Consider the following 1,153,433-nt stretch of genomic DNA (forward strand, 5'->3'; position numbering starts at 1 on the left):
TATAATGAAAGGGATAGAGGCCAACGTATATGTTTATATGTCAAATGTTAAGATAGCACATGGACTTTGGGCCTCTATACAAGGCCTCCCTTAACACAAGAACACGTTGTTCTAATAACCTGGCACTCTTTGATACTCATCTTCCCAACACCACTTGCTGAGACAAAAATGGGTGCATAAGCAAATGTGAAGAAAGCAGATGGTGCCCGGCTATCAAAAGATGTAGCATCTGGGGTCTTGAAATTTAACAAGCGACCATCTAGCAGAGACACAAATAAGCTCACTTGGCAGAAACACACTGGCCTATGTGATCATGAGGTGTGGATGGAAGCAGGCATCAGGTATCAAAAGATCCAAATCAAATAATGATATTGATATGAAAGAGGGGTGTGTTAGTCTGGGTAGGCTAAAGAAACAATTTCATAGACATTCATATGTGTATATAAAATAGCCTTCTATAAGAGTAATTGTGTGGTGAACAACTAAATGTGGTGAAGAAAACTGATGGTGCCCAGCTATCAAGAGATAGCCTCTGGGGTCTTAAAGGCTTGAAGGCAAATAAGCGGCCATCTGGCACAGAAGCAATAAAGCCCACATGGAAGAAGCACACCAGCTTGTGTGACCAAGAGGTACTGAAGCGATCAGTTATCAGGCATCAAAGAAAAAAAATTGTATCATTTTGTGCTCACCTCCCTGATATGATCGCTGAAGACAAATGGGTGCATAAGCAAATGTGGTGAAGAAAGCTGATGGTGCCTGGCTATCAAGATATAGCATCTGGGGTCTTAAAGGCTTGAAGGTAAACAAGCAGCAATCTAGCTCAGAAGCAACAAAGCCCACATGGAAGAAGTACACCAGCCTGCACGATCACAAGTTCTCAAGGGACCAGGCATCAGGCATCATCAGAACAAAAAGCTTACCAGAGTAAATGAGCGGGGAAATGCAGAGTGGAGACCCAAAACCCATTTGTAGACCACTGGACATCCCCTTACAGAAGGGGCTTAGGGAGGAGACAAGACAGGGTGCAACATAGCAACGATCAAAAATACAACTTTCCTCTAGTTCCTAAATGCTTCCTTCCCGCCCCCCTCCCACTGTCATGATCCTAATCCTACCTTGCAAGCCTGACTAGACCAGAGGAGGCACACTGGTACAGATGAGAATTTGAAACACAGGGAAGCCAGGGCGGATGATCCCCTTAGGACCAGTGGAGTGAGTGGCGATACTGGGAGGGCATAGGAAGGGTGGGTTGGAAAGGGGGAACCTACTTCAAGGACCTGAATTTGACCTCCTCCCCGGGAGACATACAACAGAAAAGTGGAGGAAGGGAGACATGGGACAGAGTCAGATATGACAAAATAACAATTTATGAATTATCAGGGGTTCATGAGGGAGTGGGGAGTGGGGAGGGAGGGGAAAAATGAGGACCTGATTCCAGGGGCTTGGGTGGAGAGCAAAAGTTTTGAGAATGATGAGGGCAACGAATGTACAAATGTGCTTTACACAATTGATGTATGTATGGATCGAGATGGGTGGTGTATGAGTCCCTAATAAAATGATTTTTTTAAAGATGTGGGGGAAAGTGGGAAGATGCCATTATATTTTAATTCATTTTTTCTACACTTAAAAAATCCCCTCATATTATACTTAACCTTAAATAATATATTGTTTAATGGTATTTTTAAAATATTAAATGCCATCTATGTAGAAAAAAGAAAGAAAATGTTTTGAAACCGACTGTGGTAGCAATTGTACAATACTGTTTTATGTGATTGATGGAATGTTATGATATATGTAAGAGCTCCCAATAAAATATTTTAAAAGAGTAATTGTACATTAAGTAAACATCCCTGCCCAGTCCAGACTAAGTCCATAAGCCCAATATAATCCCACACATGCAGTATCATTCTGTAAACTCCTCTTCAGACTCATGCAACATGTACAGTGATGATGAGTGCAGGAAGATCACAGGCAAGTGGTTGAGAGCCTTGTGAATCCAGTGACAGTGGAAGCATCTTAGCACTGGCATGTGTCTCCACGTGGCTCCTCCAGCTCCAAGGCTCTGGCTGCCATCAGCATAGCTCCATGCGGCTTGTCAACAGGAATGTATTGCAGGGCCTGAGTGAATCTGGCCTCCAGTGAGCTTTTTATCTCTGTTGAGCCTACAAATGAGGTCATCAAGCTGTGACCTCATTGACAGGATAGACTCTACCTCTCCACAAATTGACAGCAGATTATTTAACTACCACAAAGGGGGTTGGAGTATAGACCCAAAGTCCATCTGTAGATGATTGGACATCCCCACACAGGTGTTACAAGGAATGGGGCGATTCAACCAGGGTGCAGTATAGCACCAATGAAACACACATCATTCCTCTAGTTCCTGAATGCTTTCTCCCCATGCACTACCATGACTCAGTTCTACCTTAAAAATCCAGCTAGACTGGATTACACACATTGGTACAAATAACAGTTCTCGACACATGGCATTAAGGACAGATAAAACCCTCAGGAACAGTAGTTAGAGTAGAAATATCATGAGGGTAGGGGGATAGTGGGGGCAGGGCGTGGGGAGAAAGAGAGAACCCATCACAAGGTTGAATATATAGCACCCCCCTCCAGAGAGACAAATGACAGAAAGGTGGGTGAAGGGACACAACAGACAGTGTAAGACACACAATAACACTACCTAATTGACCAAGGATTCACGAGAGTGGGAGGATGGGAGGATGGAGGAGGGAGGTGGGCAGGAAGAAGAACTGAGACTAAGGGCTCAAGTAGAAATTGTTTGGGAAATGATGGCAACATATGTACAAGTGTGCTTAATACTATTGAATGATGGATTGTTAAACGATTTGTAAGAGCCCCCCAAAAATGATTAATTTAATTAAAAAAGAAAGCCCAGTTCATATGACTATTATTTAAATTTTTGCACCAACTCCATACCCCAAAGATGAAGTAACTGAAGATACCTTACCTACTTCAGTGTCGTGTAATTGATCAAACATACAACCAAAATGGATGAGTAACTCCTGATGATTGAAATGTGCAAGTTGTGAACAAATAAGAAGGATCAGTAGTTTGAAAATATGGTCTTGATGATAAAAAGTACTCAATATCATATGATAGAATTTGGCAGTACCAAGGATTTGTTCATTTCAAAATCTTTTTTTTTTTCACTAACATAAACAGCAACTACATCTGTGGACATCTCTGGATGGGATATACCAGAATCCTATCAATGTCATCTCTAGAAAGAGTCTATGGAGAAGCTTAACCTCATCAGTAAGAAGAAGACCAGCGATCAACTGCATAAGAGCCATGTTGGACACAAGAAGTAATCCCAGGACCATGGGAAATAGAGCGCATGAAGCAGTGGAAACCAGACCAGAGACATCAGCTACTGTGTCTCTGAAACAGTGGGACAGAACAAAGGAGCCAAGCGGAGACCAGAGGCAAAGCCATGAATGAAGCAGGGAGTCAAGCCAAGCTGAAAGGAACTCCCAAGGTCACTGTGACAAAAAGTATGGATCGCCATTCAACCATTTCAGAGAGCAGCATCAGATCAACAATCAACGGCACTGAAGGAAGAAATCCAAGCTGCAGTGAAGAAATTGGGGGGGGGAAATAATAAAGCTCCAAGTGTTGAAGGAATACCAAATGAGATGTTTCAACAAACAGATGCAATTCTGGAATCGCGCACTAGTCTATGACAGGAAATTTGGAAGACAGCTATAGGTCAACTGACTAGAAGAGATCCATATTTGGGTCTAGTCCAAAGAAAGGGGACCCAAAATAATGTAGAAGTCTATTAAACAATATCATTAATATCACATGCAAGCAAAATTTTGCTCAAGATATTTCAAAAACAGCTGCAGTAATAAATCAGCAGGGAACAGCCAGAAATTCAATCTGGAATCAGAAGAGAGTGTGGAACAAGCATTCTTATTGCTGATGTGAGAAATCAGAGGATACCAGAAAGATGTTTGCTTGTATTTTATTGACTAAGAAAAGGCATTTGACTGCATGGATCACCCTAAGTTGTGGATAACATTTTGGGGCAAAAGGGAATTTTAGAAGATGTACAATAGAAATTTTAGGAGAGATAGTTACACTCAGATGAAACCTGTACATAGATCAAAATGCAGTGTAAAATATGGGGGGGGGCATTATAGGAAAAAATAAGGGTTCCTGGGGGCTATGGTAGGGGACAGTGGGGATAAAGGGGAGCTGATATCAAGGAGTTCAAGTAGAAAGAAAATCTTTTGAAACTCATTGTGGGATTAATTGGACAATACTGCTGATGCGATTGAACTATGGAATGCTATGATATCTCTAAGAGCCCCCAATAACATGATCAATAAAGTAAATAAATAGAGTCAGGAAAAGTTTATGTCAGCATTGCATATTTTTTCCATGCTTATTCAATATGAATGCTTAGCCAAAAAAATCTGAGAAGTTAGACAATAAGAAAAAATTGTAACATCGGGATTAAGGGAAGGCTCATTAACAACTTGCAGTACATAAGTGGTCTTTTGAAAATAAACAGGACTTAAAGTACTCTAATGAAGGCCGAAGACCTTCAGTATGAATGTGGTAGTTATATAATCATGTGTCAATTTGAGAGGATTAAGAGTGAAGGGGTGTAGTCTAGCCTATCAATTGGGTCATAGACAATGAGGCCTCTGTGTGAACATGGCCTTCTCCTAAAGATCCTGGAAACTCCTGTATTCTTCCTTGTAGGCAAGAAACACACTCCATCTCTGCTCAAGTCCTTTAAGACATCCCTGTGGAGAAAATATATGGAGAGAGGCTGACAGAACCAGAGCTCTGAAGCCCGAGGAGACACGTAGAGATCCCTGCAAGCACTGAGATGCTTATGCTGTCACTGGATCCACAAGACCTTCCACACACTGGGCTATGATCTTCCTAAACTTTGCATTATTGCATGCATTTCATGAGTCTGAAGAGGACTTTATAGATTGGTATCAGATATATGGGCTAATAGCAGACAAATGAACTTGATCTGGACTGTGCTTGGATGTTTTCTCAATATTCAACTGCTCTTGTATATAAAGCTCTTTCTTATACACATGAGTGTCTATGAATTTGTTTCTCTAGTCAACCCAGACTAACACAATGAACTACAACTCAATGTGCAGAAAATAAAAATTCTCACACTTACAAAAATTGGCAACATCTTATTGAACAAAAAAATTAAACTTATTGAATATTTCATTATATTTGGATCCATAATCAACATCAATAGAAGCAGCAGTTGAAGAAATTAATTAACTTATTGTATAGGGGAAATCTGATGAAAATGACTTCTTTAAAATATGTCACTTTGAGGACTAAGGTACGCATGGCCTTAACAGTGGTATTTTTGATCACCTTATGTGCATATGGTAGCTGGACAATGATTAAGGAAGAATAAGAACACTAAATGCAATTAAATATGGTGTTTCAAAGAATACTGAATATACCATGGACCACCAGAAAAACAAACATATCTAAGAATACCTTAGAAGTGAGAATAGCTAGATAAACGCACATACTTGGGGCATGTTATCAATAGGGAACCAGTCCCAGGAAAATGGACTGTGGCAGTAACATAATCTGGTGTCAATTTGGGACTTGATAGGATTAAGAGTAAAGGGGGTGGAGTCTAGTCTGTCAATCAGATCATACCCAGTGAGGCCTCTGTGTGGGCATGGCCTTCTCCTGATATTTCTGTGAATTCCTGGATTTCATCCTTGGAGGTGGGAGACTGATTCTTTCTCTCTCTCTCTCTCTCTCTCTCTCTCTCTCTCTCTCTCTCTCACCTCACTCCCTGAGACAATGCTCAACTACTGACAAGACACTATGCTCTGAGATCTGGTGAAGCCACATGGACCTATCTTGATGAAACCAGACCTCTGGAGCTAGAGAAGCCATGTAGAGACAGTACTGAGATGCTTACAATGCCACTGGATCCACAAGACTTCCAACCCACTGACCTGTGATCTCCCTGCATTCAGCATCATTGTGTATTTTGTGAGTCTGAAGAGGACTTTATAAATTGGTATCAGACATAGGGACTAATATTGGACTTATGGACTTGATCTGGACTAAGCCAGGGCATTTTCTCAATATTCAATTGTTTTTGTATGTAAAACTATTTCTTATATACTTATGAATGTCTATGAATTTGTTTCTCTATTCTACCCAAACTAACACACGGACCTTTCAAGAGAAGAAGTAATTATCATTAATTTATATGAGGAAAAATTTGGGGCACTTCCAGATCCCACCCCCCAAGAAAAGCCTATCAAATTATAACAAATATCACATAAAATCTAAAATAACACTACCAGATAGTGAAAGTAGGAATGGTGTGAAAATGCACGGCCTGTATAAGGTAGAAATGATGTGTGTACACTGTAATTCTGGGCATGGAGCGTGTGATTCCATTCTCCATGCTCAAAAGGTGTGCTCCCATGGCTCACTGAAAAACAAATAGTAGCTTAGGTTTTTGTCTTTTGGGGGAAAAATGAAAATTGTTTTTGGATTTCTTTCAGTGAGCAAAAAATAAGCACTGAAGTTGGCTTTTCAACAAAGAAAGGTGATATATGTGTATGTGTGCAGATTATTCCCATACAAACATACACGTATACGGAGCCCAGCTAGTGCTGTGGGCTGGCCACTGGGCTGCTACCCACAAGGATTGTGGGTCTAATCACCAATCACCTCATAGTAAAGAGACGAGCCTATCCACTCCCATGAAGGTTTACAATCTTGGAAACTGTGGTATTCAGACAATTTCATGTCAACTTGATAAAAGAATAAAGGGGTGGAGCCTATAGACTGTCAGTGAGGTCACAGCCCAATGATCCCTCCTTCTGGGTGTGTCCTCTCATGAGGATTCTGGGAACTCTCTCTCTCTCTTTCTCTCTGTTCTGCCTTCCTGGTGATAAGCGACATGGAGCCACGCTGATGGCAGACAGAGCCTGGATTTGTGTCCACTGCCACTGGACCCACAGGACTTTCCAGCCACCAGCCTGTGACCTTCCTGCATTTGGCAGCATTTCACGTGCTTCATGAGTCTGAAGAGGAATTCATGGGCTAATATTGAAGTTATGGACTTATAGCTGGGCAGGGCTGGGATGTTTTCTGGATGCATAATTAGCTCTTGATATAAAGTTCTCTCTTGAACATGTATGAGTGTCTCTGGATTTGTTTCTATAGTCAACCTGGATGAACACAGGAACCCTGCATAAGGTTGCTTGAGGTAGTGAGTTTATGGTGTCAACCTGGCAGATAAACGCATGTGGGGTGAATTGGAGGGCGGCGGGATAAATGGCTCAGTGAGCCTCGGTTTTCTAGTTCTTGGGTTTCTTGCTTTGTGATGGTTGAACCAGGGTGCAGCTGCCTTAGCAGTTCCCTGGTTCAAATATAAAAATGCAAAACCTGTCTTGGTTCTTCAAAGTTTGGCTGTGTTAGTAGGCTCTTAGTGCAAGGGCTAACCAAACCAGTCAGTTCTGACCCACACTGCTGGTCAGAGTAGAACTGTGCTCCACTGACTTTTCAATCAGATGTTTTAGAAGATCACCAGGAGTGTCTTCCAAGGCTCTTCTGGGTGGTCTTCAACCTCCACTCTACACCCTTTCAGTTAGAAGAATCAAGTCAACTATTTGCACCACTCAGTGACAGCAAACAGCATTGATGTCCATCACTCTAGGGGGCTCCACAGCATCCTAGAGCCTGCCCACCATGTAAGTGACTTCAAAAGAAGAGAAATATCCTCAGGTGAACAGTACAATGTTGAAGAATGAATTAGTACATGTAAACATTCTGCTTTATTACCCCTAAATCCCATCACACTCCTCACCATGACGTCTAGGATTACTGGAATTAAAATCTCCACGTGAAACCCATTTGTATCTTGACCTCCATTCTTGGTCTGAGTCCTATGTGCTTCTTCGAACCGGAAAATGGTTGAAATGAGACAGTTTGCGATTGCCTTGCTCTAGAAACAGGATATTTTGTCTAAGAATAGTGTGTACTTTGGCTCTTGTCCAAAGACTCACCTGTCATCCTCTTTGTTAACTTTACCTATGGACCCTCTAGTCAAGAAAATTGTACAGCTTGCCAAGTTGATCCCTTAGAGATATGAATATTTTGGAACATTTCCCGGGGGGGCTAATACATGGTGCAACCTTGACTGCCGGAACTGAAAGGGACAGCCTTGTCCTTCCAGGTCATACGAAGTTTCCCCACCTTTGTGCAGCGCACCATTTTCTGTCATTTCCTATGAATGGAAAGTACTTCCATTCCCCTTCTCTGACAGATGTCCTCCTTGCGTGAGTTTCACAAGCGTTGGTGCATTTGTAATGAGTAACTAGCATTCGGAAGATAAACATTTCCTGAGGTGAGGTACTTGTATTTCTGCTGCTCTGGACCTAGTAGCCTCTCTCACTTGAGAAGTTCCCGTTATCTTGTACTCTATCCACCTCATTATTATCTGGCTTTCTGTCTCCCTTAAGGTCATTTGATTTGGTTTCATAGTTCCATAATGGAATGATACATTTCCCCCACAGACAGCAGGCTTTGCTTAGCGAGGTACCTGGCACATCGCGGTTACTTGATAAATCGTCTGACCAGGATGACCTTGACACTCCTCTCTTTGAGATATACAGGAACTTATTCCCCATCATTGTGCAACCTCTATTGTGGTCCTTAAAGCTGGGACCGGGAATCTTTTTTTTTTTTTTGCCACTGATCTATTTAGAGATTTATATCATCATTCGCAGGCCATACTACTCAAACATTTATTAACACACCCCTAAGAGGATGGCGGCTAACCACATGGTCATCAGTTTGAAACCACCAGCTGCTCCACTGAAGAAAGATGAGGCTTTCGACTAACGTGAATAGTTAGTCTTGGAAATCAACAGGGGCAGTTCTACCCTGTGCTGCAGGGTGTCAATGAGTCAGCATCAACTTGATCATCATGAGTGAGTTCTGGGTAAGATGGTGGCTGAAACTGCTTCTCCTTGCTATGTTAGGTGATACTGATGATTTGGTGCTGATAGGTGACTTCTCCTTCTGATGTTAGGCGGTATTGATGATTTGGTACTGATAGGTGACTTCTCCTTGTGATGTTAGGTGGTATTGATGATTTGGCACTGATAGGTGACTTCTCCTGATGTTAGGTGGTACTGATGATTTGGGACTGATAGGTGACTTCTCCTTGTGCTGTTAGGTGGTATTGATGATTTGGTACTGATAGGTAGCTTCTCCTTGTGATGTCAGGTGGTATTGATGATTTGGTACTGATAAGTGACTCCTCCTTGTAATGTCAGGTGGTATTGATGATTTGGTACTGATAGGTGGATTCTCCTTGTGATGTTAGGTGGTATTGATGATTTTGCAGGCCCTGGGTCAGAGGTTCTCTATCCCTAGTCTTAAGGATGGTGCTTTGAATAGATAACAACGATAAATGCTGATTAATTGAATCAATTCTTATCTTCATTCAGCTTTAACTCTTTCTTCCCAAAAAAGGACTTGGTCAAGAGTGTGAATGTCAGGCTTGGATTTGAGTACCATTTGAATCCTCTAATCCTTCCACACAGCTCCCTCGTCTCTAATGTAGGGATAACAATGACATCTTCATCAGGTTGTTGCAAGGAGGAAGTGCTGAGAAGATGAAAATAACGTAGAATAAAAAGTTGTTTGGCCAATTACTTCTGGGTTATTGAAATTTTAATTTAATTTGAATAAGAAAAAAGCAAAACTGTGATGGTAAAAATTATCAATGTTTGGGTAATAGTCACTATTTTCCAGAATATGGGAGTATTTTAACCTGCACAATAGTAAAGTTGGAAGTATGGTGAAGTTGAACATGAATTATTTCTCAGTTCCTTGTATGTAGTAGCCATCTTTTATAGCTTGTGTCACATGGTGCTTTAACATTCATACCAAGTAACCCCCTCTACCAATCTGCTACTCTGACAATAAGATGCTCCCTCAGTTTACTTCTTGGTAAATGCCTAAGTCTCAAGGCTTCTGATTCAAATGCAGCTTATAAATAAAATCCCCATTGGCTCTGATTTTTCCCTGCCAAGTTTTCAGAGAAAACTACAATCTACATAAAGGTGCTTGACCACAGTCCTGCTTCATCTCTGTCACACGACTCTCCCTTGCACTTCTCCCTTGTGACCCAGTGCTGAGAATACAAGCCACTGTGGATATAAGATTTTAAATATTTCTGGCTTCTCACTCTCCCCTCTATTTATGTTTACCATTACTCACTGCCATCAAGTTAATTCTGACACATAATGCTCATAGAGGACAGTGTAGAACGACTCCTGTAAGTTTCAAAGACTATAAATTTTTAATGGAGTAGAAACCTCATCTTTGTCCCTCAGAGTGACTGGAAGTTTCAAACTGGCTGATCTTTCAATTAGTAGTCAATACATGCATTGCTTACACATTACCATAGCAAGTTAAAATGCTCTCATACTTCTGGGTAAAAATCACAGTTGCTCGCGCATCAATCTTTTCCACTATTGCATTTCTGTTTTATTCTTATCCAAAATTAATTCACTCCAAAATGCATTAGATTATAAATTCTACAAGGGCACAGATTTCTGTCTGCTCTTTCCCTGAATGAATGAGTGAATTACTAAATGTTCAAGGATCTGAACAGTGTTCCAAATATAGCAGGCACTCGATAACTGTGTGCTGAATAAATAGGCAGTATAATCCCAAAGATGCAAGTCTAATGAGGCCACCACCCATTCAAGTATTTACAGATGTTTAAATACCAAACACAATAGAGGACATTTGAAATTTAGATAATCAAATAAATCAAAGCACTTTATGGTTAAAACTCTTAATGTTTATAGGATTTATAGGATATACACAAAATTAGGAAGGTGAGAGAGTGGTGGGGGACTATGGCCAAAATCATTAGAAATGTATATATAAATTAGAATTCGAAAATCCATATTGCTAAGTGGATGAAAACAAGGCTGGAATTCAAATCCCTGGGTCTAAAAGTCATGGCCCTCACACGGATCCTGACTTACATGGATGTGTACAGAAAGAGTAGATAATAAAAACACAAAGCCATTGCATGTGGTTTCTGAAGCGGTAAATCTTTACGGAGATGGGCTTTTTCTCCTGTGCAATGGCTGGTGAGTTTGAATTACCGACCTTTCATTTAGCAGGTGGGCACTTACCCCACGTTATACCAGGGCTGCTAGACCTAGAACTAGGGTTGGTTGTTACCACCTCATATATTCATATCAGCTTACATAGGAAGTAAGTGGTAAAATGAAGATGGCACCACTTGTGCTCAATATTTTCATGAGGAACAAATCCAATGATGTAAATTAAAAAGCATGAGCAGATATATAAATATTAAGCTATCATTATATTACCATATATATATATAATATAATTTCCTACTACGTTGTTAGGTCAATTGAGCCAGTTTCAACTTATAATTCCAGAATTTAGTGCTAGAAGTGACCTTAGAGTCATTAATACTATTCCCTTTTATTTATATGAAAGTGGATGATGAGAAATGTGCTGTACATCACTCTTAATGTTATATCTAATTTTGAGATTCTGTGAAATAAGTGAATTATACAGTGAAGGCAGCTAATTAACATACATTTAATAAATGACTTTTTAAGGCTTTTTTTCTTTTGCAGTAATTTTTTTAAATTCATTGAGTAGATTATGATTCAATGACAACCTTATAGGACAGAATAGAACTGACTTTTGTGGTTTCCAAAATCTTAACAGGAGCAGATAACCTCTTCTATCTTTGGTAGGCTGATGAGTTTGAGCTCCTGACCGTGTGGTAAGCAGCATATGACTAACCCATGCCCCCATGAAGGATTCTTAAATTTAAAAAGAAACTCCAAAAGTTTCAGCTCTCTGTTACTAACTGAACAAAATAAACTCATGTCTTATAATGATCTCTAAGATGGACATTCTAAAGTATACTTCAGACTTTGGATATAACAATTACACATTTAAAGTTCAACTAGAGGCTTTTAATTCCTTTCCAAAGAATTTTTTTCAAAGACCTTGTCTAGACACATAATTATTTGAAAAGGAAGATGGGTCTTTAATAATTATATATTATTATCTACTTTTTTTTCACAAAAGAAACGCTTGTAGTTAGTTCAAGGATCATTTGCTGGCCCTTTGGAAGGTTTTCCAGTCCAGTCTGTTGGGGCACCATTCACCTGGCCCCAAAATCCACTTTCAGCATTCCCTGGGGGGACCTTGCCGCTCCATTCCCTTGCTGTTCTGCTGAACTCCCCCAGTGCTGTGCCTCGGTGTGGTGAGATCAAGTCAGGTGCAATTCCCACAGTGTGTCTCCGGTGCTGTCCCCTGTATCGCCCTTAGTCACTGAGGGGCATCATTTCTCATAGTGGGGCCAGCCATGTTCTCTCTGTGGACTGGCTGCTCTACTCAGGAACATCATCCTCACAGCCTGGCGGGCCAGGCTGTCTTCCACTCTCTCCTCTTGCCCCTTCATCTGCTCCTGTGTGCTCTGATCAGATATGTCCTCTCCTGGAGCTGCAGAATCAAGATCGTCCTTTGAAACAAATTCTTTTGGGGGGCGGGGCAGGAATCCACTTAATTTTTGGTGCTGGGGCCAGCCTCCCAGACCCCAATATTTTACGAGTCTTATAGACATGAGTTTACTTCTCTCCATTTAATAAGAATGGACTAGAAGATTTAAAGTTACTTTCTAAGTTGTTGTTTTTTTTTAAGGAGCCCTAGTGGTATAGTAGGTGTGCTGTGCATTGGGCTTCAATCTTCAAAGCCAGCAGTTCAAAATCGCCAGCCTCTCTGAAGGAGAAAGATGGCCTTTCAACTCCCATAAAACGTTAGTAGTAGCCTCAGTGAGGTAGTTTATTGTGCCAGCCCTCACCTTTCGTGTTCTCTTGTCTCTTGCTTTCTGATGGTAGGACCAGGGTGCAGCTGCCTTATCCAGTTCCCTGCTTCAGCTGGAAAGGCTCACTTCCCAAGACATCCCCAAGTAGAAGCTGCGTGGACCTACCGTGATGCAGCCCTGCTGCTAGAGCAGCCGTGTGGAGACCCATATCAGCGCTGAGATGCTTACACATTCACTGACTCGTCTTTCCTCCTGCAGTTGGCGTCATTGCATATGTTTTGTGAGATGGAGGTGGACTTTGTGGATTGATGTCAGACATAGGGGTTAATGTTGGACTTGTGGGCTTGGGCAGCACTGGGTTGGAATGTTTTCTTGATGTGCACTTAACCGTTACATAAAACTCTCTCTTATACCTGAGTTTCTGTGGTTTTGTTTCTCTAAAGTACCCAGACTAGCACATTCAGAAACTCACAGGAAGCAGCTTTATCCTGTCACTTTGAGTCAGTATTCCACTCTACGGCAGTGAATTTTGGAGGTGTTTGGTTTTGGAATCAACAGTAAATCACGAGGGCAGTGGGGAGACTTTGTTTTAGAGTATCTGAGTGTACGAGGTTGCTGAGTCAGAAATAACTCAAAGGCAGTGAGTTGAAAGTGTCTAGAAAAATAAGCTATGTGGGATAGAGGCTAACGGTGTGCCCCCCTTGCAGAAGCATCCTCTTCCTTTCCAAATCACATGTGTCTGGACAAGTTATGACATTTTGGGAAATGGATTAAAATCCTCTCTTCCAGTGTTCAGTTTGTAATTGTTATATCCAAAGTCACAATGATATTTTAGAATGTTCATACAAGTCATAAATAGATAGATGCCTATAGGTACTTAAATGATTTTTATATATGGTCTATAATGGAAACAATATTAAATAAACAGTTAAGAATTAAAAGTATTAAAAGTAAGCATGAAATATTTGCACACATTGGGATTGTTATTGACTATATAGCACAGGGAAAATAGATTTACCTTGTTTGGACCTAGTCACGGTACCAACTATATTTTAGACTTTTGCTACTACACCTTGTGGTTTATATAATAAATAGAATCAATAATTTATCATGTACTCAATAAAGCTATTGAGTATGTAAACTGTGGAGCAATAATTTGATGTTACTTAAAGTTTCTGCAAGCCACTCCACAGAACAGGTGGGGCAGTCCTGTAAAGAGCAATGAGTCTGGCAAAGAGCAATAGGTTTGGAAACATTCCTGAGAGATGATCTCTAAAATCTTTAAATGTTTTCAGTGATTGAAGTGCCCTGGATGAGGACTTCCACCAAATCTAAAGGTTTTTCATTTGTTTTGAGTGTAGGCTGGCTAAGTCAGCAAGTGAAATCAGCCCAACTTCATGTAAGGAGTGGAGAAACTAGAGGACAATTTACCTAAGCATACCTATATACTGAGGCCCCAATAAAATTGTGGGAAAGCTAACACAATTGCTGAAGACAAAATGGGTGCATAAGCAAATGTGATGAAGAAACCTGATGGTGCTCGGCTATCAAAAGATATAGTGTCTGGGGTCTTAAAGGTTTGAAGATAAACACATGGCCATCTAGCTGAGAAGCAACAAAGCCCACATGGTAAAAGCACACTGTCCTGTGTGATCACAAGGTGTCAATGGGGTCAGGTATCAGGCATCAAAGACCCAGAAAAAAATCATATCGATGTAAATGCAGGAGAGTGGGGAGTGAAGACCCAAAGTCCATCCATCTGTAGACAATTGGACATCACCTCACAGAAGGATCACAAGGAAGTGACGAGCCAGTGCGTGTACAGTCTAGCGCTGATGAAACATACAACTTTCCTCTAGTTCTTTAATGCCCCCCCTAACCCCCACTATCATGACCCCAATTCTATCTTACAAATCTGGCTAGACCAGAACATGTACACTGGTACAGATAAGAGCTCACAACATAGGGACTCCAGTACAGATAAACTCCTCAGAACCAACAATGAGAGTAATGATACCAGGATGATAGGGGGAAAGTGGGAGGAGAAAGGGGGAAAAAGGAGGGGAAAATGAGGAGCTGATACCAAGGGCTCAAGTAGAAAGAAAATCTTTGAAAAATGATGATGGAAACATATGCACAAATGTGCTTGACACAATAGATGGATGGGTGAATTGTGATAAGAGCTGTAAGAAGCCCCAATAATGTTTGTTTGTTTGTTTGTTTTTTAATTCTGGAAAAGGAAGCTCCTGCTAGGTGAAAGACATCTGTACACATGGGAGGGTAGCATGTGCATTTGGGAACAGGACATCTCCCCCTTGGTAACAGTCCTAGACTTTGTGTCCGTAATTGTAATTATAGCGTTTCTGTAAATCATTTGAATAATGTATCAAGTTTAAGGGAATAATAGGATCCAGCAGGAGGGCCATGATGGGAAAACCAGGGGGCATCTCAGCTTACTACTGAAATCCTGAGAGAGCCATTGGAAAGCTCCAAATCTGCAGCCCTCAGGTAAGGAATGATTGTGCCTTAGGACTCCCACCTTGCAGTTGGCATCTGAGGTCTTAGGCAGAATTGGCAGTCTGGAGCACTGTGCTCTTTTCCTTGAGAGATCTAACATAGTTCCAGGTTGTTCAGGCGAGATCATGCGCAGGTGATGTTCAAAAAGAGAATTGATAAGAATTTTTTAATACTAATTACCATCAAGAATTGGTTGACATTCAACCTTTTCAAGGGTAGCACATGGTAAAAACCCAATGATACTGAGAAGTCTAAGCTGCACTGAAGAGATTAGAACACAGGAGCAACAACAACAACCCCTCCCCCAAGGTGCTAGCAATTGACAAATTTAAATATTTCAACACACTGATGACACACTGGAAGCACTCGGTCATGTACATCAAAAAATTTGGAAGACAGCTAGCTACCTAACCAAACAATTGGAACAGATCCATAGCTGTGCCTATTCCAAAGAAAAGTGACTCAACAGAAGGTGGACATTATTGAACAATCTCATTAGTATAAGATCACAGTAAAATTTTGTTAAAGGAAGTTCAACAGTACTTGGAGCAACACATCAACAGGGAATTTCCATAAATTCAAGATAGCTTCAGGAGAGGAAGTGAAATGTGGGTCACAATTGCTGAAATCAGGTGGATCTTGGCTAAAAACAGAGAACCCCAGAAAGATGTTGACTTGCGTCTTATTGACTATGCTAAGTCATTCAACTGTGTGGATCATAACAAACTATGGATAACATTGAGAAGAATGGGAATTCCATAACATTTCATTGTGCTCATACAGAACCTATACGTGAACAGAGGCAATACTGTCGACACAGCAAGAGACTGACTACTCGGTGGTTTGAAATCAAGAAAGGTGTGTCAGGATTGTATGCTTTCACCATATCTATTCTCTCTGTATGCTGAGCAAATAATCAGAGAAGGCAGATTATATAAAGAATTTGGTAGGATAGCAAAACCTTGACAACTTCTGATATGCAGATAACACAACCCAGTTTACTGAAAGTGAGGAGACATGGCCTGCTGATGAACGCCAAGGACTGCACCATTCAGGCTGGATTACTCATTGTAAATAAAACAGAAATATTCATACCTGGATCAGTAGATAAGACCATGATAAAGAGAGAAAAGAATGAAGTTGTCAAGGATTTCATTTTGCTTGGATCCACACAGTACTCATGGAAGCAGCAATCAAGATATCAAACACACAAGTCTTCTGCATAAGAACTCTTTAAATGGTGGGAAATGATCAAGGGTAAGGTTGCTTAGAGAAGAGGTATACTCTAGCCCAGGTGGCGACGAAGCATGGTAGTAGGGCAGGAGGAAAGTCAAGGGAGATGGAGGAAAAAGCTAGGAGTCAAAGGGCATTTATGGAGGTCTAGACAAAGACATGTACATGCAAATAAATATAGAAGGATGGGGAAATAGATCTATGTGTCTATATTTATAGGTTAAGTATTAAGGTGGTGGAAGGACCTTGGGCCTCTACTCAAACACTCCCTCAATGCATGAATACTTTCTTTTATTAAATTGGAACTCTATGATGCTCACTCTCCCAACACAAGTGCTGGAGCCAAAGTGGGTGAACAAGTAAATGTGGTGAAGAAAGCTGATGGTGCCCGGCTATCAAAAGAGATAGTGACTGGGGTCTTAAAGGCTTGAAGATAAACAAGCGGCCATCTAGCTCAGAAGCAACAAAGTCCACATGGAAGAACACACCAGCCTGAGTGAGCGAGTGGTCCCAAAGGGATCAGTTACCAGGCATCAAAGAACAAAAAATCATATCATTGACTGCACACCTCCATGATAGGATCGCTGAAGACAAATGGGCGCATAAGCAAATGTGGTGAAGAAAGCTGATGGTGCCCGGCTATCAAAAGAGATAGTGTCTGGGGTCTTAAAGGTTTGAAGGTGAACAAGCGGCCATCTAGCTCAGAAGCAAAAAAGCCCACATGGAAGAAGCACACCGGCCAGTGTGATCACGAGGTGCCAAGGGACCAGGTATAAGGCATCATGCAAAAAAAAAAAAAAGATATATGCCTGTGTGTGTGTATGTATGTGTATATGTATATATATTAAATGAAGGGGGAAGTGCAGAGTGGAGACCCAAGGCCCTAGTGTCGGCCAATGGAGATCCCCTCATAGAGGGGTTTAGGGGAGGAGATGGGTTAATTAGGGTACGAGGTAGTACCGATGAAGAACACAGCTTTCCCCCAGATCCTTGATGCTTCCTCCCCCCAACTACCATGATCCGAATTCTACCTTGCAGGGCTGGATAGGACAGAGGCTGTACACTGGTACATATGAGGGCTGGAGGTACAGGGAATCCAGGGTGGATGATACCTTCAGGACCAAGGGCATGAGGGACGATGCTGGGAGAGTGGAGGGTGAGTGGGTTGGAAACGGGGAACTGATTACAAGGATCCACATGTGACCTCTTCCCTGGGAGAGGGACAGCAGAGAAGGGGGGAGGGGAGACTCCAGATAGGGCAAGATATGACAAAATAACGAGGTATAAATTACCAAGGGCACATGAGGGAGGGGGGAGAGGGGAGGGAGGGGAAAAAAAAAGAGGACCTGATGCAAAGGGCTTAAGTGGAGAGCAAATGCTTTGAGAATGATTGGGGCAGGGAATGTATGGATGTGCTTTATACAACTGATGTATGTATATGTATGGATTGTGATAAGAGTTGTATGAGTCCCTAATAAAATGTAAAAAAAGGAAAAAAAAGAACTAGGAAAAAAATGTTGAAGAGAAACAATGCCACTTTGAAAATTCAGGTATGCCTGACCCAGGACGTGGTATTTCCAGCTACCTTATGCAAGCTGAAGAGTGAAGAAATAAGATTACAGAAGAATTGATGTGCTTGAATTCTGGTGTTGGTGAAAAATATCCAAACCACCACGGAGTGTCAAAAAAACCCAAACAAATTAGTCTGTCTTTGGAGAAGTATACCCAGGATGCTCATGTACTTTAGACATACTACTATGAGAGAGCGGTCCCTAGAAAAGGGCTTCATGATTGCTAAAGTAGAAGGTCAGTAAAAAAGAGCAAGACCATCAAGGAGATGGGCTGATATAGTGGCTACAACGGTAACAACAATTGCGGGGATGGCACTTGAACAAACAGTGTTTCCTTATGTTGTGCACAGGTTGCTACCAGTCACAACCATCTGGAAGGCATCTAATAATCACTTACAGCTTGATTTCATAGAAGGTTTTGGTACTCCTGTGAAACACACACACATTGAGGTAGTTCGTTTATTGTGCCAACATGGCCGATAAACACATGTGGGGTTAATTGAAGGGCAGAGGGATAAATGGCTCAGTGAGCCTCACCTCTCTAGTTCCCGGGTCTCTTGCTTTCTGATGGCCGTACCAGGGTGCAGCTGCCTTAGCCAGTTCCCTGCTTCAGCTGGCAAGGCTCACTTCCTGCAACACATCCAGGAGGAGAAGCCACATGGACCTACCCTGATGCAGCCCTGGGTGCTGGAGCACCCATGTGGAGACCACTGCCAGAGCTGAGATGCTTACATGCTCACTGACTCAGCTTTCCTCCTGCAGTCAGCATCATTGCATCTGTTTGTGAGATGGAGGACTTTGTGGATTGGTGTTGGACATTTGGGTTAATGGGTTAATGTTGGACTTGTGGGCTTGGGCAGCACTGGTTGGGATGTTTTCTTGGTGTACACTTAACCTTTATTTAAAACTCTCTTATACATGAGTTTCGGTGGATTTGTTTCTTTAAAGTACCCAGACTAATACACACATTCTGAAGTGACTCTCAATCCCACAGAATGTCTACTGTAGCCTACTTAGATGCCATGAAAGATTCTCAAGATCAGACTTAATAGTCTTCAAAAGGCTCACAACCTATTGGCATAATGTCCAGGTAAACAGGTTATGCAGTTGCATTTACTCATGTTCCACCACTTCTCCCAATGCAGCTTTAAAACTTGTTAACCTGTGCATTCACCTTACAAACTTTGGACGTACAGTCAAGAGAGACCAGTCCCTGGAGAAGGATATCATTCTTGGTAAAGTGGAGGGTCAATGAAAAACAGGAAGGCTGTCAACAAGATAGAATGACACAGTGGCTGCAAAGATGGACTCGGGCATAAGAACAATTGTAAAGATGGCGCAGGACGGGGCACTGGTTCAGGTGTGCATAGAGGTACAGTGGGTGAGAACCGACTCAATAGCACCTAACGAGGATGACAAGTACCTTGGCATGTATATGGACTATGAGAACACAGGAGTACAGAGACTAGCTGGTGCTGCCTCAGTCTTCCTATCCTTTTGATTTTTGTGTCCTTTTTAATATATAACCTCAAAAAATCTTTCAGGTATACATATTTTTAAATTTGCAAATGGTATAATGAAGAAATACTCGTAAGAAAATGTTGTTTTATATCTAGTTATTGTTAAAGCACATGTTATAGACCTGGCTTTGATGTGTTATTCTGAGATGTGGTTGAGTCAGTTCTGATTCTTAGCAGCCCCTAATTACAAAAGAATGAATCACTGTTCCTGCTTAATCCTCAAAATCTTTGCTTTGTTTGAGTCTATTGCTGCAGCCACTGTATCAATCATCTCGTTGAAGACCTTCTTCTTTTCGTTTGCCCTATTCTCCACTCTACCAAGCATGACGTCCATCTCCAGGGACTAATAGTATTCCTAAAACATGTGAGCAAAGTCTCACCACCCTTGCTTCTAAAGAGAACTCTGGCTTCACTTCCTCCAAGACAGATGTACTTGTTTTTTCTGGCAGTCTATATTAGCTTCAATATCCTTTGATAATACCATAATTCAAATGCATCAATTCTTCTTTGGTCTTCCAAATTCATTGCCTACTGTCATAGATTGAATTGTGCTCCCCCCCCCCGCCCCCGCAAATATATATATAACTTGTCAACTTGGCTAGGCCATATTCTTAGTACTGTGGCAGGTACATAATGATGCCATCATACTTCACAATATAATCGGTTGTTATCTGCCAACTAGTTCTAAGGAGATTAAGGTAGGATGCACCATTCACTTGGGTCACAGACCTGATCTCATATAAGCGGAATATCCCTGAGGTATGGCTTGCACAACCTTTTATCTTTCAGTGGATTAAAGGAGACAGAGGTGATCAGAGAAGTGAGGATCTGACTATCTCCAAGAAAGGAGAACTGTAAGTGAAGCGCATCTTTGGATGTTAAATCTCTGAATGGAGAGCCTCATAGAAGCAAGTGGAGATTGATGTGAAAACACATGGAGATCTCTGATGAGTGCTGGGTTCACAGATGCTGAAAGGAGACAGGGACCTTCCCCCAGCACTAACAAGAGAGAGAAGGAGCCTTCCTTTAGAGCTGGCACCCTGACTGTAAACTTCTGGCCTACTAAGCGATGATCATATAAATTTCTATTTGAAAAAAGTTAACCATTCATGGCATTTTGGTTATCACAACACTAGATAATTAAGACACCTACATTTTACATGTATATGAGGAAATTGAAAATAGCAAAACTTGGAGCAAGCACATCTTAGTCTTCAAAGTTATATCTTTGTTTTTTAAACTTTAAAGAGCCCTTTTGTAGCAGACACGCTTAATGCAATATAGCATTTAATCTATTTTAGTAGTTTTATTCACATATACTTCACATAACATGAAATTTAATCATCCAGTCATATTGAAACAATTTGTGTATTCATCACAACATTTAGAGCACTTTCTTCTATTACTCATTGCTGTTACCTCCCCATTTCCCCATCTGCCCCTCCCATATCCCTAGCAATTATTAATCCAGTTACTGTTTCTGTAGATCTACCTATTCAGGATTATGTATCCTTAAAAAGCATATGTAACACAAAGAAGAAGCAAACAAAAATAAATGAACAACCAAACAAAATTAAAAAGTGACTAGAGAATATAGAAAACTTCAATCAAAAAGAAATCAGAAAATATAAAAACTAGAACAGCTTTTAAATTGGTAAAAAATAAAAATCAAATGATAAATGATTACATGTTAACCTAACTACATCTCCAAAATCAACTTTCCAATACTTTCTGTCTGGTAGCGAAGCCATTCACATCCTTCCACTATGGTCAGAGGGGATTCACCTGACCCTCAATTCATGAGGGAACCCTGCAATGGATTTGGGACTTTGATGGTCATCCATGGCTTTCTGCAAACGGGGCGTTCACAGCTTAAGCTCTGGTCTACCTCCTTCCTTTGGATCTGGATTTTACAACACAGCCACGGTAGTATGAGGTATCCCCCCTGTACCTGGTACTGGTACAGTTATAGATACATAGACCAATGGAATGGGGCCGAAAACCCAGAAAGCAAGCATACACCTTCAGGCAACTGATTTTCAATTAGACTTAAAAACACTACATGAGGAAGGGACATCCACTTCAACAAACGGTGCTGGAAAAATTGAATCTCAATATGGAGAAGAATGAAACAGGGCTCGCACCTTGCACCAGGCACAAAAACAAACTCAAGATGACTTAGAATCCTAAATGAAAGCCTCAGATCCCAGGGAGAAAACTGGGACAAACTAAAGGTCATTTTACAGGATACATGGATTTCCAAATATAATAAAGGAAATACACAAAATAGATGACTGGGACCTATTTAAAATAAAGCACTTGTGTACATCAAAAAGCCTTCAGTCAAAGAGGAAAACTAGAGATCACCATTTTTCCTTGATTATCAAATACTTTCGAGTATAGCCTTCATGATACTGTGTTATTACTTTTATTTCGATCTGTTGTGATGTCAGTCTTTACCTAGCTAAGTATAGGTATTTTCCATCTTCTCTTTCATTGCCTTGTTAAATTTACCGACGGCTTGTCGATTTTGTTAATCTTTAAAAAGTGTTGATATTTCCATTATTTTTATGTTTTCCAAATTATTTATTTAACTCTAATCTTTATGATTTCTTTTCTTCTATTGGATGATTTAGGTTATTGCCCTTGTTCTCATTTTGCTAAACTATTGATTTTGGATTTCTCCCCTTCAATAACTGTTCTTGCTGTGTCACAAAGGTTTTGGTATGATGTGTTATCATTATCGTTTGTTTCACGGAATTTCCTAATTTCATCAATTGTTTCAACTATTTCTCAGTCATTTTTAAGTAGTGTTCCTCAGTCTACATGTGTTTGTCTTTATGTATCTGTTCTTTTTACTATTAGCTTATCATTTTATATATGTGATCTAAGAAAATGGATCAAAGGATTTCAGTATTTTACAATTTCTTGATACTGACTTTGTAGCCTAACATATGATCTATTCTAGAATATGTACTGTACGTGCTGAAGAAGATTGTGTAACCTTTTGCTGTTGTTGTTAGAGTGCTCTGTATATGTGTAGGATATCAAGCTAGTTGATTGTGTTGTTTACCTTAGTTCCTTTATTAAGTTTCTTTTTCCTTGAGTGCAGTGGGTTGAAGTTTCCTACTATTTCTTTTTTAACTCTAGAGTTTAACTTTATTTTGATACTTTTTTCAGACAATTTTATTGGCACATAATTTACATATCATACAATTTAATAGTTCAATCACTCAATCATGCCAAGAGGAATTATATGGTCACCACCACATTTATCTTAGAGCATTCCTTCCCCAATGGTTTAATCACCTTTAAAATGAGTTGTTTATATCTATTTTCAACTCTGAAAATTTGATTGGTGAATGTCTTTCATTGGGTACATGTGTTATTTAAGGTTATATATTTTTGGTGTATTGTTTCTTCTTGTCCCTCATTATATTATTTCAGAACTCACCACTCCAGCCTTTTTATGGTTGTCAATGGCTTGCTAGAATTTTTGTTATCCTTTAGTCTATTTTTTTTCTTTGAGTTTGAGGTGTGTTTCTTGTAGGCACCTTGTAGCTGGGTCTTGTTTTCTAATCTAGTCTGCTACTCTCTGTCTTTTGATGGGCACATTTAATTTATTGACATTCAATGTCAATGTCATAACTGATAAATGCAGGTTAGTTACTGCCACTTTGCTGTGTTTATATTTGACGTTTTCCCCATTTTTGTTTTTGATGTTTGTTTGTTTGTTTTTGTCTCTTTCTTCTTCCCCTATTTTTGTGTTATTTTGAGTGTGGATTTACTTGTATTAATTTCTGGGTGATGTTGTCCTGTCTGATACTCTCAGGGTTGTCTGCTCTGGTTGATTCTTTATCCGTAGTCTTCTGGTTATTATTTCTGTTGTGCTGGTCTTGTTTTTATGACCATGATGGCATTAGCAAACTGCAAGGGCACAGTTTAATCACTAGCCAGCTTTTCAGGAGAACAACTGGGCCTTCTACTGCAATAAAGAGTTACAGTCTTGAAAACCCCTAAGGGGCAGTTCTACTCTGACTTATAAGGTCATTATGAATCAGAATTGACTCAATGACAGTAAGGTTTTTTTAGGTCTTGTCTATATGAAATCCTTTAGTTTTTCCTTATCTGGAAATACCTTTATTTCTCCCTTGTATGTGAGGGATAATTGTGCTAGATATATCGTTTCCCTGAAAATAAGACAGTGTCTTATATTAATCTTTGCTCCCAAAGATGCGCTAGGTCTTATTTTCAGGGGATGTCTTATTTTTCCATGAAGAAGAATATGGTACACATTTATTGTTTATTGTTTTATTAAAAGATACCTCGCACTTCCTGTCTGCTCCAGCTGCACTGCGGCCAACAGTGAGCTGCATTGCGGCGCCCACCACTATGGTCCAGAGTCCAGAGCTTCGGGGGGCCTTTTTTGTGGGGAGGTCTTATTTTCAGGGGGTATGCCTTATATTTCAGCGAGAGGCAGCACTGTAAGTAGGTCTTATTTTCTGGGGGTGTCTTACTTTCAGGGAAACAGGTTAGGATTCTTGGTTGGTGTTTTGTTTTTGTTTTCTTTCAGAATTTTATATGTCACTCCATTGTCTTGCGTGCATAATTTCTACTGAACAATCCAATCTTATTCTTATTGATCTTTCTTTGTAGGCGATTAATCCTTTTTTCTCCAGCTCCCTTTGGAATTCTCTCCTTTTCCATGAAGTTGGATAGTTAGATGAAGATATAGCATTATGTTTTCCTTTGGGAGGCCTATAATATTTGAGGTTTTCTGTTTCTTTTCTTTTTTTTCTCTGTTTCTTGAATAATTACTTTTTCCTTCTTTATGATTTTGAAGACATTTTCTTCCATGATTTCTCACACTGTTTTCTCTGTAGATTTTTTTCATTCTTTCTTGTTCCAGAATCTTAATCAGACATGTTGTTTCTCTTGAGAATATCCCACATCATGCTCAGGCTTTCTTTTAATTCCTTTGCTTTTTGTTGTTGTTGATGCTTTCTTTTCTCATCAATTATAGCCAGAGCGACTGTCTCTAAACTCACTGATTCAACTTTCTTTTCTTTCATTTTATTCCTCAGGTCTTTTACTATGTTATCTAATACTGTTATCTCATTGTTTATTTTACAGAATTCATTTTCCTTTAGGGATTTTAGTTTTTCCATGTCTTCTGTTGTCCTTATGAGTGATCCCCACATAAAGGACCTAAGCATAATTCTTCTGAATTTTGTTTCTGTTAGTTTCACTGCCTCTTGTTCAGAGTATTCCATTGGGTTGGATGACTTTTGTTTATCTTTTTTTTTCTTGATTTTTTTTTTTTACTTTACTGTGGTTGCCTTCTGTTAACTTAGCTTCTCAGTACAGCTATTAGTGGTGTGTGAGTTGTGCCTTGTGGAGGTAGTCAGCTCTGTATGACGTGACGTCTGTATAGTCTGATGCGGTAGCTACATAATCTCCTGTCAACTTGAGGTTATTAAGAGTGAAGGAGTGGAGTCTAGCCTGTCAATCAGGTCATAGTCTGATGATGGCTTCTTGTAGGCATGGCCTTCTCATGAGGATTCTGGGAACTTCCTCTCTTTTTCCCTGGAGGCAGGCAACACACTTGCTTTCTCTGTTTCACCTTCCTATAGATAAGCCACTTCTAGCCATGCTGATGGTAGCCTGGGATTTCACCACCACTAGATCCACAAACTTTTCACCCACCAGCCTGTGATCTTCCTGAATTTAGCATCATTGCATGTGTTTTGTGAGTCTGAAGAGGAATTTATAGACTAGTATCAGACATATGGGCTAGTATCAGATATATGAACTTGATCTGGACAGGGCTGGATTGTGTTCTTAATATACAATTACTCTTTGATATACAGCTCTTTCTTACACACAAATGAGTATCAATGAATTTGTTTCTCTAGTCAACCCAGTCTCACACCTATGGTTTACAGGGAGACATCTAATAGGAGCTGTAAAACATACAGTGTTGAAATGGCAAAAGGTGAAGAGAGGTTGGTGAGATGGGAAAGTGGGTGGAAGAAGAAATATAATAAAATGAAAGCAAGGACAGCAATACTAAGTGGCTATCTGACTAGGCCAGCAGGTTTATAAAAATAATGGGAAATTTTATTTTAAGAGGGAAAAGCAGAATTAGTCATTTTCATGGAACTATATTTAATGAGAAAAAGAGAGAGAAGCGAGAGACACAGGGAAAAGGAGGTACAAAAGACATGGGTTTGGCATGAATATGGGTACTGAAGTGTCTGAGGATTGTGTCTGAGGATTCTTGATCCTTTGATAGTGTTATTGTGTGTACATGGACCCTGTGCCTGGGAGCTGTGGCACATGGGAAGGGGAAGGGAGGGAACTGGAGAATAAAGCAGGAAAGAAGGAGGAAGGGGGTGGTGGTGAAAACTGAAGCTTGTGTACGGATTAGGTCTGAACCATGCTGCCCACGCAACCTGCTGTTCACTAGAGACCCTAGAGACCAGCAAGGTGAGAGGTTTGGCTGGTAAGAGGCCATGAAAAGTCAGCTGTGCCAGGGAAGAGTGCATCTCACTGAAGTGATCCAGTCACTTAAGAAAGGAAGTCTGTCAGCGGGCATTGATGATATCCCACTTTAAGAAACTTGGGTCCTCTTAGCTTTTAATTTGAATTTCTCACTGCTAGGAAGTGCAGGCTTTCCCTCCTAGGGGAACCTCACTGGTAGTTGCCCGGGAAATCTCCCTATGCTTGTATTTTGGAATGTACAGTGTGTGATTTCTTGACAGCTGCTTCCAAGGGCATTCATTGTGGATCGAAGTAAAACAAAATTGTTGAAAACTTCGATCTTTTCTACCCCTTCCATGATACTATCTGTTAGTCCAGTTGAGAGTTCTGTGTTTACATAGGCCTGTTGTGATGATTAGAGATTATGTAAACTAGACACTCCTGGGTAAACGTAGGGGCGAAGCTCAATCTATGAATATACCCGATCACAGTTCCTTTTGTATAGGAGGGGCTGAGCAAGGTCTAATTCTCTTTGGCCTTTTGCCTTCTGTCAAAGCTGGATATTGCCTGGAGAGTTTCTCAGGCTCCTATTATGTCACCTGCTTTCCTCGGGAGTGATGGGGATTCATTTGGTTGACTTCAGACCTGTGCATTCACTAGATTGTGCCTCTGCTGATTCTGCTTTGTCATCTTGATTTCCTGCTCATCCATCTACATGAAGCAGGAGAAGCCTTACGTGAACCAAACTGGTCTTCACTATTTCTGCAACTTGGTAAGCCATTTCTTCATTTAAATCTCTTTCTGTACATCACCCACAGTTTTGCTTCTCTACATAGCCCAACCTAGCACAGGTGTAATACATACTATAGGATGTAGTTCTGAAGGATGTAGTCTTTGATCTTATAAGAAAAGCATTCAGGTCCTTTACACTTTCAACAAATGAGTGGTTATACTATAGGTATAAAAATTATAGTGAATTATAATAACTAAGATTTAATAAGGAGTACTTATAAAATTGGAATGAATTCTATTAGCTACATATAAGGTAAAATCGTATATTATTACCAGAAAGCATAATATTTTATTTAACCATGGTATTTTATATTACATGTTTAATGTAGGTAAAACCAAACTATTCATTTTTATAATTTTTACATTTTTTTCTAAATAAAAGCTTCAAAACATGTAAAATTTGTAAACATTTTTACTTTGTAAAACAAACCATATTCAACAAAATAATTACGATTTTCCTCTTTTAAATATTTATCTTTTATGTACTAGTGGCAGCTTGATAGATATAATATATATATTTCCATATAATAATCTCTATCAGATTAATGCACTTATGGGTAAATCTAAGGAAGCACTGTATAATTTCTTGCAATGCATGTGCTGAATTTTTTTTCATTTGTATTACTCACAAAGCTTGCCTTTATTTCCTTTTTGCTCTCCCATCCCACCCCCCGAATTAAAATTTTATTGATGTATAAAAAATTGAACAAATAATATGTATAAAGGTGAAAGAACTTTCACAGACTGAACTCACCAAGATATCACATACCAGATCAAGAGAGAATATGCAAGCACTGTAAAATCCCACCTGTGCCCATTTTATCATTACATTCGCCTCCCAAAGGTACCTGCCATTCCGAGTTTTCAAATACAGATCAGCCTTTCCTGATTTTGAACGTTAAACAAATGTAATAATAAAATACATAATGTTTTGTGCCTGACATGTTTTGCGCAACAATAAGTTTGTGAGATGCATCTGAATTGTTGTGTAGAGTGCAGTCTACTAATTTACATTCCTATACAATGTTACATTATATAAATTTATCACAGCTTGTTGATGTTAGTTTTGATGAACATACACATGGGTTGTCTTTGGTTAGCAATAATAAATTATTCTGAAATAAATATTCTTTTGCATGTTTTGGGGGTACACATGTGCACACACTTCTTTTGGATATCAATCTAAGAGTAGAATTGATGGGCAATGAGCGTGCATGTATTCAGTTTTAATTGGCATTGCTGACCCACTGGATTTCAACACAGTTCTCAGTGCTTCCTTTCTATAACCAAAGGTTTCAGTATAAGTTCACATGCACACACGAAACCAAAACAAACAAAAAACACTGCCAACAAGTTGATTCTGATTCATAGCAACCCTATATTGAATACAAAAATAGCCCAACGGCTATAGCTGAACTCCTGTGGCTTCAGTAGTGAGAGGAGAATTCATGGCGTCACCAGCCCAAGGCTTATTGCCATGAGGAAGAGGTCAGACTCTCTATCCTCTACACTAGCCTTATACCAACCATGCCTCTCATGACACTATCTTTCTGGTAGGTTTGAAAAGTCATTGCAATGTCCACACCGTACTCACAAACAATAATCAAAATCGTTAGAATTGAGGGAGTTCAACAGGTCACCACAAGCCAGGATCAGGAAACATTCAGGATATAATCATTGGTCTACGGCAATCCTTCCCAGCTATCAGCCAAGTATAGCTTCAGTCCTCACTCCCTGAGCCTCCGTGCTCTCTCTCTGCTCTCCCTCATGATCTCTTTGCCTTGTCCTCTGGTCTTGGTGTGGCATGGCTTCTGGTGCCTCATCACTTTAGTCAGAAATGTTCAACCTGCTCCACTAGTGGTTCTTCTGCCTTGATGGTCCTGAGAACCCCTCTGTCCCTGTTTCTGAGGTAGCTCATGCTCATAGCCAGTGGAGTAGCAACTGAAATTGACCCGTCCCCTCTGTTAATGATCCATACATCCTATTTGTAGGACCCCAACCATTATTTGTGGGAGTTACAGAGACATGGATGTAAGACCCCTATTAAATTTCACCACATAGGGTTTCCAAGGCGCTAAAATTTTTCAGAACAGATAACCTCATCTTCCTCCTGCAGAATGACTAGTGGGTTGGAGTCATAGACCTTGCCATTAGAAGCCCAATGTCAATGAAACAAACAGAAGCTTCCTCGCCATATGCCATGTCACATGGTGAGTTTGTGTGCAAAGATGATCATTTCTAATTTGATATTTAATCTGAAAAAAGTATAAAAACCATCCAAAAACGTTACCAACAAAGTGAAGAGACCAGAAAAAGCTACTGAATGAGAGAATACCTTCAGAATTTATACAACTTACAAGATTCCTGTAATCAACTTATATGTAAAATTTCAACAACTTAACCACAAAAAAAGATAAATAACCCAATCATAAAACAGTCAAAAGATTTGAATGGCCATTCCACCAAAGAAGATATTCACATGAGCACCTAACGCGTGAAAAGATTCTCACCATTATTATTCATCAGAGAGATAAAAAACAAAGCCACAATGAGATAGGATATTACTCCCACTATAATGTCAAATCTGCTGAGAAGACCTCTTTGAAGTGGTTGAAAAGCAAGGATTTTACTGGAGGACTAAGGTGCACCTGACCCAAGCCATGGTATTTTCAATAGCCTCATATGCATGTGAAAGTTGCACATCAATGCATTTGATTTTGATGCTGTACCATGGAAGACCAAAGAACAAACAAATCTGTTTTAGAAGAGTACAGCCAGAATACTTCGGGGCTAGGAGGGCCAGACTTCATCTCTGTGTTAGGCAGGGCTCTCTAGAGAAACAAAATTAGGACACTTATGAATATATATTATATATATAGCAAGAACGAATATAACAGCAAATTAGCCCACACAGCAGTACAGGGGGTTCAATTCAACTCACTTTCATGGAACAGTTAATATACTGAAAGTTCTTCAACTCACAAGAGGTCTGCCTGTCCAAGGTCACAGAAGCAGACAGCAGAGTCTTCCCTCAGGCAAGACAGACAGAGTCTGCCTGCAGGCAGCAGACAGCATGGTGGGTCAGCAACAGTCAGTAGCAAGGAAGGTTATGAAAGTGGGCACAGTGAAATCTCAAACTCAAGCATGCCCTGCAACAGGATATACCAACTTCAAGCTCATTCGATGCATGCACCTGCAGCATGGCGAAGCAGGTGCCAAAGAGGAGCCTCAAGCTACAGTGACAGGATCCTTAGGTTGGCTTGGCCCACAGGTAGTGCAGCACAAGGTTGAGGCAAATAACTAGCTCAAGTAGCAGCACACTTGTCCAATCACCAGGGAGGAAGAGAGAAGGGAGCGTGCCTTGGAAAAGCCACGCATGTCTCTTTGCTCTCCAATCAAGCTGAGACATGATTAAAGTCTACCCACATTTTCCAATTGGCCTAGTTGGCACAATAAACCTAACACAATCTCACGTAATTTGATCATACAGTTAGGAGAGAGCAGTCACTGGAGAAGAACAACATGCTGGGTAAGGTAGTGAGGAAAAAGAGGAAGACCTCCAACAACGGATTGACCCAGTATCTCAAACATGAGATCCGTTGTGAAGATGGCAAGATTGGTCAGTCTATGATTTGGTTTCACTTAGAGCTGCTAGCAGTCAGAGCCAACCAACAGCACCTAACCACAACAACATGGCAAAGACTGAAGAACTGAACAAAACCAGAAAACAGCAAATGCTAGTGAGTGTGGGGGGTGGGGGCGGGATACTGATACCTTTATCAAGCTATTCTAAATGAAAATGGTACAGGTTCTTTGAAAAACAGGGTGGTGGTGGTTTCTAAACCAACAATAAGTAGAACCACAATATGACCCAGCAATTCTACTAGGTATAAACCTAAACAAATTGAAAGCAGAAACCCAAAAAGAGCCTAGTATACCAATGTTCACTGCAGCATTATTTACCATACCCACAAGGTGGAACCTAACTAAATGCTCATCACCAGATGAATGGATAAACAAAAAAAAAATAGTACCTATATAATCATACAATAGAATAATAGTCACTAAGAAAAAGAAGTTTTGATACATGTTACAGTGTGGCTAGAGTTTGAAGGCATTATATTGAGCAAAATAAGCTCATTACAAAGGAAAAACATTGTATGACCTCACATCTATATATACATGCCACTGGTATTTTAAATACCAGCAATAAGAGCAACAGTGAGCAGGATTCAACAGAACTGCCAGACTAAGAACAGACATGCCTACTTACTTGAACTATGTGTACATCAAGAATTCCTCCTAAGCCCATAAAAATCACACCCAACTTCTTGCTGTCCAGCCGATTCCAGCTCCTGGCAGCCCCGTGTGTTACAGGGTAGAACTGCTCCATTGGATTTCTTGGCTATCGTCTTTACAGAAGCAGATTGACTGGCCTTTCTTCTCAGGCTGACCACTGGGTAGGTTCAAGCCACAGTTTTTTTAAGTTAATAACTTGAAAAAAAGGCACTTTGTTCCAACCCAAACCAAAAAGCCCACTGCTGTCCAGTCCAGTCCAATTTGTAGACCCCTACAGGACAGAGTAGCACTGATCTATCAGGTTTCCACGGGCATAATCTTTATGGAAGCTACAGAGTAGTTTGTGGGTTCCAACTGTTTAACTTTGGGTTATTGGCAAATCACCTAACTCCTGCACCACGTTGGGCTCCCCAAAAACCATGGTGTGTCATTGCTGTTGATTGCCATTCAACCATTCCTGACCATCCAATCACCAACAAGAAAATACTCAGCCAACTTTCAAATTACAGCTGGGTAGGTGGCAGGCTGCCTTTTTATTGTCTAATCCATGTCCCTTAGCACATAGGTGGCATTCAGGAAATATTGCTTAAATTACTCTATTTAATCATGAAAACAGAGCAAGCATTAACCATAACCTTGTTGTGGTAGAACTGATATTCTAGGGGAAGTAACACTCCCTACCTCTTCCTCTGCTCCCCTTTTTATGTTTCACCAAAATGAAAGGAAATATTGGGTCCCTTGTTCTAGGGTATTCATTAGGTGGTAGTATCTTTCATTCATTTAATTCAAAATAATTTCCTTTTTTTATAGAACATTAAAGATTTTAAAACCTCACAATATGAATACACACTCCCAAATACTTCAAACTTTATATTTGGAACTCATACACGTAAGAGTGATAACATGAACTTTCAGACACCACAAACTCAATCGTTATGACACATGCCATCAAAGAATTAAAAATTGCATAACTTGAACTGAGACCACAAATACTTCAGGCTCAAACTTTGGGTCACAGACCTTAAATGAGTTCAAAGACCTTGAAACAGAATATAGACATATATATAGTATTAATCATTAAAAGACATTTTAAAAATCATTTTCTTGGGGGGGGGTCGTACAATTCTTATCACAATCCATCTATACATACATTGTATCAAGCACAGCTCTACATTCGTTGCCATCGTCATTCTCAAAACATTTGCCTTCTACTTGAGCCCTTAATATCAGCTCCTCATTTTTCCCCTCCCTCCTTAATCCCCTCCATGAACCTTTCATGATTCATAAATTATTATTTTGTCATATCTCACACTGTCCAATGTCTCCCCTCACCCCCTTCTCTGTTGTCCATCTCCCAGGAAGGAAGTTATATGTAGATTATTATAATCGGTTCCCCCTCTCCACCACTCATTCCCTCCACTCTCCAGGCATCACCATTCTCACCACTGTTCCTGAAGAGATTTCCTGTGTTTCCAGTTGCTATCTGTACCAGTGTGCATCCTCTGGTCTAGCCGGATTTGTAAGATAGAATTGGGATCATGATAGTGGTGGGGAGGAAGCATTTAAGAACTAGAGGAGAGTTATGTGTTTCATCGTTGCTACCCTGCACTCTGACTGGCTCTTCTCCTTCCCAAAACCCCTCAGCAAGGGGGTGTCCAGTTGCCTACCAATGGGCTTTGCGTCTCCACTCTGCACTCACCCTCATTTACAATGATATGAGTTTTTGTTCCTTGGTGCCTGATATCTGAGCAAAATAATTTCTTATTGTGAAGAAAAATGTTAAGAAGATATGAGATGGCTGTTTCAGTCTGTTTCCCTCTGCTCACTATAAAATAATCTCTGATCCTCAATTTTCTTATCTGCGGAATGAGAGCAACAGTTACCTTGGAGAACTTACGGGAAAACATATGATTCTGGATAGAAGTCTCTTTTAGTTCCTGGTTCACACTGGTGTTCAGTAAATACTCACTTAATAAATGGGTGCACAGATGTAGCAAGGAATTGATATAATTTTAGACTCCAGATAGTAAATTGCTCTTTGTTTGTCAGTATGAGATTTTTTTACAATTGTGTCACTTTAATTTAATTTCATGGAAATCCTGCTGGTAAATACTAAGATATTTGGCTATAAAATGCATAATTTATTATTGTCACTTCTAAAGTCTATGATGGCCCATTAACCAGATTTTAGCCAAATCATTTGACTCTGCAGCTCCGGGAGATGGACATATCTGATCAGAGCACACGGGAGCAGATGAAGGGGCAAGAGGAGAGAGTGGAACACAGCCTGGCCCACCAGGCCGTGAGGATGATGTTCCTGAGTAGAGCAGCCAGTCCACAGAGAGAACAACATGGGTGGCCCCACTATGAGAAGTGATGCCCCTCAGTGACTAAGGGCAATACAGGGGACAGCACCAGAGACACAGTGTGGGAATTGCACCTGACCTGATCCTACCACACTGAGGCAAAGCACTGGGGGAGTGCAGTGGAACAGCAAGGAAATGGAGTGGCAAGGTCCCCAGGGAATGCTGAAAGTGGACTTTGGGGCCAGGTGAGTGGTGCCCCAACAGACTGGACTGGAAAACACTCCTAAGGGCCAACAAATGATCCTTGAACTAACTACAAGCTTTTCTTTTGTGAAGTGAAAAAAAAAAAAAGAAAGGAAATGCTCAATTGAATTTTAATTTCAGATGAACAACTATTTTTAGTGAACAGGTATATCCCATAAAATAATAAGAACACATGCAAAAATATTAATCATTACCCATTGCATAGGATACACTAGTAAAACTCTTTTTCTGCTTAAATGCAATTCAAATTTAACTGGGCATCTTGTAGGTATTTTAAGGTATTTGAAGACTCTAGGTCCAGAACAAAAGAAGACCTTGAAAATCTCAATAACAAGTTGCCATCACCACACCTTCCCCTTTTTTTCAGATGAGGAAATCAAGGCCCAAGACAATTGGCTACTTGATTAAGGTAACCCAGGAAGACAGTGGCAGAGCCAGAACCACAACCAGGCCTCTCACAACCCATCTAAAACCCTCCCTTTGCACACATAGCAAAGACCCCACAGAACTCACCACCAGGAAAACCTTAGCTATCTGCAAGACAAAATTCCTTTGTCTTAAAAATAAATAAAATAACAACAATAACAAAAATCGCAACAATCAGAAAGGTTTTCCTCTGCGGGGTCCCCATGACCTTGAAAAGCTGAGCTGCTACGTCCTGGTCTTTTCTCCAGCAATGCAGTACCTGGCAAGCACCTAGAAAGGAGAACATTCTACCTCCTACCCTTCTCCCCACCTTCGTCTCTCCCCTGTAGCAATTTATTTCTGTCTCTGTGGCTTGTTTGCTGATAGCAGAAAAATGAATATGATGCAAATGTGGTTTTGTGGCCAGTGTGTGGGGCAATGGGGTTGTTTACCTTGTCATAAATTACTTTCCTCAGAAACACACCCAAATGCCTAGTCTCTGCCTCACCAGTCTCATAAACAGAAAATTCTCAACTGAAGACAGTGAAGTAAGAGATACAAACCATGAACAATGACAATAACCTGTGTGGGAAAAGTAAAAAACAAGGCAGTAGTTAATGAGCTTTGAGCTAGGGCCAATCTGCATTTCAATCTCAGATGTGACCTTTCTGAGTCTTAAGTCTTCAGTGGAGTGGAATTCAACTACTGTCTTCAACAGCCATTCCTACATACTGTGAGGGCCACCGATAAAGTCCTTTGTGGGTCATTCTTACCCAAAAGATTACTTTAGCATCTTGAGGCCAGAGGGAGCTATTTTTGTTGCTAGTTTTTTCCCTAAATTTTGAGTTTAAGTGGAGGTTAAGAACCAAGACTGTCCAAATACATCAAGTTGTACATTGGAAACTGGGGCAGTGTATTGTCTGTAAATGATACTTACCAAAGCAGAAGGCAAAGAGGGACTGGGGATCAGAGACAGGAGACCGAACAATGTCACACAACTAGCTAGTAAGTGGTAATAAAAAGGATCAAGCATTGGAACAAGGACCAGAAAGAAAGCTGGAGAGAATGTGTCTGGGTTTTCAAAGCAGGCCAGAGTGAGACCTGCCTTAAGCAGTACTGTTGTGTGCTGTCAAGTTGATTCTGACCCATGGCGACCTACAGGACAAAGTGGAAGCACCCCATAGGATTTCCTAGGCTGTAACCTTTACCAGAGCAGGTAGCCAGGTCTTTTCTTCCAGGGAGGCCCTGGTGGGTTCAAACTGCTGACTTTCGGTTAGGATCTGGAAGGACAACCACTGGATGGCCAGGATTCCTTACTTAAAGCATACCTACTGCCCACGAGTGGATTCCAATTAGTGACAGGGGCAGCCAGTCCCATCTTTCCCTTCCAGAGTGACCTTGTGATTAGTTGCCCATGTCTAACCACAGACTGTAACTCTTTACTTTGGTAGAAAGCCTCCTCTTTCTCCCCCAGAGCAGCTGGTGTTTTCCAACTGCTGAGCCAGTTAGTAGCCCAATTCGTAAGCACTATACCACTAGGACTCCTTCCTTAAAACCATAGTTGAATCAAAAGCCACCAGACTGAAAAGCTCATGGGAAAGAGTGTAGACACAACAGAGAGGGTCTCAGCAGAAGATTGAAAGCTGTCACCGGTGTGGGTGTTTCCTAAACTAGGGGAGAAAGAAGGGCTCTGTACTCCTGTAAAAAGAGCTATCAGGGTTTGTTTGGTTTTTTTGGCAAAGTCCCAGGGGCAGTCCTATTGTGTCCTAAAAGGTTGGTGTGAGTTATCATCAACTAGATGGCAGTGAGTTTTGGGGGCTTTCTTTTCCTGAACAAAGGTTCTCACTAACCACGTCTCTCCTTAGAAAAAGTAGCAATGCATTTCTACAAAGTCAAAGGCTGCCTAAGGCATATTTGAATGACAAGTCAAATTCCAGGTATTCCTATTCAGTGGAGCAGGACCATTTCAGAATTAACCAGCTCCTCTAAAATGTTATGATTAGTGACTAAGTGCCAGGTAAGAAAGTTTAGAATGGAATATTTTGGAAAGACTTTGGCAGAGAATGTCAATGGTAAAAGAACCCTGAGGCCAAGACAGGAATCAAACAAAGGTATGTGGTAATCTCTGAGCACCAAACACTTATGGCCTATATTGTGTATGAAACAAAACAGCTAAGATCAGTGGATCCGGCAACCCCTCCCATAAATCCTATCAGGAATGATAACCCTACCTATCGCACCTAACCCAGCTTTATAAATCGAGAATTTTCACAAAATAACATTGACTCCTTGTGCCCATTAAGCTGCAGGGGAGCCGAACCACCACAGCCAAAGCAATGCCGAGTGCTTTCCAGCTACAGTCACTGTCAGCCTGAGAGTGATAGAGAAGTATGAGAAGGGTAACTCGTTTCTCTCTGGGTGGCTCCTTCACAATCTTCATATTCTGACAGTGAACTTCATAGAAGTACAAATTCCCTATCTAAGACGGCAAAAGTGGAGGCTGTGAAGGCCACTTCAAGCCATAGATAGATAGATGATAGAAAGATCGATGATAGATAGATGATAGATAGATATATGATAGATAGATAGATAGATAGATAGATAGATAGATAGATAGATGATAGATCAACTTCCTTATCTAAGACGTCAAAAGTGTAGGCTGTTAAGGCCACTTTAAGCCATAGATAGTTGGATGATAGAAAGATAGACAATAGATAGATAGATAGATAGATGATAGATAGGTAGATAGATAGATGATAGATCAACTTCCTTATCTAAGATGTCAAAAGTGGAGGCTGTTAAGGCCACTTTAAGTCATAGATAGATAGATGATAGAAAGACCGATGATAGATAGATAGATAGATAGATAGATAGATAGATAGATAGATAGATAGATAGATGATATATAGATTTCAGAAAGTTTCTGGAAAAATTAATTTTTCTTTGAACTAGATTTTTTCCGCAAAACCTTTTTGCGGCCTCCACACCTGCCTTGTATAAACCAAATCCAAACACAATGCCATCTACTTGATTCTAGCTTATAGTTATCCGATGTAGGATTTCTAAGGCTGTAACTGTTTATGGATGCAGATAGCAGCCTTATCTCTCTCCCTTGCAGTGGCTGGTAGCTTTGGACCACTGGCCGTGCAGCTAGCAGTCCACAATTTGATATACATACACACACATATATGTCGACACACATATATACATACACTCCATATTACTTTTTAGAGATTATATGTCTATACCAAACCCATTGCCATCCAGTAAATTCCAACTCATAGCTATATGGGGCATTACCTATATGGGGCATTCAAGACCGAATTTTATAGAAGTAAACAGCCTCATCTTTCTTCCTCAGTATGGCTGGTGGGCTCAGAATGCTGACTTGATAGCAGCCCAATACATCACTTGTCTCTATGGCTCCATATATGTATGAATATATATATATATATGTGTATGTGTGTGTGTGTGTGTATCAAGTTCTTCAGCACATTTTTAGTGCAGTTTTGTGGTAAAATTAGGTGCCTCGGCAGATTATTTGGTTGGGTTATATTTGAGTATATACTACACACACACACACACACACACACACACACACACACACACGATGATGATGCTGATCTCTGGTAGCACAGTGCTTAAGGTGCTTGCCTGCTAACCCAAAGGGTGACAGTCTAAATGCACCAACAGCTCATCATCGCTCTGAGGGAGAAAAATATGGCAGCTGCTTCTGTAAAGATTGACAGCCATAGAAATAATTTGGGAAGTTCTACTGTGCACTATAGGGTCACTATAACCAAACTATATCCAAGTTTGTGTGTGTGTGCTACATTTAACTCTATTTTTAGTCAAAGTTCTTGATCATTTTTTTAGCCTTAAAGTGTCTATCCTGAACATTTATTTTTAATTCAACAAGTATTTAATTATAATTAAATGTAGGGATCTACTCAGTGGCACAAATGGTTACGTGCTCGATTCCTGCCTCCAAACTGGTCATTGGAACCCACTGGGAGGCACTTCAGAATATAGGTCTGGTGATATAGTCCCATGCATTATCTCATATCACCCACCACGAGTGTTACTAGGAAAAGAAAGCTTGTGTAATAGTTAGGTCTTGTGGCAACTTGACTGGGGCAAGATTCTCAGTGCTTTGACAGGCAACACCTAGTAACCCCCCATGACCTGACCTGAAACAATGTAATCAATTGCAAAAATATTGGGGTGGGATGCAACACCCTATTCAAGCCACAGTCCTGATGTAGTCACTTGAAAGGAAGTTTGCCCTAGGGTATGGCTTGCTTCTTAGATAAGTGAACACTGTACACGTGTGTTTGCCTTTTTGCTAGGTCTGGATCCTGCATATGGCTTACTGACCTCAAGTTCTTTGAAAAGCTTGAGCCAATGACCTACCATATTGCCTGCTTGTCACAGGAGTCTTCATCAACCTGTCATCTGACTTGCCAGACTTGGATTTTATCACCTCTGCAGCTTCACACCTGATCTGCTGACATCTGAAGCTTCCAGACAAGGTCTTCCTGCCAATCATCAGGCCTTACCCCTACTCACATCAGGCAACGCTTCCAGTCTAAAATCTGACCAATGAACTTGGATCCTTTCTGGACCCAGACCCATCGCCTTCTACCATTGAGTCATTGTCTTGGATACAAACAAGCATCACTGGTTTTGGTTCTTTAGAGAACTCAGCTGAAGACAGCTTGGTACATGCGAACTCCAGGGCTAGGATTCTATCCCTTGTGGTGTCTGACTTTAAGGCGCAGCTCACTACTTGAGTGAGAGTGTAAAACAATAACACCACAACCTGTTTACAGTTACACCCAGAGAACCCAGTCTACCTCGTTTCTTCAGAAGAAAAAATAACAAACACTGGCCCAACCACAGGGATGGTTAGGAAGCCAATTACTCTTCTGTGTGAGGGCAAATATCTGAGTAGATTTTCTCTACTTCATCTACAAAACCTACTCATTATGTGTGTGTGCAGAAGTGCATGCATGGACAAGAACGCTTTCAAAGCAAGAGAGCAAAACACAGAAACAATTTTTTTTTTAAATCTCACTCCAGCACAGGTGTCATGGAACAAGACTCAAGCACAAAGTGAGATTTCCATACACAGTGACACCAGGGAATTCTTCTCACCATCAACTGCATAAAAAGATGGAGAATGCCTCGACTGGACTTGGTATTGTAAACTACCATCAAGTCCGTTATAACTCATGGATGGATATCCCATGTGTGACAGAGAACTGTGCTCTATCGGGTTTATAACGCCTATGACCACTCAGAAGCAGATCACAAAGCTTGACTTCCAGAGCACCTTTGGCTGGTTTTGAACGGACTACTTTTGGGTAGCAGTTAAACACTAAATCATTGCATTGTGTCAGACTGGACTAACAGGTCAAAACAAATAAACGCCTGTCCTTGTAAGAGGTCCTGGCCTCTTCTTGTCCTAAACAACAACAACACAAAGTTCCCTGTAAAGGGAGCCCTATGGTTTGCTTTGCTAAGTTTCCACTCCAAAGAAATCACTATCCACTGATATCAAGAAATTCTATTCCTAGGACATAAATAAATGCCCAACTTCAATAGCTCATAGGTGTATACAAGAGAGGCCTGGAATCGATCCAGCCCATTTCAACTAGCAAGAAACTACCTAGTAACACCTTGTTTGTATTTCTTGGAGGAGGGACACAAGAAACACTTATTTTATCCCACACAATAATTCACCACGATCAGAGGGAGCACAGCAAGGGCAATACCATCTCCCAGCTGCTGATTACATCAAAGACTTACAGCACAAATTCAATTTTATGATGTTAATCTCAGCCTGCCACTCAGAAATTTTCTCTGAGGGTTATGATTTTTTTTCCTCTGGATTTCATTTTAAGAATGATTTTCTGCGTCCACAATCAATAAAGATATGTTTTCATCAAAAGCCTCTATCTTGGCAGAATTCAATTGGCTATTTCAATCCCTTTTGGTGACACAATATTAATTAAAATAGTTTATGTTGCACCTCAACTGGAAAAAGGAGGCAGTGAAAATAGCCGCTGCTCAGAACACATGTTCTGTACACATCAACATAGAGGGCAGAAAATAATTTTCTCTTTCTCTGGGTGACAAATTAACTATTCACGAGATGTGCGCTAAATCAGTTTATCTCTGTGACTTTCGTGATAACAATAACAACAACAACAGAAATCTGTTTTTCTTGAAAGAAATAGGAAAGCACATCATGAGACTTCCAATGCCCACCTCCCAGGCTCCAGAGGATAAATCGGTGTCAGTGTGGCATGATGGGCTGTTAAGAGCCAGTCACTGATCTGGATCTGCGATGCACAACAATGAAACAGGGCCCATGCCTCACATCGCATACAAAGTTAAACTCACAATGTTTTAAAGGCCTATATATAAATTCTAGAACTATAATGATCATTAATGAAAAAAATATGGTCAATACAAAACACAAATACATTAGTAATAAAAAACCCACACCACAGGAAACAAAATAGAATCCTGGGACTTCCTGAAAATGAACAATGTATGTGCATCAAAAGATCAGCGAAAGTCAACAGGGAGCCTACCATTTGGGGAAACATTTTGACAATTACATATAAGATAAAAGGCTAATCTCAAAAATCTAGAGAAAACTGTAACACCGTAATTTGGAAAATACAAATAATTTGATAAAAACTGGATGGAAGACATAAATAGATGACAATTCATTGAAGATAACTTCTAAGTGACCAGTAATCGTATGAAGAGATATTCCCGTGCATTAGTTAAGAGAGAAACACAAACGAAGACAACGATGAGCTGTCACCTCACACTGACCCTAATAGGAAAATTTGAAATGTGAGTGATGGGTCCCTGTTTAATTCTTGTGCATTTAAGATAGTTTTTTTTCTTAACACTATTTGTTTAAAAGACAGCCACTTCCCCGATTTAACTTGTTTTCGTCTTTGGTCAAAAATCTAGCATCTGTAGGTGCTTGGTTGTATTTCTGATATGTTCTGATCTACTGACTTACATGTCTTTTATTATGCCAAAGGTAAAGAGCTTAATTTCAAGCCCCCACATGCACGCAAAAATGATTGCTTGTTTGATGAAATGTGCAGTGAAAGAATAAATGACTCCAAAGATCAATTCCCTCAACAAGTTTTTATTCTCGCCTGGTCTGCCTGCGCCACTATCTGGCCTTACCTGAGCCGTCTATAATCCATTGGTCTGGTGTTGCCTTCTGAGAAAGCATTAGAAAATGTAAGGCACTTGACAAGCGAAAGCTTCTGACTAAACTGTAAGCCAATTACCTTTTTCTTAACCTGAGCTATGCTTCTGCTCCAAATGTGACAGGGTAGATAATTTTATAGAATACTGCAGATTAGAATGAGACAATGCTGAGGAATGTGGTTTTGTCAGCCTCCTGGTATGCACAGGTGGTAAACATATGACATTGGTGGTCTGCCGAGTCTCAGAAAATGCCCCTACATGGATCCTTAATGACCTTCTACCTGTCTTTACGGTCGTTCCAGGAAATTTATAGTCAGCCAAAATCTTTTCACCTACAAAGGGATGGGCACACTGCAGCTCTTTCTGCAGGGACATGTAGCTCCATAGTAAAACAGAACATTGTTGAAGGATATTATTCAGATCCTGGTGATTTCATTTGTTTGGAAAAGATAGATTTATGGCTCTAGATTTTTTAATTTTTGTGAAGGACAGAATTGGCTGTTCTTTCTCAAAAGTGTGCCAATCCCTAATCTGGAGCCACTCTGGCAAAGAAGACCAGGCCTGGTGGTCTTAGCCCCAGGCCTGAGCACCTGCAAATTCATAGATGTTATTTTAGCTACACCAAATATAGCCTACCCTTCAATTGAGGTTTCTGACTTTGCAAACCTTGGCGCCTCTCATAGGGTTTAAACGAATCAGAATGGACTCAATAGCAATGAGTCTCCTTGTTTTGTTTTGATGTTTGAGTGAGACTATGTCTGGAGCTCCCAGGAGTGGTTTGTCAAAAGCCTGTGTTTCCATGGAAGAAGCACACCAACCTGTGTGATCACGAGGTGCCGAAGGGATCAGGTATCAGGCATCATCAGAACAAAAAATCATATCATTGTGAATGAGGTGGGGAGTGCAGAGTGGAGATCCGCCAAAGCCCATCTGTGGGCAATTGGACATCCTCTTACAGAAGGGGCTCAGGAGGAGATGAGCCAGCCAGGGTGTGATGTAGCAACAATGAAACATACAACTTTCCTCTAGTTCCTAAGTACTTCCTCCTCCCCCACTATCATTATCCCAAATCTACTTTACAAATCCAGCTAGACCAGGGGGATGTCACTGGTACAGATAGGAACTGGAAACACAGGGAATCCAAGGCAGATGATCCCTTCAGGACCAGTGGTGTGAGTAGTGACACTGGGAGGGTGTAGGGGCAGATGGGGCAGAAAGGGGGGACCGATTACAAGGATCTACATATGACCTTCTTCCTGGGGGACGGACAACAGAAAAGTGGGTTAAGGGAGACATCGGACAGGGCAAGATATGACAAAATAATAATTTATAAATTATCAAGGGTTCATGAGGGAGGAGGAAGCAGGGAGGGAGGGGAGAAAATGAGGAGCAGATCCCACAGGCTTAGGTGGAGAGCAAATGTTTTGAGAATGATGCGGCTAATGAATGCACAAATGTGCTTTCACAATTGATGTATGTATGGATTGGGCTAAGAGTTGTATGAGCCCCTAATAAAATGATTTTTTTTAAAACTCTGTGTTTCTCTATTTTGCAAACTCTTTTCTTTCTCCATATTAAACTCTGCTTTTTATTTCAAGCAGACTTTGATTATTTATTTATTACGGGTGGGTTTTTTTTTGTTGTTGTTGTTTTACCATGACACTCCTCCCCTATTATTCTGTCTACACTGACTGAACACCTCTTGTTCTGGTTATTAGGTGTCATCCAGCTTGTTCGGACTCATAGTGACCCTATGTACAATATAGCAAACACACCCAGACCTTGTCCAGCCTCGCAACAGTCTTCACTTTTAAATCCATTGTTGCACCCACTGCTTCAGTCCATCTTGTGCAGGCTCTCTCTCGTTCACTGCCTCTCTACTTCACCGAGCATGATGTCCTTCTCCACGGTCTAGTCTATCCTGACAAAACCTCCAAATACTTGAGACCACGTTTCACCGCCCTTGCTTCTGAGGAGTATTTTGGTTGTACTTCTTCCAAGACAGATTTGTTTGTTCTCTTTGGCAGCCCATCGTGCTTATAATATGTTTTGCCAGCACTGTAAATCAAATGCCTGGATCCTACTTCAGTTCTCTTTATTCATTGTCCAACTTTCATCTACATATAAGGCAATTGAAAACACTATGGCTTGGGTCAAGAGCACCTTAACTCTCATAGTAACATTCTTGCTTTTCAACATTTTTCAAGAGGTCTTGTGCAGCAGATTTACCGAAAGCAATGCATCCTTTCATCTTTTGACTGCTGCTCCCTTGAGCATTTCTTGGGAATCCAATCGAGATAAAACCATTGATAAAATCAAGCCTTCCCCCCCCCCCCTTAAATGTGATGTTAACTTTTAGTCCAGTTGTGATGTTACTGAGTTGTGATTCAGACTGAAGACCGCATTCCTTGATCTTCATCATCAAGTGCTTCAAGTTCTTGCTTTCAGCAAGCAAAGTTGTGTCATCTGCATATGGCAGGATGTTAACAAACCTTCCTATCACTCATATGCCACATTCTTCTTCATATACTCCAGATTCTCTATTTACTGAGCAAACAGATTGAATAAGTATGAGGAGAGAATACAACCCTCGCACACACCTTTTCTGACATTAAATCATGAGGTAGTCCCTTGTTCTGCTCATATAACTGCCTCTTGATTCATCTCCATGAGCACAATTAGGTGTTGTAGAATACCTATTTTTCCAAGGTTAGCTGAAATTTGCTAGGATTGAATGTCTTTGCATATGCAATGAAATACAAGTGAACATCTCTGATATTTTCTGCTTTCGTCCAAGATCCATCTGATGTCAGCAACGATATCCCTATTCCATACCCACTTGTGAATCCAGCCTGAGTCCCTGGCAACTCCCAGTCAATGTACCACAGCAACTGTGGTTGGATGATCTTCAGAAAAATTTTACTTGAATGTGATATTAATGATATTGTTCTATAATTTGAGCATTCTGTTCTGTCACTTATTTTTGGAATGAGTATGAATGTGGATCTTTTCTAGTCAGGTGACTAGCTAGCTGTCTTCCAAATTTCCTGGTGCAGACTAGTAAGTACTTCCAGGGCTTCATCAGCTTGTTGAGCTCTTCATTTGGTTCTCCATCAATTCCTGGAGGCTTATTTTTAGCTACTGCTTTCAGTACAGCTTGGTCTTCTTCCTTCAGGACTTTGGTTGTTTTGGGTTTTTTATTTTATCACATTTTACCTCTTGAAATGGTCAAAGGTTGACTAGTTCTTTTTGGTATCATCTACTCTTTCTATCTGCTTTTCACATTTCCTGCATCATTAAATATTTTGTCCATAGAAATTTTCAATATTGAAACTCAAGTATTGAATTATTTCTTTAGTTCTTTCAGTTTAAGATATGCTGACTATACTCTTCTTTTGGGGTTTTCTATATCTAAGTAGCTGTACATTTCATTATATTTTACTTTGTCATTTCATTTTTTAAAATCATTTTATTGGGAGCTCATACAACTCTCATCACAATCCATACATACATCTATTGTGTCTGGTACATTTGTTGCCATCATTTTCTTTCTACCTGAGCCCTTGTTATCAGTTCCTCATTTTTCCCTCTCTCTTCTATCCTCCCTCCCTCCCTCATGAACCCTTGGTAATTTATAAATTATTATTATTTTGTCAAGTCTTACACTGACCAATGTCTCCCTTCACCCACTTTTCTGTTGTCTGTACCCTTTGGGGTGGGCGTTTATATGTAGATCACTGTGATTGGTTCCTCCTTTTTCCCCCCACCTTACTCTTACCCTCCTGGTATCATTACTCTCATTATTGGTCCTGAGTGGTTGTCTATCCTGAATTCCCTATGTTTCCAGCTCATATCTGTACCTGTGTACATGCTCTGGTCTAGCTGGGTTTATAAGATAGAATTGGGGTCATAATATTAAGGGGAGGAGTATGGAAGAACTTGAGGAAAGTTGTACGTTTCATCAGTGCTATACTGCACCCTGACTGGCTCATCTCTTCCTTGTGCCCCTTCTGTAAGGGGATGCCCAAGTGTCTACAGATGGACTTTAGGTCTCCAGTCTGTACTCCCCCTCATTCACATTGATATGATTTTTTTTTGTTCTGGGTATTTTATGACTGATACCTGATCTCATCGACACCTCATTATCGCACAGAGTGGTGTGCTTCTTCCATGTGGGCTTTGTTGCTTCTCAGCTAGATGGCTTCTTGTTTATCTTTAAACCTTTAAGACCCCAGATGCTATACCTTTCGATAACCAGGCACCATCAGCTTTCTTCACCACATTTGCTTATGCACACATTTTATCTTCAGTGATTATATTGGGAAGGTGAGCAACAAGAATGCCAGGTTATTAGAACAAAGTGTTCTTGCATTGAGGGAGTACTTGAGCAGAAGACCAACGTCAATCTTAGTACTAAAACTATAAATATATGTACATAGTTCTATTTCCCCATCATCATTTATAAATGTATTTAAATATGTACATGCCTGTATTTAGACCTCTATAAATGCCCTTTGCCTCCTAGTTCTTTCCTTTATTTCCTTTTACTTTCCTTTTGTCCCACTGTCATGCTCAGCCTTCATCCGGGTTATAGTAATTCCTGTTGGTTACATTGCCCTTGATAAAACCCTACCAGACCTCCTACATCCTCCTCGCCATTTTAGATCACTTGGTATTCCCTTGGCCCTGGGTTTGTTAACACCTACTTCCTTTGCCCTGCCTTCCCCTTCCCCTCCTGGTATTGCTACTCTCATTATTAGTCCTGAGGGGTTTATCTGCCCTAGATTCCCTGTGTTTCCAGCTTTTATCTGTACCCATGTGCAGATCTTTTGCTTTCTCTTAGAATGATGTCGTGAGGTCACCCTACAGCTCATCACATATTCTGTCATTAGTGTTCAGTGGGGCAAATCTGTTCTTAAAGTGTTCTCAAAATGTAGATAGGCTATACTCACAGTCATGAAGAAAGGCTTGTTAATAACCTGCACAATGCAGATGATACAACCTTGCTTGCTGAAAGTGAGGAGGACTTCAAGTACTTGATTATGAAGATCAAGGCTTGAAGCTTTCAGTATGAATCACAACTCAATGTAAAAAAAATCCAAATTCTTCAAAACTGAAGAAGTAGGTAACATCATGATAAATGAAAAAAAATAACATTGAGGTTGTCAAAGATTTTGTCTTGCTTGGATTCCCAATAAATGCTCATGGAAGCAGCAACCAAGAGATCAAAGAATGCATTGCATTGGTTAAATCTGCTACACAAGGCTCCTGAAAAATGCTGAAAAGCAAGAATATTACTTCGAGAACTAAGGTGCACCTGTCCCAAACCATGGTATCTTCAATTGCCTCGTATGCATGTAAAAATTGGACATTGGATAAGGAGGAGTGAAGTAGAATTGAGGCATTTGAATTACAGTGCTGGCACAAAAAAAAAAAAATACTGAAAGCACCATGGGTGGCCAAAAGAACAAACAAATCACTCTTGGAAGAGTTTTAGAAAAAATGCTCCTCAGAGATAATGATGGTGAGACTTCATCTCACATACTTTGAACATATTGTCAGGAGAGAGCAGTCCTTGGGGAAGGACACCATGCTTAGTGAAATGGAAAACCAGCAAACAAGAGGAACGCCCTCAAGGAGCTTAATTGACACAGAAATGGACTGCAATAATGAACTTGAACATAAGAACAATTGTGAGGTGGACGTCGAACCAGACGATGTCTCATTCTGTTGTACATATGAGGTAGTATGTGTCAGAACAACTTGGAGGCACCTAACAACAAAATGCTCAAGGTAGGAGTTTGCCTCTTATGGCCTTGTTTTAATTTTATTTAGCTACAACCTGAACGTATATATGAGCAATTGGCTGTCTGTTCTGCAGTTTGCCCCGGGCCTCCTTTTAGACACTAATATTGAGCTTCTCCATCGTCTCCTCCAGCAGATGTAGTCGATTGAATGCCAGTTAGTCCATCTGAGGAAGTCCATGTCTGTGGTCACCACTTACATTGTTGTAAAATGTATTTTCGATGACCAAGTTGTTGTGCGTTCCAACTGCCAATAAGTGTCAGTACATCTTGATTGTGTGTTTGATCAATTTTAGACTGAAGGCATTGATAGAATTCTTCTATTTCTTTATCGCTAGCTTTCGTGGTTGACTCCTAAATTTGAATAACCATTGTCGTGATTGGATCTTCTTGAAGGCAGATAGAAATAATCCTAGCACAGACAGCATTGTCCTTAAAGTAAGATCTTGAAATGTACTTTGTGATGATGAATACAAGCCATTTCTCTTGACTGTGTCACTCCCAGCGTAGTGAAACATGATTTTCTGATTCCAAATGGCCCAAACCAGTACATAGCAGTTAATATGTGTTCCATACAAGTTTGGATGGCTTCCAATTTTCTTAGATTCATACTTTGTACATTTCAATGTCTGATCATTACTAGATTTCTGCAGCCGTTTCTTCTCATTTTCAGTTGTGTCCCCATCAGCAAATGAAGACCCCAAAGGCTTTACCCCACCCATGTTACTATGGACGACTCCACTTTAAGAAGGCAGTGTTTCTCTGTCGTGTTTTGAGTGGCTTCCGACCACTATCTCTTACCATGTTCTGCTTCTATTCGTGAGGTTTTCAGTATCTGACAATACTTCTGTGCTGCCCATAGGTTTTCAGAGGCTAATCCCGCCAAAGTGAACAGCCCATCTTTTCTTTGTAATCTGTTTCTATTCAGGAAGCTCTGATGAAACCTGTTGACTTTGGGTAAGCTTGCTGGTATTTGGAATACCAGCGACATAGCTTCCAGCATCACAGCAAAATGTAAGCCACCATAATGTGAGAGACTGTGAGAGGACTGCACACTGAACACTCACTCCCTGCCATTGAGTCGATGCCAACTCACAGTGACCCTACAGGACAGGGTAGACCTGCCCCTGTGGGTTTCCAAGACTATGACTCTATATGAGTAGAAAGCCCTGTCTTTCTCCTGTGGAACAGCTAGTGCTTTCGAACTGCTGACCTTGTAGCTGGCAACACAAAGCACAACCATTTTTTTGCCAGTTTAATGTTTCTTTGGTCTACTACCCCCTGGGAGGCATGCAGAATGTTTCCAAGTTTCTGTTAAATATAGACGAGGGCTCTGCAGGACAGTGCAAATGTAAAATAAACACCACCCTGAGGCTTTCCGTTAAAATAAATGTAAGGGAAAAGTCTCAAGGTGTAATTGGTTTTCACAGCTCTGTGGAATGTGATTGTAAGAAGGACAATTCAAGCATGATCAAGTTGGAATTTAGAGGTCAAGTTGGAATTTAGAGTTCAATTTTTTTCCAGATTTAAAAGGGATTTTAGGAACTAACATTAACAAAGAAAAACCTCAAGTGGAAAAACTCCTGCAATAATTCCTTCCTATAATGTTCAATTTGCATTGTGTTGTCACAAAGTAACTAACTAACTTTCAGTACCCTACTGACCAGGAAAATGTGATGTGAGCCTGAAATCTAAAACCCCAACCTCATTGCTGTTGAGTAGATTCCAAGTCATAGTAACCTAAAATGGGATTTAGGAACTGTACATCTTTCTGGGAGCACATGATCTGATATTTCACCGCCAGAGTGGCTGATGAGTTTGAACTATTGACCTTGAGGTTAGCAGCCCAGTGCCACCAAGGATTCTTACTAGGCCTCCTAAATTTAAAGAATCCACTACCCAAAGCCAAGTCCAACTCGCAGTGACCCTTTATCGGGTTCTCAAACTGTAAACCTTTATGGGAGCAGACAGCTTCAACTTTCTTCCTCAAATTAGTTAGTGTTTTTGAACCCCCAACCTGGAAATTAGCAGCCCAATAGCTAACCCACTATGCTACCAAAACCAAAAATCACACACACTGTCATTAAGTTGATTATGACTCACAGGGACCTTACATAGTGTTTCTGAAACTGTGAATTTCTTTTACAGGGATAAATAGCCTCATCTTTCTATTATGGCATTGCTAATGGCTTTGAACCTTTGGGTTAAAAAAAATCCCAAAGTTACTGCCAACAAGTTGTTTCTAAGAAATAGCAACCTGTATAGGGCAGCGTAGAACTTCCCGTGTGGGTTTCCAAGACTTTTCCTTGGCTTGAGGTGTTCTTCCTCATCATTTCCAGCTGACACTTCCTACAAAACTGAAATCTTCAAAAGTGGAACAAAACATTCACTCTTCGTTGTTAATAACTGTCATGGATGATCCTTGAACTATCCAGTCCTACGCCATTCTTCTACTTAGTTAGGAGCCCACCACGGTATTTCACAAGGCTTCCATCGGCTGGTTTTGAGGAAGATCACATAGCCTGTGTTAGCTTTGTTGAAGTCTCTTCAGCATTGTCGCGACCTGCAAGGCTTCACTGACAGATGGGTGGCTGGCTGAACGTTTGGTCTACCTGCTAGGAATCAAACTAGCGTCTCCCGCATGGAAGGTGAGAATTCTACCTCGGCACCACCAGGGCCTCCTCAACTCTCAGCACCCCTCCTCCCCTTGCCCCCCACTTTTCAGAGCACTGGGTCATTTTCCTCATAATGACCCAGGCATCACTACAAGCTCTATTCTGAGTAAAAGGAAAATGATGCTTGGCACAGAGCAACCTGCGTGAGTTCAGAGCTAGAAAACAAAGGCCACCAAACTCCAAAACACACGAACTACCACACACCCTGCCTCCTGCTTAGGGGAAGCTGGGGTGGTTCTACACATGTAAAGACAACATCTGGGAATATGAGAAAACCCTAGAAGAGGAATTCCTCCCGAGCCCTAGAAGAGGCATTCCTCCTAGCCCTAGGAGCAAAGGTTTCCATTTAGAAGACTCCAAAGGAACCCTAATGTCTTTTCAGGTAAAAATGATACGCAAGAATTAATGGTCTAGATTGACTTCCAATATGAGGGGACTCGACAAGAGTGCAAGGAGCTTGACAGGAGCTAGACCGAATTCTGTCCACGGATGCTTTTAGTTTGGACTCCCTGCTCATCTCCCTGTCCTCAAGCCAGCTGAGAGCCGAAGCCAATCTAAAAGTAAAAAACAAAAGTGGGAAGAAATAACCATACTATACAACCTGGTTCTAGAGGGCTGCCCTTTATGATGCACTGACAGGATTGCTAAGAAATACAGCTTATTAAATAACAGATCGAGTAAGACAATGGCAAAAACCACAGATATCTGATGCAGCCACGTAAAACTTCTTGATACCACTATTTTCAGGTCCCACTAAGTTCTTTTCTAACTTAAACATACGCTTCTATTCTAGACAGCCTCTTTTTAAATTAAAAAGATATATATTTTTAAACTCACTGTCATTGAGTCGCTTCCAGCTCATAGCAGCCCTGTAAGAGTTAGAACTGCCCTGTGGGTTCCTGAGACTGTAATTCTTTACAAAAGTAGAAAGCCTCATCTTTTTCCCTACAAGCAGCTGGTGGTTTTGAACTGCTAAGCTTGTGGTGAGCAGACCAAAGCACTTACTCTAGTGGGTTAACATAAGAATTCACCTTCAGAAAAAGGCTAACCATTCATAGTATTGGTACTAAAAATAATTATAATTTTAAAACAGCATTGTGAAGACAAGGTGAAGATATTAGAATGCAACATGGAGTGCTCTCTCTGTGTGTGTATTAATAATAATCATCACTGTGCTAGACCACTTCCTGAAAATAAAATTCTTTCCCTTTCTCCTCTAGCCCTCTGCGTTCTTTACAGAAAACACAATTGGAGCCTTTGAATGCTGAAGGAACTAAGAGAAGGCTAAGGAACAAGTGGTGTTTACAGAAACATCCCAAGACCAAATCAAAGACACAGTGTGGATGACTGAAACGGTTGCTTTGGGTGAGGATTAAGGATGGTGGAAAGTAACAGCAATTTGTGGGTAAGGTAAAAGGCTGGGCGGCGGGACGGTGTGGTTATGAAAGGAGCCAACAAGTATTCAACCAGTTCTCAGGAAAAAAATATTACCAAGAGGTGACCTTGAAGCCAATGAACATGAAACTGCCAGGAGAAAGAGAAAAAAAAACAAGCTAACCAACTGGTACAGGCATGCTCAGGTTTGTCAGATAGTTCTGTGTATTAAAATGTAAGCAAATTGTTATCATGAATCCGGAGGGTGGGGTAAGGAAGCTCCCCGTCCCAAAGGGAGTATTTCCAAAACCGGGCACCTTTTCTTGAATTTTCTCAACGCAGAAATGCCCTCCCCTTTCTTGAGTGACTTTTCCTTGCTGGTACTTGCCACAGGGTGGAGACCCTAAGAATGTGGCCTCGTTTTCGAGATAGATGGCCAGACCTTTCTTCCGAACCATGCCTATAGATGAACAGCCAGACTTTTGACTAGTACTAAACTGAGCCACCCAGGAGCTCCGTGTCCAAGCTTGTGACAATAAATGCAAATGCGTGACCCGAGGTGTTTGTTGCTGGCTCAGTCCCTGGTGAGCCTCGGGGAAGTGTTTCCCAGATCCCTGAGCTTGAGCCGGTCCACCCAGAGCAAACAGTCCACTGGGTGCTTTCGCTCAGATTTGAAAGTCATTCCTCAACCGACTCATTCCAAGTTCAATGCTTCAGCCCCCAGGATACTCCCCTTAATAGTGAAAGGGTCACAGATCTGCCTGGAATCTGGAAGGACATTCCTCCCAGGATCACAGATCAAAGTGCTGCCTCCCACCACCCCCAACTCTCTTTAAAAAAAGTCCATTTGAGAGACACACCACGGCTCTGGGCACTTCGGGTGCGACCTCGGGAATAGTGTGAAGAAGGAATTTTGAACCTGCAAGAACTTGGAGGAAAAACCAACAGGTCAGAGCAAAAGCTGCGCTGGTCCATCTGCCCCCATGCAGACCCGCAAGGTCTAAAAGCAGGGCAGAGACCACTCCTAAACCAGCCCCGAAGGACACGACCCTGATTCACTGCAAACGTCTGGGAACAACCCCAGAGCCCCGCGCTGGGAGAGAGCGCAGAGAGCGCTAGCCTTACCTCAGCCAGGGTGCAGCAGCGACCTGCAGAGAAGCAGAAGCCCGTGGCCTGGCAGCGGGAAATGCTGGAGCCAGCGCTAGGGCTGGCCCGCCCCGCCCCGCCCCGCCCCGCCCCGCCCCGCCTTGGCCTCGCCCCTCTCTTACCCTGCCCCGAGTCCCTGAGGCCCCGCCCCGTCCAGGGCCTGGCCTGCGTGCAGCAGCTCTGTCCCAGCTCTCTCCATTGGCAGCAGGCCGCCCAGCTGGCCAGCTGACTGGTCCCTGCTCTTGTTTGGTGCTGCTCCTAGGGAGTCCCTTCTTCAGGCTCACTTGCAGTGGCAGCTCAAAGCAAAGCCTTTCAGGAGTAGAAGGAATTCAAGTTGGCGGCAGACATCAAGATGGGCACACTTAATGACATCCCCCTCAAAAGCACAGCTTCAGCTCAAGGGAGAGGGAAATTAGAGACCATGTGTGCAAAGTAAAACTCTGCCCTGGGATTTGCAAGGCTGGGTGACCCTTTGGAAGCAAATCGTCAGGTTTGTCTTCTGGCTCATAGTGACCCCGTAGGACAGCATAGAACTGTCCCGTGCATGTCTAAGACGATGGGGGCAGAAAACCTCATGTTTCTTCCAAAGTGAACGGTGGTAGCCCAACGCCATATGCCCATATGCCACTGGCTTCCACTGGTCAGTTCCAACTCATAGTGACCCTACAAGACAAGATAGCACTGCCTCTGAAATGCCCACCCTGTAAATCCTTGCCGGAGTACAAAGACTTGTTTTCCTCCGGGTGAGGGACTGGTGGTTTTGAACTGCTGGCCTTGCTGGTTAGCTGTCCAACATATGCCACCAGGGTTTGTAAAGCTTTGGAGCTCTTAATTCATGAATCCTAAGACTCCTAGAGACAAGTAAGGAGAGATTAATCACACTTTTTAAATTCATACCTAGCTTCCAAAACCCAAAACTATTTGGAACACGAAAGTTGTGAGTTACACAACCAGGAAGGCTGGTTGATTAATCTCACTAGTTCAGTGAGGGCCTAAATCAGAAAGTTCAACTTTACATAAGGAGCACATTTCCTGTGTGTCATCATTCTGCCTGGAATTCTCCTCTCACCTTCCCTTCCTCTTGTGCCTGTTAATTCCTATTCTTCATTCATTAGGAATCTCGCTTCCTAATGTTAGAGCTTTCCACTATTCACTTTTCTACTATTCACCTTATGTCTTTAGTCATCATACTAATCAGAACATCACAACTGCTTTTTAGCCATTGAGATAGTTAACATGTATTGTGCCAACATGGCCAGTGAACACATGTGGGATTAATTGCAGGGCGGAGCGATAAATGGCTCAGTGAGCCTCACCTGGCTTGTCTCTTGCTCTTTGATCATCGGGCCAGTGTGAGACTGCCTTGCTGGTTCTGTGCCTTAATTTGCAAGCTACATTACTGTGGGACACCTAACCCGTGTACTGTGTCGCTGTAGTATGAAGTTTCTTCAAGGCCTGCTTTGCCACACCATTGGGATTTACATCTCTTGAGCTGGGAACTGTCAGACCCTGCCATCTGGCTGACTGTTGGTGACCTATCTGCCTTGCTGTTTGCTGCCTGTGGTTGGATAGCCTGAATTGCTCTACAGAGGACTACCCAGTGGCCCTCAAGACTAGAAGGACTGCCAATGTCTCACAACTGCTTCATGGGAGTGAGTTGCACTGAGCCATTTGTACTGCTTTATAGATTAATTAGCTGTTTATTTCTTATGTTATCTATCTATCTAAATATATATAAAATTGTTAGATTCTGGTTTTGTTTCCCTAGAGAACCCTGTCTAACATAATCGCTACCGAGAGTGGTTCTAGAGAAATAAAATCATAAATATGGGCTTCTTAAATTGATTCGCCAGCCTGATAAGTCTTAACAGCACTGATAATGCTATTTCTACACCCAAAGGCATGGATTAGTCTGTCACTCTTACTAATCCATGGTATGAAGTAGCAGGGCTAACATCTATAGTCTCACCACCCATAGATGAGGTGCTGGTTAAAGGAGAGGCTCTGGGTGATCATATGTTTGCTTTTTTCCAACAGTTTTGTCAGGATGGATAGGGAAGCTGGTTGGCTGGTCCTTCTTACAATGCAAAGTGTGATTACAGAAAGGGATGGTCTCAGAGCCTCAGAAGCGCACCTCAGGGGCCGACTAACAGATTTAAAAGCCTCCACCTGTGCTACGAAGGAGAGCCTTCTCTCTTACTAATATTAGAGCTGATATTGTTGAGAACCAGGTCCAGAGCCTCATTATGCGAGTGGCTGAATTAAATCAGCTGAATTGCAGATCTAGCAATTCAGCAATGTCTGATACCAAAGTGAGGGCATTGACAGGAAAAAGTTGGGACCCTGAAACAGGATGGGAACATATGGACTGATCCAGAAGAGGAGGATATTGAGCCGCTAGAAACAATGACCCACCCCAGTCAATAGATCCACCCCTCCCAGCTGATGGTATTAATCCACTATCAATAAAACAACCCACACCTGAGCAGATTAGCCAACCTGTTCAAACTGAAATGCCATGTGAGGCTGCATCGGTAGCATTGCCTGAGGAAATTGCCTTACAAGATATTGCTAAGAGCACCCAGGAAACATCCTCACCACCCATTGTTTCCTGTAGACCTGACACTAAAATTAATGCTCAGAAAGCTCCTACAGGTGAAGTTGAGATGATTACCCAAGAAGAAGTGTGATATACACGAGCTTTCTTATAAGCAGGAGCCTGGGGAATATCTCTGGGAATGGTTACTAAGGGTGTGGGATACTGGTGCACGAAATGTAATATTAGACCGGTCTGAGTTTCTGGATATGGGACCCCTAAGCACGGATTCTTCTTTCAATGTCTCAAGGAGAGGGGCTAAGAGAGTAATCTAATTCCTTATTTGGTTGGTTCGCTGAAGCATGGACTGCCAGATGGCCTAGATTAGATCAATTTGAGGTACCTGACCTACCTTGGTGCACTGTAGAAGAAGGCATCTGAAAGCTTAGGGAAATTGTTATGTTGGAATAGATCTATCAGGATATTCCCATGATTCCCAAAAGGTGGTGTCCTGAGGAAATACCCTTCACCACAACCATAAGGAACAAGTTTGTGGAGTGCATCTCTTAAGACTTCTGTAATTGATATTTTATGTGCACCAAGATTAACAGTGGGCACTCCCCTAAGCAAACTCCGACATTTGCTGACATTTGCCCACAATGCGGCTGACTGGGCCCTGTGATAGTAGAGGGCAAGTGTCAGCACTGAATCAACAGAGACAAGGTGGGCATGGTTAAAATAGACAACAAGGTTTCCATAATAAAGCAACCGGTCCCATGTGGAATTATGGCATTGGCTACTTAGCCACAGTGTCCCTAGGAGTGAAATAGATGAGAAACCTACTACATATTTAAGTGATCTATACAGGTGGAAAAATGGTAGATCAGTTGAACAGCAGAATAGACAGTCACAATCGCTCAATCAATTCCCAGACCTGAGCCAGGATACAGACCCACAACTCCTTGAATGGGGGGGAGGCTGGGTAACTTGGAAGGAGGACCCTGCTATATCACCAAAGGTCTGTACTGTTAGTCTTTCTTCTAGCCTTCCCCAAAGGGACCTGCAGTCTTTCACAAGAGTGACTGTTCATTGGGGGAAGGGAAATAATCAAACTTTTGGGGGATTACTGGACACTGGCTCAGAACTGACACTAATTCCAGGAGACCCAAAGTGTTTCGAAGACCCACCAGTCAGAGTGGGGGCTTATGGAGGTCAAGTTATCAATGGAGTTTTAGCTCAGGTATGCCTCACTGTGGGTCCAGTGGGCCCCCGGACACAGCCTGTGGTTATTTCCCCAGTTCCGGAATTCATCATTGGAATAGACATACTTAGTAGCTGGCAGAACCTCCATACTGGATCCCTGAAATGTGGAATAAGGGCTATCATAGCTTGGTCAGGGAACTGGAAGGAACATGATTGGAAAATTGGTAACAAGGACATGTGGGGAAGAGGTATGTGGATGGATCTTTCTGAATGGACCAAAAAAGTAAAGGCAACCGTGTTGCATGTGAACGCTAGCCAAAGGGTTACCTCTTAAAAGGAGGACATTAACAATCAAGTGGATAAGATGACATGCACTGTGGAGATTGGTCCCCCTCTTTCCTCCAACACTCCTGTCATTGCCCAGTGGGCACACGAACAAAGTGGACATGGCGGCAGGGATGGAGGTTATGCATGGGCACAGTAACATGGGCTTCCACTCACCAAGGCTGACTTGGCCGCTGCCACTGCTGAGTGCCCCATTTGCCAGCAGCAGAAACCAACATTGAGTCCAAAATATGGGACCATTCCTTGGGGAGATCAACCAGCAACCTGGTGGCAGGTTGATTACATAGGACCACTTCCATCATGGAGGGGACAGCATTTTGTCCTTACTGGAATAGACACCTACTCTGGATATGGATTTGCCTTCCCTGCATGCAATGCTTCTGCCAAAACTACCATTCGTGGACTTACAGAACGCCTCATCCATCGGCATGGCATCCCACATAGCATTGCTTCAGATCAAGGAACTCACTTCACAGAAAATGCAGTGCGGCAATGGGCCCATGCCCATGAAATCCACTGGTCGTATCATGTTCCTCATCATCCTGAAGCTACTGGTTTGATAGAATGATGGAATTTTCTCCTAAAGACACAATTACGGCATCAACTAGGTGTCAACAACTTGTGGGACTTGAGCAATGTTCTCCAGGAAGCTGTATATGCTCTAAACCAGCGGCCAATATATGGTGCTGTGTCTCCAATAGCCAGGATTCATGGGTCCAGGAACCAAGGGGTGGAAGCTGGAGTGGCACCACTCACTATTACTCCTAGTGATCCCCTTGCAGCATTTTTGCTTCCTGTCCCAGCAACACTATGTGCTTCAGGCCTGGGGGTGCTGGTCCCGAAGGAAGGAACTCTCCCACCCAGAAACACAGCACGGGTTCCACTGAACTAGCAGCTAAGAATGCCCCCTGGGCACTTTGGGCTTCTCATGCCTTTGGATCAAGAGGTCAGGAAGGGTGTCACTGTACTGAGTGGTGTGATTGATCCTGATTACCAAGGAGAAATTGGACTGGTGTTGCATAATGGAGGTAAAGAATAATATGTCTGGAATCTAGGAGATCCCGTAGGCTGACTCTTAGTGCTACCATGCCCTGTGATTAAAGTAAGTGGTAAGTTATAGCGACTCAATCCTGACAGGACATGTAATGACCCAGACCCCTCAGAAATGAAGGTCTGGGTCACCCCACCAAGCAAAAACCCACAGCCAGCTGAGGTGCTTGCTGAGGGCAAAGGTAATACAGAATGGGTAGTAGAAGAAGGTAGTTTTACCTATCAGTTATGACCATATGATCAATTGCAAAAGCGAGGTTTGTGATTGTCAGTGTATTTTCTTTATATGTGCTTATTGAATATCTTTCCTTTGTTCATGGATGATATATCAAATATAATTGGACTCTGTGTGTTCATTTATATGTATGATAGATGTTTCATGTTGAATATAAGTGTGATTTTATTAATGTCTGAAATTATATATGGCTAAAGAATTGTGTACAAGTGCCAAGTTGGCAAGGGGTGGATTCAGATAGTTAACATTTATTGTGCCAACGTGTCCAATGAACACATGTGGGATTAATTGGAGGACAGAGAGATAAATGGCTAAGCGAGCATCTCCTTTCTTGTCTCTTGCTCTTTGATCATTGGACCAGTGTGCGTCTGTCTTGCTGGTTCTGTGTCTTCATTTGCAAACTCCATTACCTGTGGGACACCTAACCCGTGGACTGTGTTGCTGTAACTTGAGGTTCCTTCAAGACCTGCTTTGCCACACTATTGGGACTTACATCTCTTGAGCTGGGGAGTGTTGGACCCTGTCATCTGGCTGACTGTTGGTGACCTGCCTCGCTGTTTGCTGCCTGTGCCCAGATAATCTGAATCGCTCTACAGAGGACTACTCAGCGGCCCTCAAAACTTGAAGGACTGCCAGTGTCTCACAGCTTTCTCACGGAGTGAGTTGCACTGAGCCATTTGTACTGCTTTATAGATTAATTAGCTGTTCATTTCCTATGTTATCTATTTATATATATATATGCATAATTATTAGCTTTCTGGTTTTGTTTTCTAGAGAACCTTGTCTAACATAGCCATTGACTTCACTGCTTGACTTTAAGCTCTGTAAAGGCAGTTATAAAAATCATAGTAGGTGCACAAATATTAGTTGAATGAGGAGATGCACTTAACAACTGATAAGGAAATCCTAGCCCCAGCTCTTTAATGAACCTCTCTCACTAATCCTTAATTTCTATGAACACAGACTCTTATTCCAAAGTTGGTATCTCCACCGTTACCCCCAAACTTTTATCCCACCTCTTGAACAGACCCTTCTCCTTCAGTCTCCCTATAGGACAAGATGTACCAAGAACCCTAGATTGGACTCCATTGTCTCAACTTGGTGTCTGTACTAGTCAGGTTTTGTATCAATTTGGCTAGACCTGGGTTCTTAGTGGTTTGGCAGTTAAAATCTAGAAATCCCCCCCATGAAGTGATCTAACAGAACCTGATCAACTGCATAATAGGATCTATTCTGAGCAGCCAGTTATTTCTAAGAGGATTAGGGTGTGTTATAACACCCTTACTCAGATCACAGCCTTGGAGCAATCACTTGTAAGGAAGCTTCCCCGGGGGTGTGGTCTGCTTCCAATATAAGTGAACACTATAAAAATGCACGCTTTACTTTGTGTTGAATCTGGATCCTGCATCTTACTCATCAACCTCCTTTGTTGGTGGTAGTGGGTTTTTTTAATTTTTAAATTAAGCCAGCAGCCTTCAATATTATCTACTGATTATAGGAGTCCATCTGAGTTGCCAATTTTGGATTCATTCTGCTCTGCAGCCATAAGCCTGGCTTATTAACCTTGAATTCAATTGCTTTGTAGGCATCGACCTGTCTTCTTCCTGTCTGTGTTAGTCTGTCTTGACTAGAGAAACAAATCCAGAGATACTCATAGGTGTATAAGAAAGAGCTTTATATAAAAGAGGGATTATCTATTTAGGAAACATCCCATCCCAGTCCAGATTAAGTCCATAAAGTCAAGATTAGCCCATGTATCCAATACTAGTCGAAAAATTCATCTTTAGCCTCAGGTAGCACATGCAATGATGCCGAATGCAGGAAGGTCACAGGCCAGTGGGTAAAAAGTCTTATGGATCCAGTGGCAGTGGAAGCATCTCAATGCTGGCACAGGTCTCCATGGGTCTCCTCCAGTTCCCTGAGTGTCTCAACAGCAGGAAAGGGAAGGCAGAGACTGGGTCTAGCCTCCAGTGAGCTATTGAACTCTGTCGTACCTCTAAATGAGGTCATCAAGCTGCTACCTGATTGACAGTCTAGATTCCACCCCTTCACTCAAGTTGACAGGAGATTGTGTAACTGCCACACTGTCCATCATATGTTTATTAGCACCCATAGCTGCATGAGGCGGTAGAAGTCTGTAGTTTAACATGTGTCCTCACAGACTTGGATCTCACCAGGCCTTAAACTTGCATACTTCTAAAACTATGTGAGCCACTGGCCCATTAAATATATATGCATGTATGTATATATTAAACCAGTTTATAGACATATATTTATATCAGTATATATAGTCACTGATTTTGCTTCTTTAGAGAATCTAGCGTGAAAGAGAGTGTCCTTAAAGGGACCTCAGATCAAGCTTGATGTATCCATTCAGTATAATACCTGAATACCTGTAAATCCTACAAAAATGGAAACCAAGGGAAAAGGAAAATCATTAAGTTTTCCTTCAAATGAAATGTTATGCGATTGATTACATAGTAGTGTTGATGTATTTATCCTAATAACAAAGTAGTCATTGACAACGCTGATCTTTGCCAAAGGCTTGTGATCCTGGCAAAGAGCCAGGGCTGAAGAAATCTCAGCACCTTTCGTGCTCTGGAAGTGACTTTCTGCGAAGAGCTAGCCTTCTCCCTATGATAACTTCTATTAAATGTCCTCTTGGTTTTCCCATGACAAGGTCAGACCCAGGCTTTCCAAATACCCATTCTTTGTGCCATGATTAACTGTTGATGTCTACTGGCCCCTTTAGGCAAAATTTGACTGCTTTGACTCGACTAAACTTTAGTGACACTTCTCTCCTTCCTCGAGGCCCCTCAACTTTGACCCTCACTGAGCCTGAGCAGCTCGTAATCCCTGGTGAAGGGTCCTGGTGGGATGGTGAGTTACATGTTGAGCTGTTGACCTGATGATTGGCAGTTAGAACCCATCGGCATTCCCCAGGAGAAAGATGAGAAAGATGTCTGCACCCATGAAGACTGAGTCTCCAACACCCCATAGGGCGATAACAGTCTGGCCTGCACAGTCACTATGAGTCAGAATTGACTGAAGAGTAGTTATATTGAAAATAAGAAGGAACCTTGGTGCTGCAAGTGTTAAACCCTCAACTGTTCAACGAGAGGTCACGGGTTTGAACCCACCAAAGACATGCACTAGGGGATATTTTTGCTGAGGTCAGATGGACCGTGGCTGGAAGCAGATAATAGCAGAAAGATATTTGCTGATATTTTGTAGACTATACAAAAGCGTGTTGTATAGTGAAGATCCTGTGATTGGGAGGATCATAACAAAACATGGAGAAGGTTGGGAAGAATGAGAATTCCTGAACACTTACCTATGCTCGTGTGGAGCCTATACATAGACTGAGACGCAACCATTCAAACAGAGCAATCATTGCTATTGCTGGTAGGTGCCACGAAGTCATCTGTGCACACTGTCTGATCCTGCTCCATCCTCACAAGTATAACAAGCATTCCTGTTGTACTTCTTTGAAAGCAAATGTCTTCATTCTTCTGACAGTCCAGGGCATATTCAATATTTTTCCCCAACAGTCTGTGGCACATGGAAAATTTTTCTCCAACACAATGCCGAAGCGCCATTTCTCTGGCATTTCTCATTCGGTGTCAAGCGTTCACATGCATGTGTGGATCATGGCTAGGCTCAGGCACATGTCAACTTTCAAAGTGTTATCTTTGCTCTTTTACACTTTCTTTCTTCCTTTCTTTTAACAAGGCATAGCTAAATTATAGGACGTTTCTTCTTGGGGAAATAAAAATGTTCTAAAATTGATTTAAAGAGGTCTTTTGCACAAAGATTTACCCAATGTAACATCTTTGATTTCTTTTTATTTTTTTCGGTAAAAATTAGAATTTTATTGAGGCAATCCAGTGATTCAGAATCAACAGTGGTTAGGGAGGATTCACTAAAACCGATAGCTAAAGGGATTTTTTTATAGAGCTTCGGTAGAAAATTCAGGAACTTGCAAGGAAAAACTCCAATTGGTTGATATATACAAAAACAAAGATGAGCTCTCTTAAGCACTGTTCTGCTAATCATGAAGCTTGAATTAGTTAACATCTTGTGAAGTAGAGCTTAAAGTCAGAAGCACTTGGTGTGTGGAAGGCTGTGGTCTACAATGATAAACCCTAACTCCATTTGAGTCTTGACATAAATTGAGGTACCATTTGAGTTCTTTGTTACTTCTCAGTGCTTGCTCACCGTTAAAGCAGCCAGGTGGTTATGCTTAGGCAAGTCTTGGTCAAGTTAAGGAGGGAAGCGTTGCCCTCAGGAAGAGTGCAGTTGAAAATAGAATCACTAGTATGCAGGAAAATGTCCACACAGAGATCTAGGGAGTTTGCCGGGGGATATGCTAAAAGTAGGCAATCAGGTGCTAGTTATGTAAATTAAAGTTGAGGTCCTGGAACTGTCATGTAACCACCTCAGTCATATGGGCTTGAATCATACCTGGACTACTACAAAGCCAAGTGATTGAAGCCCAGGAAAAAACCCTGCAACTTCGTTTAATCTGCTCTAATTGCGTATGTGTCCCAACCATTCCTTCCCACCCACCAGCTTCTGTAGTCCCACCTTTGAGAGTGACGAATTGGACTTCACAAATCATGATTTTGTTTTGATTTTATCTGTTTTTCTATCATGTACTATGATTGATCCCATGGTAGTATTCCTCCTTGGAACTTGTGAGAAGAAATGATCAAAGGGGAAGAGATCTCACAGGTCTCATGAACGATTCTGGATGACTTTTTAAAGATAACTCAGAATAAGTACTTAACAACAAAAATGGAGTCCAGCCAATAGCCTAGCATTATTTGATTTCCTGCCTCCTGAATAGTGATTACATATTGGGCTGCTAGGTACAATGTCAGCAATTCAAAGCCACCAGCCTCCATGGAAGAAAAGACGAGGCTTTCTACCCCTTTAAAGAGTTACAGTTTCAGAAACCCACTAAGGCAGTTCTGTCCTGTTCTTGAGCATCACTGTGAGTTGGCATGCACTTGACGGCCGTGGGTTGGGTTGGGTTGGGTTGGGTTGGGTTGGGTTGGGTTGGGTTGGGTTGGGTTGGGTTGGGTTGGGTTGGGTTGGGTTGGGTTGGGTTGGGTTGGGTTGGGCTGGGCTGGGCTGGGCTGGGCTGGGCTGGGCTGGGCTGGGCTGGGCTGGGCTGGGCTGGGCTGGGCTGGGCTGGGCTGGGCTGGGCTGGGTTGGGCTTGGCTTTCATGAGCATTGATTGTGGATCTAAGTAAGAGGAAATCCTTGACAACTACAGTCTTCCCTCCCTTTATCATGTTGTGATTGGTGAGGATTTTGTTTTCTTTTTTATGTTGAGGTGTCACCGTAAATCCATAAATATCACAGCTTTGGAAAGCTCTGTGGGGGAAGTTCTACTCTATGACATAGGATCTGTTTGAGCAGAATCTGCTCAGCAGAACATGACAACAACAGAAAAGAGAGAAAAACCAAACAAACCAAACTCTGGTTACCTAACCTATGAGAGTCTTGCAGATTTCAAGATAGCAGCCTTTCCTTATAGTAATATTTTTCCTTCCTTTTTTATCTAACAACGTTTCAGCATAAATTCTATCCTACCCTTAATTTGTTTTTGCTTTACTTGTTTGTTTGCTGATGTTTAAATTTGAAATATAAGTTTTATTATTTTTTACCTAGAAAGGGGCCTACATATGCAAAAGTACCTTGGTCCTGCAAAAAATTCTAATGTATTCCTGCCTCAGATTCCTGTTTGTTAAATTAAGAAGTTGACTTAGATAGATTAAGATCTCATTTGAATCCCAAATCAGTGGATTTGGAACCTGCATTTCCTGCTCTCTTGTTCAGTGAGTAAGAAACCACTGACAGAATGCCTTATTCACTGCAAGAGTAAGTACAAATCAAACAGAAAAAAAAACCCTGAATATGTCATCTTCCCCTAGAGGAACAAGGAGACACCCTCCGTCCCTTCTTTGTCTTTAAGCATTTACTTTAGATCGTGTGTAAGCACATCATTTCTTTACCTCTTCTGAGAAATCTTCAAGACTGTATAGGCTTCTAGCCAGTTTTACAACCCAGGAATTTCTTCTCAAATAAATGGGGGCTGTATTTCAAAAATGGAATCAGTAAAGAGGACAGTCTCCCTGTCCCTTCCTTTCTGTTGGGAGGAGAGTCCAAACAGGGAGCTCCATGGCAATTAGCAAAAGAAAAAAACCGGGTGGTCACCCTGGTAACCAACTGTAGGTACAACAAGTGATGGAAGTGTGATGAAAGAACTTGGCTGTCAGCATCACTGTTGGAATGTGGAAACCACCAGTGGATTTGAGGGAGAAATAATCTGGCCATCTGCTCCCTTACAGGTCACAGCGCAGGGAAACCGAAGGGGCAGTTGTACTCTGTCCTATAGTGCGTGTCTATGAGTTGAAGACTTGGCAGCACACGTTAACTATGGCAAAGGATGCTCTAATGTGAGGACTAACCCAACCCACTGCCACTGGGTTGATTGCAACTCACAGTGACCCTGTATAGGATTCCTGAAACTCTAAATCTTTCCAGGCACAGAGAACCTTAGCTTTCTCCTGAGGAGAGGCTGGCTGGTGGCTTTGAACTACCAGCCTTTTGGCTAGCAGTCCCATGCTCACCTGACAGTGCCATTCAGAACAAGTATAAAATGGGTTCTATTTGGAGATATCTCTCTATACATCTGTCTATCTACCCGTCTGGGAAGAAGTACAGCCTGAATGCACAGATGGCAAGCGTTCATCTCACGGACTTTGGACACGTTGTCAGGAGAGACCAGTTCCTGGAGAAGGGCATCGTGGTTGGTAAGGTGGAAGCCCAGCAAAAAAAAAAGGAATGAGATGGACTGACACAGCGGCAGCAACAATGGGCTGAAACAAAGGGACAAATTGTAGGCTGGTGCAGGACCAGGTGGTGGTTCACTGTGTTGTGCACAGGGTTGCTATGGGCTAGAACCAACTCTACAGCCCCTCCCAAAATCAATGATCGTCATTATTTCTTTTTTCTGTTGTTGAGGGGTTTATGCTGTTTCCTTTGTTCAGGTCATTGAAGCTGTGTGTGAATGTGTTGAGTTTAGATTCCTCCACTTTTTGCATATGTGCATAGCTTGCTCTAAATTGCTCTGTTATCACTGCTTTTGGTGTGTCCCCAAATGTGGGTGTTATATGTTATCCTTATCATTTGTTTCAGAGATTGTTTATTTTGTACTCCTTCTCTTTGTACTGTTGGTTTGCAATTCTATAGTATTGTGATCTGAGAAAATGGATCGTAGGATCTCAATGTTTTTTAATTTATCGAGGCTTGCTTTGTGGCTTAACATATGATCTCTTCCACAGTGTGTCCCCTGTGCACTGGAAAAGAATGTGTACTGTCTTGTTGGGTGGACTGCTCTCTATATGTCTAGGAGGTCGAGCTGGTTGACGGTGTGGTTTAACTCTTCTGTGTCTTTATTGAGTTTCTTTCCTGATGATTCGTTTTTCCTTGACGGTGGTGCATTTAAGTCTTTATTATTATTGTCAGTCTGTTTATTTCTGTTTTCAACTCTGGGAGAGAATCTGATTTGATGTATTTCAGTCTTTATTGGGTGTGTATATGTTTATTAAGGTTACATGTTGCTGATATATTGTTCATTTCATTATTACAGTGTCAATTGTTGTCTCCCATTATGTTGTTCAGAGGGGTTTTTTTGGTTTTATTTCATTTGTTTTCGTTTTTGTTTTATTTTTCTCAACAGCTTTATTGGCACATAATTCACATGTCATACAATTGAACTGTTCAATCGTTCAATCCCATCAAGGGGAATTGTACAATTACCATCACATCTCTCTTAGAGCAACCCCACCACCACCCCTGATCCTGCCCCATGGTTCTATATCCTTTAAACTGAGTTGTGCAATCATGACCAGTTATAGTGCCCCCACCCTGCCTTCACTGTTACTCCTAAAATCCCCTTTCCCTCCCTATTGCCCAACCCCCTACCACGGCATTCTCTATACCACCTTGTATCGGTTATTATCTTTATATATCCATTCCTCCTGTGTTTCACAGCTGGGAAAAAAATCACACTAAGGTGGTAAAGGACAAAATCATATTAGTATAAAGGCAAAAATACAAATTATGCATAAGTGGGAAAAGACCCCCATCAACATCTTAAAAGTCAGGGAAGAAATTTCTGTCATGGAACAACTAGGAGATACTTGCACCCAGTACAAATTCAGGCTGTGTCTATAGGGAGGGCAACTGGCCTGGTACTGAACTCGATCATGCATCATCAAGATTACAGTGGTCTCTGCCTGATAGGAATAAGGCTGTTCAGGACTCTTGCCTTTGGCTAGAGCTGCCAGTAGCTTGGTCAGACTAGATACTCTGTAGATGGGTTTAGGGCTCCCACTGTCCTCCATAGCCTTCTCCAGATTGGGTGTTTCTAGTTTTAGCTCTGATACTTTTCTCTTCGTCATATGCAAATTTGTAATTGTCATCTTTTGATCACACAAACTGGTGTGCTTCTTCTGGGTGGACTTAGTTGGCTCTTTGCTTAGACGGTTGCTTATTTGAAAGGAAAAAAAAAAAAGCCTCTAAGACCCCAGACACTATTTAGATTAATAACTGGGTACCATCTGCTTTCTTCACCACACTTTACTGTAGCACCTTTATCTTCAGTGATCATTTCATGAAGTTGAGTATCGAGCTAGGCAATGATGTAAGAATTGTTTTTTTCTTAAATGGGAGCTAGGAGTTAGTGTGAACCCAGAACTCAATCCTGGATCTATGATGTTTGTATAATTTGCTGTAACTTGGAAATTAATACATATGTCATATAATTCCATAGTTCAATCATGTCAAACATAATTGTATCATACCTCCACAATCAGTTTCCAGCTATACTTTTCCTTCTTGGCCTCTTGATATCACTTTTTATCTCCTCCCACCCTGCTGTATCTCCCCTCTCACCAAACCTTTGTTCTGTTTCTTTCCTTACAGACTCATTTTCTCTAGGGTTCATTTAGAGAAAAACAGAGAAACAAGTAACACAGCTTCAAGAGGGTGACCCCCCGGGGCAGTGCCCCTCTTGTTATTCACTTTAAGTAATAGTTTGTCAGAGATTAATATTGCCACTCTCGCCTTTTTATGGTCGCCATTGGCTTGACAGATTTTTGCCATCCTTCGATTTTTAGTCTATTTTTATCTTTGAGTTTAAGATACGTGTCTTGTAGGCAGCAGGTAGATGGTCTTGATTGCTAAGCCAAGAAGCTACTGTCTTTTGATGGATGTATTCCATCCACTGACATCCAAGGTCATTGTTAATATATGCATGTGTGTTGCTGTCATTTTGCTGTTTGTGTTTGGTACCCCACCCCCATCCTCCACCTCCCACCCTTCTCCCCCCACACACCCTATTTTTTCGTGGTTTTATGGGTGTCTTTGTTTCTCCTGTATTTGTTTATTGTTTAAAGTTCTGCTTTCTTTGTATTGGTTATTGGGAGGTGGGGTCCTGTCTGAGGGTGTTCTCCGGTTTGTCTGCTTCTGCTGTTGATTCTCTGTCCATAATGATTCCGTCCATATTTTTTTGCTGTCTTGATTTTCTGAATTCCTTTTTTACTTTTTACAAGTTTTAACTTGTCTGGAAATAGTCTTATTTCACCCTCATATTTGAGGGACAATTTTACTAGACATAGGATTGCTGATTGGCCTTTTTTTTTCTTTCAGAATTTTACATATGTCACTCCTTTGTCTTCTTCCCTGCATAGTTTTGCTGAGAAATGCACTCTTATCCTTTTTGATTTTCCTTGGTAGGTGTGTGATTTTGTGTTTGTTTTTTCCTAGTTGCTCTCAGGATTCTCTCCTTTTCCTGGAAACTGGAGACTTGGATTACACCATCGCATGCTGTTTTTCTTTGAGATCTCTCCTATTTGGGATTCTCTCAGCTTCTTGAATCATCATTTTCCCTCTTTTGTGATGTCTGTGAAATTTTCGTGCATGATTTCTTATACTGTTTTTTCTGTAGAATTTTGGTTGCGTGGTTTCTTATTCTGCGACTCTTTGATAGTGGTCCACATCATTCTCAGGCTTTCTTAGGATTCCTTTGCTTTTTTTGTTCACCATTTCTCCTGTCAATTTTAGTCACAGCAATTGTCTTTGAGTTCACTGATTCAATTTCCCTCTTCTTCCATTATGTTCATTTTACTTTGTTACCTAATTCGAGTATCCCATTGTTTATCTTCTGGGATTCTCTATGCTTTAAGTTTAGTTGTTTTTTGTCCCACCCCCCCCCCTTCCATTATTCTCATGAGTGTTGCCCACATCTCTTGAAAGGACATACCTCCTTCTTTTCCTTTGAGTTTGGATCTGGTAGTTCCACGGCCTCTTCAGACTACTCCATTGTGCCTGGGTGGTTTCCCTTTTTTGGGGGTTGTTTTCTTATTTTTTTTGTGTGTTTACTATAGTTGACTGCCGTCTCCTTGACATGGTTAGTGATATGTGAGGGGCCGGGTTGTTTGGATGTAGCTGGCTCTATATGGTGACATGGCAGAGGTCTATATGATGGTGAAATAAAGAAAAAGGGAAAGAGATGGATAAGAGGGGAAATTGGGGGAAGGGAGTGAAGAGAGGGAATAAAAATAAAAGTAGTAGAAGTAATAATCACTGGCTTTCTGAACAGGCCAACAGATTTGTAAAAATTATGGGTAAATGTATTTTAAGTAGGGTACTCAGAATGCATGCATTTCATGTAAACTTATTTCAAGACTAAAAAGGAAGAAAAAAGCTCAAAGTGTGAATGGGTAGATATGCAGGCAAAAGGTGGGACAAAAGGGACAAAAGAAACAATGGATTTGTGTCGCTTTGTGTGGACTTCTCCCGTTCTGTTGCTGTAAATATGAGGTGTCTCTGCCCTCAGACGAGGAAGAATGCATGTTTTAATCCTTTTTGAGGGTGCATGTGCCAGAATCTACAGGCTAGCAGGTTTTTGCCTGTGGGAAAGTACGTATTCTCAGGAGTGTGGGGGCGCCCGGAAGAGGAGGCACGAAGAGAAAATCAAGTAATGTAAGAAATAAAACCACCCTGTAAAGGGGAATTCCTGCTCCTTTGGTAGTGTTATGACATAGGGGAGGGAGGGAATGTGGGGGCAGGTTTAACACCAGAGAACAAAGCAGGAAAGGAGAAAAGGGGACAATGGCAAAAAGCTGGTTACTGATTATTTCTGCACCTGACAGTCCACATGATCTTCTGTCTACCAGGGCTCCCAGATGCAGGGGAGCTTAGAGATTTGGTCTGCCGGGTTGCCAGGGTCTGGGAACAATTGGCCTTGCTGGGGGAATTGAGGTTCACTGATGCTGCTTGTGTCACTGGTCAATGGTAAAGGGGAGTCTGTCAGCAGGCACTGTGGCTCTCCCACTTTAAGAAACTTGGAACTTCTTAGCTTTTGAGCCAATTTCTCTCTGCCAGGAGGCTCAGCATGTCTTTCCTAGTGGAGCCTCTTTGGCAGTTCATATTACAGACTTCTGTTGTATTTATATACTACGGCCCTTTAACAATACATGGAAAAATGTCATCCTCTTTTGATTCCATTTCCCACAAACTTGTGGAAGCCCTTTCCCATAATATTCTGGATGTAATTGGGTTGTCTTCCTAACCATCATTTTTTAAGATATGCATAACAGACCACCAAATATGCTTGCTTTTCACTCGCTTGGCAACTGTTTCCTATTTTTCACTAGAGTTTCTGTGTTGATGATTTTGTTAGGGTTCATTCCCAGCAGCAGAATTAGTGAGTCGAAACATATTGTCATTTTTTTTAATGTCTCTTAGTGTATCTTGCTGAATTGATTTCCAAGCCTTAGAGCAATTGCTTCCGGCGATTTAATCAGAGCACCAGTTCCTAATGTTCTTAATATTGAAGATTAAATATAAATACTTTTAGTGTTTGCAGTTTTTGACAAACTAGTTTGATTATTACTGTCATGAAGGCAGAGGCTGTATCTGCTCCCTGGTCATCCTATCTTCAGTTATTAGCTTAGGGCCCAGTCACCAAGTAATTGCTCACTATTTGTCAAATAATGAATACATTGTAAGAAATAGTATCTTATCATGGTGTAACTTAGCTGCATTTTTGGAAACATAGTAACTGTCTCAATTTTTATTGGTTCTAACCCTTACACTAAGCAGAGGCCATTTTAAAAAAAAGTTCCCCCAAGGCTGTCCTTTAAAAGCAGGACAAAATCCAAGTGGAGGCTCTACAGCAACATTTTAGTAAGAACCCTTATTCCTTCTAACAGCAGAAACATTCCTAACAGGTTAACAGAGTGGATATTCCCAATCAACGCATTGCTTCTTTTTCCTGAAATACAGAAATGCCTTACAATCGTCTATGTCCATTTTGCTTTCTTTCTACTGTCTGGATTTTCTTACAGTTTGTAGCATAGATAGATTCAACGCAGCATGATAAAAATGATTCTGAACAATTCACCTATAATGGGGTCGCCGTGGGTCAAAATAGTCCTGATGACACCAAAGGACTGCAGTGGTGTAGGGAGTGACAAGGCGGGTTGCTGGCTGCAACATCAGATTGAAACCACGAGTCTCTCTGTGGGAAACAGATGGGGATTTCTAGTCCTGTAAAATTAAGACTTATGAACTCGGGCACCCCCGGAGACAGTTCCACTCAGTCTTATCAGATCACTATGGATTGGAAACAACTCCACATCATTGAGATTGGGTTTCTGGTGTGGACTATGATATCCCCTCCAAAGAAACCTGGTCATAGCTAACGCATGTTGTTAATTTCTCTCAGTGTACTGTGACTCAGGGAAACCCTGTGTGCCTGAGTAGCATTCTGATCCATGGATTTTCAAAGAAGTGGATCAGTGGGTCTGTTTAGGGAGGTCATTCCGGGTGGGTTCGAATAGCCACCCTTTTATTAATAGTTGTGTGCTTAGCCATTTGCACCCCTTAAGGGGTGACTTGCTAACACGTGATACCACCTAAATCCATATCAAACCTTATTCTTGTTATGAGGTGCCATTGAGCTGATTTTGACGCACCATGAGCCCATTCGCAGCAGAATGAAATGCTAATTCACAGTCATTGTTGCATTTGAGGTTAAGATAATATCGAGCCCAGCTCTTATCTTGAAAATTGAATGTGTTCAAGAGGGTACAATCTGCAATGAGAAAAATTATATTTAAGAGTAAAAAACATAGATGCAGTTGGGGCATGGGGGACCCTGCAGTCTAGACATTCCAGGACCTGGAACTTTATCTGAGGCAGGTTTAAATAGACTCCCTGAACATAGCCTGTAATACTTGACAGGTTTCCCCAAACGGGCAGTTGACAATTATTTGAAGGTATACAAAGAAACATTAACACTTCAGTCAAGCTGTTCACCGAGAGGAGGGGAGGATAAGGTTGGGAACATGAAATAACTGATAAGTTTGCAGGTGGCTGCTTCTGCAGCTTTTTCCAGGGAGCAGGACGCAAAGTATCTGTTTTTTCCTCAGGCAGAGACAGGCCAGCCGCTGCTTCATCAGCTTCCATGGTTAAGCTACTAGCATTCTCCCATGGGCCTTGAACTGTGGAAGATGGTGGTCCTGTCCCATCTGCCTAAGGAACAAACAACTTTCCCCCCACAATTGAGCCCGTTGTGCAGCCGCTATGTCTGTCCATCTTGCCGAGGGCTTTCCTCTTCAACTGACCCTCTACTTTACACACCTTGATGTTCTTCTCCAGGGATGTGCTCCTCCTGATTACGTGTCCAAAGTACTGGAAACAAAGTCTTACCATCCTTGCTTCTAAGGGGCATCCTGGCTGTACTTCTTCCAAGGAAAATGTGTTTGTGTTTCTGGAAGTCGGTGGAACTTTCAATATTCTGGACCAAACTAGGAAGGAATGGGCTGTTCTCTTTTGAGTGTTTCCCACTCACTGACATCTGGTCAATTCAGAATCATAGTGACCATAGTAGAGGACAAAGTAGACCTGCCCCTGTGGGTTTCTGAGACTGTAACTCTATACAGGAGTGAAACGCTTAGCTACTGAAGATCTTATGCATAGCAGGAGAACATTGTCTTATAAAGTGCTGGAAGATAGCCTCTTGGGTAAGAAAGTACTCAAAATCTAATGACTGGGGCAGAGCTGCCTCCTCAGATTGAGGGGGATAGCTGCAAGCCTCCAAACATCCAATATCAAGCCTTGGGTAGTAGCAATGTTCACTTGAAGTGACAACCATAACAGCATTTATGTGTAAGAAATTGATCAATAAAAGGCACTCGACTTAAAATTTGTTTTAAGAAGATTGTAGTGGACTTTTTCCTCCTTCTTTTGATTTTTCCAAGGCATTGGAATACGCTTCCTACTGAGGGAACCGTCTCACTTTTACCTCCCCAAATAGAAGAAAAAATTCAAAACTAAACCAATTTTCCTTAAAGTCAGCTGGTCCAGTTACACAAAAGACATAAATTATTAGTATTATGGCAAGGAGCCCTTGTGGTGTAGAGGTTATGCATTGGGTTATGATACACCTGTTCAGTAGTTCAGAACCACCAGTAACTCCACGGGAGAAAGACTGGGCTTTCTACACCTGTAAACAATTACAGTCTCATAAACCCACAGTGGGTCATACTGAATCATCGTTGACTCAATAGCAGTGAGTTTGGTTTTGGGTTTTATCACCAATATGACAAAAGTGCCTGGCAAAATCAACCACTGTCAGAGAGAGCAGTAGAGATGGAAGAGTCCAGGGCCCCACAGCAGGTATAAGAATTCTGTTGTTTGGACTCAATGGCAGTAATAGTCTTGTTTTCAACTAACAACTCTGAACTCCTATTTGTTGTCCTTGGTAGCATTCATGAAACACTTTAATACATTTCTTTCCTGCTAAAATGTCTAGAGTGATTTTACATTGGGTTCCATTAAAGCCTGTAATAGACCTTAAGAATTTATCATTTCACTTTGGACATTCCGCGTGTTTTGTTGAAGATTTGGGTGAAATTGGACCGAGATGATTATTTTTCATTCAACTATTGACACACACAACCCTCTTCCTACTTCCTCCTTGGGTTTATCATCCCCCTTCCTGCCCTCTGAGCTTTTTGCTGGCACAGCCTCAGTCCCTGTTGATTTCCGGCGGTTGACTATTCCCATGAGAATGCAACTCCTTGGCGTTACTTTTCGCCCCATTCTTTCACTACGTTATAATCCTCTAACCCAAGACGAGTCATTAAATGAAGAGGAAAAGTACTGACTTTTAATATGCAAATAATGATAAAAATTACTTTGGCTACTGCCATAATATAACATGTATGAATAGTCTAGAGGAAGAAATAAGTAAATTGACAAATAAATATATAACCGTAATTTTGATATGTTCCATTAAGAAATGAATGCTTGTTCTCATAAGAAAACTCAGAGGAAAACAATGGAAGTTGAGATGTAGAAGCAAATATGACAATAGGTTGAAATAGAATTGGTTGACGCACCAAACCATCTGGTCAGTCTGTGAGACAGTGTATGGTGATCTATGATTATTGCTGAGGACACAAAGTAAGGGACACCTGCTATTGAGCTAAAATCTTAAGTTACAATCATACCATTTAATATATGATGGAATTTAATGGTACACTGTAGCCAAGAGAATAGAATTTTAAAAATATAAATTCACTCAAGGCTATATATTTTGTTATGACAGAGCTGGGATACAATAGAAATCAATTAACTCAATGATTTTCTGACCTTACCCTCCAGGAATATTGGGGTCATGCTAATGACACCCTGATCACTACGCAAATCAAATACAATGTATGTATAAATACATTTTTGGAAAATATTGGGGCTAAAGATTTTAAACGAATCCTTAACAGTGTATATAAACATGTGTATGAGAGTGTGTGTGAACGGTTGTATCTGTTATTCGTTCTTGCATTGAGAGTGAAGTGAAGATCCTTGGGGCGACTTGTAAAGCTTATAAAACTAAGAGTTCAAAAAAATGATGGCAGCAACTTAATTATAAGAGTGCCACTGAGCAGCCCTGTAATGTAATATTTTAGGTGACCAGTAACATTTAGACAGGTTATTTTTCTAGCAGCTGATTTCAAGGTCAAATTGCACGCCTTCTTCATATTGTGGAAGTGTCTATACAAAAAAAAAAACACTTTAAAAAGAGAAGTCAATGAATTTTTTAAGCAACAGATTTTCTTGTAAACATGGATGTAATTCGATGTTCATGTTTACAATGAACAAACCTTTATTTCTCATGCTTCCTCCAAGTGCAGAACAGACTTGAAGGAACGATCCGGATGCGGCTTGAGTTTTTCAATCTCCTTGTGAATGCTGTTCGACCATCTGTAACAGTGTCAACTTAATCATCAGCAAATAGAAGTTTCCAGAAGAAAAACGGCCCCATAGATTTTAACAAACTCTGACATGAGAGGAAGGTTAATTTCCAAAACTTAACCATATTAACCCTCCAGAAAGGGTCAAGGAGGAGAGCCATCTATGGTTAGGATCTCAGAACTATAATTGTTATCCTGAGAAAATCAATTTAACGGCTAGGACTCAATTCCAGTTTGTAACAGCAGTAATGCCATATTTAGATATTGTTTGTTTGATGAACTTTCCTTCATGATATTCTAACCTGTTTAATGAAAGAAGATGAACGCATAGCAGAGTAAGGACATGGCAGACATTTTTTCTTTTGTCTTCTCATTAGTTTCAGGAACTCTGCATGATGTCATCATTTTGATATGAACACTGGTTTAAGTAGTTGTTTGCTTTGGATTATCTTTCAGGTCTTACCTCTTTAATTGGAACGAGCTAATCAAGGCATAACAGAAATTCCACTCCATTCTTTTCTTTCCATGCTCAGAATTAATCATCGTTATCTCCTATTTACCCACTCTCATACACTGACCTGATTCTTTGGTTCTTAAACCAACTCTATTTCTACCAATTGTCATATTTGGTTATAAATGTCTACTTCCATTATTTACTCCTGTGTTTTATTATTAGAACCATCATTTTATTTTGTTATGGAACATATAAAAAATGTATTTGTATACTTATTTCTCAACTGAGTTAGTTCCTTCTCTAGACTATTAATGTATGTTATAGGATGGCAATAGTCAAAGCAATTTATTTTATCTCTGTATATGCAGTGATTATCAGAGTGCTTATTAGCTTAAAAAAATATCACCACTTTCAGGTTGACTGATTCATAAGAGCCCTGCTAAACAATGTCTTAATAAATATTCATTAAATAATTAAATGAATATATAAGCCTATACTACCTGTCAATTAAAATAAGTGTATTTTTAGGAAATCAAAGTTAGGTCTGACCTATGTCTTACAGAATAAGTGCCAAAAGAGTTAAGGATTTAGAAGTTAAATAAATAGAACTTGAAATTTCAAAAGGTTAATATCAGTAAATATTTTAAAGCTTTGGTGTGGTAAAGGCATCAGATATGGACTCCCATTCCATGTACTGCAGAATTGGAGTAAAATTAATTAACAATCTGTCCTATGTAGATAGCACAACCTAGCTGGCTGTGAGTGAAGAAGATTTGACGCACTTACTGAGGAAGATTGAAGACTACAGCTTTTAATATGACATTTTTTTAAAGTCCTTGGAATTAGATCAATAAGCAACATCATTATAGATAAAGAAAAGATGGATGCTATCAGGATTTCATTTTACTTGGATCTCTCATAAGCACTCATGGAAAGAGCAATAAATCTGTTGTCTAAGAAAAGTGAAGATGTTGCTTTGTGGACAAAGATGAACCTGAACCAGACATAGTATTTCAGCAACTTTATAAGCATGCAAAATCTGGAAAATGAGTAAAAAAGACCAAAAAAAAGATTGGATGCTTTTGAATCATGGCATTGATGGAGAATATGAAATATACCATGAAGAAGAACTAGCAATTCTGTGTTGGCAGAAGTGCAGCTAGAATTCTCCTTAGTAATGGGGAGGACAAGACTTCGCCTTCAATACTTTGGACATATTATCTCTAGGGACCAGACCCTAGAGATGGACATCACTCTTAGTAAAGTGGAGGGTCCACGTTGGGTGGAAATGGTCCACAACAATGGATTCACAGATAGCAATTGTTGTGAGGATGGTATCCAACTGCATGTGTTTTGTTATGTTGTACGGGAGATTGCTATGAGTCTGAGCTGATTGGACAATACCAAGAACACAGCAAAAATGATCTTGCAGAGTTTTATGCATATGATTTTATTTATCATCATATATCTCTCTATAAATATATCTGTATGTATATATTATGATGGTTTTTAACATTTATGAAAAATTTGAAAAGATCATAGAAATTTTTCCATGAACTTGTTGAAGGCTCTTCACATATAAGATATCTGAGAAAACACCCATGCAAATTTTCATAGAAATATGCCTAATCTGATTGAGAGAACACAGAATAAGACAGGAGGGGGTCTGCAGGGTCTCTAGATCCTAACATTAAAGGTGATCACTTTCCACTGCAGCATGCAGCTATTAAAAGTCCTAGATCAGAGTACTGATAGGATCTGGTTGTAATGGTGCCTATTTAGGGAAGAATTGTGCTTCTACGTCAGACTGACGAGTCACTTGAACTTGACATTTGATGGCCGAGGGTGGGTAGAAATGAAGCAGGTGGAGTTAGGGAGGCCATTTACAGAGGGTTTGGGACAAGCCAGCTTTCCACAGAACATACTTCACACAATTTTCTCATCGTTGTGCTCAGTCCATCAAATGGATGAAAAGAAACTCAGATCTCAGGACACCGCGAAGAGGGAGTGGAGGTTCCGAGAGATTAGGAACTTCCGTAAAGCCATGGTTCTCTAGGCTCCTTTCATCCAAGTCAAAACAGGTCAACCTGCTAGGTCAGCGGTACTCAATCTGTGGGGGTCGAATGACCCTTTCACAGGGCTCGCCTGATTCTTAGCAGTAGCAAAATGACAATGATGAAGTTGCAACGAAAATAAGTTGTGGTTGGGGGGTCAACACCACAGGAGGAATGGTATGAAAGGGTCGCGGTATTAGAAGGTTGAGAACCATTGCTCTCGTCCATTGTTTCATCCTCTTTGCCCTCTCTCCCTTGGGAAGTTCCAAGGCCTGCTCTCTTTGGCATGGAAGTGTTGGTCTTGGTTTTTATCCTCATATTTGTCTTTTGTGATTGACTAACTTCACTCCACTTAATGTTCTCCACGTCCACCCATGTCATGAGGGACATCACGGTTTCCTCGTAGTTTTTAGCAGTGCATTGTGTGCATGCACCAAATTTATTTGATCCGTTCTTCCACTGTCGGGCCTTTGGCACTATTTCCAACTTTTTTTCTGTTGTGAACAGTGCTGTGAGTCCATGGGTCTGTTCATGTTAGGGCTCCTGCTTCTGTAGGGAATGTACCCAGGAGCAGTCTTTGGAAAGTCTATGGAATTTCTACTCCCAGTTGTTCAAGGTAGCACCATAGCCAGTGTTGGGGTTCAGCTGCCTTGCATGAGGTCAGCATTACGGATGCCTAATTTTTGGTTGAGTTCAGCAAACTGGTTGTTCAATGGCATCTGTGAAAAGGGTTCAATGTGGAAATGACAAATTTATGGTCTCTACTCTTTCTTTTTTTTAATCATCTTATTAGGGTTTCATACAACTCTTTCACAATCCATGCATACATCAATTGTGTAAAGCACATTTGTACATTCATTGCCCTCATCATTCTCAAAATATGTGTTATCCATTTAAGCCCCTGGCATCATCTCCTCATTTTTTTCCTCCTTCCCTGCTCCCCTCTCCCTCATGAACCCTTGATAATTTATAAATTATTATTTTGTCATATCTTGCCCTTTCCGATGTCTCCCTTCACCCATTTTTTTGTTGTCCATCCCCCAGGGAGTAGGTCACATGTAAATCCTTGTAATTGGTTCCCCCTTTCCAAACCACTCTCCCTCTACGCTCCCAGTATCTCCACTCACACTCCTGGTCCTGAAGGAATCATCCGCCCTGGATTCCCTTTGTTTCCAGCTCCTATCTGTACCAGTGTACATCCTCTGATCTAGCCAGGCCCAGGCTTGCAATGTAGAATTGGGATCATGATAGTGCGGGGGGAGGAAGCATTTAGGAACTAGTGGAAAGTTGTATTTTTCATCGTTGCTACATTGCACCCTGTCTGGCTTGTCTCCTCCCTGAGACCCCTCTGCAAGGGGCTCTCCAGTGGCCTATAAATGGGCTTTGGGTCTGCACTCCACACTCCCCCCATCATTCACTATGGTAAGATTTTTTGTTCTGATGATGCCTTCTACCTTATCCCTTTGACACCGCGTGATCGCACAGGCTGGTGTTCTTCTTCCATGTGGGCTTTCTTGCTTCTCAGCTAGATGGCCGCTTATTTACCTCCAAGCCTTTAAGACCCCAGATGCTATATCTTTTGATAGCTGGGCACCATCAGTTTTCTTTGCCACATTTGCTTATGCACCCATTTGTCTTCAGTGATTATATCATGGATGTGAAAACACAATGTTATGATTTTTGTTCTTTGATGCCTGATAACTGATCCCTTCGGCACCTCGGGATCACACAGGCTGGTGTGCTTCTTCCATGTGGGCTTTGTTGCTTCTGAGCTAGATGACAGCTTGTTTACCTTCAAGCCATTAAGACCCCACATGCTATATCTTTTGATAGCCAGACACCATCAGCTTTCTTCACCACATTTGCTTATTCACCCACTTTGTCTTCATCGGTTGTGTCAGGAAGGTGAGAACCATAGAATGCCAATTTAATAGAAGAAAGAATTCTTGCATTGAGGGAGTACTTGAGTGGAGGCCCAATGTCCTTCTGCTACCTTAATACTAAACCTATAAATATAGGCACATAGATCTATTTCCCCATCCTAATATATAAATATATTTGCATATATACATGTCTTTATCTAGACCTCTATAAAGGCCCTTTGCCTCCAAGCTCTTTCCTCCATTTACCTTGACTTTCCTCCTGTCCCACTATCATGCTCAGTCCCAACTTGCAATTCCTCTTTGTTACATTACCCTCGATCATGCCCCACCAGGCCTCTCACACCCTCCTCACCACCGATTTGGATCACTTGTTGTTCTCTTGTCCCTGGGTTTGTTAACACCACTTCCTTTCCACCCACCTCTCCCTCTCCCATGACCCCCGGAACTGTTGGTCATGTTGTTTTCTCCTCCAGATTGTTCAGCCAGCCTATGTTATTTAGACAGATCTGTCTACTCTTTCTTTTAATGTCCATCTGTACAATAACATATTCTAAGCACCTGTATTAATGTTCATACTGTCTGTGGTGATAAAAACATGGAACAGAGCTGTGCTTTCAATAATTATTGATTGATTTTATAAAACTTGTTACACTTTTGATGAAATACTCCATTTTTATTCCCTTCTGTTTGTCAGTTCAGTAAACAAACATAGAACATGAAGAGAAAACATGGGTGACATGCTGTCATTTGTTTCGGCATTGTGTTAGGCCCCAAATTCCCATGAGATATTATGAATGAATTATGCAGTTCCTACAAGTGTTTAAAGAACTCAAAATACTGTCAGGAGAATTTCTTCAACAACTTCAGCAGAATCAGAAAGGGGTTTTAAAAAAATGAGCATACTATGTTCAGAGAAGGGAAGTCGCCTGCTTATAATATCTCAAACACAATGACTCTGATACGATTTGCTAAACTCTAACAGAATGGGACCCTCCTCCCCCAGTGAAAAGATGGCCGAGGGCAAATCACACAGCCATCGATGCGTGAGTAAAAACAAAGAAAAGTGCACGTGAGGATGCCAATCAAGAAGCAAGATCTAAATAGTTGAAATAAGTTGTATTGGTTTTGTCAGGTGTTATTTAATATGTTTATCGCTATTTTAAAATGCTTTCTTACAAGACAGTCTAGTTTTTGTACTACTTGTATTTTTACTTAAGGATTATTTATGTGCAATTATAAGCTACCTGTTGGCACACTGCCATTGTTTTACTTTCAATGGCCATTAGGACAGCGAACAGGCTGTTACATGATTCGATTGCCCTCCTTGACCATATACACTACTGTCCACAATGGTTGTCTATATTTACAGCCTCGCTCCTAACCAGGCTTCCCGCTCCCTCTTCACAGTGTAGCACCACTGAGTATACTAAAGGGAGTAAAAGTATATCGACAGAATCATAAAAGCCATGCCCCCTGCCAAAGACTCAATTCTGGCTCCAAGTGACCCTATAGACCAGAGTAGAACTGCTTTTATAGGCCTTCCAAATCTGTGGTCTTTGGAAATCCAATAGAAGAATGTGGACTGTTTCTTCCAGGGAGCTGCTTTTGGGCTAGAAATTCCTGCCTACTGGTTAGCAGTCAGCACTTGAACCACTGTGTCCCAGTTACCGAACGTGGAGGAATATTCATGATGGTACTCGTGTTTTACCGTAGGTCACAGCAGATGATAAAGCTGGGAATTTCGTTTCAGGGTATGGTTTTTTTCTACTGAAGCCATTTGTCTATGTACAATAACTGCTTGTGGAGTGTGTTCGTCTGAGTTGACTAGAGAAACAAATCCAGAGACCCTCGTGTGTGTGGAAGAAAGAGCTTTCTATCAAAGAGCAATTGTGCATTGAGAAAACATCCCAGCCCTGTCCAGATCAAGTCCATGAGTCCGATATTAGCCCATTTGTCTGATACGGGTCCATAAATTCCTCTTCAGACTCAGGAAGCACATGCAATGATGCTCAATTCAGGAAGATCATAAACTGGTTGGCGAAAAGTCTTGTGGATCCAGTGGTGGTAGAAGCAGGTATCTGCAGGTCTCCACAGGGCTTGTCAACATAAAGACCATGGCAGAGAGAGAGAAGACATTCTCAGAATCCGCATGTGGCAGTGAAGCCCACAATGAGGCCTCGTCAGGCTGTGTGGCCTGATTAAAAGGTTAGACTCCACCCCTACAATTATTTCTCAGGTTGGCATGAAATTATGTAACTACCACACATAGTCAATGGAATCTTGTTTAAAAAAGTCTCTTTAAGATATAACAGTCTCATTTTCCTCAGATGTCATTTCTCACTCTCTCTATCCTTCTTTGGGAATAATTTTATGAGACATTTCTGATGGGTTACATGAAAGGTCATCTGGTGTTTGAGCACTGAGAGGAAGGGAGGTGCTAATTGGATGATGGTGATTAGATGAAGGTAAAAAATATAGAGGACAGCATCCACAAAGTTCGGTAGAGAAGGGGACACGTTGTATTGATGTAAAAGCAAGTGGTTTGCTTTAGAAAATATATGGAATAAACGTGTCTGTCAGCTGGGGGATGGAGAGGAAAGAGAGAAGGAGGCGAGGATAAAAACAGATGAGCCCTCTTATGTGCTAGACCATTTAGTGTGGGATTTATCCTGAAGGAAATAACCATTTCCTAATCGATTTTGGAATAAATAATTAGCTTCTCACAGTGAGAGTTCCAAAGTACAATACTCCTTATGTTCAGAGGATGTGGTTTGACATTGCTGAAATGCTCCGCACTCACTTCCATCGCTCTTGTAAAATAGGTTTCTGGCCTAGACTGACTTTGGTACAAGTCTTCCCTTTTCACTCGGTAATACGCCATTGTCCCCGGCCAACGTTCCGAAGCAGTGCTCACCAGTGTTTCCTAGCAAAGCATGAGGAGGCATGAGCTTTGAGGACATCGGTGCAGTGTCAAGAGGGGAGATTGATTGTGGTATGGTACACACAAGATAATGCAACATTAATAAATATCCCTTCCGCCATTGCCAGGCTTTTGTTTACAAACATAATCCATGGGATCATCGAGTGAAAGATATATAGTGTTGCTTTTCTGTAAAGAGAAGGGACTAAGCATGGAAACCGTGGAAGAGTCCAGCGTTTTTAAGATAGAAGGGTCTTGTGCTTCCTTCATGTTAGAGGACATGGAGACCAGTGGTGAGAAATTGAAGTCACTGAAGAGGGAAAAAAACACCATTGTTTGTTTTCCCTGAGACTGCATGAAAGACTGAAAGGAAATAATGGAAGCAGAAGGATAGAGAAGCAAACGGTGACAATGGAAACTACTGGTTTGCTTGCACCTCATGTGTTTGAGGAAGCTTGCAAAAGAAAAACACAGAAATGATAACATTAACAAGCGGGACAAGAATTATCTCCGTACTAGAAGGGAGGGAGAATCAAATATGATAACCATAAGAGCTAGCTTAGTGACAGTGCCAACTTTGACCCTGAAGTTTGGGGCCCTCGGGACAAATGAGAAATGAGATATATCTCAGATGTCTCTTAGTTCATAACACGCCATCTCAAAACAGGGGCACAACTATGCTCTTTTAGGCCACTGAACTCACATTTCTGTTACGGTAGCATTAGATACGTAGACAATACATACAATTAAGTTTTTATGCAAGGGTAAGCTAAAAATCCTTGTCCTAAAGCCATAAAAACCTTTACTAAACAGAAAAATCAAAATGCGACACTGCTGTTCCTGACATATCCTCTGTCTAGGTCAATCTACTTCCAAAGGCAGTGTTTCTATCTCTCTGACCCTTCTCTTAAGAATTCGGCACTCTTCAACGTATACGACGTCAAAAAGGCAGACTGAGCATCCTTGCGTGACTTAAATCCTGCTCCTTTTTAATATTCCTTGAGTTTTAGAAACAAAGAGCTGTCTGAACGGGCAAGATCGGGGCTATGGAGTGACTAGGATAAGGCTCCCAGCGAAATTCTTATAAGACAAGTCCTACTTTTCATGGCCCTTGAACAACGAGTGTGTGTATTGTTCAAGTGGAACCAGAATCCTCAGTGCGGGTTCCTTTCTTGGATAATTTTTTTCTCACCAAAACTCCCTTTGATTTTCTTAAAATTTCATCCTCATCGTCATCTTCTGTCTTTTGAGAAAACCAATCAAGATTATTCATTTAAACTCTAAAAAAGTTATAACCTTCTGAGCTGAGCTCTCTGCCTTGAATTTAACTGGCCCAGTGGATTCTGTTAGAACTCACAGTTTTGATTGGTCCTAGTAAGACTAAAACAAGAGTGTTACTGGCAGAACCTGTCTGCACCCATGCACTGATAGAAGAGCCATGTTTAGACACATCTTATTTGGATAAATCGATACATATTTGAACAGGAGCTCTAGTAGCAATAATTTATGACTTATCATCTTATATCTCAAGCCAATTGTTAACTATCTGAATGGATAAAAAGAGAAGGGATCTCACAGTATAATTTATAGAACATATGACCCATTAACATACATATGATAATAGAGTTTTAGTAGATTATAATATATGTCATTGCAAACCATTGTGTTATTATATATCATGAACAATATATGCTAATATCTTCCATCTAGGAGGGGAATTCAAAATGTAGTGGAAAATGGAAAGAAATGAAAGTGGCATATTTTCATGGAATGACGCTCCTTAATAGTGTGTGTAATTGTAAAAGCAACACAAGTTCTTTTAAAAATATAAATACAAATCGATAGACAAAACGGTGATCAGGAAGAAAGGTTTGACAAGTATTTCCCAAAAGTAACAGCTATAATCATTCTGGATCACAGCAGAACGTTGCCTTCCATCCCACTGGCTTGAGCTCTGTGATTGGAAAGCGCTCTGCAGTGGCTGAAATAATGGACTCCAACATGTCCACGATGCGGAAGACGGGGCGGGATGGGTCAATTTTCACTCGAATATTCCTTTCATCATGGTTAGCCGGAGTAGCTTGTCAACAACTAATCGCATGTATATTAGTTCACAGTCGTAGTTTTCTATTTTATTCATTAGGTAACAATCCATAACTGTCATTTATTTTGACGTGCAACTGTCCCTGGTTTGGCCAAGGTCACCCATGTAAGTTGCTTCTGCTGTGTCTTTTGGGCACGTTCCCCGGGGTGTTTGCAGCTCTTCCTGGCTTTCTTTTATAAAAGACATTCCACTGTCACCTCAGTCGTCCCTTGCTCAAGTCCTGAAACCAGCGATTTCCCCCAAGGAGCCCTGGTCTACATTTTTTTTTAATTACATGTATAGATTTACAGATTTTTGTTCCGTTCATGTTTTAGTTTCCTTTTGGCTCTCAGAGTAAAACACCACAAAGCAGACTGCTTTGAAAAACAAGAGAGATGCTCTCTCACAGTTTCAGAATTCGAAATGCCAGTCAGAGTGTGCACCATTGTCAATTCTGCGAGCTTGAAAGGGGCACTCGGTCCAGCCTCCACAAGCAGCAAAGGGCTATCAAAAGCCGCTGGCACTCAGGACAAGGCCCTGGTTGCTTTTCCTGGGGAGTGCTAGCTAGAAATGAAGACTTGGGTGGGAAGTGTGCGCCGAGTTACTGAGGTTCACCTTTCCTGGGCCCTTTCAGGGAAAATATAGCTTCCATTTCTAAATGGAGAGTTTGGGTTATATATTGTATATTTTTGATACTGCCATAGATTCAATTCCAACTCCTGGATATTTTAAAGTCTTTCTCTGCTAATTGTACCATTTCTAGGATATCAAGGTGTAGTTATCTTGACTGCCTTTCCCCCCTTAGATATAGACCACATATTTCTGTTTCTTCACCTGTCTACTGAATTAATTCTGATTGATTACTAGATATTATGAATGATGCATAGTAGACACAAAAACTGACCTGTATTTTAGTCAACAGTTGCTTTACCGGCCTCAAACTCCATGCAAATTCTTTCCAAGCTTCCCACACGAGCAAAGGAGTTTTCTTCCAGAACTTGCCCTCTTAATCTCTGACCCATGCTTCCTGTGGTTTGTTTTCTGAGGATGAAACACTGGTGCCAGGTGCTGAGCCCACCTTCCTTCCATTATATCACATCTTGCTCTCTTGAAATTCTTGGGCATTGAGGCCGGATTTCTGAGTGTCCCTTGCATCACGGCACCATGCTGCTCTTTATAGTTTACAGGAGTGGATCAAAATAAAAGTCTAAATCCAAACATCATTGTATGAATAATCTATTCATTTTACAAGTGAATTTCATAAATCATTGCTTTTGATAAAACATGTCTTTTATCTCTCAGCCTCAGTTCATTTTATTCAGAATATATATATTCTGCCTCTCTACATTCTCTCTCTATATAATATCTCTCAATATATAATCTATATATATAGCTAAGAATATATATAATCATATATATATTATAGAGAGAGATCAGAAAATGCCACCCACCCATGTATTTTCTACTTTTGTCCACTAGAGGGGGAAGCAATACTGGATAAACCAAACTTGCCTTCAAGTTGATGTCCACTCCCTGCAACCTTCAAAAATACCAGACAGCTGTGATTTTTAAAACTGAAAAAAACAAACTCCAGTATAAAATATTTATTCACTGTTTGCTTTGCCCCCTCCTCTTACTATACAAATTCTCTTAGGCTTTTATCATTCTTCTGTTTCTGTTTTGCTTTCCCCCCCAAAATTCTAATCCACGCTTCACAGGGGTGCCTGACTGGTGTTGTGTGGCACAAATCACACGAAGCAGTTCTTTAGTTAAAATCTCACTGGCTCCCCATTGTCCTTGAAAGAAATAGACAGAGTCCCAGGTGGTCCTCGCAGTTCTTTTCCTGCAGTCTGACTTGGTCACCCGTACTGACCTTCCCCCTGCACCTTAGGCTCAAGTCATACGCTAGTCACGCTTTATGACTGGCCCTGCCTTCTATTTCAGTGTGATTTTTCTATTGGAATCCACAGGGTTGAGTCCCCTGTCTGGGCACACGGTAATATTCATTGAGTACGTGAGTGAACTGCGTATTGTGGACCCTAACATTGAATCAAAAGAAGACATGAATTAGCAGGGCTCAAGAATTTGCAAGAGGTTATGAAATCTAAGGTTATAACAGCAACTAATAGCAATGATCATATTATTATGAATACCCTATTTATCCATTTATTGCGTACTGATTACGTGTCAGGTATTTTGCTATATGCCACACGGAATTGAATTCTTCCTACAACTCTATGAGGTAGGTTTTAATATGCCCCCTTTAAGAGGTGAGAAAGCAAGGCACTGTGTGCTTACCTAACTTGATGAAGTGTATAAGGTCAGTCAAAGATAATAGTTCAATTTTTAATATTGTTAACATGCCAAGAGCCCTGGCAGTGTACTAGTTACAAGTTGGGCTGTGAAGTACAAGGTCAGTGTTTGAACTCATCAACCTCTCCGTGGAAGAAAGACTTTAAGGCTCAACAACCCCCAGGGGCAGCTCTACTCTGCCATGTAGGAGCTCTGTGGATCAGAATCAACTCCAGGACAGTACGTTTAAAGAACCTACATATTATTCTAGGGAGCCCTGGTGGTGTCGTAGATATACATTGGGCTACAAACCATAGTTCAAAACTGCCAGCAGCTCCTTGGGAGACAGACCTGGCTTTCTGCTCCTGTGAACTGTTTGTCTTGGAAACCCACAGGGGTCACTGTGAGTCAGCATTGACTCGATGACAGGGAGTTTTTAATGACGTATCATTTAATACCTTTGTAAGTGTAGTGGTGAACTGCTTCAGTAATAAGAGAAAGATCGTTGATTTTTTTTAATTTGAGGAATTATCATGTGACGGTATTAAAAGGAATATTGATCAGGGTTTAAAAGTGGCCCATTAATTGTCTATATTCCCCAATTAGAAGGAAATCACTAGAAGAAAAGGGAGGTTGTTTCTTAAGCACATTGGATACCAAGTGCTTAGTAAATGTTTAACTTATCCCAGTAGCAAGTGTTCCATGAATGTTTACAGAAGGATGTGGGGAAGAAAGGAACAAGGAAGGCATTCCCAAGGTGCCCTTGAAACGAATGGAAGCCCTGGAGGTGCAGTGGGTGAGTGCTCAGCTGCTAACTGCAAGGTCATGGAGTCTGCTCTGTGGAAGAAAGATGTGATATTCTACTTCCACGGAAACCCCAGGGGGGCAATTCTACTCTCCTATGTACAACTGAGGAGAAGAAAAAGAACCAAGTGAAACAACGCGCGGCTGTCACGAGCGGTCTGACTCAGAGGGACTTTAGAGGGCCGCCTGGAACTGCTCCTGTGGGCTTCTAAGGCTGTACATCTTTCCGGGAGCAGAGCGGCTTATGAGATCAAACTGCGGACTTTGTGGCTAGCAGCCCATAGACGAACCCATTCCTATCGGGTTACAATAAATCCCTAGAGACTGGACAGCAATTGGCAATAAGATTTTTAAAGATTGTGCCTTTTTTAAAAAATCAAATGTATGCCCACGTCCTTACATCGAGATAGCTTTTCCCCCCTCTTACTCCGTCTGTCGCTGTTTGTACCTATCCAGTTTCTTTTGAGTCAGTGTTGACTCTCGGCACCGCCAGGTGTTCCATAGTGAGGTTTCCAATGGCCATGACCTGTCCAAATCAAAACACCAGGCAGTTTTCCTTAGCAGCCTCTGGGTGGCTTCAAACTGGAGACCTGGCACCATCTATAAAAGGGGTACACTAAATAACCATTCCTTTATATGAGATTGACTGAACTGAACACAAACTATTGATGACTCGTTTGTGTATAGAGCCTCCTTTCCCGTTTTCCGCTACTTTACAATTCAAAGCTTGTGAAACAACTAATAATAGTGCAAACAATTTGTCCATAAAAATACAAATTAAGTGGATGTGGTGGGATTCAATTGATTATTGACCCATTTCATTACAGAATTGTCTGCCTGTACCAAGTATTTGTGTGAGTTCTTTGAATTGGTTATAAAAACCTAGTAATTCACCCCATAAGTGATGAGTTAAACAAAATCTTCAACCAAAACAGGATCATTATACAACGTTTTGAAATTTATAACTCACAACTTTCTAAGAAGGGATCAGCGGGACATTTCTATTTCCCTAGTATCAGAACTGTCCACCAGGTGTCACTCTGGCGTCTTAGACTCCATAGACAACAAAGCCCCATGCAATCCAGTCCACTGTGGTTCACAGTAATCCTATAGGACCCAGTAGAAGTGCCCTGTGGAATTTCCAAGGATAAAATGTGTATGAAAGCTGATTGATACCCCTTTCCCCCCAGGAGCAGTTGGTGGGTTTGAACCAACAACCAAGGCTCCCTAAGTCTAGCAAGGTAGCTTTCTTAATAAGTTATTATTTTTCATATGTGAATTGCTGTAGTGTTTATTTTATGGTGTTATGTTTAATTGCAATATTTTTATAGTTTCATTATCCATATTTATATTTCAAGTAATTATGAAAACCAAAGATTCAGTGTGAGGTACAACTCAACGTGAGGAAGACCAAGAACCACACAACAGAACCAATGATATTATGATAAATGGAGAAAAGGTTGACGTTTTCAAGGATTTTCTTTTGTTCAGATCCACAATCAATCCTCATGGAAGTGGCCTACAAGCTGCATTAGGTAGATCTAATGCACAAGACCTCTTAGAGTACTGAAAAACAAAGATTTTACTTTGAGGACTAAGGTGTGCTTGACCCACGCCAGGTTATTTTCAGTTGCCTCGTATACATGGAAAGTTGGCTATGGCATAAAGAAGCCCAAAGAACAATTGACTCCTGTTATTGTGGTGCTGGAGAAGAATATTGAAAGTATCATGAACTGCTAAAATGACAAAGGGATCTGTCATGGAAGTCCTGTGGCCAGAATGATCCTTAGAGGCAGAGATGGGAAGAGTTGGTTTGACATAGTTCAGTCATATTGTCAGAAGAGACCAGTCCTTGGAGAAGGACATCATGTTTGGTAAAGAGGAGGGACAGAGAAAAAGAGAAAGGACCACACAGACATGGACCGACACTGGAGCTACAGCAATGAGCTCCACACAGGTCCACTGGTGAGGATGGCGCAGTACTGGGTAATATGTCGTTATGTTGGGCATAAGGTCACTATGCTTGGCACTGACTCAGTGGAACCTAACAGCAACCACATTTCAAGTCTGTTCATGTGGGGAGTGGAACAAGCAGGGTAGACGATAAAATCTAGGTCTTCCTATTTTTCCATATCTGGCTTACCTGAGGATTTCTGGATAACTTTGTGAGCTTTTCTGTTGTCCATTAGTTAATTTTATGAATTTAAAATTAAATGTAGCGCCGCACAAGTAACCTCAAGCATACGGTTATTTTCTGAATCCTATTGATGTACTTTAGTTCTAGAGTCGTATCCGTTCGAACGTTATCCATAGTGAGAGTTCATCGACACAATCAAATCGGAATTGCACTAAGAAGTAACACGTGCTTTGCATCCAGGGGGTTGTAAAATGATAAGCAATATTTTCCAATGTCAAAATCTCTTTTCATTCCGCTCCAGTTGCCCTTCTTTTAAAGATTTATCTATTGGAGTGTGTGTGTGTGTGTGTGTGTGTGTGTGTACTCATCAAAAGTTATTTCTTACCATCCCTCACAAATTTTACTTAAACCAAAACCCAAACTCTTTGCCATCGAGTTCATTCCAACTCAAGGCGGCCCTCCGGGACAGGATAGAACTGCCTCTGTGAGTTTCCAACACTGTAACCCTTTCTGGGATTAGAGAGCCGGGTCTTTCTCCCACCAAGTGCCTGGTGGTTTTCAACCGAGAACATTGCAAAGAGCAGCCCAACTTGTAACCGCTCACACACCACTGGGGCTCCTGAGAATTTGCACTTAAAACCTAAAAATTAAAAAAAATTTTTTAAAGAAATTCTAATTTTGAAAAATGAACTGTCTGGCTTTTCAGGACAGTAAGCTGAAAATGAATAAATTATCACTGTGTTGATTCATTGAAGGGACAAAAAGAATCTGGATAGAGAACTAAAATGTAGGGAGCATCTATCAATGATCAATGATGTATGTATGGGAAACAAATGTTGACGAACATCCCCTTGTTCATGTGCGATTTCCTACGATTTATTCGAAGTTCCATTCCACGTGTCGTGAGGGGACCATCTCTTTAGGGATTCTCGATGAAGGAGAGTGGAGGGAGGGTGTTTCTTTCCATCGCTCCTGCCTCCTTCCTTCTGCTTTCAGCCTAAGCTTCCATCTCGCGTGCCTCTTCCTCTGTGTGCTGGCTCTCCTTCATGCTCTCTGGGTACCTAGTGAGGGATCCCGTTTTCTTTCCCCTTAAAAGCCCTCCGTAGACTAAGAATGCTTTACTTGCTCCAAAGACCATGAGCATGGAGCGCAACATCAGTGCCGATTGGTCTGAATCCCAAACCAGAGCTACGTCTAGTCGCTTGACTACCTGGAATGTTTTCTAACTAAGCACTGTGGGCAAGAAACGAGTTACGATAAGTGGGTTTGATTTATTTTAAGATGGTGGGGCATTGGAAATGGTGAAAATTCATAAAATTCTATTTCAATGGAAAATCTGTTATGGCTTAGACTAGTGATACCATCAATTGAGAAGAATCGTTCATGCTGATCATGTAAGAGTTTCTTGCGTATAAAAATATCTAACATTCACATATGTGCAGAGTGACTCTTTTTTCCTAGTTGTCTATAGGATACTCTGCACTGAACTGCTAACCCAAGGCCCAGCAGTTCAAGCTCATCAGCCACTCCGTGAGAAAATATGAGGCTTTCTGTTCTCATAAAGACTTAAAATCATTGAAACCCAAAGTAGCAGTTCTACTCTGCCCTATAGAGTTTCTATGAGTCACAATTGACTCAGTGACAGCGACCATGGCTTTGATTCAGTAGAATGTTACTGGATCACCAATAACTATACTAAAGTGAGCCACTAGGTGTCACTCTGGCGCTGAAATTCTCTGAAAGGTTCATAAGAAACAATCTAGGAAGGAGGGAGTGAGGTGTCCTGTTGACATGCTTCGCCCTATCCCTTTCCAACCAAACTCACTGCTGTGTAGTCGATGCTGACCATAGAAACCAAAAACAACAACAACAAAAAGACAATCCAGGAACTCTGAGCACCAAACAAGATAAAAAAATGATATTAAACAACTGCAAAGGGAGACAGAGGGAAACAGTGCCTGGAGAGAGAGAGCAGGTCCCCCTGCAGGGTCTGACCATTTTGATACACAGATGGCAACACTCATGGGTGAAAAGAAGCTAACTTCATAGAATCCCTATTGGTAAGGGATCCAGTGTAGACAGATCTGGAGTGGAACTAGGAGGAGAAAGTCAAGCGAAGCCCACAGCAACTCTCTTGGCAGCAGTGACAACATGGCCAGGAGGGAGCCAGTGAAGAGACAAAAGAGCTGGTTCTTGGGAGCCCTGGTCATTTGAGTTGAGGACCTGCGTGGAGCGGCAAAGGGAAAGGCTGAAGAATGACAAGTGAATATGATGTCCCTTCCAGTCTGCCTCCCCCAATACACACCCGCCTTGACTGAATCTGGGCAGAAACTGCCCCCGCCCAGGCGTTCCAGGGAACCCTAACTGGAGAGAGACTGGTTCTGCTTACCTCACCATGCCTTCCTGGAGACGAAAGGGTTGCTCTCGCACATACCCCAGGAAGCCTGCCTGTGATCTCTTTCTAAGAGGTGCACACGTGTGTACCACTCCTGTCCCATCTGTTGGAAGAATAGATAACAGAACTGTCTAAGGTCAATCTACAGAAATGTAAATATGTCAATTCGCAGAAATAAACAAGCACTTTAAAGCAAGGATGAAAATCGGTACATTAACTCAACAACCCCAAGCATTAGATAAACTCTAAACTCCCTGCTATCTCGCTGATTCTGACTCATGGTGACCCTATAGGGCAGACTAAGGCTTTCCTTGTGAGTTTCTGAGACTGTGACTCTTTATGAGAATAGAAAGCCTCATCTTTTGCCTGTGGAGCTTTTGGTGGTTTCAAACTGCTAACCTTGTGGTTAGCAGCCCAATGTTCACCACGACACCACCAGGTCTCCTTGTGTAAATCCCGGCAAAAAAGGTCCATAACCTACAGAGAAATGAAGACAATAATGATTAGAATAGAAACCGATGAAACAGAAAAAAAACAATTGAAAGAATTAAAAAGACTAGAAATAAATTCTTTGAAAACAATTCACATTAACTCAGTAAATTCTAATGTCAGAATACCTGAGAGGTGTGGAATAACATCAAGGATATCATGCATGAAGAAAGCGAAAGGTAATTAGAGACACAGAAAAGATTCAAGTGAATGTCAGAAGAGACTCTGAAACTAGGCTGAGAAGGAAAAATGGAAAAAAATGATGAAGTCAAAGCACTGAACAGAAAATTTCAAAGGGTAGCTCAAGAAGAGAAAGGAAAATAGTGTAATTCAATGTGCAAAGACCTAAAGCTAGAAAACCTAAAAGGAAGAACAAGCTTAACATCCCTTAAACTGAAAGAACTTAGGAAAAATGCAAGCCTTGAGCTGCAATATTGAAGTATTCTGTATGCAAAATATTGAACGATGCTGGAAGTATCAAAAGAAGATGGAAATAATCCGCAGTCACTGGACCCAAAATAACTAGTCAACTTTCAACCCTATCAAGAAGTAGCTCAAAAGCAAGAACCACTGAAGGAAGATGTTTAAGTTGCACTGAAACAATAGTCAAAAACAGGGCTCCAGGGATTGATAGAAAACTAATTGAAATGTTTCAACTAGCTGATGAAGCACTGAAGCACTCACTCATCTGTGCTGGGGAATTTGAAAGACAGCTTACTTGACCAATTGATGACAAGATCCATATTTGGACCTGTTCCAAAGAAAAGTGAGGTAACAGAATGTTCCAATGATGTAACAATATAATTAATTCACATTCAAGTCAAATGTTGCTGAAGATCATCCACCAACAGTTGTAGCAGTATATTGACAGGAATGAATGTAACTCCAAGAGTCTCAACAAAATCCTAGCAGATAAAGATCCAACATAATATCAAAAAGCATATACACATTATATCTACATGCATTATGATTTAATGGGATTCTTGCCAGATATGCAAGAATGATTGAACATTAGAAAAGCAGTCAAAATCTACTACATAAATCAAAAAAAAGAAAAATATCAATCAATCAATGCAGAAATGTTATCTGATAAACTCCAACACCTATTCCTTATAAAAAAACATTCAGCAAAATAGGAATCGAAGGGAAAATTCCTCAATATAACTAAAGGTATATATGCAAAGCCAACAGTCAATATTCTTAATGGAGAGAGATCGTAAGCATTGCCTGTACCAACAGGAACCAGTTAAAGATGTCCTGTATCACCGTTCTCATTCAACATTGTATTGGAAGGCCTCGCCAGAGCAGTAAGGCAAGAGAGGGAAATGAAAGGCATCTAAATTGGTAAAGAAGAAATAAAACTAGTACTGCTTACAGATGATGTGACCTTATACATAGAAAACTCCAGAGACTCAGTAAAAACAATTTGAAAGCATTGAAAGATTCAGCAAAATGTCAGAGTACAAGACCAGCATTCAAAAGCCAGACAAGCTCTTCTATACCAACAAAGAGACTTCAGAAAAGAACATGGAGGAAAATGCCATTTAAAATAGTTGCCAAAATAGAAATAGATGAAATATGTAGGCTAAACCTATCTAGAGACACAAAAGACTTTTGTAAAGACCACGACAAAACATTCCTACAAGAAACTAAAGAGACCCGCATAATTGGAAGGACATACCATGCCCACAGAAAGGAAGATTTCATGTTGTGAAAATGTCAATTCTAGCCACAGTCTTTGTGTTAGCATGGGTTGAGTAGAGAAACAAACCCAGTGAAACTCATGCATGTGTAATGTTCTTTGATGTTAAGCATCTTCATTCCACTTAAGAACCTTATGAGTCTACGTCCATAAGCAAAGTCAAATCAGGACAGACTTTCTATAGAGTTCGCAGTAATATTCACCAATAAGCTGGCTCAGAAACCTTATCTTCAACTGGTCAGGTTCTGATCAACTCAGCATGGGCCACCTTGCTTAGCATCCCCATGGTGACCATTGGCTACCTCACCTGTCAACCATGGGCCCCTTCACAAATTATCAACCACCCCAGGCAAGCTAGGTCATGACATAGGCTCAGGTTCCACACCACTCTTTGAACTTCAAACCAGCTAATTCACTCTCCTCTCTCCTCTAGTCCCACTGAACTAGGTCTATAGGTAGCAGTGACCAGATTCAACCTGTATATCTGCTGCTATATTTCTCCCACTTCCACTGAACAAGTAGATCCAGGTGGTCACTTACCTATCCACAGACTCCCTCTAAAGTTCAGTCTGAGAGAGGAGGATTCCTTCCTGGATGCAGATTTTTCCACCTTCAGGAGCAAACCACTAGTTAAAATTTTAAAAGGCCAATGGCTCTTTTTATTTCTTCAGTCTACCATCAGCTCTCTCAGCAAGTCTGAGCACTCAAGGCACTGGGTGGGCATTGCCTTTTTTAAGGATTCTTTTTGGGCATTTTCGACATCCCCTTTTAGCAGATCCAATTTAAAGCCTTCAGGCAGTGGGCTTACAAACTCTCTATTCATACTTCCCAATAATCATTTCTATCACACATTATACCACTAACAAAGGTAGAAGAAATCCGTATAATCCTAGTAGAGTCAGATCCCAAACTCAATTCTTAAAACAGTCAAATTCAATCCTTTCTTAACTAAACTCTCCCCTTCACATGCAGTATGGCCTTAAGCCTCTGGCGGCATCAAAGCAGGGCTGGGCTTTCTGTTAGACACTTTGACTAAACAATGTGGTCTCAGAAAAGTTCGAGGGGTGATTTTGTCCCCTGAGCTCAACATTTACATTTAGTACATTCATTTTTTTGATATTTCAGTTAGGAATAAACAAAGCTAAACTCTAGGAATCAAAATCTTCAATTCCTATGTCCTTCTCAGAAAACAATCGAGTAATCCTTGTGGCTGGATTTGCCCTCTGGTTAGCCAAATAACAACTCTGACAAGGCAGAGGTCAGCCTCCGCTCTCCATCTTTATTATTTGTTTCTCTAGTACCCCACTCCCCAGGTGCATGCTAGGTTGACTAGAGAAACAGATCCAGTGACACTCATAGATGTGTAAGAAAGAGCTTTACATCAAGAAGTAATTGTATAACAGGAAAACATCCCATCCTTGACGAGTTCAAGTCCATAAGATCAATATTATTCCACAAGTCCCACTTCAGACTTACGGAGCCACATGCAATGATGCAGAATGCAAGACCATCACTGGCCAGTGGGTACAAAGCCCCATGAATCAAGCGGTGGATGCATCTCCAGGGCTCTGGTAGCAACCAAGGTCCTCCAGCAAGAAGGGTGAAAGCGGAGAGATAGGGGAGGGAGGCTCCCAGGACCCTCCTTATGAGAAGGCCACACCCACAAGGAGTCACCATTAGGCTGTGACCTGGTTGACAAGCTGTGTTCCACCCCAACATGTTTATGATGTCTTCAAGTTGACATGAAATCATGTAACTGCCACAGTGCTCAATGTATATGAGGCGGTATCCCCACCCGAACCAGAAATTTCATAGTATGCATTTTTCCCAGCTAGTTGCATTAAGCAACTCACTCTGAGTTAGTGCACCCAGTGGCGTCACCTGGGTAGGTTCTCTTGTCACAGTGAACTTTTTCATAAAAGAAGTTTTGCTTGAAGCTTGTTTTTAGTGATGGCTGATTTAAGAGAACAGTGTGTGACTGAGAGATTTTGTTTGCTGCTAGGAAAAATGCCGCAGAAACTGTTGTGATGTTGAACACAGCTTCCAAGGACAGCAGTATGGGAAAAACTCAAGTAAGTGTATGAGTGGTTTTCTCATTTCAAAAAGGTGAGATGTAGATGAATGACAAACCCCATTCTAGACATTGTCAAATTTGCAAACAGACAAACATGTTGACTCAGAGTGCATTTGGAGTTCGTTCAACCTGGTCACACTGTTAATCAAGCTTTCTATTTAGAGGTACTGAAAAGATTACATAACAGTGTGTGACACTGTGTGGGACACAAAAAGCCTGATTTGTAGCAGACAGACCGGTTTTGCCATCATGACAATGCACCTGCTCATGCCGCCTTCTCAGTCAGCCAGCTTTTGGCAAAAACCAACATGCCTCTTTTGCCCCACACACGTTACTCTCCTGACCTTGCTCCATGCAACATCTTTTTGATTCTACGAATGAAGAGGGACATGAGAGGACAGAGATTTGATGATGTAGAAGAGGTAAAGAAAAAAAGGAGGGAGGTGCTGTCAGCCATCCAAACAGATGAGTTTGAAAAATGTTTCCAAGAATGGAATCACAGATTTGACAAATGCAGTAAGTGTAATGGAGAGTACTTTAGAGGTGATATGGTTGTTTTGTTAAAAAAATTAAATACACATACCTTTGGAAAAAATTCCATTTTGGGGGGTTACCCCCTCACATGAATGCATATGTTAATTGTACCATTATTGATCACAGCAGACAAATGGAAACAACCCAAGTTACTATCAGTGGATTAAAATAAACAAACTCTGGTACACACAATAAAATAACATGCAATGTTAAAGAACAATGAGGAATTCATGAAACACCTCATCGTGTGGCTGAAACTGGACGACATTATGCTGAAGGAAGTAAGGCCATCACCAAAAAATGAATCTATATTAGTCCACATGTATAAAGTCAAGGAAAGGTTTATATGTAGAAAGAACATTTGATGGAATTGGAAATGAGTGGAGGGGAAAATCACTAACCGGATAATAAGTATTTATTAACTGGGTGAAGAGAAAGACAAATAAATAAGGAGGTGATTAGTGCAATATTATTAAAGGCAGATATAGAGGTACACAAGAATTACATATAACAAAGGCAAATACTATTATATACGCAAACCTGCAATATCAATAACATTAATCTAAAGTGGATACATAGAGCAGCAAGATGACACCACCACGCCCCCCCCACACACACACATACAAATAACCAAACAAGACTCCACTGCCATGGTGTCGATGCCAGTCATAGCAACCTTACAGGTAGAACTGCCCTTGACTTTCCAAGACTATAGCTATAAGAATAAAAAGTCATGTCTACCTCCCCCAGAGGGATTGATAGCTCCACTTCTGACATTGTGAATTCCAGCCCAGTGCTGAACCACTATGACACCAGAACAGGTTTGACTAACCCAAAGGGATCATACTCTTGATCTTACATAGGCTTTGTAAATAATATTTCTGCATATGTATTCACATGTGTTGTGAAAATATCCATGTATGTAAAAAAACAGAGATCCAACGTCTGTAAACTTCTTAGAAATAACCAAATACCTTGAGGAAATGAGTTGCTGGTCCTAGAGCCTCAGGACTGTTTGCAGAGAAGCCTCAAGGTCATTTGTCATGACATACGAAACTATGAACAAAGACTATTTCCTACAGTCCACCCTTGTGAATGGCATCTGGGATCTTAACCATTTGCAACTGGGTGGCTAAGGTATAATTGGTCTTTCCTCTTCCACAGTAAAAAAGGGTGAAGAACATTAGACAAAGAGGCCCTTAGTTTACTCTTCAGTTATGGAACTGATTTCACTCCCATGGCTCAACTTTCAGTGAAATAGTCTATAAAATGAACAATCAACACCAGGGAGGTACACTTCCTAAAACAATCAGCACTCTAAGGTCAAAAGGGCAGCATTTTCCCAATAATAAAAGTCAGAAGACAGACAGGTTAGAGAGGGAAAGGAGTGGAAAGAGCAAATAAAGGGAAAATGCAGAGAATGCTATTATTCCATCATGGGAATTGCAACTCACGCCAAGACATAAAATGTGTAGAAGTTGTTGGATAGAAAACGAATTTGCTCTGAAAATTTTCATTCAAATCATAATAAAAAAAGTAATTTAAAATGTTATTTCCCAGGTACAAAGACGCTCTGTGTTGGCTTCTCTAGGACATTAGTTTTATTTCAGCCATAGCTATCCATCTGCCTTCAGGGAGAGATCAGACTCTTTTTTTTTTTACCTAAAAAATTCCAAGAGAAATATTATTTACCACATTTGATATTTAAACTAGGGTTATTTATAACAGATTTAATAAAAAAATTTCTTAGAATGAAAATAAAAAGTTAAACACTCAAAAGCAAAACTAACAGGTGAAATGCAAAACCAAAGTGAGAAAAACTTCCTAACTACCATGAAAAATACAGACATATACTTGAACAAATTAAAAGATGGATACAATGTCACATTATGTTACATAACTGTCAATTCTCTACAAGTTCATAGTATCCTAATGAAAAGATCATAGCTATGAAAGTTCTGTTAAAAATTGAGATAGTTTATTGTGCCAATCTGGCTGATTAACACAAGTGGGATTAATTCAAGGGCAGAGAGATAACTGGCTCGGTGAGCCTCACCTTTCTTGTCTCTCGCTCTTTGATCATTGGACCAGTGTGCAGCTGCCTTGCTTGTTCTGTGCCTCATTTACAGGCTATACTACCTGTGGGACGCCTAGCCTGTGGACTGTGTCGCTGTAAGTTGAGGTCCCTTTAAGACCACACGATTGAAGTTTACATCTCTGGAGCTGGGAACTGACTGTTGGTGACCTGGCTGACAGTTGGTGACCTGCCTTGCTTTTTGCTGCCTGTGCTGGGATAGCTTAGCTCTCTCTACAGAGGACTACCTGGTGGCCCTCAAGACTTGAAGGACTGCCAGTGTCTCACAACTCTCTCTCAGGAGTGAGTTGCACTGAGCCATTTGTACTGCTTTATAATTTAACAGTTCATTTCTTGTGTTATATATCTGTAAATATACATATATTAAATTATTAGCAATCTGGTTTTGTCTCTCTAGAGAACCCTGTCTAACACAAAAATATAAATAAAAACAATGACAGGGACTAATATCACCAGATATTAAAATACATTATACATTTTATATAGTTTAAACTTCCTAATACAAATGATTACCTAATTGAAAGGTTGGGAATGAAAATGAGAGTTTTTGATCAGGAAAATGTTTTATATATTCCCAATGTCAAGCTTAATAAAAATATACAAAGGCAACCCTGAAATGAATCATAAATCCATAAATTAACATAATGATATATGAAGTTGATAATATCACCAGGCATGCAGAATACATAATTAAATGTGAATACATTAACCTGACTTAGTGAGTTACATGCTAAGGACAAAAAGAACTACAATCTATCTTGAATTTAATATATTTCTTTTTTTGTTGTTTGGGAGTGATATTAGAATAGTAATACTAGATCATTTTTATCCAGTATTATTGTTTTGCAATGCCATCAATAATATCCAATATTATTATTCCAATGTACTAGTGATATTAAAGATTATCCAAAACTATGGGGCGTTTCTACTGGTGAATGTGAGTCAAATGACTCAATGACACCCAAGAACAATATTAGATATGCTGTGTGCATACTCCTGGATCGCACAAAGGAGTAAATTGTTCGAACCAGAGTTCTTGCCATGAAAGAAGACAAAGATATAGATGTCAGAATGCCAGCACTCTTTCTGTCCACTGAAAGAGCCTAGAAGCAGGACAAAAAAAAAAGACCCCAAGCAGTGCAATCAGTCAAGCCCTTAAGGTTGGCCTTTCAAACCCACCCAGCGGCACGCAGAAAACACACACACTTGTGCTCATGCACAAAGGGGAGCTGATCTGCTTCCAAAAGGTCATGACCTTGAAAATCCTCTGGAAGGTAGTTCTACTCTGCACTCCAGGCAGCCGTGAATTGGAACTGACTTGCTAACAATTATTTTTAATGAAAACAAAAACACTTTTCTGGACACAATGTTGCGTGTTTGATCTTGCTTTTTAATCACCATTCCTCTTTAAAATAACCCAAGAATCTTTGAGGAAACACTTGGCTGGAGGAAAACTGCGGTTTACAGTAGGAGCCATTGCTCCGTGTTGCATTGACACAACACTTGCCTCCCTTTCACTCCATCCTGGCCATTGGCCCACGATGTAAAATGCTCCGTGCTGACAGCATGTTGGAAAGTAGATTACAACTTCCCTGGTCCCCCCTCCCCACCCCCGCCCCCCACCGGCAGCAGTCTTTTTCCTTGGGAGCTAGCCTGGGGGTGCCCTTGCTGGACCACAAACGAGTGCGTTTTTCTAAGTCGCAGTTGAGAGCATGTCCGGATCAGAGTCCTTTCCCTCGCTGTGTAATCACGCATTCAAGCCACGGGTGCCTGTGCCTGCAGTCCTGATTTGGTGATGGTTTCCTGGGTTTTCTATTGTTTATACTGAGCACGTGGGCACCACTATGACCTCAGGTTGATGGTCTCCCTCATCAGGATGATTTCTTGGTCCTGCTTAAGGTTAAATAAAGAATTCTCTATATAAACATCTTCTCTCTTCTAGAACAAAGTATAGCCTGGCCACAATATCCATCTCTAAACATGGCTTCAAGAAAACTCTCTCCCAATGGAACCAATAAGTTAATAAAAATATGCAGGTTTTTATCAGAAGGGTTTTTCCCTTTAGTAGAAATGCCCTCCATGCTGAAACAAGGGGGCTTCTAGACGTGCATGGAATAAATGAAATTCAAAGATCACAGTTTTTTAATGAATTTTTGGAAGCTCCCTTGTACTGTTTTATTGTTTTAGCATAAGCCAAATGTGTTGAGAATGTTCAGTGTCTTGACTTTGATGACGCTGCATAAACCTCCATAGTTACTGCAGTTGTATAAAAACTAACACACAAATATAAATGAGGACAATTACTACTGGAGATATCTGGATTGCATCGCTATCAGTATCCTCGCTGAAATATTGAAGTGTAATTTTTTAAAAACGTGACCCTTGTGGGAAAGTGGACAAACTGTGCTGGGTATCTCTCAAAATTTCTTACAGCTGTATGTGAATCTATAATTATTTCAACAAAAAATTAATCTTAGAAATAATAAATCCATGCAAGAACTGCTAAATAGAATATATTCTATTGAAAAATATACAGCATAACTTTCTGGAATGACAGGGGCAAATTTAAAATTCTCTCACTCCTTGGCGGTTTTTGCACCAGGACGTGGCTGCTCCAGGGAAGTTGCCCTTTTTTGGTTTATGCCTGTGCTCCACTTGCCTCTGGCTTGTATTAGAGCTTAAATTTCTAAACACACAATTTGCAAAAGGCTATGGTTTATAGTGCAAACCCTAAATGCATTTATAAGTCTCCATAGAAATTCCATTGGATTCCTTCTGCTCATTAACCACAGCATGAATAGCTACGCCCTGAGGCCAAATGAATTAAAGAGTGGATTGTTGTAGTCAGCTGCATAACTCTTCAGGACTTGCCTGGGTGTGTCCTTGATGGACAGTGGGGCACTAAGGCAGAATAGTCATGAATCATATCCTGACTGCCTTGGTCAGAAATCCCCGAACTGATCTTGTAAGCTATTCTGTCTAGCAAAACTTTACATGTTTGGATCATAGTCCTGCTCCCGTTTCTACAGTCCCACCGATAACTGTGACATATTGGTCATCTGCCAATCATATATATGAGACATTTCCCTTACCATCCATGTCCTTTGTAAGTGTCTAAATCCTGCAGACCCTTGGATGTTACTATAATCTTGTTCGAATGGTCTCGGGCATCTGAGTTAATTGTTTGTCTTCTCTTTGTCCTGTTTAAGATTTAATAAATAATAAGTTTTCCTTGATATCTGGGCTTTGCATTATCAGTCTCTGGCTATATCATGGGCACTTAATGCACAGCTCTCCCACACTTCAACATGCTCCTTCTTGAATACACTGTACAGTCTTTTAAAGCAGGCTCAGCGTCCTATGCACATGCAATTCTTTACATTGAGTTGTAATCTATACTGAAGGCTGCAATCCTTGATCTTCCTCAGCAAGTGCTTCAAGTCCTCCTCACTTTCATCAAGTAAGGTTGTGTCACCTGAATACTGCCAAGTGTTATTAAGTCTCCCTCTACTCCAGATGCCACATTCTTCTTAATTTAGTCCATTCCAGCTTCTTTGATCACTTGCTCGGCATACAGAGTGAACAAGTATAATGAGAGGATAAAAACCCTGACACACACCTTTCCTGATTGTAAATCATGCTGAATTCCCTTGTTCTGTTTGCCCAACTGCCGTTTGAGCCATGCACACATGCCACAAGAGCACGATGAAGTGTTCTGGAATTCTGTTCTTCTCAAGGTTGGCTGTAGTCCCCAACTTGATCTTGTTCATTAGTAGAACTAAGAACTCCTTCCAAAATGGGATTATATCCATAAGCATAGACTCCAGAGTTATATTACATTACATATGGAATTATAGCTAGAAGGGCAATATTAATTGACTGCATCTCACGACGTATCCACAGAGGTGTAGTTACCCTTAAGGGTGTGTCTCTGATGTAGATTGAAACACTGGGGCACTGACTTGTGAGCCATGCCCTGACCACCTCGGTTGGAAGGTCCTGGAAGAATTGTGTAAATTGATTTACGTGGCATTATCTACATATGTACACTAAGCATGGTCCTATTCCCATTTCTACAGTCTCACCTGCAACTGCTGCATTGATCTGCCACCAATCGTGCTTCTGTGACAATTTCCTACTTAAGACTTGAGCTCTCTGTAAATCTTTGGACACCCTGATGACCTTGTGCTCCTAGTTTCCCTCATCCGGATGTCTTATTTAAGATTTAACAAATGTTCTCCTTAAATTATATGTGTGTTTGGGGTCTCTTAAGCACCCTAAAACACCTCCAACAATAGGAAGTACTGTCAAAGTATATGTGAAAAAAAAGTAGAAAGTACTCTGAGAGAAGAACATAAAAGGTACGATCTGAAAAGAATTGTAACTAGGTCACAGTCAAGTTTCAGATTAAGAGCAATCGCCATGCCGGCACTCCCTGTAGATTGTTCCCGATGTTCTGTGGTCGCGGCAAAAATTGATGGTTGGCATGGGAAACTTTCTTAATCCTTATGGTTCTGCCTCCTTGTGCCAGGTACAAGCTAGCTGACAGAATGGTTCATTCTTCAAGCTCTTCCCTTTCCAGTCTCTTGGCTTCTAAATCAATGCATTTTTAGTAGGTCGTTGATTCCTAGTAAGAGCCAAGATCTAATCTGGGAATGAAACCAGGAACAGGGCAGCCAAAAGGCAAATTTTGGCTGTGAAAATAGAGCTACTGTATTTTCAGGGACTCAGATGTTTAGCAATGTGCTATGATCAGGCCATTATGGAGACACACACATGCACTGCAATTGATTCAACAAACTCGTTTTCAATATTCTAGTGTTTTCTCTTTGACATTGAAGGATGACCTTGAGGAATAGGAAACTGCGTGAGTTGGGCACACCACCATTCCCTTAGACTTCCTAACATTAAATTTTCCTAGACCCTGATGTTTCTGGGAACTTGCTGTATCAAACATACCCTCTCTTTATTTTCAGAATATGCATCTTATCCCATGATGTTGTAACTTACGTGTGTGCCCTCTAGCCAGTCCAGACACACATGGGTTCCAATCTTGAACGTAACATGTTCCCGCTCTTAAAGACTCAGTCTTCTCGTCCCTGTAATGGGGTTCTTGTTAGTGTTGCATGAGTAAGTGCATTTCAATGTAGATAGCGAATTAAATAGCAATGCTGCCATTTATCACTGCTTCTGTTGAGATGTGTTTGTTGGTCATTTTTATATGGCAGGCATTGTCATTAAAAAATACAAAGATGAGCAAAACAAGCACAGCTTCAACCCTGTGACTTCTATAGTCCAGTAATACTGAATATTATCAAATAACCATTTGTGTTTAAGTCAAAATTAGCAGCAATGCCACGTGCTAGGATGGTGCTGAGCTGGGGCCTATAATTGGGGAGTTGACTCAGTTACAGGAGGATCGTGGGTTCTGAGACAAATTCTTGACTCTCTGTCTCTGATTTTGGGAAGGAAGACAACGCCGTAGAATGTGCAAGATTGAATTCCAGCAAAAACATATCATTTGCTTTGAGATCTTTTTCTCTCTCTCCTTTTTTCTTCTCTCAAGTGAGTACCTGGGATGTAAATGAATGTGGCTTGCATTGAAAATGCTTCAGACTGGGACCTGTCGGTAGCTCTTCCCTGCCCTCTGACCCTAGCCATTGATGATGGTTTTTCTTGACAATCTCTGTGCTCTCATGACCTTTGATTCATGACTCCATAATGGACCCTTGTGATATGCTCCTTTGCCCAACTGTCAGTTGCCTCGACCTTATGAACTGGAAATTTTGGAAATCTCTTTGTTGCCTGAGCTTAGGGCATATAAAGTTGCCAGAAAGTTCTCTCTTACACATAGATGAGTGTCAATGGATTTGTTCTCTAGTCTACAAATGTGCATATAATATTCCAGCCACAATAGACAATCCTTGCCTAGGAGGATATAGAGGGCAAGGTAGTTCTGGTTATACCACACTCAATATAATTCCGCTTGAAAGGAAATTTACTGAAGACAATATATTTAATATGCTTCATTCAAAATATACTTCATATGCTATACTTAAAATAGAAAGATGAAGTCGGGCTAGATCAGGGTCAGGGATCACACATATAAGCTGTCCTAAGTATAGTGTCAAATATATTTTGAATGAAGCATATGAAATATATTGTATGTTGTATATAAAGAGCATTGGGGTCATATCTGAACTTCTCTAGCCTCTCTCCACACTCCATTCTTCTTCTTATTATTATTCTAACGCCAACCATTTCTCTCACATAGTCCACTTCTATGCTATGATTAATCATTCACAGATAACACTTAGAACTATGGGACTTAGTAGGGGAGTTAACAAGACACCACAAGCCAGGATTAGAAAATGGTAAGGATATAGTCGTGGGTCCATGGGAACACCTTTCCTCAGTCAGTAGCTGAGTCTCTCTAGTCTTTCGCCTCTCAGTCGCATGGGCTCTTGTCTTCTGCCATGTGTTGGACCGTGCACACCTCAGTCCTCAAAGTACCATCTTTAATTTATACCTCGTCCCTTTTAATAGGTCTTTTGGAGCATATTTTCCCAATGCAATACACTGACTTATTTTCTTAACTGCTTCTTCCATGGGTATTAATTGTGGATTCAAGTAACAGGAAATCTTTAGCAACTTCAATCTATTTTCCATTTCGTGTGCTGTCCACTTGGGAGGGATTTTTGTTTGCTTTAGGTTGAGGTGAAATCCACATGGAAGGCTATGAACTTTGATCCTCATTAGTAAATGTGTCAAGTCCTCCTGGATTTCAGCAAGCACGGTTGTGTCCTCTGTGGATCACAGGTAATTAATGAATCTTCCCCCACGCTTGCTGCCTCATTCTCCTTCACAGGGTTCAGCTCCTTGAATCATTTGTTCATTATGCAGAACAAAGAAATAGTGGCCCCCTATTATTGTCAAAGAATATAACTCTGACACAACTTTTCTGATTTAAAACCATGAAATATTCCTTTAATTTCTTTGATTCACTGGCCCTTGGAACACGTCCGGGTTCCACATGAGATTAATGAAGTGTTCTGGGATTCACCTTCTTCTCAGTGTTAACCATCATGTGTTATGATCCATACAGTCAAATAGCTTTGCATGGTCAATAAAGTGCAATAAGCATCTTTCTGGTGTTTTCTCTTTTTTTGCTTTCAGCAATGATATCCTTTATTCCACGTCATTTCTGATGCCTGCTTGAGTTTCTGACAGTTTGCTCTCAATGTGCTGGTGTGAGGCCGCATTCTTTAAAGATAGGGAGAGACAGAGAGAGACAGAAATTGATAGCAAAAATTAGCTCCAACAATTGTAGAATAGGTAAGTCTAGTCTGGTTCAAGTCCATGGGTCAGAGGTTAAGCTGGAGTTTTCTCCTGATGTAACTGCAGGGTCTGATGAAGCAGGCAGCGGGAAGAGGAAGCAATAGACCTTTGGCTGGTAGATGCAGAAGCAAATGGTCAACACGTCAGAAGGCAGGTCAAATGATAAGCTACTGGTGGCTTATCATTGGTCAACGGGCAAATACAGTAGACTACTCAAGTCCAAAGAATCAGAATGTGATGAGGCAGGTGCAGGATCCAGAGCAGCAAAAACAAGGTAGTTTCCCCATAGCATCCACTTTGTAGGATTAGGCCACAGTCCTGGGGAGGCTTTATTTCAATTCGAGCAAGGCAGTGAATTGAATAAGGGGGTTGCACTTTCCCTAATCTTCTTAGAACTGATGCTTGCTCACAGCAGACCCCATTATGGAGTTAATTACGTAGTATTCCATAACAATCTAAGTGATTATTGGGCTTTACCTGACAAATCACTGAGAGTCCTGGCCCAGTCAAGTTGACAGAAAGCCTAACTATCTCAGTGTTGTTTCAACTCTTTTTAACTTGTTTTCAGCAAAATTTTACTTGCAGATGATATTAATGATATTGTTTGATGATTTCTGCATTCTGTTGGATGGGCACAAATAAGGAAGTCTTTCCGTTGGAAACAGCGGCCAGGTAGCTGTCTTCTACATTTCCTGGCATAGATGAAGGAGCATTTCCAGTGCGGCATCCATTTGTTGGGGCATCTTTACTGGCATTCCATTAATCCCCGGAAGCCCCATTAATTGCTAATGTCTTAGGTGCAGCTTGGATTTCTTTCTTCTGTACCATTGGTTCTTGGTCATATGGTGCCATCTCAAGTGGTTGAATATCAACCAGTTTGTTTTGTTTCTACAATTCTGTATATTTCTTCTATCTTCCTCTGATGCATCCTCTATCATTCAACATTCTCCTTGCAGAATTCTGCAATATTGCAATGAGTCTTGATGTTTTTTTCTTCAGTTCTTTTAGCTCTAGAATAAAAGGTAAAGTATGCCTAGTCTTCAATGACGATCAACTCTGCCATTATCTGATATTTCTTATTTAATACCCTAACAAATATACTATCTGACTCTGTAGCCCATTACTGATGTATGATTGGAGGTACTGAGCATAATGAGTGCTGAAGTACACGGCAAGAGTGACACTGGCTGTGATGGTTACATTATGTGCCAACTTAAGTGGACCAGGATTCTCAGTGGTTTAGATGTTAAATGATGGAATTTGTTAGGTTTGCAGAGATGGGATTTTGTAGTGATGGATGATGGAATGTAATAGTTATATTATGATATAAGGGAGTCCTAGTTATAAAGTTAGCAGTTCAAATCCACTGAATCCACCAGCTGCCCCTTGGAAGAAAGATGTGCTTTCAAATCCTGAAAACAGTTACAGCCTCAGAAATCCACAAGGGGTAGTTCTACCTTGTCCTATGAAGTCACTAAGGAGACTCGGTAGTAGGAAGTTTCATCATGATATAACTTACAGTTTTGTAATGCTGAAATCAACATCTGTTTTATAATATAATTTCAAATAATAACCCGGTCTTTGGACCCTAACCATGTAGGTAGGTAAAGAATGAGTCTATTATGAAATGTACACAGACCTGATGTTCGCAAATCCAGAAAAGTACATGCTTGGCTTTTCTCAGACTGAAAATAAAATGACAGCACTAAAAATTTAAGTTGACTATAAAACACACTAAAAGTAGATTTACATTGGACCCCAAAGTCCATAAATTCCCTAAAGTAGAAATTTTAAGCCTACAAAGTTATAGAGGGAAAAAAATCAATAAGAGATAAAAGATGGGGAGGGGAGGACAAAGCCAAGGAAAACACAATGATCACAAAGAATTTTAAAAAGGGATTCTAAATAACCCAGGTTAAAGAGTCTAGTAAAAACTATATAGGAATGTATTGTGGTAGCAATTGTCAGTACTCTTGTGATTGAAGTATAGAATGATATCTTTATTAGCTCCTAATAAAATGTTTTTTTGGGGAAAACATGATATATGGATAAGGATAGTAAAGAAAACTTTAGAATTATATTCTTCAGTACTCTGAGATTAATTATGGTGTGATTATATCATTTATAGAAATTAACTAATAATTAAACATAAAACACCAAAACCAAGAAAGCAAACTCTCTGCCACTGGGTCGATGCTGACTCATAGCAACCCGATAGGGTAGAACTGCCTCTGCGAATTCTGGACTGTACATTTTTATGGGAGTAGAAAGCCCCATCTGAAGACCAAACATATTAAAACTTAGTATTCATTTTTAAAACCAAAAGAGGATTCAAAATATACTTACTATATGCAGTCTACTTCAGACGACTGATAAACTGCAAAGTTAAAGAAGTAAATGACTTAATGAAGATAAGATAAAAGTTATTAAAATGGAAAGCAAAATAGTATCTTCAAATCTGTTTCTTTACAGAATTAACTCAGATAAAGAAGAGCTTTAACTGGGATAAGTGAATATTAACTATCCAATTATAACAATAAATTTGAAGTTATAGATGAAATGATTAATTTTCTAGGGAAAAAGTGCAATTTGGCTTCAAGAAGAGGTAAAAGCAATAAGGGAAGACTTCAGTTTTTCTCCAACTTCTTTTTCTTCTCCATAGGCACCAGATCCACATTTCTGAGCACTAAATCCATTCAACTATCCGAGGCATAACACTTTTTTGAAATATTTAAGCTATTACAAAACACAGATCAAGATATATAAATCCCCAATTTATACTACAAAAGCAGTATGTCATTAGTTCCAAAAGCATGGGAGGACAACAGCAAAGGAGAAAGGAAAACATCAGAGACTTACACGAGACGATTAAAACCCAACCATTAAAAAACAGTAAGCAGCTGTCTAATAAAAAATCCTGTATGATATTAAAATAACTCACACATCACTTTAGAATGCAAAGCTGGCACGGACTAAGGAACATTACTGAGGTTACTCACTGCATCTCTATATTTAAGAATGAAAACATATGATAAAACCCATGGCCGTCCTGTTGACATTGACTCATAGAACCCCTATATAACAAAGTAGAACTGCTTACAGGGGGTTGAGATTGTAAATATTTATAGGAGAAGACGGCTCCGCCTTCTCCCTTAGAGCAACTCAGTGTCTAACCATCTGTACCAAGACCCTTCAACTACATGATAGATTCTGAAAAGATCATTTGATAAAGTTCAAGGGCCATTCCTTGTATACAAAAAAATCTATTGTCGCTTGGAATTTAAAGAAAATATGATTTATTTGAAAAGGACACAGCACAGAAATAAACACTAGGTTCATTTACATTGGAGAAACACTAGAGGAATTCCTAAAAAAATTTAGGAAAAAGACAAGGATGTCCACTCTCTCTTGTGGAGGGCAGTGAATGTACAAATGTGCTTTACACAATGGATAGATATATGGATTGTGATAAGAGTTGTATGAGCCCCCAATAAAATGATTAAAAAAAAAGAATGTTCACTCTCACTATTAATTAGCATTGAACTAGTGTCCAAAGGATTAAAATAGGCATTAACAAGAGTAGAAATGAATAATAAACAAGAAAAAATACACTAATCTGTCATAATAACAAAAGAATAGTAATTAATAACTTGCAATGTTTGCCTACCTAATGAAAAATTAATAAATTTTAATTTTGATGAATGTGCTCCTTCTAATCCTCTTCCATACCTAGAACAGTAGTGGGATTCAAACAATTTAACAACCGGGTTCATTGCCCTAATGATCATTTTAAGTATTAAAGAAGAAATACTGAAATGTAATTTATTTCATATATTAATACTTAAATAAGATCAATAAAAGAAGTACACAAAACTAGATTGTTAGGAGTTTCTAAATATTAATGAAAAAATATTAAATAATATATAACTAAGAACAATAAAACTGTTATTTAAAATATTACTTCTTGATTGGCATCCTCCCTTCCAATATTCTTCACTTTTAACCAACCATCCATCATAGGCTGTGTGATTTATCCTGAGTCATCTTTTCACTGTTGTTTGTCACTTTTTCTCTTTACATTATATGTTTGTTTACTGAAGTGACAGCATACTTGGAAGGGAATAAAAATGCAGGATTTCATCAAAAGTATAACAAACTTTGTAAAATGAATCAACAGCATAACCATAGTTCCCTCTAATTCTTTTTATATCTGTGGATGGAATGAGCAAGTTAAAAAAGAGTAAAGAATGTGAATTTGAGATTTCCACATTGAATGGCTGCCGAGCTAGTTAAAAAGAACCCTGATTGTGAGTGTCATTTTAACAAATAGTTTAGCAAACTCAGCAAAAATGTAGGTACCGGTATACATTCTGCCAAACCCATTTGAACCTGCTGTATTCAACCCGTGGCATACACCGCTCTCAGGACGCTTTTTTTCCTTCCCTCTCCTTCCCCTTGGCTTCTTTAAAGGTTAATGAAACCTGCGTAATAAATGGATCTTTACTAATTCATTTTGCTAATGCAGCCATTGCTCAATGCTTTACCTTCTGGAAGGGGCCATGCCGGTGGGAAAGGTCTGAGTTATTGGGAGAGAAGTGAGAGGAAGTGGGTGAGAGGGAGGGTGAGGAATGGCGAATTCTGATCGTGTGGATGCTTGGGTTGGGGGTGGGGTGGGGCGGGGGGCTTCATGCCCTCTAAAGTGTCTAAGAATAAACACAGATTGGATTCTATTTCTTGTAAAATAATTACCCTTGCACTATTTTGCTAAGGTGCACTTCACGCCTACTCTCCTTGTTCAAAGGTTATATTACAAACTTTTATCACATTAAATGAACTATAGATATAGAGTGGCCAAATTTCTGCTGTCTAATTAAAGAGGTCTCCACTGAGCCCCTAATAGGAGGTTGCAATGCTCTCCCACCTTGTGAACAATTGGAGGAGCGATTGTATTATGTGCTTGGACTGATCAAGAAAAAGGCATCCAGGTGTCATTTAGATGGTTATACTACCATAATTTGCAATCAAAGCCCAGTTGAACAAGGAATAGAGAAGCACATATCCCCCTGAAAGACAGATGGAGACCCTGGAGATCGGAAGACAGGCCCCATGCTTTAGGCCAGTCATCATGAAAGGAACCAACTGGGGCCCGTAAACCTTTGCAATCATAGAGCGATAGAAGCCTCTTCACCAACTCGGAGGAGATTTCACAGAATACCATGAGCTGGCCACCAAGTAGCAAGTGTTAGTCCACTGGCATAAACACTGTGTCTTTAGTTTATTTTAAGAGCTTCATCAGTAGAAGAAAATCATTAAGATTTCCTTCAGAGACACCAGGCATCGCTCCTCCGAAATAGAAATTGCTAGACATTCCTTGGTGGACTCATTTTTTAATCTCAACATTTGGATACATTTCCCATCTCATTGAAAAGACCAAATTGATATTATTTAAGATTGCTATACCTTTATCACAAATATTTTAGTTAATCCTCACTCTGTTCCTGTTACACAAAAATCAGATTCTTTGAGTGCCCCGTTCTTACACAGGTATGAGGTATCTTTGGGACGTGACAGTTCCATATACTTTTGTGTTCCCATAAAGGTTTTCTTTGTTTATATCTTGTAATTCTGAATTGGGTGGAGGTTTATACATGCCATAATCCATACACCATCTGCTTCACCTCTCTCATAGCAATCCTCACTGCAGCTCCACTGCGCAGAGCACAGGGCACTAGGACAGAACTGTCAACCGCCCACGATCAGGAAAGAGTTGCACCAACGGACTGTGACCCTCAGAGCCGCCACCATAGCCACACTCTCCACCTTCTCAGCCTCGCCCGCTCTCCATCTTGCCCAAACCTCAGACCCATTGCCACTTAGTCAATAGGGCTCCTAGTGCTCCTATAAAGGGTTCCTGAGACTATAAAACTTCACGAAAGCAGACAGTCTTATCTCTCTCCTACGGAGGCCACTTCCCAGACATGAGCAGAGTCCCAGATTGGGTGTCCCAACTATACCTCTGGCAAGGTCGGCTTATTTCCCGTGGATATCAGCCCCTGTCCTGTGGCTCCCCCAGGCTTTGTTGTTAGTTGTCAGGTGTCCTCAGGTGACCTTATGTACAACAGAATGAAGCACTGCCGGGTCCTATACCGTCCTCACAGTTGTTATTCTTAAGCCCCTTGTTGGAGACCCTTTGTTTCAATCCATACTGTTTAGGGTCTCTTTCTTTGTTGCTGACCCTCTGTTTTAGCGGATGGCGTGTCCCTCACCAGACCTGATCCCCCCTGCTGATATGTCCAAAGTGCATAAAAGACTTTACGGAAAGTTGAACTGAATTATATATGTATGGCCTGCCTACATATAATAATACGGTGTTCATACAAGATCCAAATTGCATTGCCTATTACTTTACAGAACACATCTGGCAAGGTTATGTAGCTGTTAAGTGGCCCCTGAAACTAAAGATATTTTTATAACAAGGAGCCCTGGTGGCCTAATGGCTGCTGATTGTTTGAAATTATCAGTGGTTCTGTGTCCTGGGGATCCGCTCCCATAAACTTCACTGCCTTACAAATCCTAGAAGGTACTTCTACTCTGTCCTATAGGGTCACTGTGAGCCAGGGTCAATTAGCAGCCCACAGCACATGCTAGTCCAAACCCAGAAGACCTTTTGAGTGGTAGGATACGGGAACGGTGGTTGGGAAGCCAGCATTGTGAAAGAGTAAAAGTTTTCAAGCAAACAAGTCTTTGAGGAATGATTGAAGTTGGCTAAAGAATGCTGATTAGAGCTACACTTTGGAGCGATGGATCTGGCAGTGGCATGTAAGATTGATTAAACAAAAAGAAGTTGCAATCATGTAAGACATTAACTGATGTTACATTGTCCCCCTCAGCTTGTGACCCAGAGAGTTATTCAATAAACACTTCTCCAATTCCTCATGTGGTCTGCAATATTCAATGTAGCACTGCCCTGTGCCCTCCTCCAGTTTTGCTCTTGTGGCTTTGTTCTCTCAAGTCCTAGAGTGTTGGGATCACACCCTGTCCCTTTTGTGGCTCACAACATGCTGACACCTGGCAAGTAGTGAGTAGAGAGGTATCTGGTGCCAGAGAAGTTGTACTATTTGCTTTAGAACAAGAGATGGGATCTGGAAACACAGAAACTAGGACAGGTAAACCCCTCAGGACCAAGGGCGAGAGTGGCGATACTGGGAGGGAAGGAAGGGTAGAAAGGGAGAACCAATCTCGGGGATCTACATGTAACCTCCTCTCTGGGGGATGGGCAACAGGAAAGTGGGTGAAGGGAGACGCTGGGCAATGTAAGATAAGATAAAATAATTATAAATTATTAAGGGTTCATGAGGCAGTGGGGAGTGAGGAGGGAGGGGGAGGGAAAAAGGAAAATGAGCTGATCCCAGGAACCCAAGAGAAAGGCGAATTTTGAGAATGATGAAGGCAACAAATGTGTAAGTGTGCTTTACACAATTGATGTATGTATGGATTGTGATAAGCATTGTATGAGTCCCAATAAAATGATTTTTTTAAAAAAAGAACAAGAGCTGGTGATAAAGGGACTCTAATTCATATGCTATTTCCATTTAAACTATTAAAGAAATGCTCTCCTTATCTGAGGACACAGTATGTGTTCTGAAATGGTTTTGTTTGACCTTGATCCATGTATTGGCCTTTATGTGAAGCTTTCCTGTTCAGGATTTAATACTTTTTCCTTTTGACAGTTTGACATGTGTGATAGGGTCGACATTTTAACATAATGTACCACTAACCTCTCTCATGAGTATATTGGAGTCTAATTTGGTTTTTCGTTCAGTGGAAAGTTTTAGCCTATAAACTCAAGTCCTAAAACTTCCATTGAGTTTCATAGAGATATCACAACACTCATTAAGTTGTTAAGCCCGTGTCACACTCGAACCTTCTTCTTTTGATATACTAAAAAATAGAAGGCTTGAAGGACTGGCTCCGTAGTGTTTGATCTTTGTAGGGATAATGTACACATCTGGCAAGCTGCCCATGTTATTTACCACATTATAAAACTAGAAAGTTATGATCCTAAGAACACACTGTAGACACAGATCAATGTCTTCTCTATAAAGTCTAAAACCCCATAGTGTGAACTGCCTTTGAAATCAAAGAACAGAGGCTGTTGTCAGTGTAAGTGTTCTTCGTTCCATACAGTTTTATAACCTTATATTTGGACACATTTGTCCACGTTCATGCTTCTGAAAATATATGAGGAATAAAATGGGTACTGATGAGTATAATTACCCATTCAATTATAGTTACCCAATTTCATCCCCCACCCAATTAAAAAAAATTAAACCTTTTGTTGTGACTCTCTAAAACAAACATTTTGCTAATTGTAAAAGCAAAATAATACACAAATACGGAGATGGGTCAGATAGCGAGTACCACCTAAGATTCCCTTCCCTGGAGATAACCATCAGCAGTTCCATAGTTGGATAGCTAGTGCCATACAGTGTGTGTGTGTGTGTGTGTGTGTGTGTGTGTGTTGGGATTCTTGGTGTTTTTACCAAAAGATTAAACTATGGCACTTTGGGCAATCAAACGGTGGCATATTCTTCAGGAATCATTGGAAGCAATTTCTTTCATTGGTTCCTTCTTAATACAGTTTCAACAGCGTTCCTTGGAACAGTACTTTATCCCTTGGCCATGACCATTTAGGCTGTAAAACTCTCTTGTGCAATAATGTAAAAGTTGAGCAAGAGAAGGGGGATGAAGAAGAAGGAGAAGAAAACAGACCAGGGAAAGGAAGAGAAAGAAAAGGAGGAGAAGAAACAGAATGAGAGGAAGAATGGAAAGCTTTCCTTATAAAATCCGTGTGGAAGCAAAATGTACGTATGGAGAAAGGCCAGATCTTCAGTGTAGAATGTGAAGGTGTTGGCACATGTATATATATACTTGTGCAAAAGCTGCCCCCAAAGATAGAGAACATTATCTTTACTAGCAAAGTCCCTCCATGCCCCATCCAGTCAATTTGCTCAGCTCTCTGTGCAACGATGACGATTTTTCTCATTATAGATTAGTTTTTCTGCTTCCCATAAATGGAGCCATGCAATATGTTCCCTTTTGTGTCTGATTTTGTTGTTGTTGTTCAATATAAACATTTTCCAGGTTTGTTCTTTTTTTAAAAAAAATACTCTCATTGGGGCTCTTACATCTCTTATCACAATCCATACATTCATCCATTGTGTCAAGGACAAGTGCACATATGCTGCCATCGTCATTTTCATAGCTTTCTCTTTCCACTTGAGCCCCTGATATCAGTTCCCCATTTCTTCCCTCTCCCTTCCTTGTCCACTCTCCCTCACAAACCCTTGATAAGTTATAGATTATTATTTTTATATCTTACATCGTCCTCTGTCACCCCTCACCTACTTTCCCATTGTTCGTTCCCCTGGGAGGGGGTTCTAGTTTGATCCTTGTGATTGATTCCCCCTTTCTCCCCCCACCCTCCCCTAATCCTCCTGGTATTTCTACTCTCATTGTTGGCCCTGAGGGGTTTATCTATCCTGGATTCTCTGACTTGTGGGTTCTTATCTGTAACAGTGTGCATGCTCTGGTCTTATCAGATTTGTAAGGTAGAACTGAGGTCATGATAGTGGGGGGAAGGAAGCATCAAAGAACTAGAGGAAAGTTGTGTGTTTCATCGATGCTATACTGCACCCTGACTGGCTCATCTCTTCCCTGTGACCCCGCTGTGAGGGGACGTTCAATTGTCTACAGATGGGCATGGAGTGTCCCCCCACCACATTCACATTGGGTATTATTTTGTTCTGGGTCTTTGATGCCCAACACCAGATCCCATCAACACCTCATGATCACACAAGCTGGTGTGCTTCTTCTATGTGGGCTTTGTTGGGACACTTGAAAAAATTAAATAGAAAATTTGACTGCTCTTTAAATCAAGAGGTTTCAATTCAATTTAGTTATGACATTGCTTAAGAAAAAGCCCAAAAACTTTTGTTATGAATGTTCTATTACATCACCAAAGATCACTTCTACTTTGTTCATGGAACCAGTCAATAAATGAATCTCTGGAGGAATGAATCTGTATGTCTTAGTCCTTCAGGAAATTTATTCTATTCTGTTGTGAGCTCCATAAAAACAAAAGAAAACATTTTTAAAACATTTTATTTGGGGTTCATACAACTCTTATCATAATCCATACATACATCAACTGTATAAAACACATCTGTACATTCTTTCCCCTAATCATTTTCAAAGCATTTGCTCTCCACTTAAGCCCTTTACATCAAGTCCTCTTTTTTCCCCTCCCTCCCCGCTTCCCCCTCCCTCATGAGCCCTTGATAACTTATAAATTATTATTTTGTTATATCTTGCCCTGTCCGACGTCTCCCTTCATCCCCCTTTCTGTTGTCCATCCCCCAGGGAGGAAGTCACATGTAGATCCTTGTAATCGGTTCCCCCTTTCCAACCCACTCACCCTCTACCCTCCCAGTATTGCCCCTCACACCCCTGGTCCTGAAGGTATCATCCACCCTGGATTCCCTGTGCCTCCAGCTCCTATATGCACCAGTGTACACCCTCTCCTCTATCCAGACTTGCAAGGTAGAATTCGAATCATGGTAGTTGGGGGGAGGAAGCATTTAGGAACTGGAGGAAAGCTGTATTCTTCATCGGTGCTACATCGTACCCTGACTGACTCATCTCCTCCCCTAGACCCCTCTGCAATGGGATCTCCAGAGGCTGACAAATTGGCTTTAGGTCTGCACTCTGTACCTCCCCCCTCTTTCACTATAGTAAGAGGTTGTTTTTTCTGATGTTGCCTTGTACCTGATCCCTTGGACACCTCGTGATCGCACAGGCTGGTGTACTTCTTCCATGTGGGCTTTATTGCTTCTGAGCTATTTTTTTAATTAAAAAATTATCTTTGACTTTAATTTATAAAAAATGGTTCTGAATAATTAAATCAAATCCAGATGGGGGCTCCAGAGAAAGGAAGATCACCCCCAAAGTTTGAAAGTAGAGCCAATATTCTTCTACATTTTTTTTCTTTGTAAAAATAGCATTTGAGTCAAAATGACATCCAGGTAGAATCACCTGCTCAGCGTTCCTGCTGTTAGTCTTAAAAATTAAGAACTGTGGGGGCCAATACTGGGAGACTGGGTGCTAAAAATAGAGTCAGTGTACTAGAGTCTGGTTCATACTTCCCCCTGTGATTTTCATCCAGGAATCGATTCAAGAACTTGCTGAAGCACTCTTAAGTTCACTGAGTCTGCCTGTGGGCTCCCCTAACCCCTTCTGAGGAACAGCAGGATGGTGTCCACCACCCCTTACTGTACCCAAGATATGAGACCCGCTGAGAGGAGTAACTTCCCCAGGCTGCTGTCTAAAGCAATCATAATCCCAGGTTTGCAGAGAGCCTCAGTCTAGGGCCTTGCAACTCCTTTCCCCAGCCAGGAATGGAGTGACTACATTAGCCATCCTTTCCACCTCTCCATAGCTCCATGCCTGCCAGCAAAGGTAAAGATAGATAATGAGCCAATAATTTGCAGCAATTGAAGAGCCACTGGGATATTTACTTGTGACAGAAGGATGGTCCCCAGAGAACAGGCATTGCTGGCAGGATAGAGCCCTGAATGACAATGAAGTGCAGCAGGGGACAAATTCAGATCCAGTTGGCCCCAAATCCACTACGTTAATCTGGTCCTCCTTCCCTGGGGAACAGCGCAGCATGGGGGGGGGCACCCCAGCCCATTATAAAAAGGAAAAAAAAAAAAGCTTTCAATTCCAAGCTGTGGTTCCTTGTGTAACTTTGAATGTGAATACCAGATGTCTTGCATTAGCATATTATTAACATAACAAGATAGTCAGAACTCTAATGTCCAGAGCACAGCCTAGGATTTTAACATAACAAAATGGGAAAAGCCAATAAATTCTGATAGTCACAGGCAAGCCCCAAACTGGCTTTTCCATACATCAATTGTATCAAATATATTTGTACATATGTTGTCATCATTATTTTATAAATATTTACTTTCTACTTGATCTCTTGGTATCAGCTCCTCTTTATTCCCCACCTCACCTTCTGTTTACCTCTTCATAAATTATAAATTATTACTATTATTTTTATATCTTACACCAACCTCTGTCTCCCTTTACCCATGATTTCTGTTGTTCATCCCCTAGGGTGGGGATGGCTGGGTAGGATTATATGTCAATCATTGTGATTAGTTTTTATTTCTTCTTCTTCTCCTCCCACCTCCCCCTCTACCCTACTGGTATCACTACTACCATTTCTGTTTCTGAGGGGCTTATCTGACCTGGATTCTGTGTGTCCTGAGCACTTATCTGTACCAGTGTACATGCGCTGGTATAGCCTGCAGTGAAAGGCAGGACTGGGGTCATGATAGTGAGGGGTAAGAAACACAGGAATATTGTGTTTCATCTGAGCTATACTGCACCCTCGTTGACTCACCCCTTCCTATGACCCTTATGTGAGGGGATGTCCCATTGCCTACAGATGGGTTTGGATCTCTGCTCTGACCCTCCTCATTCTCAGCAATATGTTTTTGTTTGTTTAGAGGCTTCTGATGCCTGTCCCCTGATCCCCTCGACACCTCATGATCACACAGGCTGGTGTGCTTCTTCCACATGGAATTATTACTTCTCTACTAGATGGTCACTTGTTTAACTTCAAGCCTTTAAGACCCAGACACGATATCTTTTGATAGCTGGGAAAAAACAGCTTTCTTCACCACATTTTCTTATGTATCCATTTTGTCTTCAGAGATTATGTCAGGAAGGTGAGCATCGCAGGATGCCAAATTGCTAGAATAAAGAGTTCATGTTTGGGGGCAGGGATTGAGCAAAGGCCTAAAGTCCTTCTACTGCCTCAGTATATTGCCATATATATGTACATAGGCCAACACCTCTATTTTTATGAATTACTATATTTACATATGTACACGCCTATGTTTATACCTCTGTCCATAGCTTTGCTTCCTAGATTTTTTACTGTTTCCTTTTTCCTTCCTCCTGCCCCTCCATCACACTCACCCTTCTTCTGCCTCTTATTAACTCCTCTCAGCTAGATTGCTGTTGCTCCAACACCTCTAGGATATCTAAGTCCTCATTGTTGCTGATTTTAGTTCCCTAGTTGTTCCCCTCTGTATGGCGTTGCTTGTTCAACATTTCCTTCCCCTGCTTACTCCTCCCCTGGGTCCCTATGGAACCACTGGTCCCATTGCTTTCTCCTTGAGCTTACTTCTTGTGCCTGAGTGGACTCATATTGTACTTGTCCTTTTGTGATTGGCTAACTTTGCTTAGCATAATTTTCCCCAACTCTTCCCAGGAGATGATGTGCTTCATGAGATCATCAGTGCTTTTTAGTGATGCGTATCACTCCATTGTGTGTTTATGTCCCAGGGTTTTCTAATCCACATGTCTACCGATACAAATTTAAATTGTTGCCAATTCTTTGCAATTATGAATTGTGCCGCAATAAACACTGGAGTTCAGATGACTGACCGTGGTCTATTTCTTACCTCTTCTAGGTATATATCCCAGTAGATGAATAGCTGGTCATAAGGTAGATACATTTCCATTTGCTTTTAATATTATCAAATCCCTTTCCACAGAGGCTGTATGTATCTACATGACCACAAGCAGTGGAGGAGAATTTCTGTCTCGGCACATCCCTTCCAACATTTGTTGCTCTATGATTTTCTGATTTGGTCTATCCTCACAGGTATTAGGTGTATTGCATGGTTGTTCTAATTTGCATTTCTCTGATGGCTATTTGGGTCTCTTCCCTAGTGAAGCTTCTTTTCAGATCTTTTGCCCATTTCTTCATGGGTTTAACTGTTTTCTCCTTTTGGCAGGCTACAAAAGTATTTAGAGTTTAGTAATAAGCCCTTTGTCTGTTGGGTTATTGCTTAAAATCCACTCCAAGTCTATGGGCTCTCTCATTACTCTCTTGGTGAAGTATTTAGATGCACACAGGTGTGTATTCTTCATATATCTAGTTTGTCCATTTCAGGTTAACTTGTGTATGTAACCTTCCCTATTTCAGTTAGCTTATGTATTACCTGCACTAAGGTTCTTAGGCTTGTCCTGATTCCTTTGTTGATGGTCCTGATAGTTTGGGGTTTTACTTCTAGGTCTGTGATCCACCTTATGGTTGTTCTTGTTCAGAACACTTTGTTCTATCAAATCCAGCATTCTGTGATGCTCACCTTCCCGACACGATCACAGAAGATATCAGGGGCTCACGTGGGAAGAGAATGCTTTGAAGATGATGATGGCGGCATATGTGCAAATGTGGCTGACACACCGGATGAATGTATGGATTGTGATAAGAGATGTAAGAGGCCCCAATAAAAATATTTTAAAACAAAAAGAGAGGGATGTGAGTAAAAGCATAATGGAGAAGAGAGACTGCAGCCTCTGCCCATGTAAAGTGTCCTTTAAGATGTAAATACTGACACGCTGTGTGTGTATGATTAGAGTTGTATGAGCCCCCAATAAAATAATTTTTAAAAGTGTTCCTGTTCATGGGGTGAAGTAAGTATCTTGTTTCATTTTTCTACAGGTGGATATCCATTGTTTCTAGCACCACTTGTTAAAGGAGGGCGTCCACCTCCCTTTTGTTGCTTTTGGGGCCCTTGTCACAGATCCATTGTCTGTATGCTGATGGTTTTATTTCTGGGTTTTCTGCTCTTTTCCATTGGTCTGAGTATCTGTCATTATTCCAGTACCATGCTGTTTTGACCACTGTGGTCATAGTAAGTTTAAAGTCAGGTAAAGCAACCCCTCTGACTTTGTCCTTCTTCTCAAGGAGTTCTCTGTCAACTCTGGGCTTCTTTCCTCTCCCTGCGAAATTGGTGGTCAGTTTTTCCAATTTTTGAAGAAGGGTGTTGGTATTTGGATTGGGATAGCGTTAAGCTTATATAGTGCCTTGGGTAGCATCGGCATCTCTACTACATTGAGTCTGCTGATCCACAAGCATGGAATATTTTTCTATTTGTGGAGGTTGCTTTTGGTTTCCTGTAGATGGTCCTGTTGTTTTCCTTGCATAAGTCTTTTGGGTTTCTTTTGGTTAAATATATCCTTAGATATTTCATTTTGTTCTTGACTATCGTGAAGGGTACTGCCTTATCGATCCCTCTTCTTGTCCGATGTATACAGGAAACAAATAGACTTCTGTTTGTCAATCTTGTATTCAGCCACTCTTCCATATTCCTCTATCACTGTCAATTATCCTGTTGTAGAGCGTTTGTGATTTTCATTGTATAGAATCATGTTGTCTGCATATAGCAATAGTTTCACCAATGTCACCCCACCCCTCACTGCCCAGCCAGATACCTATAATGTCATTCCACTGCTTTATCTTGTTAGCCAGGACATCCTGTATGATGTTGAATAGAAGTGGGGACAAGGGGCTTCTTGCCTGTTCCCCTTTTTCGGTGGGAGTGTTTTCATCTTTTCCACTTTGGCAATGATGTTGGCTGTTGGCTTTTTGTAGATAGCTTGTGTTACCTTGAGGAATTTCTTGAGTGTCTTAATTAGAAATTGGTGTTAGATGTCAAAAGCTTTTTTTGCGTCTATCGATATTCTCATGTGATTCTTATCCTTTTTCTTATCAATGGGGCAAATTATGTTGATGGACTTTTAGATGTTGACACATCCCTGCAACCCTGGAATCAATCCCATTTGGTCATGATGGAGGATATGGTTTGTTTATGTACTTTTATACTCGAATGGCCAATATTTTGCTACAGATATTTTTGAATCTATGTTTCTTAGAGATATCAATCTGTAGTTCTCTATTCCTGTGGAATCTTTACCCTGTTTGGGTATCAAAGTTATACTCACTTTGGAGAATGAGTTTGGGAATTTGCTGTCTTTTTCTATGCTCTGGAATAATTTGTGGAGGATGGGTGTTAGCTCTTTCCCGAATGCTTAGTAGAATTCCATGAAGCTGTCTGATCCTGGAGCTTTTTTTGTTGGTAGTTTCTTGATAACCATATCTATTTATTCTTTTGCTATAGGTCTGTTGAGGTTCTTGACATCTATGTGGGATAATTTAGGGAGGAATTGTTTTTTCCAAATATTTGTCCCTGTCTTCAACGTTGTTGAATTCGTTAGCATACAGACTTTCATAGTACTTTGTGATTATCCTTTTAATCTCATTGGGGTCTGTTGTGATTTCCCTTGTTTCATCCTTTATCCTGATTATTGATGTTTGCTTCTTCCTTTCCTTGGTTAAGCTTGCCAGCAGTCTGTCGATTCTGCTGATCCTTTCAAAGAACCAGCTTTTTCACTGCATTGATTTTTTTTGGTATTATTCTCTTGTCTTCCCACTCATTTCACTCTGCCCTGGTTTTCATTATGTCTTTTCTCTTGCTATTGGAGGGATTATTCTGTTTACTCTGTTCTAATTGCTGGAGGTTTTGTGATAGCATATCAGTTATAAGTCTCTCTTCCTTTTTCATACATGCATATATGGCTATCAAACTTCCTCTGGTAACTGCTTTTTCTGTATCCTATAAGTTTTGGTACATTGTATTCTCCTTATTAATTTCTAGAAAACTTCCTAATTTCCTCTCTAATCTGGGCCAGTATCCATTCATTACACAGAAGATAGTTATTCATCCTCCAATTCTTTGCCCTTCTTTTTCTGGTCGTCCTCTTGTTGATCTCCAGCTTTATGGCACGGTGATCTGAAAAGAACATCTGGGTGATCTCGGTGTGTTTGAATTTAGTGAGGCTTGCCTTGCATCCAAGCATGTGGTCTGCTTTTGAAAATGAGCTATGTGTACTTGAGAAGAAAGTTCTTTTCTTTTTTTTTTTTTTTTAGTGGAAAGTTCTATAAATGTCTATCAGATCCAGGTGCCTAATTGTAGTGTTTATTTCTGTAGCCTCTTTGTGAGCTTCTTTCCCACTGATGTATCTTTCTCTGGTAGAGTGGTATTAAACCCATCTACTATGATTATTGAATCTGTGATTTCTTTTTTTTAATCTTTTGAGTAGTTTGTTTGACAAATTCTGCCAGCTCTCATTAGTCCTTAAAAAGTTTGAAATTGGCTCAGTATCCTTTTTCAGTTAATTTGTCAGATGTCAGTTTATGTTAATAATTATAAGGCAATATTCCAGCAGAGAGATTTGGACTTTGCATTAGTCGCTTTTACATATATTTTTGCTTTTTGAAGGTGAATTGTAATTTAAAAAATAAATTAAAAAATTTCCCAGACCATTTGGCCTAATGTAAATCATCTATTTATTTTTCTTCTTTGATAACTTTCATTGACACATTTTAGCAAAAATGAGTGGCATATGGTTTTACTGAAACCACGTAGTTATTCTACAAATCTCTCTGAAGTATGTAGGCCTAGTACTGTCTTTTTGCATAGGGAGGAATTCCTGAAACATTAACTTGTTATACAGGGATAAAGCTAGTTTTAAGGTTTAGGTCCTCTTAGAGATTTCCCCAATGTGCTTCCTTTCACTTTTTTTGTTTCTTTAATATATATATTTTTGCTTGTCTTACTCAGTGTTGGATGGAACTGTCCAAAGGGCCAACCAGGAGCAAAGCCCAGAACAGAGTCTGTAATGGCATTATGGCTCCTCACCAACAATAATCTAACTGAGAACTAGAACTAGAGGATGGCTAAAAAAACTAAACTATAAAGACTAACAAAACTAGATAGCAAATCAATATTCATGCAGAATAAATCCTGTTAACCAATTACTTCAATTTCAAACTATGTTCATTTTTGTTGCAGCAGATTTACCCTTGTTTTCTGGAGTGAAAGAAATAGCCCAGTTATGTCCAAACTTCTGATTAGGATTCAAAGATCTTCCTTTGAGGTCAGCTGGGGGCTGTCTTGGGACCAGATCTTGAGCCATGATCTGTTGGCTCCTCAAATGACAGGATTTCTTATAGAGATTAACCACATCTTTCTTTCCCTCACTTTAAAAACAAGCTGTTTTATGTGTCATTTATTTATGGAAGCCATCACAAAGAAAGCGTTTGAGAGACAGAGTTAATTGTTCTGCTCAAGCCATTGCAGCCGATAGTAGACAAAATAAAATAGAGTTAGCTCACTGTCCGCCTCCAGTACAATTGCTTATTGCTTCCCTTAGAAAATCAAAAGTAGGTTTTAGGATAATGATGGTTTGGTGTTCATGTTCATGAATAAAAGAAGGAGCCATTGAGTAAGAGTCAGTCTGAATTTGGAAGGCAATAAAGAAACATATTTAGAGAAAAAGGGAACTTGGGGCTGAATTGAAACGAGTAGGGGGAAAAAAGCAATTTCCCCCCCTCTATCGCCCCAAGTAACGTACGGTTTATCAAATGCATCACAGCTTGAGTCAAATTTTCAGCAGAGTCTAGCCTCAGAAAGAAAATGAGCTGATTCCTTCAAGGATTGCATTATCGACGCTAAGTTACTTGAAGAAGTGGAGAGGGTGCACGTCAATTTAAATCTAATTTGCTTTATTTGTTTTTCTGCGAAGGGAGAGAAAAAGAACTTTTAAAACATCAGGGTTTTCTCTTCTGAGTCTCAACCTGGTCGTCATTTACAGAGATCGTTGCTTGTACCCAAGCTCTCGTGGACAGGAAATGTTAGAACTGGAAAGTGTGTCCAAGAATCCTATAGCCTCACTGCCACTGGGTCACTTCTGACTCACAGTGACCCTAGGGACAGAGTCGAATTTGCCTTGTGTGCATCTGAGGCTGCACATCATTATGAAAGCAGAAAGCCTCACCATTCTCCCGAGGGGTTACTGTTGAACTCGAACTGCTGGCCTGTGGTTCCATACCCAACTCTTAACCCATTATGCCACCAGAGCTCCTTGTACCTTATTAGGCGCCATTAGAAAGATCTTAAAGTTACAATGCTGTATCTTGCAAAGTGCTCATGATCTCTGATTTTGAGACATTGGAAACAAGATTCTTGTATATTGTAAACGAACTTTTGCTCAGCAATAGCCTACTTTAAGCTAGATGAACTTCTGGGAGAAAAGAAAAAAGAGAAAACAGCAAATAATATTCCTCCGAAAACAAATAGCTGCCAAATTCTTCTGGCTTCTATCCTTTGATCATTAGCATACTTATTCAGTGGGAGCTCCCTGAGCTAAGCCATTATTCCTAGCTGGGATTATTCCTAGCTGGGATTTTTAAACCCATGACTAGTGAGTTCTTTAGTCATTTCTCTCTTGACATGGACATTGTGAATTTTACTTTTTCAAGTTGATTTGTCACTTGCTGTCAGTGTCTTGATCAATATATTTGTTTGCTTGTGGGGTGCTTAGTGGAGACCTGCTGGCTTAATGGTTACGAGTTGGGCTGCTAACTGCACAGGCAGCAGTTTGAAACCACCAGCTGCTCCCTGAGAGAAATGGAGGCCTTTCTACTCTCCGAACACTCTCTTGAGACTCTCCGTACAGCCTCAGACACTCACAAGGTTGCTGTGAGACACCTTTGACTCCACAGCAGTGTTTGGTTTTTGGTCTCTGAGTGCTTACCTGGCCCTTAGTCTCAAAATCTTCCAATGACAGTCTAAGAACTAGAACAGACCCACATTAGTTAATCCCGTAAAGGACCTCTTAAGATACAACTTGTATCCAGAACTGCGCATCAGGCCTCTAGCCACCACAACCCCTATCACATTGATTAACTTTCTGTTTTCTATCCAGCCACCAAATGAAGCATCAGGAGAGGTCAGTTTTGAAGGGAAAAGAAAGATCAAAAGTCAAGGTCACAGGAGGTAGAGTTAAGACACTTGTAGATGGAGGATGCTCAGAACATACTTGATGGCTGTCAATTCACTTCTGCACATGTGTGCTTTGCAAAGGAAATACAGATGGACTTAGCTCTGAAGTTTGAATAAAGGTTAGTTTTGAAAATTCAAAAGCCAAACTCGCTGCCATCCAGTTGATTCTGACTTCTTATGACCCTGTAGGACAGAGTAGACAGAATAGAACTGCTCTTGTGTGCTTCTGACTCACAGACTTGAACTAAATTGGATTTACCTACTTCCACAACTGTGTGAGCCATTTTCTTGATTTAAAGTTTACATATATAAACTCTCTACCGAACCTGGTCTAACACATGAGCTAACTTTTCCATTATCCAAAGCCATATGAATTTTATTAAAGTATATATTATCTTTGGGATTTTCAACTTTAAAAAAAGGATTTTTTTATATTACATATACATCTTATAATGGTCTTTAATTTTCCCTGAGGTTTCATGGTGTCTGAAATCCATGTGGAGACTCAAATGAATTTAGGGTTCCCACTGTAAGCCACAGCTTTCCACAAATGTCTAACTCTTTGCCATTGAGTCTATTCCAGCTCATAGCAACCATATAGACAGAGTAGAATGTCCCCTTTGGTTTTCAGAGGCAAGAACCTTTAACAGGAGTATAAAGCCGATTCTTTCTCCCATGGGGCAGCAGGTGGCTTCAAAAGACTGACCTTGCAGTTAACCCAGTATACCACCAGGGCTCCTTGTCCACAAAACCTACTGCTCACAAGTTAAGCTCTTGCCTCAAGACAGCCCTAACAACAAGATTTTACTATGCTAATGTATAGTCTATAATGTGCATGTGCCCAGAATTATTATTTGTGTGTGTGCTTGTATCCTTAGACTGATAGTCTGTTAACAGGGAATTAATTATAGGATTATCCACACTGGAAACTTGAAGACTTGTGTGGCCATTTGAGAAAAGACATTTCAATATTTTTTTCTTCTATAATTTTATAGGACAATGGGGTTAAATGAGGCATAACTTGCATTTATTTCAAGATGGGTATGGTGGTGATAGCCCACTCTTTCTAGAAGTTTATTCAATCAGCATAACCAGGACACAGGCGTGATAGAAAGAACAGTGTAACATTCCTAAGGTTTGCCTTAGGGATGGCCATGAACTCTGTGGAGATTCTGAAACATTGACAAATTGAAAAGATTTGGGGAAAGCACTGTCCTCCGCTGAGGGTGACATTATGATATTTATTGGTAGTGAACTTCTGGTCATCTTCATTTAAAACACAGAGTCTGAAGAGAGCTATAGAATTATAGCATCTAAGAAAATAACCTTGTAAAAATAGATTTCATGGAGAACTAGCAATTGTATTTCTTTAATTTTTTTCTTCCTCTCCCCTAGCTTAATAAATATAGATTCACTATCCCCCAGATCTGCACAACAGAAATGCACCAGGAATCTCACAGGGTGAAGACCAAATGAGAGGCAAACATTGCCATTTTGATAAATGTACACATTACTAAAATTAAGAATGGTCTAAGACAGTGAGTGAGGTGAATGTTGTGTTAGTCTGGGTCAACTAGAGAAACAAATTCTTAGAAACACTCATAGGTGTGTAAGAAAGAGCTTTATATACTAGAGCAATTGAATATTGAGAAAACATCCTAGCCCAGATCAAGTCAGTAAGTCCGATATTAGCCCATATGTCCAATACCAATCTATAAAGGCTCACGAAACATATGCAATGATGCTGAATTCAGGAAGATCACATACCAGTGGGTGGGAAGTCTTGTGGATCCAGTGATGTTGTAAGCATCTCAGCACTGGCAGGGGTCTCCACATGGCTGTTCCAGCTCAGGGCACTAGCGTAGTTCCATGTGTCTTGTCAGTAGAGAGTCTCTCAGGGAGTGAGCAGAGAGAGGACTGTGTTGCTTGCCTCCAAGAAGGAAATACAAGAGTTCTCAGTAACCTCAGGAGAAACCCATGCCCTCACAGAGGCCTCATTGCTAGATCCCGATTGACAGGCTAGACTACACCCGTACATTCTTAATCCTCAAATGGACACAGATGATGTAACTACCGCAAATGCCAACATTAGTAAAGTACAGTTCAGCAGGTGGTCACCTGGGTCACAGGCCAGATTCTTGAGAATCTTAAAATAGTTGTTTCACCTTTGACCTCAACAATTATTGCATCCTGCTTGCAAAAGACTTCCTTTTGGTAATGTTCATACAATGCAGGAGGTTTGGGGAGTCTGTCAAGAGTGATGAGCCAGGAGTGAAAGGTGTATTTTGGGTCGATATTGAATACTAATATTCAAGGGGAAGAGTGGCTCCTGTCAACAAATTTACCTTTTGCTTTCCCGAGGAACAGATCAAGGGGTGTTTATATGCAAGGCTTCTGGAGAGATTCAGCTTGAATTAGGTTATCTAGTTCTCTCTCAGTGTAGAGGGAGATGTCCGCATTCCAGCTGTGGCCATTGTTGCTGAGTTCTGTCCTTCAATTGTAGGTGGTCATTTCTACCTTCTAAATGAAAACCGCAAACATATGTCCATTTAACAAGCATTCTGACAGAGTTGTCAAGATTGAAATAAAGGAGTACAAGATGCATGGAGCACCAATGGGAACCGGGGCCTGGTGCACCCTGTTAATATCACACCTGAAAAAAACTGGCAAAGAGTACATTTCCTAGGTCATATGGTAGCATCATGAGCAAAATATAACACTGAAAGTTTAATAATTGGACTTTGGGGCAAACATGGGCAGAGTCTCTGTAGCCACCCTCTGCAAGGAAAAAGCGTCAAAAAAAGAAAAAGAAAAAAAAACCCACAGAGATACAAAAGAACCCTGAGTTCCGACTTCCCCAGAAGAACAAAGTCAGAACCTGACATAGTCTGGTAATTCAGAGGAAGGAAACTCAGTTAAGGAACCACAAAAAGGCTGTGGATTATCAGTGGTCCGAACAGGATGCTTCTGGTCAACCTCCCCTACCGGTGCTGCAGTGACAGTATTGGAAGAGAGAATGAGATGAGCTGATCCCTCACTCCCCACTCCCATTGGACCCTGTGGTCTTTGGACCCTGTGGTCTATTCTAATCCCACAGAGGGCAGAGGCCCACCATAAACCTAGAGGGTTAAACACACTTCATTGAACCTGCACCGGGGGAAGATGAACTTTATGGAATAGCATGAGGGAAATTCATGTTAATCTCTCACACCCCCCCCCCCCCACACACACACCCTGAGGTTGAAAAAGACAACCCCTTTATCAGTTCCCTGTCTGTGGGAGATATTTTCGATTTACTCAGGGCCCTGCTGACATTTGGCTCCAGCGAAATGGTCCTTGGAGGCAGGCTATGTTTCTCCGACTCTCAGATGTGGTCCTTTCTCTTCCTTCAGGACAACTGTTTTAATCCTTGATTTATTTTTTTTTTTAGATTGCCTGCTGCCTTTACAGCACTTTATTGTACTCTTATCAGCATACTGATCACACTTTAATTAATTGCATGTTGATTTTTCTACTGTTCACGGCACTGAGTTTCTCAGGGCAGGGATTTTTTAAAAATCTTTTTATTGGGGCTCATAAGGCTCTTATCACAGTCTGTACATACATCAATTGAGCAAATACCCTCTGGCAACCACAAAGGCTGGCCTCCAGATGGGGCCCTTGAGGAGAAATAGTAACCAGCTTTGGTTTGTCACCAACCTTTGCTCAGAATAGGCAATAGGCTATACGACCCAGCCATCCTTCCACCCTTGAAGCCACAACTACAACTAGTTCAAAGAGAACACTATCCGTTGTTATAGCACCTGACCAGCAAACACAGACGAACATAAATACAATACCAGGTGTCAGAAGGAATAGTAAATATCAGTGCACATAGGAAAACAATAAAAAGTGGCACAGACAAGGAAGGGTCTTATACACACACACAGAGCCTGGAGAATTTCCAGAGTAAGAAAAGTCATTTTTTTTTCCAGGAGGGGGCTTCCAATAAAGGAGTTTTGGAGTATGATGTTCCACTGTAGAGGAAAATTTTCACAGAACTGCAGAAAAAGTTAGAAAATAAAAAAGAACTCAGGAAAGCACAGGAACAATCTGGGGAAAAAAAAACAAATGAAAATTTGGTAATAATCCAACAAGTCCAACGAGAAATCTACAAGGTAAACACTAAGATAGGACAGCACTGTGAAAGACAATAAAAACATGGAACTGAAGCAATGGAAGCCAATTTCAGTGAGCTTCAAGAGATGTCTCTAGAGACCAAACTACAAGAACCAGCTGTATAAAACACACAAAAAACAAAAGAGTCAAAGAAAACCTAAGAATTCTATAAAACACTTGAAAAAGGAACAACTTACATTTGATAAACTTTTCAGAGCAGAAAAAAAAAATCCCACCAAAAAACAGAGGGAAAATAGTCTGAGAAATATTGGAAGAACATTTTCCTAACATCATGACAGAACAGTAAACTACCATTCAAGAAGCTGAAAGAAGTCCAAATAGAATTGACCCTTAAAGAGTATCACCGTAGACATCAAAGTCCAGCTTGCTAATGGCCAAGGAAAGAAAAGAATCTTAAAGCAACCCAGAATCCAAAAGTCAAATTAAGCGACTACAGACACCTGGTTTTGATAAAGGACTAACCCACAGTAAATGGGGAAGAAGAGATAGTCTTTACAGCATATGGTGCTATAAAATTTGATCTCCATGTGCAAAAGACAAATAGAGCCTATAGCTCATACTATATGCAAAAGGGAAAAAAGATACATTAAAGGTCTAAATATAAACCCTAGATTTAGGAAGATCATAAATGAAAAAATAGTGGTAGAAATTGACCCTAATACAAGGCATAAACATAATGAAAAACACTAACATTTTAGAAGACAAAACAGAGGAGAGAGCTAAAAATGCAACGTTTATGTCAGACATGCGTCGAAACTCGATCCTTCTTCGCCTATTCTGACAAGAGCGATTCCATTCATGGCTCTCCACCCCTATGCGGGCTCCATAAGCCATTGCAGTGGCCACAAAGAACTCTCCAACACTCCTCACAACTGTGGGGGATTACTAGGGACATTGTGAAGCCTGGGTGACCTAGTGATTTTGTGCTGGGCTGCGATCCCCATGGTCGCCACTTCAAAACCACTCGCCGTTCCTCAGGAGAAAGACGGCTTTCTCCTCCTGTAGAAATTACGGCCTCGGAAATCCACAGGGGTTGTCGCTATGACTCAGGATTGACTCCATGGCAGAGTGAGGTTTTTTTTACTAGGAAAAGGAATAGGATGCTACAAGTCAGGACCACTAAATAGTCTGGTTAACGTCATTGATCCACACAACTCTTGTCCTCAACCAGTAAGTAGTCAAGTCTCTCTCCCTGGTCCCTGACTCTCAGCCAGGTTGTCCCTTGTCCTCAACCTCCGGGATTAGGAAGCACACACACTGCTCTGCCACACAGTCTTGGCGCACTCCTCTTCTGTCTCTTGGTTTCCTTGTGTTGGCCTCTGGGCTCAGCGTGGCTCATGTACTCTGTCCTGTGCTACAGTCTCTTGGACCTCTGGTCTCGGCTTCCCCCACTTCAGACCGAGTTCTCACATGTGTTCCTCTTCCAATGGGCCTGGGATTTCTCTCCCGATTGAAGACAGCCCTGATTCACAGAGGAATGACTTTGAGGAAGGTGTAGTTTTTGTCTTTCGGCAGAAAGAAAACAAACGGTGTGACGTGGTTCACTGCTTCTACCACTAAGATTAAGACTTAATGCCACCTTAATCCTGTCCATTAGGAGAGCAGAGCACTCCTTCCAAAAAGAGTTTATCATCACATGCATAGAGTCCAGAATTATAATACATCGCATAAGGAATTATGGCTACAGGTGTCATATTACTGGATCCATATACATCCCACTATGTGACCTGGGTACGCTCCAAATAAAATTAATGATTTTTTTCCATATGATCGAAAAGTTACTTTCACTTTCTTAATTCAAAAGAAGAGATTCAAATGCCAAATTGAATCTATAAGAAGTTCTTTTCCAGAACTGTCGGGAAAGCAATTAAATACATAACTGACAGAAATGATCGATGTTGGTTCCATTATTGCTGTTTTATGCAGACAGAATATGTGTGTTTTCCAAAGATTAGATTTTTATGACAAGTTTTTTTCCAGTCATCATATAAAACAGAGCTGTTATTTGTCAAAGAAGTTGTATTTGTTTTTAGCTATTGCAGAAATCTCAAAGGAAAAATCCCCAAGCTCCACTTTACTTTTAAGAGATACCTACATAAACCTGAAAGAATGATTTTTTTTCCTTTGACAATATGCTTTGTTTTGACTTAGAAAACCTCAGACTTTCTCAAAGCATTTTAATGTCTGGAATAAGTATATAAAATATTTCTGTGTAGTGGTATTTATCTTCCCTCATACACTTTGCCAAAAATCCCCAGAGAAGACTGAGGGGAGTTTTCTTCTGTTTTCTCTCTACAGCTTCCAGCTAGTTTTTCCAAGTTGTCATGATGCTGAGGTCTGTGGAGAGTGTGATGGTGCTGTGCATCCAGGGTATCTTGCTGGACTAGAGAGGCTAGCTGCAATGAGAACTGTGGTTACAACTCTCAAAAACACCAAACAAACTCACTTCCATTTAGCTGAGTATGGCAAACATGGACCCTGTTGGACAGAGTAGAATTGCTCGACTGAGCCTGAGACTAAATCTTTACAGGCATGTAACACCTCATCAATTTCCCAACGAGCAGCTGGTGGCTTCAAACTGCTAAACTTTACGCTAGCATCCAACTCATAGTCCACTATCAAAACTCCACAACTGAAACTCACTCCCATCGAATCAATGCTCACTCATGGCGACCCGTAGGATAGAGGAGAAATGTCCCTGTGAGTTTCCAAGATCGTAACTCTTGAAGGCAATAGGAAGCCAAGTCAGCTGGTGGTTTCAAACTGCTGACCTTTTCGTCAACAGCCCAATGTGTAACTGCTGTGGCCCCTGGACTTCCTAACCCATTAATCAACTCTACACGACTGTCGGTTTTCAAGTGAGAAGCAGGATGAAGTACCTTGGCAAGACTGTGTAGAAAGCTCATTTCAGAGCTGGACTTCCTAACCCGTTAATCAACTCTACACGACTGTTGGTTTTCAAGTGAGAAGCAGGATGAAGTAACTTGGCAAGACTGTGTGGAAAGCTCATTTCAGAGCTGCGACTCAGGCAAACTTCCTCCCCAGCTAGGGTTTTTTCCTCAGCAATTTCCCAGGATCCTTGATATTTCACTCCTAAATTGCTTTTTATCCCATTCCATTCTATTCCATTCCAAATGCCCCCTAATATCTGCTTTGGGCCTCAGTTCTGTCTTTTGACTATGGCGCCTCAGTGGGATTTCCCCATGGCTACTCTGCCAAAAGGAGCCCCGGTGGTTAAGGATTTCCCCATGGCTACTCTGCCAAAAGGAGCCCCGGTGGTTAAGTGTGCTCAGTTACTAACTGAAGTATCGGTGGTTCAAACTCATCTAGTGGGTCTGGGGGATGGAGCTGGAGAGCTGCTTCCTTAAAGAGGGTTGTGGTTGCGTTGTCCAGCCTGTCCCAATTCATGGAGACCCCATCTATGTACAGCACAATGAGCCAGCACCTGGTCTTTGGCGATCTTCACAGTTATTATGCTTGACTCTAGCAAACCTTATGGGCAAGTCTACTTTGTCACAGGTAGTTAGTGTGAGTCAAAACGGACTTCACACACCTAATTACAGCCTTGGCAGTATCGGGGTGGCTTTCACGTGGACTGTTTCTTTGAAAGTGTCAGTTCCTGGTTGCATCAAGAAGTACTGTTTTTCTAGAGCCAACCTATTGTCTTCACCAGTCCTGCAGTGGCTACAGCCACTAGGGCTACTACTATCACCACCACCATCATGCTTTATTTGATTACTGCTTTGTACACTATTACGTTACTGTGCCTTGCACTTCAAAAAATACAATGTAAGTGACTCCACCCAAGGCATTAAGATGTATATTTTCTTCCCTTCCTCTTCCCTGAGGAAAATAAAGCTGGGAGAAGTTAAACCTAGTTCCCATCCTCTCACAGTACGAAGTGGCAAACCTACATTAAAACCTAGCGGCGTCTAAACCCTATTCTCTTAACACCACTTTTCTCAGTCCCTGTCTGCCACTGCTTGAAATGCAAGATTTTGAGTCACAAATGTATTACATATTGCATTGATTAGGGAACTCCGCTTCTCTCTATTGTGCTCTGTCTAATTTCTTTCTTTAATTATGGTATCAACACAGGAGGGTTTATCTGGTGAAAGACTCCCTGGCTCTGTGCTCTGAGGGATCTGTGTTCAAGATGTGGAAAAAGGAACAGTTAAATGTCACTTCTTCCCAACTTGATATATAAACTCAAAACATTGCCAATAAAAATCCCTGCAAACATTGACATAATGTGAAGGATGTAACCAATATCACTAAAGAGTATGTGTAGAAATTATTCAATGGAAACACATTTTGCTGTGTACATGTTCACACACACACATATATATATTTATTTAAAATCCATGAATGACATTTTATAGATATTAACAAGGTATTTATTATTTTTTATTATAAAAATATTATTCACTAATAAGAGTCTAAAGTTTGTGGGAAAAGTAAAAAGGCCCAGAATACATGCTTTTGTAGTGAAAAAGAAAAAAGAATTGAAGGACTTCCACTTCCAGACTTTGACTACTACTGTGCTTCAGTAATAAAGATGATATGGTGTTGGAAAAATAATAGAAGCATTGATAGAAAATCAATGAAAGTCATAGAAAATCTTGGTGACTTTGAGTTGGGGGGGGTGAACTCTTAGATACAACATTTGATAAGCTGGGCTTTATTAAAATGAAAAGTTTCAGCTCTGTGATAAATAATGTTAAAAGACCCAAAATATTTGGAGAAAATATTTTCAAGATACAAGTTTGATAATGACCATCAAACGGTTGACTGAAAAAGACAATAATAAAAAATAAACTCCATTTAAAAAATCAACACAGTTCTGTTGTGAAGATACTATACCCAAGGCAAGCAACCATCTCAAGATACTTGATTTATTTGTTATTAGCAAATTGCGAGCTCAATGAGAACTTATCACTGTTCATCTATTAGGATGATTTTCAAAAATTAAAAACAAAGATAAAAGATGTGAGATGAATGTACAAGGAACTCACATTCATTGCTGGAAAGAATGCAAAATGGCATATCAGATTATTGGATGGAAGGCTGTCAGTTCTTACAAAACTAACCATGGTTTTATCGTGCAATTAAATAGCCCTGTTCCACCTAGATATTTACCCAATGGAGGAGTGAAACTAAGTCTGCATGAAAACCTATGCTTGAAAACTCAAAGAAGCTTCATTCGTAATCACTAAAAATTGCATGCTACTAAGACATTTTCAACATGTGAATGGACAAATGGTGGCATCCCCACACTATAAAAATTATATAGTGATAAGTAGCTATTAAGTCATGAAAAAGACATGTATAAACCTTAAATCCATATATAAGCAGCCATTATGAAAAATCTACATAACCAAAAAAAAAAAGAAAAATCGACCTAATTGTGATTTCAATTATATGAAAGGCACAGTAAAGGGCTCAGTGGTTGCCAAGAATAAAGTACAAATCTAATGCAAATATTGCCTTCTTGGTTGCAGAGAAGGATAAGTAAGTGAAGTTCAGGGTGTTTTTAGATCAGGAGACTACTATGTATCATCCTCTTAATATACATGCACTTTATGTGTATGAGTCTGTAATGACACATTATGCGTTTGTAAAACCCATAGGACTTCATGTCAGCGAGTTAACTTTAGTATATGAAAACATTTAAAAATTATTTAAATTAAATAAATCATTTAGAAGGTCTGGGATTTTCAGAAGTTCAGTGGATTTAACCAAGAAAATCAAAATATATTGCAAATATATGAAACATTTTTATTGAAAAGGTGGAGGAGGCAGTTGGTGATTTAAATAGCCTTGAAAATTAGCCGCGTGTGTAAAATTTTAAAAATAAGCCTATTGTTTCAGTGTGTTAAGAATTAGGCTGCCAATCAGTTAACTGAAAAGTTGGCGGTTTGAAGCCACCAGCTCTGCAGGTGAGAGATGTGGCAGACTGTTCTCATGAAGCCTCAGAATTCCTAAGGGACTGCTGTGAGTTGGAATTGACTTGATGGCTGTAGATGAGTAAGGCCAGAGGCAAAAGGAAGTCCACATAAAAATGTACTCTATTTCATACCGTTGTTTCCCAGATGATAGGTTAGCAATGCTGATGGAGATATTCATATGTGTTAGGTTAGTTTCTTTACAAAAGCAAAATCAGGAATGTTTTGGGGTGTATATAAAGAAAGAAATTTATATCCAGAATATGTCTTACAAAGTTGGAGAATTGGGTAAGTCCAATCTGGTTAAGGTGTGTGGGTCAGATATTAAGCTGGAAGTGTTTGCTGTCTCCTGTAGCTACTGGGGCTGATGAACCAGGAAGCAGGAAACCTGTAAGCTGGTGACATAGAAGTGGATATATTCAAGGTCATCAGATCAGGATTCTGCCTGTAAAATCCAGTGAATCCAAAATTGACTGGCAATAAGGCAAGCTGCTGATAGCTCCCAGCATCAGCAGGCAACATGGTGGGCCTTGGCTTAAGTCTTACAAACCAGAAGTCTGTGACAGATGCAGGATCCAGGCCAGCAAGAAGAATCAAGCCTCCCCACAGAGTCTGTTTAAATAGGAGTAAGCCACATTCTTGATGAAACGTCCTTCCAATTACTTTACCTTTGTAATCTGATTAAGGGGTAATGCCACCCTTATCTTCCCACAATACACAGCCTATCTTATTTTGTTGACATAGCACCTTCTCATATTCCCATCCATACTGTACAAAGGAGCTTCAAAAAATTCTTGAAATGATGGAACTTCAAATATGGATTTGAAATCTATATGTCAAGTATGAAATATGGATTTCATACTTCCATGAATATTTGAAATACTTTGTGTGTCTTGATAATTATAGTGTTCATGAATTTAAATATTTTGTTTAATTATCTAAGGAGAATTTTCATGTATAAAGATTTGTCTGTTATTAGAATTTTGTTTTTATGGTAGGTCTTTCTGTGAAATGACTGAGTCAATAGAGAGTAGTATTTACCTTTTCTAAGATGTGAAAGATTCAGGCATGGGCTGATACTGTTTAAATCCTACCTAAGAGAATTGGATGTCCATAAATTGACAAAATAAAAGTGTAGTTTCTATAAAATGAATTTCAGAATTATTTATAAACCTAATTAAAATGTATACCAGTCAAAGTAAGCTGTGTATCAACTAATACATATAATTCCCTGAAGATGATTTTTGTGTTCTTTAGCTCTCTGTGAGATTAGAATGTGTGCAAGTGGATAAAGAATAAATAATATATTTTGTGTTTCTTGAAAGTTCCAGAAGGAACTTTTTCTATTTATCTATTTCTGAATGCATTATATCATTAAAGTTTACACTAGTTTTGCAATAGCTATACCAAATCTGTCTAACAATTGAGAAATCACTGCTCTTTTTGATGAATATTGAAAGCATGAACTAAGACAAAGGTTCATCCATTCTTTTAATCCTAACATCTTCAACCAAGAAGGATTCTCATAAAATGTAAAAAGTTAAAGATTTCTGATGGAGATATTATGGTCATTTAGTTTCATTTTTGTTATTTTTTTAAAATTAATGTTAGTATTTCCTTCAAGGATCTTCAGAATTCCACAACACTATATTTGGTCTTTACTTGAAATGTGTCTCAACAACATAAGTTATAATAAATAAAAACATCCAAATGTTATAAGCCAAATATGACATTCATGATCACCGCCAAGTTAATGAGCAGCTGCTAATGTACTTCATTCCTAGAAGGGGTCCTGGTGGTGTAGTGGGTTATGCCTTGAGCCACCAACCACAAGGTCAGCAGTTCAAAACCACCAGCCACTCCACGGGAGAAATATGTGTCTTTCGACTTCTGTGAAGACTTACAGTTTGGGAACCCAATCAGGGCCATTCTGCTCTGATAGGGTCTCTGTGAATCTAAACTAACTGCATGGCAGTGAGTGGAATTTTTAAGAGTTCCTAGAACAACACTTCTCTACTCATTTCTGGAAATACATTTGATTATCTTTTTAGATAAGATTTTTATTGATAAGTGTGTAATTATCACTGTTTTATTTGATGTTCAGTTTTTAACTTGTGACAAAAGTGAGAAACATACTTGTGTGTATGAACCGAACAATTAGGTGATGAGAAAACTAGGTACGATAGTGAACTGTGTCTTACATCATGCTTTAGTACTTATTCTAAATGGATACTTTTGGCTCTGTTTAGTAGATATTTTTGACATGCTTTCCCCCTACCCACAATATCACTTAGACATCATTCTGTGTGGACTGATATGCTCATCATGATATTGGTAAGTAGTATGAATCATAGAGTAAACATATTCAATGTTACAATTACAGAATACATTGTATACTGATGCAGACTTGCTCTTGACCTTTAAGAATTAGGGCAGACACTACTAGGTACTTACTCAATTTCCACACTAGCCTTATTCCTGAAGTAAACACCAAGTTATGTTCAGGTCAATTTGACTGACTGAGATCTTGTTTCTCAGTCTCCCCAGAGATGCCAGGAAAATTTACTGGAGATTTTCATAAAAGTTGGACTTTTCTAATACCTTCCCTTCAGTGCTTTTTGTCCATATGCCTGGAATATAGATGTGACATTGCTGTCCTCTAACTAACTCCATGAACAAACAAGCAAACAAAACACTCACACTTTACAAACCATTAGAAATCCTGGGTGATGCAAAAGGTTAATGAGCCCCACCACTAGCTGGTAAGTTTGGCAGGTAAGACTACCCAAGGGTGCTGCGGGAGAAAGGCCTGGTGACTGACTGCCCCCAAATCAGCCACTGAGAACCCTATGGAACACAGATATAGTCTGAAAAAGAGGTCACCGTGAATTGGAATCAACTTAGTGGTGCAATTTATTTTGTTCAGGGGTAGTTAGTAGGAAAACAGGAGGCACTTACGGGCACTGATGACATCCTAGAACAATATCAGGCCTCCATGGCCTACCTCCTAGTATATTGTTGAATAAGAAAAATAGACATCGATTTTTAAAAGGGAAATGCGTAAGTTGCCTGGTAATTTATTGATTTATTTTGTGCTGAAAGTATGTATTTCCTGAGTTACTTAAAGCCTGTCTTCCACAGTGGGATATAAATTCTGTGATATAAGAACCTTGGTCTTTCTTGTGCAATGTAGGGATTAGTCAGCTTTGCCAATCGGCTGAGTAGAGGGTGCGCCCCCTCTAAAGCAGGCAGAGGAATCCCATAGGTATCAAGAAAGAAGAACTGCTTGTGTACTATGTGCAAGAGTCCAGACAGAAGTGACCGTGGAAGCAGAGGGACCAGAAGCCAATGCACTAAATCTAAGAGACAAAGCAGAAGAACAGCACCAGTGAAGCTGGGGTCGAAGGCTGGCTGGCCTCACAGGACCGGAGCATTGTTAACACTTGCCTGGGCAGGTCAGAGGCCAGGGGACTGGGTGGCTGAGAAGCTGAGGACCATACCAGCTGGCATTGCTTAAAAGAGGTACTGTGGGTAAAAGGATGGTCATTTTGATGTTTTCTGATCTTGACCCATCTGTTAATTTTCCTAATAAACTTCCATAATTATACATATTGTCTGTGAGGTCTTTGTTGTCACTGCAATAGGCTATCAAGCCCGGGAGATAAGTGGAATGTACGGGAGGAACCGTTGTCCGAATAGGATAAAGAAGGATGAAGGATGGAGGCATATCTGACTTCTGCCTTGCAATAATCAGCCTTGGACTGTGTGGAATTGGATTTTCCGTCCCCTTTGTCTAGCTGAAGGAGATCAGGCGTGGTCAACACACCTTTCATATATACACCGCTCTATCCATGTGTCCATTTATTGGGCTGGCTTTCGCAGTTGTGAGATTCATGCTGCTCAGTTCCAATTAAGAGATTGTACATCACTTTTCCCTGATGATACTTATGTTCCTATAAAACAAAGCACATTCTCTGTTTATTCAGTCGTGATTATGATGGCGACGGCAATCATCAGCACCACCATCAACTTCTAGAGGCTAAGTTAGGACTATTCTTTTTAAACTGATCTGGTTTAGCCTTTTGCACGATCATTTAATTTATTTTAAATGATCATGGATTAAAAATAATGATACAGTTATTCAGTAAGGCTTTTCTTGATATCATGATTCTAAAGTTTTATCTTAACTCTCTTACCCACACACATACACACACACACTATCATTTATCCCTCAGCCCCCACAATACTTATATGTAGTCATCAAGAATTCAAACTTTTGCCAATTTTTTTTCAAGGTAGTCTAAAAGGATAGGCTGGCTTATTTTATTTTGTGATTCTCTGGTAAAGGGAAAAGGTTCAAGAACATCAAAAAGTTGACTTGGCCATTTTTTATATTAATTTGTTAATAAGCTAATAGGGCTAAGAAGTCAATGTGCTTTAAGAGAACATGGCAGTATATAGTGTGCAAGCCAATAGCAATTTGCTAGAGAAGTACAGATTTCAGTTAGCGTGTTAGTCTGGGTACTTTAGAGAAACAAATCCACAGAAACTCATGTAGAAGGGAGTTTTATATAAGGGTTAAGTGCACATCAAAACATCCCAACCCAGTGCTGCCTAAGCCCACAAGTCCAACATTAACCCATGTGTCCGACACCACTCTACCAAGTCTTCCTCCATCTCACAAAACACACACAACGATGCCAACTGCATGAGGAAAGCCGCATCAGTGAATGTGTAAACATCTCATCGCTGGCAGGGGTCTCCACATGGCTTCTCCAGCCACTAGGGCTGCATCGGGGTTGGTCTATGTGGCTTCTCCTCAGGGATGTCTTACAGGGAGTGAGCCTTGCCAGCTGAAGCAGGGAACTGGCTAAGGCAGCTGCACCCTGCTCTGACCATCAGAGAGCAAGAGACCCAAGAACTAGAAAAGTGAGGCTCACCAAGTCATTTATCCGTCTCCCTTCAATTAAACCCAGATTGGCACAATAAACTAACTACCTCAGTTAGGAGACATTATCTATACATTCATTTCCAAGGATATTGTTAAAAAATCCAAACCAAATTCACTTGCACTGAGTGTGTTCTGACTCACAGAGATCCTATAGGACATGGCAGTACTGTTCCTGTGGGTTTCTGAGACTGGAACTCTGGCAGGAGTAGGAAGCCTCATCTTTCTCCCATGGAGCAGCTGGTGTTTTCAAACTGCTGACCTTGTGATTAGCAGCCCAACGTGTAAACAACTTTCCCGCCAGTGGCAATGAGATATTGTTAGAAGACCCTTTTTAAGTCAGAAGCGCCTGGATTTGAATCTACCGCACTGCCAATCTCAAAATATTGAATTGTTTTAGGCATTCTTTACTTCTCTGTATATACAGGTGCACACACATGTTCTGGGTGACTATTCCGAGACCTCTGGCTAGTTTAGCTATCACTTGACCACTTCTAAGTGACCATCTCCAGTCACTTCTAAGTGACCTTTTAGCTAAGCTCCAAGTCTGTATGTCTAAAGGACATACCAAGTCTAAGATTAGTCTAAATAGAAATCTTATTTTATTTTATTGGTCTCCTGCCAGAATTACTTCTTTTTCCGTTTTCTCCTTACAAGAAGCAATTCTAGTTAGGAAGGACCCCAATCTATGCATCGTTCTCAATTGCCTCTTTCTTCTTTAACCTTGAATCCAATATATTAGTAAATCTTGTCCCTACTCTGCTGCCATTGAGTTCAACTTTCACCCCAATCTCATTATCTGAAGCTACTATAGTCGCTTATCAGCTGATCCAAACCACTTTGGCCTCTCATCTGAACTAGTACCACTACTTTCAATTGGATTTCTCTGGGTTCCCTATTGCTCTGTGATTCGGTCTCCATACAGCCAGAGCGACCTTTCCATGGTGTGAATTGCATTGTTTTCCTCTCCTGTTGTTTTAGACTGGATGGAGAAGTCTTCAAGCTACGGCAGCCCGAGAACAATAATCTGGCCCTCTGGGTGTTTTTGCCTCCGCTGCCTGTCCTACTTAGCAGCCGACTCATCCAGTGTGCATAGGAATTTGTTCATAGTTTTGTTTTTTTAAAAACAAATGCAGTGACCCTCAGAAAGAACTTTATATCAAGAAGTAATTATACATCAAGCATCCCAGCCCAGTCCAACTCAAGTCCATAAGGCCCTCTTCAGACGGACACATACATCCACATGGAATGGTGCAGAATGGAGGAAGATTACAGGCTGGTGGGTGAGAGCGGTGTAGATCCAAGGTTAGTGGAAACATGCCAGGGCTTCAACAGCTCTCAGGGCAACCCGCGACTAGGAAGATTGGGGGTGTGGTGGGTGGGAGGGGAGGGGTTTCACAGGGTCCCCCTGATGATAAGGTTGCCCCCCAAGGAGATAGTATCAGGCTGTGACCTGATGGACAAGTCTGACTCCATCCTTATCCAGCAGCGTCTAATTATCATAAAATCTTCTAAATACCACACCTGCCTAAGATATTTTTGTAACTTTATGGCTAAACTAGTAAAAAATGCAGAATCTTAGCATGCTCTGCAATTCCCTACATGATCTGGTCTCTGCTTACTTTCCGATCAGGTCTACCATTCTCTGGATTTCTCACTGTATTTCTGCTCAATTTGGGGTTTATTTTTATTTATATGTTTATTGTTTTAACTTTTGTCTCCTGACCCTGAATGCACTGTGCTCATTTCTCTCTGGGAGCCTTTCATTTTCATCTGCTTGGAATGCTCTTATGATATGTTTTTACATAGCAGCTTCAGATCAGCGCCTTTTTCAAAGAGGTCTGATCACTTAAGCTCCAGCAGGTTCCTGTGCACCACACGGCACTCTATCCCATTGTACTACAGAACCTGGTTATTATCTGTCTTTGCACACTAGGATGCAAACCTTTTGCTGTCAGGGTGTTTGATTATTGGGCGTCCCCAAGGTCTAATTTTCTGTTATAACAAAGACTCTATAAGAACTTGTTCACTGTCTGAATAAATCTGGAATATGTCAAACACTTTGCTGTATATTCTCCCTAATTTCTTCCTTTCCAAATCAGTTCACTTCCAAATTAAACTTCTGAAACATCAATTTACTGAGCTGGCATTCTAAAAGAATCAAGATTCAAATTCTTCTTCTCAAATTTTAAGATATTAGTTTTTTTCAACCTACTTCCCCCACACCTCCTGCCATGGGTAATATTGCTAATTTTATATACCAATATATAATTTATCTTAAAAGTGACCTCTGGAAATGGCTTAAATTCCAAGTTTAAAGAGTATTTTGGAACAATAGTGTGAGAGTAGTTCCTCTAGCCTCTAGTGGTCCACTAAGTCTGATTCTTTTTTAGTAACTTGAATTTTACCACACATTCTTCTTATTGAAAACTTTTAGCTTACATGCACACTCACACTTATTGCTATCAAGTCAATTCTGATTTGTAGCAATCCTATAGGACAGATTAAAGCTGCTCCTGTGGGTTTCCAAGACTGTGACCCTTTGTAGGAATAGAATGCCTCATCTTTCTCCCACAGAATGGCTGATGGTTTTGAACTGTTCACCTTGTAGTTATAAGACTAACATGTAACCCATTAAGCTATCAAGGCTTCTACTGTTCTCCTGAATGAAACTTCTGCTTGAAAACAGTTTTCTCTGAGAGTGACCCTTTCCTGCTTCAAGTACGATAAGGTGAGATAGGATATTATCCATCTGCTTAGAAGGAAATCCAGTTAATACAACTGTTACCCACATTTATACATCAACTACTAAAGCTAGTGATGCAGAAGTTAAAGAACTCTACCAACATCTTCAGCCTGAAATTGACCAAGCATGAAATCAAGATGCATTAATAATTATTTTTATTTCTTGTCAGCTTCTTTAAAGAATGGAGTGGAAACTAGCCTATCATTCAGGTGACAGCCTGAAGATGTCTCCTTGTGGGCGTAGCCCAAAATGAGGATTCTGGGAAGTCCTTTTCTTCCTACCTGCAGGTGGACTCACTATCTCTCTCTGCTTCACCTTCTTGTTCACAAGTCACATGGAGCCACACTGATGGCAGCCAGAACCCCGGAAATGAGTTCACAATACATCAGCAATACCACACATGAAAATTGTAAAAGGTCACTGAAAAAAAAAAAAAGAGATCAGTGTGGATGTGAGAGGAGACTCAGAAACTTGCACTTAATCCTAGAGTGGATAAGGCAAATGAAAGGAAAAGTGAAGTAAAAGAATTGAAGAGAAAATTTCAAATGACAGCTCTAGAAGACAAAGTCAAATATTATAATGAAATATGAAAATACCTAGAGTTAGAAAACAAAAAGGAAGATGGTCAATATAGCTTAAACTGAAGAACTCAAGAAAAAAAATCAAACTTCAAGTTGTAATATTGAAATATTTTATTGGAAAAATATTGAATGATGAAAGAAACATCAAAAGAAGATGGAATGAATACAGAGTCACGGTGCCTCAAAAAAACTCTCCAAGCAATCAAACTAATCAACATTCAATCATTCAAAATATCATTTTATTGGGAGCTCGTACAACTCTTATCACAATCCATACATCCGTTGTATCCAGCACATTTGTACATTTTTTGCCATCATCATTCGCAAAACATTTGCTTTCTACTTGAGCTCCTCATTTTTCCCTTCCCTCCCCGCGCCCCTCTCTCTCATGAACCCTTGGTAATTTATGAATTATTATTATTTTGTCATATCTTACACAGTCAATGCCTCCCTTCACCCACTTTTCTGTTGTCCATTCCCCAGGGAGCAGGTTATATGTAGATTCTTGTAATTGGTTCCCCCTTTCTCCCCTACCTTCCAAAGGCCTCATCTTCATTGGAAAATCGAACATGGACTAAGGAAGACCTGTGCAAAGAGATGTTTTTGAATTAAGGTGAGGAAGAAGAATGTAGAAAGTATTATGAACTTCCCCAAACAGGCACCTTTCTTTTGGAAGACAAAGAGCCAGAATGCTCCTCACAGGCAAGGATTGCAAGAATTCCTTTCATAGGTTTGGGACATGTTGTCCGGACAGACCAGTTCTTAGAGAAAACATCACGCTAACTAACGTGGAAGGGAAGTGAAAGACAAGGCCACTCAGCAAGATGGATTAACACAGTGGCTGCAACCATGGGTTCAAGCATTAGGAAATTCTGAAGGTGGCATAGGATTGGGCAGTGTTTCGCTCTATTGTGCATACGGCTGCTGTGAGTAGGAACCGATTAATAACATTAATAACAACAGAGGCCAGCCCAGGGGTCTACAGGTGCTTAAAAGAAAGGATGATGAACAGTCAGGATCAGCAGAAGGAGAAGCATTTTGGTGATAGAAGCCAATGCACAAGCACTCTAGTGAGATGTCCTCAGGAGTTTAGGGGGACAAAGATGCAAGGTGGTCAAATGTAGCATGTAAAATGGTAGCAATAGCAGCAATTAGGGCAATTGAAACTCATTTGCATGAAGGAAGGAAGCAAGAACAGATTGGAGAGAGGAAGGGAAAACAGAGTACCATATATACTCGTGTATAAGCTCAGTTTTCCAGCACATTTTTAATGCAGTTTTTGTGGTTACATTGGCTGCCTCAGCTGATATTTGGGTTGGCTTATACTCGTGTATATACGGTAAATAAAATGTGTGTCAATTACAGCAGTAAAGCTGGAGTATGGGGACATGAGTCATAATAAAAATGCCTGTAGAAAGTGTCGATTTACATAGAGCACATTTTCAATATTCATAATCTGAATTTTGATTCTGATAGAAATAAAGACCAGGACATTCCAATATAATCCCTTGTTTGCTCAAAAAATATTATTTAATTCTGGAAAACATTTTAATTAGAAAAAATACAGATAAGTTATTTTGATATAGCTATTATTATCTACTTGGAACTCTAAAGATATTGCAAATTCTGTCATTAGGTCAGCTCAAATTTCTAGATGGCTTTGACTCCAACAGATGTAACACAGTAATATGTCTCAGGGCAAATTAAATGGCTCAGGCATATGGTTCACATCAAAAGATTCCTTGATGGAGCATATCTAAATAAATCAGAAGCACATGCATCTAATGTCACCTGAACTATTTCAGAGCTTAATTTCTCAAGAGAAAATAATTTCCACTTGAATTAGGTTTCCTGAATTTGAAATCCAGTGAGAGTTATCTTTGTTAATTTATGATGGTGATGATCTCTCCATGTGGGCCTGGATGGATACAAGCACGATCAGACAGAGTTGCTCTTCTTTAATCCCATTCCCCTCAGCTATTAACATACAATGACAACTCTCATCCATCTCCACGCTGTCCATAACAATTACACCAGGTACGCTATTACCCAGGGACTTTCTTCAATAATCTGGGAGCAGGTATAAAGAAAGCAAACCATGAAATTGGTCTGGTGTTGGGGATTTGGAAATGGAGGACTTCATTCAAAGTCCAGGTGTAGCAAGAAGGCCTACGTGTTGCCTGTATGACTGTGAATGTGAAACTATTTACTACCTGAAGGCCTGAGAGCTTAGTGAACGAAAACAGATGCTGATATTCTGTCTGATACAGTTAAAGTTTATTGTGCCAACCTGGCCGATAAACACACGTGGGGTTAATTGAAGGGTGGAGGAATAAATGGCTCAGTGAGCCTCACCTTTCGAGTTCTCAGGTCTCTTGCTTTCTGATGGTCAGACCAAGGTACCACTGCCTTAGCCAGTTCCCTGCTTCAGCTGAGAAGGCTCACATCCTGCAAGACATCCCTGAGAAGTCACATGGACCTACCCCAATGCAGCCCTGGGTGCTGGAGTACCTGGGTGGAGACCCCAGCCAGCACTGAGATGCTTACACGCTCACTGATTTGGCTTTCCTCCTGCAGTCAGCATCATGGTGTGTTTTGTGAGATGGAGGATGACTTTGTGGATTGGTGTCAGACATACGGTTAATGTTGGACTTGGGGGCTTGGGTTGGGATATTTTCTTGATGTGCATTTAACCTTTATATAAAACTTTCTCTTATACATAAAGTTTCTGTGGATTTGCTTCTCTAACGTACCCAGAGTAACACACTGTCTGAGATAGGGAACTCAGTGTGTAGATATTAGAACCACACGAGAAGGGAATGATGATGGTAAATATAGATGGTAAAAAGTTATTAAAAACAAAACAAAACCCCACAAACCTTACCAAAATAAAAAATACCAAACTCACCGATATTAAGTCAATGCTGACTCACAGCGGTCCTGTAAGACAGAGTTGAGCTGCTCCTGTGGGTTTCTGAGATGTAACTCTTTAAGGGAGTAGAAAGCCAAGTATTTCTCCAGTGGAACACCTGGTGGGTTCAAACTGCTGCATGGATGGTGAGTAGACAAAAGTGTGCCTGCTGTACCACTGGGTTCCTCCTCAGACGTCAGTGGGTCTTTACTTGCTTGACAGTGATTAACTTATTTGGTCAAATCCAAGCCTTGGATTCATGATTTCTAATCATATTGCTCATCCAATAACAAAATCTTTGATAGCAATGCAACTGTCTAAGTAATGGTAGACTCTGGTAATTCCTGTTTCTAATGCTTACCCATGACATAATTATCAGATGGTTCTTTTAAGAATTGGAAGAATTGATAGGATCTCTCTTTTCCTCATTTTAAAATGATGAAGCATTTACTATGTCTAAAATAATTTATATAAATAAATGCACGTTAAAAAAGCATATGCTTTGCAAACTATTGTTTTAACAGAAAATGTCATTTTAATGGTTATCTGTATGCATTGTGCTCTTGCACTGTGCAAATACAAGTGGATGCTATCATGTACCTATATTTCCAAAAGGATGAAAACCTTTTTAGTGTTTGCTATATTAACTTTAAATGATTTGTCTTCAGGCCACCAAAGACATCATTAAATTGCCTTCACAACATAACATTTATTTTTAGCAGAATTCAAAATGATAATAGTGGTGGGTGACACTAAACTTCATAAGGGAAATGTAAACTATTGAAATCTCAGCTCTTTATTCTTAAATCTAATTTTATTTTTACTTACCTCAAGAAAAGACCTTAAGACCATATTTTTTATGTATGGCCATAACTTTTGCTATCCTTGCAAGTCACCCTTTATCATGCTGTACTTTGTTCTACTAAGAAGAGAGTAGAGCAGTTGTTGTGAATTATTGGTATCACAGTAGTTTCTACTTCCAAGTGTTGAGATGATTAATGAGACAAAATGAATAAAAGCAACAACTGGTACACAGCAAATGTTAGATATTGAACAAAGTCTCTCTAGAGCAGTGGTTCTCAACCTTCCTAATGCTGCGACTCTTTGATACAATTTCTCATGTGTGGTGACCCCCAACCATAAAATTATTTTCATTACTACTTCATCACTGTAATTTTGCTAAGGTTATGAATTGGGCGACCCCTGTGAAAGGGTCATTTGACTCCCCCAAAGGGGTCACAACCCACAGGTTGAGAACTGCTGCTCTAGAGGAAATAGCTGTTCCAATGATCTTGGTACTGATGTATTTCTTGGGGAATGAGAGCATGACACCTGGAACTCTGTTTTCGGTGTCAATAATTATGAAGAGCATGTTGTTGTCCTTGACACATTAAGCAGAATGTACAGCCTGTACCCAACTTAAGTGGTCTTAAGTTTGTTCTGATATGTGCTGAATGCCTTAGTATTTTCTCAGTATTATTTCCTTTTATTATCTTTGAAATTTAGAACAATGCATATAAATTTACAGATGTATATTAAAATATATAAAAGGAGACAAAAATCAGAAAAAATTCACTTACACATTGAAGAAGAGCTGAATGGTGTTAGCATTTTCCCACTTGTAGTCATAAATCCTCTCATGGAAGGTCCTGGGTCATTTGGATTATTATCTACATAGTCTTTTCTGTTTTCCTGCAGTTATTTCTTAGTAATATCTCTACTTTCAAAATCTATATATCAAGTTTAACAACACAAGCAGCAATTGGGTCCATATTTTCAAACAACTAACATCTCGATTTCGTTTGGAAAAAATAAACCAGCTAATTTTTTCACTCTAAAATTTTTTTTAGACAACTTCTGTCCTTCCTTTCCACCTCGTCCATCTCATCCTTGAAATTTTCAGCAGTTTCACTATTGGAGTGCCCTACTTTTCCAGTAAGGCAAATCTGTGTTTGAAGTGATGAAAACTTCCCTATCTTTCTGGTTTTATAAGCAAATGTGGTGAAGAAAGTCGATGGTGCCTGATTATCAAAAGATAAATACCTGTGGTCTTAAAGGTTTGAAGTTAAACAAGTGCCCATGTAGCAGAGAAACAACAAGCCCACATGGAAAAAGCACACCAACCTGTGAGATCACAAGGTGTTGACAGTTAACAGGCATCAGAAAACCCAAAACAAACAAACAAAAATCCATATTGTTGAGAATGAGGGGAGTTGGAGCAGAGACCCCAAACCCATTTGTAGGCAATGGGACATCCCTTAACTGAAGGGTCACAAGGAAAGGATGAGTCAACCAGAGTGCAGTGTAGCACCAATGCAACACACAATATTCCTCTGGTTCTTTGAGGCTTCCTACTCCCCACTATCATGGCCCCAGTCTTTTCTTTCATTGTGGGCTAGGACGGAGTATGTACAAAGGTACAGATAAGAGATAAAAGCTTGTGACACACAGAATCCAGGAACAGGAATGGGAGTAGCAATACCAGGAGGTTAGGGGATAGGTGGGAAGTGGTAGGGAGGAAGGCGGAACCGATTAGATCACAATGATGGACACATAACCACCACCACCGCCGCCGCCACTGCCACCATCACCACCAGGGGGACAAACAATAGAAACCATGGGTGAAGGGAGACAGTGGTTGGTGTAAGATATGAAAATAATAACAATTTATAATTTATAAAGGGGTCACAAGTGGGAGGAGAGGAGCGGATACCAATAACTCAATAGAAAGCAAATGTTTAGAAAACAATGATGGCAACATATGTACAGATATGCTTGATACAATTAACGTACAGATTGTTATAAGAGCTGTAAAAGCCCCCTATAAAATGAACTTTCAATAAAGCAAAACAAAATAACCTTTAGGTTTTAAAAATGGTTCCCTGTTTGAATCACCAGGAAATCCATAGGGATATTCATCTGGATTTGATCTTCTAGCCAAATCATCAGCTTTTCGTCCTCATGGATTGGCTCTTGCCTCTTTCTTAAAGCTGTTGGTTTTATTTCAGTCAATTCTTTAACTGTCTCCCAAATCCTATTTTTATCCTAAACCATTTTTTTAAAGATCAAATGAGGCAGTTCTTTATCCAGGGCTATTATGCAGACCTTCTTTCCATTAGCATGGATTTCAGTGAGCTTAGTCTTTACCTCCATGTTCCGAGCCATCTTCACCTTTTTTGAATTACCGTTTCAGTGGCATGACTTTATTTTTGCTGGACATATTGTTGAAACATAAGCAGTGAGAGCATTACAGTTAAAGAAACGTGAACAACACAGCTTCCAACTAACCAGAGCTACACTGTATGGTATGGAATGTTGACTAAGAGTACTCTATAGGCCCGGTCTGCATTTGCATCAGCATTCGTGTTTAGTGGCAGAGCAATGAGGTAGAGTGTTTTGGGCTGTCAGGTGTATGTGCAGCTCCATTGCAAACCATCAGAGCATGTTGCTCGGTTTTGTATCTGTTACCACTCCCAACACTGGCTTTCCTGTGGACCAGGCCTATGATACAACAGTGCAACAGTGTCTGCAGCAGTCAATCACAACACTGAACATCTTCCGTGAAGAAGTGAGACTGATGACATCATCAACTTGTGTACTATAAGGTTACATATAGTATTTATTTCTAGTGATAAGATGTTCAAAATGGATGTTATAAATTTTTGTTTTAACTTGAATACATATCATAATAGGAATCACTTGTCCAGATATTGTGATATTGCAGCAAAAACTGATAGAAATTGTATTTTATAAATCTCACTAAATACCCATTGTCTTACTAAAACAAGGTATTTAGAGGCTAAAGAAACTTCAAGAGTTCAGCTTAGACCGATTTTTAATTGCTCTGGTTTTTAATAATTTTCTGTTTTCTTCTAAAGTTTTCCTTCGGTCTTGTTGTTGGATTCTTGTTTGTTGGTTGGTTTAGTATGTTTTCCTGTATATGAAATCCAGGATAGAACAACTACCAAGTCAGCGGCTGCACTGATTGGGGTATTTCAGGGGAGGTTTGGGGAAATGAGACGCTGCTAACGATGAGTACGAGACAGGGAAAATGCTCTACCATGGACTGTGGAAATGATTGTACAACTCTTTTTAATATGATTTAAATATCAACTTGTATGATATGTGAATAATAAAACTTAAAATAGCAATTGTGAAGATGGAAAAATAGATCTGTAAGAGAATGATATGAATACACTCCCTACTGTTTTAGGCCTCTAGTACAAGATAGGTTGTCTACGTTGTGGTCTCTGAATTTGCCCCCAGACGCCGATGCTCCACGTCTATTCCAGCAACATTTGCTCAGGTGGTGGTGGTTAGTTACCATCAAGTCGGCTTCGACCCGTGCACAGCAGAATGGAACACTGCCCGGTCCTGCCACCTCTGAACAGTATTTCCCATATCTGAGCCCATTGTTGTGACCATGGTGTCATTTCCTCTTGTGCAGGCCTCCTCGTTCTCATCGCCCTCTGCTTGATGAAGCATGAGTTCCTTCTGCCAGGACCGATCTCTCCGACCAATGCATCCCAAATAGGTAGGACAAAATCTCGCCCTCCTTTACTCCAGGTGCATTCCGGCCATACCTATTCCCAGACGGATGTGTCTGTCCTTTGGGCAGTCTGTGGTATCTTCAATATTCTTTATCAGCACCACAATCCAAATGCACAGATGCTTCTTTAGGCTTCCTTATTCAACATCCATCATTCACATGCACAGGAGGCAATTGAAAACACCATGACTTGGATCTCCATGTATCGTGATGTTCCACTTGTGAGGATTTTAGTCTTCTTTTCAATGAATTGTAATCTCTACTTAATGCTGCCATCTTTGACCTTCATCTGCGCGTGTTTCAAGCCTCCTCATTTACAGCCAGCCAGGTGGTGACACCTGTCTACTGTAGGTTGTTGATAAGCTTTCCTTGAATCCTGATGCCACAGTCAGCTCCATATGGTCTAGCTTCTCTGATTATTTTCTCAGCATACAGATGGAATAAATATGTCTAGAGGATCCGATCCTGACACCCACACTTTTCCTGATTTTCAACCATGCAGTACTCCTTCTCTCTGTTGCATAGCTCCCTCTTTGGTCCATGTACGAGTTCCACAGGAGCACAGTGAAGTGTTCTGGAGTCCCTGTTCTTCTTAAGGCTATCCATAGTTTACTATGATCCACAAAATCGTGTGCCTTTACTGCATCAATAAACCACAAGTAAACATTTTTCTGGTACTCTCTATGTTGAGTGACGTTCCGCTGACATCAGCAATAGTAGTCCTTTATCCGACGCCTTTTCTGTATTTCTTGGCAGCTCCCTGTCAATGTCTTGCTGTAACCATTATTGGATTATCTTCAGCAAAATTTTACTTGCACTTGATGGTAACAATATTGTTCCATAATGTGGACATTCTGTTGAGTCATCTTTCTTTAGAATGGATGCAAATATATACCTTTCGGTCAAGAAGCTATCTTCCAAATTTCCTGACATACCATAGATAAGAAGAGCTTCCAGCGCTTCAGCAGCTTGGTTACGCAATTTAATTGGTAGTCCACCAATTCGTCAGTGTTGATTTTAGCTAATGCTTTCCTTGCAACTTGAACTTCTGCTGAGGTGGCATTGATGATCCAGGCTGTCTGACAAATGTCTTCTCTTGTTCTAGAAGTAGCTTCTCTTTTTCTTTGTGTTGAGTCTCTGGGTAATGCAAACATGCTTGGCTGCTATTCAAAAGGTCAAGTCCAGTGGAGGTTCCTTAGAATCTAAGCCTGGCCATCAAAAGAGATAGCATCTGGTGTCTTAAAGGCTTGCAGATAAAAAAGCGACCTTCTAGTTCAGAAGCAACAAAGCCCACATGGAAGAGCACACCAGCCTGTGTGATCACGTAGTTCTGAAGGGATCAGTTATCAGGCATCAAAGAACAAAAAATCATATTATTGTGTACACACCTCCATGATACGATCACCAAGGACAAACGGGTGAATCAGCAAATGTTGTGAAGAAAGCTGATGGTGCCCAGCTATCCAAAGGTATAACATCTGGGATCTTAAAGGCTTGAAGGTGAATAAGTGGCCATCTAGCTCAGAAGAAACAAAGCCCACATGGAAGAAACACACCAGTCTGTGTGATCATGACGTGCCAAAGGGATCAGGTATAAGGCATCATCAGAAAATAAAATCCTACCATAGTGAATGAAAGGGAAAGTGCAGAGTGGAGACCCAAAGCCAATTTGTTGGCCACTGAAGATCCCCTTACAGAGGTGTGTAGGGGAGGAGATGAGTCAGTCAGGGTGCGATGTAGTACCAATGAAGAACACAGCTTTCCTCCAGTTCCAAAATGCTTCCTCCCCCCCCCCCCCAACTACCATGATCTGAATTCTACCTTGCAAGTCTGGATAGAGCAGAGGATGTACACTGGTGCAGATAGGAGCTGGAGGCACAGGGAATACAGGGCGGATGATACCTTCAGGACCAAGGGTGTGAGGGGCTATACAGGGAGGGTAGAGGGTGAGTGGGCTGGAAAGGGGGAACTGATTACAAGGACCTACATGTGACCTCCTCCCTGGGGGACGGACAACAGAAAAGGGGGTGAAGGGAGACGCTGGACAGGGCAAGATATGACAAAATAATAATTTATAAATTATCAAAGGCTCACGAGGGAGGGGGTCGCAGGGAGGGAGGGGAAAAAAGAGGACTTGATGCAAAAGTGGAGAGCAAATGCTTTGAAAATGATGAGGGCAAAGAATGTACAGATGTGCATTATACACTTGATGTATGTATGGACTGTGATAAGAGTTATATAAGTCCCTAATAAAATATTTTTTAAAAAACTCAGGCAATCTGACTCACAATCCTGGATTCAACCCCTCTTAAAAAAAAAAAAGAAAGAAGAATCAAAGCCTGGCCATCTATTTCTGAAAAATCTGCCATGGAAAGACCTTTGGAGCCCAAGTCTATTCTGACAACCATATGGTCACTATGAGTCAGAATCGACTAGAGAGCAGCTGGTGGCTCTGCCTCTGCCTGGCAATCAATCATGGTATCCTATTCTTCCCTAGCCAGGGGGGAAGTCAGCAATTTTGTAGTTAGCTTGTAGGAGATTGGATATCGAGTGGATTGCCTTAAGGACTAAAGTTATTACTGCTGATATTTCTAAACAGAAGTACCCAGAGTCCAGCTGAGATTGTTTTCACCATCATATTTTTTCTTCATCATTATTTTAAACTTAATGTACTTTTCTGCTTTCAGCTTGGCTTCAGTATGATGACATAAATGACATGTATTTTAGAAACATTAAAATATTTCAACAAAATAGTGACAGTTTGACCTATATATGTATCATTAAGAGAAACTTAATACATGTTCCAATACATCTATAAATATATTTGTTTACATCATTTTTAAATATGCTTAAGATTATTTTCTTGGAAACTCCAAACACAAACATTATATAAATTCAATAGTAAAAGCGTATTTGAGGTACAGTATGATTTTCTCCTGACATATTCTGTAATTTCTACTTCCCGTATCCCCTAGTGCCATGCCTTAAAGGAACAGCTTTTACTATGTTCCTTCCGATATTGTAGAAATAAACTATGTAAGCACATGACTGTATATATGTAAATATATATTTGTAAAATTTGATCACGCGGCATTTTTGTACAAGGCATTTTTAAAAACCTTTTATCTAGAAGACATCATTCCATCCGAATGTGTCAACATATATTTGTGTTCCTAAAACTGAAGTGTTCTTGAAGTGTAATAAAGCCCCTGAAGTCCTAGAATAAAATCCTAGTGCCAAATCGCTCCAACTTGCCTCTCTTATAGGTGAAGCAACTGAGACTTGAGGATTTTATAGGAAAGGGGACAGGAACAGGGCAGAGACTGGACCTCGGTGTTCTGATTTCGCACTCCATGACACTGTATTATATCCTAGGTTTGCAGATGGGAATTCCTGGCAACAGAGGCACTGCAGTGGTATTAAAAAATCGCAGGGTAGGTCAGCATAACGGTGACCCTATAGGACAAAGTTGAACTGCCCCTCAGGGTTTCCAAGATTATATATCTATATGGGAGCAGACTGTCACATGTTTTTTCTCCTGTGCAGTGGATGGTAGATTTGAACCACCAACCTTGCCATTTACAGCCCAATGCTTAACACTGCAACAATAGTGGATGATGAACACTACAAACTGAAAGACACCCTCTGCTACATTTTTGCCTAAAGTGGCTGTGCTTCTGACTCAGTGACGGAGAAAACTGGGCGTGGGTATTTAGAGCCCCGTGGAATTTTGCTCGGGTTTGGACCCCAGTGAAAGAAGATGAGTGTTCAATTATTTACTAGCTCTCCATTGGCCAGGGGAAAGGAGAGGGAGTCCCCCTCCCTCCTCTCCAGCTCCACAGCCTTGCCTATACCCTCACGTGTGAGTACCCTGGGCAGAGATGGGTCAATGGACTTGAATCGAGGCACCTGAGAGTCAAGGCTAATTCCTGTTGGTTAATCAGTTCTGAGCTTGAGCCTTGGGGCCTAGTTCAGCCCAGGTCCCCTGTCAGCGCTCCAGGGCTGTCGTCACAGAAATCCTCTACTTCATTAAGGAAAATGTTTCATAAACTAAAAGTCCTTGGGGATATTGCTTTATCAACCACATTGGACACTTGGTTTCTATTGCTTCTTAGTATTTTGCTCGGCATCATCGTTTATGTTGTAAATTATATTTGGAAGCCCCTTCTGTTTCCTGCAAAACAACGATATTGCTCCCCCATGGAGAGCAATGCCAGGCTGTTTGACTCTTGGACTCTCTATGTAACTGTGCAGGAGAAAGATGGGGCCGTCTGCTCCTGTCAAGATTTATTGCCTTGGAAACCCAGGTAGGTGGTTCTACTCCACGCTTTAGCATGGCTCTTGGTCAGAACAGACTCAATAGCAGTTAGTGATGTAACTGTGAAGTTAGAGGTAGAACCCCTTTTCAATAACGTGCTATAGTTTACTAGAAGTAGAAATGACACCATCTAACAGAGCCGACGGACCTCGATCTTCCATTGAATTCAGTAAATGTATTTTGAGTACATATTATTGTAGAATTCTCTGCTGGGAGGTGGGTCATGTGAGTAATTGGGAAGAGTCCGGGATGAGGATAATATAATTGCAACTCCAAGGAGGTTACACTGGAACAAGGAATCCCGCCCACCGATGCTAGCTGTTCCATCTCCAAAGCTAAATGCACAGCCATTAAATTGATTCCAACTCAGAGCCATCCGACAGGACAGAGTAAAATTGCCTCCGTGGGTTTCCAAGACTGTGAATCCTTATGGGATTGGAAGGCCTGGTCTTTCTCCCAGAAGCACCTGGGGGTTTCAAATCGCTGATTTTGCAGTTAGCAGCCACACATAACCATGGACCAGGGGAAGCAATAACCAGGTTCAATGTACAAAGGAGACCTGATGGCACATTGACTAAGTGTTTAACTGCTGACTGAGAGTTTCTTGTTTCAAATCGTCCAGCATTTCCAATGTATTTGCATTTGTTTGAGGAAGTCCATACTGTTCCCCATAGCTGGGCAATTCTACAATACCACGGGCAATGTAGGAGTGTTCTAATCTCTTCACACCCTCTGTAGTATTTATTCTGTTGAGGTCTTTTGAATTTTGCTGGTTGTTTTGATCTCACTGCTGTAATTTGCATTTCTCCTATTACTAATGAACACAAACATTTCTTCAGGTGATTGTTGGCCATTTAGATGTTGTCTTTATGCCTATTCGTGTTTTGTGCTCATTTTTTACTGGGTTGTTTGCATTGTTCTTAGTAAGGTACTGTGGTTTTCCATAAAATTTTCAAATTAGACCTTTATCTGATAGATAAGTGCTAAATATTTTTTTCAAATTTGTGGGTGTCTCTGGTCATATCACATTTTGCTTATTAAATAATTTATTTTGCTTAAAAATTAAAGAATATGAACTCGGAGCATTATGCCTTAATATGCTAAATATTTGGTAGCTAACTGAAGAACTGGATTGGTGAATTTTAGGGAAAACACAATATGCAAATTTAAATCTATAGAAAGGAATAAAACTACCGTGTTTCCCTGAAAGTAAGACATCCACCCAAAATAAGACCTACCGTATATACTCTAATATAAGCTGACCTGAATATAAGCCGAGGTACCTAATTATTACCTGGGAAACCAGAAAAACTGATTGGCTCGAGTATAAGCCTAGGGTGGAAAATGCAGAAGCTATTGGTGAGTTTCAATAATCAAAACAAATGAAAATAAAATTACTAATGTATTTCAATATTTATTTAAAATAAAAACATAAATAAAAGGACAAGATGTCATTTAACATTAGTAAACCAGCACAGTAAGTTGAAAATAAGTTCAACAAAAACAATAAGGTATCAACAATGATGCCTTAAGAGTACTATTCCATGAGCTCAATCAGCAACCAAGCTAAAATGTAAAGAGTTAAAATCCTTCCAAACTGGATTCCTCATCATCATCCGTATCCCAATGCAGAGCTTCAGCTGGTGTGAGGTCATCATAGACACTGTCCTCACTGAGATCGCCGTCATCACCATCACTGCTGTCATTTTCATACAAAGCACAGTCTTCACTGCCATCTATAGCATTACTAATACTACGTTTCTGGAAGACACGTCGCACCATGTCTTCTGGAATGTCTTCCCATGCATCTTGAACCCACTTTGCTATTAACTCTATGTCAGGCTTCATGAGATCTCCTCCTTTTGTTAGTCGGGCTTGACCCGATGACACCCATTCATGCCACATCCTTCGCACATGGTCTTTAAAAGGCTTATTCAAAGATGCACGTCATAGGATGGCTCTGATTGGTTAGATGTGAGTAAACAATCATTCAAAGCCCTGCAGTGTCAGCGGGGCTTTGAATGAACAGCGGAGAAATGGCAATCACCCGAGAGATAACAGGTGCTCATCCCGTTACCTATTGGGGGGTGTGGGGGGGGGACCAGCGAGATGTTACACCTCGCTGGGATACCACTGACCAGTGTATAAGCCAAACCCCAGTTTTTCCGCACATTTTTTGTGCTGTGAAACTCGGCTTATACACGAGCATATACGGTACTTACAGTTTTGCCTCTTGCTAAAATATAAGGTATCTCCCCGAAAATAAGGCCCCCCAAAGCTACCATAACTCTGGATTCTGGATCGTAGCAGTGGGCCCCACCACGCAGCTCACTGTTGGCCACAGTGCAGCCGGAGCAGACAGGAACTGCAAGGTCTCTTTTAATAAAACAATAAAAAATAAATATGTACCATATTTCTTCTTCATGGAAAAATAAGATATCTCCTGAAAATAAGATCTACTGTATCTTTAGGAGCAAAATTAATATAAGACACTGTCTTATTTTCAGGGAAACAGGGCATATGTATGAAAATAATGATGTACTGATATCACTGTTAATTTTTTTTAGTTCAGTGATAAAAAATGTATTTCCTTGAAGTTCCCTTGCTTGTCTTTATTTGCCCCTCAAATTCTGTAATTGTGTTTTTTTTTCTACATTTGAAATAAAAATCTATAAAGCAAAGGCTTGAAAATAGTAGACTTGTTAGATTTAAAATGACATTTTGTGGAAGGTGGGTGTGGTAGTATGATGTGAGAGCAGAACTAAGTATAGTCAAGGAATGATAGGTAGATGGATAGATAGATAGATAGATAGATAGATAGATAGATAGATAGATGATAGATGGATAATAGGAAGGACATTTCAAAATGTTTCTGGAAAACTTACTAAAACATAAAGTGATTTTCAATTAACTTTTAAAAATATCTATATGAATATATTAAGAAAAATAAAACAGTAGAATAGCTGAGATCCCAAGGCAGAAATTTTTGTTGTCATTTGTCCTATAAAGCCCATTTTTACTGCTAGGGACCCATGTGACAGTGTGTGAATGCACCGTTGTATTTTCTTGACTGTAATCCTTTGAGAAACAGATTGGCAGTTTTATCTCCCACTTAGTTATTGGGTGGGTTTGAACCAACAAGCCTTTGGTTACATGTGAGCACTTAACTGTTTGTTCCCTCCAAAATTGCTGTATAATTTACAATATTGATTATACCTGGGATTAAAAAATTGACTAACTAAAAACATAATTCAAGTTTCAGAGGCTAGTGACCAGAGCCACAGTGGGCAGTGCAGACTAAGCAGTCTAAAAAGGAGGTTCTGACCAATGAAAATGCTCTCTGGGATTTATCTGTATTGTTGTTACATGTTAGACATTGAATAAAGAAGACGGTACGAGAATTGATACATTTGAATGTTGGTGCTGGCAAAGAATAGTAAAAGTACCGTGGACTGCCAAAAGGACAAACAAATGTCTTGGAAAAAGTTCAGAGTGGTCCCTCGAGGCAAGGATGGCACAGTTTCACCTCAGGTACTTTGGACATACTGTCAAGAGACATCAGTCCCTAGAGAACGAGATCATGCTTTGTGAAGTAATGGTGCAGTGACAAAGAGAAAGACCTTAGACAAGACACACTGACACAGTGGCTGCCTCCATGGGCTCAGACATAAGAGCAACTGTGAGCGTGGCACAGGACTGCACAATGCTTCATTCTATTGTACATCGGGTCGCTATGAACTGACTCGAGCGCACCTAACAAGAACAGCATCGTTGGATATGCCCTGGAATATCCTTACCCTTTGATCACATTTCCCACCTTCTCTTGTGTAGGCTGGTCTGGGATGGAAAGGATAGTGGGGAAGGAACCAGAGAGTAATAGGAAAGGCCACGAAGCAGATCTTTTTGGAGACTAAGAGCTTGCATCGTCAGTCACTCCATGCCTTGTCCTTACACATGCCCTACTATTTCAAAAGTATTTGAATGTCTTTTCTTGAAATGCAGATGCTTCACCTAACTTAGGATGACTAAATGCCAGTCCTTGAGAAATGTACATTTTCCACATCTTCTCAAAGAGTTACTTATGCATTTTAATGTCTGAGGATCAGCATTTTTAAGACTCATCAGGGATGCTTATTAAAATGCACATTCTTGGGTCTCAATGCTAGGTTTTAGGCACTACAGCAGGAGTGATAGCACGGAATCTTCATTTTTAGGAAGCACCTTGAATCTTTGAGGCAGGTAATTCACAGACTGCATATTGGAAAATGGTGAAAGAACTTCTTTGAAGAAAGTTTGAAAATGGAATGAAGCAAAGATACAGATGACTTTACTCGATCCATAAAGGCGAAAAAGCAAACAAACCCATAGCCATTGAGTTCATTCCCAAGGCTTTGGAAGTCTTTATCAAACCAGACAGCCACCTTATTTCTCTCAAGGAGAGCGGGTAGAGAAAGAAGAGCAGGAGAAAGAGGCGGACCGGGAAGAGGGAGAGTTAAGAGAGAAGAAAAATAAAATTAAAAGTTGATCTTTCTATTGTCCCTACAGAGCTTGTACAAGTACACTGATTCTCAGGGAGCAAACAAACCTTGATTAGCAACAAGTGTCTGAACACAAGCTTGGCATTGGTGAAGATCTAAGTAAATGAACATCCCCAAATTCTCCTGGGGAAAAGTTTGGGTTTAGGGAAGTATAAATCAGGAATGGTCAGGAATATGACACATTTAAAAAAGGGCCGATTCTTCATTTCCCTTTTGATAATGCTCACTGCTCATATGCATATGCAAATTACACACACGTAAACTCACCCATACGCATTTTCATTATTTCATCCTTCTTTATCTAAAAGGTTGGTAACAGATGGGTACAGTAGACAAAGAGTGGAACGCGATTTTTAGGTGTAGAATACAAGAATATGGGGATTACGTAAAGCTCTCAACTACTTTCATTGGTTTGGTTTGAGACCTTTGTTGTTAGTTGCCTAGTCAATTTCCACACCTCTAACCACCTCCTTGTAAAGAAGCCCTGGGAGTGTAGGGTTTACCCATTGGACTGTGATCTGCATGGTTGGCAGTTCGAAACTCCACCTGCTGCTCCACAGGATAAACACTGGACCTTCTACTCCCATAAACAGTTGCAGTCTCTGCAGATCACAGGGCTCATTGTGAGTCAGCATGGACTCGATGGCAATGAGTTTGAGGGTTTTTAAAAATTTCTTTTTATCCATCTCTTTATAGACCCATCCATCTATCCCTAAGTAGATTGATAAATATATAGTCATATGCACATGTATTTATTTATTTGTCACTATGGTACAGTGTATTGCTTGATGTGGCCTGTCTAGTCATAGTCTGTGTAACTCCCATCAAATGGCTCATGGGGCCATGTAGGTAGGGTATGTGAAATTCACAGGTATTGGTCAGCTTTGTCAGCCTGCTGTGTGTAAAATGATCTGCCTCCAAACTGGAGTGAGGGGGATCTCACTATGATCAAGAAAGGAGAACCAAGAGTGAAATGAATCCTCTGGACCCCAAGAAGCCTGGATATGAAGCTTCTGCAAGTAGCAGAGCGAAAACCAGTGCATTCGACAGAGCGGCAGGCTTCTGGGCCCAGGGAGCACATAAAGCTGAGTGGCTTCGGGCAGGGGGCTTGTTTATGGAATAAGGTTCTTCGTGCACTTAATGAAGGAAGCTAGGTTTGCTGAGGCATGGGGGCAGAGCAGAGGGCCTTCACACTGAGGCTTATGGCAGTGTGGTGCGCCCTTTGGGATGTGATCAAAGAGCTTCGTAGCGTGGACCATGGTGGCAGAGGCCAAGGAAACCTGGGAATGAGAGGTTGAGATCAGAGAGGACTATCTGTAGGCGTGGCTAAAAAGAGGTGATTCTGACCAGAAGAAATGTATCCTGAGCAGTTCTGATAACTTGCTCAATCAGCCTCATAATTATTTAAAAAATCATTTTATTATGGGCTCATACAACTCCTATCACAATCCATACATACATCAATTGTGTAAAGCGCATTTGTACATTCATTGCCCTCATCACTCTGAAAACATTTGCTCTCCACCTAAGCCCCTGGCATCAGCTCCTCATTTTCCTCCTCTCTTCCCTTCCCCCCTCCCTCATGAACCTTTGATAATTTATAAATTATTATTATTTTGTCATATCTTATACTGTCTGATGTCTCCCTTCACCCACTTTTCTGTTGTCTGTCCCCCAGGGAGGAGGTTATATGTAGATCCCTGTAATCGGTTCCTCCTTTCCACCCCACCCTCCCTCCACCCTCCCAGTATCTCCACTCTCACCTCTGGTCCTGAAGGGATCATCTGTCCTAGATTTCCTGTGTTTCCGGTTCCTATCTGTACCAGCGTACATCCTCTGGCCTAGCCATATTTATAAGAGAGAATTGGGATCATGATAGTGGGGGAGGGGGGTGAGGGGAAACATTTAGGAACTAGAGGAAAGTTGTTTGTTTCATCATTGCTACACTGTACCCTGAATGGCTTGTCTCCTCCCCGGGACTCATCCATAAGGGGATGTCTAATTGCCTACTGTGTGTAAAATGGGCTTTGGGTCTCCACTCCACACTCCCCCTCATTCACAATGATATGATTTTTTTGTTGTTCTGATGATGCCTGATCCCTTCGACACCTCGTGATCACACAGGCTGGTGTGCTTCTTCCAGGTGAAGTCCCATAATTATGAGAATTGCCTGTGAGTTCGGTATGGCTACTGCAATGAATCCTCGAACCAGCAGAGAAGCAGACAGTGCCTTGGACAGGGAGGTTGGTTTCAGAATTGGTAAAGATGGTTGGAGAGGGGAAGCATGTCTGACCTTCACTCCACAGCAATTGACCTTGGGTTTGATGCTCATTCCCCCTTGTGAAGTCAGGTCACTTGCTGCCACGTCACCATTCATAAAGTTATTACACAAATCTTTGCCCTTCTTACATCTGTAGTAACTCAGAAAGGCAATCACCTGTCTTAACTGGGATAAAAGGAAAAGGGGAGGATTTTTGTCCCATATCTGTGAGAAAATAAGGTATTCCTGGGGCTGATGTTGGTGGTAGTCGTTAGAGCTACAGGAGAGGACTCATCACGGAAATTAAGACGCTGAGAGAGTTGGGAAAAGTTTTCTTCCCATCGGAAGAGTACCCTGCCAAAATTGTATTTGCTTTAGACTTGGCTGTTTTTGAAATTAATGAGGATAATTGATTGCTGATCCTTTTTAACCCTGAGTGCTTTTGCAACTTGGGCTGTTTCTTTGTTTTTTGTTATCTGTGTATGAAAGCCACTGAATTGCAGGAGCAAAGAGTCAACTCAGTGGTGTATTGAGATGCTGTTTGTGTGACTCTCACCTCTCATGTCTAAGATGGATCTCTAGGGAGAAGGGCAGGTATTTGGCAGCAAGCCCAGTTACTTCCCTCCCGTGATCAACAACTGTTTATTTCCCTGCTCAGATTCTGCACGCCTCCACTACCCATGGTGTACACACCCTCTTGTACCAAGTTGCATTTATCAATACCTGGTTCACAGTCTTTTTGGTCAAAGCAGAAATGAAAATGATCACTTAGCCTTCAACCATTCCATAGACCTTGCTTGTAATTTTCCCAGAAGCATCATTTGGTGACATTAATATTTTTGTCCCTGGCTAACAGGTCTTGTTTATGTCTGCTCCCTGCTCTGACAGCCGAGTCGCTGCAGAGCACAGGGAACAGATTTTACACACGGCCTGGCTCAGGGGAAATGAGACTGGTACTACTGGAGACGGAGTTCCCATTGCCTGGTGACTGATGGGTCCCACGGGGTTTTCCAGACGAATGGTAAAATACGGATTGCGAAGTCAGCCGAGTCTTCCTGTAAGTGTTTCATCCGAGAGCCTCTGTCTGACATGATGGCAACTGTCTGGTAAAGTCATGGGCTTGTGAATTTGGTCGGGGCATTGCATAGTGCGTGTGAGTATTTTTTTAAGAAGACGCAGCATAAACGATGTTACTGTGTCGGGTACCCGCAACTCCTTGGTTCTGCTGGGGGAAGATGTGTCTACTGGGATTTCTTTTTGTCTTCGATTTTAGATTGTTCTTAGGCCATGGAGATAGGAATCACTAGAATTCATGTGAGTTTACCGAGATAGAACAGAAGCAAGTGTTCTCTAACTTGCCAAATTCTGTCTAATGTTTTGCAAACCTCATAGGATCATGACGGTACACTGTCAATATCAGTCAATGTGTAGGCTTTGTGTTCAGTGCTTGGCTCTGATACTTGCCAGCTCTGAGACCCTGGGCACGTTATGTAAATATGATGGTGTCTGAATGACTTTCATTTAAAAGTGGGGATTAATGACAGTCAGTGCCTGCTCTCTATAGTTGTTGTTGAGGATACAGTGAATTAGTGTGTGCGATGTAGCCAGTTGGGTGTCTAGCGCATCACAAGCAGATGAAATATATGAGCCATGGACATGGTTATCAGAAGTGCCTACTTGTTTCCCTGGCAAACTTCAGGTACTTCGGTGACTCAGAGCCTTTAAGAAAGAGCTCTTTTCGTGGAGTGATGAAGGAACTCCTTCAGAAGAGGGGTCGTAATACAAATTTTTCTTTAGAACAGACTTCATGCACTTCATTCATACAGCATACAATTCAATAGTTCGATCATATCAAGAAGGGTTGTACAAACTTTACCACAATTGATTTCAGAACATTTTCTTTTTCCTGTACTCACTGTTATTCATAAAGTTTTCTTCAATTTTGACAAAAATATATACCCCAAAGCATCCGATTAATTTTACATGTATAATTCAGTGCCGCTGATTAGTCTCTCCGTGTTGCATAACCATTATTGTTACCCCTTGCTACCATTCACCACCATTCACATGCACTCAATGCCCCCTAAGCAATAACTCTTCCTCCTTCACCCATGATAACCATAGGTCAAGTTTGGGTTCTTCTCTCTCTCATCTATCTATCTTTTTTGGTAGTTTTCTTAATATAATATTCACATATCATACGCTTCCATAGTTAAACCACTTTTTAAAAGAATTGCATATAGATCATCACAATCTGTTCTAATATTGCTTCCCCCCCGCTCCACTGTTCTGTTCCCCAATTCCCCTCCCCCCTCCTCCTTGAGTACATCTACCTGCCAACTTTAGTTCCATCATATGATTGGGTGTTATTGTAATATCCCAAGAAATTAAGTAGGCATTTGTTGGACCTGTGCTAATTTTATATTTTAGCCCAATATACTCAGTACTGGTTAATCACAAAGTTTCCAAAATAAGACCAGGATCCTATGGCTATTCACTGTCTTCACTTAAAGAGTTTTTTGCTTAATGCACTCAACTGCTGACTAGAAATTGATTGGTTTGAACCCCACACAGAGACACCTCCTAAGAAAGGTGTGATGATTTATTTCTGAGAACCCAGACAGGGAAAGCTCTAAGAAGCACAATTCAACTCTGATACACCTGGGCTCACCCGGAGTGGGAATTGACTGGTGTCTTCTCTCAATGGTGTAACAATTGTACTACAGATATCACAATATTGTATTGTTAAAAGTTTGACTCGTAGGGTGTCTTTGCATTCTGTTTCTTTCTGTAAACTTTAAAATAATGATCGTGAATCAAATAATATTTTTAACAATTTATTAGGGGCTCATACAACTCTTATCACAGTTCACACATATACATACATCAATTGTATAAAGCACATCTGTACATTCTTTGCCCTAATCATTTTTTTCTCCTCTTTTCTTTTTTTACATTTTATTAGGGACTCATACAACTCTTATCACAATCCATACATATACATACATCAATTGTATAAAGCACATCCATACATTCCCTGCCCCAATCATTCTCAAAAAATTTGCTCTCCACTTAAGCCCCTTGCATCAGGTCCTCTTTTTTTTCCCCCCTCCCTCCCCGCTCCCCCTTCCCTCATGAGCCCTTGATAATTTATAGATTGGTATCTTGTCATATCTTGCCCTATCCGGAGTCTCCCTTCCCCCCCTCCCCTTCTCTGCTGTCCCTCTCCCAGGCAGGAGGTCACATGTGGATCCTTGTAATCAGTTCCCTCTTTCGAACCCACTCACCCTACACTCTCCCAGCATCGTCCCTCACACCCCTGGTCCTGAAGGTATCATCCACCCTGGATTCCCTGTACCTCCAGCCCTCATATGCACCAGTGTACAACCTCTGCCCTATCCAGCCCTGCAAGGTAGAATTCGGATGATGGTAGTTGGGGGGAGGAAGCATCCAGGATCTGGGGGAAAGCTGTGTTCTTCATCGGTACTACCTCGCACCCTGACTGACCCATCTCCTCTCCTAAACCCCTCTATGAGGGGAATCAAATAATATTATAACAAAAGTACAATTAAAATGTTCATTATAATCATACCATATATTAGTAGGTAATATCATATTAGGTTGCTTTACTTTTTCATATTATTTCCTAATTTCATATTTTCTTCCACATTTGCTATCAATATATTTATGATATAATCTCCATAATGATCTATTTTCATATTTAAATAGCATTCCACTAAGTGGATATACTTTGTCTCACCACTTCCCTATTACTGCTAGGGTGATACTACCGTATACAAACTTATACATAGTCTTTTCCTCTTTCTCTTGAACTATTTTTCTATGCATCAATTAAAAACAATATTATAGTCAAAATTGTCAACAGGATTGCCTCTAAAGACCGCGGTGGTTTTACTGAGTAAATATAAATCTAAGAGAGATTTTTGTGGGGTAGCTCAGGTTTGAGCAGAAGATTCTTATTATCGTCATTCAAGAGAAGACTCCAGCTATATGTGGATGCTTTAAAATCTTCTGAGAAAATATTGACGTCTGTTTGTGTAATGCTGTCCAGGAATAAAAGCCCCAGACAGCAAGTGACCACTATGCCACCAGGGCTCCTCCTGAAAACCCCAGACTCTAGATTACCACCAGCAAGGGCTCACTCACTCACTCACTCACTCACTGCCATTGAGTGTTGTTCTTAGAGCTTTCCAATATAAGGTTGTAACTTTGTAAGTGCTGATGTCAGGATAAATGATGCCTATCTATGACCTGATCTTCCCTGAGCTATAAAGGACTCATTACCTAGCATGTAGATAATGGTGAGTAAGATTTGCAACTTATTTGATTCCCTACTGGTGGATATAAATTATTAATAGGTATGTTATTGCCATCTCACACTTTTGTGGCACTTTAAATTTTCTGAAGCATTCTATATTTCTTATTGTATTTAAAATCCAGTTTAGATCCAGAGGAGAATTTAAGAATTATTTGATCTAAAGGTATGTTACCAGAAAAAGCAGTGGGCCCGGCAAATTCTTCAAATTGCATTTCTAGAACCTACTATTGCTGAGTAGTTTGGGAGAAGCCACATAACCTTCCTGTAACACAGTCTTCTCAGTCCTAAATGCATGAGCTTAGCTTGAGTAATAGAGTATATAAAAAGGCTTCCAGAAGCATTTAATCTATATAAATATTTTTATAGGTGCAGCACACAGTCAGACACAAATTGATAGATAAGAAAGCATACTAATAAATGGTCCCTGGTGAGGTAATATTGATATGATTTTATAGTTGATGAAATAAAAGCCAGTGGGGGCAGGTTGTTTGTTCAGGACTACTTAACAAGAATGAATCTAGTCAAGTTCAGGTGTCTCAATGCTGCATCTTTTATTTTTACCCCCATCCCTAGCCCTTAGCCTTTGGAGTTTCTTTGTTGATCCATGGTTCCTATTCAGGTACTATTCTTTTTCATTTAAAACAGAAAATAGGTAATATCTCTGGATTCTAGTAATATGACTATCTTGCCTCAAACCATCTCCTCTTACAAAAGACAATAAACTATTGACTTAAAGCAATAGAACCTACAACATTTAAGAAAGAATATTGACTTGGATATCAGGATATGTAGTTTTTAGACTTTTTATTTCACTTATTTAGTCTGATTTTAAATAAGACACTTGACCTTTTATGCTTGATCCAAAAAAATAACTATAGTAAATTAATATTTTTCTGCCATAACTATTTTGAGAATATATGTGTAGATATACTATATTTATTACTTACCAGGAAAAATGATCAACAGTGAAATGCACGAGGTGATCAATACTTGTTATATTCTAAGCTACTCTATATATTGTTCAGGGGGCTTTTTCTTGACATAATTTTTCACTTTTTAAAAATGACTTTCTTCTGGTCTTAGAGTCTTGGAGACTGAGGTTGATGTGGCCGGGCCATTAGTCCTTAGGATTGATGTTTGCATGCATCTTTGATTTTCTTCACTCTTCTTTGCTCCAGATGGGGGGGTGGGGAGACCAATATTTGTATCTTCAATGGCTGCTCACAGCCTCTAAAACCCCAACCATGACTCATCAAAGCAGTCCTACAAAAAGCTTTTTCCTGTGATCTTTGTGGACCTTGATGATGTTCCTTTAGACTATGGTCCTGAGACCACTGACCCAGAGATGGTTGCCCGTGGCTAAGAAGTTTTCCTAACTTTGCCTCCTGAATGCTCTACTACATTCATAGATCTATGTGCAACAAAGGTAAGACTGACAGAAATGTCCTCTGTCAGACCTACAGCTATATTTGTGAGCACAGTCCCACTCACCTGTTCACACCTTGCTTGTTTCTCTTTGTAGCCACTTACAGATTATTCTTATCACTGTTAGTGCAGGGTTGGGTACTTATCTCCATTACCCTGAGCCCTTGTGCTCCCCCAGTCTTTTCTTTTCCCTGGATCATTTTGTGCTGAACTCTGCTTGCCTGTGTATTGTCTTCTGTTTCACCCACCAGTTAGTGATTTACCTTCCCTCTTGTTCCTACATTGGTAATTATCCAAGAGTGTTGTTTAGGTTTTTTACGAAGACCTTTTTCTAAGTGTTCACATACAGTAGTTCTCTCTTTGCAGGATCTCACTCAGCATAATGCCCTCCAGGTTTATCCCTCTTATGAGGAGGCTTCAAAAAGTTCATCAAAAAATGGTGTTAAAAAAAAAAGAAAATGGCGTTAAAAGATATTAGAATTTTCCCACTCACCCTCAGATGAGGTGTTTTGCAGACTTACCATCATTCTTTAGCGCTGCGTACTATTCCATTGCATGGATGCAGCATCATTGGTGTATCTGTTCGGCCATCTTTTTGCTTTATGACTCACACTGTATTGAACAGGAGGGCACATATCTCTGTCCAGGTCCCAGCTCTTTCTTCTCTAGGATAGATACTACTGGGGTTGTTGGATCAAATGATATGCTGGTTTTCCCTATCCAAGTAGTAACCAGTCCTAGCCCTTCTTTTCTTCAGAGATCAGACAAGATCGAGCGCATCCAGGGTGACATGTCCATAGAACATGTCCAGCTTTCTTCAGGGAGAGTTTTCTGTAGTGGTTGTACCATTTCACAGTCTCACCTGCAGTGTACGAAAGCTGCCTTATCCCAGGAGGCCTTTGCTTTCCAAGAAACAATGTCAACATCAGGTTGATGAAGACTTTGCATGGGAATGGATATGTTGATTTGGAAGTTTATGCTTGTGAACTGCATCTGGATGTTTACTATTCCTTGCTTAGAAGACCCAGATCAAATGATGTAATTTCTTTGAAAGCTTGTGAACTTAATTATGCTCTCTCCCAGGAGTAGTGTGATGATTTGTTTATGTATCTTTCCCCTGTGCAAGACGGATAGATCCTCAGAATGAAATCCACTCTCTTGCACGTAATGACCACTGCCACGGAGTCAATTCTGACTAACAGTAACCCTGCGGGACACAGTAGAACTGCCTGCACAGAACTTCCAAGATCGTCAATCCTTAAGAAAACAGACTGCTCTATCATTTTCCTGGAGAGTAGTAGGTAGATACGATTTGGCAAACTTTTGGTTAGTGGGGCCTTAGCAACACTGCAGCACCGGGGCTCTTATGGGGCATCACTTGATGTCACTAGAAGAATCACATCCGATTCTTTAGGGTTGTCTTCAGTTCAGTTATGTGATGCTTATGACAGAAGCGTTAGTGGAAAAGCCTGTGATAACCTGAGTAGCAACAGCCTCAATAACTTGAAAGTTTCCAACTAGTTTGATTCATCCTCAAACAGCAACTCTGCAACCCTATGGATTGCATCTTCCTTCATAATTAGTTGTTACAACAGAGCTGCTATTGATTGCTTATCTGGTGGTTGCTTGACACCATTAAATTGCAGAGTTGCAGAAAATAGGATTCACCTGGATAGATGCGTGTGCAGAGAGAGCGCAGGGCATTTAGGGTGAATGTGTGGTTCTACTGTGGATTGGCACCACCCCGGTTTATTCCATCTCTACAACTGCTCAGAAACCCTTCCTTCTACCCTAACCAAATTGGTACAGAAATTACTAACAGTTAATAGCCAATAGGCAACGGTAGCAGTTTAGGTGCCAAGGGGCTATTCTGTAAAAGTGGAATTTTATTTTAAGAGGTGGCACGATGTGCTCCTAGACTAGATCGGTTCCTACTCCTGCCATTTACCAGCCAGTGACCTTGCAGAGTCCTGAAATATTCCTGAGACACAGCTCTTCATTTGTACAAAGAGCGAGTAATGATCCTTGCCCCTTTCTTTTGTAGAATTGTTGTGAGGCTAAATTTAGAAAATGAATGAACCCGTGCCTGCGGAACGTAGGCTGTTATTATAACCTCTGCCATTTATGTCTAACTTTTAAAAATTAGGAAAATAATGACAGACTGTCCTCTATTTTTAGCTGGTGACCTAGAGTATATTTTAGTTTGGGATAACTTGGGCAGGAACACTGACTTTAGGATCTTGTGCTGAGTTTAACCCAAACAATTATTTAATTTTCTTTGCTCATGTAATAGACTTAATATGTCAGACATACTGACTTTTCATCAGAAAATCCAGAAATGAAAGCTCTTCTTTTCTTATCTCAAAGAAAGCCTATGTTTCATTTGACTACATTATAGAACCTTGAACAGTTTTATCATAGTGAACATCTGGCCTCTTTCAGCACAAGTGATTGCATTTTGTAGATTTCAACATGTTACGGTTTGCCTTTTTAAGATGAGATATTGTTCATCAATTATATACTGTGGGTATTTGGTGATGTGTGTGTGTGTGTGTGTGTGTGTGTGTGTGCGCGCGCACGCACATGCATCTCAAAGAATCCCAAGGTGAGATGGGAAATTAGCTATCAATAGAAAATTGTGCTTTCACAGCTGTTCTGGGCCAAATATTGAATCAGAGTATTGTTTTAGTCAATTTCTGTTTAATAAATTGAGAAGAGCACTGAGTTTCGCACAGCCTCTCAGGACACAAGAGATTTCAATGTATTATTCTGCTCCTTCGGTGGAGGGAACGCATGCCACCAGGCGAGCTGATCGGGTACCCATGGACGCTAACAGCAATTACGGTCGATTTTTTTCTCAGTGCATCGTCTCTCGGAGGACTCAGCTAATCATATTACATCTGTGCATGTTACCAAAAGTTAAACGATGCAATCTACAACGAAGAAGCAAAAACAAGACACTCATGTTTGGGTCCAGTCAAGATTTCCAATCCCACAGGATCTGTGTTTGGCACCACAGCCTCTTCTTCCCCAGGGAGAGACTTGTTTTCTCTGTGGCAATTAGCACTCGCCGTACACTTCGATTTGGAAGGAGTTTTGAGGTGAAAAACAATAACAACTCATTTTAGAGCTTTGGTGTAAAGCCACTTTATCAGTCAGGATAAGGGTGCTTCTGTATTTCTTAAAAACCGGGCATTTAGTAAACTCGCTGGATAGGGAAAAGGGCCTGTAGTCCGTTTGTTCAGACTTTAAACACACTGCTCTCCTAGAAAAATCTCAGATTCTGAGACTATGGCTGCCTCATTTAATTTGTGGTGTCAGGAGAAACAATCCCTGGTGCAAATGTAAACACCAGACTATTATTTACCAGTGGCATTGGCTCTGAGCCTAATCTTCAGGTGTCTGCAAAAACTATTTTTTAAAGAAAGATCATCTTTATTTGGATCTTATGAAAGATCACCATGCCTGACCACATAAATGTTATTTTTTTAAGACCATTTCTGGCTCAGTCTGTAAAGTACAAAGTGACATTGCTGATGAGGCTTCTCTATCTGGCTCCAAGGACTCTCTGCCCTTGGTTAGGCCCTGTAGGGTTGGTATCATGCCATATTTTAGAGTGATTCTCATCTGAGAGTTTACAGGAGCTATTTGTAAAGAATGAATCATTTTCATGCAGAACAATAATATTCTGTTGATTAAATAAATCAAGATACTTTGGTTGTCTTTTTTATTAGGCACTATGATTCTTACAGACATAAGCAGCAATATACTTTCTGAAAGAGATGGAGGGATCAATATCATTATTTTCCCTGCATTTAGCATAGACCTGAGTTTAATATAGAATAGTTCCTTGAAGGGATGGTCCATGATTATGTTAAAAGCATAGGATTTGGAATTGCATAACTTGGATTAAAACACTAACTGCACCATCCCCAAGGAAACCACTTACTCACACCAACCTTGTTTTTCTCGCTAGTAAAATGGGGGTACGTATTCTTCTGACTCTTGTTCGAATCCTCCCTCAACATTCAATGATGCAACCAGTTTGAGAGTGATTCATCAATGTTAACGCAGTAAGGTATTTTATTACCACTGCTAAAGATTTACAGTGTTGGAAACCCTATGGGTCAGGTCTACAGAACAGGCATAGTGGCGATGGTTTGGGGACAATTTCAACAAGAGCGGATGGCTAGCTGCTCTGTAAGTTCAAACCATAAACTTTTCGGTTACCAGCTGAGCAATAAGCATGATAACCTAATCAAGTTACAATAAAATAGCCTGGGGGAGCTAATCTTAAGGGTTATAATCCATGTCTCAGAGCCTGTTGGCACAATGGGTAAACACTTAATTACTAACCTATAGGTCAATGGTTTTACCCCAGTAGCTGCTCCACAGGATAAAAATGTGATTCTCTGCTCCCATAAAGGTTACAGCTTTGGGAACTAAAGCTGGGGTCATTATAAGTCAGAAAAAGCTGGAGGGCAATTGATGTGGTTTGGGGTTTGGAATGTAGACTGGCTGTGGAGTGTAAGGATGAAGAAAAAGTTAAGGATACTAGATTTCTGGGTAGATAGTGATTGTATTAACAAGACTGGAAGCTGTTGGAGAAAAATGAAGGGAAAGATAACAGAGCATGTGAATTTTATAACAGCAGTGGAATATGACAGTAGGCTGATTTGAAATGCAGATACTTGTATGGATCTGGAATTGAAATGTAGATTGGGGAGTCATCATCAGAGGTTGTGGTTTATGGTAGTTACATAATCTGTTGTCAATTTGAGACTTAAGAGTGAAGGAGTGGAATTTAGCCTGTGAATCAGGTCGCAGCTTGATGACCTCATTTGGAGGCGTGAAGGAGATAAATAACTCACTAGAGATGGGACACGCTCTCACTCTGTGCAAGACATTCTTGTTGAGAAGACACATGGAGCTACACTAGAGCCCTGGAGCTGAGAAGCCACGTGGAGACCCCTGCCAGTCCTGAGATGCTTCCACTGCCACTGGATCCACCAGATTTTCCACCCACTGGCCTGTGATCTTCCTGCATTTGGTGTCATTGCAAGTGTTGCATGAACCTGAAGAGAAATTTATAGATTGGTATCAGACATATGGGCTATATCGGACTTATGGGCTTGATCTGGACTGGGCTGGGATGTTTTCCCAATGCTCTTGTATATAAAGTTCTTTCTTATACACATATGACTGTCTATAGGTTTGTTTCTCTAGTACACCTGGCCTAACACATGTGTGATTGTCAAAGGAAATTGCAAAAACCAGATCCCTTCTGTTCTGGTTTAATCTGGTTTCCTGCATTGGGTCCTCTTACTGCAGTGGTTCTCAACCTTCCTAATGCCATGACCTTGTAATATAGTTCCTCATGTTGTGGCGACCCCCAACCACAAAATTATTTTCGTTGCTGCTTCATCACTGTCATTTTGCTACTGTTATGAATCAGATGACCCTGTGAAAGGGTCATTTGACCCCCAACAGGGTCACAACCCACAGGTTGAGAACCGCTGTCTTGGTGGGTTCTGTGGAGGATTGACTTTACTTCCTTTGGGATCAACTGTTGAAGCATGCTGTTGTTGTGTGCTATCGAGTTGCTTCCCACTCATAGTAAGCATTAGAATGAAATGCTTCCCGACTTTGCAACCCTGACAACGGTTGTCATGTGGGAGCCCCTTGTTGCAGTCCCTGTGCTAATCCATCTTATGGAGGCTCTCCTCCTTCCCACAGACCCTCTCCTCGACAGAGCTTGCTGTCCTGATCCATGTTCTGGCAGCATGACTGACCTGTGTGAGAGGATGTTCTGTAGCCATTCCTTCCAAGGAGCCTTCTGGCTGTACTTCCACGACATCTCTGTCCATTCTATGGGGTGTCTGTGATATGTAGGTTTAATATTCCTTACCAACAGTGTGATTGAAATGCAGGAATTCTTCTTTGGTCTTCCTCATTCATTGTCCAGCTTCTGTGTGGGTATGAATTGATTGAAAGTATTGTGGACTTGGTCAGGCCCATGTTGGCCCTTAAATTGATGTCTTTCCTTTTGAACACTTTTATGAAGCAGATTTCCCCAATTCAATATATCGTTTGATTTCTTGTCTGAGGCTTCTAGGAGCATTAATTTTGGATCCTAGTAAACTGAAATTTTTAACAATTTCAGTCTTTTCCAGATTTATCACAATGTTGCTAATCAGTTCAGTTTTTAGGATTTTTTTTCTTTCTTCCTTTTGAGGTGTAGAGGGCCTGGCATTAGAGTCTAGGAAGTGCTAGTCAACATGGTATGTGAGAAATAAATTCATAGACACCTTTATGTGTATAAGAAAGAACTTTATGTACAAGAGCAGTTGAGCTTGGGAAAACATCCCATCACAGTCCAGATCAAGGCCATAAGTCCAATATTAGCCCATATGCCTGATACCAATCTATAAATTCCTCATCAGGCTCACACAAAACATGCAATGATGGCAAATGCAGGAAGATCACAGGCCAGTGGGTGGAAAGTCTTGTGGATCCTGTGGAAGTAGAAGCATCTCAGCACTGGCAGGGGTCTCCTTCAGCTCCAGGGCTCTAGTGTAGCTCCACGTGTCTTGTCATCAGGAAGACGAAGCAGAGAGTGTGTGCCTCACCTGCAGGGATGAAGCTAGGAGTTCCCAGAATCCTCGGGAGAAGGCCATGCCCACAAAGAGCCCTCATTGACTGTGACCTGATTAACAGGCTAGATTCCACCCCTTCACAAGTTGATAGGAGATTACATAACTGCCACACACTGTCTTCAAAGTATTGACTGAGCAGAAGCAAACAGAATAAAAGAATGAGGAAAATTTTATCATTGTATTCCATCAGAAATTATTTGCAATAGACATAGGTAACTGCTTTAATAGTTTTGCAAGTAGAGAAATAATTGTTTATGAAGAAGAAAGAGCAAAGACTATCCGCTGTTGGGTAGAAAATACAACTACTCAAAAGGGAAGTTCTATCTGTGTAGACTCCCCTTGGAAGAACCATGACTATATCCGCTTTTCGTTTTGCTATGAGTAGTGCTATAGCTTCTTCGGGTGGAGGTTTTTAATAAAACTTGATTTACCATGACTAGCTTTTTAGGGGCAGACTAAGATACATTCATTCCTGGAGGCATGGCTGCTTTTCCTGAGTCCTGGGCAACAGCACTTGCTATTTCACCTTTTGTTGAAATAAAAAAAATATTAGCACACAAAACATTATTTATGGCAGTAGAAGAGCAATTGCAGGAATAGGTTATGCCCTTGATGTTCTGTTTGGAGGGAGCTGCATTGAAATTCAGCCCTGAAGAAAGGAATGAAGATTAGCTCATGACAGGAGTCATTGATGACAAGGATCATAAGCAACATTTTCTGAGAGGTTTTTTAGGGAGTTTACTTCATTGTACTGCATTACTTTGAAGCGCCATGAAGTAAAAGTGATATTTCCAAAGTCTTTTGTGTTTTCTTTATGAGTATATCTACTCTAAGTGATTTTAAATCACCTAACACTGAAACTTGGCATGACAGAGGAAGAAGCTACTTGTTAGAAGAATATATACATAGATGATATAGATATAGATGTAGATGTAGATATAGATGATATAGATACATATGCATGACTATTAGTTGCTCAGCCCAAACATAAATTGTTTTATTTGGATCCATACGACGGAAATGGCTACATTAAACTTGAACTGCACTTTTCCGGTACTGACTACTTAATCATCAGCAGACTTTCAGGAGTGAAACTTCTAAGTATTTGAATATTGCAAGTACAGTGAATTTGACTGTAGACGCTTGAGAGGCAGACAGTCTCCACTAGAGAGGCAGACTGACATAGTCTCTGGCACTGGATCCCCCTGGAAAGTTTTAGAAAGTGGCATTTTCCAAGTATGGCTCTTCATCCTAGAGACTACTGTCAGCACAACCATTAAAGGAAGCTGGGCACAATTTCTGTAAGAAAAATGCAAAAATAAATAAATACTGGGCTAATGGTGATATAGAAGGGAAGAGCTATAATGGTGTTTGTTTTCGCTATCTATTGATGTGTAATAAACTACCCCAAACAGAAAGGCTTAGTACAATTCATTCTTTCTTGTTTTTCTGGCAATTTGAAAGAATCGTTCTTCTGCTCTGGGTAGGATAATTCGTTTGCCTGTATTTATCTGGCAAATGGACAGAACTGGCCTGGGTGCTAAATGTCTATTATTTAGCAACAAAAACAACCAGAACGCACTGCCATTAAATCTATTCTCATTCATGGTGATCCTATATGACAGAGTAGAACTGCCCCTGTGGGTTTCCATCACTGTAAGTCTTTACTGGAGAAGAAAGCATCGTTTTTTTCTCTCAAAGAGCGGCTGGTGGTTTCAAACTGCTGACCTTGAAGTTAGCAGCCCAACTCATAACCCACTTCATCACCAGGGCTCCAGGACTATCATTGGCATCTCGTCAATTCTCCTTCAGGTTCTCCCTCTCTACACGGTGTCTTATCTTCTAAGGTATCTTTGCATAGTCTTTCACTGCAGCAGGGAAGCCTGAATATCCTTGTATTCGTTCTAAGAGAGCAAAAGGGAAAGTTGGTAGACTTCTGCGGCCCTGGCTGGTGCAAACAGGTAGCATGCTTGGCTGGTCAGGTTGGAGTTTGGAGTTTATTCAAAGACACCTTGGCAGAAAGGTCTGGTGATCTGGTGCTGAAAAGTAAGCACAGAAAACCCCATGGAGGACAACGCTATTTTGATACAACATCAGGGCAGCTTTGTTTCTTTCCTGTTGTTGTTGTTTGTTTGTTTTTAGTCTCAGTACAAACTTTCAAGTACTTGACTACTAGGTTATAGATTCATGGTTAGACCCCACCCAGAGGCACCTCCGAAGTCACAGAACTCGCTATGATCAGCTCACCGCCATCGAAGGACAGAACAGAACTGTTCCTGTGGGTTTCTAAGACTCAGTCTTCATGGGAGGAGGCAGTCCCATCTTTTTTTCATGGAAGGCTTACAGTGGGTTTGAACTTTCAACCTCTTGGTCAGCAGCCCAGTGCATGTAACCCACTTCCCCACCTTGTCTCAGAAGACAGGTCTGGTGATCTGTGTCCCAATGATCATAGCCTTAAAAATCCGAAGACCAGTTCTACTCTGCACAGACGGGTTGGCCAGGAGACAGAATCAACTTACTGCCAAGTAAAACAGAAACGAAATGGCTAAACCCCGAGCAGAGACACACCCATCCATTACAGTGAGTTGGTCAAGGCAAATCCCAAGGGCGGCCAAGATTCAGAAGAAGGAATTATCTCTACCTCTTGAGCAGGAAGGAGTTTTGCCCTCACTGTTGAGTACACACTAGATTGCTAAGCGCAAGGCTGGCAGTTCAAACCCATCCGATGCCAAGCAAAAGAAAGATGAAGGCGTCTCTTCCTGTAAAGATGTCCAGCCTCCCAAACCCTATATAGTGTTTCTGGGAGTCAGAATCGACTCGATGGCAGCAGGTTTGGGATGGGAAGCAGAACCTATGCTTCAAGGGATGTGAAAAATTGTTCGTGGACATCTTTGGAGACGACCAAACACATCATTAAGAGTGTTTGGTGGGAAGAGAACGGCCTTGTCTCCTTTTAGGGCAGTAGTGAATTAAAACTCTAAAACACTGGGATTCTGAATTAGTTTATGGTGCCAACCTGGCTGATAGACACATGTGGGGTTAATTGAAGGGCGGAGGGATAAATGACTCAGTGAGCCTTGCCTTTCTAGTTCTCGGATCTCTTGTTCTCTGATGGTTGGACCAGGGTGCAGCTGCCTTAACCAGTTCCCTGCTTTAGCTGGCAAGACTCAGTTCCTGTAGGACGTCCCTGAGGAGAAGCCACATGGACCTACCCCGATGCAGCCCTGGGTGCTAGAGCAGCGGTGTGGAGACCCCTGCCAGCGCTGAGATGCTGACACATTCACTGACTTGGCTTTCCTCCTGCAGTCGGCATCATTGTGTGTGTTTTGCGAGATGGAGGAGGACTTTGAGGATTGGTGTTGGCCATATGGGTTAATATTGGACTTGTGGGCTTGGGCAGCACTGGGTTGGGATGTTTTCTTGATACACATTTAACCTTTATATAAAACTCTTTCTTATGCATGAGTTTCTGTGGGTTTGTTTCTCTAAAGAACCTAGACTAACTCAGATTCTAAAAGAACTCTATGGACCTGTGTGTGGTGAGGGAAAAATGCTTCCTAGTAGTTTTTGCTGAATTTTATTCTTATCTTTATTACTCTGCACTCACAGGTAATACTCTACACTGGACTGAATCAATATATTAGTAAAGTACTAATAAAGTACTTTATTACAAATAAAGTACTTTATTACTAATAAAATACTAATGTTACTAGAGTCTAGTTTCTTCACGCAGCAAATTATGGAGGGCCTACTAATTGTTAGACCCAATGGTCTGTAAATGGCCACCAAATTGCAGTCGTAGCTACTACCCTCATGTGTTATCCTTGGAGATCCAATGACTGTTTTTCAGTGTAGAGACTTCTCTTCTAAAGCTAGGAATGAAAGTTAGATTTAAACCCACAGTTTAAAGAGAACACACCGTGTGTTCAATGAAAACCCCTTTGCAGCCATTGTCTAGTGGGTTTTCTCTGACTTGAACGTGCTTCTTTGGAAAGGGCACTTAAGCAGGAGGGTTCCCAGGGACAGGACCAAGAGATGACAATTGTCTAATGCTGTTTAATGAGGGAGATAAGCCAATCTCACGTATGAAGCACTTTTTTTGCTTATTAATTATAATCTTTTCATTACAAAGTGTGTGTGTGTGTGTGTGTGAATTCTTTGGATCCTATTCCTAATCAATATCCTAATGATAACTTTTCATTCCTATTTAAATATTTAATCCAGCTGGTATTTATTTCAATATATTAAAGATCATACTTCATTTTATTTTTTTCCTATTTGGATAGCCAATGTTCCTGGCACAATGTATAAAGTTGTTTAGCCATGAACCACTAATTAAAAATATCCCTTTTTCCCATAGCAAGCTTCAGTGGGTCTAATTTTGAACTTGCACATGAGTTAATTTATCCATGTTTAGGTCAATCTCACACTATCCTTTCATAACTATAAAATCAATGTTGCTATTTAGTAGGTTAAATTCCACAACTTCATTTTTTCTCCTTTAAAAAATGCCTTTTCTATCATTAGTTCTTTCTAGTTACTGATAAACAAAAGAATCAGCTCCGTGTTCCCTTACGTTTTATGATCTACTATGATGACTTTCATGAAATGCCTCCACAGTTCAAGTGGCCTTACCAGGATTTCCTAATCTAGGGCCGGTTTGAATTTCAAGCATGCACTTGAATGGGTATAATACCATGTAAGGAGGTAAAGACTTGGAAAGACAATCGTTTGTGCTAAACTCTGGGCAAGGATTGTATCGCTTTCATTCACAGCTAAAATCTTAGAGCCAGGCCTAGTGTGAGACCTAGACAATGCTTGACTAATATATGTCAAATAAGTGAATTAGCAGACTAATTTAGTAGCCTTCACCTCAAGGACAATCTTAAATTCAGTCAGAATGATCTTTCATCCAACACACCTAAGCCCTATCCTTCAGGGCACAGTGCACAATCCAACTCCTTCACGATGCTTCGGAAGAGTCTCCCAACTGGAAACAGTCTCTTCTTTTCCTGAAATCATCTCTGCAGCCCTTTGTCATGCCACTGATAACTTGCACCTCGTGGAGAATATATGTATTCTTATATTTTATTATGGTCTTTAACCTTTATTTTATGATCTGATAGGGGCAGCTATATCCCTTTCACTTTGTGTCACCCTAACCCCTGGTAGGTTGCTACGTACACATCGAAACTCCCGATGGCCATTGACTGACTGTGAAGGTAATGACTGAACGAGATGATTGTAGGTCTTGTCTGAGAGTTGTAATCTAGGATGGTGAAAGGTTTCCAGTTTAAAAGATGGTCCTACGAGTTTCAATACCAAGGGATACATGGGAAGATAAATATCTACAAACAAAATGAATTTTTTTTATGTCACCAAACTTTTTCTTCAGAACTATCTCCTAGTGTAAGTTTTGGAAAGTGCCAGTCAGTATCTGTTCGAGGGAAAAATCATAGTTTTAACACTTAGTTTTAACATCGTCAGCAGAATTGATTCTCTCTCCAATTCAGTGTTGAAACCGGATGGATGCAGTCTAAAGGTAAATGAGCAAAATTTAAAATAACCAAAAGAGAAGTCTGGGGGTCTCAGCTAAAACCAAAATCTCCATTTAAAAACATCCTCCATCTTAAAAGCTATCAATGAAAGTACTTCTAGATTTGCTAACACAACCAAATATTTTTGCATTCCTTTAATTCTTTAAAATGTTAGTTTACTGAATGCTATTCTTGAAGATGTTTCTCTTGGAGAGTTTTTAATTCCTTTTTTATTGTGAATTGCATGAAACTTTATAGAGCAAAGCAGTTTTCCATTCAACAATCTATATGCATTTTGTTTCATTTCATTGATTGTATTCCTCACAATGTAACCTCATCTGTCATACTTCCTCCCTGTCCTTCCTATCTCCATTCCTCACTTTCCCTATCCTTTTGAACTTTATCCTTGAGCAAATGGTGGCCTCTTGGTCTCAAATGGTTGATTATTCTAAAGAGTGCATACTCCCTGGTACCACTTTTCATCATCTGGGCTTGTCTATTGTCTGATGGAAATTGAACCATAGAATGAGTTCAGTTCTAGACTGAAAGTTGACTAAGGGCCATGGTTTCAGTGATCTCATCAGTCCCTATTTTTACCTCACAGAGATTTTTAATATGGGGGCAAGGAGGGGGTAGGGGGAGAGACACAGCTTGCAGAAGAAAGTGCACAGTTGTAAAACCTCTATAAGACATAGCTGATATTAGATATTAAATACCAGTAGAAATGATATTTCTCATACTTGATGGAATTACTGTTATATTCTACCACCCAAGAGCTAGAATATGTTTATTTTCTGAACTCTTAAATTTTAAAAAGGTAAAAAGAGAGGGAGTAGGGTAATTGAAATTACTCTGGAACGATGTGTAGATATTAACCAGGAGAGGAAATAGACTTTCAGGTAGGAATGGAGAAAACAGAGGCACTGCAGCTGGTATAGAGTATGATGTGTGGAGAGACCACAGGTTAAAGTGAAAATCAGGGGACTGATCATTCAAAAGCCTCTGGAGGTTGATTCAGGGCCTTACATGATATGCTTAAAGAACTTGGAATTTCTTCCTTTTACCGGATAAATCACTGAAGGTATTTCTCATCAATTATTTTATAACCAGTTATTGTGCTAAACACTGTCCTAGGAGGTAGAACTATAGTAGTGGACAGGGCCTGCCCTCAAGAAACATACTCTAGGATGGAAGAGGGGCAGTCAAATGGATAGGCCATAAAAATACAATAAATGCTGTTCCTTCGTCTGCAATGGATACACGTGGTACCTCTCTAAGGCATTTATAAAACAATTAGTTGGGGTCGCTCGCTTTTGCTGTGGTTTGGAAGATAGCTACAGACAGACAAAACAGTCAACACTTACCTTATTTAGGTACAGTGCCTATTACACGGGGGATATTTACTTAGCACATGTCCAAAATTCTGGTCTACTTCCTACTTACTGGATGTTTGAACAATAGGCCATATGAGTATCAAAAGGAAATCTAAAGAGGTTTATTTCACTCTGGTATTACATTTCACTTTGTTTTCAGGGAAGATTAAGAAAGAAAGCTGCAAGTCATGGACAGTAATTTGCATAGAGTTCTTTCTACATGATTTGTTTAATTATGACCTGGTGTACCTAGACATTTTTCCTTCTATTTACCTATACTCTCCTAATGTTAAAAAAAATGGTTTACTATTTCCTGTGCAGTATTGCAATCATCTGATTACAGAACCCAGGACTGTGAGCACTCTGCGGCTGGGAGCAGAATCCTAAGCAGAGAACCTAGTGCATCAAAGTGATATTTCTCTCAACAGCATCTTCTCCGAACTACCTAAGGGGCTGGAAAAATGCAGATTCCTGGAGCCCTCCTTTGACCAGAAGAACAGAATCAAGTTTTATCAGGAGGGCTTGGACATTTCCATTTAAATACATTTCTCAGGTAGTCTGAGAAACATTTAATAAAGACTGGATAACACTTAAAATAATTCTTTTAGAGTGGAGAAGAATATCTTATCATAAATCCAGGTTTAACTAAAATGTTATATAACAGTAAACATCTCCACTATCTTTTTCAGTTCCCTCATATTTTTAGAACCTCTTGCCTCTGTTGGAAACATGGGCAGGAAGGAAATATGTGACTACATAGAAACGTTATCTAGAAAAATATCTGTGATACTTTCACCTTAGTCCCCACTTAGAAGTTAGGTGATCGGGCCATGATTTACATTAGCCCCAGCAAGGCCACTGAAAGTCATTTCTATCCATAGTTAAAATATAAAGAAGAACCCGAGTAAAAAACAATCAGTATTAAGAGTTTACCATTTGGCACATATCTTACTTGTGTGATTTTGTTTAATTTTCACACACTCCAGGTGAAGCAGGGACGTTTATTCCCATTTTCTAGATGGCCAAGTGAGATATGAAGAAGTCAGTGTGCCCAGAGAAAATCTGAGTGTGCTTTTATTACGTCATTTGTCCCCCGTTGTGTTTTCCTTCCTTCCCTTTGCCTGTTTAGAAATTCTAGCGGCAACAACACAAATAGAAGCCCATCAAGATTTTTGCCTCTGTGGAATCTGATGTTTAACAGCTGATTTGAGGCTCGCCTTTTCCAGTCTCATCTGACAAGACTCAATTCTTGCAGTGTCTCAGTTCTAGCATCAGAAGACAATGGTTGGGAATCAAAGGCATCGCGTGACGCATTGGGCTTTTTGTATTTTGTTTTGAATGACATCTCTCCAGAGTGGTGCTCTGCAAGATAGGAAAAGAAATCACCACTAAATAAGGGTTCGGGCTCAAGACAGAAACAGGGCAGACCAGTCAATGATTCTGCATCTTTCTCTCAATGGAGAGGGTAAGCTCAGGGTTAACACTAGCCTACAATGCTTTGTTATGCTTAGGTAAGACATGGTTGTGCTCAAAATGCTTTTCAAAACAAACTAAGGATGCTTTCGTCGTAACCATATCTCATAGCATTTAAAATCTATATCTTGAAGAGAAACTTGATATAAATATCTGGTGAAAAGAACTCTGGAATTCTACTTCTCTGCTCTTCATTGTGAGGGGAACATATGACGATGATGCATATTTTCTGAAACCATTTCCTAAACAGATTATAGGATTTTAATAATGAGTGTCCTCAACAGAAAAACCATAAGCAGTGGACTGGATAATTTCTAAGGGCTCTTTTGATGAACTTTATTTAATACTCTATGTCTGTAACAAAGATTAAAATCTCTTTTATTCCAAATTTAACTCAATAAACCTTCATTGATGAGTGAGGTGATATGAGGTATATCCTGTTAATGAGTCAACAAGCTATACCTCATATCAAGCTGAATTAGGATACTGACTTCCATGTGGGTTCATTTCAGTATTGAACTATGATTTGACATCTGTGATAATAACTAAATCATTTTGGTGGGTTTCCCCTACTTCTGAGTTTTTCCAGGACAGATCTGGTTCAAATTGATATGTAACCAATTAATATGGCTCTTTTAGCAATAATTCCATATGTCATGTAACGCTGGATTTCCTGTTGTGCCTATGAACCCCCTTTGGAGGCTGTGCTCTGTTATAGGATGAAGGAGGGGTCTTTAAACTCTACTGAACTCACTGCCCTCGAGTTGATATGATTCCCAGTGAGCCAATTAAACAGGATAGAACTGCCCTTCTATCCTTGGAAACCCTTCTATTGGGTTTCCAGTAATGTAACTCTTATGGAAGTGGAAAGCCTCATGTTTCGCCCACGGGGCAGCTGGTGGTTCCTAGCTGCAGAACTGTGGTTAGCAGGTCAAAGAGTAGGTGCATGGGTGTGACTTAAGTCATCGTCCTTTGTTTCCTTGGGCATATGGTCTGCTAAAAGGAAACACAAGAACTATACCTTCCTCAAACCCACTCCCCGGCAAGGGCCCTCTTGGACAGCGACAAAGTCCTGAACCATCACAAGAGTACAGTCCAGATCTCTGACCAAAGTGGAGGCCAAGACCAGACGCACCAGAGACTGTGATAGGGAAGACTATGGACCAGAACAAGAGGAGCAGCCCTGAGACTATGAGACTGTGAAGCAGAGCAGTGAGCAGAATCCTTTGCGACAGAAGCCAGGGACTATGTGTCTGAGAGGTGCAGGACCAGAGAGACTTGCTGTCCAATGGGTGTATCTTTACTGTTTACTGATTCTGACATGTAGTAATGTATGAACTTTCCTAATTAAAAGCCAAACAAACAAGCTCGTTGCCTCCAAGTGGATTCTGAATCATAGGAACTCTATAGGACAGGGGAGCTTCTGTGGGTTTCTGAGACTGTACATCTTTACGGGAATAAAAAGTCTCATCTTTCACCCACGGAGTGGTTGGTAGTTTCAAACTGCTGACCTTGAGGTTAGCAGCCCACTACACCACGAAGGCTCCTATAAACTGTCCTAATGTTATTGTCAGGTGTCAGTTCCAACATGTAGTGACCCTATGTACAACAGAATTAAACACCGTCTGGTGCTAGGATATCCTCACAGTTGTTCCTGTGCTTGAATCCCTGGTTGTGGGCAGGATGTCAGTCCTTCTTACTATGGACCTGACTCTCTCTTACTGCCTCTCCACTTTCTCAAGCATGATACCCTTCTCCAGGAGCACCACTTCTTCCAAGACAGATGTATTTGTCCTTTTGGCAGGCCATGGTACTTCCAATATTCCTCACCAGCACCGCAATTCAAACACATTGATTCTTCTTCACTCTTTCCTATTTGATGTCCAACTTTCAAGTGTTTATGGAGACATTACAAATATCACGGTTTAGGCTAGACACACCTTAGTCCTCAAAGTAATATGCTTGCTTTTCAATTCTCTATAAAGGGCTTATGCAGCAGAGTTATCCAATGAAATGCATTGCTTGATTTCTTCCCTGTTGTTTCCAGTAGCATTGATTGTGGATCCAAGCCAGACAAAATTTTTTGACAACTTCCAACTTGGCTCTGTTGATTATGATGCTTGATCCAGTTGTGAGGATATGGGGCTTCTTTACATTGAGCTGTCATCCATATTGAAGGCTGCAATCCTTGATCTTCATCAGCAAATGCCTCAAGTTCCCCTCATTTTCAGCAAGCAGGGTTGTTTTAGCTACACATTGCAGGTTGTTAAGAAACCTCCCTCCAATACTGATGTCACATTCTTCTTCACAGAATCCAGTTTCTCTGAGTTATAAATCCTAATGAGGACCAGAATCGTGAGTACTTTCTGGGAGTTCTGTGTGCCCACTGCAAAGAATGACTAAATCTAGCAAAGAAATAGAGTGTTGTGAGAGGAATCATTGGTGTCCAAATACATTATGAAGGATGGCGTGTGGAGGCCTGCTTGACCCACGTTTCACGCCAACAGGGAAGGCAGAGACTCTCAGATATGGCTTCCCATGCCATGTGCAGCACAGTTGATAAAATACTAATTAAAAATATTGATTACCCAATGAGAAGTCAAGCCCTTTAGCATTGATTCCAACTCATAACAACATTATAGAACACAGTTCTTGGAAGGCCCTAGGGTTTCCAAGGCAGTTAATATTTATGCAAGCAGACTGCCCTACCTGTCTCCTCATGCAGTCCATGATGCATTCAACCCGCTGACCATTTGCTTACTGCTGAGAGTGTGAACTGTGACACCCCAGGGCTCCTAATAGATAACTCCAAACCTCTTAATGGTTGTATGAATCCTGTTCACTCTCAAAATAGCCTGCTTTGGATGATAAACTGCATAGTCATTGTAATCCTCAAATCACCTTTGTCCATTACGCACTGTTCTCATTCCACTGTTCTCAAGAAATGATTGTTGTTGCAGATGTCAGGGGCCCTCACAGCATTTCAACTCATCGTGCCTCTATGTGCCATGGAATGAAACACTGCACAGTCATCTGTCATCCTCAAAATTGTTTGAGCCCCTTGTTGTAGCCACTGTGGCAACTCATGTCATTGTGGAGATTCCTTTTATTCTCACCCTCTTTTTTTTTTTAACCAATCATGATGGTTTTATTTTTCTTTCCGGAGACCAGTTCTCATTGATAACATGTCCAAAGCATGTGTGAGAAAGTCTTCCCCACCTAATTTCTAAGGTGCATTCTGGCTGTGCTTCCTCCAGCCAGGTATGTTCATTTTGCCAGCGGGTGATGGCATGTTCAGAATTCTTTTCCAGCACACGCTAGTCAAAACTATTCAAAACAAGTCAGGCAAAGACTATTCCTAACTCATTGTGCAGGTTTTAGGTGCATATCAGGTGGATGAAAGTGCTGTGGGTTTGGGTCAAGCACACCCTAGTCTTCAAAGTAACAGCTTTGCCTCTTTTTTTTAAATAAAGATATCTTTTGCTATATATATATATATATATATTTCCAATGCAAAACACCATTTGATTTCTTGACGAAGCCTTCCATAGAGGTTGATTGTGCGTAAACGTAAGAGGAAATCATTGACAATTTTAAGATTTTCTCCAATTATCAGGCTGTTGTCTATTGGTCCCGCAATGACTATTTTTGTTTTCTTTCATTTGAGCTGTAACACATAGCCCAGTCTGTGGTCTTCATCAGTGAGTGCTTCTTGCCTTTCAGCAGGCAAGTTTACATCATCTGCATAGTGCACGCTGCCTTCCTCTAGTCCTGATGCGCTGTTCTTCTTTAGATAGCTCAGGTGCTTGATTTGTACAGCATGTAGACTATGTGCTGACAGCGTGCAATCCTGGCTCCTACCTTTCCTGATTTAAAACCATGCCTTTTCTGTTTGAATGGCTGCCTGTTGGTCTATGCACAGGTTTTGCATGAGCACAATGAAGTATCCTGCAAATCCTTCCCCACCCCCCTTTTTTTGTTTTGCAAATTTATCCACAATTTTTCCGGTAATTTCTGCATTTGGGCAAGAGCCTCTGACATTTGTAATATTATCCTTTCTTTTATGTTTCTTCTGAATCTACTTGAGTTTCTGGCAGTTCTTTTTGATTGATTGCTGGGAGTTTGGGGGATGGGGATGGGAGATTATATCCACTAAAATGCTACTTGTGTGTGATAGCAATGATAATAGTCTATAATTTCTGCAATCCCTTGGATCATTTTTTTAAATGGTAGTTAGTTTTGAGCTACTTACTTAAGCTAGAAGCAGCAGAGCAAGAATGAAAATTCAATTATATCTGATATCAAAACCCATGTTCTCAGCCATTAACTTTTAGGAACTGCTTTTTATACAAAATTCTTAAAAAGACAATGATGTAACATTGAAAAGAGCATTATATCCTCTCTTTATTTTTATATATAAAAGTGCAGTTAACTTGTACTTGCAGTACATTTTTTTGTTATGATACAGTGAAAGTCTATGTTGTTAGAAATTCAAATGCTTCTTTGGGCGATGGCTCTAAAGACCTAGAGGCCAGCTGATCATAAGGATTCCTATCTTTGCTCAGGGTGCTTTTATTCCACAAGCCTCTGAATAAAAACGTTTGCCCACAAAGAACCATAGGATAGAGGTTGCACAGGATGATCTACCTCTTTGGCCTCATCGTGTGCTACACACCCACTGAGGGATTTAGAAAGAGTGAGGCTTGCCATGGTGGACATCCAAAAGGCAAAAGCTCATTAAGTCATGACCAGTCTTCTCATTGTCCTGAGATGACAAAAGAGATAGGATTCTGAAAGTCTCAATACATGGTCTGGAGAAGCAATACAGGACCTCAATACATGGTCAAGGTAAAGGAGGTGATGATAACACTTCAGACAATAAATATTACTATTCACATTTTACAGAAGGGGAAATAGATTCAGATGTCTGATAACATGATTACTCAATGTTACAACTAAATAAGAAGCTGGATCTTGTACTCAGAACTTCTTTTTTTTAAATTAGGGGTTCATACAAATCTTAATCACAATCCATACATACATCAATTGTGTAAAGCACATCTGTACATTCATTGCCCTCATCATTTTCAAAGCATTTTCTCTCCATTTAAGCCCTTTGCATCAGGTCCTCTTTCCCCCCCCCCCCCCGTTCTCCCCTACCTCATGAGCTCTTGATAATTTATAAATTATTATTTTGTCATAAGGGGGAGACCAGCTCCTATATGCACCAGTGTACATCCTCTGCTCTATCCAGACTTGCAAGGTAGAATTCAGATCATGATGGGGCGGGGGGGACCATTTAGGAACAAGAGGAAAGCTGTAGTCTTCATCGGTGCTACATCGCACCCTGACTGACTCATCTCCTCCCCTAGACCCCTCTGTAAGGGGATCTCCAGTGGCCGACAAATGGGCTTGGGGTCTCCACTCTGCACTTCCCCCTTCATTCACTATGGTCAGATTTTTTTTTCTGATGATACCTTATACCTGATCCCTTCGACACCTCATGATCACACAGGCTGGTGTGTTTCTTCCATGTGGGCTTTGTTGCTTCTGAGCTAAATGGCCGCTTGTTTATCTTCAAGCCTTTAAGACCCCAGAACTCAGAACTTCTAACACGAACTCACTCTCCCATGCATTCTCCCTCTCGTCAATCCATCCCTTTTTAATCAATTAATGTATATTATCAAGTCATTATCAAATATGTATTGAGTACCAAGTATGTGCTAAGCCAAACATTGTTTCCAAACATGGATACCTATTTTTTTTTTTTGCAAATTGTAAAACACCAACCTTGGTTTAATTCTTTTTTTTTTTACATTTTATTAGGGGCTCATACAACTCTTATCACAATCCATACATATACATACATCAATTGTGTAAAGCACATGGGTACATTCTTTGCCTTAATCATTTTCAAACCATTTGCTCTCCATTATGGATGCTTATTTTCAACATCTTGGTATATTTCAAAAGTACTGATTCATGCATGACTGATGCAACAGATATTCTGATGCCACTGGTAGGGAGTGCATCGGGGAAATCAAAAGTGTTCTATAATCCTAATGTGCAGCCAAGTTCAAAAACCATTCTGCTGTATACACAGTTAGGAATAAAAGGTAAATCAGGCAAGAACTCAGCTTAAAAATTAAAATGAAATAGAAGGTCAGACCCCATTCTTCTAATGACAAATTTATAGAGAAATCACTCAGGCACAGTGACTCATGATAATCATAAAATTCATGCTGTATATAATACAATCTGATAAATTTTACAGTCTCAAGATAATTTTTTTCCTCCTGAGAGTTTTGGGCAAAATGGCAAAAATTAAAACCAGAATGCTGTAGTGCTTTGTATTTATGAGAAGTGCAAAATGGGAAATATGTGTCACGTGCAGGTTCAGAACATTCAGTAAAACAGTAGTTACGAATAGAGAAAAGTTACTGAATTAGCCCTCACAACAACGCACTCGGGAGGTAATTCAAGCTTCTTTTAAACTTGTGCTCCATACTTTGATGTAATGAGAGAATTTTTAAATGTAATTTGAGAATCTTTTCCTTAGATTCCCATGGTTCCATGATCACTGATCACATTTTGTTTATATGTGGGAAACCACCATTAATTTGATGCGAAGCAGGCCCTCTGAATCCCGAAGAGAATGAGAAATTGATGGCTTCCTTTAGAAGAGCATGAGCAGTAGGAGGGGGGCTAAGCTTTGCCCACGGCTGCTGCTGTGTGAGGCTCCAGGTGTTTCCCTGCAGGTGGGCTCCAAGAGTCAAGACACATTAGCAAGGAGTCTTCAGCATCTGTCCAACTACATCCTAAGAAATCTCTTGGGGCCAGCGGTATTTCTGGAAGAGCAATTTCACTCCAAAGTTTTAACAAAATAAAGGAGTGATGTACCTTTTTTATTTTTTGAACAAGTTTGCACTAAAAATGGATGACAAATGGGGGCAAGGCCTGGAGGCAGTGGCTCAGAGGTAGAAAGGCTATTGAGATATAATCTGCATGTTAGTACGCATGCTAAGACATTTGATATTATGAAAGCCTGTGAAATTGCAGTATTGAAAGGGCTATAAAGGGTGCTCAGAGTTTCCTGGTTCTTCACTCAACTGCCTCTAAGCCATCTGGGATTGATAGGTTTTCTTATCACAAGTCTCTGTGTACTCTTAGAGCCCTCGGGGGCCCTGTTAAAGCAGGATCCCCAGCTTCTTGCTCGCAGCAGGAAGATGCCATGTGTAGTTGGGTGTGAATGGACAGACACTGTGGATCTGTAGGGAAACCAAAGTCAGGCATGGACGCACGTGTTTGAACTTCAAATGAAGGAGCAGCAAGGTTCCTCAGCTCTTCTCACCCAACCAACCCTTATCTTCTCTCTTTCTCGCCCATCATTTCCTTCCAATCTTAAAAAGAGCTTTAAGTATATTTTTGGTGAAGCCTGCTTACATTTCGTAGTTTTTAAACATAATGATCAACTACATGGCGTCAACATTTTCATGATTGCTGTTTTAATTGTTTCACTTTCCTACCCTTAAACTCTCTGCCTCCTAACCATCTCATCTTAAAATATTATATATGTAAGTTTCTATACATATGAGCATATATATGTATATATATGTGTGTGTGTGTATATATACATATACTGTCTGTCAGCTTGTGCTGTGATGGGTTTTTGTACTGCTGTGATGCTGGAAGCTATGTCAATGATATTTCAAATACCAGCAGGGCATTCATCCTAAACAGGTTTCAGCAGAAACCTCATGAATCTCAGAGGAACATGATCAGATATAGCATCATCTGGAAGATGAGCACCTCTGGTTGAAGGCACTAAAAAGATGATTGAGACAGAGCTACATCCTCGACGTCGAATTGACCTTAATGACACGGGTGGAGCAATGCTTTGGGAACTTCCATTGACTGGTGTGGCGAGACTCCAAATTGGAAGAAACAACTGCATATAGCCATTAATAATTGGTACATAGAGTGCACCATTAGTGGTAGAGTGGGAGGATAGGTGCCTTCCAATAATTGGAACATGGAATATATGAAGTATGAATCTATTAAAATTGGAAGTCACCAAAAATGAAATGGAAAGCATAAAGATCAATATCCTAGGCATTTTTGAGAGGAACTGGTTTGCTATTGACCATTTTGAATCTGAATATCATATGGTTTGTTATGCCAACAATCACAAATTAAATAGAAATGACATTATAATCATAATTAAAAAGAACATTTAAGATAGACACTATAGCCTAATACTGTCTTCAAAAGGCTATTATCCATATGTCTACACCAAAGACCAGTTACTACAGCTACTTTTCAAACTTATGTGCAAACAATTGAAGCCAAAATTAAGAAATTGAGTAATTATACCAAATCTGGATAAATTTAGCCAGTCTTCAGGCTGACATTGATCAAGCATGCATTGGTGACACCATAATAATTACTGGTGATCTAAATGTACAATTTAGAAACAAAACAGAAGGAACCTAACTCTCACAGCCATCAAGTCAATTCCAAGTGAACAAAACAAAAGTTGAAGGAAATTGCACTGGAGTTCATGATAGAATATTGCAAAATCCATGACTCTTCTTTAAAAATAGCTTTTATCAACAGTATAAGCAGTGACCGCCCCCATTGGTTTTTCCAGATGAGATACACAGGAAGCAAATTGACAACACCTGTGAAAAGACAGGATGGAGACGCTCAACATCATGAGTCAAACCAAGTCCAGAGTTTGACTGGGGAACAGACCATTAAAACAAGCCCATAAGCCAAAATATGAACTTAAGCATACCCCAACTGAATTTAGAGACCATCTCAAGAATGGATGTGATGCTTTAAACACAAATGACTCAAGACCTGACCATGGGTGGGGTGATATTAAGAATAATATGTATAACAAAGGCAGAAAGAAGACCAAAATTCATGTCTGGAGATACTCTGGAATTTCCTTTTCAATGTAGAGATGCTGAAGTAGTGGAAGAAATGAGGTAAAAGAGCCAAAGAGAAATTTTCAAAGAGCAGGCTGGTAAGACAAAGTAAAATGGTTTAAAGAAGCACACAAGCACCTGGAATTAGAAAACAAAAAGGGAAGAACGTCGTAGAAATTCTTAATCTGAAAGAACTGAAAACAAAGCAAAACAAAAATAAAACTCGAGTTTGAAGTTAAAATACTGAAGGCTTCTAGTGACCAATGCAGGAAGCATGCAAGAGATGCAAAGAGTTGCTATACCAAAAGTAATTGGTGAACTTTCAACTATTTTTAGAGGTGTCATATAATCGGGTGCAAGGCTATGGGAGGGAGGGGAAAAAAGAGAAGCTGATACCAAGGACTTAAACGGAAAGAAAATATTTTGAAATTGATGATGGCAACATATGTATGAATGTGCTTGACACCACTGATGTGTGGATTGTTATAAGAGCTGAAAAAGCCCGCAGTACAAGAATAAAGACAAACAAAAAAGAGACACGGGAGCAAATGAACGGGGAGGAAGAAAGAATGGAGCACATCCTGGCCCACCAGACCTTGAGGACGGTATTCCTGCTCAGAGCAGCGAATGCACAGAGTAGACTATATGGTTGATCCCACTATGAGACAGCCATCCCTCGCTGACCCAAGACCCTACAGGGGACAACACTGGAGACTCAGTGTTGGGATTAGTCCAGACTGACCCTGCAACATCGACAAGGCAAAACACGAAAGGCTTACAACAGAGGAACAGGGGGAACAGAGCAGGGCTCCCGAGGAAGTACAAGGACAGACTCTGGGACTAGTGTGGCACCCCATCACACTTGGCTGGAGGACACGCATAGAGGTCAAAAATCAAACCTTGATCTATTTGCAGGTTTTTCTTTTTAAAATTTTAATCTTTCCTTTTTTAAAAATTAATTTATTCTTTTATGGGTCTTTGGTTTTCTTTTTTGATGTCATTGTTGTGTTCTCATTCATCGCTTTGTCCTGCTATGCCTTGTTTATTGGTGCATATTATTATCTCTACAGGTCTATCTAGATAAGATAGGCTGGATGAACAGTCTGGAGGAGAAAACAACAGTACCGATGGTTCTTGGGTGGCATGGGAGATGGGGAGGTGGGAGCAAGGAATTGGTGTTGACCAACCCAGGGGCAGGGGAGTAACAAGTGATCCAAAATTAGTGGCAAGGAGGGTGTGAAAGGCATGGTAGGGATTCAGCAAGGGCAATATAACCAAGAGAAATTACTGAAACCCAAATGAAAGCTAAGCATGATAGTGGGACAAGAGGAAAGTAAAAGGAAATAGAGGAAAGGACTAGGAAACAAAGGGTATTTATAGAGGTCAAAATACAGGCATGTACATATGTAAATATATTTATATAGGATGGTAGGGAAATAGATCTACGTGCATATATTTATAGGTTTAGTATTAAAGCAGCAGATGGACATTGGGCCTCCACTGAAGCGCTTACTCAATGCAAGAGCACGTTGTTCTATTAAATTGACATTCCAGGATGCACACCAGGATGCACACCTTCCCAACATGATTGCTGAAAACAAATGTGTGCATAAACAAATGTGGTGAAGAAAGCTGATGGTGTCCGGCTATCAAAAGATATAGCATCTGGGGTCTTAAAGGCTTGAAGATCAACAAGTGGCCATCTAGCTGAGAAGCAACAAAGCCCACATGTAAGAAGCACACCAGCCTGTGTGATGCTGAGGTGTCGGGATCAGGTAATAGGCATCAAAGGACAAAAAAATCATATCATTGTGAATGAGGGGGAATGTGGAGTGGGGACCCAAAGCCCATCTGTATGCAACTGGAAAGAGTTGCAGGGAGGAGACAAGACAGTTGGGGTACAATGTAGCAATGATAAAACATACTACTTTTCCTCATTTTTAAAAATTAATTAATTTTGTAGGTGTTTGTCATTTTTTTTAAATCATTTTATTGGGAATTCATTCAACTCTATTCACAATCCATACATACATCAATTGTGCAAAGCACATTTATACATTCGTTGGCCTCATCATTCTCAAAACATTTGCTCTCCACTTAAGACCTTGGCAGCAGCTCCTCATTTTTCCCCTTCCCGCCCTGCTCCCCCGTCCCTCAAGAACCCTTGATAATTCATAAATTATTATTTTATCATATCTTACACTGTCTGACATCTCACTTTTCTGTTCTCTGTTCCCCCAGGGAGGGGTTATATGTAGATCCCTGTAATCAGTTCCCCCTTTCCACCCCATCTTCCCTCCACCTAACCGGTATCACCACTCTCAGCACTGGTCCTGAAGAGATCATCTGTCCTGGATTCCCTGTGATTCCAGTTCCTATCTGTACCAGCGTATATCCTCTGGTCTAGGCAGACTTGTAAGGTAGAATTGGGATCTTGATAGTGGGGGGAGAGAGGGAGAAGCATTTAAGAAGTATAGAGGAAAGTTGTATGTTTCATTGTTGCTACACTGCTCCCTGACTGGCTCATCTCCTCTCCACGACCCTTCCGTAAGGGGATGGCCAGTTGCCTACAGATTGGCTTTGGGGCCCTACTCCACTCCCCTCATTCACAATGATATCATTTTTTTGTTCTTTGATGTCTGGTACCTGATCCTGTTGACACCTCGTAATCACACAGGCTGGTGTGCTTCTTCCATGTGTGCTCTGTTGTTTCTGAGCTAGATGGCCACTTGTTTACCTTTAAGTCTCTAAGACCCTAAATGCTATATCTTTTGATAGCCGGGCACCATCAGCTTTCTTCACCACATTTGCTTATGTACCCATTTTGTCTTCAGCAATTGTGTTGGGAAGGTAAGCATCATGAGTGCCAGTTTAATACAACAAAGTATTCTTGCACTGAGGGAGTACATGAGCGGAGGCCCAACGTCCATCTGCTACCTTAATACTAAACCTAAAAATATATGTACATAGATCTATTTCCCCACCATCCTATATAAATATATTTACATATGTACATGCCTGTATTTAGACCTTTATAAATGCCCCCTTTCTCCTACCTATGTCCTCTATTTCCTTTTACTTTCCTCTTGTCACACTATCATGCTCAGTCTTCATTTGGGTTTCAGTAATTTCTCTTGGTTACATTACCCTTGATCATGCCCTACCAGGCCTCCTACACCCTCCTCACCACCGATTTGGACCACTTGTTGTTCCCTTGTCCCTGGGTTTGTTGACACCACTTCATTTCCCACCACGTCCCCCTCTCCCCTAAGCCCCCAGAACTGTTTTCTCCTCCAGATTGTTCATCTAGCCTATCTTGTTTAGCCAGACCTGCGGAGGTAATAGCATGCACAAAAACAAGACAGTTCAAAATCAAGCAACAAAAAAAACCAAAAGAACAACAACAACAAGCTAATGACAAAAACAACAACAGCAATAAAATATCAGAACAACAAAAATAAAAGCTTGTAGTTAGTTCAATCACTGTTTGTTGGCCTTTAAGAGTGTTTTCTGATCGAGTCTGATAGGGTACCAAGCCCTAGACCCAAAGTCTATATTTGGTATTCCCTCGGGACTTTGTTGCTCTGTTCCCCTTGTTGTTCTATTGCACACCCTTAGTGTTTTGCCTCGGTGTGGTGGAATCAGACCGGGCACAATTCCCACACTATCTCCAGTGTTGTCCTCTGTAGGGCTATGGGGCAGTGAGTGATGTGGTGTGTCATAGTGGGGCTGGCCATATGGTCTTCTCTGTGCATTGGCTACTTTGAGCAGGGATATTGTCCTCAAGGCTTGGTGGTCCAGGATGTGCTCCACTCTCTCTTCTTCCCCCTCATTTGCTCCCGAGTGATCTGATCAGTCATGTCCCCCTCTGTGAGTTGCAGCTTCAGTGCTGTCCTCTGAAATAAATTCTTCTGGGGGGAAGGGCAGCCGTCCACGTAGTTTGGATTGGGGCCAGCCGCTCAGACCTCTCCACTGGTTCCCTACTCCATGTTCGCATGTTGCATTCACATCTTGGGGCATTGGGTTGAAATCTGGTCCTTCTTTCCCTGTGGAGATATACACAATACCCTCCCCTTAGGTGGGTTCACACTACCCATTTCATTTTTTTTCCTTTGCTCTCCTCCTTTTTAGTTGGCTACCATATGTATCCCTGGATTTTGTCTGGCCCCTGCCATAGTATCTGGTCCTCACCCCAGGAATGTTTGTATACAGTAGCTTTTTCCCTATGCCCCTTTTGCATTTTTTAAGCTTACCTCAGTAGACTCATGTTGTACTTGTCCTTTTGTGCAAGGGGAATCCAGCTCCTAACACATTATCATGGGTTCCATAGGCGCAATTTTACAGCAATAAGAAGTAAAGATTATAGTAAAGTCATAGAGCATTAGAGATAGACGAGAGATTGAAATAATGGAGTCAGACACATTTCATAGCAGCAATGCTCACCTCAGCCTCACTTGGTGGTATGAATGGAGAGAGAGATAGATATTTAATGCTAACCAAAGTTTTTATATTCTCTGAGGACATGCAAGCCCCCTAATTACAGGTGAAGACACACATCACAAGAAAGGGTTGTGCTATAGGTAATACAGTATTGGAGGTGGGTGATCTAGGAGTAACCACACAATAGGAAGAGGAGGGATTGGGGGTATACATGTAGCAAGATGGACGGGTCCTAGATTTAGGATGGCAGCTTAACTATAGATGTTACTGATGGGTTTGATCTGTTCTCTGGATCTCCATAGAAACCATTATCAGTAGGGTGTGAACCACACCTACAGGAACCAAGCTAATGGTCACAAGCCTTTAGGGAGAAGTAGCCCATTGTCCTTAGCAGCAGGGAGCAGGCCTACTGGTGGTGGGACTAGACAGTAGTCTGGCATCTGACTGTCTTAAGGGAAGTAACTGGACAATTATTTGCCATTAGCTGCAAGCAGTATCCTAAGTCTAATATATTTGGGGAGATGACTTGGGAGAAAACTTTCTATTTCCCACACTTTTGGGTTTGCCTTAATTCACTTAGCATGATTTCCTCCAGTTTTTCCCATCATGTGGTGATGTGCTTCATACGTTCATCACTGCTTTTCAGTGATGCATAGTACTCCATCACATGTGTGTGCCACAGTTTTTTTAATCCACTAGGCAGTTTATGGAAATTTGGGTTGATTCCAACTCCCTGTAATTGTAAACTGTGCCATGATGAACATTGGAGCACAGATGTCTGGCTCTGGTTTGTTTCTTGCCTCTTCTGGGTATATGCCCAGTAGTGGGATTGCAGGGTCTTATGGTAATTCAATTTCCATCTGTTTTAGATATCGCCAGATTGATTTCCATAATAGCTGTACATACCTACAGGTCCACCAGCAGTGGATGAGAGTTCCTATCTTACCATAGCCCCTCCAACACTTGTTGCTTTCTGATTTTTTGAATTGGTCTATCTTTGAGGGTGTTAGGTGGTATCTCATAGTTGCTTTAATTTGCATTCCTCTTATGGCAAATGATCGGAAACATTTTCTCATATGTTTATTGGCTATTTGGATTTCTGCCCCTGTGAAACTTCTGTTCAGGTCCGTTTCTCACCTCCTCAGTGGGCAATTAGTTTGTTTGTTTGTTTTTCTTTTGGGAAGCTAGCAGAGTACTGTAGACTTTAGTAATAAGGCCTTTGTCTGATGTGTCATTGCTAAACATGTTTTCCCAGTGCGTGGACTCTCTTATTACTCTCTTGGTGAATTCTTTCAATGTACACAGGTGTTTTATCTTTGGTATTACCCACTTGTCAATTTGTGCCTCCTCTGTGTTTGTGTCCTTCCCTATTTCTGATAGCCTATGTATTCCCTGTACCAAAGTTCTCAAGTTGGTCCAAATTCCCTCATTGATGGCCCTAATAGTTTGGGGTTTAAGTTCAAGGTCTGTGATCCACCTTGAGATTATTATTGTGCATGGAGTGAGATAAGGTTCTTGCTTCATTTTTCTGCAGGTAAATATCCTTTTTTTCAGCACCACTTGTTGAAGAGGGCATCTGCTTCCCATTGGATATATTTTGGGCCCTTATCAAAAATCAGTTGTCTATATGCTGATGATTTTATTTCTGGGTTTTCAGTTCTTTTCCACTGGTCTGAGTATCTGTCATTATACCAATACCATGTGGTTTTGACCACTGTGCCTGTATAATATGTGTTAAAGTCAGGTAAAGCAAGCCCTCCCTCTGTGTTCTTGTTCTTGAGGAGTTCTCTGCTAATTCTGGGCTTCTTCCCTCTCCATATGAAGTTGGCAACCAGTTTTTCCATTTCTCTGAAGAAAGATGAGGGTAATTGTATCAGGATTGCCTTAAACATCTATAGTCCCTTGGGCAGAACTGACATCTTGACTATATTGAGTCTTCCAATCCACGAACATGGGATATTCTCCCAATTGTTGAGGTCATCCTTGGTTTCTTATAATAGTGTTCTGTAGTTTTCCTCATATAGGTCTTTTGTTCTTTTAGTCAGGTATATCCTTAGATATTTCAATTTGTGCTTGACTATTGTGAAGGGTACCACCTTTTGGATCTCCTCTTCTGTGGTCTTATCCTTTGTGTATAATAATCCGTTGGACTTCTGTTTGTTGCTGTTGTATCCTGCCACTCTACCAAACTCCTCTATTGCTTCCAATACTCCCCTTGTAGAGCTATCAGGATTTTCCATATATAAAAGCATATCATCTGCAAATAATGATAGCTTCACAGGCGAATACCTTTGATGTCTTTTCTTTGCCTTATGCTGTTAGCTAAAACCTCCAGTACAATGATAAATAAGCATGAGGACAAGGGGCATCCTTGTCTGGTCCCCTTTTTCAGTGGGATTGTGTTAGTCTTTTCTCCATTCACTACCACATTGGCTGTTGGTTTTTCATATATAGTTTGTGTATTGTCTTCAGGAATTTTCCTTCCATTCCTATTTTCTTAAGTATCTTAAACAGGAATGGGTGTTGGATGTTGCCGAATGCTTTTTTCTGCATCTATAGATATTATCATGCAGTTCTTATAGTTTTTCATGTCAATGTCATGAATGATACTAATGGTCCTTTGTATATTGAACCATCCCTGCATCCCTGGTATGAATCCGACTTGGTCATGGTGAATTATTTGCTTTATATACTTTTGTATTGCATTGGCCAGTATTTTGTTAAGGATTTTTGCATCAATGCTCATTAACGATATTGGTCTACAGTTCTCAATTCTTGTGGAATCCTTGCCCGGTTTAGGTATCAGAGTTATACTAGCTTCATAGAAGGAGTCCCGGAGTTTGTCATCTTTTTCTACGTTCTGGAAGAGATTGTGTAGGATTGGTGTTAGCTCTTCCCTTAGTGCTTGGTAGAATTGTCCTGTGAAGTCACCTGGTCCAGGGGATTTTTTGTTGGTAATCCTTTGATAACCTTGTCTATTTCTTTTATTGCTATGGGTCTGTTGAGATTCTTGACATCCTTTGCGGATAGTCTAAGGAGGGATTATTTTTCCAAGAAATTTTCCATGTCTTCCGAGTTGTTGAATTAATTGGAGTACAATCTTTCATAGTACTGTGTAATATCCTTTTGATTTCATTAGGCTCTATTGTAATGTCCCCTCTTTCATCCCTCATTCTTGCTATTGAAATTTGTTCCCTCCTTTCTTTGGTTAGCTTTGTGAGCAGTCTGTCAATTCTGTTTATCTTTTCAAAGAACCAACTTTTAGCAGCATTATTTTTTTCCATAGTTTTCTTATTTTCCCTCTCCTGAATCTCAGACCTGATTTTTATTATTTCTTCTTCTTTTTAAAATTTTGCTATTTGTGGAATTTTCCTGCTTACTCTGCTCTAGTTGTTGTAAATTTTGTGCCAGCATATCCATCATGAGTCGCTCTTCCTTTTTCAGGTGTGCATGTATTGCTGTGAAACTCCCTCTGATAACTGCCTTTGTTGTGTCCCATAAGTTATGGCACATCGATTTCTCATTCTCGTTGGTTTCTAGAAATTTCCTAATTTCACCTCTGATCAGTGACAGTACACACTCATTGCACAAAAGAGAGTTATTCATCCTCCACTTGTTTGCTTTTGTTTTCTTCATCTTCCAATTGTTGATTTCTAGCCTTATGTCACAGTGGTCAGAGAGAGAAGTCTGTATGATAACAATGTGCTTAAATTTATGTATATTTTCCTTATGTCCCACCACGTGGACTATCTTTGAATATGTGCCATGTGGGCTTGAAAATAATGTGATTTCTTTATGTATTTGGATGAAAAGCTCTGTAAACATCTATCAGGTCAAATTGTCTATTTTTAGTGTTTAGATCTCTAGCCTCCTTGTTGAGCTTCTTTTTCTGTGATCTATCTTTCTCAGCAAGCGGTGTATTGAAGTCACCAAGAAGTTGTGATTTCTTTTTTCATCTTTTGAAATGTGTGGTTGAAGTATTCAGCGGGTCTCTCATTTGGGAAATATAGGCTTACAATGCTTAGTGGTTCTTTGTCTACCATTTCTTTGAGCATTAGATAGTGTCCCTCCTTATCTCTTTTTATGGTTTGAACTTTGAGGTCAATTTTGTCCCATATTAGGATTCCAACCCCTGGTTATTGGTTTTTTTTTTTTTTTTGAATTGCTGTTTTCTTGGTATACCATTCTCAGCCTATTTTAGTCTGTAGGCTTGAGGTGTGTCTCCTGTAGCCAGCAGATTGATGGTTTGTGTTTTCTAAACCAGTCTGCTAGTCTCAAGTCTTTCAGTGCCTTAATTAAGCCCATTGATATTCAGGATTATTATCTCCATCTGTGGACTCTGTGATGTCATCTTATATCTTTTGTGTTGGGTGTTTTACTACTTTCCTTTCTCATTAGTGTATTGTTCGTGTGTGTGTGTGTGTGTGTGTGTGTCATTCTTGACTTTCCATCCCTAAGCCAATGCAATCTTGGGATCTGTTTTCTCCTTGTTTCCCTCTGGGTGAGGTTGTTCTATGTGTTGATCTCTTATTTGTGCTCGATGAATGTTTTCTGCTCATACTGGCTCAGCAAGGATCTTTTGTAAGGCTGGGTTTTCCTCTATAATATTATTTGAGTTTTTCCTTGTCTGGGAAGACTCGTACTTCTCCATCTATCTTGATCAATAATTTGGCTTGGTAGAGTATTCTTGGGTTTGCATTGTTTTCCTTCAATTTTTGGAACATGTTACTCAACTCTCTCATCTTTTTAATAGTTTCTGCTGATAGGTCTGAGCATATTCTTATTTGAGAACCTTTACATGTGATTGCTTGCTTTTCCCTAGCTGCTCTCATGATTTTCTCCTTTTCCTCAAAGTTGAGTAGTTTAACTATTATGTGCCTTGGTGGCTTCTTTTTGGGATTCAGTCTAGCTGGTGTTTTTTTTCAGCCTCCTGAATGGTTGCCTGGTTTTCATTCATTAAGGTGGAGAAGTTTTACTCCAAGAATTCTCTCACTATTATTACAGACTTCTTTGCTGTGTCTTCCTTTGGTAACCCAATTATTCTGATGGTGTTCCTCTTCATAGCATCAGAAATAGCTCTTAAGTTTTCTTCAGCTTCTCTGATGATCTTATTAGATTTTTGTTTGCATTTTTAAAGTCTGCTTGGCTGTCCTCCTTGTCACTTTGCTTCCTCCAATCGATTCTTGAGGTATGTGAGTCTGCTACTGGTTTTTATTATCTCCTCCCTAGCTCTTATATTTCTCTTTAGTGTATGGACTTTATCTCCTCTATAATTTAATCCTTTTTCTCTATTGTTTCCCTGATGTCCTGTATGACTCCAAGCAGCATTCTGAAAATTTCTTTCTGTGGCAGATCGATGTCTGCTTCTTCTATGCATGTCGTGGCTCAGGACATCTTCTGCCATTGCCTTTTATTTCTCCTGTTTTTCATCTCAGTTGGGGCTGATGGCTGTTTATGTTGCATTGTTTTAGGGGAGCCAGGTGACATTTTCCAAGGAGCCGAAGAGCAGTGGCTCTCTTGGGGAGACTCATAGGAATGCTTCTTTGAACTGCCTACAACTAATTTCACTATGGAATTAGCCTACCACGTTATCCTCCTGTGGCTTGACTCTCAAGGGGAGTGCCCCAGAGTGCTGTTGGGTTGCCAGCTTTGGTGTAGAACACCACAAATGTTGGGTAGAATTGCCCTGATCAGGTAGATCAATGCGGAGGTTTGGCAGAGATTACTGCAGTAGCCTGGAATGTTGGGAGATTGTTGGCTGAGCTGCCTTAATCCATGAGAGGCACTAAGATAGGCAGGAGGAAGTTCTCTCAGTCACATGGCTCCACAGTGGAAAAAGAGCAGCTCCCCCAGCCACACAGGCAGAAATTCCCCAGTAAGAAGTTGAACGGAATATCACCCAGTGGTGGTCAGCTGGGCTTTCCCCAGATTTGTGCTATGCTGCACAGGGTGGAGATCACCTAGCTGGGTGTGGACAGGTGTAAATGCCCTTGGCTAAGGGGAGTGGTTTGGAGGTCAGCAGTAGTGTGAGAGAACAGGGAAATGATAAAGAGGAAAAATATATAAGAAAACTAAGCCAGCTGAGACTTTGGGGGATATAGAGAAGAGAGGGAAAACAAAAGTAACAATGTAACTGAGCCCAGATCCCTGCCCATGGCCCTGTAAGTATTTAACCCCTGCCAAGAGGTGGTTGCAAGCTGTGGCTGTGTTGAGATAAAGCCCCTGCACAAGCTCCAAATGGTCTTGGCTCCAGCGAAGACAGTGGTGGGGCTAAGGTCAAGCCCTAGCCAGCCTCCACTGTAGTAAGCCAAAAGCCCCCAGCCCCTCAAAAGCTTGTGGATCTGTGCCTACTTATTTTTATGATGCTTCTCCTGCAATGCAGCAGTGTTGAATTTCCCTCTAAGTAACTATCCTGGGCTGATTTCTGTGGAGTCCCTCTGGTATGTGTTACTCAGTCCCCATCTACCCGGAAGTTCCACTATATCTTTTCTCTAGCTCTTAAATGCTTCCTCTTCCACATTATCATGATCCCAATTCTAACCTTACAAATCTGGCTAGACCTGAGGATATGCACTGGTACAAATAGGAACCAGAAACACAGGGAATCCAGGATGGATTATCCCTTGAGGACCATTGGCGAGAGTTGTGATATTGGGAGGCTGGAGAGAAGGTGGGGTAGAAAGGGGGAACCAATTACAAGGATCTACCTATAACTCCCTCCCTGGGGACAGACAACAGGAAAGTGGGTGAAGAGAGATGTCTTACAGTGTAAAACATGACAAAATAATAATAATTTATCAAGGGTTTGTGAAGGAGGGAGGGTGGTGAGGGAGGGGAAAATGAGGAGCTGATACAAAGGGCTCAAGTGGAAGGCAAATGTTTTGAGAATGATGAGGGAAACAAATGAACAAATGTGCTTGACATGATGGATATATGTCTGGATTGTGATAATAGTTGTACGAGTCCCCAGTAAAATAATTTAAACAAATAGATGATAAATTACAAGGTTCCTAGGACAATCTAATGAAGGAAAAATAAGTTTGATTTTCATTTATGCTTAAGTTTCAGGGTATTTTTATTGTCTTATAATTAAGTGAGAAACTTTATATGAACTATAACTTTTATGGCTATGATTTTGGGGTTCCTGATTATGCAAATGGTGAGGCACCTAATTACAAGCCAAAAGACAAGCCTGCTGATCTGCTTCCAAAAACTGAAAGCTTTGAAACCTTTATGGAGCAGTTCAACTCTACACACAGGAGTCAGAATGGACTTGTTGGCAACATGACTGTGCACATTTCACAAAATTATAACCAATAATAGACTTCTGGTCTCATATAGACTTTCAGGGTACTCTTATTGTTACTTTAAGGTTTTCAAAGTGTACAGTAATACTGAAGTGAAGATTAAAGGTCAAAACTGAAGGTTAAAATCTATCATCTTTTCACAGTTCAATTATAAATTAGCTCAGAAGTTGAAATAGTGAGGCCATCTAAAATTCAACTTCTTGGTTCCACTTTCTGATGCTTTGACAAGTATAAGAAGAGACTTGGAACATATATTTTCAGCCTCCGAAGCACGAATATAGCAGTGCCAGGAAGCACAAACCTATTTCAGGCATTCTTCTGAACCCAAATTATCTTGATACTATCTTAGATTAGCTATGGTATTGCCTCTGTGTTAACAGAGATGTTGGGTTACTCTGTGAAGATTTCTGTCTTTTTTGTTCAGTGAAATCAGAGTTGTGTATTTTTTTCTCAGACTTATACATATCAAGCCTAACTAAGAAAAAAATTCATACTGGGAACATGAGAAAGATTGGAATAATTTTTAATATTGAATGTGCAGAATTAAAGTATATAAAATTATAAGAGACAGGGTTAGTGAGATAAATGACTTTTGGCTGTTGTATCTTGCAATTTCATTAGAATGAAGAGAAGTAGGAAATGAGAAAAATTGAAACTGCTCCAGCCAAAATGATGTGTGTAATGAGAGCAATTTACATTTGGCCGAAACACAATCAAAATGACAGGACTGTTGAAATTCCGTCTCTGAAACATTTAAATGCAGTCAGAGTATTCTCTGTAGCAATTTGAGGCAGTCAAGATGTAGGGAGTTTGAGGATGATGGCAAATGCTCAAGAATGCCTGGGAACTGCGTGCGTGGTGAGAGAGAAAGACAGTCAGTTCTGGAAGGCGAGAGACTTGACCCATGCTCGGTTCACTGGGTGAATTAGCAAGGATCATCAGTTACCTTTCCCACAGAACCTCCTCATGCTGGCCAGGTTCATCAGATTGCACTCCTTGAAGACTATTATTCAAGGATGGGTCATGCACACAGATGCCTACAACTTGTTGTTGGTATTAGGATCCTTCAAGTTGGTTCTGACTCATAGCAGCCCCATGTCAAACAGAGAGCAAACTGACCTGCTCCCTCTGCACACATGTTATGCTGCAGCCCATCCTTGCAGGCATTGTGCCAATCCATCTCATTGAAGGTCTTCCCAGCAGCTGGTGTCTCTAGATAACATGTCCAAAATATGTGAGAGAAAGTCTCTGCATATTCTCTTCTAAGGAACATACTGGCTGTACGTCTTTCAAGATATACATATATTCACACCGTGTCTATGTCCTAAGAACCCTGGCTAAACCAGTTGCCATTGATTTGCTCCAATTCATGGAAACTCTTTGTGTGTCAGAGTAGAGCTTTGCTTCATATGGTTTTGAATAACTGATTTTTAGAAGTATATCACCATTTAATTTTTTTTGAAATTAGATAAACTTTCTAGTATGTAAATGATGCTGCAATAAAAATTGTTCTTTTAAAAAAAAGGTTTTTTTGTCAACAATTTCTAAATGTCTAATGCTGTGTCATTGATTCTACTCTTCATGCTGTACAACCATTATTGACACTTTTTCAAATCATTCTGCCACCATGAACACAAACTCACTGGCCCCTAAGCAAATACTCTTCCTCCCTTACCTAGGGTAACCAAAGGTAAAGTTTTGGGTGTTTGCTTTTTTCAGTAGTAGTTTTCTTAATATAATATCCACATACCATACACTCCCATTGTTAAATAATTTTAAAAGAGTGATATATACATCATCACCAACAGCTCTATTGCTCTCTCCCCACCATATCTTTTTTTCCAAGGTGCTTTTGAGTGGACTTGAACCACTGAGCTTTCTGTTAGCAGCTGAAGGTGTTAACCTTTTGTGCCATCCAAGAACAGGTATTATATTGGGCACACAAAATTCCCAGTGATCAAAGACCATCCATCACATGCCATCTGTGTCAGAGACAAGTTCGTAACTATTTTGTGACACTGTTGAGGCCTGGGCTTTGTCTACTGGAATACACAACAAAACACAGTAAACGACAAGGAAGTTTAGGACACTGGCAATAGTGTTATTGAAGTAATGGGTCTTTGGGTTTAAGTTGTGTAGGAAGACAAGTGAGGATTTTGCGGCTCGGTATAAAATAGGAGGATAAGGAGATCTACTGTTCAGTATGATGGGAGGATTTGAACAAGAAAATCAAAGGGATAATTTGAGCAGAGAATAAAGGTGTAGTTGGAGGAATTATAGCTAATGACATGTCAATATGTGGAGGTCAAGGTGGATGGACCTAGTAGAATGGAGGAAAACATCATCCAAATTGAAGGAGAGGTCATAGAACAAAGAGAATTGTTGACTGAGATGTTTTTGAGACGGGCAAAGATACATTGTAGGGTATGTTTTGTGTGTTCAGGTGTATGTAACACCTACGCACACCTGCCACTTTGTAAAACAGGGACTCTGAGTACCACCCATAAGGCTCAAAATACTTTGATATTACCTTCATGGGAATATTTGATCATAGACATTAATGCCAAAAACATAAACTGTTAATATTGTTTGTTGTTGAGTCAGCTCTGACTCATGAGAACTCCAAATGCAGTTCCGTGCTGGAAAATGTCCATTTTGGTGATGTCTAACCACATATACACTTGTAGTTCTAATTCCCATAAAGCCCATTAGATTAAATTTTAAGGTCTGTGTTGCTAGTTGAGGCTCTCTAGAGAGGCAAATGCAGTGGTGCTTGCATATGTGGGTATTTATAGCTAGGTTCACATACATATCAATACACACACACACACACACACACAGAGAAATCTTCATCAAGAAAGGGCTCACATAGTTGTAGAAGTTGGCAAGTCCAAGTCCAAGCAAGTTTCAAGTCTATGGATCAGATGTTAAACTGGAGGCTTCTCCTGACTCACATTGCTATGGAGGCTGACAGATTCAAGATGAGTGAGAAGACCACAGGCTTGTGCCTGCAGAGACAGATGAAGCCAAGGTCAGAACATCAGGCATATGGCCACAAAGTTGAAGGACCCCAAGGTTGATGGGGCAGATGCCAGGCCTCTGGCAGCTCACAAGATCAGCAGGCACTAGGGCAGGCCTTTGGTCCAATTCCATAGAACTAGAGGTAGATGATCAAATGCAGGCTCTGGATTCAATCAAAAGCAAAGCAAGCTTTACCACAGCATTCTTCTATTGGAAGGATGCCACATCCTGAGGAAACTTCCCTGTCATTGTGTGAGAGTAAAAGTGTGACCAGAGTCAGGGTATTACAATCCACCTTAGGTTTATCCCATTAGGCGGCGCACAACTAGTTGGCTTTGATTACATTGTGTAAATTCAGTTCATGGGGGGATCACTATGTGTTCAATGCCAAGCCATGTAGAATGCCGGCCCGATCATGCTGACATGAACCTGAGCTCTCACAAGTTGTAATAACAAATCAGTGTTACCATGTGAACTGTGTCAAAACATTGTTATTGTCAATGTATTGTGTTAAAGAGGTTTTAATGTATCTGGAAGCATGTCTTTAATGTTTTGATATGTATATAAAGTGCACTGTCTTATACTAACTGACAGAGGATATGAACTATACGAACTTAAACTAAACAGCATGGGAGGTGGAAGAGGGACATTTCTGGTCTCCACTAGTTTCCCTATTGCCACAAGGCAGAGGTCAGCCATACCTCGCTCCATCCATCTCTGCCTACTCGGACACCAATGGTACTGTCCTCCCCTGCCCCCATCCCCAACCCCCACCCCCAGCACTGCTTCTATATTGGGTTTTATCATCATTACAATGGCCACACAAAATTCACAGAAAATACTCACCGTCAAGGGGATTTACTAGGGAAGTTAACAAGTGACCACAGCCAGGATCTGTAAACAGTAAGGATGTAGTCATTGGTTGACAAGAACACCTCTGCTCAGCCAGCAGCCCAGTCTCTTTCTCTGGTCCTCAGTCACTCAGCCATGTATATAGTACCTTGGCCTCTGCCTCTGTGGGTCAAGACGCCTGTTGACTATTCTGTCTCACAGCCTCCAAGCCTCAGTACTGCTCCTCTGTTCTGTCTCATGGTTTCTATGCCTCAGTTTCTGGTGCTGGCCTGGCTCCTTTGCTCTTTCCCGTGACCTCTGTGTCTAAGACTCTGTAGCCTTTGGTCTTGACCTCCATCACTTCAGACAGAGAAAACAGATGTGCTCTTCTTCACATGGTTCTGGAATTTCTCCTTCTGCTTCCTAGATGGTTCTTAGACACGGAGGAATGCCTTCGATGAAAGCGTGGCTTTTGTTTTTCAGTCCACAAAATTCCCACTCACCGTGACCTTATAGGACAGTAAAACTGTCCCTTTGGATTTCTAAGACTTCAAATCTTTGTAATTGTAGACAGCCTCATCTTTCTCCCAAGGAGCACTTGGTGAACTCAAACCTCGGATCTTATCTTTGGCAGCTCAGTGTGTGGCCCACAAGGTCATCAGGGCTCCCTAAATTCTAACATAAGGAGAGAGAATGTATAAAAATAAAACAGGGCTCACAGTTGTTTCTTTCAGAGTGGTTGTTCATTTCTTTGCAAACATTTTAATAAACTGTAAATAAACAATTAAAAACCCTCCCCCATCTGAAACAAACCACTCTGTGTTTACAGACCAGAGATTCTGACCAGCTTGCTATAAAAGCCATATTCTTTCTGTGATAATTGTTCACCATTAAACCCCAATGGCACCTTAAAGAAAGAAAGCAAAGAGAGGGTGTTTATCTTGATTTGAATTCAGTCCAAGTCAGCAGAATTTTATTGAACTTTTCGGTAGCTGACAGGTGTGTTCTGAGGCCTGTGTGGGCGGCGGCTGCAACAGACACTGAGCGGGTTCTGTCTGCTATCAGCTCATGGTCTGCTTGGATGAAAGAGGCATCAGTTAGCAGACCTCTTATGAAGCAAACCATGGTTAAGGCTTACAATAGGCAGATGGGGAAGCAGCAGAGACTGAGGAATATCTTGCTTCTTGTTTCCAGAGAGCTTTTTAAGAGAGATTGAAGCAGTGCCCGGTTACATACCCCACGTAAATTAGCAGGGATGTGAACATCAATAGTGCTGGTGCTTACAGACAGCTGGATGAGCTTCAGGGAATTTGTTACCTATCTTCCCACTTAGCATAATGTGTCCAAAGCATTGCAGTTACCTTCCCAGAATCAGAACAGCTTGGAAAAGTCTGGAGACACATTGCAATATTTCTCCTCCTGGAAACTTCATTCTCTGAACCAGCTCAGCCTCAGAGTTCTACGGGACTGCCTAATTTAAGTACTTCTTTGTCTACGTAGTTCCTGCTGTTGTTAGGTTCTTGCTCATAGCAATCCTATGCAGAACAGAAAGAAATTCGGGCTGGTCCTGTACCATCCTCACAATTGTTCCAAAGTTCCATTGTGACAGCCCTTGTGCCGATCCATCTTGTTGAGGACCTTCCGTCACTGTCCCTCCACTTTACCAAGCATGATGTCCTTCTGCAGAGACTGATCTCAACTGACCACATGCCCAAAGTACACGAGACAAAGTCTCATCATCATTTCCTCTAAGGCACATTTTGGTTGTACTTCTTCCAAGACTAATTTCTTGGCAGTCCACAATACTTTCAATATGGTTCACCAGCACCATAATTAAAGCACATTGATTCGTCTTGGGTCTGCCTTAGTCAATGTCCAACTTTCACATGCACACGAATTGACAGAAAATACTATGGTTTGGGCCACGTACACCTTATCTCAGAGTGACCTCCTTGCTTTTCAATGTTCTAAAGAGGTTTTCTGCAATACAAATGTGCCAATTGATCTATTGACTGCTGTCTCCATGAGCATTGATTGTGGGTCCAAGCAAGATACATTCTGGACAACTTCTATCTTTTCTCCATTTAGCATGAAGATTCTGATTGGTTCCGTTGTGAGAATTTAGGTTGTTTTTTTTTCTCCCATTTAACTGTCATCCATTCTGACCGCTGCAATTCTTGATCTTCATCAGCAAGTGCTTCAAGGCCTCCTCCATTTCAGCAAACAAGTTGTGTCATCTGCATTGCGTAAGTTATTAGAAAGCCTTCCTCCAATCCTTATGCTGCATTGTTCTTCATATAATCCAGCTTCTCAGATTATTTGCTCATCTTATTTCCTGCACACCAATATCAGGGTGAAATAAATACCTGCACTTACTGTTGCTTCTTTTGCATCTAATTTCAAGGTCTTGTGCTCACCCCCTTCCATGAGACAGAGCTTGTGCTGAGAGAGAAATTAGAATGCATCTAACTCAGCTATCCCTCCTTCCTGAAGGTTTCCTGAGGAAACCGTTTTGCCTTGTCCAAAATGATCTATTGTTTTTGTAGTAAAGTCACAACCAGTTGCAGGCTCTCTGGCCCCCATTACGTGCTCCTCCTGATGACCCTACCTCTTACCATAGATCTTTCCCTCGCCAATGCTGACTCTGGTGGCCATCTTGGTTTAACGGTCAATATTTATTTTCCACTCACACCTGGGAGCTTCCCACAGTTTTGAGTGTGTTGATGCTCCTTTGTTGTTGTTTCTAAAGTCTTCATAAGCCAGTTTGATAAATGGACGTTTACAGTGTTGCTTGGTAGAGATTTCAGGACAATGCTTTGTGCATTTAGTCCTTACAAGAGAACACATATCCATGATGAAATGATGAACGGGAGGAACAGACTGGTGGAACACCCAAGAAGACTATGAGCCTTCATCCATTTGCATACATGGAACTCACCTCTGTGGCTCAATTTTCAGCCAAACAGTAAACAGGTCTATAAGGTGACCACGACGATTAGAGAGATAGCACTCCTTAGAGCAACCAACCAGCCAAGTAAGACAGGCAGCATTTGTCCAAGGATGAAATTCAGAACATAGTCAGGGTTAGGAGGCAGAGGAAGGAAAATGGGAAACAGAAGTAGGGAGAATGATGTCACATTGGGGAGCTTGAACTCAAGAACGAAATAAAATGTGTATGACTGGTTGAACAGAAAAGTAATTTGCACCAAAATCATTCACCCAATGCACACAAAGAGGTAAACAAACTACAAAATAAAATCAAATGAGAAGCTTAAGCTATACATATAGAGATAGATGATTCCCTTTCGTAGAATAAATCTAAAATTCTTTATAATGTGAGTTTGCATTTCCATGTTCCCATGGACATCATGGCACAATCTGAGCTGATGTCACTGCAGTAATAAACTGAAGCCTAAAACACTCTTTACAAATCATATTTTAGAAGAGAAAATAAAATTGTGATTAAATGCATGTAGTGAAATGAACATTAAAAGGCAGATTTAGGACTCTCTGAATAAGTCCTCTTTATCTCACAATGTTGGACTCTTTTTACTTGAAGAGAACATTGAAGCCAGGCAGCTTCTCACCCTGGATCACTATGGACAAGGACAGGAGCTGCCTCCAAGTTGTCCAGCCATAGTTTCCTGATTCAGTGGCTACTGAAAGAACCATTTACATCTGCATAGAACCGGATCTGGGTCTAGATCCCAAAATGCTAAGTACTTTGCTGGTTTAAGGAATAGTTCTTCTGATACTAACAACCTCACTTCATATGGATGCCAAATAATTATGCATCTTTAAATTGGAAATAGAACAGGAAACATAGATTTCAAACTACTAATTTGCTTGTTAGTTTTAGACACTGGTTTTCTAAAATACTGAAAGTATTTGTATGCCATTGGTAATTTTGATGTGTTCACTTGGCATGATTCCTTTCAAGCAAGTAGGTTGAATTTGCTTTATTTCTATGTGTTAGAGTATGTGTTCATGACATTACAATTTGAGTCTTTTCTTTTTCATTTCAAATGTCATAACTATGCCAATAGGGAAAACTGAGTACCTGAGTCCCAAATGGATGCTGTAACAAACCTAGTGATAGCCGTCTGTCTCAAGAAGTAGACCCACCTGCAAGATGCTGCCTGTTCCATTTCCATGTTGCAGCATTCATCAGGTAACTGGCTGCAAAAAGAGTTCTGCATTATTAAAGAGAAGAGAGGAAGAGATTGGAGCCAATGCCAAGGGTTTTAAGGTCTTTTTCTCCCTTCAGATATAAAATAGAATCACAGTGGTAAATCTATATTCTAATTAATTTTCCCCTTGGTTAGAATGTTGGCCTTTTTGGCTGCCTTCAACAGAACCAGGATGGAAGGCTTTTAAATATATATATACATATATTTAAAATGACTATATTATATTTAATATATATAATATTTAATATATTATATATATTCAGAAGGCTGATTTTACTATCGTAATTGTGGAAGCATAGAATACAGGTTATGTTCTAATGATTCTGTACCGCGATTCCAATTTTGCAGTGTTTGTTAAGCACCAGCAGGGGGCGAGCATCAGCCACCAGAAAGGCTCATAGCTAAATTTCCATTTGTGGAGGCTTCCACACACTCTTAACACACTCACACATACATTTTTTCTTCTGTGAGCTTTATTTAAAACGTTTTTAAATTAAAATGATTGCACTTACTCTGTTATATGAAGCTCCTCGACTAGTCTTCACTGTTTATCAAAATTACACAAACCCTGGAGCAGAAACTGTATAGATGGTCATTTTGAGGAGAATCGACGTGATGTGGGGGAGAGGAACAGATTGGAGCACATTAAGCTTTGAATTAAAGCTAATCTGTCTGGTTGGGTTTGAACCCTGAAAGCTGTGAAACCTGAGGCAAATTTGTAACACCTCTGAGTTTCAGTTTCCTCATTAGTCAAATATGGATAATAAGGTGACCCATTTTGTAGGTATGGGACGATGCACGGGATTTGGCTCAGTATCTGTCACATGGTAAAAGTCCTGATTACCATTATATATCATTAGCCACTAGAACAAATTCAGGGAAAACATAGAAACTCAAAAGATGGCAATACTTCCCATTAAAGAAGCTGTGCTAAAAGTGGATCTGGGAAGGTTTATTACAGGATGAGTCTGCAAAACTCAAGGACAAGGTACTTGCTCAAGGTAGAGCAATGTATATTTCACTTAACAAAGGTGAATTCATGGAACTCAAGAGCCAGCTACTACAGTTCATGCTTCACAAGCCTAAAATGACAATGCGATTGTCCAGGGAATTGAGGGCTGCACATGGAAATGGAAATAAAATAGGCTGGATGGTTTTATACCCTGAAACGTAATTTATGGTAAAGCAATTGCGTCAAGACAGAGGGGTTTTCTGCATCTATTTTAGCCACCGAGTTCTTTCTGTCTGGGTCCAAAGAAGAACCATTCTTTGGAAGTTTGGCAAATCATAAGCAGGCCCATCTATTTTGGGAAAAATAATGTTTATCTGTTGCTCTTTTATATCTTGAGGTTTGATGGATGAAAGACATGAACTTGGGGAGCAAAAACGAGTTCCAATAGCAGGGTATAAAATCTGAAAGGAACAACATGTTTATGAAGTAAAATGAATACTGAGAAACCTCGTGGGAAAGACTATCTACTCCTTCATCCTAAACGGTGTATTCAGGTGACCACTGAGTCAAACAACTTGATGAAAACGATTTGGGAAGCAAATGAACAATTTTACATGGATGTTGGTCTCCTTGCTGAGAAGAGTTGATATTGTTAATCTAGCTTCCTACATTCTGAATACTCTGTGAAAGGAGTATTTAAACCTAAGAGTTACCTTTAGTGCAACAGTATTTATTTATTTACTTATGTAGCTATTTGTACAGAGTTATCCCTATGGGTATTTATGAATGGGTAAAGATGGTCTCTCTCCACAATATTACTGAGTATCCCATATTTCTCTGCAACTGACAAACATGTAATGCATCTCAATAAGGCAAAATAAATTCTAAAGGGATGCTCAGGAGTTCTTCTGAGCCACTTAAGTAGACATCTGAATAAAACAGGCCTGAGTCCCTGACTTGAGCCTGGAATTTGTCACAGAATGCAAAGACTTAACTTTTGTTGCTAAAGATGATCTATGAAATACCATACTTTGAATCACCAAATGCAAAGCATTATATTAGAAACAGAATCTCCTCTAGAGTCAGCACTCAATAAAAGATTTGACAAGTAACAAGAAAACTTATAACCCTTCAGCCTCTCAGTGCCTCTGGCAGCAGAAAGTCGCTGGAGAAAAATGCTAGTGCCGCTTAAAGTCATGTTGTCAACCACAACCATACACGTGTACTACGTGCTAAGATAATTTCTGGATTTCCATACTTCATATGTCAGCAGAACCTTGGATACGTTTTAAACTCTTATTATTTATATTAAATTTGTCTTAATATAATTATTGTCATCAAGATTTTTGTAATGCTTGCTAAATATTGTATCAGGCCCCTCCAAAGCAGGGCACTTGGATGTTTAGAAGTGGCTTCTGGTCTTAATTAAGGCTGAAAATGCTTTTTTTTTAAAAAAAAATATTCTCTCCAGATGCAAATGTGTAGGAAACATGTTGATAACCTTCTATGTTTTTTTCTCTATGTTAATAAACCTAACATACTTTAAAAAATTTATTATAGCATGAAAATATTGGTTGTTAACTTTATTTGATATGAATTTTAAGTCTATTTTTATCTCTAGTCTTCTGGGTTATGGCTCACTCACATTTTTATTTATTCTCTTTTGAAACTTACTTGAACCAACTGTTGAATTGTTGCTTGTTTCATAGAGTTTCCATATTCTGAATTTTTCTGCAAAGGTCTCTGTGGCATAGATAACATATTTTTTTCTTCTATGACTTGCATTTCTATAAATTAGTGTGTGCCAACTAGCTTGATTAGATTTAGGCCCGATATTTTTAGTAGGACTGTCTTATAGATGGCTTTATATTTTTCCACAAGAAAGAATGTAGCATTGAATTGAATCTCTTTTTGTGATGGCAACATCTGTAGATGCCATCAATTGTTGTATCAACATGTCTCCTGCATTTTGGCTGTCTGAAAATATTTTTAAATAATTGAGTCCTCAAAAAGGGATTACAGGAATAATATTCCTTCCACTTTTCATAGTATTTTATCCCCAATAGCTTTGAAGCCCAGTGTAACTGAATATCAAATTCACAACTCATGTATTTTTGCCTTAAGTCTCTTTTTTATGTTATTCCTAGTGTCTTCTGCCTGTCAGAAAAAAATGTTTTTTTAATACTGAAGATAATCTGATTTTCGTTCTTTTGAAATGATATTGTCTTTTTTGCTGAATGTCCAAATAATGTATTATAGAATGCATCGGCATTGCTTTTTCTTGATTGAGTGCAGTATGGCCTCTCAAAAAACATTTTAATCTTCCCCCTCCCCTCCTGGAGACTGTCCTTTATGTTTTTGGTAACTTACCCTTTGCACCATATTTTCTTCATCAGGGGCCCCTATTATACATATGTTAAATTTTCTTTTGCTTGGTTTCTATTGCTGTCATTTTATTTAGGATTTTTTTTCTATCTTATGTGTTTTTCATTTTAAACATTTGTCTTCTTTAGTTTGTATTTAACTTAAGGTAATATCTGTAAATTATTGTGTCCTTAAATTTCTGGAAAAGTTGTTATTTTAGTTAAAATTAAGTTTAAAATTTGTTTTATAATTCTGTTCTGAATTTTGTACTTTTTATTTCTTGTTTTATAATTCTAATTTATCCTTTCTTATATCATTTTCTTAAATTTATTTAAGCTTGCATTGGACATTTAAGCTACTTTTCCAGCTTATTTTCATGTCAGATTTTTACTTTTAGGAGAGATTTTATTCTGCTTTGTATATTCATATTTTTTCTTGGGACAACTTATTATGGGGTTTAAACATGTTTGCTTATTTGTTTGTTTCTGTTCTTCATTTTATAGTAAAATTTGTCTTCACAAATACCTATTCCATGCCCTCAGCGTGTGTTGAAGTACGCAGCTGCCGGTCTTGGTGGACCTCTGTTCTTTCAATTGGGTACCAGCTGGGCATCCTAGAGGTGCCCTAACAAGGGCCATCAGGTGAGGAGCTGTAAGGACAGAAATGGATGATAGACATCTGAAGTCAGGGCTTCTACGGAGCCATGCTCTGTCAATTCTAGATCCTTCCTTGTCTCTTTCATTTTCTGGTGTCCCCAGGTACTTTTTGCTTTCATTGGTTTGTATACAGATCTTTACATAGTAGTTTCAACCTATCTTTGAATCTCAGTCTCCCCCTCCCCTTTTCTCTATCCTTTCGTAAGACATCACTCAGAATGGGTTATGGCCTACCTTACTCTGATATGACCTTTAAAACTGATAACAACCAAAGACCACCATTTCTAAACAATTTCACATGTGCAGATATAGGGGTTAGGGGATCCAGTATCTCTTTTGGAGGGAGGAACAGTTCGTCCCATGTTAGTCGCTTTGCTCATTGTGGAATGGCCCCATTTTCTCACTTATTTTACACTCCAGTGTGTTTCCTTCTGCGCCCTTTCACACTGAAGTAGGTGCTAATGAAATCGTATTGCTATCTAGATGTCCCTACCTACTTACATGTTGGGATTCATGGGAACTATGTGTCGTTAACTATTTTTGTTTTCTGTGGGTTTGGTTTCATTACCTAGTTCAATTTTAATAAGTATGCTCTTGAAGTAGTCTTAAAGTATAGCTCATCATGTAGATTAAAGGAGAGGGCAGGACAAGCATAAACAACACTGAATTGTTTTATTTTAATAAATTGCTCGAATATGAATAACTATTTGGCACAAGCCCATTTTTAAAAAACGTTAATTTGGTGGTTATATGTACAGAGTGAAAATTAGGAGTAATGTCAATTGTGATAAACTATTGCAAAATAATCTATTAAGCCTGCAATATGCTTTTCTATAAAGTGTAACTTCACTTTTTTTTCTTGTGACTGCTGTACCTTAAAATATTTTGTATACTTAACTTGACAAACTATTGGGTGCAGCCATACCTGGAACTGAATTTGTATATATTGCCCTATGTACCATAGGAAATGCCTTTGAAGGTTTAAAAAAAATAGGATTATTATTCTTTTGTCCCAGGATACTTGAGTTTGGAAACTACAAGGACAATATGACCCAACTCTTCAGAGAAATAAAAGATTGCATTATGCAGTTTTGTGGAGAGAGTATATAATCCCTGTTTACACCAATTATTTTTGTTCCTCGATGAATTTTAAAAAGCATTTCAAGGTTTCCCTTAGTGAATTAGGCAAGGACCCCTGCAATTAGAAAGCTACCTGGCAGTAATGCACCTAAACTATCCAAGCATCAGACAAAAATTAGAAGGTTGGAAGCATTTAAAGAACCAAAAGCTTAACTGGATGAAAAGGAACCTGAGGACTCAATGAAAGAAATAGATGACTAAGGATATTTGGTTAAAAAAAAAAAGAGTATTTCAATGTCATCACTAAAGTGTGATGGAACTCCTCCCATGGCAGATTCACTGAGACGCCTTATTTTTGCTCCAGACCCAGCAACTAACTGTGTGCACCAGAAGCCACTGATGCCAGGAGAAGAGCCACCCACAGGGATGTTGGCCTCTCTTCCTGGGAAGCAAGAGTTTGTCTTCCTTCTGTCTGCATTCTGGGATTAGGAAGGAATGTACACCTTTGTCCTTTTGAACTTAATGTTAGGGTCCAAAACTTGGTGGCCACAGATGCTGGAAAGAGCCGCCATAGTTTTGCTTGTTTGTTCTTTGTCTTTAATTTGTACAATTGCCTTAAAAATTGGGAGGATGAGCACACAACTCTAACCGTGTGGTTTATTTTGAAAAACAAGAAGATGGCCCTGTCCAGCGGCCCTGCTCCACAGACCGCCATCCCTTCTGGGTCGAGCACACACGGCCCTGGTCCTCATTCTGGGGGTCTCATCACCCTGGCCTGACAAAACCATTTAGTCCTACGACATTCCTGATCTTGCAAGGGGATGCGGGCTTGCCTTCTCAGCCCGGCAGGGTGAAGAGGAGAAATAAACACCAAATGAACCGGAGTCCCAGAAACCTCAGGTTCATAGATAATAGTAGAAGACACGCAGAGAGAAACTTGATGGCAAGTTGATGAAAAAAAGAGGGAAAGAAAGTCAGAAAAAGAGTGTTACTCACTAGAAATAAGCATCAATTGACAAGCTTGGCAGAGAGAGCACCTGAGGAGGTATTTCTAGCACTTTGAGCTGCCCGTACTTTACTTGCCCTCAAACGGAAACTTGCTAAACTATTTTCTGATATGTTCATACACAGATCAACACAATTTACCCTCCAGGTAACAGTATTTTTATTTCAATGCAAGATGATTAATTACCTGAAAGGAAAAAAAATCTAGTTGTTGTAACTTTAGGTACTGGGAACGGGAGCATTTTCATACTGCAGAACTTTCTGAGATTTCTCAATGTTTTTCTGTATATGAAACCATGGATCGATGAGCCTGTAGGGCAGCAGGTAGACTAAGGGTTCCGGGGGCGTTGGTTGAGGGTTGTGTGTGCAGTGGTGTTGGGGTGTGAGGGGGAGGGGAGGAAGGGGAGATGATGTCAAGGATTCCAGGAAGGAAAAGACTGAATGTTTGGAAACTGCTTGTGGTTGTAATTGTTCGATACTGCTTGACATGGTTGAGCTATGGAATGATATAATTTATGTATTAGCTCCCAATGAATAATATATTTTAAAAATGACAGTGTCTGGAGTCCTCTGGGCTGAACTTCAAACAAGCAGTCATCTAAGTGAGGTGTCAGCTTAGCCCACACAGAAGAACACCAGCCTGTGGGATCCAAGGATTATGAATAATAAACTCCAAACCAGGAGGAGGGAATGGTAGTAGAGCTTACATTGCAAACACCTTGCAGAAGGCCATGGATGACAGTGAGAGCTCAGAAACCACCCAGAGCATCCACACGTGAATCAATCCCATCTGACCTTAGACCAAGGATGTGAATATCCTTTCTAACATGAAGAGTGCTACTTTTAAAATTCTGCATTTATCTCCCTGCTTTTTCCTGTGCATGAAATCTGGGCTGCGTAAAGCCGTAGAGACAGTAACTGTGTCGATGGTTTCTTGGGAGGTGAGGTATAGCAGCGGACGAGGTGGGATAAGAGGAACCAATAACCAGAAGTACAAGAAAGAAGTAAATGTTCAACAATTGATTGCGGAGATGAGTGTGCACTCTCTTTCATATGACTGGACTGTTGAATTTAGGATGTGTGAATTGCATGTCAATAACACTTTAAAAGTGGGGTGGAGAGCATTTTAAGGCAGGTACGAGTATTTAGTTCCTGGAAATATTTTCATTCATTGAGGTAGATTTTTACTTTCAACTTTTTAATTCTTGTTATGATGTTATACTGCCCCCATCTACCCATTCGTGAGGTATATCTTCTCTGAAACCCAAACAAACATGAAAGCACCCTTATATTTTTAACTCATTTAATCCTAACAACAAATATATGGGGGGCAGCTACTCTTTATTTTCCTTCATTTTATAGATGAGGAAATTGAGTTCTAATTCAGGGAATTGAGTTTTCCAAAACCATAGAATAGCTAAGAGGCGGATGAAAACTTTTCTGTGGTTCCTTTGCCTACAGAGGTATCTCAGTGCCCCCTATCCCTCCACTCTTTAGCAAAATCAAAGATTTTAAAATTTCTTTAATTTGTTTCTATGATCTTTCAAATTCTATTCTAGTCATTTATTTGTCTCTCCAACTGGGAAACTAATATTTTTTATTTTATTTTTTATTAAACTTTGGCCTAACATTGACAGCTACTATAACATCATAGCTATTTATTCAGTATATATATTTTCACATAAAGATGAGTAACAGGATTGTGCAATAAGAAAGGCCCTTTGGGGAAAATAGTAAGACAATTTAGTTCATCTGACAATGTATTTGATTAGGTCTTTATAATCCTCCAGTAACCCAATGTACATGAAAAGGCTGCCATTTTCAGTCTTTCGTCGTGAATAAATAGGATCTCTTTTTTCAAGAGTAACGGGCCTTGACCAAAGGAAGCTAAACGTGTTTCTAGTTATTTCTAGAGCAGGAGACGGAGAAAATCTTCCATGGTTTCATTTTAGTCTGATCATCAGGGACCCAGTGAAGGGCAGAAGATGGTACTTTTACATTTTCTTGCTACATTCCTTACATTACTGCATTAATTATCACTATATAATGGCAAGGGGGAGATTAAGATTTGCAAGAGACGTTGGTGCTTGTTTGAAGAGTGCGCCTGTTTCTTCGTGAAAGAAGTATGAGTGGTTTTGTTGACGTTTGTGCCTGTGCGTGTGTGTGCATGTGCACACACACATGCCTGTGGTGTGTGTGTGTGGAGGAGCAAGATTGGAGCCCAAAAAAATTCTTTTTGTGATACCATTTACATCATGGCTGAGTTGGGTATCCAACATTCATACTCAGTCCCTGAAATTTCTACTGCCGTGGTGGCCATCCCAGGCAGTTTTTAAAATCATGTTTTCCCATTTAAATACTTTTCATGGTGAAATAAATGGGATTTATACTTCAGATAATCTATTTGACATTGAACAATTTAAGCCACTTATCAAACCTTCCAGTAGCTTGTCCTGCCACCTGCTTTGTTTTCTCCTACCCCTCTCGTAGGATCCTATCTTCCCCTTCACCAACGTTAACACCCGTCTTCCCTAGTCTAGCCTATTGCTTTACCTTGCCTCCTTTCCCCTCTTACCTCTGGTAGCCGTCAGCATTTGTTTCTTTCAGTAGGAAAACATTTGTTGTGGGTTTTCCGGCGTAACGATGGTCTCATGCAGCGTTTCTCTTTTTGCGACGATCGATTCCACGCAGCAGCATGTACTCCCATTGTGCCAGGAGGCTGTGCACAGTCGCTTCATGGTTCATCTCCCCAGTCTGCCACTAACGGACATCAAGGTTGTGTCCGTCTTTTTGCTGCGATGGGAGGAGCACTGTGATGAACATGGGTCGCATATATCTGCTCCTATGCGTTCTCTCATTGCTTTAGGGTGCATGCCCTGCAGAGAAATTGCTGCGTCATCCCATCCTTCTAGTCCCAGTTGCTTGAGCGCGACAGTACTTCCCACAGGGGCTGCACATTTTCCCAGACTTACCAGCAAGGTGTGTGTTTTTGGGGGAGGGTCTCATCCCTTAGACCCTTTCCAGCATTTGCTATTTTCTGTTTAAATATTTTGAACTTTTTAAAATCAATGTTATTGTAAGGTGGTGTCTCATCGCCTCTTCTGTTTGCTTCCTTGGTGTGTGAGATACTTTCTTTATGTAGATCCTATAATTGAACACGCTGTTATGGATTGAATTGAGTCACCCAAGAGATAGGTTGTACATCCTTACCTTTGTTGTTTTTTTGTTTGTAAATCCAGTTGGAAATGGGCTTTCTTTCTTAGGCACGTGAACTGGGATAAGGAACGAAGGCACGTGCCTGTGACATGATGGCAGTAGCCGAGAGGGTGGTTGGTGTTAAAGATGAGGCTGTCTAGAATCACCAGCCAGAGGCACATTCCTGAAATGCGATTTCAGTGTTAGCAGGGATGTCCCCTAAATCAAAATTACCAAGCATTATAGTGTCCGAATTATCCTCTTCCCTCTGTTTCAGGTATTTTATTATTTATTTATTATTTTATTATTTATTTATTATTTTTCAATACAGCCACTACAATATAGTATTAGTCCTTTTAAAATAGAGACAAGCAAGGTGACTTTCAGGGAGAAATGAAGCAGAGGAGGGACCTGGAGAGCGAAGGGCTTCTGCGTCAGCCTTCATTGCGTTCACACTGTGTGCAGAGCCAACCCTTCTGACCATGAGAGAGGCCTCCTCCCGGGGTCTTCAAAGCCAGGGCAGCGTGTTGTTTGCCCTGCTCCACCCTGCAGAGTCTGTGGACCTAGTCTGTGGAGGCAGAAGCCAGGAAACTGAGCCGCATGTGCCATGCCCCGGAAAGAAAGGCAATGGGGCTTTCATATTACATAAAATACTCCAAGTAGATCTAGTTTTTGATACAGCATTTTAGATCATTTCAAAGAACTAGATCCTTAACTTACTACATGGCTTGTACCCATCTGGCCTGGACTCCCAAGCCAAAGGATGCCAAACCCGCTGTTGTGGAGTTGGTGGTTTAGGCCAGTGGTTCTCAACCTGTGGGTCGTGACCCCTTTGGGGGTAGAACAACCCATTCACAGGGGCCATCTGATTCATAACAGTAGCAACATTACAGTGATGAAGTAGCAAGGACAATAATGTTATGTTTGGGGGGGGGGGGGTCACCACAACATGAGCTATAGTAAAGGCATCGGGAAGGTTGAGAACTACTGGCCTAGGCCACCATTGTTGAAGTTAGGTGGACAGGACTTTTGGCATGAGGCATAAACAATTGCTTTTAACCAGAAGCGGGCAATTGAAATCTCTTTCGTACCAAATATGGTTTTCTGAAAACCTGCTAGACAAAGGAAATAGTTCTGCAGATTCTGGATTGGTGTCATTTTTTTGAATAATAATTCCTATTCTGTCGTCTGTTGAGGCCATTTTCCCTGTTCTTGAAATCATTAGTACAGACTGAATAACTCCGAAAATACTGGCGAGTAATGTTACAATTAAAAATCACTCTCCGTCGTCTTTTCAAGAGGTGGGGGGGAGAGCCAAGAATCACTTATTCATCACTCTGTGCATAAATATTTTATCTGAGAAAGTCATTCCTTCTTATTTTGAACAAGATAACTTAGTTTACATACGGGCTTTACTTTAAAGCATGAAAACTGGCATAAATGTGTAGTCGGCACACATAAACCATTATGGATCTTAATTACCATTTTGATCAAACCAAATTGGAGTTTGCATTTGGACATCTACAAGGATAGGAAAGGGAGAACTGAGTGTAAATCTTGTACACATCACACTTGTAAACACAAACATGCACAAAGGAGACGGAGGCTCAACATTGTTAAGTCACATGCTCACATGTGGACTGAGCAACGTAGCCATCAATCACAAATAATCTCTTTTTGCATTCTAAACACGTGATTTAAGAAAATATTCTTATAGAAACTAAAAACCATTTCTCCTTTAAAAATATGACCCCCAGAGGAGTATAGCAGACAGTATGATAAAATAACCATAGGACTAACTGCTATCACAGAGGATGTATGATGTACTAATTAATATTAATGAATTTCAAGTATGGACTATGTGTCAGGTAATGCTAGATTATCACCTTACAGAGATTATTTCATTTGATGCATGACAAACCAATGGGATCAAATCATGATGGACATGTTTCAGCAGAACCTTCAGAGAAAGAGAGGATAGGAAGAAAGGCCTGGGGATTGACTTTCAAAAGGAGCCAATGAAAGCCTTATGGGTCACGATAAAGCAGTAGACCAGGCGCTTGCTTTGGACAGGGCATCAGGAGACAACAGTCATTGGAGAGAGCACGCTGACTGGTAAAGCAGAGGTCCAGTGAGGACACAAGAGACCATCAGTGGGATGGATTGGTACAGTAGCCACAGTGAGATAGACACTGAGCATGCTGAAACATGGCCACCTTGAGTCAATCCCGTTGGTTTTAAAAACAATTGTCGTATCGCTTCCAGAATCATAGGAGCCCACAAGCTACCACAGCACAGATGAACACACAGACAAGTGGGGTTAACATTCTGAAGTTCGCTTAAATTCATGATTTAAATAATTGGTCTAAATATTTATTAGGAAATTTCAAAGGCGCATTTAAAAAATCTTAAACAATCAGCATTTATTACTTCATACTTGTCGTGGGTCAGGAATTCCAGAATAATTTTTCTCGGTGCTTTGGGCTTAGCATTTTCCGGTATGTATGCAATCCTCTGGAAGCTTAAACGTGGCTGTGAATCAGGTTCCTAAAAGGCACATCCACTTGGCGATCATCAGGCAGCTTCAGCTCCCAGGCTGGCTGTTGGCAGGAAACCCAGTTTCTTGCTCCGTACAATTCCCCCAGGCTGCTTCTGTGACCTCATAGAAGGGCAGCTAAGCCTGAGAGTAGGGGCAAAGAGAAGGCTGCAGGGCTTTTGGTGAATTAGACTTCCAAGCCGAACACTGTTACTTCTGCTCCAAGGTACATTTCACAGAATGATTCATACTTTACAGTGAAATTGTCATCGGAGAACAAAGGTCAACACATGCTGGCAACACTATCCGGACCAGCTGAACTCTATCTGTACAGTTGCCTGCTGGTTGATGCTGACTGAACGGCGACCATGTGTGCATCAGCGTAACACTGTGCTTCACAGGTTTCCAATGGCAATTTTTTCAGAAGTTGATCACCAGGGTTTTCTCCGCCTGGACTTGAACCTCCAACCTCAGATTCGCAGCTGAGCACACTCATTGTTGGCACCACCTAACGACTGTACAATATGTAAATCTTTCCAAATGACATTGGATGGGTTATCCCGAAATGTGTGTTCCCTTATTTAGTGTTCATTTATATAGAAAGCAAAATGTACCAACTGACTCTTTTAGGTGAAATTATGTTCTTGTTCACAATGATCTTGACAGTATATTTCAACCAAATAATTTCCATGGAGGCTGAGTGCCAATGACTCGTCAATGTTTCCTAGATAGAGCCAAGTCCACCGATGGGTCACAGATTCCTAAAAGCACAGGGAGGTCTTGTAGGGAGCTGAGACTACAACTCAGAGTTCTACAAGTTGAATTTATTTATGCTTCTTCAAGAATGCCTCCATTGTTTAACTTCAGGTTCCCAAGCAATAACAGAATTCTTCAGGAAGGACCATTTTACGTGTTCCTTTTGGTTTTGTCAAGTTTTACTACCAATAAAAAATGATAAACGACCCAAGATACATTGCTCTTCTCCCACCTGAGCCATAAAGGAGACAAATGGTCTGGCCCAGCTTCTCTTGGGAAGGGAATGGTTCCCTGGGGGTTTCCTTCTTCCTGAAATTACTGCTGAAGGATTTGTAGGAGAAATGATCCTAGTGTCTAAATCAATCAATTTCTGCGCAAGTCTGGGGGCATGTATCTGTGGACAGCAGTCATTTCCTATTATACATTGTCTAATGCCACTCAACTGAGCATTGTAAAAGTTCTTTGCAGAGACAGAATGCATCTTATCGATAAAAATTGGTAGAGTTGTAACTGCTGTATTCACATCATTATAATTATACATTATGCAGATCAGGTACTCAGCCACTGAAAACTACCCTTCAAGAGCTACAGAAGTTCTGTAAGGGATTTGGGGCCCTGCTGGTCAATAGAGTCATCACGCTCCGTCCCTCTCTCCTGCAGTGGCCTATTTAGTTAGCAGCTGGCATCCCTGTGATACATGACCCCTGCCACTTACCGAGATGTAAACAATTTCCATTTGGAGACATACAGTAAGAATCCTAGACTATTAGAGCGCAGCAATGCATTCATCCGAGCGCTCACACTGGCTCCGGAGCGTTCGTGAAACACCATTTCTTCCTGCCAGCAATAACTGATAGTCATCACCCTTGATGTTATTCTCTCTCCGAGAACACTGGAATTATAGCAATATCATCAGAGCACATTGTGTTACACCACATACACAGTCGGGAGCCCACTCATGGTTAGCGTCATCTCCCTTGATTTCTTTCTCTAAGTTTAAGCATTTCAACCACTGACATTCTATGTGAATTTACTTAGGATTATGGGCAGTGTGCTATGCTGGCTGCCGTGGGCTGTCTGAAATGGAGAATACCTTTTATAAATTGGCTGTTGATCTAGGTAGTGCATAAACACCTATTATCCTCCTTCGCAAACCTCCCCTCCAAAGCATTATGAATAGATAGACATTCCTCTGTCTTCTGGAGAATATGCAATGTATCGGCTAGCCTGTCAGTTTCTATATAACAAGGTCAAGTTTTGCCCTATCATCTAGCTCATAGTCAAAGGCAGTAGAGCTTTGTCCGGCCTGCTACTCTAGTGGCTGCTAAAGACAGGGACCATGGGGCCTCGGTGTTTGCCCTCTCATGGCACTCATTAGAACTGCTAAGCTCCATGAACAGTTACTTAAGCAGCAGGTTGGGAAAGTGGGTTGTGCTCTTATGAGCTGAGGGTGGGGCTGAGAGCTGGGAATGGGGAAGGCTCTGCTGCCAGTACATTGCTGTAACCATGTCCCTTTCCAGGGTCTGGTCACTCCTGATAGCCTGGCCAAAGTGCCTGAGAGGAAATGTCACCATTCTTGCCTCTAAGGAGTATTCTGGCTGTACGTCTTCCAAGATAGATTTATTTGTTCTTCTGGTACTTTTAATATTCTTGGCCAACCCCAAAATTCAAATGCATCCATACTTCTTTGGTCTTTTAAAATTTTTGTTCAACTTTGACATTTGTATGAGGTGACTGAAAATACCATGGGTCAGGGGGCATCTTAGTTGTCAAAGTGACAGCTTCGCTCTTCAACACTTTATTTATTTATTTTTTTCACTCTTCAACACTTTAAAGAGGTCTCGTGCATGTTGACTCTTTCCAATTTCAGGACATTATTTCAATCGCAGAGAAGCTATTCATTGATTGCGCTATGTGTAATACTGTTTTGCCACACATTTTGGAAGAAAAGCAAAAGACAAAAAAATCGCGCCTGCATTAATTTCATTTTGTTGGCAACTATTATATGTAAAACATTTAGGCAGAGTAGCATCAATTCTACAGTTGGCCAAGATGTGGTTTTCTCTACATGTGCTAAAAAAAAAAAAAAAAGCCAGATCACAATACGTTTGCTTCCCATACTTTTTTTTTTATCTTTGCCGGTAGTTGAAGGTTCTTCAGTCTATAAACATCTTCCTATATTTTGAAAAGAGAAAAATAAAAACAGTAAATGCAAAGAAGCCAGCTCCCCAGATGTAGGCTAAAAACTATAAACTATGCCAGGGCTTGAGCTTCTCCAAGGCTCTATTTTAAGATGCGGTACTTTTTTCTTTGTTTGTTTCAACAGGAAGGTTGGAAGATTTAGATGTTTTATTGATGGAAAGTGGGAGCCCCGTACCCCCCTTCCCCACCTCCTCTACTCAGCACAACTAAAAGGAGCAAGCAAGCTCCTTCAATCCCTAGCCAGATCTTAGAAGGCTTACATCAAATGGGAAGACGTCATGTCTAAGTGCAAGGAAACATCCCTGTATCACTACAAGTTTTTCATCACCCCTCACTCTGCTGTGTCCCTGGGCGGGGGAGGGGGGCGTCTTTAATCCCCCTAGTGATGGAATCACTTTCCAGTGGTTTTCCACCATAAGAAAAAAAGAAAAAGAAAGAAAGAAAAAGGTCGGGGGTTGGGGGGGGGGGCGGGCGGCTGGTGCAACCCTGGGTGAAAAACCCTCCTGTGGGTAGAGTTGTCAGCCTCGCTTCCATCTGGACCCCTGGTCCTATGGGGGGAGGGGGGCGGGGGGGGTCTCTCCAAGGCTCACAGGCAGTTCCGCTGGGTGCAGCGCACTCTCCTCCCAAGTACAGCCAACTCCCTGTCAACCCGTGGGTCCTCTGTGGCGACGCCGCCCACAGCATTGGCCATCGGTCGCCCTCCAGCCAGGACAGGATCAGGCCGAGGTCGCCCGCGCACCCCAGAGCGGTGAAGCGGCACCCGCGCCCTGAGTGCGGGTGCCGAGGGAGCGGCCGCCGTGCGCCCCCGCTGCAAGCCAGGCCGGGGAGCCGCGCGCTCTGGGTAGCGAGGCCGGCGGATCGCAGCGCCCAGCCGCCCCACGGCGCGATCGGGGAGCCCAGGCGCCCAGGGCGCTTCCTCGGAGAAAGGCTGGAGAACGGAGCGGCCGGAGGCAGCGCGGCGCCCGCGGCCAAGTTGAAAATCGCTTGCGAGGCCGCCGGGGGCGCGCACGGCGGGATGAAGTGCGGACCGCGGGGAGAACCGCGGGCACGCCTGCTGCCGGCGCGGGAGTCGGGTCTCCGGGACACAGCGTCCGCTCCTGCCCCAACTCTTGGTGGCTGAAAAAAGGAAACGCCGCCTGGAACAAGGTTGCAAGTGGCATTCCTGAAAGGAAGGGCGGAAGAAGCCGGCTGGTGTGTGCATTATGGCATCATGTCTTTTGATGTTTTGGAAGGAAAAACCCTCAGGTATGTTCTGCGCTGCCTCCTCTGCGTGTGTTTTCCTGCCCGTCTTGTTGCTTCTCTTGGCTTGCACTTTGAATCACATCCCTGGGGTTAGTCGAGTGTCTAGGATCTGCATTTGTAAATGCTCATCTAGGCTGGTGTTGAAGAGCAGGCGAATGGGTCTGAGAGTCATGGTCATGGCTTTCTTTTGAGATGCACAATGATAAACGCTTGCCTAGTTTGTACTCAACTTTCAGGGGCTCTCTGCATAGGAACCAACAGGGTCAGGGCAAAAGAGCTCGCTGTATTAGGATTTGATGGAGAGAGATTTGGAGGCAAGTGGCTAAGAAAAGTTGAGGGCTTCTACTAAGGGGTTAAAAGCCAAGATGTCTTAGACTCGCCTGGTGTCACCCAAGTGTTTTTCCAGCTCAGCATCCAGTCTGGAGCCAATTGAGCTTATCAATGGTCCTGCGGGTTGTAGCGCTTTGATCAGTCCTTCCGGAAGAAAATCCTGCAGATTGACTTTCAGGAGATGAATTGCTTTAATTGTGTGCTTGGCTCTGTTTTACAACCTTTCTGAGGAGCTAGCAGAAGCAGTCTAGAAAAATATCCTTTTTCTCTAACGGCAGGAGTAAAGTAACTTCTGCAATTACATCATCGATACACAAGTATAAGAGAGAGAAAGGCAGATTTGGCAGCAGTAGTAACCCTGGCTGTCTTAGTACCTCGGCTGAGATGACAAAGCTTGAAGCCAGTATTTCTTATTCGCCTTGTAAAGAGAAAGATGAATAGAGGTGGGTGAGTAACACGAATCAAGGTGGGTTTTTGAAAACGTGCTGTACTTCTTGAATAAGCTAAGATGAGAGATTTATCCTGTTTGAGAATTAATAATAAGCGCAATACTTGTGACCTACAGTATTTAAAACACCACCCTTTATCCAACAAATAGCATTCTCCTTTTGAAAAGATAGGTGAAAATGGCAGTAAAATAACTCTACATGCACTGAAATTGAATGAGCCTCGCTAGGAGGGGAGAATTGTGAATGAGAAAGCTGGCTAAGTTTTTATACATCCCCAAATATTTAACCAATTTAAGGTGTTTTCTTATCAGAAAGGGTTAATCTGCAGCTGTAGACCTCTGAACTTGAAATATCGCCAGTGGTACTATATTACCACCTAAAAGTCCAAGTGGACTGGGGGCATGGAGGTAAGAGGGACTTCAGTTATACTCTGTGTATGCTGTAAAGTAAATCGCCTACTCATTCTTTTTAATTTAAACCTTAGCTGTATCTAACGGCAGCAATCTGGAGTGCTCCGTTAGACCACACAAAATGAGGACATGAGTTGTTTTAAAATGCACGCATTGCTGTCATAGTAAAAATGCTGAAATAAGGTAAGTAACTACAGGCGCTTCCGGGACCAATACAGTGATTTAGAAGATGGGCAAAGAGTTGAATTAATCATCAATAGTGGGGTGTGATAAACAGTCTTATTCTTCTGCTGATGTCCTGTCTGGAGAAGGCTATTAAATTTGTAGATGAAACACTGTAGCATTGATATAATAGTAATCTTCGTTAATCCACTAACTGATGATCTCTCAAAACTAGTGAATAGGCTTGTCTAAGTTAACTGAAAAGGGTATTTGAACCTCCTATTTGAAAAGTTACTTTTCAAATTTACAGTGGCATTCTGTTGGGAAATTCATCTCAGTAGAATTGCCAACTTGGATGTGAAGATGGATAAGCAGAAGCCGGTTTATTTTCTCACATCCGATTATTACTTCCTGAACTTCTGTTAATTAGAGTTGGAAGCTTCTCTCAGGGATTGCCATTACCGTGCTTGGAAAAATCCACGCGCGGGTGAATTCTGAGGTACATATGAGCATGTGAGATGAACGTAGCTGAGCCACTTTCCATGTAGGTATTCTTAGACAAGTGAACTGTTGGCCTCCCTGTGGCTGCTACCGGGGGCTCAAGTGGAAAGAAAGTGTTCTGAGAATGGTGAGGGCAACAGCTGTACAAATGTGCTGGACACAATGGATGGATGTATAGATTATGATAAGAGTTGTACGAGCCCCCAATAAAATGATTTAAAAAATAGGAAACTGAACTGTGTGATGCACAGAACTACTTGCTTAGGAGTCAGTGGATCATTTATATGGATGGCAACTTAGATGATCCCCCTTCCAAAGACAAAGTGGACTGTCTAGGCATGTGGGGTGTGTGTGTGTGTGTGTGTGTGTGTGTGTGTGTGCCATTCAAGAAGGGAATGTTCTTGGAGGCTTTGCAGATATTGCGAAAACGTGTGTTCTTGAAGGTCAGTAGCCTTTGGTATGAGCACATCTCTTCTCCCATGTCCCAGGCCTTTCCACGGGTGTGGGCCTACTCAGAAAATGCAGTGCTGGAAACTGTAGCATGAGTTGCCTGAATTATTCTGCCACCTGTGCACGTTTCTTTCAGTTTTAGCACCATGAGTGTCTGATCTTTTTACCCATTGTTTTCATCACCTACTGCTCCGGCCCCAAGTAAACGCCACGCTATGTTCAAGGTTCTTCTGATACATAGCAATTATATAGGATGGCTGCTCAAGGAGTTTCCACATCTGTAAATCGACCAGAAAGAAGTACGTGACCAGTCTTTCTCCCATAGACCCCCTGGCAGGTTCCAACCACAGACTCTTTGGTTCAAAGTCTGATTCTTTAACCTCTGTGCCACCAGGGCCCTGAAGTTTTGGCTACAAAAAGGATATTTTCCAGACATTGAAAAGGTGCAGATCACTATCTTATTTATAAAATATTTCCTACTTTTTAGCTTTAATTTTAGAAGTGTTAAATACAAGGTAAATGTATTTCTAAAGCACACGTTTATAAATAAAAAAGTCCCATTCTGGCTACATTCTGGTTTATGCCTAATATTGATTTATGTGGTGACTTTAATCTATCAGGTAAGCAATAATTATAAATAGAAAAAATGGAATTTTCATTGTTCTTATAAATCTTTTCTGGATTTTCAAAGGTCTGTTCTTGGATTTCTAAGCTATGATTTCCTTCCAGCATTAAAAAAAATCATGGATTTATGAATAGCTCCAGTTTGTAGCCTTTGAGCTAGCAGAAGGTTGAGTGCAGGCTCTGTAATCTCCACACAGATAATAGATCCCCCAGCAGTGTTCTCACTCCACTTGTAGTCTTTTAAGGCATAGTTAAGAGGACAGAAATAAGTATTCTAACCTGCGGTTCACAAGTCCTCTAGAGAGGTGGAAAGGAAGATACACTGAATCATTTCTTCTTCTCTTGTGAACAATTTGTGGTCCAAGAGGCATCCATGTTTTCCCCGTATATCCCAGTTATATTGCATCGGTGAGTCTCAGCATATAGGGATTACTATTCTCTCAATACTGTATAGGCTTTATAGTAGTCTTCCTACACGAGAGTTAAGAAGGCATTTTTTTGCGTGGAAATCTTGCTCAAAATATGACTCAACATAAGTTGTAGTCAGGGTCTTAAGAAGTTTTTTTTAAATCAGAAAGCAAAAGCAAAAAAAACCCTCTTCACATGGTACATGTGTCTCCTCCTAGACTTTTGCAACTCCGCCTGTATCTTGTCTTCCCTCCCCACAACCAGCCTCCCTTAGCCGTCGTCCTGCAGCCAGCGTAAAACATACTTTGTTCGGCAGTATGGTGGCACTTAGGAATCTGGTTGCAATCGGTTTCCTTGATAGAGAAAAACGTTTAGGTTTATGCATTAAAAAGTAGGTTTCTCCATGTGTTTTATTCATTGAAACAACTTACTCTCAGTTTAGCTTTGCAGCCGTTCTCAACCTGTGGGTTATGACCCCTTTGGGGGTCAAATGACGCTTCCACAGGGGTCACCTAAGACCATTGGGAAACACACAAATATTTTACAATACATAATTACTTATTGTTTTGTGATTAATCGCTATGCTTTAATTATGTTCGATTTGTAACAATGAAAATACATCCCACATGCCAGATATTTACATGATGATTCATAACAGCAGCAAAATTATAGTTATGAAATGGCAATGAAAATAATTTTATGGTTGGGGGGAGGTCACCATAACATGAGGAACTGCATTAAAGGGTCATGGCATTAGGAAGGTTGAGAACCACTGTTTTACAGGAATTTAAAACAAGTCAGTGAGTGAGTGAATGAATGAATGAAGGCACAACTCTGAGACATACCTCGTGATGTCTTTATTACAGGTGGGAAAACAAGATGATTTGGACATGGTCCCTAAGGCACAGTTTTGAGGGGCGGCCCTGCTGACATGTCCCTTGGTTATTTGAGAAATAGCAGATATGCCTGGAAGCATGCCATCGTGAATGACATGCAACATGCAACTGACCACACCTAGGCATTTGCTTTCCCCATGAAAAACCTTGATCCAAATATGCCCATTAGACTAGATAGGAAGAAAACTACGGTGCATATGCCAACATTGAACCCACTCCGTTTTGCTCTCTGTGGAAGAAGATACAGAAATTAGTGTCCAATGGACTGGGCCAACTTGATCTGTCACTTTGTCTTTCTAAATTTTTGATCTCATGTCTATAAAAGACAAGAGTATGATTGGATGCCCAGGAAGATCCTCTCTAGGTCACACACTCAAAGAATCTACAAAACCCATTTAGTGCACCTTCTGTAGGGCCGATTCCAACCAAAGTGTGGCCATGGATATAATAACTGGTCTGCACCTCCAGAGAAACTAGAGACCATCTTCACTGTTGGTGTGTATTAATATTTAGCTGTCTGGCCAATTGAAGAAATGGGAAATGGAGTCAACTCATTTTCCTTCTTACCACCAGGCAGTGCTAAGTATTTGCTTAGTCATTTTCTGTTCAAACTGCATAGTTTGTAGGAACTCCGGTATCTGAGTCATAAAACACGAGTATTTCCCACAGCTTGAACAGTTATTGAAATGCTGCCCTTTTGTTACAAGAAAGAAACAAATGTTGTTTGGGTGCTCAGCCACCTCTTTTATTAGAAGCATGCATAGATTAATCTTACTGAGTGCTTTTTAAGATCCAGCGTGTGGACACACTGTTTTGGATAAAAGTGTTCTCTCTCTGGCTAGCTGTCTCCCCGTCAGAATGGGCACACTCAATGAAAACCAGTGACATAGAAAGGAGGGCCTTGCGGGGCACTCTTGGGGCTCAAGAAGTAAAACTTAACTAGGGAAACACACCAAACCTAAAGGTAATTTTTATTTCCTTGTTAATTTTAAAGAGGTTTGTTTGCCAGGAGACCAGACGTCTAGATTATTTCAGACATCCAAAACGTAAAGAGATTCTGCTCACTTCTTAGAAAGTCATCCACAGGGTGGTTTGTAATCACACAATGTTGATGTCGTTGAGGGCCATTGAGTCAGCTGTGACCCATCACCACCCTAAACACAACAACCGGAATGCTGCTGGCCTGGCTCCATCCTCACGATGGCGCATCCGACAAGGTACTCCGGTCCTGCAGGAGTGGTTAAACATATAGTTTAAAAGAAATTAAAGCCTTTTAAAGTAAGTACAGAAAATGACAATAAATGCATAACTGTTACATCTTTGCATTTAGCCTTGAGTAGGGAGCATTTTCCTGCCCTTCACTGTCTACATTTTTTCTTGGTGACCTGAATCACCTGAATGGCCTCTCCTTCACCTGTGGGGGAATTTTCACTGAGATGCCTCACCATTACCCAAAGGTGAGCCAACTCCTCTAGGTCCTCCATCCCAAACTGCCCTCTTCCGCTATCCTCAGACTCTCGGTCCCAAATCCAAAGTCTTGCTCATTTTCTGATTCTCTCTCATGCGCCACCAAATTGCTCACCAAATCTTATGTTCTCTTCCACACTGCGCTTCTGGCCTGGCCTTCTTTCTCCTTCTGATTGGCACCACCCTAATTCAGGTCCTTGTCCCTTCGTGCACTGGGTACGGCTGGGGTGTTCTAATTGTTCTCCCTGCAATGACCCTCTCCTTGGAGCATCTGTTCCACGTACGCCTGCCAGATTCACTGTCCCCAAAAATGCTTTGATCGTGGCTCATGCCACTCCTCGGCTCCAACACTTTGAAGGGCATCTCCTGTTATGTAACGTACATCTTTACAATCAGAGCCTACGCTGTCTTGTCCGCTGTGTTCTCCTCTCGTTTCTTAAGCAATTCCTGTTCCCATTTTGAAACAGAGTCCACAGGTGGCTTATAATTTTCAAGTTCTGCAGTTTTATAAAAAAATCATTTGATAATTCATTATACACGTTCTAAAGAGATTTCTTCTTTGCTCTTGACCTTTAGTTGACAACCTGTTGTTATTGTGTGTTACTTTCATTTATTTTTATTCAATCAATTTTTTTAGCAGGACTCTAAATCTGGTGAGTGTGGGTTCTGCCTGATTTGGGTAGGTTATTTAAGATGCGTGCATCTTAACTCGTTTGCTTTCAGGTTGACTTTGCATTATATACTATTACTAATTATTAGACTAAAAGACTAGTAAGGGAAGGGGAGATAGACTGACGTACCAAACAGGAAACACAACATATGCTAACAAATCAAAACCACAAAGAAAAGCTCAAAACCTATACACACATCAAGAATCAAGATAGTCACCTGGGCAACTACATTAGAAGGAACTGACATTGCTTTGTGCAAACTGTTTTTGGTGAAACCAAGTACCCTGAGAGTTCACTGTAAGATTGTTAACAGGTAACACTGTCAGAAGACAACGTGTCTTAATGACGTTCAATGTTACGGTTACCTGGGTTTCCGGAAGTGTCTGCCACCCTAACATGGCCCAAAGAAAACGAGGAGAGATTGAAGTGTGACCTATAGCCCTGGTTTATTCTCATGGTTTAAAGTTTCTTCCCGCTGCTGTTATCATCAAGTGCTTGAGGAAAAACGAGTCTAAAATGCCTTGTGCGCTTCAGGAGATGCTAGTCAAGTACATGACACGGATCTAGCACTCACCGCCAGTTATAAGCACAATCACTAAAAGGCCCAGGAGAGAAAGCCAGCGGAAAGGAAGCTGGAGCCCGGACAAGGAATGATGAAGGGCCGGGTGCCTGCCTTTAGATCAGAACCATGTCAGATGTTACGTACATGTTGATTTGTAAGGGTGTTTGTCTTCTTTTTTTTTCTCTCTTAAATTACATGTTGTTGTTGAGAAAACACAGGCCACAGTATACTCCCAATGAACAGTCGAGATGGGTAAAAGTCAATGGCATTGATTTTATTTTTCTACGTGGACAACCATTCTCACTTCCTTTCCCCAGTCATCCTCCCCTCAGTCCCTGCTCCCTACATTTCCTATTTAATTGTTTGAATTCAACTGTTGTCAATGTGCTTACATATAGACAGGTCTTTTTAAGAGCACAGTGCCTAAGGCAGACAGTGGTTACTAGTTTGGCTAAAGTGTTGCTTGGTTTTAAAATGACTTCAGAGGATATTGCTTGCTTTCTAAGGTTAGCAATGAACGGTTCTAAGAGTAAGTACTAATTATTATTATTGGCTCAGTATCTCTAAGAACATGACTGTGCACATCAGCTCTTGGCCCCATATTCTTCCCTACTTTCTCTGAAATGAATCCATTCCCTCTTGGCATCTGGCAGAGACCACTCACTGGTGGAATAGTGGTTTGCTCATCCGACTGTGAACTGAAAAATTGTAGAGCACAAAGAGTACTTCTCCAAGTAGGGACTGTCTTGGGATGTGTAAGTATTTCTAATTGTATAAGTATAAGTATTTCTAATTAATCCACTTCTCCTTTAAGTTGTCCGTGTGAACTCAGTAACTTAGCTCAGTTAGCTAGACCTCTTCGATGATGATTTACTATGTTGCTGAACACCAGATGAAGTGGGCCAAATATCAAAACATATTCATGCCTCAATGCACAGTGTTACTATGTGTTGGCAGAAATTAGTGACAGATAATATTATCTGGAAGATAATCCGGAAGATACCGTGAATTCCATTTTAGCTGGAATTGAAACATTGGTGAATAATTACCTTGGGGCAAGAGGGTTAGAAGAAGGATGCATATCAGATATTTATAGATGAGGATACTAATCATAGATTATGTGAAGACTTGTCATCTTATGTCTGTGATAGTATATAACAGCAATAGACATTTATTAGGATGGCGTGGAAAATTCCCAAGGCATTCTGACTGCTTTCTGCAATTTAAAATATTAAATTATTTAAAATAACACATTGTGAATGATTAAAGGAGCAAGGAGCCATGGTAGCACAGTGGGCTAAACATTGGCCTGTTAAACATAAGGTCAGTGGTTCAAACCCAGCAGCAATTCCTTGGAAGAAAAATGAGGCTTTATGCACCAATAAACATATGCACTCTCAGAAATCTGTCCTGTAGGGTTGCTATGAGTCAGGTTCAACTCAAGTGCAGTGGGTCAGGGTGACGATGATAAAGGATGGCTGCTATGAGTTGGAATGAACTTGATGGCAGTGAGTTTTTAAGTTGAGTTTAGGCAACTAAAACTTTATGGTTTTTGGCCTAGGAAATGGTAGGAAGGACCGTTGGTTAATAAGTTAATTCCTTCGTGGGTCGATAATCAGCACAGAGAAAAATTCTATCCCCAAATCATTGATCTGGATCCCAAGAAATCATCTTCAAGCGAAACCAGCTGGTTATAAAGGGGGATATAAAAGAAATGCATTTATACAAAATCTATCACTTTTCACAGCAAAGCAACTCAAAATTAGTTTCCTACTGAAAGTAAACCAGACATCCATTTTATGCATAAAATTGGACATTCTTCATAATCCTGAGTTTAAACAGATTTATCTTAATTACATTTGCTTAAATTACTACACAAATTAGTTTCTTCTGTATCCTGAGGAGATTCAGCAGTGGCTGTGGAGTAGGCAGGAGCCAAAAGGAGAAAACCAAATGTTGGATTTAAACCTTATCACCATACAATCCACATTGCAGAATCCCAGGCCACAGAGCTGAATGTTTACATTTTCCATTCTTGCTATAAGCCTGAGGGATGCTTTCTATAGCTTCTTGATTGAAAGGCATATCTCTTGCCTCTCAACAACTGTCTTTGTCATAATTAGATAAAAAAATAAGCTAAAACAAATGAGCAAAAATAGAAACCAAAAAAAAAAATCAAAACCTTTGCCCTAAGGACAATTCCTACTTATAGGACTCTTACACTAGCTGTAAAACACGTAGAGTCTGGGGATTCTTGCTGGGTTAATTTAGAGCTTTGAGTAGCATTTGTGGAAGAAATGAAGCAAGTTCAATATCAGACAAGGTGTATCTTATGCAATTTAATGTGTGGTTATCTACACAGTGTCCGAAAGGCTTAGCTTTTACACCACTTCTCTCCCATTAAGTCTGGTCTGAATTCCTAATGCCTCTGTTCCCTTCAGAAGGGAGCCCTGGGGGCATAGTGGTTACAAATCGGGCTGCTAATCTCAAGGTTCATATTTTGAAACCACCAGATGCTCCTCAAGGCTCTCTACTTCCATAATGAGCTAGTGTCATGGAAAATCACAGGAGCAATTTTACCCTATAGAGTTGCTATGAGTCAGAATTAACAGTAAATTTTTGTTGTTGTTTGCTTACCACTTCACTAAGGTGCCCTGGCAATGCTGTCCGGTAAATGTTGGACCTCTCCCCCCAAGGCTGGCAGTTCAAATCTACCAACTGCTTTGTGGGAGGAAGATGAGGCGGTCTTCTCCCAGAAAGCAGTATAGTTTCAGAATCCCTGAGATGGACTTAAATCAGTGGCCGAGGATTTGGAGTTTGATTACTCCCTTCAAGTAGTTAACGTTCTTGGCCACTAACCTGCAGTTTGGAAATTTGAACCTACAAACCATTCTTCAGAAAAAAAAGATGTGGCAGTCTGCTTCTGTAAATATAACACACTTAGAAATCTCTGGGGCAGGTCTGCTCAGTCTTATAGAATCAATATAATGCAGAAGTAACTTGTTGCCAGTGGGTTTTTAGAATGGGTCCTGCTTCCCTTTTTTCGTCTCTTCACTAGATTGTAAACTCCTTGTGGACAAGAATCTGGGCCACTGTACTAAGATTTTTGGAGAAGGATTAAGTAGCATTATATAAGGCACTGTAAAGAGAGAGAGAGAGAGAGAAACCACTGAGTGAACATGGCTCTGACAGAATCCAAAGCATCACTTACCTCTTTCTTGCTGGTGGGTGCCTCTGCGTAGGCTGTGACTCAGAGGGAGCCTATGACCACAGAAGGAAGCTCCAGCCGGTCCTTGACCCATCCTCACAATGGCTCGTATGTTTTAGCGCATTGTTGCAACCACTATGTCACTCCATCTCATTGAGGGCCTCCCTCTTTTTCACTATCCCTCCTCTTTACCAAGCATGGTACCCTTCTCTAGGGACCAACCTGTCCTCTTAAGGACCCCAAAGTATGTCAAATGAAGTCTCGCCATCCTTGCCTCTAAGGAGTGTTCTGGCTGCACTTCTTCCAATACAGATCTGTTTGTTCTTTTGGAAGTTCATGGTACATTTAACTTCAAACTTGCTGCTTAAAGGCTGATTTTGAATGAAAGCTACCCCATAGGATAGGGTAGCCTGCTCCCATGAGTTTCAAGACTACAATTTCTACCGGAGTAGACAGTAGCTGGTAGTTTCAAACTGTTGACCTCATGGTTAGCAACCCAACCCATAACCCATTAAGCACAAGGGCTCCTTAGACAAAAGATAGTGCTTATGTAAGTTGTCTTACTATTTTAATGAAGGTGGAGGTCATAGATTATGAAAGTTGGTCAAAGAGGGTATGCCAACATGAGAGAATGTGTGTCATAGAAAAGGAAACAAACACAATTGATGTGTGTATGGATTGTGATAAAAGTTGTATGAGCCCTAATAAAAGGATTAAAAAAGGAAGTAAATGTCTAGAAAAGAATGATGGCAACATATGTACAAACATGCTTGATACAATTGATGGGTGGATTGTTGAGTTGTAAGAGCCCTCAATAAAATAAAAATTAAATTAAATTAAAAAAGGAAAAGGAAGGAAACAGACATTGAGAATAATAAAAATTTATAATTTATCCAACAAGGGTTGGAGAGGGGGAGGGAGGGTAAAATGGGGAGCTAACACAAAGGGCTCAAATAGAAAGTAAATGTTTAGAAAATGATGATGACAACTGATGTACAAAGATGCTTGATACAATTGATATATGGATTGTGATAAGAGCTATAAGAGCACCCAATAAAATGATCATTTTTAAAAAGGGGGGGGGGAAGGGAGCGGGGAGAAAAATGAGGAGCTGATACCAAGGGCTTAAGTGGAGAGCAAATATTTTGAAAATGAGGAGGCAACGAAAGTACAAATGTGCTTGACACAATTGATGTGTGTATGGATTGTGATAAGAGTTGTATGAACCCCCAATAAAAAATTATCTTTAAAAAAGAGAGAGAGAAAGATCCTTTCCATTAAAAAGTCTTCGGGTTTACCAGGAAAGAAATACATGAAAACACATTATTACATAAGGAATTATGTAATCAGGGTGCTAGCAAAATATTGAATGTTTGTTAAATATGAGCTGCTGCATTTTAAGTTTCCATATTGAAAGGACTCAGTTTTACAGTATTCTTCATCATAGAATGATGCTGATGTCTCAATGCTTGCCCTCATGACCCACTTTAAAGTTGTCTTACTTTTTAATCTTGTCTGCTTTCTTTTCATGAGGTTTTTCTCTGTTTTGTTTCATCATCGTTGTTGTTTTTGTTTGCTTCCTGTGCATGTATTGTGTGAGCCTCTGCATATAAAATCCAGAATAGGTAAATTTATAGAGACAGTAACTGGATTAGTAGTTACCTAGGGATATGGCAGGGGAGGTGGAGGGGAAACAGGGAGCTAACACCAATGAGTATGAGAAGAAAATGTTCTAAAATTGATTGTTGTGAAATTTGCACAACGCTTCTTAATATGACTGAATGATTGCATTGTATGAAATGTGAATTATATGCCAATCAAACTTTATTTATTTTTTTAAGACCTCAACTGAGGTGTTGATGGGGAGCCCTGCAATAGCCCCTCATCTCGGAGTTTCTGCGGTGAAATCAGGAAGAACTAGACTAGGGGGTCTGGCAGACTCTATATTTAGACTTCTTTCTCTGATCCCAAACATGATCTCTCGCTCAGCAGTATGATGAGGCAGGGATCACTGGGAGAACCATCTGCCACCTAATTGGGGAAGAACTCAAGGAGAGAACAGGCTTATCTAAAACCAAGCAGGCCTTGAAAAGCACTAGGGTCTCTGCTGAATCGCTAACCTCTAGCCTTCCGTCTCCTGCCTATATTGCTGATCCCGCTGAGTCTCGCAGACACCCACCTTTCTACTTCAACCAAATTCTCCATCCATTCCTAACTCCTCTAACCTGTGAAAACGTATCTATTTTGTGCCTCATTTCCTTCCTTACTAGGAACTCCTTAAACGATTTCAAATACGCAGTCGTTGTTTCAGGTACCCAAGGGATTAGGAGTCCTGGTGGCATGGTAGTTAAGCACTAGGCTGTTAACCAAAAGGTTGTAGGTTACAAACCTTCAGCTTACTCTACTGGACAAAGAGGTGGCATTCGGCTTCTGGGGAGATTGAAGTCTTGGAAACACCATGAGATGGTTCTGTTCTAGAATGTCAAGATCAGTCAGAATCCACTTGACAGAAATGAGTCCCCAAGGGACTATTATAGATGAAACAAAGACTGTGAATAAAGAATAGAAAAAGACGTGTACGTGTTGGCTAGTATCCAACAAAGGCGAGATGAATAGAGGCAGAGGAAAACTGCATAGACCTTCCATTTTTCCCTCTGCTGAACCAACATCAAAAATTGGTGATACATTCTACTTGGTTTATTGATATTGGTGTATAAAGAGCATACCAGAGTCACACCTAAGCTTACAATGTTTAAAATTTTAAGCTACCTTGCTTTTTTGGCCCCCAATCACATTTTAACATTAACTGATGTTGCAAGTCCATGATTTGAGCTCCCTACCACTGGACAGTTTGCTGCAGCTCCGCCCTCCCCCCTCCCCAGTTCATCGTCCACCTTTGTCTGAGTGGCCCAGAGTTGGCGTGAGTTCACTTGCATGAAATGTTCAGTTTTGATGGACTCCTGTAGCGCTCCCCCAGCGACGGCAGCCGTGGTGGCAATGGCTATGAGTCCAATTATAGCTGCGACCAGCATTCCCACGAATCGGCGAGGTCTTTCCAGCATCTCCAACACCACTTGTATCACGGAGACGATTCTGGACTGCTCTCCCATCTGCGCTTCATCTCCGCCTGGATCCACAGCCCCATCCTGCTCTTTAGAAAGGTTTACAAGCAGAGCATGGTTAATGCAAGTGAACACTTTACAATTACGGCAAGTGGCACTGGGAGCGGTTTCCTTCATGATGATGTTTCCTACAGCGAGTCCATAAGGCAGCTTTACACACGAGACGATGTATCGAGTCTCATTCTTGTGAAAGGCCTAAGTCTAGCCAGAGCGACTGGTGCCAGTAAAGCTTCCTGTGTCGCCTGTTAAAGGCTTAGTGGCGAGTGGTAATTTCCACAGATCCCACTGGTCAGATGCTGTCTCAGGCTTCAGTAACCTGGGGCGGGAGGTGCAAGGCCTCCTTCATGCCAGGCCATCAACTTTGACCTGGGAGAGGCAATACCATCAGGGGTCTTGTGCCACTCACAATTACTGACATAATCACATGAAGTGATGTTGGATTCTTCTGAGCAATTGGTTAGAAACTTTCCGTGGGGGCCCCAATTAATAATAGTTACAGTGTTGTTTCTTCACACCTTTCCGTGTGGCGCCTGACATTCGATTCCACTTGAGTCTGTCAGCAATAACATGACAGTACCTCATAACTGTACAGGTTTCCGTATCTCCTCTTCCCTCCACAGTAATGGGTTTTCATATTCTGCAAATACCTCACCCTTTATCATGTAGAACCCATGGCTGGTCTTTAATAAGACCAGTTATTGCATGCTTGAGAATTAACAAATAAACAGCTAGGGCTGGCACCCACACAGAAATGCAGAGTTTCAAAACCTAGATTGAAATTAAAATTTTTGCCTTCCTCTTTGGGGTGTCTGGCTATTTCCTCAACTCTCAGGACTCAGCATCAGCTTCCCTCCTTTCTTCTGGACCTCGCTGGCCGAGGAGAACTCCAGCGATCTCCTTTGCCTGTGAAAACCTACAAATAGACCCTCTCTTTGGGCTGTTGTCACCTGGAAACAGCATCATGGTTAAGATTGGGTGGTTTCTCCATCTCTTCGCTGTCCATCTTTCTCCAAACGTGGTTGTATCCTACTAAAGGGGAGTCCATCAGCTTCCTTCTTAGCCCCACTTGGTGGTCCACGTGGATGCGGAAGGTGCAGAGCTGCCTTGCTTTTAATTTTGCTTTTTAGTCACAATAGATGCACATCTTTCCTAAATCACACTGCCATGCAAGAAAATGATAAATTTACTTTGTAAATTCCCATTTATGATGTAAGTACATTTCCCCACTGGTGACATTCAGACCTATAGAGAAAGGAGAATCTCAGAATTAACTAGATGTGCTAGGAATAGCCAAAATAAATTTCCTGTATTGAGTACAGTTTTAGGTTTCCAAAAGTTGTATATACAAGTCTCATACCACTACTTGTCAGTCAGTTTGTCATCGTGTGGTGGCTCGTGTGTTGCGTGGTTCTGGAAGCTATTTTCCTGGTATTTCAAATACCAACAGGTTCATCCAAATTGAAGAAGTGTCAGCTGAGCTTTCAGACTAAGTACAGAGTAAAAAGAAGGAATTCCAGTAGGCTGTCCACGTGTGCGGAATTAGCCACGGAAAACCTCATGAGCAGCAAAGACGTGCTGTCAGATATTGAGGACCTCCTGAGCAGCAGCAGAGCATCATTAGAGATGGTGGCAGATAGAGTCCCTCGGGTCAGAAGACATCCCACAGAGGACCCAGGGAATAAACTCAAGGTGGCGCCAGAGGGAAAATGAAGCAAAGTAGTATCTTGGAACAGTTGGACATTTGGGATATCGCCAACCTCTAGCTCCATGGTTCTCAACCTTCCTAATGCCGTGGCCCTTTCAAACAGTTCCTCATGTTGTGGTGACCCCCAACCATAAAATTATTGTCGTTGCTACTTCATCACTGTCATTTTGCTACTATTATGAATTGTTATGCAAATATCTGATAGGCAGGATGTATTTTCATTGTTACAAATCAACGTAATTAACCATAATTAAAGCATAGTGATTAATCACAAAACGATATGTAATTATACATTGTGAAATATTTATGTGTTTTCCGATGGTCTTAGGCGACCCCTGTGAAAGGGTCATTGAACCCCCACAAAGGGGTCGCAACCCACAGGTTGAGAACCGCAGCTCCTTGGCACCGGTCTTGTAGAAATTATTACACAATAAATTATTATCACATGTTCTTTTCCCAACGGTCGCAACAGTGCCGTGACAGGTAGATTCCAGAGGTTCCGAGCAGATTCAGAAAAGCGTGTGGACCATGGATCTCATTGCCGATGTCAAATGGATCCTGCCTGAACACAGCGAATACCGGAAGGATGCCTCCTGGTGTTGTATTAACTATGCAAAGACATTAGACTTTGGAAACGGTCATCTCCAGAAGAACAGGAATTCCAGGACACTTCCAACTCTTCATTGTGCTCCTGCAGATCGTGTACGTGGATCAAGGGGCAGTGGTGTGAACAGAACAGAATACTACATGGTTTAAGATCAAGGAAAAATGTGTTAGGAGGAGCCAAACTAGTTCCCTCCCCCACCCGAATTCTTTCTAATGAAGCTCTCCAGAACTGTCACTCCATCATTGCAACTTAAAGTAATTTTATCCATCTTGTGTTAAAAAGGTAGACACTACCTATTATTTCCTATTGTTTGTAGAACTCTATAACACCATCGGCCGATGAAGGACAATAGTCACGGGGTTTCTCAATATTCCTTTTTTTTTTTTACATTTTATTAGGGGCTCATACAACTCTTATCACAATCCATACATATACATACATCAATTATATAAAGCACATCCGTACATTCTTTGCCCTAATCATTTGCAAAGCATTTGCTCTCCACTTAAGCCCTTTGCATCAGGTCCTCTTTTTTTCCCCCTCCCTCCCCGCTCCCCCTTCCCTCATGAGCCCTTGATAATTTATAGATTGGTATCTTGTCATATCTTGCCCTATCCAGAGTCTCCCTTCCCCCCCTTCTCTGCCGTCCATCTCCCAGGGAGGAGGTCACATGTGGATCCTTGTAATCAGTTCCCCCTTTCCAACTCACTCACCCTCCACTCTCCCAGTATCACCCCTCACACCCTTGGTCCCTTGTTAATCTCACATTACTCACGGAATTGGAAGCGGTGCTATTTCTCATGGCACATTCTTAAAGGGCAGATGTTCATGCTGTTTATGGGTTGTTCGCTGCAGCCTATCTACTACCCTGAGACGTAGGATCGCTTTCTCCATGGTTAGGGGGTATTTCTATGTAGGGCACCCCAAAACTTGTTCAATTCTCCTTTGCACGCCCCTAATTTTTGTTAACATCGTCCCTATCGCCCTTGCCAGGATAGCGAATTCTGTATCACAAGTGAGCGCTCCCATAGTAACACATTTTCGCCTATTTAATTTTATATACCTCCCCCACTGGCTAAACGCTACCAGAATCTGGTCTATAAGTGCTCTTCTGTTTTTTATTAGCTCGTGTTGTTGAGATCCTGTAGATTCTTCATCCTCCTTTAATAAACCCAATACTGGATCAAGCATAGTTTCCTCTAAGGGAGAACTGGGGAAGCAAATTCTCAAATGCACTTCTGAGATGAATCTTCTCTGTTCGTCTGGCCAAAAGAACCTAATAGGTCACTGCTACTATATGAAAAACTCAATTTGATATCTCAGATTCTTTATTAGGACATGTATTACCTATTATTAATTGGAATATGCTTTGTCTTCTCCGGAAAATTGGAAGAGGTCTTGCATCTTGAAGTTCATTTTTTTAAATGGGTTGACTTAAAAAGCATCCTGTGATACAGGAAAGGGAATGAAATTGGAGCTCCGTATAGTGTGACACGAATTTTAATTTCAGTTTTAAATGCCACACCCATTGTGCTTGAGCGCTTGGAAGCACAAGTAATTGGCTTTCCCCCAAGAGTTTGAATCAAGTGAAGTCTCATTGTGTGAGAAGAATCACACTAGATCGAATACTTCAAAAGGGGGAAGGGAGGCAGGATGCTACTTACGTCAGCCTCTCAGTTCTGCTCTGCAGTCACCCTGCACCACATTCCTGGACACATTGTAAAGTCTTCCTGCAGAACAAGGCTGCATCTCGAACTGTGCAGAATGAGGGAGGGGAGGCAAACTGCTGAGAAGCCATATCACTAGTCACATACGGAAGTCTGTGGTGAGGGTTAAGTGACTTTGTGTTTTCTAGTGTATACAAGAGGTTGGCCAAGGAGCCCTAGTGGCGCTGTGGGCTAGGCAAGGGACTGCTCACCACTAGGTCGCCAGTTTCAACACATCATCTGTTTGTTCTGCAGGGGAAAGATGAGTGTCACTGTTCTTACACAGATTTAGTCTCAGAAACCCTTACGGTCACCGAGTCAGAATCCACTCCATGGCAGATTGGAATATTTTAGGATTCCCCACCCCCAAATAGTTTAATTTGTATGGGGGTCTTAGTCCTAAAAAAGAAGACCTCAGGTGAACACTGATGGGTGACTATGAAAAGGTAGGGTCTCTGGGTCTGGAAAGGAGATATTCGATAGAGGTAAGGATGAAAGATTTAGGAACTGGTTAGATATATAGGACAAAAGAGATGGAGCAATCTATGCTGAGCCTAGAGTCCTGGTATATTTGACTAGGAGAATAAATGTTGATTTCATTACTAAGTACACGCTCAGAAAATTAAGAGTGTTCTCCCGAGAAGCTGAGGACACATCTCTAAATTATTTGAGTATCTTCTTTGGTGAAGTGTCCAAGTCTTTTGCCATTTTTAAAATTTTAATTTTTTTCTGTTGGTCTGTAAGAGGAACCTTCAAAAAGTTGGTCGAAAACAGATTTAAAAGATAATGAGTATGACTGAGAAAGCAGATGGTGCTTGGTTATCAGAATAGTATCAGGGGTCTTAGAGGTTTGTTTTGAAGCAAGCAGAGATCTAAGTGAGATGGCCACTAAGCCCACACAGAATAATCACACTAGTCTGTGTGATCCAAGAATTGTGAATAAGAACATCCAAACCCAGAGGAGGGAATGGTATTAGAGCTTACACTCTGGACACCCAGGTTGTAGAAGACTGAGGATGGCAACTGAATCCCCAAACCCAATCGCAGGGTCCGCCCATGTAGATTAAGCCTCTTATGACTCTTCTCTGATTATGGACCAGAGAAGATTATGGAAAAGGCCTTGTGGTCAGACAGAGTCCACTGTAGGGCAGATTAGTGCAGCTGGAGTTCGGTCAAAATCTAACACCTTCCCATTTATCTCCTTCATGTTCCAATGCGAAATTGCTCCCATTTCTAATAGTATCTGCTTTGTTCTCAATTGAGTTTTTTCTCTGTTTCATTCTATCATTGCTGGGCCATTTGTTTGTATTTTGTCTTGATCCTGTATGTTGTTCTGTGTATGAAACTCAGATTAGGTAAATCTGTAGAGATGACAACTAGATGAATAGATTCAAAGGGACATGGCAGGGGGAGCGGGTGGAAAATAGGGCGCTAACAGCAGTGAGCATAAGGAAGAATAGCTGGTTCTGGAATAGATTGTGGCGATGGTTACACAACCCTTATACATGCGATTAATCTATTGACATGCATGATATGTGGATTGTATGTTAGTGAAACTGTTAAAAATCAGCTAATCTAAAAAAAATTCCATGACTTTTTGGAACCACCTGGAATGTGTGTGTGTGTGTGTGTGTGTGTGTGTGTGTGTGTGTGTGAGTATACCTTGAACAGAATCGAGCACTGTTCAGTCATGCACCATCCTCGCAGGAGTGACTGTGTTTGAGCCCAGTATCGCAGTCACTCTGTCAACCTCTCTTGCTGAGACTCTTTCTCTTTGTCCCTTACCCTCTACTTTGTCAAGAGTGCTGACCCACTTTAAGTGCTATCCAGCCTGAGGGGCCCATTTTCTGACCCTGCATCGGGACATCATAACGTTTTTAGTGTCTAATTCATCAGGACTGGACTGCCTAGTCCTTCCTCCTACTCTGCCTTAGTCTAGAAACGCCGCTGACACCTGTCCATCATGGGTGACCGTGCTAGCACTGAAAGTATTGGTGGCGTCGATTCCAGCATTAGAGCAACATGCACGCTATCACAGAATGACACAGCATGACACATTGACAGGTGAGTGGTGGAAATACACCTGCACAAGCACACATGCACGGAAGAGAGATAGCTGATCCATGTAGCCAATGCAATCTCTGACTTGTCTTCCTTTTATTTTCATGATATGTGAAGCAGAGACTATTTTCATTTTGATGAAGTCCAAATTATAAAAAATGTCTCATGTGAGGGCTTCATTCTGTTTTTCCTAAGGACCTTTTCGATATTATAAGCTTGTGGTCATGTTTTGGTGTGTGTTTTCGACTAGAAACTTTATCAGTATGGCCAACATCAAATTGATTTTTGTATGTGCTGTAAGTGAATATTTAATGTCTATTACACTCCTCCTACATCATTTTGCAGAAAATTTCATTTTCTTGTTGAACTTTTCTTGCATTTTTGTAAATATGATATTGACCAGATGCATGTGTTTGTTTCTGGAGTCTATTCTGTTCTAAGGGGACCCTGGAGGTAGAGTGGTTACACGTTGGGCTGCAGTCCACATAGCCGGCAGTTCGAAACCACAAGCAGCTCCAGAAAAAAGACAGGGCTTTCTACAGCCATATACAGATCCAGTTGTGGAGACTCACAGAGGGTCACTGTGAGTCAGCATTGACTCGATGGCAGTGAGTGTGATTTTTGATTCTATTCTGTTCTAACAGTCTCTTGCCTCCTCACATATCAATACCATAATCAAAGTAACTAAAAGGCTATTAATAGCAGGTCCCTTGATATATTTCATTAGAAAACACAGATCCAAAACTGAGGAATTATATTGCCACATGGCAGTGTTAAGATACGTGTAATGTATCAGCGAGGTATATAATATTCCACGAGCCCATCACGCAGGCGGAGGAAGAAGCCCTGGTGTTTTAGTGGTTATACACGAGGCTGCTATGCGCAAGGTCCGCACTTTGAAACCACCAGGATAGATACAAGGCTTTCTACTCCTATGAAGAGTTAAAAACAGTCTTGGAAATCCAGAGAGACGGTTCTACCGTTTCCTGTAGGTCCCTACATGTCAGAATCAACGCAATGGCAGTGAGATTTGGGGTTAGTTCGGAGGCAATGTTTCCCAAGTAGGTGATTCTCTGCTCCCTAGGGGCACTGGAATGATCCAGGAAGACTGCAAAAGAGGATGTCTACACTAGATTCTAGATTGTGGGCCATAGTGCAAAAGCTATTAATTACTGAGGGGTGGGGACACTGAGTAGTTTTGTTGGGGAATATAAGAAAGAAAATGAGTATTAATGAAAGGGGATGATTTGCCCACCTGGAAAACATGAGAAATGTCTTCACTCACATTATCACCTATTTTTACCTATGTCACAAACTCATGAAATAAATAATACTATTCCTATTGAATATGAAGGAAACCAGATTCTAATGATCATGATTCCTGTCCCCCAAAGATGAAACTATTTGTCTTAGAACCAATAAAATTTTAAGTAGAATCATTTTCATGAGGTTATTATCCACTTGATTATATAATTAAAATGTAGCATTTAATTTGCATGGAACACTATAGATTTTTATATTTTTCATAAACATGCAGAATTAATGGGACTCTTCTTATATTTTGATATTTAAAGAGTTACACATTTCATATTTGCCTAAACAAACACAGAAGAGGAACTGTGTTACTGTGTGGTTTTCTTGTCTATTCCATATAATGGAGAGGAGTGGGGTTTATAGGAAAGGTCTATTCCAATGGGAATCTTGTTATTATTTAATAGCAACAACAAGGAAATACATTTTGAGTGCTTATGATGTTCCTGTCACTGCTCCAATGATTTCTTAATTGATTCTTCCAGCAACATAAAGAAGTCAGGACCATTATTATATCCATTTGCCAGATGGGGAAAGTGAGGAACAGAAAGGTTAAGCAATTTGCCCAGTCAGTCTATCTCAAGACTCCTTTCCACTCAGCCTTAACTCTAAATGGGATGAAAGTGCATGTTTGAGTTCAGCTGGGCAGCAAAAGAATATGCCTCTTCCTCATCGAGCATGAATTCCCTGGGGTTTTCATTCATTTGAACAGTGTGGTGGCATAAGAGGTAGGAGGTGTGCAGAAATTACTCCCATCCTAGATTTGTCATTGGAGTACATCTCGAATACATCACTTCTGATCTCTTAATCACTCATTTCTTGTCTTTAAAACGAGGATAGTCTTTTACCATGTGGGTTTTAAGAGTACCTAAAAATCCTTTTACCAGACGAGGTCACTTCCTGTGGAATAGGGGTATCACAAGGCTCTCAGGAAGTACAGAGCAGCGGTGATTTATTTTCACACGAGGTCTACGTGTCCTTCCTTGGCACAGGATAGTTAGTTAGTGAATGTAGTTATCCTGGTGGGATGGAAGACATGGGAAACAAAAGTAGTATCAAAGTTTGCTCCAAAACAGTAGTATTCTTCCTCAATAGCCTTCCTTTTATAAAGCTAAAATCTCTTACAATGATTCCAGTGCATGCCAATCGCTGGCAGAATTCTCTCTTTCAATATCAAGGTTAATATTTGCAGTTCCAAAAAAATCACTGGAATTGGCTACAGGGAGCTAAGATAGGCACTTTTAAAAAGACAGAATTAGATTTCTAAATAAGAGAATTGTTTGCAGAACAGGAAGATGCCCAGTCCTTCCATGTGATTGCTTTCGAGAAAAGCCATCACAGAGCAAGGTGGAGAAAACAAACAAACAAACAAACAAACAAAAACAGGGAAAGGAAGGGCAGCACACCAGTACTGATTTTCTACCTGTGCTGTGTGAACCCAGGCAAATACAATTTGGTGCTGCTCAAGTGTGCTCCCACCCTCAGGTTCCGGAGAGTCTGCAACGATACCAGAAATAGCAGGCAAATGGGACCCTCGTCCTACTCCCTGCCTCAACCAAAGAAACTGTGCTTTCACCAAACACATGTTTGCACGTTGTGTCTTCACGACAAAAGGGGGGGGGGCAGTGATTTCTGAGGATGAAAGCAAAAAGCAAAACTCGACACCACACATAGAAAAGAATCTGGTTCTGAAATGATGTTTCTCTAAGTTGTTCCTTTGTAAGCAAGGACCCCTGTGCTCGGGGCTCTGTGAGGGGAATGGAAGAAGTTGCACAGATGGACAAATACACAGCTCTTTTCACCAAGGAGTGTGCAGTCTGGCTGGAAGCAGAGGGAGGCCCCCACCAAGACAATGAGTGAGTCAAGCTGAGCCTGGGCATTCCGCTCTCTCACTTCTGCCCTACTAGCCTGCCTTTCCCTTTGGTGGTGGACCCTCTCCATCCTCAAATCACTCCCTATCCTCTTGAGGAATGTCCTCATAAACGTTATTACATTAACCATTTCTACCAAGGTATAAAGTGTTAGGCCTCAAAGCATGGGAACCCCAAGGTGATATTTGAATCTTACCCAAGATCAACATCTTCAATAAAAAGGTTCTGGTGGTAGAAATTAGCATATGTAATCTTCTAAAGGAGGGTGTTGTTTTTTTCAAAGTTTAGGTTGGTTAATACCTATTTCCTCCTGGTTGGTCTTCCTGTGCACAGGAGTATAGCAAGTTGATTATGAGCAAAAATCTGAAGCCAATCAGTGGGATTGTAATTCTAGTCCCACTACTCGTTGCTTAGTTGTTGTGTAGCCGCAGGTGAACCATGTCAGCTCTTAGTTTCTTCTTCTGTGAAATGGGTGCTGATGGCAAGAGCCTTCTCCAGAGATTACAGCCCAACTAATAGTACAACCTTGTAAGGAATTAGTGTGGTGATCTATTAAAAAGCACCCAAGACAACATTTGTCATATGATAACCATTAGAAATAGACAAGCATGTACAGCGGCTACATGAAGAGCAGTTTAGAAGAAGAATCAAGAACTACATGGTATGGTTGGGGTTTTAAGAACTTTATGGGAAAAGGGTAACTGGGCAACTAAAGAAATTTCATGGACTAGGTAAAATTGACCTGCCTGCTAAAGGATGGGAACCGCATTCGATGGAAAACACTATAGATAGGATGAAGAACCAGAATTAAAGGCACAATGGATGAACACACTTAGTATATCCATGGAGCCGTGAATTGTCACAGACTAGAGAGAAGAAAACTTAGGTTTACATAAAAAAATGTGTCAATAGGATGGTGTAGAATGGAGGCGAATATTACTTGCTGAGACCAGTAAACTATAGCAGTATCCCAGAACTCAGATCAAAACCAAAACCAATCTCAACACCATCAAGTCGATGTTGGCTCATAGTGACCCTATAGAACAGGGTAGAAATGCCCCCCTTGAGTTTCTGAGGCTGTAACTTTAGCAGAGTGGAAAGCCCCATCATCCTCCTGCAGAACAGCCTGTGGTTTTGACTGCGGGCCTTGCAGTGAGCAGCCCAATGCAAAAGGAGGGCATTAATTGGCATGGTGAAGGAGTCACATTTTGGTGTGAGAAGTCCTGGGCAATTATTTCCGTATTGATGAGATGCGATTCTACTAATCACAAAGTGGAGCTAATCCCTTGCAATGTTCCCATGAAAAACGTATGAGCTGACGAAAGAAAAAGAACTCTGTAGATTCTCATGTGCTACAGCAGTGTTAGAAATGGACTTCACTATTCTAAGCCAAAGGAACAGCAAACAGAGAGAGTAAAGAATGCATTCGGGTTGCAGTTGGATGAATACATTCACAAAATATCAGATGAGCTAGAATTAAGAGGACAGAGGCATAACTTTACCTTCATTCTTAGGGAAATGCAGGTTTCCGCTTTTAAAAAGTGATAATTTAGTAGCTTTGTCTAAACCATTTAAATTGCTTTCTGATTTAATCGTTTTAAGAAATGTTTTAATATGGATTGGTTTGTTCATTTTTCTTAAAATAAAGAAAAGAACCAGTGCTTCCAAACACACTATTTCATAAGTCTGTATGTCACTGCAGTTTCTATTATCAGTTACATTATATAGTCCTCTCATGCGTAAGGAAAAGATGTATAAAACAGCTATGAAGATACACCTACCTAATAAAGATATGCTTGCATGTGCTTTTGAAAACTTAGCTCTTAATATCAGGATATATTTTCTTATCATCTACCTGCCCCCAACATGTTCTCTCTGCTTCTTACTTCCCCTCAGGGGGTGTGCAGTCCTTGTGTCACCTTTCGGTTCATTGGTGTGGCTAGTTTTCTTTTCCATCTTCAACTACCCTGGTCTTTCTGTGCTTGAAAGGACCTTGCTTATAAAACTCCCCTGTCCATGCGTTGGCCAATGCTGATTTCTTTCTTTTCTTCTTCTTTTTAAAAATCTTTTTATTGGGGACTCAGACAATGCTTATCATAATCCATACATCCATGATGTCAAGCACATTTGTACATCTGTTATCATCAGCATTCTCAAAACATTTGCTTTCTACTAGAGCCCTTGGTACCACCTCCTCATTTTTCCCCTCCCTCACCACTCCTACCTCCCTCACAAACCCCTGATAATTTATAAATTATTATTATTTTGTCATATCTTACAATGTTCGATGTCTACCATCACCCACTTTTCTGTTGTCCATCCCCCAGGGAGGTGGAGGTTATATGTAGATCCTTATAATCAGTTCCCCCTTTCCACTCCACCCTCTCTCCACCCTCCCGGTATCGCCACTCTCACCACTGGTCCTGAGGAGATCATCTGTCCTGGATTCCCTGTGTTTCCAGTTCCCGTCTGTACCAGTGTACATCCTATGGTCCAGTCAGATTTGTAAGGTAGAATTAGGATCATGATAGTGGGGGAGGGGTGCTGAGGGGAGAAAGTATTAAAGAACTAGAGGAAAGTTGTATGTTTCATTGTTGCTACACTACACCCTGACTGGCTCGTTTCCTCCCTGCGACCTTTCTGTGAGGGGATGTCTGGTTGCCTACAGATGGGTCCTGGGTTTCCAATCTACACTCCCCCTCATTCACAGTTTTGATTTTTTTGTTCTTTGATGCTTGTTACCTGATACCTCCCACACCTTGTGATCACACAGGCTGGTGTACTTCTTCCATGTGGGCTTTGTTGTTTTTGAGCTAGATGGCCGTTTGTTTACCTTCAAGCCTTTAAGACCCCAGGCTGTATCTTTTGATAGCCGGGTACCATCAGCTTTCTTCACTACTTTTTCTTCTGCACACATTTGTCTTCGGCAATCATATCGGGAAGGTGAGCACACAATGAGATGATTTTTCGTTCTTTGATGCCTGATCCCCGTTCCCTTCGAAATCTCATGATCACACAGGCTGGTGTGCTTCTTCCATGTGGGCTTTGTTGATTCTGAGCTACATGGCCACTTGTTTACCTTCAAACCTTTAAGACCCCAGATGCTATATCTTTTGGTAGCTGGATGGCCAATGCTGATTTCTATAGGGACTTTCTTGGGTAGCTGAGCTTATTTTTAACTTTATCTTTGTACCTTCTCTCTTGTAGTGGCTCTCCCTCCTCACTTGAGTGTAAGTTTCTTTCAGGCAGCCCCTTTTACATCACCCAAACTTACATTGAACAGGTATTTGGTGAATTATGTTGATGTGCTTTTCTTTATTATAGAACAATTTTTAAACCAGCAGCTATGTTTTCTTAAAAACAAAGAAAAAGAAAAAACAAACATAAAACCCACTGCCACTGACTGCAACTTGTTTGTCATACTGTTGTGGCTTGTGTACTGCTGTGACGCTGGAAGCTATGTCCCTGGTATTTTAAATAGCAGGGTCACCCACAGTGAACAGGTTTCAGCAGAGCTTCCAGACTACACACTACAAAGAAGGGATAGGCTGTCCCCTTCTAAGGAATTAGCCACTGAAAACCTATGGACAGCATCAAAGAATTGCCAGTGGCTAATGGCAGAAGCAGCATGTTTTTAGAGAGAGTACCATGAGATGAGCCCCTTAGGTGAGAAGTCACTCAAAAGGTGACGGAGGAAGAGCTGCCTTCTCAAGAGAGACTCAACCATAATGACTGAGATGGAGTAACGCCTGCCGAAGAAAAGCCTTCTGAACAGTCACTTGCTACCGGGGCACAATTCAAAATGAGAAACAGCTGCAAACATCAATTAATAATTAGAACTTGGATTATATGAAGTATGAGTCTCAGAAAGTTGGAAGTCCTTAAAAAGGAAATGAAATGTGTGAAGAATTTAGGTGTTAGTGAGCTGAAGGGAACTGGTGTTAGCCATTTGGAATCCAAAAATTATGATTTATTATGCTGAGAAGGACACAATAAAAATAATGGTATTAAATTCATTGTCAAAAAAGACTTTCAAGATATATCTTAATGTACAGTGCTGTCTGTTATAATGTCCATTCCAATCAAAGGAATTCCAATCAATCCAGCTATTATTCAAATTTATGCACCAACTACTTAGGCTAGTGATGATGAGCTCTAAGAATTCTGTAAACTCTGTAGTCTGAAATTTACTGAACATATAATCAAGATTCATTGACAATTATTGGCGATTGGAATGCAAACATTGAAACCGTAAAGAAGAGTAGTTGTGAAATATGTCCTTGGCGATGGAAATGAAGCTATAAATTGCATGATACAATGTTTCAAGACCAACAACTTCCTCATCAAAATATATTTTTACATTAACACAAAAGGTGACTAGAAATGTGGACTTCGCCAGATGGAATACACAGAAATCAAATTCATTACAACTGTGGAAAGAGATGATAGAGAAGCTCAACATTAGCAGCTTAACCCAGGCCAGGGAATCACTGTGGAACAGACCTTCAATTGCTCATATGTAAATTCTGGTTGAAGTTGAAGTAAATTACAACAAGTTCATGGGATCCAAAATATGACCTTGAGTGTATCCCCCATGAATGCTGAGAACATCTCGAGAACAGATTTGAAGCATTGAACACGAATGATAGAAGCCCTGACGAGCTGTGGGATAACACCAAGCACATCCTTTTTGAAGGAAGCACAAGGCCAATGAAAAGACAGGGAAGAAAGAAAAGGTCAAAGAGGATGTCAGAAGAGTTTCTGAAGTTTGACCTTAATAGTAGAGTAGCTAAGACAAACGGAAGAAATGATGAAGTCAAAGAACCGAACAGGACATTTCAAAGAGCAGCTCCAGAAGACAAAGTAAAATATTATAATGAGATGGGCAGGGACCTAGAGTTAGAAAACCCAAAAAACGATCATGCTCAGCATTTCTTAAAGTGAAAAAAATAAGTAAATTGAAAGAAAAGATCCTATGGGCAAATTATTGAACGATTTAGGAATCATCAAAAAAAGAGGAAAATAATGCAGTTAATGTAACAAAAAGAACTAGTTGACATTCTACCATTTCAAGAGGTGCCATATGAGCAAGAACAAATGCTCCTGAAGAAAGAAGTCCAAGCTGCACTGAAAGCATTGGTCCAAAACAAGTCTCCAGGAATTGATGGGATACAAATTGGAATGTTTCGACAAGCTGATGGAACGCTGGAAGCACTCACTAGTCTATGCCAAGATATTTGGAAGACAGATATTTGGCCATTGACGGGAAGTGATCTTTATTTGTGTACATTCCAAAGAAAGGTGACCGAGCAGAATGCTCAAATTATAGAACAATATCATTGGTAACACTTGCGAGTAGAATTTTGCTGAAGATTACCCAATAACAGTCGCATCAGTCCATTGACAGGGAGCTACTAGAGGTTCAGACGAGATTTCAAAGAGGGACATAGAAGCAGGGGTATCATTGCTGATGTCTCATAAATCTTGGCTGCAGGCAGAGAATGCAAGAAAGATGCTTATGTGTATCTTAAAGAGAATGGGAATTCCAGAGCATTTCATTTTGCTGATGCAGAACCTGTACATGAACAGTCATCCAATCTAGAGAACAAGGGGCTACTGCATGGCTTAAAATCAGGAAAGTGTGCATCGGGTTATAGCCTCTCACTAGACTTGATATGTTGAGCAAATAATCAGAGAAACTAGAGTATATGAAGAAGAATGTGGTATCGGGTTTGAAAGAAGGCTTGCTAACAAGCTTCATATGCAAATGACACAAACCTACTTGCTGAATGTAAGGAGAACTTGAAACACCGGCTGATGACGACCAGGGATTGCAGCCTTCAGTATGGATTACAATTCAATTATAAATGTATAGAATCCTCACAGCTGCACCAATAGCTAACATCATGACCAATGGAGAAATAGTTGATGTTATCAAGAATTTCATTTTGCTTACCTCCACATCAACTAAGTAGTACTGATGGAATGAGGTGACCTAGTCCCATTGGGTGTGGAGAAGGAAGTATCATCGAGAGTCTTGAATGATTCCCGGATACATGTCTAGAGCAGGTAGAAAAATATGAAGCTATTAATTGAGATTTCTGATTCAGGAATCATTGCTAGGGTTTTATTTATTGATTTACCTTTTTTTTTTTTTTAATGTGCCCTAGGCATGAAACAGCTCTGGCCACGATCTGGGCATCAAGCTAGGATGAACAAAGGGTTGCCAGTCTGCTCTGCCCCTGACTGATATAAGAGCACCACCACCAATCAGGTGTCTCTTTGCCCATAGCCAGGGGTGATTTAACTTTTCATGGTGATTTGAATAGCAGTTTTCAGAGCCAGTTGGTTTTCTGTTCCACAGTTCATATACATTTTGTTTTGAGACATTGACAATCTCCCAAAATGAAACAGGGCTCTTTGCCCTTCCTCCTTCCATTTTCCTTTACCATTCATTCTTCGTTCCTATCCCCTCTTGCCTTCTGAGCTTTCAATCTTGTATGACTGATGGAAAATTAGGAAAACCAAATAAATTCACGTACATAGTGGCTATTATATATAATATAAGATATTATATAAGCTATAAGATATAACACACGATATATATTACATATAACATATTACCCTTCATAATATAATCATACTACTCACTGGGTTGTTAACTGAAAGGTCAGCAGTTTGAAACCACCAACCACTCCTCTGAAGAAAGATGGGGCTTTCTATTCCTGTAAAGAGTTACGCTCTTGGAAAATCACAAGGGGCAGCTCTTGTCCCACAGGGTCTCTGAGTCACGATCGATCGACTTGATGGCAGAGAATTTGTTTGTTTGGTCATGTACAAAGGTCATGCTAATCTTTTCTGTATCATTCCAATTTTTTCATTTGTACAATGGAAACAAGCACTATGGATAGAGTTTAATTTAGGGCATTAAGATGCAGATATTTAGTAAGCAGCTGAAACATGGCCCACTTTTTAACAAACATGTATTTAGTACGTATAATGTGTGCTGGGTCAGGGCATTAAACATTGGATGAAACATAGTTTTTACCCTTAAAACAAATAGTCCAGTGTGTAAAGAGAAGAATATGATATGGGAGAATTGTGAGGGCCTATTGGACTGGCCAAGGGGCCTGGTGGTACTACCCTCTTTTCCCGAAAATAAGACAGTGTCTTATATTAATTTTTGCTCCCAAAGATGTGCTAGGTCTTATTTTCAGGGGATATCTTATTTTTCCATGAAGGAGAATATGGTACACATTTATTGTTTTATTAAAAGGGACCTTGCACTTCCTCTCTGTCTGGCTGTGCTGCGGCCAACAGTGAGCTGCGCAGGGATGCCCATTGCTACAGTCCAGAGTCCAGAGTTACGGTAGCTTGGGGGGGCCTTATTTTGGGGAGGTCTTATTTTCGGGGATGCCTTATATTTCTGCAAGAGGCACAAGTGTAAGTAGGTCTTATTTTCAGGGGATGTCTTACTTTCGGGGAAACAGGGTAGTCCAGTATGTAAAGAGAGGAATACGATATGGAAGAATTGTGAAGGCCTATGGACTAGATAATGGGCCTGGTTTTACTGTTAGGTACGTGTCCAATTGCTAACTGCAAAGTAGGCAGTTCAAATGCAGCTGCTGCCGTGTGAGAGAAAATTGGCGCTGTCTACTCCCATGAAGATGCATGGCCTTGCAAACCCCACATAGGGTTGCTATGAGTCTGAATTGGCTTGACGGCCTTGGGTTTGGCTTGCCCTTTGGTCCTGACGGGTGATGGGAAAGCATGGCAAAGAAGAGCTCCGTGGGTGCTCGGCGCAGTCTTCACAGGACAAAAGATATTGCAACTTGAACACAATTTTTGCAGACAGAGAAAGATGAATATGAATGCGACTCTAGGTAAAGAGAACAAAAAAAAATACTGAGGTATGCAGGAACGTAGATCCCTTATTGAATAACAAGCCATTTTTCATGGCCGGACACAGAGTAAGCTTGCATGTGAAACTGTGGACCTATGACCTTGATGTTGTGTTCGGTGGTAGGACTTAATCGCAATTGGGGTTTCCTCCTTAAACGCATATGAAATTCCTCCTTATAAGAACAACGCTCCACTAGCAATTCTATGTTCAGGACCTGTAGCTGTAGACTTTCGTGACGACTTCAGAGGCAGTAACAGAATTGCTGATTTTATTTTAAAAAATAAAAGGCATTTCTTTTCAGGAGCTGGAATGAAACGATACGTGGAATAATTAGCTCCTCTTACCAAAGTTGGTTTTCCATCAATGCATCTACTTACAATTCACCTTCCCAGACAGATATTTTTTTTTTTGTCATCAAAGAGTGGTCACACAGGAGTACAAGTACAGTAATATAGTGCTTAACTTAAAAACAAACACAGGTAGTGGGTTATAATTGTGAATGTAAACTTGTTTTAGAAAAAAGAAATCCTTTTCTGACAGTCAGTTACGAAATGTCGAGGACCTGGCTTTCGTTACATTTAGTCTCTTTCTCTCCCTCATCTTTCCCCTCCCTTTCTCATCAGCCTGCCCTGTCTACTGTGAAGTCGGGCTCTTAGCCAGAGCATGTGTTCTTCAAGTCCCTGCAGCCCTGATGGATGTGAAATTGGTAGATCTCCAAGTGGAGGGAGCAGATAAAGCGTGCCAGCTCTGAAAGCAATGTGAAGTTGATGAGGTTTTGTTGAATGAATTACCTAGATGATTTATCTCACCAAATACCTCCCTTCAATCTGAGCAAAGGCTTCTGGTTATTCTGCTAGTCTGTGAAACATTTCATTAATAAAGCAGTGCATTCCATGGACTAAAACTTTATTTGCATAAGACCTGGTGCTAGGGAACCATTAAAACAAACACAATTGTTTTGTTGTTCTTGATATCATTCAAGAAATTAGCCAGCATAAAGACAGTTTAGTTTTATGGTCATTTGCATTATGAAGCATCGTCATAAGATTAATATATTCAGTGAATACCTGATCGTCTATATTGTGTGATATTACTTTGGTACAATTTCTTTCTGTGACATGGCACCCTGCCTCCAGTCATTGACCTGACTCTGGGACTGGGTTTCCTGCCATATACAAAGGGTAATGCATTAGATTGACTTTGCTCTTTCAAGCTTCCAATATTGAAAGAATTCTCTGCTATTTAAAATATGTTATTTATTATATTTCCGCTGTTTTTATATGCCTAATTTGATATAACTTTTCTTTCTTTTTCTCATGATATTATATTGACAAACATGATGACTACATAAGTTTTATTTTCCTCCGGTTATTTACTCAGTATGTGAAATATTTATTCATCTGCCTTGCCTTAATCACCATGTGAGAACTTCCTAGTGCTTGTAAATACCGAGAAAAGAAAAATTATTTGAATAAGAAAAGGGATTACATAAGCAGACAATAATTTCCACTCAGCGGACTTTATATAGAGATAGAAACTTACACTTAACACGTAGGTCGGAAGCGTACAAGCAAACAAAGCCCTGCAACCATGACTAGACAAACATAGAAAAATGTCACTCAAAAAGAAAGCACACCAAGAATGTGGATAGCCTTGCTCCCATACAGAGCGCAGCAAAGTTGTTGTGTTTTGTTGTTCTGGGTTTTATATTCTACGTTTTTCTCTATATGAAATCCAGGATGGTATTGGTGAGGTATGGGGAAGAAGGTTGGGGGGACACTAAGTACAAGAAAGAAGTAAATATTCTCAAACAGAGATGATGTTACAACTCTTTATGATTAAATTATTGAATTGTATGGTATGTGAAATATCTGCCAATAAAAGTCTTTTAAAAAACTGAAAGTACAACAGGCCAAAAGGGAGATCGAATTAGAAAGTGTTACATTTTAACCTAATTCCATTTGTCATAATTAACTTTAGAGTGCTCTCTGTCATGACTGTCTACATCCCTGAACTGTGGTCAGAGCAGATTCACCAGAGGCTTATCCATGTGGGGACCCTGCAAATGGATTTTGGGCTTACACTGTCATCCATTGCCTTCCACATGCCAGATGTTCACAAATGAACCTGTTAGTCTTTCCTCCTTAGAATTTGGGTTTTATTATTTACAATCTTTGGATCACACAGGCCGGCATGCTTCTTCATGTAGACTTAGTTGACACCGCACTTAGATGGCTGCATGTTTTAATACAAGTCTTTAAGACCCCAAACACTAGACTTTCTGATGTTTCTTCACCACACGTTGCCACAGTGCTTTATCTTCAGTGACCTCTCTTCATGAGGGTGATTATTGAGTAGGACTATGTCATAAGAACTAACTGTTCTTGGATTGGGGCTAGAGTTAATTGTCAGCCCCCAATCCGTTCCTGTATCTCTGGTTTATGCATGTCTCTGGTTCACTTTAGAGATAGCATTATCATTTTGTAATTGAGAAAATCATAAATAATCCCTGGGGCATAGGCTAATTCTATTGATGGTGTCAGTAATTTGGCCAATGGTATAAAAGTATAAAGCATAGCCAGTAACTGTGGCTGTTTCGTTTACAGGTACTATATAATTTCGAAATAATTATTATTACCCTTTTTGAGTATTCCATTTGTGTCTGCCTATAAATGGGTTAGGGGGAATATATAACTTGTCTCGTTGTTGGTCCTTTTATAAAAAGCTACTTTAAACAAATAGGAATGCTCTTATTGAAATTCAGATACTCACCCTATTCCCCAGGTTATTTTTCATCTATAGAGTGTCTTGAATACTTGTGGGCAATGGGATAAACCTAACATTGAATAAAGATAATCACTCTAGCTCTCCTTTCTTTGTAGACACTACATGAAGTCATGGGGCAATGGCGAGAGGCACGAAAACCCACCTCCAGGAGCCAGTGTCTATCCTAAGTGGAGGATCGCTTCTCCTTTTCCCAGGACGCTGGCACCTTGGCAAAGCCACGGCTGTCCTTCATGCGATTTCCTGTGAGTCACAGATCATCCCGACCGTGATGCTTGCCCTGGACTTGCTCATCTTCAACCAGATACCCTGTTCGCTTCTCTGGGACAGAAAAGCTTGCATCAGTTGCTCTCCATGGTGGCCAATCTTTTTAAGAGCCTGATTTTACCCTACATACATAAGCTTTGCAAAGGAATGTTTACAAAGAAACTGGGAAATCCAACCAAAAAAAGAGACAATCGTCAGCAGCAAAAGGACCAAGGCTTTCCCGCAGCTGGCCTGGCCAAAACTCCTAAGCTTTCCAATACCTTGAAAAGCACGGTGAAGAAGCTCGCCAAGTGTCCGTCTGCTCGCCACTTATCGACCGAAGACGACGAGGCCAACCGAGAGTTTTCCCTCTCACCGACCTTCAGTTATAGGGTAGCCATCGCCAATGGCCTCCCAAAGAAGACTCATGTAGCCGGCAGTGACCATGAGGAGCAGCCTCACGAGCTCTCTTCAATTGAGAGCTCCTACTCCGAATCACTCAATGAACTAAGAAGTAGCGCAGAAAACCAGGCGCAGCCAACGGGCACCATGCCAGTGAGACGCAATCGAAAGAGCTCCAGCAGCCTCGCCCCCTCCGAAGGCAGCTCGGATGGGGAGCGCACTTTACACAGCTTGAAGCTGGGAGCTTTGCGAAAACTGAGAAAATGGAAAAAGAGTCAGGAGTGCGTCTCCTCTGATTCGGAGTTGAGCACAATGAAGAAGGCTTGGGGAATCCGAAGCAAGTCTCTGGACAGAGCTGCACGAAACCCCAAGGCCAATGCCCTGGAGCCAGGATTTAGTTCCTCTGGCTGCATTAGCCAGACCCAGGACGTCATGGAAATGATCTTCAAGGAGCTCCAGGGAATCAGTCAGATCGAAACCGAACTTTCGGAGCTCCGAGGTCACGTCAACGCCCTCAAGCACTCCATCGACGAGATCTCCAGCAGCGTGGAGGTGGTGCAGAGTGAGATCGAGCAGCTGCGCACGGGGTTCGTCCAGTCTCGGAGGGAGACCAGAGACATCCACGATTATATTAAGCACTTAGGACATCTGGCTAGCAAGGCCAGTCTCCGATTTTTAAATGTGCCTGAAGAACGATTTGAATATGTTGAAAGTGTGGTGTACCACATTCTGATCGATAAAATGGGCTTCACGGATGCACCACATGCTATTAAACTTGAATTTGCCCAGAGGATAGGGCAGCAGAGAGACTGTCCGAATGCAAAACCTCGACCCATACTGGTGTACTTTGAAACCCCTCAGCAAAGAGATTTCGTTCTTAAAAAATCCTATAAACTCAAAGGCACCGGCATTGGCATCTCAACGGATATCCTCACTCATGATATCAGAGAGAGAAAAGAGAGAGGGATCCCATCCTCCCAGACTTATGAGAGCATGGATATGAAACTGTCAGCTCCGGAGCCCCAAATTCAGAAGAACAGTTGGCAGTCACCGGGGGACAGCGATGGAGAGCTGGAAGCGGACCTTAACAGGAACACGTATGCTGTGATCTCCAAGTCTGAGTTCCAACCGAAGTCAAGCTCAAAGCCGCACAATGCCAGAGCCAAGAGTAAAAGTTCCAACGGCAGCAAAATTAAAAACAAACCAGATCATGATCACATTTCCTCCCAATTGCCACCATCAGATAGCTCGGTAAAGCCCACCGAAACGCGCTATGCAGAGACAGCGCCCCTCTGGCACTCGCAGAGTGATTTTTTCGCTACTAAACTTAGTCGCTCTGAGTCAGATTTTTCCAAGCTCTGTCAGTCTTACTCAGAGGACTTTTCGGAAAACCAGTTTTTCACCAGAACGAATGGAAGTTCCCTGCTGTCATCTTCAGACAGGGAACTTTGGCAGAGGAAGCAGGAAGGCACGCCTAATCTGTACGACAGTCCCCAGGACCACCGTGTGATTGGGGGTGTCCAGGGTACCCAGGGACAGAATGAAATTGAGAATACCGAAACGGTGGACAGTGGAATGAGTAACGGCATGGTGTGTGCCTCGGCGGAGCAAAGTCATTATAGCGATTCACAGCTCTCTTTACATGAGGACCTTTCATGGAAGGAGTGGAACCAGATAGAGCAAGGGGCAGATGCAGGCTTGGATTCGTCTACCCAGGACTATGACACAAATAGTCTCTCTGACCAACAGCTGGATGTCTACAATAAAGACCTAGATGACACAGGAAAGTGCCCTAGTGATCTACAAGATGACTCCGAGAGCTATGATTTAACTCAAGATGACAACTCATCCCCGTGTCCCGGATTGGATAATGAACCCCAAGGTCAATGGGTGGGTCCATATGATGCATACCAGGAAGCTAATTCCAAGGAAGGGTCTCAAAATCAAAACCAGTTACCCATGATGTACCGAAGTCAAAGTGAATTGCAAAGTGATGATTCAGAAGATGCCCCGCCCAAATCTTGGCATAGTCGACTAAGCATTGACCTTTCTGATAAGACTTTCAGTTTCCCAAAATTTGGATCTACATTGCAGAGGGCTAGATCAGCTCTGGAAGTGGTGTGGACCAAAAGCACACAGAGTCTTAGTGGGTGTGATGACAGTGGCTCCTCCTTAATGGGGAGATTTCGGACATTATCCCAATCGACTGGCAATGACTCGAGTACCACCTTAGACTCTGATGTCTACATGGAACCCTATTACTACAAAGCAGAGGATGAGGAGGACTATAGTGTACCAGCGGATGACAATGAAACGGACTATGTTGAAGTTATGGAACAAGTCCTTGCGAAGTTAGAAAACAGGACTAGTATTACAGAAACAGATGAAAAAACGCAAGACCTTGACCACTCTTCATATGAAACTCCTTATGAAACCCCACAAGATGAGGGTTATGATGGTCAGGCAGATGATGTGGTTAGTGAAGGGGGATTGGAGCCACTAAATGAAACAATAATGGAAACGGACATAAGAGAAGATGAAAACCAGAGCCTTCCTGAACAGCCAGTGGAAGTCACAAAGCCAAAGAGAATTCGCCCTTCTTTTAAAGAAGCGGCTTTACGAGCCTATGAGAAGCAAATGGCAGAGTTGGAAGAGAAGATTCTGGCTGGAGGTACTCTTGTTTAAATACCGCATTATAAATCATTTGTGTTTTTCCCTTGAATAGTATTTCTTTAGAGCATGTTATGCTTTTACTTTTAGTAGAAATAATGGACTTGTGGTGCTTTTGAATGCTTCTTCTCAGAATTTTATTATACACAAATGGTTCCCTTAACATGTTGGACTTAATGGGGAAAGTTTAAGCTTATTTCAAATGGGTCCCATTAAAAGGAGCCCAAACTTTCTCCTAAATAATGGAGATCAAGATTTCTCTGCTAGGCACAACCCTGTATCATATAATGCCGAGTGCAACGTTTTCGTAACATTTAATTAATATGATTAATATATTGATAACTATGAATGTAAAAAATTTTACAAAAATAGTTTTCCTGAAATGAAAAGTTCTGTCATTATAGGGTTAAGCAATATAACTCTATAATATCGGATCTTTATCAAAGAAAAGATGAGTAAAATCAGAGTATCCCCTTATGCCAGAAGCCCAGGGTCCACCCCTTGGTTTGATCAGGTTGTTAATCTTAAAATAAAATGAGAAGAGGAATTGTTAGATTTACCACTCCTTCTTTCATCAAATCACCAAAGCGGGGCCTGCCAGCAGAAAGAGCTGAGTATCTACATCCAACTCAAGTCAGTTTCCCGGAAAAGCAGACCCTCCCTTACCTTTCCTCCAGTCCTTCTAGTAAGAAAATCCACTTTCCGAGGGAGAGTCAGAAAGGGAGTGGAGATGAGACGTTTCCTCATAAATAGAGCGGAAGTCCCTTCCCATCATGACGATCTGTGATGATGAGAGGAATCTCGTACCTCCGAATTTTACTTAATTCCCTGGAAGCATGGTTTGGAACAGCAGTTATGTGTAGATGTTTCATTGGTCCACCAGTCTTGATCTGCATGTATACTAGATGGTTACCCTGCTGCATGCTAATAAATTTTCAGTATTTTCCAGTTACCACAATTTGGGTGAATTACATATTATGATATGTGCTCTGATGATGGCAATGCCATCTTTAACTCAAGTATTTAATGCATACTATGTTTCACAGAGCTACCTACTTATGCACTCAAGTGGTACTTGCTATTATGTAATTATGTCCTATGTAGCCAGTAGTTGATTGTAGTTTCTTTTTCTTGACCCGAAGTGTAGTCAGATATTTCTCCAAAATGACTGTTTTCTGGTTGATATGGATGACGTATTCAATTATTCAATATATTTATTGTCAACTGTTGCAGACCTTAAGACCTTAGATGTAACGATGAGAGCTCTCTGCTTTAAATGCCTGTCTGTATAAAACAATATGGCCCAGAGTAATTAGCTTAATGAACAACCCAAATCACTGCGATCATGGCCATTAGCTGTGATTTTTTATTTAAATAGTCTTTTCTGAAGCAAGGGACTCTTCAAGGATATTTAAAATGTATTTGAACGAGGAAGATAGTAAATGCTATGTAAATATATTACATGAAATATCTATCTTATTTTAGAGTCACTTATTGGTAGCTAGGTGAAATGGAAACTCTGTTGCTATTTTTGAGACACAGAGAAGTCGTTTAGCCTGGTAATATATTTGCTCTTGGTTCAAAGAAGTGTCCTCAAATGCAAAATCAGGCTAAGCAATGTGTGTGTGTGTATGTTTTGATGTAACAGAGGAATGTTTTAACTCTAGTTGGTGCTGATATCCATTTGAATATTAGGTAATATCATTACCAGAGATATTATCATCAGTCTTAGGGGGAAAAATAAGGCTTTATCAATTTTTAAAAAAATTCCAAGTTAGCAAACCTCTATGAAGTAGACGGTTACAGTAAAAACCCTTTCAAGTAGCTAACAAACCTAGTGAGTTAATGCATTTACTTTTAGAAAACCTAAATGCACTTAATTGTCCATACACTGCCAGCTTAAAAGTTCAATAACATTGTGCCACAGAACTGACCCACTAGGCTTGGCAATAGAGGGCTCCAACTCCAGCAAGCGTGGAGCTTGACCTGTCATCCCGTGAACCAGCTCTGACTGCAATTGGTTGAATATCACTTATCCCCGAGGAATTCAGCACACACTTCTTTAAGATGTACCCTGCTTGCTGAAAAGCGCCAGATTGACTAGCCAGGAGGCTTCAGTAGCCTAGTTTCAAAAGGGCATCTCCAATCTTCTTGGCAATGCCTAGGTAGCTTTCTTTACTAGGTGCCACCAATATGCTTGAGGAGGAAGGGCAGCCAAAGAAGGGAATAATCCAGGCCCCTTCCCTGCTTGGAGCATCCCCAGGAGGTGCCAATTGTTATGCTTATTTTGTGCTCATGGCCATCTGCTGACTGGATTTGGGCAGAGGCCAACAGATTTTCTCTTCATGGCTCCCCAGTCAAGATTAGGTATCAGCGCTGCCTTTTTTCTTGTTCTTTTACCAACCTGGCCATTTTGGACCCTGGAGCGCTTGTGGTCAAACTCTGTGGGATGCTGTTCCCCTGACATAGATCTATGGAAGCAGGCTTGTAAATTTGAGTTATTTAGTGGAACTCTCATTGGCAGGCTTCTAGTTCACAGGAATTTCTAAAACTCCGATGTTTATGTACATGGGTGTCGCGGTCGCAGTGTTTGTGAGAAATCTGATCAGCCTGCATTTGGGGAAAGAGGTCGGGAATGTGTATAGTCAGAAACATGCCCATGAATCAAATTATTTCCCTCTGGCTGAATCCTGCTGATGGGTTTCTGCAGCTGCCATGAACCTTACACCATGGTGAGGCCTCTCTGCTCTCTCCTTCGGCTGAGATCCACTATGGTAGCCTCTGAAGCCCCATCTGTATGCCTCTTTTTGTCACCACCGAGCTCCCCCTTTTGTAATACCAATTTACGTGTGTTTTCTCTTCCAAATTCTTAAAGACAAGAAGTCTTGTCGTTTTCTTTCTTCCAACTTTGTCTCCTCCTGTTGGTTTACAGCTATGGCACTGGGCTAAAACAATATTATTATTTGATGAATCTGAATCAGAGGAGGTGGCATGTTAAACAGAGAGCCAGTCTTGTTATCAGATCCATATTCAATCGGTGGCCTTTCATTGATTAGACGATTGCCTGAAAGCTAACATTTAGGGAGCACGAGTCTATTTCAATGACTTGGGTTTGATTTCAGTTGAGTCGATAGTATGTACTTTCCTGGTATGTTTGTGTCATAGGTTTTCTTTCTTTTACATATTACACCACTGCTAAAAAACATGATTCTGCTATTACCCCATCTTATAGGCAAAGAAGCAGAGATGCTGAAAACTTAAGTAACATACTCAAGTCACACAGCTAGAAAGGAGTCGATACAGAATTTAATGGTGGGTAATTTAACTTCCGTCAGAGCACCTATATGCTTACTCACTTCAAAAAGTGGCTCTGTTCATGTTTTAAGTAGGGAAGGAAATAAATGGTCCAATGTGGAGGATAGAATCAGCCACTAGGTTAACCCCAGCTAAAGGATTTCCATGAGAAAGCAGTAATAATATGAAAGGTACTATGTTTTCTGACACATTGAGGTTTTGACATGAAATAGTTCATTCTCAGTTGCTCTACTTCAAATCCTTATATCATCTTATAAATCAAGGGTTGAAGAGTCCAATAAACCCTGTGCTCTAACACCTTCTTGAAGTACGGTGTACTTAAACTGAGATTACACTTTGCCAGGGACTAGGGACTGAAGATTGAAGTAAAATTTTTCTGGTAGAAAAAAACTCTTGATTTGTTGTGAAATATCATCCCCTCAGAATCTGCAGGTTCTGAATATACTGTAACATTGGGAGCTACTGTACATATTTCTAATTTTTAAAAAAAAATCAGGGTAGCATTTTATTTTCTGAATGGCTGTAGAACTTTGTGGGAACATTTTGGCTCCCAAATAAGGATGCAAAATTGAATATAGAAACATTTTCATCAGGTTGATAGTTTATTATTTAGGTCAATGTTTTCCAATCTGGCCAGTCTATAGAATCAGCTGGGGAAGAAGATATTTCATTATTAATTATTATTAATGTTATTGTTAAACCCTCCCCCCCTTCATCCACACCTTCCTCCCCATCCTTTTTTGATGTTGTTGTAAAATTATAGATTATTAGGTCCCTAGCACTGAAAATTTTGATTTGGTGAGCCTAGAAAAGGTCCCAGAATATGCATACAAATTTTTAGTTCATTCCCTTATAGTAGAATAACAAACACAATACATATATACAAATGAAAACATAATAAAACAAAATCATTTAAATTTGAGGATGAAAGCAAAATAGCTTCTCTTATTCTCAGGAGAGGGTTAATTGGCTCCAGCCACATATATATATTTTCTTCCTCATCTTTTATAAAGTAGCATTGTCGTGTATATATATTTATGTCCTATAACTTGATTTGTTTTGTTTTCCTATGTTATGCATCCTTAAACTTTCTTTTCATTTTAAGACCTACCACATTCCTTTTTAATAACACAAAACTTTCCACTAGAAAGCTGTTCTATTGTTTATTTGACCAGCCTCTTATTAATCGGCATTTCAATGGCTTACAAGCTTACAAACAGTTTAGCACTAGCACTCGCATTTAGGCAAACGAGATCCTGTATGTGTAGGATATATTCTTAGATGTGGAATCACTGGATCAAAGGGTTTATTTCTACATAAAGTAGTTAGGCACTCATGAATCTTGGGTTATGTCAACATTTCATTTTCTTTTTTCTAAATCATTTTATTAAGGGCTCATACAACTCACCACAATCCATAGATACATCAAAATTGTATAAAGCACATTTGTACATCCATTGCCCTCATCATTCTCAAAACATTTGCTCTCCATTTAAGCCCCTGGCATCAGCTCCTCATTTTCTCCCTCCCTCCCCACTCTTCCCCTCCCTTATGAACCCTTGATAATTTATAAATTATTAGTTTGTCATATCTTACACTGTCTGATGTCTCCCTTCACCTACTTTTCTGCTGTCCGTCCCCCAGAGAGGAGGTTATATGTAGATTCTTGTAATCAGTTCCCCTTCTCTACCCCACTTTACCTTCACCCTCCCGGTATGGCCACTCTCAGCACTGGTCCTGAAGGGATCATCTGTCCTGGATTCCCTGTGTTTCCCAATATTTCATTTTCATAGCACATATCATAGCTATATTTTACATTAAAGTAAGTGTATGATTATTTGATATTTGTAGCTCTTTTTCACTAGAAAAGTTTGAAAAGCAGATGATGATTTTTTTTTCTGTTGCTTATTCTCATGCCAGAGCCTGGCCCGATGTCAATAAATATATATTGAACAGATAAATACACACTGGGCTTTTCTCTTTAGTTAGTGACTACGTAGTTCCATCACAACTGAAGACTTCTGACATGCAGATAGCTTTTGTTTTTGTTCTTTACATCAAAAGTACATTATTTGAACACACACTTCAATATAGCACAATAAGTTTCTTTGATTTTTAAGTAGAGAAAACATGATGTCTTCTTCTGGCTCCTGTACTAGTGTCTATGTTGAAACTAGCTATTCTGTCTATGGCTATGAAATCCAGACATCTCTGAAAACTTAGTTGAACGAGGAAGAAGCATTTGGGCTTTCCTGGCCCAAATCTGTGAAGCAGTGCAGCTCAGACTTTAGGAGACACCCGCACCTCACCTGAACACAGCCCAGCACATGCGGGGCGGGACTTGCATTGCGAACGTACTCCCAAGTGGTTCCGATGCAAGTCATCATCAGAGATTTGAACATGACTACACACTGTCCATACAGATTTTTTTCAATTGCCCTTAAAAAGAAGAAGATTGAGTCAGTCTAAGAAAAACATGTCAATCCTTTTCATAACTTAGAAACAAATAATAATTTCCCAGGCATCCAGAGGGGCAGATTATTACATTTTATGAAAAGGCTTTGGTCATATCTAAACAATAAAACACAGTGAAGCCATAAATGTATATATATCATTAATTTTAGAACTCACTTATCTCCAGGAGCTTTTGCTGTAGAGACCATTCAGTGAATACTTTTGACTACAAATAAATCCTATGATTACACGTTTTATCTGTTTTTGTAAGTTTAAGTTTTTCTTTTTTTAGAGCAAGCCCAGAAGTAGTGGTCACAGGAGACAATCTAATTGCAAAATGGTCCGTTAAAATGCAATGCATGTCAGTAAACTTTGAGCTTAATATGGCTTACTTCGTAATTCTTTAGAGTTACCTAGAATGCAAATTGATTATGTTGGATTTGAACACAGATCATGATCTAGAAAAGCAACTGTGAAGGGTCAAACGACCAGGGTCCCCTATGGGCAGCCAAGAAAGAGCTGTGGTCGCTGATTCTCCTACTAGAGTAGAGGCCCGACCTTCCCTGTGGGTAATCCTCGTAGGAGGCCGGAACAAGTATGCTGGGAAATCAGCTGAGAGAAAAGGATAGGAAATATTAGGATAATCAATGAAAGTAGTCCAAGTGAAGCCAAACATCTTAATGGTATGAAATGAGCTAATAAAAAGAGACAGAAACTAGTGTGCGCATTTAATGTCTTCTAATCAGATTCAGTTTGATATAGATTACATGCATGTTTAATCCTCACTATGGGTAAGCATCAGATTTTTAACCCCAGTCTTTCTGTAGGATAAAGGTGGGGCTGTCTGCTTCTGTAACAATTTACAGGCTCAGAAACCCTATACAAGGTCAATATGAGTTGAAATGAACTCTGTGGCTACGGGTGAAACTTTGGGCATCTATAATCAAACACCTGACAAATAGTGAACTAAACAAGTGAAATTGCAAATCTACCTAGAGACGCCTTCCCAGACAGGAGATCTGCTTTTGAAAGTTGATGACATTGAAAGCCCTCTGGCATACAGTTCTCCTCTGACACAGGTGGGGTGGCAGGAGTTGGGAACAATAGTAACTGGTTTGGATTGGGAAAGAGTAAGCTATTATCCTCACTTGACAAATGAGACTGCTGAGTCTCAGAGAGTGAAGACATGGCCCAAGGTCATAAAGCTAGTAAACGGATTGGTGGAATGTTATTATACACCCAATGGGGTCCCAAGTCTGATTTGCTTTCCATGATGTCCTTTCACCTGCGTGGACAAGTCTTATCTTGAAAGGACAGGGTACAGGTGCTTCAACATACATAGGGGTTGTGTTTTCACGGTGAAAAAATGGTACAGAATGATGTAGTGAACATTAATTTCTGTTACCAAACTTGAGTGATCATAGTTCGGGCTAATAGGCATGCTCACGTTTATGAAGTGGGCCAGTCTAGAAAGGTGACACTGATCGTATTTAACCTCTAAAGGGGTGAGAAAGTACCAACAGCAGTAGTTTTTGAGGATATAACATTTTGGCAGAACATAGAGAATAAATTAGCAATGATGAACAATCATCAAACATTTCATTTATTCAAAATTGTTGCTGGCTCCCAAACTGTATGCCCTAAAAACACCCGTCTTTGTACTGGGACTAAAAATGCAATGCATTTCTCAAGGAAAATAGATACTGATGACAAAACATAAGGATTTCTAGTTTGTGGGACTGGTGTTCGTTCAAAGTCTTAGATCAATCTAGATGTTCTGTGTTCTTGGTTTTGCTAATGTCGTTGTTCATGTTCTTCTTGCAAAAGGTCAAACCAAAACTGATTCTATAGAAATGGTTCCTCCTTTGGCAGATTTCTGCATGGAATCAAAGGAAGAAGCCCTGTCCCCTGGTGCCAGACCCTGTTTGTAAACCAAATCTTTTCTTTTGGCACCGGGTCTGGGGCCTCAAATAGACACAGTCCGTGGGCTGATTCAGGCCCGGGATAAAACTTTGGAGCAAGTGAGGCGAGGAAGGTCAGTGAGGCAGAGAAAAACGGCCAGTTTACGAAGATGGCTCAAACAAGGGGTGACCACTGGGGCTTCTGAGATTCGGAAATTGGACACCAGGTGGATAGAGAGCGAGTAACCACAGGACACCTGGGAGGGGAGCATTGATTAGGGGCCTGGGTGGTCAAGGACTTGCTTCCAGAAAGCTTTGTTGTTGTTAGTAGGACCTTGGTCACTGGTTAGGGTTTAGGGCAGGTTCCCATGGAAGGTTCTCACCATTCCAGAATTGGAATCATTACTCATACTGATCCCAGTGGAGATGAAAGTATTATACAGTTCATCCAGAGAGTGATCTAGTTACCGGAAGTGGAGTTTGAGGTCCGGAATAAAAGTTGGAAATAGGCAAAAGTCTAACTGTTAGCAGTGGCCACAAGGACTGGCCAGATTTTCAGCCAGTGTAACTTGATGTTGGATCTCAGAGAGCTGGTGTACCCTGACTTCTCATAGCACTATTCCCAGCCCTGAAAGTATTAGCTTAGGTTGCCTCCAGAGGTTATGAAACAGGCCAGATAAATGAATTTGTTTACTTAATTTTGAGGCTTAAACTAAGACCTGAGCTTGTGACTATGAATATCCCCATTTTACAGATAAGGGAACAACAACCACCTATTAATCTGAGCATCATTTACCTGACGTTTTCCAGTCATGATATGTTTCTGGGGTTTTGTGTGTTTGTTTGTTTAAGTGTGTTATGGAATCTTGTCAACTGCCTCAATCATCAAACTCAGTTCATGATAGCTCTCAGTTACTTCTAAAAATAAACAATTTTTAAAAAAAATCCTGAGCAGATGAAATTACTAGTACGGAGGAGATCCAAATGACTATGACATCACTCTGTAGGCAATCCCACAGGGTCCCCAGGAAACTTTGGGCAGTGCCACTTTGTTTAGATTGAGCATAGATCTCCTTGTTATTTCCTCCAGCTGTTTTTTCTTGCCCCCAACACCTCCCTTCTTCCCCCAATTCAACTGTGATGGTTATTTTGAAGAAGATATATATATATATATATTTTTTTTTGAGGTATAACATTTTGATTTTTTTTTTAGTTTTAAGTATAACACACATAGTTTTATTGGAGCTCTTAGGAGGCATATGAGGTGGGTAACTTAATAATAGCTAACATTTCTTGAGTATCTTTTGAGTGCTTTATTATGTGTCAGACAATAGTCTAAACATTTGACACTATAAATCATATGACCCCCATACCAACTCAAAAGATGGACAGTACTATTATCTCCTCTTTTATGGGCTAAACATCAGAGACTATGTAAATTACCTAAGCGGGCTAAAAGGTAAGAAGTGCCAGAGACAGGATTTGAACAGGTAGTCCTCCTCCAGTTCTATGCACTTAGGGACTACCCTGTGCGGTCTGGGAAGATGTTCAGAAATTACAATGGGAAATCAGCTTTAAAAGATGGAGAAGCTGATGTGGTAAAATGTTGATTTGCATGACAACACCAATTTCTCATAAGAACTTTGATGACACGCTATTCTCTGGAATCATAAGCCCGCACGTAAGCTATCAGACCATTTTCTCATTTTACATGATCATATTATAGACAGCATGATTATTCAGGTGTCATGTCTGTGTAGCTTAGAATACAAAAGCATTGACTACATGTAGCAGTGACAACAACAAATGACAGATTGGATGTGATCCTCTTATTTTCCTGGGATGTAGGTCAAGCTCCCCTTTTTCTTGATGCCCGCTCTCACGCTTCGCATTGCTTACCAAAAGCTCACAGTTTTCGTTGTTTCAGTGTTTTTTTTTTAATCTGTTCTCTAGTGATTACGGTTGAAGGCACATACACTTTCACACTCACACACACAGAAAAATGCGAATTATGTAATGTCTAATATGATGGTATTTTGCTATCTTCTGAGAAATTGATGGAGATCCTTGTTGATCGATATTCGTTTACATTTTCTAATGACACAAAGTGATTATTATTTTTAATTAGCTATCGCATATATATAGAATTGTCATAAAATATCAAGAAGTAGTCTATTTCCAATGACTAAAGTCTCTAGTCTCTTCTCTTTTAAGTGAATGATCAATAGTTATCTAGGTTATAATACTAGGAAGCAATGAGCGGTGCCAGGTTACAACTCCAAGACTTCTGATAGCCGCTCAGATAGGCTCCAGACAACAGCATCACTCTTGGTGCACATGCATGCTTCTTTCTTCTGGAAGGCAGGGCTTCTTGCCCACAGCTAACGTGTAATAAATTTCTGGCACAAGGCTGTTTCTCTGTTGGCTGCTGAATTTAATAGTTCTTAGATATTAACATGCATAAGAGTCACCCCAAGGTACTTGTTAAAAAGACAGATTTGTTGATTCGGATGTATCCATCTATCACCTAATTGATGTATCACCTTAAGAAATATGCTGTAGCCATGAGCTAGGCTGCTGATCAATGTTAACTTGGGGAATTCGGAAGATATGAGGCCACAAGAGGGAGAAGACAAATCAAGGATTGGTGAACAGCACACTACTCGGGGAATTCGTTAGTAGTTTCAATTGTTGATTACAAAGTGGATAATATAAAACATAACCCCCACATAATTGCAATAAACCGTTGTCATTAAAAAGAAAAATGCTGTGTTAGGGGGAAAGTTCCTCTTCCCCGACCCTATTCTTGGCCTAAGTGATGACATCTGCTCCACTGGCATAAATTCCTAGCTGGGTGCGGATGATCAGATGATCTCAAATTCATCTTTTGGGGCTAACTACTACTTCTTCAAACCTAGACTATTCTATTCCTCCGGTAATCTGCCATTCCTCAATATTTAGTTTCCTGGCTGGACATCTGGGTGATGTCGCTGTTAGTTGCCATGGACTTCATTTTGACTTATGGTCACCCTCGGTGTGCAGAGTGAGAATGTTCCACAGGATATCTCGTTCAAAAAGAGATGGTCAGGCCTGTCTTCTGAGGCACCTCTGGGTGTCTTCAAACTACTAATCTTTGGCTATTTGTGCCACCTAGTAAATCATATTTAATTCCTATTCTCAATACATGGGTGAGGTTCATTTCATTTTAAAATTGCACAAATAAACAACCGTAAACTTTGATAAGCACGATAGAAATAAATACCGTGGAGAACATCATTCGAGAGGAAATGATACTTGATCTGAGATCAGAAGAATGAATTCACTGACATAGAAGAAAAAGCTTTTTAAAAAATGCTTCAGGCCGAGATGACAGCATGGGGCTGGATGCTCAGGCAGACAAGTGTGTACCAATCTTGGGCAACTTAAAGAAAACTGGGTGTGGTTGGAATTGACCAAACAAGGCAGAGAAGGTATTAAATCAGTCTGGTACAGGAGTCAGAAGTGAGATTTTTCTGAGTCTTGTGAGACCATTTTGGCTGTTTGATTTTTCTGCAAGAAATTGTGGCGAGCAATCAAAGCAAAAGGGCATGACGAGGAGGGGCATGTCTTGACCTGCAGTAGACTGTGTCCCTTCCAAGGGAAAGATTATCGAGCATTCTTATCTTGACGTCTCCTCTCTCCTCATTATCAAATTGTGCTCATCTTCTCAACTAAGTTCAATTCCTGGTGTCAAAATGAACCAATCTCACGACAGCTGAATCGATTCTGACTCCTAGCCACCCGATAGGACAGAGTACAACTCCCCCTCTAACTTCCCCAAGCTGTGACTCTTTCTGAGAGTAGAAAGCCCCATCTCTTTTTCCTGTGGAGCAGCTGCTGGTTTCCAACCCCTGACCTTGTGGTTAGCAGCACCACTGAATAACAATTTGGGTGACCAGAGCCCCCTATTTAACCATTCAGAGGATCCTCCTTCTTGGCTTCTTCCTTGCCACAGGGTGGGGGACTTTGCACGTAGTTAGATGCCCAGCGTCTGCCTTCTTCCCTTCCAGCAGGTGAGCTCTTGGAGGACATTGTGCCTTATGTTCTGCTGAAGAAGCTGACAGGAGCAGGATATTCTCTTCGGCGTCCTTGCCAGCCTTGGGTTAAATATGGCTGTTGATAAGTTCCTGCCGAGAACTTTGAAGGTGGGAAGAGTGGCGAAGAGTAGGGATAATCAGAGTTTACTTCTTAGTGTTGTGTGGGAAACCCAGATGACAGTGGCAGCGGGTGGCAGTAGTGACGTGGTGATCTTGGCTCTCTGCTCTGTCACCTTGACTCCTAGGTCTTCCCTCTGCACTTGAGACTTCCTGCTGATCCTGTGATCCATCCCCTCTCACTGTGGGCAAGTCCTTTGTGACGCCTTAGGACAGAGTGGAAGTGCCCTCCTGTGGTTTTCCAAGATTATAATTTGGGGGGAGGGAGTAGAAAGGCTCATCTTTCAAACCGCTGACCTTCTGGTTAGCAGCCCCATGCATAATCCACTACTCCAGGAGGGCACCTTTTATCACCCATCTGGTGAAACTCTTTTCTCTTTCAATCAACAAGATGATTTTTTTTTCACTTGCCTCAGCCTCAATCATAGCACAGGTCTGTCCTTGACCTCCTAATTATCTCTGAAACTCATTAAATCCTCTCAGTCTCCATAGCTTTAGCACAGTTCCTGCCTGCACGATTGTTAGGGGTTCCGAACTGGTCTTGGGTCACTACACCTTTCTCCCCACTTAGCCTTCTCCGTAGTCTGTAAAACATGCTGATCTGCAAAATTGTAGCAAAGCAGGATATGAAAATCTGCAAGCCCCTTTTATTGAACACGCACAGCGTCACTACGCTGTAAGCTCCCAGAAGGCAGGGTCTGTGACTGATACCCTGGGCATCTCATGCAGTGTCTGTGCTAACCAACAGCGAGGCAGTCCAGGCAGCAGTCAGCCTGCAAGTCTCTGGTCTGGGCAAGTTTTGTATTTCTGTGGCTCAGTTTTCTCACTAGCGAAATGCAGATGATAATAATAGTATGTCTATGAGGCAAAAAATACCATAATTAGATTAAAAATAGGCTATGTTTCTCATCAAACCAGTAAGTAATCAATAAGGCACCAACCTCATTGGAAAAGGACAAGAGACGGCATACTCTTATCTTAAACCATTTCTGAGGAAAATAAGTCAGACGCCAAATGCTATAAGTACTCCCTTACATACAAGTATTTCTTAACTGAAGTAAAATAACTAGTAAGAATGTATTTTGTGAAGGGATCAATTATCTGATTATCGGTGTGGTTGAAAGACTCCAGGCACAGGCATCCTGGTAGAAGCTGGCAGAGTTATTAGTTATTAATGACGACAGTTATTGATATTTTCATAGCACACAAAAGCGTGCAACTGCCTGGATTCTCTGGCTTGTCGTCTGCTTTGCCTTGGGGCAGTTTTAACATGGAGGCCCAAGTACATTCCCCGGCATTTATGGAGCTCTGCAAGTGTGATGGATTTAAGATTAGGGCATTGGGAGGGGGGAGAAATAAGAGACGAAAGACACAGATTCTTTTCCTGATCGAGTTACGGTATAGTTCCCGTAAATTCCGAATCACCTCTCAGGTACAATGTGAGAGGCATTGTGGGTAATAATCCCAGAAATGAACTAAGGAGTCTCCTGCCTTCATGCATGTATCATTCAATGCCCATGGGCATGATATTGATTGTGACTCAGAATGGTCCAGTGACTCAGTCACACGGAGTAGAACTGCGCTCTGGGGTCTTTGAGGCTGTCAGTATTTACAAGAAGAAGACATTAGCCTCATCTTCTGGGGCCTGTAGATTGGGGGTTCAAACTGCTCATCTTGCTGCTGTTCATAACCCACTCCCCCAGCTACGAGGGCTCCAATAGCTCACGAAAAATATGTATTAGCACTTACTTGAGCCCTGCCAAAGAGATCATGGTAATAATGAGATAACAAAGACAAGATAATTATACATCTGGATGACTAATGATAAAGTTACTAATAACGAGTCTAGAAAATAAAAGTCACAGCAACACAAAGAACTACCCATTACTCACCCGAAATTACAAGTACGTGCCAGAAAGATGGACTTTTCCCATGCATTTCCCTATTTACAACCGGACACAAGCTCAGGACACGCAGCAGTTGTCTCGGGACCTCCATTTTGCCCTCCACAATTCCCCTCTGATTTTAGCTGCACTGAGAATAATAAATGGGCTGAGCCTCAACTTCCTTCCATGGACTCTGCCTCAGGACCTTCCACTCAGCAATCTACCATTAGTGGGAGCCACTCCAATGCTGCAGTCTTCCAGCCTTCTGATGGACAATTCCTGGCGGTCATTGAACTCAACTCGGGAGGCCGTAGCAGAATCGAGCCCTTGCTTTCTGCAGTGGAAACCTCAGTGCTGTAGCCGTACATGTGTTTCTTCCTCTTTGCTTCATCTCCTTGTTCCTGCACTCACGTTTCCAGGAGGACCATCTTCCACGTCAACTACCTACCCTCATGGTCTTGTCCCACCTTCTACTTTTGGGAGACTCAAAATAGACCTGAGGTTGGGACTATTAATATTCTCATTTTATGGACAGCATGGCAGTGTCTTAGCACACTTTGCTGGCTGACTGGCATTAAATAGAGCAAGGGTTTGGTTATCTTCCTCTTGTCTTAATTACTACACAACCTCCTGTGAACAATATGAAGGTAATTGTGGGGAAAAAAAATAGCCACTGTAAATATAATCAGAATACTTTAGTCTGCACCGATTTTGCAGTGATCTAAGACTACCAAGGAGATGGGGTTAGAAATTATTGTTAGTGAAGTAGTAAATGAGCAAAACACCCCTCAGTGCTTGTGGAAAAGCCATAGGACAAAATCGTGTCCAAGTGCATTGGCCTTCTTGCCATTTCCTCCCACCTAAACGGGCAGTCTTTTAGCTATCAAGTTTCTGTAACCACTTTCTCCTGTTCTCTCCTCTTTTGCCCAATCCTTGCTTTGCAGAATGACAGATAGTTATTATAAATTATTTTCTATTAGTAAGTTGCATCTTCTGGGGAAGTTTTCAGAGTCAGCCTTTTGCTTTTTCGCTACCGAATAACAACTAAAGGCATTCCAAGTATTGGCAAGCAAGTGGGATACAGTTTTTGGAGAGTGAAACTTGTGCGAATATCCACAATTTTAGCAGCTTGTACAAATTCAGACCTTGTGCAAATAGCCACAACTTGAGCATCTGAACTCACACATATGAATGGAATTATCTGTGAATACTTTGAAGTTTTTATATTGTCGGGGAGCCCGGAGGATGGATGGATGGATGGACATAGAAAGAGCCAGAGAGCATTAATTGTGCATCAGATGTTTGGAAAGGGGACATGTGGGTTTGAACCACCTTCTATACAATTAGCAGCCTAACACTTAACAGGGCTTCTTCAGATACAACCAAAATAGTAAAGGATCCGTCAAAGACAGTATCATTTTTTTAATGGCTACACAAAATTAACCTTTGTTGTGGTGTGCTGTCGAGTTGATTTTAATTTACAGCAACTTTATAGTGTCCTATTTATACTAGAGTACAATGATGCTGAAGGTTTTCCTAGGCTGAAATGTTCAATGAAGCAGATAATGAGGTCTTACTTTTTTGCAGTCTCCTAATGGGTTCAACTTCGGACCTTTCCGTTAGCAGCTCGATGCTTAACCATTGGGCCAACAACTACCGAGCTCTTCCTATCTGGAGAAAAGGGATGAAAATTGAAGACACGTGGGCATGATTAGTCCAATGGATTAAGGGACCATGTGAACATCAGTCTTCATGACCCTAATACCAGAGAATTCGATGTTCCCCAGCTACCAAAACCAACTTGTAAAAAAAAAAAAAAAAAAAGTGTGTGTGTGTGTGTGTGTGAGAGAGAGAGAGAGAGAGAGAGAGAGAGAGAGAGAGAGAGAGAGAGAGAGACCAGGCTTACCTATTGGATAGAGACTGGTAGAACCCCTGAGACTTTGACCTTAATCTCACTTCAGGTCTGGCAATGGACTTACCCTACGACACAACTTTCATCCCCCCCAAAAGAGGCAAGCTTGCAAGAGGAACAATAGCACCAAGAAGGCATGCACACCCTAAAATAACCAACCATTTGAGAGCCAAGGGCAGCATTTTCCCAGGAACAAAGTTCAGAAGGGTCAGAGAGAAGGAATGGAAACAGGCAAAACAAGAGAAAGTGGGATAAGCGATGTTACATTGAGGAAATTGCAATGAATGAGAGGGAGTAAAAAAGGATATGAACCGATGGTCTGTTTTGTAGACCTTCACCCAATTCACAGTAAAATTAAGTATAAAAATCAATGAAAATTAAAATAAACAAAAAACATAACCACCAATCAGTTATATTATCAAGCTAATGAGGACTTTATTATTAAAATGAATTATTATGCAAAATCAGTTTTTATATAACACTCATGGATTTTTACAAAGTGTTTTTACGAACTTTTTTTTAGTTTTTTACATAAGTGCTTAATTCTTTTTTTAAATCGTTTTATTGGGGCTCATACAACTCTTATCGCAACCCATATATACATCAATTGTGTAAAGTACACTTATGCATTTGTTGCTCTCATCATTCTCAAAATTCGCTTTCTGCTTGGGTTCTTGGAATCAGCTCCTCATTTTCCTATTTTCTCTCCCTACCCCTCCCCGCTCCCCTCTCCCTCAGTGCATAATTCTTAATCATCATGATTTGTTTCTTAGATGCTTTACTTTTCTACCAACAACTTAAAAGAGTGAAAAGAAGTATAAATTAGAATTATTTTCAATTCATATAGCAGACATGACCATACATAGCTCAAAGGCTTTGAAAGATTAGAGAGAGAGGAAACACATCTGATTCACAGCTCTGGCTAGATAATTACTTGGTGCTGAATGGTATGAATGCATTCACTTATTACTAGAGTTGATTCCATCAGTAACTTTGATTTCTCGGGCATTATTTAGTTTTAGTATGAAGGATCTAGAAAGAAAAGCAGGTTGTAGGAAAGGGATCTGTAAGACAATTATTTTCATATGAAAGTAAATAAAATTAGATCAGTAATATACCGTAAGCTGAGGGATGGATGCTCTGATAGATGTAGATGTCAACTTATATTTTCTTGAATGGCAACTTTTTACTGTAATTAGGTGAAGGTTTACAGAGTAGATTATAGTTTCCTATTGGATCCTTCTGATTCAATTCATCCATTGTAACCTCGCCCCCCCCCCCCCCCCCCGCCGTGTTTCCTGTTCCATTCTTCTTTCTCTCCTCATCTTCTGAACTTTGTCCTGGTGCAAATGTTGGCCTTTTGATTATAAATGGCTGATTAGTCTAATGCAGAGGTGAATCCAGCTTCAGATCTAAAGGGCCAGGGCCATAGTCTTGGGTGGGTGGGTGTCTCACAGTTTACTGTCTAACCAGCAAACCTGGTCTCATGTGATTGTGACTTGTGACTGGAGAGATGTACGTATCCAAGGTCAGCTGGTCCGGTGGTAGGATATTTGGCAGTTCTCAGAGTAGCATGGACTATGGGAGGCCATGGGCTCAAACTCAGAGAAGTAGAGGTCAACAAGCTAGACACAGGAGCCAGCAGAAAGCAAGGAAGCTTTCCACCGCAAGGACATCTCCTAACATGTGCACAGGGTGGCCATCTGAGTAAGGGGTTGCATTCCAACCTGACTTTCTTAGAATTGCTTGGGTGCTCCCCAGAGATCCCATCATGGATTTGAGTGCATTATATTCGGTCACATCATGAGGGATTGTAGGCTTCAGCTGGCAAACCACTGAGAATCTGGGCCAGTCAAGGCGACACAAAACCCAACAATCACATCATCTATTGATTCGAACAAAAGGTGACTTTGAGTTCATTTACGCATTTAAATGAGTTTATATTTTAGAAAGTATATTAGCATATATACACATTTTATATCCATTTGAGATACTTTATTTGATAACCACTAATTTGGTTTCTAACACTAGATATTTCCTGTTTGGACTGTTTGGGGGTTGTTATTAAATGCTGCCCAGTTTGGCTCTGGCTCTTAGGGACCTTGTGTACAGCAGAATGACATATTACCTGATTCTATCCCTCTTCACAATTATTATGCTGCACCCATCGTTGCCACCATCGTGTTAGTCCATCTTGTTGATGGCCTCTCTCTTTGTCACTGACCCTCCGTTACCTTGCTAAGTAAGACGGACTGTTCCGTACATCCATGCCGCCTGACCACGCGGCCAAAGTCCATGAGACAAAGACTCAACATCCTTGCTGCCGAGCAGAATTCTGTACTTCCTGCAAGACAGATTTTGGGGGGACATCGTGTTCATTTTAAAATTTAACCGTCCACTTTACACAAGATATGCTTATGAATTCTATAGCTGTTTTAACACTGTTTACTTTTGAGACAAAATGGTTAGGTTTACAGCTTAAAAAAACAAACATATATACACGGGGTCAGTGGTACCCCAACAAGGTGTAAAGTCTCACAGGTGATTGCCATTCCTCCACTGTTCATTTCAAGCCCGCTGACACTGCAGGGCTTTGAATGTTTGTTTACTCACATCTAACCAGTCAGAGCCGTCCTATGATGTGGACGGCTCCAATTCACAGAAGCACCTGTAGTGATTCACTTACACTGGCAGCTGAACTGGTAAGGATGTGTCTGTGGCTGCGCTCCGTCTCTCCCCTCTGGTCTCTGTGTTAATTCACATCCTGCATTTCCCACCCTAGGCTTATACTCGAGTCAATCAGTTTTTCTGGTTTCCCAGGTAATAATTAGGTACCTCGGCTTATACTCGGGTCGGCTTATATTCGAGTATATATGGTAGGTTTTTCTCTTTTATGGTTCACTGCTTATAAAAATGTTTTTGGCAACAAATTCAGCATTTTGTTTAAAATGTGTTTTATATTGGGCCCAATTAAAATTTCTCCTAAATAAAATTAATATATATTTACTGTGTAAAATTTTTAAAATATAAGAGAAACTGTATACTTTATATCAATAAAGTGGAAAGGTAAGAGCTTCATATGTCTATGAAGACATCTTTTGGGCAAGAGAAATCTACTTATCATACATTGTTTTAAAATTAATATTCAGTTGGTTTTTAAACAGAATTTCCCTTATATTTTAGAGTTCAATTTGTATATCTTCTTCTACTATAAAATTTTGTGCCCTTGAATTGATTCCAACTCATAGCAACCTTAGAGGACAAAGTATAACTACCACTGAGCATTTCCAAATTGTAAATCATTGGGAGTTCTGAAAGCCTCATTTTTCTCCAGAGGAGTGGCTGCTGGTTTTGAACTGTTAACTTTATGGTTAGCATATCAACTCACAATCCACTATACCACCAAAGATGCTTTATTATATTTATACATATAGTACTTTTTAATAATTATTTTCAGGGAGCATTTTGATTAATGTTGTATCACGTTTACAAGGGAGGTTAGTAGATAAATTTAAGCTTTGAAAACTGACTGCATTTCTACCTTATAGTATGTGGTTTTCTTTTTTAGCACTTTAATGAAAACAAATCCTTCTCAAGTTATTAATGATTATTTTAAATATACTAAATTAAAATCATAAGTATGTGAAAGTCAAGTTTTTCTTTCCAGCCCAACACTGTTTAGAGATTTAGCTAAATTCTCTTTTGGTCCCTCAGATCACAACTCCAAAGTCAATTACAATTTTCAGGATTTATGTATTAGTCTAAAATATAAAAACTTTCAAATATTGTGAATACATTGACTAATTAATATAGGCAAATCATTGTTATTTTTTCAGAAATCATTTTCCCAAGCTGAGCGTCATTGTGTTCTAATTATGAGTGTGAATGAACATATCAGCTAAATTTAAAACTTTTCTCAGTAAGGGAGGATTATCTTATCTCAAGCCAGTTGAGATCACGAACTAATGGGGGATTCGGGGCCAGGACTCATTATTTGACTGCGTCTGTCTTACTTGCTTTTTGCAGTTGTGAAAACAGCAGGAACGTCTGTCGGCTCGGGAGCATTGTTCTCTCCTAGGTTCATGCTCTTGCTATCCAACATATCTGTCTACCCCCATTGAGCTCATTTGTAATTCTCTTCACAGCCTCGTTGGATGGTTCACTTATTCAATTCTCTTAGTACGTTTTAATGTCTTCCCATCTGGCTCATAGCGCATTTTCTTACTATTCTATCAGATATTATACACGCTTATGTAATACTTTAAAAACATCTCATTTTAACTTTATTGCCTGATTTTAGTTGTCAGAATTCTGGATTCTTTTCGTATGACTCCCAACCGGCAACCACAACACAACACTTAATGAGATGGAATGGTGTGGCAGTGGATGCTGCGTGTCCCTTGGCTCTTTGGCTTCGTAGACTTAACACCGAAGACAGCGAATGACAAAGACAGGGGGGAGCACGTAGAACACGACCCCTCAAACATTGCTCCTTTTGAATACTGAGCACATTGACTTCTTGTTTGTCTAAGGTGGCAGTGTTCTTGGGCTCGGTTACTTTTCTCTGCCGACACTTAAGTTTGACAGTTTAGCCCCATCCATTCCCACCACTTTCCATGCCTCTTCTATAGTGCTGACAACCTTTACGTTCCCTAGTATAGACCTCTTCCCCAGTCTTTCCCAAAGGGGCTCTAAGCCTGCCCCCCCCACCCTGGATGACTGCAAAAGCAGATGCCTGTACGCTCTCCTGGTTCTCACGAGCCTTGGTGCCGTAGTGGTGACACCTGGGCTTCTACCTGCAAGGTGAGCAGTTGGCAACGACCAACCAGGCAACACAGAAAGATGGGCTTTCTACTTAAAGCTCAGAAACGTGCAAGAGCAGTTCTACCCTGTTGTAAAGGTTCACTATGAGTTTTGTTGTTTTATTTTTAAAATGCTGGCTATATTACACAGCTTCTAATTGCCAGACTTGCGCTGAGTTTAAGCTTGGGAACCTGTACAGGCTCTAGGCTGTTTACTCAACGATATCCTTAAGGAAGCTCCCGCTTCCTCTCTTCTCCTGCAACCAGGTGTTTCCATCTTCATCTGGGGTGTTCAACAGCCTTCAAACTGCCTCTCCAGCATCTGATTTTGACGTCCTGTGGCAGAGGTGTGTTGTAGGGTTCATTGACACTTTTACTCTCCTCCATCTATAGACTGAACATGTCTCATAGAGAGGGATTTTTATTTTTTGAAAGATCTGCAGGAAGAGAGGCACAAGCAAGCAAAAAGGCTTGCAGCAAACCGTCCTCCAGCATGTAGAGGTGATGGCCTAGAGTATGTGTAGACTTCCAACAGCATCGGTGACCAAGGCGATCTTTTTTAGGCTGGAGATGCTGTTCACTCAGGTAGTCACTTGACAAACCCCTCTGACTCCCACGGGTCTTTGTGTACGTCATCCCATCTCAATGAAACTTACTTCTATTTGATTTTGCAGCCTCCACGCACCAACCCACAGTTCGCCATTTTCATAACTCTTTTCGTTCTCTTATCTTATTGAACTTATCCTTCTAATTTACTGCCAAAGCTATAGGCTTTTACATGTTAGTGGCTTGTTTACCCTACTGAAAAGTTTGGTCCACCCAAGCGAGTCATTTTTTGTCTGCTTTCTTGGCTGATGAGTATCATGTTCATTGAATGAATACATTTTTTATTTTAAAATGTAACTGAGGCAATAATATTTATAAACCTGGTCTCCTGCATTTTTAAAAAGCATCTTATTGGGCTCTTACAGTTCTTATAACAATCCATACATCCATGGTGTCAAGTACATTTGAACTTATGTTGCCATTATCCTTTTTTTAAATTTTAACAATTTATTGGGGCTCATACAATTCTTATCACAGTTCATACATATACATACATCAATTATATAAAGCACATCTGTGCAGTCTTTGCCCTAATCATTTTTTTCTCCTCTTTTCTTTTTTTACATTTTATTAGGGACTCATACAACTCTTATCACCATCCATACATATACATACATCAATTGTATAAAGCACATCCATACATTCCCTGCCCCAATCATTCTCAAAGCATTTGCTCTCCACTTAAGCCCCTTGCATCAGGTCCTCTTTTTTTTCCCCTCCCTCCCCTTTCTCCCCTCCCTCATGTGCCCTTGGTAATTTATACATCGTTATTTTGTCATATCTTGTCCTATCCAGGTTCTCCCTTCCCCCCTTCTCTGCTGTCTCTCTCCCAGGGAAGAGGTCACATGTGGATCCTTGTAATCACCATTATCCTTTTATATACAATTTTCTTTCTACTTGAGACCTTGGAATCCACTCCTTTTTTTTTTTTGCCTCCCTTCCCCACTATCCCACCCTCATGAACCCTTGACAAACGATAAATTATTATTATTTTTATATCTTACACCTAAGTTTCGGTTGTTCGTCATTGATATGTTTGTTTGTTTTGGGTCTTCTGATACCTGATTCTGTGGACACTACGTGACCACCGGGGCTGGTGTGCTTCTTCCATGTGGGCTTTGTTGCTTTCTAGTTAGATGGCCACTTGTTTATCTTCAAGCCTCTAAGAACCCGGATGCTATATCTTTTTATAGCTTGGCACCATCAAATTTCTTCGCCACATTTGCTTATACACCCACTTTATCTTCAGCAATCCTGTTGGGAAGGTGAGCATCACAGAATGCAAGGGTATTAGAAGAAAGTGTTCTTGTGTTGAGGGTGTACTTGTCCATGTCCATCTACTACTTTACTGCTTAACATATAAATTTACGTACATAAATCTATGTCCCTATCTTTATAAAAATGCATTTACATATGCAGGTTCCTATGTTTCTACCTCTATAAATGTCATTTGTCTCCCAGTCTTCCCACTATTTCCTTTTCCTTTCCTCTTGTGCCACTGTCATGTTCCAACTTGGAGAGGCTGGTGGCCAGATTGTGTAAGCTTGAGGGCAAGTTCTGAGAGTCACTATGGGATGAGTGCTCTCCAGGGCACACACACTATCTGATGGCACATGAAACACATTTTATCATCTCCCGAGAAAGGTGTGCTGGGCATAATTTGAAGTCATGGACCATACCTAGCACTTTATCCTTACTGAAGCTTGTCTATCCCGGGCACAGAGTACCATCAGTGATGAGGAGTATTCTTCAGTAAAATGTATGGCGATAGTAATACTTCAAAATCTGCCCTTGTCCCTCTCAGTGTAGTATGGGGGGGATTGGGACTTAGCATTATAAGAAACCATATGAGTAGAGAGCCAAGTGTTAGAGTTCTAGACCCAAATAATTGCCAGAAAATGTTAATTCCCTAAAAGATTATTGTTGAAATTAAACTTTTGAATGAAAAATACACTGTATGTTGTGAACTTAACATTGAAAATCAAGGTGGTAGGTGTAATCTTATAAGTGGTTTTTCAAAGCCAATATACTTGGAGGATTGGATTAATTCACATCTACTGGCACTGTTAGCAGTGGTGCCTTACTGAAGAGGAGAATCTCAAGACACGCGTGGGCCAGGCTTGCTAGGCACCTCTTCAGCTGAGGCAATCGGAGTGACGTCTGAATGGCTCCCAATTTGATTCGGAAATACTCCTATCTTGGGAATCCACCCCACTGATGCGCACACTTGAGAATCAGCGTCTTATTGTCTCGATTCAGCTTTGCTCCTTTTAATTTCCTCTTACTTTATCCTTTGCTTTGCTTAAAATTCCATTCCCACTTCATCTTTTAGACTATATTAGAAGCTGAAATAGCAACATGTCAAAACATCTCATTTCTACTTAAGAATGAATAGCTAACCTAATAGTCCCAGGGCATGAGAGGGGTCCCCAAGGGAGGATGTTATTTAATGCAAAACAAAACAAATTCAAACTCACTTCCATCGAGTTGATACCAATGCACAGTAACCATAAGGACTGGGTAGAACTGCCCCTTTGAGTCTGAGACTGTTTACAGTGGTAGAAAGTCCCCTCCTTCTCCTGCGGAGCCTCTGCTGGTATTGAACTGCCAACCTTGCAGATTGCTGCACAACATGTCACCACTTCACTAGCAGGCCTCCATTTGTATTACTTAATGCAGAAGCTTACAGTGTGGATAAAGACAAGTTAGCATGAACCTCTTCTTTTGCCTCCCCAGTGGAAAAATAATCCAGAAAAGTATAGCAGAGCAAAGAAGGCAAGTATCAATCATGTCTTTAAGAGAAATTATAGAGATCAATTGGGCCATGTCATAGGCAATTAAAACCCATTGTCATTAAGCCAATTCGAACTCATAGTGGCTCTATGGGACAAACAGAACTGCCCCATAGGGTTCCCAATGCTGTGAATTTTACCAAAGCAGGCTTCCATATCTCTCTCCCAAGGAGTGACTGGTAGATTCCAACCACTGAAATTCGGGTTACCAGTGGAGTGCGTAACCACGGTGCCACCAGAGCTCCTTCATATGTTTGTAACAGCGTATTCAGAGTTGTGTGTTATTAAGATGAAACAGCACTGTGTTTGCTTCTAGGTAAGAAACTTGAAAGCCAAATCAGGGCAAAAATAGAGAAAATTTACATATATTTTTGACAAGACAGTTACATTTGTAATACGCTTGCTGTGATTTTTCAGTTAATCTGTTGAGTGTTTTATTTAATTAAGACAAGACTTTTGCAGTGTAGCAACGATGAAACATACACTTTTCCTCTAGTTCTTAAATGCTTCCTGCCCCCCACTATCATGATCTCAATTCTACCTTACATATCCGGCTGGACCGGAGGATGTACACTGGCACAGATAGGAACTGGAAATACAGGGAATCCAGGACAGATGAATCCCTCAGGACCAGTGGTGAGAGTGGTGATACCAGGATGGTGGAGGGAGGATGAGGGAGAAAGGGGGAACAGAAGACAAGGTCAACATCTAACCTCCTCCCTGGAGGATGGACAGCAGAGAACTGGGTGAGGGAAATGTCGGATGGTGTAAGATATGATAAAATAATAACTATTTATAAATTATCAAGGGTTTAGAGGGAGAAGAAAGTAGGGAGGGAGGAAAAAATGGGGAGCTGATACCAAGGGCTCAAGTAGAAAGCAGGTGTTTTGAGAAAGATGATGGCAACATATGTATGAATGTGCTGGACACAAATGATGTATGTACGGATTGTGAACAGAGTTGTATGAGCCACTAATAAAATGATTAAAAAAAGACAAGACTTTTATATGAATATTAATATAATGGATGTTTTTCATATGGAAAATTCTAGTATAAATTTAAAGTTTACTCTTAGTCATTGAGATCCATAGTAAATATGCATATGATCAAATATGTGCAATTAGTAGCAATAATCAGATATGTATAAGTATGACTAAAGGACAAATTCCAGCTGTTTTCTTTATTTAAAAATTATTTTCAAATAATTTAGACTTAAGGAAAGGTGCAAAATAATACAGAGAATTTGTGTATGATTTTCCTCAGTTTCTTTTAAGGCGAATATCTTACAATGCCTTAGTACAGTGATCGTAATTGGGAAGCTAACACTGGCATAATAGTATTAACGAAAGTACCAATCTTATTTGAATTTAACCAGCTTTTCACCTAACGGTCTTTTCTTTTTCCAGGATCCAGTCTGGGATCCTACTTTGCATTGCGTTGCTTTGCGAGCTTGATCTCTTCTCATCTGCAATAGTGTCTCACTTTTTCTTTGTCCTCCGTGACCATGGCACCTTTGATGGGGGTGGTTAGATGGTAGATTCCGTTTCAGTTTGCATTTGTCTGATGCTTTGTCATGATCAGATTGAGGTTGTGCATTCTTGACCTTCAGTCTGCTGGGTTTCTCCACTACAAAGTCGCTTTTATTTGTGGTTTTGTTTTACACATTTTATTGATATGGCCCTTAGTAAGAAAAGCTTTGAGACTCTCCTATATCCTGTTTCTCAACATTTTGTCCACTAGTTTTCCATTCATTGGTAGAGTTTTCCTGCCACGATTTTTATTTTAGTGTTTGCCTGATGATAATTGGCTGTTTCCCTTCTTCTTACTACATTAGCAGGTGAAATGCTTCTGTAAAGAACTGTCCCCACCCCCACCCCTGTATGTATATATTAGCTTATTTACTCAGTTGCTTGCTCACAAAACGTCCCAGGACCTTGTCTTATTCTTATTCCTCTCCTGGGTCAATTGTATTTCCCAGGAACCCAGATATGATAGCCAAGATCTGGATCCCATCTGCGCTCATGGCTCCCTCAGAGTCAATGCTATGGGCCTGCCCACCAGAAAAAAACTAGGACTCTATGAACATGTATTAATGAATGCGTACATTTTCAACATTTCCCATTCTACTGGGAAGCTAAACAACACAAGGTTTACTTTACTCTTAATTTTAAAAATTCCGCTTTTCATTATTGTGACTTCTTTCTCTAGATAATGAGAAACGCACTTTCATAACCTACAGTATAATCCTGTATTTGTTCAACAACAATATAGCTATAAAAATCTTCATCTACTACCGCATGCATCAGTCCATGATAATTTGCCAGTCCTACAATTCAAATTCATCAATTCTTCTTTGGTCTTCTCTATTCAGTGTTCAACTTTCACTTGTATATGAGGCAACAGAAAATACCATTCCTTGGGTTAGGGGCACCTTAGTCCTCAAAGTAACATCCTTCCTTTTCAGTACTTTAAAGAGTTTTTGTACAGCAGATTTATCCAGTCCAACACATCTTTTGACCCCTTAACTGCTGTTTCCACAAGCATTGCTTGTGTATCCAAGCAAGACACAATCCTTGACAACTTCAATCTCTTCCCCATTTATCATGATGGTACCTATTGGTCCAGTTGTGAGGATTTTTGTCTACTTTGCATTGAGTTGTAGTTCATACTGCAGGCTGCTGTCCTTGAACTTCACCAGCAAATGCCCCAACTCGTCTTCCCTTTCAGCCAGAAGGAGTGGGGCATCTGCATAGTGCAGGTGGTTCATCAGCCTTCCTCCAACCCAAGTTTTCAGTACTGATCAGCAAATAAGCTTAAGTAAACCTATGCTTACCTTGTTTATTGGGTAATTGGACACTGACCGCCAGGCTTGGGCTTAAACCAACTCGGAATGGCTGGGGGGGTGGGGGCCTTCGGTAGTGCTCTTTTACACAGTGGGGAGCCACTGTTTGGAACATGAAGAAGTTTCAGTTGGCCCAGTTCTTCAGAAGCCCGGAGTTGTTGAAAAATCCAGCCTGGATTCAGGATGACTTCAGTGACACTGCCCTGTCTACTCTCCTTCAGAATAGCCTGCATTGCTGTCCTAGGTCCACCCTAGTAAAAGAAACAATTTGACATTTAAAAAATAGCGAAAGCGTCGCTACCTTTTCTGGTGATATTTGCATTTTAAAAGAAGGACTTTATTCAGTTTTTATTACCTCAGAGACATTTGGTTTAGAACACTTTCCAAATATCCCTCCAGTTATTGAGCCTCTGGCACTGTGGTATTAGGGCTATCATGTTAAATTACAAATGATCTCTGCTCTGAAGGTATTCATTGTTTATTACTGATGATGGGAAAACAACAGTATTTTCACTGATATGGGCATGTACAATAGTGGGAATTGATATCGAATAGAAGTAATTGAAGATGGCTGAGGATAAAGGAACTGTGCGGAGGTAATTGAGCAGGAGAAAATAAAATAAATAGCTTCACAAAGGGTTTCTAATCACTAAATCATTCAGGGGCAGAGGAGGAACTGTTGAAAAGAGCACAGAGAACAGATATTTATGGCACTTACGGTTGTTTTCCGAATTTAAGGGGAAAAAATCTGCAATGTCCCAGGTATTGTTCTAGAAGCTAGAAATCCAGTGATATGCACAAGTGCTTGCAGTCAAGATCTTACCTTCGGATGGAGGGCAAGTAAGTCAGCACAGTTCTTGTTGGGTGACATCAAGTCGGTTCCTATGCACAGCAACAGAACGAAACACGCTTGGTTCTGTGCCACCGTCACAAATGGAGTGCTAGTGCTTATTCATTATTCAGTCACTTCGTGCCTTCAGCAACATGTATCGTGTTGACCATCAATATTACCAACACAGTCCATCTCGGCTCTTGTCCTAAACGGATTGACACTGCTGATTCAGCCGGGGTACTGAAGTTCACGCTCCTCTGTGGACAGGAAAGAGAAAGATGGATACCGTGCGCTTGCTACCGAACAATAACGATGCTATCCCAGAATTCTACAGCTTTTGGTAAACTTATCATATTCCTAAATGGATTTCTAGATTCTACTTCTCAGTTGTAACTGTTTACACACCCACCCATCCCCTCAACCCCCTGCTATTAAGTCCATTCTAACTCGTAGCAATCCTAAAGGAAAGAGAACTCTTCCAAGACTGTACATCTTTATGGGAGCGGGACAGCCTCATCTTTCGCATGGGGCCCACTGCTGGTTTTGGACCTCTAACCATGAGCTTCACAAGACAGTGCTTAGCGCCATGCACCACCAGGTCTCCACAGTCAATATCGAAATGTCTTTTATGGCAAGGTGACTACTATCATTCGGAGCATGACAATCGCTCTCGATGTATAGGCAACCTACGTCAAAAAGAGAACCTTGTATAGCCTACATCTTACAAGGGCATTGCTATGTAATGGGTGAAGAGTTTGGGCATCACTGATTGACACTGTCATGGTTAAATTTTTCAGTCCAGCTGATACAGCAATGTGTACCACCTTGTACTTTGTTACTTAGATGTACATGAGCTTTGGATAAAGAAGCTCAAATCAAGGTTGTTGTTTTTTTTTTCATTTAGCAGTTCATGACATCGAACCCACAGAAACAAGAGTCTGGACATTGAGACTTCCCTAAGCAAGCTGCCCTTCTCTTCTTCTCTGGCTCCCCTCTTCCTTAAGGGCAAAGAAGAAACAGGGATTTGTGAACAGTCACTTGAAGCTGGCTCACTTGGTTCTTGTTAAAGGAAAGATGTTCTGACCGGTGTCAGACCTATGCAGCCCTCAGGTCTTTTGATGGGTAGAGTACAGAACTACTCTTCTTGACTCCAGAGCTATTGTCCTCTGACAGGATATTCTTGACGGTCCAGGGCTTTGCATCTCTCCTGTGAACTCACATCGTCCCTTTGTCTGGGCAACCTGCCTGGATTGATGGTTCTACTGGCAGATGGCACTGTTAGAAACCAATTTTCTCTGTACCTTATATCACCCACAATTTAGGCTTCAACTTCGGCCTTTTGTTTTAATAACAGCTTTATGGAGGCATAATTTAAAGATCATGGCATTGCCCATGGGAACGTATAATTTTGTAGTCTTTTTTTGTATGTTCATAGAGTTATATGACTATTACCACTATCTAATTTTGGAACATTTTCATCACACTAAAAAAAAAATCCAGGAGACAGTAATAGTCATGCTTCATTTCCCTGCCCCTCCATCTAACTCCTGTCCCAGGCTCTGGTACTTTCTGTCATTTAGGGTTGCCTATGTAAGGTCTCCATGAATCAGCATTGATTCAATGGCAGTAAGTTTTTTTGTTTTTTTTTCTGGACATCATATAAACTGAATCACACAATGTTTGACTCTCTCTGTCTAACCTCTTCATATCATGCTTTTGAGGTTTATCCATAAGTACTGAAGTAGAAATACTTTATTCTTTGTGTGTATGTTTGGTACAATGATTAATGTACCAGGACCCCAAACCATCGTGACTAACCAAACAAATAAACAAACAAAAGAAACCCAGGATTGTGTAAATAGGATAAAGTATTATAAATATAAGACATTATACTTCAAAAGCTCTGATAGTATTGGAGAATCATACATCTAGGACCATTCAACTGGGTATTCAGCATCCACCTACTGTCGGTATAATTTAAATACGGGAATATGATTCTACTTTGACCAAATTTATTCACTTCTTAATAACTTTCCACTTCCCATTCTGGATCTACAATATTTTAACTCAGCTGTATTTTAATCATGAAGGCATATTACAGTATAAATTATTTAGTTCATCTATGCATTTTCTTCCATGTAGATGAGAACCAAAATGAAAATTCTACTAAATTATTTATCTTTGGGATTTTATTTCTCTCACTTGCCCTTGATGAGGCTGTGGCATAAACTGAAGAGACTTTTGGGCAAGCAATTCACTTTGGGGGTGGGCATGGTGGTGGTGGTGGTGTATGTGTGTGTGACTCATGATGTCTGCTGCCTAAAGCAGTATCTGAAACAACTGTCCACTATGTTATTTGATTAAGGATGCTAGATTGAGTTTGGTTTGTTTGTTTAATGATTATAAATGACAGCTAAAAACAAACAAGCAAATAAAAACTGAACAGTCACTACTGAATCAATCATGACACATGGCAATCCCACATATGTCAGAGTAAAAGTGCTCTTTAAAAGGTTTTCAGTGGCTGATGTGTAGGAAGTAGCTCCCCAAGAAGTAACTCCCCAAGCCTTTCATTTGAGGCACCTCCTAAACTTCTAACCATTTACACAGTAGTGTTGTGCGCGAATCATTGGAATGTAGGAAGACTGCGATCTACATATAGACAGTCATTATTTTAGGGGTTGGAGTTGGTGATGCTCCATGGTACAAGAATCACTCTCTGACTACAGAGGTAAATCACTTGATTTTGTTCATCAAAAACAAGAAGCAATAGAATTGATTTACTGTAATAAAATTTTCATATCTCAGTTTTAAATTAGTTAAAACAGCTCGCTGGCAGTGACCTGAAACAACGAAACAAATGGAAAAAATCAGGTCTGTACAGTCGAGTTCCATCAGCACTGAATTAACTGGAAAAGAGCTGGTCCTAGCCAACATGATGATCAGCTTTTGCCCTGTCTTACTTTCTGTCACTCTTAGAGTAAATGGATACCAAGCTAGCCCTTTGTTTATACTTGAGTGGGTGCTGGTCTTAAGAATATAGGCTCATTGAGATTCTTTTTGTTTGTTTCATTTTCAATATATATTGCTACAAAATGAACATTTAAAAAAATCCTCACTGCCATAGAGCCAATTCTGACTCATAGTAATCCTTTATGGCAGAGAGTAGAATGGCCCATGTGGGTTTCCAAGGTAGCAAAATCTTGATAGGAGCAGAAAGCCTCGTGTTTCTCCCAAGTGGTGGCTGGTGAGTTTGAACGGCTGACTTTTCAGTTAGCAATTTAGTGTGTAATCCACTAGGCCACAGGGGTCCTTATAAAATGAAAAAGCATGGATTATTATTGCACTGATAACAGAGCAATATTTGGCGGATTAAGCTGATAAACTGAAGGATTTTACTTCTGTCTCCCTGTCTAGACAAAATGCAAATGGGAATATTTGAAATTTTCTCCTTACAGTCAGCGTGCATTGGGATTGGATTGTGCATAATGCTTGAGTTAATTATTTTATAGAACTAATTATCTAGACTTTTGAGATGTCTTTGCAATAAATTTATTCTTATTTGTATTTGCTAGCAAGACATTGATATCAATCTAACGGCAACTTGGAATACAATTGAAATGGCATTAATAGAAATGGGAAGATGGGAAATGGAAATACTTGTTTTGACTTCAATGGGAAATTTATACTATTAACCCTAAATAATTTTATCAAAACTGATTAATAAAGAAATCTGTTGGTGCTCTACCCAAATCCCCTAGAAACCCTCCACATTGCCTGCAATATCTCCTCATTATTTCTCTTGCTATCAGAGCATGGAAATTCCATCACAATTGGCCAAACTTTCAGGAAAGTAGAAGCATCCTGGGAATGGCTCTCAATGAACAACTGGGGGAATTGGTAGACATAGTCCCCATCTTTCTCCCTTTGAGCTGGGTGACACTGCCATGTCTTTACACCGTTTTCCAAAGGTCCTTCATAGGGCTGAGCCTCAGTTCCCACAGGGACTACCTTTTATATTTTTGTTTGTTTCTTTTCCCTTTCTCAGTTCTCCTGTTTACTTCATTTGTATCTACCTCCCAAATAAAGCGCTTACATTATGTCTTTGATTAGAGCCTGCTTCCGGGAGAAGTCAGCCCAAGTCTGTGGCAATTTGGAAGAAAGACTGCTATGCTCAGTACTAAACCGCTGGGTTACAGCAACATAGCAAACACCTATCTACTCTTGGAAACTTAGATACCTTTTGTGTAGATACTTTTTGCTTTGGACTAGAGATGCTTTACTAGTTAGACCACTGCCTAGTTTTTATTAAAGCTAGGTTATAGCCCAAATATCAACCTAGAGGTCTCTGGCAAAGTATATTGCTGTCACTCCTCCTATCCGACTTCCTAAGTCCAGACTTTGAAATTTTACCTCTCTAGTAAACATAGACAGAACCTTGGTGGTGTGATGGCTATCGTTTGGGCTATAGTCCTCAAGGTCAGCAGTTCGAAACAACCAATCGCTCCTTAGGAGAGAGACACTGTTTTCTACTCCTGTAAAGTGTTACACTCTTGGAGACTCACAGGGACAGTTCTACCCTGTCCTATATGATCCCCATGAGTCAGTATCGATTTAATAGCAGTGTGTTAATATTTTTATTTTTATTAAATAGAATGTGTACGTACAGGAGATCCCTTAGGCACGCTTAACACTAGATCAGAGCATGTACACTGGTACAGATAAGAGCTCACAACCCAGAAATCCAGGACAGATTACCCCCACCACCACCCAAGGACTAATAATGAGAGTAGCAATACCAGGAGGGGAAGGGAAAGGTGTGAGGGAGGGGTGGAAGCAATCACAATGATTGACATATAATCCCCTCCCAGGGGACAAACAGAAAAGTGGATGAAGGGAGACAGCGGTCAGTGTAAGACCAGAAAAAAACAAAATAATGAAGCCAGAAAAGAGCTATTAATCCCTCAACAAGGGGACGACAGAAGGCACATGTTAGAGGGCTCATAGACTAGAAACCATTTCCTCTCCATGACCTAGCTCATAAATATAGCCTAATTCAGAATATAATCCGATACATCCATTCTTCCCTCAAAGGCAGGCCCCCATAAGGAGGAAGAAGCAGTCATCGATGGTGTCTGTTACCATCCTTGATCCTCACCATTAGATTGCCTCTGACTCATGGCGACCTCCCTTGTGTTCCAGTAGCACTGTGCTACATTGGATCCTCCATGGCTGCTATTTTGAAAGGGGGTTACCAGGCCTTTCCTCTGAATCCTCCATGGCTACTATTTTGAAAGGGGGTTGCTAGGCCTTTCCTCGGAATCCTCCATGGCTGATATTTTGAAAGGAGGTTGCCAGGCCTTTCCTCTGAATCCTCCATGGCTGATATTTTGAAAGGAGGTTGCCAGGCCTTTCCACTGATGTGTGTATCGAACCTGCAACCTTTCCATTAGTAGACAAACCCATTGACTGTTTGCACCACTTAGGGACTTCTTGGGAACCCCAGTGGCACCGTGGATTGGGAGTTGGGCTGCTGACCACAGGCCAGCACTTTGATACCATCAGAATGACAGCCTTGGAAACCCACGGGGGCAGTTCTACTCTGTCATGTTCCGTTATTGCGAGTTCGAATCGACTTGATGAGAGTGAGTTTGGTTTGATTGATTTTCTGAGGAACTGCTTTCTTATCTCAGGAGTATCTGTGAAAGTTTAGCAATGAGCGTTTATAAATCTTTAAACTGCACCCCAGAATTTAGGCAGCCAGCATTATATACCGAGACTTCATCTTTAGTTGATGTGAAGATCGGGAGTGGCTCACGATGATTCTACCCATTCTTTAAAATCCTCATTCTCTGCCGTTGTTCCCCTTAGAATTTAGAAATACCTGCATGGGAAATCTCAGCACCACATTCCGAACTGACACGACTCTTCACTGCTCTTAAACTCTCCCGTGTCACATCCCTTTTTTTACCATCCACAAAGTTAAATTTCCAGGGAAACCAACATGCCCCAATTACCAAGCATGCTTTTGCCCATCTGTGCCTTTTGGTGTCCCCGCTCTCGCTTTGGAGTGTCCTTTCTCTTCCCTGGACCTCCCAGGTGTGCTGAGTATCACTATCCCGTAGGGTTCTCATAAGTGTGCACCTTTTGAAGACATCACTAGACATGTCTTCCAAGTTGCCTCTGGGTGTGTTCAAACCACCAACCTTTCCGTTAATAGTTGAGCGATTAAACATTTGTTCCGTTCAGAAGCAAGATCATACTGGGGATGAGATGGGCACCAGATGGGATGATAAACTCCAGGTCAGCAGTTTGAAAGTTCCAGGCACTCCTGTGGGGAAAGATGAGACTTTCTACTCCTGTAAAGAGTTACAGTCCTGAAATCCAAAAGAGGTACTTTCACCCTGTCCTAGAGGATATGAGTCAGAATGGACTCAATGACAGTGGTTTGGTATGGTTTTGAATATAATGCAGTGCCCTTGGACCAAAGAATAAAGAAATTAGAAACTTTGGGGTGGAGTCCAATGAGCTGTATTTTAACAGACTTTGAGGTGAATTTTATGCACTAACATGTTTGAAAGCTGCTTAATTGTTAATAGCTTCAAGTGGTGAGACTAAGTCAACAAGGAGGTCCTGCTGTAATTTGCTGTATCCCAGTCGCTTTCCTCCAAACCCTTACACTACCAGACAAACTGGCCACAGACAATGCTCATTGATCTTGATTCAGGAAGCTGGTGACAGGAGGGGGAAGTGGCTCACTCATTCTTAGCAGGGGCTACATAGGGGTAGATCCGGAGGAAGTCAATGGTTTTTAGTTTCTTCTTGCGTGGACTAGAGAGCATGTCTTCTTATTTCAAAATATCTTCTCCATACTGATGGAAATTTCACAAATTTGGGTTAATAAGAGAACCTCCCTTTTAAAATGCTTAAAGAGTGTACAGGGAGATGATTAGTCATAAATTGAATGTGAATTAGCTTAATCAACTTTCAGTCTAATCAGCATTCATTCTCTTCTATCTAAGATGCCTAAAGAAAATAGGCGTTTTGATTTAGGGAAAGGGTAATTATGAACCCAAACACGGATGTGGTACAGTAAGAGGTGTGAGGTCTCTGATGGGGTGGAGGGGAACATTGGACAGCCAGAAGCCCACGTGGGGGCAGAGATGTAAGAAAGGGAAGTTGATGTCAAAGCTTCTGTTACATTTATTTAGAATCCTTCTTAGAAGATTCAAGCCCTCACTCAAGATGAGCTATTATTATTTATTCTGGAGCTATGAGATATATGGAAGGAAACTAATGTTTCTTGAGAACATTAAAAAAACATTAAAGAGGATTCTTTCATGAGGACTTCTAGGCAATTGATGAAGGAATATTTTGACCTTCTACAAGAAAAAGTATTTGGGGGCTCTGCTTAAGGGAAGTCCCTCTGGGACATGGGGGTGCAGTGAATGGTATGGCCCTTTGCTGGGCATGTCTACACAGTAGGGGATGCTGGGTCCCTCTAGGGTTTCCCATCTGGGTTCCAATAAATTTCTTCTCTTTTTCTTAAAAAAAAAAAAAAAAGTATTATTCCTTGTGTGAAATTTCTGGAACCAATCTTGTGCTTTCATTGAGTTCACAGACATTTTATTATGCAGAACAAAATGCCCGTGGAATATATCACTACTCCAGAGGATAGCAAGAGGATATCTTGGTGAAAAGCAGGGAAGCCAAGATGTTGGTTGTTGTTAGGTGCTGGCAACTGGATTTCAACTCATAGTTTCTGTTTCCCGGGGTGTTGATTGTAGATTCAAGTACAATAAAACCCTTGCTCACGTCAGTCTTTGCTGTGATTGTTATGATATTGCATATTGGTCTGTTGCTGTGAGATTCCACTGAGCCTGTTCCTTCTCATAGTGACTCTTAGCACAACAGGCTAGAACACTGTTCTTATCCTGCACCAGCCTCCCCGTGGTTGCTACGTGTGAGCCCATGGTCATAGCCACCGTGCCAATCTATGCCATCTAGCATCCCCCTTTTTTACCGACCCTCTACTTTCGTAAGCATGACCTCCTTTACCGTGGTCTGATCCCTCCTGGTAACAGCCAACATACATGAAGGGAAATCACCATCCTGGCTTCTCGGGTGCGTTCTAGCCGTACTTCTTCCAAAACAGATTTGTTTGTTTTGTCAGTCGATGGTACTTTTGATACACTTTGCAAAAGCCACAATTCAATGCATCAATTCTTCTCTTATTGATTCTCTTTCTTATTCATGATTCAGCTTTCACGTGTATACGAGGCAATTGAAAATGCCACTCATTGATTCGGGCACACTTTATTCATCAAAGTAACATCTTTGCTCTTGAGCACTGTGAAGAAGTGTGTGCAGCAGATCTGCCTGATACAAAAAGTCCTTTGATTTCTTGCCTCCGCTTCCTTGAGGGTTGATTGTGAATCCAAGTAAAATGAAATCCTGGACAATTCCAATCGTATCTCCATGTATCCTGATTCTATGTATTGTTCTATTTGTGAGAATTTGGGTTTTGTTTACATTGAGTTCCAATCAATATTGAAGGCCACGGTCTTTGATTTGGGTCAGCAAATGTTGGAAGATGTCCTTCACTTTCAGCCACCAAGGTCGTGTCATCTATATGTCACAGGCTCGTAAGTAAGTTTGTCTCCAAGCCTGATGCTGTGTTCTTCCTTCTTTTTATCTGAGGGATAAATAAGCTTTGCAGATCATTTGCTTAGTCTACAGATTGAATAAATATGGCGAAAGGATGCAGGCCTGCTGTACACCTTTACTGATTCGAAAACAAGCAATAGTCCCTTGTTCTGCGTGAATGACTGTCTCTTATGAATGTGCATATTAGAAACAAATTGGATGAAGGCTTTATTGTCCCTCTCTATGTCAACATCTCACTAGCTCTCTGCCTCAGTTTTCTGTACTTCTGTTTTCTAGTAGATTCTTCTAGTGGATGATGTGTTGAGTTCAACTTTTGGTGAGGTTGCCCTGAGAGTGAATGCTAGGTCTGTGAAGGTTATATACAGAGACACCAACTCGAGGTCATATGGCTACTTTGGGGGAGACACAAAGACTCATTGATCCATGGTCCAGCATTATTATATTTCTATCATTATTTCTGACTATAAATAGGCTTGCTTACTCTGCATGCTTGTCATCACTTTCTGGTAGAGAAATTATAAAGAAATATCATGTCTTCAAGTGAAAATGTCTATAAGTTCCCTTACCACTGACTCCCCTCAAGTTAAAATTTATTAGTGAAGGTTGACAGGTTGAGGCCCTAGATTACCCCGGTGTTCCCCTTAGTTAGGATCAGCAGAGAATACATTTTTATCGAGTCTGCACTTTTTCATTCAATATGCAAGTAAAAGCAATGAAACAAATGCCGCGTGGCTGATCTCCCAGGAGATGCTGCGAACACGACCCCGAAGCTCATTAAAAAAAAAATTCCATGGAACTCTTCCAGACACATATTTGCTCACCTCCGTCAATTTCCGTTCCCATTTATATTGCTTCCTTAATCTACCAGCAGGAGCCACCATCTAAAAATCTAGAGAACAACAGTTAACTAGAAACAACTGGAGCTACTGTTTCATGTACCTCTAGGAAGTCAGTTTTAATCCAAGAATCCACGTCTGTTTAGATGTGCTTGCCCAAACATCGCATGTGATAGCTTACTGTTATTGACTGTCACCAGGTGAGGAAGCCTTTGAGAAGCAAATCTTGGGTTCAGTTTCTAAAACTGGAGAGAGGTTAGATTAGTTGAGAAGTGAAATATGTAAATAAATTTGGTCTGCAGGGATTTCTCACTTACTGGGATTGCTTTTCTTATAGCAAGCTGCCTATTTTGAGATTCATTCACTCCAATTTCCTGGCACGATTGGAATTCTAAGCCAATATCATGGCCTCCAAATGAGATATGCAACAATGTCTTTATGTGAGTGTTGCAATATTGCATGCATTCAGCTGATCACCTTCCAGCTGTGATCAGAGAGAAAACCCCAGGAGTAGCTAGGAAAGTCCCCAGAGACCCCTTACCACTTTAGAGTCTTGCTTTCCCAGTCTAACAAGGAACCTAGCTTTTTCAACTTCACCTTGACCTCAGTTATCCCTGCCTTTGATGTGTCAGCTGTCTCAGCTCCCCTCAGTTCCAATGTCACCCTCTGTTTGCATTTTCTGTATTCCACAATCTCTGTTACCAACTCAAAGTCCCAACTAATTCTGCATTATTCCCTTTGTTTGGTTATTTTTTTTGTTTGTTAAATTTTGGGTCGATGCCGATATTCAATTTATAAGGTGCCTCAGAAATCACCTTGGATGTCAGGGGAATGCTGGTAAACTGCTATAGCCAACAGTCCCCAAATATAAGTGATTTAGCACAACAAAGATTTATTTCTTGGAAAATAAAATCTGTTTTCTGAAGCTTAGGATGCTAACTTCACAGTAAGGGCACAGGTATCAGCATTCTTTTTTGGGGTGAGGGGAAACTCATCTTGGGGCTCCTCACTTTAGTGACCATGTGGGGCCGAGTAGAACTGCCCCCTAGGATTTCCAAAGCTCCAATCTTCAAAAGACGCAGACTTCCACATCTTCCTTCCATGGAGCAGCTGGTAGGTTTGAACCTCTGGTCTTTTGCTTAGGGGGTGACCGCTTTAACCACTGCACCACCAGGTAGACTTCTACTTCCTGCTAAGCACCAAATCTAGTGTTACCAAGTCAATTCCAAGTGATAGATAGCTACCCTATGTTGGGTTTCTAAGGTTTTTGGGCTTCATGGGAGCAAAGAGCATCCATCATTTTCTCAGAGGCGTGGCTGGTGAGTTTGAACAGTCAAGGGTACAGTTAGCCCTGACCTGACTGTGCCACAAAAATGGAGGACCTGGCGGCATTCCATTGCCAAAGGCAGCTCCAAGTCCCAGTCGAACTGCAAGTCAGGCTAGGAAATGGACTCTTCATTTGATCCAGGAAGAGGAAATGGTATGCATGAATACCTCGCCTTTCTCTACCACACCCAGGCATGGCCAATAAAAGGAGTACTATGAAGCAATTACAAGGCTTATTCAAGCAAAACAGGCAGCACAGTTGAAGTTTAATGATTTTCTTTTGCGTATTTAGTTAAATATGCCCTCCCTCCGTAAGATTTACTATCTATTAGCATAAACACCCATGGTATGCTTCTGGAAATTGGAATGACCTCATAGTAATTACTTTTTGGGTTGTGATCTGCATGGTCGGCAGTTTGAAACCACAAACAGCTCTGTGTGAGAAAGACGGCTTTCTCCCTCCTGTAAACAGCCAACAGTGTTGGAAACCCGCAAGGGGTCATGATGAGTTGGCGTTGACTTGCTGGCTCTGAGTGTTAGGTTTGGTTTATCTTTTATTATTACTTTAACACTGCTGGAGCCAATCTTAACCTCGTGGTGAAAAAAAATCCAAGAACCCCCTAACCTAGTTAGTAAATTCAATACCAGAGCATTTTCTGGGAATGAATGATTGGTTTCCCTTTTATGGTTACTGCCAATAAAAAGTAATCATAGATGGATTGATTTAATGAGTAAGTGGTTGTCGATTTATTAAGATTATTGCTGAGGTTTTTCATTCCTCACAATGTGGTTTTCAGCAGCCTAGGATGTACTAAATAATGGATAAAAATTAATCCCCTTCCTGAGGACTAATTCTTCCAATATTCTTTAGAAGTATTTTGATAGTAGAGTTGATCTCATGCTTTTTCATAATGTTTTTCTGGGCTTGGAGGTCTATGTTTAAATTCAGTGTTCTCTTCATTCCTCCTATGCCAACCAAATGCTACGGGCCAAGGATTTCCCTAAATCCTCCAGTTCTCAGCCCCACCCCAAAGTGGCTATCACCCAAGTGAGATTTGTGGCACTGAGAGGAAGTCAGCCTTTCTGATGACCATTTTCAATAAATAATTGGCCGGACTGAAAGGCCACTTTTGTATTCTGAAAATCGGCAATTAGATCAATGGGAGTATTCCAACCCTCCCAAATGAGGGACAAGGCAAAGGACTCCTGAGCATGTTGGTGTCAAGATTTCGTGAATAGTTTGTCCAACAGAGTTTTCCAGCAGACAGCATTTTCTCCTAAAGAAATGTCTAAACTGAATGCCTACATTCCAAGGATCCATATTTGTTTTAAATCGAGGCAATAATAGTTGTTGCCATACTTACTTTGTCTAATGCTCGGCTTGTTTTGACAGTCTTGAAGCTTATAGCCTTGACTGATGTGGGTACTTTTCAAGGAAAATGAGTTTCTTAAGATTATGAAGATGGTAATTCTTCCCCATGCCCTTGTTAGTGCAGTTGCTAGCTGACCGCTTTCTTAATCGTGGTTGAGTATTCCTGAAAGTGATGTTGCCTCAAGGAATTGCATTGACCTCGAGGAGCACTGGAGTGTCCCCACATAAGCACCGTTGAATATTTAGATCAATGACATATTTAAAATGCCTTTTCATCTATTTTATCTTCCAAGAGAACAAGTGTATCTCTTCAGAATGTCTTTTAGACCAACAAACTCCACACCCAATTTTGAATCTTCTATTCTAAGATCTCATCGTTCATGTCTTACCATGTGTTATCAAATTGTTTTGAAAAACAGTTTGATTGACCCTCTGGTGATTCATTTACTGTTTTAGGAAATAGCTATAAATATTGGTACTCTGTAGGTCAAACAGATGGCACGGTGATTGAAGCAGTCAGCCACTGAGCACAAAGTTGGCAGTGAATCTACCAGCCAATCCGTGGGAGAAAGATAGGACAGCCTGCTTTTGTAAAGATTTACACTCCTGGGAAACCTGTGGGGAACTTCCATTCTGTCCCATCAGGCCATTACAGGAACTGGAATTGATTCAACAGCAGTGGGTTAGATTTGGCGTTAGGTAAAACAGAAGGATAATTGAGCCTTCCCAATTTTTCCAGGGATGTCTGAAGGAGTGCGTCCTATGCAAAAGCAAAAGCAAACCACGAAAGAACTGATTCCAATCCATAGTGATTCCCTACGTACAGAACAGAACTTCTCCACAGCGTTTCTTTACTGGACCGGAGAGCCACACCTTCCCCCTGAGGAGAGGATGATCAGTTAGAAGCCTTGACTGCCTTGTTGGCGGCCCCAATGCTTGACCCTCTGTGCCACCATGACTCCTCTTACCACACAAAATAAACAATCATGTCAGTGAATTTAATGTTTGTACACCTCTGAAATTACTAGGGAGTATTCTGGCCAATTTGTCCCTAACTGTCTGACTTTTCATAGGTCACAAGTCTCTCCACTTCAGCTTTGTGCTCTGTCAAGTGAAAATCATGCTTTTTGCGTGTAACCGGTGGGTGGTATGCTGTGAAGACATAAGGAGTTCATATATGTGACACTGCATACACAAAGGTACTCTCAGTCCAATTCCTTTTTCAAAGCAAGAAATTGGAGTAGGGATGCCAGATAAATTATAGGATGCACAAAAAAATTAAATAACCCCCCCAAACTCACTGCCATCAAGTCGGTGCCAACTCATAAAATTTCTGACACACTACCAGTAATTTTTGCTTGCTAAAACTTCAAAGTGTAAATTGGGGGCATTGAAAGGAGTTCTAAAGGGCAGTCCTTTTTTACTTCCACAGCGAAGAGAAAATGTCTGTCCTTGTCACCTACATTGGTGACTGATTAATGCAGGAACCCCATTAATCAGTCTTACAGAAAGCCTTGATGGCATTTCTGAATGTAACCTCAACCGTTCAATAATCAAAATTATTTGAAAGATCTGAAGATTCCTAGATATGATAAGAAGATTTTTCATTAAAACGAACGTATCTAATTGATTCCATTTAGCGATGAAAACTCAGGTCCACTTTTGTCAAATGATGGGTTGCCATGACACAGGTGACTAAAGGTAGGACTTCAGCTAAGTCTCCATGCTCCTGACTCCCGGTCAACTGTCTCCCCATTCCACCGTGGGACAAGGATCAGCAAAAATAAATCAGTAAATAAAGTTAAAATGACCAAGGGCTAAACACAGGCAACCACATGCTTTTGTTTCAGTCGGTACATTATAATTGTCAGGACTGATTTTTCCACCTTCATTGATCCCATAAAGAGGACAGAATACCTGATTAGTGAGTAACACCTGTTGAGATGTAACTGTGCACCGGACATTGTGACTATTGTTGTGCGATGCCATCCAGTCAGTCCCCAATCAGGTGACCCCTGTGTACAACAGAACAAAGTACTGGCTTGTTCTTTGCCATCCTCGCGATGGTTAGTCTTGACCTCTCGCTGGTATTCCAAAATAAGGTGCAACACATGGGCTTTGCCATCAAGATGACAAATAAGTCATGTGGGAAAGGACAAATATTTATACCGTATATCACAACCCACTTAATTTTTTTTAGAACACAGTGGGTTAGTGAATCCAAGCTCCAACATCAAAATCATTGCCATCATATGGTTGCCAGCTCACAGTCACTGTATAGGACAGAATGGTCCCATGTGAGTTTCTGAGACTGTAACCGTTCACTCGATAGAAAGCTCCATCTTTCTCCCTTGGAGCAGCTGGTGGTTTTGAACTGTGGATCACAGCCCTACTCATAACCACGACGCCATCAAGAGGTAGCACATCAGACAATGGTAGAGTTAAGAGCTAAAACTAGCCCTAGAACACCGAGCGTGACATTTTCGTAACATTTAATTAAATGTATATATTAATATGTATTGATAACTATGAAAGTAAAGAATGAAAACAAACAAAAACATTTTCCGGAAATTAAAAATCCAGGCGTTATAGGGCTAAATGGCTTTCAAGGTTGTTATCTGTCCTTCTGTGATTCCCGACCTTGGAGTCTTAGTTAGGTACAGTGATCTTTTCATCTCCACCATAGACAATCTTCCGATCCCAGGCCTATGTGGACGGACACTGATGACATCACTTTTGAATACTGAACTACTCTCCATGATTTCCTACTGGGACTGCTCTCATTTTAGAAATGCATTGCTTTTCTATAAATGATCTTGGGTGCCATATCGTTGCATGATTGCTCCAATGGGTGGAGAAGCATTATTCTTTGCCAAGGTTGCTTCACACATTTTTTTTGTTTGTTTGAAGCTAAGCCACAGGCCATTAATTTGCAGAGGTATTTTGATTGCTGGGGGAAAAATGTAATTTTCTAAGGCAACTGAGGAAGTCATCCAAATTGGACACCATCCAGTCAATTCTAACTCATAATCACTCTGCAGATCCGATTATACGGCCCCCATGGCTGTGATGGTCATGGACACCAAGCGCCTCATCTCTTCACTATTCAGGATTTGGTGTGTCCAAACTGCCAGACTTTGGGTTTTCAGCCAATAGCTTCAACCGGTGAGCCACAGGTAGTGAATTTTGAATTTTAAAAGATGCCTTGTAACACTCGTGCTTTGAATGACCGCTCTCTGAACTATTTTCCCTGGAAGCAGTGTAGCCAATTTACCCATTTCAAGTGAGAGGATAAAGAGAACTTTTCAGTTAAATGAACAGAAGCAAGGAGACCACCGCAGTGCAGGACAACATACTGTCCTTGTGCTGTTTGAAATGTTGGAAATCAACATCAAAACTCACTTCCCTCCAGTCAGTGCCGACTCTTAGTAGCCCTAAGAAAACGCTGTCTTTTCCGGAGGTGAGGCTGGTGGTTTTAAATTGCTGACCTTGCAGTTAGCAGCCCAACATGTAACCACTACACCACCAGGGCTTCTGAAATCAGGGGACAGGAAACATTTACCTTTAGCCTTGGAATTTCCACTTTCAGTAACGTATAGATGTTGTACATTAACCTGGGTGTCAAGGTAAGCATGGGAAACAACTGTTGATCAGGAGCAAGCCAACTGAACAATAAGGTTCGTTAAGTTTTAGCCCATGTCTGTTGACACACTAACTAGATAGTAGGGACTAGCATTTTTTAAAAATTTATCACTAACATGTAAATAAGAGAAGACTCTCGGCATTATCTGGCCCTTTAAAGCAACAGCCACATCCAACTTGTTAATTCTTGAGCCATGTAGCAAATTATAAAACTTCCATAGAGCTGGCGGTTAGTAAAGTACGTCAGGCTAACTGCATTATGTAAGGATTAAAGGAGGGGGGGGGATGTGCTGACTACATTAAATAAACTTACTTGAATTACACTATCGCAAGGAGTGTCTGACTCCTAGGAATGTGACTATTTGTTGACATTGAATAGACATATAAGGAGTAACTCTCAATTTTGTGTAGGGATCTTTCCATAGTTGCAGACAAGATAATTAAGGAAGAGAATGAGCAGTTATTGACACTTGTTCTGTATTGCATATTTTATACATCTTTCATTTGATCTTCAAAATGAAGCCAGTATTGTTGACCTTATATAGTAAAAGTGAGGGAATTACTTCTCAGAGAATTTATGTAGTAGGCTCAGGCTGGTGTGATTGAAGCAGAGGAATTAGCGCTCTGATTTAGATCTGCTGGATTCCAAAGCCCATAGAATGGCTTTCTAAAAAAAACAACAACAACAACAATGTCTCCCACTAGTAGAAAGGAACCCAAGAAACTCAGACTTGGGGCTGTTCTGATTTAGCCAAAGCTATTTATAGCTTGTTTTACACTCATCCAAATCTTTTCATTAGGCACTTGCTGTGTTCACGGCACTATGCCAACAGTTAAGGAAATTCAGAGATCTTTTGTCTGCCATCCTCAAGGACCATCAAGGATTTTATCATCCAGATAGGAATAAAACACTCAAAGAGATGGAATGATAACTGAAGATGCCAGGCAGCCCAAGCCAAGAGCTGACCGAGTGGAACATGTGTGACAGGAGCCGGGAGAAAGACCGTCTTTCCGGCCGCAGGTGAAACCAAGAAGGATTGGTATTTGTCTACATTATTGCCACCCATCCTCCGCCAGCTGGAGACTGCCATTTGCATGTTTATCTCCTCCAGAACACAGAGCTGCTTTGTTTTGCTGGCACATCTGAGGTTGTGTGTGTTCATGTGAAAATCTGATTTCTGGTTTTAAAAAAAAAAAACCTCTCAGAAGATCTGGGCCCTCCAAATTGGACACCTGGCGAAATCAGAACTATGCTCCTGTTTGCTTTAGTGCAGTGCTTGATGCTCACAGAGACTATCTGCGTAGGTTCTCTCACCTATGTATCTTCCCTGTGGGCATTTCCGTTTACGACCTCACCCCCCCCCCCATGTAGATGAGGAAATGGAAACCCAAGATCCAATTTCTAGGATTCTCAATTAATGAATATCAGAGGCTGATTTACAACCAAGTTTTCCTGTTGGTATAGTTTTTGTTTTTGTTGTTGTTTTTACTAGAACGACACTATTATTCACAAAAAACAATTCATACTCTAGAAGGGAATCTGATGTCAAAAGAGGCATCGTTCATTATGTAATACCCAGGGGACTGGATGTATTTGGAGATCACCAGGGAGGGCCCAATCCTTGGAGAAGGACATCCTGATTGGTCGGCTAACGGACAAGTGGAAGAAGACCCCCAACAAGGTGGATTGAGGCATTGATTACAAAGATGGACTCAAACATCGGAATGCTTGTGAGGATACTGCAGTAGTGAGTAGTGTTTTATTATTACGTACATAGGATATTGATGAATCAGAAACAACTGTTTGCCAGCCAATTACACAGCAACATATTTACATTGATTACCAACTTTATCAGGAGATAAATTTCCCATGCTTCTCCTTAAGACAAGTTTTAAGGAAAGGCAGGCAACCATCACATTCTGCAATAAAGAAGGGGACTATTTCTAGCAGAAGCAAATCCCAAGGTATCTTAGGAAACCAACTAGATGTGTGGGGAAAAAAGGAAGCAGAGGAAAAGAGGTCTATCTATAACTGTAATGCATAGACCTTGTTTAAATTTTGATTCAAAAAACAAGTTATAATTTTGTTATTTTTTCACTGTGATATAGATAAAGAAACTGAAATTCTCCCCCCCAAAAAAGAAAAAGAAAACCAATTAGATCAAACTGGGTTTCCTTGGCAAGGTCAGACATAACAAGTAAAGGACAAATAAATCAGGTACTGGATAAAGCAAATGCATCAAGCAATGTGACCAGGAAAATCAGGACAGGAGTCAGCAAACGTTTTCTATTAAAAGGAAAACAATAAATAGCTTAGAGTTGGTGGGCTATACAATGTCTATTGCACTAGCTGAACCCTACCATAAGACAGTCATAGACAACCAGGAAATACATGAGTGTGACTGTCTAAATTATACTTCATGTTTGGACACTGAATTTGAATTATATATATAAAATTTCCCATGTCACAAAATATTCTTCTTCTTTTGATTTGGCTTTTCCATCTTTTTAAAAATATGAAAAGTATTCTTAACCCATGGGTCTTACCAAAAAATAAAGGCATGGTCAAGCCAAGTAATTCCTATAGAGTCTCATTATTTTGTGGTCTGTTTCTGTATGCTTTTAAAGGCACTTGTGAGGTGATTTAGAAAAACAAACAAACCAGTAATTTGATTTATGAAGTAAATATTGTAATTAAACATAGTACAAGTAAGAATAACAATAACCATTTTATACACATTTAACTATATTGCAGACACTATTATCTATTTATGTTAGTTATCAAAAGTACGTGAGATGGACTCTTGCCATTGTGGTTTTTAGGGATCATTCTGGCAGTGCTACTTCCAGCATAATTCTACTTGTTCAACTGATAGTCAATTTAGTTAACCTTATTTTCAAAAACTATAATTCAAAGACACTCTTTTTTTCTTCCTTATCCATTGCCTCACTTTAGCATGCATGGGAAGCTATTGAAACTACAATGACTTGGGTCAGGTAAATCTTAATCTTCAAAGGAACACTGTGCTTGCTAACAGTTTAAAGTGATTTTTTTGCAGCCCATTCAAAATATTGTTTTATTTCCTGACTGCTAGTTCCATGGCCGTTGATACAAAAACCAATGTTCATCTTTACTCCAGTTTGTGATGATGCTTATTGCTCTGTTTGTGAGGATTTTAATTTTCTTTTTGTTGAGAGGTAATGCATATTGAACCTGTGCTCTGTGGTCTTCATGCTCACACCTAGCTTCTGCCACTTTAGAGGCTGCACTTAGTCCTCGTTCTCATTGAAATGAAGTCAGTAGGAAATGAGAGAGGGGAATTCGTGCACGTCAGTTCAATCGCTCAATAGGAATTTGCCATGCTACTAAACTATTACCCAGATTTTGATTTACATACATAAGAGAAGAGCTTTTTAATTCTTCCTTTCTTTCAAGCCACTACATTTTGCCGCCCCCAAATGCGGTGAGTTTTAATGGGAAGCTCAGCTTAGAGCAGGTGGAGGTAAATTGTAAAAGGAATTTGAAATATCTAGGAACTCTTAATAAGAGAGTGTTGCCTTCATTTCTCCTGGATAATGTGAACTGTTAGTTCCTTCAGATTGATCTGTACAAAAGAACACTGTACAACTGGTACATGTATTTATATAATTGAATAACGAATTTACTCACCAAACCTTGAGAACTTGCCAACAATTTAAACCACAGTGGATTCACAGCCTCTTTCTACACATAGTCCTTAAAAAATATAGTCATTGCTATTGTTGTTAGGTACCTTCAATGCAGCTCCAATCCTTGGCAACCCTATGAAAAACAGAGCAAGATGGCAGTGCTACCCCAGCCTCACAGTTGTTCCTATGCCAAAGCCCATTGAGGCAGCCATTGTGTGAGTCCATCTCATTGAGGGCCTTTCTGTCCTTTTCTTTTGCCGCCCTCCACTTTACGAAATATGGTGTACTTCGCCAGGGGATGGCCTCTCCTGACAATATGTCCCAAGTATCTAAAACTAAGTCTTGCCAACTTTGCCTCCAAGGAGCACTCTGGCCTTACTTCTTCCAATACAGATTTATCCTTTTAGGTTTGTCCTTTTAGCAGTCCATGGTACTTTCCATGTTTTTCTCCAGCCCCACAATTCAAATGCATCAACTCTACCACAATCTTCTTCATTCAGTGTGCAACTTTCACAGGCATATGATGCCATCACGACTCCCACGACTTGGGTCAGGCACACACTTCAGTCCTCAAAGTAACATTCTTGTTCTTCAGAGAAAAGAAAGCAAAAATGAATCCTCCACACATACATAACACACAGCTAAGGAGGCAAGTAGGAAAATATCTATCACAAAAGGCATGGATGACAGCAAAGAATTCACAGGTGGATGTGAATTGTCTGAGCTCAGCTTTAAAATACAAACACTAGCAAACTGGATTAGGAAACAAAACTCATCAAGAGTCTGGAAGATATGCGTCTCAAGCTTACAGACTAAAAGAGGCTGATGATCAAAGGATGGCAAATAGTATGTCAAGCAAATTGCAATTCTAATCTCTGACAACACCGATCTCAAGGTGGAGGATAGAACAAGGGATAAGTATAGGCACTATATCACTATATAATGCTTAAGGGATCAATAGACCAAGAGCCAGTGAGTATAATAAATATATATGTGCCCAATGAGTGACCCAGGAAATTTGTAAAGAAAAATCCTTAAAAAGTTGAGAAAAGAAATCACCGGAAGAACAATTTATTATGAGGATTCTATACATCGCTCTCCAAGAAAGACAGAGCAGCAGGAAAAATAATCTCAACAAGGAGACTACCATCAGACAACTTGACCTGATAGATATTTTCAGAGTTTTCCACCCAACTGAAAAAATTATATGCATTTTTGTTTCAAGTGCACACGGAACGTATTTCAAACTAGACCACATGGTGGGGCACAAGCTGAGCGTGAGTAAATTCATACATACAGGTGTCACGCACACTTCCTTCTCTGACTGTTATGCATAAAGCTGGAAATCAACAAAAGAAGAGCCAAAACTCAAGGGCGAATACATAGAGGTTAAATAACTCGCTTCTTCAAAATGACTGGGTATTGGCCCAAATTAGAGACAGAATTAGGAAGTTTCTAGAAACTAATGAGAATGAGACTACAACCTACCAAAACCTATGGGATATAGCAAAGGCAGTTATCAGAGGATGCTGGATAGTGATAAACACACATATGAAGAAGGAAGAGACTTATGATCAATACCCCATCAAAAAACCTTCAGCAGTTGGAACAGAGTCAACAGAAGGACCCCTCTAATAGCAGAATTAAAGAAATAATAAAAATCAGGGTGGAGATAAATGAGTAGTAAAACTAAAAACCAATAGAAATAATCAACTCAGTATAAAAGCTGGTTCAGAATCGACAAACCATTAACAAAAGATAGGAAGGAGAACACATCAATATCCAGGATGAGGATGAAACAAGGGAAATTCCAACAGTCCCTAATGAAATGAAAAGACTAATGACATAGTCCTATACAGGACTGTAGTCAAAAGACTAATGACATAGTCCTATACAGGACTGTAGTCAAAAGACTGATGACATAGTCCTATACAGGACTGTAGTCAAAAGACTGATGACATAGTCCTATACAGGACTGTAGTCAAAAGACTGATGACATAGTCCTATACAGGACTGTAGTCAAAAGACTGATGACATAGTCCTATACAGGACTGTAGTCAAAAGACTAATGACATAGTCCTATACAGGACTGTAGTCAAAAGACTAATGACATAGTCCTATACAGGACTGTAGTCAAAAGACTAATGACATAGTCCTATACAGGACTGTAGTCAAAAGACTAATGACATAGCCCTATACAGGACTGTAGTCAAAAGACTAATGACATAGTCCTATACAGGACTGTAGTCAAAAGACTAATGACATAGTCCTATACAGGACTGTAGTCAAAAGACTAATGACATAGTCCTATACAGGACTGTAGTCAAAAGACTGATGACATAGTCCTATACAGGACTGTAGTCAAAAGACTGATGACATAGTCCTATACAGGACTGTAGTCAAAAGACTAATGACATAGTCCTATACAGGACTGTAGTCAAAAGACTGATGACATAGTCCTATACAGGACTGTAGTCAAAAGACTGATGACATAGTCCTATACAGGACTGTAGTCAAAACACTAATGACATAGTCCTATACAGGACTGTAGTCAAAAGACTAATGACATAGTCCTATACAGGACTGTAGTCCAAGGGATTCAACAACTTGGAAGACATGGCCAAATGCCTGAAAACACCAATCCTCCCCCAATGGTCTCATATGGACGCCAAGAACTTTAACAAAAAGAAGAAATCGATATGGTTATCAAGGAACTACCAACTTAAAGAATCCCTGGCCCAGAGGACTTGACAGGAGAATTCTACCAAGCATCCAGGGAAGAACAGACACCTATCTGACACAAGCTCTTCCAGAACACAGAAAAGGATGGTAAACTCCCAGACACATTCTATAAAACTTATATCAGTAAAACACTGATACCAACGCCAGGCAGAGATCTCACAAGAATAGTGAACCAATATCTCTAATGACTATAGATGCAAAAAATCCTTTACACAACTGTTTTCTGAAACCCTCTGCTTTGGGCCATGCTCCATTTGACATCAACAATGATATCCCTTGTTCCATATCCTCTTCTGAATCCAGTGTGAACTTCTGGTAGTTCCCTATTAATATACGGCTGCAAACATTGTTGGATTATCTGAAGCAGAATTTTACTTGTGTGAAATATTAATGGTAGCGTTCTCTAGCTTGAGCATTCTTTTGGGCCACCTTTCTCTGGAATGGGCACGGATATGGATCTCTTCCAGTCAGTTGGCCAGGTAATTGTCTTCCAGATTTCCTGGCATATTTGAGCAAGTGCTTTCAGGGCTGCCTCAGCTTTCTGAAACATTGCAGTTGGCTATTCCTTCAATACCTGGGGCGTATGTTTGGCTCGTGCATTCAGTGCAGTTTGAAGTGCTTCCTTCACCACCATTGGTTCTTTCTCATATGCTACCTTCTGACATGATGGATTGTCGATTAATTCTTTTCCATTCAGTGACCGTATTCTTTCCATTTTCTCTTGTTTCTTCCTGCATCATTCAATATTTTCCTATAGAATCCTTCAAAAATGCAATTCGAGGCTTGAATTTTTTTCGGAGTTCTTTTAGTTTCAAATATGCTTAGTTTCCTAATTAGGTCTTTACATATTCAGTTTCCTAATTAGGTCCTTACATATTATTTCATTATACTATTTGATTGTCTTCTCAAGCTGCCCTTTGAACTTTTCTGTTCAGCTCCTTGGCTTCATTCTTTGTTCCAGTTGCTTTTACTCTATGATTAATAGCTAGTTTCAGTGTCTCTTCTGACATCCACTTTGATCTTTACTTCTTTCCCATCTTTTAAAGGATCTTTTGTTTTCTCCCTAAATGATCATCTTGACCACCTCCCATAGTTCAACAGGTCCTTTGTCATTAGTGTTCAGTGAATGAAATCTGTTCTTGGGATGTTCTTGAGATGTTGAGGTAGGATAGACTCAAGGTCCTATTTTGGCACCTGTGGCCTTGTTTTAATTTCTTCAGCTTTATCCTGAACTTACAGATGAGCAACTGATTGTCTTTTCCACAGACTGCCTTTGGTCTGGTTTTAGCTGCTAATATTGAATCTCTCCATCATGTCTTCCCACAGATGGAGTCAATTTTATTTTTGTGTACTCCATCCGGGGAAGTCCATGTGTAGAGTCACCTTTTGTGTTGTTGAAAAAAAAGAGATATTTGCTTTAAGCAAGTTGTTGATTTTGCAAAATTCTATCATGAACCTCCAGATTCATTTCTATCACCAGGTCCATATTTTCCCACCGTTCCTTCCTCTTGGTTTCCAAGCTTTGCCTTCCAATCACCAACAACTTTCAATGCATCTTGATTGCATGTTTGATCAATTTCTGACTGAAGTCATTGGTAGAATTCTTCAATTTCTTCCTCACCAGCTTTTGTGGTTGGTGCATAAAGCTTCAGGGGAGCTTCCAGACTAAGAACAGACAACGAAGAAGGACTTAGCTCCCTACTTCAGAGGAAGAAGCTACTGAAAACATTTTTTAAAAAACTTCAAAGCATTTTTCTTTTTTTTCCTTCTTTCCTCTCTTCTCTTTCTTCTTTTCTTTCTCTCGTTTTATTTTTTTTAATTTTTAAAAAACATTTTATTAGGGATTCATACAACTCTTATCATAATCCATATATATATGTATATAAATTGTGTAAAGTACATCTGCACATTCTTTGCCCTCATCAATTTCAAAGCATTTGCTCTCCACGTAAGCCCTTTGCATCAGGTCCATTTTTTCCCCTCCCTCCCCGTTTCCCCCCCCCCATGATCCCTTGATAATTTTTAAATTATTATTTTGTCATATCTTGCCCTGTCTGACGTCTCCCTTCACCCCCTTTTCTGTTGTCCGTCCCCCAGGGAGGAGGTCACATGTAGATCCTTGTAAACGGTTCCCTCTTTCCAACCCACTCACTCTCTGCCCTCCCAGTATCACCCCTTACACCCCTGGTCCTGAAGGTATCATCTGCCCTGGATTCCCTGTGCCTCCAGCTCCTATCTGCACCAGTGTACAAACTCTGCTGTATCCAGACTTGCAAGGTAGAATTCAGATTATGATAGTTGGGGGGAGGAAGCATTTAGGAACTAGAGGAAAGCTGTATTCTTCATCTGTGCTACATCGCACCCTGACTGACTCATCTCCTCCCCTAGACCCCTCTGCAAGGGGGATCTCCAGTGGCTGACAAATGTGCTTTGGGTCTCCACTCTGCACTTCCCCCTTCATACACTATGGTAAGAGATTTTTTTTTCTGATGATGCCTTATACCTGATCCCTTTGACACCTCATGATCGTTCAGGCTGGTGTGCTTCTTCCATGTGGGCTTTGTTGCTTCTGAGCTAGATGGCCGCTTGTTTACCTCAAAGCATTTTTAAATACTGAAAGCCTAAATAAAGGAATCAGGACATTGTCAGACATACTGCCGGCATATGATATACTCAGGTTGAGGGCACTGGAAATGTGACCGAGGAGAAATTATATTTCTTGGAGGGAGTTCATCATGGGGATGTGAGTCAGGTAAAGCCTGTGGGAATTGCACCTACAGGATCTTCATTTGCTGATGTGACAGGTCTCAAAGTAGAGAGAAACAGCTATAAAATATTCTAATAATTGGAATTTGGAATGTACAAACTATGAATTTAGGAAAATTGGAAATGGTCAAAAATGAAATGGAATACACAAAGATCTTTATTGTAGGCATTAGTCAGCTATAATGGACTTGCATTCTTAATTTGGATGGGAGAATCATATGATTAATATGCCAGTAATTACACAATCAAGAGGAATGATGATGTGACATTCATTGACAGAAGGATCTTGCTAAGTCCATCATGAAGTACAATGCTATCTTTGATCAGATTTTAAATATATATATCTACTTTCAAGGAAATCAAATCAATATAACTATTATTCAACTTTATGCACTGACCATAAAAGGTAGTGATGAAGAAACTGAAGAATCATTTTCAAATAGTTCACCTTAAATAATTCACTCATTGGTGATGTAGACTTATATTGTCTAATCAATATAATATAGTTGAAGTCAGGCAGATTTATGCTTTAGTATCTACTGGTGGCTTAAGCCTCAGTTTCCTCACCTAAAAAGTAAGGAATGACTTCAGAGTATTATGGAGATAGCTTTTCACAGCATCTCAAATTGAATAATATTTTCATAAATGAAGGTGGTTAATATAATGAGAGATATCGAGCAGCCATTGTGGAATATCAGTTGATACAACTGTACTGTAATTTATTATTGCAAATAACTACTTTGGGGTCAATTAAAAGGAGCTTCCACATGTGCACAAGCATTCCCCGTTTAAGGCCAATCCCCAGATATGATAGGGCCAGAAAGTACTTCTCAAACATTAAATATCTAAGCATAAAAAGAACATATTTCTTAAATCCAAATCTCAAAGGGATTAGCTTAGTTTCTTAGTACTGTTATTATGGAAGTATCGCCAATGAGTGGCCATGAAGATCAAAATTTTATTTTCTCACAGTTGTAAACATTAATCACATGGCCTCTATCATCCTCTGTTTGTGTTTTCCATGTGTGTAATATGATCTTTCTATAACTCAAAAGTGACCAGATTTAGGTCACCTTCCACATTAATATGGCCGCATTTATATAACAAAGAAAACCCATTTTAAAATAGGATTATATCCACAAATATAGGAGTTAAGATTCCAGCACATATTTATAAAAGATACAATTCAGTCCATGCAGGAACCTTGGACATCATCTAGTTAACTACCTTCATTTATATAGGAGGCTGCTCAGCAACTTGTTCAAAGTGAAGCAGCTAGTGCAAGGCCAAGTCCAATTAAGAACAGGACACTAGATTTCTAGGCCTTCTCTTTCCACTTCCTCAAGCAGACTCTTGCATTTAATTTCATTTCCATTTCAATGCTTCTCTTTTCTTTTGTAAATGTAGGAAAAATTTGCAAAATATATATATATTTTTAAATGCTTACAATTTCCTGGAAAACACCACATTTGCTTGTAGTCAAAATAGGCACAGTTCAATTCTCTGTTCAGAGCCCTGGAGGCTCCGAGTAACGAAGAGATGTTTGTCTCTACATCTACTTCATAATGAGTTTGCTTCAATACAAAGAAACTAGGGATTTGAATTTCCGTCATCATCCCCACAGCCCCCAAACGCATGCCTTTAACTTTACTCCCTTGTTCTGTTTTAGATGAAATTTCCGTGGTAATGTGCTTTTCTGTGCAATAGGGATGAGAAGAGAGGAAGGGGTTGAGCAGATATTTCTCTTTTCTCTCCATGTGAAGTAAGCATTATTACATTGACTTAGATATTTACAAAGGGTTTTAATATATTTTTCAAACTGCAGAATGAATGGGTTTATCCCTCTTTTTATGCATAAAAGAAGAACCTTTAAGAAGCAAATGACTATCTAGGGACTTGCCTAGTTAGCCACTCAACTGGATGTTAAGTTCTGATGCTTAGGTTATAGCCCAGGCTCCTTTTGAGAAGGCGAGCATCATCTATTTTGCCATTGGCATAGGTCACAAGTCTCCTTGGAAGAAAAAGGAAAGAAAAAAAAACAAGAATGATTACTCAGAGTGAATATGGTGCACATCTTGCTTAGAAAAATACCAAGTATGCATTTTAGTACGGATTATTAAACATTTTCTTTCTAGAGTGCAGTTTTAGTGCCTTTTATTATTTGCAAATTGCATTTATTCTTTAAAAAGACTTCCTTTTTTTTGAAACATCCAATTTAGTAATCGGCACAAATACTCGCAGCTTTATTGGTTCCATAATATCTAATTAAATTTAATAACAATAATTACAGACCAACTTGCTAAATAGGAAATTGCTACCTAAACAAATAATGTCGCTGTGGTTTTCTTTCCCCATCACTTTTCGTGGTTGTTTCAGTCTTTCTCTTCTGTTCTTTTAAGTCAATTGACTTTAAGTTCTTCTGTTCTGTAATGTGAATGAGGAGGCCTGGTGGCATGGTAGTTACAAGATGGCCTGTTAACTGAAAGATCAGCAGTCCGAAACCCCCAGTCTCTGCATGAGATTTACACTCACAAAAAGCCACGTGGGCAGGTCAACCTTGGGTTTCTCTCTAGGGTTACTATGAGTCAGAATTACCTTGATGTCATTGAGTTTGAGTGTATAATATGAATATATTGGGCTTGATTGTCTCTAAAATTCCTTTTTGCAATTCTGTGGACTTAAGGATTGATTTTATAATGATAAATAACCTCATATTTTCTTAATGAAAACACCTATAATTCAAACGATTGATTTATGGCTTTATATCTCCAGACTCCTGTCTGTTTTCTTCCTTGTTTTCTCAATGTAAGGGTCCTGAGTCTAAATCCATCTTCTCTACAACCACTGTCATTTGTTAGGAATGTAAACTTGATGGAGTCACTTGACTTCTCTAAGCTTTAGTTTCCTTAGTAGTTAAGGAAGGCTAATGATACTTAACTCACATGTGTATTATAACCATTAAATATAGCCTAGCTCAGAACACATATGAAGAAATCCATAAATTTTATTGATAGTTGAATGTCTTTAAATTTTTTTCTCTTGTGGGAGACATTTTTATCCTCATATAAATGAGAGATAATAATGCCACTTGATCATATTTTAATAATTAAAACCAATGCCTTTGGACTCATGAACATTTGCATGAACTAGGAAAAAGATCAGGGCTTTGTTTTTAAATAAACAATGTTGGTACTTACAAATAGCAGTATATTTGTATGACATTATTTGGGAATAATTTTTGTGTGTGACGACTTCTACCATGGATAAACTTATAAAAGCTAATTTATTTCTTAAAGCAGTAAATGGCTTATTTTTTCCAATTTGTCATTGTTATTGGTAGGCTCTAAATATTAATTATGAAGATCTCCAATAAAGTTGTTCAATAATCCAATAATAATTTTGACAAACTGTGGGTGAACAAGTAGAAAATCAAGTAAAATAGTTTAAAGACATTAGAGAATCTACAAACTACAAAGGAGTTACAGGCCAAAGATCTCAGAGAAGACATAACCCACAAAGATGAGTATATTTCAATTGTTTGTAAACTCTGCAATCTACCCAAAAGCTGACCAGAAAACAAGAGGAAATTTTAAATAGAGAAATATAGATCTTCCAGGAAAAACAGAAAGCAAATGTTATGATGATATACTTAGAACAAAATATATCAGGCCCAACCAGGAAATATATATATATATATATACACACACATACACACACACATACACATCTATATGATTAATGCTGAAACAGGGAAATGGTATATCATCATATACTAATAGTACTGAAGGAAGAAGAACATTTATTTTTTATGACATGGTACTATTAGACCTTCACTCTTATGTAGAAATCACTAAAATATGGGTGCTCCAACCAAATGCAAACAAATCAGATGGTGGCTGGACCATCAGAAAAAAAATAGCATTTGAGGTCTTATCTAAAAAAGACTTGTCTTTAAAAAAAGCAGCCATCTAGGAGAGGCATCAGCTACGTCCACATGGTAGACGCACACCAACCTGTGTGATCCAAAGATTGTAAATGATTAAATCCCAACCTGAAGGAGGGAATGGTGTCAGAACTTAACTTGTGAACACTGGTTTTACAGAAGTTATGGATGACAGTGGAAACCCAAAATCCATTTGCAGGGTCCTCACATAGTTTAAGCTTCTAGTGAATCCCCTGTGACCATAGGCCAGGTATGTTCGTAGCCTTGCTATTGGAGAAAGAGCATGACAAAGTCAATTACAGCAGCTGCAGATATGTTAAAATGTACCAGCTGATCGTTTGATATCCTTTTTGACCTATTGTAAATGTATTCTAGTTTCAGTATGATCTGCTCTTTTCTATTGAGGTTTTTCTCTGTTTTATTTTTGTCTTTGTTGTTGGGTTTTAAAATTTATTTGTGTTTTATTTTGTTTGGCATTCTGTATTGGAAATTCATTAGGTACATCTATAGAGACATTACCTGGATTAATAATTACCTAGGGACATGGCAGAGGAGATTGGTGGAAACTAGGAAGCTAGTAATAATAATTACAATAAAGAAAAAAATTCTAAAATTGATTGTCGTGATGACTGCACAACTCTTCTTAATATGATTTACCTATTGAATTGTGTGATGTGTGAGTTATATGCCAAAAAAAGACATGCATAAGAATGCGTAGAGTACTATTATGAAAGTAGAGCACCAGACATTTTCTTTTCAATTTGGTCTACTTAATTTTATTTATTTAGCTTTAGTGGACAGAAGCCCATTGTCTCTTAACTAGCACCCAAACCTTTCTTAGGGTGCACAATTAGACTAATTAGAAGCACAAACCTTTAGGCCAGTCGCTGGGTGAGCAACTTTTCTTCTTCTTTGGGATCTACTATTTCAGCGTCAAACTGGAAACCACCATTATCTAACCACAGCAGAATGTATTAACAGCGATACTCGATAGTAGTTATTCTCAAGGGGGATGATTTTGCCCCTCTAGGGCATTTGTCAGTGCCCAGAGACATTGTTGATTATTGAAACTTCATGGGAGAAATGTGCATCTTATGAGATGAGGCCAGAATCGTTGCTTAAAATCCTGTAACAAGACAGCCCCTACAAGAGCAATTTATCCAATCCAAATGATGAGGCTGAGATGTCCGGTTCCGTGGCAATGACAATGAGTGACCGTCACCTGTGAAAACTAATGAAGGGGAGAAAAAAGTCCACTGCAAAATAGTGTATCCTATAGGATTCCTTTTATATAAATTAAGAAGTGAACCAAAAATGATAAGATTAGGAGGTATCCATTCGGGACAACTCAAAAGGAAATCAAGAAAATTGTCATGGAAGTCCGAATGGTAGTTACCTCTGGGGTAGTGGGAGGCCTGATGAAGTACTTTCAAGGTATAATGCTTCTGCAATATTCTGTTTCCTGACCTGGGTAGGAGTTTTATGGATGTTCACTGTCATAATGTTTGAACCCTCTAATTAATTTTGTACTGTGGCTAATTTGTGTGTGTGTCCGAGGAGTTAAAATGGTTAACCATCAAAGAAAAATGAAGAAAACTAAGAACGAGGCTTGATGGGGAAATATGACAGTCTACCCCTTTGCCTTCTAAAGGGGATGAAGTGATCCTTTGAGAAACTGTAGGGGGTGTGTGTATAGATAAAACTACTTCTCTGTAACTTTTGTTCTGAGCAATGATCGATTTCTAAGAGTTGTCAGACCGTGTGTTCCTGGTCTCCGAAAAGGTTAGATGGCATAACCCCCCAAAAAGAAAACTTAGCAGAATGATCAGTCACACTCCTCGGCCTGACAATCCGTTTCTAAAAGACGATGGCTTTTGAAAACCCCATGGAGGAGTTCTACTTTGCACTTAACTGCTGGAATCGACCAAAAGGCACCCCCCACCAACAGCCCTCTTAAGATAGCATATTAATCCCCAAACTGGAGAGTCGACAATAGGCTTGATAGTCCTTTAATAAAAGAAGAGCATAAATCTTTTCGTAGCTGTTGTGCTTTGTAATCGCCCTAAAATGATAGTCCAAAATTAGAGAGAACGAGGTGGTGGAAAGGGAATCATCAATCTGCCGAAATGCAGTGATGCGCTACCAGGGAGAGTGTCTTACTTGTTGAAAGCTGAACACATTACTGTTGACTTCACATGTACCACGTGGGATGCTAATTTTCTACCTCACTGCTCCTGGGTGTCCGGAAGGGCTAGTTCCTCTTCTCCTAGCAACATAAAAGTAAGTCTACCTGACTGAGGCAAGCACCATTCAGAGTCTCTGATATTGTCCCCTTCTTACAGTTTTCAATTCAAGTGCCGTGTTCATAAATCCCAACCCAGACAGAACTGCATCAAAGTCCAGTTGTGTTCATCTTAATAATATTACAATGTTGATTCTGAGATATATATATTACAATGTTGATTCTGAGTTTATATATATATAATTGGCTTAGTGCAGCCTATGATTTGGGGAGTAGGGAAATCAATTTCACTTTATGGTAGAATGGAGAATCATAACATTTTAAAAGGTTGTGGAAATCTAACAGTTTATCAGTGCAGGTGGCCCTCGCATCACATAGTGGATAGATTTCTAGCCTGTGCTTTAGCACAACTGGTCCCAGGCAGCTCACTGCCTAATTGGACATCTCTGCATTTTTGTAGAGTTCTCCTTATGTAGAGTTCTTAACACTCAACTTAAAGTATGTAACCTTGCATTTTTCAACGCTTTTAATCTTTCTGGATCTAGCGTTGTTGCTGTGTTCGTGAAAAAATTATGGCTTAAATTAGTGAGAAGTGCGCTACCCAATAAACTGTGTGATTATGGGTTTACTTGCATGTACTTATCTGTAGTGAACAATTCTACATTGTCCTCTACCTCTCCGGTAAGTCTTCTTAGTTACCTTATCTTAGTTAAAGCTTCTTAGTTAGTTTATGGCTGACCTCTCTTTCTCTCCCAACCCCACAGCATCTTCTTACAGTAGAAAATCCTCTTTTTAAACTTACAATCCCTGATAGAAACAGAATAGCCGCTAAGCAAGGTAAACACGGGTTCATTTAAGCTTATTTACTAATCTCTACTGAACCGTTGCTCATGCTTTTCATCACATCTCAACTAAACTCTTGCTTACCTTGCCTGTTGGATAATTGGCCTCTGGTTACCAAAGTAGGTCAATTTCTTTCACATAACACTGAGAGATGCTTCCAGAATGGTTGTTTTAGGCAGAAGCATCAGGGCGAATTATTATAGATCAGCTCTGGGTACTTAAGAGTTTATATTGGAATGTCTTTCCATTTCATATTACTGCAACTTATTTTCTCTAATGTCCAAAGAGGTTTTACTATCAGAGACCAACTGAAAACATCGGAAATTTTTCCATCATGATGAATTATGGTTAACTCGGAGACTGACTGGAAAGGAGCTTAGAGATCATCTCCAATATTATTTAAACACCTCTTGTTAACTGGTGGAACAACATAGAATGAATTTCATTTCACTTACCATACATTCAACATCCAAGAGCACATTTATTCCAAAGACAGGATTGAAATATATATAAATAATACCCATGTGGTTTAAGACTCTAGACTATTTTATGGATCTATGGATTTTAAAATAACTTAAAATGACTCTCTTAAGTTAGTGTCTTAGAGTGTTTCTATCAGCTGAATTGTTCTTTATATTTTAAACACATTAGACATAGATGTCGAAGCAGCAGTTACGTTCCTCTTTCACCCCCGATCTCTGAAATTATCACCCATTGCAGTCCTTACTTCTCAAGATGTAGACAATCTCCTTCCCTCTACCGTGGTTCCTGATCTCCACTTCCAGACAAGTCGGTCTTTCATTCTGAGAAGAAGCTGGCCACATGAAGGACACATTACCCTTGTGTTTTCAGGTTCGACTGTGAAGGGAGAGAAGCGTTCTTGCACAGCATTGTCTTATACAACATTGGCAACGTGTGATTATTGATGCACTACCGCTTGATTATACATGTTGAAATTGTGGAATCAGGAGGTATTTTGTTTTCATGCTTTTTTCATGTAGAGAGAGTGAAAGAGAGAGATTGAAAGGGGGAAATGCAATGTAGGTATTATTCCAAATGAGAGATACTTTCAAATAACTAGGGGCCATGCTGATTGTCAGACTTTTTTTTCCAAAAAATATTATATTCCCTGCCCCCAATTTTATTTCCCAAAAACACTCTATTGGTTTTGTTTGTTGTTGCTGTGGAACTGCTAATTAAATTATAGTTTGGCTGCAAATAGCTTTATCGCCTCCTGGAATATGGATCTGATTCTCCATAATGTTTAACCAGGTCAAATTTGACTTGGGAGTTGAGATTGTAAATCGTGGAGAGATTGAATGCCCTCTATTTATATCCTTACCTTTCACGTCTAACCTTAGAGGAGACCATGCCGTTTATAGTTTCACTCCACACTTGTATTGGAAGCAATAAATGGAAATTTCAAGGATTTCTGCTCATTCAGGCAGACTTTGTGTCTTCCAGTGCTGAGGGATAAGGGATAGAGAAGAAGGTCTCAAACTAGTGACGTGGAAGAGTCTTTAGGATTGGTGCATTTCCGAGTTTGGAAGCAGAGAACAAGAGAGAAATAAAGATCTTGAAAGTTCTAGAAGCTCGACGCTGTGCTGGGCAGTATTGTGATTCGACTGAATCCACGGCCTTAAAATTCTCAGTCACCCTCAGGTTCACACTCGACCTCCTTAAAGCGCCTTCCTTACCCCACTACTCTATGCTTCTGCCTTGACAATCCAACCCTTTGCAGTGGTTCATGAAACTTCTGTGTGTCTAATGCTGGGCAACCCTTCTTTGTATGTCTATGATGGGATTAAGGGAAGCTAGTGGAAAAGTGGGTTAGCCATTGGGCTGCTAAGCACAAAGCCAGCAGTTAAATCCCACAAGCTGCTCTGTGAGTTAAAGATGAGGCTCTCTGCTCAAATAAGGATTTATAATCCTGAAAGTACTAAGGAGCAATTCTACTCTGTTTTGTAGGGTCACTATGAGTCAGCATTGACTTGTTGGCAGTTTTGTTTTGTTTTTTAAACTTACCAGTTCTTGTTAAGCTTATTGGGGAAGAATGTCTAGTACTAGTATTGGGTCTCGAATGAACTCATTTTCTCTATGTAGCAGCTCATTATTTGAAAGCCTGTGTCTTGACTTACTCTTTCTTCTCTTAATGTTTTGGGACGAGGGACATGAGGTGTCATAGACTTCATTGGAATTTGAGCTTGACATGGAGCAAAGTGGCCACGGAATAAAGCTTTCAAATCCTTCTTGTGCATGTTTCAGACAAAGCAGCTTTAAGATGATCTCTTCTCCAACATTAGAGGAAAATGTGTGCATACGTGTGACATGGTGTGAGTAGGTATGTTCATCGGATAGGAGATGATTTAGACTGAATAGAAAATATATACAGCCTTTCCACATTATTTTCTATATAATTTTCAAATTCTCAATGAATAACTCTGGTTATTTTTCAAACACATTCTCAATGAATCACTCTGTTATTCTTCAAACATCTTTTCCCAACTTAAATGCCTTGCTAAGGTGTGTGATTGATGCATGTTGCATTTAGATTCAGAATGGGACATTGATTTCTACTGACTGGATAGTTCAAAGTTGCACATGTAAAGCAACTCAGAAATGCAACTTGTCCCAGACAGGGGTTTTACAAGGATGTGAATACAATGCATGCAAGCGAGCTTCGGCCCCACATTCCCCCGACTGACTTCTGACAGTGTGACTTAGTTAAGCAGTAGGACTTGCGAGTTGTAATGTTTCAGTCAGTGGGATCTCTCAGAGAGAGCCGGGGTCATAGTTAAGTTCTGGGCTGTATTCCTAGGAAGAAGTTGGCCCTGACACAAACAGCCAGCGGCTCCCATGCATTTCCTTTGCTGATGTATGGAACATCAGGGAAAGTTCTTTCTCTGAGGACATGTGTCACCTGCAAATACCAAGTGGTCCTTTTGTGCTGGTCAAAGGGAATGCGCTCAAGGAACATGGAGCTCCTTCAGGATTGCAGGGGGAGAACATATTCTGTAGGGATCTTCTCTTGGGATCTTGTAGGTTTTGCTGAAAGCCTTTTAGAACGCTGTTTTAAAAGATATTTCTCAGTAAGGAGTCATCATTTTTGTAGAGAGGGAAAAGGTGGCAAAATAGACCTAACGTTGAAAGGACTAAAAGCTCTGTCTACCTAATACCAAATGTACTATTTAAAATAGCAATACACACAAATTCATTCATCCTAACTATACAATAAACATTCTCCTAAATGCATTGTATATATTGTCATCATGCTTGCAACAGTTTTATGAGGTTTTACCCTAAGTTTACCAAAAATAAAACTCACTGACATTGTCTATTCGGACTCAGGCTTATCAAATTGTTCAAGAATGACAGGGTATGGGATTATGAAACCATATATTTGAATGTTAATTTGTAAAAAAATCAAATACATCACTTTGAAAAAATTATGTTTTTTGGGGGGTGTACCACCTCATATGACAGGTATAGGAGGAAATTCTTTGTTTAGAGGATCAGTTTTTGAAAATACTCTTTTCTCTGAGTAAAATGAAATTACATAATCTGAGATAAAACAATAGTTTCTTGGTTAACAGAATTATCCCCTTTATCCTGCTCTGGTTCATGCCCTGTCCTTATTTCACGTAGACAGGTCCTGTTATAGGCTATATTTGTGCCACCATTTTTCATCCCCAAGGGTGCGTTTATAGATGCTAAAATACATATTTTTAAAAAGTATATTTGTTTATCAGTCTGTCCACCCTGTCTGGCAATACAATCAAAAGTTGTTTCCATACAAATAGTTGAGGCAATCACATATATTTTACCTCTTTCTTACTCCATCGATAAAGTAGTGAACTTCATCCTTCATGCTCCCCAGAATCCTTTAAAAATGTCATTTTCTGGGAAGGATCACATCAGGCTGAGATGGTGAGGGAAAACATTCATTTATTCTGTAATGTTGCATTCAATTTGCTATGATAAAAATGGATGCATGGATAACATGGTGATTTCTAAGGCCAGATTAAGGGAAAGACAGTATATGGATTTTTCTTTCTCCAAATGTACCAGGTAGAGATCACTGCATCCCAACTCTTCTGGGTTTCCATAGTAGTTTGTTTATTGAGATCGCTCGGTCCTAATATTGAATTTCATTTATTCCACAAATATTTATCAGACAATTTAGTATATATGTTCAGAAGACCTGGTGGTGCTGTGAGTTATATGTTAGGCTGTTAACCCTAAGGTCAGAAGTTAGAAATCACCAGCTACTCTGTGTGTGTGTGTGTGTGTCGGGGGAACAGTTACAGCCTCAGATGCCCACCAGAACAATCTCACCCAGGCCTATAGGGTTGCTATGAATTGCAATAGATTCCATAGCAATATGTTGAATTGTTGAGTGTATATGTGCTTGAGTAGTCACGCTTGTTTTCTCTAGGAGCTCAGTTAGCATAATAATTGGGTGATAATTTCCCCTTTAGAATCATCACTTCTTTAATCACAGATATTAGTTGCTTGTTTGCTTTTTTCAGTTTAACAATGTCATTATCTGAAAGGCAATGTAGTTCTACCTCATCTTTATCAATGTACAAGAAAATTCTTGGACTCAATAGGGAACTTGAGAGTGTTCTTTGTAAGAAGATTGTGAGATGTCAATAAACTGCAATGCCTTATATCCTGAATAACATGGGCTTTCTGCCCCAAAGCTTGATGATTTTCAGACACTTTTTCAGGTATTCCTTTGTTAACTTGTGAAGGAATCTGGGACCCAAAGTAATGGGTTATTTTCTAGGCAGAAAGTCCCAGAGGCACAGATTGATCGATTCACACACCTTTATGGCAAATTCTAAGAATGGACCTCCCTAAAGGAGGTGTGTCCTCTGATGATCAATATATTGATCTCTTATCTATTGATGTAGGTATCTGTCCACCTGCCCATCCCCTTTGTCTGTAAAATATTTTAATTGATTAATTCGATATCTTAATGAGGTTAACATTCTTCAAAAACTAGTAGACGCCTTCATCAAAATAACAGTGAGATGATCATTGGCAGCATTGAGATCGCTCTCTGCAACATGAGTGTTGTAATGGGAACAATAGTTTTCGTGTACATATATTCTTGGATTTTGTTTGAAAGTAAGTCTCCCTCCTGTAGAGCCATATTTAATCTTTAAACAACTGTAGGAATAGAACACCTGTGTTAATTTACACTTCCCACTATTAGAGAAGAATACAAATGAGTGTGTGTTTTTCCCAGTGCAGTGGTCACTCACAAGGCCTGGCAGATTCAGGGGTTTCAGCATGGTGACAAGGAGCCTCCTGGAGTTCATCTCTTGTGCAATAGGGAGATCTAGATAGAAGGAGAGCCACCTAGGAACAGCTCCGTCAAATTAAGTGCACGATGTGACCAGTGACTCTGTTGTGAAGCTTCGTTTCCTTTCTCCCAACTCTTGGGAGGACCAAGCAGCACCACCTCCCCAATCCTCATTTATGTGTTCTTCCCAGAGATAAAGGTGTTACGTTTTTACTCTGCGGGGATTTCTTTCAATGGGTTATAAAGGATGAACAGCATCCTCGCAGAAAATAGATACATAAAAATGAATTATTCTTTTCCAATTCATATCAAAGCAGGCAAATGTTGAATCTTTCTATGTGCACATTTCTTCACTATTTTAGCAGGAATGTCTTTAACCAAGAAATCTGATTATATTTTTCTTTTAAATTTTTGTAAATGCTGATCTCCTTAATAGAGATTTCCTTCCATCTTCATCAAATGTCAGAGAATTCCTGAAGGACCTTTATTCTCTGTAATTCACTTCTAAAGTGGGTCAGCGGCGTGTGAAAGAGTGGAGGATATAATGTGTAACTACAAATGCCTCCTAAAGTTGGGACCAGAAAATAGATTGTCATTTTTGTAACGATATTTTTTCACAGTCCAGTGAATTGTATTGACCTCAATACTTACAATAGGAGGCTTATCATAGGCCATGCATTCCATTTGTTTGAAACAAAGATATTCATGACATTTTGATATTGCCTGATGAACTTGGAGAGTTTTGGTTTTTTTTTTTTAATTGAGAGAGGGAAATTTTGTCGGAGTAGAACCAGGCCATGGAATAGCAAATTCAGATTTCCCTCCCTTGGCTTCTCTGCGCTTTGGAATGACATAATTCTCCAGCATATTCCTATGTTAGCAGCTGTAGCATCTAAGAAGAATGAAATCTCTTTCTTTCCCCCTTCATTTCTTGGAAACATTCAGAGTGTGGTTAAATATAACCTTTGCTTTGTAACTACGTTCTGTTTCATACCTGTGTTGCTGCATTTTGCTAAAGACGACGGCTGAGAAACCCATCAACTTTCTGTAGCTGAATTATGAAACCTATGTGTATCTGCATCCAGTGTCTTGCCTCTGTGCATTATGGAAGAACAGCTTCTCTTCCCTTCTAAAGCCTGTTCCACGGCCCTTCCAATGTTCATCCCACTTCTGATCTTTTGCCCAGCTAGTCATGAACTTGCACATCTTACGCTTCACTCAACATCGTCAAATTGCTACATGAGATTGTGCTCAGTTGTGTAAGAGCTGTTTGAAGGTCTAGCATCCATCACATCCCTACCAATATTGTATGTAATGAAGTTTTCTAACTTCAGCCTACATGATGGATATTACATCATACACAGGTGCAATAACTTTTTTATGTGATTTCAGTCATAATTTTCTTCTTTGAATTGTCTCTTGATATAATGTGTCATTTTTTTCACATAAGCTTTAAGGTCTGTCTCCCTCAATGATATGGATTCTTCAGATATCCTGTAATCGAATCCCTTTCTCACTTAAATCAACTGGTATTATCTTCTCATTGTCTATGGCTTATTTTTTCACCCTCTTAGATAAGTTTTGATTACAAAGTTTTACATTTAATTTATTCAGACTTAACCCTTTTTTCTGGATGAAACTGAAATTTTTTTCCCTACTTGAACATCATGTATTCTCTTAAATTTTCTGCTAAAAGTTTTAGAATTTAATATTTTACAGTTATTTTTCTAATCCATGTGTGCTTTTAGGTATAGTATTATTTGTCCTGGCATATTCAATACTGATTTGTGATGCTACTTCTGTCTGGTACCTTGTGTATATGTGTCTGCACATATGTACACACAAACACATATGTATTTGTATCTTGAAGAATTTCATTGATGCAATCTAAACCAAGCCATTGGGTTTTAATTATTTTAAAATTTAGATTAAGTATTTTCTAAGATTAGCTATAGTTTTCATGGATAAATCCAGAGAGAGTCATGATTACACATTGGGTCAGAAGTTCAAAACCACTCGCCACTATATAGGAAAAATAGGAGGGTTTCTTAGTCTTGAAAACCAACTGAGACACTTCTACTCTATAAGGTCATTATGAGTCTAAATCAACTCAATGGTAGTGAGGCTTTGTTTGTTTGTTTGTTTCATAGACATTCAAGAATGGGCTCAAATTCCATGAAAAACCCTGTGGATGTTTTGCTTTTCAGATTGTTCCTATCACACCATATCATTCTTTTTTGTAAAGTTAACACTTTCATTCTTTTTTATCTATTTTTCTTCTCTCGGTGTCTTAGTTTTGGTACTTTAGAGAAACAAATCCACAGAAACCCATGTGTAAGAGTGAGTTTTATATAAAGGTTAAGTGCACATCAAGAAATCATCCCAACCCAGTGCTGCCCAAGCCCACAAGCCAAACATTAACCCAATAACCCATATGTCTAACACCAATCCACAAAGTCCTCCTCCATCTCACAAAACACACACAATGATGCTGACTGCAGGAGGAAAGTCGAGTCAGTGAATGTGTAAGCATCTCAGCACTGGCAGGGGTCCCCACACGGCTGCTCCAGCACCCAGGGCTGCATTGGGGTAGGTCCACGTAGCTTCTCCTCAGGGATGTCTTGCAGAAAGTGAGCCTTGCCAGCTGAAGCAGAGACTGTCTATGGCAGCTGCACCCTGGTCTGACCATCAGAAAGCAAGAGACCCAAGAACTAGAAAGGTGAGGCTCATGGAGCCATTTATCCCTCTGCCCTTCAATCAACCCCACATGTGTGTATCGTGCCACAAGGTTAGCACAATAAACTAACTATCTCACTCAGTTATGGTTATTTGATTTGATTTGATCTCCTCAAGTGAGTCTTGTTTGGGGTCTGATTAAAAAAAAAAAACCAAAGCCAAACAAAACACAAAGAAACTGTGCAATAAGTGGTAAGGCTAGTGATAATGACTATAAAGACCAGGGATTGTGATAAGAGTTGTATGAGTCCCTACTAAAATGTTTAATAAAATAAAATAAAATGTGGCCAGGCAAAAAAATGAAAAGAAAAGAAAACACTATATCCAACACTACTTAAGAATTAACCGAGAACCAAGGTCACCCCTTTCAGAATTGGCTGGAGATTGCTAGTGAACTTCTTCCTAATGCTGCTTGTTCTCTGGGCATCATCCCTGCTCTTCCTTTGCCACAGGAACACAGACGGGACTGACTTGACCGGACACTCATTTTAAAATCACTTACACCGACTTCAAATCCACGATGCAACTAACTGGTTGTGTGATGTAGGGGGACCATCACGTAAGCTTTGGTCATCTTATCTGTGGAATGAGAGCTACACGTGGCATCGTTTGGGTAAAAAGACATAAGGTGATACATGGTGAATCACACAGCATGGCATTTATTATCTCACATCTTTTTTGTCCCACCTGAATTTTGAGAACATCTCAAGAACACAGTTGATACATGGAACACGAATGCTGGAAGACCCGAAGAGCTGTTGGAGGACTTCAAAAGCATCATGCACGAAGAAAGCAAAAGGCCATTAAAGAGACATAAAAGAAAGAAAAGATCAAAGTGGATGTAAAAGTTCAAAGGGCAGCATGAGAAGACAAAGCCAGGCAGAACATGGTCAGCATTTATGAAGCTGAAAGACCTCAAAACAAATTCAAGCCTCGAATTATACTATTGAAAATTCTATAGGTAAAATATTGAATGATGCAGGGAGTATCAAGAGAGGCTGGCAAGGATACACAGTCATGGGACCAAAAAGAATTAATCGACAGTCCACCATGTCAGGAGGTAGCCCATGAGCAAGAACCAATGGTGCTGAAGGAAGAACTTCAAACTGCACTGACTGCATGAGCCCAAAACAAAGGTTCCAGGAATTGAAGGGATACCCATTACAACGTTTCAGAAAGCTGAGGAAACACTGGACGTACTACTCAAGTATGCCGGGAAATTTGGAAAACAGCTACCTGGCCAATGAACTGGAAGGGATCCATATCCGTTCCCATTCCAAACAAAGATGACCCAACATAGTGTTCAAAGTATAGAACAATATCATTGATACTACACAGAAGTAAAGTTTTGCTGAAGATCATCCAACAATGGTTGCAGCAGCACATTGACAGGGTTCAGGCCAGAAGTTCAGGCCGGATTCAGAAGAGGACATGGAACAAAGGATATCATTGCTGAGGTCATATGGATCTTGGCTCAAAGCATGGACTATCAGAAAGATGTTTACTTGCGTTTCATTAACTATACAAAGGCATTTGACTGTGTGAACCATGATGAACTTGGATAACCTGGAGAAGAATGGGAATTCCAGAACACTTCATTGTGGTCATTCAGAACTTTGCCATGAATCAAGAGGAAGTTGTGCAAACAGAACAAGGGAATACAGTTTTGTTTAAAATCAGGAAAGGTGTGAATCAAGGTTGTCTCCTCTCACCATTCTTGGTCAGTTTATACACTAAGCAAATCTTCAGAGAAGCTGGGTCATATGAAGAAGAGCATGGCGTCAGGTTTAGAGGAAAGCTTATTAACAACCTGAGGTATGCAAATGACACAGCCTTGCTTGACGACAGTTAGGAGGAATTGACAAACTTGTTGATGAAAATCAAGGTTGTAGTCTTTAGTATGGATGGCGACTCAATGTAAAAAAGGTCAAAATCCTCACACCTGAATCAAGAGGTAACCATGATACATGGAGACAAGGTTGAAATTGTCGTGGGTTTTATCTTGCTTGGATCCACAATCACTGCTCCTGGAAACTGCAGTCAAGAAATCAGAAGACATATTGCCTTGGGTAAATCTCCTTCACAAGATCTCTCTCGAGTATTAAATAACAAGGGTATTACTTTGAAGACCAAGGTGCACCTGACCCAAGCCATGATATTATTTTCTATTGCATCCTATGCTTATACGAGTTGGAAGACTAAAGTGGCAGCTCATTGGCCTTGATCTGGAATTCAAATAGTTCACATCTGGAGTTCAGAAGGTCAGTGGTTTGTTACTCTTAGCCTTCTTTCATGGGTCACATGTCTTTTCATCTGGTAGAGTCTCTCAGGAGGTTTTGCTATGAGAATAGATTTGCTTCTTGTGGTAACTGTTCACTTTCCTGTAGCTTGCTTCCTTTTGATAAATTCTGCCTTACCTTCTGTCCACATCTATCTTCCCCAAATTTGCCGAAAGCCCCAATGTTATGATATCTCCTCTCTTTGTTCTTGAATGTTTATGTCTACATCAATCTTTTACTATTAGTTTGGTACATTCATAATAGAGAGCAGAGATGCCCCTATGTGACTGATTTACCAATTTCAAATACTAGTCCCATATAGTGTATTCAAGCAGCGTGTGACTAAGGAATGGCTGAAACCAAATGAGCTGCCAAAGAGGCGATTCCAGATTGTAAGGACCTTGTACAACACAGTAGAACTGCCTCCAAAGGTTTCCAAGGCTGGAATCTTTATAGAAGTAGACTCTCACATCTCTCTTCCATCGGGCAGCTGGTAGGACTGTACTGCTGACCTTGCAACTAGTGTATGAGCTCTGGGCCACTGTGCCGCTGGGCCTCCTGGGATAATAAATAACTAAAATTTAAAAACCTACTGTCTTGGAGTCTGTTCCGACTCACAGCAATGCTCTGCAGGCTTTCTGAGGCTGTCTAATTTCCTGGGAGCAGATATGCTTTCTCCTGCTGAATGGCTGGGGCAGGTTTGAACCACTGACCTTGCAGTTATCAGAGAAAGTAATAGAGAGCTATAAATAAAAAAAATGCCTATGACAGTGAATGACAAACCCAAACCAAATCAGCAAATAATTTTTCCAGTTTGGGGTAAACATGCAGTGGCAAGACATCTATTTGGACTGTTGTAGATATTATGAAAATATGAACTAGACTAAGGAGTAGATAGAGGAGTATGAATATGAGCAAAAGCTAGGGGGTGGTTTCCACCAGCTTTAGTGACTAGTTGAATGAGCTTTGGACGACTGTCAAGCATTTGAGTTATCAGCTGGATAGAGAACATTTTCATCTTTCAACAAAGCGTGTGCAGAAAGAAAATCGGCAGAGGAAGCAACCAGTTTTATTTTAAAGTTAATACGTTTCAGGTGCCTTGGGATCACCCATGTAGATATGATCATTGGACGGATCGATCCTCTGAGGTGTGAAAGGCAATGACTACTATATGGACTGGAGACATCTTCAATGACAGAGTTGTAATGAGTACTAATAATTCAACTTCATTGGTTTCACAGTATTTCTAGAGCCCTCACTATTCAGAAGCTTTAAGTAATACAGTTATTCCCATTCTGCCTTTATTTGAAAAAAAAATTAAAACACCTCTGAGACTCATGTTTAGGGAAACAAAAATAATATATGTAGAGTAGGATCAGAAGTGGGGTTTGTCAGAGCGGCTACTTTTCTTGGTGTAAAAAAGAATCATTACTGAACCTCAAGCCATCTGTAGAGATAAATATTGTTCCAGTGAGAACTTGAACTTGAAATATTGTTCCAGCGAGAACTTGAAATTCCTCAATGACTCTCTGAACTCTGAAATATTAAAGAATCACATAAAGTAAGACTATTTCAAGTTTTCTATGACAAAGTGATTTAGATTCCAAAGTTTGCTCTGAATGATTTCAGATGGATTCGCTTGAAAGAAAATATATCACATAAAAGTCATTTCCCACACATTCTTGTTCTTTCTTTTTTCTTCTTTTGTTTCAACAGAGAAGACGTCCCGTCTTTTTCAAATCAACCCTCCATACTGTGTTCTGCATGCTGTTTTTTTTCTTTATCGTAATTGATAACACCTCCAAACATATCTTTCTTCCGTCATTCTTTTCTTTTACATATTTTCAGGAAAGATATTTAATATATACCTGCCATGAGATTAAAGAATAAACTCATCCCAACTATAAAACCAGACTGTATGGCTAACGATGATTGGACAAGAGCAAAAGTTGGACACGAGTGAAAGTTGAACCAAGGGTAGCACTAATGGATGGGAGTCAGACAAGACCGAAAAAGCATTTTCTTGTGTTATGGTTTTCAGCCTAAACCCCACAGAGTCTTGACCTCAGGGGGATTTTCAGTGGCCTAGGTATATGCCCTAAATATACATAAGAAAGATAATTGTTATGTGAAGACCTCTTCCTGGAAAGATAAATTCTCCTAATTATCTAGTTCCACATGCCACTATTCAGTACACATTGTTGAACCATGTTGAAATTGAATGTCTTTAGTGTGGAACATCACCCCAGTCTCCTGTTGGTTTCTCAGACTGTTGCGGCTTGTATATTTCTGTGACTGCCGGGACATATGCCACTAGTATTTCAAGTACCAGCAGGGTCACTCATGGTGGAATGGTGTCAGCAGAACTTCTAGACGAAGATTAGAAATAAGGACTCCACTTCTAAGAAAATGCCACGGAAAACGTTAGGTGCAATAGGAGAATATTATTGGATAGAGTGCCGAAGATGAGCCCTTCAGGATGGAAGAACACAAAGTATCACAGAGAAAGAGTTGCCTTCGCAAAGTAGCATCGACCTTACTGGTTTGATGGGAACAGTGTTCTTGACTTTTCTTTGCTGATGTGGCAATATTCAATGGAGGATAAGAGAAGCAGCACACCCATTGATTATCACACCCATTGATTATCACACCCATTGATCATCACACCCATTGATCATCACACCCATTGATCATCATACCCATTGATCATCACACCCATTGATCATCACACCCATTGATTATCACACCCATTGATTATCACACTCATTGATTATCAGAACGTGGAATCTATGAAGTGTGGTTATAAGAAAATGAATGATCAGAACATGGAATTTATGAAGTGTGATTATAACAAAATTTCCAGAAGAGCAAACCTATCTATCTGGGAAGAAGTACTGTCAGAATGTTTCCTAGAAGCAAGGATGGTGAGACCTCCTTTCATTGATTTTGAACATGCTTTTAGGAGGGAACAGTCCCTGGAAAAGGACATCATGCTTTAGCAGAGAGCCAGCGAAAAGGGGAAGAAGCTCGGTGAGCCGGACTGACACAGTGATGGGGCTGAAACAGAGCAACCCTTGTGAGGCGGGCACAGGACTGAGCAGGGTCCTGTGTTGTACAGATGGTCACTTTGAGTTGGAATAAGTTCAGTGACACCTAACACCAGTGTTGTCAAATAAAACCCCCGAATTAGCAAATGCATATCAGAATACCTATTTTATTAGTATAAAAAAAGAAAATGATGACTGATAGCTTTGACAGTTTTGTGTTTTCCTATCTTATTCCCACTTTACAAGTAATGCCCCAGACTTTTTTCTGAATTTTTAATTGTTAACACTGTGGAATAAGTGTGCATGAAAGGATTCCTAGATTTAGGTGAGTAGAAGAAAGCTGCAGGTGAGTGAGCTGCCCAGGGTTTTGAAGGGCTATGTAAGTGTAAGAGCAAAAGCAGTAACCAAAAGAGGGTTTCCCTGCAGGCCCCGCATCTCTTTAAATGGTACCGATTCTTAAACACGAACTCATTGAATTTAATTATGAACTTAAAGTGGATTCGCGTGATGGATAAGGAGCATTAGTGGCCCTGTGGGTTAGGGTTTGGGAGGTTCAACCCCACCAGCTACTCAAAGAAGAAAAAACGAGGCTATCTAACATCCCCTTTCCAGATAAAAAATGGCTCAAAGGCCCTTAAGCTCATAATTGAGGAGAGAGGGGAGGTATCCCCTTTGACTCACCCCCTGGGTCATTCCAGCACCCAGAGGGAGGGGTATCATCCCCTTTGAGACACAGATGTACCGTCTCAGAAACCTTAGGGAGCAGCTCCAGTCTGCCTTCCAGGGCCCTTGTTAGTCAATTGACTTCCTGCCAGTGGGTTGAGTGTGATCTAAAATACTGAAGGGAGGGGAAGTTTCAAATTTGTTAACAAGCAGCATACCACCCAGTACTTAAGGTTAATATTAATGGTACTTTTAAGGAGCCACGGGAATGCATTAGACGGTAGTAAGGTCTCTTTGACTCTGAGAAAAGGGAAACTGCATCTTTTTAAAGGAAGCTTCTCACTAAGGGGGTGATTAAAGTCTTAAGAGAACTGAAATCTTAATCTTTTATACACGCAGTTGGGAGGAATTTTTGTTACCTGGGGTAAGAGTCAGAATCTGCCATAGGAGTGCAAACACCCAGGCTCCTAGCCCAGGGCTGGATGGAGTTATGTTTTATTTCCCATTACAGGGATGCTGCCTACCTTTTCTATTATCTGCACCCTCTGCATGCAAAATGGTTTCTGGTTAGGGCTACACTTTTGGTTTCCAACTGCACAAAGAATACCTCCCCAAATGGCAAGCTAAAAATGACTAACGTCTTCTTTGCCAACAGAGGTGAGGTTTTCATAAGTGGTGTATTCTGATGCCTACAAATCATTTTGCCCCTCATAATCGTCATTTAAAATCACTCAAACCTCACAAACCCCATGTGTACAGCAGTCCGTGTAAAAGGTAGAACCATTACGAAATAATGTGGGTTTTGAGTTACCGGATTTGTGTGTGTGTGTGTGTGTGTGGGCATTATCAGTGAGGATGCCCATTCTCCTAATCTATCATAATGTTCAGAGAGATTTTGTAACAACTCTTTTTTTTTAAATCATTCAATTGGAGGCATTTACAGCTCTTATAGCAATCCATCCATCCATTGTGTCACGCACATTTGTACATATGTTGCCATGATCCTTTTCAAAACATTGTCTTTCTACTAGAGCCCTTGGTATCGACTCCTCATTTCCCCCCTCCCTCCTTCATCCTCCCTCCCTTCTGAACCCTTGATAATTTATAAACTATTATTATCATATCTCACCCCAGGCTCTCTATCCCTCCACCCACATTTCGGTTGTTCATCTCCCTTGGGGGGGGTGAGTGAGGGGGGCCATTGTATGTCGGTCATTATGATTGGTTCCCCCCATTCTCCCTTCACCTTCCCCCTACTCTCATGGTATTGCCACTTCCATTATTGTTCCCGAGGGGTTTATCTGTCCTAGATTCCCTGTGTCAAGAGCTATTATCTGTACCAATGTACATTTTCTGGTTTAGCCGGGTTTATAAGGTAGAATTTGGGTCCTGAGAGTGGTGGGGGTGGTGGGAGTGGTGTGAGGAAGCATTAAAGAACTAGAGGAATCGTGTATGTTTCTTCAGTGCTATATTGCACCCTGGCTGCTCTTCCCTTCCTTGTGACCCTTCTGTGAGGGGATGTCCAATTGTCTACAGATGGGCTTTGGGTCTCTACTCTGACTCCTCTCGCCTCCACCCCCTTGTTCCCATCAATATGATATGGTTGTTTGTTTGGGGACTGATACTTGATCCCATCAACACCTCGTGATCACACAGGCTGGTGTGCTTCTTCCATTTGGGCTTTGTTGCTTCCCAGCTAGATGGCCACTTGTTTATCTTCAAGCCTTTAAGACCCCAGACTATATCTTTTGATAATCAGGCGCCATCAGCATTCTTCGCCACATTTGCTTATGCACCCATTTTGTCTTCAGTGATCGTGTTGGGAAGGTGAGCATCACAGAATGCCAGGTTATCAGAACAAAGTGTTCTTGTGTTGAGGGAGTACTTGAGCAGAGGCCGTCTGCTCTCTTATTATTTAACATATAATATATGCACATAGGACTACGTCAACTCTTTATATCATCAGAACGCCACTCAGGTGGAAGCAGGAAAAAAGAGAGCTAGCCTTGATGACTTAGTGGGTTATATTTTGGGCTGCTAATGGCAAAGTCAGGACTATCAACCACTCTCTGGGGAAGCTTTCTACTCCTGCAAAGAGTTACAGTCTTGGAAACACACAAGAGCAATGCTCCCCTGTTTTGTAGGGTCACTGTGAGCTGAATGGACTCAAGGGTAGTGAGCTACTGTAAACATCATTCCTGGATGTTCTTGAAGGTTCCTCTGTTTCAGATAGAGATATTCTTAGATAACACTTATCCTAGGAAAGTATTTTACAAATATAAAAAGGAAAAAAACTAAAGAGTACTTCTTAAAGATTTTGTACCAAGAAGAGAGGGGAAAATCTTGTTGTGTTTGGTCGGTAGAGTAAGATCTGCCTGCAAAGTAAGATGATTTGTTTTCAGTATACAACCTTGGAATTGAGATTGCTTGCTGTGTCTAAAAGGAGTTGGGGTGAAAATATTATAGCAATAAACAATGTATTTGGGGTAGGTGGTTTTGACATTATTAAACAAGGCTTCCCTTTATTTGGGAAAAATATAATTGCAGGTTATTTGAGCATTATAGTTCCAGCCATATGACATCTTTTTGTGAAAATTCATGATTATGGGTTTTCCAGACCATTAAGCTGGAGCCTGTAGTTGATCTAAAGGTTGGTTTTTGTGAATTTTCTTCCTCACAAGCTTAGTTTCATAAGAGACTCCCCCACCCCCTTTAGTGACTTCCTTGAAGAAAACTGGCTAGTGGTTATGCATTGCTTTGTGATCCACAAGGTCAGCTGTTTGCAACCACTAGCCATCCTCAGGAGAAAGATGGGCTTTCTACTCCCGTAACAGGGACAGTTCTACCTTGTTCTGTAGGATCTCTATGAGTTCGCATTAACTGAAGATCACCGAGTTTGATTTTCAGTGATCACAAGCCAACAGAGGAAAGGATGGAAACCTGATGTTGTAGCCCTTTCTCCTGCAACTGGGAGGAGACCTGATGGTGCAGTGGATTACAGGTTGAGTGGCTAACCACAAGGTTAGCAGTTCAACTTCACTAGCTGCCTCTCAGGAGAGAGACGAAGTTTTCTATTCTAGTAAAGATTTAGCTTCTCAGAAACCCATAGGGGCAGTTCTACTTTGTCCTGCAGGGTCACTGTGAGTGAGACTCAACTTTATGGTAGTGATTGAGTGATCCCGAAATTGCAGTCAAGAGTCAAGAATTGCTTTCCAAGAGTTCACCAACCTCACCCACTTCTTTGAGCCAGTCATATTTAGAGGAACAACTAGCTTCAAGGACTCTGATATGGTCACACCTTTTATGATGCAGTTCGGTCTCCTTGCTCTCTGACTTTATACTACAATCTCTGTGTGCTGAAGGATTAAATGTAATTATCCCTTCTGTCCTAACTTGGCATGTGAAAGAACATTTTCTGTTTATCTGCAATGATGATATGGACAGTAGAAAACAACATATCTTCCAGAGCAGCTGATCGGGGTGGGGAGCTGCTTCTGCAAACACAGTCATTTAAACACAAAAGAGCATTTTGACCCTGATAGAACTCAACTTCAACTACATGATTGTTTCTCGATTGACAAATCCAAGTAACATCTATAATCAGTGGAGTCATTCTCGTCTTTATAAGTTTTATTTTATAGTTATTTTGGTGAAGGTTTACACAATGATTCAGGTTCCCATTCAGCAATTTCCACAGAAGCACAGTACTTAGGTGATATTAACGATGTTTTTAATCGATTTGTTATTTAAGACGGGCTCTATGATTTTAATGTGGAGCCACAGTGACACTGTCAGTTAAAAATTGGCCCACTCATCACAAGGACAATGGTTCAAACCCACTGGTCCACAGAAGAAAGGTGAGGCTGTCTGCTCTTGTTCAGATTTCCAGGCTTAGAAACACAAAAGAGCAGCTCTATTCTATTCTATAGCGTCAATATGAATCAGAATCAACTCGATGTTCCTTTTGTTCCTCCTTTTGGTCTATGTGTCTTTAATAAATACATTTTATCAAGTTAAGGAAATTGCTGAAGATTCTTAGCTCAATAATATGGTTTTGCATTGCTTTGGTTTTTTAAATTTGTTTTATCTCTGAATGATTGATTTTGTTTATTATCGTTATTTAAATTTTTTTATCATTTCACATGGTAAATCACATGGATGTGTTTTTTAAGTCATCTTAGCTGAAGTATAATATATATTAGTTGTTTTACCCAAATTATAATCTACATGTTATAAAATACATCTTATTATGTATGCATGCATTTTGTCTCATATACACTCATCTAACCACTTTTGCAATCAAAGCATATGCAATTCCATCGTCACCAAAAGCTTTCTCAAGTTTCCTTGCAAGCATTTCGCATGAACTGTCACTTTAGATTACTCCTGATCTGCTTTTTGTTATTACATATTAGTTTTGATTAAACTTCCACTTCAAGGAAAAGCAGACAGTATGCATGTTTTTGTATTTTTTTACTAAGCATACTTTTGAGATCGATCCATAGAGTAGTGTGTCAGTACTATGTTGCTCTTGATTGGACGGATGCGGTACATTTTAAATTCCATTCAATGATTGATTGCCGTGTGGCTTATTACTGGTATTTGGCCCTCATTAATCAATAAACCATGGATATTTGTAAATTTTTGACTTTGTGCTTTCATAATTTCTATTAGTGACTGGTCATATACCTTTGTAAAAAGAACCCATTTTCCAAAGTGACATTAGCATTTTACATTCTCAGCTTCAGTGTGCACTTGAGTTGTTCCATGTTTACTAACTCTTCCTAATGTCTGTCTTTTTAATTTTAGCCATTCTACGATATGTGTCATTATATGTCATTTTAGTTTTAAACGCTAATTCCTCATGACTAATGATAAGACTATTAATATTCAGCACTTCTCATAGTCACTTTGACCTCACTCATATATTTTTTGTGTCTATATAAATATTTTATCCATTTTCAAATTTAGTCATTTGCCTAAATTACATCAGTACATTAGATCCTAACATATATGTGTACACACATACATATATAAAAATACTATCTGTTTATATAATACAAATATTTTGTTCATCTGATTTGGGGGTATAAAATTATGCTTTGAAAACTAATAACTGTATTTTGCTTTCTAATATTATATTGTTTGTTTCTGTTGCATATTTTAATATCTCCTGGAATTTCCAGAAATAAGTTAAAAGTGGTGGCAGTGCAGATTTTGTGGTTTGTTTTTAATAAAAATGGGACCCCCTTATATTTCACTTTTAGTGGAATTTTAAAAAGGAATAATTTTTAACACATTAATATTAAGGAAGAATCACTCTATCCCTACTTTAAATAAATTTCCAAACATTTATTTAGGACATTTTGAACTGTATCAAAAAGCTATTGATATCTGTCGATGTCCAGACACTGTACTTATTTTCTAACCAACTGAAATGTTACATTAAACCAGGCATTTCAAAATGTTAAATAATCTTTGAAGTCATATGTTTTGGATAAGTTTACTATTCTCTAGCTATAATAATATTTTTATTTGCAATTTTTATGCAATAGTTTAAATATTTATGGTCAGAAGTAAGATTTTTATTTTACTGCTTTCTACTGAAATGTTTTATATCTAAAATGATGTAACCTTGATATAGAAGAAAATCTGCATAAAATATTTTTGTGATAGTTATTTCTTCCATATTAGTGAGTTAGGTAATATATTGCAGACTGATCATTATGCTGTGCGACCTGGGGCAATTCATTTTCTCCCTCGGAGGCTAGTTCATCTATAAAAATGAAGGGAATTGGGCTATTGCAACTCCTAGATTGTTCCAGTTCTAACATCCTACACCTTAAAGTCATCAAGAAGTCCCCTCAGCTTTATGCTGTTAACTAGGGCTGAATTAATAAGTTTAAGAGCAATATTACTGAGAAAAATAAAAATAAATTGTGTCCTTATGACTGGCAGTTTTAGACCTGAGATTTAAAAAAGAAAAGAATTTATAAACAAAAACTTAGAGGCCCATAGTTTTATCAGTTTGGGCTGAGACTGAAACATTTCAAAATTTATTTATTTATTGAGACGGAAACATTTTGACCCTGTGATTTCTCTTAGAGTACTTTCAAAATTGTGGGCCATCTATACCTCGCTGTACAAGTCACGTGAAATAGTAGATAAAAGCAGTGAGCGTACAGACAGGAGACCTAGATTAGTGTCCCACTTCTGCCATTTACTTATTTTCTTAACCTATTCCACCCACTTAACCCCTCTTGGGCGTTGATTTTCTTATTTGTAAGAATTTATATGTAAGTTGTAAGTAAATAATCCCACAAAAAATGTATACCACTGTGGTTTTATGGGTGATTTTATTGAGGTCTTATCCCCCTTTGTTGCGTCTTTATTGATGCTGTAAGCAACGTTGCCAGGCAGCCGGCAGAGTGCCAGTATCCTTATCGTCTGAGGTGATTCTAGAGCACGGATGCTGGCGAATTTGGTAGCTTGCCCACTGTGCTCCAGAAGCGGCAGATTTCCAGCTGCAGCCCGGGAATCCTGATGCCTCAGCTGCGTTTGTTTTCTTTATTTCCCACCTTGTCTTTCATTAAACCTTATAATTACCTTTCTATACTTTCCAAGCATTCTGGCCATATATTCCAGCGATTTCGATTATGAAGACCAACAATCTTGGATCCCTGGGCACTCAACTTGGAAGCCGTTTGTGATGTTAGACTCTGTAGCATAATGCCACGTTGTTCATGTATGTGCTGAACTGATTCCATGAAAAGAACTCCATCTAACGTGTATCCCTTCTTTTCCTGATTCTCTTTCAGATAGCAGTTCTATGGACGAAAAGGTTTTAAATCATACTTTTTCTTCCCTCCCGAGGGAGCTTGTCTCTTGTCCATGTTTGTCTGTGATATCTTAGATCTGTTTTTTGGTTCCTCTGTTTTAGTTGTGAAATGCGCATGTTATCCCAGCTTTTCATTCTTTGGTTGTTTTTTAAGTGTGCCCGATGTGATGCGTTTATAAGAGGTTATACGTTGCCAGCTTCGCTTTCTTTAGCTTACACTCGCCAACCCAGGGGTCTGCTGCAGTCAAACACAGCATCAGTTCTTTGGTCGGCTGATCATAACCATCCTGTCTGATTCAGGATCTTCACGGCACATTCAACTTTTAAGGGCAAATCGCATTTTGGAATATAAGATGTTGTCTTGGACTCTGCCAGAGCTTTTCCTTCAAAGCTGACAGCTAATTTCCAAACCTCCACCCACAAAAACCCAGTAGCTTTGACCTGGAGCTGACCCTGCTTAGCCTTTGTCATACTAGGTGTACGTGTCTAGTGCAGTTTGACCCATGTCCCAACGTCCTGTACATAAAGCGGTACTCTGCTAAAAGCCTGTTTGTTTTGTTTTGTTTTCTCGTTCATCACTTAAGGCTCGGATAGTAAGTGGCAATGATTTGGATGCTTCTAAATTCTCTGCACTCCAGGCGCTTGGTGGGTAAGTGTCATCCATAACCTTTCTCAGTCATTTCATCCACTCTTGGCCTTTGGCCATGCCCTCAAATGATATATTTTGAATACATAATGAATGCTTATAGCATGCAAGATGCATAACTACCTTGTTCAACTGGTGCTTTCTTTTTCTCAAAATAAGGTCATTTTTAAGCAATAAGAGGATATATTCTCATGGAAAACATTTCTCACAATAAAAGTACGCATATCCATCCAAGCATAAAGTCATGCCTTTATGTTCGGGCAACATTCAACATCCAACCACATAACTATCCACAGCTGCATAGGTTAAAATAGGCATATGATAGAGTTCAGGAAGCCCTAGCACAGAGCAGGACATGGCAAAGACAACACCTGCCTGCACACAGCTCACGTATCTCATGTCTCCTATTTCCAAAGCAACTGTGCTTTTGGATATATAGCAACGGAGTACATATATAACTTGTAATATTACAGCTATAACCTGTAGTACATATGTCTCGATACTCACAATACACACCCATGTTACTGGCTTATTTTCGTATTGCCCTGTACTTTTTAATCTAAAAAGTTTACCATATCACAGTGCATGTTTCAATTCCTAAGCAACAACATCCAACTCCATGTATGATCTCTTGACTGGTGTAGCATTATTTGTCTGCTTAATTTTCTCATGAAAATATTACCAGGAAGTACACGTATACCTTGGCTCCCAAATGCAGCCAAAATTAGTGCCAGTGACAGCAGCAGGAGGACAAAGGGAAGCCTAGATTTGGATGTGAAAGAAAAGGTTATCATACAACAGGTAGGTGGAAAATCAGTGAATTCTATCATTCATGATCTAGGCTTGTTACACACAACAGCCACGCCAGTCCTCCAAAACAATGAAAACATTCTCCAAGCGGTTAGCTTCAGGGTGAACAAAAATGCAAGAAGGATATGGAGAAATGGCAATGACCTAGATTAAGAATCAAATGCAAAAAAGCAGATTGACAAGCACTTCTAAGACACTAAGATTGTTCACAGCACTTAAAACAAATCAGGATAAGACTGTGGTATGGTATTCATCCAAGTTGAAATCACATAATGTCCTGTTTTATAGAATGTATGTGGATATGTGTCAAGCATGACTTTATGCGTACATATATATGTTATATACCTTTATATAGTTATAGAGATCACCTAACTAGATTCCCCATTAACATTGTCATTCTATATGCAAATATAACTGCAACATTTTACATATATGAGTGTCTTATTAATACAATGCATACTACCTTGCTGTCTATGTTTTTACCCTCAATGACTGATGCATGAACATCTTTCCGTGTCTGGAAGTCTATGAATTAAATCTATGCCATCATTTTAACAATTGCATGGGATCACATTGATTCATATGTCAATGTATTTGATATTAAATCGTGAAACCATGTGTGACTTATATTATCTATGCAAAATCTCCAAAGAAAGCCAGGGATCCCTTTACTGTCTCAGCTGGATGGGTATGCTCATGGGCCTTCCTCCAGGAGCTCACCCGCGTCTCTGTGTCACATCCGGGAAGTCATATTACTTTGTGTGTATCTGCGCACTTTAGCATTGTCTATCAATATCCATGTCGTGACGCCAGGTCATGTTCTAAAGGTTTCGCCTTATTGACTTTACTCTCACACGGACCCTCTAAGGTAAGTCGTTACGGCTGCCTGCATACAAGTAAGGAAACGGATGTGTAGAAGAGTTTTCAACAAAACCTCTTCTTTCAGATAGCTAGGAAGCGACATGGTTCAGCTAAATTAGTTCTATTCTGTGCTCTTAATAGCTATCCAATATTGCCTGTAACATTTCTTTTTCTATTTAACAACACGTCTGATAAAATCTCGATTCTATTATTTGTAATGTAAATATTTCAAACCCATTGTGTAATATCCCACCCACCCCCAGCCAATGGATGGATTTTCAGGATTGATCTTGTGGTTATAGCTGCCACCGCGTTGCTTCTGACCCATAGGGCCCGGACGCCCGACGGAAGGAAACACTGCCCCGTCTGTGCCACTCTCACCGTGGCTGTTGGGTTTGAGCCCCTGTGTCATTCCCTGCCATCGAGGGTCATTTCCTTTGTGCCACCCTTCGACTTGGCCAGGCTTGGTGTGCTTTTCCAGGCTCTGGGTTTCATTATTACGAGTGATACTGTTGGAAAACTATTATTATAGCTAGATTTTCAGGAGTATGAATTTGGGGAACCAAAAATGTACATATACACAGACAGATACATAGACCCATAGGGTTTCCAAAGCTGTAAATATTTACAGATGGACATATCACAGCTTTCTCCTTTTAAAGACTGGTGGATTCGCAGGAAGTATTTTAGCCACTGCGGCACCAGGGATCCATATTTAAGTAGATGTATTATATATGTGTGTATTATTTTGTAAGTATTGAAATGTGAACACATTTATATGTAAGATATAAACAGTCCCCAAGAAACTATCATCTGGTTTATGTCCCACCCACAGTTCTGTACCCACCCCCATGAGCCTATAATATTGAAAATTCGAGGTACCTACAATGGGTCTTAATAACAAAAAGGCGATACTTTGCATCACGAATCATATTATTCTTATGACGACATAACTATGTTAAAATGTTTTGTGTATCTCAGAGTATTGCTTTAATGTTTTCTACCTTATATACTAGGATAAATATTTGACTAATGGATATTAGATATTAACCATACATAACTCCTCTAACTTATGTATTAATTTGACTTAAAGACATACTTAAGAATGGAACTCATTTGTAATCTGGGACTGCCTATAAATTGCAGGAAATTGAGATAGGTATTTTAAATACAGTAAAACATTCTCCTTTTTAAGGAAAAACATAGTCTTAAAATTCTGTTATGGAACATTCTCACTCTTCAAAAATTATTATATCAATCCATATGCTACTTAATTTTAAATGAAACACTTTTAAGATTTCAATATGATCTTTTTTAGGAAATGGTTTACATAATATTTCTTTATTAAAAGAACAAGAACATTATTGACTGCAGTGAGTGTATGAGAAATTTTCAGTTAGACCCCTGGAAGCCCTAAGAAAGGATGGCCTTTTGTAGGAGTCGTACATGGGACTTAAGCAGGCCCCACTCCTCTGCCTTCACTATGTTCTGTGATGGAGGTTGATTATTGAGATGTGAAGGAAAATTTTGAACCAACTATACACCTCTCATCAGATTCTCTTTAAGGGAACTCTTAGTAATGTGATTACATGCTCTTCTTCCTCCACACATATAAAATAAGTCAATGTATACAATTACTGATATGTCAGTGTGATGAAACTACATTAGTTAATGATGGGAATAAAGCCAGGTGAATACATCTTCCAACTTTGAATGCTATTTTTAAACAGAGTGACACCTTTAGTGCTTTTATTGTATATGACAGAAGTTCACCTTTTCCTGGGAATTTGTAGTCAGGGTTATATGATTAATACTGCTCTCTCTATATATTTTTCTATTTTTAAAGCACAGGCTTTATCTTCAGGTGAGTCCACAAAACAAAGTGAAGACAAGGGCAGAGGCACATAATTTAAGAGTGGAGATAATCTTCCTTTTTTTTCTTTTCTGGAGATTTTCGTGTTCTGGGTAGGATTTGTACATGGTTCTGAATGAGGCTTACGTTGTGGATGATTTCCATAAACCTGCAATTCTGGTGATCAATGTCTAACCATCACCAAGATTGTTGAACATTTTCAAGAAAAAGGCAGTGGTGAGAGACTTTAGAGAAAGCAAAGCAAGCGAAAAATTGAGAGATACTTTTGAAGTCCAGGTCACTAAAAGATTCAAAAATAGAAAAGAAAAATATTGTTGGCCTCATTTTCAAACATATACTGTTTCTTAAAAAAGAAGAAATATTTTTCAAGATTACAAGACTGGGCATTTATTGTCATCAGTAATAGGTTGGGTTTAAATAAGCCAATTATCGGGCAAATTTCGGTACTCTTCCTTTGTTTTAAAATTTGCTTTAATTTTACATTAGTTTCATCATTGCAGTTGTAGAACCTACACAAGTTAAGTAAAATCAAACTTACTGCCTATGAGTCAAGTCTGACTCACAGTGACCCTAGGACACGATAGAATTGCCCCTGTGTGTCTCTGAGACTGCCATCTTTGGGGAAGTAGAGATTCTCATTGTTCCCCTACAGAGTGACTGGTGCTTTAGAACTGCTAACCTCAAGGTGAGAAGCCCAACTCTACCATTACCCCACCAAGGGTTCCAGTCGTAATATACTCTTGATATTTCTGATGCTGGTTTTTATTTATAAAGTGTTGGAGTTTGCGTATTGCCCACCTGCCCTCTGCCCCACCTCTGTTTTTGACCTCTGGGCTTAGCCAGGACTCGAAATCATACATTAAACATAGAAACTAAGGTTGTTCCTCATCTCTGGGGGTCTGTTCTCCCACCTTACACTTACCTAAAGCCTTTCTCTGGTAGCCACATGTTTTGTTCATTTTTTCCTATCTGGTCCATAGATCATAGTGTTTCCTTTCATCTCAGGTAAGTGCCTTACTTCTCAAGGGACAGAAATTTTAAACCTAAACCAGAACGACTTCCACTACTTTAATTCCTTACCTGTGAGTCAGCTGCCCCACCTAGACCACCCTACCCGCATCCTCTTAACCCAGCTTGGCAAGTGTGAAGAACGGGTGCATGACCCGATGCAGCCCCACCTGACACAGTTTACTTCAGGTTGTAAGGAAATGAAAATATTTGTCTTTCTCTGACTTTTAAATGAGCTGTTTTGTACAAGAGTCCTCTGTCCTTGGGAGATTTGACAGGTAAGGAGTTCATTATAGGTTTAAGTAACAGTGAATTAGGGATTGTTGATTATCACTAAGTTATTAAGTAAATTTAAAACTGAATTATTGTGTGGAAGTTAATCACCCTGCCCATTATTTTTCAATTTACTTTGCTTTACGTTGCCAACAACTCTGTTTAGTCCTCAGTCTATTTTTATTTGGGTACTTGAAAAATGACCTGAGAACTGATATTCCTTCATCAATTCCTGCGTCATTAAATTTGTTCTAGATGCTGTTAAACATTAATAATTGTAAAACACAGTTCTTTCTGCTTAGATGGATCAATGGCTCCTCGTCATCTGGCATGTAAAGTGGGAATCTTACCACCTGGCTCAGAAAATCCTTCGTGTTTTCTGTTTCCCCCTGTTTTTAATAATGATGTCATCATCCTCCCTATTTCTAGGCTCCCATGTGTTTGTACACACAGAGCACATACATTCCATCCTTGTATTGCATAATTTTCAGCGGATCCTATCCTCCAACTTGATTGTCAATTTCTTAACTGCAGAGAAGAGGCGTTTTCCACATAAGTTCCCTTCCATAAAGTTTATCATAGTCTTTGCCCAGACTAGTAGCTTACTTGTGAATTAGTTTGTTTTTAAAAGCACCTCTTCTTAGATCAATTGGTTAAAATTACCTGCCTGAGGATATTCTGGGTGATGACATCTTAAGGAAAACACGGCTAGAAGCATTCATGGACTAGGGTGAAACACACATGGGAAGTGCTGAGTCTTAAAAGCAGGTAATCCCACGTCCCTCCTCTAACCAGTATTACTGAGCATATACTAGAGAAACGTCATCAACGTGTTTTTCTTCTCGTTAGAGATAACCCTCCCGATCTGGAGGTCACCCTACTTTTGACCATTAATCTTCTTTTATCTTGTTTGGAGGGAGTTGTGAAGGTTATATTGAGCAAAGTTATGAAAATGTTCCTCTAAATGTACTAAAATATGAATTTTATCTTTTTTGTTCTGAGCATTTTCAGTTACCCTGGATATAAATTCACAGTGTGTTAGGGATTTTCTCTAATTATCAGTTCTTCCGAAAGGAGTCCTTTTGTGATACGTTAATTGGAGATCCTCTTTTTTCTTGCTCTTTATAAAATCAGTGAATGGGAGTTGTCTTGCTTAAACCAATATAGCCTGACCAATCCCTAACATCTCTTGGCAAATGCCAGGCTGAATCGTGCCACAGCTAATGCCAGGCTGAATCATGCCACAGGTACTTAAAAAGCTATAAAGAAGCTTGGCGTAGTACTCAGGGAAGTACTAACCTTACCATGAACTCTTGATGACAGGCGGTCAGTTAGTCCTCTGTACCTCATCTGGGTCATCCCACAGAGCAGACACATTATACCCTGCACACCAACTTGGCCTAAGCAGAGAGTCTTTTAATTAGGAGTTTCGTTCTTGTTGCCAGGTGTCATTGAGTCCATTCCAGCTCATGGTGACACTGCACAACAGAAAAAAAACACTACCTGATCCTGCACCATCCTCAAATTTGTTATATTTGAGCCCATTGTTGCAGTCACTGTATCCACTCATCTTATCAAGGGTCTTCCTCTTTTTGCTGCCCCTCTTCCTTACCAAGCACGATGCCTTTTCCAGGGACGGGTCTCTTTTGATAACATGTCCAAAGTTCCTGAGAGGAAATCTCATCATCCTTGCCTCTAAGGAGCATTCTGGCCGTACTTCTTCTAGGAGAGATTGGCTTGTCCATTTGGCAGTCCATGATATGCTCAACATTCTTTGCCAGCATCATAATTCAATGCATCCACTGTTCTTCAGTCTTCCTTATTCAATATCCAATTTTCATATGTCTATCAGGCAAGTGAAGGTACTAGCTTTAGTCCTGAAAATAACCTGCTGGCCTTCAACACGAGGTCTTGTGCAGCAGCTTTATTCAGCACACTGTGTCATTTCAGTCCTTCACTGCTGCTTTCACAGCATTGATTATAGCTATAGACAAGCAAGATGAAATCTTGGACAACTTCAGTCTTTTATCCAATTACCATAGTATCATATTACCTGTTGTTGGTAGGTGCCATCGAGTCAGTCCTGTACAACAGAATGCAACACATGGGCCATCCTCACACTGGTGCCTGTGCCTGAGCCCATTGTGGCCACTGTGTCAGTCCATCTCCTTGAGGGCCTTCCTGATAGACAATGATTACCTGTGAATTATAGGACGGCCACGAGTCTTAATCACCAGAGGGCAGTGCATTGGAGTTTTAATTAACATAGCTGTAAGCAATACAGTCACCAAGCTTCTAAAGTGCACACCTCTACAGTTAGCTGTTAAACTGTTAGCCTGCTAGCCACACACATTGCCCATCTGTTTGGAACACCATCAACTTGCAGTGCTTTAGTTTCGGGTCAGATGACTGCTTCACCTAGACTCTCTTGGAAAGTATTCTGCAAGCACTCATCACGAATCGTGAGCTCGTTCGAGTACAATTTGAAATCAACCACAAAACAATGGAACTCCCACTGACCCATTCAATGTGTGAATTTTCAAGCCATCAAGGCCACCCTGTGGACAGTTTCCTTGGTAAATGCTCACTGGTGCTGGAGCCCTGCTACGACTTTCTTGTAAGTATTGAACTGTCATCCACAAGGGGAACTGTGCAAACTCAACAGTGGCTGGTCTCCAGCTTTGATATCTGCTCCCGGAGCTGCTAGGAGCAGAAACACGATGTATGGTCACTATGAGTCAGAATCAACTTGATGTTAGTGAGTTTGCTTGTTTCATTGTATTTGTGAAAGTAGCATCTAAGGTTGACAATGACAAGCTAGTCCTGGCTAACAATTTCCATCATTTTCCTGGAGGTGTGTTTTTTCCCCTTCCAGTCCAATCAGTTCAGAGACTTTGGGTTTTTAGGGAAGCAGGCATCTTTTTACTGAGGAGAGGCTGGTGGGTTTGAACCTCTGACCGGTAGTTAGCAACCCAACATGTATCCTAGTTTTGCCAGGTCTCCTTTCCTCTGTAGATTGTGAAAAAGAGATCACAGGCTTAATTCAAAGTCATAAGAATAGTGGGCTGCCATGCACAAGCTACTAAGGAATCATGAAAAGTTCTGCATAAATATATATTGGCTCCTATTTCAGCAGGTGGTATCTTGTCCTGGATTTGGAGTTTAACATTCTTACTCACCAATTCAAAACTTGTAGCTATGGCACTGATTTTGACTCATGGCGACCTCTGATGTGTTAGCGTAGATTTGCACACCAGAAAATGTCCAATCATTGTTTTCACGAAAGTAAATAACTAGGGCTTTTCTTCTGAGGTGATTCTGAGTGGATCTACACTACCAAGAGCCAAGTGTGTTAACTGTTTCCACTACCTTTTACTAAATAATAGATTATAAACCCAAGATCTGTAGGTATTACCCACTCCAGGGATATCGAATAAGAGTCCCCGTCTTCTGGTAATGCTACTGTAGACCAGATCTCTCTACCCGTACATATCCCCATGAAACCTGGTCCCTACTCTGATAAAAAGCTATTATCTGTGCTTGGGAGATAGAACAGAGGAAAAACATTCCCTCTAATTAAATATTTACTTATTTAAAAATATTCAATACTATATAGTAATATAAAATCTCAGGATCACCCTCATCCTAGGCTCTCCTTTCAGGCAAAAAGCAAAGAAGCCAAACCCACTGCCATTGAATCAATGCTTACTCTTAGGGAAGGCTATACACAATGTGACTGTTGTATGAAGGTCACTCGTTAGTGGTTAATGAGCTGTTGTAGATGCACAGGTTGTAATCAACCACACAGCCCTGTCAACAAGAGTTGCTCTGAATGGGTCTATTTGATTTTCCTCTGTTCTTAAATGACTGTCCACCAAAAATACATCAACAACAAAAAATTAATCCTTCCCTTTTCATTTGTGAGCAATTAATTCTATGTACTAAAGCTTGAAATATATACGTATGCTTGAAATATATATATTCCAACACTTTTCTAAAACTATTATTTATTAAGCCACTCCTTGATTTTAGTAATATACATTGTATAAAACAACTGAGGACAAATCTTTTCTTAACTTGAAAATAAAGGCACTAAAGCCAAGCTTAAGTATGGGATTGCTTCTATCTTCTTAACTTGGTGATTCTCATTCATTCAAGATTTCGTTTATTTCTCCAGATCCCACCTCGAGAAACCACAAACATCTATTATTCTTGTGTTACTCATATTCTCTTCAATTCTGAGCATTCCACCTAGCAACTACTAGGGACAATGTAGCTCAGAAAATCAAATTCCTACTCAAGGAATTTAGAGGCTTCGGCAGCATATTTGGTTCTAGAAACAAAATCTATGAAGAAGCATTCTTCTAAAGCTTCCACAATTGGCTTCCTGAACATTTATATATTACCATATATTTTCAAACTATATTCTTAATCACGATCTCTAAATACCTGACTTGGTTTACATTTGTTAGGAATTCAATGCATTGTTAGGGATAACACTGTACAGAATCAAGTTTAATCTTCTAATGCCTTGCAGGTATTTGCTGAGTTTCAGGAGTAGCAAATTAAAATCACAGATGCATCCTCTATGGAAACAATATTCAGCTATCCAGTCTTAAAACAGTGCTAATTCAGTAACTACAAATGATGGCATCCGTTACAGGAGCAGAATAATGACTTGTGTCAGAAAACCATCAGCTATTAGCTAAAAAACACTGAAAATAACCCACAAAACAAGATAACAATGATAATGAATACCATGCTTCCTAAAGATGTGATTGATATGGCTATTGATATGGCAGAAGTGATTGATAATGCTATTGAGTGCATCTAAAACATATAATGCATCTTTTTGAAAAGAGAACAGACCATGAATATGGATATTTTCCAGCAAAGCATATATAGAGTCTGTCTTTAAGTTTCTTCTTATAAATAGTTGCTATGTCTCTAAAAGATAACATAGATTATCATCTATATCATATCTGCCTCTAGACATTATAAAAGATCACTGCTAACACACTAATGTGCTTTTGTCTCCTGATGATAGTGTGCTTTTATCCTCTCACTCTTTATCAAGTTAGCATGTTTGTCTATTCCATAAGTTTTATAGCATATTAAAATGTTGCTTCTAAGATACCCCATGAAGTGCCGAATTCATAATGATTGTAATGGCAAAAACCAAACGTTTGACATGTAACAAGCTTCAGATCGAAGCCCTCCCCATGCAGTATCTCTGTAAATCTCCATCGAACTTTTTGAGGTGATAGTGTAATTACTGCTCTCATTTTACAGATGAGAGAACTGAAGCTGAAAGACAGTACTCATGATTCAGGTCAAACAAACACTCAGCCAGCGTGCTGTACTGTGGTGACTTGCAGGTTCTGATGGTGTTGGATATCTGCTACTAGTATTTCAAATACCAGCAAGGTCATGGTGGACATGGTGGACAGTGTTCAGTAGAGCTTCCAGACTGAAGCACACTAGAAAGAAAACGGTGATGTATTTTTGAAAATATAAAAAAACCTTGTTATGTGAAACCCTTAAGAATATCAGCAGAACATTGTCTGATATAGTGCTGAAAGATGAGCGACTAGGTTGGAAGGCATTCAAAATATGACTGATGAAGAGTTGCCTCCTCAAATTACAATGGACCTTAATGAAGGATGGAATAAAGCGTCCAGGATCTTCAGCTGCTGATGGGGCATGACTTCGGATGAGGAGAAACAGCTACAAATACCCATAAACCATTATAACGTAGAACTCATGAACTACAGATCTAGGAAAATTGGAAATAGTCCAAAGTGAAATTGAACATATAAAATTCAACATCCCAGGCATCAGTGAACTGAAATCGACTGATAGTGATAATTTTGAGTCCAGGAAACATGGTTTAGTAGGCAGGGATTGATAAATTGAAGAGGAATGATGTTTCAGTCTCATCAAGAAGAACATTCCAAGATGTATCCTGAAGTACATTACTGTCAGGGATTGTATAATAGGCATATATTTGTAAGGAAGACCAATAAATACATATATGTTTCAAATTTACACACCAACCATTAATGACAAAATGAATTACTTGATTATTTTTGCATTCAATGTCTACAGTATGAAATGTATCAAACATGTAATCAAGATGCATTGTTACTGGACATGAAAAAGTTGGGTATAAAGCCTTTGGTGATAGAGATGGCCGTCGAGACCATATGATATACGCACACCTAAACCACAGTTATATGACTAGATCTTAAGCTCTCACTTCATTGTAACTGTAATATAAGAACATTTAGTTCTTGTTCCATGGCCCTGCTTGGAACTCACCCTCAAGAGGAGATCACTGAAGATATGGTGGCTTCAGAAAAGAGTGGTAAAGAAACCAGATGGTGCCCTTGTATCAGAAAAATTCACACATTTTAAGGGCTTATTTCAAAACACGCAGCCAACTAAGCAAGGAGTCAGCTAAATCCACAAGGAAGAAGCACACCAGCTTGTCTGATTCAAGGATTGTAAATAGTAGACTCCAAACCTGGAGGAGGGAATGGTACCAGCGTCTAAATTCTCAACACGGATTTGCAGAATGCTAGGGATGATATTGCAAGCCCAAATCCATTTGCGGGGTCCCTATGTGGATCATGTCTCTGATGAGTTCCCACCGACCATCACCTAGGAAGATGAAAAGCCTTAGTATCAAACCAAGAGCATTGTAAAGTGGATTTTAGCAGCAGAATTTAGTAGTTAGGCTGGGACATAATCATTGGATCTCCCCCTTGACTCATTTTAAATTTGTTCCAGTGTTTTAAGTGGTTTCTGCCTTCTTTTCAATTGAGGCGTTTCTCCGTTTCATTCGGTCATTGTTGCTGGATCCGTTTGAGTTTTGTGTCTTTGTTTTATAGGGAAGTCCGGAGGGGTGCCTCTGTGAGGAGAGTTACTGTATTAATAAGAGGAGGTTGGGGGAAGGGGAGAGTCAACAACAATGAGTACAAGGGAAGCAAATGTTCCGAAGTTGATTGTGATGATGATTCATAACCCTCCTTAATAGGACTGAATGATTGATTGTATGATATGCTAATTATAGCTCAATAAAAATTATTTAATAAAATAAGAATCTGTATCTTCCAAACCACCCACCCCCATAAAAACAGACACCTCGTGACAGTGTCTTAATTTGGGGGAATTGTCCCTATGGCCCTGACCGTGAGCTCCTGGAGGGCTATGACCTCATAGGCCTGAATCTCTGGCACAGGCAACATCACTGGCAAAGTTATGAAGCTGGAAATCACACAGAGACTGTGGGCCCAGGAGAGAGGTCAATCACCTGTCACCCCTTCCTTTTGATAGGGCATCGGTTAACACTGAGACATAGCTGACATCTTCTCTGGGTTGACAAACGGGGATGAGAAGGTTCTCCCCTAGACCCCAGCTCCTGGAAAAGCGTAGCAGAGCCCAGCAGAAAGGTCAGCCACCTTCTGGGTTTGTGCAAGCCGACAGCCCGGCACGAGTGGGATTTTCTGGCCTCTGACCTATGGAGGAGGCGCAGCTCAGCCAGCGTCAACACCATCAGTCTTGCTCTCCACAACAGATGTCCTGAGTGGCTCACCGTCTACCACAGAGGCAGTTTCATGGCCCCCAGGGGGCAGGAAGGCTGGGTTCAGTCTTTCCAGACACCCTAAGGAACCGAGTGCTCCCTTCGAAGCTTACCATCCTACCACATCGACTTGGCTGTGCTAAATCAGCACGGTTTGGTGCGCATGGACCAATTCAACCAATTCCGATCCACGCAAGTATAGGTGCATATTCCTGTCCAGTGGGGGAGAGTTCACTGAAAGAGACACACTGGCTGTGGCTCCTGCTGTGGGCCCAGTCTGTCTCATTCTCATGCCAGCAACCAAACTCTGGTCTAGAGCTCAGCAAGAACATTAACCAAGCAGTGGCATTCAGAAATAAGTAATATCCTGAGTTGGTAAAATTCGCTTTTGAACATACCTTTTAGGTGTCTGGCCCAGTGAACCCAATATCTCAACAATAACAACAAAAGTGGAGTTTTCACAGACTTCTTATATGTATAGATTGCATCTAGGTTACTTTGTTGGCTGTTATTAAAAACAATTAAAACTGTTCTACATCCTACCAACAACCCTGTGAGGCAGGTGGTGTGTTCCTCTTTTTACAGATGGGGAGATGGAGGCACAGGATGGTTCGTGACCCCTGTGGCCTCCTGTTCCATCAGCAGTCTCAAGTATGCCCATTCTGATCCACTCCAGAATCAGACAAGCACCTGATTCTGGCTTTCCGTCTCTTCAAGCTTGATGGCTGACTTACGAAGCAAAACCACTCTGCTCAAACTCAGTGGAGGGGAAACAATACTGACGGCAGCAGGGTGACTTGCTCTATTGAAGACTCTTTCCGTGGCTCAGCTTGCTTGCGTTTGGGTGGGATTCATGCAAAACCCTTTTGAAAAGATGGCTTGAGACAACATTGGGAGCCACAGAATGGAATAAACCTCCGTTAACAGATTAAAAGAGAAGCCCCCAAACATCAGCAGTGGTTAAGATGAGAATAAACCCCCAAATAAATGGAGGATTACAGTTCTCAACTCTTAAGGACATCTGGCCTGGGGCAGGCCGCATTGACCAAGTACTTGCTGGTGACGGGGGAAATAGCATGTCTTTGATATACCTGTCACACGTCACAAACCCAAATGGGCGTGAGGCCTACCTGTTCTGGGGCTGGGATCTATGTGGAACAAGACACAAAGCCATGCTGGACCAGCACATTTTACTGACCCCGAGGGGGAAACTCTTGCTCATGAACCAGTGATTCTCCTGTAGACATGCTGCTTTTTAATGGAACTAGATGGGAAGACTGCAGACCATTGCTGATGTCAAGTGCATCTTGCCTAATATCAGATGTTTACCTGTGTTTCATTGACTATGCAGAGGCATATGATTTGATTGTGAGGATTATAACAAACCATGGATAACGTTGTGAAAAATGGAAATTCTGGAACACTGAGCGGTACTCCTACCGAAGCTGTTCCGTAGACCAAGAGGCAGTTCTTTAAACAGAACCGGGGGATGCTGTAGGGTTGAAAACCAGGAAGTGTGAGTTTCAGGGTACTGTCCTCTCATCAGACTTATTTAATCTACAGGCTGAGCAAATAGTCCTAGAAGTTGGACTGCATGAAGGGGAATATGGCATCAGGACGGCAGGAAGATTTATTAACAGCCTGCAATGTGCACGTGCCACAACCTTGCTCAATGAAGTGAGGCTTCGCACGCTTCCTGCTGATTTCCAAAGACTACAGCTTTAAGTATGGATTACAACCCAATGTAAAGAAAATGAAAATCCTTACAATTGGACCAGTCAGTAATATTGTGATAAATGAAGAGAGAATTGAACTTCTTGACTATTTCATTTTACTTAGATTCATAGTCAATGTTCATGGAAGGAGCAGTCGAGAAACCAAGAAACATACTGCATGAGCTGAATCTGAGGCAAAAACAACTCTGAAATGCTAACAACCAAAGATGTCACACTGATAACTAAGGTGTGCCTTACCCAGGCCTTGGTATTTCTAAAGCCGTGTGTGTGTGTGTGTGTGTGTGTGTGAAACTGGACAGCAATTAAGGAGCATTGGATGAAACGCATGCATTGGAATTACGGTGTTGCAAAAAATAGACATGAAAAGTATGGTGGACTACCAGAAGAACAAAAGATATGTCTTGGAGAAAGTGCAACCAGAATATTCTTTAGAAGCTTAGGATGGCAAATCTTTGGCTCCTCTTCTTTGGACATCTTGTCAGGAGAGACAAAAGGCTGGGGAAGAACATCTTGCTTGCTAAAGCAGGTCAGCGATAAAGAGCGAGAGCTTTAAGGAGATGGAGTGACCACGGCGCTGCCACAATGGGCTCCCATGTAGGGACAATCATGAGTCCTGTGCATGAACAGGTACTGTGACCTTCTGCTGGATATGGGGTTTCCATGACTCAGAGCCGACCCTCAGGAGCCTAACAAGGGATGGGAAGCTAAAGGATCTGTTTGTAGGATTTATTGGTGACATATATGAGACCCCTAGTATCTTGGATGATGGCACTAATATCAAAAATACATATAAAACTATTAGCACATTTTACAAGAGGAAGTATAAATGATATGATCTGTCAGGATAAGCTATATCCTGATGAAATGAATTGATGAAGTAAAGATTTATTTTATACTCCATTTTCAATGCACATTGATACTGGGTATGGTGCACTCTGCTTTTTATACTTTCTGTGTGGCCCCGGCTAACAGAGGCTTTGTCTCAATATATCATGCTTTAATGATTTCACTGCAGGAAAATTAGAATCAGGCAAAACGAGTTCTAACTCTTAAAATATCCTCCATGAAGTGACAGGCATCCTCCATGAAGTAATCACAAGAAAATACCTGGATTTAAAGTCAAAACCGAAGTGCGCTTGTACCGCCTATCTGCCAAAGGAACAGAACTGGTGCATTCCATCTTTATAGACATAATACATTTTTGGAATTTGGGTATCAGTTTACATAGTGCTATGGATTAATTGTATTGCCCCCAAATATGTGTGAACCCGATTGCGCCATGGTTTTCAGTGGTTTGGCAGTTATGTATTAATGCAATCATCTCTGATTATGTGATCTGATGTGATCAATCAGTTGTAATGGGCTACATAGAATGTAATGCAGCACAGTTAATCTGTGAGAGCCCTGATCTCGTATGATGGGAGTTTCCCTAGACTGTGGCCTACATTACCTTTTATCTTACAAAAGATAACAGAAAAGAGAAGTCAATAGGCACCAACTATTACCAAAAAAGAAGAGCTGAGAGTGGCTCATGTCCTTTGGACTCAGTGTCCCTGTGATTAGAAACTTCTAGACCCAGGGGAAGCTTCATGACAATGACCTTTCACAAATGCCAACCGCAAGAAAAATCTTTCCCATTGCCGGTGCTTTAAATTTCGACTTCTAACCTTCTAAATTGTGAATAAATTTGTTTGTTAAAGCTAGTCACTTGCATTTCTGTTATAGCAATGCTATATAACGAAGACACACAGCAAATTAAGTTCTTATACCGTTTCTATACACCTTGTTCAAGGAACCCTTGTGGTGCTGGCAGGTAAGCCCTGCTGGTCTTCTTGGACTGCTCACCACAAAGTTGGTGGTTCAAATCCACCAGCCCCTCTGAGAGAAAGATGAGGATGTCTGTTCCCATGAATATTTATAAGGTCACTATGAGTCAAAATTGACTTGATGACAGTGAGTTTGGGGGTTGGTACACACATTGTTCAGTGATCTTGGTTACATTTTTTCACCATGTGTCAGCATTCTCGTTATTTTAATTATGCTTAATCTATATCCACTAATCTAGCTTTTCTAAGCTCCTACCCCCATCATGTCTTACCGTCTCATTTTGCTTCAGGGTAAATTTTGACTATTTGGTCTCATACAAATGATCCTTTAAAGGAACACGGTGTGTCTGTGAGAACACAAGTGTCAGGACTGGACCATTTCTGAACACTACCTTTGTCTATCATAGTTACGATAAGGGACATCTTAAATTAAGATCCCACAGAAAGAAGAAATGCAGTTTAAAGTCAACGCATGAAAATATCTAAAGTCTTTATTTCATGAGTAAGACTGTAGTGGTAATTCTAAGTGCAATATTCAGAATAAATTCACCCAATGCCATCAAGTTGATTCCAAATCGCTGTGACGCCTAGATAGGCTTTCCAAGGCTGTAAATCTTTACGGGAGCAGATAGTCTTCTCTTTGACCCGTGGAGCCATGGTGAATTTGAGTCACTGCCCTTGAGGTTAGAAGTCCAAACTTACCTGATAGTGCCATCAGGAATCCCAAGAGAAGTGAAATTCTGCTGCGCAGAGTCCCACTGTCCCTCAGGAGGATTTTGCTTAGTGCAGGGCACCCCATTTGGATGAGTGTGAACAGAGGAGAAAGCAGAGTGACCAAACCAGCATATTAGAGAGGTGTGAAACCATGCCATATGAAGAAATATCAAGGAACTAGAAATGCCTGATTTGGACAAAATAAAGTTCAGGTGAGAATGTAAGTCTTCACATATTTCAAAGGTTGGACATGGAACAGCATTAGATTTTTTTTAGTCAGTCAAGGGCAGAACATGGCTCAATGGGTGCAAATCATGGGTAGGCAAACTTCTGTTTAATAAGAATAAGATCTGTCTGTACAAAAGCTAAGTTCCCCATTTCTACTGATAATTAAATAGCTTAAGTGATCACTTGTGAAAGGGGAAGATGTATTTGCAGGGTAAGTTGGAGTTTTGGCTGCCTGATTAAAGGTATAAAAATGTTATCTTTGAGCAACATATTTATTTCTGAGTGTAGCTGCATGGTGGTTGAACAATAACTACTGAATGATGATGAAGATGATGATAGGAAATAAAGTGGTGAATTTCTATGCACAGACTGTAGTTTTCATTAATCAGAGCAGAATCATCTGCCCAAAGCATGAGACACTAATTATTTAGAGATACATTTGTCCCTAGAAGCAAGTGCACTCAGGCATAACAGTCATGACTATTGCTTTGAGGTCTTTTAGAGAACTCTGCAGACCATGATAAACATCATTTTAACTCCTGCTTGTTATCCTGATGCTTGGACTCCCAGGTCCCAGGTAGAAAAGACCAATTCAATACACGAGACTGGTAGAAGTCACACTGCTAAGAACAGTCTGGCTACAAATCATTTTCACACAACAGGAAACCATCTCTCCAAAATGACCTTCTTTCATCAGCATGAAGGAGTCACTGCAGTGTTTGCCTCATCCACTTGCTCTGAGGACTACATGACGCGTGTCAGCATTTAACCTCCTATGTTACACCAAGATAATAAATGTTCATTGGCGCTTGGTCATTGATAATTATTCCATGTTTTCAAACATGTCATACTTACACTCGAATAGCAACTCTGGTAATGAGTTTAGATTTTTAAAACCAACATATTTTTTAACACCAATTTAAGTGCTCATTTTAATAAATGTCATTTAGAATGTGAAAACGTGCCTAACTTGTGTGGTCAGATTGTGCTTTGACATACCTAGCTAAGAGGGGCTAAGCAAAGACAGTCCCACAATTAATCAAAGAAGCTTAGCTAATGTACGCTCAATGAACTTTTATAAATAACTGATTTATATTTGTGTCAAGGTCATTCTATACATTGAATTAAAAACAATGAAAAATTGGTCCATTAAGAGGACCAATATGAGCATGAAGAATGGAAATCTTGGGAAGGTCTTCATCATCAAGCCATGACTTGCTGCCTGCCAGATAGGCCTAGCAGATAGAATATTTATTGACGCTAATAATTTGGTCTGTGCAGCTAATTTAAATGTTTATTAATTCAGTTCTACTTTACTAAGCTGTGAGAGTTAGTTATAATAGTGTTACGGTTTCTTATTAAGCAATATAAATCTTTTAATACGTGCTTTATGAACTCAGGATTTGTTGTGATGGTAAACACATGTAACAAAACATTTGCTTTTGCAATATTCCTTCCTAAGTACAGTTCAGCAACATTAACCATTGATGTTTAGCCATCAGTTTTATTTTATATTAAATACTGTACAAACCGAAAAATTGCACACCCACTGAGTTGATTTCAACTCAGAGTGACCCTATAGAATGTTTTTGGTACTGTTAATCTTTATAGAAACAGAGAGCCTCATCTTTCTCCCTAGGCATGAATGGTGGATTTGAACTACTGACCTCTCAGCGAGTAGTCTAACTCTAATTTCACAGTGCTAGTAGGCCTCCTTTCTGTATACAGCAGGCATTTGTTAATTTTTACTTTTTCCAAGTAATTCCTTGTCTATACCAAAACAGTATTTGTGATTTTACTGAAACACAATGTTTGCATACAATCTCCTACATAGTCATTATTTCTTGCACCCAAATCATTAGGAAATGACAGTCATATAATAGTTGTTTTCATTGTTTACATATTCAAGTAAAGGCATGTGTATTTTTATAAATGGCAATTGTTTCCTCTTCAAGATGTGCTTTATTGTCCTTATAGAAGATTAAAAAAAAAACCCTCATTGTCATCAAGTATGTACCAGGTCATAGTGATGCGATAGGACAGGGTAGAACTGCCCGGGTGAGTTTCCCACACTGTAACTGTGTGTGTGGTAGATAGCCCTGTCTTTCTCCTGCTAAGCAGCTGGTGGTTTCAAACTGCTGACCATAAGGTTAGCAGCCATACGTGTAATCACTCTGCCACCAGACCTCCTTATAGAAGATCATAATGTACTACAAAAGGGCTTTGGTGAACCTAGCCAAGGGGACAGCATGTATCTTCCCAGTAATTGCATTAGAGAAGTTGATACTCTGGTCTAACCAGATTTGTAAGATAGAATTGGGATCATGATAGTGGGTGAGGGAGGAAGCATTTAGGAACTAGAGGAAAGTTGTATGTTTCCTTGTTGCTACACTGCACCCTGACTGGGTCATCTCCTCCCTGTAACCCTTCTGTAAGGGGATGTCCAATTACCTACAGATGGGTCTTCAGTCCCCAATCTGCATTTCCCCTCATTCACAGTGATTTGATTTTTTGTTCTTTGATGCCTGATACCAGATACCTTTGACACCTCGTGATCACACAGGCTGGTGTGCTCCTTCCCTACGGACTTTGTTGCTTCTGAGCTAGATGGCCGCTTATTTACCTTCAAGCCTTTAAGACCCCAGATGCTATATCTTTTGATAGCCAGGCACCATCAGCTTTCTTCACCACATTTGCTTATGCACCTATGTATCTTCAGCAATCATATTGGGAAGGTATGATATGATTTTTTGTTCTTTGATGTCTGGTAACTGATGCCTTTGGCACCTCATGATCACACAGGCTGGTGTGCTTCTTTCATGTGGGCTGATACAGATAGGAACTGGAAACACAGGTAATCCAGGACAGATGATCCCTTCAGGAGCAGTGCTGAGAGTGGCGATACCGGGAAGGTTGAGCGAGGGTGGGGTGGAAAGGGGGAACCTATTACAAGGATCTACCTATAAACTCATCCTTGAGGAAGGACAACAGAAAAGTGGGTGAGGGGAGACATGGGAGAGTGTAAGATATGACAAAATAATAATAATTTATAAATGATCAAGGGTTCATGAGGGAAGGTGTGAGTAGAGAAGGAGGGGAAAAATGAGGAGTAGATACTAAGGGATCAAGCAGAACAAATGTTTTGAGAATGAGGAGGGCAACAAATGTACAAAATTGCTTGATATAATGGATGGATGGGTGGATTGTGATAAGAGTTGTACAAGCCCTGATAAAATGATGAAATTTAGAAAGAAAAGAAAAGTTGATACTTATTCATTTTTTTTATTCATCCCTGTGAATCTACAATACAGAGACCCAACTCCATTGTTTTGAGCCATTATTAAGACATGGATGGGTAGCCCCAAAACAGTCCAAGTGATCATCTGAGTCTTGCAGATTTCAGGGGGTGGATATGGGAGTGGAGGTGGGTGTTGGTTAATGGGTACTCAAATATCAACATGCCCATTCAATCCAACAGCAGTGAGTGTGTCAAGGCTTAAGAAACTTCAAAGTAATATTTCTATGGTTAAATTTGGATAATGCTAGGGAGAGATCAAGAAAATTAGAAAATAAAATATATTATATGTACATGGAAGTTTTTTGACAAGAGAGATATTAGGAATGACACGCTGTAGGTAATGTATCTTTGCAGTCAACCCAAAGCAGCAAGAATTAGGAAAAGGAATTCATGATGTGGAAAAATAATAAGGTGCAGCTAAAATGAACAATAGCAGGTTGCCTATTCACCAAATGTTAACCCAAAACAAAGGTGTGCTTAGTAGAGTGCTGCTGGTGAACTTCCTTGATAGGTCAGAGGCCCATCCAATAGATAAATGAATGTGAGGAATGAATGTAAGGAATGTTTTACAGCGACCCCAGCCATTAACAAAGCAGACACTCGCTGAGACCATGAAAGAAAGAACACATTTGTTGGATCATTTTCTCAATAATAATAAGGAAATATGTTTAAAAATAATTCTTCAAAACATTCAGATTTTTTTAGATACCTGTGTCTGGTTATACATGTTCAATAGACACACAACCGTATATACAGGATTTTCTATATGCAGAAAATCTATTGTGGTTTTTTTTAAATGAGAGTCGATTAAGATTCATGACAGCCCCCTGTGTGTCAGAGGAAGCCAGCTCTCTCACTAAGGGAACCCTTATGGGTTCTAACAGTTACTCAGTTACCCACTGGGGTTTTCAGTGATACACTCTGGGAATGTTGGCATCCCATTGCAGGTAGTATGGTTAAAATTTAATACCCTTGACTTGACCTACAAGAACCTGGCTATCTCCCCAGCCTCAGCTCACAAACTTTATTTCCTTCCTACGCTTCACCTTCTGCCGCTCACCTAATTTATTTCCATGAATGTGAGAATTGCTTTTCTCCCCAACATTAAGACTTTAAACTTGCTGTTTTGCTGCCTGCAGCATTCTTGACACACTTAACTTCTCCTCACCATCTTCTGCCCATACTTTCTATCTCTGCTTATGGGACCTCTCTTCCAAGACAGTTGCCCTAGCACAGAGCATACTGTGTGGTAGAGGATCCATATATTTTTCTTAGGGAAATTGAATGCTATCAGATTGTTTTCATGTTTTTTCCCCAGATAAGTCATTACTGTTTAGAAAGAAAGAAGTGTGTCTCTCTCATGATATTCATATTTGATAGTGACTTCATAGATTTTCACTGGAGCAGTATTTACATGTGATTAATATACAACATGTTAGTGGGACTGATAGTCCACTACTGATGGAGTTCTTAGACAAAAAAAAAACAGAGTTGCAAGAGGAGAAAAGCAGAAATGACAAAATCTCTTAGATCATAGCACACAGGCAACTACCAATTTCAAGTATAATATCTGGCAGAAGCTAAGATCTACAATATGAATAGTATGGAGGGAATATAGGCACATAAAAAGATTATAAATACGTACAAATAGGTGTGATTATAGTCATATATTGTACATGAAATCAAATTTCCCTTTTCAGCTTAAAAATATTGGTAAGCAGTTTGTTTTTATTCTTTAATGGAGCTATTGATTGATGTGTATTCATGCCTTAAGTGTGCCTACATTATCTAGGCCTGAAACAAGATATAGGCACTCTATAGGAGACTCCAGGCTTCCTTTTCCTTCCTTGGTTGCCATGTGAAAAAATGATCAAGGCCCTGTGGCTCCAAGTTTAAGGATCATTAATGTCTTTTGTAAATGGACAAAAGATACAAATCTTTTTAGATACAAATGTCTAAACGCTTTGGCCTGGAAGGCAGGCTTTGTCAATGATCTTTCCCACTAAGTGTCATGAGATCACTTACATTGATTCTGTATTGATTTCACAGAAGGACAAAGACTCAAGTCCACTATTCCGAACATTTACCTGGATTTTTGTACAAAAAGTGTAAAAAGATCTCAATATTTGAATTCCAAAAAGTAAAATGACTAACAGCAACATTTTAGCATTCCCCTGCAGTGTTAATGTAGACTTTGAGGAGAACCACATCTTAGAGTAGAGGCTTACTAGGTACTGGTGTCAATATAAAGTCTTGGTTGTTGACATGCATCTTGGTTTTTCTTAACTAGCACAGACAAATTTTCAAACTTATTTTTATTAGGGAAAATATTTTCGCCAATTCCACCCAATACTCCAGTAGCATTCTCGTAGGCTCAGAGGAAAGCAAGAATAAAACATCAGTGGAATTAAACTGGATTCCAAAGTCTAGAATCCCCAAAACTGAATGTATGTCCATTGAGTTGGTTCTTAACTTACAGCCACATTGTAGGAAAAACCGAGGGGCCTCTGTGAACTGGAGAGGGGGGTGTCATTCTTAGTGGAGCAGAAAACCCCATCTTTCTCCCATTCAGTAGCTAGTGGGTTCAAAAACGCCACCTTTAGGTTAGCAGCCCAATTTAAGACTCACTACATGACAAGGGTTCTTGACTAAAACTCTGAAATCGTACTGCCATCCCGTCCACGCTGCCTCCGAGCAGCCCCAGGGTGTTTCTGAGACTGTAACGGTTACTGCAGTAGAAAGCTCAGTCTTTGTCCCTTGGAGCACCAGTGGTTTCGAACTGTTACGCAGTTTTCTTTCATTGTACAGTTTTTGTTGATTAACTTACAACCTTGTATGTTTTTGGTGGAACATTCTTTTTTATTATTTGAGATTTGATACATAGATCATCTCATTCCCTATCTCAATCATGTCAAGTAGAATTGTACAATTGCTAGAAACAGTTTCCAAACAATTTTTTTTCCGCATGGACTCCTTGACATCCTCTCCCTTTTACACCCCAACACCACTGTAGATCCCCCACCCCAAATCCTTTATTCTACTTGCTGTCCATATAGGATCATCAGTCCTGCGATTTATATACTGAAACACAGAAAAGCATAAAACACAGCATCAAGACGGTGATCTCCATTGACATAACCCCTCTAAGATACACTCTAATACGAACAAACACAACAATAAAAACAAAAATACAGAAAATGTTGGAAACCAGATCAGGTCCAACCAGCATCATAGGAGGGATATACTGACACAGTTTTGACTACTCAGGTCAGGTTATGCCTTTGGTCACCTACACTCCTCTCTCCCAAGCACTCTGTTCAGTGACCATGTTCCTCCCGTGCCTCAATTTTAAATCGGGGGAGTTAGCCAGAGGCTTATTTTCTATGTAGTTCCACTAACAGATCTTGGTCTCCCACTGTCATCCACGGCCTTCTGTATACTGGATTCTCAGAATTTAGGCTCTGATACAGATCCTTCCTTAGAATTCAGACCATATGGTTTCTAATCCATCAGGGACTGATAATGGTGCAATTCTTAGTTGACATCTCACTTAGATGGCTGCTTGTTTGGAGACAAGCCTTTCTGGCCCCAGACACTATTTTATCTGATAGCTGGGCACCATCTAAATTCTTCACCAAATTTTGCTATAGCAATCCTATCTTCTGTGTTCCCTTCTTGAGGATAAGTTTTTAATCTGCCCCCCCCCTTAAAATCTCCTAATTTTCAGATAGACAGCCATTTACTTCGCATCTTGTTAGGTGTCCTGGAGTCTGCTCAAACTCATACCCTGTTTCCCTGAAAGTAAGATATCCTCAGAAAATAAGACCTACTTACAGTTTTGCCTCTTGCTGAAATATAAGGCACCCCTAAAATAAGACCTCCCCATAAATAAGGCCTCCTGAAGCTACCGTAACTCTGGACTCTGGACCATAGCGCCATGCAGCTCACTGTTGGCCACAGCACAGCCGGAACAGACAGGAATTGCAAGGTCTCTTAGTAAAACAATAAAAAATAAATGTGTACCGTATTCTTCTTCATGGAAAAATAAAACATTCCCTGAAAATAAGACCTAGCGCATCTTTGGGAGCAAACACTAATATAAGACACTGTCTTATTTTCAGGGAAACAGGGTAGCAGCCCTATGTGCGAAAGAATGAAAGCCCTGCTCTCTCTCGTGCCTTCTTCACAATTGTTTTATGTTTGAGCTCATTTCTGTAGCCACTGATCTAATTCATCTCCATGGGGGTCTTCCTCTTGCTTGTCTATCTTCTGCTTTATCAAACACGACGTCCTTCTTCAATGACTGCCTCTCCCTCTAATCCAGTGGTTCTCACCTTCCTAATGCCGCGACCCTTTCATACAGGTCCTCACATTGTGCTGACCCTCAACCATAAAATTATTTTCATTGCTACTTCATCACTGTAATTTTGCAACTGTTATGAATTGTCATGCAAATATCTGACATGCAGGATGTATTTTTATTGTTACAAATTGAACATAATTAAAGCATAGTGATTAATCACAAAACAATATGTAATTATATATTGTGAGATATTTATTTCTAATTACAAATAAATGAATTTTTTTTGTTGAAGCATGGTGTAGCATGGGTAACAGCCTTCATGCCGAGTACTCATATGAAGATGTATCTGCATATGGTGGGCCCTCTTGGAGACCGATAGAGGAGCAGTATGTCGGTTCCTAAGACCATCAGAAATATGTGTTTAGGTGACCCCTGTGTAAGGGCTGTTCGACCCCCAAAGGGGTCACGACCCACAGGTTGAGAACCACTGATCTAATCCAAATTTTAAGAGAGAAGGTTTGCCAGCCTTGCTCCTCAGGAGCGTTCTACCTATGTTCCTCCCAGGCAGATTTGGTGGTTCTTCTGCCACTTGGTCCTTACGCTCTGCTTTGCCAACACCTGAATGAAATGGCATCGATCATTCTTCAGTCTTCCTTGTTCATTGCCCAACTTCCACACGCACATGAGACAATTGAAAAGACCATGACTTTTCCTCAAAGTGACATCCTTGGTCTTCACATCGTTAAAGAGGTTTGCGCAGCCAATCTGCCCAGTGCCATGCATCATTCGATTTCTTGACTGCTGCTTCCACCGCATTGATTGTAGATCTAATTACAAGGAAATAGTTGACAACGTAGATCTTTTTTCTCTTTATCATGATGTTGCTCATTGGTCCAGTTGTGGGGATTTTTGTTTTCTTCACACAGGATTGCCATCTACACTGAAACCTCCAGTCTTTGATGGTCATTAGCAATTGCCTCAATTCCTCTTTGTGTTCAGCAATCAAGGTTCTATAACCTGCAAATCACAGATTGTTCATGTGCCTGCTCCAATCTTAATGCTAATTACTATTTCAGTTATTCCCCTTCTCCGACTATAGGTTATAGGCTTTTACGTGTTATTACATGAATCATACACAGGTGTTTGGATAGTAGAGAAAGTCCTTAGACTATAGTGCCTTGCCATGATTGTTCTTCACTGGATGCCATTTGGCAGAGAAAGAAAGACATTTTTTTAAAGATAACCGATTCTAATGCATGTGTAAAAAAATGTCCAAGTATATGAATGAATACCTGTCTATATGTATAATTCATGGCTTGATGTCTGAACAGGAAACATGCATCAGTAATTTATTCCTTTTTATTGCTGTCTGGTATTTACCATTTGAATATATCACAGTTTATCAATCTTCTACTGAAGCACAGCTAAATTGGTTTTTGTTTTTTTTAAATAATTTAGCTGTGCTTCAGTAGAAGGTGATAGAAAAGGCCATTGTGCTTGTCAAGTATGCATAGGCAATTAACAAAACAAAAAGAAACAAAGGCCTTGCCCACAACAAATATGCACCTTATACCTCACTTACTTTACCGTGTGAAATAGACCACATCTTACCTGAGCAATAGCCTTATCAACATTTTCACAGTGCAGGGGGGAAAACATTGGGGAAATGTCACATTGCTATAAAAATGTATAAACCTGTACTTTTAGCTTAAGGTTTTTTTGTTTCTGTTTTTTTGAGTGGTGTGGCATTGTTTATAATCTTTTTGTCTACAAATGCATACAATTTTTCCTTGCTTTCCAATCAATATGAACTTTATTCCTATTTTCTTACGCTGTCACTGATTACACTGTCCAGTAAAATTTTGAATAGAAGCGATGAGTTTATACTTCCAGGCCTCATTCCCAAACTCCTGTAGACTGTCGTCATTGAATATGTCAGTTAAAGGTTTCTTCATACTTTCCCTTTACTGTGTTCACTTAGCTTTCTAGTATGTTTATAATTTTTATTCTGACTGTACGTTTTTAATGCATCTATTGGAAGTATTATGTGGATATTTCTCTTAAATCTATTAATATAGTAAATTACCTTGGTAATCACTTGGTATACCAATCCTAAATCCCTAAGATAAATCTCACTTGGACATTCTTAAGTAACTGTTTTATTGACTGCTGAATTTGCCATTAATTGATGAGGGCAATTGGCCTCTAGTTTTCTGATCTAATATCTTTATCTTAATTTGATAGTAGAGTCATCATAATTTCCTCATATAATGAGTTGAGAAATATTCTTTCCTCCTTGATCTTCTGAGTTTGACTAAGTGGTATTATTTTTTCTTAAATATTTGGTAGAAATCACTAGTGAAGCTAAACTTAGGGATTTTCTCTATGGGAGGGTTGTTAATTATTAATTTTAATATTTTATAGACAGATGGATATTCAGATGATCTACTTATTTTCTTATATATAACATATATTTAAAGAAGTTTGTTCATTTTATCTATGTGCTTTGATTTATTAGTGTAAGATTATTAATAATTTTTCCTTATTAGGCATTGGGTGTTAAGAGTTACTAATTAAAAACCAAATAGCTCCTGTGGGGATAAATTCTTACTAAGTATTAGGATTTTTTTGTAGAGGAAGTTCCTTGATGGTAGCTCAGGATGAGGCCTGAATGATAATTAATTCTACAGTGTTTTTCTTCCTTTGTTTTCGTTTCACTTTATTCTTGAGGAGCTAGACTCACTAACAGGTAATTTAAATAGTCAGGAAGAGACTTAACGGAGGATGGAATTAAAGAAAGGAAGGTAAGAGAGCTACTTCAGAGAAGTAGAGCTACATCAAATTGGGAGCTCTTCATCTGGGTCTGGAGAAATGAATAGCCATTTTCCAGAGAGATTAGGAGAACAAACTTTCACAGCAGGAAAAATAGCATCCTCAAAGGAAATGAGGTAAAGAGATCAGGCTTATTGGTCTCATGGAGATTGGTAAGAACCTCCAGACTACCGAGTTTTGTCGCCTTTTGGGTCTAGAACGGAACTTAACCATGTGTTAGAATAACCAACCATTTAAGATCAAAGAGGGAGCATTTGCCCAAGGATAAAGTTCAGAGGCTTAAGGAAGACTAATGAAAAGAGAAAACACAGGGAAGAAGTGGGAAAGGTGATGATAAATGATAGGATGGTATGGATGAGAAGAAACAAAATGTGTATGAATTGTTCAGTCTAAAATCATGACGTGCTCTGTGAATCTTCATCTAATTCACAATACAAGTTAAAAAAAACAAGGTAATGTGGTATAGACAAGCTTGGTGAATTTTGGAAACTACACTAAATTGAATATGTAGACAATATAAAGGCACTAGCAGGGAGAGAGGATAAGATGTAGTTGATATGAAGAAAGGCTTTCTGACTAAATGTTTGCCAAGTCTAGTCACCCACAATCTTCTGGCATTTTCTAAACATGGTCGAGTGAGACATGGAGAGCCCATCATTTTTAAATCTTACCTCAGCTCCTCAGTTATCCAGGCTTGGACTCTTCCTCATTACTCCAAGAAGGCAAAACCTCTCCTTTCAACTATGCATATGTTTATTTTGGTTGTAGCAGAAAGTCACTTACAATCGAAAAACCTACTATCCATGGTCCCTAAATGAGAAGCAGAATAATGGGGGAGGGGTATTTTAAAATTAGCATAAAAGGAACATAGTATGGGCTAGTCAATCTTATTTATCTGATAATACTTGAAAATCCAGGTCATATGAAATAAAAATTAAATATAATATCTATCATTTTGAAATAAGTCTTCTCTGGTACCAAAAGAATGCTCCTTTTTGTACATCTGTTAGCAGCTGAATTAATTAGAGCCTGTGTTAGTCTGGGTAAACTAGGGAAACAAATTCTCAGAAACTCATATGTACAAGAGAGAGTTTTCTATAAAGAATAAGTGTACATCAAGAAAACATCCCAATCCAGTGCCATCCAAGGCCATAAGTCCAACATTAGCCCATATGTCCGACACCAATCTACAAAGTCTTCCTCCATCTCACAAAACACACGCTATGACACTGACTGCAGGTGGAAAGCTGAGTCAGTGAATGTGTAAGCCTCACAGCACTGGCAGGGGTCTCCATACAGTTGCTCCAACACCCAGGGCTGCATTGGGGTAGGTCCAAGTGACTTCTCCTCAGGGATATCTTGCAGGAAGTGAGCCTTGCCTGTTGAAGCAGCTGAAGCCTAAGGCAGTTGCACCCTGGTCCAACCATCAGAAAGCACGAGACCTAAGAACTAAAAAGGCGAGGCTCACTGAGCCATTTATCTTGCTTCCCTACAGTTAATCCCACATGTGTTTATTGGCCAGGTTGGCAAAATAAGCCTTACTATCTCAGCCTGATAATATTCAAATGATAATTCACTAGCTAACCTTGCCAGAATGATTTCTTTGTATTATTTTAAAATTGATTTAGATCCATAATAGCGAACTATCTTTGAGATTTCAGAATTCCATCTCCCCATTAGATTTCCTTCATGTGGAATTCCCAGTTATCAATAAAAAATAAAATATTATTTTTGTAATACACAGACTAATGAATGATGTCTTAATGTAAGATTCTTTGATAAAGCCACTATAGAACCCATGGTGTATGGCATCTCCACTCCTTATAAAACACACCCTAATTTGATGGCTACTTTAATGGATACTCAACTTGCGTGTTCATGTGAAGAGAACGTCAACATTGTCTCCATTCCCTATGATGTTACTTATTGGTCCATTTGCAAGAATTTTGATATTCCTTTCATTGAGTTGAAATCCATACTGAAACTGCAGTCAGCCCATGCTTCAAGTTTTCTTCACTTTCAGCAAGCAAGCTTGTTTCATTTGAATTCCACAGGCTTCCTGTACTCTTCTTCATATTATCCAGCCTCTCCGGTGATTCGCTCACCATATGGTTTGGCCAACAATCGTGAGAGGATGCAACCCTGATACACACCTTTCCTGATTTTAAACCATCCACAATTCCTTTGTTCTGTTCGCACAACTGCCTCTTAATGCCCAAGTTCTGAAAGAGCACAATGAAGTGTTCCAGACTTCCCATTCTTCTCCAGATTATCCACCGTTTATTATTGCCCACACAGTCAAATGCCTTTGTATAGTTCATGGCATTCACAGAGTTAATGCAACACAAGTATCCTCTGCTTTGAGCCCATATTTTGACCTCAGCAATAATATCCCCTGTTCCATGTCCTCTTCTGCATCTAGCCTGAACTTCCAGCAGCTCCCTGTCCATGCACTGCTTGCTGTGAAGATTGCTGGATGATCTTCTGGATGATCTTAAGCAAAATTTTACTTGTGTGAATTATAAACGATATTGTTCTATAGTTTGAACTTTCTGTTGGGTCACCTCTCTTTGGAATGGGCACAAGTGTGGATCTCGTCCAGTCAATGGTCATAGTAGCTATCTCCTGCATTTCCTGGCACAGGTAAGTACTTCCAGCGCTTCTTCGGCTTTCTGAAACATTTTAATGGATATTTCAACAATTCCTGTAGCCTTGTTTCAGGCTAATGCATTCAGTGTAGTTCGAACTTCTGCTTCAGCGCCATTGGTTCTTACTCATATATTACCTCCTGAAGTGAGGGACTATCAACCAGTTCTTTTTGATACAGTGACCCTATTCTTTCTATCTTCTTTTGTTACTTCCTGCATCATTCAATATTTTGCCCATAGAATCTTTCAGAATTGCATGTTGAGCCTGAATTTGTTTTTGAGTTCTTTCAGTTTCATGTATGTCGAGCCTGTTCTTTCCTTTAGCTTTACCAATTGTAGATGCTTGCGCATTTCATTATAATATTTTACCTTTTCTTTTTGAGCTGCCCTTTGAAATTTTCCATTCCGTTCCTTGACTTCATTCTTTCTTCCACTTGCTTTAGCTTCTCTATGATTAATAGCAAATTACAGAGTCTCTTTTGACATCCACTTTGATCTTTTCTTTCCTATCTTTTAATGACATTTGGTTTTCTTCGTGTATGTTGTTCTCGATGCCCTCCCACAGCTCGTCAGTTCTCCTGTCATTAGTGTTTAATGTGTCAATGTCAGGAATAAAGCTGAAGAAAATTAAAACAGATCCACAAGAGTCAAAATAGGACCTTGAGTCTAACCCAACTGAATTTGAAGAACATCTCTCTTTCCTATAGTTACCTCTTATCCTTCTCTTGTAGCCCCATTAAGCTCATAATATTTTTCCTACAAATATTACTTACTAAAAATTGAAGTTGTAATAATATTAAAAAGACATAAGCTCTTTATAAAGAAGTTCTTCAGGAGAAAATGATAACTCTAACTGCATATCTCCAGCAAGAAAAGAGAAAATTAGCTATACATATACCTATATATACATCTTTTGGCCTATAAGCTATTCTTTCATGAAAATCTGACACTGATGAATAAATGTAATATTACAAAATAGCACCCTAAGAGCACAAATGTGATATGGGTTTAATATTGGTGAACTGACATATTATTTCTAAAATGAAAATGTTGCTTCTTACTGCAGTCATGCTCTCTGGAGCAAAAAAGATGGATGGTTTATAAGGGACATCTTATAATGCTATGAAAGAACTATAAATTCTACCAAAGAAGAATCATCAAATTACTGACAATAGAATTTAATATTCTTTTTCTAGTGAACAGCAGTAGCCTTGAAATTGATATTACTAAATTGTCTGTAGATGGGGAGACTGGGTATGTAATTGAGTTGCCTAGATCTAATCTCCCAAATGAATGAATACTTCTCTCTGGTTGTAACCTAGAAACCTAAAAACCTTAAATATTTAAGAACATTCTGAAGAATGTTCCAGAAAAGGGCACAAACAATTATATTTTAGGTTCATGTCATACACATGCACGGGAAGTAACAATATTGAAGAGAAATCATCCATTTCAGGTATAATTCTATAAAATACAATAAATAACCACCAATAATAAATTTTAAAATTATGCTAGTGGTAAAAGTTATCAGATATAGTATATGCATAGATAGATACATATAATGACTACATTGAATTATTGGATTCTCTTTTTTATTATCCCTAATAAGGAATTTTTTACAACTCAGAATTATAAGCATGAAAAATATTATTGGCCTTGGATACCTCTTGGCTGAAATCAGAGCATAATGGAAAGATGTTTATTTGTGTGTTATTGACTATACAAAGACATTCAACTATGTGGATAATAAATTATGGGTAACATTTAAAAGAATGAGAATTCCAGAACACTATGTTCTCATATAGAACCTGTACATGGACCAAGAGGTTCTAATAGAACAAAGGAAAAATGCATAGTTTAAGATCAAGAAAGAGCCATCTCTTTTCACCATACTTATTCACTCTGTATGCTGAGAACATGGCATCAGGAATGGAGGAAGACTTATCAACAACCTGTGATATGCAGATAACACAACTATGCTTGCTGAGAGTGAAGAAGACTTGAAACACTTGCTGATGAAGATAATAGACTACAGCCTTCACTAGGGATTACAAGGTAATGTAAACAAAACTAAAGTCCTCACGACTGGAAGGATAGGAAACTTCATGTTAAACAGAGAAAAATGGTCAGAAGTTGTCAGAATTCCATCTCCCTTGAATTTACAATCAATGCTTATGGAAGCCACAGTCGAGAAATCAAACAAAGTAATGCACTGGACAGATTGGCTGCAGAAGACCTCTTTAAAGTGCTAAAGACCAAGGATGACACTTTGAAGACTAAGAGGCACCTGACCCCAGCCATGATATTTCCAATTGCCTCATGTGCATGTGAACATTGGGCAATAAATAAGGAAGACCAGAGAAGAATGGATGCATTTCAATTACGATGTTAAGGAAGAATATTAAAAGTGCCATGGGTGGTCAGAAGAACAAAGAAAATTGTCATAGAACAGGACAACCAGAATGCTCCGTAGAAGGGAAGATGGTGAGATAGTCTTAAGCACTCTGTCATTATGAGGAAAGACCAGTCCTTATAAAAGGGCATTTGTAGGCCACTGGACATCCCCTTACAGAAGGGTCTCGGGGAGGAGACGAGCCAGACATAGTACAGTGTAGCAATGATGAAACATACAACTTTCCTCTAGTTCCTAAATGCTTCCTCCCCTCCCGCCCCCCACCGCATCACAATCCCAATTCTACCTTGAAAGTCTGGCTAGACCAGAGTATGTACACTAGTACAGATAGGAACTGGAAACACAGGGAATCAAGGACAAATGATCCCTTCAGGACGAGTGGTGTGAGTGGCGATACTGGGAGGGTGGAGGGAGGGTGGGTTGGAAAGGGGGAACCAATTATAAGGATCTAGATGTGACCTCCTCCCTGGGGGACAGGTAACAGAAAAGTGGGTGAAGGGAGATGTCGGACAGGGCAAGATATGACAAAATAATAATTTATAAATTATCAAGGATTCATGAAGGAGGGGGAAAGGGGAGGGAAGGGGGGAAATTAGCTGATGCCAGGGGCTTAGGTGGAGAGCAAATGTTTTGAGAATGATGAGGGCAATGAATGTACAAGTGTGCTTTACACAATTGATGTACCTATGGATTGTGGTAAGAGTTGTATGAGCCCTTAATAAAATGATATATTTTTTTAAAAAGGGCATTGTGCTTTGTAAAGTATAGGCTCCATGAAAAAGAAGAAAATCCCCACTGAAATGGACTGACACATTGGCTGTGACAATGAACTCAAACATGATAACTGTTGTGAAGACTGTGCAGAACAGGGTGGTGTTTTGTTTCCTGTTATTTATAGGATCACAAGTCAGAACTAACTCAACCGTACCTAACAACAGCTGTGGATTTAACTATGTATATAGTCGTTGCAACTAAGTGCTGTTTTCTATGTGACACATAAATACACATGTCAGTATATACTCAAATACAGGTGTGACTGCATTGTAGTCATGGTACAAGTGGCCTGTGTGTCACTTAAATAAGAAGTTAAGGGGAGGTCATCCTGCTCAACCAATTTAGCAGAAAAGCAGAATAAACTAGTGGACCCTAGTTGGCCACTTCTACTCTAATGGGTACTATTTTCTGTAGGCCCCTTTTCTTGGAAAGCAGCGTGATATTTTTTTAAACTCAAGCATCAGATGTATAAACATAGATAAGATTAATGATTAATTAAGATTGGAAAGTGTGCCTACCTGTAGAGCCCCCTGAAGTTATTAAGGATCTTACTGGTCAGAGATCCTAAGTAGAATTCCTTTCAAAGGCCCGCTATCTCGATACTCTTGGGCTTCTTGATTGCACAGAGGTGGCTCCAGCAGAAAGTTCTCCCTTAGGACGTCATAAAGATTATTGTCATAGTTCACAATTCTGGGAAGTGAGGACAGCAGTCTTCCTTTGAAAATACTTTTCATCTTTCAAAGTTCATGCATGCTGAAACTTTCTTTTGTCTTATGATGATATGGTAGAAATAGGGGGAAAGGTATATTTCTGGTTGGTTGCTATAGAAACTAATAACACACACACTATATATAGCCTTAATATATAGAGTGATTAGTTTCTATTTTCTATATAATATAGAATATATGTATTCTATTTCTTTGATTCCATTCATCCAAAGAGTGTTTTGGACTCCTCTCCTAGATGTAAATCCATGAAGCCCTGGTGGCACTGAGTGCTAAGTGCTGGCTTGCTAACCACAAAGTCAGTAGTTGAAGCCCACCAGCAGCTCTGTGCAAGAAAGATGAGACTGTCTGCCATTCTAAAGATTTACTGCTACCAGAACCCTATCTTATGTTCGCTAGCTACAAGTCAGAATCAACTGGATGACAGTGCTGTTTTCTCTCTGGTAACATCTGTTTGAATGAGGAAGATACAACAGCTGTGTTGTTAATCTCATTCCCAAGAAAATAATTTTCAATTGTAACAGACAAAACTATTTCCTTTTCTCTTCAATATATGCAAATTTAATTTTTCTTCTTGCTTGCTTTCAGTCTCTTCCTTTAATGGTTTGTGACAGGAATTCATTATTGTAATTGTATTACTTATAGTTTCTTTTTTGCATATGCATCCTACTTTCCTCCATCCTTTTTGCTTCTTTTCTTTATTTAAAAAAATCATTTTATTAGGGGTTCATGCAACTTTTATCACAATCCATACATATATCAATTGTGTATTGCACACTTGTACATTCATTTCCCTCATCATTCTCAAAACATTTTCTCTCGACTTAAGTCCCTGGCATCAGCTCCTCATTTTTCCCCTCCCTCCTGGCTCCCCCTCCTCATGAATCATTGATAATTTATAAATTATTATTTTGTCATGTCTTACACTGTCTGACGTCTCCCTTCACCCACTTTTCTGTTGTCCGTTCCCCAGGGAGAAGGTTATATATAGATCCTTGTAATGGGTTCCCCCTTTCCACCCCACACTCCCAGTATTGCCACTCTCACCACTGGTCCTGAAGGGATCATCCACCCTGGATTCCCTGTGTTTCCAGTTCCTATCTGTTCCAGTGTCCATCCTCTGGTCTAGCCAGATTTGTAAGGTAGAATTGGGATCATGAGAGTGTGTGTGTGTGTGTGTGTGTGTGTGGAAGCATTTAGGAACTAGAGGAAAGTTGTATTTTTCATTGATGCTGCATCGCACCCTGACTGGCTCATCTCCTCCCTGTGACCCTTCTGTAAGGGGATGTCCAGTTGCCTACAGATGGGTTTTGGGACACCACTCCACACTCTTTCCTCCATCTTTCCCTTTAACTTCCTCCAGGACATTTTTCTTTTCTTTTCTATTGTTTTTTTTTTTTAAGGATTTCAGCTGCAATAGAGGCATTCAACATGAAGTGACATACTTACGATTCCCAAAGAAAGAAAACTCAAGTATTAAGGGCATACATACATTTTATGGACATATAAAAAGTAAGAAAATATTAATTCTATAAGTCTTCTTGAAGTTCTTACAGACTAAGCTTCATAAAAGGAAAACTTACTGGAGACACGTATATAAGGACGAGTGGTGAGAATGGAGAGTTCCTTATAGAATTATAATAAAATTCAACACTGAGAATATAGTTTGCAATGGCTATGTCCTCTGGCAACACAGCTATGCTGAAACTAAAACTGGAAGACGGAAAAAGCATATCCATAAAATACTCTATTCATCATAATGATAGTGTATTACACTCCTGAGAGCTGTAGCTATGAATTTTCTCCCCGAGCCCCAACCCACCACTATGATTTATCATGAACTGAGTGTACAGAACAAATGGTCAGTTTACATTCAATGTATACATTTTGCTCTATTTAATTTATTACAATTTCCTCAATGCAGCATTGTGCCTCCACCCTCTTCTCTATAGATCCTGCCTTCACGTCTTCTTTCTCAACCCTTGAAGAGTGTGCCCCTGAGCACATGCAGTCCCTGATCTCATGTGTTTGATTATTCTGAAGGTTATGCCCTTTTACTAACTCACACTATTGTTCTCCTTGAGGATAATTTTCTTTTTTCCCCAATTTCTAAAGCAAAATTTATTTTTCTTATTTTTTTAAATTTATAAGTCATTTTATTGGGGGCCCTTAGAATCCTTTCAACACTCCATACAGCGATTGTATCAAGCACACTTATACATACGTTGCCATCATCATTTTCTTTTTTCTTTCTTCGTTTGTAAACAGTTTTAGTATCTTTCCTGGTTTTTAAAAATCATTTTATTTGGGGCTCATACAATTCTTATCACAATCCATACATATATCCATTGTGTCAAGAACATATGTACATTCATTGCCATCATCATTCTCAAAACATTTGTCTTAATAACAGTTGGTCATTTTCCTCCTCTGTCCCTCCTCCCCCCTACCTCATGAACCCTTCATCATTCATAAATTATTATTATTTTGTCATATGTTACACTGCCCAACGTCTCCCCCTGCCTTCTTCTCTGCTGTCCATCCCCCAGGGAGGAGGTGATACTGAGATTCTTGTAATCAGTTCCCCCTTTCTACTCCACATTCCCTCCACCCCCAGGCATTGCCACTCTCACCACTGGTCCTGAAGGAGTCATCTGTCCTGGGTTCCCTGTGTTTCCAGTTGCTATCTGTACCAATGTACATCCTCTGGTCTAGCCAGATTTGTTAGGTAGAATTAGGATCATGATAGTGGGGGCGGGGGGGAACAAGCAATTAAGAACTAGAGGAACGTTATATGTTTCATCATTGCTACTCTGCACACTGACTGGCTCATCTCCTCCCCACAACCCTTCAGTAAGGGGTGTCCAGTTGGCTACCAAAGGGCTTTGCGTCTCCACTCTGCACTCACCTATATTTTCAATGATATGAGTTTTGTTCCTTGATGCTTGATACCTGATCCCTTTGACAGCTCATGGTCACACAGGCTGGTGTGTTTCTTCCATGTGGGCCTTGTTGCTTCTGAACCAGATGGCCACTTGTTTATCCTCGAGCCTTTAAGACCCCAGACGCTATATCTTTTGATAGCTGGGCACCATCAGCTTTCTTCACCACATTTGCTTATGCACCTGCTTTGTCTTCAGTGATCGTATCAGGAAAGTGGGCACCCACTTATATGATTTTTAGTTCTTTGATATCTGATAACTGGTCCCTCCCACACATCGTGGTCAGCCAGGCTGGTGTGCTTCTTCCATGTGGGCTTTGATGCTTCTGAAACAGATGGCCACTTGTTTATCTTTGAGCCTTTAAGATGCCAGATGCTATATCTTTTGATAGCCGGGCACCATCAGCTTACTTCACTACATTTGCTTATGCAAACATTTTTCTTCAGCAATCATGTCTGGAAGGTGTGCATCGTGGAATGCCAATTTAATAGGACAACGTGTTCTTGCATTGAGTAAGTGCTTGAGTGGAGGCCCAAAGTCCATCTGCTGCTTCAGTACTAAACCTATAAATATATGCACATAGATCTGTTTCCCTATACTCATATAAATATATTTACATATGTACATTCCAGTCTTCAGACCTCTATAAATACTCTTTGTCACTTAGTTCTTTCTTCTATTTCCTTTTACTTTTCTCCCACTAACATGCTCAGCCTTCATTTGGGTTTCAGTAACTGATTTGTTACAGATTTGTTACTTTTTACTAATTTTTGGATCACTTTTTGCTCCCCTGTCCCTGGGTTGGTCAGCACCACCTCCTTGCCCCCTCTCCCGTGTACCCCTGGAACCATTGGTCCCGTTGTTTTCTCCTCCAGACTATTCATCTCGTCCATCTTATCTGGATAGATCTGTAGAGATAATAATATGCACCAAAAATCAAGCCATAGCAAGATAGGCGATTAGTGAGAACACAGCTATGACAACAATTACCCATAGGAAAATAAATTAATTAAAAGAAAAAAATTCAACAAGAAAGAAAAACCTGTAAATAGATCACAATTTGCTTTTTTATCTCTAGGCGTGTCCTTCAGTCAGGTCCAATGGGGTTCCATGCTTTGGCCCCAGAGTCTGTCCTTTGTACTCCCTCGGGGACTCCTTGCTCTGCTCCCATGGTTGCTCTGCCGCACGCTTTTTAGTGGTTTGCCTGTGTCACAGGGTCACTCTGGGCCAGTACCGACCCTGAGTCTCCAGTGTTGTCCCCCTTAGGGCCCTGGGCCATCAATGGACGGTGTGTCTCGTAGTGGGATCTGCCACATTGTCCACTCTGTCCATTGACTGTTTAGAGCGGAGATATCGTCCTCCAGGCCTGATGGGCTAGGATGTGCTCCACTCTCTCTTCCTCCCCCTTCTTTGCTCCCATTTGCTCTGATCAAATATGCCCCTCTCCCCTAGCTGCAGCTTTAGTGCCGTCCTCTCCAGTAAATTCTTCTGGGGTGAGGGGCAGTTGTCCATGTAGCTGGTATAGGGGCCAAGCCCTCAGGCCCCTCCACTGGCTCCCCACTACTTGTTGGCACACTGCATTCATCTGGCACTGGCTTTACATGTGGTCCATCTTTCCCTGTGGAGACACAAACAATACCCTCCCCTTGGGTGGCTCAGTGCCCTATTCCCCCATCACACATCATTTTTTTTTCTTTTAAGCTGAAAATGTCCTTATTTTTCAAATATGATAAACCAAATCTTTCTTAATCATAATAATTTTAAATAATATTTTATTGTGAAAGTTTACACTATAAACTAAGATCCCAGTTAATAATTTTTATACAGATCATTCTGTGATGTTGGCTACAGTTTTCACAGTATATTTGCATTCTGATTATTTCTACTTTATTGTTCTGTTTCCATTTATCTAGCATCCTGCCCCCTCATTTGTTTTAGAGTTTTATTGGCACTTCTTCCACCTATCAAGCAATTCAATAGTTCAGTCATATTAAGAATAGTAATACAGTCATTGCCACAATCAATTTTAGAAGATTTGCTTCTTCTTGGTACTCATTATTAATGTAATGAATTTTTTAGGCAGGGCAAAATTATACACAGCCAAACATTCTCCAACATAACACATCTACATGTTTAATTCAGGGCTATTGATTAGGATCCATAGTGAAAACATTATTGATAACCCTTTTCCAAATTCGTCTAACACCATTAGCATAAACTCAATGCCTCCTAAGCAAATACTCTTCCTTCATCCACGGTAACCATAGGTTAAATTTGTTTTGTTTTTAGTAGTTTTTTAAATATAAAACTCACATATCCATCTGATTGTTGAAAATAGAACTGTATATGCATCATCACAATCAAATCTGGTGTTCCCTCCTCCCTCCCACATTCATATCCCCCCCCCTTCCTTCACCCTCCCAACCCCCATTCCCGATAAACCATTGCCTCGGTTATTGTCTCTATCCATCCATTCTTTCTGTTCCACGAACTAGGAATCATAACATAAACAACAAAATACAAAACCAAAGGAAGCTAAAAGAAGAAAATAATAATAATATAAAAATAAAGAAAAGACCACCAACAATATTTAAAAAGCCAGAGAAGAAATTTCTGTCTTGGAACAAGCAAGAAATATTTAAGTCTAGAGAAAATTGAGGTTGGGTCAATGAGGAGGTCACCTGGCCAAGTATCATATTATACCCTGGTTTAGTCCACCATAATCAAGTCTACAATAGTCTGATAGTAAAACTGTTTGAGTCCCTCACCTGTGGTCAGAGCCAAAGGCTTAATCTAACGGGGTATTGTGCAGGTGGATCTAGGTCTCCTACTCCTCCCTAGCCTTTTACAAATTGGATGTTCACAGTTTCATCTCTGATACCATTCTCTTCATCATCTTTGGGTTTTGTCATGGTCATCTTTGCATCACACAAGCTGATGTACTTCCATGTGGATTTATTTGATGCCTCACTTATATGGCTGCTTGCTTGAATACAAGCCTTTAAGATACCAGACACTATTTCGCTGATAGCCGGGCACCATCTGCTCTTTCCCCCGTTTGCTGTGGCACCCTTATCTTCAGTGATCTTTCATGAAGGCCAGTATTGAGCAGAGCCATGTTATAAGAATTAACTGTTCTTGGATTGGGGCTATGTGTTATTCTGGGTTGAGTAGAGGAAAAAATTCATAGATATACTCATATGTGTATAAGAAAGAGCTTTATATAAAAGTAATTATACATTATAAAAACACCCCAGCCCAGTCCAAATCAAGTCCATAAGTCCGATATTAGCCCATATGTCTGATACCAATCTATAAAGTCCTCTTTAGACTCACAAAAAACATGCAATGACACCAAACACAGGAAGATCACAGGCCAGTGGGTACAAAGTCTTGTGGATCCAGTGGCATTGTAAGCATCTCAGAGCTGGCAGGGGTCTCCATGTGGTTTTTCTCGCTGCTAGGGTATGGTGTCTATCGGCATAGTGTCTTGTGTCTTGTCAGTAGAAAGTCTCTCAGAGAATGAGCCAAGAGAATGTCCCCAACCTTCAAGAAGGAATATTGGAGTTCCCAGAATCCTCAGGAGAAGGCCATGCCCACAGAGGCTTCACTGGCTATTTCTTGATTGACAAGCTGGACTCCACCCCTCCAAATGATTATCTAACTACCACAGGCTAGAATGATGACTTTTAAGATATAAAATGATTCAATGATTTATTAGATATTGGGACAGAGGTATATTATGTATTAATAGCAATAAAATTAATACATATAAATGTTAATTTTCCATTTCTTCAATAAACAAATGTACTTGAACACTAAGATTAAGTTAATTAAAAATAAATAAAATAATAGGATGCTGCTTGCACATAGATGAAATAAAATTGAAAGACACTAGCATGCTAAATATTATAGGGCAATAGATTCATTTCATGAATTTAGGCAAACTAGATCTATGACTGATTATTCAATTAAACTCTCTGTGTGCCTTGAAAATAGCAATTTGTCTTTGAAAAACAAAAATCATTTTTTTAAACCCTCCATCTCCAACATAGCTCTGATTCTTTAACAGTTTTTCTGAAGAATTACTCTTATTGCCTTCTCCAAATTTCTATGCATAGAGACAAAGCAATTAAGGCCCAGCAGATAAATCAGTTGTTTAAAATTAAGATGAACTTTGCCCATATAATGAATGTATCAAATTAAAAGACATTAATTATTCAAATGACATCTGGAGACTATGAGGATTCAACCATATTTGTAACCCAACCATTCAGGCAATAAATATTGAACACCTAAATCCATCTAGTCTGTGAGCATCAGAATGTTGTGTAATTTTACAAAACATCTCAAAAATATTTCTGGGGACCTATAATTTTAGATATTTGTCACTGCAACTGTAGAGATGAGTCTAGATTGAGCAATGGCCCAAGGGTGGAGTCACTGATTTTGTTATTAGAGTTGTCTGTACAAAGAATCAGTCACTTTGACTGTGTTAGTGAAGAATAGATGAATTTGTTGATGAATTTGTTGTGGAAGTTGTATTTAATGAGTTTGGGGAAAATTCAAATAGACTAAAAGCTATTTTGAGGTATCAAATTATCTTAAACAGATGACGAATAATATTTTCAACATTTTTGTGCCATAATGGAGATTACATTTCTGTCACGAGAAAAGTAATGTCTAGTGTAGTTATTTTTTCAAAGTTTGTTGTGTCTCTGAGTTAATAGATGCTAATAAAAAATAATAAGAAAGAAAGTCAAGGTGTTTTCCTGTGTATGGATTTCTCAGGGTTTAACCATTTGGCTCATCTGTGTGCTCTGTAGTCTATTTTTTCCCCTGGAAGTAGATGGAGAAAATAAAACAGTCCTGGTTTGTATTTGACATCTGAAAAATGGTGTTTTACGCCACGTAATAAATGCAGAATTCACACTCATCCATCAAGCATAGTGATTCTAAAATCTTTCCCCCTAATTAGGTAACATATTTCAAAACTCTCAAAACAAATTTACCTCTTAATTTTATATTACACAATATAACTTTTCTCAAAGAAAATAGCTGTGATTATAAATTTTGAAATAACTGAGAACAAATCCACCACGATTATGGAAAAACGCTAATCAAAGGTTGTTAGTATGGATGGATCAATATCATTTTCATAAAAGACAATATCTTGGAGCTTTTAGAGAAATATGTTATGTAGTTGAGAATAGACGTGTCTTTGGTTTATACATTGCCTAATGTACCTTGCCCTTAATTATCAAATTTTTATGTTTTGTGACATAAAATCAGGATTAGTAGCAACTTCTCATATTGGTATAAATTGCACATATGCATTTTCTCAAATGAAGACAACATTCTAAATGTCTATTAAATCGTGTTGTTTCTCTGCATTATTGTGCTTAGGTATCTACCCTTATCTCCTAAAATGCATCATTTTATTTCTCTACATCATTGTCTTATTCAAATTATGATAGTGGTTGGGTCATTCTACTGTGTAAATTCTTTCACCAACATTCAAATTATGATAGTGGTTGGGTCATTCTACTGTGTAAATTCTTTCACCAACTTTTCATTTCCCCCAGGGGAAAGGTCAAAGTTATTCACGAAGATTCTCCATAACTTTATTTTTTCTCCTTTGCATCCGAGCAATAGATTTTTAGTGTCTAAAATGTGCTTTATGCTATCTGCCACTTTTCCTCATCTCTCATATCTCTTTGTCTCAGAGTAATTTGCCTACCTTTTGATCTTTCTTTTCGTAGCCAATTCTTATTCATCCGTCCATCTCTCTCCATCAAAAGCTTTTTAGACTTCGGGGATAACATGATTCCTCTCCTATAATAAATGGTCGTGCCATCTTATAGATCTCTTTCACACCTCAACCAGCTGTGCTTACACATTCACTTGTGTGTTAATCTGATTGTTTTCTCCTTCCACTGAACAACGGGGTCTACCAGGAGGGTCCAAGCTGCAAGTTTACTTCCACAGCCCCCAGTATCCCACAGAAGGTGACTAGTCCATAGGTAAGAAATGGGAAAACATAAAACGCTTGCCATGGAGTCTACTTTGACTCATGATGGGGCACCTTTGTATATCAGACAAGAACTGTGAGGGCACAGAGCGTTCGATGGCTGATTTTTAATTTTCTAATTAGTTGGGATCTAATACATAAAACATACCATTCCATATTTCAATCATATCAAGTAGAATTGTAAAATCACTACCACAATAAGTTTCCAAAGATTCTTTTTCTACATGGACTCCTTAACATTGCCTCCCTCCCCCACCCCACCACCACCCACACTATATCACCCCCCCTTGAACCCCTTATTCTCCCATATCCCTCCACTCTCATGACCCCAATTCCACCTTACCAATCCAGCTAGACTGGAGCATGTATACTGATACAGATAAGAGGTCTCAACCCACGGAATCCAGGACAGAGAACCCCCTCAGGAACAGTAATGGGAGTAGCAGTGCCATGAGCACAGGGAGAAGGTGGGAGCAGAAGGGGGAGAAACCAGGAACTGACTACAATGATCGCTGTATCTCTCCCTCACCCCAGGGGGATGAACAACAGAAACATGGACTAAGGGAAATAGTGGACGGTGTACGATATGAAAATAATTATTTATATTTTATCGGGGGTTCACAAAGGTGGGAGGGAGGCAGGGAGGGAAAAAAGAGAGACTGACACCAAGATACCAAAGGCTCAAATAGAAAAAAACATGTTTTGGAAATGATGATGGCAACATATGTACAAATGCGTTTGCTACAACTGATGTATGAATTGTTATAAGAGCTGTAAGAGCCCCCAATAAAATGATTTATTTAAAAAAAATAGATCACCAGACCATTCTTTCAAGGCACCTTTGAGTCAACTTGAACTTCTAAACTTTTGGTTCCTAGTTAACCATTGGACCCCTGGTGGTGCCACAGTACCACGTTTAATAAGAAGGACTAAACTTGTTTTAGATAAACCCAAAGTTTTTAAACTAATTTTTAGCTCTGAGGTAAAATATTTGTTGAATTTTCATTGTACTTATGTAATGAAAATAGACAAAATATTATACAAGAACCTAACTTACTTATCATTGTCAAAATATATGCATTTTGATAAAATAATTGATTAAAATACATCTTATGAATGATCATAGAATGAAATTACATTTATTTTAATGCATTAAATGAGTACTACTTTAACAAGCAATTTTAAAATATTATCTTATATAATTTTCATGAGAACAACTGTGAATGGGATTCAAAGCCAGTTTGCCTAACTCCAGAGCCTAAACTTTTCATAATTCTACTACAGCTTCACTGTGGCAATTTTATGTGTATAATATCAGCCATCAATTGTTAAATACCATTCTGTGTCCAGCACTCTGCTAAAGGCTTTATTACCACCCTTAACGCTCAGAGCTGGATCGGTTTCTTTGTTATGACCTCCACTTATTGGATACCCTGTTCATGTAGTTGCATTTATTGGCTATTTAAAGTGGATGAATCCAAGGAGGGCCACTCACTAATGCTTAGATCTTCTTGTCTTTGTCAAATTGAAACATTTCTCAAGAAGTATTGCAAGCTCACACTTCCATTTCTAGAATTTACAAGCCTCACATGCTGGTATTGGTAAAGCTAGCATATAGTGGGAACTTTAATGGGCGAGATTATTGTTACTTCAAAGGTTGATTCTGTCTACATGATATTCAAAAATAGTCAGCTGATATTCAAAAAGTGTAGACATTAATACTTAGAAGTAAACAGGCATTCCACTGGCTCTTATAAGGACCAGGAATCTGTTTCCTAGTTATGAAAAGCTGGCTTCTTTTCTCACTGGTCAGTATCTGGAGGCAAAGGACCAGATGATGTACACTGGTACAGATGGGAACTGGAAACACAGGGAATCCAGGACAGATGGTTGCTTCAGCACCAGTGGTGAGAGTGGCAATACTGGGAGGGTAGAGGGAAGGTGAGGGAGAAAGAAGGAACAGATTACAAGGATGTACATATAACCTCCTCCCTGGGGCATGGACAGCGGAGAAGTGAGTGAAGGGAGATGTCAGATGGTGAAAGATATGACAAAATAATAATTTATAAATTATCAAGGGTTCATTGGTGGGGGGAGCAGGGATGGAGGGGGAAAATGAGGAGCTGATACCAAGGGCTCAAGTAGAAAGCAGATGTTTTGAGATTGATGGTGGCAATATATGTACAAATGTGCTTGACACAATGGATGGATGTGTGGATTGTGATAAGTGTTGTAAGAGCCCACAGTAAAATGATAAAAATAATAATAAAAAATTAAAGTGACTCAGGAAATTCTCTACACCCAGAAAATAAATATCAGGGGAAAAATGAACTGGAAGGTGTGGGCGTTCAGTTTGCCTCCTCATAATCTATTTAGAATTTCTTTTCTTATAAAGTGAGCTTTTTGATCTTACCATTTTTTAAAACTCAATAATTTTAATAGCAATTCCCCGGAAAAAGGCACTTTCTTAGCACCAGTTGCCTATTGAATTTTTTATAACTATGAGAAAAATGAGCCCCATAAGTAGTAACTACTTCAATCGAAGTTATTAGGAAATGTTAACAGCTTGCTAGGGTGTGGAGCTGGATCAGCAGAGGCAGGATGAAAGAAACAATTGAGGCAGTTTTGTAGATATTTTGGGCCTAGAGAAGCAATATAATTGAGAGCAAAACTGAGTTATTTAACTCAAGAGGTTTCTAGCCAGGAGTCAGTGTTGGTTATGGGAACGTTTACAGGGCCATGTTCTGATCCAGTTTTCTTCAAGGGGTGGTGTACCCTCCAAAGCTGCTTCGTTGTGGGGTCTTTATTCTTTGATGTTAATTGAAAGCCTTTTCCAAATTCTGTTTATCAAGAAAGCGATTCCAAAGGGGAGAATTTAATTAGCTAACTTTTGGGAAGAATCTAAAAACGTAACACTCATGGTAAATGCCCCGTTTTAAGCTAAAGTTTTGCCTATGTAAGAAGGCATAGGAAAAGGAATTGATGGTACAAAATTGCCCCATTTGACAATGCTTATTCCTAAAACAGGGGTCATAGGTTAATGTATAAGATTAAGCTTTCTGGTATTCTTTCTCTGCAGAAGGGAATATAAAACAACTGTATCTATTATCTATCATCTATCTATCTATACTCATCTAGAATACTTCACTAATATTCACAGTAATGCTATGAACTGATCAATACTATTACTCTCATTGGAGTGATAAGGAAACTGATTTAAATCTGCACAACCAATGAGTCTATGGTCAAAATTCAAACTGAGAACCTTCTAACAAGAGAATTATTGCTTTAAAACTTATGTTTAAAATGATATCGTAAATAAACCTAGTGATAAATAAACCTTTCTCTCACCCCTTATTCTGGCCTCACATTTATTTTCCCTAGAGACAAACACACTCAGTATAGTGGTATGTTATGCACTTTAATCATTATAAATATCTTCATGTGTGTAAAAAGCTCAACTGTTATAATGGTATAGGCATTATTCTGTTTTTTTAAAGGTTATTTAAGATGACATAAATGAGAGACTATTTCTCCCACAATGAGGAAACAAGCTGGGTTTTTTTTTTAGACCATTTGCTTTTATTTTCAAGTCTCTCCCTCCCAGTGTTTTCTTATTCTCATTGCTTTTTAATCATCCATGTCTAATCCTGAAGCTTCTGCCTACTTGGAGGCACCATCAGCCTCACAGATCCTCAGCTTTCTCGTCCCACCTGCCCAAAGGTGTGCACTCCTGTTCCCTGGCCTTCAATCTGCCCTGCATCTTTGAGTTTAGTTTAACATCTATTCTACACCAATCAAAGAGCTAGGTGATCTGTGGTGGAGATCTGCATTTTACTAAGAAGGTAGCAAGAGGCTAGGTGAATACACTAGACTCAAACCTTCTCTTTGCCAGGAGATGAGTGTTAAAGACAAGCCATGTAGAAAGTCGGCACATGTGAAGAAAAATCCATCACCTGGCAAACATCCCCCATCATCTTCATTGCAATTATTCTTCAGGCACATGTATGGATTTAACGTCTTATTCAAATTTATGTTGGCATTATTTTCAATGAATTACTAATCGGTTTTTGCTAAAATTGGAAAATGAATTCTTTTAGATAATGTTGGTTTTCTTCTAAATAGCCACGAGTGTGTGTTTTCAGTCTTCCTCTCTATCAAGGATAATCCCTCTTACCTGCTTCCTGCAGTTGAAGACCCTCCCAGCTCACATTCAAGGCCTTCAATCGAATTCATAGCCACCCGACTAGTACTGTTAAAGGATCCCTGGCTGAACAGTGGTGGCATGTTGGACTGCTAATCCAAGGGTTAATGGTTCAAAACCACCAGCCACTTCATGGGATGATTATGATACTGTCTTCTTCTCTGAAAATTTAGTCTCAAAACCTTAACGAGAAACTCTAGTCGGTCCTATCGGGTCCCTCACACTTAGAAATGACTGGAGGGCAGTGGGCTTAGAACTGCTAACTCCCTTCTGTCTTTTTTCTCCCATGACATAAGCTTTCAGAGTGGTCTTTGTTTCTTTCCATTCAGTTTAATATTTCATTTACCAAGAAATCCTGAGAGTCCTAGTCTCAATCTCTTCCAAATATCATCAGATTTTTGACACAACTGCAATGTGTGTGAAAAAGGAATTGTACTATCCCATGTTAAAGAAGCTAGAGCAGTTCTTTGCTGCCTATTGGAGATGATTGTTTCATTCATCCATTCAACAAGCAAATAGTAATTAACCTGCTGCAACATTTCAGTCTCTAGAATAACAGTCACTAATTAGACAAGCATTCTGATAGACCACATCTAAAGAAAAAAATAGGGCACAGAGGAGAGAATGAGGGAGGAGGGATGGAAGAACACACGAGGCAGATGATGCTAAGTAGTATGGAGGATATAAAACAAGGCAATGTGCTATGAAGACTCAGAGTGCATTTTGAGAATGTTTTTAAAGAAGATCACATTTACATGAAACAGAAAGAAGATTAGTGTAGTTGAAATGCAGCAAACCTAGGGAAACTGGTTGTAGATGAGTTTGGAGAGAGGCCAGGTCAATAAGGATAAGGCAGACTCCCATTCAGGGTATGAGCTGTATGTTTTTCGTGGGAGGTCATGGGGGACTTTTAATTTTTAGGGAGATCAACTTGCCTGTTGTGAGATTAGTTAGGGGATGATGCAGATGAGATGATAGTTTATATTAGAGCAGGCACAGGTGCAGCTAACCGGATGCTGAGGACCCTGCAAGCTCCTTTGCCAAATCCGACTTGATCACACTTTCATTTTCATTATATGTGCACGGATGATGTAATGCTAGTGGTGCTGAGGGTTAGGTGTTGGGTCTGTAACAAGCAAAATCTGCAGTTCAAACTCACAAACTACTCAGCAGGGTTCTGTGAGACTGCTCTTATATAGATTTACCAACTCAGAAACCCTATCGGGATGGCTGACAGTTGGAACTGATTAGCTAGCAGCGGCTAACACATGTCCTTTGTAATTAACTGAAACATTTTTCAATGTTTTCTGGACTTTTTTGTGACAAGAACAATAACAATCTGTATGTCAATCGTCAAGTATTTTTAGTGTTACATAAAAGACAAGTTTTGAGATTGAGAATATGGTTAATAGCATGGGTTTTTGTATTTATTTATTTTTAAAAATCATTTTACTGGGGGCTCGTACAACTCTTATCACAATCCATCCATCCATCCATCCATCCATCCATCCATCCATCCATCCATTGTTGTAAGCACATTTGTACATATGCTGCCCTCATAGTTTTCAAAGCAATTTCTTTCTACTTGAACCCTTTTCAGCTCCTCACTTTTCCCCTCCCTCTCCCTCCCTCCCTCTCTCCCTTCATCCCTCCCTCCCTCCCTCATAAACCCTTGATAATTTACAAATTATTATTATTTTTTCATGTCTTTCACTGTCCAGTATCTCCCCCAACCCCCTTGTCTGTTGTCCATTCCCCTGGGAGGAGGTTATAGATAGGTCATTGTGATCGGTTCCCCCTTTCTTCCCCCACCTTCCCCTTACACTCCTGGTATGGCTACTCTCAATACTGGTCCTGAGGGGCTTATCTGTCTTTAATTCCCTGTGTTTCCAGCTCTTACCTGTACCCATGTACATGCTCTGGTCTAGCCAGATTTTTAAGGAAAATTTAGGGTCATGATAGTGACAGGGAGGAAGCATTTAAGAATTGGAGGAAAGCTGTATGTTTCATTGGTGCGAAACTGCACCCTGATTGGCCCATCTTCTCCCCACAACCCTTCTGTAAGGGGATGTCCAATTGTTTACAGATTGGCTTTGGGCCTCCACTCCACGCTCTGGTTTTAATGAGAGTCCTGAGTATACCAATCCTTTCTTTTTCTACTCGGTGAATATTAGTGAGTAGTCCACTCTGGATAGTTTGCTGAGAGGATGGAACAGTGGGAGGTCAGGAACAGGCCCCATGTCTATCACAAATGGACCGATAAACGCCACATTCACACACGAAGTTTCACAGGTACAAGGCAAATCAATATTCAGATAATGCAAGCACCGCCTCTTCATGTTCAAAATCACCTACTAGCCTTCCATTTAAAACAAAATAATATCCCCAGAGATGGCTGGAAGGTTAATACCAATCAACTGGCAATAAGAGATTGATCTGCTGAGAGCATGGTGACAGAAGACAAATGGCGAGGGGAGTAAAGGTCGTTGTGCACTATTATCTGAAAGTGCAAACACTTGCTCTCCTGCTATGTAGACCCAGCCCCAACCCCTTTTCTAGGAATTATTCTCAGAGTTTATTGCAATGGGATTTCTCCAAAACTGAAGGTGCTTATTAGGTGACCCAGAAGTAAATAAGTCTATGAAGTCTATTGACACCATAGCTGTGCTTCAGAATAATATATGACTGGTATCGGGTTAGAGCAGTCATATCTAAAGACAAATTGTTTGAGCTGAACTATTAAGTGTGTTCTTTAAAGGGGTAGAGCATAATTTACTTATAGTAGTGAACATTTACTATCTGTGAAAAATAAAATCCCTGATTTTTATGTTAGGATATTAATGCAAGCTACTGCCTATCCATTTGTCCTTCTTTGCTGGCTTGTATGTAGCTACAGTGGTGGAAAGTTGGAAGCAAAAAATGAACTGGAAGACATAAAAATCAATACCATAGGAATTAGTGATGTACAGTGGACGAGGATTGGACATTTTGTGTCAGAAAAGCATATGGTTTACTAAGTTGGTAATAGCGCAATCATCATAAAAAAAGGACATTTCAAGATTTATCTTGAAGTACAGTGCTGTCTGTGATAGGATTATATCTATCCAAATTCTAGGAAATCAAATCAATACAATTATCATTCAATTTTACACACCAACCAGTAAACCCAGTGCTAAAAAAATTGAAGAATTATACCATATATACAATATGCTTCAGTCTGACATTGATAAAATATGCATTGAGAATTATTGGTGATTAGAATATAAAAGTTAGAAATAAAGAGGAAGGAAAGTAATTAGAAAATATGGTCTTGATGATAGAAATGAAGCTGGTGATCACATGATAGAATTTTGCAGGATCAGTGACTTGTTTATAGCAAATCATTTTTCAACAACACAAACAGCAATAAGCACATGGACTTCTCCAGTTGGAACACATAGAAGTAAATTTGAGTATATCCATTGCAAGACACATTGAAGAGGTTCAATATCAGCAACTAAAAGGATGCCAGGAGCTAACTGTGGAACAGACCACCAAGGGTTCATGTGTAGGTTCAGGAATTGAAGAAAATTAAAATAAGTCCACAAGAGCCAAAGTATGACCTTGAGTTTATCCAACCTGAATTTTCTGAACATTACAAGATCAGAGTTGAACACTAATGACAAAAGACCTAAAGAGCTGTGGAATAACATGAAGGTCCTCATTCATGAAGAAATCAAAAGGTCATTAAAAAATAAACAGGAAAGAAAACATCCGTGTGGATATTGAAGAGATTTTGAAACATGCTCTTAGTCATAGGGTAGCTAAGCAAATGGAAGAAATGATGAAGTCAAGCAAATTTCAAAGGATAGCTCAAGAAGACTAAGAAAATTAATATAATGAAAATACAAAGACCTGGAGAGAGAAAACACAACGGGAAAACACTCTCAGCATATCTTAAACTAAAAGAACTCAAGCCTCAAATAGCAATACTGAAAGGTTCTATTGACAAACATTGAAATAATGCAGGAAGCATCTAAATAAAATGGAAAGAATACGTAGAGTCACTGTACCAAAAAGGACTAGTCAACATTCCACCCTTTCAGGAGGCAGTATACGAGTAAGAACCAATGGCACTCAAGGAAGTTCAAGGTGCACTAAAAGCATCCATCAAAAACAAATCTCCAGGAATTGATGGAATACCAACTGAAATGTTTCAACAAGCTGATGAAGCACTGGAAGGACTCACTCCTCTCTGCCAGGAAATTTGGAAGACAGCTACTTGGCCAACTGACTGGATGAGATCTGCATTTGTACCAATTCTAAAGAAGGATGTATAAATTTTAGAACAATATAATTTATATCACCAAGATTTTGCTGAAGATCATCCAATAGTACATTGATAGGCAGCTGCCAGAGGTTCAGACTGGATTAAAAAGAGAAAGGATCTCGGTTGGAAGCAGAGGGTACCAAAAAGATGTTTGCTTGTATTTTATTGACGATGCCAAGGTATACGACTGTGTATGATATAGCAAACTATGGATGGCCTTGAGAAGAATGGGACTTTCAGAATACTCCATTGCACCCATACAGGATTTGTACATGGATCAAGAGGCAATTATGTGAACAGAAAAAGTGGATACTGCATGGTTTAAAAATCATGTGATTTTAAAGTGTGGGTCAGGGTTGTATTCTCTCACTCTACTTACTCAATTTGAAGGCAAATAATTAAAGAAGATGCTGTATGAGAAAAATGATGCATCAGGATTTGAGCAAGGCTTATAACAACATGTGATATGTACAGGGCACCACCTTGGCTACTGAAAGTGAGAAAGATTTGAAGATTTATTGATGAAGACCAAGAGCTGCACCCACTGGGTGTGGATTACAACTCACTGTAATGAAGACCAAACTCTCAATACTGGACCAATGGGTTACATGGTGATAAATGGGGAGAATAGGAACACTGTCAAGGACTTTGTCTCACTTGGATTCACAGTCAATTCTCATGGAAGGAGCAGCCAACGGATCAAACAGGGCATTGCCTGGGTGAATCTACTGCCTAGGTCCTCTTGAAAAGCAAGGAGGTTATTGGAGGACTAAGTGTCCCTGACCCAAGCCATGGTATTTTCAGTTGCCTCATAGGAATGTGAAAGTTGGACATTGAATAAGGAAGTTCAAAATGGAATCGATGTATTTAAAGGGTGGTGCTGGTGAAAATTATGGAAAGGGTCAGGAACTGCCAAAGGGGTCAGGAACTGCCAAAAGAACAAATGCATCTTTCTTGGAAGAAGTGCAATCAGGCTGCTCCTTGGAGGCAAGAACAGTGAGACTTCATCTCATGTACTTTAGATTTGTGGGAAAGAGAACCCAGTCCCTGGAAAGGGGCCTCCAGAGAGACCCTGGATAAGATGGATCGTGAGGATGAGCCCGTATTCATCCAGTTAGACATGGAGTGGCCCGGAGTCAGAACCCAGCAGTAACAATATAGTCACGCATAACATATGGCGAGCTCACGGTAAATACCCCATGTGTCAGGGTGCAGGGCTGCTGGTGTTATGCACTCCACCAATATCTAGTTACTTTCTTAAAAATATTGATCGATCATGGCTTTTTACTTTGGGGCCTCCTCTTTGCTCAATTGCCTTCCATCCATTTCCTCTGCCTGAATACCATGGTCTTCACTAAGCTCTTGCAGCTCATCCAACAATTAACTTAAGTGCTCATTGACATGAAATAAAGCCAGCTTTTGTAATGAGAAATGTTTAGTTTTTGTTTTGTTTGTTTTTTCCCTGTTGGGATTATCTTAAATGAGCTCCACTTTCTTAAAGAGTTCACTGTGGCATTCTAAGCCCAAAGGAAAATGTTGAATGATTAGCATATTAAACTGATTCTTGTTTTGATATTTTAGTGGTTGGTGGCTAGTCAAGCACGGGTCCTGAACCAATACATTCAGTATTTAAGGACTCTATCCGCTTTCTAAGACAAAAAAAGAAGCTCTTCGCAGGCAGTGATGATACTGGGAGGGCATAGGGAGGGCGGGTTGGTAAGAGGGAACCTATTTCAAGGATCGACATGTGACCTCCTCCCTGGGGGACATACAACAGAAAAGTGGGAGAAGGGAGATGTGGGACAGAGCAAGATATGACAAAATAATAATTTATAAATTTATCAAGGGTTCATGAGGGAGGGGGTAGTGGGGAGAGTGAGGAAAAATGAGGAGCTGATTTCAGGGGCTTGGGTGGAGAGCAAATGTTTTGAGACTGATGAAGGCAACGAATGTACAAATGTGTTTTACACAATCGATGTGTGTATGGATTGTAATAGGAGTTGTATGAGGCCGTAATACAATGATTTTTTTAAAGTTCTAGGCAAAAGCTAAAAAGCAAACAAACAAAACAGCCTCCATAGAAGGGAATGTCCCTTGGATAAGATTTTTCTTAGACCAGAAAGGAATTGTGTTGATAGCTCAGCTCCTCAAAGACACACATAGGTGAATATAAAGAGTCCACTCAGTGCCGCGGAATGACTACCATCCGCGATATGGCAGCAAAGAGGAACTGCAAGGCCAGGGCTCGTGGCTTCTGAAATTGCTCCAGTAAGAGGACAACCCAGCAATACCCGAAGTCTGTAATGTGGGTCACCTCCAGTCACATTTATAATTCCTCACACTAAAGCAGTGTGCGAGGGTGGTTAAACTACAACCCACTGCTAATGGGGAAGAAAGGAAAAGATGCCTGGCATAGCAAGAATAACTTGGATGCGACATGCCAGTTGCGTCTACAAGGTTGCGTATCGCCGTGTCAGAGAACGAGAGAGCACCCTTCTGTAAAGTCCTGGTGATGCCATGTGGGTGACACGGATGCTGACAGTGACATTGTCTCTACCTCACTGCTCACGAGACTGGATTAGAAAATTACATGATAGAAAAACAAAACGAAGACAGAAAATCACAGGATTGAGAGCAACAGCCTGCGTTTGTTTTGCTGTTTATTCTCATGCTAGTGAACTCCTACAATATTTGCCCCTTTATGACGGACCAACTTTATTCCGCTTAATGGCTCCCCGGTCCATCGATGCCATGAGGTGCTTCATCGCTTCATCACTGTTTTTCACTGTGTTTATTTTCCAAGTTCTCTGTCCATTCTTCTACTGATGGCATTTGGGCTGTTTTCAGCTTATTCTATTGGGAACTGTGCTGCAATGAACATGAGGAAAGCATCCATCTTTTTGTATTCTGTCTCTTATTTCTTTGAAATATGGACCTAGCAAAGGTACTGCTGGCTTGAATGGTATTTTTCCCAGGTTTGCTATAGAGGTTTCCACAATGGTTGTACATCTTTTCAAGCCCACTAGCAGTAAAGAAGAGCTCCAATTTCTCAGCACCCTCTCCAGCATTTCTTGTTCTCTTTTTCTTTTTGTTTGTTTTGTTTGCTTTCGAATTAGTGTATTATTGTGGGCAGAGAGTAATGACTCATCATTTTTATTTGCATCACCTGGACGGCTAGTAATTACGAACATGTCTTGCTTCATGTGTTTGTTAGACTTTTGAGTGTCATCCTTTGTGAATTTTCTATGTCCTTTTATTTATTTTTCCCCTTCTTAGCAGTTTTATTTATTTATTCTTTTAAACATTTTCTTCAGGGCTCAAACAACTCTTATCACAATCCATACATACATCAATTGTATAAAGCACATGTGTACATTCTTTGCCCTAATCATTCTCAAAGCATTTGCTCTCCACTTAAGCCCTTTGCATCAGGTCCTCAATGTCCTTTTAATAGGATATTTTTTCTTATTGAAATATTGAAGAATTCTATAGATTTAGGTTTCTTGGGTTCCTTATCCATTGTGACATTATGATACTCTCCACCCCGATCCGGGGGTTCTTATTTTACTCTTTTGATGAAGTTTTTTTTTATGTGCATTGACTTTTATTTTAATAAGCCCCAGTCATCAATTTTGTCCCCCCACCCCCCGTGTGTCCTTCCTTTATTTCGTAGTCTGTGCGCTCCATCATCGGGCTATTTAGTTTGTCCAATCTTCTCATTAATGATCCCTATTGCTCTGGGGTTTACATGTAGGTCTCTAACCCATTAAGGTTTGTGTGTCTTGTGTGTGTGTATGGGGTGAAGTATGGTTTTTGTTTCATTTTTCTGCAGATGGAGATGCAATTTTTCCAAGACCATTTGCAGCATGGAAACTAATGGCGTTCTAACACAATTAAATAGGCTTTAGTTCAAAAATCAATTGGGTGGTGAGTGCTTTGATTTCTGGATTTTCAATACTGTTACATTGGTCTATGTAGCTAACTTTCTACCAGTACCAGGCTGTACTATGTACATAGATACCTGTGTATCTGTCTTTCTACTAGCACACATAGACTACCGTGGCTGGTTGTGAGGTCTGTTTTATTCTTCTTTTTAACAACTTCTTTGCTTACCCCGGGCCTCTTCCCTCTCCATATGAGGTTGGTAATTAGTCTTTCCATTCTATTAGAGGATAGAGTTGAGATATCAATCAGAATTTTATTGTCTTCGTAGAATGATTGGGGTAATACTGATGGGCCCTGAAACCGTAGTGGTAATGAGTTGGGCTGCCAACAGGACGGTCAGCAGTTTGAAACCACTGGCTACTTTGTGGAGGAAAGATGGGGATTTTGACTCTCTTAGAGAGTTGCATTCTCAGAAACCCACAGGCACAGCACTCCCCTTTGATACAGGGTTTCTATGAGTCAGATTCAACTTGATGGCAGTGAGGGGGTTTTCGGGTTTGTCTTTTGAGTTTAGGTTGTATTGACCTTTTTGTATAATATTAAGTCTTTCTATGCATGCGTATGGGATATTATTCTTTCTGTGTGGGTTTCTTGTCATAATGTCCCATAGTTTTCTTTGTACATGACTCATTTCTTTGGTTGGGTTTATTCCTAAACTTTCAACTTTTGCATGGCTATTATAAATGCTATTGTTTTCTTCATTTCTTTTCCAGAGCTCTCCACTGGTGTACAGGAACCCCACTGATTTCTGCTTGTTGATCTTGAATCCTACTATGTCACCCAATCATTCCATTGTTTTCAACAGTCTTTGGGAGGAGTCTCTGGGGTTCTCTACCTATAAAGCCAGAGGTTCTTCAAATGATAAAAGTTTCACTTCTTCTTTGTCTAATTGTATTCCCTTATTACTCTCTGTTATTTAATGTTTCTAAAACTTCCAGGATGAGGCGAGTACTTTAGAATACGACATCCAGTTTATATCTTACCAACCAGTTGCTGTTGAGTTGATTCTGACTCATTGTGACCTCATGTGGGTCAGAGTAGAATTTACTCCTTAGGATTTTCAATGGCTACTTTTTCAGAAATTGGTCTCCAGGCCTTTCTTCCAAGACACTCCTGAGTTGACTCAAACCCTGCAGCTGAGCATATTGTTTGTTCAATCCCCAGATCCAAATTTATAGAGTGAATCAAAAGAGAACATGTAATAATCCTGGCAGAAGTGTTGGTTGAATGAAAATGTGATCATTATCATTAGATGTAAAAACTGCTTTATAATTTAACTAGTATTTTACAATCAGTATTCTAATCTTTAATAGTTGTATTAATTATTAACAAGTTGTTTACTTCTATGGTCACAGTTTCCTTTGCTATGAAATAGAAATAATTCCTACTTGTGACTATTACAAAGAGTACTTGGAAAGTGCCTTGTGGGGTGCCTGAAATATAGTTGGTGTACAACAAACAAATGAAATGTTCATTTTCATTATGACAGTAAGTAAAAAGTACAAATACCTTTTTTTTGTTTTGTTTGTAAAACAAGTGCTAATTTTCCTTATAAGTGATTTTATTTGAAAATCACTATCTTGTTTCTTTAAATCAATTTTGTTACTAATTTGATGATTAATGCTCCCATCTAATAAGCATAATATTTCCCTTTATTTTGTAACATAATACAATGCTGTATTTCAATGGCTAAATTGATATAATTTCATAAATTATATCATAATGAAAGAATCAAGTATAACATTTCCCCATTTGAGGTACCTGGTAAAACTATAGATTTTGTTTATCTACAAATTAATGTTTTATTATAGCAGTTCTCAATCTGTGGGTCATAACCCTTTTAGGGTTTGAATGACCCTTTCAAAGGGGTCACCCGATTCATAACAGTAGCAAAATTACAGGTATGAAGTAGCAAAGGAAATAATTTTATGGTTGGGGTGGTCACCACAACGTGAGGAGCTGTATTAAAGGATCGAGGCATTAGGAAGGTTGAGAACCACTCTTTTATTATTACATGCCTTCATACATTGCTGGTATATTGTTCCAGCACCTTTATAAGTCTTTAAATATGTCTTATGAAGGTGAAGATGGCGTTGTCCTTCCTCCATTCACATAAACTCACTGCCATCCAAGTTTCCTATCTAATCTCTCTAGCGGTCTTGTCAATTTGATCTCCTATCAGTAGAGCTTGTTTATAATGCTAAAGGCAAACGTTGGACATTTACTTCTTTTTTAATTTGGTTTTTATTTATTTCAATCATGATTCATGGTTTTCAGTGTACATGTCTTCTAATTTTTTGTGTGACATTGATTCTTTTTTTTAATTTAATCATTTTATTGGGGGCTCATACAATTCTTATCACAATCCCTACATACATCCATTGTGTCAGAAACATATGTACATTTGTTGCCATCATCATTCTCAAAACATTTGCCTTCTACTTGAGCCCTTAATATCTGCTACTCATTTCCCCCTTCCTCCCCACTTCCCCTACCTCATGAACCCTTCATCATTCATAAATTATTATTATTTTGATATTTACTTCTTACATTAAACTTTTGTTTGATTTTAAGAAGACTTCAGGGGATATTACTGGTTTGTGGTTTAAAGATTATCTCATGGACGAAACTTTAGTCTTTGAAGAAGTTGAAAGATAATACAGCCACACTTTGACCCAGAGGCGACATTATGTTACTATATTGATCAGTAATTAAATATATCTCTTAAGTATATGCCTGTATTTAGACATCTATAATTATCATTTGTCGCCTGGTTCTTTCTTATATTTCCTTTTACTTTTCTCTTGTCCCACTATCATGCTCAGTTTTCATTTGGGTTTCTGTAATTTCTCTCGGTTACATTGCCCTTGCTGAATCCCTACCAGGTCTCTCACACCCTCCTTGCCACTAATTTTGGATCACTTGTTGCTCCCCTGTCCCTGGGTTGATCAACACCACCTCCTTACCCCTGTCTCCCTCTCTCCCATGTCATGATGGTGGGGAAATATATCTACATGTACATATTTATCGGTTTAGTATTAAGGCAGCAGATGGACATTGGACCTCCACTCAAGTACTTAGTCAATGCAAGAAGACATTGTTCTATTAAATTGGCATTCCATGAAGCACACCTTCCCAACATGATCGCTGAAGACAAATGTGGGCATAAGCAAATGTGGTGAAGAAACCTGATGGTGCCCGGCTATCAAAAGATAAAGCATCTGGGGTCATAAAGGCTTGCAAATAAACAAGCAGTCATCTAGCTCAGAAGCATCAAAGCACACATGGAAGTAGCACACCAGCCTGTGTGACCACAAGGTGTAGAAGGGACCAGGTATCAGACATCAAGGAACAAAAAAAATTCATATAATTGTAAATGAGGGTGAATGCAGAGTGGAGCCTCAAAGCGCATTGTTAGGCAACTGGACACCCCCTTACTGAAAGATTGTGGGGAGGAGATAAGCCAGTCAGGGTGCAGGGTAGTAATGATGAAAAATATAACTTTCCTCTAGTTCTTAAATGCTTCTCCCCCCCGTCCCCACTATCATGATCCCAATTCTATCTTACCAATCTGGCTAGACCAGAGGATGTACATTGGTACAGATAGCAACTGAAACCACAGGGAATCTAGGACAGATGACTCCTTCAGGACCAGTGGTGAGAGTGGCGATGCCTGGAGGGTGGAGGGAATGTGGGGTGGAAAGGGGGACCCTATTACATGAATCTACATAAAACCTCCTCCCTGGGAGATGGACAACAGAGAAGAGGGTGAGGGGAGGCATCAGACAGTATAAGATATGACAAAATAATAATAATTTATGAGTTATGTAGGGTTCATAAGGGAGGGGGAGTGTGGAGGGAGGGGAAAATGAGGAGCTGATATTAAGGGCTCAAGTAGAAGGCAAATGGTTTGAGAGTGATGATGACAACAAATGTACAAATGTGCTTGACACAATGGATGGATGATGATAAGAATTGTGTAAGATATATATATTATATATATATATAATCTTAAACCAGATGAGACCAACTTTATGTCTACTGGTGAAAATATCGTGTGTACCAAAAGTCCTCTTTGTTCAGAAGCTGTGAAGAAATAGAAGGTACCATGAAGAATTGTGCCACAACACGCCATGCCATTCAGTAGTAGAGGTACAGAGTGGGGCATCAGAAATGTTGAAGTGAAGTGAATTCACTTAACCTGAGAATCATCTCATAAGAGCACTGAAATGACATCATCATTTATACATAACATAACTGTGGGATTCTCATACAGTGGAATTTTTAAGGTCGATACTAATGTTTAATATTAGTATAATGATTTGTACAATATTATGTGGAAGGAGGAAGTGTATACCACCAGCTTGCCAGCCTCTGGAGCTAGCTCCAGCAAGCCCCTGTTCATTTGGACAAAATCAGACTAATAACACCTTGTGCTTATCCTCCCCACACCCTACCTGGACAGGTGAGTGCTAGTGAGACCTCTTAAGGTAGTCCCTAAATAACTTGTCTAATCTTATTTATTTTTTTATCGTTAAGATCACGGGGGATGAACATGTCTCATTAGCTACATATCAAACTATGCATACGAGTTGTCTAACATGTAAGAAAATACTGATGTGGGGCTGAAACCACAGTTTCCAGGTCCTGCCACACTATTATTAAAATCAGAGGCAAACACTTGCTTCCTCTGATGCTGAGTTCCCTGGTTGTAAGGTAAGAGCCAGGAGATGACTTTTCAGTCATTCATTAACTCCTATGACCCACTTATTTTATATGAGCTCTTATTGGGTCAACATGAGTCAATGCCAGTGGGTTTGGTTACAGGTTTTAATAGTCATTTGCTCAAGCATTTTAGCTTACATAGGGAGATAAAGTGACCAAGTTATGACTCCTGGAATTAATATATCCTGTGACTAGAACTTGCTGACGGGTACATCGTTGCTCCGTTTGTTCTGCTCTCATAGCGCTTGCAGCTTCTAAACAAATTTGACACGCATTCTCTACCTCATCTCCCAAGGTGAAATGATCGCAAAATGGTGAGCAGCTAAGTTCTCCTCACACCAAATTGCTGAGAAGAGATTTGTACGGTAGATGTTACGGGCAAGTGCCTAGAAAAGTCCAGTGGATATTTGTACCATGTTTGTGTTATTGGCCACATTCAGAGACTTGCCCGTTTCAGAAACGTCACTGGTGGCACAGTTCAGAACTCATTGCTAACCCTGCAGCTGCTCCGTGGAAGAACCATGTGGCAGTCGGCTTCTGTAAAGAGGGTAGTTCTTGTTCTGGGGTGCCATTCAGTTGGATCCGACTCAAAGCAACTCCATGCACAACAGAACAAAACACTGCTCTGTCCTGCTCCCATCCTCAGTCCCCAGCTGGCTCTAGCCACATTGACCACAAGGTCAGCAGTTTGGGAGAAAAATGAGTTGTCTTTGCCCATCAAGATTTAAAGTTTCAGAAACTCAAAGGTGAAATTCTACTTCGTTCTATATTGTATTATTTCCTAGAAAGACCGTAGCCTTCAGACCCTTACGGGGAAGTTATACTCTGCCCTAGAGGGCTGTTACAGGTAGAAATTCACTTGAGTTCCTTGAGTTACAGCACTGGCCGGATGATTCTGCTCGAGACCAACAAATCCAATCCAGAGGCGTTGACAAACATCTCTATCGCTAACGCATGCTGAAGGAGGATTACTAATAATGATCATAATCAAATGCTTCTTACGAAAGCTGAGCAGAAGCCAGAAGACGTTCTCTGTGCTTCTCCAGGTAGCCCAGCCAAGTCTTCCTGATCTGCTGTAGTTTCTTCCTTGCCCCTCCTTTTCACCCTAATTTGTTGTTTGTTTGTTTGTTGTTTTAAACACTAGGTTTAAAAAGTGCTTCTAGGTACTAGTTTGACAGTCTGTTAGCCGAGTTGATTACACATTCAGCTAAACATAGATGGGTTTTTCTTTGTTTAAATCACTATAATTACATTGGGGTTGGTGTCTATTTTTTCCAGCTCCATTTGGGTTCCAGCAACGGTACCAGAAAAGCTCAAGGTGAATCCATTAGGAACAAATATGTATCTTCCTTGAACCCCAGATGTCATCTAGGAAGTGAAATGTTCCTATGCTGAGACCAGAGCAACCATTTAAATTAAAGAAAGGACACATTTGCCTTTTGATTTTCAGAGAATCATACCTATTGTAATAATGATTTGTTCCAAATTCTGAGACAATAAAGAAATACATAAAATGAAACAACCAGGGAATCTTTTACTTTCTGCCCACTGAAACCTTTCAAATTAGAATGTATTTTTGCTTTTTAAATAAAGACTTCCCATTATGTAATTCTACCAAAATTCATTACAATGCCTCTAATATGTTCTTAGTCATCTGCTAAACATGAAAGATGAAAAGTAAATTATATGTGGATTTCATTTTTGAGGAGTTCATAATCTAGTGAGAGCCAGAAGTTGGTAGATAATAATAGCATAGTGCTTCATGTACCTTAATCTGTATTTTTTTAAAAAAAGGAATAAATTGGAGGGTGATGACAGCATGGACATTGATTGGTGCTATTGTGTGAACTCTGACTCACGTGGACCCTATTTACAACAGAACAAAGCACGGCCCAGTCTTGACCATCCTCAAAACGCCTGCCCTGCTTGGGTGCTACCATATTATGATAGTCTGTCCTGGCAGTCCTTGTTCACTTCCCCACCCCAACACAGGAATCCCCCTAAAACTCACCACCTACCCCATTGAAAAACTCGTTAAAACGATATCTGGTATATACTTAATTTCTAAGTTAAAGTGAGTGCTATACCTTATACATTGATTACATCTTTAGAAGATGACACAACTTCAGCATGTGACTCAGTTGGCTTATCTGTGAAATGGAGTATTTCATGAGGGTCAACTGAAACACAAAGATGAGTCATGTGCAGCGTGAGTTTTGGCTTTGTTTCTGACTCTTCTCCTTTCTTGGAGGTGAACAGGGCGTGGAAAGGCGTTGTGCCTTTTCTGGGATCACCCATCAACACTAGGTTGGTTTTGTTTGTAATCTGAGACAGTGGATCATGATGTATGTGCCTGTGAGTGTGAACTGAGGAAACTGTAAAGGGATTCAAGGAACATTGTCTTAAATTAAGAGGGAGTCGAACCGTGAAACTCTAGCAACCCCCAAATAACACCAGCTCCTCTGTACTCGTGGAATGCTAAGTCTATCGCGATAGGAAAGGGCCTGTAAGACTTCTCAGGTGATTAGAACAGTATAATTAAAAGTAATTCAGGGTTTCAGCTTTGAGAAATGTGGTTCTTTGCTACTGGATATTTAGTTGTACTTAATGGCATTTTAAGTAAAGCATATTAAAAAGTTGATGGTTCATTAACTTATGAATGATTATACTTTATACACTATGTAAAAGTGAATGTTGAGATTTTCCAGGGAGAGATATACTAAGGAAATTAGCAGCAAGCCAAGAAACATTAATATATACAATTTCATATTTACAATAGCTTCAAGCCACAGTAGTATATTTTAGGAATTTAAAAACTAACATCTTGCACTGAAACCCTACTAGCATGAATTTTAATTAAAGAAAAAATATTTCTAGACAATGACGGGTCCTTAATTATGGAAGTTTAGTGGTGAAATTTTCATTTGTTTTGTGTTCTGTCACATACAATAAATGCCCGAGGTTAAGGGATAAGCAAATGACAATATGGGATAAAGGGGAAGGTGTTTAGTACATGAAATTGAACACTCTAAAAAAAAAGGTTGTATTGTGTACTTGGTAAGCAAGCCCTTAAGGAAATGAGCCCTAAAAGGTACATATTGTAATTGAATTGTTAGAAGTTAATTTTGACGCCTGACCCCGCCCCTTCAAACCTAACATGGAGAAAGCCTTTAGTTGAGGTTCTAAAAGCCGCATATATGTTTTCCTTTATCAATTCATTGTAACAAGCCTTAGGACCCCTTGGTTGGTTACTTTACTCAACAAAAGAATTTTAATAATTGGAAATATCATTTGTAATCCTCTTACCTACCTGCATGGTAAATCGTTCACGTCTCATTTATCTTTTTAAAATGTAAAAATGGCGTTAGCTTCTAAAAAATAAAGATGAATAACGAGGTAATCAGTTCTTCTGAAACCATGTTTCAAAAGGATAAGATTCCACAAACAAAAACAAAAGGGGCAAGATGAAGCTTTGAGATGTATAATGGTAACTTAATAAAATACAAAGTCCCTCCTGGACAAGTAGACTGCTTATTTTTGTTTACATTCTATAGCAGCGTGAGTTGGAACTTGTACCAGAGTTCACAGAGTGAAGTGAAGGGGTTCACAAAGAAGGGTGTTGAACCACCTCAGTTGTGACTTTCCTTTAGGCATCCAGTAGGGAGTCAGGATCACTTAGCAATGTCTTAGACCATCTCTCTGTCTCCTCCATTCATCTTTCAATCCATCCATCACAGGCAGCACCGCCAGACTGGTCTTCTTAAAGCAACGCTCTCAGTGTGTTGTTCTCACCGTTAAGTACCTACAGGAAGATGTATCTGGCAGTTTTGCTCAAGATAAACTCAGGATGGGATAGGCGAAGAGAGGCGTGGGAAGATGAAAATAAAAGGAGTATGAACGAAAATAGGATGTGCAGCCTTTGGGATCTTAGAGACAAAAACTAGGGAACAAACCATAAATACAGTCTGAAGTCCTCAATAGTTTCTAGTTGCTGTCAATAATCTGAGTATTTTGAGCATGCATTTTCCAAACATTGCCTCTCGTTTTCCACATCCCTAAAACACATGGATGCTGGAATACATTGTTTGGTAGCCTGCTTCAGGATTACAGCTGAGGTTAGCAGCTACTTAGGATGCTAAACCTCTGTGATTCGAGAATTGATGATAAGATAGGGGACTAAGAAATCAAAAGGAGACAAATTACAGGGAAAACAATTCATTTCAAAAAGGATTTTATATAAAAATAGTTTTCTTTTTAATCATTTTATTGGGGGCTCATACAACTCTTACCACAATCTATACATGCATCAATTGTATAAAGCACACTTGTACATTCGTTACCCTCATAATTCTCAAAACATTTGCTCTGCACGCAAGATCCTGGAATCTTTTCCTCATTTTTCCCTCTCCCTCCCTGGTCCCCATTCCCTCATAAAACCCTTGATAATTTATAAATTATTATTTTGTCATATCTTACACTGTCCAACGTCTCCCTTCACCCACTTTTCTGTTGTCCATCCCCCAGGGAGGAGGTTATATGTATATCCTTGTAATCAGTTCCTCCTTTATACTGTACCTTCCCTCCACCCTCCTGGTATCTCCACTCTCCGCATTGGTCCTGAAGGGATCATCCGCCCTGGATTCCCTGTGTTTCCAGTTCCTATCTGTACCAGTTTGCATTCTCTGATCTAGCCAGATTTGTGAAGTAGAATTTGGGTCATGATAGTGGGGGTTTGGAGCTGGAGCATTAAAGAACTAGAGGAAAGTTGTATGTTTCACCATTGCTACACTGTACCCTGACTGGCTCATCTCCTCCCCATGACCCTTCTGTAAAGGGCTGTCCAGTTGTTTACAGATGGGCTTTGGGCCTCCACTCAGCACTTCCCCACATTCACAATTATTTGATTTTTTTTCTTTGATGCCTGATCCCTTTGACACCTCATGATCACACAGGCTGGTGTGCTTCTTCCATTTGGGCTTTGTTGCTCCCAAACTAGATGGTAAAAATAGTTTTCTATTGTCTTATTGATACCAATATGTTGCAAGCACTTGGTAAAAACAGTCATTTCATTTCACTAATTTACTAACTGAATAGAGAAAAAGCAAAGGAGGGAAAACCAGGCAGATAGAGGTAAAGAAAATCCTTGTAAAATGGTGGGTAGTTCACATACCAGTTCATTCTTTCATTAACAGATGCCCAAGATGAGCAAGAGATAGAAAATATAAATATGTTACAATCTATTTAATTGCTGTTTTCCTCTCATCACTGAGGCAGTGTCATTATTGTACCACCAGCCATAATTTCACTGCTTGGTATACAGAAAGAGAGACATAATGCATATGTCTATATACTATATGTGTATGAGATTTTATATACATATACATTATATATGTAATGTGTATGATACACATATTACAATGATAACCTCTAAATTTAAGTCAATGCTTCATATAAAGCTCATACAGAGCACAGGTTATCATTCCCTTCAAGAAGAAATATAGCTGTGTCGGCCTTATTGAGAGCTGGCAGGTTGATGTTTAATGCGGATATCTTCAAAGAAGTCACCGTATGTGGTTTAGAGTCTGTATGTAATATTCTAAAGGAAAAAATTCACCTTTGTGGCCATGAGTAAGAGAATTCAGGGGTTAAAGGCGAGGAAATAACTAATATTATGGGGAGCTTTATTCTTTGAACTGTATTTCTGCTTTGAGACAGTTTCGAAAATTATGTAAGAGTCAAAGTATGTTTGCCAGACACCAGAGTTAACAGTACAATGAGCCCCGCTGAGGCACCTGTCAGACAGGTGCCAGATAGCACGTCGAGTAATTTTGTGCATGATAGTAGATAAGAGCAAGGCCAGGAATACGCTTAAATAATTTTCAGGATGGATCCTCATCAGATAACGGGGTTCTCAGAAAATTGAGATAAGCAGAGGAAAGAGCCTGGACCACAGCTGAAGGTAGGGGAGTTAATAAAGCTCAAGATATATCATTGGGTGCACTCACCGCTTCTTCTTTATATGCCTCATTTCCTTTAATTCTCTGAGTAGATGCTGCTGAGTCTTTTACATCTGGTAATGCTGAGTCATTGACATCTGTTAACTAGGATGCTCCAGAGTTTGGAGACCCATGTCTCCAACCATGTCTCCAGTGAAACTTTAATACTATTTATGCAGGTTATGATACAATAATCTCTAATAATATATAATTCACTGACTACATGATCTCCATCAATGATTTCAACAATGTTGCAAGAAAGTAACTTTTTAATTTTTAATGTCAGAACAGATTCATAGACTCTAAGGACCAGTCTAGTGACAAGTCATCTAGTTATCTTCTCCCTGAAATGTGTCCTTGCACAGAAACCTGCTTATTGCGGCATCTCTAGTTTTGTCTCTGATGCTCAGGTTCCTGCTGTGCTCTTTGCAATTGTTTTAGAGATGAAAATCTCACTTTCAAAACCAAGTCAATAAAGATGCAGCCCATTTTCTGTTATGTCAGTAATCCTAGTATGATGGCTTATGTACTTGAACTTCCACTTCTTAATGTCACAAATACTTATTAGATGCAAGCTGCATTCCAGAGTTGACTCTGGGGAAGTAGAGATATTAAAATTTATTTTATATATACATATATATATTAAAACCACATAATTTCACAGGGACATCTCATGTAAACAAGCAGGCTAAATTCTGTTTTATCAGAACTGTAATAGAACACTTAGAATCATTCTACTAAAATAGGTTTCTGCCCCAGTTTAACAAAAAGTAGGATGGAACATCTTCCTGTCAGCAACAAGTATTGACATTTCAACCAATGCAGCTGCCGAGAAGCCCGTTTGAGTGCCAAGGACCATAACACCCCCCCTTTGTCCTGATTTCACTACCAAGCCCCTCCCACTAGAGCTACCTAATGTTGATGGTGCAGTGGAGACATAAGTGGTTGATAGGAGATGGAGGCACTTCTGGTTTAATTTGATGCTAGTCTATAACACCGAGTAAGGGGTTATTTCCAGAACAGGAAATAGTAGAGTGAAACACACAATTGTAGAATAACGTGATGTCCCTGAGGAATTCAGACAGGATGGAGCAAAAAGTAGAGATGGAAGAAGTTGAAAGAGATAAGTCTGTGCATGGGAATGCAATTAGCAAAATACTAAGGAGTTTGTTCTATATCTTGTAAGCAATAGAAGATACTGAGTATAAAAAGTATAGATTTCGGTTTGTGAAATGTAGAAAATGGGTTGGCTAACATGCTAAGAGACCCAATAAGATAGGAACAACAGAAATGAAGTCCAACCAATAGAGAGGCGCAGAGGGGCCAGATGCCAGAAATGCCGTATTTAATGAACATGACAACATTGTTTTGTTATTTTATCTCTTAACAAAGATGGAATCAAGCTAAATTGTTGGTCTTTATCTTAACTTCATCAGCTGCCAGTTGGAAATTGTCAAATTTTCTCTTGCTTATACATTGAGAAGCATAGTGAAAGATATGCCAGGAGAGTGTCATAATTAAGTTGTTATTACTGGTGACTTGATTAGACAATTAGAATCCCTAGTGTTTCCATCGTAGATGAGAAATTTGAAGACGGAATGGGTCTTGCTGGTCTCCTTGGATGGGTTCTGTAAGACACAGTGCCAGTTCCAAGAGATGAAGCACGGATGTCTGTCACTTGGAACAAAAGCACACAGATCATAACGGAGCACTGTTTACCCTAAAGGGAGTCCTGGTGGCAGAGTCAAGGTCAGCAGTTCAAACCTACCTGCTGCTCCTTGAGGAGAAAAAGATGAGGTTGTCTGATCTCGTATAGTTTTATAGCCCCAGAGAACCAAAGTGACAACTCTGTGCTATCCAGTGGGGGCACTGTGACCCGGGAATGAGGTGATGGCCACAGGTTTGTATCATTATTTTTTTCTTCCTTTTACATAATACAAAATCATCAATATTCTCAATGACAAATTTTATAATTTGGGGGAAAAGTCTCAAATATGGACAATTCTGAGATGAAGAATAATGCCAAAATATTAAAATTCTAATAAGAAGTTTAAGAAATAATTTATTTGTGTTTATATTTTTCTTTCATATATGGGGAAAAGTGATTGATATATGATAAAATTCTAAGTCAAGGATTAACTCACTCCCATGGGCTTCTCCAAATAAGTAGAATATTTAAATCCTAAAAACTAAGAAGTCACGTTATCATAGCTTAGTTGGACTTATTTTACACAATGGTACATTAGATAATATTTTGTCTTTTGTCAGATCTTAGCTTCAATGAAATAGGTAATAAAACAATTTTAGGAATTGGTGATTGTGTTAGGCTGGGTTGACTAGAGAAACAAATTCAGGGACACTCATATATATGTAAGAGAGAACTTTATATCAAGGAGTACTTATATATCAGGAAAAACTCCCAGCTCAGTCCATATCAAGTCCATAAGTCCGATAGTAGTCCATAAACCCCTCTCCAGACTCATGCAGCTACATGCAATGATGGAGAATGCAGGAATATATCACAGGCTGGTGGGTACAGAGTCTTTTTTTTCCCTCAAATCATTTTATTGGGGTTCGTCCAGCTCTTATCATAATCATTAATCTATCCATCCATCCATCCATCCATCCATCCATCCATCCATCCATCCATCCATCCATCCATCCATTGAGTTAGCACATTTGTACATATGTTGCTATCCTTTTTGAAACATTTTCTTTCTACTTGAGCTCTTTATATAAGCTCCCGTTTTTCCCCCTTCCTCCATCCTCCCTCATGAATGCTTTATAATTTATAATTCTCTCCCTGTCTTACACCGACCGCTGTCTCCTTTCACCCACTTTTCTGTTGGTCATACCCCTAGGGAGGGGAATTATATGTAGATCATTGTGATTGGTTCCCCCTTTTTTCCCCCACTTTCCCCTTCCCCTCTTAATATCTCTATTCTCATTATTGGTCATGAGGGGGTTATGTGTCCTGGATTCCCTGTGTTGAGAGCTCTTATCTGTAACAGTGTGCATTCTCTGGTACAGCCGGATTTGTGAGGTAGATTTGAGTATGGCGTGGATGCATCGCATGGCTGTGGCAGGTCTTAGTGCATGGCTTGCCAAGAGGAAGGTGAAGCAGAGAAGTGGGGGTGGGGGTGGGGGTAAGACTTCCAGTGAGCAATTTATCTCAGTTGCCCTCTAATCAAGATGTGGTCTGATTGACAGGCTGAACCTCCACCCACATGTTCCTAACAGAGCCATGTTGGCACACACACACAAAAACAACTATCACAATGATTACTTAGCTATGAGAAGTGAGGGGAGTGGTGGAAAACAGATGAAACCATCTGAGAAGATTGTGCAGATTTGTTACAGGAGGAAGACCTCCAATAGAAGCTTGGAAAACAGAAACATTTAAGAAGAAGAGAAGGTACGGAGAGAGGTCGCTCGCTAAAGACTCACTGCTATCAGTTGATTCCAGTGCATGGCAGCCCCATAGAGCAGAGTAGAGCGTCATTGGTGAGTTTCTGAAATGACAAACCTGGATGGGAGTAAAAAGCCTCATTTTTCATCCATGGAACAGCTGGTGGTTTCCAACTGCCGATCTCTCGTGACATAAGTGGGTTTTGCTAACCTCAAGGTCAGTAGTTCAAAACTAACAGCTGCTCCATGGGAGAAAGATGAGGCTTTTTCCTTCCAAAGTTTTGGAAACTAACAGAGACAGTTCTACTCTGCCTTACAGGGTAACTGTGAGTTGGAACCCACTCAGAGGTGGTGAGTTTGGGCCCTTGTAGCATAGTTGCTTAGGAGTTGGACTGGTAACGATGAGGTCAGCAGTTCAAAATCACCACCCATGCTGTGGCTTTCTGCTCTAGTAAAGAGAAAGGAGCCTGGGAAAGAAATTCAAAGAAATGGGTGGTGAGCCAGAAGAAGGCCACCATAGCTACATTGGGGATGCATTAAGAGAGGATATGGTCCAAAGTAAAATAAGATGCTATTGATTTCGGAAGTGGGAGGCAATCAGCCACCTAGGTGAGGGTTGTTGTCACCCACACATCTCTCTCTACCCCATTGCAGCTCCACTCTACGTTTGCGAAAGCTACACTGCTCTCCAGAGCTCGACGCAGGTGCTTACTTTCTGGGGAGCCTCCTCTTTCTTACACTCCTTGCTGGGAGCTTTCCCTACATAGTAACAAGCTGACACTGAACCAGCAGAAGTCATGTGTCGCAAATGGTCAATAAGACTAACCAGGAGAGCAGACAGAGGTAAAAAGATTACTAGGCTTTTGTTAGTGTCAGAGCTATTACTGGGACCTGGGGTGTCCAGTCAGTGCCGCACACGTCTTACACAAAAAGTTATTGTTTCAAAATTCATCGTTTTGCCAGAAAGTCTGAGGATGGAAGGTGGAGAAGATTTTTCTTATATGAGGGCAGAAGTTTCTAGCTTCTCCAGTTACTGCTGTCCACTTTGCTTCAAGGTAGATCCTGCTGAGGATGTATGTATTAATTTCTATTGTTGAATAAAAAGCAGAACCCAAAACACATACATCTGTTAGCATGCAGAGTCTTTGATGCTACGGTTTAAACTCATCCAGTTTGAACTCAATCATGCGGAACGTTATTAAATTTTGGCTCGATGTTACTGATGATAACTGTTCTATTTAGTCCTTAAAATTCACACCTTTCACACCTTTAACTTAACAGATCACCGATTGCATATAAATTTTAATTTGGTATGAACTACATTATGAAAATATAAAGAAGAAAATACCTTAATGTGCAGGAGGAGAATGATTGAATTAAGTATATGATGATCAATAGGAAAATTATATTCGAAAGTATGGAAATATGTATTACATAGAAACAGCAATGCAAATCATTGTATCTTTACATTAAGTAACTAAAAAATACAGCTATTATATTGAGAAGGCCAGAAAGAATAAAACTGTAGCAAAAGAGACAGTTAGAAAGACTTGTTAAAATAAATAAATAAAATTTGAAAGAAAAGAAGGACTTGTTGGTTAATCATCAATTTTTCCCAATGCTGTAAAGATAAAATTCTATAACCCTGACTCATAACTGTCTTGGAAACACAGAAGTAAGCAGAACTATGTATTTGTGGGGTTTTTTTTCTGCCTTTAGTTTCCATTGCATACTATACTGGGCAAATTTGTGGCAAAGACCTCTTTAAAGGGTTAAAAAGCAAAAATGTCACTTTAAGGATGGCAGTGTGCTGGAGTCATGCCAGGGCCATATAATCTCACTGGCCTCGATGGATGTGAACGCTGCATGGGGGGTGAGACTGAAGATTTAATTCTTTGAAAGAGGGTGTAGGTTGAGACTATTTACCAACAAATGACTGCAGTCAGGTTCTTTCCGTCATACGCTTGTCCCCAAAACACAAGGTGCCATAAAAAATAAAGACAGTGGTCATGGAAGGGACCTGCTGGGCCAGCTCAGGTCACTGGAGATGTCAGCACAGAAGTAGTGGTGATTGTGAGGGGTCTCCTGGGAGGGGTAATCTTTCTAGATTTGGTCAAAGGGCCTAGGAGGGTCACGGGGGGGGGGGGAGGGATATTAGGAAGAAGATTTAAGAAAATTGAAAACGAAGTGAGTCAGGAGAAAGGACCGAGTTCCACTGAGGCATTTATTTTTCCACCACAAGCTTGGGCTTGCTCACTCTTCCAGAGGAGGAGAGGCAGGCAGTGCTTTAAACTCTTACTGGCGAATCATACCCTTTCTCTACTACAGCCCGGATTTGCTCCTTTAGACCCCCTTTGTTCCCCAAACTCAAAGATCTTTTCTTTTTTTGTCATTTTACTGAGGACCCATACAACTCTTATCACAATCCATCCCTCCATCCATGTGTCAAGCACATTTGTATATTGGTTGCCATCATCATTTTCAAAACATTTGCTTTCTACTCGAGCCCTTGGTATCAGCTCCTCCTTTAATCCCCTCCCTCCCTCCCTCGCCCTCTCTTCTTCATGAACTCTTAATAATTTATAAATTATTATTATTTTTTCATGTCTTGTACTGCCTCATGTCTTCCTTCATTCACTTCTCTGTTGTCTGTCCCCCAGAGATTAGGTTATATATGTAGATCCTTGTGATCCGTTCCCCCTTTCTACAACATCTTCCCCTTACTTCCCCTCCTGGTATGGCTGCTCTCATTATTGGTCCTGAGGAGTTTATCTGTCCTGTGTTTCCTGCTCCTGTCTGTACCAGTGTACATCTGTTGGTCTAGTGGATTTGTATGGTAGAATTGGGATCATGATAGTGGAGGAGAGGAAGCATTAAAAAACTAGAGAAAAATTATTATGTTTCATCGGTGCTGTATTGCACCCTGACTGGCTCATCTCCTCCCCACCACCCTTCTGTAAAGGGATGTCCAGTTGTCTACAGATGGGCTTTGGGTCCCCACTCTGCACTCCCCCTCATTCACAATGATATGATCTTTTGTTCTTTGATGCCGATACCTGATCCCTTCAACACCTTGTGATCACACAGGCTGATGTGCTTCTTCCATGTGGGCTTGGTTGCTTCTTAGCTAGATGGCTGCTTGTTTATCTTCAAACCTTTAAGACCCCAGATGCTATATCTTGATAGCTGAGCACCATCAGTTCTCCAAACCATATTTGCTTATGCACCCATTTTGTCTTCAGAGATCATGTCAGGAAAGTGAGCATCAAGGAATGCCATTTGAACTATTTACAGGCTTTCTTTCCCCTTTCCTTCCCCCTGGTTTTTTTTGTTGTTGTTTTGTATTGTTTTGTTTTCTTTTGTTGCTTTGTTTTGCTCTGTCTTTTTTTGTTCATATTACTATTTCTGCAGGTCTATCTAGATAAGATAGGTGGGATAAACAATCTGGAGGAGAAAACAGCAGGACCAATGGTTCCACGGGGACATGGGATATGGGAAGTTGGGGAAAGGAAGTGGGCATTAACACCACAAGGACAAGGGAACAACAAATGATCTAAAATCAATGGCAAGGAGCATGTAGGAGGCCTGGTAGGGCTAGATCAAGGGCAATATAACTGAGAGGAATTACTGAAACACAAGTGAAGGCTGAACATGATAGTGGGACAAGAGGAAAGTCAAAGGAAATCGAGGTAATAGCTAGGAGGTAAAGGGAATTTTTGGAGGTTTACATACAGATATGTCAATATATAAATATATTTATATATGACAATGGGGAAATAGATCTGTGCATATATTTATAGGTTTAGTATTAAGGTAGCAGATGGACATTGGGCCTCCACTTAAGTCCTCCCTCAATGCAAGAACAGTTTGTTCTATTAAACTGGTATTCCATGATGCTCAGAGATCCTTTCAAGGGACCATGGACCTAAAAAATGTTTTGACATGGTGCTGAATTCTTCAGGGAAGAATTTAGAAAGGTGGAATCATGGCCTTCAGGTGTATATAGATCTTGATGGAGAATATACTGAGAAAATACACTGCTTCACCTTTTGATATTTTAATATTTAATAAAGGTGTCCATGATTTTGAAGAAATACTTTTTTTAATTTACCCTGGGGTGAGCAGTATGGGATAGTGAGCCCTAGATCCTGGGTTCAGATTCTGACTCTCTATTCACTCTCTTATATAATGATCAAAGGTATGATTCTGAACAACACCATGTCTCCATTTTTCTGTTTATAAAGTTAGGGTAATAGTAATATCTACTCACCAGAGGATGTGGGAGAATAAAGATTTACAGCTTCAGAAACACTGTGGGATTGTTCTACTCCATCCAAGATGGTTGCAATGAATTGAAATGGGCTTGACAGCCACGGGCTTGAGGTTTATGCCCCAGAGGGTTTTTGCTTTTCCAAATAAAATGAGATAAAACACGCCAATTGACTAGTATAATAAGCACTCTGTTAAATGGTGATTATTATTGTGAGCATACTATCTGGCACCTGGCTAGCACCACATTACTATTGGTTATTTATGTGAAAGGATCCCTGGAGATGTAGTGATGACAAATTGGGCTGCTAACTGCAAGGTCATCAGTTTGAAACCACCAGCTGCTCCACGGAGAAAGAAGGGGCTTTCTGCTCCTTTAAACGGAAACTTGTGAGTCTGGAAACTCACAAGAGCTGTTGTGTCCTGTCTTACAGGGTCACCGAGAGTCAGAATTGACTTGGTAAGAGTGAGTTTGGTTCGGGGTTGAGTGGTGCAGGCAATAGGCACTCACCTACGCTCCAGAAGTTTTAGGTAACACATGAGAAAGGTTTCAGGACTTATTACCCTAAAAATTGCCCTTAAAATTTTAGGGAGACCAATTCTCTTCAGAGAGTCATGGCATAGTCATATATCAGAATTCAGCATCTGTGGGTTCCAGGACATCATAATCATACAGGTTATTTTATTAAATAGCTTGAAATCAAAGAATTTTCCCCCTAAAGTCAAGCCTCAACTTATAATTTTTCAACTTCTATGATTGCCTGTGTTTATGACTCCCCTCATCACCAGATTTAGCTTGTTTCTCTGAAATTTTCATTAATATCCATGAACTTAACCTCTTACTGGGAAAATTTATTTTTCTACTCATATTTCCAGTCCTCGCTGTTTTTGAAGAATATTTTAATTGGCATGTACTTCACATATCATACAATTTAATCATTCAATCTTATTAAGATTTGTGCAACCATCACAATCAATGTCAGAACATTTTCCTCTCATAACTCATTGTTGTTAGCGCCCAGTTTCTCCCCAGCCTCCCCTGCCATGCCCTTAGATAGTTATCAATCCAGTTACTGTCGCTATAGAGAGACCTATCCTGGATTTCATGGCATTTTAAAATTATATGTCTCCTAAGTCTCTCTCTTTATTTTTCCTAAGTCTCTTATGGTTAGGACACCATCAATAACTATTAGAGAAATGCTTTGCTGTTGTGTATAGCTTCACATTATTTACTAAGTACTCTCCTCTCCATGGGGTGAGGCCAGTAGGGAAAAACATTTTAAGGTTCAAGTTTGCAATACAAGTTTCATTAATTAATGCTAGGCTCATAAGTTTATGTCTATTGTGTATAAAGTTTTATATTAGTGATAAATTTTAAGGAAGGACTCTGAGTAATAACACTTCTGAGGCTCTCACTAAAGGTTAAGAGGGTGTTTTATTATATTGTAATTTTCCAAAGTATAAAATGTTCAAAAATCCCAATGTCTACAAGTTCAAAGACATTAAGTACTTGAGAAACCCAGAAATTGTAGAGATGAATTTTGGATCCACGCCTTTAAACTTGGCCTCCTTACCTTGTAATGCCCAGATGTGGCATGTCTCCTTGGGTCTATCTGTACTGATGTCTGATGATGAATCTTAAAGGTGAATTATGAGGCCAAACAAAGCACACAGGTATAACTGAATTTGTGTTAAAAATATAGAGTAGGCTCTAGATTCTTTGTGCGCTTTGAAAATTTTCATTAAGTTCAATGAGAAGGTAACATAAGGAAAAGAAATACAGCATTATTGATATATAATAGTTGGCTGTTTATAATTAACTTTGGAAAATATTATTTCAAATACAAGCATATCTGTACATACCAATGAAATTCACATTTTTTAGGAGTCAGAACATTTCAAAACACTATATGAGTTAGTATGTGTGATTACCATGTAATGCGGTAGAAGGACATTTATTCATTTTAACTATGTTATTATTAGTAATAGTCACAAATTAGAGAGAATAGAAGACACTTGGAATCAAAGCTTAAGATTGGAGCAAATGAAAAGGAGAAATCCCCAAATCCCACTCACACATGCCGACTCAAGTATTTGATGTTTTAGGAAGACAGGGCTGGCGTTTGAAAAGGGAATAGAAGGGAAAGGGTAGAATGACTAAGTAGTTGATGTACCTTTTGAAGATGAAATTGAGGGGAAAAATCAATTCATTGCTCCTTTCCCTTTACTTACTACATTTCTAAATTAAATTTAATTTTCTATGGTTTTGAAGAATGTGTTACCAATGATTCTTTCTTTGGCTCTACTCGACTTTCAAGATCCTTGTGACCATCACAGCCCTTTCCATAGAAAGTTTAAACTGATATTATTCTGGGCAGTGTCTGAAACCAAATTAACATTTTCTTCATAAGATCAGTGATAGACAGGATCTTAAATGTCTTCTCTTCTCCCATGACTCGTCTGTGATTACCTGGGTTTTCTCGTTTCCCTCCTTTTGCTTGAACTTTATCTTTTCCTCGTGTCTTAAAAACTAAATTTTTAAAAATGGAAAAATGGTTAAAAACATAAATGTAAGGATAATTTTTTCATCATTGATATGCTCCTTATACATATATAAGGATTTTAATATTTTCCCACTTACTATTGCATTTGTTCTTCATATTTAAACATTTAGGGCATAGCATTGGTGATATTTGTTATTATTTTATATTTCTACTATTTGCTTTTATTACTCTTTTTCTTAATTTTTATGATTGAGTTAGTGATGTGTCCAAGATCACTAGTCAAGTAATAATTGAGCTAGAATTGTTGATATAAGGATCATGGCTAATTAGAAAAATCCACTAAACAAAACAAACACACAAAACCCACCCTTTCCTTTATTATATTGGATATCAACAACATAGAAGCCATCTTTGTGCCAGAGGGAAATTGGAAGATCAATGCTTATCACCACTGACACATTTATTAGAAATACGTTTGTTTAACAAAGTGAATTCAACTATATGTGCACACATTCTGGAATAAAATCTACTGGAACCAAATATGTTATATTGGCGGGAAAAGATGATGTAATAACTCAATATCATCAGTCAGAATAAGGTCAGGGGTCAACTGTTGAACTGCCATCAATTATGTATATGCAAATTCACGTGAAGCTGGAGTAACCTAAAACAATTCAATGAGAACTAAAATAAGATATTGGATCTATCCCGCTTGAATTTAGAGATAATTGCAGGAGTGAATGTGATGTACTGACCACTGGTGACCAAAGACCAAAAGAGCTGTAGGATGCGACCAAGGATTCTGACATGGATAAAGGGAAAAAAGGAAAAAGACAGAAAGGAGAAAAGGCTAAAATGGTCATTGGAACAGGCCCGGAAATGTGCTCTTGAAAGAAGAATTGCTAAATGCATGGATGAAAAGGTGAACTATCGGAGCTGCATAGATTTCAAAGGGCCACCCAAGAAGTCAAAATAAAATACACATAGTAAAGTGTGCAAAGCTCTGGAGTTAAAAAATCAAAGGTAAGAACAGGTTAGGTATTTCTAAAGGTGAAAGAACTAAAGAAAAATTCAAGCCTCCTGTTGCAACATTGAAGGCTTCTGTGGAGGCTGGGGAGAGCAAACAATACAGGCAGATCAGAACAAGATGGAAGGAATACAAAATCATTGTGTCTTGGGAAATAAGTTCAATGTTTACAACCAATAACATATGGTCAAGAACAGATAAACTGAAGAAGTTCCAGTTGAACTGAAGGCATTGGCAATAAACAAGGCTCCAGGAATTGACATCCAACACCAATTAAGGTATTTTAACAAATTGATGTAACACTGGACATGCTCATCCACCTGTGCCAAGAAATAAATTTAAAGAATGCAGAAATTATTGAACAATACCATTAACATTACATGCAGTGCAAAATTTTTTCATGAAAATTCAAAAATGACTACAGCCATACATCAACAGGGAACTGATCAAATTCAAGCCATATTCAATAGAAGATGATAACAAAGGATATCACTACTGATGTCAGATGCATCTTGGCTAAAGGCAAGATATTAGAGAAAAATTACCTAAGATTTATTGACTACACAAAGGTATTCAACTGGGAGGCTTATAGTAAATTCTGCATAACACTGGGAAGTGTATAAATGCTGCATAACATTGGGAAGAAATGTATAAATGTCCCAGGTTATGCTCAGGCATAACCTCCATATAGACTAAGAGGCAGTCTATCAAATACAACAGGAAGGTATTAGGTAGTTTAAAATCATGAAAGGTGTGCATCAAGAGTTCATCTTTTCACCATGTTTATTCAATTTGTATATGAAAGAAAAATTCATCTGAAAAACTAAAGTCAGACTTGGGTATCAGGAATAGAGGAAGACTGATTAACAATGTACAGTATGAAATGAGACCGCTTGGCTGGCTGAAAGGCAAGAGAAATTGAAGCATGTCATGCTGAAGATTGAAGACGATGCCTTCAACATGAATTACTCTTCAACATAAAGAAAAAAATCCTCACAACTAGACCAAAAAAGGAAAATCATATGTGGAGACAATGATGAAGTTGTCAGATATTTCATTTTACTTGAATTGAAAACAATTCCTATAGAAGCAGCAGTCGAAAAATCAAATAACAAATTGCATCCATCAACCTTGCTGCAAAGACTTCTATAATGTGTTAAAAAGCAAAATAGCACTTTTAGGACTAAGGTGCACTTGACTCCAACCATGGTATCTTCCTTCCTTCACCTCATATGAATGTGAAAGTTGAACAATGAATAAAAAGAGCAAAGAAGAATCGATGCCTTTGAATTATGCTTTGGGTAAAGAATATTGAACTTATGAATGATTGTTAAAAGAACAAACAATTCTGTCTTGGAATGTTTCTTAAAAACAAGAATGGTGAGGTTTCCTCTTAATTACGATGGACAGGTGATCAGAAGGAATCAATCCCTAGGAAGGGGATCTTCTTTGATAAAGTCGATTTTCTACAAAAGGGTGGAAGAACCTCCAGGGATGGATTGACATGGTGCCTGCAGCGATGAGCTCCACCATCTGGACTGCACTACTGTTAGGACAGCATGGTACCAGTAGTGCTTTGTTCGGTTGTACTTGAGCTCCCACTTCATAGCACCGAACAACAACACTTTAAAAACACTAACGTGAACACGATCTGCTACCTAATGAGAAGCATTTCTTTTTCTCTCACTCAATTTCATTTCACCAAGGGAACAATGGTTATTAATTTGATGAATAGCCTGGTAGGTATTTTCTGTGTTTATCTAATAGAAGAGTGTCCACACACACAAAGTTATATCTAACTTACTAATACCCAAACACTATTTGTCATTTCATATATATGAGTATTCTTCAGTTAGGCATCTATTTACTTCATTCACTTTATTATATTTTTCTATTCTATGACGTCTGAAATCTACCAAATCAATGTAATGTTCATGAATCGTCAAGTGACATAGCTTTTGTTGCTATTACACCATATGTAATGAGTATCAAGGCAACATGTTATTTTAATCCTGTGCATTTATCTGTGGGATAAATTCAGATAAGTGTAACTTGGGACTTATGTGTAATCACTAATATTTTCAATTTTTTGTGCTACTTTGAGATGCTGTTCTGAAAATTAATCTGTATAGATACAATAAAAATAGAATTATTATATTAAAGATACTTTCAATAACATTGAAGAGACATCAAACAAGCATAGTCAGCAATTTGTACTCCTCCCTCTGCTACTAGGAGCATTCGTTGGTTACAAGTTGGGCTGCTAACCGCAAGGTCAGCAGTTTAAAACCTCCAACCACTCCATGGGACAGAGTGACTTTCTACTTCCATAAAGAGTTACTCTCTCAGACACTCACAGGAGCAGTTCTACACTATCTCTCTGAGTCAGTTTGAGTTGGCATCGAGTTGTGGCATTGATAGTGGTTTGGGTTTTCCCTGTGCAATTAACATAGCAGGGCTGTTTTCGTACAGTGAATCAAACTAGCCCATCTGCACCACAAAGTTTCAATGTCTGAAACTGGCCCCGAAGGTAAGTGAGCACTAGATGTGGTGACTAGAGTCTTCTTCCACACTGGATAAAATCCCACTATCTTGGATTTTTGCTACCTAGTGAACTGGTTTAAAATCATTGTAACTCATGTAAACTTTTTCACAGTTTTTTATACTTTGAAATGAGGCCTAACGGTGCAATGGTTAAAGTGTGTGAATGCTTACCAAAATTGTTGGTTCAAAACAGCTAGCCAGTCTGTAGGAGAAAGACATGGCAATGTACTTCACTTAGGCTGCACAACCTTGAAAATACCATGGGGATGTTCTACTCTGTCTATGGGGTCGCGATGAGTTGACATCCACTTAACCTCAACAGGCGTGGTTTCGTTTTTAGTATGTACTAAGAAATGTGTGTGTTTCTCTTAAAGAAGTCATCTTACTCTTTAACACCACGTATCCTTTCCAGGACTGGGTGGGGCCTTTATGGAATTGACAGCATGCCAGATCTCCGGAGGAAGAAAACGTTGCCTATTGTACGAGATGTGGTAAGTTAGCCCTGCGTAATCCTCGTTGATTGCATCGCTGGTCTTTCTTTATATTGTTACCGTTGATTGTCCTCTTTAACTGCCTGGCCAGTATGGATTTCATGAAGTACACAACCACCAATTATTAGATCGATTATGTCTTTGTATAACCTATTTGATGGAGGTAACAAGTAACTCTGTGACAGCTTTGGATATTAGTTGAAATAGCAAGATGAGTTAAAATGGTCCTAAAATTGAACAAAAAGGACAAAGAGAGCAGGCTTAGTGGGCTTTTGTGCTGGACTTTGATGGGCTGTGCTATGAACGACCATTCATTTAACGTCCAAAGTTTGAGGCTTGCTTTGAACTTTCTCACCCACTTACTATTTTATAATGCAACTAGACATTGATCAGTTCTCCTTTCTATAATATTAACAGCTAGTCTAGTAAAATTAAAAAGTCATTCCCTTATCTAAAGGGACCCATTAACTCCCGAATCCTGAAAAATGGCATTAGCTCTGGATACACCATAACTCTGCATGATTCAAAATCTTCTATAATGAAGCCTTTAAGGATCAAAAGAGAATGACAGAATTGACGCTTCTTTGGACTGGATTATGAAAACATATATCCCATTAGCAAAGAAAACGCATGTTGTCTTTCTACCCCCTATAATGTCTTCACATTGTTTTCTGTAGGCAGCCTTAATCATTTACGGCATGAAAAATACTTTTTACCGCAGAGAAACAAAAATGTCCTGCTTAGCAAAAATGTGCATAATTTATCAACATTTGTTAATTTAGCTAAGGAAATCTTCATCGGAAAGCCAGCTTTTTGTTTTATATTAAGAAAAACAGTACTTTGATGCGTAGACCGAAAATATGATAAGCCCATATAATTAGCTCAGATTCCTGTGAGTATAATATGAACATCGTTTTTACATATTATGCTTATTTAACATCGTTATGCTCTGCTTCTACTTTTGATACATCTAATTTTTTGCACTCTGTTTCCTCTTCCTCCTGGAATCTTCAGGCCATGGTAAGTGATTTTTAATTTGTTCAATTAATACTTGCGAATCTCGCAATATACACTGCAGTTATGCATGGGATCACAAAATTCGAGATGGTGAAGTGAGGATAAGTTTAATTCTTCAAGAACCTAGCATACAGCTCAATACTGAAAGACAGATCAAATTGGATATATAGTAGATGCACATGTCAGATTAAATTAAGATACAGGTATTATTTTAAGGACAGTATTTGTCAGTGATGGAAGATCATCCTGGGTCAACTTTTGTTGAAGTGAATATGTCTATAGGTTTACTTGGCGGGGGGGGGGGGGGCAAAGGGCAAAGTGTGACACCCTTATTGAGACAAGTGCTTAATTTTATCTGAGTATCTGACCTTGGAGATTCTCGGAGATAGATTTATGACCAGATGGGAGTAAAGATGATCAGGATTTCATTCTCCTCTTTGACTTACCCTTGTTCTTAAACAGATTAATATTCCACATAGATATTTTTTATTTCTGAAGTTCTATATAGGATTGCCAAGTTTATTATATTGCGTGTATTTTGCCCAGGAGCAGTTTGTAATGGTGATACTTTATTCTGAGGTACTGAAAGGGTTCTTGAGTTACAATAATCTAAGTTTCCAGCATGAGTGAAGAAAACACATTGAAATGAAATTGTTCTCAGAACACAACATAGCCGCTTGTAAGGATACATCCTTGCTATTACATGAAAGAATATTCTAGAGAGCCGTGAACAATCCAAGACCAATGGGACACAAATTGTGACTTGGACCATCACACAGATCCGACAGGTTATAGTTTATGAAAGAGTATGATCATGACTGGCCTAAGGAAAATTACTGAAGGCTTCTCTGTAGCCTTGAACCTGATCATTCTCCCTTGATAGGCCTTAGTTTTCTCCTCTGTAAAATATAAGGTTGGGTTTGATGATCTAAGGTCTTTACAACTGATTCCAGAAATGGCAGGTGAGTCAAGCCCTATGGACTGAAATGTGAACAGCGATGGTCATTCTTATTTATTTATGTTTTTCTGAGCAGTATACATATGACAGCCTCCCATGTACCAATAAGTCATCATTATGTTCGTTTTAGACCCTGGCTGCCCGGAAATCGGGACTTTCCTTGGCAATGGTGATTAGGACATCACTAAACAACGAAGAACTGGTAGGTGCAGAGCTAATGATCACATATATATTACTGGCTATTGACTCATGTTGTTAACTAATTATTAACTATTGACTATAATCACAGGCTGAAAACCTATACTCCTTGATCTATTCATTTGTAAGGCTGATTCCAATGACCCAGGAATAACTGGGAACATAGTGGAAAGGTTGATGCCCAGACTTTAGGGCTTCTGATTCACTATCTACCAAATAATCTTTTTGCTCCCCAAATACATATGTGTGTGCCTTCCATCTTCAGAACTGGTCCATGGTGATGGATTTCACCAGTTATTAAAAAAAAAAGATATCTCTCGTTTCACCTCCTTTTCTCTAGAGTACTTCTCTTTCTGCTTGAATATCCCCCACTGGGATTTTATAGAATTTAATCATGACCTTAATAGTATAGTGTGCTAAAGAATGGTGTAAGTCCCATCAATCCCACTTAAATAGCAATGCTACATCAGGCAGTTAACTGGCCTTGAGTCCCCTCATCTGTTAAGTGGCAGTAGTAGTTAGATATTTGGGTGAGGGAAGCCCAAACGCTTGGATGGTCCTCAGGATCAACTTTGTGATGGTGCAAAATATTAAAGAGAGACAGACAGCGGGTCACAGGGACTCCACGTCCCATGTCAGAACTGAGAGGGGGAATGCATTTTCCATCTTGTATGTATACTGGGGTCACAGGTCTTTCACAAGGCATGCATATCACACAGCTAATCTATACATCGTCAATGGGTAATAGCACAAGCAGATAGCATAATAAACAAGCAATGAGATGAGTCAGCATCTTGACCTAGTGCTGGTTAACCTTCAACCTTCCTGAGTCCTTCCCAGGGGTAGTCATCTCTGATCAGTATCAGTAAGAGACATTAAAACAGAATTTGCCACATTTTCTGGTGGCCTGCCTACAGAATGGATCGCTCTTATCTGCAGATAACCTTCAGGCCTAGAGAGTAGCCAGACGCACATAGGCGACATCTTTTATGGAGCTCCTTTAGGACTGTTCCTTTATGGGGCGTTTTTGGAGGGTCTGTGTTCAGTCATGCAAATGTATATTAAGATTTATTTCTGTCTCATAACCGTGAGGGTCTTCCCTCACTGGAGTTAGCTCTCCAGACCCGTCATGATGAGCACAGAGGATGCAGCATGACATTTTCATCCAGACCCTCAGTTGACCACAGTAGAGCTCTGAAGATTCAGGGAGTGGATACATCAGACGGTGTAGTAAATAGTAAATATGAGCTACTGTTTTTCATTGTTTTATGCTTTTACTATTTGATTATTCTTGCATAAAGTATTCCTTTTTAGACTTTGATGTCAGCAGCCTTTATCAAGTTTGTGGAAATATTTCGTTATCTTTTTCATTTCGTGTTTTCATAAACTTGTTGAAGCTCACTTGTAACCTTGAGGGTACCATTATATCTTTTCTATTGATCTTATTAAATGTTTTCATCCTTTTGCTTGGTATTCTGCCTGGCCTGGGGCAGATATTCTGTAAGTTGTGTTGAATTACCCAAAAAGCACAGGGTTACTTGTGTACCTGTCACATGTGAAACGGTTCACGGCATGTGATACTGCTCACTACAGATTAGTAAGTAAGTGTAAGCAAAGCCATGCTTACCTTTTTTATTGGGTAATACACCCCTGTTTGAGGAAATAATTTATTTAGAAAATAATGTATCTACAGACATTTTATTAACCGGCTCCTACATTTAGAATGTTCTTTCAAAACATGGGGTTTGTTTGAACTATAAATACTCTTCTTGTGAAAAGCTAACAAGAAAGTGATAGAAAGGCGGGGGATATGGCTCCATTTTCTGAAGTCTGGAACAGAGACCACACCCTCACTTCGTGAGATAATTAATTAGCTATTGATCTAATTTCAGGAACTTAAAAATATCACTTAGTTTTAGAAAACATGAGTAAAAGATTTGTATGGGCGTTGGTGGCCAACGCCCTTAAACTCACTGCCATCAAGTTCATTCCAACTCTTATTGTCCCTGTCAGAGTACTCACAGTGCCCCTGTGGGTCTCAGAGACTACACCCCTTTACAGAATTAGAAAGCCTCATCTTTTTCTTGCATAGCAGCTGGTGGTTTCCAACTGCGACCTTGCAGGTAGCAGCCCAACTTGCAACCTCTGTGCCACCAGGGTGCCTAACTCCTCACCTCACAGCTGCTGAGTCATTGCCAACACATAGCAACCCTCTAGGACAAGGTAGAACTTCCCCTGTGAATTTCTGAGACTGTAACAATAGGTTCAACAGCCCGTCTTTCTTCTGTGAGGTGGCTCGTGGTTTCAAACTGCTAACCTTGTATAATCAGTAAGCCACTAGGCTAACTAGATTCCATCAATTCTCTCTAAAGCTCCAAAGCCCATAACTCTAGGTCCCATGTCTCAAAGAGTAAATCCAGTATGACTTAAGCATCCATAATAAATATCGCTTTTGACAAGCTACCACATTCGGTCATTTATAAACAACTAACAAAAATCCTGAAGTGAATCACTTCCACTGCGGGGACCTGAAAGTCTTCCTAGGCACCCTCAATGTGAAAGCAGAAATGAGATTTTGTATGCAATGTGAAGCATTTGCATAAAGGAATTTTACATCAAGGAATATGATTTAGTCATGTGGAAAATATAAAATGGTAGCTCTTCTATTTTAATGAAAGATATGCACAGTTAAAAGCTTCACTCATATCTCTTCCAGGGAAGAAGAGAACTCCGGTGTGATGTAGGTTGGCAGTGGGCTAAAGAGCACTAGGTCCATTAACGGTTGGCTGACAGTGGACGAGGCACTGCTTGGTGAGCCCATGGGACACCGGTGCAAGGCCCACTCACAGAGAAATCAGAGCCTTTACTGACAGTTCAGACTGAGCTTCCTCATCAGCTCAATAGCTCTTCTTGGGTAGGGTTGATGAGATAGAAATGCGTGCCTGGAGAAGACAAAAGGGGATAGCTAATTTAGGATCCAGGCACCCTAACAAGAATCAGCCAGACCAAACATTGCCCAGCTTTTTGCTGGCATTCATACAGGGGTAGTTTTCAAGGGATAGATTTCAAAGTATATCATTTAATAAATATTTATTTGGGACCAAGTATGTGCCAGATCCCATGATTCTGTTGAAAAGCAAGGATGTTCCTTTTAGGACTAAGACACTCCTGCCCCAAACCATGGCATTTTCAAGTGCCTCACATGCCTCAGTAGTGAAAGTTAGGCATTTAATAAGGAAGACCACAGATGAATTGATCCACTTGAATTGTGGTGATCGAGAAGATTGAAAGAACCATGAAGTGCCAGAAGAACAAACACATCTGTCTTGGAAGGACAGGGAGACGTCATCTCACTTACCTTGGACATGTTGTTAGGGGCGGCCTGTCTTGGGAAGGGACACCATGCTGGGTACAGTAGAGGGGCATGAAAAAGAGGAAGACGCAGGACAAGACGGGTTGACACAGTGGCCACAGCGATAGACTTGCATATAAAAACAATCGTGTTGTGATGTCGCAGGACTCAGCAGTGTCCAATTCTGTTGTCCATAGGGTCGCTGTGAGTTGGGACTGACTTAATGGCACTTAACAACAGTGTTTATCAGATATTATTTCAAACTATGGGATGAAGTAGTGAAATGTTCAACTGTGTGAAGCTTATGTAATAAATTGAGGAGCGTGTGTGTTCTGTGGCTAACAGGCATGCTGGAAGTTTCTCCCAGGATGGAGAGCAACTCAGAGGAGGGCTTGGGAGCCAAGGACCACATTTCTTCACACAAAATGTTGAAATCAGAACTAGTGACAGTGACATCAAATGTAAAGAGCTATCTTTTAAAAAGTATTATTATTTTTCCTACTTCTATCCTTCAAAAACAGTCTTTGGCTGGCCCGACTCCACCTTTTACTAGCAGGAGCACCTTGGGCAAATTAGAGAAACCTTCTTAACCTCAATTTTTAAAAATGGCTGCTAATGATTTAAGATTTTTCAATTATTTCATGAGTAAAAATGGCCAATGCTTTTTTTGTGTCTCTCTTACAATTTGCTTACTTTGAACAATGTACAGATACCTCCATGAATGTTTGTTGTTGCTGCTGAATACATCCCAGAGGGTAGCCTCCCCCAACCCAGAATATTATTTTCAAAGCTATGTATTTCTTTTCTCTCTCTCTCTCTCTCTCTCTCTCTCTCTCTCTCTCTCTCTCTCTCTCTCTCTCTTTTTTTTTTTTACAAAACAACCTTATCACCTTCAAATTCCTCTCCATGACACTTAAGCATATTTGTCAAATCTGCGATTCCATTCTTGGAAACATTTTTCAAACTTGTCTGTTTGAGTGGCTGACAGCATCTCCCTCCTTTTTTCCTTCACCTCTTCTGAGTCATCATATTGCTGTCCTTTCATGTCCCTCTGCTTTTGTGGAAGCAAAAAGAAGTTGCACAGACTCAGATCAGGTGAGTGGAGCAAGAGAGGCATGCTGTTGCCCACCCCCAAACCTCCCCCCCCAAAAAAAACTGCACACTGAGATGACTGCAGGAGCAGGTGCATTGTCATGGTGGCAAAACCAGTCCCCCACCTGCCCCAAATCAAGCCTTTTTTGACGCTCACTGTTAACACAATCTTTTCAGAACTTCTAGATAGAAAGCTTGATTAATAGTCAGACCTGGTGGAACAAACTCCAAATGTATTATGGGTTGACTTTTTTTCTATTCAGGAGGTTGATGGACATCCAGAACGAGGATTGTCATCAATTGACATTCAACCACTTTTGAAATGAGGAAACCCTGTACATTTGAGTTTTGCCCATAGCGCTGTCCTTGGAAGCTGTGTTCAACATCTCAACAGTTTCTACGGCACTTTTCCCGAGCAGGAAACAAAGCATCTCAGCCACATGCTGTGCCCTTAAATTGGCCATCACACAAAATGAGGTTCTAGCAAAACTGACTTTATGAAAAAATTCACTGTGACCAGAGAGAAGCTTCCTAGGCAATGCCACTGGGTGCACTAGCTCAGAGAGAGTTGCTGGATGTTTGCATAGGGGTGTCTGTGTGTGTCTGTGTGTATGTGTGTGTGTGTGTGAGTTTTATGTACATATGATAAAGGGCACATAGCTAAACTTTAAATGCTTGATCTGAGAATGTGACTTTTTTTTTTTTAACAATTTATTGGGGCTGATACAATTCTTTACACAGTTCATACATATACATACATTAATTGTATAAAGCACATCTGTACAGTCTTTGCCCTAATCATTTTTTTCTCTTTGCTTCTTTTACATTTTATTAGGGACTCCAACAACTCTTACCACAATCCATACATATACGTACATCAATTGTATAAAGCACATCCATACATTCCCTGCCCCAATCATTCTCAAGGCATTTGCTCTCCACTTAAGCCCCTTGCATCAGGTCCTCTTTTCCCCCCCGCCCCTCCCTCCCCTTTCCCCCCTCCCTCATATGCCCTTGGTAATTCATACCTCGTTATTTTGTCATATATTGCCCTATTCGGGGTCTCCCTTCCCCCCTTCTCTGCTGTCCCTCTCCCAGGGAAGAGGTCACATGTGGATCCTTGTAATCAGTTCCCCCTTTCCAACCCACTCACCCTCCACTCTCCCAGCATCGTCCCTCACACCCTTGGTCCTGAAGGTATCATCCACCCTGGATTAGAGGCTGTACACTGGTACATATGAGGGTTGGAGGTACAGAGAATGTGACTTTTTACAGGAACATTCTAAAAATTTACATTTATCGCAATGTTACCTTTTAAAATTCACCATGCCTTCTATTTTCCTCTTTAATTTTTCTATTCAGACTTCTTTTGTATAGATCAAATTTTATTTATTTTTCTCTCCTTCAACTGGTGGGAATTTATTTATGCTATTTTAATATAATAACTATATATATATGAATAGTTTCCTTTTAAATTTTAAGTTAATCAATAAACATAATCAGAAATCTGAAAAGAAAGCAAAAGGACCTGAAAATGCTTAGGTTTTTCATTGCTATCCTCAACCCCCTTGTGTATTTGTTCAATATGTAAAATAATATTTCATTGATATTCATCCATTTTATGTTATTTCTTGCACCCCCATATTTCTTTTTGAGTTTAAAGGTATTTTTTTTCCTTTTGACCCTTTTGGTTAAGGTTTTATAAGTAGTATTTTAGGCTGAGTATAGAATTCTAAATTAATATACTTTTTGTCGGTGTTTAAAATTTTTATTCCACAGTCTTCTGGTACTGATTTTTTATCATAAATCAGTTAATTATCTATTTTTATTGAACTGCAGGCTGTCTCTATTTTCCTTCTTGTTTGTTTAAAGATTTTGCTCCTGGCCCTGGAATCACGTGGTTTCACTATAAAATGTGTAGGTTTAAACACTTCTTCCATCAAAGGACTAATTTAGGTACCTTCGCAGCCATCATGTTTCAAATATTACCTCTTCCTCATTTTCTATATTTTGTCCACCTAAATCACTGACTGAATTTATATGAAGCATTTTTCAGTACATCCTCTATTTCTTAATGTCTCAATCACATTTTCTTAAAATATGATTTAATCCTCTGCACAAGATTCTGACTTATTTTTCCAGAATTCTTTTCTTGTTTACTTATTTTCAGTCAATAATTTCCAATCTTATTTCTTATTGTTTTTCCATTTCTATAACTACTCTTAATTTGTCAATGTTCTTTTAAGTTCTGTTCTTTCTTCTTTCATGATATCTTTTTTTTCATGCTATCTTATAACGTTTTATTTTATGATTATATAAATTGTAAATGTGTTTAATGGGTTATTTTAATGTATTAATTTATAATTTATTCAATTTAATGTATAAATACATTAAATGTATTTAATGGTTTATATATTTATCTCTTTTTTTATTTTAAATTTATTGTTGTACTGATGTTTCTAGCCTGTGGACTCTTTCCTCATTAGATTGTTTAACTCTTTGGCTTGTTTGTTTATGAATTCATATTTTAGAGTCTAGCTCCACCTGGGTTATAGAAGCATTTTTCATATTCTTTTATCCATTTTGGTAGAATAAACTTCTCAAATAATTTGCTAAAAATTCCTTATAGCTTTTCCTTTTACTCACTCAGAGACCAAGGAATAAGTCAAATTCACACGCCATCACTGAAAATATAGCCTATAAAATTCATGTCCCCTCCTGTGGAAGTTAAGTGATGCTGTTTTCTCAGGACTTATTCCAGAATACTTATCAGAACTCAGTCTACATCTCAAGTGGTAAAAATTAGACTTATCACATTAAAATGGTGCAAATTTCCTCCAATGGGAAAGTAGAACTGCTCTGTGGGATGTCAAAGATGTGTTCTTTACAAAATCAGATTACCATACTTTTACCTAACAGGGGGTTTGTGATTTGGAACCAATGACTTTTTGGTTATCGACTGAATGCTTAACTACTACACCAGCAGGGTTCCTTGTGATACTTATATTCATTCATTGCCATTGGGTCGATTCTGGGTCAGAGTGGCCCTAAAGGGCAGAGCAGAACTCCCTGTTTGAGTATCGAGGGCTTAAATTTCTATGGAAGCAGCAAGCCTCATCTTTCTCCCTCAGAGCTGTTAGTGGGTTTGAACTCTCTACCCTAAGGTATTCAGTCCAACATTTAACCCACCATTGCCTCCAGGGCTCCTTTGTAATATTATCACTCCTGAATATCCATTGTAATTTATTTTCAGGTCATGCTACATGTTATAAATGGCATATTCTGTAATGTACTCTGATTGAATTAATACATGCTCCACTTTATCATCTTTCTGCCCTCTTTCTTTGGACGAACCCTATAATTTCCTTAAACAATGAAGATGATTATTGTTGTGTTCCATCAAGACGGTTCTAAACCTACAGGTTATGACAGAGTTGAACTATCCAACAGAGGAGCCCTGGTAGTGGAGTGGTGACCCATTGGGCTAGTAAGCAAAGTCAACAATTCAAAACCACCAGCCATTCTGCAGAAGAAAGACAGGGCTTCTACTGGAAACTCACCGGGGCAGGGTGGAATAGGGGCAGTTTGACCCTACCCTGTAGGGTCACTGCGGGCAGCATTGCCTCAACTGCAGTACGTCTGGTTTTTTAATTTAATATTTACAAGAGTAGTTGGTTATGTCTCTTCTCCTCCCAGAGAAGAGTGTCTGTTATAAAACAATACAAGTAAAAGAAAATTATTTGTAGCCTTACATGAAGAGGCATATAACTTTTAGTCCTGTTTTCATTTTCTGTTATAAAAGAATAATTTCAATCATTTTAGTTTCTCATATGAGGATTATTCTGATGATCAATTCAGCATGGAACCTAATGACTTCTTTATATTGCAGAACGGAGTCTAACTTTATTTTTTTCTTGATGGGTTCAATTCATTTTAAAGGTCACATTGAACCTAATCATTTCTCTACAAATCTTTCCAGTACATTTGTCCAGAAAGAGTAAGATGTTTACTTATAGGCCAGGAAAGAATAGATTTAAACCCCAAAAGCATAAGTATCAAAGAACACGGGGGGAAGGAATCCTTCAAGAGACATAGCATTTTAGTTTTTTTAGAAGTGTATTTTGCATAGGGGCTGCTCACATAATCTCTTGTGATACACATACAGGCTGAGGAAGAAAATATCACTTCAATAGTTAAGTTACTGGTTAACATACTGGTGGGGCAATAAAGAAAGGCATGTGAGGAATTGGGCACACAAACATTGCTTTGTTGTAATTACTAAACATTGGTAGAGTCGACTGTCAAGAGTCTAAAAGTGCTTACACTGAGTTTTGCCTGAGTCCATAAAAGTCTTCATCCTCGTTAGCATCTTGTTTGAGTGACTCTTATTTTGCTGCTGAAGAAACACCTGCTTTCTCTAAGATGCAGTATTGCCTTGGGATCAAGCATCCCTTCCTACAAAATGTATTTTTCCATGGTTTCCCCAATCACTCATTTCCTGAGTCTCTGAATAGACCATCGCTCCATCTTCTACATTGCCGCGGTAAAGAATGCCTTCAGATGCCATTTATTTTAGATTTATTTTCAGCTTTGTTAAACACGGCTCATGTCCCCAAAATCAAGAATGAAAAAGACTCATTATATTGTCATTTCCCTGAGATTGTGGGTATACATACGCCAGAGATTTATTTAATGTTTTTATCCAGCTTCAGTAGCTTTTAAATGTTAGAATGTGCTTTAATGTCCCATTCAATTGATTTTCAATGTACTGTCTAGAAAATTTTCCATGTTTCTTTTTCTTTTTTAAATGAGCTTCATTTTATCTTTGTATGGAATGAGCCATGGTGTTTTAACAAAACAAAGCCAAGCAAAACATTTCAATGAAGTGTTCTCAGCTGTCTATTTAGAATGCTCTTCTGTTTGTTTTCCTGGCAAGTTTAATTTTTTAATAAGTGTAATTTCTATGTATTACTCTTACGATAGCCTAAGGTCTTCTTGGATTGTGTATGTATCACTTTAATTAGATAGGATGTATTAATTACTTACTTTATTCTGAAAGATGTTGGTAAATCCATATTCAAGAATAATTCATTGTCTAACTCTACTTTCTAATTTCATATAGATTTCTTAATTTTCTTTTATTCACTAGTAAACTTTATTTTATGTCCATGTAGTGTTCTGTTGAATTCAGAATTGAGATTTTTCCCTCACTATGACAAACATGAAATTGTTTCATGCAAATACAGGCATACCTCAAGTCCCTACTTGTTGTTTTAGCTCACTCACAACTGTTAGCTTACACACACATGCCACACAACCCACTTAGAACAGGAGACTCCATCGATGAAAGACTGATGGCATTCTGTTGTACCAAGAATCATACAGTTCATTCTAACGATGTTGAAGACACCTTCTCTTCTAGAAACGAAAACCAAGGTGTCGATGTAAAATGCATGCTCCTGCCTCTCTAAATACGCTCCACACTTCTCTGACAGACATCTTCATGATCAAATGAAGCCAAAAGATAGGCCGGGCTCACACTATATGTTTTGAAAAGTGATGAGCCCAGTTCCTTCCACTATATAAATCCCACTTGAGTCATTCCCCTAGTGACCAGGCTGCTAGCAGCTCAGTGTCCTCACTGTAAGTATATGGAACTCTGAACTCATCCGACCCTGAATTGGTGTCCAGATTTAGAAATTGCTTCTGCTGAAGCTTATCCGCCCAGCAGGGAACATGCAAAAACTGTTACAAAGCCCATGATCGGAAAACCCTTAGTGAGGGGAATAGACTAATAAATATCAACATATGTTATCATACTGCAGAGTTGAAAATATAATTCACAATTCATTGTTTCAACGCTGCAGGAAGATGTTTCAAAGTGTGATTTATGCACAATTAATATAAAATATAAATGCTTTCTTTCCAACGTTACTTATCAGCTAAGCTCCCACAAGATTTATGTAAATATCTGTTTATTATGCATGAGGCAGTTCTGTGAAACTGTCTGGAATGGAAGAATGCGGGGCTTTCTCAGGAATTCACATGCTTAGTGGGACATGAGAAGCATAAAAGTGACTCCCCTGAGTCTTTTTCTAACAACCTGTGTCGCATCCCAAAGATTCACCATCGATACTGATATTTAGTATTCATTTCGCATTTTGCAGGTCATAGAACACTGCTATTATCAGCATATAATTTGGTCTTGAAAATAGATTAAGCAGAGGAGACAACCAAGGCTTAGACCTTACGTATCTTTCTCGATCCCAAGACTCCCCAATGGCAAAATTTCTTCATTTTACAAAAACGGATTCTGTCCCTACTGTGTGACAAAGAACGCTGAATCACTAAAGAAACACGGAAGACAGCTCCTGCCTAAAGAAGCCCATTTTCAATAGTACATGTTAGGGTCCATGCTAAGAATTAGCATACGCTCCGTGGGGAAGACAGCAGACCAGAACATGGGTGTTCTGGTTACTCATTCAGGGGATTTCCTCACTCTACTAATGGCTTCTCCTTAGAAGGTTTTAGATGCTATTAAACGCATCTCCCTTTCGAATATAAAATACAAATCGCCAGGGAGTGGTGTTACATTTACTCTTTATCTCTACTTGATGACCTTGGTGCTGAAAAGGGGAGCAGTTCACTGGGAAATGAATTCTAGAAAAACATAACTTGGAACCAGGGCAAAGGTGTAGTGTCAGGGAGGGGAAATGTAAGGAAAGGGCTGACTGGAGTAGGGTGTGACGGCAGCGGAGATGGTTCCAGAAGTTAGGGTCCGCAATAACAAGGCTTTCCCTCTACTTCACAGTTTTTCAAAAACCAAATTAGACTACAGATAAATCCCAAACTAAGCCAAATCATAGCAACACCATTGGACCAGGCAGGTTTCCAAGATTGTAACTCTTTACGGGAGTAGAAAGCCCCATCTTCCTCCCTCGGAGTGGCTGGTGGTTTCAAACTGCTGACTTTGCAGTTAGCAACACATGACCCATCACATAACTGTCACACAAAGAGGCCTCCTTTAGACTCAGCACAGAAAGACCTAGAAATAGAATTTCCTCTTTTCTGAACCGAGTACCTCTCTCATGTCAGACAATTGGTTCGTCTTTGAGGACAGTAGATGCAGCAGTGAGCAAAATGTTCCTCCTCCAAAACGTACAGAATAACCAGGGAAATAGACGATCAAGGCATTTTTATGAATGTGATCATGAACAAAGCGTGCACAACAGTGGACCCCAATCTAGTCTGGAGGTTGTTTCTGAAGAACTCCAGTGGGTCCTGTGAAAGGAGTGACTGAGCAGAGTTCCAGAACTTGTCATCACTTAAAGCTAAAATCAAGAGGTGTCCTCAGTGGTGTATTCAAGACAGAGGGATAACATGGTTTGTTTTCTATCGAAAGGCTCCAGGTTCACGGACTTGGCCTGTGGTTGGTGACTTTTCTCCTCTTCACAGAAAATGCATGTGTTCAAGAAGACCTTGCAAGCCTTGATCTACCCCATGTCCTCCACCACCCCACACAACTTCGAGGTCTGGACGGCTACTGCGCCCACCTACTGCTACGAGTGCGAAGGACTCCTGTGGGGCATCGCCCGGCAGGGCATGAAGTGTCTGGAATGTGGGGTGAAGTGCCATGATAAGTGTCAGGACCTCCTGAATGCCGACTGTCTACAGAGTGAGTACTTGCTTGGGCGGAAGCATTGGTTTTGCTCTACCTGCTTTTTGCACTTGTATTTTGGACTTGGTGTCTCTTTCTGGTTTTCAGCAAATCTTACCAGCCCCCCGATGAGCACACACACAAGGAAACATATACACCAATCCTGTGGTTGATTATGCATGTCTACAGTGTGAGGCCAAACACACCGTCGCGAACTCCTTCCAACTCATAGCAACCCTGGAGGACGGAGTAGAACTTCCCCTATCAGGTTTCCAAGACCAGGACTTTTATAGAAGCAGGGCGGTTAGTAGGTTTCAGCCTCTGAACCTCTGGTTAGCAGTGAGTGATTCAGCTACAGTGGTCAGCAGTCTAACCCTGAATATTAAACTAGGCCTTATTAAAATCCTCAGCGTGAACATCAGAATGTTCTGGACAAGTGTGATACTTTTTGCTGTCAAGGTGATATGCAATCCATGTGTAAAATCATGCCCCCCAAACTGGGACCAAAGGATACCCCTTCTCAGTGCAGCAATTGGGATTCTTGTCCACCCCTTATTGGCTCTGTGCAGGCCATGGAAATTGGTGGACCTTGGTTTGAATGAGACAGTTACCTATACTTACATATGTGACTGGTTATTTGATTTCCCAAGGCTTTGTTTTCCTTCAATGAATGAACAGGAATAATAAAATTTTCTTAAGAGGGTTATTGGAAGGACAGTAGGTGTTCAATGAATATTAATAGTCACTTTCTTTTTTAGCTCTTTCACAAAAGGGTGTATGCCAGGTTGACCTTATGACAAGTTAAATGGTCCACACCCCGCCTCCCCCATCCCCGACTGGTACCTTTTAGATTAGTTTCAGAAACCTCCAATTTTAATACTCTAAAAGACAAATTTTGAATTTTCCCTGCTACATTTATTTGGTTGGTTTTATATCTGCTGGCCTGAAAGCACTAAACAATCGATGCAAACAAAATTTATATAAGCACGGGTTTTCCAATGAAAATGTTTTCTCGCCGCTAAATATTGTTGCCTTTATTATTGCTTATGTGATGTCCTCAATACAAGCAGGTGAATTGGCTGAAATGGAGAAGAGTGGAGAAGAATGCCAAATAACATTAAATCAGAAATACTGTAATACCTGGCTTGTCACAGCCACAACACATTCTATAGCTTTTTCTACCTGACTAGCGTTCTCACTAAACAATCAGATCAGATTGAGGCTAGGCTAATGATAATGTATGCATTTATTTAGCAAAAGGAGGAGTACCTTTTCTTTGAAAAATAGAACTTTTATTTTGGAATGTCTACTTAAAGCAGGGGTGGTAATGTCCGGCCTGTCATATGAGGCCCCAGGCATCAACAATGCCAGCTAAGCTCTCACACTTCACCAAATAGAAGCCATTCCACCCATCACATTAGGGATGAGTCCATTAAATGTCTGACCCAATAGCAGGCTAATTTTTCAGCAGATAGTTTTGTATGACCTGAGAAAGATGTTATGCATATCCAAATGGCTTTTGGCAGAAAACAAAGGGTCTCCACTCTTGGCAGTTAATCAACTTTACATGACAAAACCCCAATGCATCTGTTTAAAATTAAACTTGTAGACAGTCTTATTTAGAAACAGCAACAAAATAAACAAGCATATTAAAACTGGGAGGTTTGTGAAAACAGATAGGAAAATCGTGCCACCCTGTAACAAAAGGCTGAGTCCCAGAGGAAGGGGGGGCAGGGTGGGATTGTTTCAGATGATGCCTAAGAAATGAGCTCATTCCTTGAATGACATGACACGCAATCATTCCATTTAAGAATCATCTAATACTCTATTTTCATTCCTTAAGATTGGATGTATTATTTGATATGGGTTAAATATGTTAGGTAATCCCAAATTTTTGCTGAGGCTATTCACTGAAGTACAAGAGGCTGGAAGAATGAAAAATAATGGAATCGTCAGGGTGGTTTGTGTGCCTCCGGAAATGGGCATCTTATCAATAAATCCTCCACAATTTCACTATTAAAGTTGGCACTATCATATTATGCACAAACAGGGCTTACTGGTTCCTAAATTGAGCTTCAGCCCTCCCTAAAATAACAATTATTAAAATGTTTTAGTCCTTCTACATTTTCTCAGGAGATTCCCCTTATCCTTTGGTTTAGGAAGAAATCTGCAGTGATGAGATGTTGGTAGAGGATAGCTTCTTGTATGCCAACACTGATGAGAGGAAAGAGTAAAAAAGTAAGAAAAATCAGAGTCAGAAGGCACAGCTAATCAGCCTCCTGTAAATCTAAAATGGGCTATGGTTTCCTTTCTAAATGGTCATTCAGTCTCTGCTTGAATTCCTCCAGGGGAAATTTAATACCTTGGTTGGCAGCTCAATTTAGTAGTAGAAAATTCTACCTATAAATTCACTTTTGAATCAAGGTCTACCTTTGAGTAATTTTCCCACCTTTACCTTTCTCCAATCTCACCACCGGAATCATGTTCAATATCTCCGCTTCTCTTCTATATGATAGTTTTTCAAGTAGCGGAAGAAAAAAATGTTAAAAGTCTTCTTCAGTTTTCTAGACCTGTCATTATTTCCCTGGCCCTCTTCTGAAGATGTTGCAATTTGTCAACACATGTACCCAGAGAGCTAACGCAATGTAAGAGAGACACCTTCCAAGCTCTACATGGAGTCTGAAGACATGTGGTCTGACCAATGACCCAAGTGGAAGAGAGATTACATACAGTTAATGCGATCTGATTTGAGTTTGGAATGTCATCCCCATAAAGTCTCAGGGCTGCAGCTTGCACCCTTGCAGTCAATGGGATTATACCAGGTAAATCTAAAATCCCATTCACTGCTTTAGTGCTTCCTTGTGAGTTTAGAGACACATAAAATTGTCACAGACAGAAACAGCCTCGGCTCCTCCGTAGCTGATTTCACTTGGTGAAAGCTCCTACGTTATTGTCCCTTCCTGGCCCAGGGCTAATAAAATGTGTGCAGGAGAGAAGGAGATAAAGGGAAATTGAGAGGGCAATCCTCAGGGGCACCGATTTATCTTTCTCATCTTGCTTCCAAACCGCTGGCAGCACCAAATCTACCTGGTTTTCCTTTGAGAGTTCTCTTGCCTCCAATGCTGCACCAAGACACTCTTCTGAAAAAAGGAACCAAAAGCACTTTGTTAGAAATTGAATTATAACTAAAGGAGGAACAGGTTAGTAACTCTGCATAATATTGTTGTGGTCGGATGCCATCTAGATGGTTCCAGTCATAGCAATCCTATGCACGACAGAATAAAACGCCCTACGGCCCCGGGCCACACCCATGATTGTTGCTATGTTTGAGTCCATTGTCGCAGCCAGTGGGGCCCATTCATTTAAGTGAGGGGCTTCTCTTTCACTGAACCTGCCCTGTCCAAGCATGATATTCTTCTCTAGACAAGTCTCCTTTAGTGACATGCCCCAAGCACATGAAACCAGTACTTCCTACCTTCCACAGAGAATCCCATGGTACTTTCTTCTGAGACAAAATGCCTCATGATAGTCAATATTAAATGCATGCATTTTTCTCCAGCCTTTCATTCATTGTCCAGCTTCACATGCGTGAGCAGCGATCGAAAACGTCATGGCTTGAGTCAGACGCAACTTAGTCTGAAAGCCACGTCTCTGCTTTTTAACACCTCAAAGAGGTGTTTAGCCAAGAGATTTGTGAAATGCAATATTCCATTTGGTTTCTTGACCATTGCTTCCCTGGGTGTTGGTGGTGGATCCGAGTAATATGAAATCTGAACCAACGTCAATCTTTCCCATTTACCGTGACCTTGCTCATTGGCCCAGATGTGAGGATTTTTGCTTTCTTTCAGATGAGGTGTAAGTCAAACTGAGGTCTGTAGTTTTTTATCTTCATCAGTAATTGCTTTAATGGTCAAGCAATTGTGCGGCAGTTTGTATCTGGGGAAAATAAAAAGCTGTGGACTTGTTTCTGTTATATTCAGAATGAAACATATGCAAAAGAGGGCGTGTGTGTTGAATAATTCTCTCACTTTTCTTTTAAAAAGGAAAAAGAGGTGCCTATAAAATAGGAAACATATGCAAATAATGATGGTACCTAACCCACTGGTGTATAGTTTTTTGCATAGCTCCAAAGAAGTAATCCCAGCGCCCCGGCGAATAAACAAGCTGCCTATATTTCATTCCTGACTGGAAATATCAAGTGCCTGCATAAAGTCAGCAAGCATTTTACCAAAAGTCCCAAAGAGGTGCATTTTGTAAGATATGTTGATTGGTTCTGTATTTTCCCCACTCAGTGTATGTTAATTTTGTTGTTAGGTGCCATGTAGTCAGTTCTAAGTGAAACATCTCAAGTTATAGAGTGGACCTGGCGCATAGGCTCTTCTGGGGTGTAATCCTTACTGGAATCGAGTATCAGCTCTTTCTCCCAGCAATATTTGAATCTACAATGGTTTGGTTAGCATCTGAGTGCTGAACTGCCTCTGGCCTGTGTTTCACTATGTGTCCTAACATAAGCCTCTACAAATTCACAACATTAATGACATGTTTGTATGTTCTTGCCTGTAAATTAGGTATTGATTCCTCTTTCTTTGAAATCTTATTACCACATTTTACAACTGTGATACTTTAGGATCGTCTATGATTTGTATTTATGATACTTTAGGATCGTCTGTGATTTGTATTTATTGAGCAGCTACCATGAGTGGGAACTTGATTCTGTGCTTTCAGCGCTGGAAAGATAGTAATCAATGTTGTCCCTGGGTTCAACCTTATTTTCTAAAATTAGCTCAGATGAACATATGTGAACATGCATTATGAAAACTTGTGACATTCAGCTTGTAGAGTGGATTTTCAACTCGAATTATACAAAAGATGTGAATATAACAAATGTGGATAACAAATGAAACAAACAAAAAGCTTAGATTATAGATCTCTAAATATCTACTGCTAAGGATGAAACCATACTCTACAGGGATTTAACCCACAGGTAACCATGGCAGCTAATTAATAAATGTTAGTTTGACAATGAATTAAAGGAACACTATAATTAAAAAGGACCTCAAATAGTTTGAAGATTTTTTTCTCATAAAACATATCCTATTAAGACAACCTTCGAGATCTTGAATCCAATCTACTGACTTTACTAAATTCGAGAATCAAGTGGAATGCCAAACAGGGTTAGAACTCAGGCCTCGAACTCCAAACCTAGTATTCTTTCTAAGCTTATGAGGAGAGATGTATTGATGGCCAGACGGGGAAAATAGGGAGTTGGTGCATTTTCTGCAGTGCTTTCCCATTTCCTGTGGGCTGCTCCCGTGTCGTTGACATTCCACGTTGCCTCGATTTTGACTTCTCAAGGTCCCCTCTCTCTGGCCAATCCACCAATCTTGGAGTATACCCCGATCACAATTGCATCACTTTTCCAAAAAGACTATAGCAATAAGTTAATTCTGCTAAAAGTGGGGGGGGGATCATCATAATATGAAGACCATTTCCTAAAACTTAAGAAATCAACTAATGGAGCATAGTCAGGTGTTGGGTAAACGTCTGAAGTGGAGCAAACTTGGGGTGTGTTCTTATACACTACAAACAGATAGCCCATAGGCATAAGCTACGAACATCTTTTCAATGTTTCTCATGAATGAAAAGCAGATCATTCTTGTCTATGGGTTCCAATCAACACAGGAACACAGCTGCAGCTTGGAAAGTGGGGTTATTACTCACTGTTTTGAGGGAGAAGACACAGCATGGGAAGCAAAGGTTTACTCTGGCTTTGAGGATGGGCTGCAGGTAAGGGCAATTCTGTGATCGAGTCTCTTAATAAATGCAGTGCAGAAGGAGGGAAGGTTGGAGTGAGAATCAGGTTGCCATTGATAAAGTAGCAGTCATCTTGCATACTCGTCAGGAGAGGACATCGTTTGTGTTGGATGGTTTCTGCAGTAGCCTAGTCTTTGTCAGTGCTTCGATAAAAATATGAAGTGGTCCTAATTTGCCTCACTTCAACAGGTGCATAGTCCTCTGGTCTGAGACTAGTGCTCACGAGATTTCTTAAGCACCGCAGGTGAATGACATGATCTGTGTGAGACTGCCAGGCCAACTGCTTACACTACTGCGGATGTTTTGTGAGTGTCACCCAAGCTCATTGTGTCAAAGACTATTTTGACTTTCTTGTGCTTGGAATACTTTTATGGTGTTTGTTTTATTTGTTTGTGTTTTTAATTGAAAGGATGTGAAAAAAAATCTCCTACACTTTGCTTACATATTGGAAAAATATATCCTTCCCCTTTCCATCTTTCTTCTTAACTCATCAAATATTTTGAAGTGTTAACACTTTATTAGTTATAACTAAATTGATTTACCTAGTCTATCCAGAGAGTTTTTGAGTCTCTGATTATTAAGACGTCTCCAGAAAATCAATATACTTATAAGAGGCAATGACATTAACCAATAATAATGAGAATGTGTTCTAGATTTTTGTCTTTTTAAAATATACACGTTTCCCAGGTTGTTGTAAACCTTTGTTTTCAGCTATATTGGAATGATTAAATGTATGGGTAGGTTAAAAAAAAAGGAGGAACAAAGGTGATGTTTTTTGTTTGGTTTGGGGGTTATTGGCTTTCCTTATTGAAGTCACTTTGCCCTAGGTGGTGGTTCCTTGAGAGTCACTTTCTCTCTCTCCCTGTCAGTGCCTGGGCTGCCTACAGAAGGGGGACTTGCTGTTGTGTTAGATCTCTGCTCCTGCAGTTGCCCTTTTGTTAAACATGACTCTTTTGTTCTTTCTAAGAAACCATGTAGGTTGTGTGGTTTTGACTTCATAAGAAAAATAAGGCAGCTGACTTAAGGCTGGGGGAGTTTCGGGTTTCATCCTTGAAAAGATTGAAAGTCTGTTGAAAGGGGAGGGTTAAAATAATCTGGAGAGTAAGTACAGGAGAAGATAGGAAACGCCAACGATGTGCCCACCTACATGATTTGGGGGGAAAGAAAAACAGAAATACCCAAAGTAGACCCACCTACAGGATCTTGCTGGCGAAGAAAAGATGAGCAATAAAGACAGATCTCTGATGCTCGGTACTCCTTGAGAGGAAAGGGAATATTCGGAAGCCTCAGGGCCTTCCTCTGGGTCCACCGCTGCACATGCAGCTGAGGGTTTATAGGTGTCCAAAAAGTGCATGCTCTTCTGCCGATTCTTTGAACTCTATTTATTTAATCTCTAAGCACTTCATTCGGGTTCATTGAAGTAACTATAGAGTAGATAGCACGGAAATATCCTAACCATGGGGAATTTTTCGAGGACTTGCTTCATAGGTCAGTTAATTCAGGTTCCAACACATGAAATCCCCTTTCAGTGTGAAATCCCTGAGTAATGGCTGTAGCTTCACCTTTCTCACTTTCTGAAATATAACCAATCATATTTGATGTTACTATTAAAATCCTCTCAGTGACCTTTTAAGCTAGGCGCTGTTATTATTTTCATGATTGTTGTTATTATTTTCAGAAAAGTAAATTAAGGCTTACTTAGAGAGAAAGGAGCTAGCCTAAGATTAGATGTTTAGATCACCATGAATACCCAAGGCTGCCTTCTTTTGTACCTCAAGCATCATTCACTAATTTAAGAGCTTTTTCTTGCTGTATTTCTTCCACTTACATTTGGACATGCCTATGTTTTATGCTGACTGTTAAATGCATGTACATGGGCAAACTAAACTGTGCTTTCTAGTCATGGGCACACAGCATCTGTTGTCTCAGAAGACAGCAACAGAAACAATCACCCGCATCCATCGAGTCAATCCTGACTCATAGCAACCCTATGGGACAGAGTAGAACTGCCCCTGTGGGTTTCTGAGACTAACTCTTTAAGGGAGTAGAAAGCCTCATCTTTATTCCACAGAGGGACTGGTGGTTTCAAACTTCTGGACTTGAGATTAGAAGCGGCCTACATGTAACCCAGGGCTTCTCTGTGCTACTCAGATTTCCAAATCAGAAGCCAAGGGCCAGGTGTGTTTGGTTCCCCGGCTAGGATGAATGCTAAACACTTGGCATCTACATCTAAATCCGCCTCAGAGGCTAGCATGAGACTCCAACACAGGCATCTATGCCTGTGCTGATTGCTAAATGTTCGAGAATTTTATGAGACAGATGCTTGCAATCAGTAGGATTTGCTCTACAGAGAGCTAATTCTCTAGTCAGATGTTTGGCCTTCTTCTTCCTAAAGGAAGCAAGAAGAGATAAGTGAATTTCGGCCTCTATTTTCTATTAAATAGGAGATCCAATCAAGAGCTCAGAAAAGACAAAGCGGGTAAGGTACATGACTTGAAAAGAGTTCAAACACTTTGGAAGAGCTGCAGAGAAAACGAGGAAAGAGGAGACACTGAAAGGAGTATTATGACTGCTATGTGTATATAAATAATTATTGGGAAGACAACGCTAAATTTGCAAACTAAACCAAAACTCCAAACTCATTACTATGCAGTCAATGCTGACTCATAGCGAGCCCCTCCTTGGAGGTTTCTGAGACCGGCACCGTTTATGGGAGTAGAAAGTTCCGTCTCTGTCCCACGGAGCTGCTGGTGGTTTCAAACTACCAACCATGCAGAAAGCAGTATGAGTAACCAGTACAAGACCGGGCTCCTAAAATTGAAAACGGTCCACATTTAAGAGTGGTGATCTTGTGAATGAAGATTCCTCTTGAAATGTAAATGTTTTCAGCAAGACATAAAATTACCAAAAACTGAAGGGTTTTAGTCAGTTGATTGGTTTGTTAATTATTGGGGAAGGAAACCATAAGGAATTAGTTTGCATGTGCCTACGGTTTCATCTTCTTGATGTTTTGTTGTGCATAATTCTATTCTTTGATCTATCCATTAAGCATTTTGAAAATTAATAATGATACATTCATAACAGTTAGACCTGTATTATATGTTACCAAGGGCTTTCACTGCAACTAATCTCTTTTGATCTCCTTTTTTGCTGATCTCTACGTTGCATATTACTTCTGTGACTCTAAAAGACTTTCTACCATAAGCTTTGAAGGAGGACTCATATAAATGCAAATTATAGGTTATCTTTGACGATTTCAAGATAAGCAGAAGAAGGCTGCAGGAAAAGAATTCAACCAAAGGGCTTGAAATTCATGACAAATTGCAACTACTTAATAAATAGTTTGATTCAAAAATTAAAATGAGAGCTGTGAGTTTGATAATAATAGGACAATAGAAAGTACTAGTAGGTTATTTACAACAATATATTTATGATTTGTTTCTTTTTTTTTTACTTTGTTCTTTTTTTAAAACAATTTATTAGGGGTTCATACAACTCTTTTTTTTTCTTCTTTTACATTTTATTAGGGACTCATACAACTCTTATCACAATCCATACATATACATACATCAATTGTATAAAGCACATCCATACATTCCCTGCCCCAATCATTCTCAAGGCATTTACTCTCCACTTAAGCCCCTTGCATCAGGTCCTCTTTTTTTTCCCCTCCTCCCTCCCCATTCCCCCCTCCCTCATATGCCCTTGGTAATTTATACATCGTTGTTTTGTCATATCTTGCCCTATCCGGAGTCTCCCTTCCCCCCTTCTCTGCTGTCCCTCTCCCAGGGAAGAGGTCACATGTGGATCCTTGTAATCAGTTCCCCCTTTCCAACCCACTCACCCTCCACTCTCCCAGCATCGTCCCTCACACCCTTGGTCCTGAAGGTATCATCCACCCTGGATTCCCTGTACCTCCAACCCTCATATGCACCAGTGTACAGCCTCTGTCCTATCCAGCCCTGCAAGGTAGAATTCGGATCATGGTAGTTGGGGGGAGGAAGCATCCAGGATCTGGGGGAAAGCTGTGTTCTTCATCGATACTACCTCACACCCTAATTAACCCATCTCCTCTCCTAAACCCCTCTATGAGGGGATCTCCATTGGTCGACACTTGGGCCTTGGGTCTCCACTCTGCACTTCCCCCTTCATTTAATATGATATATATATACATATATATACATACATATATACATATACACATATATACACATACATACACACACTTATATCTTTTTTTTTTTTTTTGCATGATGCCTTATACCTGGTCCCTTGGGCACCTCGTGATCACACTGGCCGGTGTGCTTCTTCCATGTGGGCTTATTTGCTTCTTAGCTAGATGGCCGCTTGTTCACCTTCAAGCCTTTAAGACCCCAGACACTATCTCTTTTGATAGCTGGGCACCATCAGCTTTCTTCACCACATTTGCTTATGCACCCATTTGTCTTCAGCGATCCTATCATGGAGGTGTGCAGTCAAAGATATGATTTTTTGTTCTTTGATGCCTGGTAACTGATCCCTTTGGGACCACTCGCTCACTCAGGCTGGTGTGTTCTTCCATGTGGACTTTGTTGCTTCTGAGCTAGATGGCCGCTTGTTTATCTTCAAGCCTTTAAGACCCCAGTCAGTATCTCTTTTGATAGCCGGGCACCATCAGCTTTCTTCACCACATTTACTTGTTCACACACTTTGGCTCCAGCCGTTGTGTCGGGAGAGTGAGCATCATAGAGTTCCAATTTAATAAAAGAAGGTATTCATGCATTGAGGGAGTGTTTGAGTAGAGGCCCTAGGTCCTTCCGCCACCTTAATACTTGACCTATAAATATAGACACATAGATCTATTTCCCCATCCTCCTATATATATTTGCATGTACATGTCTTTGTCTAGACCTCCATGAATGCCCTTTGACTCCTAGCTCTTTCCTCCATCTCCCTTGACTTTCCTCCTGCCCTACTACCATGCTTCATCGCCACCTGGGCTAGAGTATACCTCTTCTCTTAGCAACCTTACCCTTGATCATTTCCCACCAGGCCTGCCACTCCCACTTCTCTACCATTTGGGGTCCCATGTTTTTCCCTTGTCCCTGGGTTTGTTAACACCACTTCCTTACCCCCCGTACCCCCCCACCCCAAGTCCCCCCAAAACTGTCGTTCCTGTTGTTTTTCCTCCAGATAGTTCATCCAGCCTGTCCTATTCAGACAGACCTGTGGAGTCACTAACATTCACGAAAACTAGACAGAGGAAAACAAAGCAACAGTATACAACCAGACAACAAAACAACAAAAACAAACCACTGACAAAGAACAGAATAAAAGAGTTCACAAGAGAAAAGCTTGTAGTTAGTTCAGGGATCGTTTGCTGGCCCTTAGGAGCGTTTTCCAGTCCAGTCTGTTGGGGCACCACGCCCTGGCCCCGAAGTCCACTTTCAGCATTCCCTGGGGACCTTGCCACTCCATTCACTTGCTGTTCCACTGCACTCCCCCAGTGATTTGCCTCGGTGTGGTGGGATCAGGTCAGGTGCAATTCCCACACTGTGTCTCCGGTGCTGTCCCCTGTATCGCCCTTAGTCACTGAGGGGCATCATGTCTCATAGTGGGGCCAGCCATGTTGTTCTCTCTGTGGACTGGCTGCTCTACTCAGGAACATCATCATCACGGCCTGGTGGGCCAGGCTGTGCTCCACTCTCTCCTCCTGCCCCTTCATCTGCTCCCGTGTGCTCTGATCAAATATGTCCATCTCCCAGAGCTGCAGAGTCAATGTTGTCCTTTGGAAAAAATTCTTTTCGGGGGAGGGGCAGGAATCCACTTAATTTATGGTGCTGGGGCCAGCCTCCCAGACCTCTCCACCGGTTCCCTCCTCCACACCGGGATATTGCGTTCACACCTTGCGACACTGGGTTGAAGTCTGGTCCCACTTTCCCTGTGGAGATATAAACAATACCCTCCCCTTGGGTGGATTAATGCCCTATGACCCCACTACCCTTTTCTTCCTTGTATTCATCCTTTTGTTTTCCTTTCCCCACCTCCTCCACCATTGTCTACCATGTACATCCCTATCACAGTCCATACATATATATACATCAATTGTATAAAGCACATCTGTACATTCTTTGCCCTAATCATTTTCTTTTTTTTTCTCCTCTTTTCTTTTTTTACATTTTATTAGGGGCTCATACAACTCTTATCACAATCCATACATATACATACATCAATTGTATAAAGCACATCCATACATTCCCTGCCCCAATCATTCTCAGAGCATTTGCTCTCCACTTAAGCCCTTTGCATCAGGTCCTCTTTTTTTCCCCCTCCCTCCCTCCCTCTCCCCCCTCCCTCATGTGCCCTTGGTAATTTATACATCGTTATTTTGTCATATCTTGCCCTATCCGGAGTCTCCCTTCCCCCCCTTCTCTGCCGTCCCTCTCCCAGGGAGGAGGTCACATGTGGATCCTTGTAATCAGTTCCCCATTTCCAACCCACTCACCCTCCACTCTCCCAGCATCGCTCTTCACACCCTTGGTCCTGAAGGTATCATCCACCCTGGATTCCCTGTGCCTCCAGCCCTCATATGCACCAGTGTACAACCCCTGCCCTATCCAGCCCTGCATATGATTTGTTTCTATCTCTGAGCTAGACAAACCTAAAATGAATCATTTCCTTCCCTTCAGATAAAAATTTAAAAGTAGAAATAACGAAGCTGTAGATGTTTCTTAGGACTAAAATATGAAAGGCTTAAATATAACTATCTTTTAACCTGCTCTCCCCAGATTGGAAATTTTGCAGCAAACAGGTTTGTCTGTTGTCTGTCCATACGACAAGTGATTACTTGTACTTACTCCAACATCTAGACCAGAAGTGATGTATTTCAAAGCTAATTTTCCAGCTTTCCTAATTATTATTATACTTTTTAAATATCCAAGAGGCAGTTTTAAGGACAACTTTGGTTCGATAGACATCAAAATAGTTTTCAAGACACTACGGAGAGGAGGCTAACATTTTTAAGATTCCTTTAATTCACCGAACAGGTTCAAGAAGACTTTTAGATCACTTTCAAGTAAGTTCTGCCAGCCTCCCCTGTCCTTTTCCTTTAATAAGTATTACAATTAAAAAGAAATAAACAAACAAGAAAGCTACTGCCATGGAGTCGATGCTGACTCATAATGACCCTATAGGACAGGGTAGATCTGCCTCTGTGAGTTTCTGAAATTTTACAGAAGTAAAAACGTTTGCCTTTCTCCAAGCTACGTCATCTGCATATTACAGGATGTTAATGAGTCTTCCTCCAGGTCTATAGCTGTATTCGTCTTCATATCAACTTCTCAGGTCATTTGCTCAGTATACAAATTGGGGTTGAGAGGTCAGCATTTTTAAAAATCATTTTATTGGGGGCTCGTACAATTCTTATCACAATCCATACATCCATCCATTGTATATCAAGCACCTTTGTATATTTGTTGCCATCATCATTCTCAAAACATTTGCTTTCTACTTGAGCCCTTATATCAGCTCCTCATTTTTCCCCTCCCTCCCTGCTCCCCACTTCCTCATGAACCCTTGATAATTTATAAATTACTACTATTTTGTCATATTTTACACTATCCGACGTCTCTCTTCACCCACTTTTCTGTTGTCTATCCCCGGGGGATAGATCCTTGTAATCAGTTCCCCCTTTCTACCCCACCTTCCCTCTACCCTCCAAGTATCACCACTCTCACCACTGGTCCTGAAGGGGTCATCTTTCCTGGATTCCCTGTGTTTCCAGTTCCTATCTGTACCAGCTTTGTAAGGTAGAATTGGGATCTTAATAGTGAGGGGAGGAAGCTTTTAAGAACTAGAAAAAAGTTGTGTGTTTCATCGTTGCTACCCTGTACTGTACCCTAACTGGCTCGTCTCCTCCCCATGACCCTTCAGTAAGGAGATATCCAGTTGCCTACAGATGGGCTTTGGGTCTCCACTCTGCACTCACCTTCATTTACAATGATATGGTTTTTTGTTCTTTGATGCCTGATACCTGATTCCTTCAACACATCGTGGCCACACAGGCTGGTGTGCAACTTCCATGTGGGCTTTGTTGCTTCTGAGCTGGATGGCTGCTTGTTTATCTTCAAGCCTTTGAGACCCCAGATGCTGTATCTTTTGATAGCCAGAGAAGCCAGCATTTTAAGGATATATTTAATCGCCTGCACATCTCAAGATGATTTTGGGTCACTTTAAACCTTACATGTAACCTTTCAAGCCTCCAGTTTCTTTTTCAGTTAAGCAGTATTCCAGTACTTGAGCTAAAATATCTCTCTTGAGTAGTTGCAGCCATTTAGTTCTGTTGCTGGGTATGTTATTGAGTAGAGTGAAAGAATGCAGTCCTGAAGCTTAACTTTCCCCCTGTTAGGCCATGCGGTCGTCCTTTGTCCTGCCTGATCAAACAACTGTCTCTTAGCCTACATACAGGGTCAACGTGAGTACAGTTTTAAGTGTGATGGAATAATGCCCCTAATTTCTTATGATCCACACATCCTTTGCACAATCAATAAAACATGAGTAAACACCTTTCTGGGATTCTGTTTTTAGCCCAAACCCATCTAACATAAACAAGGCATCTCCCATATCACATCCTCTTTTATCCCAGCTTTTCCTGTCGACGTACTGATGTTTCCGTTTTAAAAATATCATCGGCAGATTTTCACTTGCAGGTGACAAACTATTTTGTTCAATAGTTTCTACTGGGTCACCTTTCTTTGAAGTGGGTATATGTATAGGTGCCTCTCCCAGTCAGTGAACAAGCAGCTCTCTTCTGGATGTCTTGCTCTAGTCAGGTAAATACTTTCAACATTGCATCCATTTGTTGAAACATCTCAGTAGGCATCTCACTCAAACTGAGATTTGTTTGTTCCAATGCCTCTGTACAGCCTTCAGTTCCATTGATCCTTGATCATATGAGACCTCCTGAAATGACTGACTACTGACCAATTATTTGTGGTGCAGTGACTCTGAAATTGATTCCATCATCTTCTTTTGATACTTCCAGTATCATGTAATAAGGTTGCCTATAACACCTGTCGATATTGTAACCTGAGGCTTGGCTTGTTTTTCCTTCACTTTCTTCAGCTTGAGAAATGGTGGCGCTCTTTCCTTGTGGTTTTCTGACTACAGGTCTTTGCCTATTTCCTATAAAACTTCACTTGGTCTTCTTGATCCTTTCTTTGAACTCTTCTGTTCATCTCCTATGATTCATTTTCCATTTATTGTAGCTACTCTCTGCTGAAGTGCAAGTTTCAGAGTCTCTTCAGGCATTCCTCTGGTCTTTTCTTTCTCTCATCCTTTCAATGATTATTTTTCTTTCTTCGTGTATGATGACCACAGCTCCTCCTATGTAGTTATGAGTGAGTGTTTCGTTTGTCCAATCTGTTATTGAGATGGTCTATAAACTCCAGTGGGATATACTCCAGGTTAAAATCTGGCTCTCGCGAACTCAGTTTAACGCTCTTCACCTTGAATATGTCCATTCCACAGTTGGCTCCTGACTTCTTTCTGACTGATGATACTGAATTTCTCCATCGCCTTTTCCAGAAATCGTAGTGAGTTCCACATGCATGACCATCATTTATGTTCCTGAAAAAAAGATATTACCAATGAATAAGCCATTGTCCTTGTAATTTTTTATCAGGTAATCATTGTGCCATTTCTATCCTTGAGGCTATGTTTTCCAGCATTTGGCCCTTTTTTTCTTTCCAAACTTTGGACCTCCAGCTCGGGAAGACCCTGCAATGGTTGAATGATTATCCACTATTTACTTGTTGAAGGATCTGGGGTGGTGCAACGAGTTAAGCATTAGCTTGCTAACCACAAGATCATTGGTTGAACCCCACTAGCTGCTACATGAGAGAGAGAGATGAGGCTGTTTGTCCTCATAAAGATTTGCAGTCTTGGAAACCTTAGGGAACAGTCTTACTCTGTCTTATAAAACCACTCAGAGGTGGGATCGATGAGATGGCCGTGGGTTTGTTTATTTTCTATTGAAAAGGAGCCATGTTTTTAGATAGTCAACTGCTAACTGAAAGGCTGGCCATTCATGAACAGTGGCTAAGTGGTGGTGGAAGACAGATGTGGCAGTTTGCTCTCAGAAGATTACAGTCTTGAAACCTTGTGGCACAGTTGTGATCTGTCCTACAGGGTCACTGTGAGGAAGAATGGATTCAACGGCGCACAATCACATTTACTTGTGTAATATTGGAAATCCTAGAAGGCCACATGAAACAGTGGAAAGATTTGGTTATTGTTTAAGGAAATTCAAGACGATATGAGCACAGTGTGGGAATTGTGCCTGATTTGACCCCACCACACTGAGGCAAAACACTGAACAACGCCACATCAAGGGAGCAGAGCAATGAAGTCCCAGGGAATACCAAAAATAGACTTGGGGCCAGGGCATGGCACCCCATCAGACTCAACCAGAAAACACTCCTAAAGGTCAACAAAGAGACCTAGAAGTATCCACAGGTTTTTCTCCAGACCCCTTGTTGTTGTTTTGTTGTTGTTGTTTTCTTTTGTCACCTTGTTTTGCTATGTCTTGTTTTTTGTGTGTATATTATTGTCTCTTCAGGTCAACTTAGATAACATAGGTGGGATATACTATCTGGAGGAGAAAACAATGGGACCAATGGTTCTGGGGGTAACATGGGAGAGTGGGAGGCAGGGAGAAAGGAAGTGGGTTTTAATAAACCCAGGGGCAAGGGAACAACAAGTGATCAAAAATTAAAGGCAAGGAGGGTGTAGGAGGCTTGATAGGGCTTGATCAAGGACAATGTAACCGAGAGGAATTACTGAAACCAAAATGAAGGCTGGACATGATAGTGGGACAAGAGGAAAGTAAAAAGAGAAAGAGAAGAAGGAACTAGGAGGCAAAGAGCATTTATAGAGGCCTAAATGCAGGCATGCCTTTATGTAAATATATTTATATATTACAATAGGTAAATAGATCTATGTGTATATATTTATATGTTACGTATATGGGGAGCAGAAAGACATTGGGCCTCTACTCAAGTTCTCCTTCAATACAAGAATATTTTGTTCTATTAAACTGGCATTCCATAATGTTCATCTTCCCAACACAATCGCCAAAGACAAAGTGGGTACATAAGCAAATGTGGTGAAGAAAACTGATAGTGCCCTGCTATCAAAAGATATAGCATCTGTGGTCTTAAAAGCGTGAAGATAAACAACCAGCCAAGTAGCAGAAGCAACAAAGCCCACACGGAAGAAGCCACACAAGCCTGTGTGATCACAAGGTATTGATAGGATTAGGTATCAGGCATCAAAGAACAAAAAATCATATCATTGTGAATGAGGGGGAGTGCGGAATAGAGACCCAAAGCCCATCCGTAGGCAACTGGAGCTGGACATCCCTTTACAGAAGGGTCACAGGAAGGAGATGTGCCATTCAGGGCTCAGTGTAGTAATTATGAAACATACAACTTTCCTCTTTAATGCTTTTTCTCCCCTCCCCCTGCCCCACTATCGTGATCCCAATTCTACCTTACAAATCTGGCTAGACCAGAGGATGCACACTGGTACAGATAGGAACTGGGAACACAGGGAATCCAGGACAGATAAACCCATCAGGACCAATAATGAGAGTTGAGATACTAGGAGGGTAAGGAGAAAGTGAGGTAGAAAGGAGGAACCGATCACAGGGATCTAAGTATAAACCCCTCCCTGGGGGATGGACAACCGAAAAGTAAGAGAAGGGAGACATCAGACAGTGTAAGACATGGAAAAATAATAATAATTTATAAATTATCAAGGGTTCATGAGGGAGGGATGGTAGGGGAAGGAGAGGGAAAATGAGATGCTAATACCAAGGGCTCAAGTAGAAAGAAAATGTTTTGAAAATGATGATGTCAACAAATGTACAAATGTGCTTGATACAATGGATGGATGTATGGATTGTGTTAAGAGTTGTATGAACCCCCAATAAAATAATTTTTTTAAAAGGAGAAGACATGAATAAAATATCTGAAATGGTTTGCTAACAGAAAGATTTGGTTTACCCATTTTTAAAATCATTTTTTGGGGGGTCTCATAGAATTCTTATCACAATCCATACATATAGTCATTGTGTCAAGCACAGGTGTACATTTGTTGCCCTCATCAGCTCCTCATTTCTCCCCTCCCTCCCCACTCCTCCTCCATCATGAACCCTTCATAGTTCATAAATTATTATTCTTTTGTCATATCCTACACTGTACACATTTTGGTTTACAAGGATTAAAAACCCAAATGACCATAAAGTTTAAACCAGTTAGATGAAGTAAAACGACAGAGATTAAAGTGTACTCTTGGTGCCAAGTGAGAAGCCCATCTATTCAAAACTATGGGTATGTCTCAGGTGGAAAGTTTATGTCTCAGATTCTTCTCCAGCATTTTAGAAATCCTGCCAGATAGGAGGTCTTTCTTGCTCTCTCCCTTTTTACCTCCCTTCCCCCTTCCCTCTCTCCCTTTTTACTAACAACATAATAATTTTTAATTCAAATAAAAATCTTACATTTGGTTTTGTTAGATGCCATCGACTCTTTTCTGGGTCATAGCTACCTTATATTTCCATATGAAATAATCTATCATATCAGAAAAAACTGTTTTTTAAAATCATATTGGAAACATTTAAACCATTTAATTAAAAAGTCCATCAATAAAAATAATCGGTACTTTGGAGAGACACAAACATTTGAAACACTAATTTCCAAATGCCCTTGGCATTTCTGTCCAATATATTTCTTTATTTTGCTTTTGATTAGACATTGGTAAATGGGAAATCTAATACATTTGATTATGCAGATAACTTGTTATTTGTTTAAATTCCTTTTTGAAAATTCAAAGTAAACTGTACAATTCCTAATTTAGTCCAACAATAGAGGTAAGAAAACTGGGAATCGTGGTGGTCAAATTACTTGCCCAATAACAAAAGGGGTGACTGATATTTTTGCATCTGTAGGGCTGTGACTCATTCCACTTGAACACCAACAAAACAGACACTCATACTCTTCAGAATGCAATCATTCATTCAATGACAGTGTCTCTCTTTTTCTCCATCCCTTGAACCATCAAAAAGTAACTGCATATCAGTTTCCATTACCAATGTTGTTTGTTTGTTTGTTTTTCATTGTAGGAGCAGCCGAAAAGAGTTCTAAGCATGGTGCTGAAGACAAGACGCAGACCATTATTATGGCCATGAAAGAGAGGATGAAGATCAGGGAGAAAAACAGGCCAGAAGTGTTTGAAGTCATTCAGGAAATGTTTCAGATTTCTAAAGAGGATTTTGTGCAATACACCAAAGCAGCCAAACAGAGTGTGCTAGATGGGACATCTAAGTGGTCAGCCAAAATAACTATTACAGGTAAAACAATGTTTTTAAAAGTCTTCTTCAAATATCCAATATCACATTGAGATGTTTATCTGCCTTAATTCAATTAATACTAATCAATTATAGGCAAAATAAAAAGGAAATATTTTCAATTTTGGTAATGTAATACCAGAACTCTTTTAAATTATTTTTTTTAATTTTCTTTTTGGTGCCAGAAGTCTTATTGGTACTTCCAAATTCTACACTGTATACCAGATAATTGCAATGATTTCAGGCAGTGTTTCGTTCAAATCAAAAGTTCTTCCAGAGGGAAAAGATTTTTCTTTTTAATTACCGTATATACTGGAATATAAGCCAACCTGAGTTTAAGCTGGGGTACCTAATTATTACCTGGGAAACCAGAAAAACTGATTGACTTGCGTATAAGCCTAGGGTGGAAAATGCAGAAGCTATTAGTGAGTTTCAATAATCAAAACAAATGAAAATAAAATTACTAAAACTTGAGACCATCAATGGGGTAATGTATTTAAATATTTATATTAAATAAAAACCATGAATAAAAGGACAAGTCATTTAACATTAGTGAACCAGCACAGTAAGTGGAGAATAGGTTCAACAAAAACAATAAGGTATCAACAATGATACCTTAAGATTACTATTCCCTGAGCTCAATCAGCAACCAAGCTAAAATGTAGTTAAAATCCTTCAAAACTGGATTCCTCATCATCATCCGTATCCCAATGCAGAGCTTCAGCTGGTGTGAGGTCATCATAGATGCTGTCCTCACTGAGATCGCCGTCATCACCATCACTGCTGTCATTTTCATACAAAGCGCAGTCTTCACTGCCAGCCATAGCATTACTAATACTACATTTCTGGAAGGCACGTCACACCATGTCTTCTGGAATGTCTTCCCATGCATCTCGAACCCACTTTGCTATTAACTCTATGTCAGGCTTCATGAGATTTCCTCCTTTTGTTAGTCGGGCTTGACCAGATGACATCCATTCATGCCACATCCTTCGCACACCGTCTTTAAAAGGCTTATTCAAATATACATGTCACAGGACGGCTCTGATTGGTTAGATGTGAATAAACAAACATTCAAAGCCCTGCAGTGTCAGCGGAACTTTGAATGAACAGCGGAGAAACGGCAATCACCCACGAGATAATGGGCATTTGTCCTGTTACCTCAGGGATGGGGGGTAGCAAGATGTTACACCTCACTGGGGTACCACTGACCCGTGTATAAGCCAAAACCCAGTTTTTCTGCACATATTTTGTGCTGAAAAAACTCGGCTTATACACAAGTATATATGCTATATTGAAAGCAAGCTCATAAATTAGTACATAAGGAATTCATAAACAAATTTTAAGTCACAGAAGATTTTTGCTTGCTGTATTTGGATCTCAATTCATCTATCCATGCATACATTATTATATGTATGAATATATGGCTACTCTATATATCTATATATACAAATGCCTCTGTGTATAAGCATAGCTAATGTTTGTTAAGGACAGGAGCAAATGTTCATCAAGGTTAGTGTATTCTTTCTTTTATTAAAAAAAATTAAGGCCTATTGGATAGCTCTGGTGGCAGTTCAAACCCACCAGTCACTCGACCAGAGAAACTTGAGGCCATCAGCTTCTGTGAAGACTTACAACCTTGGACATCCTGAGGAGCAGTTAGATTTTGTCTGGCGGAGTCAGGTTGTAACTCAAAATCAACTCAATGGTAGGCAGTTGGGTGCTTAGTTGGCCTTGAGAATAAAAGCAAGGAGGATGCAGCTTCAAGCCAAGAAGGCATCCACATAGAAAAATGTGTTTTCAGACGCACATAGATCTTTTGTGTTCTCATTCTGTTATCTTGGTCTTGTTTGTTCCAGTGGTTTCTGCCCAAGGCTTACAGGCAAAAGACAAAACCGGGACAAGTGACCCCTACGTTACAGTCCAAGTTGGGAAGAACAAAAGAAGGACCAAAACAATTTTTGGAAACTTAAATCCAGTATGGGATGAGAAGTTTTATTTGTGAGTATAGCATGTAAAACTAGTACAGATACTGAAATAATTGAGTAAGTTAAAGAAGGCGGACAAAGCATAGGGATAACAATTGTCTCTTTATTTTAAAATCTCTTGGGCCCGCTTAGTACCTTGCTAAAAAGCATGATTTATTCCTCCTCTTTGAAAGCAAGTGCATAAAAATACATTGTTCCCCTTCACAAAGGAAGAGTGCTAAGATGACTTTGCTCTCGGCTTTGAATGATTCAACACAGGTAGAACTTGAAAGACTTGATTTGGCAATAAGTTGTCATCTGCAGATGTAGGTTTAAAGACAATAAAAAGAATCTGGCCACTACAGGATCCATAGCTTTGGGGCAGGACCACAGCTGAAAGGGATGATAATGTCTGTGACCTTTCCGTTGCTATTGGCTCGGTAAACCTCTCACAGCTGGCACTCAACAGCAAGAGATCGCTCCCCTGTAAGAGTTCCTTTTGTTTCCAGAGCTCCTTGTCCTTGGAGAGATAAAATGATGTGGACTTACTGTTTGGCACACCTAAATGGAGTAGGTTTAAAGACAGTTCTTTTTACTTCTGGTCTCTGATGACGTACACATGGGTTTTTTCTTAATATGCACAGTAAACAAATCCAGCATATACAGCTTGCTTGAGAATGTGGACAACGGTAATAGGAATTACTGGAGTCTCTGGTTATTGTTATTGTTGTTCTTGTATGTTTGTTTTTTTCTATATCTCCTGTAAAATGAATATTAAATCGTTTTTAGAAAGCAGGTTGTAAGCAAATAGCAGAAGGAAGTGTGTAAAGGGGTAAAGAATTTAGATGGGTTCTCCCTTTAGATCGATTGGGAAGACAACCCAAATATCCCTGGGCCCCTTTGTTACGGAAGAGCAGAAGTCACTCCATAGTCACAAATTCAGAATCCAAATTAGGTCAGGTAAATTAAGAAAGCTGGACAAGGGCTGCGGGGGGGAGGGAGAGGACAAAGGAAATCTATAGATCAGGAGACTCTCAGACAAGAGACTTCTGTTGCTATACAATCATGCAGATTCTGCACAGCTGGTAATTCCAATGTCTCAGGAGTAGCCGAAATGTGAAGTGTTTAAATGACTGTGAGTTTTCAACATGTTCTATGATTTTTGTACAATTTTGGTTTGTTCGTATTTGGGTGTATCTCAGAGGTGTTATGTCATCAGAGGTCACCCTCATAAAATTGTGGTAGCTGTTTATATGTGTATGAAACCCAAGGCTGATGAACCTACAGTGACAGCAAATCAAATAAGGGCTTCAGGGGTGGGAGTGGGGTGTACTGTGGGGCAGGGGTGGGAGTAAAAGGGAGGTGATGTCATAGAACCCAGGAAGATAAAGAATGTTTGGGGACTGATTGTAGTAGCAATTGTACAGTTCTACTCGATGTGACTGAACTGTGGAATGATATGACGTAAGTATTAACCCCCAATTAGTAAAGTTTTTAAAAATTTTGAAAATGACTTTGTGAGGCAAAATTAGCACAAGAGAAGGAATCTAGATATTTAAAAGTATATAATTCGGTAGGGTTTTCTTTTTCCAGACCATTTTATTAGGAGTTAATCCAGACATCATGCCACTCCATAGTTCACACACTCATATCAAGTACAATTGCTACCAACATCAGTCAATGTGTTAGGTTTTGATATATGGATACTCCTATCCAATCACCAAAACTAAGGGATAGACCCATCACCCCCAAGGGGTTCCTTGTACGATCCCTCCCACGTCCCCATTTCGAGGCAATCAGTCAGATAGCCAATGCTACAGAATAACTGTTTTGTTTTTTCAATTTTAAAATGTACATAAAAGGAATCATGCACTACATGTTCTTTTGTCTGCTTCTATTCACTGAGGATAGTAATTACTTTGAAAAGTGTTCATGCTATCGTTTATGAATACCACAGAAGGTACCCCCATTGGTCAACGTTTAGGTCGTTTCTCATCTCTGAGTATTAAAAACAAAATTCTTCACAAGAGTTGTGTTCACATTTTTATACGATCTCTGGTTTTATTTCTTTGGGGCAGTTACATAGCATTTCTGGATAAAACACTCACTGCCATCGCGTTAATTCGGACTCATAAGGACTCTGGAGGACAGAGCAGAGCCATGCCTGCCGGACTCACTTTTGCTTTTATTTTATCCACTGCCATTGCCAAAGTAACCATCCCCACACACTCGTCTTTGCCCCTAAGGTCAGCGTCTGAGTCTCAGGCCAACATGGAATTACATTTAGATTGGTGAAGCTGAGAAATACCACCACCCACAACTATGAGGCCCTTTCCAAATGGAAAGGCTCTGCTGGGGAGAGCGGAGTGCAGATGGGGAGAGGCCAAAGGGGCCCATCAAAGTGGGACGTAAACAATTGTCAAGGACACAATGGCTGTGGCAGCAGGAACTGAGCCTGGAGGCAGAAACTGCTGCATGTATTCCATCCAAGGTTACAAAGGGTCTGAGAAAGCCGCTTTTTACCCAGCTGCGAGGGATTAAGAAAGCCAAAGGCAGAGGTAACCCAGAGAACTCCAGTTGAAAATGGGGCCAGACAAAGGCAGAGTAAATCAATCCAAACGACTGGCAAGAAGTCAGAAACCTGAGGCCAATCGTTGATAATTAAGTAAAAGGGTTACAGTGGAAAACAAGAGGATGAATAAAAACTGAGAGGTTTGAACTGACTTTATGTTGTAAAGGAAAAGAGGTTGTCATTTGTGAATACCTGGATTTTAGAAATGTGTGTTGTCTTTCTGGCGGGTGGGGAGGGCATTGCTTATTTGTTATGTGTAAGTAGAAGATATGGACGTGTACCTTTTGGGCCAGATCTACTGAAGGGTGAATTAAATTTTACTGGGAAACCTGCAGGTGGTTGTTTCCATACAGTAACCTTCTCTGAAGAGTAGGTAAGGGCACTCAGATGGGGCTGTGCTTATAAAACTCAGCTGTGAACCTCAAGGTCAGCAGTTGCCCCAGCTAAAGAAAGTGTTGGAAAGTTGCTAACGCATGCCCTGGTGGTGAGGCCTGCTTGTTTGCGTATATTTCTTTGGCATAAAAGCTGGCTGGCTACATGGACCTACCTGGCCAGGGATAGAGCATCTCTGGGTAGACTTCCATTGTGTCCTTCAGCGCCAAAACAACACGTAGAGGACTTGCTTGGATGACTTCTGTTCATCCATTTGGATGGCTTCTAGGCGCCAGGGGATACCAACATGTCAAGACTCCCCCGTTCAAATCCTTCATCCCTGATGGTGCCTGATGGCCCTGAGGGTTAAGCATTCGCGGCTAACCTGTGTGGTTAAACTTAAGGTCAGTGTTTCCCCAACTGCTTGGAGGGGAAAGGGGTGGAAATGGGGCTGTCTGCTCCTATTAAAAATGTACAGTCTCGGGAATTTTATATAGGGTTGCTATGGGTCAAATCAACGTGAGGGCTGTGTTTTCTATATGTTACAGTGAGCCCAGGCTCTTATGCAAAAAATATGATGTGTATAGAACCATACAGATTAGGTATTGGTGCTTGTGGTCTAATGGTCTCCTTACTATCTAGAAATGGGTGCAAGCTATGAGTAGCAAGTGGTTTGGGAGTGTTGTCTTACAGTGGCCTTTTTCCAGTTGTGAATAAATAAAAACTCACTGTGATCAAGTTTATTCTGGTCCACAACGACCCAATAGAACAGGATTCAACAATCCCCTTGGGTTTGCAAAACTAATCTGTAACTGCCCAAGGAGTAGAAAGCATGGTCTTTCTCCAGGCTGATCTGTTAGGGTAGCTGTAAGGCAAAATCTGCTTGGAAACAGTGTTTTGCTTTTGCTAAGCCACCCCCCCTCCCCTCAATGGTGATTGTTCTGGAATTACTGTCCGGATAATCTATCTAGAAGTCTTTAATGGGGTGCTGTGAGTCAGAAGTCGGGAGAGACTTGGGAGAAAGATGGGGCTTTCTTCTGCTGTAAAGAGTTCTAGACTCAGAAGCTCGCATGGCAGTTCTATCCTGCCCTAAAGGGTCATTCTGAGTTGGCATCAACTACAGGGCAGTGAATGAGAGTCAGAATTGACTCGGTGGTTGTGTTTTGCTGTTATTTTATGGTATGATATAGTTTTTTTTAACATTATAATGAATTGCACTTCTTGAACTTTGGAAGATAAAATCTTGTACTCCTATTTCTGGAATAAACCCTATTTGTTTTAACCTTTATACATATTTTTGAATTCAGTGTCTGAAAACTTATGTTTATAATTTTGGCATCTAATTTGGAATTAATTCAACAGCAGTGGGTTTACATTTTCAGTTTTCTTATTTTTTTCTAGCTTGATATTAAGGTAACATGGTTATAGAACGAGTTGAAAATTATTTTCAATTATTGAAAGACTTGTGGGGGACTGATATTATTTTCTAAACTGTTTTGAAGAATTCACTAGTGAATCCATTTGGGCCTGCAATTTCTTTGTTGGGAAAAAATCAACTTCTTTCTACATGCATACCTCTCAAAGCATTTTGCCTTTTAATGTAATTTATGCATGTCATGTAAGAGTGATAGATTTTATTTTAAAAGTTAATATTTTATTAGGCTTTTAATAGGTGGGGAAATTAGTGATTGTAGCGATACCCCTTCTTTTTTCTGCTCTAGGAAATGTAGTTTTGTGTGGGGGTATTGTCTTTCCTAGTGAGAGATTGATTGCCAATCTATTTCTTTTTTTTAATTTACCTTGCATGCAAATAGTTGTCTTATATCCTTCAGTCAGAGCTACAGTAATTCAGTACTTTTAGAATTAATAAATCATTTTATTGGGGGCTCTGACAGCTCTTAGAACAATCCATACATCGATCATGTCAAGCGCATTTGTACATATGTTGCCATCATCATTTTCAAAGCATTTTCTTTCTACTTGAGCCCTTTGTATCAGCTCCTCTTTTTTCCCTCCCTCCCTCACCCACTCTTGTGGACACTTGATAAAATAGAAATGATTATTTTCACATCTCCCTTCACCCATGTTTCTGTGTTCATCCCTCTGCAAGGTGGGGGTGGCAGGTAATATGCAGATCATTGTAATCTGTTCCGTTTTTTTCCCCCTTCTCCCCCCAAGTACTTTCTTTTCTAACATCGGCATTATTTGCTATAATTTTCCCCTCAGTACTATTTTATCAGCAACCCATACATATTAATTTATTTTTTATTTAGAATTTTTCTAATTTCCTTTTAATAGCTTTTTTGAACTGTAGTTTTAGAAATCTCCATTTCTACATGAAGAAACAAGATGTCTATTCATTTCCAATTTAATTACGTTTCAATTAGAGTATACTTTATTTGCTTAGAATTCTTTTAAATTTATTGAGACTTCTTGTGTACCAGAATATGGTCTATTTTGGTAAAAGTGTTATAGCTACTAACACAGAATTTGTTTTTTTGTGTTGGCATATCCTATAAAAGTCAATAAGATCAAATTGATTACTACTGGTCAGATCTTCTATTAAAACAAAAACCCCACTGCCATTGACTCTGTTTCCCTACTGCTGCTCTGTCTCCTTGTTTCATAAATTATTGCGGGAGGTCCACTGAAACATACAACTAACTGGATTTTCCTATTTTTCCTTATGCTTCTTCAAGCTCTGCCAATTCATTTATTAGAAACATAAACATTTAGTCTGATTAGGTATCTTGACAAACTGTCCCTTTATCATTATGACTTTCTTTTATCTCTGGTCTGAAATTTTTGTCTCAAACTTTCACTGATGTTAATAATGTATCTTTTTCCCTATCCTTTTACTTTGGACACATCCGTGTATTGCTATTTGAGATGTGTTTTTTGTGGTAGGAAGCATCTCATTAGATGGTAATTGGTTCTGTAACCCAACCAATTTGCATATTGAGATGACTTGCATGTAATGATTAGTGAAGTAAAGCTAAGCCAACCTATTGCCATCAAATTAACTCTGACTCAGAACGACCCTACAGGACAGGACTGCCCCATACAGTTCTGAGGTTATCTATCTTGACTAAGCAGATTGCCAGCACCACTGGTGGTTTGAATGCGTGACCTTTCATATAACCTCTGAGAACCTAACTACTGAGTCCCTGGGGTTCATGATTATCGATAAAGAGGTTTAACTCTATCAAAATATGTCTGTTTTATATTCATCCCATCTCTGTTCACTCTGTCCTTTTAAATTAATTGTATATGATGATTTCATTACATCTCCTTTGCCCGATGATTAGCCACAAGTATGTTTGCTAAGTTTGTGGTTCCACTGGCTCTTGCACTGTGCATTTTAAGTTGTAACAGTCTAGCTCCAAGTGTTATAATAACCATTCATAAATAGTATTAAAATGAACAATAATATGTCTCCACCTTTGGCCTCTGTGATGGAGCCCCGGTGGCAGGATGGTTAAGCACTGAGCGTCTAACTGCCAGGTTGGCAGTTTGAAACCACAGGAGAGAGAGCTGGCTGTCCTCTTCTGTAAAGAGTTTGTGTTACAAACCCACAGGGGAAGTGCTACCCTATCCTTCAGGATCACTGTGAGTTGGCATTGACTCCATGGACGTGAGGGTTGTTTGTTGTTGTTGTTTCCCATTGATCTCTGCACTATTTGGTCATCTAAGGGAGATTCAAATTTTCCATTCTTTTATTTTTTGGCAATTATTTCATTTTAAACATCATTTTAGTGGGGGCTCTTAGAGCTCTCATAACAATCCACACATCCATGTGACAAACACATTTGTACATATGTTGCCATCATTTGTTGTACTTTCTGCTATTTGATTATGATGTACATAGGTATAAATTTCTTTGTTTTTCTTGTGGTTGCAAGATGGTGAGCTACTTGGGTCTATGGATTATAGTTTCCTTTAAATTTGCAAGCTTTTAATCTTTCCCCAACCGTTTCCAATGTAGGGGTTCTACTTATACATAGTTGAGTCTCTTTCAGGGAATCCACAACTGATGAATGCCCCCGACTCCCTATTCTTGGTTTCATATTGGATAGCTTTCCTTTTTAATTCAGGTTTAGCTTGTTTTGTCACTGTTAGTCGAACTTACAATATTTTTCATCATATATATATTTTAGTGCCTATTTTCAGAAGTTTAAATTTAGTCTTAACATATTCATGTCTCTACTCAACTTTTTAAGCGTATGTAGTACAGTAATAATTGTTTTAATCTTTGTCAATTTTCACATGTCAATTGTGTCTAAATTTATTCTATATAATTATGTGTCATATGTTTCTGTGTGCTTAGCACGCTTGTAATTTCATATCAAATGAAGACATTGTCAATATTACCTTGTTGGGAACAAGATATGTTTGTGGCCCTATAAATATTTTTTAGCTTTTCTTCTGGAACATAGTGAAGGTATATGGAAACAATTTGATTTTTCTTCCTGAGGTAGTTAGTTCAGTGTGCCAACCTGGCTGATAAACACATTTGGGGTTAATTGAAGGGAGAGGGTTAAATGGATCCATAAGCCTTGCCTTTATAGTTCTTGGGTTTCCTGCTTTCCGGTAGTTGGACTAGGGTGCAGCTGCCTTAGCTCGTTCCCTGCTTTAGCTGGCAAGGCTCACTTCCTGCAAAACATCCCTGAGGAGAAGCTACATGAACCTACCCCGATGCAGCCCTGGGTGCTAGAGCAGCTGTGTGGAGACCCCTGCCAGCGCTGAGATGCTTACATGCTCACTGACTCGGCTTTCCTCCTGCAGTCGGCATCATTGCGTGTGTTTTGTGAGATGGAGGAGGACTTTGTGGATTGGTGTTTCACATATGGGTTAATGTTGGATTTGTGGGCTTGGACAGCACTTGAGGGATGTTTTCTTGATGTGCACTTACCTTTCATATAAAACTCTCTTATACATATGAGTTTCCGTGGATTTGTGTCTCTAGAGTACCCAGACTAACACCCTTGCCTAGCTTTTCAGGTTTTCTAGGTAGGAATGAAATAATGGTCAGGATCAGGCTAACTCTGCTATTCTCTGTACTTTGCCGGATGCCTCAAGGATGATGAGCTTTTCTAATCTGTATGGGGGAGACAGGCACTGCTCCGACTCCGGATGAATTCTTTGCATGCTTACATCTTGAGATATGAATGGAGTACTTATAATTGTATGTCTCAATGAAAATTTACCCAAGACTAGGGTCAGGACCACCTGAAAGGATCAGCATCTCTGGTCCCTGTTACTTTCTCTTGACTGAAACAGAAAGTTTGTAAGTCGGAACATAATAGCTAACACATAAACAATACAATAAAGCATAGCAAAGTACATCTAGAGATATTTAGCAATTGCATTCTGAAATAAACCATCCAAAGGAAAAATAATAGTAAAAAATTCTAATCTGAATTTTAGCTATGCATTGGGTTCCCCTTGGGAAATCAGCTGAGTTTTCCAAAGTTCTTTCATGTGAAGAAACAACTTTTAAGGGGAGGGTAAAATCTACTGGAAGGCACTCCAAGGGGCAGTGCCGACTGCTTTCCCTGGCCAGGATTAGCTTTATTCCCACCAGACTAACTAGAAAGCTTCACGAGTCAGGAAGCATTAAATAATGTGCAGATAAGTTCCCCATTGTCTAAACATGAACTATTTGCATTCTAGGTGGTAGTTTATATTTTACGGTTCTAGTTTTGTTAAATACAACACTGTCCAAAATGGAAATTCTAGATTTGGAAGCAACATTATTTTTGAATTTAAAATTTAACCATACAAAAATGAAAATGAACCACACAATTCATGTAGAGGCTTACCAATATAAGTTGAGGAAAGAGTTCCAGTTCTTATTTCAATGAAACTTGGAAAATGAACATGTGTAAATTTAACATAAAATAAGACAATATTTTATTAACAAATATTTGAGCCTTAAGTCGTAGTGACAGATCTTTCCATTGGTATCCTTCTACGCTTTCAGAAACAAATGCTGAGATGCTTTCACCCGTCTCGTGGTTGCCAATTTTCTAAACTCAGGTTCCTGCTTTGATGATCATGGTTTTATTCCTCTTCCAGACAGAAGATTTTTGAAGATATCAGTGCATACCTTTATTTTTCTATGAGTGCTTTTGAGAAATTTTGTTTTCTTTCACAGTTCTGCAGGTGATAATAAATTCAGTGATTTTTATGCATAAATTTTGAAGAAGACGAAGAACATGCATCCATGTCATAAATTCTAAATGCTCCTGTCCGTGTGCTCACTGTCACTGAATTGTACAAATGTATACGGATGTTCTGAAAACAGGGTGTCCTGTAATGGTAAGGGTTTCGTTTGCTCGTTGGGAAACATGCCTTGCCTTTTAAAACAGTCACTCTCTGACCGGAGCGTTCACTGTCATTGAGTCACTCAGATGCATGGCCACCCCTATAGGACTGGATAGAACTGCCTGTGGGTTTCTGAGACTCACCCCTATAGGACTGGATAGAACTGCCTGTGGGTTTCTGAGACTGTAATTCTTTTTAAAAATCATTTTATTGGGAGTTCATACAACTCTTATCACAATGCATACATACATCCATTGTATAAAGCACATTTGTACATTCATTACCCTCATCATTCTGAAAACATTTGTTCTCCACTTAAGCCCCTGGTATCGGATCTTCGTTTTTTCTGCTCCCACCATCATCATGAACCCTTTGATAATTTATAAATTATTATTTTGTCATATCGTTCACTGTCCAACATCTCCCTTCACCCACTTTTCTGTTGTCCCCCAGGGAGGAGGTTATATGTAGATCCTTGTAATCGGTTCCCCCTTTCCACCCCACCCTCCCTCCATCCTATGAACATTGCCACTCTCACCACTGCTCCTGAAGGGATCATCCATCCTGGATTCCCTGTGTTTCCAGTTCCTAGCTGTACTAGTGTACATCCTCTGGTCTAGCCAGCTTTGTGAGGTAGAATTAGGATCATGATAGTAGGGGAGAGGGGAGGAAGCATTTGGGAACTAGAGGAAAGTTGTGTGTCTCATCGTTGCTACACTGCATGCTGACTGGCTCATCTCCTTCTTATGATCCTTCTGTAAGGGGGTGTCCAGCTGCCTACAGATGGACTCCGCACTGCCCCTCATTCGCAATGACATAATTTTTTTTTCTTTGATGCCTGATATCTGATCCCTTCCATACCTCATGATCACACGGGCTGGTGTGCTTCTTCCATGTGGGCTTTGTTGCTTCTGAGCTAGAGGGCTGCTTGTTTGCCTTCCAGCCTTTAAGACCCCAGACGCTCTATCTTTTGATATCAGGGTACCATCAGCTTGCTTCATCACATTTGCTTATGCACTTTGAGACTGTAATTCTTTATGGCAGTAGAAAGCCTCATAACACACCCCCCTAACCCAGCAGTTGGTGGTTTCAAACTGCTAGCCAAAAGGGGGGTTAGCCCAAGGCACAAACTGGTACACCACCAGGGCTCCATCTAATCTGAATAGTTAGGCTAATCTCACAGAGCTGTATTTGTTGAGATTATATGTGTGTGTATTTATATAAATAGTTTGCTCAGCATTAAAATGGCAATTCAGTTCTTAACATGAATACCATGGTTCCTTCGCTTGTGTTGAGAATCAGGATTTTACCACCAATATGACATCAGTTCCCTCATGTCAACAGATTCCTTACTTAGCAGCGACACTGAGAAAGCGCCAGTGAAGTGGGTGGTGTAGGGAAAAGCTTCTAGTAGATCTGAACCAGGTAACTGAAATTAGACACAGGATCCAAGAGAATGTTTTATGCAACTCCTTCATTTTCTTAATGAGAACATCAAAGCTGAGACTGGTAAAAGTAGAACCAATCCTACAAAGCTGGTCCCTTCTGAGGCAGCCACACGCAGCGTACACGTGGACATAAGGATGTGTCTTCTGTTTCCAAACTCGACCTTTGAAGAAGTGATGCTGACCTAAACAGAACACGCAGTCACAAAGCTGGGCAGGAGGAATTGAAATTGTGGGGAAAAAATATGATTGAAATGTTTTTTAACTCTGGGATTTTTGTGGCCATCTTAATGCTAATTGTTGTTCGATGAAGACTACATTGGCCTGGGGAGATTGATGCTAATATTTTTTGAAAGCTTATAACTTTAATCTTCAAGAGACTGGGCTGTTTGCGACATTAGAATAAGGAAACTCGGGGGAGTGTCTACAGACCACCGGGGCATGACCTATTGAGCCCCAAAGATATCTGTGCTAAGAGAGTTATTAACACATATTTGATTTCTAAAAGATCACATGAGGATTAATTTAGACAATGCATCTGAGGGCACTTTGGGATGATAGTATTACCTAAATCCAAGGTGCTCATTATGTTTGCTCTTTGATCCTAATAAGGTGTGTACTTGATTATTTCATGATTAATTATGACATTTGATTTTACTTTCCTATGCTCCAATTAATGGAGTCTTTTATGTTTATCATAAACCATTCCGTCAGGAAGAAAGAAAATAGGACTCAGTGGAGTCTACACAGAGAGTGGTAATGTAGACTAATTTTAATGCAAAAGTTTGAAGTTGCGGCAACTTATATTTTGTGTCTCTTGATATTTTGTTGTTGAATTCTACAATTGATCTGTAGCTGAAAACCGTTGTATTTTTAAAAATACACATCTACCTCTCGTGGCTCACTTCTTAAACCATGTTAGTGCTGCTTCTCTCCCAGAGGGGAAGTAGTTCATGAAGGTGATCGCAGAGCTGTGTTCATTGTCCTTGTGTCATTAGTAGTAAGCCTTGGAGTAAAGAATTGTGTTAAGACTATAAAGTTAACAAGCACTATGTCTGCTACAGTACTACAAACCTGCCCTCATATGCAGATGGTGGTAGTGAATCGATAAGGCAATCGTGTTTCAGCATTCTATTTATATAATTCACAGCCACCTCCATGGGCCTAGAGGAGATTATGATTGATTTCCACCCAATTTCTGGAGAGTCCCTTTAATGCAAGGCACTCTGCCAGGTGTCATGGAGAGTATGGATGAGTCCATGCTTTATGGAAAAGCTGTTGGATCTAGAAGTTTATAAACCTGAGTTCTAATCCTGGCCTGATTATTGCCTGCTTCCTTGTCTCCAAAGAATTAGTTATTCTCTCTGAACCTCCGTTTCAGAGCTGAGAAATGAGAATATAACGTATCCCCCATCTCAACTCAGTTGTTTTAAGAATTAGTACAATGAATGCTTTCCTCCATACTTGAACATGAAGTTGAATTAGGGGCTTGGCTCCCTTTGTCTTTTGCAAGTGGATGTGTGCCATGTTCGGTTCACAGCTATGCAGATGGGACGGCACACAGAGAAGGCCTCAGGCCCATGGCACTCCCCGGTGTCGGCTATTGCTCCCTCCCGGCTGAGTGTGCATTAAGCATAAACTGAGCTTTATGGGCTATAGCTTAGTTAAATACTGCAATTAAATAAAAATCACTGCATGGCACAGCAGACTAATATTTTAAGATGACAGCCCGCATGGAATCAACCATTTGATTTATTGTCTAGATTACCAGCTCACTCCTTTGTGATGTGCATGAGCAGAGAGCATTTCCTCTACTGTCTGGGCCTGCTCACAATAACGGTACCAACGCCAGCAAGTCATTTGTCAAAGAGAGCGGCTCCACAATTGTTTGAGAGGAGAGCAAGCTGTGATGGAGTTTAGTGACACTTAGATTAGTATATGGAATATTAATTTTATATCTATGTTGTGACTATGGCTGGAACTAGGGAGATATAATAAACACTCTTTATTCTCAGTAAATGAAATCAAGTCATACCCATCCACACACACGAGCTAGTAGAATACCTTTTCCTTCATTACTACACTACACCAGAACTTGACCGTTTTGTAACACAGGTAGAAAAGGGGTAGTAGAAAGAGATCTAGAGTGAATTGAATGAAATACAAATTCAGTTACTGAAGGTAATTTTCAGTTTTCAAATAAAACATCTGGCAGGGCAGATGCATAGATAGAGTACCATGATACTCTGTAAGCAGAGAGATACGATACTATTAAGATTTACTAATTTTTAAATGGAAAGTCCAATAGAATTCCAAGGGAATACCCCAAACTTTATAGGTCTGTTGGATTACAAGCAATAAGCTCTAGAAGGATATCTAAGGGGAAAAGGAAGACTCCCCCCACGCTTATGCTAAACTAACTGTAATTGAGTCAATTCTGACTCAAAACCCTGTAAGACAGGTTTGAACTGCACCCATAGGGTTGAGTCTGGTATTTTGATGAGCGTAGAAAGCCTCATCTTACTCCTGCAGAACATCTGGTGGTCTTGAACTACTCTCCTGTCGGTAGCCCATTATATAATCCACTAAAGTCACCAGAGCTCCTTCCAGTATTAAGCTAATGGAAAAGGCATTGGAAGGAGGGGACCTTATTACATGGGTAAAGAAAGATCTTGTAAGAACCAGGGAAAAAATATAATTCAAGCTCTTAGAGGGCAGAAATAATTATGCCTTTCGTTTCTCTCTCTTTTTTGGCATAATTTATATCCGCTCTTTACTTTTCCCCATTTCTTTTGTTTCTCCCTCCTTTGCATTCTGGTCTGATTCCTGATCACTGCGCAATAGCTTCTCATACCTTTAGCTTCCACAGAGACCTGTCATAGCCTTGGCCTGAAGAACATGGTCTAGCGGCACAGCTCGAGTCGATTGATTCGTCTTTCGCTTGTAAAGCAGATTATGCAAGTCCTCTGCCTGCCTCTACCAGGAACAGCTTAAACACTTCAGTTTTTTGGGGTTCAAATAGAGGAAATAGGAAGGAGGGTATCCGGGAACCTGGTGTCTTCATGGTTATTCATGTAGTCCTGCGAGTTAAAGCAAATTCCCTTAAGTAGAATAGAGTTAGTAAGGGTATGGTGACCAATTTGATCTACCAAGCATTTTGGGGAGAGAGCATGATGTCCAGAGTGCCCTGATATATTCTCCTACCTCTTTATATACCCCATATGTCAACTAACTATTGAATAAGCAGATGGAGAAGGATCAACCTACTAGATTGTTCCTAGTCAACTTAGGAGTTTGTAAATTCCTAGGCAATATTATTTTCAATACCCATTCAACTCTACAAGTCAACTAATATGCGTATTGGATTTACTATTCTCAGGAAGATAAGGTACAGGGAGATCAAGAGATTTTTGTTCTCTCCTAAATGTTGCCTTCAATAGGCAAAAGCAATACCCTTTTGCCACTATTCCATCCCTTCACTAGTGCCAACAGCTCAGACAATCAGTGTCATGCAAGAGTCGGTCCAAGAGGTAGGCCTCTTTTTTTTTTTTAACATTTTCAGCTTTTTATTATAATTTGAATGAAATTTTTCCAGTGAGTGAAATTGGTTTTCCAGTCTACAATTCATAGACCTTTTCTCTGATGCAGTTCACTGCAATGCCCACAGTGTAATCGCCCACTTTTCACTCTATTCCTGAACCAACTGTTTTCCTTTGTCCCTCTTTTCTTTTTGTTTGTTTGTTTTTTAATCATTTTATTAGGGGCTCTTACAACTCTTATCACAATCCATATATCCATCCATTGTGTAAAGTACATTTGTACATTCATCGGAGGCAGGCCTCATTTGTAGGCTGTAATCATTTAAAATTTTAGAGTGCAGTTTCTGAAGCAACCACTAATGGGATGAAATAAAGATGTCTAGGTATTATGCTAAAAATTATTGTGTTCAATTAGAAAAATATATATGCTGTATTTAAATATGTGTTTATATACACATATACATACACAAGGACTAATGCACAAATGCTTCTAGTTATTTTATTTATAGAAGAAACAACCCAAATGCCCCTTAGGGGATATGAATACAAGAAATATAGCATAAGTTTAAATACTCTTTGGGAGTGTGAGATGATTATTTATATACACAGCATCCCAAGTGATGCTGAGTGGAAGAGGCAGATATAAAAGGGTCCATGCCCAAACCAAAACCACTGCCATCACATTGATTCTGTCTCATAGCAACCCTGTAGGATAGTAGATCTGCCACCGTTTCCAACGCTGTCAATATTTAGAGGAGCAGACAGCCATTCTTTCTCCTACACAATGGTGGTTATATTCAAACATCCAACCTTTCCTTTAGACGCTGAGATCTTTAGCCTTTGAGCCACCAACTCTTCTTACATATGTCTAGCTCTATTTATATAAAATCCTAGGAAATGGGCAATTCACACATACAGTGTAATATAATCAGAGCAGTGGTTACTTGGGGTGCAGGAAAGGAAGCAGTAAGGGAATGGTTACACAGAGACCTGCAGAGACCTTTGGGGGTGATGGGCAACCCTTTGGGGGTCGCTCTATTTTTCTGTAGCCAAGTGTTAACATGAGTAAAGACAAGACCGATCAACTTGTGTATTTTGAATATGCACAGTCAGCTGTGTTAATTATACCTCAAACTCTTAAACCTGACAAATCTTTTTGTTGTTGTTTCATCCCTAAATTTTGAGTCAACATTTCACAAATTCTGCATGTACACAACACTAATTAAAGACAAAGAATTGCTTCTTCTAGGTTGACGTTAATGGCAGGAAGGACTGAAACCACACCTGTGACAAGGTCCACCATCGTTTTGTGTTCCAGCAGCTTAGGATCTAGAATGTTCTACATGCCAAATGCAATCTTAAACTAACGAAAAGCCAGACTATACACATGTGTATTTTCACATTTATCTGCAAGGCATAGACTTACCTGAAGTTAGATGGTAAAACGAGACACTTCATCTCCTGATTTTTCACTCCAAGTCCTTGCTTTCAGTGGTTATTCCTGATGGGAGCTATGGCTGAGCACCAAGTCAGTTCCAACCCAGCGCCCCCCTGGGCTCAACGTATGCTCATTCACAATTCCTATGCAGATGGTACAATGGCATGCGTTAGATATTTCACCCAGCATGATCTCCTTTGCTAGTGATTGGTCTTTCCCGATGTTTCCTGAAGTCTCACCAATGTTCTAAGAAATATTCCGGTTGTATTTCTTCTAAGACGAATAGCAACATTCTAACATTCTTTATTCACTCTGCCCCTTAAAAATTTCAGCTGTTCCTAGGTTAACTCCTAGACCAGATTCCTCATAAAAGCACGGTGCTTAAAGCAAACATTAATTGGATCAAACAATCAGCAGTGTAGCCATCGATGACTTAAGGAGAGTTTTGGTTCAAGTTTTTAAAAACCTTTAAGATTTCTAGAAATTAGATTGGAGAGTTCTCCCAGTCTCTGTTAGTTTAGTTTTCATATAAAGTTAAAATGCTGTTTCATGTTTGTCTTCTTTTAAATCAGAAGTCATCTGTGGGGACCTTGACCACAATATCCATAGACGGTGGCTTTCTACTTCTGCAGAGAGGTAATCTTAGAAATTCAGAGTGCAATTTCACCCTGTAGTACAGGGCTGCTGGAGCCAGTGTCGACTAGATAGCAGTGATTGTGGTTTTGGTCTTGGCAGTGTTCACTTTTGCGGTCTCATAGTAATGAAGGTAATGCGTTTTAAAGGCATCTAAACCTGACGTTCATTCCTTACTCTGACTGGTGGCCTCTTCCTTTGCTCCACATGAAATTGGGTTGCCACCAACAAGATTTTCAGACCCAGACACTAACAGAAGCCAGTATTCTTAGGCCCATTGTCTGAAGGGGCCTGCTTAGGAAAGAAAATTACATGCAAATACTTAGAGGTTTATGTTAGATGGCATATGCTTTTAATTTTGAGTTATAATATAGGACTCGGACAAAGTAAACTAATTCCATAAAGTTTTTGCCAGGGGTCTAAATTAACTAGATGGCAATGGATTTGTTCTTTGAAAGTATCAGCAGACTCATCTTTTTCTTTTTTCACTGCTTTTATTGATTTCTATATTATAAATAAAAATTAAAAGTATACGTCATCTAAGGCCAATATATTTGCATTTTCTATGTTTCCTCATGAATCTAAAAACACACTACGGCTTTTCAATATAGTCCTGATTTTCAGAATTTTTTCAGTTTTAATGTGATTTGCTTACCTAATCTAAAGGGCGAGGACCTCAAATAATACAAGATAATCACTAAAAATGTACTCACTGATTGGATTCAAGGTGTAATTTCTGCAGATATTTTCTGGTTAGTGAAAGTATATTCTAGATAAATTCTCTTTTTTTCACATTTATTTTCACTATTGTTTCACCCTCAATTCTAACCTTCTCCCCATTCTCTCAGTGCTATTGTCTTCTAACCATATATATTTTAAAAATACACAAGGCACGTCTGTCTTCTGTATGCATGCTACTTAAGCAGGGTTTTGGTGAACTCTGTCTTTGACATGTTTGTTAGCATCTGCAACATATGTTTTCTGGCCAGATGAAATCTAAACGTGCCTTTAACCTTCACAATACATTAATTTGCCTTCAGTTCTGCTTCTACCCAATAAATGTTGATGCTGCTTTTGATTAGAATTGGACACAGTGGGGCAATGTAAATGACATAATCCAGCTTTGGTTTGTCCAAAGAAATAAACAAAATGTATCCTTTTAGTCTCTTTACTATGGCTAGTTTCAGGTTTCCTTTACTGTCTCCTCAGAAGGATAAAGTGAAGAAAACACAGGAAAAATATCTCCAATTATTATTGACATCGTTAAATGCCTGTTAGAGATTTCCATGAAATGTTGTCGGTCATCTTACGAAGCGTTTCCTTGCTCATTTGTTGAACAACGTGTGATGTCTTTCTCTAGTGGTTTGTCTTTCCTGCTGTCGTAAGTTGGTGAGTTGGAGTCTCGCCAGTTCACGTCTAAGGAATATTCTGGTGGCTTTTCTTTCATACTGATTTGTATTTTTTTTTGTATATTATGAAGTAAAAAATTAGGTAATTTTATTACATCCCTTAAATATACCCAACTCATTATCATTTTACAAAGTAAAATATCTTTTTTTAAAAACATTTTATTAAGGGCTCATACAACTCTTATCACAATCCATTCATATACATACATCAATTGTATAAAGCACATCCGTACATTCTTTGCCCTAATCACTCTTAAAGCATTTGCTTTCCACTTAAGCCTTCTGCATCAGGTCCTTTTTTTCCCCCCTCCCTCCCCGCTCCCCCTCCCTCATGAGCCCTTGATAATCCAGATTGTTATTTTGTCACATCTAAACTGATTAAAAGGACCTACATGTGACCTCCTCCCTGGGAGATGGACGGCAGAGAAGGGGGGGAAGGGAGACTCCGGATAGGGCAAGATATGATTTGTATTTCTTTTAATACTGATGTGTTCATTCTTTTGGCAGCCCATAATATCCAGTATTCTTCACAGTCCACAATTCGCACATAGTAATGCATCTGCCTTTATTGTTGCCTGATGTTTGCATACAGATAAGCCACTGCTGTTGATTCTGATTCCATGGTAACACTATGTGTTTCACAGAGGAACTCCGTAGGATTTCCTTGGCTGGAATCTTTATGGAAGCCGTTTGCCCGTCTTTCTTTCTGTGGAACTGATACGTGGGTTGAACTAGTCCCCTGTGGACTAGCATCTGTGTGCAAACCTTTCACACCACCAACACATCTGGCATGCACATACAACACAAAACAAACCCATTGTCTTCCAGTTCATTCCAACTCGGCAACCCTACAGCACAGGTAGAATTGCCCCATAGGATTCCACAGGCGAAATCTGTACCGAAACAGACTGCCAAGCACTCAACGATGGCGCTACTGTAGGTTGTTCTGACTTGAGACCTTTCTGTTTCAACAGGGCGCCACCACATCTCCTTTTATGTACATAGAAAGAAATTTTAAAAACTGCAGCTCGGGGCAGGCGCAACTTAGTCCTCAACGTGACAACTATGCTTTTCTAACCTTTAAAGACTTTGTGTACATTAGGTTGCCCAGGTGATGGGTTGTTTTAAACCCTTATTGTGAATTGGGTGAAGGTTTACAGACATCATCAGTTTCACATTCAACAAGGTCTACATGTTTTATTTCATACAGGGCTCCTGGAATTTTGTCTATACTCAACTCCTTTTTGTCCAAGAAATTGGCAACATAGCCAAGCCTTACCAGACACACTTCAGAGACAAATATGCTTGATTTTGAATTGTTACACATTTAGAAATCTTCTCTTGCCAAACTTTGGGGACCCTCATATTCAGCTACATATGGGGTCACCACCCATCGTGTCAAAGGCCTTGATCCAAGCAATCCTCTCGATGTAAACTCACTTGTTCTACCTCCTCCCTTTGTTCCCACTTTCCATCTTTGCTTCTTTCCTAACCCTTCTGAACTTTGTCCTTGGATAAATGCTACCTTTTTGGTACCAAATGGTTGACAAGTCTACAGCATGTGAACCTTCTGGTGCTATTTCTCTACTTAGAGACCTGCAATTTTGGGTTGGAAATTGAGCCACAGGAATCGGTTCATCACAAAACCTGAAGGGTAGTTAATGGTGATAGGCTTGGGTTCACAAATCTCTCTGGCCAGTAAGCGTGTTTGTTTTGTTGTTGTTTATGCTTTGAAATTTTGTTCCATATTTTTCTTATTCTACCCAGGAGCTTCTCATTTTTTTCCCTTTCCAGAACAGCTAATAATGGTACCAAGTCACCATCTAGTTGTTTTCTCTGTTCTACAGTTATGGTGGGCCAGTTCTTGAGGCTGATGTGGTATAGTCCGCTGGACTCATTGTTTCCATATGTTTTCAACTTTTATGCTTTCATCCAAATAGAGATCAAGATTTGCAACTTAAATGGCTTCTCACAGAATGTTAAACCCTAGTCACTACTCAACCAAAGTAGGATGTAGAACATTCTTTGTGGATGCTGATATGCCAACTACTTTGGTGGCACCCCATACAATTGCCCTGATTTTTCAGACCAGCAATTCATTCCCTCAAGGATTTTAGATATGTCTAAGGTGTTTTCATAACCTTACTCCCTGATTCTCCACCCCAGTCATAGATATCTTTGAAGCAAAGGTAAATACACTTTTCTACAAACGATTGTGCATACCTTTGCCATATGATTTATTGACCATGGCTTCCGTGGGCATTGCTGATCAAGTGGAATGAACTCATAGACAACTTCAATGTCTAACATTACTTATCAGTTCCGTTTTGAAGATGCTAGTTTTCTTTGCATTCAGGTGTAAACCATACTAGAAGATAGAGCTTTTTACCTTCATCAGCAGTGCTTCAAGTTGTCTTCACATTTGGTCAGCAAGGTTGTGTCATCTACTTAACAATAGTCACATTTAACAATACCCACAATCTTCTTCCAGTCCCGATGCCACATTCTTTTTCATAAGTCTGGATTCTGAGATTACTTCTTTCATAAACAACCTGAAGCAGTAAGGTAAACGTACACAGTCTTGTTTCACACCCTTTCAAGGTTTTCACCACAAAGCACCCCCTGGTCTTATGCGAATTGCTGGTTTTTGATTCATGTACAGATTCCACATGAGCATGATTGGTGTTCTGAAATTCCTAGTGGTAAAGGGGGCTTTGCTCATTAAACATTTAATTATCAATGATTACTTAGGTAGGCCTTGCTTTGTTCCCAAGAGGATTTGAGACTGTAGTCCTACGCATTTTAGTTTTCAGGTTTGCATTTGGTCATTAGGATGGAAACAAAAGCAAATGATTTTAATCCGAACTAAAATAGTTGCCATGTGTGAGGATAAATAGGGGGAAAATGAATTTGCTGTACATTTATGTAGTGGTTCTCTAGGAGGTCTTGAAAGTTTGGAGCTACGCTATAGTGAATATCCTTTTAAAATTTAGACAGTAGATGTTGGTCAAGCAGAACCAATCCTTGTGGAAGGCTATTCACATAAAATTGTTAGGGGTGACAGGCACTCAAATGTAACTCCTGTCTATGGCCATACCACCCTGACCATGCCCAATCTCATGAAATATAACTCCTGTGTGACTGCTGTGTACAAACTTGACTAACCTGCCTTACCATTATTGGCAACCTAGTCTTGAATTCAGACATCTGATTTGCTTAGCTTTTGCTGCGTCTTTTAGACACTGTATCATACTCCATTTTAAAAATTCTGCATCTCTTTCTTCATCTCTTGCCCTAGTTGAGTTCTGCTTTAACATTTCTAGAGACCTCAAGAGATTCCTTAAGCCAATGTGTTTTTCTTTCATTGTTTCCATCCTATTGTCAATTGTCAAGGTAGCATTTCCACTTGAATTTAAAATCTAGATCTACCAATCCCTTTAGCTAGATTAAGTTAAATCCCCTCTCTGCTGGAAGAACTGGGAAGTCCCTGATTGAATTTCTGGAAAATCATTTAGCCTACTTGTCTAAGTTATTCCTTCAAGCATCAAAGCCAAATGAATCCAATTTAATTATTCTTGAAGACATTCAAAGCTTCCTCAATGTATTAATTTATTTGATAATGTTGATAATAGCATACCATTCAACCTCACAGTGTCTTAACGATGGACAAGTTTTTGAGAATGTATTAGGTTTGTTTGTTTGTCTTTAGTAGAATTCTTTTTCCTTATGAAGAAACAATAAATGGTCAACTTGGATATGGATATGACATCTTTCTATAGAATTATGTTATTAGGTTACAACATACAAAATTGCTGGTATTTAACACTTGGACTATAAAATTGGTAATATCTGTGGCTCAAACTGTTGTTTTTGGTTAATGATTTCTAACTAAATCATTAATCTTTTCATCTTTTAGAAGACAGTGCTTTTTATAGTTTTTGGCGTTTCACTTTTATTTTTAAAGTTTTAAAACATTCAAACAGATTTATTTGACTCCTTTGTTCAGAATTGTATATAGGCAACCTTCATTATCTTTTTTGATGCCGTCTCTTTGCATGTACTATGAATTCTAGAAAGGAAACCAGTGAATGTAGAAATAGAACTAATCGTACTACTTATAAGTTCTTCAGCACCATGGCTCCATTCCAGGTAACTTGTTGAAGCTTAGAGTTAAGCAGAGCAGTTCATGTTATTGCAGCGCTATTTTCTGAATATTTCTTCCCGTTCACATTTAGTGGGTGATTACTGTCAAAGTTCTCTTTAACCCAGGCTGATGTTGCCGTTTTTCTGGTATTGAGAATGAGAGGGCTATAATGTAATTCCCTTAATGATTGCCTTTCCTGATGCATGTTTAAATCTTGTCTTCATACTTTATCTCCTCACATTTCGATGGGGATGGAGATTTGCAGGACTTCCAAAGGACCCAAACCACCAGCTGTTCCTCCAGGAGAAAGAGGAGGCTCTCTCCTCTAATAGTGTCTGTCTCGAAACTCCAGAGAGGCAGTTCTGCTCTGTTGTGTCCTGGGTCGCTATGAGTTGAACTTGCCTGGGTGGCAGTGGGTTTAGTTTGTTTACCATTGGCAACACAGCTGTGCCTTTGGATGGGCACACATTGCAATGCCTTGGATCATGTTCCCGAGCTCCACTGGTTCCTCTTTAGGGCCAGCACTGCGCATCCCACTGGGGTATAGGAGGGAGTAAGGTGGCGTCCCGGCTTGATTAGAGCTATAAGTTTGAATGTAGAAAGCAGCACTAAGTTTGGGAAAACTTCCTTACTTCAATGTCTATGAGCAGCTATCAAACAAGACCTAGAATCTATAGTTGTTGCCTGCAATGTGGAACAGTATTCACCTGAAGAAAGTGGCTTGAATTGAAGCAGATGTTCCCTTTTTAGGGCAAAGCCAATTAGTCCTTGATATAAGCTCTTTCAAAAACAAGATCAGGGAGCTATCTTGGGTAGCAGCCCCTCTCCGTGACCTGGGAATAGTTCAAGAAACATTGAGGGGTAATCACTTTTGAGGCCTGTTTCTTTTTGTCTTTTGGTTAAAGCTTTCTGCCTTCTTGCCTATAATATATGTGATATGACATAAACCAGGAAAATGTTTTATCTTGCCCCAAATAAGAACATAGTATATATATTTCATTTTCTATATTGATTTACTAATGAGGCTAATATTTACATAATAAAGTAGCAAAACAACTTGAAACAATATTTACCAAATTAAAGTAAAATGAATACACAAATCATGTTGTAGGAATTATATTTTCTTTTTGGCAGATTATTGTTTTTAGTGTTTGAGGGTAATTCAAATAAGGAACAATGGTTCTAGAAAGTTCAAAAGTACAGATTGTAATTAGTGAAATAGGTTTAAGTATATACATATATTCGGCAAATACTTATACTGACACACATACACACTGAAACAAATTACAGTAATCTGAGGGCAGACATTATTATAAATAAAATTTATTAGAAAAAAATGGCAGCCAATCATGTAAATATATTTCCAAATGTGTGTGTGTGTGTGTGTGTGTTGGGGATTTAAAAGTTTGTGGAAATATTTCATTTTTAAACTCCATTTCCCCGCCCATATCAGCATATATGTGTATGCATATATATTAAATACATATAAGTTATATATTAGAATCTCTCCTATAATCTCTGGATTGTGTTTTTTCTCTTTCTGACCTGTATTACAAATTTCTACATTATAAAACATTCTTAAAACATTTTTAATAACTGAATAAGATTATTGCATTAGTTTATCTCAATTACTTCATTGCTGTTGTTTTGGTATTCAAACTATTTCAAATTTTGTCCATTCGATGTAATTTTGTGGCAACTTGCCCTGCGTTATGAAAAGCAAAATGGAGTTGTTGATATGATCATGATTTTATTTAGCCAGATCGTTAAAAGAAAAACTTTACTTTGTTCCTGACACAGTTCTAACTGTTAAACATATATTGTATCCTTTAAAAGATAACGATTGCCATTCTCACTGTATAGATTGGGGCACCAATGTCATTGCTATGGAGTAAATTGAAAAGGTCGAATATGCTAGTCAACGACCAAATTGGAATTTGAACCAAGTAGGCCTTTTTCCAAGTCTGTTTCACCATTCAGTCTGATTTAATACAAATTGACCTTGAGAGTAAAATGTGAAAACATTTGTGTCCTTCGAAGTTCAGACTTTAAACTATATGAACTAGAACAGGACCAACTGCAACAGCAACAACCTCTTCCCAGTTTCCAGTCATGTCATCGTTCACTCCTCACTGCACCCCAGGATTTTAGAGATCATTGATATGCAATCCTGTGTTCTATGAACCTACAGAAAAGAGTGTATATCAGTACTTATGGAAAAGTCAGAATTGGGCATGATAATGCCTTTTATTTAACTATCAAGTTAATGCTAAGCCTACATCCAAAGTAGACCTTTCCAATCTTAAGTCAACGGTCTGATTTCAGCTACATAATTATGTCACAGATTAGAACCTGCATATTGATGATGTTTAATAAGGAGCAAAAAGGAAGACTATGATTGTTCTAGAAGCCCTGGCGAGCAGTAGTTAACTGCCTGGCTGCTAACAGAAAGGTCACTGGTCCAAACCCACCAGCTCTTTTATGGAAGAAAAAACCTAGTTGATCTGCTTCTACGTAGAGTATTGTGTTAGGAGGCATTCAGTTTGTTTGAGCTCATAGTGATTGTAGGTAGAATGGAGGAGAAGCTGTCTAGGGTGAGTCATACTCAGAATTGTTCGGCTTAGGCACATAAATGCAGCCAAGGTGTTAGAGAACGTTCCTCTTTTTCACCATTCCTCTTCTCTGCCAATATGATGGCCTTTTCCAGGGACTGGCCCTCCTGATTAAAAACAAACACTTCTATCAAGTCAATTCTGACTCATGGCAACCTCGTAGGAAAGAATAGATCCCCCTCGGTGCATTTCCAAGACTGGAACCCTTTACACGAGTAGAAATTCTTCTCTTTCCTTCAGAGAGGCTGGTGGCTTCAAACTGCTCATCTTGAGGTTAGCAGCCCAAAGCAGAACCCCTTTGCCAACAAGGCTCCTATCGGCCCTCGGGAAGTCTTGTCCAAAGGAAATGAAAAGTCTCTCCGTGCTTCATTCTAAGGAGCACCCTGGCTGTACTTTATTCTGTACATAGTAATCTTCCGAGATCAATATATACGTAGTAATCTTGAAAAAAAAATCACACCTTTGATAATGATGTCTCTACATGGACAAAGAACATTGATAAACATGAATGGATTTTGAACCTGCACTTCATTGCAGCCCTACTCTAAGAACAGTTGGTTATTACATGGCCCCAATCGATACTTGTCCTCATGAAGAGATCACTGATAAGAGTTCTATAGCAAATTGTGATGAAGAAGCCCTATGGTACCCAGCTATCCAAAAGAAGAGCATCGGAGGTCTTAAAGGCTTGCTTTACAATGAATGGGCAGTTAAGTATAGGGGCAGCTAAGAGTCCACACAAGAAGCACCCCAGCCTGTGTGATCTAATAATATAATCCAAGACCAGATGAGGGAACAGTCTTAGAGCTCAAGCTGTGAACACCCCATTTGCAGAGGACTCTGCATGTCGATTAAAGCCCCAAATCCACTTGCAGGGTCTCACATCGATTAAGCCTCTGGTGAGGGTCCTCTGACCATTGACCAGGGATGTCAACAGGAACGTAGAATAATGCAGATGTAGTTTGCTTAAGATTTAACTGTGGTTGGAGGGGCTAGCCCCCCGCCATTAATCACGGGTTCAATAGGTACAATTGTACAATTAATATATATAAATATTAAAGTCATCGAGAGCATGAGAGAGAAAAGAAAGATTGGAATAATGGAGTCAGACACATTTCATGGTAGCAATGCTCACCTCAGCCCTGCTTGTTGGTCCACATGAAGAGAGGGGAGGGGACTGAGGACAAGGGGAAAAGGAACCGGGGAGAGAAGGGGAACCAATCAGAGGCGAAGAGGGGAGTCCAAGAGAGAGCTCCTTATTGCTGACCCAGGCCTATATACCTTTGGGAGCAGTGCAAGCCCACTAATTACAGGTAAAGACCTGCGTCACAGGAAGGGGTTGCACTACTGGTTATGCAGCAATGAGAGGGGGACAATCTAGGGATATACACACAATAGGAAGAGGAGGGATTGGGGGTATACACTTGACCAGAAGGGCGGATCCTAGATTCAGGATGGCAGCCTAACTTTGGATTTCACAGGGTCAGTTTGACCTACTCCCTGGCTCTCCATAGAAACTATTATCAGTAGGGTGTAAAGTCCACCGACAGGCACTAAATCAGTGACTGTAAGCTTTTAGGGAGAAGGAGTCCATAGTCTTTGACAGCAGGGAGTGCACCCTACTAGTCCACACAGTTGTCTGGCAACTGACTGCCTTCAGGGGGGTAACTTGACAACCATTCGCTGCAGGCAGTGTCCTAAGTCTAACATATTTGGAGGAGACGACTTGGGAGAAATCATTGTGTCCCACATTTAACAGCTTTTTTGTTTTCCTTTTTGACCAAAATGAAAACTCTACTGTTTTATCTTTTCAACTGAGGTTTTTCTATGTGCTATTTTGTTGGACTTCTATTTTTGTCTCTTTTTTTTATGTGATTCTAGGGTGGGTAGTCTATATAGACAGTTACTGGATTAATCAGTTCTTGGGGTTATTGCATGGGAGGTTGGGAGAAATACGGAGCTAATAGGGAGTACAAGAGAGAAAAAATTTTTCCAAATTGATTGTGACGATTGAACAACCTTTTAATATATTTAAGCTCCTGAATGGTATGTGAATTGTATGTCAATAAAATTGTACATCAACCTTTTTTTTTTTTAAAGAGGGTTGCTCTGACTCATAGTGACCCTATATACACCGGAAGGAAACTCTGCCTGGTCCTGCGCCATCCTCACAATTGTTCTTCCCTTCAAGCCCACTGTTGCAGCCACTGGGTCAATCCATCCTGTCAAGGGTTTCCCTCTTTGTCCTTCTCCAGGTCCGGGTGTGTCCTGACACCATGCCCAAAGTACCTAAGACAAAGTCTCACCTGGCTTGCCTCTATGGAGCATCTGGCTGTACTTCTTCCACGACAGATTTCTTTGGCAGTCCATGATGCTTCCAGTATTTTTTGCAAGCACCACATTCAAACACATGATAGTAAACCCTGTGGGGTAATTCTCCTCTGTCCTATCAAGTCCCTATGCATGGGAGACAGTAAGAGAGCACAAATCAGCAGCATACTGATTTCACTTATTTATTCCATAAACAATTTCAATATGCTCTTGCTGCAGATTGTTTATTTTCCAGCCGGCAATCAAATCTCCCAGGGAACTTCTCACACAGAAGTGATACTTTATATAGGTTTGAGATAAGTATTCGCCAGGTAGAAAAGTAGGGGGGGGGGATCTTTACCTTATGTTAAGAAATTAGTACAATTCTGAGCTGGAAAAATGGTCCAAAGATATGGTGAGCAGAAATCATAACCCCACCTCTGTCCCACCTTCCACCTCCCTCCCACACATGACACTTACATACCTTTCTTATATCCTGAGAAAACCATCTGACCCGCCTATTGGCTGTATCTCTTTCCATAGGTGGTCTCCATTCTCCCAGCAAAGTGGGCACTACAACCTTCTGACCTAAAGTAATTACCTAAAATGATTCTAAAAACAACAGTTCCAATAAGTCTATGCCACAGTCCCAGGTGGCCTCGTCATTCTCCTGCAGAGCAGGATTGAAACTGTGGGTCCTTCAGTTCGCAACCCAGGGCTTCTTAACCCACTGGGGCTGCTTGAACTTTGTTCACCTCTTAAATGGCAGTGCACATTTCCCACCCAACAAACCAGATGCAATGCGACTGCGTCAGTGCCAACTCATAGTCACCCTGCAGGACAAGGTACAACTGCTCCCTTGGGCGTTTCAGAAACTGGGACTCAGTACTGGAAGCGAGAGCCTGTTCTGCCCCTTGGCAGAGTATGGCGGCTGCTTTAGAACTGCTGCCCTTGCGGCCAGCAGCATAGCATGTAACCTGATGTGACACCAGACCTCCCTCCTTCTCTTCAAGGTGCGTCTAACATGTTCATCGTCTCCTGCACCATCGATTCTCAAAACAGACCTCTGAAGTCTAAATACTAGAAATAAACACCTCAAAATGTAAACGAACATGCAGTGTTTATTCACTCATTGCCATCAGGTGGATTCAGACTCGTAGGGGACTGCTTTGTGTTTGTTAATGATTACTCCCCAGATACACATTTTAAAAAAATAGCTTGTGGGTAGGGTATGTAATTACCATATCATACAATGTAATAGGCCAGTCGTTTAAAGAAGAGTTGAGAATTCACCACCACAATCAATTTCAGAGTACTTTCTTCTCATATTCACTTCAAATTTTTCCATACTGATAGATATGTTTATATAAATCATTTTATTGGGAGCTCTTATTGATATTATAACAACTCTTAATTAGATCGAGCATAATTGTGCCATTGTTGCCAAGATCAGTTTCAAAACATTTTCTTCTTGAACTCTTTGATTTGATATCAGCTCCCCTATGTCCCCCTAGTCCCCCACCGTACACCCCAGGAACCCTTATTAAATTCACGTGTTTGCCATATCTTACACAATTTGATGTATCTGCTCACCTACCATCCTGTTCGCCCCGCCCCCCCCCCCTCGAATGGGGTTATACAGCCATCATTGCTACCAGTTCCCCCTTCCTCCCCTTCCCAGACCCTCAGGCAATCAATGTTCCCGTTACTATTTCCAAAGGGTTTCTCTCTCTTGGATGTCATGCATTGAACTGTCTTAATTATACAAATGAACATACACAGGTCGAAGAAGATTAATGAGGTACAACTAAGACCATAATAGTAAAAGGAGGAACTATTGATGAACTAGAGGGTAGGTACATGTTTCATCCGTGCCATACTGCACCCTGGATATATCATTCCTCCCTCCCGTGTACTGATGATAAATTCAGGAGAGAAAAATAGCTGTGTGCTGTCCCTGGACTTTGAACTTGGGGTCTGTTAATTTTCTGTGATGGAATCAAATAGAGTAAGGTTGGTGTGATGAAAATGAAGGGCTGTAATGAAACGGGCTACGTCGTTCATAATGACTAAGAACACGTAAAAGTGGAAGGTTTCACAGTATTTTCATCTGGCGCGTCAGAGTTTGAAGAGCTAAGCTATAACTAGAAGATTGATGTTTGTTGGAAGGATGTTCTTACTTTGACCTAGGTTGGATTTTGCAGTAGGTTTCTGGCAGGGGATTTTTAAAATCTATGCTTAGCCTTCTGAATTGAGTTGAAAGGAAATTATAGAATATAGATAACAGTGTTCACTAAATGTATTAACAATAATTTTAAATACCCCCTTAGGAACTCGCTCAAATGTGTGCATGTCATAGACGTATATTCCAGGACCTGAACTGGGCCATTCTGGTTCCACCTCTTGCTGAGAATTTGCCTTTCTACCCAAGATGACTGAATCAGTTACCCAGATAACTGAATCTATATCTTGAACACGATCATCTATACATAAGAATTACTTGAGGTTCTTGTTAAACTGCAGATTTTGATTCAGTACATCTGGGGTGGAAAGGCAAATTCTCAGCAGGATGAATCAATTTGAAGCCTTCGTCTATTCCAATATAATGGCCTTCCAAAAGTTCATAGGAAAATTCCATTATCTTCCACTTCCCCTTTTCATGGAATTTTTAAAGGCCACTCATATATTGCTCTTTAATAACTTCCATCTTTAATAAAGCCCGGCATAGAATATTATATCCAATTACAAAAACGTATTTTCTATGCTTGAGAAAGTTAGAGAATTGGCATTCGTGAGCATAATTTCTAATGATGGCGTCACTCACTATCATGTTACACGGTTGTCATGTTACGTGTTTAAGTTCGTTATATTCCATGTAACTCAAAGCTGTTGATACTGTGCTTTCCTTCGTGAGAGACTGCGCATTTTACGCACCTTTTACTAATGCCTTACTAGGGTGGTTAATAGAGCAAAAGCATGTCATTGAAATCGGGCCTGACTGTCCTTATGAAATCCAGGGGCTTCTCTGCAGACACAGCAGTCCATCTCAGGATGAGTTATGGTTCACTAGCTTGAATGAAGAGATTTTGGACTTTCCTGTTTTTCCCCCTTCAATCATAGAAGATACAGATTTAGGTCATAGTAAAACAAACAAAACCCCCATGTCACCAGGGCTTCTTGGAAGTAGAAGGCCAGAGGCCCGGTGGTAGAGTGGCTATTGTGTTGAACTACAAACACAAGGCCAGCATGTCGAAACTCCTGTAGGGAGTTTGTAGGGGCAAAAAGGTTATACCACAACCAAACTAAATTCACCACCACTGTCCTTGAGTTTAATGCTAATTTGTAGTGACCATGATAGATAGGTTAGAACTGTCCCTCCAAATGTCCAAGACTCTTGAATTCTTTAGAGAGTAGAAAGCCTCACCTTTCTTCCTGAGAGCAGCTGGTGGTTTCAAACTGCTGGCTTTGCTGTTAGAGGCACAACTCATAACCACTACGCCACCAGGGCTCCTTCCATGAACAGTTAAAAGTCTTTTCAACTCGCAAAGAAAGTTCTAGCGGGCCCTACAGAGTCACTGCGTGTCAGGATTGGCTCTATGGCAGTGAGTGAGTTCTACATGTCCCAGAGCCATAAAAAGAGAAAGTGGAAGAGGTACCATCAGAAAACTGTATGTCACTGGACAGACCGTATCACGTGGTGAGTTGTTTGCTGAGGGAGTCAGGGAAATTACTAAGATGAAACAAAAAGAGAGAGGAAACAGAGGTTGTGTAACGGACATGATAGTATCTGTCTTTACCCACCTCTGTCTCCTTAACGTTTATGGGACAGCTTCCTACCCATATTTTTACTGTAAAATGCAATTATGTTTCCCTGTTACAGATAATCAATAAATTATCTAATTGGTGCACTTAGCTCAAAGTTCAGAATCTTTGGGGGCACACTTAGTCTGTCTATAGGTCCAGGTTTGTTTGTGATCCAACTACCTCAGCACATTCAATACAGAATTGTGGAACAGAAAGGAAAGAGCGGCTCGTTACATTTTCCATTCACGAAAAAGGGGAGATAATAGGCATGGCAAGTCTGGATAACTATACAGTCCTGCTAGAGCGGTCTACACTGGGCTTGCCGCTCTACTTCCAGAAGAGTTACCAGAATCTGGTTAGGCCGCCTGGTAGTTTCAGATATTCCTGAGTAGCAAATGTCTTTTATCGATTTGCCTCCAATCCCTGGCTCTCCCACCGAGTTAGAGCTTCCTCGCCCATTTTGGCACGGACAGTGGAAACTGTATGAAGTAAAAGAGAGCACTGGAGAAAAGGCATTCAGTGATCTATAGAATCACCATAAGTTGTGACAGTCTCAGGAAAACCAGGCAGGTGGCCTTCCCTAATGAGGGAGCTGCTCTATTTGGAGCCCATGTCCTGTTCCTGTCTCTTGTCAAACCCGGGCATATTCGGCAGTCTTGCTCTCTGGAAAATGTACAAAGCTGCTAAGTTGTGTTTCTTGGCAATTTTTGAGTAATTATCTCAGCCTGGAAACTTTAACTATGAGCTACCAGCTACAGTGTTCTGCCCAGCACCTCTCCCTGAACCTCACAGCGGCTGCTTCAGGCCTAGAAGAATAATCTTTCAAGATAACAATGGAACCTCCCCCTCATCATCACACAGAACTAAAGGAAGTTGCTTGAAATGAATGCCCTGGGGCCACAATGGTATCTTTTCTGAAGCTGCCCTTGGAAGCCACTCCTCAGGTGTAGGTACCAGTTTTGAATCAGAAGCAGCCAGATTTCTCAACCCTGCAGGGTTCCAAATTACGATATGCTCAGTCACTTTTGGCCTAGCTGGGTTTCTTTGCATCTCTGCTTACAGACAGCCTAGCTGAAGTTGGAGTGCACATCTCTACTACAGTGCATTTTGAAAGTGGCAAGATTTAATAAGTACAGCCAACATTCTGAGCTTTACTCCAAACATTCCTGCAAATAGAAAGTCTCAGATGGCTTGTGGTTTGACTCCGAGGTACAATAAGCAAGAGTTCAGCCAGCTGTTCTGCTATTGCATGTCACCGTTATGTTGGCTCCCCACCCTGAGAGGTTTAAATCCTTCCTGCCTACGCAATCATCTCCACCACAGTCAACTCCATAGTTGAGCATCTGGTACTAGCAGCTCCCTTCCATCTTTACAATTGACCATGTTAGCTGGAATTCCTCACTACAAACAACAGAATTTGCTCTGGTTAATTTATACAGATTGTTCTAGAGACCATTTTTGGGGAATCTTTGGCGAGATCAAACCAGCCTGTGAGGTTTATTTAATAGCAGGTCCAATCATTATATTGTGATGTTTCATGGGCATCAATACCACGGAAGTGAATCACAAGCGAATCTCAGAAAGTCTATGACCAAGATGGACATTTACATGACCACTGTTGCTCAAGGACCGTTCTCCGGAATGCAGACCGTATCACTTTGCTTCCTTTTGTGCTTACATTTTGCTTAACTGCGGGTCAAACACCTGGATCATTGCTACCAAGCAATCTAGGGATGTGCGTTATCTAGCTTCATTCTTGATAGAAACCCAAGGAAGGATAAAGCTGGCTGGAAGAAGACTATGCAGAGATGTGGATCAACTCTATGTTGACGATGGTTACTATCTTAATCCAAATATCGGTTCCATTTCCATTCCCAAAGTATCCTCCTTCCACATGTAATTTCCAGTATTTTGAACAAGAATCCCACTGCTATCCCTTTTCTGTGGTCAATATGTAAATTTCAGAGTTTTAAAACATAATTACAACCCCCCCTTTTTTTTAAGTCATTCCTATAAAAAGTAGAAACTGCCCATTCTTTGTGGGAAAATAAAATTATTTCTCTGATAATTTACATGTAAGTTGCTCTCTCAAAATGTTGAGAGATATAAAAGATATATCTATACTTTTCTTTTAATGCAAAAGTGGTTCCAAGATGAGATAATAGGTGATTAAATACCTTCATTAATGCCCAAGGGGCCTTTTGATGTCATGAAGAATTGTTTTGTGCACTGTAGGGCATGTATATAATTGTTCCCCACCCGCTGCCTCTCAACAGAACCCTTGATATTTATGACAACTGAAAAGGCAACCTGAAATCATGGTAACTCTCAGAGTTGAAAAATTCTGAGATAAAGTAGAAACGATGAAGCTAAGATTTGTAAGTAGGTACCTCAGACTATGAGTCCTGCTGTATACTACACTGCCCATCAGGCCTATCATGAAGTTCAGTGTTGTCAGTAATAACACTAATGTGCACATATCTTCAAGGAAGACCACAGAAATAATGGCCCAAAAGTGGTATGTTGTTTTGTTCAGATCTGCTGCACACCCCTTTAAAGGGTTAAAAAGCAACGGTGTAACTTTGAGAACTAAGCTGCACTTGACCCAGGCCAGGATATTTTGGAGAGCTCACACGCATGTGAAAGCTGAACCATGAATAGGGGCGATCCGAGAAGACTTCGATGCATGTTAATGATGATATTGACAAAGAACGTTGAAAGTATCATGTTAAGTGCCATCGAGTCGGTTCCAACCCATAGCCACCCTGTACCCACAGACAGAAACACTGCCAGCCCTGTGCCTTCCTTACAAATGTTCCCATGCCTGAGCCCATTGCTGTCGCCACTGTGTCACACCATCTTCTTTTTTGTAAATTCATAAATCTTTTTATTGGGGCTCATATAACTCTTGTCACAATTCATAGATACATCAATTGAGCAAAGCACCCTTATACATTCGTTGCCCTCGTCATTCTCAAAATTCACCTTCCACTTGGGTTCCTGGAATCAGCTCGGTTTCCCTTTTTTCCCCTCCCCCTCCCTCCCCACTCCCCCCTTCCCCCTGGTCCCTTAATAGTTTATAAATAATTATTATATCTTACCTTACACGGCCCGGTATCTCCCCTTACCCACCCTCCCTTTGCCCATCTCCCAGAGAGGAGGTCACACATAGATCTCCAAGATCGGTTCTCCCTTTCTACACCCCCTTCCCTCCTGGTGGCGCCACTCCCACCGCGGGTGTTGAGGGGTTCATCGGTCCTAGATTCCCTGTGTTTCCAGATCCCCACTGCACCGCTGTGCATCCTCTGGTCTAACCAGGTCCGCAAGGTAGAATTAGAGGACTGTCGTCTCCTTCACTGACCCTCTACCTAACATGATGTCCTTCTCCAGGGACCATTCCCTCCGTGTCCAAATTATGTAAGCTGGCAGTCTCGCCATCTTTGCCTCTAAGGAGCACTCTGGCAATATATCTTCACAGACAGATTGGTTTGTCCTTTCACCAGGCCATGGTATTTTCACTACGCTTCCCCAGCACTGCAATGGTGATACCTCCATTCGCCTTCAACGTCTTTGTTCACTGTCTGCCTTGCACATGCATATGAGGCGATCGAAAAGACCTTGCTTTGGCTCAGGACCACCTTAGTCCTCAACGTGAAACATTCTTGTTTCTCAGTAACCCAAAGAATAAATCCGTTATAAGCAGAATGCTGCTTAAAAAACGGGGATTATAAGGGTTCCTCTCAAGCACTGTGAGCATTTTTATCAGGTGACTCTAGTCCCAGGGGGGGGGGGAGGCGGGGAAGGGAGGGGAGATATCATGCTTGGTAAAGAAGATGGTCAGTCAAAAAGGGGGCCCCTAAATCAGAGAGATCGCCACATGGCTCCACCAACGGGCTCAGCCGCAGCAGCTGGGTCTTCCACTCCGTTGCATAGAGATCATGTCACTCACTATGAGAGGGCCTCTGTAATGGCACTTCCAGGACAGATGGCTCCTTCAGGACCAGTGGTGAGAGAGGTGATGCCTGGAGGATGGAGGGAATGTGAGGCAGAAAGGGGGAAGATTCTGGGGATCTCTTGGTACAATCTTGCAGTACCAACCACTTGATCATTTCAAATACCACTTAGCAACACATTGGACAGAATAAACAGAATCCACGAGACTCTATCAGGAAAGAGATGCTGGAAGAACATCGTATCAGTGAAAACATGGCACGGGGTTCACTAAGAAGCAGTTGCTTATCTGTAACTTCAAATCGAAGCTGAAAAATTAAAACAAGTCTGTTAGAATGGATATATATTTGAAATATCGCACCGTAATTGAGAGAACACTTAAAGAATAGATTTGCTTAAATGAAATTAATCACAAGAAATTAAATTGTGAAATTGACATCTGACAGGAAGAAACCAAAAGGACATTAAAAAGATAAAAATATCAGAATAGATGTCAATAAAGACTGAAACTTGCTCTAGACAATAAAGAAGTTAAAGCAAAAGGAAGAAATGATTCAATAAAAAAAACTGAACCAAAGATTTCAAGCAGAGGCTGGAGGACAAAGTCCTATAAAGAGATGTGCAAAGATCTGGAGTTAAAAAACACAAAGTTTAGAACACTGGGCATTTCCTGAAGCTGAAAGAACGAGAAAAGTTCATGCACTGGGATTGTAATATTGAATGATTTCATGCAAAAATTATTGAATGTTGTACAGCATATTAAAAGATGGAAGGGATACAGTGTCACTATCCCAAAAAGAATCGGTTGATCTTCAACCATTTCACCAGACAGTACATGAATGGGAAATTCACACTGCACTTCAAGTATTGGAGAAAACAAGGATTCAAAAATAAGTGTAATAGGATTGGAATGTTTCAACACAGAGGGGAAGCACAGGAAGTACTCGCTCATGTAAGCCAATGTGTTCAGAAGACAGCTCTCTGGATAGCCAACTGGCAAATCTTCATCTCCAGTTTCCCATCATGCCCATCTCAAATATAGGTGACTTGGTAGAATGTGGAAATCATCAAACATTATCTTTATGACACGCAAGTAAATTTTCACTGAAGATAATTTTGAAATATGGTGTAGCAGTTTTCACTAAAGATAGTTTTTAAAAATGGTTTGCCATGAAGAGGAAGAAATTTAAGCTGGATATAGACAAAGGTATAGAACCAGGAATACTGCTAACTTCAAGTGAATTTTCACTGAAAAAGAAATTGGGAGAATAGCTGTGTTTTTATGGACTGCAAAGGGATCCAGCTGGGTGGATCATAAACTATGGGTAACACTGGAAATTCCAGAACACTTAAAGGTGTTCTTCTGGAACCCCCCCGACTCCATTCACCAGTGTACCTGCATGGTTTCAAATAGGGAAAGGTGTACATCTGGGTTGTATCCTTTCACTACTTTGCTATTGACACTCGATAAATATTCCTAGAAGCTGGACCACGTGAAGAAGCGTAGAGCCTCAGGATTGGAGGATGACTCATTAACAACCTAGAATATGCAAATGACACAATCTTGGTTGCTGAAAGCACGTACTGAGGAGACTCTTAAAGGCAACATTCTGTGTATGATTACACCTCAACATAAAACACCAATCCTTACAACCAGGATGAGAAACATCATGGTACCCGACATTCGACCTGATCTACAATTGGCACGTGTGAAAGCATTGGTTGGCAAGTCAGACAGAATATTGTACGGGCTCATGGTCTGCCCCATAGCTCCTTAAAGTGCTTTCGATAGCAAAACTCTCACTTTGAAGACCAAGGTGTGGCTCTGACAACTGAAGCGTGCGAAAGCTGGGTAATGAGTAGGGATGGGTGAAGAATCGAAGCTGTGAATTTCGTAAGTGGCAAAGAAGACTACATTTGCTATGAACTACCAGAAGAAGGACCAAAGCTGCTAGAACAGCGGTTCTCACCCTGTGGGTCGTGGTCAAACGACCCTTTCACAGGGGTCGCCTAAGACCATCGGAAAACATAACTATTTCCACAATATCTAATTACATATTAGTTGGTGATTAATCAGTATTGCTTTAAATCTGGTCAATTTGTAACAAGGAAAATACATCCTGTGTATCAGATAGTTACATGACGATTCATAGCAGTAGCAAAATGACAGTGATGAAGTAGCCACGAAAATAATGTTATGCTTGGGGCTCACCACCACATGAGGAACTGTATGAAAGGGCCGCGGCGTGAGGAAGGTGGAGAACCACTGTGTTGGAAGAAGTACAAGCAGAATGGTCCCTAGTGGGGGAGGATGGTATGACTTTGTTCCACATACTGTGGGCATGTTAGCGGGAGGGGGAGAGCCCCTGGAAAATGATGAAACCATACTTGGTAGAGGGTCCACTAAAGAGACTTTCAACCTGAAGGATTGGTACATCTTCTGCAACCATCAAAATGGATTGTCAGGAGGGTACATGAAGGGGCCGTGTCTAACTGTGTTGTACTCAAAGTTACTGAGTGAGTCGGCTCGTGGCAAGCAACACCATATGATCTTTTCTCACTGATTAATAGAAGAGACATTATACCTTCCTGGTCTCTTAAATTACGCTTCTCTCATGGGACCACTTGAAAAGCTGGTAAAGACTATGAAACCGCTTCTCAAATTACATGTATTTAAGTAATAAAACACATAATCTGAAATAGTGTAAATTATAGTTATTAGCACAGTAATGAGTATAAATATTTTAAGATCCTGAGCATTGGCAATGTTGTATGTAAATACGTTATAATTATTACTTTGATACCATTGAAGGAAAACAATTTTCTTCAAATACAAATGCACGGTTCAGTGAACTCATCCACTGACTGCAGGTAAAAGAGCTGTGTTAGTAATTAGAGATCCAGGGCACTTCCGGTGCTCAGGATTGGTCATGATGGACGGTGTCAACTTATGAGATGACTCTGATTTGCTAAATGGGAAGGGAAGGAACGTAGTGGCATCCTAAGCACCGGGATGAGTATATACACAGAGTCATGGATCAGGAAATCCAGACTATAGGAAGATAAGCCCCAAATTGATGTTACTATGGCTCCAATCCAGGTAGGCGTGGGTTTGATTTCAGACAAAACGTGTTCAGTGTCCGTATAAAAAGTGATTGGCTGCAGACAAGTTCTTATCTACGACTGTCTGAGCTTTGACCCAGTGCTTTCGATTTTAAAAAGTCTTATCAAAATGGCGACTTTCAAAGGAAGCTGTTGGGCCATTTAAATTCAAAGCAGAGGGATCAGCGCAGAAGCTTAAGGTATAACTGTTTTTAGGGATTTCAAAGGTTTAATCTCTCTATACCTCCTTGAAGAACACAGAATAGTCATGGAGGCTTATTAGAAATGATTTTAAGAAAATGCAAATGGCCTTGAAAGCGGGGGGCTTGAGGCCAGGAATGTTGTGTGGAGGAATTTCTTGTTCTATCCCGATAATGTACCTACTTATTCTTTGATAGCAAGCGCTGTCCGATGAAACACGTACTGGGAACTCTTGCCCAGTCTGCCATAACTGTATCCCTTCAGACTCTTAATTTCTGTTTCAAAGAACATTTAAAAAGGAACAATTGAGTCCCGTGAGGATGCCAAACGTCCCATGTGTGATATGCTTTGGGTTGAAGACTGACCACAGGCTACTTTGGGAAAGAATTACAAGAGCTAGAAATGCTGCCTCCGACATTTATAGATCCAGATGAACGGTGTGTTGAGAAACAATAGCTTCAAAGTTCTATATATATATTTTTAATAAACATTTTTATAATTTTGTAGTTATTTTCTATATGGGCAACAGTAAATTGTCTTCTTTGAGAAGCGTGGGATACAGAAAACCTTGAAATACGGGGTGATTTAGAATGTATAGTTTATTCTTAAAAGAGTTTTACTCTAAATCTATTTTGCTCTTAATAGCTTATATAAGTATTGGAGTCTTTCGGCTTAACTACTGTCACCTATTTGGTATTTTTGTACTCCGTGAAATTGCTTGTCATAAAATAAGCTTCGTGTTTATAGCACAGTATTTTCTGTGCCATAGTTAAGATAATATGAAATCTCTCCGTATTAGAAAATATCCCAAGCGAAGATTTTTGGCGTGTATGATTGTATCTAGCTTGTTGCAGTTGGATGCTGTCATGTCAGTTAGACTCATCGTGACCCTGTCGGCTGGGGCTGAACTGCCCTGCAGGGTTTGCTAGGTTGTGCGCTTTCTGGAAGCACATTGCCAGGTTTTCCCTGGCAGAACCTCTGCCCACCTTTCTGTTAGCAGGGAGCACTTAATCACTGTACTCCCAGGGCTCCTTTGATCTTGAGCAGTTAAAGGAATGAGGTTAGGATTTTTCTTCTTCGTCATGACTGAAGGACAGCAACTTTTCTCAATACCCTTTTTAAGATCCCAGGGATGGAATGAACCAATGACCAATCTCGCTTGTGATGTGATTTCCTGTGTCTGGATCGGTTTGGAGCAGCTAACCTGCAGTTGTTAACAGATCCACCTTTGTTTTCAGCGAGTGCCATAACTCCACAGATAGAATCAAAGTCCGAGTATGGGATGAAGACGATAACATTAAATCCAGAGTCAAGCAACATTTCAAAAAGGAGTCGGATGACTTTCTGGGCCAAACAATTGTCGAAGTGAGGACCCTGAGTGGAGAAATGGACGTCTGGTACAACTTAGGTGACTATGGCTTACGTCTCCTTGAAAACCATGTCTGTGAAATGTCGGGATGTCTGGGGCATGGATTCTACCCCTATAGACGTAAATATGGCAATGTAAATATGGCAATGTAAATATGGCAATGTAAATTCTACCCCTATAGACGTAAATATGGCAATGTACTTCCAGAGCATCTGACTGGGCTTTCAGTGGCAGACATTCCTGAGGAACTAAAGATGTCATTTATTCAAATTCAGTATTACTCAAAGGTGTGAATATAATTAAGATGGAAAAAGAATGTCAAAGAATCCACTAGGGATCTTCTAGGAGAAAAATCTTATCCCACTAATATTTAAATGACAAAATAGAGCTGTACGAGCCAACATCAGGAGGAATGTATAATAAGCAGCTTATGAGCTAATACTATAGAATTGTTTTCTTCTGGTCCTTTATTAAAGTTTGTTAATAAAGGTAAACATATTTTGGGGTTATATTTTTTTAAGTGGTGACACAAAAGTTTGAGTTGGCAGAGGGGCCCAGTGGTGCAGTAGCCAAGGTCAGTTGCTCTCTCCATGGAAGAAAGATGTGGCAGTTAACTTCCATAAAGATTCCTAGCCTTGGAGACTCAATGGCAATGGGTTGGATTAGTTTAGTTTAGCAAAGCCAAGTGCTTCGGCTGACTTACACTGATTGATGATGGTGACTGAGAATATTTAATTGGCATACTTTTTATTTCATTATAGAATCAGATTGCTTTATTATAGAATGTGATAAGGATAGATTTTAATTTAACTTCTATGAGAACTGGATAATAACCAAGAATCTTTATTGTTGGCTTAACAGTAGTAGTAAAGCATTATAGGTCACCTCACGTTCTGTAAAGGATATAATCTACAAATTTCTTAATCACATCTTTTGAAAAGTCTCACAGTTTGAGAGCTGTTCTGGCTGTGAATCAGTGAAGGTTTACATACAGTCCAGATATTACATAGAGTCACCATTTAATAGGCCAATATATTTTAGCAAATTTTAAAAATTTTTTGGATTTTAAAAACCTACATAATTGTAATATTTCACAATATAAATGGAGAAAGGGTATTTAGGATTCATAAAACTGAATTATCTAATATTTTGAAGAGGCTGTGATGTATAAATTATCTGGACAAAAACAATCCATAATAAAGAATTCATTGTCAAATGTTTTGAAGGATCAATATCCTGTAGGTTATTGGAATTCTTTCCTTTATTATAATGAGTATCCTTCTATTCTTTTTTCTGGTTCAGTAGACTCCAGACAGGATCCAAAGAGGAGTTCTACCGACCTCATCTCTGGGTTTTATGGAGACTTGCTTTACCCTTCTGTGTTAGCCTCTTACAGTACCACAACAACCTTAAAAGGGCACAGGAAAGGGAGCCTTCTAGTCTTTACATACAGTATTAAATCACTCCATATTGAAAACAGCCATTTTAGGCTAATGGCAAACTTCAACTCATTAGTTCTCCGTGACCTGCAAATTGTGTCTCAGAGAAGCTCACTTATACACAGCCTTCTTTCCTGTTACAATTTCTCTTGCCCTTGAATTGAGGCAAGCAAGTTAAAAGTCAGAATAGAAATTCCTCCAATGTGTTTGATAGAATGCACCTGGATTTATTACACTGAGTGAGGAACTTGCTTGCTGGCAGTTAGTGACGTTGGCTATTAAGTGGCAGTGCTGGCCTTGTTCAGTTTTTAAAAGGAAAAGAAGCCCCAACACACTTGACAACCTTTGGCCGCTCGCCCTGTTAGTACTTTTGTGTCCTAGTTTTACTTCTTGTGCAATGTTCTTCCTTTGTCACTCAACACATTCCATCACACACAGAGTTTGTCCCAAAGACATGAGGGTCCAAGTCATTTGCTTCCCATGTATCCATTTGGAGGGAGGTCGATAATGAAAGGAGAGAACCAGTGAAGTTCTTCTGGGCTCAGGACGGAACCTGTACAGTATTCCCCACCCCTGATATGCCCAGAGGAGGAATTGAACATTTTTTGAGCGTCAGCTACCTCTAAACCAGTTGGAGGGAATGTTCATCCTCTTAGGCCTCCTGAATGAAGACTACGTGAAAAATACCAATTCTTTTTGGGTTTTTTTTTTACATTTTATTAGGGGCTCATACAACTCTGATCACAATCCATACATATACATACATCAATTGTATAAAGCACATCTGCACATTCCCTGCCCCAATCATTCTCAAAGCATTCGGTCTTCACTTAAGCCCTTTGCATCAGGTCTTCTTTTTTTTTCCCCCTACCTCCCCGCTCCCCCCTCCCAATGTGCCCTTGGTAATTTATACATCGTTATTTTGTCATATCTTGCCCTATCCGGAGTCTCCCTCACCCTCTTCTCTGCCGTCCCTCTCCCAGTGAGGAGGTCACACGTGGACCCCTGTAATCAGTTCCCCCTTTCCAACCCACTCGCCCTCCACTCTCCCAGCATCGCCCCTCTCACCTCTGGTCCTGAAGGTAACATCCACCCTGGATTCCCTGTGCCTCCAGCCCCCATATGCACCAGTAAAAATACTAATTCTTAAATTGTAGCAATAAGACAAGAGACAGCAAGCAGAACGTGGCCTACATAATTGAACTGCATCTAATGTCGTTAAAAAGACAGCTATGATTACAAAGCCAGGGTCAAGTGTCCACCACTGACTTTATCTCATTTTACCTTCTTAGGGTTCATTTCTAAATGGGGCACCTTTTCACGTTTCACTTGTGAAATCAGTGTCAAGCTTGGGTTCCCTACCTACATTCCCACTCTCATGTTTTAATGAATTCTATTCTTCAGAAGTTATTGATACTGGAAACACACACAAGATATTTGATTAAATGTATCAGTTAATTCTAGTATTAATTCTATTCAATTAAACAGCTAATCAAACACACATAAGTAAACAAACTGAAGGCTACAGGTGTTCTTACCTTATCATGATTAAGCTCTTATCATGATTAACTAATATTTTATTAGCCAAACCTTTGGTTCATCCCTTCCAACACAGAAAGAAAAAAGAAAAAGCTGATTAGTTACTTGTAGCTTTTAAGTAAAAAAGTTTCCTTGTTAATTTTATATCTCAGTTATCTTGTTTATAATTTCCCCCAAAATGGCATGTCTTATTTCATAAATTTACCAAGTAAAATCATTCATTTCTGTATGGATTTTGGGGGATTTTACTAATTATATTTTTCTATTTGAAGTATTCATAATGGTATTTGACAATCACAATGATAGCACCAGGGTTTTGACTTTAATTGAAGGAATTGTAGTTGTTCCATAATGAAATATGAACTAAAAATCAAATTGGTGCTTATCCACATAAGCCATTCTTGAACTTTGGGGAACCTGTATGAAAAATAAGCTGCTGTTGAAAGTGACAGTATGACTTTTGCTCCATCAGAGAAACGGACCGATAAGTCAGCTGTTTCTGGGGCCATTCGATTGAAAATCAATGTGGAAATAAAAGGAGAAGAGAAGGTTGCTCCCTATCATATACAATATACATGTCTCCATGAGGTGAGTGACACTGTATTAACAAAACAGCCTAGAAAAGACCCTGATCTTAATGACTAGAACATGCAACAAGATCTATGGGTTAAAAATTGAATTTGGTTTGTGGAATTACTCCTGTAATGCTTATTCTTGGTACAATATCACATGCATGATATTTCAAGACATTATAACACTCATATATTGCCCCCACAGGGGCAGATGCACCCTGTCCTTACAGGGTCACTCTGAGTCAGAATTGACGATGGTAGTGAGTTTGGAAGAGGTCATATTCTGAGATGTTAGAGACAAGTACATGAGACAGGTATTAATAAACAGGACAGTGAGATTATACTGCATAAATTACTGTTCTTGCAAAGAGCTCAAAGACTGCTGAAAAATTTATTTTCATTTTCAGGTTATTGAGGAAATGAATCATGAGAACTATTTTGAAAGCATTAAAGAATGTAGTGCTTTACTTGCAGGAGATGATCCAAATCATGATGGCAAAGAATCTGAGTTAATGTTAAGATTTTATAGAAGATCTAATGAGGAACATCATTTATAACAAAGAATATTTAAAATGATAATTATCAATGACTTTGGGGAGTCAACAGGATTAGCGCTTTTGTTCCCGTAGAGCACTGAAGGACTTTGTACTCACTAAGCTCCCCTCCACTCTAGTTACCTTCTTCGACACACAAGGTTTCTTCAAAAGTTTGTGGATAACTTGAATTAAATGATAATGTAATGTGTCCTCGAAGTTTTCAATGGCCCCTTGTTTATAGGTTTGTAGAATGTTGTTAGTCTACTTACAGAGAGTGGTTAGTACATTCACCTAAAACTAGGGCTTGGTTGGACCTGGTCAACACAACTGGACACGAATCCCAAGGGCACATTCATATCGTAGATTTGTGTGCTTCCAAAGAGAAACCAGACAAGGGGTTTTGATTTCCTATTGATGGCTTTTCATCAGAGGGAAAACTTAACAGTGTCGCTAGAACCTTTGTTGATACTGGAGACGAGGCCATGCAATGTTTCTTCTCCCAATACAAGTATCATATTAAGGGTAGCATTACATACCCTATTGTTATAGTTACTAAAAAAATTATACATTCATAAAAAAGGGAATGGGTTAAAAATCACACAAAGAGATGCCATCCAAGCTTACTACGCGACTTCTAATGGTGATAAGAAAATCTAAGTTTAATCTGCCATCTTTTAGTGGAAAAAAAGGGAAAGAAAGAATACAGTTCCAAGAAAGTGGGAGGGAAGGAGATTCCGGATCACAGGGACCAGTATGAAGCTTTGCTTTTGAGCATCCTCCCTGCTGGTCCAAGGGTGAGGACTATCGCAGCGAGGCCCTTCATTTGGCTCAGGCTGCATCCATGCCATAGTTCTTACCCCTGATAGAGGCAAAAAGAAATTCTGGGCGTCCTGATCTTGTCTATTACAAAATTCCTCAAATATTCTTTTCAACCTCAATGATTTCCCTGCTTTCTACCATTTTGTAGTCAAAGCCAATATATCTAAACGACATAGTCATATCATCATTATCCCATTATTTGTCTGGCGCTCTCTAATGTACTCAAAGGTCATGGACGGAAAAGCTGTTATGTTATAGCATGGGTAGCTATTGAGATGCAAAATACTTTATTTCCTCATGAAAATGTTCTGGAACACAAAGAACAATTGACTTGATCGTTCTGTTCAGACCAGAGCAGAAGTAAAAGTCGACACTCCTGTTGTCTATAAATGCTGGTGACACGTTAGCAGCAATTACAATCAAGGTGTATTTTAGAGAACGTTGTAGTGAAATATCTCTGATCAGTTGTGAGGAATTTCTAAACAATTGAAAGGCTTCTTCTCTTTTCTTCAGAATCTGTTCCATTACTTGACTGAGGTGAAATCCAATGGCGGAGTGAAAATCCCCGAGGTGAAAGGGGACGAGGCCTGGAAAGTTTTCTTTGATGATGCGTCCCAGGAGATAGTGGATGAGTTTGCCATGCGCTATGGGGTTGAGTCCATTTACCAAGCAATGACGTAAGTGCCTTTGAACCTCTCCTTATTCCAAAATACCTACTGAAAGCTAAAGAAAACGTATCCATGTTCACTGCTTCTATTTGACATACACTTTGATCTTAAAAACGACATTGTACTATGAATGTGTACTGATCATCTTTGGCTAACTATTGTGATGAACAATTTGGTGGTTCACCATCACTGTCTTCCTGGGACTGTTCTGTCCTGAACATCTGGTCCCACAGCAGGGACATCAGAAATACTTGGAAACTTGTTACAGATCCAGAACAGCAGACCTCATTCCAAACCCCTTGATTTGGGAAAATTAAGGGTGTGGATCCTAGCAATGTTGATTTGTTGGTGTTTGTTTTCTTAAATGATTTGGCTTTCAGGATCCCATGCAGTTTCCCCTCAAAGTTCTCAGTGAGGCTGTTGGTTATATGCTTCCCCAGGAGTGAAGTCTAGTTTGTAGACATCTAGTTTGTAGCCCCAATAGTTCTGTTCTGGTTATTTGGTTTCTATTTATCTTGTGTCCCTGCCTCCCTACTATACTCATCTTTGTGTTAAACTAATTGTTGAAAACTGCTCTCTTCATATAGTTGGGTTTGGTTTTTTTTAAGCAGTAGTTCTAAACCTGTGGTCGCGACCCCTTTGGGGGTCGAATGACCCTTTCACAGGGTCGCCCGCTTCATAACAGTAGCAAAATGACAGTGATGAAGTAGCCATGAAAATAACGTTATGGTTGGGGGAGGGGGTCGCCGCCACAAGAGGAGGGTTTCAGCATTAGGAAAGTTGAGAACCTCTGTTTTAATAATCTTTTTGAAGAACATTTTGATATATAAGAAATTATATTAAGAATGTTATGATTTTTTAAAAAGGAACATGGTCACTATTCTTTAATTAGTGAGTCAATTTGTTTAGCTAAAAAGGTAACCTTAAGAACAAATTTTCAGTTCAAAGTTTAGATATTATGTCAAGGTTTAGCAGGTCTTCCAGTCTAAACTGGTACCATAGTTCTGGTTTAGTTCAGATTTGAGGTTCTGCTCCCCATTTGCTCTTATTCTCTCTGTGTTCATCTGATGTGGCTCTGCTCAGAATGGTCTTTAGTGGCAGACTGGCACTATTGAGTTCTCCCAGTCTCTGGGAAGAAGGAAGAGGCCATGGTTCAATTCTGTCAACTAGTCTTTTTTGGAGCCTTTGGTTTCCTCCTTTCCCTTTTGCTCCAAATGAGCATAAAGCAGTTTTAAATGACTTTTCACACACATATAAGACCCAGACAATACTCCCAAAACTAAAATGTATAGAAATATCCTATGCCAATTGACTTCAAAACCATGACACACTTCAAAGCCAGGCAGCTCATCCTGCAAGGTGTTCAGGTTCGTCGACAAAAAGTATCCATGCACCTGACGTCCTTTATTGTACATGTGAATCGAGATGCATGCAGTTACACCCATATACGTATGTACAGGAACACAAGCACGTCTACCCCTGTACACGTATTTGTCTCCAGGCATCCATGCATTTTGCTTGGGGTAGCTGTTTCAGTATCACCAGAGCAATGTGTTATTCGATTCCTTGACTGCAGCTTCCGTGTGCATCGACTGTCAAACCAACCAGGATGAAATCCTTGGCAACTCGGAACTTTTCTGTTTATGATGTTATCTGTTAGTCCAGTTGAGAAGCACAGCTATAGTAATATAGAGAAATTGTAATTGTACGATAATTGTAAAAAGACAGTTATGTTAATGCATTGCCTTTAGTAAATAATGGTATAAAACGTGTTTGGACACTAATTTGGTGTCCGTTTGCACCAGTTACCGCATGGGTCTACAGGCAGGAACATACTATTTACTGGTCCAGTTTATAGACATCAATATGTTTTTCTCATAAATGGGTCAGATAGTAAATAATTCAGCTTTGTGAGCCCTGAAGTCGTTTATCACAACTGCTCAACTTTACAGTTGCAATGTAAAAGCAGTCACAGATAGTCAACAAATAAATGAGGCTGAATTCCAATAAAAATGTATTCGCAAAAGCTACATGCTAATCTGGCTTGTAAAATACAGTCTGCCAACCACCGGCCTAGAGAGAGAAGACAAGACAGGTAGACACAAGGAAAGAGCCTCAGTGTGCTTTGCTACATTGACAAATGCACTTCAACAATAAGCAAGTAAGTGGTAGATTATGTCCAATTGTTACATATTTGATCACAAATTGATATGTCTAATATTTGACATTAAATACAGATGTTACCATCTTTCCAGAATAAAATCCACTCCTAGCAGATATCGTAGAGAGAGTAAAGTAAAATAGCAAATACTAACATTAGAACAGTTTTTCACTTACTGTTTCCTATTGAATATTGTTTGAAATTACTTTTTAGGAAAACATGCATGAACCCATTTTCTCTTCTTAAGAAACTGTATTTTGGGCGCTGCCTATGAACCCGCTGCACCTGCAAAAAAAAGAAAGAAACTATATTTTAAAATCTTAGAGAGTAGCTGTATCTTTCATTACAGCTTTATACAAAATCCTGAGTGCATGATAAAAGCTCAATGTATATACTTGTAATTATTTGAAAGCAGAAGCAATTTATCAATCATTCACTCTCATCTTTTCTCTCCATATCTCTGGATGTCCAGACTGTTGTAGTGCATGGAAATGTTAACTTGACATCCATTACCATCTAGTCAATTCTGACTCAAAGCCCTAAAGAACATGCAACTGCTCCATAGAGCTTCTGAGACTAAATCTTCATGTGAACCAAAGGCCTCATCTCTCTCTCAGAAAGAAGCTAGTGGATTCAAACTTGGAACTGTGGGGGTTTCAGCGCAATGCTTAATTCAGTGTGCCACCAGGGCTCCTGAATTTATGTTGGCACCTGTTTCACCATGTATGATGCAGTAATGTATTTTAGAGCACACTATTCTAATTGATCATTTTTAACAATTTGTGAAAACCAGAGAATACTCATTGTCAGTCAGGTTGGAAATTTTCTGAGATGCTTTTGAACCAGTACTGTCTCAACATAATAGTTTTTTTTAAATGGGACTGTAACTTGAGTCCCAACTTACTATTGAACAATTAATGAATAGCTCAAAAAATGGTTTATGTATACTCCTATGTTCAATTTTTTTATTTGTTTTTTTAAAATCTTTTTATTGGGGCTCATAAGGCTCTTATTGTCTCCTATGTTCAATTTTAAACTGCCCAATACATCGGTATTTTCATGGGGTTTTTAAGTCTTGTTTCTAGAGACTACAAAACCAAACCCAATAAACCAAACAATCCCATGAACACAAACAGACTACAGACACATCAAGCTTGTCTCAGAATTGCCTTCCTCTTAATTTTCAAAACTCCACAGTTGGACAAAGAGCTTAATTATTGCAGACTTTCTTAGACAGCGTTTGATTCAAAACAGTAAGTTTCAGTTCCTTTGGAATTGTTCCCATCCTCCAGCCAAATCCCCAGGGAACAGAGCAATCTTCCCTCTTTTAGTAGACTCTAGTTTTCTTGAAAATATTTTTCCATTTTCTTGAAGATGACGGAGCAGAAGTAATGGGGAAGTGTGTATTAAATCAGAGAGTCCGGTAGTACATTATTAAATTTTCCTCTTGTGTATTGCTTATCATAAAAAGGAGGCTGAATCTATTTTCCTGGTAAATAATGTGAACATGAATACTGAACTTCCCCTTGCTCCGAGGTACCTCCTGCTCTTACTGTAAATGCACTCTCCTTTCACCACAGATCATTTCTAGAGGGCACGCTTTATTAGCTCTATTTGTGCATTAAAAAATGTGTTCTTCACTGAGGAATATCTGTGAGAAGCAGGAAAGAATTATAATTCTCCTATTTGAAAAAGTGATTGCTCAAGGACTGGAGCGATTAATTCCCATTTGGTAAACGCAATCTTGCATATAAACAAAGTCCTTTTCCAGATTGTGGCGATTGGCACAAAGGCGTGAACAGCATCCCACATCAATTGGCGCCATGAGGTTGGGCATAAAGCCCGTATCCATCATGAGATGGTCTCCGAACCTGTGACATTTTTCATTGTTATGTGCAAATGTGAATGGCTGGCCAGTTTTTGATCCTTTAGCATACCTCCCTGTGGAAGTTATTTCTTTCAAACAAATACTTTTTTAAAAAAATAAATCATTTTATTGGGGACTCATATAACACTTATCAGAATCCATATATACATCCATTGTGTCAAGCACATTTGTACATATGTTGCCATCATCATTCTCAAAACATTTGCTTTCTACTGGAGCCCTTGGTATCAGCTCCTCATTTTTTACCTTCCCTCCCTCATGAACCCTTCATAATTTATAAATTTTTATTATTTTTCCATGGTTTACACTGTCTGATGTCTCCTTTCACCCACTTTTCTATTGTCCATCCCCCAAGGAGGGGGTTATATATAGATCACTATAATTGATTCCCCCTGACTCCCACACCTTTCCCTTTCCATCCTGGTATCTCTATTCTCATTATTGGTCCTGAGAGGCTTATCTGTCCTAGATTCCCTGTATTTATAGCTCTTATCTGTACCAGTGTACATGCTCTGTTCTAGCTGGATTTTTAAGGTAGAATTGGGATCATGATAGTGGGGGGGAGGAAGCATTTAGGAACTGGAGGAAAGTTGTATGTTTCATCATTGCTACCCTGCACGCTGACTGGCTCATCTCCTCCCCAAGACCCTTCTGTAATGGGATATCCAGTTGAATGCAGATGGGCTTTGGGTCCCCACTCTGCACTGCCCCTCATTGACAATGATAAGATTTTTTGTTCTTTCATGCCCGATACCTGATCCCTTTGACACCTTGTGATCACACAGGCTGGTGTGCTTCTTCCATGTGGGCTTGGTTGCTTCTCAGCTATATAGCTGCATGTTTATCTTCAATCCCTTAAGAGCCCAGACACTATATATTTTATAGCTGGTCACCATCAGCTTTCTTCACATTTGCTTATGCACACATTTGTCTTCAGCGTTCTTGTCCTCTATTTCCTTTTACTTTCCTCTTGTCCCACTATCATGTTCAGTCTACATTTGGGTTTCAGTAATTCCTCTTGGTTACATTGCCCTTGATCAAGTGCTACCAGGCCTCCTAGACCCTCCTCCCCATCGATTTTCGATCACTTGTTCCCTTGTCCCTGGGGTTGTTGACACCCACTTCCTTTCCCAACCTCCCCTCTGCCCATGTCCACTGGGAACTGTCGGTTCATTGTTTTCTCCTCCAGATTGTTTGTCCAGCCACTGGGATCTAGATAGACATGCAGAATAATATGCACAAAAATAAGACAGACCAAAAACAAAACAACAAAATAAAACAAACCAACAACAAACCAATGACCAAAAAAAAAAAAAAAAAAAGAGAAAAGCCTGTCCTTTAGGAGTGTTTTCTGGTCAAGTCTGATAGGGTGCCAAGCCCTGACTGTAAAGTCTATTTTTTCTTTGAGAGGTTTTATTATCTTTTAATTTTTTCAATCTATTGTGCTGTGTATTTTTAAAATATTTTATTAGGGGCTCATACAACTCTTATCACAATCCATACATATACATACATCAATTGTATAAAGCACATCTGTACATTCTTTGCCCTAATCGTTTTCGAAGCGTTTGCTCTCCACTTAAGCCCTTTGCATCAGGTCTTTTTTTTCCATCCCTCCCTGCTCCCCCCTCCCTCATGAGCCCTTGATAATTTATGAATTATTATTTTGTCATATCTTGCCCTATCCGGCGCAACGTCTATTTTTGGTATGCCCCCATATCCTGAATCCAAAGTCTATTTTTGGTATTCCCTGGGGACTTTGTTGCTCTGTTCCCCTTGCTGTTCTATTGCACACTCTTAGTGTTTCGCCCCAGTGTGGTGGGGTGAGATCACACAAAATTCCAACACTGTGTCTCTAGTGTGGTCCTCCGTAGCACTGTGGGTCAGTGAGGGATGTCATGTCTTGTAGTGGGGCCGGCCCTATGGTCCTCTCTGTGTTTTGGCAGCTCTGAACAGGAATATCATCCTCAGGGTTTGGTGGGCCAGGATGTGCTCCACTCTCTCTTCTTCCCCCTTCATCTGCTCCCATGTGTTCTGGATCAGACATGTCCCTCTCCCTGAGCTGTAGCTTCAGTGCTGTCCTCTGAAGTGAATTCTTCTGTGGGGAGTGGGGGCTATCCACGTAGTTGAGATTGGGGCCAACCTCTCAGACCTCTCTATTGGTTCCCTGTTTCATGCCAGTATGTGACATTTACATCTTGGAGCACCGGGTTGAAGTTTGGTCCCTCTTTCTCTGTGGAGATGTAAACAATACCCTCCCCTTGAGTGGGTTAGTGCCATGTGCCCCCACTACCCATGTCTTTTTCTTTCTTCCCACCCCTGCTCCTTTTTAGTCGGCTACCATATGTATCCCTGGATTTGGTCTGGCCCCTGCCATGCTACCTGGACCTCACCCCAGGAATGTTTATATACAGTAGCTTTTCCTCTATGCCCCTCTTACATTTTTAATCTTACCTCAGTGAACTCATGTTGTACTTGTCCTTTTGTGCTTGGCTTACTTCGCTTAGCATAATTTTTCCTCCAGTTCTCCTATGCGGCAATGCGCTTCATGCGTTCATCACTGCATTTTAGCGATGCATTGTACTCCATTGTATGTCAGCACCACAGTTTGTTGTTAATCCATTCATTTGTTGATGGAAATTTGGGTTGTTTCCAACACCTTGAAATGGTGAACTGTGCCATGATGAACATTGGAGCACAGATGTCTGGCTGTGGTTTGTTTCTTGCCTCTTCTGGCTGTATGCCTAGTAGAGAGATTGCTGGGTCATATGGTGGCTCAGTAACCATGTGTTTTAGATATCACCAGATCGATTTCCATAGTGGTTGTAAATACCTACAGGTCTACCAGCAGTGTATGAGAGGTCCTATCTCACCACAGCCCCTACAACACTTGTTGGTCTCTTATTTTTGGAATTGGGCTATCTTTGAAGGTGTTTGGTGGTATCTCATAGTTGTTTTGACTTGCGTTTCTCTTATGGCTAATGATCAGGAACATTTTCTCATATGTTTATTGGCCATTCAGATTTCTGCCCTTGTCAAATTTCTGTTCAGGTCCTTTGTCCACCTCCTCAGTGGGCAGTTATTTTTTTTTTCTTTTCGGAAGCTAGCAGATTTTTGTAGACTTTAGTGATAAGGCCTTTGTCTGATGTGTCATTACTAAAGATGTTTTCCCAGTCTGTGGACTCTCGTATTGCTCTCTTAGTGAATTCTTTTGGTGTACACAGGTGTTTTATCTTCGGTATATCCCACTTGTCAATGTGTGCCTCCTCTGTGTTTGTGTCCTTCCCTATTTCTGATAGCCTATGTATTCCCTGCACCAAAGTTCTCAGGTTTGTCCCAATTCCTTCATCGATGGCCTTAATCATTTGGGGTTTTACCTCAAGGTCTGTGATCCACCTTGAGTTTATTCTTGTGCATGGGAGATAAGGGTCTAAGCAAATATATTTCAACTGAATTTAAACACCAAAAGTCTTTTACAAATTCTCTGCTTTTATGACCATGCCTCCATAAACCCCACATGAGAGGAAAGCATGAGGTTCATATATTGACTTGGTCATACATAACAACCAACACATGTGTTAAACATTTAGCCATGTTAAGTAAATCCTCTTTTGAGACAAAACAGTTTGGAGAGAGTATACAGATTGAACCATGGACCTGATTTTTAGGAGGAGTGATGTGTAATCGATTCATTCAGTTAAGAAATATCACTGTCTACCCTGGCCCAGAAGTTGTTCTCTAGGCAGTGAGAATACAGCAGCAATCAAACAAGTCGGTGTCCCCTTGTCCTGGAAGTCCACCTTGAAGATGGCATTCATTCAGTGATTTGCCATTTTCTGAGGACTTACACATGGATCCCTGGTGGTTTGTTGGGCTACTAACACAAGGTCAGCAGATCTAAACAACCGAGTGCCTCTGATGGAGAAAGAAGAGGACTTCGACCCCTGTGAAGAGTTAGTCTCAGAAACTCACAGGAACGGTTCACACCTGTCCTATAGGGTCACGATGCATCAGAATTGACTCAATGGCAGTGTGTTTGGTTTGGGTTTATACAAAGAAAGGGTGAACTGGAGATAAAAGATGGCTATTGTTCCAAAGTTATTAATCTAGTGGGAGAAAGAAGGACCGTATGATAGAGAAGTGATGGGTAAGAGCAAAGTGGTGGAAAGAATGAATACAGGCACCAGGGTTATGGACAGCCAGGAGGTTATATGCCCTCTCTTGCTCTTCAACTTCGGTCATTATTCCAAGTTCTGCATTTCCTTAACTTCTTGTTACGCTCCATTGCTCTCATTCAAAACCTTCGTAATCTGGCTTGAGCAATTCATAGCATCTATGAAAAGCTGCAGTGCTTTTGGTCATAGGTGAAGTGATCCTTAAAGAGCTGAGCCCCATTCCATTGACAAGGATGAATGGCACTCATAGATACTCATCACAGAATGACATGCTGACCTGGCTAAGTGTGATAATTTTACGTCTCTGTACTTCTGGGATCAAGAACATAGTCTATCATCTTGTTTTATTTCTCTGAAATCATCTCCAGTGGCATAAAATCATTACTCTCTTTTCAGCACTTCTTTCTGAATTTCCCTATTCTTCAGGAAATGTAAAACTATTAACACACCTTTTGAGTCAAGGATATTGCCTTGAAAACAAGTTTGGTGTGATTGTGGAATTTCAAACAAGGCATGTGAGTTAGGTCATTGCACCCATCCCCTACTCCGCCCCCACCTTCCCCTCCATGACACACACACACACACACAACACGCAAGCACAAACTGATGTGAGCTGAGGATCAATGTTGTGTTTGAAACATGTCAGTAAGCACCTCATCATTGGCAGTTAATGTCATTGGAGCCAGCCCCTAACAAAGCATCACAGGCCCGGTGGGCACAATTGTACAGTGATGATAAGTAAGGATGATAGCAAAGTCACAGAGAATAAGAGACAGAAGAGAGATTGAACTAATGGAGTCAGACACATTTCATGGTAGCATGCTCACCTCAGCCCCGCTTGGTGGTCCACGTCAGCATGTGGAAGGTAGGAATTGCAGGAGAGAGATATTTTTTGCTCACCAAGGCTTATATGTCTTTTGGGGACATGCAAGCCCCCTAATTACAGGTAAAGACATATGTCACAGGAAAAGGTTGTACTGCAGGTAATGCGGTAATGGGAGGGGGGTGATCTAGGGGTATACATGCAATAGGAAGAGGAGGGATTGGGGCATATATGTGACAAGATGGGCGGATCCTAGATTCAGGATGGCAGCCTAGCTTTGGACGTCACTGCGCAGGTTTGACCTGCTCTCTGGCTCTCCATGGAGACAACGACTATCTTTATCACTAGTGTGTGAGTCCAGCTTGTTACTCTTAACTGCACCCATGGAACATCAATCCAATTTTTCATTTGATGCTAACCCCATTTACTTGAAAAATTAAAGTCTAGTGCTCTTATCAGTAGTATTCCCTTGTTTTTAATCAAGTCTTTGGGGACATGGCCAAGCATTTCCAGAGACTGCAGAGTAGTTGCAAGCCGCTTAAAGGAGTACTTTTCTGGAGGGGTAGGTTGCTGCAGGTATACGCTCAGTCATTTTTTAAGGCAATAAATTGATATTTTATTTTAAAAATAGAATTTCATGGTTCATGGATTTTTTGGGTGTTAGAACAGTGGTTCACAACCTGTGGTTCGTGACCCCTTTGGGGGTTGAATGACCCTTTCACAGGGGTCACCTAATTCATAACAGTAGCAAAAATGAGTTAAGAAGTAGCACCTAAAATATTTTTATGGTTGGGGGGGGCGGTGACCACAAGATGAGGAACTGTATTAAAGGGTCACAGCATTAGGAAGGTTGAGAACCACTGTTAGAAGCTCTTTTATTTATTTATTTTTAAAAATCATTTCATTGAGGCTCTTCAGCTCTTGTAACATTCTATACATAAATTGTATCAGGGATATTTGTACGTAAGATTCCATCATCATATCCAAAGCATGTCCTACTTGAGCTGTTGGTGTGAGCTCCTTGTTTTTCCTGTCCCACCCTCGTGATTCCTTGATCAATTATATATTGTTATTTTGTATCTTACGCTGTCCATTGTCTCCTTTCACCCATATTTCTGTTATTCACCCCCTTCAGAGGGGACCTATACACCCAACCTTGTGATGAGTTCCCCCTTTCTCCCACGTCCCCCTCCTTGGCCACCCCTTTACCCTCATTTCGCTAATTCCTCTACTGTTCCTGTGGCGGTGGTTATCTGTCCTGAATCCCATGTTTCCAGAGTTCTTATCTGTACCAATGGAGGTTCCCTGTTTGAGCCAGATTTGTAAGGTAGACTTGGGTCCTATTAGTGGCAGGATGGAGCATTCAGGAACTAGAGGAATGATGTGTGATTCATTGGTGCTATACTGCACCTTGGTTCAATCTTCCCTTCCTTATAACCCTCTGTGGGGGGATCACTAACAGATGGGTTTGTTTTGGATCTTTTGATACCTGATCCCTGATCCCATTGACATCTCATCACACAGGATGGTGTGCTTCTTCCATGTGGGCTTATTTGCTTCCCTGCTAGATGACCGCTTGTTTAACTTCAAGCATTTAAGACCCCAGATGCTATACCTTTTGATAGCTGAGCACCATCTGCTGTCTTCACCACATTTGCTTATTGCACCCATTTTGTCTTCAGCAATTGTGTATGTCTATCTATAAGATAGGCTGGTGAACAATCCACAGGAGAAAACAGGACCTACTTTCCCACAGTACATGGGAAAGGAGGGGGCGTGGAGAACCAACGAACTCAGAAATAAGGGAACAACAAGAGATCTAAGATGGATGGTGAGGAGGGGTTATGTAATGTTAGGTGGGGTTTGAGCAAGAGCAATGTATCTGAGAGGAAATACTGAGAGCCAAATGAAACATGAGCATGATAGTGGAATAGGGGGAAGGTGAAAGGAAATAGAGGAAAGAAATAGGAGGCAACAACTATTTATAGAGGTGTTGCTATAGGCATGTATATTTGTAAATATATTAATTTATAATGGTATAGAGGCCAGTGTGCATTTATTTGTATATTATGTGTTAAGATTGAAGATGGACTTTGGCCCTCTTCTCAAGGCCTCCCTGAATACAAGAACCCTTTGTTTTATAGTCATTTTAAATTATATTTTGTGCTTACATTTGTATTTCCATCCTTAACTGAGATACATTTAAGTAATCATGAAATGCAGAGCCTTTTATCTTATTTTTAAATCATTTTACTGGGGCCTCTTACAGCTCTTATAACACTCCATACATCAGTCATATCTAGCATATTTGTACATATGTTGCCATCATCATTTTCTAAGCATTTACTTTCTATTGAGCCATTTGTATCACATTGTGGTCCCCTTGATAAATGATCACCTATTCTTATTTTTATTTCTTACATCAATCTTTATCTCCCTTCACCCATGTTTCTGTTGTTCATCCCCCTGGGGTGTGGGCGGGGTTATGTGTTGGTCTTTGAGATTGGCTCCCTTGCTCTTCCTCCCTCCTCCCTCCCCTTTCTCCCTACCCTGCTGGTAATCACAGCTTCCATTTCTTTTCATGAAGGGTTTATCTGACCTGGATTCCATGTATTGTACACACTTAACTGAACCAGTGTACATGCTCTGGTCTAGCCAGGACTGAAAGGCAGGACTGGAGTCCTGATAGTTGGAGGATGAGGAAGCCTCAAAGAACCACAAGAATATTGTTTGCTTCATCGGTGCTATACTGAACCCTGGTTGACTCATCCCTTCTTTGTGACCCTTCTGTGTGAGGAGATGTCTTATTATTTACAGATGGTTTTTGGGTCTCTGCTCTGACTCCTCTCATTCTCAACAATGTTTGTTGTTTGGGTTGGTTTGGGGTCTTCTGATTCCTGATACCTGATCCCATCGACACCTAATAATCACCCAGGCTGGTCTGCTTCTTCCATGTGGGCTTGTTGCTTCTCTGCTAGATGGCCACTTGCTTAACTTCAAGCCTTTAAGACCCCAGACACTACATCTTTTGATAGTCAGGCACCATTAGCTTTCTTCACCACATTTACTTATGCACCCATTTTGTCTTCAGCCATCATTTTGGGAGGGGGCGCATCATAGAATGCCAGGTTCTTAGAATGAAGTGTTCTTGCATTGAGGAAGGGAGGGCTTGAGCAGAGGTCCAAAGTCCATCTAGTTCCTCAGTGTATTGCCATATAGATATATGTACCTAAACCAATACCTATATTTCTATGAATCAATATATTTTCATAAGTGCACACCTATGTGTATATCTCTATCCATAGCTTTGCTTCCTAGATCTTTCCTGTTTTCTTTTACCTTCCTCCTGCCCCACCATCACACTTGCCTTTCTTCTGCCTCTTAGTAATTCCTGTCGTCTATATTGCTATTGCTCCAACACCCCCAGGATCTCTGTGTCCTCCTCATTGTTGCTTTTAGTTCCCTAGTTGTTCTTCTGTCTATGGCGTTGTTAGATCCCTGCTCCTTTCCCCCTGCTCCCCTCTCCCTGCAGGTCCCTCCAGATCCTTTGGTCCTGTTGCTTTCTCCTTAGACTTGCTTCCCATGCCTATTTTATAGAGGTAGGCAAATCAACAATAACCAAGACAAAACAAAAGATCGAATAATAAGAGAAAACACAAACAAAAAAAACTAGCAAAAGGAGAAAACATACATAATTCGAGGTCTGTCTCCTGACCCTTATGACTATTTCCTTACTGGTCCTAGGGGGTTCTGGGAACTGCCCTTTTTAACCTGAAGGCTATTTCAGGGGCTCCACAGAGTGGTTGTGGTCTTGCTTTGCTCCCATTGCTAGTCTGTTATGTTCCCTTCTTGGTTTTCCCCACTGTGGCCGTGGTCAGACCAGACTCACTTCCTGCCATGTGTCCCCAATATTGTCCTCTGTAGAGGTATGCTCCAGTGAGGGGACATCATGTCTTGATGTCTTCTCTGTGACTTAGCAGCTCCGTGCAGGGACATTATCCACAGGGCGTAGTGTGCCAGTATGGAGTCTAGTCCCTCAATCTCTTTTGCCTTCTTGGCTTGCTTCTGTATGGACATGGCAGGACGGCCCCTCTCCCCAACCTTCAGGTTTAGTGTTATCCTCTGTAGCACATCCTTCTGGGGCTGGGGGTGGGAAATGGGGGTGAGGGGGGTGTCAGTTTGGCTTTGATTGGGGCTGGCCCTGTAAACCTCTCTGTTGATGAGTTGCTCCAAGTAGTTACGTTGCACTCAAAGTTTGGCGCCATGGTGGGGTCTGCACTCACACTCCCATTTATGGGGAGATATAAATGGCATCCTCCCCCTGGTGGGTTAGTGCCCTCCACCCCCAGTGCCATCATCTACCATGTAAATGACATGTAAATCCTTTGGTTTGGTCTGTCCCCCACCTGATTGCCTGTACTTCAACCCAGAAAGCGTGAGCAAGTGGCTTTTCTTCTCTACCTACTTTGCTAATTATACTTGCCTTGGGCAACTCATGTTGTACTTATCCTTTTGTGATTGGCAAACTTCACTTAGCATAATTTTCTCCAACTCTTCGCATGAGACAAGTGCTTCATGTGATTATCAGTGCTTTTTCAGGGATGTGTAGTGCTCCATTGCGTGTTTGTGCCAGAGTTTTCTAATCCACTCATCTATTGATAGAAATTTAGGTTGTTTCCAATTCTTTGAAATTTTGAATTTTGCCACAATAGACATTGGAGCTCAGATGACTGGTCGTGGTCTATTCTTACCTCTTCTGGGTTTATGCCCATTAGAGGGATTGAACCCTCAGCCTTTTGAAAGAGATGCCTCTGCATTGAGATTGTTAGAAGCAAAAATAATAATAAGAATAAGAATAAATTTGGCTGTTTGGCTGTAACTATGGGTAAAGAGATCAAATTCAAAGGCAGACACAGTGGTGGCACATGGAAGACCCTGGGTAAACTCGTTAGTGTAAAATTCTGCAAGAGCCTAGGTTGCCTCCAGCTGGCTCCCCTGTCCTTTGTTTTCTTGTCATCCATCCATTCTAACCCCTGACTCATTATGATCAAATGTTGATGGTAAGATGAAATGTAGACATCAGGCTTCAATATGCTACCCATGTTCAGATAGGTATTGTTCAAATTGTTATGTGTAATTGAGCCTGTTCTGACTCATTAAGACCCGATGTGAACTGTGTAGAATGGTTCAGTTAAGTCTGTGACCTTTTGAAAGCACATCTGTAGACCTGTCTGCCACAAGGCATCTCTAGGTGAGTTCAAACCATTGATTTTTGCATCTTTCCATATGACCTTGAATCAATGTCCATTGACACCCACCTCCCGACACCATGTAGAACTTTTCCATGGGGTTTTCTGTTTTCAAGATTTCCTGAAGATGTTCTGCCCATTTTTTATCCTGTAGTGGTGCTGGGCAGGCTCAAGCTGACAAACTTTGTGGTCACAGTCAAGGCCTTAATTACACCACCCAGAGACGTAAGGCTTTCTAATAGCCCCTTGGTTTTACAAATTGGTAAAGTAAATCTAGAAGTGCTGAAGTTACTCTACTGAAATCACAGAACAGACATCAGATGAGAAGGAAGCAAGCTATGGTACATGTGAACTATGGTATTAGAGAAGAATATTGAAGGTACCATAGACTTTCAAAAGAACAAAGAAAACTCTTTTAGAAAAAGTACAGCCAACATGCTCCATGCTTCGTCTCATCAACGTTTGCACGTGTTGTCCAGAAAGACCAGTCTTTAGGACAGGAGCTCATGCTTGGAGAGGTGGAGGGGCATATCCAAGAGGAAGGGCCTCAGTGGGATAGGTAGACACAGGGCTACAATCTAGGTCATGGGCATAAGGAAAACTGTGCGGATGGTGGCACCTAACAAAAACATACCTTGGCTTCTGAATGGATTGCCTAGAATTCATTTCAATTTTCCATGACCTTCTTGAAGCCCCCTTAGTCCATTACCTCCAATGCATTGCCTTACCAGATACCATCTCATGTAACCTGGAACACTGGGTAGACAAGAAGCGCAAATTCAATGTTGGTTATTTTAGTATCAAGATATATCTTCAACTTACCAGTTTCCTACTTAGTGTCTAGAAGAGAAATGATTTTTTTAATAAACCTAGGAAAAGGGTGACACTTAGTTTTTGTGATGAATTTTATCTAAATAATATAAAACTCCTATTTCTAAGTTGTAATGTTTGTTGGAAGTCATTTCGATAGCCTCTACCTTTTTCCCTTAATCTTTTTTTTTATCGTAGGTTAAATGACAGTTTACATAGAACATGAGATTTCCATTCAATACCCATCCATTTGTGACACTAGTTTCAATTCTCCCGATGTCGTAGCCCTCTTCCTGATCTTCCTTGCATTCCCTGTGTCCATTTGCCCACATTTCCTGACCTTTCTCCCTTCTGAATTGTGTTTCTAGGCAACAAATGCCTCTTCTTCCACTCTTCCTTTTTCACCTCTCTTCTTAACTCCCAAGTCAAGAGTTTGCTCTAGGAAGAACATATTCATTTATGACTTCTCAAGACATACTAAGTTTACTCGGTTTAATTCTGATCAAATTTAGGAAATACACATTTTATGAATTTGCCTTTTTGTTTCATCTTTCCTGCCTATTACAGTTTTAGATAGCTGGCAAAAAAAAAAACACTGGGCGTGCTAGTTTAATATGGAAACTGTTATAAAATTGCACAGAAAAGAAAATTAGTATTCTCTCATTGATCTATTTGATTTTTATTTCATCATTCGCATTTAAACAAGGGAATTTCATTTTTTTCATGAAGCTCCACCTTGTGTTTTGCCTTAGGATATTGTGAGTCAACATAATTCTATGAATCTTTTAAAAAATTAATCCTTAGTATATTTCATTTAGTAAAACCAAACTGATATACATTTTATTCTAATTTCATAGTAAACCTCATATCACTTGTTTAACTGGAAGCCACCAAGCGCTATGATGAATTTTGAAAGAAAAAATTGAGTGATGTGTTTGAATTTTATAAAACTGTTCAATTATAATTTAAAGCTTATATAGATTTTTAAAGGAAAATGCATATGAAGAAATTTTTACATAAGAGTAATAACAGGCTTTAACTGCAAAGACTTCTAAAATCCACAATGGGATAAAATGGGATAAGCATGTGTAATAATTTTGTATAAAGTATATTTTTTTCTCTTTAGGGTAATAAAGCACGCTAATAGTAAATAACTTTAAGGTAATATTTGTGACTATTTTAATGTACTTCCTGCCCGCATTTTGTCTGATTTTTTTTGCTGTGTGTGTATACATGTACTTTAAGATCATACTATACAAATGAAGAAATGGCATTGAGACAGCCTCTGGCCACCCCTGCTCCCTACCAGCATCATTGCCACAGAGCAGAGATCGAACAGGTCTCCATCCTCTAACTTCCTTAACCCTGTTCTGACACCAGCCATTCTGCCTGCAATACTCTACTTCTCTGCTGGGTTCAATGATTTGTTGCCATGGCCAACCAGTATTCAGACCATACTCATTATGATGGGATTTATAGGGAAGGTCACAGGTAGCACAAGTCAGGACCCAAAGATGCTACACACACTGTCTTTCTTTTGTCCACAACCATGTGTCTTCACAGCCAGCAACCACATTTCTCTGGTCATCTGCCTTTCAACCCTGAACCTCATGGTCCGTGGCCTCTGGCTTGTTCATGAGCTGGGGAGTCCATTGTGGTGCATTGGCAGCACTGTTCCTCTGCGCTGCCTTTGCATACCAGCAGGACTCCGCTGCTCTATCTCGTGGTCATAGTGGGGTGTCATCTTAGCTGTCACTGTTTAACTCTGCAGCTTCAGACAGGCATCTCACCCGTACTCTGTGGGTGCCTCTTCTTTCTCAATGATCACAGGATTGATTCCTCTCTCTGCCTCTGAGATAGCTCACTTTTAGATACCTGGAAGAATGGAAAAGCTGACCCATCGCCTCCACTGGGATCTCACTCCATTTGCATGGTCCCAAAGTATCTGCAATAATTTGGTAGGCGTTGCAAAGCCATGGATATGACAACCATAAGCAATTTCACTGCACGACCACAGACAGTTTGCTTCCTGCTTACTTAGGGAGCTTATTCATTTTAAGTCTTATTTACTACCATCTGGATATTGTCAGCATCCACCCACTGACCTTACACTTTGGTGGGGGGGCGGAGTGAGGACAATTTTTCTAGTCTTCACTCAAGCTCTTTTGGAATGAATCGAGATAATCCCATATTCCTTTTGGTGGCTTGCGTGCTTTCTCTTGATAATGTCAACAACCTGGGAGTCCTTTCTAGCAGCTGAATATATATATATATATATATATATATATATATATATATATATATATATATATATATATATATATAATCAGCAGTCTATATCCACATATATATATCAGTCTATATCCATATATATACATATCCAGTCTCTATACATATATCCAGCCTCTCTCTCTCTCTCTCTCTCTCTATATATATATATATATATATATACACATCAGTCTATATCCATATATATTATATAAATATCCATATATAACATATATGGATATAATATAAATATAATCCCCAGGGTATTTGGGTTCTAGTGTTCTCCCAGCTCCTCCTTACTACTTTCACATCCCATTGCCGACTCCCCATAGTTCAAGCTGTACTGCAATCTGGGGAGGTGTGGACTGTTTAATGGAGATCGACTGGAAAACTGGGAAACAGCCTTGCCGCCTGAGGATGCCATTACCATGAAATAGGAGAGTGATTGACAGGTTTGCTGGGCAGCAGCATAAGGCCTGGATTTTTGATCCAGGGATATACAGTGGATGTTCCTAGAAATAGCCTCCCTTTCTTCTGTTAGGTCAGAGCAAACACTTTTTCTTGTTAGACACTCAAGTCAGTCACTATTTTCAATGTTGCCCAACCACCCTAAGTAAGGGCATGGTCCTGCCATAGATGAGGCATTCTTTCGGTATTGTGATGATATTTTGACTCTGCCTCCGTTTTAGGATTTGTGGATGTTTCCATGAGAAAACTCGGTGGTGTGAGTTATAGGTAGCTAGCAATAACTCATAATACCCCGAAAATCACCTCCGTTACTTTCTAATCAGAAAATGAAATACTCCCGTCAGTTCTCTATGATGCAGGCATGCCTAATGCTCTGGAAAATTTTAAAATACTGCTCTCAACATACTGATTCTAAGCAGATTACTATTAGCCTTCAAAACTGCCAACATAAAAGCACAAACACCTGTGTAATTCAACTAAATGTTCACAAAGTAATTGGATGTTTTGATAAACTGTCACAGTCAAGGTAACCAAGCACATATTCTAGACTCGTTAGCTCCACATAAATACCGTTGGCTCTTATGGCTTTAATCTGTTTTCATTAAATGTTTATTTGGTCAACAGTCTGCTAAATTCAAGGTTGAATGGGGTGTCCATCAACCATGAACGAAAGTTACACACACACACACTCGGTATACAACACCGAATAGATCGATCAAGAGTGCGTGTAGCATAGTGGTTTTGAGAGATACTGCTGAACTTACATCATGTTATTACACCACATTATTGTCTCTGTGGCTTGAAATGTGTGATTCTTCCTTGGTATGCCCAGTCCATTATGTTTGGTGCAGCAATGATAGAACACATTTCAGAGGTGCTCAAACAATGTAAAAGAATTCGTGCATTTGATCCAGTACGACATTGAACAGAGTAATTAGTCATTAATAAGTCAACTCTAAAACATTAGCAGAAGATGAAAAGAAGGGTGCTGATGTGTTGAGGCTGAAGGGGTCAGTACTCGACGGGGGTTGGACAATTTCAACACCTTATTTCAGAGGTATGTTCCTCAGATCTGAGGACTTAATTTTAGGCATTTCAAATCCACAGGAAGGTGTCACATTTCTAAAGGACCAGCAAGCCAAAAACAAAATAAGCAATACCAAGTATTTAAAGAAGAAAAATGCAGAGTTCCTAAGATACAGGAACTTACATGCTATTTTCAGAGTTTATAGTGGTTTTCCTGCTTTCCCCTGGTTTTCTGATTTTTTTGAGGTTGTCATGCAACTTTAAATGCCAACAGAGTCCTGTCAAGATTTAAAATGAGATTCTTAATGACTTTAGGATTTGAAGAAATGTTCACGGTTTTACATTATAGTCACTGGAAGCAGAGGGGAGGTGTCCTATAATTGTTAAAATCTTTATTAATTGGGAGTTAATCTTAACATTCTTAGTTCAATCATGTCAAGCTGTATTGTATGATTGCTACCACCATCAGTTTCCAAATTCTTTTCCTTTCAGAATTCCTTGACATCATTTCTCTTTTACACGCTCCACCATCACCACCTCTGTTCCCACCCCTGAAGCCCTTATTCTACTTGCTGTCTCTATAGGTCCATCAGTCCTGGGTTTCATATACCAAAAAACATATAGCACAACTTCAAGAGGGTGACCCCAATGACATAACACATCTGAGACAAACCCTAACATGAACAAATATAAAAGAAAGCAAAACAAAAATACAGAAAGCAAAATAAAAATACAGAAATACCGGTCATGTCCAGTGTGTATCAGAAGGGGGGTCAACTGACAGGGCTTTAACAATTCAAGTCAGATTTATGCCTTTGACCTTGTATACTCATCTCTCCAACGCACTCTTTTTAGTAACCACTTTCCTCCCAGCCCTCAATTGTGGATAGAGGGAGATAAATAAACTAGAGGTTCATTTCCTATGTAGATCCCATAAATAATCCAGTCTTCTGCAAACCAGATTCTCACAATTTATGCTCTAATACTAATCCCACCTTCAAGTTTACCATCTTTTGAGATTCATAATGGTGTGCTTCTTCCATGTGTACTTAGTTGACATCTCACTTAGATGGCTGCTTGTTTGGAGCCAAACCTGCAAGACCCCAGATGCTACTTTATCTGATAGCCAGGCACTATCTAATTCCTTTGCAATATTTTGATAAGATACATTTTTTAAAAGATACAAAATGTTTTGGTTTTGTTGCCTGGCTGACAGTTCATGAAATGCTGAGTCTATTGGGAGCTGGGAGCAAAGTGAACTATCAATAGTGACTTTTGCACATCTTAACTCATTTTTCTACTTTCAATCGCTCCTCGTGGACCACCTGAAAGTTTTTATTCAAAACTCATATGGTAGCATCAGTTTCCCTAACAAAATCCAATATTGTCTGCATGGGAAACTCAAAGCTCCTAAGTTTGATAATAGCCTCGACTTACCTTAACCTTAGTGGTCTTCTGACAACTGATCATTTCCATTTCTCTTCATGCAAATTCCTATCACTCCACTGACAGTGCTCTAAGGTCTTAGTGATATTTACTTAAATTCAATAGTCCTTTTTCCTTATATGACTCTTTTACTGCAGTGAGCACTAGCACATCATTAAACTCACAATCTCAAGATTTCTCTGTTTGATTCTAAAGGTCCATGGCTTTTTTTTTAGCCTATTAGTATTTTGTTTTCTCTGTCCCCTTATGTTATTTTTTAAACATTTTATTAGAGACTCTTACAGAGATTGAGCTAGTTAGTTTATTGTGCCAACCTGGCCGATAAACAGATTTGGAATTAATTGAAGGGTGGAGAGATAAATGCCTCAGCGAGCCTTGCCTTTATTGTCTCTTGCTCTTTGATCACTGGACCAGTGTGCAGCTGCCTTGCTTACTCTGTGCCTCCATTTGCAAGCTACACTACCTGTGGGACACCTAACCTGTGTCACTGTGATTTGAGGTTCCCTTAAGACCTGCTTTGCCACACCATTGGAATTTATATCTCTTGAGCTGCGGACTGTCAGACCCTGTCATCTGGCTGACTGTTGGTGACCTACCTTGCTGTTTGCTGCCTGTGCCGGATAGCCTGAATTGCTGTACAGAGGATTACCCAGCGGCCCTCAAGATGTGAAGGACTGCCAGTGTCTCACAACTCTCACAGGAGTGAGTTGCACTGAGCCATTTGTACTGCTTTATAATTTAATTAACTTTATTTCTTGTGTTATATATCTATCCTTTATATATGTGTGTGTATGTATATATGATTATTAGCCATCTGGTTTTGTCTCTCCAGAGAACCCTGCCTAACACAGACACTATTATAATCCATTGTTCAATTAGATTAAGCATAATTGTACAATTGCTGTCATCATTTTCAGTACATTTTCTTTCTTCTAGAACTCTTTGATATCAGCTCCCTTCTATCTCCTCCTTCCCCACTCCACCACCCCCATGGTATTATTGCTGCTATAACTTACACCGGCCAATGTTTCCATGCACCTACAGTTCTGTTTTTCATCCCCTTGAGTGGGGTTATACAGTCAGCAGGGATTCGTTATTCCCATTACTGTGGCCGAGTGTGTTATCTATCTTGGATTTCATGCATTGAAATATCTTGATTGTACAGTGTACATACGCAGGTCTAGCAAGATTATGAGGCAAAACTAAGGTCACACAAGTGGGGGGAGGAAGTAGTAAAGAACTAGAGGATAGTTCTGTGTTTCTGCAGTGCTGCACTGCACCCTGGATATATCATCCCTTCCATGGGGCCCTTCTGTGAGGGACTGCCCAGTTATCCTACAGGTGGGTTTGGGTCTCCACTTTGTCCACACTTTCACATCAATTTGATTGCTAGTTTTTAAACTTCTTATACCTGTTCCCTTTACACCTCATGATCACACAGGCTGGTGTGCTTTTTCTGTACAGGCTTTGTTGTTTTCCTGCCAGAGGCTACTGGCTGTTTCTGGATTCCATTCTCTCTCACTTCTCTTTTCACCCTACAGAGGCTTCATGGAGCAATTTTATCTATTCTCCTGGTTCTGATTGCTTCCTACATGCTAATGATCTAAATCTTGTCTTCTCCAAGCCTGCAAAAATCTGGTAGATGTTCTACTCAGAAGTTCTCCAACTGAAACAACTAGCCATATAATTCTCCTCGCCCAGTGGCACCTTTCTTGTCTTTTCGTTTCCTAGTTCACTTGGCAGAAGCACTAGAAATCCGGTCACTCAAGCTAGAGGCTGGTCACTTAACTCTTTCCCCCCTTCCCCCAAACTCCTCTATCAATACCCAACTCCTGACAGTTGTCTTTCCATATTCCCCAAATCCATTCCCTCTTTCTCATCTCCACAATGCAGCGCTAGTTGAAATGATAATGTCTAAGTTTATAAACTCCCAATTTCCTCTAGTCTTGCCTCCCTTCACCCTTTCCTTTGAAAAGCTCCTCCTCCCATGTTAAACTCTTTAAAACACAAATCTAATGTCATTTTCTCTTTCACTACAGTAGAGTTTGGGATGTTTTTTGTTTGTTTGTTCGTTCGTTACATCCATTTTCCACGTGATTTTGAAAAAAATTTTGGGAATTCTCTTGACAAAATCCAGAATATAATAGGTGTACAACTTGCCTGACATATTACACAAGACTCTTCTGTGGATCTGCTGGTCTTACCTTTGGCCACACCAGATATGGAATGTTCTCTTGGAAATCGGGTACAACCAGCATGAGAATGCTAGAATTTCCTATACAGGTTATTTTTCTTTCCATGGTGCCTTGGTCTATACACTTTCAGAGATATAATTGCATTCATAATTATTGGTGACTGAAATGTAGAGGCTGAAATGAAGAGTTGGTCATTAGAAAATGTGGCATTGATGATAGATGGTGCCAGAGATAGCATAATAGATTTTTGCAAAACCATGGACTTATTCATTACAAATAAATATTTTTATAAAAATAGTGACTGTGTGCATGAACCTTAGGAGATAGAAGATACCAGGATCACATCCATTACTGTGGCAAGATATGATGGAGAATCTCAGTATTGTCACTTAGGATAAGCCCAGGGGCTGACCCTGGAACAGATCATCAATTACACATATGCCAGTAAGTTGAAGCTAGAGAAAATTAGAACAAGCCCAAGAGGGCCCTAATGTGACCTTGAGGGTATGTCTCCTGAAGTTAGACACCACGCGAGAATAGATTTGATGCATTTAATCAGAGGGACGACATAAGACATGAAGGAGGCAAAAATCCTTACATAGAAATCTAAGACCAAAATGGATGTCAGAAAAGGCTTTCATTCTTGAATATAGCTAAAGTGCCTGGGGGAATAAGGAAGTAAAAGACACTGGCTGAGAATCCAAAGGGCAGCTAGAGACGACAATGTATTAGAATGAAAAAGCCAAGATCTAGAATTAGGAAACCAAATGACAATGACATGCTTTTAATGTTTTAAGGTAAAAGACCGGAAGAAAAATGATATTGTTTGATAATGTCCATATTCTGTTAGTTCACCTTCCTTGAAATGGGAACGTTTATAGATATCTTTCACCAATTCATAGTCAAGTAGCTGTCTCTGAAATTTCTTAGCAGAGATGACTGAGCATGTCTAGAATTGCATTCTTTTGTTGAAGCATCTCCATCTGGTAGTCCATCAATTCCTAGAGCCTTGCTTTCCCCCAATGACTTCCGTAAAGCTTTATGCTATCGTTAATACCACCAGTTTGTGATCATAGGCTACCTCCTAAAAGGATTGACCATTAAACAGTGATTCTAGGTACAGTGGCAGTATATTTTTTAATGCTTCCTGTGTTCAATTTTTTGGTCCATAATATCCCTCAATATTGCAACTCAGGGCTCAAAATTTTTCCCAACAAACTATGATGTACGTATTCTCGCTTCACGTCTTCTTAGTATCCCATAATACCTTTATTTTTATAAAGACTGATTCTTCCCCCTCCCCACCCCGAGGATTAATTCTCTTTAGCTATTTTTTATCGTTTTATTAGGGGCTGATACAACTCTTTATATCACAATCCATACATACATCAATTGCATAAAGCACACTTGTACATTCATTGCCCTCATCATTCTCAAAACATTTGCTCTCCACCTAAGCCCCTTAAAGACTGATTCTTCTGTCTGTGTCTGGTTCTTCACTACTCTGTAAGTAAAGTAAGTAACAGTGTCTGACATTCAGATGTGTTTGATCAATGTGCGTCTACACAAGTTCTAGAAACACTGAACTGCGTCTTCTTCAGTGACCCTTTAAACTCTTACCTTTGGTTGTCCACCAGTGAGTGACTTCCTGCCAGCCTTTCACCCTCACAGAAATTCTCTTTTGACAGTTTTACTCTGCACCCCTAAGCCTTACACCTTCAAAAATCCATGGTCCTCTGCGTCCTTCAGCTACATTGTTATTAGCACTTCCTTCGGTATGCCAAAAGTAGAGCGTATTACACACACCTTTCATTAGGGATATGCATGTTTGTAAACTGCATCAGGGATCATGATTTAATCAACTTTTAATCCTTATCATGGAGCACTGTGCCAGAAATGCGTGGCTCTGTACCACACGGGCAGTTCATAAAGGAAGGCAGCACTGGCCAACTGACTTCAACATAAAAATATGCAAAAGGTGAGCAGAATTAATGGAGCTTCCTCAGAGTACTGTAATTCTAGTACTAGGACTATGAATTGAAGTTGAAATCATGATTTTTTTAAAGTAAAGAAAATTTAGAGTAGCAATTTACTGTCAACTCTTTCCTCAGTTTTCCCATGGATGTTATCTAGTACCATTGATAATAAATGCACAGCGAATATTTATGAAGCTAGGTAGCTGAGAATTATTTACATCTCTTGTTTATGCAAAGGAGCTCTGATTGTATAGTGGGTGATATATGGGCTGCTATTATTTTATCCTTACCACTTTATTTTATTCCTGTTTTTTATTGTTTCTTTTGGGTTGCTTTTACAGTTTGTGAAGCACAGGAGGTGTAGGTGCATAGAGATAAGAACTGATGCAAAGGGATATAGGGGCTGTGGGGTTGGGGTGGGAAACAAGGAGGATGAGGGGTGGGGTTAAGCAAACAATGCATTTGGGAGGAGGGGGAGCCCTAGAACTGATGGTGATTACAACTCAATTTTAAAGTGATTTAACCAGGGAGCGGAGGAAGAAAGAGTTCTAAAATTGATTGTGGTAATATTTTACTGCTCTCCTTGATATGCTTGAACTATTAGATTGTGTGATATGTGGATTAAGTGCTAATAAAACTGTTAAAAAAATAACTCGCTGCCATTGAGTCGATGCCAACTCATAGTACGTCCCCTCTGGATTTCCCAGCTTGCAACTGTTTGCAGGAGTAAAAATCCTACAGGATTTTTTTTTGACTGTCATTGTGGACATAAACTTTCAAAACAATTTTTACTTCCTGTAAACCACACCGTTCGCACCTTTATGTGGGCAGCACATTTCTTAGTTGTTATTCATGCTTTAATTAACAGCTAAGCTATTGCTGTCACCTTACTCAGGGGCTAACACTTCAGCATGACAGCGGCACAAAAGGACTGGGTATCAGTGACTGAGTAGGGCACGCCCATCCTTTTTAAAAGCAAGATTATGAAGGGGAATGACCTTAGCAGCCCTTTTCATTGATAATGCTGACTTGAGCTAATTATCATCTTTGATGTTGGCGATTGTCTATGATGTTCCTGGAACTCTCTCCCCTTACCCACCTCAAGGTATGCACATTCTCCTGTCAGTTCATGCCATCCTCACCCTATTCCACTTAGGTGCTCTATAATCCACAACTTGTGATGAAAAGTTCTAACAAGTATAATTATCTGAGAGTTGTGGTGTAGAGGGAACGCAAACAAAAAACAGATTCGCGTTTCTGTCGTTAATACCTTTATATCATTTTATGCTCTTCTTAATCCATGTTAATTTCCTATAACTAGTTTAGAAGATGAGTAAAAATATCATTTACCTTGATGCATCAGCAATCATTGACAATACAACCCCCAGGGTCAAATTATTGAAACAATGTAACTCTAATGGCTTAAATATTTATAATTTTACCAAAAAAAAATCCTGTTTAAAACTACCTTTGGGGGACAAAAATAAAATTACCTTGTTAGCCAGTTATGGGCAACTAGGCAAGTGGCTGGGTGAGATAAATTTTTGGGATCTTTATTTATTTATTTGGGGGTTGCCATTCGGGTCCATTCTTTGTGTAGATGTATCTTTCTCTGTGTTCTGTAAGGAAAACTCACAGATACTGAGCTGGAAGAATAAATTTTTAAGCTAGGAGAGCAAAAAATGACCAAATTAGATTCTTGAAATTTCATTATTCTATTCATATTTTATCTTTTCACATATTCTCTAAGTTGTGCTTTCAATTTCTAAGCCTTTTGTTCGACTTCAAACGAAACAGGTTTCTCTAAGCAGAGTACCAAGATTGAATGCTTGATGCATCTGATGATAAATTATCTTCTTTTTCAAGCTTTGAAAGGAGGTGTTTGACCCATAAAGCCAGCATAATTCATTTGATCTTGACTATTCATCTGTTTCCCTATTCAATGCGAGTTATAACCAAGTGCTTAGCCTACAGAAGTCTTTGCGGAAGAGAATTCCTTTGTGAATAGCACTTTCTAAGTGGACTCAGCCTGTTAGGTTGACATATGAGACCCATGTTATAGATGCATGTTAGATGCAGGTGTAACACAGGAGGAAAGCATGCTTCCTCATGAATACAAGGGTAATACAGGTGTGAAAGAATAGCCTTCTGGTTGGATTATGGCATTTTAGGAAATGAAATAAGTGGTCATTCAATTGGTCCAAAAGTAAGGGAGGGGGACCCTTTGAGTTGGTACTTCACAACTATGCTAAATGTCACTGAAAATTGTATTTTGGGGATCATTGTCACAACTCTGTAGTAGTTGAAAGACATGGTACACACCTCCCACTGGCAGATCCCATCGAATTGGTGGTCCATTTCACACTTCACTTTTCCAAATACTGAAAAGAATTCTTTCAATTTGAGATCAGGGAGTCATGGTGTTTCCTGTATCACGGACATTGGGGAGTTACTTTAATTGCCGATACTGGACAATCTGCTGCTATGCGACTTCATTGGGTTCTGTCCTAAGAGTTCCTACTTGTTTTGTCCTTCAGGCACTTTTCCTGTCTCTCATCGAAATACATGTGCCCTGGAGTCCCAGCTGTCATGAGCACCTTATTGGCCAACATAAACGCGTTCTATGCCCACACGACGGTTTCCACAAATGTACAGGTTTCTGCCTCAGATCGATTTGCAGCTACCAACTTTGGGGTAAGTACCAGTTCTGGAACAGTAACAGCTCTGCTGGCTAACCTGAGATAGGTTTCATAGGGCTTTGGACTTGAGATGCTCTTGAAATCGTATTGCAGTTGGGAACCATAGGGGGCTATCTATTCATAGAATGGGCTACAGTTCAATGTTCATTGGAAACATTTTCAGTGAACTAATATTTGACAGTGAAAGGTAGCTTCATGAAGTACAAATCTGGCTGAACCAGAGCATTTACACTGGTACAGATAGGAACTGGAAACACAGGGAATCCAGCACAGAAGATCCCTTCAGGACCAATGGTGATACCTGGAGAGTGGAGGGAAGGTGGGGTATAAAGGGGGAACCGATGACAAGGATCTACATATAGCCTCCTCCCTGGTGGATGGACAGTGGAAAAGAGGGTGAAGGGAGACGTCAGATGGTATAAGATATGACAAAATAATAATAATTTATAAATTATCAAGTGTTCATGAGGGAAGGGGGAGTGGGGAGGGAGGGAAAAAATTAGGAGCTGATACCAAGGGCTCAAGTAGAAAGCATATGTTTTGAGAATAATGATGGCAACAAATGTACAAAGGTGCTTGACACAATGGATGGATGGACAGACGGATGGACTGTGATAATTGTTGTATGAGCCCCCAATAAGATGATTTAAAAAAAAAAAACATCTCTGGAGTTGCTTTTTCCAGTGTGCTGAGGGGTAGGAGAGGTGAGGTGGGAGAAGGGAATAAATTTGATGAGAACATACTAGAATTGTAAAAACTACTTCTGTATGTCAGGTTTGGTTTACCAAGTCAGGTACTGTTTCCTGGTGAGTGTGAGCTTATGAGCCCTGTTTGAAGCCTGGAGGATTTGAGTGGCATGTCCTGCTGACTCCTTCTCTACTGGTGGGTAATGACACATGCCAAAGAGAACTGGATGATCTGCATTCTACTGTCTGCCCCAAGGAATCAAATGGTTCAAGAACACATTGAAACAGCATTTTCCAGAAGATAGGAATCCTAAAGCGTTTCAAGAATGTCTCCCTTGTATCCAATAGTGTATTCATTCTGTCGCCAGAACTCCTTCTTTAGAGTTGTAGTCAAATTGAAATCAGCCAAAATGGGAAATAAGGGTTTAAATTGAGAATGTTTCCTTCAAAGTAGTGAGGAGTTCAAACTAAGACTGGATACATGATTAGCAAATAAACCCAATAATAATAAGAAAGTCCTGCTGTCTACTTTTTTCCGCCCTCTTTTTCTGAGGAGAGAGAAGACATTGCATGAGCTGAGTTGGAATTAAAGGCAAAAGTAACAACCAGTAGAAAATAATATTCTTAGGGTTGGGACAGTCTGGTGTTTAAGTTCCTATGTAAATCACCCGTGAAGAAGCCAAACTCCTCAATCATTCAAACTCAGTTTTCCAGAATGCCAAATGAGGAAAGTAATTCTTACTCTAACATATTTCTCATATATAAAGTGGAAATCAAATAGGGTCAAAGATTTTATAAATAGTAAGTAAATAGTCTATACAGTATGAGGATTTCATTCCTCCTTCCCTCCCCACTATAGTTACTTCTGTTAGACTCATGATTAAAAGATCTGGGGCCAAAAAATTCTCCCATCAGATGAACAAAATACTATTATGACCAAACAGCAGGTCATAGAAAAGTTTTATTATAAAAAGATCTCATATTGGTAATACTAGGTATTATCTTGTGATTGTAACTGTAATAAAGACTTCTGTGTTATGATAGTATTTTGCTTATAATATTCTATCTGGGTACATTCTAAAGAATAAATCCAACCTTGTGGAACATTATTTCTACTTCTGAGAAATAAGATGTGTTTATATGATTCATACCCACCATAAAAGCTACGTAGAGGAAAATTAATAATATGCTCCTATACTCCATGCTGACCCAAAGAAGACAACCCACATGGATTTGAGGATAATTCAGTGTTTCCCTGGCAACCTTAGTTAAAGACATTTTCATGTATATATATATATAACACCAATTATTGTAGAGTCTGTTAAAAGAAATATTTCTGTAAGCCTACTGCTTGATAACTTACTGATTCGGTTTGTGAATTTTACGGTACGGAGCCCTGGTGGCATAGAGGGGTACTTGTTGGCTGATACTGCCAGGTCAGCAGCTTGAAACCACCAACCTTCTGCCACTGTGTGGGAGAAGAGTGAGACTTTCTATTCTTGTAACGTCAGTCTTGGAAAGTCACAGGGGCAGTTCCTCTCTGTCACGCAAGGTCGCTGTGAATCATAATTGACTCGATGGCGGGGTGTTTGGTTTGGTGGTCTACACCTATTGAAAATACTGTTTATTAAGTGAAGTTGTTTAATGTATGATGTTGCCTGCCTCCACTGTGGTGTCCCAAGATCTGGTTCACACAGTTACTCAACCTGATACTCTTGGTGGGGACTTAATTATTTTGGATCATCTTTTTCCTTCTCAAAGCTGAGACCCAGATATTGCATCTCCAAATAGGAAATTAATGGAAAATGCTTTCTTATCTATGAATATTATTTTTAAAACACCTTTAAGGAAACTGTTACTCTTGCTGTAATACAGACTTTCCGTGTACAGATGTCATTAGAAGTCATATTGTGAATGAACAGTGCTCAAAGATCAAGGGAATGGAGAGTCTCAAGGACAGAATCGTGGAGTATAAGGAAGAGAGGCCCCCCAAAATAAGGTGCAGATGAGAATGAAAAGATAACTCTGGAAAGCCACGACAAAACAGTTGTGTGCAAAAAAGAATGTGTATAACATTGTCTCAAAAAAGAAAAGACATGGAATTAACTGCCATTGAGTTAATTCCACCCCCTAGCAACCCTTTGAGGGCAGGGTCGAACTGCCCCCTGTTGATTTATGAGGCTTTAATTTTTTATGGGCGTCGAGAGCATTTTCTGTCTCCTGTAGTCAGTTATCATTTAAAACAAGTCGAAGTACAGTGTCAGGGGAAAAATGAACCTTTTGTATTTGACACTTAAGAGGTTCAATATACTGGAATCGGTGAAGCTGAAGCCTGAATCCATGGGATTGTTTGGTGAATGAGAGAGGTGAGTAGCTGCAAAGACTGGAGTCCATTCATTTACTAAATTAGAATGCAGCCGATATTTTAAAAAGTCACAGCTCTCAACAATAGTCTTAATATATAAAATTTGATAATAAGCCGTATACAATTTGATTTCAGCATTGAACACTCATACAGAGGTTTAAATGTGATATTCAAAAAATGCCTTAAAATTCAAATAGTGCAGCCACCTGGTAGAAACATAGTTGATTTTTTGTTTTTAGTGTTGGTGGTGGCTTGTATTCTATTTTGTACTAAATTTTTGAGAATTTATATATTTATATTAACATATAAACAGAAAAGGTGATTAAAAAACAAAGAGCTTAATTGAGACAGGAAAGAGATTGGGCAAGAGGAAGGTTCATCTATGTTGAAAAAATGATCTAAGACTCTAGGTGGATAAGGTTTCTTTTATATTTATTAAGATTTGGACATATTTGTAGATTACTAGGAAAAGAGCCATTTTGTAATGGTGCGCTTGCAAAGTCAGGAACTGGAAAATAAGTGGTGTAAAATCTCCCAAAGTGGAGGACAAACTGAAGTCCCGATAGAAGGTAGGAGAAAACTTGATGTATCTGGATTGTGATATACAAGGAGGGATCAGGTATAAGGCATCATCAGAACAAAAAAAAAATCTTACCATAGTGAATGAAGGGGAAGTGCAGAGTGGAGACAGGAAGCCCATTTGTCCGACAATGGAGATCCCCTTGCAGAGGGGTCTAGGGGGAGGTGTTGAGTCAGTCAAGGTGCGATGTAGCACCGATGAAGAATACAACTTTCCTCCAGTTCCTAAATGCTTCCTTCCCCCCAACTATCATGATCCTAATTCTACCTTGCAAGTCCGGCTAGACCAGAGGATGTACACTGGTGCAGATAGGAGCTGGAGGCACAGGGAATCCAGGGTGGATGATACCTTCAGGACCAGGGGTGTGAGGGGCCTATACTGGGAGGGGAGAGGGAGAGGGGATTGGAAAGAGGGAACTGATTACAAGGATCTGCATGTGACCTCTTCCCTGGGGGATGGACAACAGAAAAGGGGGTGAAGGGAGATGCCGGATAGGGCAAGATATGACAAAATAATAATTTATAAATTATCAAGGGCTAATGAGGGGAGTGGAGGAGGGGAGGGAGGGGAAAAAAAGATGATCTGATTCCCAGGACTTAAGTGGAAGCAAATGTTTTGAAAATGAGGGCAAAGAATGTACAGATGTGCTTTACACAATTGACATGTGTATGGATTGTGATAAGAGTTGTATGAGCCCCTAATAAAATGTTTTTTAAGAAAAAGGAATGTCCCAGGGTCACCTAAAAGCTGTAAGTCTCTTCTGATGGGGGATACCATATATTCAATTGTTTGTTTGTAGAAGCAATGGACAGACAATTGTGAGATTTTCTGGTGCTTCCCAACGCAGATATAGGAACAGATATAGCAGGTGGTTGGATTGATTGAGCTAGAATTTAGTCACAAGAAAAGTTGAGGTAATTCCCTCTGTGGTCTAGGTTTGATAGGGGGAAAAATAGAACTCTGAGAAAGATAAAGACAAAGACAGAAAAAGGGATATGATTTAAAATTTCAAAGGGACACATTTCATGTCCCACCTGGAGGATTTCACATCTACAGGGTCAGACTGTTGAAAATTGATGAGGAAACACTGTAACATGCTGAATTGACTTGTCAGAGCAAGTAAGAACTGATTATTAAATTTTCAGGAAAGTTTAGAGCTGGTTGCTAAACACACTGATCCTTAAAATGGACCATTTTGAGACTATTGACATCATAAAAATTGGCAAATGTTTTTAAGAGGCTCTGCTTACCAGATTGGAGTACAAGGGTTGTTTGGGAGTTCAGAAGATTAATAACATTATTGGGTAAAATGTCTACTTGTCAGTAGAGGAGGGCTTGCAAAAGAAACTCCTCGAAATGTGTAGTGTTCAGGTTTGTCAATGTGAGGGGAAGTCGTTCAGGACTTGAATATTGAGTGATCTTGAGACACAGCAGCAAGTCTTTGTGGAAGTGATTCATGAGTTATCTTTAAGACTCAAGTAGCAAATAAATTCTTGGTAAAATGGACATTTATCTAGCTCTGTCTTTCCTTAAAATATTTAATACCCTCTAACACAGTCTACTAGGCAAAGACAAATATGTTATATATCTTTCTGATTACTATTTTATATATGTACTTGTACATTTAATATATATTCATATGATACCTTATATAAGGCACTATTGTGGTTAATAGACCTTGAAAAATAAAATAGACCTCTAATCTCTGGGGGTCTGAATCGAATGAAAAGTTGTTATATAAATATGTATAAATCGGTCGTCTCACCATGACAATTTCGCGGCATTTGCCCCGTGAGCTGGACGAAGCTGTGGCCGGAGGTCTGGTATGGATGGTGGGTGCAGGCGAGCTCCTCCAGAACCTTGTGCTCAACGGCTTCTCCCACATCGATCTGCAACAGAAATCAATCTGGATGCCTAAGATCACATCTATAGATTGACTGAGATAAGATTTCCCAACAGAATTTTCTGCGGAACAGCCCTGGCTACTGCATGCAGATTAAGAGCATTTTGATCTGGGAACTATGGAAGTCAGCAATCTCAACGGACCGTTTTTGTTTCAAAAGAAACATATTGGAAGGTCCAAGGCACAGGTTGCCAAAAAAAGTGGGCTGCATCTTTACCCCAAAACTGTTATGATAGCCTACCATTGCAGCATCATGAACCCTGACTATAATCTGGAATTTTTCGACAGTTTATATTAGTGATGAATGCTTTAGCTAGCTGCCCACAACCATGTAAATAGGATGTGTTTGGCAGCTGATGTACCTCTTCTTGAGAGTAGAACTGCCGGGTACCTTGGGCAAGTAACTAGTATCAAAAAGGGTGTAACCGAGTGTCATGAATGTCACCTTAAACCAACCCAGAGAACTTTTCCTGGTTGTACAATCCATAACACACTTTTAGAGGCTATTCACAGCATCTGTGGGCAAAGTATTTGTTCGACCAGTTGTTTGGGGAGGAAGATGCTGATCAAGAAGTATCACCTGCCAGAGCTGATCCTGAAGCTGCCTGGCAGCCAGTGGAAGCCGAAGCCACAGCATCTACTGAAGATGGTGACATTAAACGTATTTCCACTAAGGAGTGGGCTACATCAACTGGTTATGATCCAGTTAAACTTTTTACAAAGCTATTTTTTTAATCATTGCATTGGGGGCTCGTACAATTGTTATGACAATCCATACATACATTCATTGTGTCAAGCGCATTTGTATATTTGTTGCCATCATCATTCTCAAAACATTTGCTTTCTACGTGAGCCCTTAATATCAGCTCCTCATTCTTCCCCCTCCCTCCGCACTTCCCCCACCCTCATGAACTCTTCATAATTCAAAAATTATTATTTTGTCATATCTTACACAGTCTGACGACACCTCCCTTCACCCACTTTGCCGTTGTCCATCCCCCAGGAAGGAAGTTATATGTAGAGTCTTGTAATCAGTTACCAAGATTTTTAAAGATGATATCAGGTACCTGTTGACTATGGACAAGCTGTGGAGGAAAAGGAAACCGCCAGTTCTACTCAACTGGGCTGAAGTACAAAGTCAAGGTGAAGAAATCAATGCATCAGATCAATAAAATGAACCCCAGTTAGGTTTGAAAGACCAGCAGATTCTAGATATAAAGAGATATGCGACTCTTTTCTAAAAGTATTGAGACTTTGAGAGTACTTTTAGACAGAAAAGGGGATGGAGCTGAGTTCATATGGGACAAGGATGACCCATCTGCTGTGAATTTTGTCACTTCTGATGCTAACCTCAGGATGCATATTTTCAGTATGAACATGAAGAGCAGATCTGATATAAAACCAATGGCAGAGAATATCTTTCCTGCTATCACTACTACTAATACAGTGATTGCTGGATTGATAGTGTTAAAAGGTTTGAAGATTCTACCAGGGAAAATAGACCAATGTAGAACAATTTTTTTGGAATAAACTTCCAAACCCGAGAAAGAAGCTCCTTGTGCCCTGTGCACTAGATTCTCCTCAGCCCAATTGTTATGTTTGTGCCAGCAAGCCAATGAATGCCCATAAAGTGACTGTTCTCACATTACAAGATAAGATAGTAAAAGAAAATCTTGCCATGGCCGCACCAGATGTTCAAAGTGAAGATGGGAAAGAAACAATCTTAATATTTTCAGAAGAAGGAGAAACAGATGGTAAGAATCACAAGAAGCCGAATTTGGAGTTCGAAATGGCAGTCGACTTTAAGCCGATGACTTCCTTCAGGACTATACTTTATTGATCACCATCCTTCATCGTGAAGACCTAGGAAAGGATGTGGAATTTGAAGTGGTTGGCGATGCCCAGCAAAAGTAGGACCAAAACAAGCAGAAGATGCTGCCAAAAGGATAACCAATGGGAGCGACGATGGAGCTCAGCCTTCTACAGCCACAGCGCAAGAGCAAGATGACAGGCGTATAGTGGCCTCGGATGAAGAAGGCCCTTCATAGAACACTGGCGACAGTGAAGAAGCGCGAAGTGGCAAAAGGAAATTGGATGAGAAAGATATATCGGTGTGAAGAAGTTACGTCCAGAACCAGCAGAGGAGCTTGATGATGTCATAGCATTGGGTTGAAGAGAAATGGGCCTCCAGAGCCGCCTTGTTGCATAAGTCATCTGGGCAGAACCAGATTTTGTTGTGTCCTTGGTTATAAAGGGGAAAAATCTCACCATCGACTTAAAAATGATTCTTCTCCCTTTGAAAGCATTCCTTTTACTAGAACTATTGGAAACATTACAGTATGGTGTATTGAAAGTAGGAATATAGCCTTACAATCCTTTGAAAAAAGTGTATATAAACAAGCAGTCAGGAGGAAAAAAACAGTAAAATGCATGTTTTCTTTTAATGTAAATATCCTTAGGTATCATTTAATGGTGTTAAAATATTGTGGTTTAGTAAAGTTGATACCTAGTTATAAATATTATGCCTTTATTTTTTGTTAGAAAAAAATTATTTTCAGCCTAGATCTAACCATTTTCCTACTCTTAACTGAAGCAGATTCAGATGTATCGAGTGCTATGCATTGAAACTTGTTTTAAATGTTAACTGGCACTGTATATTACTGTGAAACAATGTTAATTTACTCCAATTTTAATACTACCTGGTATGTCTCTTTAAGAATCCAGTTTTTGTGAATTGTTACAGTTCAGGTGATTTATATTTGATGTTTTGTAAAACTCAAAAACAACTCTACTGTACTTGGACTAAATAAATGTCATCTGCTTACTTGTTAAAAAACAACAACCATAAATCAATCCAAAAATATAAAGTAAATGACAAAGAGCTTGTATTTGCAGATCTGTGTTGAACTTGTGGAGGAACGTGTGATTAATTTTCTAGAGGCTAATGGAAGCATGACAAACAAAGAGGAATGTTGGGGCCAAGCAGTATATCAAAGTCCAAAGGGTAGTAGGATAACTTCCTTAGGCTTAGAAATTTGGTAACTTAGAGGCAAAGGAAAATAATGGAAACAATAGGTTTAATGGAGTATGTATGCAGATAAAGTAATAGGAGTGTGCCTTACTAGGTTGGCCTTAGCTAAGAACCTTTAAGCTTAGATATTTGGAATTTATTCATAAGGTAATAAAATATACTTTGGATAGGGTATAATTTGAATTTATGATTCAGAAATTAATGATTCTAGGAAGTAAATGTTTTTGAAGAGAGTGAGAAAGTGGGCTAAATAGGGTTCAATTTGTCGTGATAGAAACCATTCTTGCTACTTTAAATAGAAGTTGCCTTAAACAGAGAATCGGATCTTACAATACCACTTGAAGAACTGTAGGAGAAGCCGTTATAAGTGTCTCAATAGCAAATTGTGTGCTTAGCAGGGAAGCTGCAATATATATACAAGTTATCTTTTCAAAAGCAGACACCGGAAACTTCACTCTGTGGCTGTACTTGGCAACAGAAGCCCAGAAGGAAGTTGACTTCTACTTACTTCATGTTATTTTCCACATATGAGAGCAAGTATATTAAATAGGCAGAAATGAAGATCTTTGCAGAAACCTTGTGTCAAAATAATTTGTAAATAGTTGTTTTAAGTTTTCCAATCTCTGAAACATAAGACACACTGAAAGGAAAATGAATACACCAATTCTGAATGTTGAGCATAGGCATTCTAGACAGAGGCTAGTGAAGAGGACTGAGGGTGTTAGTCCTGGCAAAGCAAGTCATGCCAAATCTCGATAGTGGATTAAAAGTGGAGGAAAATGAAAGGGAATGTAGGGAATATTTGGAGAGTGGGTTGTTGCCCTTATGATTTACTTGCAGGGGCAAATCAATGCTTTGTGTTACCTATATCTTAAATATCTGGTGGTAGGAGGTGCTCTTTCAGAAGAAAATAAAACATGGTATGCAATTCTTATTTATAAATAACATAAATTTTATAATCTGACAAGTATGTTACCTAACCAAGAAAATAATATTTTAACTAAACTTCTTGACATACCTCAATAGTACTTCTTCCTACAATTTTTCACTGCAGATCTTTTTATAAGCTAATATTAATAAATGAAAATGTTAATCTAAGTATGGACACAAGGATTACAGGAAAGAAGTTTATTACTAATAAGGTAACAGGGCCAACAGTGGAAATGGCTGCAGGCTCTGGATGGAAGACCCTGAGAGAGTCCCAGTTGGCTTAGAGGTAGGACTTTAAATGGGTTCTTTCCAGTCTAGTCAGTCATGGAAGAAAATACTAGAATGAATTGGAATGTCTAAAATGTGGGTTGACTAGAACCATAAGCAGAACAAAAATACTACAGATTGATTCCCTGCTAGAAACGTAATCTCCCTCCTGGAAGCCCTGGCAGGGATGTTGGGTAAGCACCGTCTCATTGCCAACCGCACGATCAATGGTTCAAACCCATCTGCCACTGCTTTGGGAGTACATGGAGGCTGTTTCTGTAAAAGCCTATAGCCTAGGAAACTCTATATAAGGTTTCTATATGTATATCTATTGCATAACAATTCAATCACTTGCTTATCAGAGTTGGACACAGTGGTGCCTGGCTCAAAGATGGCAACAATCCAGCATCTTGCAACAGACTCTTCGGAGTCTCCCATTCCCAGGCTTGGAGTCGTCATTTTCTTCTGCTTGTTCCAGTACATCCACTTGTTATAAATGTCTGTCTGATCCAGTTGTACTGCCTCACATGAAGCCGTCAGAATTAAACCCATTTGAATGGTTGGATGCCCTGCCTTAACGGACTGCCCCCGCCCCCCGACCCTGTGCATACCATGGAATCCTTCGTGACTGCTGGCTCATGTTTGTTCTTAAAAGGCTTTTGCAGTTTCACTCACCACTGTTCTTATAACAAAAACTCCAAAATCATGGTTTCTATAGAAAGAAAAAAGGGAGGCATCAGACTGCTACCCACAAGGTCAGCAGTTCGAACCCACTTGCCATTCCACAGTAGAAAAATGCGCCTATCTGTTCCTGATACGAGTTTTTGTCTGAGGGCTCTTGGTGGCCATTGTAATGGAATATCAAACCCAGAAGAAAAGTCCAGTACCCTGTGGGAGACTCTTGGTGACAGGCTACTAGGGTAAAGGAATGTGGAGGTTAGAGGTCTGCCTTTTATACCTTGAAGACATCTGTCTTTAGCTGGTGGAGTCGAATTCTTTTTTAGTCTGTGAGATAGGAGGTCAGACATGGCCCGGGTACCATTTCTTCAGAAGCCTGGGTGATGTGAATGTTCTTTCATCCTTCCACACAAGGCACTCTTCCACAGTTTGCAGCATGGTGCGGGACATTTACCAGCGTGCTCTTATGGAGAAGTAACTGCACACTCCCACCCCCGTTAAAGGGCAGCCCAGCAATTGTTTGGTTGATGAGCCAAGAATGCCATTTCAAAATGGGGGCAAAAATCCGAAGATGAGAATTATGGAATCCAAATTTCCGTGACCCCAAATAAAGTCATTTGGGGGACAGCCAAGCTCATTCGATAGTGAATTATCTGTGATCGCTGTTGTTTAACTGTGGCAGAGCTGAGTAGTTAGGACAGAGAATGAAAGACCAAGAGATGTGCCCTCTGCCTTGTAAAGCCTAAATTTTCTGATCTCTAATCTAGAGTTATTCCTCAGCTAATTAGATCTGAATGCTTGCAAACCTATAATGTTTACTGGTTTGCCTCATATCAGACAGATCCTTATTTAAGGCCCAAAAGTGCATAATGTGGAGTTTCAGGCACTGGGCCCCAGCCCTGAGGAAAACCATTTTTCTAATCACCCAGACTTTTGTTATTCATCAAATCGCATCAGGCAGGCCGCGGGCCTCCTCTGCTTTTGCAAAGGCAATCTCATGCTAGTTAAATAGAAATATAGCAAACACAATTCAATATCAAGCTGCCCTGCTGTTAAAAAGAAGCTCTATGAAAATTCTATCAGCATCACCCTTTTAATTTCACATCATCTGAGGTTGTTTGTGATTTAGTGACAACAAGCATGGCTGCTTTTTGCTATTTTCTTTCAATGGAAATTTTCCATGTGGGCCTTGAAGAACTAGATGGAGAGACCAAATGTTTGATCTGAATGAGTCAAATTCCTTTCAGCTGCATAAAATAGAAACCTATTGTGTGTGTGAGAGAGAGAGAGAGAGAGAGAGAGAGAGAGAGAGAGAGAGAGAGAGAGAGAGAGAGAGAGACTGACTTATGAGTTAGACTGACAACTGCAAGGTGCAGAGTTCAAACCCACCAGCTGCTCTGTGGGTGAAAGATGAGGCTGTCTATGGGAATAATGATTTATAGCCTCCAAACCTTATGTATGGCTATGCCTATGAGTCAGAATTGGATAGCTAGCAGTGGGTTTGATTTTGGGTTTCGGTGTGTAACCTAGGGACAGAGGTAAGGAAATCAGGGTTGGTATAACTTCTCAGGATTGTGATTTTTTAAGAGGGGATGCATTGGGATGATACGGAATGTCCTTTCTTGCTGTATATAGTTCCTCACTTTATGGTCACCAGATGACTGCTTTCCCTTTGAGTGTCTGTAAATTGAACAAAGGAGAAATACAAAGGGCACAAAACATGAAGGCATATAAAAGAATCATATAGGCAACACTCACAAGCAATGCTTTAAAATCTTTCCAAGAAAGATTTCATTGATAGGATATAAGCTGAGGCTGTTCTCTATAGTCAGCTTTCCCAAAGAATTTTGCATTTATCTAAGAATTCTGCAAAAACTGTCACATGTCCAATCTTTTCTAAAATAAGAGCTGGGAAAATAAGCATGCCACATGGGGTGCATTTATCACCTAAACAAAATGAAGATGCTCTTAGAGAGTAGAAAAATGTATATGGGCCATGGCATCCTCAGGGTCTGGCAAATGTAAATCATGGGCCATTGATTTGGATCCTGTACAGTTGGCCAGAGTTACTTCAGCTCAGCTATCTGGATGCTTCGTACCAACCACTGAGGGTCAGATGAGGCCTCCAGAGACATGGAGTGAATCACGCTGTCTTTCTTGATTTTCTGAATGATACACTCTACGGTGACCTAAACAGATGATTATAGAGGCCTTTAAATTTTTTCCTGTTTCAATGAAAGCAAACGATCCACGAGGATAAAAGAAATGCATTGGTATCCTCCTAACCTGGAAAGGTCTTCTGGATGTGGGGAGGACAAAATAAGGCCATTGGTTTTGTTGTTGAGTGTTGTCAAGTTGCTTCTGATTCATACAAAAGAGGGAAGTGTACTGCCTGATCCTGCACCATCCTTGCAATTGTTCTTATGTTTGAAGCCGTGGTTACAAGCACTGTTGATCCATTGTGTCCTGAGTCTTCCTCTTTTTCGCTGCCCCACTCCTTTGCCAAGCACATGATATCCTTTCCCAAGGACTGGTCTCTCCTGATTACGTGACACAGTCCTGCTATCCTTGCTTTTAAGGACTCTACTAGCTGTACTCATTCCCAAACAGATTGTTTGGCCCTTTTGGCAGTCCCTGGTATTTTCAATTTACTTCACCTGCACCGTCATACAAATGCATCGGTTCTTCAGTTTTCCTTATTCCGTGTCCAGCTTGCTCTTGGATATGGTTGAGAACACAGCTGCTTGGGTCAGAAGCACTTTAGCCCTCAAAGTAACATCTTTGCTTTACACCACTTTATAGAGGCCTTATGCACATGCAGCAGATTTACCCAATGTAATGTACCCTTTGACCTTTTGACTGCTGCATCCATATCCTCTCCTGTAGCTTTTATTCTGAATCTAATTGGTGTCAATGGGTTTAGGTTTTGGTTGTGGGGACTGGGTAACTATACCTGTTTAACACGATTACAAACTTCTGGAGGACAAGGCTCATTCCTCATGTGCTTTATTGCCTCCATAGGGATTAGCGCAGAGAAGATGCTCAAATTTCCTTTGCCAACATGTGAACCTAATGAAAGTAGTCTACTCAAAATTAGAGTTTCGATGTATGAACAATTCACTTATTAATAGTCTACTAATGTCATCAAAATCAGTGACTCTGAGTCAGTGGTTCTCAACCTTCCTCATGCGACAACACTTTCATACAGTTGCTCATGTGGTGGTGAGCCCCAACCATAAAATTATTTTTGTTGCTACTTCATCACTGTCATTTTGCTACTGTTATGAATCAGGCAACCCCCATGAAAGGGGCATTTGACCCCCAAAGGGATCGCAATCCAGAGGTTGAGAACAGCTGCCCTAAGGGATAAGAATTGGAAATCCCTTAAACTCACCTCCTCTGTGAAGCTACTAGGAAAATGCTGCTTTTTCATTAATCAGTATATTCCAAGGTACAGTTTAGTGTTTCAAGACTATTCATGAAAGAACCAAACTTTGCTGTCATTTATATGTCTCCTATATATATTTTTTATGAGAAAAAAATATTTTGAATGGTAGAAGTATCCAATTCTGTGTGTGACATTAATACTTAACTTATTTGTATTTAATCTACACAAGATCCACTGAATGTTATCTACATAACACCTCTCCAATCCTTCAGTGGGGTCTGTCTAATGCCAGTACAGCATCAGAGGGAAACAGCAGTCATCTTTTGCCCTGATATTTACACGATTTTAGCATAACTCCCAAACATCCTTTTAAAGCAATGCATCCTTTTGGATTCAGAAGCTTTTATGTGTTTCCAAAAGGAAAATGCTTTTTGAAATTGTGTTTGACTAAACCACAACTGTTTCCCACTTCCATAGGGGGGAGAAGGGAACAGTGTTGCCATATATTTCCGGAAGGGTGGTGTGAACTAGAGGGAGGGGAGGGCTACATTTGCTCTTGCTGACACATTCGATTGCCCATGAATCCCTACCTAGAAAAGCACAGCAGTGATTCATTCACATGCCTTCTTCATACAGAAAACAGATCTCTGAGAATAATAGGATAAGATGCAGGTTTCACACTCATCACAGAGAAGTGCTGTGATTTATTGAGAATAACATCAATTGGGTACTGTCTTGAGTTTCAATCACTGCCTCAATGCATCCTACTGCCATCTCTTGGATAAATCAGTTGATACCTTGACAGTGAAGGGGCTTTCTGCAAAATGGGGACCATAGCTCCTAAAATTGTGATGATTACGTTTAAAATGGTGATTGTTAACATTGTGAGGATAACGAGCATTTAAAATGATTTATGGCCACCATCTTATTTTGTGTTTGCTTTCACAGAGGGAGAAATTTATAAAGCTACTGGACCAGCTACATAACTCTTTACGGATTGACCTGTCAAAGTATAGGGTACGTATAAAATCATTTCCCTAATGGTAAAGTGGGGTGGCTGAATCAACCAAAGCTTTGCTACTCAAGTTCTGGTCCATACATCAATGGGTTGCTTTCAAGCAGATTGGATTAGACCTTCCTGGGATCAGCAGATGGCTTCAGACAAGCTCTCTCAGTAATGCAACATCCTCCATCTCACCAGCTGGCTGCAAGTACATGATGCTATCAGAGCCATGTCTTCTGAGAGGAGGAACTGCCAGGCCAGTGAAATTCAAGTCAGAGAAGTGTCCTTGTGTGGCTGTGGCATCTCTTTTTTAGCAGGAAGGAGGATGTCAACGGGATCACCTTGATAGATTTTCTCAAAAGGCACAGGACGGCCACAAGGACTTAGTTATAGAAATGCTTAAGACATCTGCAAAGTGAACTGGTGAGGCGAAGGCCAAGGAAATGGTGCCAAGGATTTTTTGTTCCCCATCAAGGCACTGCATCCCCTCATATTTTGAGGGGGGGCAAAATGGGCTGTCATAGAACAATTCCTATTCATCCTACACCTTGGGAATTCCTATTCATCCTACACCTTGATTTGACCTCCTCAAAACTGTTCCCCCCTGCCCCCAACTCAATGAACATTTAAAGGGAACAATTTGAATGGCTGGAGGTTGCTACCACTGCTATTTTGGTGTGGTGTAATGGAAGAGTTTAGATTTTTTCAGACCAGGGTGAAATACCATGTTCAGAAGTGTATAGACCCAGAGGGAGGATAGCTTGAGAAGCAATAGCTTCGTATTGTGATATTTTTGTGTGATATTTTGTGTAGCAATACTTTTTACCTTGTATGGTGTTTGGGCCAGATGGTTTCTTTGACATTGCAAGAGGCATGCCCTATGTAATGGAAATGAAAACCCAAGAATAGAAGCAGAGTACTGCTAGAGATCGTGCCAGAAGGTGAGCCCTTTGGATCAGAAAGCACTCAACATACGGCTGAGAAAGCAATGCCGTCTCAAAGCAGAGTCAACCACGATGGCGTAGACGAAGCAAAGCCTGTGTGTGAGTACAGCTGCTGGGAAGTTTTCCTTTTACTCATAGGGCATGACTGAAAATGATGACAGCTGCGCACATCAGCTCTTTAATAATGATGTAATCATCTTTAATCATTGGAACTTGAACTGTATGAAGCATGAATCTAGGAAAACTGGAAGTCATTAAAGCGGAAAGGAATGCGTACAATCAATATTGTAGGCGTTTGTGATGTGAACTGCAGTGGTATTGCCATTTTGAATCAGGAAATCACCTGCATTGCTATGCTGGGAATTACATGGTCAAAAGGAATAGAATGGCATTCAGCCTCCAAGAGGATGTTTTAAGATCTGTCGTGAAGTACAATACTATCTGTCATGGAATAATGTCTATCGCTGTACAAAGAAATCCAGTGAATACAACTATTACTCAAATGTATGCACCAACCATTAAAGCTAGTGATGCAAAAACTGAATTCTACCAACATCCTCAAGAACAGATTTGGTGCATTAAACACTGATGATAGAAGACCTGGTGAGGTAGTTAGTTTATTGTGCCAATCTGGCTGATAAACACATGTAGGGTTAATTGAAGGGTGGAGGGATAAATGGCTCAGTAAGCCATGCCTTTTGAGTTCTCTGGTCTTTCTGATGGTCGCATCAGGGTGCAGCTGCCTTAGTTCCCTGCTTCAGCTGGCAAGGCTCACTTCTTGCAAGACATTCCTGAGGGGAAGCCACATGGACCTACTCCATTTCAAACCTAGCTGCTGGAACAGCCATGTGGAGAACCCTGCCAGAGTCAGGATGTTTACACGTTCACTGACTTGGCTTTCCTCCTGCAGTCGGCATCACAGTGTGTGTTTTGTGAGATGGAGGAGGACTTTGTGGATTGGTGTCAGACATATGGGTTAATGTAGGACTTGTGAGCTTGGGCAGCACTGGGTTGGGGTGTTTCCTTGATGTGCACTTAACCTTTATATAAAACTCTCTCTTACACATATGAGTTTCTGTGGATTTGTTTCTCTAAAGTACCCAGCGTAGCACACCTGGTGACCTGTGGGATGACATCAGTAACATCATACATGAAAAAAGCAAAAGGTCATTCAAGAGACAGGAAAGAAATCTCAAAAGTACATGGAAAAAATAGTCACTGTACAAAAAAGATACAAGTCAGCCTTCAAACATTTCAATAGATAGCCCATGGGCAAGAACCAGTGGTGCTAAAGGAAGAGAGCCCAAGTTGGATAGAAAGCATTAGCCAAAAACTAGGCTCCAGGTATTGATGAGATACCCTTTGCAATGCTTTCATGAGCTGATGAACACTGGAAGCACTCGCCTGTCCATGCCAGGAAGTTAGAAAGGGAGCACTTAGAGGATGGACAGGAGGAGATCTGCATTTGTACCCATTCCAAAGGAAGGGGCCCTTCAGAATGAGCCAATTGCAAATCCCTATGTCATTGATATCACATGCAACTACAAGTTTGCTGAGGATCATCCAGCAAAGGTTGCAGAAGAACATTGACAGGGAGCTGCCAGAGGCCCAGGCCAGATTCAGAAGAGGATGTGGAACAAGGGATGTCTTTGCTGATGTCAGATGGGATCCTGGCTGAAAGCAGAGAATATCAGAAAGAGGTTTACTTGTACTCCATTGAGTATGCAAAAACATTCAACTCTGTGGACTGTAACAAGCTATGATTAGCCTTGAGAAGAATGGGACTTCCAGAACACTTCATTGTGCTCATGGGGAACCTGTACATGGATCAAGAGGCAATTGTGCAAACAGAACTAGGGAATAATGCAAAGTTTAGTATCAGGGTTATATTTGCTGAGCAAATAATCAAACAAGTTGGATTATGTGAAGAACTCAGGACCAGATTTGCAGAAGGCTTATTAACAGCCGGCACTCTGCAGATGACACAACTTTGCTTGCTGAAAGTGAGGATGACTTGAAGCGCTTGCTGATGATCCATGAAGATTAGAGCCTTCAGGATGGATTTACGATTCAAGGTCAAGAAGGCCAAAACCCTTAAAATTGGACCAAGAGTTATAATAATGATAAATGGGAAAAAGATGGAATTTTTGAAGGGTTTTGTCTTGCTTGGCTCCAAAATCAATGATCACAGAAGCAGCAGTCATGTTATCAAAAGACGTGTTGCTTTGGGTAAATCTGCTCAAGAACACTCTTCAAAGTATTCAAAAGCAAGGAGGATACTTTGAGGACTAAGGTATGCCTGGCCCAAGCCATGGTGTTTTCAGCTGTCTCCTCTGTATGTGAACGTTGGGCACTGAATAAATAAGACTGAGGAAAAATCAATGCATTCGAACAATGCTGTTCAAAGCATATTGCAAGTAGCATTCACGGCCAAACAAACACATCCATCTCGGAAGAAGTAGAGCCTGTGTATTCCTTAGAGGAAAGGGTGGTGAGACATCTTCTCCCTTATTTGGACATGTCATCAGGAGACACCTGTTCCTGCTTAGGAAAAAGGAGAAAGGCCTACAACCAGGTGGATCGACACAGTGACTACCACAATGGACTCAAATAAGAATGGGGCATGGCATAGGACTAGATGATGTCCCATTCTACTGAACCACAGGGTCATTGTAGGACTAGACGATGTTTCCTTCTACTGAACCACAGGGATATTAAATGAGTCTGCACTGAGTCCATGGCATACAGTAACAAACAACAGAAAAGTACAATGCTGATTTAGGTTCCTGTCGTACAAGGAAAGTATCCTAAGTAAACTAGCCACCCAATGTCCACTGTTGTCAAACACATTGCCCACGTAACCCTGCAGCAACATTGTGTGAGTATGTGTATGTGTAGCTGTAACTGTAAAGTGTTTTAACACGAGCCGTCAGTCTTGGTATCAGCCAATTTATGATGTAGACACGTGATCTAGACTTGGTCCCAGTTTTTATATTGAAAAGCTACCTCGATGACTAAAGTTAGCTCTTTCCCCAGTGTGTGGGATTCTTAGTGGGACTTGCTACTTAATCCATTCCTCATGTGCACCTGGATGCAGTGTGCATTTTGAAGTGGTCCACCTAATCTGATTCAGTAAGCACTGATAATAGGAGAAGAATAGTTTCAGGGTAGAATTTTTAGTTTAAAAACTGTTCTCATTGTTCTTCTAGCCTTGTAACATTGTTAGACTGGAGAGAAAAGATAGGAAAAACTAGTATGCTGGAGGCACAATCTCAAAAACTAGTAGTTAAATTTTCAGGAATTTTGCAATCTAGTTGGAAAACACAATTATAACTAAAATTTAAATTATATAAATTTAAACTCACAAAACAAAAAAAATAATACACGTTTGAAATGCATTGCTTCCTAATTATTTTACTTCATCTTAGCATTCTTTTTATTCTTGAGGCTACCTTTCTGCCCAGTGGAAATGATGCATAATAGAGAACTGCTGGCATCTTTCCTACTTATCTGAACTTCAAGTTATCCACCGCGGAACATGAGCAACTGCAACCAAAGACGCTTGGTTTAGTGCTGATGCCAGAAGTCTTAGATGTGTGAAGATAAATAGTTCAACAGGAGACCGCTTGAAATTTTAAGGACAGCAAACATATTGGTAGAAGAGTTGACAACCCCATTTATTAAACTATGGTTCAGGAGAATTTGTAAAACAATTAAAATAAGAGCATTCTGACAACCAGACTGCAATATGACATTTTCTATATTATAGAAGTTGTCATTTTTTGACCAGCTTATATCACTGGGATATAGAGTGAACTACAGGTACATCTTTTGTTTTGAAGCGCTGGTGTTAAATGTTTGCTAGCACACTACTAAATTAGGTTCACTTTCTAGAAAATTATAGTGAATTTCAAGGAAGCGTCATTCTTACTAAACCAAGAAAGTGATCAAGCCAGGATTTAAGTGTAATTCATCTTCTAAGACTAGGACTGTTTTCCAACTACCTTGAACTGCTGGAGAATAGTGAGCCTCAGCATCTCCCCATCCTATACTGTAAATGCATTACAAAATGTAATGAAAGCATTTCTTGACAAAAATAAACAATATGGAAGATTATACATATGAAATCCCTCTATTTTTTCCACCCTAAATAACCAGTCTTGGGTATACTTTTCGCATTTTCTCTGTATATAAAAACCACTGCTGTTAAGTAGAACCTGGCTTTTCGTAGTGAATCCAAGAAGGAAAGGTACAATCGCCCCATAAGGATGCCAAGGTTATCGTGTCCGTGGAAGCAGTCTGCTGTGTCTTTCCTTCCACAGAGGGGGCTATAGTGGCTTCAAACCACCAACCTTTAGTTACCATTTAACTGCTGTACCACCAGTGTTCCTTATTGTCACACACACACACACACACACACACACACACACACATGCATATCATTTTAGTTACCAAATAGCTTATACACCAAGACGTTTAGTTACCAAAAATCCTGGTCTCTTCTCCATCTTTAATTTTTCAGCAGTGTCTCCCAAACATCTTTACATATCTACATTTATTTTAGTGAGCTTATTGAATGTTCTTATTGGGAGTTACAAGGCTTTCCAAATAGGTAACATACTCAACTGCCAGCTCAAAGGTTGGAGATTAGAAATTCACCCCAGGGTGCCTAGGCCCAAAGACCTGGCAATCTACTTCTGAAAAACCAGCTACTGAAAAGCCTATGGAGTTAATGCCGCTCTAATATACATAGAGTTGCCGTGAGTTGGAATTGACTTTGAAAGCAACTTATGGGGGAAAAATAAGCAGATAGCTTTAATTTCAGATTTAGAGGCCTTCTGAACTCCAAACAAATTCTGTTAAATAAAAGCTCAATGTTGGAACTGGAGTTAATATTGCGAGATGAGAATGGCCATTGAAAGCGATGTTTGGGAGCAAGCAGGGATGTGAGGCCACCTTGTCGTTAGGTGTCTGATGCTAATTTACCTGTGCGGTTTCTGTTTCTCCAGGAGAATTTTCCTGCCAGTAATGCTGAAAGATTGCAAGACCTGAAGTCAACTGTTGACCTGTTAACAAGCATCACCTTTTTTAGGATGAAGGTATCTCCTTTTATCTCTGTTACTGCCTTGATGAGCTATGCCCTGGTAAATCCCAGCTTTATGCTTCCTTGATCTCACCGCCTGGGCCACCTCCTGCATTTAAGTTGTGCAGCCTTTGTCTGTGTGAGCTCAGTGTATCTTCCGGTATAGAGCGGCTTGAAAAAGAGATTGTCCTAACCACCTAGCATATGCTGATACGTTTAACTCGGTTTAGTTACAAATCAAATCTCCCTAGTTAATCTAAGTGGACATGTTTTTTTTGTCAAAAGAATAAATAAACCCTGAAAAATGTTAAAATGGAAATGGAGTTCACGTCTACTTATTTTAACTTAATTGAAAGGTAAAATTGCTGACTCTCTTATGAGGGTATCTGGCCTTTTAAAAGTTATTTACTAAATAATTATAACTCTGGTATTCTTTCTGAGGTATAACCTTTCTGCTTGTTGCTGCTTCCATGTAAGCCTGGTAATGTCTACCTAGAAATATCTATTCGTGTTCTCTCTTTCTCTCTCTCTCTCTCTCTCTCTCTCTCTCTGTCTCTCTCTCTCTCTCTCTCTCTCTCTCTCTCTCTCTCTCTCTCTCTGTCTCTGTCTCTCTCTCTCTCTCTCTCTCTCTATATATATATATATATATATATATATATATATATACATTTATATATATATCCTCTACTTAATATCATAGGGATTCGCAGTAGTATCATGGTTAAGCATTGACCTGCTAACTGCAAAGTCAGCAGTTTGAAACCACCAGCAGCTCTGTGGGATTCTGGGGAATCCACAGGGAAGGGTGGGAATTCCAAGAAATATGGTAAACATTTGCCATTCTCCAATAGCAAGTTTGGCAGTGTTTAGAAAACCACTTTCCTAAAACTTTCAATTCCATTCTTCCCCATCCTCATTCTGAGCTAAAATCTTCTGTTTCATTGAACAGGGAAGAGTATCCTCAAATGTACACGATAGGCTCTTGGAGCTACTTGCCCCCATCTGCTTCTTTTGTGTTTCTATTGAAGAACTACTTTCGTAGAAAGGGCCATCTCTTCTACATTTGTCATTGACTCCATCCCTGCTTAGCTTCCAAAGCATCAGCCCAGACACCCTTCACTAGCCATCAGTTTTCCTGTCTCTCCCACCTCCAAACTTTTATTTTTCCCCTTTAACAAACCCTTCCCGACTCCCCTTTCTCCACCAGTTAGTAATCAAGTTCCTGTTTCCTCTCATAGCACAGCTCCTCTAAATAGTTGCCGAAATGTTTGTTGTTTCCTTATTTCTTCGCTACCATGCTCTTTTGAGTAATTTCCTACTTCGGTTGCCTTTTGTATGATTGCACATCGTAAAACACACCTGGCTGTACACTTGCAGAGTTCATAATTAGTTTTAATAAGTATGTGCACATGTCAACTTCAAAACAATGAAGATGCCAAGCAGGCAATGGGCTTGTACTGCCTATGGAGAGTCAATGACTGCCACAATGCATGGTTGTGTTTTTCTTAGATTTCTACCCCGGAAGCCTAATGTGTCGGAGATACAATCATCCTGTTGTGTGTACCGATGCTCCATTTTATTTCTGAGTAGTATTTCTTTGTTAGAGATGCATCACTGATCGCTCACCCATGCATCCGTTGTTTTCACTGACTTTGGGTAAATATTTGGCATGAGATTGCTAAGGAACTCTCATGGCAAAATGGTTAGGGCGTGCCTGCTATGAACGTGGAGTGTTTAAACTACCGACCACTCTCCAGGAGCAAAGACCCAACAATCTGCTCTCCGAAGTAGGAATCCCTTCGGAGAATCATTGCGGGTCTGGGGACACTGTGAGTCAATCTGCTCGATGGTCCCCAACAGAAACAATATGTGATAACTTTATGAGAAACCAACAGATTGGCTTCTGCAGTGTTTGCACACAACAATGTACGGAAGTTCCAGTTCTGATCCTTCTGTAGTTCTTTAGTATTTTCCATGATTTTGTTTTGTGTTTAATAATTTTCTTCACTTTTTTCTGTTTCCGACGAGAACAAAGGAACCCTGGTAGTAGGCAGGGATTAAAGTATTTGGCTACTGACTAAAAAGCAGTTTGGACCCACCAGCAACTCTGCAAGGGAAAGATATGAACTGCTTCCAGAAATATTAGAACCTTACAAACCCAAAGACAGTTCACCTCTGTCCTATAGTATTGCTATCAATCAGAATTAATTAGGAATATTTTGAATAGGAGCAAAGTTGTATTTTATTGTGGTGTCAATTTTATTTTCCTGAAACTAATGACACTCCACATCTTTTCTTTACTGATTTGTGACCTGAATAATATCATTTGTGGAAAATTAATTTAAAATCCTTTGACAAGGCTTTTACTGGGTGGGGGGGGGTTGCTTTTCTATTGAGTTTGGAGAGTTCATTGTGGCTGGCTAATCTATTTATGTGTGTGACTTGTCTTTTCAACCAGTACTTTTAAAATTTTTATGAAGGCTAATTTATTTTTGTATTTATGGATAGTGCTTTTTATTGTTGTATATCAGGCCCTAAACTAAAATCAGAAAGAGTATTTCTTATGGTTTCTTCTGAAAGTTTCACTTTGATCTTTACATTGTTATCTAAATTACATTTTAAAATATTTTATGAGTTGTCTATGAATATTGCTTTAACATTGTTCATTGAAAATGTTATTTTTCAATGGCCATAGCATCATTTTAAAATAAAAATCAATTGACCATATCATGAGGGGATTTCAAAATTTTCTTGGAAAATTTCATTATCTTTCTATTCCAATTTTTCATGATTTTTTAAAGTCCTCTTGTATTTGTGTGATTCAATTTCTGAATTCACCACAATACTCTCTAACCATTACCCTCCTGTCTCAGTTACTTTAGCTCTATTGTAATTCTTAAAACCAGATTTTATTGATACTGCATTTGTTTCCTTCAAAAAAATGATGCAAGGAATTTAAATAATGTTTTGCTTGGGATTTTGATTAAACCGATAGGTCAACCTGGGCAGAATCAATATTTTACTAATATTAAATCATCTGATTTTATCTTCTTGAGGCCAATTCAAACATTTACCCTACCACTTCGCCAAAATTACTCATAGCTTTTTTTTGGTGGGGGTGGGGCGGGGAGAAGACTAAATTTAGTGGTTGTCAGTCCTGGTCTTACGCATTTAACATTCAGTAGTATTTTCAAATTGAATCACTCCTTTCACCCAGGGACTGTATCTAGGTTTCTAAAATACCCTGCTGCTTTTCGCTCCTACCTATTGTCAGTCCTATCGCTTTGGTCTTTCCTGTCTGCTTGATGTCCTAGGATTAAAGTTGCCCAGAGCTATCCTGAACTGTTCTCTATCCATACCCACTCATCTTTTTTCTTTAAATTCTTATAAACCAATCATTTCCAAATATTTCCCCTAAAGTCACGACATGTCTACTGAACCCCAGACTCATTTATCCAAATGTCTACGCTTGTATCTACACTTTTATGTCCCTTTTCCCACCTGTCACTTCTCTGACTTCATGTATTCTCTAACAATTCTAAGTAAATCCTCCATAAAGCATTTCACTTCTTTTTGTTTCTTTCTGGTATTATCCACTAGAACTTGAGTTTTACATAGGAAACTGTTTTTGTTTGTTTTGCTTATTACCGTATCACTATCACCTGATACAGAATGGATGATAAATATTTGGTGAAGCATTGAACGGGACTAATGAGTTAATTAATCTATAAGTGATCGCTTGAAGTGTTCTAATTTGAATACTTACAACTATGACTATTTTCTAAAAGTTGTCAACTAAGAAAACTATAATGGATGCTTCCACATTTAAAACACTTCCTGAACACAAACCTAAATGAGCTAAAAGGGCTTTAAAAATATTTCACTTATTTAGACTGGATGAAAATGTTCTGTTTTTGAGTTTAAGAAAAAAATTGGTTCCCTAGGTTCTGGAGCTTCAAAGCCCCCCGAAGGCCAGCATGGTGGTGAAGGACTGTGTCAGGGCTTGCCTGGACTGTACATACAAGTACATCTTTGACAGTTGTGATGAACTGTACTCCCAGCTGATAGATCCGGTAAGAACAGATACATTTCTGTACACTTTTCTATTTCTAATGCCTGTTTCCATGAGCATAGAGTGGCGGTGAAAGGGAAGCCATGCTTATTGAATGTATATTAGCCACTGCTTTAGAATTTCTCTCGCTTCTTTTTTGCATTTGCATCTTGCTTACATGCACATGAATTCATTCCTTGCAATAACTTTATGAAATAGTGGTCGGCATTAGGGTTCAAGTTTTTCAGATGTTTTTCTCAAAATGTGTTTTCGAAGAATGAAGAGGTTTACTCAACATCACACAATGGGAAATATTACACTTAGGAAGAGAATCTAGAATTCCAACTCCTGAGCATATGTTCTTCCACAATTCATGCTGTTTCCATTGCTTTCTCTATTTTGTAAAAATCATAGGGAAATTGTACAGAGCAGGGAAATTTGGACTATGTGATTTTATTACTATGCAATAGTTCAGAAATACATAAGTACAGAAAGTTAGCAAAACCTCCATATAGTCACAAGATAAGCCAATGCTAAGTCAGCTCTATTTACAGCTGTGCTTTACTGTTTGTACGACATTGGATGTTACACAGGAACTAGCATTTTCCCTTGTACTTCTCCCAGGGTCCATTCCCCTCCCATCCTGCCTGAGATGAGGTGTATTCTGATATTGGATAGTTTGAAAATCGGTTTACATGTTCAATTGAGACTTCAGATTTGTCTTCTATGAATTACCTTTAACTCTTTGCTAATTTTTCTGTTGACTTGCTTATCATTGTAACATGTACCAAATCCTAAAATGTATTCTATGGACACTAACACTTCTATGGCAGTGTGGATTTCAGTTATTGTTTCCCTACTTCTAGTGATGTGTCTTTTGGTTGAAGCTTTCTAGGACACATTGTGATTTGCATATTGCTATGGATTAGGATTTGGGTCCCTCACAAAAGGTTAGATGTTCACACCTATCAGCCAGCTGTCTACTCCCATAAATATTTACAGTATCAGAAAGAAAATATAGGGTCTCCATTAATGAGCATCTACTCAATGGTATGAAATTTAGTTTTGTTTTATAAGATGGAATATTTTCCACTAGGTTTTTATAATGTATACATTTGAGAGACTCTTCCTTAAAGAATTCAGCTGCTCCACCAGCTGTTGAACTTCTTGGCTATATGGGCAGAACACATTATAGAAGACAAACCTTTGATAAGAGTGTATGAGCCCCCAGTAAAATGATTTAAAGAAATACAAAGTTTAAAAATAAGGAGACAGACCTTGGTAGAAGGAGCATAGGGTGTTGGACTCTGTGAAACAAGGTTTTATATCGAGTTAATTAATTTTAATAGGAGGAAAGATACCAATTTTGGAGTTTTCCATTGTAAACACAGAGCAATATATCATCAAATACTTTTATTATCAACCCTGTTAGGTATGCTCCAATTTAGAAATGTGGTCATCTGACATGTCTATAGATGATATCAGTCCATTTACTTGTGTCTCTTCTTAATATCTTCCCTTTACTTCTCTTTTCCCCTCCTACATTTTCTCTTATATTTTCAATATTGTAGTATTTATCTAGGAGATAAAATCAAAACTCTTCATTTTTCTCTATAAATTACCCTTTTATAAAATAACACAATCAATCTAACCCAAACTTAACCATCTCAAAGTTCTACTCCACATAGACCCTACCTTCAACTGGTCCCTTCTCAGGAGCTCCATATTGCTATAACTTCCATCGATGTGATGGGAAGTTTCCAAGAAGCACACATGTCCCTAGTGAGAAACAATGATCAAAGGAAAAGGGTACTTTCCTCAATTGCTAAACGATTTTTATTTTTGAGTAGATACCTCTGGGTTCTATATAAAAACCCTGCCACTGTGAGGGAAATCTGGTGCTAGACTATAAAATCTAAGAAAAAAATCATGAGCTTTGTTATCATTCAGTCTTCTAAAGGGGCATCCATTGGACATGAGTAACTTAGGCAATTCCAGTACTCTCTAGATCTCTTCTGGAGCCGTGTGGTAATAGACTCCAGTTCATATGTCAGTTTACTACAGTTCCATTCTGCTGGGAAATCAAGGGTTTTTTTGTTTAGACCATAAATGATGTTTCATCAAATCTTCATAATTTCACCTTCAAAATGGAATATGTTTTCTTCAAAATAAGTCCATCATACTTTTCATCATCATCATGTTTTCACCTTGTTCCAGGCCACTATTCTTAGCATGAATCACTATACAACCTTATACTAGAGCTCACTGCTCCCCCAACCCCCACCCCACTTGGGCCGGCCTCCACTGAGCAGCCCGATGGTCTTTTATATAAAAGTTCCTGCAAGTCACTCCTTTGCATGGGGTAATTTCTGGAGGGTCTTAATTTTAGTCAGAACACTTGAAAGTCTTTACAATGCCCTGCGAGATCTCATAGGCTCTCCCTTTCATCCCCTACTATAGGCCATCCTACACCCGTGGGCAGACTATTACTCAGAGAGAGGGACATACATAATGCAGTATCCCAAGCACTTACTACAACAGCACCTGGAACACATTAAGACCCCTTTGCCCTTCTCATAGCAACCCTCTAGAACAGAGTAGAACTGCTCCCATCAGTTTCCCAAGGCCGACGTGCGCGCGCGCGCACACACACACACACACACACACACACACACACACACTCACACTCTCTCTTATTGAATAGATTGAGTAACTGGATCCAGTATTACTTTCTTTACATAAGACGATAAAAATCCAAATGTACATTTGGCCACTTTTACACAAGGGTAGAAGAAATGACCCCCTCTTCAGAAGACTGCCAATACTCATGTAATGTCTGTTGTATTTTCCATTGGCCATATGGCTAGATTATGCCCAAGGGGATATGGAAATATTTTATCCTAAAAGTTCTCATCCGATACGCTTCTCCGAAATCCCCCAGCTCTGTCTTCCTCTGCTATGGTAAATTTGAGGACACATATTCCAAATTACCTAGTTGCTGGTTTAAGAAATGTCACTCATTGTGAATTGGTGATTTGTTACCACCCAAAAAAGCTGCCATGCTTCAACTTACAGATCTTTGCATCCATTTGCCAACCTTCCAGTTAACTATCTGTTTAAAAGGTGCCCATGTTCATGTAACTTTCATAAATATGATTCTCAGTGGTTCCCTTTTCATCCATGAACTGATGTCGAAGCCTTTTGCCACTCTGAGAAGGCCATCCAAGGTCAGAGTCCTGAGGATCTGCCTTTATTGCCACCTCATCTCTAGTCCGACTGGACCTGGTTGCACTTGGATTCTGTACACTAAATATTACGATGCCTACACTATCTCTGTGTACTTCATGTGTTTCCAGCTCCCAACATTCCTGATCATGGTGAACTCTAGTCAAGCTGATTTTGTGTCTAGAAAGTTTCCTGATCTTTCTAGATTCCTTGTTTCCATTTCTGCCCCCCAAATGTGTTGACATGACCACTAATTAACTGCTGATGCTAATTTGAATAAGTGTATTAAATAAGAACTATTTGGTCAATGCCCAAAGGTGTGCCTGGCACAGAACACAGTTGGTAAATTAATGAAAACAAATATATCCTCTCTTTTCAGCTGTTTTTTTCTTTAAATGGCTATCCTAATTGATGAATTTCTTCTGCTATTTTCATTTCAGAATCTGTGGTCAAGGGCATGCTCTCTGGTGTTAGAATCAATGGGTCAGATCCTCTTCCACCTGAATATGAGTTATAGACCTGTGATGGGTTGCTTGACATCCTCCTGCCTCGGTTTTTGTTTTAACCAGGGCATATGTTTAATGCTCATACTCTTTATGAATTTTCACTGAGTTCTCCATATAGGAGGTTATTCTTGAAGTGAAAAATGAATAATTCAAGGATTGTTAAACATAGTACAGGGTGATTATTTAAATGTGGAAGTCTATCTTCTCCCTCCCATGGCAATTTTCTGGACACACATAAATTCTTAAAATGAAAAAGCAAAGAGTTTGAAATAAGTCAACATTGTTTCAGCTAAAAGAATATGATAGCTGATATCATGTCCAGCCGTGATCTGCAGGAGGCAGTCACGCACAGCCATGGAGCACAGTTATCTTGGCAGAATCAGCAGGCTTTGTGCTTGCACTTCAGTTTAGTAGTGCAAACAGAAGTCACTGGTCTTCTTGTATGGAAACACAGCAGAGACCAATGTAAATAGAATAGGTGCTCAGCCAGGGAAATATATATACATATATTTAAAGTATTTCTGGATGTCAGGAACTGGTATAGGTGAGGGTGCATTTAAGAACAATTTTTTAAAAATAAACATCTCAAAGAGACTTAATGTCTCTACTTTTTGTTTTGGAAGACCTTTTTATAAAAGAAAATTAGGCTTCTGAAGACTGGTTGCTAACTTGGAAAAACAGCAAGGGGAAATAGTAACTATCACTAAATTGGGTTACTTCCATTGTTTTCTAAAATTTACACAAAGATCCTCTCTATCTGAGATATAGGGAGGAGGATAAATAAGTCTTTTAAAATATTTTGGGATGTCCTAATTCAATCCAGGGAAACCAGTCAGTGAAGATTTGTTCTGGAGATCAATAAAAATATTATCAATCAATTTCTGTCCCCTCTTCAATGCACTAGATCAGAGACTTGTTAATGTAGAGTCTACAAAATGGCATCGAAAAACAATAAAAAAAGACTTTTGTCTAAAGTGCTGATACCTATTGAACTTTAGATGTTTGCTGAATTTTATAATTCTCATTTGTTGTAACATACTATTTTAAATAAAAAATATAGGTTAGATGGAAAAACATAACTTGCAAATAAAACTATCATGTATATAGAAACTAACAAAATCTATAGACAAGCTATTGATTTACACAAGAATCATGTTCAATAAATACAAGAATTATAACATTTCTCTATTCACAAAATTGTGGCACCGCACATGAGTAGGGAAAGGAATAGACTATTTTTATTAGTATTAGGAAAATTAACCCATTGAATATAGGGGAAAGAGGACAGAAACTGCACTTACCTGACACTACACACAATGAGAACTCAGGATGATTAAGGAGCCAAAAGTGGTAACGATTAAAAATCACAACAAAACCCACTTACACCAATCAACTTTGACTCGTAGCTAGTGTATGAAGGGACACAAGTACTACCAGTCTTTATGGGGAAAGTAACCTCATCTTTCTCCTGCAATAATAATAATAATAACAATAATAATATAGGAAAATAAATTTGTCGTACCAGATAGGGAAACATTTCTTAAAATCTAAAGCATACATATTTTAAATAGAAAAGTTGACTACTTTGATAATATTGAGAATCAATGTATAATGAGATAAATATGAATAAATTGCTTTAAAACAAAAACACATAATTCTCCACCTAGTTGGGGTTCCTTTTTATGGAACAAGACGGCTTCCTGTTTCTCTCAAGAAGGGATTGTCAGCTTTGAACCACTGACCTGAGGTTAGCAGTCAGTGGGGGAAATCATAGGGTAAAATAGATTGTTACATGAGTTGGAATTTTGTTTCTCTTATTCATCCATCAATTATTAATATGTAGCAAACACCTCAAACATAAAGGCATTGTAGTTGGGCAGAATATTATAGTTAGGATTCTTATTCATAATACATGCAAATGAAAACCTTGAGACTTTTATTTCAATTTGTGGCTCTACTATACATCAAAAGACTGAGAAATAAGCCAATGTGTAGCCACAGTTTTCTCATTACAAAATATGCTCTATGGTATCTTCTTTTTGTACTGTAGATTTAAACCAAACCAAATCTGCTACCATCATGTCAATTCTGGCTCATGACAACCCTATAACACAGAGTAGGCCTGCCGCTATGGGTATGTGTGGCTAAAAATATTTATGATAAAGGATTGCACAGTGGGTGGTGGATTTGAACCACTGTCCTTCAAATTAGCAGTCTAACTACTACATAAGGTTATTAGGGCCTAAAATCAGAAAAAAATATAAGTTTGAAAAGCCAAATGAAGTAGAAGGCAGTACAGAAGCATACTTACAAGATAAAAATATGCTGATTATTGAATTCAGATTTAAAAAGCGTTCTGTGGTTTCACTGAAGGGCAGACTTTGCATCGAAAAGCAAATGTAAAATGCTAAAAGAGGTTGAAGATCCTGTATCATCTTATAGGATGCCCTTCAGTAATGCTTGATGAATTTTAAAAACCATTCATAGCTTTACAGAAAACACTGATATTTTCATCATTGTTTTGACTTTGTGTACACCTACTCAGGGGTACCACTTCCCCCCAAGAAAACTCCACACAGCAGAGTATGCGTTTTTCCCACTAGGTGAGGATTAAGCAACTCACTCTGAGTTAGTGCACCCAGTGGCATTGCCTGGGAAGGTTCTCTGTGGTCACAGTGAATTTTTTCATAAAAGCAGTTTGGCTCAAACCTTATTTTGTGATGACTGATTTAAGAGACCAGCATGTAGCTGTAAAACTTTGTTTCCTGCTCAGGAAAAATGCCACAGAAACTGATGTTGTGATGTTGAACACAGCTTACAAGGAGAGCCCGATGGGAATAACTCAAGTATACAAGTGTTTTTTTAATTTCAAAAAGGTGAAATATCAAATGGCTAACCTCATTCTGGACATCCATCAACTTCCCAAACAGAAGAAAATGTTGACAAAATCCGGGCACTTGTGGACCATGGACCATAGAAGAGATGGGGAAGTCATCTAGATTATCGTGGAGCTCCGTTCAGCAAATTTTAAAAGAAGTTTTGGGAATGAGAAGGGTCGCTGTGAAATGTGCTCTGGTTCTGACTGAGCAGTAAAAAAAGTGTTGAGTGGAATCATGCCATGCTTTGAAAGAACAGCTCCAAGTGATGCAGGTCACTCTGAGGTCATTACTGGTGACGAGACACGATGCTATTTTTATGACCTCAAAAGCAAACATCAAGCCAGTGGAAGATGCCATCGTCTCCTTGCCCCCCACAAAAGCTCATTGTGGATTCAAAGATCAAAATGATGCTCGTATGAATTTTTTAAGTGAGGGAAATAATGCATTTGGAGTTCATGCCACAAGTCAGACTATTCATCAAGCTTTCTATTTAGAGCAGTGATTCTCAACCTTCCAAATGCCGTGACCCTTTAATAGAGTTCCTCCTGTTGTAGTGACCCCACAAACATAAAATTATTTTCATTGCTACTTCATAACTGTAATTTTGCTACTGTTATGAATCAGGTGACCCTGTGAAAAGTCATAACCCACAGGTTGAAAACCGCTGATTTAGAGGTTCTGAAAAGATAGTATAACTGTGCAACAAAAAAAGGCCTAATTTGTAGCAGACAAGGAACTGGTCTTGCCACCATGACAATGCAGTTGCTCACACAGTCATTTCAGTGTACCAGTTTTGGCAAAAAAACAAACAAACAAAAAAATCATGCCTCTCTTGCCCAACACACCTAACTCACCTGACCTCACTCCATGCAACTTCTTTTTGTTTTTGAAAATGAAGAGGAACACAAAAGAACAACGATTTGATGTTTTAGAGGAGGTGAGGAGAAAAAGCAAGGGAGATGCTATCAGCCATCCAAACAAGATGAACTTGAGAAATGTTTCCAAGAATGGCATCTCAGATTTGACAAATGTAGTAAGTTTAATGGAGAGTACTTTGAAGGTGGTGAGGTTATTTTGTTAAAAAAAAAACTAAATATATAGTTTTTAAAAATCTGGTATATTTTGGGGGGTGGGTATCCCCTCATATATATAAGTCAGATGAGCATATATTTTCCCAAGGTAATTCTATGTCATAATTATTTTATTAGTTGAACACAATTATGTGAATGAAATGGTATCACATTAATAAATGAAATTTAACTTGATTAAAAATCTTTCATTTAGAGCAGTAGTTCTCAACCTTCCTAATGCTGAGACCCTTTGATACAGTTCCTCATGCTGTGGTGACCCCAACAATTGGAAATATGTGTTTTCCAATGGTCTTAGGTAACCCCTGTGAAAGGGTCATTTGACTCCAAAAGAGGTCGCAACCCACAGGTTGAAAACTGCTGATTTAGAGTCTTATATAAATCAATTGTGCTGATCTCTAGAATACATGTGTAATTTAACCATTATCCATATATGATGTCTGTATACATCCTGTAATAGATAGTTATCCAAGGTTATCAAAGAATAGACTGTAGTCATATAGTAAACAAATTTTGCTTTTTATCTCCAAATCAATGTAAATGGTAAGAGAATCTCACAAAAAAATGAATTGGTCCCTTTTTCCATGTCTTTGCTTCATTTTGTTTACTTCAAATGTGCTTTATAAATAGAGGTGGTCCATTTTGTTAACATTCTTTAGAATATCTTATTAAAGATATAGTTTCTATAACTTGCCTCAGAGAGTTTAGAATGTTTCTATAACTTGCCTCAGAGAGTTTTGTTAACATTCTTTAGAATATCTTATTAAAGATATAGTTTCTATAACTTGCCTCAGAGAGTTTAGAATGTAGAGTGCAAATTCTACATTTGCGTTGCTTGCTCTGTGGGGGGAGGAGAGCAATGCTCTAGCATTTCAAATCTGTCTCATTTCAGAGAAAATAAAATCAGAAGTCATTTTAATGATTAACACTTATTGAATACTTCTATCTACCAGATAGAGTAAGAATTAGGGAAACAATAGTGTAAAAGATAAGCATTGTGCCTATCCTCATGGAATTTAGTCTAGCCATAGAGAGGGACAAATAGGAGTAATTAGACCAGTTACTAAAACAGTGCTATGTGCCGGGAGAGGAAAGTGCAATATGCTACTAGAGTGTGTAAGGAAAAAAGCCACCCTAGTCGAGGATGTGGGGAAAATAAAACCGGTGTGGTTTGTGTTGGAAAGTTATGATCTTTGCTGTCGGTGTGGAGTCTGTAGATATTTCCCAAAAGACCAGGGAAATGTGGGGAAGTTTGCTACCTCGATTGAAATCATCGTGTTTAATAGTACCTAGGATACTAACAGCAGTTCTAGTTTTCAACTTAGCCAACGAAAGTAGACCAACTCTCATTGAGTTTCGGTCACTGCCTTCAACTAGATATGTAGAGGGTTATACACCTATGTCACCAGTTATCTAAACCTTTCCTAAACCAATGGTCAATTTGATAGCCTTATTTTACTCAACTTTTTGTATTTGTTAACCGTCTTGAAACACTCTATTTTCTAAATGTCTGACACCCATGTTTACCAGTTGTCTTCTGTCTTGAAAGCAATGTAGTAGAATATTCCTTAGAAGTGAGGATGGCGAAACGTCATTTTCGGGAAGCTCGAGTCCCTAGTATACATGGTACTTTTGATAGAATCACCAAAAAGGAAAAATAGCCCCAGTCTCACAAGTCTTACAACAATGAGCTCTCAAAACCCGCAACAATGAATGATACAGGGCCAGGCAGGGCTTCTTCTGGTGCCACGTTGGGGCACTATGTGTTGGCACCAATGCTGACGACAACGTGAGTGATAGTGTAAAATCAGAATAACAATTTTTCTTTGCTTTCCATTCTAACCCGTAATACATTCTAAAACACTATAAAAAAGACACTTAATAATCTGCACTTACTAATCTGTGTTAGTCTTTTTAGGAATACAATTCTTTCAGTAAATTGTGTTTTTGAAATTTTCATTCAATGTAATAAAAAAATCACAACTTCAGGTTATTTTTTATTTTTTTATTCCACCTTACTACCCAAGATTAACACACACACACAATTTTGTCAGACTTTATATTTCTATATATAGTTTTACAAGGATACCAAAAAGATACTACAGAAATTAAGAGGGCATGGGAAGCTCACACTTTTAACAACAAACATATAAAAAAATTTTCAAGCGTCCAAAGTTATCATTAAAAATAACAAAACCAAAAGTACTGTCATTGAGTACACTCTGACTCATGGTTTACTGTAGAGCAGAGTAGAATTGCTCTTTAGATTTCCATGGTTCTGGATCTTATGAGATGAGAAAGCCTAATCTTTTTCCTGGGTGCAGCCGGTAGGTTTGAATCATTAATGTTATGATTAGTGGCCCAATGCTTAGACCACTTTACAGAGAAAGACAATGAAGGGGAAATGCAGGCAAATTCTTTCATTTTGTCAGTGAGTTATTCTGTCGTTTTCACATATGAGGGAGTACTCTTTAGAAAATAGGAATTGTGCTGGGTGGAGTGGGATTTTATAATATGAATTTATCCCACGAGGCAAGTATCAAGCAATTGGAGAGACCCACTCTGGGAATAATTGATCTAATGCACCCAGTGGTGCCACCTGGGAAGGTTCTCTCCGGTCACAGTGAATTTTTTTGTAGAAGCAGTTTTGTAGAAGCAAAAAACTTGTTTTTTTGTGATGTCCAATTAAGAGAACAGCACAGCTATGAAATTTTGTTTCCTGCTTGAGAAAAATGCTGCAGAAACCGTTGTGATGCTGAACACAGCTTGCAAGGATAGCGCTACAAGAAAAACTCAAGTGTGTGAGTGTTTTCTCATTTCAAAGAAAGTGAAATGTCAATTGATGACGAAACCTCATTCTGGATATCCATCAGCTTCCCAAATGGATAAAAATATCAACTTGTAGTGCATTGGGCGTTCATTACACCAGGTCAGACTTTTAATCAAGCTTTATATTTAGAGGTTCTGAAAAAAATAGCATAACAGTTTTGTGACAAAAAAGACCTGATTTGTGGCAGATGGGAGAATGGTTTTGCCACCATGACAATGCACCTGCTCATGCAGCCATCTCAGTGTGCCTGTCTTTGGCAAGAAACAGCATGCCTCTCTTAACTCATTAAAATTGCTCACCTGACCTGCTCCATGCGACTTTTTGTTTCCATGAATGAAGAGGGACATGAAAGGATAGCAATTTGATGACATGAAAGAGGTGAAGAAAAGCCAAGGGAGGTGCTGTCAGCCACCCAAACAGATGAGTTTGAAAAATGTTTCCAGGAATGGAATTCCAGATTTGACAAATGTATTAAGTGCAACACAGAGTATTTTGAAGGTGATAAGGTTGTTTTATAAAAAAAATAATAATTATACATATTTTTGGAGGACAAGCTTTTTTTGGCAGGGGTTACCCCTTCAGAATTCTCATTGTTCTTGGCAGAGCATTTTCTTACCAAACAAAAATTGGTGAGGGTTTTCTTTTTTCTAACATTGGTCTTTCCTCAACTTTTGTCAGAGGATTAACTGTGCTAATTATAGTGTTTCCCCAAGTTGTCTTTAATCAATTTAGGCATGCCTGTCATCGTGGTGGTTGCTGAAATCCTAGGAAGGGTGGTTAATATCTGGCCCGAGAAGCTCTAAAGATTGACTTTTTCCCACTTCAACTCTGCCTCCAGAGTAATTTTAACACACAACCCCCCTCCCAACTGTGGCATTTCATAACATAGCACCTACTGTGTTTCCTATTAAATGCAAGGGGACTTCAAACATGTCTGGGAAATCCCATTATGTTTTATTCTCATTGTTCCACACATGTCTTGAAGCCTCCTCATAGAAGGCATGGTGTAGCTAGGCATAGCAGGATGAAACCCACATCCTCCCTCTGAACATCTTCTACAGTCATGTTCACATCACGTCTGCATCACCTGGCATCTTGTTAAAAAGATATAATCCCAAGCCCCACCCAGAAGTTACTGAATCGGAACTTATGAGGGCAGAGCCTAGCAATCTGTGTTTTCACGAAAAAATTCTGATGCACCCTCGTTTTGAGAATGATTGATCTAATGCATGGCTCAGAAGTATAGTGGTAGTTACAATAAAATATGGAAGGTACTCTGTGAACACATAAGAAGTCTGTCTAATACCCTGGGGCAATTTAAAGAAGGCTTTAGGGAGAAGGAGAAGACTGTATACCTGTAAAGATTGATAGCCTCAAAAACCCAAAGGGACCATTGTGCTTTGTCCAATGGTGTTGCACTGACTTGAAGCAACAAACTTTGTGTTCTTTAAATGTTTAGTATGTTTAGACTGGGGCATGACACGGGAAAAAGGGGTCAGATCGAGTGTTGGGATCAAGGGGGATCCTACTTCTGAAAAATCTTATTCGAATGTAAGCTGTGGTGCTTCCCAGAACTGGAAGGTGGAGCCACTATTAACAGCCACAGTGCTGAGCATCAGGCTTCATCCAGTGCCCGAGGGGTCACCAGTCATGGGACAGGAGTAAAGGATAGGGAGCAGTGGGGACTGAACATGGTTTCTCTTTACAGGTGAATAAGGCTGAGGAGGATGCTTTGTAAGCCAGGTTAAAGAGATGGAATTTAGCCAGAGGGAACTGTAGAGCCACTGTCAATTTTAAGTAGGCCGGAGGAAAGATCAGATCTGTGTTTTACAAAACTGGCTCTGGCTGTGAACTAGAGAATTAATTGGAGGGGCCAGGCTGGAGGTAAAGAGAGCAGCTAATAGGCTAGTTGAGTAATCTGAGTTAACTTTCCTACTAGATCCCTACTCTGGTTGAAAGAACTCAGCTGCAAAAACGTATCCCAGCTGGGTGGATGGAGTACATGGAGTAAAAATAATGCATAAAAGATGAGACTCTTAACTAATGGCTTCCAACTTGGGAATTCTGGACAACTATAAAATGTAGAAATTAAACATGGGATCAGAGTTATTTTCAGTATATCAAAATGTCCCAACAAGAACCCCATGTTTGCATAAATGCACTTAGAAACCTCATGTTCTTTCATATTGGAATTATATCTGCTCAGTGAGCTGCTTTGCATTTCATGCTGATCAGAATCTCCAACTTGGCCTTTACATATTGCTGGAGAACAAAACCGTGAGAAAATGAGCTCTTAGCTTCGCCGATGCAGACTGAGCGGAAAGAAATGGGATCGATGGGAGGAAAACGAGTGCACGTATCTTGAGTTAAAGATCGCAAACGGTGGCATGTTCTCCATTACGTGATGGTGCTGGACCCCAGTGAATTAAGTGGTCACTCAGGCGTTCGGCTGAAAGGTGGCCCAAGATGAGAAGAAAAATTGAATTGTGTGAAAATCATTCAGTTTGGGAATTCAAAATCCTACTTCATTTATATGTAATTTCACTGAGAGGCGCTATGAGAAGAGGCATCAGCTCCCAACGAAGACCTGAGCTCTGGGTATTTAAGCTCAATTTGTTGTTCATTTTTCTTAGACCTCGGGAGCTGACTGGGGTTTTATTGCCATTCTGTTCCCATTCAAATTCAATTCTGTCTCATCATTTTTGCATCCAGGCCTTTTGCAATTTGATTTAGCTGATGACCGTTTGTACTTTAAGTGAGGGGGCCACAGCATTTCAGATGAATCATGTTTACGTGGGCACATACACATCTAAATTTTAAAAAAAGATTAAAACCTTTGTGGAGAACAGGGATTTCAATATTTAACATTCACCCCAGACCTCTAGAAGTATGATGCAGCATGTGTAATATTTCTCATCCTCTTTATTAAATAACTTAATGACCCTTATCCAATATATTGTACCTGGACGGTGCTGTTAACATCTCTTTAGGTCGCACTTGCCTCTCCCCAGTGACAGATAATAGTGGGAATTAAAAAACCAGAGGAGAGAGTATAGTTCCAGGATTGAAGAGTTGCTGAGGGCCATAGTCTTGGAAGTCCACGTCTCCATCAGACCAGGAAGCCTAGTCAATTTTAGGATTTCTTGTTCCGCTTTGTTCTGGCACTCTGCTCAGGACCCTCTTTTGTGATCCTTTTCAAGCTATTAGCAGTGGGGTTCACTAAGGTCCATTCATCCTCTGGACTAATTGTTCGCACACTCTTTCTATTTCCTTCACTCTTATTTTATGGTAATTTTGTGCTGTGTCCGGTGGGGGTGGGTATAGCAAAGAACATGCAGGTGGGGCGGGCACCACTGGCATCTATGTGGGCACTCGCCTGCTTGGCATAGCTGTGATTCAGGAACCCCAGCCCTCAGTTCTCTTTTGGGCACTGGAAGCTGGAAGAACAAGGGGGTGCCCAGGCCCATGCATGGCCCCAGGACTCTGGACCCCCCTCTGCCCACACCGACGGGCCATCTCAGTCAAGGGACAGCAATTCAGAGCATGGGTAGCCACATGGTAAGTTACAATCCTCTGGTTCCGCATTCGGTCCCGATCAAACCCTAATGCCGCTTCCTTTGTTATTCAAAGCTTTTTTACATTCACCCCCCCAATGAAAGGTTTTCTCATTAACAGATCTCTCATGTTGAATGATACTTGCCTTCCACATATAAGATTCTCCACAGTTACTTCAAGCAAAGGGCTTCATTCCTGTGTGAAATGTCTGATATGCTGTAAGGCATCGCTTCTGGCTGAAAGTAGCACCACATTCACCGCATACATAAGGTTTCTCTCTGTGATGAGTTCGTAGATAAGTTTTGAGATCTGCTGTCTGAGTTAAGCCTTTGCCACATTCGCCATGCACATGCCGTTTCTCCCCAGTTTGAGTTCGCTTATGAACAGTATGGTCCTTCTTCCTGATAAAGGCTTTTCCTTTATCACATTCATCACATACATGGGGTTTCGCTCCAATATGAGTTCCCTCGTGTTCCTTGAGGTATGATGTGCTGTGATAAGCTTTGCCATATTCCACGCATGTATATGGATTTTGTCTTTTATCAGCTGTTCCATAATGTGCAGTGAGTTTGAATACTTTGTCTAATTCTTGCCCATGCTGACTGCATTCATAGGTCTTATCTAGAATGTGAATGATCTGATGTTCACAGCCAAGACTCCTTGGTGAAGGTTTTTCCCACATTTATCAGCCAGGTGTGGTTTCTCCATTATATCAGATTCCTGATGCTGAATTCATGTGACTTCATGCTACTGGATTTTTCACACTCAGGGAATTTCTCTTCAGTACAAAATTGCTCTTGTTCAACATGGAAACATGTTTTCTCGTCTCCAATGAGCACAGTTGACTTCTTTATTTTGCTGCTACTGTTCTGATTTAATGCCAGAATGAATGAACCTGATTTTACAATTGTTTCATGTAAGCCAAACATCTCATACATTTACTTTAAAGGAAAATTATTTTTGTTCTGATGAAGAAAATTTTCCAGTGTATTAAATGTATAGCATTGTTCAGTTCTCTCCACGCATCTTTCATGTTGCAAGTGCTCGAGCAAAGGATCGTCAGCTTTCTGGGTCTCAGTGGAAACCAGGTTGCTCTCATTCTCCAGCATCACCTCCTGATAGTCTTCTGAGCAGGGTACAGGAGCTGCCATCCTCCCAGGTGAACGCTACTGCCACATGACTGAATGTCAGTGATTCCAGTCGTTCCGATAAGTTACACTCACTTCCCAAAAGTTCCACCCTGCCCTCTGTCCTTGATGTCACTCAAGACTGACGACTGACGGCACAATCTTCCTCTCCTAGTCTGCTGGCCTCCTTCAGATGAATGTCGCTGTCCACTGGAGCTGTCATACTCAGTTTACTATAAGCTTCTGTGGTAATTGCAATCGTGATAAAAGGTGTTCTCCTTTCCCATGTGATAGAGCTTGTTTCTGCAATTTGAAGCAGTTTGGACAAAATCGTTTCAGGCAAGGTTATTTTTCTGGTGGAGATTCTGGATGGTGCCAATAGTAAACTTGGTGATGCCACGGAAGAAAAGCCTGGTGATTTAATACTGTAAAACCAGATATTGCAAACGCTCTGGAACACAATTCTTCTCTTCCACACACAGTGTCCACAAGAATGCAGTGATCCAAAAGCCAGTGTTTTAGTTGTTCCACAGAAGAAAAGCAAAAGCAATGTGGGTGGTTGCTCAGGTGACTTTTATATTTTAATTGTTTTATTGGCATTTAATTTGATTTCATACAATTTAGTAGGTCAATCATTAAGAGTTGTGCTAATCACTATAATCAATGTATAACACCCCTGACCCCTGCCCTGGGGGATGAACAACAGAAACGTGGGGGAAGAGAGACAGCAAATAGTGTAAGATATTAAAATAATAGTAATTTATAATTGTCAAGGGTTCATGAGGGAAGGAGAGTGGAGGAAGGAGGGAACAAAGAGGAGCTGATACCAAGGGTTCAAGAAAATAAAAGTTTTTTAAAAGGATGATGGCAACATGTACAAATGTGTTTGATTCAATTGATGTATAGATTGTTTCAAGAGCTGTAAGGGCCCCAAATAAAATGATTTACCAGGGGAAAAAAGAGTTGTACATTCATCACCAGAATCAATGTCAGAACATTTTCTTCCTTCTCATTCTCATTGGCGTTAGCTCCCCATTTCCCCCAATCTCCGGTGCCATGCCCCTAGGTAACTATTAATCCAGTTACTGCCTCATAGATTTACATGTCCTTGATTTCATATGTGGAACACCATATAAAACACAACCAGGAAGCAAACAATCAAGCAAAAACAATGACAAAAGAGAAAACCTCAGTAGAAAAATAAAACAAAAACTATTAAAAGCTGAAACAATATCAATACATTGAACCTACGGACATCAGTCACACTTGCCTTTGCAATACTTTGTTGGATTGCCAGGGTCTTCCCTTCCCTGGATTATAGTCAGAGTGGATTCAAAACCCCAAATCCAAGCTCGCTAGCATTAGGTCCAGACCAGCTCACAGCCCCCAGGGTGTTTCCAAGACTGTGACTTGTGGAGGAAGAAGCCTCATATTTATTCCTGCAGAGCAGCTGGCAGATTTGAGCTGCTGACCTTGTGGCTAGCTCCCCAACATGTATTCCCTATGCCACCAGGGCTCTTTATGGAGGCCTATCCATGCCAGGACCCTGAAAATGACTTCGGGCTTCCACTGTGAGCTATAGTGTCTGTAAAATAGTTTTTTTAGAATTTAAGCTCTGGTACTGTTCTTTCCTTCAGACTTGGATTTTCTTATTTATGATCCTTGGCTCCTACAGGCTGGTGTACTTCTTCCATCTTCCATGTCGACTTAATTAACACCCCACTTAGATGGCTGCTTGTTTGAAGACAAGTCTTTAAGACCCCAAATGATATTCTTTCTCATAGCTGGGCACCATCTAGTTTCTTCACCACACGTTGCTTATAGCACCCATATCTTCAGTGATCTTTTCATGTGGGCAAGTATCGATCAGGGCCATGTCATAAGAACTAATGATAGAGGACATTATTAATCATTCCCTTGGGCATAAGCTAAGTCTATTGATTATGTCATTAATTTCACAAATAGTACAGAATTTTAAAACTGTTAAGGAAAAGAAATACATGTGTCGGTTGGCTTCTCATACTGCAACACACAAATTATTGACTTTTACAGATTTGATGATTCCATGACTGGACACTATTTACACATAAAATGGGAGTTGATCATAGGGTAAAATTTTCAATAACATTTGTTCACAAGGGCAGAACCATGCCTATCTGCTAAACCATGTCATAAAGAGGCACAGCGAGCATGAAAATGGTAAATGTATGGTGGTGCCGGGACATCATTCATTGGGCATCCACAAGCAAGAGATCCAAACCAAAGTCCAACTACCTCCAACTCCACAAGCTTGGGATAGCATCCATCTCCTCACATTAGGGAGTTTCAGTCTTCAATGCAAGGAAGTGTGTGAGTTCCTTCTTTCTTCAACCGGTGAGTTTGAAACCCAGTTCAATTAGTGGGTTTCCACCTCGAATCCTACAGGAGTAACTTATGAAGGATGTTATGTGCCTGGAAAGGCAGAGTCTAAAGTCCCAGTAATCTACAGCACATGACCTGGGTCACTAAGAACTGGGTAGAAACTAGGCCAAAAGTGTCCAATTAGGGTCATAGTACTGGGTGTGTTCTCCCTTGGGATCCCATATTAATATTGTTTAGCATTTTCCCTCCATGGGAAGTAGTTCTTTCTGATTTACTGGATGTATTATTTCCTATTTTTATTAATGACACCCTTTAAATCAGGTATCTGTTTCTCTAATACAATGGCTTTGTTTTTATCTTGAAAGCATATGTTGATTATAATTAGTCTGTATTTTCAAGTCGTTGATGTTTCATATACTTATGTTGCCGTTGAATCGTATACCTGCTGTAAAGCAGATTTGGTTTTATCACAGGGCAAAATGTTACAAAGGAGCTGGCAGTTCAGAGTACATATGTTCAGCCATCCAAGTTTCCCTTATGACTTCACAAATGTGAATTTTAATCCCACTTTGTATTTTCCCTGTAATTCATTTACCAGTGCTTGTGAGTTGAAACCTCAGGATGAGAAGCACACTTTTCTATAAAAGCATCCTACTAGATGTTACTTCGGTGCAACACACACACACCACCCCCACCACCACCCCTTGCCAATCCCGGTTAGAATTGACCTCTTGTTATTGGTTTTTAAAATCGTCCTACAAGGTTTGTGTACTCAATTGGTTTCAAAATGATTCACTGTGATGCAGTGATGCTGAGGGAAACAATAACTGTATAGAGGAAACCAGGCTAACACGCTATTAGGGAGAGGAAGTCGTTCAGTGGCAGCTCTGTTAAACAACTTCTTGGCAATAAATAGCGCAATACTATAGCAGTGGCCTGAGCTTGCCCAAATCATTTACACAAACTTTACAGGAGTCATTTTTGCTTTTGTGAAAAATGGCTAACTTGTCCTTAAAACACTTGGATAACCCATGATTAGATGTATACACTACAAGCCGTCTTGCAGGGGCTGTGAGTGTATAACATCCTCATTATGATACAGCAGGACACTGTCCCCTGGGACTCAGTTGGATCAACAGCTGCTGAGATCTGACCCCACTGTCTTTTCATAGGACTTCTGACTCTAGAGCGTTAAACCTCAGGAAATGAATGTAACCTCATCATGCATGCAACTCCGTTGTGAGTGTGGGCACAGATATTCATGGCCTGATAACTGTCAATTAATGCAAATGTATTTAAATGAAAGATCGATATTAAAATTGTTTCTCAGTTGGTGCCCGGCTATCAAAAGAGATAGTGTCTGGGGTCTTAAAGGCTTGAAGGCGAACAAGCGGCCATCTAGCTCAGAAGCAAATAAACCCACATGGAAGAAGCACACCGGCCAGTGCGATCACGAGGTGCCCAAGGGACCAGGTATAAGGCATCATGCAAAAAAAAAAAAAAAAGATATAAGTGTGTGTATGCATGTGTATATATGTGTATATGTATGTATATATATGTGTATATATATCATATTAAATGAAGGGGGAAGTGCAGAGTGGAGACCCAAGGCCCAGGTGTCGACCAGTGGAGATCCCCTCATAGAGGGGTTTAGGAGAGGAGATGGGTTAATTAGGGTGTGAGGTAGTATCGATGAAGAACACAGCTTTCCCCCGGATCCTGGATGCTTCCTCCCCCCAACTACCATGACCCAAATTCTACCTTGCAGGGCTGGATAGGACAGAGGCTGTACACTGGTGCATATGAGGGTTGGAGGTACAGGGAATCCAGAGTGGATGATACCTTCAGGACCAAGGGTGTGAGGGACGATGCTGGGAGAGTGGAGGGTGAGTGGGTTGGAAAGGGGGAACTGATTGCAGGCATCCGCGTGTGACCCCTTCCCTGGGGGAGGGACAGCAGAGGGGGTGGGAAGGGAGACTCCGGATAGGGCAAGATATGACAAAATAACGATGTATAAATTACCAGGGGCATATGAGGGGGGGGGATGGGGAGGGAGGGGGGGGAAAAAAAGAGGACCTGATGCAGGGGGCTTGGGAGGAGATCAAATGCCTTGAGAATGATTGGGGCAGGGAATGTATGGATGTGCTTTATACAATTGATGTATGTATATGTATGGATTGTGGTAGGAGTTGTATGAGTCCCTAATAAAATGTAAAAGAAGAAAAGAGAAAAAAATGATTAGGGCAAAGATTGTACAGATGTGCTTTATACAATTGATGTATGTATATGCATGAACTGTGAGGAGAATTGTATGAGCCCCAATAAATTGTTAAAATTTTAAAAAAAGAAATAAAACAAAGGGAAAAAAAAGAAATCAAAAAAAAATTGTTTCTCAGAATCAGAGTAGAAGCACCAATAAAACATAAGAAGTTTGCCAATGCCTACATACCTTATGTTCCAAGTAAACTGAGCACGTATTCCCCCTGTTGGCTAATATATTATTTCCCTGATTTTTTAAAGGAGTTCTCCCTACCTCTGTATTCATATATTTTATATGCCATTCAGTAGACTCAATTTAATTACCAACTTTTCTTAAAAGAATGTTAAAACTACCATTGCCTCATTATACTATATTTTGAATTCCACTAGGGACCCCCAAATGTAAAAGTATTTTTGTTGCTACCTCATCACTGTCACTTTGCTACTGTTATGAATCATCCTGTGAAACGGTTGTTCATCCCTCGAAGGGGTCGCGACCCACAGGTTGAGAACCACTGCTCTAGAGCTAGATTCACATCATGTCTACAAGAGGGCCCAGCCATGACAACCATGGTGAACATAGCACAGGGCCAAGCAGTGTTGTTGTTATGTTGCATCATCATTTCTGCCCATAAAGTTTCTGCAATGACAGTAGCAACCGTGGCAACAGGTAACTGTTAAGCATTTGAATTGTAACTTGGGAAAGTGCCCCAAAGCATCCGCTCGACATCAGCAAGTTTGAACTGAAAGAGGTTTGGGATATGTTATTCATTCTATCACTAAGAAGAACCTGGGGCAATGAGGGACTATACTTCTATGATTATGTATTTTGTCCCTTGCTCCTATGCCTGCGGAAAATGAGAGTTGGCTCTGGTCAGTCAGGGATCCTCGACCATGCATGCTTCTGTTTTTTAAGTGTGAAAATAATTAATAGGCAATATTTGTTTCTTATGAGCTCATTGCTTGCATCTAGTATAAATTCATTTATGTTGCGTCTTTTCGAAACAGCACTTAATCTCAGTGTTTTCATTAACGGCACACATCTCTCCCTGTGCACAGCTAACAATAAAAATAGCAGCGTGAGGGTGTTAACCTGCATCAATAACTTTTCCTGAAAATGTAGCTACAGGAAAAGAGGGAAATTGCTTCTTCTCAGTTACTAATGTTATATTTCAATGTAGAAAGTAATTTTTCCATTAGTATTCATGTAACCTAAGAAATAATATACTTAAATAATTTACAACTATATCCATCACATTATTATGTGACTAAGATTTATACAATCCTTACTAGGAATTCTGTGTGATCTAATTCAGGAGATGGGTTATATTGTAATGAAAAGTGTTTTTAATTTTTAAAATGATTCACTGGATTAAAAAAAAATTAGGTATGAGAAATCTATGCATTTACATTGTACCCAAACACTGAAGCCAGAAAGCCAAATGGAAATATGACAAGATGTCAGATTAGAGAATACAAAACATCAAATTCCTGTTTTGTCGAAAGAGGTCTGAGAGTGGAGCTGCAGGCAGAGGCGGTTCCAGCAGAATCAGCTTGGAGACCATGGTAGACATTATCAGGATGTAGTGCCAGATGCCCCTCTCATTGTCAGAGCATTTCAGAATTGGAAGGAACCCGAGGACATTTCAAGTCCCATTTCCCCCCTCTAATTTTAATGACAAGTAAGCAAACTTCATCTCTAGATCTCAATGTCTGTATCTCCCAATAAGGCATTCATAGATTTATGTAGCGAACTGAATCCCTTAAGGGGAATTCAAAGTGGTGAAATTTATATCAGAGTAGGCAAATACAGATGGACTGTGTCTCTCAAAAATGAATTACAACCAGTTAAATTACCTGAGGTGAAAACACATATCCCAATTCAATTCACTTCTGCCACTTAGTGAATAAGGCTGGTAGACCAGGTGGGGGGAACCTTTTTCTGTGAAGGGCCAGTTGGATATTTCTAACATTATTTGAAAGACATACAAAGTATCAAGTCAAAAATTACCCTGGTATCTTTGGTCAAACATTAATTCACCTCTAATGTGCAAGCTGAGGGCATGGATTATTAGCTACTATTGATGCCGACTAGATGTTCTCCACCCTTGGTCTCTCAAAAACTGCCATTCCGTGGAGTCAATGCAAACTCATAGTGACCCCCATTGGTTTCTGAGACGAACTGCTTACAGGAGTAGAAAGCTCAGTCTTTCTCCTGGGGAGCTACTGGTGGTTTCAAACTGCCAACTATGCAGATTGTAGTCCGCCTCATAACCACTGCACTACTCTCCTTAGTCTAGACCCAGAAAGAGCAAGATTTCCCAATTGATGTGCTCATAACAGATTGCATTATGGAGATGATTACGTTGTGTTCGATTTCATCATGGAGGATTACTAAAGTTTTAACTGTCAAACTACACGAAACCTGGTCCTGTCCAATTGACACAAACTTTTGGCCATGATGGTATTAAGCCAACTCTAATTTCAGCTATAGAACAAGAGTGATCGCTGAGATGATACAAAGAGTCAAGAACAGTACCATTAGTAGCTTTTTCTCTTTATTATACTTTGATACAAGTTGCTCTTGCTATGACAGTGACTTGAAAGTTCTAAAACTTGAGGGGGAAATATATTGGAAATTAGAACTAGATCCCCCTGTGCCTAAACTCACAATCAGCGCATGAGTTCTGGGAACACTTGACACTCCAGTTGAGGGAAGTTTAAGGGGATTTCACATAAGCACAAATAGTTTCATCTCTGAAAGGCCTCCCCTTTATTTTTTTTAAATCATTTTATTTGGGGTTTATACAACTCTTATCACAATCTATATGTACATCAATTGTGTAAAGCACATTTGTACATTCATTGCCCTCATCATTCTCAAAACATTTGCTCTCCACCTAAGCCCTTGGCATCAGCTCTTCATTTTCCCCCTCCTTCCCTGCTCCCCTCTCCCTCATGAACCCTTGATAATCTATAAATTATTTTGTCATATCTTACCCTCTCCGATGTTTCCCTCCACCCACTTTTCTGTTGTCTGTTCCCCAGAGAGGAGGTTATTTGTAGATCCTTCTAATCAGTTCCCCCTTTCCAACTCACCCTACCTCCACCCTCCAAGTATCACCACTCACACCACTGATCCTGAAGGGATCATCTCCCCTGGATTCCCTGCGTTTAAAGTTTCTGTCTGTACCATTGTACATCGTCTGGTCTTGCCAGATTTGTAAGGTAGAATTGGGATCATGATAGTGGGCGGGGAAGAAGCATTTAGGAACTAGAGGAAAGTTGTATGTTTCATTGTTGCTATATTGCACCCTGACTGGCTGGTCTTCTTACCAAGACCCTTCTGTAAGAGGATGTCCAGTGGCCTACAGATGGGCTTTGGGTCTCCATTCCGCACTCTTCACCCCCCACCCCCATTCACAGTGATAGGTTTTTTGTTCTGATGGTGACTGATACCTGATCCCTTTGACACCTCATGATCGCACAGGCTAGTGTACTTCTTCCATGTGGGCTTTGAAAGGCCTCCCCTTTTCAACCAGATATATACCATAATAAAATTAAGCTCAGTATTATTTCTCAGTGGTAATGATTTTCATACATAAATGATATAACTAGATTTTGGAATTGATGATTTAAAGGAGAAACAGAATCTATCTATATATATATTTAAAAATAGTAGACAATGTTTTCTATCATCAGATATGAGAAAATATTGGAATTAAAATAAGTTCCTCACCAGTAAAAATGATAATATGTTTCTGTGGAAATAACTGAAAACCATCCAAATGGGCACAGTTTACTTATGCAGTTCTTGCTATATATGTAGTGAGGACATCAACCATTATCACTTGGATTTCAAAGAGATTGGAAGGCAAGACAGTGGAGAAGCATTGTAGTGAGCAAACAAACAACATGGGAAGGCTTCAGGTGTGATCTGATTGGAACTTGGAGGCTGATATCTGGCTGGCTAAAAACTGTGCTTAAAAACATGTGATTGATTTGGGAAACATATATGACTTGATTATTGCTGAGTTTGAAGTGAATGGGCTTCAAAGAGTTTGTGTGTGCTAGACAGGTTTTCTGGAGAAGATACACTAGTGAATCTTGCATGTGTCTGTATATATAGAAGGAGATATCAATGAAAGGCTCACCTAGTTAGAGAAGTACCTAATACTAGCCCGGATTTAAGCGAGGTCTTTTCTAGAAACTCCTGTAGCTCCAGCACCTGAGGTGTAGGAAGCAGAGAAATGAAGCAGGGAGACCACCAGCTGGTGGATGCAGATCGGAATAAATGAGAGACTGGCTGAGTGACTTTAAGGTCAGCAGTCCACTGGTGTCTTTGGGGTTGGCGGGTGATATAATCAGGATGTTGATGAACTAGGTGAAGGATCCAGTGCCATCCAAAGTGAGCTGACTTCAGTCTGTTTGTTCTCAGTCACTTATACCCGGAATAAAACCTCTCTCAAGACTGAGCAGATTCATGGCTTGGTTGCTTTTCAAGAGATCCCATCATGGAGAACACCCACCCAAGTTGACATACAATTTCTCACACTGTGGAAAATGGAATGGAAAGATAGTGATTTTTTTCTCATGGCATTTCTGAAGCCCACACATAGCTGGTAAAGACACTGTAAGAAACAAAATATGGAAAAGTCTATCAAAACAGATGATTCTGCTAATGTAAAAAAATCCCAGCAGATTCTCTTGCAGATATATGTGGCAAGTCACCTAGACTATTTCTCTTCCTCCATCTCGTCTTCATGCATGGGAGAGGCGGAGTTGAAAGAGAACATAAAATACGTTGTGGGGTTCCAGAGAAAGCTTGCTCCTTAGAAGCAAGGTGGCAAGACTTTATCTCCTAATAGTTGGGCATATTACCAGGAGGAATGAGCTCTTAAAGAAGGACATAATGCTTTGTAAAATGGAAAGGCAGAAAAAAGAGGAGGGCCCTTCATGGCAGAGATGGACATAGTGCTGCAGCAGGAGCTGAGCCGTAAAGCTCCTGAGGGCAGTACAAGACCAGGCAGGGTCTTATTCAGGTGCATAAGAGTCCAGAGGAGTTGGAGCTGACTTGGTGTCTCCTAACAACTGAATTAACAGCTAAGCAAATGTTAATCTGTTTAGCACAGACGTGTCTCTGTATGGATGTGTATGGGCAACAGGCTTCCTGAAATTGGTGGGGAAAATGGAATGAAAAGGTACTAGTGTTTTCCATGAACTTCCGAAGCCCTCTTGTTACGTGTAACAGCCAGTCTTATGAAGCATGACGAATGGGGGAGAAGCATACTTTGTCAAAAGCTGTTGCAACCTTATCTTAGTAATTCTTCAAATACAATGTGTGATGGGCTTCTGTACTCAAGCACGCCATTTTGGGTTCTTCTGCCAAACAACTTCACCAACCCTTGTCTAGCCAGCTTTTTTTTTCTATTTTCAACTTTTTATTTTGGAAATATTCAAAAGTAGATAATCCATTATGATAAATTCCCAAGTATTTATTGCACAACTTTAAGATTTATCGTCATTTACTTGTTTTTTGTGTTGTTGATCATTTAAATCATTTTAATGGGGCCTCTTAGAGCTCTTATAGCATTCTATGAATCAATTGTATCAAGCAATTTATACATAAATTGCCATCATCATTTTCTAAACATTTAGTAATTGAGCCTTTGGTATCAGATCCTTTTGTATCCCTCCCTACTTCCCCCACCACCATCCTCATGACCCCTTGATAAATTATAAAATGTTATTGGTTTCATTTCTTACACTGACCACTGTCTCCCTCCACCCGTGTTTCTGTTGTTATTCCCCTTTGGTGAGGGGACTATGCATAGATCATTGCAATTCTCCCTTTCTCTCCTCATCCCTCTACCTTCTCCCTACCCTCCTGGTATCACTGCTCCCATTTCTGCTCCTGAGGGGGTTATCAGATCTGGATTCCATGTATCGTGAGCTCTTATCTGTACTAGTGTACATGCTCCTGTCCAGCCAAAACTGAAAGGCAGGACTGGAGTCAGGGGTGAGGTGGGGTGAGGAAGCCTTAAAAAACCAGAGGAATAGTGTGAGTTTCATCGGTGCTATACTGCGCGCTGGTTGACTCATCCCTTCCTTGTGACCCTTCTGTGAGGGAATTTCCTAGTATGTAAAGATAGGTTTTGTGTCTCTGCTCTGGCCCAGCTTGTTTTCAATAATATGGCTTTGTTGTTGTTGTTTTGGGTCTTCTGGTGCCTGTTACCTGATTCTATTGACACCTCATGATCACACAGCTGGTCTGCTTCTTCCATGTGGGCTCATTTATTCTCTGCTGGAGGGCTGCTTATTGAAATTCAAGCCTTCATGACCAGAGATGCTATATATTTTGATAGCCAGGCACCATCAGCTTTTTACAATACATTTGCTTATGTACCCGTTTTGTCTTCAGTGACCATGTTGGGAGGGTGAGCATCACAGAATGCCAGTTTGTTAGAACAAAGTGCTCTTGCATTGAAGGCGGGCTTGAGCAGAAACCCAAAGTCCATCCACTACCTCAATGTATTGCCACATAAATATATGTACGTACACCAATACATCTGTTTTTATGAATTACTATATTTACATAACTGCACACCTATGTTTATACCTCTATGCATAGCTTTGCTTCTTAGAGCTTTCCTCAGTTTCCTTTTACCTTCTTTCTGCCCCACCATCATGCTTGCTCTTCTGCCTCTTAGTAATTCCTCAGCTAGATTGCTGTATCTCTACATCCTCCTCTTGGTTGCTTTCAGTTCCCTGTTTGTTCCTCTGTCTGAGGCATTGTTTGCTCACTGCTCCCCCCCACCCGACTCTGCCCTCCCCCCTTACTTCTGTTCTGTTACTTTCCCCTAGGGCTTGCTTCCCATGCCTATCTTATATTGCTAAGTAAAACAATAATAACAGGGACAAAACAAAAGATTGAATAAAAAGAGGGGTGGGGGGAAATTAAGAAAAAAAAACTATCAAAAAACCACCCCAAAGCATATATAATTCCAGGTCTGCTGTTGCGGGGTCTTTGGGGGATTTGTGGCTTTGCTTTGATCTGTTATGGTCCCTTCTTGGTTCACCCCACTGTGAGGGTGCTCAGACTAGACACACTCCCCGCCGTGTGTACCCAGTGTTGTCCTCTGTCTCAGTATGCTACAGTGAAGAGACACCATGTCTTGACCTGTTGTGGGCCCTACAGTCCTCTCTGTGCCTTAGCAGCCCCGTGCAGGGACATCATCCTCGGCGCTTGGTGGGCTGATAGGGGCTGCAGATGCCCACACCTCTATTTCTTTCTTGGTTGCTCTTGTGTGGCTGTGGTAGTCCGGCCTCTCTCCCCAACCTGTAGTATGTAGTAGCACATACTTTTTGGGAGGGTATCAGTTTGGCTCTGATTGGGGCTGGCCCTGTAGACTTCTCTGTTCATGAGTTGCTCCATGTGGTTTACGGTGCCCTCCCGGTTTGGCTCACCATGGTGGGGTCTGCACTCACGCTCCCACTTCTGTGGAGACATAAACAATACACTCCCCCTGCGTGGTCAGTGCTCTATACCCCCAATGCCATTGTCTCCCTCTTTTTTTCCCTCCTCCCTTTTCTCCCTCCTGCCCCCCACCCCCACCCCTTTGCCCTTCTTTCTGTTGGCATGACATATACATCCTTGGGTTTGGTCTGGTCCCACCTACCTGCCTGTGCCTCAGTCTGTAAAGTGTGAGATAAGTGGCTTGTCTTCTATGGCTCACATTGCACTTGTCCTTTTGTGATTGGCTAACTTCACTTAGCATGATCTGCTTCATGTTATCATCACTGCTTTATAGTGATGCGTCGTACGCCATTGTGTGTATGTGCCAGAGTTTTCTAATCCACTCACTTATCGATGGAAATTTAGGTTGTTTCCAATTCCTTGCGATTGTAAATTTGGCCGCAATAAACACTGGAGTGCAGGTGACTGGATGTGATCTATTTCTTTTTTTCTTTTTAAAATCATTTATTGGGGGCTCGTACAACTCTTATCACAATCCATCCATCCACCCATTGTGTCAAGCATTTTTGTACATTGGTTTCCCTCATCATTCTCAAACATTTGCTTTCTACTTGGTATCAGTTACTCATTTTCCCTTCCCTTTCTGCTCCCCGCTCCCCCATGAACCCTTGATAATTTATAAATTATTATTATTTTGTCATATCTTATACTGTCCATCTTCTGTGAATGTGCCCAGTAGAGGCATTGCTGGATCATAAGTTAACTCAATTTCCATTTCTAAGCAGCTTTTAAAAAGAATTGCATAATTATATTCTCATTGGAAAAAGCATGCGGAATTCCAGAGAAATGTTCTATACCAATTTCAGAGGTATGGCATATGGCACCTCTAACACTTTCATGTATATGCCATGATTCTATATACTGAATCCTCTTGATGGAAGAGTCTCATATAGTCTTATATAATGAAAATGCTGTGTGTATTCTTTCCATTTATCTGTTCAGACTTTTGTATCATGAAGCATTCTATGATAAACATCATTGGAAGCTTTAGTCAGCGGATTAGACACCCTGACTACTTCCCATTTTAAAAATTATTTTCCCCACTGAAAAATACCAACTGCCATCTGGTCAGTTCTGGCTCAAAATGGCCCTGCAGGACAGAACAGAACTGACCAGTCGGCTCTCCAAGGTTAGACTCTGTGCAGAAGCAGACGGCCACCCGTTTCTCTTGTAGAATGGCTGGTTGGTTTGAACTACCAACCTTTTGGATGGTGACCTGTGGGTCAAGTACTTAACCTCTGAATCACCCAGGCCCCTCTCTTCCCATTAGAATCACTCATTTTCTTTCAAGACTGGTCTTCAAGAATCTACTAATGAAATAATTTTACCTATTATAATAGTCACTATAATTGCAATTGCTCTAAATCATCATGTAATCAACGTACTGTAATTTCATTTACTAGTAGTTATTGACAAATTTCAAATTGCTGTGATTACAGTCATTCATAAAGCCTGCGATCAATATGAATGTGTTTATTGCTGCTGCCGCCCGTTGTCATCACGTTGATTTTCATTCCTGGTAACCTCCTGTGTATAAATCACAACTGTAATCCACGAGATTTTCAAGTTGATGATGCTTTGGAAGCAGACTTCCGGTCTGTCTTCTGAAATGCCTCAGAGTGGGTTCGAACTGCCAGCCTTTCAGTTAGTAGGCAAGCATGTAAGTATTTGGGTCAGCGACTTGCTCCATGAAGTTTTATTTCACATTAGGATTATTCCACCATGGTCAGATGTCCTAGCAGACTTCCTCCAGGCCCATTCAGGCCAAGTCAATCCCGGCACCTGAAGACCACATGTCTGAGAGTAGAAGTGTGCGTGTCAAGGGTTTGAGTAACTCACTTTGCAGAAGTGGAACCCGGGCCTTTTCCCTAGGGATGCTCTGTGGGAATGCAGACCTCCCACATGATGTTTAACAGCAAAACGCACAAACAATTGGAACCACCAAGAGGTGCTGACAGACTTCTGTGGCTGTTCTTGTTCGCTGTGGTTCTGGCTCCTAGCGACCCTTTGACAACTGAACGAAACACTGCCTGGTTCTGTATTATCCTCTCAGTTGCTGGAGATGTCTAAGATAAACGAATGAAAGATTAACTCGAAATATGTAATTCTTGAGAAACCCAGTCAATATTCAAATGTTTGGTACCTATTTCTATAAATATGCAGTCTAGTTACACTCGCTGTTTTGTGGCATGTAAACACTTAACTTGGGATCCAATTTGGTTTAGTCTGTTGCAACCTAAAAATATGAGGGAGAAAAAAAAAGATACCATCAGGCCATCTAGCTCAAGGGATCCATAAGCCGTCACTAGGTAACTGGACATCCCCTTACAGAAGGGTCATGCGGAGGAGACAAGCCAGTCGGTGCAGTGTAGCAACCATGAAGCATACAACCTTCCTCTAGTTCTTAAATGCTTCTCCCCTCCCCCACTATCAAGATCCCAATTCTACCTTAAAAATCTGACTAGACCAGAGGATGTACATTGGTACAGATAGGAAATGGAAACGTAGGGAATCCAGCACAAACGATCCCTTCAGGACAAGTGATGAGAGTGGCAATACCAGGAGGGTGGAGGGAGGGTGGGGTAGAAAGGGGGAAGCAATTACAGGGATCTACATATAACCTCCTCTGTGGAGGACGAACAACAGAAAAGTGGGTGAAGGGAGACATCTGACAGTGTAAGATATGAGAAAATAATAATTTATAAATTATCAAGGGTCCATGAGGAGGAGGGGGAATGGGGAAGGAGGGGATAAATGAGCCGATACCAAGAGCTCAAGTAGAAAGCAAATGTTTTGAGAATTATGAGGGCAACAAATGTACAAATGTGCTTGACACAATGGATGTATGTATGGATTGTGATAAGAGTTGTACAAGTCCCCAATAAAATGATTTTTTTAAAAAAAAGATACCATCAATACTGGCTCTGCTGTCAAAGGAAAAATGTGATGGAAGTCTAATGTGTGTCAGCTAAGGGACTTTGCAATTAATGCATATTCAACTTCTGTCTCTCCTATTATCCATATTACTCTTTAGAGGTTGATGATAAGTGACTGTGATCTTAGACATATTATCTTTAGCAATTTCCTTTCAGTTAATCACATCACCTCAAATATATTATATATATAGCTTGGCTATGTATGCATCATGGTGATTAATGATAGTATTCAAATGTAGTCCATTAGGCATAAATTTATTTACAACTATTACAGCTCCCCAGATGCTCTGGGTTTCAAAATACTTACTGGACGGAAAACTCTACTGTGCTTACATAATGAACCAATAATTACATTATTGTAATAAAATCTTCTTTTTAAAATCAAAGAGACATTTTAATTAAAAGCCTACCTAAAAAGTAAGCAAAGCTGGATGAAGCCTGCGCTGCTTTATTTTTCTTAAAAATTTCATGATGAATTTTGACAGCTCAAATATATTCAGGAATTAGGGGAAAATCCTGCCATAGAGTTTCAAGTGGTTCTCAGATATGGAAAGGTCTTAAGCATGCTTATAGTTTATTGTGACTATTTGAAATATGTTGTATAATAGCCATTTAATTTTTGACCGCTTTTATTTATCACTCCACGTTTTAATATCTGCTGAGTTTTTAGCAGAAAGGCAAATCAATAGAGCTTGGATGCACCCTAGGGTAATACATCTCCCGAAATATATAATATAGTCTGGTATGGGAGTCTCTAGTGGTAAGTAGACTTTAGCCTGAATAAGAACAGTAAGAGGATGGTAACTCCCCTAAATAGAATTCCATGTCCTGGGCAGCATCGGGAGAGATGCCACATGAAGCCACTTATCATGAGTGACTGCATCATGAGCCCTGAGTGGTACAGTACTTCAGCCTTGTCAGTGATTGGAACTCACCAATCATACCTCAGGGAAAAGATGTGTAATTGTCTGTTCCTGTAAAGATTTATAGCTTTGGAAATCCCACGGCACAGTTCTACTCTACCGGAATATAGACTGTGAGTCATGACAGACTCGGAAGGCAGGAATTTGTTTTGTTGTTCTGTTGATCTCAGAACATTTGGTCAGATAAAATGAATATACCTTACATCAGAACAGTCATGAGTTCCCTGAACTCTACAAATTGATGTTTCATATATCCTAGACCTATATACCTATTAATGATTTAGAAAAATAGTCAAGATTTCTAAGCCATGTTTCCCATTTATCTGTATGCTTAAGTGACATTTATCCCTACTTTTATCTTTTTGCCTAATGTTAAAAAGTAAATGCAAAAGAAGTATCCTAATTATGTGCATACACACCAAAATAAGTTTATAATGTGGAAAAATATGAAATTTATATGTGAAACTCTGAAGATTATTGTGATTTTGTTCACCTCCATCTCAATTCATCCCAGGACACCCCTGCATCCATTGATGAGTTTGGAAGAATGGAGTCAGTATTTGAATAAAAATTCAAATCAGATTTTTTAGGGGATGGGTAGATTTACCAAATTGCAGTAAATAAAATAAATATGTAGGTTAAATGAAAAACTATTCAAGTAAACTCTGCGTTGTGGAAATTAACAGCACTGGTAAAATGAGCAGGCAGCCTTGAACTACCAATGTGACTTTGGATAAGATATTTAGGCATCTTTAACACAGAGAACTCAGTCTTTATTGTCACAAGAAGCCACAAGGAATGACTATTTTCTGAACTGCAGTATATAGTCGGAAGAAAGAAAGAAACGTCTATTCAAAGTATTTAGAAATCTAAGTCCTCGGCCACTGAGTGGTTATCCTGTGGGATGCGGTTCAATGGGAGAGGAAAACCTCACTTACTGAGCGTGAGTCCACACGGGTTTCCTGTGGTCCCCCTGTTTGCCAGTGACGTGTGACTCAAGTCATTCCCTTTAACCTTCTCTCTTGCATGTGTGTGACCTGTGAGCAGAGTCAGAAACAGGATGTTCCTCGGGAAGATCAGGGCCCAAGCACCAAGACCTTGGACTTCTGGCCGCAGCTTATCACCCTGATGGTCACCATTATTGACGAGGACAAAACTGCCTACACACCTGTCCTGAATCAGTAAGTATACGGTTTTGGAAAATAAGTGTGTTTTCGTCCATTAAAAGTAAGGAAAAGAAAGTTTTCCAAAGTTTATACTTTCATGACACCCTTTTAGAAGTGACCACAATGAAGCTAGTTGGAAAGGGAATAAAAAAAGTATTTTCTTCTCTTATCAATCCATCTCACTTCAATATTATAATGGGCTTTTATCTGGAGCCCGGTTGAGTGTGAATCTAGCTGACTCTTGAATAGCATGTGGGTGGGAGGGGTGCTGACCTCCACAGAGTCGGAAATCTGCATCTAACTTTAATCCCCACCAAAATGTACCTATGAATAGCTTCTTGTTGACCAGAGGTCTTACCAATAACAGTCAAATAATATTTATCTTCTCCTATGTTACAATTATATGCTTCACCCTCACAAAAGTTGCATTTTCCCTTTTATCATTTTATTAGGGTTCATACAACTTTTATCACAATCCATACATACATCCATTGTGTCAAGCCCAATTTTACATATGTTCCTATCATCATTCTCAAAACATTTGCTTTCTACTTGAGCCCTTGATATCAACTCCTTATTTTCAATACAATATAAAACTCATTACGATCGAATACATGCCTATTCACAGTGACCCTATAGGACAAGGCAGAACTGGCCCTGTGACTTTCTGAAACTCAAACTAAGGGTAGGAAGCCTTGTCTTACTCCCAAGAGAATATGATATGTTTACCCAAAGTGCAAGGTTGTTATGCATGTTCTTGCAGCTGCAGCTGTGGCTTCCCAGCTTGCCTTCATGTTAAAAGAGATCCTAATGCTGGATTCACTTACCCTGTAAGGTGTGCAATGACAGACCTATTAGGCAGTTCACTTTTTCTTTGGATGTCATGACTGTTCTGGCTCTTGAGAGAACTGCCAACATCACTAGTGGCACCTCATCAGGGTCCTTTGGAGTTATTATAAGGTTTATGATATTACACGAAACACGATGAAAAATCCCCAGGATCACTTTTTACTGGGTCGTGCACTTTATAGGAGCAACTGAACAGCTGAGATGATGACCATAACATGGCTTTTAAGAGATCCACACATATGTGGACTCTCACAGTTCAAACCCAGGCTGTTGAAGGATCCGCCCCAAGATTTAATGCTTATTTGATGCAAACTATTTCTCTCTCTCTTCATGTTCCTTTTGTAAGTACTTTGTTTCTCAAAGACGAAGAAACTGCACTTCCCTGAAAACAGAGGAATGTTAAGCATATTTCATTGTAGATGTTTAATAGTAAATATTTGTCAACATGCCTGCTTCCAAAGTAGTTGTACATGCGAAAGATAACAACTTGAGTGAAATAAGTTCTAGAACAAGTCTACTTTCCATTAACAAACTCATACCTATGCCTCCATGCATCACATTTATAAGTTATAAGCAGGTAGAAAAGGCAGATGGATTAAAATTCATGACTGTTCCAAGAGTTTATAAAAATTGTCCTCATCAAAATGCCACTCGCTGCAAACCTTGGGAAAATTATCTAATTCTCCTGGATCTCAGTTGTCTCAAATGTAAACAAGGATATTTTGTGAGGCAATTCCCAAGATCCAGACCAACTTTAAATTGAGAAGACCTTAGAGTTTAGAGTTTAGTTCACACCCACATGCTGAGGGATTGCATTAGACCGTCGCAGCTGACTGCCAACCCTGACTCTGATGGAGAGAGGGTGCCCAGCATTTTGGTAGGACCTGAAATGGTGGCAGTGCCCAAAGCAAGGATCACAGAAGTTGGCAAACCAAGTATCGCGTGAAGTAGATTCAGATTTCTGTAAGGACTATTTTCTTTTTTTCCAATCTCTTTACCTGCAAAAACAATTAGGGACAAAGTTTTTGTTGAATTGGAATTCCAATAACAGAAGTCATCAATGTAATCTAGTGCTTATTCTTTTTTGCCTCTTTCATCATCCATTTTCATCTGCTTAGAGTTCCTCCAAATTTCGGAGAAAGTATTTTTTTGATTGATATGCTGTAAAATTCTCACCCTTGACAACGGGGGTCTCCCGGTGATCATTTGTAGACACTGATCTTCTTTCTCATCTGATGTCCAGGAAAAAGGGAAGAAGCTCCTTTCTGAATGCATGTCATGTCTTCATCTCATCATGGGTCATAGTTAGTTCTCAGGTCTCTGGGAACTCTGGGAAATAAGTGTATTTTTTTATTTACTTTCTGATCCTTTCTTGAAAAATGCAGGAGCTCTTTCAAAGTCCAGAGATCAACAACTCGTTTCAAGACTGCCCTTGGGCTATGAAAACGGAGTGAATAAATAACTTTTAAATGGAAATAAACATAATCCGAAGAATGCAAATTAAAAGTTCAAAGCTTAGACTTCCAATATGTTTTCCTTTGGGGAATATACCATCTTTTTTTTACCAAATATTATAGTCTCAGAGTGTGAAAAGTAAGACTATGGGTAATGGCTCAGTTCCTCACAATTACCTTTCATCATATACCATGGCAAATACCCCAAAACTTCAGGCGACTATCTGTGACTATCTTGCAGGATGTGAAGTAAATTTAGTTTGGGCAAAACCTAACTTAAAATAATAAACTGAATTAAGCTTTCCAGGTATAAAAATGAACAATGATATGCAGAAAATAGAGAGATGTCTTGGTTTTGTTTCATTTATGTGTCTATGTCACCTTTTATCATCCAGAGAAAATTTAGCCCTAACAAACCTGAATGTCTTCCCTCTATGTGGAATTTTGATTGTATGTTACTGTGTTTTGTGATTGTATTTGCCACTTGGAGAATGTCCTAATGTCTTATTTGTAACCAAGAGGAACATTTTGTTCCAAAGGAAGTATGTAGCCCTTAGTTGAACCCATGTTTCAAGTGAGCTTATCTGCTTTTAGTGGCCAGTGTGACACCCTTGTGATATAGTGAAATTTTTATTCACAACAGTTTCTTTGTTTGTACAACATATCAAATGTAGGCTTCCCTAATCATCTGTTGTCACTAGGGCTAGTGCCATCCTGCACCAAGTAAGAGAGCCAAGCCTAAATCTGGAATCTTTTCAACTGCTAGATAGAAATTCAATTTCAGAGTCCCAGCTCAAATCTTTGGGAAATCTGTGTCCAGAGGTCCATATTACTAATAAAGCACCCCCATAAGTCCTGATGGAGCCTAGTAGTATGGTGGTTATGCACACAGCTGCTAACTGGAAGGTTCGTGGCTTGAGTGAGTCGGAATGGACTCTTTGGCTATGGGTCACATCTGTCATGTGTTCTAAAGGGTAAGCACTGCCAAATTAGGGTGAAGGAGAAAAGGTGTTGTGTTGGTGGAAGTTCTTAGAAGTGCTTTGGCATTAACTCCCACTCATAGCTACCATCTGTGTAATAGGAATCAATGCCACTGGACCCTGTGCCATTCTGTGTGTGTGTGTGTGTGTGTGTGTGTGTGTGTGTGTGTGTGTGTAAGAAAATTTATTTTTCTTTATTTAATACCCAGTATTTATATGCATATGAGGCAATAGAAAATATCATGACCTGGCTCATGCACACCTTAGTCCTCAATGGGACCTCTCTGAATTTCTTTTTAAATCATTTTACTAGGGGCTCATACAACTTTTATCATAATCCATGCATACATCAATGGTGTAAAGCACATTTGTACATTCATTGCCCTCATCATTCTCAAAACATTTGCTCTCCACTTAAGCCTCTGGCATCAGCTCCTCATTTTTCCCTCCCTTCCCACTCCCCCCTTGAACCCTTTAATTTAGAAATTATTATTTTGTCATATCTTGCACTGTCTGACATCTCCCTTCACCCACTTTTCTGTTGTCCGTCCCCCAGGGAGGAGGTTTTATGTAGATCCTTGTAATCAGTTTCCCCTTTCCACCCTCCCCTCCCCTCACTCTCCTGGTATCACCACTCTCACCACTGGTCCTGAAGGGATCATCCACCCTGGATTCCCTGTGTTTCCAGTTCCCACCTGTACCAGTGTACATCCTCTGGTCTAGCCAGATTTGTAAGGTAGAATTGGGATCATGATAGTGGGAGGGGGGAAGGAGGAGGAAGCATTTAGGAACTAGAGGAAGGTTGTATGTTCCATTGTTGCTATAGTGTACCCTGACTGGCTCATGTCCTCCCCATGTCCCTTCCATAAGGGGATGTCCAGTGGCCTACAGATGGGCTTCGGCCCTCCACTCCGCACTCCCCCTCATTCACATAATATGATTTTTTTGTTCTGATGAAGCCTGATACCTGATACACAGGCTGGTTTGCTTCTTCAAGGAACAACAAGTGATCCAAATCGGTGATGAAGAGGGTGTAGGAGGCCTGGTAGGGTGTGATCAAGGGTAATTTAACAAAGAGTAATTACTGAAACCCTAATGAAGGCTGAACATGATAATGGGACAAGAGGAAAGTAAAAGGAAATAGAGGAAGAGCTAGGAGGTAAAGGGCATTTATAGAGGTCTAAATAAAGACATGTACGTATGTAAATATATTTATATATGAGGATGGGGAAATAGATCTGCATGCATATATGTATAGATTTAGTATTAAGGTAGCAGAAGGGCATTGGGCCTCCACTCAAGTACTCCCTCAATGCAAGAATACTTGTTCTATTAAACTGGCATTCCATGATGCTCACCTTTCCAACAAAACTGCTGAAGACAAAGCAGGTACATAAGCAAATGTGGTGAAGAAAGCTGATGGTGCCCAGCTATCAAAAGAGATAGCATCTGGGGTCTTAAAGGCTTGAAGGTAAACAAGTGGCCATCTAGCTCAGAAGCAACAAAGCCCACATAGAAGAAGCACACCAGCCTGTGCGATCATGAGGTACCAAAGGGATTCGTTATCAGGCATCAAAGAACAAAAAGTCATATCATTGTGTGCTCACCTCTGTGATAAGCAAATATGGTGAAGGTAGCTGATGATGCCTGGCTATCAAAAGATATAGCATCTGGGGTCTTAAAGACTTGAAGGTAAACAAGCAGCCATCTGGCTCAGAAGCAACAAAGCCCTGTGCCTTTCTTGTAAGCATTGCGGTGTTTGAGCCTATTGTTGCAACTAGCCACTCTGTCCATCTGGAGGGTCTTTACCCTTTTCATTGACCCTCTGCTGAGCTGGTCATCCTTCTCCATGGAATGTTCTCTCTTAATAACATGCCCAAAACACCTGAAATAAAGCCTTGCTGTCCTCACTTCTTTTTTTTAATAAAATTATTTTATTAGGGGCTCAAACAACTCTTATCACAATCCATACATACATCAATTATGTAAAGCACATCTGTACATTCAGTGCTCTCATCATTCTCAAAACATTTGCTCTCCACTTAAGCCCCTGGCATCAGCTCCTCATTTTTTGACCCTCCCTCCCCGTCCCTCATCCCTCATGAACCCTTGATTATTTATAAATTATTATAAAGGGAGTCTGTCCAACTTCTCCCTTCACCCACTTGTCTGTTGTCCGTCCCCCAGTGAGGAGGTTATATGTAGATCCTGGTAATTGGTTCCACTGTCCTCACTTCTAAGGAGCATTCTCTTCTAACAATCCATGATACATATACCTGGCCAACACCAAAATTCAAATGTGCCGTCAACTCTTCTTCAACCTTCTGTGTTAATGGGTTATGAGGTGATTGGAAATACCATGGCTTGGGTCGAGTGTACCTGAGTCCTCAGAGTGACATCTTGGCTTTTTAATCCTTTAAGAAGTCTTTTGCATCAGATTTGGCCAATATAATAACGTCTTGATTTCTTGACTGCTGTTTTCATGGGAATTCAAAGTGAATCATTCACTGGTTTCAGAGAATTGTGTGAAAGATACTAACCAATGGTATCCAAAGCCCTCCGTTACTTGCTTTAGAAAGTTGTATTTTATGTTGAAGGCAACAGCACGTGAATAAGTGATTTCACAATTTTCAAAAAATGGGTCTTGATCTCTATATCATAATAGTCACTAATATAATCTACATGATGTGCTGTCGTATGTTACAGAGAGGAGCGCTGCTGGTGTAGTGATTATGGGTTGCACTGTGATGTGCATGCTCAGCAGTTCAAAACCAACAGCAACTCTGCTAGGAAAAGACTGCTTTCTTCTCCTGTACACAGTTACAGTCTCAGAAAGCACAGCGAGAGGGAATGGGGGATCTCTACAAGTCAGCATGGACAGGATGGCATTGAGATGTTACAGAAATAGAACACATTCTACAGTACACTGAATGACTGGATGAAGTGTTATGGTTATTGTGTCAGTCCAAGTTGATTAGAGAAGCAAATCCAGAGAAACTCATATATATGTAAGAGAGAACATTATATCAAGAAGTAATTATGCAGCAATAAAACACCCCAGCCCAATCCAGATCAAGTCTGTAAGTTCAATATTAGTCCATAAGTCAGATACTAGCCCCTCAATTCCTCTCAGACTCATGCAGCACCTGATGCCGAATGCAGAAAGATCACAGGCAGGTGGGGCAGAAAGTCCTGTGAGTCCAATAACAGTGGACACATCTCCAGGGCTCTGGCTGCCTTCAGTGGCTTGTCAGCAAGAATGTGAAGCAGTGAGAGAGTGAGTGAGTGAGTGAGTGAGTAAGTGAGTGAGTGAGTGAGTGAGTCCATCCCACCTCCGTGGAGGGAAAGAAGGAAACTCCCAGAATCCTCATGAGAAGCCATGATTCCAAGGCAGCATCAATCAGACTGTGACTTGATTGACAGGCTAGGCTCCACCCCTTCCCTCTTATTTATCAAGTTGACAGGAAATTGTATAACTGTCACAGTTATTTATTCTGAGTTTTGGGAATAATTGCTGAAATTCCAAGTTTGTAAATTTCACATCAAATTTATAATTATTGAATGTAAACATGAAGGGGGAAATATTTCTTGTTTTTCTCACTACCCTAGATTTCACCATTTATATTTATTGAACATGAAGTAAATCTTTTATTTGGTATCTGTACCTCATCTGCATATTTATTTCTTTGTGAACTAAAGTATTTAAGCAAAATTTACAATCCGTTTTTTATAGAATAGTTTTGTAGATCCTTATAGCAAGTTCACCATTTTCATTCAAACTGAGAAATATGGAGCTCATTATTTTCATATCTTTAGAAAGGAGGCTCAAGGAGGCTCACTCTGCAGGAATTTCCCGGTCTACCGGATGCACTCTATTCCTTGCCCTAGCTATCAGTGAGATCACCCTTTCTGTTGAGACAGCTCACTTTATATTTAGCAAGATGACAATCCCAATTAAGCAGTGACAAATGATCCCTTCAGTATTTCCTCCCACCCCACCATCTTACTCAGAACCAATAGTGAAAGGTTTGGTGGGAGTTACAGAGACTGTGGTGAGAATTAAATAATTCACTGCTCTAAACTCACCTAATTTGTACATCCAAGTAATAGGAATTTTTTGCTGTTTGCTCCTAGAATTATATCATTTTAGTTTCTACATGAAAATATATCATTCATTTCCCAGTAATTTTTGTATATAATGTGATAGAACGTTTAAGACTCTTTGAAATGTCCATCATCTAAATTTATGATTGCATATACAGGGGTCATTTTGTACACTCCACTTATTGGAAAAATGTATTTTTCCTTATTGAATTACTTTTAAAATCTTTGTCAAAGATCAGCATGAAATTGTAATTCTGTAAGCTCTATTCTGTGTAGTAGATGTATCTGTCCTCACATACCATGCTTTTAAAACAACGCTAGTTATTGTGAACTCGATGAAGGTTTACAAAGCAAGCCGTAGATTTACATTCAACACTCCTTGCATATTCTGCTTCAACCCATTCCATGCAATCCCTTCAGCATACCATTACTCCAGCTCTCTTCTTCTCCATTCCTCCGCCTTCCCTAATCCTCTAAACTTTGTCCATGGTTAAATGATATCCTTTTGATCTTAAATTGTTGGATATTATAATGACTTGAATTCCGTTCCAGTCATGAAAGGAAATGGCCATAGTCTTAGGGGTCCCACCAGTGTCTGTCAGACCAGTAAGCTTGAGAACCACATTTCCTCTCTGCAACGAATTCATAGAAAAGGGAGGGTCCAAGGTGTTTAGTAGAAAATAGATCAATGTTTCAAGCTCTGCTATTTTGTTTCTAAAGACATGTGCTACTTTATTTTCTTAGAATTCTAGAATGAGCCGGAATATTATTTTCAAGCTGTGTGTTTTTAGAAGACTATAATTTATGGCAATGAGAGGATTGGGTTTCAGCTACTTCGGTCATCCCCTTTTATCGTGTTCGATTTTGAAGCAATGTTACTCAAAATATTAAAACTATTGATTTTTTGCTTGCATCATGGGTTCCCTAAGTTATTTTTGTATTTTAAAAGCATACATACTAAGCTAAAGATTCTGTAGAACATGAGACTGGAAAGCCATCATCCAAATTTCATTATAAAAGTTTACTTGTTCTTATCTATATTCTTAAATTTTTTCCTTTCCACTGTAAATAGCATATATCATGTCAATTCATAACTGTATAAGTGCATGCATTTTGCAGTTATATGTATTTCTACAATTACATACAATGCTATTAACTCCTTGAGAATTTAAAAAATACTTTTCATTATCTCAACTTTTAACATTTATAGAAGTGCCATGCTGTTACGCAATCTCATTCGCATAACCAAATTTTGCATTTGGTTTGTTTCGATCAGTTTCCAAAGATGAGACACATGTTCCATGTTTCTAACTACCCACATCACTTTTCTTTCTTTTAAATCATTTTATTGGGGGCTCGTACAATTTTTATCACAATCCATACATACATCCATTGTGTCATGCACATATGTACATTTGTTGCCATCATCATTCTCAAAACATTTGCTTTCTACTTGAGCCCTTGATATCTGCTGCTCATTTCCCCCCTCCCTCCCCATTCCCCCCTATCTCAAGAACCCTTCATCATTCATATATTATTATTATTGTGTCATATATTACACTGTCTGGCGTCTCCCCCTGCCCCAAATCACTTTTCTAACTTTTTGAAGAAACCATGGCCCAAATGTCCCACTTTCTGGATTATTCTGTTTAGCTCCCATTAGTGTTATATAACATTCCTTCATGTTTTATACTTTCTCTAGTTGGAGGTTATCTCTGGAAGCTAACTTTTAAGTTTAGGGGTGGTGTTGGTGGTGATGGTGGTGTGTGTGTGTTCAGTTTGGTAAAATTATTTTACAGGTGAATTTGTTGGCTTCAGATTACATCACATTAGGGGCCCATGAAGTCTGATTGTTCCTTTGTTGTGATGCTGAGATTGATGAAAGCTCACAGTCTAAGCCCTCTCTGGTATCATCTTTGGAAACTGATTAAACGAACCAAATATATTCATTGATTATGAGAATGAGGTTGACGCCTTTGCCAGCATTTGTTACCTGTTTTTTTGTTTGTTTTTTTTTTTAATAAAAATGTTGTTATCAGTGCTGAAGTGAGGTGGTAGCTCATTGCCCTTTGGATGAACGTCTCTACCTGGCTAAAGATAGTGATCATGTCTCCAGATGTTTGCTGGCCCCCTTGGTGAAGTGTGCTTACGTCCTCTGGCAAGGTTTTTAATTGAATTATGTGGCTTTTACTTTTGGTTGGGGTGTTGGCGTTTTCTATAAGTTTTTGAGATTTTTCCCTAGTCTGAAATTTCACTGCCAAAATTATTTCTCCCCATCTGTGGGTTCTCTTCTTACACTATTGGTGAAATCTTTTGATGTACATAAGAGTCATCCATGTTGTCTGCTGTCCATGTGCCTTCCATTATGTATGATCATGTGTTTATGGCACATGTCAGGCTCCCTAAGTTTGTTCTTTAGTGTGCCAGGTTTTATATGTAAGTCTTTGTTCCATCTTGAATTTGTTTTTTGTTCATAAAAGATTGTTTCCAATTTATTTTTTATATGCTAGCTCTGCTGGTTTGGGTATCCTGGTTATACTTTGTAAAATGAATTTGGGAGTTTTCATTCTTACCTATTTTTTAGAAACGTTTACGTATAGAGTTTCAGCTCTTCTCTGAACGTTTGGTAGAATTTATCAGTGAAAGTGAAGCCTGGGTTTTGTGTGTGGTAGTTTAATGACCTGATTTTTTTTCCCGTTATATGTCTATTCAGGCTTTCCATCTCTGTCCATTTAATTCATGTTTGTAGTGTGTTTCAGGACATTCGTCTATTTCTTCTAGGTTTTCAAATTTGTTGGGGTATTGTTCTCCATAATTTTGGGTTGCTGTCCTTTTGATTTCAGTTGGTTTGGCTTTGATGTTATTCGTTCCAGTTTTCACTCTTGCTATTGACACGTTCTCCTCTTTTCCTTCTAGGTTTGCCAGTTGTTTGTTGCTTTTATTCGTTCTGTCCAAGAACCAATTTCTTGTTGAGAATGTCCATTTACTCTGGAAAAGGATATAAATTGTGGTATTGGTAGTAGAGTACTGTGTACACCTGTGAGCTCCAGTTGGTGGTGTTGGTTAGTTGTCCTGTGTCTTTGTAAATGTTCAGTCTAGTTGTTCTATTGTTCATCAAAGTGATGCATTTAGATTTCCTATTACAGAGTTGTATTGTGAGACTTTATTATTGGATGTGTATTGGATGTGTCCAAAAATGGGAAAAAAAACTGGTAGGCAGACCTTTCATAGTACGCATTTTTTCCCGTGACTCACAACTCACTCTGAGTTACTGTACCCAGTGGCGTTGCCTGTGAAAGTTCTCTCTGGTCACAGTGAACGTTTTCATCAAGGCAGTTTCGTTTGAACCTCGTTTTTTGTGATGGCCAATTTAAGAGAACACCGTGTGGCTGTGAAATTTTGTTTCCTCCTTGGGAAAAAATGCTGCAGAAACTATTATGATGTTGAACACAGCTTACGAGGACAGCGCTGTGGGAAAAACTCAAGTGGATGAGTGGTGTTCTCATTTCAAACAAGGTGAAATGTCAATTCATGGCAAATCTTGTTCTGAGCATCCGTCAACTTCCCGAACTCACGAAAATGTTGACTCATTGTGCTTTTGGAGTTCATCCCACCAGGTCAGCCTGTTAATCAAGCCTTCTCTTTAGAGGTTCTGAAAAGATGGCATAACAGTGTGTAACAAAAAAAAAAGCTTTGTTTGTGGCAGATGGGGGACTGGTTTTGCCACCATGACAATGCTCCTGCTCAAACAGGCATTTCAGTGTGCCAGTTTTGGGCAAAAAACAGCATGCTTTTCTTGACACCAAGCACCTGACTCACTTGACCTTGCACCATGTGACTTCTTTTTGTTTTCTCGGATGCAAGGGACATGAAAGGACAGCAATTTGACGACTTAGAAGGGGTAATGAAGAAAACGAGGGCGGTGCTGTCTGCCTTCCAAACAGATGAGTTTGAAAAATGTTTCTAAGAACGGAATAGCAGATTTCACAAATGTATTAAGTGTAATGGAGAGAGTACTTTGAAGGTGATGAGGTTGTTTTGTAAAAAGAAAAACAATTAAATACATAGTTTTGAAAAAAGTCCATTTCAATTGGGTACCCTCTCATATTTACTATAGTTATGTTCTGTTGTTCAATTAATTGTTTATGATATAATGCCATTCTTTCCCTCTGACACTCTATTTTGCTTGAAGTCTACTTTTTCCTGAAATTATTGCCACTCCTGTACTTTGATTACTGCTAGCTTGATATATTTCCCATTTTTAGCCATTTTTGTTTTGTGTCTGAGATGTGACTCTAGTAAAGAGCATATTGATGGGTTATGTTTTCTTATACATTGTGCAGGTCCCTGTCTCCTGTCTGGCGCATTTAATTTCTCTACATTCAGTGTAATTATTGATAGGTATGAATTTATTGCTGTCATTTTTTAATGTGCTGCTGTTTCCTTCATTCCACATACTTTTCTGTGCTGCGTTCATTTTGTTTGTGGGTTTCCTTTGGAAACTTCTTTAATTACATTCTCTCGATTTTCGTTGTAATGGTCTTAATGATAAATTGATATGTCTGGGTCTCTTTTTCTTCTTGTCAGTTTGGTTTCGTTATTTAGACATGGGTTGCTTTCTGAGGGTTGTCATGGATGTTAAATTCTGTTTGTTATCTAATGATAGATGTCTGTTCAAGGAACACCTCTTGATATTTTTTGTAAGGTAGGTCTGACTTTTACAAATTCTTTTACTTTCTCTTTGTCTGGAAGGGTCCTAATTTCATCAACTTACTTGAGGGACAATTGGGATGAGTATTGATTCTTGATTGGCACTTTATATATATATATGCTTTTGCTGAGACATCAAAAGTTACCTCTTGGTAGCTAATGTTTCATTTTTCCTGAGCTTCCCTCAGTCTTGGTAGCTAATGTTTCATTTTTCCTGAGCTTCCCTCCTATTTCCCTCTCTTTGGTTTTGGAAAGTATGATAAAGATAGCTATGCTAACTTTATATTGGGTTTTATTTTATTTGGGGTTCATTCATTTTCTGAAATATATATCATCTCATCTTTCATGATTTGGGGGATGTTTTCTTTTCATTGCTCTTCAACAATGTTCTTTATGTTTTATAAAACGTTGCTTCTTATGGTTCTAGAATTCTGTTACATGTCTTCTTGGTGGTGTCTTAAATAATGCTTAGGCTGTTGTAAGATAGATTTAGTCTTATTTTTTATTATTCTAGGTAACTATTCAGAGAATTGTCATTAAGCTCACTAATGCAGCCTACCATTGATTTAAGGTTCTTTGTTCTTTCAATGTAATAACTATTTCCAAAGCCAGAGCATTAATTTTCTGGATTTCCATTTGCTGTTTTTTTGTGGTTTCTCATTTTTCTTTTACTTAATCATTTTTTGTAGCATTTTCTTGAATTCTAAAAATTCTAATGCTTTTTCTTTGTTTCCCTTGATTTCATCTGTAGCTTTCTTGATCTTGCTCACAATCTATTGGAAGAGTCCATATAACTTCTTTTCATTTTATCAAGTAGTTCCAGTGCTTTCCTTTCAGAGAGAAGTCTTTTGCTTCTATACATTGGATGTATGTTTGAGCCATGGCATCTTGTTTCTTTGTGTGAATGTAATTTGTCTCAAAAACATTGTTATATTTTTTGTATTTGTATTTAATTGATGTTAATGCAAAACATTAGCAACTTACCACTTCTTTCCAGAATGTGAGCATGTGAAAACTCTCTGTTTCCTGTTTCTATAGCACAATTGTGGCTACTGTTCTCAGTAAGGGAAGGAAAAGGGAAAACAGAAATAAAGGAAGAGACTGTAAATGGAGAGACACTCAGTATCAATTGGTACCCTCTGCCATCTAAAGAAATAATGGAGTGCATTGGAGGGAGCAGAAGACTGATCAGAGATGGAGCTCCTGCCAGATTCTGTGTTATTTGGTGCCAGGGCACCTGATCTGGTAGTAGTTCATGCCAGGTCAGCTGTTAACTGAGTCCACAAAGCATGTTTTGGAAATAATTCTTTTGGATCGATAGGGAAGCTGGGGGCATAGCATTAGGTTATTGAAGAAATTCCCTCTCATAGAGGATGGACAGGTACTAGACACTGCCTGTTCTGCTGGGTTGATGAAGGAATTTCATGTGTCCCTGTGCACACAGGGAACCCAGAGCCCAGTGCGTGAGTCCAAGGCTCTGGACCCAAGGGGTTGGGGGGGAGGTGGTGGTGCGGCGGTGTGTGTGTATGTGTGTGTGTGTGTGTGTATTCAACCACTGATGGATGAGTGTTGGGGATTGCTATATATGGGTCATGAAGAGGATGTGGGGAGCCAAAAGGGACCCCACTTTTCTCATCTGTAGTCACCTGTGTGTTAAGATGCTGTCTGGGTTGAATATTGCTTGCAAAGTTTAAGATAACCACGATGCATCAATGTAGCTGACAATCCACCCCCCTAGTTCCTCCCTGGACGCTTCTGTTAAGATTCTCCTACCTTGTATTTAATCAACTTCATGACCTCCAGCCCGCTGCAGCTCAGGACTCCAGGAGCAGCCTCTCTTACTCTTTTGGTTGGTCTAGCGTGTCTTTGTCGGAAAGGTTCTGTCTGTGTAGCGGTCTGTTTGTTTGCCAGAACTGTGCTCTTTAATTTCTCTACCTTTAAATAAATCTCACTTGATTATCAGAATTTTATAAATCATTTTACCTGCTTGAAATGAGATAAATATGCAAGTAACATAAAAATAAGGACAAGGCACTGTGCTTCCAAAATGCAAAGATGGAGCTGTCTGACTGTTTTGCTTTGTTTTTGAATGAACAAGACAGCAGTGAGATCTTAGGAACATTTCAGAGGGTCCATATTTTAAAAATTGGGAGTTAAAATTTAGCTCATCAAAGCATTACCAAGCTTGCCAAGATAGTGCCCGTCATGCTCAGCATGCACTTGACACTCCATAGATGAAACTTCCCATCTCTGCTGTAATGCCTCAGGCTCCGTACATGACACTGACTGCAAGGGCTCTGGAAGCAGTAGTTTGAAAGTGTCCTAAACTCAGAAATGATGCTTTATTGCTCACCCCAATCACCTTTGGTTATGTTAATGTCTCTCTGGCCATCTCTACCACTTTCAACTCTTGTCAGATGGCATTTTTATTGTTTACAAACGCTGATTTTAATAGGGAGCCTACATGAATTTTCAGGTTGTTTGGGAATTGCTATAGGTTCGCTATTAAAATCAGTATTTTTAAACAATAAAAATACCCCCCTGACAAGAGTTCACCCTCATGGAGATTTTTATTTTTGTAGGTATATTGAAAGACCAAGTTTAGTAAAAGGATTAATGATATTTTAGCATAATTTAAAAATAGTAATAATTCAGCTAAATTTAGGGTAAAATGTAAGTAAAGATAAAACAGAGATAAGGGGGAAGTAGGGGAGATTAGGTTTAAATGGTATTAGTGATTGATTTGTTGTATAATAGTACAAGAGAATTTGAGTACAAAGGAACAATTATCACCACAGGAAATGCTCAAATAAATGAGTTCACACTCAATGTTTTTGCATTTACTGTAATATTGTGGCATATTTTTGTTTCCCTTGAATACAACTGTAATGTGTCAAGCTAAATTATAACTTCTTGTAGCCAGTTTCCTCTAAGTCAGTTCTGACTCAAGGAGTCTCCCTGGGTGGTAGAGTAGAACTGTGCACCATTATATTTTCAATGTATAATTGCTCAAACTTAGATTGCCAAACCTTTTTTTAAGGGCCTCTGAGTGGACACTTCATTTAAACCAAATGCATTAAGTGTTTGTACCGCCTCAGACTATAATCTACTAGAGGACTCAGGCTAAGCAAGTTCATTCTTCTGGATGGTTCTCCTGCTTCATGATAATGGAGGTTGGTTGCACTAGTATATGTCAAGCGTTCCTAAATGTGAAACAGCAACAGGAGCTTGTTGATAATGTGAAAAGAGCACAGGACACTGAGTGCATCTCGAATCCAGCAATGACAAGGCAGCTTCAGTTGCACACACGACACCCAATAGTACAGATCCATTGCTTACTCATGTGCAATAATGAGCACATGATTAAGACAAACTTTGGAAATCAGAGTACTTCACATTTAATGGACTCTAATTTTATCTGTTGTGACTAATGAATCCTAATCCGTGGTATCAAATTGAGCACTGGTAGATGATGCTTTCTTTGTTTCACTAAGAGATTTGCAAGATAATAAATGGGGTTATTAAATTGTTGTGCCTCATAGGATTCAAAGTTTAAAACGTTTACACTTTGAATTAATTGCTGTAAATTAAAAGCAGGAGACAGTTGGATGATATTGGAATGGCTCTGTGCTTTCATTAAAACTCCCTTTTATGAACGATAGACTAAGTTCTGTTAACATGCCATTGAAAATGAAGAAAGGGGGGTGGTGCTTTACATTAAAGAATTTGTGTACAGCAAAACCTTGCTAATTTAGCTCAGTGTGAGTGGCAGAGTTCAGGTGCATGTGTGACATACTGTTGCTGGTGCCTAGTGTGTGTGTCCAGGTTGACTTCCACCTGCGTCTGGGTGACCTTGATCTGTGCATGCCCCAGCTTGGGGTTGTCCCTATAGGTGTCTAATGGGTGCCTGATTTTTGCCAAACCCATTTATTGTGGCATGGCCAGCTCATTTTTGTTTAGCTTAGGTATTTGGTACGGACAATCCCCTTTTATCTGTATGTTTTCTACATTTCAGAAGCACTTTCTGTTCTTGCAGTCTCCAGAAGGAACATGGGTTGAGCCTGTTGTTGTAGCCTCGATGTCAGTCTATCCCGCTGAGGGTCTTTCAGTTTGTCACTGACCTTCCACTTGACTAAGGATGATGTCCTTTTCCAGGGACTGGCCTCTCCTGATAACTTGACCACCACACAGTAGATGAAATGTAGCTCTAGGGAGCAGTCTCGAAATACTTTTTCAAAGATAAGTTTATTTGCTCTTCTGGCCATCAATGGGACTCTCAACATGCTTGAACAATCATCCCAGTGAGTCCATTCTTCAATCTGCCAGGCTCATTGTCCGACTTTCATGTGCATATAAGGCAATGAAAATCTCATCACTTGAGTCAGGCGGAACTTAGTGTTGATGGGGAGCCAGGCAAAACTTGACGACTTCAATCTTTTTTAGGGTCATTTTGTCGGCCCTTAATATTGTTACCTTAAAATCTAGCCAGTATTTACTCAAAGCTTGTTCAAATCTACATTTGAGAAACACAATCTCTTTCTTATTACTTCAAGCATTTATTTGCTGATTTTATCTGTGGTCAGGTGGTGAGGATTTGTCTTTTCCTTACATTTGGTTGTAATCCATTCTGAAAGCTGAAGTTCTAACTAAGTACATTAAAAATCCCTCTGCAATTATGATTTTATTAATAATTTTACTTGCAATATCCTCGCCTATATTCTTCTGGAGCCTGAGAGTTGTCAAATGTGAATATAAACTCTATTCATGTGATCTTTTTAACTAGTAGAAATCAGTATAATCTATAAATGTTTTGTGTTCCTTATTTGTAGTTCAAATTTTATTAGCAGCAAATATTTTTGAGTGTTCACTATACGAGGGGATACCACCAAAACAATGGAATTTTTTCAAAGCTATATATTAAATTTTTTTTAACAAAACAACCTTATCACCTTCAAAGTACTCTCCATTACATTTAATACATTTTCAAATCTGCAATTCCATTCTTAGAAACATTTCTCAAAATCATCTGGATGGCTGAAAGCACCTTGCTCATTTTTTCTTAATCTCTTCTATCCCATCAAACCACTGTCCTTTCATGTCCCTCTTAATTCACAGAAATAAAAATAAATTATGTGAAGTGAGTAAGGTGCATAAGTCAAGAGAGACATGCTGTTATTTGCCCAAAACTGGTACACTGAGATGGCTATGTGAGCAGGTGCATTGTCATGCTGGCAAAACCAGTTCCCCTTCTGGCACAAAGCAGGCCTTTTGTGTTGCACACTATTACGCAATCTTTTCAGAACCTCAAAATAGAAAGCTTGATTAACAATCTGACCTGGTAGAACAAACTCCAAATGCACTCCCCCTCACATAAAAAAATCAGATGAGCATTGTCTTGAACTCTGATTTCACTTGACAATCTTTTCTGGGACCAGGTGATGATGGCGTCTTCTACTGGCTTTATTTATGTTTGCTTTGGGGGTCATAAGAATAGCACGATGTGTCCTCACAAGTAATCACCTTGGGGAAACAAATTCTGAGTCCCTTCGGAGCTTTTCTTCCAAAGTATGGCATCAATCGACATTTCACCATTTTTTAAATGAGAGAACCACGAATACACTTGAGTTTTTCCCATAGCACGGTCCTTGTAAGCTGTCTTCAACATCACAGCAGTTTCTGTGGCATTTTTCCTGAGTAGGAAGCAAAATTTCACAGCCACACAGTGTTCTCTTAAATTGGCCATCACAAAAAAAAAATGAGGTTTGAACACATTTTATGGAAAAAAAATCACTGTGACCAAAGAAAACCTTCCCAGGCTACGCCACTGGGTGCACTAACTCAGAGTGAATTGTTGGATGCTCACCTAGCAGGGACAATGTGTGCTATGAAAACTCTGCTCCACCCAGCAAATTCGATTTGTGGGGTGGGGGTTACTGCCCATATGCCAGAAATTCTGCAAAGTATTTACATATGTTATTTAATTCTCACAACAGTCTTAGAAATAATCTCAAATAGCCCAACTAGAATCATTCCCATTTGACGTATGAAAAAATTGAATCTTAAAGAGAGTATTTGATGGTCTACTTGGGTAAATTAGTCAAGTAGCAGAGGAGCGATCAAATCCTTAGGATTGCATCACTTGAACACTGTGGTGCGTTATCAACAGAAAATAAGAAGAAATGTGTTAAACTGTAGAAAATAACTCTCTCAAACATGCAGATGGTAGAGATTTCATAGCCCAAAGAAAACACAAAAATATAAACATGTTTGTGGAATGTGTTGGAAGAAAATAGCTCGGCTTTTGGAATCAGCATTTTATACTAGGAATACAACAATAACAAACTATATAAAATGTGATGACAAAGTGAGAATATATATATTTGCAAATGTACAGAAAGAATTGATGCACAGTGAAAAGACTACTGCTACAGGACTGTTTATTTTGTGGTCCCTTGACATTGACATCTTAAAATCCAGCCTGTATTTATTCAGACCTTGATCAAATCCTACATTTTGAGAAACACTGCCGCTCTCTCTCTCCTATTGCTCCAAGTCTTTATTTGTTTCTTTCCTCTTCAATATATTGTTAGTAGGTATGAATTTCTCTTCTCTCTTTTTACTTAGTAGATATTTCTCTTTTTACTTAGTAGGTAGGAATAAAAAAATTGGGGGGGGGAATGTCATCTAGTTTTGAAGTTGTCATGAGATAATATCCTGCCTAAATCATGGGTAAATCATGTAGAGAGAATATCTGTGTAAGGAGAAGATAGTATAAGCATAATTAATATTTGAAGGGATGGTAAGTGGGAGAAATGTTTTTCTAATGTTAGAGAAATGGGGTTAAAGAGAATATACTTCTATGATCAGTTTTGATCAATGAAAATAATGTCAATAAAATCCTATTATACTCATTGGTATCAAGTCAATTCTGACTTTATAGGGCCGGGTGGCGCAGTCATGTTTTTAAGACTGTAACTCTGCGGGGGAGTAGAATACTTCATCTTTATTCCAGCATTCCAATCTGTAACCCTCTATGGCCCCAGGGATCCCCCAAATCATATTAGTTAAGCTAAATCTAGTGCAGGAATAAATTCCATGAAATAAATGCAACACAAAAGCACTAATACCATCACTAACTCGTGATGAGTTATCTCATGACATAGTCATACACCTCTTTTGTTCTTCATAGCTAATCACTGCTAATTTTGACTTAAGGGAGTCCTGGCACCGTTGGGTCAACATTGGACAGTTAAGCACAAGGTGTCAGCATTCAAGCCCACCAGTCACTGCTTATGAGACTGTCGAGGCTGTCAGCCACAACAAAGATTTACAGCCTCAGAAACCAACCTTCAGGTCCCTATACGCCAACTTGACGCAACAGTGGTGGGTGTAGTTGATTTGGGGGGATTTTGCTTTGAGTACAATAAAACACATTCTGGGTGCTGGTACCTGGGTTGTGCTTTGAAAAAGAGAATAGTTACAATCAAATGGAAACTGAGATGGAGAGGGTCCAGTCTAGGCAGTGAGGAGGAAGTGATCCAAAACATGAGATACCGGGCATATTCAGAAATTATATGTGTGACTAGACAATAGAAATTATTGGGAAGTTGAGATGAGAAAAGTTTTTGTTAGATTGTCAGGGTCTGGAAAAGTCTTGTTTTGGGTTGAAACTTCTATGCTAATGATTTACTACAGAATCTGATGGTTTTATAGTGATGGGTTGAAGTAGCGTTGTCTGAGTTTTTAAACAGCAATCTGGTTGGCACAGATGGATAAGCTGTTGACTATTCATTGATAATGGATCGTTCTTAGCCAGCTGGAGGTTCCTACAAAGACGAGCCTGACAATCTGCGTCCTTGAGCTAGTTTCTCTTCACACATGAGGTTTTCGTAGCAACTAACGATAAGATGTCTCTCAAAGGTCCATTCTAGTTCATGACTACTCCGTACATGTCAAAGTAGAATAGTGCTCCACAAGATTTCACAAACTAATTTTTTTGGAAGTAGATCACCAGTTCCTTTTCCTAAGGAGCCTCTGGGTGGACCGGAACCACTAACTTTCTGGTCAGCAGACAAGAGTGTTAACTGTTTTGCATGCTCCCAAGAACTCTTTAGAAGATAAATTAGAAGTTAATATAGACAGTAGAAGGAGCGAAGCCACTGCTCACTTGTCAGCGATTTGTACTCTGAGCTTATATGTGCTACTGTAATGCCAGAAGCTATGCCACTAGTATTTCAAATACTCGTAAGGCCGCCATGCAATATTGAAGCATTCCATGGGCAAAATAATTGACTTATGCAGGAAGTATCATTCCATCCAAAGTCAATGGAAGGAACCACACAGAGTCGCTGTACCTAAAAGAGAGGGGGAGGGGGGAGTAGTCTACCATTTCAAGAATTTAATACGTGACCTGGAACTAATGGTATTAAAGGTATTGAAGGAAGGAGAGTCCAAGCTGAACTGTAGATCCTGGTGAAAAACAAAGTTCCAGGAATTGATAGAATATCCTTGACAGATTGCAGCAAAATGATACACAACCCTGGAAGCACTCATTTATCTAGGCCAAGAAACTTGGAAGAGAGCTACTGACTGGAATTGGTCTACAGTTGTGTTCATTTCAAAGAAATGTGACCCAACAGAGTGTGGTCATTATTAAGCAATATCATTATCACATATAAGTGAAATTTTGCTGAGATAATTTAAAAAATGAATGTAGCTGTTCATTGACAGGAAGGGTTCCCGAAATGGTAGCTGAATCCAGAAGAGAACAGGGAATGGGGGTGTCATTGACATCTAATGGGTGCTGGCTGGAAGAGAACACCAGAAAGATGTTTACTTGTGATTTATTGATTGTACAAAGGCATTCAACTGGGTGGATCATTAAAAACTTCCTTAGGAAAAATGGAAACACCAGCCAGGTAAGTGAGCTCATGGAAACCTGTCCATAGACCAGGAAGCAGTCTTTTGAGCAGAACAAGTGAATAACATGTGCCTTAAACTAAGGAAAGGTCTGCATTCAGGTTATATTCTTTCGTCTACTTGTTCCATCCGTGTGCTGAGCAAATAATGCGGGGAGCTGGATTATGTGAGAAGAAATGGCATATGGGTTAGAGAAAGCTATTAGCAATTTGAGATATATGATAGATACATAGATAGATACATTAGATAGATAAATAGATAGATAGATAGATAGATAGATAGATAGATAGATAGATGATAGATGACACAATTTTGTTTACTGGGAAGGAGGTCTTAAAGCACTTGCAATTAAGAATGAAGACTACAGTCTTCAGTATGCATTGCACCTCAGTTAAAGAAAGCAAAAATGCAGCCAGACAAATAAATAACTTCATTAAAAAACAGATATAAGATTGATATTGTCAATGATTTCACTTCACTTGAATGACAATCATCACTCACAGAAGCAGCAGTCAAGCAATTAAATGATGTGTTGCACCTGGCAAATCTGGTGAACACGACTTCTTTAACATGCTATCATGAGTATCTGGCTCTGGAGAAGGACAGATGCTTGTTGGAAAGTAGAGGGTCCATGTAAGAGAGGAAGACCTTCAGCGGCACGGATTGGCACACTAGCTACAACAATGAGCTCACACACAACAATTGTGAGGATGGGGCAGGACCAGATCATGCTTCTTTCTGTTAGGCATAGGGTCATTACGAGTGGGCGTTCATTCAATGGCACTTAATAAAGAAAGAGGAATAAACTGGAGGCAAAGAGAAAAACAGGCTACTGCCATTCCTGAGTAAATTGAATATAAAACTTTTAAAATAGTGACACGTGTCTGTAAGGATAGGGAAAGAGCAGACGAATTCTATACAGAAATAGAACAGTCCACACAGAAATAGAAAGGAGGGGACACCGTGGAATGTGGCATATTAGAGAACTACGGGGATGGTGCCTTTCATTTAACTTGGATGCATGTACGGAAGAGCTAGAGAAGTATTTCCAAACACGTCGAAAGTACCATAGAAAGACTATTACAATAAAGGCTTCATCAGAACGTGTGGAACTTACTATATTAATAAAAACACAGTCCTTTTTACTATGCGAGGAAATCCAGTGTCTCCATGGGTCACAAGCCCAACCAAAGCGATATCTTACACCCCGAAGACTGTTTCCTGTATGAAAGTAGATTTAAATTCATTATAACATGAGAGGGGATATTAGATAAACTGCGATGCCAACTAATTGAAACTGTAAATATTTTCATTCAGAGCCATCCGAAAGAGAAAAATCACCATGACAACATTTTAAATGCTTGAGAACTTAATTTTGTGAATCCTTAAAAATACGAGGACTAAATATACTCAGCAAGCATAGAGTCTCATTCTCTCTTTCTTTTTTTCTAAACCAAAATGGGCTTATTAGGATGGCTTTCCCACTTGCCTTGATTCAGGGTCTTTTACTGCTACTTCCATCTGAAGGGGTATCCTTCTGTGAGCCTTGCTTTGTCCTCCTCTGGGCTGGCAGAGGACAGAGGAACAGCCAACACACAAAACTGTTTGTGCTTGACTGAGGACCACGATGATTTTTATAGCAGCCTGGCCATCTGTCTTCCTTAATGTGGGAATTGGGGCTCTGTACCAAGTGTCACTGTGTGCGTTTCCTCTTCCGGTGCAGAGAAGGATGGAGACCCTTGGAGAGAGGCATGAGCACGTGAGGACATGGTCACACTTTAAGACTCCACTACTCTTACACCTGGTGGTCTAGTGGTTACACGTTGGACTGCCATCGGCATGGTCTACAGTTTGAAACCACCAGCAGCTCTGCTGGAGAAAAGACAGGACTTTCTACTCCCCTATTCAGTGACAGTTTCAGAAACTCACAGGGTGTCACTGAGAGTCAGCCCTGACTTGATGGCAGTGAGGTTTTTTGAGTATTTGCTTTTGCTTTATTGGAAGGAACATGAATTTATCCATATTGTTAAGTAGTCCTACTTTAAATTTTTAAAAATTTATACTTAGACATTGCTAGTTTTACGATTACAAAATTAATCATACTCAATATATGAAGTTTATGAAAATATCATTGGACTGTATACAGTAGAAAATAAGTGGTAATGTTTGTGCATTTTTTTCAATTAATTGATAACCAAAATAAGGCTCCTTTTACTCAAATGAAACACAATCAGAGAAGTAGAAAAATATCAGTTATTTTAATAGAAAAGTCTTTGAATACTAGAATGGTTGAGCATCATTTTTCCAATGCTCATTGTGTGTTTGTGGGTCAACCCCCTCATTATCTATCCCATCAGAACCTTGGTGGTACAGTAATTCAACAGTTGACTCCTAAAAGCAAATTCACTGCTATGGAGTCAATTCGAACCCACAGCGACCTATAGGACAGAGTAGAACTGCCCCTGTGGGTTTCTGAGACTGTAATCTATTTCCCATGCAGCAGTTGGTTGTTTTGAACTGCTGACCTCGCAATGAGTAGCCCAACACACCAGGGCTGCTATTCAGAAAGCCAACCATCCATCCCTAAGTCACCAGCAGCTCTAGAGAGAACAATGTGGCCATCTGCTTTCATCGAGATTATAGCCTTGGGAACCTTAGGGGGCAGTTCTGTTCTATAGGGTCTCTGTGAGTCAGAATGGATTCAAGGGTGCAACAATAGTGACATGCATCTCCTGAGCCAGGTATTCTAATAATTCTCTTTCATGCACATCTTCTCATATTAATAGCATCCCTCTGACATCTACATGTAGGTTTACATTTTGTTGTCTTATTTTAGATGATGATTTGGCTTCAGGGTAGATGTTGCCATCTTGAGGGCTTAACTATGGTGATGGGCCTCCTTCGTCCACTTCCTGTTGACGGGGCTCCAGAACCACACAACCCTCAGGGCCTTAGTTTCAGATGATCTCCTTTGATGTGATCTGATTGACACTTCTAGGTAGAAGAAAAAGGGTTTCAGAAGGCACTTCCAAAACCTTTTCTTATGGCAATTACAGACATCAACTGGCATGTCCCGCTATCTCTTCAACCAATTAATCTTTATCCTCCTTCAAAAGTATTCCCAGATCTTGAAGTTACTTCTGTGAATAACTGTACTAAGATATTCTTCTGTATTGTACACTCTGGACTCTATTGTGTTCAGCTAATTTGCACTTTCTACCTGGTGTACCCCTTTAATGGCAACCTAACTTTCAGAGAGCCACTTATCTACTCTCTCTGGCTTTTTTTTTTGTTCACATTCTTTGGGATCTTTCGGCAGTGTGTGTCCTCTTAGCGACTACCACTGATGTTCTTTATTTTTCTCTTCTGTTCTCCCCGGTTCTATTCTCCTGGTTGGTGGAGTGGATTATCCATTGAGTTGCCAACTGCAACGTCAGCCGTTCAAACCTCTAAGCTGTCTGCTCCATTATAAAGATGCAAAGTCTCAGAAAACCAAGGGGGCAGTTCTATTCTGTCCAACAGAGTCACTCTGGGTCAGAATAAACTCCGTGGAAGTGGGTTTGGTGTCATTTAGGGTTCTGCTATCATGGTAATGGCCATAATTTACAGCACCCCCCACAAGTTCCTATTGCTGCTTTCCATTTCTGTAGAGTCATAGGAGCCAAGGACCCTCTGTTCCAATAAACTGCATTCTCAGCCCAACATTTGAAACCCACCATTGTTAGTTTTCTAAAATCTTTGATATAGTTATGGGAAATAGAGTGTTGTAACATCTTTTCACCTTGTAACTTTCTTAATATCACTTCACACGCATGCACACACGTGCACACACAGGAAGGGGCTTCCACATACTCCAATGTCTTTGTGAAGCCCTCTTCCGTTTGCTTGGTATTTTGCATTACACTTTGCATTTGAAAGCAAAACCCAAGAGTGTGAGAAGCTAGACAACAAGCAGCAGCAGGGAAACAAAAGCTGGCTTCAGGAACAGGATTCATGACAATTGAATGGAGGGGTCCCAGTAAATACTCACAGTATGCATTTGGAGCCACTGATAAACTACAAAATAGAAATAAGTATGAGCAAAATTAAAACCTATAATGGATGAGCTGAATCCCTCATTGAATTAATTCATGATCTCCCCCACAGAGGTAAAATAAATCCATATCATCCTAATATTGAAACACTATATAATTCTTACATACAAAAAGTCTTGCATGTTAGCAAAATGATAAGGCATTATAACAGCGAAATATAGAGACTCACTTTAAACCAAAGCTGTTAATATTGAAGACATTAACAAAATGAAAACCAGCAGTGAACTAGAAACAACTATAAGTATCAGGCAGAGACTATAGAAGGAAAATTACTACAGGTGAACTAACTAAATATATGAATCATAGCCATGGAATAGGCATAACTACCGAGAGAATCAGGAAACATGAAGACAGTGACCAGAAGATGACCCAGCGAAGCTCAAGGAAATAATAAAGAAAACAAATGAAGTCTGGATCCAAATCAACATTTCTGAAGATTGAATTCTTTCAAAATATGTTCATTGGCTTTAGTCTCATTCATGCAAAATCCAGTGACAGAAAAGGTACTTAGGAAATTCATGCATGAGTAGAAGTTAAGAAATTGGTTGGAAGTAAGAAACACTTGTAACCTGAGGTCTTGAGTCATAAAGGACATGGTGTCTGAGGAAGCAGAAGAAACCACCAACTCTGAGGGAAAGATGAGGCTTTCTACTCCATTACAGGCTGACAGTGTCCGAAACCCACATGGACAGGTCTACTCTGCCCTACAGGAGACACTGTGACTCAGTATCCCCCCTGGCGGTGAGTAAGGCAGGGCATCTTTTCTCCATGAAAGTTTCCATGATTAAGCTCCTTTTACATCGCAAACGTGGTTAGGCTTAAGACATGCTACATTCTGCTAAGATGTCTTAACATAATAAAGGCAAACAGGTTTCCAGAGAGAATTGGATCCACAGGTATGAGTTGGGAGTTAAAACAGTAATGTCAGGGGAGGGGGTGGCAGTGAAGCATAAAAGACATGCTGACCTTGGGCGGCTGTCTACAGATAATGAACCAACATGGCCATTGAATCCACTGGATTTATATTGCTTAGAAATATCACAGGGATCTTTTCTTTAACCTAAGTTTATTTGGTCTCAAGTGGAGACCAAATAGGGGAGAAAGCTAGAGTCCTGATTAATTGGATCTGCCCGGGGCTGTTTTACTGGAGGGACTGAGGGGCTTTTATTAATTCATGCAAAACAAACAAAACCCAAATTTCACTGCCAACAAGTTGATTCCTGCTCCTTTCTCTAGGAGAATAGAAAATGGATTCATCCAAGTTAGTCTAAAGGAATGCAGCTCAGGGATGATTGGAAGATGTGGTGCTGCTTTGGGTATTACAGTGTCTGCTACTCAGATTCATCCTATTTAGGCTGAAGATCGAGACACAGGAAGAAAGAGCATTTGCTAAAACTGAACGGCTTCTTCAGATACAAACAAATAAGAGATATCCACAGGGAGCCCTGGGGCCCATGAGTTTGGCAGTCATGTCATGCAGTCTATTTTTGTGACCGTAACGTTTTTCCTACCTATTAGACAACAATTCAGAGGACGGCACAGGGCTGGGGGGTGTTGTGTGTTCTATTGTACAGAGAGAGGGTCAATGAGGTGAAGCAACCCTGGCACCTAAGAAGAGCATCATACAGCTTCATAAAGAGAAATCTCATGAATAAAAGTATACGTATGATAAAAGGTTATCATAACGTGTTGTATATTTATAGCTATAACATTTTATGTCTATGAAATGACTACATGGGGGGGACTTCAAAAATTCCAAGGAGCCCTGGTGACATAGTGGGTCACATGTTGGGCTGCTAACTGCAAGATCAACAATTCAAAACCATGAGCCAACCACTTCCTATGAGAAAGATGAGGCTTTCTACTCCCCTGAAGATGTACAGTCTTGGAAACCCACATAGTCTACTATAGTGCCCATAGGGCCACTAAGAGTCAGAATTGATTCAGGACAGTAGTTTTTTGGTTAAAAATAAGACAGGGAAAGATGGATGAAAAGATAACGGAATGTATCCACAAGCTTTTTGAAGCCCTCTCTTATAGTAACTGTTATATGGGTGTAGCATGATGTTTTCTGGAAATGTGGTCATGTATACTAATCCATGTATTTGGTTTTAGATTTCCTCAAGAACTGAACATGGGGAAAGTGAGTGCTGAAATAATGTGGACTCTCTTTGCTCTGGACATGAAATATGCACTAGAAGGTAATTAAAAATATGAATTCCATTAGAATATATGTTGTGATATTTTTGTTATTGGTTTTAAATGTAAATAAGGGTACCGTAAAATGTTGATTATTATGATCATTATTACTATAAAGATCAGAGGAAATTTAATTGCCATCTTTCAGGAAGATAAAGGCCTTATATACTTAAATGACTTTCGAAGGATATATATGTTTAATCAGTAGTCTAATCTGCAGTATCACAAGTATTTCACTTGTAGGATAATGTTCAGATATAAATATTGTACAGAAGTACATTAACCAAAAGGGACTATTTTGACGGGTGGGAAATTGTAGTTGTATTAGTCCAGATATTTGTCTACCTAGACTTAGAAAAGGTATCCATGACTAGGCAGGTTAGAAATCTGACTGAAGGTAGCAAATGCACAAATGTGCTTTATACAATGGATGGATGTGTGGATTGTGATAAAAGTTGTATGAGCCCCCAGTAAAATGATTAAAAAGACATAAGAAAACCAAAAAAAGAAATCTTGCTCGAAAATCTTGACTCTAACTTGCTCAGGGACAATGGCCCAACATTTCCCAAGAGACCCGCCTCTAAAGAATGCCACATCACAAGCAGGGCAACAAGGGAAACAGTCCTCAGCTGTTCTTTGAGCTTGGATGGAGCTGGGAAAAGAACTATACACTAATGTAATTGTATTCTTGTCCTCCAGGAAATTAGGGGCTTTTTTTCCCCAACAGTAGTTACCCAACAAATCTGTATTGAGCCCTACTGCATGGACTATAGCTGTACTATGTAATTTATGTTTAAAATGTAAATCTTAATTTAATAACTGAAATTAGGGATGCTGAAAGTTTAGAAAGCATCTATAACTTTGATCAGATGCTTACTGGTAATTTGTGTCCATATAATAATAAAAACAATATTACCACATGCTAAGACTGATGAAGTAGTAACTAATGGTCTTGTGATAAACTTAGCTTCTTTGACAATACTCTCGTTTGGTTACCGTTTTCTTAATGACAGTATTAACGGATATATCAACACCATACAGCATACCTATTTTAAGCATTCCATCCCACAGCATTTCTAATTGCATTTTCAGAAAAGTATAATCAATAGCGCTAGGCAGTAACTTGGACTGTAGTGCCTAGTTGATGTATCTTCTACATCTGAGACTATTTGTGAGTGGTTTTGTCATTTTTGTATCTACTGAACCTCAGTTAGAAACTCAGTTAAGTGTTTGCTGGAGTCAAACCGCACATTGGACAACGCTGAACAAAGAATTGTGGAGACAAATCCCACTGCACATGTCGAAAGTGAACATTTGGCGTATTGCAGTATTGGGAAGCAGCAAAGATCTGAGGATGTAGGGAACAAATTCAAAGAGCTTTGTCACTTACTAACTCCTCTGCACCCTTTGGAAGTTCATTAATCAATTCTCTCCAAACGATTGTCTTCTTATCTCTAGAATAGTAATAGCCCCTCAGTTGGTCTGAGGGAGAACAACCATAATTGGACTATGCAAGCTCTAAAATCACTATGCGAATGTGAGGGACCAGTTATTGTGTAAAGAAAAAAATCATAAATGTCTCAAAAGTCTTCTTTGGGGATTAATAGCTAAATACCTGGGAGAAAACTTACGAATCCAAGTTACTCTATTCGCTACCTTTTCACTTTTACCGTTCCAGTCTAATAGGTGAACATTTATCAGTGGGCTCCTGGAAGGTAGCATCAGTAGTAATTATTAAACGAGAGGGGACCATAGACTTAAAAGCTCTCCTTTGGCAGGCTCTTGGTGCACATCGATAGGAATGTTCTTGCTCTCCCTACTTGCCTCACAGACAATGCTGTTAAACTCATTGACTGTGCAGTTGTGCTCTAGGCTGCTGACCTAGAAAGATGGTGTTGTTATTGTATAATTTGGGCTACATAGTTCATCATGCGATAAAAGCATCTGAGCTCAACTGGGCCCACCTCTGGTGAAGTTGGTTCAACTGAGGAGAGATGGGTACAACTCATGGGCCCTTGTACCTTTTTGCTTTCTTTCATGAACTCATCCACTCTCAAAAAATAATGTAATTAAAAAGCATTTCCATCCAATTTTATTCAGCCTACATGAGCTTACTTATTTTTTCCAAATGTAACGTTAATCACTTACAGATTTGATCAACAGGAATTGATTCAATCACTATAAGGTTAAATTTATTAAAGAAAATCAGAGTACATTTACTCACAAATTTAAAAGAACACATTCCGTGAACATGAGAATAGAGAAAGAAATAGACTCAGATGAAATGTCTCATAATGTATTTCAGCTAGTTTTACAGATTTTAGATTTATCATCTTGGTAAGCCCACTGAAATTGGTTTCCTGATAGTTCCTGAAACATGATGGGTACCATGAGTAACATATGTCTGTATCCAGGCCCCAAGAAAGGTTGGGTCCACAAGGATCCAGGTGACTTGTAATTGATAGCTCTATAAAAGAGATCTTGGATTCTTTCAAGCCCTCATTTTCATTTGGGTTCATGACTGGTCTTCAAGTCACCTTCTGAAATTGCACCTACATTTGAGGATGCTAGGACGGGTTGGAAGTCTAAGTCATTCATCAAACTCTTGCATGTTTACTTGAAGAGGACACTGGTAAGAGTCACTGAAAATTAATTCCAAAATGGCTATTTTGGTTAATGAACTTAGAAAAGGAATTAATTATAATATGTAAAACATATTTTGGGTCTTAATTGCCAATCATCTTTCATCTGGCATTAGGAAATGCTTCTAATTTAGTACTCTTCAATCTTAAATGTACAAGTGAATCACCTGAGCACCCTCAAAAAATGCAGACTGACTTAGTAAACCTCAGTCGGGGCTGAGGAGGTCCCACTGTTGACTGATAGACCACAAGTTGACTGGTAAAATCCCAAGTTGACTAGTTGTCAAATTCCAACTTCAACACTACAGGTCTGGACATGTCTCTATATAATCCCCAATCTTTGTTGTCTGCTACTTAGAGACCATTAAATGTGGATTCTGGGATCCCCAAGTGGCTTTGCAATTTTACAGAGTCTCATCTTTCGAATAGGCACTACTAACATTCTAACAAGCACCAAAAAATAGTCATTGATAACTTGGTCTCCATAGTTTCCATGCATCTCTCTTAAGATTATTTGCACAATGAGTAATTGTTTGGCAGTGCTTTCCCTTCATGTTGACTTTTTGAAACTTCTCTTAAAAACTGGTGTGCATCTCTTACTCTTTCCTTTCTCTGATATTTAACAACAAATATGTCCATGAATAAAGGCTTATGTTAGGAAACCAGCAAAAACCTTGCTAATACTCCATTTCTAGTGATAGAACTTTTCACAATATGGTCACCATCATTTTTTATATAGTGCTAGTATGCTAATACAATAATACAGCATTATTAGGCTAGTAGTTCCAGAAATGGTGTAATAATCAAGAAACCCATTGCCATTGAGTTGATACTGACTCAATGACCCAATAACGGATTGCTGAGGCTTCAGATCTTGAGGAGCCCAGACAGCCTCCTCTTTGATTAGGAGCAGCTGGTGGGTTTGAACCACCAATTTGTGGTTAGCAACCTCATAGCTAATGCCCAGCAACACTCTGTCTCCTAGAAATCCCAGAGGAGGTGGACATTTGAAAATAACCATCTTTACTCACAGAACCACTATGTCCATGAATGTATATCTGTATCTTAAATAGGTTGTAAGAGAAGATGTTCGGTTCACTGTCAGGTACACACTGTGCTTTCTTGATACATTGTGAAATATGTCTTTTAGTTATTGTCAGGTCATCAGCCCCACCTTTTTCTTCCTCATTCTGCCGCTTCTTTTTCTTGACAGATCTTCCAACAGAAACCCAAGTCTGAATCCATGGGCAGCAAATGCACACACTACTAAAACAAACCAGTTGCTAATTTTCAGGACTCCTGAATGAAAGAAGGAAATAGACTGGGTCGAGCCATTAGCATAAAGCTCAGTGAGGAGAAAAATGAATAGGGTAGATACGGATGGCTCAGCCACGCAGGCCTACAAATCTTTGCTAAGAAAAGGCCGTAAGGGTTATGTAACGTAGAGGAAAATGAACCTTCCGTGCAAAAGAACGAGAACTTTGCTTATTTTGTAAACTCTATTAAGTAGAAAAATATGCGTGTGTGCTATATTTATGTCGAGTCGTTTTTCATTTTTTGGCCTTGCTGTCAAATTCCAACTTAGAGAAAATAAATTTCCTGTAATGTTTACAACATTCTTTTGATAATCAAGGAAGAATAAAACACTGCATTATAAAGCATGAATTTTGATGCCGCAGGGACCATGCATTTTGGAAGCAGGGCGATAGCTACCTTTACTAATGTGATTTCTTTAATCAAGATGACTTAACTGAATTTTGGTAAAATCTTTTTTGTAACATTTCTTCCATATTTTTCTCAGAAAACTTCATATATATTTTCTGGAAGGGGGCTAGTTTATATTTTAGTATAATGAAGAGTCTCCCAAGTGATTACCCTGGGGTTGATTTCTACTCATAGTGACTCTACAGGACAGAGGACATTGCCCCATAGGGTTCCAAGTCTGTTCTCTCTCTGCAATCCAACTGCCCCATCCTTTTCTTGTGCATGAAAGTCTTATTAGTGACATTTTCAGCTATGTGAGCACTTTAGGGGCAAGGCACCATGTTTCAATTCTAAACGAGAGGCCGATGCCTCCTAGTCACTCAACCAATACGGCCTGAATCATGGTCCAAGATGAGGCTAATACAAAGACTGTATGTGACTCTAAAACCTCCATTTGGCATTTCACCAATTTCAATTCCTGGAAACCCCACGTGTCGGAGTAGAAGATCAGATGCCTTGCATCTGAATCACCTGAGAAGGTCTGCACCACTAACTCTGACATCAGTAGTTGTGCATGTAACCCTTTGCCCACGCAGGCACGCTCGTGCTAATGAATGCGCATGCGTAATTTAGAGTGAATTGCTTCCAGCGTTGCACCAAGCATGGCACATGGTTAAAAAGTCCGTTTTTTAGTACAATCGATGTCAAAGTACATTATGCATCGATTTAATTGTCCATATTGCTGCTTGGATGACAGCATAGTGGTGTCTGCTCACCAAAATGCCTTTCATCAGCTAAGTCTTTAAGAATCAATGCTAAGCCAAAAGCTTTCTAATACATACCAATCTATTGGGTGGAATCAGACTGAGGACAGTGAGTTTTTGTATTTTATATTAGCAAGCAGAGCGTGTAGAACATATAGGAAATTCTCTTTAATTTTAAAATGTGTTTTTAATTGACATATAATAATTCATATATCATGCAAATCAATAGTTGGATTATATTAAGAAAGATGTACAATAAACACCACACTCGAGTTTAGGACATTTTCTTCTTTTTCTCTCCTTAGCCCCTTAAGTAATTTTTTTAAATCATTTTATTGGAGGCTCATACAACTCTTACCACAATCCATACATATATCCATTGTGTCAAGCACATTTGTACATTTGTTGCCATCATCGTTCTCAAAACATTTGCTTTCTACTTGAGCCCTTGGTATCAGCTCCTCATTTTCCCCCTTCCTCCCCTACCCTCATTCACAAACCCTTGATAATTTCTAAATTAGTATTTGGTCATGTCTTACACTGTCTGACATGTCCCTTCACCCACTTTTCTGTTGTCGTTCCCCTAGGGAGGGGGTCATATATAGAGCCTTGTGATCAGTTCCCCCTTTCTACAACACCCTCCCAGTATCGCTACTCTCACAACTGGTCCTGAGGGGTTCATCTGTCCTGAATTCTCTGTATTTCCAGTTCCTATCCGTACCTGTGTACATCCTCTGGTCTAGCCAGATTTGTAAGGTAGAAATGGGATCATGATAGTGGGAGGGAGAAAGCATTCAAGAACTAGAGGAAAGGTGTATGTTTCATTGTTGGTGCACTGCACCCTGACTTATAAGATAGAGTAGAATTCTAGACATCAAACAGATTTCACAGCCTGGCAAATAAAAATCAGTTGTCAGACAATACAATGTAAAGTTTACAACTTGGGACTTTGAAGTGGTTCATTCTGGTTTGACTCCCTGCTGAGATTTGCATATCTACCCCAGTTGTACTAAATCAATCTACTGTTATTGTTTGTTTGTTTGTGGTGGGAAGGAAAGCATTGTTTTCTTTTTTTTACAGTTTAATTGCCACATAATCTGCATATCATACAATTAAATAGTTCAAGCATATCAAGAAGAGTTATACACTCATTTTCGTTCTTTCTTTTTCATGGTTCAATTGCTTTTACAAGAGTTGAAGATGATCAATAGGTATATATAAGAATTACCTGAGGATCTGATTAAGCTATAGATTCGGATGCAGTGTGTCTGGAGTAGAAAGGCTTACAAATTGTCAGCTGGAATGTTGAATTGAAATGAACCAGTTGGAAGTCCTGCTGACAACCTTTCATTAAACTCTATTCCAACTAATGGGGAAGGAAAACTCCAGAGTAGATATTGAAAGTCAGAGGTCAGAGCAAGGTGGACAGTTACTAGTCCACCTGCAAGCGCCAGATCTATTTCTTCCCACTCCCCACCTTTCTACCACCCAATTCAGAATTTTCCTTCTTGGGAAACTGTAAGGTTCAGGGCTCTACTAGTAGATTCAATACATTAAAGTGTTTAGGATAGCTTAGTTACACCTCCCAAAAGTATCTGAACTCCAAATAAGGAGTTTAAAATGAAAAACTGTAAAATGAAAAATATGAAGGGCTAGGGAGTGGCTCATAAGCACTGCTTAATTACCTGGGTGTGCTTGGAAGTGGCCATGAGGGGCGGACGCATAAAAAGCAGCATGTGGAAATGAAGCTTTCGGTTTGTCTACCTTGTAGGCATGTCATTGAGAGATGTAGGGAATTCTGATCTCTCCTCTTTACCGTGAGGGAATGCTTTAAGGCTTACATACATGTCCTAACTGAGGGGATACAGTGCATTTCACACTCAAAGTAAACGACTTCCACAACTTCCTCCTCTCTATTCACCCACCCCTATAATTAAAATGAAAGTACTTGTTTGTAAGAGGAGGGTAAACTGTGTGTGTAATTAATCTACAAACAAGCTGACTCAAATATTTGACTTGTAAACAGCAGAAAAGAAAAATAGGTCCCTGGGAGTATGTGTAATGTGATTATTCATCTTAACCCGTAGCCATGGAGCTAGGTCACCTTATCATCTACTTTAGTCAAAGATAATGGAAAAATGGTGACCTGTGTAATTTACCACGTTCCTCTGGTCAAAATGAATGTATCAGAGGAGGTGTATAATTAACTGGTCACTCACTTTCTCTGGACCCCAAGTCTCCAACTGATGAACTAATCATGCCCCCAAACTGTGCTGAGCCAACTCCTCAGACTATGAATGTGATCTCAAAAGCAGATTAAGCAAATCCATTCGTCTTGTGTGTCCTGAAATTAAGTTCAATGGCTGCTAAGTGTGCGTTTGCACAGTGGAGAAGCTTAGCAGAATTTATTAAGAAGAAATCATTTCCCAAAAGCCCAGTGGATCTGGTTTATTAGAACCAGAAGATGAAGCACCGTTCATTCAGGTGTTTGATGAGATGTTTAAACCGTGTATCAGGAAGACATAAGGTTTTCATTGGCCTCGTCTCTTTGTGTCAGTTCAAGGGATAGCAAGAGAATACTACTTACTTGAGTTGCATGTAATTGCTTTCAAGATGCATAACAATGGACAGTGATCACCCAAGGATGTGGGCCAGCAGCCTGCCAAGTTAGGCTCCTGAGAAACACTGGGCTTTCTCATATTCTCTTTGCACCTTACCCTCAAGATATATCAGAATATAAATGCTTTAATCCAAATACTTCAGAATAACATCGTCCCTAGTCCAGTTGGCCACTAACTCTTAAGCTTGGTATGGTGCTCAAGAGTCACAATGGATTTCTTAGAGAATACTAGGTCAGAGATGGGTTCTTTCTTCCTCAAAGAGCCTGCTCACTTTAGTCATAATCTGATTGTATCTTGTTCCTGGAGCCTTCGTGGTATAATAGTTGCTAACCACAAGGTCGGCTGTTTGAACCCACCAGCCGCTCTTTAGGAGAAAGATGAGGCTTTCTACTCCCCTTAGGAGTATGGGAAACCCACAGGGGCTGTTCCACCCTGTCCTTTAGGGTTAGTATGATTTGGAACCAACTTGAAGCAGTGAGTTTTTTGTTTTGTTGGGTTTTTTTCCTCCAATCTTCATTGTTAAGTGCCATGGAGTTGATTCCATTGCCTAACAATCTCATGTGAAACAGAACCCAGCACTCCCCAGCTAGACACCACGATCAGTACAATCTTTCAGCTCTTTGTTGCAGACAGTGTGTCAAACCATCTCATTCAGAGTTTTCATTTTTTTTTTTTTTGGCTATCAAGCATGATACTCTTCTCCAGGGATTGGTCCCTCCTGAGAACATGTCCAAAAGTATATGTGACAAACTCTCACCAGCCTCACTTTTGTTTTATAATTGGGATTTAATACATATATCATTCCAAATTTCAATCATGTCAAGTAAAAAAGTACAATTGCTACAACCATCAGTTTCCCAACATTTTTTAAACATAGATTCAAAGACATCATCTTTCTTTTACCTCACTTCTACCACTGTACCCCTCTCCCCATCTTCATTTCCAAGGCGCAAACTGACTGTACTTCTAGGACAGAGTTATGCCCTTCTGGCCATTCATGGTATCTTCCATATTTTTTGCCAGTACCAGCATTGAAAAGTATCAATTCTTCTTCATTCCTCCTTATTCATGGTCATATCTTCCCATGTATATGAGGCCATTGAAATCACTTGGGAGACTAACGTAGCTCTCTTCCAGTTGATTGTCTGGGTAGCTGTCTTCCAAATGTCTTGGTGTAGATAAATGTGTTTTCTGTGGTTCAGTAGTTGTTGAAACATTGTAATCGGTATCCTATCAACTCCTTGCTTGTTGTTAATGTCTGCATGCAGCTTGGACTACTTCTTTCAGTGTCATTGGTTCTTGCTCAGATGCTACCACTTGAAATGGTCGATATTGACCTGTTCTTTTTGGCAACGTGACTCTCTGAACCTTTCCGATTATCTTTTTATTCTTCCTGCATCATTCAACATTTTTGCCTATAGACTCTTTCAATATCACAACTCAAGAACTGTATTTTTTCTTTGGCTCTTTCGGTTTAAAATATGTCTAGCATGTTCTTAGTTTCAGTCCTGGAAACTTTTATTATAATACTTTATTTCCTGGAGGTTCCCTTTGAAATTTCTCTTCAGTTTGTTGTTGAAAAAAATATTTGTAATGAAGAAGTTCTTGGTCTTGTAAAATTCGATCATGTGATCTCAAATTTCTTTCTATAGCCAAGGCTATATTGTCCACCCACTGAGTCTTTCCATCTTTCACATTCCAACTGTCAATACTTATGAATACATTTTGATCTCATACTTGATCCATGTCACACTGAAGAAGTAGGTACAATTCTTAAAATTTTCATTGCAAGCTTAAGTGCATGATTGCACAAATTTCATTATTAATTGTATTAACTCGTCGGTATATAGATAGTATCTCCCCACAGACAGAATTGTACTTCAAGATACTTTTAAAATGTTCTTTTTGAATAGAGGTGGGGAACCTTTGTCAGGTCATTTGGGTATTTGGAATATCATTCACAGGCCATGCCAATCAAACATTGAATTAAATCACCTTTAATGCGATGGCAGGAACAACTTCACTGTGATGAAAGTTTGTGATATTAGCTGGTATTGATGATTTCTAGGGCCTTATCAGGCTGTCGGCTGAGTGTTCCACACCCATGGATGACAGCGAGTGTGATGTCTTTCCCCTTGAATTTGTCCTTCCTAGCAAAATGACCCCAGCCGGGCCATTCTAGTTCACAGATGCTTAGGATATTGATCTTACTGCATTCATTTAATTTCTGAGGACTTCCACATTTTCCTAGATTCATACTTTGTACATTCCTATCTCTGATTAATTGATGGTTACAGCTCTGGGTTCTTGTTTTGAGTCATACCCCATCAGCAAATGAAAATCTTAAAACTTAGATTCCACCCACATCATTATTGCCAACTCAACGGTGCTTTTGAGGAGGCAGCTCATCCCCTAATCGTATCTTGAGAGTCTTCCAACCTGAGGAGCTCATCTTCTGGCACTATGTTAGACAATGGCTGTTTTTTTAAAGATTTTTAATGGCGAATCCCTCGGACGTGAACAGCTCATTCCATCTTTCAGCACCACATCTGATATTATGCTTCTATTCGTAAGGTTTTCAGTGGCTAATCACCCAGAAGTGAACAAGTGTCGCCATTCTTTGTGGTCTAGTCTTAATATGGAAGCTCCACGGAAACCTGTTCACCCTGGGTGCCCTGCTGGTGATTAAAATGCCGGCAATATAGCGTCTAGAATCACAGCAAAATGCAAGTACAGCGAACTGGCAGAGAAGTGGTATATTCCTACATGAGCACCAATTCATTTCTTTGTTTCTGTTCCTTTTACAAAATTAATAATGTGCTCTCTTTAAACCAATTTTCCTACTTTTTTTTTCCACCCACAGCCCTACTGACTTACATAGAAAAAGTAAGGCTTTATTTGAGCATGAATAAGTCTTGATATTTCATGGAGGTAAATCTAGTCCCGATATTCTAAGTGCAGTTGCTCCTATCCAGCCTTACTGAATCAGAAATTCTAAGAACAGGGCCCGGAAGCCCTGGTTTAACAAGGTTTCCAAGTGAATATCTGGTTTTCCTGGTAAAGTCTTCTGGCAAGGGGAATCTGAGAAAGAGAGTAAACCTCACCCTCTCAAGAAAGGATTGCATTTATCTCAATCTCCCCATTTCACAATCGTGGTTTTCAATCCTAGATATTCCTTAGAATTATAGGGGTAAGGAGGAAACTAAACTTTGGGGGGGGGGGAATCCCCAGGTTTATTTTATTTAGCAAATACTTATTTAGTATTAGGAACTCTTGTGAGTAAGTGTGGGACTGCTAACACAGTCAGTGGTTCAAACCCACCAGCCTCTCTGAAGCCAAAAGATGAGGCTCTCTGCTCCTGCAAAGTATTAAAGCCTTGGAAAATCTGGGGTCTTGGCTTATCCACTCAGAGGGTGATGGTGAGTCAGAATTGACTCGAAGCACCTCACAGCAGCAACGCAAGTGATTTCTAAGTGCTTTCTAGACTGTATAAAATTATTAACGTGATTCTCATGACAAGCATATGAAGCAAATGCTGTTAGCATCCCCAGTTTATAGATAAAGAAATGGAGGCAAGAGAAGTTCACAGCAATTGAACGGACAATCAAGACTACAGGTGTGATGCCGCCTCTAATAGGCAGCCATTATTGAGAACCACTGTCTTGTTTTTTGGTATCGTCAAACACTTCTAATAAAAAATAAACAAGGTAAAATATCCGTGAAGCCCAATAGCATATTGAAAAGAGTGTACATCGTGGCCAAATAGGATTGACCTCAGGCATGCAGAGTGGTTCAACACAGAAAATCTCAGTGCGTTACACCACACTGTTGCGTGAAACTTTAGCTGAAAGCCTTATGAGTGGTGTTGCAGGTGGTCAGGTTAAGTCAGAATCATAACAACCCCCAGGGGCAAAGTGGAGCCGCCCTTAGGAGAAACCCTACTCTGAAGTTTTGAAGCTACCGGTCCCCTTTGGTGGGATAAAGAAATGTGCAAACTCGACTATGAGAAGCAGGCATATAAACACAGACATGGACGGTTTTCATCTACCTCAGGTTGGACAAGAGAGCTTCAAAAAGTTACCTGGGGGAAATGGAATAAAAAAATTAATGGATTTTTTCCCCCACAAACTTTTTGAAATGTCGTCGTATATGCAATCCCCAGCAACCCATACATCGATTTCTCCTAGAAGCACCAGTATCACCTGGGGAGTTACAAGACAGGAAAAAAAAAATTCCCCACAAGCACTTTGTCAGAAACTTTGAAAGTTAGGTGGGGCGATCCTTATTTTAACACACCTTCCATGGTAATCATATGCTGAGATTAGTGCTTCAGCATGGAAACCTGGCGGGGTATGAGTGTGACACAGTCCATTGCTAATCAGGAGGACATTTCAAAACCATGAGAAAGTTCCAGCCGTGTAAAATGGACAGTCCACTGTGAGTCAAAAATTGACTCTAAGACCATGAATTTGTGTTTTTGTGAGGATTTTTTGTTTTTGTTTTGATTGCTCTAGAAAGTTAAAAGTAGGTTATTTTAGTGAAGGAATTTAACTTTATGCTTGTGCAAATAATTCTTTTCTGAGGTAGTTCCAAGTCGGATTAAAAAAAAGTACACCAAAATGAAGTACTAACATTAACTTGATAAAACTCAATGCTTCATCAGCATGCACACTGCAATGCTGCTCTTTGGGCAGGTGTTCATTTGAATGTTTGCTTCTGTGTGCGGCATCCTGCAAGGCTCAAAACAACACAAAAAGTAAACAAAACAGGCATGACTCCTACCATGAGGAACTTTCATTCTATGGTTTTTTGAAAAAATTATACAAATATGTCATTATAAATTCATTACAAAATGTCTGTTCTATAAATAAGATGTGTGTATTACACACTTTGAACTGAAAAAATCAGGAATTTTTAGATCTAAACCCCCACTTAGCTTAGCACGCTTCCTGCCCTATGAATTCCTAATTTCAGCAACGGATTCTACCATTTCTGTAGTGTCTTAGACTCACCCTTAGCTCCTTATTTCTTCTGTGATTACTATCCCTAGCTAAAACACCCACACAGATAATTTCCTGCTTCTGTAAAAATGGTAAAAAAAAATTTAGTAGCTTAAAACACAAATTTAATTTATTTTTTTAGAGTTCTAGAGGTCAGTATTTCACGAGATTCTCACTGGGTTAGAATCCAGGTGTCAGCAAGGCCACCTTTGTTTTCTAAAACCCTTAGGGGAGAATTCAATCCTTTGCTATTTAGTCTCTAGACTGGGCAACCTAACTTCCTTGGGTTGTGGTCACCTTTCATCTTTAACGTGAACAAAGATGATCCAGTATTTCGCAGTGTATTGTTTCAGACACTCATTGTTTTTAACTCCCTCTTCCTTATTCACAGGAGCCTCCAATTACCATATATTAGGATTACTTGAATAATGCAGGATAATCTCCTATTCTGATATTTTAAGTGGATGAATACTAACAATTAAAATCGCAACCCTAATGTCTCTTTGTCGTATAATATAGCATCTTCACAGGTCTGGGAGTTAAGGCATGGATGTAGTTGGGGAGAGCTCTATTCAATCCACCACAACCATTAATCCAGACATGGTTTATCTAGTTCAACTGGGAAAAAATGTTTCCAGGTTCACTTAGATTGGCTGTCGGAATTCAGTTTCTCAAAAGGCAGTTAAACTAAAGTCTCAGTTCTTCCCTGGAAGTTAGCCTGTGGTCCCCCGAGTCCCTTTCTGCAAGAGCCTTTCCAGAAGGACATCTTGCTTCATCACAGTGTGCAAGCCAAGAAAGTAAATGGTGTAGAGAGTAAAAGCCATATGGACTCTTAAAACCCAATCAAAGAAACATAGTGTGTGTGGTATCTACTCAGTAAGAGCTAATAGGTCTACCCTATAATTGAAGGAATTATCCAAGAATGCAAATATCAAGAGGAGAGGCTGCATCTTAAAGGCTACCTACCATCGTGGTGGTGGTGGTGGTGGAGGATGTGTTGAGTAGGTTCCAACTCCTAGCAAACATATCTTCAACAAAACATTAACATTTTCTCAGTTGTTAGGTTTGAACACACTGTTGCAACCACTAAGTCAGTCTATCTCATTGAGATACCATATATACTTGAGTATAAGCTGGCCCAAATATCAGTGGAGGCACCTAATTTTATCACAGAAACTGCATTAAAAATGTGCTGAAAACTCGGCTTATACACGAGTCTATATGATAATTATCTTTATTGATAACATTTTACTTCACCAAGCAAAATAACCCTGTTTCAGAGACTGGTCCCTTCTGATAATACATCCCAAGTACATTAAATGAAGTCTCACCATCTTAGCTTGTAAGAAATATTCTGGATAAGACAGATTTATTTCTTCTGGCAATCCATGATAATTTTAATATTTTTCATCAATACCACAATTGAAACGCATCAGTGCGTGTGTAATCTTCCCACCTCAGTGTGTTTATAAACACATAACCCTGATTTTAAAAAACCCTTTGAGCACAGTCTTCTCTGAGCTGCATTCATTCTCCGCGAGTCCCAATTCTTTCAACAATTGGCTTAGTCAGAGAGACTGAAAATAAAGTCTGTCTCTACTACTTACCAGTCATATGACATTGAGCATGTCAAGTCAGTGCTTCAGCTTCTTTATCTGAAAAGATTCTTTATTGTGAAGATTAAACTAAAAACTAGTCATGAGAGAATTGCTTAAAACTCAAACATCATTGCCATTGAATCAATTCTGAATCACAGTCTGTAAGACTGTGTAGAACTGTTTCTCTGGGCATCCAAGACTAACTTTTTATGGGAGTGGAAAGCCTCATCTTTATCCTGAGTAACATGGTGGTTTTGAACTGCTGATCTTGTGGTTACTAGTCCAAAGCATAACCACTACACCAGCAGGGCTCCCGATACTTTCTTAGCATCTAGTAACATATGTTCAATAAATTCTACTTTTGAGAATGATCTTTTTTTTACTTGAATGATTCAATGCTAAAAAATGAGTTGTGAATCATTGAACTAGATAACATTTAAAGTTTAATCTAAATTAGGAATCCATTTCATTAATGACCTATAAACTCATAGAACATATAGAAAATGCAAAGCATGACATTTTACCAAACAGTAGAGAATATAACCAAATGATTTCTTCTCTATTTAAAATATGTAAATTTACTTATTTCAAAAGAAATAATAAGAAATTTGATAAATACAAAGAACATTAAAATCATCTGTCTCCTTACCCACAAATTAATTATAATTCTTATATAATAATAAGCCAAAATGCTTTTTATGTAGAATGTATCCTATTGTGTTCTTCTGAATTTTGTTTTTTTCATGACTCCTTCTTGACTTGTCCAGTTTATTAGATTCATGTATATGCTTATAGCGTATTCAAATTCATAAGAAGAAATAGCCTCTGCCGAACCTATATGAGGTGGTGTGTGTGCTCCCTTTCACTTTACTGGTACCTTTTCACCTTACCTGTCTTGTAGATTGGCATTGGTGATGACAGATGTAAATCCTACATCTCAATCTTGTATACTCAATCTTGCATTATCTGTTACTCTGTGTACCTCTTCATGTCTCCTTAATCGTGCTGAATAACCTCTTACTGTATATAGTCCTTCACCCAAATTAACACATGTCTGTTCTCTAGTTAAGGATCCTTGGAGGCACTGTGGGTTAAGTATTGGCTTGCTAACAGCAAAGTCACTGGTTCAAACTTGCCATCTGCTTTGTGGGAGAAAGATGAGGCTATCAATCAGAATGAACTCTTTAGCAATAGGTTTGGGCTTTTATTTTTTTGCTACTATTTTGTCTTACGCAATTTTATTTTTTATTGCTAGGTTCTATAATTCACTGCAATATCCATAAAGAACACACAGACAATGCACATGATTATGGGGTTATTATGAAAGTCAACAAGTTAGAATTTAAGTGGAAATGCTCAGAATAAAATTGTTCAGAAAGGACATATTATAAATTTCTTTGAGGGCTGCCAATAAATGGCCAAAGGGGATGCAACTCTACTGCAAACCTCAATCCAAAGGCATCTAACACCAGCTGCATGGGTCAGCAAATTCAGTTCCCCTAATTAAGTAGCCAGCAGCACCCCACTTCCCAAGCCAATCTCTTATCTCCCAAACACTAAGATTTTTCTGCTCTGGCTCCACTATTATTGTTCCCCTGCTACTTCTCTGGTGTCAAAGCTGTCTCCTGGATCAAGGAGGTTCATGCATGGCGATCTCAAGTTCCTAAAGCATATGCTCCTCTCCTGAGATGGCTCTTTTTGTAGTGAATTTCTCCCTTTTGCTTCTGAGATGGTTCCCTTTATACCCAGCAGGAGTCCAGGGAACAGGTGCTCACATATGACTCCTATCAGCATCTTCCCCCATGAGACCCATCAGGAAAATGATGTTTGGTGGAAATTGCAGACTATGGCTAGAAGTGCCACATTAAATAACCCACTGCAATTACCTAGTTTGTGATGCATCCTCGCCTATCTCCCATCCCAGGAACCATCCAAGGATGCTGCTTTCCTGTGTGCAAACTTGTCTTGAACTGTTAACAATACAATCTGAAATAATAGTGCCCTTTTGAGATTGATCAAGTTCACTCAACTTAATGTCTTTATCCATATGATGATGTGTTTCATGGATTCTTTATTTAGCATTGAATAATATTCCATTGTGTCCACCATTAATTAACTTTTCTCTGCATCAAATTCTGCCGAAGTTCCTTAATTTCAGATTTAATTTCCTATTAATTTTCATCCTTGGTCTCTTTGGGAAATTAATATTGATACTTTGAAGTCAATATAGTGACAGTGTTTCCATTTTGTTGTTCCTTCTGTTTATTTTTATTTGCCTGAGGATAAATAAGTCATTTTAAAAGTGTAAGAAAAATAGAAGTACTGCAGTTCAGGTTAAAACATAAGAAATTTGATTGACATTGTAAAATTTAATTTTAATGGTATTTTATATTTCATAGCTAAAGACACAAGATGCATGATATAATGTAATTGTTACTAAAGCCCTTTATTACAAAATAATATTACAATTGTTCAGATACACCTATAACATAACCATAAAAGATTCTTTAACAGTAATTGTATGATGAAATGTTTGTTGAGAGGATGTTTCAAATATCATATTCCTTTTGTATATGTGTGGATAAGAATAAATGATCGGTTTATCCTACTCTTAAGGTATATTTCATTTAATTTTTATTTATCTTATTTTTGAGTTATAAAGGATTATTATGTTTTTCACTCTTTGGATCATACTATCCTAAATAACTTATTAATTTAGATTAACTGTCATGTATTTAGATCATTTGTGGTATATAAAAAAAGAAATCTTAAAATTATACTATGGTAATATTTGCATTTTGTTTAGAGTTGAATTCTGACTTTCATGTATAATTTTAGATATTCAAATATCACTTGATCATACATCCTAGTTTTTTAAATGTCTCAAAATTCTGTGAGGTAAATTGATATTAAATATTATTTATAGAATTTAAGCTATTCGGAGACTAGCTGACTTGTCAACTCATATTTGCTATGCCACTGCTGTTGAGTGTTAGGGTGCTTCAATTTGCACTCACAGAATAACACCATTTTCCTGAGATTCCAATGGCCTTTTGTCTCCTGTGTCCACTCGGAGAGGGAGCCCCTGAGACTGAGAACTGCACTAACCACCATCTCCGGAATTTCAAGACGCTGAGTAAGCCTGCTGAACAGAAGTCTTTCATTCATTTATTCCACTGAGACATTCTGGAACTTGGCGACGAGGTTCAGTCACTAACATAGCAGGGCACAGTTGGTGTGTGGGTTTGGACAGACGTTGCCCATTTAGTAACCCAAGTTAAGCCATGTGTTCCCATAGGAAATTGCAGATGTCCTGAACCATGTTGCAAATTCTCTTTGGAGGAAACCTGCATAGGAGAGGATAACATGCAACGCAATTAGCAGTGACACTTTTTTGCTCCCCGCTTCCCTTAGAAGAGACTGATTTGGTTGGTTCGCTACTTTGGGAAGAACATTCCCAACAGTCGTTGCTGATGGAGTACTGAATCGCAGAATGGATTCTTTTGAAACTGTGGTTTGTTTAGTTATCTACCCAAGAAAATAATATATATATAAAGCTGATTGCATTCAGCTTTCTACTGTGCACAGTTCCTGGAAAAATTAAAGTTTCCCCTGATTAGATAGCCAATACTCTTCCTCTGGTTTCATAGGAGCTCACAAGACTGAATCTCCTCTTTCTACAATGATTGGACACTTAATCACCAAACAGAATGTGCAACATGCGCTGCCACATCTTTTTGTGCACGCCACGGCATGAAAACGTACATCCATCTGGTCTTATTTATCTCAAACTCTAAGGTCCTAGTGAATAAAACCTTATTCGATTTCACTATTCTTGCAAAACCCACATTCAGTCTAACAGACTTACACAAAATAGGGAAGGGGTGACCATCTCTGTGATATGAATTGATTCTAACTGAAGAAGCACTTTCAGATGGTTTTTCATGTTCTGCAAATTGCACTCTTTACTGAAGAGAGATTTTTCCAGAATTCAGAGTACCCTGTACTTACGGTGACTATATTTCCCAAACAAAATAACAAGATGCATGGGCTGACAAGTAAGAGAGCACGTCTATAGAAAGTGGGGCAGCATGTTTGAAATTGGAGCCATCCTACAGACTCCAGACTCTATGGTCTCCGTAAGTCTAATATGTGGAAAACCCAAATAGTTTTTCTGTAAAATCATTAGAAAAAAATTGACTGTGAAAATATTTCTAATGTGGGAGTTAACTCACAACTCGTATTTAAATGTATTTCTAACGCTCACAGGAATGTGGATCGTTCATTTGGCCGCCTCATAAGCTAATGTGGAAATGTATTTTCTGTGTCATGCATTCTGTACTATAAGCTTGGGAGCAAAAAATGACTAAGCCTCTGCCTTTGTCGTCTAGTTGGGGAGACAGATATTGATCAGATTTCCATGCCTATCTAGTAACATTCTAAAATGATGGATAGGTAGTGTTATAAAAGCATTTGAGGAGGGGGATTTTATTTCCACATGAGATTCAGGGAAGCGTTCCCTACAGAAGTGAATCCACAAGGACAAGCCAGAGCTAACCAATTGAGAATAGATGGGAAGATCTGTTTTAATGAATATGTTAAGATCCTTTCCACGTGTAAGCAACATATTGTTCTTCAAGCCACTGATTTTAAATAACGACATTGACCCTATAGGGAAAATTGCCTATGAAATGTGGTTTTTGCACTTGTCTGTTGATTGCCCAGGATGAGGTTATATAGTTTGTGTACACAGGCATTCACTGATTTGGTGTATCTGGAAACAAATCTGTTTCTTCCCCATTGGAAAATTAGCTTCCCCTTGGATCATTCCTCTCACTGGTCACCACCTTGCCTCCACTGCTTTTTTATTGGCGAATGCCCAGAAAGTTCCCACAGTTCCATCTTTAGCTATTTGATTGTGCTCGTGATATTTTAGTCACGAAATGACTTCCAGCTGGCAGGCTTGGCATCCATATTCAGCAGCATCTAAATATTGTTGTTGCATCTATTCCATAAACTGCAAAGAAACTCACGCAACAGATGCTCCCAAATTTATGAAACTTGTAATTCTCAAAACATTTGGCGCTTTTATTACAGAATCAGAATCTTGCCTATGATTGATTGGATTGTTCACATTACAGCCCCATCTCTTCTCTGGCTGTAGCGAGTGTATTTATTTCCTTGGCTCCTACCTGTACCGTTGTTCAAGATTAGGCTATTTCACAGAAGCTAAACCATGGTGACGTTTAGTGATTGCGGGGGCAGGGGGAGCTCTGAGAGGAGAAAGTTAAGGCAGGCTGACACATACCAGAAGGAGATCTACTAGTACCATGTTGTCCTATTTCAAAGAGAACACTGGGAACAGTGGTTATTCATGGTCACACCGGTGGTTTACAGATAGCTGGGGGCTCTGGAACCCACTTCTCTAGAATCTGAAATATGGTTTCTTTACACTTCATTTTATAAGGTCGTGATTAAATTCAAAGTGTGAAAGGGAATAAAAAATAACATTTTTGAGTAAGCTACCAAAGCCTTGCTACCTTGCACGTATGTGATGGGAGTCTACTACTATTCCTATTACCTGACATGACTATGTATATTCTTTGACTATCTGAACCACAGGTATTTCTCTGGTTAGCAAGGCTGAAAGTGGCCCATAAGAGTTGATGATGTATACTAAGTTTATAGCAAGCACTAGTTTTGTTCCTTTGTAAATATTTAATGGGGTCTACTGTAAACAAAAGCCTACAGGCTCCAAACAACACTTAAAACGTTGGCTATATTACTGACCCAGTCAAGTTTAGCTAGTTGATCAAGAGGAAATCGCCGGAAACTAAATTCTGATAGAAAATCTAAGTGGTTTAAAGTTTTTAACTAAGTCTGCCCAGTCCCAGAGCATTCCCCGTAGTATGTCTCTCGTAGCGCCTCTTTCCCTAAAAGGTGGGAAGAGGCGATCAAAGTAGAAAGATGGTCCATGCTTTGCTTTTCTCCTAGTGGAAAACTGCCTGCCTAAGTGGAAACGCTTTCACTGGTTGACAACCTGGTCTCCACAGGTTCATGCTCATGTAAGCAAGCACATTCAAAGCTCTGTGTACTCAAAGCGTTGGCTGACTCCCTTACTGCAGTCAATCTAAGAAGTATTTGGATTTCCATAACCAGAACTTTCCTCACATCTCTAAAATAATAGTCGTTTAAACATCAAGGAATGCATAATGTTTATACCCCTTACCATCAAGGCCCACAATATCTAGGTATACAAGTTCTCTGTCTTTGAATTGGTTATACCTGCTAGTTGCAGTTAGCCTCTCTAGAAAGTGGGAGGTGACGAAAGACGTCTAGATTCCCACATTCTTTTAAGAATTGAACCATTCGCCAACTGCTTCTTTCTAGATTCCCTGTTGTTCTTGATGACCTCGCTCAACCCCAGCCATCTGGGTCAATTCCCCCAAACTCCTTGATGCCTCACTTCCAGAGCCAAGGCTCTATGCGTCCTCACTTTAAGTCTGTTCCTCTCGTTCTCTGTCTTTCTACATGCACCGACCATGCATACCTTGATGGATTCCTCCCTACACACCAGATTGCCTGCTGCCCGGCGTCTGTCCAAACACAAACCATTCTCTCTCTTTGCTACATGGGAGTCTTTTCAAAGTAAAACGTTTCATCTGGGACCTTAGTAACAAAAGTATTAAGTCCAAATAACATGTATTGGATAGCTGCTTAATTCTCCCGGGAGAACGCCACTTGTGGGCAGGTATGGAAGTACTACTGGAAGAGGAAGAGGAGCTTGTGTTTTCCTTCAGCATGTCTCGGTAGACGGGGCAAATGAAGCGTGGACTAAACTGTATAAAACAGGAAAGATACCGATTCTCTGCTTTAAGGCATGTAGAAATGGCCCCACTGGATGATTTTAATCCAGGTATTTACTTTTTAATCACGCAATCATCATGATAGAAAGAGACTTTTAATTAGCCATTATTTGCCTCTTTTTCTAGTGTGACATAAACCGAATTTTATATACACGGTAAAATCTGTGAGAGGCTGGCCTAGCAAGTTTTCTGCCTTTGAGGGCATCCAGTTTTACCATTTCCCCCTCATTACCAGTGGAAAATAATAAAGTTTTCCTCTTCTGACACGTTTTCCACCTTACACAGGTTTTAGCTTCTGCGGGTTTTACTGTGGTAATAATAAGAGGATAAGTGCTCTCTTGAATTCTATTTTCACAATTTTCAATTATTTGGTTTATTACATCAACGGTTAATAGTAATCTTAACAGTAACACGATCCACCAAATAGACAGACTATCTCCCTATGTCTTTTGTTTATTTTTAATTAGGTCAATGGCATAATTTAAAACTATTAAGAATCTTGTTATGAAAACATTCTTGTTTCGCAGTTTTCCTCATTTTGCTTATATCTATGAGGTAAATTACCTGAAATGGTAAAAGTAAAAAATTATTAGCACTTTGTTTCTTTAATAAATCATTTTATTGGGGCTATTACAACATTCCATACAACAATTATATCAGTCATATCTGTACATATGTTGTCATCACAATTTCCAAAATGCTTTCTACTTGAGTCCTTGTTTCTTGAAATGCATTATCCAATTATTTCCCAAAGATTTTAACAATGTTCATCACCACCAGTTATAGATTGATTTTCTTGTTTCAGTCTACCAGTGACAGAATAGAATGTTGCAATGATTTTAAATTGTTGTTTTTGATAGTTACCTAGTGATACCTTATTTACTTATACTTTGTTTTATTGATCGATAACTAAGGAGATAGATTTTTTTCATATTTTTGGTTAATTTTATTTCTTCATGTATGTTTATGTGTTCTCTCTTTTTTTTGGTATGCTGGTCATTAATTCACATAGTTTGGTTTTAATTTGTCATTTAGGGAGGCCTAGTGGAACAATGGTTAAGCAGTTAGCCGCTAACTAAAAGGTTGGCTGTTTGAACTCACCCAGTGGTTACAAGGGAAAGAGACTTAGTGATTTTCTTTCATAACCATTACAGCCTAAAACCCCTGTGGAACAATTCTACTGTTTCACAGCATCATCTGAGAAGGTACATTGTCCATATAGATTTTTCTTTCCTAGACCATTACTGTCTGGATTTTATCATGGCATTTCCACCTAATTATTTTAAATATAAAGGTTTACGATACTGTGTAATTGATCTTTGGATTCTTTTATATTGTTTGTCTGCAAAACAGTTTTAGCCTATAATTCTAGTTATATCTAATGGTCAATATTTAATCCTTCTGATTTTAATTTTAGTTTAGACCCTCTGGTTAATGGAAACGTCGCATGTTTTGATGGTTGTTAGAAGAACAGGGGACAAAGTAAACAATTGCAGCCAATTGTGCGTATAGGATGGGATTCAGTACACAGGCTGACTTGGTATCCTTGGGTAGTAATTTGGGACAGTTCAACTAAGCAGCAGGAGAGAAGGCAGAATATATGGCTAACGGATAAAGCTAGTTGTGATAAAAGTGGAATTGAGAGTGAGGAGAATAAACAAATTGTTAGATGTTTGGCACAAGAAAACACTAGTAGGAAGTAGTACCTTCAGACATTACAAAAAGCAAAATACATACAGAGGTATAAACCTTGCTGTGGGCCTCTTTGAGCTTTGAGGCCATCACTTGAGTAAACTCTGTCAGCATGTTGTTCTGTTGTTCTAATCATGCTGCAACCTTGAAAGACAAACAGTCCAGGAGTGGTCTTTACCCAGATCAGGCCTTTTTCAAGGTGAGTGTGTCAAAGGCAGAGCGCCCAACTGGTGAGATCTGAAATTAAAATGATGGGCCGTAGATAAGGCTGCCAGGTGTTAAAGGGAGCTACTTTAGAGAAGATGTAGGTCTCGGTGAGATTCAAGAGGACGGAAACTTAAAAATAGCTAGTAGTGACTTCGATGCTTGTCAAAGAACAAAACACTGGAGACTGAGATTTTGAAAGGGACGCAGTTATTGGGACTGACAGGATCTCAGGTGAAACTGGTTCAGGTGGGTGAGCGGACAATATTTCCAGAGATGGGGGTCAGGTGCTACGAGTCAGGGTACTATGTAGGTCACATACATAGCCATGAAAATAACCAAAAGTGATGGCAAAGTGTATGAAGAGAAGGAAATGATCATGCGAAACATTGTAAAAATCATCAATCTTTAATATCAGTAGTAATTTCCTATGGAGAAATTACCTTTTAAAATTCCCATTAGCAGTAATTGAAGATACCTTCCCCCACATTTGCAAAAACACTGTTTATTAACAATATGTTTAATCTCTATCAATTTCCTAAGTGAAAAATAGTATCTTGGATTTGGAGTTTGATCTTGTAGTGATGCGCACAGTTGGGCAGCCATTTGGGTTTGCTTTCCTGTTTTTCTCTGGACACGCTCATCCTTTGTTGGTAATTTGGAAGAAAGTCCTGCAGCAGGCAAAAGCACACCCTCCAAGCCATCACCTGCCTGGCGAGTGCCTTCCGTTTATTTTTGCATTCATTTAAAAAATAATCCTTTACATTTAAAGTGTCTGTACCTTTTCCACCCCTCAAACTTAACATTAAATTAATGTACATAATGAATTGATTATCAAAAAAGTCTGTCAATCAGTTGCATATTAATCAAGCTCTCCATCATAAAATCTTTGCACATGAGTTACATTCATTTATGAAAACGCCAAAGTGGTTGTAGGTAACACAGGGAAGAGGATATGTATTAATTTCAAAAGCATTTTTTAATCAAAACCTCACTTCAGAAGCTTTAGCAAGAAGAGTCCAAGGCTCACAGCAGCAACAACACACTTATAAAAGGCGACACTGCTCCAGAGAAGTCTGCAGCATCATTCAGCGGTGTAGGACCATCAATTAATGTAAGGCTAAGATACATTCAACTTTATTGACTATTTTCCCTGAATCATGAAAAGGTATTAAGAACTCATACATAGCATGTTTTTAATTTTCCCCCCAAAGATAGTCACACACAGATTTTTCTTTAAATCTTAATAACTTTTTAGGATAGCATGATTCACTCAAATTTTGATTCATTGTTTAGCCGCAGGAAAAGCACAGCTGTTTTTCTATATAATGCAAATAGAATTGTTCCATACATTAACCTGATAATACGTATCTCTGATTGCATTCAGTGTGATAAGATGTCCACAGACAGTGATGTCATGGTTGCTTGCTTTGGGTGACTTGCCTGGAAAGTGAACCAAAAGGAGAAAATTGATGAGGCCATAAAGAGAAGAGGGTAAAATTTAGGATTGTAAATGAATTATAGTGTTTTTAGGACTTCAAATATAGATGTATGTTGTATATATATTTGTGTGTGTGTATGTGCACATATATATTCACCAGAACACATCAGAAAAATAATTGTGCCTTATAAAATATTGCTTATTTAGCCAATCATTTGACAGTTGGATGAAGGATGCCAATTTCTTTATTTGGGTATTGAGCGCCTAATCTTTGACAAACACTGATATAAACAATAGAGTAAGCGTAAAACGATATCTGTCTCAGAGTTATATTTCATTTTGCTGTTGTCGTTAGATACCATCTAGTCAGCTCCAACTCTTATCAGCCATAATGTAAGCCCGAAGGAAACTTTGCCTGGCCCTGCACTCTCACAGTAGCTGCTAGACGTGAGTCGATTGTGACAGACACCATGTCAATCCATTCTCCTGTAGAGGGTCCTTTGTGCTGTCCCTCTGTCTTAGCCAGAATGATGTCCTTTTCTAGGGACTGGTCCCTCCTAACACCGTGTCCTAAGTATGAAAACGGAGTCTCGCCATCCTTGCTTCTAAGAAGCATTCTAGCAGGACTTCTTTCCCAAGGGATTCTGCTTAGTGGAAGGGTTTTAGGAAAATGCCTGGAACCATCCGCACGATTCCCTGACTGCATAAGGGGTCTGCATGGAATGTCACGCGCTGGTATAAGGCTGTCTAAGTAGGAAAATGTAAACCGGTATTTAAAGAAGTTCACGAAGGGGTTGGTGCGAGATGAAATAGGACTGTATTTAACATGGAGGGAAAACAGCCCAAATGAACACATCAAATCAGAAATAATTTGGGTGACGTCAACAGGATGGTCAAAACTGGGGGTACGTGGTGAGGACTACATTGGGGGACTGGATTACTCAGATGTGGAATCATCAGAACAACGGTACTGGGTCAGAGCTGAGCCTGAAGCAGTTTGGAGAGGTTGATGTGGCATACATTTAAATTATGTTCCCCTAAAGCAAGGAATATTCTTAGATAAGTAGCTTTTAGGCTTTATTATGCATAGCCGTCACCTGAGGATCTTGTTGAAAAGACATCTGGGAATATCTTTTGAGTAAATCGTGTTTAAAAGCCCTGGGGAATTTCATTTGAGCAAATCCACGGTGGGGGCAAATCGTGCTGCCTCTCAGTGATTCTTACGTTATAGCTGACAGAAAACCCGTTTCACCTGCTGTTATGGGGTTGATTCCAATTCACAGCGACCATGTGGGACAGAGTAGAACCGCTCCTTAAAGATTCTGAGACTAAATCTTTATGGAAGCACTTAGATCCATCTTAGAAGTTATTAAAGATAATCTCGGGGGTGATCTACCTATGATAAGATAGTCACATGACTGAGATAGATTTAACCTATCAAGTCAGGATGCTGTATCTTTAAGTTAAAGAGTTATATGTACGTATGCACAACCTACTCTTGCCACCCCAAGAGGAGGCGAGGTTGCCTTGCTGTTATGTGTTTCAACAAGCATATATGATTTTAGTCACTGGAAGGAAAGGAAATCCAGAACTTAGCGAGAATGTAATAAAGATGTATAGACAGCAGTACTACAAAGTAGCAATAAGTACTCGGTGAAACAAAACAAGACAACCAGTGAAAGAAGAATCCTGTATTGATCGTTTGGAAAGCTTAAGATTGGTACTGAGGCTAGTGAAGGGCTTGTGAATTTCTGAAACTATTGTATCAGACATTGCTGCTCTGGAGTTATAGTTTCTGCATTAGAAGCAACTGTGAAATCTACTGAACTTTCGATTTTCAGTGTTCTATCTCAGAGCTTCAAAATCAAAATCTTTGGGCACAAACCCCTAGATGGTGTATTATTCACAAGCACTGGGAATACAGCTGTCATCATGGCAGATATGATTCCAACACTTTCGGAGTTTAAATTTTAGCAGGGAGATTCTCCATTAAATCCAGAATGATTTCACAGTCAATGAGGAAGGGGTTTTGAAAAATTCAGCTGCTTGATAAAATGAATGATGATCATGATGACTGCTTAAATCCAGATCTATTCAAATATTTGCCAAAGTTCTCACTGTTGTTAGGTGCTTTATTGAGATGGTTCTGACTCACACCCACAATATGAACAAAAGTACAAAATTCTGCCCCGTCTTGTGCCATCCTGGACATGTTCATAGCAACAAGAAAACCCACCATCTCAACGGCAGCAGAACTGGAAGACAGAGAACCCTATACATTTCCAGTTACACATATGCTAATTCCAGCAGACATCTGTCAATATCCTGCATGTCTGGGAAAAGTGATATGAAAGAGGAGGTGGCTGGCAGGGCGAAAGTTGAACTAGGAAACATCTAGAGCGGTGGTCCTCAACCTTCCTCATGCCGCAACCCTTTCAGACAGCTCCTCATGTGGTGGTGACCCCCAACCATAACATTATATTCGTTGCCACTTCATCACTGTCATTTTGCTACTGTTATGACTCAGGAAACCCCTGTGAAAGGGTCATTGGACCCCTCCCCCCAAGGGGTCCCAACCCACCGGTTGGGAACCGGTGATCTAAAGGAAGTAAGTCTATTCTGAGTGTCAGAGTGCTGGGAAAGAGCCATGAACAGAACATAAAATGGAGCAAGACAGTCATTTTTCCTTCAGAAAAGTATTGCTTCTTCAGAAAGAACCCTCTTCTCCAGGTGAAACAAGGGGAGGAAAAATTAAGTCAGGGAGAGTTAGTAAGTGATGGAACCATATCTTTATCTTTATTGTTTCGGTCTGTCTTCTAATGCATCCATCAAGCCCAAACAGTTCATGCATCTTTCTAGCTGCAGCGGCTTCACTGTAAGAACAATATCCTACCCTCCTATGTATTCCATAACCCACATACTGGTGATTGCCCCATCACAAGTGATCAATACACTTGTTGAATTCAATTCAAATAAAATGCAGTGTGAAGAAATAGAAAGAGAAGAGAAGAAAAGCTGGTGTCTGATTAGCTCTGTGGATATATCGATTCTGTGTGTCTGAGCTTCTGCATAAAGAACAAACGCCGTTAGCTCACACAATGAAACAGTAAGATAGACACACAGCAAACAGAATATATTGATTATTTAAGTCAATAGTGTTTAAGATGTAATTAACTGATACAAAATATTTGACTACTTATTAAACTTTTAGGTAGGAATTCTAATGACAGTAAATACTAAATAAGAAAATAAGCCAAGAGACTTGTATCTTTCACACTGTGTTTCATGAGTATTTGCCTGGACATAGTACAGTTGACATATAACTTGTGTGTTACAAACGCTTCGATTACATTAAGCATTTGCAACTACTGCTAACATCCAGGTCAGCAGTTCTAAACCACCAACTGTACCATGGGAGAAAGATCAGACTTTCTACTCCCATAAAGAGTTGCACTCTTGTAAATGCACAGGGGCAATTCTACCCAGTCCCATAGGGTCACTGTGAGTCAGAATCAACTCAGTGGTGGTGAGTTTGTTTGTTTGTTTGTTTGTTTGTTTGTTTGAGCATGCACACCAAAAACAAAACAAAAAACTAAGAGTACCCATTGAGTTGATTTCAACTTTGACAACCATGTTCTAAGGTGTCTCTTGCCAAGCTTTGATTTAGTAATCCACGGGCTCCATTTAAGTCCTGGCTGAAGAATAAGATTTATTTTTGCAAATATGTAGATCTTTTAGTGAACTGTAGCATATACACAGGACAAAAGTCATAGGTACACAGCTCTATAAATTTTCATGAACTGACTTTACTAAAATAACCTCAGAAAGCTCTTTTGTAGTTGCTACTTAACGCTTCCAATAAAGTTACTCCCTTGACTTCTACACCATAGAATAGTTTGGTCTGTCCTTGAACTTCATGTAAATGGAGTTATAGATCTTCAGTGCCTGACTTCTTTTACTCAGTATTGCATTTTGTGATATTTCAACCACCTTGTTGCATCAAGTTGCAGTTTGTTCATTCCCAATATTCAAATATGCCATAATTTATTTGTCCATCTTACTGTTTAGATATATTGAGGTAGTTGCCAATTCTAGGCTACAGTGAATAATGTTGTTCTGAACACTCTTATGCCCGTCCCGTCATTTGGGGAAGCTATATACACACATAGCTCTTCTGTATGTCTTCAAGAAGTGAAACTACTGAATTATAACTCCCTGCCTTTGAGTCACTTCTGACTTGTGGGACAGGGTACAATTGCCACCCTTGGGTTTCTGAGACTATTTACATGGCAGAAGAAAGCCTTGTCATTCTCCCAAGGGATAGCTGGTGGTTTGAACTGCTAACTTTGCAGTTAGCAGGACAATGTGTAACCACTGTGCCACGAGGGTTCCTTACTAGATATGCATATTTTCAGTGTAGTAGATACTACAAAGTCGTTTTCCAGATAGCTTCTACCAATTAACTCTCCCACCAGCAATATATGAAAGTTCCAGAAGTTCCCAGTTCTCCCGGATGCTTGGTATTGTTGGCCTTCTTCGTTTTAACCATTTTGGTAGATTTGGAATGGTATCAAACTGTGGCTTAAATTCCATTTCCTGGATGATTAAATTGGGGTGAATTTTATATGTTTATTGTCCATTTGGTTATTTACTTATGAGATATTTTAAGTATTTTTCCCATTATCCATTTACTTATAATCTAAAATATTTTACATATACATTGATATATTGAGATTCTTTAGCTATTGTGGGTATTAACTGTCTTTTGGATATTTGTATTGCAAATATATTATCAAGTTATACAGCTTGCTTTATTTACTCTCATTAATGTATTATGATGAATAAAGGCTCTTAACTTTCATATGGTAAATTTATGTTTCCTTTGGTATTAGTGCTATTGTTGTGCCAGGAAAGTAATTTATCTGCACAAGAGAATGGAGACAGTCCCCATGCTTTCCTCTACATTTGTTTTACCTTCCCCTTCAGCTTTATAGTCCATCTGAGACTCATGTTTGTATAAGAAACCACCTTTGATGGGTCATAAGTGCAATGGAAGGGGTATAGGTGCTGGAAGTCAAGCAGATCTGAAGAATAATAACAGAAAAATGTACAAATGTAGGTCCATTAGTGTACAACGCATGACCTCTTAGCAGCCATAATCAAAGATAATAATATATTTGTAGATTTCTTTTTATTGGCATTGAAAAAGTGAAAGGAGCAAACTAAAATATATAGTATGATTTATTTATATTAAGTATACATTTAATTGCTTTTTCAGTCATTGTTCAACAGCATGCCTATGAATATCAGCATGTCGATGCAATAATCTTTACATCTAATTTGAACGTCTCTGTTGTTTGAATTTGTTTTCAGTGAACATATTTTTTCCCAAAGTGAACATTAAAAAGTAGGTCTTACTAGAATACACAGAAATATAAAAAGGAAAGGGGTCTCCCCGAGTAAACATTTAGGATTTTTCTACTTTATAACATCTAGAATTTTTCTACTCAGTCTTTTTACTTGGCATAGATAGGTGATAACTGGTTCATCTTTTGACTAAAAATGATAATTCCTATTTAATTGGACTTCTGAAGCCTCGCCTGGCAGAGAGGTTTCCAGAGGAACTCATTCTGTCCAGTTAATAGTTTTAGTCCTGTAATAGAAAAATCATGATTCATGGTAATATTTGTGGCTGCTAAGTTATATGCTGTTATAAAATTGGGAAGTTGTGCCTTTATGTGCTTGTGTACTTAGGAGCGGAGCCACAGCCTCGTTGTGTGTACCTGCCTTCCCATCAAGGATTAGGATGTTGGAAGTGTTGCTCAGGTTTAGCTTAGAGAGCGAGCAGGGATGCTCCATAAAGGCAGACTACCATCATTCATTACATGTGTTTGGTTTTCTGCTAAAAAACCCTGTAAGATTGCTTTTTATCTTTCTGAAATTTCTACTTTGATGACTTCAGTAGAAAGAATCTAGATGTATCTTCTCAACGATTGGCCTCAAATGGAAAAAATCCTTGACCTTCCTACTTTCTCTCCTGTCCTCTTACTCACTATGATGCTTTCTTGTGTTCGTCTGTTTCATGTTTTATACTACATCCTCTCATTGTGTGCTCTAAGACTTACCCTGTATCTGGTGGATAAAGAGCCTAGAGGCTGCCGTGGATTGTGTGTTCAGCTGCTAACTACAAAGTCAGCAGTGAAAATCAGCCAGGGGCCACTAGGGAGACAAATGAGACTTTCTGCCTGGAAACCCAAAGAGCAGTTTTGCACCATCCTGCAGGGTTGCTGTGAGTTGGAATTGCTTCCATGGAAACGGGTTAGGTGTTGGTCTGGAATTTTCAAACTGTTTGTGATTTTCCAAATTGTCCATTTGGCTCCTTACGGTAGTTCTTGTGTCTTTAACACAATGTACCGGTTTGGGGAAAGGTGATACAGGTACATGGTTTAAAGAAATCAAATGGTACAAAAGAACAGTCCGTTTGGTGAAGATTCTCTTCCGTACCTGATCGGTTTCCTTTCCAAAGATGATCACTGTTTCTAAGATATTTTCAGTAGTGTTCCAGGCATATACATGTACGTATTTCCTTTTCGTATGCCCGGTAATGTGCCATTTAAACTCTCCTTCTCCTTGCTATTTTATTTGAGGTTATATGTTGGACATCAGATGATATAAAAACATTTAAACTTCATTATTCTTTGTGATAATTTTATTTTCAAAGGAGCAGAAATATTTCTATATCCGTTACTATTCGGTTATTTACTTTTAATAATACCTGGGAACATATCTCTTTGGGTACGGGTGAAAAAACACTCATAAAATGTCTTAAAAGTGGAATAGCCAAAAGGTGTGTACATGTGAAATAAATATAGCCAATTTTTCCTTAAAATACATATGATTTTCTTTCAGATAATGTCAATACCACTTCAGTTAACTTTCTATGAAATCATGTACATTTTTACATGTTGTGAAAGTCATTTGTATATCTTTTTAATAAGAATTCATACTTCTTGTGTTTTAAATTTTTAATTTTTTCTAAAACAATGTTCTTGGGAGCTAATCCTGATATCATATTGGTCCATAGTTCAATCACATCAAGCAAGATTGCACAATTGCTACCACAATAAGTTTCAAAACACTCTCTTCTTTCTTGAACTTGACTTAAGCTCCCTTTGTGTCCTTCTCACTCTGATGCCCCCAGAAGCCCTGATTCCATTTGCTGTCTCTAAACTCATCAGTCCTGTGTTTCATGTACTGAAAAACACAATACATATATAACAAAAATTCAAGAAGGTCACCCCCGTTGACAATAGACATCTGAGATAAATCCCAGTATGAACAACAGAAAATGTTGCAAACTGGATCGGGCCCAACGTGCCGCAAATGGGGATCAACTGACAAGGTTTGACAGTTCAAGTCTGGGTTACCATTTTGCTTTCCTATGGTGACCTCTTTAGTGCACGGTTTGATAACTCCTTTCTTCCCATCTTTGTTCTTGTTTGCTTTCTAATTGGTTTAGCAACTGTCACTGATATTTGAAGTTCGTTATGTTAAGGAGTGCTGGGGGCATAATGGTTGGAAGTTGGGCTGTTAACCACAAGGTAAGCAGTTCAAAAGCACCTTGCTCCTACAGAGCGTTAGCGTCTCAGAGATCCATAAAGACAGTTCTACCCTGTCTTGTAGGGTCAATATGAGTTGGCTTCCAGTCGATGGCAGCGAACTTGTTTTTTGGTTTTAATGTTAAGAAAATTTAGTCATTTGCCAAGAGTGTAACCAATTATATTTAGCCTTAAGGCAATTTAATTACATATTGGCTACTTAGTTTTCCTCAGCCTTAATGCTTGTTTTAGTATTCTCAGTCTCCTCCCTCCTACAGTTTTTTGTTGTTATTGTTGTTTTTGTACCTGCTTCACAACAATAGTATTTTGGGGTGTTTGCTGCCACTTTTCCAGACTTTAAGCCAAACTTATTTTCTGTTACTTGAGTAATTTTTTTCCCCAAGAACTGTTCTCCCCTAGATGGCACTTGCTCGTTGCTGTAAAATTGATTTCAACCGAGGGAAATCCCCTACACGTCAGCACAGAAGTTGATTTCATAGTTTATTAGGCCTCGGGGGGCCTTTGAGTTCACACTACCAACTCTTTGCTAGTGATCGAGAGCTTGCCTGTTTGTGCCACCCAGAGGCTCCTCACCATGGCAGGTGTCTCCCCATACGCTACTCTGATCACACACACACACACACACCCATCAACACACACACACACCCATCAACACACACACACACCCATCAACACACACACACACACCCATCAACACACACACACACCCATCAACACACACACACACCCATCAACACACACACACCCATCAACACACACACACCCATCAACACACACACACCCATCAACACACACACATCAACACACACACACACACACAATGGTGCTTCAGAAAGTGCGTGGAAAGATTGCACAAGCTCTGTGAAGGCCGTGTGTGTGTGTGTGTGTGTGAGAGTGTGTGTGTATGTATGTGTGTGTGTGAGTGTGTGTGTGTGTGAGTGTGTGTGTGTATGTGTGTGTGAGTGTGTGTGTGAGTGTGTGTGTAAGTGTGTGTGAGTGTGTGTGTATGTGTGTGTGAGTGTGTGTGTATGTGTGTGTATGTGTGTGAGTGTGTGTGTATATGTGTGTGTGTATGTGTGTATGTGTGTGTGAGTGTGTGTGTATGTGTGTGTGTGAGTGTGTGTGTGTGTGTGTGTGGGTGCTTTCTACATTTGGCACTGTGACACCGACATTACTTGAGTCATGCAAACATTCTCACCCTCTTCAACACACACTCACTAACCCACACCGCGCCCGCCGCTTTCTTTCATCGCTGTGGTTAAATGAACCCACCTAGGGAGGTCCTAAAGAATAGCGCTCCAGGCAGACCACGGTTTTACGACGTAGCGAAATTATTGTTTGGTTTTAAGACTTCAGGATATTTAAATTTAAATTTATATTTTTGTACCATGTTTTATTATCCAGACCTCCTGGATCTTTGGCATTGTAATAAACTGAGACTAGAAGTTGAAAAGCAGTATGTTACACACTGTAGATGCCTTTGTTTTCTATTGTTTTAAATTTCTATTCTTAAACCCAGGGAGTTCTGTGCACACGACGCATGCTCTGACTTTGTCATCACATAGAATGTTAGAGTGAGTTTGATTGTTGAAATCAGATTTTCTACACTGCAAAATGCCGTTGACATTTCTTTTCTGTTCTCCACCATTCTATCCCGAGTCAGACACATTCACAGAAAAGGTGTATACACAGATTTAATTTCAATTGTTTTCTGACACTAGGCTTTTATAGCTATTTGTATAGTGAGTGGTGGTGCTAACAGTGGGGGTGGGGATTAAGAATCAGAACTCTTTGCTCCCCTGAAAAATCATACCTGGGCAACAAAAGGTTGACCTACACAGTATTCTGAGTCAGAGGCAGATATGAGAATGGAGGCAATTTTGTGGTGAGATGAAAGGAATTATGAAGAGAGAATCAAGAATGCATTTTTTTAATTGCTAGGTACTCATAACACATATTAAGTGAATCATCTTTTGCTCTTTTGTAGAACCAGCTTTTTAAAAAAATCCTACTAGATCTGGCCAGGGTTTATAAAGCAGTTTTATTTCTCCAGGGGATGGCATATTCATGCATTTCTATGTTTTCTTATGCATTTTGGCAAACGTTCAGACATATGTTACATTAGGGATTCCTACCCAGAGTCAGTAAGAGTCAGAATACACGTGGCAACAATAGGTTTTGATTTATACCTACATGTCATTTTAAAACCAGAGGGTAGCCTGATACATTGAAAGGTGACATATGGAGATGATAAGTCAGACTTATTATGAAAATAAGTTATCTCCTAAAGTATGAAAATGACTACTGCTACCAATGACAAAATTAATCAAGTCGTCAAGTACTCTTAATTACTTACAAATAAAATATAAGCAATGTGAAATATTTTTTCTTCACAGCACATGAAATAATTTCATTTTCTTTGAGGAATAAAGAGCTGACGTGGAGGGAAAGGCTGAGGCAAGAATGGCTTAGTTTAAATCTAAGAGGAGGAACTTTTACTTTTTAGTTTGGTATTTGTAAATAATTGATAAAAATCAATTTTGTCCTAAAAAAGGATCTCAAGTACAGGTTATATTTAAATAAGTAATGAGAAAATGTACAGGAAGCCATAAGAAATGAAATCCCTGAAGATGTGACTTTTTTAATAACCACAGCAATAATTCTGCGGTAAGCACTAAAATTTCTGAGAAATAAATGAAACCAATTGTTTGAGGGTGGTTTTTCTGAAATATCTATTAGATAAATATTATTTTTATACTATATTGACAAAATTTTAAGGAAAAAATAGACTGACATAAACATGACTCTTTTTTTAATTAGGAAATTGAATCTTCTACCATTCAACCGAGAAGCGTTTCCTCTCATGGGAAATTAGGGAAAATGACTAGGCAAAAATGCTGCATATTATTACCTCTCTTTTCTTCATCTCTCCAACTACTCCTTTGTTCTCTCCATCTGTTACTCTAAGCTGACAAGATAAAGGTATGAGTACAAGGGTCTATATTTCCAGAGATTGCCATTTGTGTTGTCACTGAGCTAATTTAGGAAGGAGGTAAGGAGTATTGCTATGTAATGGAAAGACACAGAACCAACATTAAACCCCATGCCTCCCGGCTCATACCACGGTCATCCCTGGACTAGCCAAGCACAGCTTCCCTCTGCCTGGGACCTGTTCTGTGGCAGTCTCCTCTTTGTCCTCCCTCTAGCCACTTCTGGGTCCCTTGAGTCTATTTCCTTATAGCAACCAATATGCTAATTTGTGTGTGTCAATTAAAGCCAACTCATCCAAAATTAGGTCCGAACCCTTTGGATAAGGATGTCATTATCAGAAGTTACAAAACTCTAGGTGATTTGACCCTGGCTCCTCTCTGCACTCAACTCTCCTCTCCGCTCCTTCCTGCCTTCAGCGCTCTTTCAGGCAAATGCTGCTCTTTTGGCCTTATTCAGTTCATTGTTCCAGACTGTTTGTTCTTCCTAAACATTTACCGTTCATATTACAGGCCGATATGTTCTTGGACTACAAGGTATCCCCAGGGGTGGGTTCAGTTCCATGAGCCTTTGTCTATTTTGTGATTATGATTGTATTCTATCTGCTCTTCCATTTTGTCCGGGACATATGGTAAGAGGTACTGATAGTTGGAGACCACCCCATTTATCTGCTCTCAAGGGCAATGGAGGCTACGTTTGCATGGTCCATTAGTCCTTGAAGAATAATTGCTTCCTTGAGCCTTTGGTTTTCTTCCTTCATTAGTGCACAGGGAGAGACCAATAGTTGCATGGGCTCCCCCAAGCCCTCAAGACCCCGGTTCAAATCCACTAGCATCAAGTTGATTCTGATTTATGGTGACCATGGCCCTGTATCGTGTTTCCAATTATAAGTTTTAATAAAAATTGGTAGCCTCAACTTTCTCCCGCTGAACAGCAGCTAAGTTTGAACCTTGCTGATCAGCGGCACCTTGAAGGCGCCTTATTGCCCCAGGATGGCGTCAAAGACCAGCTTTGTGAAACATGGCAGGCGTATCCACCTAGCTGGATTGAGGCTTGAGCCCTTCAGCCTGATGACTCATTCCCTCAATGTGTTTGGTTATGACATAGCTTCCCAAACTCATTTGGCTTGTAGCTCGTGTTTTACTTGAGGGTGTGTATGTAATTAGTTGGCATTTGTAGGCTGTACCTCTCGTGCACCCCCTCCAGGCCTTCCTTTTCCATAGGCCAGTTGTGCTGGTTATTGCGTGTTGCTTTTTCCTTCACCCAAATGAATAAATGTCTACTCTCTTGTGAGTGACATTTCCGTCCCCTCTCAGCTCGGGTAGCCACCGAAGAAAAATTCTTCTGTGTGCAAGCCTTTTCTTGACATTTTATAGTAGTGCCCTCATACAGAATTTGTCCTCTGTTGATTAAATTACTTGCTCAGAATATATGTTCCTTCACATTATGAGATGTTGTGTGGAAACTTGCAGAGTATTCCATTGTGTGCCATTGCTTACCTCCTGGGCGCTTAGGGTGTTGTTCATCTTTTTGCTGTTGTAAGTAAGGCAGCCAAGAACATGGGTGTGAATAAAATTTTTTCCTCTAGAATATTACTTAGTGGGGGAATTGATGGATAAAATCATAATTCTGTTCCCCGCTTTTTACATTGTCCACAGTGGTTGTATTGTTTTCGAATCACCTCAGCAATTGATAAAGAGTTACAATCTCTTCCAACTCTAGCTGGATTTTGTTGTTTTCTGTCTTTTAAAACTTTGCTTTATTATCGGCCGGGGGATGCCCTCTCACTGTTCTGCTCTGCACCATTCTAACACATAATGACCTCCAGCATGTATTTCTTCCTGTATCTGTGAGCCACTTGACTGTCTTCTTTGAAGTGTCTCTTTATATCTTTGTTACATTTGTTTCCTTCTCACCACAATTATTCCCTGTGACTATTCTTCTCTATTTGCCAAGCATCAGAGTAGATGGGCTTGCCTTTATATGGTTTCTGGTTTCCCAAACCCTGCAACATGGGAAAATCAACCGGCATTTTCCCTAAGTCACACCATGGAGTGATTTTTCCAACTAAACATAGCTGCAGGTTTGAGTTTAAAGATCTACATCAGAATTCTATGCAGGCTTATCAGAATGTAATACGTTATATCTCAGACCATTTCTGCTTAATAAGCTCAGGAGCCAGAGTGAATTCTGAGCTTCTGCTGACGGATTGATTATAATTTTGAGCAGCAATTTTAATCACTAAGCTAGAATTAAAGTTGCCTCTAGTGTCAGTGGTCATGAAATAAGGCATTATTTTATTAAATGTACTTAGCTTTTCTTCGAGTATTTTGCCAAGGCTGCGTTGGCAGAAATGTGTCATGGAAAAAAAATTCTTTCTTGGCCTAAAATTAATATTTATTCTTTTATAGCCATTGATTATTTAGAAATGTGATTTAATGAATTAAATAGTATAGCCAACCTTTCTTCTTCTTTATCTAGTTTTCTCTTGGAAACTTTATACTGGTCCAAGTTACTTTTCTTCATGTTACATTTAATTTTTATTTTTTAATTTATTACGGGATGCTTCAAACTTGTTAATACTATTGCTTACTTGTGGCAGGTAGGGTTTTAGGTGTGATTCCTCATTTCCATATACATTCTGGCATTATAAAACATATACAAGTCTTCTCTAAAATGAAAACTGGTAAACATTTTATCTTCATTTATTAGTTTTTAAAATATATCTAATTACATGGCTTAGCAATTTTAGTTTATACAATGAGAATGTGGATCTCTATATATAGATTGTTAGCATGGATTTATAGTTATTTTCGATAAATATCTATAGTATACATGTATCTGTGATACTCTAATACATATTTATTTCAGGGTCAATGTTTCTGATTAATGTGTAAGTGTACAGTATCTAGCAAAACATCATCTACATTGGAATTCTAACCCTGGATTTTAAAAATTTGATATTCTTCTCAGACTTTGTATATCACCTTCTCCCAGAGGTAGAGTGAGTTATCAAATACAGGGAGCCATACACTGATGGTATTAATATGAAAACTAATATATACTTGTACATTGCTTATTATCTATAGCCTTCATGTAGAAATACTGACTTTCAGAAGAAAATCCATTCTTTCTGCATATATACTGGTAAACACCGGTTAAGGAAAATAGGCATTCTAAATTGCCAAGCTTTTTCTCTGTACTATTTTAATGAAGCATTTTTATTTTGTTGGTAATATGTTTATATTTCTTATTGAAATTCAAAGATTACATTTTATACAGAATTATTACACTGTAGTTTCAAGAGCTAATGGAATGTTTTATTTTGTTTATGTAACGAGCTAGTTGAATCTTTGTTACCCAAATAAAAAATGTAAGAGGCTTAACGACTGAATAAAACCTAGAAGAATCTTTCACATCATGCAAAATAAATATGATTTTTTATCACTCTAGAATACCACTAAAAATAAGTTAATTGGGATCGAAAGAAATTAAATTTGGAATACATTTTTGGATTTCATATTATAAATTCTTATAATGATATTTGGTAAGTGGTAGCTATGATGTAATAGCCGTTTACTTGAAAACTCTCCAGCATAATATATAATTGCACATAATGGGAGGATTATATAAAACATGAGAAAAGAGACATATGAATTTTGGAACAACAGATCATTTGTCATAGAATTATTTGTGTGGTAGTAATAATTACTTGAAATGTAGTTTAGAGTTCATAAGTATGAAGCAAAGCTGACAAGAAGACCAAAGTGATATTAGGCATCTACAAAGGCTATGTGTTTTATTTATATAATTTAATTTCTTATCTAGAGTCTATATGTGAGGGGGCTTCCAAAAGTTAGTGGGATGTACTGCTTAGAATCATCAACCATTAGAGATCTCAAAGACAGCATTTCCCTAAGGAATAAAGCACAGAAGGATTAGGGCAGGGATGGGAACAGAAATACAGGGGAAGGCATGGAATAAGTGATGTTTCAGTATAGAGATTATGAAATATGTCAGAATTGCTGAATGAAAAACTAATCTCCACTGTAAATCTTCCCCTAATTCACATTTTCTGGGTGTTTTAGTGGGAAAATCCCATTATCTTTTCATTTTATTTCCCACACTCTTTGGAGATCCTTCATACTCTGAGCATAATACAAACTTACTACGTTTGATGAGTGGTTCCCTAGGTGAGCATGCATCAGTCCACAAAGGGGAAGCAAAGAGGGATCTGCTAGATGTACTTTCACTGAGAGAGCTCCACGAAGCAGGGCACAGGCTGAATATATATATATATATATATATATATATAAAATGAAGCGTCAGAGCCAGGAAATCAGAAGACAGCAGAGCTTTGAGGTTAATTAATAAATTGACCCAACGCTTTGGAAACCTTGCATGATAGAGATATACACCGACTATAATACTTAACAATTGAGTACACATTTTACCTGTCACTGGTACAACTCAAAGATGAAATAGAAATGTGTGATGGGGCATCTCATCTAAGAGGAAGCTCAAGGACCCAACCTCCTACCAGCTAGTGACCCTACCATCGCCCTGAGCCTTGGGATTCTCAGAGGATTTCTGTATGTAGTCAACAGACGAGGAGAGACCATAGAGGACTTCACGGGAGGTATTTTAGGGGTCCAAACATGATAAATTCCACTTTATGGCCACATCTCATTTCAAGGAACACTGTGAAGTATAGTCGGCTTGTGTGCCCGGGCCACAGCTTCCAACATTCATTCCAATTTGACCTCCTCTTGAGATTTTACATTTCCACCCTAGATCTACTGAATGTGAATCTGTGTTTTAACAATACACCTGGAAATTCTTTGTATACATGAGTGGTTGAACCAGAAAGAACAGGTTCAAAGCATTGACCTTGAAAGAAAATGACATGGCTTGGTAGCCAACTTGTTAAATCTGCCTTCAGATTACCATAAGTCATTACAAAATAGTTGGTATTCTCTATATAAGAGCAAACATCACAAGTGGTGCATAGCTTTTTGTGATATCTCATTTTTACTCTCCTGCAATTCAGACTTACATCACCAACTAAACTGAATAACCTCTAAACCTATTGTTGTATCAGCTGACATGCATTTTGCATGTAAACTTGTCAATTACTCGTGTTGAACGGGATGAATGAGAAAATAGAGGGTGCAGTTATCTTGTTGCATCCACACAGAGCAGGAAACATCAGTTGATAGTGCATGAGAGATAGGCAGCTTAAAGGGATAAAACCTAATTCTTACTGGTTTGCGAGAAATTCTGTACACAGGAAACTATTAGTAATTCTTAAAGGATTATTTTTTCCAGCAAAGGAGCTTTTAAAACCCTTGATAGTTTGAGTTATTACACCAGGCACCTTTTTGGAAGCCAGAACAGATGAGCTTTACACTAGACTAGAGCAAAGCCCGGTTTTATCTTTTAGAAAGAGAATCATGGTCTTCCCTACGTTTTTTCTCACACCTATCTCAGTCGGGACTCAGTCTTAGACAGCCCTGGGAAAGGAGAAGTGAATCAAATGTATAGAAGCATTTCTTTCCTGGAATCGGGAGTAGCAGGAGTATAGGGAAGGCGGATGTGAAAGGGGGTTGTCGAATCCAGGAAAAATGAATTTGGTGAGGTCTGTCAGTTCTAAGCTGATCACCCAAGGAAGGGGAATGGAAGGCCGCCTGAGGTTGAGAATTGAGTGTACCTGATTAAGTAAGTAGGCTGTAGATCCTGGCTGAGAAACAGACTGGACACTACCCATAGGCAGGTTTTAACTGCCAAAGGCAAAGACTGGGGAGGGAAAGTGGTTGGTGGACCCTTTCCTTTTGCAATACAGTCTAAACTCAAGATTTTAAGATGGATTTTCACCCAAGCTCACGACCGAACATTTAAAAATGTGAGTAGTGTGAAATACAAGAGCCCAAAGTCTTACTTGGAAATAGATTTTCTGTTTTCACGGAAGAGGCATCTTAGTCTGCTTCATAACCCCCTTCGTGATACTGGCCCTGTAGAGGGTTTCTCAGACTTGAGATCTTTTACAGGAAGAGTCAAGCCCATCTTTCGTCCTCAGAGCAGCTCGTGACTTGGCACTACCAACCCTGAGCTTAGGAGCCCATGGTTTAATCCACAGCCTATGTTTCATCTGGTGGAAAAGGAACCCAGTCATTATTTTTTTAATGAAGTTGTTAAACATATTGACGGTCACACATGATGTGTCTTCACATTTCTGATCCAGGGTTGTTGGTCCTTCATCTTTATTCATCTTTATATTGCTGTTGGCCCACATACACTACCTGGGACAAGCTGAAAATACAGTAAAAACTTTCATTATTAGGGGAACTAGAATAGCCTTCCCTTCAGCGTGTTGTTAATGGGAAAGTGCTTTATACTTTAAGATAGAGCTATTTGTGTAAAACAAGGTGTAACATAAGCCAGAGTCACCCTTGATATTTGCAAAGGTAAAAGTAGAAATGTGTGTGTGGTGTCCTTCTTTCTCACTTAGTTATACAAATTGTCTTGAACTAATCATTGTTCATGTTATTTGAAAATGCTTGATGTGTGGTTGATGGAGTTTATGTCTTTACTTTTTCACTCTGAGAGACCAAGTTCCTTTATAAGCAGGTTTTGCAGGACAGAGTTAACTCTCTGTTTATAATAATCCAGTTGTTTAAATTAGTATGACCTATAGTTAACTACAGGAAATTTATAGTTTAAACCAAAGCCTTTACTTTAAAAATGAGACTATCGATCTCATCCAGAACATCTCAGATGACATCTTCAAATAGAACAACCTCAGGGATATTTGGGGCTGGGTAGTGTTTATATTTGTAGTCAAAATTGCAAAAGAGATTAACATCGGAAGGGAAAAATGAGATAAACATATTCAGGATCATTATTGTTTATCTGTGTCCCACTGCATAATTGACCTAAGGCACGGTGATTTTTCAAATTATATATTCTTTATCAAACAATAAGAAAGAAAGCTGTATATTAGTAAATCCCACCAAAGAAATTTCAGAAAAAGCTACAGGGTGCAAAACAATTTTAGCTGAACATAAAAGGCACAGAAATTGCATGACTTTAGAGTTTAGATCTATTTCATCTTCTTTTCGTGTTATCTTAATTCTTAAGGTGCTAAATAAACTGGCTAGAAATGGGACTCGTTCATGTTTCCAGTATTAATTCGTGATTATGGCTTCCAGTGTGATTCATAGTTTATTCATGCTTAGTGCTCTAGTTCTTTCTGCCACTTTGTATAAGGCTGAAGGTAGTGAAAATATTCTTGCAGATAAACATGAAATTATTACCCTGCTATTATGTGTTGATGGCGTCATACTGATCTCCTTTTTCAGTAAGCTCTTTTAGACCATTCAAGTTATTCCACACTACTCGGTGACCCACGATGAGTTTTTATCCCTGATGATTCCTTTAAGTCAAATAAGTTCATTTCTTCCTTCTTGAAATTCTACAAAGGAAGTAGCCTGGGACACAGCAGAATTGTTGGCAAACCAAACTTTATTAAATGTTTGATTTTATCTGTTATAGAGCATGAAAAGCAGCGGTTATGCAAGAGCACCGATTATATGAATTTGCATTTCAAAGTGAAATGGTTTTATAATGAATATGTGCGAGAACTTCCTGCCTTCAAGGATGCCGTTCCCGAATACTCCTTGTAAGTAATGATTTTCACTCTCACCCCGCACCCCAGTTTTTCTCAATTCACAGTGCCTGGGTTTAAGTTGCCCGGAAAGCATCGCTTCACAGAGTCTTCTCTAGAATAGAATCCTTTCTGTCATAAAATGAACATTAACTAATTTGCATGTCTTTGAGAACCATATTTAATTAAATTGCTGTACACTTTCCAATAATGTCTTATTTAGATACTCAACTCAAGAAGGAAGAAATGCATAGGAGATAAAACCATATGTTGAAACTATTTTCTGTACAAGCAAGAGAACTCAGGTTTCTTGGGAAAATTAATGTGCTCATATACTGATGTTACATAATCAAAACAAAGCCAAAGAACAGAGGCCCGCTACCATCACATCAAGTCTAAACCATTGCCACCTTACACTGGGTTTCTGCGCCTGTCTATCTTCACAGGAGTAGATAGGCTCACCTAGTGGACTGGACTAATCATCCTGAGGTTAGGAGTCCGATGCTTACCCAGCAGTGCCACCGGGTGTTTTTGTGTTTTGTTTTTGTTTAGGTTTTTTTGTTTGTTTGTTTGTGTAATAATTGAGGTTTCCCTTCAATTCAGATAGAAAATGTCTTAAGAATATTCCTATCTTTAAAAAAAATCATTACACAGGTAACTTCATAGTCAGCATGCCCTTATCAAACACAATTGCAATCACACAATTAGACTTTGAATATTCTGCACCTCTTATTCATTAGAATCCTACTTGATTCGATGGGAGTGCTCCTGTATGTCCAGCACTGTGCCAGGTCCTGCAGGACAATCATGAATAAATGAGAGATTTTACCCTGAAAAAGACTTTATGTGCAATTAGGTATTTCAGCACAAAGCTCAAGAAATTGAGTAACACATACACTGAGAGAAAGATGATGACAGTCATTGAGATGTACAGAATGATGTAAATAATATGATAGAAATAGTATTTGTGCTATGCTCAGTGGGGTAGGAGTTTATTCTGCTGGGATACACAGTCTACTTTATACAATGAGTAGGAGTAATATAGCAGTCGTGGGCTAGGTTCTCTAGAGGAGTAAAATCAGTGGAATAAATACACACACACACACACACACAGAGATTTATTTCAAGGAAATATCTCAAAGAGTTGTAGAGTCAGACAAGTCCCAACCCCATGGGTCCGGCATTCAGCAGGAGGGATTTTCTTGATTCACGATGTTCTAAGGATGGATGAGCCCAAAGTTGAAAGATCAAAATGAATTCTCCTGGCCCACCAGGCTGTAGGAGCTGGGCAGTCCCCAAATCTTTAGGACAGTCAATAGGCTATTCCCTCCTTTCCCAAGAACTGGTCACCAGAACATCACTGTTGGATGCAGGATCAACGGCCAGTGATCTTCGTCCGAACATCCATTTATAACAAAGGCAGGTCTCACCCTTAAGGAAACGCTTCTTACATCAGATAACAACAGGAAGAATAAGTATAGAATATGCCAAAAGAATCACGGGCTAGTCCCCTTGACACATAATATTTACCATCACAATAGGGAAAATTGTTTTGAAGTAGATTCCGTGCAAGCACGTGGGACCAGTATCACATTCATTAGGCACTGGTAGAGGGTGAGTCAGGGAAAACCTTCAGAAGGCAGTAAGCTGAGCGATGATGACATTAGAACTGCCCTTGACATGTAGCCTTTGTCATAAACCTGTAGAAGATGAAATAGAATACTGGGGCAAGTTTAAATATTGTATTAATAGTTAATGTAGAATGATTGTAGTGGTAAGGCAAAGGGTGGAGCTGTGTGGGAGAGAGGTTTTGAAGCTAGCATTTATAGAATTTTTCAGCTGAATAGATGAGGAGAGAAAAGAAAGAGGTTAAATATAACGTGTGTGTACCTAGGTGGTTGGTTATATCATTACTTGGGAATAAGGAGGTAAAGAGGGGGAGGAGCTTCCGTCAGAGATTTCTACTTCAGGCCTGCATCAGCCTCACACCCCCATTAAAAGAACAAGCATAAAAGCTGAACAAAATGATGCAGTAGACTGAAAGTCTCAAAGAGTAGCCAGAGCAACCAGGAACTGAGAGGCAAACATCCCTGAGGAAGGAAACATGCAGTGAGGGGATCTCCCTGCACTGCAGATGCATCCCTGCTGGTCCATGTGCTCTAACTTCCTGAATGCCCAAGGGAGAAGCCCAGACTCTGGAGCAAGCTCCCCTGCACTGGAGGAAGAAAGATTAATGCTCGGGCCAAGCAAGGCTGAATTAGTGACACCAAATCCCCTAAAGAAAGAAGCTTTACTGAAAGAGGAGCTTGCTTAATATTCGACAAGCAGTTTTCCCATGGAGTATTTTCTGATTAATTTGCCCAGGTATGGAATACAAGCGAATTTGTAAAAAGCCAGAAAGTAGATACGAATTGATTCACTTACGTAGATGCGAACATTGCCTTTTGGTGGTTGGTGACGTGGCGGCTGGTTTTTATTGTCAGGTGGTTTGAGCCTTTCGTCATGCAGTGGCTGGATGAGAACGAAGACGTGTCCTTGGAGTTCGTCCACGGGGCTCTGGGAAGGGACAAAAAAGATGGAGTGAGTCTGAGTCCCTTGTGCTGTCTTGTTTTTATTTATTCTACTCAGTTTTGTGCTCATGGTAGTTGCTAGCCTCAGCGTGATCCATTGGGATCTTTAAAATGCTCTCTTGTCCAAAATATATTTAAAACCCCATTTTAAAGGGCTAGTTGGAATCTTAGGGAATTGCTTAAATTTTTTTTTTAAAAGCAGTCACCGTTTGCCCCGAGAGTCTCCTTTTCCTATTGAATTGGTCTGTAACTGCAGAGTCCCCACTCATGTTCAAGCTTCGGATAGTGTCCTGGACCTGTGTCAGGATTTCTAGATTAAGAGTTCATACCCTTTCAGTGCCTCTGCCCCCTACATTCCCAAACGTGGCTTATGATTAGGATCATCTGGGGGTATGTGGGAAATCCAGACGCCTGGGCTTCTCCCCTAGAGATCCCGATTCATTTGTCTGTAATGGAGTCCAGGAAATCTGTAATGTTACCAGATCCTTAATCCAATGATCCTAGGTCCCCAAATGTTTGGGGACCTAGCCTCCAGAGCAAGCCTGAGCTACAATTGGCTTGTTCAAACCATCCTAATACCTGTGAGCAATGAGAAATAGGAACAAACTAATCTCTTAGTTCATCAATGGAGTTACCAATTAACAGAATTCGTTCCGTTACATTTTCCAGAAAACCAGATGAATGATCTTGGAATGAATTAGCATTTTATAACCAGAAAATGAAGGCGTGTGATATGCGATTTCATTGTTTATATGACATAGGAGGAGTCTTTCTGCATCTCCTCTAATATGCTTGTTGGGATCCTGTCTTATGTTTTCCTATAGTTCCAGCAGACATCTGATCATGCCCTCTTCTCTTGCTCCGTGGTTGACGTGTTTGCTCAGCTTAATCAGAGTTTTGAGATTATCAAGAAATTGGAATGCCCCAATCCTGAAGCATTATCTCACCTAATGAGGAGATTCGCAAAGGTAGGTTACAAGAACTGCCTCTCATCTTGCCCGAGCGGAGCCCTCTGGTCACTTCCTGCACAGAATCTGAAAAATGCTGCTTTTTGCTTTCTCTGAAACCGTGACCCAAATTTGATTTCTGCTTCTAGAGCTAACACCTTCAGTTGTTTGCAGGGCTTGTCATGAGGACTTCCTGTCTCTTTAATCTGACCTGGTCCTTTAAAAACCTATTCGAGCTTCTGGGGAATGGCTGAGCCATTTGCAATTTAAGAGATTACCATGGATTACTACATTATTTGTGCTTGTTTGCAATGCGGTGTATCTAGTAATAAAGAAGTCTGGTAAACTTTTTTTAAAGACCTTGTAGTATGAATAGAAGTACCTTTGACTTGGAGTCATGAAAACTGAGTTGTGAATTTAATTTGGACATTGCTTTACAGAATGAATCTAAGAGGCATACTAGATTTGTGTGGATTCCATGTTCTTGGACAGGTGATTCATCGCCAGCAGATTACTCTCACAGTGCCGTCCTCTTACTACTCTGTTCAAAGGAAATAGAAATCAGAAATGCCATCTCAATCCTTCAGAATCCTTTAGAAATATATATCCTATGGAATAATCAAAACGACATGACATGAACGCATGTCAACTGCCATCGAGAGGGGTTCAGCTTTCTGTGATTAGTGGGTTCAGTATGTTTGAAGCTGTAACAGAGCTGATGTAGCCCGAGGTTTCATGGGAAAATGGGGCTTACAGAGCCTTAAAGAGTGACATGAGTGAGGAATCCTAAGCCAGGGGGACCAGCAGGAACAAAGGGCGAATGAAAATGTGTATGCTACATGTGAATGGGCAGTGAGCAATGGCTCTCACTAGCAAAAGGCCTGTGGGAAGCACAGGGAAAGGCTGGGAGAGTTAAGATAGACTGAGATCTTTAAAGGTCCCTGATTTCCAGGTTGAGGAGGTGAGATGTAATCTGTTAGGCAATTTAGATGCACAAATATTTGGATATTTTTTATAGGATCGTGACATTGAAAAACTGTATTTTGCGCAGTGTGTCTGGTATTTGGGGTAAACATTGAGCTGCTGTCTGAAAGGTCAATGGTTCCAGCCTACCTGTTGCTCCCAAAAGAAAGATGAGGCAGTGTCCTTTCATATAGACGTAGGCAGTCCTACTCTCTCCAAGGTCACAACGCTTTGGAATCAACTTGGGAGTGGGTGTGTTAGATGGTGGGAATGATTTCCATTCAGCTCTTACCAAAAAGTTGGCAATTTTAATCCATCAAGCGGCACCGTGGAAGAAAGAACTAGTAATTGATTTCCAAAACCATACAAAACACAAATCTACTCTGACATACATGGAGTTGTCAAAAACTGCAGACATGCTGATGGAAATGTGTTTTCTGTCTGATAGTAGGATAAGCCTGGATCTGTGAGTAGACTGATGGGTAAGAAGTCAGCTGTTCACTAAACACATGCTTGTAGATTAAATAACTAGCATGTTTTCTAGGCAGTTTGAGGGGTGTCGTCTTGAGTAAGCATAGTCTCTGACCTCAGAAAACTTGGGGAGGTCAAAGTTTGAGAGGGCCAAACCTGGTAACACCTGTGACAAAGATAAAGGCTACAATCTGGGCAACCTAGAGGTGAAAAGATGCACCCACACACACACACACACACACGACATACTGTGTATACACAGGAACACATATACATGCACATCCTCAAACCCATTGCCCTGGAGTCAATTACAACAGATAGAACCCCTATATAAGACCGAGAACTACTCCGTGGGATTTTGAATGCTATAAATATTTACAATTGCAGACTAGTAGAGTAAGTTGCTCACGGCTTTGAACTCATGATTTTTGGGTTAGCATTCAAAAGTGTAACCATTAAGCCACCAGGGCTTCCTCATATTTATGTTCTATGGAAAATGGACACCTCGAACATGCTCCTCTTTTAACCACAGGTGCAAACACAAGGGCCGCATGACTTCATTTGGCATTATGAAAAGTTGAAATATGAGATCTTTTTGAATAGGATGCCTGACTCTAACATTGGCCCTGGTTTCTAGAAAAGTTTGAATATTTTGTATTGGTAGATGGGTTAGGAAGGTTTCTTGTAGAAGAATGGCATCTGTATTCATTGTGATGGATAACAAGTAAGCCCAGCCCAGAAGTCTCAGTGGTTTCACCGCATAAAGGCTTCCTTCCTCCATGTATGGGTGACCCTGTAGGGAGCCTCCATCATCCTGCATCTCCGTGGTTCTAGCCTAAGCCTTCCCGGGGGGCATTCCGAGAGCTGAGTTTGGAGAAAGATCTGTAAAAAGTAGGTGATATGACTGAATTTATTGACTGGAAAAGAAAATAATGTTTTTAGCTAAAGGTATCACAATATTTACCTGCCATGAAATCTTACCTCCAGTCTTTATGTCTGTCAATTAGGGAGACAAAAGAAGTAACTTAAACACATTTTTTTGTGTGAAAGATCAGAGCTAAACACCATCTATCGTGATCCCGTCCTACTGGGGACTTTCTGGGATGCAGAGGTGCTTCCAGATTTCCCCAGTTCAGTGAAATCTGCACTATATTCTGCCGGAGAATTAGTCTCGCATGTTCTCTGAGTAAGTCTTCTCTTGACGTGCAGCTGGGTTTGGGGTGGCTGCCAAGAGAAGAATGAAAAGGGGAGTCCTTCGGGATAGTAGTTGAGAAAGGGTGTCATATGCTATTCTTGGAATTCTGTAGTGGAAGCAGGTTCACATGAACATTTAAAAATCTCAGTGACTATGTTTAGTAATGTTCTATTATGATTACACTCAATGTTAGACAAAGAACTGGAAACTCCCCCTCAGAGTATTAGGAGAGCAGGTCATGGAAGGTGGAAGGCAGGGAAACTGGGGAAAAGGACGGTGAAGAAACCCACAGTGAGGCAGGTTACTAAGACCTGAGCTGTAGGCTGTCCAAGCTGAACATGTTGAGAGTGCTGGGGGTGTAGCCATGTGGGCTGGAAGGATGTATAACGGGACAAAATCCACACCTGTTGCCATCAAGTCAATTCTGACTCAAAGCAACTGTGGAGGACAAAGAAGAGCTGCATCTGCAATTGATGCTTAGAAGCCATTGACTTTGGGGACAACAGCTGAGTGTGTGACTAGTGTACCTCAAGGCTGCTGCCATAAAGGGGTAGGAGGTCCGAGAGAAGATGGCCCTCTGAGACTCACACCCCAGAAAACGCATTCTCTGCAACAAGAGAAACAAATTAGGCTCCGTGTGTCTCCGAGGAAATGTGAGCGTTTACTGTCGTGTTTAAAAATTCATTTAAGTGGTTTTAATTCTTGGAAATGCAATACTTTCGTATTACATTTACAAGAAAAGGATGTGAAAACAAGTACAATGTTATCTGCCAAATTAGAAGTTGGTAATTGTCAATTAAAAATAATATTTTTTTCTATTTTACTGGGGTGATTGCTGGAAAAACAGAGTCATTTCTATTTTTATCTTCCTCACTGGCTTCCAAGGTAAAATTTAAACAAAACAATAGGAGGAATGAATATGAAAATGAGTAAACAACATTCAAATGGATTATACCAGTGTCTGTCTTTTCATCTGTAATTGGTGTTTTCATGAATAAATGGGAGACAAATGGGGCTCGTTGATTAATACAATTAGCTTTCTCACAGTAATGGTAGATGGAGACTGTTTTTGTTTCACCAGATGTGACCAACAGTCTCAAATCCCCATCCTTTGTGAGGATTTGGATCTTTGTGTCAAAATATACTGACACCACGAGGTCTTTCTGGGACTGTGCATTGCTTGAAGCCTCCTTCTGAGCCCTGTGGTGGAGAGGAATAGGAGTCTTTCTGTTAAGGGTAAGGTCAGCCATTCGAAATCACCAGTCTCTCCATGGGATGAGGCTTTCTACACCCATAGAAAGTTACAGCCTAGGGGGCTGGCCCCAATCCCAGCTACTAAGTGGACACCTGCCCTTCCCCCCAGAAGAATTTATTTCAAAAGACGGCATTGAATCTGCAGCTCCGGGAGAGGGACATATCTGAACAGAGCACATGGGTGCTGATGAAGGGGGAGGAGGAGAGAGTGGAGCACTGCCTGGCCCACCAGGCCTTGAGGGCGAGGACCCCAATTAGAGCAGCCAGTCCACAGAGAGGACCAGATGGCTAGCCCCACTATGAGACATGCCATCTCTCACTGACCCATGACCCTACAGAGGACGACACCAGAGACACATTATGGGAATTGCACCCGATCTGATCCCAACACACCAAGGCAAAACACTAAGGGGGTGCAAGAGAACAGCAAGGGAATGGAGCGGTGAGGTCCCCTGGGAATGCTGAAGATGGACTTTGGGACCAGAGTATGGTGTCCCAACAGACTGGACTGGAAAACACTCCTAAAGGCCAACAAACAATCCTTGAACTAACTATAAGCTTTTCTTTCTTGTTGTTTTTTTTTTGTCATCAGTTTGTTGTTGTTGTTTTGTTGTATATTATTGCTTGGTTTTGCTCTGTCTTGCTTGTGTGCATATTATTATCTCCGTAGGTCTGTCTAAATAAGATAGGCTGGATGAACAATCTGGAGGAGAACAGTTCCCCACCATTCCTGGGGGACATTGGAGAGGGGGAGGTGGGGGGAAAGGAAGTGGTGTTAACAAACCCAGGAACAAGGGAACAACAAGTGATCCAAATTGGTGGTGAGGTGGGTGTGGGAGGTCTGGTAAGGCATGATCCAAGGGTAATGATACCAAGAGGAATTGCGGAAACTCTTGTGGGAACTGAGAATGATAGTGGGACAGCAGGAAAGCCAAGGGAAATAGAGGAAAGAGCTGGGAGGAAAGGGCATTTATAGAGGTCTAGATAAATACATGTATATATGCAAATATATTTATATATGAGGAAATAGATCTAGTTGCCTAGATTTATAGGTTTATTATTAAGGTAACAGAAGGACGTTGTGCCTCCACTCAAGTACTCCCTCAATGCAAGAATAGTTTCTTCTATTAAATTCTATGATGCTCACCTTCCTGACACAACCGCTGAAGACAAAGAAGGTGCATAAGCAAATGTGGTGAAGAAAGCTAATTGTGTCTGGCTATCAAAAGATATAGCATCTGGGGTCTTAAAGGCTTGAAGGTAAACAAGCGGCCATCTAGCTCAGAAGCAACAAAGCCCACATGGAAGAAGCACACCAGCCTGTGTGATCACGAAGTGCCAAAGGGATCAGTTATCGGGCATCAAAGAACAAAAAATCATATCGTTATGTGCTCACCTCCATGATAAGATCACCGAAGACAAATGGGTGCATAAGCAAATGTGCCAAAGAAAGCTGATGGTGCCCGGCTATCAAAAGATATAGTGTATGGGGTATTAAAGGTTTGAAGGTAAACAAGCAGCCATCTAGCTCAGAAGCAACAAAGCCCACATGGAAGAAGCACACCAGCCTGTGCTATCACAAGGTGTTGAAGGGATCAGGTATCAGGCATCATCAGAACAAAAAATCTTACCATAGTGAATGAGGGTGGGAGTGTAGAATGGAGACCCAAAGTCCATTTATTGGCCACTGGAGATCCCTTTGCAGAGGGGTTTTGGGGAGGAGATGAGCCAGATAGGGTGGGATATAGAAATGATGAAAAATATGACTTTCCTCTAGTTCCTAAATGCTTCCTACCCCGCAACTATCATGATCCCAGTTCTACCTTGCAAATCTGGCTAGACCAGAGGATGTACACAGGTACAGATAGGAACCAGGAACACAAGGAATCCAGGGCGGATGATCCCTTCAGGACAGTGGTGTGAATGGCGATACTGGGAACGTAGAGGGAGGGTGGGTTGGAAAGAGGGAACCAATAACAAGGATCTACATGTGACCTCCTCCCTGGGGGACGGACAACAAAAAAGTGGGTGAAGGAAGACGTCAGACAGTGTAAGATATGACAAAATAATAATTTATAAATGATCAAGGGTTCATGAGAGGGGAGCGGGGAGGGAGGGATAAAATGAGGACCTGATGCCAGTGGCTTAAGTGGAGAGCAAATGTTTTGAAAATGATGAAGGCAATGAATGTGCAAATGTGGTTTACACAATTGATGTATGTATGGATTGTGATAAGAGTTGTATGAGTCTCCAATAAAGTGATTAGAAAAAAAGAGAAAGGTACAGCCTTAGAGACCCAAGGTGGCAGGGCCACTTTTGCCTACAGGGTCGCTAGGAGTTGGAGTGGGTTTGCTGGCCACCAGTTTCAGAGAGAGTGCAGAGATAGGACATATCAATGTTACCTGCAGGCAATTTCGAAGATTTAACATTCTATCATTAAATGTAGAAGGATTGTTTATTCTTACTAAACTCTAAGGGGAGACCTGGTGGTGTATTAGTTCAAAACCACCAACCCCGCCGTAGCAGAAATAAGAGGCCTTCTGCTCCCTTAAAAAGTTAGTCTTGGAAGATATGGGGATAAGGAGCTGGAGGGAGGGAGTGGGAAACATCAGTCTTGGAAATCCCTGGGACAGTTCTCCCTTTGCCCTACAGAGTCAGAACTGACTGGCGAGTAGGTTATATGGAAGATTGACTGAAAGACCAGATAAAATGCCTCAGTCTGTGCAGCAGGACCTGTGATGAGGGGTGAAATGGGCACATGGAGAGTGACTTTTCCTCTTGTGGTACTGCTGCTATTGACTGGCATGAACAGTTTCATTTTCAAAGTACAAAATCACAGCATCTTTCCTAAGGCTTTACCACAGGTCAGCACAGTATTACTTGAGCCATGTGCATGCACCTAGCAGTGTCCCGGGTGCTGGATAGTCTGTGGTGCATGAACTGCATTTCTAGTCCTCTGGGAACTGAATCTGATAAGACAAAAAAAAAGGGATGAGCATCATTCATGGACCATTATTTATTATGAGCTAAGCACCAGGAGGTGGAATCGACCAGATGGCAACTGACAACAGCCGGGGCTATTACATTTATTGCATCCTGTACTCTTCCGGAAAATCCTGTGAGATATAGACATAATTCATTCTCCTAAGTTTCCAAATGAAGAAACAAGCTCAGGAAGTTGAGATCACCTTAAACAAGGCGCCCACATAGTTATGCTATGAGTGGGAGGGTTTCTGCCACAGTCTGGACCAGCAGTTCTCAACCTGTGGGTCGTGATCCCTTTAGGGGTCAAACGACCCTTCCACAGGGGTCACCTAAGACCATCAGAAAACATACCTCTCCTCTATCCATCTCCTGGTGGGTCCGCCCACATGCAGATATGCCCACATACGAGTACCCGGCGTGAAGACTGTTACCCATGCTACACCATGCTCCAAGATAACATTTCATTTATTTGTCATTAGAAAGAAATATTTCCCAATATATAATGACATATTGTTTTGTGATGAATCACTGTGCTTTAGTTATGTTCAGTGTGTAACAAAATACATCCTTCATATCAGATGTTTACATTACAATTCATAAGAGAAAAATTACAGTGATGAAGTAGCAACGAAAATAATTTTTATGTTTTGCGGTCAGCACAACATGAGAAACTGTACTAAAGGGTCATAGCCTTAGGAAGTTTGAGAACCACTGGTCTAGACTATCTTTGAGTTCTAGAATAAATTATAATCCAATGAGTAAGTGGCCGAGGAGAGTAATCACCATTTATGCTTTACCCTTGAGGCCATACTTAGGCATCTATCATGGAAAATGTGAAGGATCTAATGCTGAATCTTATATGTTAAAATATAGTGACATAAAGGTCACCTTTCTAATGCTGTCACTGAGCTGAGGTCACATTCTAATGCCACCGAAAAAATATGACATTGTCTTCTTGTCCTCCATGTGTCGTCTACTGTAATGTCCCCTGCATCAAGTATGGCTGAAAAGACACATCGTCAGTTCTCTCACCCTACTGATCACAACAGTAATTCAGTAGCTGGATCAACCTGTCGTGTTAAGAGGCTATTTAGCACATGCCTATAAAGTGTGGTATGGGCTTGAAAAACAACAGTTACTTTTTGGTAAGGAATTGCGAGCCATCCAGTTCCAAGCTGTGCGAGTAGCTGCGGGTTGAGTCAGAGCAGAAGCATCAGAAGCACTGGCCTGATGGCCAACTGCATTTTAGAACATGGCTCCATGTACTCTGGAGCCCTTTGAACGGCCATGCTCTGCTGCGTTTATACACAGAACCCATGAGCGCCTCAAGTGAACTGTGCTTATTATAGAACATGATGGAAGCAAGCCTTGCTAGGCTCTGTTGGCCACTCTCTGTGAACTGTCTTCGGGTACCGTAAGGTCCCCCCAAAATAAAATCATGGCCTGCGATCACATGCCCAGAAGTCATGTCTTTCAGGCCTTGTTAGGACCCCCATCGCACTCTCTCTCTCTGAAGAGCTATTGCCCCCCTGCTATGTTCTCAAGAACAAACTTGCTCCCATCAGTTTAATTCAGACACACACCAACCCTATAGGGCAGAGTTGAACTGCTCCTGTGGGTTTCTGAGACTGTACATCTTTACAGGAGTAGAAAGCCTCATATTTTTTCTCCCATGGAGCAGAGGTGGCTTCAAACTACTGACTCCACAGTGAGCAACCCAATGGGAAACCCATTTGACCACTAGGGCTCCATTGCTATGTACTAGCTGTTATTTGCTGTTGTGTCAACTTGGATCCATGGGCATATTTCCCAGAAAGAAACATTGCTGGGCCCTGTGTTATCTTGGTAACTATTGGTGTGGTTATGCCCAATATTGTAGCTATTGTGTCCACCTCATGGAAGGTCTCCCTCATGTTTGCGGATCCTCTGTTTTACCGTGCATGATGCCCTTGTTGAGCCAAGTGTCTCTCCTGGTCACCTGTCTCAAGTGAAGGATGGAAGTCTCCCCAAGCTTGTGTTAGTTAGAATAGTGCCTATCAAACTTTATCACACATGAGAATCACCAGGAGGCTTGTTACAACACAGATTACTCGGACCCACCCCAAGAGTTGAAGATGATTGAGTAGTGCTCAGATGAACCAAATTGTTTGCATTTACAAGAAGTTCCCAAATGATGCAAATACGGTGTCTTAAGTACTTACTAATATTAGTCAAAGAACCAATGTCTGGGAATGGTGTGTGCTTTCTGGTTTTGCATAATTTAAAGTGAAATGGAATTCATCCCTAAAATGGCAAATTGTCCACTTAAACTCATGTATACACTCTACATTAGTAAAGGAGGGTGCTGTAGTCAGTGCACCAGCTGCTCTTTAGTTTTTTTTAAGGCTAAAATAAGTTTTTATTTAGAGTCTTATAGTAAAGGATAAAGCCTTAACTTGCAAGACAGATCTCCACAGTATGTATAACATACTTTTTATTTCCATGGAATGGAATCAAACACTGAACGAGAGTACAGAGTATACTGTACCAGCTACTCTGATGGGTAAACAGCTTTAAATTATACCCCACATGGCTGAGCACTTTTTCTTGCCTGCAACCAGTCCTGGCTTGTTAACCATTGACATATGTAGGCTAGCAGATGGATAGCCCAAAATGAGCTCTGTCAAGTAAACTTTGGACTGCTGACCGCAAGGATGGTGGTTCAAACCCATTAGCCACTCTTAGGGGACAAGATGAGGCTATGTGTTCCCCAAAATATTTACAGCCTTGGAAAGTCTATATATGGTTGACACGAATAAGAACTTGATGGTAGTTTTTCTTTTGTTTGTTCTTTTTTATTTTCTTTTGTCCAGATTGATGCCTCAGGATTAGTTGTCTCTAAACTGAAGTTCCAGAGACTAGGGTTGTCCTATGAAGTAGAGCCAAGTGGAAGATCTGAGGATCCCCTAAGAATGATGTTAAATGGGTGTCTGGATTCTCTTTCCTTCCCTAGAAAGGGGTTGGAAGGGAGATAGCAACAGATTGTTCAGCAAATCCTCCAGAGATGTCTACGTGACACTAGGTGATCTAGAAATTGTGTGTTGCTCAAACTTAAGCTGGTGTACATAATAGTGTCTAACTTGTAACCAGTGTCTACACTTACGATTACAGCTTTGGTTGACTGTTTCCGCGATACAGTTAAGTGGTTCCCACAGTGCGCATTGACATTACACAAAACAAAATCACTATCATTAAGTCAAATCAGACATATGGGGACCCTACAGGACAAGGGGATGAGGTGGAACTGCCCCTGTGGGTTTCCGATAATGTCACTCTTTGTGTGAGTAGGAAGCTTCATCGTCCTCCCGAGGAGCAACTAGTTTTGAAATGCTTAGATCACCACACTATAAATTAACAAAGGTGTTCAGATGTACAGATAGGTGTGTGCTCCTTAGGTTAAGTATCACAGGAGTTTTCAATATTCTACTTGAAGTGAAATTGAACAGCTGAATTTGGAAGATACTTCAATATGATCAACCATCTGGTATCATACATTTATTTGTCTGCTGCTTGGTACGTTTTATCATTTCAAGGCCAGCTTTCCATTTAAATGTATGCTTATCAACACAATAATTTGCACCTCCACAGATATCTTTCTACCTGCATGCTACCTTTGTTTCAGGTTTTCAGTGGGGTTCAAAAGCTCATAAAATGCCATCGTCACATTTTATGAATTCGGTTTCATAGGTGAAACATCTCTTTTCAGCTTAAAACTCTTTGCCTGTGACCCCCCAAGTTGATTTTGACCTACAAAGAAAATTAAGAAGAATGTGTTATACACAAAGAAAATGGGGACATTTTTATCCTTGCTTTTTATATGAAAAGAGGTGGCTTAATTTTACGGTTGTTACTTTCTCCAAAGAAAAATCACATCCACATTTGGCTTCTGATCATTTAAGTTATGTAAGTAAAAGCAACAAACAGAACCCAAGTCCACTGCCACCCATTCCTGATTCAGTAAAACACAACCAGGGAGGTACAAACCCACCCAGGCCTCTTTAAGTGACTGAAATGCAATTTAACATGATTAGCTCATTTCCTTCAACTTTATATAATTCATGGAAGCAAGGGCATACTTAAACTGAAATAATTAGAGAATGGAGAAAAATATAAAACTAAAGATAAAAGGTCACAAAAGAGGCATTTAGGCAATGTTTTAGTATATAATGAATTAATGATACCGTCTATAAAAGGTAAATGAATAGAGATATAGCAGAAAGAGTGTGATTCAACAGAAACTGAGATTTTAGGTTTTAAAGGGTGATGTTTTTATTACTCCAGGAGATTTGTCACCATGGAAATTAACAAAAGTATTTATTCCTGAGTGAATGTGAACATTGTTTTTTTTTTTTTTACTTTGTCTATGAGGAAGCATTTAGGAACATTATAGAAATTTGGGAATAATGACTACTACGCAGATACTTGGCATGGATGTGTGTGTGTGTTTGTGTGTGTGTGTGTGTGTGTGTGTGTGTGTGTGTGTGTGTGTGTGTGTAGAGGCAGTAGATCTCCAAACTATGAGGAATGATGCAAAGCAGTGGTACCACTTATTAAGGGGAAAGAGCTATGAGAGGTACACAAGTGTAGAAGGGATTGCCGCAAGAAGGTCAAGTATATAGTCTGAGGGTGTAGTAACGGTGAGTTTCATGATGCTGCTGATTGTAGTGCAGAGGAATGGGGGCAGAGACCATGGAATATACTCCAAATGCATTCAGACGGAAGGAGATTGTCACTAGGCTGTAGACCCTCCTTCAGTAAGTGTGGAACGTTCATAAAATGAGCCGTGGTGGTACAGTAGTAAAGCACTTACCTGCTAACTAAGGGTTAGCCATTCAAGTCTATCAGCCATTCCGAGAGAGAGATGTGTGGTTGTCCATGTCCATAAAGATTCATACTTCTCCTATATGATGACACTGTGGGTCAGAATTAACCTGACAGCAGTCCGTAGCTTGTTTTATTTGGGTGTGGTTTGGTGGCTTTGAGAACTGCTTATGTTGCCCTTTCAGCTGAAAAGTTGTAATAAGAAGCTTGCTTGGCTGACCATTAATCTGGAGAGTGTACATGTCCTAGTACCTCCGTCCCTAACTGAACTTCACACTGTTTTCTTTCCTAGACTATCAATCAAGTGCTGCTCCAGTATGCTGCTATTGTATCCAATGATTTCAGTTCATACTGTGATAAGGAAAACGTGGTAAGTAAGAATGCCCGTAACGCCAGGAATTCCTCGGTGGAGACTCACTTCAAGTTGGTTTCTTTGTGTTCACGTAGACTAATAGGAAATAGAGCTCCATCGCAAGAAATTATTTTAAATTTTTTATAATCGTTCTGAATTGGTTTCAAGGCAGGATGCAGGGAAAGGCTGAGAAAGTCTCAGTGCCAGTCAACTTGTGGCTGTCACCGGTGGTAAGAAGCTAGGCTCACACGAATCACTGAAAACCACAATACTCAGAAAGTATTGGAGCGGAGAACTAGGACAATTAACCAGTTCTGTGTTGATGACACCACCTAGATAAGTTTTGGCACCAATGGTAAAATAAAGATAGATTCTAATGTTTATAAATAAATTGAAGGATGATCAATGTAGGGAATGGTCTGATTACTACCCTGAATTACTAATGTAGTGTTTTAGATCCCCGATGATTGGGAATATATTTATAAAGTACAAACCAGTCTCACAACTTAAGAAAATGGTTAAAGAGAAGCAAGATAAGTTAGCGGTTTGGCATTGAACAGTGTAAGAGGTGAAAAAATAATAATTTATAAATTATCAAGCGTTCGTAAGGGAGGGAGGGACGGGGGGAAAATGAGCTGATACCAAGGGTTCAAGTAGAAAGCAAATGTTTTGAGAATGATGATGGCAACAAATGTACAAATGTGCTTGACACAATGGATGGATGGATGGATGGATGGTGATAAGCGTTGTACGAGCCCCCAATAAAATGATTTTAAAAAATTAGAGGTTTTATCATCAGTGTTATAAGCAATGAAAGAGAATATTCAGTGGAGGTAATAGTAGGAAAGATAAGTTGACATTACTGTAGAAATAAAAGAGGGGGTTAAAAAAAGGCACTTAAAGTCTCAGGAATGTCAGGAACGTGTCTTTTAAGATGCAAACCAGTTTTTCCTCCCAATCAGCATTCACCATTAGACAAGTCTGACTCTTCATTTTGTTGAAACCTCATTGACCTCTTGCTGACATCTCATTAAGATAAGTCAGATCTAATGGTTCTTGAGAGTCCCAGAAGGTACTTCTTCTCTTAAATTAATATGCTGTCCAGAATTTTTATTATCACTTTCAGACTTGTCACAGACTAGAAGTCTTCTGGTAGGAAAGATGGAGTATTTGTTTATGAGAAGCATCTATTTCTAATTAAAGGAAAGTGCTTTTTAATGTGTCATATTGGAAATCTTCATAGTTCCCAGAAAGATACCGACTATATTAGGAGAGCCAAAATGAAGATTTTTTTCAAATGACTATGAATTATCAAGGCTAATTTTGTCATCAGAAAGGAAACTAAATCGCCCTCCTACACACACACACACACACACAAAACAGAAAAACCCTGTGGATTTCTAAACCATGTTTTCTATATATTTTAAATAGATTTAAATGCTAAATAACTTATATTCTGCATTTTTCTATTATTTTATACTTCTCATAACCAAGGTCTTTCAAAAGAAAGCAAAACACTGGCAAATATTTGAGGAGGAACATATTTTTTTCTTTCCTTGGTACTTCTCTTTCCTAACTACTGATATCTCACCTGCTTTAGACTCTCTTGCATAAATGCTATCTATCATTCTATCTCTTCCATGAATGGATACCAGTTAGCTTCTTGAACCATGTTTCAGTTCAGTCAAAATGGAGATGTGTTTCTATGATCTTTGTGTGTTCACAGAACTATTATTAAAGATGTATTCATTTATCAAGAAGATGAAAACCTAGTTTTAGAATTTTCTCAAATATATAGCAAGACACCTATTTCATCTGCAAAGTCAACTTAGAAACCATGAAAGGTAGACATAGCCATCACATTCGATTTCCTTACAGTCAGAATTATTAATGACAACGGTTAAGCAAAATGTGACAGGATGATTATTTTCTATTGTGGCATTTTAAATTGGAAATGATTAGAACATTTAAAACCAATTTTCTCCACATTCCAAAGCAAAGCAAATAATTACCTGGTTTTGAATAATTATGTATTTATATTCAAACATGCTTCAATCATGAAAGTATGGCCATAGTCTGAAAAGAACTTTCATATTCTTCGTAGTTCAAATCTTCATATTTTGCCAGATGTAGAGGAAATGAAATGTATAAGGATGTTTTTTGTGGAAAAAGTGAAAACATACAGATAAAAAGATTACAGCTTTGACATACTTTACTAAACTCATCAGCCAATATATCTCAATTGGGTTAATTTTTCCTTGCTGTATATGTTTTTTTGTCATGTATTATAGCAATTTTAAAAGGAAAAACTTTATGATACATATGTTCAAAGTAGATTTATGCAATTTAGGCCTAAGTAGTGTTTTATTCAATTTATTCACTAAGATTGAAATAAGACTCTTTCAAGTCCAGGAAAGGTTTATGAAAGAGAAGAGGAGAGAGTTGTATTTTTATTCCAGTCTCTCACTGGGGTAACTGCATCTTTCATTCCTATGAAACTTCCCTGGGGACAACAGCAAACTAACGCAAAAGAAATCAATAGGCAATATTCCGTTTGTCCTCAGTAGCCATGGGAGAGGATCATATAAAGAAGACGTGTTGACCGCCTTTGATTTTTAAAACTGGTACTAATGTTACGTTTGCCAATCACAGTACAAAGTGAGCATCTGTGTGAAGTAAGCAAATAACTTGGACCCAGAGGGTGCAAGTGATAGATCCCTTTGCCTGCTTAGTCACCCTTCTGCTCTTTGCAAATCATCTTTCTTGACCTTGGGTTGTTTTGTTGTTTTTTTTCTGATGCAATTGCCCATAATCACCAGAAATGTCTCCATCTTTAAAGAAATAAAAGCCAGCAAAGAGCCGGTGTTCATAGTCCATGGTAGAATTAGTTCAGGCAAATTGCCTGAAATTTTTATGAGACATCCTTTGAAAATGATTAAGCCTAGGTCAGTGGCTCTCCATCAGGCCTGCGTTTCAGATTCATTTTAGAACACTTTAATTCTCCCTGCTGGGCCAGAAACTATGGAAGATAAAGCTCAGATATATGTATTAACAACAGTCACGCAGATGATTGTTTTTTTTTAATAATTTTATTGGGGGCTCATACAACTCTTATCACAATCCATACATATATCCATTGTATAAAGCACACTTGTACATTTATTACCCTCATCATTCTCAAACATTTGCTCTCCACGTAAGCCCCTGGCATCAGCTCCTCGTCTTTTGATGGCTAATTTAAGAAAACAGCATGTGGCTGTGAAATTTTGTTTCCTGCTCGGGAAAAGTGCTGCAGAAACTATTGTGATTTTGAACACACCTTGTAAGGAGAACACTATGGGAAAAATTCAAGTGTATGAGTGGTTTTCTCATTTCAAAAAGGGGGAAATGTTAATTGGTGACAAACCTCATTCTGAACGCCCATTAATTTCCTGAACACATGGAAATGTCAACTCATAGTGCATTGGAGTTTGTTCCACCAGGCCAGACTATGAATCAAGCTTTCTATTTAGAGGTTCTGAAAATATTGTATAACAGTGTGTAACAAAAAAAGGCCTTCTTTGTGATAGATGGGGGACTGATTTTGCCACCACAGCAATGCACCTGCTTTACGCAGCCAACTCAGTGCGACAATTTTTGGCAAAAAACAGCATGCCTCCCTTGCCCCATGCACCTTATCCGCCTGATCTCACTCCATGCAACCCCTTTTTGTTTCTGCAAATGAAGAGGGACTTGAAAGGGCAAGGACCTGATGACATAAAGAGGTGGGGGGGAAACAACGGAGGTGCTTCCAGCCATCCAAACAGATGAGTTTAAAAAACGTTTCCAAGAATGGAATCACAGATTCAACAAATAGATTAAGTGTCGTGGAGAGTGCTTTGAAGGTGATAAGGTTGTTATGTAAAAAAATTTTTTAAATACATAGCTTTGAAAAAAATTCTCGATTTTGGCGGGTATATCAAGCAAATATCCCAGATCAAGACCATCAGTCTGATACTACTCCATAAGTCCAATATTAGTCCATAAATCCCTTGTCAGACTTAGTGCAGTGACACACAATGATGGAGAACGCAGGAAGATCACAGGCCAGTGGGTACAGGGTCTTGTAGATCTAAAGGCGGTGATGCATCCCCAGGGCTCTGGCTGCCATCAGCGTGGCTCTTCAACAGGAAGGTGAAACAGAGAGAAGCCAGCTTCCAAAGAACCTTTTATCTCTGTCACTCTCCAATCAAGCTGGGACCTGATTGATAGGTTAAACTCCACCCACATATTCCTAAGGGACCCAGATTGGCACAAAAAAACCAACTCTCACTCATGCGTAAAAATGGAAAATGAGCAAAAAAAACACTGCTAAGGGTCAAAAAACAGATTGTGAATTATTTACAGGCTTCTCTTTTTTTGTTACTGTCCTTGGTTTTGGTGTTGTTTTGTTTTCTTTTGTTGCTTTGTTTTGCTCTGTCTTGTTTTTTTATGTGCATATTATTATCTCTGCAGGTCTATCTAGATTGGCGAGTGGGATAAATGAGCTGGAGGAGAAAACAATGGGATTGATGTTTCCAGGGGGACATAGGAGAGGAGGAGGTGGGGGAAAGGAAGTGGTGTTATTAAACCCAGAGAAGAGGGACCAACAAGTGATCTAAAATCAATGGCAAGGAGGGTGTAGGAGGTCTGGTAGGGATTGGTCAAGGGCAATGTAACCGAGAGCAATTACTGAGACCCAAATGAAGATTTAGCATGATAGTGGGACAAAATGAAAATAAAAGGAAATAGAGGAAAGAACTAGGAGGCAAAGCGCATTTATAGAGGTCTAAATGCAGGCATGTGCATATGTAAATATATTTATATATGACAATAGGGAAATATATCTATGTGCATATATTTATAGGTTTAGAAGTAAGGTAGCAGGTGGACATTGGGTCTCTACTCAATTATTCCCTCAATGCAAGAACACTTTGTTCTATTAAACTGGCATTCCATGATGCTCACCTTCCCAACCTGATCACTGAAGGCAAAGTGGGTACATAAGCAAATGTATTGAAGAAAGCTGATAATGCCCTGCTGTCAAAAGACATAGTGTCTAGGATCTTAAAGGCTTGATGATAAACAAACAGCCATCTAGCTGAGAAGCAGCAAAGCCCACATGGAAGAAGCACACCAGCCTGTGTGATCATAAGGTATCAATAAGATCAGGTATCAGGCATCAAAGAACAAAAAATCATATCATTGTGAATGAGGGGGCAGTGCAGAATGGAGATCCAAAGCCCTTCTGCAGGCAACTGGACATCCCCTTACAGAAGGGTCACGGGGAGGAGAGGAGTCAGACAGGGTGCAGTGTAGCACAGATGAAACATGCAACTTTCCTCTAGTTTTTTAATTCTTTCTCCCTCCCACTATCATGATCCCAATTCTACCTTACAAATCCAGCTAGACCAGAGCATGTACACTGGTACAGATAAGAGCTGGAAACACAGGGAATCCAGAACAGATAAACCCTTCAGGACCAATGAGAGTAGCAATACCAGGCAGGTAAGGGGAAGCTGAGAGTAGAAAGAGGGAACTGATCACAAGGTTCTACATATAACCCTCTCCCTGGGGGATGGACAACAGAAAAGTGGGTGAAGGGCGACATCAGTGTAAGACATGAAAAATAATTTATAAATTATCAAGGGTTAGTGAAGGAGGGAGAATGGGGAAGGGAAGGGGGGGAAATGAGCTGATAGCAAGGGCTCAAGTAGAAAACAAATGTTTTGAGGATGATGATGGCAACAAATGTACAAATCTGCTTGACATACAATGGATGTGTGTATGAATTGTGATACGAGTTGTATGAGCCCCCAATAAAATTATATTTATATATATGTATGTATATATGTATGTATATATATATATATATATATATATATATATATATATATATATATATATTCCATACCTTCTCTTTACCACTTTTAATTCAGGTAAATAATACACTTCTCAACTGTCTCATCATCTGACATTTTGCATTTTTGATAATACTTTTTAAAAATCTATTTTGTACATTATAAGAACATAGCCTTATAATGAATGCTGACAGTAAAGTAATGGCTAAATTGAGGTTCTCTTTAAAAAATTTTTATTTTAATAGATCATTTCATTTGGGGATCTTACACCTCTTATAATAATCCATACATCAATTGTGTTAAACACATTTGTACATATGCTGCCATCATCCTTTTCAAAATATTTGCTTTCTATTTGAACCCTTGGTAACAGCTCACTTTTTGTCTCCCTTCCCCACCCTCCCTCTCTCATGAACCATTGATAATTTTTAAAAATGTTTTCCCCTTGATAATTTAAAAATTATTTTTATTTTCAAATCTTACACAGACAGCTGTCTTCCTTCACCCAGGTTTCTGTTCATCCCCCTTGGGAGGGACAGTTTTATGTCCATCATTGTGATCAGTTCCTCCTTTCTCCCCACACCTTCTCCCTACCTTCATGATATCACTACTCCCATTCTTGTTCCTGAAGGGTATATCTGTCCTGGATTCTGTGCATCAAGAGCTCTTATCTGCACCCATGTACATGCTCTGGTCTAGCCTGATTTAAAAGGTAGAATTGGGGTCATAGTAGTGGAGGTGGGGGAACTTTAAAGAGCTAAAGGAATGTAGGTTTCATGGGTGCTATACTGCATCCTGGTAGGCTTGTCCCTTCCTTGTGACCCTTTTGTGAGGGGATGTCCAATTGTCTGCAGACGGGCTTTGCGTCTCCACTCTGCATCTGTACCCTGTATTCCCCCCACCATTCGTATCAATATAATTATTTGTTCTAGGTCTTCTGATGCCTGATACATGGTCCCGTTGGCACCTCATGGTCACACAGGCTGGTGTGCTCTTTCTATGTGGGTTTTGTTGCTTCCCAGCTAGAGGGTCGCTTGTTTATCTTCAAGCCTTTAAGACCCCAGACGCTATATCTTTTGATAGCCAGGCACCATCAGCTTTCTTCACTACATTTGTTATGCACCCGCTTTGTCTTCAGTGATCGTGTTGGGAAGGTGAGCATCAAGGAATGCCAGGTTATTAGAACAAAGTGTTCTTGCTTTGAGGGAGATCTTGAATAGAGGTCAAATGTCTGTCTGTGACCTTAATTTTTAATTTATAATATATGTACATAGATCTATATACCTATCCTTATATGTAAATATATTTACATATGTACATGCCTCTTTATATATCTCTATAAAAGTCCTTTGCCTCCTAGTTCTTTCCTCTATTGAATTTTACTTTTCTCTTGCCCCACTATCATGTTCAACCATCATTTGGTTTTCAGTAATTCTTCTCGCTGCATTGTACTTGCTCAATCCCCAACAGGCAGTCTATGGCTTCCTCGCCATCGATTCCCTTGTCCCTGGGTTTGTTTGCTCCCCCCTTCCTTTCCCCAACCTTGTCCTCTCCCATATAGCCCTGAACCATCTTTCCTGTTGTTTTCTCCTCAGAATTGTTTACCCTGCCTGTCTTATAGAGAGAGACATAAAGAAAAGAAAAGCCTATCAATAGTTCCAGGTCGGTCTGTTGACCTTTTTGAATTTTTTCCAATAGTCTGCTGAGGTGCCAAGCCCTGCCCTTGAAGTCTATTTTTGGGATTCCGTGGGGACTTCATTGCATTGTTCCCAATTGCTGCTCGGTTGTACTCTTTTTGTGTTTCCCCCCCAGTGTGTTGAGATTCTCAGTAGCAAATTTGTATTGAAGAAATTTGGCAGTAATGTCATGATATTTTTTGGCACTATGTAATGCGGTAGTTATCTTCCATCTTGTGATCTGATAAAATTATCTTCCATTTCCACATAACACTTATTTTCATGTGACAATTTGGTCTTCGGAAACTAACCCGGTCAGTAAGTGAGTATTGGGGATAGTTTACATCCCCAGACTAGGGCTAACGTGGATTCTTCAGAACGCTGCTGTCTTACATGGGAAGGAGCACTGGTGGCCCCTTGGTTAAGGACTGTGCTGCGAACTGAAAAATGGGCCATTCAACCGTCCCTAGTTCACTCCAAGGGAAAACAGACCTGATAAACTGCTCTCATTAAATTACAGCCTAGATACTACTGTGAGGCCGTTCTGCTCTGTCACATGAGATTTCTCTGAGTCAGATTAGACTTGAAGGACAAGCCTACAGATTGCTCAGAGTTTTTCTTTACTACTTCTGCCTCATGGCATCATTTTGATTCCTTAGTGACATGTACAACTTGAATGAAAGTCCTTTCCTACCCACCCTTTCATACTACATTTGAAAATTAATATACCGATTTAATTTCACTAACAACAACATATATCACCCTGTTTGAACAGCAGGAGCATACAGACAGCTTTGACTATGTAAGCAGCATAGCTATCACTGGAAATCTTACAGATATTTTGGGAATATAAAGAATGTTACAAATAATTATAAATACCTAAATTTGACCATTTAGGAGAAATAGACCAATTCCTTCCCAAAGAGAAGCTACCACAACTAATCGACGATAAAATAATTTGATAAGCCATATAATGCTTGTTGTTCGATGTCATAGAGTGAATTTCATCCTATAGTAACCCTGTGCACCACAGACTGAAACACTATCCAGTCCTGTGTCATCCTCACAATTGTTCCTAAAATTGAGTTCATTCTTAAAACCGCAGTATCAGAGGGTCTTCCTCTTTTTTGCTGCTCATCTACTTTACCAAACACGATGTCCTTCCTGGCAACATGTGCAAAGTATGTAAGACAAAGTCTTGCCATCTTTGCTTTAGGGAGCACTCTGGTCATACATCTTCCAAGATAGATTGACTTGTCCTTTGATAGCGCAAGGTACTTTCAAGATTCTTTGTCAGTACCACAATTTAAATGCATCAGATCTTCTTCCATCTCCCTTATTGAATGTCCAACTTACACATGCATATGAGGCAGTTGAAAATACCATTACTTGGGTAAGGCGCACCTTAGTCCTAAAAGTAATATCCTTGCTTGTCAACACTCTGAAGAGAATCTATGCAGCAGATTTACCCAATGTAATAACTCTTTTCCTGCTTCCAGTAATTTCATTTACTGTAGCGGTTCTCACCCTGTGGGTCGCGACCCCTTGGGAGTTGAATGACCCTTTCACAGGGGTCACCAAAATTCATTTCAGTAGCAAAATTACAGTTTTGAAATAGCAACAAAAATAATGTTATGGTTGGGGTAGTCACTATGCTTTAATTATGTTCAATTTGTAATAATTCAAATACAACCTGCATATCAGACATTTACATTATGACTCATAACAGTAGCAAAATTACAGTTACAGAAATAATTTTATGCTTGAAGGCCACCACAGCATGAGGAAACATATTAAAGGGTCCTGGCAGTAGGAATGTTGAGAACCACTGGACATGAGAAACAAATGCAGGGAGACTCACATGTGTATAAGAAAGAGCTTTATATACAACAGCTGTTGAATATTGAGAAAACATCCCAGCCCAGTCCAGATCAAGTCCATAAGTCTGATACCAATCTATAAAGTCCTCTTCAGACTCACAAGACACATGCAATGACACCAAATGCAGGAAGATCACAAGCCAGTGGGTAGAAAGTCTTTGGATCCAGTGGTGGTGTAAGCATCTCAGCACTGACAGAGGTCTCTACGTGGCTTCTCCTACTTCAGAAGTCTGGTTGCATCAGGGCAGGTCCATGTGGCTTTTCCAGCTCAGGGCACTAGTGTAGTTCCATGTGTCTTGTCAGGTGCATTGTCTACCAGGAAATGAGCCTTGTCAGTAGAGAGTCTCCAAGAATGAAGAGAGAGAGAGAGTCTCCCATCTCCAAAGAGGAAAATAGCAGATTTCCAAGAATTCTCAGAAGGCCATGCCCACACACAGGCCTCATTGGCTAGGATTCAATTGACAGACTAGACTCCACCCCTTCACTCTTAATCCTCTCAAGTCCCAAACTGACACCAGAGAATGTAACTACTACCACAAATACCTTAACCTGATTTTAAAGCATGCATAATCTTTTGAATTTTGAACTTAACACTTAAGAAAAATAAATTCATAATTTTAAAATTTCCTCACAAGGATGACTCAGCATCACAAAAACAATGTAATCCACCAGATAAACCAAACTAGAAATAAGAACCACATGATCACATCCATAGACACAGAAGTGTCAATTGGCAATATTCAACACCTACTGGTAAATGCTCAAGAAAATAGGAATAGAAGGGAAATTTCTCAACATAATAAAGATCACATATGAAATATCAAAGGGCAACATCTCATTCCACTGGGAAAAACTGAAAGCAATTCTTGTGCAAACAGAAACCAGGCAAAAGGATGGCCTACTTATTCAACTTTGACAGCTGCTATGAATCCCACTTGATCATCATATATGCTTTTTGATATAATGACAATGACATGCACAAATGGTAAACTATAAGACACTTGCTACTAAGTTATAATCTGTGGCACTTACTCCTTAGAAATTCCTTTAACCATAGCACTATGGTATTTCACTCTTAGAAATTCACCAAATTTTCTTCCTAAAGACCCACATCAGGAAACAAATTAATTTAAATTCTTCATTATTGCTGAATTGTAAAAAAAATTAGTATCTGACTGTTAAAAATGAGACGAAACTAAATACTTCCATTGATTCTTTTGGGCTATAAAGTTCACCTGCTGTTTGGTGTCTAGACCATGATTTGACTCCAAACTACATTTCCCTTCACATGTCTCTCTATTGCAGGCTGGCTACTCCCCAGCACTTAGTTGCTGAAAGACTGACCCCCTGTTGTTCTCGAATGCTACTGTGGTTCCCCATGGGAACTCCTTACTTTTATCACCCTCTCTACCTATTTGAATCTTACCCACCATTCTGGGTAGAGCATTTTCTTCCTTTGATTTCATCTGTGTTTCTTTTTGAAAACCTCTCTCTTCAGCTGACCTGAAACGCAGTACGCATGTGGCTGTGTCTTCCTCCAGTTTCTTACTCAGACCTGAGCACAGTGCTTTACATATTGTAGATGCTTTGAAATGTTTCTTGATTTCTTGTTTTAAAAGAGGAAGAAAGAGAACAACAACAAAGACACAAAGCTTTGGGATAGGGGTAGAGGTGCAGGCAGCAATTAATGTTCTATTGAAATATAGAATTGGGAATAATTATCCAGTCATTTAATGCTCGCTAAATATTGATTCCAAAGGATCATATCAGGGTGTGGAGGGTGAAGACAAAAAAATCTATTTTGCACATTCCTAGGAAATGAGACCATAATGAATTAAAGGGAAACATGGAAAAAACCTACTGTATGTCACAGAGATGTTTGCTCTCATCAGTGGAAAGACTGTATCATTGTTTTAACCATGTCATTGACTTTATCAAAGTGTTCTACTTGCCTTTGAAAGTGACCTGATCCTAATTTACACAGAGAAAAACTAAGCCTCTATTCTTATCTTGATCCCAGTCATGTAAATGTTCTTTTATTGCAACCAGTATCTACTTTTGTGTCTTCTTTCATATGAAATAGCCCACCATTCTGAACAGACTAGTGGCTTCTTAAGGCCCATTTACAGAGAAGTGCTGGAACCCCTTGCCTCGGACCAGATCTCTTTTCATTGGGGTCTTTTTCATATTGGTAACTAAGGTTCCTGTTCCTTCGTAATTCAAGGTGAATGGCTGTAACTCATATATCTGTGTTTGCAATAGGGCAACTGGTAGCCTAAAGAAATGATTCAAAATCAATAGATTGGGTCTTTTTAAAAATCACCAGCCAACATTTTAAGAGAAAACATTTCCATTATAGCAAATTAACTTTCCCTTAGCTCCTGCCATGTTCAACTGATAATTGCCAGATCAAATTATCTATCCCTACATGGATGCTGTCCAATGACCAATGACAGTGAATTTATTTCACAGCTAAGGCTAAATAAATATTGTATGAAGATGGAGACAATGTATTTCACACTTTGATACTATGATGCCTCAACTATTGTGTTGGTTTGTTCTCCTCTCCAACCCACCAGTCTTAAAGGTGAACTCCTTTTAAGAAGTTAGATGTATCTTTTGATTTTTTTTTAAAATGTATTTTGTGGAAATTGCAGTTTCACATGCAACTATAAGAACAAATCGTGAAGGTATCCCATGTAATTTTTACCCAGTTTTCCTCAACAGTAACATCTTGAAAAACTACATGGTATCATCTCACAACCATACTGACATTACCCACTCCCACTGAGTCAATTCCGACTCACAGAGACCCTACAGAACCAAGTAGAACTGCGCCCCAGGGTTTCTGATGCTGTCAGTCTTTCTGGGAGCAGGCAGCCTCTCCTTTCTCCCCAAGAATGGCCAGTGCATTTTTGAATTGCTGGTAACCCTTACCCCACCAGCGTTGCTAAGATTCACACTGGGACAGGTAAAACACAGATCTCTATCACCACGAGGATCCTTCCTGTCAGCCCTTTCATATCCACACACCCTTTCCTGCCTCCTCTGCCACCTCCTTAGTTCCTGACAGCCACTAACCTCTTTTCCATCTTTATAATTTGTCATTTCAAAATGTTACGTAATTCCACTATTCTAGTATGTAACGTTCAGGGATTGTTTCTGCTCTATAATCAGTAAAATCATTTGTATCAAATCCTTTAATTCTGTTACTATGTATACCATAACATGAATGTAATTTTTTTTTTATTGAACTATTCACTCATTGAAGGATGCCTGGGTTATTTGGAGTTTGAACTGTGAGGTGTAGAAACATGAATTTATACATTTTTTGCGTGTGACCATCAGGCCATTATATTATTATTTTCTGTTCTTAGTGGTTAAAAATCACAGCTAAAATAGCACAATGATTGTATTTGTCAAACACCCCAGTACATTAGCAAGAGCTGGACAAGAGCGCTCTGAAGGAAATTCCATCAGCATTTAGAGTGTGAGCTTCTCACGCTTCTCTTTTCTTCTTTGCTTTTGTTAAAGCCTTGTATCCTGATGAACAACATTCAACAATTGCGAGTCCAACTGGAAAAGATGTTTGAATCCATGGGAGGGAAAGAGGTGGGTATGTGTTTGCCCTTGCATTTGCTGAACACTTCCTTAGAGATCATTAGCAGCACATAGACAATGTCTTGAACTCTTCCACGATTAACCCTGAACATGACAAGAGCTCAAACATGAGCAATGTTAATAACCTGAAATCCCATGAACAACTAAGATGATACTGTCCTCATCAGAACAGTCAATTCAAAAAGGAATTGTGAATGGGAGAAGAAGCTGTGTGAAGGCCTTTTAAACATATCTATCTCTAGATATCTGTATAGACCTATAGATATATTTACATATACCCAATTAAACATATATGCTAATGATCTGTAATATTCTACCAACTGTAGAGGTGTCTTTTACTGTATTGAGCAGTGTCAGCTTGCTATTGATGCGTGTTCTGAAGGATGCTTTGCGGTGCTAGTGTCTTTGATGAATTCATGGTTTTTTTGGTCACATCTGAAAATCTCTGGTGAACAATGTGTTGTGTGCTGTGTCTGTAATGTCTCGTGTCTCTGTCCTACATCTTTGACTTGCAATTCCATGAGCAGAAGAAGGAAGGAGAGCGATTCTTTTATGAGGTTTGTGATGGCAAGCATTTTATTCTTTTCCGGCTGTTTTCACTTTTTTAACCCTTCAACCTAAAGACCATTGAACTTCCTGCTTAATCGCATTTGCTTGCTTGGATCGGTAAACAGATAAAAATTAGCTGTGTCTGCCTCCTCCTGCCTGCCACAAGTGAGCCCCCCTGGGATTGAGGACTGGGTGACCCACAGAGGGAAGATCATAGAAGAGAGGTTCTCTGGACAGACACCTGCCCACTTCTCCCACCCTTCAAACAATGCCCCTCAAAAATGGCTAGGTAAAGAATGGGGGGAGGAGATATTTCTGTTTGAGATTTACATACATGGTTGCTTAATGCACTGAATGTTTGCAACATATGTAAAGCTAGGTTGTATTTCAAAGTAAAAGTTCCCTTTTATCTCAAGTGTAAGGCGGCAAATGTTTCTTTTACAATTTTTAACCTCTTCATATTTGATCTTGCTTTGAAACCCAAAGAGACCTTGGTGCCCTTCCTCTCAGCACCTGTGTCGCTTTCCCCAAACCTCGGCCTTTCGCTATTTAGCATCCTACAAATGAGAAGCGGTAAACACATGTGACGGCGCCAGACTTAAGAAAAGGAACTTTGATGAGATGTGCTTCAACTGCAGTCTCAGTTTAATTTGTGCAAAAAAAGCTCCATTCCCCAAAGAGTGGCCTTGCTTTGCATGAAGCTTGAGAGCATCAATCTCTCTCTCTCTCTCTCTCTCTCTCTCTCTCTCTCTCTCTCTCTCTTAAGGATTCATCAGCTTAGTTAGGTGAGTACAGGCAATCGGGGATCATAACTGTGAGATTTCCCCCTCTGACTTTAGTGATGTTTTATATTCAGACCTTAAGACTATTTACTGTTTGGGAAAGTGTTGAAGACATTCCTGACTCCTTGTGGGAAATCCTGTATCACCAGTCAGCGAATTTTAAAGACTGCCAATCATCTAAGTATGAAGGTAAATTTAAAGCTGCCTATTTCCAGAATTTTCTCCTCTGGCTCACTACCAATCTCACTGTTAGTCTGTGGTTAAACTCTAAAGTATAAAAGATTCTGCTAGGCAGAATATTAACCAGACAAATAAGAAAAGACATACCAGTGAGATCAATCAGGCCTGTAGGTACAGGGAACTATTCTGTGAGCTGAGCCTGAATAATCAACACAAGGAAGAAAAAGGAAAATAGGCTTGTGTCTCACCTGGTTGTGAACTTGCAATGTACTGGCCTTGCATTAGAGACTTGGTTTCAGGTAGGTGGCTGATACACAGCCTTCTTCTCAAGGGAGGAAATAAGGAAGGCAGACATCTGTACGTGGTGCCTTCTCTCTTTTTCCCACCAGAGCCTTCTATGTGCTAGTTGTCCCACCCCCTGCCCCCCGAATGGAAATGAACATCTAGTTTTTAACAGAGTGATTTGCTAGAGGGCTAACTTGATCTGATCTTGTTACATTGTTTCATTTAAAAGTTTCCCTTCCCAGTCCACCTCTCCCATTTGCTCTTCTATATCCTTCTGCTTCTCCTGGCAAGCAGTTTCTTCTCGTCCAATTTAGACTCTTAAATTTGGTTGCTGAAGGCAACTTTTATATAGGCCCAGTCAGCACTGGGATAGGGATTGTTGGAGGAAGCAAGTCCCCAAACCAGGCAACCCAGATGTGAGAGGAGCATGCCCCCTCCCTGGCAGAAACTGGCGTCCTGAATGCTGAACTATGAGAGTTACCAGCTGCTGTACTTCTGCAGCCACCAGAATCTCAAACACTAGTCAGTACTAGTCCGTTATCTACTGAGATAACCATAGCTAACAGGAGTCCATAACCCGAGACTTTGATAAAGAAAAGAAAAGGGATATTGAGGATGGCAGAATCAACCCTTTGGTATGAGAAGTGTATGCAGCATTTACTTACAAACATGTTCAATGGCCTTTGAAGGTTAAAGAATACACCCCGGGGTCAGTTCTAAGGAGCCACGATCGCTCCGGGATTAAGCGCTTGACTGCTAACCCAAAGATTGGCAATTTGAACCCACCAGCCTCTTTTCATTACAATCAGGTCAAGGCTATGGGTTTGGGTTGAAATGCCAATCCCCAGTTTCTTCCTCACCGTGGAACTGGTTCTGAAGCCTTGCCAGGGATTGCTAAAGGCTACTTGCTGACCTAGAGCACACCCTTCTGCTAGGCACTTCTTCCTATTTTGTCTCCCCCACTGCGCCAAGATGGATATGTCTTGCTACCATGACCTAATTAGCAAATCACTGCTTGTGCACTTGCTAAAACTGGACTTTAATGCCTTGTGTCAGTGGTTGGCTTCTAGCGCCAGTCTCGCTTGCCTCCGGTGCTGCTTGCAGGCTTGGCTGCATGTTGCGGCAGATCGCGGCCACTCCAGCGCCACCAGTGTCTGGGGAGCTGCTCGCTCTTTGCAGGATCAGCCTCTCTCTGCCCTCTGGACACGGGGAGTTATTAAAACCCTTTAGGTGGAAAGATTCATTCTCTGTATGGAACCCAAGCTGGACATGTTGACTAATACGATGACAATTGAGGGGTGACATTATTGATAAGGCCACAAAAACCGTCACTGGAGCAACCACTGTTTATGACCGAACACACGCTGCTCTCTGTGCAGTCCGCGTCCTGTGCCTGCTTAGACTCAAAGCAGAAAAGCAGACCCCTGAATTCCTTCTCTCTAAAGTGACTTTCCAAAAACCTTTCTTTGCATACATCACGATTATGTCTTGGATCTGTAATTAGAGAAAGTTCTATGTTAGAACATCACATGTTCCCTGTCAGCATAAAACAAATGAATCTTTAAGAAAAAAATGCACAGAATTTGTTTTTAGTTTGTTAAAGGTTATTTTCATGTCCATTCTGTTTGGAACTATCTCTATTTTAAAGCTAGGAGCCTCGTAGCATTGTGGATGACACCTTGTGTGGCTAACTTCAAGATCAGCAGTTTGACTCCACCAGTGGGTCAGAGGGAGGAAAACGAGGCTTTCTGCTTCTGTAAAGTGTTACAGCCACAGAAACGCACAGAGGCGATTCCACTCTATCCCACAGGGTCACTGTGAGCCCTGGTTGACTTTTATACTTGCAAACTTTTTGAGTAAAGCAAGGAAATTGTCAACCAACGTTATAAACTAAGCTAGCAGTTAAATTACTTATACCACATCCCCCTCTCCTTGTATAACACCGGTATCAGCCAAGTGCTGATCAGGATGCCACATATGAATTTCCATTCATCAGTGAATGGTTGCTTTATTTTGAAAACGAAAAACCTCAAATGTAAAATGTGTCTATTTTTCTTGTTTTAGTGGCTCAATTTTTCCATGACTATAATTGTGCTTGCATCAATTATAAGTAAATAGCCTAATCTGTAAACAGGTTGCTACAGCTTATGGAAAGAACTTGGTGTTTCCTTGAGCTGCGGTCTAATTTGCATTAGATTATAAAGAGAATTACATCACTCAAAATGTAATTTCTCTTCAGATACTTGTTTTGAAGCTTGACAGGAATTGTAGCTTGGTCATTGATTTAGGATTATGACTGTGCCGTGTAAGCAGAAGAGCCATTAGTCCTTCCTAATCTCGCACTGGTACAATCACCTCGAAGAGGGTAGGATCTATTGCTATCCATAGTAATGCAGTTTCTAAAGCTTAACTATTATTAAAACACTTGAGGCAAAGAGAGGCTCTGTTTGTTCAGCTAAATTCTCTCACGCTCCTGATCAGAAAGCAAATCAATTAGGTATGTTCTTTACATACATCTCAAAGCAAGAGCAAACACTCCTGACTTGTTTCAGAATGGTGAACAACCCTGTGTGTAAATTTCACGTGTTTCCGGGATGAAGAGGGCCAATGAATGAGGACTATAACCACAGCGCCCTTAAAAGCATATACATATTTTTGATGAACAGTTCAATGTGACAGCTATTTGGTTTCAGAGATGCATACCAATGGCTCTTTACAGTTTAGAGATGAATGTGATGTGTCGATTAAAGATTACATCAGGGTGCCCAAACATACGCTCCTGTAGCTCATGAAAATACACTTAAACACCTATCAGCCATATGGGCATAGCCATCGGCTAACCATTGGCTAACCATTCCCCCGACCAGACAGGAGAGAAAGAAACCGGCTTCATTTATTTTTCCCTTGGCCTATCCTGTCAACGTTGTATTTGCTAGAGCAAAATAGTGTGGAAGGTCATTATTCCAGGGAATTCCTGCCCCTGCCAGCGATTCTCAAAGTTCGCTGTGCATCAGAAACACCTACGCAATCCGCCACACTGTTGGCACATGTGTGCAGGTTTCAAAGAGATGGTGAAAAATGGAACTGAGCAATAAAGAGTTTTTTCCGTGAACTTTTTGAAGCCCCCTTGGATGTCAGAAAAGAACTGGGCTCCAGAGAGTGTCCTTGACTGATTTTTCAGAAGCAAATTTTCAGGACTTTTCTCCCTCGTCTAGAAGCTCAACTGAAACCTGTTCGGTGTCACACCAATATACAAGTCTGCCCTGAAAGATAGGTGGTAGGTACTGATCAGTTACACTGGCCAAGAATCAAACTTGGGTCTCCCACATAAAAGGAAAGAATTCTGCCAAGACAGGCCTTGTAACAGTATAGTAATTATATGAAAAACCCCTTTTATTAACGACTGATCGTGATACTCAGAAGCCATATGGACAACCAACTTCTCCTCCTCTTGGGGCAGGCACGCCCGACGGGAGCATGTCAGAGCACACTGCACATGAAGGCAGACTGCACTCCTTCCTTCACTGATTCAGTCAAACAAGATGTCTTTTCTGAGCCCTAGTTGGAAGCCCTGGCTATTACTGGGTGCTGCAGGTACTTCACCAAGATGCAGATCTCACCCTCCTATAACTTAAAGTCTCAGGGGAGTCAGAACACGAAGAAGAGGGGTAAAGGTGGGGGGAGGCCAAGGGTCACGGAACCCACCAACATGTTCTGAACTCTAAAATATAGCCTGGCCAGGAGAGTTGGGATTATTAACGGCTCACCTGGCAGCAACGCCAAGAGCAAGCTCAAACCTCTGGCCCCTGAGGGTGTAAGTGATATTCAAAGGTGAGAGGCTATTCAGCTGAATTCAGTTAAGGGTGTACCCAGTTATTTTTCATTAGAGGGCACCGGAGAAGGGGACTTTAAGGCTGGAGATTAGGCCACCTCTTGGCAGCATTGAGGCATTACCTGGTCTCACTCTAGTGAAATCGGACTTCATGGGAAACTAAGAGAATAAAGAGGGCCAGGAGGGCAGATTGCGTTGAGGGGATTTAAAAATAAATACAATGAAGACCCCAGTGCTATTACCACCTGGAGTTCAGCGAAGTGAAACGCACCTTGTGAAATATGGAGGAGGGGTTCCGGAGGAGGTTTAGGGGTTCCCGGGCTGCAGATCCATGTCAGAATGAATTACAGACTCAGCAGCACAGGCTGCTTGTTAACCTCGCTTTCCAGAGCTTTCCAGCAAGGTCACAGGGTCACCCACTAACCTCCAAGCCTCTTTTTAAACTAGTCCTCCTTTGACCCTTAAGCAAACTTGAAAGAAAATACAAGTCACAGCCCGAAGGGACAGAAAAGCAGTTTACTTAAGCTGCCATGATCGGTAATAAACCTGTCCCATTGTCCTGTTGTGACCCTATTTGATCTTTTCAGCCTACCTTAAATTAAGAAAAATTTTATAAAGTTATTAGTAACTTCTTTAGCTCAGACACTCCTCCTTCTCTTCACAAGGCAGAGTGCTCCTCAGGGCCACCTGCAAATAGGGCTTTGAGAGAGAATTCAGCCCTTAGCACTCTCGATGTTCAACAAGTGCCCAGTTCCATTGGACAGACAGATGATATTCAAGTCCTTCTGCAGTGACTCATTGTTTCAGAGAAGGATGCAGTAAGGCGACCAGCAGAAAGGGAAAGATAGAGTAAGATAGGGCAAAAGAGGCAATTTGTACAGAATACAATTCTGACTATAAAGTCTGCATTTCACAGTTGCTCTTACTGACCTACTATCCTATCCAAATGTGAAAAATCAGCCAATAGATGGAGCTAATCCCATAGTTCCTTTGCAGTCAGTTATCATACTTGGAGATTATATATATATATTCATCTTCAGGATTGAATTCCTTCAAAGAACATAGTTTCTTAGAGTGCCATATTTTAATCTTCATGTTACTCCAAAAGAGTGATATCTTCTAGATATATATTTTCCCCCATCTGTGAAAAAGAATGAAGTGCTGGGAATTTTGGGATTCATTCTTATTATAAAATGCTGTGATTATAAAGACAAGTGCCTTGTTATCAATCCATAAAATAGAGGGATATAGTGTATTTTCTATAGGCAAGAAGCAGGGGAAAGTTAAGAGAAAATAATGTCATTAATACAAAACTTAAAGACTCACTTAATTCACAGAGAATTTTTTTCAGAGAAATAGAAATCTTACACTGGTCATATTTTTACTAACTCAAATTTACATTGAGAGTCTTATAAAAGATGTGGCAGTCTTCTTGTTTGGTTGGTTGGTTGGTTGGTAGGTTGGCTGGTTGTTCTTCAATTGTCTGGGCTGAAGAACTCAAGTTTGTATCTCAGAGGCAACTCCCAAAAGGGATGGGAGACAACTACTCATGTTTAAAACTTTTTGAATCCTCGAAGTTCAAAGCATGATTTATATAACTAAATATGTCTAGCATTAAGAGTTCGTATGAATCTGAATAATACGATTCGAAAAGCCATAGTTCGAACCCTAAAAAGAGCCCTATTGGCATAGTGGTCACACAATGGCTTGCTCATTGCAAACTCAGCACCTTGACACTGCCAGGGGAGCAGCTGCTCTGCGGAAGAATGAGGTTTTTTTACTCCTGTCAGTTACAGCCTTGGATATCCCACACAGGAAGTTCTGCCCTGTCCTATAGTGTCACTGTGACTTGGAGTTGACTTGATAGCAGTGAGATTTGAGTCTACCCAAAAAGAACCTAAAATATTTGGGGACAATGCCTTTCCTAAAAAAGAATATTCTTAAAAATGAGAGTGGTGAGGAGAGGCAGCATTGTTAAGAAATGGTACACATTTGTTTTCAAAAAAGAGGACCATGTATTCATCCATTTCTGACATTACCATAGTGTGTTGGGCCAGGCTGACTTAGAGAAACAAAGCCAAGAACATTCATATGTGTATAAGAAAGAGCTTCATATCAAAGAGTAATTGTGTATTAAGAAAACATCCCAGGCCAGTTCAGATCAAGTCCATAAGTCCGATGTTAGCCCATATGTCTGATACCAGTCTATAAATTCCTCTTCAGACTCATGCAACACATGCAATGATGCCAAATGCAGGAAGACCACAGGCCAGTGGGTAGAAAATCTTGTGTAGTCTGTGGCGATGGAACCATCTCCAGGGCTCTGGCTGCCATCAGCATGGCTCCATGTGGCTTGTCATCAGGAATGTGTAGCAGAAAGAATGTTCCCAGAATCCCCAGGAGAAGGCCAAGCCCACAAGGAGAGATCAGGCTCTGACCCGATTGACAGGCTAGACTCCACCCCTTCATTCTTATTTATCAAGTTGACATGAAACTGTGTCACACAGTTTCTGTACTGACACACAGTATCTGTACTGAACATCAAAGCTGTTTAACATGATCTAGGGCACATCAAGGAGAGTAATCTCATGCTGGGATTCACGGGGGAGTTCCCATTAATTTCCCAATCAGATTTTTAATTTGAACTAGACTTTATGTAATAAATAGGTTCTGGGTAGAAGCAACTTCTGGACAAGCGTGATCATTACAAAATAAAAGAAACAGCAAGAATCCAAGTAAGATTATGAGACATTGTTTGAAGCAAACACCTGGTTGAAAGCCAACTGGAAGGGATCAGCAGATCCCTTGATCAGATTGGGGCTTGATGAGAGCAGCCCTGAGGTAGCAATTGGAATAGCAGGCAAACAGGAAATCAGAAAATGATTTGGGGATGATTGTTGTGATGGCCTGCATGGAGATTTTGTGCTAAAGAACAGTGGAAATAAGGACTACACGAAAGAAATAATCAGTATTATTTGCCACTGAAATGAATGTCGTTCTGGAAAAACGAGCCAAAGATAACATGGACATTCCTGGCTTGAAGAACTATATGCCGTTAGTGAAATCAAAGACAAGACATCCACGAAGGCTGGGTGGTAAGTTTAGTTTGGATCTGTGGACCACCTGTGGGAAAGTCTAATAAGGCACTTAGGTGTGCAGACATGGTGCTCAGGCATGCTGAACAGGCTATAAATGAGTTGGGAGTCTGTAGCCCAGAGGTGGTAGTTGGAAGTCATTGACATGAAAGGGATCATAGTAAAAAGACGGAATATTGGCAGTTGAAGGAATCGAATATGAAAAACCCTGCTCCTCCCTCCATTTGTTGTATGGCAGTGCCTTGCACGCTGTGGTGATGCCTTCTTTTCCATAGAGGCAATAGTAAAGGTTTCCGATACCTGGGTTCACAGTCACATTCTGGATCCTGTGGGTAGGAGTGCAAGGGGAGCGATCTTCCTCCCAGAGACCCATTTCTTTGAACTGAGCCAACAATGGAGCCTTAATGCAAAGGAACCAAAAAGGCAAAAAGGAGCTAGTGGCCTGCTAAAAAAGATCAAGGAAATGAGGCCGTAATGAACACTCTGAAGAATCAGTGACATTGACTCTAAAGATCCTTGGCTTCTGCCATGCGAAAGTCTTTTGTTTTTAAGAATAATAAGCTGTCTGAAAACTGTAAATATCACTTTCCAACCTAGAGGTCACATCTCTCACCCCGGCTTGATCGTTGGTTTCACGATTGTTGCGAAGTTGGTGATCTCAGTGCAGACATTCCATTTAGGTTCCTGGAGTAAGATTTTCGGGCTGGTCAGACAAAGCAAAATCATATACTGAGCAGGTGCGATGAGCATATTTTCGGAGCCAAACAAATATTAAGGTGTGATCTGACATGGCCTGGCGATGAGGAAAATATTTGGCATCTAAACTGTCACGGATGTGGTCAGTAAAGGAGTGAAGTATTTCAAACGCAAAAGCATTTATTAATATCCAGTGCAAGATCCCACTCTAAGGAGAAGGGAATATGCTGCGGATTTTAGAGTTGCCTCTTTGAGGGAATTCTTCCACGCTTTTAATTGCTTTACATGCCTCCTTGAAACTCTGGTGTCCATGCCTGGATATGCATGCCAAACACCAGGATGGAAAATTAAGATCGTTTCATAGAAGGGACAGACTTCTAAGAGAATATTATGTAGTAAAATGTTAGTGCAGTTACCAGAGCTACTAACTGCCTGGGAAAATAATAGTGGGAAGATACAAAAGGACACTATAAGTGAATTGTTCTGAAAAGAGAAGTGAGTGTAAGCCAAGTGGCAGAGGAACTACAAGATGCTGCCTCAGCTGTCATTTCCAGATGAGCTCATTATATTACCACAACTCGGTGGTGTAAACCGTCCTAAAGGTTAACAGCTCCTGTCCCACCTATATGTGAGTGTTCATTCTGAAATTACCAGCCAAGATAGCAGAATTCTCAAATGTTTGGGGTGCAGTGGTAATTAAATATATTTTGCAAGTTTAATGCTAAGTTCAGAATTTGAGTCAGTATTAATAAATTTTTAGTATGTGCATTCATCTTCCATAAACTGTCCCAGTCTTGGAAACTCACAGTGGCAATTCTGCCCTGTATTGAGTCAGCACTGAGTCCTCATCCTTACCTGGAACCATTCTTTTAAGTGTTTTGTGCTAGTCCGTTCAGGTACAAATGTTTATCCAGTTTTCTATTTAAAACAAGTCTCTTGTAACTTTTAATGCTTGAAAATACTTCATTTTGCTTTTAACGGGAATTCTGCATGGAAAAATACAATATTGATCTCACATCCCGTGCTCAGCTAAATTAGACATTAAACTTTTATAGGAAAATAAAATGTGTAGCTACATTCCAAAGCAAATAATAAGTTGTAAGATATGCTATTGGTGATTTGGACAATGAAATCTCAAATTCCATTAATTTTTTAAATAAACTTTAGAAAGTCTGCTGGAATAAAGATTTAACTGGACAAGAAATTCAGATAAACTCAACTAGTCATTTTGCTGCCAAAAGAAATAGTTTTGTATAAAAAAAAATAAAAAAAAGAAATAGTTTTGTAATGATATGAGTATGGTATTTAAGCTCTGTAATTTCATTTTTGCGAGAGACTTGTAATTTGCAACAACTAGGTTTATTGGCCCCAAAATTACTATGCCTGTTTTAATAGTATGATTTTAATCCGATATTAAGTACATTAAATGTTTTGGCCTGGTTATGTGATAGGCAGAGACACTTTGTTTCCACCTACTTCCATCAAGAACTGGAAACTGTCATCTAATGTTTAAGATGTGATAGCTTGACAGTTTCAAGGATTAACCAATGATTCGATGACACATTTTCATTCACAAAACATCCAGGTATACTAAAATAACCTCATGGGAAAATAGCATCATTTTATCCAGGCGAAATAGGCACTTTTGAATGAGAATATAAAACTGTTAGCTTAATAGGTGAACAAACAATGTACAATGTGTGCATCACGTTAATAGGAGATTGAAATGTTCTTTTAAATGGAAACAAAACCATTTCCTGAAGGAAAACCTATTCTCTGCGCCATTATCTTGGAGATGATGGATGTGTGGGTGGACAATTACCTCATATTCCTCCACAACATCACTACAGCCTGAAGAAAACCAAATGGTAGGAATTCTCCCCTCATGCCTTACTGTCAACATTTTATGCAAATGAAATAAAATAAAAATGCATATTGGGCAATAGCAAGGAAATAAAATTAAAAACATCCAGCAAGTTCATCTAGGACTGGGGCTAGGCAGTCTTCTTGTAATTTTACACTTAAGGATTAGGAACCCTAGTTTGTTAGGCTAATTGTGTTTAAATGCTTTTCAGTCTCAGGTCTTTTTTTTTTTTTGGTAAATACCTTCTAAATTACTTCTTTGCATATGGTTGGAATGGAATACTCTCCTAAAATATAAGACTCGAGAACAATCAAAACGTTCAATCCTCGGAGCAGTTCTGACCAGGGTCTCTGAGTTAGGGCTGGCTAAACAGCAGACAGCAGACAGAAGGTAGAGTCTGTTGTAATGACCTGGGGATCTTTGGGCAAGAATTGTGAGTCTACTGGATGACAGTGACAGAAGAAAAAAAAGAAAGAATCCAGCAAAATCACTGGCTCTCATTGAGGGGAGATGGAAACGAACCAATTCTGGAATCGCCTACATTCAAATAAAAACGGACTCAATTTTCAATTTCCATTCCAATTTTTGCAGCCACATGAATGCATCCTAGAGCTACCGATGCTGAGAGCTGAAAATTCTTCCAAAAGGTTGCTCAGTATTAGCCAGTTCCAGACTCTCCCATATTTATTTTGTATCTAATTTAGAGTCTCTTTTATACTAAGCCATCCTTGTGTTTGATCTACTCCTAAATGTTTGCTTAATCCCACTACCCCATTTTTTTTCCCAATAGACTCTTTTGGGCAAGAACTGGGGATATAAGACTCAGTTTCCAAGGCTTAGATAGATAGATAGATAGATAGATAGATAGATAGATAGATAGATAGATAGATAGATATTCTTTTTTCTTTCATTCCAGAAAATATTCCAACTTAGCATCTATGAAAATTTCCATCTACTTGATACAATCTGTCTGTTTATAAACCATTTTATTGACAAATATTTTGCCAAAACATAATTTGCAAATAGGATCAATCTTTATAAAATGTATGGTAAAATGTGCATTGTTCCTTCACTTTAACTATACAAACCAAAGAAAAAGTTGGTGGTATTGACTCTTATTTATGATATAAGGTTTTCCTTATTAAAATACTAACTTTATTTGAAAAACAAATTTGGCAAAAGGAAAAGTTGGCTCTCGATGACCTCCACTCTAAGAACAAGCATCAACACAAGTTTACCTCCTTACCTGGTCTTTTGTCCGCAAATTTCCTAAATTATCTGCTCCCCGAGCTATAAAATATTTGAATGCTTGAAGGAAAATGAAAAAAAGTTAAACATTAGCTCTTAAGTTACAAAGTATCTTCCTCAAAACGAAGGTAAGTCTGTCATTTCAAAAGGAGCATTGCTGTGCTTGGATAACTTAGTGTATTACACTTAATTCAGTGGTTAAGAACGTATGAAAACAATTCAAAGTCAGGCGCAATTGAACACTCCAAAGTTCAGTTGCTTTTTCATTTTTATGAATTTCCCAGTTCCTCAATGGACCTACTATACACAAGGACATTAAAGAAAGAAATATACCTGACAGCAACATACATATTTCACTGATGTACATGGGAGAGTTTCTGACATGTGAAATTCCATTCAAGATCTAGATATTTTGTCATGCCTTGCATCCCATTGCTATAGCCAACAGAGGTTCTGTTGTGTAGCTTGACAGTTCCTTTATGTGTAAGCATGTGGTGACGATCCTGGTTTGGGCATAGGAAGCCTTGTTTCTTTGCAATTGTCTAAGCTCAGAGGTGTTTTTGCACTTGATTTCAGAGATGGGGTAGGGTGGGGAAGAAGTAAAATATACATATGTTTTATGTGTATTGTTTGAAATTTACCTTACAATCTAAGTGCTTGTAAGATGAAAGCCTATTTTTTTTCCCTCAGGACCGCCAAGTAATAATGTTTCTGGTCTCTCTGCAGCTAGATCCTGAGGCTAGTACTATTCTCAAAGAACTTCAAGTTAAACTCAATGGGGTTTTGGATGAGCTCAGTGTTACCTATGGAGAAAGGTAAATGGCCTAAGTACGTCTATCCATCTGCATTAATTTTCTGTTAATGAAAATGCCATGTCCCTCCTCTAACTAAATACAATTATCTTTAAGGCCCAATTTACACATCTTCATCTGTGTCTTTTGTGACAACAGACTAATGTTTCTCGCGCAAATGCAGCCCTGGGGAAACAGTTTAAGGCCTTGTCTTGCAGTGTGGTCCAAATGAAAGAGAAGTTCAGGTTAAAGCAGCTTCATTTGGACCCTGTAGAACCGAGCTTTCTTCTTCTCATCAAATGCTCAGCTACCTAGAATAGCAAGCACATCTTTAATGAGATGCCTTAATGCAGTGCAGAAATTGCTTTAAATATTCAATAAATACTGACTTATTATGTAAAATTATGTGCGGAGTGCTCTAACGAGACTATAAAGATGTCTCTCTGAGCAGGGGCTAGCTCACTGTAGTCCACTCCTGATCTCATTTTGAGTTTGACAGCATGCAGTTTCTAGTCTCCTCTTCAGAAGCAGAGGTGTGTTCCTGACCCTGTGGCCTTCCCATTTTGGGAGTCCACCTTTGCACACCTGTCCCTGTGTCAGGCGCAGCCCCACTGTATTAAGTGTAATTTTTCTGCCTCTGGGGTGTTACCTGTCCAGAAGGAATCATGGAAATTAATAAGCAATTTGAAGATTCTGCATATCCAGACATAGATGGAGACCACTATCCAGAGATTCGGGGGCTCCCTGGTTCAGATTTGAGGTGGCATTTATTGACGGGGTCTTGCTCAGCCGGGGTAGGCAGGGATTAGGCATTGGACGGTGAACTACAGGTTGGTTCCCAGAAGATGCAGCTCTCCCCATGTGAAGGTTAACACTCTGAGATGCTCTGTATGGGTCATCCTGGGTCAGAATCCACTTTTAAGTTCAATGAATTTATTTGGGGGAGTGGGAGATTGGTTATATAATTTTTTTTCTTTTTGCAACGCATATGGTTAGGAAAAAAGCTGTTACCTTCAGCCAGGAAGGCAAAATTAGTGTTTACTAGGCAAAGATAATCAGGGAATTGGGAAGGGTCAGAAATAGACTGGAGATGTTCAGAACTGTACTGAAAATAAGATGACTAAACAGACTAGAAATTAGATTCTAAACAGAGAGTGCATTTGGAAATTATGTTCTGGAATATGTCCAAACTCTCCTGAGGAACAAGAACTTTTTAGTTTTATTTTGCTTGAAGGGAGAATATTTGGGATGCAAAGGCTGAAGCAAATATCATTTGAAAAACATCTGGACACAACTCGGTTAAGAAATACCGAGTGGTGGCCCCAGGTGGACACTTGGAGGACTTTTGCCTGGGAGGCGAGCTACTTTGACCTAGAGCAGTGGTTCTCAACCTTCCTAATGCCGTGACCCCTTAGTACAGTTCCTCATGTTGGGGTGACCCCAACCATAAAATTATTTTCATTGCTACTTCCTGTCATTTTGCTACATTTATGAATCAGGCAACCCCTGTGAAAGGGTCGTTCGACCCCCTGGTTGAGAACCGCTGACCTAGTGACTGCATTAGTTTTTTTTTAAAAAAAACCAGAAATCAGTTACTGCTTTAGTTCAAGAAGAGCCAGCATCATGGGAATCAACACCCCACATGCCGTGCTTTCCTGTACAAAGAGTAATGATTAGAGGTGCATGCGTCATGCCCAACTAGATCATTGTAATCCATTCATGGTTGGATTAACAATTACCAGAAATCAATTTCATGTGTCACTAAAACCCACCACTAATTATTTCTATATGGAGGTGGCAGGGAAAGTCTGAGTAGACCACACCAAATGCCTGAATCCTGGGTGCCCACCCTCCTGAGGTGAACACACAACACAACATGCACCCCAGAACTGAGACCCCCATGAGGTGGCGTCAGCCTTCCTCAAACCTCCTTACTTTCTGCATTTCTGAAGGCCCGGCTCTCTTCTGTACCTTAAAGCAGGCCTGGTAACCTGTGTGAAAAGTCAGGTTGTGTTCAGCCAATCACAGAAGGATGTCTATGAAATGAGACCCTTTGAAAACACATGTTTTTAAGAACTATATCCAGCATCGGTTCCAAATAATCTAAGCGACCTCGTCCACCCAGTCACCTCAGCTCCCCAGAATAGTAAAGAAAGAGACCCTTTAATCGACGGGGTTATCTGGCAATCGTTCTTTGTAGAATAAATGTATATTCTCACTGAGAAAACAAGGTAAGGACGCTGAGGGCATTAGTGCTGCTCCGTTATGAAATAAGGAACTCTGGTGACACGGTGCTTACACATTGGCCTGTGGTCAGCAGTTTGAAACCACCAGTCACTCAGCAGAAAGAAGAGACTTTCTCCTCTTGTAAAAATTTCGTCGCACACCCTCAGGGGTAGCTCTACCTTTCCGTAGAGGGTTGATGGGAGCTGGAAGAACTCAATGGCATGCGTATGATTAAATAAAAAGATCTGGGGGGTGGTTTCAAAAAGGATGCCGCCACTTTCACACACATTTTCAATTTTGGTTTTGCGGTTTACTATATTCTTTATAGCCTTTGATATCAGAGATTGGTTGAATTTATGAGAGAATTCGGGAATCTTTCATCAGAATTCTCTGAGAGTATTTAGTTCCTTGGGTGTGCCCGTCAAGTCTATCATTAATGACTGGCACTGTTTTGATTTAAGCTGATCATCACTACAGGTCATTTCGATTTAAAAAATTGATAGATTTTTTTTCAGGTAAAACTATCAAAACGTGATAGGGAAGAAGTGCAAAGGCACTTTGGGGGTGACGTGCAAAGGCAGCACATCCTGAGAAGTCCAGTCCACCTGTCTTAGTCCACCGCAGAGATGACTTCTGCTCAGAGTTGACAGTGCATGTCTGCTGTAGGAACCTGTTTCTATGTCCTCGGCTATCCCCCTCCATCACATACACACATTTCCACTGGCCTACCCCTTCTTCATCTTCTCCACAATTCTCATTTCCACAAACCAGCACCACCACCCCTTCAACCCTTATCTGAAAAAGGTTCAAATGCCGGTCTGAGGAGATGATGATCAAATGGTCCAGGATTTGAATTCCTTTGTGCCTGAGCCTATGGAAGTAGGGTATACTTCTTAGAGTGGAGAACAGACTTGGACAAACAAAGGTATACATATTTGCATTTATTCCAGAATTTATTTTCCTTATTTTTAGTTTCCGGCATGTAATTGAAGAGTGTGTGAAACAAATGAGTTTTGAATTAAATCAAATGAGGTCCAATGGACATACCACCACCAACCAGAACAGCGCAGCAATGGATGCTGAGATGGTATTGAGACCACTTATGGACTTCTTGGATAAAACGTAAGTTTTCTTTTCATTAAACCTTGCTTTTTTTCACCTAATCACCCTTTATTATCCTAAACTTGACCAAAATTGCTTTAAAGAAGAATATATATTTTACATTCCTCTGGGCAGAGCAACTCTAAAAGAAGTATATCAATTTATTAAAAAGCGAAACACTTCGATGAATAAAAATCAGGAACATATAGGAAAGAAAAACTTGAAATAAAATAAATGCTGGTAGCTGAGGAGGTTGCTGCCTTGAAATAGGTGAGACATTTAGGACTCATGCTTTTCAAAGGGGGAATGCAAGAATTGTTAAATATCCCCCTGGACATGAAGACTGAATTGGCATGAGGACATTTCATGTCATGCGAGAAGCTTACTGAAGAAGAGACTAAATAGCACAAATGTGACCTGAGTTAATTCAGCTCAGAGCCAAGGAGAGAGCTACACTATTTAACTTTCCATCACCATTCAGTGTCCCCCTCCCACCCACCCCCGTGTCAGACCCTATTATAGACACAGACCCATTGCGATCAATGGCATGGGAGGCCATACCTGACCTCCTCTGGCTTCGTATTGCCTCCGTGGTCCGTCGTCCTTTACCGAGTCTGACACCAGCCGTTCCTCCCATGCCACCCTACAGCTATGCTGCGTCCTACAAGTCCTTGCATTGGCCGCACAGAACGCACAGACAGTATTCACAGTTCAGGGGTTTTATTAGGGGAGTTAATCGCTTATCACAAGGCAGGATCAGCAAACAGTAAGGGTAGAGTCATTGGAAGTCACAGTTTTACCAGTCCCTCGGTCACATGGGCCCTTGGCTTAAGCCTCCATGGGCCAAGAAGCCAGCCCTCCAGGTACTGACTCACAATTCCGTAGTCTCGGGCCAGATAAGGAGCCAGTACTCCATAGTTCAGTGCTGCTACTCTGAACCTCCTTGTGATGTGGCTGGTTTCCATGACCACCACCACTTGAGACGGAAATCTCAAGAGAGACCTGTTCTTCCAAGGCCCACAGGGTCTCTCCTCTCTGCCACTTTAAAGATCGCTCAACTGACCAATCCCCACTCAGGGTTACACACACCCTATTTGCATAAGCCCATCCAATCCTTTGGTGGGGCTAACAGAAGCTTGACCGGAAGTGCCTCATGAAGAAATTGCAGTCTTCCACAACCCTGATGAAAAATAGTCAAAGTCCCTGACTCCGCTGAGATTATTGTGTAGTTGCGAAGTGTGTGTGAGAAGTATATGGGGAAGCGAGAGGGGAACGGAAGAAGAAGAAAAACAAGAGAATATTCTTTATCAGAAAGTGTGTGTGTGTGTGTGTGTGTGTGTGTGTGTGTGTGTGTGTGTGTGTGTGGTGTGTTACCGAGTATATAGATATCTACTCTCAGAATCCTAATTTATTATGTTTGGAGTACGGTCAGGCTACTATATTTTTTAATGTGTCCACAATTAAAAAACTATTGGTCTTAAGCAAATAGACACTTTATTTCCTGAAAGTAGACAAGAAAAGTAAATAATTCTGAATGCCTGCCAAGGGACCAGTATTATGTCTGGTAGTTTACATATGCTATCTCATTTAATTATGCTGTGACAAGTTAATTCCAAAGAGACCAGGGTAAATAAGCGGCATGAAATGCCCACATTTAAAGATGAGAGCCAAAAAGAGGAATGACTAAGGCGAGCCTTGTAGATGCATGCTTTTATATATTTATAACCTCTATTTAAATTTCATTTCATTAGAATCTAACCACCAAGACTAATTTTCCTATCATGTTAATATCATTTTTGCCCATCTCCTTGATGAGCATTGTCTGGTCTTCAGCTCGGTGCCCTCCAGGTCCGTCCATGTTATGAAGTGTTGCACAGACTCATGGGAATTGCATTCCATTGTGTTGATGTACCAAAGCTGATTTATCCATTATGAACACACCAGATTTAGCTATGAATGTGATGAACACAACAAAGGACCTCTGAAGCCTGCCCACCCCCACCCCCAAACACTACCTTTCTTGGGCTTGTTTTTTAATTTGTTTTTTCAGAACTTTAGACAGAAGGTTAGCATTAATCCTGTCATTGACAACCAATCACTGAATAACCAGGAATTCATTTCACCATCTTTAAAACAGGACTAATCCAGATAGTGGGGTGAACTCTTCATGTAATTGTTGTTGTCGAGAGGCATTTAGAACCTTATTTTACGCAACCTTTTAATGGTTGGTTTATGTAGTCCTGGTGATGCAACGGGTTAAGTGTTAGACTACTGACCAAAGGTCAGGGGTTTGAATCCACCAGCCACTCTGCAAGAGAACAATTAGGCAGTGTGCTTCCACAAAGCTTAGCAGCCATGAACACCTTTGACGGGGTCATTCTACGCTGACTTGAAGGCAGTGGATGTGGGTTTTTACACCGTGGTAGTGGAGTAGTTGAACTGACTTCCATATAAGAGAAACAGGTTCAAATATTTCTGAAATGAGCCAATGAAAAGCTGATGATCCACAGCTGGTTATCGGGTGTTCACAGAACCAAGCAGCGTTTTATTCGTTGTGTGTGCACTTGGTTATCATGAGCTAGTGTCTAACTCAATAACAACTAACAACAAGGGTGCTTTATTACATCATCATGCATGCCATTTCTCATATTCCTTAGTAGATAAAGATAAGTATAAACTTTGAGGGGAAAATCAGTGAGCTTTAATTTTTAAAAATTAAGATATCTGATAAGGAATACAAACACATTTTCAGAGCTAAAACAGAATGCATACATTGTGTGTCACTGATTAGGAGAGATTTTAAAAGCAAAAAGTCAGATAATTGTTTTCAAACAGTTCAGAGTTTAGGAGGAGACATGAGAAAGGTGCACAGTTACAATAAAGTGTAGAGTGATATTCTCGTCAGAAAATCTTTAAGAATATCCTTTAGGTGAGATGCTTAAAGATGGATAAGTTTGAGACATAGAATGATGGACAGACATTCCCAGGAAAGATAAAACAGCTGGTAATATTTTTGTGAAAATAGAATTAACTATCCCACACACAAAATCCCATTTCTAGTTAGTGTACCCAACATTTAAGAATCGTCTGGTTCATTGGTTCTGTGGTCAGCCAATCCAAGCAGCGCAGGTCCTAAAATGCATACATTTCAGTCTGCATTATCAAGTCAGTTCTGACAAAAAAAATGGGAAGTTACCCCTTTGTTTTCTGTTATTTAAAACTAGCCATACAAGGCTGAATGTTCTCCAGATGACTTTGAGAAAAATGCCCTTAGGGACCACGCTATATTATAAATCTATAGCTTTTCTTTGTCTTTGTACAAAGAAAACATTATTAAACAAAACTAAATAAAACAATATGACATTAGATTTCATTTACCCCACCAAGGCCTTACCATCTTATAAAATGAAGAGCTATCAACTTCTTTTCCAACTGGCAGAAATCCCATGACCGGCTCTGAATATGTCAATGATTTTACTCTCATTGTTTCAGTTCTGAATGATTCATTAGCACACTAAGTGCATAAACTGACCGTAAAAATGAGATCAATTCTTAAGTTGGAATGTTGAAGTGGGAAATGGCACATCTCTGGCAACATAGGTAGATTTGCCAAATCTCTAACCGCCTTAGACACTGAGAACAGGTTTGATAGTTATGCCATGATATATCATCTTATGTAGAGAAACCCAATGTATAACATTATATCACAGTGGCCTCCTCTGGATGAAGGAGACGTAGTCATTCAACTCTGTAGCTCCACAGTTTTAGAACTTCGTCGCTTGCTGATAAATCATCATGAGCTTGGAGAAACCAGATACATAAGAACAACGAAATCACCACTCAGAAAGAAACAAGATGGTTCCAGTAGAGTTGGGAGAAATAATTCTGAACTAAAGTGCATTTTGGAAATCCCTCCTTTTGGCTCTCACATGCCACATATCTTTATTATTCACAGTGACATATTTGTAAGACAAATCTAACATTTCAAATATTACATATAATTTACAGATATTATCCATATGCAAATGTTACTCTTTCGGCTGCCAATCACAAGACCAGCAATTGGAAATGACTAGCTGCTCTGTGGGAGAAAGATGAAGCCTTCTAGTCCTGCAGAGAGTTAGTCTAAGAATCCCCTTAGGATTTCTATCATCGGTATTGACTCTGCAGCCGTGAGGTGTGAGTTGAAAATAAGAAAAGCAGTCATTCCTGTCTCTCCCTTTATCATTTGAGTCCAAACAGCTGAAAAGATTTTAGTCACACTGTCTGATGTCACTGAGGCAGCCCTGAAATAAATGACCCTTTCGTTGTTGTTCGGTATCATAGAATTGGTTCAAATTCAGAAAATGTTTGTTCAATGGAACAAAGCCCTACTCAGGCCTGAGCTACCCTCACCCTCACAGGTGTTACAGTTGAGCTCATTGTTGAAGCTGCGATGTGACTCCATCCCCTTGCAGCTCTTCCTGTCTTCGCAGGTGCTTTGCAAACAAAACCAAAACCCATTGTCAAGTTGAGGCCATTTGAACTAATAGCAACCCTACAGAATAAGGTGGGACTTCCCTTAGCATTTCCAAGGCTGTGGAGGAAGCTTGGTGGCACAGAGGGCAAAATGCTAGTCTGTTCATGACAAGGGGTTGGTTAGAACCCACTTGGGTTCTGACGGTGAAAGATGAGGCAGTGCCCTTTCTTTAGGATTGCTATCCTTGGAAATCTGTGGGGTAAATCTACTGTGACCTATACAGTCACTATGAGACAGAATCAAATTGTTGTCAATGGGGTTAGCTTTTAGTTTTAATTAATCATGGGAGTAAATCAGCAGGTCTGTTCTACCATGCACCCACTGGTGGGTCTGAACTGCCAACCTTTTGATTAGTGGCCAAATGTTTATCTGCAATGCCATCAGGGCTTCTAGCCTATATAAAGTAGGTTTCTTATTCAAGGAATTCTGAAAAGTTCAGTACATTCAGTAAATATTTATGTGGCACTGTTTCCATGTCCTATGCCACTGTAACACAAGTGTTACAAGCAGATGACTTTAGAGAACACCGTTTACCATCTCACAATTTTATAGGCAAGAAGTCAAGTTTAGGTCAGGGCCTGCCAATCTCGTTCCATGTCAGTAACTTCTGGTAGTCCTTGGCTTATAGCAGATTCTCACACAGCATCTGTGCTCCTGTTTCTGAGAACATCTCTTTCTAATCTCCTTTTGAAATTCCTAGATGATTATGGAATCCTGGTAGTGTAGCAGGTTACCTGCTGGCTGCTACATATATGCAAGGGCAGCAGTTCATAACCACCAGCTTTCAGGAGAAAGATCAAGCTTTCTACTCCTCTAAGAGCTACATGGTAGCATGGACATTGTGAGGATTGGGCAGATATGACTGATTTAGAGGAAGAGAGAACCTACCTTTGAATCACAATACTCATGTATTCAGGTGTTTTTCTCCCCCCTTGGACAAGTTCCTTTACCTCCTAAGCCTGTTTCACATCTCTAAAATATGTAGTAATAAATGAAAAAAATGTAGAAGTATTGAAAAGAGAAATACATGCACTTTGGTTTCAAAACCAAGATACTGTAAAGGCAGTAATGGAATACAGATATCCAGCTTCTGGACAGCTCCTCCAGGCCCTTTTAAATAGGGCTTCAAACCGACTCTGACTGGCTCCAGCTTGGCCAATGAAGCAGACTTGTCTGGCTGGCCACTAACCTCAAGGTCAGTAGTTTGAAACTACCAGCCATCCCCAAGGAGAAATCTGGGGCTTTCTATGACCCTAAAGAGTTACACCCTCAGAAACTCCCAAGGGCAGGTCTACTCTGCCCTGTAGAGTTGCTATGATTCTGCATGGACTGGAAGACAGTGAGTTTTGGTGAAGTTTTTTGGGGACATCATCGGACCAACCCCCATATAACAGCAGGTTCTTTGTCACAATTAATTTCACTGCATTGTGTGCATCTTTAAATCACAGAAAAGACTTCGTCTCTCTGTGCACTACCCAAAGCGCCAATCCTATTACCGTTGAGTCACTTCTGACCCACAGTGACACAGCAAGACAGAATAGTAGTATACTGTAGGATTTCTGAAGCAGGATGCTTTTGTGGAAGCAGATGGCGCCCCCCAATGCTGCTGGCAGGTTCAGATCCCTAACCTTTCAATTGGCAACCAAGATGCTTAAGTCACTGCATCACCAGGGCTTCTTATTCCTGCACGGAGAAACAAACCCACTGCCATCGAGTTGATCCCAACTCATGCTGACCATATAGGACAGAGAGAAACTCCTCATAGGGTTTCTAAGACCTACATGTTGCTAGGAGCAAACAACCTGGTCTTTTCCATTCCAAAGGAATGGCTGCTGAGTTGAAGCCATTGACATTGGGGTTAGTGTGCTGCTTAGAACCAGCATGCCAGTGAAACTGAAGCAACCGTTTAGAATGACCTACACATTCTTGAGCCATTGGGAACACATTTCATCTGTCATCCTGGGATTGTCTGGACAAATTGCTAGTTACTGTGCTTCTCTTATCAGGAGGAAAAGGTGTCAGAAATATCCTGACCTTATTAGAGTTGGCATTTTGTAAATTCTCAAAGGAAATGATATTTGTCATTGTCATGTCAGTCATGCTGCTTTGATGCCCCATAGCGATGGAAACACCGTTTTTAGTGTTTGGCCTCACCCTGTGAACTTGAAGCCTGTAGAAACCACAAGCTGATGGTGATCATGGGAATTATTTTGAGAGCCTTGGTTAGCTCCTTTCAGATAAATGGTCTACCCTCTGTTCAAGGACCAACTGCCCAGCAGGTAGGGGACAAAAATACGGTTCCTTTGTCCTTTTCTCAACCCTCATGCCAGTCCCTCGTCACTGAACTTGTGCTTGGTGTCGTGGCTGTGAAGTAGGACAAAGAAGAAACCTTTGCCTTTAGCTCAACATTTACTTTGTGTGCTTTGAAAGATATGTCCCTCACTCCCCCTCTCTCTCCACTTCAATTCAGGGCACCTCTGAGAAAAGAAATACTCTAAATTCATTTTCTGCCAGTAGTGGTTCACTTTGCTGACCTGTATGTCAAGTCAAAACTGTTCCATGTAGCCAGCTCTCATAAAGCCGTGTTGCTTTCAGACTTACAAACTGCATCATGTGTAAACATGGGGCCACTCACATGAAAACACAAGTAAACTCATGACCAGACAGCCTTGTATATAAAACATGCCAGGATAAAACAGATTTTTGATATTATATTGGTTTAGTTTGTTTTTTCAGTAAATATAACTTAGCATTTAAAAGCTATGAAGGCATATTCAGGTATTTTTGTCCTAATGTTAATAACAGAAATTCTGGTCAACAAATAAGTTGGTATTTAGTCAGTAATTAAGATTGTGCCTGATTTTGTTTCAGATTAAGTCTCTCAGCAAAAATATGTGAGAAAACAGTCTTGAAACGAGTTTTGAAGGAGCTGTGGAAGCTGGTCCTTAACAAAATAGAGAAACAAATTGTTCTCCCTCCTCTGACAGATCAAACAGTAAGTATCGCACTGTTTGGTTATAGTTTCTCATCTGATTGTAACTATAGTAACTCATCTGATTGATTTTGTTTCACTGAATGGTCTTGATCCACAAATTAAATCACTTTGGGGAAAAGTATTGAGTTTATAGTGTTTAGCAATGACCACTCAAATGACAGTTTGCTAGCCAAGTCAACCATAAATTGTAGCAACGGCAGTCCAGCTTCATTCCCTTAATATATATATATATATATGATATATACATAAAATATATATATATACATATATGAAAGTTCATTTTTAAGGTTATGTGATCTACACATATAATTTATTTTTATTTTGTTTTACTGTGGCCTACAGTGAAAGAGGTATAGCATTCACTTGTTGCATTTCTTTGTTAGATTTAGATGTTGTTTAATTTCTCCATTTTGTTTTCCCCCTTATCTTCCCACTTGCTGGTGAATAAAGGGGGTGTCTTTGAGGGCCGTGGGAGAACATGATTGTATCATACATGGTGAAACAAAGAACCAGAGAATCAGTTGACAATACAGCTGGACCATGCTCATTGAGATATACACTGTGCCACCCATCTCAGATCATCATTCTGGTCCAGGCCAGGAACAATCACCCTAATAAATACCTGTTGTGGAGCATTTCAATGACTGAGGAAAACAAGTCGATGCAAATAATTATAAACTAAACTAAAATACACATTAACCCCATTAATCATGCACACTCGATCCGCTATGTATCCAGTGTAATTATATGTATAGAAAATGTTTACTTGTAAAATGTTCCAAGACATAGGAATTTGTTTTGTTGGAATGTGTTGTGTTGATTTGCTGCCAACTGTCAGACACTGATAAAATAACAGCTTCCTTGGAACATTGCTTAATACCATGAATGCGTGGTGTAAATCTTTGTCGCCTGCATATAAGCCAGGAACAAAGAAAAGTGCCAAAATTATTGTTGCCCCTCTAAACACCGCCCCCCCCACCACCTTCCCCTTCCCTTCCTGGTATCTCTGTTCTCATTATTGATCTTGAGGCATTTATCTGTCCTGGATTCCCTGTGTTTCCAGCCTAGGGGGTTTCAATAGCTATGATCTTTCAAAGTAGATTGCCAGGCCTTACTTCCAGTTTGCTTCTGCGTGGCTTTGAACTCTCAGTTTGTAACTGAAGGTTCCATTACAGCTACAAAGGGGAAATCCTAGCCTACCCACGTGGGTGGCCAAATCCCACCAACCAGCTACTTTTCAGAGAGAGAAAACTTGGTGTGGCTCTCACAGCTAGCAGGTTATATTCCTCCTGGGCCGGTAACTGTGTGAAATCAGTAAGTACACACACACACACACACAGAGAGAGAGAGAGAGAGAAAGAGAGAGAGAGAGAGAGAGAGAGAGAGAGAGAGAGAGAGAGAGAGAGAGAGAGAGAGAGAGCTCGTGTTGCTACAGCTTACTAGGAGACTTCTAAAAAAATCATGGAATTAAAGGGCAATGGAATATTCCATTGAAATGTTTAAAGCCCTTTAAAATTTTTTTAATTATACTAGTCAGTTCCATAGTAGCCTGGTGACATAGCGGGTTACACATTGAGCTGCAAATGATGGTCAGCAATTTAAAACCAGCAGCCACTTCTACAGAGAGAGATTAGGCTTTCTGCTCCTTCAATGATGTACAGTTTCAGGAACCCACAGGACATTTCTACTCCATTGCAGGGGGAATTGGAGGCAGAAAAATCTGGAGGTTGGGTTGTTTTGAATGTAAATTTTCCAAGGGGTTTCATAAGATTCATGAGGAAAAAAGAAAACAGCCCACAGAATTCAGAAAATGGAATTTCTCCCAGAACGAATTGAAGTCCCCAATCCAGCACCCCAAAAAGCTATAAACATCAGAAAATGAAAGAGCCCTCTTGCTCAAAAAAAAAAAAGGAAAAAAAGTATCTGAACCTCGGTTGTGTCTCAAGATTTCGAGGCTCCTTTTGCGTTGGCTCTCAGACCTGGCCGGCACACATGCATCTGAATCGTCTCGGGCCACAATGTCTATTTTCTTGTTTCCCATCTTTCACACACAAGGTATAGCCATCAGTCTCACTGAGATCCCACCCAGCGATCTGAGGTAGCAGTTACTGTGTCTGACAATTCTTTGGTAACAACATTGCATGGGCTTCGCGTGCTCTGCACCACTACTCCCCACCCACACCCCCATGCTCTGCTACTGTTAATGGATGATTTTTTTAAACTGTATTTTCTAGAATGCATACACTATGTTACAGCAGAAATGCTATCTATAAATGTGTTCAATGTAGTGTTCCCCAGGAGGGCTTACGGTTACTGAAATGTTTTTATGAACTGAATGCATTACTACTGTGCCTAACTCTGAAGAACATGATTGAATCCTCTCTCTCTCTCTCTCTCTCTCTCTCCCTCTCTCTCTCTCTCTCTCTCTCTCTCTCCCCCCTCCCTCCCTCCTTTCCGTGTGTTTCTAGGGCCCCCAGATGATTTTCATTGCAGCTAAAGATCTCGGACAATTATCAAAACTGAAGGTAAATAAGAAAAAATAATATTAGTTCGATGTGACAAGAAATAAACTATTACTGTGCAAAAAACACATCATGTTATTGGTCAGGGTATCTAACATGGCCAACAGTCAGCCTTAAGGTGGAAACAGGTGAAAATTGTGGAACGGAATTTTATTGTTTTCCCTTTTTTCCATATTTCCCCTTTTTAGTGAGAAATTGGGAGTTTTAACCTGGTGTAGCAGAATTCAGCATGCCTGCTTTGGGAGTTAATTAGAGAGCCCGTTTCCCTTTTCTTCTGAAAGGTCACAGGCCTGACAGCTCTGTGGAGTGGTTCTATTCTGCACACGAGGGGGTCACCAAGGCAGAATCCCCTCCACAGCAGCCTAGGACAACTTTGTTTCACACAAACCACGGGAAAAAAATGGACACTGCAGAGAAATCCAATACAATCTATAGAACTCTTGAAAACAAGAAACCTACTGTGGGAAAATGAAAGTCAGCCAGTTGATTTTGGCCTTGACAACTTGTTCAACCCTGTTATGTATGAGTGTAGGGGGGCATTGACTAAACGTTACATTTAATTCCCACTTGAGATGCTTAAGACTTTAGGGTGTTTTGAAGAATTTCAGGCCCTGTCCCCTTTTGGTTAGATGTGGCTTTTCTACTATTTATAGCTATTAAGATACAGTATTGCATGGTGTTACCAGGGTGGATTCTAGACAGATGACATTGATCAAACTGTGTGCCTCAACTACTTCCAGCTATGTGGCAATAGCCAAGAGAATCAACTTTTCTAAACTTCATATGTGTGCATCCATAACATGCCGTACATTTTAATGATCAGTTCATAGGATTTTCGTGAGGGTAATGTAGTTACTATGTTTGCATGACAGCCCCAAGAAGTTTGCTACCTCCCACTTCCAGAGAGAGCTCTCTCTCTTTATTCTCCAACAGGTAGCTCACATGTATGTATTACTATGATGAGTTTGTTTACAAAACACAAGGGAAGGATAATCATTTCTACCGTGTAATTATTTACTGAGGTAAAATATGTGCCCTCCCATTTGCATGCCCTATGATATCATCTATATTAGCTTTTTGGTAGGAAAACTTAAAAAGCCAATGTAACCGCCATCTGGGATTATTGGTAACACTCACAGGTGGTCAGAGCTGTTTGGGCTGGGCAGGAGAGTACATGTCACTACCTCACTTGTGGTTTGGAATCTTCTCTTTCCAGCCCTTTCTGTATTCCTCTTACTGACTCCCTAGGATTTCTAGTCCCTGCTTTTTGAACACTGTGGATTTATGTAGTGGGTACGTTGCTCATATGAAATCATGAAGATGAAATGGCTAAGTTATTGATGACTAAAGAAATGGTTCTGGCCAAGATTTAGCACCAATGTAATGCTGTACCTCCCTGGCTTCGGCTTCCTGCAGAATTACGGGGCTGGATATTACATCAGCAAAAACTCTTTCAAGCTTCAAGGGACAGGGAGCCAAAGTAATGTAGGCAAAAAGAGAATGTGTTGCTCCGTGAAATTTTATTGTCCAGGAGCGTCAGTTATTTAGTGCTACTGTAAGAAATACCCCAAGATGATGGCTTCTGCAGAGAGATGTGCATTTGATCACAGTTTAGGAGACTGAGTGTCCACAATTTGGATGCTGTTAGTCTGGGTACTTTAGAAAAACAAATCCACAGAAACTCATGTATAAGAGAGAGTTTTATGTAAAGGGTAAGGGCACATCAAGAAAACATCCCAACCCAGTGCTGCCCAAGCCCACAAGTCCAACATTAACCCATATGTTCAACACCAATCCACAAAGTCCTCCTCCATCTCACCAAACAGATGCAAAATGCAAAATGATAAATGAATAAGCAAGAGGCCAACATAGAGGATAAACCACTGGATGTGATTGTACAATTTTTACATTGCCCCACATTTCCCCGGACAGAAACCCTGGTGGTTGAGTGGGCTACATGTTGGGCAGTTACCTCAAGATCAGCAGCTTGAAACCACAAGGGTTCTACAGGAGAAAGGGGAAGTGTTCCTGCCTTGTCCTCTAGACTTGCTGTGACTTGGAACTTACTCAATGACAGTCAGCTCAGTGAAGGGAGCAAGTGGCAGACAAAATCTAGCCCACGGTCCACTTGAAAGTCATGAGTGCTGGCATGGAGCTGTAAATTCGTGGAAAAATTAGATACTCCCCCTAACTCGTCCCCCACCCCAAATGGATCCAGCCGCCATGCAGTCTCAGAGCTATGATCACTCATGGGGAGTTTTTTTTTTTTTTTGTCTAATTCATACAAAGTTACCTACAAATGCTAGAATGTAAGATCTCTCTCTCTTCCATCGAGTCAATGCCCACTCATAGTCACACTATAAGACAGGGTAGAACTTCCACATGAGTTTCCAAGACTACAAACAACAGATGTAGGTCTATAAGGGGGAGCATTAACAGTAAAGTAGGTGTAGCACTTCTTAGAATAATCAAGCGACCAAGCGACATAGAGACCCACACCAGCACTGGTATGCTTCCACCGTCACTGGATCCACAAGACTTTCCAACCATTGGCCTGTGATCTTCCTGCATTCAGCATCATTACATGAGTTGTGTGAGTCTGAAGAGGATTTTATGGACTGGTATAAGATATAAGGGCTAATATCGGACTTATGGACATGAATGGACTGGAATATTTTTTAATATTCAATTGCTCGTTATATAAAGTTCTCTCTTATACACACACACAAAGACTAATCAAGCATTTGAAATCAAAATGGCAGCATTAGTCCAAGGACAAACTTTAGCAGTCAGGAAAGATTTAAAAAGAAGTAATACATAGTAAAAAAATTTTAAACTCTGAATAGCCTAGAAAAGTGTTTGCATTATAGTAAACAATCAAAAATATATTTTTAGATATTGTTGAATGTTGTTATTGTTAGGTGCCATGAAGCTGGTCCCGACTCATAGAAACCCTATGTCCAAGAACAGAACACCGCATTGCCCTGCACCATCCTCACAACTGTTCTTATGGCTGAGCCCATTCTGGCAACCACTGTAAATCCAGCTCTTCAATAGCCTTCCTCTTGTTCACTACACCTTCATTTTACTAAGCCTAATGTCCTTCTCCAGGAACTAAAGAGCATGCCGATTGTACTTCACTAAAGAGCATGCTGATTGTTTGCTTTTTTGACAGTGCTTGGTACTTTCAATATTCTTTGTCATCGCGATATTTCAGTTGCATCAATTTTTCTTCTTTCTTCATCGTCCAACTCTCACATGCTTATGAGGCGATGAAAGATCACCATGGCTTGGGTCAGGCACACCTTAGCCCTCAAAGTAACATCCCTGCCTTTCAATATTTTAAAGATGTCTTGTGCAGCAGATGTAGCCATTGCAATGTGTCTTTTGATTCGTGACTGCTGATTCCATGCGTATTGATGGTGTATCCAAGCCAGATGGTGTATCCTTGACAACTTCCATTGCAATCGTTTCTCCATTTTTCATGATGTTGTCTCTATTAGTCCAGTAGTAAGGAGGTGGGTCCTTTTTACATTGAACCAGAATCCATAGTGAAGACTGCAGTCCTTGAATCTTCATCAACAAATGCTTCAAGTCCTTCTCACTTTCTGCAAGGGAGATTGTATCATCCACATATTGCCAGTTTTTTTAACATCTTCCTCCACTCTTGAAGCTGCCTTTAATTCATATTTCATATAACCCGGCTTCTATTCCGGCAGTAACTCCAAGAAGGTTCTGCTGGTGGGCACTCAGTTTTCCGTAACTGACCATGTTTTGAGGCTGTCCATAGGGATTTCGTGGCTTATTCCTTCTTAATAGTATGTTCTTAGTCTGAAAGCTCTGCTGAAACCTGCTCACTTCATGTGACCTTGCTGGTATTTGTGATACCAGTTACACGGGCCTCAGATTCACAGCAACTCGTAAGTCACCACAATATCAAACTAACAGACTAGTGGTGCAGTATAGCAGTATCTTTGGTGAGAATGTACCAACTTGAGAGCTTGACATAGTCTTTATTATATTCTCCAGCTTTCTAGCATTACTTTCCAAAATAAGCTTTGAGACAGTCCACACAGAGCAAGAAGATAAATCTGTGTAATAAAATATCGTTATAAGTTCTAAAATACTGAAAAATATTTTTAAATATTGAAAATATCCAGAGTCAAATGTAGTTTGTTTTGGTGTTTCCTAGTAAAGCCTGTCCAAGAAAGAATAAATATATCATATTTAAAGTAGACACTAAAAGGATTAGTTGGAAGAGGCTATAAATCACTCCTTACTAAAGGTGCTTCAAGTCTTCCTCATTTTCAACAAGCAAGTTACAGGTTTCACATGGTTAATAAGTCTTCCTCCAATCCCGATGTCATATTCTTCTTAGTATAATCTGGTTTCTTTGATTATTTGCTCGGCATACAAATTGAATAATTACAATGAGAGGATACAACCCTGACACACACCTGTGAGAGCTGGACACTGTATAAGGAACATTGAAGAATTGATGTATTTGAATTATGCTGCTGCCAAGAATATTGAAATTACCTTGGACTGCCCAGGAATAAACATATCTGTCTCAGAAAATGTAGTCTCTGGAAAAAAGACATCATGCTCAGTGAACAGGAAACTGGACAAGGTGGACTGCACACTGGCAGCAACAATGAATGGGCTTCTACATAACAATTGTGAGCCGTGCAGGACAAGGCAGTGTTGCGTTCCATTGTACATAGAGTTGCTATGAGTTGGGATTGACTTGATATCACCTAGCAACACCAACATGAATAACTCCTTAAAGTCGTCCGTGATTGACATTGAAATAAGGTGAACAGGTTGGACGCACATTTTCCAGGTTTCCATCTTCTTTCCTAGCACAAATTGGCAGGGGTGAAAGTCATGTGACTGACGTTTCAGAGCGCTGCTCTTTGGTAGGCATTTAGTATTTCTTCTTTTGGCCTCCTGGGGATTGACATCAAAATATGAGGAAAACATTTCAAATAGTAACTGTTTGGAGAAATTGACATATTTGTGTGGAAGTGGTTATAAAAATGACCTGGTCATTTGATAAGCCGTTATCAACTTGTTTTCCAGGAGCACATGAGTCGAGACGATACCAAGGGTCTCTCATCGAGACAGTGCGCCATCATGGAAGTGGTCCTGGTTACCATCAAGGTGAGATTATATAGTGCCAGAGAGTAGAATCAGAAATAGACAGCTCTCTGTAGACTGGGATCATCCATGGATCCAGTAGGTATATGATAGTTGCATATGTATATACATTCCCCAAATATGTTATATTTATTCGTTAATATCACCTTATTAAGGAATCTTGGTAGCACAGGGATTAAATTACCTAGATGCTAACTAAAAGATTGGTCATTATGATATAAGGATTTCAGCCTTAAAAATGACATGAGAGTTGCACTCTGTCCTACAGGATGACTATATGGGTCTCTAGGGCTTGACATTGGCTGGATGGCAATAGGTTTTTGTTTGTTTGTTTTGGCGCTCCTTCATATATCTATATTACACTGTCTTTATTCCTACTCCTCTTACCTTTCTCTAAAAGGTGCACTAACCCTGTGCTGAAACATAGCCTTTCGGGAAAGGTCATGTACTCCCAAAATTCAGTTCACCAGAACACGGCAAGGGATTTCTGGTTAGCAGAATTATGTTTTAATATGTTTTCTGTGCTTGTTGCAATGGTCTTCGAAAGGTAACAATCCTCTCCTTTTTAATAAGGATCATCATTTATTTATACATTTATGTGCATTCAATTTTCATAGCCCAAAGGTTTACCAAAGGCTTGTTGTAAGTTAAACCAAACCCACCTCCACGGAGTTGACTCTGATGCCTAGTGACCCTGTACAGGGGTCCAAGGCTGTATGTTTTATGGAACCAGAGAGCTACATCTGTGCCTATGCAGTAGCTGGTGGGTCTGAGTTGCTGACCTTGAAGGTAACGGTCCAATACTTACCCGACAACATCACCAGGTCCCCAAAGGGCCACTATAGGATGAGTTATGAGTGTGGGGTGTGTGTGTGTGTGTGTGTGTGTGTGTGAATTTTTCACAGAAGTGAAAGATCATGGAATTGTCCACATATTTTTGGAATCCTCCTTTAGAAGGCGGTGTGTGTGTATGTGTTTGAAAGTTTATATGTTCCTTGGGGAGTTTAAGATATGAATGGCTCTGGTAACTAAACCATGTCAGGTGTCTCATTCTTCACTCAGGAAAGCATCTGTTATCCGGGATGTGTGCACAATATAGTAAAGCACTGACAGCCTCCGTGAGCCATTTGCGAGACAGAATAGTCCCACTGGATGGAAACAGACATTACACTGCTGTTCATTAAAACAGAGGGTTTTTTTCCCCCTTATAACAATTGGACATTGCCACAAAAGTGTCACCTCATGGCTTTTGTTCTGCACATTCAGCATTTAATAAGAGGCTGCTCATTAGTGCATCATTGTTGAACATTGCAAATGAGAGTTTTCATGTAAGAACTTTATGATACCTGGTAGCAAAATGAGAGTAAATTTAGCAATAAAATGAGAGAGATTGAGTTTCTAAAGATAAAGCTAGAGATTTACCTAGAAAGATGGAAACTTAGCAAAATAATTTTGAGGAGGGAAAAAATTTTAAAGCCTGGAAAAGCAATATAGGACAAATTGCAAAACCAGTTCTTTAAAAAAAAAAAAAAACTTCTTTCAAACCTGTGAATAAAAAATGACTAACTTTTGGAGTTAACCTACCTGCACTAGGGCCTGGGAGGTAGGGAGGTGCTACTGTGGGACTTTGGATACTCAAAGAAGGAGAAAAGATTGCATTAGATTAATAAGTGATTTTAGGGGGAAAGGGAGATGTGTTCTGTTAACAGACAAGGATAGTTCTAAAATAATTCGGGGGGGGGGGGGGCGGGGGCACATGGCCACCACTCTTGAGCTGAGTTCTGCCCAAATTTGGAGAATCTTGGTCCTCAAGTAAATCGTCTTCACCTGTGTATGGTCAGTCAAAAATCCCATTTTATCATTCACGTCTTTGGTTGCCTTTTCATTCGGTCTCATCTACAAGATTCTTGTCCTATTCTTAGGCACGGAACTACTTAGTGTCCAAGCTTCAGCAAGAGGACCAGTGTCATTCTGTGTCTGAATCTTTGTCTCATTCATCCAAAACTATGTCTGGGCCTCTTGAACCTCCAGAGCTTGGGCCAGGTCTCCAATGCTGTTCTCTGCCTGTTAGGATGCTAATCCCACCTCTGGAGACCTCCAGGAGCTTCCTGTTGTGAGGCCTTCTTGGCCTTGTGCTTTGCTCTGTCAATGCACTCACCTCAAAGCTGCTTTCAATGCTTCAGTTACCAGTCTGCCGAAGTTGGAACTCTCGTCTGCTCCTGGATTTTTTTCCCTTGATACTCTGCATTAGTCTAGGTAGACTTGAGAAACAAATCCACGGAAACTCATATGTGTATAAGAGAGAGTTTAATATAAAGGCTAAGTGTATATAAAGGCTAAGCATCCCAAGCCAGTCCAGTCCAAGCCCATAAGTTCGACACTAGTTCATATGCCCAACACCGATCTACAAAGTCCTCCTCAAACTCTCAAAGCACATGCAATGACACTGATTGCAGGGAGATCACAGGCCAGTGGGTAGAAAATATTTGTATCCAGTGGTGGTGTAAGCATCTCAGCACTGGCAGGGGTCTCCATGTGGCTTCTCCATGACCCAGGGCTGCATCATGGTAGGTTCATGTGGCTTCTCCTCAGGGATATCTCGCCGGAAGTGAGCCTTGCAGCTGAGGCAGAGAACTAGCTAAGGCAGCCTCAACTGGTCTGACCATCAGAGAGCAAGAGACAAGAAAGGTGAGGCTCGCGGAGCCATTTATCTCTTTGCCCTTCAATTAATCCCACTTGTGTTCATTAGCCAGGTTGGCACAATAAACCTACCTACCACATACTCCTATCAACCATTAATTCTGTTGTTCACTTCAAAGAACTAAGGTGTAACACGAGGACTAGAGATTGAATGTGCCCTAGATCTAGCAGAGGGAACAACATAAGGAAATCAGAGACTTAATCAGAAAGATGTTCTTAGGCCAAAGCAGCTATTGTTACCCAGTCTAACTCCCCAAAACTGCCAATGAGATAATCCCATTTCATATTTAGCTCAATTTAACAAAACAAGCATACAATGGGGGTGCTCCCACCACCACCAAAAAAACCCCCAAAACTAAACTAAATAAAAAACCGGACACAGGCTTCCTTAAGTAATAAACACAGAATAGGGGTGAAAATCAACCAAAATCTACATAAGGCCTGTTCATTGTCTTGTAAGAATTAAACCGGTTTTAAATGCATGATCCTGTTCTCATTAGATAAATCTCTCAGGTTAGAGATGTAGTGTCAACCAAGAGGGGACTTGAAAGAATGAAGCTTGGAGACAAATTTTGAGGTCATCAACCATACAAGGGGTACACCCCCCAAAAAAATTAAAAAATGGAAAAAACTTCTGGGAGGATTTTTCATGGTATGCATTTTACCCCAGCTAGGTGAGCATCCAGCAACTGGCTCTAAGTTAGTGCACCCAGTGGCATTGCCTGGGAAGATTCTCTCTGGTCACAGTGAATTTTTCTTTTTGTAAAAGCAGTTTCACTCAAACCTTGTTTTTTGTGATGACTGATTTAAGAGAGCAGTGGGAATTTCGTTTTCTGCTTAAGAAAAGTGCCACAGAGATGGTTGTGATGTTGAACACAGCTTACAGGGACAGCGCTATGGGAAAAATTCAAGTGTATGAGTGTTTTTCTCATTTCAAAAAAAGACGAAATGTCGATTGAGAACAAACTTCATTCTGGAGGCCGGTCAACTTCCCAAACAGACAAAAATGTCAAGATAATTCAACACTTGTGCACTTGTGCTTGACGATGGACCAATAAAGAGATGGGGGAGTTATGTGGACTGGCCAGAGCTTGGTTCAGCACATTTTAAAGGAAGATTTGGGAATGAGAAAGGTCACTGTAAAACTTGTGCCTCGGGTTCTGACTGGCCAACAAAAAGAGTGTCGACCGTAACCATGGCGTGTTTTGAAGGAGCAGCTCTGAAGTGACCCAGACTTTTCCCAGGTCATCACTGGTGAGGAGACATGGTGTTATTCTTATGACACCAAAAGCAAACATCAATCAAGCCCATGGAAGACGCCATCATCACCTTACCCCAAGAAACTCATCAAGTGTAATCAAAGATAAAAATGATGCGCCTGTGTTTTTTTTGACATGAGGGGATAGTGCATTTGCAGTTCGTTCCACCAGCTCAGACTGTTAATCATGCCTTCTATTTAGAAGTTCTGAAAAAATTGGGTGACAAAAAAGGCCTGACTTGGGGCAGACAGGGTTTTGTCACCACAACAATGGACCTGCTCCCGCAGCCATCTCCGTGGGCCAATTTTTGGAAAAATAAAAACAGCATGCCTCTCTTGCTTCACATACCTTACTCACCTGACCTCACTCCGTGTGACTTCTTTTAATTTCCAAGAAAGCAGGGGGACATGAAAGGACAGTAATTTGACAATGTAGAAGAGGGGAAGAAAAAATGAAGGTGGTGCCATCCGCCACGCAAAGAGATGAGTTTGAGAAATGTTTCCAAGACGGGAATGGCAGATTTGACAAATGGAGTCAGTGTAATGGAGAGCACTTTGAAGGTGATAAGGTTGTTTAAAAATAACAAGTGCATAGCTTTAGGGGAAAAATTCACTTTTGAGAGGGGTAACCCTTTTATAATGAGAAAGTGAGAAATTGGAGTGAATGCTATGGAGTTTACAGAGTATAGACTTTCTGTTTTTTGTCTTTTTTTCAATTCTCTCTCATGTATGTTTATCATTTCACCAGATCCTTGTAATCAGCTTGATGTTAGGTAGGTCAAAAGTGATCATTCCCACGTTAGAGATCAGGACACTGAGGCAAAAGGGTTTCAGTTGCTTGTTCCAGGCCACAAAGCAGGTAGTGAATGGCAGAACTGAGGAATGGCATTGAACCCTAAAGTCATTGTCATGCTGTTTTACAAAACATTTACAAATGGAGCAGGCTAACATGGATAATATTTCTTCTGAGAAGATGTAATCTTTCTAAATTAAAATACACTATCTCAGTTACTTGGATTATTTGCTAGTTATTTAAAGTAATTTAAAAGTCATTTAAATCATCAGCCTCTATACAACTATAGATCAAACATATTAACTGTCTTAATTGTATGTTGTGAGAGTGGAGATGGGGTTAGGAAAATGCTCAAACCTTCACAGGGCTGGGGCTAGGCTTTCACACCAGGCACACAATTTCAATTATGAATCGAGGGTAAAATGTGACATACAACAGAATTTAGGACAATATGTTGACACATCATTCCATGTGCCTGCCAAAGCAAAGGAACTGTCCTTGAAGACAAAAGTGGTACAGCAGTGACAGCTAGGAGGCAGATAGCACGCAGCCTAACCCTAAGTTCAAACTCACAGAAAAGTCAAGAGAGAAAAGAGCGCCATTATAAAGGGTCCTAGTGGGCTTCTGAGACTCCAAGCCCATGTCTCCGGGAGACTTGGATGTGTCCCTAAAAGGAGAGTTTCTTTCAGCAAAACAGGGAAACTTTTCTTGGCAGCAGCTCCTTACAGCAGAGCATGGGTCTAAAGACTGAAAGAAATTCCTAAATTTTAACCAATCATCATATGATTTTATGACGGAATCAGAAATTCTCTGGAAAATCAAGATGGGGTTCACTCCCTAAGGCCTAGTGATTTGGACCCAAACATGACATTGACCACGATGGCTGATCCACTGTGGACACAAAACAACAAAACCAAACTCATTGCCATCGAGTCCATTTTGACTTATGGCGCCCTATGCAGTGGGGTAGAATTGCCCTGAGGATTTCTAAGACGGTCACTCTTGACAAGAATAAAAAGTCTGATCTTTCTCTTGGTGGACACAAAGATTTCACTAAAAACATTAAACGCATGGATCAAAGAGCCCTATCCAAATCCATCTTACTTTCTGCAAGCATACAGGATATAACGGAGACTAAATGAGTTTGTATTCAAATACCGTTTTTGAATAAACTTGTTATGTTCCTATTGATGCAATTTCTTATGCTCAGTTTTCCATATAAATAGCAGAATACGATGATGAACCACATCTTATGATCTCATTTAGGACTCACCCCACTATCCATTATCCATGAGGCAACTTTGGTAGTTGCTTGTCGACACTGTTTATCACCAGACATTTATTTTTGCATGATTTAGACTTCAGCTTCTTATGGGTAGAACAAAATAACCAACCTAATTTGGAGCATTGTTATTTTTTAAAATCACCAACACGAGAACTTCGTGTTTGTTGAAAATGTAGCGACAAATAAAAATACTACTACAGGCAACATTCTCCTTGATTGATGAACAAAACTGTCCACAATTGAGTGGATGAAAGAATTGTGGACAAGATGTTGGGAAAGCAGAGAGTACAATGAACACTCTCTGCAGAGCCAGGGAAGGCCTCATGGAGAGGGAAGTCTTGGGGTCTAAAGGATGAAAATTAGGAAAAGCATGAACCAACCGATAGAAGTTTGAGGTCAGCCTAAAATCTTCAGTTAACGCAGGGTAGTGAGTTTGAGGTTGTGTCTGACTGAACCCCACCATATTGGATCGGAGTCATTCCCAAGAAAAAATAATATCCTGTCAGTAAAAGAGGAACAAATTAACCAACTTAATTTGGAGCATTGTAATTTTTTAAAAATTATCATTGGAGAACTTCCTGTATCTAGAGAGTATGGCTAACCAATAAAAATATTGCTGAAGACAATAGGTAGACGTTGCCCTTGACTCATGAACAAAAATATCCACAATTGAAGCCAGGAAACAATTTTGGACAAAGTGTTAAGTACAGAGAGGGATTTACATTTTTTTTCTTTTCCTTTTTTTATTTTTAAGGATGGAATAGTATGTTAACATCCTATACATATAAAATAAATTCTGGTGACACTTTGGTTAAATGTTGGACTGTGAAACTTAAGGTTGGTAGTTCAAACCTGTCAGTTTCTCCATTGCGGAAGGATACAGTTACTTGTTTCTGTAAAGATTTACAGTCTTGGAAATGCTACATAGGTTTGCTATAAATTGTAGTAGAATTGATGGGAATGGGATTGGTTTTTTTTGACTTGTATATAAAGGAAGACCTTAGTTGGAGTAGAAAATAATTTTCAAGATCTATCAAATAATTTTTAAAAGAACAGAAATCAATAGTTACAAATGAATTGTTTGCATGGCTTTTGCCAAAAGTAAGATTACAAGTATTGGAAGGGAAAAAAAGGTGATGATTGGAAATGCTACCAAAATAACATATGGAACCAAAGCAGGAAATTCCTTCTAAAATAGTGAAGAAACATTTACGTTTTTAAATCAGACATTAAAATGATGTTATGATCAATATCTAATATATGACAAATATGAAGAATTAGAATAATTTAGGATAAAAGCATTATAAGGGAGGAATGGCTTGCTAAGCAGGCAGAAATATCCTGATTTTTTTCTCTCTCTCACAAATTGTAACCAGGCATGACGTGATGTATTTATGAAATTTCATGAAGAATGAAAAAAAAACAGGCAGGGAGGGTGGGTCTTTGATTATTTTTCAAGTTTAAAAAAAAGAAAGGATATTTCATATGTAATTCTCTCTAACCCCAATTCAGATGCAATGATAGGGGTCCCCACCACCCTTTATGTTAGTAAAGCCAACATCTCGGTGTACGTAGGGTGGAAGACTTCATATGTGTCAGAAAGGCAGATCCAATTGTAAGTGGAAATGTGCTATCTGCAAGCAGGTGGTGGATTACACCACAGGCAAGTAGATATCAGCACAGCGGGTGATTAACAAAGAAACATGATAGTAAAGAATCTCCTCTATGCAAATCATTACAGAATTTAAGGATTATGGAAAAGATAATAATTATGACATAAGGGAATTAAATACATGTCATGTAGAAAGTTTTCCATCAAAGTTCATTAGCATGTCTTCTAAGTAATAGTTCCTTTTAGAGGATTCTCTTTCCCCTGTTCAATCTAAGATCTTACTAGACAATCTCCTACTGCAACCAGTATTGTTTTGTTTGTATGTTCTGTTTTTACTTTCTTAATCCACTCTTCACGCCCTCTCAAATACAGCAACCAGTCAATCTGATTATTAGTCCCATATAATGGTTAAAATCCTTATGGCTTGCGCTTGGCCTCTTGGTTTCCTGTGCAGAAACACCCGGGGTTACAAAAATACTAATCTCTTCTGATTCTTCGGTGCTCCCTGAGATCCCATCTCAGACAATAGTTATTCAAACAAGTATACCTTCTTTCCGAAATAATTACACATTTCATGAATCTCTTAGAGCAATGCACGTCAATTTTAGGAGGCCATGATTGTTTTCAAGGGGGGCATTTCTGAGGGGTCACATCACCTCTGAAAAAACTCCTTTTCTCAAGGGACTCCTAGTGTAGATTGAGATAAATGAACATATTAAAAATCACATAAAGATCATGTATGTTCACTCGAAGGCAACCTTGCAAGAGTTCCAGGGTAACACAGCTGTTTGAGGCCCAGAGAAATACGGCTTTAGAAAAGTTGAACAACCGCTGTGAATGAGATGAGGACACGTGGAGGGGCCTGTCTGTCGGAGGGATGGGAGATTACAGTCTTGAGAAGGAAGCTGACAGCTTTCCATGGGAGAACATTCATGATGTGAACGCATCGGGGAGAAAGGATGTCACAGTGGGAAAACACAAGACAAGAAGCCCAGGTAGTTTGAGAGTAGACTGGAATGGATTAGGCTTAACTAGATATTTCCCTAGTGGAGCTATAGAAAATGGAACCAGAAAATGCTTTTTTTGGGGGAGTGGGGGGACTACAAAGATCTGTTTGGGACCTCAATAGATTCTTTTTAAAAAATGCCTTTGAAGATTTTGAAAATACATGCTATTTTGAGAAATATCCTTTCAGCAATGATAATCTTACAGGAACATGTAAGTCGAATTTAATAGTTCAAGATGGCAGTCAAAGAAGTGCGAAAGTTATTTAATGCATATGATGAGGGAGGAGGACTGTTACCCTGGTGCTAGCCTTGTGAATGACATATAGGAACGACAAGAGGAGGGGCTTGGCCACTGAGTGTGGCTGACTCAGGTATTCAGTCCCGTGACTGGGAAGCATGAATCCATCGAGAAAATTGGAAAAACAAGACAGGATATTTGTCTCCTTATGGCCAAATTGGAGTTAGATAGGATGGTAGGAATAGAAGTAAATGACTAAACCTGGAGATGAGTTGGAGTATAAGAGAAACTTCGTAAGTTTAGCAGGGCTTTGGTTTGAAGAGCCCAGGATGCTTTGGGCTGAGATTCACATGGTTGGCAGTTCAAAACCATCAGCAGCTCCAGGTGATAATCTGAGGAGCTAAATAACCTATGAAAAATCACATTCTATAAAGGATAGAAGAATTACCGTATATACTCGAATATAAGCCGACCCAAGTATAAGCCGAGGTACCTAATTATTACCTGGGAAACCAGAAAAACTGATTGACGAGTATAAGCCCAGGGTGGAAAATGCAGGAGCTATTGGTGAGTTTCAATAATCAAAACAAATGAAAATAAAATTACTAAAAATTGAGACATCAGTGGGGTAATGTATTTAAATATTTATTTTAAGTTAAAAAAAAAACATTAAAAAGGCAAGTCATTTAACATTAGGAAACCAGCACAGTAAGTGGAAAATAGGTTCAACAAAAACAATAAGGTATTAACAATGATACCTTAAGAGTACTATTCCCTGAGTTCAATCAGCAACCAAGCTAAAATGTAAAGAGTTAAAATCCTTCAAAACTGGATTCCTCATCATCATCCGTATCCCAATGCAGAGCGTCAGCTGGTGTGAGGTCTCCATAGACACTGTCCTCAATGAGATTGCCGTCATCACCATCACTGCTGTCATTTTCATACAAAGCACAGTCTTCACTGCCATCCATAGCATTACTAATACTACATTCTGGAAGGCACATCGCACCATGTCTTCTGGAATGTCTTCCCATGCATCTCGAACCCACTTTGCTATTAACTCTATGTCAGGCTTCATGAGATTTCCTCCTTTTGTTAGTCAGGCTTGACCAGATGACATCCATTCTTGCCACTGACCCGTGTGTAAGCTGAGCTCCAGTTTTTCAGCACATTTTTGTGCTGAAAAAATCAGCTTATGCACGTATATATACGGTACATTTTCCAGCACATTAAGAGTAGAAAGTCAGCAGGGTTGGGGGAGAGCATTCTAAAATTTCTAAATTGGAAACATGACCCAATGCACAACTCACAACTTCCCATATGGAGATCTTAAAATATCATTGGCATATGGCCACTTCTTAATAATGGCCAGTAATGAGACCTTACTAGTTTGTGCACATTAAAATTTGAAGCTGCTACCTCTTAGACGTGTTTTTTTTATCAAGGTAAAATCTGTTTTCCTGATAATTTTGGTTAAGTGTTAGTCTTGCTATGTCCTTTCAAACTTCTATAAAATAATTCTGTTTCCTCTTCCATGTGATACGTTTGCAGACATTGAATCAAACAGGCATGCTGCTTTAGTCATCTTTAGTCGTGTAATGAAAAACTGGCCTCTAGACCTTACACGATTTTGGTCTTCTATACGACTACTTTTTCATACTCCTTAGAAGTGATAAAGCCTAGAATAAACCTAGTATTCCAGTGGAGAATGTTGCCACTTCTACCTCTTGTCTTGACCTTTCTTCCTGCACTCATGTACAGTCTGATGTCATTCGCTTTCATAGCCGTTCCCTCGCTTATTAAATTATGTTGAACTTGAGATCAGCTAAAGCTTCATGGTTTTTAAAAATGAACCTCTGTTAAGTCAGGTCACCCCCTTTCTGTGCTTTGAAGTAAACATTTTATCGTGAGGGCAGGCCTTTTCCTTTCCTCTTTGCCATCTCATCCTGGAAATGCTGACCTGCCATTCCAGACTGCCAAGATCATTTTGAATCCCGGATTTGGCATCCAATAAATCCAATCTTTGGGTCAACGGCAAATATGAACTAAATATGCTTTCTCCCTTTGCCCAAGTCAGTGGAGAAAATATCAGGAGGGCCAAGGATAGAGAGAATGTCACCCAGCTGACATCGTTCAGAGGGCTAAGCTCCAAATCCATGTCCCTATGAGAGAATGAGCATCCATCCCATTCTTGAGTGAGGAGGACATGACCCGTTCCATCTTGTTGTCTTGCCAATTGGGGCTGCTAATTTGCGATAGTCTAAGTAGACATCTGCCCAGAGAGAGCGACATTCTTGTTTTATGCGGTAGACTGCAGAGGAACAAGAACAACTGAAGCGCAGCCTTTTGTTTAGATCCAAAGATAAGGAATCAACTTTCCTTATGCTTAAGTGAAACACTCACAAGGTTTCCAAATGCCACATTCACAAAGTCCCCAGAGGATAAAACTCCCCCAGAAAAATGGTGCTACAATGAATGGCTCTCAGCTAAAATGTATTGAACGATGGATATAAAATCTGTTTTAATAACCAAAACACTTTCGCCCCACATATTAGCCCCTTTCTTTATATCTTTCAAACCTGAAGCCTTAGCAAAATCCAAATTCTGCTCTCCTGTTCCTTCGGGTCACTTGCAGAGAGTCAAGTTTGAACATGCAACCGCTGCATGCTAAGGTCTGTATCTGTACAATAAAACCACAGCCCCCTGACTCCTGATTATCCATATAAATGAGAGAGCCAGAAGCCTGCTCGTGGGGCTGTCGCCCAGGTTCTGAATGCTGGAAGATTTCCCTGAAGGAGCATTTGGATCAAGCTCCCACTTGCCTGAGCATGGAAATCATTTCCTTTTATCTTTGCATGAGGAGCCCCTGGCATATTGCTTTTCTGGGTTCACAGAACAGGAAGCTTTCATTCTTGGCACCTTTTCACTGGTTTTCTCGCCTGGCATTGCTACCCTCTGTGCTGGGTTCCTGTCTTGCCAGATCGCCTACAGGAAGGCAATGCACCCCAAAGGAAGAGCCATCATTTCTATCTACTGTTCACCAAACAGTGTGCTAGAGGCTGTAGGGAGATTCCTCACGAGATTCTGTGTCTAAAAATGGAGAAAGTTACTTGAGTTATATCAGAGCCCAAAACTCGAAAGAGACCCATAGGCCACATACACAGAAACAAACTAATCTTCAAATAGTTTTTCCAGTTTACAATTAGTCCTCCATGTCCCAGTGTCCTACTAAAATAAAACCTCAGTATTAAAAACATAAGTTTTATGAAATTAGAAGGCATCTGCCTTGTGGGTTCTCTAGAGAAACAGAAATGGAAATCTAGGGGGTGATGGATGACAGATGCATAGATACTTATTTCAAGGGAATAACCTGCATACTTGTTGAGGCTGGAAATTTTTAAATTCCTAAGTTAACTGGAAAGCTGGAGACATTTGTTGACTCATGGGGTTATGAGGGGATAAACAGTCCAAACTCTGTGGATCAGGCAACAGAAGAAAGACCTGTAGGTGTGTATACCAAGAACCGTAGCTTAAGGAAGACTACTGAGTTGAAAGAGAGAAAACGATTTGGGCCAGAATATTATTTATAATTGGAAGGCATACCACACCCTAATAAACCTCTCAATGATGTTATGTCATGGCATATATATTATGGAAGGTGATTATAGTATATTATATTTCATTATGGAACAGCAACTAGTCTAGTGTTTAACAAAATCTCTGAGAAGCCAAGTTGACACATAAAACTATCATAGGTGCCAAAGACAAATACATAGTTCACACCTTTATAGCGCAACTCTAGTTTCCTTCTTCCCTGAATCCTTTTAGGGCCTCAAAAATATTTCAATGTTGTCAAATTATGTTTTCTAGAGCATCCCAAACCATATACCTCGGGGGGACATCTGTCCTCAGTAATTTTAATCGGTTATGCTATGATGCATGGTTTTGGGTCAAGTAAGGTCATGTCAAATATTTCAGTAAAAGGCTAAACAGATCTATTTCCTGTCTGTCTGTCTCAGAGTCTATAATATGTTAGTGTTTTGAATCTTCAGAAGTACAATGTCATTTCTTAGCTTTTCAAAGCTCTCTCAAGTTCTCTGCCATCGAGTTGATGTCGGCTGATGGTGACTGTAGGACAGCGTAGAACTGCCCCTGTGGGTTTCCAAGACGGTAACTCGTTACAGGAGTAGAAAGCCCATCTCTCTCCTGAGGGATGGCTGGTTGTTTTGTATGCTGACCTCACAGTTAGCAGCACACTTTATATTCACTTTGTCACCAGAGGCCCTGAGCGCTCTACTTCTATGCTACTACTTCCTAAGAAACTAGTGAAAATCTGATGATAATATAGTAGTAGCAAGAAAGCATTATCCCTTTAGCTACATCAAGGAAATATACCCACAAGTACAAGCTCACGGCCATCAAGTCAATTCTGAACCGAAATCCCCCGCAAAGTAGACAGTAAAAACAATGGTTACATTTTAGCATGTTGTTATCCAAGATACTGTATTTAAGCTGCTAGATAATTTTTTAGGGGGGAGTGCTAAACAGGCATAAAACATTATCAAAGCAGACATAAAATGTCATTTTTTATTTGACTCATAAATTAACGAGGGAAATCAGTAAGATTTTACAACTAAGTCAAAGGAGAATTCCAAGAAGCAATAAGAAACAGTTCAGTAGACTTACAAATAGAGACAATAATCAGTTGTACCCCAAAATTAATTTGCATATATATGAAAAAAGAATCACAGTATCCGTTTCCTACAATTTACCCAAACCAAAAAGAACAAACCCACTGTCGTGGAATAGATTCCAACATAGTGATTTAGTGACAGGGTTTTTGAGCCTGTAACTCTTTATGGGAGCTGAAAGCCTTATCTTTCTCTTGAGGGCCTACTAAGAGTTTTGAACCAGTGACCTTGTGGTTAACAGTCCAATGAGTGATCCACGACCCCACCAACATCTTAAAGGGGGGGAAACCATGATAGCCCAGATGAGTGAACTAGACAAAAGACCCAATAACCTTTTTGGCCCATTCAGTCTTTGACTTTTTTTTTTCTGAAAACACTCCGTAGTTTTAAGATATCATAAAACACCTTTTTATAATTTTCTTTTTTTATCATTTTATTAGGGGCTCATACAACTCTCGTCACAATCCATACATACATCAATTGTGTCAAGCACATTTACACATATGTTGCCATCATCATTCTCAAAACACCTGCTTTCCACCCAAGCCCTTGGCATCTGCCCATTTTTCCCCTCCCTCTCACTTCCTCCTCCCCCCTGAACCCTTGATAATTTATTAATTATTATTTTGTCATATATTACACCATCTGATATTTCCCCTCACCCACTTCTTCACTGTCAGTCCCGCAGGGAGGAGGCCACATGTTGACCTTGTAATCTGTCCCACCTCTTTCCCTCACCTTCCCTCCACCCTCCCGATATCACCAATCTCACCACAGGTTCTGAGGAGTTCATCTGTCTTGAATTCCCTGTATTTCCCATTCCTATCTGTGCCAATGTACATCCTCCGGTCCAGCTGGGTATGTAAGGTAGAATTGGGATCATGATAGTGGGGTAGAGGGGGAGGAAGCATTCAAGAAGTAGAGGAAAATTGTATATTTCATCATTGCTACACTGCACCCTGACTAGCTTGGCTCCTCCCTGTAGCCCTTCTGCAAGGGGATGTCCAATTTCCCACAGGTGGGTTCTGGGTCCCCACTCCGCACTCTCCCTCATTCACAATGCTATGATTTTTTTTGTCTTTTATGCCTAATACATGATCCCTTCGATGCCTTGTGCTCACAGGCTAGTTTACTTCTTCCATGTGGGCTTTGTTGTTTCTCAGTTACATGGCCCCTTGTTTATCTTCCAGCCTATAGGACCCCAGATTCTATTCACTGCATTTGCTTATGCACCTGCTTTTTCTTCAGCATTCGTGTCTGGGTAGGCTGGTGTGCTTCTCCCATGTGGGCTTTGTTGTTTCTTAGCTAGATGGCCACCTGTTTATCTGCAAGCCTTTAAGATCTAAGACGTTATATCATTTGATAGCTGGGAGCCATCAGCTTTCTTCACCACTTTTGCTTATGCACCCACTTTGTTCTCATTGATAGGGCCGGGACAGGCTGATGTGCTTCTGGGGTTTTGATGATAAAACACCTTTAAAATTTTTTTAAAATCTTTGGCACTTCATATGTTCATGTTTGATAAGACTTCAGATTGTCCAAGAAATCTTGAGCAAGACCCTCCTGTTCCTGGTTTAGTGTTGACCTGGAGTTGATTCCAATGCATGGACACCTCATGTGTTTCAGGCTAGAACTGTGACTGATGTGGGGGAGGAGGTTACCAGTCCTGTCCTCCAAGGTGCTCTCTGGATAGTTCCAAACCTTCAGTCTTTTGGTAGCAGCCAAGTGTGTGTTCTCCCCCAAAACCTCAAACTCACTGCCATCAAGTTGATGCCAACCCGTGGTTGCCATAGAGGACAGGATAGAATTGGCCCTTGTATTTCTGAGACCCTAACTCAGTGGTTCTCAACTTTTCAAATGCCGTGACCCTTTAACACAGTTCTTCCGTTGTGGTGACCCCATATGTGGGCATATCTGCATGTGGATGGACCCGCGTGGAGATGGATAGAGGAGTGGTGTCTTGATTCCTAAGACCATTGGAAACATGGTCTTAGGTGACCCCTGGGAAATGTTCTTGGACTCCCAAAGGGCCACTACCCACAGGTTGAGAACCGCTGCCCTAACTCTTTACAGGAGTAGAAAGCCCTCTCTCTTGATCTGCTGGTGATTTTGAACGGCTGACTTTGCAGTTAGCAGCCTAACATAGAACTATTACACCACCAGCATTTCTTTTTCTCTTAGGACGAGTTATTACCTCTGTGACCCCTTGGTTTATTATGTAAACAAACTGGCCGAGAGCACACCACCACTCTTCTAGCAGGAGCAGAATTAGGACTAAATTAAATCTTCCCCTTTAATATATGTATTTAATTATCCATCTCCTCCCTGGAACAGCAGGAATTTTCCCTTAAAAAAAAAAAGAAACAACCATATACATACTTGTGTATGTTTTCTATTTATCAAAGTACCTGAAGTCAGGAACCCAAGTTGACCATTGTTAACTAAACTTGTCATATTCCAAGGATTACAAACACTGAATCTTCATGATCCCAATTGCTTAACCAAAGTTAGGAATGAAAGGAAAATGTGTTAGTCTTCAGGGCCAGGGGGTCTGTGATAGAAAATATCAAGTACTACCCTTTAAATGTGCTGAATCAGCAAACTATCTTATAACAGGAATGGGCCTGGAGGACATTATGTTCCCTGCCATCAAGTTGATTATCACCTATAGGGATGCTATATAACAGGGTAGAACTGCCCTTATAGATTTCTAAGACTGTAATACTTGGCAGGGGTAGAAAGTCTTGTCTTTCTCTACCAGAGTGGCTGGTGGTTTAGAATTGCTGACCTTGAGGTTAGCAGCCTAACCTGTAACCCTTATCCTATCCAAGCTCCAAGAGGATGTTATGCTGACTGAAATTAGTCAATTCCAAAAGGCAAATACTGTGTAAGACCATTTCATAGAAAGTCAAGAACTGATTTTCACACCAGGAGAACCAGTGGTACCAGAGATGGGAAAGGAAGGTGCTAGCCAGAGGGTAGATGAGTGTTAATATGGATGAAGGCGAAGGCAACATACCATCAGAAGGATGTCAGCAAAAAGTGGTAGCAGGGCGAAACAATGGGAGATTTTCAATAGTACTGATCTTTAAATAAGTGTAAGAGGAAAATGGGACCTGTACTCATGACTATATAGAGATTTGGCCGAGGACATTTGTAAATGTGAGTTTACCCTGACTGCAAAAAATTCATGAACGTCATAGGGCATTCAAAGAACAAAGTTATGTAACCTTCTTAAACATAACCAAACACCTTGAGGAAATGAGTCAATGAGTCTGGGGGATCAAGACCAGAATCTTGGGGGGATATCACTGTCAACGGGCATAACATGGTCCACAAAGACCATGTTTCACCTCCCACTTGAGTGAGGGGCAACTAAACTAGAGTCGTAAGAGATCATAAGTGGCCATCTAAGGTACAGCTATTTCTCTCTCCACATCTGGAGGAAATAAAAAGTATAAAAATGGAAGGACATTAGGAATATTTAATCTAATGGGCCATATAAACACTAGTCCCCAGGAAGCCGAGACCTACATAACTGGATACTACTACAGAGCCTCTCAAAAAGATCATATTTCAAGGTCCTAGGTAGAATGAGAGAACAATGTGGAACAAAATTCAAAATTGTAAGAGACCAGGCTTGCTGGTCAACTAAAGACTGGTAGAACCCGCAAGACTGGGGCCCTTAGTCACCCTTCAGGTCAGGAGCCGAACTTAGTTCTGCATTGAAATGATCAACTATTTAAATATCAACATAACAGCATGTATCCCATAACAAAGTTCAAAAGGTTAGAAAAGAAGAATGGAATGGGAAGAAGTGGGGTAAGTGATGGTACACTGGGGCGATTGCGATGGATGGGTTGAAACGAAATGTGTATGAACTACTGAATATATACAACTTCTAATCTACCTATTTCTAAAAAAAATTTAATATCTTTGGAATCTGGATGAAATGCTTTGGCAGGGTGGCACTATTTGTTGGAATCTACCTTATGTTGATCATAGTTATTCTTCCAAGTTGAGCCTCACTTAAAGGAGCAATAAAATCTACAATGGTATCTTTCCAAATGTCTCTGCTTATCTCTCTCTCTGTATCTTTTTTTCTTTCTAGCAATACTTTCATGCAGGAGGAAATGGCTTGAAAAAGAATTTCCTGGAGAAAAGCCCAGATTTGCAGTCCCTGAGATATGCACTTAGTCTTTATACCCAAACTACTGATGCCTTGATAAAGAAGTTCATAGACACTCAGACATCACAGAGTAAGTAATATACTGGAACAGAGTATACAGTGAATTGATAAATGAACCAAAATTGAAGATAATTATTATAAACAGTATTGATATCTTTGCTATAGTAAATGAGGGCAGTCTTAAAGGATTGTGATGAAAAGAGAATTCCTACTATTTTAACCATTCATGATTTTAGAAATAATTTTAATAACATTAAGATAGCAATATTAGAACTATAGAATGATTGAGTCTTGATTATTCTATAAAGGTTCTTGAAGTAGAAGCTACCTTTAAATATCCATGACTGTTACATATGTTTTCAGTTCAGAACAGAAGATCCATTGTTTGCGGGTCTTGGTAAGTTTCAAAACGGTGAAGATAATTCCCTAGATCATGACTTCAAATATAGTATCTTTTGTTCTGGAGTTTCTGGCAGGAAAATCTCATTTTATCCTAATTTTGTAAGAGGAAAATTTCAACATTTACCTTGAAATAGACACAGGCAGGCTGGGTATTGCATCTGAATCTCATGTCTCTTTATGTGGCAAGGTTCCCAACTACTAAGCATCTAGGATAGGACTGTTAAACAACCTTTCTTTTCAGTTGCTTTATGATTTATGGTAGGTTGGTAATTATATATACACTTAAGAAATGGCATTTCTGAGAGATTACTGAAAATTTCAGTAGAAGTCACCAAGAGTCAAATTCAGGCGCCAGCTCCACAACGTAATAAATCACACCACAGAAAATACGAAGACATTGCTTCATTTATAAGAAATCCCCAGGGAGTTGGGGGGAAATATATGGCTTGTGCATTTTTCCTGTGATGAATGTGCTCCAAGGTGTTTGTTTCTTTATCAGTATTTTAATTTTACTTTCTGCATTAAAGAATGCCAAGGTAAGTCCTATGAAGGGGTTAGCCCATCTTTATGACTTTGTGGATTTTGATGATACAGCCCACTAAGAGAGCAAATAATCACTTCAATGTGGTATGCCCACTTAGATTATATTTTAGGATGGTTTCAGAAAGGTGAATAGACTTGTGTGTGGTTGAGATTTTCAGGATATTCAGAAGTAGTCAACGCATTATTCCTTGAATCCATGTTTCTCTAAAGGTTTCTGGACTTAATAAATATGAAGGTGTTTTGTCCACATCAAATAAACAGTATTGTAGTTTTATTCCAGAGAATGTATGCATAAAATATTCACTTTGCTTTTATAGGTGTGCATTTGTTTGCATGTACATACACATGCTTGTATGCATGCATACATACACTGTTTTAGTGTGTGTGTGTATATATATATATATATATATATATTTGTGTTAGTATGGGTATTTTAGAGAAACAAATCCACAGAAACTCATATAAGAGAGTTTTACCGATGGGCTTTGAGTCTCCACTCTGCACTCACATATTTACAATGATATGATTTTTTGTTCCTTGATGCTTGATACCTGGTCCCTTTGACAGCTCGTGGTCACACAGGCTGATGTGTTTCTTCCATGAGGGCTTTGTTGCTTCTGAACTAGATGGCCACTTGTTTATCTTTGACTCTCCAAGACCCCATATGCTATATCTTTTGATAGCCGGAAACCATCAGCTGTCTTCACCACATTTGCTTATGCACACGTTTGTCTTCAGTGATGGTATCAGGAAGGTGGGCACCCGATGCTATGATTTTTAGTTTTTTGATGTCTGATAACTGGTCCCTACTACACCTCATGGTCAGACAGGCTGGTGTGCTTCATCCATGTGGGCTTTTATTCTCAACTACATGGCTGCTTGTTTATCTTCAAGGTGAGTACAGAGTGGAGACTCAAAGTCCATCGGCAGCCAAATGGACAACCCCTTACTGAAGGGTTGTGAGGAGGAGATGAGCCAGTCAGGGTTCAGGGTAGCAATGAAGAAACATATAACTTTCCTCTAGTTCTTAAATACTTCCTCCCCTCACTATTATATTCCCACTTCTACCTTACAAATCTGGCTAGACCAGAGTATGTACATTGGTATAGATAACAACTGGAAACAGAGGGAATCCAGGACAGATGACTCTTCTAGGACCAGTGGTAAGAGTGGCGATGCCTGGAGGGTGGAGGGAATGTGGGATCGAAAGGGGGAACTGAATACAAGAATCTACATATTGTATAGCCTCCTACCTGGGGGATGGACAGCAAAGAAGAGGGCAGGGGGAGACATCAGACAGTGTAACATATGACAAAATAGTAACAATTTATGAATTATGAAGGGTTCATGAAGTGGGGAGGGAGGAAGAAAATGAGGAGCTGATACAAAGGGCCCAAGAAGAAGGCAAATGTCTTGAGAATGATGATGGCAACAAATGTACATATGTGCTTGACACAATGGATGGATGGATGGATGGACAATAAGAATTGTATGAGCCCCAGTGAAATGATTTTTTTTTAAAGAGAGGGGTTTTTTTATCATTTTATTGGGACTCATATGACTCTTATCACAATCCATACATACATCAATTGTGTAAAGCACACTTATACATTCTCTAAATTCATCTTCCATTGGGTTCCTGTAATCAGCTCATTTTCCTTTTTTTCCCTCTTCCTCCCTCATGAATCCTTAATAATTTATAAATTATTATTTTATCTTATCTTACACTGCCCGGCATCTCCCTTCACCCACTATCCTGTTGCCCATCCCCCAGAGAGGAGGTAGTATGTAGATCCCTGAGGTCGGTTCCCCCTTTCTACCCCCACTTCCCTCCCGGTATCGCCACTCTCACCGTTGGTCCTGCAGGGTTCATTTTTCCTAGATTCCCTGTGTTTCCAGATTCTAACTGTACCGCTGTGCATCCTCTGGTCTAACCAGGTTTGCAAGGTACAATCGCGATCATGATAGTTGGGGGGAGGAAGCGTTTAAGAACTAGAGGAAGGTTTTGAGTTTCATTATTCCTACACTGAACCCTGAGCGACTCATCTCCTCCCCACTACCCCTCTGCAAGGGCATTGGGTCCCCATCATGCACTCCCCTCATTCATGATAGTATGATTTTCCCCCGCCTTTGGTGCTTAAAACCTGGTTCCTTCAGTCCTTCATGATCACACATGTGGATGTGCTGTTTCCATGTGGGCTTTGTTGCTTCTGGGCTAGATGGCCACTTGTTTACTTTTAAGCCTTTAAGTCTCCAGCCACTATATCTCTTGATAGCCAGGCACCATCAGCCTTCTTCACCACACTTACTTTTACACACATTCGTTTTCAGCGTTTATGTGGGGAAGGTGATCACACAATGATGGTTTTTGTTCTTTGGTGTCTGCTACCTGGTCCCTTCAACACCTTGTGTTCACTTAGGCTTGTGTGCTTCTTCTCTGTGGGCTTTGTTGCTTCCGAGTTAGATGGCCACTTGTTTGCCTTCAAGCCTTTATGACCCCAGATGCTATATCTTTTGATAGCCGGGTACCATCAGCTTTCTTCACCACATTTGCTTATGCACACGTCTGTCTTCAGCAATCATGTCAGGAAGGTGGGTATCATGAAATGACTGTTTAGCTGAGCAAGGTGCTCTTGTATTGAGGGAATGTATACAAAGAGGCCCAATGTCCACCTGCTACCCTACTACTGAACCTATAAATATATGCACATAGGTCTATTTCTCCCATAGTCATAAATATATTTACATATGTACTGTCTGTATTTAGGCTTCTATGTATGCCCTTTGCCTCCTACTCCTTTCCTCTCTTTCCTTACGCTTTCCTCCTGTCCCACTACCATGTTCAGCCTTCATTCTGGTTTCAGTAATAACTCTCAGTTACCTTGCCCTTGGTCACTCACTACCAGTCCTCCCATCCCCTCCCTCCACTGGTTTTGAACCACTCTTTGTTCTCTTGTCCCTGGGTTGGCCAACACCTCCTCCCTTCCCCTACCTCCCATAGTCTCATGTCCCTCTCAGACTGTTGGTCCCGTGATTTTCTTCTCACATTGTTTGTCCAGCCTATCTTATCTAGGTGGGCCTGCATATATAGTCGTAAGTGCATAAAAATGCAGATGGCTTTGACAGCACCAAAGTGGCACGTAAGAACATGGCACTGACAGCAGCAACACCAACAAGCAAACAAAAAAAAAAAAGCCACTGACATACAAAATTTAAAAGAAGAGTAAAAAGAAAAAAACAACAAAAAGACAGCAAAATAATAAAAAGCCTGTTAGTAGTTCAAAGTCTGTTTGTTGACCTTTAGTTGTGTTTTCTGGACATTTCTGATGGGGTGCCACATCCTGGCCCCAAAGTCAATCCTTTCTACTCCCTCGGGACCTCCTTGCTCTGCTTTCCCCGCCCCTCCATTGCACACCCCCAGTGTTTTGCCTCAGTGTGGTAGGGTTCGTTCAGTCGCACATCCCCCACTGTGTCTCAGGTGCTGTCCCATGTAGGGCCATGGGTCAGTGTAGGATGTCGCATCTTGCTGTGGGTCCGGCTATATGGTCCTCTCTGTACATTGGGCTCTTCAAGCCGGGCTATTGTCCTCTGTGCTTGGTGGGCCCAGGTTGCTCCCATCCGTTCTTCCTCCTTCCTTTGCTTCAGATTCCTTCTGGGTGTGGTGTGGTGGGTCAGTTCCTTTCCCACACCAGACGATCTAGTTTCATTTTCTGTGGCACTCCCTTCGATGGTGGGGGTCAGGCTAATATTGGTTGGGGTCGGCATATGGTCCATTCTCTTTGTGGATTCCTCCACACTTTACATTGCCCTCCTGGTTTGGCGTGTCATGGTGGGGTTCATATGCACATTCCAGTTCTGTGGGGACATAACCAATACTCTCCCCCCAGGTAAGTTAGTACCCTGTTCCCCCCATGCCATCCACTCGGTTTCTCCCCACCGCACTTCTCCCTTCACCTGCCCCCCTTCTCCTTCTTTATGTTGGGCTCTCATGTACCTCCCTAGGTGTGGCCTGCTCTCCCTCCAACTATCTATGCTTCCACCCGTTTATTGCAAGATAGGTGTTTATTCTTCTATTCCTGGCGTGCTGATTGTACTTACCTCAGGGGACTCATGTTATGCCTGTCCTTTTGAGTTTGGCTTACCTCGCTTAACATGATTCCTTCCAGCTCTTCCCATGAAACGACGTGTTTCATATGATCATCCGTGCTTTTCAGTGCCGCATAATACTCCATTGTGTGTATGTGCCAGAGTTTACTAATCCACTAGTCTATCGATGGAAACCTAGGCTGTTTCCAAGTCTTTGCGATTGTGAACTGTGCTGCAATAAACCTTGGAGCACAGAGGACTGGTTGTGTTTTATTTGCTGTTTCCACTGGGTATATGCCCAGTAGAGGGATGACTGGGTCATAAGGTAGATCAATTTCCATTTTCTTTAAGTATCGCCAGATCGCTTTCCACAGTGGCTGTACAAATCTACACGACCACCAGCAGTGGAGGAGGGTTCCTACTTCATCACAGCCCCTCCAACACGTGTTGCTCTCTGATTTGCTGATTTGAGCTAGCCTCAGGGGTGTTAGGTGGTATCATATGGTTGTTTTGATTAGCATTTCTCTTATGGCTAATGACCTGGAACACTTTCTCATATGCTTATTGACCATATGGGTCTCTTCCCTAGTGAAAGTTCTTTTCAGTTCTTTTGCCCACTTCCTTAGAGGTTAACTGTTTTCCTCTTTTTGCAGGTCATGATGGTATTGTAGATTTTAGTAATGAGCTCTTTGATGTGTCATTACTAAAAATCTTTTCCCAGTCTGTAGGTTGTCTTGTCACCCTCTTGGTGAAATCTTTCAAGGTGCACAGGTGCTTTATTCTTTTATTAAATCCCATTTGTTGATTTCCAGTTCACCTGTGTGTGTACCCTTCCCTATTGCAGTGAGCCTATGAGTTCCCTGGAACAGTGCTCTGAGGTTAGTCCCAATTCCCTCCTTGATGGTCCTGATGGTTTGGGGTTTAACTTCTAGGTCTGTGATCCACCTTAGTTTTATTCTTGTGCATGGGGTGAGGTAAACGTCTTGTTTCATCTTTCTACATGTGGATATCCATTATTTCCAGCACCACTTGTTAAAAAGGGTATCTGCTTCCCACTTGATGGTTTGGGGACCCTTGTCGAAGATCAGTTGTCTATATGCTGATGATTTTATTCTTGGGCTTTCTATTCTTTTCCACTTGTCTGAGTGTTTGTCGTTGTGCTAGTACCACGCTGTTTTAACCACTGTAGCTGTGTAAAAAGGCATTAAAATCAGGTAAGGCGAGTCCTCCAACTGTGTCCTTCTTCTTGAAGAGTTCTCTGTTAATTCTTGGTTTCTTCGCTCTCTATATGAAATTGGTGGTCAGTTTTTCCAATTGTTTGAAGGTTGATGGTATTTGAATTGGTATAGCATTTAACTTGTAAAGTGCTTTAGGTAGAACTGTCATCTTTACTATGTTGAGCCTTCTAATCCACGAGCAGGGGATGTTCTTCCTTTTGTGGAGGTTGCATTTGGTTTCCTGTAGTAGGGTCTTATAGTTTTCTAGTATTTTTTGTTAAATATATTCCTAGGTATTTCAGTTTGTTCTTAGCTACTATGAAAGGTACTTCCTTCTTAATCCCCTCTTCCATGGTCCTGTCTGATATGTATAGAAAACCTACAGACTTTTGTTTATTGATCTTGTATCCTGCTACACTTCCATATCCCTCTATTGCTGTAAGTACTCCAGCTGTGGGGCCTTTGGGGTTTTCAATGTACAGGATCATGTCGTCTGCAAATAGCAATAGTTTCACCTCCTCCTCTCCCATTTGGATCCCTTTGATATCCTTCCACTGTCTTATGTTGTTAGCCAGCACCTCCAAAGTGATATTGAATAGAACTGGGGACAGGGGGCATCCTTGTCGTGTACCCTTTTTCAGTGGGATTGTTTGTCTTTTCTCCATTGACTATGATGTTGGCCATTGGTCTTTCATAGATAGCTGTATAAGCTTGAGGAACTTACCTTCCAATCAATCCTATCTTCATGAGTGTCTTGATTAGGAATGGGTGTTGGATATTGTCAAATGCATTTCCTGCATCTGTAGATATTATCATATGGTTTTTATCCTTTTTCTTCTCAATGTGATGTATAATATTGATGGATTTTCGGGTGTTAAACCATCCCTGCATCCCTGGGATGAATCCTACCTAGTTGCGATGGATGATATGTTTTATATACTTTTGTATTCTATTTGCCAATATTTTGTTAAGGATTTTTGCATCTATGTTCATTAGAGATATTGGTCTGTAATTCTCTATACCTGTGGGGTCTTTGCCCTGTTTGGGTATCAATGTAATACTGGCTTCGTAAAATGAGTTTGGGAGTTTTCCATCCTCTCCTATGTTATGGAATATTTTGTGGAGGATGAGTGTCAACTCTTCCCTGAATGCTTGGTAGAATTCTGCTGTGAAGCCATCTGGCCCTGGGGCTTTTTTTTTGTTGTTAGGTTTTTGATGACCCTCTCTATTTCTTCTTTCGCTATGGGTTTGTTGAGGTTCTTGATCTCTGTCTGAGATAATCTAGGGGGAGACTGTTTTTCCAAATATCTATCCATGTCTCCCATGTTTCTGAATTCATTAGAATACAGACCTTCATAGTACTTTGTGATTGTCCTTTTAATCTCATTGGGGTCTGTTGTTATTGCCCCTGATTCATCCCTCATCCTGGCTATTGATGTTTGCTCCTTTCTAACCTTGGTAAGCTTTGCCAGAGGACTGTCAATTTTGTTAATTTTTTCATAGAACCAGCTTTTAGCTGCATTTATATTTTGCATCATTCTCTGTCTTCCCACTGGTTTAACTCCACCCTGGTTTTTATTATTTCTTTTCTCTTGCTATTTGAGCAATTGTTCTGCTGACTTTGTTCTAGTTGTTAGAGGCTTTGTGCTACCATATCTGTCATACGCCTTTCTTTTTTTTTCATATATGCATTTAATGATATCAAACTACCTCTGATAACTGCCTTTGAAGTGTCCCATAAGTTTTGATACATTGTATTCTCATTCTTGTTAGTTTCTAGAAACTTCCTAATATCCTCTCTGATCTAGGCCTGTACCCACTCATGTCGCAGGAGATTGTTGTTCATTCTCCAATTGCTTGCCCTTGCTTTTCTTGATGCCCTCTTATCAATTTCCAGCTCTATGGCATGGTGATCTGAGAAAGACATCTGGATAATATCTGTGTGTTTGAATTTACTCAGACTGGACTTGTGTCCCAGCATGTGGTCTATTCTTGAAAAAGATCCATGTGGATTTGAAAAAAAAAATTGAAACCCTTTGCCTTGGGGTAGAAAGCCCTATAGTTGTCTATCAGACCCTGTTGCCTAATTACATTGTTTAGCTCTATCTCCTCTTTGCTGAGCTTCTTTCCCAGTGATCTGTCTTTCTCTGATAGCGGAGTGTTAAAGTCCCCCACTCTGATTGTTGATTCCGTGATTTCTTCTTATATTTTTAATAGTTTGACAAAATTTGCCACACTATTATTAGCATAAGTATTCAATATGCTAAGTGTTTCCTGGGTTACTGAACCTTTGAGCATTATGTAGTGTCCCTCTTTGTCTCTTTTTATGGTTTGGAGCTTGAGGTCCATTTTGTCGGAGATTAAGATAGCCACCCCTGCCTTTTTGGAGTTACCATTTGATTGGTAAACTTTCTGCCAACCCTTTATTCTTAGCATATTCTTGACTGTGTGCTTAAGATGTGGCTCTTGCAGGCAACAGATTGATGGATTGTGTTTTCTGAGCCAGTCCTCCAGCCTTTTTCCATTGGAATTCAGAGTCCATTGGAATTCAGAGTTATTATCACTATCTGTGGATTTTTAGCTGTCATACCCTGTTTTGTGTTTTGGGTCTTTACCTATCTCACTTCATATCAGTGTGCTGTGTTTGAGTGGAGAGTTTCTATCTTGTCCAAAGAGAATTTCATAAAAATGTTAAGAAGACATCCCAAATCAGTGTTGCCCAAGCCCACAAGTCCAATATTAACCCATATTTCTGACATCAGTCCACAAAGTCCTCCTCCATCTCACAAAACACACGCAATGATGCTGACTGCAGGAGGAGTCAGTGAAGGTGTAAACAGCTCAGTGCTGGCAGGGTTCTCCACATGGCTGCTCCAGCACCCCAGGCTGCATTGGAGTAGGTCCATGGCTTCTCCTCGGGGATGTATTGAAGAAAGCGAACCTTGCCAGCTGAAGCAGGGAACTGGCTAAGGCAGCTGCACCCTGGTCTTACCATCACAAATCAAGAGACCCAAGAACTAGAAAGATGAGGCTCACCAAGCCATTTATCCCTCTGTCCTTCAATTAACCTCACTTGTGTTTATGGGCCAGGTTGGCACAATAAACTAACTATCTCAACATTATACCAAAAATATTACCTATATCAACTTCAGTATATGGGATTACGCATTTTTAAAATATATTTTATGTACTGCATGTTGTTGTTGTTATTGTTAGCTGCCTTCTAGTCAAAATAGAATGGAGCATTGCCTTATCCTGCACCATCCTTACAATTGTTCCTAAGCCTGAGCCCATTGTTACAGCTACTGTGTTAGCCCTTTTCTTTGAGAGCCTTCCTCCTTTTCACTTACCCTCTACCTTACCAGACTTGACGTCCTTTCCACCTGGACTGGTCTCCCCTGATAATATGTCCAAATTATATTAGATGAAGCCTTTCTATTCTTGCTTTTCAGCAACACTCTGACCAGACTTCTTCCAAGACAGAATGGTTTGTCCTTTTAGCAGTTCATGGTATTTTCAGTATTCACCAACACCACAATTCAAATGCATCGATTCTTCTTCAGTTGTCTTTATTCCATATCCAGCTTTCACGTGCCTATGAGGTTACTAAAAATACCATAGCTGGCGTCAGGCACACCCTACTCCACATAGTGATATCCTTGCTTTTTAATATTCTGAGAGATCATGTGCAGGAGATTTACTCAAGGCAACACATCCTTTGGATCTCTTGACAGCTGCTCCCATGAGCACTGATTGTGCATCCAAGAAAGATGAAATCATTGACAACTTCAATCTCGTCTCCATCTATCATGGTGCTATTGGTCTTATTATTGTGAGGATGTTAGTATTCTTGACATTGAGTGGGGAGCTAAAGACTGCGAGCCTTGATCCTCATCAGCAAGATTGTGTCATCTGCATATTGCTGGTTGTTAATAAGCCTTCCTGTAATCCTGATGCCGAATTCTTCTTCGTATAATCTATTTTCTCCGATGATTTGCTCAGCATACAGATGATCCACACAGTCAAATGCCTTTGCAAAAAATCAATAAAACACAAACATCTTTCTGGTGTTCTCTCCTTTGAGCCAATACTCATCTGACACCAGCAATATATCCCTGTTGCACATCCTCCTGTGAATTCAGCCAGAATACCTGGCAGCTCCTTGTCAATGTACTACCGTAACCATTGCTCAACATGAGTTTACTTACATGTAATATCGATATTACTGTTCTGTAATTTGACCATCCTATTGGGTCACCTTTCTTTGGAATGCGTACAAATATGGACAACTTCCAGGTCAGTTGGCCAAACATCTGTCTTCCAAATTTCCTGGCATAGACCAGGGTTCCACCAGCTTTTTGAAACATTTCAAATGGTATTTCATCAATTCCTGAAGCCCTGTTTTTGGCTAATGCAGCTGGAGCCTCTTTCTTCAGCACCATTTGTTCTTAATGCTACCTTCTGAAATGGTTGAATGTAGACTCGTTCTTTTGGCTACCATGACTCCCTGTATTCTTTCCATTTTCTTTTGACACTTCTTGCATCATTCAATATTTTGCCCATAGAATCTTTCAGTACTTCAACTCGAGGCTAGATTTTTTTTTCTCCAGTTCTTTCAGCTTAAGGTATGCTGAGCATGCTCTTCTTTTTTGTTTCTTGCTCTAGATCTCTGGAGCATATTTCATTTTAATATTTCATCTTGCCTTCTCAAGCTGCCCCTTGATATTTTCTGTTCAGCTCCTTGACTTCATCATTTCTTCTATTTACTTTAGCTATACTATGATTAAGAACACATTTCAGAGTCTCATCTGGCACCAACTTTGATCTTTTCTTTTTAATGACATTTTCCCCTCGGCATGCTTGATGATCTTGATGTCCTCCTCAGGTCTTCTGTCACCATGGTTCAATGTGTCAAATCTGTTCCTGATGGTCTCAAAATTCAGGTGGGAGAGACTGAAGGTCTTATTTTGCTCTAGTGGATTTGTTTGAATTTAATTCAGCTTTCACCTGAACTTACAGATGAGCCATGGATAAATTCAATCTTGAGAAGCCTAGATGTATAGTCTTTTTGTGTTTTGTGTTGTTGAAAAAAGTTATTTGCTGTGAACAAGTGGTTGGTTTTACCATATCCTATCATGAAATCTCCAGCTTCAAGTCTGTCACCAAGACCATGTTTTCCAATCATCATTCCTTCATCTTTGATTCCAGATTTTGCATGCCCGTCTCCCATAATTATCAGTGCACCTTGATTGCATGTCAGTGTCCTACTGAAGATGTCAGTAGATTTTTTTTTAATTTCTTCATCACTCGCTTTTGTGGTTGGTGCATAAACTTGAGTAATCGTAATGACTGGATTTCCTTGAAGATAGTTCAATATAATCCTACCACAGACAGCATTTCATGATGGTTTTAGCTTGATCCTTTCCTCTTGATTTTATTCTTCCCAGCAGAGTGAATCGTATGATTTTCTGATTCAGAATGGCTAATACCAGCCCATTTCAGCTCAATAACGCCTAGGATATCGAGCTTTCTGCATTCATTTATTTTTTTGGCAACTTTCAATTTTCCTATTTCACACTTTTTTTCTAGCTGTTTTCTCATACTTTGAGTTGATCGGCAAGTGAAGATCCAAAAGCTCATTTAGTGGATCCAGGGTTGTTGAACAGTACCCGTTCCCCACCCTTCATATGCTCTCAATTCCATCCCTATATTAAATGCCCATATACCAAAAATAAAATGATGTTAGCCACAAATACCATAACCTCTAAGAGAGAGAGGGAAAGGGTAAGTAGGGGGAATAATGGAACAATGATCCAAATTGTAGAATTACTCATGTGATAACAAAAAGAAAATACTCTCTAAGAGTATATTCCTCATTTCTTTAACCAATCTTTAACTGATGGCTTATATTTATGCTTCCTAAATGTGCCTTCTGTCCTATGTTCTAATGGTCCCAGAAGAACACACTGTCAGGTTTCTGGAACAGACAAAGGCATCGCCAAGGAAACTGTACTTTCCAGAGTCTTATTTAGCCACAATGTTATATACTATGCTGTTAATGCTCGCCACTGTATGTGTTGAAATAGAAGCACCCAGGGAGCATCCCCTTAGATTCTATTTATATGTAACCTTCAGGTTACTAAAGATTCCTGGTGGCACAGTGAGTTAAGCATTAGGCTGCTAACCACAAGGTTGGCAGTTCAAACCCATTAGTCATTCCATAAGAGAAAAAAGGAGGCTATTTGCTCTTTTGATGATTAATGATCTTAGAATCAGTAAAGAGTGGTCCTGTTCTGTCTTCTAGGTTTTCTAAATTAAAATGGCTTCACAGTGCATAACAGATTGATATTTCCAGTTTAGACTTAGGATCAATTTACCCTCTTTTTATACCTAGTTGGTAAGGCGCCCCAAATAACCAAATGGAGTCTGTTTTCAATATAAATGTTTGTTGTGATTATTGAAATACTTTTATTAAGATTCAGAATAGTACCCAATACTAAAATATAATATTCTGTACATCTGATTTAGATTCTCTTAGTTCAATTTAGAACGATTATGCCTTTATTGTATTTTTCAAAGAAATAGGAATGGCTGAATCTGCTTCTCCAAACACTTGCAGCTCTGAGTATGGCACCGGGTGCGTGTTCAGTCCTATTCCGGGCAAGTGGAATGGCCCTGTGGTAATGGCTCAGGGAGCAGTCTTCAATGAATAAAAGTCAGGAAGGTGACAGATAAAATAAACTTCCCTCCTCAACTGGGACAACCCTTGAGTTGTGTTCCACGTTGACTCCCAAGTTCTCCCGGGAGATGCACACCAATCCCTGTCAGAGGCCTGGCTGGATAATGTGCTCTGTCTGGACCTGTTTTCGTTACTCACATCCCCACTCCTTTACCGGCCTTTCATGGGAACCCCTTTCTTGGTAAAGCATTTGCCTCGGAATATCTATTTCAGGATTTGCTTTGGGGAGAAACCAGATCCAGGGTCACATGTCTAGGAAGTGAGGCCACAGATTCTCATTTAGATTGTCTCCGCTCTAAATCGCTGTGTACACATGCGCTGAATGATAAGGTAGAAGACCTATTGTCTGGAGGAATAACTTCCTAGTATTTGGGCTTTTCCCCTCATGTCTTTTTAAATTAGGAATACAGAACTAATTAACAAAATTAAACTTATGGATAAGTAAAGATTGTTTAGGGCAAAACTGACATGCTAACATTTACTTTATGATCAATACTACGCACAATGATTTTTGTTGTTGCTGTTGTTATTGGTGTCCTAATTCCTACCTCATACTCTACAGGGGAATTATTGTTTAAAACTGCATCGAAACATTATTCAAGTGTTACTCCATCAAACTGCATTTGTATAAAAGGCCTTACACTCCTTTAGAAATACCTTTACTATTTGAAAAAAGTTCATAGTTTGCCATGAATCTCAGAATTCTCCTTTGCTTCATTTTATTCTTTTTCAAAAATATTTTCCTCTATTTTTACTGTTGCTGGTATTTTAAAAATTATTTTGAAACATATTAGAATATAACCTCTGATTAAATTTGGATACCTTCAAATTGAAATACTTTAATATTTTTATTTGAAATTATCATTGTTAAATAAATGGATCAGTAAGTATAGAAACGCCTATTACATCTTACTGAATGATTATTTTCTTACTATTTCCACTCTGCTTCTCTCCTCCTTTTTTTCTTTTTCGGATCAGATGTAGATGTCATTTCTCTCTAGTAGTGGGGTGGGTGGGGTTGCTGCAAAGAATTGAGTCCTATTAGAAATTTATGAACCACAAAGTTTAAATAAGATCTATGAATATGGAAAAACACTGTCTCCTCTTTTCTTTCTATTTCAAAGAGTGGATAGTAAAAGGAATTCCAAATGGATGGGCCAGTGTTCTTACGATAAACTTCCATTTGTAGAAATAGCGTGCTCGTTGCTCTCGCGATGGGGTGCGACAATAAACACCACCTGACTGCGTACTCGTTTGACAGATATTTATTGTGAATCCCCTCTGATTTGAGTTCCCCAAAGTGAGGCATATGTTCATACTTGAATATGGTAAGTCATTTTCTCCAGTTGCTCTAATACACTGGCTTTCAAGTGATGGCGATTTTTTCCCTCCAGGGGACATTTGATGTCTTCTGGAGATGATTTAGAGCAGCGCTGCTGTTGCTGACATCTAGGAGATAAAGGTCGTAGGTGCTACTAAATGTACTCCAAAGGCCTTCAAAATGTTTGTGGAAAATGGAATTTTAAGAATGGATTCTGCCATGAACTTTCAACGTCCCTTCATACAGTACACAGGACAGTCCTTTCAGCAAAGAATGATCTAGCCCCAAATGAAAAATTTGGGATGCCCTGATATGACACTAGGTCAAACAGTGAGATGTGAAAATAAGAATATATATTGTGAGAAGAGGTGAGTATTAGACTGAAGAAAGATTTCTCTGTGCTGGTCATTGAGTAGTGGGTCCATGGAGTCGTGAGGTAGAAACTGTCCTGTCCACCTTGTATTGGATTTACAAGTCTTTTTTAAGAAAATCATTTTATAGGGGGCTCGTACAACTCTTATAACAATCCATACTTACATACATTGTATCAGGCACATTTGTACATTTGTTGCCATCATCATTCTCAAAACATTTTCTTTCCACTTGAGCCTTTGGTATCAGTTCCTCATTTTCCCCCTCCTTCCTCCACCCCCCCTCCTTTGTTATTTCCATAGGATACATTTCTTTTTTTAATTAATCATTTTATTGGGGACTCTTACAATTCTTATCTCAAGCCATACATACATCCATTGTGTCAACAACATATGTACATCTGTTGCCATCATCATTCTCAAAACATTTACCTTCTACTTGAGCCCTTAATATCTGTTGTTCATTTCCCCCCCTCCCTCTCCATTCCCCCCTACCTCATGAACCCTTCATCATTCATAAATTATTACTATTTTGTCATATATTACTCTGTCAGACGTCTCCCCCCACCTTCTTCTCTGCTGTCCCTCCCCCATGGAGGAGGCTATACGTAGATTCTTGTAATCAGTTCTGTCTCTCTACCCCACATTCTCTCCACCCTCCAGACATTGCCACTCTCACCACTGGTCCTGAAGGAGTCATCTATCCTGGCTTCCCTGTGTTCCCAGTTGCTCTCTGTGCCAACATACATCCTCTGGTCTAGCCAGATTTGTAAGGTAGAATTGGGATCATGATAGTGGGGGGAAGGAAGCATTTTAGAACTAGAGGAAAGTTATATGTTTCATCATTGCTACCCTGCACCCTGACTGGCTCATCTCCTCCCCACAACCTTTCAGTAAGCCGTGTCCCATTGGCTACCAATGAGCTTTGAGTCTCCACTCTGCACTCACCCACATTTTCAATGATATGCTTTTTTTGTTCCTGATGCTTGATGTAAATCTTGATGGGAGCAGACAGCCTCATCTTTCTCCCATGAAGTAACTGGTGGGTTTGAACTGCCAACTGCCGAATGTCAGTTAGCAGTTCAAATGTGTACCTGACAGCACCACCAGGTCTGGAATAGATCAGGGATTTCAGAAAGCTTGTGAGAAAATGCAAGGAAAAGATAATGGAATTTTTCCATGAACTTCCCAAAACTTCTTTGTATTGGGGGCAGGGGCTCATTCAACTCATCTGGAATATATGGCCCATGAAATATAGTAATAAATGATAATGCTAAAAATGGAACTTGGGAAATATTAAAGAGAACATTCTACTATATATAACTTGTTACTAAACATGAATACCAAGCAGTCTCCTTGTTTTCAACACTGACCTATTTTTATTCTACCAATCTAATGGTATAACACTGAGCATACTAGGGTGTTAAGTCTTATACCTGAGGATAAAGGAGCCCATGATTAGCTCATGATATGCCTGCGTTTTACACTGAATGTTCCACTTATTTAATCATCTTGACAGCAAATTTATACTGATCACAAAGTAGCACCACACTAAGAATTTGTATTACAAATTTCCAATACTCATCTTGACTTAAATTTTCCAACAGTGAGTTCCTGACCTGCCCCAACAACCTACTCTTTTCAAAGTGATTCTCATCTTGCGTAAGGCTCACACAAATCTCCTAGTGGTTCAGTTTATGCCAAGCATATAATTAGATGTCATATCCAATATATGTATGCCCAATATAACAGTTAATCCTATACGTTATTATTAAGAGGCAAGCTACACCTCACCTATTTGATGCTACCAATCTGGCCCCAACCACATCATCTCTCCCTGAATTTTGACTGTCTTCTTGTCATCCTTCAGTCTACTTTCAATCCCAAGTGCAGTTGTATTAAATGTTAAAATGTAGACAGACCACAAATCCTACTGGCTCTTCAGTTCAACCAAAGTAAAAGCCCAAGTTATCCCCAAACTTAGGAGGACCTACATGGTCTTCTCCTCCATTAACTTCTGGACTTACCGTATATACTTGAGTATAAGCTGAGCCGAATATCAACCGAGGCACCTAATTTTACCACAAAAACTGAATTAAAAATGTGCTGGAAAACTCAGCTTATCCATGAGTATATACAGTACTCTTTCCTCACCCCATTGCTCCAGCCACACTCTCCTCTCTGATTTTCCTCAACAATGTCAAGCATATTCTTTCCAGAATGCTTTTCCATTTGCTTTTCCTTTACCTAAACAGATCTCCCTGTAGACTGATGCAGGAAGCCCTTCCTTCCATGTAAGTATCCTGTTCATGGGACCTTTCCAAGCAATTCCCTTCCCCTAACAGCCCTTGTCTCCTTTCCACAATTTTCTCTTTTAGAACCAAACACCATCTCTCATTCTAAATGATGTACTTACTTACCTTGATCATCATCCGTCTTTCTCATTGGAAAGGAGCACTGGCAAGTCAATGGGCTGTCAACCACAGTGTCAGTGGTTCAATCCTACTAGCCATCTGTGGGAGAAAGAAGAGGCAATCAGCTCCCACCAATACTAACCGTCTCTGAAACCTTAAAAAGCAGTCCTACTCTGCTCTATAGGGTTGCTATGAGTCGGAATTGACAATGGCTTGGTTTTCATCTTTTTGGTTTTCCCCCATTGGACTGCCAGTTCCCTGAGCTCAACAATGCCTGGTTCATCTATTGACATTTAGTACCTATTTTGTGTATAACTATTCACTGCATTCAGGCTGGTAAGGACAATACAGGGAACAGATTGGTAACACCAAAACTCAATGATTAACCTCATTGCCACTGAGTCAATTCCAACTTAAAGTGTTCATAGAGGGCAGAGTGTAACTGTCCCTGTGGGTTTCCAAGACTGTAACTCTTTATGGGAGTAGAAAGCAAGCCTCATCTGTTTGCTGGGCAGCAGATGGTGGTTTTGAACTACGGACCTTGTGGTCAGCAGCCCAACACATTACTCACTATGTTACAATGATAAATATGTAATAGGAAGAAACACATGGTTTAACAGCAACCCAGGGGAGAGCTCCCTCACCTGGATTAGTACTGTCAATCAGGTGATTTTGCTCTCTGGGGGATATTTAGCAATAACTGGAGGTCTTTTTGGTTGTCACAACTGGGGAATAGAAATGATTGATGCTTGCTTGTAGTGAGTAGAGGCCAGGTTTGCTTATAAACACTCCAGAGTACACAAGACAGTCCCTCACAAATAATTATCTAGCTCAACTGTCAGTGATGTCAAGGTTGAGAAAATTTGACTTAGATTGAGAATATTGGATAGGAAGAAGTCAGGAGATTAGGGAGGAGGGTATCACACAGCTATTTGGCCTGGGCAGGGGGAGAAATTTCTCTTTTGAAATGTTATTGGTTGGCAATGAAAAATACTCCAATCTGGGAAATTAAATATTTACATTATTAATTTCAAAATCCCAATATCTTAAGTATAATTATAGTTTTAAACAGGAAAAATATTTACTTTGCTTATAAACCAAAAACAAACCCACTGCTACTGACTCAATTCCAACTCAGAAATCCTGTAGGAGAGAAAAGAATGGTTCCATTAGATTTGTGAGGGAGGAACTGGTATAGGGGCTTGTCTGACTTCCTCCTGCTCTACTTCAACTCCGCATCTTCCCATGGATGATTGCTATGAGCAGAGGAAGTCTGACATGCCTCTACCCTCCATTCTTCCTTACCCTATTCTGAGAATTACCATTCCTTTCATTGCACTCTGATTCTTTGCTGGGTTTCATAATCTGTTGCATTATTGGGGGGGGGTGTTATTAGGGAAGTTAACAGGTTACCACAAGTCAAGATCAGGAAACATTAAGGATATAGGCCTCTTATCCACTGCTGTCCATGTTCTCAGCCTTGCCAGCAGACATGTCCTTGTTTGCTCCTCCATCTCTTTCTGGTCCTTTCAACTACATGATCCCTTGGATCCTGCCTTTGCTCAGAAAGCATTAGAAAGTGTCTTTAACATTGATAGATGCCTGAAGAGTGCCTTCACTCTGCTACCCAGCCTCCTCCCCTAAGGCACTCACCTTTACTCTGTTTGTGGACAAGGAAGCTGTTTCATGGTCTTGGCTTCTGGTGCCTCTGCTGTCAGAGCTAAACGGGGATCTAGCATATGGTCCCCTAGGAGCTGCCCTTTCCTGATGCTCAAGGATTCTCTCTGTTTCTGAGATGGCTCACTTTTATACCCAGCCGAATGATAAAACTGATCAATTCCTGGAGTTAGCTTACTTTACACTTCTTGGCATACCCCACTCAGTCATTCGGTGGGACAGGCAGAGACTGTGGATAGAAAAACCATACTGAAATAGTTTCACCTCGATGCAGAGTTTCTCCCATGTGGCAGCAGCTGATGCATTCAAACTACTGACCTTTCCGTGAGTGGTCATTACTTCATCCACCATACCACCAGAACTCTTTATTTTTCCATAATAAATATATATTATCTTAGATTTTCCTACAGTTAAAATATACAGTGGTAGGTTTCAGCATTAATAGAATTTCTTTTAATATTCGTGATAATTATCACTTATTCTTCTACCTAAAGTTGACATGATGGTTTAAATCAGGGGTAGTTAGTTGGGGAAAAATGCAAATGAAACTTTTTTGGTTGTTTTGGTTTCTAATGGATGTGTTACCTGCAGTTTTAAAAGCTGGTGTAATATAGCTGTCTTCCATCTTGATGATAATACTCATCAAAAAAAATTGGATTTCCTAATAGCTATTTATTATACCAAGGGTTCTTTGATTATTTCAGGCTGTAGCAAACAGTGAAAAATGGCTAAAACTTCAGCATATTAAGTAGAGTTCCCCCCTCCCCCATAGATAACACAATTTGGAATGAGGCAGGCCATGATTAATTGCTGAGCTATCCTGTATCTGATTCTGTTTCCCCTTCTCTGAGTTTCAGTGCAGCTTAAGAGACCTGAATCACAAAAGCTTTATATACAGAAGGGATATTTTCCATGTAAGATCGGTTCAGTTATACAACTGGTTTATTGAAAAATGCTTTTATAGTTAAAGGACTTTCAACAGATGAGTTGAAAAAAATGTTTACAACTGTGATCTTTCATGTTTTATGAATAGCACCTTTTAGTGCCTATTTACCTGAGCTTTCTTAAAATTTAAATCAGATCTTTTTGGGCACTTTAATAGCATCTCCTATTATAGTTGATTAGAATGTGTTCTAATTTGAAATGGAAAGCAGATAGGTAACATTTGGGAAAACTTTGATATACTTCGGTATATTTCATGTTTACCATTATTGCTACATGAGAATCGGTCACTATGATTTTTATTGGTCAATTTTAGAATTTTTAAGTGGAAGAAATATGTGTTACTTTTGACATTATTGAGAATAGTAGGTGGAAAGCTTAACTACCCGATTATATATCCAAACACATGCTCAAAAAGAAAATATTGAAGTTTCTCAAATATGTGGTCATTTGGGGTCATATTACTTAGTGAAAACATTTGTTTTCTCTAAATTATGTTCTTCAAAATAGATATACTGGAATTCTAAATTATGACCCTCAGATTAGGGAAGATATACCCCAGAGTCCTAATGAAGCCCTTTTCTGAAATATTTCCCTAGAGATGGCTCTCTGCTTACTTGCAGTGTAGGGAAACTCACTGTTGTCCCTGCGAGTCAGAATTGACCCAATGTGGATTGGAATTACCAGAAGACCTGGGATCAAAAGAAAAATAATATATTTGGGGTCAAGAGCCACAGCTAAAGTCCCCACCAGCTGGAAAGCGCTAAGAAATGACTTCCCTTCCATGAAGAAGATAATGGGATACTATACTGGGCTGTCTACAGTGAATGCTGACTTGAAAACACAATCAGAGTGGTTTATCATTTTAGTTAATAGGTCTTTCAGAGATAACCAAAGACCTGGAATCCTATTCAGTTGATTTATGTTACTGTCCCTGGGGCCCATTTGACTAGCTGGCATTGCCTCCAAAGACAATAAGTTAGCATTTCCCTGAGGGGCACACATAAGAAAACTGGGGAGAGTTTGTGAAGTCTGGCTCTTCAAACCCTGTTACTTGGTCCGATGGCAATCATGTCACCGATGATAAGCATCTTTAGTGCAGTAGGAGTGATACGGCATGGCTCTGTACACACTGAACCATCTCCCAAGTCTTAGGTAAGGTTATGGCACCAGTGAGCCAAGACCACCTGTGTTATTCTTCCCCCAAATCTTATAAGGTCAGTGCTTTTATCTAAATTCTTCACGTTGAGGAACTGTGTTATCAATAGGTTTTGGAAGCTTGTTAAGAGCCATGGAGATAAGTTACTGATCCAATTATCTTCCCACTTATTCTGATCACTAGTGATATTTGACTGAGTATTATGATTTCCCAGATCCCATGTGCTCTGCTTCCTAATTTTGATTAATTGTGCCAGTGTCCTCCATTGGACAAATCTGTTTTCTGTTAATGAGATAACCTTTCAGATATTATTTTGTTTTTGTGGCAGCAGATGTCTCACCTCTGCTTTTGTCCCCAAGTTTTCCTCATTCTGGCCCCAGTCACTGGGCATACTCAGTAGCCAGGATATTGTTTGAAAGTTGATAGGAAACACTGACATTATAGGAATCGAAAGGTATTCCCAATTTGAAGACCCTTTCTTGTATCCTTGGATTTCATTCCTCTGGGGTTGACTGTGTGTAGGATGCGGGAGCATTTTGGTCTTCTTTCCCCATTTTACAAATCCCTCCCACCTTCTCCCCCAGCAATGAAATCATCCACTCCACTCCTCTAACATGAAGGTTCCTGAATGTATTTGACCAATCGCCCCCTTTACAGAAAAAAAAAATAAAATTACCCAGGACATCCTTTGGCAATGTAAAACCTTTGTACCTTAGCCCATTATCCATAATAGAGTGTATCTACTTTTGCAGCTCCCCCCACCACTACCCCCAGATCCAGCCAGCACCCCCACGGGGTGTTATCCCCTTTTTGGGAAACACTGCTCTAGCACGTTGTATTCTATAGTGACTGTTCATTTATATTTTGTGGTCTACACCCTAAGAAGTCCGGCCCATACTTAACCTTGATATCATAAGTGCTTAGGAGAGCCCTGGGTAGAAAACCAGTATCTTAATGAAATTAAAATTTGACTGTGTGATATGACATGGCCCTTATAGTTGATTCATGTTCAGTTGTAACACTCTCAGTGGCTGAGTGGTGAAAATAGCTCAGAACTTCCATCCCAGAGGTTGGCAGTTCAAACTGAGCCTGAAATGCTTCTCAAGACCAAAAACAAAATGTACTGCTGTCATGTCAATTCTAACCCATGGTGATCCAATATGACAGAGTAGAATTGCTCCATAGGGTTCCTGAGTCTATAAATCTTTACAGAAGCAGACTGCCTCATTGTTCTCCCTCAGCATGGTTGGTGTATTCAAACGGCCAAGCTTTCCATTAGCTCTAAAGTGCTTAACCCACTGTATCACCAGCACAGGAGACAGGCCAGGCAGTATACCTTTTCTTCCTCAAGCTTCAGAACAACCTTACAGGCTCACACAGAGGTCTTTCAAGTTCTGCTCTCATATTCTGTCCATTTCTTTGATGGAAATCAAATTACCCAGTAGCACAGTATGCCACTGATGTGTTGTGAGCTAAGAGTGCAGTGTGGAAAATACATTAGAGAGACAGTAGGAGCAGGCATACAAGTTAGAGGCTGTCACAAAACTTCTGCTGAGTTTGTGGGTCTTGGGTGGTGGCAATGGCAATAGAGGAGGGGGGATAGATTCAAGGGGAATTGAGCAGTAACCTTTCCCCTCATATCAGCTGTTGGTTTTGAACTTCTGACTTTACAGTTAGCAGCCCAAATTTCTCCTGCCAGATTTTAAAATAAAGCAACTTCACTTTGAGGAGGTGAAACCATAGTGGATTTTCTTCTCTACATATTTTTATTTTTATAAACGTTAAAATGATACCATGGTATTCTTTTTGAATCTTGATATTTCCTTTCAAAAAGAAATAAGAACATACCTTACTATGCAAATTAAATTAGCTTAATCCAATCTCAAGATGCATTCCTGTTAGATTCCCAAAGCAGTAGACTGCAAAATCTTCCAGGGCTTTGGGTTTAAATCTGTGGGCTGTAATGGACAGCCCAATTAAACCTCCTTTGGTTTCACAGAATCTCAAAATTGCTCTGAGTAGGAGAACTGTCTGGGTGGCAGGTATGCATGCATACACACACATTGTGTTTATACACTTGTGCATTACATAACCAAAACAAAATACAGAGCTTCAAGTTGATTCAGACTCAAAGCAACCCCAGGAGTGTATTTGTGTACATATGCAAACTTCAATAGCGTATAAACCTGGTTTTATGAAAAGAGTGGCCAAGGGAGCACCAATTGGAGTAATGGCACAATGCATTGATTAAAATTAGCAAATGCTGAATTGATGGTAAAGCAGGTATTCTCACAATGGTGTGTTATGCTCTCTTGTGATGGATATGATACTCATGGTTTTCATTATTGTTGTTTTTGTCTGATTGGAACGTAAAACTGAGGTCAGAACGAGTTGCTTACACATTATATAGAAGTGCTGATGAAGTGAGATGTGAGAAAGCAGTGTTCATATCACTGAGTCAGAACTGTGAGTTGGGCACCAATGGGGTCAATGGCATTGATGGAAAACTGGAGACTACTGTCTCTTAACCAGTTTTGTCTTTCACAACTCACTGCCAAAGAAAGATTTAAATATCTTCTCCTTCTGTTGAAATGGATGCGACTTGTGTCATGTGACATTACAACAGATTTCTTTCAGGAGGAAGCTCAAAAGGGAAGTGAGGAAGTCAACATTTAAAACAAGCTCTTCTGCCCATGTTTGTATATGAAAATAAAAAGATAGGAAAAGAGGACAGGGAAACAAAAGAGTAATGGAGGAATAAGGACAAGAATGCAAACCTCTTGGAAAAGAATGTTACAATCTCAATCTACATTAAAAGGGTCGGAACAACAGAAGTAGAGCAGAATGCGATGAACAGAGAATTATCATGAAGGTAGATTTAAGGAGCCATTGCAAGATGAAGCAAACAAATGAGAGAGGGGTGGGAAATTACTAGAACCTTTAACCTTCAGTAACTTGTAAAACTGGGTGACCCACCCCTGACCAGGATGTGAATGGTATAGGAATTGTTTTGAGTCAAATGATTCTGTTTACTTATTTTTTCAGTGTTGGCCAACAGGCCATCCAACCTACCCTATCCACTAGCAGGGAGAGATGGGAGATGTAGTTAAGACAGGTCTGGAGCTGCATTCAGGAGGCAACGATGCAAACCAGGCCAGCTTGTGTAAGCTCTGGGCTTACAGTGTAAGAGGGTAAGCAGAGTCGTCATTCAAAGAGCAGGAGTGGCCCAGGAAGAGAGCAGGGGGATCCAGGCAGAGAAAGGTCAGGGCCCTTTGAAGCATTCTGGCTACCTCACACCTCAGAGCATCTCTGTTGGAGTGTGAGCACCTCGGACGGGACCCTGAGCCCTCTGGGTAAATAGCTGTGACTCCAGGCTTATCAGGCATATGATGTCATGTGAATGCACCATAAAGGATGGAAGCACGATGGCCCTGTATGTGCATTGAATACTGTGTTGTCAGATTTAGGGCCTCTCTGACAGAAACATGCTGGCTCTCAAACTTCAGTGCGTGGCAGAGTCACCTGGTGGTGCCGTGATTCATCTCGGACTAGGAGCTAGAACCCTTCAGCTCTAGCCCTGGCAAGACCCTATGGAGTAGCCGTGCGCTGATGCACAGGGTCATTAGGAGTTGGAATGGACTCTGATGCACCAATAATAGTATATCACCTATTATGTAGAGTAGCACTCTCCCCATGGGTTTCTGAGGCTGGAAATCTTTATGGGAACAAGAAGCTCTTCTTTTTCTCCCATGGAGGCACTGCTGGGTTCAAACTGCCGACCCTGTGTTTAGCAGCCTAAGCTCTAACCTACGACACCACCAAGGCTCCACAGAATCACACAGAGGGTAAAGCAGACTGCTGACCCCACCCTGTTATTGCTGATTGAGTAGGTTCTGGAAACAGAAGGACTCTTGGAACACCGATGCATCTAGCCTGGGGACCCCCCAGAAAGTTCATAGTTATGTCACCACCTAGCCATGTGGCAAGGCGCGCTCTATGCTGAGGCTCTGTACTGAGGTCCAGCTGCAGCTAGTTCAGGGCGGCTTGTTGGTAAATTGCTCAACTAGACAGAAACCTAGAGAAAGGGAACATTCAGAAAGCATAAGAGCCAAGTACAGAGTCAATTAAAGTGTGCTTTGCCAAATGAAAGCGTGTGTTTGATAGCCTCAAAGGAAGATCAACAAAAAAGAGAGAGAGAGAAACTGAACCCTAAAATGAAGGAAGGCCTTTTATGCAAGAAATTTAAAAAATCTTGTCAAAGTTGAAGTTCAGATCTATGCATGTCTCACTTGTTGATATTTTCAATTAAAATTGAGATTGCCTTTATAGATAGAAGAACCTAGAAACTGAATTCCTGCCTGTTATTGCAAACAAAAGTGTTTATTTTTCATTATTTCCGGCTTAAGGGTTGTGCATGAGCAGAGCTGCGGCAATGATTGAAAATCTCGGCTTGGTTTCAAGGGAGAGCATGGCTGTTACTTCTGTTTATATTGTAAATAGGCTGAGAACACACTAGATTCATACTGGCTCGAAATTGCATTCTGTCTTCTGATATGCAGTTATGCCTCGTTTCATTTTATTTTCCACTTGACGTCACCTCATTCCCTTGGTTCATACACACCTAGGCTTCTCCTTAACTGAAAAAGCAAAGTAACTTAAGAGAGCATCCCCTTAGACAACATAATTCCCAATGCAGAGCCAAAGTAAACAGAGCAAATCCATAGGCACCATTGTCCTGTACATGACTGAAGAAACGAAGGAAAACTGCTGAAAGGCAGGAAAGCCACTAGGAAGCACGGGCAAAGAGGGGAAAGAATAGAAAAATGTACTAAATGGAAAATCAGAATGAACATTTTTCTTTTGGAGGAAGCCTTTATTGGAAATTAGCCGGCAAATCTCGAGTGCATGCAGACAGAAGGTGAGTGACTGCCGGGCAAATACTTTGGGGTTGCTATGAGATGAAATGGACATGACAGCAAAAGTAGTGAGGGGGGGGTGGAACCGCTCATTGACTCTCTAGATAACATTCATTTGCAGATAAGTGCACAGGGCTGCAAGAGGGAGACTGGGTTCCTCAGAGTCCCATAGGTATTAAGTGGGGGAGCACGGGACTCAAATCAAAATTCTTTCAATTATCAACACCAGGCTCTGTCGTTATTTTCTTGCTCTGATGGAAGTTTACACAGAAAATTAGATTTCCATTTTATATGATCTGTGTGATTGGGTTTCAGTTCAGAAAGTGCGTGGCAACACTCCGCTATCTTTCCGTCCGTGTTGTTGAGCGTCCTTGGTCATTTCTTGTACAGTGTGCCCTCATTCTTGTTTCCACTTCCAACTTCCTGCCCCCTCCCCTTCTGCTTTCTCCTCTTTCCTTTATGGTAAATGTCGTCTATTTGGTCTCCTTTAGAAGTTGTTTAAAGAGGACCACAGTACTCCTGAGTGATGTTGTTGCTGTCAGCAGCCAATCTGACATTTAGAAAGGTGATAGCGTCTACCAGTCACGTAAATTTGACCTTCTTAAAAAAAAATACTGTATTTTTCTCCCGTTCTACCAACACCATTGATTGAGTTCCTAATCAGGATGGTGAGGCGTGTTCATTGGACATCATCGAGTTTTTCTCATCGTGGGATAAACAAGGGCTTGGTGTAGGCACCTATTAGTTCTGTAGACGACTTTCTTCTCTGAGTCTGATAGCCTTTTGTCTCTCCAGCTGCAGAGAGGTCGGCAAATTTTTGAGCCAATCCCGCTCCTCACAACAATTTAAAAGTTATTATAGAGCCATAAGTATGTTTTCAGAGCCACATGTACGTCCCAAAGGAGCCGTGTATGGTTCAAGAGCCGCACCTTCAACACCAGCCCCACTCTAGATGAATAGAGACCAGTAGTTGTATCATAGATAGACATCATGTGTCCTCACCAAAATGGAAGTAGAGTATAACATTTATCAATTCTGTTCTGGGAGCCCTGGTGGTGTAGGGGTTACATGTTGGGCTGCTAACCACAAAGTCAGAAGTTCAAAGCCACCAGCTTTCTCCATGGGAAAAAGATGAGACATTTTTTCCCATAAAGAATTGCAGTTTTGGAAACCCAAAGGGGCAGTTTCTCTCTGCTCCCTGAGTCAGAATGAACTCCATGGCAGTGAGTTTGGGTTTGGGTAACCACCGTATATACTCGTGTATAAGCCAACCCAAATATCAGCCAAGGCACCTAATTTTACCACAAAAACGGCATCAAAAATGTGCTAAAAAACACAGCTTAAACATGAGTATATACAGTATGTCTATGTACATAAACATACATTTATCTTCTTTTACACATATATGCATACATACTTACTGATGTGACTGCACACATATGCATTGCTGTAAAACTGGATCTGTTATAGGATTTGCCAAAAAATGTTCTTTATTCCTGAGTACTTCTTAGCGCCATCATTTACCTTGGCCAAGTTGTGTATATCCTTCACCCACATTCAGAATTGCATACTATCTGGAGGGGGAACCCTGGTACTACAGTGATTAAATGCTGACTGTTAACCACAAAGGTTGGCAGTTCAAGCCTACCAATCATGCCATGGGAAAACTATATGGCAGTTTGCTTCCAAAAGATCTGCATCCTTGTCAGCCCTATCAGACAGTGACACAGTGGGCTGCATGTTGAACTACTACTCGTCACAAGGTCAGCAGTTTGAACCCACCAGCCGGTCTGAAGAAGAACGATGAGACTTTCTACTCCCATAAAGAGTTCTTCTCAGAAATCCACAGAGGATAGTTCTACCCTGTCCTGGAGGGCATGATAAGCTTGAATTGCCTCATTGACTTTTTTTTTAAGTTTATACCCTACCAGACAGTCCTGCTCTGCCCGCTAAAGTTGCTACGAGTTAGCATTAACTCGATAACAGCGGATTTACTGTTTGAAGAGAGATTTCTCACTCTTCTCCCACATAGCCCTCTAACCTAAACTCACTGCCATCAAGCAGATTCAAACTCAGAGAGACCCAGTAGGCAGAGGAGAACCGCCCAGTGGGTTTTTGATACTGAAACTCTTCACAAGCCACCCACTAGGGCCCCTCACCCAACCCTGGTAAGGACCCAGTTCTGTATGTACACTAACTGTCATGATAAAGCACATAAAATGTCACATTTTTCCTTTTGTGATTGATTTAACTCACTCAGCATAATACCTTCCAGATTTGTTCACATTGTATTTTGAGAACCCACACTTATTCTTCACAGCTCTGTAGTACCCATTGTATGCCTACACTAATTTTGTTGCCATCTTTTTGCGATTGTTAACAATACATTTAACCCAGGTGTGCATATGACTCTTCATGCCTGCTTCTTGACCTGTAAGGGATAGATCTAGACATGCGATTGCGAAGTCAGAAGGTATTTATTTCTATTTCTAGCTCTTTGAGCAAGTGCCGTACTACTTTCTTTAGTGGTGATATCATTTTACAACACCATCAGTAGTGGACATGGATTTTAATCTCTCCATTTCCTCTCCAACATTTGTTTTCATCAGTACCGTTTTAGCAGGGGTACGATGGCATTTCATTTTAATTTAAACGACACATATCTAATGACTAGGGAGGCCAGCAGTGTCTCATGTTTCTTGGCTGCTCAAACGCCCTCTTCAGTCAAGTTTCTGTTCCTGTCTTCTGTATTTCTGGTTGAATTATTGAAGTTTTCCAAGTATTTTTGAGACTAGATTTTTATCACAGACATGTCATTCCCAGTGATTTGTGTCCTAGTCTATTGATTCTTTTTTTATCTGTTTATCAATTTTATTTATTTATTTTACGTTAAAATATTTTCCCAGTAGGCTAAAACTTTTAGACAATGCTTTCTGATTGGAGCTACAAACCCCACAGTCAGCAGTTTGAATCCACCTTGTCTATTGATTCTTTCCTTTTTTTTTGGTACTCTTTAGATAAAGTTTTTTGACTGGTATAGGAATTTAATATTCAGGAGGGCCCAGATACAAAGTTGGTTTTCTATTGTTCATGTATTTGTCATTGTGTTTTGTAATCTATTTCTATTTTTTAAAAATAGACAATTGGACACCCCCTCACACAGGGGTCACAGGGAGGAGATGAGCAATCATAGCACTGATGAAACACACAACTTTCCTCTAGTTCTTTGGTGCTTCCTTCCCCCCACTATCATGACTTCAATCCTACCTTACAAATCAGATTAGACCAGAACGTGTGCACGGCTACAGACAGATATGAGCCCACAACACAGGGAATACAGGATAGATACACCCCTCAGGGCCAATAAGGAGAGGAGAGATACCAGGAGGATTAGGGGAGGGTGAGAGGAGGAATTGATCACAAGGATCAACCTAGAACTCTCTCCAGGGGTTCAAACAACAGAAAAGTGGGTGAGGGACAACAGAGGACAATGTAAGATATGGAAATAATAATCTATAATTTATCAAGGGTTCGTGAGGGAGGATGCATGGGGGAGGGAGGAGGAAGAAATTGAGAGCTGATATCAGGGGCTCAAGTGAGAAGAGAATGCTTTGAAAAAGATGATGGCGGCATATGTGCAAGGCACATTGGAGGAATATTTGGATTGTGATAAGAGATGTAAGAACCCCCAATAAAAGTATTTTTAAATAGGTGTCTAGTTTTTCTCCCTGTGCTATCTTCTAGTAACTTTAGAGTTTTAGCTTTAATATTTCAGTCTTTAATCCATTTTCAGATAATTTTGGAGTATAATATGAGGTATGGATCCTAATTTATTTTTCTGCAAATAGATATCCACTTTTGCCAGAACTATTTCTTAAAGACATTATTTCTTTGCCATTAAATGCCAAGAATCAGCTGCCCAGACATGGATATATGTACCTCTGGTTTCTCATTTTAATCCCGTTGGTCTCTGTATTTGTCAACTGAATCAATATGGGGCTAATTTGATTACTGTGGCTGTGTTTTGAGATCAGGAAATGTAAGGCTTTATTATTCCTCAATATTGCCCTGGTAAGTGTGGCCTCTTTTCTTTCCATAGAAAGTTGATTAGTTTATTTTTTATTATTTTAGTATAGAATATTGCTAGAATTTTGGATCAGTATTATATTATATAATATCCATAATATTAGTATTTTCACAATACTAACTTTTCTAGTCCATAAGCATGAAATGTCCTTTCACTTACACAGGTCTCTAAGTTTCTGGCAGTAGTGTTTTATAGTTTTTATTTTTTAGGTAATATTAGGTAGCTTTTACTAACCAGTCCGTTAACCAAAGGTTTCACTAGAAATCTAATTTTTCCCAACATTGAGAGTGATACAATGGCTAGCTGAGTAAAAGCAATTTTTGACTGTAGTTTTTATTCCTTATATCAGCCAACCATTGCATATCTGACATAAATAGCAGAATTAAAATGTGAGATAAGGTCTACTATGACCTTCTAAATATGAGGGTGCTTCAAAAAGTTCGTGGAAAATGAAAAGATAATGGAATTTTCCCACATACTTTAAAACTGTCCTATTTGTGTGTATATGATAATAATAGAGACATCAAATACAGCAAATAATTCAAATGCTTCTAATATAGTATAATAATTCTCCGGGCTCTTGAAAATCAGACATGAATACAATGAGGAAGGCACTTGTGATCATGTGCTCATATTCCGTAGGAGGAGACAAATGATGAACAAGCAAGCAAATATGCATGCGATCATTTCTCAATGAGAAGTGATTATCAAAGAACGATAACATGGTTATGAGCAAAAGTTCCTCTGAAGGGAACTCACAGATGAAAACTGGACATTCCCAGTCTCTCAACATTTGATTATTCATAGATGGATTGTACATGAATGCATGGACTGCTAGAAGCCATCCAGGTGATTCATTCTTTTTTCATTGTGGATTTTTATGAGAATATTTTTTGAGAATCAAACTTAGATTTGCATTCCAGACTATGTGTCATGTTGATTTGACACCAATAGCTGAAAAGTGATATGATAAAAATTGAGGACAGAATGCTATTCCTACCAATGCAACTCAAATATCCATAAGACATGTATATGGCCTGAAGCTTGGTATGTACTCAGACTATTGTAGAAACTGACTTTTCTACATTTCTTCCCAGTTCTTTCAAACAACTACCAGCCCATTCACGGCAATGACTCACTCACTCAAAATGACTTGTCAAAGACAGTCTAGACAGAGTCTGGATTACAGGGTGTTTGCAAAGCTCGTGTAATTTTGTGACTTCCACGTATAAATAGTAACTTGTCGACTAAAACATTTAGAATTGGTCCTCAAGACCTAAATGCCTCTTGACATTTTCTCAGTGTACAGGCATTTCTGTCGGATGGGAATACTTCACTAGAGGCAGTTAGCACTATATTCCTCCCTTCCAGCAGTCAAATTTGGAGGGACGGTTAGTAAAAGGAGATGAGTCTCCTCTATAACATCAGCTTCCTCTCCCCACCACCGTTCACTTCTTCACACCACACATTCCATCTACACACAAACTGAAAGCTTCATTACCCAAACCGTGAAATAATACATATCTTTATGTAAAATACTGACATTTTCAATAATGAAATATCTTTTTGAGGTCCTGTTGGTTTGAATCTGTTTGGGTAATGGAGACACCATTGTCTTTTTTTTTCCCCTTCCCAAAGATTCCAGAGGTAATGGTCCACTTTATATTTATGATACCAAGTTAGAAAAGATAATAAAATTGGTCCTTGGCCCTGATCACTGTAGTCTTAAGATAATGGAATGTATTTGGTTCTGGATCAGACAGAATCTAAAGGCAAGAGTTAGAGAGTCTTAGATAAAATGGTGGGGTACTTGAGGGATGCAAATGGTTACGTTCTTAATTACTAGCTGAAAGGTTGGCTGCTCAGACCTTGTCGGTGACACCAGGGAGACAGGCCTAGTCATCTGCTTCTGAAAGATCACAGTTTTGAAAGCCCTGTTGAGCAGATCTTGTCTGCACATGGAGTCACCATACATGAGACTCGACACTCGTGAACAACACTCGTGAACAACAAGACAGATAAAAGGGTGGGTGTTTGGGATGAGGTGGAATCAGAGTGGAGATCAAGAGTGCTAGATATGATCAAAGGAAGTCTAGAAATGGTGTTGGGTAGACATGAGATTGCTAACCACAAGTGTGGAGGTTCAAAACTACCAGCAACTCCAAGGGAGAAAAATGAGTCCATCTACTTTCATAAAGATGAACAGTCTCAGAAAATCTTATAATAAGTTCCTGGGAGTTGGAGTAGACTCAGTGGCGATGGTTTAGATATGATGATAAAGAATAGTCTAAATATACTTCCACTCACCCTTTTCTTTCCTCTGTCATTTCACATCTAAGAGCTGCATGTATTCCTAGCTGTTCAGTTATGCTCTTTATCTTATCTAGAACAAGGAGAGACTTCACCTACTTCCCTTGTGATTCAGAGATGAGTTGGTTCTGCTCAAATACAATGGAAATATCGATGCATATTAAATTGACCTATTTTGTCAAATAAATTGAACTTTCTTCTGCAAACCCAGCCATGTTATTAATTTGTTCAAATCCTGGCTCTGTCACTTATTTGCCATATGACCTTGGGCAAATTATTTAACATCTCTGTATCAATTTCCTCATCTATAAAACAAGGGTGAAATTAGTACCTCTTGCGTTTGGTACTTGTTAAGATTAAATCAATCAATTATTATATGTAAAGTACAAGGCCTATTCCAAAGCTAAACCCACTACCACTGAGTCCATTTCAACTCATGATGACTCTCCTTAGGGTTTTCAAATCTGAAGAGGAGCAGACAACCTCATCTTCCTCTCCTCGCCCTTAGCAGACCAATACCTAACCCACAGAGCCACCAAGCATGGTAAATAATAAATATAATGGATTCGTAAATGTGAATTAGTGTTTGGGGCTTTTTAAAAATATTTTTTCCTTAAAGTATCTAAAGAAATTATGCTTTCATCTTGTATCTTGCCAAGAAAACCACATGGGAATACATTTCTATCATAGATGGTAGGCGTGACACTAACTTGAAAAATTAAACATTGTAGCTTGGTCCTGTAATTGAATATCATTTTCTTCAGACCTACTCTATATAATCCAAGACAGTTTGTTCCATTCTTTTCCTCATTTGAACAATTTTCCAATGACTTACACTTGATGATATATGAAAATATCGTCAAAGAATCTAAAAGTAATGTTTATTCATTTTATTAATCATTCTGTCTCTTAAAACATGATTAAATAAGATATATCCCTAAAGAATAACAAATATTAAATATGAAAATTATTCCAGCAACTTTCAATGAAAGAAATAATGCTCAGTACAAATTCCCATACAAGTGACGATTACTTACTACTTTTATTGAACTGAATGGTCATTTTTGGCCAAACATTCACCAAACTGAGCCTGACTGAATTCGACAGTGTTTGAGCTGCCTAGTTAGCTAAACATTTTCCAACAAAAGTACATATAAAATGTCATTTTAAAGATGACATTTGCTGGAAATTTGTATTTGTGTGTGTTGTGGCACGTGTAGGTATGATAATTCCAACTGGGAACATTCATTCTGCCAGGAGTGGTCTGCTAAAAAGAACCTTTTCTACATCACTGCCAACCACGCCTGCCTGCTAGTGTCAGATGACTAGTTCCTCTCGAGAAAGTTGGCAACGGAGGTCAACTAACATCTCAATTTTGCTTTGGATTAGTTTGTTTTAGACAGGCAGGGGTTTTTTGTTTGCTCACCAGTTTGTTTTAATTTACTAACTGGAATTTGAACAAATGCTCTCACCATGGCTTAATTTCCAGGGCAGACCTCAGCTCATGTGGGCTGGATCTTTTGATTTCAGGTCCTAGGCCTGTTTTGAGGTGCTAACCTTGTCGCCCAGCCCCATACAACAAATGGTAATAATGCAGGTGAGAGGCCACATGAGACAGGTCCACTAGGGATTATTGTGATCCTATGTGAGGCATGGCTTAGGGTCCCAGAGGAAGGCAACAGCAGGGTGCCAAAGGAATCCAACCTGGTTATTAGGAGGTAACAGCTGGACCACCCCTTCCTTAGCACTGCATCCAGGCTCCTTTCACAGATAAACATTCCATAGTGCCCTCAGATCAGAGTCCTGCTGTTTCAAGCCCTCTACGTGGATGGGTCTATCTTTAGCACAGAGAGAATAGGAAGAAAGGTCTGGCAATCTCCTACTGAAAAATCAGCACATGGAATCTCGATGCATCACAACAGGCTGGCAAGGCAGGGAGATGATGGGATGAACACCAACAGGTTTCTGAAACGTTGCAGTGATTCCCACCCCGCCTCTCCACTGACTGCCCATCAGAGAAGAACAGGACATGGACTTGCTTGCTCCTCCTTCCCCTCCCTTGTGATCTTACGGCCGCTCCCCAGGCCTCTGCTCTTCCTCTCATGAAACAGTTTCTTAGCCAGGTTCGGCCAGGATGCCGCTCAACAGGGAATGCTTTCTCCATCAGTTAGCAGCTGTTAGGAGGAGATTAGCTCCTGACTGGCCTCGGTGGACCAGGAAGCATCCAAAAGGAGCAAAGCTGCAAGTGGTTTCCATGGAGCTTTGCAGCCAGGAGGCAGAGGGGATGAGTTGATTTCTGAAGCGCCTTAATTACCCTAATAGCTCTTTAACAGACTATTCACTGTTATAAATACAATTGTCTCCAGTTTTCAATGAGCTCAACAGATTAAATTTGCTGGGCTGAAAGTGACAGGGGTAGAATGGAGTTAAGGGTAGGAAGAAAATCCTCACCTCCCCAGCCAACTTTTCCTAGAAATGAGACAGAGGTGGGATGTTTTTAATTTTCACATTGTATTACCAATGCATTTCATCTTTCTAAATGCGGGGTGGGTTATTTTTTTGGGGGGGGTTCTTTGCCTAGTTATTATAAAATTGACCACAAATACAGAATCATACTAGACAAAGGGTCACCACGGTTAAGAAATAGAATTTTGTCAGCCATCTAAGAAGTTCTTCCCTGTCCCCCATCCCAAACACAGCCCCCACCCTTCCTCCGAAAGCAACCATATCGTGCATTTCTTTAGAGTGTAGCACCCAAGCGTGGGCCTTACAGCATAAAGCTATCCTGCTTGAATGTTTACATATTCTCCAGACAGTCCCCAGGTTATGAGGAAATTCAAATAGGCGAGATCGTAGACAAATGTCAGCTAAGACAAGATTCTATTCTACAAGAGGGAGAAGGGAGGGAAAAAAGGGACCAGGGCAAGCTGTTGGGAGGTTGGATAAGTTGTTTAAATTGTTGACTAGAAAAACAATGGTCTAAAATGTGAACCCGGACCTGCCTCACGATAAAAGGGTTTGGGGGTTTGTTTTACAGTGTAGGTGAGTCGCAACAGGTGCATACAATTTTAATTTAGCATCACTTTAGCGCATTGAACGGCTCAAAGCATGAGCAACAAATGATGGTGATTCTAAAGTGAGGGAAATTTTACAGAACCTATAAAGGGAAAGTACATTATTAAGATGAACTTTCATAATCTATGGGCTCCCTGCATTTGCATTTGGGAGAAATATACACAGCCAAATAGGTGTCCAGTCACAATTCCTACATGAGCAGTTTAATACCGTTGGGATTTTCAGATTGCCCAGCCTCAAAGGATACAGTAACACTGGTTTTCATGTGAGTTTGAGATCCTGTTCCATGTTTTTCCTCCTTTTGATCAAGATCCACCTAAGGGTAATGGTGCTCAGGCACCTTCCATTTCTTCTGGTCTTGGGCAATAGTTGTAGTCTGTGGAGATATATAAACATGTAGTGCATCTTCTTATTTGATTTTGAGTCTACTCCTCCCTTCCATTGCTGTATCTAGGCAATAAAAAGTTGTTTATTCTGTTTTAAACTCATGCCTTTTACATTCCCTGATTCTATGGGTTCCTTCTCTATCTTTTAGTTATCTTTTGAAGAGCGTAGGCTGTTGGATCAGTGGAGTTTCTCATAATCTGGATTTTGGTGATTAAAGGCATGGAATATAATTCAATATCTGCTTCTGTGTTCCTGAAGATTGACCGCTGCATCTGGTCCAGGGGTTTCTATCTCTTAGGGAAGGTGGTCTATGGGATTGCTGTCCAGAATTCATATGGCTTAATTGCTTCTGGAATTTCTGGGTGGTGCAAATGATTAACATACTTGGCTGCTAACCAGAAAGTTGGAGGGTCAAGTCTACTCAAGGCACCTTCGAAGAAAGGTCTGGTGACCTAGTCCCGAAAAGTCAGCCGTGGAAAACCTTATGGAGCAGAGTTATCCTCTGACTCATGGGATTGCCATGATGCAGAACCAAGTGGATGGCAGCTGGAGTCGCTCCTGCCTCTTCAGTCCCTACCCTCATGTGCTTTCCTGCTCTTTGGTTCAGCAAAATCCCTTTGCTTCTGTCTCAAAGTGGCTGCTGGTACTGCTTGGTGAGTGCCGGTTGGCTGTTTGAGGGTTCCCTGGTTCTCACATTTACGGGGCGCCTGCATACCTCTCTCTGCTTATTGCATACAGATGCCAGTAAGGTCAAGGTCACAGAGCTCTTGTAGGTCTTGTCCACATTCTCGCACATAGAGGTTTACAGGGTACCTTGACATCTGTCTCATGATAAATGTTTTCTTTGGGGTTTTAGCTTTACTAGGTAATTGCTCTACAGGATTTGAGGTGAACTTGGGATGTTCCCAAAATTATGCTACTCTCCTCTATGAGCCATCTTCCCCACATTTTGTGAGCTTGATTTATATTGTACTCAGAGCCCTTTTGGAAAACCAGATTCTTGAATTTTTAATAGCTACCCAGAAAATGATTTTGTGGCAACTTTCAGAGAACACAATTATTCTGTATATTGAGAGCTGTCTCTGATCAGATAGTGTCCAGCTCATGAAATTGTGGTTGTTTCTCATTCCACGGTGACATTGCTGACAAACCCAGTTTTCGGTCGCTGTGCTCAGTTTTAGCCATAGAAAGAAGCCCACCCACTTCTGTGGACTAATTTTCCAGGCAAGATCGGAAAGCATTGTCATCCCCAAGCCATTTCATGTGTGGAGAGAGAAAGAAGTATTCTCTGTTTACATAAGTCTTATAGAGAACATCACTCTCTTCCTCCCTGACTTCTGAATACGGCCTTTTCACTCGCTTCATTCCCAAACCTTCATGTTAATTCTACCCACAAGCCCTATGGTCTCCTCTCCCACAGATGCCCGATACCCGGGATTCTGGACCATTGTTCCCTCTGCAATGGCTTAATGCTCAAGTTGTTGATCTGAGGACTGGGTTATTTCTCGTCTCTATCTCTTACTGTGCACTTGGAAGCTCATCTTCATTGTCATGTCCTGACATCTCATATTAAGAAGAAAAACAAAGCAATAACAACAACAACAAAATCTAAATAGATCAGTACATAAAAACGCCATAGGGGTGTCAAGGATGTGCGTCTTTAAGAAAATAGACTGTCTCATCTTTCTCCTGAGGAGCAACTGTGGTTTCCAACAACTGACCTTTCAGTTAGCGGCACAATGCTTAACCCACTGTGCCAGGAGAACCTCTTACCTACTAGCAGATGCTGCTGCAAGAGGCCCGGTGCTTGTTCTGAATCAAGGAGCCCTGGTGGCCCAGTGGTCACGCACTGGGCTGCTGACCAAAGAGGTGAGCAGTTTGGAAGAGGAGGCTTTCTAGCCACACAAAGAGTTACTGTCTGGGAAACCCCTAGGGGCAGTTCAACTGTGTCCTTTACGGTCACTATGAGAATTGACTCAATGGCCCGTGAATCCCAACTTTCTTTGGTAACTATGAAGGGACTTCAGACATTTGCAGACAAATGAATTAACTAATAGTAAAAGTTTTCTTCCGGTGTGTTGAATCCCCCTCATATAATGCCTATGATGATGTCGTATGCAGAGCGGGTGCCCAGTAAGCATCTGTTACTGAAAAACCAATGTCAGATTCTCTATAGATAAAGACATCATTGGGTTATGGCGTGGGCTCAGGAATAACAGAATTGAAGCTGACAATGTCTTCTTTGTCTCGTGCTCTCTTAGTGTCTTCAGAAAAAATATTAAGTTCAAAGTAAATCTCACCAATAGTCCTATGATTCAGAAATAATCACAATGAGCACATTTCCTCCAAGTTTTTATTATGCAAATGTATGCATTGTGTGTAGTGTGTTTTCCACTGCACTTCTAACACTATCGTGTGTCCATCACACACAATCTGAAAGCATGCGTTTTAAAGAATTCATGGTTTAGCATTGGCCCGCTAACTGAAAGGTCGGTGCTTGGAAACCACAAGTTGCTCTTTGGGAGAAAGATGAGACAATATAAAATAGGCTAAGTTTTTATAGCCATGAGTCTATTTTTCAATTGAGAACCATAATAAAATACTTGAAGTTGTATGATTCTGAAGACAAGAAAACGACAGGTGTACCACTTCTGAATTTAATTGCAGATTTGCTTGTGCAAACATCATGTTGACGGGGAGTTCCCCAATGCCCTTAGCTTTTCGGGGAATTTCTTTGATTCCTGAAAAGGGGTTACAGTTCTAAATATCACTCCTGAAAATCAAGGAACGCTGATTTCCTACACGGGAAACTCTCCTCAGGATGGATCATCTCCTTTCCAGAGGCAGCAATTCTTCTGAGGAGTGTATTTCGAGTGGGGAAACAGTTCCATTCTAATTGGTGCCAGCACAGAGCAGTCTTGTGCCAGAAATGCCCCTGGAGGACTTTTGGTTGCTCAGAAACACCATTATCCTGAGAGGCCATTGGAGAGGAACATCATTACCTTAGACAGCTTGCCAAATCAAACAAATTAGAATCCTCCTATTCAGGGGTGGGGGTGGATGAGTAAAGGTTAAAACCTAATAAACATTGTAGACCGTAGCACATATTTGATCAGAAGATAGTTTCAAAGGCTTTCTTTATGTCAATAAAAATAGTTCCATATGACCTGTGGACAGCAGATGGGTTCCTTAGGAGAAACTACGGTTCAAACCTAATTATGTAGTTAGCATAAGCTTCAACTTAGTTTCTTGGTCTGCTTTTCAGCTTTTAAAAAAAAGAACAAAAATTTGTACCTAAGTTCAAAGTCCTGACTATAATTACTTTTGGATAAAGTGTACCTTAAAATAATTGCTACTATCACCCAAGTAGTTTTACTCCATCATTTAGACTCAACAGCAGTGGGTTTGATTCGGGTTTTTTGGTATCAACTGAATATAGTCAATGGCAGACACTGTGCTAAGTGCTTTAAATGATTCAATCTGCAGTCGCACGATTTATATAATACATTTACTCTAAAGTAAATACTGTCACTGTCTCATTTTTCAGATGCGAATTCAAGAGTTAGATTAAACTCATACCTCTAACCCTAGAGCGTACACGCTGAAGCCTGGGATATGTTCCATTAACGTTCCTCTCTAAGTTGATTTTGACCTCAGGTGACCTGTGTGACAGAATTATGAGCCATAAATTTTCAATGGCTAATTTTTGAAAAAAGATGGCCATGCATTCTTTCCAGCATACCTCTGGATAGACTCAAACTCTAGCCTCTTCTTTTTATAAAAATGTTATGTTTTTAGCGAAAGTTGACACAGCAAATTGGGTTCACATTCTACAATTTCTGTGGAAACTGTCCTGTGGCATTGGTTGCATCTGGCACATGGTGTCAACATTATTCTTTTATTGCTGCTTGGACTTTATTTCTGGTTGTACTTCCACATTTGTGTTTTACAGCGGTGGCTGGCAACTTGGTCCTCTAGAGTCTGTCTGTTTCTTTAAGGGATCACAGTACTCATTGAGGATGACCTTTATTTTGTGGGCAGATCTGTTTTCTCACTAAGAAGTGACCTCACGAGAGCTTTGATTCAAGGTTTAAAGAGTATCTTAGGACCTTAGTTTCCAGGACTCCTTTATATGCAATTGGTTCAGTAAACTTGGACTGCTGACAAATTTGAAATCTGTTCCAAATATTTCATATATATATATATATATATATATATATATATATATATATATATATATATATATATATATATATATATATTATGTATATATATAGTATGTGTATATATAGTATGTGTATATATAGTATGTATATATATTGTGTATATATTTATATAAATTGGCCCTGATCAGAATAATGGTAGTGATCGCCAAGCCCCATCTCTTTCTTTATATAGACAGTACTATAGACTCGTTTGTTTGGGGAGCCATGGTTTTCCTTCTTTCTCTCTTGCACTGGAGAAGTGAGACCAACAGTTACAGCCTAGATGGCCACTCGTAAGCTTATAAGACACTAACCCAATAGTATGTGCATGCTGAGTTGCACCATTCTTGGCCTCTAAGCCCAGAAAAATAATCTGTGCGGTTTGGTTTCTTCAAAGATTTATCCATAACTGTACCCCATGTGTGTGTGTGTATGCATGCATCCATATACATATAGATGTATATACCCATATATACACACTTACACATATGCACATATAAATCTATATATTTTGGTGGTTGTTACAAGCCTATGTGTGCACAGCCTTCTTTATATTTGTATGTATTTATATATGTACACTTATATAAGTGAGCCTCCAAAAGTTCATGGAAGAGCCATTTTAATTTTACTTTCACATAAACTTTTAGTAGCTCCCTCAGATAATTTTGGCATTTACTAAAGCATCTTTTTTCTTGTGTATATCTTATTGACCTAGTGTACCTTGGCCAAGCAGGACTCATTTCACCTATATTGTACTTTACAGAGAATGATTTCCCCACATCACTGGGAAACACCAATAAGTGTTGGCCTCTGTAGGAGGGGACTTCATAAGTTCATTAAAAATAGAATGAAAAGATAATGGAATTCCCCACAAACATTTTGAAGAGACCTCATCTGTGTGTGCATATAGCTTTATAAAAGTGAGAATACATTGCGTCTTCTTGAGACTTATTTCACTCATTAAAGCATCCCTTAGATTCGTTCATCTTATTAGATATTATATATAATCTTCATTATTCTTACGGTTGAGGACTGTTGTAATGTATGTGTGCATGAAAATGATCCTGATGGCATTACTATTCACGGTATACATGTAAAAGCGGAAGTGCTGGATCATAATGCAGTTCTATTTCTAGTGTTTCTGAGGACGTGCCCTACTGTTTTCCAAATTGATTCTTATTATTTTGCAATCTCACCAGCAGTAGGCAAACCAGGGTTTCAGCTTCATCTTACCAGCATGTTTGCTAGTTTAAATCAGTGCCATTTGATCAGAAGTGAGACAATGTCGCTTTGTAATGTTGATTTGCATCTTGCTCATGGTTCACTGGAAGTAAGAATTGACTTGATGGTCAATGTGTTGGCACCAAACTCAATGGAAGCAAGTTTGCCTGGAAAAGTTAATGGCCTTCTGTCAATGATCTGATTTCAGCAGTGTTATGAGACTCAGAGCAGACTAAGAAGAAGGAATAAATGGTTCACCTCTGAAGAGTTAGCCACTAAAAATATGAATAGAAGTGGATCATTGTGTGATATAATGATGAAAGATGAGCCCCTCGGGTTAAATAGAACTCCGTATAACTGGGGAAGAGCTGCCTCTTCAAAGTAGAGTTAACCTTAATGCCTTGGGTGGAGCAAAATTCCAGGATCCTCATTTACAGAAGTGGTATGAATCAAATAAGAAGAAATAGATGCAAGATTAATTAATGATAAGACCATATAAAGTACAAAGTGTGAATCTAGGAAGATTATAAGTTGTCAAGTAGAATGTAAACAGAGCAATACCTGGGGGCCTAGATGAGATGGGCTGGTACTGGCCATCTTTAGACCAGCGGTTCTCAACCTGTGGGTCGCGACCCCTTTGAGGGTCAAATGACACAGGGATTGCCTAAGACCATCGGAAACCACATTATTTCTGACCGTCTTAAGAACAGAGACACCGCTTCTCTATCCGTCTCCAGCCGGGTCCGCCCACATAAGAGTTCCCGGCATGAAGACTATTACCCATGCTACACCATGATTCAAGACAAAATTTCATTGATTTGTCCTTAGAAGTAACTATTTCACAATACATAGTTAAATAGTTTTGTGATGAATCGCTATGCTTTAATTATGTTCCATTTGTAACAATGAAAATACATCCTGCATATCACATATTTACATTATGATTCATAACAGAAATAAACTTACAGCTAGGAAGTAGCACCAAAATCATTTTATGGTTGGGGGGGTCACCATAACATGAGCAACTGTATTAAAGGGTCACAGCATTAGGAAGGTTGAGGATCACTGAATTAGACAATCACATGGTTTACAGTGCCAAGAATGGCAAACTCAAGTGTAATGGTATTTCATTCATAGACAAAAAGAACATTTCAAGATCTATCTTGAAGTTTCAATGATAGGGATATATATATATATATCCAGTTAATAAAAATATTAGTTGGATTTATGCATCAGTCATAAAAGCCAGTGAAGAATTCTAACAAATTCAGTCTGAAATTGATCTAGCCTGCGATCAAGATGTGTAATAATTACTGGTGGTTAGAATGTGAAATTGGGAGAAAATATCTTTGGAGATGGAAATGAAGCTAGAGACGGCATAATTGAATTTTGTAAGATGAACAACTGCTTCATTGCAAATCCCCCTTTTTCAACAACATAAGTGGCCATTATAAACATGGACCTCTCTAGATACCGGAATCAAACTGACTATAGTTGAGGAAGAAATGACAGCCATGGTTCGTTGCCATCAACCAAAATAAGGCCAACTATGGGGCAGACCACCAATTGCTCATATGTAAGTTCTGATTGAAGAAAAATGAAAATGAGTCCCTGAGACCCAAAATACCACTTGAGTATATCCTTCTTGAATTTAGAAATCATCTCAGGAACATCAAGCATGACGAAAGCAAATGGTTGTTAAAAAGACCAGAATGTAAAGACTAAATGATGTCAGAAGAGACTCGAAGTGACTAAAAAGAAAGAATGAAATGAAAGAGCTGAAATTTTTCAAAAAGCAGTTCAAGACAAACGAAAGCATTATAACAAGATGTGCAAAGACAAAGAAAGAAAACACACAGCATAAGGTAAAAGAACTGAAGAAAAACATCCAACTGTCCGATTACAGCATTGACTTATTCCTTAGGTAGAGGAGTCAGCATCAACTACATGGCAGTGAGTTTGGTTGGGAATGGCATAGCGTGTTCTGCACGGGGCTGCTAACCTCAAGGTCAGGCATTCCAGTAGAGAAAAATGAGCTTATCTACACTTGTAATGATTTACTCTTGTAAAGCCATTGTCATGGTTTGAGAGCTGTGTGTTGCTCTAATGCTGGAAGCAATGTCACTGGTATTTCAAATACCAGCAAGGTCACCTGAAGGGAATAGAGTTCAGCAGCATGGCCAGACTACAAGCAAGCTACAAAGAAGGAGTCGGCTGTCCACCTCAGAGGAATTAGCCACTGAAACCGAATGAATAGCACCAGGACATTCTCTGTAACAGAAATGCTGTTAGAAAACCACAATAGGATTTTGCAAGACCAATGACTTCTTCGCCACAAAGACCTTTTGTCAACACTACACAAGGGGCTGACTGGAACATCCTGTCAATCGCTCACATTAGGAAGTCAAATTGCTCTTAATCACAGAATGACTAAGACAAACGGGAACAAAGTAAGAGCTGGAAAGAAAATTTCAAAGGGCAGTTTGAGAAGACAAAGTACTATATTTCCCCTTAAACCTATTGTTTGAAATTTATAACATTTTCTGAAAGAAAAATTAGACAAAGCATCTTATACAAATCAAAATTAAAGAATTTTAAAAGGAGTGATCGTTTATAAGCATCTGCTCTGTGGGGGAAAGTGAGTTCTACCAGGGTCAGGGTTAGGTCATTTTGTTTACATACTCCTGTGAAGGGATGTTACTATCGCAGAGGTTGGATTGTCCACGGCCACAGCTAGTAGATGGTAGAGACAGGATTCAAGCCCAGATCTTTGAGATTGTGCAAACACAATTAACTGCAAGGGAATTATGTAAAAATGAGGGGCCTTCACAGAAGTTCAAGGTAAAGTGTAATTGAACTGTTAGAAGTTCATTCATCTATCACTCTACCATCTGTACCCACTTCTCTGAAGGCAGAGAATCAAAGGACTCCTCTTTAATTTTCCACAATACCTAGAAAGGTGACACATTTAATCAGCTTTACAGATGCCAGATTTTAAAGGCCTTTGCAGTGCTGTTTAGAGATCAATACATGAAACAGGCTACAGAAAAGAAGAAAAGATTACACAGGCTTTCCTGCACCACGTTTGTTTGCTCTGCCCACTAGATCTGCTGGGGAAAGGACCGTATCAAATTCCCTTTCTCTTCTGACAAATGTTGCTCATTATGTCCATTAGAGTTCCTTCTATCCGTGATGTTGTCCTTCCTGAGTTAGACTTGATTAGGTCTGCTCTTGATGAACAGGGCAGAGCCGTCTATCACCCACCATTGCGTTGACTAGAGGGGAGTTCCTGCATGGCCTGCAGAGCACCTGCTTCAAGGTCACAGCTGCACTTGACCCTTTTCAAGGGCCATTTCTTCAGGCCCCTGACCTGTGGTGAAATCAGCTATCAAGTGATCTCATAGCCATCTCCTATGTCCCAGGCCCTATTGTGAAGAACCCCGTTCATAGGTGTTAGCCAAGTCTTCCATAACAAAGCTCATTTGTTTGTTTTTGTTTTTTTTAATAGCTCTTACCCCGTTCTTTATCTGTATTCTGCTGAGTGAGAATTCGAGTTTGATCACATTAAGGAAGTCAATTCTCTCTTCTGCTGTCACCCAGGCAACTGTTACTGAATCACTGCGGACACGGCTCCCGCCACCCCTCAAAGCATATGTTACCAATTTTCCTCTCAGCACCATTCAATTACTTGCTCACATGCTGCATTCAGCAATTTGCTCATGATATCTGCTCGGTGGGGAGGGTAATTCCTAGTCACACTAACAGAGCTGTGTTCGTGAAGTATGTGTGCTGAGCGATAGGAAAAATATAGGGTTTAAAATTGGTGAACTCAACCTGTCATCTGTTTCTCCTGCTCTAATCTTCTGGTACAGTTTGTAGCTTGAAGATGCTAAGTAGAAAATGGCATACATGCACTGAAACGATTCAGATAATAGGAATACTTAGGATGGAAAAAGCTGACTCCATACCCACTGTGTGCACTTCTGTTTCTTCTCCCAAATTTTTGTCCATAAATATAGAAACCTTTCCCCGATATTCTTTTCTCTCCTCAAAATTGGATAACATGAACACTGGTACATATTTTCATATCATTTTATAGAGTAATATATATGATGATAATACACTATTTCATTACTTATAAAAAGGTCTCATTTTTACCCAATATATTTCTATGTGCATCTATGCAAATATTTATATAGCAGGTCCATAGACCAAAGGTGAAGCATACTTTAACTAGTTCAATAATTAACCACACCAATAATAACCAAGGCATTGAATGGTTTTTATATGTCAGGGAGCGTTCTAAGTGCTGTAACAGTTATAAGTCATTTAAGTGAATACTCTTCTTAGTTTACAGAAGAGAAAATTGAAGACCAAGATAAACTTTTGACAATTGTACTTTAAAAAATGTAACACTGAAAATGAGATTTGAACTGTAGGAAAAACACAGAAATGAAAGTTATGAGAGCTATTTTGGGGGCAGATATTATTAAGAGCCAACATGCGTGGTCTAGATAACACAGAAAGTGACACAGAAAGTGACACAAGAAGGTGGGTAGTGAGCACTGTAGCTGAATGATTGGGAACTCATGCAGAGGTGACAGCGCCTTGAGGTGGGCAGTACTGGGACATGCAGAGGAAAGACCTGTGAAAGGCAATCATACTGTTTGTAAGTGTATATAAATTCACCATTTCACAGAATGTTACATATCTGTAGTAGGATAGAAGTTTGATTATATCGTGATGTGGGAATAATTTCCAAAGTCTTGCATTTACCTTGGAAATTTAGAATTTTGTCTCAAAAGCTACATGAGTGTTTGCTTGTTTGGAAGAAGAGAATAGAAGTTTGCATAGGTATGACTGATAACAGTGTATGAGGTTATAGGGGCCTGCACAAAGAATAGATTGAGTAAATTAAATTTAAAAAGAAATGATGGTTGAAGTGTCAGGTAGAATCAGCAAATAATGCAAACTTTCCAGTGGTTTGAACTTGAACAGCAGGAAGAGTAACGTCAAGGTTAGAAAAGGGCAAGCTGAGAACTGAAGGTGGTTTGAAAAGAAGAGAAATTAATTTCTGGACTGAATGAGGTTAAGCAAGGAGGTTACCAGCCATATGAAGGTCAAGGAAAAGGCAAATAGGTAGCAAGGAAACGGGAAATATATGAACTTGGAGAAGTTCAAAATAAGATGAAAGAAAGTAAAGAATAAGTGATTGAATAATCCATTTTTAAAAGTCTGAATTTCTAGAGGAAATTCATACGTTTATTTTACATTAGTAAGACAGCTATTTCTAATCTCTATTAAGATTTCATGAAAAACTCCCTGGTCTCAAGTTTCTCCAATTATAAATTTAGAATCTCAATTTGTTAATAACTGTTTACATCAAACTCTTTGGACACAAGTTGTAAAAATATTATATAGTATGCTACAATATTCTATCTTTGAAATCAGAATATTAGGAAGTAATTTTAAAAGGACTATATAAAAATAAGATTCTAAATATAATCTTTTGCAATTTCCATTCTATCTTTCAAATATATCGGAAGCATTATATGCAATTTTATATCCCTTTAATGTTACAACAAGAATATGTCTATTTAATATCATACTTAATGGTATTCAATGCCATTGAGTCAATGCTGACCCATAATGAGTCCTTGTGGGTTTCTGAGACAGCAACTGTTTACTGGAGTAGAAAGTCTCATTCTCCAGTAGAGCTGCTGGTGGTTTTGAACTGCTGCCCTTTTGTATCGCAGCCCAATACATAACCACTTCACCACCAGGGCAAGATGCTGACTGGTTGATTCTTTGCCAATGGCTATATATGTTTATTTCACATTTTTTTCTATCTTCATTTTAAATAGTAATGCTTATTTGTTTTTCTTGTGAATTGAGTGAAGGCTTACTGAGCAAATCAGTTTTCAATTCAACGATTCATTCTTGCTCGATTTCATCTCCTTGGTTGCCATCCTCCCAATGTCACACCACACGTCTAACTTGTGTTCCCTATTTCCTATTCGCACCATTCTGAACTGAACCCTTGAGAAAACGCTGCCCTTTTGATTGGGAATGGCTGAGCTGAGGAGTGCTACCTGGCTAGTGCTACTGCTCACCTCAAAGACTGGCCTGTTATTTGCCTCAAACGGAGCCACAGGGGTGACGTGAGTTCCATAGCGAAGGATGACGCGAGATGAGAGGCGTGAAGGTTCTGCTTGTCTGGCCAGTAAATCCTGGTCCTGTTGTACTGACAGTGATATCTTCAAGAACGTTCCATAAATGGAAATGCTGAATCCAAAGTTTTGAAGATCTAGAAAGCGTGTAAATCCACGTTACACTGCATTTCCATTTCCGCTCTCAGCAGAATAAATGTGTAGTGAAGCTATTCGCTGATAGAAACGGCAGTACTAACCATGTTATTCTAATATAAATTTGATTATAAATACAGTCTTCATATTAATTCTTTGACTTTCTTATTTTATCAATCTGTTTATGACTAATTTATTTATATAGTGGCACTTTAAAGATTATGACTTTATCCATTAAGAATAATAGTCATTTGCCCAGTGGATACCTTGGTCTCAAATTTTACCTATGTCGCTTTGACCTACAAATTTTTTCAATATATTATCCTTAGCAGATTTAGTTTTTTGCATTTAAAATCAATGAATACACTTCTAGTCATCAGATAAGAATCCTCCATATATTTTTCAGTTAGATTTTTCACCTTCATTAAATATATCAAAGTTTATTTTGTTTTAGGACATGGATCCCAGTTAAACCTCTTCTCCATGTGAAGTCTTCCAAAATATATACTGAGCGATCCTGATTTTCCCCAGTAATTGTTCCTTCTTACTTGCCCTTTTTCTGTTTCTGAACTTTTTATCCTAGTCTCTCAGACAGTCTGATAGTTCAGGATACGACCCCCGTCAACAAAATTGCTAAGATTTTTACCTCTTTTTGCTTTTCATAAGTTCTTAGCTAACATGCAATTGAATTTCTAAAGGAACTTTCTCATTAAAAATTTCATTAAAGGCATACTAAATATGCAAGTCAGTGACATTTTTAGAAGCATGGTTTATTTTGAATCATTCTATTATGACTGAATCAAATTTTCTCATTTTTACCAAGCTTTTAATTAGGTTTATTTCAGGATAAAATATTTTTTACTGTTTTGAAAATGATATCATTTAAAATGACATTTTAATCTCTTATCGAGTCAATTCAAGAAACTCGTTAAGTTGCCAGTAGTTTTTCAATTATGTTTGCCTTTAATAAAGCATATTGTTGGAAAAATTAATCTCAGTTTCTAAGAGTCATGCTATCTTTTCTGTTTTTTAAATGATTGCTTTTATATGACTTTTTAGGCATGTAGTTAATAAGGGTTGTATTATCAGATTAACTGGTTTTGCTTCTCTACAGAACATAGCTTAAGAGAGCAATGATAGTGTAAATTCTATTTTCTTATCAATTTTAAAGGAGGTTTGAATGATTGACATGCATGTATGATATCATGAATGGGTACTTAAATTTACCAAATGGCCTTTAGCACTTACTGTGAAAATTATTTATACTATTTATTAGGGTAACAGTTTAGCAGACTTTTCTTAAGATAGTGTACTTAGTTCCAGTTAATTTTATTTTTCATTATTTCATTTAGACTTTTTTGTAACTCTATGTAATTTTTTACCTAGTTTATGTGCCTACCTTAGTTTTTGCTCACGCACAAAGGATATGTATAGATAAACATGTAGAATTAATGAGTTAATAAATTTTCTTTAGCTAACCAGAAAATGAAATTAACTCCCACTAAAAGTGAATACAATATATATAAAACAGTTAAGGAAGAGATATTGAATTTAATTCAAGTTAATGCAAAAAAAAGAATAGCTAAATTAATGGAGAAATATCATGCTCAGGGATTATAAGATAGTATACTTGAAATTAAGATATAGGTATTCAAATATATTTATTGAAACCATTTATAATAACCCAAATATGTATTAATAGAAAAATGTATGAGCAAATTTATGAACACATTAATAAAAGCATAAAGTTATTTTAAAGAGAAATTTATTTCTAAAATATTGAATGAAATAAAGCAAGCTAAAGAACACTCTTGATACTATTTATGACTAAGTTTTTAAAAATATCCATATTGGTGTATTCATAAAAGTATAAACATATGTAAACGTGGTAATTACATAATCTGGTGTCAGTTTGGGACTTGAGAGGATTAAGAGTGAAGGGGTGGAGTCTAGTCTGTCAATTGGGTCATAGCCAATGAGACTTTTGCGTGGGCATGGCCTTCTGAGAATTCTGGGAACTCCTATATTTTCCTCCTTGGAGATGGAAGACATGTCTCTCTCTCTCTGCTCACACCCTGAGAGATATTCTACTGACCCCATGCCTGAGGAACTGGAGGGGACACGAGGAGACTCCTGCTAGTGCTGAGAAACTTCTACCACCACTGGATCTAAAAGACTTTGCACCCACTGGCCTGGGATTGTCCTATATTTGATTGCACGTGTTTCGTGAGTCTGAAGAGGACTGTATAAATTGGTATCAGACATGGGCTAGTATTGGACTTATGTACTTGATCTGGACTGGGCTGGAATGTCTTCTCAATATTCAATTGCTATTGTATATACTGTGATACAATATTGTATATATTGTATATATTGTGATACAATAGCAAAATTATAAATTTGGTTTAAGTATTCATCCTTTTTCTATCAAATTTCTATAACTGCATATTTGGTAAATATTGAGTGTCTACTGTATGGATAAGATATAAAGGCAAAGATCTGGCCATCATAGGGCTTATACTTTAATAGCAAAAGCAAATAAATACACATTGAAGTTGTTAAGGATTTCCTCTTTCATGGATCCACACTCAACCCACATGGAAGCAGTAATCAAGGGATCAAATGACATTGCATTGCATAAATCTGCTTTCAAGACCTCTTTCAAGTAGAAAAAGCAAGGAGGCTACTTAGAGGACTAAGGTTAACCTGTCAAGCCATGGGATTTTCAATCGCCTTATATGCATGTGAAAGTTGGACATTGAATAAGCCTGAAGAAGACAATATATTTGATATGTATCAAGGAATGCCAAAGAACAAGCAACTCTGTCTTGGAAGAAATATGCTCATTAAGAGTTGGAATGATGTAAATAAAGCAGTGGTTCTCAACCTTCCTAATGCCGCGACCCTTTAATACAGTTCCTCGTGTGGTGGTGACCCCCTACCATAAAATTATTTTCATTGTTACTTCATCTGTAATTTTATGACTGTTATTAATTGAGTGACCCCTGTGAAAGGGTCATTCAACCCCCAAAGGAGCCGCAGCCCACAAGTTGAGAACTGCTGGTGTAAAGACTTCTGCTTGCATACTTGGGTCATGTTGTCAGGAGAGACCAGTCCCTGGAGAAGGACAACATGCTTGGTAAAGATGAGGGACAGCAAAAACGAGAGAGACCCTCAATGAGACGGATTGACACAGTGGCTGTCTTATGCACAAGGTTGCTATGAGTTGGAACCAACTTGATCAACCTAACAACATCACCAGTGACATGATATTGGAAGGCAAAAAAATACCCTGAAGGGTAACTAGGACTCACAGTCTTGAGACCACCAGTCTCTATTGGACCAGGAAATTTGATCTCTTACGAAGAGCTCGGTTCCACGATTTTCTCTCTCCAGACACGATCTAGTTTCAGGGTCATGGAGACTGATGAACGAATTGTTTCCATATGTATTTTTAAATCATTTTTAATCACCCCCTTCTTCCCACACCCCCAGGGAATCATTGCTCCCATTACTATATTTGATGGTTTATCTGTCAGGGGTTTCGTGCATTGGACAATCTTTATTTGTCATTCTTTCCTGTAACCAGGAGCTACCAATAGTTGCACCTTCAATGACTCCTCACAAGCTTTTAAAACCCCCAACAATCATCAGCCACACAGGAGGTAGAGCACTGCCCTGGGGAACTCTGTTATGCTATTTGACCTCGGTGTCCCCAGGTCCAATAACTCGTTCCCTTGGGATGTTTGGGGAACTCATTCACAATGGTAAATACACATATAAACAAATCCTATCAAATTTACACAGATTCACGTGAGTCCTTCCTGCACCTGACCTGGTCAGCCTGTGTGTCTAGCCCAGTATCTACTTGTAGATAGCTAATAGTGCAGTATTGTGTCTATAACAGTATTTGTTGCCTTTAACTCTTCCAAACTTTACAGTGCCTTCTCCTGCACCCAATTTAAAGCTTGTGTACTCACTAGAACCATTTGTTAGACTAGCTCGCCTCTATTTAATGTCTATCAGCCCTCTGTCAAAGATTAGCTGTCTGTAATGGGATGGATTTACTCTTAGAGTCTCAGCTCTGTTTTTTTTCTCTAGGTAGCTGTCATTGTGCTAGGCTATTTTGAGTGGGAGAAGGTTCCCACTTTGCTGTTCTTTAGTAGTGTTTGCTTATTTGTAATCTCTTTCCATACAATATTTAGTTTTTCTGTCTCTTTAGGAAATAATGCTGGGATAGCACTTTACCTGCAGATTGCTTTGGGTAATCATGGCATTTTCACAAGGTTTATTCTTCCTCTCTGGAAGCATGGTATATTTTGCTATTAATGTATTCTCTCTTAGTTTCTTCTACTAGTGTTTTATTGTTACAAGGCCTTTGTTTCTCTAGTTGATTTATTTATAAGTATTTCATCTTTGGGACAGCTATTATAAAAGGTAGTTTTTCAGATCACTTTCTCAGCATAAAAAACATCCAATTGAATTTTGTATGTTGTCATCTGAATCCCATTTAATCATCAATTATTCATTTTGGCCAGGATTTGGAAAATTTTGTATCAATTTTCTTTTTCAGTGCTATCTCTGCTTGGCTTTTGGTATAGAAGCTAACTTTTTTTTAATGGAATTCAGTTTTCCAAATTGTTCTATTCTCTGAAATAGTTTAAGTTCTCTGAAATAGTTTAAGTTGAAATGATATTACCTTTTTTTTCTAAATTTTTTGTTAGAATTCACCAGTTAAGCCATCTCTGGGCCAGTTTTGTTTTGGTTTTTTGTAGGGGCGGGGGGTTTATGACATGAACCATTTCTTCTTTTGTTTTAGGTCTTTTCTACTAAAGTCTATACTAGTGGAGATGATAGGTTTCTAAAAATTAATCTATTTCTTCTAAGGTTTTCAAATTTGTTGGAGTACAATTCTTCACTGTATTAATAAAATCTTAATGGTTGATCATGGTGGTGAATTTTTTTCTTCTACTTGTTTGTCCTTCATGAAAGACAGAATGTAGAAGTCTATTTTATTTTAAAAGGGGTAATCAGGAGTAATATGTTTTATGGAATAAATGTCATGAGGAAAAAGAGCAGAAAGAAATTGTGGGTGGCTGTGGGGGGACAGAAGGCTCCAGGGTGCCTTGGGTGCTTAGAGTTTCCTATTGTAGAGCTGCCTTTTTCTTGCTGATTTTGATTAAGAGCTTGATTAATATATTTTGAAACTTTCATGGGAAGCACAGGTAATTTTTAGCATTAAATCTTCTTGTTCAGTTGACCATTTACTATGCAATGCCCTTCTTGTGTCTCATTCTGGATTTTACCTTAATATCTACTTTGATAAATTAATATTGACATTCATTTGATTGCCATTATCTCGATACATTTCCATCCTTTGGTTTTTCAAAACAATTTTAGTGATTTAAATATATTAAAGGGTTATGCAACCATCACAACAATCCATTATAGAACATTTTCTTTATTCTCTTACCACTAGTAGCTCCCCATGTCCTTCCAACCTCCCTGACACATCCCTAAGGAACTATGAATCCAGTCACTGTCTCGATGGAGTTTGGTGGATCCGTTTTATTGACATCTCTATGGTGGGAATCATTATATGAGTCCTATTTCCTGATCCATTGAGCTCTTCTTCTTTCCTTTGGATACTTAGACATCTTGGGGGATGGTATCAGCTCGTTTCACTATTCTAAAACCTTCCCGAAATTGTACATTCGTAGTACTTGTGGTAAAGTTGGTCTCGTCTTTACAAAATCCTTTAATTTCTTTCTATCTTGAATTGTCCTGATTTGGGGTTGGCAGTATTTAAAAAGATACTCTCAGTATGTAGCCTGTTTCCATGTGATGTTGGATGGCTATTCTGGCATCCTGTTAGCTAAGGTCAGGGAGCTTTTTCCCACCAAAAAAGAACTCTTGGAGGCCAGTAGGGGGCAGCTCGGGGAAAGGCTGATGTCTGTGAAAGTGGTGGCTGGTGACAGGTTCTATGTCTGCAACTGTGCTTGCTGTTGTTCTGATGAAGTAGAGCTCACCCCCTCTTCAGGCAGAGTGCACTAATCCATAAGGACATCTATCTGGCATGAGACAGAATAGGGGTTTTACAGGGGTAGGCATCTCTGGTCTCTATGAGAGTATAGGGAACAAGGAAGGATCATACTTTTTTTTTAGTATATGTTTCGTTTTTGGAGGGGTGCTCATACAACACTTATCACAATCTATAAACACATCAATAGTGTTTTTTAATTGTTTTACTGGGTGCTCATACAACTCTTATCACAATCCATAAAGACATCGATTGTGTAAAACACATTTGTACATTCATCGCCCTCATCATTCTCAAAACATTTGCTCTCCACTTAAGCCCTTGGCATAAGCTCCTTGTTTCCCCCCTCCCTCATGAACCCTACATAATTTATAAATTATTATTTTGTCATATCTTGCACTGTCTAAAGTCTCCCTTCACCCACTTTTTTGTCCATCCCCCAGAGAAGAGGTTGTATGTAGGTCTTTGTAATTGGTTCCCCCTTTCCAACCCACCCTCCTTCCACCATCCCAGTATCATCACTCTCAGTACTGGTTCTGAAGGGATCATCCACCCTGGATTCCCTCTGTTTCCAGTTCCTATCTGTACCACTGTACATCCTCTGGTCTTGCTGGATTTTTAAGATAGAATTGGAATCATAATAGTGGGGAGTAGGAAGCATTTAGGAACTAGAGGAAAGTTGTATGTTTCATCCTTGCTACCCTGCACCCTGACTGGCTCCTCTCCTCCCCAAGACCCTTCTGTAAGGGGATGTCCAGTTGCCTAGAGATGGACTTTGGGTCTCCACTCCCCTCATTCACAATGATATGATTTTTTGTTCTGATGAATCCTGATGCCTGATCCCTTTGACATCTTGTGATCACACAGGCTGGAGTGCTTCTTCCTTGTGGGCTTTGTTGCTTCTGAGTTAGATGACTGCTTGTGATAGCCAGGCACCATCAGCTTTCTTCACATTTGCTTATGCACCCGCTTTGTCTTCAGTGATTATATCAGGAAGGTTTTGCCACCTACCAGCATGGATACTGCCTCCTCTCTAGCTGAGTTGTTTTTGTTTTTTTCAGCTTCTTCTCTATGAGGGTTCTAGGATATCATCTGTATTTACTTCATTTGACTTCTTGAGTCTGTGTTGTACAGGGTCTATGTAGTATGTCAGCCTAGTCTGCAATCTTGTGGGAAGCTCCTTTTCATTCTATTGGAATTGACAATTTCCTAGCACACATAATATTTCTTCATTTATTTTTTAAGAGAGACTATTTGTGTGATGAAGGTAACACACAGATCAATACTCAGTTTATTTTCATCAAAAATGCTTGTGATGTCTTTCACTGTATTTAAAAATTAAAAGCATGAGGAAAATTCTTTTTATTAATATGTAAATTAAAAGCAAGAAGAAAAACCTTCCCCATTAAGGACTTCAGACCCTCTTGATAGCTGCTTTCCTGTTCAATCACACATCTTGCTCTCGTACAAAATGCCTTCCCAGTGCCAGACACAGATAGGGAATGTCAATCTAAAGAAGACTCCACCTTTATTCTCATAAATAAGTCTAATAAGAGAGAAGTATGCTTCTCAGATTTTAATAGTACCAGGCTCACGATTAGGCTTTTTACAAAGCAACCTCTCCAGTCATGGGTTCTTCCGCTGCGTGTAATTTTGTCAGACTTTAAATTTTCTGAGCCCTTGCACTTTTAAAATGGAGTTGGTTTCATTCACACATGAGCAACAATTTGGCTGAAATTTATCATTCTAGGATCCTAGACACTCTCTCTCCTTCCTTATGAATGGTATGTTGTGAGTAAAAAGTATACAGCAGCTAGAATTTTATTCCTTTTTTTTTTCTTGGATCCTTTTGAAATATGTATGAGACATTTTCCTCCTATCTTTGAAATTTAAATATGCCACCTCACTCTATAGCTGTTCTTAGGATTCTTTCCCAGAAATCATCATCTGAAAGTCAGGACCCTTTGGCACGGGATATCTGTATCTATTATGCACTGATAGGACTTCCACATGCAGAGACACCCTTCCGGGAACAGGCTGTGTTCTCTGAGTTCTTAAGTAAAGGGTGAACATCTCTTGGTTTCCATTCCAAGTCATAGCAAATGTATGGGACCACGCAGAACTACATTGCAGAGTTTTGTATACTGCCGGAGCTCTCTGACCCCAGAGAAGCTGGCGGGTTCAAACTGCCAGCCTCCCGTTAGTATAGCTGTGACGCATTATTGTGCCATTGTTTTATGTATACTCAACCTCCAATGAGAAAATCTATTCAGGTACAGATTTTTTTAAACACACAAGGTGTTTAGATTACACTTAGCTACTTCACAACACTTTCTCGTGACTGGCAGATGCAACACGCAGCCCAAAGCCCCCGTGTGGGGATACATCGACCCTAGGTTGGTTTCACTTATTTGAACGAGCTCCATTCCAACTACTACATTTTCCAACCCGCCCCTTTCATGAATAATTCCCTAACTTCTTTCAGTTTGTAATAATTTACCAGATAAAAATATAGACATACCAAGGAAATATACTACCTCACCCTTCAATGGATAGCAGTGTTCTCTAGGAATGATGGTGTATTAATCGATAATTACTGGCACGTTAAAAATAATTCTCAGGCACTAATCAGGCTTGGGGTTACTCAGAGTTGGCATGGGGTCAATGTCAGGGACGTGAATCCTAGTGGCACCGAGGTAAAGCGCTGGGTTGGTGCCCAAACTCATGCCATCAAGTCGATTTTGGCTCAGAGATGTCAACAAATGGCTGGAGCACAGAAATGATTGCCAAAGCTGTTATTTTAATGACTGCCTTGAATCTCTTTAAATATACGATAGTGAACAAAGCACAGCAAAATCCAAGACGGAAAACAAGAGAAGCCATTTCCTAGTTAGCTCACCTGCAGTGATGGCAACACCTTATGGGGCCAGAGGGAGCCAACCCTGTAGGCCAGGTCACCTTTGATCATGTAGCTGTGACACTGTCGGATAAATGCCCCAGAAAGGAAAGCTGTTGTCAGGGGCTTAAGCCCACTTACCTGTTTGGATAACTTCAGAAGCCAATTTTTTTAATTTAATTTATATAGGAGGCTACATAAAGTTTATGGGAAAATTGAATTACTAGTGAATGGTAATTGTTCCACAAACATTTTGCACTTCCCTGATTTTACAGGAAGTTGCCTGGGTAGTTAGGGCTAATGGTTACTTAAAAAAAATACATTGCTAAATGCTTATTAGACTATTCTCTATCACCCACCAAAATGTTAGTACATTCAATGAATCATTCAATTATATAGCACTGAGCAGGACTTTCAGTCCCCTGTCCTTTGGCCATTGTTTACACTCATTCTCCAACCACGTTGGTGGCAAAGAGCACATACTAGAGGGCTTCCAACTGTTCATGAAAAATCCCACAAAACTTGAAAGCCTCTTGTATAGGTTAATTCGTGTGGATTAAGAATCGACACTATTGTCAAGTGTTCATACAAAATTGGCAAATGAATAAAACAATCCTATATTAGGTTGTTTTCATATTCAGATGAATAAGAAATGAACATATCTCATAACTCTCGCCCCTTTGAGCACAAGTAACTGCCTGGAAAGTATAAGAAGGCTTTCTTCCACTTCCAAAGGTTGTGATTCAATTTTACTTTGGAACTGGCAGATTTTGCCATGGACAAATGCTAGACGATCAGGTTTGGGGCTTTAGTAAAACAGACCTTCCAGATGGTATGAGCTAGGAGGTAAAATGTATTGTTTCTTAGAGTGGGTGAACAATTCACCTGTGACTGCAGTAGGTATCTCCTGTAGCTCCAGCATCTGGGACAGTGGGAAATGAAGGAACATGGGAGATGGCTATAAAATGAGTGTGCAAGCTGAAGCGATGCCAAGCGGTATTAATAATTGGTAAGAAAATCCACTTCAGTGACCTTTACAAAGTTTTCTTAAAACAGTAAAATGATTCCATGGCAAGTATAAGAGGAATGGGTAACAAGTAGGAAAACTCATGGTAAGAAACGAAGCGTTTCCATTTCTTTGTGATCAAGAGTAGTCTGGAAGGTGCTCATGTGGCTTCCCTAATGATCTGCAGTGAGCATCTTTTCGATACCATGGAGGATAAATGCAGTCGGAGTTTTGGTCATCTCTCAACAGTTTCCCTTTCAATGCTGTAACACGTGAGAGTGCCTTTAGTGTGTTCTTTGTCCGTACCTCTGCCACCACTAGGGCACCGTTCTTTTCCCATTAATGCACATAGATATGCTTCCATTGAGTTGCTTTAGTGCTCATCTAGAGTCCAGAAGTGGCAGGACCAACATGCCCAGGGTCAGTTATTGCTGCTATCCCTGCGTGATGCTTTGTGCAAATGTCACTCCCATCTTAAATCCCTTTTCATTCCTGCATTGCGTACTTGGAAGGCTATTGGGCCATCCTTTGCTTATCCATGTGAGATACCACATGGGTTTAACACTTGGAAACAAAGAGAGAGCAACACATTTTGCCGTCTGTGTAGGAACAAAATAAGATATGAGCCGTGACCGACCGTCGACTGTTTCTGAGAGAAATGGCTGGACATCAGGCATGCTCTTATTTACACATGATCTGTGGACTAATGTCTCGATGAAGTTTTCACTTTATCCACTATCACGCAGTTATTAAATATGATGACTGAAGTTTGAACCATGTTATCAGGGGACAGATATTATTTAACTAAATTGTGAAAATCAACATCTGGACATATCAAGGCATGTGGTGCTTGCACAATCTACTTGGTTACTTAATACGTGCTGAAAACATGGTATGGACAAAATTAAGTAGTATGGATTGATAATAATAGAAGCTTCCTCTCACTATGATGAAGCATGAGGCAAAGTGTGCACAATTAACTAATACTAGAATTAGCATGGGAGCCATCGAGTGACATGGACAAAAGACTATGAGAGCATCAGCCCCACAGCACAGCCGTAGCAGTCATGAGAGAGCTTTTTAAAATAAGGTATTCCTCCCCTAATCCTCAGAAAACTATATTTAGCCCTTAATTCTACTTTTTCGGGGTTTGTACTCCATTAAGCACTCCGTTTCAGGACTATGTTTAACTTGATTGAGCAGTAAATTTCCCATTTCGTGGTAGACATGGAAATGTGTATTTTGAAAAGACGAGTAAATGTTTCCACCCAGGAGGCTTCAGAAAAATGGTCGAGCACGGCTGCGTACACGGTAGTATTCTTGTACGTCTTCCTTTTTACCCCTCAAGCAAGGTCTTTCATTAGAAAACATACCACGCCCACTTAGGAAAAACAGGTGCAAGATGACAGAAGAGCAAGTTAGAAAACTATATGTACTGCCATTAAGGTGATCCTGATTCATAGAGACACCTCTGACTGGCAGAAATGCCGTGTGGGCTAAAACTAACCCCTTGTGGTTAGCAGCCTAACCCATCGGCCACCAAGAAACCCTACTTTGGGAAAGGGGAAGACAAACCCTAGGCATTTATAAAAGTAACATTTAAAAGGTGTGGGGTACATATTGTTCATTAGCTATGAAATGATTGATATCCGCATAAAAGTCTTCTTCCATTAGCAAGTGCACATATTTGCTTAGGAAGATCTTAGATTTTATGCCACGTAACCCTCTCACAATATATCGTAAAGGTCTGGAAGTTATGCTGGCAGTTGGGAACTCAGACGAAGTGCCACCACCTGGCAAGTGCTTTGTGTTTGTACATTAGAAATGCTTGTCCTCAGACCACCCCCTGGGCCCACATCCATTCAGTCAACCAACTGCAGATCAAAAATGTTTGGAGATAAATAAGAAAGTAGTCAAAGAAACACTAAGAGGGGGATTTAAAGTAGTGTTGGTAGGCTCTATGAAGTAATGACATTTATCCGTGTGCTTTGAGCAACTGCAGGGAATCCCGCCATGAAGTGGAGGCATCTGTGTTACAGCAGTAACCTCTCTGACCATTCCCTGAGGTTTCCGCAGTGCAGACTCGAGCCATTGTTACGTGACTGCCCATAAAACTCTAAAACCAAACTCACTGCCCTGCGGTGAATGATGCCTCCTAGTGACTCCCTGTGGGTTTCTGAGACTGTAAGTCTTCATGGGAATAGAGAGCCCATTCTTTCGCTCACAGAGCTGCTGGTGGTTTTGAACTGCCAACACTGTGGACACAGCCCAACACGTAACCACTACACCACCAGGGCTCCTTTACTGCATAGAGTAATGCACATAAAAACCTCCTTTGGTCGGTCTTAACCCAGGATCCTTGAGTATAACAATGGAGACAGCCAAGTTGGGTGTTTTCCTGTATTGCTGATAGATCTTTTCTATTTAACTCTAATTTTAACAACAAAAGTTAACAAAACCAAAAACTGTCCTAATTAAGAAAACACCAAGTGTTTCATTTGGTAGTGGAGCATTCCCTGATGACATATGAGGGCTCTCAGAAAACTCATTTATCTTGGGCTGAACCCAGGAACTCTTAGGAAAGAATGAATTCTAAAATTGTTGAGGAAGAACTCCTCTCGTTACGGTGTTGGCTACAGGCAATCGTTAACTTAAATAACTGTAATATCTATGTTTTAAAATCATAATTCACATATAAATCATAAAAATTTAATAACTTGGAAACGTTCACGTAAGGTTTGAGTTAATATGGATCTGTATATGGGACAGTTATGAACTAGGCACACACTATACCATATACTGGAGGGTGTTTGTTTTTCATAATACCTCGTTTTAGCTTCAAAACAACCCTTCCAGGTAAGTGGTTTTATCCTCTCTTAAAAAATAAATACATGTTCCTGGAATTTCAATTTGCTGTTATTGAGTGTCTAAGAGATAAATAATCCCAGCAATCTGATATCATGATAGAGGATTTTTGCACTTTGCTATAAAATGGGCTTATTTGTATTTCTTTAAGTACTAGCAGAGAAATTTGGACATAGCTTCAGAGTATAATAGAAGGATATTCCAAATAATATGCTTTATCTTGATAAAGGTCCATAGATTGATAAAAATATAACCAAAGGGACCCAGTTCAAGGGTTGGGTTCTCAAACTTATTCACTGTAGAGGAAAAGGAAAGGTGTGTATATTTTACTCTACTGGGAATACCATGGTGAAATGACAATAATTCATTTTTACAAACTGAAAGGGATTTTAAAAATAAATCTGACCAGGCCATTCATAACTAAAATGTTCAGAGACTTTTCAACAGCTCTACTAGAATGTCTGAGGATTGGATACCATTCAAAGGACCACCTTGCTTTCCACGTCTGTTGCTCTATCCTTAATTAACTAGTTGTGATTTCTGGAGCGCACGATTCTGTTTCATACATCTATCATAGTACACGTGCTACTAGGTGAATTCCAACTCAACATTCAAATACTTCCATGAGCCCAGGAAAACTACCTAAGTAGTATATATCTATATTTTAAGTTCTGCCCCTTCACCAACAAAATCTGAGTATTAGAAAATCAGAGAAAAATTTCCATTAGTTCATATGCAATTCAGATGACACACTCAAGATGACTTGAGGAGGACGAATAAGAAATTATGTGGAAAAGTGTGGACAAGCTTAAAGAAAACAAGGAGGAATAGTATACTATCTTCCCTGGGAAGCACAAGAATCAGGCAGAATGTCACAGAAGAAGAGCGGCTTAAGAGAAGCTGTGACATTTGGTTGCAGGGCTCGGCCAGCTAAAGGGGCCCCAGAGGGGAGGGAACTGAAGAAATCTACCCCTGACCTAACTCTTTCTTTCTGTTCTCTCACCAGGATGCACATAACTACAAACAGTATAGAATAGTCCATTGAGGAACATACAGATGGGCCTCAGAGGGATAAGAACAGAGTGAAGGAAATGAGAAAGTAAATCTGCAGAGTAAAATGGAAGATAAAAAGCAGATTCACTTTTAATACTATCATGCTTTGGAGATCTAAGCCAATAAGATTAGCCAAGGGAGTAAGAGGTATAAAAGGTGGGAAAGGAAAGTTAATGGTTTCCTTAAATATGTATCTACAGAATGAAAAATTAGTTAATTAAACATCTTTCATAAAAATTACTGTTAGCTGGATAAAATATGTATATACATACAGAGAATCACGAACCTTCCTATTATAACCTTTGATCAGCTATAATAGCAATAAATGGTAAAAGAATTATGCAGTATCTAAAGAAAATATTTTCTTACAGTACAAAAGAGTCATGGAAGACTCGATATCAAAAGAATGTTACCAATTGAAGGATTATATAAAACGTTTTTTAAAAGAAGAATGTTTAAGACCTCTATTGTCACCACATAGATGACTGTGTCTTGTTCACACTACATGCATTGCATATTTGAGTCAAAGTTCTCCCAATAGCAAGCTAAATTGCTAGCAATTTGGAGTCGAAAGATGTGTTCTTGCCTTTCCTCTACTGCTAGGGAAGCTTGTTAAAGAAAGCAAGAGACAAATGGCCCTTTATAGTGAGCGATCATTCTCTTTGCAAAAGAAGCCCAGTAGACCTGCTGCTCGGAGTCTTGTTTCTAAATACACCCCCCCCCCCTTATTTATGTTCTGCCTTCAAGGGTGTTTTTTTTTTAATAATCCATCGAGGTGATCATTACTTCATTTTTACTTTTGCTGCTCTAAATTCAAGAGCAAGTTTTGGAGTTTCGTCTGGCATCTGTTTGGCTCTTTTTCATTCTCTCTTGGTTCATCTGGTTTGGGGCCATCAAAATGCTTCTCCATTCAGCCATCATATAATCGAGGTCATATTTTGAGTCTCTGGATATCCCTTTGAGCAACTGAAGTTCAAACTGGTGGTACTGAACTTTGTCCTCGTTTCTTTCCATGGAAGGAGTTGATTTGGATTCATTTGGATTCCATTCCGCCGCTGTTTGATGGTGAGGCAAAAGTAATTCCAATGAAATAGTTGATTCTGTTGCAAAATCCTATCAGGTGATCTCTAGAATAATTTTATCATCAAGCCGTATTTTCCAAATATCAATCCTCTTCCTCTGAATGTATTGGTTTTTAATCACTAGTGATTATCACTGCATCTTAATACCATGCTTAATTACTTTCATACTGCTTGACTTGGTACAAAAAGAAATCTTTGATATCTTCATCTTTGGCAAATATTATATTACACATAATGATGTGTATCGGGACAGGTCTTTCTGATAAATTGAAGCAGAATGGTGTCACATTCACTTTCATTTTCAGTATGAACTATCTGACTTTGCAATTCAAGAGGGCTGATTAGTCCGTTTCAGCTCGCTGATGCCTCCCATGTTGATCTTTAAGTGTTCCAGTTTTATGACTTCCACTGTTTGTACGTTCCATTGTTTGGATATTTCAATTATTAACGGATGTTTGCAGCCATTCTTCTCAGTTGGGGCCATGCTGCTTCAGCCAAGGAAGGCCCTGAAGGTCTTCCTCTGCATACATATCATGGAGGTTGGCTTTCCTTTGAAGAGACAGCTCCTGCTAACTCATGTTTTCTTTCCTCTTCTGGATTTAGACCACAAAATGTCCCACTTCCATTCCTAAATTTTGCATTGGCTGGCCAGTGTTTCTTAGAAAGGGTCCAACTGTTCCTAGTTTGTAATCTGCCTTCGTTTGGAAGCTCCACTGAAACCTCAGCCCCGGGGATGCCTGTGGTCACACAGGCAGCAGAGCTTCACGGGAGATGAAAGATGCTGCAGACATCGTGAAGTTTTGCAAGGCATGAGAGTTTTGGCCAAAGCTTCTTGCCAAACCTTATCTGGTAGCTTCACGAGACACTTTCCCTGAACGACTGTAACTCACAGATTGACTCTCTCATCCTAAATCCTGGCACACGCTGTGCCTCAGTGCCCACCTTGTACAAGGGGACTTAAAAGTTCACGAGAAATTTCCATGATTTTGTCATCATATCCCATTCTACCATGAGCTTTTTGAAACCTGCTTGCATGTTGTCTAAGTAGGCAACCAATCCAGTAAGGCAAGGCTCATCTCGGGGTACTTCATGGTTGAAAACTTTTTCTCAGAGTTCTTGTCTGTAAAGCAAACCTTTCCTTTCCCCTTCAGCCCTCAGTCATGGAGCAGAGAAGAGATGTAAAAATCGTTCATTTCTCCAAAATAACCAAGGTCTCCCTTCCAATTTTCTTCACATCGAATGGGGCATGGAGGGTGACTTCTTCTTGTGAACTGGCTGTTCTCAATAGAGCTTGGGGCTCAGAACATCAGCCACTGTTTCTTGGGAAGTAAGCTTTCTGTTTACTAGGAACCTTCCTATCAGTTAGGTTGTTAGGTGCTGTCATGTTGCTTCTGACTCATAACGATCCTAGACTGCCAAACCCTGCAGCATCCACCGCTTGCTCTTCCAGCCCACTGTGTGAGTCCATCTAGTGGTCAGTCTCTCTCTGTGGCTGGGCCTCTTCTCTACCAACTCTGCTGTCCTTCTCCAGGAACTGGTCAATTCTAAGGAACATGCTGGCAATCTCTACTATATTATGAATACTTCTTTGCCAAAACCACATGAAGTGAGAACACCATAGCTTGGGGTCAGGTATATCTTAGTCCTCAAAAAGACATCTTTTCTTTTTAACATGTTAAGGTCTTTTGCAGTACATTGTATCAGTCATTTGATTTCTTGTAGACAAAAACAAAGCAAAATCCTGGCCCATTTCAATCTTTGTTCTGCTTATCACGATGTTCCCTATCGGTCCATTTATAAGGGTTTTTCTTTCTTTATATTGTTGTAATCTATATGGAAGGCGTCGTTCTAGATCATGAAGCAAGGCTGGGTCATCTTCATATAGCATAATAATGGATCTTCCTTCAATCCTGATGCCACATTCTTCTCCATATAGTCCAGTTTCAGAGACTGCTTGCAAAGCATACCTCCCTGACTCATACCTTTCACACGAGCACCATTAAGCATTCTGGAATTCCTGTTATTTACAAATATTATCAGAGTTACGGTCAATTACTGAGGCCCTTCTAGCCACCGTTCCTTATATTGGGGTTCTGGATTTTATATACCTGTGGCTATGGTCCCATTTTGGAGGGCACTGTCTACTATATCATGATCTACACATTCTAATGCCTCTGAATAGTCCATACAACCTGGAAGCACTTTTCTGGCAAGTGAGTCATGATCCATTTAACATCAGCAATGATAAACCCATCTGCCTTCCATGTCTGGGAGGTCCTCGTTGGTATGCTGCTGTATCTTTGAATGTTCTTCAGCAAGGCTATTTATGAATTAATATTGAAGGAAGGTTGATCCAATAGGAGGGGGAAAGTCTGAGTACTGCCATCACTGCGCCTGTTGGTTGAAACAGCTCAGTATTTTGTCAAATCCAGGAAGCTGGTTTTTGTTGTTGTTTTGTTTTTCTGACCAATCTCTTCACCACTGCTTGGCCTTCTTTCTTTAGAACCATCAGGTCAAGGTTGTATTTTACCTCCTGGAATGGTTGGGTGTCGACCAAGTCTTCTTTGGTGACGTCTCGTTGTGTATTCTCTTTCCTCTTCTTGGCTATTTCCAGCACCTCGGTCATGTGTCCGTGATGTTGTTAGGTGCCTGTGATTAGGTTCTGACTCGTAGCATCTAATACTTGGCCCAAATATCCCACCTTGGAAGATTCCTAGGACTTCCCAAATTGAGCCTTGAATTATTTGTTCACTTCCTTTGGTTTGAAAATGCCAAACATGCTCTTCCCTCTTGGTTCTTCTATCTCCAGAACTTAGCTCATTTCAGTACAATGCTTTATTTTGTCACCTGGAGCCTCCATTTGAAATCAGGGTCATCTTACAATTGATCAGGTCATCTGTCATTAGTATTTGAAGGATCACAAGTTATTCTTGAGACCATATCTGATATATTCATTGCTCCTATGACTTTCCTAGATTTTTAAGAGTGTTCATCCACTTCAAACTCTAGGTTCATATGTAAATATGAAAATAACCATTCATTATAGATTAGAATACTCTTGGAATAACCAAAATATGGCTTAATAAATTATGGTATCATATGATTGAACTAAGTCATACATTATTTTTAAATGTCTGAACATTTACTTTGTATGTGTTTGCTCTGCTATGCTATTCGAGGCCAAATGAAAGAATGAGGCAGCTTTAAACAGATTATATATATGAGAGAGAGAAGTGATCTTTTTACCCAAAAATGTATCATGGGGAGTATTAAATGGCAATATAGAGAGCAGGGGATCCCAGCTATGGGAAAAAGTAGTCGGTCATAGATAACATGTAAGTAGATATGCATTTACAAAAACAATAGGGTTATTATTCTATTTCATGAATTAGAAAGCAGCTTAATAATAGTGAATTATCAATTTTATTTTATTCCAAATCTCAGGTACTTTCCATTACAACATATTGCACTACCGGCTGCGTTGACAGGATTGTGCTGAACATTGCTTTTCATGTCATCAGTAAACCTTATAAATATAGCTATTATAAAAGCAATATACTGCCACTGCTGTCAGATAAAATATTATAAGGAAATGTACAAAGAACCTGAGTTAGAAAGCCAAAGGGAAGAACAAGCTCAGCATATCTTAACTGAAACAACTAAAGAAAAAAAATCAAGCTTCAGGTTGCAACCTTGACAGATACAGAGAGCATCAAAATAGGGTGGAGAGGATGGAGCCATTGAAAGCTGGCCATCATGCAAACACTGCCGGGGTAGCAGATGAGTAAGAGTCAGGGATGCTGAGTGAAGAAGTTCAAGCTGCTCTGAAAGTGTCAGCCAAAACCATGGCCCTGGGAATTGATGGAATACCAATTGAAATGTTTCTACAGGCTCATGGAGCACCGGAAGCATTTACTCTCTATGCGAGGGAATTTGGAAGGCAGTTAGTTGGCCAACTAGCTGGAAAAGATTTATGTGTGCACCCATTCCAAAGAAAGGTGATCCAACAGAATTCTCAAATTAGAGAATATCGTTGACATCACATGCATATAAACTTTTGCTAAAGATCAGCCAACAATCGTTAGTTATAGCAGTACCTTGCCAAGGGACTGCCAGAAGTTCGGGCTAAAGCAGAAGAGGGATGGAACAAAGGATAATCGTTGCTGATGTCATACGGATCTTGGCTCAAAACAGAGAATACCAAAAAGATGTTTGTTTGTACTTCATTGACTAGGGCAAGGCATTCGACTCTGTGGGCCAAAACAAACTGTGGATAACCTTGGGAAGACTGGGAATTCTAGAACACGTCATTGTGTTCCTGTGGGACTTATACATAAATCAAGAAGCAGCTATATGGAAAAGGGAACACTGTGTGGTTTAAATCAGGAAAGGGGAGTTTGTGTCAGGGTTGGATCCTCTTTACGTACTTATTCAATCTGTATGTGGAGAAAATAATTCGCGTTACTGGCTTATATAAAGCAGAATGTGGCATCAGGATTGGAGCAAGGCTTATTAACCTCCAGCATGCAGGTGACGCGACCTTGCATACTGAAAGTGAGGAGGACTTGAATCGTTTGCTGATGAATTTTAAGAATTGTAGCCTGGACTAAGAATTACAACTCAAGGCAATGAAGACCAAAATCCTCACAACTGGACCAATCAGTCACATCATGATAAATGGAGAAAAGATGGGGGTGTATCACGGATTTCATCTTGCTTGGATCCACAATCCGTGCTTATGGAAGCAGCAGACAGGAAATCGCTTCAACCAAGTCCTAATCCGCAAGTGAGAGAAAGCTGGGCATTGAATCGGGACGACAGAAGAAGAATCGATGCATTTGAATTCTGAAAGTACCACAGACTGCTAAGAGGACAAACAGATCTGCCCTGGGAAAGGTACCGCTAGAGAGCTCCTTGGAGGCAAGGATGTGAGACTCTGTCTCCCCTGCTCTGTGCGTGTTGTCAAGAGAGGAAGGCCCTTAGTGATCTGGATTGACACAGTGACTGCAAAAGATGGGCCCGATCATACAAATGATTGTGAAGATATCACACAAGCTAGCATTGCTTCATTCTGTTGTGTATAGGGTCACAATTGACTCAACGGCACTTAACAACTCATTGTAATATAAGTCTATTTGTTTGTCTCTCTTGGCAGACTGTAAGCTTTATGGATATGGGTGCCTATAGAATCATCTTTATGTCTCCAGTCCTCTACTATGGGACACTGTAGAAAAGTTCTTAAAGCAATAAATACAACAATGTAGTGTTATATGTAATCAGGCAGCTACAATTTGCTTCTAATGTAACAACTCTCCCACAGGGCTTATTTCTGAAGGCCACTTGAATATTTAGTATTATCTTCAAGACTTTTGGGAGCCCTGATGTTCTAGTGGTTACATATAGGACTGTGATCCTCAAGGTCAGCAGTTCAAAACCACCAGATGCACCTCAGAGGAAAGACAGGGCTTTCTACTCCCGTAAAGAGTAGCAGTCGCAGAAACCCACAGGGGCAGTTCCACCCTGCAATATACATCAACTCAATGGCACTGGAGTTTGTTTGTTTATTTTCGTCAAGACTTCCATCCTCTGTACTCCTAGAAAGCAGTCTACTCTACCCTCTAGGGTCTCCAGGAGCCAGAGTTGATTCGGTGGCAGTGGCTGATGTGCTGTTACAAGGAGCCCGGGTGATGTAGTAGGCTATTGATTAGAAGGTCAGCTCAAATGCACCAGCATTTCAGGAGAGAAAGGTGAGGTGGCTTGGTCCTATAAATATTTACACTCAGAAACCCAAACAGAGAAGTTACCTGTCCAACAGGCTTGCTAGGAGTGAGAAAAAAACTCGCTGGAAGTCGGTTTGGGTGAATTGTGTGCCACTAACCAAAAGAACCATATTTGTTATAAGCTTATACTGTCTCCTTTGTATAAGTGTCTAGGGGCCCATTATTAAGTCATCTAAAAGTTCAGACCAGTAAACATCTGCTCACTTGCAGGCCGCTCCTCCGAAGATGCAGTGGGGCAGATATCTGTTCACGTGGACATCACAGCTACCCCAGGAACCGGAGAGCAAAGGATCACGGTCAAAGGTATGTATCAGATCGCAGAAGTTGACATGGCCTCTTAGACTCAGAATATGTATACAAGAAATGATCTTTGGACATGCACAGAATTTTACTGCACTAAAACTTTTAAATCCAAATCAAACAGTTACATAGATGTTTGTCCTCTAAAATATTAAAAAAAACTTAACATAAGGGTAATTAAATTTCAGAATGGGGTAGCTTTTATTCTGTGGTCTTTAGTACAATGATTGGCTCTGCTTGGTTTTCTTATGTGACTATCAACTCATGGTTTTGTTTTTATATTGTAAGTAGACTATTTTAATATGAAAGTCATGTAAAAGGTGAATTTTAATAATTAACATTTTTTCTCTATCCATTTATATTTTATAGATGTCATCAAAACAGCAAACTATGACCTCTCAGTTTCAAAATTGCAATAAATAATATATTTTGTATGTAATATAAAAGCGATATAGTGATAATGAATATTATCAGTGTCCTTAAGTATATGCTGAAAACATTTTGCAAATATATAACAAAAACTAATTTTTTGTACTCTTAAGCATTATTTTTGATGGCTACAATTGGAAAACAACTATAAAGTTTAGCAATAAGTGACTCACTCAATATCAGTTGGCATATCCATACAGTAGAATATTTTCAGTTGGAAAATATGTAATAAATATATACATTGTCATTTCTTGTAAAACACAGAAATTTAATCAATCTTTTATCTTTTAAAATAAGCATATCTTAATGTAATAGAAAAGCATGTTTTTACCAAAAGAATGACGAACTCTTTAGTGTCAAAGGTCACTTTCAGCTCCCAAATGTGACACAGCTTAGAACTGAAAGGTACATTCCCAAGTAAGAAAATTGATGCTTTATTGACATTCTCTTGTCATGACACGAGTGCTACCAAGTGCAAATTATAGCTCCATTAACCTTTTTAAAAATTTTTTTAAATCACCCTAAGGACTAAATGGAGGCGAATGGGTTTCTATATGTTTGTTAACACTGCCCTTTTCTTTTTGGTCCTCAGTGATTGCTATTAATGACCTAAACTGGCAGACCACAGCAATGTTTCGACCCTTTGTGGAAGTTTGCATCCTGGGACCCAATCTCGGAGACAAAAAGAGAAAACAAGGCACAAAGACTAAAAGTAACACGTGGTCACCAAAATACAATGAAACATTTCAATTGTAAGTCGTAAGTCCAACTATCACTCAACCAGGGACTAGCCATTGGACAACTAAAGATATTGAGGGGTTTGGGATACAAAAAGCACTCCGGTTTTATTAAAGAAAAGCAAGCTCTGTAAACTTAAAATATGGATTCCAGACAAATGATTTGTTACATATGTATCGTTTTCTTCCAAGTGCCTACCATGTTTCAGATAAGCTTATAGTACAGTGTGTGTATAATATAGGACACCTTTGCTCTGACAGAAGTTCTCTACGGAGATGAGACATGTATGACAAATAAACAGCTCTAAGACAGTGGTTCTCAACCTTCCTGATGCCATGACCCTTTCATACAGTTCCTCATGTTGTGGGACCCCCCAACCAAAAAGTTATTTTCATTGCTACTTCATCACTGTCCTTTTGCTACTGTTATGGATCGGGCGACCCTTGTGAAAGGGTTGTTCAACCCCCAAAGGGGTCACGGCCCACAGGTTGAGAACCCGTGTTCTAAGAAGTAACCAAGAAACCATAAGTGCTATGGAAGGAATTAAACATACAATAGAGTGACCGGCTAGACAGGGCAGTTTCTCTAAGCATGTGACTTGCGCAAAATAAAGAACTAGTCATACAAGTAAGGTTGCGCGCATTTCTGGTTCCGGGAAATAGCTGGTACAGGGCTCTAAGGTGAGAATGAGTGTGGAGAAGTAGTCAAGGTGTGCAGTAAAGGAGACTATGTTGTATTCGAAGTTCAAATATTATGCTGTTTGCATGACACAATGGAGCGAGTGCAAGCAAGGCAGAAGGCAGTTACAGAATTCTAGGCAGTAGATTCTACAGAATTTACAGTAGACTGGGGATACAATAACATCTATTGGGTTCCCAAGAATCTCCCATTTAGGATAATTTGAGTAAGGCTTAATTCCACAGATGAGGATAAAGGGAACCACAGTGATAGTCACAAAACCTGGGCCTGGGAAAAGCCAAATTATTACCAACTCCTCTAATTAAGCCTTGGTGGGCAGATAGCTACTAGGTCAGCAGTTCATCTGCCAGTTCCTCTGAGATGAAGAGGTGAGGCTTTCTGTTCCCAGAATGATTTACAGGGTCACTGTAAGTCAGAATCGACTCCATAGTGCTTTGGTAGAAGCCGCCCTGGTAGGATAGTAGTAATGCATTCAGCTGCGATCTCCAACGTCAGCAGTTCAAAACCATCAGCTGCTCCGTGGGAGAAAGATGAGGCTTTCGACTTAAAGGGGAAGTTCCACACTGTCCTCTAGGGTTGCTATAAGGTGAGTTGAACTGAGAGATCCTCACAGGCAAGGAGTCAAAGAAACCAAAAATCTGACCCAAACCAGCTGCAGCAATGAGGAAACCACCTTGATGTAAAGGGGAAATGGATACATGTGAAGCAGATGGATGACATCTGGCACAGAATGAAATCAAGATAACCCTTACACTTTCGGCATGAGCAATAGGATTAAATATGATAGCTTTCTCTCCAATCATTATTCCCCTGACTCAAAGGCACACAACATTGCGGCACATACAAACCAAGACCCACTGTTTGGTGCCAACTCATAGTGACCCGATAAAGGATTTCTGAAACTACAAATCTTTCTCCCCAAATAGTTGGTGGGTTCGAACCACTGACCTTTCAGTTAGCACCCAAGCACCTTACTCACACGGAAGCTTACTTATCCAAGAGATGTCAAACATGCAGTTGACTTAATTCTGACTCTTAGTGGCTGATGTGTTTTTCAAAGTAGATTACCAGGTCTTTCTTCCAGGTTGCCTTGGGTGACTGTAAATCTCCAGCCATCCAGATAGCACAGCCAGTGAATAGCCACTTTCATCCTCCAGGGTGCCTATCTGTATATAGAGTCAATCCTAACCCATAGCAACATTTTAGCACTCTATTCTCAAATACTTACTGTTAATATCTCATTAAAATTTAACTACATGACTCTAAGCCAAAGGGTACTAATTAATCAAATTAATAACTTCTGCTAATAAACCAGCTCAAAGGAGTCTGCCTGCTCCAATTACTCAAAATCAAATGTTTAAAAGACACTTTTGAAAAGGGCTTGAGTAATTACCCAGATCACATAAAATCCAGATAAAACACCCTGACCTACCATGATCGTTAGCCTTGGAAAATGAGGCCGTTTGATTCACAAACAGGTCTGGCTTTCACCACAGTACGCTCATCTACATTTACTTGTACACTACTTCCATTTTCTAATATAAGTGCACAACTTAGTGAACACTGTCACCCGGAAAGTAAGCTTCAAGACTCGAAGCGTTGCAGCATTCTTGATCAGAAAATGTCACCCAGAAAAGGAAGGGTTTGAGAAGTTTGCATTGATGAAGAATAGCTCACCCTGGGGGAAAAGTCAAGAATATTTGAGGATGCATGAAAACCAGAGCCCGAGGAGGACTCACCCAAGCATACCAGTCTCTTCTTCGTTCTGTTCACTTCATTGCTGAGAAGTTGGCTGGGATTTTCATTAAAAGACACAATCCTCAGCCCACACGTGACGACAGGTCTAACCGTTGCCATAGAAAAGAATTGGTACTGAAGCACCCAAGTCTGCTGGAAGTGATTGACTCTGGAGATTGGGATCCAATTTAGGATCTGTGAATAGTCTGTATCATTTATTCCCCCGAGGGAAGGTTCCTAGATGTCTGATAGCTTATCCAGGAGTCCAAGGTAAATGAAAGAGATGGTAACAACTGATGTTGAAATGACAAATGTTTCCAACAGGCGGGCCTCACCCTGGCCTGCTTCATAGAATTCCTAGGAACCTCTCCTCTGCACACAGTCTTGGTATCAGTGGAGACACCCTGCATCCAATCACAGGAGTCTTACAATCAAACGAGGCCCAGATTAATAAGAACTATGAGTACACAAGGATTTGAATATTGACCCAACAGAAAGCTAATAGGAGAGATCAAAGAAATGATAGACTAATACTTACTTGGCTAAAAGTGGTGGTCTTTATATGGCAAAGTGAAAGCAACGTAATTTATATGTTTTCATTAGATCAGAGACAGGTGTGATGACCAAGACATGCATATTAGAGCCAAGACTAACTTATCTTTTCAATTATTTTAGACTTAAACTGCTAAACATTTTTTATATTACTACTATGAGCATGGGGTTACCATGAGTCCAAATCAACATGATGGCAACTAAGGGCATTGCTATATAAATAGATATAGATATAATTTTATATATTGATCATCAAATACTATTACATAAAGGATAAGCATTGTATTTAAGATGGTTGGTATCTGATTAAGTGCTTCTTTAGTTCTAATTTCTATCAATATGTTTAGCATCAAGATATTTAAATTGATTTCCTTCTTTCATCTAGGGAAGGAATTTTGAGGTTAGATTAATTAGCATCTTTGGAAAACCTGAGTAAAAGTTGAAGGATATTTATATCAGGGTTATCTGCCAATATAATATTCAGAACAATGTATAAATGTTCCATGATAGTTTTGTGTCATCTTAATACAAATTCATCATTTTTGACCCACACAGCATTCTGAGCAATGAAAACCGTCCAGGGGCCTATGAACTTCACCTCTCAGTGAAGGATTATTGCTTTGCCCGTGAAGATCGAATTATAGGAATGACAGTCATTCAGCTTCACAACATAGCTGAAAAGGGAAGTTATGGAGCATGGTACCCCCTCTTAAAAAATGTCTCCATGGATGAAACCGGTTTGACTATTCTCAGAATCCTCTCTCAGAGGAGCAGCGATGATGTAGCGAAAGAATTTGTGAGACTGAAATCCGAAACAAGATCTCCGGAGGAGACCGCTTGAAGTGAATTCCGCAAGCCACCCGCTTTGAGAATTCATAAACTATCCTTGTCTGACCACTGCATGCATGTGCAAATACGTGGGAATGTTCATTTTACTGCATTTCAGTGTTTGCCAGTACTGAAGTACTATGTCTACACGGTATGTGGGAAACCTGAGAAACTTTTCTACCAATTCTGGGCTTTGGGAAGTCAACGTTCCATGAAGTGCCAAAATAATGATGTAAAGTAAAATTACCCCACCCCCACCAAAAAAGAGTCTTTAAAGGCATTGATTTCATTTCAGTCTCAGTTTCTCATCTATGAAAGAATTCATCTTCGGAGTTGTCCATGTTAAATCAGTTTGTATTGCCCATAGAGCATACACATCGGTTACGCAAATTCTGGTTTATTTGGACTTCATTCATTGTAGATGTCTGTGAAACACCCTTTTCTACCATGACTCGACATGCAGCTCCTCCTAGAAAGCGTTTGTAATTTTATAGCTGCAGATATACTGTCATGATTTTTGCATACAAATTAAATTTTAGAAAAGGTAGGAAATATTTTATGCAGACCAGTTTCCAACCTTTCTGATACATCACTGTGAAGAAATGCTATTCAAGCAAACTTGTACGAAGCACTGGTTAAGTACAGTTTGTTAACAATGTTTGCTATAGTGAGAAAATGCCGTTCTGCAAACCTGCCAGGGTCACGTCACATGTTGAGCAAAGGTACGTTGACGCGTTCGCCATGTGTCTCAGTTTTATCACTCTTCAATCTTCAGAGAGCCACAGGGTAAACGAGTTAGAAATGGGAGAGAAGGGCTGCTTCTTAAAGTTATTTATGATAAATGACTATTTTGTTAGTATTTTCCCTCTGACAGCTATGACTATATTTCCTTAGCTTACAAATGTTTTGTTCCCCTCTTTTAAAAATCTTCAACCATTTATACTGAATGCCACATTTCCTATATATCGCACTGGAGCAAAATGTCACGTTGTCATCTATTTAGTGAGTAAGATAAAGAAATTACTTACAATATTTCTGTTATTTATAAGCCCCAAATGCATCAGATGCAATAGGAACATAATAGAGCTTAGTACGTTAAAAATACACCTCCGTTGGTCTTTGACTATGAACTAATCTGAGTATTTTTACTTTCTGTAATTTTACGTTTTGACTTGCTGGTGTCTGTACTTTCATACTTGGCCATATGGAAAAATACTTTGTAATGGCAATGAATGGTCATAACCGTTAGTGGACTACCCGCTCTCAAAGGCAAGAACCTGATACCATGTTGAATCTGACTCTCGGAACTGCTTTGTGTCTGGGTATGAAAACCCAGATCCATGAGAACAATTAATTCATGTTCAATTGTTAAGAACTTGCTTTGACCATGATTTCTCCAAATGCATAGTGTGATGCGATCCTTTGGCATATGCATTAATAAATGGGTGTATATTGAGCATACACAGCAATTCATTGTATCTTTATTTAATTTATGCAAAGTATTTCTTTGTGGGGGCCTAAAATCTCTAGGCTCTTTGACTTGCCCTTGCACCTGCATCCTAATTTAATGCTTGTTGGTCTAATTCTGGAGTTCTATTCCATCGAGCTAAGTAAGCGTCCATCCTTTTGTCAATATGGCATTGTGGTGATTTCTATTGGAGAGCCCTGGAAGCCCAGTGGCTACACAGTCAGAGATGGTCTGCAAGTTCAGCAGTGGGAAACTGTGTTAGTCTGTTAACTGGGTTAGTCTGTTGACAAGAGAAACAAATTCACAGACACTCATAAGAAGAGCTTTAGATAAAAGAGCAATTTCATATTGAAAAAGCATCCCAGTCCAGATCAAGTCCTTAAGTCCAATATTACTAGCCCATATGTCCAATACCAGTCTATAAATTCCTCTTCTGACTCATGCAACACATGCAAAGACTCCGAGTGCAAGAAGATCATACCAGTGGGTGGAAAGTCTTGTGGATTAAGTGGCGGTGGAAGTATCTCAGCACTGGTGTAGATCTTCGCATGGCTCCTCCAGTTCCAGGGCCTGGCACCTTCAGTGTAGCTCCATGTGACTCATCAACAGGAATGTCTCACAGGGATTGTGTGTGCCGCCTCCAGGGAGGAAGACAGGAGGAGGCCATGCCCACACAGAGGCATCATTGGCTATGACCTGATTGACAGGCTAGACTCCACCCTTCACTCAAGTTGACAGGAGACTAGGTAACTGCCACAGAAACCACCAGCCACTCTGCAGAAGAGATGGGGGCTTTTGACACCTATAAAGAGTAAGTCTCCCAGAAAACCCACATTGGCAGTTTTACCCTGCCCGATGGAGTCACTGTGCATTAGCATTAACTCAATGTCAGTGAGCTTGGTTTATTGCTATAGTTTTTCCTTTAAAAATATCGGCTCTTCAATCCATGAACACAGTGTATTTCCAAATTAAGTTTCATTGATATCTTTTCATTAGTGTATGTGTGCTAATGTAAATGGCATTTTGAAAATATGTACCTTCACAAATTGTTCATGGTTCGCATAATTTGTATATGCTTCCATTGCATTTCACCAACCGCACATATTATTTGTAGAAGCTTTTTAGTAGATTAAATGAGTTTTCTCTTTGACAGTCCTGTCCAGTAGCCAGTGAGAATGAAAGAGAAATAAGTGTTTCTAAGACTTCATTTCACAGGACTGATAAGAATATCCAAGCCTGCCTTGTTCGCATTCTCTGACCTTTAAAGGATAATGTTTCATTTTATTTTTTCCCCTATTTCTACTTTTCTGAGATCTGTCATAAATGAATGACTTTAAAATTCTTCAAATGCTTTTTCAGAATATATTGAAATCATAAGGTTTTCTTCTAAAGTATGTTAATAGGTGAACTTCATTTATTTTTAAAATATTGAAGTAGTTTTGCCTTCCTGGGATAATCCATTTAGTCATTAAGTATTGTCTTTTTATTAATATTCTGGATTCAATTTGATAATATCCTGATGAGTATTTTACATCTATATTCATAAGCTTGGTAATTTCCTGTAACAGTTTTTGCTGTGCTTTGGTATCAGGGGAATAAGTTGAGGATTATTCCATCCATTCCTAATTTCTGGAAGAGATTGTACAGAATTGCTATTCTTTAACAATGAAAATATTTGCACCTAGGATGTTTTCTTTATCAAGGAGTTTTAAACAATAAAGTCAACTACTCTCCTAGAAATGACTACTCAAGCTATATATTTCTTCTTGGGTAAGTTTTGATTGTGTTTTTAAAGATGACACCATTTCATTTGTCAAATCTGTGCACATGAAGTTGTTGTACTCTTTTTTTTTGTAGTACTTTTATCAATGGTAGAATCTTATTGATTTTTAACATGACCAGGTTGGGTTTCCACCATTTTTCTCTGATGCTTTTCTCATTTAAATTTCAAATCTATCTCTTTCACCTCCAGCAGTTAGTAGGAGGCCTGCTGGTGTACTGCTTACAGATTGTGCTGTTAACTGTAAAGTCAGCCGTTCAAAACCACCAGTTGCTCTGTGGGAGAAAGAGGAGGGTGTCCACTCACATATCACCTCAGTCTCAGAGACTCTCAGAGGCAGTTCTACTCTGCCTTTATAGGTTGCTATGAGTTAGAATAGAATCAGTGGCAGTGAGTTTTGGTTTAGGTTTAATTTTTGATTTATTATTTAATGCCATGACTCTTCTATTGTTGCATCAATTGATATTTGTTTTGTTTGGGCCCTATGATTATGCAGAAAAATTTAAATTTCTGAAAATCTTGGAGATTTTTTTAGATCTCTTTCTATTAAGGATTCTACTTGGATTCCATTTATGGTCAGAGAATAAGGTTTGTAGGATTTCAAAATTTTTAAATTGCATAGTTTATTCCATAACAAGGCCAAGTGAGTTTATAGTGTAGTTACATGTCTTGAGTCTTCTTAGTAAATTTTTCTATTTCTCTTCATTTCTCTCTTTATTCTTCTTCATTTGTTTTAAATAAACCCTTTGTTATTAGGAAATGTTACTTTTTATTCCTGATCATTTAAGTGCATAAGCCACTCGTGGATAGCCAAATTAAACAGATCCATGTATGTATGATCTCTGTTTAGTTCATCTATAAGCCCTGGTGGTATAGTGATTATGAGTTGAGATATAATCCACAATTCAAACCCACCAGCCACTCAGAGGGAGAAAGACAAGGCTTTGTCCTGCCATAAACTCTAACAATCTCAAACTCCCAGGGGAAATTCTACCCCTTCCAATAGGACTACTAAGTGTCAGCCTGGACTCAATGGCAACGAGTTTGGTTTGGGGCTTATTTAGTTGATCTATATAATTAGATCACTTACAATGCTACTGAAGTAGACATTTTGCATTTTTACTGCCAAAATTTACACTAAGAAAGGTGAAACGAAGAGAGCTATGAAATATTGGTCCCTTTCTCCTTTATAGAAAGACATTTAAGGTACAAGTTTGAAAGGTTAATGTAGTACTAAGTTGTAAGCGTCCACATTTTTATTTCCTGAAAAGGATATGATGGGATCATAAAATGTAAGTGCTGAGCTGAAAAGAATTGTGAAGTGGAGAGTCTCAATTAAAGGAAGAAACCAGGACCCAGCATAATAGGAAATTAGAACCAAAATGAGAAGTTTCTAAAGTCACCTTCTCTGCTCCACCTCCTATATATTACCTGGAACATTTCTCAATTACTCCAAGACCGATTCCCAGTATTTCCAATATCACCTGGGTTACCTGTGGTCAACAGGTAATGAGCAGGCTGTCTGCTTCAGAAGGATTGGCCCCTGAAGCCCTATGAACCGAATGGGCTCAAACAACAACTGTGAAGAGCTAGTGGATCGGTATTGATTCATAACATCTGTAAGAATTTTTAAAGCGACTAACACTGATAGAATTTAAAACAAGGGATCTTTCACCCAAATAACAAAACAGAAAATACAAAATCAGAAAACACGAAGACAATAAATGTATAAAGCATACATTCCACTATAGATACTTGTGCTGGATTCAATTAAAACAAGCACCAATCATGTCTTTGAAGAATCATGTTAGAGCAAGAGAGGGACACAAAGTCTAAAAAGGTAAGCTTTGAGCACAAAGAAAGTAGAGAGTGTAAAGGCAAATATTAAATTAGAATTATGAGGAAAAGCTTCAAGTGGACCGAGGGCAACTATCAGCACTTAGTGTAGTGTACTCTTGGATCAATTCTTTCTCACAATACTTATAAGATGGAGTAGACCTGCCCCAGGTGGCTAGACAGGTTGTAACCTTCTTCCAGCAAGGGCTATTAGTCGGAACCTCTCACTAGCAGCCAAGTACTTAACAATGGTGCCACAGCTCCAAGTAGCCCAAGGGTACTAGCACAACACCTGCATCAGCCTCACAATTGTCATGCTTGCAGCCATTGTTGCAACCACTGGGCAAGCCATTGACTTGACCGTCTTTCTGTTTTTCTAACCCTGTAATTCCCCTAGCATGATGTCCTTTTCCAGGGACTGATCTCTTCTGATGACCTATCTTGTTTGGGAATATTTCATTACGAAAAATGATATAAGAATAACTGAAGAGAGCTAACTGTTGATGTTTTACTTGTCAAATTAGGCAATGGGCTCATGAGTAAATATTTCATGACACGTAATGCACATTTCAGTTGTGGAATGCATGAAGTCTTTTGGGACTCACGGTGCATAATTCTACAATGTATCCTTTAAACCACTGTTTTCTGGACTAGTCATGCTGTGAATAATTTAGGTTACTTTTTGTTTGCCAGTAAAGCAGTGAGTCATCCTACAGAATGAAAAACAAGACTGACACAAGACTGATTTATTTTCTACTTCCTGAAAGAGCATTTGGGGGTCATTCAACACTTAAGAGCTGCTAAAGTCTCTCTCCAAAATTGGCCTAGCAAAATCTAAGGTAGCAAGAAAAAATAATGGAAACGACAGCGGTGGGGGGATTAAAAGTAGTCACCCAGGGTAGTCGGGAAGGAGAGCACGTCAGAGGAAAGCTTTTAAATGTGTGTGTCTCCCAAGCCAACATAACAGTGCTTTCACGGTGTTAGGTTGTTTATCAGTTTTCCACAGTGAAAGGCATGTTCACATCCTCTTTCTGTTCCTACCCTGTTGCTTCTAACACTGTTAGGATAAATACAAGCCCTCAATGTTGCCCAGCACAGCAGTAAAGAGTGACTATTTGGTTCCAGAGCTGCTCTCTCAATGAGCTGTTGTATTGTTATTGAAGTTTTCTTTTCTATGCTATTAATTTTAAAATTGTATCTTCATGTCAATTATATTGATAATTTCTAAACTTTACTTTTTCCCAACATTCATTTATGAGACATTATCAAATCTACACAAAGTAATCATTATTTATTGGTTAATATTCTGAAGCAATAAACCCTAATATTTCTATTTTATATTCATGGTTATAATCATTTAATCAATGACATATTTTTACCTTGTTAACCTTTCTCTCAATGGTTACTTCTTTCATTCAGTCATCCTCTTACTGTATTGCCCTCAATACTCAACTAACCTCTACCATTAATTGTTGATCTAGTGTTCTTTATTTTAAGCATTTTACATGCAATTTATTTAATCTAGTTAAAACAAGTCGTCTCATAGTGAGTCGAGAGGTTCTGGTAGTAGACAGCCCCATCTTTCTTCCGCAGAGCAGCTGGTGGTGTCACACTATTGACCTTGAAGTTAGCAGTTCCATGCATACCCACGCACTACCAGGCTACTTTAAACTTTCTGTCTTGATCGACTCAATGGCATTGATTTGGGTAATAATAATAGGAAGTTAGTGCTGTGTTTTACTAAATTCCCCAGTATCATAAAACTGAAGGAATATTTACATTCTGATTCATTATCATCAAAACAAAAAGCCTACGATCCTCAAGAGGGACAATGATATCTAAGTATCTTGGGTAAATATTCTCTTCATATTTAAGAAAATCCTACACACCTATATGATTAAAAAAGAAAGAAACCAGCAAGTATAGAACTCCTCGAAATAATCAAAGGCACCAATTATCTGAACAATCCAATTAGTGAGTCTAACCTATTAAATAGAGAGAATTCTGTACCTAGTAATAGAGATATATGCACTACCATTGAGCATTTAGGACAATAGTAAGATGCAACATTAATGAGTTCCAAGTGATCAATAAATCTAACCATACCTTATCAAATAACTTTTTAATGTATGTAAAGGGATTTTATCGCTTTAAATATACCACATAATTTACTCAACTCAAGAAATTTTAACAAATTTGAAAACCTAGAAGAGATGGAAAACTTTGAAAAAAGACTACCTACTCAAATTAACAAAAATAGATGAAAATCTAAAACAGTCGCAAACAAAAGAGATCAGAGGCATAATAAGAAAACTCCCTAAAATGGCCCAGATCATATCACTTCTTAGGTGAATTGTACCAAGGAGACAAGAAGACGGGACATCAATTTTAATTCATATCTTCCAAAATAGAGTATTCCTTTTTCTATAAGTCATTCAGTGAGGGCAACATCATCCATATACCAAAGCCACATATAGAGTCAGCTCTCTCTCTCTCACACACACACACACACACACCCAGAGAGAGAGAAAATTAAAGAATTCTTATGAATATAGATTAAAAACATCATGATCCAGTGGTATTCATACCAAGAATGGAAGGGTGGTTCAGAATGAGGAAAAAAATCAATGTAATTGGTCACATTTTTTAAAAAAGGAAAACAGTCACAGGCATCTCAATTGATGCAGAAAAGGGGCACTTGGTAAAGCCAAATAAACAAACCTCCAGATAAAACTTTAAACATAATTAAGGGTATATGTGCACCCCACATTATTCTCGATGTAAAAATATTGAGAATATTCCCCTGGGAGCATGAATGAAACATGGATTCTCATTAGCACCACACTTAATATTCATTATACTACAAGTTGTAGCCAAAGCCATAAGGCAAGAAAGGGTATTCAAATTGAAAAGAAGTAAAATCTCAGATTCAATAAATCTATTGGATCTATAGAAGAGTTCAGCAAAGTGGTAGGATACAAAATCAGCACAAAAAAACCTCAGTTGGGTTCAGTCACACTAACAAGATCTCCATAAATGAAATCAAAACTATTATTTACCACCCTCTGAATAAAAAGCTACATAGGAGTAAATGTAACCTAAGCAAGGATGTGATTTAATATTGGTCTGCTAACCACAGGACAGCGATTCAAACACACCAGCAGCTCCATAGGAGAAAGATGAGCTTGGAAACCATGAGGGGCAGTTCTACTGTCTTATAGATCCTCTTTAAGTCAAAATAAACTCAATGGCAGTCAGAGTGGTTTCTCTGAAACCAAGAATGTAAAACTCCTATCTATTGAAAACTATAAAACAAAACTAGACCTACATAAATGAAGAATATTCCATGATGATGCATCAGAAAACAATATTGTGAAAATACCAATACTACCCAAAGTGATCTGTAGATATAATTCAATACTGTCCAAGTTTCAACAACATTCTTTACTTAAATGGAAAAAGTATCCAACATTATATCAAGGAACAGAGGCCACAAAAAGCCAAAGGAATATAAAAAGTAGGAGGTCTCACACATCCCAATCTTAAAGCACACTATAGAGTCACACTAATCAAAATGACCTATTGATTCAATACAGACACAGCCTAATGTAATATAATTGAGGACCCAGAACTAAATGCATCCATCCATACAATGGGGAAGAGTCTCTTTAACAAACAGTGTGCACAAAATTGGGTATTTTGTGGAGAATTAAAAGTCCCCCACCTCACACAAAATTAGCTCAAAAAGGATTGAAGACCTAGAACTATAAACTCTCTGGGAGCTAACATAGGGCAAAACTATGAGTGCTCTGCTTGAAATAATAGAGTCAATAATTATTAAACAAGTACATGAATGACACAGGCAAATTAGAAATGAAACCTGATGAGCTTAAATATTAAACAAAAATATAGACTGGACAAAATCTTGGTAAGAGGTGAAATCTCTAAAAGAAACAAAAAGACTTATGATCTGATTGAAAAATGCACACACTCTTCACTGCACAGGACGTGCAACAAGAGTATGAAAAATTGCTCATGATCATTAGAGGGAGGCACAGCACAACTGCAGTGAGATCCCCTCTCACCCCTCCCAAAATGACACGAATGGGTGGGGAGAACAAATGTTGGAAAATACATGGGAAGATTGGAACCTTTATCCACTGCTAGTGGGATTGTAAAATGGTATTACCACTGTGGATAACAGTATGTCTCTGTCTACTAAAAAAAGTTCATGCTCCAGCAGTCCCACTCATAGGTACATACTATTCAGATGTAATAAAAGACACAGCTAAGAACACCTACATTCACTGTAGCTTTAATTACCAGGCACAATGAAAGAAAAAATTTAAGTTCCCCACAATCGATAAGTGGATTTTTTTAAATGTCACCCAGACATATAAAGTCAATCCAAAAGAATATTATGTGATTGTACTTATATAAGAACAGATATATTCACAGAGTGCACTTATTTGTGGATATCTTGGAGGAGAGAAAGCACTCTTGATATTGTAGAAACTTCTCATATTTAGTGACGGGAACGTGTGCACTAATTACGGCTGCTGGGAGTGCAAGTTGACAAAGGTATCAATAAGAACTGAATAAAAGAAACTGATGCTTAATCCCCCAATACAATAGAACCTCGCCCTGCTAAGCAGCCATTGCAGGATACCCATCTTCCCGACATGATCACTGAAGACAGCCGTGTGTGTAAGCAAATGTGGTGAAGAAAGCTGATGGTGCCCGGCTATCAAAAAAAGATATAGCGTCTGGGGTCTTAAAGGCTTGAAGGCAAATAAGCGGCCATCTAGCTCAGAAGCAACAAAGCCCACAGAGAAGAAGCACACGGCCTAAGCGAATACAAGGTGTTGAATGGACCATGTAGCAGATACAAAGGAACAAAAACAATCATTGTGTGATCACCTTCCTCACATAATGGCTGAAGACGAAAGTGTGCATAAGCAAGTGTGGTGAAGAAGGCGGATGGTGCCTGGCTACTGAGAGATATAGCGTCTGGGGACTTAAAGGCTTGAAAGCAAACAAGCGGCCATCTAGCCCAGAAGCAACCGAGCCCACACGGAAGCAGCACACCAACATAGGTGACCATGAAGGACAGAGGAGTCCAGGTCTCCAACATCAAAGGTGGGGTGGTGGAGAGAATCACATCACCGTGAAAGAGGGGGAGTGCGTGATGGGGACCCAATGCCCACCTGTAGAGAGCTGAACACCCCTTCCAGAGGGGTAGTGAGGAGGAGATGGGCCACTCAGGGTTCAGTGTAGCAACAATGAAATTCAAAACCTTCCTCTAGTTCCTGAACGCTTCCTCCCCTCCCAATCATCATGACCCCAACCCTACCTTGCCTTGCGGACCTGGTTATACCAGAGGATGTACAGCGGTGCAGTGGGGATCTGGAGGCACAGGGAATCTAGGACAGACGCACCCCTCAACACCAACGGTGGGAGTGGCGACACCAGGAGGGAAGGGCGTGTAGAAAGGGAGAACCGATCTCGGAGATCTATGTGTAACCTCCTCTCTGGGAGATTGGCAAGGGGGAGGCGGGTGAGGGGAGACGCCGGGGAGTGTAAGATATAATAATTATTTATAAACTATCAAGGGACCAGGGGTGGGATCGGGGAGGGAGGGGGATGGGGGGAAAAAAAGGGAAACCAAGCTGATTCCAGGAACCCAAGTGGAAGGTGAATTATGAGAGTGATGAGTGCAACGAATGTATAAGGGTGCTTTGCTCAATTGATGTATGTACAGATTGTGATAAGAGCCTTATGAGCCCCAATAAAAAGATTAAAAAAAAAAAGAAACTGATGCTTGAGATTAAAGCTATGAAAAATATAATTTTGCAACATCAAACCAAAACGTGTGGTTAAACAAATGTGTATATTAGAATGTGAATGGGGGCATGAACATCTGGATACAAACAATTGTATTTGTAGACATTATGTACATGCATGTATCTGTGTATACATGTGACATAGTTACAGATACTTTCACTTTTTTTTAAAAAACCACTTTTTAATCATTTTATTGGGGCTCATGCAGCTCTTATCACAATCCATACATACCTCTATTGTGTCAAGCACATTTGTACATGTGGTGCCATCATCATTTTCAAAACATTTTCTTTATACTTGAACCCTTGGTATCAGCTCCTCATTTTTCCCCTCCATCCCCCACGGTCCCTCCCTCGTGAAACCTTGACAATTTAAAATTGTCATTTTTGACTAATGTCTCCCTTCACCCATTTTTCTGTTGTTCGTCCCCACGGGAGGGGGTTATATATAGATTATGTGATCAGTCCCCCCTTTCAACCCCCACCTTCCCCTTCCCCTACTGGTATCGCTACTCTCATTATTGGTCCTGAGGTATTTTATCTGTCCTGAATTTCCTGTGTTTCCAAATACTTTTTAAGCATCTTATGAGATTGGTTTCTGATTTTGGAAGTTTAGTACTATAGTCTCATGGTAGAACTTAATTCATTGGCATAATATAGTTCATTAAGTATATGTTCTACATCCCCATGTAAGAGGTGCCTCCAAAACCAGAAACCAAACTCACTGCCATTGAGTCAATACTGACTCATATCCTCGCTGTAGGACAGCGCAGAGCTGTCCCTGTGGATTTCCAAGACTGGGATTATTTATGGGAGTAGAAAGCCCTGTCTTTCTCCTAAAGAGGAGTTGGCGGTTTTGAACTGTGAACCTTATACATAGCAGCCCACTGAGTAACCACTACGCCACCAGAGCATCTATTGAAGATAACTATTGCTTTACATTAGAAGAGTAAAAAGGAAACCAAAGAGTTTGAGTAGTTTGAAGAACTAATTGTCTATACCAAGAACATCTTCATCTAAACTGACATAGAAAGAATGAGATGGTGCCTGGACAGCAATACCAACTGTTGTGATCAGGGCCACAGTAGGTTTTTCCTGTTAGGGAAAAACAAAAAGTGTTGGGATTTACTCCCTAAAATGAAAGAACCAAGAGACTTCCTGGGAATATGGCGATGGAGTGACATACCAGAGGGACTCCACAGAATTCCGCCCAGGAGAGTTGCTTAGAAGGTAATTCAACCCTGCTGGGATGTAGGAAGAGCATCATAAAGATAAGTAGGCACAGACCCACAGGGCTTTGAGGGACTGGGGCTTTTGGCTTATACCTCAGTAGAATCCGGTTGGGGCTTGACCTCGGCCGCACCACTGTCTCTGTGGAGCCCATAGGAGGGCTTGGTCTCAACACAGCCACAGTTTGCCACCACCTTCCTCAGGACAGGGACTGGCAATTTTCAGCTCAACAGCCCAGAACGGGGTTCAGCTACATTATTACTTTTGTTTCCATCTCTGCTCTCTATCCCCCACAATCTTGGAGGTTGGCGCAGGAGCTTTTTCTCAACACAGCCACAGCTTGCCGCTGCCACCTTGGGGCAGGGACTAAACCCTTGTAGCTCCATAGGTGGGGATAGGGACTCAGTTACATTATTGTTTTTGTTTTCCTTTCTTTTCTATATAACCACAGTCTAAGCGGAATTACTTTTATTTTTTTCTCCTCTTTGTCTCTTTCCTGTTCTCTCAACACTCCATTGCTGACCTCCAGACCACTGCCCTTAAGCTAGGGCATTTACAACTGCACCACACCCAGCTAGATAAGCTCCACCCTGTGTAGCTAGCCTGAGGGTTGGGAAAAGCCCTGCTGGTACCCACCAGGGGATACTCTGCCCAACTTCTTACCGGGAAATTCCTGCCTGTGTACCTGGGGGCATAAGGCATCTCAGCCAACACTTGTCAACATTCCTAGCTGCTGCAGGAACCTCTGCCCAACTTCCACAACACCAAAGCAGGCAGCCCATCAGCCTTCTGGGGCACTCCCCTGAGAGGGAACCCACAGGATGATAAAGAGGTAGGTTAATTCTATAGTGAAATTAGCTGTGGACAGTTCGAACAACCGTTCCTAGAAGTCTCACAGAGAGAGCCAGTGCTCTTCAACTTCCTGGAAAATGGCACCTGGCTCCTATACAACTCAACGCAAACAGAATTTAGCCCCAATGACCTGAATGAAAAACAGAAGATGTTCTCAACAAAACAACATGCATAGAAAAAGCACACATTGAGCTGCCACAGAAAGAAATGTTCAGAATGCTGCTTGGAGTCATACAGGTTATGAGAGAAACAATACAGAAAAAGGATGAAATCATAGAGGAGATAAAGGCCATACACCAAAGGGAAATACAGGAGCTTAGCAAGGAGATAACAAAAACCAGTAGCAGAAACACAGACCTCGAAAATCGACTACAGGAAGCAGAGAAATGAATCAGTGACTTGGAGGACAGTCAAGCAGACTTTAACAAACACGAACAAAACTCTAAAAAGATCATCAGAGAAGCTGCAGAAAACCTAAGCACTATGTCTGATGCTATGAAGTAGAACAACACTAGAATTATTGGCTTACCAGAGGAAGATGCAACAAAGAGGTCATCTGCAACAATAGTGAGAGAATTCTTGGAGGAAAACTTCCCTAGTTCAATGAATGAAAACCAGGGAACCATTCAGGAAGCTGAAAGATCACCAGCTAGACTGAAGACCAAGAAGTCACCAGGGCACACAATAATTAAACTATGTAACTGGGTGGAAAAAGAGAAAAACAATGAGAGCAGCTAGGGAAAAACAAGCAATCGCATATAAAGGTTCCCAAATAAGAATATGCTCAGAACCATCAGCAGAAACTATAAAAAAGAGGAGAGAGTAGAGTAACATATTCCAAAAAATTGAAGGAAAACAATGCAAACGCAAGAATACTCTACCCAGCCAAATTATCGATCAGGATAGATGGAGAAGTAAGAGTCTTCCCAGACAAAGAAAACCTGAAAGAATACGATAGAAGAAAGCCAGCACTACAAAAGATCCTTGCCGACCCAGTACGGGCAGAAGAACAACACTCACCAAGCATAAATAAGAGAACGCCACATAGAACAACCTCACCCAGAGGGCAACAAAGAGAAAACAGACCCCAAGATAGCATTGACTTAATAATGAAGTCAAGAATGATACATACACACACAGACACACATACAAGCACAACACACTAATAAGAAAGGAAAGTAGGAAAACACCCAACACAAAAAGTATAAGATGACATCACAGAGTCCGCAAGAGATAATAACACTGAATATCAATGACCTGAACTCAGGCATTAAAAGACAGACTAGCAGACTGGCTTAGAAATCACAACCCATCAATCTGCTGCCCCAGGAGACACATCTCAAGGCTACAGACAAAACTAGGCTGAGAAATAAAGGTTGGAGAAAGGCATACGAGGCAAACAACAATTCAAAACAAGCAGGAGGTGCAATCCAAATCTCGGAAAAAATGGACCTCAAAGTGCAATCCATAAAAAGAGATGAAGAGGGACACTATATAATACTCAAGGGAATGGTAGACAAAGAACCACTAAACTTTGTAAACATATATTCCCCGAATGAGAGACCCGATGAATATATCAACCAAACACTCCAAAAGTTTAAAAAAGAATTCATAGCCTCAACAGTTATAGTGGGTGACATCAACACACCGCTCTCTGAGAAAGACAGATCACAGGAAATGAAATTCAACAAGGAGATTATAGATCTAAACACTACAGTTAGACAATTTGGTATGATATTTACAGAGCTCTTCATCCAAACACAAAAAATTCACCTTCTGTTCAAAACCACATGGGACATATTAGAAGACAGACCACAAGTTGGTCCATAAAGTGAATCTACATAAATTTAAGCACATAGATATCATACAGACCTCTCTGACCACTGTGTCATAAGGCTGGGAATCAGCAAAAGGAAGACGAGGAAAACAAGTGCAAACAATTGGAGGATGAATAACACTCTACATCAAAAGGAGTGCATACTGTCACAGATCAGAGATGAAGTTAGGAAATTTCTAGAAACCAATGAGAATGAGCACACAATGTATCAAAACTTATGGGACACAGCAAAGGTAGTTATCAGAGGAAGTTTCACAGCAATACATGCACATCTGAGAAAGAAAGAGAGACTCATGATTGATAGGCTGGCACAAAATTTACAACTAGAGCAGAGTCAGCTGGACAATCCTACTAATAGCAAAAAAAAAAACAAAAAAAGAAATGATAAAAATCAGGGCTGAGATTCAGGAGAGGGAATTTAAGAAAATTATGGAAAAAATTAATCCTGCTAAAAGTTGGTTCATTGAAAGGATGAACAGAATCGACAGACTACTGGAAAACCTAACCAAAGAAAGGAGAGAACAAATTTCAATAGCAAGAATAAGGAATGAAAGAGGGACTTTACAACAGACCTTAATGAAATCAAAAGGATAATTACACAGTACTACGAAGGATTGTACTCCAAAGAATTCAACAATTTACAAGACATCGACAAATTCTTGGAAAAACCATCCCTCCCTAGACTATTCTTGATGGACGTCAATAATTTCAACAGACCCATAGCAATAGAAGAAATAGACAAGGTTATCAAGGGATTACCAACAAAAAATAACCTGGACGAGATGGCTTCACTGTAGAAGGCTACCAAGCATTTAGGGAAGAACTAACACCAATCCTACACAAAATCTTCCAGAACATAGAAAAATATGGCAAACTCCCAACTCCTTCTATGAAGCTACTATAACTCTGATACCAAAACCGGGCAAGGAGCCCACAAGAATCGAGAACTACAGACCAATATCCCTAATGAACATCGGTCTAAAAATCCTTAACAAACTACTAGCCGACAGAATACAAAAGTATATAAGACAAATAATTCACCATGATCAAGTGGGATTCATACCAGGGATGCAAGAATGATTCAACATATGAAAAGACCATTAGTATTATTCATCACATTGACATGAAAAACTAAGGACCACATGATAACATCGATAGCAGCAGAGAAAGCATTCAACAACATCCAACACCAATTTCTGTTTAAGACACTTGAAAAGATAGGAACGGAAGGAAAATGGCTCAAGACAATACAAGCTATCTATGAAAAACCAACAGCCAACGTGGTAGTCAATGGAGAAAAGAGTAACATAATTCCACTGAAAAAGGGGACCAGACAAGAATGCCCCTTGTCCCCACTCTTATTTAATATCATGCTGGAAGTTTTAGCTAACAGCATAAAGCAAAGAAAAGACATCAAAGGTATTCATCTGGGGAAGAAGAGATGAAAGTATTATTTGCAGATGATATGATTTTATATGTGGAAAATCCCAAAAGTTCCACAAGGGAAGGGCTGGAAGCAATAGAGGAGTGTGGCAGAGTGGCAGGATATAAGATCAACAAACAAGTCCATCAATCTGCTAAATACATCGGATAAGACCACAGAAGAGGAGATCAAAAGGTGGTACCCTTCACAATAGCCAAGCACAAATTGAAATATCTAGGGATATATCTGACTAAAAGAACAAACGATCTATATGAGGGAAACTACAGAATACTATTACAAGAAACCAAGAATGATCTCAACAAATGGAAGACTATCCTCTGCTCGTGGATTGGAAGACTCAATATAGTAAAGGTGTCAGTTCTGCCCAAGGTACTATATAAGTTTAATGTAATCCCAACACAATTACACTCATCTTTGTTCAAAGAAATGAAAAAACTTATTACTAACTTCATACAGAGAGGGAAGAAATCCAGAATTAGAAGAAAACTCTTCAAGGAGAAGGACACAGTGGGAGGTCTTGCTTTACCTGACTTTAGCACATACTATACAGACACAGTTGTCAAAACCACATGGTATTGGTACCGTGACAGATACTCAGACCAATGGAAAAGAACGGAAAAAGCAGAAATAAAATCATCAGCATACAGACAACTGATCTTTTATCAAGGCCCCCAAAATATCAAATGGGAAGCAGATGCTCTCTTCAACAAGTGGTGCTGGAAAAAAAGGATATTTACCTGCAGAAAAATGAAACAAGACCCTTATTTATATCACTCCATACACAAGAATAAACTCAAGGTGGATCACAGACCACCTTGAAGTTAAACCCCAAACTATTAGGGCCATCAATGAGGGAATTGGGACCAACTTGAGAACTTTGGCATAGGGAATACATAGTCTATCAGAAATAGGGAAGGACACAAACACAGAGGAGGCACAAATTCACAAATGGGATAAACTGAAGATAAAACACCTGAGTACATCGAACTAATTCACCAAGAGAGTAATATGAGAGTCCACGGACTGGGAAAACATCTTTAACAATGACACATCAGACAAAGGCCTAATTACTAAAATCTATAAAACTCTGCTAGCTTCCAAAAAGAAAAAAAAAACTAATTGCCTACTTGAGAGGTGGGCAAAGGACCTAAACAGAAGTTTCACAGGGGCAGAAATCTGAATGGCCAACAAACATATGAGAAAATGTTCCCAACCGTTAGCCAAAAGAGAAATGCAAATCAAAACAACTATGAGATACCACCTAACACGCTGAAAGATAGCCCAATTCAAGAAATCAGAAAGCAACAAGTGTTGGAGGGACTGTGGGGAGGCAGGAACTCTCACCCACTCCTGGTGGACCTGTATGTACAGCCACTATGGAAATCGATCTGACAATGTCTAAAACAGATGGAAATAGAGTTACCATATGACCCAGCAATCCTCCTACTGGGCATAGACCCAGAAGAGGCAAGAAACAAACCAAGGCCAGACATCTGTGTTCCAATGTTCACTGCAGTACAGTTCATAAGTGCAAGGAGTTGGAAACAACCCAAATTTCCATCAACTGACAAGTGGATTAAAAAACGTGGTACTTCCATACAATGGAATACTACGCATAGCTAAAAAGTATTGATGAACATATGAATCAGATCGCTGCATGGGAAAAAATAGAGGAAATTATGCTAAGTAAAGTAAGCCAAGCACAAAAGGACAAGTACAACATGAGTCCGCTGAGGTAAGGTCTAAAAAAATATGCAAAAGGGACATAGGGAAAAATCTACTGTTTCCAAACATTCCTGGGGTGAGGACAAGGTAATATGGCAGGGACCAGACCAAATACAAGAATACATGTGGTAGACAACTAAAATGGAGGTGGGGAAATGAAAAAAAAGTTTTAAGGGTAGCAGGGGCACAGGGCACTAACCCGCCCAAGAGGAGGGTATTGTTTATATCTCCACAGGGAAAGAGGGACCAGACTTCAACCCAGTGCTCCAGGATGTGAATGTAACATGCCGGTGTGGAGTAGGAAACCAGTGGAGAGGTTTGGTGGGCATGCCCTAATCCCAACTACTAAGTGGACACCTGCCCCTCTCCCGAGAAGAATTTATTTCCAAGGACGGCTTTGAATCTGCAGCTCCGGGAGAGGGACATATCTGATCAGAGCACATGGGAGCAGATAAAGGGGAAGGAGGAGAGAGTGGAACATACTCTGGCCCACCAGGCCTTGAAGACAATGTTCCTAATTAGAACAGCCAGTCCACAGAGAGGACAACGTGGCTGACCCCACTATGAGACATGATGCCCCTCACTGGCCCATAGCCCTACAGGGGACAACACTAAAGACACCGAGTGGGAATTGCACCTGATCTTGTCCCGCCACACTGAGGCAAAACATTAAGGGGGTGCAACAGAACAGCAATGGAATGGAGTGGTGAGGTCACCAGAGAATGCTGAAGGTGGACTTTGGGGCCAGGGCATGGTGCCCCAACAGACTGGACTAGAAAACACTCCTAAAGGCCAACAAACAACCCTTGAACTAACTACAAGCTTTTCTTTCTTTGTTTGTTTGTCATTAGTATGTTGTTGTTGTTATTTTGTTGTATATTGTTGCTTGGTTTTCCTCTGTCTTGTTTTTGTGCATGTTATTATCTCCGCAGGTCTGTCTAAATAAGATAGGCTGGATGAACAATCTGGAGGAGAAAACAATGGGACCCAAAATTCCAAGGGGACATGGGAGAGGGGGAGGTGGGCAGAAAGGTGGTGGTGTTAACAAACCCAGGAACAAGGGAACAACAAGTGATCTAAATCAGTGGTGAGGAGGGTGTGGGAAGCCTGGTAAGGCATGATCAAGGGTAATGTAACCAACCAAGAGGAATTACGGAAACCCTGGTGGGGACTGAGCATGATAGTGGGAGAGGAGGAAAGTCAAAGGAAATAGAGGAAAGAGCTGGGAGGCAAAGGGCATTTATAGAGATCTAGATAAAAACATGTTCATATGCAAATATATTTATATATGAGGATGGGGAAATAGAGCTCTCTGCATATATTTATATGTTTAGTATTAAGGTAGCAGAAGGACATTGGGCCTCCTCTCAAGTACACCCTCAATGCAAGAATACTTTCTGCTATTAAATTGGCATTCTATGATGCTCACCTTCCGGACACAACTGCTGAAGACAAAGCGGGTGAATAAGCAAATGTGGTGAAGAAAGCTGATGGTGCTGCTCGGCTATCAAAAGATATAGCATCTGTGGTTTTAAAGGCTTGAAGGTAAACAAGCAGCCATCTATCTCAGAAGCAACAAAGGCTACATGGAAGAAGCACACCACCTGTGTGATCACGAGGTGCCGAAGGAATCAGTTATCAGGCATCAAAGAACAAAAAAAATCATTTTGTGTGGTCATCTCCATGATACGATCGCTTAAGACAAATGGGTGCATAAACAAATGTGGTGAAGAAAGCGGATGGTGCCTGGCTATCAAGATATAGTGTCTGGGGTCTTAAAAGCTTGAAGGTAAACAAGCAGCCGTACAGCTCAGAAACAACAAAGCCCACATGCAAGCACACCAGCTCCTGTGATCACAAGGTGTCAAAGGCATCAGGTATCAGACATCATCAGAACAAAAAAATCTTACCATAGTGAATGAGGCGGGGAGTGCAGAATGGAGACCCAAAGCCCATTTGTAGGCCACTGCATAGCCCCTTACAGAAACGTCTCAGGGAGGAGATGTGCCAGTCAGGGTGCCATGCAGCAATGATGAAAAATACAACTTTCTTCTAGTTCCTAAGTGCTTCCTCCTCCCTTCAGTATAATGATCCCAATTCTACCTTGTAAGTCTGGCTAGACCAGAGGATGTATACTAGTACAGATAGGAACCAGAAACACAGGGAATCCAGGGCAGATGAACCTCTCAGGACCAATGGTGTGAGTGGTGAAACTGGGAGGGTAGAGGGAGGGTGAGTTGGAAAGGAGGAACTTATTACAAGTATCTACATGTGACCTCCTCTCTGGTGGACGGACAACCAGAGAAAAGTGGGTGAAGGGAGACATTGGACAGGTAAAGATATGACAAAATAATAATTTATAAATTATCAAGGGTTCATGAGGGAGGGAGTGTGGGGAGGGAGGGGGAAAATGAGGACCTGATGCCAGGGGCTTAAGTGGAGAGCAAATGTTTTGAGATCTATGAGGGCAATGAATGTACAAATGTGCTTTACACAATTGATGTATGTATGGATTGTGATAAGAGTTGTATGAGCTCCTAATAAAATGATTAAAAATAATAAATAAAATGAAATAACCCCTTGAGGTCAGCTTTTAGCCAAATAACAGATTGGCTCAGAAAATAAAGAAGATTACCCATGAATTAGTGAGATCTCTTAATAAATCATCTCTATGTGGCAAAATAGTTAAGTCCTCTAAAGGAAAGATTAGTAGGTAAAATAACAGGGACACCAAAAGACAGGTAATGGTCCAACTGGAAAAGAATGACTGAGAATGATTACACATGGGTTTTAACAATTACCAGTATTGGATTTGAAACAGCAATGCATAAATGGAACCTAATTTTCTGGGTAATTTTTTACCTTAAAAACAGTAAACTAGAGAGAGAGTAGGTCAAGGAAACAAAGAATAAAATTAAGGTTAAAAAATCAGATCTAGAGGCCTCTTCTTAGAAAGAAAACTCTTAAAGGAAATTAACAAAACCAACATGTAGTTTCCAGAAAGACTGAATTCTCTTGGTAGACGACCTTTGGAAGGTTCTCCAAGGAAAGATATTACTGCTGGAGAATAGAATCAATTGGGGGATTAATTATAGAGCCAACAAAAAGTTGAAATGATAAAAAGGTAAATGAGAATAAATAAACCCTGACATGTAGATGATGTGGATAAATGCCCAGAAAAATACAAAATGCCAAGACTGACAGAAGCATATATAGTATCTCAAATAAATGCACTCTCTCTTTAAGCATTGAACTATTTATCAACATGTCCCCACCCACAAATGCCAGTATATGTATGAAGCAATACAGCTGCTCAGGAAAGTGATGGGGCTGTACTTTTTAAGGAAAAATGAACTTGGCTCTTCCACTCGTGGCCTTTATATCCCCAAAGAATCCTTACACAGGGGCAAGTAGGGGAAGGAATAAAGTTGTGAATTCCAAGTTTCAGTATGTAAAGAAACAGACTCTCAAAGGGGAAATCATTTTAAAGCAGAGGCAACCTGCCACTACATATTGTAGAACACAAAAGTGGCAGAATCAAAGCAGCCACAGGATTGAGCTTAAAATGCAATGATGGATTCTAAAACTGTGCAATTCTAGAGCATAACATTTCTTAAAACTCAGCAAACATGCAGGCCTAGGAATTTTTCAAACAAGACATATAGCAAAACATTTTAGGATGATTGTAATATAGAACTGATATGCAATGTAGGATATGAAAATAATTTGAAATTTATCAGGGGTCCATGAGGGGGGAGGGTAGTGGAGAGAGGGTAAACCAGAGGTGCTGATACCAAGGTCTCAAACAGAAAGAAAATATTTTGAAAATGATGAGGGTAATATGTATACAAATGTGCTTGATACAATTGATGTATGGATTATTTTAAGAGCTGTAAGAGCCCCCAATAAAAAAGACGAAGAAATTAGAGATTAGGAAGGGATTTTAAAAAATCTTTCAAAAGGAAAACTCATTTTGGAAGGAATATTAAATATTCATGTCTTCATGCATTTCCATTTAAATCACAACATACACCCTAAATATGAGAGCTCTTTAATAATAAAAAAAATGAAAGGAGTGGGGAGAATAGCATTGTATTTTAGAATTAATGTGCTTGCTCTTATATCTACAAGGAGCATTAGTCTCAAAGATTAACTTATTCTAAGCAACATAAAAATTAATGGCCTCACTCATAGTTATATTTTAATAATTTTTCAAGTATCACCAAACCATATTACAAAAGTGTACAGGTTCTTCATGTAACTATTCCACCTCAGTATACTTTAATTGGATTTAAATCCTTTGAAAAAAGCATAAGTTACACAAACCAGAGTCAGATAATTCAAAAAAATTTTATTAGCCAGGCAGAAATGATACCCCACCCTTGAATTTTGCTAATATTTAAAGGAGAGAATGTATTTTCTCAAACCTGTAAAGCCCATACTTAATTAATGATTAAGTGAAGAAGGGCTAAAGATACAAATACTTCATGGAAAAGAACACTCATATTACTTGTGTATCCAGAGTCCTGCATGCAGAGAAAAATTATGGCAGATCCCAAGAAGACAGAAGATGTCATGATTGGATTTGCCATTCCAAGCATTGGAGGGATCAAGTGTTCATCAGACTTACGCATTGCCATGAGAACAACAGGAGCCCTGGTGGTGTAGCGGTTACACATAAGGCTGCAATCCACATAGTCGGCAGTTTGAAACTACCAGCAACTCTCCAGGAGAAAGACTGGGCTTTCTACTCCCATAAACAGTTATCATCTTAGAGATGCACAGGGAGTTGTCATGAGGCTCGGTGGCAATGAGGCCAGCTGGTATAACCACATGAGGAAAAAGTTTGGCTTTATCACCTTCAGCTGAGCATTTATGTGCTGTCAATCCCTTTCTATAAAGGGACCCAGGAGAAACGCTTTTGCACCGACAAGAACTGCTGAGATGGGGCATGGCAGCACCAGGTCCATAGAAAACACCTGGAACTACCCAATGCCTTCTACGTGGGGATAAATGAGAGTCGGAATGAAATATTGACAGATGTGGAAATAAATGTACTGCAGAGACAGATCTTAGCAATAGAGAATGAAGTGGAAAAAAAGAGATTCCCCAGTACTCCAAAGATCCTAACTATTGATATGATCCTATTGACCATATGTTCTGCCATCAAGCTAAATGTAAAGAGGAAGGCAAGCAGAACAATAGAGGAAATGAAGGAGGAGGAAGAATGGGTGAAGGGAAAAGAATGATATAGGGGAAAATGATCTTGGAATACACTCATACAAATGCATCATTTTAATACACAAAATTTAAATGATGACTTCACTAGATACTATGTTATGAAATTTTACAAAGATGCTAAGTAAAGCTTGAGAGATTATAATATCCCTTCTCTCTCTCTCTCTCTCTCTCTCTCTCTCTCTCTCTCTCTCTCTCTCTCACACACACACACACACACACACACACACACACACAAAAGAGTCCCTTTAGGACAGCAGTTCCTACTTTCAGCAATAGTTAATACTTTTCTGATATTTTAGAGGAAATCAATAATGCCTGACTCAAAGAAAAGGAAATGGGCACTTTGCTTCACTCCTACATATTTTTGAGACAGCCGATTTCCATAATAATGCTTTTAGAGTATTATGCAGTCATTAAAATTGATAGGACAGGGCTTGCAATGCAATGCTAAGAAAGAAAGCTTGGACAAAATTGTATTTCTGTATGAGGATGGAAGAGCAGCGCTTACACATCTAAAAGAACCCTACATTTCCAGAACAATCTTGAAATACAAGGAGTCTTCCGGTCCTTATACAAAAGGACCACAGAGCCAATTACTTTGGAAATAATAACATCATCTATCGTTGTACAAGAGTTTACAAAACAATCTTGCCGCAAATTAGTATGTCATGTATTTTTCACAGAAAGGTTTCTAAGTGGTTTAAGGGAACAAAGGTCATTTACAGGAAGGTGTAGAATGAAATCTAGTCCCCACATATTCTGTGGCTAGATGTTAGTTCCTACCTTTATCCCCTTTCAGCATCCTCCTCACTGATAAAAAAAAAAAACAATCAATATCAGGTGGCAAAGTGCTCTGCTAATGGATGCTATTTCTCAGCTTTCCTTGTAGCTGAAGGTGCACAGAGCCCCCCCCCCCTTTTCTAAATATCCCCTCTCAGAAATGCAGGTGTAATGGCTTGGAGACTAGCCCCCATCTTGGACTTTAGGTTGATAACCATGCTCTAAGACTGGGACCCGTACAAACCATAAAACCATTCTATTTATTTTTTAATCATTTTATTGGGGACTCGTGCAACTCTTAACCCAATACATACATCCATCCATTGTGTCAAGCACATTTGTTGCCCTCATCATTCTCAAAACATTTTCTTTCCACTTGAGCCCCTGGTATCAGCTCCTCATTTTTCGATCAGACCCACACCTCTTGACTCAATATATCAAGAAAAATGTAAGCTGTTGAGCATTGAAATCAATGATATATAGAGTGAAATCCAATCCTAATGGATAGATTCCATTTCCTCCATACCACTGATAGGCCATCAACAATTTGTGTAAGAGAAAATGTCTTTTTTCAAATATTATTGTGTGGAATAATTTTATCTTTTTGTAAACTGCTCTCAGGAAAAGTCAAATTGCATCTGGTCCAAAACTCCATAGACATTCTTCTTTTGGGACCATCATTTGAAGCAAGGAACTGACATAAAAATAAATAAACAATAGCATCTGTAGGCTTTCATCCTTACCTATAGCTTCAGGTATGATCTCCTACCCACCCTTTGCTTGGACTGAGTTCCAACTCATACAGACACAGGAGGGTGGAGTAGAATTGCCCATGCTATTTCAAAGACCATAAGCTTTATGGCAGCAGACTACCACGTTGTTCTTTAGAGGAGTAGCTGGTGAATTCAAATCACCAGCCTTTGAGGGAGCCATGGGACATTGAGCCATTGTACCTCCAAGGAGCCTTCCATCTTCCTTCATGCCCACCATTTAAATCACCTCTGTGGATCCTAGAAATCCATACCCAATTTCTTACTGATATTTCATCATAAAAGTCTGAAGCACTAAACTTTGGATTTCCCAAACAGAAAAACAGGGTCTTCCCTTGAAATCTGAAAACCTTAACACTTTTACTGTCCTCTGAAGTGAAAATCAGAGGCAAGCTGAAAGCCTAAGGGTCAACTGAGGGCTCTCTCCATCCACTCTACTCTAAAGTATTACAAGTTGGATTTTTTTAAAACCCATTTCATCGCACAAATGCCTTACTTAAAATAACATAATGATTTCCCATTGTTCTTATGATAAAGATAAAAACTAGTAACACAAAGGGGGAGGGGGAACAACCATGATCTGGCCAGCTTCTCTAACCTTTAAGTCCAGTAAATGCGTGGTCCCCTGTATTGCTTTAGAATCTTTGCAAAGGTTTTTCCCTTTGCCTGAAATTGCTTTCCTCCCTCTTCCTTTCTTAAATTTAAATCATTTTATTGCAGTCAGACAACTCCTATCACAATCCATACATACATCAATTGTGTAAAGCTTGCTTATACTTTCGTTGCCCTCATCATTCTCAAAATTTGCCTCCTGCTTGGTTTCCTGGAATCAGCTCAATTTCCTTTTTTCCTTCCCCCTCCCTCCCCACTCACCCCTTCCTCATGAACCCTTAATAATTTATAAATTATTGTTTTGTCTTATCTTATACTTCCCGGCGTCTCCCTTTGCCCACTTTCCTGTTGCCCATCCCCTAGGAGGAGGTTATATGTAGATCCTTGTGATCAGTTCCCCCTTTCTACACACCCTTCGCTCCCGGTATTACCACTCTCACCACTGGTCCTGAGGGGTTCTTTTGTCCTGGATTCCCTGTTTCCAGTTCCCATCTGTACCGCTGTGCATCCTCTGGTCTAACCAGGTTTGCAAGGTAGAATTGGGATCATGATAGTTGGGGGGAGGAAGCATTTATGAACTAGAGGAAGGTTGTGAGTTTCATTATTGCTACACTAAAGCCTCAGTGACTCATCTCCTCTCCACTAACCCTCTGCAAGGGATATCCAATTGTCTACAGATGGGCATTGGGTCCCCATCGTGTGCTCCCCTCATTCACAATGATGTGATTTTTTCCCTCTTCCTTTGGTGCTTGAAACCTGGTCCCCTCCACCCTTCATGATCACACATGTTGGTGTGCTTCTTCCATGTGGGCTTTTTTGCTTCTGGGCTAGATGGCCGCTTGTTTACTTTCAAGCCTTTAAGTCCCCATCCTTGCTTTTCTTGACAACCACCCTCTCCATTTCAGAATTCCTACTCTGCCTTTAGGTCCCACCTCCAATTTATCAAGAATTGTTCCCATTCAGGACCAGAGTCTTGGGAAAAACCAAAGTCTATTGTTATAACATAGTTCCTACAAACAGTGTTTACACCCAATGTGGCTGAGTCACAACTGGGGTCTTAAAAGCTCATGAACAGCCACCTAATGTGCAAACATTGGTCTCTCCTCATTCAGAGGTAAAAAAGAGAGATGAAGATGGAAAGATAATAGGAACAATTAGGCCCATGGGCTACACAAACATCAAGTCTCAGCCCTGAGACCAGATGAACTAATGGTTCCCGGTTACCATGACCAACTGCTCTGAAACTATCAGACTCGAAGACAGTGGGAGAAAAATGGGGTCCTGGAGACAGTGGGAGAAAAATGTGGAACAAACCTCAAAATCATAAAAGAGAATTGAACCTACCCTTGTCGTAAGATCATCAGCCACTTAGGATTAAAAGAACAGCATTTACCCAATGACAAATCTCAGAGGGTTGGAAATGGAAGAGGAACAGAAAGGTGATGCACAGGGAGAACTTGAAATAAGGATGGGGTGTTGAAAGGATTCCAAGGGTGATGTCAAAAGCAAAGGTGTATGAACTTTTTTCATATAAAGGTGATTATCGAAGGCTGCTCCCACAATGGATTCTTTTTTAATGTCTAAGAATGTCTCACGTAGTAATCACAGTGCAGTTGTGAAAACCCAACACTCAACTAAAAAGGAACCCCCATGTGAAACAGCATCCTCAAAGCTGAAAAACTGACCTGGCCAATGAAATCCAAGTCTCAGCAGACACGTGTTTCTAGGACTAGTAACTGCAGTGCAGGGCTGACAAGCCTGGAAAGGCCCACTGACTGGCCCACCTTCATGTCTGGGCCACCACCGAAGAGAATGCTGAAGAGTATGAGATTTTGACTTGTTGAACCCACACGGAGGAATTAATTCTCATTAAATGAGCCCTGAACTGAAAAAAAGAAGTGATTATCTAATATGTAAACCTTCACTTAACTCACAATAGTTGTTTTTTTATTGTTTTTAATTTCCCAATTCCGAATAAAATGCAGCTCCTTCATTGTGCCATTCAGTTTTCTTAGTAATAAATAACAGTGGCAGTTATATATTTATGTGATTATTTTGGTTAATATCTCAGAGTCTACCTGGCCCTCCTGCCCTAACAAAAATGGCAAGGATATGGATTATATTTGTTTTGCTGATTTTTTTTATTTTAACAATTTATTGAGGCTGATACAATTCTTTTCACAGTTCATACATATACATACATCAATTGTATAAAGCACATCTGTACAGTCTTTGCCCTATTTTTTTCTCTTTTCTTCTTTTACATTTTATTAGGGACTCAAACAACTCTTACCACAATCCATACATATACATACATCAATTGTATAAAGCACATCCATACATTCCCTGCCCCAATCATTCTCAAGGCATTTGCTCTCCACTTAAGCCCCTTGGATCAGGTCCTCTTTTTTTCCCCCCACCAATTCCTTTTTAAGACACTTGAGAAGATAGGAATAGAAGGAAAATTCCTCAAGACAACACAACTATATATGAAATACCAACAGCCAACATGGTAGTCAATGGAGAAAAGGAAAACACAATCTCACTGAAAAGGAGGACCAGACAAGGCTGCCTCTTGCCCCACTCTTATTTAATATTGTGCTGGAGGTTTTAGCTAACAGCATAAGGCAAAGAAAAGACATCAAAGGTATTCATCTGGGGAAGGAAGAGATGAAACTATCACTATTTGCAGATAATATGATTTTATAAATGGAAAATTCCAAAAGTTCCACAAGGGGAGTACTGGAAGCAATAGAGGAGTGCGGCAGAGTGGCAGGATACAAGATCAACAGACAGAAGTCCATCAGACTGCTCTACACATCAGTTAAGACCACAGAAGAGGAGATCAATAGATGGTACCCTTCAAAATAGCCAAACACAAATTGAAATATCTAGGGATATACCTGACTAAAAGATCTCGATGGAGAAAACTACAGAACACTATTACAAGAAACCAAGAGCGACCTCAAGAAATGGAAAAATATCCTATGTTCATGGATTGGAAGACTCAATATAGTCAAGATATGAGTTCTGCCAAAGACACTATATAAATTTAATGCACTCTATATACAAGTACCATAATCTTTTTTCAAAGAAATGGAAAAACTCTTCACCAACTTCATATAGAGAGGGAAGAAACCCAGAATTTGCAGAAAACTCCTCAAGAAGGACACAGTGGCAGGCTTGCTTTATGTGGCTTTAGCAAATATACAGACAGGGTTGTCAACTGCATGGTATTGGTACAATGACAGATTCTCAGACCAATGGAAAAGAACTGAAAAAGCAGAAATAAAATCATCAACATACAGTCAACTGATGTTTGATAAGGGCCTCAAAAATATCAAATGGGAAGCAGATGTCCTCTTTAACAAGTGGTACTGGAAAAAATTGATATTTACCTGCAGAAACATGAAGTAAGACCCTTATCTCACTCCATGCACAAGAATAAACTCAAGGTGGATCACAGACCTTGAAGTTAAACCCCAAACTATTAGGGCCATCAATGATGGAATTGGGACCAACTTGAGAACTTTGGTAAAGGGGATACACAGGCTATCAGAAATAGGGAAGAACACAAACACAGAGGAGGCACAAATTCACAAATGGGATATACTGAAGATAAAACACTGTGTACTTCTAAAGAATTCACCAAGAGAGTAATAAGAGTGTCCATGGACTGGGAAAATATCTTTATCAATGACACACCAGACAAAGGTCTTATTACTAAAATCTATAAAACTCTGCTAGCTTCTAAAAAGGAAAATACTAATTGCCTACTTGAGAGGTGGGCAAAGGACCTGAACAAAAGTTTCACAGAGGCAGAAATCCAAATGGTTAACAAACATATGAGAAAATGTTCCCGATCTTTAGCCATAAGAGAAATACAAATTAAAATAACAATGACATACCACCTACTACCCTCAAAGGTAGCCCAATTCAAAAAATCAGAAAGCAACAGTGTTGGAGGGACTGTGGGGAGACAGGAACTCTCATCCACTGCTGGTGGACCTGTAAGTACGTACAGCCACTATGGAAATCAATCCGGTGATATCTAAAACAGATAGAAATCGAGTTACCATAAGACCCAGCAATCCCCCTACTGGGCATTACCCAGAAGAGGCAAGAAACTAAGCAAGGCCAATCACCTTTGCTCCAATATTCATTGCAGCACAGTTCATAAATGAAAGGAGTTGGAAACAACCCAAATTTCCATCAACTGACAAGTAAATTATAAAGCTTTGGTCGACACATACAATGGAGTACTACACACCGCTAAAAAACGGTGATGAATGTATGAAGCACATCGCTGTATGGGAAGAACTGGAGGAAATCATGCTAAGCAAAGTAAGCCAAGCACAAAACAACAAGTACAACATGAGTCCACTGAGGTAAGTTTTTAAAAAAAATCAGTAAGGGTATAGGGAAAACGCTACTGTGTACAAATATTCCTGTAGTGAAGCCCAGGTAATATGGCAGGGACCAGACCAAATACAGGGATACACATGGTAGAAAGGAGGTGACAAAAGGGGGAAAAATAATAAAAAAGAAATGGGTAGCGAGAGCACAGGGCACTAACCCAAGGGGATGGTATTGTTTATATCTCCACAGGGAAAGAGGGGCCAGTGCTCAGCCTAGTGCTCCAAGATGTGAATGCAACATGCCAGCATAGAGTAGGGAATCAGTGGAGAGGTCTGGGGGGCCAGCCCCATTCTGAACTACAACATGGACACATGCCCCTCCCCCCAGAAGAATTTATTTCCAAGGATGGCTTTGAATCTGCAGCTCTGGGAGAGAGACATATCTGAAGAGAGCACAAGGGAGCAGATGAAGTGGGAGGAGGAGAGAGTGGATGTATATCCTGGACCAACAGGCCGTGAGGACGATGTTCCCAATGAGAGCAGCCAGTCCAGGGACACCGTGTGGAAATTGCACCCGATCTAATCCCACCACGCTGAGGCAAAACACTAAGGGGGTGCAACAGAACAGCAAGGGAATGGAGCAGCGAAGTCCGCACAGGGAATGCTGAAGGTGGACCTTGGGCAAAAGTGTGGTGCTCCAACAGACCGGACTAGAAAACACTCCTAAAGGCCAACAAACAATCCTTGAACTAACTACAAGCTTTTCTTTCTTCTTGTGTTTTAGTTTGTTTTTGTCATTGGTTTGTTGTTTTTGTGTTGTATATTGTTGCTTGGTTTTGCTCTGTCTTGCTTTTGTTCATGTCATTATCTCTGCAGGTCTGTCTAAAGAAAATAGACTGGATGAACAATCTGGAGGAGAAAACAATGGGACTCACAGTTCCAGGGAGATATGGGAGAGGGGGAGGTGGGGGAAAAGGTAGTGGTGTTAACAAACTCAGGGACAAGGGAATAACAAGTGATCAAAATTGGTGGTAAGGAGTGTGTGGGAGGCCTGGTAGGGCATGATCAAGGGATCATGAGGAACTGCTAAAACCCAAGAGGAATTGCTAAAACCCTGGTGGGGACTGAGCATGATAATGGGACAGGAGGAAAGTTAAGGGAAATAGAGGAAAGAGCTGGGAGGCAAAGAGCATTTATAGAGGTCTAAATAAAGACATGCACATATGCAAATATATTTATATATTAGGATATGGGGAAATAGATCTCTGTGCATATATTTATAGGTTTAGTATTAAGGTAGCAGAAGGACATTGGGCCTCCACTAAAGTACCCCCTCAATTCAAGAGTACCTTCTTCTGTTAAATTGGCATTCTATGATGCTCACCTTCCAGACACAACCACTAAAAACAAAGCGGGTGAATAAGCAAATGTGGTGAAGAAAGCTGATGGTGCTCAGCTATCAAAAGAGATAGCATCTGGGGTCTTAAAGACTTGAAGGCAAACAAGTGGCCATCTAGCTCAGAAGCAACAAAGTCCACATGGAAGAAGCACACCATCCTGTGTGATCATGGGGTGCCGAAGGGACCAGTTATCAGGCATCAAAGAACAAAAAATCCTATCATTGTGTGCTCACCTCCATAATACGATTGCTGAAGACAAATGGGTGCATAAGCAAATGTGGTGAAGAAAGCTGATGGTGCCCAGCTATCAAAAGAGATAGCGTCTGGGGTCTTAAAGTCTTGGAGGTAAACAAGCGGCCATCTAGTTCAGAAACAACAAAGCCCACTTGGAAGAATCATACTAGCCTGTGTGATCATTAGGTGTCGAAGGGATCAGGTATCAGGAATCATCAGAACAAAAAATTTTACCATAGTGTGAGGGTGGGGAATGCGGGATGGAGACCCAAAGCCCATATGCAGGCCACTGGACATCCCCTTACAGAAGGGTCTCTAGGAGGAGATGAGCTAGTCACGGTGCAATGTAGCAATGATGAAAACTACAACTTTCCTCTAGTTCTTAAATTCTTCCTCCCCCCACCCACTATCATGGTCCCTATTCTACCTTGCAAGTCTGGCTAGACCAGAGGATGTACACTGGTACATATAGGAACTGGAAACACAGGGAATCCAGGGTGGATGATCCCTTCAGGACCAGGGGTGTAAACGGTGATACTGGGAGAGTCAAGGGAGAGTGGGTTGGAAAGAGGGAACTGATTACAAAGATCTACATGTGACCTCCTCCCTGGTGGATGGACAACAGAATAGTGGGTGAAGGGAGATGTTGGACAGGGCAAGATATGACAAAATAATAATTTATAAATTATCAAGGGTTCATAAAGGAGGTGGGGAGTGGGGAAGGAGGGGAAAAATGAGGACCTGATGCCAGGGGCTTAAGTGAAGAGCAAATGTTTTGAGAATGATGAGGGTAATGAATGTACAGAAGTGCTTTACACAATTGATGTGTGTATGGACTGTGATAAGAGCATGAACCCCTAATAAAATGAATAAAATAAAAATAAGTAAATAAATATATTCATAATAAAAAAGAAATTGGCAATTATCAATAGTAATGTAAGGGTATTTCACAGCCATGTGTAATGTGATGTCCAAGATGTGATCCTGTAATAGAAAAGGTGTATTATGTAAAAACTAAGAAATCCTGAGTTAAATATGGATTTTAATTTAAAACTTAACATTCAAGTATTATTTATCAAGAGAATTAATGATTCCATAATAGGATCTTGGTCCTTCTCCAACATCTATGATTCATTAGAAGAAGGACGCATTTTGGCAGTAAACAAACCCGATCTAATCTCAGCTTCCACGCCTTGATATCTTTAGGAACATGAACAAGTCTCCTTTACATTTACTGAGCCTATTTCTTCATTTTGAAAAAGTGGTACTATCAAGTTCATGGGACTATTGTGAAGATTCAGTGAGATACATAGAGTTACACAGAAAAGCTAGTAGAATGCCTGGTACCTCGCAGGCTCCATAAATGTTAGGATCTGATCCCTTTGCTGGTTACAATGAGATCAAGATTTTGAAAAGGGCAGGTCATGCTCACTATGTAGAAAGCTGAATGTTTACTTTAAGTCTCATGGTGTAGATTAATACCTTGGCATCTGACACAAGGTGAAAAATTAAATTATTTTGAATGCAAAAAAAGAGAGAGAGAAGTAACTCTGTCCTCAGGTATGACGCCCAGTATCTGTAAGTGAACATTAATCCTTTATCATCAATGTAAAGAAAAGGACTCCCCCAGGAATACAAAAACCCTGTGAAACTTCAGTCAGTGCTCGCTCAGATTGTTTCACACCCTCTGTAAATACCCACCCTTTGAGGATCATTGAGTTTCAGCCTTCTATGGAGGATGTATGTGTTTCACAGTAAACTGTCATTTTTGAAGGTCAAGCAGCTTGTTTTTTGTTTGCTTGGGTTCTTGACTTGTGTTCTATTGGTGGTTTGTGTTCACTTGTGGTGGCCCTGGGCTGACATCCTCGTCACCAATTGTGCCCTTTGTTGTGCTGTTCTGATCCTTCTCCCTCCTCTCTAGCTGACAGTGATCTTGACCATGAAAGAAGAATCTTGGATGTACCATAAGAGAAGAATCTTGGATGTTCAATTAATGTTAAGTTCTTGTTAGAATATTTAATGATCAAGCATATTAAAAAACCAAGAACCATCCCACAAGAAAGCTTATATAGTTTTCTCACATATCCGTATTTTGCAGATTTTTGACATTTTAAATTTTCTAACAAGCATATTAGTTAACTAGAAATGCATTCACACCACCCATCCAGCATGGGAAACATATGGAAGAGACCAAATGCCTCTGAGAAACCCCATTCTTTATCATATCATTCTTTATCATAAGGAATTAAAACATCAGGCTGTTTTTCATAATTGTTGGCGTTGTCATTGAAGGATGTTTCATGGGATGTGAACAGATCTGACTGCTACTCTTTGCTTTGGAGAATAAGTCCACTGTACCCCACCAGTTTGGGAATTCCTTCCTGCGACAGGCAGCAGCGTGTAAGAAAATGGGGCAATATTTGACACCACGTGAACTAGAACTTGTATCCTTCTTACTCAACGTTTATCAGCTGTGACCTTTCACTACAGTTCTGCCCTCAAAATCAGCTTCCTAGTGATGAGTCTGTTCTGAGAATTAGAAACATGTGATGCCGCTAGTACATAGCAGGCACTCCATACTGGTGCATTTCCAGCACCATTTTCAGAAAATGACACAAAAGGTTGACCAGCATTTAAGTAACAAATAGGATGGGGTGTTGTCAATAGATAATTCAGTAAGGGCTCTGTATTTGATGTTTGATGCATAAATGTGTGTTTGAATTAAACTCATGACAGGAGATGGCAGAAAGCTTAGAAAAGTTAGAACAGCAGCATTGCCAAAGATCACTCTGTGATTTCAGACACATCACAAATAATACAGGAAGCTTGGGCTGAGTGTCTGTGAAGCATGTAATAAGAGCTTCAACTTCTAAGAGCATGGCACTTGGTAAAGGTCATCGCAAAGAGAAAAATCCCACAATACTTGGAAATGACTTTTCATTTAATACCATGTCGACAGTTGTCCTCGGTGCGCTGTTGAGTCTTTAACTGCTGAAATCTGACAAAATCTACAACGTCAATCAAATTCTAGCCCTCACTCATCAGCAAATCAAACATTATTCATGGAACCAACATCAACCTTACTCTTTTTTCTAACTGGAACAAGTAAGCCCTTTTCTTTGTTCCTTATTTTAATGACATCTAAAGCCCAAAAGCGCTGAACTGCTCTGCAGAAGGCCAGGCAGTCTGCTTCTGTGGAGCAAGTTCGGTTGTCCTAAAGGGTCACTAGGAGTTGGAATCAACTTGATGGCATAGTGTTTGCTCTCTCTGGAAGTGTGCCACTCTGATTAATTTTTCATATCTAATTATTACTTGGAGGAAAATTGGCTTTGAAATCGTCCACTGTCAAAGGTAGTCAGAAGAATGGAACTCCACATCCTTTTCTTCAAATACAAAAAAAAAAATCAGTATTCTTTCTGGGTTGCTTTCTCTTTGCATAGAGAAGGTACTTTATTTGGATTGAAGCACCACATATCTTTCCCAGTGGACAGCCAGCTCTCTTAGCCCACTCGGATCCCTGATAGAACCGTTAGTGAGGCATTCTAGAGATCAACCCTTGGCTTGACCGCTAACTCAAAGGATGGAGGTCCCCGTCTACTCAGCTATGCTTCAGAAGGAAAGCTCTGTGACCCACTTTGGGAAGTCAGACCCGGGAAACCCTATGGAAAAAGTTCTACTCTGACCAAAGGCACCAATTGACTCAGTGGTAATGGAGAAGAAGAAAACACATCACTAAAAAAGAAATCAAGCACTTTCTGTTTACATGGCTCCCCCTCGAGAATTTCTTCCCTAACAACCACTGACTCTTCTGAATCCGAAAAGCCAGGCTGGAGTAAGAAATCGACCAGAGGAACAATTTAAGCTCTTCCTTTCCTTCCAGAAAGCCTTCCATCGTGATTAGTGGCCTTGGTGACACTCCGGGTCCACAATTCCTCCAGCTTCCCGGGGACACAGCCCTGCGACCTGTCACTGTGTTTCAAGGACTCCTTGTCCTGCAGGCAGTGTCCTTTATAGTCCACCTTCACTCGGGGCACAACCCACTTTTATCTGAATCAGAGACGCGGTTTCAGGAAAAGAAATACCTTTACAAACCTACTGATGGAATTCAAATATCTTCAGTTGATAAAACAAACCCTCTAAGTAGAGATGGACCCTAAGCTGTCCTCCGCCGAGATTGTCCTTGCCTTTATCTTTGTCTTCGCCCACCTAGCCTTCCTTTCATTGAAGCCCAGAAGCCATATTTGTGGGAAAGCTTGATATCCAACCAACATATGTATACACACACAAATGGCTCTTTCAAGTTTACACACCTGCTTACCTATCTGTTTCCACCATTAAGCCTTCGTTTCTGCATCCAGAGGCTTAGGCATTGCTCTCAGCTTACAAGTGAGTAAATGAACAAAAAAAACCCAGCAGCTCCCCATAACCGCAGCTGCCCAGGGGACACATCTGGGAAAGCCCTAGAGATCCGACCCTTTCCATCATCGAAGCCCCGTATCCAGCAGTGCCCTGACCAAAGACCTCTCACTCAGACATGTCACAAGACTTGCGGTTTGACAGCTCGTTTATATAAACCTCTGAGTCATAGGCTTCAAGAGTTGTTTTTCTCTATTATTTCTGTGGTTCTGTAGCCAAAGCTAGTCTGTCCAAATCCCCAGCTGCCAAGGTCATCCCATTGTTTTTCAGGTTTGTGACCCTGGGCTTGAGGAAAATTCTCCGTCATCAGGACAGGAGAGAAGAGAGCCTCTAGCCTCTGAAGCCAATCTGGATGAAGGGTTCTCAGGAGAAAAAGGAAGAACTTCCCTTTCCAAACCTCCTTGCAGGCCCTCCTTCTGTGGTTTGCCTTCGTTATAATGGTACCCCTCAGGACTGGCTCATTCCCGTGTAACAATTGATTGATGTTGGTGCTTCATTCCCAATCACAGTAACATCTATCTCACTGATAGATAAACCTGCACCAACTATAAAAGGAGGTGCATGGTACATATTGATTATGAATTTGCTAATGTGAGATGTGTACTACAAATTCTTAATTTCTGCTCATTCTAAGAATAGCTTTAAAATATACTTTCTATTTTCAAGTCACATCCTCATGGCTTGTAGCCTGAAATACAATAGCAGCTCTGTCGTGTTTTGTCTTTCAAACCCACCATAAGGGAGGACCTACAATGCCATATCTAAACTCCTTGCCAGAATGTAAGCCTAACAGGAGTCTGACCTACACCTTGGTCATAACTCACTTTCCCCACATTGATTTGCTCTATTCTGGCTACCCGTTCCTCTCTCTACCTACTATCCCCAAATTCATTGGACACGGAGTCCATCCTTCATGCCTCTCAGTAACATCACATGCAAACCCCTCTGCTGATCTGTAGCTCCTTTCTGTATGTGGATCGAACTCCCATCCATTTGGCTCAAGCTTAAAGTCCATGTAAATTCCTGGTGGGCAGTACAGCTTCCATATTGGTGAAGCCCAGGGGAGAGGGAGGACATTCTGAGAAGCAGCAGCAGGCTCTAGGGGACATCCTGACAGCATCAGGAGCATTTCCAGACTTGCCAACATGGTGTGAAACATGCTCACCCTATGATGACCTGGCAAGCTTTCCCCTTCAGTCAGCCCTGGTGGCCTAACATTCAGGATGCTCTGCTGGTAGTGTGCATCAAAAATTCATTTCAATGCCTAGAGAAAGGAACAAACTTACGCTCTCACCCACCATCCCATATTATATATTGCATTCTTTTCTGCTAGCTACACTTCCCGCCACTGAGCAACATACTCAAGGGCTAACAGAAATGCAGAAAAGAGGGGGAAACTTAGACAGTTTACCAAATATAGGCTTCGGGAGAAGCGAGGTAGTTAGAGCATCTTGGTACCACATATCCAGGGGACAGTACTAGGTAGGTAGATGGGCAGTTGTCATCTACGGAGTCATATCCCTTCCAGGTGAGCTCATCATTGCAATGGTTAGTCTCTCCTAAACCACAGTGAGTGGTGACCTAACACCATGTTCTCCGACCTAGCAACGGCTGAGGGTTATCTAATTGGCAGTCAGATTCATGTTTCAGTCTGAGTCAGAAAACATAAGGATTTTCTTTCTTTATTCTGTCAATGGCATGTCTCCCTCCTGGCCTGGTGACATGAAGTCGTTAGTTACCTTCTTTCTATAACAATTTTACTTCTGTCTCTGAAATGGAACACGTGATGATGGGGCTTCATCCCCTTGGGGCAAAATGCTGCTCTCCCCGTTCTTCTATTGTTACAAGGACCCACATCAGAGCTGTGAAACTGAATCAAAGCAGGAGTCACGCTGCAAACTCGACATAAGTCACCTTCACAGGAGACTCCCTGACACTGGTACTCCTCTGTCCTCAGTCAAGGGCGTCCACAATATGAAGACATTGCTGTGAAGATGCGCTCTTTATAGTCATGTGCCAAACAGGCCACCTTTGTTAATGATGACTAAGAAATAGACAGCATTTTATAAAAATTGGTTGTTTTTTTTTTAATAAAGACCATTAAGTCAGCTCCATTCATGGCAACTCTGCGTGTGTCAGGGTAAAACTGAAATCCATAAGATTTTCAATGAATCATTTCAGGGGGAAATAGTTGGCCAAGCTTTTCTTCTGATGAGCTTGAACATCCAGCCCTTCAAGTAGTTTAACAGTTGCATCAGCCAGTCCATTTTGTAAACGATAAAGCCACAACTTCCATTGATTCCTCCAGGAAGGAAGGGTTTCTTTGACTCTTTCCAATATCCCACTTCTTCCTTGGTGCCCAGAAATTCCGTTGACTGTACTTCTGAGGCTATATTTTGTGAACACCCATTCCAATCACTTTCCAGCAATATAATTAAATTCACAATCTCTTTAATAACTAAAGCATTTCACACAAACGTTCAGAGTATGAGGTGAAATGCCCAATTAAACAATAAGTGAATATTAATGAGAATAAAATTGCTGTACCAACTACACTTAAAATGTTGCAAAGCAATGTCCAGCTCTTAAACTAACTTCACTCTAACTGGAAGCAAGCGTGAAAGAAGTCTGACAGCCTGGAAAATATTGACAATTAGGGTCTGACACAGGAGATAATAATGTAGTTGATTTTCTTGTTTGTCCTTATCAACCTCTGCCTAGTTAAGTTTATTCTAAACTCTAAGTAGATCTCCCATCATCTTTCTTCGCCCATTTTTACATATCTGTTCTGATTTGTAAGCATTACCAACTTAGGCTTGTGTCCCGTCACACATGTTTTACATGTTCACACAGCTACTGAAGTAAGTTAATGCCCCCAACTTGATGGCTCCTTTGGAAAATAAAGGTCATAGTGGGGATTAAGGCATTCGCCCTTCCATTAAAAACAATCAAGGTCAGCAACTAACAACAAGTCATATTGATGCCGTTGAAGCTCATTTCCCTTCTAGTGATTTTCCTATAATTACCGTTGGTTTAAACAAGACTCTCTATGGATCTGTAGCTGGTACGGTATATGCAATGGTATCAGAAAAAAATTATAAAGGAAGAGGAAATTTCTTTTTACTGAGTTCCCATAGTGTGCCACAAGCATTGGCTGCATTATTGTACCGCAACCTTAAAACAATCTTGTGAGGTAGGTATGCCTTCCACTTTGCACATGTATTTAGTTTTTCATTTTACTCATATTACTGAATGCTTTGGAGGGCCCAGAATCAGTTCTAGGCTCTGCAGATCAGCCTGTATTTTTGTTTCTTTGAGTTAGGAATACAGAAAATATATAGATATGTTTACAGCAACATTTTCATAAGAAACAGAAGGGAAATTCAAAAACAAACTAAATATTCATTAACGAACACATGGGTAAATAAGTAGTAGCTTATAAATGTTAGATGCCATCAGGCTTATGAATACTGTAAAATATTCCATAACCACGAGAAATAGACACACACACACATCTATCCTTAGAAAGTTGTCTGTTTTACATCGGTAAATAAGAAAATGTTTACAATGTCATAGGAAGTGAGATCACTTGCTATGTATACATTTCATAGGCATAGAGAAGAACACAAGCAAACTGTTCATACTGTGTACTTCATCAGGGAAGAAAGGGCAGGAAAACCCATCGTTTTTCATTCACATGTTGCCTAACTTTACCCAAGGTCAATTTCTGGGGACTGGGACACAGAAAGCATCCGTTTTCACTGGCGGATTGCAAGGGCACCACGCATTCAGTCCCATGGCTAGTGGTGGGAGGCTGCTGAGTGGCATCCATTCTAGAGCATGCTCTCACTTTGTCCATCTAATGCTACAAGGCCCCCCAATACCTTGTTAGAACAAGAGAACCATGTAAAAGGCACACCAGAGAGTGTAATACTCTACAATACTCAGTACCAGTATCCAGCCCTTTCTATGTCCTATGTATGATACTTTACAAGCTTCATGGCACTTGATTCTCACAGTAGCCTTCTAAACTGAAACTCACTGCCGCCTTGTCAATTCCAACTATAAGAACAGAGTAGAAAAGCCAAGGTGAGTTTGAGACTGTAAATCTTTATGGGAGTGGAAAACTTGATCTTTCTCCCACCGAGTAACTGGTGGTTTCAAACTACTGACCTTGTGGTTAGCATCCCAACATGTAACCCACGATGCCATTAGAGCTAAATTTCCTTAGTGGCTCTCCAGGTAAGATGACTTTACAAAGAGATTAAATTCCTACTCCAAATCCACTATATCTCTCCAGACTCCTTTTCCTACTCAGCCTCAGAAGTGACATCACCATCTCCTGATCCAATACAATGATGACACTCATTGGTACAATCATTTCAGCTTGGCTCACATGTTGTTATCCCCTAGTGGGTGTCAGTGAGGGTACTAATACCAAGGAGCTTCAAAATTGAGGAACAAATTCGGTTATCTTTCAGTGCCATTTTTCCATGAGCTTTCTGAGTCCCCTTGTATGTCTCATACCTGCAGGGTATCTGGAATATGAGTATGTAGAAAAAAACCACGATACAAACTTAAGTCTGCCTTCTTCTGACTGCTCCACACTGCTACCCTATGGTTCAATCTTCCTCAGGCTGTGCCTCAACTGTCAGAAATAGGACAGGCTGAGGCCACTAAATTCTAACATGTCTAACATGACCTGAAAACTTATAGGACTCTGATTTAACAAAGCCATCTCTTCTGTCATACTAAGCTCTTATTTTTCCAAATACCATTTTCTTGGGAGCGAATACAGATATCATATCATTCCATAGTTCAAACAGTCTTGCACAATTGTTACCACATTCAGTTTCAAAATGTACTCAGCTCTCTTAAGAACAATGAAGTGAACTAAAAGCGATGACATGTTCATCACGACACTATTCACAATGGCAAAAAAGAAGATAGAAACAATGGAAGTTCCCATCAAGGAAGAGTACACAAGCAAAGTATGGTGCACACACAGTGGACTATCACAATGGAACAGATTTTAGACAATCATTAAAAAGCAGCAGTTAATCTGTGAAACACTTTGAGATGATTGAATGTGGAGGACATCATGCTTAGTGACAATAGTCAACCATTAAAGGACAAATACTGCGTGGCACCACTACTATACAATTGACGACAAGGTTTTCACGCTACAGAAACATTCTGCAATGGTCACCAGGGGGTTGGTAAGGAGGAGATAGGGGATATCACTAACTGGAGGGGAGACATGTCTTAATTCTAACTTGGGTGACAGGAAGACAAAGAGAAAAGAGCAATGTCACAAGAGGGGAAAAACCACTTAAAGGGGGAGACCGGAGTAGTTGCTGAAGGCAGTCAATCAAGTCAACTGATTAAAGGCGGACAGGGTTAAGGGCAACTAGACTGGTGACACATCCCAGGGCAAGCGGCATCAGGAAGCAAATGGTTATTGAAAAGCACTTCAAGTTCTAGAACCAAATCTCCCAATAGCACCTATGACTTTAGGCAGAATATACCCATTGACCAACAGAGAGAGGATCAAAAAACCCCCACTCACCTCTGCCCAACCCAACTTCTAAACACGCACACTCCATTCTTGTATGGGTGCCTCCCATTGGTTAGAACGGACCACAGCTGACAGGCAGGAGGACCTGGTTTCCACAATCCAGAGATCCGCCTCCTGAAAAACAGAGAAAGACAAAGATGGAGAGTGAATCTAGAGACAAATTGAGAATATCCCCACAAAGAACACTGGATATATTTTTAAAACATTTTATTAGGGGCTCATACAACGCTTATCACAATCCATACACATACATACATCAATTTTATAAAGCACATCTGTACATTCTTTGCCCTAACCATTTTCAAAGCATTTGCTCTCCACTGGATATTTTTATGTACCGATTCAGATCCTTTATTGTAGAAAGTCAGCTTTGAATAAACTGAATAAGATCACTTCCACAGATACTTCTATTTCCCCCAAGATGAAACTCACAAACAAAAGACATCTGTCTCCCCAAGAATTAAAAGCATCTCTTTTTCCTGCCTGTCTTTGTTCTCGGTGTCCTGTTAAGTCTGGCTGATTGACACAGGGATCTGAAATGTAATCCTCCGTGACATTTACTCTTCCTTTAAAAACTGTTTAACTCCAGTCTGTGGGGCTATTAGTAGTTCACTCGGGATTCGCTAGAGAAAAATGCCAGACAATGTAAGCTAAACTTTTAATAACAGTTGGATCACTCTATCTGAGTGTTTTTCAAGATGTCAGAAATGATGATGGAACGTGACACTGGAATTTGGTCTTCACTTTAGCTTTCTGAATGTTCCAAGTGGAGGAGAATTCTCAGGCAGCTGTCAGCACAAACCCAACACATGCTGGTCTAATATCTGTCTAGCACTTCCTTTAGGAAGTCAATTATCCAGGCTAATCCATTCTGATGCTAGTAAATACAGTCCTTTCTGAGAACCACTGAGCAATTGTGCAATTAGGAGAGGTCTATTTGTAGCTGATGTAAACCAAGTCTTTGCAGTGATGGGCAATATTCAACCCTGGCTATTCTTTAAGATGGAAGTGTATTAATTGACCTCCAGGACTCAACTCTAACTCTATTTGGGGGGCAGTTCCATTTTAAATACTTCACTACTCACAATGACTTTCACAATTTTAAAGAAAATAATTAATTGACCATCATTTGTTAAGATGAGTGTCTCTGATTCATTTACTAATATAAGCATGGATCCTCATCTTTCTCCTGGGAAATCTTACAGGGTTGAGCTATTTTCTTTCTTTAATAACAGCAACTCCTATTTGATAAATACTACCTCCCAGGAGCTGTGCTAGGCTTTTAAATACTTCATATTATGAATAATAATATACATACGTGTGAAGTAAATAGCATGATCATATTATTCAGATGAGACATAGAGGTAGGAGAACTTAAATAATTTCCCCAAGACTGCATATCCAGTAAATAGCAGTGCCTATGGATTCAAAAACAGGTTTTCTGGGTCTAAAGCCCATATTCCTACCTTCTCTATTTGTCCACCTAACAGAGCACATTAGCTGCACATGAGGCCCATTATTATGCTTTCTCCAGACAGATATTAACTGCCAACAACAAACCCACTGCTTCCAAGTCAATTCCAACTCATGATTGGCCATATAGGATGGAGAAGAACTCCCCCATAGGGTTTCTGAGTCTATAATCTTAACAGAAGCAGACGGCCACATCATTCTCCCTGGGAACAATGGACGGATTCAATGTGGCAATGGTCCAGTTAGCACTTGACTCCTTCAACCACTTTGTTACCAGGGCTTCTTAGCCAACCTTCCAGACCCACCTGTCAAGTTGACTCTCACTCAGAGCAGCCCTATAGGCCAAGATAAAATAGCCCCCGTAGGGTTTCTGAATTTGCAGATCTTTACGGAAACAGAATGCCTCATCTTTCTCCCACAGAGCAGCTGGCAGAATCAAACTGCCAAGCTTTCAGTTAACAGCACAAAGATTAACTCACATTGCTGCCAAGTTCCTTTAGCCAAATATTAGGTATTATTACTTCTCGTTACAACAAAGTCTTCATTCACTTTAGGTGATCCTGAAACTCCACAAGAATCTCAGGTTCTACTTGGTTCTAATAACCCGGCATTCTGTGATGATCACCTTCCCAACATGATCGCTGAAGAAAAAATAGGTGCGTAAGTAAATGTGGTTAAGAAAGCTGATGGTGCCTGGCTATCAAAAGATATAGCATCTGGGGTTTTAAGGGATTATATATAAACAAGCGGCCATCTAGCTGAAAAGCAACAAGCCCACATGGAAGAAGCACATCAGTCTTTGTGATCATGATGGAATCAGGTATCAGGCATTAAAGACTCAGAACAAAAAATCATATCAATGTGAATAAGAGGGATTGCAGAGTGGAGAACCCAAAGTCCATCTGTAGAAAATTGGACATCCCCTCACAGCGGGGTCACAAGGAAGGGACGACCCAGTCAGGGTGAAATATAGAACCAATGAAACATACCTCTTTCCTCTAGTTCTTTAATGCTCCCTCCCCACCATCATGACTCCACTGCTACTTTACAAATCCAGCTAGAACAGAGCATATACACTGGTACAGATAAGAGCTCAAACACAGGGAATCCAGGGCAGACAAACCCCTCCAGACGACTAATGAGAATAGCAATACCATGAGGGTAAGGAGAAGGTGAGGGGAGAGATGGAGAGCCAATCACAGTGATTGATGTATAACCCCCTCCCAGGGGGATGGACAACAGGAAAGTGGGTGAAGGGAGGCAGTGATCAGTGTAACACATGAAAAAAAATTATTAATTATCAAGGGTTCATGAGGGAAGGAGGATGGGACAGGGGATAAAAATTAGAAGCTGATACCAAGGGCTCTAGTAGAAAAAAATTATTTTAAGAAATGATGATGCAACATATGTACAAATGTGCTTGACACAATGGATGGATTGTGATAAGAGCTGTATGATCCCCCAATAAAATGATTAACAAAGAAGAAGACTACTCTTGGGTTCCAACATGGGAACTGAATTGTTCACGTTTTTTGGCGGGATTCCTGGGGTTGTCTTTGGCCACCAGGACCCTGCCAAACAATCTAGCGTTTACAGAGGGAGGGAAAGTAGAGGAATGATAGCAAGCACAGAGATGCTTCCAAAGGATCCTTGTGTCAACACACTCCTGTTAGTAAGAAATCACTGTTATTAAAGTAGGAGGGAAGTCATCTCCCAGGTAACTGATCTAACCTTTGCAGACTGAGCATGCAGTTCAGAAAGGAATCAAACTGTTTCCAATTGTGCTAAGAAAGCCTACGAGTTGCAGATACTATAATTACTAGTAGGGTCATTGGGTCTCAGCACTTAATGTGTGAACAAACGAAGTCACTAAAAATAAGTCCATTGACCTCTATGAACTGCATATGAGAATTATTCTAACGATCTAAAAGAACGTAGCATTCAGTCCTTTAACATCATACTGATGAAAGAGTACAGCAGAAGCCAGAACTTTCAGGAACCCACATTAGACTACTCGGGCTTATGTTACGACCGGTGCTCACGAGGTCACATGGTGGCAGGGCGAGAACAAAAAATCCATCATTTCAGTTTTAAAAAAAGACAGTGTGATCATAGAACCAGGTTAATTCCCTTTTTCTTAGAAAAAAATTTTAAGGAATGAATCCTTTCTATCATGCAGAATTTCCCCACCATTAACAAATATCTCTTATTTTATTTAGTTTTAATCATTTTATTGGGGCTCGTACAACTCTCATCACAAGCCATCCATCCATTGTGTCAAGCACTTCCATACACCTGCTGCCATCATCGTTCTCAAAACTTTTTCTTTCTACTTGAACCCTTGGTATTAGCTCACTTTTCCCCCTCCCTCTCACATCCTTCCTCCCTCCCAAACCCTTGATAATTGATAAACTATTATTATTTTTCATGTCTTGCACCATCTGATGTCTCCCTTCACTCACTCTTCTGTTGTCTGTCCCCCAGGGAGGGGGTTATATGTAGATCCTTGTGATTGGTTCCCCCATTCTACCCTTGGCTTCCCCTTACTCTCCTGGCATCACTACTCTCATTATTTGTCCTGAGGGGCATATCTGTCCTGGATTCCCTGTGTTTCCTGTTCCTCTCTATACCAGTGTACATCCTCTGGTCTAGCTGAATTTGTAAGGTAGAATTGGGATCATGATAGTGGGAGAGAGGAAGCATTAAAGAATTAGATGAAAGTTGTATGTTTCATCAGTGCTATGCTGCACCCAGAATGGCTTGTCTCCTCCCCGTGATCCTTCAATAAGGGGATGTCCAGTTGCCTACAGATGTGCTTTAAGTCTCCACTCCTCACACCCCCTCATTCACAATGATATGATTTTTTGTTCTTTGATGCCTGATACCTGATCCCTTCGACACCTCTTGATCACACAGACTGGTGTGGCTTCTTCCATGTGGCCTTTGTTGTTTCTGAGCTAGATGGCCGCTTTTTTATCTTCAAGCCTTTAAGACCCCAGATGCTATATCTTTTTATAGCCAGGCACCATCAGCTTTCTTCGCCACATTTGTTTGTGCGCCTACTTTGTCTTTGGCTATTGCGTCGGGAAAGGGAGCATCATGGAATGTTAGCTTAATAGAACAAAGTGTTCTTGTATTGAGGGAGTATTTGAGTAGAGGCCCAATGTCCATCTGCTACCTTAATATTAAACCTAAAAATATATGCACATAGACCTATTTCCCCATCCTCATAAATATATTTACATATGTGCATGCCTATATTTAGCTCTCTATATATGCCCTTTGCCTCCTAGTTCCTTCCTCTATTTCCTTTACTTGCCATTGCACTCAAGCCAATGCCCACTAGTGACCCTGTTAGACAGAGCAGCCCCTCCACCTAGAGTTTCCAAGGCTGTCACCCTTACAGAAGCCTATTGCTGCATCTGTCCCCCACGGAGCGATTAGTGTTCTAACTGCCAACCTTTGGGTGAGCATCCAAGCTCATAACCACAACAACCCCCAGTTTCCTTCTTGAAGAAGTTAGAACCATGTGAGACCCTATTCCTTGTCAGGTTGCCAATATCACTAGTGATTATAAAAATCCTCTTGAAGACAAATACTGGGGAAAAATACAGCTCAAGTGGGCCAGGGTAGCCCACAGTACTGGCTAGAAGTCTGATGACAAGCAATGACAGAGAGATCAGAGAGGACCAAGACCCAGAACTGATGGTGACAATACAAGGTCATAGCCAGGATTGAACAATCCCAGTGTCTAAAATGCCCACTGTGAGATTCAGGTCTAACATCTTAAGTCATTTCTAAAACTGAGGGGGGGGGGAGGGGGGTCAAGTATGTTAAACTTGTTTTATATGTAACCAATCTTGCCTTTTCCACATTTGTCATATGTGCAATTCAGTGACAATGGTTACACCTAGCTCTTCTCCATCCCCCTCATCCATCCCCATGTGTAGAATGATGAGGTAGCTTGCTTCATTTCTCTTTCAATAATGACTGGTTTTAGATAAGAACTTTATCCATCACATATTGGGTCAATCGTTCATATTAACCAAACAAGTCAACTAACAAATGGCAGATCTAAAGATCACTCTGCAGTCTGTGTTTTAGGCTGGGTTCCCTAGAGGCAAACCCACTGATGTTTATCTCTGTAAACAGAGGGATTTATCTCCAGGAAATGGCTGGACAGTGGGGGCTGGCAAGCTTCCAGGGCATTGGTCAGCTCGCCTGCTAGGGAGGTGGGACTCGTGTGGCTACAGAGGAGACACACCCAAGAATAGCAGGTAAGATAGCGGGCTGCTGACAACGCACCGACAGCAAGATTGCTGGCTGCAGGTCAAAATGCCAGAGGTCCGATGCCGAGTCAGACATAGACTCGGACACAACTAGAAGCATCTAAACGGTCCCCAAGAGCACCCACATAGACGGAAAGGTCCCACCACACCCCAAAGGAACTCTTTTTCAATTGAACAGGTGCTCATGGCAAAGGGTCCCACAGTCGTGCTACCATTCTCAGCCCTGGACAGCATCTCCAACCCCTTCTCCATCCAGCGTAACGTGACAGCTAGCCTTCTCCAGACGTCTCAGAGAAACCTTGCCTCCTCTCTTCACCGTTCTCCTGGTGCCACAGTCAATGGTGGGGTGTGTGTGGGGGGGGGGCGGGAGATGCGGGCTCCTTTTAGACATGATCATTTATTTCTGTCCCCAAAGTTTATTAACACGCGATTCTTTTGTTCTCTCTCTGACTTTCTTCACCTTCTCTTGTGGCTGCGTGTCCATCCCCGTCTCTTCCTCTCTCCAGTTATTCTTCTTTCTTTCTTTCTTTCTTTCTTTCTTTCTTTCTTTCTTTCTTTCTTTCTTTCTTTCTTTCTTTCTTTCTTTCTTTCTTTCAGCTATCCTCTCTTGACTCTGTCATCCAATCCCCTCTTACCCTGGTCCCTTGACTCTCATTCTATCCTAAACACCTGGGCAGGTCTCTAGCTCTAATAAAACCTGTTCACTGAAATCCACGCTTTCCTTTTATTCCTGTTCTAACATCATGGAGATGATTATATTATGTCACATTGTATCATGAGAGATGACTATATCAAAAACTACCAACTACTGAGGATCACAGCCCAGCCAAGTTGACACACAACTTAACTATCCTCGTCTGTTCTTATTACGAAGTAAGACCTTTCAAGTACCATGCTCTGCTGCTTCTCATAGGTAAAAATAAGTCATTATTGATTTCATTAAAAACGCATCTTTGAATTTTATATGCCTACAACACTCCCCTAATAGGACTTCAACATAGAATTTATATAAACGAATAAAATCTTAATAAGCTCAATATATGTTTGGGTATCATTCCTTTAAATTAAAATATGTATGTAGAGTCATTAAGACAATTTTGAAAATTATATAAACTAGCTCATTAACCCATAGGCGCATGTCTATAAGGGTTATTAATACTAAAAATGATACTTAGCTTTTATAGGAAAATATGAAACAAAATAGAGGGTGATGCTTCAAGTGATATGAAATGGACATGCCCACTCAAGACTCATATGTAAATGCAGGGGCAAAGCTGAAATACTCACTAAAGAAGATGAACATGGTAACCAGGGCCAAATCACCTAAGCTTGAAGGTTAAGGGAAAAGATGCTGATGGGAAATTTTGTAGGAAGCTATGGCTTGGAAGAGGATGGGGTTTCCTCTGATAAAGCAAACTAACCCAAACCCAAGTGTTTTCCAACTCATAGACACCTACATAAGGTTTCTCTTTATGGGAACAATCTCTTCCTTTCTGGCAGAGCTGCTGGTGGATTTGAACCACTGACCTTGTGATTAGCCATCCAATGCTTGGTTACCCAGCATCTAATGAGTCAGAAGTGGAACTCTTACAAAGAAAAGTAAAATGTGGCTGAATCTTGGACTGAAAAAAAAATCCAGTTTGTGCAGATGCCATAGCTAAATTCTTAACAACAACAAAAACTCCCCAAAGCAATCCTAGGATTCTTGTTAAAAACAAAGAGCTGGAAAAGGGAAAAAAAGAAAAGAGAAGAAAATGAAGAGTCAGAAAACTAGAGAAAAGACAGCAGTTGGCTGAGAAGCAGGAACAGCAAAGGGTGTACAGAGTGAGGCCAGATGCCAAAGACACACAAATAAAAGAATTACAGCAAGGGGTGGGGAGTAATTATTGAGTGTTGTCCAGAAACAGCAGAGGACTGGATGAAACATTAAAGACGTTGGAGGCTATTAGAACGTGTGCAGAATTGACATCAACTATTCCTAAGAAATATTTCATCGGTGTTCTTGGAAAGAAAAGAAGTACAAAGTAGAAAAGTTCATTCTCTTGTCCTAGACAAATACTTCATGCACTGAACTGAGGAATTATAAGTACATAATTTATGAGAAAACCAAAAGACTTTAGTTTTTTTTCAACTTAGGTGTTATCTTGTTCCACATTCCATTTTGCTAAAATATGTTTTCAAAACCTTACATACTTTTTTAGCACTGTTGTCCAAAACATTCTGCAACAGTAAATATATCTACCTGATCAAAGTATCAAAATAAAATTAAATAGGAAAAAATGCATGATGTGGTAGGTAGAGACAATCAGGATTCTCTCTTCTTATATAGGTTATCATGGAAACAGAGAAGAGAATAAATTGCAACATGAGCAATACTATATGATTTGATTTATAAAATATGATGAGATGTCCATGTGCTAAGATAGGCTTACACCAAGACATAGATTGATTCCAACTGCATAGTTTTGTAGGGGAAACCAAAAGATCCAGACTTTATTTTCATGTTCTGTTCTAATACTCCCAAGCCTAAAGGAAGTTGGCTAGTGGATGAACTACTCTGATACCTGGAAAGCCTAAACATCTTAGTTTCATATGAACCTAGAAATCATAGAGAGAAAGCAATATGCTCACAGTTACATAAATAGGACTCAAATCCATGATTTTCAAGACTGAATCAAATCCATAAGTAAGCCTTTCTAAACAGAGGTCTAGTTATATTTGCAGGAGTCCATGTTAGATCTGAAATTTTATTTAAGAGTTATTGATTAAGCATCTCCAATGTATGAGGTGCAATTGTAGATGCTGGAAAGACAAGAGAAAATACCACAGACATAACCCCATGTGGTTTGTGGTTCTAATATTCTAGAGAAGAGTAAGACAATTATTTTAAAATTATGTTGTCAAAGCACAAATACATACACCTCTAAAGTGACATAATTACAAAATGTGGTAAGTGCTACCAAGAAAATCAAGAATGCGTAATATGGAAGAACAGCAGGATCAGAGAGAAATTGTGATAAAACATAGATATGAATTTTAAGTCGAACTGTGAAAAGTGCATGGCCTGCTTAACACAACTGTTTTTTTCCATCATGGAAAGAGCTGTGAGCAAACAGTCCAGATGACATTAGGGGACATTCTTGTTTGCAGGACCTTGTAGGAGTCTGGTTTCAAGGAAAACACAAGAGTCTGACATGCACACAGAAATACAGGAATTAAATCTGATTCCAAGTATGACAGGAAATCACTGAGGTGTCCACTGAGTACATGCTCAGCTACTACCTGCTAGGTTGTTGGTTAGATCTTATAGCCAACAGCACTGCGGAAAACAAACCTAGCAATCCATTTCCAGATATATTAAAACCAAGAGACCTTTCATGGCTTGTGCTGTCCTAGCATATGGGTTGCTATGAGTCAGAATCAACTTGATGGTGAGAACAACAACAGACAATTCAATGGAGGATAGAGATCTAATCAAACTTATTTTTTAAATCTCAGTGTGCCATGTGTGGAACAGACAGAAGAGGTCTAGAGCAGAAGGTGGTTAATTGGCTGGCTATTAAAATAGTCTATGAAGGAAAAAATAATCATGATTCTTATGTGATGAAAGAATTAAATATGAGACATAGTCACACTAAAACTCAGTAGGACTAGTTAATAGCTTAAATATAGGGATGGACCGAAAGAAAGAAAAGGTAAATTCCTAGTTACGAGCTCAACTCTTGGATGGTTGGTAGTGTCACTGGCTGTGATTGAGATTGGAAAGACAGAAAGAGCCATAGTAAAAAGGCAGCTAAAACGCTCAGTTCTAGAAACATCCATTTTGAGATGCTGGTGAGCTATTTCAGTGACGACAATCTATGGAGGGATGGTCAGAAATTCTAGAATTTTTATGCTATCGGCCACACAAAATAGTCCATTTTCATGACCACATCAGAAACAGAAATCAAGACTTATGTCTGCCTGAGCCTTGGGATTAGAGAGAGTTACATATACGCAGAACTTCCCAAAGGAATAAATTTCCATAAGAAGGGTGGCCAAGAAGACAAAGCTGCAAAGTACTATTGCACAGAGCTTGTATCTTCTTATCTCTGAGGGAAAAGCAAAAACACTCCCATAATATTTTGTTACCAAAACCAAGCTTCTATGCAAGTTTGGTTGAATTAACACGATCTACACCATACAGCAAACAAAACGAAACCATACAAACATAATTAAGCAAAAACAACATTTCAACTCCATCTTTCATATCTTTTAGGAACTTAAATAATCCCTTGCCTCTGGTGGGAAAAAATGTACAAGGAATCACAATTAATATCAGTAGTTTAAAATTTTATATTAAAAACAATAGTTATGCTGGATTTTTTAAAAAATCATTCAACCATACACCTTAAGTATAAGTGTGTAAAAGCATGAAAATAAAAGTAGCTATAAAGGTAAACAAATGCATACATTTAAAAAAACTGACACACTTAATATCAAACTATACAAGAGACATCAAAAAGTTTGTGGAAAAATTTCATATCTTTCATTTCCATTTTTTCAACAACTTTTAAAAATCTGCTTGTACATGCTTTAAAGCCAGAAGTTATTAGCAAGAGGGGTTTAGTGGCATAACGTGGCTTCAAAAAAACCCCAGAAAACTCATCATTTTAAAGTTGTATTCCCTTAATGAAATAACTACAGAATGTTAAGAAAATGGGATCAAACTAGGTAGGTTTAAAATAAAATTTAACCATAGATCTCTAGATTTCTATCAAGTAGACACACATACTGAGAAAATCGGCATCAGTATTGAATACTTGAGAAACACCAGTGATAAACTAAATCTAAAAGACCCAACTGAGGAGTTAAACATTGATTATCACACAGATGAGAGTAAGCATCAGTTAGAAATGAATGATAATTGAAGACTACTGAGTGAGAGGTGAGGGAAAAACAACTCACTGCCATCAAATTAATTACAGTTCAGAGTGACCCTATAGGGCAGAGATCAACTGTGTGTATTCTAAGATATCTTCCTTTAAATAAGACAATGTGGTTTTTTTTTTTTGTTTTTAAAAGAGTTTTCTCACTCTATTGAAACAGCAATTAAAACTCGCTAGTAATGAGCATTGTGATGACTTAGGGTCTCTAAGAACCATCCCACAAGAAGAAACCAGACCAATCTGGAATTAACTAATTCTAGATCTGAGAAATGAAATTGGTGCACATTTCTGTATAAGAAAGAATATTAAAAAAAAACTAAGACTGGTGTCAAAGGAACACCCCCCCACATTTTTTAAAAAATAACACCTCACTGTCATCAAATCAAGGCTGACTCATAGCGACCCTACAGGACAGGTTAGAACTGCTCTTGTGAGTTTCCAAGACTGTAACTCTTTAGGGGAGTGGGAAGCCCTGTGTGTCTCCCACAGAGTTAGCTGAAGGTTTCAAACTGATGACCTTGAGGTGGGAAGCTTATTGCATAACCACTCTGCCACCAACACTCTCAAGAGAACACAAGGCTAAAAATAAAAGGACTGAGACATTTTTTCAACATCAAAAAAAAAGGAATGACTGCAATTAAAATATCAAATAATATTTATGAAATCCATGGATTCAGAATAACTTAAAAAACTATCAGAAAACCTTGGCGTTGTGAGGGTCTCAATTTATTCATCTGAAGGTTATGAAGGATAAAGGATAGAATCAAACATTTATGCTGACTTTCTGAAAAAGAAAAAAATATATATATTTTAAGTTCACCAAATGGTCTGCCATTTAATACATCATGCGACCTTGTGAGCTTCTCTCAATCTTGCTTCTCCGTCTATCAACTCGAACCAACTCACTGCCGTCAAGTGGGTGCAGACTCACGGCCACCCTGCAGGGCGGGGTGGAACCTTGTTTCCGACTCATAGCAACCCCATCCAACCATGTCCAAGCTGTAAGTCTTTACAGGGCAGATCACCTCCAGGTCAGCCCAAGGGGCAGCTGCTGGGTTCAAAGCACAGCCCTAATAGTTCGCAGGTCAGTAAGTAGTCCACTAGGCTACCAGAGCTCTGGCAGTGGTAAAAAGTGAAGATAGATAACAGGTGTCAAAGCTCCTAATGCCAACCTGCCCTGAAAGAGTCTTATACTGCGCAAGAACAATTGACGTGTTGTAGATATCCTTGTAAACTCCACAGCATTTGTTTATTCGGTTACCATTGAACTATATTTGCTTAAGGGCATTCTGCATATCAAGCACTGTATCTGAATTGACAAATTAAGATTCAGATATACATACTGCCTTCCAAGAACGTTAAATCTAGCCATGAGTCAAAGGAGAGGTAAAAATGTATTGAATGTGTGGCCAATTAAATGGAAAACTTCAGAGCAGCTTAGATTTCAGGAGCCTGTTGACAAGTGGTCCTTTGTTCTACGTGTGTCTTGTGACAGCAAAACCTGAGTACAGCAGCAGTGCTGGTAGACAATCGCAAGGAGAAATCATGAAAGGACAGATAAATTAACAAGAAGGACACAAATAATGTATTTCATATTATTCAGCTCTTCCAGAATGGTGTCCTTAAGGGTATGTCTGCATCTCAGTCTTAGTGTGTCTGACAGCAAGCACACAGGCACAATTAAGCCATTCAAGTCACGTCTGTACAGGACAAATGGGGCAAGAGCGGAGATTAATGAAGACAAATGACAAAGAAGATGGCAGGATCTAATTCTAGGCAAGCTGCCCTAGAGATGACAGCTGAAATTCACTCATACCCCAAAACAATACCCAATAGCAATTCATTACATGCATAAAATGAGTTGAAAATCAATGACCCAGTGTGGGTGCTTGTCTGTTGGGAATCATCTGCTAGCAGGTGGCTAGTCAGATGCAGAAATCTAGTCTCCTCTTGGCAGAAAGGTTTCTATTATTCAAGAGGAGGAGGGTGGGGGGTGGTGGTGGCGGGGGGAGGGGGGTACTATGAACAAGACTGGCACCAGGGGAGAACCCTGAGTTACAGCGATAGAAAAGAAAGCCTTGGTTGACACTTGTCATTATCAAATTGTGGATTAATTTTTAACTGCATATGTTTACTGAAAGTGTTATCATGTAAAGCAAGGCTGCGATGGAGGAGAAGCAGAAAAGCAGTTATATATGTGTGTGTGTATGCAAATATATTTTTAATGTTCAAATTGCTCATTGGACTATTACCTCTTAAAGATTTTGTACAGTAAGCCCGGAGCCCAAGTCCATAGTGACAAACCTATCTAAAACACAATCCCCTACAGGAGTGCTTCCCAAGGTTTCTCGCCTCATGGAATTCATAGGAAGTCATAATATTTATGGAGCATTAACAACTGGAAACACTTGTTCAGGAAACTCTGTGCCCCAGATCCTACTCAGCTGGCCTGAGGCTCCAAAGACACAGTCCAGAAGCCCCTCTAATCCATGCTCTCTATATCCAGTACTGCAGCACGCCATTCCTAGGTTTACCATTCTCAAACAATGCTATCAATGGCCCTAAAAGACTTGAGGTGGGGCCTCAGGCATCCTGCTTAGATGACCTCCACCTTGTCAGACCAGAGCAACTCTACTTTTACCCTTTCAGGGGAAAATTCCACTGGAAAAAATAAAATTAAAATTACTTTGCTTCTAGGACCAAATTATTTTTAAATTTCAGATATTTTAAGCGGAAATTAAAAATAAAAGCAAACGTGGAGACGTAAATATCTGTTCAGGTCAATGTTTTCCAGGCCGGGGTGAGTTGGAAGAAATACAAACTACTGGGCCTGACCCTCAGCAAACTGAATTTCTTCTGATGGCCTGGCATTCAAATGCTCAGGCATTTGGTGTCCTTTAAAAACCTTCCCGCAGCCCCTGGCTGATGCACTGTTACCGCATTTGACTGCTAACCCAAAGTCGGAGATTCAGATGCACCCATGAGCTCCTCAGAACAAAAACCTGGTACTTACCTACTTCCGAAATATGAACCACTGTGACTCCTTCTACTCCGACACACAGGAGACCCCATAAAGCGTTTCCATCCACCTCCTGACAACGGTTTATTTAAATCCCCCCAGGTGTATCTTATGTGTTTCCCGGGTTGAGGAGCACGTGGGTTCTCCCAGCTGTGAGGCACAGGGGGTGTGGATGCATAATGAAAATCACTGATGCAAGGGGTTACAGAGAATGCAGTGGATGATGGGGAGGGGGAAGGGGTCTTGGGAGAAAATGGCGGAGGCAGGAGGGGACAGGGAATGGATGCAGAACTCATCTGGGGGGCGATTTAACCATGGAAGCGGGGATGTTCTAAAACAAGGGATGGAGGGGAGATGGCACAATTTGCCTTGCTATGACTGAACTATTGAATTACATGATACGTAAATTACTTGCCATAAAAACTGTTGGGGGTGGGAGGTGGGGGGTGATTGGTCAGCTAGAGAAATCCTGGAATGGAAATCAGTGGAGAACAGTTCTGAGCTCTGATCTTTGACTTGTTTCTTTATGCAAATGTTTCCAAATGCAACTAACTTGGATGGGTTCTATTTTTCTAATTGAAACACTTGTCATTGTTAGTTTTCTAAACCAGTGAATTTCACCTGTGAAAAATCAATGCATTTAACACTAAGAGGTGTTCCTGTGTGGGAAGTGAGTGTTGTAGCTTTTCTTAGGAGAGAGAAATAGTGTATAAGAGGAAGGGGGGGGATGGTGAGGATTGGGTGTGCTGTAACATTACAGCCTCTCTCTCTCCCTCCCTCTCTCCCCCTGCCCCCCCTCTCTCCCTCCCTCCCCCTTCCACCCCCCCTCTCTCCCTCTCCCTCTCCCTCTCCTGTCTCTCCCACTTTCATGTAGGTGAGGTCAAAGGGCCAGGGTCACTTGAAAATGGAAACTCAGACCAAGAAGCAAACCAATACAAAATTGACAGACATGAAGGAAAAGATGCCTGGGGAAGGAAACCTGAAGCAAAGGCTTGGTGTGCCTGTTCTGTTTTCTACAGTTCTCAAATTTCTAGTTATGACACCCAAAAAGCAAACATAAAGAAAATCAGTAAAACTTCCCTAAAAAGGAGAAAAACTGGATGTGATAGTGAATACAAAGGATGTGTGGTTTTTTTTAAATCCTTGTAAACTAGGCAGAGGAAATTTGCTGAATGAATCCAATGCGATCTTTATTTGGACCAGATGCTGTATTATATGTTTTATATGTATTAACACAAAAGAGGAAGAGCCTTCAGATGGATTGACAGACGCTACAGCAATGGGCTCACCTAGAACCTCACTGAGGTTGGTGCCGGACTGGGCAGTGTTTCACTCCGTGGAGCACAAGGTCATGGGGAGTGGACACTTCCCCGACATGAACCAAAATATCCGTAATGGGGCACCTGCTTGACCTTACGCTACACGTGACTATTTCAGCCTTCAAACAAAGAAGTCGAGGCTGGAAGCAAACCAGATACCAAAGACCTTACGGAGCGCAGCACAGAAATTATTTCAATTGGTTCCATCTGCTCCCAGTATCTTGGGTGTTTCCATAGAACCTAAAAATACGTAGAGATGCGTGCTTTTGACAGGGGCATTGGCTCACTGGCAAAGAGGCTGGGTGTGGTAATGAACCAAGAGAGGAAGCAAGGTCAGCCTTGCTCCAGGGCTGTAAATGATTTAATATGACTCTTCTAGCCAGTCTCTTAAGTCCCATCAAGTGACCTTTTCCTGGTGGGTCTGGGTGAAAGCAGGTGCGGGGAAGACATGGATGGGATTCGGTTGTGTTTGTTTACAAGCTTCATGGTGATTCTTTCCAGCAGCTCAGTCAAGGAGCTGCCTCAGAAGCAGAGGGAGGGTTTATCCCTGTGGGCAAGAGCTAGGAGTGTCACCCTTCCTCAGAACCCCAAGATCGCTGTGCAGTGAACCCCTTGTTCTAACATGACCAACGTTGGCACCAACAAAGTGACAGAGGAACGGCACCGGAACAAGTAACCAGAATATGAGACCTAAGTGGACTTCCCAGCCCATACAGCAAGTCAAGTTATATTGGGCAGACAGCTGGTTTCTAGGGTGTGGTGCGGGGTACCTCTGGGATTTTAATTCTGGGAATGGGCCTTACTGACCTATAGAAACTAGGAGTTGACTGCCTTCGTTTTAGACTTAGAGCAGGGTAGAATGTCCTTCAGCATCTATTCGTAACCCTAGAACAATATGTCCGAGATGAACAACTATAGGTGGAGAATTTTCACCCGAATTTTGAACTGTTAACTTTCATAATAAAGCCCGTAAGCAGGAGCATTGTCTGAGCTCTGTGCTGTCAGTGCAGTGAGCTCTAGAATCCAGCAGAGAAGTGGAGTGCTGTGGGAGACTGAACCTTTGGGGTCAGAAGTGTGAACTTTATTGCAACGGCATCAACATGGAAAACATGGGGGTTTTGAGGTAGAAGAAGGGGCCTGGGAGGTAGCGCTTTTGATGCAGATGGTTGCCTTGGTGATTACATGTAACAGCTGAATGCAAACACTGATCTACTGCAACTGAGGGGAGAAGAGCTATTTCTAGGTGGCCCAGGGCAAAAGCCAGGCTGATTAAGCAGTGTATGACTGATAAGGTGCCAAGACCTACCGAAGTCAGCTTGCCAGAGACCCACAGCTATATGCACATAAATGGAACTCCAGTCCAGAGAGGGCAGAAATTAAATTTGGTATTAAAATAGATCTTTGGTTTTGTTCTGCTTTTCAGTTTTACTGCACTAGGGATAGTGAAAGTTTCTCATTTCTGGTATTGTACATAAATGCACATGTGTTGGAATTCAGTGATCATGATTATAAACCGCTTGTTAACCTGAATCTAGCCTGGCCTTGTGTGGAGAATTAATTGTCTAGTAGGAACAGACTTTATTGAAGTGAGGGGGCTCAGCTGGAAACCCCAGGAAGACCTGTGAAGAGAGACAAACTTAAAAAATTTTGAACAAGCTGTTTGCCATTGAATATAGTGATGCAGGAAAAGTCTGTGCGCTTCAGGGAAAGCCCCTTTATGGGAAACTTCAAGGGAGCCAGGGGCCTGTAGCCTGGAATGCTCACTGTGGTCACCAGCTGGGTCCACTCAGTGATTAGAAGTTCAACTGTGAGGACACAAACAGTTTGAAAATGTTCCCTGGGCACCCATGGACCTAGTCCACAGAGGCTAGAGGAGGAAAGAGGTAGGTGGTTGGTATGTATGAATATCAATATTGAAAGAGTGAAGGGAAAGGGAGAGGGGGAGCAAGAGTGGGGATGAGAGTGAGAGTGAGTGACAGACTGTGAGAGTGAGACAGAGAGAGAGTGAGAGAATGAGTGAATGAGAGTAAGAGAGAGAGAGGAGATAGGGGGAGTGAAAGGGAGAGAGCTCATGGGAGAGAGGGAGAGGGAGAGAGACAGTGAGTGAAAGAGAGTAAATGAGAGTGAGAGACTGAGTGAGAGTGAGGGAGAGTGTGAGTGAGAGAGAATGAGAGTGAGAGAGTCAGAGAGAGAGGGAGAGTGAATGAGTGAGAATGTGAAGTGAGCAGGAGAGTGATCCAGGGAGGGAGGGAGTGTGAGCCTGTGTAAGAGTGAGCAAGAGCATTAGTGAGAGTGATAGAGGAAGGGAGTGAGCATGAGGGTGATAGAAGGAGTGAGTGTGAGCATTAGTGACAGAGATAGAGGAAGGGAGTGAGCATGAGTGATAGTGAGAGGGAGTGTGAGCTTGAGTGAGTGTGAGCCTGTGTAAGAGTGAGCAAGAGCATTAGTGAGAGTGAAAGAGGAAGGGAGTGAGCATGAGGGTGATAGAGGGAGTGAGTGTGAGCATTAGTGACAGAGATAGAGGAAGGGAGTGAGCATGAGTGATAGTGAGAGGGAGTGTGAGCTTGAGTGAGTGTGAGCCTGTGTAAGAGTGAGCAAGAGCATTAGTGAGAGTGAAGGAGGAAGGGAGTGAGCATGAGGGTGATAGAGGGAGTGAGTGTGAGCATTAGTGACAGAGATAGAGGAAGGGAGTGAGCATGAGTGATAGTGAGAGGGAGTGTGAGCTTGAGTGAGTGTGAGCCTGTGTAAGAGTGAGAAAGAGCATTCGTGAGAGTGATAGAGGGAGGGAGGGAGCATGAGAGTGATAGTGAGAGGGAGGGAGTGTGAGTGTGAGCCTGTGTAAGAGTGAGCAGGAGCATTAGCGAGAGTGAGCATGAGAGTGATTGGGAGTGAGTGTGAGTGAAAGAATGAGTCTAAGTGAGTGAGGGAGGGAGATTGAGCGTGAGTGAGAGAGTGATGAGTGAATGAGAAAGAGAATGGGTGTGAGAGTAAGAGTGAGAGCAAGAGTGAGTAGTGAGAGAGAAGTGTGTGTGAGAGAGAGTGACTGAGACCCTGTGAAGCATAGGGAGTTGTGGGCACTCCCAAGGTTGCAGCTGGCATCCAATGATCCTAGTGTAAATGGCTAGCACTGAGATGACCTGTGCTGGGCCCAAGTACAGAGCAGTGTGGGTGACCCTGTGAGGTGATAGAGACTGATGGAATATGAGAGCTTGCTCTAGCTTGGACTTGGCTTCAGATACAGAGCACACCGAAGTTCCAACCAGAAATGAGCATTCTTCACATCAAGAAACACCCTCAGTATGGGATTGTGAGGAATGGACAAATTCAAAGTTGTATACCCCAAACCGGGAGAGGTGAGGTGGCTCGCTTACAAGCTTTTATGGGTGCCACTCAGAACAAAATGATTGCAAATGGGGGGATCCTGGATGTATGAAAGGAAGAGCCAAGGGGTGTCCTGCCAGGCAGTGAATTATATAACAACTCTTCTAGCCAGAGTCTAATTCCTACCAAATGATCTTTCCTGATTGGTCAGCAGGAATATTGATAGGATGCCGATGCCGTTGTGAGGGCTTGTTAACAAGCTTGAGTGCCATGCTGCTGCTACATATAAAATAAGCCATCGCAGGAAAGGGGCAACTCGCACTTCCCAGGAAGAGCCAGGAGTGGAGCCCTCCCCCAGCCAGCAAGCCCCCTGCACTGTGAACCACCTGGTGCAACAAGACAGCTCTGACCCCAGCAGTGACATTGGAGCAACAGCAGAACCAAGAACCAGCACATGATGGTTTTCTTCTTACCCAGTCCTCTTCCCACAAGTGGGAGCTCAGTATTCTGAACCTTTGTTTCTTTCTTTCTTTCTTGGTCTTCCTAGACATCCTCTTCTCTGAGCCTTGCATTCTACCTCCAATGATCTCTTTTCTGCTTTCAGAGGTTTCCTATCTCTATTACGCTTTGTCCTGGGACTGATTTTAATATCTGCTTTCCTGACATATCATTTTCTAATTTTAGGAAGTCAATTTGCTGAATTTTTTTCCTGAGATGAACTGTCACAAATCTCCAAATCAATTTCAATTTTACTTTAAAATCACTCAAACCCCTCTGTAGGTATGATAAGGAATCTGGAGGGATTTTTCTGTTTTAAAAAACCATACGTACTAGAATGTACCAGAGCTTGTTTATCCACCCCTCTATAGGTAGGGGTGTCGGCTGTGTCCATGTTTTGGCTACTGTGGATATTGCGGCCATTAGAATGAAAATATACATATGTCCATGTTAGATTCTCAATGACTTTAGGGTATACACCTGTAGACCCAATGGGGAGATTGCTGGATCACCAGGTATTTGCATTTGCATTTGTTTAAAACAGTGCCACACTGATTTCCACAGTGGTTGTGCAAATCTATATTCCCACCAGGAATGTATCTCTCTGAATCCTTTCCAGCATTTGCTATTTTTAATGGAATTTTGCCAAAGTGTCAGAGTGAGGTGATATCTCATTGTTATTTTCATTTGTATTTCTATTGTTAATGATTGAACATTCCTTCATAGATGTCAACTTTGGTAAACTGTCTATTCATGGCTTGTGCCCAGGTTCTCTGAAAAGTATTCTCCTCCTTTAAGATCAGTCTTCTCTTTATTGGATGGTCCTCATATGCCGTGTAGAATTATCTGTATCCCTTCTCTATGTGCCCAAACAATAACCCACCACTGTTTTTAATTTATCCAACTTCATCATATTTTATATAGGAGAGTATATTGCATTTACTGGAACAAACAGTCTCCTCTAATTATCTCTCTTCTGAGAGCTGAGCATGTGTGCCTATTTTCCCAGGCAAGATCAGCAGTTCGAACCCACCAGCCACTCTGAGAGAGAAAGATGAGGCTTTCTACACCTAAAAGGTTACTGAGTTGAAATCAGCTCAATGGCATTGATACCCCAAAATATCATTTCATTCTATGGAAACAATGCTGCACACATAGCAAGTCATTTAGGGAATTTTATACTTTTTTTCTAGGATTCTGTGATGATCAATATATTCGTAATTTTACATAAACACTGAATTTCTAAAGTAACCGGACATCTAGGTTACCAGGTGATCATGAATCTGTTGATTTTCTAGAAGAAATAAATTAAAATAGCATTTTCCTACTTCCTATAGGGATCAGGTTGAAAGGGGCCTATGGAAGGAGTTCAAGAAAAGGAGTAAAAGTAAGCCGATGGGAATTCAAATCTGTCAATACAAAGCAATTCCAACATTCTGAAACATCTTACCCCTAAGGAAAGAATATTTGTACTAATGACAAGCATGAGTGGGAAATTAAAGATAGTGAGGAACAATTATCTTGAGCATGTGATTACACCACCTTTCCCTCCAAAATATTGGGCCATTTGTGAGAGTACGTTTTCTTTTAATAATTAACTCGTTTTGTTGGGGGCTTGTACAACTCTTATCACAATCCACACATCCATCCATTTCTCAGGCACTTTTGTACATTCATTGGCCTCATCATTCTCAAAACATTTGCTCTCCACGTAAGCCCTTGGTATCAGCTCCTCATTTCCCCTCCCTCTACTCTTCCCCCCTCCTCCTTGATAATTTATGAATTATTATTTTGTCATATCTTACCACCGCCAATGTCTCCCTTACAGTTTGATGACTTGAGAGAAACTAAAACCATGAAGAATGACCTTCTAAGGGAATTGTATCAAGGGGCTTTTGTAGTCTCGAACAGAGTGCAAATACAGCATAAATGAAAGTGGAAAATTATAAAAGGCAAGCTAGACAGTTCTTAATCGATACAGTTATTAAATAAGAAAGTTGCTTGGACAAGCGTAAAAGCTCTCCTCGCCAAAACTAAAAGTACACAGAGGAGCGTGGCGATGCCACAATGGGGCTGAGTACTTGAACTTTAGTAAAAATCCCAGAACATTATCTAGAAAGTATAAAAGAGAAATTTTAAGGGGGAAACTATTTGACTTGTACAAGTTCTTGTTTAAGGTCTTACAAAAATAAGCTTTTGCCTAAAAGCCTGTTCCTGTGGGGTGCACATTTTCCTCCACTCCTAAATTGAGTATGAAAAATATTAATTTCTGGGTGAACAGGAAGTGTCAGTAGCCCTTTAAGCCCAAAGAAAATTCATGGAAATTGAAGCTCAGCTCTTAGTTAACACATCAAACCTAAGAATTCAAAGATGGACTAAGCACAGTGAGCGCTTTAAACACTGGCCTTAAAGGGATCCATGACATCCTCCAAGGATAACATCAGAAGGAGTCAAAGGGGACACCCATCTGAATGAAGGAAGCCCTACCTGAAAACCACCTGTATCCATTGGACTAAGGACTGAAATTCTCTGATGGGACAGGAAGCAAGTGATGGCCACTCCAAGATCGTGGAAATGGTGGTCTTGGACCTTAGGTGGGACCCCTGTCTTAGTGGGTGTCCGGTGAACAGAGGCACAAAGTCATCTATTTACTGTCTTAGTCTTCCTCTTTCATTAATATGACATATTAATCTGATAGGCAAAGCCCTGCCCTTGGAAGGAATGTTATAGGAATGTACCCCCTAGCAACAACCCCCTTGCTCAATGTAAACAGAACGCAGTCCGTTAAGAACATCTGTACAAAGCAACAACTTGTGTGGTTGGCAGCTGGGCTATATTTACATGAACTCAACAGTACCTTACATTGTATGCCATTGGATAAATTATTGATGTTATCATTGCAATTCCCTTATACTCCAGGAGGATGGTAGATAACTGGAGTCATTCATAGCCTGTGGACAAGCAGTTGAATTCTGGGCTCCCACATAGTTCTAGCCCCAATCCAAGACCAGTTACCGTATATACTCGAGTATAAGCTGACCCAAATATCAGCCAAGGCACCTAATGTTACCACAAAAAGTGCATTAAAAACTGTGCGGAAAAACTTGGCTTACACACGAGGATATGCGATAGTTCTTACACGATGGCCCTGCTCAATACTCACCTTCATTAAGGGACCACGGAAGATATGGGTGCTACAGGAATGTGTAGAGAAGAAAGCACATGGTGCCCAAGTCCCGTAAAGGCTTGTATTCATACAAGCAGTCATCTGAATGAGGTACCAACTAAAGCTACACGAGCCTATGTGATCCAAAGATGACAATGATAAAATCCAAATATGAGGACGGGGAAAGTATCAGAGCTTAAGTTGTGAACATGCAATTTCTAGAAGGCTAGTGGGAACCCAAAACCCATCTGCAGAGTATGAAGTCAGATTAAGTATGAAGTCAGATTAAGTATAAAGTCAGATTAAGCCTCTCCCAGAACCCCCACTGGCCACAGCTGCCCGTCATGAACAACTTTGCTTATTCTAAACTTGATCATGGTGAAAGGAATTATGGGCCAAAATACCTCCCTCTTGACCCAAACTGAATTTGTTTTTTTATTTAAAAATATTTCTTGCCTGTTCCACAACAGAAATTTCCTCTCTGACTTTAAAAAAATAATATTGCTGGTGCTCTTACTATTTATATTTATTTCATTTTGTTTTTTATTGTTTTTTTTTAGATTCCCAGTTTATGAAGCTCAGGAGTGGGTTCCTAGAGAGAATAACTGCCGCAAGGATTTAAAGCAGACCAGGAGGGTGAGGGAGGGGGATCGGGGAGCACTAGAACTGAAGTGATGATGTATATACACCTCTTTAAAGATAACTTAGCTCTGGAAGTGTGTGAAACGTGACTCTCATATCAAAACACTTTTTTAAAAAGATGCAGAATGAATGTTGGTGGTAAGGCCAATCAGGATTTGTATAGTCGATGTTTCCTTGGAAAATAAAGGTTGTAAATATGTACAAATATGCTTGATACAATTGATGTATGGAATATTATGACAGCTATAAGAGCTCCTTATAAAATGATTTTTAATTAAATGGTGTAAATAGTCAACGAGATAAGGACAAAGATGAACAGGAATAGGAAATGAATGAACATTTAAAATGCACGACCTTTGAGAAGCACTGAAACGGTTCTGTGTGATACTCCAGAGAATGTGCCGTATTCTTGTGAGCGTATGATGTGCATTTGTTAAAAGCTATAGAAGTGTGTAATGCAAAGTGAACCATGAGTTAAATAATGGGTTTGCATCCATAATAGGGCATCAACATTGGTTCAGTTGTAACAAATACGCTATAAGAATGCAAGATGTTAAAGGAAATTGCATACAAAGGTAAAAATATATGAGACTTTTTTACTTTGTGCACAATTTCTGTAAACCTAAACTCTAGAAAGTATAAAATTTTATGAAACACATTTTTCCAAGTAAGGACTGGGGTCTAAGCAGCTTCCAAGCAGCCATCCAAAGCAAAGGTGAGTGAAGAAAATCAAAGACAAGGAAAGGATTAGTTCAAAGGACGGAAGGACCAGAGACCAGAACTAGCAAGTTCCCTTCTACCATTACCAGTGACTCTGAAAGTGAAGATACGAGAAGGTACTGGGTTGAAGGGGAGAAAATTGTGAAAGAAAATTCAAAAAGATACTAGGCTTAGTGGCTAGCTAGAGGCTGGTGGCCCCTCCTGAAATCATGGCCCTTAGTTACCCTTCAGATCTGAAACGGAACTTGCTTCCTCATAGGTCAATTTTGAGCCAAATAATAAGTCTATAGTGTAAACAATCATACCACGGAAGTACACACTCCTAGAACAACCATTCAAGACCAAAAGAATAGCGTTTTACCAAGGACTAAGTTTAGAAGGCAGGCAGGGTCAGAAGGAGAAAGGGGAAACTCAGCTCATAAATTGGTATTGAAATCAGCATTATGAAACAAAATGTGTATGAACTGTTGACTGGGAAATTGATTTGCTCTATAACCTTTCACCCAATTCACCATATGAAATTAAAAGAGTGTATTAAATAAAAATAGCAAACACGTAAGGAGAAAATGGAATTGAAACAAAAATTAGTGGATGAGCCTAAACAGAGATTATATTACCCTTAGTATGAGGATGAGATATAAGAACTAGTGACTAATAATACAGTGCCTCCCTTTTATTCTTATACACTAGTTGTGAATAGCTTCTGTCAACATGGTTGTTTTTAATAGCCACGTGGATAAACAGTCCATTTGACCATAATGGAGAAAAGGCTGAGCTAAATTAATCCAGAGTTCAACATTTCCACATGAAAAAGGCAGAGAATGGTAACAATTTCAGGTCTTGCTCCAGATTCTACTTGCTAGTGTCGAAAGACTAGTAGTAAAAAGATTTTTTTTTATTAAAGAAGAAAGTTTTTTCAAATAAAAGTCCACAGCATACAAGAAAGGAAAATGGCATGGTTGAGGATACAGTCTGAAGATTTAGAAAGGAGAGACCGCAAAGCATAATACCATGAAATCTCAAAAGATGCTTTCCACACTCAGCTATTGATTGGACTCATAAAATAGAAATGTTCTTAGCAGCTAAAGAAAATTGAAGAGGTAGTTCAGAGCAGTGCTATCACCTGGATTATCTTGCACTGAACATTTCAAGTTGAAACTAGAACAAAATCCTGAATTCATGACAGAAAGGAGGCTACCCTGCAGAGAACAAATTGAGAAGGTAGAGAACCGAAGCACTAAGACTTTGAGAACACAAGAGATCAAATGAACTTGCTAAGATTGTGGGAAGAAAAAGCGGTCTTCATAAAAAATGAACAATTTCTCAGGACTCTTACTTTAATCTCATTGCTCCCTATCATTAAAGTTCCGTAAATCAAAGAACTTCCCGAACTCCACTTTTACTATCTAATAGAATTATATTAGTATATGTACTTAGAGCACCCGTATAAAGTTGGCAGCCAAAATAGGTGAATATATGGGTCAGCTGTCAGAACATCAACAGAGAACATTCTTTTTCCCAGTTGCAGCCTCAGAGCCTCAGCAAAGGTCTAAGAATGAGTATTTGTTTGATGAATAATTTTTTCTTTCTTGTGACCGTGATGGTTGATACCATTAGAGTTGACTTGAAGTCAAACAAAACACAGCCATATCACACCTCATCCTCACAGCCATAGCTCTTGAGCCGACAGCAGCCACTGTCGAAATACATCTCATTCAGGGTCTTACTGTTTTCATTGACCCTTTTCCAAACATGTTCTTCTCCAGATATTGCCCCTCTTAATAACGTGTAAAGCATGTGAGGCAAGTTTCATCCTACTTACTTCTAAGAGGTTTCCTGGCTGTGGAAGGTATGGATTTTGCCAGACAATGCTGGCTAAGGGTGGAATCAAACCTGTCAATCAAGTCATACCTCCTTGATTTCATAAGCCTTTTGTATGAGAGCAAGATGAACAGAGATGATTTCTCTCTGCAACTTTGACCTCCTTCTTTCTCTGACTCTGCTGCTGACCCTAAGAGCCGTCGGTACCCCGCCATGTTTCCACCAAGTTTGGATCCATACAACTCTGCACCCACCGGCCTGTGATCTTCAGGCTTCCTAGTTTACCATTCTGCATCAACGGTACATTGTTACCTTGTGTGAAGGGGGACTTAGGGACTTAAGTTGGACTGGGCTGGGCTGCCACCTTGATATATAATTACTTCTTGATATGAAGTTCTTTCTTACATAAGGATGCCACTGGATATGTTTCTCTAGACAATCTCTCCTATAATTACTACTGCATTTCTTCCAACACAGATTTCTTTTCCTGACAGTCCACAGTATATTGAATATTCTTCACACACACATGATAATCTAAGGGCATCAATTCGTTTTTGGTTTGCCTTATTCACTATCTAGGGTTTGCATGCATACAAAGCAATTGGAAACATGATAGGTGGAGTCAAGTGTGGCATCTTTGCTTTGTAACCCTTTAAAGAGGTCTTTGCAGATTTGCCCAATGCAATGTATCCAGTAATTTCTTGACCGCTGAGCCCGTGGGCAATGATTGAGGTTCCAGGTAAAATGAAATCCTTGGCAGCTTCAATTTTCTCCTCATTTTTCGTGATGTTGTTTCTTGGTTTACTTGGGAGGATTATTGCTCTATGTAAGGTTTAATTCATACCGAAGGGTGTAGTCTTTCATCAAGTAGGTGCTTTAAGACCTCTTTCAACAAGTAAGGTTTTTCCATTTGCATATTTCAAGTTATTAATAAGTATTCCCACTATCCAGAGGTCATTTTCTTTTTGTATATCCAACACCTCAGATTATTTGCTCAGCATATAGACTGGATGCATGTGGTAAAATAAAACCCAGACATATTTTCCTGATTTTAACCTATGTAGTATCCCATTGTTCAAACGATGTCATTCAAAGTGTTCTGTAATTACCGTTATTTCCAATATTATCTATAATTTATTATGATCTCTACAGTTCAATGTCTTTGCATAGTCAATATAATACAAGTAAACATTTTTCTAGTATTCTGTGCCTTCAACAAGGATTCATCTGACATCAGCAATGATATTCCTCATTCCAGACCCTCCTTTGAGTCTTATATTTCTGGTAATTCCATTTTGCAACTATTTTTCAGTTTGCTTCATCATAATTTGCATGTGTTATCGGTGATGAAAACAAAACATTTAAAAGACAGTGTGGCAGTTACATAATCTGTCAACGAGTGAAGGGGCGGAATCTAGCCTGTCAATCAGGCCATAGCCAATGAAACCTCTGTGTGGGCATGGCCTTCTCCTGAGGATTCTGGGAACTCCTGAATTCCTCCCTGGAGGCGGGATACACTCTCTGCTTCACATTCCTGGTGACAAACCAGATGGAATGACATTGATGGAGCAAGAGCTCTGGAGCATGGAGACCCACACCAGCACTGAGATGCTTCCACCGCCACTGGATCCACAAGACTTTCCATCCACTGGCCTATGATCTTCCTGCACTGTGTATCATTTCATGTGCTACATGAGTCTGAAGAAGCATTTATAGACTTTATTTTTATAGACCTTTTATAGACTTTTTATATTTTATAAACTATCAATTTATTAAAGACTTTATTAATTTATTTTATATTTTATAGACTTTATTAATTTATCAGACATAAGGGCTAATATCAAGCTTATGGACTTGATCTGGACAGGGCTGGGATGTTTTCTTACTATACAATTACTCATTGATATAACGCTCTTATTCACATATGAACAACTATGAATTTGTTTCTCTAGTCAACCCATACTAACACAGAAAGAGGAAACGTCTTAGGAGGATATGAGAACAGCCTCTGAAACTTGTTTGAAGTAGAGTACTGCAGTGAAAGGAAAAGAGATGCAAAAAGCCTGCTTCAAAGGGCAGCTCAAGAAGAGGAAGTATTGAAATGTACAAAGACCTGGAATTTAAAAACCCAAAGAGAAGAATATATGCTTGTCATTTCTCAAGCTTCAGGAGCTGAAAAGAAAATCCAAGCCACTAGCTACAAAGCTGAATGAATCTAGAGGCAAAAAAAAAATGATGATGATGATGATGATGGAAATATCAAATGAAGATAGAAGGTATATAATCATTATCCCAAAGAGTTGATGAACACGCAGTCATTCCATGAGCTTGAGACCTAATGATACTACAGGAAGAAGGCCAAGCAGCACTGAAGGGATTAGCAAACTGCAGGGCCCCATGAATGTATGGAGAGCCAGCCGAGATGCTAAAGAAATGGCAACACTGGAAACGCTCAATTCATCTATAGCGAGACAGCTGGCAAACAGCAAATGATGTGGGGACACTGTCTGACCTAGTATTTAACTCAACGTCAGACCAAGGTAAAGTCCGGACTTGAGACATGTGTCTGCTCTCCCACTCTCTTTACCTTATTCTGACATCAACAATCCTTCCCACGGCACTCTATCCTCCTAAATCAAATTATCCATTATAAGGACCAGAGTAGTCAGAAAATCTATGCAAATAGGATTGTAAAGGAAGTCGATGGGTTATTTTCAGGATCGGAAATGTGCTGGACGCATTTGGTCTGTGGCATCTCTTCTCAGCTGGGCCTGCAGGTACTCCTCTGTCTGGACCTCTGCCTCTAAGCCACAAAGCCCCTGGGTCTCTGCCCTGCTCTGTAAGTGTTACAGAACTCCTATGGTGCTGTTACTAAATGGCAAGAAGGCACCCCACTCCAAAACTGGGGCTTCTTCACACACACATTCGTCTTTACTTGCTCTGTGGGCCAATAATCCCACCACTCTGTCTTGAACTCCGGCTCCTGCTTCTGCTGCCTCTGTTCATCTACCAACCCTCTCCACTCCTCTCCTGTCACCGCTCCATCTCCTGGATGGAAGAGGATCAGTGTGGGGTGGTCATGGGGTCTAAAGAATTCCTTCCACCTTTGTTCTTCTTTATGGATTGTGGTAATATTCTCCATTCCTTCAATGCTTCATTTGTAACCAACAGGGTGGGAAAACTGCCCAGTCCCCATGTTAGTTCCAAGTTTGTACAATCACAACTAACCCTGTTAACAATAACACCTGAATCATATAATCCTATCAGAATCGTCCCCCACCTTCTCTGTCAAGACTCATCAGGAAAAAAATTCATTGGATGGGAGGTACTAGGACTATGCTTAGAAGACACCTCAGGTAATTCATTGCAGCACACCAACCAATTATAAGAGATCTATCTTCATGGCTATTCCAGAGAAAGTTGATCGAACAAAATACATGTCCTTGAACATCTGCATGTGATCGTGCTAGTAATCAAAAGTTATACTGTTTGACTACAAAGGACAATACTAGCAATTTTGGCAATGGTAGAAGTGTACTAATATGTACAATTTAACACAATAAATTAGGTAAGACTTCACTGAAAAAAGGGGGAAATGGATGGGACAATATTTTGCCACTATTAAGTTTATAAGAACCCAATATACAGTATGTTCATGATGTCTTGAGGAAAGAATTATAAGAGATGTGTATATGTCTATCTATATACCTACCTACTGTCTCTACAAAAAAAGAACATTCAAATAACACTCTATGATTCAATGAGTCAACTTTTGAGACACTGAGTTCTATGCAGACAGAGAAGTTTGTCTAGTCAATAAAGAAGCAATGGTCTTGGGGAGGTGCTTGGGGCGGTGCTTATTATAGCAGGACTACAGAAAAGCAGAACTTTGAAGGATGGTAAGAAAGGAAGATCTATGTATTCTCTTTCATCTGTGGCTCTAAGCTCTGTTCTTAGACATATTCTTTTATATTATGACAAAATGAATTTTCAAGTCCTCTTCGAGGGGTGTTAGACTAACTTCTACACAAAATTGAAGTATTTGCTTGCTGTTTCCATGGAAAGTGTTCTCTATTTTTTTTAAAAGAATGAGGTTAATTGCATATTAATAAACAATTCTGAAGGTGTTGTATTTGCAGTTTCAATACTGACCAAGAATAAAAAAAATAGCTTGAATAGGCAAGTTACTTTTGCTCAAAATTCACTTTCATGACATTTAATAGTTATATCTATATTTGGGTTAATAACATGTGCCTGAAATACAGACCTCAGTAGGAATAAGTTTACATGGGTTGTGGTGTGGCAGTTTAAAAGCTGATTGATCATTATTCTCTTCCCTGTGTTTCAATGAATAATGAGCATATTGCCTTTTGGAATTAATATTGTCGTGCACTGCACATTAAGGCTATTTGATAATTACAGGCTAAGGCAGAAGAGTACTGTAAGGAAAGTAGTAGGTAAAGGAGGTAAGATATCGAAAAACAATGTGTGATTACTGGGCTGCTTTAACCGACACCTCCAGCTGCAGCCAAACACAGTGAAAACAAAATTCTCCTACCAGTATCAATAACCAGTTGCTCTGGTTCTCACAATGCACAGCGAGATCAACTAAAGAATGGTCTTTTCATTGCAAGTTTGCCTTGTTAGGTATTGTAAGGTCAAAAGAAACAGGGGGCCACTCCGAAAAGTCACTTGTTAACACTTTTGCTATCTAAATGGATAGATCTCCTCGACAAACTAACAGCAGGCCACAATTTACTCCAACTTTACAGGATAGATGATCTAGATTTACCTAAAAGAAACTAGGTGATCCCAACAGATCTCACATAAACAGCAAAAATAGTTCAGTGCTTCACAATTACTATATCCTTTTATGAGTTAAAATTTTTTGGCCAGTTTGATTTTGAACTCTACAATCGGTTCTCTCTGCAGTTCAAGCCTTAAGTTCTGGTCTAATACACGTTTCTTGGATGTTAAGTTCGAGGGACTACCCTATGCCATATACTGTTATGAGGTGCCATGGAGATGGTGCTGACCCATAGCAACCCTATGCACAGCCAAAAAAAAAGCCCACTGCTTGGTCCTGCACCATCTTCATAACCATTTCTGTCTGAGCCCAGTGATGCAGCCTCTCTGTCAGTGCATCTTATGTGAGGGCCTTCCTCCTTTTTGCCAACCCTCCATTGTAACAAGCATGATGTCCTTCTCTGGGACATCTCTTCTGACAGTGTGTCCAACGTCTATAAGGTGAAGTCTTGTCATCCTGGCCTCTAAGGAGCACTCTGGCCTTTTGTCTTCTAATGTAGATCTGTTCTTTCAGCAGTCCATGGTACTTTCAATATCCTCCAGCACCACAATTCAAATGTATCACTTCTTCTACAGTCTTTCTTATATGATGTCCAATTTTCATCTTCATATCAATGGAGAATACCATGGGTTGGGTCAGGTGCACCTTAGACCTGACAGTAACATCTTGTGGGACTGGCCATCTCTTGTAGAGAGGTCAAGAGTTCATGTGGCAGTTCCATAATCTATTGAGGAAAGGTGGAGTCTAGCCTGTCAATCAGGTCATAGTCAATGAGGCCTCTCTGTGGGCATGGCCATCTGAGAATTCTGGGAACTCCTGTCTTCTTCCCTGGAGGTGGGACACACACTCTCTGCTTTGTATTCCTGATGACAATATACATGTAACTACCCCACAGCCCTGGAGCTGGAGGAGCCATGTGGAAACCCACAGCACTTAGATGCTTGTACCACCACTAGATCCACAAGACTTCCCACCTACTGGCCTGTGCTCTTCCTGCTTTCAGTGTCATTACATGTGTTCTGTGAGTCTGAAGAGGGATTTATTTATTGGTATCAGACGGTTAATATCAGACTTAGGGACTTGATTTGGACTGGGCTGAGATGTTTTCTCAATATTCCATTGCTCTTTCTTATACACATATGAGTGTCTATGAATTTGCTTCTTTAGTCAACCCAGACGAATGCAGTTCACTATCAAACATGCATTCCAAGCATGCACCCGAACTTTTACATTGAAGCTACTGGTCACAATGCAGAGGCGTAGGTGCTATATGGAATCAAATGTACAGCATCTGCCGTGGGGTGAATGTCAGAAGGTAGGATAGGATAGGAGAATGAAAGCAAAGAGTAATGGCAGGAAGGCAAGATGAAGAGTGTCGTCTTGTGGTGGGAACTGCCGTCCGTGTCTTGAAAACAATGTGTATGAATTGTTGAATGGCAAACCAAACCGTGGTCTCCAAAACCTTCACTCAATCACAGAAAGGTTTTCTTTGAAGGCCCTGATCTTATTTCGAGGTAATTCTAAGGCATTTGAAAATTCACAGGACCTCACTCACCAAGTGCTGTTACCTTTACAATTTCAGGCAGTGAGTGATAGGACATTTTCTTTTGAAAGAGAGTTGTTTGGTATCTCTAAATTCCCAGTGTCTGCTGACTGTGTTTTTCTGTGCTACTTCATGCCTAAGTTTCTCACCTACCCAACCCCACTGGCATTTACTACAGTTTTATTGTGAAAGAAGGCCCGTTGGTCAAATACAATTTATGTAACTTCCGAAGATGCTTCTAATAGGCTAATGCAACTCAGTAATCAATAAATATTAGAAACTGCCCATGCAGTTCTAATTTCAGGAAACCAAATTATCAGCATGAATCCTCAGTACTCTGTATTTTTCCATCATATTACGTTTGCCTTTGGCTCTCCCATAAATTCTCATTTTGGCCACTAATGTTTTGTCACTTAGCTACTTGCTCACACAGCACATTTGTCTTCTCCTCCTGTCCTTACAAAACTGCCTATGTCTACTCAAAGTAATAAACGTAAAACTACAAAAGGTTACCCCAAAAAGCGCCTTATGAGCAATAATTAATATAATATGCTAAACCACGGGTTTCCCAAACCTTCCGACGCTGATGTAGGACCCAGCACTCAGCCTAGTGTTTTGCATGTCTTTGTTTTCTTAATTCACAATAGCTCAAGGTTGTTTCCTGTCATTTTCACATCTCCTCAGCCATTCTAGAGGTCTGTAGTCTCACATTTACAAGTTTCAGCACCGATGAAGGTAGGCTACCTATTCACAAAAGTCTATAAATTTGGGGGCAAATAGATCAAGGGTTCATATACATAAAAGAACAAGGCAATTTATTACTAACCAAGGCTTATATATATATATTTGGGGGACATACAAACCACCTAATTGCAGGTAAACAGGGTTGTACTATAGGTAATACAGTAATGGGAGGGGAGCAATCTAGGGGTACACATGCTACAGGAAGAGGAGGGATTAAGCGTACACATGTGACAAGATTTGATGGCAGCCTAACCTTGGTTGCCCTAGAGCTAGAGACTTTATTTAGCCCAAGCTTTCAGGGGAAGCAATCCACTGTCCCTAACAGCAGGGAGTGAGCCCTACCCATTGTGGGAGAAACACTGGTGTCTGCTTGCTCTGGATGGCTGGTGTCTTCAGGGAGATAACACCAGTCATCTACCATTAGTCGCAAGCAGTGTCCTAGCTCTAACATATATATTTGGAGGAGTCCAGCTGGGGAACAGTCTTTTTGTATCCCACAAGGGATCAGTGTGAGAAAATAGATGCTGGTTACCCCATGGGTTTTGTTTTTTGTTGCCATTGAAAATGTACATAAAAACATATACTGATCAACAGTTTTAGATGTAAAATTTGGTGACATTAATTGCATTCTTCAAGCAATCAGTGTAATCATTATTACCCCCATTTTCTGAATTGATCCTCCCTCATTAATATCAACTCCTTGTCCCCTAAGGTCTCTATCTAATATTTAGGGTTATAGTTGTCAATTCGATCCCACAGAGTTCCTAAAAAGCATAATGCTCAAGACAGACTTCCATTTACTAGTTAAACTCTTATTTGTTCTTAAGAAGGCAAACTATTATTTGGGTTTAAGAAGACATCAGGAATGTTTGCTTCAAGTTTTAAACATTATCTTAGTGAGATTGTCTCATGAATTCCATCCAAACTCTATGGATCCAGAAAGTCTGGAGTCGAAGAATCTGAAAATCCATTCTGTACCCGCCCCCTTTTTTGGCCAAGATACCTTTATAGAATCTTGAATCATAATGATGACTAATCTTACCTTCCTGTTTCAATCAAGATATTCGAACAAGGTAGCATCAAATTGGGATTAAACATGTAAGGATTTTATTACAGAAAATGCTTGTGTGAGAGAAAGTAAGGGGAGGCCCCTGAAGCCTGGGAGAGTTGATAGACAGTGATACTGGTAAGATTTTAATGGACGAAGAGATTGAAGGGAAGGTGAGGGAAAGGTGCCGGACTGCAGAAACTTCCATAGTCTGCAATCTAAGCAAAGACTTGGCCAGGAGAGGAGTTCTGTGTCTCCCTTTCTGCCTGAGCACGGTTCCGTGGCCTCGTTGCAAATCCCCTACGTCAGGGATTTGGAGATGTAGAAGAGAGGGGTTAGTAAAATGAATATGCTTTATATAAAGGATGCTTCCTACGTACAGTGAGACCCATCACCTGCTGGGCCAAAGCAGTGAGTCTAACATGAAATTAGAGTCAACGTGACAGATTGGGGAGCAAAGGATTCCCTACAGATCACATTTGTCTCTTTCCAAGACTGCACACGATCGGTAACAGCGATGCAGTTATGTCTTCTGAGGGCTCCCTCTGCAGTTTATGGAACCGGGCACCCCCAGCTGCCTCAGCAGTCTCCTCCCTCAGAGCTGGGTTCTGCTACACCTTAGCTTGAAAAGGACACATCCGAATTCACACTTAAAGAGCTAAGTTCCATTTCCTCTTTGGGCAGCACCATTTCTGTGTGTTCGATGGTCACATGTCCAGTGTTGAGCCACCCCCAAGAAAAAGGCGAGGCTTGTCAGGACAACGAAGATGAACATGATACCCTCACTCATGTGCTTGCTTTGCCAATGTTACGGTGCACCTCAGGGTGTGCCACAATTGGGAGGATGACACAAGGCTGGCCAGGGTTTTCTTCCATTATAAATCGGGTCACCAAGAGTTGGAACCAATGGAAAGGCACCTAGCACAAGAAATGACTGAAATGCTCACATTGAACCCCACCAATGGCTCCAAGGGAAAAAGATGTGGTGATCTGCTACCTTATAGAGTCTACCGCTGAGTCCCAAGAAGTTCTTCCCTTGTGTTCTATCGGGTTGCTGTGAGTTGGAATAATAAAGTGGTTGGAATGGTTGCAAACATGTCGCAGCTCCAAGGCTAGAACTGTAAGTCTCCCCAGAGGTACCTAGGGACCCTGGTGATCATTAAAACTACATTATGGAGCTCACATCTACTCTTAAACACACAGAGTCACTATGAATCAGGGTCAAGTGAAGAACAATCACTTATTTATTACTATTTATTCATTCATTCATTCAAAAGCAGGTTCAATGAATTCTCAGTTTATGTGTCTATTTTTAATCAAACTAATGGTTGAGCGTTCACCTACCAGCTGCTAGGCTGATGGTTTGAACTCACTAAGACGCATCTAGGAAGACAGGCCTGGCGGTGATCTTCAAAAGACGACAATCTTTCCTAAGCTACCTCATACACGTGGGTTCTCCACGCACCAGAATCAACCAACCGTCCCCACCAAAAAGAGCAGGTGGTTTCCAAAGTCCCTGTTGAAAACCTGAAATCAGAGTCATAGAGATAGCACGGCACAAATGAGCAGAAAGGGAGCAGCAGAGCCAGCACTTTTCCAACTCGAAGTACAAGCACTTTGTCAGCTTTAAGCCTTAAAAAGATGACAATCTAATAAGAAGCAGGTTCCCCAGATTTTTTATTTATCAAAAATGACTTGAACGATGGTGTTATACCCACTGCGATTTCCATGAATCTGGCTTTCAGCACACACATCGTGCCTTGAGCTATTAACTAATCATTGTGTGTGGAGCTCAGTGCAATTAACAAACAACTGAGAATGAGTCCTTGGCATCTGAAGACAAATCAAATCTCTGCGAGGCTTTGGCAAAGCCAGGTGGTTCTCAATTCAGGAGGTGACAGAATTCATGAAATGGAATATAAATAATTAATGGAAAATACGCCTCTTTCGAGATTTGTTTAGATCACAGTGCAAGCCACGGAAGAGAGATGGTTCAGGAAAAGCGCTTCTTCTACCAACAGACAGCAGAAAAATAGCTGTAGATAGCAACCCCACCGAACACAGTGTCTGCAATAGGTCCCATTAGGAGAAAATCCTCTCAAAAGAAAACATTGCGAGAGTTTAAGCAAACAAATATCAGAATAAATTACTCACACGTGGGAGGTTTACGTTAGAGTTAGAGAACAGATGTTTCTTAACATCCCAGCATGTGATATTTGCCATGTTCATTTGAATAGTACAGCAAGAACTATTTTTGTGGTGCGAAACACTAAATGAACCAGGGACGCACATACACTCTCAACAGAAACCCTATTTAACTTCTAGAAAAGACATATGGAAAATGCACAGGCATAACCAGTGAAGGAGTGATTTTATATTTATATGATGAATATAAATCATCTTTAGATGATGACTAGACAGGTAGGTAGGTAGGTAAGTATATAGGTGGACATGCAGATTCAGTCAGTTACTCAAAGAAATGAATGACATTGGAAACATCAGGAGCCCTGGTAGTCTAGTAGGTGGTATGTGGAGCTGCTAAGCAAGAAGGTCAGCAGTTCAAACCCACCAGTTGCTTCACAGGAGAAAGAAGCGTCTCTGTGCATAGAAGGAGCCCTGGTGATACAGTGGTTATGTGTTGGGTTGCAATCCACATGGTGGGCAGTTTGAAACCACAAGAAGCTCTGAAGGATAGACTGGGCATTCTATTCCAATAAACAGTTACAGTCTTGGAAACTCTTGGCGTCACTAGGAGTCAGCATTGATTCAATGAGAGTGAGTTCTGTATTTGTGCCTGTAGAGATTTAAAGTCTTGGAAACTCTAAGGAAGAGTTCTTCTCTGTTCTTTAGGGTTGTTTGTTGAGTCAGAAACTGACTTGATAGCAATGGGGCTTATGATTGTAAATACCCTAAGGTAACATTATCAATATTCTTTTACTACATCGATAGGTAGATGGGTAGTACAAATGGTTAATATTAACCAAAATGTTGGTGGCTCAAACCCACCCAGAGGTTCCTCGGAAGACAGGCCTGGTGATCTGCTTTGGAAAGGCCCCAGCTGGGAAAACCCTATGGAGCAGTCATCCCACACATCAATGGGCTTTCCAGGGGTGGAATTCAACTCAACAGCCAATAAGAACAACACTGCAGGGATATGCAATTACAGCAAAGGAGGGAGTGCCCAAAATGCAAAAGTTGCACTAAGTATTGACAGTATCTTGATGTGGCTTAGTTGGGTAAATATTACCATTTTGAAATATAAGAGACTCTCCCAAATAGCCAACAACGATTTGAGGAGAGAGCAGCAAAATGTTACATACCTAGAACTTCATTCATTCATGGCAAGAATGGTAAGAACTGCAGAGCTTAGCAATGAGTGATAACCATTTCTTATACAAAGAGACCAAAAGGCCTGTGATCCTTTTTTATGATAAGTATTCCCTAGCAGATATTGTTTTTAACATACACTTAATTTGTCCTTTTACGATAAAAAACGATAATCTAACCATGAGAAAAGTAGCTCCTTTTCTTCTGGGAAAAAGCAAATCATACCTCAGCAAGAAAAATGTTGGGAAAGGGGCTTTGGAAATCTTTCTACGGCGATGTCATTTTGGTGCCCAAAACAACCTAAGTATGTTAGGCATTTTAGAAATTATATTGTCTGTTGGATTCAGAATCCCAGTGGGTTCTGGGTCTACTGGTCAAAATTCAAAAAAACAAACAAAAGACCAGAACCTTCTGACCACTGAGAACAAGTAATGGACACTGGAGAGGATGGAAACTTACTAAATGGAAAAACAGAAACAAAAATACTGGGCATAATTAAGGATCAACACTGACATACGGAGGTGTATGGTCACACTTTTTTACCCCTTGGAGTATATGATGATATTTGTTTTTTTAAATCATTTTATTGGGGGCTTATACAACTCTTATCATCATCCATTCATTGTGTCAAGCACATTTGTACATATGTTGCCATCATCATTCTCAAAACATTTGCTTTCTAATTGAGCCCTAGGTATAAGCTTCTCATTTTTCCCCTCCCCCCCTCTGCCCTCCCCCATGAACCCTTGATAATTTATTAATTATTATTATTTTGTCATATCTTACACCATCCGACGTCTCCCTTCACCCACTTCGCCACTGTCCATCCCCCAGGGAGAAGGTTATATGTAATCCTAGTAATCTGTTCCCCTTTTCTCCCTCACCTTCCCTCTACCCTCCTGATATCACCACTCTCACCACTGGTCCTTAGGGGTTCATCTGTCCTGGATTCCCTGTGTTTCCAGTTCCTATCTGTACCAGTGTACATCCTGTGGTCCAGCCAGATCTGTAAGGTAGAACTGGGATCATTCAAGGAAGCATTCAAGAACTAGAGGAAAAGTGTATGTTTCATCATTGTTACACTGCACCTTGACTGGCTTGTCTCCTCCCCACAGCCCTTCTGCGAGAGGATGTCCAATTTCCCACAGATGGGCCCTGGGTCCCCACTCTACACTCCCCCTCATTCACAATGTTATGTTTCTGGTTTGGTTTTGTTTTTGATGCCTGATACCTTATCTCTTCAACGCCTTGTGATCTCACATGCTGGTGTGCTTCTTCCATGTGGGCTTTGTTGGTTCTCAGTTAGATGGCCCCTTGTTAATCTTCAGGCCAATAGGACCCCAGATTCTATATCTTTTGACAGCCAGGCACCATCAGCTTCATTCAGCGCATTTGCTTATGCACCCGCTTTGTCTTCAGCGATATCCTGTTGGGGTATCCTGGTGCGCTTCTTCCATGTGGGCTTTGTTGTTCCTCAGGTAGATGGCCGCTTGTTTATCTTCAAGCCTTTAAGACCTCAGATGCTATATCTTTTAATAGCTGGGCACCATCAGCTTTCTTCACCACATTTGATTGTGTACCCATTGTCTTGAGCAATCATGCCAGGAAGGTGAGCATCTCAGACTGCCGAATATGTAGAACAAAGCGTTCTTGTGTTGAGGGAGTGCTTGAGTAGGGGCCCACTGTCCACCTGTTTCCTTAATACTAAATCTATAAATATATGTACATAGATCTATTTCCCCCTCATCATATATAAATATATTTACATCTGTTTATGTCTGTATTTAGATCTCTATAACTTCCCTTTGCCTCCTAGTCCTTTCCTCTATTTCTTTGTATTTTTCTCTTGTCCCACTATCATATTCAGCCTTCATTTGGGTTTTAGGAATTCTTCTCGGTTCCATTGCCCTTGATCCAGCTCTGCCAGACCTCTTACACCCTCCCTTGACACTGATTTTGGATCACTTGTTTTTCCCTTGTCCCTGAGTTTGTTAACACCCACTTTTTTCCCCCGCCTCCCCATCCCTCATGTCCCCTCGGAACTGTCATCCTATTGTTCTCTCTTCCGGCTTGTTTTTCCCACCTATCCCTTCCAGGTAAACATGCAGCAACAGCAACATGTACCATCATAAGACTGAGTATAATGAATCAACAATAGAAACTAAAACAATAGCTATAACAACAACAACACACACAAAAATCCTATAGATAGTTCAGGGTCTATTTGTTGTCTTTAATGAGTGATTTCTAGTTGACTCTGATGGGGTGCATGTCCTGGCCCCACATCTATCCCTGGGGACTTCATTGTTCTGTTCCCCCAGCTGCTCTGCTGCATGCCCCCAGAGGCTGGCTTCAGCATAGTGGGCTCGTGGCGGGCACAATTCCCGCTGTGTATCTCAAGTGTTGTCCCCAATGGTGCAGTGGGTCAATGAGGAACGCTGTGTCCCGTGGTGGGACTGGCCCTGTGGTCATCTCTGTGCATTGCTGTTCTGAGCAGGAATATTGTCCTCAGGGCTTATTGAGCCAGGATGTGCTTCACTCTTTGCACCCACTCCCCCCTCATTGGCTCCTGTGTGCCCTGATCAGACAAGTACCTCTCCTTGAGCTGTAGCTTCAGAGCTGTTCTCTGAAGTGAATTCTTCTGGGGGTGGGGGTGGTGCTGTCCACTTAGTTGGTAATGGGGCCAGCCTTTCAGGCCTCTCTATCGATGCCCTGCTTCATGTCAGTGTGTAGCGTTCTTGTCTTGGAGCACTGGGTTGAAGTCTGGTCCCTCTTTCCCTGTGGAGACACATATGATGACATTTCTGAAAACTGCTTAGCTACAGAAACGAATGAGAACTTGGGTTCTTCCTTTAGGATGGGCACAGTCACAGCTGTCACCATTTGCCTTCCTGAAACAGTCTCTGATTTGTTCTTCAACATTGGGCAATGCTATTAGCATTTAGATTGGCTCTTGGCAACACTAGCAGTACAGTAATAATAACCCCTGCACCTTGTTTTCACCACACAATAAGGAGTGATTTGTATTAGGTCCATAGCTCAGAGTTCTTGCTGTGGATTTGGAAATATATGGTAAAGTTGAAAGCAAGTGAGAAGCAGTATATTGCCTTTGGCTATTTATCCTAAGGTGGGTTCTTCCCTCTTATTGTGAGATTTCTGAAAATCTCTATGTACTCCCTTTTCTTCCCCAACAGATTGAAAAAGATGTTTGCTGCCAGGAATTGAATCAGTTCCATTCATGACGACCCTAGGTATGTCAACCGAACTGTGCCTCATAGGATTTTCAATGGTGAATTTTCTGGAAATAGATTGCCAGGCCTTTCTTTCTAAGTACCTCTGGGTGGTCGAGCCTCCAACCTGTCAGTTAACTGAGATCATCCAGAAACTCTCCCCCAGGAATTAGGTTGTCATCTACGTATTTCCCTTGATCCAAGAAGTTAGCCCAGGAAGCAGGTAAAGATGATGAAAGGTATGGGATTCTCAAATAGGTACACTACCTTAGTCGTCAGATGATGAAGCACCAAAAACCCTGAGTCTTTTCCCCAATAGAGGTGAGCTGTTGTCAATTTCTCCAGTTTTTCCTGTGCCAGAATCTACTACAAATAACTGTTGTTTCTCTACAATGATTTAAGAAGGATAAAACTTGTATTTGCCCTCAATTTTTGAATCTGAAAGTTCTAGATTGAGTAGAGCTAACAAGGAATGAAACATGATGAGGGTAAGTCCAAAACCCCAAATGGCACAGTGGACAGCACACTAGACTTTGAAGATCCGGTTCCGAGTCCAGGCACCACCACTGGAGGTCTGCACAACGGTGAGCAAACTTCTCACCAGGCCGTGGCAAACATTCACAACATGTCAACTATTGACATGCCTAGTGCTCTAGTATAAAGAACCTCAGAAACTCAATTTCAACACGTGTAAGAAATTGAAGGGGAGAGGACCATTCTGGCAGCTTTCAATAGCCAGAAATTCGACACAGTTTTTTTTAATACATATGAAAGCATCTAGTGTATAATAACGTGTGGTGTTAAGTATGAGATTTCCTAAGACTTCAGTTCCCTGGTTGATTGTATTTGCATCCTAATTTAAATGAACAATTGTAAACTGGATGTTAAGAAACTGCAATCTTTACATGAACCAACTACCAAGAGTCTCAGAACTAGTGGGTGAGTCATTAATGAGTTTGGGTTGTTTTGTGTTTTTTTTGCCGAATGTACTGATTAACTGACACCCCTGGCAGATAGCAGATCCAGGAGGAAAACTTCATCTTTTTCTTAAGTGTAATAAATGGTCCCCTTGATCACACAAGTTTGCTTCTATAGAGTTTGTCATAGTTTGTTGTTTTCAGATTTACAACAGCCTTTAAGTATGCATAATTTTAAAAATACATGCACCTAATTTGCTTGCCATAATTACAATAAATGGAACTTCTTCCCCAGGCTCATTAAAGTTATGATTCATGAGACATGTTGTAGGCTGACCAATTAGGTAGAAAATGCTTTAAACCCAAATGTGGTGAAGAAAGCTGATGGTGCCCGGCTATCAAAAGAGATAGTGTCTGGGGTCTTAAAGGCTTGAAGGTGAACAAGCGGCCATCTAGCTCAGAAGCAAATAAGCCCACATGGAAGAAGCACACCGGCCAGTGCGATCACGAGGTGCCCAAGGGACCAGGTATAAGGCATCATGCAAAAAAAAAAAGATATAAGTGTGTGTATGTATGTGTATATGTATATATGTATGTATATCTATGTATATATATATCATATTAAATGAAGGGGGAAGTGCGGAGTGGAGACCCAAGGCCCAAGTGTCGACCAATGGAGATCCCCTCATAGAGGGGCTTAGGAGAGGAGATGGGTTAATTAGGGTGTGAGGTAGTATCGATGAAGAACACAGCTTTCCCCCGGATCCTGGATGCTTCCTCCCCCCAACTACCATGATCCGAATTCTACCTTACAGGGCTGGATAGGACAGAGGCTGTACACTGGTGCATATGAGGGTTGGAGGTACAGGGAATCCAGGGTGGATGATACCTTCAGGACCAAGGGTGTGAGGGACGATGCTGGGAGAGTGGAGGGTGAGTGGGTTGGAAAGGGGGAACTGATTACAAGGATCCACATGTGACCTCTTCCCTGGGAGAGGGACAGCAGAGAAGGGGGGAAGGGAGACTCCGGATAGGGCAAGATATGACAAAACAACGATGTATAAATTACCAAGGGCATATGAGGGAGGGGGGAAGGGGGAGGGAGGAGGGGAAAAAACGAGGACCTGATGCAAGGGGCTTAAGTGGAGAGCAAATGCCTTGAGAATGATTGGGGCAGGGAATGTATGGATGTGCTTTATACAATTGATGTATGTATATGTATGGATTGTGGTAAGAGTTGTATGAGTCCCTAATAAAATGTAAAAGATGAAAAGAGAAAAAAATGAATAGGGCAAAGACTGTACAGATGTGCTTTATACAATTGATGTATGTATATATATGAACTGTGAAAAGAATTGTATGAGCCCCAATAAATTGTTAAAATTAAAAAAAAATGCTTTAAACCATACCATTACCAATAGAAAATTTCCATAAAGTTTTTAGTAGGAAAACATCAAGTGGGGGATACATGTGTTCTACACACCATATTATTACATGAAATTGCATGTTTCAATCTTTTTTAAAATATAAAGAATTGTCATTCTTTTTTACTCATTATTTTTTCCTTATTGATAAAATTGACCAAATCAAATTGTTTAATATAATTTGATCCAATAAGTTCCTATGAATAACAAACTAAGGCCACTCCCTGCGAGATATTCCTGTGGAGAAGACACCCATAGAGGGTAATACAACCGGACCTCTGGAGCCAGAAAAGCCACATGGAGATCCCTGCCAACCCTGACATGCTTACAAGGCCACTGCATCCACAAGACTTCCTACCCGCTGGCCTGTGATCTTCCTGTATTCAGCATCATTGCTTGTGTTGCGTTGAGTCTGAAGAGAACTTTATAGATTAGTATCAGATATATGAGCTAATATTCAATTTATGGACTTGATCTGGACTGGGCTGGGATGTCTTCTCAATATTCAATTGCTCTTATATATAAAACCTTTTCACACACACACACTAAAGAATAACATACTAAGAAATGAATTTCACACTGGTTATTGAAATTTGTCAAATTATACACCTGTAGAAAGTTGAATTTGCAAAAACACTTTGGATTAAATAAGTAACTTTTGCAGTAGGGTTATAATTACTACATGCACAGTCTTAGTCTAAACACATTCCTCATAAAACAGACTGCCCTCGGGTTGATGCACACTCACAACGACACTATAGGTCAGGGTAGAACTAACTGCCCATTTGAATTTCCGAGTTGTGACCATTTACTGGAGTAGAAAGCCCCATCTTCCTCCCTGGGAGCAACTGGTTTCAAACTGCCAACCTTAAAGATCACAGCCCAACACCTAACTACTAGGCCATCTGGGATCCTGATTGTTCCTAACACAACATGTTTATACACAATTTCAGTAGGTCCAAGACGAAATCCTTAGCAACTTTGATCTTTTGCCCTTTTGCCCTCTACTGGTGCAGTTGTGAAGATATTTGTCTTCTTTCGGTTGGCTGGTCATCCATACTGAAGGCCTTAGGTACATGATCTTCATCGCCAAGTCCTTCAAAAGTCTCCTTGGCTTTCAGCAATCTATGTGGTGTCATCTGCACATTGCAGCTTCTTAATAAGCCTCTCTCCCATCTAAATGCCCCGTTAGTCCTCATAGAGACTGATTTCTCAGCGGATTCGCTCAGCACACAGATTGAATAAGGATGGTAAAAGGACTCAGCCATGATGTGCAGCTCCACTGCTTTTAAACCATGCTTGTTCTGTTTGAGTGACTCCCATAGGGTTAACTTTAATTATGTATTAGCGGACTAAATTTGAAAATAAAAAAGCGAAAATTGCAAGTACTGTGCTATTGTTCCACCACTCGGTTTATCTTATGATAGTAGTTTGTGTCTGTGATTCTGAAATCTCTGCCTCTATTATCTATTATAATAATAGGGGTTGATCCGTGTTACACAGGGTTCAGTGAAGCTTCCAGACTGAAATAAATTAGAAAAAAGGAAGAGTCGGTTTACTTTTTTTAGAGGTGTGTCACTGAAAACCTACTGAAGAGCATTGCCTGATGCAGTGATAGAGATGAACCCCTCAGATTGGAAGGTCCTCAAAATATCACATGTGAAGAGCTGCTTCCTCAATGCAGAGTTGACCTTGATGTCAACTCAATGGAGCACAATGTTGGGTACCTTTCTTTGCTGGAATGGCATGGCACAAAGTGATAAAGCTGCAAGCATGAATAAGGGGAAAACGAAAAAAAAAAACTAAGTATGAACCTAGGAAAATAGAAAGTCATCAAAAATAAATGTGACACATATAGATGGATATACTAGGCATCAGTGAGCTGAAGTCGACTAGACCTGACCATTTTAAATTAGACAGTCATATGGCCTACTGTGCTGAGAATGACAAACTGAAGATAAATTTGGATACATTATTTTAAAATTTTCAAGGTATATCTTGGAGTACAATTCTGTCAATGAGAGGATAAAATTGTCTCATGCTTGCAAAAGTTAGGCAATCAATAAGGAAGGCTGAAGAATTGGTGCCTTTGCATTATTGTTTTGTTTTTAATCAAATATACTCTATATATCATGGACAGCTAAAAAAAAAAACCCAAATGTATCTTGGAAGAAGTACAGACAGAATTCTCCTTTTAGAAGGGAGGTGGTAAAACTTTGCCTCACTTGTTTTAGGTTTGCCATAAAGCAGGTCTAGGTCTTGGAGAAGGACATCATATTTGGTAATGTGGAAGATAAACAAGAAAGATGACCTCACGCCAAGGCAAATTAGCATAGTGGCTGTAAAAGTGGCCTCAAACAGAAACAATTGTGAAGGTAGCACAGGACCGCCAAGACTGAGTCAGAATCAGCTCAAGGGGACTGAGTAGCAGCAGCAGAATTTTATTATGCAGACAGCATACAGAAGAGCTGGTCAAAGAAATCCCACCATCCTTCTACATATACACAGACAGGAAAAATAAAATAAAACACTCAAAAATGTGTATGCTCCCAGGCTAATTTGAAAAAATCACAAGCTTTTATTTTTTTAATACTAAATGAAACTATTAAAACAAGTAGGCTCGGTGTTCTATCAGCAGAATTTTGACAATTTCTGAAGAGTAAGCAAAATTCCAAGCACACAATAAAAAGTTCATTGAATGAAGTGAAAGACAAATCAATTCAGTGTGGACAAGCCTGAAAAAACAAACAAAATAAATGGAGGCAATTTCTAAAACGGATTCTTATTTGTATCATTGGACACTAGTGCAAGGGTATAACTGCTTCTCAGAGGGCTTGAACCAGCAACTGGAAAGTAGTCTGAGCCCTGGGATGTTTGCCTGCCTCCCTTCATTCACTCTGACCGAATTTTGTCCTTCTTTCTAGGTTTATTCAGGTGGCTCATGTCAACAAGAGGATTGTCTTCTGTAAAAGAAATAAAATCTAGAACAAGACTGGAATATGAGATCAAGCATTCAAATTAATGGAGAAGTATACTTTTCAACCAGGGTCCCCAAACAGGGAGCATATTCAGCTGATGTTTTGAAGCAGTATTCTATTAAAAGGATCATTTACAAAGATGAGGGTAAACATTACAAGAACAAAAAGGGGATATTGAGATATCCAGTACCTAGCATCAGGAATAAAACTTTAGCATCCCTGGGCTTGAAGGAATAAAGAGAGGGACTCATAAAGAGTGGGGTTTCTCAAGGCCATATTTAAAAGGTGTTTAGCAGCAAGGCAGGAACTACAGAAAAAAGTCAGAGTGTGTGGGAAGAAAGAAATAGCCAGAGCCTTGTCCTCCATCCTTCCAATCTAACTGGATACTAGAGCACAAGGTGCCCCCAATAATGAAATCTAGACGGGTCAGACCCACAGATACAGGGCAGGACCAGGAAGAGGCTAAAGACATGAACTAGAAAGTGGAAGGGCAAAGGGCGATTCAAAAGAAAAATAACTCTAGGGGGGGATGTAGACCTAGCTTGGATTCCGGAATTTTACCCCATTAAAGCAGATACAAACTCAATTTGAGTCACTAACCAGTGACTCAGAAGTGCATTGATAAAACCTTGCAGATTTCTTCATAACACTTAACCCATCTGATTTATATAGTTATTACTATTGGTACTTGTTCACTGTTTACCTCCAACTATGGAATTTCCCAGATCATGATCCTGTTCCTTTTTCTTTACATAATATCTCCCCTGCCGGCATGCCAGCCCCTAGTGAGCACTCAATATTTGAGAAACGAATAAATGGAAATGTTCAGCAAAATGTTCCTTTCTTATATTATCCTAAAAATTCACTTCACTCAGCTATTATTATAAGTTTCCCCTGTATATTTGGAAATCATTTCAGCTATCATAGTTTACTCACTTGATCTATTGTACTTGAACATAAAGGTAGTTTTCCTATTACAAATAATGCTTTATATGTATTTTTGTACTGGTAGAAATGAAGCCTCGAGGTCTAGTTCTAGAACTAGGATCGTTAGATTGAAGGATAATTGCTTAGTTTTGTTAGATACTTTCAACGTTGTCCCCCCACATGACTGTCCCAGGTTATAGTGCACCAGCCAGGTGTTAGAGCACGTTTCCTCAAGCTTTTGAAATTCTGCTATCTGAAGTGTGAGAAAAGTACTTCGGTGTCATTTTTATTTGCATTTCTCTTATGAGTGAAACGGAGCATCTTTTTGTATGTTTCAGGACAGTTTTGTATCTTTTTGTGAATTTTCTATTTATGTCATTTTCTCATATTTCTATAAGAATTTTGGTTTCTTTTTCCTGTCTCTAAAAGATACACATTTTTACTTTTTATAAGAAATCATTTCATTGGGAGCTCTTATAGCTCTAACAAAAATCCATACATTAATTGTATCCAGCACAATTGTACAAAAGTTGCCATCATCATTTCCAAAACATTTTCTTTCTACTTGACCCCTTGGTATCAGGTCCTCTTTGTCCCTTCCATCCCCCACTTTCCCAATCTCATGAACCCTTGATAATTTATAAATTGTTTTTATATTAATATTTTATACTATCTGCTGTCTCCCATCACCCACGTTTCTGTTGTTCATCCCCCTGGGTGTGTGTGTGGGGGGAGGGGTTATACATCGATCACTGTGATCAGTTCCCCTTTATTCCCCCTTCTTCCCACACCTTCTCTCTATTCTTGTGATATCACTACCCTCAGTATTGGTCCTGAGGGGTTTATCTGTCCTCAATTCTGTATGCTGAGAGCTCTTATCTGTACCAGTGTACATGCTCTTGTCTAGCCAGATTTTTAAGATAGAACTGGGATCATGATAGTGGAGGGGAGGAAGCATTAAAGAATTACTAGAGGGATGTTGTATGTTTCATCAGCACTATACTGTACTGCACCCCAGCTGGCTCATCCATTCCTTGTGACCCTTCTGTGAGGAGATGCCCAATTGTCTACAGATGGACTTTGGGTCTCCATTCTAACTCTCCCTAATTCACAGCTAAATGGTTGCTTGTTTTGGGTCTTCCAATGCCTGATCCCATCTACACCTCATGATCACACACTCTAGTGTACTTCTTCCATGTGTGCTTTGTTGCATCCCTGCTAATGGCAGCTTGTTTAACTTCAAGCCTTTTAGACCTCAGATACTATATCTTGTGATAGCCAGGTACCATCAGCTTTCTTCACCACATTAGCTTATGCACCCATGTTGTCTTCAGCGATTGTGTCAGAAAGGTAAACATCACAGAATGCCAGGTTATAAGGACAAAATGTGCTTGCTTTGAGGGAGAACTTGAGTAGAGGCCCAATGTCCACCTGCTACCTTAATACTTAACCTATAAGCATATGTACATAGACCTATATCGCTATTGTTGTATATTAATATATTTACATATGTACATGCCTATATTTATACCTCTATAAATGTCTTTTGCCTCCTAGTTCTTTCCTCTATTTCCTTTTACTTTCCTCCTTCAGCTCTCTGTACTTCCTCTCGGCTACGCGCCACTTGATTGAATCACACTAGGCATTCTATGCCTTCCTTGCCATTGATTTTAGATCTCTTGTTGTTCCCTCCTCCCTGGGTTCATTGGCTCCCCACTCCCTTTTACTCACCTCCTCCTCTCCCCGTCCCCCAAGAACTGTAGGTACCATTGTTTTCTCCTTGGGATTGTTTATCTGGCCTATCTTATATAGATAGACATGAAACAAATAAAGAAAAAAAATAGCCTATGAATAGTTCCAGGTCTGTCTGCTGACCCTTATGAATGTTTTTTGATTGGGTCTGGTGCAGTGCCATGCCCTGCCCCCCAGTCCAAAGTCTATTTTCAGAATTCCTCAGGAAATTTGTTACTTTGCTCCCCTTGATTTTCCATTGTGCTCCCTTCATGTTATGCTCTGGTGTGTGTGTGTGTGTGTGTGTGTGTGTGTGTGTGTGTGTGTGTGTGTGTAGGTGGGGGTCAGACCAGGTACAATTCCCACCCTGTGTCTCCAGTGCTGTCTCCCATAGCGCTGTGGGTCAGTAAGAGGACATCTTGCCTTGTGATGGGGCTGACCCTATGGTCCTCTTTGTGCATTGGCTACTCCAAGTGGGAATGTTGCTTTCAAAGCTGGGTGGGCCAGGATACTCTCTCTCTCTCTCTCTCTCTCTCTCTCTCTCTCTCTCTCTCTCTCTCTCCCCCTTCCTCCCTCCCTCTCTTCCACCTTCTCTCCCTTCCTCCCTGCCTCTTAGTTTGCTCCCCTGTGGTCTTGGAAGACCTGCCACTCTCCCTGGGCTGTACCTTCAGTGCTGTCCTCTATAGCGCATTCTTCATCTCCCCCACCCCTCCACTTTTTTCTTCTCCCACCCCCTCTACTCGCTTCCCCTGTTTTATGTTGGTATGCTGTATGCATCATTGGGCTTGCTCTGTCCCCTGCCTGTGTGCATCTCCCTCAACCCATAAATTATATATTAAATAGTTTTTCTTTGGATCCCACTGGATACATGTTCTTTCCATCCCTGTTTGCCAGTTGTCTTTTGACTTTGCTTTTGGTGTCTGACCCATATTCCTATTCATTTCTTCTTGCTTTCTCAAGGGGTCTTATTAGAAATGAGCACTGAGCATTTTTCAAAGCCTGCTATGAAGTGATCTTACAAACTTTTCAATTAAGAAAATTCACCATGATGGACTATATTATTTAATTCTGAACAATCCTAAGATGGCACTCTTAGTATAAATGCCATCTGGTCGTACTCTTTTATCTTGTTACTAGGGTATTAATTGATTTTCCCTTTGTTTTAACTTAAGATTGTTTGCAAGCAGCAGATATTAAGGGCTCAAGTAGAAAGCAAATGTTTTGAGAATGATGATGGCAACAAATGTACACATGTTCTTGATACAATGGATGGATGTATGGATTATGATAAGAATTGTACGAGCCCCCAATAAAATGATTTTTAAAAAATGATTGTTTGCAATCATATTCTTCAGTGATACTTGTATTTAATTTTTGGTTTTCTACCTTTGTCAGAGTTAGGTATCAATGTTACACTTGCTTCATGAAAATAATTAAGACTTTTAACTCAATTTCTATAGTAAATCCTCTGGTTTCTGTATCCCTCTTGATCTTCACTTTATCTTTTATTTTCATCTAATTTTTTCTCTGAAATTTAATGTCCCTTCTTTCCCCAATAGGACCTCACTCATCCCTCTAAAAATTCTATAGTTGACCAATTTCCAATTTTCACTCTCTAGAGCAAATTTATGCATGAATATTTTACCTGGAATTTGCATGAGTCTTAATATTTAGTTTGCAGGCTATAGAAAAAGATTATCCTATTCATCTGACCCACCCCATTCATCTGTCTGTTGGTCATACTGTGGAACCTTGCATTTCCAGCATAGATAATAAATAAGGAAGATCAAAGAAGAACTTTTGCCCTTAAATTATGGTGTTGGCAAAAAAAGATTCATTATACTATGAACTGTTGAAGAACAGTCTAAGAAGTAGTAAAGATGGGATGCTTCTGAGGAGCAAGGATTACAAGACTTTGTCACAAGTACTTAGGGCATTTTATTGAGAGGACCCAGTCCCTGGAGAAGGACATCACACTTGGTAAAGTAGAAGGCCAGTAAAAAATAAGCCCTTTAAAGCGCAAGATTGCCACAGTGGCTGCCACAATGGACTCAAGCATGATAAATGTGAGGATGATGTGGGAAGAGGTAGTGTTTCCATTCTGTGGGCAAAGAATCATTGTGAGCGGGAATTAATTGACTATCACTTGGCAGCAATTCACATGGCAAGAGGTATCAGAAGTGGTGTTTAGAAAGTTTCACACTGTAATATTGGTGGGAACAAAAGACCAGCAAGCAAATAGTCAAATTTTCTCTGAAATTCTATGTTTAAAATAACAAAGGATAATTACTAACTCAATGGTTGCTTGTGTATGTGTGTGTGTTTTCACTGGAGTGGAGAATAACTCAGGACAATACAAATGTGGCTTAATTTTTCATTGCTGTGGTTTAACTTACACTTAATAAAAGTAAATTCAAATCTGAAACAGAACTTTATTATTCTCATTACCTTTATCGTATGATCATCATATTCATCATCACTGATCTGAGAACTTTAAATTCATGCAACAATTGGGCAATTAAGATTCTGTAAGCAAAATCTATTTTTAAAATTATACACAAAATGGAAAATAAGTGCAGCTTATATGGCTCATTTGATTTAATATTCAAGGAGTTGTATATAATTTGGAATATAAGGTTAATTATTTTCATTCCATTCATGTGACAAATACCTACTAGGCATCTACTAAGTGTCAGGCATGGTTCCACATGCTGGGATACTGTGTTGCACTCAAAATATCTGCCTCCACAAAATTTACATCGTTGCTCCTTTAAGCCATGGACTTGTAGTATTTTTATTATAGCACCACAAGGAAGAAGGATTAATGTGGATGATAAGGGTGACTTTGGAGTCCTGTGATTTACAGGAAAATTGATAAAGACAAGGATGAAGGTCACAACAGAATTAGAATCTGTGAGCAGAACAAGATGAGGCAGCAAGAAGTGTTGGTGGAAATGGCAAAGGGTTTTGATGAGAATATTAGAGAGCTGAGACACCTCTCCTTCACTCCAGTCGCTGACAGCGAGAAGACCAAGAAGAGGTCACATTAGGACACTTGGACCAAGAATTTGATCCTCAAATAACTGCTAAATGGCTAGTGAAGTCCAGTGTGAGCCAAAATATTAATTCTCTGAAAAGCAACTAACATAATTTTGGTAGAAAAGTAGACACTAGATCATTTGTACTCTTTGACATTGAGAAATAAATGACGATTGTACATTTTCACTGCATTGTCAGACTTGCCCTTTGGTTGGGTACTGAGACCATACAGATATATTTTCATCAACATAAAATATACTCAACCAGTGGAGCACTTACGAGACTAGGAAGTATCCTTAAACCCCCTAGTCCATAATATTTGCCACAGCCATCTTGTGATGTGTTGTTTTTCAGAAAAAGAAATTTAGGTTTAGAGAAAGGAATTGGATTCTAGATCATGTCATTGTATATCACTTAGTGAATTCCAACTCGTAACAGCTTTCAAGGGCAGAGGAGAACTGCGCTCACTGGGTTTCCTAGGTTAATCTTTACAGAAGCATTCAGCTCCAGATCTGTTCACAATCACGGGCCGGCCAGCAGGTCAGTGCTTAGCAGGACCTGTTAGCAGGCCTGCATTTAAACCACCGAAGGACCAAGCTTCTTTCCCAGACCGTATCGTTCAGCAGTTAGAAAGGTCAGCAGTTAGAGGCAAGCAACCACTCTTTGGAAAAGAGGTGGGGATCTTCCCACAAAGATTTCAATCTGGGAAACAAAGTGGAGCAACTGTTCTCTGCCCTACAGGGTCATTAGGTGTCTGAATCCATTTGGTGGCACGCAACACTGTGTTCTGATCACAAATGGCATAAATGGCGGCTTCCTCCCCATGATCTGCGATGATTAACCCTGTCAGCCTTCTGACCTGCTCCCCAAAGTACAACTCCTGAACCCAAACACCAGAACTGTCTATGTTCTTGTGATAAAATTCTACAATCCTTCAACAAACCTATTACATTAGAAGCTCTGAGCACAGAGCCCATCGCCTGTGTTTCAACAGACCCTCTAAGGTCCAGATGATGCTAATGCACACCAATTTTGGAAAATGATTTTCCCATTTTAAGTAACAACATAGCATCAAATAATTTAGAGAATAAATGGCATTTGAATTTTCTTTAAACTTTCCCTGTCGTGTGCGTGTGTAGGTAGGGAGATAAGCAAGTGGAGATACAGTATGAGCTAGATCCTTCTCCTGTCATAAATATGCTCAGGATTACGGTTACCTTTCAGAAATTATTAGAGACTATTAAGAGAGTCAAATAACCTGGAAACAAAGTTGGTTTACAACCTGACCATGGTGGGTATTTGCACATTAGCACAAGTGTCTTTATCTAATCTAGTCTGTTGAATGCATAAAAATATAGTCACTAATGCTCTTTGAAACATTAACGTTTTCATTTCCCCCTCCAAAATTTGGTGGTTTGTAGGTGCTTTGCACATTAGGAGCCTCTCAATCTTACAGAAGCAACACTGCAAAACAGGGCAGTAATGTCATGGGGCTGTGAGACAAGAGAACTTGGAAGACGTTCATCTCGGACTCTGTATCAGGAACACCTTGTTAGAAAAGACATTCTTGCTGCCACCGAGCTATTTGCCAGGGGCAGCTAAATGGCAGAAACAGCCACTTAATCATTTCTTTGTCAATGGTAAGAAAACTGATAGGAAGTCCAGTGCATCTGACTTTTCCCCCCATTCTATTGGGGACTCTACAGATGTTATAGCAATCCATAGTTCAATTAGATCAAGCAGGGTTGTACAGCTGCTGCCACCATCATTTTCCAAACATGCTCTTTCTTCTTGCACTCTTTGGTATCCACTATCCTTTACCCCTGGCCTCCCATACCCTACTCCCCAAGAACCCTTGTTATTTTATTAACTATTATTATTATTCCTTTTTTTCCCCCTCAGAGCTTACACTATCCACGGTATCTGCTCACCTGCCATTCTGTTATTTGCTCCCATCGAGTGCTATCAGTTCCCCCTTCCCATCCCTACCCGTCTCTTTCTGTAATGGACCCTCGGGGATTCATTACTCCTGTTACAATTCCAGAAGAGTTTATCTTTCTTGGATTTCATGCATCGAATTAGCTTAATGATACACATGAACATATGCAGGTCTAACAGGACTAATGATGTAAAACCAAGACTAAGGGGGAGGAAATATTCAAGAACTAGAGGGAAATGATGTGTTTCAACAGTGCTACACTGTACCCTGAATATATCATCCCTTCCGTGTGGCCCTTCTGTGAGGGACTGTCCCATTATCTTACAGGTCTTTGGGCCTCCACTTTGTCTATGCTCCTTCACGTCAACATGGTTGCTTGTTTTTGAACTTCTCATTCCTATTCCTATCAACACTCTTCTTTTTTCATCTCTTTGTGTATTTATTTTTGTTAATCATTTTATTGGGGAGCTCTTACAAATCTTATAACAATACACCATTCAATTGTATTGAGCACACTTGTATATATGTTGCCATCAACATTTCCAAAACATTTCCTTTTACTTGAGCCCTTTTACTTGAGGACCTCTTTTTTCCTCCTCCCTCACCAACCCCCACCCCTGTGAATCCGTGATCAATTATATATAACTATTGTTATTTCATGTCTTAAACTGTCTGTTGCCTCCCACATTTTTGTTATTTGTCCCCCCTCAGGGGAGAAAGGGGCTATCTATCCAAACTTGTGATGGGTTCCCCTCTATCCACCTCCCCCACTGTCATCCCCACCATCCCCTACCCTAATGGTATCACTACTCCCTCCACTGTCCCTGAGCATTTTATTTGTCCTGAATTCCATGTGTTGAGAGCTCTTATCTACACCAATGTATGTACTCTGGTCTAGCCAAATTTGTAAGGTAGAACTGGCTCATTGTAGTGGGGGGCCGGTGGGGTAGGGGGAAGGAAGCATTCTGAACTAGAGGAATGATGTGTGTGGTGCATGTTTGTTGTTGCTATACTGCACCCTGGTTGAATACTCCCTTCCTTGTAACTTTTCTGTAGAGGAATGTCCAATTATTTACAGATGGACTTTGGGTCTGCACTCCAACCCCCCCTCTTTCGAATTGATATAATTGTTTGTTTTATATCTTTTGATACCTGATCCTGTTGAAACCTCATGATCATGCAGGCTGGTGGGTTTCTTCCATGTGGGTTTATTGGCTCCCCTGATATATGGCTACTTGTTTAACTTCAAGCATTTTGGACCCTAGATGCTGTATCTTTTGATAGCCAGACACCATCCAATTTCTTCACATTTGCTTATACACCCATTTTGTCTTCAATGATCATGTGAGTATCAACGAGTGCCAGGTTATTAGAAAAAAATGTTTAGGGAGACCTCGAGTAGAGGCCAACCATCAATACCTCGTGATCACACAGGCTTGTGGGCTTCTTCCATGTGATCATTTCTTCGGTGGTCATGTAGGGAAAGTGAGCATCAAGCATTGCCACATCCTAGAACAAATTGTTCTTGTACTGAAGAAAGATTAAAATAGAGGTCCAAAGTCTGTCTGCTTCCTTGTTATCTGTGTATGATATTTGGTATCATCTCCTCCTTTATATACATACATACATACATACATACATACATACATACATTTCCAAACATATATATGTTTATTGACCATTCAGGTTTCCTTCTTTGTGAATCTTCTGTTCAGGTCATTTGCCCACCTCCTCAGTGGGCTATTCATATTTTTCTTATTGTAAAGTTGAAGGGTTCTGTAGATTTTAGAAATAAGACTTTTGCCTGATATGTCATTACTAAATATCTTTTCCCAATCTGTGTGCTTTCTCATTATTCCCTTGATGAAGTCTTTCTATGCACATAAGTGTTTTCTCTTTAGAATGCCCACATACCTATGTTCTCTTTCTCTGGATGAGGATCCTTCATGATTACTGATATCCCATATATTACCTGCATTATGGCTCTTAACTTTGTTCCTACTTTTTGTTGATGAGCCTGATGGTTCGGGATTTTACCTCGAGGTCTGTGATACACCTTGAATTTGTCCTTGTCTATGGGATAAGTAGAGGTCTTGGTTCACTCTTCTGCAGGTTGACTGACATACAGTTTTTTCAACACCATTTATAAAAAAGGCATCTGCTTCTCATTTGATTTTTTGGGGGAGGGGGACTTATCAAAGATCAGTTGCTTACAGTCTGCTGTTTTACTTCCGGATTTTCTGTTCTTATCCCTTGGCCCACGTATCTATCATTATACCAGTACCATGCTGGTTTTACAACTGTAACTATACAATAAGTTTTAAAGTCAGGTAATGCAAGCTCCCTCCCCCACCTCCTCCCACCCCCACACTTTATTCTTCTTCTTGAGGAGTTGGTTACCAATTTGGGTTATTTTCCCTTTCCATATGAAATTGGTAGTCAGTTTTTCCATTTCTTTTCCATTTCTTCCATTTCAAAAATGGTGCTGCTATTTGTATTGGGATTGCATTGAACCTATCTAGTACCTTAGGTAACACTGTCATCTTTACAATATTGAGTCTACTTATCCATGGGCATGGGATATTTTTCCATTTGTGAAGGTCCCTTTGGGTTTCTTGTACTAATGTTTTATCATTTTTCTAGTACAGATCTTTTGTGTTTTGGGTTAACTACATCCCTAGATATTTTAATTTATGCTTGGCAATTATATAGGGAACTACCTTCTTGATCTCTGTCTGTAAACCCATCAGTTGTGTATAGCAATCCAATTGATTTCTACTTGTTGATCTGGTATCCCGCCACTCTACCATATTCCTCTATCGCTTCCAGCAAGCCTATCGGGAGCCTTTGAGGTTCTCAATATGTGCAATCATATCATCTGAAAATAACAATAATTTCAGTTCTTCTTTCCCCAGATGTACACCTTTTATATCCTTCCATTGTTTTATATTATTAGCTAGGACCTCCAGGACTATATGGAATCAAAGTGGGAAAGGTTGGTTCTGGTTGTCTGGTTCTCCTTTTCAGTGGGAATATTTTCAGCTTTTCTACATTGACTGTAATGCCGGTTGTTGGATTTTCATATATACCTTTAATTATATGGAAGTAATTTCCTTCCAATCCTATATTCTTGAGTGTCTCCATTAGGAATGAGTGAATGTTGTCAAATGCTTTTTCTACATCTGTTGATATTATCATGTGGTCCTTGACCTTTTTGTTCTCAACATGATGGATGATATTGATGGATTTTCAAATGTTGAACCTACCCTGTATCCCTGGTATGAATCCCACTTGGTCATGATGGATGATTCTTTTTATATACTTCTCTATTCTTTTGGCCAAGCTTTTGTTAAGGATTTATGCATCTTTGTTCTTGTCAGATCCTTGTGCAGTTTGGCTTATTCAAGCCCAGTTTGGGTTTGTATACAAGCTTCACAGAATGCATTTGGGAGTTTACCATTCTTTTCTATGTCCTGAAAGAGCTTATGTGGCATTGGGGTTAGCCCTTCCCTGAATATTCCTGTCAACCCATCAGGGCCAGGGTATATTTTAGTTGGTAGTTCCCTGATAACCTTCTCTATTTCTTCATTTGCTCTGGGTCTGTTCAAGTTCTCGAGGCCTATGTGGAATAATCTGGGGAGGGTTTGTTTTTCCAGGTATTTGTCCATGTCTTCCAAGTTGTCCTCCTTGGAGCACAGCCCTTCATATTACTGTGTAATTAGTCTTTTAATTTCATCGGTGTCTGTTATAATTTCCCCTGCTTCATTTTGCAAACCTGGATATTGACTTCTGCTATTCCTATCTTTTGTTAGTTTTGCCAGTAGTTTGTCAATTCTGTTAATCCATTTGAAGAACCAACTTTTTACTGGGTTGATTTTCTCCATCAGTCTTTTGTTTCCGACTCATTTATCTCTGCCCTGGTTTTTATCATTTCTTTCTTGCTTGCTTGCTATAAGAAGGATTATTCTGTTGACTCTGTTCCAACTTCTGAGGTTTTGTGAGGAGCTTTCCACCATAAGTCTCTCTTCCTTTTTCAGATGTGCATTTATCGCTATCAAGTATCCTCTGATAACTGCCTTTGCTGGATCCCATATTTTGGTATGTTGTATTCTCATTTTCATGGGTTTCTAGAAACTTCCTGAATTCCTCTCTTATTTGGTCCAATATCCACTCCTTTGGAGAAGTAATTTATTCATCCTCCAAGTATTTTCCCTTGTTGTTTCGAACTTTCTTTTGTTGACTTCAAGGTTTATGGAATAGTGGTGAGAAAAGGATGTCCCATTGACCTCTATATGTTTTAATTTGTTCAAACGTGACAAAAACAAACACACAATATTTTCTCTTCCAATTTTAGCTATACAATGTGATAGTAAGCTATAGCTATACAGACACATCATTCTCAAATATTTTAGTGTGTTTCTCCTAAGAATAAAAACAAAGAATTATATACCAAGAATAACATGAATTATAGACAAGAACTTTGTCACATCCTGAAGAAATGCCCTTTCAATTCATTGACTACTCATCCCAGATCTCATCATTGAGGTGGCTACATTTTATGAGACCTCATCATGGGAGATGACAACATTCTAACTTCCAAAAACACTGTGAAGCACGGCGCAGCAAGTTGACAACCTGAACCACCACACACACCTTTCCTGACTGTAACACACATATATAGTCCCATTCTGCTATAATGACTGTCTCTTAATTAATTCAAAGGTTCTGCCATGTGCACAATTAAATGATCTGGAATTCCCATTCTTCAATTTATCACACACAATGATAACAGATAATTTAAATAGATAACAGAGGTATACGTATTTCTGGTAGTCTCTGATCTTGGCCTAGAATCACCTGACATTAGCAAGGATATCCTACATTCCACACCCTCTTCTGATCCAAGCTTCAGATTCAGGCAGTTCCCTGTTGATGTACTGATAGAACTGTTGACCTGCAGTGAAAGTTTACTTGCACTCAATATTATTTTGTTAGATCATTTCCACATTCTGTTGGATCACCTTTGCTTGGAATGGACACAAATATGGATCTCTTTCAGTTGGTTGACCAGATAACCATAGGCCAAATTTCTTGGTATAGACAAGTGAATGATTCCGATGTAGCATCCATTTGTTGAAACATCTCAATACTCCATTCCATCAAGTCATGGAGCTGTTTTTTTACTAATATGCTTAGTTCAGCTTGAATTTCCTTCAGTACCATAGGTTCTTACTCATATGCTACCTCCTGAAATGGATGAGTGGTGACCAATTCTTTCTGGTAGTTACTTACTCTGCATTCCTTCCATTCTTTCGTCCTTCCTGGGTTGTAGCTTCATCCCTAGAGTGCAATAATTCAAGACCTACTTTTTTGTCCTCAGTTCCATCAGCCTGAGAAATGCCAAGTACGCTCTTCCTTTTGGCTTTCTGACCCCAGAACTTTTCACATTTCATGATAGTATTTTGATTTCAATTTAGCTTCTGTAAATTCGGGAGCAAGTTTCAGAGTCTCTTCTTAACACCCATTCTGGTTTCTATTTCCTGTCTTTTTAGGAACTTTTTGCTTTCTTCCTGTATATCTTTGATGCCATACAATTTGTTTTCTCTTCAGTCATTAGTGTTCATCTGTAAATCTTTTATTCAGGTTGTCTATACAGTTGCACTTTGATGCTCATGGATTTTTAAATTTTTTCTTTAGCTTCAGATTGAACGTGCATATGAGAAACTGGTTATCTGTTCCACGGTCTGCCTCTGACCTTGTCGTGACTGATGATGTTGAGTTGCTCCATCATCTATTTCCACACGTAAAGTTGATTCGATGCTTATAAGTTCTATCTAGAAATTTTCACAGGTATAGTCACCATTTATGCAACTGCAAAGGTATTTTTCATGATAATGGGAAACACAGTTAGCTGCTAACCCAAAGGATGACAGTCTATCAGAGACACCTTGGAAGAAAGACCTGCTAATCTACTTCTAAAAGCCATCCATAACAATCTAATACAGCACAGTTTTCTCTTTTTGCCATAAAGACCATCCCAATTCATAGGGAGAATTGGCCCTGGGGGTTTCCAAGACTAACTTTTGACAGGAGTCTAAACCATTGTCGTTCTCCCAAGGAGTGACTGGTGGTCTTAAACTGCTGCCCTTGATTTTAGCAGCCTAACCAGCATAACCACTATATCACTAGGACTCCTAGCATAGTTCTACTCTACCCTGATACATATGAGAGCACCATGAGTCATAGCCAACTTGACAGCACCTGGTTATTTTTAGAGGTCTTGAGAATAGTTTGGCTTTGCATGTTCTCAAGTAGTTTCAGTACTAAGATTTGGTGTTTCAAACCCACCTAATGGTCCTGGGTAAGCAGGGCATGGTAATTCCTGCCTATGAAGACTATAGCCTAGAAAATTCTATAAGGCAGTTCCATTCTTTAGCATATGGGTTCATTATGAGTCTGAATCAACTTGATACCAATGGGTTTTGTCTGTTTTTTTAAGAACAGTTTGGAATTAGGGGATAATTTGAGTTTATGTAAATGAATAACACAAGTCTGAAGATGGCACACCACTTCTGTCAAGAAACCTTGCCCTGAGAAACAGATTCATTATACTCTTACCTTTTGTAGATTATCCTTAGATTACATCTATAAATGCTTATTGTTTAGACTGCTTTTCCTGACTGCTCAGTGAGAGGGGTAAGTGTAAATCCCAGATTAAACCGTCTGATTGATATATTTGAGCGTTCCCCCCAGTGATTATGTGAGAACAGATTACAGAGAAGGAAACCAAACAAGAGCATCTCATTCGGAGGTTATTATAGTTGCCAGAGAGAAAGATGATGGGCACTCAGAGAAGTTGGCGGTGGGGAAAACAGAGGAAGAGGTGGTTGTGAGATAAGAATTCGATAAAACACTAATGGTGTTGGATATGGTGGATTGTGAAGGGTAAGTCAGATAGAAATAAAAGATGACTCCCGGTGTTTCTAGTGTTTGCAGCTCAGTGGAGGAGGATTGCATCTACTGGGATGTGAACAAAAAACAAATGGGGGGGGGGACAGGAAATTGGAAAGAAAATGTCAAACGAAAGGGAAGGAAATAGGACATTCAGAGATATTAAATGTAATTTTGACCACCCATGTCAGTGTTTGTACTGTGGTGTCTTGTATTCTTCCCGCTGTGGAGCTTGAAGCTATGCTACCTGTATATCTCAGACCAGCAGAGGTTTCAGCGGAGCTTCCAGAGTAACATAGGAAAGAAAGTCTGGCTCTGAATTTCTAAAAATTAACCAATAAAAGCCCCTATTGTCAAGTATAGTACTGAAGTAGAGTCCCATAGGTTACACAACGTGGTCGGCCCAATGGACTGACAAAGGGCTGAGTAATACTTACTTCTGATTTTTTCAGGACCATCATGAGCCCGCACCAGCTAGATGGAACTGACAGCAGGTGGGTTTCCTTTCAAGACCTCTCAGTGGGAAATGTCAAGGAGACTGTTGGATGAAGGAGCACTTGTCAAGCACGAAGGTTTTGAAATAAAGATACACCTTTGAAATTCTAGTTCTGCAAATGGCACTTCGAGACAGCGAGGTAACGTCACCCAGACAGGGAGTTTAAAGGGAAAAGGAGAGAGAGACTAGCAGTTTAGTACTATGATGATTCAGCAAGAGATTCTAGGAAGTGGCTTGGAAAGTGGAGGAGCAACAGAAAAATACAGGAGCCACAAAGGTTGACAGAAGTCACTGATGACTAAGGAAAGAGCTGGTCTAAGAGAGCCATGTGACCAAAATCCTGTTAGAATGAATTGAAGAGTGAAGGAAAATGCAAAGACACCAAGTCTTTTGAAAAAGTTGGTGATAACGGGGAGCAGATAAATTAGGCACTCTCCGGAGTAAAAGGAAGGAGTCCATTTGAATTCTGCTGGAAATATTTCAACAGAAACCATTGATGCTAGGGAAATAAAGCAGGCTCTTAACAAGAAAGATGGAGTGGAATACATCTGAAGAGAATAAACTTTACTAAGAGGGGCAAAACGCCATCCTTTCAGATAAGAAGTAAAACTGAAATGTGGCACCTGGTGCTGAGATTTACAAGGAGGAAGGGGGGGGGGTTCGTTTTCCGGTGTATTCTATTTCCACAATGAAGGATGAGACAGCTAATTGCCTCAGACATTTGTTGTCTCTGTCAGCAGGAGTTGGAGAGTGAGGAGAGAGTAAGAAAAGTAATGTGGGAAGTAGAGCGAGATTGTCTTTGAAACGATAGAGTGCTGATTGTATACTCATTCTCAAATGGTGTGTCCTCACTTTAACAAAAATTGCTACCGTTTTAACAAAAGCACTATCATTTCCCACACATAATCTCTTCACTTCCAATTTACAAGAACTATGCATGTTGAAATCCTTTTTCCTATTTTAAGTATGAGGACCAGAGGCTCAGGAAACTTGCCTAGTTCACCAAGCTAGTGAAGTGGTAGGTCGATGAGAATTGAATTCAGTCCATCCAACGTAAAGGCCTGTGCTATTTGTTCTTTATCAGTGCTTCCTATATTTGAGAAATGGGCAGACATATTGTAAAGGAAAATAATGATCAAGTACTTTGCATTGATTTAAATTGCTTTCTTTTCATTTAAATATGCACATATTTTAAAATGAGAACTATCTGTGCAATTATACAACCATAGAGGCATATAAATTTAGCAAGTGGCAAGAAAACTAAAATTTTGAATGACATTTTTAAGGTGATAGATTTTTTTAAGCTGAATCACTTATAGTAAGTTTAATAGAAGAATGATGTGGTCATGTGTCATATATTTTACTCTATATGATTTTTATCTTGAACATAACAGACTATAACATGAGTCACCATCGATAACTTTCCTTTCTAAGGATAAATTCATCTTTAAACACTAATAATTTTAATGCTCTATCATCATAATACGGCAATTCCAAGTACAATATTGAGAAAATTGGAAAATGCTTCATGAATTTATTTACAAATGGTTAAGTAAGAATTAAAGATGTTACTTCTAAATGTCATATGAACTTTTATTTTCACATTTTCGGTAAAGTCCTGGCTGCCTGAGTGTAGGCAAAGAACCAATGATCCTAACACAATCCACAATATCAACTACTGTAAAATATAGTACTCTTGAAGTTATTTGGTCCTTTCTTGGCAACAGAACATCTATAAACCACAATTCAAGTACAAGCTAAGAATGAAATAACCCATAACTCATGTCACAAAATAAATTTTACAAACAATACAATGCAATGCAGGTTGGACAATAAAGGTCTGACACTGCAGGAGCCAGCTTTGGACCTCATTCATAAGGAGACAGGTAGAGACAACAGAAGGGAGGAAGGGCCATAGGGCCATGTCTTGGTGGGACACAGATGTCACACACAGACGAGCAAAACCATGAAGAGCCAATCCTTAAGAACAAGTCAGCGGGCTAGCCTCATATCAAGTCAAACCTGCTGTTATCCAAGCCAACCCCAACTCATAGCCATTCTGCATGGTTCCCACCCTGGAAATATGTACAGGAGCCAACAACCACATCCTTCTGCCAAGAGAACCTGTTGAAGCGGAGTCTCCAAGCTCAAACTTAGCAACCCCAATGCTAACCCACAGCGCTTTCAGGGTTCCTCGCTCCAAGGGTTAGTTCTGGAAAAATACTAAAAATGGGGAATTAGAAGTGTGTGGAACTAATAAGAGAGCCCGCAGACTGGGAACACATCTTTAGCAATGACACATCATACAAAGGCCTTATTACTAAAAAATCTACAATACTCTACTAGCTTCCAAAAAGAAAAAAAAATGAATTGCCCACTGAGGAGGTGGACAAAGGACCTGAACAGGAGTTTCACACAGACAGAAATCCAAATGGCCTACAAACGTATGAGAAAAAGTTCCCGATCATTAGCCTTAAGAGAAATGCAAATCAAAACAACAATGAGATACCACCCAACACCCTCAAAGATAGCCCAATTCAAAAAAATCAGAGACCAACAAGTGTTGGGGGGTCTGTGGTGAGATAAGAACTGTCATTCACTGCTGGTGGACCTATAGGTATGTACAGCCATAGGTATGGACATATACCCAGAAGAGGCAAGAAACAAACAATGTCCAGACAGCTGTGCTCCAATGTTCATCGTGGCACAGTTCACAATTGTAAGGAGTTGGAAACAACCCAAATTTCCGTCAACAGACGAATGGATTAAAAAACTGTGGTACATACACACAATGGAGTACTACGCATCGCTAAAAAGCAGTGATGAATGCATGAAGCACATCACCACATGGGAAGAACTGGAGGAAATTAGGGTGAAGTGAAGTAAGCCAAACAAAAAATGACAAGTACAACATGAGTCTACTAAGGTAAGCTTAAAAAAATGCAAAAGGGGAATAGGGTAAAAGCTACTGAATACAAGCATTCCTGGGGTGAGGACCAGGTAGTATGGCAGTGGCCAGATCAAATCCAAGGATACCTATGGTAGCCAACTAAAAAGAAGATGGGAGAAAGAGAGAAAATAAATGGGTCTTGGGGGAACGGGAACTAACCCACCCAAGGGGAGGGTATTGTTTATATCTCCACAGGGAAAGAGGGACCAGACTTCAATCCGGTGCTCCAAGTTGTGAACGCAACATGCTGGCATGAAACGGAACCAGTAGAGAGGTCTGAGGGGCTGGCCCCAATCCCAACTACGTGGACAGCTGCCCCTCCCTACAGAAGAATTCACTTCAGAGGACAGCACTGAATCTGCAGCTCAGGGAGAAGGACACGTCTGATCAGAGCACACAGAAGCAAACGAAGGGGGAGGAAGAGAGAGTGGAGCACATTCTGGCCCACCAAGCCTTGAGGAAAATATCCTGCTCACAGAAGCCAATGCACAGAGAAGACCATATGGCTAGTCCCACTATGAGACACAACCTCCCTCACTGACCCATAGCCCTAGAGGGGATAACACTGAAGACAAGTGTGGGAATTGTGCCCGATCTGACCCCACCACACCGAAGAAAACACTAAGGCTGTGAAACAGAATAGCAAGGGGAGCAGAGCAAGGAAATCTCGAGGGGGTACCAAAAATAGGCTTTGCGGACAGGGCATGGCACCCCTAAAGGTCAACAAACAGTCCTTGATCTATTTACAGGCTTTTCTCTCTTTTTTTGGCATTGGTTTTTGTTGTTGTTTTGTTTTCTATTCTTTTGTTGATTTGCTTTGCTGTCTTGTTTCTGTGCATATTATTATCTCTGCAGATATATATAGATAAGATAGGTGGGATAAACAATCTGGAGTAGAAAACAATGGAACCAAGACAGTTCCGGGGGGGCATGGGAGAGGGGTAGGTGGGGGAAAGGAAGTGATGTTAACAAACCCAAGGACAAGGGAACAACAAGTGATCCAAAATCAGTGGTGAGGAGGGTGTAAGAGACCTGGTGGGGCTTGATCAAGGGCAATGTAACTGAAAAGAATCACTGAAACCCAAATGACGGCTGAGCATGATAGTGTGACAAGAGGAAAGTAAGGAAATAGAGGAAGGAACTAGGAGGCAAAGGGAATTATAGAAGTCTAAATACAGGCATGTACATATGTAAATATATTTATATATGATGATGGGGAAATAGATCTAAGTGAATTTATTTATAGGTTTAGTATTAAGGTAGCAGATGGACATTGGGCCTCCACTCAAGTACTCCCTCAGTACAAGAACACTTTGTTCTATTAAACTTGCATTCCATGATGCTCACCTTCCCAACACAATCGCTGAAGACAAATGGGTATATAAGAAAATGTGGTGAAGAAAGCTGATGGTGCCCGGCTATCAAAAGATATAGCGTCTGGGGTCTTAAAGGCTTGAAGGTAAACAAGCAGCCATCTAGCTGAGAAGCAACAAAGCCCACATGGAAGAAGCATAACAACCTGGGTGATCAAGAGGTGTCGAAGGATCAGGTATCAGGCATCAAAGTACAAACAATCAAAGGCATCAAAGAACAAAAAAATGAGGGTGTGTGTGTGCAGAGTGGGGACCCAAAGCCCATCTGTAGGCAATTGGACATTCCCTTACAGAAGGGTCGTGGGGAGGAGAGGAGCCAGTCAGGGTGCAGTATAGCAACAACGAAACATGCACCTTTCCTCTAGTTCCTCAATGCTTCCTCCCCTGCCACTATCATGATCCCTATTCTACCTTACAAATCCAGCTAGACCTGAGGATGTACACTGGTACAGATAGGAAATGGAAACAGGTAATCCAGGACAGATTAACCCCTAGAACCAGTGGTGCGAGTGACGATATCAGGAGGGTGGAGGGAAGGTGGTATAGAAAGGGGGAACCAATTATATATAACCCGTTCCCTGGGGGACATATAGCAGAAAAGTGGGTGAAGGGAGACATCGAACAGTGTAAGATATGACAAAATAATAATTTATAAATTATCAAGGGTTCATGAGAGAGTGGGGAGAGGAGAGGGAGGGGGAAAATGAGGAGCTGATACCCAGGGCTCAAGTAGAAAGCAAATGTTTTGAGAATGATGAAGGCAATAAATGTACAAATGTGCTTGACACAATGGATGGATGGATAGATTGTGATAAAAGTTGTATGAGGATTCCCCTTTGGACACTGGGTCCTAGCTGTGCCAGGCAGTGCAGGGAGGAAGCCCTAACTGGAGCTAGCTAATAAATGCCTTTTGCATCTCAAAAAAAAGTTGTATGAGCCTCCAATATAATGATTTAAAAAAGAAGAAGATGTGTGTGGAACTGCTCTTGACAATCATAGGTACGAGTTATTTCTTAAACCTTGTGACTAGGAAGAAGTACTGGAAATATGGGCCCCTTAGAAACAATGGGATATATTTAATCTGTGATATGTTGCCACAACATTCTACCTGAATGTAATTCTGAGGAAACAACTAAATCGAGAGCGTTATACAAGACACGGGCTTTCAAATCAATATGTTCTTGAAAAGTATTGTGTCTTCGAAGAAAATTTTAGGAGTAAGGAGGCGGGCCGTGATTTATCTAAACTGACAGTGACTAAAGAAATATGGCAAGAAAATGCCATGTGCAACACTTGATTGATTGAAAGGTCATCTGGGGACATGTGAAGACATTTCTATACTATGTATTGCATAATGTTAATTAGTGGTAAATTTCTTGCCTGCGATTGATGTTATTGTCATTATATTGCTTCTTGTTTTCAGAAGAAAAACACTGGACTATTTGAGGATGACATGTCTGAATATCTGTAACTTACTATCAGATGGTCTAACCAAAACACACAAAAACATTTCAAATGAGGTGTGTGTGTGTGGGGGGGGGGGGTGTTGGAGATGGGTATAAAACACAAATGCCAGAAAATGTTAACAATCTAAACTTTGGCAAAAGTACTATTTTTTTTCATCTTTTCAACAGTTAGCCTAAACTTTCAAAATAAACAACCAGGAAAGAATAAAAGCCTATGTGTTTACTCCGGATGAACTTGGATGTCAACCCATTTGCCAAACCTGGGTTTCCTGCCATGATAGCCTGCCTGATAGCCTTGGGGATAAATCAAACCCAGACACAAGAGAACAGCAAGCTATAAGTCAAGCATGGTTTTGTTTTTTTTCCAGTAGAGAAGAATACCAGCATTGCAGTTATTGGCAAGTGATATTCTTATAAATTGTTGGTCTCCTAATGCAATGTATCCAATTATTGCCTTGTGTCAGTCAGCAGCTATTAACAAGAAGAGACAAACAGGCAGAATTTATGTGCAATTATACTGTGGTGAATTCTTTATACTCCAAGAGTAACAGTATGTCAAACATTAATAAAAAGACTATACAGGAGACCTTTGTCATGATCTCCAGGACAGGAAATTACACTAGCTTCTTCTATTACATGATTAAATACTGGTGCATAAGAAATCCTGTCATCCGTCTCACTGTTACAACCATCCCCACCTAAAACAGAGAGGAACAAAGAAGATACATTTAGGAAGTTGCTTTGGCCTAAGATCAAGACTCCACAGCTGTTATGGCTCTACATCTGTTTCAAAATAGCTCAGTGCTTTATGGCAAGTCCTTCCTCTTGCCTGAGCTTCGGGACCCTTGTTTGTAAAATGAAGCAGCTGAACTGAGTTAAGATTGTTGAAACTGTAGAATCAAAGCCAGTTTATTCTTCAAGGATTAGAGGGCAGAGGAAGGAGTTTATAATAAATTGCACACGAAATATGTACTTGATTTAATATAGACATGATTGTTCATTAGAATCCAGGGAGGAGGGGAGGCCAAAATGTAAGTAAAGAAAAATCGATCAGTCGGAGAGAGTCACTACAAGGGGCCACACTCAGTAAGGAGGGTCACTTATTCAGAGGGTCATTTCCAGCTGGTACAAAGAACAATGGGTGACAATTTCATTGGGCCATCAAGATGCTCAACGTCTGCTTGTGGGTCGGAAAAGGCGCATTCTGATGTTACCAGATAGTGAAAGAATGTGAAAGGCTTCGTACATAAAAGAGTCAACTCTCAGGATTTATGGTCAGAAATAACCAGAAATTTTGGCATTGGGGTTTTCCAGAAAATTTTACCTACATAAGTTCTGGGAAGCCCCCACATAAAGTTTGAATTGAAATACAGTGGAATAATAAGTGAGGAGAAAGAAAAAAAACATGAGGCGAATGCTTAGAAAATGGATTATCGGGTTAAGTGGATTATGGGACTTGACTCGAAATATGTATCTACCTCTACTATTTGAAGTGTTTTGTTATTTTTAAGGACAAGTCCTCCTTACTAAATAGGCATCGTTTCCAAAATATTGCACAATCTTTTTATTCTTTCCTTTCCTGCAGTATCTCTAAACCATGTTTTTCCTTATTTTTACTGTGAATTGGGTGAATTACCTTACGCATCATGGCCTCTGCACAGGGATTGACATGGCTGTGGTGTGTGGTAGGAGTAGGTGTGGGGGTGGTAGGTGTGGGGGTGGGGGGCTATCGTCCATTCAACACACAGAGACCCTGTTAAAACAGGACAAAACACTGCTCAGCCCTGCGCCCATCAGCACAGTCGTTATGTTTGAGCTCACGGGGCAGCCACTGTGTCCGTCCGTCTTGTTGAGAGCCTTCCTCTTTTTTACTTCACTTCTTTACCAAGCATGATTTCCTTTCCCAGGGACTGGTCTCTCCCGACAGCATGCCTAAAGTCCACGAGACGTAGTTTCACCATCCTTGCCTCTCAGGAGCATTCTGGCTGTACTTCTTCCATGACAGATTTGTCGGATCTTTTGGCAGTCTCTAGTATTGTGAATATTCTTTGCCAGCACCGCAATTCAAATGCATCGATTCTTCTTCAGCCTTACAAATTCAGTATCCAGCTTTCACAAGCATGTGAGGCAATGAAGAATATCCTGGCACATGTTAGTCCTCAGAGTAACATCTTTGTTTTACAATACTCTGAAGAGACCTTATGCAGTATATTTACATAAGACAATAGGTTACTTGATCTCTGGATTGTTGCTTTCATGAGCACTGATTGTGGATTCAGCAAGACAAAATACTTGACAACTTCACTCTATCCTCCACTTATTATGGTGTTATGTATGGCTCCACTTGTGAGGATTTTGATCTTCTTTGCGTTGAATTATAATGCGTGATGAGCACTGAAATCCTTGATCTTCATCAGCAGCTGCTTTAATTCCTTTTCACTTTCAGCAAGCAAGGTTTTGTCACCTGCATATTAAGGTTGCTAATAAGCCTTCCTCCGATCCTGATGTCGGATTCTTCATCATCCAACTTTTCTAATTATGTGCTCCGCATACAGATGGAGTAAGTCTAGTGAGAAGATGCAACCCTGATGCACACCTTTCCTGATTTTATCGACGGGGCTATATATTGACTGGCTGCACAGGGTTCATATATTCCTGGAAGATGCATTTTTTGGAGGGGGACAAATCTTGAATTGGAATTAATTTCTTCCTGCCTCATTGTGAAATTCAAATGTAGTTGGGGTGGGGGAAGTCAGCTGAAGGTTTGATTAGTGCGGGTTCATTTGACTATGTTCTTATTATAATTTTGCTCCAAATCAAAGAAAATTGTAAATATGACCTTCCCAGTCCAATCCCCTCAAAGAAGACTGTGTTCTTCCAACAGAGCACTTTGAGCAACATTTCTTTGCCTACACATTTTCAAGGAAGTTCCTACAGCTTACAACTGACAGGTCATTTTTTTAAAGCACAGAAATTCAGAAACAATTTCTGCTTGCAGCTGAGCCTCTCTGACTCGCCAGCCAAGAGTTTTCCATTCTAATTCTACTTTGGAGCAAGCCCAGATTGAAAAGTTTGAGGACAAATAAAGCGCATTGTTTTCGTTGGGAAATTGTGTCCATCAACCAAGTTCATAATACACATTGGCAGAGTTTGGTTTCAGATGTTTATGCTCCTTGGAAATGTCCCTAGCATTCCTCTATTAGATTTCTGTGCACCCACAGCCGGGTCTGCAAACTTTAAATAGCATTGACGTCAATGTGAAGTAATGAAAAACAATCTCTAAACATACACACATTATAAGCTGAGGGTAAATTCAATTTTGAATTAGGATGTGGTTTTAAGCCTCTTCTTGAAAGTGAGCTACTCATATTTTGTTTAAAAAATACATCAAAATGGGACATGTACAGTCAACTGGTAACAGCAGACAGTCCTCAGTAACCCTAACTGCCGAGGGGGACTTTGGTCAGGCCCGTTGACAGGAAAAGGGAACAAAAAGCTTCAGACCCCACCTTGCTGCAGTTAAGGGAGGAATTTAAACTGTTAATTCTAATCAAAAAATTAAAAACTAACCAATTCAAGATATTCCTTCTGACAGTCTTGTTAAAATAGAGGTATGTCCACGGACCAAATGGTGTAAGGTCTGACTCATCAAGTCAAACCTAGCTACCCGTTGGTGTCACACGATGAAATCTGGTATTTAAGGTGTGCAACTGCACATCAACACAGTAACCATTCCATGGTATCTGCTTCCCAAGAGAAAGACTCCACCGGGCTCGGAATCAAGGCATGGAAGCAGGCGTGGCTCTTCTTACTCTCACCTCTAGTGACTCGTTTGGGGAAATTTTGAAACCCATTTCCACTCGTCTGAGTTCGGCAGGTTGAAAGGGGGAATTCTTCACACAGGCAGACATAGCAAAAGTCCCGTTGGCAATAAGACACCACTGCTGCCAGACACTTCAGGCTTCTTTGCTCTGGAGACAGCAAAAAGGAGGGGGATTCCCAGCTTGGCAACAGAAATTGACTTAATTATGAGGCGGAGGTAGGGCTGCTGTCAAACAGTGGGAGGAATATATTTAGCAGCAGGGGACAGGCACATCTCAGTATCCTCTTGTGTGATTTTGATGATAGAGCAACCAGTGCCACAGTCACAGCCTGAGAAAGGTCTGGCAAACAGGGGTTCGGACCTCTGAGGGATGAAGAGCTGAGTTACGCCAACCAGGTAGTTCTCACTCAGCCGAGTAGCCAAGGTCAAAGGTACCTAGACAGCATCGAAGCAAGGTACCTCAAGCTCAGCTATAGGGGGCGATCCAGTGAATGCATCCTCCCTGTTCATTTTAAAAGAGAAGCCCACCTGAGTCCTGAAGGGGCTTTCCCAGAAATCAGGTACAGAAGTGGATCCAAGGGCCAGGAATGGGCTAGTGTAGAGAATGCTGTGACCATCAGATCTTGTTCCCTCTCCTCCGTCAAGGCTGAAGAGCTCCTTCCCCCAGCTCAGCAATATTTCATCTTACAAGGTTCTCTTTTCAGACCAACCCTTCTCCAAGGAGCCCTGGTGGTGTAGTGGTTACATGGTGGTCTGCGATCTTCGTGGTGGGCAGTTTGAAACCACCAGCTGTTTTGTGGGAGAAAGACTGGGCTTTCCGTTCCCTTAAACAGTTACAATCTCGGGAAGACCAGGAGGTCAGTATGAGTCAGCATTGACTTAATGGCAGTAAAGTTGATTTGGAGAAAGACTAGTGAGTAGGAGGATAGCTTGGTCTACCACATATGTCCCCCCAAAAGGAACCATGCTAAGGGAGCTAGTCCATCTTCAGAGCTCCTGGGGCTTTGCTGAGCCCAGATACCTATGTGGTAGGCCTAGATTTATTTACTTATTATGTCCAATATTGCTTCTTCCATGCTCCCTGAAGGTGTTGATCCCAAGATTTCACCCCTAACCAATAATTCGCCTGCACCAGTTTTCCATTCTTGGCGTCTTTTTCCAGGGACAAATAATCTGCAAGGATAACCCTTTCTCAAGGGGGCTGAGTACCCCTCCCCGATTACGTTTTAAGAAGTTCATCTCCCAACTTTACTCATGTCGCATTTTTTACAACCGTAAGATGTTTTCTTCTGTCTTTTGGGTGTCTTCCATAAAGCACAGAAAATTTCCCCCTTAATGGAGTTACATTCTAATTCGAGCCCCACTAAGCAAGATTTTTAAAGAAAAAAGACACCCTCATTCCCCAATATAGTACATATTTAAGGCAGCTAAAGAAACAGGACAGAGAACAAAGAGAATTGGGTTACGGAATCAAATATAGATACTTGTGGAAAAGCAATTGAGGAAATGTTTACTGTCCTCAATTGGCCAATAGCCGTACCCTGATTCAGCATATCATGAAAGAAGTGACTTCTGCACAGGATTGGCTTATCATACAGTTGATAGATCACCTTTTGAATTGTTTCCCTATTTTGGATCATCTCTCCAACTCTAGCATTTTCAAGCCTAGAATTCCAGTAGCTGTGCTCTCATCCCCGTCATTGATCTCTGAAATTCGTGTTCACCGGTGACCTGCCAATTGACACCTTCGCCTGGATACTCATGGGCTTGAAGCCCTTTCCTGCTTGCTAGACCTGCAGGGTCCCGTATCTCCTTGTCCTGCCTGTTTAATTTCTTATCTATCGCAGAGAGGAAATGTGTCACTTGGGGTTAAGAGTTTAACATTTATCTGTAATATGAAATCAACACATCATGAATGTTACCTTGGAAATTTCATAAGCAAAATACCAATCTCAATAAATGCACCGCTGCTATTTTTCCTTTGGCAGTTGAATCAATCACCGTAATATATTTTTGGCTTCCATCTAATGGCCCAATTTATCCAAATGGACCAGGTGGTGCTTCATTCTGCTGTAGTTAGGTTATCTGAGTTGGAAATGGTGGGTGGCATCCAGCAGGAGCAGCACTTATCTGAATCAACAGCATACTTAACCTAAATACTGAGGTTTCACTCAGCTTACCCAGATGCCTACCTCATCAATGGCACAGGAGATGCTACTCCATGTAGAACATCCCTAATGCAAAATGGTCATTCTTCTCTGTGCTTTTCTAATATATTGGCTGTTTGTTTGGGACATTATATTTCTGCGTGAATGCTTGTAACTTAAATATAGACCGATATGTAACCCAGTGAATTTGGCATGGGCTGATAACCATGAGATCAATTACTCTAGCACTTGTCAGGATGCCACCGATCAAATGCTGCAATTAGCTGCAACCTATTGCTTGAAGAACAAACCATTTCAATGATTCAGGACTCTGTTTATATATTTCTACCCGCTCCAATTTGACCTCTGCCCACAACTTGCTTCTCAGCTTTGATGTTCTGTGCGAACATTGATTCCCAAAAGAGTCTCAGAACTATTTACTACTGGATTATGTATGATACAAAGGAGGAGGGGAAAGCCAAACATTGAATTCATATAAACATGTTAGCTTTCTGCAAATCACATCAACCCTGCCAGTGAAGAGTCACCATCTATTATTTTGGTTCATTAAGGTTTTAAGCAAATCTATCCCTGTGGGCAGACTTTAAACATCGGAGAAATTAACACACTTGCACTGATGCAATTGAAATTTCAATAATTTATAACATGAGGATTGGAATTGTTATACCACATTCTAATTATTTGGATATGCTCAGACATTAATTATGCGATATTGTAAAATTCATTCACTCAGCTATTAATCTGGGCAACATCATTTTTATAAATTAGAAACAAACACATTACAGTAGCATCCTTTCAGTCCATTTTTTCTATCTTATTGGACATTTGTGAAAAATATCCCCAGCAGCCCTATATATTTATTGTCCAAAATGTACCAAGCTCTGCCAGTGTTTTAATGCATATTAGTTCAATGTGTTACCAATGAAAGAACAAGTGAATCAGAAACAAGTGGCTGTCTGAAAATACTGCTGAGCTCTCATGAATTTGATATTTGTTTCAAAGCTGCAATAAGCTGGAAGATTAACAGTTTAAAAATTCAAACCATATTCAATCCAGCAGAACATAGGGTGATTTTTGGAGGTTCTGCCATTGTAAAGATGTAAAATATGTTCTATTTGTAGAGAGAAAACTTAAGCTCTTAACCAGAGCCTTGGGGATTCATAAGGAAGTATTTGACTCGCCCTCAACCTACAAAGTCATTTCCATTACCTGACAAGTTGAACACCTGAAGAGGAACGCTTGTAACTCTGGGCTGCCAAAAGCGAAGCGAGCAATGTTTGAGACATACTCTGCCCTGAGTACTGTGAATATGAGCATGCTTATTTCAATGCCACCTAATCGAGCCGAGTGCCCATCTCTATCAACCACTTGTCCATTGAATATATCTTTCATGGTGCACATCAGAGCTCATGTGCTACCAATAGGATGATCTAATTATTCCTATGTATTTAAGTAAAGTACTCGGGTGAACCAAGGAATAGATTCTAACTAAAGAGGGTGAGTTAGTCTGGGTGGACTAGAGAAATAAATCCAGGGAAACACATATCTGTATAAGAGAGTTTACATAAAGGGTAATTGTATGTTAAGAAAGCATCCCAACCCAGTCCAGTCCAAGCCCATAAGTATGATATTAGCCCATATGTCCAATATCAATCTATAAAGTCCTCTTCAGACTCATGAAACACCTGCAGTGACACAGAATTCAGGACAATGACAGGCCAGTGCGTGGAAAGTGTTTGGATCCAGTGGCGTTGTAAGCATCTCAGCACTGGCAGGAGTCTCCACGTGGCTTTTTCCAGTTCCCAGGGAATGGGGTCTATCAGCATAGTGCCACGTGTCTTGTCAGTAGAGTGTCTCCAAGGGAGTGAGCCGAGAGAAGGGAAGTGTCTCCTACCTCCAAGGAGGAAAATCCAGGAATTCCCAGAATTCTCGGTAGAAAGCCATGCTGTGCATTGGTTATATCTTGATTCACTCATAATACTCTCAAAGGGACACCAGATTATGTAACTACCACCAAGGATCTTTTAAATTGATGTGAAATTACGATGTTAAGGTGTGTTCATCATGGACAAATCAACACACATCATAATGTTGACTAAGAGTTATCATTCCCATGTGCTGAATATTTACTTTATCATAGTTTAAGTGTTTCATGTGAATTACCTCATGCAATGCTCTCAATCCCCTTATGAATCATATTCTCTTACTAACCATTTTCAAAATGAAGACACTAAGCTTCTAGAAGTTTGAAGTCAATGGTCATTGATGTCTAAAGTTACATCAATGGTTTATCTTCTTGAAAACTTGTAGTCTTTTCACAGGGCCAAGAAGGTAGCAGAGTAAACTTAAAATAAGAACACTGAGCAGGATTTGTTTGGGGGTTGGGAGAGGGGAGAGTGTTACTAGAAGAGGGAGAAGAAACATAGTACAGGAAGAGAACAGATGAGTTCCAAACAGACTGGTGGAAGAAGTACATCAAGGAAATGCTAGGAAGCAAGCTGAGGGCTGTAGGGTAAAATTGAAATTTACAAGTATTTGAATATCAGACTAAATAAGGGAATTAGATGCCATTGAACAGTTCTGATCTGGGTCTTCAACATGACAGATTGAAAGCTTTATTAAATATTCCTGTGTTTATTTTAAAAGAAAAAAATCACATCTGTCCAAGAACACTTCAAGCTAAAATGCATATAACAAGACTTTCCAGCAAGAATGCAAACTAGGTACACATGCTCCTTGTACCGTCAAAGAGGAGAGATACCAAATGAAAAAAGATGTAGGTGAAAATTCTGAGTCTCAAAGGAAAGGATAAACAAGTAGATTAAATATTTACTGGGAGAAGAGTAGCTGAACAGGTATGGTAAGAAGGAAGATGAATGAATGATCTACTGGCCAGATATGACTCAGCTATCATGAAGCAGCATATGAGACTGAGCATGGGCACACTAGTGACTGGCAACAAAAAAGGTGGGATTCTCCCTAATTTCTCACACCTTCTTGGCGAACAGCGGTGTGGTCAGAATTCAGAAAAACATTAAAAGAACAAACTGACAAAATAAATGAAAATTAGAAGCCTTACAGAAACAGCAAATAAAAATCCAGAAGTTTAATATTAACATTTCAAAAATAGATAATATAATGAAAGGGCAAAGGAATAGAATTGAATTCATGGAAGGCAAAACTAGTGAGCTTGAAAACAAATCTGTCAATACTAATCTGGTAGAGAAATACGAGAGGAGAATGAAATGCAACATAAAAGCTTAAAAATTCTGTGAGACACCAGCAAGAAGAATAACATATGTGATCAGTATTCCAGAACAGAAAGATCTGGCCAACAAAATAAAAGGCACAGAGCAAATCGTCAGAGAATTGTTGGAAAAAGACTTCTCATAAAGTGTAAGACAATATGTATTCAAGAACCTGAGCCAACTCCAAGCTAGATAGGCCTAAAAGAAATTCATCATGGCAGATCATAATGAAACTTTCCAAAAACAAAGACAAGGAAATACTCCCAGAAGCAGCTCAAGAATAAAAGTTGGAGAAGAAGAAGGAAAATGATCTAAAAAGGAGAATCAGTAAGACTAAGCTCTGATTACTCCACCCTTGCAGACAAGGTGGCAGTGGATGACATATATAAAACTTGGAGAGAAGACAGTTGCCAACCAAGAATCATATCTAGCAAAACTGTCTCTCAAACATGACATTTCAGAATGAGCAGAAATTAAAAGAACTTGTATAAAAATGCATGGAAAACCAACAACAATGAACAACTTGAGCGTAATATGCGCGCTATTCCACCGAAGTCAACCAACATATAGAAATGTCCAAAGGAAAGCAAACTGACCAGACTGGAAATTGGGTTCGAGGCATATAAATTTGTAATGAAGAAAATTACAAAGTCAACGGAGGCAATCATGTAAAGAGCTTCCCGATGGAACGTCCAGTAGAGTTCACGAATGTGAATTAAGGGGAAGCCAAGATGCATTAAGGAGGAAATTAGTCATTAAAAATAATGGAGGCAGTGAAGACATTGGGAGGAATAAGAGAGCTAAAGAAAAGAGAAGTAAATATTATTACATCCGCAGCCTTGCATCAAGATGATCTAATTAACGTGTGTATACACATGCAGGCTATGCCGATGTGGGAAAGAGATGCTCAGATACTTAAAAATCCATATAGGCTTGACAGGATATTTGTACCTTTCCTCTAACTAGATCCACGAATGTGGTGGAACATACAGGAACTGAGTTTTGGTAACTACTTAGACATAACCAGACATCCAGGGGTGGGGGTTGGGGGGGTTGGGCGGGGGAGATCAGGACCGTAGTTTCAGGGAGCACCAAGGTCAACTGGCAAAACATAGTCCCCAAAGTCTACACCCTACACTTTAGTGAGTAGCGACTAGAGTTTTAAAAGCTCATGAGCAGCCAACTAATAGGTGTAACTCTTGGTCTCTCTTTCAAAAGGAAAGAGACGCGATGAAAATCACACAGGGAAAACAAGTCATCTCTTGTATTAATAAATCATGTGCAGTGACCCTCAGACCAGAAGAACCAGATGAGACCCAAATATCAACACACCAAGTGTTCGGAAAGTGATCCTATCCGAAGGTTCGAGGTAAACTGGGAGAAAAGGGTAAAACAAAATTCAAAAGCTGGAAGAAGACCAAGCTTGTTGGCTGAATAGACAATGGTGGAACACTCAAGACTAGGGCCCTTGGTCAGCCCTCAGGACTGAAAAAGAACTTACTGCTGAGTCTGACTAGACCAGAGGATGTGCACTGGTGCAGATAGGAACTGGAAACACAGGGAATCCTGGCCGGATGATGCCCTTCAGGACCAGTGGTGACAGTGACGATACAGGGAGAGTGGGATGGACAAAGGGAACCGATTACAAGGATCTACATATTACCTCCTCCCTGGGGGAAGGACAACAGAAAAGTGGGTGAAGGGAGACATTGGACAGGGAAAGCTATGACAAAATAACAATTTATAAATGATCAAAGGCTCATGAGGGAGGGGGGAGCCAGGAGGGAGGGGAAAATGAGGACCTGATGCCAAGGGCTTAAGTGGAGAGCAAATGGTATGAGAATGATGAGGGCAATGAATGTACAGATGTGATTTATGCAATTGATATATTTATGATTGTGATGAGAGTTGTATGAGCCCCTAATAAAACTATCAAAACATCAACAAAAGAAATCACTCACTGCTAAGGAAGAATGATCAGCCACTTATGACCAAGAGGGCAGCACAAAGTTCAGCAGAGGTTTAAGAAAGGAGAAGGAATAGAAACAGGAACACAGGCAGGAAGTAGGAAGTGTGATGGGATGTTGAGGGGATTGCAATGGTGAAGCTGAAGGAGAATGTGAACAAATCACTGACCGTAACACGTATCTGTGCTGCAAACCTTTACCCACTTCACAATAAAAAGTTTTAAAAGAATCAAGTAAATACATAACTAAAAAACATGACAGACCGTCCAGTTAAACACCTTCAATTGAGTTGTAGAGCTTTAGAGCCCCTCTGTTTCTAGAATTATTTTAAAAACCAAGTTAACTGAAAAGGTTATAACTATGTATGAAATACCCAGTAGTGCAGAGTAGAGACCCACAGCCCATCTGTGAACAATTGGACATCCCCTGACAGAAAGGTTACAAAGAAGAGATGAACAAGTCAGGGTGCAGTATTGCACCAATGAAACACACAACTTTCCTCTAGTTCTTTAATGCTACCCCCCCCCATCATGACCCCAATTCTACCTTACAAATCCAACTAAATCAGAGCATGTAAACGGGCACAGATAAGAGCTGGAAACACAGGGAATCCAGGACAGATAAACCCCTAAGGACTAATAATGAGAGTAGCATTACCAAGAGGGGAAGGGGAAGGTGAGGGGAGAAAGGAAAAACCAATCACAATGATCTATATATAAATCCCTCTCAGGGAAATGGACAACAGAAAAGTCGGTGAAGGGACACATCAGACAGTGTAAGATTTGAAAAAAATAATAATTTATAAATTATCAAAGGTTGATGAGGGAGGAAGGAAGGAAAGGAGGGAAATGAGAAGCTGATACCAAGGGCTCAAGTAGAAAGAAAATATTTTGAAAATGATGACGGCAACAAATGTACAAATGTGCTTGACACAATGGACGGATCTGATAAGAGCTGTACAGGCCCCAATAAAGTGATTTATATATATCCAGTAGCTACTTTTAGAACAGGATCCTTTTCATCACTATTATCATATTGTGTTCTCTACAAATCACTTATTCTCGCAAGTAAATAGGTCCCTGTACTTTTGGTAGAACTTTTATAAATGCATTCGCTGCACAAGAAAGTCCTACAATGGTAACTCCCAGAGCAGATTTAGAAGTAATAAACATGTGAGAACTTCAAAAAGTTTGTGGGGCAATGTAATTAAGAGATCATGGAACTCTTCCATAAATCTTTGATTGTGCTCTGTATGGATTTGTAGAAAGTCACATATCCATGACAACCGTGTGCCTTGAGACCCCCACACATCTGCCTGCTGACATTCTGTGCCTCTAACACTAACACCATATACAGCCTTCTGGGCAGGGGGACAGAGAAGACCCCAGTCATTGTATACAGCAAGCAACTTTCCAGTATACATCCTTTCATCCAAGCGGTGCGTTGTCTCAGATCGCCTTTCTTCCTTTTTAGAAGTTTTCGATGACTGACTTTTGCAGTTTTATGCGATGTGACACTGCAATGTGTGTTTCTTTACACACGTAGAAGCTGCCACATACCGTCTCAGAAGTGCCATGTTCCAAATCTGAGAATAGAAATTCGATTGGTTTTAAGTGCTGTTTCTTAACAGGCTGTGGAAGTAAACGTTCCCTTGACGGCCTAATTCCTTACTACGCTAGAAGGTTCCTCTTAATACCAGGCTCCGTTATACGCAGGGGCTATCTTTTTAAGAAGCGCTGAAGATAGAAAAGCCATGCCTGACAAATTCAAGGTCTTCTACCATAGTGGTTACTGGGGAGAAAAAAAGTAGAAATGGCATCGAATAGTTACATTCACATACATTATGTGTTCGGGTGAGACGTGTGGGTATAAATTCTGAAAGCTCTATCCACTTCCAAAGCCAGATTAACTGGTTTCCCTCATTGTTTGTTTTATTACTTCTCTTGAATTGCCTTTTCAGGCCACTGACAAATATTTTGAGAGTTGAAATCTACTTTACCTACTGCTCCCAATTTTCTGTCTTGCATCTTTTGGAAGGCATTGGAAACGAATACTGCTGAGCAGTTTTGAAATTAATGTATTAGCCTTTCCCCTTGTTTTCTTCCACAAGGCTTTGCAAGAAACGGTTTTGTCACTACCTGACTTTTCTCGTCAATTAACTTGGTACATAGAAGCACACTTTTTTACAGAACCTGGCATTTTATTCCTAGACCGGGAGGGGAAGAGCTAAAGATATCTTCTCTATGGGCAGCACCACAGAGCCACCACCAAAGGCTAAACCATGGCTATCTGTGCCTCTGTTCACCTGATGTCTTAATTGCCTAGTACTGTCATAACAAAATTACAGCAAGAGAAAAAAAACACCCCATAAAGGATTTTTTTAAGCTGTAAATATTTACCAGAGCAGCCAGAGGCTGGCTAGTTTGAACCACTGACTTTAGAGTTACCACAAGTGGGTAGCTTTAAACCACAAAGGTTATGCCTCACAGTTTTGGAGACCAGGAGTCTGAAGAGTGATACAGGACTAGCTTCTGTCTGCTCCAGGAGAGATCATGCCTGGTCTTTCAACTTTCCACAGCCCCGGATGTTTCCTCAGGAGGTTGGAAGGCATGGTTAGTTAACGTGTGAAGCTGTTAATCACAAGATCAACAGTTCGAAACAACCAGCCATCCCAAGGGACAAAGTTGAGGCTTTATATTCTTGTGAAGAGTTAGTCTCTGAAGCCCACAGGGACAGTTTTAACCCTGACATAGGATCACTCTGAGTCAGAATCAGCTCAATGGCAGGGAGAGTTTCTTAGCAGTTTGTATAAGGATTCTTACATGTTATCTACCTCCTATCTTTCCGCCTCTATTTTCTCTTTTTAAAACACCACTCAGAGGATATAGGATTAGGATCCGTCTGCTCTTTCACATAACAAAAGAGAATCCCTATTTCTAAGTAGGGTTACATTCACACATACCAACACGTCTATGTAGAGAATATATGGCCACTATTACACACTCAACTCAATACAGCTTATATTAATTTAAAAAGTATTTGATTTGCCTCAAAACACATTAGAAGAGGATCACTGTGAACCCCATACATAGCTCTTGGCATTGACCCACAAAAATGTTTAAGAAAAATGTATGTTAGATGACTAGCCAGGACCTAGAAATTTCACTTCTATCTACAATTAATACAGTATAAAATTCCATTTTTCCTAGCAATTTTGATGCCTCCTTGTATATCCAAAAAATATATAGACACAGCCACAGACAAAGGTTATAGCAGCACTATTTACAATAGGCAAAGGGTATAAAGTACCCACATGTACATGCACATCAACGGAGAAATGTGCAAACAAGTGTGAGATGTTCATGAACAGAATATTTGGCCATGAAAAGAAACTAATGAGAAAGGCTACATCCTAGATATGGCTTGAAAACATTATGTTAAATGAAAAGCATAAGCAGATATATAGAGAAAGTAGCTAAGTTGCTGGTTGCTTAGAGCAGGAAGGGATGGGAGAATGATTAAGAATATGGCTTTTCAACAAAGCCCACATGGAAGAAGCACACCAGCCTGTGTGACCACAAGCTGTCGAAGGGATCAGGTATGAAGCATCAAAGAACAAAAAATTGTATCGTTTTAAAAGAGTGTGAGTGCTGAGTGGAGACTCAGAGCCCATCAGTAGGTAACTGGACACCCTTACTGAAGGGTTGTGGGGAAGAGAGGAGCCAGTCAGGGTGCAGGGTATCAACGATGAAGCACACAACTTTTCTCTAGTTCTTAAATGTTCACCCCCCACCCCACTATCATGAACCCAATTCTACCTTACACATCTGGCTAGACCAGAGGATGTACACTGGTATAGATAGTACCTGGAAACCCAGGGAATCCAAGGTGGATGATCCCTCAGGACCAGTGGTGAGAATGGCGATAACTGGAGAGTGGAGGGAATGTGGGGTGGAAAGGGGGAACATATCTAATCTACATATAGCCTCCTCCCTGGGGGATGGACAGCAGAGAAGAGGGCGGGGGGAGACATTGGACAGTGTAATATATGACAAAATAATAATGAGTTATGAAGGGTTCATGAGGGAGGGGGGAGTGGGGAGGGAGGGGAAAATGAAGAGCCAATAGTAAGAGATCAAGCAGAAGGCAAAGGTTTTGAGAATGATGATGGCAAGAAATGTACATATGTGCTTGACACAGTGGATGTATGCATGGATTGTGATAAGAATTGTACAAGTCCCAGTAAAATGATTTTTTTAAAGAAAGAAACTGACTTTTATTTTTAAAGTGATGAAAATACTCTAAATGGCAATGTTAATGACTGTATATATCTGGGAATAAACTAAAACTCAGTGAATTACATGGTATAGTTTTTAATTATTATTTTTAATCCTTTTATTGGGAACTCTTACATATATCATAACATCTCATAAATGCATCACCTCAAACAGTGTTGTACAATTGCTACCACAATCAGTTTCAAAACATTTACTTTCTTTTTGAACTCCTTGATATCAGCTCTCCGTTATCCCCCTCCTACCCCCCCCCACTATCCCCCAGGGACCATTATTACTATTATTACCAAATATTACATTTTTAAAACTATGTAAATCGGATGAAAAAGAAGCTGCAAAAACATGAGCAAATGAAACTGTTGCAAAAGAACTAAGAGAAAGAAGGGTAATAATATAAACAACAGATCTTTAACAAATTTTTAAAATCTGTAAGAAATGGGCTCATTCCTAGAAACACAATCTACACTAATACACTCTGAAGTAAAAATTTCGAACAGATTCACAAGAAAAGAAGAAATTGGTCATATTATTTTAAAAACTCCCAATGAAGGAAATTTCAGATTTCGACCAGAATTTATAAAATAACTGACACCAATTTTACTGAAATTATTCCAGTGCATTAAAAAAAAGGATGAAACTTTCCAGAATTAATCTAGGAACTTGGCAAAACCCCAATACCAAAACCAGGCAGAGACATCACCAAAGAAAGTTATTAAATAGCACCCCACATGAACACGATGCAAATTTCTTCAACAAAATCCATAAGTATACAAGACACGCATGCACACGCACACACACACACACACTATAAGTGAAATCCTTATCTGTTGTGCAAGGCTGATCCCGCAGTAGAAAAATATCATTTACTCCATAAATAAAACAAAGGAAAGAATCATACCAATTGATAAAGAAAGGTATTAGACAAACATGCACACATTCCCAACATAGACACAACAAAATAGGAATAGAAGGGAAACTCCCCAACAGAAGAAAGGGCATAGATGCAGAACCAAGGGCCAAGGGAGAAGAATTGGAAATATCCTGCCTGCAAATGCCCTTCCTCAGCATGCCTAGTCCATGCTGTGCTGGATCTCAGCCCAGGACTATGAAACAAGGATGAGGAAGAAGATAGTTACAGCAAAGGGAAAATTACTTACAGAAACCAAAAAAACTTACATCGATAGAATTATATACACTAAAATATATAAATCATTTTATTGGGGCTCGTATAATTCTTATCACAGTCCATACATCCATCTATCAAGCACATTTGTACATTCGTTACATCATCATTTTCAAAACATTTTCTTATTACTTGAGTCCTTGGTATCAGCTCCTTGTTTTTCCCCTCCATCTCCCTCCCTCGTGTTATTTTTCATGTCTTGCGCTGTCCAATGTCACCCTTTACCCCCTTATCAGTTGTCCATTCCCCTGGGAGGGGGTTGTAGATAGGTCATTGTGAGCGGTTTCCCCTTTCTCTCCCTAGCCCCCTCTGTGTGATCATGAAGTGTTGATGGGATCAGGTATCAGGCATCAAAGGCCCAGAGCAAAAAATCATGTCGATGTGAATGGGAGGGTGGGGGGAGTTCAGAGTGGAAGCCCAAAGCCAATCTGTAGGCAATTGGACATCCCCTTCCAGAAGGGTCACGGGGAGAAAATGGGCCAGTCAGGGTGCAGTATAGCACCAACAAAACATACAGCTTTCCTCTGGTTCTTTAATGCTTCCTGCCTACCCCTCACCCCCCACTATCCTAATTCTACCTTACAAATCTAGCTAGACCAGATCATGTACGTGGTACAGATGAGAGCTGGACACACAGGGAATCCAGAACATATAAACTCCTCGGGATCAATATTGAGAGTAGCCATACCAGGAGGGTAAGGGAAAGGTAGGGTGAGTTATACACTTTTAATGGGTGACTGCCTGGTATATGAATTGTATCTCAATAAGGCTGTTACAATATGAAAAAAGAAAGGAACTACATTAATAGCAATTGCTTCCCTTGGAAACTCTTTAATGTACCTTTGAAATGGATTTTCTTGGGTTTGGAGAAAAAATATTAGGATCAGGTATTTTAATTACACATATATAAAGCAAGTATGTCCTCTTATTCTATGAATACTATCAAATTATAAAACCATACAACGCAGACAAATTTCCTTACAGGCTGAAATAAATTCTGTGTGAAAATATAACTTTTATGTATACATAATGAGATATATATATTTAGCAAGAATTGCCTTTGGCATTTTCCTCCCATAAATATATATTCACCCTAGGTTGTTGGTTTTGTACATGATAGACTTTAAGACTACATTGTTTGGCCTTTCCGAAATATCTTGGCAACTATCATGCCTGTGATTGCTGGGTCAGGAGAACCTAGCCACAGCCTTTTAGGTTGGTTGTAGATTTACATAAGGAATAAGAGTAACCACTGTGGAACATCCTAGAACATTAAATGAGCAAGGCTTCCATAGACAATAGCAGAGGGGATCTGCTTCTTTTTAGCATCTAGACATCTTTCTGGTCTCCATCAAGTAAAACCGTGGAAATCATGATGTAGCTGAGAAGCAGCTTGACAGAAACTTGCAGGACCTCTGTGTTTGACAAGAGACCACTGTTCATAGGAGGGCAATTCACTCCCTTTATTGTGCCCTTGATAGCTATGAATATTTGCTGATAGGTTTCTTACACATCACAGCCTGGCCATAGATATCATTTGGGGAAATTAATAAGGTAGTTTGTGTTTGTCCTGTGATGGAATCCCATAAAAAGGCAAAATCCCAAAGGAGCGACAGAAGATGGTATGAAGTGACCTGAGAACTCTAGAAATTTAGGCGAAAACTTGGATATCAAACAACAGAAATTTTCCAAATATAACTCTTAGGTTTCTGAAGTGGTTTATCTTGGTTTTTTCTTCTTAACACTGATAGAATTTACATGGCAGCACTTTTATAAATCTAAGTAACTTTTATGAGGGAAAGGGTATTATGGTCTAAAAGAGTACATGCCATTTGGGGAAAGCATGCAATGCTGGGTCCCTGCTCCAGAGCTCGCAACTGAAGATGGCCACAACGCCAAACATGCAGAATCAAGAGCAGGAAATCCCAAAGAGAGCGAGCAGGCCCTCAGCCCCTGCATTTACCCCCCTCCTGCCTTATGGGAGGGAGTGTGGTTGACCTTATGGCAGAGTTCAGGTGCACCTGTGTGATGTCACATCACTGGTGCCTACATGTTTTCCCATAGGTGTCTGGTGGGTTCCTGACTTCCTTGCAATCCCTATATTGTGGCCCTGCCAGCCGATTTCTGCTAAGTCAGGCATTCGGGGGAGAACCCCCTTTGTGCCTAATCTAGCTACCTGTCATTCCCCACTGAAGGAGTATGTACCCCAAATCATTGGGGATACTGGGCACAAACGGTCTTCTGGCTACTTCCTGATGACAAATGGACACGAAGTGGGGCATTGAGTCCACACCCTTCTTGCTCTCTGCAATAAGTTGACAACCACTTAGGAACACCCCCACCCCCAGTGGATGAGATTGAGGTGGTCAAGTCCTTGGTGATCTGGGGATTGGAAATCTTGGCTCAATGTCATTGGTTATCTGATGGTTTCTGGAAGAGACAAAACAGCTGAACAGTGTAGGTAAGGCTAGGGCAAGAGATATGGGATAGTAATGCTCATGGAAGTGAGGGTTGGTCTCATACTGGAAGATTCCAAAGGAAATCTCAGGAGGTCTTGTTAACACTGGATTGACAGGCATTGCCTGCAAGCTTACTTTAAATGCAGCAATTGCGTCCTAGCATTTACTAATTTAAAGACTATTGTGGATTCGAGGTAAGGTTTTCTGTAGAGAACTTACCTGTCTCAGTGTGCTGGCAAAACACCATCTTTAGGCTAATACTTCACCTGTGTACATATCTCGCTCCACTTGACTTGAGTATGAGTAACCCTGTTCCAATGGCTTCCACAACTCACTTTGTCCTGGAACTTTAATGGCAGTATGGGTAGAGAGAATTACTGGGAAGGGACCTTTCCAAACTGGCTGGATCTGGGAATTGTGGGACCCATCCTTCTAAGTTTGGATAAGACCGAGGTCTCCAGGAAGGCACAAAAGGGGTACTTTTCCCTCTGCTTTGGCCTGGATAAGCCCATATGGATGGAATGCCTCTGGACCCTGGACTACTCGTCTGGCATATTGCTGTATTTTGGATACTTCCACATGGACAGCTGGCTCCAGTATGAGGAAAGGTAGCCCATATAAAACCTATCGTGGCTTAAACAGGTAGGGTGCCGTGAGGCAAGTCTGAGATGTAAAAGCTGCTGGCAGTGCATCTTTCCAGTTCCTCCGACTCTCTGAGGGTTAGTTTTAAGTGTTGGAAAATTCTCTCTACTTGCCCTGAGGATGGTGGTCTTCCGGCGTAGTGGAGATGATAAATTATTCCTAGGGGTTGAGAGACTGCCTGAGTGATTTGTGAAATGAAAGCAGCCCCGTTACCAGGTTGTAGTATTTTAGGAAGCTCAAATCAAGGAATTATTTCCTAAAGTAACCATTTAGATCCTTCTGGAGCCTTCTCAGTGTAGGTGGGATATGCTTCAACCCACCTAGTAAAGGTGGTCTATGAAACTTCGTGAGCCTTCTCGGTGTAGGTGGGGTATGCTTCAACCCGCCTAGTAAAGATGGCCTTTGATACTTTGTGAGCCTTCTCGGTGTAGGTGGGATATGCTTCAACCCGCCTAGTAAAGGTGGCCTATGATACTTTATGAGCCTTCTCGGTGTAGGTGGGGTATGCTTCAACCTGCCTAGTAAAGGTGGTCTATGATACTTCGTGAGCCTTCTCGGTGTAGGTGGGGTATGCTTCAACCCACCTAGTAAATGTGGTCTGATACTTCGTGAGCCTTCTCGGTGTAGGTGGGGTATGCTTCAACCCGCCTAGTAAAGGTGGGCTATGATACTTCGTGAGCCTTCTCGGTGTAGGTGGGATATGCTTCAACCCGCCTAGTAAAGGTGTCTATGAACACTAGAAGATATTTAAACCCTTGGATGACTGGCACTTGGATAAAATCCACCTGCCAGTCTTCCTCAGGATAAGATCCTTTGGGTTGAGAAGGCTGGGAAAGGTGACTTCTAAATGTCCCTTGGGGCCTGCTGGTCTGTCAAATGGGACAATGAGAGGTTACGGACTTGACAGAGGAGGATAAAATGTCCCACAGAACTGTGGAGTCAGCAGGGTTAAGGAAGGTGTATGGCTAAGATGCACTACGTCATGGAAGATGTGCGACGTTGCTTTTGCTACTTTCCACTGTAACCTTTGTGGCTATAGGAGTTTGGTACTTTTCTCCCACCATCCATCAAGTCAACTGCAGAATTCTTGAACTTCAGCCTGTTCCACAACCTCAGGAGAATGGTCCGGGAGAGGAAGCTGGTTCTGGATAACTAAAGCATTTGTGGAGGCTAGGGGGTTTGTGCTGAGCACTGCCTGTCTGCTCTATCAGCTGCTCAGTTGCCCACAGCAATTTCTGAGTCTGCCTTCGGCTGCTCCTGACAGTGCACTCCTGCTGCTTCTGCAGGTTTTTGGACACTGTCTAGGAGTGCTCTGTATGGCCCCATACTGAATGGGGCTTCCCTCAGTGGTTAGACATCCTCTTTCAAGGCAGATCGAAGAATGTGCATGAATAACAAAAAACCCATATTTAGAATCTGTGTAGATGGTTCATCTTTTTCCCTCTGCTAGCTGGAGGTCCCATGACAAAGCATTGAGTTCAGCTAGTTGAGCTGAAGTTCCTGGGAGGCAGGGGATTGGCTTCAATGACTTGGTCGAGGTCGAGGCAAATGATGGCATAACCATCCCTGTATCAGTTCCAATGCTGCTACCGTCCAAGAAGCAGAGTTATTGGTCTTTAAGTCTAGCCAAGGCAGGTTGTTAATGGACAGTAGCTCAAAGTGGAAATGGAGGGGCTCGCTAGGGTAAGGGAGTAACATAGCTGGGTTGAGGTTAGTGCAGGCGTGGACCGTGACATCAGTATTCTCTATAAGAAGGATTTGGCCATTTACTAGACGACTATCTGAAAGCCAATGGCTGGTAGTACTTTGTAGAAAGCCTCTAGATTGTAGAACTTCTGAGATCCTTTGGTTACTCAGGTCCTCTACAGTTCCTCCTGTAGTATCCTTAACTGTTTCTTGGACCAGGAGTGCCACGGCAGCTATTGCACATAGATAAGGTAGCCAGCCAGCTGAGGTAGGATCTAATATCTTTGATATATATGCCACTGGTTCAGGCTGGAGTCGTAGTTTTGGATCAGCACTCCCAGGACTACCCTCTTTCTCTCATGGGCATACAGGAACAAAATTTTTTTGTAGGGCTTGGGAGGCCCAGGGTTTGAGCTTGAAGCAGACAAGCCTTAAGTTGCATTCTTTTGCTTTGTGCCCCACAAGAGAGGTTCGAAGTCACTGTGATAGTTAGGTTTATTGTGCCAATCTGGCCAATGGGAATATGTGGGATTAATCAGGTCGCAGTTTGATTGGAGGACAAAGAGATAAATGGCTCTGCAAGGCCTGCCCCCTTCTCTCTTGCTCTCTGGTGATCGGATCAGCATGATGCTGCTTTATCTAGTTTGCTGCCTCAACATGTATGTAACCTATGGATCTTGTTGATCTTTGAGACCTGCTTCACCATACTGCTGGAGCTTACACCGCTTGAGCTTGAGACGGGTGGATCCCGTTGTCTTGCATTGCTTGAGTTCAATATCCCATCCGGGCCTGCTTCGATGAGCTTCAGAGCTACTTACTGTTGCTGACCCGCCCTGCTGTTTGCTGTCTGAGGACAGACTCTGCCTGCATTGACCAAGGGAGGACTCCGCTGTCTACTTCCTTGACCTTGGACCTGGCAGCCCACATGATTTGAAGGATTTCCAGTATATTTACTGTTCCACGAAAGTGAGGTGAACTGAGCTTCCTGTACTGCTGTGTGGACCCATTAGCTGTTATATTCCTTCTTGCTGTATCAATCTATCCATATATATATTCATATATCCATATATATCCATATGTATCCATAATCTATCCATATATATATTCATAAGTGTCCTGGTTATGCGTCTCTCGAGGACCCTGCCTAACACAGTCACTATTCCCTTTAAGGCTTCCATATAGAGCTTGTTCTAGGACCCCCATCGTTGGGAATCCAATTTCCACAAAGCCCAGTGAGCCCTAGAAATGCTCGTAGCTGTCTCAGCATCTCTGGCTCAGGTAGCTCCACATTGCTCTCACTTATTCCAAGGAGAGCCCTTTCTTGCCACTTGATACGACTAGTCCTAGGTATGTTACTTCCTGTTGCACTAGCTGGGCCTTGGCCCTAGAGACTCTATAGCAGTGGTTCTCAACCTGTGGGTAAAGACCCCTTTAGGGCTCGAACAACCCTTTCACGGGGGTCGCCCAAATCATTACAGTAGCAAAATTACATTTATGAAGTAGCAACGAAAATAATTTTATGGTTGGGGGGGTGACCACAACATGAGGAACTAGGTTAAAGGGTTGCGGCATTAGGAAGGTTGAGAACCACTGCTCTATAGCCTTCTTCTGCCAAGAAGTTTAGAACTTGTGCAGTATGAAGGATAGACTGTCCTCAAGTGGTGGAGCAGACGAGCAAGTCCTCCACACAGGAACAACTGCAAATCCACAAATTCCAGGGTCTTAAGCCAGATCTAAGGAGTCCTGGTAATGCCAGCTGCTAAAGGTAGTTGACTCGAACCCCTTAAAAATACAGAGGGGGGAAGAAGTTGCAGTCTGCACATGCAAAGATTACAGACTCTACTCTTTACTACAGGGCAGTGTAAGAGAGGTGGCAGTTACATAATCCCCGGTCAAGGGGAGTGAAAGGGTGGAGTCTAGCCTGTCAATCGTCACATAGCCAATGATGCCTCTGTGTGGCATGGCCTTCTCCTAAACATTCTGGGAAATCTTGTCTTCTTCCCTGGAGGCACAAAACACACTCTCTGCTTCACATTCCTGATGACAAGCCACATGGAGCCACACTGATGGCAGCCAGAACCCAGGAGATGCTTCCACCACCACTGGAGCCACAAGACTTTCCACTCATAGGCCTGTGATCTCCCTGCATTTGGCATCATTACATTTGCTGTGTGAGTCTGAAGAGAAATGTATAGACTAGTATTGAACATATGGGCTAATATCGGACTTATGAACTTGATTGGAATGGGCTGGATGTTTTCTTAGTATACAATTACTCTTTGATATAAAGCTCTTTTTTAAAAAAAACATTTCATTGGGGGCTCGTACAATTCTTATCAAAATCCATACAAACATCCATTGTGTCAAGCACATGATATAAAGCTCTTTCACACGCACACACACACACACACACATCCCTAGATTTGTTTCTCTAGTCAACCCAGATGAACACAAGTGGTGTAGGTGAGGCATCTTACCTCCTCTTACTTCACAAGGTGGAAGGAGAATCAAACTTAACAGAGCCCATACTTGCCTCGGCTGAAGAAGACCTGCTCCATAGGATTTCCAAAACTCTGACTCCTTATAGAAGCAGACTAACACCTTTCTCCTGCAGAGCCACCGGTGAGTTCAGACTGCCCTTTCTGTTAGCAGCCCAACACATAACTATAGTATCAGGGATCCTTCGTAATCCTTTATTTAGATCAAGCCTATCAACTGCATGCTACCATGCACAATTCCTTCCTAGAAAATACCACTATCAAATATTTCATCATTGGGTTTCCTGTATCTCTTGAATAGCCATTTATAATGAATTATTTAGAGACAGAATGTTGTGCTCCCCACGGCCAAATAGCCTGGGTTGAACCCTAGCTTTCCCATTTTCTGCCATTGCATCTTTGGGTAAATCATTTGGGGTTTTTTTTAAGCCTCAGTTTCCTTATTGGTAAAATAAGGCCCATAAAAGTATTTACCTGGTTGGAGTGCTTTGATGCCACATAGAATGCTTACTATAGCACCTGCCACTTATTATGGTCTTCCAGATGTGAGCTCAACTACCTCTGGGAGGGGAATAGGACCAGGAGGATGTCCATGCTCTAATCACAAACCAAACCCGCTGCTATTGAGTTGACCCTGATTCATGGCATGTGTTATAAAGCATAACTTCTCCGTGGGGTCTGCTTGATTTTCACTTTTATGGAAGTAGATCACCAAGTCTTACTTCCTTCGTACCCTCAGATGGGTTGGAACCACCGACCTTTAAGTTGATAGCGGGGGTGGAGTATGTCTTAGAGACATCCTAGAAAGAGCCTGACTAATCATACTGATGCAAATGAGGAGGGACGGAGTGGAGAACCATAGCCAATCTGTAGACAATTGGACATCCCCTCGCAGAAGGGTCACAGAAAGGGATGAGCCAGCTAAGGTGCAGTGAGGAAACATACAACTTGCCTCTAGTTCTTTAACGCTTTCTCTGCCACCATCGTGACTCCAGTTCTACCTTTCAAATCTGGCTAGACCAGAGCATGTACACTGGAACGGATACCCTGTTTCCCCAAAAGTAAGACACCCCCGAAAGTAAGACCTACTTACAGTTTTGCCTCTCACTGAAATATAAGACATACCCCCCCCAAAATAAGGCCTCTCCGAAAATAAGGTACTCCCAAGCTACCGTAACTCTGGACTCTGGACCGTAGCGATGGGCACTGTCGCTCAGCTCACTGTTGGCCACAGCACAGCCAGAGCAGACAGGAAGTGTGAGGTCTCTTTTAATAAAACAATAAACAATAAATGTGTACCGTATTCTTCTTCATGGAAAAATAAGACATCCCCTGAAAATAAGACCTAGCGCATATTTGGGAGCAAAAATTAGTATGAGACATTGTCTTATTTTCAGGGAAATAGGGTAAAAGCTTTTGACACATGGAACCCAGGGCAGATAAACCCCTCAGGAACTGTAATGGGAGTAGCGATACCATGAGGGTAGGGGGAAGGTGGAGGGATGAAGGGGGAACTGATTGCAATGATCGACATAGAACCCCACCTCCCCCAGGGGAACGAAAGACAAACATGGGTGAAGGGAGACAGAGGATGGTATAAGATATGAAAATAATAATAATTTATCAAGGGTTCATGAGGGTGGGAGGTGGGGGAGGGAGGCAAAAAAAGAGAAGCTGATACCAAGGGTTCAAGTAGAGAAGGTTTTGAAAAGGATGATGGCAACCTATGTACAAATGTGCTTGATACAATGGATGCATGAATTGTTCTGACTTGTGCCCCAAATTTGCCCAATGCAATAAACTGATTGCTTGAAAAAGAAATAAAACAATAAAAGAGAGAAGAGTCTTACTTACGCCCATCAGATGATTAGATGAGACTCTACAAATAGGGTATGTGTAACATTGATAGAGGAGTTGGGTCAGTTTTTATTGCCAACCATCTAACTAGAAGATAAGCTATATTTTAAGGAGGAGTAGGAAAAGAATTCTCAGGACCATCAGAAAAGCATGTTCCAGATTTATCTGAAGTTATTAAAGGCAACCCCAGAGACTATGACATGGACACTGTGGGGCAGAGCCATAGGTTCAATTCTGTGAGTGTAGAACTGGGCGACACAGGGGCAGTTGGGCTTCCTAATCAAATGAGGCAGAGGTCTAAGGACTAAGTGGCTGACAGGCTAAGGACCAGAGAGAGAGCTGGTTGCTGGCTGAGGAGAAGTTTTTCTGTCTACTAATGACTCTATCTTACTGTTTACTGCTCCTGACTTGCAGTAGCCTACTAACTTCCCTAAGAAAAAAATAATAAGTTCACTGTCATTGAGTGGATTCTGATTCATCGAGACTCTATAGGACAGGTTAGACATGCTCTGGTGAGTTTCAGAGACTGTTCAGGAGTGTTGTCTGTGGGCACTGTGGGGCCATTGCAACACATTATTGAACCCAACATAGCTATGGAGTGGTGTGGGAGAAATGCTTGGTGGCAGAAGAAGGTGAAGAAGGATGGGCTCACAGTCTAAGCCCTGCCTTTTGGCAACAGGGAAGCCAGAGGAGATCAGATATGCACTCATCCCCGACACTCTTACTGCAATACTGGAGCACACTTTATGTGTGTCACTCCACAATCCCAAGAATTTCCCAAGTAACCTATGTTACTTTAAATGGCGGAAAGGCCTTTATGGGTTACAGAGCTTAAGATCGTTCTTATCAGGTGCTATCGAGTCAGTTCCCACACATAGTGATCCCATGCACAGCAGAAAGCATCTGGTCCTGCACACTCCTCACAATGGTTCCTAAACATGAGCCCATGGTCAAAGCCACTGTGTCACTGGTGCCTATACCTGAGCCCATTGTCAAAGCCACTGTGTCAATGGGTTCTATACCTGAGCCCATTGTCAAAGCCACTGTGTCAGTGGTTCCCATACCTGAGCCCATTGTCAAAGCCACTGTCAATCCATCTCATTGAGAGTCTTCCTCTTTTCCATTGCCCCCCCACTACTTTAGCAAATGTAAATGAAGCCTTGTCTCATCCTTGCCTCTAAATTATACTCTGAAGTACTTCTTCCAAGACAAATTTGTTTGTCCTTTTGGCAGTCCGTGGTAGTTTCATTATTCTTTGCCACTGCCATCACGCAAAAGCATCGATTCTTCTTCCATCTTCCTTAGTCAATGTCCAACTTTCACGTGCATATGAGGCAACTGGAAACACCTTGGCTTGGGTCAGGTGCACAGAAGTCCTAGTAATCTCTTTGCTTTTCCTTACTCTGAGGAGGTCTTCTGCAGCACATGAGTATTGACGGTGGAGGATCCAAGCAAGACAAAATCCTTGACACCTTCAATCTTTCCTCCATTTATAATGATATTACCCATCAACCCAGTTCTCAGGATTTGGGCTTTTTTTAATATTGAGTTGTAATCCATATTGAAGGGTGCAGTTCCTTGATCTTCATGAACAAGTGCTTCAAGTTTTCTTTACTTTCAACAAGCACCTTTATGTGCATATCACAAGTTGTTAATAAGCTTTCCCCCAATCCTCCTCTCACCATACTTATTCAATCCATATGCTGAGCAAATCAGAGGAGCCAGATTAACTGAGGAATGTGGCATATCAAGATGAGAGGAAGAACAAAAAGAGAAAAACAAAACCACTGCCATCGAATTGATGCACACTTTGGGATAATTATTTTAGACTATGCAAGTGTACCCAATCTAATCTGATGAGTCCTTGAAAGCAGAAAAGTTTGAGGTGATAAGGGAGGAGGAGGAAAGAAAGGAAATGCGAGAGGAGAGCAATCTGCCATGACGAGCTTTGAGGAAAGAAAGGAACCAAGAGCTGAGGAAGGCAAATAGCATCTAGGAGCTGGGAACAGGATCTAGGTTCCCAAATTTATTTGAGCTACCACTGAAATTTAAAAGTTCTCTGCTCTACCATGACATGAAAAACATTTACTATATCCCACAATCCAGGATAAAGTATAGGTATCTGCTTTTATAGTAAAGTGTTCGCACCAGGAGATGGGATCATCCGCTTTGGGAAACACTAATCTAGATGACACAGAGGAAGGCAACACTCCGTTCTACATCCCTAACGAAGTAAATTTGGCCAGCACCTCAAACAGACCAACAAGATTCAACCCTGGAGTCAGTTGCTGGATTATCTTGACTCTACTTAGCAAGACTGTAGTGTTCTTCTGACCTACAGAACTTAAAGGCGTTATTTTGGTAATATTGTAAGGCGCTCTTTTTAGGTTAGTCGTTACAGTTTCAACAGGAAACTAATAAATTAGGACATAATAGCTAAGGATAGAGAAAATAAAAACATTTTTTACCTATGTTGGGATTTTAAGATGCCTTGTATACTATCTCAATCATTTCTCACAGATACCTTATGATATTTTTTAGATAAGGAAATTAATGCAACAAGTAATTTGTCAAAGGTTTTGTGTATTGGCCTGACTCCAATGTTGAAAATTTCCCTTATTATACTCTATTTTTCTCTGTCAGAAATAACTCAATTCATATACCAGTTGAAATTTTATAAATCAATATATTATTATACCGCAGTGCTTCTCTCCTGGAAATGTATAATCTTCAAGCTTTTCAGTATGAAGTAAACTGTCTTCTATAATAATATGTAACAAGCTAAAGATAACAAATATTATTTCCAAGAGATTATGTATGCAATAACATTAACAACAGATATTCATTCAAAATTATGTGCCTATTACTAGTGTAAACACTATTAACTCAGGTATTAGAATCAATTCAACAGCAATGGACTTTTTGTGTCCATGTAATAGCAATTATGAATTCCCACTGTAATTTTCCCCCCACTTTGAACGGATATAATTTCAGATTTACCTAACTATGTAAAGCTAAGCCTTTAGTATTAATTATGGGGCAGAAATAGTCAAATGTTTTTATCATTATTATACATTTCAGCTCAGTAATTTAAAATAAATTATGAAATATCAACAGACTTTCATAAGCTATATTTATGTTTTAGATACAGTTTTTTAAAAACAATTTACATTTACATAATGAAGATATTTTATGGCAACAGATGTCTATGAAAAGAGATGATCCCATACGTATGGCTCCCTGGGGTAGCATTTAATTTGTAAATGTTTAATCACAATTTAAAGTGTTAATTGGAATGGCAAGAAATTATTTCAGGAAAATATATTTTTATAATTTTGGACTTAGATATTAAAATGGAAATTAGAAAACAAATGCATAATTTTTTCACTACACATTCAAAAGTATACTGTTATAAAAGTTATTTCAATGCACTCATGCGGCTGTTACTTGGCTTTGGTATTTCTAAGAGACAATTTATAAACTTGGAAGCATTTTTATTTTAAAAAGCCCAAGGAAGACTACTCCCATTTATCCACATTGGCTACCTGTCCCCAGATTGTTCACATCAATTTAGGGTAAAGAGTAATTACTAGGAACATTAATTACACCAGAAAGGTCCTTTACCTAAAATATTGACTGCCAATATTCTCTTCCAATTAGTCTTCATTGAAGCAACATTTAACTTCTGACTGTTGGTAGACAATACCTACCTTTTAAACGCTTTGTTCCCTTCACCTAACTTGCCTGTCCTTTTCTCTGCTTGACAAGAAACAGCTTGATCCAATCTAAATACTACAACTTCAATGAAGATGTTCAAGCATTTCCGCCATTGACCTGTTCTTGTGTGTCTGCCATGGACAATGACTATCTAGATATTAAGGACCAATCTTAGTCATTTCTCAATCTCTCTCTCTCTTTCACACACACACAGCATTCAGTCGCCACAAATATTGCTCAAATACATGTTTTATGGGCAAGTTATATTAACCTTATAAATGTTCATTTTGGTATTCGTTCATGCTTTCATCCTTTCCACAGGCACCTATGTAGGTGCCTCTTCCCTGCCAAACAATGAGCCCTGTCCTAGAGAGATGATAATAGGGTCACTTTGCCCTCAGGACATGGATAATGGTGGGGACCAGCAGCAGGAACAGGAAATGATCACACCATGTCCCCAGTGGCTTAATGAAGACAACTGTTGCTTGTTAGGAAAGATGCTGCATTATATCTTACATAGAGATCAATAACCCCGGTGTCAGTGTTTCCTTAGATAGAGGCCTGTGTGTTTCTATGATGCTGGGAACAATGCCACTGGTTCTTCAAATACCTGCAGCGTTACCCATCAGACATTTTCAGTAGAGCTTCCAGAGTAACATAAAAAGAGGGGAAAGGGCTTAGAAATGTAATCACAAAATTAACCAATGAAAACCCTATGGATCACGGCATACTCTCCAATATTTTGACTCACTTCAGATATCAGGCTTGGTAAAGTGAAGGGCCAGCAAAGTGAGAAAAATCTTCAATGAAACGTGGGCTGACATAATAGGCACAACAATGAACATGTCAACAATCATGAACATAGCACAGAAAAGGGCAGTATTTCCCTGCTATTCTTGGGTCAACAGGAGTTGAATCTAACTCAACAACAACTAACAGGAACACAACAACCTAAAGGAATTTGCTTTTCCTGTGACTTTTAGGTCTTTCTGCAATATCTCTGTGCTAGTCATAGTAAACTAGAGAAACAAATCCACAGAAACTCATGTGTATAAGAGAGAGTTTTATGTAAAGCATAGGTGTACATTAAGAAAGCATCCCAGGGAGACTTTGGACAGGGCAAGATATGACAAAATAATAATTTATAAATTATCAAGGGCTCATGAGGGATGGGGGAACGGGGAGGGAGGGGGAAAAAAGAGGACCTGATGCAAAGGGCTTAAGTGGAGAGCAAATGCTTTGAAAATGATGACGGCAAAGAATGTACAAATGTGCTTTATACAATTGATGTATGTATGCATTGTGATAAGAGTTGTATGAGTCCCGAATAAAAAATGTTTTTAAAAATAAAAATTAACAAAAAAAGAAAGTATCCCAACCCTGTGCTGTCCAAGCCCACAAGTCCAACATCAGCCCATATGCCCCACAGCTGTCTACAAAGTCCTCTTCAATCTCACAACACACACACAATGATGCCAACTGCAGGAGGAAAGCCAAATTAGTGAGCATGTAAGCATCTCAGCGCTGGCAGGGATCTCCACACAGCTGCTCCAGCACCCCGGGCTGCATCGGGGTAGGTCCATGATGCTTCTCCTTAGGGATGTCTTGCAGGAAGCGAGCCTTGCAAGCTGAAGCAGGGAACTGGTTAAGGAAGCTGCACCTGGTCCAACCATCAGAAACAAGAGAACCAAGAACTAAAAAGGCAAGGCTCACCCGAGCCATTTATCTCGCTGCCCTTCAATTAACCCCACATGTGTGTATCAGCCAGGTTGGCACAATAAACCTTAACTTTCTTAATCTCCAAAGAAGTTAAACTGTCATACATTTATTAAGAATATAGAGCTATTAAATACAAGAAACTTAACATTTTTAACTTAAGAGATCCCATGATGTTTGAAAGGTGGAAATCATAAAATGAATAGCAATGTCCATGTATCCTATTGTTCACCACTATGAACAAAAAAACCCTCACTACCATTGAGTGGATGCCAACTCACAGTGACCCTATAGCACAGGGTAGAACTGAAGCTATGAATTTCTGAGACATTAACTCTTCCAAGATTAGAAAGTCCTGTCTTTCTCCTGAAGAGTACCTGGTGGTTTTTGAACTGCTGACCTTAGGGATCACAGTTGATTGTGTAACCAGTAAGCCAGCATGGCTCCTTCACTGTTGTTCACAGGTGGTAGTAATCCTGTAAATCATTAGAGTCAAGTGATACTACTGAATGACAGTTTATAAATCTGATATTCCTGAAAGAGTACTTACTTTGTTGAAGAAAACTAGTGGCATCTGCTATGTAATTCCCTCTGACGGAGTCCTGGTGGTATAGTGGATTATGCATTGGGCTACTAACCACAAGGCCAGCAGTTCAAGCCCATCAGGTGCTCTGTGGGAGAAAAGGGAGGCTTTCTTCTCCCACAAAGATTTATAGCCTTAGAAACCCAAAAGGACATTTTTGTTCTCTCTGATAGGATCAGTGTGATCTGGAATAGACTCAATGGCCTTGAGTTTGGGCTTAGTAGGGCAATTCTAATCTTAGGAAAGAAAGGACAATTGTTCCATTTTCCTAATTGGTTATAATAAGGTTACAAGGCTATAAAATGTATTTGAATTGGGAAAAATAAGCGGAGATTCCACATTTAACTGCTCTTTCATAGGTCAAGCTATGTTGCTGTTAGGGGCTGTATAGTTGGTTCTGACTCAGAGATTCCCCGCCCCCCCGCCCCCAGAAAACAGAAGGAAACAGTCCTGTGCCATCCTTGCAATTATTCTTTTGCTTGAGCCCAAGTGTAATTTCACTCAGTCAAGGGTCTTTTTCTCTATCCCTGTACTGAGCATGCCATCCTTCCTTGTCCAGGGACTGGTCTATGCTGATAGCATGCTCCATGTATGTGAGACCAAGTCTAGCTATCCTTGCTCCTAAGGAGCATTTCGGCTGTACTTCTTCCATAACAGATTTATTTCTAGTATACTAAAATCATTCTAAGTCTCGTCTGTACCTGAAATGCAAGTGCAGTTGTGTACAGATAATAAAAAGAAAATGAAGAAAACATAAGAAATGAGTAAATAATGTGGAGGCCATGTCTGACCACCTATAGTTTATACAGGGAGGAGAAGCCAACCCCTCACCAATTCAAGGCCAATTCCTATGTAATAGGGGTAAGGCATGCTGCCACCCCCACAGCCATCTTGCCAATTCTAGGCCCAACTGTCCTTTCCATGGCACTCTCTACTTCGCTGAGTTTGAGACTTCGCTGCAGTGGCTATGCAGAGCACATGATTATGGGGTTTTTTAGGAAACTAACAGATATCAATTTAGATGGAAAATGTTCAGAATACAGTTGTTTAGTCAAGGCAGCCTCTTTTCAAGAGCAGATACCAAGGGCTCAAAAAGAAATAAAATGTTTTGAAAATAATGATGGCAACTTATGTACAAATAGGTTGGTCTGATATAATTGATGTATGGATTGTTATAAGAGCTGTAAAAGTCCCCAATAAAATGATTTATTAATAATAATTTTTAAAAGACAGCCTCTTTTCTGCCATGCTCAACAGACAGACCTCTCTGGCCCTCTGCTTCTTGGCTTGACCCCTGCCTTGCTTGGGCAATATTTCTTTCGGTATTGCTGTCTTGGCTGTAATCTTTTTTTTTTAATCATTTTATCAGGGGCTCATACAACTCTTATCACAATCCATACATCCATCCATTGTGTCAAGCACATTTTTACATCTGTTACCATCATCATTCTCAAAACATTGTCTTTCTCCTTAAGCCTTTGGTATCAGCTCCTTATTTTCCCCCCTCCCTCATGAACCCTTGATAATTTATTAACTATTATTATTTTGTCATGTACAACGTCCAGCATCTCTCTTCATGCTTGGGCAATATTTCAAAGCTCTTTTAGCACTGCTGATAAAATCAGAGGGCACACCCACTCCACCACAGACCTCAGCCAACAGTACTTGGGCCTAGCCCTGGAGGGTCAACAGGTCTACCTTTTTCAATTGAGCACCTGAAAGCACATAATTCCAGAAGCCAGACTCCTGCCTGACGCCACTTATTTTACTTGCTCTGTCATCTGAAAAGTGTGCCCCTCTGTCTAATGCTCTAGGTCTTGGTTTTGCTGCTGCTATGCCTCTGTTATTCCTCTGGTATCACAATGGTCTCCTGGATCAAAGAGACAGAGGTACCCAGGCCCAAAGAACACAGCTCTCCTATTCCTATTTCATGGAAGGGACAAATTCAACTCTTTGTACTTTATTTCAGTGGCTATTACACGATTTAATTTCTTCCTTGCTCTCCTCTCCTTCTCCAGTATTTTTCCTACTCTGTAATTTCACTATGTCCTTTATATTTGAGGCTTTCCTAGTGTGTTATTAGTGACTCCTGCTTTGAAAGACTGATGGGAACCTTTGCACTGGGTTTAAACTTACTTCCATTGAGTCAATCCTGACTCCAGGGTGACAGCGTCACCTTATGGCATTCTTACTGAGGCTTGATGAGATGTCTTCCAAACGTTTATGGAAAAATGCAATTGAAAGATATAAAAAAAAGTCCACATCCTTTCAGCCTCTTGTAGAAGCAATGCTCACTCTCTGTAAGTCTTTTCTCCAGAAAAGGATCTCAAAAATGTCCCGAAGAAATGTGAGGAGACCGAGGCAAGAAGAAAGGAGGGTCATTCACGTTGAACAACTGGCACAAAGTAGATCAGATCAGGAGGCAGCTAAAAGGGCAGGAGCAGAATCTACTGCTCTTCAGGGTATCTTTCCTTAATTTTACAAAAGTGGGAAAGGGTTCAGACCAGCAGGCATAGCGGAGCTCCAGCTGTAACGCCTCCGTGGAACACCTACAATAGGTAAAGGACCAGAGGCGCCAGAAATAAATATGACAGCTGCAATTCTGGAGATGGGAGGGAGACTTGACCCCCCCATTTTCTGTTGCACAATTTGCAAACCTAATCCTTTTTACTTCCCTACATTCCAATATTTATCATCTTTCTTGTTCTGGTTCTCCAGAGAATAAACCTTCGTTCTTTTGTGGGATGGGGAGAGGGGTGGAAAACCCATTGCTGTGGGATGATGTGAATGGAGCCACTCCTAATACAGATTTTCCAGCGAGCCACATGGCATTTCTCCATATTTCGGGTATAAACTGATTCCTGGTAAAAATGTTCACTAATCCCACCAAACCAACCTAACCAAACTCGCTGTGATCAAGTCAATGCTGACTTAGAGTGACCCCTCTGTGGGATTCCAAGACCGTTTAGAAAAGTGGAAATCCCAGGCTTTCTCACACAGAGCTGCTGCTGGTTTTGAACTAATTTCACAGGAATTTCGATGTGACTGCCTTCATCTAGGTCTGCAAACATAGCGAAAGTGTACTTAGATATTTGTCCTCATTGGGATGGTTATTTGTTTGTTTACGTTTGTGCGTTTTGATTTGGGGGGATTTTCAATAGAAAACAGATGTAGAAAGTGCTTTATTCAACCATCCTGGACCTGGAACATAAGTCCCATCAAGACATTTCCTCTCTTGATCTCTTATTTGAGTTATGTATGAACATGTCATTTATCTCTACTACTAGTCTTCACATTTCCCAAAAGCAGGCTGTGTTTCTCTAAATTCCTAGCCCTGTGTGCTTGGAAAACATTAGTAAAGAATCAAAAGAGGATCATCCTTCTTAATCTCTTAAAATTATTTTTCCTGCGTGATTAATTTGGCAGGATTGAGATTCCAGGTGGTAAACAAATATTTGGCTAGTCCATAGCTTCGTTATAAAAATGGAGGCGACGCAAGAAACAAGGGCAAAGCACACACTCAGGCAATGCTTTCAGGAAGCTACAATTCTTTGAGGTTTCGTAAGGTTCACCAGATAGCAAGGAAAACAGCATGAAACCATAGTCAGCATTTCATTTTTGCCACAATATGTTCAAAGACAATAGTAGAGGGGTCATTTGATATAAGGTTCTGTAACTGATTTATATTTCAATTATCTCTGTCCTTTACATAGGTGACACAGGTGGCCTGAGGAACCCAAACCCCCATTGTGTGGCAGTAATTCTCTTGACTCCTCAGATAAAATAAACATCCGGTTTTGTATCTTCATTAGGATGCATTATTTATGACTTTATAATTGTTTCCTCCTAATCCTAATGGCGCCAAATTACCTTCATCAATAAATCAATGAATCACGTCTGCACTACAGAAATTCTCTTCGGGTGTTTTGTAATGATGAGTCATTTGCCAAGAAGGCGAGAATTTATAAAGTCAACTTGGTTTGGGGTACACTTAATTGCTTTGCTCAAGCTTTAGGAATATTAAATCTCTAAGATTCCTTCCTAATCAACCGAACTCTGCCATCTATTCAATGCTGACTCATAGTGGCCCTATACGCAGGGTAGAACTAACTGCCTGTGAGTTTCCTAAATGAACTTTTTACATGGAGTAGAAAGCCCTGTCTTTCTCTTGCAAAGCAGTTGATGGTTTGGAACTGCCAGACTTGCGGTTAGCAGCCCAGCATGTAATCACTATGTCATCAGCTCTCCGGAGTGCTCCTTAGAGACAAGGATGGCAAGATTTGGTCTTACATACTTTGGACATACTGTCAGAGATCAATGCCTAGAGAAGAACCTCCTGCCTGGTAAAGTGGAGGCACGGTGGAAAAGAGGAGGGCCCTGGAGGAGATAGATGGACGCTATGGCTGCACCAATGGGCTCAGGCACAGAAACAATTATGAGGATGATGCAGGACTGGGCAGGACTTCATTCTGCTGTGGATCAACTCTGGGTCATAACCAACTCAATGGCACCAAGGTTCGTTCCAAGTCGAAGTGTCTATAAGTGTAACTTGAGAATTAGTCATTATGTCATTAATTCAATATTTCAACCTCTGTGATATCAGGTTCTAGGTTATATTGGCATTGTTATCTATATAGATGCACACAAAGATAGGTAGATTTACAAAGGGGCTTTCAGAAAATTCATGGAAAAATAGAATTCAAGGTATTAGAATTTTTTCCATTAATGTTTTGGAGCACCTGAATTTATCTTCATGAACACCTAAGTTTGATCTAAATCTCTTCCTCTAAATTGCCATGTGAATAGTCAATATATAAATAATGAATTCCAGCTTTGAATTATGTGAATTCTCTCTATTCATAAGTTTAATTTGTTAATAGCACCATTTATAGCAAATGTATCTGGTTTTCAGATAAATGATATTTCATAAAATAGAATTAGCCAAAGAATGATTGAGAGAGAAATGATAGGTGCTCAATGAACAAGCTAGATAAATGAATTAAATCTGTCATTGGGGAAAAAGACCTAATATTACTTATATAGACTCCCAAGAGAGAATATGCCCCAAATTGACATAGAATAGTTTCTGTCTAGTCCTTAGTAACTCATGCTGTGTGCTATAGACTGAATTTGGACTGATTTTGAGGTGCATAGCGTACTTCAAATGGCACACCAGAAAGGTCACATTTGAAAAACCCAACTAAGTGGACAAGGCCTTCCTTTAAACACACCTGTAGCAGATAAAAGAAATAGAAGCAGTCGCCTGGACTTAGTGAACTTACTGACGAGCTGAAAAGGCCCTCGTGTGAGGAAAAAGCAGGTGACTCTATGCCAAGGATAGTGACTTCGAAGTCACTCAACTTTAATTCAAAACTCTTGCTTTTGAAAAGTGACCAATAAATGGCAATTTAAGCTCCCCATATATTTGCGATTGTCATAGTCTCTTTCTTTATGATATGCCTTAGATGTAGCTCTGTCTTCAAGAATGCACATTATTGAATATTTTGCTGTATCTCCAACTCTAATATTTTTGCATCATGTCCAATCACTTTAATGTTTAATCTGTACTAATCAACAATCCGGATATTTTTTTGTCAGAAAAGCTGTCACTTTTTCAACAGTTTAAGTTCTATAACATTGCCTAAATTAATGATGCTATCAATAGAATTATTATATACCCCAAGGGGATAAAGCTCCCTAAACAAAATGCTAATGATGCCTGTAAAGTGGACCAGGGATATATATAAACCATATATTTTAAATGGATTTTGAGCTTGCATTTAACCATAGCTCTAATCTAAGAACTAGTTCTTATGACACGGCCCTACTCAATTCTTGCCCTCATGAAAAGATCAGTGAAGATATAGATGCTATAGCAAAGGATGAAGAAACGCAGATGGGCCCAACTCTCAGAAAAGCACCTGAGGTCTTAAAGGTGTAAGAGATAATTCCCTCTAAGATGAATTGATAACCACAGGCATAGAGCCCGGAATTATAATAATCACAAAAGGAATCATGGCAAGAAGAGCTGTATTGATTGATTGCATTTCAGCAAATTCCTCTTATAGCCCACCACAAAATTTTATATGTTTCTACTTTAGTTCTTATCAGCTATATCCCTGCCTTGCAGTTATTTATTCAGTTGTTCAGCTCCCCAGCTGGTTAATGAGCTTATTGAAGGCAAGTAGGATAAAGAATAATCAGTATTCATCTCTGTGCCATTGTGTAACAAAGCCTGAACGAAGAGCATAAAATATTGAATTAATGATCGAATAAAAACATAGTCATAAAATGGCTACATTTTATAAATGGTGTTATACTCGTTAAGTTGATGCTGTTCTAGAAAAGCTATGTGGTACTATTAAAAATGATTAGGTATTAATCACTTAAGAAAATATTCTATTTTGTGTGATAGAAAAACAAAGAACACTTTTCCTCCTTGAGAAATCCAGAGCAGAGCGAAGATTAGCTTCACAATCTTTAGAGGCTCCCTCGAGCTCTCAACTATATCACCCCCATAATTCGTCTCTCAGCCTCCTTGTTTAAAGTAGAATCGAGTGCTCTGGCTATTACCACTGTATTGCATCATCTTCCAGCAGCAGGATGGTAAACAAAGATTAATGGCAGATCCCACTTCTCAAGGAAATGTCAGAAGTAGCATCAAGATCGAAGAAATACAGTCACTCCATCAAGAACTATCGACATCCAACCATTTCAAGAGGCATTATGTGATCAACAAGCAATGGTACTGAAGGAAGAAGTCCAAGATGCACTGAAGGAATCAGTCAAAAAGCAGGCTCTAGAATCTGACAGAATACCTATTGAACTATTTCAACATGCTGATGAAGCATTGGAAGCAATTTATCTAGACCAAGAAATTTGTCAGACAACTACGTGGACAACTCAGTGGAAGAGACCCAGAGCTGTGCCATTTCAAAGAAACGGGACCCAACAGATGGTGGAAATTAGAAAACAACATCAATGCCACATACGTGTTTTGCTGAATATCATTCAACAATTCCAAGAGACGTTAGAGGAATCCTACTGGAAGAGAATACCAATTTGATGTGGAAAAACTACTGACCAAACCGGGCTCTACCTCAAACGCACCTGTAGCAGATTTAAAGAACTGACATACTCTCCTGGACTTAAGGCTGAGGTGTCCTCATGTGAGAAGCAGTTGATGATTGCTGTACCAAGGTTATAAAATTGGTGAACCTGGACTTGGATCAAGTCTCTGGCTTGGAGAGGGCCTAAGACTGCCATGTGTTTCCTATTTTAATGCTCTCCTCGATTTCTTTTTTTTTCCTAGTTCTTTTTTTTAAAATCATTTTATTGGGGGCTTGCACAACTCTTATCCCAATCCATACATATACATCCATTGTGTCAAACACACATGTACATTTGTTGCCATCATCATTCTCAAAACATTTGCCTTCTACTGGAGCCCTTAATAGCGGCTGCTCGTTTCCCCCTCCCTTCCCACTCCCTCCTACCTCATGAACCCATCATCATTCATAAATTATTAATATTTTGTCATATATTACACTTTCCAATGTCTCCCCCACCTTCTTCTCTGCTGTCCATCCCTCAGAGAGGAGGCTATATGTAGATTCTTATAATCAGTTTCCCCTTTCTACCCCACATTCCAGCCATTCTCCAGGCATCGCCACACTCACCACTGGTCCTGAAGGAGTCATCTGTCCTGGATTCCCTGTGTTTCCAGTTGCTATCTGTACCAATGTACATCCTCTGGTCTAGCCAGATTTGTAAGGTAGAATTGGGATCATGATGGGGGGGGGTGAAGCATTTAAGAACTAGAGGAAAGTTATATGTTTCATCATTGCTACCCTGCACCTTGATTAGCTCATCTCGTCCCCACAACTCTTCAGTAAAGGGGTGTCCAGTTGCCTACTGATGGGCTTTGAGTCTCTACTCTGCACTCACCCACATTTATAATGATATGATTTTTTGTTCCTTGATGCTTGATACCTGATCCCTTAGACAGCTCGTGGTCACACTGGCTGCTGTGTTTCTTCCATGTGGGCTTTGTTGCTTCTGAACTAGATGGCCACTTGTTTATCTTCAAGCCTTTAAGACCCCAGATGCTATATCTTTTGATAGCTGGGCACCATCAACGTTTCTTCACCACATTTGCTTATGCACACGTTTGTCTTCCTTGATCGTATCAGGAAGGTGGGCATACACTGATATGATTTTTAGTTCTTTGATGTCTCATAACTGGTCCCTTCAACACCTCCTGGTCAGATGGGCTGGTGTATTTCTTCAATGTGGGCTTGGATGCTTCTCAGTTAGATGGCTGCTTGTTTGTCTTTAAGCCTTTAAGACACCAGACACTATATCTTTTGATAGCCGGGCACCATTAGCTTTCTTCGCCACATTTGCCTATGCACACATTTTTCTTCAGCAATCGTGTTGGGAAGGTGTGCATCCTGGAATGCCAATTTAATAAAGCAAAGTGTTCTTGCATTGAGTAAGTGCTTGAGTGGAGGCCCAATGTCCATCTGCTGTCTTAGTACTTATCCTATAAATATATGCACATAGATCTGTTTCCCTACACTCAGATAAATATATTTACATATGTACATTCCAGTCTTTGAACCTGTATAAATACCCTTTGTCGCCTAGTTCTTTCCTCTATTTACTTTTACTTTCCTCTTGCCCCACTATCATGCTCAGTCTTCATTTGGGTTTCAGTAATTTCTCTTGGTTACCTTGCCCTTGCTGAATCCCTGCCACACTGCTCACACCCTCCTTGTTACTGATTCTGGATCACTTGTTTCTCCCCTTTCCCTGGGTTGGTCAGCACCACCTCCTTACCCTCACCTCCCCCTCTCCCATGCCCCACTGGAACCATTGGTCCCACTGTTTTCTCCTCCAGACTATTCATCCAGTCTGTGTTATCTAGATAGATCTGTAGAGATAATAATAAGCACCAAAAATCAAGCCATAGCAAGATAGGTGATGAGTGAGAACACAGTAATAACAAAAAAGGAAACCAATTACCTATAGAAGAATAAATTAATTAAAAGAAAAAAATTTAAAAAGAAAGAAATTCCTGTAAATAGATCAAGGTCTCATTTTTTATCTCTAAGCCTGTCCTTCAGTCAGGTCCAATGGGGTACCATGCACTGGCCCCAGAGTCTGTCCTTTGTACTCCCTCGGGGGCTCCCTGCTCTGCTCCCACGGTTGCTCTGCTGCATGATTTTAGTGGTTTGCCTCAGTGTCACAGGGTCAGTTGGGCCAGTCCCAACACTGAGTCTCCAGTGTTGTCCACCTTAGAGCAATGGGCCATCAAGGGATGGCATGTCTCGTACTGGGATCAGACATATTGTCTACTCTGTCCATTGGCTGTTCAGAGCAGGGATATCATCCTCAAAGCCTGATGGGCCAGGATGTGCTCCTCTCTCTCGTCCTCCCCCTTTATTTGCTCCCATTTGCTCTGATCAAACATGCCCCTCTCCCCTAGCTGTAGTTTCAGTGCTGTCCTCTCAAGTAAATTCTTCTGGGGTAAGGGGCAGTTGTCCATGTAGATGGTATGGGGGCTGAGCCCTCAGGCCCCTCCATTGGCTCCTCACTCCTTGCCAGCACACTACATTCGTCTGGCACTGGCTTTATATCTGGTTCCTCTTTCCCTGTGGAGACACAAACAATACCCTCCCCTTGGGTGGGTCAGTGCCCTATTCCCCCATCACACATCTTTTTTTTTCTTTTTTTCTTTCTTATGACATAGAAAGGTATATATGATTCTGCCTTGATGACTAAGTGTTATTAATTTTTTTCTAATCACCAACCCCTATGGTTCATGTAAATAGCATCTAGTCACTTAAGAGCTTATTCTGTGTGTCAATAATTCATGTATTGCAGTCTGTGAAGCTGTCCTATACTTGTATGATTTCCTTTTCTTTACAAAGTTTTAAATTCTTTGCCATTGGATAAATTAATGACATCACAATAGAATTATCTTATTCCTGCCACATGTGCTTTTTAAAATAATGTTGTCTATTATGAAATCACAATATCATCTCTAACGTGAACCACATTATATATATACATACACATATATATACATATACATATATATATATATATATATATATATATATATATATACATATACATGTATGGATTTAGTGCTCACACTTAATTCTAGTCCCAATCTAAGTATAATTAGTTCTATGACACGGCCCTACTGGATACTCCCCTCACAAAGAGATTATTGAAGACATGGATGATAAAGCAAAAGTGAGAAGAAACTAGATGGTGCCTGGTTAGCAGAAAGAATAGCATCTTGGGTCTTAAAGGCTTAAAGAAAAAATCATTCCATAAATTTTTTACAAATACTGACAGTAAGGCATCTGACTTTCTTCAATCACCAACTCTAATGTCTGTACATTTGTTTCTCGTGTGCTAACTTTTAATGAATTTCTACTATCAAACATACAAATCTCCCCATTGTCCTTCCTGGAATCGCAACTGGACCACAATTCTTAGCTTCTCTTGTAAGTTGCAATAGCTGAGTCCCAGTCATCAACAATAAACTGTGTGCAAAGTAAAGAAATCCAGTCCCTAGAATGGCCCATAAACTCTGCGACAAAGTTCTTTCTTCTATCCACTGGTTGAATAGAGAAGACTCCAAGGATCAGCAGAGAACACACCCTTAACATGAGATTTCTTTTCTTTTGTTTGTAAAATTCCTACTAAATACATCATCTCTTACACAATTCAGTGTCTTTTACCTGCTATCTTGGGATTTTTGATCAGACAGTATCATGTTTCACCTAAAAATTAGTATACTTCAATTTATCAGACTAAATCTCACGTTTCCCATTCTTTACTTGATTGTCAAAAAATGCAGAGCTCTGTAAAGCTAATTTCTCATTCTAATTTAAACTGTAACATGATTATAAAGTATACTAACAGGTATTTTCTAATCTGCCTCAATCCCTTTGGGTATAAGATATAAACTATTATGAGTGAAAATAGACACCAATTCTTGCTCTGAATATGTAGGTTCACATACTTAAACTACCTTCCTTTGTCTCAAATGACAATCTTTCCAACCCAAATCACTTTTTTGCACTAAGCTAACCCCCAGGAGTTTAGCACATGTTGGCTTCTTTTTCCTGATCTTTTATTATTTTTGCTTTTTAAAATTATTTGTAGGATTGTCCTCTAGTGTTTCCCAAGAGCCCATTTTAACACCAAATTCCTACCCTACAACATCATATTCTTAAGTAGCCCTCCACAAGACAGAAGAACTCATAAGTTCATACTACACAATTCAGCTACTTGACAATTTTCCTTTGAATCGTTAACTTTCAATTCTTAGGTTAAAAAGAAAATTTCCCAGAGATACAGGGCCAACAACTGAAAGTCTTGAAATCTTAAGAGGGTGGCAAAGTGTTGAGTATAAATTCAGTTCTTGCATGATTAGTAAGGGCCCATAGCAAAGTCTCTCAGAAGAATGCACAATCAAGCCCGAGGGCTTTGCCCTCCTGCCCAGGAGTCCCTTTGCCCCAAACCCCACAGCTGCCATAAAGAGCACAGGGTAGCACCAGAGAAGTCTCAAAACAATTAATTCAGCCTTTATATCTAAATAGTCTGAACAACTTTGGCTTCCAAAAGAAAAGTGGAGAATGGGAAGGGGAAAATGGTAAAAAATAAAGAATTTGGGGTGGGCGAGGGATGGGGGAGCTGTTACAACTGGTACAAGGAAGATTGTGATCAAGTCTTAAGGTTACCACAGCCTCTTCTCCCTTCCCAAGTATCACCCCAACAGCCCTCCCCCTTTAAACCCAGTGTCAAGGTTATCAAACCAGGCTGAAACAATTGATCTCAGGCATGTGCTTTGCTTATTGGTGCCACTCTGGTCGTTTTATCTACTCATTACCATTGCCCTTCTAAGCAGGCAATGTTTGCTAACATAAACCTTCTTGTATTTGTCTTGTCAAGACTTGGAGATGCAGGTAAAGGCCTGATCCAAAGTCACACCCAGCTAACTGCCAAGGGACACATCCACTGAGTATGTATAGAGAAGCCAGTGGGTTTTACATTAATAGAATTGCTTCCATTTCTATTCCTAACAATTAAGGAGAACAACACTAAGTTGCTGTGAGATTCTATGCCAAACTTGACCATCAGTAATCGGCTTAGGCGTCAGACAAAATCAAAAGCCAAGTGGGATGCAATGAAATACAGCTCATCTTGTCTCCTCCCCAGTGACTTGTCTTTGTAGTATCTCCATCCACTCTTTAGTTCACATTTAAAACATGAAGGGACGACTATGGCATGAGAGAGATGCTATTCTGATCTGTTCAGGTCACTGGCCTTTTGCTCAACTTGGAACACCTGAGGATAACAGACTTGAACACCTTCTAGAATACCTGTGGAGACATAGAAAGTATCTTCTCTGAGCCAGACCCAGTGATTCCCTCACAGAAATGCACATTTCTCTTCTCCAAGCACACGCTTAGTACTAGACATGGGTCAATGGATCAAATACCCTCAAAGATCATCCACCACCTACCAGGAGAAACATAAAGATGCTCACAAATGACCACGATAACAAGATTTTTTAAAAATTAAAAGGTGAGTGCCATGAGATGGGGGGAAAGTGGAGATCAAGAAGGAGGATGTTTTGCTGGAAAGCCCAGAAAGGGCTCGTGGCTGTAGTACTGTTTAAAATAATAAGAAAGGACAGATATTGCTCACAATTTAACTGTTGAACTCAGAAATGCCTAAAAGACTTGCGTTGGCCAGTGTGTGAACGTGGAGGTGGCTGTGTGGTTTGCTGTTTCCCCTCGGCCACGAGGCACTGAGAGCAGTACAGATGAAGGTTGTGCTAATCACCGAGGACCAGAGTGATCCAAGGCTTTCAGCCCAGGAAAAAGTCATTTTCCAAAACCAAGACAGCATTTATTTTCTCATTCCTCTGCCCTCACTAGCAATCAATGTTTGCTAACAATATGTGCCATCAATCACCTTCACCCCGGGCTCAGCAGGTAAGGTTCAGGCCTCCAATGCAGAGCCCAGTCCCAACTGTTGCTACTCTTCGCTGAGAACAATGGTAAAACCATGATGGACCACAGTGACTGCAAATAGAAATAAGCCTTTATTCTTACAAAGCCGCTGTAATTTGGAAGCAGTTGATAATTGTAGCATTATCTAGCCTAGTTTGAGATAGGATTTGGATGTGTCATAAAGGAGACACTGCAAATAGATGAAGACAATTTTGTAACTCAGGAGATGCAAGGGCAGTGAATGACTTTGAGCATCTTCCAAAGTCTCTAACTCCATGAAACCTTTCCCTTCAAGGTTTTGGGAAGAAGAGGAGGTATGATACTGAAAGGATGCACGTGTGAGGGATTGGGAATAGGATTCCCGGAGGTGCTATCCCTGTTTTATAAAAATTGAGCCCTCTGAGAAGCAGGAGGATAGATCTCCCTGCCAGTAAGAGCTAGGAGTAGAGTGTGTCCACAGGACCCAAGATTCCTGCACAGTGAACCTGCTGGATCCAGGTGACAGCTATCCCATCAGAGGAACAGACCCAGGAGCATGGAACATCGGGACGGATTTCCCAAGGCACAGAGCAAGTTGAGTGCTTTCATGCAGGAGGGTGACTTTTACTGTGGGGTGCCTCTGGGCACTTAATTCAGGAAGCTGGGTTTTACCCAAAGCGCTTCGCTAAATGCCATCAGCAGAGTGGTATGCCCTTTGGGGCATTTATTAGCAAACCTGAAACTCTGCATCATATCTGGTAAACAACTACCCTGAGCATTTCTCACGGGCTTTACAATTTATAATAAACCCTTTAATCGTGAATGTTGTCTGTGAGTTCTGCATAACCATTGCAATGGATATTGGAACCCAAAGTAGTAAAATACATTAATTAAGACAACTGAGACATTTTTGAAGTAGAGCAATAGTTCAAAGATCTTATCGTGTATAAAGAAAGGAGGAGGCCTGCTGGATTTGCATCTACGGTTTATGAAAATGTGCAAGCTCATATGCTCAGTGATATCTATTCCTAAGTCATTTTTCCCCTCAAATTTTAGTTGGTTTTCTAGCTGCTCTTCTCACTTTTATTTAATCTCACACAGAAAATAGACTCAGTATCATTCCCTCATCTTCGGGTGACATTTAAAGATTGGATGAAATCCAACCAACTCTGATTTATATCGCTCTGATAAGCCACAGCATTTCCCAAATGAGTCTATAAAAAATGCATAGATGATAAATTCTACTGATGCTATGCAAGCCTGATGAGTATTTCTGCACTAAAGAAACACGTACATTCTGACTTTTAAACTTTCATTTTTAAATGTTCATATATCCCTATGTCTTTTGCTTTGGAGAGTAAAGGGGATTTTTTAAAAATAATCTCTTCAAAATTCAGAAACTATTTTCTGATTAGATAAGCCCTTGGAAAACAAATAACCGGTCTCTCACAGCCAGTTTCTCACATTATAGTAGGAACATAAAAATTTACCACGATCTTACAATAGTTTTATTGGAACTAAATATCACATCTAGCCTAGAGCCATCATCCACCTTTAATTTATAATGACTCAAAAATTATGATTCGTTCATATAGTCTGTTACCGGCTATAATGAGCTTTCACATATAGGTTTTATTTCATCCTATTAAAGATTCAGGGCAGTAATAGCATTAGTAATCTCATTTTACAAACAAGGATACTGTCTTATCCATTAATTATATTTATTATAATACTAGGATTATAATGGAATTATACACAGTGTACCACAGAATTACATACACATAATACACCTGAATTCAAGAACTGGAAGCCAGTAATTCTGACTCCCAGCATCTCTGAGTCCCCCACATGAAGAAAGGAAGCTATAGATTACATTCAATGTCCCCTCCTTTTCCTCCTGGTGGATTAGCCTGTATTTACAAGCCTTTGTCTTGTTAATGTAGCCCCCCCCCCCGTTCTGAGCCTCCATTGCCATCAAGCCTGTGAGCCTTGACATCTGCCCCCCCCCCCTTGCCTTCAAACCCTTGTTATAATAACCTCACCCAAGGGCAAACTGCACTCCCCTTCCCTCATTCCTGGCCTTGGCTTCCTGGGTGCCCTAGATCCTCAAATGTCACACTTTCCCAAGAATCCAGTGCCCTATGTTTGTTTTTCATGCACTTTCGTGTGCAACTGTGCTCATAGTGGGCAATTAAAGACGGATATTAAAGAAAGTGGGGGGAGAAAGAAGGAACTAATACCATGATTGACATATAACACCACCACCCAACCCCCGCCCCACGGGAACCAACAACAGAAAAGTGGGTGAAGGGAGACCACAGACAGTGTAAGATATAAAAATAATATAATTTATCATTTATCAAGGGTTCATGAGGGATGGAGGGGAAAAGTGAGCCGCTGATATCAAGGGCTCAAGTAGAAAGAAAAGGTTTTGAAAATGATGATGGCAACATAGGACGGTACAAAAGTGCTTGACACGATGAATGGATTATGATAAGAGCTGTAAGAGCCCCAAGAAAATGATTTTAAAAATACTCTGCCACGCTTTCACTTCTTCAACATGCTTTTTACCTAAAAAGAGTTCACATTTTTTAAACATTTTATTAGGAGCTCATACAACTCTTATTACAATCAATACATATACATACATCGATTGTATAAAGCACATCTGTGCATTCTTTGCCCTAATCATTTTCAAAGCATTTGCTCTCCACTTAAGCCCTTTGCATCAGGTTCTCTTTTTTTCTCCCTCCCTCCCCACTCCCCCTTCCCTCATGACACCTTGATAATTTATAGATTATTATGTTGTCATATCTTGCCCTATCCGGAGTCTCCCTTCACCCCCTTCTCTGTTGTCCATCCCCCAGGGAGGAGGTCACATGTAGATCCTTGTAATCAGTTCCCCCTTTCCAAACCACCCTCTACTCTCCCAGTATCGCCCCTTACACCCCTGGTCCTGAAGGTATCATCCACCCTGGATTCCCTGTGTCTCCAGCTCCTGTCTGCACCAGTGTACATCCTCTGCTCTATCCAGTCCTGCAAGGTAGAATTCAGATCATGGTAGTTGGGGGGAGGAAGCATTCAGGATCTGGGGGAAAGCTGTATTCTTCATCGGTGCTACATCGCACCCTGACTGACTCATCTCCCCTAGACCCCTCTGTGAGGGGATCTCCAGTGGCCGACAACACACTTTATATTCATCTGAAACCCATGAAACATTTTGATGTACATGCTTCCCTCATAAATGGATTGTGGTGTCCTTCACTTGTTTCTCGGGTACCCACTCAGTGCATCACAAGGATTGCCTGCTGCCCACAAACCCTTTCACCACCTGCAGCTTTTGGACCTGTCCCCGCACAACAGTAGGTGCATCAAAAGGAATCAACAATAGAAAAAAACCCCTAGAGACAAAAAAAATAGTCAATTCAGGAGCAGCTTGTAAGAGGAAAGTCAATACATTGTACATAAACAAGTGTAATTCTTCACGACCAAATACAGCATGCCAGCACAGAGGTCAAACTATTTGCTTGTATTCATGCAACAATTGGAGAACCAGGCAATGTAGTAGTTCACTTTTTTGATAAGCCAACTGACATGTGTCACCAACCCTTGCCCTAATGTAGGTATTTAGCAAGAGAGAGAACATTTTTAAATGGTCATGATGTTCTCTGAATCTGGTCGAAAATTCAGATGATCTGGCAAAAGTGAGCCTAAAGCTTCCTAAATTATAACCTATCATAAGGGCTAGTGCCTTTTGTGATGTTGGATAATCCCACCCCATCCCCCTTTGGGGGTACTAATGCGTAATTCTGAGAGACAACCATGCCTTGGATGTCTCTCACCAAGTCAGTGAGGTTTCTGAACGCTTCCTTGACTACAAGTCCTAGAATGTGCTTTTTGGTCCACACTTGGCCTTTGGCATTAGAGATTGTCCTGTAACTTCTCTGGACATCTGTTTTCACATTTGTGGTATGAGAAGAAAGACCTAGATGACCTCTACATGACTTCTGTCAGCCCAAGATCAATGACAATCATAGGCTCATGCAAATAATTACTGTTCTGACCCTATCATAAAATCGCAGGGTCGATAAAGTTCCGTTGTGCAGATTTGTTACTAGGATTCTTGGGTGGTCAGAGATATATTTTCAAAAGCAATAGAACTGAACACAGTGTACAAAATGAGAGCCGGTATCATTTGTCAGAGCCAGGGAGTTAAGCTGAGCTTGGGGGATTTCTTATTGTAGAATGAGAATAAAGGATAAGAATAAAAGCGAAACCAATTCTAAAGTAAATCTAGAAGTGTTATTACTTTGGGCCATTGATTTTCTTTATCAAATCCTAGCAAACCTGCTGACCCCAATTCTCCTAGTTCTCAGTAAACAAACAAACAACCAAACAAACAAAAAACAAATCCACAGCCATTGAGTCAATTGAGTCATCATGGCCCTATATAAAGTGTCCAATACTTACATCTTTATGGTAACAGACAGCCTTATCTTTATGCTACAGAGAAACTGGGAGATTTGAACCACTGACCTCGGGTTAAGAACCCAATGCTTAACTCACAGCCCCACCAGGTCTTTAATCCTCAGAAAATAATAGATCAGGCAGTCTCACCACACAACTGATAGCCAAAGATCTAGCTTGGTTCAGTGAAAATCCAGCATCAAATGTCACTCAATTCTCAGAACTGATAGTAGTGGTACATTTAGTTTCATTGCAGCTTTTTATTTTAATTCTCATCTAGTATAAGAAAACAGCGATTCTTGAAAGATTCGGGAAAGTATATTGTGATATAAGATGAGTTAAAGCCATTCTGCTTAGAAATTAAGAAAAAGGGTAATCCAATCATGCCAATGGAGATAGAGAAAGCTGATAGTTCATTTAAAGTTAAAATAGTTTAACCATATATTGTTTTAATAGTAGATATCCTTCCGTTCATAAAGACTCAGTAGAGTTTTGGGTCTAAATTACTAATCTACGCTCCTGGCATGCTTCATAGTGAGGCACAGTTCCTACCAGAGAGGAAACACAAGTGGGGCTGTCGGAGGACGGAACTCAGTGCTTTTACGGGAAACCCAGAGGGTTTCTCAGGCTGCCACTGTGTACGGCGTAGCAAGCCCGGTCTTTCTCCCTCGGAGATGCTGGTGTTTGTCCGTTGCTGACCCTCAGGAGTGCAGCCCAACTTGTAACCGCTTTTACACCAAACGAACGCTGCCGTGTACGTTCAAAGTTTTAACAGCGATTATTTAGCATTTCCTAAAAGTCGACAGGAACTGTGCTAAGAACTTCAATGTCAATATCCCATCTGATCTTCAAGACAATCATAAAGAGGGCATCAGCGTTGTCTGCAGAAGTCCTTAGGTGGCACAAATGGAGTGCATTCAATAGCAGACCGAAAGGTAGGTTGTTCGAAACTGACCAGCAACGCCCTGAGAGACAGACTAAAGATCTGCTTCCAAAAACTCAGCTGTTGAAAATCCCGTAGGGCAGTTTGATTCTGAAATTCAGGGGTCAATGTGATTCAGTCTACTCAATGGTCGACAAGCTTTTATTTTTTATATTATTTGCTCGCGTGGATAAAGGGACCAAGAGCACTTAAGTAGCATGTTCACAGCCACATACCAGGAAACATAGATGAGCCGAACTTCGTCTCAGGGCAAAACCTTTGCGCCTAATCCCTCGGATCCTAATCCCAGTTTTTCCCTATTCCTCATCAATTGCTAGCCCTGTTGGCTCAGGGCCCAACGATGTTGACTTTTGACTACTTCCTTCTCCACAAAAAGATGGTCCCGTCTGATAGTTGGTCGTAAATGGAATGAGTTTCATTCTCCAGAGTCACTTGGAAGAACCATCTGTCCATAACTCCATAAATTTGGAGTTAGGAGAAGTCACATCCTCTAATGCTGAACCAGTTTTCTTAGAGTATGAAGTTCACTGTAAAATACAATGAAAATAGAAAAGAATGCTCTTCCCCAGTTGGCTATGACCCAAATGAATATTTTAATTAGGCACTGAGCAGAACGTTTACTCTGAAGCTTGCTGACAATTTTTTTGAGAAAGCTAGTTTCTGTCTTTCATAACCCCCATCAGCTCCGTAGAACTAGATGGGGTTTCAAATAATGTGTGGAAGCATTCCATTTTCGTTTTGTTCCATTTTTCCAGACTTGCTGTGGAAGTTACATAATTTTATGTCAACTAGATAAATAAAGGGCAGAGTCTAGCCTGTTAATTAGCCCTTGAGGATGCTTCCTTGTGAGTGTGGCCTTCTCATGAGGATTCTGGGAACTTCTGCTTTTTTGATTCTACCATCTGATGAGACAGCCAATATCAATCTCTCTCTCTCTCTCTCTCTCTCTCTCTCTCTCTCTCTCTCTCTCTCTCTCTCTATCTCTCTCTCTCTCTCTCTCTCTCTCCTTCACTTCCCTGTTGTCAAGTCATGGAACCACGCTAATGGCAGCCAGGGCCCTGGAGATGCGTCCACCACTATTGGATCCACAAGACTTTCCACCCACCAGCCTGTGATCTTCCTGCATTCAGCATCATTGCATGTGAGTCTATGTGACTCTAGAAAGGAATTTATGGACTAGTATCGGACATGTGGGCTAATATCAGGCTTATGGACTTGATCTGGATGGGGCTGGGAAGTTTTCTCAATATTCAATTGCTCTTTGATATGAAGTTCTGTCATATATATATATGAGTGCCTCTGGATTTGTTTTTCTAGTTTACCTGGACTAACACACTTGCTGCCATTGAGTTCAAAAGCTTTGTGGAAGAATCCCATTAGTGGTTCTTTCTAGTTTTCTACAGACTTATTGCCGTAGAGTTTATTCTGACTAATAGTGATCCTATAGGGCAGAGTAGAACTGCCCCATGGGTTTCCAAGACTGTAAAACTTTAATACGGGAGTAGAATGGTTTATCTTTCATGTACAGAGCTGACTACAGTGCAAATGATTGCAAATTGCTGACCCTGTCATTAGCAGCCTGAAACACGACCCATTACACACCACCAGGGCTCCATGTCCCTTCAGAATGGTTTCTAATTCTCTGAAAGTTCTAAAGCATTCAAATAATACAGAAAAAAATCTTTGTCTTACTTGTAAATGAGAAAACAGGTTAAACAGTCCCAAACTGACAATATATATAGTTTATCGTCTTGCAGTAAACAAGTTAGCAACAGAGAGATGTATTTATTTTGAGACTTGTGCTAATTCAATTATTTTTTACTTCATGAAGTAGCCAATCATTAATTCCCTAAAGTTGGTATCTTTCCAAAATATAACAATGTCTTTTATGTCTGCTTAACTCTTCATATTATTATACTCATGCAAATTCAGTTTAGATGTAAATTTGCTTCTTATTTTCCCCAAAGCTGGAGAACTTTGGTAAAAACTTCTAAGTTGTATAAAATTTATTCCATAATGAACAGAATCATTAAAAGTGTCTCAGATTTTCTCTTTCTAGTAGGGACGATCCAAAGTCTTTTAAGAATTATAGAGTAAACATCTCTTTTCCCAATGTAAATATTTTGAAGGGGCACTTTCTTTGTGCATTTGGTTAGTATTTGATTTCTTGAAGAAAGGTGTAATAGAACTTGTTTTATGTGTGTGAATGCTGTGGGCTCTCTTAGGAGGAGGATGGACACCCACCCCAATTTTTCCTATTTTTTGTATTTATTTATTTAAGATAATTTTATTGAGAGCTCTTACAGCTCTTCTAACAATCCATACATCACTTGCTTCAAGCATATTTGTACATATGTCCAAAATTTGGTTCAGATGTCAAGACTTAGAACACAATGTCCAAAGGGTTTCCATTACGTTTATTACTTATATAATGTAACTGTCTCTGGAGAGAAGAAAGGCCTTCCAAGCTGGTGTAAAAAGGGATTGAGAGAACAGGGTAAGGAAACAGACTAGGAGGGGTTGATTGTGGTCAGAGGTGGGTCTGGGTGACAGTTCCCTCATTCAGGCACATCCTTGGCATGGTTTGAATATACCACTACGACAAAAGGGGAAGTAACTAGGAAATCTAATTTTTAAAATTTGAACGTCTCAATAGTTGTATAAAATATGACATTTCTTAGACATATTGCACTGGGGAAAATCTGTGACAAAAACATAAACACCTCCATTAAAGCATTAGAGAAGACTAAGGTGAACTTGACCCGAGCTCCGTACATGCAAGTGAAATCTAACAATAAATGAAAACTGACGATGAATTGATAAAGAAGTAATGCCTTTAAATCATACTGAATACACTCCAAACATCAAGTACCAACAACTCTGTTTTGAAAGATGTGTACCTGGAATGAACCTTGGAAATGAGCAGAGTGAGACTTCATTTCATGGATTTTGAATATGTCATCAGGAGGGATCAATCCGTGAGAGGGATTGACATACTGGCTGCAACAATGGGCTCACACATAGGAAACGATTGCAGGGATGACACAGGACCAGGTAATCGTTCCTTATGTTCTCCACGGGGCCATCTATAAGGCAGGACCAACTCAACAACACTTAACAGCAACAAAATTTGGGTTAGTGAAAGAACGCCATTTACTTAATTTTTAAAATTAATTGAGCACAAGCAACTTGAGTGACTTGTCCAAATGAACAAAACTAAGATCCTGATAGGTCTTCTGAAATTTCAAAAGCATTAAAAAGCTTAGAAGCTTTTTAAACACGATTAGCTGCACGTAGATGAGAAAACGGATGAGACTGTGTACAATAGATGTAGTTCAGAAATAAGTATGTTCAGAAATTGATAATACAGTAAATTCAGAAGGATGAAGATAAAGAGTCTTAACATAGAGGATGGAATTATCTGCACTTCCTCCAAGACTGGCTCATTTGTTCTTCTGGCAGTCACTATTATTCAAACACATAAATCCTTCATTAGTCTTCCTGATTAATTCTGCAATTTCACTTGCAATATGAAACAATCGAGACTATCATGACTTGATTCAGGTGCACCTTAAGTCTCAAAGTGATTCATAGGTGGTATAAAAATTGGATTAAAATGTTAATAACAAGATGTGCTGTGAGCCAAATAACTTTATCCTTATCTATAGATTCATTCTACCACTTGTGTATCAATCTGTTAGATTGTGGTGGCTTGTGTGTGGCTGTGATGCTGGAATCTATGTCACTGGTATTTCAAATAGCAGCAGGGCCACCCCCAAAGTGAACAGGCTTCAGTAGAGCTTCTAGACTAAGGACAGACGACAAAGAAGGAATAGGCTGTCCACTGCTGAGGAATTGGCCACCGAAAGACTTATGGATGACATAGATATATTGTAAGTTACTGGAAACCTCATGTATAGAGGCAGAACATTGTCAGAGACTGTACCAGAAGATGAGGCCCTCTGGTCTGAAAACATTCAAATATGGCTGAGGAGGAGCTGCCTTCCCACCGTCCAGTCAACTATAGTGACATGGATAGCACAAAGCTGCAGGAGGAAAGCTGTGGGACTCTTCATTGGCTCATGGGGCATGACTGAAAATGAGAATAGCTGCAAATATTAATAATGGAAACTTGGAATATATGAAGTATGGACCTAGAATAATTGAATTTAACAAAAAATCAAATGGAAGGCACACAATTTGTATTCTAGATGGTAGAGAGCTGAAATGGACTGATATTGGCCATTTTGAGTTAGAAAACCAATGGTTTACGATGTGAGGAATGACAAATTTAAGAGGCCTGGCATCACATTCGTCATCAAAATGGACATTTCAAGTATGCTGTTCTCTGTGATAGGTAATATATGTTCACAGACACTGTGGAAATTCAGTCAGTACAACTATTTACGCACCAACCGCTAAAGCTAGTGAAGCAGAAAATGAAGCATTCTACCAACATCTTCAGTCTGAATTGACCAAATGTGCAATCAAGATACATTGATTATTATTGCTGATTGAAATGCAGAAGTTTGAAACAAAGAGGAAACAAGAGTGGTTAGGAAATCTGGTCTTTATAATAGAAACAAAGCTAGAGATGATCTCATGATAGAATTTTGTAAGACCAGGATTTGTTCGTAGCTAATACCTTTTTTTAATAACATAAAAAGACTTCTTTGTGGCATTATCCAGAGGGAACAACACAAAATTCATGTTGACTGTATCCCTGGAGAAAGCATCAGCAGCTAAAACCAGGGCAGGGGCTGGTTGTGCAACAGGTTATTAATTGCTCATATGTGAGTTCAGGTAGAAGCTAAAGAGCCAAAACATTGCCTTGATTACATCTCACCTGAACTTCAAGATGATTTCAATAACATATTTAAGGCATTAAATATGAATATGGAAGAACTGATCATGTGTAGGATGACACCCAGAGACCATGCATGAATAAGCAAAAGGGTCATTCATTAAAAAGGAAAGTCAAAGTAGATGTTAGAAAAGGTGAAACTTGTTCTTAATCATAGAATAGCTCAGACAAGTGGAATAAATGATGAAATCAAAGAGTTCAACAGAAATTTTCTAAGGGCAACTCAAGAAGACAAACATTAAAAGGAAACATGCAAAGACTTGGAAACCAAAGAGGAATAACACACTCAGCATATCTTAAGCTGAAAGAAGAAAAAACTTCAAGTATCAAGGTGCAATATTGAGACATTTGGGGGGGGGGGATATTGAATGATGCATGGAGCATCAAAAGATGACGGAATATAGAGTCACTGTACCAAAAAGAGGTAGGTGATATTTCACCATTTCAAGAGGTAGCATATAAGAACCAACCACACTGAAGGAAGAAATCTATGCTGCACTGAAGACATGAGCAAAAAACAAGACTGGAGGAACGGATGGAATAACTACTGAAATGTTTCAACAAACTGAGGAAGCATTCTCTATGCCAAGAACTTTGGGAGACAGATATTTGGCCAACTGCTTGGAAGAGAGCCATAGTTGTACCCATTCCAAAGAAAACTGACCCAAAAGAACCCTCGAACCACATGATAATAACATTGTTATCCCATGCAAGCAAAAATATTTTAAAATCATCCAACATTGAAGTGGTACTTTGACAGGGAGCTATCAGAGATTCAAGCTGGATTGAGAAAAAGACATGGAGCAAGGGTATTTTTGCTGACATAAGATGGATCATGGATGAAGGCAAGAAATACCAGAGATGTATTTACAGTGTGTAACTGACTATACAAAGGCATCCAACCATGAGAATCATAAAAAATGATTCATAACCTTTTAAGAAGAATGTGAATTCCAGGGTACCTAATTGTGCTTATGTGGAACCTATACATAGAGACACTTGTGTGGACAGAAAAGGGGGATACTGTATGCTTGATGATCAGGAAAGGTGTGTGTCAAGGTTGTAACATGGCTCCATACTTATTCAATCAGTGTGCTGAGCAATTAACAAAGAAGCTGAATGATAAGAAGAATGCAGCATCATATTGGTGGGAGTCTTATTAACAACCTCAACATGCAGATAGCACAACTGCTTGCTGAAAGTGAGGAGGACTTGAAGCAGTTGCTAAGAAAGATCAAGGAGAGCAGCCTTCAGTGTGATATGATTCAATGTAAAGGTGACCAAACTCTTCACAACTGGACCAGTAGATAACATCATGATCAATGGAGAGCAGCTTGAAGCCAAGGGTTTCCGTTTGCTTGCAGCCACAATCCATGCTCATGGAAGCAGCAGTCAAGACATCAAAAAAATTGTTGTACTGGCTAAATGGGATGCACAAGATCTCTTTAAAGTGTGGAGAGATGATTACTTTGAGGACTAACGAGTGCCTGACACAAGGCATGATATTTTCAATCACCTCACATGCATGTCAAGGTTGGACAATGAATAAGGAAGACCAAAGAAGAATTGATGCATGTGAATTGTGGTTGAGGTACTGATAAAGAACATTGAAAAACAAACAAACAGATGTGTTTTGGAAGAGGACAATCAGAATGCTCCTGGCAACACAACAACAACAAGGATGTAAGATTTCATCTCACATGCTCTGGACATGCCATCAGGAGAGATCACTCCTTGGAAAGGGGCATCATGTTTGGTAAAGGAGACAGGCAGTGAAAGAGAGGAAGATCCTTGATAAGATGGATCGGCACAGTGGCTCCAGCAATGGGCTCAAACATAACCACAATCATAAGGATGATGTAGGACCAGCTGATGCTTCGTTCTTGTATGTAAGGTCACTATGATTTGGAACCGACTTGGTGGTACCTAACAACAGATTGATACAATGTACGCAGTTAGTTGTGCTCTCACTGGAAGGGAAAGAACAACACTTAAGTTAGTAGCATACTTTGTAACATGTGCACTATTTGTGAAACAAATATGGTAAAAAGTATATTTTACCATAAGTCAAAAGAAAAAAAGTATCTTATATTTTGAACATTCTTTGAGATCCTAACATCTTTTAAATTTCCAACAATTAGTGGTTTCTGGATGTTTACATTCCATAAAATTAGAGGCTGACTATAGTAAAGAATAAAACGATGGCATTTTACAAAGTAGCTGTACTTGATCCCTTCAAGTGTGATACTTCAGTGTGATTTACCCATATGTGAGAGCAGGCTTGGTGGCATCGTGGTTATGCGTGGAGCTGATAACCACAGGTCAGCAGCTTGAAACCACCCGTGACTCCGAGGACGAAAGATGGGGCTTTCCTACTAGACAGAGTGAAAGCCTCAAACTCACAGGGACAGTTGTCCCCTGTCCTCTGGGATCACTATGAGTCAGCATCGACAACAGCATTGCCTTTTTTTATTTTTTCTTTAAAAGGGACATCTTTAAATCTTGCAAGATTTTAGGGAAAAAAATAAATATTAGCATCTGCAATGACTATATACCCTATTTGATTACGTCACCATGAAAGTTAAAAGAACTGTCATATACACGTGTTACTATCAGCAACCCAGCATGGGGAAAGCCATGAGACATAGTGGCAGGACACAAGCTTTCGGATCAGAGAAACCTGACTTTGAGGCATAATGTACCAGATGCTAGTGTGCTATATCATCTTAAACTTTTAAAAAATCCTCTTAATTTTTTCATCTCTGAAAATGAAGAAAACACCTGTACCAAGTTTTACACAATTAAATAGCATGTGTGAAAATGTCCAACACTGTCCAGCTTGTTTTACAGGGAAAAGGTAACTACAGCTCCTCAGGAACAGCATTCTTGTGGCTTGTCTCCATCAACCCCGTTTTTACCATTTTCAGAATATTAAAACATATCTAGACTGTTAGAACTTAAAAGGACTTAATAAAAATGTGCCCACCCAGACATCAGTGATAAAAACCACCGTCCACATTATTCATGTTCTCATGGTCTGAACACATTTATTCCTCATGGGAAGACGGTACCTCATTCACACGGCCTTTTCCTTGTGCTGTGTCTTGACATCTCTACATATCTTCAAGCTAACACCAGAATTCATTTTCTGCAGAAAAGATGAAAGCTTTTTTGTTTTTGTTTTGTAGTAGAAAAGACGAGTTCACATTTCACCTCAGGCTGCACACCCAGTATTCTATAGACAGTACCTTTAGAATTAAGGGCTAAAGAAGACCCTTTCCCCGCCATGGGGTTGGTGACAACATCATATGTGTACTGTATCTTCAGACCAAGAATATTACAGAAATATTTATTATAGTATGTAGTGTATGGTCCATGATGTACCAATGGCATGCAATATACTAACATTACAGGAAGCTGAACAAGGTATACAAGAAGTAACTATCCTATCTTTCTGTAGGTCTAAAAATATTTCAAAATGTAAAATTCATGAAAAGCAAATTATTAAGGGGAGTCAGGTTTCACATTGATGGGATGGAGTTGTTAATATAGACAAAGAGAAGACTGGAATATACTCTGGGTTGTTGGACTAGAACAGGAGAAAGGATGATTTTTTTGCAGAAAATCAGGACTTATTTACGTAAAAGAATTAGAGTGGCAGGAGATGAGACCAGGAAAACACATCAGCCCCAGATCATAAACAAAGATCTTGGAGACCAGGGTAGGTCAGTCCACCTTATTCTCCGTCAACAGTTGTCGCTTGGATTTTCCCCTTAATGCTCCCAAATGGTACTGGAGTCCAAACCTCTAATCTATGGATATAAGTTAAGATTGGCTACACCTTATAACTAATGTATATGATACAATCGCCCTCCATAATGTAACCTAATTTCATACTGTCACCTTCCATAAACCCCCTTGTATGTTTGCAATGAAGAATCATCTGAGGTCTTACTATTTCAGGATGGATGCTAAACCTAATCTAAAATGATAGAAAATAAATTTGTTCGTGGTAACCACCCATTCATGGTAATTCTATTACAATTGCACTAGGTCAGTAAGATAGCAATTGATTGTGCAGAGGCGGTGTGGAATATCCTGGTGATCTCTATCAGCCATTAGCACAGTATCGGATACAGATGGGAAGTTCCCTACAGTCCATGTCCATCTGGGGAATCAGTGGGATAGAAACAGCACACAGAGTCCTCGGGGAATAAAGGTGTCCAAGGGCTATGCCTAGTCAGAAAGTAGACTAGTAGGGAAGACAGGATCATAAAACTTAAAGACAATGCAAGACATACTCGGAAAATGTATTCCAACAAGCCTAAGGCATCCCAAACATAAGAGAAAAAGAGATTTTTTGAAATAGTTTTCTTGGCATATGATTCACATATCATACAATTTAATCATTGAGTCGTATGAGAAGAGTTGTACAATCCATCAGCACAATCAATTTCAGAATGCTTTCTTCTCATATTCATTTCATACTCATGGTTGTGAGCCCCCATCTCCCCAAAGCTCCTCTGCCATGTCCCTAAGTAATTATTAATCCTGCCCCTATATATTTACCTATCCTGATTTCATACACAGAAAATCATACAAAACACAAAAATAAACTAACCATGACAAAACAGAAAATCGTCAAAGAGCAGAAAAAATTAAAAACTGCAACCTTAAAATGGGTCAAAAGGCAATCAAATGGCAGGGTATTACATATTAACTTAATCGCATCTGCCATACTCAACTCTACAGTGCTGTCTGAAGACAATGCTGTTCACATCCAGAGGGGATTCAAAGGAAGCTTAATCCATGTGGGGGCCCAGCACATGTTTGGGCTTCTACTGTCATGAGAGCCTTCTGCAAACTGAGTGTTCGTAATGCGAGCTCTTCCACTGTTCCTTCTTTGGATTTGAATGTTATTGAAAATCCTTGGATCACACAGGCTGATATACTTATTTTATGTAGTTAGCTGATGCCTACTTCACTTAGGTGGCTGCTTGTTTGAAGACAAGCTTTTAAGGCAGCGGTTCTCAACCTTCCTAATGCCATGGCCCTTTAATACAGTTCCTCATGTTGTTGTGACCTCCCAACCATAACATTATTCTCATTGCTACTTCATCACTGTTATGAATGGGGCCACCCCTGTGAAAGGGTCATTAGACCTCCAAAGGGGTCGTGACCCACAGGTTGAGAACCGCTGCTTTAAGGCATCAGGAGCTAGTCCTTCTGATAGCTGAGCACTTCCTGGTTTGTTCACCACACTTAGGAGGTTTTTAAGGGTCTGGTGGGGCAAGGTAATGTTCAAGAGATCAATAAGTGAACATTACATAGCTTTGTTTACCAGATAAAGCTCTGGATTTGGGATTGTAGAAGCAAAGCACGTTAGACAGATTTATCCTTGTGAATATATGATGAAGATGCTGCTCTTAATGCAAACTTACCACTGAATCATTGTCACCCTCTCTGATACTTTGTCTCTCAGGATCTTGGGTTTCTTATCTATGACCAGGATTGTTCAGACCAGTTCCTTCTATGAGTGCTAGGACCAGTACTCTATGACTCAGCCTTGACATGAATGCAGAGGCTTCAAAATCCATGGAATAGTTCATGACATTTCTATTCCATTGCTCCCCAAACATGTTGAAGCCCCTTTGGTTTTTGCAAAGAACAGAACAGGCCAAACCCTTCTCCTCGTGAAAGTCATGCACTGATGGGAGAAACGAAAGCCCATACTCCAAACAAGTAAGAACATATACAATATACTAACACACTGGGGCAAAATGGCATGAGGAAAGATAATGCAGCAAGGGGGCTGTCACTTGATAGTGTGTGGAAAGGGTAGTGGTGGTGACTTTAATGTTCAGAGAAGATTTCTTTGTAAGCATTGAGTATAAATATGCAGACGTGAAGGAGGGAATTATGCAACGATATCGGGAAGGATAGACTGAAAACAGCAAATCATCCTGATGTAGGAGCATGCTTAGGATATTCATGGTGAGTGTGCTAGTCTAGAGGGAGAAGAGAGAACTGTGCTGACAGTAGTCACTGGTGAGCTAGGAGGCTGCTGCACCAGTCCTGGCAAGAAAGAAATGATAATAGTTCGGGTTAGGGTTCTAGAAATAGCTCATCATATGTGTTCAGTTTTTCTGGGTTTTTTCTTCTGTAGCAAATCACTACAAACAGAAGTATCTTAAAACAACACAAAGTTATTCACTTATCCTTCTTTATGTCAGAAATCTAAAAAGATGTTAGAAAGGGTGTGTTGCTTCTGAAGCCTCGAGGGGAGAATCGACTCCCGTTTCGTTTTTATAATTCGAGAGGTCAGCTGAAATCCTTGGTTCTCATCATTCTAACCTCTTGTGCCTGTTCTCAAAACCCCTACCCTGATTCCCTAACGGCCTCTTATAGGAAGGTTTGTGATTATAACGAGTGACCCTGGATAATCCAGGATAATCTCCCCTTGTCAAAATGCTGAACTCACCTCTGCACAATCCTGTTAGTCCAATAAACTAAAACATGTCAGTCCTGGGATTAGGATTATGCTCCCTTAAGATCTAGAGGGACCAATGGGAAAGAAAATCAACAAGCCTAGTGTATATTTTGGACTTGGCATCCGTGCACTAAGAACCTCTTTAAACTGTTTCTGTGAAAAGGTACTCAGCGTGTTGCACACTCTGCAAAGATCCCAGAACTGGAACACGTAAGCAGAAAGTTACCTGCATGTTCTAAAGAACAGCCATCTGAATCAAGGATGGCAGAGAAGTTTCTTCTTGCATACTAGCTCCAAAGACTGATGGTGGCTGCCTGGAGGCTCAGGGATAAAGTCTTCTGATCAATTAGTGATGACTGTCAAGGTGTGAAAAGGAAGATAGAAGTGGGCATGTCAACTATTTCCATCCACATTTCAGAGGGAGAATTCTAACAACTAAAGCTGTCAAGCAGAATGTGTGCTACCTAGTGATATCCTTTTCATGGCACTAGAAATATGCATTGAAGGGGGACTGCCTGTCAGTCATTGTTAATACTTCCTATGAGTCTGTTAGCATATGGAAAAGTAGTGGTTATTTGGGGGGGATAGGAACATGGGATGGTTTAAATACTCTTTATATCTTTCTGCTTTGCATGAGTTTCTGTTGATAATCCTGTTATTTTACAGTTTTTTAAAAGTAATTTTCTTCTATTTAAAATTTTATGTTGTGGATAAGCAGTCTCTTGGAGTGAGGTCTGAGTGAGACAAGATTGTTGGCAGGATAGTGTGATTTTTTTACTGTCTCATATAAAAATTTAAAGATATGTGTTAAACCTCTTAGGCATACAGTGAAATCCATGTGTAGTGTATATGCTCAGGAGTCAGTTGCTTAAAAGGTAGAAGAACAAAAGTCAAGCTTTGAGATAAGACAAAGAGTTGGGAATGGAAAAGAGGATCAGAGTAGAATTTTGACAATGAAGTTTTAAGAGGAACAAAGCTAACAGCCCAGCCTGACCTAGATCTGCCTCCTCTTCTGTCAGAGAGTAGGAAGCGAGCTGAGGGTGAGAGGCTCAGACTCCGGCAGACTGTCTTCCTAAGTTGTGCGAAAGGTCTGTGAACGAGTCACCATCAAATTCATTCCAGCTCATGGTAGCCCCAGGTGTGTCAGAGTAGAACTGAGCACCACAGGGTTTTCAATGACTGGTTATTTCAACAGTGGATCAGCAGGGCCTTTCCTCAGAGTTACCTCTGGGTTCGGGCCTTAACTGTTTACATCATCCAGAGATGTAAGGTCATATGTGTAACGGTTCAGAGTGCTCATGTGAAAGTGGCCTTCCTACCCGATTGGAGCGTTCTTCAGTCTTGGGGGGGAGGAAAGAGGAAGGGAGAGAGAAAGGGCTTTAAAGATCTCAGTCGAATGGAGCAGGAGAAGCTATTGCACTAACTTGTTGGGAGCTCTGGAAAAGTGCATAGTCTGTGTGTTGGAGGTGAGGTGATGCTGCAGGGAAGTCACGCAAAGCAGCTACTGCTCACAGTCCTAAAGCTGAACTGCTATGGACAGTGGACCCTGGAGCCCAAGGAAGCCACTGTCACCCTTGGAGAAGCCCTGTCTGCCCGGCCCCCATCCACCGCAGCTGGAGAAAAGATCACCCCAGCTATTCACCTGATACACATCATATAATCTTCTCTATCTTACTTGCTATGAAGAGATTTGGAGAAATGTAGTTACCAGGCTTACATTATTTTGCATAGTTCCTCGGGGGGTCCTGTTATAGGTCCTGGTCCCTACAGTACCTACCAATGCTGTAGAGGTGTATTCCAAGTCCTGCTTGGAAACAGGGTTTTCCCTTGTTAACATATGATAGAAGAGATGAAGAAGAAGGTAAGGGGTAGTAAGGGTTATGGCAGTTACTTAATTTTATGTCAACTTGAAGATATATAAAAGTGTGGGGGTGGAGTTTATCCTGTTAATCAGGTCACAGCCTGATGGTGACTCCCTGTAGATGTGGTCTTCTCCTAAGGAGGGCCCTGGGAACCTCCCATGTCTCTCTGCCTTCACCTTCCTGCTGGCCACTCTATGGCCTGCCCTTGCGATCTTCCTGCCTTCTGCACCATTGCATGTGGCTGCTCGAGAATAAAGAGGGACTTATGGACCAGTATCGGATTTAGGAACTTGAGTTGGACTGGGCTGGGATATGTTCTTTCTATTTCACTACTTGATATAAAACTTATTCTTACTCATATTTGAATGTCACTGGATATGACTCTCTAGTCAACCTGGCCTAACACAAGGATTCAAAGATTATCTTCTTTTCTTTCTACTTGTTTTGCTTTTGCAGTGAAACCTATAGTATTGGAAATGAAGGTATCAAAATCTATGCCTTAGATATAATACCCCTTTGATCCACAAACTTCGGGAGCCTGAATGTATAGGCCAGGTATAGCAAAATATAGAACCCACACATACACTATGGGGGAAACTCAACATTTCAATTCTTATTTGTGCCTGACTTGTTAGAATGCGCACTTAAAAATGGCATTACTTCATAGGAAGCAGTCTGTCTACTTCATCTTTGGGACCTATACACTAAATTGTGGTCCAAATATAAAAATATTAAAATCCTGGCCCAAATTGTAAACACTATAGGGGATTATTTTAAAATTCTGTCAGGAAATAGAATTTTCTTTTCTTTTTTAACCCTTTTATTGGGGGCTCTTACATCTCTTATCACAATCCATACATTCCTCCAGTGTGTCAAGCACATTTGCACATATGCCACCATCATAATTTTCAAAGCATCCTCTTCCCACTTGAGCCCGATATCAGCTCCCCATTTCTTCCCTTCCCTCCCCCACCCACCAGCCCTCATGAACCCTTGATAAGTTATAGATTTTTTCCATATTTTATATCGTCCTCCATCGCCCCTCACCCACTTTTCCGTTATTTGTCTCCCTGGGAGGGGGTTTAGATTGATCCTTGTGATCGATTCCCTTTTTCTCCCCCACCCTCCCCTAATCCTCCTGGTATCTCTACTCTCCTTGTTGGCACTGAGGGGTTTATCTATCCTGGATTCCCTGTGTTGTGGGCTCGTATCTGTAGCAGTGTGCATGCTCTGGTCTAATCCGATTTGTAAGGTAGAACTGAGGTCATGATAATGGGGGAAAGGAAGCACCAAAGAGCTAGAGGAAAGTTGTGTTTCATTAGTGCTATACTGAACCCTGACTGGCTCATCTCTTCCCTATGATCCCTCTGTGAGGAGATGTCCAATTGTCTACAGATGAGCATTGGGTCTCCACTCCATGTCCTTCCCCATTCACCTTGGGTATGGTTTTATTCTAGGTCTTAAATGCCTGATACCTGATCCCATCAATACCTTGTGATCACACATCCTGGTGTGCTTCTTCCATGTGGGTTTTGTTGCTTCTCTGCTAGAGGGCACTTTATTTATCCCCAAGCCTTTAAGACCCCAGACTATATCTTCTGATAACCAGACACCATCAGCTTTCCTCACCACATTTGCTTATGCACCCATTTTGTCTTCAGCGATTGTGTCAGGAAGGTGAGCTTCACAGAATGCCAGTGTTAGAACAAACTGTTATTGTGTTAAGGAAGTACTTGAGTGGAAGCCCAATGTCCATCTGCAATCTTAATTCTTAACATATAGATATGAGTACATAGTTCTATTCCCCTCTCATTATTTTATACACACACACACACACACACACATTACATGCCTGTATTTAGGCCTCTATAAATGTCATCTGCCCCCTGGTTCTTTCCTTTATTTCCTTTTTACTTCCCTCTTGTTCCACCATCATATTTGACCTTCATTTGGGTAATTCCTTGCTGCTACATTGCCCTTGATTGAGCCCCACTAGGCATCCTATGACCTTCATTCCATTGAATTTAGCTCACTTGTTGTTCCCTTGTCCCTGGATTGGTCCCCCTCCTTTATCTCACCTCCCCCCGAACCATTGGTCCTGTTCTTTCCATCTTCAAATTATTTATCCCACCTATCTTATCTAGATAGACATGGAAATATATTAATAAGTGCAAAAACTAGGCAAAACCTAATAAACCAACAAAACAATAACAACAGTAGAAACCAAGAACAAAATAACAATAACAAAAAGAAAGCCACTGACAAAAATGGAAAAGCCTAGAACTAGCTCAAGGCCTGTTTGTGGGCCTTTATGAGTATCTTCCAATCAAGTCTGGTAGAGTGCCACACTCAGTCTCCAAAGTCTATTTTTGGTATTCCCTGGGGTTTCAACACTCTGCTCCCCCTGCTGCTCTGCTACATACCATCAGTGCCTGGCCCCAGCATGATGGGGCCAGACCTTGCACTATTCCCACACTGTGTCTCCAGTGCTGTCCCCCACAGTGTCATGGTTCAGTGAGGGATGCCGTGTCCCGTGGCGGGACCAGCCCTACGATCCTCCCCTTGTGTTGTCTACTCCAAGCAAGAACATCGTCCTTGGGGTTTGGTAGACCAGAATGTCCTCTCCGCCCTTCCATCCCTTTGCATTTCTCATGTTCTAATCTGACACACCCCTCTCCCCAAGCTGTAGCCCCACTGCTGTCCTCTGAAGTGTATTTTTCTGAGGAGGAAAGGGTGTCCCCATAGTTGGGTTTGGGGCCAGCCTTTCAGGCCTCTCTATTGGTTCCCTGGTACATGCTGGTATGTTGTATTCGTATCTTGATGTATCGGGTTGAAGCCTGGTCTCTCTCTCCCTCTTCTGTGGAGATATAAAAAAATACCCTGCCCTTGTAGATTAGTGCCCTGCTCCTGACCCCTACCCATGTTTTTCTTTCTTCCCACCTCTTACTAATTGGCTGCTGTATGTATCCCTGGATTGGGTTTGGCCCCTGCCATAGTTGCTGGACCTCACCCCAGGGATGTATGTATATAGTAGCTTTTCCTCTATGCCTCGTTTGGTTTTTTTTTTTAAAGCTTACCTCAGTGGACTCATGTTGTACTTGACCTTTTATGATTGACTTACTTCACTTAGCATGATTTCCTCTAGTTCTTCCCATGTGGCAATGTGCTTCACACATTCATCACTGCTTTTTAGGGATGCATAGTACTCCATTGTATGTATGTACCACAGTTTTTTAATCCACTCATCAGTTGATGGAAATTTGGGTTGTTTCCAACTCCTTGCAATTGTGAACTGTGCCGCGGTGAACACTGAAGTACAGATGTCTGGCCATGGTTTGTTTCTTGCCTCTAATGGTTATTTGCCCAACAGGGGGATTGCTGGGTCATATGGCAGCTCAATTTCCATCTGTTTTAGATATCGCCAAATCGATTTCCATAATGGCTGTACATACCTACAGGCCCACCAGCAGTGGATGAGAGTTCCTGTCTCCCCACAGCCCCTCTAACATTTGTTACTTTCTGATGTTTTTGAATTGGGCTATCTTTCAGGGTGTTAGGTATGCTGATGATTTTATTTCTGGGATTTTACTTCTTTTCCATTGGTCGGAATATCTGTCATTATACCAATACCATGCAGTTTTGACCACTGTGGCTGTATAATATGTGCTAAAGGCAGGTAGAGCAAGCCCTCCCACTTTGTCCTTCTTCTTGAGGAATTCTCTGCTAATTCTGGGCTTCTTCCCTCTCCATATGAAGTTTGTAATCAGTTTTTCCAATTCTTTGAAGAAGGATGATGGTATTCATACTGGGATAGCACTAAACTTATGTGGTGCCTTGGGCAGGACTGACATCTTTACTATATTGAGTCTTCCAATCCACGAACATGGGATGTTCTTCCACTTGTTGAGGTCACTCTTGGTTTCTTGTAATAGTGCTCTATAGTTTTCCTCATACAAATCTTTTGTTTTTTAGTCAGGTATATCCCTAGATAATTCAATTTGTGCTTGGCTATTGTAAAGGGTACTACCTTTTTTTAATTGCCTCTTCTGTGATCTTATTGGATGTGTATATCAGTCCAATAGACTTCTGTTTGTTGATCTTGTATCCTGCCACTCTGCCATATTCCTCTATTGCTTCCAAACTCCACTTGTGGAGTTTAGGAGATCTTTGATGTATAAAATCATATCATCTGCGAATAATGATAGTTTTGCCCCTTCCTTTGATGTCTTTGCTTTGTCCTATGTTGTTAGCTAGGATTCCAGTACGATATTAAATAGGAGTGGAGACAAGGGGCATCCTTGTCTGGTCCCCTTTTTCAGTGAAATTGTTTTTGACTGTTCTCCATTGATTACCACGTTGGCTGTTGGTTTTTCCTATAAGCTTGTATAATATTGAGGAATTTTCCTAGAATTTTCTTTTTTCTGTTCAGTATATTAATCCTGGGTAGAGTGGATCTAAAGATACTAACTGATTATAAAAAGAACAGAATGGATTAATACAGACACGTATGGAAGAGACATCATGGGGAGCTTGTCTATGAACCAAGGAACAAAATAACTGTGGACAACAGAAAAGTATCAAGATAGTTCACACTGATTTGGATTTTCAATCTTCAGAGTTTCTGGTCTTTAAAGTCCCCAAAATATGTTGTTTTATTATAATATCACTAGGTAACTGAGACAGATCCTTCATGCCTATCCCTGCTATTTCTGATTTATTCTTCTTAGAACCTAGTAAATACATAATGTGTTCTGATAAAGCCTCAGATATGTTCCAGGGAAGCTTGTAAATAATAATTAATTGAATGTAGTGCCTACTAATGAGTGGTATTATAAAATGGGATGTTCTTTTCAAAGCTACGTATTTAAATTTTATTTTTACAAAACAACCTTATCACCTTCAAAGTACTCTCATTACACGTTACACCTTGGTTGAATCATCCCTTCCTCAAAACCCTTCTGTTGTGGGGATATCCTATTGTCTACTGATGGGCTTTGGGTCTCCACCCTAAAACCCCTTGTTTGCATCAATATAGTTGTTTGTTTGGGATCTTTTGATACCTGATACCTGTTCCCATTGACACCTCATGATCACACAGGCTAGTGTGTTTCTTCCATGACAGCTTATTTTCTTCCCTGATAGATGGCTGCTTTTTTAACTTCAAGCCTTTAAGACCCAGATGCTATATTTTTTGATAGCCAGGCACCATCCAATCTCTTCACCACATTTGCTTATGCATCCATTTTGTCTTCCAAGATCGTGTCAGGAAGGTATCAAAGAGTGCCAGGTTATTAGAACAAAGTGTTCTTGTGTTAAGAGAGGCCTTGAGTAGAGGTCCAAAGTCCATCTGCCAACCTAATACTTAAAATATAAATATATGTACATTATAAATTAACTTATTTGCATATATACATGCCTATAGCTATACCTCTGTAAATAACTTTTTCCTCCTATTTCCTTTCACCTTCTGCCTATCCCACTGTCATGTTCACCCTTCATTCAGTTATCAGTAATTCCTTTTGGATACATTATATTTGATTAAACCCCACCAGGCATTCTGGACCCTCCTTGTGATCAATTTTAGGTCTCTGTTGTTCCCTTATCCCTGAGTTTGTTGAATCAGGCCTTTTTGTTGTACACTTACGTGGTCTTTTCAGAACCTCTAAACAGAAAGCTTGATTAACAGTCTGACCTGGTGGAACAAACTCCAAATACACTACAAGTGCATTCAGTAAGTTGACAGATGTCCAGAATGAGGTCTGTCATCAACCAAATTTCACTGTTTTTGAAATGGGAAAACCACTCATCCACTTGAGTTTTTCCCATAGCTCTGTCCTTGTAAGCCGTGTTCAACATAACAACAGTTGCTGCAGCATTTTTCCAGAGCGGGAAACAAAATTTCACAACTGCTCTTAAGTCGGCCATTACCAAAAAATGAAGTTTGAGTGAAACTGCTTATACAAAAAAATTCACTGTGACCAGAGAGAACCTTCCCAGGTGACTCCACTGAGTACATTAACTCAGAGAGAGTTACTTGATGCTCGCCTAGAGAAAAAAACAGGTGTTACGAAAGCTCTGCCCAGCTGAGCTTTACTCCATTTTGGGGGTGTGTGTACCCCAATACTACATAGACTCCAAATTACAGCATCTCTTTCCTATCACCATATGTTCCCTATAAGCTACAAAGCCGTCCTTTCAAATTATCAATCCTTTTCGGTTTACAATGCTCCAGTTTCCCATGTCTCTTCAAGAAATCTTCTAAGTCCTTATAATGGGTCTTGCTACATTTCATTTTCTACAATTCCCCCAGGTGCTCACCCTTTTCATTATATCAGTTATTTGCTGCCCTTTTAATGTGTGGAGATGGATAGTTTGATGTATCTATGTGTTTCAACTACCAAAACCAAATCCATCGCCATGGAGTGGATTCCAACTCATGGCAATCTCATCCTGGCTCCGTGGTCTCTAGCAACGGCAAATAAGTCAGGGTCTACAAGCATGAAGGATGATGTTCATTTGTCCTCAATGCATCTTCTCCGCCACAGGAGCAGGTATAGCTCTCTGCAGACCTTACCCTCTCCGTTTCGAGACAGCTTTACCTCTACCCTGTTCAGGAAAGTGTCGCAAAGTTCCTTTAGCACTAATAAATCCCTAAAGGGCAAGAGACTCTGAAAAGAGGGTCCTCTTGCCCAAAGGCACTTAGCTGTGTTAGACAGGGTTCTCTAGAGAAACAAAACCCGAATGCTAATGATTGTATATATATTTATACAGATAGATAGATAGTAAACATAAGAAATAAACAATCTATAAAGAAGTGCAAATGGCTCAGTGCAACTCACTCCCGTGAGACGGCTGTGAGATACTAGCAGTCCTTCAAGTCTTGAGGGCTGCTGGGTAGTCCTCTGTAGAGCAATTCAGGCTATCCAGGCACAGGCAGCAAACAGCAAGGCAGGTCACCAACAGTCAGCCAAATGACAGGGACCAACAGTTGCCTGCTCTAGAGAAGGAAATTCCAATGGTGTGGCAAAGCAGGTCTTGAAGGAACCTCAAATTACAGCAGCACAGTCCACGGGTTAGGTGTCCCACAGGTAGTGTATCTTGCAAATTGAGGCACAAACAAGCAAGGCAGCCGCACACTGGTCCAATGATCAAAGAGCCAGAGACAAGAAAGGTGAGGCTCTCTGAGCCATTTATCTCTCCGCCCTTCAATTAATCCCACAAGTGTTTATTGGCCAGGTTGGCACAATCAACTAACTACCTCATCAGTTTGCTCATTCATGGGCTGAGAAGCCCACTGCTTCAAATGTTCCACACAAAGATTGTGATAGTACTTCACTCTCATACTTCTTCGTTGTTGATAATCATAAATTCATTCAACCTGCCCCTTAGATGACGCACTGTGTACCCGCTGAAAGGCAAAAGTAGTCAACCTCCTCATATTCCTCCATATACCTTATTTGTATGTTCCCACCCAGTCTCCTGATGGGTATTACAAGGACTATGGATAGATGAGCCATACCAAGCAATTTCATCCCTCCACAAAAGTGACATGGCACAAGTTCAAGTTCAGCATGGAATGATGGATAATTTTAGGATTTAAAAATTTTAAAAGACAACTTTACTTGGGTGAACCAGGCTTCATTCTGTCCCCTCTAACTTTAGGGTCTCATGAGGTTTTTGTTTCCATTCATAGAGTGGAGATGGGGTGGGAAATAGTTCCTTCATATCCCGGGATGAAGGAACTTTCAGTGGACAGCATGGTCACCTGAAGTTACAAGCCCAATCTCTCCCCCCAAAACATGATGTCATTTCTCTGTTGACCAATAAAAAAACAACTTGTGAAAAGTTAGTATCTTGAAGAATAAAAGTAGCTCACGGCAACTGATATATTTTTTTTTTAATATGAAATGCTAGCACATCTCTCTGGAAGCTTTTTTGACTTGGCAGTTGTTTAAAAGTAGGTCAAATCATCATTGATATTCATCAATTCAATGCATTAATGTAAATATATTTAAGTAGTCCTTAGAAACAGATGGATAACATACAGTTGTGAACTTTATTTTCTCTTTCATCACATTCCATTTTATTTTTACCATGTGCTAATAGGAATTCTGCAGCTTTGAAAATGTGTTGAACTAGTCAGATTAATTTCAGATCACTTTGGGAATGAGAAATATAGTTCTATCAATAAGAATATATATGAAGGTAGAGAACAGGTCCTTAACACATCCCAGAACACAACAGTCATAATGGAAGAGATTGAGAAATTTCATAACATCAAAATTGAACATTTCAAAACGTACTATAAATAAAGTAACAAGCTGTGAAAGATTGGGAGAAAAGAGTTACAACGTAAATAACAGATAAACTTTTTCTATTAGGAATATGCAAAAAGAGCTCTTACCAGACAAAAACTAAAATCTACTGTAAAAAGGGCATGGAGTTGAAATTAGGAAAATCATAAAAGTAGACAGACACGCCAAATGTGAAAATATGTTTAATACCACTAGCTAAGGAAATGCATCAAACATGACAGTTCTATAGTTTACTTATTAAACCAAACTTAACTACCATCAAGTTGAGTGTGTCTCATAGCAACAGGCTAGAACAGCCCCGTAGGTTTCACAGACCAGAAATCTTGTAAAGAGTAGAAAGCCTCGTCTTTCTCCCTTATTCAAACATTACGTGCTGCTAAAGATGCTGAGACAATCCCACTTATAGGGCAGTTCACAAGTAATTTAGTGAACCTAATTCAAAATATTCTATTCCTAAATCCTTGTTCATTATCCCAGTATAGATCTCAATCCATTTTGGTACATAAGTACAACTTTCCTAAAATTAACCTTTAAAGGAATAAAGCGCAGATAGTCCCTAGGATAAGATTTGGTCCTTGAATGAAAGAATGAAGGATGTAGTATCTCTATTTGCCTTTAAGTAGCATTAATTTTTTTATATTCATGAATTTTGACTCAAGTGATAGTTTGCTTTTTATCTGTCATACTAATTCAATCTTCTAAATTCTCTTTATAGTCCATCATAAGTAAGCCTTAGTTCCCATTCTTAGGCTCTTTTTTTTTTATCACATCCTATCCTCTCTCAAATTTGATCTTTCAAGAATAGAGAGAGTTTAGAAATCTCTGAAGACAGCCACCAAGTCACGTAGACCTTAAGTGCCATGTCTGTTAAAATGTGAACTACATGGTACTTGCTGAACACATTAGTAATTAAGTCAAAGATAAATGACAACAGCGAAGTTCAAGAAAAAATAGCCACAATGCCATCTGTTATTGTTGTTCTCATTCAGTCTTCCAATTCATAGCAAACTTATATGCAATGGACTGAAAAGCTACCTGGTCCATCACCATCCTATCATGCTTACATTCTAGAACTCTACTGATAACAATATATGGTTATTTAGAAGTTTTCAGAAATAGGTCTATAAAACTAAACTGAATAAAATGCTAGATGATTATCTATAAAATCCCCAGAAGCAGACAGTCAGGTCTTTTCCATACAGTTTATCTAAGCCTCGAAGTCCCACTCAACCTGTCCACCATGAGTGATTCTACTGGTATTTGAATGACAAGAGGCATAGTGTCTTGTATAGCAGCAACACGAGCCAGCACAGGATAAACTAACAGATGGGTGCAATGGCATTCTAGCTATCATTTTCTCAAGGAAGTTCATTCTGATCCTCCATCTGTACCCAACTATAAAAGCTCAGATTCTATTAATAAGCTAACCATTCTTCAGCATGACAGATATAAACTTAAAGATTCCATTGACTATAATAATATACACTTTTTTAAAGCCACGCAAGCATTGCCTTAAAAACTGTTACTTTCCCTTTATGTACAATTTCAGCAGAGAAGTGGAATAGTTAAAATAATGGATTCTGGTCAAACACCTCTGAATTTGAATTCTACTTACTAATTGTACCCACAAGTAGGAGTGCTCCTTAATCCCTGTATCATTTCATCATCTGAAAAATAGCACTGATAGGATCTACCTCAAGGTGATTGTGACAGGACATACAGAACATAGCTTGTGACATCTTCTCAATTGAATCCTGTTGGCCTCGTGCCCGAACATGCAGCCACTAACCACAGGTCAGTGGTGTGAACTCACCAGCTGCTTTCATGGGACAATGTGCTTCCATAAAGATTCCAGCCCTGAAAACCCGATGACGCAGTACTAACCTGTCATAGAGGGTCAACATGATCTGGAATCGATTCTACAGCAATGAGTTTGGCTTTTAGCTTTTTTGATTTGTCATGTTTATTTTTGTGTTGTTTCCTACTTGTCACTAAAGAAAAGCAACATACAAAAGAAATCAAGATCCAAGTATGTGTAAAAGAAACTGTAAAGCATATTAATCCATGGTCCTTTTATACGTATCAATAGATGTTAATGGTTTCTGAAATGGTCAAAGGATAACAATATAGAGCAGAGAGTACAGGCAGACATTACAAGGGAAAACCAGTAAGGCCTCTATGTATAGTGCTTTTAAACGCCAGAGAGGAGGTGTGATAGGTAATAGGGAAATATTTAAAGTGCAGAAGAATGTTAAGTGACAGAATGCGATTAATAGCTGGTTATTAGGTCACTGACAATGTAAGGAACCTGATTTTCAATGATGTAAAGTTTCTGAAGGATACACAGCTCATACAAGACAGAGTTGGAACATGAAACTAAGTCTGGATCTTCTGCTAACGGGTTTACCTCCTTGATCACTATACACTGATTAAAAATAACCTGAAATGGAGAACCAAAATGGGAAGATTTTAATGCATATACGTTTATCAGAATAAAAGAGAGGTTGACATCGTTTTCATCTAACTCTTAAGACGTTGGTGTAAAACGGCTTGTTCAGACAAAACATCCCGAAAATATACTACAGAGGAAACACACACACAAATAAATAAAATTCAAGAACTTGTAACTGTTTTGAGGGGAGGAAAGTACACGCACTTGATCCCTTCCTTATCTCGTCTCTGAAAAGATGTGATCCATTAGTCACAGTGTAATAATACTGTTCCTGTGGAAGCACATTTAACAGAAACCCCGAGGCAAAGAAAACATGAACACAGACTTCTAAGGCCAAACATTTATGGAGTCTCAACTTCAGTTTACTAAGGACACCAGTTTTTTTCTTAGTTGAACTGGCACATTGGACAATTCTCCCCCAAGGTAAGGCACGTCACTGTTAACCATCAGATAAGAATTCACAGGGCAAAAAAAAAAAAAAAAAAGAAATATAAAATTAAAATTTCTGTTAATTGTAAAAAAAAAAAAAAAGAATTCACAGGGCACACGTTGCGAGGGAAATTAGCTACCATTCCTCTTAATGTTAATGGCCTCCTAATTCATCTCCCTATCAAAAAAAAAAGGTCAAAGATCACCTCGTAAAGTTTAAGAAAGTTGGAAAATTTAGAGTCTGGGTAGGAAGACATGCTTGCATTCTTGTAAAGATTGGGTCTTCATAGAGATCTACAGTTCTTACAAAACATAAAGCATGCTTTCTCTTCATTGTTAAAACAGCAATAAGAATATTTTAATAGAGTCGATTTCTATGTACTTTGTCCAAATTCCATTGTAAAAAAATCAGTGTATTTGTGTTTATTAGTTTTATGTTCTATAGTGTATACATTAAAGTGTATATTAAAAGATTGATGGCTGTTAATAAAGGCATTCTTAAAATTGTTTATTCTAATGCTACCTATATGAGTATTTACCTTTTATATTTAGCACTTTTATCTACCTCTAGTTTGTCTTTGTACCTCTAGTTTTTCATTTTTGTCCATATAACTTATTTCCCCAAACAAAATCCTACTACTGCCAACAACCCATTTTCAAGGCTGTAACTCTTTTTCTTATTGAGTAGCTGGTGTGTGTGGACTGCTGACTTTGTGGTAAACTGTCTAATCACAAGGGCCCTGGTTTCCCCCAAACACCAACTGCTAAACAATCTGACCTTTGTTGTGATCTTTAGTGAATCTTAGAGAGTTTTCTTTATAGTTCCAGTAATGCACCTGTCCAGTTTTATCCAATACCACTGAATTTTTACTACTATGGATATATAATAATACATCTAAATACCTGGTAGAGCAAGTAGAGCCCCAGTATTCTATTTTTAAGTCATGTCTGCTCTTCATGGACCTTTTTGCTTACACAATTTTGAATAAACTTGTGTGGTAGTTACACCATCTGGTGTCAATTTAAGGACTAAAAGTGTAGCGATGAAGTCTAGCCAGTCAATCAGGATATAGACAAGGAAGCCTCTGTGGGCATGGCCTTCTCCTGAAGATTCTTGGAACGCCTGTTTTTCCCCCTTGGAGACAGGAGTCAGTCTCTCTCTCTCTCTCTCTCTCTCTCTCTCTCTCTCTCTCTCTCTCTCTCTCTCTCTCTCTCTCTGCTCACTCCCTCTGAGAGATCCCTGTGGAGAAGATACCTGGAGAAAGGTTGATGGAGTCAGACCTCTTTGGCTGGAGAAGCCACATGAAGACCCCTGTCAGTGCTGAGATGCTTACATCACCACTGGACCCACAAGACTTCCCATCCACTGGCCCATGATCTTCCTGCTTTCAGGGTCATTGCATGTGTTTCATGAGTCAGAAGAGGACTTTATAGATTGGATTCAGACAGATGGGTTAATAACAGACTGTGGACTTTGATCTGGACTGGACTGGGATGTTTTCTCAATATTCAATTGCTCTTATATATAAACCTCTTTCTTATACACATATGTGTGCTTATGAATTTGTTTCTTTAGTTAACCCAGACTAACACAACTTGGTAGCTTTTTTTATCTTTTAAAGAGGAAATTGAGTAAAATGGGAACTGACCAGTCTTTGAAATTTAGGTAGAAAACATCTAGAAAACCATGTTGCCTTCATGCTGGAGGAGAGAAGTTTTAATTGTCTCATTGACTTCTTGAGTTCTACATTTCCTAGAATTTATCATTTTATTTACTTTTCAAAATATAGTAATAATGTGATTGTTTAAAATATTTTATCTGTCTGTTCTTCCCCTTTGCAATTATTTTGTCTACTTGCAAATTATTTTGTCTTTTAATTAATCAATTTTGCCTAATGTCTACCTATACTACTCATCCTTTAAAGAATCAGCTTTCAGATTTGTGACTCTGTAGTTTACTGTTATAGACCAGGGTAAACTATCTCTGATGTTAAAAAATAAAAGTTACTAATTTACTTGTCATCAAATACACAATGCTTCTTCCTTTTCTAAAATGGCAATACACCTGCACATTCTTCAAGGGTAGCAAGGGCTGTCCTACAAGAATTCATCTGGGAAGCCTTACCTCACCTGCTCTACAACCCTGAGGTTGCCCAGCAGATTTGTCCAAGTACCTCGGGGATGCCCAAACTACCATTTTGACATGGTACAAATTGAAGAGCACAGAATTCCCTTGGGAAAGGTTAGAGAGATAGAAACACTAGCTTCCAAAGTGTATAGACCTACATGGAGGTGTGTTAGTCTGGGTACATTAGAGAAACAAATCCACAGAAACTCATATGTATAAGAGAGAGTTTTATATAAAGGAAAAATGCACATCAAGAAAACATCCCAACTTGATGCTACCCAAGCCCACAAGTTCAACATTAGCCCATATGTCCAACACCAATCCACAAAGTCCTCCTCCATCTCACAAAACACACACTGTGATGCCGACTACAAGAGGAAGCCAAGCCAGTGAATGTGTAAGCATCTCAGTGCTGGCAGGGGTCTCCACATAGCTGCTCCAGCACCCAGGGCTGCACTGGGTGGGGTAGGTCCATGTGGCCTCTCCTTGGGGATGTTTTGCAGGAAGTGAGCCTTGCCAGCTAAAGCAGGGAACTGGCTAAGGCAGCTGCACCCTGGCCCGACCATCACAAAGCAAGAGACCCAAGAACTCTTTGTATTGCTCTTCATAGTAGAAAGTCTTTTAAATTTTCTTTGGCACTTTTAACCTTGTACATGTTTTGGCTTTCACAAATCTGACTGTTCTCTGCATGGTTTCTGACGCTGAGTGTTCGGTGCTGGGAGTGAGTCAAGGAGGAAGCTAGGGAAGAATGCATCTTTTTCCCAACACAGTCATACAATCCATGGAGAGTAGGTTCTAGGGCTCTTCTCAGCTCAGAAGGTGACTTCTCCTTCCCCTACCTTAGGTGGAGAATGAGCATATTTCCAGGAGAGAGGGGCTCTCATTTTTAGTGCTTCTTTTTTCTCTCTTCTATCAAGAGATGACATTTATTCTTTCCAGATGTATACAAGCCAATTTTCTGCAGGTGACTAGAGTTCAAAAGGCCAGAGTCTTGGAAGAATCTTTTATTTCTTTTTTTATATAAAATCATTTTATTAGGGCTCATACAACTCTTATCACAATCCATACAGACATCAATTGTGTCAAGCACATTTGTACATTCATTGCCCTCATCATTCTCAAAACATTTGCTCTCCACCGAAGCCCCTGGCATCAGCTCCTCATTTTCCCCTCCCTCCCCGCCCCCCCCTCCTTCATGAACCCTTGGATAGACTGTTGATAATAGAATTAAAGACAATGCTGAACTCAAGCCCATTGTACTTGTGGTTCAAAATATATAAAAATACACCACAATTTAAACCATTTACACTTGCTCTTTTGGACCTTTTCAACTCCAGGTGTCTTTCATAGACACTGGAATACACAAAGACATTTAAAAAACAAACTTTCTACTGTGAATTGGGTGCATTTCCGTTTTTTTTAAAGGGGAGCATTTATTAAGTCTTAAAAGAGACCAAGACAACACAAAGCTACAGACACATCATCCAAATGAGGGAGGCCATTAACCTGAGGTCAAAATGGTGTCTGAAGATTCATAATTGGGAAGCTAGTTAAACAGACATGGAACAAAGGGAACTGTCACAATTTCATGATTGGTGGCAGATTAATTAGTTCATCACAGTTTCTGGTAGGACTATAAATGCAGGAACAGGGCCATGGGTGGGACACATGCAATATGTTAGAAAATCTTACAAGATTGGTCCACGGCATTCTGATCAAGATTGTCCAAGCACAATTGATAGGGCATGACTCATGACTACTCAAGCCCCTCTGTGGTCCCCAGTACAGTAATCTCCATCATGGACACACCCAGGCAAGTCCCTAAGAGAGACTGCCTCTCCCTGGGAGCACTGGATTGGGGTGGAGGTAACCTACTTTCCAAATGTACTCTGCCTGCTCTGCCCGTGTCCAAGAAGATCCCTATCCTTCATTAATGATCAGAAGAACTTCAAAACCCAAAGCCAAACTCCCTGCCATGGAGTCAGGGTGGGACAGTTCTTTCCAGACTGTAACTCTTTACAGGAGGTGAAGGTCATGTCTTTCTCTTACAGAGAGACGGGTGGTTTTGAACTGCTGACCTTGTGATTAGCAGGCTAACTCTTAATCACGTTGCTTCCAGGGCTCCTTTTAAAAAAATCAATGAAGGCTTCATATGGCGGACTGTGCACATGGGTTGGGGACTGTCCCTATCACTGTCAAGTGTCACTGTCACTTCACATGCAGAGATCTTAATTCAGATGGTAGATGCTTATGTAAAGGTACTTTAATACTTCATCTATTGTTTTCAAGACCTTTCCAAGCTTCAACTAATATTTTCTTGACCTTTTTGCCAAGAGAAGTATATTCAGCTGCTGTCTTAGAAATATTTTCAATCTGTAATGATTATAGACTTTCTATCTGACCACAGTTTGGAATTTATCAACTTGAAGGTATATCTGAGTTGATTTTCTTTAAGCAAATATCTTCAATACTGCTTCACGTTAAAGTTCACTTGCCAATTTTCTTCCCACTCACCTGATTTATTCCTTCTAACTTGGCATTTCACTACCTGGAAGAACTTAAAATCTTCTTCAAATGCGGCTGTAGTGTTCTGTATTGCCCTTGAATCACTTACAAAAGTGCCGACTATTACAGGTTTATGGGGAATTTCATTGTTGATATTTGACTCTCCACAGAGAAAATGCCTGTACATTTCTTCTCTCCCTCTTTCCCTCTACCCTTCTTCCTAACCCTTCCTCTTTTTTCTTTAAAAATCCAACTCTTTCTCCTATGGAATGTCTGGCCAGGTTTGAACTGCCAACCTCTCGCAACACCCAAGTGTTTCACTGTTGTACTACCTGGGCTCCTTTGATGTGAAATAAAACTGAAACCCAAACAACAAAGTCAGCTTTGCCTCACAGACACCTATTTGATGAGAGTAGAACTGCCCCACAGGTGTGTGGAAATGCTCATCTTTGCGGAGGTCGCTGTCAGCCTGCCATTTCTTTCTAAAGAAGCAGCTAGTGGGTTCAAACTGGCAACCTTTCCTTTAGCACCAGAGCACTTAATTGCTGTGCCATCAGGGCTCCTTCAGGATCAAGCAGACATTCCATAGAAGCCTTCGGTCTGGTTGGGTGGAAAGGAACACTAAAGCCACCAAGTCTGAGACTAGAAGCACAGCTGTTAGGGCTGACTTTGCTGTGTTGCCTGGGGCCACTCTAAGTAAGGCCTCTGGTCTTCAGTTTCTCTGTTTAGAAAAGGTGGCCAATAACACAGCATCTAATGCCTTTCTGTTGGTCATCTTAGAAACACGATGTTACAGCTTATGCAGAATCAGGGGCAAGCCTGTGGTCTGAAACAACACAGCTGAGGACAAGTCGGGATTCTTTGCTCCCAAGTCAAGATTCAGAATGACTTGTCAAGTTTAATTTTCTGAATTTCCACGTGGTAAAAGGTTGGCTCTAATAAGATGAAGAAAGCTGAGAGGAATTACTGAAGGCCGAATGAAGGTTGAACATGATAGTGGGGCAGGAAGAAAGTAAAAGGAAATAGAGGAAAGAAATAGAGTAAAATGAAATAGGAGGAAAAAACATTTATAGAGATATAAATACAGGCATGTACATATGCAAATATATTAATATATAATGATGGGGATAAAGGTCTATGTAAGGTAGCAGATGGACATTGGACCTCCACTCAAGTCCTCCCTCAATGCATGAACACTTTCTCCCTACACTATCCCCACTGGACATCAAAAATCTCAACAGACCCATAGCAATAGAAGAAATAGACAAGGTTATCAAGGGATTACCAACAAAAAAAAAATCCCCTGGACCAGGTAGCTTCACTGGAGAATTCTACCAAGCATTTAGGGAAGAACTAACACCAATCCTACACAAACTTTTCCAGAACATAGAAAAAGATGGCAAACTCCTGAGCTCCTCCTATGAAGCCAGTATAACTCTGCTACTGAAACTGGGCCAGGATCCCATAAGAATAGAGAACTAAAGGCCAATATCCTTAATGAACATTGATGTAAAATGCTTTAAAAATACTTGTCAACAGAGTGCAAAAGTATATAAAACAGATAATTCACCATGACCAAGTGGGATTCATACCAGGGATGCATGGATGGTTAAACATACAAAAGACAATTAGTATCATTTGCCACAATGACACAAAAAACTATAAGAACCACATGATAATACCTATAGTTGTGGAAAAAGAATTTGACAACATCCAACACCAATGCCTGTTTAAGACACTCCAGAAGATAGGAATGGAAGGTATTTCTGAAGATAATACAAGCTATATATGAAAAAACAAGAGCCAACATGGTAATCAAGGGTGAAAAAACTAACACAATCTCACTGAAAAAAGGGACGAACGATGTCCTTTGTCCCACTCTTATTTAACATCATATTGGAGGTTTTAGCTAAAAGCATAAGGCAAAGAAAAGACATCAAAGGTATTCGCCTGGGGAAGGAAGAGGTGAAACTATCATTATTTGCAGATGATATGATTTTATATATGGAAAATCCCAAAATCTCCACAAGGGGAGTACTGGAAGCAATAGAGTAGTATGGCAGAGTGACAGGATACAAGATCAACAAACAGAAGTCCATCGGTCTGGTATACACATTGGAAAAGACCACAGAAGAGGAGATCAAAAAGGTGGTACCCTTCACAATAGCCAAGCAGAAATTGAAATATCTAAGGATATCCTTGACTAAAAAACAAAAGATTTATATGAAGAAAACTACAGAACACTATTACAAGTAACCAAGTGTGACCTCAACAAAGGAAAAATATCCCATGCTCATGGATTGGAAGACTCAAAATAGTAAAAGTGTCAGTTCTGCCCAAGGCACTATCCAAGTTTAATGCAATCCCTATATAATTACCCTCATCTTTCTTCAAAGAAACGGGAAAACCGACTACCAACTTCATATGGAGAAGGAAGAAGCCCAGAATTAGCAGAGAACTCCTCAAGAAGAAGGACATAGTGGGGGCACTTGCTTTACCTGACTTTAGCACATATTATACAGCCAGAGTGGTCAAAACCACATGCTATTGGTATAATGACAGATACTCAGACCAATCGGAAAGAACTGAAAACCCAGAAACAAAATCATCAGCATACAGCCAGCTGATCTTTAATAAGGGCCCAAAAATACCCAATGGGAAGCAACAAGTGGTGCTGGAAAAATTGATATTGACCTGCAGAAAAATGAGGCAAGACCCTATCTCATTCCATGCACAAGAATAAACTCAAGATGGATCACAGATCTCGAGGTAAAACCCCAAACTCTTAGGGTCATCAATGAGGGAATTGGGACCAACCCGAGAATTTTGACGCAGGAAATACATAGCTATCAGAAATAGGGAAGGACAAAAATACAGAGGAGGCACAAACTGGCAAGTGGAATATACTGAAAAACTGGGGGAAACTGGAGGAAATTATGCTAAGTGAAGTAAGGCAAGCCCCAAAGGCCAAGTACAACGAGTCCACTGTGGTAAGCTATAAAAAAAATGCAAAAGGGGCATAGGGAAAAAGCTAATATATACAAATATTACTGGGCTGAGGTCCAGGTAGTGCGTCAGTGGTCTGCCAAATCGGGTGATACATAAGATAGCCAACTAAAAAGGAGGGAGATAAAGAAAAAAAATAGTAAAGGGTAACGGGACCAGTGCACTAACCCAACCAATGGGAGGGTATTGTTTATATCTCTATAAGTAAAGAGGGACCAGACTTCAATCTGGTGCTCCAAGATGTGAATGCAACATACCAGCATGAAGCAGTAGAGAGGTCTGAGGGACAGCCCCAATCCCAACTACATGGACAACCACCCCTCCTCCCAGAAGAATTCACTTCAGAGGACAGCACAGAAGCTACAGCTCAGGGAGGGGGGCATGTCTGATCAGAGCACACAGGAGCAAATGAAGGGGGAGGAAGAGAGAGTGGAGCACATCCTAGCCCACCAAGCCTTGAGGATGATATCCCTGCTCAGAGCAGCCAATCCACAGAGAAGACCATGTGGCCAGCCCCATTATGAGATATGATATCCCTCGCTGACCCATATCCCTAAAGGGACAACACTGGAGATACAGTGTAGGAATTGTGCCTGATCTGACCCCACCACACTGAGGCAAAACACTAAGGGCGTGCAACAGAACAGCAAAAAGAGCATAGCAATGAAGTCACCAGGGAATACCACAGATAGACTTTGGGGCCAGGGCATGATACCCCATCAGACTTGACTGGTAAAGGTAAACACTTCTAAATGTTGACCAACAGTCCTTGAACTATTTACAGGCTTTTCTTTTTTGTGTCAATGGTTTTGTTGTTGTTGTATTTTCTTTTGTTGCTTTGCTCTGTCTTGTTTTTGTGCATATTATTATCTTTGCATATCTACCTAGATGAGATAAGCTGGATAAACAATCTGGAGTAGAAAACAACAGGACCTAGGGTTCTGGGTTCACATGGGAGAGGGGTAGGTGGGGAAAAGGAAGTGGCTGTTACCAAACCCAGTGACAAGGGAACAACAGTGACCCAAAATTGATGGGGAGGAGGGTGTAGGGGGCCTGGTAGGGCTTGATCAAGGGCAATGTAACCGAGAGGAATTACTGAAACCCAAATGAAGGCTGAGCATTATAGTGGAACAAGAGGAAAGTAAAAGGAAATAGAGGAAAGAACTAGGAGGCAAAGGGCATGTATAGACATCTAAATACAAGCATGTACATATGTATATATATTTATATATGATGATGGGGAAATAGATCTATGTGCATATATTTTTAAGTTTAATATTAAGGTATCAGATGGAAATCAGGCCTCCACTCAATACTCCCTCAATGCAAGAACGTTTTGTTCTATTAAACTGGCATTCCATGATGCTCTCTTTCCCAACATGCTTGCTGAAGACAAATGGGAAGAAAGCTGATGGTGCCCGGCGATCAAAAATATAGCATCTGGGGTTTTAAAGACTTGAAGTTAAACAAGCGGCCATCTAGCTGAGAAGCAACAAAGCCCACATGGATGAAGCACACCAGCCTGTGTGGTCATGAGGTGTGGATGGGATCAGGTATCAGGCATCAAAGAACAAAAAAATCTTATCATTTTAAATGAAGGGGAGTGTGGAACAGGAACCCAAAGCCCATCTGTAGGCAACTTGACAACCCTTTACAGAAGTGTCGCAGAGAGTAGACGAGCCAGTCAGGGTGCAGTGTAGCAATGATGAAACATACACCTTTCCTCTTGTTCTTAGATGCTTTCTTCCCCCACTATCATGATCCCAATTCTACCTTACAAATCTGGCTAGACCAGAGGATGTACACTGGTACAGATAGAAACTAGAAACACAAGGAATTAAGGACAGATGAATCCTTCAGGACCAGTGGTGAGAGTGGCAGTACGGGACACATGGAGGAGAAAGTGGTATCGAAAGGTAGAACCAATTACAAACATCTACATATCACCCCTTCCCTCGGGGATGTACAACCAAAAAGTGGGTGAAGGGAGACATCGGACAGTGTAAGACAGGAAAAAATAATAATAATTTAGAATTTATCGATGGTTCATGAGGGAAGGGTTATGAGGGGAGGGGGGATTGAGGAGCTTATACCAAAGGGTCAAGTAGAATGAAAATATTTTGAAAATGATGATGGCAACAAATGTACCAATGTGCTTGACACAATGGATGTAAGTATGTATCGATTGTCATAAGAGTTGTACGAGCCCCCAATAAAATGATTTAAAAAGGGGGGATCACTAATTATTGAGGCTGAACCATTATTTAAAAGAAATTTTTAGAGATAATATAAAGTTCAGACAACGTACATTAGATTCCAACTCTGTCATGTGATTCTCACAAGAACGTGATTAGAAAAACAATGATAGGAGGGACTGAGAAGGAGGGGTCCTAAAAGATTAGGGATGGAGACATCAGTACAGATAATGTGTGAAGGAAACTGTGAGAAAGGAAGGTTTGAGGAGTGTCAAACTCCAAGAGAGTCTTGGGCTGGCCATACTCATTTGGGCTGAATATGGAGTTCCAACCCAATTGGGAATCCTATTTCCTTTAGGGTCAGTGTGTTAGACAGCGTTCTCTAGAGAAACAAATCCAGCATGCCAATAAGATAGATAGATAGATAGATAGATAGATAGATAGATAGATAGATAGATAGATAGATAGATAAACATAAGAAATAAAGTTAATTAAATGATAAAGCAGTACAAATGGCTCAGTGCCACTCACTCCCATGAAACAGTTGTGAGACACAGCAAACAGCAAGGCAACAGTCAGCCAGATGACAGGGTCAGACAGTCCCCAGCTCAAGAGATGTAAATTCCAGTAGTGTGACGAAACAGGTCTTGAAGAAACCTCAAATTACAGCAACACAGTCCATGGGTTAGATGTTACACAGGTAGTGTAGCTTGCAAATGGAGGCACAGAACAAGCAAGGTTCGCCCACTGGTCTGATGATCAAATAGCAAGAGCCAAGAAAGGCGAGGCTCTCTGAGCCATTTATCTCTCCGCCCTTCAACTAATCCCACATGTTTTTATGGGCCAGGTCGGCACAAAAAACTAACTACCTCAGTCCGATTGTATGGTCCTGTTGCATCTTCCCTTAACATGTAATTACTGCTGATATTTTTGTCAGGAGGCAACACGATAACTGAATTTAAATGGGATCTTATGGAAACAAAATCCAGGAACCACTGAACTAAAGAGTCAAGAGAGAGTCAGGAGAGAGCTCTACAATGCCTTTGCCTTTCTCCTGTCAACCAGTAGCCTTATTAAGCAACATTTAATGACAGATAAATGTGAGAGGTTATTTCGACCTGTTCCGTTTCTGACCTGAGCTGGTCCACCCCTCCTTAGGCAACCTGGTGGTCACCCGCTCCCAGGAGGTCACTATATTGATTCCAAGCTTAGTGCTGACACCTGATTGACATAGCGTACCGCAGCCCAGAACTCCTGGACTCAAGCGACCTTCCAGCCTCAGCCTCCCCCCGAGCAGCTGCGCCTACAGGCGCGTGCCACCATATCCGGCAGTGAGAGGTTATTGCAAATGACTTGTCCTTTATTTTTAAAGGTGATTTTTCTATTTTAGCAGAAATGGCGAAAAGAATAAAGTCCATCCTGCAAATTGTTGCCAGGTACTTGATGGCAAAGGTGCTGGAAATGAACTTCTGAGGGAATGGCTTCCGCTACTTTCTTCTTTAATTATAGATTAAAGCAGACCTTGGCAGTGTCCTCTCCGATCAATATGAAATATAGAGCATAAATCAATACTACTCCACGGGGCAGTGTAGAAATTTTTAAAAGGAAATGAAAATTACAAATGGTCTTAAAGAACAAAATGGTTTTTGCTTGATAAAGAATGCATTTTAACCAAATTAAAACTTGTACTATCCAGATGCATCTGTGTTTAGAATTCGTTTGCTCATCAAGATGGATAACTCCTCATTTTCCTCTTTATTAAAAGGGCCCAGCATGAGAAGCTAGTCTCTGATTTCAGTTCTGCCATTATTTAATGGGAGAATTATTGTAATTTCTTTAGTCCCAGTTCATTGTTCTCTCTGAGAAGCTAATTTCTTATATCAGTGGCTTAACAATCATGCAGCTGGCGCAGGGCCAGACAGTGTTTCCTTCTGTTGTGCATAGAGGGGTTGCTATGAGTTATAAATGACTGGATAGCACCTAGCAGCAGCAAACTTGGCATCTGAACAATATCCGCCTATACAGTCTGCAACAGGAATTGCACCTATCATGTTGTTCAGCCATGAGGCATATCCATGTAGAAAAGACAACTCCATAGTCCTTAAGAGAAGTTGTGTCCCATAAGCATGCACACTTTTTGTTCTTTCTTTCTCCCCTGGTCGCCACTGATAAACTGTGGTCTCTGTACCAAGGAAAGAAAGAATATTACTCTCAAAGTAGACATTCTATTTAGGCTGAAAATTGCTTGGTTTTAAAATGACATTGGGGATATTTTGGTTTACAGTTCGTTTCAAGGTTCATTCAGCCCTCGTGGCTCCAGCTAGCCTTGATTCCATAGGAATTTGAAATGACGTTTGGTATTTCCCTCATTTAGTATTTCCCTCATTCTTCTGTAGAACTTTGGACCCAAATGCCCAGTAATAATGTTGTTGTTGTTGGGTACCTAAGGAACACTATGCACAACAGAATGAAATGCTGCAGGGTCACGTGTCATCCTCACAATTGTTCCTATGCAGTAGTAATAGCAAGCACATTTGATTCTATGGTCCTGAAGGCAGTTAGTCACATTTCACGTTACTTCTATTTCTCCTGTGCCTTCTTTGTTTCAGGAGAATAGAGACTAACTGCCTTGGACAGCCACTTCCAAACTTTTAAGACACCAAGAATTGAACAGTGAGCTAGGAGGCAAAGCAATAGCACTAAACATGTTATTGGGATAAGAAACTGGGATCGCTCATCAAATCATAACCTTAAACTTCCTAAATGGGTTATGAAGAGAGATGAGTCCCATCTTTCTTGGTAAAGTCGAAGGCCAGTAGGAAGAAGAAGGCAATACATAGATGGATTGGCCCAGTGGCTGCAACACAGAGCTCAAACACAGGAATAATTATGAGGATGGCATAGGGCTGGACGCGGTTTCATTCTGTTGCCAATGGGGTTGCTGTGAATTGGAGCTGACTCAATGGTATCTAACAACAAAACCAGGTCTTCAAAGCAATGAACCATATGTTTCAGGTTTAAATGTGGAGATGTTCTGGAGGAGTGAGAGACAATAAAAGTGGCAATAAAGTACAAAGCGGAAACCGACTCCACCCCCAATTCAGTGGTTTGATGGTTGTGAACAAAAGGTAGCTCCACGATGAAGTAGTGTCCTCCAGGAGAACAGGTTTGGGTTAGAGGCAAAAGGTAGGGGTGGAAGATAGAAAACTTCGCTGATGACTACATTACAGAGAGCATAGTGCACAGAGAGAGTTCAGAAGGTTGGGAGGGGTGCAAAGGGAAAGGAACAGGGTGTATAGAGCTTCATGGGCATTAAGAATGTGTCGTATGAGGGATGATCTTGGAATCTGGCGTTTCTTTTGGTGACTGAAATAACCAGAGATAAGGGATTAACTGAGATTGGTGCTGATGAATTTAAGCCAATAGCAGTGTAACAGGATTGAGTGCTCAGGCATCAGCAATGCAGATATTGGTGTACTCTTGTCTATTGGTACATAATGTAGCCAAACTAAACATGACCTGGTTTATAGTAAACAACCCTTCCTTGCCCAATAAGAGACTACTGGAAATTGTGCAGGGAGGTCAGATGCTTACAGACATCCTCCCTGAAGACAGTCAGTCACCTGCTCCCTGCTGCTGGGGACAATGGATTACTTCTCCCTAAGGCTTACAACCATTAGCTTGGTTGCTGTAGCTGGAGTTCACACCCTACTGATAATGGTTCCTATGGAGATCCAGAGAAGAAGTCAAAGCTAAACTGCCATCCTAAATCTAGGATACACCCATCTTATCACATATATACCCCAATCCTGCCTCTTCCTACTGTGTGTATGCCCCTAGACCACCCTCTCTCATTGCTGTCTAACCTAGAGTGCAACCCCTTCCTGTGACATATGTCTTTACCTATAATTAGTGGGCTTGCGTGCCCCAAAGGTATATAAGCCTGGGTTAGCAATAGGACTCTCTCACTGGACTCTCCCGCCCCCTCTCTCGGCTCCTCCTCTCCTCTCCCATCCTTGCTACCTTTTCCCTTGCCCTCCTTCCCTTCCCCCTCTCTACGTGGACCATCAAGCAGGGCTGAGGTGAGCATGCTACTATAAAATGTGTCTGACTCCATTATTGCAATCTCTCCTCTACCTCTCATGCTCTCGATGACTTTAATACAATATTTCTATATCTCCACCATACAAATGTGCATGCTGAAGCAGTGATTAGTGGGAGAGGGCTGGATCCCCACCCCCAACTCATACTACAAGAAATAATAACTTGCTTCTGGGATTCTGTTTAGGCAAAATTGGGAGAGAAGAGCTTCTTCTCATCCATTCCTTCTGTAGCTAGGTCCCTGGAAATTTAAGCAAGAGGCCACAGGACAGAAAGAGCTTCTACTGGTGTGAGACATATTTCACTTTCTAGGAGGATCATTGTCAGGCAGTGACATTTTACAGATGTGAGGATGCCCCAATGAGCCCAGACAGATCTATTTCTAATTTCCTGGGAAACTTGCCAATTTTAACAAATGTGGTACTCTCAGGAGAAACCTTGTGATAACCTTATAGCAAAAGTTGAATGTGGAAAGCTTTCTTGGGTATGAACTGCCACACAAATGTTGATAGAATAACCAAATATTAGAACTAAACTGGACACTGGAGAGCACTGGAAATCATCCAGTTAGTTGTTTCCATAGTTATGTGTGTGTGTGTATGTATATATATATATATAGCAATGTAAGTTGTATTGTATTAGGTTTATTCGACATCTCATGAAGAACCACATTATACATAAAACAAACAAAATGCAACTTCCTTGGATGGTTTGGCCTTTTGACCTCTATTTTCTGCTTTTTGACCTCTATTACCTGATGAGCGCTATGGGGAACCTCAGTGGAATCCTAGGACTGTGTCACACATGAGCGAGCAACCATTGATGCGCACACCTCATTTGGCTTGGGTTCCCTGGATGAGTAGCTCTTGTGACAAGGATGTGAGTGAATATGTTACTTAATTAGGAAGTGATCCCAGGAAGGACCAGCAGGAGTTTGGGGAATGGGAGAAAAGGCAGGGAGATAACACAGGGTGAGTTTACGAGCAGATTACCACTGTGGGCAACTGGGAAGATAGTGTAGAACGTGCTTCCGAAGGAAGAGAACTGGAGCATGTATTTGCCAGCCACCTTCTGATACGGTTGAGAACACTTGAGGGCACTGACTGCCTGGCACTTTTTGACTACCCTGTGCTGTGTGTGACAGAGCTCACTCTTTTGGCTGCAGAAATGCTTCTGGAAGAAAGTTATAAGTGTTTGTATTAAGAAGCCATAAGTGTTTACTGAAGGCTAAATATTAAGAGAAAATGACTGGAGCCCGAATAGTATCTGCAGTATCCTTTTAAAAAAATTTTTAAGAGATGAAACCGAGCCTGGGGGTAAAAGGGGCATCCCAAAGAGCTAGAGAAAGGACAATACAGCAGAATCTCAGGTCTTTATCTTCTGACTGCCCATGTTAGAGGAGACTACCTTGCCTCTCAGAAAGGGACACTTCAAAATGTACTGTAAGTTGTTCATCAACTATTTATGAAGCACCTAGTAGACATGAAAGGCACCATTTTAGATCAGTGAACACAACAGAAAACCTTTATTGGTCTTATTATTTCTTCTTATTAAGTAGTAGGGAAACACAGAAAAACAATAAGTACAAGAAATAGATGTTCTCAATGTTAGAATATGATAGACATTGGGAGATAAGGTTAAAGGAGATAAAGAATCTAGGGAATAAATTCAGGGGAGGAAAGGGCCAGATTATAGGTGTAATTTAAAGACAGAACAAGCAGTGGTAAGGATGGCAAGTGTATGGATGAGGTCTGCAATTTTAAGGAAGGTTGGTCAAGGGAAGTCTCATGAAATGAGGGGCAACATCTGAGCTAAGAAATGAAAATGGGAGAGAGTCACGGGAGTGTTTAGGGGAAGAAGATTCTGAGCAAAAGGAACCGGTCTAGCAAATTGGGACTGTTTGGACAGTTCAAAGAGAACAGAGTACCCGTGGCTTAGTGAATGAGGAATCAAACAGAAGATGAAGACGGAGATTGACAGGCAGCTTCAATAATATGAAACTGTCTACGCTGTTATAAGGCCTTTGGCTTTACTGTGGGATGGACACCTTTGGAGAATTTTGAAGAGAGGATTGATACACTTGGCTTAGGTTTTAAAAGGATAACCATCATTATTGAATTGTGAATGGACTATAAGGGCCAAGGATAGAAGCAAAGAGACCGATTAGAAGGCTCTTGTACTAATCCAAGTGATAGATGACAGTAGCTTGAAGCACTGTTTCGAAGTCAGTGAGACATGGACAAATTCTGGACACATTTTTTTTGTAATTTTATGCCGTGTGTGGGGAGGGGTGGTGGGTGTGAGGTGTGGGTAGAGCTTGTGTAAAGTGCACAGGGAGTCTCTGGACACATTTTTAATGTAGATCAAACTGTGTTGCAACCCGTTTGCCTAATGAGGGTTTGAGAGAAAAGATTTGAAAGCGAACACTAAGATTTTTGTTGTGGACAATTGGTAGAATGATGCTGCTATCAATGGAGATGGTGACGATTGTCAATGGAGCAGGTCTCCGAGAGAACGTCAAGTGTTCAGTTTAGAAAACTCTGAAGTGAAGATGTACATTAGATACTAAATGGACATGTTCAGAGGCAGTTAGATATATGACTCCGGCTTTCTAGACCAGAGCGAGCCTGTGGGAGAAATTGACACATAGACCATATTTACAGACATCAGAGTGGATAAAATCCCAAGTGTTTATAACCAAGAAAGAGTCATGTGGCTACTACAAAACTAATAGGATTAAGGTGAAAGGAAGAACTTGCAAAAGAAAACAGAATTAACTTGCAAGACAGGAGGAAATAGGTGTACGAGTATGCGTTATTATGCAAGTGAGGGGAAGAAAAATATAAGAAGAAGGATTTATCAACAATGAGAAATACTACTGAAAGGACAAAAAGATGACAACTGAGATCACCATTGGGATTAGCATCATGGGAGTCAATTGTAACCTTGACAAGAGAAGTTTTGGTGGAATCATCTTGGCAAGCATTCTCTTTGAGTGGGCTTAACTGAAAACAGGGAGAAGAATTTATGCTGCAAAGATGCGTGGTGAAGAAAATTTGGATATAAAATGTTATAAGATCTGAGTTCATTTGTGGTCTTGTTTTTTAATGATAAAAGGAATAAAACACATTTATGATGTGAAAGGTATACTAGAGTAGAAAATGATGTGGGAGAGAATAATGTGGATTGCTAGAAAGATGTCTGTGAACTGGACGTGAGGGAATACCATCTGGGAAATAAGTAGGAATATTACCTTAAGATGGGATCATAAATAATTGAACACTCTTTTTTTAACAAATAGTGTAATGAGGCTGATCAATTACTTGGAATTTTCTTAATGAAGGAGGACTCAAGATCATTGGTTGCGTCATAAAGAGTGGGGACAAGGGGCATCTTTGCCTCATCTCCTTTTTCAGTGGGATTGTGTTAGTCTTTCCTCCATTGACTACCACATTGTCTGCCAATCCATTTCATAGAGGATCTTCCTCTGTTTTGATGCCCTTCCACTTTACCATATATAATGTACTCTTCCAGGGACTGGTCTCTCCTAGTCATACGTCCAAAATACACGAGACACAGTCTCGCTATGATGGATTCTAAGGAGATTTCTGAGTGTACTTCCTAGACAGATTGGTAAGGCAAAGAAGAGACTTCAAAGGTATTTGTCTGGAGAAGGAAGAGGTGAAACTATCGTTATTTGCAGATAATATGATTTTATATATGGAAAATTCCAAAAGCTTCACAAGGGGAGTACTGTAAGCAACAGAGGAGCTTGGCAGAGTGGCAGGTTATAAGATCAGCAAACAGAAGTCCATCGGTCTGCTATACACATCAGATAAGACCACAGAAGAAGATATCAAAAAGGTGGTACCCTTCACAATAGTCAAGCACAAATTGAAATATCTAGGGATATACCTGACTAAAAAACAAAAGATCTATATGAGGGAAACTACAGAACACTATTACAAGAAATCAAGATTGACCTCAACAAATGGAAGAATATCCCATGCTCGCGGATTGGAAGACTCAATATAGTTAAGTTGTCAGTTCTGCCCAAGGCACTATATAAGTTTAATGCAATCCCAACACAATTACCCTCATCTTTCTTCAAAGAAATGGAAAAACTGATTACCAACTTCATATGGAGAGGGAAGAAGCCCAGAATTAGCAGAGAACTCCTCAAGAAGAAGGACACCGTGGGAGGGCTGGCTTTACCTGACTTTAGCACACACGATACAGTCACAGTTGTCAAAACCACATGGTATTAGCACAATGACAGATACTCAGACCAATGGAAAAGAACTGAAAGCCCAGAAAAAAATCATCAGCATACAGACAACTGATCTTTGATAAGGGCCCCCAAAATATCCAATGGGAAGCAGATGCCCTCTTTAGCAAATGGTGCTGGAAAAGATGGATATCTACTTGCAGAAAAATGAAGCAAGCCCCTTATTTCACTCCATGCACAAGAATAAACTCAAGGTGGATCACAGACCACCATGAAGTTAAACCCCAAACTATTAGGGCCATCAATGAGGGAATTGGGACCAACCTCAGAACTTTGGCAAAGGGAGTACATAGACTATCAGAAATAGGGAAGCACACAAACACAGAGGAGGCACAAATTTACAGCCTGGATATAATGAAGATAAAACACCTATGTACATCGAAAGAATTCACCAAGAGAATAATAAGAGAGTCCACAGACCAGGAAAACATCTTTAGCAGTGACATATCAGACAAAGGCCTCATTACTAAAATCTACAACACTCTGTTAGTTTCCATAAAGAAAAAAACTAATTGCCCACTGAGGAGGTGGGCAATGAGCCTGAACAGAAGTTTCACAGGGGCAGAAATCCGAATGGCCAATAGACATATGAGAAAATGTTCCTGATCTTTAGCCATAAAAGAAATACAAATTAAAACAACAATGAGGTGCCACCTAACACCCTCAAAGATAGTTCAATTCAAAAAACAGAAAGCAACAAGTGTTGGAGGAGCTGTGGGAGACAGGAACACTCATCCACTGCCGGTGAACCTGTAGGTATGTACAGCCACTGTGGAAATCGGTCTGGCGATATCTAAAACAGATGAAAATTGAGTTACCATACAACCCAGCAATCCCCCTACTGGGCATATGCCCAGAAGAGGTAAGAAGCAAACCAAGGCCAGACATCTGTGCTCCAACATTCATTGTGGCACAGCTCACGAGTGCAAGGAGTTGGTAACAACACAAATTTCCATCAACTGATGAGTGGATTAAAAAACTGTGGTACGTACATACAATGGAGTACTACGCATCCCTAAAAAGCAGTGATGAATGCATGAAACACATCGCCATATGGGAAGAACTGGAGGAAATCATGCTAAGCAAAGTAAGCCAAGCACAAAAGGACAAGTACAACATGAGTCCATTGAAGTATGCTTTTTAAAAAATGCAAAAGGGGCATAGGGAAAAGCTACTGTATACAAACATTCCTGGGGTGAGGACCAGGTAGTATGGCAGGGGCCAGACAAAATACAAGGATACATATGGTAGCCAACTAAAAAGGAGGGGGAAAAGAAATTTTTTTTAATGTAATGGGTGGCAGGGGCACAGGGAACTAACCCACCCAAAGAGAGGGTATTTTTTTTTATATATCTCCACAGGGAAAGAGGGACCAGACTTCAACCCAGTGCAGCAAGATGTGAATGCAGCATGCTGGCATGGAGTAAGGAACCCACGAAGAGGTCTGAGGGGATTGGGGTCAGCAAATGTGATGAAGAAAGCTGATGGTGCCCAGCTATCAATAGATATAGTGTCTGGGGTCTTAAAGGCTTGAAGGTAAACAAGCGGCCCTCTAACTCAGAAGCAACAAAGCCCATATGGAAGAAGCACACCAGCCTGCATGATCACAAGGTGCTGAGAGGATCAGTTATCAGGCATCAAAGAACAAAAAATCATAGTGTTGTGTACTCACCTCCCTTATAAGATCACTGAAGAAAAATGGGTGCACAAGCAAATGTGGCGAAGAAAGCTGATGGTGCCCAGCTATCACTAGATATAGTGTCCGGGGTCTTAAAAGCTTGAAGGTAGCCAAGCGGCCATCCAGCCATCTAGTTCAGAAGCAACAAAGCCAACATGGAAGAAGCACACCACCCTGTGTGATCACAAGGTGTCGAAGGGATCAGGTATCAGGCATCATCAGAACCGAAAATCATATAATTGTAAATGAGAGGGGGTACGGAGTGGAGACCCAAAACCTATCTGTAGGCAATTGGACATCCCTTTACAGAAGGGTCGCAGGGAGGAGACAAGCCAGTCATGGTGCAGTGTAGCAACAGTGAAACATACAACTTTCCTCTAGTTCCTAACTCCTCCTCCCACCCCCCACTATCATGATTCCAAATCTACCTTACAAATTTGGCTAGCCTAGAGGATGTACACTGGTACAGATAGGAACTGGAAACACAAGGAACCCAAGGTGGATGATCCCTTTAAGACCAGTGGGGAGAGTGACGATACCAGGAGGGTGGAGGGAGGGTGGGGTAGAAAGGGGGAACCGATTACAAGGATCTACATATAACCTCTTCCCTGTGGAACAGACAACAGAAAAGTGGGTGAAGGGAGATATCAGACAGTGCCAGATATGACAAAATAATAATTAATAAATGATCAAGAGTTCATGAAGGAGGGGTGAGCAGGGAGGGAGGACAAAATGAGGAGCTGATGCCAGGGGCTTCAGTGGAGAGCAAATGTTTTGAGAATGATGAGGGAAATGAATGGTCAAATGTGCTTTACATAATTGATGTGGGTGTGGATTGTGATAAGAGTTGTATGAGGCCCTAATAAAATGATTAAATAAGTAATCATGCAAAAAAAAAGAAATGGCTTGGCAGAATGGGTTCAAACACAGCAACAATTATGAGAAGAGTGCAAGACGTGTCATCTTTTGTTCTATTGTGCATTGGGTTGCTGTGAATTAGAGCTAAATGAATGAAGGTTAGGCTTATCTAGCTTTGATTGTTTGGAGTTTTTTTGGTGTTTTTTTATCAAGCAAATATGATGAAGTGAGAGATGGGAAAGGGAGTTGAGACTATAAAATAAGGAGTGAATTGATGATAATGATTTATTATAATGTTTAAGCTGGATAAAGAGGAAATAGAAGATATCCGTGGGTGAGGAAGAAAGAGAAGTTAGTAGGATCAATGAATTTGAAGTCTTATTGGGGGTCTTAGAATCAATGGCATGTGATCACCAGAGGGTATGAGGTAGGAGGGCAGGTAGGAGATGTTGGCCACAGAATGGTCTGCATAAAAAATGGGTTAATGTAGAAGTTACAATTTTTGGTAATGATGTATCTTTCCTACATAACATAAAGGTATGTCTTCACAAGTACTCTATGTTCATTTGTTGGATGTTCTTTGCATATCATTTTGCATTGGCAGATGAGGGGACTTGGGAAAGCTCTGTCCCTTCAGTATCCTGTGAAATTTTGTGTGGGATCTACAAGTACCTAGTTGCAGAATAGAGATACACCCAGTTGCATTGTTTTTAAAACTATAAGGAGGTCTTGGAGAACAGTCTAATTTATTTACATTAAAACTGGGTTTCAAAACTCCTGTTCCAAGGTGGATATGTAGGGGAGCGGAATGCCAGAGCAACCTCAGCAAAGGGAAGAACTGTTTCCAGGTGTCCTGATTCAGTGGTGCTCACTTTTCATTGGCTATAGGATAAGAATGGAAGTCAAGGGAAGTATACAGAGATCAGAGGATGCTCCAAGATTATAACCTGGGAGAGTCACTTCAATGTAAAGTGACAGACCTATATCTAAGAGGAAGGCCAGGTAGTTCAAGTTGTTTGGATGGATGTTCAGGTAATGAAAACAGAGCATGATTTAGAACCAGAGGACCTAGAGTTCATCCTTGACTTCACTACTTATTTTGGATAAATTTTAAAATATCTTTGAATCTCAAGTTATTCATCTGTGAAAAGGAAATAACTTTACATAACAATAATGTTAGAGGATAATGCGTATAACAATGCTTTGTAGACTCTAAAGCAGTGCACAATGTTAGAATTTGTGATTATTAGTTCCACGTTCTTGTTTTACTGGATGAACCCATAAATTGGACTTAAACAGAGACAAGCTGCCAAATGAAGCTAGAGGCCTCAGGGAGCAATGTCTCTGAGGCTTGGGTGTTGACTTCTGGCTGTACTCCTTTGTCTAATGTACTTGGCATGAGCCTTGTTTTAGGGCTGTGGGAACCATGATACAGTTGTGATGAACAATTTCATACCCCTGTTGCATCTTTGTAGCCTGGTCAGTCAACTGGTGACAAGCAAGTGGAAATGAGCTCAGAGGTGAACTAAATACATAATAACTATTAGCAGCCAGGAGGATATTTGCATGTGTAGATGGCAACTTTTGTAGAGGATATGCATCAAATTGTAGGCACATCTACGCTTAATAGCTACAGACAAGATATGAAAAAAATAGGTTTTAATTTTTCCAACTCTTGTTTTGTAAACCTGTGATTTAAAGCTGGGTAGGATTTTTGTTCTGTCCATTGCTGGAATTCGTCACCTGTCAAATTGTTGTGTAGTCATCCAACAAACATGTACTAGCACCGTCTGCTTAAATTACATTGCTAGTGAGCCACTGAGGGTTTTCTCCTCCAACATTTTATTATGAAAATGTTTAAGAAATGAAAAAGCATAACTAGCAACATAACTTGTGAAATTATATATCTAAAAATATCTATTCTCCTGTTTCTTTCTATATCATCATCAGTTCATCTTGTTGATTCCCCTAAATATTTAAACATGTCTACCAGTAACCACAGGTTTTTGAAGAGGGATGTATTAAGCTTCAAGCTGCATATTATACAAACATCTATGATCCCATCATGTGGTGGTGCTGGGCCTGGTGATTGTATCCTTCTCATTGCCTTTGTTCTTTCTTCTCTTTCTTAGTTTTAGTAGGATTGGTCACTGACTAATTTGGTTGGAAGGGTAGAGGGTTTACTCGTGGTACAGAATGGAAGAAGTAGTGCTGATCTATGGAGGCATGAATTTACACATGTATTAAAAATATTATTGTGGGATGTGACTCCAGGACACAGAACTACATCAAGTTTCTAGGCCTAATTTTTCAAGATCAGCATCTTCCAATGTGTGCTTTATAGCACTTTATTCCATAGGTATTGACTATCCAAAGGCATTAAACTTTGTGACAAAGTATGGTTAACATTATAAACAATGAGAATTCGAGAAGACTCACTTGTGCTCATATGAAACTTGTACATAGACCAAGAGTCAGTTGTTCAAACATAGCAAGGGGATACTACACAGTAAAAATCAGTAAGAATGTGTCACGATTATATCCTTTCATCATACCTTTTCAATTAGTATGCTGAGAAAATAATCTGAGAAGCTGGACGATATGAAGAAGAATGTGGCATCTGGACTGGAGGAAGGCTCACTAACAACTTTTGATATTCAGAGAACACTTCTTGTTTGCTAAAAGTGAGAAAGACTTAAGACACTTGCTGAAAAAGACAAAAGATTATAGTTTTCGGTATGGAGGTAAATAAAAACTCAGTGTACAGAGAATTAAATGCCTCACAGTTATGCCAATAGACAACAACATGATAGAGAAAAATTCATGATTTAATTTTATTAAATCATGAAAGCAGCAGTCAAAAAAGAAAATGACACATTGCATTGGACAAATCTTCATAAGAACTCTTAAAAGTATTCAAGAGAAAAGGTATTACTTTGAGGACTAATTTGAGACCAACCCAAGTCATAGAATTTTCAACTATCTCCTGTAATTTAGACATGTTCTTGGGAGAGAATAGGCCCTAGAAAAGGTCATCAAATTTGCTAAAGTAGAGGGTTAATGAAAAAGGAAGATCCTCAACAAGATGGGTTGACATAGTGACTGCATCAATGGGTTCAAACATCTAAGAATTATGAACATGGTGCAAGGCCAGGCAATGCTTTGTTCTGTTGTGCATATGGGCTCTACGGGTTGGAATTGAATCAATGGCACCTTACAACAGCAATAGCAATAAACTTTAGTAAGCTATTGCCTCAAAATGAGAGCTATACTAGAAAAAATATTAGAGAAATGCCCCTCTTTGGGGAAATTTTTGAGAAAAACTTTCAAGAATTTCTTTCAGGTAAAGATACCCATTTGGAAGAAACAGAGAGGAAGCAGAGTCAAGATGGCTTTCGGGTAGAATCACCTTCCTGGTGCTCCTGTTGTTAGATCAGAAAATTAAGAGGTGAGGAGGCCATTATTGGGAGGCTAGGTGCTAAAGAATAGATTCAGTATACTACGGTCTGGTTCAGACCTCCCCCTGCAATTTTTGCCCACAGAATGATTAGAGAACTCGAAGAAAAGTTCTAAGTTCACTGCATCTACCCGCAGGCTCTGCTAATCCCTTGCCAGATCCAGCGAGATGGCATCCACCACCCTTTCCTGGACCCAAGAGCCAAGCCCTTCAGTGTGCATTAACTTCCCCAGGCTCCTGTCTTTTTTGTAATTATCCCAGGATGGCAGTGATCATCTGAGAACTAGCCACAAAGACTTCACACGGGAGTTCCCCTCTCTGTCATCCTCCCTGCTCCTGCATACTCAGGCTTTGCATCTCCTCTCCCCAGCCAGGAACAAAATGGCAACATCAATCATCCCCTTTGCCCCTCTCCCCAGCTCTGAGCCTGCCAGCATGTATAATGATAGATAATTAGACATTAGTTTGCAACAGTTGAATGGCCACTGGAATATTTACCCATGAGAAAATGCAGATTCCCATAGCACAGCCTGCAGAGCTGAGCAGGAGAGAGCTGGTGTTACACAGGAGTGCAGCTGGGTGAGAATTCAGATCCAATCAGCCCAATTCCATTCAGATAATCTTGTCCCCCTTCCCTGGGGCACAACTTGGCAAAGCCCTGACACTAGAGCACCCCACAAGCCCATAATTAAAAAAAATAAAATAAAATTATATATATAAACTGGCTTTCAATCCCAGGCTGTGTTCCTTTGTGTAACTTTGAATGTAAGCTAACAGAAAACTGGTTCATTAACATAGCATTAACATAACAAGACAGGCAAAACTCAGATTCAGATCCCCAGAGCACAGCCTAGTATTTTAACAAAACAGGGAAAGCCAACAGGAGCTGAAATCCACAGCACAAGCCCCAAACTGGCTCTACCAAACTGGCTCCACAGAAAGTCTTTAAAAGACTGTAAATAGTAAGCAGACAGTTCAAACCAGGCCTGTGCCCATGCTGGCTCAGTGGCATGCCTATAGTTGCTGGCCTCAATCCACCATCTGGGTAGAGACCCAAATGGCCAATAAACATATGAGAAAATGCTCCTGATCATTAGCCATCAGAGAAAAGCAAATTAAAACAACAGTGAGATACCGCCTAACATGATTGAGAATAACCCAAATCAGAAAATTAGAGAGCAACACATAGTGAAGGGGATGTGGCAAGATATGAGCTCTCCTCCATTACTGATGATCATGTAGATATGCACAGCCACTGTGGAAAGCCATCTGACAATATATAAAGAAAATGGAAATTGAGTTACCTTTCTACCCAGCAATCGGTCTACTGGGGATATACCCCAAAAGGTAAGAAATAGACCATGGCAGTTATCTGTGCTCCAATGTTTATTGTGGCACAATTTACAATTGCAAAGAATTGAAAAGAACTTAAATTTCCATTGATAGATGAATGGATTAGAAAACTCTGGCACATACACACAATGGAGTACTATGCGTCCATAAAAAGCATTAATGATTGCATGAAGTACATCAACTCATGGGACAAGTTGGAGGAAATTATGCTTAGAGAAGTTAGCTAATCACAGAAGGACAAGTGCAACGTGAGTCCACTGAGGTTAGTATAATCAGCACAGTAGGTATAGAAGAAAAGCTACTTATCTCACATGATACAGGTTATGGTACATGCAATCGGGCAGGGGACTGACCAAACTCATATATGTGCATGTCATCCCAACAAAAATAGTGCAAAGGTCAGGGTGGTTTGGAAGAAAAGGGGGAAAGAAAAAGAGGGAGGCGTTGGCATTGGGGGAGCAGGGCACTAATCCACCTGGGGGAGGGTATTGTTTGTCTCCACAGAAATGGGAGTGTGAGTGCAGGCCTCACCACAGCACCAAACCTTGTGTGCAACATAACTTCATGGAGCAACTCATGTACAGAGAGGTCTACCGTGCTGGGTCCAGTCAGAGCCAGACTGACCCTCTCCCTAGGAGAATGTGCTATAGAGGACAACAGTAAACCTTCAGGTTGGGGAGAGGAGCTGGCCTGTCGTGCCCACACAAAAGCAAACCAAGAAGGAAAAAGAGTGTGAGGGACTAGACCCACCACTGGCATACCAAGCACTGAGAATGACATCCCTGCACGGAGCTGCTGAGGCACAGAGAAGACTGACAACAGCTGAAGACACGATGTCCCCTCACTGGAGCACACTGAGACAGAGGACAATACTGGGGACACGTGGTGGAAGTGAGTCCAGTCTGACCCTCCAATAGTGGGGCGAACCAAGAAGAGAACATAACAGATCAAGATCAACAATGGGAGCAAAGCCAAGCCACAAAGCCCCTGAGGAGCCCCTAAAATAGACTAGGCTAGGAGGGGCAGTTCTTGGAACACCCCCCCCCCATCCAGGACTGGTAAGAGATAGTCATAAAGGTCAGTGGACAGGCCTGGCATACAGCATTATATATGCTGTTTCTTTCTTTTTTCTTTTTCTTTGATCTTTTGTTTTCTTTTTGTTTTGTATCCATTATTGTTTTTGCCTACCTATATACATTATGCATGGGAAGCATATCTGAGGATAAAGCAATGGGACTGATGGTTCAGAAGGGGCTTGGGGGGGGAGGAGGTGGGGGAAGGGAGTGGTGAGCACACAATGCCCTAGACAGGGGAACACCCCAAACAACCAGGGAATAAAATTCAACAATGTGGAGGATGTAGAGGTTCTGGTGGTGTTGGAGCAATCTCAATCTAACTGAGAGGAATTACTAAGAGGCAGAGGAAGGGCTAGCATGATAGTGGGGCAGGAGGAAGGTAAAGGAAACAAAGGAAAGATCTAGGAAGCAAAGCTCTATGGATAGAAGTATAAACATAGGTGTGTATATATGTAAGTACATTAATTCATAAAAATAGATGTATTGGCCTACGTATATATATTTATATGGCAATACACTGAGGAAGTGGATGGACATTGGGCCTCTGCTCAAGAACATTTTGTTCTAAAAGCTTGGCATTCTGTGATGCTTACTCTCCAGGCACGATGTGAAGAAAGCTGGTGGTGCCTGGTTATCAAAAGATATAGTGTCTGGGGTCTTAAAGGCTTGAAGTGGCCATCTAGCAGAGAAGCAACAAGCCTACATGGAAGAAGCACACCAGGCCTGCGTGATCATGAGGTGTCAATAGAATCAGATAATGCATCAGAAGATCCCAAACAGATATTGTTGAGAACAAGGGGGATTGAAGTAGAGACCCAAAACCCATCTGTAGACAATAGAACATCCCCTCACAGAAGAGTCACAAGGAAGAGATGCATCAACCAGGCTGCAGTACAGCACTGATGACACACAATATTCCTCTGGTTCTTTGAAGCTTCCTCACCCCCCACTATCATGACCCAGTCCTGCCTTTCAGTTCTGGCTAGACTGAAGCATGTACACTGGTACAGATAAGAGCTCATGACGCTTGGAATCCAGGTCAGATAAACCCCTCGAGAACAGTAATGGGAATAGGGATAACAGGAGGGCAGAAAGAAGGTGGGGAAGGGAGGAGAGGAACGGGCAACTGATCACAACGATTGATGCATGCCCCACTTCCCTGCCCAGGGGGATGAATAATAGAAACGTGGGCAAAGGGAGACAGTGGTCAGTGTAAGTCAGATATGAAATAATAATAATAATGCATAATTTATCAAGGGTTCACGAGGGTGGGGGAAGGAGGGGGGAAAAGAGGAGCTGATATCAAGGGCTCACATAGAAAGTAAATACTTAGAAAAATGATTATGGCAACCTGTGTACAGATCTGCTTGATACAATTGATACATGGATTATTATAAGAGCTGTCAAAGCCCCTAATAAAATGATCTTCAAGGAAAAAGATACCCATTTAGTTACGTTTATCCTGACTTTCTCATATCTCTTATTAACCATACAAGCTTTCATGTGCTTGTTTGTCTACTAATATCTCATAGAACTGGTATTTGGTGCAGCCACGTTCAGGAATTCGTATAGGCACCAAAGGGCATCTGTGTCACAGATAGGTGTGGAGTGAAACAGTGTGGGCGAGGGTAATTTTAGTGCTATTTATTTATACCAGCTGGACAGTTAGCAGGGTTGTGGAACCCCTACATTTAATGAGGAGCCACTCCAACACAGATCTGCCTAGACTGTTATCATCTTCACAGAAATCCTTTGAATTGACATTACTATTCCCATTTTTCAAGTGAGCCCACTGAGTCTCAGTAAGGCACTCGCTTGGAGTCAGCTTCTGAAAATACTGCTTTTTATTCTTCACGGACAGGTGCCCAGAGCTGGCACTCATTATGACATATGCAGGCCACCGTGCTTCCCAAGGAAGTGTTACTAAGAGCGGAGTAAATTATGTGTCTTCTAATAGACAAATTATAGGGCCTCCAGGTCCCATGGTAACAATTACCCACTGTTCCTTCCAGTCTGTGAACATTGGCAAGGAAAGATTTCCCTCTCGGATAGTCTGGATATTTGCTGCCTGCTGGCATGCATATTCACCTCTCTCCTGGCATGACCTCTGTGTATGCATTTGATGGGCCTCAGAGTGTTCCAACCGAGGAGCCCTGGTGGCAGAGTGCATATGAGTTGGGCTGCTTACTTTCAAGGTCAACAGTTCAAAACCACCCGCTGCTCAGTGGGAGAAGGATGAGGCTATTGGCTCCCAGGTAGATTGACAGTCCATGAGGCCCATGGGGGCAGCTCTACCCGGTCCTATAGATTATTGTGAGGCAGAATCCACTCCTATGACAGTGAGCTTATTTTGTTTTGCCTTCCAACCACTGTTCTTTCACCCATTTAAGATACTCACTGCTCCCCCTGGCTGTGTTAGTCTGGGTACTTTAGAGGAAAAAATCCACAGAAACTCATGTATAAGAGAGAGTTTTCTATAAAGGTTAAGTGCACATCAAGAAAACACCCCAACCCATTGCTGCCCAAGCCCCCAAGTCCAACATTAACCCGTATGTCCAATCCACAAAATCCTCCTCCATCTTACAAAACATATGCAATGACACTGACTGCAGGAAGAAAGCCTAATCAGTGAGTGGGTAAGTATCTCAATGCTGGCAGGGGTCTCCACACAGCTGCCCCAGCACCCAGGGCTACATTGGGGTAGATTCATGTGGCTTCTCCTCAGGGTTGTCCTGCAGAAAGTAAGCCTTGCCAGCCAAAGCAGGGAACTGGCTAAGGCAGCTGCACCCTGGTCCAACCATCACAAAGCAAGAGACCCGAGAACTAGAAAGGCAAGGCTCACTGAGCCATTTATCCCTCTGCCCTTCAATTAATCTCACATGTGTTTATCGGTCAGGTTAGCACAATAAAGTTCAATTGTCTCACTGGTCAATCTAAAGGAAGCTATGATGGTTCTCTAACTCTACCAGTACTCATGTACCTGTCCTGTAAGACCTGATAAGGGAATTATGTTTTTAGGTAAGTCCTCTCAATTTATTTTTATGAGTTTGGCAATAGGAGGTGCGAAGGAAAAAAATGAAAGTTTGTTACTCTTGGGAGATTGGCTTCTGCCTTTTATGTGGAAAGCCACCACCTACTTCTGGAATTGCACTTAACCACATTGAGTTACACATCCTTTAATGGAGCCTTCCAAAAGAAGGAGCAAGGCATGAGTTTTTGAAAAAAAAATTGTTTTGCTGTTGAGAATATCCACAGTAAACCATCCATCAAGTCAAAAGTTTCTACATGAATAATTTGCAGACATTGGATACATTCAAGCTGTACCCTCTCCCATTCGCTTCTTAGGCTTGGTTCCTCCTCAGTTAACACAGTCTCAGGGTCTCCTCAGCTTTCTATGTAATCTTACAAGATACTGTTGCCTCATTGATTCCACATCTCTGTAGATAGTTCTCAAAAGAGCCTAATTCTCCAGGTAGACATTTTGTTCATACTGGCTCAGCTATTTTGGGTTTTAGGATGATTTCAGGGGCTATTTTTTGTTTAAAATTTAAAGGTTATTTTAGGGCAGTGGTTTTAGGGGTTCATCATGGAAGGCTAGCATTTATTAGAATTTGAAATTCTGTTCTGCATTTCCCCCCCTTTTGATAAAAATCTATAGAATCTTTTATCAAAATGTGGGATTGTGTTCGATTTTGTAGTCATACTACCTTGACATGCAAATACTGGAAATGAAAAAAAAAATCACCTTCCAACCTGTTAGCTAAACACTTGGCCTTCCTCCATCCTGAGTCCTCTTTTTCTCCACTCCTGAGTTAGTAAGGAGGAGGGTTCTAGGTGGGTGGACTCCCGCCTAACTCCATTGGAGAAGTAATTTCTAAAATCTACAGATTCTGGTGCCTTGACTTTAGCTCTCCATGAAAGTAAGGAAGTTACAGGTAAGAATTCTTTGCCTATGAATGGCAAGAGAATTGGAGTAAACTCCTACGTGGTCATCACTGGGTTTTATTCATTTTTCATAGTTGTAGCAAATACTGAGACAGTCCAGGAAGTATAAAGCACTTTTGGCAAGAATCCAGAAAACTTGGATTAATTTAAGAGATGACATTTGCGTGCAATGTCACCTTGGACAAATACTCTCAGGCAATTTGAAAGGATTAAAATGATGGGATTGAGCCTTAGATCAAGTTAATTTTTAATAATTAATCTGAATAATTTTTTATGGAATTGAAGTGTGGACTTGCTATTTGAACCAGCATTGACATTTTGAAAATTCTTGAGCTTGTTTGTGATTTTTTTTAATTTAAATTTCTGCAGGAGAAATATAGTTTCTAGGGCAACTGTACTCTCTTGATAATCTTAATATGAAGTTTTGCATTATTTATGATAGAGTATCCTGATATAAAACACATTAATATTACTTAATTTAATTTAATTCATGAATATAATGACATCCTGTTCCAGAGAGTTCTCTTTGCTGGAACTCTCCCACCAACTAACTAGCTTTACCTGGACATTAATGCTAATAAATTCACACTAAATATAGCACTATTTTTAATTCTTTACTGCCTTTGGAAAACATTGATCAAGGTTTTGCATTAGGTAACCATTTGTTCACTTAGTTCTCAGCTGTTAAAGTGATTGGACAGTGTAAGATATGACAAAATAATAATAATTTATAAAGTATCAAGGGTTCATGAGGGAGGGGGTGGTGGGGGGAGGGGAAAATTGAGGAGCTGATACCAAGGGTTCAAGTAGAAAGCAAATGTTTTGAGAATGATGATGGCAAAAAATGCACAAATGTGCTTGACCCAATGGATGAATATATGGATTGTGATAAGAGTTGTATGATCCCAATAAAATCATCTAAAGAATAAAGAAAAAAAGTGACTGGAGGGAGTAATTTAAAGTGACAGTACAGTTAGTTGACAGTTTGCATCCGTTTTTTCTTTTACCTCTCAATGGCTGGAGGAAAAAGATCTCGCATTTGAAATGCCTTAGAGGTCTGAAAATGCTCCGGGATTTGTTCGGGAAGACGATGAGGTTGATGGTGCGTGATGGAAAGTGGAGAGTCCTTAGCTGTAGCTGGCTGTTCCCCGTGGGGTCCTGCTGCCTTCAATTAGGTGAGGGAAGAGTGCAGAGTCACGGTGAATCACTGCTAAAAATAGCACACAAGGTGGCTCAACTCCAAGTCCCTGCAGCTGCTGCTACATCTGCAGGTTGCTTCCCTCCACCTGGGATTAAGGAATCCTGCAGTCAGACCTTCAGTCACAAGCAGTTCCTACCCTCTACCCCTCAACACACACACACACACACACTCCTCTCTCTCTCTCTCTCTCTCTCTCTCTCTCTCTCTCTCTCTCTCTCTCTCTCTCTCTCTCTCTCTCTCTCTCACATACACACACTCACTCACTTATATGCGGTGCTCCACTGAATATCTGTGTGTGAAAAATCAGTGACTTACTCCACTATCCTGGGTAACTATTAAGAGAGCTAAATTGCCCGTCAGGGACCTGTAGGCTTCTCCCACCCACCTGTCCTTCTACCTTTCTGGGTGCACTCCTACTTGCATGGCAGGTGCTGTGTTTTCAAGGTCTTTGCTCAGAGTGCTGGTCTAATTTCCTTTCAGAGTCAAAGGGTCTTTGTGCATGCTCTAACACACTCTACCTCAGCTCGGCATGAATGGCAGCAGGGAGCCAGAGGCCAATTGGGCCTCCCCTCCTCCTGTGATCCCTGGAACACCACCACTGACTGCAGCAGCAGTGCCTGACCGACAGTTTCATTTTCCATGAGTGACTGACACCCCTCCTGGGAGCTTCATCAGTCAAGCCCATCGCTTGTACTTGAGGGAAAATGCCTTTAGGAAAACCTTGAGTCGGTGGAACCCTTCCTACGAATTTTAATTCCTGGTCATTTTGATCCAGTCCTCTGCTAGTCCAGTCCTGGATGGTTTAGGCTGGGTTGGGGGTGGGGCGAGAAAGCAGTCACATTTGGCATCAATTCATTCCTTAGATACAAGGGATGGGTTGTCTAATTATTCTCCTCCACTTCCTTCTCTTAGTGGTTCAACGAGCTTCTAACCCAATCATGCAGGAAAGAAACCTGGCCATTTGCTGTCACTTATTGACTGATACTGCCAATATCGGTGAGCAAAGCATGAGAGAAGCTGGATTATGTAAAGAAGAATGTGGCATCAGGATTGGAAGGAGACCTATTAACTACCTGTAAGATGCAGATGACACAATCTTGCTGAAACTGAGGAGGATTCGATGAAGATCAAGGATTGTCACTTTCAGTATGGGTTTCACAACTCGATGTAAAGAACACCCAAACCCTCACAATTGAACCAGTCGGCAAAACCACGACACCTGAAGAAAAGATGGACAATGTCAAGGTTGGCATTTTGCTGGGGCCCACAGCCAATACTCACAGATGCTAGTCAGGATCTCAAAGGACACATTGCATCAGGTAAATCTACTGCACGAGACCTCTTTACAGTGTGGGGAAGCAAGGATGCTATTTTGAGGACTCATGTGAGCCTTGCCCATTCCATGGTATTTTCTTTTTCTTTTTTAAACATTTTATTAGGGGCTCATAGAACTCTTATCACAATCCATACATACACATACATCAATTGTATAAAGCACATCCGCACATTCCCTGCCCCAATCATTCTCAAAGCATTTGCTCTCACTTAAGCCCTTTGCATCAGGTCCTCTTTTTTTCCCCCTCTCCCTCCCCGCTCCCCCCTCCCTCATGTGCCCTTGGTAATTTATACATCGTTATTTTGTCATATCTTGCCCTATCCGGAGTCTCCCTTCCCCCGCTTCTCTGCCGTCCATCTCCCAGGGAGGAGGTCACATGTGGATCCTTGTAATCAGTTCCCCCTTTCCAACTCACTCACCCTCCACTCTCTCAGCATCGCCCCTCACACCCTTGGTTCCATGGTATTTTCAATTACCAACTATGCATGTGAAAGTTGAACATTGATTAAGGAAGGCCGGGGTGGGGGGTGGAAATAGATGCACTGAAACTATGGGCTTAACTAGGAATGTCGAAAGCACTACTAACAAAAGAACAAACATGTCTGTCTTAGAAGAAGGAAGTACATACAGCAAGAATGCCCCTAAGAGGCAGAATGGCAGCATTGGTCTCATGTACGTTAGGTATGTTGTCAGGAGCGATTAATCCCTGCAGAAGGAAATTGTGCATGGTAAAGCACAGGAGCAGCAAAAAAGAAGTCCCTCTACAAGATGGATTGACACATGGCTGCAACAACGGGCTCAAGCATAACAATGTGCAGATGGGGCAGGACCAGCAGTGCTTCATGAAGACTCAGAGGGTCACCATGGGCTGGAATCTACTCAGTGGCCCCTTACAACCACCGCCACCATTCTCAGGTTCTCTCATCTGAAAATCTCTAGTAGCCACAAGTGTTACATATTACTTTTAACCTGCTTCTCTTTATTAGTCAATTCCTTAGTAAGGCTACTAATGGGCTTCCCTGTCCCCACTTTCCATCTCCAATTAAAGTGTTTCATCCTGCCTGACTGCCAAGACACTGGGAAGTGCAAACCTACTAGCCCTGCTAGTGTCAGGCTGCTAAATAAAGGTCAGCAGTTTGAATCCACTAGCAGCTCCTTTGGAGAAAAATGAGGCTTTAGGCTCCTGTAAAACTTAGTCTTGTTAACACAAAGGGAATCCCTATTGTATCCTATAATGTTGCTATGAGTCCGAGTCAACTTGATAGCAGTGATCCTGGGCTTGAATAGGTGGTGTGTTCAATCGGATCATCACGGTTTTGCTAAGCAGGTTAGGGTTCTTTAACCACTCTATGAAAAGAAAGAACTGATGTTATTTGTTATTCTAGCATCTGTCCTAAAATGTCCAAGATGGTTTTAAAACATTAGTGGAAAATTCCATCTTTCATTTACATTTTCCTACAAACATTTTATCCTTCAGTACTTACCACAGTGCTTAAAATATAGATACATTAGGAAATATTTGTTGAGTGAATGAATATGCTCTGCATATCAAATGGTAACTTTTCCATCCTATTGCAATAACAGAGATTCTATTTTTATTTTTTTAAAGCAGCCCATGTATAGACGGAATGATGATTAAAATGGTAACATTGGCTATTTAAAGAGGTAGAAGAACTAAGGGCAGGGAAAGATCTTTAATTTTTTCTTTAGACATATGTGCAACACTCAATTTGTAATCTTTAAAATTTCATAAATTCAAGGACTTGAAAACAATGAACGCAAAGCCTCCCTCACCCCCCAACTTCAAAAGAAAGTTAGAATGCACCGGTAGCAGCAGTGGATTCTGGAGCACTTGTTCAGATGGAACTCCCTTCCAGATGGAAGAGTGTGGTTGGGTTCTAGCTCTGAAAACGACCCAGGGGAATCCGAAGAGGCAGAAGATGGCAAGCACTGGGGAAAGCACACACCTTGCTGCCACTATTCACACTGTCATGCTAGAGCGAAGGCAATCGTGAACAATATGTGAGCCAATGGGTGTGGCTGTGTTAAAAAAGATCTTCAGTTACAAAACCAAGGAGCTAATTGGAATTGGTCTCTGTGCTACCGTAGTTTGAAGACTCCTGTTTTAGAAGCGCTTTGGGGGCATAGTGGGTTACACTTTGTATGCTGACTCCAAGGGAGAAAGATGGGCTTTCTACACTTGTAACGAGTCATAGTCTCAGAACAACCCCCCCCCCCCCCCCCCCCCGTCCTAGAGGGTAATGAGTACATATGAGTTGGCTTTAGAGGAAGAACATTGTCATAAAATGGATAGCAATCAGGAGCTCCTCTGTTTGGTCTGTCTGGAGCCCAGACTTTTCTGCCTTCAGGGGCTCTTCCTGACTTGCTCTCTGGCTTGGCTACCAGCATCTCCATGCTGGTGTGCACAGCTGGGACTGACGATAGCTGTGAGTTTTCAATAGCCACTGTGTAGCTCTTTCAGGAGAGAGGTTAACAAATAAGTTCAGTCAAAGAATTGTTTCCACTAATGTACTAAACCCTACTTGGACGCCTTATACAAAGGTGAATTTAGTAGTTACCGAGATACCCTTCTCACCCACTCAAGAGTTGATGAGGGATTCTGGTCAGGGAAGGCCAGGCCCGCCTCCAGCTAGCAGTCTTGAGGTCAACCCTTCTACCGTTTTCTTGTGGGTTACCGAGCCCACCCCCCACCCCCCACAATGACTTTGTGTCTATGACTTTGCTGACTCCCTTGTGCAGCTCACTGCTTTCGATTCTTTCTCCATGCACTCTCTTCTCCCGGCTCCCTTTGCACTTCCTCCTGATGGGGTGACTTAGGATGTCACCCTGTGGATGCTTTTTTACCATTGATACCCTTGTTGCTATTTCTGTCATGGCTGCTTTGTCATGGTGCTAGCTCTAAGTAATCTTTCTTTCCAGCCTCTCAGGACTGCGCAGGCATCTATGGGAATGGCTATAGGGCATTCCTTTAAAAAAAAAATCCCACAAAAAGTAAATAGCCATTTATGATCTCAGTATCACCTTTAGTTTTGGAGCAACATGTCAGGGCTCCCTAGTATCAGGTTGCAAGGACAGCAGAAAGCTGTCCACTGCTGTTCTGATCACAACCTTGCCTTCTGGTTTTTCCATTTCAAAGGAACCCGTTAAGAGGGGGAGGATCAAAGTTTTTATCAGCACCCCCAAGTGTTCACTGCTGTAGAGGAGCTGTTTGCTTGTAATTCTTTACAGCAGTTCTACTATTGTCTTTCCTCTCCGGTGCCTCCTTGCAGGGATGTACTTAGGACATAGAGAGCTCCCAGGGCCTTGGTTGGTTGTAGCCGATGTTATGTCCTGCTACTGAGTCTGTCTCTGTTAGGGTTCAGGAGGGCCTCACCACTCTGTGAAAACCCTAATAGAGATGGACCAAGATTTATTATCTGGAATGATATGTTATGAGATCTTAAACACATTCTCTTTCCAGGAGACTTTTCATTGCTGTTATTTACATAGCTATCCGTGTCTTTGTATGAACTGGAATTTTATCATGTCTTCCTTGTCAAAATAAACTTCTGAGTAAGATTGAAACATTAACCAGCCTTTTAATGCTAGTGCTCTGGAAGGTTCACTATCTCAGCAAAAGGACCATGGACAATATGGCTTAGATAAAACTGTAGGAGACTAACTATTTTACAAATGTTAACAAGCATTATAGGTTTGTGAAATGGTCTCTCTAAGATGGAACCCTTATTATGAGCATAGCCCAGGTGAGGTATAGCTAGACCTGAAATTGTTCTCTGATGTTTTGGCAGGAACACTAGAACACAGTTTCCCCTCCTTAACTGCTAAGCAGTAATTATGGTCTAAGAAGAATGTGTGAAACTCTTACCTACAAGGATCTTCCTGGGTCTTGGGGAAGGATTAAGCTATACTTGATTTCCAGTATTATCCACTGAGCACCATTCCTTAGGTTTTGACATTGAATATGTGGATATTATGTCAGGATTGATTGATTTAATTAGCTTCATTCAGAGTGAGGAATAAGCGAAGGCTTGCCAGGTAATACGAGTCCTATATTTCTCTCTCTGTATTCATAAGTATTCAAAAATCAAAGATAAGGATACATGGGACACTACAACTGAGAATCTGGTGATATAAAGGCCTTAAGAATATGGAGGTGCCAAGTGAGTTTGGCATTATCAACACACTTCTGGGAATAACAAATGCCAAGGTGTGAGAGAAAGTAACAATGGGCTGTGATGGTTAAGGTTATGTGTCAACTTGGCTTCTCAGTGTTTTGACAGCTACACAAAATTATTCAGTAATTGTGTAATGATATAATCCGGCAGATTTGTAGTGAAGTAGTCATCCTCTATTTTGCGATCTGATATAGTCATCCTGCATTTTTGCATAATGCTAATGATCCAGAAACAAGGCTCCAGGAATTGATGGAATATCAATTGAAGTGTTTCATCAAGTTGATGAAACACTGGAAGCATTCACTGGTCTATGCCAGGACATTTGGGAGACAGTGTCTTGGCCAACTGACTGGAAGCTCCATATGTGTACCCATTCCAAAGTGAGATGACCCACCCAAATGCTCAAATTATAAACAATCTCATTCATATCACACGCAAGTAAAATTTTGCTGACAATCATCCCACAACTGTTGCAGCAGTACATTTCTGCTAGTGGTTCAGGTTCAGGTTGGATTCAAAAGAGGTTGTAGAACACGGCATATCATTGCTAATGTCAGCTGGATCTTGGCTGAAAGCAGAGGATACCAGAAAAAAGTTTACTTGTGTCTTATTGACTATGAAAAGGCACTCCATGGTGTAGATAATAACAAAGTATGCGTAGCTTTGAGAAGAACAGGAAAGGGATTCCAGACACTTTATTGTGCTCATTTGGAACTTATACATTGATCAAGAGACAGAGCAAGGGAATATTGCACAGTTTAAAATCAGGAAAAGTATGCATCAGGATGGTATCCTCTCACCATATTTATTCAATCTCTGTGTTGAGCAAATCATCAAAGAAGATGGATTATATGAAGAAGAATGTGGAGTGAAGGAAGGATTGTTAACACCCTGCAGCACGCAGATGATACCATCTTGCTTCCTGAAACTGAGGAGGACTTGAAGCAATTGCTGATGAAGATCCAGGATTGCAGCTTTCAGTGTGGAGGATGAGTCCATGCAAAGAAGACTGCAACCCTCACAATTGGGTCAATAGTTAAACACCATGATAAATGGAGGAAAGACTGAAGTTGTCAAGGATTTCACCTTGCTTGGATTTACAATCAATGTTCATGGAATCAGCAGTCGAAAGATCAAATGATGTATTGTCTTTGGTAAATCTACTGCACAAGACCCCTTTTAAGTGTTAAAAAGCAGGGAAGTTATTTTGAGAACTGAGGTGTGCCTGACCCAAGCCATGGCATTTTAAATTTCTTCATATGAAAGTGAAAAGCAAGATAGAAGAAGAATCAAGGCATTTGAATTGTGGTGCTAGAGAAGAATATTGGAAGTACGATGAACTGTCAAAAGAACAAACAAATCTGTCTTGGGAGAAGGAGAGCCAGAATGCTCCTTAGAAGCAAGGATGGTGGGACTTTCTTCCCCATGTTTGGGACACGTTGTCAGGAGAGACCAGTCCCTGGAGAAGGCATCACGTTTGGTAAACTAGAGGGACAGCAGAAAAGAGTAAGGCTCTGAACAAGATGGATTGACACAGTGACTACAACAATGGGCTCAAGGACAGGAACAATTGTGAGGATGGCATAGGACCAGGCAGTGTTTTGTTCTGTTATATATAGGGTTACGACAGCTCAGAATGGACTAGATGACACCTGTGTTAGTCTGGGTTGACTAGAGAAAGAAATTCATAGACACTCATGTGTATATAAGAAAGAGATTTATATCAAAGAGCAATTGTATATTGAGAAAACACCCCAGCCCAGTCCAGATCAAGTCCACAAGTCCAATATTAGCCCATATGTCCGATTCCAATCTATAAATTACTCTTCAGACCCTTGACACACATGCAATGATTCCGAGTGCAGGAAGATCACAGGCCAGTGGGTGGAGAGTGTTGTGGATCCAGTGGCGGTGGAAGCATCTCATCATTGGCAGGGCTCTCTACTTGGCTCCTCCAGCTCCAGAGCTCTAGCATACCTCTATGTGTCTTGTCAGCAGGAAGATGAAGCAGAGGATCTATGTGTATCTGGCCTCCCATGAGCTATTTATCTTTGTGGTGCTTCCAAATGAGGTCATCGAGCTGTGTGACCTGATTGTCAGGCTAGACTCCACCCCTCCGCAAGTTGACACCAGATTATGTAAGTACCACACCACCTAACAACATAGCAACAACGTTTGCATCATGAAGTGGTATTTGGAACATTTGTAGATAAGAGATGGGCTTATGAAGCTCAAGAACTTCTGTTTCCTGTTCTTAGGTCACATATCAAGACCTTCCTCGCCTGTAATAAATCACTGTCAATTAGGGTTGGCATGTGAGATAAAACTCATGACATTTGTATTCTTCATATTTATCCAGACAGTGCATTGATAAATGGTTTATCTCTTTGGACTCCTAAAGCAGGCTGGTTGCTGGCTACAGGAAATTTAAGCCTCCATGTCTCTCAGTAGCATTTCCTATCTATTTATTACAAGACCGTCATTGTTTTTTGTGCAATGGAACAATGCCTAACCACTCTTCAGTTTTACTTAGTCTTTACTCCCTGGGGAAACACAGCACTTCCATCAGCAAATGTCTGTCAAAGGCCATTTATATCGATGTGTGGCAGCTGGTGGAAGAAAAGATGCTGCCAAGTGGTTTCCATGGTTTCTCTGTCCTCTCATAAAATACTTTGTTAAAGAAAGATGATGGTTTTAATAGAGGACAACAACTCTTACGCAGGCTGCAAATATCTAGTATTGCAGTATATCAATGAGAACACACACACACAAAAAACGTTTTACCATCTGGAGAAATTTCTAGATGTCCTTTCAACATTATTAAATGGATCGCAATATTTTTTTCTTTCTTTGGCAGAAATTCAATTTAGGATCATGTTTGACCTCTACTGACGACTTAATTGGAAATCAAGTCAAATAAAGCGATCCTAATACATTGTAGCCTAACAATAGCAGATAAGGTATTGAAGAAGTCAACTGCCAAGATTTGGTAAAGCTTCCCTCTCAGCTATGTCTAGTACACGTTTTTCTCTTTCCTTAGAAACTTGTATTACTCATTCTGCCACAAAGTACAGGTTAAGGTGTTACTTTTCAATGAGACATCAGGAGAAAAATGAACCAAACACTCTCGAGTGGGAACATTTTAAGAGCATTGAACAGAGAGAGCAGTAGGAGCTGGGATAGTAAGTATCAGACAGATATTATTTTAAACTTGATTATGGTAGATGGAATTACAGTATAATATGATACCTGGACCCAACTCTCTGCCATCAAGCCAATTCTGACTCAGAGCAAACTTCTAGGACAGAGTAGCATTGACTCTTTCCTATCCAAAGAGTGTCCATCTTTAAAGAAGTGGACAGCCTCCTCTTTCCCCCACAGTGCAGCTGGTGATCTGCCACTGGGGCTTCTGAATAAAAGTGAAGACCTGTTTCCATTCCTCCTATTTTCCTACGCCTTATGAACTTTGTCCTTGGGGAAAGGGTGCCCTTTTGATCTCAGATGGTTCGTTATTCTAAGACATGTGTACCTCTCCAGTGCTATTGCTCCCCTTAGGTACATATCAGTGGTTCTGCTGAAAGTTGTGCCCTGTGGGTGAATTCAGCTCCAGAACCGAGGAGTGACTAAGGGTCATAGTCTCAACAGTCTCTAGCTAAACTGTAACCCTAGTGTCTTTTATGATGTTTAGTTTTGTTCCACATTTCCCTTCCACTCTTCTCTAGAACCTTCTAATGTGATTCCTTTCAGAGAAACTGGTAGTGGAGCCAGGCACCATCTAGTTCATCTGGTCTCAAGATAATGGAAACTAATGTTCAAATAGTCCATTAGACCTTTGGGATAATTGTTAGCATGTATCTTCAGTTTTCTTTTCAATATATCTATATTATTTATTAAAATAGTTTTATTGATATAAAATTCCCATATCATACACTTCTATAGTTAAGTTGCTTTTAAAAAGAGCCATCTATCCATCATCTTCACTCAGTTTGGTGCACTATCCCTCCTCTCTTATTTATTACTTACACCCCATTTCCCTCTTCCCTTCACCCCCAACTAACCATTGCATCAGTTATTCTCTCTATGCACCCACTCCGTCTGTGTTTCATAAACCGGGAAACCTAAAAGAAACAATAATAAAAAGAAATGATAATAAAATTAAAATAAAGAGGAAGAAAGAAAAGACTGCCAGCAATATTAAAATAAGCCAGAGGGGAAATTTTTGTCATGGAACAAACAAGAAATATTTAAACCTAGAGAAAAGGCAGGTTGGGGCAAGAAGGAGGTCAATTTACCAGGTGTCATATTATACTGTAATTCCATCCACCATAATCAAGTTTAAAATAATCTCTGTCTGATAGCAAAGCTGTTCATGTTCCTCAGCTGTGACTAGAGGTAATGTGTCAGAGGCTTAATTGGGCTATGTACTCTGCAGATGGGTCTTTGGTTCCCACTGCCCTCTATAGTCTTCTACAAATTGCTTAGTCACAATGTAAGCGCTGATACGTCATATATGGATTTCATCATATTTGGATTTTGTTTTTGTCTTTGCATCAGGCAGGTTAGTGTGGACCACACTTAGATGGCTACTTGTTTGCATACAAGCCTTTAAGACTCCAGACACTACTCCATTTGATAGCCTGCATCATCTGCTTTCTTCACCACACTTTGCTGTAACACTCAGATCTTCGCGAAGGTTAGTATGGAACAAGGACATGTTATAAGAAGTAACTGTTATTGGAGTGAGTCTAGACTTAAGGGGGAGCCCAGAATCCATCTGCTTGTCCATGGATTATGAACGACTCTGGTTTACTTAGCAGTCTTTTTTATCATTTTATAACAAAGGGGGAAAAAAACCAAAACCATTTGTCAGTCCTCCCCCTGGAGCATAAGGTGAGTCCATTGATAACATCAATAACTTATCCAATGGTAAGTATAAGGTACTGCTGAGAAAAGGTGGTTATGTTAATATAGATAAGAGGAATAAAAATAGGAAATCCAGGCAGGAAGTGGTATAAGTGATACTCCACTGAAGGAATGGCATTTAATGAAACTAAACAAAATGTGTATAGATTGAGATTCAATATTATTCAGCCCACGTGGAAGAAGCACACCAGCCTGTGATCATGAGGCGTCAATGGGATCAGGTATCAGGCTTCAAAGACCCAAAACAAAACAAACAAAACAAAAGCTTGTTAATGGGAATGAGGGGGAAGGCAGAGTGGAGACTCAAAACCCATCCGTAGTCAATTGGACACTCCCTGTCAGAAGGGCCACAAGGAAGAGAAGGTCAGTCAGGGTGCAGTATAGCACCAACAAACACACAACCTTCCTCTAGTTCTGAAATGCTTCCTCTTCTCACCCCCCACTACCATGACCCCAATTCTATCTTACCATTCTGGCTAGACCAGAACATGTATACTGGAACAGATAAGAGCTCCCAACACAGGGAATCCAGTACAGATAAACCCCTCAGGACCCATAAAGGGAGCAGCAATACTAGGAGGGTTAGGGTGTGTGTGTGGGGGGGGGGAATAAGGGGAACTGATCACAATGATCGACATATGGCTCCCCTCCCAGGGGGATGGACAGCAGAAGAAGGGGTGAAATGAGACAGTGGTTGGTGTAAAACATGGGGGGGGGGAGAATAATTTATAAATTATAAAGGGGATATGGGAGAAGGAAGGTAGGGGAGGGAGGGGGGAAATGAGGAGCTGATGCCAGGCGCTTAAGTAGAAAAAGAATGTTTTGAAAAAGATGATGACAGCATATGCACAGATGTGTTTGAAAAAATGGATATATGTATGGATGGTGATAAGAGCTGTAAGAGTCCCCAATTTAAAAAAAAACTGAAAAAAATGTGGATGGCTTGTTGGCTGTACACTGATGCTCTGCTCTGTCCATTTGGACTCAATGTAAGATAAAGTTTACAAAAGATAATGTTTTTTAAAAATTAAACGTCCACTTATAAAATGGGCATCTAGGCAAGAATGAAACAGACGGAGGATTTGGTTTATTGCATCCAGATGCATGTTTACTCCATGTGGAAGTGAGAAGGAAACAGAAACTCCAGGAATTCATGGCGGCAGGGCCGGAGGTGAGAAACAGGTTTACCTGGAGCCCAGTTCCCCACCCTTTCCATTCTTGTTCCTTTGTCTAGGAACTTTAGCTGATCTTACTTATTATTTTTTCTCCTTTGACATTTAAGACAGTTCATTTAGAAAATTATACAGTTTTCTTCCATGCTTTGTTTATCCTTCCACTCTTTGTCCCATTTTTCTCTCTACATCTCAGCTTACTCCAGGTATTATACGATTGCTTGTTTCTGATTCAGAACCTTCATTTATATTTATACTTGATTGTACATGATATCTCCTTCTTACGTATAATTTTTAAAATTCTGAGCTCATCAAAGAATTTCTCTACTTCTGCTCACTTAACTTTTCTTTCTGCTCACAGCATTAATATAACGAATTTCTTATCCTTTTCATCATGATTTGATATGATATTAACAAAACTATGTTTAGATCTTCTAATCTTCTGATTCACCTTTCTTTATGGATATAAGTATCTTATTTTTCTTTAAGTGGTTTAGAATCTTACTTCCTAGATATAGCATATTTTTTACAGGGCCTACCTTCCCAACTATTAAAATAATTAAATATTATGTGGTTAAGTTCCTCTAAGGTTTTGACCCTTTATATTTTGCCAGTTATTCCCTGTTAGACGTAGGTTCAAGTAATCCATTTCCAAAGGTTATTTTCTAAACTTTGAGAGTGAAATACATTTTAGAAAGAAAATCTGGAAATTTCAAGATAGGATTTGACCAAATGAAATATTGTGTTTGTTGACATATCAACATGTAACCTGTGCCTATAACATTTTAAATAATATTTAGGTTTAATAACTCATCTATTTTCTCTATCATGTATAGTCTGCTGTTCCTATTTGGAATTATTCACTTCTTCTTACAGCACTTTCCCCAAATTCAAATATTCTGAAGCATCCTTCCACTCTCCATTCACAGTCTTAAAGTCTATTTGGTACATTTAACACTATCTACCTCATATAGCATTAGAATTTACTACACATATTTCATATCATGTTGCAACTGATTTATTGGGTAGGACATGGCTTATTTATTTTTATTTTTCTAGTGGTGCCTAGCACAGGGTTTGACACATGGGTACTTAATAATTATGGATAAATGAGTGAAGGTACACTCTGATGCTCCTAATTATAAATTAACAAAAGACTCATATTTGAAAGGATTTTTAAAAAAACTTTTCTCTTATTAAGCCACAATAGAACAATCAGATAGAGAAGGTAACAGAATAATAAATTTAAAAGTAAATATGAGACAAGCAGCCAAAACCAATTTACAAACTCAGGAAGACAAAGATTAAGCAGGACGAATGCAAGTATGTTTCTAGTCATCAGTGACAAACAGAAATCAAAGTAAATTTAAGACAGAGTCACTCATAAATAAATGCTAGGATAGAAATTTAGAAAATGAATTTATAATGGGCTGTTCCATAGATACATGAATAATGTATCTATATAAAGAGATGTACATGTTATAAAATATTTATTTTTAAAAAGATCAAAATGTGAAGCTATCATTTCTTCATAGATGTTCCATCTAGGAATATACCTTTGATTATGACATTTCTGCCCGTCCCTTACTCTTTATAGGCAAAATGCGGAATGACAGTGTAAACATCAAAAGACAGTGGAAGGGATGCACAGTCACTATATAATAAAGACCTGGTCAACATTCAACCATTTCATTAGGTAGCATACGGCCAAGAACCAATGGACCTGAAGGAAGAAATCCAAGCAGCACTGAAAGTGTGAGTGACAAACAAGTATCCAGGAATTGATGAAATGCCCACCAAAGGTTTTAATAAGCTAGTGAAACACTGCAAGCACTTCTTTGACTATACCAAGAAGTTTGGAAGATAGCTACCTGAGCAACTAGCCAGAAGAGATCCATACCTGTGCCTATTCCAAAGAAAGATGACCTCATTGAGTATGAAAATTAGCAAATAATACCATTACTACTACACACCAGTAAAATTTGGCTGAAGATCATTCAACCAGGGTTGCAGCAGTACATTGGCAGGGAGCTGCCAGAGATTCAGGCCAGATTCTATCTCAAGGGATATTATTGCTGACATCAGAGTGATCTTTGCTGAAAGAGGATACAAGAAAGATGTTGACTTGTTTTATTACCTATACAAAGGCATTCTTCTGAGTGGATCGTAACAAACTACAGATAACGTTGAATCGAATGGAGATTCCAAAACATCGTGCTCATGTGGAACCTTTGCGTGAACTGAGAAGCGGTCGTTCTAACAGAACAAGGGTATACTGAGTGGTGTAAAATTAGGAAAGGTGTGTGTCAGGGCTGTGCTTCCTTTCACCATATTAATTCAATCTATACATTGAAAACGATCCGAGAGGCTGGAACGTATGAAGGACACGGCGTCAGGGCTGGAGGAAGGCTTAGTAACAGCCTGCGATATGCAGAGGACACAACCTCGCCTTCTCAAAGGGAGTCGGACTTGAAGAAGGTGCTGATGAAGATCAAAGGCTTCAGCCTTCAGTGTACATGGCAATTTAATACAAAGAAAACCAATAGACAGCATCATGCTCAATGGGGAAATTGTCAAGGGTTGGAGTTGTCAAAGATTTAACTTTGCTTGGATCCACAATCAAAGCTCAGGGAAGCAGCAATCAAGAACCCAATTGACATACTGCATTGAGCAAATCTGCACAAAATTGCTGAAGATGCCACTTGAGAACTAAGGTGCATGTAGACCAAGCCATGGTGTTTCTTTTTCACCTTATAATATATATTAGTTTCAAAAGATTATTTATTAGAACCACTTAGTATCTCGATGATATTTCCTGACATTCATTTACTTTGACTGCTTCTAATAACTTTGACTGGAGATTTTAGTGAGTCTCCTCAGTTGAAAATGAGAAACTAAAGAGATTTTGGTTATTATTCCTCTTCAACATGAGGTAACTGAATATATAAGATCTGGAAGTAAAGTTATCTCTCCTTCTTTAAGTTTTTTTAATTAAAGTCATTTTATTGGGTGCTTGTACAACTCTTATCACAATCCATACACCCACCCATTGTGTCAAGCACATTTGTACATTTGTTGCCATCATTGTTCTCAAGACATTTGCTTTCTACTTGAGCCCTTGGTATCAGCTCCTCATTTTTCCCCTCCCTCTGCCACCATTCCTTCCTCCATTACATTGTCCTCATGAACCGTTGATAATTTATAAATTATTTTTCATGTCTGATACTGACCGATGTCTCCCTTCACCCACTTTTCTGCTGTCCATCCCCCAGGGAGGGGGTTATATGCAGATCGTTGTGATAGGGTCCCCTTTTCTCCCACACCTTTCTCTTCCCCTCCTGGTATCTCTACTCTCATTATTGGTCCTGAGGGGTTTATCTGTCCTAGGTTCCCTGTGTTTCCAGCTCTTATGTGTACCAGTGTTCATCATCTGGTCTAGCTGTATTTGTAAGGTAGAATTGGGATCATGATAGTGGGGGGAAGAAGCATCAAAGAACTAGAGGAAAGTTGTATGTTTCATCGATGCTACACTGCACTCTCACTGGCTCATCTCCTCCCTGCAACTTTTCTGTAAGAGGATGTCCAGTTGCCTGCTGATGGGCTTTAGGTCTCCAATCCACACTCCCCCTCATTGACAATTATATGAATTTTGTTCTTTAATGCCTGTTACTTGATCCCTTCCACACCTCATGATCACACAGGCTGGTGTGCTTCTTCCATGTGGGCTTTGTTGCTTCTCAGCTAGATGGCTGCTTGTTTAGCTTCAAGATTTTAAGACTCCAGATGCTGTGTCTTTTAATAGCCAGGCACCATCAGCTTTCTTCACCACATTTGCTTATGCACCCGTTTTGTCTTCAGTGATTGTATTGGGAAGGTGAGCATCATGAAATGCCAAGTTATTAGAACAAAGCTTTGTTCCATTGAGGGAGTACCTGAGTAGAAGCCCAGTGTCCATCTACTACCTTAATTTTAACCTTAAAAATATATGCACATAGATCTATTCCCTATTGTCATATATAAATGTTTACATTTGTACATATCTCTTCTTAGACCTCTATAAATGCCCTTTGCCTCCTAGTTCCTTCCTCTATTTCCTTTGACTTTCCTCTTGTCCCACTATCATGTTCAGCCTTCATTTGGGTTTCAGTAATTTCTCTAAGTTGCACTGCCTTTGATCAAGCCCTACCAGGTCTCCTACACCATCCTCACCATCAATCTTGGATCACTTGGGTTTGTTAACACCCACTTCCTTTCCCCTGCCTCCCCCTCTCCCATGCACCCCCCCCCCCCGGAACTTTCAGTCCCGTTCTTTTCTCTTCCAGATTGTTTATGCTGCCTATCTTATCTAAACAGACCTGCAGAGATAGTAATATGCACAAAAAACAAGATAGAGTAAAACAAAGCAACAAAAGAAAAGAAAACAACAACAACAAAAGAAAAGCCTCTAAATATTTCAAGGTCTCTTTGTTGACCTTTAGGAGTGTTTTCCGGTTGAGTCTGATGGGATGTCATACTCTGGCCCCAAAGTCTATTTTTGGTATTCCCTGGTGACATCATTGCTCTGTTCTCCTTGCTGTTCTGTTGCACGCCTCAGTATGAGGGGGTGAGATTGGCGCAATTCCCACACTGTGTCTCCAATGTTGTCCCCAGTAGCACTATGGGTCAATGAGGGATGTCAAGTCTCATACTAGGGCCAGCCATATGGTCCTCTCTGTGCATTGGCTGCTCTGAGCAGGGATATCATCCTCAAGGCTTGGTGGGCCAGGATGTGCTCCATTCTCTCTTCCTCCCATTCATTTGCTCCTGTGTGCTCTGATCAGACATGTCCCTCTCCCTGAGCTGTAGCTTCAGTGCTGTCCTCTGAAGTGAATTCTTCTGCAGGGAGGTCATGGTATTTTCAATCATGTGAAATTGGACACTGAGTAACCAATTGAAGAAAAATTAAGAAGAAATTATATATCTGAGAAATGGTGTTTGCAGAGAATCATGCAAGAGTACTATGTCAGAAGAACAAACACACGTGTCAGAAGAATTATAGGCAGGAATGCTCCTTAGAAGGGAGGATGGCCAGGCTTCATGTCATGCACATTGCATATCCTATCAGGAGGTATTAATCACTGGAAAAGTACACCATGCTTGCTAGAGGGTCAGAAAGAAAGAGGAAGAGTCTAACAGGATTGGCACAGTCACCACACCAATGGACTCAAACCTAACAACAATTGAGGATGGTGAAAGACACAAGGCCAGTGTTTGTTCTGTTGTATGATGTCACTGTGAGTCAGAACTGACTCGATAGGACCTAACTCACTAAATCCTTCCTTGAAGCATTCGGTGCCCTTTGATTTATTCTACATCAAAATGGCAATGTTGGCATCCTTGAGGGCCTCAAATCTTATGTGCTTGTTTGCCTCATGTTCTGTGAAACAAAAAACAAAAAAATAGTCTGAACGGGCAAGGTCAAGGATGTAGTTTGGATGGGGGAAGATGTCCCAATGAAATTCTCATCAAACTGTCCCTGTTGCTCTCAAAGAAAGTCATAATGGGAAAACAAATTCCTTAGCATGACCTTCCTTGCTTTTTCCCTCACCAACTCAGTTTTCAATTTACTTAAAACCTTTCCCTCATCATCCCCTGTGACCATCCTGTCTCCTTCATGAAAACCTATCAAGATTGCTCTTTTGGGACCCAACAGGCAGTTGCCAGAACCTTTGGAGCTGGCTTTCTTGTCTTGAATTTAAGTGGCTCAGCAGATGCCCTCAGTAGTCACTGTTTTTTGAGGAGGCCATTTTGAAGGAACCCTAAAGAGACTCAGATACATACACTTGTTGGTAGATACCCACTAGTCACAGAGCCATGTTTATATAGATTTTGTTTGGAATAAACCTGTGCATGTATGAGTTGGAACCTTAGAGGCAAAACTTTTGGGATTGTTTATGTGCTTGCATGCTAGCGTGTGTGCACAGCAATTGTGAGTGGGGTTCTTATCTTTCTAGACTCATAAATTTGAGTAATATCTGCTAGTTAAATGCCTAACTTCTTACCCCTAAAACACTCAAAGTGGTTTATCTAAGGGAGGAATTATTTCTTTTTTCCTTATTAGCCTCAGAAAAGAGATAGGAAAGAACTCCCCTGGGCTTAAGAAACTTTTACCAAACTCCCCCCCCCCAAAAAAAAAAAACAAAAAACTCTCACTCAGAAGATTCAAGTTTAAAGCTCTGGATAACAAACCCAGCAAACCAAACTTATTGATGTTGAGTCACTTCCCATTCATAGTGACTCTACAGGACAGAGCAGAGCTGCCGACAGAGAGTTTATAAGACTGTCATCTTTACAGAAACAGACTGACATATTTCTCTCATGGGTTCAAATTGCCAAACTCTTGGACAGCAGACCATGCTTAACCAGGGCTCCTATGAGCAAGCAGATCACTTAACAACTTTGGACTGAGGATGTAGTAAGTGGATATGTGTCTCTGAGTACTTGTACCTACAATCCAGGTAACTACTATCTTGTTTTTATTTTCAAATAATTTAATTAAGACATAATACACACATCACACCATTCAATAATTCACTCATATCAGGAAGTGTTGTTCAATCACTATTACAATCATTTTCAAAATATTTTCTTCCGTTATGTACTCCTTGATACCATTTTCCCATTACTGACCCCACCCCCACCCCTACCTCCGTGTACCCTCCTGGAACCCTTATTCCAGTTATTTTCTTCATAGAGTCACTCAACCTGGGTTTCATATAACAAAAGCCATCAAAAGAAAGCTAGCAATAAAAATAAAATTCAACAAAGATAAGCACCAATTTAAAAACACCAGAAAATATTAAAAACCCATGCTCAAAATACATCAAAAGAGAGAGTGAGTGACCAAGTTTTAACCATTTGAGTCAGACTTATCGATTGAATATACTATAATCATCTCTCCAACACTATCTGTCTGGGAATCAGGTTATTTCCACCCTTCACATATTCCAAGGGGAATCACTGGAGGCTTATTCCCTGTGTAGAGCCTGCAAATGAAGATCTATAGCTTTCTGCAAACCAGAATATCACAATTTTAAGTTCTGATAGAATGCCCCCCTTCACATTTGGATTATATCATTTACAATCATTGGATCATAGATCTTGATGTACTTTCTCCTTGTGAGCTTAACTGACATCTCACTTAGATGGCTCCTTGTTTGAAAACAAATCTTTAAGACCCCAGATACTATTTTTTCTGATTGCCTGGCACCATCTAATTTCTTTGCCATATTTTGCTATAGCATTCAAATCTTCTATGTTTTCATCATGAGGAGCAGGTACAGCAGGGCTATATATCATCAGAACGAAATGTTCTTAGATTGGAGTTCAGATGAAGTTGGAGCCCCAAATCCACTCCTGTGCTTTCTCTCTGCCTCTGGTTCACCTTAGAGACATCATTGTTATTTTATGGTAGAGAAATGTGGGCAAAGGAAGAGAGTTGACTATGTAAGATATGGAAATAATAATAATTTATAATTTATCAGGAGCCAATGAAGGTAGGAAGGTGGAGGAGGGAGGGAAAAAAGAGGAACTGATACCAAGGGCTCAAGCAGAAAGAAAAAGTTTTGAAAATGATGATGGCAACGCATGTACAAATGTGTTTGATACAATTGATGTATGGATTGTGATAAGAGTTGTAAGAGCCCAAATAACATAATTTGTTTTTTATAATTTTTGAAAAATTAAAATTTTTTATTTTATTTTATTGGTGGCTCTTACAGCTCTTATCACAATCCACACATAAATCCATTTTGTCAAATACATCTTTACATATGTTGTCATCATATTTTTGAAAACATTTTCTTTCTACTTGAGCCCCTGGCATCAGCTCCTCATTTTCCTCCTCCCTCCTTGGATGAAAAAAAAATCCAAGCACATGAAATAGTCCTGTATCTTTTATTATTAATAGGTGGCTCCTGGGTGAGAATTCTTTCTCTGCTCTTGATGATGTTTGAGTTTTCAGAGTTACCATCCTTTGTTTTGTTGAGTATGGCTCTATTGATAACTGTCTTTATATATTGGGAGTTTTAGTGACAGCTGAGTCTGATCTCTTATTGAAAATCTGGATGAGCTATGTAAAGATTCGATATATGTCTCTACACATAGTGACTTCTTCTTGAAGGGAATTCTAGATCTATTATTCAATATATTCTTTCAATAAGTTTTATGAAAATTTCACATTTGGACAAAGTCATTTAAAAAGGAGCATATGCTGGCTTTCATTACTTAAGTCATTTATTAAGCAAATATTTGTTAGGCACCCACTACATGTCCAAGAAAAGTTCTCGGCACTAGAGATATGGAAATAAACAAGACACAGATGGTCAAACTTCACATGGATCCATGAATCTTACATTGTAGAAATAGAAGGGTATATTGGAGACTGAAAATGAGCAAGGAACTCAGTAAATGAATGAATGCCTTAATATAGCTTAAGATGGTGTGAATGCTGTGAAGAAAATTAAATACAAGTAGTGATAGGATAAAAATACTGGATTTGGGTGGAAAATACCACTTTTGATTTGGAAGATATCTTTGAAAATATCTTCAAAATATGAAAAAGTGGTGTACAAGAGGGCTTCAAAAAGCTCATGAACTAATAGAATGTGAGGATAATGAGAAAATAGACAACAGGAGTTAAAGGATACTGAAATTGGTCCGTGAACTTTTTTTGAAGTCTCCCTTATAAGACCTAAGATCTCAGCGTAAGAATCCATACTTTCAAAATAGTGGCCACATATATTTGTAATTCTACACCAGCCTGTGTGACCACGAGCTGTCGAAGGGATCAGGTATCAAGCATCAAGGAACAAAAACTCATATCATTGTAAACGTGGGTGAGTGCAGAGTACAGACTCAAAGCCCATCGGTAGCCAACAGGACACCCGCTTAGTGAAGAGTTGTGGGGAGGAGATGAGCCAGTCAGGGTGCATGGTAGCAACGATGATCATATAACTTTCCTCTAGTTCTTAAATGCTTCCTCCCTACTACCCCCCGCCACTATCATGATCCAAATTCTACCTTACAAATCTGGCTAGACCAGAGGATGTACATTGGTACAGATAGCAACTGGAATCACAGGGAATCCAGGACAGATGACTCCTTCAGGACCAGTGGTGAGAGAGGTGATGCCTGGAGCGTGGAGGGAAAGTAAGTTAGAAAGGGGGAACTGATTACAAGAATCTATATATTGCCTCCTCCCTGGGCGATGGACAGCAGAGAAGAGGGCAGGAGGAGACATCGGACAGTGTAACATATGACAAAATAATAATTTATGAATTATGAAGTGTTCCTGAGGTAGGGGGGAGTGGGAAGAGAGGGGGAAAATGAGCAGCCAATATTAAGGGATCAAGTAGAAGGCAAATGTTTTGAGAATGATGATGGCAACAAATGTATGTAAGTGTTTGACACAATGGATGTATGTATGGATTGTGTATGTATGGATTGTGATAAGAATTGCATGAGCCCCCAATAAAAATTATTTTTAAAATATTTGTGATTTTGTGATTAACTTATTTTACTCAGCATAATGTACTGCAGGCTCACCCACGTGACGTGTCGGTTCACAGATCCACTGTTATTCATTGACGTGGCATAGTATTCCATTATCTGCATAGTTTCTTTAGCCCTTCTCCAGTTGGTGGATTAGGGTTTTTTTCCCCATCTGTTTGCTATCATGAATAATGCTTCACTGAGCATGGGTGTGTATGTAACTGTATCTATAGATATAGTGGACTGTGTGGATCTCAGCCTCCTTACCCTTGACACCAGAAAACTGAATGGTGCCCAGCTTCTACTAACATCTACTCTGAAATGACTGTCCTTATTAGAATGTCGTGGGTAGAGTGGGAGAAAAATATGAAACAAAACTCAAAATCATACAAAGCTCGAGGTTACCTGTCAGGTAGAGACGGGAACCTCGGATTCTATACCTTATGTCACCCTTCAGATCTCGAACCAAACTCATCACCGTGACTCAATTTTCAGTCAAACAATAGAGTTCTATATGAGGAACAAATACCTCTAGGGAAGTGTCCACTCCTTAGAATAATCAATCATGTGAGGTCAAAAGGGCAGCATAGTCCCCAGATCAAAGTTCAGAGGGCAATAATGATCAGGAAAGAAGGTAGAATGGTGATTCAAAGCACAGGAAGGAAGTGGAAAAAGTAATATTACATAGTGGGGATAGAACACAAATTGGACTTGAAGCAAAATCTGTATGAATTTTTGAATGGAAAACGGATTTGCTGTATAAACCTTCACCCAATTGACAATGAAAAGGTAATATATATGAAGTTTGATATATGGATTACAAAATATATGAATTACAAAAATGGTACTAGCCATGGAGAGAGGATACAATGTCAAGGTAGAGTGATTAACCATGACCGATCCTTAGGCTGAACGAGCTTTGTAGAAGTGAGAAAATGAAGACTCTGTGGTTTGAACTAGTAAATGAGAGAGTGAGTGTGCGATGCTGTCAGGTGAGGGGTGGTGCCTCAGGAGGATCTGACCTATAAAGAATGGAGAGCCATGACTCAAATTAGCTGAAACAAACTCACTGTCATTTACTTAATTCTGATTCATACTGACCCTACACGACAGAATGGAACTGTCCCGGAAAGTTTCTGAGACTATAAAACTTTACAGGAATAGAAAGTCTCATTTTTCTCCAGATCAAATGGATTTAGATGTAAGGAAATATTGTATCTCCTGTGGGATGTTTGGACGTAGGGTGGACTTCAGGGTTTGTTGATTTAGTAGTCACAAGATGTCATCAAGGGTTCGGGTTCTTTTTTATTTTGATTTCTCTGCAATCTTTTGGAAACTCTGTTTATTGCTTCAAGTTGGTTGCAGTTGGTCTAGATGTGCAATGCAGGTGTTATACATATAGCAAAAGAAATCCATATGTTCCTCCTTTATAGGTGGAGGAAGGCTTAATATGAAACAATGGAGCTAATTTTCTCTCATTTGTCCTGGCTGGTTTGGAATGTTATATCGTTTCCTAAGTAAAAAAACTTTGTTTTTTGGACATGAATTATTGAGCTTGACATGAATTATTGGTTCCTAATGTGTGATCTCTGGATAGGAGGATCAAGGTTATTTTTAAAATCTCTTAGGAATGCAAGACCCAAGGAATCAGTAACTTTTTTTTTTCAAATCTCTTGCTTTGAGGGTGCCTCTTCTTAATTTTTAAAAAAATCATTTTATTGGGGGTTCATGCAACTCTGATCGCAATCCATACATCCATCTATTGTGTCAAGCCCATTGGTACATTTGTTGCCACCATCATTCTCAAAACATTTGCTTTCTACTTGAGCCCTTGGTATCAGCTCCTCATTTTCCCCTCCCTCGCTGCACCCGTCCCTCATGAACCCTTGATAATTTATAAATTATTATTGTTTTGTCATGTCTTACATAGTCTGATGTCTCCCTTCACCCACTTTTCTGTTGTCCGTCCCCCAGGAAGAGGGTTATATGTAGCGCCTTGTAATCAGTTTCCCCTTTTCCCCCCACCTTTCCTCCACCCTCCCCATATCACCACTCTCACCACTGGTCCTGAAGGGATCATCTGTCCTGGATTCCCTGTATTTCTAGTTCCTATCTGGGTCAGTGTACATCCTCTGGTCTAGCTGTATTTGTAAAGTAGAATTGGGATCATGATAGTGGGGGAAGGAAGCATTTAGGAACTAGAGGAAAGTTGTATGTTTCATTGATGCTATACCGTACCCTGACTGGCTCGTCTCCTCCCTGTGACCCTTCTTTAAGGAGGTGTCCAGTTGCCTACAGATGAGCTTTGGGTTCCCAATCTGCACTCCCCCTCATTCACAATGATATGGTTTTTTGTTCTGTGATGCCTGATACTATAAGCCGAGTTTTTTCAGCACATTTTTAATGTAGTTTTTGTGGTTAAAATTAGGTTCCTCAGCTGATATTTGGGTTGGCTTATACTCAAGTATATATGGTACTTTTGGTTGCAAAAATGCTCCAGGTGATTCTGATGTATACTCAACCTGAGAGTCTTTAGCTTGAGCTGATTTGATAAAAGAATATATATTGAGGAGAAAGCTATAAAGGCCACTAGAAAGGTCAGTATATTAGTAATGTGAGCTGAAGAGTTAGATGTTATTCTAAGTACATTTCAAAGTCACTAGGGCTTTTAATCAGCTTTTTTTTTTTCACTTTCTTTACCATCTATCTTTGTTGAATGGAGAACAGATGGTTGGGAAGAGCCAGAGTAAAAGCATAGAGATGATTTGGGAATCATGACATGTAACCTAGAGAGACCTGACAAAGGCTTGGTCTAGAGTAGTAGCAACAGAGATAGTGAGACGTCATTGGATTTGCAATATGTTTCAGAGGTAGAGTAAAAGTATATATATGTTTATATCTATTATAAATACATATTTAATATTATATATTTTATATAATATTTGAGATAGTTTATTGTGCCAGCCTGGCCGATAGACACACATGAGATTAATTGAAGGGTGGAGAGATAAATGGCTCAGTGAGCTTCGCCTTTCTTGTCTCTCGCTCTTTGATCATCGGACCAGGGTGCGGCTGTCTTGCTTGTTCTGTGCCTCAGTTTGCAAGCTACACTACCTGTGGGACACCTAACCTGTGGACTGCGTCACTGTAATTTGAGGCCCCTTTAAGGCTTGCCTCGCCAGAGAATTGGAATGTACATCTCTGGAGTTGGGAACTGATGGTTGGTGACCTGGCTAACAGTTGGTGACCTGCCTTGCTGTTTGCTGTCTGTGCCAGGATAGCCTGAATCTCTCTACAGAGGACTACCTGGCAGCCCTCAAGACTTGAAGGACTGCCAGTGTCTCACAACTCTCTCACAGAATGAGTTGCACTGAACCATTTGTACTGCTTTATAATTTAACTGTTCATTTCTTGTATTATATATCTATTTGCATATAATTTAACAGTTCATTTCTTGTGTTATAAATCTATCTTTATAAGTGTATATATATGTATAATTACTAGCGATCTGGTTTTGTCTCTTCTAGAGAACCCTGTCTCACACATATTTGATATAATAAATATTTGATATACTAAATATCATTTGACATATTACCTAACAGATTCTATAAAGGCATTGCAATTCCAATCCAACCCCCAATTTCCTTCTTTAAAGAAATGTAAAAATTAATAGCCAACTTTATGTGGAAATGGAAGAGATCCAGGATAAGCAAGGAATTCCTTAAAATGAAGGATATAGTCAGAGGCCTCACACGACCCGACCTCAAAACCTGTGACAGCCCCTGTAGTCAAAACAGCCTGGTACCGGTGCAATGAAAGATACTCAGACTCGCCAGTGGGATGGAATAGAAAACTCAGAAATAAACGCACCCCTCTATAGGCAACTGGTTTTCAACAAAGGACCAATAAACATCCCATGGGAAAGGACATCCTCTTCAGCAAATGGCACTGGCCAAATTGGATGTGTGTCTGCAGAAGAATGAAACAGGACCTACCTGGCCCCAAGTACCTACAGAACTCAAGGTGGATTAGAGACCGAAGGGTAAACCCCAGAGCTATACGAATCAGCAATGAGAAATGGGGACAAACCTTAGGGCCCTATTGCAGGGCACTCACATACCACAGAAAATAATGGAAGCACACACAGTGAGAGACAAAACAGATGCCTGGGACCTACTCAACGTAAGAGTAAAACAAGATCCTGAAGATTGGTACAAAAGCCATTAGCAATGGCATAATGGACAAGCGACTACGAAAATCTATAGAATTCTAGAACACCTCAATACAAAAAAACACAAACAATCCAGTTAAAAAGTGGATGACAGACAATTAGCAAAAACAACACCCAAACATCTAACAAACACATGGAAAATGCTCATGATCACTCGCCATCTGGGAGATGCAAATCAAAACAACAAGATATCACCTTAGACCCACAGAGTATCCCAGTTCAAACAAGAAAGGCCCAAAAATGCTGGAGAGGGTGAGAAAAGACGGAAACTCTTTTATACTGCTGATGGGCTTGGAAATCTGTACAAACACTGTGGAAAGCAGCATGGCGCTACCTAAAAGAACTGGGAATAGAAATACTACATGACCCAGCCACAGCTCTGATGGGCATGTACACCAGAGAAGTAATAAAAGACAAACAGCCCTACGTGCTCCTGTGTTCATCGCAGCACAGTTCACATTAGCAAGAAGCTGGAAACAGACCTAAGGCCCATCAGTAGAAGGATGGGAAAACAAACTCTGGTACATACACACAATGGAATATTATGCAACCTTAAAAATTGATAAAACCAAAAAAATTGATAAAACCATAAAGCACCTCATGACCTCAGCTGGGATTAATTTCTCAAGATGGTGGGAAAGGGAGCCCAATATATTCCTGCCATATAACACCTTTCTAGAGTAACCGCAAATAAATAGACACTCCTATAAAAATGGTTTGTGAATTTTACTGGGAATTCAAGCCAAGGGGTGGGGGGGGGGGGGGACAGGTCTGTCTCTGATAAGGTGATTGTTCTTCTGTTGGTGGGTAAACAGGGTGGGACAACATGCCACTGAGAAAAAAAACACACATGCCATTCCTTTATATCGACCCCAGGGGAGAATGCATCTGCTATCCTGCTCCCGATCGGATACTTCGATGTAGTTTTCATTCAGCCCTTGGTGACCCAGGCCACGTTATATAGACAGCTGAGACTTTAGACGCCGTCCTTTTGGGGTACACAGTAGCCTTCATAGGCCATACCACAAGAGTCCAATTTGGAAACCCCACTAAGTGAACTGGACTTTACCTGAAACTCACTTGTAGCAGATTTAAGGAACCGAAGTACTCCCTTGGACTTAAGGTTGAAATGCCCTATTGTGAGGAAAAACAGATGATTGCTATCCCAAGGGGGTGGAATTGATGGTCTTTGGACTTTGGTTCTGATCTCTTGCTTTGAGGGTGCTCAGTGAATGGTGATCTGGGACTACCATATATTTACTATGTTCATACGCTCTTTGCTTTTTTATGACATGTGTTAGCCTGGCAATCATAGTTCTATATTTTTAAATGAGTGCTACTGGAAGTTTTGCCCTGTCCTCAACCCTCAGGTTTTGTGTAAATAATATCTAGTCTCTTTAAGTTTTTAATCTGTGCCGCCTAAAAAGCTGGCCTACACATGTATATTTAATTTTCTCAACAGTGTTCAAAATTCTATATTGCTGGCTAAATTAATGACACTATCAATACATTACCTTATGCCCCAAAGGGATGATTTATAATGTTTTCTGTAACAAAATTATAATGGTGTCTCTAAAATGAACCAGAGACATATATAAATCATAACTATATTAATGGATTTGGGGGTTTGCATTTAATCATATCCCCACTATAAGAACAATTAGTTCTTTTTAAGGGCCCGACTCAATACGCACTCTCATGAAGAGATCACTGAAGATATGGATGAGTTAGCAAAGCGTGGTGAAAAAATAAGATGGTCCCTGACTATCAGAAAGAATTAGGGTCTGGGGTCTTAAAGGCTTGTCTTAAAACAAGCAGTCATCTAAATGAGGTGTCAACTAAGTCCATACAAAAGAATCACATTAATCGGTGTGATCCAAGGGTTGTAAATAATGAAATCTAAATCCAGAGGAGGGAACAGTGTGAGCGCTTACGTTCCAAACACCCAGTTCACAGTAAGCTAGGAGCTCTGTGATGGTGGAGTGGACTATGTACTGAGCTGCTGACTGCAAGGTCAGCTGTTCAAACCTCCCAGCCACTTCATGGGATGAGGATGGGCTGTCTACTTCCATAAGGATTTAAAGTTTCAGAATCCCAGTTCTACTCCATTCTAGAGGGTAAGTATGAGTCGGGATTGACTTGATAGCAGTGAGATGGAGGCCAGTGGAAGAAGTTCAAAGTCCATTTGTTTTGAGGGTACACAGGGTGGATTAAGCCTCCGGTGAATGCCCTTGACCAGAGTCCAAGGATGTGAAAAGCCGCGTTACTTTACAGAGAGCATAGTGAAGTTGATTATAGCAGATGTGGTCAAGTTAAAATGTAACATCTTACCACTTGATCTCCCTTTTGACCAATTTTAAACTTGTTCTAGTTTTCAGTGTTTTCTATTTTCTTTTCGAGTAGGGTTTTTCTCTGTTTTTGTTTGGTTTATTTGTTTGCCTTTATTTTATGTGCTTTTCAGTATAGGAAACCCAGGATAGGTGAATTTATAGAGACAGTAACTGGATTAATGATTTCCTCAGTGCATGGTAGGAGGGGCTGAGGGGAAATAGAGCATTAACAACACTGCGTACAAGAAAGAAGAAAATGTTCTAAAGTTGACTGTGGTGTTGATTGCATAATTCTTCTTAATATGATTGAACAATAGTTTCATGTCAATAAAACTATTAAACACACAAAAGCAAAGCATAGCGTGATGAACTGATGACCATGTGTGACTGTGGGGTGGAGAGACAAAGAAAAGAAGGTAAAGGTGAAGGAGAGTCATCAAGGAATCAGTATCTTTGACGGGAGCAATGGAGGAGTGGAGGTGCTGTCACGTGAGGTAGGAAAGCTCGCAGAAGAGCAGGTTTTGTGTTAGAAATGTCAATAGTTCTATTGTGGACATGTTAAAGTTGAAATGCCTGTTAAACATACAACAAGGCATAGTAAACAGGTGGCAGGTTTGCAAGTCAGTAAATGCAGGGTTGAACTTGGGGAATCATCAGGGTTCGAGGTGGTTATTTGGGAATTCTGAGCCCCCAGATAAGGAGTCCTAGTGATACAAAAGGCAAAGTACTTGCCTTCATGAGAGGTTCAGGTTAAATATACTCAGCAACACTTAGGGAAAAGACCTGAGGATCCACTTCCATCAGATTATAGCCAGGAAACACTTGTGGGAAGTTTCACTCTGCTACACTGGGTTGCCATGAGCCAAAGTCAACCCAATGACACCCAAGAACAGCAGCAGCAGCAGCACCTAGATGGCACTCGGTCACTTGACAATATGTTAGCTCCTGTGGGAAACAGTTTTAATTGAGTAGACAATTGGGTAGGGAATAATGTTCAGAATTTTGACAAAGAAGAAAGACCAAGAAAAGAGATCACAGAGAAGCCACCAAATAGAGAAAAACATGGTGGAAATTATATAAAAGAAACCAAGACAAAAGTGTGTTCCAGGAAGGAAGCAGTAACAGTATCTCAAAATACTGCTGAGAGATTGAGGCACGTGAAGGCAGAGTTACCAGTTGGATCTATCTAAGACCTTGGTTCTCAACCTTCCTATTGCTGTGACCCTTTAATACAGCTCCTCATGCTGTGGTGACACCGCCCCCTCTAACCATGAAATTATTTTTGTTGCTACTTCATCACTGTCATTTTGCTACTCTTTTTTTTTTAAACAATTTATTGGGGCTGATACAATTCTTTTCACAGTTCATACATATACATACATCAATTGTATAAAGCACATCTGTACAGTCTTTGCCCCAATCATTCTCAAGGCATTTGCTTTCCACTTAAGCCCCTTGCATCAGGTCCTCTTTTTTTTCCCCCCAACAGACTGGACTGGAAAACGCTCCTAAGGGCCAGCAAACGATCCCTGAACTAACTACAAGCTTTTCTCTTGTGAACTGTTTTGTTCTGTTCTTTGTCAGTGGTTTGTTTTTGTTGTTTTGTTGTCTGGTTGTATACTGTTGCTTTGTTTTCCTCTGCCTAGTTTTCGTGCATGTTAGTGACTCCACAGGTCTGTCTGAATAGGACAGGCTGGATGAACTATCTGGAGGAAAAACAACGGGACCGACAGTTCTGGGGGGACTTGGGGTGGGGGGGTAGGGGGGGTAAGGAAGTGGTGTTAACAAACCCAGGGACAAGGGAAAAACATGGGACCCCAAATGGTAGAGAAGGGGGAGTGGCAGGCCTGGTGGGAAATGATCAAGGGTAAGGTTGCTTAGAGAAGAGGTATACTCTAGCCCAGGTGGCGATGAAGCATGGTAGTAGGGCAGGAGGAAAGTCAAGGGAGATGGAGGAAAGAGCTAGGAGTCAAAGGGCATTCATGGAGGTCTAGACAAAGACATGTACATGCAAATATATATAGGAGGATGGGGAAATAGATCTATGTGTGTATATTTATAGGTCAAGTATTAAGGTGGCGGAAGGACCTTGGGCCTCTACTCAAACACTCCCTCAATGCATGAATACCTTCTTTTATGAAATTGGAACTCTATGATGCTCACTCTCCCGACACAACGGCTGGAGCCAAAGTGGGTGAACAAGTAAATGTGGTGAAGAAAGCTGATGGTGCCCGGCTATCAAAAGAGATAGTGACTGGGGTCATTTTGCTACTCTTATGAATCAGGCGACCTCTGTGAAAGGGTCGTTTGACCTCCAAAGGGGGTTGTGACCCACAGGTTGAGAACTGCTGATTTAAGAAGTAGTTGGTAACTTTGCCAAGTGGTGTTTCTTTGGAGTTAGGATGCAAATTCATTTGGAGTAGGTTTCAGGAAGACTAAACAGTGAGAAACTAGAGGGTGACTTTTGATAGATGTTTTCATTAATTTTATTATAAGGAGTGACAAAGAAATGGAGAAGTAGCTTAAAGCAAATGTGGACTTAAGCAAGAATATTTGCAGAGATTTAAAATGTTTATAACCCAATTAACCACTTGAGAAGGGTAAGAGAACAATGTCTAAAGAGGGCGAATTTTTGTTATTCAGTCAGATACCCAAAGTACTACTTTAACAAAGAAAGAGGAAAATTCCTTGAACAAGGACTAGGGGGAGGACTCAGCAACTCAAGAGAGTAAGTGGAGCATGTGAAAGACATACTGAAGTCAACTCGAATGACTCTTAAATTTAGACCTTGAGTTGATTTCAATTCTGACTCTTAAATCTATATAGAAGTTTTTCTAACAATCTTTTTTTTTCTTTCTGAAAGGGTCTTATGCTGGACAGAGTAACGAAAGAATGAGCGCTTTGAAGAGTTGCACAAGTGAAAAGTTAGTTAAATTGAAATGCATCTTGGCTAATGAATTTATGACGGAAGCTTGCAAGAGTTAACTATACTGCAGAAGCCGAATAAACAAGGCAGAAACTTAAGTGACAATTGTAATTGGCTTCTGTAGGAGAGATAGCTTGGATCAAATTGAAAGACACGGAGGGTAAAGGAAGAATAATTGGAAATGGTTATTTATAGGTTCACATCTCTTACATGTTTTATCTGTGAAAATACAGAGCAGGCTAGGCTTATGTAGGCAAGAATTGTATATGACCAAAATAAGGACAGTCTGGTGAGTTTTCAGAAATATACTGACAGTACTACTTTTCAATAATTGCCTGTGACCTCCTAGGATAGGGCTGAGCCATCTGGGATGGACAACTTGGCCTGGGGGAACAGAAAGAGCAGGATAATTCCCAGGAGGTTGGTAACATGTGTACTTCACCACATCAGTAGAGACACTACTCCTCCCCTTCCCAGTACTTCATTTCTGGCCAATAAGCACACCAATGTTATCTCATAACAAGGACCCAAGCTAGTTGCTGTAAGGTTGACTTAGACCCATGGTGACCCCATGTGATAAGAGTATGTTCCACAGGATTTTCAGTAACTGTTATTTCAGTAGTAGATGGCCAGACTCTTCATCTGGAGCACTCCTATTTGGATTTGAACTTCCAACATTTTGGTTAACAACCAAGAATACTGGTTGTTTTTACTAGCCAGGCACGCCCATGACCAGCTTATGGTAGCTTTTGATTTTAAGACCACCTGAATGTGAATCTCAGCTTCTTGCCAAGCCAAGTCAAGTCAAGTCAAGTCAAGCCAAGCCAAGCCAAGCCAAGCCAAGCCAAGCCAAGCCAAGCCAAGCCACGCCACGCCACGCCACACCCACTGTCATCAAGTTGATACAATACTGGCCCTTTAGAGCAGGATAGAACTGCCCTTGTGAGTTTCTGAGACTGCAACTCTTTATGGGAGTAAAAAGGCCCGTCATGGTTTCAAACTACCAACCTTGCAGATCACAGTTCAATGCATAACCACTATGCCACAGGGTTTCTTTGTTACTAGTTAGTCTTTGTGTGTGTGCTTTAGTCTCCTCATTTTTCAAACTGGAATATCAACAGTACTCCTACCCAATGGGATTGTTGGGAGGTTGAAATCTGGTAATACATAGAACTACACTTTAAAAACATAACACATGCCTCATACCTGAAAGAGGAAAGAAACGGCATTTGAATATGTGCAATACCTGAGGTATTTTACATAGGTTATGCATTGATTGCTCTTATAATCTACATGGATGAGGAAACAACTTTATCAAGTTGATTAAACACTTGTCCAGATCCACTTAACCCTAAGATTAAATTCAAAATCTCTCTATATTTCTCTCCCGCATGAATTTTTGCTTCACACAACAGAATTTTGAATTGACCCCAAAAATAAATCAAACAACTGATTTTTTAGTCGACACAATGCTGTGATTTATATTTGGTTTGAAATACCATTTAAACATAGCAGCCATGTCTTCTGCTCTGTGTACTGTTTGTTTTCGAAGTGGTTTTCAACCTCGGCTGCAGACTGAAATCCCCCGGGCAGAGGAAGTCCAGTTGTCTGGGCCCACACGTGAGATTCTGAATTACTTGTTCTGAGATGCGGAAGCACCGATATTTTTGAAAGCTCTTCATGTAATTCCAATGTGCAGCCAAGCTTGACAAACACTGCTAAGGAAAACTGCATTCCCCGCGTCCTTTCTGGGCAGCGGCTATGTGATGCCTGTGTGCCTCTCAAAGACCCTTTCCCCCGGGACTGACTCAACTAAGACCACTTGTCCTATGAACGTATAAAAAGCTGATCACTTTTCATTGGAAGATGCCAAGGGGAAAACGCTTTACACTAGTGAGTCCTAGGCTATGCTGCACATTAAAACAACCTCCCCAAAATGCCCAGGGTCTGAGACGTATCAAAGCAGACTGTACGCAGTGGGGGCCAGACATCGGGATTGTTCAAAGATTCCCCAGTAGGTGCAATGTACACAGGTTTGGAAACCACTGCCGGGAAAGGGGGCGTGTAGGTGTCCAGGTCATGCTGTAGGTCAGCATTTCTAAAATTTTCATACCGATTCAGATTCACTAAGTCTGAGTGGCCCTGAAAGCCTGCTTCACAACAAGCTCCTGGGTGGTACTGACGCTGCTGGTTCAGACGGAAGGTAGCAATTTGAGAATCTTAGAAATTCTGGTAGGAGACACAATCCAGTGAGCGGATAGAGGTTATGAGATTAGCAACAATAGAAGATATAAACTAGAGCATGAGAAGGTGGTCTATAGGCAGAAGAAAATGAAATAGATTTCTTTTGAAAGTTAGTTTGTGTACTAGCACCAGTGACTGATGCTGATTCTTTTTTTCTTTTTTTGAGTGAGAGAATGAGTGAGTGAGTGAGTGAGTGAGTGAGTGAGTGAGTGAGTGAGTAGGTGAGTGAGTGAGTGAGAGAGTGAGTGAGTGAGTGAGTGAGTGAGTGAGTGAATGAGAGAGTGAGTGAGAGTGAGTGAGTGAGTGAGTGAATGAGAGTGAATGAGTGAGAGAGTGAGTGAATGAATGAATGAGAGAGTGAGTGAGTAGGTGAGAGTGAGTGAGTGAGTGAGTGAGTGAGAGAGTGAGTGAGAGTGAGTGAGTGAGTGAGTGAATGAGTGAGAGAGTGAGTGAATGAGAGTGAGTGAGTGAGTGAGTGAGTGAGTAGGTGAGAGAGTGAGTGAGTGAGTGAGTGAGAGAGTGAGTGAGAGTGAGTGAGTGAGAGAGTGAGTGAGTGAGAGTGAGTGAGTGAGTGAGTGAGTGAGTGAGTGAGAGAGTGAATGAATGAGAGAGTGAGTGAGAGTGAGTGAGTGAGTGAATGAGAGTGAATGAGTGAGAGAGTGAGTGAATGAGAGAGTGAGTGAGAGTGAGTGAGTGAGTGAGTGAATGAGAGTGAATGAGTGAGAGAGTGAGTGAATGAATGAATGAGAGAGTGAGTGAGTAGGTGAGAGTGAGTGAGTGAGTGAGTGAGTGAGAGAGTGAGAGTGAGTGAGTGAGTGAGTGAATGAGTGAGAGAGTGAGTGAATGAGAGTGAGTGAGTGAGTGAGTGAGTGAGTAGGTGAGAGAGTGAGTGAGTGAGTGAATGAGAGAGTGAGTGAGAGTGAGTGAGTGAGTGAGTGAATGAGAGTGAATGAGTGAGAGAGTGAGTGAATGAATGAATGAGAGAGTGAGTGAGTAGGTGTGAGTGAGTGAGTGAGTGAGTGAGAGAGTGAGTGAGAGTGAGTGAGTGAGTGAGTGAATGAGTGAGAGAGTGAGTGAATGAGAGTGAGTGAGTGAGTGAGTGAGTGAGTAGGTGAGAGAGTGAGTGAGTGAGTGAGTGAGTGAGAGAGTGAGTGAGAGTGAGTGAGTGAGAGAGTGAGTGAGTGAGAGTGAGTGAGTGAGTGAGTGAGTGAGTGAGAGAGTGAATGAATGAGAGTGAGTGAGAGTGAATGAGTGAGAGAGTGAGTGAATGAATGAATGAGAGAGTGAGTGAATGAGAGTGAGTGAATGAGAGAGTGAGTGAGTGAGTGAGTGAGTGAGTGAGAGTGAGAGAGTGAGTGAGTGAATGAGAGAGAGTGAGTGAGTGAGAGAGAGAGTGAGTGAGTGAGTGAGTGAGTGAGTGAGTGAGTGAGTGAATGAGAGAGTGAGTAGGTTTGGTGCTGATTCTTAACAGAATTTTACATCTAGAAAAACCCTTAAATTCCTGTTGTTCTTAAGGCCAGATTGGATTCACTAATTTCCTAAGCATGTATGTCTTTTTTCACTGAATCTTTATTCACTGAAGCAAACTGTGACTGACATTGTTATGCAAGACGAGTTCTCTCTCCTCTCAATCTAGTCCACTTATCAGCTATCTACTTCTACATTTAAAAAAAGTATCTTGAAAATTTAAAACCGCAAACATTGATTGTTTCATTAGTTCTGGGGAGCGGCTGTGCTGGAGGTCTGCGGGAGGACCTCCCCTGGCTGGCTTGCAGCCAGAGGACCTGCTGCTGTGAGAACACACCTAAGGCTGTTGGCTGGGGTCTCAGGTGCTCGCCAGGGTTCCTCATGACGCAGCCATTGGCTTCCATGCATCAAGGAACTCTTTGAAGAGGAAGGTTGACCAAGATGGAAGTGCACTGTCTTTTATCACCCACTGTTTGAGTCACACATACACACATCACTTCCACTTTATATTTTCCTGTACTTTATTATGCTTTGCAGACTATAGCTATATATTTACAAAGTGCAGGTTGGTGGCACTCTCGGTCTGTTCCAGTGTTCCCACAGTATGTGCTCACTCTGGTTCTGTGTCATATTTTGGTGGTTCTCACAATATTTCCATTCTCCATAGTGCTTAATAGACTACAGGATAGAGTAAACATAACTTTTATACACACCAGGAAACAAACAAACCCCCCAAATCACCCAACTGTGACTTGCTCTACGGCGATATTCACGTGAATGTGGTGGCATGTTGGGGGCATGCCTGTATTCATGAAATGTGAGCCACCAAGTTTGGCCCCCATCAGGGGAAAGAGAATGTGGTCCCACTCATTGACGAGAGCACCAGGAAATGTGTGGCTATATTTACACCACCACTGGGTTTGACGCTTCTCTCGCACTGTCAGGTGCTTTAAGAAAGGCCGATGACATCATCAGCAAATGCAACTTTCCTTGGCTTACGTGGGTCTCAAAGTACATTAGCATCACCTGGGGATGGAGTATGCAATGTTTTTTTAATCATTGTATTGGGGGCTCTTACAGCTCTTATCACAATCCAGCCATCCAGCCATTGTGTCAAACACATTTGTACATATGTTGCCATCATCATTTTCTTTCTACTTGAGCCCTTGGTATCAGCTCATTTTTCCTTCCTCCCTCATGAACCCTTGATCATTTATAAAGTATTATTTTCATACTGTACACTGACCCTTCTCCCAGTTTTCTGTTGTCCATCCCCCTGAGCGGGGGTTATATACAGATTCTTGTGATCAATTACCCCTTTCTCCCCCCACCACCTTCCCCTTCCCCTCCTGGTATCTCTACTCTCATTGTTGGTCCTGAGGGGTTTATCAATCCTGGATTCCCTGTGTTTCCAGCTCTTATCTGTACCAGTGTACTTACGCTGATCTAGCCAGATTTGTAAGGTAGAATTGGGTTCATGAGAGTGGTGGGGAGAGGTGGGGGGATGGAATACTTAAAGAACTAGAGGAAAGTTGTGTGTTTCGTCAGTGTTATACTGCACCCTGACTGGCTTGTCTCTTCCTTGTGACCCTTTTGTTAGGGGATGTCCAATTATCTACAGATGGGCTTTGGTTCTCCACTCCGCCCTCCCACTCATTCACATCGATGTGATTTTTTGTTTTGGGTCTTTGATGCCTGATACCTGATCCCATCGACACTTCAGGATCTCATAGAGGATGCAAATTCTTGAGCCCTACCCTAGAACAAAGGCACCCTGGTGGCACAGTGGTTAAATGCTTGGGTACTGAGTGAAAGGTTAGTGGTTTGAACATACTGCTCTGTGGGAGCAAGACGTGGCGACCTGCCACTGAAAAGATCCTAAAGCAACCCAAACCCACTGTCATCCGTCAATTTTGACTTGTAACTGTTTTTGGATAGTAGCCCCATGCTTACCCCACAGCCGAGCTCCTTCTTGACAACATGGCAGACCAGGAAACCCCATGGAGCCGTTCTACTCTGCCCAGGAAAGTTGTTGGGAAGATGAATCGACTTGAGGACACACGACGACGACGACGACGACGACGACATCCTAGAACTACAGAGTAACCGACTCTGCGAGTGGGTCTCGCCAAGCTAAGTCAGAACAAGTCCTTCAGGTGATTCTAAGGCAAGCTTAAGCTGTTGCGAACCTTCGGCCTGAACTAATTTTGCTGATTGACCTTTGCAGGTCAATGAGTTAGGCACTCAACTTGGGACCCAGCTTTGGGCAATGAACTATCAGTGGATATCTGCTAGGGGGGTTTGGGAAAAGTTTACTGGTATCCAAAGGCAAACACTGTCTCTGTCTTATTGCTTTTCTGAGTTTTGAAGTTTCAGAGCGGAGGTAACAGTTGGGGAACTACAATGTGGAGGTCTGAGTATATCTCTTTGAAATCCCGTATTGTGCTATGGATACTGGACTGTGATCAAATGAGCTGATCCATTCTTTTATTTGGGGAAATTTGAGGTAGTGGTTTTGATTACTTGTAACTTTGCTTACCATGTAAGCTGAGTCCTTGCCACCAAAAAAAGTGTTTAGCTCACAGGTTTCAATCCTGTGTTTAAGTTGTATGTAAAGTGTGTACACGCACGCACACACACAAATAGATATATATTCTGGTATCAGCCTGAGATTTTGAGTTACGTAGCCCAGCACGAAACCCTACTATTAGAATTTTTCATGCATAATCTAAGTTGCAGTTAGCGCTGAAATCCACTGCCAAGTACAATTACAGAAGGTCTGTTTGTCCATGTATAGAAAAGAGTTTTTCCCCTTGACAGATCATGACAGTAAAATAAGAACTGTATAATGTAGAAGCAGTGGGTGGGCCATATCTTAAACATTGATACAGACTTTTTTATCTTACATAGTTTTATATTGAAATATTTGCTAGGTTAACGTGACCACCTTTCTACATCTACCAGCCAGTTTGTTCTCATTAAGCAGCTTATGTTCAACTCCCGGATGCTTTAAGTGTCCTGTTTTTTCGGCTCTGGCGAGCTAGAGAAGCTGTACAGGAGGGGGTATCTCTCCTGTCAGACTCCTCGGGTCATTTTTGTGGCGTTTCCTTTTCTGTAAAAGCACAACTTCAGCGACAGCTCCTCTAACGTCACTGAGCAGCTTTTTGGACACAGGTTCTCGAATGTTTCTGTCTCCTTTACCTGTCACTTCTCATTGTGTACTTGGTGCAGCCTGAAGTAGCCCACAGGGAGACACACATCGCGATTTTCATTGTCGTACTATTGGAGGAAATACAGAGAGTACTGGTAGTGACCCCAATGTCACTCCCGACCCGATGCAGCCCTCGGCCATGAAGTCTAGTCTGTCTCGTAGGCCTGCCCTCTCATAAAGTTTCTGAAGCTGTAATCTTTAAAATCAGGGTGCCTCGTTTTCCTTCTGTGGAGCAGCTGGTGGCTTCCAACTGGTGACGCTTCACTGAGTCCTCAAGCACTTGCTCACTGTGCCACCAGGGCTCCTTTGTCCATCCCTAGAAGAGCCAAACGTGGTAAAAGCCAAACGTGGTATAAAGAACCTTACCTCGTCTGACTCCTGTTCACATTCAGCTCCAGGGTTGGGATGTTACAATAGTGTCGGGTACGAAACATAAGGAAGAAGCTCTACAGTGCAGTACAAGGAATGGAAATGAAACACTCACCTGCATCCATTTTATTCACAAGTTTATATCAAGATATGAAATGTCTTTGAAAATCCTAAGGGCAGTATGCTCCTTGTAGGGTAATGGGGAAAGAAGAAAATTGAGTTCAAAGTTAGAAACAAGAATAGGGTCTCTTTTGGAAAACTGAACAGGGCCCCACCAATGAGGGGTTCAGTGGTCTGAGCCTCGTGCCTGCAAATCTCACTCCCAACCCAAAGGCCTCTAAAACCTTGAAATATGTGGGATTTGAAAAATGTGGGATTTGGAAACCTATTGTTGAGCTTAAGGATGGCCTGCTCAACAGGATAAAGAAGATGAAGCTTAAATCTAAGGGGTTAGTTTAAATAAGACTGGTTGGCTGGTGTGCAGGACAGAGGGCTCAATCTAGAGGGAAGAAGTTGAAATCTAGCCCAAGCTACTTGCAAAAGAGTGACTGTCTGAGTCACAGAGAGGTAATCTATGGACCAGTAGAGCCCTCACTGGGACTTTAATTTGGGGTATTTGGTGGTTCAGACAGACGTCAACTCGAGGAAGACGAATTATTTTCGGGTCAGAGTCAAGATGATATCCAGGTAGAATCACCCGCCTGGTGTTCCTATCGTTCGGTCAGAGAGAAATGGGAGTGTGAGTGCAGACACCACCACTGCACACCATCCCTTGAGGGCAACATAACCACAGGGAACTACTCACGAACACAGACGTCTACAGGGCCGGCCCCAATCAGAGCCAAATGTACCTCCTCCATAGAAGGATGTGCTACCAAAGACAACACTGAATCTACAGGTTGGGGAGAGGGGTTGGTCTGCCATGCCCATTCAGAAGCAAACCAATAAGGGTAAAGAGAGAGCGAGAGACTAGACCCCATACTGGCACACCGATCCCTGAGGATGACATCCCTGCACAGAGTTGCTAAGCCACAGAGAAGACTGTAGGGCCAACAACAGCTCGAGACATGATGTCCCCTTGCTGGAGCATCCCGCGACAGAGGACAGTAATGGAGACACATGGCAGGGACTGTGTCTGGTCTGACCACCCCCACAGTGGGGGGAACCAAGAAGGGAGCATAACAGATCAGCAATAGGAGCTAAGCCAGGCCAAAAAACCCCTGAGGAGCCCCCAACATAGACTTTAGGCTAGGAGGGGCCGTTCTTGGAACCCCCAGGACTGGTGGGGAGATAGTCATAAAGGTCAGCCAACAGACTTGTAATTATGTATGCTCCCCCCCTCTTTTTATTCAATCTTTTTTTAGGGGGGGGGCTCTCTGTTATTGTTGTTTTGCCTACCATTATAATACAGGCATGGGAAAAATCCCGAGGAGAAAGCAACAGAGCAACAGTTCTGGAGGGACTGGAGGAGGCAGAGGAAAGGAGTGAGCTGGCAATGGCATAGAGAGAGGAACAACCAGTTAAAATCAACAAGGAAGATGTAGAGATCCTAGTGGTGTTGGAGCAACAGCAAACTAGCTGAGAGGAATTACTAAAAGGCAGAAGAAGGTCAAGTGGGATGAAAGGACAGGAGGAAGGTAAAAGGAAACACAGGAAAGATCAAAGAGGCAAAGCTATAGATCTAGGTATAAACAGGTGTACCCTTATGTAAACATATTACTTCATAAAAATTGGGGTATTGGTCTATCTACATATATTTATATGGTAATACATTGAGGATGTGGACAGACTTTGGGCCTCTGCTCAAACCCTCCCTCAACACAAGAACACTTTGTTCTAACAACATGGCATTCTGTGATGCTCACCCTCGCAACATGATGGCTGAACACAATGGGTGCATAAGCAAATGTAGTGAAGAAAGCTAATGATGCCTGGCTATAAAAGGCTATAGCATCTGGGGTCTTAAAGGCTTGGAGTTAAACAAGCAGCCATCTAGCAGAGAAGCAACAAGCCCACATGGAACAAGCACACCAGTCTGTGTGATCATGAGGAGTTAATGGAATCTGGTAATCAGTATCAGAAGACTCAAATCAACAACAAAAGCCTTATTGTTGAAAACGAGGGGGGTCAGAGCAGAGACCGCAAACCCATCTGCAGACTATAAGACATCCCCTCCCAGAAGGGTGACAAAGAAGGGATGAGTAACCAGGCACAGTATAGCACCGATGAAACACACAATATTTCTCTGGTTCTTTGAGGTTTCCTCACCCCACACTATCATGACCCCAATCCTGCCTTTCAGTTCTTACTAGACGAGAGCATGTACACTGGTACAGATAAGAGCTCATGACATACAGAATGCAGGTCAGATAAACCACCCCAGGAACAGAAATGAGAGTAGTGATAACAGAAGGGTATGGGGGAAGGTGGGGAGAGGAAGAGGGAACCAATCACAATGATCTACACATAATCCGCCCCCCTCTGTCCAGGGAGATGAACAATAGAAACATGGGTGAAGGGAGACAGCGGTTGGTGTTAGATGTGTGTGAAAACAATAATAAATTATACTTTATCAAGGGGACATAAGGGTGGAAGGGAGGAGGGGAGATAAAAGAGGAGCTGATACCAAAGGCTCAAAAAGAAATTAAATGTTTAGAAAATGATGATGGCAACATTTGTACAATGTGCTTGATACAATTGCTGTATGGAATGTTATAAGAGCTGTAAGAGCCCTCAATAAAATGATTTTTTTTAAAAGAAAGACAATTCAGTTCATCTCTTGGTGCCAGCACAGGGCACATTGCTGGGTCACATGACTATTTCTAGTGAACATCTGTAGAAAGAATTCATGATAGTGTTTAGCAAAACATGAATTAATCACCTCAATGTAACTTCCCTCCTTGGTTCCCTGTTTCCATTCTTAGTGAATCTTATTAAAGTAAGTTTTTCATCATATGTAGTTTGGGAAAACGCCTTTTAAAAAACTATTTTAATACAATGTAGATAGGAGGCTACTCCAGTGGTCAAGAGTTTGCTCCCTGGACATGGTGGAGGTGGTTTGAGAACTAATAGATTCATACTAAAATAAGTGAAACGTGGACTAGAATCCAGATTTTATGATTTGAGAATAATTTGTTTCTGTAGCCATTATTGAGACAACTGATTTGTTTTTCATTTTAGGCCCGAAAATTCAGATTGATTGTTAGACTAACTCGACATTTACTCTTCTGAATCTGGGGAGAAAAACAAGATAAATTGTTTCATTGTACCAGCACCACCACTCAAAGTTTGCTGGCAACCAACCACCAGAGCAGAGAACAGACTAAGAAAGAGCACATGAACTTGGTTAACTGATACACTGTGATTTAGTTGCAAGATTCTTAAGGTAGCTTTTCCAGATCCCCTCCTTTCCACATGTATAAGAATCCTCTTTGTTCTCTGTTCAGGGAGACAGATCTTTGTTGGATTCGACCTTCTGTCTACTTTGCTATGATATTCAATTACACCCCTGTCTTCCCTGCACCCCCATCTCTTGTGACTTGGTTTACTCGTGGGAGACGGTCTGGACCATCCATGTGGTGATCATGTTCTTTGCATTTACTGAAAGTCATCTACTTCTAGTTTGCATGTTTTTATCTTTCGAACATTTTCTTTCCAGTGTTTCCTTCTGTCCAAGTGTTCTCCAATCTGAATTTTCAACTACGTCATTCTTCAGTTTTTGTTTTTGCTTCCCTTCCACTGGTAAGAGTGTCTCAAGATATATCCCTTTGAGATGGGTCTCAGAGGACTGGACCATTAGTGTCCCCTAGTGGTGGCCAAGTCTACACCTACTGGTCTGGATGTATCGTCCTTCTCTGTTTTGAGAGTCTTTCTCCAATTCCCTGGGGTTGCATTCCCAAAGAGAGTTCTTATATATAATTTTAAATTTTTAAAGAGAAAAAAATCAATCAAATACAGAACAAAGCAATATAGCAAGACGACAGCTAAATAGTTAAGCAATTGCAATAAATGTGAACAGAATAAACTTATCAGTAAAGAGACTGTTAAGGTAAGTTAAAACAAAGCTCTACCCTGCCCAAAATATTGGAAGTGATAGGAAAAACATGCAGCAGATCTGTACTAACTAAAATGACAGTTTGGGGTAGCTAAATGTAAGACAGTATTAGAATATATTTAAATATAGAGAGAGCAAAAGTAGTTAAAACCAAAAAGATGGTAGTCACAATCATAGTCGGTTGAATTGGGGTTAGCTTTCACTGATGTCGATGGAATTCTGCATATCCTTAAGGCCACCATGTGTACAGGCTCGGACTCTTTTTTGCAATACCACACAAGTTATGTCCTTTGTTTCTGCGAGTTCAAGTTCTTATGTAACACCTGATGGGGTGGCTGTAGAGGTTCAGGGTGCTAGAAGGGTGCAACCTTTATTTGCTCAAGCCATAAAACCCCCTACCTTCCACTGAAAGGCACAGAGACTTGGTTCTACCCTGAAAAACTCTTACACCAACACCTTGGCACTACCAGCCTCTTTCTTTGTTCTCTTAGCCTCTTCAATATTTTGAGTCAAGTTTGGTGACTGGCATATGTCCAGACACCACGAACAAGAAAGAGTACGTGGAATCTTATGTATAGATGAGTTGTCAACAGTCAAATGTTGAGTGGTCATGTAGGGAATGGTGGGTGCGGTAGGGTAGCAGAGGGAGCGCAAAAAGAATTGGTCATTATAGAACCTTGTAAAAAATGACTTTAGTGCAGTTTTCATGGGCAAAAGTCAGGATTTGGAAGACAGAAGAATAAATGTGAAATGACAGTAGCCTCAAGTGGTTTAGAATCTCATGCCATTGACTGTCAGTACAGGCATTTCTGAATGGCAAAATGTTTTGCGGGGCTCAGATGTGTCATATTGCTGCCTCTCCATTTTTGTCCTCCCCATTCCTAGATTGGGACTTGCCCTCTGGGACTCTGGTTGAAAAATTCCCAGTCATAGTAAACACAAATCTACTCAATTCCTAAAATGTTTAAAACAAACAAAATCTACTCAATTCCAAAACACAGGGGAATATATTACTTTTTCCCTCCTGTAACCAATCACTTAAATGACAGTGGGTAGGACAAGAGATGAGATTCTCTAGCCAGGAAAACAAAGAACAGTATGGCACAGAATTGAACAGAAACTATTTAATATAGGGACTTGCCTGCCTAAAGGACAAACGAATTATAGGATCATCCAAGGGAGGCAGAAATGCAGGGGCATCTTGAGCTGGATGGAAACAGAAGAAGGTGGCAACATCTGGAGCTGTGGTGAGAGAATTGTCACATGGGAGCTAAGCCGGCAAAAGGAAAAACACAGTGTTAGCCAGAGGTATTGCCTAGGGCAACATTTCTCAACCTGTGGGTCGTGACCCCTTTGGGGCAAACGACCCTTCTTTCACAGGGGTCCCCTGATTCATAACAGTGGCAAAATTAGAGTGATAAAGTACCAACAAAAAAAATGTTATGGTTGGGGGTCACCACAACATGAGGAACTATAGTAAAAGGTTGTGGCATTAGGAAGGTTTAGAACCACTGGCCTAGGGTAACAGAAGAGGAAGAAATGCTGCAGCTTTTCTTAATCCCTCTAATCTTTAGGACATTGGGTGGCTATTCAAGTACTCCCTCGACACAAGAACACTTTGTTCCAACAATCGGCATTCTGTGATGCTCACCTTCCCAATAGGACAGCTGAAGACAAAATGGGTGCATAAGCAAATGTGGTGAAGAAAGCTGATGGTGCTTAACCATCAAAAGACACAGTGTCTGGGTTTTAAAGGCTTGAAGATAAACAAGTAGCTGTCTAGCTGAGAAGTAACGAGGCCAACATGGAAGAAGCACTCCAGCCTGTGTGATCATGAGGTGTCGATAGGATGGGTATCTGGAATCAAGGAGCCAACAAAAAATCATATCAATGTGAATGATGGGGAGGATGGAGTGGAAACCCAAAGCCCATCTGTAGGCAATTAGACATCCCCTGACAGAAGGGTCGCAAGAACCCTCTAGTTCTGTAATGCTTCCTCCCCATCCCCCACACTATCATGACCCCAATTCTATCTTACAAATTTGGCTAGATCAAAGCATGTACACTGGTACAGATAAGAGTTCGTGACACAGGGAATCCAGGACAGATAAACCCCACTGGACCAATAATGAAGATGATACCAGGAGGATAAGTGGATGGTGGTGGAAGAAAGGGGGAACCAACCATCATGATTGACATATAACCCCCTCCCAGGGGTAAGAACAACAAGAAAAATGGGTGAAGGGAGACAGAGGTCAGTGTAAGACATGAAAAAAATAATAGCTGATAAATTATTAAGGGTTTATGAGGGAAGGAGGGTGGGGTGAGGGAATGGACTTATACCAAGGGCTCAAGTAGAAAGAAAATGTTTTGAAAATGATGATGGCAACATATGTACAAATGTGCTTGATACAATGGATGGATGTATGGATTGTGATAAGACCTGTAAGAGTCCTCAATAAAATCATTTTTAAAAATAAAATTTTAAACATTAAAAAAAATCCTCTTGTTTTTAACCGGTGCCTTTCGCTAGCTGGAGACAGTTGGCTAGGAAGCCCAGGAGGAATGGGGTGGAAAACAGAGCTGAGAACAAATAGGTAAATGACCAACCCAGACAAGAGTCTAGACTATAGCCATGTACCCTTCAATCTTCTCTGGACTGCTCTCTTCTTTCCCTGGCAAGCAAGGGAGGAGGGAGAAACAACTTACTTGGAAGTAGTACAAGTTGTCCCTTTGTTGTCGCCCTGGAAATAGTGGAGCTAAGAAAGTAACATCATTATTTTCTTTGCAGAATTATGCCACAGTAAACTGTTACTTGGAATAAAGGAGGACTTCCTAAGGATACTGTGATTGCAATAATGAGATGAACATACCGATGACAACAATGGTCTCAAACATAACAATCGTGAAGCTGGCGCAGGACCAGGTGGTGGCTCATTCTGTTGTAGAAGGTTGCTTTGAGTCAGAACCTATTTGAAGGCAAAAGCAAAACCTGAGGACGGTCTTAATCCCAGAGTTCGGTGCTGGGATGACATTTTGAGGTGGGATTTAGATAGTATAAACCACAGGTCCTACACACAAAATAGTGTACAGGTGTGATTGCCATTTCGAATACCTTACACTTTTATTAAAAAGACCATTAAAATATACCTCCATTAGAACATCTTATTTTTGTTAAGATACATGACTTTCTGGAGTTTCAACACAGTCACTTTGAGTTTGTGGTCTTTTGTTGTTGTTAACTACTAACAATCTTGGCTTCACAATCTATTTTTTGATAGTCTATCCCATTGGTCTTAAAAGCTAAGCTCTTATCTCAAACAACTATCACATTGAAAGACTATTAAATTTTTATCCCTTCACCTAACAAATTAACTATTTCTCTTAGATATGAGTCTGCAAAGTAGATAAATACCTTAGATCTTTTTCTGAGATGTTAATAAATAGTAATAGTGTTAGATTTCTTTAACATATATTCATTAATAATCTTTCTTTGGAAAGGAAGTTATTCAATTAGAAACCTGTCTAGTCAGAATATCTGCTAATTCGCATTTCTCATCTTGTCTAGGGATGATATCTACAACATATTCATGATGCACTGATATTACACACCTATTAAGTATAGCCATTAATCTGACAGGACTTGTTTTTAATGAATTTACACTGGTGTATAGTGATCACCACTTTCTGTAAGTATCTGTAAATTTATTTGATAGTCTATTAAGAATTCCATGGAAGTAGACATATTGGTAAATTGATTTCTGTAAACCTAGCTGGTGTTTTCTTTTGCTTTAAAAGAGCCATTTCCATTCTTTACAATGTCTCAAAGTTTAAAATCAGTACTTCCAAGATGGTGTTTCATTTTATGAATTAATGACATGCATTATCTGGGGCAGCAACAAATGAGATTTTTATTCAAGGATGGCTTTAAATTTTGAAAAATAAAGGATATAGCAGAGAAATCATATATAATTCCACTGTAGTGACTAGAAACTGTATCTCGTGGTGAATAATACAAAACTTGGACTTTAGATACTGATTAGTAGAACTTCTTGGAATGGACACCCAGAGCTAGGATGTTATTTCACATGGCACCAGGAGCCCAGCCTCTGTCCATTCACATCCTGTGGCCAGATAACCTCTCCATTTTTACCTATGCATCCACACCCTGATGACGAAGATATGCATATGTTTATTTTGCCTGGTATATTATGGGAATAAGAAAATATGTGTAGTTTAATCTTGTAACATCTTATCAATGAATACATTGTTCCCTCTGGTTTACAAATGAGAAAAATTGAGAATTTCCTAAGGTATGCAGCCAGCAAAGTAGAAAGCCTGGGCCTCAATTACAGTTTCCCTTTCCCAAGTTCACGTTCATTTTAGTGTAGACATTTATTACCATTTTACGAGCAATGGTTTCAGTGGTTCTTTTGAATTTTAAAATATAACAAAACAATAACTTGGACACATTCCACCCCACCCCCCAAAATCAGGTGTTCTTATCTCATGGCCCCTTCCTTCTCATTCATAACCAGCAGTCTCCCTCTACTAGAGCAATGCTTTGCTTCTTGTGGTTTGGGAAGCTTCCATCATTTGGTTTGCCTGGAGTGGGTGGTGGTAGGCTTGTTAACAGCTCAGATTCCTGGACCCAATCCCAGACCCAGTGAATCATATCCTTGGGGGGGGGGAGGGGGTTAGATCCTTTGAAAATGCAATTTTAATAAGCTGGACAAATGAATGTCATGACCATTAAAATTTCAGAACCCCTTTGCTAAAGGAGAATTTTCCACTGAGAACAAATTTATTCTATAAGTTGCAGCTGCTTCCAGGTCAGTCAGTACTTTGGAGTAAAATTAAACAGGACAATCATCTTGTCCTGCAGCAAAGGACGTCTTATCCAAGCTCTGGGAAGTGTTGTCACATCTTCTGGAAACTATTAGGGAATCACTCGTACTGGCTAAAATCGTGGCTTCCTCTCTGAGCCTAGCTATAAAAATTCAGGTCAACTATGTACCCTCTGTCACCTTTTCCTTAGCTATAAACCCAAACCAAACTCACTGCCATTGAGTTTGTGCCAATTCATAGCAACCCCAGAGGACAAGCCTGTACAACCCTTGTGAGTTTCTGAGAGTGTAACTCTTTATGGGAGTAGAACCCCACCCCTTCTTTTGTCTTATTCCTTATATAAAGATTAGACATAATTGTGCCCACTCCTGGTTGTTGTAAATATTAATGAGTAATGTTAATATATGCAAAACCCTCAGAATGGTGTAGCTCCTCAAATATCCAACATTAAGGAAGGTGTTATGTTATTAAAGTCAGAGTTCAATGCCTTTGTCTTTATTGTAAGTTCTCATATCACTGTAAATTCTTTTTTTTTTCTGGACAAAAGGACTGAGTTCCAAATCCACAGTGATTAAATTATTACTGAACAGCAGGTTTTATGGCACAGCCCCCATGACTGATGACTGGGGGAGCTTGCTGGGTCGCTCACGCAGGCTGCAGGGGCAGCAGAGTTCCGTTTAGATTAATTGGCTGATTGCTTAAACCACCTCCTTAACCCAAGCAAGGGTTTGGGAGTTGGGCCCCAACTTCTCTGGACATCAATTCTGAATTAAGGAATATTTGCTCACACCCTTGCCTACTTTAGAGGAAAACTGAGAGCTTAAACGGTTTTGGTGACTCAGTGTCTGAAGCTTTTCAGAGGGCGAGCTATGTTAAAACATTACCACTGCAGCCTGTGGTTGCTCCAAATGCAAAAGAAACGGAGATGTGTCAATCATCAGATGCTAAGTCACTTTTCTGCATGGGGTGAAAAAAGTTCTCAATGATTTGGGGCCCAAGGATTTGGGCAGAAGATCTCATCGGAAGGCTTAGGCTAAGTATTGCTTCCTTGATATGCTAGAACAGGCTTATTTCCAGTGTGATTCTGAGGACAGATGTGCATGTCATGGATCTGTCAGAAGTGGCCTCTTTCAGGTACCTCTCCCAGAATCCCCAATCTCTTCTATGCCTTATTTCCATAACATCTTGCTCTTCTGCATCGCTGCTGGCCAAGCCTACAGATTCTTTGTTATAGAAACATTTTTGCTAGTGACAGGGTTGTCACAGAACCCTTACACAGCACTTACTGTGACATCCTTTTCACTTTTCCCCAGCAACGCACGCCCAGGCTTGGAACTAGGTATTCTTGTTCTTTGTAGTTTTCCAATTTTTGTTCACCTCTCCTCCCCACATGCCATCTCTACCCCCAAGGCCTTTTGAATCACCTTTTTGCTGACTACCTCTATGTTTAAGTCATTTATGAATCTGTCACTTTTTTTTTACTTGTGGAAGATTTTTGCACCTGCTTACTGTATTTTTAAGAGTCACCCTATCATTGTTGAGCATATTGGTGATCCTCAGGCCTGATGAAGCCAACATCCTGGGCCCTCAGTTCTTTGAAATTCTGACCAGCTTGCTTTGGATACCCACCTTACCTAGGAATTTCTTCTCATTGTCTTACTAATCTGAAGCATCCCATTCTGATACCCTCTCCTATTTTTCTATTAATTCTAGAAAACATTCTCCAATAACTCTAACCCAGAGCAGCTTGCAATCAATTAGTTCTATCATTTTCTATTCATCTACTTCCTTACATTCTTCCTTCTGTATCCAGTTTAGATTTTATATTCCTTGGTTTTCCTTTAAAAAAAATACCTCCAAACTATTGAGATCTGGGTGAAGATTTACAGAGTAGATCTTCAGGTTTACATACAGCAATATATATTTTTGTTTCAAACCAGGCACTGTAATCCCTTCAATGTATCACGACGTATCCAATTCCTCTCTGATTCCTGCTTCAGTTCCTCCTTCCCTAACCCCATGAGCTTATGTTTGAGTAACTGATGCCCCTTTAATATTAAATGGTTGATTTTAAAATTGGGAGTGGGTGTGTCTATGTGTGTTTGTGGGGGACAAGGGGAGTTCAGTTCCAGACCTAAAGGGTAAGGGCTATAGTCTTGTGGGTCCCTCCAGTTTCTGACCAGGAAGCCTTTTCAAAATGATTTGGGGGAGAGGGGAGCGGGGAGGGAGGGGAAAAAAAGAGGACCTGATGCAAAGGGCTTAAGTGGAGAGCAAATGCTTTGAGAATGATTGGGGCAGGGAATGTGCGGATGTGCTTTAAACAATTGATGTATGTATATGTATGGATTGTGATAAGAGTTGTATGAGCCCCTAATAAAATGTTAAAAAATCATTTTTAGTCTGGCTCAATATTTCTTTTCTCCCAGTTTCCAGGACCTTGTCATGTGACCCATTTGAGAGCATTGGCAGTGGTAGCTGGGCACCATCTAGTTCTTCTGGTCTCAGGGCGTGGAGAGTGATGTTTGCATGGTTCATTAGTCCATGTAACTGTTTCCATGTGTCTTTTAGTTTTCATTACTTCTCTTTCCTCTAGATGAGGAGAGACCAGGAGTTGTACCATTCACAAGCTTTTAAGGGTGCATTCATTAATGAAATTAGGATGTGAAATATTCTTTATGGACTATCATGCCAATGGACTACATGCCCCCCAGGCCCAGTGATCCATTTTCTCAAAGTGTTTGGTTTATGCATAAGAATTTTGCATACCTCTCTACCCTGTGTACATTACACACATACAAAAAATATCTCCTGTCAAACCTGTATATATATTTATGGATAGACTCCCATCTTACCTCCCATGTCTTTCAGGTTGCATGTCTATGTAAGCATCTACTTGAAGATCACTACATCTGGAAGATTGTGCATTTAACAGTATATGCCTCTATCACCTTTAACTCTTTCAAAGTCTTTCCCTGCCTCCATTATTTTGCTTACCTGCTCTTTGTTGTATGCCATCTTCTCCTTCCCCCATTGTAATGGTCTACTCTCTAGGACAGCCAGTTGCTTCCTTCCCTACCCTTCATCCTTTATAGCTATGTGTGGTGATTACAGTACCTGTGTGGAAGGCAAGGGTGGATTCCCCTGTCAGCTGGTATCTTAGTGATGCCTGCTTGGGTGGATGGGTGACAGGCAGAAATTATCTTTGGCCCTTCACCCTCCCTGCTTACTTGGATTCTGTGTCTGCTTCAAGGGGTGGGCCCATGTAAGCCACCCACCTGGGAGTGGTTGGCACCTTACCATGCTCCCATTGACCCTGGACTCTGTACCCACTGGCCTGTGATCTCCCTGGTTCTAATTTTACCTTTCTGTATTATAAACCTGCAGTAGTCTGAAGAGGGCTCCTGGTAACATGGGCTTGAGTTGGACTGGGCTGGAGTACTTTTATATAAAATTACTCGATGTATAAAGTTCTTAAAATTTTGCTTCTCTCGACAATTCAGCCTAACACACCATGACAGAATGTTTTAGTGTGAAAACTTTACTTATGACAGTACAACATTTGTCCTTTTGTGAATGACAAACTTCACTTGGTATAATATCTCCCAGGTTCATCCATGTTATAAGGTATTGTGACGATCCACTGTTCTTTAATGTTGTGTAGTATTCAATTGTATGTACATACCAAAGTTTGCTCATAATTCCACTGATGGGCATGTAGGTTGTTCCCATTTTTTCCTTTGTGAGTAGTACAACTATGCATATTATTCATTTTATGATGTCTCTTAATTCTCTGGGATATATATTCTAAATAGAGGGATTTCTGGGACATATGTTTCCATTTGCCACTTTTTGTGCAATACAGTCTTCCTTGGTGTGGTTGACCATTGGTATTTCTACCAGCATTGTCTGATGGCTCCAGTGTCTTCACACCTTCGTCAACATTAGTTATGTTTTCTTTGAACTCTGCTATTAATATTTCAGTGAGGTGATTATTTCATTGTTGTATCTCAAATGGCTAATGATCATGAGCAATCTATGTTTGTTACCCACCTGAATGCCTTTGATGAAATGCCTGTTCTTGTCCTATGACCTTTTAGCTGGATTATTTTGTTAAGATGTTGAGATTTTCTATAAATTTTGAAGATTAGTCCCCTGTATGATGTCATTGATAAAAGTTGTTATCCCTACCATGCCCACCCACCCCCCACCCCCCCAAAAAAGTTGTTACCCACTCTGTGGGTTTTCTTTTCACATCTTTGACACAATCTTTTGATACACATGGAAGTCCAATTCTTAGGAGGTCTAATCATCAATTACCTTGCTCTTTTTCCCCATTTATTTTAGAAAGTGTTCAATGAGTTGTCTTAGGGCAATTAAGTTTGTCCCTACTTGATTTTATGAAGGGGTACTCCCCCAAAACCCTAGATTTTTTTCAAACCTATGCATTTAATTTTAAAAAATCATTTTATTGGGGGCTTGTAAAACTCTTATCACAATCCATCCATCCATTGTGTCAAGCACATTTGTACATTTGTTGCTATCATTTTCAAAACATTTTCTTTATACCTAAACCCTTGGTATCGGCTCCTCATTTTCCCCTCCCTCCATGTTCCACTCCCTCACGAATCCCTGATAATTTATAAATTATTATTTTTCATGTCCGATACTGAAAAATGTCTCCCTTCATCCACTTTCCTGTTGTCCATCCCCCTGGAAGGTGGTTATATGAGATCATTGTGATCAGCTTCTCCTTTCTCCCCCACCTTCTCCTTCCCCTCCTGGTATCACTATTACATTATTGGTCCTGAGGGTTTCTCTGCCCTGGATTCCCTGTGTTTCCAGCTCTTATATGTACCTGTGTATGTGCTCTGGTATCGCTGGATTTGTAAGGTCGAATTGAGGTCATGATAGTGGGTGGGGGAGAGGAAGCATTAAAGAACTAGAGGAAATTTGGATGTTTTAACTGACTGCACACTGACTGGTTTGTCTCCTCCCTGTGACCCTTCTGTAAGGGGATGTCCAGTTGCCTACAGATGGGCTTTGGGTCTCCACTCCATGCCCCCGCTCATGCACAATGATATGATTTTTTGTTCCTTGATGCCTGATACCTGATCCCATCAACACCTCATAATCACACAGGCTGGTGTGCCTCCTTCAAGTGGACTTTGTTACTTCTCAGATAGATGGCTGCTTGTTTGGCTTCAAGCCTTTAAGACCTCGGGAGCTATATCTTTTGATAGCCGGACACCATCAGCTTTCTTTATGCACCCACTCTGTCTTCAGCAATTTTGTCCGGAAGGTGAGCATCATGGAATGCCAGGTTAATAGAACAAAGTATTTTTGCATTGAGGGAGTACTTGCATGGAGGCCCAATGTTCATCTGCTACCTTAATATTAAACCTATAAATATATGTACATAGATCTATTTCCCCATCATCGTATATAAATATATTTACATATGTACACGCCTGTATTTAGACCTCTATAAATGCCCTTTGCCTCCTAGTTCTTTCCTCTATTTCCTTTTACTTTCCTCCAGTCCCACTACCATGTTCAGCCTTCATTTGGATTTCAGTAATTCTTCCTCAGTTACATTGCCCCTGATCAAGCCCTACCAGGCATCCTACAGCCTCCTTGCCATTGATTTTAGATCACTAAACAAGCTTATCACCTTCAAAATACTCTCCATTACACTTTATACATTTGTCAAATCTGTGATTCCGTTCTTGGAAACATTTTTCAAACTCATCTGTTTGGATGGCTGACAGCACCTCCCTCATCTTTTTCTTCACCTCTTCTACATTGTCAGATCACTGTCCTTTCATGTCCTTCATTCGCAGAAACAAAAAGAAGTTGCACAGAGCTAGGTCAGGTGAGTAAGGTGCATGAGGCAATGGAGGCATGCTGTATTTTTGCCAAAGACTGGAACATTGAGATGGCTGCGTGAGGATGTGCATTGTTGTGGTGGCAAAACCAGTCCTCTGTCTGCCACAAATCAGGCCTCTTTTGGGGTACATTGTTATATAATCTTTTCAGAACCTCTAAATAGAAAGCTTGATTAACAGTCTGATTCTATGTATCTTTTGATGGTACTCTGTGTGCCTCTGTTGAAAGTGTGTCTCTCTTAGACAGTGTATTGATGGGTCCTGTTTTCTCATACATTCTGCTGTTCTCAGCTTTCATGGTTATGGATGTTTTCTTCCAACAATTCCTTAAAAGTGAAGAGAAAATTTCTTCTGCAATTCCAATGACATATAATTTATTCTTAATGGCATCCCAAAGTCTTAATATTTTCTTTCTTCCTTTTCTTATTCCAATACATCTATCCATCCATTGTGTCAAGCACATTTGTACATTTGTTGGCATCATCATTCTCAAAACACTTTCTTTCTATTTGAGCCCTTGGTATCAGCAACTCATTTTCCCCCTTTCCCCTCCACTCTCCCTTTCTCACTAATCCTTGATAATTTATAAATTATTATTATTTTGTCATGTCTTACACTCTCTAATGTCTCCCCTCACCCATTTTTCTGTTGTCTGCTCACCATGGAGGGGGTTGTATGGAGATCTTTGTGATTGGGTCCCCGTCTCCCCCACCTTCCACTTCCCCTCCTGATATCACTACTCTTATTATTGGTCCTGAGGGGTTTATCTGTCCTGGATTCCCTGTGTTTCCAGCTCCTATCTGTACCAGTGTCAGGTTTTCTTAAAGTCCTATCGCAGATTACTACTGAGAGACTTGTCATGTTCACTAATTGACCCTTACCTTGATTCAATTCTACGTTGCCTTTCCAATGTGTCATTTGGTGGAATCTTAATGTCTATGGATTTCTGCTGGATGTGGTTTCTAGTTTTTCTTTATAATTTGTTTTCTGAATTTTACAGTGTTCTTTCTCTTCCTTGATATCAGCAGTACCTTTGACCTCTCTCCCAATTGTTGGACTCTAAATACCACCCTTTTAATTCTTTCTTGAGTAGTCACCCTGCCATTTACTCCTGAGAAAATTCTTCTGGCTCTGTAGTTGTTTGTACCGCTCTAGCTTGTTTCTTTGTGTGAACTGAAAGTGTAGGCTTTGAGACATTGGTAGTCTGAGGTGGCAGTGTAGTTGTATTTCATGAGTTCATGTTGAGATCTTGGTCTTTCACCACCTGCCTTCTGGTAGGTGTACTAGAGATTATGTGTGTGTGTGTGTGTGTGTGTGTGTGTGCCACTCTGTGTGTTCTTTAGTACAGGTGAAGGCTGACTTGGCTGGTTAATGTGGCTATCCATGATTGGGTGGTACATGAACGAGTAGACCCTTGCCGAGTGGGTGTGGCTGCAGGAGGTATGGGTGTGGCTTCGCTATGTAGAATCAGTTGCTGTCTCCCAGCAGAGGCAGTTAGGGATCTGACACTTCATTTGGTTCTGGTTGAGTTCCAGCACCGCCGCCTGTTGGTGTTTGGTACACATGGTGCTCGATCCATGAAGGCTAGGCTCCAGCTTCAGTACCTGTGATGTTCAGGGTTGGAGAGGTGTTGTCACTGACTGGTGCGGGGGTTGGAGTGAGCACTGGTCATGTTTCTGATCCCATGTTTTTGTTGAGCCATTGGTGTGCCTGGCTGGTGTGTGGATGGAATGTTGCGTGCAAAGGTTCAAGATGAATCGACTGCGGCAGGCTAAACGACAATCCACTCATCTTAGCTCCTGGATCACATCTTTTGTTCAGCTGCTTCTAGTCAATAATACAGTTCACTTCCCTATGTTGTTCTCTGATACTCAGTATCTCCAGGAGTGTCATTCTACAGCTATTTCTCGGTGTCTTTGATGTAGAGGGTCTGTGAAGCATGTTGCCTCACACGCTTTGTATGTTCTACCCTTAATGATAATTCCTTTGCCTATATCTTAAGACCATCCCTGCCCCTTATGACCAATTTTGTACTTGTACTCAGACAGCTGAAAGAGGCTGGAAGGGAAACGGATTAAGATGCAGGTTTATTTCACATTGAATCAGTGACAGTGGATCTCAAGTGAGTTTAGTGCTGCTAAATTCTTGCATCTTCATCAATTCATCCTTCTGCTTCTATCCCCAAATCCTCTCAGGCCTTACTTTTAGGCTCAAGCGTTTCTTCTCCGTTAATAATCCTGTTTCACTGTAAAATGAGGAGTGCTAGAGAATTGAACATCACATTTTCCCAACCACCCACTCTAGCACATGCATCACACTCTGATTCTCTGCAGTAATAGGAGAGGGTTTCACCTCTATCTAAAACCAGTCCCTCAGCAAGTGCTGGCATGCATCCCATTCCCTCTCACCTGCTTAAGAAGGTCTTTTATATGCATTCTGACTCTTTCTTGTATCATGTGCCTTCTCTAATGTACTGCTACTATCAGCATATAAGCATGCAATAACATACTGTAAGCACGTAAACATAAACTATGGCCCATGGTACCATTTTCTGAGTCACCCACATATACCACTACAGTTCTAACCCTTACTTCTATACTCCCCCATAACATCCTAAAGAATGGTGCAGAACTGTGATTTTTCACCTTCTATTTTTTTCTCGAATACGTCAATTGGATCTTCACTCCCACTGAAAATATTCTTTTCAACGCTACAAATGGTCTCTTTATCACCGATTCAGAAACAGTCCACTCAACTCTAATGTGCACTGCACTATTAGCATTATTTCATGATGCTCTTCATGCTTAAGTCCCTTGATGACGACAACAAAAACTTTTTAGCACCTGGTACTCCACTCACTCCTGGAGAGAGGCGCTGTCCTCATTGATTCTATCTTGGACTTTATTGCTGAACTCTCTCCCCTCTCCATCCTGGCTGGATCTCATCTAATCCCATCAATTTAATATATAAATATATATTATACTTAAAGAATAACACATATAATATATATTATACTTTAAGTATAATATGTATACATATATTTGAAATGCATATTCTAGCTCCACCTTTCTCCTGGACTCTAGAATTGTGTATGTAACTTCCTATCAGATGTAGCCACTTGAATGGCTAATAGGTACATGGTTCAAGTTGATCCCCACTATAAAGATCCCATTTTCCTGGCTTCTTATTTCAGTGAATGTGAAATGAGTTTCTTACTGCTCCAGTAAACAAAAAACCTCTCATTGCTGCTCTCCAGAGGCCATAGCAGTAACTCTTCAAGATCCACATCCCAAGTCCAGCCACGTTTGCCACTTCGTTTGATATCACTCTGGTCACAAATGATCTACAGCCCTGCACGGCCACTGTAAGGACCGAGTGACAGCCCTCCTGCTCTACCCTTCCTGCTAGGTCCTATTTCCCTCCAGAACTCTTCCTTTTGAACATTTTACATTTTGCAATCTACAGATGCACAAGAAAGTGAATACAGAGTGGTCCCATGCCTGGCTCACTCCGCTTATCCCCAGTGGTTGCACTTATGTAGTTATAGTGTAATAATAAGTCAAGGATTAGAAATTGATGTGTACAGCTGTCACTTGATTACGTGTACCTTCATGTAACCAGCCCCAGAGTCAGGATACAGAAACGTCCCGAGCCACGAAGATCTTCTCCTGCTTCAGTTTTTGCACTCCATCCCCTAACTCCTTTCTTCTATCTCTACAACTTGGTCATTGCAAAATGTTAAAGAGCATCATCTAAGGTGTGATGTTTTGACATCCCCACCCCCCTTTGAACCCAGAATAATTACCTCGATATTCACCCACGTTGTATGAATCTGTAGTTCAGTCCTTGTTACCTGCTGCTCAGTGTTTCTTAGGCTGTGCTGTAGTTACTGTAATTAAGTGCCTATTGAAAGGGAGCATTTGTTTTTCTTTTCATGTATGGAAAGACGTTTACTTTTGACCATGAACATTCTTCTGGAGGTTTGGGGGAGGGTCTAAGTTTTCTTTCTCTGCCAAGAGTGCAATTGTGGGTCATATGGTGAGTCAATGTTTAGGGATTTTCTTTTTCTCCGAGAAACAATCTTTTCTACAAAGTGACGGTACCGTGCTTACATTCCACTAGCAATGGGTGAGCAAGCCAGCTTTGCTGCACCATTTCCAGAATGTGGCCATTTTGATAGGGATGCCGTAATATCACTGCATGGTCTTCACTTGCATTTCCCCAATGCCAAGTGACCCTGAGCATCTTTTTACATGCTTGCTTGCCAGCTGTATATCCTCTGCAGTGAAATATCTTTTTTGCCCACTTCTAATTGAATTTTTATTTTTAACTCTGTTGTGAATTCTTTATTTATTCGATGAGTTCTTTGTCAGACAATGAAATTTTCAAATACTCCTTGTAGCTTCGTTTATTCACCTCTTCACAGGATTTTCTTCAGAGCAAAAGTTTCATAACTCACACTACGTAAAAAAGACTGAAACACTGCCTGGTCTTGAACCATCCTTACAATTACTTCTGAGCCCACTGTTGCAGCCACTGTGTTGATCCATGCCATTGGGGAGCTTTGGGGTTTATTGAGGTTGGGGGGGCTCATCCTCTACCTATCGTGTCCTTCTCTAGAGGCTCGTCCCTCTGGATAGTAGGTTCAGATGTCTCTTCCATTGAGCAGTATTCTGACAAGGTCGTCTAAGCAGCACATTCCTTATCTTTTCTTTCCTTAATAAACAAACAAACACAGTTTCTCTGGAGCTGATGCTGTTTTATGACAAGCCTATGAGTGTCAGATTAGAACTACGCTCACAATTATGCAAATAGCTGATGTTTCCGAAGTAGACAGGCAAGGCATTCTTCTACGTTACCTCCAGTGTACTACTCAAGCACCAAGCTTTCTCAGTTAGTGTGTTAGTCTGAGTAGACTAGAGAAACAAATTCATAAACACACATATGTATATAAGGGAAAGGTGTATATATAAGTGTAATTGAACATTGAGAAAACATCCCAACTCAGTCCAGTGTAAGCATCTCAGTACTGGCAGGGGTCTCTCTGTGGCTTCTCCAGCTTCTGAGGTCTGATTGGGTCTATGTGGCTTGTCTTCTGCAATGTCTCCCAGGGAGTGGCAGAGAGAGAGAGAGAGGTGTCTTCCGCCTCCAAGGAGGAAGTACTAGATTTCCCAGAATTCTCAGAAGAAGGCCACGCCCACACAGAAGTCTCATTGGCTATCTCCAGATTGACAGTTTAGACTCCACCCCTACACTCTTAATCCTTACGTTGACACCAGATTAGGTGACTCCCACAGTTAGCTTTCACTCTTATTAACCACCACTCAGAGACTCTCCTCACTCTAAATGCCTGTATTTCTTAATTGCACGTGTGTGCTACTTGACCTGTTTCCCCCACATTGAATATAAGGTCAATCTGGGCAGTGGCTTTGTCTATTTGTTCACGATTTTATCCTCATTATATACAACAGTGACAAGGACATACTACTACATAGGATTTTACCTATTTGTGTATCGAATGAATGCTTTTCTGGAAAAATAATCTATGTCTCCATTGACTAGCTTCCCTCATATTTTATACCCCATGTACAATATCCTTCTAAAGGCATAATGGAAAATTCCTGTCTTTCCCGAAGAACTAGTGTTTCTATGGGTTAGTGTCCCAGAAAAGTTGCTAGTAGCTAATGATAATTTGAGGAAAGTTCTAATAAATTGATGATTTACAAAAGTGAAGGCAGTGTGTCACAAAACCCTAAAGGAAAGTGCTGAAGCTCAGGTGAGTGGTACCTGACACTGCTCCAATTCCTGGAAGAAGGGGTTGGGGACTTCCAGGGAGAAAAGCAGGGCTTCAACATTCCTCAATTCTTAACCCAATTCTCTGGGCTCTTGTTTGCTCTAAGGGACTGTGTTAGTCTGGGTACTTTACAGAAAAAAATCCACAGAAATTCATAAGTATAAGAGAGAGTTTTATATAAAGGGTAAGTGTATATCAAGAAAACATCCCAACCCAGTGCTGCCCAAGCCCACAAGTCCAACATTAACCCATTAACCCATATGTCCAAGACCAATCCACAAAGGCTTCCTCCATCTCACAAAATGCATGCAATGATGCTGACTGCAGGAAAAAAGCCAAATCAGTGCATGTGTAAGCATCTCAGTGCTTGCAGGGGTCTCCACGCGGCTGCTCCAACACTGAGAGCTGCATCAGGGTAGGCCCATGTGGATTCTCCTCAGGGATGTCTTGCAGGAAGTGAGCTTTGCCAGCTGAAGCAGGGAACTGGCTAAGGCAATTGCACCCTTGTCAGACTATCAGAGAGCAAGAGACCGGAGAACTCAAAAGGCGAGGCTCACTGAGCCATTTATCCGTCCCCCGCCTTCAATTAACCCCACATGTGTTTATCGACCAGGTTGGCACAACAAACTTTAACTATATCAGGGACCAAACCTAACTAAAAGTCAGAGGGAAAGGGATCTAGCAGATGAAGTCCATCCAGCCTATGCTTCTGGGTCCAGTAGTGTGGGACAGAAGGGGAGAGGACATTTATATGATACGTTAGAGGGCCCAACAAAAATAACTAGCACGACTGGGATGCTATTTCCTATTTTGTACCTTATTTGTTCACTGGTTATACCTACTACAAATGTGTCATCTTTGTACCAATCTTCCCAAAGAACGGTTTCTGAAATGTCATGCCAACCAGTGCGCCTTCCCTTCCTCTGGTGTGCATGCTCTGGTGACTGACTGCTGCGTGGCACTGGGCTTCCTCATCTCTGACTCGGTGAGCATCTCTGGACAGGACATTCCAGCTCTGCCCAGCAGGACATCAGTGGGCTCTCTCAGCCCTCCATGGGGTATTTTTCAGCTTTGTCAGATCAAGCGCTACAGGATTCTTAAGGCAGCGATGTGACCTGATGCTGGCCCAGGCTCTGCATGGGGTTGACAGAGGGATGACGTAGAATTTAGGCCGGCTTTGTGTCCAACTCCTAACTGCAGAATGGGAATAACGTCTACCTCACCAGGCTTTGGGGCGGGCCCAGTGTGCGGTACGTGAGGGCACTCAAATAGTACCGAGCAAATAGGACTCACTGCTGTTACTAGTCAGCTGGCAGACATTTGTCTTCCCAGATGCTCAGCTCTCCTAGATACTGTTGACCTCGTTACCTGAAGGTTTTGTTAAGTCGCCTCTGATGATGGCCGCTCTGAGTAACCCCTTCCTCTTGGCCCACTAAACAGACTTTTCTATAGAAATTGGAAAGTTCTTCTCCTCGGGCCTTTACTTTAACACTGAGCTTTCCTCTTCCTGCAGCTCTGCCTAGCTGTGTGCAGATGGCTGTTTGGGGGAAGATTTGGCTTTCCGAACAAAATGAAAACAGGTTCTGGGAAAGACAAAATCCTGTCCGTGCTTCTTATCCTTCATGTTCTGACAGGGACCTGGTGTGTAAGGCCCAGAGGAAGTAGAATTGACCTGGCTTGGCTTCAGTATTGCTGATACCTGGAGTAGATCTTGGAATCTTCCTCAGCGAATGCACTCCCACGCTTGGAAAATTCCATTCCTTGTCACCTCTAAAGATGGCATGGCCAGGACATCTGACCCTGACTTCATTAGGGGGATGGAGCGTGCGGGAAAGGTCAGTCCCCACAGCTAATCGCAGGCTTGATAGGTGCAAATGTACGATGGATATATGTATAAAATCATGATAATAAAGTTATAGAGAGCATGAGAGATAAAAGAGGGATTGAAATAATAGAGTCAGACACATTTCATGATAGCATGCTCAGCTCAGCCCCGCTGGTGGTCCACGTGGAGATGGGAGACCAGAGGGCAGGAGAGAGGGGGAGGGGAAGGAGGAAAGGGGGAGGTGAAAGGGACCCAGAAAGAGCCAAGAAAGATCTTTATTGCTAACCAAAGCTTGCATATCTTTGGGGGGTGGGCAAGCCAACTAATTACAGGTAAAGACAGGAAGGGGTTGCACTATACATTATACAGCAACGAGAGGGGATCAATCTAGGGGTATACACGCAATAGGAAGGGGAGGGATTGGGGGCACACACGTGACAAGAAGGGCAGATCCTAGATTCAGGATGGCAGCTTAACTTTGGATGTCACTGAGTAGGTTTGACCTGTTCTCTGGATCTCCATAGAAACCATTATCAGTAGGGTGTAAACCACATCTACAGGGACCAAACCATGGCCACAAGCCTTTAGAGAGAAGTAGCCCATTGTCCTGAACAACAGGGAGGGGCCCTACCTGTGGTGGGACCAGACAGTAGTCTGGCAACTGACTGCCTTCAGAGAGTATGTCTCTAAGCATCTGACCTCCCACCATATGCTGGCAAAAAGCCTCTAATGTTTGGCATATCTTTGGGGGAGACAAAGCTGGGGGGAAGTCTCTTTAGAGTCCCATAAAGGAGAATACAAATCAAGTGCCCACCAGCTGATTTTCGGAGGCAGAACATCCTCGTTCAAGTCTTCCCAATTCTGAACCGCGCTGTTCCGCCCATGGCATCCTCCTCTCATCTGCTGGGTTCCAGATTTTGCCACAATACCCACACAGCACTCATCATATTCTTAATTATGGAGTTGTTTAGTGAAGTGTAACAGGTTACAATTAAGGCTCTGGAACGACTCAGGGTACAGTTCTCCATCAGAAAAAAATGTGGCTGTGCTCTAATGCAGGTTTCTCTGCCATGGCCCTGCTCAAAGGCACCCTGCTCTCCCACGTTGTGGGCAGGGAGGATGAGTGGATTGTCTCCCCTTGCTCTTCTGACCTTTTGCCCTTGCTGCCATCACCATTTCTCTGCCACTGTTTTTTGATGTCTACAGTGTTTCAAATCTATTTCATGGATGTAGGAGTTTCTTAGTGCAGGGATCCTGGATCCAAAGAACTGTTCCACTCCTACCTTTTTCTTAGTGGTAGTGAAGCTTCTCCTCTGCTGTGGTATTGGCTCTCTTTCAAGTAGGGTTTTTACCTGGTTCATTCTGTTTCCACTTCCTTCTGAGGTTTTGCATTTCTATTCCAGATACACTGGATCAGACTCTATAGTATAATGAGTTCCCCAGGAGATTCTTCCAAGCAGCGAGAGATCGATAAGAATCATTTGGGAAATTTGTTCAAATGAGGACTCTGAGTGAGTATACCTGACATGTTGTAAGGTGTCATCTCGTTCTATGTCTGCGCCTATGGCTACAGCCACTGTGGAATTCATCTCCTCCATGGTCTTTCTCTTTTTTGCTTGCTACCCCTCTATGTTGTCCAGAGCACCATGCCCTCCAGGGACTGGTGTCTCCTGACATGTGCTAAGTATTTGAGTTGAATGAAGTCTTGCCATCTCTTGAATCTAAGAGACATTCTGACTGTACTTGACAACAGATTTTTTTGGTTCTTTTGGCAGTCCATGGTACTTTGAAGATTCCTTGCCAGAAATGCAAATTCTCGGCAGGAGGTTGGACTGCAATGAACTCGTTCAAAGACCTGTTTTTAAGTGACGAGGATAGAAAAAATGACCAGTCCCTTGTTGCGATGAATATAACCTTATTTTCATTGTCCTATCCCCAAGAAGGTATCTTGTACCTTTTTTGCATTCATCTCAGCCTCGACTAGCCAGCTACCTGTTGGGTTTTTTTCCCCCGACTGGCAATCCTGTAGGTTTACGTGTATGAAGAGGAAACATTATCTCAAGGGTTAAACAAAAGACATGGAAATAATTATTTTTGGAAGGATCTTGATACAAGACCTTTATCAAAAATTCCCCCAGCAACCCTCAGAAAGTGTTTTAAGATAATTTTCTATGACCACCCTATAAACCCCACCTTAGTCACATACAAAGGGCTTCAAAAAGTTGGTGGAAAAATTCTATTATCTTGCTATTCTATTTTTCTCATGAAATTTTTGAAAGTTCCTCTTATTTGACCAATCCCAATACCCCACGCGGTTTCTAACCCATCGCTGTAAAACTCCTGATTTGAGTTACCTCACATCAGCTTCCCTGATCTTGCAACTTTTATTGAAAGAATGCTCTAACTTTAATACTGGATTTCTACCTCATAAATATGCCACCGTGACTCCATTTTGGAGCTTTTATTTTACTTTGTGAGATCAGATGTATACCACTTTGAATCGTTTTTTAACCTTTCCTCTGTTTTATCAGAGTACACATTGCTACTCTTGAACAGATGAAACAACTGTCTTCAGAAGGTACATGTAATTGTTTCAACCAATTCACCACTACCCGCTTTTGCACATGTGTTTTATTCGTTCATATTTTGGAATAGATACCCCTCAAAATGTCCTGCAGAAGCAAATTGTGAAGATTAAGGAAGTGGAAGAATAAGGAAACCTAAAAATAGTCTTCAATACTTAAGCAGAGACTCGGAAAACAACATTATAGTAAGCAGTAGGGATGCAGATGCTAGACGCGATTTCAGGCTGGGAAGCCAGCCTTGAGTAGACTTGCAAAATCATGACATTGCACAGCACATCTAGAATATACCCTTTTGCATTGCTAAAATAACAGAAGTTAAAGCTAGAAATACAGTTGGGAGAAGCCAAATGTGAAGGGCTTGAATGATATTCAAATGGATCTGGGCTCTCTTGGACCATTCACAAACTGACTTGACTATGCATGAACTTAATAGACATTAAAATCCTACCATGCACCATACGTCGTTAGAACCTGGTCATGCAGATAGCTTTGCTTTGAAGGTTTGGTGCAATAAATATTTCTGGTATTTATAGATGGAGTAAGAACAGTGGAACGGGGAAATTGGGAAGTAATTAAGACTAATAAGATCTAGAGAGATTTCCCAAAGGACATGTTACTTGAGTTTTAAAGGATGAGTAAGCATTAAGCAAGCAAAGAACAAGTAGATATGAATGCAGGTGGGGGAGGGACTGAGTACAGCAAAATCAGAAGCATGACACCCTTAAACACCAACAGCATCAATATCAACAACAATAAAGCAGCCCTGCAGGTACAGCTAATAGGATGACTATATGATATAGTCTGAAGATAAAACCCAGGACCAATCTTAGAACTTTTGATCATTGATGGAATATAAAATTTTATGCTGAAAATTAAATATATATATATATGTGGTTACTGCGGCACAGAGGGAGAGAAACCAAGTGGCCCTGCTTTCTCATTGCTGTTTTCTAAATGTTACTTCTACTTTCTGCAAGCCAATATCTCTTGCACGATTAATAAAATCGTCTCCAAAGTAGGTCTACTGGCTTCTACTCTTCCTTCTCCTCTGTGACCCCAACCCATTCTACCTGCAACGTCTAGATGAAGAATGTTAAGTTGAACTATAAGTATCTCCACTGTATAAAAGTTTTCAAAGGTATTTTAAGGCATTTAAAAGAAAAATCGATATCTCTGAGTCTCCAAGAGCCTTAGAGTGGTGTGCGGTATGATAGATATTGTCAATTTAGCTGTGGGTGAGTATAATAGGTTTTATGTGAATTTAGCTGGACCAGAGTTCTCAGTAATTTGGCAGTAATCACCCATGATGTGATATTAACACATGCAATCAACTCCATTGTGGTAAACTGAAGGACTGGATGAGAATTTAATGCAGCTAAATCTTCAATGCTCATCATGTCTGGAAAGCTGACTCCAGTGGGAGAAGACCCTCACGGTTATGAGATATAAATAAAGCTCAGTATATATTCTTATGACCGAACACAGTCCCTCCAATAACCCCCCATAAGAGAACTGTCATAAAGGAGCTGCGAAATAAGATGAATTATTCATGCATCTGGCTATTTCCTGTGCCTGGAGACAATCTGTAGATTCGAGCAATCAGGTTCTATAGCCACCCCACCATAAATGTAACAACCCCCAGAGGAGGGTGAGGGGGTGGGGGTGAGGGGAAGCTTGAGGTCAACCAGCTGATGGTCAAGAAGCTGATGCACCTCATTGCTTGTTTATTATGCTACCCGCTCATGATATTACCCATTGACTGTGTAATATGTTAGCCATATAACATTCATGCCTTATGAAAGAGCTATAAACTCTATTATATATACCCATTGGAAAATACATTCATTTTCGCAGTCCTGACATGGGATGAGGAGCCCCTGTGCCCTGCTATCTGTCTGTCTTTAACATTTTCCAAAATCGCAAATTTGCTCCTGAGGATCCATTCAAGTTTTGGGGACCCCCTCACTCTAAAACTCCATGATGGTATCTAGCAAAAGGTAATCGACTCTGTGGGCAGCCAACAGTAGGGGTGGAACGGAGCACCCTTAATTAGGTCACAGCCTTGATGGATTTGGAAGAAATCCTCTGTGGAGAATAAAGCCTCCTTTTCCAGCAGAGTCCAGGAAATAGCTTGGCTTTTCTGCCAGATCTGGATCCTGCATCAAGTTCATCAACCTCTTGCCATATTACCTACTGAGCCCAGGATCCCTCAGCAGACTGACAACCTTGTATATATTTGAATCCAAGCCTATGGTCTTCCTGCTACATCTTCTTCCTTGTTTGTCAGCCCCCACAGTTGCATGAGTCCAGGAGAAACCTCCACCTTTCCGTTTGACCCATGGATGTGAACCAAACTGCACTTACCCACTTGTCCAACTGTGTGAGTCGTTTATTGATAGAAATTTTTCTATAGGCATACATGCAGAAGTATCATTAGTTTTGCTTTTATAGAGAACCCAACTTAACACAGTCATTCATTGAACTGCTAAATATAAGGCCGCTAATTGGAGACCACAGTAGGAAAGAGATGATGTGACCTGATACCATAAAGATTTACTCTCAGAGACTCAAAGGGGCTGTTGTTCTGTCCTACAGGTTGATACTGACTTAGTGGCTTTTTTAAAATCACCATGAAAAATCTGATCTGAGAGCCTTTACTCAATTCTTCACATTTGTCCCAGTGCTCCTTATGTCATATTCCTCAAGCAAATCCCAATGTGCTTACTGCTTTAAAACTTTTGAATGTGTTATTCTTGCTGTTTTGGAATGCTTTGCTTCACTTTTCATCTCTGCTTTCTCTGCTGAGTCTTCGTTTCAAACGCTTTCTATGCTTCCTGTATCAGTCAGATGAAGCTAAATGATGCTGTGGCAATAACCCTAAAACATTTGCTACTATTATATAGTGAGATAGGGAGATGCTCCACCCACCTCTAGGAACTTGGGAATTCAGGTTGTAAAATCAGTAAACACATGTTGACCAGTAAACCATGTTGATGCTGCCATTTCAAGCCATCGCTGAAGAGTGCATAAAGCATGCAGAGGATTACAAACTGGTTTTTCAAATACTTCTGCTTCAATGTGGTGCCACTCTTTAATACCTTGCACGGGCTAACTCGATGTAAATTACTGTCCTTGTTAAATAGGTCTCAGGCAGACTCCATGCACATAGAGTAGAACTTTACCATAGCATTTTCAAGACTGGATTTTTAGAAGCAGCTCACCGGGCCTGTTTTTGAAGAATGGGTTTAAATTGCCCAGACTGAAAACTGACTGCCATCAAGTTAACTATGATTCATAGTGACTATATAGGACAGGACATCTATTCTTGTGCGTTTCTGAGACGATCACTGTTTCGAGGAGTGGAAAGCCTCATCTTTCCCCTATAGAGCCAGAGCTGACCTCGCAGTTAGCATCTAACCATCCACCATGGCTCTTCTTTAAACTGCCAACCTTTAAGATAATAGTATAGTTATTTAATCATCTGCACTGTTCAGGGACTCATTGGTTCCAAAATAAAAAGGACCAAATTACTTATGGACAACAGGATGCATGGATACAATGTATTTTAATTAAAAAAAAACAACAGAACACAAATGGTGACATGACATACTGTATGATTATGTTTTTGACATTTTGGAAAAACTAAACCATGGTGATAGAAAAGAAATTTGTACTGGGATAGACATGCGACTAGTGTTTGACTACAAAGGAACTATTCTGTTCACTATTTTGATTACAGTGATGACTAAGCAATTCTATATGCTGTCAACTCATCAAACTCTGCCTAAATAGGATGAGGGAGTGAAATTAATTCTATATAAATTATGCCTCCATAAATGTAACATTTTCAAAAAGACTATATGCCAACTACATACACATGCATTGGCCCTTAAACAATCACCTACATGCGGTGGTGATGTACTTCTATGCTGTCTAGTGAGTTTGTTTTTAATGTTTCTCAGTTCTGGAATTTTTGTTTCCTCATTAATTTTTTGCATATTACATTTATCTTCCGTGAATCCTTTAACGAATTTATCATTTAAGTCCTTGACCAATCCCAGGTCAGCTGAAGGGATTGTTTGGGCATCACATTTTTCTACTTCCTTAAACCTCTTACTTTTATACTGTATATTGTGCGTGAAACAGTGTAGAATTACTCCAAGAGTGAAGGTCTTTCTTCTGTAGAATATTTAGGATGAAGGGCTGACCATTTACACTATTCCTAAGAGTGCAATTGAGTTGTATAAGGTCGACACCTGAATTCATCTCTGTGTAAGTAAAACCATGATATCCACTTAATCTATGGTTGAGCTAGGAGGGGATTAGCCTTTAATATCCACCGTTGTTGGTTAATCTTCATAATAAAATCATATGGGGTAACAATGGCATGGAGGCACCGTGTTTACTCTTCTGAATTCACAAGGGAGAAGGAGAATCAAACGAAACCTCACCCAAGGCTCATTCCTACACAATGAAGGTCACAATGCTTCACTGTCTAACCACCTCTACCAATTCTGAAATGAACCATCCTCTCCCATGACACTCTACTCGCTGCTGGTTTATTAGTTAATTACAATGGCTGCACAGGACTTGTCGATCATACTCATGATTTGGGAGTTTTCTGGGGAAGTTAAAAGGTCCTCATTAAAGACCAGAAAACCTCAGGATAGAGTTCTTTGGTCGGGATTACCTTTCTGGTCCGTGACCTCTTGGCCACATGGTCCCTTGGCCTCTGTCCTTTCTGAACAATGTTACAGAGATCTTCCACTGTTACCAGTAAGTTCCCCAATGGCCACTCTACCATACACTAGTTCAAAGACATTCGGCTTTAGCTCTGTGGGTCAGCAAAGGTAGCATTCCCGATTAAGTGCCTGGAGGCAACCTATCCCACAAGTTAAAACCTCCTGCGTGAAGGCACTCAACTGAATTGCAAAGATTGGGAAATTCCTGTACTTTTGGTACATCATCCAGAGCATTTCTGTTGTATCTTCGGTGCCACATCTCTTTCCTGGATCAAGAAGGTTCAGTGCACAGGGATCTTGGGCTCCAAAGGTCTAAAGGATGTTTTCCGCTTTGTGGTTGCTCTTCCACAGTAATGAAAGACCCTGTTTCTGCTTGTAAAATGGCTCATTTTAAACTTAGTGGAATGGTCAAACTGACCAATCCCCAACTTAGAGTTCCATATACCCTGTAGGTGTGATCTCATTGTGCATGGGTACCACCCAATTTACATATTGGCAAGCGATCCAAGCCCCCTTGACACAAACACCTCATATTTGCATACTCCTATCCAATCAAATGGTAGGAATTCCAAATAATGACTAAAAGAACCACATCAAATTCCTAAAATCCAAGCTCTATGAGGATGTGCAAGACTATATCATTTCAGTCTGCTTTGTAGACCTTTATCCATTTTTGATGCTTGAGGTAAGAAACTCAAGGGGACCAAGGATTTGTCTTTTGGTGGTGGTTGCATTTTGTCCAAATTTCATATTGACAACCTATACTGCCATTCAATCCATTACTCACTCTGCAAAATCTCCTGGACTATAAGCAATCAGTTTGCCATCTGATCTTGCTACCCAGACCAGATACCTTCTCGTTATGGAAGCTGCTACAATTCTGTTCGCTTTAGGAAGACTGTATTTTCTTCTTCTGTAGGATTAATCATTCTAGTTTTTCAGCATTTCCTTGTTTGTACCAAGGAGCCCTAGTAGCATAGTAGTTACAAGTTGGGCCACTACTGCAAGATCCACAGCTCAAAATCACCAGCTGCTCTGTGAGAAAGAAGATGGGGTTTTCTACTCCTGTAAACAGTTCGTTTTGGAAACCTTCGTGGGCAGTCCCACTCTGATGCTGTGAGTTGGAATCGACTTGATGGGCGTGAGTTTGTTCGGTGTTTGCTTCCACTGTTCTTGTACTGTAAGACATATTTTATTTCATCTTGCCACAGCAATGAGCCTTTGTTGTTGTCATTGCTGTTGTTGTTGCTGCTGTTCTTGCCCTCTATGTAACGAAGTGAAAGCCAACACTAGTTATTTTGATACAACTGTAAGAACACTGAGATAGAGGTGTAATGTTTATATGCCGGAAGTTCTCCAATTTCAATGTTAGTACTTACTGGTCTCCTTCTAGTTCCTGCAGTTTTATGCTGGAATTTGGGTGGAGATCGCAGGGAGGCACTTTACTGCAATCAAGGGTGCTATTTTATGTGGCTCATGGGTATCCAAAAGTTATGGTCAGATATGCAAGAACACAAGCATAAAAGTCATAGATACCTTTGACAAAATGACATGGCAACTAAATTCGTTTTTCATAAAATATTCAGATGTACAGAGGACTGACCTGTAGCGATGTAGCACGATGAGAAATAGAGTGGAATATATTCAGTTTCTGTCTTGGATAGTGGGGGGTCACTTCAGAAGATGTTCTAGTCTAGGGAACAAAGAAAGGACTTTTATTTTCATAACTGACACTGGCACCCAACAGTCTAGACTCATTGGCATTGAGTTGGTTCTACTCAGAGCAATCTCAAAGGACATAGAAGAACATCTTTGCATTCTAAGACTGTAAATCTTTATAGAGGCAGACAGCCTTATATTGCTCCCTTGGAGTGGCTGGTGGCTTTGAACCACTGAGCGTGAGGTCAGCAGTTCAACCCCTAATCCACTATGCCACCAGGGCCTCTGGGAACCTGATTGAAGGCTCCTTTAACTGCCCTCCTTTGCTTTGCCAGTGAAATGCAAATGCAAATTTAGAGGGGGTATCCTGGGAAGGGAGGCACTGTTCACCCAAGGGTCTGTCTGGCAGGATAACAATGTCTCTTTGGAAATAGAGCCTGCAGTAAATGTTTGTTGAATGCACAAATGATAATCTTTCCAGTACAGATATTATATGGGATGCAAATACTAGCTTTTGGATTATCGACTCTTAAAGATGTGCTGGACCTTAATTAGGAATTTAGACATGATACAAGCCCCTCTAAAGTATGTGCGGGTTTTCACAATTTCTTGTCATTGCTTTCACTTGTTTGTGAAACTTAAGTAATATTGTTACCTCGTTCTCTGAGGAGAACATCTCAGACTGTCCTGTTTTGAAAACAGATTTTCAGGGCCCTATCATTGAGGATTGAATAACGTATCCTCAAATATGTTGTAAATATTCTATATTTGTGACTAGAAGTCCATCTGGGAAATTGGTTTTATGTTAATGAGTTAGGAGTAATGTAGGACGTATTTTGAGTAAGTCTTTTCTTTTTGACATAGAAAAGATATGAGTCCACAAAAGAGAGATGGGAAATATCAATGACAAGACATATGGAAATCTCCAATGAACCAGGAAGCAGACGCTAAAAGATATGAAGCTTCCTCCAGAGCCCACATCCTCCCCTAGACTCGGAATTAGAATCTCTAATCTCTTAAGCGGTGAGAATAGAGGTGTTTAGTAAAACCACCCATCTGTGGTATTGGTTAAGGCAGCGCTAGACAGCTAAGACATCTACTTGTGTTACATGCCCCAGAGCCAGCTCTGGCTCCTCGCCACTCTAGGTATCACAGAAGGTGACCCTGCTCCGTCCTGTGCCATGCTCCGAATTATTTCGTTTGAGCCCCTTGTTGCAGTCATTGTGTCCATCCATCTCAATGAGGCCCTTCTTCCTTTTTGTTCTCCCTCTGCTTTACCAAGCATTACGTCTTTCTGCAGGGACTGGTCTAATCCTGATAAATGTCTAAAGCATGAGAGCCAAAATCTCACCATCCCTGGCTCTAAGGAGCACTCTGGCTTGCTTCTTGGGAGACAGATTTGTTTGTTGTTTGGTTCATCATAATTTCACTATTCTTCACCAGACCATAATTCAAATGCTTCTTCTTTGGTCTTCCTTATTCATTGTGCAACTTCCACATGCAACTCAACGTAAAGAAAACCCAAATCCTCATAACTGGACCTATTGATCGCATGATAAGTGGAGAAAAGATTGAAGTGGCCAAGGACCTTGTCTGGCTTGGATCTACAATCAATGCTCATGGAAGCAGCAGGGAATCCAGGACGGATGATCCCTTCAGGACTAGTGGTGAAAGTAGTGATACCAGGAAGGTAGAGGGAGGGTGGGGTGGAAAGGGGGAACCAATTACAAGGATCTACATATAACCTCCTCCCTGGGGGACGGACAACAGAAAAGTGGGTGGAGGGAGACGTCGGACAGTGTAAGATGTGACAAAATAATAATTTATAAATTATCAAGGGCTCGTGAGGGAGGGGAGAGGGACGAGGGAGGGGGAAATGAGGAGCCGATGCCAGGGGCTTATGTGGAGAGCAAATATTTTGAGAATGATGATGGTAACAAATGTACAAATGTGCTTTATAGATTGTGATAAGAGTTGTATGAGTTCCCAATAAAATGATTTTTAAAAAAGAAAAGTAGTCCGTTAATAGGGAAAGATGTTAAAATATGTGATTTAGTTATACTTCAGGGTAGTAAAAATGTCAGTGGTTGTGTGGAACAGAGCTTAAAGGATACACTAGATGAGACTATGGTATTACAAGAAAAAAGGAAAACACTCCCCACCCCCACCCCCCGACCAAGAAAACCCAAAAGTTGCCAATTTCACAGCTTTGCTAAGAGCTAGTTCTATTGCCAACTTTGGATTCTGGCTCCAAAGCCCTGAAGTCTCATTATATTTTTATTTATCCTTTCATAAACTTAGAAGGGCATGTTGGGACACAGAAGAAGTGGGAAGGGAAGAAACAGGTACAGGGTAGGGAATTTTCCATAGGGACAAGTTGGACCTCTTAGGAATCAGGGAAGAAAATTTGGGGGTAACCGAAAAAAGTCACAGGGATAGTAATTATTGTAAATGGAGGAGTTATGTGTCAGGTACTATACCTAAGCACCTTAAAAATGGGTGACATTGCTACCAGTTGGAAAATCTGATGGATTTTTCAAGGAGAAACTGAGCCTTCTTCAAAAACTGTTTCTGAATCTGTAGCCCTTGATTACAGTTTTCCTGGAGGAGTTGTTAAAATCTGCCACAGCAAAGAAGTTGAGTTGCTTACAGTGCATAAACACTCATTTCTCTGCAGTGCTAGGAATGCAGTTAAAACAATACACCTCCTACTTTTCTTTGGCTTTACATTTTCATTAAGTTGATTTAAATGCCTTAAATGGTAGGACGCGAATGGTCTCACTTAAAAAAAAATCTATATATAAACTAGGAAAAATACAGGTGCCAGAGTTATTTCAAAAGTTTGTTATCCCTTCCAGCTCCATTTACTAGTCCTAAGCAGAGCTCACGGAACCCCAGGGCACAGCTGTTCAAATACGTGGCTGCTAAAAAGGTCGGTGGTTTGAACTATTACTAGCAACTCCATGGAATAACGATGTGGCAGTCTGCTTCTAGAGATTTACAGCATGGGTTCCCAAACTTCTACGGCCTACCACCCTCTTTGCAGCAAAAAGCCCCCTCTTGAAATTGCAAACGTTTGCACTATAGTCCATAATCCAGCATAAAGTGTAGGTATCTGTTTAATGCAGTCCGCCTCTGGCATCATTCCAGTGTGCCCCACCAAAACCACCGCTTCCTCCAAGGGGTAATATAGCACACTTGAGCAAACTGATTTCCACCATGGGGCAGGTCTATTCTGTAGTGTTAGGGTATCTCTTAATAACATCTAACTTGATGGTAGTGGTTTTAACCAGAACTTTACATGGTTCATCTGTGCACTTGGGAAATAATCTTCTTTGGGGTTGGGGTGTGTGTGTGTGTGTGTGTGTCCGTCCTCTGGTCTACATTTCTCTGACTTGCCTAAATCCTACATTATTAAGACCTGGTATCTTTTAAATGTGCCTTTGAGTCATTAGTCATGGTTTATGTATCTTTAATTTCTGTGACTTCAAAACAGATTCTCTCAGCCCCTTATATTGTAACTATTGCTTAATAGACTGCCTTGTCCAAATACTCTTACTGACTCAGGATACCATGGAAAGTTAAGATGAATGCATTAAAATCTTTGGAGATTACCTTGCACTGACTCTTTTTCTGATGGGGCGAGGGTGAACAAGCAAATTGAACCAGTTGCTAGGGCATTGTTTCTGACTCAAGGTTGACCCTCAAGTGTTTCTCAAGTACAACTGCCCTACAGAGTCCTCAGTCAGTGTGGCCTTTCTGAACTAGACCATCAGGTCCTCTCAGATGCTGCTGGGTGGTTTGAGACCACTAACCCTCCAGTGAGCAGCCAAGCTTCTCCCCATTTGAAGGATACCAGAGGCTCCATCTTTTTGCAAGGTCATCTCCTTGGTTCCCGATTAGTTTTCACAAGTGTCTGTAAAACCCGGGGAAAGTTTCCAATTGCTTCTGTTTTCAAAAAGAGCTGATGGAATAATATAATAAGTCACAAGCAAGAACATGGTGCGTGTCCCATAGAGAGTGTAGTTTCACCGTGCCAAATCCGTGCATTTCACAGTGAAATTGAGGCCCAAGGTAGATCAGATGACCCAAACTCACAATAATGGTGAGTAGGACACTTGAGAGGATTCCTTGCTCTGAGTGTATGGATTTCAGTTCGTGGCCTTGTGTGAGCCATTTCTCTTCCACCTGAAGGCACCCAAGGCAGCCTCCCGTAGCATGTATAGAGCCATGAAACTGCTGAGAAAAACAAGTGGGTGATAATGTTTTCCAGCAGAGAGAAGCTCTGTCCGACGACAAAGCATCGTTCTTGTAACTGGAGGTACTTGATACCACATAGGACTGTTCACAAACGAAACCTAAAAATACGCCAGCATGTGGGATGTAACTCAGTAGGTGTCTGTGGCTGTAAACGTGGAAGCAGAAATAGAACAGGGGTACATGGTGTTGCTTAGCAATACACATGAAAGCGGGATGAAAATAGAGTTCTTTGGCAGAGAAGAAGTTGTTTACTAGAAGTAAGGACTTACTGGTGGCTAATATTTTAACTTTATCCACAGTGATGAGCATGAACTTTGTTGTCTTGTAGTTCTGGGTTCATCATTTGGCACTGGCAGCGTGAGAAATACTCCATTAAAATTCCTAAGTGTGTGTGTATGTGGCTGGCAGTTACTCTGGAGATTTTAGGGAGTTCTTCTCAAATAATGTAGCCTCTGGTGGAAAGAAGCATAAAATCAAAACCCAAAATGGAATTATGAGGTGCAATTCTCCAGTGTCATAGGACACAGCTGTGTTAGTCTGGGTACATTAGAGAAACAAATCCACAGAAATTCATATGTAGAAGACAGAGTTTTATATAAAGGGTAAGTGCACATCAAGAAAACATCCCAACCCAGTGCTGACCAAGCTCACAAGTCCAACATTAACCCATTAGCCCATATGTCCAACACCAATCCACAAAGTCCTCCTCCGTCTCACAAAACAGACACAATGATGCTGACTGCAGGAGGAAAGCCAAGTCAATGAATCTGTATGCATCTTAGTGCTGTCAGGGGTCTCCACACGGGTGCTTCAGCATCCATGGCTTCACTGGGGTAGGACCATGTAGCTTCTCCTTAGGAATGTCTTGCAGGAAGTGAGCCTTGCCAGCTGAAGCAGGGACTGGCTAAGGCAGCTGCACCCTGGTCCAACCATCAAAAAGCAAGAGACCCGAGAACTATAAAGGGGAGGCTTACAGAGCCATTTATCCCTCCGCCCTTCAATTAACCCCACATGTGTTTACCAGCCAGGTTGGCACAATAAACTATCTCAACATCCCAATGTGAAAGAAAATGATCATTAAAAAAACAGACAAACAAATCCATTGTCCTACTTGCATTAAAAGTGCTAATTAACTCATAAGTAACTTCATGTGGTGAGCAGTATCCTTTCAATATTTATAGACCAGGAAGCCATGGATGAGAAAGACTGACTTGCCAAAATCACAAACCCACTAGAAGAAGAACCAAGATCCTCCCTCAGGTTTGTTTTATGAAGCTTTTTTATTCTATTTTTTCTATTCTACCAAACTACCTCTGCGGTAGTCTTTGGATATTGTAATCTGGTCCTTGGTGGCAGATGAGCCCGTGCATGTTGTGAAAATCTTCCTATAGAAAGTCGTCATTGAATTGGGTTTGGAAGGGAGGGAATAAGGGCCGAGAGGGATGAGGTTTTAGACAAAGCTGTGTTCTAAAGAGCTGTTGTCTTAAAATAGTATTGAAATAACTTATGTGTTGTCGCTGAGTTCTCAAGTTACCTAGATTTTATGAGCTCCCTGAATGCAATGCTCTGGTCTGGAAGATGGTACAGTGCTTGAGAAAGGCTCTAGGTATATACACAGCTGTTGTTTTAACTTGAGCTGTCACCCAGGGTTTGAGAGCGAGAGATGACTTATGAGACTCTGTAGGGACTGACCTTTGAGTGTCAGAAGATGAGTGGGGCTTGAGTAAAAGTGACATAAATTTCCTTTCATGATCCAGATGGATTAGATGTGTCAGTATCAAAAAGGCATCACCTCCAAATGAGGAGTAAAACATTTAGAAACAAACATGACCTTCTGCTCCTTGACATTGAAGACGGTAAGAAGCCAATAGCAATGAATAATGTCTATTCCCTAGAAATCTTCCCAGAACACTACATTTCAATAGTATTTAGAGATGGGCGTATTCGATCACTCATTCAACCATTACATGCATGTCACATAAAGTGTGGGTAAACAGTGTCAGGTGTTCAATGTGGTCTTGGACATCTGGAAGGCATGTCCAGATGTTCAAGAAGATCACTATGTATTCGTGGCATTTGGCCATTCCTACTCATTGGAAAACTAGAATTACTGTTTCCAGTGTGTGGATGCTGCTGCTCTAAATGTGCCAGGCCACGGGAAACTGTGCTTCCCTCGGTGAGAGACAGGAGTCAAAAGACTGTGTTCTGCTATATGTTCAAGCCCCGCCCCTTATTAGGATATGGTGCATGCTGCCTTTACTACTGTTTCTAGTAGAAAACAGTGGTGGTGGGAGGCATTAGATTTGTTTTTCGATACATAATTTTGGCCCTGCAATATGTAATCCAAAGGGGTCCGGATGCCTATTCACTTAAAAAAAAAAAACACTAGATGGAGCCCTTGAAATGTGGGGGCCTGGTTGATGTGGGGAACCTTTCTTGTTCTGCCTTTCTGATAAGGGTTTCAACCTGGAACTTTGGAGCTGTGAAAAAGAATACACCTGCCAACAGAGAGCTGAGGAGCAGTATGGAAAACATTCTGTGATTACTTAATGATGATTTGGGATCGAGACTAAAGATGCCCTGGGGTGAAAGCACAACGGTAAAAATAAAATCAAAGCAATTTATTGAAAATCCAAAGGCAACCTGGATCAGTAAGACATCTGAAATTCTCAAAGTGAAAAGAGCAACCAAGATAGAATCCTTAAACAGCGAAAGCAAGAACTGAAACTAAAATATGATGGTTTTCTGAAAGGAGGTGGACATGGTGGAAGGTGGGTTACTCTAAAGAGAGGTGGGGGCCTTCGAGAGAATCAGTGAAATGATATCCATATGGGATTTTATGATGGGCTAAGAATACATAGTCAGAAGCAAATGTGATTCTCAGGTAATTTCAGGGCAGTTACATGACAATCCTGGGACATGCTTTCCAGGGAAACATGTTGTACAACTGCTTGTTCAAGCATGTCTCCCTCCCATCCCCATCCCCAGGGTAGGGGCACTGTAAATATTTGCCAACAATGCTGTAATTCAACCCCCTTGGGGGCATAGGGTATTACAGACTACATCTGCTTTGGAACATAGAGGAAAGGCCACCTGGGACCAGAAGGTGACATCCTGCATCTGTCTGAGCAGAGTGGGGAAACATTCCTGAAGGTGTATGTTCAAAGTAGCATGAAGATGAAGAAAAAGTGCTGTTAGGGGCAACTTGAATGTTCAACACGATTCCAGATTCATATAAGAATTCAATAAAGAATTAATTAGGGAGAAGGTGGGGAGAGAAGCGGGAGGAAGGAGAAACCCATTGCAATGGTCAGTGTATAACCTGCCCCCACCCCTGGGTGATGGGGGACAAACAACAGAGATGTGGGTGATGGGAGATACAAAACAGTGTAAAATATGAAAACAACAATAATTTATAAATTATCCAGGATTCAGGAGGCAGGGGAGGAAAGAAGAGGCACTTATACCAAGGGCTCAAGTAGAAAGAAAATGTTTTGGAAATGATGATGGCAACATATGTACAAATGCACATGATGCAATTGATGTATTGATCATTAAATGAGCTGTAAGAACCTCCAATAAAATGATTTATTAAAATAAAAAATTAATATCTTTGTCTGCTCTACCTATACACATCAAGTACCTCTGATTTTAAACTGATACAAAGAGCTTTTGTAGGTGTGGCGTCAGGTAGGTGTGGGGTGTGGGGGGTGTTTAAAGGGTGAGGATAAGGGATGTGACTTTCATATACTTCGTAGAAGAGGTCAATTAAAGTTGGAACACTGTTTTCCTAGGTGTCACCAATAAGCTATGAGTTCACATATCTTATCAATCAACAGTCATAAAATAGGTGTAATGAAAATACAGTTAAGCAAGAATCACACGGGGAAAGTGAGCTCGTTAAAAAGGGATTTACCAGGATTTCTCTCAAGGTGTCTAAAAGCGAGTTTCTCAGAGAACGAATATTTCAGTTCTTTGGCGAGAACATCACTCCAATCATCTTAACCCTGTTGGTGGAAGGAAAGACCCTTGAATTGTCGCCGACATTTTTTTCCTATTGACATCATTTCCAGTCAAATGGTGTATTTGCCAATGAACGTGTGAAGGTGTGTCCTGCCCAGTGTTGATGAGCTTGCCAATTTTGGGGTGACAGACCATGTATACTTTGACGAAAGCAGGTGTCTATGTAGCTTTCAAATGGATTTGTATGTGCCTATTGAAAAACAGAAAGTTGGCACACAGTTCATTTTTGTATGAAGAGTCATTAATTGGAGGGCTAAGCAACCCCTTGGGGCTTTACTGCTCAGTAACACCAGACCCAAAACACAGGCGACGGCGAACTTGAATCCTCTCTGGTTGCATTTTCGAGTGCCTTGGAAAGCTCAATTGTAACCACAAGATGTGCATGGTGGCATCTCTGTCGGGAAAGATATGCGGGCATTGAGAAAACAAAGCTCCCTGAATCCCTGACCCCAGAGGGCATACAGGCAGAGGAAGCAAAAAAATAAGGGGGGGGGGGGGCTCCAGTGATAAATGTCACTGAAAAATAAGTTCTCAAAACAAGCTCCTCATTGAGGTCTCTTTTATCTGCAGCTCAGTATGCTGACTCATGGGAGGTTTACCAAGAAATGGGGAATTGTGAGACAGAAGTTATTTCAGAATGCATCAAGCTTTTAAAGAGATAAAAGCAGAGCATGGCTTCCTAGGTAAGCATGATGAAAAAAAATTGCAATCAACCAAGGAATGATGATAGAATCAATCCAAGAGTCTTAGCCTCAAGCAGCCTGTATTACAAAAAAAGGAAGATAAGAGAAAAACATTTATTTGTCTGGAAAAATGAGTTCGCATAATCATCTATAATGATGTGATTAAAATTAATTCACATAATACATTGATTGCTTCAGATGTTTGCTCCCCTTTTTCAGGTGAAGGATCGCAGTAACCTAGTGCTGCTGAAACAGAAAAAGCACAAGTGGGTGACCTTCAGAAACGTTTATTTTCTCAGTTTAGGAGGCGAGAAGTCCAAGTTCAGAGCCCCAGCTCCAAGGGAAGGCATTTGTTTTCTGTGGGTTTTGGACAGTTCCTGGTCTCTTCAGCATCTGCTTCCTTGAAGATCTCTAAATATCTTGGCTTACTCCAGTTTTTCTTTTGCTCACTTGTTTAAAATCTTTTATATCTCAAAGATTGACTCAGAAACATGAATCCTCTTGTATTAGCAAATACCACCATTTCCAAATAGGATTACAACTACAGGCACAGAGGTTCGGATTTACAAGACATGTATTTTTTAAATCATTTTACTGGGGGCTCATAAAACTCTTATCACAATCCATACATCCATCGTGTCAAGCACATTTGTGAATTTTTGTTGCCATCATCATTCTCAAAACATTGCTTTTTACTTGAGCCCTTGATATCAGCTCCTTATTTCCCCCCTCCCTCCCCCTTCCCCCCTTCCTCATGACCCCTTGATAATTTATAAATTATTCTTATTTTGTCATGTCTTGCACTGTCTGACATCTCCCTTCACCCACTTTTCTGTTGTCCACCCCCCAGGGAGGAGGTTATGTGTAGATCCTTATAATCGGTTCCCCTTTTCTACCCCATCCTCCCTCCACCCTCCAGTATCACCATTCTCACCAGTGGTCCTAAAGGGATCATCCATCCTGGATTCCCTGTGTTTCCAGTTCCTATCTGTACTAGTGTACATCCTCTGGTCTAGCCGGATTTGTAAGGTAGAATTGGGATCATGATAGTGGGGGGAGGAAGCATTTAAGAACTAGAGGAAAGTTATATGTTTCATCATTGCTACCCTGCACCCTGACTGGCTCATCTCCTCCCCATAACCCTTCGTTAAGAGGATGTCCAGTTGCCTACAGATGGGCTTTGAGTCTCCACTCTGCACTCCCCCTCATTCACAATGATATGATTTTTTGTTCTTTGATGCCTGATACCTGATCCCTTCGACATCTCGTGGTCACACAGGCTGGTGTCCTCTAATTGACTCACCCATGGCCACCTTATGCACAACAGAAAAAAACACTACCTGGTCGTGTGTCTAAGTCATGATGTCATTTGGCAGAGTTTGGGATTATAAAGAGACTTTTCCCCAGCTTTGTCTCCCCAAAGACATGACAAACATTAGGAGCTTTTTGCTAACATATGCTTAGTCACCAGACTAAGGTAGGCGCAGCTCCCTGCTGTTAAGGACACTAGGCTACTTCTCTCTAGAGGCCTGCAGTAATGGATTTGGTTCCTGTAGGTGGAGTTTACACCCTACTGATAATGGTGCCAGGGAACAGGTCAAACCACTCAGTTAGGCTGCCATCCTGAATCTAGGATCCACCCATCTTGCCACATGTACACCCCCAATCCCTCCTCTTCCTACTGCATGGATACCCCTAGGCCACTCCTTTCCATAACTGTATTACCTATCGCACAACCCTTTCCTGTGTCGTACGTCTTCACCTATAATTAGGGGCTTGCATGTCCCCAGAGAATATAAAAGCCTTGGTTGGCATTAAATCTCTCTCTCTCTCCACGTGGACAACCAAGCAGGGCTGAGGTGAGCATTGCTACCATGAAATGTGTCTGACTCCATTTATTTCAATACTTCACTTCTATCTCTCATGTCTCTATGACTTTACTATAATCTTTACTTATTATCGCCATACAATTACGCCTACCAGACCCGTGAGGATGTGCTAGGGGCTGGCTTCCCCTGACAGCAGAGGTCACCCCAATTGGTGGAATCTGAGGTGATCAGCCCATTGGCTTCTGAGGAGCTTAGAGTGGGATGAAGCACTTTTATTAAAGTCATATCCCTAATCACTGTAAGGGGAATTTCCCTGGAATGACACCTGTATCGTTAAAAAAATTAATAGACAAGAAAGAAGTGAGCAAATGAGGCACGGATGCCAGGGGCTTTAGTGCAGACCAGATGTTTTGAGAATGATGAGGGCAATGAATGTACAGATGTGCTTTGCACAATTGATGTATGTATGGATTGTGATGAGTTGTATGACCCCCTAATAAACAGATTTAAAAAAGAAAGACGTGAGCACATAGACTTACTGCCACCAAAAGAAAAGTTGGCGCAGAACAAGTTCTTTGGACCTGTGCCCTTGTGCTGAGAAGCTAGTAGACCTGTGGGGAAAATTGAGGCAAAAAGACATTTCCAAGAAATATTGGATCCACAGATGCATTAAAACCTGTTGATGATGTTTTACAATACTGGTCTCACACCTTTTTGTAACAGATTTATGTTACTCGGCATAAGATCTTCCATGTTTATCCGTGTTTTAAATGCTCATTATTCTTTAAAATTACATTGTAATCCATTATGTGTATGTACCATACCTTATTCATCCACTCTTCCATGGAAGGGCATTGAGATTGTTTCGATTTTTACAATTGTGAACAGTGCTGAGATGATGAACAGGGATATGCAACTATTTCAGTCTTGGCTTGTCTTTTCTGGGGTATCTGTCAAGAAGTGGGATTGCAAGATCATACGATAGTTCTACATCCAACTTTTTGAGATAATTCCATACCTCGGAAATGAATGGACATATATATATATATATATATATATATATATATATATATATATGTCCATTCATATATATATATGTCCATTCATATATATATATATATCCCTGGGATTATTGCTACAGGCATAGAGGGTTAGAATTTACAACAAGTATTTTAAGGGGATATAATCCAATGAATAACCCTTGGGGTGAATGGTATTGGATCCATATACCTCATTATTCCATCCTGCCACCGGTGTATTAGGTTTCTAGTTCCTTCAAACCTTCTCTCGCATTTGTGTTTTTTTGTTGTTGTTGTTTTTCTAGTTTTTCTTTTGAACTTTCATAGTCAAGGTGGGTGAAATGGCATCTTATTGTTATTTGGAATAGTATCTTTTAAAATGACTACTGATCATGCCTTCTCCTTAATTCATCTGTACATCAAAACCTTCCATTCGGGAGTTTTGCCGTGTATAAGGTCTATTTTTACCCATGAGCTCTTCCAAATAGACTGTCCATTCAGTTTATCTTCTTCATTGGAATACAGGAGTTCTTTAGGGTCTAGTGCTTTAAAATACAGTCCAAAGTTGAGTCATTCTGAGACTTTTCAACATCTTGACAAATCACCAAGCCCAAACCCTTCAGTTGCACCTGTAACTTTCTCACCAGCATGTCCTGATGGTTACGGTGATGCACTGACACGGACACTAAACTGGGTTTAAGAAGAATTTAATCTCTCCCATGCCCTCTGTTTAGTAACTACTTTACTCCCTCCCCTCAATTATGGACGTGGGAGACCTCTGGAGGCTTATTTCCAATGTAGTTCCCATAAATGTATCTTGGACTCCCACTGCCATCCATAGCCTTTGCCAACTGGATTCTTACAATTTAGGCTCTGGTACTATTCCCTCCTTTGACTTTGGATAATATGATTTACCATCCTTCGGTGATGGATGATGGGGTGCTTCTTCCATGTGGACTTGGTTGACATCTCACTTTGATGGCTGCTTGTTAGTAGACAATCCTTTAAGACCCCAGATGTTATTTTATCTAAATGCCGGGGACCATCTAATTCCTTCACCACATTTTCCTTATAGCACCCATTCGTCATTCAACTTTTTCTGTATTAGTATTCCTTTATTTGTTCATATTAAGGCTTATCTCAGATGTGTTTCCATTGGGGGTCATCCTCTTGAAGTTGCTGTTTTTCTTGTTGTACAGTATATGAAACCCAGGATTGATGAGCCTATAGGGTCAGGAAGTAGAATAAGGGTTTCAGGGATGGGGTAAAGTAGTGGTGGGGGTGGGGGGGTAATAAGGAGATGATGTCAAGGAGTCCAGGAAGGAAAGTAATGTTTAGAAACTGCTTATGGTAGCAATTGTACAATATTGCTAGATGTGATTGAACTATGGAATTATATATGTATTAACTCCCAATTAAAAATAAATACATTTTTTTAATTTCAGTTCTTCAACTCCATTATGGTCTGTTTTGTTCTAAATTATCTGTGTTCTTTAGAAAACCTTTTATTTACTTGGGCTGGCTATGTGCCTTATTAATAGAAGTTGGAATAGAAATTACTTTGTTTCCTTTCCTGAATCAAGCTTCAACCTGAGGAACAATCTAATATGAAAACGTCAGGCTTCAAACATGAATGTTCTCCCTGCTTTTTACTGGTAGCCTTGAAAAAGCAGTAGGAAATAACTCCACTGGGAGGGCTTTGGTCTTCTCCATTGCTGATACTGGTTGACCCTTGGTTCTTTCAGTTATTCTTGAACCCCATAAATAGCATTCCTGTGATCACTATTTCCCCACAGCATCATTAAATCGTGTCTGACAGCCTCCTCTCCTACCATGGGAGAAGGTAAAGGTCTAAGATTTGTCCACGCTCTAGTTTTGTTCACACGTTTCTCCTGTGCTACCACGATACATATGTAACTCTAAACTTGATTGGTTCCATTCTTTCAAAAATGAATCTTCATCAGCGACTCATCCACAGCAACAGCAATAAATGACTCTAAAACTTTTGTTGTAGAATCCCAACTAGTCATTTAGTTATTTGGCTTGAGATCATCCTGAAGGGTCAGGGAAGTTTCATGAAATCAATTTCTCTCCCAATCACATCAGCAGAAGCTCATTTGGAAACTCAGGGGTTTTTTTTACTGTTAGACTTAGATATGTGCTGCAGCTTCTTTTATTTAGAAACATTGTGCTTATTTTCTAGCTCATTAGAAATACTTAGGTGTTTTTGGTTCATCACCTGGGGTATAAGATAGCAATGGTTGAATTTATCCTCTGATCAATTGACATATGGTCAATGAGAACCACAGCCATTGTTGTGTTAGGAATACTTTAACATAATAGGGGTCTGGTGTCTACTGGTTTCATAAGCTAGATAACTATTGACTTTTGGGCCTTTGATGTGCAAATAGTGGAAGATAGCCCTTTCCCCAATCAGACATTTGATATGTGGGATAAGTGATGCAGTCCGAACCTGACTGAATTGATGAACAGTAGATTCCTCCTGCGATAATTTTTATTCTTGGAGTCTGTCTCTGTGGACCCCACATTCACTGACAGAATTATGACCAGCCTGGTCATACAGACATATTCTTGTAAGAAGTATGACCAGAGTACACCTTAGAGGCAAGCGTGGTGAGACTTTGTGTTTACAAACTTATGCACATGCGGGAGAGGCTATTCCGTGGAGAGGGGCGTCACGTGTGGGCACGCTGGAGGAGCAGTGAAAAAGATGAAGGGCCACGGTGAGATGGATTGACACAGTGGCTGCACCGATGGGCTAAAACTTAAAAGCATTGAGGATGGCACGGGACCACGCAGTGTTTCATTTTGTTGTAAACACTATGAGTACGAATGGATTTGATGGTTCCTAGCAAGAAAAATGAGCTTGCCATCTGTAATTAAGTTGCCAGGGTCAGGGATCTTACCAAGAAAATGAATTATTTTAGACAGGCCTGGATGCATCGCTGAAGAAGTTCTTATTGGAAACCACACTTTAAAAGTTTGAGAGCTCAAGGAAATGACTTTCCCAGGCACATGTGGCTCAGTCACTAAGTATTTATGCTGGATGTGAGGAATTTCAGAATTAGTACTTTGCAGTATTTTATTGGAAAGAGAAGACAATGAGGATTTTCAAGATGGCACCAAGTGTGAGGAATTCTGGGAATTATAGTCGTGAGCATGCGCTCTACACAAGATGACGCCTGGTCTCTAGAAAACAGCTCAAAACTTTAAGAGAGGCTAGAGAGGAGGTTGGGCTCTGAGAGCTTTTCCTGTATCATACAAATAACTTTTTGTTTCAGCCTCTGGTCAAGCAACTTCCATTTGTGTTCCCCTGCCCTACCTCGGCATCTATAAGAGAAACGGACCGTTGAAATGACAGATGGGAGTGGAAAGCGAATGTCCATGAAGGGGTTTCTTTGGAAAACGCGACCCTCGGGATTCTTCCAAACTTTAAAGGAAGGCAAGAAGCAGAGTGGAGGGAATCAGAGCAACGGATGACATTGACTCTGACATTCGTGGGAAGGTTTTGGGGTGCAGGGAGATGTGGTGGGGTGGAAAGAATCACCGCAAGGAGACGCTTGCCATGGCTAGGTGCCGTAGCACGCTCAGCTAGACACATTACAAACACGTGTGGAAAATGGTTTGAGGTACAAGAGAAACCCTAATCTGAATTGTGATTTGCATACATTTATTAAATCTTCAAAGGGACCGACCACACTGACAGCACACCATCCAGATGAGGGGGAGGAGGTCATTAGCATGAGGTCACAAAGGTGTCCAAGGATTGACAGTGAAAATGCTAGCTAAATAAGGCATGAAACACAGGAAACGGTCAAAAGTTGATGATTGGTAGCAGCTCAGTACATCAGTTATAGGTAGAAGCGGGACCAGGGCCATGATTGTGATATGCACGTCATGTTAGAAAACCCTGTAAGATTGATCCATGGCCTTCCAAACAAAGGCAGTCAGGACATGCCTACTAGGGCATGCCTCATGACTGAGAGCCCAGGACTGTCTATCAAGGACATGGCCAGACAAGCCCTGAGGACCTCTCCAGCCAGCCCGGGCCGGCCCGTCAGAGGGGAGGGAGTAATTTACTTCCCAATGCACGCTGCCTGCTATTACATCCTTGGTTTATGATCAATGGCATTCGATGGAGACGTAATCTGGGTGGGGATTCTGCACATGGATTTTGGGGCTTTGCTGTTACTTAAACCTTCTGCAAACAGGGTATGAAGAATGTAAGCTCTACTGCCACTGAAAAGTGGACTCTCTCGATAAAAGCCACTATCCGTGGGTGTATCTTGAGCAATCAATTGCCTCACTTATTTTGTGACTTGGAATACTCAGGTGTGTTGTTTAAAGTAGTTTGCTCGTTTTCTTTTTTTTTTTTAATCATTTTATTAGGGGCTCCTGCAACTCTTATCACAGTCCACACATCAGTTGTGTAAAGTACATCTGTACATTCGTTGCCCTCATCATTCTCAAAACATTTGCTCTCCACTTAAGCCCTTGGCATCAACTCCTCATTTTTCCCCTCCCTCCCTGCTGCCCACGTTTGCTCATTTTCCTGCATAATGTTTGCTGCTTGGGGGAAGCAGATTTGGGAGATATTAATTTAAGTGTTACTTAAGGAATTCTTTGCTTTCGCGACCTCAAGGGGGCAAAGCTTTATCACTTTATGTACAATTTGAGGAAACTACCTACAGTACTCGGGACATTACATACAGTAAAAACCCTTTCTTTGTGTTCAACCTTGTTCTTAATGGTTTTGCTGGCTTTGCATTTAATCTTCATCTATCCATCATAATCTTTCGTCAAATATTAGTGAAACATTCATGCCACACTTTCTCTGTCCCCCCCCCCCCCACTGAACCTGCATTTTAAGGTGACAGTTACAAAAGCGGCATACGTGGTAGAGTGATCTACATATTGGGCTGCTAACCACAAGTTGGTGGTTCGAGCCTACCAGCTACTCCCCAGGAGGAAGATGAGACTACCTACTCCTATAGGCATTCCCAGCCTCAGACCCCCCAGGGGCATTTCTCCTCTATCTTGTACAGTTGCTTTAAGTCAGAATTGGCTTGAGAGCAGTGAGTTATTTCCAAGTGTAGCACACATGCCCTATAATTAGGATTATAGCATTGGTTGGAGGACTTTTACAGGAGGGCATGGAAATAAGTAGATGGCTGTCATGTTTATTAAAACTGGATAATTCCCAAACAGTCTGCATCAATCATGATCAAGTTTTCTGAGTAATATCTTAAGGACCAGATCGTTTGATGTTAAAACTGCAGGTTACAGTACTAACATATTAACTCAGATAGTATAAGAGTATATTTATAGACCCAGGGAAGACAACATCAAACCCCCCCCACCCCCACCCAGTTTTATTTTCCTGAAACAGATCCTCCTTCATAGAAACACCAGAGAGGTGGTGCAGAGACTTGCTATTTAAAGTGCTTCTAAGCAGTGACATCACCTGGGAGCTTATTTGGAATGTAATCTAGATTCTACCCCAGATCAATCAATACCTGCATTTCTGTAGTAAAATTCACAGAGCATGGGTGCTATGGCCATTCATTTTTCCCCAGGATTATCTATAACCCCAAATTCACTGCCATATAGCTGATGGCAATCCATGGCGACCCTATAGGATAGGATGGAACTGCTCCTGTGGCCGGCAGTTTGAAACCAGCAGCAGCTCAATGGATGAAAGACTGGGCTTTCTGCTCCTGTGAACAGTCTCAGAAACCCACAGAGTGTCAGCATTGACTCGATGGCAGTGGGAGAATGATTTGAGGGTGTGATTGATTGAAGTGGGATAAGAGGTGATTAACTTATTCCGCAGCTGGATGCATTTCCCAGGTGTCTCTGATGTGAGTCTCCAAGAAGTACTTTCCCAGGCTTATAGTTAGGTTGTAACATACAAAATCAGGTGACCCATTCAAGTCCTACCAGTGCTGTTGTGACCGATAAGGCCTGGCCCCAGTAGGGACCTTTAGTAGGATCCTCAGGGATGATGCTAACATCTGTTTCTCTTTTATTATGAAGCACTCTTGAAAGTTTTTATTTTTAAAGTTCAGGTAGTTTATGTGGACCATATAACACTTATCTTATGCATGGTCTTTGTATTTGAAGGCAAACATGGCTGGAATTGCTTCTTTACCATTTTTTGTTTTTTCTTAAAACTTGGCATGACTACTCGATCCATCAGGTCAAAATGTCTGTGGAAGTTTCAGAAAGGGCTCTTTGCTGGTGAGATTTCCCAATGTGGAAGTTATTTTGGCACCGCAGTATTCTCCTGGCACTGTGGAAGGGCCTCTGGATCAGCCTGATGCCAACACTGAAGACATTTAGAATGCTGCAGGGCCAACTGGGTTCCTGGTGGGGCAGCCACACCTATCCAGCTGCAGGCTCCTGGGAAGAGTTAGCCTGGGGTTCAGAGGGCCTTCTTGAGAAGCATCGTTTGACTAAGGACTCTGTCACTTCTCATCCATTAATATGGAATGGCAGCCAGAATTGTAGTTCGGATGGCCCGGGTTCTAACTTAATGGTGCGTATTCTGAGGGCTAGAATACGTTGTGTAACGTATCTGGGCCTCAGCAGTTGTCGTCTTTCAGTGAAAGAGTCGTCTTTGTTATTGTCTCCAGCTGTGATATCCTAAGAGCCTAACTTGACCTTGGGCTAGTACCCAAAGCCTTTAGAGTTGGAAGGTGCTCCTTTCTCTGCTTTGAATTTTCTTTTTAAAAATCCTAACTTTCACCAAGTTGCTTGAAGGCTCATAAAGATTTTCACATGGACCACTTTAAGCTGAGCAATAGAGATCTTGCCTTAACAGAAACATTTCAGGGAGACAAAATAATAATCTATAAATTATCAAGGGCTCATGAGAGGGGGGATGGGGAGGGGGTGGAAAGAGGACCTGATGCAAAGGGCTTAAGTGGAGAGCAAATGCTTTGAGAATGATTGGTGCAGGGAATGTGCGGATGTGCTTTATACAATTGATGTATGTATATGTGTGGATTGTGATAAGAGTTGTATGAGCCCCTAATAAAATGTTTAAAAATAAATATAAAATAATTTTTTAAAAAAACACTTCAGGGACAGTGTGATTAGAAAGTCCTATGGTTCATCCCCCTGGGAGGGGGCTATAGGTAGGTTGTGGTGATCAGTTCCCCCTTTCTCCCCCCACCTTCAACTTGATGGCTACAGACAAGGGGGTGGAGGGAGACATCGGACAGTGCAAGACATGAACATATAACTTTACTCTAGTTCTTAAATACTTCCTCCCCCCTCCCACTATCATGATCCAAATTCTACCTTACACATCTGGCTAGACCAGAGGATGTACATTGGTACAGATAGAAACTGGAAACACAGGGAATCCATGGTAGATGGACTCCTCCAGGACCAGTGGTGAGAGTGGCAATGTATGGAGGGTGGAGGGAATGTGGGGTAGAAAGGGGGAGCTGATTACAAGAATCTACATATAGCCTCCTCCCTGGGGGAATGGACAGCAGAGAAGAGGGCAGGGGGAGATGTCAGACAGTTTAACATGTGACAAAATAATAATAGTTTATGAATTATGAAGGGTTCATGAGGTAGGGGGGAATGGAGAGGGAGGAAGAAAATGAGGAGCTGATACCAAGGACTCAATAGAAGGCAAATGTTTTGAGAATGATGATGGCAACAAATGTACATATGCGCTTGACACAATGGATGCATTTATGATAGTGATAAGAGTTGTACGAGCCCCCAATAAAATGATTTTTAAAATAATAATAATTTGTAAATTGTCAGGGGTTCATTGGGGAGGGAGGGAGGTGGGAAATGAGGAGCTGATACCAAGGGCTCAAGTAGAAAGCAAGTGTTTTGGGAGTGATGAGGGCAACAAATGTACAAATGTGCCTGACATAAATTTGGATGTATGGGTGGATTGTGATAAGAGTTGTACAAGCCCCCAATAAAATGATGTAAAAATGTCCTGGGGACTTTTGAAAGTTTTACGACTCATAAACTAGGTGAATGATCATTAAGAAAGGAAACTCAAAAGACTGGGAGAACAAAGGGTTTTGTATTGAGTCTAGTGCATCTTTTTTAGAAATAATGTAAATATGGTTTTGAAAGGAATAGAATCTTTCCTTTTAGGACCCAACAGAGTGGCTCTCTGGTGTGCTAGACAAGTTGTCAAGAGCTCAATTGTCTTAGAGACAATGAAATTAAGGCTGCCTATTTTTAAGGCAGTCAAAATCTTTACCATCTCTGATCTATGTTTCAAAGATGTCAAAACAATGCTGGTTGAGGTCTTTGGCTGAAATGGCATGTGAGCTTCAGGTGTACAATATTGGCTTGTTGAGGATACACATTGACATAGCCAACAGAGATTTGTTTGGGGAGAAGAATTGGAGCGGAAAGGGGGGAAAAGGAACCATGTGTTCTAGTTCTTCCCTTTATCGTTGTGTACTAAAACATCTAGTAAAATAGAGCCGAACATGGAAGCGGAAAGCTTGGGTTATAAATGATGAGTACAGAAGAGAAGGGAAATTCATTGGAATATGGAGTTAAAGCGACTTAAGTTTACATTTAGAAAGTCATCCTATGCCAAGTGATAAGTAGGATATTCAAATCAAAACCGTGATATGCCACTTTATGCTTGTTTCACAGGCAATGCTTAGAAAGCTGAGCAATGCCAACTTAAATTGGCGATGTAGACAATCAGAAAGCCTGGCACGTTTTAGACAGGAGGGATGCTGGGAGAGGGGCCTCATTGGAAGCTCTCTTAAATCAGATGTCAACGTACTGGAGTAGCTGTCTGTTAGTGGGCGATATGCCATGTAGAATGGGGTTGAAAGGGAATTAATGATTGAATAAAGGAATAAGACATCATCTTTGCATGAGTTGATAAGTGGGCTGTGTACTCCAGGAAAAAAAATAATTCATGAAAAAGTAAACATACTGAATTTGGACTTAAGGCATCTCTTTCAGCAGAATAGTATGAGATTCAACTGAGAGGAGGAGAAAGCAACCACAGAGGCAGACTAAGCAACAATTAGAATCCAACTCAGTGGAGCAGAGACGTCCCCTGCCCCTGGACCTGTGTGGGCAAAATTTACAATGATGCACCTGCCTCCTGCTGGTGATTTGATAACAAGCTGCCTGTCAATGACGCAAATCTTCCTTAGGGGGCAGAGCCCTTGTGAGTTGCATTGTGGAGAAGTTGTGTGTGTTGGAGACAGATGTGAGGGCTGACGGACAGATATTCTAGGCCAGTATGCATAAAGCTTCCAGGTTCAGCCGCACTCCAGCTGGTGTGGCTGCTGGCTATCTAAATCAAAAGTTCCCAAATCTACATCCCCTCACATGTTACACCTATGGCACTGCTGCCTAGAGAGGAGGACTAGGGGGAATGGGAGAGGAGAGACGAAGATTTTGGTTCTGGTGTAGTTTCTTGGGATACCAGCAGAAGCTTATTACTTTGTTAATTCCTTCTGCCGCCCTCAAAAAGGTTGCATCCTCCCAAAAGGGTTAGGATAGGGGAGTTGAAAGTTCTCAGACTGTTTTTCTCTTTTAAACATGCCCGTTCTAGAAACATTCAGAAAATTTCGGAAGACAAAAATCATAAGATGTCTCAGTGGCATTAGCTTTTTAGTGTTTATTCATATTAATTTGTCCTAAGCACATTTTTCCACATGGAAAACTTTTTACCTAACAGCAAATCATCTATGATTTTCCGTTTTTCTAATGTTTATAGCATCAATATATGTAGCTCCTTACTTCTGCCCAGTAGTGTGGAGTGGATTTTCTTACCTTGCCTCTTCTCGGCAAGTTTCTGTAACGCCCACAAAACGATTGAGTGGAATGATCCAAATAGAGCATGTACAGTACCCAGAGAGAATTGGTGAGTTTTTGTTACCACCCCCCGAGCTATAATACCGAGAGCCATCTCTGAAGCAGGAGACAGGAAAGCCCAAAGACCATTATTGGAAGAGCTCAAACCAGATCCCCGAAATAGCAGAGACCAAGGTCAGAGGCCCAACGCCTCTGGCACAGAGACTAGGGGAACCAGCAAGAGGAGCAGTATTGACACTAAGGGACTTCAACAAAGGGACAGGCAGATTCCCTGACCTGCAAAGCCCCAGAGATCATGTTGTTATAGATAAGAGAAAGACTTGCAGTATTGCTGTGGACCCAGGATGGTATCCCTATTGTTACTGATCCTGACTTGTAGCAGCCTGTTAACTTCCCTAATAAACACTCCTAATTGTGAGGAGTGTGTAAGTGCAGTGCATTACTGAGCCCAGTGTAGAAGTAGAGCACCTGAGATGAATGGGTGCCATCAGAGCAGGTGAAGGATGAAGCACGGAGGTATGTCTCACTCCTGTTTGTTGGAAATAGGGAAGCCAGAGGTGACCAGAAGAAGTGGGCCCTGACGCCTTTTCCTGCAATTAGTGTTGTCTGGGGAAAGTCCCGGACACTCTCAGGATACAGTTTCCTACATTTTCAGCATGAGAGAATTAGATTCGCTGACATGGCCCCTTCCAGCTAATGTTCTATCACAATAGTGGTCAAGTCGGAACTTGAAAATATGGGGTTTCCACATCTGCATTTCGACTGAATTTCTTGTCGGTGGCTTTAGTATGTACTTGCATGCGTGGAAAAGGGAATTTTTAAAGTTACTGGATTTAGATCTCTTTTCTGTTTCAGAATTCCTTTACAATTTTGAAACAGGTGATATTTCCAGACTCCGCCTGAATGTTTGGCTTCATTTTGTTTTGTTTTTCACTAGGGAACTTTGGCTTTGTACAGCAGTCTATTTCAGTATGTAATGTAGAACTTCCAGAATGCCTAAACTGTGAGCAAGTTCTTCCTTACTTTGAATTGAAATCGATCATGTAACGTTTCACTGGCTCTCTATCATAGCATGAAGGTAAGCAAATTCATCTTCACTCGACAGCACGTGCAGTACGGCTTTTCTTTAGGAAAATATGATCATTTAGTTGCAATGGTGTCTAAGTGATGTCTTCTGTATCCTAACAATATTAGATTCATTCTTTGTCATGTTTCCCAGTTTGTGCCTCGAATGCTGGCATCCAAACGTTGCTTTTCAACACTTTAAAGAGATCTTGTGCAGCAGATTTACCCACTGCGTCCTTTGACCTGATTGCTGCTTCTATGAGCATTGATTAGGGATTCAAGCAAGGCAAAATCCTGACAACTTCAACCCTTTCTCCATTTGTCTGGACATTAAAGCTTTATTAACCAGCCCAAATCACATCAAACTTTTCAGCCGTTGGCTTATGCCTACTGACTTCTAGGAAGCCTGTGGTCCAAATTTCCCCAGATCTTTCTTGCAAATGAATAGCTGAATATATTTTTCTGAATATAGTTTTCTTTATTTTCTTTAATCCCAAATAAAGAAAGCTACATGTAGGTAGCATTGGTCCATTTCTTACTGCTGACTTGGGTCCAGGTTCTCAGCACAGAGAAGGGAGACCTTTCTCAACTGGATTCTGCTTCAGCAGTCTTAGCTACAGATTAGCATGCCATCTAAACTTCCATCCACACTACTACTGACTGTGGGGACCAAGGTGTTAGGCCGAATGAGGGGGAGCCTCTAGCTCTTCCTCACCAGAGAAAAAGGGATTCTCTTGAAAGGATTTCCTAGGTTCCCTTGCACTACTGAAGAGTGCTTCAAGTGTCATAGGCAGAGAGGATGGATTTCAATCCCTGGATCATTCAGGCAGCTTCCAATGACTTCAATATAAGGCTGATACTCTTTTATTTTTTTCACACCAACAGCCTTACATCATTTATTGTTAAACTTGATTAGGAAGCAAAAAACCAAGGAATAAACCAGATTATTTGCCAATAGAAGTTCAAGTCATCAGATGGGGACAAAATTTGAGCCTGGGAAATGAAGCCATGTGTGCCACCCTTCAGGGGGCTCCTTACAGCCCCAGCTTGGTTCTTCTCCAATGTCTTCTCTTGGAGTTGTACCTGATTTTATTACCGGTTTTCATTCGAATCCATTGGGGAATGGGCCGATTCTGCTTCTGTTTCTTGGCCAGGAATCTCTTGATCCTGAAAGTCTTATGAGACGACATGGTGAAGTCGGAGCACCACCGCACTCGGGGTGGCAGAGAAACGGAGAGAGAGAGGACAAGGCTGATACTCTTTGATTTTTTTTTTTTTTTTAGCAAAACAGTAAGTCAAGCTGACATGGTCTTATGAGTACATAGCTGCTTCCCCCCAGGTGGGAAACCAAGGACCAGGAAGAGTGTTTATGCAGAAAAAAAAAATCTCTCCACTCATAATAACGAGTCTAGAAGGCTGGGACTCTGGTGGAGGAAAGCCGTCACATTTGTGTGAAGATGGTGAGATGAGTCCCAGTCACATCGTCCTGACTAAAACTCATCCCTACCCCCCACCCCACCCCCACCGCTTTAGTGAGACTTTCAGGGTACTTCTTACGAGTACATGGCTGCTTGCTCTGTGGCCGGAAGCAATCTCTCAGAGATTTCGGTTCTATTGTCTATCCCACCATCAGTGCACCCAACTCCCTTCTGACACTGATCACAGATTGTTCCCCTGGAGACAGCCCAGGGACCTGCAAGGTTAAAGCCAGCTCAGGGGCATCTAAGGTTAAGTCACCATGTTAACTCTAGTACCTGCCGACCAGGTTATGTGCTTATCGGAGCTTGCTAGTCCCAAGACTGTATCAGCCTGTTGGAGAATACCTTCGCTTTCTTTCTTGTTTCTGGTTTCATAGAAAGGGGATTACCCTACATGCTTGGTCTGTCTCATTATTGTCCCTCAATTACACAACTGCTCCTCAGCGCCTTCTGGGTTGTAAGGTTGGACCTTACATCCCCATATACCTGGGCACCCAATAACATAGAAAGTAAAAGGATATGAAACTTGAAACTTCTCCTAATGCCAAGAGAAGGGTCTATTTCATTGCAGTTACCTAGGATGCCATGCTTCATAGAGGTATAGGATTGAGAATCTATTACTTAACCAGGCCAAGAGTATCTCTCTGGGATAGATCGACTTTTTGCCCTGGGTTGGACTAAGCACAACTAGAATGCTCCTTAGAATCAAGGATAGTGAGAGTTCATAAACTTTGGGCACATTTATCAGAAGAGACCGGTCCCTGGAAAAGGATATCATATGGAGTAGATCAGCAAAAAGAAGACCCTTGATAAGATGGTTTACACAGTGGCTACAATGTACTCAAGCATAACAATTGTGTGGTTGGTGCAGGGTTTTGTTCTGGTGTGCATAGGACAGTTATAAGTCAATATGAAAAGCAGGCTCTCCCTTAAGAGGTTTTCTTTCTCAGGCAGTTGAAAACCTTAGAATAAATTATGGATAGTGGTGTGGAGACCCAGGATGGAGTCACACTATCTGGAGTATTTGATCACCGTTTTGATGAGTGACCTGTGAGTTTGACCTATTTAAACTTTTGCACTCTAGAGAGATGTTGGCAGGTAGAGTAGAAGTCAGAAAATACTTTATCTTGGGAAATGAGAGATTTGAGCAAGAAAACGTCTCCTACCCCAGATCCCACAATGGAAGATAATTACATCCTTAGAATCATGGCCTATCCTCAGTGGGCACATAACATTAACCTTAACATTGGTGTGCCCTTGGCGTGGGGATTAGTTTTCAGAGCTTACACTTGTATGTGTTATAAATTGATATAAATGTCAGAGGAAACACAAGGCCTCGTGCATGTTTTGATGAAAAATAGTCCTCACCTACTATGCCAGTACAAGTTACTGTGAAAATATAAGAACTGCCAAGAGGACCGCTACAAATTTAGTCTCATCTGAACTTTTAAGTGAGCTGAATTTCCTTGGAGAATGTGATGGTTGTGTTAGTCCAGGTAGACTAGAGGAACAAATTCATAGATACTCATATGTACATGAGAAAGAGGTTTATATACAAGAGCAATTGAATATTGAGAAAACATCCCAGTCCAGTGCAGATCAAGTCCATAAGTCCAAGAGTAGCCCATATGTTTGATACCAATCTATAGAGTCCTCCTCAGACTCAGGAAACACATGAAATGATGCCAAATGCAGGAAGATCACAGGCCAATGTGTGCAAAGTCTTGTGCATCCAGTGGTGGTAGAAGCATCTCAGGGCTGGCAGGGGTCTCCACGTGGCTCCTCCAGTTCCCAGGGCACGGGGTCTATCAGCGTGGGGCCCTGTGTCTTGTCAGTATAGCTTCTCTTAGGGAGTGAGCCGAGAGGAAGAGAGAGTCTGTCTCTCGCCTGCAAGGAGGAAATCCAGGAATTCGCAGAATCTCAGGGGAAGGCCATGCCCACAACAGAGACCTCATTGGCTACAACCTGATTGACAGACTAGACTCTATCCGTTCACTCTTAATGCTCTCAAGTCCCAAAATGACACCAGATTATGTAACTACCACAATGGTGGCAGAATTTTTAGAGTAGACCAAGAAAAGTATAATCATAGATAAAGGACAAGCTAAGTTTTAGTGGCCAGAGAGCAAAACTGCAAGGTGTGAATGTGAACATTTATTTTTTTCATTGTTCCATTGATTTAAGGAGCTCAGGTGTTATACTATGGTAAGCCTTGGATTGCTAACATCAAAGTCAGTGGGTTAAGTCCCTACCAAGTGCTTTATGGGAGAAAGATGAAATTTTCTGTTCCCATAAAGACTGACAGTGTCAGAAATCCTAAGACTCAGTTCTACTGTCCCATAGGATGCTATGAGTTGACATTGTTTCAATAGCAGTGGGCTTGGTTTGGGGTTTTTCCTTGACATATTTGTCATTTTTTTTTCCAGCTTAGTGAGATATTTATATTTAGGGCCTTCTAAAAGAGAGATGTCAGTTTGGGTGCTCTGGAGCACTGGGAAATCAGTCCATTGAAGAAGCAAACTGTACCCACAGGATATGGACAATCTGATGATCATTGCCTTTTTTTTTTTTTTTTTGCTTTGTCAAAAACCAATGCTTGTATATTATACCTTATTTTCTTCACTGAAATATATCCATAAGTAATTTGATGAGATAATGCTAGGAAGATAACTTTGTTAAATAGCTGAATTTCCTCCACTCCTACCCCAATTCTAAAATAAGGAAAATTGAAATTGGGACTACCACCACCCATATAGGGGCTTAATCATTCCCAGATAAACTAATTAAAACACAACACATCTTCCTTTTTTAGCCTGGGGATAAACACCCCTGTTACCAGCCTCTTTTAAGCATTCTGCCTTGAAATTATTTTTAACAGTTGTTAGGTAACCCTTTGTTTATTTAAAAGATCTTAAACTTTTTCCTATAAAACATCATGAACATCCTCATTTCTAATGAACAAAGTCTTGCATAGTTTACTATGAATCAATGTGGCATGTGTTGGTATGCTTATATTAATGTCTAAAACAGCTCCAAGAGATTGGCTTTTATTCTCCTGTAATAGATGAGGAAACAAAGCTGAATGCAAAAAGCAAATTGAGCGTTTGAATTCTATCCGGTGAGCCCCGAGAGACCCTGTGCTTAGCCTGTTATTTGCCTCTCCATATTGCCTGGGAGCAGGCTTGAGGGTTTCACAAAGAAGGCTCCATTTTTATTCAAGAAACCTCACACTTTCCTAGGCACAGTGCAGTATAAGTTCACAGGTGTTGTCATTTGAAGTTCTGAGTCACACGATGCTCTCCAGACAGTGGCTGAGGGGCAGGCTGGCTCCGAGAGGTTCTAGGAGCTAACAGTTCGAACTGTGAGAGTCCAGAGAACCACATCCATTTACAATGCGGTAGCGAACAATTGCCATCTCTGAGAGCAAAACTTGGCTTGATCTCTGCCTGGTAGGTGCCTTTAGCATGGGCTGCTTATTCCCTTGGGAGGCAGGGGCACTGGCAGAATCGGAAATGAAGTGAGCACAGTCTTGCAGCTGCAGCAGACTGACGATGTCATTTGGGACTCATCTGAGCCATGGATGCCACTTTAAAGTGTAGCCCACAGTTAATATGGTTTTATGAAAGGGGGGGGGAGTACTTTGGGGAAGCAGAGAATCCCAGGCAAGAGAGAGGGAGATTAATGTATATAAGCCAAAGGGCTGTCCAAAAGCGATTGCTCATACTAAGATTATAGGGTCATTTAAAAACACGTTTATTGCTGAGTAATGACTGAATTTGCTCAAAATTTTTTGGCGAGGAGATGGAGAAGGTGCTGAATGATGGTTCTTTTATTCATTATAATGATTTCTGCCAGACTTTTATTCATGCTAAGAGAAGAAACCTTCAGAAACTGACACTGCAAGAAATGTGCCAATTATGAAAGAATATTTTGCTGCTAATATTTACTTAATAGTAGCCAATTGTTAGCTGTGGAGGTTTATGAAATCTAAAGGAAAAGAGGAATAAGTATAGTTTAGCTAATGAAATAGTCTTTGGAAGAGTTAATATTCAAACAAATGTGCAAATTAATATTCCCAAGAAAGGGTACTTGCAGGATGGCAGTCATGACCCAGAATAGCATCCCAGCCCCCAATGTTTTTCTTATTTGCTAAATTGCATCTGAGCTGAAGTTACAGTATTGTATGCAGTGTGTCTCTTGAGAGAGGCTTTCTATTGAGGAGCATCTTAAAACAGAGACGATGGCATGACCTGTTCCTGGAGAATGGGATGAACTTTATTCTGTTGGGCAGCGGTTCGCAACCTGTGGGTCGCGACACCTTTGGGGGTCAAACGACCCTTTCACAAGGCTTGCCCGATTCATAACCGTAGCAAAATGACAGTGATGAAGTAGCAACGAAAATCATTTTATGGTTGGGGGGTCAACACAACATGAAGAACAGCATTAAAGGGCCGCGGCATTGGGAAGGTTGTGAACCACTGCTGTAGGGTCAGACCTGCCAAAGAGATGCTGCTCGTGAGAGGGACCATTGGAGTCTCCGTATTTTCCCTTTCGTGAACTCCTAGCCTCATTTCTACCGTGCACACCTTGTACTCTTCTCTATAAAAACAATTGCTAATGGAATGATGTTCACCTAAGTGGTGATCGGGCATGGTGGTTACACGCTGCAATTCAGTTCAAGACCCCCAGCTGCTCTGTGGAAAAGACAGGGCTTTCTACCCACCACACAGAGTGACCGTCTCAGAAACCCCGTGGGGCGGCTCTAGCCTGTCCTGTAGGGCGGCGATGACTCAGCATCGAATTGATGGCAATGAGTTTGGTTTTGGAACTAGCAAAATGAACTCCAATGCATTTCTTCACGCGCGCATGCGTGCGTGTATGTATGTGTGTGTGTGTGTGTGTTAAAGAGGCAAGTATTAAACTACAAGAAAAAAATCAAGATTACTTTGAATAAGAAGCAGATTAGGTCACTAAACCTACCACATGGTAAGATTTATTTACTTTAGCTTTAGAACAAGACTGATATTAGTACAGGTACAGAAAGCCAGTGTTATGGAATTAGGGATGGCAAGAAATCCTACATAGGTATAGAAATTTGATATATGAAATGATATATATGTCGATGTATAGGCTGCTAGGACTTCAGTTCATATTGTTTATTCCAAACAAAATGTGTTTAAGCACTTCACTGTGATCAGTTGGATGGCCGCAGAGAAGTTCTTTCTTAGTATATTTGCCTTAGTCACAGCAGGTTACCTTCAAAAACAGTCCAATCAAAAGCGGCATTTGAAGAGATCTACTTGGCCAGTTAAATACGAATGGACGTAAAAAGTTGGTGGACAATGGCAATAAAATATCATGGAACTTTCCCATGAACTTATGAAGTACCCTCAGATAAGGCAGAGAGGTCAACACACAAGATTGACTTTTTGGGGGTGGTGGTAGGAGATTCCAAAGGAGCAATCGTGATTTATTTTTTCTGATGACACAGTATGATTATAAGGACTTATTTTTGATGAAGTTTTTTTTAATGAATACTATATCAATGAGAAAACAGCCAGGGAATTTGTGATGAGTTTCCCCCCCACCAAAACCATGCACGTTATATTTTAAGGACAACAAGACTTAGCTTATGAAAATTTTCTTTGTGAGATACTACCTTATAGACCCTCTTGTTCTGACTGGGTCCTGTAGACCCTCCGGTCTGGCCTCCCCAGACTCTTTTGTCCCCAAACTCAAACTTTGAAAGGAATGATATTTGAGACTCTAGAGAATGCCAAAATTGCCGATTTAATGTGATGTCAGTAAAATAAAAAAAAAAATCACGCTCTTTGCCGCATCTACTGCGAGAATGAAGACCATTCTCAGCAACCCAACTGTCGACATTCCGGAGAATGTGGACATCTCCCTGAAAGGGCGCACGGTCATCGTGAAGGGCCCCCGAGGAACCCTGCGGAGGGACTTCAATCACATCAACGTAGAACTCAGCCTCCTTGGGAAGAAGAAGAAGAGGCTTCGAGTTGACAAATGGTGGGGAAATAGAAAGGAACTGGCTACAGTCCGCACGATCTGTAGTCATGTACAGAACATGATCAAGGGCGGGACACTGGGCTTCCGATACAAGATGAGGTCTGTGTATGCCCACTTCCCCGTCAACGTGGTTATTCAGGAGAATGAGTCTCTTGTTGAAATCCGTAACTTCTTGGGTGAAAAATACATCCGGAGGGTTCGCATGAGGACAGGTGTTGCCTGTTCTGTTTCTCAAGCCCAGAAAGATGAGTTGATTCTTGAAGGAAACGACATTGAGCTTGTATCAAATTCAGCTGCTTTAATTCAGCAAGCCACGACAGTTAAAAACAAGGATCTCCGAAAGTTTTTGGATGGTATCTATGTTTCTGAAAAAGGAACAGTTCAGCAGGCTGAGGAGTAGCTCTAGGAGGTGTCCAGCAACAGTCTAGATGATTCCTTTAGACTTGTCTGTGATGCTTTGATCCAATCCAATAAAGTTTATGTATTGAAAAAAAATCACAGAATTACTGAAAGGGAAGAATTTATTAACACAAAGTATTCTGATCCAGAAAGAAAATACAGGAACATTCTCACTGTGCTTCCTCGAAGCCATGCTTATCTCCGATCATACCTGAAAGTTGGGCACTGAATAAAGAATATGGAAGAATTTATGCATTTGAATTATGAGATTACTGATTAACAAAAGTACCATAGACTTAGTATAAATACATCTATCTTGGAAGAAGTCCAAGAAGAATATATAGATCTTTTATAAAACAACTCAGTGCTCTGGAATTGATTCTGACTCGTAGCAACCTTAGAGGATGCAGTTCCTTTAGAATTGCTGAGACTTTTAATGGGAAGACGATAGCCTCATGATTCTTCTGAAGAGTAGCTGACCGGCTTAACCCACCGATCTTCAGTCTGCAGCTCAAAGTCTACCACATGAAGTCGCCAAGGCTCTCCTGCATATTCTGGGCAAACCTTCCTTCCAGAAGGTCTAAGTACCATATGAAAGAATATTTATAGTGGCCATGCGTCTAATAAAACAACTTCAATGTCCTTTGGTGGGAGAGATGATAGGTTATGGTATATTCATGAAAGAGAATATTACAGAACAGTGGGTAAAGCTCACTAATACAAAATACCAAGCAAGTTGCATATATATATATATATATATATATATATATATATATATATAGAGAGAGAGAGAGAGAGAGAGAGACAGACAGACAGACAGTTGTAGGATGGCTATAAGAATGCTCAATGATTAGATATGTATGCATATATCCACACATTTATATTTTTGCTACTTTGATAAACATCTAATTCTGAGCATTATAACCTCTAAGGAGGTGGGTATAAGGATGAACATACAGGGGCCTTCACTTAGTATTTTTTTTAGGTGAGTGGTAGTAACTGGTTATATCATCTTGATACATTGTTGTCTACATTTTTATAATTATAAGAAAAGATTTTGAGAAGAAGTGTGGTAGGTTTTTCCATTGCACTGCTCTATCATCCAGGCATTTGAACTTGTCGGTTGTGTCCTTGCGGTAACGCACTCTCTAAGCTGGAGATGGAACTCAGCCAAGTCTGAGCTGGTTGTTGGCTGTAACTCTGATTCCCACGTCTGCCTTTGGCACACAGTGTGATCTGAGTCACTGAGTATTTTATGGACACCCAAGCTTCCTTTGGGGGAAAATGAAATGCCAATACTTGGTCCACAACTCATTGGGGATATATGCCTGAGTCAATTCTGGCTTCTGTTACCTCCACAGCAGGATAGTTGGCTACAATCATATTGATTGTCTGAGTCGCGTGATTGAGATGAGGTAGAAAGGGCCAGGAATTGGAAAAGAAGTGCTTGGTTAAGATTCCTATTCCCTTTTCCCCCTGAAAGGTGAAGGACCACTTTTCATTTCCTGGGAGCTTGGGAATTCCTGGGGGCACACGGATGGGCTGTGGCAGCATTTTCGGTGATGAAGTCCCTGTCTAGAGCAGGATTGGAGAAAGGTGGGCTTCGGGAGTGGCCGAGTGGCAGTGGGCACCGTTGCAGCTATTGGGTTTGTACTCAGTACTGAAAATCAGGGAACACCACGTAGAACTATTTGTGATGAAGAATTCAGCATGCCATTAGTACCTAGTTTAGAAAGCTATTGGAGAAGGCTTTCAGAGGTGTAAGAAAACCCTAACAAGAATCCTGATTGGAGGGAATACATATAAAGCAAAGCAAAAAGAAGCAATGTTTTGGAGTGCTCTGTACTTGGTGTTTTCTTTCTTTTAGTGTATTAGAATTGGGTTATCAAGTATTATTAGGTTATCAAACAAACAAACTAAAGAATTATGAATAAAATCCCTCTGAAGCCCATTGACAATCTTCCAGAGAAAGAAGAGAAATAGATGTGCGGTGGGGTGGGTCTGCCTCTGGGCGGCTGCGTGCCGTAGGCAAATGCAGGAGTAGTACTGATTTTTCTCTCCTATGCTTTGCCTCAAGGCAAAACACTTGGATGGAGGAAGTTGATGTGTATGTTCATATTAATTCTTTTTATATTACAACCTGGATGACACTGTGCTGCTATGTTGGTTCATTGGCTAATTGTTCAGGGAGAAGTTACCATAAAGACATGTCTTCAAGGTCATCTGAGCAAGAAAGCTGTAGCTCTCAGGAAACCTACTCTTTGACTTTAAAAAATAGCTAAAATTAAAAAGACTAAAAATACTAAATAAATAAAATAAAAAGAGTGATCATACCAAGTCCTGGAAATGATGTGGGCATTTGAAATGCTTACAGATTGCTGATGAGAGTTCAAAATACGAAAAGAACTTTGGAAACATAGTTTCTTAAAGCTGAACATGCTTTTACTTTAAAGTCCAGCAATTTTACTTCTAAGGGAACTGTAAGTAAATCTGCACACTAAGACTTTTTACAAAATAATGTTCTTTGTGGTCCAATTCATATTTACTACTCCTCAGGATTAATTGACGAAAAAGGAAAGTATCAGTCCATATTAGGACTTATGCACAAATGCTAAGAGCAACTTTGTTTAACAAAAACCCAAGTTGCAAACAATCCAAATGTTCATTGGTGAATGTATTAACAAATTGTCATTTATCCACAAAATGGAATAAACAACTCAGTAATAAAGAATGAATCATTAGCAACAGATACTAAAAGCGGCATGGTGAGTAAAAGAAGCTAGATACAATACATGGTATACTGTGTGATTTTGTTTGTGACGGGTTTTGGAGTACTGGTTGCCAGGAAAGGGGGTTCATGTCTCAAAGCACCAGAGGAAGAAATATTTTAGGGGAAGAAAATGGTCCACATCTTCAGTTTATCAATGCATGATTATAAGAAAAGTTAATTATGTGAATTATCTCAAACATTGTTACAGAAAAGAAAGATAATGGTCAAAGATATTCCAGAAAAGCAAATAAGAAAATTAATGTCAGAATAGACAATAATATTTTAAAAACCTCACTGCAATCAAGCTACTACTGACTGTGGTAACCCTTTTGGATAGGGTAGAACTGCCCCTGTGGGTTTCTAAAACTGATCATTTATGGGTGTAGAATGCCTTGTTTTTAAATCAAACTGACATTTAGTGTTATATATACTCAGTAGGGTACAAAGGAATTGTGATATGAAAATGAAATGATAATAAAATAGTGTTTATAAAGAAACCTAGTCATAAACTGAATACCTGAAAATGTAACAATTAAATATAGAAAGAAAACAGTGGACTGCATGGAGAACTAGATTTAAACAATGACAGAAACATATAATTTACAAATTGTGATTCTAACACATACAAACTTGAACATACAGAGTTATACTTGTAATATACAAATATGAAATATATAAAAACTAGAAATACAATTATAGTCTGGGCATTCTTTTATACCTCGTTCAAAATCAAATATCATAAGCAAAAGAGTAGGAGAGCTGACCAATAAAATAATCTGACCTGATACTTATTTGTGACAACGTTACAGGCCTTGAAAAGAGAATATCACGTTTTCTCTCTATACACATGGAATGCTTAAATTACTGACTATGTTCCTGGCAAAAAGAAGCAAAAAATAAACGTTAATCGTTAATTGGCTGACTAAAAATATAATTGAGGGATGGCATCTCGTATTTCCTATTGTCTATGGTTATATATAAGTAGAAAATTGAGTTTGGTATGACCAGGAAAATACTACGAAAGGAAAAGGGCAAGGCATTAAATAACACAGGGAATACAATTCCATTTTGGTTAAAAATAATACAAAGCAAAGAAATAGCTAGTAAGCAAAGGATACTCATACACGTATTTTGGTGAGCAAGCAGAAAGTTGTGGCTGCAAAATGGAACACACGGGCGGTTGCTATTGATGACCTGAGAAGCTGACCTGATGTTTAGGGAAAGGACATTTAGCATTTGTTTTACATAGTTGCAAAGTTACAACAAATTATTAAAGAAAATGTCGTGTGATCGAATGGATGCATAGTTTTGAGATTGCGCTTCACTTTGTTTGTTCTTTTGTCCTTTGATGATGATATTGCAAGTCTCTTTTTATTTTTCACTTTCCCTGTTAGTGCTTAGACTGTGGAGGAACATAAAGAGGCCCCATGTAGAACGGTGATTGTGAAACAGTTAATCAGTTGCTGCTGAATCCATGTGTGATTCATGGTGACCTCGTGGGTGTTGAAGTTCAGCTGTTCTCCAGAGAGATGTGGCGGCTTTTTATGAAGGCAGCAGAGGGTCAGGACTTTTGAGACACCTCTATGTGGGTTTGAACTTCCAACCTTTTTGTTTAGCAGCCAAGGGTGTTACCTATTTGCACCATTGACAGATTAAACCAAACCTTTTGACTACAAGTCTCTTCTGATTCGTGGCACACCAGTATGTCACACTAGAAATGCTCCACAGGGCTTTGTTGCCTGTTATCTGTATAGAACAGGTTCTCGTTTCTCTTACTGTGCCGCTGTATGGATTCAAACTGCCAACCTTTAGCAGGAATGCAAATTATTTGTGCATCTCAAGGGACTGCAAAACCCATAGGCAATGAGTCAATACTGACTGCTCCATAATCTCTCCAAGGTGGGAATTCCTGTGAAAGCAAACTACCATGTATGAGGGGGTGTCCCTCAAAATCAGATCCCCCCCAAAATATATCTAATTAATTATTTTTTTTTAAACTTATCATTTTCAAAGTACTCTCTGTTACACTAAATACATTTGTCAAATCGGTGATTCCATTCTTGGAAACATCTTCCAAACTCATCTGTATGAATGGTCGACAGCACCTCCCTCCTTTTTCTCTTCACCTTTCCTACATCATCAAATCACTGTCCTTTCTGGGGGGTAAAGGAAGTAGGGATTAACAAACCCAGGGACAAGGGAACAACAAGTGATCTAAAATTGATGGCCAGGCGGGCATAGGATACCTGGTAGAGCTTGATCAAGGGCCATGTAATCAAGAGAAATTACTGAAAACTGAATGAAGACGGGACAAGAGGAAAGTAAAAGGAAATAGAGGAAATAACTAGGAGACAAAGGGTTTTTATAGAGTCTAAATACAGGCATGTACATATGCAAATAGATTTATAAATGATAATAGGGAAATAGATATATGTACATATATTTATATGTTAAGTATAAGGGTAGCAGATGGACATTGGGTCTCCACTCAAGCACTTCCTCAATGCAAGAACACTTTGTAATAATAACCTGGTATTCTGTGATACCTTCCCAACAACGATCGCTGAAGACAAAATGGGTGCATAAGGAAATGTGGTGAAAAAGCTGATGGTGAACTATCAAAAGATATAGTATCTAGGGTCTTAAGGGCTTGTAGATAAACAAGCAGCTATCTAGCTGAGAAACAACAAAGTCCACATGGAAGAAGCACACCAGTCTGTGTGATCATGAGGTGTCAAGACTCAGAGCAAAAAATCGTATCATTGTGAATGAGAGGGAGTGTGGAATGGAGACCCAAAGCCCATCTGTAGGCAATTGGACATACCCTTAGAGAAGGTTCACAAGGAAGAGATGACCCAGTCAGGGTGCAGTATAAAGCACCAATGAAACATACAACTTTCCTCTAGTTCTTTAATGCTTCCTCCCCCCACTATCATGACCTCAATTCTACCTTACACATCTGGCTAGACCAGAGCATATACATGGGTACAGATAAAAGCTGGAAACACAGGGAATCCAGAATAGATAAACCCCTCAGGACTAATAATATGAGTAGGGATACCAAGAGGTCAAGGGGAATGTAGGGGGAGAAGGGGAAACCAATCACAATAATCTATGTATAACCCCATCCCAGGGGGACAACAGAAAAGTGGGTGAAGGGAGATATCAGTCAGTGTCAGACATGAAAAATAATAACAATATTTATAAATTATCAAAGGTTCATTAGAGAGGGGGAAAATGAGCAGCTGATACCAATGGCTCAAGCAGAGAATGTTTTGAAAATGACGATGGCAATAAATGTACAAATGCGCTTCACAAAATATATGTATGTATGGATTGTGGTAAGAGCTGTATGGGTCCCCGAAGAAATGACTTATTAAAAAATGAAAAATCATCACTGTCCTTTCATGTCCTTCATTTACAGAAGCAAAAAGAAGTCACATGGAGCAAGGTCAGGTGAGTAAGGTGCATGGGGCAACAGAGGCATGCTAATTTTTGCTAAAAATGTACATTGAGGTGGCTGTGTGAGCAGGTGCATTGTCGTGGTGCCAAAGCAAGTCCTCCATCTGCCACAAATTAGGCATCTTAAACTTGATGAATAATCCGACCTGGTGGAAAGAACTCCAAATGCACTATGAGTCAACATTGTTGTCTGTTTGGGAAGTTGATGGATGTCCAGAACAAGGTTTGTCATCAATCGACATTTCTGAAATGGGAAAACCACTTATCCATTTCAGTTTGTTTCCATAGTGCTGTCCTTGTCAGCTGTGTTCAAAATCACCACACTTTCTGCAGCCTTTTTCCCGAGCAGGAAACAAAATTTGATAGCCGCATGCTATTCTCTTCAATTGGCCATCACAAAAAGTAAGGTTCAAGTGAAACTGCTTTTATGAAAAAAAAATTCATTGTGATCAGAGAGAAACTTCCCAGGCTATGCCACTGTGTGCACTAACTCAGAGTGAATTTTTGGGAAAAATGCATACCAGGAAAGCTATGCTCCGCTTAAACTATGGATTAAACTATTGACTTTTGGTTTAGTTGCTAAGCTCCTTGACCATTACGCCACCATGTTTCCTACCATAAAGTCTGTTGAAGTTCCTGTTGTGTAACACGTTTGAGGACAAGGGGAGAGATTCCATGAAGATTCACTTCCTTGGCTGTCCTGAGCATCCCAGAGAGACCTCGTATACTGAACACCCTCCTGTTTAAAGCACAAAACCCCATATGCAGAGCTCCTGGTGTTTCCAGCTGTAATTAAATGTTCAGGCTGACAAAAAAACCATAGTTGCCATTTGCTGCCATTGATTAAGAGTATTCACCTTATTCTCATCATATTAAACCCAAGCCCTTTTCCTGATAAGGCAGATTATGCTTTATCTTCTGCTGCAGTTTAATATGAAAATTGCCTAAATTTGACAATCTTCTACTTTCTGAGCACAAAGATTCTGTTATATGACTGGCTTACTTTTCAGAAATTCTCCTAGCCCATATTGTCTTTAAAAATAATTTGAATGTCTCTTGCCTTCATTTATGTCTTATGGTGTTTCCAGAGCACAGCAGGGTGTGCAGGAGCCCTGGTGGTGCAGTGGGTTAAGCAATGGACTGCTCACTGAAAGGTCGGTTGTCCCAACCCACCACCTTCTCCTTGGGAGAGAGATGAAGCCGTTTGCTTCTATAAAAATTTACATCCTTGGAAACCCTAGGAACTAGTCCTGCTGTGCGGCATACAGTAACAATGTGTCTGACTCCACAGCAGGGAGTTTGGGATTTTAGTCCTGATGAGCTCTGGACTGCTAACCCTTTGTGTCAACAGTTCAAGCCCACCAGCCACTGTGGGGGAGAAAAATGAAACTCTAGGCTCTGGTAAAGATTTGGTCTTAGAAACATTACATAGGACTGCTATGGCAGTGGAGCTTTTCATTTGTTTGTTTGTATGTTTGTTTATAATGTTGGTACAAATACAGAATGAATTCATGACTGAAAATATACATAGGCATACAAAAATGGCTTTAAAAAGCTTGTGGAAATATGCAGTTAAAATAAAAAGGAAGTTTTCCATGAACTTTTTAAAGCCTTTCATACATACATGGACACATACCAAAGCAAGGATCAAACCTATAATTTTGGACTTAATGCTATATAAGGATTGAAGTTCAGCTATGATCCTTGGTTCTGGTGTGTGTGTGTGTGTGTGTGTGTGTGTACATTTTCCATTCTATAAATATTTGCCCTGATACTATATGCTAGGCACTCCGCTAGACCTTGGACAGACAGGAGTAATAAGATGAGCCGAGCTATAGCCCATAAAGAGATTCGTTTGGTGGGTGTACCCAGGGGAGACAGGGGTGGTTACAGGAAGATCTATCCAAGTTATTAAGAGCACTTGGACTAATACCTTAGGTAGAAGTTCTGAAATTGAACCAGCCATTTCACAAACCCTTTACGCTCAGATAGTAGAAGATTGCCAACTTCAGGCAATTTTCATATTAACTGCAGAAGACAAGACAGAATTGTTATTATCAGGGAAAAGTGCTTGGGTTTAATAGGATGAGAATAAGGTTAATGCTCTTAATGAAAGCAGCCATTGTCACTGTGTGTAGGTTTTATTTTATTTTTCTGATAGCCTGGACGCAAGCATATGAGATCTCAGGGAAAGCTTCACACAAGACAGCAGATAAGGCCTTGATAATCATTTTTGCCCCGTATGTCTCTCCCTGGTGTGCTGTTTTTCTAGTTTAAAGAAGGGACTGTGACCTGTCTTGGTTTACTCTTTGTAGCTTGCCCCTAGCTATGAACCCAGTGACTTCTGAAAGGCATCTGGGGGCGGGCAGGATGCTGTGGGTCAAGGGGCACTTTGCTTGTGGAAGCCTAAGCTGGTCACTCTGAGAATTCAGGAAAGTCCTACTTTGCCCTAAGACTTCTGCTGAATGAGAAGTTGGGAGCAGATTCCCATTGGCGCCTGCTCTATTGTATAGGCTTCGGCACCAGTCAAGATAAGTCCTGAGCATTCAGGAAGGCAGGAAAGGCGAAGAATCCCCCACTCAGAAACTGAGCAAAGCTCACGGTTGGAGCCAAGACAGCTTAGGGCTGATGAAACACATGGCTTTCTGTTTCTCTGTTGGCTTTGGTTGTGGGGCGTGACAATTGGGCTTTGCGTTCGTTACATTTTCTCTGATTGCCGTGCTTCTGAGAGAGAGCTTTTATTACTCTATGCATTCTGGTATTGGTAATTGGTGTTATTTCTATGTTATATTTATGTGGTGCAGATGCTTAAATAAGCATAAAACCCAGAGCAGTATTAAGTGTTTAGTCAGCAAAAACCCATGAGAATCTTGTTTGGCATATTTGATATAATGTGTTTTTCTGCATTATTTTATTAGGCTGTTTTTTCAGGCCACTGTTTTGACAAGCTACTGCCATAAAGGTAGTTCACTACAAAAATGTCCTTTTATCCATACATAGGGTATTGTGGTTTCATGTGTGTTTTAAATATAAACTTTTAGGTTTTATATCTTTACAATATTTTCTGAATCATAAGATGAATTTTAGGTTAGTTTGGGAAATGCACCTGATAATCAGGCATAGTTTATTAATTACGAAGTGCGGATGATCCCTTCAGGACCAGTGGTGTGAGTGGCGATACTGATAGGGTAGAGGCTGAGTGGGTTGGAAAGAGGGAACCGATTACAAGGATCGACCAGTGACCTCCTCCCTGGGGCGGGCAACAGAAAAGGGGATGAAGGGAGACATCGGACAGGGCAAGATATGACAAAATAATAATTTATAAATTTTCAAGGGATCATGAGGGAGGGGGGAGTGGGGAGGGAGGGGGAAAAAAGAGGACCTGATGCCAAGGGCTTAAGTGGAGAGCAAATGCTTTGAAAATGATGAGGGGAAAGAATGTACAGATGTGCTTTACACAATTGATGTATGTGTGACTTGTGATAAGAGTTGTATGAGCCCCTAATAAAATGTTTTTAAGTACAAAATATTTTTTAAAATATTAATTACCAAGTGATCTTCTGCTGAACGGACAGTTTTGTTGTTAATTGATTAAAATCAAAACCAGCTCACCACAAATACAGCAAGTCTTTCTGTTCCTTTCTCTCTTCCCCGTCTTCTCTTTCCTGTTTTCCTCTTCTACCATTCTATCAAATCATGATTCAAGGTCTACTTGGTACAAATAGACTAAAGACAAGTGTGAATACCTCTGTCACCTTTCAAAAATTACATATGGTATATAGTTTGAATTGTTCTTTCTAAAGCAATTCATTCTGAAGGTCAAAATTATATGCCAGTCTGAAGGTCAAATTACATTAACGTTGACAAGTCCGTCTGAAGGTCCAAATGGCATCAATCTTTCATTTCCCTCTTTAACAATATCACTAACAACTAAATTTGTTTCTTGTTTTCAACAACTTAAAACACCAGAGATGATGAACAGAACAGAAACAGAATTATTTAACGAAAGCACATTCGAGGGCTCCCAGGTTTAAATGTCTTTGTTTTTAAAATGTGGAAACCAAATCCTAATCTTTGGAGAATTTCACTCAGAAGATCAAAAAACTAAAGTTTTCTTTTGCACAAAGTAGACAACATAGGTTCAGTTTACCTCTCATCAAACTTCTGAAGCATCTTCAGCATTTGCATGCTGACTTTCTAATGCTTTCAATTTTTCTATTAAGTGTTTTTGAACTGTTATTAGAATGCCTGATTTTATTTATCTGAAACATTGACGACTTGTTCTGAGACTGAAATATAGTACGCTTAACCATATTGTTAGATTCCTTTAAAATATATATACTTTTACAGTGAATACAGGTAGTTCTCAAGTTATATACTATCTTTGAGAGTATGAATTGGCAGGACCCAGGTCCCACTGCAGGAAGAGTTAGAAACTGCAAGTATTCTCGGGGAGTCGGATGTTTGTTCAAATTTGAGCCCTTCTGCCCTCCCTGCCTGCCCATCACCTTCCTCTTTTTCTGCCAGACATTGGATAGAAAGATACTGGATCTCTAGAACTCAGAAACTTGGAAAAGACAAACGAACTTTTGGAGTGTGATACCAAAGCTTATGTTTAGCAACCTCTAAGGGAGAAGGAGCCCTGATGGGGTAGTGGGTTACACACTGAGCTGCTATCCGCAAGGCAAGCGGTTCAAACCCACCAGCCTTTCTATGGGAAAAAGATGAGACTGTCTGCTCTGGAAGCCTTGGAAACCCTCAGGGGCAGTTGGACCTTTCTGCAGGGCAGACGTGGGTGGGAGTCAACTTGATGGCAGTGAGTTTGATTTGAGACGAGGAAAGGAAAACTGTGCAGGAAAGTTACTGATTTGACGTGTAATCGTTATGTGTCATGGAGAAACCCCTCAGATTTGCCAGTGAAACTATTTTTTCACAGTTCAATAACATTGATTCTTTTCATGTGAAACCATTACTGCACTTCTCAGAAGTTTGACACAAGAAGCTCTGTATTTAAAGCTCTGTTTCTCCATGAAAGTATCTGAATGCAGGAGAGTCATTAAAGAAATACTAGTGGGGGGCGGGGAGGATGCAAGTCGGGATGATGCAGTGGCTAAATGTTTGGGCTGACCGAAGGTGGCTGTTTGAATCGACCTGCCTACTCCATGGAAGAAAGATGTGGTACTTTGCTTCCTATAGACGACAGCTTTGCAAATTGAGAGTCCTGCGTCCTATACGAATGACCTGAGGGCCATGTGTTTCTTCAAGGGGGGGGGGGGAAATGAGGCTTGAAAGGAGAACTAAGAAACTCATGTTGTCTGCAGTGATTCATGCGCTTCTGAAGTTAGTTGTTAATCACAGCTGATTTTTCAGACATAAAGCCATATCTGAGGTTCTTGTGATGATAGCTTTCCCCCCTCCCCTGCCCAGCGGAGTGTGCTTGCTATCTGTCTGTGGGTAGCAGTAGTCCCGTTCCTGTGAGCAACTTGACAGCCTCATTGTAATTGTACTAAATGCTCTAACTTTTTTCTCACTTATCCACTGATCATGCATGTCTCAAGCCTGGCTAGCTGAAGTTTTCCCTGAGGCACATCCCACTGAACTGAGACAGATGCCGGTTTCTTCAGGGCTGTGAGTATGCATCCTCAGGGAAGTGGGAGTCTGAGGGATAGAGAAATGAGACTATAGTTTAAGAGAATGTTTGTCGGTTTTCTTTGAGTCAGCCTGTATCTTCTCGAGTTTGACTGCATCCATCGGTGTAATTCTCTTTGTGCTCAAGTGCTTTTGAATGACTTTGTGTTTTGTCAAAAGAATAACTGCTTCTTGCATTTGCACAATTGCTACTTCAGGAGAAACACCTCTACATTAGTCAGATTTTAAGAGAGGATATGCTACAGTCAGTGCTTTTGGTGTTAAGAAAAGAGAACCAGTGCTTATTTCAGATCAGTGGATTCAGTGTGTTTGTTGTAAACAGTTCCATTATGGAAAATGGAAGCAGATAAAAGTACATTTGAATCCCTACAGTAATAAGGCTTCTTTTAACTTGGCTAGCAGAATAGACAAGGAAACAGGCTGAGAGATCCTTGCTTTCAAATGTGTGAAGAATTCTGATATTTGTGGAAAAGGATGGATCATTGAAAAACTCTCGCCCTTGCCTTTTGATCATGGTCGTGGCTTAAACAACTAGCTCGGAGCTTTGCTTCAGCTAGTTTTGGGCCTTTTAAAATGACAAGGATTTTTTTTCCTCTGGCTAGCCCTCATTCAGGTAACATTTTGACTGAAGGAAGGAGCAGATTAGATCAATGGTCAAAAATCTCCAAAGATTTTCATTGATATTGGAAAGCTATTTTTAGCATTTCAAATACCGCAAGGTTAGAACATAATAAAAGAAACACGTTTGATGGGGAGAAAAAAACTCTCAAATACAAAGAGATGTGAGTGAGAAAATAAAAGGAGGTTGGAGAAAAATTCAGAAATTACAACCTGACGCCCTTCAGTGACCTCTACCCTTCCTCTGAAGCTGACTTGACTAGAGCTATGGGGGTTTCTCCTTGACCCCCAAATGTTATCTTTCTTTGTTCATTTTTAAAGTGGGTTGAGCAGGGGAAAATTGCTATATGAATTTCTTCTGTGTTCAAATCCATTCACCAGGTTTGCTTACTTATTTTTTTTCCACTATGGAATAATGATGGAGAAAATTTTATCTCCCACCCAGAGTCAGGAATAGCCCTCTATATCTCTTCCCCTGCTACTAACCTGACAAAGAGTCCCGTCTTCTATCTGCACCTCTTTACACTTATTCCTACTGTTCTCTACCTTTATTAGCAAACGTACTCTCTCTGCCTGCATAAGAAGGCCAATTCATTGAGCTCTTACCTGGGAATCACTTGCCAGGATGATGACCTAAGAATTCCAGTCCATGTGGGTAGTGGAAGAAACAGAATGGGAGGAATTTAATTTGTCACATAAGTAGAAGGATGGAACAAGACTTGGAAATACTGATTAGGTCTCTGAGATCATGATGGGTTCTTTGGTAGAGAGTGGCCTTGGGCAGCAGATAATTGTATAGGTGAGTGTAGGTCATGGGCAGGATTGATTGTCTGCTGATAAGAAAATGGACTTGAATGATGGGTTTGACTTATGTGTGGCAAGTTGTAGACCATTGAGCAGCTGGTTCAGAAGACGGAGGAAGAAAAGACCAAGTGGAGGCAGGGCCATCCGCGGCTTCATATGGATGAGAATCATTTCATTCACCAGTCTGGCTACTTAGAACGTCTCAAAACGGGAACGAGGCATCATGACTCTTTGCAATCGCTGTGGCAGTACTTGAATGACTAGTTTGTGAACTTCGTTTTCATTTTGTATTTGACCAAGCAGCCATACTGTTGCATTTGCTTGGAGTGTTGGTTCTGGCTCTGTGTTTTGGTCACTTGTTAAAGCCATTTTGTCTCTCTTCTTCATGGAAACTGAAATTGTCTACTTTCTCAAGGCATCATGGCGGTAGTGTGTTCAGCGGTCTGTTAGTATCTTCTAGGCTGCTTACCACTTTCTCTTGGTGGGTTGGATGGTAAGTGTGCATATTCATTTCTGCTGCTTGAGTAGCATATTTTAGGGCATGTTGTGCTGCTACTAGCTGTTTATCAATCACATGGTTCAGGAGTAAACAGGAGCCCTCAAGTGGGTGGGACTTCAGGTGGTGTGGGCACAGCAGGGCCATGCAGGTACAGTTGCTGACTCTCATTGGAGGGGACAGGGAAAAATTGTTTAAAATATCCAGAAAAATACAAAATCAACAACAAAAAGGAAAATAATAATGCAAACAAGTACGAGTGCTGAAAGCAAGCATTCAAAAGTAAGAAAACAATTTAGCCCTTGAAATTAGCGAAAACAGCAAACTCACTGCCATTGTGTTGACACTGACTCATAGGGACCCTATAGGACAGGGCAAAACTGTCCCTGTGGGCTTCCAAGACTATAACTCTTTCCAGGAGTAGAAAGCCCTATCTTTCTCCCTTGGAGAGATTGCTAGCTTCAAACTGCTGACTTGCACTTCGTAGCCCAACACCTGTAACCACTGCACCACCAGGGCCCAGAAAAGAACATACAGGATGAAGAAAAGAGTACAACAAAAAGACAAACAGCAAAACTAAGCACTGGAAAAATGAAGAGAGAAAGAGAAAGCTTAGTAAAGGGAAAAATGCAAAACTTTAAAAGGCAGGTAAGGAAAAATGAGAACAGAATCAAAGAAAAACAAGCAGAGAAAGTACGGATTTTTAAAAGGCAACAGAAAGGAAAGAAATGAAATGGGCAGGGGCAGAATCCAGAGATGAGAAAACAAATGTCTAGGGACAGAGATTTGGAGGTAAGCATGCGTGCGTGCGTGTGTGTGTGTGTGTGTGTGTGTCCTAGATGTAGGTTTTTGACAGCCTAGAGTGTGCACATCGTAGATTGACTTTATGCCAGCTTAGCTGCTGGGCCAGAGCATCGGATCCCGAAGCAGCTGGTGCCAGCTCAGAGAGTGGTTGATGTCAGGGTGCTTATTTCTAGAAGGGAACTTTTTTGGTTCCAGGCAGTAACTGAGAACAGGGTAGCTATTTAGAATTTTTGCCCAAGAGTGGCCGAGAGACCTGGATTTGTGAATTCTGTTACTGATGGGGCAGAGTTCACCAACCTCTAGATGTGTGGGGAGTATACCAGGAGCCCTGTACAGGAAGGTGTGGCTCTGAACTCAGGCAGAGTAGAGACTGTATTGTAGATATCACCAGACGCCAGGTGGGTGAGTGAGGACCAACCCTGCTTCTGGTCACTAGGAAGATGTGGGCAAAAAGGGAGGATCCCACCTGTCTAGTCACTAGACCTTGGCATTATTTGTGTTATCAGACCAGTGTCTTAACCAAATGCCACTTGAGAAAACACAACATGATCAGGTTGCCTCAAGTCAGCTGATAATTCGCCCCTCTTATTTCCTTTCTCCAATTTGTGTTCAGATTTCTTTCCCTAGTAAGAATTTAATACACACTTCTCTATCCTTTCCACTGAAGCTCAGGATATGAGGGTTACCATGCATGTCCTTGTGCCTCTGCTGTGGAGGGTCAGTATAGCATACCTGCTATCTGTGATTCCGTTTCAGTTTTTTTTTTTTTTTTACATTTTATTAGGGACCCACACAACTCTTTCACCATCCATACATACTTCAATTGTTCAAAGCATATTTGTACACTCTTTGCCCTCATCATTTTCAAAACATTTTCTCTCCACTTAACCCCTTTGCATCAAGTCCTCTTTTTCCCCTCCCTCCTCATGAACCCTTGATAATTTATAAATTATCATTTTGTCATATCTTGCCCTGTCCGGCATTTCCCTTCACCCCCTTTTCTGTTGTCCATCCCCCAGGGAGGAGGTCACATGTAGATCCTTGTATTCAGTTCCCTCTTTCCAACCCACTCTCCCTCTACCCTCCCAGTATCGCCACTCACAGCCCTGGTCCTGAAGGTATCATCCACCCTGGATTCCCTGTGCCTCCAGCTCCTATCTGCACCAGTGTACAACCTCTGCTCTATCCAGACTTGCAAGGTAGAATTCGGATTATGATAGTTGGGGGGGAGGAAGCATTTAGGAACTGGAGGAAAGCTGTATTCTTCATCGGTGCTACATGGCACCGTGACTGACTCATCTCCTCTCCTAGACCCCTCTGCGAGGGGATCTCCAGTGGCCTTCCACATCTGGTTATTAGTGGAGGTTTGCAGGTGTTTCTTCTCATGTTGAGTCGTTCCAAGTAGGCAAAGAAAGGTCCCCAAAGGTTTGCTCCACCCAAATCGTTAAGGTGGATTCTAATTTAAGGAGGCACCTCCTTAATTTTGATTGCCTTCCAACTGGAGGGTAACATCATCTAGATCTGTATCAGACAATGTTCACAAGGGGTTCAGTGGCTAAGACCTCAGAAGCGGAAAGCCTCTTCTTTGATACTGGGGAACCTTTGGTGAAGCTAGTCTACCACAGGTGACTCTGCTGGTTTCTGATATACTGGTGATGGAGCTTCCTGCTGCACCGCCACCACATGACCAACCAACAGATGAGTGGTGCTTGGTTATAGTACTTGCCTTAAATTGTAAATTGACCCAAATTTCAGATGTTTATATATTGCTCTTCATGGAAAGTCCTTGGTTGGGATTATAAAAGCTGCCTGCTGGGTACTTGCCCAGAGTGTGTCACAATTTGGCTTGTTTACTGAGTCTCCTCCTTTGTAGGTGTGTGTTGTGTTAATATGTGGTCTGAGATAGAACTCTTGGCTCCAGTCACAGGATATGAACCATAAGACTGACTTTTCCTGAACTATGAAGCTCTGTGCTCCATCTGTGAATCAGATGCTTTTAGTAGGTTTTCTTGATCAATCTATTAGTAACACTGCAATTCCTCCAGTCTATCCCTCGGTGGTTTTTATCTGCTTTGGTTTAGACACAGGATTTTGCTTAACCTTAATGATACTAATTGGGAAAATTTTCTTTTTTGACACTAATTTTAAAATTCAGGGATCTGTTATGTTATAGATGATAGCTGTGCTGGGGCCAGCCCCTGTCCTACAGAAGTAGAGGTGTGATGTATACCTTATTTTCTCTAGCATGCAAAATAATGCTGGGTGATTTCTTACCTTACAAGTACATGCTAAATATCTCCCATAAAGAGTCATCAGAATAATCTTCAATGTAGTTTGTAAGCATAATTAGGACAGAGTTACTTTCTTTAATTAAGAAAAAGTGAAGGGGTAATTCACAGGGATTAAGCTTCCAGCGACTCTCCTCTGACCATATACCAGAGTGGGGCATAGCCTTGCCTATCATATCAGGCAGAGTCCATTGGAGTGTGGATTAGGGCAGATGTGACTACATTAAAATTTCACTTCTCATCCATTTGATCTACCTTTTGACCCACTTTAAAGTTCTCGTTTTTAATGTTTTCTGCTTTTCGATTGAGATCTTTCCCTATTTTTTATTATTTCTATTTTTTTATATAATATCCAGGATGGGTGAATACCTAGAGCCAAACACTGGATTCATGGTTTCTTGGTGGTATGGCAGGGGATGTTACGGGAGAAGTGGGGAGCTAATAATGTACACAAGAAGAAAATGTTCTAAAATCGATCATGGTAATGATTGTACCACCCTAATTGATAAGATTGAACTATTGAATTGTATAACATGTAGACATATCCCAACGCAATTGGTGACAAAATGGTTTTCTTTACATCAGAATAATTCCGCAGCTATAGAATAGACATCAACCATTTCTAAAACATGCTTGAGCACCTGCGTACTTTCTGGGTTTAGCCGAATGTATCACAAATTAGCTGAGGACATAATAAGGGACTCATAACAAGGAAACGATCCCAATGCAATTATTTCATGCTAAATTGTAGAAAAACAGGTTGTGATGCATCTTTCCATGAGGTTTTGGGAAAATACACTCAATAGGTTCTTTAGATAAATAACTAGAACCGGCTCTTCACTTGTCTACTTCGAAACTAAGTCTGGAGCTCGCTATCTTTTCTGTCAATACAGGAACTTCAAAAAACATCACCTTAAAGAAGGTTCCCAAATCCTCTCTCATGATGAAACCAACAGGACAGTAGCTGGAATCATCTCTGCTCCAGCCTTCTGCTTTACACCGGGCACCACAGCAGGGGCAGCATTGGCGCTGTAGTTTCTCCACCTTCTAAACAAAAATCCCCAGCCATTATCTGAAATATTAAGGACTGGATTCAAAGATTTTAAAAAGTAGAGATCTTGAAACATTATTATCGTGCTAACATCAGTCTTCCCTGATGGAGCTTCATTGAATTCTTACGGTTCGCAGCCCAGCAAGTAACCAATACAACACTGAGGCTCACTTCATTGAATCCCAGTCCTTTGAAGCTAGAAGAGAATTGAAGATTGGACCCTGCTTGTATCTCAGTGAAGGAAATCTTCAGCCTGTGTTGCAATACTTCCACTGTGGGCCATGTCACGTACCTTTCACACATCCTTACAAACTCTGCCTCGTCGTTTGGGATTGTGCGGATAAACTTTGTAAAACACAGGTAGTGTTTTACAACAGATAGACCATGCTGTGTATATAGCACCTGAGCTAGGACATCTTCTTTATATCGCATTTTCTCCCCCTTTGCTCATTCTGACCCAAATTCTTTTCCTTGCTCTGCCATTCCATCGACTCTCCTGTGAGTCCCTATTGGTCTCCTAGAAAATCCCAGTAGCTTCATATGCGCTTCATCATCCAGCCAGTCACCACAGTGCTCAACTGAGGCTCCTTGGTTAACCACAGACATGTACTCAATCTAACTCAAATGCAGGTTATAGCATGCAGTACGCTCCTAGGATACAAAAACCAGGTAAAGTGGGGTGTATGGGATTGGAATAGAACAGTGAGACAGCTGTGGGACCCCTGGCCTGACACCCTATTATCTCTTTGTCTGCCTCTCTTCGCTGGTAAAATATATACAACATAAAATTTGCCGTTGAACTGTTTTCTTTCGTTAATCATGTTACTGGGCTCTTACAGATATTACAACAATCCATGAATCAGTTGTACCACGTGAACTTGGACATATGTTGGGATCAACATTTTCAAAACATTGCCTTTCTGCTTGAGCCCTTGGATCTCAGCTCCTCTTTTACCCCACTCCCCCCACCCTCCCACCCTAGTGAACCCTTGATAAATTATATATTGTTATTATTTGATCTGTTTTCAATTGTACAGTCGAGTGGCATTAATCTTTCAATATATTGTGCATTCACCATTATTATTTGTTTCAAAACATTTCCATCTGCAAACCAAAACCGTTACCTATTCCTTAATAAATCCCAATTCCTCCCGTTGCTAACCACTAATAAATGTTGTGTATGACACATCATACACAGATGCACATATATATTACAGATATTTCACATCATTAGCATACAATGTTTATCATCTTGTGTCTTAATTCGCCCAGTATAATGTTTTTCATGGTGGGATGACATTCCAGTTTGGATATAGATAACACTTTGGTTTTTCATGTTGTTAGACATGGCTTAGCTGCATAGGTGGGCTACTGTGAAGAATGCGGTAGTAAACATTGGTGTGTCGGTATCTGTTCGAGTCCTTGCATTCAAATATTTGTGTGGTTGTCTAGGAGTAGAACTGCTGGGTCACATGGTAATTGGGTTTGGCTTTCAGATGAACCTCTGAATGGTTTCCACAGCATTTGCAGCTTTTCACATTCCCACCAGTGATGCATGAATCAGTGTTGCATTCAATCTCAATAATACTTGTTAAGGTATCTTTGACTAGTATTAGGTTACTTTTGGCTTCCTAAAATGAATTACTTCACATTTTGTAACCATTTAGATTTGGCAAAATGTTCCAGTGAAGCCTGTAGGCTTACTGTTTTTATTCAAAGGAAGATCTTTAATGATAAATTCAATTCCTTTATTAGATGTAAGGCACGTTAAAATTTTGGATTTCCTAGTCAGTTTTGATCATTTCTGTCTTTCAAAAGATTCCAACTTTATCAACATTATTAAATTTCTTTGTGAGTTTTAAATAATGTTTTATCAATTTTTAAAATGTATGATTGATAGTGATATTGGTGGTGATATTCAATTCCTGATATTGGTCATTTATTCGCTCATGGTTTTCTTAATTAGTTTAAAAGTTATCCATTTTGATCAAACTTTTCCAAAATGCAGCTTTTGTTTATTTAAAATCGTTTTATTAAAAATTAACATTTATTTGGTGATCCAGGTAACGTGAACATTTTTTGAATGGTGCTTGTGGGGAAAGCATATGCGGCAAGTTGGTTTCCTCATCACTGGTTCATATGCACATTGTCCCTTCACCTCCGTTGGAGTGAACCCCCATTTCAGGTCGGAAGGTTGCGGCAGAGCAAGAGTTCTAGAATTTTCTCTCGTCCTTCAAACCAGTAAGTTTGGGTTTTTTTAATTTGCATTTATTTTCTACCCATTCGAACCTGGATCTTTTATTGTGGAAGTGAGACACAGCCATGGGTAGAGCCTTCACCAAGGGCAATGGTAGCGGTAAGCAGGCACCGTCTTAGTCTTCTGGTTTCAGAAGGCTGGGGAGTCCTCGTAAAACAGTCTATGGGCTCTCGTTGTACGCTGGGTTCTCTAACTCCACGATACTGGCTTTCTTCATGCCCACCTACGTGCAGTGTGTTGTGCTTTTGAGCTGAAACACGGGAATCCAATTGTTTATGCCCATGGTGCCTTCTGGTATCATGAGAACCATTGATAGGGGATATTCATTAAGAGAGCTGGCTTCTGTTCTCTTTTTCTCTCTTTAAATCCAGCTCCTGTTAGTAGTTAGCAATTCACAAATTCGACAGCCTTTCCTCTTCCATCTATAGAAAGCCAATCACAAATGATGAAAGCTTTCTCCTGTATAGTCTATCCTTATGTTCCTTCCTTCAGGTTTCCAATTAGAAAACAGGATCTTGCCCCCAACAACCGTGAAGAATACCACTCATGTACAGTGATTCTAAAGATATCTTGAAAAAATAAACAGATAGTTGGACATCTCCACTTGCTTTATAAAACCAAGTCATGTTTGGATTCGGCAAGACATTCTGGTACATTTCTGTGTTCTTAGTTCATCTCCAATGACTATTTTTTTATGTTTCCACCCACTCACACTCTTAAAATTCTTTTCATTTTTAGAATATGCTTTTGTATTGAGAGCTTTTATTCTCTTGGAGGGCATGTCTTCTCGGTACATCTTCCGGACAGGGAGTGCTACCTACTTCCCTATTTGAAGTAGTCTCCTGCGACGTCTCAGAGACTTCCACTGCAAAGACTGGCTTGATTTCTTGGCGTCAAGAGCAGCAGGTGAGAGTCTAGCATGTTCATTCGCATACCTCTATACTTCTCGCAATCTCAGTAACTATTATCTTCAATATGTTCCTCTGACTTGCATTCCAAGGAGTCTTATTGCTGTAAGAGACCTTAGAGAGACCATCCTAGTCCATCCTTCTTCTCTGCCTTCCCTTAGTTCATGGACTGCTGACTCCCAAGAGGAGAGTGGGATACAGGATTTACAACCAGGGTTGGCATCACTTCTCCTAACGCCCAGAGCAGTGCATTCCAAATGCACGAGAACTGAGAGCTGACTAGGCTGGATCTTCACAATAACCTTGTATACAAGGCAAGACAATCATGCACCCATTTTGAGATTTGGATCAAATTTCTCCAAGTTTTTTTTTAACCATTCAAGTCATATCTATCATTTTAACTTACTATAAGTTGGTATTTTTGTTGTATCGATAAGAGTTGTACTGATCGGGCTTTTCCTTTTTTATTACTCTTTTTTTTTTAACATTTTACTAGGGGTACATACAACTCTTATCACAATCCATACATATGCATACATCAATTGTATAAAGCACATCTGTACATTCTTTGCCCTAATCATTTTCAAAGCATGTGCTCTCCACTTAAGTGGTGATAGAGCATTTGGGATGCATCTTCTTCAGAGTGGTTCATTCTGGCTTCAATGAAAACCATGATTTTAAATGAAACTCAAGTCCAGGCACATACTCTCCAAATGCGTTGAGATAGATACACAATATGTAACTGCATTCTTTTTTGGACAAGTGCATCTTCTGAAATCTGGAGCAGTTCCTATGAATTTGTGGAGAGAGAAATGAGTTAATTTATCTGTAAGCTTCAAAAATACCAATGAAGGAATCCTTAATAAAAAATCCATCACCTTGACAGGAAGATATTTTATTTGTGAGTCTTCACCTATCAGGGCAGGTTGAACTTTGTGGGTAGAGACAGTGAGAATATTTAACTTTTATCATTTGCATTTTCTTGCCGTAGCTTGGAAATGTTCTCAGATTCTGACTAAATCCGTTTTGATGGGCTGGGTTGATTGACGTGCCTAGTTATAAATAAGAACTTTTATAGTTTTTCATTTCTTGAGGGAAACTAGATTTGTTCACGCCTCCATAAACTTTTCCTGGAGTTGGGAAATCGAACCAAAAGAAAAAAAAATATGTTGCAGACTTAATTCTCTTTAATGAGATGACGAGCCTGTTGACTTTATGCAAACACTGAGCCAAAAGAGAATTACATTTTCTTCCTTTCACTGGCTAGTATGAACGACTAGTTTTTGAGAATCTTGGGGTTGTTTTTTCTCCCCCTGGAAGAAAGAGACTAGATCATCTCTGTCTTTCAACTACAAAACACTAAGTTCCTCAGCCTTCTATGATATTTTCCTAGCTGTAAACTGATAATAATTGTGTAGCTGTCCGGGGACTTAAAGGCTTGAAAGTAAACAAGCGGCCATCTAGCCCAGCAGCAACAAAGCCCACACGGAAGCAGCACACCAACATGTGTGATCATGAAGGGCAGACAACAAAGGAAGGGACCCAAAAAAATCACATCTCCGTGAATGAGGGGAGCGCGTGTTGGGGACCCAATGCCCATCTGTAGACAGCTGGACATCCCTTGCACAGGGGCAGTGGGGAGGAGATAATTCACTCGGGGTTCAGTGTAGCAATGATGAAACTCAAAACCTTCCTCTAGTTCCTGAACGCTTCTTTCCCCCACCTCACCCCCTAATTATCATGATCCCAATTCTGCCTTGCGGACCTGGTTAGACCAGAGGTTGCACAGCGGTGCAACACAGGGAATATAGGACGGATGAACCCCTCAGGACCAGCGGTGAGAGTGGCGATATAGGGAGGGAAGTGGGTGTAGAAAGGGAGAACCGATCTCGGGGATCTATGTGTAGCCTCCTCTCTGGTGGATGGGCAATGGGAAGGTGGGTGAGGGGAGACGCTGGGCAGTGTAAAATAAGATAAAATAAATAATATATAAACTATTACGGGTTCATGGGGGAGGGGTAGCAGGGAGGGAGGGCAAGGGAAAAACAGGAAAACGAAGTGATTTCAGAAACCCAAGTGGAAGGTGAATTTTGAGAATGACTAGGGCAATGAATGTATAAGGGTGCTTTACTCAATTGATGTATGTATGGATTGTGATAAGAGTTGTATGAGCCCCAATAAAATGATTTATTAAATAAAAGATACAAATATATTTAAAAAATTGTGTAGCTGAAGCCTTCAGAGATGGATGCACTGTGTAAAGAGATGCTAATTTCATTTTTAAAATGATGCTTTAAAAAGTATAATCCTGAAGCAAATGATAAACATAATTATTTAAGTATCCAGACTTTTCCTTTGTACTTTTCCCTCAATAAGCTACACAAGTAACAGACACTTTCTAAAGCTAGGTGATAAGGAGTTGTGTTTTACATAAAATCTACAAACCATTAATTTGTCCTAAAAATTAATTCAGATTCAGATAGCAGAATAGACTGAAATGAACCCTATATTCTATGTCCCCTTGGGAGACAGCACGCTCTGTGTGGCAGTACTCAGCAACTAGGAGTGCAGTCACATTCTGGGACCTCAGGTGTGGCAGTGGGGGACAAAAACAGAAATAACGGTGTGGGGAGAGACCCAGAATATGTGCGAGAAGATGGACTGCTACAAACTGGAGTCTGTGATGAAACCGTAGCAAGACACTGGTCCCGGGCTCAAAAATTTAATGTATCTGGTGCCCCTTGGGATTTTGTCAACCACAGAAGTGGTGTGTGAGGGACTTCAGTAGACTGATTGGGCAACTCACCTCCCATTGACTGATGCAATGATGGAAAGATAGGGCCATTTTTACTCATATTTTTTGGAGAAAATCTGAAAAATCAGGATTTTGAGTGGGTGTTACTATTACTGATTAGTAAATGCTGATTGGTATATTTCAAAGGAGAACAAAATTGAGTATATGGACCACTGATTTGGGACCTAGGTCAACCCCATCATTTCTTTCTTTCTTTCTTTCTTTACTAATCCACCAATATATTGAGTACCTACTAGGGATTTGGAACTTCACCTTGACTAGGAATACAAGAGAGAGTAAAGCACATTTTGGAGCCGTTAGTCTTGTAAATAACAGGGTAATTATATGGTATTATAGTACTCTAATATTTGGCATTGCATCTTGGGTAAAATTGAAGAAAATTTGTAAATATATTCCACTGTGTTACATGTCCTGTAACGTTCCATCAGTTTCAGTAATTATTTTTAATGTATCATTATTAATACATCAGTAAGTATGGAAATACAAATTGCCTCTCAGAGAAGATATCCCTACGTTTTAAATAGAGGCATGATAATTATTAAATCATCATGCCTCTATCATGCCACTTGGGGTGGGAGGGAATTTGTTGCCTATTGAAAAAGAACACAGGCAAAGGAAATTCAGAAAATCCTTCTTAATTTTGACTCTGAATCAAAATCATGATATTTATCAAGTACTTCACAGCCTACAAGGTACTTTTGTATAACAAAAGTATGTAACAGTAGTGACAAACACTTTATTGCAAGTCACAATTGAGAAAAATGTTCAGAAACCCTGGTAGAAAGCTTTGAGCGATTCTAGCTGAATTCAACAGGATTGAATGTCTGTGCTGGTGTTTCCAGTGACAGATGTCAAGGGGTATGAATGAGGTATTTTTCTTGGAAAAAGAAGGAGAAAGCTCTATTTCTCAGCTTTATGAGAAGATGGAAATAGAAGCACAAAATAACCAACTCTCTAAGTTACCTAATATTGATGTAACTAAAATTACCCCAAGTCAAAAAAAAAACTGAATTGTAATTGAATCTATTCCAACTCATAGTGACCTATTGGACCAGCTACCCCTATGGATAGTGTAACTCTCTATGGGAGTAGAAAGCTCAGTCTTTCTCCAGAGGGGCAGCTGGGTGGTTTTGAACTTCTGACCTTGTGGCTCTTAGCTCAACGTGTAACCATTACGCCACAAGGGCTCCACAAAATACCAAAAGTCAGTGATTTTAAAGAACAAACCTTTGTTTTATCCCCATTAAGGAGGCTAAGTTCAAATTCAGGTTACTGGCTCTGGGAGGATATTTTTCTCTGTTCGCTCTGGTGAGAAATTCTTGTCTCAGTTCCTCGGCCCCAATGTTCTTTGGTTTCTTAATCTCTATGTGATCTCCTTCCCCCATTTTGTACTTCTCTCTGTGGTTAATCTGTTCTTTTAATAGCCTTAAAATCATTGTTTGTCAGGCATGCCTTATTATAATATAGCCTCATTAACCTAATACCCCTATTCCTAAATGGCCATAGGTATAAAAAAATAATTATGGAGTTTATTCTGACAGATAGAGCAGTTCATATTTCAGCATTATAATTATTTGTTTGGAGGGAGGTACAACTCAATTCATACCACCAACTCTATAGATTGCGCAGTTCCAATTTCTTAAACTCATAAGGGAGAGAGAGCGGTTCCAAAAGGGTGCAGAAGGAACTAAGCTGTTTTCCTGAACAGACATTGGCTTGTACAGCAGCCTGAGCAGATTCTGTAGGTCTCATCTGAAGCAAGGTATGACAGAATAAAGCAAATCGTTGATGTGCTTGGCTGCTAATGGAAAGATTGGGAGCTTGAGTCAGCCCAGAGTTCCTGGGAAAAGCCAGCTGACGACTTCCAAAATATCAGTGACTGGAAACCCTACGGTGCACAGATCTACTCGGACACACATGGGATTACCGTCAGTCAGAATCATTCTACAACTCAAGGAGTTGTTGGAACATTGGAGACCCGGAGAGGACAGCACCTTTAGCATGGAAGCTGGTATTCCCAAGATGGGCACACTCAGGGGGTGGAAGGCTGAGGTACTTTCTTAAAACTTCCGGAGCAGGAGTCACACAGGCTTTAGAGGGGTGTGTGTGTGTGTGTGTGTGTGTGTGTGTGTGTGTGTGTGTGTGTGTGTGTGTGTGTGTTAGTGGAAAATCCAGAGAGAACCATTATGGCAGCAGCCCTAAGGTGACATCAACATTAAATCATGTGTGTCAAGCACCTCTGGAAAATTCTAGGTGTCTTGAAAACCAAGAAGGGAAACATTTCTGGAGACACAGACACTGTTCTTAGGCAGACGAGCACAGAACTGGTCATTTGACTTGTGGTTCTTAATCGCTCCATTTGTTACCATAGTGACGTATGGCCTAAGGACATATAGACAATGTCCTTTTAAGATGTATTTAAGTTTGTGCTTATGTAACAGCACATGTAACAGCCACCACAGAGCACATGAAGCTTACTAGGTTCACAATTTTCTATTCCCTTTTTTCCTATCTAGATAGTAAGTGACTTTGAGAGACTCTGACTTGTAATGAGGCTGACTAGACTGTGTTGAGAGAATACAGTCTTTAAATGCATCTGTGAGAAGCACTTGGGGAAACATCACTGATCTGGGAACATTTGACGGTGGCAATTGACCACAATCTTGATATTGCAAAATGTTGTGGATTGGTCTAGGGTCTTATCATGAACATGGAAATAATTGCCAGGAGTTTCTAGACCAAGCTTTATGAAAGCTATTCATGGTAGGAATATTTACCTGGTGAGAAGAATAGTGATTTGGGACTGCCATTAGTTTGTTTTTCCATAGGAGAACCGTGAAGTAAGAACCTGTAGGTCTTTGGTCTATTCTCCAACATACTAGGGGGTAACCTGCCCAAATCAAATTTTTTTTCCAGCTATTCATTAAAAAAATGTTTAACAAAACAACCTATCACCTTCAATGAACACTCCATTATACTTAACATCTTTGTCAAATCTGCGAGTCCATTCTTGGAAACATTTTTCAAATTCATCCGTTTGGATGGCTGACAGCACCTCCTTTGTTTTTTGCTTCTACGTTGTCAAATTGCTGGCCTTTCATGTCCTTCTTCATTCACAGAAAAAAAAAAAAAGAAGAAGTCACACGGAGCAAGGTCCGGTGAGTAAAGTGCATGGGGCAAAAGAGGCATGCTGTTTGTTTGCCAAAAACTGGTGCACTGAGATGGCTGCGTGAGCACATGCATTGTCGTGGTGGCAAAAACAGTCCACCGTCTGCCACAAATAAGGCCTTTTGGTTGCACACTGTTCCACAGTCTTTTCAGAACCTCAAAATAGAAAGCTTGATCAACAGTCTGACCTGGTGGAACAAACTCCAAATGCACTACAAGTCGA

At 40.3% G+C, this 1,153,433-nt stretch overlaps 1 protein-coding gene, 2 non-coding genes and 2 pseudogenes across 4 annotated transcripts; 3 read left to right on the forward strand and 2 right to left on the reverse strand.

Annotated features, from left to right (window-relative positions):
• Positions 1 to 256,442: 256,442 nt before the first annotated feature.
• On the reverse strand, positions 256,443 to 256,586 carry LOC142427165 (small nucleolar RNA SNORA48). Its single transcript, XR_012779979.1, has one exon. It is a non-coding gene; the product is annotated as a small nucleolar RNA SNORA48 (small nucleolar RNA).
• Positions 256,587 to 261,326: 4,740 nt separating this feature from the next.
• On the forward strand, positions 261,327 to 812,197 carry UNC13C (unc-13 homolog C). Of its 2 annotated transcripts, XM_075530957.1 has the most exons (32): positions 261,327 to 264,291; positions 344,728 to 344,750; positions 345,332 to 345,396; positions 425,617 to 425,695; positions 426,710 to 426,715; positions 427,801 to 427,872; positions 439,768 to 439,987; positions 458,943 to 459,170; positions 461,027 to 461,168; positions 500,232 to 500,401; positions 503,813 to 503,928; positions 505,781 to 505,944; positions 532,958 to 533,114; positions 547,896 to 547,964; positions 553,904 to 553,993; positions 557,922 to 558,050; positions 590,302 to 590,435; positions 617,646 to 617,731; positions 660,420 to 660,546; positions 663,015 to 663,111; positions 663,926 to 664,069; positions 676,069 to 676,146; positions 689,098 to 689,175; positions 702,442 to 702,530; positions 705,705 to 705,854; positions 713,224 to 713,347; positions 715,816 to 715,872; positions 720,952 to 721,032; positions 738,725 to 738,872; positions 807,112 to 807,204; positions 808,223 to 808,382; positions 811,912 to 812,197. In XM_075530957.1, exons 1-32 carry the CDS (start codon positions 261,327 to 261,329, stop codon positions 812,195 to 812,197), a joined length of 6,627 nt encoding a protein of 2,208 aa, XP_075387072.1. The 2 variants fall into 2 exon arrangements, with proteins under 2 accessions (XP_075387072.1, XP_075387073.1); XM_075530958.1 differs by lacking the exon at positions 426,710 to 426,715.
• On the reverse strand, positions 501,660 to 501,783 carry LOC142427175 (small nucleolar RNA SNORA26). The gene has a single exon (XR_012779988.1). It is a non-coding gene; the product is annotated as a small nucleolar RNA SNORA26 (small nucleolar RNA).
• Positions 538,517 to 540,826, forward strand: LOC142426110 (SUMO-activating enzyme subunit 2-like; annotated as a pseudogene).
• Positions 812,198 to 1,125,542: 313,345 nt separating the features above from the next.
• LOC142425518 (large ribosomal subunit protein uL6 pseudogene) lies at positions 1,125,543 to 1,126,121 on the forward strand (annotated as a pseudogene).
• Positions 1,126,122 to 1,153,433: the final 27,312 nt, after the last annotated feature.

This window comes from Tenrec ecaudatus, chromosome 14 (assembly GCF_050624435.1).
Source record: "Tenrec ecaudatus isolate mTenEca1 chromosome 14, mTenEca1.hap1, whole genome shotgun sequence".
NCBI classification, from domain to species: domain Eukaryota; kingdom Metazoa; phylum Chordata; class Mammalia; order Afrosoricida; family Tenrecidae; genus Tenrec; species Tenrec ecaudatus.

Coding starts and splice junctions, on each gene's coding strand:
- UNC13C (XM_075530957.1), top strand. CDS start 261,327: ATGGTGGCCAATCTTTTTAAGAGCCTGATTTTACCCTACATACATAAG. Junction 439,988..458,942: donor GAATGCCGACTGTCTACAGA/GTGAGTACTTGC, acceptor TTTTCATTGTAG/GAGCAGCCGAAAAGAGTTCT. Junction 660,547..663,014: donor GCCGTTCCCGAATACTCCTT/GTAAGTAATGAT, acceptor TTTTATTGTCAG/GTGGTTTGAGCCTTTCGTCA.